Source organism: Chiloscyllium punctatum, chromosome 26 (assembly GCF_047496795.1).
Source record: "Chiloscyllium punctatum isolate Juve2018m chromosome 26, sChiPun1.3, whole genome shotgun sequence".
Taxonomy (NCBI): domain Eukaryota; kingdom Metazoa; phylum Chordata; class Chondrichthyes; order Orectolobiformes; family Hemiscylliidae; genus Chiloscyllium; species Chiloscyllium punctatum.
In genome coordinates this window covers 28,240,489-29,393,921 of record NC_092764.1, presented here as the reverse complement: position 1 = coordinate 29,393,921, position 1,153,433 = coordinate 28,240,489, and the positions used below count along the sequence as shown (strand labels likewise).

At 40.5% G+C, this 1,153,433-nt stretch overlaps 3 protein-coding genes and 1 long non-coding RNA gene across 12 annotated transcripts; 2 read left to right on the top strand and 2 right to left on the bottom strand.

The window, feature by feature from the left end:
• Positions 1-17,777: 17,777 nt before the first annotated feature.
• psmd7 (proteasome 26S subunit, non-ATPase 7) lies at positions 17,778-28,386 on the bottom strand. Its single transcript, XM_072595994.1, has 7 exons — positions 28,238-28,386; positions 23,011-23,102; positions 22,255-22,347; positions 21,550-21,647; positions 20,542-20,622; positions 19,316-19,407; positions 17,778-18,619 (listed from the first exon to the last, which is right to left on the bottom strand). Exons 1-7 carry the CDS (start codon positions 28,309-28,311, stop codon positions 18,193-18,195), a joined length of 957 nt encoding a protein of 318 aa, XP_072452095.1. The 5' UTR covers positions 28,312-28,386; the 3' UTR covers positions 17,778-18,192.
• Positions 28,387-28,463: 77 nt separating this feature from the next.
• On the top strand, positions 28,464-162,118 carry dhx38 (DEAH (Asp-Glu-Ala-His) box polypeptide 38). 3 transcript variants are annotated; one of them, XM_072595991.1, is made up of 27 exons: positions 28,464-28,601; positions 30,827-31,185; positions 38,528-38,697; positions 43,315-43,464; positions 54,283-54,460; positions 55,774-55,892; positions 56,346-56,422; positions 61,220-61,375; positions 68,214-68,375; positions 69,155-69,262; positions 72,616-72,728; positions 73,378-73,515; positions 76,512-76,698; positions 80,665-80,850; positions 81,353-81,493; positions 87,894-88,004; positions 93,045-93,161; positions 102,690-102,797; positions 103,690-103,802; positions 104,610-104,818; positions 112,407-112,561; positions 117,895-118,050; positions 123,724-123,858; positions 124,635-124,760; positions 129,417-129,512; positions 130,612-130,733; positions 159,707-162,118. In XM_072595991.1, exons 2-27 carry the CDS (start codon positions 30,878-30,880, stop codon positions 159,789-159,791), a joined length of 3,726 nt encoding a protein of 1,241 aa, XP_072452092.1. In that variant the 5' UTR covers positions 28,464-28,601; positions 30,827-30,877; the 3' UTR covers positions 159,792-162,118. The 3 variants fall into 3 exon arrangements, with proteins under 3 accessions (XP_072452092.1, XP_072452093.1, XP_072452091.1); XM_072595992.1 differs by having other exon boundaries at positions 28,475-28,601; positions 30,830-31,185; XM_072595990.1 differs by having other exon boundaries at positions 28,489-28,601; positions 30,869-31,185.
• Positions 162,119-241,366: 79,248 nt separating this feature from the next.
• On the bottom strand, positions 241,367-1,070,553 carry pmfbp1 (polyamine modulated factor 1 binding protein 1). Of its 7 annotated transcripts, XM_072595983.1 has the most exons (41): positions 1,070,196-1,070,552; positions 1,049,557-1,049,711; positions 990,159-990,287; positions 957,480-957,563; positions 916,694-916,816; positions 892,998-893,065; positions 822,623-822,755; positions 771,880-772,026; positions 765,287-765,376; positions 727,964-728,038; positions 717,230-717,313; positions 716,796-716,942; positions 685,449-685,640; positions 668,278-668,361; positions 565,946-566,092; positions 546,960-547,118; positions 534,077-534,160; positions 521,802-521,969; positions 512,422-512,601; positions 505,813-505,980; positions 502,865-502,948; positions 497,516-497,683; positions 464,931-465,173; positions 459,425-459,655; positions 458,663-458,893; positions 440,742-440,864; positions 429,274-429,400; positions 426,296-426,453; positions 424,721-424,967; positions 395,759-395,948; positions 380,101-380,254; positions 378,204-378,371; positions 360,276-360,443; positions 355,322-355,489; positions 348,084-348,251; positions 338,271-338,438; positions 320,508-320,617; positions 317,513-317,587; positions 309,475-309,568; positions 309,080-309,150; positions 241,367-243,728 (listed from the first exon to the last, which is right to left on the bottom strand). In XM_072595983.1, the coding sequence occupies exons 1-41, from the start codon at positions 1,070,293-1,070,295 to the stop codon at positions 243,635-243,637; spliced, it is 5,757 nt and encodes a 1,918-aa protein (XP_072452084.1). In that variant the 5' UTR covers positions 1,070,296-1,070,552; the 3' UTR covers positions 241,367-243,634. The 7 variants fall into 7 exon arrangements, with proteins under 7 accessions (XP_072452084.1, XP_072452087.1, XP_072452088.1 ...); XM_072595986.1 differs by lacking the exon at positions 565,946-566,092 and having other exon boundaries at positions 1,070,196-1,070,553; XM_072595987.1 differs by lacking the exon at positions 685,449-685,640.
• On the top strand, positions 891,905-1,133,188 carry LOC140496357 (uncharacterized). The gene is made up of 3 exons (XR_011964251.1): positions 891,905-894,946; positions 1,114,426-1,114,480; positions 1,132,833-1,133,188. It is a non-coding gene; the product is annotated as an uncharacterized lncRNA (long non-coding RNA).
• Positions 1,133,189-1,153,433: the final 20,245 nt, after the last annotated feature.

Below are 1,153,433 nucleotides of genomic sequence, written 5' to 3'. Positions count from 1 at the left end.
AATAGAAACAGGAAGAGGAAGATCCTGCTAAAAGAATGTAAGGGGTTAGACTTCAATATTGGCATTTGACAAATAATGTGGCAAGTTTCACTGTAAACAGAAAACAGGACAAATCCACCCTGCCAGTTACTGTCCCATTCGTCCAATCTCAAGCATCAGTAAAGTGATGGAAGTAGCTAACAGCTAACCTGTTATGCAGCACTTGCTCAGCAGTAACCTACTCAGTTAGGCTCAGTTTGGTTTCAGCCAGAGCCACTTTGCTCCTGAACCAATTACAGCCTTAGTTGAAATATGAACAAAATCATTGGATTCCAGAGATGAGTGAGAGGGACTCTGACATCATGGTCACATTTGACTATGTGTGGTATAACAAGACGAGAATCGTTTTACCCCTGGTCCAAACATGGATGGTAGAACTGAAGCCAGGTATGAGCAGAGAGGGCAACAGATACATGGGAACACCACCACCTGCACGTTCCCCTCCAAACCACTCACTAGCCTAACTTGCAAATATACAATTGTTCCGTCACTGTCTCTGAGTCAAAATCTTGGAATTTCCTCTCTAACAGTATATGGACTACAATGATTCAAGAAGGCAGTTCACCACCACCTTCTCCAGGTACAGGCAATAAATGCTGGCCAGCCAGTGACACACATGTCCCACTGTTATGCATCAGAACAATCCCCTTCAAAACATATTAAGAATGTAGCCTAGACTCTAACTTTTAAAAAATTAATTTAAAGGTAAATGTAAGGTGCTGCATTCCAGATGCAATTTGATTGGTCAAACTACCAGATTTGAAGCAAAGCACACTTTATTCATACACCTTAGTTAAATTACAAAAAAAGACAACATAAGGAAAATAATTGGCTAAGCTGTAACTTTATTGGAAGACTTAACAGAATAGCAGGTTATTTTACTACTAAATAGCAACTGTTCCAATATAGTAACATCCCATAAACACACCCTTGGCAAAAGGCAAATTCAGAAAAACATATTGTCTCAAATGCAACTTAAATATCAAGAGCACTCTGAGAGTGTGTAGCAGGGAGAGATTAAGCAACAACAGACCCAGCAATAACTGCATCTGAAGAATAAAGAAACTAAAAATCCTGGTTCTGTGAGAGCTTGACCACATCCATTCAGGCTACTTCTCTTGTTCCAACTAAAAAAAGAACAGGTCTCTAAAGCTGTTTACTTTACAAGTTTTCAATAGACATTTTCTCTCCTGTTTTAAAATCTTTCTTTTTAAAAAAGGACAAAATAGACCTTTTAATATCATCACATCCACATATGGGGTAAAGTTAGATTTACATGGATGGGACGTACAAGTGCAGCATAAACACTGATATGGACTGATTGGGCTGAACAGCCTGTTTGTGAGTTCTACATCCTAAATAGGTACAAGTAATTATTTGGCTGGAGTTAGTGTAGGGATTTGGTAGTGGACATAAAAAAGAACATGTGGGGATCCAAGATGGCGGCAGTCTGAGTGGTCTGCTGTGCTGGGGTCTCTGCTATACCCCTGGGCAAAGTGGATCTGTACTCCAGTCCCAACCCTTTTCAACCCCCCCAAGGAGAAAAAAATATTAATTTAAACTTACTGATTATTTTGAGCAGCTGAAATCACCTGATTCACCTTCAGGCCAGGATGAAGACCGGTAAAGGAAAGGGGCCTAAAGGAGCACAGCAGACAGGCCACTCCCCTACTGTGTCGGGGTGCTTGCAGCCAGTACTCAGCTGGCTGAGACGGCCCCTCTGGATCCAGCAGGACAGCAGTACTTACTCTCGGAGTTTGCTAAACTCCGAGAGTGGATTCAAGTAGCAGTAGAGCCACTGTCTGCCATGCTTATAAAAAAGCATGAGCAGGAAATCCAGCTCCTGAAACGAAGACTGGAGGCAGTGGAGGAAAGGATCACAGCATCAGAGACCCTGGCGGAGGTCTCGGGCTGAAGGGCCTGAACACTGGAAGACCAGGTTTGGATCCTTCAGGATCAAGTCGATAATCTAGAAACTAAAAATAGAAGAAAGAACTTACAGATCGTGGGCCTCCCGACACGTGAAGAAGGCGAAAATCTCATTGGCTTCCTGCAGGGATGGCTCCAAAGTTCCTGCAGTTAGCGTTAGAGTCGGGCCTGGGAGGCGTGGAGCAGGCCTTCCGGATCGCAACTCGCAGGTCCAGGCTGGAACAGCCCCCCCCACCCCCCCACCGTGTGGTTCCAGCGCAGTTCCTGTATTAAAAAGAAAAACAGGTAATAGTGGAAGCAGCAAGAAGATTGGGAAGGAACTCACAAGCCTTAATGTATAAAGGTTCAGAGATAATGTTTTTTCAAGATTTTTCAGGAACCCTGGTCAAGAGGAGAAGGACATTTGATGATGTTTGAAAAGAATTAAGGTGGGACTCGGCAAGATGGTGGCGATTCTGTAGAACTGCTGTGGACAGCTCTGCCTAACAGCCTAACAGAGGAAGCCCTTCGATGAAGTTAAAAAGAGGTTGAGGAACCGGGGCATCCAGTACTCCATGAGATACCCCACAGTGCTTCATTTCAGCCACGAGGACTCAGTTTATACATTTGACTCGGCGGATAAGGCTAAAAACTTTGTGGACACTTTAAAATAGATGGATTGGCTTGATGGTTTGATTAATGTTTGTTCTCTTTTCTATCTTTCCCATGTTTTCCCTTTTTTTTATTTCTTTCTCCCTAATAATTTCCTTTTTGGAAAGGGGGGAAAAGACTTTGGAATAAGTTGTTTTTTTTAGATTAGATTACTTACAGTGTGGAAACAGGCCCTTCGGCCCAACAAGTCCACACCGCCCCGCCGAAGCGCAACCCACCCATACCCCTACATCTACCCCTTACCTAACACTACGGGCAATTTAGCATGGCCAATTCACCTGACCTGCACATCTTTGGATTGTGGGAGGAAACCGGAGCACCCGGAGGAAACCCACGCAGACACGGGGAGAATGTGCAAACTCCACACAGAGAGTCGCCTGAGGCGGGAATTGAACCCGGGTCTCTGGCGCTGTGAGGCAGCAGTGCTAACCACTGTGCCACCGTGCTGCCCACTGTTCCTAATTTTTTTTTAATAACTGGATTTTCTGATGGGAAATTTTGTGGATGTTCTTTGTTGTCTCTCCCCCTTTTCTTTGTTTGTTCTGCTTCTCTTTTAGTCACAAGTCGGGGTGACATGAAGCCAGGGATGGGTGGAGAGCTCATCTTGACTTTGTCTTTTTTTCTGTTGATTTTAGGATCATCTCCTTGTTTTTTTTTTCTGGCCTAAGGCTGGGGCACAGTCCAGGTTTGAAGGAGCTGTGAAGGAGGGGATGGGTAGGGTGAGTGCCCCCTATGGGCAGGGGGGAAGAGTCTTCCATTCAAGATTCTATAGTTGGTTTTCTTTGTAGTTTTTTGGTAGTAATAGTTGTTTATACTTATGATAGAGTCGTTTTTGTATATATAGTTTTTCGATTCTATGAGTCTTTATTTACTTATGCTCGGCGCTTTGTAAGCAGGGTTCTCCCTCCGACTGGTTCAAGGGTGTCTGAAAGGGGATATGTCTTAGTGTCTTATTAAATGGTGCACCTGGAACATTAAGGGAAGTCATTCGCCTGTTAAAAGGAAAAAAGTGCTTTCTAGCCTTAAGAGGGAAAGGGTTGATATCGCTTTGTTGCAGGATACCCATCTTGATGATGGAGAACACCTGAAATTACAACAGGGGGGTTATGACCGGATATTCTTCTCATCCTTTACTACTAAAAATAGGGGAGCGGCAGTACTTGTCCAGAAAAATCTTCCGTTCACATTATTAGAGCAGGTGAAAGATGAGCAGGGGCGGTTTGTGATACTTAAAGCACTGGTACATGGGATGAATATGACATTTTAAATGTCTACTGTCCTCCAGGGTAACCCCTCAAATTTTTGATTAGTGCTTTCTCTAAATTGTGTGCTTTTGGAAAAAGGCACATTATTATAGGGGGGGATTTTAATTGTCTTTTGGATCCAACAGTGGGCCTTGTGGGCCCCCAACTATTTCTTCGCAGGCCAAGCAGGTCATTGACTTATGCAAGGAGTTGGGGCTGGTGGATATTTGGAGATGTCTTCACCCTACCGGCAGGGACTTCACCTTTTTTTCAAACCCACATGAAGGAGTTTCAAGAATTCTTGACTATCAACTTAGGCATGGCTAGTAGTCCGTCCATGCTATGGGAGACTGCTAAGGCCTTTGCTAGGGGATTAGTTATTTCCTATTCGGCTCGCTGGAAATGACAGAAGGAGGAACAGCAGTGTCTACTTGAGACACGATTGAAATCCGTGGAGGCAGTACATTTTGTGTGGCCTTCGGTGACTAAACTACAGCAGAGCATGGCCATTCGGGCTGCCTTGAATTCAATACTGACACAAAATGCAAAGAAAGAGCTTGCTTTTGCTAGATAGAGGCTGTTCGAATATGGTGATAGGCCAGGGAAGTATTTAGCTTACCTGACTAGGAAAAGGTATGCTCCCCAATCTATTACTGCAATCAGATACAGCGCCGGGGTCCTTACATACGATGCTAAAAAGATTAATGAGGCTTTTCGGAGCTTTTATTCTGAATTGTATCGGTCTGAAGGTTGCAAAGGGCTAAAGTGGAGAACTTTTTTAAGATCCTGGACCTCCCAGGGGTATCCTTGGGACCTTGACAGTTCAGGAAATACAGGAAGTGGCTAGGCAACTTCAGAGTGGGAAAGCGCCTGGCCCTGATGGTCTTCCAGGTGAGTTTTATAAGGAGTTCATAGGGATTCTGTCAGGGCCGATGTTGGAGATGTACAATCACTCCTATATGCATGAATGCCTACCACCATCTTTGAAAGAAGCTAATTATTCCTTAATTCTTAAGAAGGGGAAGTTTCCTGAGGATTGTGCCTCATACAGGCCTATCTCTCTATTAAATTCAGATTTCAAGATTTTGTCCAAGATCCTGGCGCTGAGATTAGAAAGACTGTTGCCCCGTATTATTAAAGAGGACCAGATAGGCTTTATAAGGGGCCATAGGTCCTTTAATAATATTAGAAGGTTGCCGAATGTGTTCCAAGTTTGTCAGCAATGATCGATTCAGGGGTTGGTGATTTCTTAGATGCAGAGAAAGCATTTGACCGGGTGGAATGGCCGTATCTTTTTTATGTCTTTGAACAGTTTGGGTCGGGTGGAGTCTTTGCTGGGTGGGTGGAGGTTGTATATCGCCACCCTCTGGCCGCGGTCATCACCAATGGGATGAAGTCTGGGAATTTTAGGATTGATAGGGGTATTCGGCAAGCTGCCCCCTCTCACCATTGTTGTTTACGTTGGTGATAGAGCCGCTGGCAGATGCTATTCGTCAGAACATCCACATAACCGCTCTGAAAGTGGGATCAAGGGCACACAAGGTTACACTGTACGCGGATGATGTCCTTTTGCTTTTATCGAACCCAATGACTTCTGTACCCCATTTAATGCAATGTATCAATTCATTTGGGGCTATTTCAGGATATAAGATTAACCTTGCAAAATCGGAGGCAATGCCTTTGGGGAACCTTAAGGATGTGCCAGAAGTTGAAGGTGGCTCTAAGTTCTATTTTAAGTGGTCATGGGCAGGGTTCCGGTACCTAGGCATTTTTGTTACCCCCAAGTTTGATCTGTTATTTCGGACTAACTTTGCTCATTTGCTCGACGATATTAGGCGAGATCTCCAGAGATGGGAGGCTCTTCCAATTTCACGGCTGGGCCGAATATCTCTCATTAAGATGAATGTTCTTCCTCGTTTGCTTTATCCCATGTGTATGCTCCCTATGATGTTTCCCAGGTCAACGCTGCGGATGCTTATGGGGTGGTTTGGTTCCTTTGTCTGGCATCGTGGGTGGCCCCTCATCAAACTTAATAAATTGCAGTTGCCTCAAGGAGGGGGAGGAGTTGATTTCCCAGACGTCAGAAGGTATCAATTGAATTCCCTGGTGTCCTTTGTCTGCGATTGGGTAGGTAACGATCCACACTCATTATGGCTGGATATTGAGGCCTTCCAAGCAAAATGCCCTCTTATTAACCTGTTGTTCATGAATAAGATGAGGACAGTTATGGACCACTGCCGGAACCCCATTGTCATTAGTACAGTCAAGGCATGGAGGGTTGTTTATCCAAGACTTTGCCACTTACACCTTTAGTTGGCATGCCAGGGTTCTGACCAGGGATGATGGACTCAGGGTTCAAACTATGGGCAGCGAAAGGAGTTTCTAGTTTGGGAGACCTGTTTAAGGGAGAGGTTATGATGTCTTTTGAGCAACTGAGCTGCATATACGGGTAACCCAGCAGAGATCTTTTTGGTTTTTTTCAGGTTAGGAATTTCATCCAGAAGAAGACTATGCTTCTCACTAAGCCCTATAAGCCCCGATACAGAGAGGTTGTTGCTATGTTCCACAAGCGCCCTTTCAGTTAGTGCCCTCTATCGCCTGCTGGGTGGCAGGGCCTGGCAGGATATTAACCGGTTATGTGAGGTCTGGGAGCAAGACCTAGGAGTGGAGATCTCTTCTGAAACATGGAAGAATATAAGGGAAAATACTCGAAAGATCTCAATCTGTAATAGGACATGCGCTATGCAGTTAAAAGTTCTGCACAGGGTTCATCTGGCACCAGACCATCTGGCGAAGTTTAAAAAAGGGGCATCTTCAGTGTGTCCCAAATGTAAAATAAGTGTAGGTACTCTTACCCATTGCTTCTGGACATGCCTCAGGGTCTGTGTTTATTGGAGCACTGTGGCGGGAGAGATAGGGAGGGTATTGAGGACTGAAGTCAAAGTAGACCTGAAATCTCTCCTCTTAGGTCTACCGAATTTACCATCTTTAGACGGGCATGGGAAGAAACTATTTAATATTCTTGCATACTGTGCATGAAGAATATTCTGATGAATTGGGTGTCTGAGAACCCTCCGGGCTTGCTGGGATGGGCAGAAATTAATTATGGACTTTTTTACAAACATGGTGCACCACACAACAGACCATTTTTATAAGGCATGGCATCCCTACTTGAGTTATTTGGAAACAGATTTGTCAGTTGTCTTAACTAGGGCGTTTGTTTAACCAGGATGGTTAAATTTGTCAAGCCCTGGGCCCTGGAGGGGGTCTCTTGAGTTAATACGGGTATATATACAATACTCCCGTTCCTCTGTTTGGGAGCTTTGCGCCGAGCATAACTGTTCTGTATTCTGTGTTTTTTTTTGCTTTTCTTTTTTTTTGGTGTTGCTTTGCACAGTGTTAGGGTTTGTTTTGTATTAGAGGGTAGTTTAAGGATTAGATTAGATTACTTACAGTGTGGAAACAGGCCCTTCGGCCCAACAAGTCCACACTGCCCTGCCGAAGCGCAACCCACCCATACCCCTACATCTACCCCTTACCTAACACTACGGGCAATTTAGCATGGCCAATTCAGCTGGCCTGCACATCTTTGGACTGTGGGAGGAAACTGGAGCACCTGGAGGAAACCCACGCAGACACGGGGAGAACGTGCAAACTCCACACAGTCAGTCGCCTGAGGTGGGAAATGAACCCGGGTCTCTGGCGCTGTGAGGCAGCAGTGCTAACCACTGTGCCACCATGCTGCCCGAATAGTTAGGAGACAGTAGTTGTATTGTTTTTGTATTTGTTTTCTTTTTATTATACTGATATTTGTCACTGATTGTATTTTTCAATAATTTTATGTATTTGTAAAGTTAAAAAAATTTGTTAATAAATATATTTATTAAAAAAAAATTAAGGGACCTAAACATCCAGTACTCCATGAGGTACCCAGCCGTGTTGTGTGTCACCCATGGCAGATGGTGTATAACTTTGACTCCGCTGAAAAGGCGAAGGACTTTGTGAAGTCTCTGAAATGAAGGACTTGAGTTGGGACAGGAGGGGAGGGGGCATTATTGCGAATATTGGTTTTGGGTTTTTCTTTCGAATTAACCTCCTTTCTATTTCATTTTCCCCTTTTCACTCTTCCCCTTTTTTGTGATTATTGGTTGTACATGTATGGCTTTGTTGTAAATTTGTTAAATTGGGACTATTTTATATATCGGTTGGCTGGGTAATGTCTAGGATCTATTTTTAATGCTGTCTCTTTGATCTTGCATTTGGGGTGACAAATCTTCTGTGGGTTGGGGGGCGGGGGAGCGGAATGGGTATCCACTGTTTCAGAATGTGAATTACCTGGGGCTAGGGCATGGCCTCAGCCAGAGGGAGTTAAGATGGTAATAAGGGTTGGGAAGGGTGCCCCCTATGGGTAGGGGGGAAGATTCTGAGCGAATGGGGGATTATTTGAGTATTTGTTTCAGTTTAATGTAGTGTTTTCGTTTTAGATGTAGTTGTTTCTATAGGAATAGTTGTTCAATCTCATAGAGTTAGTATCTTTGTAACTCGTCATGCCTCATACAAGTTCCTTCCTCCTGGGAAACCACGAGCTGTCCAAGATGACCATGGCTAGTGATTTGTTCAGGTGGTCAATGTGGAATATAAAAGGGAACATTCCACTATTAATAGAAAGAAGGTCTTGTCAAGTCTCAGGAAGGAAGGGGTGGATATTGCCCTGCAGCAAGAGACGTACCTGACAAGGAACATTTGAAACTACAGCAGGGGGGTTATGACAAGGTGTTTTTACACCCTTCAGTTCTAAGAGTACAGGAGTAGCTATACTGATTAGAAGGAACCTCCTCTTCCAAGAAATGGAGCAGATTAAGAATGATCATGGAAGGTTTATTATTTTGAAAGCCCTAATACATGGAGAAGAATACAGTATTCTGAATGTATATTGTCCCCCGGCGCACCCTCTTAAATTTCTAATTGATGCAATGGCTAAATTAATGAACTTTGGGGTTTGCTGTATGATTATTGGAGGGGATTTCAATTGCCTTGTAGATCCAGAGATTGACAGGGTGCCAAAAGGCCTTGCAGGTATGCCCACGCAGTCTAAAATGTTGGTGGACATGTGTTGGGATTAGCGGATGTGTGGAGGTACCTCCACCCTAACGGAAGAGATTTCACGTTCTATTCCAACCTACACAAATGTCATACACAAATTCATGTTTTTTATGCCATCTGATGGTCTGGACAGAATATTTGCATGTAAAATAGGGAATATAGCTGTTTCGGATCCTGTTAGATATTAAAGCCAAGGGCAGTGGAACAAATGCACGTCACTGGTGCATGGATTCATTTTTGTTAGGGGCTAGTAAATTTATTGAATATATTACAAGGAAATTCAGGAGCTTTTGGGATATTAATTCAGGTCCGGCTAGTAATCCAGCAATACTTTAGGAGACCACAAAGGCATGTTTACAAGGTCTGATTACTTCATATTCGATGACTAGAAAAAGGCAGAGGGAGGAGCAGCAGGGGATGCTGGAGGCCCGACTGAAGGTAGCTGAGAAACATATTATAATAAGCCGTCATTGGTTCAATTTCAGCGGGTCACAGCACTCCGGGCTGCCCTCGACTCAATACACACACAAGTGGCTAAAAAAGAGGTCTCCTTGGCCAAACAAAGACTGTTTGAATTTGGAGATAAGCCTGGTAAATATCTGGCTTATTTAACTAGGAGGAAAAAAGCCTCTCAACCTATTACCTCTGTTAGGGAGAAGGCTGGTACGATTAGCAGTGAATTGAAAAAGACCAATGCTAGGTTTACGGAATATTTTGAAGAGCTATATCGGTCTGAGGGAAGCGAAAACAGTACAATGGGAATGCAGTCCTTCATTGAAAATCTGGACCTCCCCAATGTGAGTAAGGAGCAGTCTTCCCTTTTGAATGCACCTCTAATAGTACAGGAAGTGCAGGAAGCAATTAGGCATCTCCAAGGTGACAAAGCACTGGGGCCAGATGGATTGCCAACTGAATTCTATAAGGAATTCATAAACATATTAGTGGAACCACTTCTGGGGATATGCAAATGTTCTTATACGCAGGATTATCTGCTGGCCACTCTTAGGGAAGCTAATATCTCCGTTATTTAAAAGAAAAGGAAAGACCTCGAATAATGTACTTCATATAAACTAATCTTGCTATTGAATGTAGATTTCAAAATTCTACTGAAGATGTTGGCTCTGAGGTTGGAGAAGGTTCTGCCACATATTAGAAAAGAAGATCAAATAGGTTTTGTTAAGGGTCGCAGTTCCTCTAACAATATTAGGAGAGTACTGAATACAGTACAGGTATGTCAGCAAAGATTGATTGCAGGTTTGGTGGTCTCCTTAGATGCAGAAAAAGCCTTTGATCGGATAGAATGACCGTATCTATTTAAGGTTCGAGAGTGTTTTGGTTTGAGGGGATCCTTTGCCAAATGGGTAGCAGTACTCTAAAAGATCCTAAGGCAGCAGTTATACAAACGGTAATAAGTCAAATAATTTTAATATTAGAAAAGGTAGTCGACAGGGATGCCCTTTATCACATTGCTATTTACCTTGGTAATTGAACAGTTAGCCGAATCTACCAGAAGAGACTCTGAAATATTCGCACCAAAGGTGGGAATGGGGGAACATAAGATTACCCTATAAGTTGATGACATCCTTTTATTCTTGGCTCAGAAGTCAAGAATAACTGATCCAAACAATTAATTCATACGGTAGTTTTTCGGGTTATAGGATCAATTTCACAAAATCAGAATCTATGCCGATAGGGGGTTTAGTGGAGATGCCTAACTTGAAGGATAAAATGCAATTCCCGTTTAGGTGGTCACCAAAAGGTTTTCTGTATTTGGGAATTTTTATTACCCCTTCCTTTCACCTGCAGTGTAAGGCTTACTTTGTACAATTACTAGAGAGGATAAAACAGGATTTGCAGTGATGGGAGGGATTACTGGTATCATGACTGGGCCAAATAACCCTGATGAGGATGAATGTCCTCCCCCGACTGCTATATCCCATGAGAATGCTCCCATTACTGTTACCTAATCAAGTATTATGGAGGATTAATGATTAGCTAGGTATAATGGTATAGCTGTGGGAATCTTTTTTGGGCGCCCTTGGGGTCCCGGGAGGAGGAGACTGGAAGGAAAAGAATATGGGTATTGTAGGGGGTATTCCCAGGGATGGGAGCCTCAGTGTAGGTGTGATGAGTAAGACAGAATAAAGCAATAAGACATTATTTCATTTAAGTAACTTGAATGTAATTTAAGCTAGTATTTATTCAATATGCTTGTAGTTTAGTTTTAGTTAAATGGATAGTTTTGTTTTGGTAGAATAGTAGGTTGTTTAGTAACAATGGTACTATGTTATGGCCTTGTTCTTTGTACTGTATTTTTTCTATTTTGATGGGTGTTTTATTTCTTTATAGAAAATATTTTGTTAAAGATTTTAAAAAGTTTTTCAATAAAAATATTTATTAAAAAAGGAACATGTCTTGATGTTTCAATTCAGTCCATTATCAGTCAGCTGAAAAGGTTTTCCTGCATAACAGATAGTTGGAGCAATAATTGCTCAGTCGTGCTCTTAGTGTCGGATGTTATGACTAAGTGGAATTAGCTCTCCTCTTTTAACCCCCTTTTGGTCAGTTGGAACAAATATTTTCCTTTCGTTTTGTGCTCCAATTAAAAATTTGCCTGAAAATGAAGAAGGTAATTTTCAACATTTCCTTGAGCGAAAGAGAAACTGTATAACTTACTGTCCAAAAAAAATTAAAAGTGCAAAATCAAAAACACACGTAACAAGCTTTTTTATAAAAGATGTGTTACATTAAAAACAAGGCTGTGCAATTTAAAATTCCTTTGAATCTTTGAGGCATTGCATATTATACCTGAAGCCACAGGTAAATAATTATGTACTGAGACCAGAATCTGTATTTATTGAGTCTTGCTGAATGATTGTTTTCTTGTAGTTATTTTATCACTGGGTGCTGTTTCCAAGATGAAAGAAATAGCTGGGGAGGAAGTATTCCAGAATTTATCTCTCAGCTTTGCTCAAAAGCAGCTGTTGAAACATAGTCCAACAGGTTTATTTGGAAGTACTAGCTTTCGGAGCGCTGCTCCTTCAGCAGGTAGCTGAAGGAAATAGCTGATGATGGAGCAATGCTCCAATTGCTAGTACTTCCAATAAATCTGTTGGACAATAACCTGGTGTTGTATGGTTTTTAATTTTGTCCACCCGGGTCCACATCAGGGAACCATAGCTCAGCCGGTGTTCTGGACTCTAGCTCCATTGTCTTTCCAAGCTGGCCAACTGGCAGGCAAAACTTCCATCTCCCAGTATACGAAATTATCATATGTACATGTGTGAATTAGAAAGGAGTTGCAAACTCCTTGATGCTGACTCAATTGTTTAGTTTTAATGTTAACATGATTATTTCAGTGCAGATGGTTTATTTGTTCGATGTGAGGTTTGTGAAGCTTGCCTTAATTTGTGACCAGGTTTAGGTCCATGTTTCTTTCTTCTTAAGCAATCATTCTTTTTATGAAAGGTCTCAGGTATAACAACTGGGTGATGAAAGTTAAAAATCAGTAGTCCATATTTATTATTGTAACAAGGAGTAAAAGGAGGGGCCAATGGCATTCAGGAAAATAAAAGCACACCATTTGCATAACAAAAATGGTTCCTTCCAGTTTCTGGATGCATTGCAGTGTTAGCACCCTTTGGACAAAATGCACTAAACACGTGTGATTCAGGCTAAGTAGAGAGTGTGGAACTGAAGCTTAACAGCTTGTTCATGAAGATCAAGTGGCAGTTAGCCATTTATTTTGGAATACTGATGGCATATTTATGTTAAAGTGCCTCCTAGGGGTCAGTGTTTTTCCTTTGATTATGTACAGGCAAGTTCTATTTTAATGTGCATCCGCCCATATTATCCACACTTCTCATCAGAGAAGGAACAGGGACTTGGAGGGAAATAAATAAAATTGATATCAATTTGTATAACCATTTTACTTGTGCCATACTGCTGGAATTTTGAAAATCACACATCTTTATTTTAATACTACAGCATTAGTTTAATCTAAATAATTATATACCCTTTACTGAAATGCACAAAATAATTGGAATATCTTCTCGAGCCATTAAATTTTATTCTTACAGCATTTTTGATTTTAATTGTAAATGTAATTAGAGATTCCTTTGTTACCAGCCCTGCCGTGACTTATAGTCATAGAGACGTACAGCACGGAAACAGACCCTTTGGTCCAACCCGTCCATGCCGACCAGATATCCCAACACAATCTAGTCCCACCTGCAGCACCTGGCCCACATCCCTCCAAACCCTTTCTATTCATATACCCATCCAGATGCCTTTTAAACGTTGCAATTGTATTAGCCTCCACTACTTCCTCTGGCAGCTTATTCCATACACGTACCACCCTCTGCGTGAAAGGTTGCTCCTTAGGTCTCTTTTATATCTTTCCCCTCTCACCGTAAACCTATGCCCTCTACTGCTGGACTCCCCAACCCCAGGGAAAAGACTTTGTCTATTTATCCTATCCATGTCCCTCATGACTTTGTAAATCTCTATAAGGTCACCCCTCAGCCTCTGACACTCTAGGGAGAATAGCCGCAGCCTATTCAACCTCTCCCTATAGCTCAAATCCGTCAATCCTGGCAACATCCTTGTAAATTTTTTCAGAACCCTTTCAAGTTTCACAACATCTTTCTGATAGTGTACCTGGACTTTCATAAAGTCTTTGATAAAGTCCCACATAGGAGGTTAGTGACCAAAATTAGGACGCATGCTATTGGGGCAAAGTACTGACTTGGATTGAAAATTGGTTGGCTGACAGGAAACAAAGAGTAGTGATAAATGGCTCCCTTTCAGAATGGCAGGTGGTGACCAGTGGGGTACCGCAGGGATCAGTGCTGGGACCGCAGCTTTTTACAATATATATTAATGATATAAAAGATGGTATTAATAGTAACATTAGCAAATTTGCTGATGATACAAAGCTGGGTGGCAGGGTGAAATGTGAGGAGGATGTTAGGAGATTACAGGGTGACCTGGACAGGTTAGGTGAGTGGACAGATGCATGGCAGATGCAGTTTAGTGTGGATAAATGTATGGTTATCCACTTTAGTGGCAAGAACAGGAAGGCAGATTACTACCTAAATGGAGTCAAGTTAGGTAAAGGGGCAGTACAAAGAGATCTGGGTGTTCTTGTACACCAGTCAATGAAGGCAAGCATGCAGGTACAGCAGGTAGTGAAGAAAGTTAATAGCATGCTGGCCTTCATAACAAGAGGGATTGAGTATAGAAGCAAAGAGGTTCTTCTGCAGCTGTACAGGGCCCTGGTGAGACTGCACCTGAAATATTGTGTGCAGTTCTGGTCTCCAAATTTGAGGAAAGACATTCTGGCTATTGAGGGAGTGCAGCATAGGTTCACAAGGTCAATTCTTGGAATGGTGGGACTATCTTATGTTGAAAGATTGGAGCGACTGGGCTTGTATACCCTTGAGTTTAGAAGACTGAGAGGGGATCTGATTGAGACGTATAAGATTATTAAAGGATTGGACACTCTGGAGGCAGGAAACATGTTTTGGCTGATGGGTGAGTCCCGAACCAGAGGACACAGTTTAAAAATAAGGGGTAGGCCATTTAGGACAGAGATGAGGAGAAATTTCTTCACCCAGAGAGTAGTGGGTGTGTGGAATGCTCTGCCCCAGAAGGCAGTGGAGGCCCAGTCTCTGGATTCGTTTAAGAAAGAGTTGGGTAGAGCTCTCAAGGCTAGTGGAATCAAGGGTTATGGAGATAAGGCAGGAACAGGATACTGATTGAGGATGATCAGCCATGATCATAATGAATAGTGGTGCAGGCTTGAAGGGCAGAATAGCCTACTGCTGCACCTATTGTCTATTGATAGGAAAGAGACCAGAATTACACGCAATATTCCAACAGTGGCCTAACCAATGTCCTGTACAGCTGCAACATGATCTCCCAACTCCTGTACTCAATACTCTGACCAATAAAGGAAAGCATACCAAGCACCTTCTTCACTATCCTATCCACCTGCGACTCCACTTTCAAGGAGTTAAAGAACCTGCACTCCAAGGTCCCTTTGTTCAGCAACACTCCCCAGGACCTTACTATTAAGATAAAATTACCTACAGTGTGGAAACAGGCCCTTTGGCCCAACAAGTCCACATTAACCCTTCGAAGAGAAATCCACCCCCTTATTACTTACTCCTGACTAACCCACCTAACACTAAGAGCAACTTAGTATAGCCAATTCACCTGACATGGGCATCTTTGGACTGTGGGAGGAAACCCACACAGGCACAGGGAGAATGTGCAAACACCACACGGACAGTTGCCCGAGGCGGGAATTGAACCCGGGTCCCTGGTGCTGTGAGGCAGCAGTGCTAACCACTGAGCCACTGTGCCGCTCCAGAAGTGTTTTCCCAAAATGCAGCACCTCACATTTATCTAAATTAAACTCTTATCTGCCACTTCTCAGCCATTGGCCCATCTGATCAAGATCCCGTTGTAACCCGAGATAACCTTCTTTGCTGTCCACTACACCTCCAATTTTGGTGTCACCTCCAAATGTATTAACTATACTTCCTTTTTTAACATCCAAATCATTTATATAAAATGATGAAAAGTAGTGGACCCAGCACTGATCCTTGTGGCGCTCCACTGGTCACAGGCCTCTAGTCTGAAAAACAACCCTCCACCACCACCCTCTGTCTTCAACTTTTCAGCCAGTTCTGTATCCAAATGGCTAGTTCTCCCTGTATTCCACGAGATCTAACCTTACTAACCAATCTCCCATGGGCAACCTTGTTGAACGTCTTACTGAAGTCAATATGGATCACATCTACTGCTCTGCTCTCATCAAGCCTGTCACTTCTTCAAAAAAATTTGAGACACATGATTTCTCATGCACAAAACCATGTTGACCATCCCTACTCAGTCCTTGCCTTTTTAAATGCACATACAGGCTGTCCCTCAGGATTCCCTCCAACAACTTGCCCACCACCGACGTCAGGTGCAGTGGCCTACAGTCCCCTGGCTTGTCAAGGGAATTTGTTATAAGCAAACAGAATGTGCTGGAGAATTAGATTAGATTTCCTACACTGTGGAAACAGGCCCTTCGGCCCAACAAGTCCATACTGGCCCTCTGAAGAGTAACCCACCCAAACCCATTTCCCTCTGACTAATGCACAGCACTATGGGCAATTTAGCACAGCCAATTCAGCTGACCTGCGCATCTTTGGACGGAGGAAACTGGAGAACCTGGAGGAAACCCACATAGACATGGGGAGAGTGTGCAAACGCCACACAGACAGTCACCCAAGGCAGGAATCAAACTTGGGACCCTGGTGCTGAAAATTGATTATTCCCCAGGAACTTATAGTCTAAACCCTGGAGTGTTGAAGAAGGTAGTTACAGAGATAATCAATATATTGGTGATTATCTTCCAGAAGGGGGCTCAGTGGTTAGCACTGCTGCCTCACAGCACCAGAGACCTGGGTTTGATTCCAGCCTCAGGTGACTGTCTGTGTGGATTTTGCACATTCTCCCAGTGTCTGCGTGGGTTTCATCCCACAATCCAAAGATGTGCATTCTGGGTGAAATGGCTATGCTAAATTGCCCACAGTGTTCAGGAATGTGTAGGCTAGGTGCATTAGTTGAGGGAACATCTTTGGGTGGGTTACCCTTCGCAGGGTCAGTGTGGACTTGTTGGGCCAAAGGACCTATTTCCACACTGTAGGAATTCTAAAAGAAAACTATAGATTTTGGAATGATTCCTGTGGATTGGAAGGTAGCAAATGCCAGTCCGCTATTTAAGAAGGGAACAAGAGGTGAAACAGAATTACAGACCAGTTGATTTTATGTAATTCTCAGTTTGGCAGGTTGTGACTAATGGGATACCACAAAGATCACAACGTGGACCCAGCTGTTCATGATATACATTAGTGATTTGAACATGGGACCAAATGTAATATTTCCAAATTTGCAGGTGATAAAAAAACCAAACAGAAACGTATGTTGTGAGGAAGATATAAAGTGGCTACGGAAGGATTTGAATAGGCTTAGTAAATAGACAAGAACAGATGTGCAAAGGGACCGAGGTGTCCTTGGTTGATAAGTCACTGAAGGCTACCATATAGGTGCAGCAAGCTATTGAGAACGGAATGTTAACCCTTATTGCAAGGGATTTGAGTATAGGAATAATGAAATTTTCCTTCAATTGACTAAAGCTTGGATAGATCACACCAGGAGGACTGTGTGCAGTTTTAAACTGCTTATTGCAGGAAAGATATTATTGCCATAGAGGAGTGCAAAAAAGGTTCAGTAGACTTGTTCCACTGAAGAGCAACCAGACAAATCGGAAAGTCTAGAGAATATAAACCCAAACAAATAAAGCATTGAAGCCTACAAAAGGTACAGGCAAGGAGATTCTCTGGTTAAGCAGCTCAGAATCAGCGCATACCACTTGGATGGAGAATTTTTTGTACTCAGGGTTGTGGATCTTTGATAAAGGATTCCAAAGAACAAAGAAAACTTACAGCCCTGGAACAGGCCCTTCAGCCCTCCAAGCCTGAGTCGATCCAAATCTACTGTCTAAACCTTCGCCTAACTCCTCTGCTCCCCACCTACTCATGTATCTGTCCAGATACATCTTAAGATGTATCTGGACAGAGGATTGTGGAAGCTATTGGAATATATTTAAGCTGGAGACTGGTAATCATAGATCTATCAAAGATTGGTATAAACTATCAAAAGCTAAAACCTTCAATTGAAAAGACCATCTTTTCCCTCAGCCCTTCAATGTGGGTTAGCTGCCAAGTCAAAAAGTCAGTATACTAACAAATGATGTCAGATCAAATTCTCTTTTATTCACTCGCTCAGCCAACAAAATTGAAAACGAAATTCACTCATTCTGTAGATGATGCCAGAGCGCTACTCTCAGTTGCAAGGGATTAAGTTAATCTCTCCACTGTGCAGCTGCCAGAATATACTCATATCTAGAAAAAAAAGTGCAGGTTATATTTGGAAGTAGGTATTCTCAACAACTTATAGAAATGAATAACAAACTTAGGACAAATCAGTAATGCAATATTTATAATTTTCAAGATTAAACATGTACATTGTACAGATTCAGAAAACTGGCTTATGCAAACACAATGGCTGTAAATGTTGGCCCTTTTAATTAAGTTGAAGTATTAACATTCCCACTCAACATTGAGTGTTCAAGTTGAAGGTCTATTCTTTAAAAAAAGTACTACACAATTTATTTTTTGTCTTTCTTTTCTTCCTTCTTTGATTCACATTTTTCTTTGTCATCTTTCTTCTCTTTCTTTCCTTCGTCCTTTTCTTGCCCTTCCTTCTTTTCTGCATCTCTGTTAGCAATTTTATTGTTGATTAAGTTGTGTAGGGCAACTACTGATCGGATAAGTGATGCAAGATACACCACCAACATTTGATCATTCGTCTTCAGGTAAAAGGCTTTCACAAACTCTTGCAGATTAACATCAGGCAGTAGATTGAAGACGTCCTGCAACTGGTAAATAATTTGATGGTTGATGGGCAACTTCCCTGTGGCCACTTTCTCCAAGTAATTTCTGATCTCTAAAATTTTTGAGTTCAGTCCTTTGAGACCATGCACTTGGTTTGTGATTCGCTGCGACAGTGTGCCGACTGTGGTGTCCTTAATATCGCTGCAATGGGGGTACAAGCATATAAATTGAATATTATTCTAAAGTCTAGCCTTAAGTTATAAAATCAGACAACTTAAACATTATACAAAGAATTCAAACTGACATTTAATGCAGGGATAGGTATGGATGTCAAAAGCTGATTCTAAACATTATCCTATGACAGTAACTTATAACTGATGTGCTGTGACACTCTGGTGAGCTGTGGAACTTAATATAAAACTAATAAAAATCCATGTAAAATGAATGAATTTGAAACATTAGTGCACTTGATCCTTCTTTAGCTTGTCATATGCTCTTAGTAGAGAGATTCGCAACATAATGTATAATTATCGCATATGCAAGGAAATTTGATGTTTATGAACAATTCAATGAACAGAAAAAGATGGGACATGGAATTATTTAACTCACTGAAATGTGCTATGTTACTGAAAAGCTTGGAATTGTCCCAAAGAAAAATAATAATTCTATGTCATAACCTATGGGCTACAGCTCAATTCACTAGATAAACAAATACTGTTACATACCAAATTAAAACCTCAAAAATCAGCAGAATCATTTAATTCCAAACTCTTATTAATTTAATTTTTTTTAAAATTGCCTTCCTCTCCAAAATAGTTCCCAGTATCAAAGGGAGATGATGGAATAATTCACCGAACTTTGCTTTAGGATCAAAAATTGCTGACATTTCCAACTTACCGTAGCAAATGCTCTACTCCAACCTCTTCTGCTTCTTCTGCTCCGATTTCACTCGTGACATGTTCAAATGTTTTGGAAGTTGGAGTTCCATCCTGTAGAGATACCACAGTAAACACTGACCTTTTCAAAAAATTCATTCATAGGTTGAGGGTGTTACTGGCTAGGCAACATTTACTGCCCAGGCAACATTTACTACCCATCCTGAATTACCCAGAGGGCAATTAAGAGTCAACTACATTGCTGTGGGTCTGAAGTTACGTGTAGGCCAGACCAGGTAAGGATTGCAGTTCCTTCCCTAAAGGACATTAGTGAACCAGATTTTTTTTCTGACAATCAACAATAGATTCATAGTCATCATTAAACTCTTAATTCCAAACATACACCATGGTGGGATTCGAACCTGAATCCCCAGAACATTATCTGGGCCTCTGGATTAACAATCCAGTGATAATACCAGTAGGCTATTGACTCCCCTCCAACGTCCATTTACTGAGAGTTTTCATTTTTTTGTCAGCTGTTTCAAGACGATTTGAGGTGAAGATGTTTACCAATCAATAATTATTTTCCTTTATAATTTTCCCCTTTCACATGAAGATATTAATCTCTGTTTGGTATGAGCACTGCTAGATGGCTAGTGCCCAAGCATACATTGGTAAAACAACTGCCATGAACAAAGAAGGTACCACAGTTAAACCTAAGCATATACCATCTCAACAATTACATGCACACAATCTACACTAAAGGTCATTGAAAAACATCCTGAATCATCTGTGTCCAGATGATTTAAGTCAATTGTAGATTTCTTCTTGCACACCAGTCAGAAGACAGATTTGAAAAAAAAAAGTGTTCATCATCTGCTCAGATAACCATTGATTATCTAGTAATGGAAAGGATGCTGTTTAATGCTATTTCAGTTTTCCAATGTTTGGAAGAACATCCAAGTGATAAACAAGTCAGAAATTGAAAGTCATAGTGAAGAAAGCCAAAACTTTAATAGCTTTATAAATCCAACAAGTTGCCAGTTATTTGGCTTTTAGGTTTATAACTAGGGTAAAGCTCAAATTCAGTTTTAATGAAATGACTTTTGAACAACGTAAAACTCTTAAGTTACACTGAAAATATAAATCACATTTCATTGGGTTTTAGGCACTGAAGAAAAGGCCATCCGAACGATTAATTACATTTCAGGCATTGACATGTATCGCATAAATCAATGCGGTACTCACATCATGAACTTCCTCTACTGAAATATAAGCCTCTGTAGGCAGCCCCAGGTCTTTTGGTTTGACATCAATGATAACCAAAACCTGAAAGAAAAAAAATCAGGACAGTCTCAGGAAGTGAAAAACACTGATAAGAGATCATTTCTAACTTCAGGAATTAAGGACATTATAAAATGGTAATGCAACATTTATTTTGCTGCAAAGCAATGTTAGGCTTCATGTTGAGTAATTATTAATTGTTGTTCATAAGTGCTACAATTAAATGGTAAAAAAGGGGACAAGAGGAAAGGATAATATTCTCGTATAATCATCCTGATAATCACACTAACAAGTGAGAACAAAAACTATATTGTCTGCAATTTTTCAGTAAATTCAAATATTTAAATAACCTTTGGTAAAGAATCCTATCAGTTATTTACTATGTATGTCACAACCAAAATCGACAGGTTATTAAACAATTTCTCTTCAGACAGCCTTAAAACAGATTATTTGGTCACATCACTCCCATCCATATAACATACTCATGTCAATACTATCGTATTTTAAAATTTTAAATACTTAAATTTAAATATTACAAGGACAATTACTATGTAAATATACTCATAAGATAATGATCTCAGACATGACATCCCTGATCTAACAACTAAAAGACAAACAATATACCTGTGAAAAGAATTATAATATACCACAAACTATTCTTTGAGAAATACAAAATTAAAATATTATTGTATTTTTCTTCAAAACTAAAATATGAATGATTAAACTCAATTCATCCATGAGATTTAATGAAACCTTCAATAAAGGAATTGTAATTCTTAGATGGGTCATCAACTAATAAAAATATGGAAGCCTGTATTCAAAATGAATACACAAACATTAAGATTACTTTACAATTAAATAATTCAGTTCACCATCCAAAACAAGCATCTCCACACATAATGTAAACAATAAATGTTATTTACAATCAACTATTGGAAGGTTATTCAAAGGAGGATAGGTCTAAATCCTTACAGAATTAGGACAGTATCGTTTCATCAGTTCATTGATAGCAATATCATTTTTGTGTAACTTGGGTCCAGTATGGTACCATCCAACGATCCTTTCCCTGGCTAAGACAGATAGATAATCACCCATTAACATTACATACCTTGATGCATCATCACATTCAACAAGCAGCAATGTGAGAAAACTATCGCATTGATACAACTTTAAAGAAAAGCCTCACTTGAAACAATATTTGTCCTAATCAGTAATGAGACGTATGTACCACATTACAAGATTCTGAATTGAACATGGCAGGACATAAACAGGTTTTTTTTTTCCAATAATGTTCGTCTTGGTATCTTTCTAAACCAAACAAATGCAGGTTTGCAGCAGAAGATTCCTGATTAACATTAATTTAATTTCTCATTTTAAAATATATTTTCTCTAATTGACATCCAGGCATGCAGAGAAACAGACTGAACTTTGTTACTCAAACTGACCATAAAGAAATATATGATAGTAATACAGTTTGTAGCTTTTATTTGTTAAAGCAAAATAACCACTGTTCCAATCACTTCGCCTTAGGGAATAAGCCTCTCATATTCTAAGTGCCTTATTAAAGATCAAAAACTCAAAAGATTGAACCTTTCAGTTTGACTGAAAGAAAAAGTAATGAGCAGGTACAATCTAAATTTAGTTTCAAGAGAAGTACTTACTATAAAGGAATCTTACCATTCACTTTCTTAAACATTCCATACATGTTTTCCAAGTAATCATGATCTAGGAACCACACAGAATCATCTTTCTCATCCTCATCAAATGGAACTAATGTGGTAAAGAACATTCAAAAGATAAAATGTTCTCAAATGTCAGGCAATTACTAAAAATCAAAATTAACTGTAAAATTGTAATGTTCAGGCATTTCCTTCCTATTCCAACAAGTGTAATGTTGAAAAAGTTTCCAGACTTTATTTATCAAGACACATCATTAAAATTTAAGCATTAATTATATAAGTAAGAGTAAAATTTTCTTGCTTGTCATCAAAGATTACAAAAGCTGATTTTGTTTGAAGTGTAAAAACTGACCATGAAGGTCTTTTGCTCAGCTAACACAATACTTACAGTCACAATAGTACCTTTGAAAAGACTCCCAACATAGTTCTATAAAATGTAATAAAGTTATGTACACAATAATTTGTAAACAAAGATCCAAGATTTTTTTAAAATGAGCAATTACTGCTTTGCAAATAACCTGACCAAAAAATCTAAAGAAGAAATACCTTTTGTGTTACTGGTTGCTCAAAACTGAAATTAATATTAGATTAGAATTTCAAAACTAGCTTGACCATTTTTGAGTAACACATTGCTTAAAAACTGCATGGATGGTATCAAAACAGGACCAAGTAAGTAGTCTGGTCTCAGGTATTAGATTTCAATATTAGAAGCAACCGACTTCAGTAATAATCAGTTTTACTACTAATTTCTTACCTGCAAAACTGTTTGAAACATCAAGCACCTTTTTGTGCCAAGAGCCCAGCAACACTCCAACTACTCTTTTTTGATTTCCAACTTTTCCTATTCTGAATATTGAAAATGAGAAGTTACCACAATGAATAATTTAATAATTAACAAAATAAGCAATATTTATGAAACAGCTTGATTAATTAATAACAGATTTTCATTAAGACCTAGTGTTCTATTGTTTATACTGAACCATCTTATCTGAACTAAATCATATTTGTCTTCTGATATTTTGTTTTAAAGATTCTGAATTTGCTACCATTTTTGTAATGAGGCAGAGCAAAATATTAAATTGGCAAGCAAAACCTTCCACTTTCTCCCTTTTAAGCACCATTTCCCAAAGGTTCCTTTGATGGGAATACCTATGTACATTTGATAGCATATTGTTGATATATAATTAGCATTTTAAGTTTGTTCTCCACATCACTTACTACAGCAATAACTCTCAGCTTGGCAGTGTCCTCAAGCTCACAAATTCCAATTCCACCCCAGCACTTTATGAATTTCAACAAATCAGAGTTCAACCCAGGGCAGTATCTTTTGGATCAGATACTGATAAGCTCAGTCTGCCTGTTCAAGTGAACACACACACACAAAAAAAATCACAGAACCAGAGAATTGTTACAGTGCAGGAGGCGGCTATTTGGCTCAGTATCTCTGCACCAGCTCTGTGAATGGGCATAATGACGTGGTGCCATTCTCCAGCCCTTTCCCTGTAACCCTGCACCTTGATTATTGGGACGGCGGGAAGGAAGCAAGCAAATGCGAGAGCAAGATCAAGCAAGAGAGAGAGAAGGCTGACAATGTAGCCTATCATTCCTTCCCTGAAAATATAGGTGCATCTTAAAATCACCCTGCCTCTGCTTAAATGCAGTTTTACTCACTCATTCCTCAATAACAGAAGTGTGTGCTGAATAGATGAAAACTTATTTTCACATGAATCAATGTGACAAAATGATGGTGAATTTTAATTTTTTCTATTCTATAGTAAGACATGAGGTTTTAATTTGATAATTCATGAATATCAGACTTAGTAAATGGATAAGGCCAGGCAGCCCTTCAAGTTTCCTTCATATTCAGTATGATTGCGATCTCCACCCAGTTTTCTGCCTGTCCTTACACAAACCTTGACTGCCTCGTCTATCTCAAATCTAACCATCTCTGCTTTCAATAAATTTTAAAAATGCAACTTTCGCTATTTTCTGGGGAAGGGAACTTCACAGACTAACAGTCCTCAAAGAAAGGAACTACTTTCATCTCTATTTTAAAACGGAGAACTCATTATTAAATTGTATCCTCTGTTTTAAGAGCAGGGAGGTTATGTTGGAACTGTATAAAGCAATGGTTGGGCCACGGCTAAAATATTGTTTCTAATGTTGGAATCCACATTACAGGAGGGATGTGATAGCAGTGCAGAGGACTTTTACCAGGATGTTGCCTGGGCTGAACTGTTCAGTTATGAAGAGAGATCGGACAGTCTGGGGTTGTTTTCCTCACAGCAGACATGATTGATGGGGGACATGATTGAGATGTATGAAATTATGAGGGGCATAGATAAGGCAGACAAGGAAGAAACCCTCATAATACTTGAGCAATATTTAGATGTGCATTTGTGATGTCAAGGCAAAGAAGACAATGGACCAAGTGCTGGAAAATGGTAGGTAGTTGTTTTTACTAGCGTGGATGTGATGGGCCGAAGGACCTTTTACTGTGCCGTAGATCCAATTGGTACAGGCAGAGTACGGTCAATCATCCCTTACAGGATAACCCTCTCATCCTAGGAAAGAGTGAGTGAACAATTTTATAAACTTCTTTTAACAATTATATCATTTTCAAGTAAGGAGACCAAAACTGTACACAGTTGGGTGTCACTAAGACCTTGTACAATTGATGTAAAACTCCCCTACTCAATATCTCTTGCAATAACAATACCCCATTTCTGTTTTTCTAATTACTTCCTGTATCTGAGTACTAACTTTCTTTGATTCACGTATCATCACACCCAAATGTGTCCGTATTCTTGAGAATTCTCTCCGTATTCTCTCCATTTAAACACTACATTGCTTTTCTACTCTTCCAGCCAAAATGGACAAGCTCACATTTTCCCACATCTGCCATTTTTTGGTTTACTCACCCACCTATATTCCCTTTTACCTCCTTTTGACAACTCACTTTCTCATCTATCTTTACACCATCCACAAATTTAGTTACCGTACATTCAGCCCCTGCATCTACATCACTGATACAAATTGTAAATAGTTGAAGGTTGGACAGTAATCTCAAAGCACTCCCCTAGTTACAGCCTACCTACCTGAAAAAGATCCATTTACAGATCAACTTCTGTTATCCAAACATCAATTATTTGAATTTTGGATTATCCAAACAAGATCTCAAGGTCCTGAAATTTGAGATCGGAAACTGGAATCTGTCACTACCTGCTGAACCTCTCTTTCCACGACAGACCACCCACCAGTGAACTCAGCAATTTTGCTCCCGCTCTGCCTCTATCATTTATTTTCTTTCTTTCTTCACTGTCCTTCTGCCTCATTCCATCTCTCTCACATTGTCTCTGCATCCTTTCTCTCTGTCTCCTTCTCTCTCTTTGTCATATATAGCAGAAAGTTTCTGACAGCTATTCTTTCAGGAGATATATTGACAGACTTACATGCAGCTTTTTTCCCTCTCGTACTTTAATTACAATCCGAATGTCTATTTTAGACAATTGGTTTTAGACTTGTTCAATGACCTGAATAAGTGAAACACCACGGCTCTGAGCAAAGACACTGACAGCAACCTAGGTGGACATTTGAGAACTCACATAAAACTACAGCAAAGGCTCCAATCTGTCCCAGAATGGGTTTTGATTTGATTTGATCAAGTTGACTGGTGTGACATGTGAGTCGGTGCTTCTGGTTAAGGCTGTGTCATGGGGTTCCATTTACACTTGAGAATGCTTCCTTTGTTTACAACCAGATCAGTTACCCGAACAAAATACTCCCCACCTATCTTGTTCGGATAATCAATGATGCTTATTTTCTCATTTGGGTCAGTAATTTTACACTGAATCAGAACCCTTTTCATTAGTATTAAAAAAAAACTATCACTACCACCATCAATTTTACTATTGAAGCTAAATTTTCAAAACTTACTAAATATTGCATACAACAAAAGATCAGTGCATGTTGATACATAGGCACTTTTTGAAGATAGAGGCATTCTTCGGGTTGCAAATGGATTCCATTTCGGAATCTGTTTACAAGTAAATTTGTATGCAAGTCGGAACATAATGCAAGATAATGTAAAGAAGTCTTGAAAGTACAGAAAATGTTTTATGTTGGGTCTTTAAAATTACACGTATGAGATCACATTCATAAGTTGGGGATACACTGTACAGCACAATGAATTAGCATTAAATATGATTTTATAGTACAAATAAATCCAGCTACTAATTATGAAAAATAGGATGTCAAGAAAATTAATATTTCTCAAATGAAATAGACATTTAACTTAATTCACAAACAGCTTTTCAATTCTTTTCAGATTTGCTGTTTAATCATGTGACAGTACCGAAATACAAGTTGGGTGAATGTGAGACAAACTAGGACAATGTAAGCAATGAGGTACACTGCATGATATCATCTAATTTTGATGCATCAGATCAAACACTACAGGTTATTTGGATTACATATATGAAAAAGTACCTTTCAAAAAGATAACTTGTAGTTAAACTTTACCTATATTTTTGAGAATTATTATTAAATTAAATAATTCTTAAAAAACAGAGATTGATTGAAAACACTGCTTTTATGATACTCAGTATCAGGTTCATTTAATCTATTGATTAAAGAAATTGATTATATAGAATTTAACACACTATTTTACACTATATCAATGCACATGCTCCACAGAAGTTTCTCCCCACCCATGTCAGCTTATCCTTTAAGTGCATGTATGGCATTCACCTTAACTACTCCACGTACTAACAAGTTCAAAGGTACAGATCTGAGTTTTAGCAACTTAATTAGCATTTAAAGATTTATAGATTTAAAATGATGTGAGAAAAAAAACCTTTTTGCATAGCAAATAGTTAGGGTATGGATTGTATTGTCTGGAAATGTGGAGGAGACAGATTTAATAAATAGCATGCAAGGGTATGCAGACAAAGGAAGCTGTCACTCAGTAATGATGCTTGTTTGAAGACATGATGCAAGCATGATGGGCCAAATGGCATCCTTCCGTGCCTCAACAATTCTGAAAAATTAATTCTGTGATGCCTCCAGTTACAAAGACATCAGCAGTACAAATGTGATACTTAGGTTCAGATTTTGAACAAAATGACATGAATTTGAAAATGTGATAGAATGTAGAACAATACAGGCCCTTGATGTTGTGCTGACCTTATATCCCACTCTAAGATCAGATAGGTTAGGGAGAAACAAACTATTTCCTTTGGGGTGAAGAAGTTCAGAATAAAGTACTTAACTTTGAAAATTAGCACTTTGCCATTCAGCTCTTACTTACACAAAAAAATCTCAGAAATCTGGCACTCTCCCAAAAAAAGCTATGGAGACTGGATCAATTGAAAATTTCAAAATTGAAGCCGATTTATTTTATTATTTAAGTGTTACAAGGCCAAGTTTGGGAAGTGAAGTGTAAATACATGCCAGACCTGATGAAAGAGGTGAAATCGCCCACTCCTATTCCTATATTTCACAGCAGCACCCGATTATACTAGCCATTATAATGCACTACAGAGCGCAACCTTCGTTTTCAGCTCTTGCCTTAAAAAAAATAATCTCGCACATCCATTCAACCTAAGCGCTGAAAGTTAATTCTATTTTTCTCCTGGAACTTCAACGAGTCAACGTTAATTGATATCTGCAACTAAACATTCGAACTGAACGATGCATGGGGTCAGCAATACCATCTTCAGCGGATTGGATTATGAATGGAGATCCAGTTAAAATCCAAACGGCGAGAATAAATTTTGATAGAAACAGTGAGGAGTTGGCAGCTGGGACCATATTTAAAGACGGTGTGACTCAGCAGCAGTTGGCAGTAGCTGCGACCGCAGGCAGCTGCTGTGCACTCGGGAAGGCCCCAGGCCCCGAACCCGCCCTTGCAGCAGCGCAGCCAGTCCCCACCAACACTCCGGGCACACGCGTCCGAGTCCAAACCTTCCCCTTACACTAACCTGTTAAAATGATCCACCACGCTCAGCAGCACCAGCGGGTGAACGACCACTTTCTCCACCACAGGATCCGGCATCGTCTCCGAATGCCCGCGACCACCAAACACTGGTTGGGGGAGAGGAGAGAAAAGTGTACACACAAACCGGAAACAGAAATGGTCTCCTTTCAGATCCGTGACCTGGTAACCGTGGCGGCACCGGAAGTGATTTCACGCCATCCGGGCGCCATGTTGGTGAGGGCAGGGAGAACGATGGCTGGAGAAGGGCTGTGAGACCGCGGTACCGCCTGAGGACAGGCCTTTAAACTGTCTGCTGCCGCTGCCGTTAGCGGCCTATGGGACTGGGAATATTAATTTCACACAGACAGGTACATGGGGCTGAGCGAGGGTAGGGGAATCGTTAACATTAGTCACATTGTTTTGTTTTAAAAATGACCGGGGTTGCAGAGGCTTCTTCCCGTTCGACCAACTTTCCCTTCAAGCAGCGGCTTCGCAAGTGCACAGACTCGATTGTGGAATGTACTGTGATGAATGACCGTATGTTGTCGCCTCCCAAGTGCATGGCCATTCGTCCGACCTCTCCGTATTTGAATCCTCCAATCAGATTTCCGTCCCGATGCAGCTCGAAAACGATGCTATAAATTTCACAAATTAGATACCATGCAGTCATCTTTGCAGCTTTTTTACATGGCTTATCGCAAAATCCACCACACTCTCGTCTAGCTGGGGTGGAACAGCATTCACTCACCGCTATCAACTGCCTAATGTAATTGGAGAACCATCAGCAATGGCTTCCCCTTTCATTTCCAGGTTATTGCCTCAGTTTTCCTTGATCCACTTCTATTTCTGTGTTTGCTGTTCCTTAGCAATATCATCCAAAAATAAAATGTCAGTTTCCACATGTATGCTGATGACACCTGCCTTAATTTAATCACAAACTCTCTAGACCCACAAACCTCTTCCCCCCCCCCCCCCCCCCCATTAGTGTCTAAATTGTCTGCTTGTAAAAGAAGATATTGTCGGAGCAGATATTTTTTCTATAAGACGTAGGAGCAGAAACAGGCCATTCAGCTCATCAAGCCTGCCATTCAGTGCCTGATATTATGATGCTGACCTCCAGTTTCCTGCCTTTTCCCCCATAACCCTTGGTTTCCTTACCTTAAAAATATAACCCTTATATTTTTCACTATAACCCTTCAAAATCAGTCCACCTCAGCCTGGAATATATTTAAGGGCCTGCCATAGGCAGCCCTCTGTGGTAACGAATTCTATAGATGTCATCAGGTCCTAATTTCTCCTATAACAGGAAACAACCTTTCTGCATCTACCCTGTGAACTCTCCTAAGAATCTTGCATGTTTCAACAAGGTCATGTCTTACTGTTTTAAATTCCAGATGTAAGTTTGCTCACTGAGCTAGAAGGTTCATTTTCAAACGTTTCAGTACCATACTAGGTAACATCTTCAGTGAGCCTCCGGACGAAGCTTTGTCCAGAGGCTCACTGAAGGTGTTACCTAGTATGGTGAAGAAACATCTGAAAATGAACCGTTCAGCTCAGTGAGCAAACGTACATCCAGAACCTCAACCTGAGCTACAAACCTTCTCAAAACTGGCTTTTAAATTCCAATGAGTACAGCTCCAACCTAATCAACCTACCTTCATTGTCAGTGCATCTTCCCTTAGATAAGGGATCTAAAACTGTTCACAGTATTCCCCCTGTAGGCTGTTGAATGTCTCATATAGTTTTCAGAAAGACTTCCTTATTTTTCCACTTCATTCCCTTTGAAATACAGGTTAACATTCAAATTACCTTCCCTATTAGCATGCAAATTCAGGTTTGGGATCTTTGCATGAGGACTTCTAAATTACTGTGCTATAGTTCTGTGGTCTTTCTCCATTTAAGTCATCTACTCTTCCTGTCAAAGTGCATGGAATATTGGAAACATTAAAACCTTTGTCTATTTCCTAGCCACTGATTACATTCTTCTACGTGGCATCTAGCTGGAGCCAAATCTAACTGTTTATAACTTTGCTATCATATTGACTTATCTGATGAATATCTAACTACGGATGTGCACCATTACTAACTCTACCTATTACCTATCATTTGACTGTGCCCCTTGCCTCAACTGAAACCTGTATCATAAACAAAATAATGATTCTGAGCTCTTGTTCTACATGAAAAGTAAAAGAGATTCTACTTATTGGGAGGAATACTGCTATAAAATACTTGAGTATTTAACAAATAAAGCTATTTTTAATACCGAAATTACTTTTTAAGAACACAAATTTAGCTTAGATTTCTTTACCTTCCTATGCCTTACTCGTTAACGATTGCTTAGGTTTTATATTTGCAAAAGGAGTTACACTGGCATTGCAACTGAATTATGACACTGTTGAATGTCAATGGTGCAGTGCTTTGAAGTATACTCTGGACTGGTAGTATACATCACTTGATATATCATGATTATATATCGTTAATGCCAGTGTATTGGAATATAATTGTCAGTAATTCTAGTGGATTCAAAAACACATATTTTATCTGATTCTGAGTGTATTGTTGCAAAAATACTGTTTCATTTCTCTTGTTTTAGTAGTTTTTACTGAAATCCTGACATTGACATTACCTGCTATAGCTCTTGAGCATGAATGATGATGACTCCCTTCACCGGCTGGAGGGCAGTGACCCTGGCAATCAGGTTGGCGGATTAATAATAAAAAAGAAGATTGCCACAGATGACCAGCATATCTTTCGAGCACCAGCACCAAAGACGTCACTGCTAGGGCTTGATAAATTGGCTGCTCAGAAAAGAAAAGAACGAGAAGAGAAAGAAGAAGAAGAAAAGAAGAAATCAAAAGTGTCATCTTATAAAGACTGGGATGAAGGAAAGGAAGACTTGGGTTCTGATGAGGAAAGTGGTGACAAAGTAGGCAGACATGGGAAAAAGGAAAGGTATGGCATTACAATGACTTATATTCATTGTATTTATTTTTCTTCAAGTTATGGTTTTTCAGTTACTTCCTTTCAAACATCTTAGCACAACACAACTAGTACCTAGAATGAGAAAAGATTGTCTTTGATGTGTGAGAAAAGACTCTACCTCTTTCAGAAATAAACCCTACAGAAATTCACGGCATAGTATAAAGACATCTCAAACTACCACGTGACCAGTACTTTGGAGATGAGCTAAGGAAGCATCCATTGTGAAATGGCCTGATATGTTTCTGCTTCTGGGGGTTATAGCAGAGCAGAGATAGTTGGCCAATAAGATTGTTAATTGGCTATTAATGACCTTTATAATGGACAGCCAAGATTTTGAGTCTCAGAAAAGCTTTGAGCTGAAATTGGACAACCACCCAGTGGCTTAAAGCCTTCTTCTTTTGACATTCCAAAGCTGAAGAAGGGCCCCCTGGCCATTCCCATGACTCCAAAGCCTGGTTACCAGCCTTTAAGGTATTCCTCAACAAAGATGCATCCTGTTCTTTTCATTGTAACCTCAGCTTTTCTCAACAGCACTATTATAGCTGCAGAGTTACTGGCACTCTAGTTGGGTCAGCTGCTTGAAGAGAAAAGATGTTGCATTTAATTGCATGGTATACCCAGAGAGCCCTCTGACTCTCTTCACCCACATGGGAGGGCTCCTGTGGTGCAGTGGTCATGTCCTTACCTCTTGACCAAGTGGTCTGGGCTCAAGTCCTACCTTCTTTGGAGGTGTGCAATAACATTGCTGAGCAGATTGTATAGAAAGTATCTTCCTCCACATAGGCTTAGACTTGTATTTGGCAGGATGGAATGCAACAGTTTTCCAACTCCCTTTTCTCAATATTTTAGTCAAGAAATCAACCAAGCGGTTCTGTATTGCTACTTACTGGAAACCTATACAGCTTGAGATTTCTACAGTTCCTTGGATTATAAAATAGGCTTTATTGGCAACATTTTGAATTGGGCCTGAGCCATTTATTCAGTGTGGAAGCATGATGCTGAAAGGGGGCACGTAAAACTCATGCTGCAGGAGTGTCTACTGGGATCAGATCTTTTACCACAGTACATCATGAAAAGTCACAAAAGATCCATGGTAGTCATGTTTGGCTCTGAAAAGTGTCTAATCCACCTCAAATCACCTGACAAGTTGGAGCAACACGTGAAGCAATTTATTTCATGCTGTTATCTCCTTCTGACAAGGCTCTGCTGACTATCCTGATCAAACCTTGCGTCTCTAAAGAGAACCTCACGGAATTGAGAGCAAATTACCATCATGCTTGGGGAATTGGTTGAGTGAGTACTCAAATTGGCAGGATGTGACCAGTGATGTCCCGCAGGGATCTGTGTTTCAGTATGAATTGTTCACATTATTTATTAATGATTTGATTCTAGCATAGAAAGTCATACATGAAAATTTAGTGATTATGTAAAGTTAGGCAACAGTGTAAATAGAATATCAATATACCTTTAGAATTTTATGCTAAGCGAATGGCCAAAACTTTGGTAGATGGATTTCAATGTAAGATTCAAGTATGAATAATCCATTTTGGGCTGAGAAACAATAGATCAGGATACTTTCCAGATGGTATGATGTTAAGCGCAGTGGATCTCCACCGAGACTTTGGGGTTCAGGTGCATAGATCTTTATTTTCTGTACTTGTTTGTGACATTTTAATCACGAAAACTAATGGAATGCTGGCCATTTTATTTTGAGCACTGGAGAACAAGGATGCAGAAGTTTTGCTACAAAACCCTGGTTATACTCCCTTGGAGTACTGGGAGCAGATCTGGATACTAGACCAAAGGAAGGATATATTGATCTTGGAGAGAGTACAATGTAGGTTTACAAGAATGCTACCTATCTCTAAATCAGGTTAAGTTATGAGGAGAGACTATATAAATTATGCTTGTTTTCTCAAGAATTTAGACAATAGACAATAGGTGCAGGAGTAGGCCATTCAGCCCTTCTCGCCTGCACCGCCATTCAATATGATCATGGCTGATCATTCTTAATCAGTATCCTCTTCCTGCCTTATCTCCATAACCCTTGATTCCACTATCTTTGAGAGCTCTATCCAACTCTTTCTTAAATGAATCCAGAGACTGGGCCTCCACTGCCCTCTGGGGCAGAGCATTCCACACAGCCGCCACTCTCCGGGTGAAGAAGTTTCTCCTCATCTCTGTCCTAAATGGTCTACCCCGTATTTTTAAGCTGTGTCCTCTGGTTCGGGACTCACCCGTCAGTGGAAACATGTTTCCTGCTGCTAGAGTGTCCAATCCTTTCATAATCTTATATGTCTCAATCAGATCCCCTCTGTCTTCTAAACTCAAGGGTATACAAGCCCAGTCGCTTCAGTCTTTCAATGTAAGGTAATCCTGCCATTCCAGGAATTGACCTCGTGAACCTACACTGCACTTCCTCAATAGCCAGAATGTCTTTCCCCAGATTTGGAGACCAGAACTGCGCACAGTACTCCAGGTGTGGTCTCACCAGGGCCCTGTACAGCTGCAGAAGAACCTCTTTGCTTCTATACTCAATCCCTCTTGTTATGAAGGCCAGCATGCTATTAGCCTTCTTCATTACCTGCTGTACCTGCATGCTTGCCTTCATTGACTGGTGTACAAGAACACCCAGATCTCTCTGTACTGCCCCTTTATCTAAATTGATTCCATTGAGGTAGTAATCTGCCTTCCTGTTCTTGCCACCAAAGTGGATAACCATACATTTATCCACATTAAACTGCATCTGCCATGCATCTGCCCACTCACCTAACTTGTCCAGGTCACCCTGTAATCTCCTAACATCCTCATCACATTTCACCCTGCCACCCAGCTTTGTATCATCAGCAAATTTGCTAATGTTATTGCTGATACCATCTTCTATATCATTAATATATATTGTAAAAAGCTGCGGTCTCAGCACTGATCCCTGCGGTACCCCACTGGTCACCACCTGCCATTCTGAAATGGAGCCATTTATCACTACTCTTTGTTTCCTATCAGCCAACCAATTTTCAATCCAAGTTAGTACTTTGCCCCCAATACCATGCGCCCTAATTTTACTCACTAACCTCCTGTGTGGGACTTTATCAAAAGCTTTCTGAAAATCCAGGTACACTACATCTACTGGATCTCCCTCGTCCATCTTCAGAGTTACATCCTCAAAGAATTCCAGAAGATTAGTCAAGCATGATTTCCCCTTCATAAATCCATGCTGACTCTGTCCTGTCCTGTTACTACTATCCAGATGTGCCTTAATTTCGTCCTTTATAATAGATTCCAGCATCTTTCCCACCACTGAGGTCAGACTAACTGGTTTATAATTTCCTGCTTTCTCTCTCCCACCTTTCTTGAAAAGTGGTATAACATTAGCCACCCTCCAATCCTCAGGAACCGACCCTGAATCTATCGTACTCTGGAAAATAATCACCAACGCATCCACGATTTCCCCAGCCACCTCCTTCAGTACTCTGGGATGTAGACCATCAGGCCCCGGGGACTTATCAACCTTCAGACCTAACAGTCTCTCCAACACCAAATCCTGGCAAATATAAATTCCCTTAAGTTTAGGTCCTTCAGCCACTGTTACCTCAGGGAGATTGCTTGTGTCTTCCCCAGTGAACACAGATCTGAAGTACCCATTCAATTCTTCTGCCATTTCTTTGTTCCCCGTAATATATTCCCCTGTTTCTGTCTTCAAGGGCCCAATTTTAGTCCTAACCATTTTTTTGCCTTGCACATACCTAAAAAAGCTTTTACTATCCTCCTTTATATTATTGGCCAGTTTACCTTTGTACCTCATTTTTTCTCTGCGTATTTCCTTCTTAGTAATCCTCTGTTGCTCTTTAAAAGCTTCCCAGTCCTCAGTTTTCCCACTTATCTTTGCTATGTTATACTTTTTCTCTTTTAACTTTATATGTTTCTTAACTTCCCTCATCAGCCACGGCCGCCCATGCCTCCTCCTGGGATCTTTCTTCCTTTTAGGAATGAACTGATCCTGCAACTTCTGCATTAAACTCAGAAATATCCGCCATTGTTCCTCCACGGCCCTCCCTGCTAAGGCATTGCACCATTGAACTTTGGCCAGCTCCTCCCTCATAGCTCCATTGTTCCCTTTATTCAACAGAAGTACTGTCACTTCCGACTGTACCCTCTCCCTCTCAAATTGCAGATTGAAGCTTAATGTATTATGGTTACTACTTCCCAATGGCTCCTTCACTTCGAGGTCTCTGACCAATTCTGGCTCGTTACACAATACCAGATCCAGATTTGCCTTCTCCCTGGTCGGCTCCAGCACCAGCTGCTCTAAGAATCCATCTCTGAGGCACTCCACAAAGTCTCTTTCTTGAGGTCCAATTCCATCCTGATTCTCCCAGTCTACCTGCATGTTAAAATCCCCCATAACAACTGTAGTAACATCTTTGCGACAGGCCAATTTCAGTTCCTGATTCAACTTACATCCGACATCCAGACTACTGTTTGGGGGCCTGTAGATGACTCCCAAGAGGGTCTTTTTGCCCTTAGTATTTCGCAGCTCTATCCACACTGACTCTACATCCCCTGACTCTAGGTCAGGGACTGAATATCCTCCCTTACCAACAAGGCCACCCCACCCCCTCTGCCCGTCAGTCTATCCTTACGATAGCACGTGTAGCCTTGAATATTCATTTCCCAGGCCCTGTCCACTTGAAGCCACTTCTCAGTTATCCCCACAATATCGTATATGCCAATTTCCAAAAGAGCCTCAAGCTCATCCATCTTATGTCTAATGCTTCGTGCATTCATGTATAGTATTTTTAATTTGTTACTGCTCTCACCCTTCCCATCAACCCCTATTTCACTCAACCTTACAACATGATCCCTTTCCGAGTTTTCTGCGTCATTGATAGTTGCCTTTCTTGACTTCTCTTGTTCTACTTTCCCTTCAATTTCCTTTTTAAACATCCAGTTTGTCCCCTCCCCCCGCTACTTAGTTTAAATGTAGCAGTGTTGCAGTAAAAAACCTGCCTGCCAGAATGCTGGTCCCTAACCTATTAAGGTGCAAACCGTCTCTTGTAGAATTTATGCTTACCACAAAACATACCCCAGTGATCCAAGAACTTAAATCCTTGCTTCCTGCACCAGTTCCCCAACCACACGGTCAAGTCCATTATCTCCCTGTTTCTGGCCACACCAGCCCGAGGAACTGGAAGCAAACCGGAGATAATCACCTTGAAAGTCCTGCTTTTCAGCCTTCTTCCTAGTTCTCCGAAGTCCCGCTATAGTATGTTCCTTCTCTTCTTCCTGACATCATTTATGCCGACATGTACCACCACCTCTGGCTCTTCACCCTCGTCCTTGAGGATTTCCTGCACTCTATCCGCGATAGCTTTCACCCTGGCACCAGGAAGGCAACACACCATCCTTAAATCCCGTCTGCTGCCACAAAAACCCCGGTCAGCTCCTCTCATTATGGAGTCCCCTCTTACCACGGCACTGTGCGATGTCCGACCCTTCCGCTCTGCCTCTGCGCCAACTTTTGATTGACAGACCGGGCCACCTTGCGAACTGGCAGTGTCATCAGTCTCTACTGTTTCCAAAAGCTTCAACTTGTTCCTGACAGGTTCTTTTCCTGGGGCCTCTTGCACCTGTCTCCTCTCTGCCTTCCTCATAGTCTGCTCTCTTCTGGCATGATTGGTGTAATAACCTCGCTGAAGGTCTTGTCCAGAAAGATCTCGTTCTCTCGGATGAGCCTAAGGTCCTCGAGTTCTTTCATCAGCGCTGCAATTTGCTCGGTCAATAGCTGAATGTGCACACACTTTCCACTTTTAGAAGGTTAAGGATTGAAAGAAACAGTTTGGAGATTCTAGAACAAGGGTGGCATCGTCTGAGAGTTGGGGCCAGACCGTTCAGGAGAGATGTTAGGAAACAGTTTTTTTTTGACTTATTGTAATCACATGTACCTAAGTACAGTACGAGCAGTACAAGCAAATCATAGCAAACAAGGACATACAAATCATAGGGTGCTTAGGTAGAGTGAAGCATACAGGTTACACTGCATAGGAGGTGCCTAAAGTAAGATCAACATTATTCATCGGTCTAATAACAGCAGGGAAGAAGCTAATCTTAAGCCTTTTGGTGCTTGTGTTCAAGCTTCTGTATCTTCTGCCTGACAAAGATATTGTAGGAGAACATTACCAGGGTAGGAGTGGTCTTTGATAATGTTGGAAACCTTTTTGCGACAGTGCGAAGTGTGGGTGGAGTCCATAGATGGGAGGTTGGCTCCCTTGATGGCCTGAGTTGTGCATACAAAGTTCTGTCGTTTCTTGTGGTCCCGGACAGAGCAGTTGTTGTAACAGGCCATTATGCACCCAGATATGGTGCATCTATAAGAGTTGGTTAGGGTCCATGTGGACAGGTCAAATTTCCCCAGCTGCCTGAGGAAATTAGGTCAGAGCCCCAGGGATTTCCTCCTTCATTTCCCACAGTAGCCTGGGGAACTCATTTGAGGCTGGGTCTTTATCCACTTTTAAACCAGAGTATACAAATAATTAAGCTGACAACCAGTTTAGTCTTTTCAGTCAGATTTCCAATGTGGTATACTGGAATCCACGTATGAATGCTGACAGACAGAAAATGTTTGTGACCTGTGCCTCTTTCAACTCCACACAGTAGGCGATTAGGTTCATTTGTCAGGGTAATGCCCTGAACAAATAAAGTCAATCTGCCTGATTTCAATCTAAACATAGTCTGGCAGTTAACAGTCAATCATCATAAATGGCTGTATTCTCCATAGAATCCACTGACCGACCAACCAGCACTCTCCTCTCAAGCAATCAAAATGTTGGTTTTCGCCTTGAACTGGTGTTTCTGCAAATTGTACTGATGACTGGGTAAAGAGGTCTTTTCCCTGGGATGGGGGTGTCCAAACCTAGAGGGCATAGGTTTAAGGTAAGAAGGGAAAGATTTAAAAGGGACCTAAGGACAACTTTTTTTGTGCAGAGAGTGGTGTGTGTATGGAATGAGATGCCAGAGGAAGTGGTGAAGGTTGGTACAATTGCAACATTTAAAAGGCAATGGGATGGGTACATGAATAGGAAGGTTTTAGAGGAACGTGGGCGAAATACTGGCAAATGGGACTAGATTTATTTAGTATATCTGGTTGGCATGGACGAGTTGGACCGAAGGGTCTGTTTCCGTGCTGTATATCTCTATGACTCTATGAAAGTTTGAACAAAATACAAATTGTCCATTTTCAGCCTAATACTAAGTTGATATTTGTTGCCACCATATTGTTGTATCCCTAGCTTAAAAAATGACCCTTATATTATAGGTACTATCGTACCTCTGGTGCAGAGACACCTTCGCACACAGGTGGTGTTAGTGAGGAATTTAAGGAACGTCATCGACAAAGAGAACGGGATCGTCGAGAACATGGGGTTTATGCATCATCAAAGGACAATGAGAAGGAAAAGAAAAGGGAACGAAGCAGAGACCGTGATTGTGAGTCAAAGAGAGTTTGTATTAAAATTCTAAATATTTCTGTTGGTGTTTAAATGTAGCTGAAGTTAGACTTTTTAATTTTGGGGGCACTGGGATCTTTAAAGAACTCACTTTGGAATTCAATTTTGACATATAATTGAAAGAATGTAATGTTACTTATCAGTGGGCTTGTAGTTTCCAAGATATGGACACTGAGGGAAACTATAATTTTGAGCTTATGTAAAAAGATTTACATAGTAACTAAACATTCATATTAAGTTTTCTAACAATGGTTCATAACTGGACATTTACAGCAATTCTGGATTTTGCTTTGGAAAACTTGTAAACCTCTTTTCCTTAGCTATTCACTGCCAAAGGTTGTTTATCAAATCTGATTTGGTGGCTTTTCTTTGTTTTTATTTTGCAATCATGCTTATCTTTTTCCTTCTTTTTTTTTCATGAAAGATCTTAATAAAAGTTGCAGTCCTCTTTCAAATTAAACTCAAGTTAAATTTCCTATTTTTCACTGATCTTCAACATTCCATATGATCAGTAAACTCTAATTGATAATTATGACAAATTGAGTTTTCTGTATTATATATGCATATGCTGTAAACAGCACTTTGAGTTGTTACTGGGTTGGATTACACATGAAACACTTATGATTTAGGCAGAATATGTTTTTAATATCCAAATATAATCAATTGAAAACATCCATTTTATTTATTTAAAATCAAACATAGAAAACAGGAGCAAGAATAGGCCATTTGGCCCCTTGAGCCTGCTGTGTCGTTCAAATGGTTCATGGTTGATTTTCTACCTCCGTGCATTTTTCATGTGTCATCCACATATCCTTTGCTGTCTCTAATATCTAGAGACCTATTTTGAATATACTTAATGACTGAATTTTCACAACCTCTAAAGTAGAGAATTCCAAAGATTTGGCACCCTGTAAGTTCAAAACCTAAATGGCCTATCTCTTATTCTGATATGATGGCACCTGGTTCTGGACAGCTGACTCTCAGCCAAGAAAAACATCATCCTACATTTATCCTCTTCAGATCTATAAGAATTTTCTTTACTTCAATGATATCACCTCTCAAAACTCTAGAAAAAAATAGGTCCAGGCCTCTCAATCCTCATGAAACAATCCTGTTATCCCAGGGATTAGTTTGGTTAACCTTTGTTGCACTCACTTTATTAGAAAATACATTTTTTCATTGGTGAGAGGACTGAATAAATATACAATATTCCGATATACTCTCAACAATGCTATCTACAACCCACCAAGATATCTTTACTCCTGTACTCAAATCCACTTACAATAAAAGTTAACATATCATCGCCTTCCTTGTTATTTGCTATACCTGCATATTAGCTTTGTGATTTATGAACAAGGTTGTGCAGTTTGTTTTGGGAATCAACACTTTTGAACTCTCACCATTTAGGAAATGAATTGCATTTCTGTTTGTCGCATTTGGTGTGATTCCAGATGAAATTATCACTGGACAAGTCAGATCTTAGATAAAAATTGGCTTGATAGATTGTGTTTTGTTTGTTTATGGTGTTAACAGGGTAGTCTTTTCCTGAAACATAAACATCCAATGTTGTAGATTTGTTCTAACAATACAAAAAGAAGTTTATTACACATAAGAAATCAAGATAAAATAAAATAACTGAACTGCTTACATGTAATACAAGTTTAAAGATTTTGAAATGCATGGTAATCTACAATTTTCACTAATCCCAAAAGCATCCTGTTACAGGACCCAGCCACCACCTTTCTCATGTTAGTTTAATTTCCCTTTTGAGAGAATCTGATTGCAACTCCTTTGATTTATCATATGTGCTCATTCAAACATCTTTTAATTATCAAAAAGCATTACCTGCTTCCTAATTTTATTAGGTTTCAGGTCTATTGGCTGGACACAACTAGACAATAATCCCTTAATCCAGTGGACGAGTTGACTAATGAGTAAACGTTTGATAAAAATAGAAATTGCTGTAAAAGCTCAGCACGTCAGGCAGCATTTATGGAGAGAAATCAGAGCTACTGTTTTGGGTCGAGTGGCCCTTCCACAGAACTGATATTGGGAAAATGTTGGTTTATGTGCAGAATGTAGATTGTGGGGGGGGAACTAAGGAATAAATGCTCGGTGCGGATAGAGTCCAAAGAAAGAGAAGAACAGTTGGTCAGACAAAGGAGTGGATAATGATCTGGCTCGGACAGTGAATAGCTATTAATGGGGACTGTTAGTAGCTAACTATGGGTGGTGTGCAAAAGCAGATTATCTGATAACAAGGCCTGGTTTGTGGGGGTTGGGCTACGGACATGGAAGAGCTCAAACCCTAATGTTATTGAACTCAATATTAAGTCTGGAAGGCTGCAGGTTCCCAAGTGGAAAATGAGGTGCTATTCTTTCAGCTTGCCCAGGGCTTTGCTAGAGCATTGCATCAAGCTTGAGACATTGACGTTGCCAGGGAACAGGGTGGTGTGTTGAAGTGGTAGGCAATTGGAAACAGAATACAAGTGTTCTGTGAAGCGGTTGTTCAGTCTCCACTTTGTTTCCCCAATGTAGAGCACATTGTGAGCAGTAGACTTGATAGTGTGAAACGCAAGTAAAGCGTTTTAAGGGGACCTCTTGAACAGATACCCCCAGACTGCACCTGTCTTTTAGACATTGCACTTGCCATTGTTCATCTTTTATTCCAAGCTTTGAATCAATGGTCTCTCAGCCTCCACATCTCCAAGTTTTCAATTTAATGAAACAAAACAATTGTATTGCAGTGACTTCAAGCTTAAAGCCATTCTGGATAAACAGTAAAAGTTGACCATGTGTTATAACTGAAGATCCAGAGAGATCTGAATAGACTACAGAGAGGATCATTGCAGTAATATTAATTCCCTTGTCTTTTAAACCTGGCAGCTACTGTACCTTACTAAACCCCTTAGGGTAATTACCAGTCTAAGTCCATCTGTGAAGAAAATTGATGTCTGAGAACAAAGGCCACACATGCTTAACTTTGTAACTGTCTGAACATTTATCTCTGCAGGGAATCTGGCAAAAAATTCTGATATCTGACTCCATCAATTTGACTCCATCTGAACTGCAATTCTAAGTGTAAAATATTCCTTAATGGGTCCAGAACAATGGTAACCTTCAAAGCCACTTCAAATGTGTGAACTACAAACTAATCTTTTGGTTTACAGGTTTTCAAAGCACATTAATCTTCCCTACCTGTGTTTTTTCTTGAGCGGACACATTGAGTCATTTTTAAAAAATTTGTTCAGGGAATGTAGGCATCTTTGGTTTGACCAGCATTTCTTGCCCATCCGTAATTGTTAAGAGTCAACTACATTACTGTGGGTCTGTGGTCACATATAGGTCAGGCCAGATAAGGACGACAGATTTGGTTCCTTAAAGGGTGAGGAAAACACATGCTTTCTTTTTCTTGACAATTAATATGTTTTCATTCCTAAAACTACACTGGTTACAGTCAGTAAAAGAAAGGACACTGGATTTTCATTCTCTCCCAAGCATGTCTATAACAGTGACTATAAGTCATGACGGTGATTTACTTATTTATTTGCCCTGAAAGTCTAATGCCACATCACTCATTCACTCTCACACATGCAGATATGCTATCAAGGAAGTATACATGTACAGAGGATAGTGCATTTTTACAAGTTATAAACAAAATGATAATCTGTAATTCAAGTGATTGGCTCATCTTGGAAGCCTATGATGCAGGCCTGTAAAGTAATTGAGTGCATTTAGCCAGAGTCGTATATACCAGAATCACTGCAACTTTGTTAGGAGGACATGGAACTTCTACAGATTGCGAAATTAGTTACTTATGGTCCTGTTACCGGAAAGTTAGTTTTCTGCATTAGAGGATTTGAAAAGGAACAGGTTTGGAGACCCTTCGGGGGTGTTGTCTAGAGGTCTTAAGGCATGGACATCTTGCCTGTTTCACTGCAGTTGCTTTAGTGTCATTCTGCAGAAAACACTTAAAGATTAAAAGGGAAGCCAACATGATAGCCTTACCATATGAGTTCTCACAGTTCCCTTTTCAAATATAGTGTTCATTGAGCAATGAAAGCCTGTATTATTATTTGAATATATTCAAATTGGGTGTTTGAGATTATTATTATTTTGGTTTCAAAAACATGCATTCAAGTTAGTAAACACCTTTTGGATTGTTTCAGGAGATGGAAATTGACATCCCCAGTCTGGACTGTGTATTTTGTCTTGACGGGACAAATGCAGCAATTTCTGAATCCACAGACGAGAGTCCAGTGACTCTCTGGTCATCTTCATAACCTATCAGTGTGCAGTTTAAAAAAGGTCAATTTCAGAAGGTTCCTTAATAAGAACAGTTTAAAAGTTATGGAATATGACCCTGTTTGACTATAAGAGCTTATGCCCAAACATCGATTCTCCTGCTCCTCAGATGCTGTCTGACCTGCTGTGCTTTTTCAGCAGTACGCTCTTGACTCTGATCTCCAGCATCTGCATCCTCACTGCCTCCTAGCCACCTAACTAAAAAAAATTTGCTTCTATCTTAGTTGTAGAGCAAGATACAGCAAATTAACTTGCTTCTTCCAGTGCAGCTAATTTGTTTTGTTCTTCCTAGATGATCGAGAGTGGAGTAAGTCCAGTTCCTCTAGGAACAAGGACAGAGACAGATCAGAGCGCAGTGAAAGAGGGTACAGAGACAATTGCTCAGATCGAAGTAGAAGCAACAGAAAAGATGAACCAAGCACACCTAAGCACAGATTAAAAGGTAAATGCAAGTTAGTTTTCTGTACTGAATGATTGAAACAAAAACAGAAATTGCTAAAGAAACACAGCAGGACTGGCAGCATCTGTGGAGAGAAAGCAGAGTTAACATTGCAAGTTCAGTAACTCTTTGTAATATTAACTTTGCTTTCTCTCTCGAGATACGGCCAGTCCTGCTGGATTTCCCCAATTTGTTTTGTTTCAGATTTCCAGTTACCACAGTACTTTTTGTTTCATTAAATGTATGAAATTTTGATTATATTGCTGGCGACACAGGTACAGGTTTGACGTCACTGGATTTTTATTGATTAGCTAATCTAATGGCTGCGCTTCCTCATTCAGCGTAGCACGCGTGAAGGGATCTTTGGGAAATTAGCAGTGATGCGTAAAATTACTAGAATATGTGCTTAGGAACAGGTTTTTCAGCCCAACCAATTTACGTAGGTGTTTTTGTTTCACTTGACGTCTTGCCCTACTCCAAGCTTTTCACAAAGAGTTGTCAGCATCACCCTTTATTTCTTTCTCCCTATTTGCTTATCTGGTTCCTCTTAAATGCATCCAGACAATTTGCTTCGATCACTTCCCACCACATTGAATTTCACTTTCGCAGTACTACCTGGAAAGAGAGGCTTCTTCTGAATACCCCATTTGTTTCCTTGATGATTATGTTAGTAGTCTCTAGATACTTTTCATCCTCACCTCTTAATAAAGATTACTAACAAAATATTTAGAAAAGAATGGGAAAATTAAACATCATCGACATGCAATTATGGAAGGGAAAACATGTTTAACAAGTTTGTTATAATTTTGTGAGGATAGCATAGATGAAGGAGAGCCAATGGATGTGATGTGTTGGATTTTCAGAAGGCTTTTGATAAGCTCCCACACAAGAGGTGAGTAAAGAAAGTTATAGCGCATGGAATTTGGGCGATAATACTCGTTTGGATTGAGGCAAGCACAGAGAATGCTGGAGAAAATCAGGTTTGGCTGTGTTTGTGGCGAGAGAAGTAGTGTTAATGTTTCAAGTCCTATATAACACTTCCTCAGAACAGTTCTGTTCTCCACAGATGATGCCAGATACCTGCTGAGTTTTTCTAGCATTCCCTGTGCTTATGTCAGATTTCCAGCAAACACAGTATTTTGCTTTTATTAGCATGGATTGAGAATTGGTTAATAGACAGAAAGCAGAGAATAAGCAGATCATTCTCAGAAAAGTACACTGTTACTAGAGGGGTACGACAGGATAAGTACAATTTGTATAAGTAAATTTAGATGTGAGGACCAATTATGATTTTACAAATTGGCTGATGATACCAAACTGTGAAAGAGTGTAAATTTACGTAAGAAAGCATGGATACTTCATGAAGTTCAGTTTAAGGTGAGAGAAGAAAGGTATGAAAGGGACCTAAAAGGCAACTTTTTCACGCAGAGAATTGTGTATGGAATGTGCTGCTAGAGGAGGTGGTAAAGGATGGTACAATTACAACATTTAAATGGTATCTGGATGGGTGCATGAATAGGAAAAGTTTATAGGAATGCTGGCAAATAGTGCTAGATTAATTTAGAATATCTGATCAACATGGATAAGTTGGACAGAAGGGTCTATTCCTGTGCTGAACATCTCTATGACTGTGTGACTTGGGCAGGCTGATTGAATAAACAGGTGGAATATAATGCAAATCAGTGTGAAACTAATCACTTTGGTAGAAAAATCCAAAAGATAAAATATTTCACAAATGGTGCCACGTTTAGAAGCCTGTGTCCAAAGGGATTTGGGTATCTTTGTCCATGAGCCGATAAAAATGATCATGCAAGTGCCTTTAGCAAGTATGTAGGCAAACAGCATATTGGCTTTCATTTCAAGGGGATTTAAGTTAGGAAATAAAGATGTCTTATTATAGTTATGGCGGCACGGTGGCACAGTGCTTAGCACTGCTGCCTCACAGCACCAGACCCGGGTTCAATTCCCGCCTCAGGCAACTGTCTGTGTGGAGTTTGCATGTTCTCCCTGTGTCTGCGTGGGTTTCCTCCAGGTGCCCCAGTTTCCTCCCACAGTCCAAAGCTGTGCAGGTTAGGTGAATTGGCCATGCTAAATTGCTCATAGTGTTAGGTGAAGGGGGAAATGTAGGGGAATGGGTCGGGAGGGGTTGTTCTTCGGGGGGTCGATGTGGACTTGTTGGGCCGAAGGGCTTGTTTCCACACAGCAAGTAATCTAATCTAAGTAATCTATCACCTGATGAAGGAATGTCGCTCCGCAAGCTAGTATGCTTCCAATTAAACCTGTTGGACTATAACCTGGTGTTGTGTGACTTTTAACTTTGTACACCCCAGTTCAACACCGACATCTCCAAATCATAACCTAAGTTATGTAGAGTCTTGGTAATACCTCATCTGGAGTATTGTGCACAGTTATTGTCTCCTTATCGAAGGGAGGATATAGTTGCTGTCGAGAGAGTTCTGTGGAGGTTCAGAAGGTTCATACTTGGGATGGCAGGATATTCTTTGAGAAAACTAGGTCTGTATTCCCTAAAGTTTAAAAGATTGAGAAGTGGTCTTGTTGAAACTGGTTAAATCCATACAAGGCATAACAGGTTGGATAAGAATAGGTTGTTCCCTCTGGCTTGGATGAGAGTTTAATCTCTATTGCCACACAGTGGTATGTAGCTGATTGTAGCATGCGTTACTAAGCATTCGTGGGATGGAGCAATAGTCATATATTCAGGCTATCCAAGCAGAAGAAAGTGAGGACTGCAGATGCTGGAAATCAGACTTGAGAATGTGGTGCTGGAAAAGCACAGCAAGTCAGGCAGCATCCGAGGAGCAGGAGAATCAAAGTTTTGGGCATAAGTCCTTCATCAGGAGGGCTTATGCCCGAAACATCAATTCTCCTGCTCCTCAGATGCTGCCTGACCTGCTGTGCTTCTCCAGCATCACACTGTCAAGACAGGTTATTCAAGCAGCCAATCATACTAAAATACTTTCACCTTTACACAATAATAGAAACTATTAGCGTTGAAATGTTGTACCTTGCAAGAACAGTGTCGAGAGTGTGGTGCTGGAAATGCACAGCAGGTCAGGTAGCATCCAAGGAATAGGAGAATCAACGTTTCAGGTAATAGCCCTTCATCTTGAATGAGGCTTGTGGTTGGGGTTGACAGATAAATGGGAGGGCATGGGATTGGGGAGGTAGGTGGGAAAGTAATAGGTGGATGAAAGTGAGGGAAAAGGTGATAGGTCAGAGGGGGCAGTGAGGATGGGTCAGGGGGGCGGTGCAGAGCTGGAGGCTTGGGACTGGGATAATGTAGGGGGAAGGGGAAATGAGGAAGCTGTTGAAATGTACATTTATCCAATGTGGTTGCAGGGTCCCAAGGCGGAATATGAGGCATTCCTCCTCCAGGTATTGGGGGTAATGGTTTGGCAGTGGAGGTGGCCCAAGACATGGATGTCCTTGATGGAGTGGGAGGGGGAGTTGAAGTGTTCAGCCACAGGGCAGTGGAGTTGGTGGGTACGGATGTCCCAGGGATGTTCTCTGAAACGATCCGCAAGAAGATGTCCTGTCCCCCCGATGTGGAGGAGACCACACCTGGTGCAACGGATGCAGTGGATAGCATTGGTAGAGGTACAGGTGAATTTTTGACGGGTGTGGAAGGATCCCTTGGGGCCTTGGTTGGAGGTGAGGGGAGTGATGTGGGCGCAGGTTTTGCACTTCCTGCGGTGGCAGGGAAAGGTGCCAGGAATCGGATGTGGGCTGGTGGGGATGTGGATCTGACGAGAGAGTCGCGGAGGGAATGGTCTTTTCGGAATGCTGATAGGGGTTGGGAGAGAAATGTACCTCTGGTGGTGGGGTCCGTTTGGAGGTTGCGGACGTGGCGGAGGATGATGCGTTGTATGCGGTGGTTGGTCGTGTGGAAGTTGAGGACCAGGGTTTTCTGTCCTTGTTGCGTTGGGAGGGGTGGGATTCAAGGGCAGTGGTGCGTGAAGTGGAGGAGATAGGCTGGAGGGCATCGTCAACCATGTGGGAAGGGAAGTTGCAATCGTGGAAGAAGGAGGCCATCTGGGACTTTGAGATGAAATTGGTCTTGCTGGGGATATAAACGGTGGAGGCGGAGGAATTGGGAATAAGGCAAGTCGTTTTTACAGGAGGTAGGGTGGAGGAAGTGTAGTCTAGAAGCTGTGGGAGACGGTGGGCTTGTAGTATATGTCTGTGGTTAGTCGGTCGCCAGAGACATTGCTGGAAAGGTCCAGGAAGGGGAGGGAGGTTGCCGAGATGGTCCAGGTGAATTTGAGGTTGGGGTGGAAGGTGTTGGTAAAGTTACTGAAATGTTCAACCTCCTCATGGGAGCACGAGGCTGCACTGATAGTCGTTGATGTCGTGGAGGAACAGGTGGGGGATAGTGCCAGTGTAACTGCGGAAGATGGAGTGTTCCACATATCTGACAAACAGGCATGCAAAGCTGAATCCCGAGTGGGTGCCCATGAATGTCCCTTTGGTTTGGAGGAAGTGGAAGGATTGGAAGGAGAAGTTGTTGAGGATGAGAACCAGTTCAGCCAGACAGATGAGGGTATCGGTGGAAGGGTACTGGTTTGGACAGTGTGAGAGTAAGAAAGGAGGGCTTGGAGACCTTCGTCGTGATGGATCGATGTGTACAGGGACTGTATATTGACTACACCACTTCTGAGATTACTGTGTGCCCACCCTCACCTGTGGAGGTGCAGGTGAATTTGAGGCGGATATGGAAGGATCCCTTGGGGCCTTGGAGGGAAGTAAGGGAGGGAGGTATGGGCGCAAGTTTTGCATTTCTTGCGGTTGCAGGGGAAGGTTGGGTTGGTGGGGGGGTGTGGACCTGACGAGGGAGTCACGGAGGGAGTGGTCTTTTCGGAACGCTGATAGGGGAGGAGAGGGAAATATATCCCTGGTGGTGGGGTCCGTTTGGAAATGGAACTTCCCTCCAAGGCCCCAAGGGATCCTTCCATATCCACCACAAATTCACCTGCACCTCCACACACATCATTTATTGCATTCGCTGCACCCGATGTGGCCTCCTCTATATTGTGGAGACAGGCTGCCTATTTGCGGAACGTTTCAGAGAACACCTCTGGGACACCCGGACCAACCAACCCAACCACCCCGTGGCTCAACACTTCAACTCCCCCTCCCACTCCACCAAGGACATGCAGGTCCTTGGACTCCTCTATCACCAGACCATAGCAACATGGCGGTTGGAGGAAGAGCGCCTCATCTTCCGCCTAGGAACCCTCCAACCACAAGGGATGAACTCAGATTTCTCCAGTTTCCTCATTTCCCCTCCCCCCACTTTGTCTCAGTCAAATCCCTCGAACTCAGCACCGCCTTCCTAACCTGCAATCTTCTTCCTGACCTCTCCGCCCCCACCCCAACTCGACCTATCACCCTCACCTTGACCTCCTTCCACCTATCGCATTTCCAACACCTCTCCACCAAGTCCCTCCTCCCTACCTTTTTTCTTAGCCTGCTGGACACGCTTTCCTCATTCCTGAAGAAGGGCTCATGCCCGAAACGTCGATTCTCCTGCTCCTTGGATGCTGCCTGACCTGCTGCGCTTTTCCAGCAACACATCTTCAGCTCTTCATTTCCCATGTCAATGTTACAACCTTAAAATTTCACAACAGCTTTTTCTTGAAAGGTAGGAGAAAGTGAGGACTGCAGATGCTGGCAATCAGAGTCAAGTATGTGGTGCTAGAAAAGCACAGCAGGTCAGGCTTCATCCAAGGAGCAGGAGAATCAACGTTTTAGTTGGGATAATGTGGGGAGAGGGGAAATGAGGAAGCTGTTGAAATGCATATTTATCCCATGTGGTTGCAGGGTCCCAAGGTGGAATATGAGGCATCCCTCCTCCAGGCGTTGGGTAGTAATGGTTTGGTGGTGGAGGCGGCCCAGGATATGCATGTCCATGACAGAGTGGGAGGGGAGTTGAAGTGTTCAGCAACGGGGCGGTGGGGTTGGTGTGTGCAGGTGTCCCAGAGATGTTCTCTGAAATGATCTGCAAGAAGGTGTCCTGTCTCCCCGACGTAAAGGAAACCACATCGGGTGCAACGGATGCAGTGGATGACATTGATAGAGGTGCAAGTGAATTTCTGATTGACATGGAAGGATCCCTTCGGGCCTTGGTTGGAGGTGTGGATGCAAGTTTTGCACTTCCTGCGGTGGCAGGGAAAGGTGTCAGGAATGAGGTGTGGGCTGATAGGGGGTGTGAATCTGACGAGGGAGTCGCGGAGGGAATGGTCTTTTCAGAACGCTAATATGGATGGGGAGGAAAATATATCTCTGGTGGTGGGGTCCGTTTGGAGGGTGCGGAAGTGGTGGAGGATGATGCGCTGTATGCGGAGGTTATGGGTCGAAGTTGAGGACCGGGGGCTTCTGTCCTTGTTGCATTGGGAAGGGTGGTGTTCAAGGGCGGTGGTGCATGAAGTGGAGGAGATGCAGAAGGGATCGTCAATCACGTGGGAAAGGAAGTTATGATCGTGGAAGGAGGAGGGCACCTGGAACTTTGAGGTGGAATTGGTCATCCTGGGAATAGATGCGGCGAAGGCGGAGGAATTAGGAATAAGAGATTGCATTTTTATAGGAGGTAGGGTGAGAGGTGGTGTCGTCTAGGTAGCTCTGGGAGACGGTGGGCTTGTCATATATGTCTGTGGCTAGTCGGTCGCCAGAGAGAGTGATAGAGAGGTCCAGGAATGGGTAGGAGGTTGCCAAGATGGTCCAACACACCCCATCCACCTGGACATTCTGTGCTGTGGATGGGAGATCCCCAAAGGTGATAAGGTTGTGGGTCGTCTGGGAGATGACGGTTTGGAGGTGAGGTCATGATCAAGGAGAGTCAGTAGTAGGAGGTGTCTGCGAGTTGGCACCTTGCTTCAGCACTGTAGAGGTCAGTGCGCGACACTATTACTGCACTACCCTAGTCTGCGTGGTTGATGGTGAGGTTGGGGTTGGAGTGGAGGAAGTGGAGGGCTGTGCGTTGTGAGGGCAAGAGGTTGGAGTGGGTGAGGCACTTGGATAGGTTGAGGTGGCAGTTTGAAATGAAGAGGTCAAGGGCGGGTAACAGGCCAGCATGGGGTGTCCAGGTGGATGGGCTGTGTTGAAGGTGGGAGAAGGGGTCCTCGGTGGGTGGACGGGTGTCTTGGTTAAAAAAAAAAGTAGGGACGGATGCGGAGGTGGCAGAAGAAATGTTTAAGGTCGCAGCGTGTGTCGAACTCATTAATCTGGGACCATAGAGGGATAAAGCTGAGGTCTTTACTGAGGACTAAACGTTCATCCTTAGTGAGGGGGAGGTCTGGGGGAATGGTGAAGACACGGCAGGGATGGAAGCTAGGACCTGGAGCGGGGCTGGAGTTCGAGGTGGGGGCAGAGACAGTTGCTAGAGTGTGAGTGGTTATAGGGTCTGTAGTGATGTCACCAACTGAAGTGATGCCCACAAAGGGGACGGATGTAGTGCTTATGGGTGTGTTAACAGGGGTGAAAGTGGCATCATGGGCGGCAAGGGCAATGTTACTGGAGGGTACTCAGCTGCTGACAACATTGGCGGCAGAAGTGACGTCAACGATACATCCTTCCAGGGGGACGCAAGTGACATTCAAGGTAGGTAACACGTCTGTGCTGGTGAATCTAGCCGTGCCAGTGGATCCTGCAGCGGTAGTCCTCTCTGTAGTCGCGAAGGTAGTTGGGCACACAATAATCTCAGAAGTGGTGTAGTCAATATACAGTCCCTGTACACATCGATCCATCACGACAAAGATCTCCAAGCCCTCCTTTCTTACTCTCACACTGTCCCAACCAGTACCATTTTCTGCTCTGATCTCCAGCATCTGCAGTCCTCACTTTCTTCATGGGAAATGAAGATACAAGGTAAAGTGCTTGAAATATGTTTAATTACTGTATATATTCAAGCAAAAGTCAGTCTTGTAAAAGTAAACACCTATATGGACCAAAAAATCTGGACATTTCCATATATCTCATATAAAAGTCAACTCTAGTTCTTCACGGAAAAGCAGATCAACATTTGTGAATCAAGGTATAATTCTGTACATAAGTGTTACATTGATGAAATGAATTTTCTTTTGTGCTGTTATGTGTTTTGATGTACAATTTGCACCAATTTGGTGCGAAAGTTTAAGACGCATCAAATCAAAGTCAGATGACAACCTCCCTATGTGTGCAGCTCAGCTTACTGTAATTCCTTGTTTTTTTTTCTTTATTTATTTTGAGGTCAATTGGACTTTTACTAATGATATGGCATTTTGAACCGTGGCATGAATTGCAGCCCCTCAAAAGTAGTATCCATGTAATAGTCGACCCCAAACATTTAATCCTAAAAAAGTCTAAAAGGCTTTACTTTTACATGTGTACATATGCTATTGTTAAACAAAGAATCATCTTAAAAAAATCTACTTGATCGTTTTACAGCATTATGCAATTGTAAAATTAGTTTCACAGGCCCAGTTCTTTTGTTGTTAAATTTTATTAATTGCAGTTAAAACCGCAGTTATATTTGATTGAACTTTTTATGGGATTTTGAATGAGGAAGTGCGACTGGTAAAGTTGACATTCTCAATGATTTCAGCATTGCTGGCTCTGGTGGCACTTGGGGGTGGGTGCTGTTGGAACTCAAAGACGTTCCAGGTCAAACCCCAGTGAGAGACTACAACCTCAAATATTTTTGCATTTATCTGCTTATGCTGGGCATCCTGAACCTGTACTTAATTTTGAAGGAGTAATGATGGCAAATATTGACAGTTTGCTGTTAAACACTAAATCTGACCCTCAGTTTGAATTAACAAAAACTTGCACAGTTTTAAAGACCTCTATTAGATCATCTCTCAACCTTTACTTTTCAAGAGATAAAAGACCCATCCTTTTCATCATCATCTTATTGATTTTTTTTTGCATCCACTGTCTGGTCTCGGTATACATTTTACAATGTGGTAACAGAATTGCTCTACAAGTGCATTGTATCCCTTCTCAGCTTTTCAGTTCTGTCCCTGGAGAAAATAGCTCCAGCATCTGATTTGCTTTTTTTTTGGCCTCATTAACTATATTCCTGCTTTTACAAATTTGTGTATTTGTAGTTCCAGATTGTAATATTTGACCTTATTGTTGTTAGGGAGTCAGAGTCCGACAGCACGGAGACAGACCCTTCAGGCCAAACTTCTCCATGCCAACTAAAATCTCCGTCCATGCTAACCCCATTTCCCTGCACTTGGCCCATGTCCTTCTCAACCTTTCCTATCCATGTGTTTGTCCAAATGCCTTTTAAATATTATTAATGTATCCGCCTCAATGACTTCTGCTGGCAGCTCATTCCATATGTGTATCAAACTCTGTGTAAAAAAGTTGCCCCTCAGGTTCCCTTTTATTCTTTCCCATCTAACCTTAAACTGATGCCTTCTAGTTCTTGATTCCCCCACTCTGCGAAAAAGACTGAGTGCATTCACTCCATCCATGCTTCTCATGATTTTATAAGCTTCTATAATATCCCCCCCTCAGTCTCCCACGCTTTAAAGAAAAAAGTTGTAGTTTGTCCAACCTCTCCCTATAATTCAGGCCATTGGGTCCTGGCAACATCTTTGTAAATTACTTTTGCATTCTTTCCAATTTAATAACATCCTTCCTATAGCAAAGTGACCAAAACTGAACACAATATCCAAGTGTGGCTTCACCAAATCCTGTACAACTACAACATAACTTCCTAATTTCTGTACTCGGTGCCCTGACTGATGAAGGCCAGTGTGCCAAAAGCCTTGTTCATTGCCTTGCTTATCTGTGACTCCACTTTCAGAAAACCATGCACCTGAACTCCATAGTCCCTCTGTTCCACTACACTCCATAAGGCCCTACCATTCACCATGAAACTCCTACCTTGATTTGACTTTCAAAAATGTAAAACCTCATACTTATCTATATTAAACTCCATTTGCCATTTCTCGGCCCACATCTCCAGCTGATCAAGATCCTGTTGCAGTTTCTGAAAATCTTCCTCATTGTCCAAAATGCTTATATTAGTGACATCTGCAAACTTACTAATCATGCCTTGAATATTCCCATTGATATAGATAACAAACGGCAATGGGCCCAGCACAGACCCTGAGGCACACCACTAGTCACAGGCCTCCAGTCCGACAAACATCCTTCCACTATTACCCTCTGCTTTCTACCATCAAGCCAAATATTTATCCATTTTGCCAGCTCTCCTTGGATTCCATGCGATCTGACTTTCCAGAGCAGCCTACCTTTTGGAACTTTATCAAAGGCCATACTGAATTCCATATAGACTATGTCTACTGTTCTGCCCTTATCAACTTTCCTGGTCACTTAATCAAAGAGCTCTAACAAATTTGTGAGGCATGATCTCCCACACACAAAGCCATGCTGACTACTCCTAATCTAACCCTGTCTTTACAAAATGCAAAGGTGTTGAAATTCGTCAGCCAATTATATTGCCTTTTTGCAGATTTATGAACTTGTTGCAGTACTCTTCAGTATTGACTATTCTTTCCATTCCATTTTATATTACTTGATGTCTGTGGGATCCCAAAATCATCCATTCTGATCACTATCTTTTATCCTAGCTAACTGTCTGTTCTGTTACTTATCACCTGACACTACATGCTCTATTTGTATCCTGATAGTCTGGGCCAAAACCGAGAACAAATTATTTGCACCAAGCCCTTTAAAATAGAAAGGTATGTAGCATGAGCAAGTGCTCGTTTCACTGGAGAGCTATGAAAAGACTGGAGCCGTAGTTTCATTTATTTTGTATCACATTGAAATCACCTTGTTTTATAGATGCTCTTACTCCTTCTCGATCTAGCTGGGATGATGATGACAGTGGAATTGCAAGTCAGTATACTCATCGATCTCAGTGGGAGTCTCCATCTCCTACTCCCTCACAAAGGGATTCAGATAAAAGTGAAAGAAGTTATCGCAGTTCAGCTCGTGACACTGAGAGGCGTGATAAAGAAAGGTAGGTGAAAAATAAATGTGGAAGAGCAAATTAGATGCTCTTTAAAAATAGATACATAGAAAAGTACAATTTCCAACTATCTTGAAGAGAAATTAGATTAGATTAGATTACTTACAGTGTGGAAACAGGCCCTTCGGCCCAACAAGTCCACACCGCCCCGCCGAAGCGTAACCCACCCTTACCCCTACATCTGCATCTACCCCTTACCTAACACTACGGGCAATTTAGCATGGCCAATTCACCTGACCTGCACATCTTTGGACTGTGGGAGGAAACCGGAGCACCCGGAGGAAACCCACGCAGACACGGGGAGAACGTGCAAACTCCACACAGTCAGTCGCCTGAGGCGGGAATTGAACCCGGGTCTCTGGCGCCGTGAGGCAGCAGTGCTAACCACTGTGCCACTAGAAATGTTGCATTTAAAAATGCTATTGCTAAAATTAATATTGTTGCCAAAAAATCTGGCACATCCAGCACTCAATTATTATCGACTGAAATAATAGAGCAAAAGAGAATTTTTCAAAAGTCAGAAATTTAGATAGCTCGCTACTTTAATGAATCAATTTAAAGCATGTTCCCATGGCATTTGAATAACCAACTGAAGCACATAAACCAGATAGGTCCTGAGTCTGTACTCCAATCTGTTAAGTCAGTTGATACTAGGTAGACTATAGGCAGTTGCTTTCACTGTCTTTGAAACAATATTCCTGATTGTGAAAGATCATATCAGGCAGACTCAGGAAAACTGTGCAAAATGAATGTGGAATTGCAGTGGAATCTTAAAGAAGGAATGGGAGAATGTTGGTTTTAAAAAAAAGGAAATATTAAGCAAAACAAGTTGCTCTCTGTTTTAAACAGTTCAGTGTTCATTGGTAATCTTTGAGCATTGCTGCAGCCCTTTATTCTCAATATGTTCCATACAACTTTTAATATATTTAATTCAGGTTCAAGCACTTAGCAAGAATATTTTTCTATTTGGTAAATCTACACAATTCATCATGCCATCGAAGGAACATTTACATCCAATATGAAATTTTAGGAAGAATCATAAATGACCATTTAGTTGTTAATGCTGTAGTTATTGTCCTAGATAATGATGTATTGATATAGTTAGAAATTTGCATATGAGAAGTTCCTCAATGAAAATTTGGCAATGAATTGTAGTCTCTTTGATCTTGAGATATGAAAACTGACGAATCATGTTTCTCTTTGACAATTAAGGTTTATGACCAAACCAAAAAGTTTTGTGACTTGTTCTGAGAATTAAGTCAACATCATGCCTTGTATTTTAAATAGGAGTTTGCTTTGTTCAGATCTAGAAGGAATCATTATGAAGAGGATACACCTCTGCCAACACCATCGTATAAATACAATGAGTGGGCTGATGATAGAAGGCATTTGGGGGCGACGCCGCGTCTTTCAAAAGGCAAAGGTACATGTTTTGTCCTGAAATGTTTCCTCCTATTGAAATGTATATTTTTTAAAATGCCAGCATTTTAGTTGTATGTCTGTCTTGATTGAAAGTGGCTTTAAAACATAGAGATTCACAACTCCACTGTCATTCTGGAGGCTGCACTTTCATCTTTCGTGGGAGGTGGGTGGAAAATTTAGCCTGATAACAGTTTAGAAATGTAACAGATTTAGTATTCTGAAGCATTAAAAGTATCAAATGTGCATAAAAGAAATCAGCATGTGGTATTTTGCTTATAAAATTATGTGAATTTGGTGGAAAGAATATATAAAAGATACTTTGGTATTTTCAATGCAAAATTAAAATCTAAAACTTGCAATATGCTTCTTTAATGCTGAAGTAATGGATCACTGTATACTTACAATACTATTTTGCTGTGCTAGATTAAAATGTAACCATTTCCAACATATTCAGGTAAGAAGGAGGAAGGTAAAGATGGCATTTATTTTGAGAATGAAGAGGAACAACGGCAATGGGAGGAAGATCAAAGGGTGAGTCATTATCCTAAATTTTAAATCACTGTTAGAGAAATAGTTTAACAATTCTGTTTATCAGATGAAAAATGTCTATAATGCATCATCCTTTTAAAAAAAAAAATTGCTGGCATTTCAATTTCTACTTTTGTCTAATGGAGAGCAAGAACAGAAAAGTTAGGAGCAGGAGTTGGCCACTGAGCCCCTCAGGCCTACCGTGCCATTCAATAAGATCACAGCTGATCTGCCTCCGGCCTCAAATTCTTGTTCTCTTCATGGTCATCAACTTGATTCTTCAAAACTCTATCTACCTCCTGTTTCAATACTTTCAACAATCTAATGATTCACAACTCTGGGTAGAGAATTCTTACTACTGTCTGACTGAACAAATTCCCATGTATCTCAATTTTAAATGAATATTCTCCGGAGCTATGGCCCCTAGTTCGAGATTCTCTCATTAATGGAAACTTCTTGACTGTCAAGACTCTGCAGAATCTTGCATGTTTCCATATGATAACCTCTTATTCTTCTGAACAATGAAGAGCTAACTTATTTAGCCTTCTTGCTAAGTCAACCCAGGAATTAGTCTGGCGAATTTCTTTTGAAATGCCTCTAATGCAACAACATCCTTTCTTAAATATGGGGACAAAATCTGTACATAATATTCCAGGTGCAGCCTCACCAGTACTCTGTACAGTTGTAACAAGACTTCCCTATTTTTAATCTCCAGCCCCCAAGGGGATAGAGGCCAAAATTTCATTTGTCTTAATAACTCACTATACCCGCAAGCAAACCTTTTGGGTTTCATGCACAAGAATGGCCAGATCCCATTGTGCTGCATTTTTTTGGAGTCTCTCTTCATTTAAATAGTAGTCTACCAAAGTGTATGAACCTACATTTTGCTACACTAAACTGTATAATGTTTTTGTCCATTCACTCAATTTAGCTTTATCCCCTTGCAGATTTCTTATGTACTTGACACAACATGTTCTCCTAGCTATTTTTGTATCACCAAAAAAAAATTGGATCCACTACACTCTGCCCCCACCAGTTCATTAATATAGATATTAATTGAGGCCTGAGGGTTATGGTATTGTACTAGTTGCATCTTTCCAACTGAAAAAAGACATGATAATGCTGACTCTGTCTCTCTCCTAAATGTTAACCAATCGTCAATCCTTGCTAATACATTACCTCAAATAACATAAGTTCCTATCTTGTGCAGTGTTTCATGTAGCACCTTTTCGAATGGTTTCTGAAAATCCAATATGCTACAAATGTTACATCTTTATCGACTCTGCTTGTCATACCATGAAAGAAGAACTGTAGCAAACTTGTCAAACATGATTTCCTTTTCACAATATTGTGTTAATTCACATCAACTCTGTTTGATTACATTAAGATTATCTAAATGTCCTGCTACAACTTTGTTGGGATGATTACATTATTAACAATAATGCTTGGCTAGCTGGCCTATAGTTTCCTGTTTTCTGTCTTCTTCCCTTCTTGAACAGGAGTATTAAATTAGCAGCTTTCCAATTCACTGGAAATCTTTCAGAATTCAGTGATTTCTGGAGTATTTAGACCAATACCTCCACTATCTCTGCAGCCACTTCCTTTAAAAATTTTGGATACAGGCCATCAGGTCCTCGCAACATGTCTTAGTTCAGACCAATTAGTTGTAAAATTCCTAATGTTAAGGATTGGTGATTGACTCTGAACTGAACTATTTGGCAAGCCACTCAGTTCAAGGGCAATTAAGAATGGGCCATTTGCTATGGAATAAATGACTCCATGGCTGTTACGTGACCTTTCCTTCTATTATCATCTTGCTTATCTGTTATCTTTGGAATGTTTATAGTATCCTCCAGCACAAAGACTGTTGCAAAATATTGGTTTCAATTATCTGCCATTTCTCTGTGTCCATTATCAGTTCCCCAGGTGCATCCTCCAAGGTTCCCACACTCACTTTAGCTACTCTTTTTTTTATATACTCTGAGATGCTCTTGCTGTTTGATTTTATATTTTTGGCCAATTTTTCCAGCTTTTTATTAGCTTTTTCGTAATTTGCTGACAGTTCCTAAAAACAAAACATTGTGTGCATTCTATCCTTTTAATTTTTGATTAGATACTGTCCATGACCACTTTTATTTAACTATAGGATTCATTGTTCATCAAGGTCTTCTGAATGATGGAAAAGATGCATACATATGCTATAAATTGCTTCTCAGTAGGAAGAAAATATATATGAAAGATTATCAGATCTCTGAAATGTTGCGAAGCACTCACATATGTTTCATAATTTAGTTCGTAAAGTTATTGATGCTTGCAGAGATAATGTTGACTAAAGCACCGAGGCATCACACCATGTTGGGATTTTTATAACTGTTCTGAAGAAGAGTCACTGGACTAAAACGTTAACTCGGCTTTTTCTTCACAGATGCTGTCAGACTAGCTGAGCTTTCCCAGCAATTTCTGATATTGTTTCTGATTTCCGGCATCCTTAATCCTTTGGGTTTTTTTTTGGAATCTTTTATATCCACTTGAGCAAATATTGAGATGTAAGTTTAAAGTCTTAGCTGAAAGACAACTTAGCACTCCATCAGTAATGTGCCAAGCTGCTAGTTTAAGTCATCTGCTTAAGCCAGTGGAAGCAGCTAGACCAAGAGGGCTTTCACTGAGTGTAAGGCAGGGTGAATTGATGAGTTTGCAAATTTTACACTCTCCATATTGTTGCTCTGAATTCATCCTAGTTTAATTGCCAAGCCTAAAATATTAATCAACAAATCATTTTTAAATGAGCTGTATAGATGTTTGTAGATGAATAAATGCTTTCGAAGTGTGCTTTGTTTTTGTTCTGTTATGCTTCCTTGTTTTGGAAGTGTCTTGTCCATATATGAAACAAACTCTGGAACACTTATCTGTGGATGGTGGTGGAGTACAGGTTTGTGTTAATGTTATCCTTATTCATGTACCCATCAGATGCCTTTTAAATGCTGTAATTGTACCAGTCTCCACCACTTCCTCTGGCAGCTCATTCCGTACACACAGCATCCTCTGCATGAAAACGTTGCCCCTTAGGTCCCTTTAATATTTTCTCCTTTCACCCTAAACCTATGCCTTCTAGTTCTGGATTCTCCCTCCCCAGAGAAAAGACCTTGTCTATTTATTCTATCCCTGCTCCTCATGATTTTATAAACCTCTATAAGGTCGCACCTCAGACCCCAGAGAAAACAGCTCCAGCCTATTCAGCCTCTCCCTAGAGCTCAAATCCTCCAACCCTGGCAACATTCTTGTAAATCTTTGCTGAACCCTTTCAAGTTTCACAACGTCCTTCTGATAGGAAGGAGACCAAAATTGCATGCAATGTTCCAAAAGTGGCTGAATCAGTGTCCTGTACAGCCGCAACATGACCTCCCAACTCCTGCGCTCAATGCTCTGACCAATAAAGGAAGGCATACCAAACACTGCCTTCACTATCCTATCTACCTGCAACTCTACTTTCAAGGAACTATGAACCTGCATTCCATGGTCTCTTGGTCTCACTTATCCCAACTCTGTCTTCTATTAATTCGCCAACCTTTAATCATCCTAGTATGATTACCTCCAACACCAAGGACTCTTGTTCAGTAGCCTAATGTTTGCTATCTTATCAAATACCTCCTGAAAATCCAAATATTTTATATCTTCTGTTTTCCCTTCATCTATAATGCTTGTTATCTTCTCAAAAGTTATAATGCATTTGTCAGGCACGATTTCCTCTTCATGAAGCTGACTGTACTTGACATTTATGAATTTCTTAATTCTCTGCTATTACATCATTTATAATTGATTTCAACAATTTTCCAATAAAAGATCTATAGTTACCTGTTTTTGGTTTTGGCTCCATCCTATTTTAAATAAAGATGTTACATTGGCAATTTCTAATTCTTGGCAAGTTTTCCAGAATGCAACAATTCTTGGAAGATTACTACCAGCTTGTCCACTGCCTCTGTAACTACTTTTAATATATCAGGATTCATTTAGGTCCAGTGGATTCTTGATCTTTATTCCCATTTGTTTTCCTTGCACTTTTTCTCTAGTGGTATTTGTTGTATTTATTTCCTCCCCTTCCTTTTCCTAGTGGTTAATTAGTAAGTTTAGAATTCTGTTGTTGCTTTTTACAAGGTCTGGTGCAAAGTATTTAATCAACTCCTCTGCATTTTTCAGGTTCCCCATCGTAATTTCCCCAGCCTCACTTAAGGTCTCTCTCTTTCTCTCTTTCTTTTTATCTATTTAAAGAAGCCCTTGCTGTCCATCTGAATATGACTTGTAAGTTTACTCTCAAAGTTTATTATTTCTCTTTTTATTATTTTTTGTTTCTTTTAAAAGCTTTCCCTTGTTGTTTGATTTGCCAGGACACATGTCCCAGCATGGTTCAAGTACACTTCATCTCACTGAGCAGCTTCCTTCTACCCCTATACTTGAACCAGTGCGCCACAAACTGAATGCATTCCATTCACAGTAATCTTTGAGCCATGCATTTAACTCTTTGACTTTATTTATCCAGTTTGGACAATCTTCTTGAGCTTCACTGGGGTAGGCAATCCATGCTAGCCCAGCCAGTGACAACCACATGCCTTGAAAGAACAAATTAAGAATTTCCTACATTGCAAATGTAACTACACTTCAAATGTATTTGACTTTCAACTACCTTAGGGTGCCTGGTGATTGTCAAAGATGCTAATGATTTGCAACAGGTAAAATTGAAAATGATGTTCCTGAAAAGTTGTCGTAACTTTATTTGTTGTAACTTGTTTCCTTTGTATCTTATAGCAAGCAGACCGAGATTGGTACATGATGGATGAAGGACATGATGACTTTCACAATCCTCTGGCATATACTTCAGAGGAATATGTGAAGAAACGGGAGCAACTGCTGCAGAAACAGACTCAGAAGAGGATTTCTGCTCAGAAGAGACAAATTAATGAGGTATATGAGATTTTTTTTTCTTCAGCCTCTGAATTTGAAGAAAGCATTCCAGAAGGTAACATGTTAGGTTAAACATATTCAACAGCAATTTCAGGATATGCAAAATTACGTAAATGCCGAAAGAAAGCCTGAGTTGAATTTTAAGGGGACTTCATGCATTACTTACTTGCTATATCTCAGGTGAACTTTATAGTTGAAGTTGTGTTTGTCAGTAAATTATTGATAGTTCTCAAAGGATAACTTATTTTTCATAAACAAGTGTTTTGTCTGGTAGTAGTCATTTTCTCAGGACAAAATAGCTCTTTTTCTTACTGAACTCAACCCCAAATAAAGTACTTAGTCTTTTTCTTTGAATAGGGGCAATATCTGTTTAATTCCTTAATTTTATTGTTTCGGAACAAAATCAACTTCTAGATTTCATAATGCTTGGGAGTTAACTTAACTGATTGCATTAATCTTTTGGGAAATTAAGTGCTGAATATCTAGGCTTCATTTTCTAATATCTGAACCCAGACAATACAGTGATGGAGGAGTCAGAGTGAAACAAAATGCCCTTAATTATTTGCAAGGCCTAGAATTAGGGAAATTTGTCAATTTTCTTTTGATTTCTACAATGGTGCTGTGATATTCAGAAGGAACTTAAAACAAAAAAAAATTTTGAATGTGATTGAAGCTAAAATGGTCAGGATATATAGCCCATCCTCATTACACTGGTGAAGGGACTAGTAGATTCTCTGATAGGAGTAAATCTATCTAGTGAAGGTCTTCCCACAGTGCTGTTCCTTTGGGAGTTCCAGGATTTTGACTTGGTGCCAATGAAGAAACCAATAGCAAAATACCTGTATTTGCAAATGTGATTGAACTTGCTGCATTTCTTGGAGGTGGTGGTATTCCCAATTTGATACTTGCTACAATGACGGCTGAAAGAGCGTTGAAGGTCCTAATGAAGAAACATGGCCTGATTTTGCCTGCTACTCCTCTACTTATGCCTTCATGGTGACAGAAAATAGACTGTGCTCGTTCACATGTTCGTTATAAAATTTGAAGAAATTCTTGTCAATGCATCTTCTACTTTCACTAGCAGTTGTTCCTTGCCACAGCACTCTAGTGTTTGTCTTATTGTGGTGCTGTTGAATATTCCTGCTTAGAATTGGTAGAGTTCTTCTGTATGATACTGTTAATGCTAAGAGCCTGCCTTGTATGGTGTGTAAGCCTTAAATCAGGGAAATTGTTTGTGGACGTAGTTAGCTTGGAGTATTAATAGAAGCACTGATTTGTGGCAACTGTTTGGTGTCATGTTTCATTCTGAAAATAATCTTAATTTTTAAAAAAATATTTTCATTTGGAACTATGATGGTGTGGCCCTTCCGGAGACTTGGATATCACAAAGGCAGGAATAGTAGTTGGATGTTCCAGGTTTTAGGTGTTTTGAAAGGAATAGGAGGGGAGGTAAAAGAGGTGGGAGAGTGGCATTGCTAATCAGGGATAGTATCACAGCTGAAGAAAGGGAGGTTGTCGAGGAGGGTTTGTCTACAGAGTCAGGATGGGTGGAATTCAGAAACAGGAAAGGAGCAGTCACTTTATTGGGAGCTTTCTACAGATCCCCCAATAGCAACAGAGACACAGAGGAGCAAATTAGGTGGAAGATTTTGGAACCTCCTTAGTTCAAATAGTTTGGATGGAGCAGTTTTGTTAGGTGTGTCCAGGAAGGATTCCTGACTCAATATGTAGATAGGCTGACTAGAGGGGAGGCCATATTGGATTTGGTGCTTGGCAATGAACCAGGCCAGGGCCAGATTGCTCAATGGGAGAGCATTTCAATGATAGTGAACACAACTCCCTGACCAGGCAGTATGGGAAAGTATTTAATTGCGGGAGGAGGAATTAAGATGCTGTTAGGCAGGAATTGGGTGGCTAAATTGGGAATAGATATTCTCAGGAAAATGCTTGAAAGAAATGTGGAGGTTGTTTAGGGAGCTGATAGTGCTGGATAGGTTTGTCCCACTGAGGTAAGGAAAGGCTAATAGGGTGAAGGAACCCTGGATGACAAGGGATGTAGAACATCTGATTAAGAGGAAGAAGGAAGTTTACTTAAACTTAAGGAGTCAAGGATAAGACAGGGCTCTAGAGGGTTACAAGGTAACCAGGGAGGAACTGAAGAATGGACTTAGGAGAACTAGAAGGGGGCATGAAAAAGCTTTAGCGGGTAGGAGAAAGGAAAACCCTAAAGCATTCTACAATTATGTGAGGAGCAAGAGGATGGCCAGAGTGAGGATAGGGCTGATCAGGGATAGTGGAGGGAACTTGTGCCTGGAGTCGGAGGAGGTAGGAGAGGTCCCTAATGAATAATTTGCTTCAGTATTCACTACCGAAAGGGACCTTGTCAATTGTGAGAACAGTGTGAAGCAGACTGATATGCTAGAACAGGTTGATGTTAAGAAGGAGGATGTGCTGAAAAGTTTGAAAAACATAAGGACAGATAGGTCCCCTGGGCCAGACAGGATATACCCAAAGTTACGACAGGAAGTGAGGGAAGAAATTGCTGTATGTTTGGCTATGATCATTGCGTCCTTGCTGTCCACTGTAGTACCAGGTGATTGGAGGGTGGCAAATGTTATTCTCTTGTTCTAGAAAGGGAATAGGGATAATCCTGGAAATTAGGAGAAAGTGAGGACTGCAGATGCTGGAGATCAGAGTTGAGAGTGTGGTGCTGGAAAAGCACAGCAGGTCAAGCAGCATCTGAGGAGCAGGGAAATTGACGTTTCAGGCATAAGCCCTTCCTGGCAAATTATTACCAAGGATTCTGAGAGACAGGATTTATCATTGAAAAACCATAGTTTGATTAGGGATAATCAGCATGGCCTTGAGTGGCAGGTCATGCCTCTCAAGCTTTATTGAATTCTTTGAGGATGTGACATTGATGAAGGTAGAGCAGTGAATGTGATATACATGGATTTTAGGAAGGTATTTGATGGTAGGCTCATTCAGAAAGTCAGAAGGTATGGAATACAGAGAAATTTGGCTGTCTAGATACAGAATTGGCTGACTCATAGAAGGAAACTATTCGCCCTTGTGCTTCGTGATCTGTGGTGTTCTGCAGGGATTTGTTCTGGGACCTCTGCTCTTTGTGATTTTTTAAGTGATTTGGATGAGGAAGTGAAAGGGTGTGTTCATAAGTTTGCTAATGACAGTAAGGTTGATGGACTTGTGGATAGTGTAGAGGGCTGTTGTAGATTGCAACGGGACATTGACAGAATGCAGAACTGGGCTGATAAATTGCGGGTGGAGTTCAACCTGGAAAAGTGTGAAGTGATTCATCTTGGAAGGTCTAATTTGAATGCAGAATACAGGGTTAAAGGCAGGATTCTTGACAGTGTGGAGGAACAGAGGGATCTTGGGTCCATATCATAGATCCCTCAAAATTGCCACCCAAGTTCATAGAGTTGTTAAGAAGGCAAATGGTGTGTTGGCATTCATTCGCAGGCATGATTTGGAGATGCCAGTGTTGGACTGGGGTGTACAAAGTTAACCATTACACAACACCAGGTTATAGTCCAACAGGTTTAATTGGAAGCACTAGCTTTCGGAGCGTAACCACCTGATGAAGGAGCGGCGCTCCGAAAGCTAGTGTGCTTCCAATCAAACCTTTTGGACCATAACCTGGTGTTGTGTGATTTTTAATTTCATTAGCAGGGGGATTTAGTTTCAGAGCTGTGAGGTTATGCTGCACAGTATGGCACGGCTCATTGGTTAACACTGCTGCCTCACAGCACCAGGGACCCGGGTTTGATTCTAGCTTCGGGTGACTGTCTGTGTCCAGTTTGCACATTCTCCCTCTGTCTGCATGGGTTTCCTCCCACAGATCAAAGATGTGCAGGTTAGGTGAATTGGCCAAGCTAGATTGCCCATAGTGTTCAGGGATGTGTAGGTTAGATGCATTAGTCAGGGGAAATATAGACAAATGGTGTAGGGGAATGGGTCTGGATGGGTTACTCTTCGGAGGGTTGGTGTGGACTTGTTAGGACGATGGGCCTGTTTCCACACAGTAGGCCTCCTGTGCTGTGGCTCCAGAGAGCCCTGGTTAGATCACACTTGGAATATTGTGTTCCGTTCTGGTCACCTCATTATAGGAAGTATGTGGAAGCTTTGGAGGGAGTGCAGAGGAGATTTATCTGCCTGGACTGGAGGGCATGTCTTATAAAAGGTTGAGGGAGCTAAGGCTTTTCTTATTGGAGTGAAGGAGGGTGCGAGTTGACTTGATACAGGTGTACAAGAGGATGAGAGTAATAGATAACGTATAGTCAGACTCTTTTCTCCTGGGGCAGAAATGGCTATCACAAGGGGGCATAATTTTAAGGTGATTGGAGGAAGGTTTTGGGGAGATGTCAGAGGTCGGTTCTTTACACAGGGAATGGTGGGTGCGTGGAATGCACAGCCAGCGGTGGTAGTAGATACATTAGGGATATTTAAGCAACTCCTGGATTGGCACATGGATTATAGTAAAATGAAGGGTATGTAGGTTAGTTTGACCTTAGAGTAGGATAAAAGGTCGTTGGCACACCGTCAAGGGGCCAAGGGTTCGTACTGTGCTGTATTGTTTTGTGTTGTATGTTTTGTTCACTGTACACCATGTGTAGGTACTTGCTATGTCGCTTACAAGTACAAGTTCAAGAAGTTCAATCCAGGTTAGTAGAGCCACCTAATGCTGACTGAAAGGACTAGCTTGATATTCATTCCATGGCTTTTCTGCTAAAAGAAATCAAAGTAGTGCAATAATCAGAAACGTATAGCAGTAGTAATGTAAAATAATTCCAGACCAGAAATAATAGATATTGTATTTACATTGTTATTCAGAGATTTCTTTTTGTTGACTTCAATGACTGCAAATTTTTGTTGTAAAAATTCCAAATTGATTGCTTCTGGCTTCTTGTGATAGAAATCTGAAACTGAAATACAGAAAGGTTGAGAAGCATCTTTATTGTTCAACACTTCTCTTAAAACAGACCAGACATTTTTCTGTCGAATGCAGTGGTAAAACTTGAATCCTAAGGAATCATGATAAGAATTGTTACTTAACTGCAGAGTTGGTTCAAGTGATACAAAGCCTGGATCTAAATTCAAACAAATGGTATCATTTGATACACATGGTTTCCTTGTAACTTTCCATTTGTTTTAACATTTTGTTTAATGTAAATCCTTAATAACTTAAGATAACTTTGCACTACGAATGGTTCAACACTATTAAATTACAGAGCAGCTGAACATATGCTAGGTACCACATTTGATCATTGAATTTTATTGAATTAGCAAGGAAAGAACAACTGTGTTTGATCTTGGAATCCTTTGGGTTTTTTTTGACCAAATCTTCTCAGCTACTGATTCTTGTAGTGATACAATTTGTTTCAAAAGCATAGTAGTTGTGCCCTTCTCATTTCATTTATTCACTTGTGGGAGGTGGGCATTGCTGGTTGATCAGCATTTATTGCCCATCGCTAGTTACCCTTGAGATGGTGAAGGTGAGCTGCAGTCCATGTGTCATAAAACAACCTCAATATCTTTAGGGAGGGAATTCCAGAATTTTGACCCAGCAACCTGAAGGAACAGTGATATATTTCCAAGGTGAGTGGCACGCTCGGGAGCTTGCAGGTAGTGATGTTCTCATGTATCTGCTGCCCTGGTCTTTCTAGATGGAACTGGTCATGAGTTTGGAACTGCTGTCTTAAGGATCTTTGGTCCATTTCTGCAGCACATTTTGTAGATAGTAAACACTTGCTACTGATTGCCAGTGGTGCAGGAGGAAGACTTTCTTGTGGATGTGGTGCCAGTTAAGCAGGCTTCATTTGTCCTGAATGGTGTCGAGTGTCTTATGTTGTTGCAACTGCGCCCATCCAGGCAATTGGGGAGTATTCCATCACACTCGTGACTTGTGCTTGTAGAGACTGGGCAGGCTTTGGGCAGTCAGGAGGTGAGTTATTTATTGTCTCTGTGCTGCTGTTGTAGCTACTGGTCCATGGTAACCCCCAGGTTGTTGAATGTGGATGATTCAAGTGATGGTAACACTATTGAATGTCAAGCAGTGGTGGTTAGATTGTTTCTTATTGGAGATGGTCATTACCCATTGTGTGATGTGAATGTTCCTTGCCATTTGTTAGCCCAAGCCTAGATATTCTTCAGATCTGTTGCACTTGATCATTGACTGGTTCAGTAATTGAGGAGTCAAATGGTGCTGCACGTTCTGCAATCATTGGTGACTTCTGACCTTGTCACTGAGGAATTGATGAAGCAGCTGAAGATGTTGGGCTGAGGACACTATCCTGATGAGCTCCTGCAGGAATGTCCTGGAGCTGAGATAATGGACCTCCAAAAATCATCTTCCTCTGTGCCAGCTATGACTCTAACCAGTGGAGAGTTTTCCTCCAATTCCCATTGATTCCAGTTTTGCTACAGCTCTTTAATGCCACACTTGGTTAAATGTGGCCTTAATGTCAAGAACTGTTATAGTCACCCTACCTCTGGAATTCAGCTCTTTTTTTCCATGTTTGAACCAAAGCTGTAATGAGGTCCAGAGCTCAGTGGCCTTGGTGAGTCCAAACTGGGTGTCAGTGAGCAGGTAATACTATTGATGATACCTTCCACCACTTTACTAATGATTGAGAGTGGACTGGTTGGGCAGTAATTGGCTGGGTTGGATTTGTCCTGCTTTTTATGTACAGGGCAGACTTGAGCAATTTTCCACAATGTCATTTGCACCTTTACCAGTTCAGCTTTGGAAAATATTCTTGGTTGTTAGTACTTTCAAGAAATAGTTGATTATGCTTGTCAAATTATTGGTTTGTAGGATAATGAGCGATGGGAAACGAATCGAATGCTAACCAGTGGTGTGGTTCAGCGTCTGGAAGTTGATGAAGATTTTGAAGAGGACAATGCAACTCGAGTTCACTTATTGGTGCACAACTTAGTTCCACCATTCTTGGATGGACGAATTGTGTTTACAAAACAGGTAGGTTGACTTGAAACGAATTGTTTTTTGGAATGCTTTTAAATGAAATGAACAAATCGTCAAACATGTCAGACTGTGAAGTGATCATCAGTTTTGATTTTTCTTGGTTGGACTATACACTGGAAATAACACTAATATTAGATGCCATGGTGCAGTTTTAATGAGGATGCAGGGATGGAGAGGCCTGAGAGTGTACCTACAAGTTGAAAAGGCTGTTAAAAAGCAAATGAGATCTGCAGCTTTATAAACAAAAGCAAGCGAGGAGATGTGTTAAAACCTTTTATATTACTGGTTTGGCCGCAGCTGGAGTAATGCATCCAGTTCTGGGCACTTCACTTTAAGAACGGTGTAGAGGAGATATGACAGAGTGGTACTGGAGAATGTGAAATTCAATATGTACAAATTGCAAAGCTGGTGTTGCTCCCCTTAAAATAACATCAAAAAGGATTTTGATGGGATCAAAACTATTTCCTATGGCAAATGGTTGTTAAGTAGAAGATAAAGATTTAAAGTGATCTGCAAAAGAACCAGAGGACAATTTCTTTAAGAACACATGTTATCATAATTTGGAATGTAGTGCCTCCTATGTTGCTAGAAATGGATTTAATAAAAACTTGCAAATGAATCGATAATGTACTTGAAGGGGAAATAAATGTTGACTATGGGTAAGGACAAGGGTTTGGGGCATACTGGATGACATTTTGGGCACATAAATAAGTGACTTTATTGTATAATTCTGTATATTATTCAATTTTTAATGTTTAACTTTGTGCTGACAGCCTGAGCCAGTGATTCCTGTGAAAGATGCCACATCGGATATGGCAATAATCTCCCGAAAAGGAAGCCAACTAGTCCGCAAACACCGTGAGCAAAAAGAACGTAAGAAGGTAAATGATGGGGAAAGCAATCCTAATATTTTAAATTAATTTTTAAATAAAATTCATTCACGTGATATGGGTTTCACTGACCGGGCCACCAATTAGCGGGCATCCCTAATTGCCCTTGAGAAGGTAGTGGAGAGTTGCCTTCTTGAACTGCTGCAGTTCATTTGGTGCAGTTGCACTTACAATGCTGGGAGCAAGGGATTTGATGGTGAAGGAGCAGGACTACAGTTCCAATTTGAGATTTGAATGACTTTGGGGATGGGGGTGTGGGGGAAATAGAAGGATTTGGAAGTGGTGGTATTCCCTTGTATCTGCTTCTCTGTCCTTCTGGATAGTGACCATTGGTTGTGTAAAGAATTCAACATAAGATGAGACAAAGCCTCCAAGATGTGAAATCTGAGTACAAGCCAAATATTAAGAATTAACTGATCCATCAACTTTAATGAATACGTTTCCATTGGTCTAAGTTTTGAAACCTTTTTTTGAAAAGTTAAGAAGAGCAAAAATCTATGAAGTGCCAACTGAAAAGCTTGTAAAATATGACTAAATTTTTTAATGGTGTACTGAAATCAATCAATGTAACAACGTACATGTTTACATTGTAAATAACCCCAAATTATTATTTTATTAAATGAAAAATATCCCATAAAAAGTGTTATAAATACTTATTCAAGAAGCACTATTTCTTTTGTAAACTGCAGTTGATTGTTCTGAGGACTCACTTTACTTATTCATTTGATTGAATAGTGATTGGTTCTGACCAGTTGCTTTTGTTTTGTTGTGTATTGTAATGTAAGAGGGATAAATATCTGGATTTGAGCTATCCAGTGTCATTCTTATTTTGTGGGGAAAAATACCTTGTTAGGAAAGGTTGAAGCTGATTGGCAATAAAATAATTAAATGCACAAAGAAATAGAAGTCTAAAATAATTTTTCTTGCCACACTGTTCATGGAATATGTTAAATATGGTACATAGAATGATGGTTTTTTAAAATTTACTCAGAGGATGTGAGCATCAAACATAAGATCCTTATGAATTCCATGTCCTTCATTGGACTTAAAAAGTTTGTGGTGAGCCATCTTCCTGAACAGGCGTAATCCATGTGGTTTAGTCAGCTCCTCAGTGCTATTAGGAAAGAAGTCCAGATTTTTAACTCCGTAACCGTGAAGGAGTGACAATATAATTCTTGGGCAAGACTGCCTGTGGCTTGGCAGGAAACTTGCAGGTGGTGGTGTTTCCATGAATCTGCTGTGTTCATTCTTCCAGATGGCAGAGATTATAGCTTTGGAAGGTGGTGTTGCAGAAGCCTTGGTGAGGTGCTGCAGTGCACCTTGAATTAGCACATACTGCTGCTAATGTGTGTTCTTAATAGATTGAGTAAATGTTTAAGGAATAAAGGTAAGTGTTTATGGTGATGAATTAGATACCAGTCTACCAGAGTTGCTTTGTCTTGAATAGTAGCCAGCATTCTGAGGGTTGTTTGAGTTGCACTATTCTAGGCAAGTGGAGACTTTACCGTGTACTTTTACCTTGCAGTTTTGGATAGGCTCTGGGGAGCCGGAAGTGAGTTACAAATGCACAGCGCTCAGTCTCTTGTATCCACTGTATTTGTGTGGCTGGTCCAGTTAAATGTCTGGTCAGTGGTAACAGCCAGGTTACTGCTGTTTAATGTGGAGGGAATGATTAAAATCCCTCTTGTTGGAGATGGTTACTGCCTGATACTTGTGTGCCCTGATTATTAGTTACCACTTATAGCCCAAAGATGAAGGGCTTTTGCCTGAAACGTCAATTTCGCTGCTCGTTGGATGCTGCCTGAACTGCTGTGCTCTTCCAGCACCACTAATCCAGGATTTGGTTTTCAGCATCTGCAGTCATTGTTTTTACTTTGTCCAAACCTGAATGTTGCCCAGGTCTTGTTAAATGTAGGCAGAGGCTGCTTCAGTATTTGAGGACTGCAATCATCAGCAAACATCCCCACTTTTGACCTCTGATGGAGGGAAAATTTTTGATGAAGCAGCTGAAAATTGTTAGGCCTTCAACAAGACCGTGAGGAACACCTTCAGGGATGTCCTGGGGCTGAAATGATTAACTTGCACCAATATTAAAAGAAGAAAGAAGCCAGGCTTTTCCAAGCATATCTGATTTACATCAATTTTGTGGAGGTTATGACTTCTGTCAAAAGAGATTAGTCACTCAGCATTTAGGAAAGAACGTGCATGGAATTATGTCATGTCTCAATAATTTGTTTGAATTTTTGAGGCAGTCTCAAGTGCTTCTGAATGTTCTCTGTGTGGACTTCCAGAAAGCATGTGATTTGTTGAATTTGGGATGAAGAGAATGTTGTGTTGTTCACTTGCGAACTAAATTATACATGTATTCAATTGAGTGAAATAAAGCGCAGGATCTGCTTAACCCATTTCATGCCAAAAAAACTGAGATGAACAAATGCTCACTTTATGTCCTTAGTACAATGAACTTTGTTTTAACTGGCATCTTATGAACCAGCATTTTGATAAACTGGCAAAAGTTATATATCTGAAATACCAGAAGTTTACTATATTCTATTGCAATCTCCACAATGTCTGAGTAGTCAAGTGTGAGGGAGAGGACACTCTGCTTTAAGTTTTATTTAAGGTAAAGTTGAATTTTTCTTTAAGTGATTTATTATGTAAATAAAGTGTAGCTGATGTGTATATGTCCTGCATTACATTTTTATTATTGTGTGTTTTTACATTGATTATGTGGACCCCTTGATCAACTGGAGTATTTGATCAACCAGCATACACCCACTCCCATAGGTGTCAGTTAATGAAGAATTTGCTGTGTTAAGAGTGCAATTTTCCCTTCCCTGATGTTGGCAAGAAGGGCAAATAATTGGGTAGCTGGCCCTGGAAGGATACTTGCTCCCTTCTCATTTTACAGACTTAACCTGCCACTAACTTGATTACTTACATTCCAGGAAGGTGGGAAACATGGCTACTTCGCTGATGGGGAAACCAAGGCAACCTGACGACCAGTTTGGGTTTTGGGAGGGGCTCTGACATCCTGTGATGTCAGCCTGAAGACTTAGGGCACCTGTCATTGTTGTGCAGCCTGGGCCTCCATGACACTTTCGAGCTGCCTGGATCTACTGGCCCTTGATTGTTTGGCAATTTTGAATAGGTTGAGAATTTATTGCTGAACCTTTTGATTGGACAAGAAGCTTGGAAAGCACCTAAATGCCTTTTCCTGCTGACCTTTGCCACTAATGGGGGCCCTGCAGTTCCTAGCCTCTACAGTTAGTGCGCAGAGCACTAAATCCCAGCCTATGAGTTCATAGTCACATAATTTTTAATCACTAATGTTTCTATGATAGGCTCAGCATAAACATTGGGAACTGGCTGGGACCAAACTCGGAGACATTATGGGCATAAAACAGGTAGAAGAGAAGGATAAAGATGTAGGAGAAGATGGGAAAGTGGATTACAGGTATGTATCTTACTATTGGTTTCAAAATTGGTTAATTCTGTCTCTTTTGTCAAACAACAGTGATCACTTCTGTTTATCTAGCATTTAAGATTTATTAAAATATTTCAAAACATTTGAGGTGAAAGATCACCAACTGGTCAAACAGCAAATAAAAAATGCCGATATTGTAAAGAATTAAATATTGATTGGGAAGTAGGTCAAGTAAGCACTTTAATGCTTTCATTTTACAATCTGGCTGTCTTATTAGTTGGGAACTGTGTTATGACTGCCCAGACAACTTTCTTTTGTAACATTTTTGATGGTCAAACCAAAGAAGTAATCTGACCTCTGTTTCAATCAGGTGCCCCAAGTAAAACAACAGTAATATAATAAACTCTGCTCACCACTTGACTGGTTTCTCTCTTCCTCCTTCATGCATGCAAATTAAATTTAAAAAATTAACAAAAAAGGTCCATGCTGGACATTTATTGCCTCCACTAGTCTTCAGTAGATAACATCTAAATGCTGTATGTTGTCTGTATTATAGTTGGAGGAAGTGTACAGGTATAGAGTAGTACAATTGTGTTCTTGTCACAGACAACCAGTCATCTGATAACAAATGCAATATTAATCTCTCTGAAATATATTTTCTAATTTTGTTAATGTGTAGAATTGATCAGAAGTTTGCTGACCATATGAAGGACAAGAATGTGGCAAGCAGTGAATTTGCAAAGAAGAAATCTATTCTTGAGCAAAGACAATACCTACCTATATTTGCTATCCGAGAGCAGTTACTCAATATAATACGGTGAGTAGTAATTTCATGGTTAAATAGCTCATTAGTACTGGTTATGGCTAGCTGAGGTACCAGTTTTTTTTTTGGCCATGGTGAGCTATTATGAATAAAATGATTGTGAGTAGGGGGTTGCCACCTCTGGCACTGAATGTGCCACTACCACTGTTGCCCCCTACCACTGAATGTGAGATTCAGTGAGATATCATAACTAGGGAAAGACAAGGTATTGGAGGTTTTGGCAGATTTAAAAGTGGACAAATCTCCAGGTATGGATGAATTGTGTCCCAGGCTGCTATAGCAAGCAAGGGAGGAATTTGCAGGGGCACTGACCCAAAATGTTAATCCCTTTCTGGCCACAAGGGTGATGCCTGAGGACTGGAGAATAGCTAATGTGGTTCTGATATTTAAGAAGGGTTGTAGAGATAAGCCAGAGGTTACTGGTAGGGAAAATATTGGAGAAAATTGTGTAGGAGAGCATCTAAGTCCAGCTTGATTAGGGATAGTCAGCAATGGTTTCATCAGAGGGAAGTCATGCCCAACAAATTTGATTGCATTTTTTGAGGAGGTGACTAGGTACGTAGCTGAGGCAGTTGATGTAGTTTGTATGAATTTCAGCAAAACCTTTGACTAGTACCCACATAGGAGACTTATCAAGAAGACAAATGTATATGGGATACAGGGTAATGTGATAGAGTGGATTCAAAATTGGTTCAGTGTAGGAGACGGAGAGTGATGACAGAAAGCTGCATTAGAGACTGGAAGACAGTGTCAAGTGGCATACCACAAGGATCTGTGCTGGGTACCCTATTATATAAATGACATAGATGGTGGTGTGGGATTTGGACTAGTAAATTTGTGGATTACAAAAAGATTGGTCAGATGTTAACAATGAGTTTGAGTGTCTTGCACTACAAGAAGATACAAAACGGAATGGTCAAAAACAGCAGAAAAGCGGCAGATGGAATTTAAGTGAGGTGTGAGGTGATACACTTTGGAAGGAGTAGTTTGACAAGTAAGTATTCAATGAATGGTAAGACTCTAAGGAGTTCTGTGGAACAACTGGACCTTAGAGTGTTTGTCCATAGATTCTGAAGGCAGGAGTACATGTTAGGGTGGTGAAAAAGGCAAATGGAACCCCAGCCTTTATCAGTAGAGGCATAGAGAAATCATGTTGGAGTTGTATAGAACTTTGATGAGACCACAGCTGGAGTATTGCTTGTAGTTCTGGTCGCGACATTACAAGAAGGATATGGTTACATTGGGAGAGTGCAGAGGAGATTTACCAGAATGCTGCTTGGAATGGAAAATTTAGGTTATGAGAAAGCATTGCAGAGGCTTGGGTTGCTTTTGTTGGAGCAGCGAAGACTGAGGGATGATCTGATTGAGGTGTACAAGATTATGAAGGGCATGGACAGAGTGGATAAGAACCAGCTGTTCCCTTTATTTGAAGGGTCAGTTACGAGAGAACACAAGTTCAAGGTGAGGGCCAAGAGATTTAGGGGGCTGTGAGAAAAACCTTTTTAACCCAGAATCTCACGACAGTCAGAATGAGTGGTAGAAGGAAATTGCTTCACATCCTTTTAAAAAGTACCCCGATGAGCACTTGGCACGTCATAATATTCAAGGGTGTGGACCAAATACTGTTAAACGGTATTACATAGCATGTCAGATTTTTCTCACATATTAGTGCAGACTCAATAGATTGAAAAGTCTCTTCTGCACTCGTATGATTCTGTGAACTTACCTTCAACTACCTACTGCACCTCAGACTCCTGTCAGTCATGATTCATCACTTTCTAACATTTGGAAAAACCACTTTGCCATAGATGCTGCTTGTCAATGTAATGGCACACAGAAGAATTTGCTTTGATTATTTCTAAAAGTAAAAGTTTGAAAACAAATACTCTCTGCTGGTATCTGTAAATCTGTATATTTTGGAATAAGTGGAGTGGGGCTGAGCCAGTTCGTGCAAGTTCAGCCAACACAACCACAGGTGCCTGACCAAAACTCACTTTGGAGAAGCTTGCTATAAAGTCAAGTCTCTCCACTATTTACAAGTCACAAGTGTGAAGGAGCACTGTCCAATTGTCTGGATGAATGTACCTCCATCACTACTCAAGCTTGACGTCATCCAGGTCAAGGAAACATGCTATCGGCATTTACTGTCTCCACCACCAATGTTTAATAGGAGTGGTGTATACCATCTACAAGATGCATTGCAAAAATTCATCGCAATTTCTTAGACAGCGCCTTTGAAATCCACGGCCACTACCACCTAGAAGGACAAGGTCAGCATATACATCATCATTTGGAATTTTCCTTCCAAGGCACACATCATCTTGAATTGGAAATATATTCTTTCAGTGTTGCTCGGTCAGAATCCAGAAACTCCCTCTCTAATAGCATTGTGAATCTACCTATGCCAAATGAACTGCAGCTCACAGCACCATCTCGAGGATAACTAGGGATGAGTAATAAATGCTGGCTCAGCCATCAAATCCTAATGGCCACATTGCTCACAATACAGCTGTAGTATTGACTTGTGTGTTTCTTTCACCAGACTCCTGGGCCACTGGATCTTGCCAGGTTTTCTTTATTTAAAGAATCTCAGGACATTGGCATCATTGACAAGTCTAGCATTTACTGTCCAATTCAGCTGCCCTTGAGAAGGTGCTGAATTGGTTTCTTGAACTTCTGCAGTTCATAATGTGATGGTACCAGGACAGTACTGTTGGCTAGGGAATTCTGTGATTTTGACCTAACGATGATGAATAAACTGCAATATATCTCCATGTTTGGGTGGTGTATTACTTGGGCAGGAGCTAGGAGGTGATGGTGGTATTATTTTTGTTAATGAAGTAAAAGTCATTGGATTTTTCTGTCTAGTTAGACTGTATCTTTGACATGGCTTTAAGGACATCAAAGGAAAATATTTTGTATCTGTTGGAGTAGATGCAAAAAGATAAGCTTCACATAAATAATCCCTTTTTCTTCTTCATTCTGTACAGTGATAACAATGTAGTCATTGTTGTTGGAGAGACTGGTAGTGGAAAGACCACTCAACTAACGCAGTATCTTAGTGAAGATGGTTATTCAAACTATGGCATGATTGGATGTACTCAGCCCAGACGTGTGGCAGCTATGTCTGTGGCAAAACGCGTTAGTGAAGAAATGAATGTGAATCTTGGAGAAGAGGTAATATTAATGATCAAGTTTTTGGTGCAATTGTAAGTTCTATTACTTACGCTCAGTAGGGGTACACAACACTAACTTTCTTTATCCATTTTTTACAGTATCTATTATGAAACAATATATTAATTGGATTCTGAATTAGGTTTAACTTTTTTGTTTTAAGTTGAGTTATTTTTTAAAATGGTGAACTCACAGAACCCAGGGTTTGCAATGGACAAAGCCCTACAGTTGTTGGCCATTGATATTATTGGGTTTACGTTTATTTTAAAACCCTTTTACATTTATATATCATTAAACAATAATTTGGGAAAAGTGACTTGGGAAAGATTATAAATTTTATATATTTTATGGAAATCAGAACAATGAAGCAACATTTACTTGTAATGCGCTCAATATATTTCCATGCACCAGTTTAAAATTTCATATCTTGAAGTCATTTCATCCATTTTGTGTTCCGGATCAGTCTTTGTACTTATTTAAGCTTCTATTACTCTATTACCTATTACCTCACTCTTTGAAAATCATTAACAGTACAGCTGTGAACTATTTTCACATTCTCAAATAATTAAAACTCATTTCTGTACAAAGCCCTTTCAGGATAGTCATGTATTTTCCACAAGAAGTGAGGCAGCAACATTAAAAAGCTCAAGGATGGATTTGATGCATCCAGCTTCAAATCAGTGCAAAATATTGAAGTGATTTGTGGTTTTAAAATAAAGAATAGTAAAATTTCTTCTGCAGCAAGGTTTATGTCCAGAACTTATGTGCTATAAAAAAAGGCAAAATTATTCAGAAAGATGGTTTGTCTCCATAAATTGGACATGACATTAGCGAAACAAGTTGCACAGCAGACGTGTAGATTTTGTGACTGAGTTTGATCAGATGAATCCATTTGGAAATTGGGAGGTTCCCTGCTTACTTTGTGCATAATAGCATTCCTAAGACAGGAAACCTGACAACATCTCTGAACTGGTGATAACTTCAGTTAGAGAGCACAGTAGTAGGTAGGCAGCTATGAAGCACTTTCTACACTTTTGTTTTCTTGCTAAGACTTGGATTTAGTGGGATCTTTCCATGAGCTACTAAATTGTAATATGATTCTACAGCCGTATCACTACAGCTGGTGAGAATCCATACACTGGAGCTCCTCACCTGCGTTTACAATCTGAGGTGCACATACCTCACTTTGACAGATAGGTAATAGGTCAGGTGGCTTTCCTATCCAAAGATACCTATGGTAAGTAACAGGCCACAATGCAGTAAATGCTCAGAAACATCCCAATCATAGCATATCATGCATTTAATGGTACTGCATGAAGCAATGTGTTTCAAATCAGTCAACAGCTCCCACATTGAGTATATCTGCTAACATGTCACTGTACGTAGGTTATGTTTCATTTGTGTAGCAATAACCTTGCAGTCTAGATCATCAGAGTCAAATTCAGAACAGTGCCATCTACTGCTTGGACGCTTGTTTTGCAGCATAGGGTGAAGCAGTTAGTAATTGTACCAGTTAGTTGTGACACCCAAGATTATTTTGATGCTCTCACAGGTTCACAGCAATGTTGACATTTGAAAATGGTGATGAGGGGAGGCAAGGATTACCACTTTTGTGCCAATCTCCTTTAACAGCAGCCATAAAAAAGCGATCAAATAGTGGACCATCATTTGCAAATAATGCCAGTGGGCGTGTTTATTTTCAGTTAATTTTTGTCTGCCCTCCTTGTCTCTTAGCTGCTTACATCCCTGCTTCCAGTAGGTCGGCATGCTTTCTGTGCTCAAAGAATGAAGTAATTCATTTATCTAGCATATGTTGTCTTTGGGAAGTCCCAAATATTTTAAAACCAGCAAGTATTTTAAGTACCAGCTTTGTCTCAGTCATAGTATTTTCACCTATATGTCAGAACTTATGTAAGATATGATTCAGCTGGTTAGTATGCAAAACAATACTTTTAAATGCATCTCGGTGTATGTGGCAATAGTAAATTAAATCAAATTGAACTGAATATTGCATGTTGAAGCCTCACTGCAGAGCCTTTAATTATTAATCTGGTCTGATACTTCACTGCAATACAGAGAAGTATATTGTTAACCTGAAGCATAGTTTACCTTTTCAAGCAGATGTAAAATTTCCTATCCTATTTCAGAAATACTTTGGAGTATTCTGAGGAAATGAAAGTGACAAGATGAATGGAATCTCCTATCTTTATTTCTTTGAAGTGTAGTTACTGCTGTCAGCAAATGTGATAGTCGGTTTACATCCAGCAAGATTTGTCAAACTGCACTGAGATAAATGACAAATCTATCTAGTTTGTGGTTTTGGTTGAGGAATGAATTTGGACAGGACAGCTAGAAATCTCTGCAAAATAGTGCCGTGGAATCTTTTATTTTCACCTCTATAGGCAGAATCCCCTCAGTCTAAAAATTCCCTCCTTTCACTGGAGCCTAAATTGTGTGCTCAAGTCATCAATTAGGACATGAACTTTCTGACTCAGATGTCCGCACTACCAATTTAACCATATTGAGCCTCGTAATCTGTATTGGTGTCTGTGGGCAACAAATGAGTTTGTGTGTATAGAAGTTCAACTTGCTGACTCCGAGATTGATAGGTTCTTGTTGTCTAGAGGAATTAAGGGCTACGGGGAGAACGCTGGCAAGTGGAGCTGAAATGCGCATCAGCCATGATTGAATGGCGGAGTGGACTCGATGGGCCGAATGGCCTTACTTCCACTCCTATGTCTTATGGTCTTACATGGATAAATCTGTGTAATCTCAGAATTAAGACAGATGTGGAGGAATTTCTTCTGAGAGTAGTGAACTTGTGGAATTCTTTACCGCAGAGAACTGTTTAGGCTGGGTCATTAAGTATATTTAAGGCTGAGATAGACTGATTTATAATCAGTCAGGGAATGGGGAAAAAGGCAGGCAAGTGAAATTGAGTATTACCAGATCAGCCATGATCTTATTGAATGGTGGAACAGACTCAATGGACTGAATGGCCTATTTCTGCTTCTACATCTTGTAGTCTTAGAGTCAGTGGAAACCAGATAAGTTTATCATCAAATTTTGACACTTACCTTTAAATGTTTGCTTCACTTCACAGATTATTTCCGATTCTTCAATCTCATCACTGTTTGATTTATAATTTACTTCCAAATTAGCTGAAACTAAAGAGCTGACCAAATGAAAATTGGATGAAAGTACACCACTTGAATGCTGTAATTTCAAACTATTTGGACATAGTTTATTCATCAAGAATACAGTCTAACCTCAAATAACTGTTCACACAGAGGGATGAGTACATACTAACAGGGATTATCCAAATCATTGAATTATATATTAACTTTTTAAAGTTAAAACTGCAAATAAATGCAAATTTTATCTGGTTGAAAGAAGAGCAAGATTATTCTTAACTGAAAGATTTGTAATACTTCAGATTAAGATTTCAGCATGCCAGTTTGATTTGATACTGTTATTTGGCCAGGAGGGCTTTTCTGTTTGGATGAGTTGAGATAATATCAATTGTTAAAAATCCTAAGACTATATGTATGTTGCTGTATTTTAGTTCATTGTCAGTGCTATTAATTGCTCAGTATCTTTGTCTGTAAAATGTTTTGCCTGGTGGTATTTTGGGGGTTCATGTAGCAGTGGGTTTAAATTCTGAAATTGTAGGAGTTATCCCTTATCTCATGTTTTCTGCTGTTTCTTTTTTTTTTGTTGAAGAAAGATAATGAATAGTATAAACAATTCTACACTTTTCTATCTTTGTTCAATGCAAGTTTCCTTACCATGAATCTAGAATTTTATCAAGGGAGATTGAGTCAATTTAGACAAATTTAAAATCTCCTGAACTTGTATGTAAAATGCCTTCAGTTTAACTAATGAGAACCTTGTGAAATGTTTCTTTTGAGGTTTCATATTGTCAATTGTTCTTATAAAAATGCAAATTTCATGTTCTTTCTTTTCTAGGTTGGTTATGCTATTCGCTTTGAAGATTGTACTTCTGAACAAACTGTCATTAAATACATGACAGATGGTATTCTACTGCGGGAATCCCTAAGAGAAGCAGACTTGGACCATTATAGTGCTGTCATTATGGACGAAGCCCATGAACGATCACTAAACACCGATGTACTGTTTGGCTTACTTCGAGAGGTGTGTATGCAGCCAAGATATTAAAGCTGCAATTTAAGGAAAAAACCCTCAAGATATTTTGCACAGTTTTGTTCAAGAATTTTCGTATCTTACATCAATCTTTCCACCCCAGCAGCATATTTATATGAAATGTAATTTCCATTCCAACATGGCACAGAAGTTTTTCCAGAATGGCAACCTGGGGTACAAAAATGATGTGAGGCGGCCAAACATGTATTTCTTTCACTATCTTTTCATAGGATTATTTCAGCTCAGACTTGGAAATTGTTGTGAGGTGAATCTGTGCAACATATATTCTGCCAGCAACTTTTGCAGTATTTTACAAAGGTATAATTAGGTGCATAGGTATCTGCATAACCAGATGTTTTGGTTTAATCATTATGAAACAACTGCGGCATTTTCCACTTTTCCAGTGAAACCAGTTAAATACTTTGCTAATAATACACAAGATGAATTGTAATTAAGTTTTATACTTGTTCAACTGCATTCAATCTTTTTCTAGGTTGTAGCTCGTCGTGCTGACCTAAAGCTAATTGTTACTTCGGCAACCATGGATGCAGGCAAGTTTGCAGCATTTTTTGGGAATGTTCCTGTTTTTCATATTCCAGGCCGGACATTTCCTGTGGATATTTTCTTCAGTAAGGTATGATACCACTTGGAAATTTTTACTTAAGATACTTTTTTCATTTGATGATTCTTTTCAGCTATACAGACCTCCTAAGCTACAGTGCTAATATATTTTCAGGCTCTGTAATCCACGATATTTAGATTGCAACACATCAATAGCACACATAGAGTCAATTGAAAGTCATTGTTGTGACTCTCGCTGTGAAGTTCTGCAGAATCCACAGAAGATGAGTTGAAGTCAGTAATTTCAGGTTGAACATACATGGCTAGAGCAAAATGATGCCCTGCAATACCCTGTGACCCAACCAGTGTTTACTTTAGCTTTCCATGGCACCAGGCCTCCAGCAGGATGTTAATAACATCTACAATATTATATGATGGGATTCCTGGGAATAGTGAAGTGAAGCATATGACATAATCTATAAGCAGGAACTTGGATGTAACTAGGAACATAAAATAAAATATTAAAAAAACAAACAGGAGCAAGTCATTTGGCTGCTTAGGCCTGTTCTGTCATTCAATAATCTCCTATTTAGTCAGATTTTGTTCTTAACTTCATTTTCCTACCTTCCATCTATCTTTTATTCACTCAGATTAAAAATCTGTGTAACTCGAACTTGAAGCATGTTCAAAATCTACATGCCCTCTAATTTCTTCAGCCATTATGCAGACCTCCAAGGTGTGTGCATGGCAGCGGCCAGAAAAATTGAAAGTGAATGCATGGGAACAGTGTTGATCGGTATGTGCAGACAGTTGGCCATGCAGTCCTACAGGTTAGACTGAATATTGATCAAGATCTACTTTCCATTGCTGTTTGTGATAGCGAATTCCAAAGTTTAAAAACCCTCTGTTACAAGAAACATTTTACCTTTACTTGTAATACCCACGTTGATTACAATTATAGACTCAGATGAGAGAGCCAATTTAAAGATTTCTAGTCCTGATTAGTTAAAAGACCCATTCCAGAGAGTTGTGTGTTTTCACGGGTTTCCAAGACATTATTGTCTGTCAAAGTAAGTACAAATAAAATGGTACTTAGCAAAAGCTGCCCCAGCTGCCCCAGTTTTTTCTTCAACAATCCACTTGCGGACACTAGGTTGATGGGTGCAGCCTTCTTGTTCTATCCTGTTAATTGAAGTTCTCCTTCTCACTTACTTCTTTGGTATGCTGAACTTTTAAAAATCACTCTTGTCATCCACTATCCCCTGTGCATAATCAGAGTCATATTGATAATTGATTTGCCATTGCATGAACAGCCCATGATCAGAGGCACATTCCTTAAACTTTGCACACTCAATTTCATTTTAGTGACATCACTTCCAACAGTCTTCTGATTTGTTCTTTGATATGCCATTCACTATAAGATCACCCATTTTGTCACTGCAAATTTATATGAACCTGCCAACCTTTTACATACTAACTAATAATGTGGTACCAATAAATAATTTGTGCCTGAGTATGTATTGATAACTCCCAGTAATTTAATGTACTTATAAATGTCCAACTGATGCATTTGAATGTTCTGATATATCACAAAGTTAATCAATATTTTTAATTGAAGGAACAATTTGTTAATGCAAGACTTTGTGTGAAACTTGAAAGAGTTCAGAAAAGATTTACAAGGATATTGCCAAAGTTGGAGGGTTTGAGCTATAGGAAGAGGCTGAATAGTCTGGGGCAGTTTTCCTGGAGCGTCGGAGGCTGAGGGATGACCTTATAGAGGTTTATAAAATCACGAGGAGCATGAGTAGAGTAAATAGACAAGGTATTTTTCCTGAGCTGGGGGAGTCCAGAACTAGAGGGTATAGGTTTAGGGTGAGAGGGGAAAGATTTAAAAGGGCAACTTTTTCACACAGGGTGGTCCGTGTATGGAATGAGCTGCCAAAGGAAGTGGTGGAGGCTGGTATAATTACAACATTTAAAAGGCATCTGGATGGGTATACGAATAGAGATGTTGAGAGGGACATGGACCAAATCCTGGTAAATGGGACTAGATTAATTTAGAGTATCTGGTCGACATGGATGAGGTGGACCGAAGTGTGTCTTTCCGTGCTGTACGATGACTCTGGTGCATAAAACAAGTTAACAAAAAAAAAATGATTACAATCTACTCCAGCAAAAACCGTTAACACAAAGTTTATAAAAGTACATGGAGTATAAATATTAATAAGTATAAATATTAAATCTGAGGAAAGAGAATACACAGAGAAGACACAGTATGATACTTTTCAGATGAATTGATTGAATGTCTGAATAAATATAAAACTCGCTACAAAACTTCCAATTTTTTTCAAAATATATGCAACTATATTCTGTTACATTATTACAAGTCTAAACTATTTTAAAACGTTGCTGTGTTCTCAAATAAGAAGCTTTTTATTACCTCAGGAAGGGTTTTCACATTTGACAGTCTTACATTAGCTTGAGCCATGAAGACCCCCATAAAATCAATGCCTTCATACCCTCATTATACTGACCACCTTGACCATGTCGTACTGTTGGGCTATACTTAAATTGTTTAGATCCCATTCTTCAGTCGCACGAATTTTCTCATGTGACAAACATTTGTCCAACCATAATAATCCATCTGATATAGACCACATGTATTCTATTCATTTATTCCTTAAAAAAAATTGTTTTGTCTTTATCCTAGTTGATTTGGATCCAGTTCTGAAGAAGGGTCACTGGACTCAAAACGTTAACTCTGATTGTTCTCCACAGATGCTGCCAGACCTTACAGTCTTAGAATCACCTAGCATGGAAACAGACCTTTTGGTCCAACCAGTGAATGCCAACCATAATCCCTAACTGAACTAGTCCCACCTACCTGTGCTTGGCCCATATCCCTCCAAACATTTCTTATACAAGTACTTATCCAAATGTCTTACTTTTTGAGCAATTTCTGTCCTTTGTTTTTGTTTCTGATTTCCAGGATCCACAGTTCTTTCAGTTTTCTGATTTGGATCTAACCTGATTTAGGTCAAAAGCTGGAGTTCAATTAACTTTCCATCTTTGCACAATGACACTATAAAGGAATATATAACTCTTGTGAGAATCACTAAACCCTACAAGTAAAACATTCTGAGAACTTCTACTTTCCCATAAAACAAGATTTTGCTTCTCCATTATATCATCATTATTTTTGTTGACCCTCTTTCCTTTATTTCTATTTCTGTACAAACTTTTCTTTTAAAATCCCAATCTCCAGTCCATTACCCAGGCAACCAATGGTAATAAACTAAATTATTGTTCATTATTACTTTACTGCAAATGACTTCACTTACTCACGTGTATTACATCAGAATTGTCAATTGTCATCCAGGAGTTAGTGCCACATTCGAGAAAGTGGTTTCAAACTAGTCAACCAACAGCCTGTCGTAGACATTCACATGGAATCTGATCTTGCACACAATATCCCAGATACCAACAACACCATCTTGAACACATCCTGACCTACCAGCACAGTTATATATAGACGGAAGGGAGTTGCCCTGAGAGTCCTCAGCATCGAGTCTGGATGTGATGACGGATCATGGCCTCAGCATGAAAATGGGCAAGGAAATATGCTGGTGATTACCATGTATAGTCCTCCTTCAGTGGATGAATTGGTACTCTTCAATATTGAACAACACTGAGAGTGGCAAGGATGCAAAATATACTCTGGGTGGGAAATTTCCATGTCCACCATCAAAAGTGTCTTAGCAACAGCACTGCAGATTTAGCTGGTTTGATCCTAAAGGACATTGTTACTAGACTGCATCTATGACAGCTGGTGAAGCAACCAACAAGAGCGATAAACAGACTTGACCTCAACTGACTGCACCATTTGACTTATATGGAGAGGCTGGATTGGCTGTGACTTTTTTCACTGGAGTGTAGGAGGTTGAGGGGTGACCTGAAAGGTTTATAAAATTAGAGGGGCATAGATGAGGTCAGTAGCAAAGGTCTTTTCCCTAAGATGGGGGAGATCAAAATTAGGGAGCATATTTTTAAGATGAGAGGAGAAAGATTTAAAAGGGCCTGAGGGGCAACTTTTTCATACACAGGGTGGTTTGTATGTAGAATGAACTGCCAGCGGAAATGGTGGATGCAGGTAAAGTTACAACATTAAAAGACATTTGGACAGCTACATGAATGGGAAAGGTTTAGAGGGATATGGGCCAAATGTATGCAAGTGGAACTAGTTTAGTTTGGGAAGGATTGTTGGCATGGACGAGTTGGCTGAAGGGTCTGTTTCCTTATTGTATGACTCTTACAGTCAGCCAGTTGCAGATGCATTTTGTCCATGACAGTAATGATAAGAGTGACCACTGGTCCTTGTGGAGACCAAGTCCTGTCTTCACATGGAGAATACCCTCCATCATGTTGTACTAAATGGGACAGCTTTTGAAAAGATCTATCCAAGACTTGGCGTCCATAAGGTGTTGTGGGCATCAACTACGCAATCTGCAATCTCATGGCCCAGCATATCATCACTGTAAGGAGAAAGATTTAAAAAGGACAAGGGGCAACTTGTTTTAGAGACGGTTGTTCATGTGTTGAATGAACTGCAAGAGGAAGTGGTGGATGCAGGTACACTTACAATGTTTTAAAAGACATTTGGGTAAGTAGGTGAATAGAAAAGGTTTGGAGGAATATAGGTCAAATGCCGGTAAGTGGAACTAATTTAGTTTGGGAACATGGTCGGCATGGACAAGTTGGACCGAATGGTCTGTTTCTGTGCCGTATGACTCTATGACAATGACTGTGACCCTATGACTGTTAAGCCAGGGTATGGACCCTGATTCAATGGAGAGTGCAGGAAAGCATGCCAGGAATAGCACCAGGCAGGTATAGTTCTGGATGCCACGTTATAGGAAATAGGTAAAAGCATTGGGGGGAGTGCGAATGAGATTTACAAGCATGTTTCCTGGGATGGGAAACTTCAGTTGTAAGGGTAGATTGAAGAAATTGGTTCTGTTCGCCTTGACTCAGAAATGATTTAATAGAAGTTTTCAAAATGATGAGGGGTTTAAATGGAGTAAAACAGGGAGAAGTGTCCCAGCTTGTAAAATAATCAAGAATAAGAGGGGATAGAGTCATACAGCACAGAAACAAGCCATTTGGCCCAATTTCTCCATGCCTCACAGGTTGCCTAAACTGAACTAATCCAAATTACCTGTATTGGGCCCATATACCTCTAAACCTTTCCGATCCATGTCCTTTCCAAATGTCTTTTAAATGTTGTAATTGTACCCGCCTCGGCTGCTTCCTCTGGCAGGTCATCCAAGACAGCTCTCCCTAGGACCCTATCATTATTTGTGTAAATCCTGCCCTGGTTTGTCTTACCAAACTGTATCTGACATTACTTGACCCATAAATTTAAAGTGATTTTCAAAAGAAGTGTTATGTCAGAAGAAAATGTATTCACAAAGCGAATGTTTCGAGTCAGTGATGTTCTACTGGAAATGTGCTGGTGTTAGGTACGACGGAGGCATTCAAGAGGGCATTGGATGATATTTTTCTAATCAAATAATGTGCAAGAGTATGGGGTAAAAGCAGGAGAATGGCACTTAGTCACGATGTCAATTTGGAAAGTTCGTGAAACATGATTACTGAATGGCCCACTTCTGTACCGTAACACTTATTTGATTCTGATTATCCTATGGCAATTATAGGCCACAAACCATGTTCTTTCTTTCTATCTTCACTGTCTCCCTAATCTTCTCCATCCATGTTTACACTCTGTCTATCCTAGGTCAAAATTGCAGATTGTCACTATACGTGACGCTTCTGTTTTCAATTTGATTATAACTATACTTATTGCTAGCAATTCTTTTGCATATTTGCAATTTTCTTTTAAACATTTTTGCGAAGAAAGTGCCAAATTTGGTTGCAGACAGGCACTCTCACAATAGCAAGTGGCCTGTTAACCTAGGAATATATTTGTTCCATAGTCTGTATAATCTTGATAATTCCTTTTTATCAAAAATGATTGAAAGTCAGTCATTTCACGTTACATTCTGACTTGGAGAATGAGAAGCCATTGAATTCTGACTGACTTCAAACAGTTGGACTGAACGGCTTAACAATAATTACATTTTCTAATTTTAAAAGGACACACTATTTAACAGCAAAATAATGCATTGTGTTTACAATCAGCTATTGTATGGGTTAACTGTAAGTGATGGTCCAGCATATTCGTTTCATGATCATGTCATATGTAAATTATGCCCTGTTTCATTTGTGATACTTCTTAATTTTCAGAATTTGCAGATAAAATAAACATTTATGGCATTACTGAAGACTACCAATACAAGTTAGTTATAGATTTCAGCTGTATTATCACTCATACTGTTACCAGACCCGATCCCAATCCCTTCTAAATACGTTTCTCTATAAGGCCACTTACAGTGTATTTTGTTGTGTATTTTTAGACTCCCACAGAAGATTATGTGGAGGGAGGAGTTAAGCAGGCTCTACAAATTCACTTATCAACTATTCCGGGTGACATCTTAATATTTATGCCAGGCCAAGAAGACATTGAGGTGAGTATGGAATTATCAAAGTTTAAAAATAGTGTACTCTTTTCATCTTTATACCTTTTTATAAACTCAGAGTATTAAGGCAAGCTAGAAAGGGGTGTGTTTTAATCATGATTAATGCTTTTCAGGATCAATTCGAAGAAATAACTGGAAAGATAGGCTGGGCAGAATAACATTCAGTAGTTGCCAAATTGACTGAATTTACATGCTCTCTTGTTGTCATCGTTATTTGCCAGTCAGTGGAAGAAATTTTCCTTTTCAATAAACTAACTGAATGACCAAATGAAAATTAATCCTTTGTGTTTAAAAAGGTAATTGTCATACCCTATTATTTTTCTTAAATTGGTTCTGGCAATATATAACAAGAATCTTCACTGAAACTATTCTGGAAAACTGTTGACTAAAAGGCCATTGTGGATTAATATTTCAGAAGTTTGGTTTAATCTGTAATTGAATATAAGCAGATCAACATGTTTGCCTTGATGAAGGTGCCATAAGTACTGTACACAAGTAAAAGTCTTTGAGACAAATCCTCTTAGGCAGAAAGAGGGTCAACCTGTGCACAAGTTATACTTTTGAGAGGTGAAATCCATGAATATTCATAGGCATAACAAGATACTTAGCATTGTGAATCTTACTTTGATGGTTTACTGACAGGGCTGATAGAACATGCATTAATTGATCGGTGCTGTTTTGGAACAGCACCACCAGTTGTCCGAAATACTACTGCTTGTCGCTCTCCTGCCAGATTCACCTGTATGTTGCTTCCTCACTTGGTTTGCTGCTTCCCCACCTACTCGCGAGCTCTCCCCTCACTGCAAGTCTGCCTGACTCTCCCGTTCATTGCAAGCTTGCCCAATTCTCTCATTTCCTGCCATTCTGTCCAGTGCTCACCTGCCACCTCTCCATCCCACTGCTTATTAGCAAATCCCCCACTCAAAGAAAAACAAAATCCTGAGCTGGCCCACCCCCACCCCCACCCCCACATTGACAAGAATACTTCCTCTTGACTACCTTGAACTGTCACCTCTTGGCTGATGAATCAGTACGCGTCCATGTTGACCACCTCTTGGAAGCAACACTGAGGATGTCAAGGATCTAGAATATACTTGGACGGATGACGTCAATGTCTATTACTAAGAGTGGTTCAGCAACACTCCCTACAGGCCAAGCTGGTTAAATCCAAAACTGTCATAGCTGCTAGATTGACTCTGTAGCAGGAGGTAAGGGAAAATTGTACTTGAATCTCATCCTCAGTAATTTGCCCTGTATCTGTCTGCTGCAGATGCATCGATCCGTGACTGTATCACTAAGAGTAATCAATGCACAGTTCTTCTGGAGACAAAGGTTATCTTCACACTGAGGACATTCTTCACCTTTTGTGTGGCAGATCTATATGTTAAATGGGATTGATGTTGAACAGATCTAGCAACTCAAAACTAAACTTTTATGAGATGCAGTGGGCCATCAGCAGCCAAATTGCACTCTTGACACAATCTGCAGCTTCATAGCCTTACATATCCTCCACTCTACCATTACCAGCAAAGCAGGATATCAACCAAAGTTTTATGAAAAGTGTAGGAGGGCATGCCAGGATCAACAGCAGGCATGCCTGAACATGAAGTGGCAACATGATGGAACTAAAAATAGGATTAGGTGTGTACCAAGCAGCATATGCAGCAAGAGACAGACAGGGCTAAGCAGTTTGACAGTCAATGAATCGAGGGTATCAGGTCTAATCTCTGCAGTCCTGCCTTAAGAACAAGGATGTAATGCTGGAGCTGTACAGAACGTTTGTTAAACCACAGCTGGAGTATTGTATGTAGTTCTGGTCACCTCACTACAGGAAGGATATGGGGAGTACAGAGGAGGTTCATTAGGGTGTTGCCTGGGATGGAGCAACTGAGCTAGGAGGAGAACTGGATAGGCATGAATTGTTTTCTTTAGAACAGAGATGGCTGAAGGGGGACGTGCTGTATAAGATTATGAGGGTTATGGATGGGGTGAGTAGGGAGCAGTTTCCCTTGGTTTAGGGGTCAGTCAAGAGGGGGGAGTAGTTTTAGGGTAAAGGACAGGAGATTTAGAGGAGATTTGAGAAAAAGTTTGTTTCACTCAGAGGGTGAGTTGGGAATCTAGAATGCACTGCCTGGGAAGGTAGTGGAGGCCAGAAACCCTGCACCTTTAAAAGAAAATTTGGATGAGTACTCGAACTATCATAGTATTCAAGGACATAAGATAAGTGCAGGAAATTGAGATTAGCATACCTTAAGTGGTAGTTATTATTGATGCAGACTCGATGGGACCAAGTTCCTTTTCTGCGCTATATGATTCTATGACATTCAATCAGGAATGATATTGGACAACTCAATAATTCACTGGAAAACAAGGCTACATAACCATTCCCATTCACAATAATCAGAAAACTCAGCACATCAATGCGAAGGATAGGCTGAATCTTTGCAACAGTCATCACCCACTAGTGCCAATGGGTCATCCATCTCAGCATCCTCCAGAGACCCAGCATTTCAGACGCCAGTCTTCAGCCAATTCGATTCACTCCATGTGATATCAAGAAGCACAAAGTTGGGGTAATGGCTAAGATCTCATAGCCATTACAGAGATACATTCCAAGGAAATCAAATATGGAACTAAATATTCAGGGCCCTGTGATTTCTCAAAAGAACAAGCAGGAAGGAAAGCTTAGTGGAGCAACTTTATTTGTACAGAATGGATTAGGTTCATTAGCACAAAATGATCTTGAATCGGAAGACACAAAATTCATAGGGGTGGAGGTACAAAATATCAAGAGGAGGAGCTCACTGGTTAGAGTAGTCTATAGACCCTGTAACAGTAGCTATATGAAAGGACTGTGAATGAATCTGGAGATTAAACAGGGCATGTTTTAAAAAAAAGGCAGAAGTTTATTCTTCATGTAGGTTGGGGAAAATCAGATTGGCAAGGGTAGCCACAAGGAAGAATTCATTAAAGTGTAATCAGGACAGTTTTCCAGAACAATATGTTATTGATTCAACCAGGATATTTTGGATCTGCTGATGTGTAATTTGGCAGGTTTGTTAAATAATGTCAGAGTAAAAGATCCCCTGGAAAATAATTATCAACATATGGTAGAATTTAGCATTCAGTTTGAGAGGGTGAAGGTTCGGTTGGAAACAAAGGAGTGAAAGTGGAGCTGGCTGGAGTGGACTGGAAAAAGAGTTTGGAAGGAGAGACAGTTGAGACACAATGGCAGATGTTTAAGAAAATAATTCATGGCTCACAATCAAGATATACTGTTAGAAGGAATCTAAGTAGGGGATAAGCGATTGATGGGAGCCAGAGGAAAATAATAATGGGGATCTTGGAATGGCAGAGCAGTTGAGTAAATACTTTCCATCAGTTCTCATGGTAGAAGATGCTTTTAGAATTCCAAAAATACTAAACAGATAAGGGGCAAACAAGGTGAGGGGAAATGAATAAATTAACTATCATGAGAAAAAGAATTACTAGGGTAACAAATGGGACTAAGGACTAATAAGATTGCTGAACCTCATCGGATGCATCCAAGATAAAAGAAGCAGGTGCAGAGAAAATGGATGCACTGATCGTAATCTTCTAAGAATCCTTAGATATATATTGAGCTACATTCCTTTATTATGTCATTTATAGGAGACCACTAGTTTCATTCTGATAATTTGAGGTGCAAATACATTAATCCTACATTTTGTCTCTGACCTATTTAAATTGCTGCCCAATCATATTGGTTGCCTCCATTTCCATGTTCTCCTGTTTTTGTTAACAGCCATTTGTTTGGAATCTTGCCAAATACCTCTGCAAACCCATGTAAATATTTGCTTATCTACTACTTAGATTATCTTCTCAAAAACTTCATCTAAGTTTATTAGATGTGATGTGCTTTTTTACAATTCTATTGTGGCCCATTCTGACCAGTTCATATTTGTCCCAGCACTCACTTCTGCCCCATTAGCACATTGGAGCAATGAAATTGAAAATGAAAAAAAATGCTAAACTTGGAGGAATACAGAGGTCTTCAAGCGATAGGGAGGGGGTGAGTTCATGGATGGATTTTGAAAAACAAGAGAATTTTAAAATTGTCCATGTCTCTCTCATTTCTTATTAAAGGCGAGTTGAATGGGAGTGTATTTTGTAGATGGTGTTGAGAAAAGCAGTCCTTGCTTTTGAGAATTTCACTGCAGATGTGGTATTTCTTTACTAGGAGAGTAGAAGAGCTTGGTTTTTGAGCAGTAGCTAGTACATACATGACTGGAAAAACCAAGTAAAAAGTTGCCATAATCATACTGGACCATAAGGCTGCTTTCTCATTACAGAGACAACTTAACCTGAAGGTCACCACACGTTCAGGTGAGGGGATGAGGTTGAAAAGGAGACTCCTTCGTGGTAACTGTAGCCAGTGCAGAAATTGAAGCTATACTGTTGGCATCACTCTGTCCATCCAGCCAACTGAGCTAACTGAACCTCCCCTGGACAAATCACTAACAGCTTTGCATAATTCACTGCAGAGGAAACATGGTTAAAGGATCCCTGTGTAGAGTTGTCAAAGTAGCAGCCAAGTCAGGCATATGCAGCATTTGGGGGCCAGATCGGTTTTCTGATTGAGAATAATGGACTCTATTTCAGCTTCATTTTAGTTAGTATTTCATGTTAGTGAAGAGCCAATGCTGTTTTTTTAATATAAATTACTGTTTGAGATTGGAACTCTGCACGAATCCATTCATGCTCAAAGCTTAATTTGCATTGGTCAAAGAGCAATATTAAAAGCACAGTATCACAGGTCACTCATCATTTCTTAAGTGGTAGACTGAGGTGAACCTAAATTTTTGTGCTGGGTTAAATTGGATTTTTGGAACTTACTTCCAGAAATTCTGTTTGCAGTTATATGAACAATTAAAATGAGGATTTATTGTGGATTGAATTGTTGACATTGGAATAATGAATTTGAGGATTATTTTACTCATGTTCAGAATTACTGTTTTGTAATAATCAAAATGTGCACTCTCCATCTAGGTGACTTGTGATCAGATAGTGGAACGACTAGAAGAGTTGGAAAATGCTCCACAACTGGCTGTGTTACCAATATATTCCCAGCTGCCCTCTGATCTTCAAGCCAAGATTTTTCAAAAGGTATACCCAAGTGTTTCATTCACAAAGTAAATTTATTTTGCATAATTTAAACTGTAAACTCTTGAAGCTATAATTGACTCCCCTTGAGAGGAAAGTAGAGAACAAATTATGCTCAATATCTTTTGTAAAGGCGGTGAACGTTCTGCCCTCTTTCAAGTATTTCTTTGCAGATTATTGGTTGCTATTATTCTTGCAGTTGGACTGAGAGTTTCATGTTTATATTATGACATGAAAATTACAAAGAAACAATTTTAAAACTGTGCCCAATGTATTTTGTGTTAACATCATGTTTTTGTAAAAGGTCAACTGTGTTGTAATTTTTTTTTAAATTACACGCTATCCAGAAATCGGAGAATACTTAAAAACTTGATTAGATTTTCAAAATGGTCAAAGTAATATTGAGATGCAGTTTACTGCTGAATTGGAAAATAATTGTTACCTTCTTCTCACCTCCAAATGTATGAATTTTGAAGTTATCTCAGTCGTTACACTTGCAACCAAAATAAATTCAAGGCAATCAAAAATTTGAAAAGATCGCATCATCACTCCAGGACACTAACAATAATGGAGCACTACTCAATTTCATCAATTTGTATTTAGTATAATGGAGGCAATTAAAATAACATGGTTGACCTTTGTATAAACACGATGATGTGGGCATTGCTGGCTAAACCAGCATTTATTGCCCTTGAGAAAATGGCGGTGAGCTGCCTACTTGATTGCTATAATCCACAAGCCACTGGAATGCTAGTTTTTCTGAATGTTTTAATCTTTAAGATGGAAAGGAAGTTTTTTTTATTTTGTATCGCTTGATTTAGAAATGAGGGCAAGTGCGAAAGAAGGAGGATAATTAGGCAGATCAAGTTGTAGAATGCTCTATTTCATTTGCAGAGGTATAGAATACAAAAATAAGGATGTAATGCTGAAACTGTATAAGACACTGGTGAGGCCGCAACTGGAGTGTTGTGTGCAGTTCTAGTCACCATATTACAGGAAGGACGTAATTGCACTGGAGAGACTGCAGAGAAGATTTGCTAGAATGTTGCCATGGCTGGAGAAATGTAGCTACAAGGAGAGATTGGAGAGGTTGGTATTGTTTTACTTGGAGGCTGAGGGTCTACATGATTGAGGAATACAAAATTGTGAGGGGTTAGAGATAGGGTAGACAGGAGGAATCTGTTTCCCTTTAATAGAGATTTCAAAAACTAAGGGTCATAAATTCAAGCCGTGTTGCAGAAGAATTAGAGGGGGCCTGAGGAAAAAAGTTTTTACACAGAGAGTGGTGGGTGTCTGCAATTTACTGCCTGAGTTGGCAAGGACCCTAAAATCTTTCAAAAAGTACCTGCATCTGCATTGTAAGTGCTGTAAGCTACAGGTCAATGGGCCGTATGTTGGAAGAGGGGATTAATAAGGGCATCTTGATATCTTTGGGTCAACATAGGCAAAATGGGTTGAATGCCCCCTTCTGTGCTGCATCGTTTCTATGTTTCTAATTCCGTTCATAGAACAGTTAACGGGCAGTACAGTGGCTCAGTCATTAACATTACAACCTCACAGCACTGGGACCTAGGTTTGTTTCAGCCTTGGATGACTGTATGGAGTTTGCACATTCTCTCTGTGTCTGCATGGGTTTCTGCTGGGTGCTCTGGTTTCCTCCCACAGTCCAAAGATGCACAGATTAGGGGGATTGGCCGTAGTAAATTGTCCTGTAGTGTCCAGGGTTGCAAAGGCGAGGTGCAATTAGATATATTAATTCCAGGGTTACAGGGATATGGTGGTTTGGTTTGGGGGGAGGTGGGGTGGTTAGGTGGTGGTGGTGGGGTCTGAATGGGATGCTGTTCGGAGGGTTGGTATAGACTAGATGGGCTGAAGAGCCTCTATCTGCACTGTAGGGTTTCTGTTATTCTAAGAGTAGTTGTGGTTTAATGGTTAACAATTAAATAATGTGCGAATTGCTAGTACTTGTTGAACAGAAGTTGTGTATGAACAACACAGTGTAGACACACCCATAGACTGGAATCTATGGAGAGGGTAGTGATGCTTGCCTAGTTTTATTATGAAACCTAAACTCCATGTTCCAAAACTTGAATGGCAGCTGGGGACAATGTGACACACCTGTGATGTGTGAAGTTGGTGGATAGTGCAGTCAAAAAGGTGGTCACACTGCAATTCCATAGCCTGGAGGAAGGAAGAGAATGAGTGACCACAAGACAGTCCCAAAAAAGTAGATTGTTTCAGTTTGGGAGCTGATGAGTGTGCTGTTTCCTTAAAGGAGTGCAGTCTGTTGTACTGGAGGGGGGAGAAAGAGGAGCATTTGTGATAGGTCAGTTAATTGGAGGAACTGACAGGCATTTCTGTGGTCATCAGCATGACTACAGAATGATATGTTGATCCCCCTGACACCATGGTCTAAGATGAGACATTTTTCTGGGAGAAGGTGAGCAGCCTGAAATCATGGTCCATGGTAGTACCCGTGACTGAGGGAGCATGGGGAAATGGTCCTGCAATCAGAATTTAGGAAGCTATGTAAAAAGTTACTAAGCAGGATCTCAAATGTAGTACCATGTGTAAGAGAAAACAGAAATGGAAGATCAATCAGATAAATGCATGGCTGGAAATTTGGTGCAGGAGAGAAGGTTTTAGATTCCTGGTACATTAGGACTGAATCTGGGGAAGATGGCACCTGTGTAATGCTAGTTACACCTGAACAGGGATAGGACTGTGTTCCTTGCAGGACCCTTTGCTAGTATTGTTGGGAGGACCGGGCATATGGGAACCAAGAGAGAATAGTAGAGAAGAACACTGGTTCACAAACTATGTGGAGATGGAACTGGCACCAGCCCAAGGAATAGAATGTTAACATGTGAAATTACAGTAGGGAAAAAGAAATAAACTCTAAACCAGAATTACTAAGTATGTGAATGTGTGTAGTATAGAAAATCAAGTTAGGGAGTTAGAGGCACAGCTTGCCATGTAGAAGTGTAATATAGTAATAACAGAAAACTAGTTCAAGGAACAACAAGACTGGGTACCAGGTGGTTCAGGAAAAGGAAGGAAAGGAGGAGGGGTGGCAGTATTGCAGTGCTAGAGAAAGAAGATGTCTCAGAGGATCTAAGGATATAATCAAACCAGCTTAAGCTAAGGAACAAAAGGGTACAATATCATTGCCAAGGTGTACTCTATAGAGCCACCCCAATCAACAGAAAGGATGTAAAGGAATAATAGCCTGTGATCAGTGGAGTACCACAAGGATTGGTGTTGGGTCCACTACTTTTCCTCATTTATATAAGTGATTTGGATGTGAACATAGGAGATATAGTTAGTAAGTTTGCAGATGACCCCAAGATTGGAGGTGTAGTGGACAGCGAAGAAGGTTACCTCAGTACAACAGGATCTTGATCAGATCGGCCAGTTGGCTGAGGAGTGGCAGATGGACTTTAATTTAGATAAATATGAGGTGCTGTATTTTGGAAAAGCAAATCAAGGCAGGACTTGTACACTTAATGGTAAGGTCCTAGGTAAGGTTCAGTGTTGCTGAACATAGCGACCTTGGAGTGCAGGTTCACACTTCCTTGAAGGTGGAGTTGCAGGTAGATAGGATAGTGAAGACGACGTTTGGTATGCTTTCCTTTATTGGTCAGAGTGTTGAGTATAGGAGTTGGGAGGTCATGTTGAAGTTGTGCAGGACATTGGTTAGGCCACTTTTGGAATATTGCATGCAATTCTGGTCTCCTTCCTATCAAAAGGATGTTGTGCAACATTTAAAAGGCATCTGGATGGGTATATGAATAGGAAGGGTTTAGAGGAATACGGGCCAAGTCGGCAAATGGGACTAAATTAGGTTGGGATATCAGGTCGGCATGGACAAGTTGGACCAAAGGGTCTGTTTCCGTGCTGTACATCTCTATGACTACATTTGATGCCAGAATTTTAGAGTAGTTATAATGCACCTTCAATTACCCAAATATAGACTGGGATACTCATATTGTAGGAGACAGTGAGGGGCAAGTCTTTCTGGATTGCATGCAGGAGCGCATCCTACACAGTATGTGATTAATCCAATAAAAAAGGACACATTGTTGGATCTGGTTCTTGGAAATCAGCTGGACCAAGTGAGTCAAATGTCAGTGGGGAACATTTAGGATCGTTGTATCAAAAAGACATGGATGATGGTGAAGACTGGCAAGAAACAATCCAGAATGAGGAAATATTAAATTGGCGTAGTGTGATCTCAGTGGGCAAAAGTGGAGCTGGGCAGGTTTAACTGGAGTGGGAGGTTGGCAGAAAAAACGTAATGTTCATATGGGTTACCTTCAATGATGAGGTAGTTCGGGTACAGTTGTGGAATACAGAGAAACATCGATTACTTGATGGACACAGGCGGGGAGTATTTCGTTCAGTTAACTGATTTCTGGATAATCAAATGCTGGACAACATAGTTTAGCCAAGCATTGGGAGTTTGCGATCTTGCTGGATAATCGAATGCCAGATAATCGAGGTTCCTCTGTAATCCCTCAAAGGGAAAGGTAGTACAAGCAAATCCAGAGCTGCTTGAATAACAAAGAATATAAGAATTAAGACAAAGAAAAGAATGTGTGCTTATATCAGGTGGGAAATAAAATAGAAAACTAAGAGGAATACTGTCTGGAGGAAGTTTTATTGTGGAGTACTCCAGGGATTGCTATTGGGACCGTTGCATTTATTGTTGCAATTTAATGATTTAATGGTGTGCAGGAACAACGTCAAAGTTTGTAAATGATGCAGAACTTGGAAGAATTGTGAATTGAGGAGGAAGACAGTGTAGCATGCCAAAAGAACACAGACAAATTGTCGGAGCGGGCAGATAGGTCGCAGATGTGTTTATTTGCAGAGAAGTATGAGGTGATGCATTTTCGTTGGAGGGAAATAAAGAACAGTATAAAAAGAGACCAAAAGAGAAACTGCTGGGAAATCTTAGCAGGTCTGGCAGCATCTGTAAGGAGAGAAAAGAGCTGACGTTCGAGTCTAACTGACCCTTTGCCAAAGCTTTTGCTTTCAGATTCCAGCATCCGCAGTAATTTGCTTTTATCCAGTATAAAAAGAGATACAGTTCTAACAGAGAAGCAGAGGGCCTGGTGTCTATGTCACACATCATTATAGGTGGCAGGATGGGAGGAGATAGAATGTTAGGTAATACATAAAGTAAATAAATTATGTGGACCTGCCAAATAAATACAGTGGTTACAAGTGCAGGTCAGAGGGTAGGAATCCTACAGTGAATAACTCACCTCCTGACTCCCCCATGCCTGCCCACCCTCTACAAGGCACAAGTCAAGAGTGTTCTAGGATAAATGTCGCGCCAGTAACACTCAAGAAGGTTGATACTATCCAGAACAAAACAGTCCATTTGATTCGCACCATATCAACACACATCCAATCCCTCCAACGCCAATGCTCAATAGCAGCAGTACGTTTCATCGACAATATTCATGCAGAAATTCACCAAGCCCCCATAGACAGCACCTACTGAACCCACAGCCACTTCCGTCTAGAAGAACAAGAACAGCAGATAATCCCCTCCAAGTAACTCACCATCCTGACTTGGAAATCTATCACTTCATTGGGTCAAACTTCTACTACTCCCTCTCTGATGACATTGTGGGTCTATCCATAGCACATGTACAGAAGCAGTTCTAGAAGGCAGTTGACCACCACAAGGGCAATGAGTGATGGGCAGTAAATGACTGTGCCTGATCTCGTCATTGATTGGGGCAACTGGTCTTTTAAACAGACAGTCCATCCCTGACCAACTAGGAGCACCTTCAAATTGCTGCAAGGTGACAAACTGCACTTAGTGTAAAATAGGGAATTCCACGTTACCAACATCTAGGGGGTTATAATTGACCAGAAACTCAACTGGACTCATCGTATAAATAATTCAGTGGCTACAAGAGCAGATTGCAAGCTACGAATACTCACCTTCTGACTTCCCAAAGCCTGTTCTTCATCTACAAGGCACAAGTCAAGAGTGTGATGGAATACTCCCCAAATGCCTGGATGAGTGCAACAGCACAGCTTGACACTTTCAATGCTCAGTCAGTGCTGTTTACCATCTACAAGATGCACTACAGCAATTCAAAGATCCTTCGACTGCACCTTCTAAATCCATGATCACTTCCATTTAGAATATAATCAACAGTGAAGAATGTTATCTAAGATTACAAAGGAATCTTGATCAATTGGGCCAGTGAGCTGAGGAGTGGCAGATGGAGTTTAATTTGGATAAATGTGAGGTGCTGTATTTTAGAAGGGCAAATCAGGGCAGGACTTAATGGTAGGGCCTGGGGAGTGTTGTGGAATAGAGACACCTCGGGGTTCAGGTACATAATTCTTTGGAAGTTGCATCACAGGTAGACAGGGTGGTTAAGAAGGTGTTTAGCACGCTTGCCTTCATTGCTCAAACCGTTCAGTGTAGCAATTGGGGTGTGTTATTTTGAGGTTGTACGGGGCATTGGTTAGGCCACCTTTGGAGTACTGTATACAATTCTGGTTGTTCTATTTTAGGAAGGATATTATTCAATTGGAGAGGGTTCAGAAAAGATTTAGCGGATGTTGCAGGGACCGGAGGGTTTGAGTTATAAGGAGAGGCTGGATATGTTGGGATGTTTTTCATTAGAGAATAGGAAGTTGAAGGTAACCTTATAGATATTTATAAAATCACGAGGGGCATAGATAAGGTGAATAGCAAGGGTCTTTTCCTTAGGGTGGGGAAGTTCAAAACTCGGGGCATATTTTTAAGGTGAGTGGAGAAAGATTTAAAAGGGACCTGAGGGCCAACCTTTTCACAAAGAGGGTGGTTTGTATGTGGAATGAACTGCTAGAGAAAGTGGTAGATGCAGATACAGTTACAACATTTTAAAGAAATTTGGATAGGTGTACGCACAGGAAAGGTTTAGTGAAAGCTTTTTTAGGTATGTGAAAGGCAAAAAAAATGGTTAAGACTAAAATTGGGCACTTGAAGACAGAAACAGGGGAATATATTACGGGGAACAAAGAAATGGCAGAAGAATTGAATTGGTACTTCAGATCTGTGTTCACTGGGGAAGACACAAGCAATCTCCCTGAGGTAACAGTGGCTGAAGGACCTGAACTTAAGGGAATTTATATTTGCCAGGAATTTGTGTTGGAGAAACTGTTAGGTCTGAAGGTTGATAAGTCCCCGGGGCCTGATGGTCTATATCCCAGGGTACTGAAGGAGGTGGCTCGAGAAATCATGGATGCGTTGGTGATTATTTTCCAGAGTTCGATTGATTTGGGATCAGTTCCTGCAGATTGGAGGGTGGCTAATGTTATACCACTTTTCAAGAAAGGTGGGAGAGAGAAAGCAGGAAATTATAGACCAGTTAATCTGACCTCAGTGGTGGGAAAGATGCTGGAGTCTATTATAAAGGATGAAATTATGACACATCTGGATAGTAGTAACAGGATAGGTCAGAGTCAGCATGGATTTATGAAGGGGAAATCATGCTTGACTAATCTTCTGGAATTCTTTGAGGATGTAACTCTGAAGATGGACGAGGGAGATGCAGTAGATGTAGTGTATCTGGACTTTCAGAAAGCTTTTGATAAAGTCCCATATAGGAGGTTAGTGAGTAAAATTAGGGCGCATGGTATTGGGGGCAAAGTACTAACTTGGATTGAAAATTGGTTGGCTGATAGGAAACAAAGAGTAGTGATAAATGGCTCCATTTCAGAATGGCAGGCAGTGACCAGTGGGGTACCGCAGGAATCAGTGCTGGGACCACAGCTTTTTACAATATATGTTAATGATATAGAAGATGGTATTAGTACTAACATTAGCACATTTGCTGATGTTACAAAGCTGGGTGGCAGGGTGAAATGTGATGAGGATGGTAGGAGGTTACAGCGTGACCTGGACAAGTTAAGTGAGTGGTCAGATGCATGGCAGATGCAGTTTAATGTGGATAAATGTATGGTTATCCACTTTGGTGGCAAGAACAGGAAGGCAGATTACTACCTAAATGGAATCAATTTAGGTAAAGGGGCAGTATAGAGAGATCTGGGTGTTCTTGTACACCCGTCAATGAAGGTAAGCATGCAGGTGCAGCAGGTAGTGAAGAAGGCTAAGAGCATGCTGGCCTTCATAACAAGAGGGATTGAGTATAGAAGCAAAGAGGTTCTTCTGCAGCTGTACAGGGCCCCGGTGAGACCACACCTGGAGTACTGTGTGCAGTTCTGGTCTCCAAATTTGAGGAAAGACATTCTGGCTATTGAGGGAGTGCAGCGTAGGTTCACGAGGTCAATTCCTGGAATGGCGGGATTACCTTACACTGAAAGACTGGAGCGACTGGACTTGTATACCCTTGAGTTTAGAAAACTGAGAGGGGATATGATTGAAACATATAAGATTATTAAAGGATTGGACACTCTGGAGGCAGGAAACCTGTTTATGCTGATGGGTGAGTGCCGAACCAGAGGACACAGCTTAAAAATACGGGGTAGACTATTTAGGACAGAGATGAGGAGAAACTTCTTTACCTAGAGAGTGGTGGCTGTGTGGAATGCTCTGCCCCCGAGGCCCAGTGGAGGCTCAGTCTCTGGATTCATTTAAGAAAGAGTTGGATAGAGCTCTCAAGGATAGTGGAATCAAGGGTTATGAAGATAAGGCAGGAACAGGATACTGATTAAGGATGATCAGCCATGATCATATTGAATGGTGGTGCAGGCTCGAAGGCAGAATGGCCTACTCCTGCACCTATTGTCTATTGTTTAGAGGGATATAGGGCAAATGCAGGCGAGTGTGATTAGTTTACTTTGGGAAACTTGTTTGGCATGGACGAGTTGGACGGAAAGGTCTGTGTCCATGCTGTGCAAGTATGACTCTTAAATGCTGGTGCACCTAATGCTGTACGCATCCCATGAATTTTTTTTTAGAAATACAGCATCCTTGGCTTTATTAATAGAGTACCAAAGCAAGGAGCTAATTTCGAAATTGTGTAAGATGCTGGAATATTGTGTAGAATTCTGGGTACCACATTATAGGAAGTATTTGAACACAGAGTCCAGAAGCAATTTACAAGAATGCACAGGGGTATGAAACTTCAATTATGAGGCTGGAATAAAGAAGTTGGGACTATCTAGGCTAAGAGGAGACCTGATTGAGGTTTTCAAAATCATGAGCAGGCTGGATAGAGTAGGTGGAAAGACATTGTTCCCACTTGTAAAACAAACAATACTGAGACAGCATTGATTTCAAATGATTTGCAGAAGAAGCAAAGATGATATGAGAACAAATGTTTCTACTCAGTGAGTAGAAAGAGTATGGAAATACACTGCCTGGAAGTGTGGTAGAGGCATTCAAGATGGTGTGAATGAATATTTAGAGAAAAATGATGTGCAAACATATGGGGAGAAAGCAGGGAATTAGCATTTGGTAATGATGCTCATTTGAAGTCCCAGTGCAGATGCGATGACTGCCTTCTGTGCCATAACACTTATGTGATTATTGATGTATTTCTTTTTGTTAAGGCTCCAGATGGAATCCGAAAGTGCATTGTGGCTACAAACATTGCGGAGACATCACTGACTGTGGATGGGATCATGTTTGTTGTTGATTCGGGCTACTGCAAACTGAAAGTAAGAACATGTTCATCTGGCATACATTGCAGTATAAAAGTTCCATTAAGTTTAAAGGAGTCCAAAAATATTTCAACAGTAAAGAATAATTTGTTCATGAAATTACATTCATGAAAAATGTTATCCAAAACAATAAACCCTACTAAACTTTTAATAATTGCTACAAGTTTGATTTAGTGTGATGTATGATTTTCCCTTGAATCTCAAAAAGGTTACAGACCTAGTCCCTGGTGATTTGGTGTTGCTTAGAGTATGTCTGTTGGAGTGCTGCTTGAAATATAGGATTTATTCTGTTTCAGAAACTGAGGATAAGAGTTTTGATCCTTAAGGTAAGCTCCATTAGTGGTCAGATTATGTGCAGGAAATGTTAGGTGGAGCATACTCATCTCTATAAAGGTCAGGCATAAATTGGAAACTCCAATCTCCAGGCACGTATGCAGAAAATAGTAAATGCTCATGAAAATTCATTTGCAGTAAAGAAATAGCATTTCTTTCTTGGCTAAGGCATGATATATAGTGAGGAACGAAGATGACTTTTTGATGAATACTGGTTGTTTGTGCTAAACTTCTGCACAATTGTTTTAAACAGGATATCACTTTGATAGACAGGAATACATCCTCTTAGGGCCCTGGAAGTACAGTGATATTGTCCCTACCTCTGTACCAGGAGACCCACGTTTAAATTCCACTTATTCTAGACATGTGTAACAACATCTGTGAGCAGCTTGATTAGAAAATATCTACACCATCTTTAATTTTAAGCCATTAACAGGTTAGAACAAGAAACAGTAAGACAAAGCAATAGTTTTCTTTGCTGTTATAAATACATATTGCCTGCCATATATTTTACACTGCTTCAGTCTTTCTTGACCCTTTTTAAACTTTTGAATAGGTTTTTAACCCTAGAATGGGTATGGATGCTCTTCAGATTTATCCAATCAGCCAGGCTAATGCCAATCAACGTGCAGGTCGAGCTGGAAGAACAGGTCCAGGCCAATGTTTTAGGTAAGAGCAAGTAATTTTCCATAATTTCTGTTCAGTGCATGCCCAACCTTTCCTTGAAAGATGTCCAGTGACTACTCATGAAATGTGCTCACTTGTGAATGCTGAATTATGCCCACTTATAATTGTATAGCCTGTTTACATCTACACATGAATAAAGAGCCTTAGATAGGTTACCAGAATCTGTGGTTCTTCTGTAGGTAGAAATCAGAGTTGAAAAAAATTTACTAAGGTAGGACAATAAAGCTTTTCAAATGCTGCTTCAAATTTAAGGTTTTGATTTTGGTTAGAATGAAACTACAATTAAAACTAACAACTTAGTTCAAATTACAATAAAAAAGCATAAACTAGAAAGGATGGAAGACTGCACAGAAAGGTTTCATTTGCATTTCGTCCACCCAAATGAACATTTTGTTACTGCCACTTGGTTTGCTCTCTTAAATCTGACTTTTCTGACCTATTTAATAATGAAGGTTAAATAAAAGTATGTTTTCTGATCTTCTAGGGGACAGAAGAATTTTGTAATCGGCAATTTGCACTGCAGGCATTACAGAAATAGAAAGCAAAATTTTTACATTCACTTAAAACTTTCAGTTTTAATATAAGCCAAAAACTAAATGGACTGAAAACAAAATTTTATGTGGATTAATTTATTTTTGTGAGCGGTATTAAAATTGCCCAAGACAAACCGTGAGGTCATGCAAATATAAATTACAAAAACTATGTGTAAAAAACATTTCAGTGTATAAATGAAAGAGATGTGCGATCGCTTTCCTCAATTTAGTAGATATATTTTATTAAATTGTGCAGGCTGTACACGCAGAGTGCATATAAAAATGAGATGCTGACCACCACTGTTCCTGAGATTCAGCGGACAAACTTGGCTAATGTGGTACTGCTGCTTAAATCGCTGGGTGTACAAGATCTACTCCAATTCCACTTTATGGACCCGCCACCTGAAGATAATATGCTGAATTCTATGTACCAACTCTGGATCCTGGGTGCCCTTGACAATACAGGTAATTGGGGGCAGGTATTTGGAAGTTTTTCTTTCTGAGCCTAAGCTTTTGGATACAGGGATGAAATATTGGAATTATGATTGGCTTTTGGAAAAGAACTATTGTCAGTCAAATTATTTCAAAAATATTCAACAAGATACAAGGTAAGGGATAATGAAATAACATCATATCTTGTAATCTGCAGCTCACTTTCATCTAGTATGTAACTGAATTTTGAATACCCTTGTAAATCTTGCCTGATACAATGTACTAAATGGTTGGAGTCCTAAGCCAGTATGAGTCTTGTTGTTGTACATTGAGTTGGCTGGGCAGTTAAAAACCTCAAACTTGAGATCAATTGCTTCCATTACTATGGCAAAGACCTATGCAAAGATCCAAATAAGGTAACTGCAAATGAGCTGAATAGGGGATAATCTGCAAACATCTGTTCTGGTTTAATGGTCACTGAGTTTTGGGTTCAGCAATTAAAGCCTTCATTATACAAGCAAATGCTGAGAAACACACTTGGTAAAAATTCACCAAGGTCTCTCCTTGATACGGAGTCAGCATGACAATTTATCATCTTTATTCTCTCATTTCAGGAAATGTTTTTATAATTCATTTGTTATTGACAGTCCCAGCACTGGCATCATATGCTTATTAATAAACAGAGCTATGCATGTCCCTTTCATGTTCTCATAAACTCTGGGATATTAGCAATCACTATGAACCTACCTATTCCATAAACTCTGGGACCTAATTCAAGCTGTGAATTAAGATTTACTAGAATTCCCATAAAATTTGTTGTAAGTCCCATAGTCCTGACAATATTGGTTACATTTCTCATCATTAGCAAATTTTGAAAAGATTTGTAGCTCTGGTTGAGGTTCTGGATGTAGGTTTGCTCACTGAGCTAGAAAGTTCTTTTTCAGAAGTTTAGTCACCATACTCAGTAACGTCTTCAGTGAGCCTCCGGATGAAGCACTGAATGTGTTTCCTGCTTTCTATTTATATGTTTGGGTTTCCTTGGAAAGCAAGAGACACCAGCAGTGCATTGTCCGGAGGCTCACTGAAGATGTTACCTAGTATGGTGACAAAATGTCTGAAAAAGAACCTTCCAGCTCAGTGAGCAAACTTACATCCAGATTTCTCCTCAGGGTCAGAAAAGGTGTTCATAGCTACATTTGTGTATTCTAAGGCTATTAGTGTGCATTTAAATATCAGTCTTAATCGGTTGTCTCGCTTCAGTCCCTCCTGTTGGCCCTGGCCACAAACGTCTGAACCAGGAGGCTACTCACCTGGATACTGTACCTGAAAGATGTCCAGAGATTAGATTAGATTAGATTAGATTAGATTAGATTAGATTACTTACAGTGTGGAAACAGGCCCTTCGGCCCAACAAGTCCACACCGTGCCCGCCAAAGCGTAACCCACCCATACCCCTACATCTACATCTACCCCTGACCTAACACTACGGGCAATTTAGCATGGCCAATTCACCTGACCTGCACATCTTTGGACTGTGGGAGGAAACCGGAGCACCCGGAGGAAACCCACGCAGACACGGGGAGAACGTGCAAACTCCACACAGTCAGTCGCCTGAGGCGGGAATTGAACCCGGATCTCCGGCGCTGCGAGGCAGCAGTGCTAACCACTGTGCCACCGTGCCGCCCATCTTTCTGGAATATCTAGCATCATGTCCCTAAGCTTTCACAGTTCAACCTAATGTCTGGCTGGAACCCACTGATGTCTATAGCCAGGCACCTTTAAGGATAGTGCCCATACCTTTGCTTATTCCTTGTTTGTTGGTCAGTTGTCTCTGCCTCCAGCCATTGGCTTCAGGAAGCAAATACAAAATGGTTAACAAGTGTATGATACTCACAAATCCTGCCACCACATGATGGTCTTTGTCATCTTCTGCTACAGCTTGTAGTAAATGAAAGGGTTTTGCCAATGTTGTTGCAAAGTCCAGGTGGTACTCTGGCAGGGGCATACCTCAGTGGAACATGTTGACATAGTCCCAGAAGTCACCTGTATTTCATGGAGTTTTGCCAATATATTTGATCAGTTCCCTACAATCAATCCAAACCTAGATTTCTGGCGTAAATCAGAAGATTGGGTTGAGGTATCCCAAATTTTATCTGAATGGTAGCATCTTTGCAATTTGTTTGGGTAGAATAAACCCATACGATATCCTTGAGTTGAGTGATTCACCAGTAGTTGCCTCTTTCCTGGTTCTAGAACATAGAACATAGAAAATAGAACAATACAGCACAGAACAGGCCCTTCAGCCCACGATGTTGTGCCGACCATTGATCCTCATGTATGCACCCTCAAATTTCTGTGACCATATGCATGTCCAGGAGTCTCTTAAATGTCCCCAATGACCCTGTCTCCACAACTGCTGCTGGCAATGCATTCCATGCTCTCACAACTCTCTGTGTAAAGAACCCGCCTCTGACATCCCCGCTATACTTTCCTCCAACCAGCTTAAAACTATGACCCCTCGTGTTAGTCATTTCTGCCCTGGGAAATAGTCTCTGGCTATCGACTCTATCTATGCCTCTCATTATCTTGTATACCTCAATTAGGTCCCCTCTTCTCCTCCTTTTCTCCAGTGAAAAAAATCCAAGCTCAGTCAACCTCTCCTCGTAAGATAAGCTCTCCAGTCCAGGCAGCATCCTGGCAAACATCCTCTGAACCCTCTCCAAAGCATCCACATCTTTCTTATAGTAGGGTGACCAGAACTGGATGCAGTATTCCAAGTGCGGTCTAACTAAAGTTTTATAGAGCTGCAACAAGATCTCACGATTCTTAAACTCAATACCCCTGTTAATGAAAGCCAAAACACCATATGCTTTCTTAACAACCCTGTCCACTTGGGTGGCCATTTTAAGGGATCTGTGTACCTGCACCCCGAGATCCCTCTGTTCCTCCACACTGCCAAGAATCCTATTCTTAATCCTGTACTCGGCTTTCTAATTCGACCTTCAAATTAAGCAAATTTGAAATTAATCAATTAGCATACCTGTGCATACGCCTGGGCATGGCTCTGAATGAAACTTCTCCAATGTTCAACTGTGTTAAGTCAAATAAGTCCCCAGCCAGCACATAGAGTTAACCCTTTTTTAATCGTGCATGTTTTGTCCCTCAGTCCACAAGTTACATATCCTTAGTGCTTCTCACTCAATTGTGAACTGTGATCATTTACAATCGAGATTTGCCATAAATTTAGAACCAAATTAGTGGAATTGACATGTACTTTTTTTGTTCTTATACATCCTTCCTCCTGAGCTTTATAATTCTTCGAGTCATCAGTCAGCTGATTAAATATGTGCTCTGCTTCACCTATTGATTTAGGATGATAACTGCAGTTGACTTTTAACTATTCAACTTGTAGGCCAGTCTTAATGTATTCAGAGTAACATCACCTTTGGGTTCCCTATCCTTATGATATTCTCCTTGGGAGGCAACATAACAGTGAGATGCTGTTGGCTTCTAATAACAACACATTAAAGCATTTTACACCAGTGCATCCTAACATGATAATATTAAGACACAATTCTGTATTGATTGTATTGTCCTTCAAATATGCTTTTCCATATGAAGGGATGTAAATTGGTCCATCCTGGTGAAATCTTTATCAGTCCTACATTATCCCTTATACCATTTGGGGCCTTTAGCAGCTACCTCCTTTTCTCATCTTTGAGTAGTGGCTTGAACTGCCCAGGATGCAGTCATGGTGCTCTTGCTGATGTACACAGTGGGCACCTGTCCTGTTGTGGTGCTACCAAGAGTATGTTATCCATCACTGCTATCCCTGACTGCTATTAATCTGGTGGTTTACCTGAAGCAAAACAATTACGAGCCTCTGATAACTCAGAGCTTCTGACCTTCCTGTTGTCAAAAACAGATGTGAGTTATACACGCTTGAGCTGAGACTGCTAGGAGTGATATCACTCCTTGTAGCATTTCTGGAAAATAAAGTTCTGTACTCAGCACTAAGAATTTCCTTTTATGATCTATCTTTACAGAATATAGCCACTTTGGGTTGACAGAGCTGTTGGTTTTGATTTTTAGTTGATATTTCCAAATAAATAGACATTAATAACTTGTGAAGCCACTACCATGTCATAAAAGGGCCCCTTTACCTTACTCTCAATGTAATTAAAAGTGGGAGCTTCTGAGATAGTGACAACTGAACACCTTAATTCTTGATTTCTGTGTGGACAGTCAACCTTTGCCCTAGGAATTGATTCCAGCAACATGCTTTACTTCCTTCTCAGGGAGTGTCTTATACTCCACAGCCTTTGCATCATATGATTTTAGACATGTCACTAATTACCATTCTATCTCATTCACAAGCTCTGGAGAAATCTTACAGTCCAATGAATTATAAACAATACACCTTTAAAAATGAAAATCAAACATTTATGATTTTGTTTGTTCTTTATCTTGGGTGATTTGCTAAGTCGAGCTGCGTCTTTTGTATCTCAGAATCATCTGATTGCTTACAACAGAGGGATTCAACCACTGGCATGAAATCTTAACCAGCTAATGGAAAGAATTACACCTTTTTGTTTTGTTACACCTTTCAGAAGAGAATCTGCATGCATTTGTGATATGTAATGGATTTTATTAATGAAAATTTTACAGAGCTACAAGGAGCAAGACTGTATTTCAAACTTTAAATTCACTTTTATGTCTCTACTTGTGGCTTGGTGGGAATGGAAAGAATAATTGTTTTTAATAGAATCACTACTGTGCAAATAAGAGGCCTTTTGGCCCATCGAGTCTGCACCGACTCTTGAAAGACTGTCCCACCCAGAACTAACCCCCACTCAATACCTGTGACACTGCATTTACTATGGCTAATCCACCTAGCCTACACATCCATGGACACGGTGGCAATTTAGCATGGCCAATTCACCTAACCTACACATCTTTGGACTGTGAAAGGAAACCAGGGCACCCATAGCTGGAGTGTTGTCTGCTGAAAGAAGAGCTTATCTCCTTGCAGCTCGATAGTTAGCAGTATCTGTTACCTGCCCAATTAGCCCTAATTCCGGAATTCTCTAAATGCTATCTTGAGTTCTCTAAATGCTATGTTAAATTCTCTAAACTCCAGCAAAGCTTGTCCCATTTCTCAACATAATAAATTTCCCATTCTACATCTTAGTCTTCCAGGGAAAGAGTCAGCTACTTGCTGTACTTGTGTCCTTTGTCTTTACTCTTGATTTGTGATTGCAATATTTAATTTTCTTCTGGATTTTAACCTCTGCTAGTCTGAACTCCTAATTTTAAGATGGCATGCGCATAATATTGCAATTGCCTTTTCATCCTTGACTTAAGGTTACTTATTCTGCTATTCATTATACTTGTCTGAAGCCAATGACAGAGCCCATCTTCCTTATACATTTGATTTTAAGTCTTCTTATTTTAATCTATTATGAATTTAGTGTATCTGGAATTCATTGCCTAAAAATGTTGTAGAGGCAAGAACCCTCAAGACATTTTAATAGTATTTGGATGAGTACTTGAAACCCCTTGGCACAGAAGGTTACAGACTAGGTGCTGGAACATGGTATTAGAATAGATGGACGTTTGATAACCAGCATGGATATAATAGGCTGAGGGGCCTCTGTCGGTGCTGCAAAAACTGTATAATGAATGAACCTTTGAGTTCCCAGGTGAAGTGTCTGTCTGTTTTGGTGATGTTATGCTTCTCACCTGATGGTTCACTGTCTGGCTAGGAAACAGACTTCCCTGCTTTATCTCACTGGGCTAGGAAATATCCCCCTGATTTTATGGTACAACTTACTTTGCAACAAAACTGTCTTCCCCATTTTAGTCCTTTCCAGGGTAAGAGTCAGCCACTTGCTGTACGCGTGTCCTTTGTCTTTATTTTCGAGTTGTGATTGCAATATTTAATTTTCTTCTGGATTTTAACCTCTGCTAGTCTGAACTCAGTTTTAAGATGGCATGCACATAATTTTGCAATTTCCTTTTCATCCTTGACAGGGTTACTTATTCCGCTATTCATTATGCTTGTCTGAAGCCAGTGACAGAGCTCAGTATTCCTTATACATTTGATTTTGAGTTACTTTGCTACAAAACCGTCTTCCCCATTTTAGTCCTCAGCTACCCATTCATCAATATGCTTCATTTTGATCTAGAATTACACTTTTATCTTTTTTATTCAACGAACTGAATAGCAGTTGTGGATCCACAAAATCTCTAGTCATTACACCCACAGACCAATTCTCTGATCCTCAACTTGGCTTATTAGTCAGTGTTCAAAATGGTCAGCCAACAGATGGTAAAATAAATGCACTCAACTTTGATGTTAGAGTCAATCCAGTGTCACTAGCTGACATTATGAAAACACTGGTTGCAGTGTCAAATTGCTACAGGGACTTAGCAGCCATTTTGAGTCTTGGACACTGCCATCACAGATTTTGTTTTACAAGCAAATGTTGAAAGATACGCTTGCTAAAAATTCACCAAGGTCTCCCTTGATACAAAGTCAGCATAATTTGAGGCCTTAATTTGATTTTGTTAGGTCTTGGGTCAAATACCCTTATTGATAACCAAGGCAATGCATGCTGTGCATTTAAATTTTGATCTTAATCAATTATCTCACTTCTCAACCATTGGATCTCATTGATGGTTTTTTTCAAACTTTGCCACCACTGGGGCAAAATACACACGGTGTTCCAAAATATCCTTAAAATGTTGATGAGTGGCTGTTTATTTGCTATAGTCCTGTGGTAATGGAGTTGCGAAAATTGTCGGATTGAGAATTATAGAATTTTATCCAAAATATATTGAAGGAAAGGCAGGAGATCTCTCTCTCTCGTGGTGCAGTGGTAGTGACCCTCCCACTGCGCTAGAAGGCCTGGGTTCAAGACCCATCCACTCCAGAAATGTATAATAACGTCTCTGGATAGGTTGATTAAGGGAAAAAAAATCTATGTCCAGAATAGTGAATAATTTGTAGAGTGGATCTTCTGATGTTGTGATATACATATGATCTAGCTTTTCATATTGATAAAAGCTGGAATATGCTGTTGAAATAAGTTTAGCAAGTTACTGAATTGCTTTCTGCAGCTACTGAAACAGTTACAGAAGTAGGACACTAAGTGGCTAGAAACACAAATTAAGGATGTCAAGCTTCTTGAAGGCCAGTGCAGCTGCAGCTATCCAGTTGAATGGTGAGCAATCCAATGCACTCCTGATAAATGTTGTAGATTTAAGGACAGGAGATAAAAACCCCTTATTATGTTATGGTATGCTTCTGACCTATTGGGTGATGCTTGATGTATTCTAACTGAAACTGATGAACTAAATAAAAAGAAGCTCAAAACTGCATCTGTTCCTGCTCAGTGGTACAGATGTTTACATGCTAACAATGAATGCTATCACATTGTCCAGTCAAACTTCGTTTTCAATATTTTGACAATTAGAAAGGTAAATGTATTAACTGACAAAATTGTATAATCAGTCGTTTGATCTGGTCAATTTATTTTAGACCAGAATGAATAAATGAAACTTAAATTTTATTTAATAATAATTCAAATACTTTATGCTATTTTTGTTGTCTGTGTAGGCAGTCTGACGCCAACTGGAAGGTTGATGGTAGAATTCCCACTAGATCCTGCTCTATCAAAGATGTTGATAGTATCATGTGACATGAGTTGCAGTGCTGATGTCCTTATCATTGTCTCAATGCTTTCAGTGCCTGCCATTTTCTATCGACCAAAGGTATGTGCGGAGCTTATTTACTGAGATATTTTGTTCCAGTGATGAACAGTGATGATGGAAATTGCAAGCGTCACCAGAATGATCTGCAACAATCTAGTATTAAGTTGTGATTTTTTGTTAGATTAAAATTATTGTTTATTCTCTCCGTCTTCCTGTAGAAAAGATGCATAGCTTCCATGTAATAAGTCATTCACAATGTTACAGTACCAACCAGGAGTTCATGATATGGATGCAGTCTTTATATCATGATATGGCACAGTAGATTGTAGAATTCCTTAAAGTAAATCTTCAAGATTTTTGTTAAAACTGTGAGACTCAATAAAAAGCTGGGCATTTTCCTGCCTCAATAATTTATTCTATGGGTCATCTTAAGAAATAAAAATACAAGTAATACTTAGCCTTGAATAATTTTTAAAAAAGAATTATTGATTTTTGTTTTATTAGAATTTCAAATCCTTCCATCTCCATAATATTTGAATATTCTATATAACCCCAGTAAAATGCTGGTCCAGCTTGCAATACACACTACTCAATGGATTCTGATTTATCAGTTTCTCAGTTCTATTTCCATGCTAATATATTCCCTCCAATACCGTGGGGTCTTTACTTATTAAGCAGTAACATATGGTACTGTATCAAACACCTTAAATAATCTGCTGTTTCCCCTTCATCTATCTCGCTTCTGCCCCACCTCAAAGAATTCTAATAAACATGTTCAGCATGATTCTCCCTTCATGAAGCCTTTCTGATTCTGCTTGATCATTTTATGAATTTTTAAATGCTGTGCTATTAACATCCTTTATAGTAGACTCTAACATTTTCCCAATATTGGATGTCAAGCTAACTGGCCTATGGTTACCTGTTTTATGTCTCTATCCCTATTTAAATAAAAGATGTTATGTTGTCAAGTTTTCCAATCCACTGGGTCTTTTTCAGAATCTAAGGATTCTTGGAAGCTTACTACACTGTATCCATGATGTCTGCAGCTACTTTTAATTTCCTAGGATGCACCCATCTGGACCAGGGGATGTATCGTTCTTGAGCCTTTTTTTTCCTCTAGTATTGTATTTATTTTCCTCTCCTGCTTTTGCCCTTTAATTATTTTAATATTTTTGGATTGCTGCCAGTATCTTCTACTGTGTCCTCTGCCATATCCTGGGTTCCTAACTTGATCTCCAAGAGGCCCTTGTTAACATTTGCCTTTTTTCTTCCTGAATATTGTTTGCAAGTTTACCCTCCACATCTATCATCTCTCCTTTTTTGGTTGTCTTTTGTTGGTTTGTCAAAAACATTTCCATTCTCTGGCTTACCCCATTGTGTGTATTTTTTAATTTGATGCTATCCTTAATTTCCCCGGTTAACCATGATTGAATCTAAGAAGGAGATAAACCATTCTTCTCACTGGGATCTTCCTTTGCTGTGAATCACAACTTACTTCTGAAACACCTGCCATTGTTCCTCAGTTTGCTACTAAACTCCTTTTCCAATCTACGCCAAACATCTCTGCCCTCCCTCTTTTCTATTTACCCTTATTTATGTATAGCAGGTTTGTTTCCGACATGTGCTAAATTCAACTGTGTTATGGTCACTGTCACCTTTTACTCTGCCATCATTGATTAAATCTACCTCTTTGCACGTCACTTACAAACTAGGCTGAACCCTGGTTGAATCAACAATTTCTTTTATTTATTCATGGGATGAGGGCATCACTGGCTAGGCCATCATTTATTGCTGAACCCTAATAGCCCAGAGGCCAGTTAAAGGTCTACCACGTTGCTGTGGATTTGGAGTTACATGGAGGTCTGACTAGGTAAAGCTGGCAGTTTCCTTCCCCAAAGGACACTAGTGAACTTGATGGTTTTTTCTAACATTGACAGTGGATGCATAGTCACATTGAGACTGTCAATCCCAGAGTTTTATTGAATTCAAATTCCACTATCTGCTATGGCAGGATTTGTTCCAGAGTCCCCAGAATATTACCTAGGTCTCTGGATTAACAGTGCAGCGATAATACCAGTACTTCTACAGAGGAAACTCCAAATATATTATGAATTCCTCTTTATTCCTACCTTAGCCATTCTTGAATCTCCCAATCTACAAGAAGAATAAAGTCACCCATGATTGATGTGTGTCTTTTTTACATGCTGTCATCTCCTGATTTATTCTCTGTTCCACCGTATAGTTACTGTTAGGGGGCCTGGACACTTTGCCTACCAGTATCTTCTTCCCCTTATTTCTTACTGCTGCACATGTAGATTTACATCTTCTGATCCAAGATAATTTCTTAATCCATTATATACTAACAATGATACTCCAGCACCATATTCTCCCATCATTTCACAAAGTCACATGCCCCTGAATGTTTAGTTCCCACTTTTGATTTCCTTGTAACTGTGTCTCCACAATGACTATAAGGTCATACCCGCCAGTCTGTATTTGTGCTGTTAATTCAGTTGTTTTGTTCCAAATAGATGTATTTGAGTACAGGAGCAGCTAATTTAGCTTATTTACTATTTTCCCCCCATTTGACTCTATTTACCGCTGTTTTCTATGTCTGTACCCCACTACATCCCTCCTGTCCTTTTGGGTGTCACTAACCAAACAGCTGCCCTATAATGCTGTCAGAATCATAATTTGTAAACCTTCACTTCCCCTCTTTGAAGTCTTTTTCTTTTCTAATTAGTGTAAAGCCTTCTGTCAAGCCCTAGTTACTCACATCAGTAAGATCGTGGTCCCAGCATTGTTCAAGCGAAGCCTGACCCACCAGAACCAAAACCTCATTTGCCCACTCCCAACTTTTGAGAAATACATTCAAATTCCTTACTCTGTGTACCATCTGCCAATTTGAGCGTGGTCTAACTCAGGTAGTAGTCCACAGATTATTACAATTGAGGTTCAGCTTTATAATTTACCTTCTAGTTGTTCAAAATCTTTCACTACACCCTCTTTTCTAGTCCAATCAATGTTGGTACCAATATGGAAGACAATAAATGGATCCCTATCTTCCTACTCCAAGTTCTTTTCCAGCCCTGAGGAGATGTCCATACCCTGGCACTGAGCAAGTAACGATCTTTAAGAGTCCTGTTCATGGCTGCAGAGAATAATATCTCCTCTTCAAAGTATATTGTTCCCTATTACTATTAAATTCCTATTTCCTCCCTCATCTGAATTGCTTCCTGTACCAAGGAACCTTGCTCAGTTTGCTCCTCATCCCTGCAATCCCCACGGTGGCCTGCACTGCTTGCTAGACCCTCATAACTGTTGGACCATTCCAGGTGGCAAGGCTGCTGAATTGTAATCCCAAGTTCTCATAGCTGCTTCATCTATAGTCACACATTCCTGTACCAGATAATAGTACATTTGGAATTACTTAGTCTGAGTGGTGTGGCCACTGTCTGGAGATACGTATCCGGGTAAGTTTCCCCTTCTTTCAATGTGACACGATGTTTGCAGCCTGGTTTCTAGCTCCTCTGTTTGGATCCAATTTTCCAAAGTGCTAAGGCCTGCAACAAAAATATTGACATGATGGTGTGTTGAAGTGGCAGGCTACTGGAAGCTTGGGTCATTTTGCAGACAGAGCATTGGTATTCTGCAAAGCAGTCACCCAGTCAGTTTGAAGAACAGCATTTCATTTTTCTCTTGGGGACCCTGCAGTCTCGAGGACTAACATAGAGTTCAATAGCTTTAGAGCCTGATTCCAACCTACAATGATTTTAACCCACCCCACACCCGGTCCTGTTATAGCAGGTTGTTTGTTTCATTTTAACACTTACTGGAGATGTATTCGCTCTTGATCACATTGATATCCATAAGCTTCCACATGTTGCAGCAGCACCACATTACCCATCCTGTCACCATTCTCATTTGATTTAATTTATAAATTAATTATTGTAGATTTCATGCTCTCTACACTTCAGTAGCTTTCCTACACAAAAAAACCTTGTTTTTATATTTAGCCAGCTATTTTTAAGAAGAGCGAAACATTGGAAAGCTAAACACAAAACCGAAAACACAATAACAGAAATTGATGGAAGAGGTCAGCAAGCCTGGCAGCATGTGTGGAGGGAGATCAGAGTTAATGTTTCGGGTCCAGTGCTCCTCCTTTAAAATTGAAGAGCTTCCTTTTACTTTAAAGGCTAGAAGTGTTCACCATTTCTATTTACCGATCAGTTTTTTTTCCCTGCACTCAAATGGCTCTGTGGTTTGTGACATCACTCCACTGGTTTCACAGCAGGTCAGCCTCTAGATTCATGCTGTTTATCTTCTCCCACTCACTCCTCACTCCAAAGAGTTTACTTCTTGCAGTAAACCTTAGTAAAAACATTTGTTCCTTTTTGTACTGAATTCCCATTTCTAATCAAGTTTCCACTCACTCAGCCTTTGTCTCACTCCATGAAGAACACAGGACAGTAGAGCACAGGATCAGAGCCTTCAGCCCACCATGCCTGTGTTGACCGTGATGCTATTCTAAACTAATTCCATCTGCCTGAACATGTTCTGTATCCCTCTATTCCCTATCTGTTCATGTGTCTGTATAAATGCCTCTTAAACTTTGCCATGATATCTGCTTCTACCAGCTTCCCCGGTAGTTTATTCCAGGCATCTACTACCCTTTATGTAAAAAAAAACTTTCCTCGCACTTCTTGTTTTAAAAAAAATTCCTCGCACTTCTTGTTTAAAGGTTCCCCTCTCACCTCAAACCTGTGCCAATTGAATCTGTTCAGATCACTTTTAGCTGCAGTGATTAACACCCAATTTTAGACAAAGGAATTCAGATCCTATAGAGTCATAGTCATAGAGATGTACAGCATGGAAACAGACCCTTCGGTCCAAACCGTTGCCACAGTCAGGCAGCTACCTCCTTTAATTGGCTGTTTAACTACTTAGTGATCTGAAAGTCTGTTTTTAGCCTGTTCACAGCTCCAAAATGTTCAACTGCCTGGGAAGGTGATTGTTATCGATAACTGGTCAGTAGTCCACAAATCCATCTGCTGTTGCCAACCAAAGCTCCATTTGTACACAATTGTTTGACTCCAGTTTGCTATCACTACAGTAACCCACAACTGTGCAAAACAGCAATGAGTGTCAAATTATTTGTTTTCATGTAGCAATCTTTGCAATTCTTGGTTTTAAAACAGTTTTCATTTCAAAGAAACAAACAGAAAAATAAACAGAATTTCTTTATAAATTTTCGCACTAAAGTCTTCGGTGTAGACTTTTTTAAAAAAAATTGTTTCGTTTACAGGTGAAAATACTGGTTTTAAAAGGGAATGGTTGAATATAAAATTAATGAGTTAGCAGCCTAAGAGTCAATACTATTTTTAAAATTTCAGGGTCGAGAGGAAGAGAGTGATCAAATGAGGGAGAAGTTTGCAGTGCCAGAAAGTGATCATTTGACGTACCTTAATGTTTACCTGCAGTGGAAAAATAACAACTATTCCACTATTTGGGCGAATGAACATTTTATTCATGCCAAGGCAATGAGAAAGGTAATGTCGGTGTTAAGTCACTGCACAGTTAACATTTCCATTGGTATACTCATTAGTATTTGGTTATTTACGTAGTAAGATCTAATTTTTGCAAGTTATTAGGTATTATTATCTGTAGTGAGCAGAAATGTACAATGATCCAGGTGAGGCTGCATGAGCATGCTGTGCAAGGAGCTAAACTTTGTTTGAACTTTAGCAGGTCTGGCAGTATCTGTGAAGAGAAATCAGAGTTCACATTTCAGGTCGAGTGAACGTTCCTTAGAACTGAGGAAGGGTCACTGGAAAGAAACATTAACTCTGATTTCTCTTCATAGATGCTGCCAGACCTGCTGAGCTTTCCCGGCAACTTCTGTTTTTGTTTCTGATTTACAGCATCTACAGTTCTTTCAGTTTTTGTTTTAAACCTTCATGTCCTCACCCTCCCACATTAATAGAAGTGACCACTGCACAGTCCTTGTGGAAACAAAATTCTGACTTTACACTGAGGATACCCTCTACTATTTTGTGTGGCAGTGTCATTGAGTTAGGAGGGATAGATGGAGTACACATCTAGTAACCGAGAGTGGAGCATCCTTCTCATCCTACCATTAAGATTCAATGAAGGGTATGGACTCCTGAAAATGAAGCATCAATCTGATGAAACTATAACAGCTTTACTTAAATGCATGAGAAAGAGCAGAATAGCTGATGAAAGTCAAAGCTAAGGGATCCCAGAACCACAGGATGAAATCAAAGTTTTGTAGTTCTGCCTCATCTATTCATAAATAGTGGTGGACGATTGAAAGAACCAGTGGGGTGAAGAAACTCCAGGAAGTTGTTCAACCCTCAGCTATTGTTGAGAGCATAGCACACTGTTGCAAATTTTTTTATTCTTTTCTTTCGTACTTGTTTTCAGTCAGAAGCACTGAGCAGATAACCTATCTCCGCTTCCTTTTGAGGATCTCACCATTTTTAGAAGCCAATTTGATTCACTTAATGCAGTATCAGGACATGGCTGAGGTACTACAAAAGCTGTTGGCCTTGACAGCAGCCTGGCTGTAGGACTGAAGATTTGTGTTTCAGAACAAGCTGTACTTCCTCTGAGCTGTTCCAGTGCATCTAGAGTGTTAAGTTGACATGACAAATTGGGAAAAGATTCCTGATGAAGGGCTTATGCCCGAACCATTGATTCTCCTGCTCCTCGGATGCTGCCTGACCTGCTGTGCTTTTCCAGCACCACACTCTCGAGTCTGATCTCCAGCATCTGCAGTCCTCACTTTCTCCAAATTGGAGGTATATCTTCTCCATATAAAGCCAGACAAAAAAAATCCATCAGACTTCTTTGCCAGTCAACAAAGTGATAGAAGATCGCTTACTCAGCATTATCTTGCCCACTGATGTTACTCTGAGTTACCCATAAGCATTTGATTTCAGCCTTCATTATCACTTTGGTACAAAATGTGATCAGAAGTGCTGAATTTCAGAAATGAAAAGAAAATCACTACCCTTGATATCAGGCCCACATTTGATCAAGTGTGACAGAAGGAACTGTAGTAACATTTATATCAGTGGGAATCAGAGGGAAGACTTTCCATTGGCAGGAGTCATAGTTAGCACAGAAGGAAGGTGGTTCTATTTGTTCTGGGCCCATAATCTCAACCCTGGGATGTCACTGCAGCAGTTCCTCTGGGCAGTGCTCAAGACTAACCATTTTGCAGCTACTTAGTCAAGACGATTAATCTATTATCAGGTCAAAAGTTGTTGATGATGGTACAGTATTTTGCTCCATTCACAACTCTTAAAATCATAGAATCATACTTTACAGATCAGGTTCTTTGGCCCAGCGTGCCTGCCGAAAATACTCCACTACTTTCACTAGGCCCATTTCTCACAAGTAGGGTCAAAGCCGTGAATGATAAGACACTTGAAATGTTCATCCAAGTACATTTTGAAGGTTGTGATATTTCCCATCTCAACCACCCTTCCCAGTGCATTCTGGATCCCACCCACCTCTGGGTGGAAAAGCTTTTTGTCAAAGCTCTCTCCCCACTCCCTCCCACCCACCCACCTCTCTCTCCCCCCACCCCACTCCCCCCCCCCCCCACCCCGACAATGTCCTGTACAGGATAGAGGTGGAACCTTTCAAAAAGATGCAGTAAAAAGGTATGTGTGAGCACTGTTTAGAGACTTACCCTCCAAAAGGCAGTAGCAGTCTTGTTGACGTCTACTCTGGCTGTCCTGTAGAGGGGGCGGGCGAGGGCTCACATGCACTGTGCTGCTGTTAGTCCCCTGAATGGGCAGCAGACTTAATAGAAAACTCCGAGCCCCAGAGGAAATGCATTGAATCGATTAACCAAATAATCAATTATCCGAACGAAATAGCGTCCGCCCATCTCGTTTGGATAATCGAGGTTCCTCTGTATATCTGCTCGGCATTTCTGGCTGGCAGTAAATGCAAATGATTCAGTCTTGTCTTTTGCACTTCAGTGTTGGGCTGCACCTTTACTGAAGTTGGAAATGTTCATCCAGTTTTCTTCTTTTAGTTAATGTAAATGTCCATGAACATTCATGATTGGATGTGGCAAGAGCAGAGCTTTGATCTGATCCACTGATAATGAGATCGCTGAACTCCATCTTTTGGATGCTGCTCAAGAAAGCATTAAGGCTTGGGTTGATAGGCAGAAAATTATGTTTACGCTACGTTAAGTAGCAGGCAATAACGTTCCACAACAGTGGAGATTCTGACCACTCATCGTGACACTGAACAGCCTTGCCATTGCCAACCATCCTTACTACCAACATTCTAAGCCTAATCATTGGCCAGAACTTTAATATGGTTATGAAATGTGCTTTTTATTGTGAGTGACTTACAATGTCTTAAAGCTTTTCACTGTCAACAAGGCACAAGCCAGGAATGTGATGGAATATTATGCACATGCTTGGATGATTGTAGCTTTATAGAATAGCCTTTATTGTCACATGCATTCAAATGAGTGCAGTGAAAAGTTTATAATGCTGCCTTTCGCCACCATCTTAGGTACAGAGGACCTATGTATAGCCACCTTTAAGTATCATTACAGAGTGAAAAAAAATACTGTTGTTATAGAGTAAAAAAAAGATTAGCATGGGAACGGTTGTAAAAAGTCCAGAATGATAAAGTGACCATAAATACAGTACTTAAGTTCCAGTCCATACCCACTGGCTGCAGAGCATGAGGCCATGCTACCTTCATGTGCTGGACTTGCTCTGCTACTGCTGTGGGAATTGGCCCTCTCGCTCCGCTCCACGACGGGATTCAACCCATTCATTCTGCTGCAGGATGTGGCCTGCGCTTGCTCTGCCATGGGACTCTGCCTGTTCGCTCTGCTCTGCTGTGAGACTCAGTCTGCACTTGCTCTGCCATGGGACTCTAACCCTTCACTCTGGTCTGCCACAGGACTCTGTCCATACGCTCCAGTCTGCTGCGGGACTTGGCCCATACTTGTTCTGCTCCTCGACTCCAGTCTCTAGGTAGGGCAGAAAGTGGGGGTAGGGGAAGAAAAAAAAGCTGCAAAGAGGAGAATGAAAAGAAAGGAAAGGGACTGTGAAACAGTGGAGCTCCGACTGGAGCGTCCTACTCTGCTGCCTTCTTGCAATCACATACTTCAACCTCACTTGAGAGACTTACAGCAGCCCATCCATCACTGTTGCACTGTGCCTGTAGACAAGGCTATGAAAACACTTTCAAAATCTATTATCTCTAATGCCTAGAAGATCAAGCAGGCGCAAAGGAATAGCAGCTTATGCAGTTTCCTCTCCAAGCCATGTACCATCCTAACTTGGAAATCTATGGCCGTTTCTTCATCAATGGTTAAAAATTCTGGGATTGTTTGCCACATGGACTTCAATACTCTCAGAATACATCACTACCTCAAGAGCAATTAGGGATGGGTCTTAAATGTCGGCATTACCAGCGATAGCCATATCTCATGAATAATGATATCATCACAGCTGATGTTATTACTGAACAAATCAGATCCCAGACTGAAATTTAGCCTGATACATCATATTTTGTTTTTTTATAATGAGGTGGTCTCTCATTGAAACATAAGCGTGCAGTTTTGCAGATAAGGTTTTAATAATAAAACAGAAGATTGTTCCAAAAAATAAATGAAGATAAAATAAAATGAACCAAACTATTTACGTATAACTCATGATTAATCATTTCCAAAGACACACTAAAACTTTAATCCGATTAATCCCAAAAGTATCCTTTTAAAACATTCCTGCTAGAAAGAATTTCCTCCTATCTCACCATATGAGTATTAATTTTTAATGCTGGCTTTGAGTCTCCGTCTTGAGAATTGATAACCTCTTCTCAGTGGCTTCATATAACGGAGTCTAATTTTATCAACTTTAAATAGACCCGTCAGCATTTTGCCAAACATTTCTGGTCTGGAACTCCAACACGGCCCCCTGGACTAAACCTATTTTTAACAATTCTGAACTATTTTCTTCCTTTCTCAGGAGCAACTACTTTATACATCCAGCTTCAGCTGTGAGTCCTGCAGAACTCCCCAAACTGAAACTCAAAAAAAACTTTTTCTTTTAAGCTTGTGGATGTTTCCCTTTAATCAATCCCATACTGTCTAAACTGGAGCCTGTACAAATAATCTACCTTGTTTGCTTGTAAAATTTTCCTAATGTAAACAGAAACCTAAACTTGTCCAGGGAGTCTTCCTCTCTTGCTCCATGTGTTTTAAAAGAAATCTCCATGGCGACAGAAATACTTAAATATACAGCCTGTATACCACTCATTCAAAATTCAAAAATCCAAACTCAAAAATAAGTTATGTGAAAGTTGCGTACATTCCACCAAAATGTTGGCTATAATCACTGATTCATTCATATTATAGAATCATGGAAGTTTTTCATTACTGATCACTATTTTGCTCCATTGTTCAAAAGTTAATTATATAATGTATGAATCCTTGTAATTGAAGACATGTTGCCTTAGGAAACTACCTTGAATGCATTTGATTCATTTATTCCCTTGGCAACTTGTACAACCACTTTCTTCCCTATTTACATTCAGAACAAAATTTCCCACTGTTACTACTATTTTCTTCTTGAGTTGCACTTAGATGCACCCTAATCAGTAGGAAAACAAAATGTAGTCCTAAATATTTTGCATCCTTTCCTGTTCCCCAGCCCTAATGATCATGATTGAATTCATCTAAGCCAACTTTTTTTTTGAGAAGTGCCAAACCTTTCTTGATATTACTCCCCATTTTACAATTTATTTATTCTTCCTAAATATCCTAATTCGTGTGCATTTAGCTCTCAATCTTGACCAACTGGTCGCTAATTGTCATTACTTTGTAATAAAATGAATGGGAACAAATGAGGACAAGTAACTTTTGTGGACTGTCAAATTTCTGGCTGCAAACTATCAAAGAAGAGTCTGTAAACATATTGAAAAGGGGATTAGATGTGGAGTGCATTGAGGAGTGCAGTTGATCTAGTTGTCAATCTGCAGTCAAGCCAATAGATATAGCTACTAAATATTCATTCTTGAGGAATAGTATTTTGTATAACTGCAGGGGTGGACACAAAGGAATCCAGAGTCATACAAAAGAAATAATGAAATTTAGAATAATTGAGAATGGATTAACTTGCAATGGATTTATTGACACACCTGTCTTTTTGTCAAAGGTTCGAGAGGTTCGTTCCCAGTTAAAGGATATAATGATGCAACAACGTATGAATATTGTATCCTGTGGTACTGACTGGGATATCATCAGAAAATGCATCTGTGCAGCGTACTTTCACCAGGCTGCAAAACTCAAGGTAAGAAAATGATTTACCTATTGAAAATGGTACATAGTTTTAATTTTGTAGTTTTACAGATGACTCCCAATCTTCTTCCTTAATACTTCATTTTGTATATTGCAGTATCTCAAATTTTCAGCTTCATTGTCCTTAACTTTTACTGTCATAGCTCTTCAACTTAACCTGGTGTTTCCTCTAAGGATGAAGTAAGAAAATGACCAATAATGTTGTTGATGCATGAAGAGAGGGTTTTGAATTTTGTGGGATTATTGTGCATTTTGTTGTGGAATGTTACTATTGTGGAAAAACATGTGTATGCAGTCACTGTATTCCAAAAATAATATAATTTTAAAGTGCTTTGCAATGTTGGAAATTAAGGGATCATAGATAAACATTTTCATACTCCTAGGCTCTAAGGTTAATTGTCTCTCACTTCTATTTCATTCCAAAATGATGTGCTATGTTCAAGTAACCTTTTGTCCAATGTTGTACCTTGTTTGTTCGACTCTTACATCTGCTACCTGTATAATATTTAAATTCTGTTGCCACTGAACTAATTACGCCTGTTCTTGCAAATTTATATTGACTTCTGATTCCCCCACACCCCCACTTTAATCTACAGTTTCTCTATGACCTCACCTCTGTAGCCTATTCTAGTGCTAAAGTCTGAATTTCTCAACCCTGTAATTCTATGAAGATAGGAATTCTTTAAAATTTATATCCATTAGGTTGTAGCCTTTGGTTTGTTTTTAATTTGTAAGAATGATTGGTTCATTTTTTTTTAATGTTTGCAGGGTATAGGAGAGTATGTGAATGTCAGAACAGGCATGCCTTGCCATTTGCACCCGACGAGTTCACTTTTTGGCATGGGTTACACCCCAGATTATATTGTATACCATGAATTAGTGATGACTTCAAAGGTATGTTTTTGAACTGCAAACTGAGCTCTGATGCTAGTTCAGTTGTACAAAAAAATTAAAATACTGCAAACTTTGTTACATATGATTTACTGTAGGGTTTGGGGAAATTTTAAAGAAAATAATTATTTAGTTTACACTGGGTTGCTTTTGAGTGCAATTTTGTTAAGAACATGTATATCAGAAAGTAATTTCTTGTGTTTAACAATGCATTCTAATAGACTGAAGATTTGAAAAGATACACAAGATCTAATTGTAAATATGGATTTATATTAAAATATGACCTTGAAGGGAACTGGGACCTTTGAAGAAAAATAGATAAGATACTATAGACTCCAGCAATCTGAAGTAAACACAGAACATACTTGAAAAACTCAGAAGGGCAGCCTGCACAAGTGGTGGAAAAGTAGAGTTGATGTTTTTGTCAGAATTGGCACATTTGAGGAATTTTGACAATGTCTTGTGATTGTAGCCATATGTTGCATATCTAGTGATTTAGATAGGAAAGTCTTAAACTTTACACATAAATGTAGTTCATGCCATCCTGGTACTGCAGTGATAAATAGTTTATAGTTGGATCAGAATTTCACTTTTTTTTCCCCACCCCCAGACTATTCGCTTTTTATATTAGGCATATGATGTAAATAACTTAGTCCATTAAATTTCTGCTTTAAACAATTATCTGGTATTCTCTGTAGTTTAAAGTATCACGCAATGCCGTTTAGTCACCAATTTACTGACGTCCATTTTAGTTAATATAGTCTCAAATGAAAATAGTGGGACTCTATTTTTATAACTGCCATCTTTGCTGTTACAAAATGCTGCATGTTAAATCTTTAGGAGAGATGAACCCCAATTGTCAGACATATTTGTATTGCCTGGAAATAATTGGTTTGTGGTTATGCTGCAAGGTTAATTCAAATCTATTCTATAGGTATATCAGGAATAAAAGAATGACTAGAGTAAGATTAGAGCTTAAAAATGTGTTGCTGGAAAAGCACAGGTCAGGCAGCATCAAAGGAGCAGGTGAATCGACATTTCGGGCATAAGCCCTTCTTCAGGAATGAGGAGGATGTGCCAAGCAGACTAAGATAAAAGGTAGGGAGGAGGGACTTGGGGGAGGGGCGTTGTGAATACAATAGGTGGAAGGAGGTTAAGGTGAGGGTGATAGGCCGGAGAGGGGGTGGGGGCGGAGAGGTCGGGAAGAAGATTGCAGGTCAAGAAGGCGGTACTGAGTCTGAGGGTTGGGACTGAGAAAAGGTAGGGGGAGGGGAAATGAGAAAGCTGGAGAAATCTGCATTCATCCCTTGTGGTTGGAGGGGTCTGAGGCGGAAGATGAGACGCTCTTCCTCCAGGTGTCGTGTTGATATGATCTGGCAATGGAGGAGGCCAAGGACCTGCATGTCCTTGGCCGAGTGGGAGGGGGAGTTAAAGTGATCAGCCACGGGGCGGTTGGGTTGGTTGGTGCGGGTATCCCGGAGGTGTTTTCTGAAACGTTCCGCAAGTAGGCAGCCTGTCTCCCCAATGTATAGGAGGCTACATTGGGTGCAGTGGATGCAGTAAATGATGTGTGTGGAGGTGCAGGTGAATTTCTGACAGATATGAAAGGATCCCTTGGGGCCTTGGAGGGAAGTGAGGGGGGAGGTGTGGCCGCAAGTTTTGCATTTCATGCGGTTGCAGAGGAAGGTGCCGGGAGTGGAGGTTGGGTTGGTGGGGGGTGTGGATCTGACGAGGGAGTCGCGGAGGGAGTGGTCTTTCTGGAACGCTGATAGGGGTGGGGAGGGAAATGTATCCTTGGTGGTGGGGTCTGTTTGGATGTGGCGGAAATGACGAAGGATGATACGATGTATCTGGAGGTGGTGGGGTGGTAGGTGAGGACCAGTGGGGTTCTGTCCTGGTGGCGATTGGAGGGGAGGGGCTCAAGGGCGGAGGAGCGGGAAGTGGAGGAGATGCGGTGGAGAGCATCGTCAACCACGTCTGAGGGGAAATTGCAGTCTTTGTAGAAGGAGGCCATCTTGGTTGTTCGGTATTGGAATTGGTCCTCCTGGGAGCAGATGCAGTGAAGGTGAAGGAATTGGGAATATGGGATGGCGTTTTTACAGGGGCAGGGTGGGAGGAGGTGTAATCTGGGTGGCTGTGGGAGTCAGTCGGTTTATAGTAAACGTCCATGTTGAGTCAGTTGCCCAAGATAGAAATGGAGAGGTCTAGGAAGGGGAGGGAGGCGTCTGAGACGGTCCAGGTAAATTTGAGGTTGGGGTGGAAGGTGTTAGTAAAGTGGATGAACTGTTCAACCTCCTCGGCACTGCCTTCTTGACCTGCAATCTTCTTCCCAACCTCTCCGCCCCCACCCCCTCTCTGGCCTATCACCCTCACCTTAACCTCCTTCCACCTATTGTATTCCCAACGCCCCTCCCCCAAGTCGCTCCTCCCTACCTTTTATCTTAGCCTGCTTGGCACACCCTCCTCATTCCTGAAGAAGGGCTTATGCCCGAAACGTCGATTCTCCTGCTCCTTTGATGCTGCCTGACCTGCTGTGCTTTTCCAGCAACATATTTTTAAGCTCTGACCTCCAGCATCTGCAGTCCTCACTTTCTCCTAGAGTAAGATTAGAGTCAATCAAGCACAGTAGTAGGAGGTTGTGCGTGGAATCCAAGGAGATAAAGGAAGCGCTAAATGAATATTTTTTGTCAGTATTCATATTGGCAAAAGACAATGTTGTCGAGCAGAATACTGAGATATAGGCAACTAAACTAGACTAGACTGATTGAGGTTCTCAAAGAGGAGGTTTCAGCAATTCTGGAAAGTGTGAAGATAGGTAAGTCCCCTGGGCCAGATGGGATTTAATTTAGGATTCTGTGGGAGGCACGGAGAAGATTGCAGAGTCTTTGGCTTTGATCTTTATGTTGCCATTGCCTACAAGAGTAGTGCCAGAAGACTGGAGGCTAGCAAATATTGTCCCCTTGTTCAAGAAGGGGAGTAGAGATAACCCTGATAATTATAGACCAATGAGCCTTACTTCAGTTGTGGGTAAAGTGTTATAAGAGATAGGATATATAATCATGTAGAAAAGAATAAGTTGATTGGGGATAGTCAACACGGTTTTGTGCGTTATTGGGTTCTTTGAGAAGGTAACCAAACAGGTGGATGAGAGTAAAGCAGTTGATGTGGTACATATGGATTTCAGTAAGGCGTTTGATGAGGTTCTCCACAGTAAACTATTGCACAAAATATGGAAGCATGGGATTGAGGGTGATTTAGTGGTTTGGATCAGAAATTGGCTAGCTGAAAGAAGACAGAGGATGGTGATTAATGGGAAATGTTCATCCTGGAGTTCAGTTACTGGTGGTGTACTGCACGGAGCTGTTTTGGGGCCACTGCAGTTTGTCATTTTTATAAATGACCTGGATGAGGGTGAAGAAGAATGGGATAGTAAATTTGCAGATGACAATAAGGTCGGAGCTGTGGACAGTGCTGAAGGATGTTGTAGGTACAGAGGGACACAGATAAACTGCAGAGCTGGGCTGAGTGGTGGCAAATAAAGTTTAATGTGGAAAAGTGTAGGGTGATTCACTTTGGAAGCAGCAACAGGAATAAAGAGTACTGGGCTAATTCTAAGATTCTTGATAGTGTAGATGAGCAGAGAGATCTTGGTGTGCATGTACACAGATCCCTAAAAGTTGCCACCCAGGTTGACAGGGTTTTAAGAAAGCATACGATGTGTTAGCTTTTATTGGTAGAGGGATTGAGTTTCTGAGCCATGAGGTCATGTTGCAGCTGTACAAAACTCTGGTGTGGCTGCACTTGGAGTATTGCGCATAGTTCTGGTCACTGCATTATAGGAAAGGGGCGGCATGGTGGTTCAGTGGTTAGCACTGCTGCCTCACAGCACCAGGGTCCCAGGTTCAATTCCAGCCTCAGGCGACTGCCTGTGTTTAGTTTGCATATTCTCCCCATGTCTCCGTGTATTTCTTCTGAGAGCTCCGGTTTCCTCCCACAATCCAAAGATGTGCAGGATAGGGGAATTGGCCATGCTAAATTGCCCATAGTTGTAGGTGCATTAGTCAGAGGGAAATAGGTCTGGGTGGGTTACTCTTCGGAGAGTCGGTGTGGACTAGTTAGGCCGAAGGGCCTGTTTCCACACTGTTGGGAATTAATCTAATCTATATTAAAAAAAAAGATGTGGAAGCGTTGGAAAGGGTTCAGAGGAGATTTACTAGGATGTTGCCTGGTATGGAGGGAAGGTCTTACAAGGAAAAGCTGAGGGACTTGATGTTTTCATTAGAGAGAAGAAGGTTGAGAGGTGATTTAATTGAGACATTATATGATAAATGAAGGGTTAGATAGGGTGGACAGTGAAAGCTTTTTTCCTGAGATGGTGATGACGAGCAAAGGGGACATATCTTTAAATTGAGGGGTGATAGATATAGGACAGATGTCAGAGGTAATTTCTTTACTCAGAGTAGGGGCATGGAACACCCTGTCTGCATCAGTAGTAAATTTGCTAAATTTAAGGACATTTAAATGGTCATTGGATAAATGTATGGATGCAAATAGAATAGTGTAGGTTAGGTAGGCTTCATATCAGTCTTACAGGTTGGTGCAACATTGAGGGCCAAAGGACCTGTACAGCGCTGTAATGTTCTATGTTCTATTTCTCAGGAGTACATGCAGTGTGTTACTGCAGTGGATGGAGAGTGGCTTGCTGAACTTGGACCAATGTTTTACAGTGTCAAGCAAGCTGGTAAAACTCGACAGGTAAGGTAGTTCAACTGCATAATAACTTGACTTTTTCAAAGGTCGGCCTTTACACCAGCATCTGCAGTAGTCAAAATAAGAGTGGAGATATTAGGCACAAATGATAATCTTGTGGAGGCAAAGAACAAAGCTGGGATATTAAATGACAAATCTGCACTAGAGTATGCTGCCAATATATTAGTCAAGTAGGAGCTAGTAAAGGTAAAGTCGCCATAGTACTGCCTGACCATGGGGCTGCTCTCTCATGAAAGAGAGATGACTGGTTGTGATTTAATCTTAGGCTCACCACATCTTAGGCGAGGGGAGAGGTTGAGAAGAAGAGTCCTTCATGGGTAACTTCAGTCAGTGCAAAAATTGAACCCATGTGTTGGCATCCTTCTGCATTCCAAACCAGCTGACTGAGCCCTGATAGGTAGTAATTGTATTGGAAATGAGATGAATTCCTTTTTTTTTGTGTTGTATCCATTTGATTTGTATAGGAACCAGTATTCTCTGAATTGTAATGTTCAGGGTAATGGTTTTTTGGTTACTAAGTGGCTACGTTCAAACTTGTATTTAAACGAGGGTGAAGCTTGTTCCAAAGTTTTCAATATATTACTTAAACGATTTAAAGGTCACTGAAGAGCAGTTTGAGTATGACTGAGATGCAGAAAGACACAGATTCTATGTTAAGCTACATTGCTGCTTGCTTCAACTGCTGAGAAGGCCACTTACTACATTAGTTTTGAATAGATTCTGTGAATGGAGCAAAATGTCTAACTTTGAATAATGGGAAGATTTGCAGCTTTCATATTAAGTTCTCCTCCCTACCATCCACCACCATCTTCAAACCAATATGCCAGAAATAACGAACTTCCCAAAGTGAAATTGAGGAAATCAAAGAACCATACAGTATTGATTCATTATGTCTCCAAAATAAATTGAAAAAATTGTAATCTGCTTCCCGTTCAGTGTACAATTCATGCTGTTGTCAGCAAGCTGTTGAAGTGGGAGATGCTGTATATTTATTCTCCAGAGACCGGTAGAAGATAATACATTGGAGAGCGTTGTAATTCAGTATGCTTCTTGAATTATCATGCAGTTTGATGATTTTCAATAGGAAAATCGTCGTCGTGCCAAAGAAGAATTGTCTTCTATGGAAGAAGAAATGGCTATGGCACAGGAGCAACTACGGGCACGCAAGGAGGAACAAGAGAAAAAACATATTCTAAATAGTGCAAGGTATGGATCATTTTTGTAGTAATCCCTAAAACATTCTGTTGAATTTGCATCACTTTATATTTTTTAAAATACTGAACATGTCTGTAAGCTTTAAAGGACTAGCCATCCATGAAACATTCATTATATTCTCCATTAAAAAATGATGTCACCCAGTAATGTGCACAGCAATGCTGCCTCATTTCATCATAAAATGTTTATCAATCTATACCAGAAACATTAAAACAGGAATACTGTGTAATGTTAGTTCAAAATTTGTGCAAGGATTTTTAATGGGGAGAGGTATGATTTTTGTGTAACTGTTCGAGTGATCCTCTTTCTCTCTGATCTGTCAGCTTAAAATTGTTGTTCTGACTTAAATACTAGATTCATTTGTCAACATTTTCAAAATAGATTTAGAAAAGGATGACAAGAAGAAAAGTCAAAAGACAAGAATTTATATGTGAGCTTCAGAATTTGGATAAGCTTGAGAATTTACTGCCTATGAAGAAATGCAATCAGCTATACTGTTAGCACATCTAGTGTAGATTTTCTCGATTTTGATTGTATGCCTTTTGGAATTTTATGTTTTCACTGAATACAGCTGTCTAGGAAAAGAATTGCACTATAATTCTGTCTCTTAGTTTTCAGCTGTATGATCAACAGAGGGCACCACAGTTTCATTAATACTCACGTACTTTTGAACTCTCAGACATTTGTGGTTGTAATATTCCAAGGATCAGTAAGAAATCTGCTTTGTGTTGTAATATTTAATTGAATTTACATGGCGCCCTCCAGGTATTCAGTACATCTCTAAATACTTTGTAAAGTATAAGAATTTTTTAAAGTGCAGTTTAGTGTAAAAACAAGTCAGTTTATCTCGAAAGAGATCCCATGAGCAGCAAATTTAGATAAGATCTAATAACGATTTTCAAAATCATGAGAATTGTTAATATAGGGAGAAACTGTTCCCACTCTTAAAAACAAGAAAAAGAGGGTCTGGACTTAAAGTGATCTACAAAAGAAGGAAGGGTGAAGTGAGAAAAACACTGTCACACAGCAAGTAGTTAGGGTATGGAATGTACTGCCAGGAACTGTGATGGACACAGGTTCAATTGAGGAATTGAAGAGGGCGTTGGATAATTATTTGGTTAAAAGTAATGTGCAGATGTATGGGGAAAAAAGTAAGATATTGGCACTAGTTAACAATGTCCATGTATCGAGTTGGTGCAATCACAGTAGATCGAATGTCATCCTCTTGAGCTTTAAGAATTCAGTGAAGTCTTTGGTATATCTGGTTTTGATGACATTCGTTGAGAGATAAATGTTGAGAAAAAGTCTCTGTCTCTCTATGACTAGCTTCATGGGATCTTTATTTTAATTGTGTAATCTCATTTGAGAGTTGCCTCAACTGACAACACAGCACAACCTCAGTATTAGACCACAGTTCTGTGACAGAATAGTTGATCAAGTTCTGAAGTGGGATTTGAATCTATACTCTGAAACAAAACTACTAATTTAGCTCAGCGATAACATTTTCAATTTGAATTTCAAACAAATTGTCTTATAATGCTTCACTACTTCTTACGTCCTGTTTTTAAACTTTTCATCTGTTTGTTTTAGGAATTTGCAACATTTCACATGACTTGACTCTAAATTTTTACCTTGGATTCTAAACTTACTATATGTACTGCATAAACCTTGATAGTCAGCTTTCTGCAGATTTGTATCTAGTTTCTGCTTCAACTTTAACAATTGTCTTGGCTGTTGCACCTATCACTTACCTCAGCCATAAGAACAAACATGGTGTTGGAGGTAGTACGTGGATGTAGGTTTGCTCGCTGAGCTGGAAGGTTCATTTCCAGAGGTTTCATCACCCTAGTAGGTAACATCTTCAGTGGGCCTCAGGCAATGCACTGCTGATAAGTCCTGCTTTCTGCATATATGTTTGGGTTTATTTGGGTTGGTGATGTCATTTCCTGTGGTGAAGTCACTTCCTCTTTCTCAGGGGGTGGTAGATGGGGTCCAACTCGATGTGTTTGTTGATAGAGTTCTGGTTGGAATGCCGTACCTCTAGGAATTATTGTGCGTGTCTTTGTTTGGCTTATCCTAGGATAGATGTGTTGTCCCAGTCGAAGTGGTGACCTTCCTCGTCTGTATATTAGGATACTTGTGAGAGAGGGTCACGTCTTTTTGTGTTGATGTCCATGTATCCTAGTGGCTAGTTTTCTGCCTGTTTGTCCAATGTAGTGTTTGTTACAGTTCTTGCACAGTACTTTGTAAATGACATTAGTTCTGCTTGTTGTCTGTATAGGGTCTTTCAAGTTCATTAGCTGCTGTTTCAGTGTATTGGTGTGTTTGTGGACCACCACGATGCCAAGGGGTCTGAGTAGTCTGGCAGTCTTTTCCGAGATATCTTTTTATGTAGGGGAGAGTGGCCAGGGTTTCCGGACGTGTTTGTTTGGGTTTTGTTGCTGAGAAATCGGCGGACTGTGTTCATTGGGTACCCATTCTTTTTGAATACACGGTATAGTTGATTTTCCTCTGCTCTGCGTAGTTCCTCTGTGTTGCAGTGTGTGTTGGCTTGTTAAAATATTGTTTTGATGCAACTTCGTTTGTAGATGTTGGGATGATTGCTTCTGTAGTTCAATATTTGGCCCGTATGTGTTGCTTTCCTGTAGACGCTGGTTTGAAGTTCCCCATTGGCTGTTAGCAGAACAGGCTTGAGGGGCCACACGGCATAATCCTGTTCCTTTTTGAATGCTGTTATGACACTCACTAGTTCTTCTTCTGTAAAGGCACTTGGCCTAGTTGCCTAGAGCTATTTGCACATTAGTTATTCTTTAACAAATAGTTTTGAAAGGATAGTGGGATAAGGGGAATTTCAGAATTTTCATGAGAATGTGCAGACTAGATTTCCATGATCTACATTAAAGTGAAGTAAACTAAAGTCACCATAGTCTTACCTACCATAGAGCTGCTTTCTTACTAGAGTTATTAAGTTTGAGCTGACATCAGGTGAGGGGAGAGTTTGAGAAAATCCTTTGATTAACTTCAGCCAATGCAGGAATTGAGCCCATGCTGTGGCGTCACTCTGCATCACAAACCAGTCTTTATTGAAAAAAGGATTTGAGTAGTTTTTCTATAACATCATGGTTGCATTCTTGTGCAACCCTCCATGATAGAAAAATTGCACTTTAGAAACAGCGCTTAAAGTGTTGGCGATGTAATCGCAATGCAGCCAACACATGCTTTAAAAGTTCACGCTTTAGAAACTGTGTCCCCAATTTGCCAATCACGTGACAGCGAATTTATATTAAAAAAAGGTGCATTACAGCAGAACAACCTGCACTGGTGTAATGAAATTGTGCTTCAATTGTTAGAAATTCGGTTAGATCACATTTGCAAGTACCATGTGCGGTTCTGGTCTCTTTATCTCAGGAAAGATGTTATTGCCATAGAGGGAATACAGTGAGATCTAGACTTGTTCTTGGGATGGTAGAATTGTCCTATGGAGAAGATATTGGGCAAACTGGCCCCATATTCTATGGAGCTTCAAAGAATGAGAGGTGATCTCATTGAATCCTACAAAATATTTCAAGGGGTAGTCAGCGAAAGCAACAGTTGAGATGATCCCCCTGTTAAGGAGTCATAATTGCTGTACCTGAATGTTAGCCTCAGGGATTTGTTGACAAAGACATCTAGGTGCCTTTTGTATATCTACACTTTCCAACCTCTAACCATTTAAGAAATACTCTGCATATCTGTACCTCCTACCAAAGTGGATAACTCTGCATTTTCCTCATGTTCCATGTGTCATATTCCAAACCTCTTGGAACTGCTTTATATCTTCCATGTTTACACACATTCTTGCTTAGCTCTGTATCATCTCTTGCATTACTGCAATAGTCACAGCCTGCTAATGCGAGAATGCCATGTTTATTCCTACTCGCTATTTTCTACCTGTTGGCCAATCAGTACACTACTTCCTATCCCATGTGTTTTAATTTTATTAACCAACTATCAAAAGCCATCTAAACGTACATATACATGACACTGCTTTATCAATGTTTTTGGTAACATCGGTAAAAGAAACCATCTAAGTTCTTCAAACGTGATGTCCCATTTGCAAATCCATGCTGACTATGCCCAATCATATTGTTATCAGCCAAATGTTCATTTATCACATCCTTTAATAAAGTTTCCAATATTTTTACAACGACTCAGAAGTCTGTAATTCTCTTTTCTTTTGTTCTCTTGCTCCCTTCTTAAATAGTGGGGTAACATTTGCTAGTTTCCAATCTGTTGGAATTATTTCAGAATGTGTAGAATTTTGGATGATCAATCAATCTGCTAGCTCCATAACCACCCTTTCAATGCTCTGGTTTGTAACTTCAGTTCCTGGGATCTTATTAACTTTAGGCTACACTCATTTCTCCAGTATAACCTTCTTTCTACCCCTCAACTCCTTATTCTCCCTAGTCACTTGGATCTGGGATAGTTCTCGAAGATTTATTGGATCTTTCTCAGCAAAACAGCCTCATTTCTGATGAAGAGCTTATGCTTGAAACGTCAATTCTCCTGCTCTTGGATGCTGTCAGACTGACTGTGCTTTGCCAGCACCGCAATCTTTGACTCTGAAACTCCAGCATCTGCAGGCCTCACTTACTCATAGTATTTATTTTGCAAAGCATAGCGTATTGATGATATTGTTCAGAAAATAAACAAGTTTCTCATGTCAACAGTGCTACTAAATGTAGGTAGGAAACTAGTTGTTTGCACCATAGGAAAAGGAAGGAAAATTTCAAGCACTTTGAAATCACTCTGAAACCCTTGCTAACATTTGCTAAAATGTGGAGGTGCTGGTGTTGGACTGGGATGGACTGAGTCAGAAGTCACATGACACCAGGTATTGGTCCAACAAGTTTATTTGAAACCACAAGCTTTTGGAGCACCGATCCATCATCAGGTGAAGTCACCTGCTGTCATGTGACTTCAAACAAGTATCTTGAAAAATGTCCATATTGCAGAGGAGGTGGTGCTGGACAGGTTAAAACACAAAGATGATGAATCCCCAGGACCTGATTAGGTATTCACTAAAATTCTGTGGGAAGTTAGGGAAGTGATTACTGGGCCAGTTGCTGAGTTATTTGTATCATCAATAGCCATAGGTGAGGTGCTGGAAGACTGGAGGTTGGCTAACGTGTTACCACTATTTAAGAAAGGTGGTAAAGAAAAGCCAGGGAACTGTAGACCAGTAAGCCTGACATTGGCGATGGGCAAGTTGTTGGAGGGAATCCTGAGGGGCAGGATTTATATGTATTTGGAAAGGCAAAGTCTGATTAAGGATTGTTAACATGGATTTGTGTGTGGGAAATCTTGCAACTTAATTAAGTTTTTGAAGAAGTAACAAATACATTGATGAGGGCAGAGTGGTGGACATGATCTTTATGTACTTCAGTGAAGTGTTTGACAAGGTTCTTTGTGGTAGACTGGTTAGCAGGATTAGATCACATGGAATACAGGGAGAACTAGCCATTTGGGTACAGAACTGGCTAGAAGGTAGAAGACAAGGGTGGTGCTGGAGAATTGCTTTTCAGACTGGAGGCCTGTAACTAGAGGTGTGCCACAAGGATCGGTGCTTGATCCACTGCCTTTCATGATTTATACAAATGATTTGGATGTGAACATAGGAGATATAGTTTGCAGATGACACCATAATTGGAAGGATAATGTACGGCGAAGAAGGCTGCCTTAGTGTACAAGGGAATCTTGCTCAGATGGGCCATTTGGGTGAGGAGTGGCAGATGAAGTTTAATTTAGATAAATGTGAGGTGCAGTACTTAGAGCAGGACTTATGCACTGAATGGTACTTAGGGCAGGACTTATACATTGAATGCTAAGGTCCTAGGGAGTGTTGCTGAACAAAGAGACCTTGGAATGCTGGTTCATAATTCCTTGAAAGTGAAGTCCCAAGTAGATGGGATAGTGACAAAGGTAAAAACAATGACTGCAGATGCTGGAAAGCAAATACTGGATTAGTGGTGCTGGAAGAGCACAGCAGTTCAGGCAGCATCCAACGAGCAGCGAAATCGACGTTTCGGGCAAAAGCCCTTCATCAGTCCTGATGAAGGGCTTTTGCCCGAAACGTCGATTTCGCTGCTCGTTGGATGCTGCCTGAACTGCTGTGCTCTTCCAGCACCACTAATCGAGTAGTGACAAAGGTGTTTGGTATGCTTCCCTTTTTGGTCAGTGCATTGCGTACAAGAGTTGTGAGGTCATGCGGCTGTACAAGATATTGGTTCGGCCACCATTTGGAGTACTACATTCAGTTTTGGTATCCCTGCTATAGGAAGGATATTGTGAAACATGGAAAGGTTCAGAAAAGATTTATAAGGATGTTGCCAGGGCTGGAGGGTTTGAGCTATAGGGAGAGGCGGGAGAGGCTGAATAGGCTAGGGCTGTTTTTTCTGGAGAGTCGGAGGCTGAGGGGTGATCTTACAGAGGTTATAAAATCATGAGAGGCATGGATAGGGTAAATAGACAAGGTCTTTCCCCAGGGTTGGGGAGTCCAAAGCTAGAGGGCATTGGTTTAAAATGAGAAGGGAAAGATTAAAAGGGGGTGTAAAGGGCAACTTTTTCACGCAGTGAGTGGTGCATGTATGGAATAAGCTGCCAGTGGAAGTGAATGGAAGCTGGTACAATTACAACATTTAAAAGGCATCTGGATGTGTATATAAATAGAAAGGGTTGAGAGAGATATGGGCCAAATACTGGCAAACGGGACTAGATTAATTTAAGGTATCTGGTTGGCATGGACGAATTGGACCGAAGGGTCTGTTTCTGTGCTCTATGACTGACTGAGACGCCAGATAACTTGTGGACTTTGGAAAAGAACAAATCAACAGCCTGAAGGTTACTTGGAGGCTGATTCTTGGCTAAAATAGCTCCTTTAGACACTGCAACCCCAGGAAGAGCTTTATGTTCAAACAGATAGCATAAGTTGGCCATTAATGAGATGGGCACCTGGGAATTGATTACAATGAAAAGAGACCGAATATTCAAGCAGATGGCTAATTTGAATGGTACTTGAGACCTTGGAAAATATGTTCGGTGTCTCAGGCACAGGACCAGAGTTGAGTTTTCTGAGAAGTGTTTAGCTGCTGTGGACACAGCATGAAGATTTGAAAGTTACCTGCCTCATCTCCCTCAGCAATCTTTGGAAGCCCAAAGCCAAGTTAGAAATATTACTGACTTTACCTGAGTGAAGCCAAGGTGACCCTTATGAACATTTTCAGAAAAGCAAACAAGGAGTCCACATCTGTGCCTATGAAACAATGTATCATGAAAGCCATTTAAGTAATCTAGCCAGTTTGATTGCTTTCTTTTATTTATCCCTTAACTGTAGGTGTTTGTTTGTCTGTCTTTTGTGTGAATGTGGGCTGAAAAAAATATTTTGGGTTTTTAGCATAGAAAACCTTTTAGTTTTCATCTCCTAAAGTGGTGTATTTAATAAATTAAGCCTTTTGATTCAGATACTAAACTGGTGTCTGGAATGAATTATTTGCCAAGTCAGGATTGGTTAGTTCAAAGTTTGGCTAGGAACTATTGGAGTAACTATTGGGTGCCTTTAACAGTTTTAATTTTACTCTGTTGTGAATACAGAAGTACCAGAAACGCTGATTTGGTCTGGCTGTCTGTTCTGTATCATAGAAGTATTACATCAAAACAATCTATAGCTGATATATCCCAGAATATTTGCTACTGTTTTTAATCTTGCCACTGAAAGCACACACACAATCCAGGTTGATTTCTTGTGGAGAAAGTTGCTGTTTCTGCTGAGCACTTTGATCGTGCAGACAGGAAGTTAATTGCACAAAATTGCATGCTACTGATCAATGATCAAACCATTGCAGTTCTTTATGGAGTAGAAGATCATTTTAAACGAAGAATGAAAACACTCCCTGAAACACCATAACATTTAACATTAGTTTGATGTTTGCATTCCATATAGTTAAAATGTTAATTGTAACATCTTTCTTTTATCCTAGTAATAACTTTGGAAGGATGTGTCAATTTAAATGGCAAATATAATGTGGAAAAACTTAAGATTATCTACTTTGTTGGAAGAAACAGATGTGCAAAGTATTGCTTGTTGGAAAGTGTTGATGTGCAAAGGAATCTGGGTCTTTGTTGATAAGGCATTGAAGGCTAATATGTAGATGTAGTACGCTACTAGGAAGGCTGATAAAATGTTAGACTTTGTTGCCAGAGGATTTGAGGTCAGGAGTATTGACGTCTTGCTTCAGTTATATAGAGGCTTGGTAGACCGCACCTGAACTATTCACATTATGCCATACATTTGCCCACTCATTCAACTTGTTCAAATCAAACTGTAGTATCTCTGTATCTTCCTCATAGTTCACACTCCATCGAAACTGATAGATTTCTAATTAACAATGGCTTTCAGGGTTATGGGTTGAAGAAAATGCATTGAAGTGTTTGAATGATTATGATAATATTGAATGATAGGGTAGGCTTGATGGGCTAAATGGCTTGCTGCTATGTTCCCAAAGACATTAATTTGCATGGAAAGAATTGGCAGTGAGCTCTTGTTTTCTTCACACACTGGCAACACATGAGTGATGATCATCTTTTCTATGGATGAAAAAATGTTTGGAACTTACTGTCATTGGTGAGATATTCTGTTTATTCTTTAGAAATGAAGGATACCTCAGGTTTAAATATGTCTTGTGTACTATGGAAGACTTGCCAGCCATTAAATGATGTTTCATATAAGTGAATTGTCGTCTTCTTTTCTCAGTCTTGGACAAAGAAATATATCCTTGTAGAATTATAATAGTCTTGCTGTTTATTCAGAAAAATAATGCAGACATTGTGTTTGTTATATTCATAAAAAGGGCAGAAAACTTAATTATTGAGGTGAAATTTCCTTTAAACCCGTTACAAATATTCTCAAACTAAGGCACTGCTATATTTGCAAAATCTTTTCTGTAGGATGTTGCCAGGGTTGGAGGATTTGAGCTATGGGGAGAGGCTGAACAGGCTGGGACTTTTTTCCCTGGAGCATCGGAGGCTGAGGGGTGACCTTATAGAGGTTTACAAAACTATGAGGGTCATGGATAGGATAAATCGACAAAGTCTTTTCCCTGGGGCCGGGGAGTCCAGAGCGTGAGGGCATAGGTTTAGGGTGAGAGGGGAAAGATATAAAAGAGACCTACGGGGCAACTTTTTCACACAGAAGGTGGTATGTGTATGAAATGAGCTGCCAGAGAAAGTGGTGGAGGCTGGTACAATTGCAACATTTAAGAGGCATTTGGATGGGTATATGAATAGAAAGGGTTTGGAGGGATATGGGCTGGGAGCTGGCAGGTGGGACTAGATTGTGTTGGGATATCTGGTCGGCATGGATGGGTTGGACTGAAGGGTCTGTTTTCATGCTGAACATCTCTATGACTCCATGACTGTATCTGCAGATCTATAAAATTAATATTCTATTAAGTAAAAATCATGACAAATGGATACAAACTTGATAAGCATTTCACCATGTGGGACACTCCCCAAATTCCCGTGGATGGAGAAATCTAAAGAATTATTAAGATTGCCCTTGATCAATAGTTTTATAGGTATGCAGATACAGAAAAGATTTTGCAAATATAGCAATGCCTTAGTCTGCTAAAACAGAAACTGTCATTGAAATGTGAACCTAAAAGCAAAAAGGAATCACAGTAACCAAACTAAAGAAATGGCTAAGTTATTTAAACTGCAGCAGTAATATTTTCATCCTTATTTAGAAGTGTTACTAATATTAATGAGCTTGTAATGTTCCATTCAAGAATAGATACTTGCCAATTATGAATTTGTCATTTTTTGATTTTCTCCCCCTTTTCTTTTCATTTTATTAAATAAACCTTTGTGCGTTATCATTATTTTCCATCAATAAGCAACAAAACTAATTCTCTTTAAAGATCCCTAGTATGTGAATAAGCACATAACCATTGACCCTTCCATTACTTTTTCTCATTTCCTCTGGACCACATCTTCTGCATTGATGGTGCAGCACATTGGAACACTTCGCCATTGTGCTGCCCTGAGAATTTTTTTGTATACTTAATGCATTGCTAATCAAATTGAGGTCAAACTCTGCTTTGCAGCCCTTGATCTTTCTAAGGTGTGTGCTTGAATTCAGCACTACTGTTTTTCTATACTTTGGCACTAATGTCTTGCATTGATATGGAATTAAATTAATTTTTTTTAATGAGCATTGAATAGAGACTTAAATGACATTAATCTATCATTAATCTGTCCTTGCACTCGAAGCAAAAGAAGCTAAAACGTTGTGTACATTATGCCCTTGTTTTGAAATTAAGGACAGATGATAATCCTTTTTAATGTGCATGTGAACTGGCTGTGACCCTAATATGGCAACTAAATACAGGGATTTGTATAATATATTTTCTGATTAAAAAAGACACTAAATCAATATTAGTAGTTCAGTATACAGACTAATTAAGCGAATAATTTATCTGCATTTTTGGAACTGTATTTCTGTAAGCCAAAATACTTCAGACATTTCAGTACCAACATAAATGTTGATTGGTATTTCTCATTTGGAATAAAGATAGTTAAAATAGTGTTTTCCGTTGTTTCAGTGATCCTATATTCAAATGCAAATGGTGTAATTGTCAGGTGAACAGATTGTATATCTCGCATTTAATGTGACAGTATCCTGATTAATTTAAATTATGCATTCTGTAATATAAATCTAACAATGTAAGTAATTACTTGATCATTACTGAGTTTCAGCATTTTCCACAGTTGATATTGTAAGGAGATTTTATAAATATTCCACACAATTCACAGAGGGCAAGTTTGATTGTGTTATATAGTATTTGTTTTCTTGTTGTTTTTTTGTTTTGGCAATGGCTTTGTTATCTTTACTCACTACTATAATACTTCCAATGCATTATGGATGAGTTATGTATCTATTACAGCATTGTCCAATCACCTGGATCTGAATTGGAATCTAGCTGAATTTTACTTGGGTTACTGCTTAGAATGAAATGAGTTAGAGCAGTGCAAGGCAACTCCCAGTGGGCTCAAATCCAGAACACAAAACTCCCTTCACAATTCACACAAAATTTGTAAGTGCTGTCTGTTATACAGAATTCTAAATCTCAATGTTTTTGGGAGGAAACAAAGAGCCTAACCTTCATTTTGATATCAGAAATGTGCAGTAGCATGTATGTGATATGTTTGAAATTTCTTGAAATGAATTTAGTTGTAAGTTACCTTGACCTCACCCAACCCCCAACCTGCCTTATAAACCAGGATTTTTAGATTTTTAAAAGCAGCTTTTTTGAGAGGGGGTGGTATTATTAAGTTCAAAAACAGTTAACCAGAATTTTATACTGTTTAATATCCTGATCATTGATTCCTTTAAACTAATAGGTGAAAGTAATATTTGTATAGACTAATTGGGAGAGACAATCAGGATCAGATTTAGGAAAGGTTGAAGGAGAAATGTATTTGGTCATTTTCCAAAATATATTGAGACAAATTTATTAGTAAAATTTGGAATTTGATAGATGAAGCTCCTTTTGTGAATACCTCTAAGTATGTTATGGAAATAGCTTAGAGGCTGAGAAATTTCAACTATTTTCTGAACATTGTTTTGTGTAATCATTAGTACTGCATTAGACTTACAGTATGGAAGGCAACCATTTGGCCTGCATCCATTCTGGTTCCCTGTACAGCAATCAACTAATCCCATATCCTCAGTAATCGTTCATCCCCTTGGTAATCAAGAATATGTCCACCTCTGTCTTAAAATTATTTCAACATTCTGCCTTTTGAGGAAGGGAATTCCAAAGAAACACAACCCTCTGAGAGCAAAAACAGTGGGTAACCCCTTATGTTTAATCCATTCTGTTAAGTCCATCAGGGTCTTGTATGTTTCAATTAAATCACCTCCGACATTTGGACAGATACATGACTAGGAAAGGTTGGGCCAAACACATGCAAACAGGGCTAGTTTAGTTTGGGAAATTTTGTCGGCAAGGACGAGTTGGACTGAAGCATCTGTTTCCATGCTGTATGACTCTATGACGGTTCTAAACTCCAGTGGATGTTGGCCTAGTCTTTCTTCAAAAGACAATATGCTTATTCCAGATATTAGTCTCGTAAACTTTCCAACGCATTGACATCCTTCTGGAAACACAGTGAACAGTACTCCACATGTGTTCTCACCAATGCCATGCATGACTGAAGCATAACTTCCCTACTGTTGTATTCAATTCTCCTCACATTAAACCATCACATTTTTTTAACTTTCCTGATTACTTTCTGTACCTCCATACTAATCTTCTGCGATTCATAGGTAGGTCCGATCAAGGACAGTAGTGGGAGACTATGTATTGAGTCGGAAGAGATAGGAGAGGTCTTGAATGAGTACTTTTCTTCAGTATTTACAAATGAGAGGGACCATATTGTTGAAGAGGAGAGTATGAAACGGACTGGTAAGCTAGAGGAGATAGTTGTTAGGAAGGAAGATGTGTTGAGCATTTTGAAAAACTTGAGGATAGACAAGTCCCCCGGACCTGACAGGATATATCCTAGGATTATGTGGGAAGCAAGAGAGGAAATTGCAGAGCTGTTGGCAATGATCTTTTCGTCTTCACTGTCAATGGGGTGGTACCAGGGGATTGGAGAGTGGCGAATGTTGTGCCCCTGTTCAAAAAAGGGAATAGGGATATCCCCGGGAATTACAGGCCAGTTAGTCTTTCTTCGGTAGTAGGCAAAGTAATGGAAAGGGTACTGAGGGATAGGATATATGAGTATCTGGAAAGACACTGCTTGATTAGGGACAGCCAGTACGCATTTGTGAGGGGTAGGTCTTGCCTTACAAGTCTTATTGAATTCTTTGAGGAGGTGACCAAGCATGTGGATGAGGGTAGAGCAGTGGATGTAGTGTACATGGATTTTAGTAAGGCATTTGATAAGGTTCCCCATGGTAGGCTTATGCAGAAAGTCAGGAGGCATGGGATAGTGGGAAGTTTGGCCAGTTGGATAGAGAACTGGCTAACCAGTCGAAGTTAGAGAGTGGTGGTAGATGGTAAATATTCAGCCTGGAGCCCGGTTACAAGTGGAATTCCGCAGGAATCAGTTCTGGGTCCTCTGCTGTTTGTAATTTTTATTAATGACTTGGAAGAGGGAGTCGAAGGGTGGGTCAGTAAATTTGCAGATGATACGAAGATTGGTGGAGTTGTGGATAGTGAGGAGGGCTGCAAAGGGACTTATATATGATGCAGAGCTGGGCTGAGGAGTGGCAGATGGAGTTCAATCCTGTCAAGTGTGAGGTTGTCCATTTTGGAAGGACAAATAAAAATGCAGAATACAGGGTTAACGGTAGGGTTCTTAGTGAGGTGGAGGAGCAGAGGGATCTTGCGGCCTATGTTCATAGATCTTTGAAAGTTGCCACTCAGATGGATAGAGCTTGTAAGAAGGCCTATAGTGTATTAGCTTTCATTAGCAGAGGGATTGAATTCAAGAGTCGTGAGGTGATGTTGCAGCTGTACAGGACCTTGGTAAGGCCACATTTGGAGTACTGTGTGTAGTTCTGGTCACCTCACTTTAGGCAAGATGTGGAAGCTTTAGAGAGGGTGCAGAGGAGATTTACCAGGATGTTGCCTGGAATGGAGAATAGGTCGTATCAGGATAGGTTGAGAGTGCTAGGCCTTTTCTCATTGGAACAGCGAAGGATGAGGGGTGACTTCATCGAGGTTTATAAGATGATCAGGGGAATAGATAGAGTAGACAGTCAGAGACTTTTTCCCCGGGTACAACAGAGTGTTACAAGGGGACATAAATTTAAAGTGAAGGATGGAAGGTATATGGGGGATGTCAGGGGTAGGTTCTTTACCCAGAGAGTGGTGGGGGCATGGAATGCACTGCCTGTGGGAGTGGCAGAGTCAGAATCATTGGTGACCTTTAAGCGGCAATTGGATAGGTGCTTAAGGTACGACAAATATTCGGCACAACATAGTGGGCCGAAGGGCCTGTTCTGTGCAGTATTGTTCTATGTTCTATATGCAAGGACACCCAGATCTCTGCATTTGAGCTATGCAAGTTCTCACCACTTAGATAATTCTTATTTATTCTTTCTGCCAAAATGGATAATTTCACATTTTCTCACAATGTATGCCATGTGCAAGATCTTTTGTCACTCCACCTATCCATACACCTTTGCAGGCTTCCTTAATCCTCTTCACAACTCACTTTCCTAGCAATCTTTGTGTCATCAGCAAATTCAGCTACCATACATTTGGTCTCTTTGTCCACATCATTTGAATAAGTTGAAAAGGGTTTCTTCAAGTACTTATCCATTTTCCGTTTTGGAATCATTGGTCATGTCTGTGTCCATCCTTCCTCTCAACTGTCACGACCACCTACGCCCCCAATTAATTCTCTGGATCTTAGTGTCGCTGGCTGGGCTAGCATTTCTTAACTTGTCCCCAGTTGTTAAGAGTCAATCACACTGCTATGGGTCTGGAGTCACATATAGGCCAGACCAGGTAAGGATGGCAGTTTCTTGCTTTAAAGGACATTTAGTGAACCGCCAGATTTTGCAACGGTAATCATTACACTCTTAATTCCAGATTATTATTGAATTCAAATTCCATCATCTGCTGTGGCGACATGGCACCCATGGTGTGTTCCCAGAATATTAACAGGGTCTTTGGATTAAGGGTCTCCTGATGAAGAGCTTGTGCTCAAATCATCGATTTTCCTGCTCCTCGGACACTGCCTGACTGGCTGTGCTTTGCCAACACCACACCCTTCGTCTCTGGATTAATAGTCTAACGATAATATCACCAGGCCATTACCTCCTCAGGATCTTAAATCTATTGTTCCTTCGTCTCCATATCATCAACTAAAGGCTTTTCATTCAAAGAATAGCTTTTGTTGGTTGTCTTATTTAATCCTGTCAAAAATAAAACAAAGAACTGCAAATGCTGAAGATCTGAGACAAAATCAGAAGTTGCTTGAAAAACTCAGAAGGGTCTGACGAAGAATCACTGGACTTGAACATGTTAACTCTGCTTTCTCTCCACAGATGCTGCCAGAGTACCTGATAAGCTTAAACACGTCTATTCAATTTCCCTTTTAATCTCTTTTACTCAAATCTAATCTTGTAGCTAAAATCCCTTATCCCTGGAAACGATCTGGTAAATCTCCCCATTCTCTCAAGAATGGTCACAATCTTTGTAAATTGTAGTGACTAGAATTAGATGCCATTCTCTGGTTGTGGCCTCACCAGAACTTTATGAAGGTTCAGCATAACCTCCCTGCTTTTATTTATAAAATTCAAGATCCAACGTGCTCTACTAATTAGTCTCTCAATATGTTGTGTCACCTTCAAAGATGCATGCATGTAAGCACCCAGTTCCTTCTGCCCTTCCTTCACTCTTTAGAACTAAACCATCGAGTCTGTGTTGATTATCACTTTTTCTTCTGCCAAAAAGACATTACCGTACTCTTCTCTGTACAACATTTCAACTGCCAGTTGTTTTACCGGTCTGCTAACTCCTGTGTGTTTCTTTAATGTAAATAAAATGTATGTTCCTGGCATTGATCCTTGGAACACATAATGTTTATCATTCTGTAGATGAAAGTCAACAATTTACTATGACTCACTGTTTTCTGCCCTGAATGATTTTTATCACTGACACTGACCCCTGCTATTCCATAAGCCTTAACTTTTTTTAAACTCAGCTTTTTTTGGAGAAAATGCTTTCTTAAAATCCATGTACATCCATAGCAGTCTATTCATCAACCTACTGTTACTTCATAAAACAGTTTCAGTTAGATTATTCGAGTATGATCTACTTTTTACAAATCCATGCTGTCAGCCCTTAATCAACTCCATCCTCTCCAAGTGCCTGTTGATTATTGTTTTTGCCATGATTATTTTTGTAAAACCTTATGATTTTACCAATTCATGATCTTAAACTGACTGTAGTTCATGCTTCCCAAAACCCCTTTCGCCTTTATCCCCATTTTAAGCCTTCATACTTAATACCATTCCAGAGTGAAAATTGGGCAATGGAGTGGGGGCAGAGGGACAGTTGTTGAGGCAAAAGTGAGGACTGCAGATGCTGGCGATTAGAATCGAGAGTGTGGTGCTGGAAAAGCACAGCAGGTTAGGCAGCAACTGAGGAGCAGGAGAATCAATGTTTCAAACCTTTCATCAGGAATCTGTTGTTAAGGCCAGATGTTCAACCATGGAGTTACGGGCACATTTCACCTGTTGTTGAAAGATTCAGAATCTATTGTTAGTGATTGGTCTCAGTGCTGATTACATTAGATAATGTCCAAAATTTTAAAAAACATACAGTTTTTAATTGTCCTGCAGCTGATTGTAAGACCGATGGTTGAGTCAGATTTATAAGAATGTGTTTTAGTGCAAGTTAAATTGGTTCGAATTTTTCTGAGTACTTAAAATATCAACATTACACTAAGATTCTCTGAGGCTTTGTTTCAGAGCTGCCATTGCTGGTGACCTCAGCTGCCCATGTTGTGACCCACAGTTTGGAAGCTCCAAATAACCAAGTTCTTGCACCCATTTTCTCTTACTTATCAAATCATTGTTTATGTTTACGAAAATTTTAAAAAATAAAATCTGAAATTGTAGTTCTTTTTAAAGTTAAGAGGATTGAACTCAAGACCGTTCTAGGTTTCAATAATATTTCATTCACTGCAATATTAATATTCTACAAATCTGGAAAACTCAGAACCGATAAATTTTGCGAAAAACATATTCTTTTGTATTCAAAAATTTGTTTTTGTGCTTTTCCTTCCTTCTTTGACTCCTGTTTACAAGTATGAACAATTTTAATAGTTGTGAGATGCTTAAATTGTAGAATTGAGTTACATGGAAGACAAAAAAAATTGTTAAATCATGAGGGTATCATGCATTTTTCCATTCTCTGGCTATCAGTAGTATAGAATAATGCATTGTTTTCTCTCCATGTGAGTGAGATAGTGTTGCCTATATAAAATCTAAGATAGATCCAAATAGAATATTGCACCTGATGCTGGTCACCACAGTTTAAGAATGTTTGAATGTCCTTGAACATGAAAAGGAAATTCACCAGACTGATTTCAGGGACGACATGGTGGGCGTTTAGTAATAATTTAGGTTGGAAAGGGTGCAAGGAGATTGAGGTAAGATTTCACAGAGATATAAACGATTATGACAGGCTTGTATCTCATAGACAAAGAAAAACTATTCCCACTGGCTGATTGTACAAGGAATAAGGGGTACTTTTAAAACTTTACTCATTCATGAAGAAAGGTTATACCCGAAATGTTGACTTCTCCACCTCCTGGTGCTGCCTGTTTTCCTGCGTTCTTCCAGCATCCTGCTTGTCTTAAGACTTTGGCAAGAAACACGGACAATTTGAGGAAGGAACATTTTATGCAGAATCTCAATATCTCAATGCTGCCATGATAGTTGATGTAGAAACAGTTAATAATTTCACAAGGAAATTAGATAGTCACTTGAAAGAAATAAGCCTGCAGGGCCGTGGGAGTAGAGTGAGTGAGTGGGACTGACTGAATTGCTCTGTGGGGCATGAGTTCAGTGGCTTCATCTACACCTTCTGTTACACTAAGATTGATTATAATTGATGCTTAAGTATCTAGAAGAAGAAATTTAGTTGTTACCAATTTAGATATGAGAAAATTGAGGCAAAATTAAAATTGTTGATTTTTTTTCAAGAAATATTTATTAATGCTTTGATTCAGTCTTATGTTATACTTATCTGTTCTGAGCATCTCAGTCATGACCATTATGGAAAACATTAATTCAGAATACAAGATGTAAAACAAAATATAATTACTTATGTATGTAGAGTTGATATTTGAAGTTTGGTTTTGACACAGTTTAATATATTTACATAACATTAATCTCTATATTTTTTCTTTAATGTCATTCTTTAAGGATTGTGATTACACTTTGTGTCGTCCTTGAGACAGAGCTGCTGTTAATTTGCAGACCTGAAAAACATCAGGGATTTGAGAACATTTTTCATGTAATATTGTGCCTCAGCTGTCTTCGGTTATCAGGCAGCCATCAGTAGTTGCTGTCTCTGATATAACTCAGAGCAAGCAGCGGCCTTTCAGCTTTACAAAATTGAATAGAAACAATAACCATCTAGCACGTAGATTGCTGGGGGATTTGTCTGGCTTTTTCCAGGAGAAGACAATTGTTCCAGTGACTTTCATCTTGGCTCTGACAGATTTTTTAATTCAATCCCTCTCCCCTCTCTCCCCTCTCTTTCTCCAGTGAATGAAATAATACTCTGCCATTTCTGGGCTAGAGAGATAAGGGCAATATTCTCTGTTCCTGTAGTCACCAAATATGGAATATAAAACACTGCAGTCCCTTTTTGAACTAGTTTTCAGTGAAAGAACTGGCAAGGTCACCTGTAGGGGTCACTGATGTGATATCAAATTATGATAGATTAAGAATGTGCAGACTGTGCATGTGAACGGTAGAACTGAGTCACTGCTAAATTTATTCATTTGTTAACATTCACCAACAGAAAATTCTCACAAACGATATGTGTTTTGCAGAAATATTTCACCTCTATGTTTGAAATGAATGCTAGACTTATAATAAGGGACTACCGGAGATACTAAAATGGAAAATCAAACAAAATGCATTTGTAGGACATTGTACAAGTGCTGACAAAATGTGATTTGCAATGGTAGTAAACTGTAAGACAAATTATTCCAAGTCGTCGGTTAATAAATGTAAGCAATTGAAAATTAGATATGAATCTGTTTCAGTTTTTCCACTTTTCATTTACTTAGCTGTAATACAGAAAATACAGCAGTGGCTGATAATTTATGAGGGATCTGGAGTTTTCTTGTTCAAGATGTTAAAAGAGATTACATTGTTTAGTTGCATGTCCTTTTTTATGATTTGTGACTGACATTCAGCTCAGAGAAAAGCAAGGCTTTTGTTGTCGTCTTTGTGGGAATTTAATTTTAAAAGAGCATAATTTAATTTGGATCTATCTTAGGCTTTTCAAAACAGGCATTGCTATTTTTCATGCTACTTTTTGTTTTGCTTCCTTACTTTCATTTCAAATTACTTCCTGTTTTCTATTGCAGGATAATATAAAGAAATTTGAACATGCTGTGTATGTGTCTATTATGAATAAAGTGGATGTTGGATTTTATGGTGAAGAGCATTTAGAGAGGTACTTTTTGTAGATTAGTGGAACACTGATTTTTCTTAATATGGAAAATATTGTGATGCAAAAGAATAACAAATGTTCCTTTCCATCCATGAGTTACATAATTATCAAGAGGGTAAATCCTGTTCGATGGTAAATTCCACCCGCAATCCATTTCCTATTTTCAGGATTTTGTGAGGAATTATGATACACTTTGTTTTTGCTATCAGCATTACAACCAACCAAATCATCTTATCTGAAGAAGGGTCAGTGGACCCGAAATGTTAATTCTGCTTTTTCTGCGCAGGTGCTGCTAGACCGGAGTTTTTCCAGCAATTTGTGTTTTTGTTTCCGCTTTGAGTTGGGTAATCACTTTGTTTTTATGATTGCACAGAAGTTTCCAATACCTGACCTAAAAGTGCAGTGCTGTAATAGTTACATAAAACATGATGTAATGTTTTCTACAGTTAATGGAATTTATGAATATCTATCTATCTCTTGTTTCATTTACCTGTATTTGACAATATAACCTTTGGTGAGATGTCTTTTCACATTTTCAATGTTCTTTTTACTTATGGACTTATAAGCATCAAATCTACCATCCTAGGTAGGATTATTAAGAATATTACTATTTCCAATTCCCATTTCTAAAGTTTCTGTTTTTCTTCTGTTCTTCGTGAATCAAATACTTGTCCAGTTTCAGTGGTAGTGGCAGTAATTTGATTGGTCAGCTAAATGACTGTGTTTCATATGGGAGCTCAGTATCTGGATTGACCAGTAGAATTATAAAAGTGAATTTGGTCCTGTTATTGCTTAACATCTACATCCATACACTTGTATGAGAGAAGAAGGTGGAGTGTTGCTCAGATGAAACCAGGGATAAAATCATAGGCTTTTTTTTGTCCATCTCCTTCCTACTTTAACATAGGGTGGTAGAAGTCAATTGTCCCCACTGTCAGCCTTGCTGAAATTAGTTAACCTATCATGGAGTGGGGATTGTACCGTGGTACATTCTGGTCATCACAGCTATATACCATTACACATGGTGAATTTACATGTTAAGCCTCCAGAACAGAGATTACTTTTTGTAATCCATAATCTTTCCCTTCAGGATGAGATTCTAAATTTTGGCCATTTCTTTATCTAGTTCTTACTGAAACTTGACTTGCCCTAAATTTAACTGGTGATAATACAAGTAACATGCTGATGGAATGATAACATCAACAACAAAGAAATACTCAATAATTGTGATTTGTTCAATGTTGTTTTGTCATTGGTACTAAATAAGTGAATTCTAGTTAACAGGTCAGAATCATTTCATTAAACAATTTCTACTTACACTTTAGACAGCAATTTGTAGCTATTATTTCAGTTATTGTGCCATTTGCAGAAAACACCTAGCAACTTTGACAAAATGAGGCTCAAATCCAGATAAGATCGTATTCTGGTAAGATAAATTGGGTCAATAGTTAGTACAGTAAAAATATACTGATTGCAATATCTTTAAACTCAATATAATATTAACATTTAAAGTTATAACCAATTATAAAAAATGATTGAATACACTCATTTCTAATTGCAACAATAGAGTGGTTTATCAGTCACACATTATTAACATTCCTGTATTCTTACTACAATGTAATAACTTGAAAACTGTGGAATTCAAATATTGTGAAACATGATGCTGGTGCTAATGAGCTTTATAAAATTCACTTAATAGCCTTATTTGGATGGATTATGTGGCTGTTGATTAATATTCTTTTCCCTGTATAAACTATCTACCTCCGGCATTCACTGATGGAATGTGTGATGACTCTTCCATCTGCTTCAGTCCAGTATTGAGCTTGAGATGTCTGAGCCCATTCTATTGGATGAGTTCACAATAAAAAACAGTCATTGTTTATCTCTACATTAGGTATTTTACTCCAGTGCAGCTGTAGCTTATTTACAATTACTTTGTCATGGCAGAATGAATATTGCATATTTCTTTGCATATCGCACTTGTCTCAGTGAATCTGGGAGTGCTTTACGGTGACACTAGAATAAACCTTGGCATCGGAATGTACACTTTATGCTTTTTTAAATTGACGAATTTCTAAATAAGAAATGCACATGATACGTTTTGCAGGTTTGGATTATGGGGTTCACCTTGTCTTTTCTCAACCAGCCTCTATATTCGATAGATCATCCTTCATCATTTCCATTATCTCCATCATAATTCCACTATCAAAATCTGTCTTTCCTTGCACTCTGATGGCATTCTGAAGGAGGAACTTTGCTCCAAAGCCTTGTTCTCTCCTTAATGACCACTCAACAACCCCTCCTTTCTCCCCATCTAAGACTCCAAAAACTCGTCCAAGTGAAACACAGATTCACTTATACTTTCAATTTAGTATATACTGTATTCACTGCTGATTACATGGTCTCTTCAACAATAAGTGGTCATTTTGCAAAACACCTATATTCAGAGCTCAATTATAACATGGACCTTCCTGCCAATTTTTAACTTAAATTTCTACCTTGCTGTCACTCTGGTCTTTCTATCCATGGCCTACTACTGTGTTCAGATAAAGCCAGATGCAAGCTTGAGGGGCATTACCTTATCTTTCAACTTTGGCACTCTGTAGCTTTCTTAACTCAACAATGAGTTCAATAATTTGATATCATAACTTGGGTCTCCATCTTGTTCTACTATTTTTCTCCTGGGGCTTAGTCTTGTTTCGTTTTCTCTCTTTTTCTATTCATATTGCAATCTGATGGCTGCTATGTACAATTTGTACTTCACCTGGACACCTTTTTTTTTCCTTTATTATACCCATTAACACTTTTTTGGGCTTTTGCATGATTAAACATTTTTTTATTTAAGCTGTACTGCCCTTCACCCTATCACTGCCCTTACTTTTTCAGGTCACCTTGATCAGAAATGTTAACTGTGTTTATTTCCACAAATGCAGCCTCACTTGCTGAGTGTTTACAGTCTATTTTAAAATATCAAAAGTCACAGATTTTCTGCAACAGAGAGAGAAAAATGCCAATGCTTTTCCACAATCTACACTCGGTCTGACAAACGATCACTGACCTCTGTCTCTTTCTGCATGGATGACACTAGACCTGCTGATCATTTCCAACATTTTCCATTTCCATTGCAAAATAACCACTTTTGGCAATCAGATTTCTTTTAAGCCTCCAATTCTCCGTCAGCAGGAAACCCACCTGGAATTGCCTGAGATCTAATTTAGTATGGCATGAAATGTGAATTTCAGGAAAAATTAAAAATATGAAGGAAACATAAACATCCTGCTCAGAAAAAAAATGAGCAATAATTTATTTATTACTTTTTACTGTCAACTTTTAATTTTAAAAAGTGCTATACAGCAGAGCTAACTTTTTTTTTGCTTTTCCACTTAAGTACAGTTAGAAAGAGATAGGCACTTGTTCATACTCACACTCAATTTCATATATCTCATTTCTTCACTCTTACTCTGTCACATTAATACATGCTCACTCTCTCACATTCACAAACTTTTTTTCTTCCTTGGTCTCAATTTTCTGCTATGCCTCCAAAATTACCCCCAGAAATTCCTGCCATTGCTGCTCCACTGTCTTCCTGCTAGGCCATCATTCTGGTCAACCTCAACCAAATCCTTTCTCATGTTTTTGTAGTTACCTTTACTCAATTGTAATACCATTACATCTGATTCAGTCTTCTCCCTCTCTCAAACTGCAGGGTGAATTCTATCATATTATGTTCACTGCCCCCGAGGGCTGCTTCACCACAAGCTCCTTAGTGAAGTTTGCTTCATTATACATCACTAAATCCAGAATGCCTAGTGGGCTATACCACAACCTACTTCAAAGAACCATCTCATTGACATTCCATGAATTCCTTTACTTGGGACCAACCTGATTTTCCCAGTCCACCTGCATATTGAAATTCCTCATGATTATTGTAATAGTGTGTTCTTACATGCCTTATCTATCTCCCTATTTACTTTTAGCCCTCCGTTCTGACTAATGCTAGGAGGCCTGTATATAACTCCCATCAGGAGTCGGTTGTGATTGCTGGACTCTACCCACACTGATCTGTGCCTTCTGACCTTTTAATCACTTCTTGCTATTGATTTAATTTCATTTATTTCTAACAAGGGAACCCTGTCCCTGCTCAACTGCCTGTCCTTGGATATTTAGTTCCCAGCTCTGATCCCCATGCAGCCAGGTTTCTGTGATGCCCACAACACCATACCTGCCTATGTGCTATGAGCTCATTTACTTTGTTTCATATACTGTGTGCATTTAAGTACAACACCTGCACTGATCACACCCCCTTCTCATAGTTGTCCACTTACCTGCTGTGCCTGAAATTAGATTCCTGACCCTTTCCATACTCTGTCCTATTAGTTGTTCTGGAAACTTTAATAACATAAGCCCTCTCGTAAGCCCTCCCTGTCTTTATCTCGTTCAAGGTCCTTGTGACCTCAGTTTGCACTATCAGTCCACCTACCTTATATCGGAGGCTTTGTGCATTAAGATACATGATTTTCAAGTTTGCTCTATTATTGAGTTTCCAAACACTTCTGTACACACTACAAATCTGGAATCAATGATTATCGGGGGGAGGGGCAAACTCTACTGGTTGGAATCATACCTCACACATAGGAAGACGGTCATGGTTTTTGAAGGTCAGTCATGTCAGCTATAGGACATAAAATCCCTATGGTCTGAGAAGAGGCCGTTTGGCCCATCAGCTCCACACCAACCATCTGAAGAACATCCCAGGAGAAAGTGAAGACTGCAGATGCTGGAGATCAGAGTCGAAGGTGTTGCTGGAAAAGCGCAGCAGGGCAGGCAGCATCTGAGGAGCAGGAGAGTCGATGTTTCGGGCATAAGCCCTTCTTCAGGAATGAGGCTTGTGGATTTGGGCTGAGAGATAAGTGGGAGGGGGCTGGGTTGGGGGAAGGTAGCTGAGAAAGCAAAAGGTGGATGAAGGTGAGGGAGAAGGCGATAGGTCAGAGTGGGGAGTGATGGACAGGTTTGGAGGGCAGTGCCGAGTCGGAGGCTTGCGACTGGGATAACGTTGGGGGAGGGGAAATTAAGCTGTTGAAATCCACATTTATCCCGTGTGATTGCAGGATCCGAAGGCGGAATATGAGGCGTTTTTCCTCCATGCGTCGGGTGGTAACGCTTTGGCAGTGGAGACGGCCCAGGACATGCATGCCCTTGACGGAGTGGGAGGGGGAGTTGCAGTGTTCAGCCACAGGGTGGTTGGGTTGATGGGTGCGGGTGTCCCAGAGATGTTCTCTGAAATGATCCGCAAGAAGGTATCCTATCTCCCCAATGTAAAGGAGACCACACCGGGTGCAATGGATGCATTGGATGACATTGGTAGAGGTACAGTTAAATTTCTGAAGGATGTGGAAGGATCTCTAGGAGCCTTAGACAGAGGTGAGGGGAGTGGTATGGGCGCAGGTTTTGCACTTCTTGTGGTGGCAGGGAAAGGTGCCAGGAGTGGGGTGTGGGCTGGTGGGGGTGGACCTGACGAGGGAGTTAAGGAGGGAATAGTCTATCCAGAACGCTGATAGGGGTGGGGAGAAAAATATATCTTTGGTGGAGAACATCCCATCCAGACCCTGACCCCTATCTTATCCCCATCACCCTGCATTTACTCTAGCTAACCCACCTTGCCTGAATGATACAGACAATTTAGCATGGCTGGTCCACCTAACTTTCACATCTTTGGCTTGTGGGAGGAAATCAGAGCGCCTGGCAGAAAACCATTCAGACACAGGGAAAATGTGCAAACTCCACGTAGACAGTTGCCTGAGTTTGGAGTTGAACCTGGATCCCTGGCACTGTGATAGAGCAGTGCTAGCCACTGAGCCACCATGTCACTCCTAGACCTCTTTGCTGGAGTTCCTCAGGGTAGTATCCTAGGCCCAACTATCTTCAACTGCTTCATCAGTGACCTTCCCTCCATCAGAAGGTCAAAGTGGAGATATTCACCAATGATTGCAAAATGTTCAGCACCATTAATGACACATTAGATATTGGAAGCAGTCAATATTTAAATGCAATAAGATGTGGACAAAATCCAGGCTCGGGCTGACAAGTGGCAAGTAACATTAATGCCACACAATTGCCAGGCAATGACCATCTCCAAAAGCAGATAATCTAATCACCATATCTTACCATTCAATCGTGTTACCATCACTTACTCCCCCACTATCAACAGCCTTGGGGTCACCGTTGGCCAGAAATTCAACTGGACTGTCCATATAAACGCAGCGGCTACACGAGCAGGTCACAGACTTGGTACACTGTGGCAAATAACTCACCTCCTGACTCCCCACTTGCCTGTATGGGTGCAGCTCCAACAACACTCAAGACATTTGACACCACCTAGGGTGACGCAGCTTGCTTGATTTGGCGCTACATCCACTCCCTCCACCACTGACGTGGAGTGCTCAAAGCTGCTACTATTTACAAGATCCATAGAGAAATTCACCAAAGTTCCTTAGACAGCACCTTCCAAACCTACACCACTTCTATCTAGAAGGATTAGGATAGGAATACTACCACCTGCAAGTTCCCCTCCAAGCCACTCACCATCCTGACTTAGAAATACATCACTGTTCCTTCACTATTGCTGGAATTCTCTCCAGGGTATTATGGGTCAACATACAGCATGTGGACTGCAGCAGTTCAAGAAGGCAGCTCACCAACACTTTCTCCAGGGCAGCTAAGGACAGGTGATAAATGCTGGCCAGCCAGTGCTGCCCAAGTCCCACGACTAAATAAAAAAAGAACTTTTATGGTTTCTTGGTATGATATGGCATTCACACATTGTCCCTTTTTTATTTTCCTGTAACAATCAATGCCATCACTAACCAGCAACTTAACCACTTGTCCCAGCCAAATCTTTGAACCATATGTTTACCTTTTTAATCTAGTTGACCCAATGCCTATTAGCTCATGACACAGGTTGTAATCTGGAGATAATTACACTTTTTTGTTTCTACTTTTTAATGTAGCCCTGGATTGCTCATATTTCCTCAGCCAAACCTTTTTTTCCCAATATTATTGGTATCTACTTGGACTATGACAACTGAATCTATCCCCTTCAACTCCAAATTCCTTTGCAGCCAAGAGAGACATCCTGATCCCGGCAAGCAACACAGCCTTTGGGACCTTAATCTTCGCTACATGGAAAAGTGCATATTCCCCTTTGACTATACTGTCCCCAATTACAACTATATTTTCTTTTCTCTTCCACCTCTTGAATGGCTCCCTGTATCATGGTGCTACGGTCAGTTTGCTCATCCCCCTTCAGTCCCTGCAAGAGCAAAAATTTCAAGCTTGTTAGACAAGCTCAAGGGCTGAGACTCCTTCAGCATTACCTCCTGGATTCCTCTCCCTACACTGCTTGTAGTCATTCCCTCCTGTCCCTGTCCCTGACCAAATTTGAGATGGTTAGTCTATGGAGTGTGATTGCCTCCTGAAAGAATCAAGTAACTCTTTTCCCCCCAACTCGTCAACTCTGAGCAGGAGTTCCTCAAACAACCAACACTTGTTACAGATGTTAATTTTTAATTTGTTTTTTTCTAAATTTCTTGCTGGTCTTTTAGTTTGTAATCTGAAAATATTTCTCTTATTTACCTTTGGTCTGAAAGTAACCTATGTTATGAACCAGTGAGCCTACATTTTTCTGTGGTGTCATTCTGTTTCATAGTGGGACCATGATTTTGGGCTTCAGGTTAGCTTGAACTGTGTTTCACTCCAGATGTGATCTTATCCTGATCGTGCGAAGATCAGTCTCGTACTGTCTCTCAGTATCACACTCTCAATCTAGTATCCCTCCTTTCTGTTCTCACTTATTCTCTCTCTTGCGAAATACACCAACTCAGACATGTTCTTTTTTTCTCATGTATATGTGCACACTTGTTTTCTCATATCCATATGCGCTCGCTCGCTCTCTCTCTCCCTCTCTCTCTCTCTCTAACTCAAATACATAAATGGTCTTTGTAAGAATATGACTCCCTACTCCTCCAGTTTCTGGAGTGAATGGTTGGACCAATCCTATGGGTCCCATCAAGATTCTCCATAGACAAGGGAGTTGAGGGTTGTGTTGTGCGTTGCAGACAGGAAGATGGCGATGGCACCACAACCAGATCTGCCATGACAGTATTTAATCATGAAACAATTTTGAAGGAGTGATTGTTCTACATCTACTCCCTAAATCCTGTGTGTGCCTCTTTTTTTTAAACCTGGCCTGTATATCAAACATATTTCCTGTTTCCTTGATACCATTAAAATGTTTTCTGAATAGAACATGAAATTGATTTCCTTTCGTTTCCTGGTGTGTCAATGGGAGCAATGGGGAAGGAGAAGAATGCATTTTCAAGCTGAAGGTTATTGACCTCCTCCATAAATGTTGTTGTCTTCCTAGTGGTCAGAGAGAGAAGTTGGAGATTTTCCAATAATCTTTTGCATTACTTTCTATCTGCAAGGTGTGAGTCCATATTTTCTAATCTGAATCTGGGGGAGAGAGAGCCTGAAATTTATCTACACCATCTGAAGCCATGCTCTCGGACCTCCAGGCAGGTCTGGAGTGAAGAAAACTCCCAACAGAACAGTTCTCAGTGAGTCCCAAGTCACAGCACATGGGTAAATTAGAGGGAATTTAATGTGTCCTATTTGGCCAATGCTTGCTGCTTTTCACAGCAATCATTGGCCAAGTTGCCTATCAGTTGGGATGATCTGTCTGCCAGATTGGTTGCTTTGGAGACTGACCTTCCAGATTAACAGGTTACTTAGCTCCTCCACAGGTACAGGCCCGAGTGATTAGAACTGCTTTCAAATCCACTTCCTGGGCCCAGATCATCATCAATGTCAGAAGTGTGACTCTCCCTGAAACTGTAATTATGCATGATTTGGTTTTTAAAAATCTTATTCACTTGCATATCCAATCTCAACTTTTCCTTTATAAATACCCATATTCATATCCACATTGATTGCAACATGAACTTTGAGTTAAAATTTTATCTTCCTTCCAATGATGCTTCTCTGGTATTTCTGTGTAGGATGTTTTTTACTTCATGGCCATGCCTGTTTAGTGATTTGTTTATCGATAATAGTTATGGATTTTCAGCATGGATCCCTGCTGAGCTTTCAAAGATGTTTTCCGTTGTTGTTATATTTTTGGTCTTCATAATGCATTAGATAGAAAAATATCTTTTGTTCATCAGCTGTAACAAAACCATAAGTTTGTCTTCAAAAGAATGTATTTATCATTATGCTATGGATAATACGCAAAAACACTCTTGTCCTTAATACATGTTTTATCCTTTTATCCTTGGAACCTGGAAGAAGTTTGGTGACTTGAATTCAGTTATCTGAGCAAAATTTACAGACCATCGGTTTTATTTTTTGGTTTTATTTTAGCCATTTAATGCCAGTTACTCATATTAAAATTGGACAGGAAAATATAAACAACTGCAAGCATTTGATGGACAAGATAGTTTAGTATAGTTGAAAACAGAAATCTGACATGCTTTGAACAGGAGTTATAAACTAAAATAGAAAATTACATTTAGAACTATTCATCTGTATGGCTATTACAAACATTTTAACTTAGCAATTAAAGGTGATTTGATATGTTGAACTTGCAATCTTTTTCTCTACTATGTCCTTTGATTTGAAATGAAGAAATAATCTTTGTATTTTTATTTCTAGGTCTGTCAAGATTTATACTCCTGGACGCAGGGACCCAGGAACACCAATGACTCCACGACATACCCCAGCACGTTTTGGACTTTGATTGTTATCCAATTTTGTTTTTATGTTTTTTAATTTTGTACAAAATATGTTTAAATATAATGGCTTCAAATCTATATTTGTATATTACCACTAAAAAAAAATTACATTTTTCTAGTGCCTGAGAATAGCAGTATTTGGGTTTATAATGTAACACTTGAGTTTTTCATTACATCATAGGTGATTAGTGATTGAAAAATTCAAGTTTGTCATCACTATGGATAGTGTACAGGTTCACGTGACAGCAGTTTTGATGCTGCCATTATTGGCTTTGCCATAGATCTATGTGCCCTCAACGTTGAGTCAGCTAATTGTGTGTGTGTGTGTGTGTGTGTGTGTGTGAGTGTGTGTGTGTATGTTTACAAGATGTATGGATAACCTGTGCATTCCAGTGATCTCTTGTCAGTTTTATTTTGTATGCAAGAATTGTTTCAGTGTTCAAATGTAACCCATTCTCACACTTAGACTTTCTGTATTTCTTTTCAGTTCTGGACATCTGTTTACTTTGATTTTACAGTGCTATGCAACTTTATTCCTCAGAAAAAAAATGATTTAAACAATCATCTGTATTTAAGTGGAATAACAATAATTTTAACTCAGCCGTACTTTTGGTCCATCTGAATCTCCTACAGCTCCACGCCTTGTCTAAACAATAAGCAGAACTGCTTTCTAAGGCTTTGGGGAGTTAATTCAACACATATTATGAAAGAGGACAATACAAAGGGAAATGAGCAATCCTGTATTTCTTGTCTTTTCAGTGAAATACCACATCTTACAGGAGCATTATCTGACCAGGCTGATATATCAGTGCCAATTCTCCAGGGACCTTTGGAGTTATCATAATGTATAAGTAGCAAGATTGATGAAATATGCTGTCCCTTGCTATTTGAGGGTCAAGTTAGGTTTAACTAGTCAAAATAACCTTGCATTGTTGTTTCTTTTTCTTTTCTGCTCTTAAATTGAATTTGTCCAGTCAGCCAGGCTTTTGAGTCTTAGTATTTGGTGAGAAATCCTTATCAGGGAGAAAATAATTCCTGCTGTATTGGCAAAATAGAACTGATTTTCTGCTTGTGACATTGAAGTAACAGCAATTTTTGCCTGTTTATCCATTCTGTGCAACTTGGGGATGGACCTTCTCTGGGCGAGGTTTGTGATGCAGTGCAACTCATGTGTCTTCAGACCATAAGACATTGGGATATGAGTAGGCTTGACTTGCATGGTTCAAAACATCAGGTCCTCATGTTTTCCAAAGCATGGCTTTATTTGAATCCATTTCAACATTCATCAGGGTGTACGCAAGAAAACAGGTTTCTTGAGTTTTTGTTTGTATTCTTGTCAACTCCAAATTTGAACTGTACTGTGCCTTCTACAAATGCAGAAATGTGTTTAATTTCTTCAGACTTCAACCTGGGATTAACACATTATTTGTATTCCAATGATTTTTTTAAACACTCTTTCCATTTTAAAAGGAGTTTCAGCCTCTTCCAAATGCTCATTTCTCTAAACTCACTCTTCATTAACCAGGACTCTAAATTCCACAGTTATCCTGGATAGAAAATTGGGTTTACTTTACCTGTCCAGTAATTTTTTGCTGAGGTTCCTTTGTGCTTTACAATTGTTTCACCCAGCTTGACCTTTCAACATGAGCTGATCTGTATTTTTAGCTATTTTATGAAAATGTGCAGTCCTTTATGACAGGTGTCACAAATCAATTAAAGAAAGGGATATCCATGATTTCTTTCACATTTGTTCTACAAATTCCTACTATTCATTTCTTGAATCCCTTTTCAGTTAACTTCTACTTGCATGCATACAGATACTTTCCTGCAATTGGCTTCAGCTGTTATGAGCGTCACAGGGTTCAAAACATGTAGACCAATTAAAACTAGAGTTTTAACAACTGATTTAAAGCCTACCAGGTGCACAAGTACTCCAAAATGAAATAATTGTGGAAAGAAATTCTGATTTTAGAAAACGGGGTGGAGGAGGAGAAGCCCAGAGTGATGTGGAAATAACAATGGCCAGAACAGGTGGCAACAGCACTAGTTTACCATGGACAATGTGTATTAGATAGATATCAGTTTCAGAAATGGAGAACCCTAATTGCAGCAATGATAAAGGAGGACAGGAATCAGGGAGGCAGCTGCTTTTTGAATGGGATTTTTAAATTATTACACTGGATTACCTGGATTTTTTTTTGTGTCTCTGCAAGCTGTTCTTCAATAAACATAAAAGTGTCTTGTTGTAATATAAACCTGAGATCTTGCATTCAAAACAGAATTTGTGGCAATGTAGGGTCATATTTGTTAATAAATGTGGAGTTTTATTGTAAACAAAGTCATTGTGTTGTAGTATTCATTTGTTGTCCTTCAAAAGAGTTTAATTAAGTGACCCACTGGTGTGACACAGAAACGTTCGTGTCCATTGAGACAGCTCTGCCATTTAATTAAATTATGGCTGATCACCTAAGTCACTGCCATTTGCCTGCACTGACTCCATAATTCCTTAATACCATTAGTCCTGAGGAATTTATTTTGTTAAACATGCTCAATGTTGAACTTCCCCAGTTGTCTACAGTAGGTGATTCCAAAGATTCACCACCCTCTGAATGAAGAAAGTCCTCTTCACTTAAATGACAGCCCCATAATCTGACATTATTGCCTCTTAAGTTTCAACGAGATAACTTTCATTGTTTAAATTCTAGCCAAAACAAACCCAGATTCCTCCATCTCTTCTCATGAGAAAATTCTGCCATTTTAGAAATGAATCTGGTAAAACTTTATTGTGCTTCCTCTATGGGAAGTATTTTCTCCCCTAAATAAGGAAAACAAAACTAGAGATGATGTTCACCAGATTATATGCAATCGAAGAAAATCATTTGTAATGTTATGACACAGGAATAGCAAGCCTTACAATTGCTGGGTTTGCAACACAGTGAAATTAAAGTATTCAATGACCCTCAAGATTGCACAATTGTTACTAAACAAGCTTTAAGAACAACAGAACTTGGACACTAAGTTTATAACAAACAAATTAATTTATTACTAATGCTGTAACTTTAGCAGGGCAAAGCTTAGGTCTAACATATGAGGAACAGCTGAGGATCCTGGGATTGTATTTATTGGAGTTTAGAAGATTAAGGGGAGACTTAATAGAGACGTACAAGATTAGGCAGGAGCTGGGAAATGTGGATTGGACACAGCTATTTGAAGGGAAGTCCACATTCGATATGTGGGAGGCTTTCAAAGATAGGTTAAAGATAGTGCAGGATAGGCATGTCCTGTTGAAATGATAGGAAAAGCAAGATTCTTGAACCGTGGGTGAGGGGAGAAATCGTATGACTAGCCAAGAGGAAAAGGGAAGCATACATAAGGTCCAGGCAGCTAAGAACAGAAGGGACCCTGGAGGAATATCGGGAGAGTTAGGACCAGTCTTAAACGAGGAATCAAGCAGGCTAAAAGGGGTCATGAAATAGCTTTAGCGAACAGAATTAAGGAGAATCCCAAAGTTTTATATTCTGGTATAAGAAGCAAGCTGGTAACTAGAGAAAGGATTAGTCCACTAAATGATAAGGAAGGAAGGTTGTGTGTCAAACCTGAGAAAGTGGGTGAGATTCTGAATGATTACTTTGCATCAGTGTTCACTGAGCAGAGGGACATGATGAACGTTGAGATTAGATTAGATTACCTACAGTGTGGCAACAGGCCCTTTGGCCCAACCAGTCCACACCGATCCTCTGAAGAGTAACCCACCCAGACCCACTTCCCTCTGACTAATGCACCTCACACTATGGACAATTTACCATGGCCAATTCACCTGGCCTGCATATCTTTGGATTGTGGGAGGAAACCGGAGCACTTGGAGGAAACCCACGCGGACACTGGGAGAATGTGCAAACTTCACACAGACAATCGCCCGAAGCTGGAATTGAACCTGGGACTCTACTGCTGTGAGGCAACAGTGCTAACCACTGAGCCACTGTGAGATAGAAGTTTGATTAGTCTGGATCACAGTGATGTATGTAGGGAAGATGTGTCAGGTAGGCTAGAGGTTATTAAGGTGGACAAATCCCAGGACTGGATGGGATCTATCACAGGTTGCTGAGGGAGGCAAGAGAGGAAATAGCTGGGGCCTTGACAGATATCTTTGTAGCATCTTTAAACACAGGTGAGGTGCCAGAGGACTGGAGGGTTGCTCATGTTGTCCCCCTGTACAAGAAGGGTAGTAGGGATATTCCAGGTAACTACAAACCAGTGAGCCTGATATCAGTGGTGGAAAAGTTGCTGGAGAAGGTATGGAGGGATAGGATCTATTTATATTTGGAAGAGAATGGGCTTATCAATGATAGGCAACATGGTTTTGTATGGGAGAGATCATGCCTTACCAACTTAATAGAGTTCTTTGACGAAGAGACCAAGTTGATACATGAAGGAAGGGCTGTAGATGTCATATACATGGACTTTAGTAAGGTGTTTGATAAGGTTCCCCATGGTAAACTAATGGAGAAAATGAAGTCACATGGTATGCAGGGTGTTCTAGCTAGGTGGATAAAAAACAGGTGGAGCAACAGAGTAGTAGATTAGATTACTTACAGTGTGGAAACAGGCCCTTCGGCCCAACAAGTCCACACTGACCCGCCGAAGCGTAACCCACCCAGACCCATTCTCCTACATTTACCCCTTCACCTAACACTATGGGCAATTTACCTAACCTGCACATTTTTGGATTGTGGGAGGAAACCCGGGGAGAATGTATAAACTCCACACAGAGAGTGGCCTGAGGTGGGAATTGAACCCCGGTCTCTGGCGCTGTGAGGCAGCAGTGCTAACCACTGTGCCACTGTGCAGCCCACTAGTAGTTGAAGGGAGTTTCTCAAAATGGAGAAAGGTGACCAGTGGTGTTCCGTTGGGGCCACTGTTATTTGTAATGTACATAAGTGATCTGGAAGAGGGTACTGTTGGTATAATCAGCAAGTTTGCAGATGACACAAAGATTGGTGGAGTAGCAGAAAACATAGGGGACTGTCAAAGAATACAGGAGAATATAGATAGACTGGAGAGTTGGGTGGAGAAGTGACAGATGGGGTTCAATCTAGGCAAATGTGAGTTGATGCCTTTTGGGAAGTCTAATTCTAGAGCGAATTATACAGTAAATGGAAGAGCCTTGGGAAACGTTGATGAGCGGAGAGATCTGGAAGTTCAGGTCCATTGTACCCTGAAGGTTGCTGCACAGGTGGATAGAGTGGACAAGAATGCATATGGTATACTTGCCTTCATTGGATGGGGTATTGAGTATAAAAGCTGGTAGGTCATGTTAAAATTGTACAAGACTTTGGTTTGGTTGCATTTAGAATACTGTGTACAGTTCTGGTCACCACATTACCAAAAGGATGTGGACCCTTTGGAGAGGATGCAAAGAAAGTTTACGAGGATGTTGCCTGGTATGGAAGGTGCTAGCTATGAAGATAAGTTGAGTATGATAGTTTTCAATAGGAAAAAAGGAGATTGAGGGGGGACCTGATTGAGGTTTACAAAATTATGAAGGTATAGACAGGGTAGATAGAAATAAGCTTAACAATAACAATAACAAGAGTTCACACTTCCAAGGTGAGAGGAGAAAAGTTTAGGGGGGATACACGTGGCAAGTACTTCACACAGAGGGTGGTAGGTGCCTGGAACGCATTGCCAGCAGAGGTAGTAGAGGCAGGCACGGTAGATTCATTTAAGATGCGTCTGGACAGATGCATGAGTAGGTGGGGAGCAAAGGGATACAGGTGCTTCAGAATTGCGCGACAGGTTTAGAAAGTGGATTTGGATCAGCTCAGGCTTGGAGGGCTGAAGGGCCTATTCCTAGGCTGTAAATTTTCTTTGTTTTATGTTCTTTCTTCATATACCCATCCAGATGCCGTTTAAATGTTGCAATCGTATTAGCCTCCACCACTTCCTCTGGCAGCTCTTTCCATACATGCACCACTCTGTGTGAAAAAGTTGCACCTTAGGTCCCTTTTAAATCTTTCCCCTCTCACCCTAAACTTATGCCTTATCATTCTGGACTCCTCCACCCCAGAGAAAAGACCTGGTCTATTCACCCTATCTATACCCTTGATGATTTTATAAACTCTATAAGTTCACCTCTCAGTCTCCGACACTCCAGAGAAAACAGCCCTAGCCTATTCAGCCTCTCCCTAAAGCTCAAATCCTCCAACCCTGGCAACATCCTTGTAAATCTTTTCTGAACCCTTTCAAGTTTCACAGCATCCTTTCTATAGGCACAAGACCAGAATTGCACACTATATTCCAAAAGTGGCTCAACCAATGTTCTGTACAGCCACAACATGACCTCCTAACTCATTTTCTCAATGCACTGACCAATAAAGGAATGCATACCAAAAGCCTTCTCCACCATCTTATCGACCTGCAACTCCACTTTCAAGGAACAACGAACTTGTACTTTAAGGTCTCTTTGTTCAGCAATGTTTCACAGGACCTTGCCATTAAGTGTATGAGTCCTGCCCTAATTTGTCTTTCCAAAATGCAGCACCTCCCATTTATCTAAATTAAACTCCATCTGCCACTGATCAGCCCATTGACCCATCTGATCAAGATCCTGTTGTACTCTGAGGAAACCATTTTCACTGTCCACTGCACCTCCAATGTTGGTGACGTCTGCAAACTTACTAACTGTACTTCTATGTTCACATTCAAATCATTTATATAAATGACAAAATGCAGTGGACCCAGCACCGATCCTTGTGGCACATCACTGGTCACAGACCTCCAGTCTGAAAAGCAACCCTCCACCACCACCCTCTGTCTTCTAACTTCATGCCAATTCTGTATTCAAATGGCTAGTTCTCCAAGTATTCCATGAGGTCTAACCTTGCTAACCAGTCTACCATGAGGAACCTTATCAAATGCCTTACTGAAGTCCATATAGGTTATGACCAGCGCTCTGTCCTCAACAATCCTCTTCACTACTTCCTCAAAAAACTCAATCAAGTTCGTCAGACATGATTTCTCATGCATAAAGCCATGTTGACTACCCATAATCAGTCTTTGCCTTTCCAAATGTATATAAATACTGTCCTTCAGGATTCCCTCCAAAAACTTGCCCACCACCAATGTCAGGTTCACCAGTCTATAGTTCCATTGCTTTTCCTTACCATTTTTCTTAAATACTGGCAATACGTTAGCCAACCTCCAATCTTCCAGCACCTCATCTGTGACTATTGTTGTTACAAAGATCTCAGTAAAGGGCCCAGCAATTACATCCCTAGCTTCCCACAGATTTCTAGCGTACACTTGATCAGATCCTGAAGATTTATCCACCTTTACACGTTTTAAGACATCCAGCATCTCCTCCTCTGTAATATGGGCATTTTTTTTAAGATGCCACAATCTATATCCTTCATTCTGTATCTTCCATATTCTTCGCCACAGTGAACACTGATGCAAAATACTAGTCTAATATCTCCCTCATCTCCTGCGGCTCAACACAAAGGCCGCCTTGCTGATCTGTGAGGGGCCTTATTCTCTCCCTAGTTACCCTTTTGTCCTTAATATATTTTTAAAAACCCTTTGGATTCTCCTTAATTCTATTTGCCAAAGCTATCTCATGTTCCCTTTTTGCCCTCCTGATTTCTCTCAAGTATATTCCTACTGCCTTTATACTCTGAGGATTCACTTGATCTATCCTGTCTATACCTGACATATGTTTCCTTTTTTTTGATCAACACCTCAATTTCTCTAGTCATCCAGCAATCCATACACCTACTACCTTTCACCCCCAACGAGAGTCTCTGGACTCTCGTTATCTCATTTTTGAAGACTTCTCACTTTCCAGCTGTCCCTTTACCTGTGAACATCTAGCCCAAATCAATTTTTGAAAATTTTTGCCTAATATCGTCAAAATTGGCCTTCCTCCAATTTAGAACTTTAACTTTTAGATCTAGTCTATCCTTTTCCATCACTATTTAAAAACTAATAGAATTATGGTTGCTGGCCCTGAAGTGCTCCCCCACTGACACCACAGTCACCTGCCCTGCCTTATTTCCCAAGAGCAGGTCATGATTTGCACCTTCTCTACTTGGTACATCCACATACTGAATCAGAAAATTTTCTTGTACATACTTAACACATTCCTCTCCATCTAAATCCTTAACATTATGGGAGTCCCAGTCTATGTTTGGAAAGTTAAATTCCCCGACCATAACTACCCTGTTATTCTTATAGATAACTGAGATCTTCTTACAAATCTGTTTTGTAATTTCTCTCTGACTATTTGGGGGGTGGGGGGTGGGGTGGGGGGGCGGTCTAATAAGGTGCTCGTTCCTTTCTTATTTCTCAGTTCCATCCAAGTAACTTCCCTGGATGTATTCCCAGGAATACCCTCCCTAAGTACATGCCACCCCTTATCAAAAACACCATTCCCCCTTCCCCCCGCCCCACCCCTTCTATCCTTCCTATAACATTTGTATCCTGGAACATTAAGCTGCCAGTCCTGTCCATCCCTGAGCCACGTTTCTGTAATTGCTATGATATCCCAGCCCCATTTTCCTAACCATGCCCTCAGTTCATCTGTCTTCCATTTGGCCTCCTGCACTGAAATAAATGTAGTTTAATTTATCAATCCCACCTTGTTTTCTGCTTTGTTCCTGCCTGCTCTGACTGTTTGACTTGCTCCTTTTCCCGATTGTACCAGTCTCAGATTGATCTCTTTCCTCACTATCTCCCCAGATCCCACTCCCACTCCACCTTCACCCCTATCCGGCCCCACCTTACTCATTTAAATCCTCCTGAGCAGCCCTATCAAATCTGCCTGCCAGTATATTAGATCTCTTCTCCCTTGCATCAGCTCCTCAGCCATGCATTCATCTGCTCTATCCTCCTATTCTTACCCTCACTAACTCTAAGCACTAGAAGTAATCCAGATATTACTACCCCTGAGGGGGAGGGAGAGGGACATTCTTTTTAAATTCCTGCCTAACTTCCCAAATTTTCCCTTCAGAATCTTCAAAAGAAAGACTCTGTGTGGAAGGTTGGGAAATTCTTTAAAAATCTCATTTGGCAATTTAGAGGAGAGGGAAGAGGCGAGGGCAGTTGCATGCCCCTCTTGCAGGATGTGGGAGGTAAGGGTCACCACTGGTGTCCCTGCTGACTTCACCAATGAGAAGTGCACCCAACTCCAGCTCTTCACAGACCACGTTAGGGAACTGGAGCTGGAGCTGGATGAACTTTGAATCATTCGGGAGGCTGAGGGGGTGATAGAGAGGAGTTATAGGGGGGTAGTCACATCTATGTTACAGGTTAAAGGTAGCTGAGTGACAGTCAGGAGAGGGAAAAGGAATAGGCAATCAATGCAGGGATCCCCTGTAGTCGTTCCCCTCAATAATAAGTATATCGCTATGGATACTCTTGGGGCGAATGAACTACTAGGGGAAAGCCACAGTGGCCAGGTCTCTGGCACTGAGCCTTACTCTGTGGCTCAGGAGAGAGGGGTGTAGAATAGGAGAGTGATAGTGATGGGAGATTCAATGGTTAGAGGAACAGACAGGAGATTCTGTGGTTGGAACAAGACTACCAGATGGTATATTGCCTCCCGGGTGCCAGCATCAGAGATGTCTCGGATTGAGTCCACAGGATTCTTAAATGGGAGGAGGAACAACCAGAAATTTTGGTACACATGGCTACCAATGACACAGCTAAGAAAAGGGATGAGGACGTGAAAAGTGAATATAGGGAGTGAGGTTGGAAGCTAAAAGGCAGGGTGAGTAGAGTAGCAACCTTAAGATTGCTATCGGTGCAGTGGGTTAGAACATACAACATTGAACATAGAAAAATACTGCGCAGTACAGGCTCTTTAGCCCTCGATGTTGTGCCGATCCAAGCTCACTTAACCTACACTAGCCCACTATCCTCCATATGCCTATCCAATGCCCGTTTAAATGCCCATAAAGAGGGAGAGTCCACCACTGCTACTGGCAGGGCATTCCATGAACTCACGACTCGCTGAGTAAAGAATCTACCCCTAACATCTGTCCTATACCTACCACCCCTTAATTTAAAGCTATGCCCCCTCGTAATAGCTGACTCCATATGTGGAAAAAGGTTCTCATGGTCAACCCTATCTAAACCCCTAATCATCTTGTACACCTCTATCAAGTCACCCCTAAACCTTCTTTTCTCCAAAGAAAACAGCCCCAAGTGCCTCAGCCTTTCCTCATACGATCTTCCTACCATACCAGGCAACATCCTGGTAAACCTCCTCTGCACCCGTTCCAGTGCCTCCACATCCTTCCTATAGTATGGCGGCCAAAACTGCACACAGTTAGTGAGACTAGGAACAGAGAGTGAGTGCAGCTGAACATGTGCCTGTAGAGCTGGTGTAGGAGGGAGGTGTTCAGATATGTGGATCATTAGGATACCTTCTGGGGAAGGTAGAACCTGTACAAGGAGGACGGGTTGCACCTGAACTGGAGGTGCACAATATCCTGGGTGGAAGGTTTGCTAGAGCTCTTCAGGAGAGTTTAAACTAGTTTGCCAGGGGAATGGGAACTGGATCTATAGATCATAGGATGGGGTAGCTGGGTGAACAGGCAGATACAACATGCAGGGAGTCTGTGAGGAGAGAAAGACAGCTGATAGGACAAGTTGCAATCAGTGTGATGTGTTGAAATGTGTCTATTTTAACATAAGAAGTGTCAGAAATAAGGGTAATGACCTTAAAGCTTGGATCAGTACTTGGAGCTAGGATGTTGTGGCCATTCCGGAGACTTGGATATCACAGGGACAGGAATGGTTGTTGGATGTTCCAGGGTTTAAACATTTCAAAAGGAATAGGGGGGGAGGTAAAAGAGGTGGGGGAGTGGCTTTGCTAATCAGGGATAGTATCACAGCTGCAGAAAAAGAGGTCATCGAGGAGGGTTTGTCTACAGAGTCAGGATAGGTGGAAATCAGAAACAGGAAAGAAGCAGTCACTTTCTTGGGAATTTTCTACGGACCCCCAGTAACAACAAAGACACAGAGGAGCAGATTGGGAGGCGGATTTTGGAAAGGTGCAAAAGGGTTGTTGTCATGGGTGACTTCACCTTCACAAATATTGACTAGAAAGTCCTCAGTGCAAGTAGTTTGGATGGAGCAGATTTTTTCAGGTATGTTCAGGAGGGATTCCTGACTCAATATGTAGATAGGCTGACTAGAGGGGAGCCCATATTGGATTTGGTGCTTGGCAACAAACCAGGCCAGGTGTCATATCTCTTGGTGGGAGAGCATTTTGATGATAGTGATCACAACTCCCTGTCCTTTACTATAGTCATGGAAAGGGATAGAAGTAGAATGTATGGGAAAGTATTTAACTGGGGAAGGGGAATTACAATGCTATTAGGCAGGAACTGTGGAGCATGAATTGGGAGCAGATATTCTCAGGTAAATGCACGACAGAAATGTGGAAGTTGTTGAGGGAGCACTTGCTGTGAGTGCTGGATAGGTTTGTCCCACTGAGGCAAGGAAGGGATGATAGAGTGAAGGAACCTTGGGTGATGAGGTGTGGTGTATATGGTTTTTAGCAAGGAGTTTGATAAGGTTCCCCATGGTAGGCTCATTCGAAATGTAAGGAGGCATGGGATATAGGGAAATCTGGCTGTCTGGATGCCAAATTGGCTGGCCCATAGAAAGCAGAGGGTGGTAATAGATGGAAAGTATTCAATCTGGAGCCCAGTGGTGTTCCATAGGGATCTGATCTGGGACTTCTGCTCATTGTGATTTTTATTAATGTCTTGGATGAGGAAGTGGAAGGGTGGGTTAGTAAGTTTGCCAATGACACAAAGGTTGGTGGAGTGGTAGATAGTGTGGAGGGCTGCTGTAGGTTGCAACAAGACATTGACAGGATACAGAGCTGGACTGAGAAGTGGCAGATGGAACCTGGAAAAGTGTGAAATGATTCATTTTGGGAGGTCGAATTTGAATGCAGATTACAACATTAAAGGCAAGATTCTTGGCAGTGTGGAGGAACAGAGGGATGTTGGGGTCCACATCCATAGATCCCTCAAGGTTGTCACCCGAGTTGATAGAGATGTTAAGAAGGCGTATGGTGTGTTGGCTTCATTAGCAGGGGCATTGAGTTTCAGAGCAGCGATGTTATGCTGCAGCTCTATAAAGCCCTAGTTAGATTACACTTGTGTTCAGTTCTCGTCACTTCATTATAGGAAGAATGCGGAAGCTTTGGAGATGGTGCAGAGGAGATTTGCCAGGATGCTGCCTGGACTGGAGGTCATGTCTTATGAAGAAAGTTTGAGGGAGTTAGGGCTTTTCTCATTGGAGTGAAGAAGGATGAGAGGTGACTTGATAGAGGTGTACTAGATGTTGAGAGGCATAGATAAAGCGGATAACCAGAGACTTATTCCAAGGGCGGGGTAACTTTAAGGTGATTGGAGGAAAGTTTAGAAGAGATGTCAGAGTTAGGTTCTTTACACAGAGAGTGGTGGGTGCGTGGAATGTATCGCCATCAGTGGCAGTCGAGTCAAATACATAGGGACATTTAAGCAACTCTTGGATGATAGTAGAATGTAGGGTATGTTGGTTAGTTTGATTTTCGAAAAGGATTAAAGGTCAGCACAACATCAAGGATTGAAGGGCCTGTACTGTGTTTTACTGTCCTATGGCTATATTCTATGCTGTTAATCTCATCCTTTTCCCTTCCTGTGTTGTTCGTTCCAGTGTATACAATAACCTCTTGCTGGTCTCACTTCCCTTTGAGAATATTCTGCACTCTCTCCATGACATCCTTGATCCTGACACCAGGGAGGCAATACACCATTCTGATTTCTCGTTGTTGGCTGCAGAAACATTTGTCTGTGCCTCTGACTAGACAGTCCCCTATCACAATCGATTATTTCGAACCTGACATACCTCTCGTTACATTAATGCCAGTCTCGGTACCAGAAACTTGGCTGTCCGTGCTACATTCCCTTGAGAATCCATCGCCCCCTACATTTTCCAAAACAGCATACTTGTTTGAGATGGGGACAGCCACAAGAGACTCCTGCACTACCTGCCTCCCTATCCTACTTTTCCTGGAATTAACCGATGCACCTGACTTGGTGCATGGTTTTTCTCCCTTCCCATAGTTGCCATTCATCATATCTCTTAGCTCCCTTGCCTCTAACTGCTGCTCCAAACGCCAGTATGCGGAAATAAACCTTCTCCCCCTTGTAACATCCTTTTTATCCAGTAGTACAATTCTCTCCCTAACCAAATACTCCACCTGTCCTTTATTATCATTCATATCTTTACTGAACACTTTGAAACCAGGAATACTTTAACCTTATTATTCCTTAAGCCAGGTCTCCATTATCATCACGACAGCTTAAGGCAATACAAGGCCATATGTGCCGATAATTCCCCAAACTAATCAATTACTTTCCATGCTTTCAGATATGTGCAGGATATTACTTTCTCCCTTACTTCGACACCATCTCCTAACTTACTATTCTCTATGATAATGCAGTCTGCCTCTTCCAGCAATGAATGCACTTTGGTTTCTCATTTGCTCTAGTGAGTTTACTAAACCCCTCTGCAGCAGCACTAGCAAAATGCCCCCCTAGGAATTGAGTCTTCCTCTGTTCAGGTGCAATCCATCTGGCTGGCAGAGGTTCCATCTTGTTACAGCAAGTCTCAATGCCCCAGGAATCTAAAGTCCTCCCCCTACCCCATCTTTCCAGCTATGCATTTATTTGACTTATTCTTCTATTTCAGTACTCACCTGCACGTGGCACTGGAATTAATCCAGAGATTACTGCTTTAGGGGGAAATGGCAAGAAGGTGGACATGCGTGTTGGACCAGCCATGAGATTATTGACTGGTGGAGCAGGTTTGAGGTGCTGAACAGCCTTCTCTTGTTCCTATTTTTATGATCTTATGTACTATTTTTAATGGTTTTAGATCCTCTTGCTAATTTTCTACAAAATTCCCTAAATTCTGATTGTAGGATCACATCCCCCTTATTACCAACGTTGTTGGTAACAATGTGAACCTACCACCACTTGCTGTCTTCCTCCAACTAGTCGGCGAAATGACTGTCCATTCTCCTTACTAAAGAATCTCCTAGCAGTAATATGTGGCTCTTGCTACACTATCTTTGAAGATCATTGACTTCATTGCTATCCAGAATGGAAACCTGACTATCAAACAGTACATCTGGGAAGTCCTGCATTACCTGGCTATTTCTCTTAGACTGCCTGGTGGTTACCCAATCCTTATATGCCAACACCACTTAACCTGTGGTGTGACCACCTCTCTGTTCCTGCTATAACACCACTTTCTGAATCACAGATACTCCTCAGTGATGACCTCACCTCACTAGCTGCTGCTTGAGCTCAAGCTTGTGCTGCTAGTGGTGCTTTTTGCATATAGGCTCACCTAGTCATAAGTAATGTCCGTGACTCCCCACATGCCATGGTCAAGCATTCTACTTGGCTCCCCTGCCTTACCTTAACTTATACTTTTAAGTTACTTCCCTTATGATAACTTTGATTACTTTAGCTTACTCATGTACTATTAACTAAAAATTGTAGACTAGTAGAAATCCTTTACTCTTACAAATTAACTCCCTCACCTGTGCCATGCTCAAATAGTCCTAGGAGCTATCTGTGAATCCTTCTCTCTCCTGTTCCTTTAGTTGTAATTGAATGTCTCTCGGTTCTCCTCTCTCCTGCTTGTATTGGGGTTGATAACAGTCTTTGGGCCCTTCTTTCTCTCACTCGGTAGGTGCTGGTGACTTCTCTGTTTGAGGCAACTGAGAAGATCTTTCAGTGGCTTTTATGATTATTGGTGGCATTTTAGTGACTTTATTGGTTCTATTGTGACATTGACCAAAAACTATTAATCATAGTTTGTTTTCAAGTTGAAGATCTACAATTGATTTTGCATGTGAATTATGACAATATGTTTGACTTACAGTCTTACAGTGATTTCATTTCATGCATTATGTGCACTTGCTTGATGTAATGTCTACAATATCCTAAATTTCCTGTGCTGATGTGGTCCATTAGTGCTATGACTGTTGTAAAGAGATAATTTTGTGCTATAATTATGCTGAAATTTGAGTTAAGTATCTCTTTATAGGTGTACCTTTTTTTATGCTTAATATTACAGGAAGATACTGAGTGGGGAACACCACAAAGCTCAAGAGTTAAAGATGCTGGAGGGCGATTTCAAAAATTACGAGGAATATGATTAAACATTACATATAAGTAAATACGTTGTTACCTGCTTGTGATGCTCTTCAAGATGTAATCTGTTTGTAATGCTGCCCAAAGGTGCTACGTATTTGAGCATTTTTCTGAACAAATCTTTTTCACAATTTGACCAAGATTCTGAAATATCAAAATACTGACATCTAAATTAAAAATGATGTGACAATCAATAACATAGTTATTTGTGTAACACGGCACATTCATGTTTTTTGCTACCTTATGCTGTAGAATATGATTCACATGGCAAATTCATACTCTCGTTCACAAGGTGGGCAGAATTTACAAATGAAAAATTAATTATCGAAAGGTGGAGAATTGGAAAATCTGATTTATCCTATATGACACATAACATCTGACAGAATTTACTTATTGCAATGTCAGACTCTGAGTTAGTGGACAGTCAACTCCCACTCTTTCTTCATGAATCCTTATGGTCGAACTACTGATCAGAAGTATGCTTCCAAAGTATGTCACACATAGGATACAAGTCAATCCCTGAAAGCAGCTTTCAAGTCATGAGAGATCCAATGAAAGCTGTGTGTCTAGTGTTTTCATTGGAGTTGTTAATAATCGTTGTTGAGTAATGAAAATTTGTATTTATTAACTGCAATTTCTTTTATAGTATAAACGGCGCGAACTACTAAATAAGCTTTAATTTCTGTGATTAATATAACTCATCAGGTGCTGCACCAAAGGTTGTTGCCTTTTGTGGAGTTCATTGTAGCTTCAAAATAGGAATCAAATCATTTGCATATATATAATTCATATACAAAAAGTTTTTATTATTCCTATAATTCTTTGTTTTGTTTCACTCACTGCAATGTTTATCTGAAGGTTAACTTTTAATTTTTGTGGGAGAATATTTCTGAACTCAGTCCTAATTTATGTCTGCATTCATAACCCCTGATTCATCAATTAATTAACATGTTTATAACTCACTTGTATTTACATAATTAATTTAATTCGCCAACCTAGGTCATGGTTCAGTTGTTTTTTTTTCATGATTAGTTATTAATTGACTTATGCTTTGTTGACCCAGCCAGTTCAGTTCTCCGCTCTGGAAATCTTCATTCATGTAGAACAGCAAATTAAGAATAAAATCCAAATTAAAAACACAGTAAACCCTTGCTTACTCCCACAAAATATACTACATTTTGCATAAAAATAAGTCATTCTTGACTCTGTCATGTGGAAACTTAGCTTCCACACTAATTTTGATATCAAGAAAGGATGAATAGCCTTGTCTTCGAGGTATCCTAGAGGTCTTTAAAATAAAAAAAAAAGTAGTCCTAGAGTAGAGAGGCAGACTTTTTCACTTGTGGGGAGCGGCAAGATCTAGAGGGCATCAGAAAAGACATTCTCCAAGAAATCGAAACAAATCTCTTTGTCCAAAGAGCAGCAAGAATTTGGAACATGCTACTGAAGAGAGTTGAGAGGAATAACAACTTATAATTAAATGGAACTTCTCATGTGAAAAAACAATCTCTCAAGGTATTTCATGAGGCATTAAAGGCAAAGCAATTTACGGCATTCTGAGAGCAGATCGCACAAAGCTGGTTAAAGAGGTAGACATTAAGGAGCACCTTAAAGGAGAAAAGAGAGATGGACTGTTGGAGAATTTTAGGGAGGAATTCCAGAGTTTAGGACAAGGCAGTTACATTCACAATCACTAACAATAGAGCAATTAAAATTGGGGATGCTCAACAGACAAGGACTAGAGGACTTCAAGATATCTCAGAGGGTTGTGAAGCTGGAATGGCTGAGCAGAGACTGGTACCCATGAGGATGGCCTCAACCAGGACCTTGGGTTCATGTCACATTACAGGTGACCCCACTGTATTATACATGATCTCTCTCATGCATTTAGATTAGATTAGATTCCCTACAGCATGGAAACAGGCCCTTCGGCCCAGCAAGTCCACACCAACCCTCCGAAGAGTAACCCACCCAGACCCATTTCCCTCTGACTAATGCAGCTAAGACTATGGGCAATTTAGCATGGCCAATTCACCTGACCGGCACATCTTTGTGACTGTGGGAGGAAACCAGAGCACCCGAAGGAAACCCATACAGACACGGGGAGAATGTGCAAACTCCACACAGTCACCCAAGACTGGAATCGAACCTGGGACCCTGGTGCTGTGAGGCAGCAGTGCTAACCACTGAGCCACCGTGTCGCCACACAGACACACCCCAGACTCACACCTATTCACACACCCTCTCACAGGCTCATACTCCATCACATCAAAGTACTTTATCAAGCTTTCAGACATGCAAACACATAGTTTCTACATGCACTCACACTCACACACCCACATGCACACATTCACTCTCTCTCTTTCTCTGTCTCATGCACACACACACACACATAAAAATCTGTGGGATGAATTTATATTTGCAGAATTATATTTGCAGATACATTCTACTTTGCTCAAAAAATGCACAATCTGCAGGCAGTAATAATCCATGTAATATTTTGTAAATTCCGCTTTGGAGACAGAACCAGTCTGACTCAAGATTGGGATACAGACGGACTCTATAACCTTACACCTTTAATGCATTATCTGAGCTGAGATGTCACCTTTTGTTATAAAACGTTAAGTTATGTCATGAAGGTGACTTCAAAGAATTCTAGGATTTACATATTAATGAACCAAAACCTGCAATTCATTCTAAAAGATGAAAGACAGATGAAACGATCTAGGTTTGTTCAAAATATTATTTCAGTTGCCTGACACTGTAATCTTTTGCTATAAATTCTGTGTCTTATGGTCTTATGTTTCCAAATAAACCTGCTGGACTATAACCTGGTGTTGTGTGATTTTTAACTAAGCTGGAGAAGATTAGAGTTGAAGGTGAAGTGTTGGACATGTGCAAATACATGTAAGGATTTGTAAATGAGGATGAACATTTCAAAATGAAGACATTGGTGACTAGGAGCCAGTATAGACCAACAAGCATAGGGATGATAGATGAACGGCAAGTGTTTGAATGTAAACCAGATTGCTTATTTGATGTCTTATTTGAACCCAAGATGACCCACATACACCCAGTACCATAAAGATCACCTATTATCATCATTATTATGGGCAAAATCACTCGAAGTTGTTCCTGCTCAGATCCATTTACTCTTGAAACCCCTCATGACTGCCTCTATTATCTCTAGACTTACCTATTCTAAGAGACTCCAGCTGGCCCTCCCATTTTCAATCCACTGGAAACTTGAACTCATCCAAAGTTCTGCCTGTGTTCTTGTTTGCCAAATGTTACATCACCTTCCCCAAAACAGATTTTAATAACATGATCTACATCAATGATTTGTAGCAAGGGACCAAATGTTTAGTTGCTTAATTTGCTGATGGTACAAAGATAAGTAGCAAAGTAAGTTGTGAAGAAGACATAAGCAGTATGCAAAGGGATATAATCAACGAGGTAAAAACAATGACTGCAGATGCTGGAAACCAGATTCTGGATTAGTGGTGCTGGAAGAGCACAGCAGTTCAGGCAACATCCAAGGAGCTTCGAAATCGACGTTTCGGGCAAAAGCCCTTCATCAGGAATAAAGGCAGTGAGCCTGAAGCGTGGAGAGATAAGCTCGAGGAGGGTGGGGGTGGGGAGAAAGTAGCATAGAGTACAATGGGTGAGTGGGGGAGGGGATGAAGGTGATAGGTCAGGGAGGAGAGGGTGGAGTGGATAGGTGGAAAAGGAGATAGGCAGGTAGGACAAGTCCGGACAAGTCATGGGGACAGTTACTGAGCTGGATGTTTAGAACTAAGGTGAGGTGGGGGAAGGGGAAATGAGGAAACTGTTGAAGTCCCGGAGATGTTCCCCCGCACCAATCAACCACATCGCCCCGTAGCCCAACATTTCAACTCCCCCTCCCACTCTGCCGAGGACATGGAGGTCCTGGGCCTCCTTCACCGCCACTCCCTCACCACCAGACGCCGGGAGGAAGAACGCCTCATCTTCCGCCTCGGAACACTTCAACCCCAGGGCATCAATGTGGACTTCAACAGTTTCATCATTTCCCCTTCCCCCACCTCACCCTAGTTCTGAACGTCCAGCTCAGTAACTGTCCCCATGACTTGTCCGGACTTGTCCTACCTGCCTATCTCCTTTTCCACTGATCCACTCCACCCTCTCCTCCCTGACCTATCACCTTCATCCCCTCCCCCACTCACCCATTGTACTCTATGCTACTTTCTCCCTACCCCCACCCTCCTCTAGCTTATCTCTCCACGCTTCAGGCTCACTGCCTTTATTCCTGATGAAGGGCTTTTGCCCGAAACGTCGATTTCGAAGCTACTTGGATGCTGCCTGAACTGCTGTGCTCTTCCAGCACCACTAATCCAGAATGCAAAGGGATATGTTGAGCAAGTGGGCAAAGTTTATCTGATGGAGTATTATTGGGAAAGTGTGAACATGACAGATTGGCAGGAAGAATAAAAAAGTGTATTTAAATGGAAAGAAATTCTAGTGCTTTGAGGGACAGAAGGATCTGGGTATTCTAGTAAAAATAAATGGTAAAGTTGCCATTGTCCTCCTCTTTGATTAGAAAGAAATGATTGGTGATTATTTAACCTGAGGATCATCACACCTCAGGCAAGGAGTGAGGTTGAGAAGGAGAGTCCTTCATAGTAACTTCAGCCAATGCAGGAATTGAACCCACACGATTGGCATTACTGTACTTTGCAAACCAATCATTCAGCCAACTGACCAAACCAACCTCCTCCAAATTCAGCAAGTGATTAGTAACTTAAATGGAATGGTGTTTCGATATGAACTTGGAGTCCTGTGAGAAACCTGACCAGGGTCACTACATCTAGAGCGAGCTGCAGTATCCTATCCCATTTGTAGCAGGAGTTTCTGTGTACAGATGGCAACTATGAATGTTTCCCACCAGAAACATCCATGTGTACTTCTTCATTTTGAAGGACAATTCAGATATAAAATAGTCTTTGTATGTGGTCATTTAAAAAAAAAATGTTTTAGGATGGTAATTTGTGGACCTGAAGTGCAGATCTATTTACTGTTCCATCTTCATACTACTAATATTACTTTCAGGAGAATTGCATAATTTCAAACTCAATAGGCATAATGAATCTTAATGTTTGTACACATGAAATTGTGTTTCCACATTCATATGATTGACTAAATCTAGGAGTCAGGCATGGTTCAGTGGTATTAGTATTGGTGGTTTTCAACCCCTGCTCTGTGTAAATTGATTGCTATTTTTTCTACATTGTAGGCAAGATTCCAAGAGAATTTCATTCACTGCAATACCTTTACATCCTAAGGTAATGCAAGATGCATTACAAATGCAGTCTTTTAAAATTTTCTTTCACGTTCAACAGCAGCTTCCCAATCCATGACCTCCACCACCTGAAGAACAAAGGCAGCTGATGCATGCGAACACCATTTAGAGCTATATCATCATTCCTTCACTGTCACTGGAACAAAATCCCACAACCCCCTTCCTAACAACTCTGCATGTACTCCTACATTAGGTTGCATGAAAGGTTTAAGAAAGTGACTCATAACCACTTTCTCAAAGGCAATTGGGAATAGGCAATAAATGCTAGCCTTGCCAGCATCGCCCACATCCTGTGAACAAATAAATAATTTCTTTAAAAAAATGTTTTGATGGAATCCAATGAAAAACAGCTCATATTTTAGTTTCTTCACAAAGGTATGGAAACATGGGTTTGTATTGGAGCCAGAAAGAAAACGCCTACTCAAATTATGCTGAGCTATCATCTTTTCTATAATATATACAAAGATTCAAACTCATCAATGCGTGACGTTTAGCCTCCATGACATAATATATTAATTATTTATGCCCTTTGTGCATTAGAGTTTGTTAAAAAATCTGCGTTAGTGGACATCCTGAGTACTAACGAGCAGCTTGCCTCCTGTTTGCCTCCAAGCCATTGCCATTGAGCTTCAGGATAAATGCAGTCTTGTCACAATAATTGTGCACTGTAGATAATATCCTTCCTAGTGTATACTAAACTTGAAAATTAAAATTTGTATCCTTTGATTCTCAACCCCTCCACCAAATAGCTTCTCTCGATCTCCTCTGTCTAGATTTCTTTAACTAATTTCCTGTCAATCATTTTTCTGAGGAAAACACAATCCCGGCTTTTTTCCAATTTATCCAGGTAACTTAAGTCCCCCATCACTTGAAGCATTTTCATAAATCCTTCTTTTGTAAATCCTTCCCAGCTTTCCTAAATTGTGGTGCCCAGAATCATATCCAATACTCCAGCAGCAAACCATGTATTTAACAAAGTTTTGTAATATATTGTTGCTTTTGAATTAAATCCTTTTGTTTGCAAAGTCCAGAATCCCAAAGTCCTTTTAAAAACACTTTGTCAGACTGTTCTCCCACTTTCTATGATGGATGCAATATTTTCCCAGGTGTTTCTCCTGCACTCCCTTTGGAATTGGTCCCTTTCGTTTATTATGTCACTCTTTGTTCTATCAAGATGTATTACTTCGTACATATCTACTTTATATTATGTCTGCCATGTGACCACCCATTCTACCAATTGTCTACTCCCACTTGAAATCTGTTACAATCTTTCATACTGTTCACAATGAACTCAAGTTTTCTGAAAATTTTGGCATAGTCTCCTGTCCACACAAGTCTTTGGTTTCCTTATATATTGAAAAAAACAGCACTCTCAGTGTTGACCCCTAGAAAATCTCACGTTATATCTTCCTCCAATCTAAAATACAGTCAATCATTTGCCAAGAGGTGCAAGGGAGGAGCGAAGGACTTCTGGGAAGTCATATTTGTGTGGTTGTGTTACCCGAAACACTACTCGGGTAGTGTCTCCCACCCATCCTCCTCCTCTAACCAAAAAAAAACAGGTTCTGTGCACCAGATTGGTAAGCTAATGAGTTTATTTTTTATTCCTTATTTTTCAACAGTGTCTTTGGGAATTTAGAATAGTGGGAATGGAGGTTAGGGTAGTTGAATGTTCCTCCTGCAGAATGTGGAAGTAAGGGTCACCACTAGTGTCCCTGCTGACTACATCTGTGGGAACACACCCAACTTCAGCTCCTTGAAAACCGCGTTAGGGAACTGGAGCTGGAGCTGGATGAACTTCGGATCATTCGGGAGGCAGAGGGGTTTATTGAGAGGAGTTACGGGGAGGTAGTCACTCTTCAGGTATAAGAAAAAGGCAGATGGATTACAGTCAGGGGATGGAAAGGGAGCCGACAGGCAGTGCAGGGATCCCCTGTGGCCATTCCCCTCAACAATAAGTATACTGTTTTGGATACTGTTGGGGGGAACGACTTACTAGGGGAAAGCGGTGGGGCACAGCGCTCTGGCACAGAGTCTGTCCCTGTTGCTCAGAAGGGAAGGGAGAAGAGGAGCAGAGCAGTAGTCACTGGGGACTCCATAGTTAGGGGGACAGATAGGAGGTTCTGTGGGGACGAGAGAGACTCATGGTTGGTGTGTTGCCTGCCAGGTGATGTCTCTGATTGTATTTTTGGGATCCTTAAGGGGGAGGGGGAGCAGCCCCAAGTCGTGGTCCACATAGGCACCTACGATATAGGTAGGAAGAGAGATGGCTATTTAAGGCAGAAATTCAGGGAGCTAGGGTGGAAGCTTAGAGCTAGGACGAACAGAGTTGTTGTCTCTGGTTTGTTGCCCGTGCCACGTGCTAGTGAGGTGAGGAATAGGGAGAGAGAGGAGTTGAACACGTGGCTACAGGGATGGTGCAGGAGGGAGGGTTTTGGATTCTTGGATAATTGGGGCTCTTTCTGGGGTAGGTGGGACCTCTACAAACAGGATGGTCTCCATCTGAACCAGAGGGGTACCAATATCCTGAGGGGGAAATTCGCTCAGGCTATTGGGATGGGTTTAAACTAGTCCAGCAGGGGGATAGAAACCAAAATTGTAGTTCGAGTATAGAAAAGGTTGAGAGTAGGGAGATCTGAAATCAAGTTTCAGGGATGCAAGATGGCACCAGCAAGCAAGAAGTTGGTTTGAAGTATGTCTACTTCAATGCCAGGAGCATCTGGAATAAGGTGGGTGAACTCGCAGCATGGGTTGGTACCTGGGACTTCGATATTGTGGCCATTTCGGAGACATGGATAGAGCAGGGACAGGAATGGTTGTTGCAGGTTCCAGGATTTAGATGCTTCAGTATGAACAGAGAAGATGGTAAAAGAGGGGAAGGTGTGGCATTGTTGGTCAAGGACAGTATTACAGTTGCAGAAAGGATGTTTGGGGACTCGTTAACTGAGGTAGTATGGGCTGAGGTTAGAAACAAAAAAGGAGAGGTCACCTTGGGAGCTTTCTATCGGCCTCTGAATAGTTCCAGAGATATCGAGGAAAGGATAGCAAAGATAATTCTTGATAGGAGTGAGAGAGACAGGATGGTTGGCATGGGGGACTTCAACTTTCCAAATATTGACTGGGAACACTATAGTACACATACACATATATTTTGCCCAGTGTGTGCAGGAGGGCTTCCTGGTGCAGTATGTAGACAGGCCAACAAGGGCGAAGCCACATTTGATTTGGTACTGGGTAATGAGCCTGGCTAGGTGTTAGACTTGGAAGTAGGTGAGCACTTTGGTGATAGCGATCACAGTTCTGTTAGGTTTACTTTAGTGAAGGAAAGGGATAGGTGTATACCACTGGGCAAGAGTTACAGCTGGGAGAAAGGAAATTACAATGCGATTAGGCAAGATTTAGGAAGCATAGGATGGGGAAGGAAAGTGCAGGGGATGGGCACATTAGAAATGTGGAGCTTATTCGAGGAAAAGCTCCTGAGTGTCCTAGGTAAGTATGTACCTGTCAGGCAGGGAGGAAGATATAGAACGCGGGAGCCATGGTTAACGAAGGAAGTGGAATCTCTGGTCAAGAGGAAGAAGGAGGCTTATGTTAGGATGAGACGTGAAGGCTCAGTTAGGGCGCTTGAGGGTTACAAGGTAGCCAGGAAAGACCTAAAGAGAGAGCTCAGAAGAGCCAGGAGGAGACATGAGAAGTTGTTGGCAGATAGGATCAGGGTAAACCCTAAGGCTTTCTGTAGGTATTTAAGGAATAAAAGACGACGAGAGTAAGATTAGGGCCAATCAAGGATAGTAGTGGGAAGTTGTGTGTGGAGTCAGAGGAGGTAGGGGAAGCACTAAATGAATATTTTTTGACTGTATTCACTCTAGAAAACGACAATGTTGTCGAGGAGAATACTGAGATACAGGCTACTAGACTAGGTGGGATTGAGGTTCACAAGGAGGAGGTATTAGAAATCCTGCAGAGTGTGAAAATAGATAAGTCCCCTGGGCCGGATGGGATTTATCCTAGGATCCTCTGGGAAGCCATGGAGGAGATTGCCGAGCCTTTGGCATTGATCTTTAAATCGTCATTGTCTACAGGAATAGTGCCAGAAGACTGGAGGATAGCAAATGTGGTTCCCCTGTTCAAGAAGGGGAGTAGAGACAACCCTGGTAATTATAGACCAGTGAGCCTTACTTCAGTTGTTGATAAAGTGTTGGAAAGGGTTTTAACAGATAGGATTTATAATCATCTAGAAAAGAATAATTTGATTGGGGATAGTCAACACCGTTTTGTGAAGGGTAGGTTGCGCCTCGCAAACCTTATTGAGTTCTTTGAGAAGGTGACCAAACAGGTAGATGAGAGTAAACCGGTTGATGTGGTGTATATGGATTTCAGCAAGGTGTTCGATAAGGTTCCCCACAGTAGGCTATTGTACAAAATGTGGAGGAATGGGATTGTGGGAGATATAGCAGTTTGGATCAGTAATTGGCTTGCTGAAAGAAGACAGAGGGTGGTGGTTGATGGGAAATGTTCATCCTGGAGTCCAGTTACTAGTGGTGTACCGCAAGGGTCAGTGTTGGGTCCACTGCTGTTCGTCATTTTTATAAACGACCTGGATGAGGGCTTAGAAGGGTGGGTTAGTAAATTTGCAGACGACACTAAGGTCAGTTGAGTTGTGGATAGTGACGAAGGATGTTGTAGGTTACAGAGAGACATAGATAAGTTGCAGAGCTGGGCTGAGAGGTGGCAAATGGAGTTTAATGTGGACAAGTGTGAGGTGATTCACTTTGGTCAGAGTAACCGGAATGCAAAGTATTGGGCGAATGGTAAGATTCTTGGCAGTGTAGATGAGCAGAGAGATCTCGGTGTCCATGTACACAGATCCTTGAAAGTTGCCATCCAGGTTGATAGGGTTGTTAAGAAGGCATACAGTGTTTTAGCTTTTATTAGTAGGGGGATCGAGTTCCGGAACCATGAGGTTATGCTGCAGCTGTACAAAATTCTGGTACAGCCGCACTTGGAGTATTGTGTACAGTTCTGGTCACTGCATTATAAGAAGGATGCGGAAGCTTTGGAAAGGGTACAGAAGAGATTTACTAGGTTGCCTGGTATGGAGGGAAGCGGCTGAGGGACTTGAGGCTGTTTATGTTGGAGAGAAGAAGGTTGAGAGATGACTTAATAGAGACATAAGATAATCAGAGGGTTAGATAGGGTGGACAGGGTGAGCCTTTTTCCAAGTATGGTGACAACGAGCATGAGGGGGCATAGCTTTAAATTGAGGGGTGATAGATATAGGACAGATGTCAGAGGTAGTTTCTTTACTCAGAGAGTAGTAAGGGTATGGAATGCTTTGCCTGCAACGGTAGTAGATTCGCCAACTTTAAGTACATTTCAGTCGTCATTGGACAAGCATATGGACGTACATGGAATAGTGTAGGTTAGATGGGCTTCAGATTGGTATGACAGGTTGGCATAACATCGAGGGCTGAAGGGCCTGTACTACGCTGTAATGTTCTACGTTCTATATTCACCATTTCACTGCTTCCTGTCCCTCAGCCAACAAAATGTATGCATACCACCACAGTATTTTTCATTCCATTGGCTTCAACTTTGTCCCGCACTCCTGTTATGTGGCATATCTTTTGGCAGTCCACGTTGATCATGTTACCCTAACTAACCCTGTTACTTCATTAAAAAAGCTCAAGCGAGTTAGGTAAACTCAATTTGCTTTTGTTGGTTTTATTTAATTAATATACTGTTGTCCAAATGACTGCTAATCTTGTCTCAGATGACAATTTCTGAAAGCTCTTCATGCCCAAAGCTAAGCTTGCTGCATCACAGTGACTGAGTTTATCCTTGCCGGACTTTTTGAATTCTAGTTTTCTGGAGCCACACCTGGAGGAGGATTGCACAATTATGACTGCTGCAATGTTCACCTTTGTTTCCCTTAGTATCCTCAGATGCATACCACCCAAACCTAGTGACTTGTCGGTTTTCAGTTCAGCTAACCTTTCGAAATAGTTTCTCTTTGTAGCCCATTCAATATTCCAACTTCAACCTCATTCATTGTCTCTGACAGCATTCCCTTCCTTGCAAAGGATATAAAGTGACACCGGCACCACTCCCCACCTCTTCCTCCTCTACATTGATGACTGCATCAGTGCCACCTCGTGCTCCCGCGAGGAGGTTGAGAAGTTCATCAACTTCACCAACACATTCCAGCCCGACCTTAAATTCACCTGGACCATCACTGACACCTCCCTCCCCTTCCTGGACGTGTCCATTTCCATTAATGACGACTGACTTGACACTAACATTTTTTAACCAACCCACTGAGTCTCACAGCTACCTGGATTACACCTCTTCCCACCCTACCTCCTGCAAAAATGCCATCCCGTATTCCCAATTCCTCCACCTCTGCCGTATCTGCTCCCAGGAGGACCTCCTTCTTTAGAAGACTGCAATTTCCCTTCCCATGTGGTTGAAGATGCCCTCCAATGCATCTCATCCACATCCCGCACCTCTACCCTCAAACCCATCCCTCCAACCGTAACATGGACAGAACCCCCCCGGTCCTCACTTTCTACCCTACCAACCTTTGCATTAACCGCAACATCCGCCGACATTTCTGCCACCTCCAAACGGACCCCACCAGAGATATATTTCCCTCCCTACCCCTTTCTGCAAAGACCGTTCCCTCCATGACTACCCGGTCGGGTCCACGGCCCCCAACAACCCACCCTCCCATCCTGGCACCCTCCCCTGCCACTGCAGGAATTGCAAAACGTGCGCCCATACCTCCTCCCTCACCTCCATCCAAGGCCCCAAAGGAGCCTTCCACATCCATCAAAGTTTCACCTGCACATCCACCAATGTCATTTATTGTATCCGTTGCTCCCGATGCGGTCTCCTCTATAGTGGTTGACTGGACGCCTCCTCGCAGAGCGCTTCAGGGAACATCTCCAGGACACCCGCCCCAATCAATCTCATTCTGCTGAGGACATGCAGGTCCCGGGCTTCCTCCAACACCGCTACCTCACCACCCGACACCTGGAAGAAGAACGCCTCATCTTCCGCCTCAGAACACTTCAACCCCAGGGCATCAATGTGGACTTCACCAGATTCCTCATTTCCCCTCCCCTCACCTTACCCCAGTTCCAACCTTCCAGCTCAGCACTGTCCTCATGACCTGTCCTACCTGCTAATGTCTCTTCCCACCCTCCCCTCTGACCTATCACCTTCATCCACACCCCCATTCACCTATTGTACTCTTTGCTGTCTTCTCCCCAATCCCAGCGTCCCCCATTTATTACTCCACCCTTGCAGCTCCCTTCCTCCATTCCTGATGAAGGCTTTTGCCCGAAACGTCAATTTTCCTGCTCCACTCTGATCTAAACTCTGGTTTTCAGCATCTGAAGTCCTCACTTTTGCCTATAAAGTAATCCTGCAGCTACTCAGCCAAGCCTTGTGCCTCCAAATGTAGATCTTCCTTTCAACCCCTAATTAGTTTTAACCAGCCTAATGACCATTTTAAACACCTTGAGGAAAATCATTACCAAACTAGTCACAGAAGAAGTTCACTTGGTACATAATAAAGAAAGACTGTAGATTCAATTCCCTGAGAGCCAGCTCTCAGAGTGAGTAGGATATCTGACTCTCCAGTTCTTATCTATCACCCAGGGCTCTCTGATTGGAACAGATGAACATTCTATGAGGTCCACCTTGCTGACCTCATTACAATCACTATGTGGAATTGCACAATATCCTGCACTGGATCTTTCATATTTTACTAATTAGCATGTATACTGCCAGTGTGCCACAGTCTGTCTGAAATATGCAATGATGGTGAAATTATCACTTTCTTGAAGAATCTACGCTTGTTAAGTAAATCACTGTGCTATATAAATAAGATAAATCTGTGAACTGTGTCTTATGGGTTATGCGATTCTCTCCAATCATCACTTTCATCATATGTATGCGACAATATCCCAAGCATTTAACAAATAACACACCTGATGGTTCTTGGCACTATTAACACTTTTAATCATGAATATTAGGTCTTACATGTTAGAAGATGACTAAACTGGGAATCCACACACCAATCTAATGGCCAGACTTTGTGAAGAACCGGTGGAGTATAACGCCTAGACCTGTCATTTTGACTTTTCACAGTGGGCGGCCTGCCAACTGTGCTCAACCTGGTCATGCTTGCAAACTTCAGAGCACTGTGTCACAGTGGCCTCGTCATGTGATTGATTTGCGCATGTGAGAAGCTACATATGTGAACACAAAGGACCCTGTTCTTTGTTGATGGAACAAATATGTTGCACATTTTCATTGAGAGAAGGGCAATTGAGACTATCAATCCATTCTGATACATCTGAGCTTTTCAGCTAATTAGGATTAACAGTTAACAATTCTTGCTGTATTTCCATTCTAACCATGGTCCAACACATCAGCATGCTCTTCTCTTGCAGTATACATGCAAGCTCCCTTTCCAAGCTTGGTTTCTTGCATGTCAGTCCTAATGAGAGCAAGAGAAAGAGCATTGAATTTGTGTCTCTTTCTAGCAATGTTTTCAAAAGTTCTTCCTCACACTCCCACGGTATCTCTCAGTAAATATGGTAAAGCTGTGTCTTCTTCTTGTACCACCTGCTATTCTTTATCTGTCTCTCGTAATGTTGTAAACTCCTATCAGATCTCTCCATCCCTCCAAAAATTGCAACTTATATAAAGCAACTTAACATAACAAAATGACTCAAAGCACTTTATAAAAAAAAACATAATCAAATAAAATATAGTACAGAGCCACATAAGGCGATATTGGTGTGTTCAAGACAGGTTTGATTAGGAATGCACATTAGATTAATAATTAAATAAAAACAATGTACAGAGTTAGGGTGAAATGTAGAAGGTAGGAGATTGGCATTAAGCCAAGATTGGCCTCCTTCTTCAAAGACCGCAATTTCCCCCCAGACATGATCGACGATGCTCTCCACTGCATCTCCTCCACTTCCCGCTCCTCCGCCCTTGAGCCCTGCCCCTCCAATCGCCACCAGGACAGAACCCCACTGGTCCTCCCCTACCACCCCACCAACCTCCATATACATCATATCATCCGTTGTCATTTCCGCCACCTCCAAACGGACCCCACCACCAGAGATATATTTCCCTCCCCTCCCCTATCAGCGTTCCGAAAAGACCAGTCCCTCCATGACTCCCTTGTCAGGTCCACACCCCCCACCAACCCAACCTCCACTGCCGGCACCTTTCCCTGCAACCACAAGAAATGCAAAACTTGCGCCCACACCTCCCCCTCCCCTTACTTCCCTCCAAGGCCCCAAGGGATCCTTCCATATCCACCACAAATTCACCTGCACCTCCACACACATCATTTACTGCATCCGCTGCACCCGATGTGGCCTCCTCTATATTGGGGAGACAGGCCGCCTACTTGTGGAACGTTTCAGAGAACACCTTTGGGACACCCGGAGCAACCAACCCAACCACCCCGTGGCTCAACACTTCAACTCCCCCTCCCACTCCACCAAGGATATGCAGGTCCTTGGACTCATCCATCGCCAGACCATAGCAACACAACAGCTGGAGGAAGAGCGTCTCATCTTCCGCCTAGGAACCCTCCAACTACAAGGGATGAACTCAGATTTCTCCAGTTTCTTCATTTCCCCTCCCCCACCTTGTCTCAATCCCAACCCTCGAACTCAGCACCACCTTCCTAACCTGCAATCTTCTTCCTGACCTCTCCGCCCCCGCCCCCACCCCCACTCCGGCCTATCCCCCTCCCCCAAGTCCCTCCTCCCTACCTTTTATCTTAGCCTGCTTGGCACACTCTCCTCATTCCTGAAGAAGGGCTCATGCCTGAAACGTCAATTCTCCTGCTCCTTGGATGCTGCCTGACCTACTGCGCTTTTCCAGCAACACATTTTCAGCATTAAGCCAAAATACTCAGACAGCCATTGCAGATCCATTGGGCTGAATGGCCTCCTTCTGCCCTTTAATGATTCTGTGATTAGGTCAGATGTCCAGAGATAATGTGTGTCTTAAAGGAAGAATGTGGGTTTAAACGTAGGAAGGACTTTCCAGCGCCTGGGAGTTAAGCGATTGGTTATCAATAGTTAATCTATTGAAATTAAGGACAGACAAGAGGCAAGAACTAGAAGAGTGCAAATAATCTGGCAGGTTGTGATGCTGGATTAATCTGCAAATAAAAGGGAGGGATGATTTGGGAACAGAACCTGGTGTGAGATAACACTACTACATCAGAATGAGATGACATTTCGTTTGTTGAGAGTAAAATGTGGGAAACCGACGAGAAATGCACTGAAGTCTAAAGAAAACAAACAAATGAATGATTTAAAAAAATTCATTCCAACAGTGTGGGTGTCATATTTATCGCCAATTCCTAATTGTCCATTTAAGCATCAACTATATATTTCTGTGGGTCTGGAGTTGCTCTAGGACTGACCAGGGAAGGATGGCAGACTTCCTTCTCTAACATATATCAGTGAACCAAATGGGCTTTTAAAAACAAAAACAAAAATTGCTGGGAACATTCAACAGGTCTGGCAGAGACCCTTCTTCAGAACCTCAGTTTTTTCTCTATTGTTTCTGCTTTCTCTCCACAGATGCTGCCAGATTTGCTCAGTTTTCACAATAATTTCTGTCTTTCTGATTTCCAGAATCTGCAAGTTTTTTTGGGTGTCTATAAAAATCGCCAGTGGTGATATAGCTGCCATTTGGGTTGCTTTATGTTCCAGGTTCTTTATTGGATTCACATTTCACCATCTGTCATGATGGAATTCAAACCCCAGCTCCCGAGAATTAGTTGAGGGTTTCTGGGTTATCATTATGCCATCATGTCTCCCCACACCATGGATGAGCTGAAAAAGAGTCACAGTCAGGCAAAGTTATGGAATTGGAAGCAGGTTACCTTTGTGATGGAGCAAATTTGAAGTCAGAGTCTCAGCTCAAGATCAACTGAAACTCGAGGGTCTGACTGGCTTGAGACTGGTTTAATATCACATTTTTGCCAGGGAGAGGGAAGTAGTCTTTAACTAGCAAATGGAATTTTGAACAGAGACTGAAAACACCAGCATTCCCAGTATTTAATTGCAGAAAGGTTTTGCTCATCAGTACAGAATGTTGAATACGCCATTTGAAAGTTCAGAAACAACGGAGGAGTCAAGAGAGATCAATCAAGACCACAAAAACAGAGTATCTGTTCATTACCACATTGGTATTTGAGAGAGTTTGCAAAGCACAAAATTGGTTGCCTGTTTCCAGCATTGTCACATCACATATCAAATATAAAGTTGTAAAGTGCTTTGAAATGTCAGGTGAGTGTAAAAGACTTGCAAATGCAAATCATTTTCCCTACGAAATTGCTAGAGGATTAGTTGAGCCAATTGCCAACAGTGATAAAAGCTGCACATTTAATATTTGGTCATCAAAGACTATCCAAACTTTATTTGCCTCATTCTGTGCATCAGATTTTGTACTGTGAAATATACTTTCAAGTCACACTTCTGCTGAAGGAATTTAGCCTTCTAAAACTCAAGGTTTGATTCCAAGGTGGTGTTTCTTGATAGTTCCTTTAGGCTTTCTTAGAAGAAATACAATTAGAGTCTTATAGCTATTTTAGCCACTGCTTTGAAATACATCATCTATGTTGATTCAAGCAAATTGTCAAAATGATTTGGGATTTATACCAAAAGGGCACAAAATAAAAACGATCACGTTCTGCACAAGAGACAGTCACATAAAGACTGATTGGGTTACAGTTTTAAATGGTACAAGAAGTGATTGAGTGGATTTCTGGAGAGAAAATGGATTGAGGGTTATCGTGAAGTGGCAGGTAGGTGGGTTGATCTATATAATGGATGTATTAGTGGAGTCAGTAGTGTTTTATATTTTCAAACATTTTCTTGTTCCAAACGATCCCTTTAGCCATATTCACAAACGATCCCTTTAACCACTTCATGACCTGTACGAGCACTCATCATAGTATAAATAGATGTTAGTCTAGCAGAAAGTAACTTCACATTGACCAATAATAGAAATTGCTGGAAAAATCTCAGTAGGTCTGACAGCATTTGTGGAGAAAATCAGAGTTAACATTTGTGGCCCAGTGACTCTTCTTTAGAATTTAGTTTAGATTCTTTACAGTGTGGAAACAGGCCCTTCAGCCAAACCGACCCTCCAAAGAGTAACCCACCCAGACCCATTCCCCTCTGACTAATGCACCTAACACTATGGGCAATTTAGCATGGCCAATTCACCTGACCTGCACATCTTTGGACTGTGGGAGGAAACTGGAACAAACCCACGCAGACACAGGGAGAATGTGCAAACTCCACACAGACACCTGAGGCTGGAATCAAACCTGGGACCCTGGTGCTGTGAGACAGCAGTGCTAACCACTGAGCCACCGTGCAGCCCTAATTAATGGTAACTAGGAAAACAGTTGGTTCTAAATGCAGAAGATGGGGTGGGAGGGGGTAAGGAGCAAAGGATATGTGGAGATAGAGCCCAAAGAGAGAGAAGAACTGTTTGCCAGACAAAGGAGTGAATAACAATCAACCTAGGAGAATGGATTCTATTAGTGGCTAACAATGGGTTGTGTGTAACAGCAAACCATGTGATAACAAGGCCTGTGGTGTGGGAGTTGGGGTAACGACATGGGAGAAGTTGCCTTAACCCCTAAAATTGCTGAATTTGATATTGAGTCCAGAAGGCTTTAGAGTTCCCAAGCATAAAATGAGGTGCTATTCTTCCAGTTTCGTTGGAGCACTGCAGCAAGCCTGAGACAGAGCTGTTGGCCAGGGAACATGGTGGTATGTTGAAGTGGCAGACGATTGGAAGCTCAGGCACTTTTTTTGAGGACAGAATATAGGTGTTCTGCAAAGCTGTCACTCAGTCTATGCTTCACTTTGCTGAAAATGTGTTCCTGGAAAAACGCAGCAGGTCAGGCAGCATCCAAGGAGCAGGAGAATCGACGTTTCGGGCATGAGCCCTTCTCCAGGAATGAGGAAAGTGTGCCATGGATGCTGCCTGACCTGCTGCTGTGCTTTTCCAGGAACACATTTTCAGCTCTGATCTCCAGCATCTGCAGTCCTCACTTTCTCCTATGCTTCACTTTCCCAACATAGAGGAGATCACATTAGGAGCAGTGAATAGATTAGATTTTTTAAGTGCAGGAAAAACATTGTTTCATTTGGAAGGTGTGTTTGGGCCTTTGGTTACTGAGGAGGGAGGAAGTAAATGGGCAGGTGTTACACCTTCTATGGTTGCTGAGGAAGATGCCATAGGGTTGTAAGAAGGGTATTGAGAATGGAGGATAGCTGGACTAGGGTGTCCTAGAGGAAATGGCAATTACAGAAGGCTGACAAGGACGGGAATGTGTATCTGGTGGTGGCATCCTGCTGGTGGTGATGGAAATGGCCAACAGCATCCATATCTAGAGGATCATTCGCCGCCATTTATTTCTACCTTTTATCTTTCCTACATCCTCTTGCACTGGCTGTGTCTCCGAGCACATGATCATTTACATATTAGCCCTTCACTAGAATAGCTTCTATTTGTTCCACGACAGTTAGTTATCATTTGCCTGCCTGCCAACATGACCATTAATTCAGGAAAATACTCTTGACATTTCTGAGTAAATATTTATTCCAGAATTATTGATATTCCACTAAAACTATAAATTTGAATTTATAAATTGGGGTTGTTATTAAACCCTACATTTATAGTTACAGTCCTCCTTTCTTTGGAATATTGTCAAAAAAGAGGAAATGTTGAAGAGACATTTTGTCAAGTTTTCATCTTGCAGTGTTCACACGAAATAACAATGTAAAGGGGATCAATGTTTTGCACTTTATGGGAGGACTATGCTGGTTGGTTGCAGGGTGGACTTTGAGTTGCCATGAACAGTTCACCAGTTAGATGACAACTGACAGTTTATAGCTAAACTTATAGTTCCACATGTTATTATAGATTGGCTTAATGTACATACTATATTTGTACACTGTGGCAGATTGATACTGATGATAGGGAATGTTGAAGCTATTCTGTAGGGTAATGGCTACCCTGATCAGATCATTTCTTACTGTATATTATGCAAACTCAGGGTATGGATCTAGGGCCATGACTTGCAGTCCTAAAACATCCCTACTTTGTCTAAAATGATCCTAGAAGGGTAAATTCTGTCATAACTTTGGTTAACAGGTAAAATTAGTTATTTCACAAGGGTCGTTCACACCTCAGAATACTACCAAGTTAAAAAGTGGTTCTGCCTATCAAACAAATGAGATATATGATATATGAATTTCAGTGCTGGTGTGATGCCATTTGTCCCAATGATTGGCTGAAGAGACACATTGTTTGATACAATCTGCCATCCTCAAAAGGCAAGCTACTGACTGTACTCAATCAGACAATGCTTGTAAAACACAACAATGTTAGATGTGATTCTGTGATTGGCCAATTTAAGATTGTCAGTCAGGCTCTCAGTGTAGTTCCACATACTGGAAATTACATATACTAATACACAAAGATCTGTTCTTTGCAGACAGAAAGTACACACATGTTCAATTGTTCTTGTTTCAACACAATAAAATGGGTGACAACCATTCACTGGTTCATTCCTCATGGCAATGCCTTGACCACTGAAAGTCAACCTTCATTGTTTAAATATAAACATTGCATGGTAATCATCTGCTTGGTACATTCTGTGTGATAGCACCTCTGTCATTTGGAGTCCACTTGCCAACTAAGTACACTCTCTTCTCAGAGTATTTAAAAAAACTTACATTGATGAATCTTGCAAATGCCCTAAAGAGTGCAAGGTGAAAATGTCTTCTTTTTTCCTACAATTCTTGAGTTCTGTATGAAATTCTTCTCTAAAAATTGTGGGAGATCTATGAATTCTAAATGACATGTAAAGTTATATGTAAGATATAAAATCATGAGTTCTACCTGGAATAAATAGAATATGTGATTGTGGAATAGATCAATGTGTCATAAGTAACATCAAGTGTAAACTACATTTCTTTCACAGCCATATCAGAATATTTTACAATATTCCTTACAATTTTACAATGCAATATTTGCAGTTCCAGTGTAAAGGAGGTTGAAAGTAGTGATGTCAGGGATGGATTTACAAGGTCGCAAGAGGGCACCGGCAACAAGGATGTTGGTTTGAAATGCATGTACTTCAATGCCAGGAGCATCTGGAATACGGTGGGTGAATAGGAGCATGGGTTGATACCTTGGATTTTGATGTTGTGGCCATTTCAGAGACATGGCTAAAGGAGGGACAGGAATGGTTGTTGCAGATTCCAGGATTTAGATGTTTCAGCAAAAGCAGAGATGATGGTAAAAGGTGGTTGGGGAGGGGGGTGGGGGGTGGGGGTGGAGGGGAAGTTGGTGTTGTTAATCATGGGTAGTATTGCAGTAGCTGAGATAATGTTTGAGGACTCATCCACTGAGGTAGTTTAGGCTGAGGTTACAAACAGGAAAGGAGAGGTCACACTGTTGGGAGTTTTCTGTAGGCATCTGAATTGTTCCAGGGATGTAGAGCTGAAAATGTGTTGCTGGAAAAGCGCAGCAGGTCAGGCAGCATCCAAGGAGCAGGAGAATCGACGTTTCGGGCATGAGCCCTTTTTCAGGAAGAAGGGCTCATGCCCAAAATGTCGATTCTCCTGCTCCTTGGATGCTGCCTGACCTGCTGCTGCACTTTTCCAGCAACACATTTTCAGCTCTGATCTCCAGCATCTGCAGTCCTCACTTTCTCCCAGGGATGTAGAGGTAAGGATAGCAAAGATGCTGATTCTTGATAGAGCGAGAGTAACGAGATAGTTGTTATGGGGGACTTTAACTTCCCCAATATTGATTGGGATGCTACAGTTCAGTATTTTGATAGGTCAGTTTTTGTTCAATATGTGCAGAAGGGTTTTCTGACACAGGATGCATACAGGCCAATAAGGGGCATGCCATATTGGATTCATTACTGGAAAATGAACTTGGCTGGGTATTAGATTTGGAGGTAGGTGAGTACTTTGGTGATAGTGACCATAATTCGGTTACGTTTACAATAGCAATGGGCAGGGATAGCTATATAGGTTTTGGGAGGCACGTTGGCTCATTGGTTAGCACTGCTGCCTCACAATGCTAGGGACCCAGGTTCAATTCTGGCCTTGGGTGACGGTCTGTGTGGAGTTTGTACATTCTTCCTGTGTTTGCATGAGTTTCGTCCCAATGTCCAAAGATGTGCAGGTAAGGTGGATTGGCCATTATAAATTGCCCATAGTCAGGGGTAAGTATAGGGTAGGGGAATGGGTGTGGATGGGTTACTTTTCAGAGGGTTGGTGTGGACTTGTTGGGCCAAATGACCTGTTTCCATACTATAGGGAATCTAATCTAATCATACCATAGGGAAAAAGGTATAACAGGGAGAAAGGCAATTATGATGCGATTAGGCAAGATTAAGGATGCATAGGATGGGGAAGGAAATTGGACACAGTTGAAATGTGGAGCTTATTCAAGGAATGGATACTGCAGGTCCTTGATAAATATATACCTATCAGGAAGGGTAGTAGTTTTTGAGAGAAGGAGCCATAGTTTACTAAAGAAGTTGAAGCTCTTATCAAGAAGAAGAAGAAAGCTTATGTAAGGATGAGATGGAAGGCTCAGATAGGGGGCTTGAGAGTTATAAGTTAGCCAGAAAAGATCTAAAGAGAGGTCTAAGAAGAACCAGGAGGGGGATCCAAGATGGCGGCGATCTAAGAAGATTGCACTTCAAAGTTCTACATCACAGCACAAGAAGGACAAATCTTTAACCTGCACAACCCAGACCACCGCAATATCTTAGGACTCTGGAAAGATCATGGTGTCCCAAGAAATGTCTAGAAGTTAACTTACCTGCGTTTCCAGCCATCCAGAGAAGATGAAAAAGAGAGGAGGAGCAGCTGAGGCTGGGTCTGCAGTTCAGCCTGCAGGATCCTTGGAGCTGATTACTTTCCAAGTCCTGGTGAACAAACTCACAAAATCTCGCGAGATGCTGGGGAAACAGATTGAAGAGAAGCTGGCTCTAATTTCTCTCATGCTGCAGAAGCATGAGCAGCAGCTGGGAGACCTGGAGAGGAGGACGGAAGAGGCGGAGCACAGGGTCATAGTGGTGGAAGCTGATGCCAGTTCATCCAAGGATAGGATCCAAGCTTTTATCCTGGAATTTTTCCTCATTTCTCCCAAAAAAGGTTATCTCCATTCTATTGTAAAGCTCAGGCAAAATTGATTTTACACAAGCATTAATGTAGCTTTCAGAGCCTTGGGACAAGTCATAGTACTTGTGGTGGAGGCTGGTACAATTGCAACATTTAAGAGGCATTTGGATGGGTATATGAATAGGAAGGGTTTGGAGGGATATGGGCCGGACGCTGGCAGGTGGGACTAGATTGGGTTGGGATAGCTGGTCGGCATGGACGGGTTGGACTGAAAGGTCTGTTTCCATGCTGTACATCTCTATGACTCTATGACTCACAAAGTATAGCCACTGTTATAATGTAGCAAATCAAGTAGTCTTTTATTTTATCCTTTGAAGTGATGTGATTGTCTAAGATGGGTTGCCCATCCCTAAATGGTCTTGAACTGCATAACTTGCTAGGCCATTCAGAGAGTGGTTAAGAGTCAACCACATGCAGGTATGAAGTTGCATATAGATCTGACCAAGAATGGCTGCTTGATTTCCACTCCTAAACTGACATTAGTGACCCAGATTAGTTTTTACAACAATCACTGATAACTCCATGGTCACTATCACTGGATTATGGATTTATTAATTGAATCTAAATTCCATAGTGGGATTTGAACCCTTGGCCCCAGAGCTTTACACAGTCTCTGAATAATTAGTCCAATGAAATTAGTGCTTTATCATTATATCCTCTTTGTGCATAGGAACACCACACAAATAAAACTAAATAATCTACCTTATTGAAAGTTTAGTTGACTTCCCACTGGGTTAGTTCGAGTTCCACTGTGGGACTTGAGCATGTGATCCTGGTTGCTAAGTCAATGTGATACTAACTGAGTGCTGCACTATGAATAGTTCTATTTATGAAATGAGACACCAAGCCAAGACACTGTTCAGACATATCAAAAATGTACCAATCAAAGAAAAACATGGCAGTCTCCTGGTTAATATCTTTCATTTTACTTTTACAAAGTGACTTTGATTTTTAAAAGTAATTAATTTGCTGTGAAGTGTTTTAAAGTGTCAAAAACAGGATTAGACACTAAATGTCAGTTGGAATTATGGGCACAAGGAGGCCATTTAGCCCATTGTGCCTTACTGGTTCTTTAAAAGAGCTATTCATTTTGTCCCACTCCCCTGCCTTTTCCTTATAGCCCTGTAAGCTTTACCACCTTCAAGTATTTATCTAATTTTCTTTGGAAATTTCTTATTACACCTGTATCCACCAGCCTTTCAGGCAGAACACTCTAGATTACGCAGGAGTTTATCATAGAATTAACTGATAATTAATCATTATATTTCAATCAAACATTTCAATCGAATTCCATCATCAACAACCTGAAGCATTCAAATCAAGTGTAGGCCATTTATTCCAGTAGGCCTGCTCCACCACTTAACAAGATCATGCCTAATCTGATCACTCTGCATTCCTCCTGATGACCTTTCACCCTCTTGCTTGACAAGAAGTAATCCACATCTGCCTTAAATATATTCAAGGACTCCACTTCCATTAGCTTTTCAAGAAGAGAGAGTTCTAAGGACTCTCAATCCTCTGCTAGGAAAAAAAACTTTCTCACCTTTGTTTAAAATGGGTGACCCCTAGTTCTAGATTCTGCTATAGGAGGAAACATCCTCGCCATATCCACCCTGTCAAGACTCATCAGGATTTTATATATTTCAATCATGTCACTTCTTACTTTTCCAAGCTTGAGTGGGTACAAGCTTGTCCAACCGTTGCTTATATAGCAATTTGGCCATTCTAAGTATTAGGCTGGTAGACCCTCTCTGAACTGTTTCCAATGTATACTTACTTAAATAAGGTGACCAATACTATAACAGTAGTGTTGGCACCAGTGCCCTGTATAACTGAAGCAAAACCTCACTATTTTCAAATTCTGTTCCTTTCGCAATCAACAATAACATTCTATTAGCTTTCCTAATTACTAGCTTCATTTGCAGTTGTGTGTTTCATACTTTAGGACAGCGGGATTTCTCTGCATCTCAGAACTTTTCATTCTACCACCACTTAGACAACATGCTGTTTTTTTTATTCTTCCTGCTAAAATGAACAATTTCACATTTTAAAACTGAAAGGATTGTGGATGCTGTAAATCAAAGATAAAAATAAAAATTGCTGTAAAAGCTCAGCAGGTCTGGTAACATCTGTGGGGAGAAATCAAGAGTTGACATTTCAGATTGAGTGACCCTTCCTTGGAACTGAATTTCACATTGTCCGACATTAGTTTGTCAATTAACAGATTCTTGTCCACTCAGTTAACAGTCTTCATTTTAAACTCCTTATGTCCTCTTCAAAACTTATTTTCCTACTTATCTCTATATCAACAGCAAATTTACCAGCTTTTCTTTCAGTCCTTTCATGTAAGCCGTTCATAAAAATTATGAAAAGACAAGGCCACAGCACTGAGCTCTGTTGCACACCACTTGTTATATTGTAGGTAAAAACAATGACTGCAGATGCTGAAAACCAAATACTGGATTAGTGGTGCTGGAAGAGCACAGCAGTTGAGGCAGCATCCAACGAGCAGCGAAATCGACGTTTCGGGCAAAAGCCCCTCATCAGGAATCCCCAAGTAAGTATGGTGGTTGGTGGCAATGTAGCTGGTGAGCCCAGATGATAGTCAGTGGTGAGGGAGCCCAGCACCAGGGAGAGTGAGCCCTCATGGTGAAAGCCCATCATTGGGCGCCTATAGGTTCATGGCTATAGACGAATTGTAATAATTAACTTTTAACTTATTTCTTTATTTTTCTGTTTTAGACTGAGGTAGCTGTGTACCCAGAATGGTGCCAGAAATGGTGACTTTGTAATTTTTCACTATACTTGGGTACACCCTTCAGATCCTAATCATGAAGAAGGGTCACTGACCCAAAATGTTAGCTCTGATTTCTCCCCACAGCTGCTGCCAGCGATTTCTTTTTTTGTTTCTGATTTCAAGCACCTGCAGTTCTTTTGGTTTTTCACATTGACCTATAGTTTACCAAAGGGCCTGGTTCTGTGCTGTCGGACTCTAAAACATGTGCAACTGATTCAAGTAGTAATTTGTCCTATGTGGCTGCAGCAGTAAAACTTTAAGATGCATAAAGGCAATAATGGAAAATAATATTTTCAATATTCCCTATATTCAGAATATTGTTCAAACATGTTGATTCATAATTTAATATGCAGGTAAATATTTCTGATTTTAGGCAACTTTTAATAATTCTTAACCTTTTTCTGGATTAGAGAAAAGCAAGACAAATTACTTTGTGATTCCAAGTGAAACTGTCTGATTATTAGCAATGGAAACTGTACCGTTTACCATGAGAAATCATAGGCACCAGTTGATGTTAATATTGTTTAATTACATTCTGTACAGTGGCCTGTGTTACCAATAATTAAATTATACAGATAGAGAAATTGAATATTTAATTAGCACTCTATCAGCTAGAAAGGTATTTGACATTTTCCATAATCATGATAGATGATCTTCTTTCTCCAGGGTGGCATTTAGATCATCAGGAAACAAAAGAAAATCAGCTGTTTTGTGTTGAGGATGCTGAAATGACCTTTGCCTTTCCCATCCTCCCATATGCATTGTGTATCATGGTAATTTGTTTTGTGTCCATTTCAACAGCAGGATAAATGCTCCTTTAATTTGCTTGATGAATGATATGACACCAGGCTTACGATGCTATAAGTAAAAAGATAGTTTAATGCCACCAATATTTATTTTAACTCCTTACTTGTTAATCTTTTTTATGCCTCTTTCCCTTTTCAGACAATAGAGATACAAGTTTAGGGATGCTTTTAAGAATTAAAGAATTATGGATATACATAGATTTTAATAGCGCCGAATCCTGTGCATCACCACTAAATGTGATATAGTAATATTCCTAAAGTGAAATTAATGATGTGTTTTAACAATACCAAATACATTCAAATTTGCAGTCTACTCATAGAATACTGCTCACAATGCAATTTATTTTTCCAGCCCTTCAATTCTAATCTTTGTTGCACCATTCATCTACAAAATTCATTTCCTAATATGTTGAAGTGTCCTTTTTCTATAAATGATGTATAATATAACTGCTGTTTGTTTGATGTGGACGTTTGCTGACAGCTTTGAACCAGGGCAAGTTTGTTCAAAGGTCGTATAAAGATATTGCAGTAATGATGCACAAAATACAATTCTTAATTAAGTATTGGGTGTCTGCGTGTACGCATACTTTATATTGTCATTCCACACTCCCTTAAGATAACCAAACTGATATTCTGTAATAAAAATCCTCTGATCCTAATTGAATATGAAAGCTCTCATCTCCAACTTGATTAAGTAACACAAATTGTAAATCCTACTGGATACTTATTGTGAAATCATGGTTTTGGAAAGCTTCTTGTGAAAGGTGTTCAAATCTTAGCATAATTTGATAGGGGAATTCACATGAAATTAAGAAAGTGTTTCAGAAAATTGAAAAGTTTTTAGTTAGACAATATACTTTTCAAAACAAAAGGTAAAGTGCAAATGTCTAGAAATGTGAACTAGATGATTCCATTGAAGGACCTATTCTGGGAGTGATGGAGAGTTTCTCACCTTGTGAGGTTGTGAATTGTCTTATGCTATTGTCCCAACCTCGCTTCACGTCTTCACTGTCAACGGGGGTGGTACCAGGGGACTGGAGAGTAGCGAATGTTGTGCCCCTGTTCAAAAAAGGGAATAGGGATAACCCCGGGAATTACAGGCCAGTTAGTCTTACTTCTGTGGTAGGCAAAGTAATGGAAAGGGTACTGAGGGATAGGATTTATGAGTATCTGGAAGGACACTGCTTGATTAGGGACAGCCAGCACGGATTTGTGAAGGGTAGGTCTTGCCTTACAAGTCTTATTGAATTCTTCGAAGACGTGACTAAGCATGTGGATGAGGGTAGAGCAGTGGATGTAGTGTACATGGAATTTAGTAAGGCCTTTGATAAGGTTCCCCATGGTAGGCTTATGCGGAAAGTCAGGAGGCATGGGATAGAGGGAAATGTGGCCAATTGGATAGAAAACTGGCTAACCGGTCGAAGTCAGAGAGTGGTGGTAGATGGTAAATATTCAGCTTGGAGCCCAGTTACAAGTGGAGTTCCGCAGGGATCAGTTCTGGGTCCTCTGCTGTTTGTAATTTTTATTAATGACTTAGATGAGGGAGTCGAAGGGTGGGTCAGTAAATTCGCAGATGATACGAAGATAGGTGGAGTTGTGGACAGTGAGGAGGGCATTTGTCATTTGCAAAGGGACTTAGATATGATGCAGAGCTGGGCTGAGGAGTGGCAGATGGAGTTCAACCCTGCCAAGTGTGAGGTTGTCCATTTTGGAAGAGCAAATAAGAATGCAGAATACAGGGTTAATGGTAGGGTTCTTAGTCAGGTGGAGGAACAGAGGGATCTTGGGGTCTATGTTCATAGATCTTTGAAAGTTGCCACTCAGGTGGATAGAGTTTGTAAGAAGGCCTATGGTGTATTATCGTTCATTAGCAGAGGGATTGAATTCAAGAGTCGTGAAGTGATGTTGCAGCTGTACAGGACTTTGGTTAGGCCACATTTGGAGTACTGTGTGCAGTTCTGGTCGCCTCACTTTAGGAAAGATGTGGAAGCTTTGGAGAGGGTGCAGAGAAGATTTACCAGGATGTTGCCTGGAATGGAGAATAGGTCGTACGAGGATAGGTTGAGAGTTCTCGGCCTTTTCTCTTTGGAACGGCGAAGGATGAGGGGTGACTTGATCGAGGTTTTTAAGATGATCAGAGGAATAGATAGAGTAGACAGTCAGAAACTTTTCCCCCGGGTACAACAGAGTGTTACAAGGGGACATAAATTTAAGGTGAAGGGTGGAAGGTATAGGGGAGATGTCAGGGGTGGGTTCTTTACCCAGAGAGTGGTGGGGGCATGGAATGCGCTGCCCGTGGGAGTGGTAGAGTCAGAATCATTGGCGACCTTTAAGCGGCATTTGGATAGGTACACGGATGGGTGCTTAATCTAGGATAGAAGTTCGGCACAACATCGTGGGCCGAAGGGCCTGTTCTGTGCTGTATTGTTCTATGTTCTATGTTCTATGTTCTATGTTCATTAATTACCTTCTGAATCTTCATATCCCTCTAGTCTGATGGTAGTCCAACTCTGCAACAACTGGAAGCATTTGCCTCTACTTGGGTATCCTGGGGTATAACAGCACCCTCAGCACCAGCCTTAACAAGCTGTTACCCAGAGAAATGCTAGCAATTCAAAACTACCCTATGGAGCTGCACACATTCCCAGAAGGCTTGACAAATAAAGGAAAATTGCCAACAGGCATCGTGACATCTCGAAGGGTGGCAGGATGCAGAGGAGAGCCATCTTCTTCCTTCAGAACCTTCAGATGGGGCCATGTATCCTGGACCACATTTGCTACTCAGGTCTGTGCATTCTCCATAGTTCACTGAAACATCCAGCAATAGTGCAAAAAAGTCAATGACTTTCTCTGCTCCACTGGGGTGAATGGTGCCACCATTCATTTGATACCTCACACTCACTACCTCTGCCACGGCACCCACCTCCCATTGAGGCTCATGCTCAAACACTCTCACTATTCCATGCAGCATCATCCCTCACTTGCCCTCACCCAACCCAAACCCCTCCATTCTGGCATACCCAACATCTGTTTCCAGCTGGCCACGATGAGAGGATTCTGTCATTGGCTGGAGTGAACCAGGACCTCTCCTGCATAGATCCATGTCCTGCCAATAGGCTAAGAAGCCATATTCTTTGCAGTGCAATTTTTACATTGACCTCACTGTTAGTGTAATTTTGGCTATGGTGCCTTCTCATTTTCAAGTCTTGCAGTTAACAGGTCCGAGGTCTTGGGGAAATAAGAGGGTGTCATTGCCACACTTCTGAGCAAGAAACACGAGTTAGGTTGCCTTCTGTATTGCCCATTGGTTTGGATATGAGCACCTCAGAGGGTATTTTAGTTACAAAGGAGTCAGGACACATCTGTCACATCACTGTCAAGTCTCCACAACTAATGGAGGGAGAAACCCCCAGTCGCTGGCACTTGGAGGACTGTTGGAGTTGAGGTACCGGCTCAGACCCAGGGAAGTCAGCACCCGATGGCAGCATCAGGCAGACAAAGGAGCAGCAAGCTGATTTGAGAGGGGTGGGGTGGACAGTGATAATGGCAACCAAGGCACACTGTTACAGGTCTGCAGCAACAACAGACAGGTCCTGCCACCTCAGTCCTTCACGGCAGGTTGGCAGCTGTAGAGGAGAGCCAGACCCAGCAGTCTCAGGATATTGAGACAGATCTGCACTTCAACATCTCTGGAGTTCCGGCCAAGGAGGGTGCACCTGCCTCTTGGCAGGAAAAATTCAACATGTCTGGGCTCCCTAGACACATACGCTGCCCCTAGAGTTGCCTGACACTTCAAGACCAACAGGCTGCACCACAGTGCAGGCTCTCTTCACCCCAGTTGTGGAACCTAGGACTGCCCAGAGATTTAGCGGTAGGGAAAGAAAGAAGAAACCTTTTCTGATTTCAACCATTGTCTCTCCTACAGTTTTATTTATTCCATTTATACTCACTCCTTTCAGTGCCTATGTTGTCAGTTGGTGAAAGCTGGCTTTCTCAAAGTATTAGCAACAATCAGTATATACCGTATTTCAGCATTGGTAGCATTAAGCTGAGGTATAACCCTAAAGGTGGTAGACATAGTTCCTTTGCCCCAACAGCGAGTAAAATTAAGTAAACAATGTTAAAGGTAATGCAAAGTGAAAATAATCATCTCAGAATCAGTGCAAATGCAATATAAGGACATACTAAACTGTAGTCCAGTTAAGTTACCAATTGTGGTAAAGCTGTAGTATCAATACCTTTGAAACTTATAGTCCTGTACTTGATTAAATCAATTTGTACAGTTAAGTACAGGACAATTTTTTTTGTTGCAACTTGTTTACGGTTCATGACTTCCCGGATATGACAGGTCACACATTCCAGTACACCGACCTTACACTGCCATGACTTAAACTTGAACTTACTTAGTCTTTCTTGCTAACCTTTTGGAATTACTTAATCTTAAAGTTACTTCCTTTACTTTAACTTTAGACTCCTTCTCATTCACTGACTTTTAGTTAGCCCTGGTGATTCTCAATTAACCCCTTAATAATTGCATGGTGTGGCACGGCTCAGTGGTTAGCACTGCTGCGTCATAGCCCCAGGGACCCAGATTCGATTCTAGCCTTGGATGACTGTCTGTGTGGAGTTTGCACATTCTCCCTCTGTCTGCTTAGGTCTCCTCTGGATGCTCTGGTTTCCTCCCACAGTCACAAAGATGTGCAGGTTAGGTGAATTGGCCATGCTAAATTGCTCATAGTGTTCAGGGATGTGTAGGTTAGGTGTATTAATCAGGGGAAATATAAACTAATAGGGTAGGGGAAGGGGTCTGGGTGGGGTACTCTTTGGAGGGTCAGTGTGGACTTGCTGGGCCGATGGGCCTGTTTCCACACTGTAGGCCTTCTATGCTGGGGTGGCATGGTGGCTCAGTGGTTAGCACTGCTGCCTCACAGCACCAGGGTCCCAGGTTCAATTGCAGCCTCGGATGACTCTCTGTGTGGAGTTTGCACATTCTCTCCGTGTCTGTGTGGGTTTCCTCCAGGTGCTCTGGTTTCCTCCCACAGTCCAAAATGTGCAGGTCAGGTGAATTGGCCATGCTAAATTGCCCGTAGTGTTAGGTGCATTAGTCAGAGGGAAATGGGTCTGGGTGGGTTACTCTTCGGAGGGTTGGTGTGGACTGGCTGGGCCGAAAGGCCTGTTTCCACACTGAAGGGAATCTAATCTAATCATAATCTCTCAGCTCGTGGGCCTTGGTTTGCTCCTGCTCCCATTGATGAAAGTAGCTAGGAAAACAAGACATTAGAAAAAAAGAAAAAACAATCCACTCCCACACTTATCAAACTACCCCATTGCATTTTCTGCTGGTTGCACTTGGTCATGCGCAAAACTTACAGAGAATGCGCAATACAAATCTTACTCTGTACTGTTTCTGTACTCTCTCCAAAGAATCCATATCCTTCTGGTAGTGTGGTGACCAGAACTGTAGGCAATATTCCAATGTGGCCTAACTAAACTTCTATAAAGCTGTAGCATAACTTGTCTAATCCAATACTCAATGAAGGCAAGCAGGCCATTGGCCTTTTTTTAACTGCCTTATCTATCTGTGCTGCCACCTTCAGTGATCTATGGACCTGCACACCCAGATTCCTCTGTATATCAATACTCCAAAGGGTTCTGCCATTCACTGTATAATTTCCATCTGTGCTTGGCCTTCAAAATTGCATTACCATACATTTGTCCAGAGTCAACTCCTCTCCCATTTTTTCTGCCCATGCCTCCAACTGATCTATATTCTGCTGTATCCTCTGACAATCCTCCTTAATATCCACAGCACCAATCTTTGTATATTTGCGGTCGATATTAATTAGACTGGCTACATTTTCCTCCAAATTATTTATGTAGATGATGAACAGCAGAGATCCCAGCACTGGTTCTTGGTGGAACACTAGTCACAACTCTACATTTTGAAAAACATCCTTCCACTGCTACCCTATAATCTTCTATGACTAAGCCAGTTCTGTACTGATCTTGCCAGCTTACCCTGATACCATGTGACTTCACCTTTTGTACCAGTCTGCCATGAGGGACCTTGGCAAAGCTTTACTGAAGTTCATGTAGACAATATTAACTGCTTTTCTCTCAATTATCTTTGTTACCTGCTCAAAAAACTCAATAAATTTAGTGAGGCATGACTTTCCCCACACAGAACCACGTGTCGATCACTAAAGTCTATTAGCTTCGAAATGAGTATCGATGTTGTCTCTGGTGCAAACTTGGCTTAGTCACATGTGGGCCAGACTGGATAAGGTTGAAAAGTTTCATTTCCTAAAATATATTGGTTCTTTATTTGAATATTTATGACAATATTCTGGTCACATTTGCTCATTCCATTATTTTATCTTCAGAGTTTCTGACAATTGGACAACATGTAATTGGACAATACCATTGGAAATGATGGGATTTGGACTTGCATTCTCTGATTGCTGGTCCTGTTACAGAGTTGGTACCTCACTGTGCCATGACTCTTCAGATGCAGGAGCAAATCAATAAAAGTATGGACCAATTCATACTTTTCATATGAGTACCGTTTTTCACCTACTCCCATGTTTGAAAAAATGGCCTGGAAAAGATTGCAGCAAATTGGATGGACAGGCAAAATCATCACATTGATATCTGCTGGAAAGACAGATTTAAGACTTACAACTGCAGTCTGATTTGATATTCTCGTCACCATGGTAATAATTATTAATCACTACCTAATGCATTTTAACAATATTATATGCCGATGTAGCTTTCTCATTGAGATACTTTCGAGGCATTGCACCATTTTTGGTTGTTGCTTCTTGAAAATTATCTGTCTCTGCCTGCATCTGTCTTTTTCTCATGAAATAACTGATAACATGGTAGTTGAGAACAAATGACATAAGAATACATTCAAGATGAACTTTCGTGATCGACACGTGGTTCTGTGTGGGAAAGGTGCAAACTTTATTGACTAACTTTATTGAGTTTTTTGAGGAGGTAACAGAAATGATTGAGAGAAAAGCATATATTCCTGATGAAGGGCTCCGGCCTGAAACATCGATTTTCCTGCTCCTTGGACGTTGCCTGACCTGCTGTCCTTTTCCAGCAACACACTCTCAACTAAGAATGCATTCAATCAAGTTAAGCTTCCTCTCAGTGCTATAATTAGCTAACACAGTTTTCATAAATCCCAGCTAACTCACTGACAATATTGTATTTAAAATGTTTATTTTATTCAATGCTCATCTATCAGAACAATATTCAGAATTCGTGACTATTAAGTTACCTCTTAATATTCACTTGTGGATCTGACTGTCCATTCCTAAATAGCATAAGATGACATACTAAACAAAGAAAGTAAAATCTAATGATAAAAATGAACTTAAGGGTATAGCTGTATCAATACTTCATGTGGCAATTTAAAACGATCTATACCAGATTTATTTGCCTTGCAATGATATTAATAACTAATGAAGCAATTATGAATAATAGTGGCAAAAGAAAACTGCACAAGTTTAGTTCACAAATTGTAAGATAGGATTGAAGTAACTTAATTTAAAATATTATTCCTTGTCTTTTTTTTTGTAGTTGGTCAAAATGCGCGAGGTGGGAGGTTTTAAAATTAAATCTCCTGGTACAATTAATATCTCATGTAGGGATACTTTTCTGCAATATATGTTGACGAGCTCTGGCAAAAACTGATATTGAATAAAATGAGTATTCTTAATTAAACAGCTAAGCAATCAGAGATTTCCTTTATTATTCCAGCTTTATTAAATTTGTGAAAAGACTGCCACTGTTAATCTGATCTGTGGCAATTGAGATTGATGTATTGAATATCTGTATAGCACCTTAATTATCCTTCTATATAGTAAGTGTGATGGACAAAACTTCACAATAACCATTTTAGCAAGTAAATTTCTGCTTTCGCTTTGCCAATACAGGTCGCTTCTATTAAGTTTTGACTCTTAATGATCTCCACCACGCTGTTTTGAATGGCAGCAGATATATGGAGTTAAATTTGACGACAGCATTTCAACATTGAATAACACAAAAGGTGAGACTGTTTTGGAAAATAAGCTAAAATTAAAAGTAATCAATAGGAATTCATCATTGGATTTGGGTCTAAAATTGGCAGTACTCATAAATTGAGATACACAAATATACCTAGAGAAAAATCATCTGTGTTTCTATCCTCGAATCATGGATTGGTAAAGGAATTAGATATTATGTCAAATGAGTATCTGAGTGTGTGTTTGAAAACCACTCCTGGTGAATGGTTGGTTATGCTAAAATATCTTGAAGTTGTTTCTAGTAGCATAAGAGGTGGTAACCAGGACAGAAATTTAACACAATTGGCAAAAGATCTGCAGCTGAAATTAAATAATGTAGCACATTGTTATGATCTGGAATGCATTGCCTGAAAGAGTCAGGGGAGAGAAACAAACTTGTCTTCGCCTATCTCCACTTCACCACCCTGACACTAACCCCTCCCCCCCCAACCCCCATTATCTGCAGCTTCCCTTACACCCACCCCCAATCCTGAAGAAGGGTTATACCCAAAACATTGCCTTCTCCACCTCCTGATGCTGCCTGGCCTGCTATGTTCCTGCTTGTCTACCTTCAAAGAGTGGGGATGCAGAGTTATTAATATATTTCACAAGGCAATTGTGTAAATTCTGGATAAGTACATTTGGAAGTGTAAGGAGAAAGGGTAGGGTAATGTAACTAAACTGGATTGTTTTTTTGAAAAACTGGCACAGGTACAGTGGGCCAAATATCCTCCTTTGAAGCTACATTGTTACATGATCCTATATGCATGTAGTATGTGTAAAAGATAAGGCTGAAGCTTTTACAACAATTTTCAGCCAAATGTAACAAGTTCTCTCAATTGGTCCCCGTCATCACAGTCTTCAGCAATTAGATGTTAGAGGCATTGGATACTGCATTAGCAATGGTCCCTGATAATATTCCATCAACAGAACTGAAGACTTGCACTCCAGAATTTTCTGCACCCTTAGCCAATCCATTCTGGCATAGTTGTAACACTGACGTCTATCCAACAATGTGGAAGATAGCCTTGCTATGTCCTGATGCAAAAAGGAGGTCAAATCTAACCCAGTAATTACTGCCCTTGTCTGTCCAGTGGTTTAATCATTGGACTATTAATCCAGAGACTGAGGTAATGTTCTGTGGCTTCAAGTTTGAATTCCACCATGGCAGATGATATAATTTGATTTCAATTAAAACAAATCTGAAATGAAGAATCCAATGATGACCATGAAACCATTGTCAATTGTTGAAAAAAAAATCTGGTTCACTAATGTCCTTTAGGGAAGGAAACTGCCATCTTCACTTGGTCTGGCCTACATCAGACTCCAGACCCGCAGCGGTATGATTTAACTGCCTTCTGCACAGCGAATGCCACCCTCATCCTGTGAATGAATAAAAAAAATCAGTAAAGTGATGGAAAGTATCATCATCAGTGTTATCAAGAAGCAATTATTTAACAATAACCTGCCCATTTGGGTTCTGCTAGGGACATTCAGCTCCTGACCTCATTCCAGCCTGAGTTCAAACATGGACAAAAGAGTTGAATTCCATTGGTGTGGTGAGTGACAGCCCTTGGTAACAAGATGACATTCAACCGAATGTGACACCAAGGAGCCTGAGTGAAACTGAAATCAGTGGAAATCAGAAGCAAACTCTCCACTGGTTGGGGTTATACCTGACACAGAGGAAAATAGTTGTGGTTGAAGGAGGTCAGTCATCTCAGCTCTAGAATATCTCTGCAGGAATTCCAGAGGGTTATTAGGCCCAACCAACCAACTTGAACTGTTTCCCTCCACCATAAATTTAGAAGTGGGGATGTTTGCTGATGATCAGCACCAATGGTGACTCCTCAGATACTGAAGCAATCCATGCTCAAATGCAACAAAATCAGGCTCAGGCTGACAAATGGCAAGTAACATTCACACCATAGAATGGCCAGACAATGGTTATTCCTATTCAGAGATAATCTAATCACTGCCCCTAGACATTTAATGGTGTTACCATCACGAATCCCCAACTATTAACATCCTGGAGGGCCACCATTGAACAGAAATTCAACAGGACTTGCCACATAAACACTGTGGCTACAGGAACAGGTCAGAGGCTAGGAATACTACAGCAGGTAACTCACCTCCTGACTCCCCAAAGCCTATCCACCATCTACAATGTACAAGTCAGGTGTATAATACTCCCACTTGCCCAGATGGGTGCAGCTCCAACAACACTCAAGAAGGTTGATGCCATCAGGACAAAGCAGCCTGTGTGAATGGCACCTCATCCATTAGCATCCACTCATTCCACCTTCGATGTTTAGTAGCTGCAGTGAAGATGTTCTTCAAGATTCACTGCAGAATTTCACCAGAGATTCTTAGCACTTCCAGAACCTATGACCATTTCCACCTGGAAGGACAAAGGCAGCAGATGCAGGGGAACACCATCACCTTCAAGTTCCTCTCCAAGTCGCCCACCATTCTGACTTGAGAATATATCGCCATTCCTTCATTGTTCCTGGGTCAAACTTGGAATTCCCTCCATAACTGCATTGCAGGTCAACCTACTGCAGCAGTTCAAGAAGGCAGTTCAGCACCACCTTGTCAAAAGCAACTAGGGACAAGCAATAAATACTGGGTCACGAGAAACACCCATGTACCACATGAGAATAAATAAATGAATGGAAACATCAGGGGATAGCTGAGAGCTGTGGTCCATAATGCCTTTGATATCAAAATGTGTAAGTTGTTTATAAATGTTTCAATACTAGTTAGGGCAGGTCCGGACAGCTCAGCTGTATATATTTTAAATGAATCATGAAGTTTAATTTGGTCCTGAGAAGCTGAGGGGTGTCAGAGTTGATAGCGGAGGAGAGTGGTGACCTATAATCAGTACATTTTTCTTGGGGTTGGGGGATAGTTTGATCATTACCTAGTTGTTAGCTAGGTAATTAATAGTCTAACCTTCCTTCAGTTACTATTTACTCAACTGCAGCAGAACCTTCCAAATTCTCCAGTTTAAATGGCTACTTTCAGAGCTGTAGAGGAATTGCCAGCAGAATCTTCAATTTCCCAAGCAAATCCCTCAGAGTCTGCTATGTCAGGGATTTTGTACAGTCCCAATGCATAACTTCCATCTATGCTGAAGAATGATTAATTGGTCATTCAAAAATGAGAGAGACAGTGTAAAATAGATGGTACTATTCTAGTAGGAGCAAGTTGATCTTGGTGTATAACTGTCTTTATCAAGAGTGGTGTTCTGCTTGCCTTTGTTTCCATTCTGTAGGGAATCTAATCTAATCTAATTAGAAGAATTCAAATAGATAAATTGCAAGTTTTGGAGAGACTGTCAATCATTAAAGTTGACAAAAAACCTGGACCTCATGTGCTGCTTCCAAGAATAGTTTCATGGAAATTGGAGTGGAAATTGCAGTGGGACTAGCCATAATCCTTCAGTCTGCCTTAGAATCAGAGGAAGTCCCAGGAACTGGAGAGTTTTAGACATTATTTCCTTGTTCAAGAAAGGCTGTATGGTTAAGACTAGTAATTACGATCCAGTCAGTTTACTTCCAGTGGATGGAGAAGCTTCCAGGAACAATTATTTGGATAGAAGTAGCAGTCACATGGAAGTATTTGTGTTGATTAGGAATAATCAACATGGATTTCTAAAGGGAAATTGTTTTATCAAACTTGCTGGTGCTTTTCTGAAGAAGAGTCAAAAGGTGTGTTGCTGGAAAAGCACAGCTGGTCATGCAGCAACCAAGGAGCAGGAGAGTCGACGTTTTGACACTGATCTCCAGCATCTGCAGTCCTCACTTTCTCCTTTTCTGGCGAAGGAACAGAAAGGGTCATTCAGGGTCATGTTGTCAGTGTTCATGGATGATCAAATGATACTTGAAATAATAGATAAAAATAAAAGTTGCTGGGAAAGCTCAGCAGGTCTGGCAGCATCTGTGGAGAGAAATCAGAGTTAATGTTTCAGATCGAGCGACCCTTCCTCTCAGAACTGATGGTAGTTCTGATGAAGGGTCACTTGACCCAAAACATTAATTCTGATTTCTTTACACAGATGCTGTCAGATCTGCTGAGCCTTTCAAGAAATTTATATTTTTGTCTCTGATTCACAACATCTGCAATTCTTTCGGTTTTAATTTGGTACGTGAAATAATGTCACACGGTAGACTTTTGTGAGAAGAGTTGCAGTCATGGAATAAAAAGGACAGTAACAAAGTGGATACTGTCTGAATAATAAGAAACAGAGAGTGGTGGCCAATAGATATTTTCTAGGCTAAAGGAAGGTTTGCAGTTGGTTCCCTGGGGTTGCTATTGGGAATCTTGCTTTTCCTGCTATGTATAAATGTTTGGGATCTTGGTGTGCTGGGGATAGTTTCAATGTATGGAGAAGATACAACATTTAGAAGCATCATAAATTATGAAGAGGAGCAGAGACCAAACGACATTGACTAGTTAGTGAAGTTGGTGGATAGGTAACAGATGAATTTCCGTGTGAGGTGATGCATTTTGGTAGGAAGAACATTGAAAGACAATATAAGATAAGGGGTGTAGGGCAGAAGGAACTGGGTGTATATGTGTGCAAATCATTCAACATGGCAGGACAGGTGGAGAGCAGTTAATAAAGCAGCTCATACAGTATCCTGTGCTTTATTAAAAGGTGTAGAGATTACAAGAGGAGCACGGTAATGCTTTACTTGTACAAGACACTTATTAGAATTTAGCTGGAGTGATATGTCCAGTTCTGGGTGGCACACTACATAAAGAATGTCAATACATTAGAGGAACAATTTTCCAGTAGAAATTTATAAGAATGGACTCAGAGATCAGAAACTTCAGTTAAAGAGGATAAATTGGAGAAGCTGGGATTGCTCTCTGTACAGACAAGAAGGCTAAGGAGAAATCTGGTAGACATTTTCAAAATCAGGGGAGGTCCAGATAGAGAAGTAGAGAGGGAGAGCCAAATTAGCATATTTGTATTTCTAGATAAATCTGATTTTGCATTCAGTTGAGAATGTTATTGTTTAGATTACATTTGCATTGTTCTTCTTTCCAAAAATGCTGCTTCATATTTATTAGCTGTTGTAACATTTGCCACATGTCTAACACTTCAATAAAGTATGAAGTCCTCTTGTAATTAGAACAAAGAGAACAAAGAACGTAGAAAATTTACAGCCCAGGAACAGGCCCTTTGGCCCTCCAAGCCTGAGCTGATCCAAATCCACTGTCGAAGCCTATGGCCCAATCCCTAAGCATCTGCACCTCTCTGCTCCCCACCTGCGCATGAATCTTAAATTAATCTACCGTGCCTGTCTCTACCACCTCTGCTGGCCACATGTTCCTGGCACCTACCACCCTCTGTGTAAAGTACTTGCCACGTATATCCCCCTTAAACATTTTACCTCTCACCTTGAACACGTGACCTCTTGTTATTGAATCCCTCACCCTGGGAAAAAAAACTTATCTCTCTCCACCCTGTCTATACCCTTCATGATTTTGTAGACCTCAATCAGGTCTCCCTCTCCCCCACCCCCGCCAATCTCCTTTTTTCTAATGAAGACAATCCTAACCTACTCAACCTCTTTTCATAGCTAGCACCTTCCATACCTGGCAACATCCTTGTAAACCTTCTGTGCACCCTCTCCAAAGCGTCCACATTCTTTTGGTAATGTGGCGGCCAAACCAAAGTCTTGTACAATTTTAACATGACCTGCCAGCTCTTATATTCAATACCCCACCTGATGAAATCAAGCATACCATATGCCTTCTTGACCATTCTATCCACCTGTGCAGCCATCTTCAAGATACAATGGACCTGAACTCCCAGATCTCTCTGCTCATGAACTTTTCTTATGGCTCTTCCGTTAATAGCATAGTTCGCTCTAGAATTAGATTTCCCAAAATGCATCACCTCACATTTGCCCAAATTGAACTCCATCTGCCACTTCTTCGCCCAACACTCCAGTCTATCTATAGTCTCTGTATTCTTTGACAGTTCCTATGCTTTCTGCTACTCCACCAATCTTCATGTCATCTGCAAAATTACTGATCAGACTAACAGTTCCCTCTTGTAATATACATAACAGTTATGTATATTACAAACAACAGTGGCCCCAGCACTGATCCCCATGGAACACCATTGGTCACCTTTCTCCATTTCAAGAAACTCCCTTCAATTACTACTCTCTGTTTCCCGTTGCTCAACCAGTTCTTTATCCATATAGCTAGAACACCCTGCATACCATGTGACTTCACTTTTTCCATTAGTTTACCATGGGGAACCTTATCAAATGCCTTACTAAAGTCCATATGTCACCTACAGCCCTTCTTTCATCTATCAACTTGGTCACTTCCTCAAAAAACTCTATTAAGTTGGTAAGGCACGATCTACCCCACACAAAACCATGTTGCCTATCACTGATAAGCCCATTCTTTTCCAAATATAAATAGATTTTATCCCTCAGTACCTTCTCCAGCAATTTTCCCACCACTGATGCCAGGCTCACTGGTTTGTAGTTACCTGGAATATCCCTACTACCCTTCTTGTACACGGGGAAAACATGAGCAACCGTCCAGTCCTCCGGCACCTCACCTGTGTTTAAGGATGCTACAAAGATATCCTGTTGGATATACCTGTTGGACTATAGCCTGGTGTTGTGTGATTTTTTAACTTCATACAAAGATATCTGTCAGGGCCCTAGCCATTTTTTCTCTCGCCTCCCTCAGCAACCTGGGATAGATCCCACCCGGTCCTGGGGGTTTGTCTACCTTAATATCCTTTAGCCTACCCACGAACCAGAGTAAACAACCTTCTATCTCTATTCTCAGCATTCATCACCTCCCATTGAGAATCTCACTCATTTTCTCAGATTCGACACACAACCTTCCTTCCTTATCCTTTGGTGGACCAATCCTTTCTCTGATTACCCTCTTGCTTCTTATATAAGAATAAAAGGCCTTGGGATTCTCCCTAATTCTGCTCACCAAAGCTATTTCATGACTTCTTTTAGCCCATTTGATTCCTCGTTTAAGAATGGTCCTACTCACCCAATATTCCTCCAAGGCCCATTCTGTTCTTAACGGCCTGGACCTTATGTATGCTTGCCTTTTCCTCTTGGCTAGTTGCACAATGTCTCCTGCCATCCATGGCTCATGAATCTTGGTCTTCCTATCCTTGTTTTTAAAGGGACATGCCTATCTTGCACTGTCTTCAACCTATCTTTGAAAGCCATTTTTTCCCCCACTTATAAACAATCAAGTTCTTATGAAGGATTGATTAACTCCATATCCTAGTTTATTTAATGCAATATAACACATCTGAAGTTATGAAACAAACATTACAATACATCAAAACCAACTGACTGCTCTACGTGCAACTTGCAAGCTGAAAGAGAAAGATTAGCAGGCAAAATCACAATAATGTGTACACATTGTACATGGAGTCCTGAAAGTTGAATTCATTTAAGAGAAATATACATTTGCAACACTATCCTTCATTGTATTTCATATTTTTCATGAGATGTACTGTAACCCTATGCCTTGGTCCAAATCATATGAAAATGAAAAACAAGAACAAAATGAAACAAACTGTGTCCATTTTATGAAAATACCATGGTCTATCTGACATATGGAAATGATTGAAGTTGAAACGATTTTAGATTATTAAGCAGAATCCAATTCAGTAGGAATGATTTCTAAGCTTCTTCCAAATGCTCAATGTAAATCAACTGAGCATTCCCTCCTTGACAGGTGTCAATTGCTTCAGGCTCAATGATGATTGCTGTCATGTTCTATTCACTCTTATTTCTGGCTAGCTTCCTTCCAGCGTTACATACTTTTTCTGACATCAATCATGTTTTTTAATTTTGAAAATCTCATTTAGCCACTCAGTTGTCTTCTCTCATGGTTGGTGAAGGGGGTGCGGGAATAGGCATCACTCACCTCTTCATTAAGCATTTATATCAGCTAAATCAAATAGAGAAATCTTGTTCTCATTTCTCACCTTAATTTACAATTAATAGTAAATTACCATGCAGTAAAAATGGTGACACTAGTTATGCTTCAGTGAATGATATGCAAATATGCATGATTTGCCTCCCAAGGTGCCTTCTTGACCTAACGCAGCTTGATTGCTTCCAAGTAATTATGATACTCATTTGCTAAATTCCTCCATAATGTACAATTCTTCTTATATACGTCCACTCTAAATGGAATATTACAGATTTTATGCTGAGTGGAATTAACATTATTTAGCAAAGCATTATTTAACATATTTCTTCAGTGCACATGCAAGAAAATATTCTCTCCTTAATGGGCTATTAAGGTGATCACAGATTCCAAAAATGTTTGATTTTATGATAAAATTATTAGCAGCCAGAAGGATGTTATCTCTATGCACACACATTCATATAAAAAAACTTCAGTCACTCTAAAGTGCACCAGTGCTAAATGATCCCATGTTTGAACATCGCAGTCTAGTTTTACCAACCTATCAAGTGAAAGTGCACAGTGCTGTATCAGTTCAAGATAAAATTGCTGTTGGATTTTGCAGAGGTGTACCAGAGTCTGTATAGTCCTGACTTGGAAGAAGAACCCAAGCTTCATGCTCTGACAATAATGTAATCCACCTCAGGAACAGACTGGTTTAGGTGCTGTTGGCGTGAAAACTATTTGGAGCTTCATGATTTTGTTTACAACATCAATTAATGATATCATAAAAAATAGGAACCGGTAGTAGACCATAAACTTGAACCTGCTCTACCATTCAATAGGATCATGAGTGATCCAACATTCCTCATGTCCATTTCCTGGTCATCGCTATAGCCCTTGGTTTCCCTGCTAATCAAGAATCTATCGATTGCAGATTTCAACATACAGAAGGCCCTGACAGCTCTCTATGGCAAGAAGTTCCAAAGACTTACAACCCCAACAGAAGAAATTCCTCCTAATCTCCAGTTTAAAATGACACCGTTTTATTCTGAGATTATGCCCTCTGGTTCTAGACTACCTTCAGCCCCACCCTAACCTATCACCTTCACCCCAACCTCCATCTACCTATCGCAATCCCAGCTACCTTCCCCCCAGCCCCCTCCCTCCCATTTATCTCTCAGCCCCCTTGGCCCACAAGCCTCGTTCTGAAGAAGAGCTTATGCTCGAAACGTCGATTGTCCTTCTCCTCAGATGCTGCCTGACTGGCTGTGCTTTTCCAGCACCACACTCTCGACTCTGATCTCCAGTATCTGCAGTCCTCACTTTCTCCCATGAGAAGAAACATCCATTCAGCATGTACCGTGTCAAGTCCTTTAGGAATTCTATTTGTGTTAATGAGATCATCTCTCATTCTTCTAAATTCCAATGATTAAAGTCCTGACCTATTTGACCTTTGCTGTAATCCCTCCATACTAGAGATCATCGTAAGGAATCTTTTCTGAACTGTCTCCAATAAAATGATCTTTTGTCCTAAATAAGGAGACCAAATCTGCTTACAATACACCAGATATGGCCTCACCAGCACCTTTTACAGTGGCAGTAAGATTTCTCCACTTTTACACTGACTCCCTTGAAATAAGGATTAACATTTCATTAGCTTTCCTGATTAACTGCTAGGTAGTGGTGTGCTAACTTTCAGTGGTTTGTGCACCAGTACCCCAAGTCCCTTTGTTTTGCAGATTTCTGTTACTGTTCTTTGTTCTCCCTTCCAAAATGAACAACTTTCCATTTTCCGACATTATGCTTCATTTGCTCACTTTTTGCCCACTTACTTAATCGATCAATGCCTCCCTGTAAACCGTTTACAACCATCTCACAACTTGCCATTCCACTTATTTTTGTGTTGTCACAAATTTGGTAACAGTACATTCGCTTCCTCTCTTCAGGTCATTAACATATATTGTAAACAGGTGTGGTTCCAGCACTGATCCTTCTGGTCACATGTCACCAATCTGAGGAAGACTTTACCCATCTCGCTGTTTCCTGCCCATGAGCCAATTCTCTCTCCATGCCAATATATTATCTCCTTGGTTAGAGACAAAAAAACTGCAGATGCTGGAATCCAAGGTAGACAAGCAGGAGGCTGGAAGAACACGGCAAGCCAGGCAGCATCAGGAGGTGGAGAAGTCAATGGTTTGGGTAACCCTTCTTCAGGACTGGGGGTGGGTGTGGGGGGAGCTGCAAGTAAAGAGGATGGGGGGATAGAGTGGTGAAGTGGGGATAGTTGAAGACAGGTTAGTCAATGGGAGGAATGAATCCACCCCAGAGGAAGATGAGGTGTTATTCCTTCAATTTGTGATCTGATTCGTTGTGGCAATGGAGTAGGCCTGGGCAGCCTACAGACCGGAGGACTCAATATTGAGTTCTCCAATTTCAAATAACCTCCCTTCCCATCACCCACCTCCCTTCCCAGTCCCTCCCCCCAGCTTCCATTCCTCTCATCGACCCTTCCTTCTAGCCACCAACCAGATTCATTCCTCCCATCGACCAATTCCTTCCAGAGAAAGTATATTCCTGTCAGGGTGAAAGGGAAGGCTGGTAGGTATAGGGAATGCTGGATGACTAAAGAAATTGAGGATTTGGTTTAGAAAAAGAAGGAAGCATACGTCAAGTATAGTCAGGATAGAACGAGTGAATCCTTAGAAGAATATAAAGGAAGTAGGAGTATACTTAAAAGGGAAATCAGGAGGGCAAAAAGGGGACATGAGATAGCTTGGCAAATAGAATTAAGGAGAATCCAAAGGGTTTTTACACATACATTAAGGACAAAAGGGTAACTAGGGATAGGATAGGGCCCCTCACAGATCAGCAAGGCGGCCTTTGTGTGGAGCCACAGAAAATAGGGGAGATATTAAATGAGTATTTTGCATCAGTATTTACTGTGGAAAAGGATATGGAAGATATAGACTGTAGGGAAATAGATGGTGACATCTTGCAAAATGTCCATATTACAGAGGAGGAAGTGCTGGATGTCTTGAAACGGGTAAAGATGGATAAATCCCCAGGACCTGATCAGGTGTAACTGAGAACTCTGTGGGAAGCTGGAGAAGTGATTGCTGGGCCTCTTTCTGAGATATCTGTATCATCGATAGTCATGCGTGAGGTGCTGAAGACTGGAGGTTGGCAAACGTGGTGCCACTGTTTAAGAAGGGTGGTAAGAACAAGCCAGGGAACTATAGACAGGTGAGCCTGACCTCGGTGGTGGGTAAGTTGTTGGAGGCAATCCTGAGGGACAGGATGTACATATATTTGGAAAGGCAAGGACTAATTAGGGATAGTAAACATGGCTTTGTGCGTGGGAAATCATATCTCACAAACTTGATTGAGTTTTTTGAAGAAGTAACAAAGAGGATTGATGAGGGCAGAGTGGTAGATGTGATCTATATGGACTTCAGTAAGGTGTTCGACAAGGTTCCCCATCGGACACTGATGAGCAAGGTTAGATCTCATGGAATACAGAGAGAACTAGCCATTTGGATACAGAATTGGCTCAAAAGTAGAAGACAGAGGATGATGGTGGAGGGTTGTTTTTGAGACTGGAGGCCTGTGGCCAGTGGAGTGTCACAAGGATCATGCTGAGTCCTCTACTTTTTGTCATTTACACAAATGATTTGGATGCGAGCAGAAGAGATACAGTTAGTAAGTTTGCAGATGACACCAAAATTGGAGGTGTAGTGGACAGCGAAGAGGGTTACCTCAGATTGCAACAGGATCTTGATCAGATGGGCCAATGGGCTAAAAGGTGACAGGTGGAGTTTAATTCTGATAAATGTGAGGTGCTGCATTTTTGGAAAGCAAATCTTAGCAGGACTTATACACTGAATGGTAAGGTTCTAGGGAGTGTTGCTGAATAGAGACCTTGGAGTGCAGGTTCATAGCTCCTTGAAACTGGAGTCACAGGTAGCTAGGATAGTGAAGAAGGCGTTTGGTATGCTTTCTTTTAATGGTCAGAGTATTGAGTACAGGAGTTGGGAGGTCATGTTGCGACTGTATAGGACATTGGTTAGGCCACTGTTGGAATATTGCGTGCAATTCTGGTCTCCTTCCTATTGGAAAGATGTTGTGAAACTTGAAAGAGTTCAGAAAAGATTTACAAGGATGTTGCCAGGGTTGGAGGATTTGAGCTACGGGGAGAGGCTGAACAGACTGGGGCTGTTTTCCCTGGAGCATCGGAGGCTGAGGGGTGACCTTATAGAGGTTTACAAAATTATGAGGGGCATGGATAGGGTAAATAGGCAAATTCTTTTCCCTGGGATCAGGGAGTCCAGAACTAGAGGGCATAGGTTTAGGATGAGAGGGGAGAGATATAAAAGAGACCTAAGGGGCAAGTTTTTCACACAGAGAGTGGTACGGGTATGGAATGAGCTGCCAGAGGAAGTGGTGGAGGCTAGTACAATTGCCATATTTAAAAGGCATTTGGATGGGTGCATGAATACGAAGGGTTTGGAGGGATATGGGCCAGGTGCTGATAGGTGGGACTAGATTGGGTTGGGATATCTGGTCGGCATGGACGGGTTGGGCTGAAGGGTCTGTTTTCATGCTGTACATCTCTAAGACTCTATGATTCTCCATCTCTCTCTGTCTCTCTCTCTCCCTTTCTTGGACCTCACAACCCTCGTCCAAAGGTCTAAGGTTTGGGGTCTGCTATTGGGGTTCCTTAATCACATCAATTATGCCCTGTTCTTTTGTGCACATTTGCTATTGGTGAATGTTCTGAGTGCTCTTTTCTTTCCCATCTTTATAAGTACCTTCAATGTTCTGTAATGTTTTGTTCAGTTGGCCTAATTGCTACATGTTGTTTCTCATTACTGATTCTTGATGAAGGGCTCTGGCCCGATGAGCCATTCCTTGAGTTTACGTTTGGTCTCCCCGATTTAGAGGAAACCACATTATGAGCACTTGATGCAGTAAATGATGTTGGAAGAGAGGCAGGTGAACCTCTGTCTTGCCTGGACGGACTGTTTGGTGCCCTGGATAGAGGTGAGAGGGGTGGTGTACTGGCAGGTTTTGCATCTTTTCTGGTTGCAGGAGAAGGTACCTGGGGGTTCGGTGGCAGGGGTGGCATGAACCAAGGACTGTCAGAGGGAACAGTCCTTGTGGAATGCTGAAAGGGTTGGGAGGGGAAGATATTCTTGGTGGTGGGGTCTATTTGGAGTTGGCGGAAGTGTTTGAGGATGCTGTGTTGGATGCGGAGACTGGTGGGATGGTAGGTGAGGACAAGGGGATTCTGTCTTTATTTGGGGGTGTTTAGAGTGGTGGAGTAGGGAATGGAGATGGTGTGGTGGAGGGCTGTCTGGATGTTAGAGAGAGGAAAAGAACATTGTTCAATAGGTGGACATCTGGGATGCTCGCAAGTGGAATGTCTACTTGTCTGAGCAGATGCAGCGGAGGTGGAGGATTTGGGAGAATGGGATGGAGTTCTTGCAGGAAACTGGGTGGGAGGAGGTGTAGTCCAGATAGTTATGGGAGTCTGTAGGTTTGTAGTAGATGTCCTTCTGGAGACTTGTCACCAGAGATGGAAATGGTAAGGTCAAGAAACAGGAAGGAGGTGTCTGAGATGGATCAAGTGAATTTGAGGCAGCGTGGAAGTTGTGGGCGAAGTCAATGAACTGCTTCAATTCAGTCTGGGTGCAGGATGCTGCACTGATGGAAGAAGTAACAGTGGAAGAGTTGGGGCACGGTGCCTGTGCAGATACTGGAGAGGGACTGTTCGATAAAGCCGATAAAGAAGCAGGCATAGCTGGGGCCCATCAGGGTGCCCATGGCCACCACCTTGATTTGGAGGAAATGGGGGGAGTTAAAGGAAAAATTATTAAGGGTGAGGACCAGTTTGGTGAGGCAGAGGAGGGTATTGGTGGAGGGGGACTATATGGGTCTATTGGAGAGGAAGAAGTGGAAGGCTTCTTTCCAGTCTGGCAATTGATACACCCTTGTTCTGCCATTCTCACATTCTGATCACTTAATCTGCTCTATCGATACCCTTTCTTCCCCCAACACTCCAAATCCCCTCCCCCGAACTATAGCATAAATGCTGCCTCCCCCACACTTCACTCCAGCTCTGATGAAGAGTCATCTAGACATGAAACATTAGCTTGCTCTCCCATGGATGCTCCCTGACCTGCTGTGATCTCCAGCATTTTTTGTTTACAGTAGAGACTCCTGCATCTGTAGTAATTTGTTCCTATGCCATCCTCTATGCTGTAGTCACTTATCATTCTTTGAAAGCACCCTTTTATTGAGCCTTAGCAAGGGACATTATTGCGTTGCTGTTGGTCATAATCTGATTCTGCAGATTACTCACATTGTTCTTAGTTAGTCAGCAATTTGGGTTGCTATTCAAATCACAGCTCGTCCCACTTTGAATTTGCTGCAACTTTTGTCATTTACAAAGCAGTACATAACATTGAATGAATGAGAATAAAGACAATAACTTCAAGCAGCCCATTCTACTTTGAGGCTTGTTGTAACAAGTAACCATCACCTGCAGTAACAAGGTGTCACAAGGGACATCTGAGAAATAAAACTGCATTAGTAGTGATTATTGGCATCTTCCATTTCTTTCAGACAAGTTAAGTGTTGTATATTGACTAAAGTGCTCTAGGAAAATGTTAGCTATTGATTTAGCTGTAAGCCTGAAAGTGATGGTGTTCCTCTGAACTAGTTCGTATTAACCTCGACTGCTTGCAGTTAAAACAGACGCACAGTAGATGGCTGAACAGGAAAACATTTGCAGCTATTGGCAAATTATTTCTCTTGTAATATACAGGGTCCTTGCACTTATAAATGATTTCCATTGTAAGTGCTTAATTGTTACTGACTTATGGACAGGCAACATAATTCTTCCCATCAAAAGTTCAGTTATAAAGATTTGAGTATTTTTGCCAGCTCTAATAAAGTATAAAATGTTTGAAGTGTTATTATCCGACCTGATGTTATTACTGGACAAGTCAGAACATTGATAGGTTGTAGTTTGCTTTTATTATTTAACAAGATATTCATTCACTTAAACACTAACATGCAATGCTACAAATTTTGCTTAACAATAAAGCAGACGTTTATTACCCCAAAGATGGAGATAATATGAAATAAACAAAGCTATTGAAATATTTTGCAACACACTTTAAAAATGCAGTACTCTCCCTATTCCAGCAGCATCCCTTGACAGTACTCACATCCCAGAGAAATTCCCACCTGTACCACATCCGTAGTTCTGACTTCTCAAATAAAAGCCAAATGCTGTGGATGTTGGAAATCTGGCTGTTCTTACTGGACTTGAAATGTTAATTCTGCTGTCCCACCACAGATGCTGCCAGACCTGTTGAGTTTCTCTAGAATTTTCTGTTTGTTTATAGATTGCACTGGATTGTTTCTTTCAATTTCCAGTCTTAAGAATTTGATGGCCTTTTTGTTGATTAGTCACACAACTGAGCTTAGACTTGGCTTCAAATAATTTTTTCAGGGTTCTAACCAAATACTTGTGATCTAGAACTTTCAAACTAAAACCCTATTGCTGAAGTGACCTATTTCATATCTGTTCAGAACTATCTCCTTTTTTCAGGAGAAATTGTGTTTTTGCATCTAACTTCAACCTTCACTTCTGCAAACTAAAACTAAAAGCTTTTGAAACAATGAGCTTTTCCCTTATGCTAAAAAAAATACTTCATTCTGCTAAATCTAAACTTCATTCTTCTAAACTCTGTTTGATGGCAAATTCCCACAGCACAAATTTATTCCCATTTTCATTCCAGGAACTGGAACACTCCATTAATACTCACAAGATGACTATTAAACTCCATCATGCATGCAGACCAACATCTGCATGTCACTTATTTGAAGACTCCACCCTTACATAATGGAAGGATGTTATTACAACATCAGGTGACAGTATCTGAGGAGAAACAAAAGCACAAGTCATTATGAAGTAGTGCAAAGGTATCTTCATATCAAAAGGATTAGAATTTTAAATTGAGGCAGTGAATTCAGATTTTTCAGACATCTTGACCGGAATAATGTTCTCAGTTTGGAATGATGTTGGAAGAGGTGGAGTGCAGCTTCACCAGAACTATAGATATGTTAAAAGTCTTTCACAAAGAGGGGCATGTGGATGATGGTTAGTGCTGTTTCAGTGTTCAAGTAACACTGTAGATGGAGACCTTTGGGGATCCTAACAAGCCAATAGTTTATTATTCAAGAGGGCACAGCCCATGAGGAGACTGTCTCCTCAATAAATTGTACCTATTTATTTACTTTACAATGTTTCTATGTATCCAAAGATTCTTATTAACATACAGCTATGTGTTGCTTTAAACAACTGCAGAGCTTTGTGACGCTATGTGAAACTTGACATGTCTCCAGTTAGAACATTCTACAGTGATCACATCCTTTCCGAAGTTAATCAGTTCTTTCATATTACACGTTCTGTGGTAATCTTGCCTTTTTGTGTTTCATAGCAGTTCTTTGCTTTAACCCATTTACAGTCATTAGTTCTTACACAGTCAGGCGAAATAATTTCCATCTCTAGCCCTTTTGTGCTCCTGTCCTTCTTTTAATTCAGAAGCAGGTCTCATTTTTGAGCTACGTACATCTTGCCATTCCTGTACTTCACCCTTTTACTGATGTCTACAACCAAATATGACCTCTTCTTTGTAGCAAGATATTAATTTTTACTACTTTATTTCCTTTCAGTTTTGCCAAGGTTCCTTTTAAAAATAAGTCATTCTTGAACAGTGATCTAAATATATCAGTTCCAAGAAGACAGATTCCATGTAACTGGAATCAAGGAATCAAGGGCTTTGGGGAATTCCTGGAATGTTAAAGGAGTAACATGTTTATACATTTACGCTCATGATGGGCAGCACAAATATATTAACTCATGAGTTTTGTTTTTACTTTAGTTTACAAGAATTGAGGATAGGCATTTGTAAAATTGCCTCTGAGATTTAGGAAAGAGAAAGCAAGAAAAGTTAGATGAATAGAAGCTTAACTAATTGAGATAACAATAAATGTCTTCTGGACTAAAGTCTCAGTAACGGATAGAGCTGGGAACAAGTTGAAACTTTTGTTTTAATGTTCCTGTTAAAATCTTTCTTATAGTTATTTGGCTTGTGTGATAAGTTTATATTCTGGCACTAAAGGTGAACGTGCCATGTTTCAGCGACTAACTACACAAAACAAAAACATTAAAAATACGATCAGTCCAAACGGGTTTAATTGTTGGATCTGATTTGTCCAGTAGTTCCATCAGCTGGGATGAAAGTATAGTGGATCCAAGCTTTCAGCGATTGACTCCTGGCATTTACATTATAACTATATGTTCCTGCTGCTTTTGAGGGTTTCTGTGCATGGCGTCCATTGTCTACAGTTACAGAACATCCTTCCTCCTTTCCACCTTAATCTTTCATGCCAATCTCACACTTGCACCATGTGCCAGGACCATACAAAGCAAACACAGTGCATATGTAGCAACCAAAGCAGCCATTTCTCAAAGGATGAGTGAAGTAATCCTCACCAATGCCCATGGAAGCTCTCATTAGTTGGGGAGTCCTGGCATGTTGTGTCAAAGACAGCCTCTGATATCAGTCTAAAGGATTGGCCATTGTTAGGTATCTGGCCAGGGTGCCCTCAGTCTGGGATCTATGTCCTTGCTATCCAGGGAATGGGTCATAGCCAGTCCAGAGACACCATGATGGTCAGTCAGGGGAATATAGTTAATGCAAACAGAGAGATGTACAGGCATCAGTCATGGGTCAGGGTACTTCTTATTTGAGTTGTCTGCTTATGTCATTTAAGGAGGTGGACATAGTCATTCCATCAGATCCATCCAGAAAAAAATGGATGATCAAGTGCTTGGGGCAGCTGGATCCCCATTGCATAGCTGCACTTTTGTAGCCTCTGGGCAACGAGAACTATTGCATCCTACATACTTGTATGCCACTCCTGCTCCTCTCTGTGTATATTATTATTCTCTGCATCCAAAGATCTGAAGACTATTTCTCGCTTGGTGCCAAGGTTAAGGATATCTTCTCAGGGCTGGAGAAGAACTTGGAGCAGGAGGGAGAATGTGATGATACTATGGCTTTAAGAGGTGTATTTTGCCAATATTTTTATGAAGAGAAGTTGAGTCAATAAAGTAAACAGCTTGTGAGGTCTTGAGATTTTTTTAAAAGGTGGAACAATAGAAGCAGCCTGAAATGGTGGGGTCAAGCTCCCACAGAATCAGGATCTTTGGTTTAGTTTTCAGTGTTTGTTGTGGTTGTGAAAACTGCAATGTCTCTCTCTTTGCTACAGCTATAAGCATGGGTTCTTTTCTTGCTGCTAGAATTGCTTATGAGAAAATCTATGTTATTGAATTTGCCTTCACCAAGGGTGTGGTCATGGGATGTTACCATATTGGAACAGTTAATGAGTAGTTAATTATTTTGTTAAGTATTTCGAGACAGTTACAATGAAACAAAATCTTTTATTTTTAGTTCATCTGTAAATTAACTATGGTGCATGAATAAAGTATGTTTTGCTTCAAGCCTGATAGTTTGACCACTTGATTTGCATCTGGAACACAACTCCTGGCAGTTGTCTTTAAATTAAGAAAAAGTTAGGGTCTAGGCTATATCATTGACATGTTTTGAGGGGTTTTCTCTGGTCTACTTTTGCACCTGAATGTTGATGGGGCTGGAAATTAGGTTCTGCTAAAAGTTTTGGAACAGTTAGGAACTAAACTAAAATGCAGAACCTCCGTGGTGATAATCTCAGGATTACTACCTGAGTCACAGGCAAATTGACATGGTTAAAATAGTTGAGACCATCGCTATTTTTTTCTCTTTTATTTTTCTCATTTATGGTTTGGAACTGTGAGTTGCAATTGAAAAATGAACTTTGAACATTAACAGACTGTTTCATTTTAAATAAAAAGGAGAACAGAAAAGACAGATGTTTACTTTTGGGAACTGGCCTGCAAAGATAATGCAGATTGATTTTGACTCTAAGGACTCTGTAGACATTTTGGTACCAAGATATCTGCTCAGGGACTGCAGCAATTGGATATTGAATTGATCAATCAAGGGAGGACTGGTGCTGGCCAGCCAACCACAGAGAATGGTGAAAAAGAAAGATCAAAAAGAAAAAGAAGTGAACTGATACTGACTGAGTTTCGGGCAGGAGACAGTTTTTTTGGGAAGCTACTGACTGGGCTGTGTTTGAAGCTTTGCATGAGAAGCTGCCATTTTAGACAGTCTTCTTTCTGTTGTTGTTGATATTTTCTTTCTTCCACTGACGGCTCATAGAATCATCACCACTGCTAATCATATTGTATGAGCTGGTAGCTTTACTTCAATCATCCTCTTTTCTGCTAGAGATTTATGGGGCCTGCTTGTTTAAAGGTACGTGCCTTATGCTGCTAACATCAAGGAAGTGGGGAAGCTGTACCACTGGCCAAGTTTTGTTATGAATTAAGAAATGGAATTTAGTTGTGTTTTATGGAAGGACTGTTATATACCTGTGAATCTTCTGATCATGAGAGGTGCATCTGCCAGAATAACAAAGAACAATATTTTTCTGTGATAAATAAGAATTTCTGGCTTGTCTTGTTTTCAGTATTGGTCCAGAATTGCACCAGGTTATTTCTTTGAGCCCCAACGGGCCTTCACTGATCTAAGTATAATTTAAAATACCAATAAGAAGCTGAAGGATTTTCAATGAATTGTGCTACATAACATGATGCTTTCAAAGAAATGTACTAAAATCTGATTGACATGTAGAGGTGTAAGCCTAGCTTTTGATAACTTAGATTTGTCAAAAAGTGCTTGAGTTATCCGTTATAGACATGACTATAATCTTCTCACTGTAACATTTCTTTGTGATGGATTTTGTTACTGTGGAGCTACCTCTATCAGCATTCACCTTTGCAAACCATCTTTTGTAGATGGCCTCATTGGGCAATCCTACTTTTGTTAAAAGCTTCTAATGGTTTATGTTTCATTTTGGAGTCTTGCCTTTCTTTTAAGCTGGAAAACCTAAGTACCTTTCTCCATTATTGCTGTGTATTTTCCATTTCTGTTGCTGAGGACTGTTTATTGTGGGATCTTGCGTTAATAAAATTGCCTTTTTGTCAACTTCATCTTGCTTGACAAGTTCTTTGTGAGAAGCACACAGATATCTCTATTTCCTAGCTAAGGCCATCTCCAAACTGCTGTGTTTTATTTTCTTACAGTTGATGTGACCTTAGGACAATGGCTAAAATAGCTTAAAAGTGATTGCATTTCAATAGCAGGGAGGAAAAGAAAAATGAAAACAAAACTGGCCATTTTACTAAACTGAAGAATGAACAGAAAATACTGGAAATAATAAGATTGTCAATTGATCCTTAATGCAACTTTTAAAAATTATTTTAAAAAGTACTTTAAAATAACCTGTTCAAAAATGTTTTTACACAACTCTGGAACAGGTGAGACTTGAACCAGGTCTCTTGGCTCAGAGGTACAGACACTACCACTGTAACTCAAGAGCACTTTTGCAACCTTTTATTAATTTATCTGGAAGAGCACAAAGACAGATGGGAGATAGGGAAACTATGATTTCTAGCGTTCAAACCATAAGCATTTCACTTCGTTACATTGAGGGGCTGGGAACATTTTGTTCTATATTCCCAGTGTAAACCATGGTCGTATGTTGAAAAAAAGGAATTCCATATGAGGTAGTGAATATTAGGTTCTCTTACACTGGTTGAATGACATGTATGAAATATTTTTACATAGGTTTGTGTAACATAGACTGCTAGGATGATCAGGCATGACAGAATAAATATCAGCTAAAGAAGTGTGATGTGATGTAGTTTTGCAGAAAGAATGAGGTACAGGCAATATAATGCAAAGGGTACTCTTTCTCATGTGATTTGATGGCACGCTATGAGTATAGTTTCAAAGTAGACTGGACAAGGAGAAAGCAAAGTCACAAAGGTCTTCATGCCTAGACTTCAACGTAACAGCATTTGTTGTACATTAATATTAAATACTGTTATGCATGGTAATCACAGCTATACCAGGCTCTGACTTTAGGTAAAGACTGATCCACCTTCCTTGTGTGTTCATGTCTACTTGCTCATGTGAGTCTTCCAGTTTTATCTCACTTATGCTTCTTCATCTTGTTTGAACAAACATCATCCACACTGCTCCATTTATGCTCAGTGATGTGCAGATGAATTACATTATCACTAGGCTGCTCCAGTGTCTTAAAGTCATGACATATCTTTAAAAGGTGTGCAGGAACAAAAGGAGAACTAGGGTAAGTACACAAATGTTTGAACTGTCAGGGTTGATTGCGCAAGTGCTTTAAAAGAGGAGGCAATGGTGGAATTTAGATTCAAATAATAAATCTGGGATTAAACACTAATCAAATGGTGGCTATTAAAACATTGTTCTAAAAATGCTTTTGGTTGACTAATTACCATTTGGGAAGGAAATGTGGTTTCCTTACCTGATCTCACCTACCTGTGACTCCAGATTGACAGCAATATGGTTGATTCTTAAACGCGTTCTGAAATATTTCTGCAAACCATTCAGTTTACTATTTATAATCTAATTCTAGGATTTGGGTTTCATAATTTCTAAGATCAGAAAGCCTCAAAATGGTGATGTTAGGGATAGAGAATTAGTTCTGACAAATATGGATGTATATCCTGAGACCACAGGTACAATCTCAACATCTTCAAAGAACAAAATTGATTGATGCTGTCCCCTGTAAAGTACTTGCAGTATTGCGTCTTTGTAAGCAAAAGGGAACTTACCAGTGTTAATTGTATACTGATTGCCATAAAGTCATGCGGCATGGAAACAGACTCTTTGGACCAACTAGTCCACGCCGACCATGTTCCCAACCGAATTAGTCCATCTTGCTTGCATTTGCCAATATCCCTTCAAATCTATCCAATAGATAGAAACATAGAAGATAGAAGTAGGAGAAAGCTTGCTCCACCATTCATCATGATCATAGCTGATTGTCCAATTCAATAGCTTTCTCCCCAAAACCTTTGATCCTATTCGCCCCTAGTGCTGTATCAATCTGCCTCTTGAATACATTTAATGTTTTGGCATCAACTACTTCCTGTGGTAATGAATTCCACAGGCCCACTACTCTTTGGGTGAAAAAATGTCTCCTCATCTCTGTTCTAAATGGTTCGCCCCGAATCCTCATAATGTGACCCTGGTTTTGGACACAACCACCATTGGGAACATCCCCCTCGCATCTATCCTGTCTACTCCTGTTAGAATTTTATAGGTCCCTGTGAGATCTCCTCCTCATTCATCTGAACTCCAGTGAAAGCAATCCTAACTTAGTCAATCTCTCCTCATACGTCAGTCCCGCCATCACCAGAATCAGCCTGGTAAACCTTCACTGTACTTCCTCGAGAGCAAGAGCATCCTTCCTCAGAAAAGGAGACCAAAACTGCACACAATATTCTAGGCGTGGTTTCAAAAAGGCCCTGTATAACTGCAACAACACATCCCTGCTCCTGTCCTTGAAACCTCTCATAATGAAAGCCAACATACCATTTGCCTTCTTTACCACCTGCTGCACCTACATGCCTACCTTCAGCGATAGATGTACAAGGATCTCCGGGTCTCGTTGCACACTCCCCTCTCCCAATTTACAGCCATTCAGGTAGTAATCTGCCTTCTTGTTTTTGCTTCCAAAGTTGAATAACCTCACATTTGTCAAGATTATACAGCATCTGCCATTGATTTGCCCACTCACCCAACCTGTCCAGATCATTCTGAAGAATTTCTGCATCCTTGTCACAGTTCACCCTCACTCCCAACTTGGTATCATCTGCAAACTTTGAGATGTTACATTTTGTTCTCTCATCCAAAACATTAGTATATATTGTGATTATCTGGGGTCCTAGCATCGATCCCTGTGGCACCCCACTAGTTACTGCCTGCCAATTTGAAAAGGACCCATTAATTTGAAAAGGACCCATTAATGGGCAACATGGTGGCACAGTGGTTAGCACTGTTGCCTCACAGCGCCAGAGACTCGGGATCAATTCCCGTCTCAGGCGACTGACTGTGTGGAGTTTGCACGTTCTCCCCGTGTCTGTGTGGGTTTCCTCCGGGTGTTCCGGTTTCCTCCCACAGTCCAAAGATGTGCAGGTCAGGCCATGCTAAATTGCCCGTAGTGTTAGGTAAGGGGTAAATGTATGGGTGGGTTGCGCTTCGGCAGGTCGGTGTGGACTTGTTGGGCCGAAGGGCCTGTTTCCACACTGTAATATAATCTAAATCTAAATTCTTACTCTTTGTTTCCTCTCTGCCAACCAATTTTCTATCCATCTCAATGCACTTCCCCCAATCCCATGCTTTTTAATCTTGCACATTAAAATGCTTTCTGAAAGTCCAAATATACCATATCGACTGGCTCCTCTTTGTCAACTCTACTAGTTACATATTCATAGAATTCCACCAGATTTGTCAAGCATGATTTCTCCTTCATAAATCCATGCTGATTCTGTCTGATCCTGCCACTGCTTTCTAAATGTCTGCTATAAAGTCTTCTGTAATGGATTCAAGAATTTTCTCACCACTGATGTTAGGCTTACTGGTCTATAATTTCCTGGTTTCTCTCTACTTCTCTTTTTGAATATTGGAGTGACATTAGCTACTTTCTAATCTGCAGAGTCTATGGAATCCTGAAAGATGACCACTTATGTATCTACTATTTCGAGAGCCACTTTCTTAATTACTCTGGGATATAGATATCAGGCTCTTGGGATTTATCTACCTTCAATCCCATCAATTTTCCCAGCACCATTTCTCCACTAATATTGATGTCCCTCAGTTCTTCCCTGTCACTAAACCTTGCATTCTCCAACATTTCTGGTATCTGATTTGTGTCTTCTTTAGTGAAGATAGAGCCAAAGTGTATATTCAGGTGCACAGCCTCCATTATACATTACCTACATTTGTCTTCAGCAATCTCTTTCTCTTCACATACCTATAGAAACTCTTAGTTTCAGTCTTTATGTTCCCTGCAAACTTACTTTCAAATGTATTTTCCCCTTCTTAATCAATCCCTTGGTCCTTCTTTGCTAAATTCTAAACTGTTCTCAATTCTCAAGCCTATTATTTTTCTTGGTCTCGATTAGAGTGGTGCTGGAAAAGCACAGCAGGTCAGGCAGCATCCAAGGAGCAGGAAAATCAATGTTTCGGGCAAAAGCTCTTCAACAGGAATGAAAGCAGGGAACCTCTGGGGTGAAGAAATAAATGGGACGGGGTGGGACTGGGGAGAAGGGAGCAAAGAGTACAATAGGTGGATGGGGGAGGGGATGAAGGTGATAGGTCAGAGAGAAGGGTGGAGCGGATAGGTGGGAAGGAAGATTGGCAGATAGGACAGGTCATGAGGATGGTGCTGAGCTGGAAAGTTGGAACTGGAGTAAGGTGGGGGAGGGGAAATGAGGAAACTGGTGAAGTCCACATTGATGCCCTGGGATTGAAGTGTTCTGAGTTGTTCTCATCTGCTTTTCCAGCACCACTCTAATCTAGACTCTGATTTCCAGCATCAGCCTATTATTTTTCATTGCCAATTTGTATGCTTCTTCCTTGGATCAGATACTATCTCTAATTTCTTTTGTAAGCCATGGACTGGCCCACTTACCCATTTTGTTTTGTGTCAGATAGGAATAAACAGTTGTTGCAGGTCCCCCATACATTCCTTGAATGTTTGCCAATGCTGATTGACTGTCATCTCTTTAAGTAACTCTCTCCAATCTATGAGAGCCAACTCACGTCTCATATCTTCCTAGTTTCCTTTTTTAAGATTCAGCATCCCAGTGCAAATCAACCATCTCACTCCCCATCTTGATAAAACATTCTATCATGTTATGGTCGTTCATCCCCAAAGGAGATGTACTTATCCAAATTTCTATGAAATGTTGCAACTATACCTGCATCCACCACTTCCTCTGGCGGTTCATTCCATATACAAACCACAGTTTTTGTAAAATAAGTTGTTCCTCATGTTCTTTTTTAAATCTTTCTCCTTTTGCCTTATAAATATGCTCCCTGGTTTTGAACTCCTCCACCCGAGGGAAAAGACCTTTCCTATTCATCTTATCTATGCCCCTCATGATTTTATAAACCTCAATAAGGTCATCCCTCTTCTATGCTCCAGTGAAAAGCATCCCAGCCTATCCAACCTATCTTTCTCACTCCAACATTTCATTCCTGGCAACATCCTGGTAAATCTTTTCTGAACCCTCTCCAATTTAATAATATCCTTCCAATACCAGAGTGAAAAGAACTGTACACAATACTTGAAAGAGGCCTCACCAACATCCTGTACAATCTCAACGTGACATCCCATAACGCCCCAACTCCTGTACTCAAAGGTCTGAGCAATGAAGGCAAGCGTGCCAAATGCCTTCTTAACCACCCTGTCCAGATGTGATGCAAATTTCAAAGAATTATGTAACTGAACGCCTAGGTTTCACTGTTCTACACACTACTCAAGGCTCTACCATTAATTGTGTAAGTCCTGCCCTTGTTTGTTTCACTAAAATACAATACCTTCTATTTATTCAAATTAAATTCCATCTGCTACTCCTCAGCCCATTAACCAATTGATCAAGATTGCGTTGAACTGTATGCAGACAGAGAGCATTATTGGGCTGGTGGAATAATTACTATGTTTCCAAGGGTCTCTGTCTTTCTTCTTACCCATGACTATTCCACTTAATCTATACAGATTACAACTAGGATTTAAAGCAAAATCCTGTGAATGTTGGAAATCTGAAACAAACACAGAGAATGTTAGAGTAACTCAGCAGGTCTGGCAGCATCTATGGAGAAAGAAAAACAGAATTAATGTTTTGAGTCTGGTAAGACTTCTGCAAAATGGAATTTATGGATTACTTTTTGACTATTTTATAGGTTAACTTTTTAGCATACCATTTTAGATATAATAGTTGCACCAGTTACCCAAGCATAGATCATGACTCGAATACCTCTATGAGGCAAGCTGAATACATTTTACACTGCTCAGCCCCAGCTACAAAACAATGACCATGACTAATGACTAAATGTGATGTAGTAACACTTTAGCCTAGAACAATACAGCTATGCTTAGAACTATTGAATCAAAATTGACCTATGGGTTTGCTTCTTCTCAAGTGGTGGTAGAAAGAATACTGTGCTTGTTGAAGTTGGTGTACCATACATCGTAACAAGACAATCTTTTTTACCTAATCTCCATACTGGTCTACCCGCTTGAGCTTGACCCTTTGCAACAGTAGGCAATGAGCTGCTAAGCAGGTGACTGGCTGATCTGGCTTGCTGCAAGATGCAGAACACCTCAACATGGCGATGCATTCATGTACACACTGGTGACATCATAAAAGCTTTCATGTGGTCACTAGTGGCTTGATTATTAGAGCAAATTAAAGTATCCAGTTATTTTAAGCCTTTATTCTCAATTTTCTGTGACCAAGATAGCCTTGTTCAGTACATTTCATTCACACTGATAGATTAGATTCAACAAAACCCTAACAGTGAGTCCATCCCAGCTCGAATGTTGTAGGAACAGTGAAGAGGCATCAGAATAAGTTGGTTAGTTGTTAAGTTTCTACCGGCAATCATTCAGTCCAGTTAATTTTTTTTAAAAACACCATCTGTGTTAGATTCTAATAATTGGTTTCTGTTATTCAGCTTTAATGGGTTGAGAGAAAAAAAAATTGCTTTAGGGCTTTCACTGTTATAGGTGTTTAATTGCTTCAGGAGTTAGCCTATTCTGTCAAATGGGATTCTGTTTTAAACACTGCAAAAAAAAACCAGAATAGTTCTGCTGATGAAAAGATGCAACAGAAAAAAGATAATGAGCTTAATTTTGAAGTACACACTCCATATGCATCACATAAGTGGGTCAACCAACAATAATATCATGTTCCTAATGTCCTTCTTCCCTGTTGATGACAATAATATTAGTCGTGAATAAGTATTAATGGGACATAGTGTCAGGATTCTCAGCAGAAGAATCAAGAGAAGTAAGAAAAAATCTTTTTAACAGAGTGGTCTTGGATCATACTTGTAAATCTGTTTCTTCACCTTTGCCAGTGCATCTTTATCACTTTGTAAAATAGAGAGTGGAACTGTGCACAATACTTTTTAAGTGTTATCTCATCAATATTCTATGCAAGTTTAACATAGTCAATTTCTCTAGAAATAAACCCCAGTGCTTTACTTCCATGTTTTTATGGCCTTGCCCATCTACATTGCTACTTTGTTGATTTGCAAATCTGTAACCTGATGTTTCCTTTACTCCTCTATTTTGTTTATGCTCTTTGCAAGAAGTGGAGAAGCAGGGGCCTTCTTAATTCCACTAACCATGGTGCACTACCTCCCATTTAAATTTGCAGTAGATTTGTCACTTATACATTCATACTGAATGTTTATTGAAGTATTTTGTGCCAGTATTGTGAAAACAAACAAAGGTCCTCACAACAGGCGAAATTATAATGGAGAATAAAGAACTGGCAATGACATTGAATGAACACTTTATATCTGTCTTAGTGCTGGCTAACACAGACAATGTTCCAAAAATCATGGAAAACTCAGGATCTAGTGAGAAGTAGCAATGCAGAAATTAATGGGATTAAAAGTCAACCAATTTTCTGGACCTGATGGCTTACATTCTAAGGTTTCAAAAGAGGTGGCTTTAGAAATAGCTGATGAATTAGTTTTGATCTTAAAGAATTCTCTAGATTTTAAAATGGTTGGCATAGATTGAATTGTAGCAAGAAAGAAGAGAAAGCATCAGAAGTAGGAATCATAAATGTGATTGGGCAGAGTCTATAAATTTATGAAATGGAAATTATTTTGTTTTGATGTCATTACTAGTACGGGAGATAACAGCTATAGATGCATTACATTCAAATTTTCAAAAAGCATTTGATAAGTTGCCAAGCAAGAGTTTATTTAGACAAAATCAGGGCTTATGTGATTGGGGTAATATTTCATGGTAGATCGGTTAATGGACAAACAACAGAACAAGAATAGCTTGCAACTTTCACATTAATAGGTTCTAACTAGTTCAGTACCACAAACATGATGTAATAATTCTTGATTGGTAAGGGGATGAAGGGTTATGGGGAGAATGAAGGTGAGAAACATATCAGCCATGATCGAATGGTGGAGCAGACTTGATGGCCGAATGGTCTTATGGTCTTATAATTCATGATAGGATTATAGTCTTTGAAGGTAAAAAGTGCTTTACATTGATCAACAGAGTGGACAGAAGCTGCATAGTCACTGAACAATTTGGGCATTGACAAGTCAGATGGGAAAATATGGTGAGATGAGCAGAAATTAGATTCTTGATGTCAAGAAAGAAATTTCAATTCATCAACCAGGTTTTGAATGGTGGGATTCGAATCACACTTGTGAAATTTGCATGCATTAGCCAACTATTATTGCTGAATCTTGCCTCATTATATGCAGTTTCATATTCTCTCATATGCTGGATAGACACTAGATGGCAACAATTCCCAGCATGTAAGTCAGAGCAGGTAACAGGAACTCCAGCACGTTGCATGCACCTTTGGGTCTCTGACTTAGACAGCAGACCCCAACATCTTAGGACCCCGTGGACAGTGACTCCACATACCCCCATCTGCAGAGATTGTCGTCAGTCATGCACCAGCCTCACTGTAGCTTCATGACACACCTCCAACTTACTTACAATACATTCTGCATGTTAATGCTGCATCTTGGAATGCTCTGGCACCTTTCATTGGAATGCTGGCTGCCAGGACATTTTGCATGTGGGGACAGGCACCCATATGATGGACTAGAAGAAATTGAGGACTGCAGATGCTGGAGATCAGAGTCAAGAGTGTTCCTCATTCCTGATGAAGGGCTCATGCCCGAAACATCGATTCTCCTGCTCCTTGGATGCTGCCGGACCTGCTGTGCTTTTCCAGCACCACACTCTCGATCCATATGATGGATTTGACCAGGGCATCTTAAGGCTTCTTGCCTGCTGTCTTGTTGCCGACTCACTTTGTGTTTACTTGGATGCTTACAGCATCTCTGCCTTAACCTATTGCACATTGCCCCCTCAGCAGAGCTTAAAGGCTCATATGATTTCTGTTTTGCCCGGTTGTTTAGTGCAAACACAAAGCTAGGCATCTTTTCATGGTTGGTAAGAGTAGTCAGTATAGGGGGTGAATGTGTTGCTATGTTACCATGCCATGTCAACCTCACAGCTGCATTATGCACCAACACACTGCATATGTGTCAATCAAATGTTTAAGGAGAGTTGTCCTCAGTCAGACCCAGCCTTTATTCTGAAGGTCCTGGGTCAAGGACATTATTCACCTTCAATCTATGTGATGGACATGCTCAAATGGCTGCTTGGGCTGTCTGAATCAGAGAGTCAGTATCACTAAAGTCCGGGGAGTAGGCAACAATCAGTTCTGCAGGTCCAAAGTGTGTGATAAGCCAGTCATTAGGTTAGGGTTTGGTCAGTCATTGGTTGAGACCATTCAAGTTGGTCAAGCGAATGGATTATGATTAGTGTTTGAGGGGGAGGGGGTCAACTCAATGGAAGTCAAAGGCAGGCATCAGGAGCCACTATTGTGGTAGACAAGTTGGGGAAGTCAATTCTGAGGATTGGAAGCAGCATGTTGTGATGCAGAGTGGACATTAATTGTAAAGTGGGGGAATGATGATGGTATATTGGAGAACATGGGTTACTGCAGGAGGGGTGTTTCTCAAAGGTCACTGCCACCATGAATTTGATGGGTAACTAATGCAGCAAGATAGTTGGATTAAGACAAGGCTGTAATTCAAAGAAATAAGTGGGAACATGAGAAAGTTCAGTGAGCATTTACCTTACTCTGCCAAGTGTGATCTGTAATGCCTTCATACTGATACAAAAATACATGTGCACTAGGATTTGAAAAAAATGTGTTTTTGTTCTGTTCTGAGTACTTTGGCTCTATTTGTGAGCAAGGGCAGTTGCAGGCACTTTTACAGTATAGGTTGGAGTTATCTGTAATCATAAATCCTGCATATGAAACGCAGACAGTGTCCAACTTAGTGGTGTACAAATGCTCGTTTTAGGCAAATCTTGACCATGATATTCCATCTGAAGATAGTTAACTCAATGAAGCAGAAGTAATCTCATGCAACCTTAAAACTGGCCCTTGTGGACCATAACCACAAAGATAATCCAAGAGGTCAGGCTGTACAGGCACACAAAACTGATTTGCCCTCATGTTGCACTGTAAGTATTTGCCAACGTGATTTTATATGCAATGCTGCCTTTCTTTGGCGATAAGGGTGATGGGGAGTGCAAACTATCAGTAATCACTCAGCACTTACAATCCCTTACACTATTTGCGTGACATTACTTATGCTACATTTTTGGGAATAAGGTCCCATGTCAAAGGTAGAAGCAGTTATGACCTTCCTTGTCAGAGTCATCCATGTCCACTCTATGGAAGATTATGCTATACCATCAATTAATGGATGCCTTGCAAGGAATATTACTGGTAGACAGGCCTACCCTCTGCAACCATGACTGCTGACTCTGTTATACAATCCTGTGATAGAGGCTGAGCCTCGACACAATGTGCCTATTCTTTGAGCAGGGTCATCATGGGGGTTATGATCAGTGTGCTGAAGATGAGGTTATAATTCTTGATTTGGTTTTGAGGGAGAGCTTGCAGTACAGTTCAGAAAGAGTGTGCCACATTATCCTTGTATGCTGTGCTCTACACAACTGGAGCAGGCAGAGGGGATATGAAGAGCTGGAGACGGGTAGCAGTCTTCCAAGGACAAAGATGATGACATTGATTAAGAGGAACATCATCTTCTGTATGCTTGAACAGTGCAGCATCAGATACAACAAAGCAGATTGGACCTAACTTACATCTGGTTACAAAAAATGAGCTAGATGCAGGGATCACTCATTGGCTGTAAATTTGTTGCTACTTGAAAAGAAAGTGGTCCTTGTCTGTTCCCAGAAGCAAATATTGCTTTAGCTTATTTGTTTTCTTCTTCCCTTTTGCTGTTGCTGATAAAAGGTGAATGTTTTCAATCATTTGAAGACTTTTCAGTACGTGTTTATCCCACACTGAACAACCGGAAGATGTTAGGTTCAACTGGATGTGAGGGAAAGATTAACACTCCCATAGTCTGGAAGATGAGATGACACTAAGGATGGATGACTTGTGGAGCTTGGTTCTTAAACAGCAATATGTTTACAAATGTGCAATTAAATGTCAGCTATGCCACATATCTGCCCTGAGAAGTGTTTCACTTTGGTTCCCTACCCACCATATGCATGGCGAAGGACAATTCTTGATTAGCAGTGCCTTGATTTGTTACATATTTTTGTGTATACTTTTGATCTTACCTTAAGAAGGATATACTTGTCTGAGAGAAGATAAAACAAAGGCTCACTAGCCTGATTCCTGGGATGAGGAAATTACTTCATGGGGAAAAGTTGAGAAGGGTAGGCTAAAACAGTCATTGGATCATATTCAGGGCTTGACTCCTTTTTGTGACAGCCGAGAAGAAAGGCAGCAGACCACCACTGGGCAAGTCCTCCTCCAAGTCACACAGGCTTACCTTCCTGACTAGGGAACTATGTCAGCACTCTAACAATGTGAGTTGGTTACAATTCTGAAACTCTTTTCTTCATCTCTTAAACAAATGTACCTACACCACATGGACTACCGTGGTTCAAAAGGTCTTACTGGTAATGTCACATCTGATGATGAAATAAGAAAAATTAAACCCACAGCAAATTGGATACCATTCATGCAGCAATGGCTACTTACTGCACAAAACCTGCCTATCATATGCTTTGATTAACAGACACTGTGCAAGAATGTACTATCTAGACTGCTGTCCAATTTTGAAGGGTAGTGCAGAAATTAAGATCCCTCCTGTCGCAAATATGTGCCTGTACATTGTTATCCCGCAATGATATTAACCAGCAATGGGCCCCTAATGGTTTTCAAACAGCCTTGAGATTTTAGCATATGAAAATACTGCACAAAATCGAATGAGAACATTCAGATTATAAAATGACTCCAATAAGCTTGCTTTATCAAATTACAAAACACACAGGATTATTAGCTGATCATTTATTTGCTAATAGGTTGGAGGTTTGTTTGATTGCCAGTTCATTATGACACTCGCAGTGCTTGGAAAAGTCTCAATTTCAAGATAAAGGCTAAGTTCTGTAGAGCCTACAGACAGGACTAAGTGGCACGCACATGTTAAAGATATAAAGATGTTACAAAAGTCTGCAATGTGCAAAACAGTATTGTACATATGATGAAAACATCTATTATCATACTGAATGCTGACCATTGGCAAGAGAATAAAGTTTGCCTCTTCATAGTTAAAGATTTATATAATAATTTTACAAGATACTTTAAAAATTATTCAAATTGATTTCTCTTATTTATAACAGACTGAAACTCTATTAATAAGTCAAGTAGATAACTGGTGATAAATGAAAAATTCATCTAGTTTGAATGCTTATTTGGACATGCATTCAATATGTGAAGATTTGAGCAAGGAATATGTTTTCTGCTGCAGGCACAAATCCTACATGAAGGATACAGTTCTCTTCCTTTCATTGTACAAAGATACACATTCAGTACCACCTGTGTGCTATCCTGAGTTGAGAACCACTGGACCAGCAGGTGATTTTAGTATTAGTTAATGCAATTAAAAAATTAAAATAAATAAAAATTAAATACAAGTAATTACAATAAGTAGTATTTAGTAACCCCTGGCCCTTACTGAGTGTGGAAATGAGTTTCTGTGGATGGATTTATATTGTCCTTTCCATGTTTCAGTGACTTTTCCATTGATATTATGGCAGGAGATTGGGAGATCCAAAACACAAATTGACAACAAAGTGGTGATAGTAGAAGAGCATTAGCAATAGCCAATTAAATTGGGAAATAATTTAAAGTTTGTTCGCCATAAACATCATGACATTAAAAACTGACAATTGTTATTTCTTCTGATGACTCAGTCTGCTTCTTGGAAAACAGTATGATTAGGTGACTAAATGGATTCTCCCTCTCCTGGTGAGTTGCCAGGAGGTACATATTGAGATATTTGAGTCAAGTGATACAACGATAATATTATCAAATACGTGAGCTTTTGAACAGTTTAAACAAAGACAATTAGTAAGGTTCAAACTGTAGGATACAATGTTTTCAAAGATTGATTCAAAGACCACCAAAAGGACTCTTTAAGTGATTACTTTGTTTTGGATTCTGATATTTTTAAAAAAACTGCTCTTTTTCAGTACAATATTAATAAAAACTCTAATTTTACTAATGCCACACAGTATCATACTAGCCTTGTTTATTCAGAATCTTGCAACAAGCAGACCAAAACAGAAACTTTTACTTTTGCAATCACTTTCACCAATAACTGTTTAAGGGTTAGATTATTTTCATAATCACTTCTATTCTTTGTCAACTCCATTGGAAACATCTAAGCAGGAGGGGTGTTTAAAGAATGAAGAAGGTACCAGATTTCATTCAATTGGAAGAGCTATGGTCTGACAACTGTAGCCTGCAGCTTTTATAAATGATTTTTTGTATCCTTTGGTGATGGCCCACAGCTACAATGAAGGACCACTGCTGGTTACTGCTGGGATATTTTAAATGCAGCAACCCCTTATCCTTTACAATATTCAAGGCAAATTCTAATCCAGATAAGGTCCTAAAGTAGGAGATGGCCCTTGGCTTATTCAAGGACTTGACCTTTGGTTTCAACAAGTGGCCAGGGACACACTTACAGTGTTCGCAATCGTGTGGGAACCATGTTCCCAAACTGAACTTGTACCCATTTACTGTCAATGTCTGATTTCACCCCATCTTGGGTCTGATGAAATCTATGCAAATCCAGGGGATTCTTAGTTAGAGGGAAGTTAGGAAATAAATCAATTTATAAAATGCACTTTTAAATTTGGCCATTGAGCTACTGACGTTTAACAGCCCTAATAGGTGGAACTTGAATTCCAATGGATAAGAACGTCAGGCAGGGTATAAGGTGGGTTCCTACTCATTTTCCATATGTTTGGGCCTTCAGCCAATTTCATTTCCCTTAGTCTCGGTAGTGGTCTCCTATTTGTGCCTGAGCTGTCAGGCCTATCGATCCAGTCTTAAATCCAGTCTTCTTGCACTTAACTTCTCGCTTTATTTTGGAATGATCATCCATTATATGTTTCAGAATATTACAACGAAGATTAAAAATCTTCTTGAAATACATCGGTGGCTTAACAGGTAAATGTGGCTTGGCTCACTCTGAACTCTCAGGGTACAGCTGTCTAATCAAAATTCCAATTGGCAGCAAGAGGCTTGAGCTTTCTCAGGTTCCCCGTGCTGCTGAAGGTTCTCCTCATTGACCGCAATGAGTTGTAGCTATAGGAAATAAAAAGAGATGCAAATTAAGTAAATATTTTTCTATGAGATCTTGACAATCAGACAATTTTTCACTTACTTTCTTAACCTACCAGTGAATCACCAGGAGGCTCCTCTAGATAATATGGATGATACATTACAATTAATACACTTGACATTATAAAACATTCACACTGCTGTGGTTAGAATTGAATGAATCTGATCTGGTCTTCAAAGTTACATCCTGCAACTGCTATCTATAGCATGGATTCAGAGATCAATTAGAAGTTAATTACTGTGGTGAAAGAGCTTGCTGGTTAGAAGGCATTTGTGAATTCACAGATACGGATAGGAAGAACAGTTATTTTACACAGGACTTTTAATACTTTGAAATATGTGTGAAGATTCACTTAAAAACTAAAAATAGCTTGTAAAAATAAAAATTGTTGGAATCAAACAAATCATTGCGACTATTGTCTTTGGTTAATATATATTAGAATTTCTTTGACATAATCCATACATTTATTATTTTCAGTGAAATCGGCTCTGGAGAATAAAAGAATGTGATTATAAACACATTGTTATGACTAAGTTGCATTAAAAGATGTCAAGATATGCTTTTGAAATTTGTTTCAAAAGCTATATGATACATTTAACATAAAAGAGTACATAATTGCACTATGTGAAATAAGGCTGGGGCAAAATAGTCACTTCAAAGTTTCAGATATGCTTCCAGTTTTTTGGTTACAGGTAAGAAAAAGCACCTGGTACTTTGAATTATAGATGTGTGCATCTGGCAGGAACATAGCACAATGAGTTTCTTTCCCAAGTGTGAGTGATTGCAAAATATCTCAACAAGTTGTTAAAACAGATATCACAGAAGTCATTATAATGAACATGTTGGAATGTTTCCCAGTGCGAGATAGATGCACTGAATTTCAAGGCAAGAGATTTAATTATTCAAAAGGGATGAAAACCTAGGGCAGTGCATGCACTCTTCTTGGTCATAGGAAATCTATTTTAAAAAATTTGGTGTCTACAACTACTAGAGTCTCTTTTAGCTTTGTGTCTGGATCCTGAGATCTTTGCTCATGAATCAAACAAAAATAGCAATTGGGCCCTGATGCAGTTACACAAGATTGATGAGGGTAATGCTGTTTGTCAGCAACGTCAGCATCTATGAAATAAAATGGACAGGAGGATCATGGATATGAAACTGGCTTAGTGCTAGGAAACAGTGGTGAATTGCTATTTATTGAACTGAAGAAAGGTATGTAGAGGGGTTCCTCAGGGGTCACTGTTGGACCCTCTATCCATTGATGACCCAGATTAAGTATGGTGCAAAATTTCAAAATCTGTAGATGATACAAACCTTAGACTACTGCAAACTGTGAGGAGGATGGTGTTAATCTTCAAGAGGATATTGAAACAGACAGATGAGTGGCAGATAAACTTTAATGCTGATAAGTGTGAGGCAATTCATTTTGGTAGGAAGAAACAGGAGAAGCAATATAAAGAGTACACTTCTAATGCAGGTGGAAGACAGAGAGACCAAGGCAGAGGTGCATGGATCATTGAAAGTGACAGAAAGATTAGGAAAATGGTTAACAAAACAAATAGGATTCTATTTACAAATAGTGCAGAGAACACACAAAAAAACAAAGTAATTATGATAAACCTACAAAACTGTTTGGCTTAAACTCTAATATTGTGCCAGTTCTGAAGACCACACTTTAAAAAGGAGGTGAAAACATTACAGAGGGTGGATAACAGATTCATGAGATAGATGGGAAAGGTGGCATTGTTCTCCTTGGAAAGAAGAGTAAAAGGAGATTTGACAATGGGTTTTAGCACATTCATGAAGGGTTTCAACAAAATAAGAAGGGAGAGGCTTTTCTGATAACCAGATGGATCTAGATCCAGACATTGATATAAGGAGATTGTCAAAAGAAGCAATGGTGACATGAGGAAAACCTTTATAAGCAGTGAGTCTTTAGGATTTGGAATGCACTGCCTGAAAGTATTGGGGGGGGGGGGGGGGGGATGTGGTGGCCTTTAAAGTGAATTTTAAATTAATTGAAGAAAACAAATTGCTGTGTGAAAGGGAAAATGAAAGAGAGCAGGAATAGGTTAAGCCATATTGTAGAAAACAATTATGGACGTTTAAACAGAATAGCCTTCTCCTGTGCTGTAACATGCTCAGAACATCACTAAAGGTTGATTTGCATCTTTAAAGAACATGGCTGGCTTTGGGCCCTTTGATACCTGTAATTTCAAATTTGAGTTGGCCAGATAGAGCTAGGAACAGAATGATTTCTTCCATTTTAACTCATGGGTTTAAAATGTGCCCCATATTCATTGAAGCATATAGCTTTAATTTTTACTGATAGTAAAATAAAAGTGACTGACATTTGGAGAACTAACTATCAAAATCAGTTTTTCTGTGATTAAATACCACCTAGAATGAACTTGAAACCTTAAATTCCTGTCATGGGGAGTCCAATACATTACGTTCTGAGCCTTTGCAGGGAATCTTGAGCCAGATTTTCTGATGAATGGTAGTTATAGTCAGACTGCCACTTTCTTTCTATTTTTTCCATTAAGATATATCTCCCCAGTTTTAGTAGAAGATTCTGGTAATGGATTCTGCAAAAATGAGGAGTATATTTTTAACCTAATGACCTCTTCATAATGCAGGATAGTTGGAGGAAGGCACACCCATACTCCTTTCTTCACGGCACTATTTGCTGTACTTGGAGATCTAAGTACCCAGCAGCACAGGCAGGCATTTTGTTAGCTCCTATGAAAGTTTTAATATCTAGGTTAAGTATAAGGTTAGGGTACCTGGTGGGAAGAATTTTAGGTGGATAAGGTGGGGGCGGCACCATGGCTAGCACTGCTGCATCACAGCACCAGGGTCCCAGGTTCGATTCCAGCCTCGGGTGACTGTGTGGAGTTTGCACATTCTCCCCGTGTCTGCATGGATTTCCTCCGGGTGCTCCGGTTTCCTCCCTCAGTCCAAAGATGTGCAGGCCAGGTGAATTGGCTATGGTAAATTGCCCATAGTGTTAGGTACATTAGTCAGAGGGAAATAGGATGGGGTGGGTTACTCTTTGGAGGGTCGGTGTGGACTAGTTGGGCCGAAGGGCCTGTTTCCACACTGTAGGAAATCTAATCAAGGTGCTAGGTAAGTAGGGGGCCAGGTGGGTATAGTGGTAGGCAAGGGCACTAGGTGTGTGGTTGCTAGGTGGATTGATTGCAAGGGTGGCAGGTGGGTGGGCTGCCATGATGCAAAGTGGGAAGGGTGTTTAAGGTAGCTTGGGTTGCATTGGGATGGGCAAGGCAGGGCGTATGTGAGAGGAGTGTTGTGGCCAGCAAGGGGAAGAGGACCTGGCAGCTCTGACTACATAGGAACGGGTGTGCCGGATCTTGGGATTAAGATTCTCAGGAGATGACAGTGCTTGATCCCGGGATAGGGAAGTTGTCAGTTCTCTGATGGGTGGTGGGTGGATTACAGGAAGATGGGGATTATGTCAGTTGTCTGGCAGGTTGGTCAGGTCGAGGGAAGAGGGCTGGTGGAGAGGGATTGTCAGATCCACTGGCAATCAGGTGTGGGTCCAGATATGGCGGGAAGATGCTGGGATCAGGGGTGGTGGTAAGGGTTGCTAGGTCCCTGGGAGAGAGATTGAATTGTTAGGCCCTGGGGAACTCAAGAGGCTGGTTTGGAGGTTTAAGGGGTTTGGTTAAGGTTTGGCTGAGGTGTGCTTGGTAAGTCATGAATCAGTTTAAAAATTTTAATTAGACGAGGTTTTTACTTGTCTAATTTTCCTGAGTTGCTATAAACTGTAGCAGGATTCTCTGACTTCTCTGATTTAAATGTATACTTTCAGAGGGTACAAAGTGAGCAGAATTGCCCACGGTAATCTTCAGTTTCCTAGGCATTTCCCTCAGACTCTGGCAATGATCTGCCTGAATAGCATGCAACACAATCATTTTCACTGTAATTTAGTAAATGTAACAATAATAAATCAATCAATCAATATTGGGCATTCTGCAATTCCTTTCTACTCTGCAGAAAATCTAGATTCTTCTGTCATTTTTGTCCCATGTAGAAAGGAATGAAGCTTTTTAGATATAAATTCAACATGCAAATGAAAGATAAGATAGGGCAAGTGCATATTGATGATAATTTCTAACAGTGATACGTGTAGAAAGGAGAGGTCAAGGTCAGTGAACGGAAATCAAAGTAATTTCCTTAATTTGCCTTTTTCTTCTTGGTTTTGTGGTCTATGCCCTTTATTGGTTGGTTAAAAGGTTAAGATATTTGAATGCAGGAATATAATTGGAAGGGAAGATTGGTTAAAATGTGTACAGCCTTTTATTGTTTTTGGACTTGTCACTGCAGAAAGTATTGATGTAAAAGTGTACCTCATTTAATCCAGAGAATGAAAATGAAACGGATTTTGCTTTGTTCATTCTTAAAACAAGAAGGCAATCTATAAAGTCAAAACCAATAGCACAAGTTGAGTCAGAAAAAAGATATTTCATCTGTCGCACTCTCATCTCCCTTTTCGATACTATACCATGAAAATATTCTGAAGATGTGGGAAGTATTTCTGTAATACACATCTTTCACATAATTGAAAATGATCACAAATATTCTGCACTATTCAGATAAGGTACAATTATACTGCACTAAATGTGTTCTATTCCATATGCAATGATGATTTTTAAAAAATGCCTTGGGATTTGTTTGCATAATATGTTTGGCATAAAATAGAACTACAAGCGATTTGCACCAGTGTTTGTTACAGGTAAGTGATGTTTTATTGCTTCTGGATATGTTTGATGTAAATTAAGAAAGGCAGTTGCAAGTAAGAAGAGTGCTATTAACTAAGACAGATTTGTTTAACAGCTTTCCTAAGTACCTGTCATTATTTATAATATATGCAGCCATTTGATATTAAAGTGCTCAATATGGTAAAAGCATCATTTGTTGAGTATAAAATAGACAGCATAGATAAGTCATCAATTCTAAAATGTGAACACTTTAAGAGGTGGTATAATTGCAGCAATATTCAAATGAAACATTTAGAAATGTGACATTTTTTGTGACATCTAATTGTTTTTTTCATGGTTCATGATCAAAGTGATTGTGAACTGTAGAAATAGCATGCATTGTACTTGCTAGCAGAATTAAATACTCTCAGATTAGTTATGACATGAAGATGTCACAGCATGCATCTTGTGTATTGGACAACAATGTAACTGACCTAAATGTCAGTAATGTTATCAACATCTTTACTTCCAAATCCAAGTGCTAATTAGATTCTGATTATTGCCAGATATAGGAATATTGCCACTACTAACCTAACACAACTGCAGTGTTTATATTGGCTGGGAGAATTTGAGTCTCAAAAATCACATTCTGAACCCAAAACTTCCTCACACGTTTCCCATTTAGGTTTTAACTGTGGTGGGGTAGTGGCAGGCAGTCAACCACCCTTTGGTCCTTAAATATGAGCCTAATTGTTGCTGTATTAGGTAATGGTTCTGTAAGAATTCATGTTCACGTTACACTGAGCCCCAGCCAGTCTGTTGATGCCAGAGACAGTCTGTCGGTGGACAGGCAGGGGGCTGGAAGAACACAGCAAGCCAGGCAGCATCAGGAGGTGGAGAAGTCAACGTTTCAGTGTAACCCTTCTTCAGGACTGTGGGTAGTATTGGGAGAGCTGCAGATAAAGGGGGTGGCAGGGTGGTGAAGTGGGGACAGGTGAAGACAGATAGAGGGTACGACCTGGTTGGTCAATGTAAGGAATGAATCTGGTTGTTGGCTGGAAGGAGTGGATGGGAGGGAGAGGGACTGGGAAGGGAGTTGGGGGATTGGGAGGGAGGTTATTTGAAATTAGAGAACTCAGTGTTGAGTCCCCCGGGCTGTAGGCTGCTCAGGCGGAAGATGGGGTGTTGTTCTTTCGATTTGTGGTTTGGTTTGTTGTAGCAATGGAGGAGGCCAAGGATGGTCATGTTAGAATGGGAGTGGGAAGGGGAATTTATCTGGGTGGTGACTGGGAGGTCCAGTTGGACCACCCGGCTGCGATGCTCGGCGAACCATTCCCTAAGTTTATGTTTGGTCTCCCGAATGTAGAGAAGACCACTTTGGGAGCACCTGATGCAGAAAGGCTGGTGAACCTTTGTCTGGTGAACCAGGTGAGACAGAGGTTCACTTGCCTCTCTTCCAACCTAGTTTACTGTATTCCGTGCAGCTCCCCCTACACCCACCCCAGTCCTGAAAAAGGGTTACGCCCGAAACGTTGACTGCTCCACCTCCTGATGCTACCTGGCTTGCTGTGTTCTTCCAGCCTCCAGTCTGTCTACTTTGGATTCCAGCATCTTCAGTTTATTTGTCTCTAACCAAATCTGTAGGTGGAGACAGTAAGTTCTATACTTGCCATTCTAGGGACCAGATGTATCTTACACAGCTCTAAAGAGTCCCAGTAATTATGTCTGTCAAGCAGTATATGTATAGCTATCACACTGGATACCACTTTATTGTTTAAAAAATAGTGCCTCCCCACTAAAAGCTCTAGCACAGATCATTGGATAGGAGGATTGGTGACTCAAACAATTGTTACTCTAAACACATGGTGGCAAGATATCATGAGGTGCCAGTAGGGGTAATCAGACTATGCCACATTGTGAGCAATAACACAGATCAAATTCCATGCTGAGACATTCATCTGTGAGGAGAATAAAAACCAGAAGAAAATAAAATATCGAAAATAAATGGGTTTAACACTTTAAGAGCACTACTGCTTTAGGAATACATGCAGTCAGACTGCAGCTAAAATGTGATTATCAACAAACAGAGACTATAGTAGCCAAAGAGAAACAGGACTTTCACAAGAAAAATGAGAAGAAAGGGAATATTTGTGGGTTAAGAAAAGAGAGAAAAGCTAACCACACCCAGTAAAAGACCTTTGCCTATTGAAGGAAGTTTTGTAGGCAGCAGGAAGAGGTTGCAGGTGTAAAATTTCAAAGGGCAAAGGGAATAACTTTATGAATACAAAGCCTAAGTAAAGGAAGTTAAGAGAGTTCTCGTCTCTCATAATGAACACTGCAGCCACTGAGATTAGATTCCACCAGTTGCATCTGAAAGAAAGAGTGAAAGGGCCAGGAAAAGAAATTTTAAAGTGGTGCTAAAGAAATGGGAAGACCTCAGAATTTATCTAAGATGGATTTAGAATCTTTAGAGAATTCTGGTGAAAGATTTTTGCAGAAGGCAATTCAACAGAAACTAAATGTTAAAAGGATTGGAACTCAGAAATTAAACTGTGATTTTGGTGTCAAGATTCATAGGGGCTGAAGCCAAAGAACATTTTCATATTTTGTGAAGAAGGAACTGCTTGATATTTTAGACTGTGAAAAATGGGAAACAAGGCTTTTGCTCAGGAGGAACTGAGGAAACTCCATCTTGAGAAGTAAAGAAGGCACTTTAAAAGTTGGGTAATCATAATTTTGATTGTTAAAAAAGATGGGAAGACCCTTCAAAGAGTCATGAACACATAGGAAGTAATACAGAGATACAATATTACAATTCAAAACATTATTGAAGAACTTTAAGCAATATTACCGCAATACAGAGTTTAAAAATTGTAAATAAATGTAATACTGCACAGAGTCTAGGACACTCTACAATAATTAAATAAGCAAAATTACTTTCAGAAGAAATGGAAGGAACGATAATATATCCATAGAGATTCAAGATCAGAGAGGGCCCATATTTAACATAAGATTGAACATCCTGGAGAAAACTCTTAATATACAGAATTGCCTCAAAATTAAACACTAAGTTTTGAGTTTTTTGAAGAAGTAACTAAGAGGATTGATCAGGACAGAGTGGTGGATGTCATCTACGTGGACTTCAGTCAGACATTCAACAAGGTTCCTCATGGTAGACCAATTAGCAGGGTTAGATTACATGGAATAGAGGAAGAACTAGCTATTGGGATATAGAACTGGCTCGAAGGTAGAAGACAGAGTGTGGTGGTGGAAGGTAGCTTTTCAGACTGGAGGCCTGTGGTCAGGATCAGTGCTGGGTCCACTGGTTTTCATCATTTATATAAATGATTTAGATGTGAACATAGGAGGTATGGTTAGTAAGTTTGCAAATTGGAGGTGTAGTGGACAGCAAAGAAGATTACCTTAGTGTACAATGGGATCTTGATCAGATGGGCCAATGGGCTGAGGAGTGGCAGATGGAGTTTAATTTAGATAAATGTGAATTGCTGCATTTTGGAAAGGCAAATCAGGGCAGAACTTATACACTTAATGGTAAGGTCCTGGGGAGTGTTCCTGAACAAAGACACCTTGGAGTGCAGGTTCATAGTTTCTTGAAAGTGGAGTCACAGGTAGTTAGGATAGTAAAGAAAGGTAATTGTCCCAGGAGGTATGCTTGCCTTTATTGGTCAGTGCATTGAGCATAGGGGTTGGGAGGACATGTTGCGGTTGTACAGGACATTGGTTAGGTCATAATTGGAATACTGTGTACAATTCTGATCTCCCTGCTAATAGGAAGGATGTTGTAAATCTTCAGAAAAGATTTACAAGGATGTTGCTAGGGTTGGAGGGTTTGAACTATAGGGAGAGACTGAATAGACTGGGGTTATTTTCTCTTGGAGCATCAGAAGCTGAAGGGCGACCTCATAGGGTGAAATCATGATGGCATGGATAGGCAAAGTCTTTCCCCCAGGTGGGGGAATTCAAAACTAGAAAGCATAGGTTTAAGGTGAGAGGGAAAGATTTAACAGGGACCTCGGGAGCAACGTTTTCATGCAGAGGGTGCTGTGTGTTTGAAAGGTGCCGACGGAAGTGGTGGAGGCTGGGACAATTACAACATTTAAAAGGCATCTGGATGGGTATATGATTAGGAACAGTTTAGAGGGACATGGGCCAAATGCTGGCAAATATGATTAGATTAATTTAGGATATCTGGTCATATGGATGATTTCCATGTTGCATATCTGTACGAATCTATGACTCTAAATACAGAAGTAGGACAGTTATGGAACTGAAGAAAAGGAGGATGCTTAATATGCTAAGAGCTCGATACAGTAGAGCAATCTACCTTAGAAAAGATATCTAAGGCATTCATAGGGGAAATTGATGATTCTAACGACAGCACTTATTTATATCAATGGACATCCTGTTAATTTGATGTTTGCAAGTGGTGAGGTTAGTATACTGTTAGTTACCATTGCTGATGAAGTAAAAGCTACAACAGATGACACTAAGTGGTATAAGTGAGATAACTGTCAAGAACATAAGAATAGTACAAGTTACAAGAAATAGGAGATGCACAAGGTAGTTTAAAATGTTTACATAGTTCACAATCTAAGCTCCTCAGATTTGATCCAATAGGCATGTTTGGGCTTCAATATCCTTGACTTTCCTCATTCCTGAAGAAGAGCTCATGCCCGAAACGTCGATTCTCCTGCTCCTTGGATGCTGCCTGACCTGCTGCGTTTTTCCAGCAACACATTTTCAGCTCTGATCTCCAGCATCTGCAGTCCGCACTTTCTCCTTCAATATCCTTAACAGGATTGAAAGCATCCCAATAGTTCTAAGACAAAATCCAGTCCAAAAACAAACAGTTGTCAAACAACTAATCAAAGGGTAACGGGTAGAAGCTTTTATTGGGCTTCCGAGACTCATGTAGAAATTAAAGAAAATATCACAGCATAACATTCAAGGCTGTGGGCCCAGTGTGGGAAAATTGGACTAGTGTAGGCCGTAGTGTATTTTCTCGTAGTACAGGCTCAATGGGCCTTAAGGGCCTCTTCTGTACTGTATGATTCTGTGAATCTAAGCAAAGAAATCTGTTAAGATTATGTATCATGACATAAAAGAAATGGTTTGTATAGTTAAGAAAAAAGCAGTGGTCAGTAAATCAAAAGAAACTCAATTAGGTTTGATAAGAACAAAAGAGTGACCAATCTGTGATACCATTCATTAGGTGTTGAAGGATGACTAGACTAAATGTTCAATGGATTAGTGGTGCTGGAAGAGCACAGCAGTTCAGGCAGCATCCAACGAGCAGCGAAATCGACGTTTCGGGCAAAAGCCCTTCATCAGGAATGTTCAGTGAGTTGACTGGAAGCAGATACATTGAGTACCAACAGCATTTCAACCTCATTGATGATTTACTGGTCTGTTACAGAAGACTAGTTATTCCAGGTTCCCAAAGATTGTAAAGATCCACATCTTTGTTTTTCATTTACATTTGGACTGTAGACTATAAAAGAAAGTTACTACTTTAAATCAAGGAGATTGTATGAAGTGATAGTTACAATTAAAAAAATTATGCTTACTGGAGAACATTGGAAATTAAGCCTCACTATTCTTGGAGTGATCACAAATGTGAAAATGTGATTTAACCACTAAATTGCCAAATACTACTTAGCTATCAATCAGGTTAAAAGACTGTGCATGTGAATACCAAGAACATAACTACAATAATTAAACTGTCTTCAAACAATAACAAGAACAAAACATGGTTACTAGCTTGTAATTCAACAATTTAAACTCTATCCTTTACTTTTAAAAGTGCAATACAAGCAGATAAGACATAAGTAATATGGATGGGGAAAATATCAGAGAAGCATTAGTCTGGCACCAATTCTTGGTTCACAGACATTGATGGGTTGCTCTCTGTGCAGTACATTGAAAATTGTGTGATTAAGCTACAACTTAACAAGGATTAAATTTACAAATATTATTGCAAGAAACCAAATTGCAGGTGTGGTTGAGACTAAAAAGATTGGTTCAAAGCAGATATGGAAGTACGTGACCAACAGACTGTCGCCTAGATCTTGTAGTTAGGATGTTGGGCACAGCTTGCGAGGATTTCTTGGGAAGACATCATGGAACAGGTTAACTGAAGGTACTGACTGTTATTTGTGGAGGATCAAGTAAAAATGTAAGTAAGAGGTACGATTAAAGCTGTTATATCCAGAAGTCTCAACTTTCAACTAGGTAGTCTACGAATAAGAAGAAATAAAGCTGGATTTTTAAAAGATTGTAGACTCATTCCTTATTTCTTAGAAACCCAGCACTTTCTTTTGGCCTTTTATGGTTCTTCACCAATAACATGAAGATATCAGTCTTTCTTTCAGTGGTTAAGCATTCACCCTTTCAATGCCTCTGAATGCTTCTTGTCCCCCATTTTCCTCTCAACAAGGACATTTGCAGAGAGCAGTGTACAGAGGAGTGGTGAGTGACAACAGCTACCAGCAGATTTTTTGTTACTACTTCACATAGGAAGGACATAAAGAAAGGTTTAGGTGTGTTCACTTTGCAAGTTAGAAGCTTCAGCTTTATTGTCAACATACAGTGTTGTTACTAATAGCCCAGGTAAAAATTAAGTAGTTGTTACTATGCTGAGCAAAGTTTTCCTGAACACACAAGCATGAAGTCAATGTGTGTATCATTCCTCCCAACTGTTTGAATGAAGTAACATTGTAGATACATCTTACAATGAGTTCCAGTAACTTGTCCTTTAAAATATCAGTATTTTCTCCCAGTTCCCTTAGTTTGAAGCTGTATAATTTCCCATTCTTGTTAGTCCACAGTTCATAGCAAAAATGGTCTTTACATGTATCTATCCTTAGGAAAGATGAAATGCCATTTCAAAATGTGTTTCATCACAAGGTATATGACACAAAGACAACATGAGACTTGCATCCATCTGTCCTTCCTTATGCGTGTCATATACAGTTATTATAACCTTTCACTTAAATTCTTAACTTATTTAATCACTTTTGATTTTTAGTAGACAATGTGTTTGCTATCACATTATCTTTACAATCAATGTGAACAATCCTTATATCGCATGGTTGCATAACTAAACATCATCTGAATAATCATGCATTTTGGGTTTTATACTTTTTAAAAAAATGAAAATAGATTAGATTAATAGTTCATTGCAACCATGTCAGACATAGACTTCAATATGTTTAAGAGTCAATAATAGTCCCAAAGTCTCCTTTTCTACTGTGGACTATTTCCTCTAATTTAATTTTAATATTCCACTGGCTTCTTGATTCCCAACTCATCATTTTTCAGTAGGCCTTAATTTATTCCCAATCACTAACATTAATTGCCATTTTAAAAGATTTGGTAAAGTCAGGGTGGCCAACACCAGTTCACTTATTAGGATTGCCTTCAGCTCCTTGAAGGCTGCTTGCCATTCTGCTAACCATAACACTTTTGCTTCTTTCATTTCAAATGCGTTAATGGTACAACTACCATGTTAAAATTAGGCACTAATTTCCAATTAAACCCACCCATTCATAAATATCTAATGATTTCCTGTTTAGATTAGATTACTTACACAGTGTGGAAACAGGCCCTTCGGCCCAACAAGTCCACACTGCCCCGCCGAAGTGCAACCCACCCATACCCCTACATCTACCCCTTACCTAACACTACGGGCAATTTAGTATGGCCAATTCACCTGACCTGCACATCTTTGGACTGTGGGAGGAAACCGGAGCACCCGGAGGAAACCCACGCAGACACGGGGAGAATGTGCAAACTCCACACAGAGTGTTGGGAATGAGGAATTTGATCAGAATCTTAATTTTTGTCATTCATTTTAATACTTGTCCTTGCCTTCCGTCTCGTTATAGTTGTTATTCTGCTTTTGCAAATTTACTTTTGGTCAGATTTATTACGAAGCTAGCAAACTCCAATTTCATAAACTGGTCCTCTTGCTGTCTTAATGTTCTTACCATGTATTATTGCATAGCACAAGGTCATCTAAATAAATTACAGTCACTTAGTTTCAGCTACAACTCGATCCGTAAGTCTTTGTAACATATCTGGGCATCTTAAAAACCAAATAGCATCACTCAATATTGATGTAACTCATTTGATGTAACAAAGACAAATATTCAGATATATATACATTTATAGTTCGGAGATAATGAACATAAGAACATAAGAGCTAGGAGCATGAATTGGCCATCTGGCTCTTCGAGCCTGCTCCGCCAATTAAATAAAATCACGGCTGATTTTTCTATGGCCTAAGCTCCACTTACTTGCCTTCTCACCATAACACTTAATCCTTTACTATTCTGAAAATTATCTATGTTAAAACATTTACTGAGGAAGCCTCAACCACTTCACTGGGCAGGGAATTCCATAGATTCACTACTCTCTGGGTGAAGACGTTCCTCCTCAATTCAGTCCTAAGTGACTTACTTGATGGATTGCCCTGATTGCAAGAAGAAAAATCAATTATATCATGTGGACATGTTGATGTGACATCATCACTGAGAAGAAATGAGAAAGAGCAAATATGTCAGGTGGTAAGACTCATAAAGGATGACAGAGACAATGAAAGATTTTCTATATTCCTCCATGTCCTGCTATAAGAATTTCATGAGTTACCCGCAATTTCTGGGGATACAGCTATCCGCTGAACAACCATCCATTCCTCATTTACAGGTCTATGAGGCTGCTTCCGCTTCCTTGCTTCTCTGTTTTTAATGTGATAACACTTTGGACTCCTTCAGCCTCAGCTTCAGTGTGAACTGCCTGTGCTAAGGTATTTAACTTTGAATCTTCTTCATGAGCAGACAATCCTTTGAATTATCCCCAACTTTAAATCAAGCCTCACTTACTCTAGTATTTGCATTACTCTGACCACTGGTGAGAGACTTGTTTTGTCATTATTCAGATCACCAGACACAATGCAAAATACCTGGAACTTGTTCCTATAACAATTCTGTTTCCTTAAGCTCATTTGGACTTTCTGTGATTATGCGTAAAGCCATAACCTTTACTCTAGCCAAATCATTCTTTAGGAGTAAGTCAACCCCATTTATGGATAGTTTCTAAACTCTCCTACTTCCACTGCTCTGGACAACAAATCAATTGCATTTTATACGGTGGAATCTGGGATACACACTTTACTTATCCCATTTACTAACACTTACGCCTCATTTCAGTCTCAAAAGGGAAAAGTAGATATTTCTCCAACAAAAGAATTTGAGAAGCTCTTGCATCCCTTATATAGTTATGGGTTTACCTGAATCATGTGAAGATAGAGGAATTTTTTTTCTCTTGGCAAAGAAAACCATTTATATCTCTTATCCATCTCGTTTCCCTTTCTTGCACTCATGACAACTTTTCCTGTGGTTTCCTGGTTATAATAAAAGCTACAACTTGATCTGCACATTTTACTTTTGAGTTCCTTTTTTATTCACTCTAATGAAATTCAATAATTCAATGGGGTTATTGCAATTTCAATACTTCTGAATAAAGGAGCTCCATTTTATTACAATGGAAACACTCGTTTTCATTTCCACTCTTTCTGCTCTGGTGAGGGACCTTAGGGGCACTCTCAGCTGTCTATTCTTTACCCTGGTAATAGACCTTCTTTTCACTCTCTAATCCTCAATCCTTTTCAAGTTTATGGAGATGACAGGGAAAAAAAAAGTTTAATTTTGTGGATCAGGAAAATGGTTATGGTTATTGGAAGTCAGTTATCTCAGCTCCAGAACATCTTCACAGGAGTTAGTCAGTGTAGTGTCCTAGGCCCAATCATCTTGAGCTGCTTTATCCATGGCCTTCCCTCCATCATAAGGTCAGAATTGGGGACGTTCACCAACGATTGCACAATAGTCAGCATTATCCGCGACTCCTCAGATATTGAAGCAGTCCATGTTCAAATGTAACAAGTTCTGGACAATATACCAGCCTGGGCTGACAAGTAGCAAGTAATATTTGCAATGTACAAATGCTAAGCTATGACCATCACCAATAAGAGACAATCTAACCACCGCCCCTTGATATTCAATGGTATTACTATCACTAAATCCTCCCCTGTCAACATCCTGGGGGTTATCATTGACCAGAAACTCAACTGGACTCACTACATAAACACAGTGACTACAAGAGCTGATCAGAGGTTAGGAATACTGTGGCGAGTAACTTACTTGCTTTTCCAAAGCCTGTCTACCATCTACAAGGCACAAATCAGGAGGGTGTCGGAATACTCCCCACTTGCCTGGTAGAGGGTAGCCCCAACAACACCCAAGAAGCTTGATGCCATCCAAGCCAAATCAGCTCTCTTTGTGATAGTCGATTGGCACTACATCTACGAATATTCATTCCCTCCACTATCGACGTTAATTAAAAGCAGTGAGTACTATCTACAAGATGCACTGCAGAAATTCACCAAGTATTCTCAGGCAGAACTGCCCAAAGCCCGAGATGGACAAGGGCTGCAGATACATGGGAACATCAGCAACTTCAAGTTCCCCTTCAAGCCACTCACCATCCTGAGTTGGAAATATATCATTATTCCTTCACTGTTGCAGGATAAAAATCCTGGAATTCCCTCCCTTAAAGGCATTGTGGGCCAACCCACAGTAGGTGGACTCCAGCGGTTCAAAAAAGCAGCTCACCACCACCTTCTCAAGGGCAACTTGGGACAAGCAATAGATTCTGGCCAGCCAGCAATGCCCACATCCCACATACGAAATAATGAAAATAAACACCATTCGCTATTACTGCTCCCTGTTTAGCAGATGCAAACCTTTCGTCTTTAACAGAGTATCTTCTTACAAAATGTTTTTACATTCTTCTGAGAGAATGATTTCTTTGATACCTTCATATTAGGTTTCAAATTCTAATGCTAGTATCCACCTATCAAAATTACTTTGCTTAATCCTTTCAAAATTAATGCAGGTTTTTTCATGTAATTTTCTTAAATTTCAAAACTTTTGCTTCTGTGTTTCAGGAACTGATTCATTTGTACCCAGAATAACAGTTTGTCAGAATCCATAGAAACTTCCTCTGATGTGTTGAAATGCTAGATTGATAACCATCTGAGAATTTCACAACTTATTTATTTTTGCCATCAAGAATGAAGAATTATTGGCCAAAAGTGATTTTTTTTCCTCAAAAATGCAACCCTGCAGAAAGAAATGTGTTTTCTTCCTCATTTACCTGGTGTGTGCGCTTGTGTCCGTGAGTTTTTGGGTTATTTAGAGGCGTAAACACTTATATTTTCATACTGCAAATGAAGTATGTTAACCAATTTTGTATCAATACTGAATAAAATTTTATTCATAAAAATCAGTAACTTTGTGTTTGTTAAAGAAACCTGATGTGTGAATCTTTAGGTCTCATACATTTAATGAATTATTGTATGTGCTGTTATTTTTAACTGAAGATGGATTGGAAAGTGCGCAATTAGAAGATAATGACACTCAGAATTGGGTTCAGATCAAGAGAATTCTGAAATGTCACTCAGGTTGAGCAGCCCTTAAATCAATTAAAGAATTTTACTGTCCCCCAAGGAGGCATCAAATCTGTAGAAATTGCTTCAAAAATAGAATTCTGATTGAAACAACTCTTTCTTATTGTGCTCTTTGTGGGGTATTTGCCCAATGAGAGCTAATCATTTCAGATCTTTTTAAGTTATCTTTTTCCCAGAATTACAATTAGCTCGTATTCTGCCATGATGCTGATGTGCTGGTGTTGGACTGCGGTGGACAAAGTTAAAAATCACACAACACCAGGTTATAGTCCAACAGGAGCTTTTGCAGCGTTGCTTCTTCATCAGGTAGCTGTGGAGCAGGATCATAAGACACACAATTCATAGCAAAAAAATCACAGTATCATGCAACTGATACGATATACTGAACAAACCTAAATTGTTCAATATATCATACCAGTTGCATGACACTGTGATCTTTTGCTATAAATTCTGTGCCTTATGGTACTGCTCCACAGTTACGTGATGAAGGAGCAGTGCTCTGAAAGCTAGTACTTCAAAATAAACCTGTTGGACTATAACGTGGTGTGTGATTTTTCACTGTATATCAGAATTATGCCAAAAAAACTTATTACAATTAATTCAAATGGCTATTATATCTTGAATCATAATCTACACCAATAAGGGTTATGGTAATAATGGAACAGGGCACACTGTACTGAGATGTGGAGCGACTTTGAATTTTCTGAAACTGAATATTTAATAGTGCTATAATTACCATTTCCTTGACAAAATGTTGTACTTGCCTACAGCTTTATTTTGCTAGCATCAACATAGTTGCTTCTGGTGATATTCTTACAGATATCTAAGGAAAAGATAAGCTTACACCAGTCAGTCTAATGCAGTTTAATAACAATGTGCACACAAAACTACTCTGGTACAGCAGTCTTATTATAATGCTCTCTTCATGGCTTGTCAATGTGGGAGTAAACCCTGTAGAGAGGCTCTGATAGCTTGGTGTTTTATTGCGCTCATCAAGATTTGTTAGGAAGTGTTAAGTAAGGCAGCATTGCCATAAAATATTTAGGCAACTAGTATCAAATTTTAAGTGTCAATATGGTAGCACTGCATAGTTAGGGAACGACTGATAATAATGGTCAAGGAGCTTTTGGCTTACATGGCTAATTAGGATGCATTCCTTTGTAACTATGTGTGAAATGTGTTTAACTGTAACCAACTATAACCTTTGGCTTGTGCTGAAGTAATCCAGGTTATATGGCTGTGAACTCTAGAACAAAGTTTGTTAAAATAAAAGCACATTCAGGACATATCAGAGGTAGAAATAAACTTGAAGAATTGTGGGGGTAATTGATTTAAAAAAAAACAATTCTTACAACTTTAAAACTTGCAAAGTAGAGTCTACACTGATGTTTTATTTTATTACTAAATAGTAGGTTACCTGATTGGCTTTGTTAGTAGTACATCAAGGAGAGGAACCTTTATCCCTACACTATTTCAAATAAAGATACATATGATTGTGGAAAAGTGACATTTAGGTACCAATTTTAAAAAAAATTGGTATAGTATATTTGTGTTTAATAATATTTGTGAAGAGTTAAGAATAATGTTTACTGTGGATAACTGCCTTAACCAAAAACAGACAAAATGAACATTAACTAATTGCTAAAGATCTGAGCATCACAACTTATGATCTATGTGCTAAATAACAGACTAAATGGATGGTAAGACACTTATTTCAACTTACATTCATTCTCTAATGGCAAACCAAAATGTGATTGACTAACTAACGGTTGAAACACAATAAAAATGTTTAAGTTGTACTGGGGGGTGGCTAAAAGAACAAGAGGGCAAGTGTGATTCTTCACTTGCACTGACAATGTTGCATTGCATGTAAATTCATTGACAATCTAATTCTATTTACTTAATGGTCAATTTGGCAGTTTGAACCTAACTGTCCCCAGTACCAAGCCAGGCAACCTCCAGCAAAGTCATATGGTTAACTCAGCACAATAAATATCCTTCTGGTGCAAGGCCTGTTCCATTTTTCCAGGTGGGGTTGAAAAAACCGGCCTGCAGTTGTAGATGATGAATGGTTGCAGGTTAGGGCTGACAGTTCTTTTTGCTTGAGTACAGTGATAAACCGAAATGGTTTCTTAATGATATTGCTACTTCCAGAAAGCCTGTTTGACTATTAGAAGATGGGGATTCCTTACTTTTTTGTTTTGAAATCTTTTTGACTTTATTTAAAAGGTTTTCATTCAATGTCAGTAAAGTCCATGCAAGCTCGGATTCTCTTTTTCTTGTGCACAAGAACAACTGCCTGCATTAACAATAATATTTTTCAAATTAAATAATGTGTGAAAACTTAATAAGAAAACATTATACTACATACAGCAGGACAGAACATTGTTAGCATAATTTTTTTCTTTTTAATTTTTCAGTTTTTGTTTTAACAGTTGGATTACTGAGGTTACTTTAGTGATGTAATTCAGAGTGCAATATCAAATTATCAGGAAGCACATTTGCTAAATGTTATCAACATACAATTTTGATTTTACTATCCATCATATATAACTATAAGTAGTGGGGTCTATTTTATCTTGAACAGTAATAATAAAAAATCATAGAATCCCTACAGTGTGGAAGCAGGCTATTCAGCCCATTGAAGCTACACTGACACCTCCCGCAGAGCATCCAACACAGACCCAACCCAATTCCTGTAATCCTGCATTTCCCATGGCTCATCCACTTTGCCAGCACATTCCTGGACTCTAGAGCAATTTAGCATGGTCAATCCGCATAACTTGCACATCTTTGGACTGTGAGAGGAAACCGGAGCATGTGGTGGAAATCCACATAGGCATAGGGAGAATGTGCAAACTCCATACAGTCATAGACAGTCACAGAGTCATAAGGGATGTACAGAACAGAAACAGACCCTTCTGTCCAACTCATCCATGCTGACCAGATATCCTAAAATAGTCCCATATCCCTCTAAACCCTTTCTATTCATGTACCCACCCAGACGCCTTTTAAATGTTGTAATTGTCCCAGCCTCCACCACTTCCTCTGGCATTTCATTCCATACATGCACCACTCTCTGCATGAAAAAGTTGCCCGTTAGGTCCCTTTCAAATCTTTTCCCTCACCTTAAACTTATGCCCTCTAGCTCTACTTCCCTACCCAAGGGAAAAAATCTTGTCTATTTCCTGTGTCAATGCCTCTCAGGATTTTATAAACCTCTATAAGGTCACTGCTCAGCTTCTGATGCTCTAGGGAAAACAGGCCCAGCCTATTCAGCCTCTTCCTATAGCTCAAACCCTCCCAAACCTGGCGACATTCTTGTAAAAGTTTTCTGACACCTTTCAATTTTTACAATATCCTTCCTATAGGAGGGAGACCAGAATTGCACACAATATTCCAAAAGTGGCCTAACCAATGTCCTGTATGTCACAGCATGATCTTCCAACTCCTGTACCCAATGCTCTGACCAATAAAGGAAAGCATACATGGCGCCTTCTTCGCTATCCTATCTAATTGCGATTCCACTTTCATGGAGCTATGAGCCTGCATTCCAAGGTCTCTTTGTTCAGCAACACTCCCCAGGACATTACCATTAAGAGTATAACTTCTGCCCTGATTTCCCTTTCCAAAATGCAGAACCTTACCCCACCCAATAGTGGAATCAAATCCAAGTCTTTGTCCTGTGAGGCAGCAATACTAAGCACTGAGCCATTGTGCTGTCCCAAATACCCCAGAATGATGTACTGATAAAGTAGAAAATGAGAGTTGAAAAACAGTAGAGCATGGGAGGCTATAAACTCATTGGTTATACTGGGAGAGTTAGGAATCTAAGCTGGAGTAAGAAAAGGGTTGGAGGGTTTGAGCTATAGGGAGAGGCCGAATAGGCTGGGGCTGTTTTCCCTGGAATGTCAGAGGATGAGGGGTGACCTGAAAGAGGTTTACAAAACCATCAGGGGCATGGATAGGATAAATAGGCAAAGTCTTTTACCTGGGGTCGGGGAGTCCAGAAATAGAGGGCTTGGTTTAGGGTGAGAGAGGAAAGATATAAAAGGGACTTAGGGGAAACCTTTTCACACAGAGGGTGGTGCCTGGATGGAATGAGTTGCCAGAGGAAGTGTTGACGTCTGGCACAATTACAACATTTAAAAGGCATCTGGATGGGTATATGAATCGGAAATGTTTGGAAATATATGGGCTAAATGCTGGCAAATGGGACTAGATTAGGTTAGAATACCTGGTCGGCTTGGATGAGTTGGACAGAAGAGTCTGTTTCCGTGCTGTAGATCTCTCTGACTCATTGACACTAGGAGCAGAGCGGAGATATTCAATACAAGTAGTAGGATAGATAAAGAGGAAAAAAAGGCGAAGGCAAAGGAAAAGTGACAGCCTTTTATGTTATTGCATGAGAGACAGTGCTCAGAGTGAAACATTGATAACAGCCGGAGGACTGCTATGAAATAGCAAGACAAAGGACATACAAAATCATCAGAACCAGTCTGCCCCATGGGAGGAAGGAAGAAAAAGTGGATAATATCAGGAAATGTTCATGAAGGGGAACACACACGTGATTATATAGCAGAGATCAGAGAGGGAAAAAAAGCTACATAAAAGACAGTTGAAGCTGCAACACTGAAAGTGAAGTGGAAACCTCAATATATAAGAAAAACAATTATAAATGATTTATGGCACAAACCTATACTAATGGTTTCAATAGACATTCTGTTTGTTACATTGGGATAAACCAGGAAGAAACTTCAGCACACTGTAATCAGGTCTCAATTTCCAGTTACAGCATCAACGTACTGGAATATTCATTATAAAATGTATCCAGATAGATTAATCAAATGGACCAAAACCCTTGTCTGTTCATATTACTGTGCAAGTTCATTCAACTGTTTCAGTAGTTAAATCACAATGTAGTTTACTAGATAATTGGCTGATCAAAAATTGAATGTGGTCCACTATTTCTTTCTTTAATGTGCAATTACTTTTGCTGATGTGAAAATGATTGAGATATATCCAAGATATTGGTAAAATGGATCAGCTTCTTTACAGAACACCAGACAATATGCAGAGAAAAAAACTATAGATATGAGGGTTTACCTCTGGAAACCTCTGCAGTTTAAGACAATTTCCGTTCCAGAATCCTAACAAGTTATATTTTGTAATGATAAGAACATGAATGATGCGATTCTGAATAATATAAATAAAATTCTGGACTTTGAAAAGGATTTGTTATTTTATGATGTACTTGTGGTCATACAAACCTTTCCAATGTGTTTTATGACAAAGAGAGGGCAAAGAGCTTATTAAAGCACTCAGTTGTGTCTTGTGCTTTAATCAGTTTTCCACCTTCCTATTCCATCATAAACCATGGTAGAGTACTTCTTATTATCACATAAATTTTGAATTTTCAGCACTTTACATTCAAAAGCAGGTATAGTTGGAGAAGACTGTCCTGATTACAAACAATTTTTATTCAAGAATGTGAACCAGTAGTCCTCCAATAAACAATAATTTCTATTTTAATACTGGGAATTCAGCAGAAATAGCAGTGATTGAGAAACAGAATGCAATACTTGAGCCCATCCCTGCACCCCATCTCCAATATGCAATCTAAGATGATTTTGTTTGGAATTGAAGCAAAAAAAACAATTCAGCCATGAAGTTGCATAAAGTTAACGTGGTGACGTTTGATTGTCAGGACCAAATTTTCTAGTTAGAATAACACAACCAAGATCCAACTCCATACATCCACCAAAATTAAATTTTCGCAGAGATTATGAACGTTGCAGATTAATTTTATTTTTTTAAATCAATCAAGATTATGCTAAATCAAACAACCTGACATACCCTGCAACGTATGCAAATGAGCTTCTTGAGCTAAGAGGATTGATATGGAATACCACATTAGGAAACTGTCACATTGATAAAACCTGGTGATTACTCTTACCGCTATGCTACTGCTCTGCTATACATCTGAAACATATTCTGGTATTATACATGATACAGTTATAAAAGGAAGCAAAAGTAATAATGGAACTGAAAGAGATGTGCTGTTAGCATCATGGATAGGGACAGAAGGGTTTGTTTGAATTAAGAGTGAGAAGAATATGGAGTAATCAGATAATCTCCCACTGATGAAAAGCAAGATGTTGTTCTTATTGTGTAACTGTAACGATATATCACTCAAGCAGTTACTGTTGGCAAATATAGCATTTATTTTAAGCAGATTAGAGTTGAATGTGCTATGAACACATTGGACTGTCATGTGCCTTTATCAGCTATGATAATTTATAACTTGCGCTTCACTACATTCAAAACATCACACGGTTGGTGATAATGTGCCAGGTTCGTTTGTCCTTCTTATACTTCCTATTCTTTAGGTTAAAAGCTTTCAAACTCAGTATTTTTTAAACGTGCCTTAATTGTTTAAACCATGGTAGAAAATAAGGGAATGCATATAAGAGCTGAATTGCTTTATAATGTGCACCACAACTCAGCCTTGTGTAAGGATCTTTTTGCATTTTTCAACATACCTTTAAAACAATTCTATTGTCATTATTCCTTAGTCTCTCTTTATTACGAAATTAGAAATGAACTTGAAAGAAAAAAGCACATTTTGAAAGGAAAATATATTTGAAATACATTTGTCATAAAATCACATGGAATAATGTAAAAAAAAACGAAGGACAGTATTAAACAAATGAGTTTTATGTTTGAATTGGAGGCTCAGCCATTAAAGCTAATTTTCTTTGATTCTTGTCACTCTGATCTTAACTGAAGCTCTGACTATATTTATGGGTACACTTCTGTTCAATAAAATATACTGGTTAGTTTAAATACATACAGTCAAACTAGAAGTACACATCCAATTGGTATTTCCTGTGAAGCAGAAACTATTCTGTTATTCATAGGCTAAGATGAAAATGTTGTTCTCAGATTGAATGTGTAAGGAATGGGTAGGGGTAGAAGAGAGAACATGAATTCTTCATATTTCTCACGGAGAAGCATCCACTTCTGAAGAACTAAAGCAAATAACTGCAGTACATAAATCAGTGTCATATTTGCCAAGGTTTAATTTATAGCCTTTTGTCATGGGCTCCACTACTCTAATTGTCTCTCACTTTTCCGCTGTGACTTCAAAGGCCACAGTCCAATGAACTTAATTACTTACTGATGACAATTGTGCAGAGAAGGTTCGTGATTAACTCCCAAAGTGCTACAATGAGTGTGCAACTGAAAAAAAACGGATGGTTGGTGGAATTGCTATATCTCCATGGAAAGCACTCATACAAGAAGATATCAAATTGTGAAAATAGGGGGAGAAAGAAGCTCAGTCTTACAGTGGGAGGGTTAACTGCAGCAGGATAGAAGATTCCTGTCAGTTTGCATTAGGTTGTTGATGAAATGAATGTGGCTGTGCTGTGAAGTAGAGCAAGGAAGCAAGCAGAAATCATAAGAATAAGAAGAGAAATACTGCTGAACCATTATGACTCGATAATCCATTTAAATTTGTAGCGAACCATTCTGCTAGTCATACTTGCATTAAGAATTACACCTGGTAATTGAGAATTATACAAATGTTCTACATACACATGCCACTTTATCATAGCTGCAATTAAGGATAGATTAACCAGCTACCACTACACTTTTATGTAAATATAAATCACTCCACTGAAGTAAATACATGTTAAATCAATTACAGTTGTAGGAATAGAAATACCAATACAATATTTTTATATTTGGTTCATGTTATGCTACTACGTTGGAGAGGAATCATTTTTCATAGTTCCACATTTTGAATGTAAAAGCTAAGAGGAAGAGAGAGGAGAAATTTATGCTTTATATCTTGTGGTCTTGCCTGTCATTTCTCTTTCGAGAGTGGAGTCCTGGAAAAGCACAGCAGGTCAGGCAGCATTCTGGGAGCCAAGCGGGTGGAGAGAGAAATGAGAGGAGTTGGGGCTGGGCGGAAGGTATCTGACAGTGCGATAAGTAGACTGAGGTGGGGGTAATGGGGATAGGTCGGAGAGGATGGTGGGGTGGATAGGTGGAAAGGTAGGTGGACAAATAGGACAGTGCAGTGCTGAGTTGGAAGGTTGGAACTGGGATAAGGTGGGTGGAAGGGAAATGAGGAAACTGATGAAATCCACATTGATGCTGTGTGGTTGGAAGGTCCCAAGGCAGAAAATGAGACGTTCTTCCTCCAGGCTCGGGTGGTTAGGGTGTGGCAATGGAGGAGGTCCAGGACCTGCATGTCCTTGGGAGGGAGAGTTGAAGAGTTCAGCCACAGAGATGCGGATGCAGATGCGGATGTTCCGGAGATGTTCTCTGAAGTGCTCTGCAAGTAGGGTCCTGTGTCCCCATTGTGGAGGAAACCACATTGGGAGCAATAGTAAATAACATGTGGAAGTGCAGGTAAAACTCTGATGGATATGGAAGGCTTCTTTGGGGCCTTGGATGGAAGTGAGGGAGGGCACAGGTTTTGCAATTCCTGCGGTGGCAGGGGAAGGTACCGGGACGAGAGGGTGGGTTGGTGGGGAAGGCCTGGACCTGACAAGAGAGTAGCAAAGGGAATGGTCTTTATGGAAGGTGGATAGGGGAGGGGAGGGAAATATATCTCTGGTGGTGGGGTCTGTTTGTAGGTGCCGAAAATGGTGGAGGCTGATGCAATATATACAGACATTGGTGGGATGGAAGGTGACAACCAGGGGGATTCTGTCCTTATTGCAGTTGGAGGGATGGGGTTCGAGGGTGGAAGTGCGGGAAGTAGATGAGGTGCGCTGGAGGGCATCACCGACCACATGGAAGGGGAAATTGCGGTCTTTGAAGAAGGAGGCCATCTGATGTGTTCTGTGGTGGAATTGGTCCTCCTGGGAACAGATGCGGTAGAGGTGGAGGAATTGGGAATAAGGGATAGCGTTTTACAGGAGGTAGGGTTGGAGGAGGTATAGTCCAGGTAGCTGTGGGAGTCCTTCCATTGTGTATAATTTGCTTATTCTTTGTCCGAAGGCTAATGCCACTGGGCATTGGCAATCATCATTTGTTAAGACTTTATATCATTGATCAGGTTGTTAAGAATTGAATAATTGGAACAATGGCACAATCACTCCAATTTCCAGATACTCATTAGATTAGCAATAATCAGATATTAAACAAATATTATCTCTTAATTGAGTATCCTCATGATTTTTTTAAAAATTAGGTATTCTTTCATTGATATTGACTTGTGGCTAGATAGGAACAGGTCCCTCTTGAGTGCCTTGCTGAAATGGACAACTTTGACATGTGTTATTCAAAGGGACCTAATCTCTCCAAGAGTTTGGTATGTACTTCCCTTTCAGAATTATTGGATAAAGAAAGAGCATGTGAATCCTGGGTGATTACTGCCCTACAATTTACCTCCTCATTTTAACTAACTCAACACAGATTAGAACGCATTTTCCAAAAAAAGACAAACCGAATCTTGTATAGGTTTTTACATCTTTGGTGTATAAATAAAACTATGATGTGGGCAACCAACTTGGGAAAAATGACGAATTTTAACTCAACTACGTGGAAACAGAGTTCCAAGTAGTTAAAGTATTTCCAATCCATTGCTGCTGGGCCCCAATTTTAACATCCTTGCAGACAAGGCAGTCATGGACTCCTGCAGAAGCCTCATGCATCCATGAATGCTCATGGGAATTCTACAATATAAATAGGCCCAGAATACTTATTAATTAAGGCCTGAGGAAGGATGCTATGCGATTTTCCATCAGATTGAACCAGGCTCCTATGCTGCAGAAAGGACTAAGAAAATCCTTCTGAAGTAAATGGAAGCTTTTCCTTTAAGACACCAGGAGCAGAAATCTCCTTTAGGTCTCTCAAGGAATTTTATGGCCTCTTTTGGTTCAGATTACTTCTACTTCAAGTCTTTCTCAAAGCCCCTCATCAGTCTGATCCTTTAGTACTGGTTGCTAGTTATGTGCTCTTCCTGACAATTTAAGGTGTTATACTTACAGAAGTTAAAATGGCTTGTCATGAAACTTAACTTTGCACCTGTTTTACACCCTCATCCCAACTTTCCACATACCTGAAACCTACCCTGGGTTAAAATGAACTATAGAGTTGAGATGTTTTCAGATTGAATCACTAATGGATTTATCATATTGGAGTTTCACTCCAAACACCTTGCTCACCTCCAAATATCCCCTTGCTAAGCATTCTTTTGATAGCAAGACATGACAATGATAATATAAAGTGCTGTCCAATTCACAGACTACATTATATTGGAATGCATATCAACATGTAGTTTGGAAGTTCATTAATTGAATGCATCACGATAAGCAGAGTAAGATTGCTACAAATTATCCACAACCACCTCTGCTGGATTGGAGAATGTTAAAGGTGTTTAATGGCTGGCATAGATTACACACAAAGGCACTAACAATAGAGGGAGAGGTGACCTGATTATGGCAAGGCAGGTAGTACACTAATAATATTATTGCATTTCTCCAATTTATCTCCTTTTCATTGATCTACAACTACCACAGAACCAGAGAAAACAGAAGCGGGAGTAGGCTCACAATTGCATACAGTGTCTTCCCTCACTCTGCCATCCAGTCCAATCCCCAGCCTACTAATCCTACAGAATAAAATGCTACCAGCCAGGGTGTCACGGTGCCTCACAGCTCCAGGGACCCAGGTTCGATTCCAATCTTGGGTGACTGCCTGTGTGAAGTTTGCATGCTCTCCCTGTGTCTGTGTGGGTTTCCTCCGGGTGCTCTTGTTTCCTCCCACAGTCCAAAAATATGCAGATTAGGTGGATTAATAATGGTAGATATGGGGATAGAAGGAGGGCTGGGTCTGGGTGGGATACTCCTCAGAGGGTTGGTGCAGACACCATGGGCCCAATGGCTTCTTTCCACACTTGTGATTCTATGATGCTAAAACCTCACCATTCTCCCCCCACATGAACTAACAGATGTCATTACAAAATGATAGAATCCCTACAGTGTGGAAATAGGCCAGTTGGCCCAACAAATCCACACCGACCCTCTGAACAGCAACCCATCCAGACCTATTCCCCTAAGCAATTTTTCTACATTTACCCTTGACCAATGCACCTAACCTACACAACCTTGAAAACCATGGGCAAGTTAGTATGGCCAATTCACCTAACCTGCACATCTCTCGATTGTGGGGGAACCTGTAGGACTCAGAGGAAACCCATGCACACACAGGGAGAATGTGCAAACTCCATAAAGATAGTCAACCAAGGCTGGAATCAAACCCAGATCCCTGGCACTTTGAGGCAGCAGTGTTAACCACTGAGCCAGCCACTTTTAGCTCATTCAATCTCCCCCTTTTTCTCATCCTAGAAGAAAACCTCCAACATTCAGGCTGAGTGATGCAAGATAAACATTGGAGTTCCCAACATCCATCTTTTCACCCTCTACAAGAAGAGGATCCTTGCCCTGGTGGGAATGAACTGTGATCACAAATGTCATAATGTCGAGACATCCTTACCCCAGCAAACAAGTAAGAATTACTGACAAAGACTGCCTTGCTCGCTGTTTACTACCACCGTGAAAGTCATGTTACATGCCCAAATCTCTACCCCTAATCATAACTCTCTTGTCTCCTGTGGGCACCATTGGCGTCCATATAGTCACCACGAGAAACAGATCAGCTCCTCAAGACATCATCTCTTCCATCACATCTGAGGAAGAAGCTACAGATCCCTCAGAGGATGCATCAGCATAACTGAGTCTTGCACTGACCTTCAGTTTAAATACTGACTCCTCAGTGGATACCACTTTAGCTAGAATACATTTAGGAGCACATCAATGTTGGTAAGCACAACACTGCCGTATCTCTGCAGCCAGCTGAGTTAGAAACACCCAGGCTGATGGCTATTAGAGGACTCCTGGATACTGGTTATCATCTGCACAACACTGGGCAGTAGAGAGCCACAGAGTCATTAAGAACTTTATTCAAATAGACAGGCAGACACAGGAGCAGCTGCCATGTTTGTCAGATAGTATGACTTGAAGGTTGGATGAATCATCCAATGCCAACTGTAGAATACTGCCTGTAGGATGAGAGTTTCTGGCTGTCTCCATGGACAGACAGCAGCTGCTGTGGAGACTCAGATTCCAGCACTGCCAGATATAAGCACAGGCCTGTACTCCATCGCTTCAGGCACTGGGGCTCACCAAAAATGGCAATGTGTGGATGAGGGACCTTGAAATCCCTCCAGGTGTCACTTCCTCAGAAGGAGACAGGGAGTGCCAGTAGCTATCTAGCAGAGAAGGAACAATATACATGCCTCTCAGAAGTCTTCTCTCAGGACCGGCCAGAGGTGGCTGGAACCTCCACCTCCATTCTACCCGTGATCCCTGACCCTGAGGGATTCAATCCAAGGAGGTGAACCTGCATCTGGACAGAAGTCACTCAGCATATAGAGTCATAGAGATGTGCAGCATGGATACAGACCTTTCGGTCCAACACGTCCATGCTGACCAGATATCCCAACCCTATCTGGGCTCTCTTGTGAAAAAAGGCCGAGGGAGGCCTAAATCTCTAAGGCCAACAGGCTCCAATATAGGGCAGGATCCCTCCACTCCAACTGTGGAACTACACCCACATGTAGTGTAAGGAAAAGGAAAATGAAGACCTTATGAGCTTGCATAGGTGGAATAGCTGATTCTTCACTTCAATACATTATCACACTTGTTAATATATGTTCACTATTCATCATCAGCTCCACAGCAAATGTCATTTTAGTTGAAACTACAAAATCATAGGTAGAAAAGCTAGTCATCCTTAACACTACACTATGTTCTGTCTGAACAATTGCTGTTCTTTTCTCAGTGCCATACTAGCATAAAACATTGTCATGATCCAATGCGGGAGCATTGAATTTTGTGAAGGGTTCCATTCATTTGTAATCTTAACTTTTACAAAAAGACAGGAAACGTATAGAAAGATCAACTTGTGAAGTTGCACTTGTAGTTGGGATTATATAGGGATGCTGGCTTCAGCAGCATCAAAACATTTGGTCTATAAAAGATGATTTTACACACACAGTTCCATTGACCGAGATTCACAAAAAAAGGTTCTGCCTACATTGCTTTGGCCAATGATTCTAGGCTGCAGGATGCTCAAGGTGTTGTTCCGTCTGAAGAATGTCCCCATGTTGTTACTCAGCACAATTTTGCAGATTTCACTGATCCTCATTGTCCATCAATGTGGTGCATCTTCTACTTGTCAAGGGCAGAGCTTGCAAGGACGAAACAGCTTCCTTTAACTGCACAATACTGGTGTGAAGGCACTGACATGACCTTCATGAAAATCTGAAGTAGAGGGGGTATCCTATCGCTTTTAGTGGCCCCAGTGGAGGAAATTGTTGCATAACAGGTACTTCATAAGATGGTATTCTGACCACTAGCTCTGGAAAGTATATAGTAACTCTGCCCCTCTCTTATTTGCACAGCATTCCATGGAAGATGAATGAATGTTCATCTCCTGTTGCCTCACTGCATCATGGCAGCCCCTATAGCTCCAAGCTCTGCAGTAGGAGATGGCTCCAAATTTGCTGAAGTTTGATCTTGATCCTGGGTTTCCAGATATGTGATCGGTCATCCATTCGTAGAGCAACCCTTAGTGCAGTGGATGCCGGGGCGACCCCCAGCTTCGGTGCCTGGATCCACTGGGGATGATTCCTATGAGGCTATGTGGGCATTATCAGAAACAAAGCAGCCCCTCAGTCATGTGATCATTCAGCAGTCACAGCAAATGCAAATATCATTTGGACTGCGTCCTCCAAACTTTAGACATGGAGACAAAGAGACCAATTAGATGCCTTTACATGTCACATGTGATGCACACAGTTGCCTTGAGTAGATTGGTGCTCAAGCCTTTTAGTGAACATAGACTGTACATGGGGCAGCAAAAATGAGGAACTCTGCTCAAACTCAATCTTCACACTACCATGAAATGCAACGTTGCATATATGATAATGATGTGGATGATTTATGTTCCAGGATATGAAGTAAGAAGCTCATACACGTTGTGTGGGCTATGGAACCATAAAAAAACCATAAGATGTAGGCAAGTAGGTCATTCAGCCCAGTGAATCTGCATACCATTTGATTGGTATGCAGATAATCTGATAATCCTCAACTCCAATTTTCTGCCTTTCTCCCATAACTCTTAATTCCCATACTCACTAAAAATCTGTCTGAGCTGAAAATATGTTGCTGGAAAAGTGCAGCAGGTCAGGCAGCATCCAAGGAACAGGAGAATCGACGTTTCGGGCATGAGCCCTTCTTCAGGAATGAGGAAAGTGTGTCCAGCAGACTAAGATAAAAGGTAGGGAGGAGGGACATGGGGGAGGGGCGTTGGAAATGCAATAGGAGGAAGGAGGTCAAGGTGAGGGTGATAGGCCGGAGTGGGGGTGGGGGCGGAGAGGTCAGGAAGAAGATTGCAGGTTAGGAAGGCGGTGCTGAGTTTGAGGGATTTGACTGAGACAAGTTGGGGGGAGGGGAAATGAGGAAACTGGAGAAATCTGAGTTCATCCCTTGTGGTCGGAGGGTTCCTAGGCGGAAGATGAGGCACTCTTCCTCTAACCGTCGTGTTGCTATGGTGTGTCGATGGAGGAGTCCAAGGACATGCATGTCCTTGGTGGAGTGGGAGGGGAAGTTGAAGTGTTGAGCCACGGGGTGGTTGGGTTGGTTAGTGCGGGTGTCCCTCAAAAATCTGTCTGACCCAGCCTTGAATATACCTTTGAAAAAGGGTCAGTTAGACTCGAAACGTCAGCTCTTTTCTCTCCTTTCAGATGCTGCCAGATCTGCTGAGATTTTCTAGCATTTTCTCTTTTGGCTTCAGATTCCAGCATCTGCAGTAATTTGCTTTTGTTCCATTTGCCTTCCCTCTTCCCTACTGAACTTGGATGCTAGATTTTTGTGATTCATGGGCAAGGTCTCCCAAATTCCTCTGTTCCAAAGCTCTCTGCATCATTCAGCATTTAAACAATACCCAGTTCCTCTCGTTTTCCTGTCAAAGTGTTTAACTTCACATTTCCCTACATTATATTCCATCTGCCAAGTTTTTGCACATTCGCTGAACCAACTATGACCCACTGCAGACACTCTGTGTCATTCTCAGTACTTGATTTCCCATCGATTTTTGTGCCATTTGCAAACTTGGTTATAGTACATACAATATATATTTAATGACTAGGATGAGGAAAGTGTAAGTAATTGTGGCCCCAACACTGATTCCTGTGGCACACCACTAGTTACAGTTTGCTAGCCTGTAGCCAAGCTCCAGCCTTCCTTGGAGATTCAGGTTCAGTGAGGAAGGCAAATTTAATGACAACATTCATTTCAAAAGGGCTGAGGGCAGAGATGTACTGCTGAAGCTCTACAGGGCTCAGTCAGACATCATTTGGAATATTGTGAGCAATTATTTAGATTAGATTAGATTACTTACAGTGTGGAAACAGGCCCTTCGGCCCAACAAGTCCACACCGACCCTCCGAAGAGCAACCCACCCAGACCCATTCCTCTACATTTACCCTTTCACCTAACACTGCGGGCAATTTAGCATGGCCAATCCTGACCTGCACATCTTTGGATTTTGGGTGGAAACCGGAACACCCGGAGGAAACCCATGCAGAGACGGGAAGAATGTGCAAGCTCCACACAGACAGTCACCAGAGGCTGGAATCGAACCTGGATCCCTAGTGCTGTGAGGCTGCAGTGCTAACCACTGAGCCACTGTGCTGCTTATGGGCTCAGTATCTAAGGAAGGATGTGCTTGTGTTGGAGGGGATCCAGAGGTTTACTAGAATGATCTCGGGATGAAGGGCTGAACATATGAGGAGCAATTGAGGACTCCGGGCTTATACTTGATGGAGTTTAGAAGAAAAGGATGAGGTAGGATATCATTGAAACTTACAGAATACTGAGAGCCCTGAACAGAGTGGACGTGGAGAAGATGTTTCTCTTAGACAAAGAGACAAGAACGCAAGGGCACAAACTTGGAGTGAAGAGATGACCCTTTAGAACCAGGATGGGGAGGAATTTCTTCAGCCAGATGCCAGTTAATCTGTAAAACTCATTACCACAGAAGGCAGTGAAGGCCAAGTCATTAATTGTATGTACATCAGAGATAGGTTCTTGATTAGTTAGGCGATGAAGGGTAATGGGGGAAGAAGGCAGGATGGCCCAATTCTGCTTCTACATACTACAGTCTTATGCCTTCGGTCACATATATTACATCACTGCTTTTCCGAATTGCTTGTTACCTCTTCAAAGAATTCTAGTAAATTTATCAGGAATGATTAGCCCTTCATGAAGCTATGCTGATTCTGCTTGATTATATTATTTATGAGGCGATTACAACTTTGTCAATTTGAGTGAGTTTTTACAGTCTACAAAACATTACTTGTTCTTCACTGACATTTGTAGGATGATTTGTAAGGTTGAATGATGTGGTCAAGATTATTGTTGCCAGGATTTTTAGTTGACATAGTAGGTCCTTTCAAGAGGTCCAAATAAGGCCTTGAGCAAAAGGAACAGAACTAGGCCATTCCACCCATTCATTAAGATCTGGGCTGATTCAACATTCATGCCCACTTTCTTGCATTTTCTGCAGAACCCTTGATTCCCCTACAGATCAAGAATGATTCTCAGTCTTAAATATAAACAAGGACCTCTGCGTCCACATCTTTCTGGGGCAAGGAGTTCCAAAGACTTAAAACCCTCTGATAGAAGAAATTTCTTATCATCTCAGTCTTAAATTGGCATCCCCTCATTCTAAGACCATTCCTTTTGGACCTAGAGTCTCCGATGGCATTTAGTCTATCAAGCCCCTTAAGAATCCATCATGTTTCAATGAGTTAATCTCTCATTCTCTAAACTCCAGTGAATAGAGTACCAACCTGATTAGCCTTCAGTAAATACATGGAAAGTGAAGGAGTGTTGAATGATCAACCATGTTGGTCCATTATATAACATGGGTGTTTGTCCCCTAACGTGGCCCATTAGCAGCATTAACAATGTAAGGCATCATTGTGCTCCAAAGTATAGTCCTGAAGTAGAATACTATGTTCTAAGTGAGTCAGAGATATTGCCATGAAGATGTGGCGATGCTGGTCCTTGTCCATTGCCAACATCTGTGAATGGGGGTGCAAGTAAATGTTGGGGAGTGCTGTCCAAGATGAAGGCCTGGAGGAATAAGTGTGCTGGAGTCACCAGATATCTGCTCTAACTTTCATATCAAGAATTGTCATCTTCTAGTTTCTCTCTGGTGTGCGGGAGAATTGAAATCTTCATGTAAATGAGGTGAGATTAGGTACTGAGATGTAAATGCATTCAAACTGGCCTCTCACGCCTCACTAGTGAAATGTTATTCAAACCTTGTGTGCAAAATTGGGCAATTTTCCCCAAACTTGAGATTTTTGTTTGATCTTGCGGCATTTTCCGAACTAACTCACCATTTCACATGTAATTTGGGGGTCTGGGAAAAATTCAGTCCTATGTTTCAAAAGGAACCAATTAGATGAGGGCTTCTTGGGTAAGAAAGTGTGAATTTATTCATAACTAAATATAGGAAGTAGTAGATAAAACAAAACCACAAGCGGATAATTTAACATTGCAGTGCAGGTTATCATGAGTGTTGATGGTTGTGAACCATCAGTTTTACAAATTCTTGGTTTTATAAACTGATTGAAGTTCCTTTGTTTAAATTCCTTTAATAATTTGTTTAGAGTCATAGAGATGTACAGCATGAAAACAGACCCTTCGGTCCAACCTGTCCACGCCGACCAGATATCCCAACCCAATCTAGTCCCAACTGCCAGCACCCGGCCCATATCCCTCCAAACCCTTCCTATTCATATAGCCACCCAAATGCCTCTTAAATGTTGCAATTGTACCAGCCTCCACCACATCCCCTGGCAGCTCATTCCATACACGTACCACCATCTGCATGAAAATGTTGACCCTTAGGTCTCTTTTATATCTTTCCCCTCTCACCCTAAACCTATGCCCTCTAGTTCTGGACTCCCTGATCCCAGGGAAAAGACTTTGTCTATTTATCCTATCCCTGCTCCTCATAATTTTGTAAACCTCTATAAGGTCACTCCTCAGCCTCCGATGCTCCAGGGAAAACAGCCCCAGCCTGTTCAGCCTCTCCCTATAGCTCAAATCCTCCAACCCTGGCAACATCCTTGTAAATCTTTTCTGAACTCTTTCAAGTTTCACAACATCTTTCCGATAGGAAGGAGACTAGAATTGCACGCAATATTTCAACAGTGGCCTAACCAATGTCCTGTACAACTGCAACATGACCTCCCAACTCCTGTACTCAATACTCTGACCAATAAAGGAAAGCATACCAAATGCCTTCTTCACTGTCCTACCTACCTGCGACTCCACTTTCAAGGAGCTATGAACCTACACTCCAAGGTCTCTTTGTTCAGCAAGACTCTCTAGGACTTTACTATTAAGTGTATAAATCCTGCTAAGATGTGCTTTCCCAAAATGCAGCACCTCGTATTTATCTGAATGAAACTCCATCTGCCACTTCTCAGCCCATTGGCCCATCTGGTCCAGATCCTGTTGTAATCTGAGGTAACCCTCTTCGCTGTCCACTACACCTCCAATTTTGGTGTCATCTGCAAACTTACTAACTGTACCTCTTATGCACACATCCAAATCATTTATGTAAATGACAAAATGTAGAGGACCCAGCACCGATCCTTGTGGCACTCCACTGGTCACAGGCCTCCAGTCTGAAAAATAACCCTCCACCACCACCCTCTGTCTTCTACCTTTGAGCCAGTTCTGTATCCAAATGGCTAGTTCTCCCTTTATTGCAGGAGATCTAACCTTGCTAATCAGTCTCCCATGGGGAACCTTGTCGAACGCCTTACTGAAGTCCATATAGATCACATCTACTGCTCTGCCCTCATCAATCTTCTTTGTTACTTCTTCAAAAAAACTGTGTGTTTGCGCCACACAGTGATAATTAGGGGATAGTACTTTGATTGACATTCACAGCACAAGAATGGTCAAATCTATCCTTGTTGATCTGAACTGTTTTTAAATCATTGTCCATCTATATTATTCTAAGGGAAAATTTTCAAAGGGAAATATCACTGTGCAGTTTGGGACTTAATCCAGAGTGTGTAGCTTGCTATTGATCAGAGGTTGACAGCCCCTCTTTGTAGTCACAGTCCTGTCTGCCTGAAGTCTTGGATATCTTTAGGTGTTATATTCAATCAGTCTCACACAGAAGATTTCAGTAGCAGTTCAGAATATCAACCTATGCAGAAGTCCTTTTTTAAAAACGTATTCGGAATTAAGGATTAAAAATGTCCATGGGTTCTGACCCATTGTTCATCTGGCATTTTCTCGTTCTCTTGGAGTGATGCTTCTTCTCCCCATGTTATTCCCATGGTAAATGATATTGTGCTGGTACTCATTGTTGCTATTTATTTGTGTTGCTGGTGAACAGTGAACCTCTGGGACTGATGACCGTTCTATACTCCGTGCAGATGGTGAGGTCACTTCTTTCTGATCTGCTGCCTGCAGCAAAGGCATAGCTTCACCAGTTGTATGCTGTAAAGATCACTTTCTTTGAACTATGGACTAAAAAGTGGGAAAAGATACTGCTTTAAACCAAGGAAACTGTGGAAGATGTTTTGAAAATATGTTACTGAAGGATATTATAAGTTGTGTCTACAGTGCTGTTGGAAGAATACCAGACACCGTCTCTGTGCGTGTGCATGTGTATGAGTGTTCAGGGCAATTTTGCCCACAGTCACTCTTCGATTGGTTTTTCAATTGACAAGTTCAGAAAGATTCAGCATTGTAGCTACTAATTGTGGCTACAGTCATGTATTTGGAGAATAGACAGAAGCAGCTGGGCTGCTAAAAGAAAGCACCTCAATCAGTCTCTCTTCTTTGTCTGGAGAAGTAACAGAAAATCTCTTGGTAGCTGTTTTCACTCAACATTTTCCAATAAATGACTCTCTCTGCAAATTACCTATTGATAGCAAAGGGGAGAAAAACCACCTCAGAGCTGGAAAAAGAGGAAAATTCTTAACTCGTGAATAAAAGTCAGCAAAGAAGTGATAGAAATGAAGGAACTTCAAGGAAACAACTTAACTGTGATCTCAGCTCAACTGTGCACCTTTGTCCTTTTAGTCCTTTCTCACCCATAACACTTGAGAGTTTTGTCTTGTCACTTTAGGTGTCTGTTTGTATGTGTATGAAAATTTGAAGGGCAGGGTAAAGTTTAAGTCATAAGTTAGCAATTCATGTTTCTTTCTTGACATTGGTTAAAGACAGTTTCATTACAGTAAGTAGTTTTTACCTATTAATGAATAACCTGGCATGTATCACTTTTTTAACCGGAATGAGACAGTTGGGTAAAATCGGGTAAGTAGGTGGTTCAATCAATTTTCACATTTATGACAATTCCATCTGAGTTCCAGCATACTACCCAGTAAGTCATGGCAATATATCTAAGAGTTGCATTATGATTCCAGCTGATGTTACAATTGAAAAAGTCAGATTTCCAAATTAAATCTGGCCTCATTGGTCACATCTTGTTTTTTTTTAATAAAAAATAACTTGGTGGTCTTGTACTGAAAGACAACACACTATGCTGCAGATTTGATTTTAACAATAAAACAGAAGTTTATTACATTGCATAAATAAAAGAAATTTTAAAAAAGCTATCTAACTATAACACAGTTTCAAAGACTTCAAAACGTATGGCAAAACAAAGTCCCATTCATTTTCTAACTCTACAGTTAATCAAAATCCAAAGAAATTTTCCTTTCCTGTTTAGTCTGTAGCCTTGACTTATCATACTACTGTGTTTCCTAGCCAACATTTCTGTCTCGGGCATCCTGCAGTGCTCCAATGAGGCTCAATGTAAACTGCAAGTACAGCAACTCATTTTCTGCTTCAAGGCCTTGCAGCCTTTAGGACTCAATATCAAGCTCAATAATTTTAGAACTTGGAACACTTTCTTCCATGTCCTTTACTCACCCCCACAATTAGGTCCTTTCATGACATGGGCTACTCTCAGCAAGCCAACCCATTTTCATCTACCAATGGAATCTATTATCAGCTTTGCTTTCTCCCTGCTTCCTATCATCCTTCTCTTTGTCTCTATAACTGTTGTTCTCGGTCTCTGGGCTTCATCTCTGCTTATCCACTTACTCCTTTCCACCCAACCAGTCTTAAGTATAGGGACCACCTCTTCCCAGCTTCTATCAGTTCTGAAGAAGGGTCACTGGACTCAAAACATTAATCTGTTTTCTTTTTACAAATGCTGCTAGACCTGCTGGGTTTCTCCAACAACTGTTTTTGTCTGTGACACATTTTGGTTTTAAGTCATGGTTTCAGAAAGACTGATCTAGTTAATTTTTAAACACTTCCATAAAAATAAACCAGCTCTCATATGTCATTAGTTTTAAATCCAAATTCTAAAATCAAAATATATATAAGTCACACATCTTTCATCATATGTAAGATCAAGATGGCTATCTTTCTAAACAGGTACCAAGTCATCATGAGAGCTGATGTTTGTTGAGAGCACTGAATGCTTGAACTCTAATTGGTTCTCCAATGCTGAGCTCTGGTAATGATTTGGTAGTTTTATCAAATGAAATTTGTCTCTATCATTTCACACTATCTATATCACTTATGTTTCTTACCAATTCTGGGTTCCGCAGTTTTTTTTTACAATTCGGAGAGTAGTTTAGGTGTGGCATGAGTTTCTGGATTTGGCGACTTTCTATTTTTTCAATTCTTGTAACATTTAAAAATTGCCTTGCAAAGATCTGTCCAGGCCTTGCAGCCTTTAGGACTCAATATCAAGCTCAATAATTTTAGAACTTGATTTCTTTATGACCTTTTTGGAATTTTCATTACCATTATCATATTCTTTCTATTTGACTGGGGACAGTATGAAGATAGTGCATTGTGTTGAATTTCTCAATCCTCATGAAGTGGCTGAATTCTTCACAAGTAAGTTGAGGGCAATTGTCAGACGTCGCATGAAATACTGGAAGGACTGAAATGTGTTTTCTGCAATCTCATCAATAGTCATTGATGTCTGTGTGTCTAACTCCCAGTAGTAAGGATAGTAGTCAATCGTTGCAGAATAAATAGATCCTCCAAGCTTCATCTCTGCTCTTTCAGGGGTGTTTATTTATCATAAATGGATAACTTTGCTTCAGCTGAGATGAGTGAATGTTGCTGTACCTCCAGGTCTTCATTCTTCCGATTGCTTTGGGAACTTTTGTCCTCTTGATATCTGTAATAATTTCATTGTATATCTTCAAACTAAATTACCAGGGCTTCATTTTTTTGGTTACCCTCCTGAGCCACTTGGCACAAGTCTGCAAAGTTCATAATATTGCACAAAGCGTTGGTGTTTATCTGGCACTTCACATTACCTTGATGTTCTCCTTCTGAAGTCATCATTCTAATAGTCACAATTTTTAGATTTGTTGACAGCATCCCCTGTTGCGTGGTATAAAGTTATTCAACAGAATCATCAACTGATGATGATCCAGCAGTCATTTCTATTAGCTTGATTTGCTTCTTTCTAGCTAAACACTTTTGCAGAAATTGATTCAGCTTTTTAGAGTTAGAGCATTGCTTTCTCCATTAGGACATGATATCTTCTATTTTGTGTGGTATTACAAGAATATAAGAAATAGGAGCACAAATTGGCCATTTGGCCTCTCAAACCTGTCTGTTATTCATCAAGATTGTGGTTGATCTGCTAAAAGTCTCAAATCCTATAACATGACAGCTCAGCATGCCCACCAGCACCCTGATTTACAAAACTCCATCAACTGCATCTTTAAGTGACCTTTCCTCCATAACCCTCTGGAGTGGAGAATTCTTGACAATTATTATCCTCTGGGAAAATCAATCTTTTGCATTTCAGTTTTAAATGAATGTACCCTTTTTCTGTAACTATGCCTCCTAGTTTGCAATTCTGCCACTAGTGAGTACATGTTCTCAACATCTACCTTGTCAAGCCCCCTCAGTACCCCCTTACATGTTTCAAAAAGTCCACTTCACAGTCTTCTAAACTCTAATAAATAAACATCTGATTTGCTGTTCTTGATAAGACAACTCCTTCATCCCAGGAATCAGTCTTGTGAATCTCTTTTGAAAATACCAACATATCCTGTATTAAAAAGGCGCACCAAAACACTACACCATTTTCTAGATGCAGCCTAATACCCTGTACAATTGGAATATGGCTCTGTTTTTAAACTCCAAACTCTTAACAATAATTTCCAAAATGCCATATGCCTTCTTAATTACTTGTTGCATCTGCATGCTAACTTTTCATTCAGGGACAAGAACACAGAAATCCTATGTTCTGCCTAATGTTCTTGCCGTTATGCAGACTTCCAGGGTCCATGCATGGTAGTGGCTTCTGGAACCAAAAGCCAATGCATCAACACATCAATTCATATATGCAGATTTGGTTGTGCAGCTTAGCGGGGCATTGCCCAGGATTGCTCTTTGTGGTCACAAAAACAGAAATTGATGGAAAAGCTCAGCAGGTCTGCCAGCATCTGTGGAGAGAAATCAGCAATAACATTTCAGGTCGAGTGATCTTTCCTCAGAACCCGCTTTTTTGTGGTACTCTATTGCCTGTTTTTCCAAACTGAAAAAACAGGCAACAATCCCAATTTTATATCTTTTGTGTGTTAATCAATCCTCACTCCATGCTAATATATTACATTAAATCTTGGTGTGCTCCTGTCTTGTGCAATCACCTTTTATATGGCATCTTATTGAATGCCTTCTGAAAATAGGAGAAAGTGAGGATTGCAGATGCTGGAGAGCAGAGTTGAGAATGTGGTACTGGAAAAGCACAGCAGGTCAGGCAGCATCTGAGGAGTAGGAGAATCGATGTTTCCGGCATAAGGCCTTGATGAAGGGCTTATGCCTGAAATGTTGATTCTCCTGCTCTTTGGATGTTGCTTGACCTGCTGTGCTTTTCTAGCACCATACTCTCGACTGCCTTCTGAAAATCCAAATGCACTTTATCTACCAGTTCTCTTTCATCAACACTGTTTCGGTACTTTCAAAGATCTCTAGTAAACTTGTCAAACATAAAACTGCACTGACTCTGATTCCCTTAAGCTTTTCTAAGTATCCCGTTAATACTTTCTTAACAATGGATTTTTGCATTTTCCCAATGACAGATGTTAGGTTAACTGGCCTATAGATTCCTATTTTTAGTCTCCCTCTCTCTTGAACAAGGGTCTCACATTAGTGACTATATAATCCACCAAAATCCATCTGGATTCTAGTGAGTTCATGAACATTTTGATTAATGCCTCTACCATCTCTGGAACCACTTCATTTAAAATCCTTGGATACAGGCCAGCAGATCCTGGTGATTGTCTAGCTACTCATTTTCCTTTTATATATGCATAGAAGCTTTTGGTATTTGTTTTTGTTTGTTTTCTTACCAATTTACTTTCATAATCAATTTTCTGACTTATTAGTAATCTGCTGTTGTTTCTTAAAAAAAATGCCAAACATCCGGGTGAACCATTAGTTTTCACTATCTTGTATGCCTTAGTTTTTGATTGAATACTCTTCTTGAATGCCTTTGTTAACCATAGATTGTTCATCCTTCTTATCAAGCCCTCCTTTTTGACTGTAATACATTTTTGCTGAGCATTATAAAGTATCTGCTTTAATGTTTTCCATGGCTTATCCACTAACTTTTCCCATATTCTATTTTCCCATTTAAAATGCTAATATGTTGTGATCACCACCCCCTAGAGGATCCTTAACTATGAGATCTCCTATTAATTCTACTTGGTTACACATTACTAGATTTAAAATAGCTTATTCCTGGGTAGGTTCTGCAACCTACTCCTCTAAGAAGCAATCTCTGATGTGCACTCGAAATAAGTCTTCAATGTCATTGCCTCCTATCTGATTTGTCCAGTCAAAATGCAGATTAGAAATCACCCATGACAATTGCAGTGCCTTTCTTACACTCATCCAATAGTTGCCAATTTATACTTTGTTCTATAATGGGACAACTCTTTGGGGCCTATGGATGATTCCCATCTGTACCATTCCTACTTCCAACCGATTCCACATCATGATCTATTGCACCTTTATCACTACTTATCATTGTAATGATGCATTTCTTTATCAACAAACCATCCCACTTCCTTTGCCTTTTTGTGTATTCTCCTGCAATGTCAAATACCCTTGAACACTGAGTTCCCACTCTTGGTCATGTTATCATCATATCTCTGTAACAGCTATATAGTCATATTCATTCATTTATATTTCAACTCATTTGTCCTATTACAAATGCCATGAGCATTCAGAGAAAGAGCTTTGACTTTTTACCATTATTATTCTTATTTGCTCTAATTTCTACTGCACTCTTCTACACATAATTTCTACTCCTTCTTATTTTTGTTAATTAGTTGCTCATGTATTTCTGGAATTGAACTATTCAGTGAAGGAAAGGAGTAAAGAAGTGTAAGACAGGTTCAAGAGTGCAAATTCTGTCGTAGCGCACACTGGTCCAGGAAGAGTTATTTTATAATGGTTTTATCTAAACAATAATGTATTTTTTATCATTGACATGAAGAACTTTCTTTTTAGCTATAAGAATTCAACTGCTGCATGCCCTGTTTTATGGAGCTGATTTGATCACTTCTGGTGGCAGGTTTGAAGATGGGTGAGCAGTTAAAATCCAGCAGGTATGCTTTCTGTCTCCTAACCACATGAGACTCACGAGGTTTTGGGTAGCCCTTGAATGACCACTTAACATTGATAATACATCTCCATTGGTATTCTATCCAGTCTGGGTGGGGTGGGGTGAGGGAGGCCCACATCATGCAAGAAGTCCAGTAGCTTTAGCTACAACTTGTGCCCCTATTCATTGAGATGATAAAGAAATGGAAATTGAACATTATACATTAAATGCCAATAGTTAAAAAGTGTCTAATTTTGAGGGGTGGTACCATATTCCTTTGCAACTCGTAATCGCCTACCATGATAGCTCCTATGAACCCACCACCCTGTCCTCTTGAACCTGTCTTACACTTCTTTACTCCTTTCCTTCACTGAATAGTTCAATTCCAGAAATACATGGATTCATTGGCATATTGGTACTACCTTTAAACCCAGCAGTGACTGCTACACACAGTTGGCACTGTCGGGATTTCAGAAATGCCAGCCATCTGATTGGCCAGAAACTCTCTAGGTTGGATTTCCTCATGGGAAAATGGCACACAACTAATCTTAAAGCACTTAACAATATTCTCAGCACTAAAATTGCTGAAGAACAGCTGTCTGGATCAGCCAGTTGGCAACTTGTGTTTTTTTTGTTTCAAATTTATGTTAACTCCTTAAATAGCATAATCTCAGGACTGCACTTCAAATTATGCTCTAGTATGGGACTTATTCCCAGAGACTGGCTGCTAGAAACAGCAAAACTAACACATTTACCGAGATTACACAGAAGCAGAAATTGCACATGAAACATCAGTAGTGCAGAAAGCCCTAGTTTTTGAGAAAAGATACTATCATGCTTTGCAGTTAGTTATCATTCAAATGTATAGATACAGGGCTACATCTAATGATCTGAAGTTGCAATTATTTAAAAACTGTTAAGTGAAAAAGAAAAAAAGGCTGCATATTGATAATGACATTCATATCATTTACTCTGCTCACCTCTATACAAGCATGAACAACTAAATCTGATCTAAAGACTTTGGATAAAAATACATCTGCAGAAAAAATAATGACTCTGAAACAAAACTGGATAATAGACAGTGCCACAGGATGACAGTAACTCATCCATCTTCCTTGAGGACAATAGTGGAAGTAAAAACTGATTGTCGACTAATCAGTCTTATCCTGTTCAACTGCTACTGGATGCCCTCATGTTCCTATTGAATTAGGTGGGAGCCTCATTAATCCAAATTGGGCACCAGTGAATTTCATTGGACACATGCATTTTTAATTAAGAACACTCAGTAAAGGCTGGAAGTTAAGAGGTTGCCTAAGGTAAGTCAAAGTACTTTTGTGAAGCTAGGAAGAACACAGTGTAAGCTACTGTCTCCCTGTCACTCCATTCCATCAAACTTTCACCTCCCCAGAGTCCTGACTTGCCTGCACTGACATCTTTTCAGGCTGAGTCAACTTTCTTGCCACCTAATGTTGTATCAGGCTAGAGTTGGTGAGCTGCAATGGGAACAAATTTGGGATGAACAATTTACCAACAATATGTCGATGAGACCAGCTTTAAACAGGGCATCCAACTGTAAAGATCTGGTCTGTCTGTTAACTGGCTGCCTGATCATTAAAATTGCTCCTCATGCCTCTTGTTTGAGCTCCTCATTGTGTTTTATGGAAGCTATTTACAACAGGAATGTGGTAAATGATAGGAAAGCAATATTAAATTCTTATGACTTTAATCTTTTTGTGCCTGAAGGTACAAACATGGTTACAAAGTTGACACCTTTCCCCGCAAATATATTTGAACCTATTTCTTTCTTCAATTTTCTTAAGGCTAAGCTCTATCAGACTGTCATTTAGCAATACACTCCATAAGTACCACAGATTCTATATAGAAAATGCATTCCCTGAGATGGTACAGAGAGACCCTGAGAAATAAAATGGCTTGAATTTTCCAATGGCCACACAGTTGTTTCTGCAGCTTAGAGAGGATGGGTGTATCAGGACCCTCTTGAAACCTTGATGCAGCAGAAACCGAGGGAATTGTCCAAGAAACTGGAACTTCTGATGAGCCTGGAATCCTCCAAAATCATCCTTTCAAAATGGAGAATTTACAGAGCATCATTGTAGTTAAGTAAATGATTACTCAGGAAAGGTTAGGCTGTTAGAAAAGTACAGAGCAAAGTAAAGATATACAGCATGGATACAGACCCTTTAGTTCAACTCACCTACGCCGACCAGATATCCTCAACTAATCGAGTCCCGTTTCTCAGCATTTGTCCCATATCACTCTAACCCCTTCCTATATGTATTTCCACTTAGATTCCTTTTAAATGTTGTAATTGCACCAGCCTTCACCACTTCCTCTGGCAACTCATTCCATACATGCACCATTCTCTGTGTGAAAAGGTTGCCTTTTAGGTCCCTTTCAAATCTTTCCCCTCTCACCCTAAACCTATGCTCCTCATGATTTTATAAATCTCTAAAAGGTCACCCCTCAGCCTCCGATGCTCCAGGGAAAATAGCCCTAGCCTATTCAGCCTGTCCCTATAGCTCATACCTTCCAATCCTGGTAACACGCTTGTAGATCTTATCTGAACTCTTTCAAGTTTCACAACATCCCTCCTATAGCAAGGAGACAGAACTGCACCAACGAAACAATCTTGAATCCTACCTCATGAAACAATTTTCACTCTCTATAGCTTCCAATAATTGCACACACTTTAGGCACACATTTAGAACCTCTGAGTTTTCCCTTCATGCAGCTAAGAAAAATATTGCACCTATGAAGCACCTTTTACATCATCAGTCTCCTAAAGCTATTGACAGGCAATTTTTTTAAAAAGAATAATCCCAATAAATGTGATAAAATGTGACAGCCAATTTGTACAGAGCAAGGTCTTGCAAACAGCAATAAAATGGATACCACACAATCTGTTTTACTTCCATTGGTTGATAAATCTAGGCTAGGACACCAGGGGAAACCTCCCACTTTTCTTCAAATAGTGTGTATGATCAACAGGCACACACAGCCATGGTTTGATGGTTCATTCAAAATTTGACAGCACAGCACTCCCACAGTATGGTCTAGCCTAAAATATACTCTATGTTGCTGAGTTGGAAGTTCAGGATTAAGCTCCACATCAGAAGATTGCTATCTTTGAGGCATGGCTGATCTGCTTATTTGCTATCGTATGTTTTTGTAAAATTAGTAATTTTAATACTTCCCAAGTACTATGAGATTGAAAGGTCAATGGCTGGGAAGATTTTTCTGGAAGTTTCAAACACTGGTTGTGCACAAGAATGATCTGAAAGCATAAACAAATGGTAAAATGTTGCTTTGATCTATTGAAATGCTATTAAGTATTGGAAGCAATGGAAGACCTTTCATTAGTTCAAGAACTAATACAAAATGTATAAATTATCAAGTCAGCAGGTACAAAAAATGTGAAGTTTCTAAATGTAAGTAAAAATGTCCTCTTCTCTTGGTGGTAGGTGGAAGGATTATGAATGACCAACCACTCTTACATGAACCAACCACTTTGGTGAGATTATTGTAAGATTTTTTTTACTCCTTCACAATGATTGATTGGGCTGTTGAGTCGATAGCCCTGTTTGAGAAGAAGAAACCTATTAAGCTTTCTGATATAGCTTTGATAGTTAACCAAAATACCTCCATGTTTTAGGAGTGCAATTCACAGTGCCAAGGAATAGACAGATATCAGTTTACCTTGGTTAATAGTGGACCTTGAAAATGTGTTGCTGGAACAGTGCAGCAGGTCAGGCAGAATCCAAGGAGCAGGAGAATCGACATTTCGGGCATAAGCCCTTCTTCAGGCTCATGCCCGAAACGTCGATTCTCCTGCTCCTTGGATGCTGCTTCACCTGCTGTGCTTTTGCGGCAACACACTTCCAGCTCTGATCTCCAGCATCTGCAGTCCTCACTTTCTCCTAACAGCGGACCTTATCCCACCAATGCTTTGGACATTGCCAGTACAAGTTTCACCTCAAATTCATGTACATCAGCAAATTTTCTGAACCTGGAAAAGGTGCACAGCAAAGCCAAAAGTGAAAAATGCTATTTTTACTCTTTCTTTTGCTAAGCCTTTCCAAATGCTGGCTTGGATATGAGTTGCAATTAATATTTTGGGGATATGGCTACAGTAGAAATTGGCTTTGATTAAGATAAAAGAGATTTCATTTTATGAATCAGATATGAATTTTACTGTAGTTTAAGTCTTACAGAAATCCATAAAATGTTTCACAGGAATATGAAACTGTGACCAGGCCAAAATATTTAGCAATTTAACATGGTTCAACATAAAAGCAAAGCACTTTTGCCATGCAGCATTAAGCTTCCATTTGATCATCACTGTAAACCTAATATCCAAAGAAGCTCTTCAAGTTTCCTAACATTGCAGTTAGGAGCAGATAAACAGTCAATGTCATTATTGGTTAGCTGACATTTACAAAGACAAAAAAAACTAACACAAAAAAAAATCATGCTTCAATATGCATATCAAATAAATATTTCATTTTAATCCCAAATAAATAGAGCATTCAATCGATAAGAGCCCCATCTGTATGGACTAAAAATTAATGAGGACAACTCTTTAAATCAAACATCTGGGGACAGCGCAGCTTTCTCTTTATTGCAAAATCTACACATTTCTATTAAAATATGGTAATTTGTCAAAGCAGGTGTGGATTTCTGACCAAGAAAATTGCCTTGATTTTTACTTCAAAGGAGCTTAATTCAGATGAGATGAAATACTCTGTTGCATTAGTTTCACAGATCCGAGGATTATAATGACAGTTAATAAAACTGCATTAATTACGGAACAAAGGATTGAATCCACACTCACGAGCACGCTTCTGATGTTTCCGGCCATCTCTAGTGGGACAATAGCAAATTCACAGCTCTTAATTTAAAATAATAAGACAATATAGTAAAAGCAGGTCAGATATTCCTTAATTGCAGGTTTCTGCATGCTCTGCTGGGTCAGATCTAAACTTCTATGGCAGGAGTCAGCATTTTGCAGCATGCTGCCTGCCAGCTGCACATTTCCCTACAATGGAAGCAGGGAAGTCATTAATCAGTTTAAAATAAGCAAAGATCAAAGAAAAATAACCAAGAAAATGAAGTCTTGTCTAAATATTTTAAGGATTGCAGGGGCAATTTGTTGAATTAGATTTTATTTTCTCACTCTTAATTTTTCCTGTAAAACAAACTCCCAACCAACAACCCCCGGCCAAAATCATTTTTGTCTTTAAGTCATCGTCTAAATAAACAAGATTGCAGATGAGTCTCTGATTTTCAGTGCCAGTGCTTTTTAAATGATTTAGCTGAGTGAAATTGTACTTTCTGCAGGATTAAAAAAAAGTATCATGAGGCTAAATGTAGAAGTGTTTTTGTGGATATTGCAGAGGCATACAGCATGAAAATGCATCAGCTGAAGAGCTAGTCATGGTTACATATTTTCCCTCTGTCTGTGTTGAAATGGAGCTAGGAGAATGATTTGAAAACGGTTCATGGGATCAGACTCCAGGGATTCCCACCCCTACTATGGAGGAAAATCCCCTATATGGGATTTTAATGGCCCTGGGAGAAGGGTGTGGATAACAAGCGTGCCTTCAGTAATCCAGCTCTAGCCTATTCCATTCTGGCATTTCCAAAGAGATACATCTGCATTTTCCTCTGCCAGGAGTGCACACCTGGAGTGTATAAACTAATCTGGTGTTCTTTTCTTAGCATACTACTCTGGTACTCTCATAGTCCTCAGCATTATGAATACCAGTTGTCAGCCAAATTGATTCACTCCACGTGATATCAAGAAATGGTTGGAGATGCTGGAAATTGAGAAAGTTACAGACCCTGACAACATTCTGGCATTAGTACTGAAGACCTTTACTCTAGAACTTGCTGCTCCCCTAGCTAAGCTGATCCAGTACAGTTACAACACTGGCATTTACTCAACAATTGCCCAAGTATGTCCTGTGCATAAAAAAGCAGGACAAATCCAGCCCCGTCAATTACCACTCCATCAGTCTATTCTCGGCCATCAATAAAGTAATGGAAGACGTCATCAACAGTGCTATCAAGCAGCACCTACTCAGTAATAACCTGCTCAGTGATGTCCAGTTTGAGTTCCACAGGACCATTCAGCTCTGAACCTCATTACAGCCTTGGTTCAAGACAGCTGAATTCCGGAGGTGAGGTGAGAGGGACAGCTTTTGACATCAGACTGCATTCAACCAGGTGTGGCATTAAGGAGTCCCGGCAAAACTGGAATCAATGGAAATCCGGGGACAAATTCTCTGGTGATTAGAGTCATACCTGACACTTAGGAAGATAGTCATGCTTGTTGGAGGTCAATCATCTCAGCTTCAGGATATTCAGACAAATACATGGCATTTGGATAAGTACATGGATAGGAAAGGTTTAGAAGAATATGGGCCAAATGCAGCAAAATGGGTTAGCATTGATGAACATTTTGGTTGGCATGGACCACCAAAGGGCCTGTCTCTATGCTGTAGGACTCTATGACTCTCTGTGACTCTACAGGAGTTCCTCAGGATAGTGTCCTAGGTCTAACCATTTTCAGATGCTTCATCAATGACCTTCCCTCCATCATAAGGTCAGAAATGGGGATGCTTGCTGATGATTGCACAACATTCATTACCATTTGCGACTCCTCAGACTCTGAAGCAGTCCATGTTCAAATGCAATACGATCTGGACAATATCCAGGCTTGTGCTGACAAGTAGCAAGTAACATTTGCACCACACACATGTTAAACTATGACCATCACCAATAAGAGACAATCTAACCATCGCCCCTTGACATTCAATGGTGTTACCATCATTGAATCCCCCACTGTCAACACCCTGGGGGTTATCATTGACCAGAAACTCAACTGGACTCACCACGTAAACACACTGGCTACAAGAGCAAGAGCAGGTAAGAGGCTAGGAATACTATGGCGAGTAATGCACCTCTTGACTCCCAAAGCCTGTCCACCATCTACAAGGTACAAGTCAGGAGTGAGACAGAATACTCCCCATTTGCCTAGATTAGTGCAGCCCCAACAACACTCAAGGAGCTTGACACCATCCAGGACAAAGCAGCCCATCCATCACTGATGCTCAGGAGCAGCTACTAGCTATAAGATGCACTGAAGAAATTCACCAAAGGTCCTCAGACAGAACCTTCCAACCCCACGATCATTTCCATCTAGAAGGACAGGGGCAGTAGATATAGGGGAACACCAACATCTTCTAGTTCCCCTTCTAGCCACTCACCATCCTGACTTGGAAATAAATCACCGTTCCTTCACTGTCAAAATCCTGGAATTCCCTTCCAAATGGCATTGTAGGTCAACCCATAGAAGGTGGACTGCAGCAGTTTAAGAAAGCAGCTCACCACCACCTTCTCAAGGGCAACCAGGGACAGGCAGTAAATGCTGTCCAGCTCGTGACGCCCACATCCCACAAATGAACAAAAAAAACTTAACTCGATTGTGTTATGGGAATTAAGTTGAAGTTCATCTGGTAGACACTTGCAGCTAAAAAGTAAAAGTACAGAATGTCTTTCTCTCTGTCTCTTATTAATGGAAGCAAGTCAGCACTGAAAGGCCACAATTGACCAGGAAATCAAATAATTCAAAATACATTCTTTTATTTCAAAATAAAATATTTTCTGTGTTTGTTTCAAATCCTCCAAGCGAATCTACAAACCGAGAAGCTCCAACACAACTGCCCAACTGCCAGAGTCAATGTTCCCGGAATCACCCAATGTGCAACATAACACCATCATCATCACGTGGATAAATCAAAAATAGATTCTTACATTTTTAAACTGTTTTTCTTTTTGTTCAGTTTTCATTTCTAATCTGTGTACATGTATGTTGCATTTCTTTATCCTTGCATTTTAGAAACTCAAACTTATTCTTTCTTTAGCTCAAGAAAATATGGTTAAATTGACTCCCTTTAAAGCATAAACTCTTTAAGTTGGGAAAGGTATCCAGGAGGGAGGACAGAGAGGGTGGATTGAATAAAGAAGGTGAGCCAGTTTCTCCTGGAATTGGAGTCAATACTCCAGGGAGGGCAAACTAATGTCTTATATAAATTCCACATTATTTCCTTGCTCTTGCATTCTGTGTCCCCCTTAATAATGCATAGGATACCGCATGCTTTAAGAACTGTCTTACCAACTTGTCCTGTGACCTTAAATTACTTATGCACACATTAGATATGATACCCTACAGGCCCTTTGGTCCAATAAGTCCACACCGACCCTCAAAAGAGTAACCCACCCAGACCCATTCCCCTACCCTATATTTACCCCTGACTAATGCACCTAACTCTATGGGCAATTTAGCGTGGCCAAATCACTCAACCTGCACAACTTTGGACTGTGGGAGGAAACCGAAGCACCCAGGGAAACCCACGCAGACACGGGGAGAGTGTGCAAACTCAACATAGACAGTCATCCAAGGTGGGAATCGAACCCAGGTCCCTGGTGCTGTGGGGCAGCAGTGCCAACCACTGAGACACTGTGCCACCAGAACTCTTTGCTCTTGCGCTTCCTTTAGATTTATATCTTTAATTGTACATTATCTCTCTATGTTCTTCCAAGCAAAATAAATCACCCCACATTTCTCCACATTGAACTTCATCTGTCAGATACCTATCCACTTCAGCATCTTCTATAAGTCGTTTTGAAGTTCACCATTAAACTTCTCACAGATTACAATGCTTTCAAGTTCCACAACCACAACTTGTGAAATTGTGCCCAATACACCAAGGTTTATGCCATTATATCAGGAAAAGACTGTAAAGTATAGGAGCAAAATTAGGCCTTTCGACTTGTCAGGAGTGCTCCACCATCATGGCTGATCTGCTTCTCAACCCCATTTTCCTGCTTTCTCCCTGAATCCTTTTTCCCCCTACTAATCAAGAATCTATCTCTACCTTAAATACACTCAATGACTTGGCTTCCACAGCCCATTGTGGCAATGAGTTTCACAGATTCATCATTGTCAGACTGAAGAAATACCTCCTCCTCTCAGTTCTATAGTGTTGTCCCTTCACTCTGAAGCTATGCTCTCAGGTCTTCGTCTCTCCTACCCACAGAAACATCTTCTTCACGTCCACTATATCCAGGTCTCTCAGTAGTATCAATGAGACTCCTCCCTCACTCTTCTAAACTCCATCAAGTACAGGCCCAGAATCTTCAACTGCTCTCATATGACAAGCCCCAGGGATCATTCTTGTAAACTTCTTTTGGAACCACTCCAAAGCCAGCTCATTTTTCTCCGTGGAGTGGATAGCATCGTTATTTTCCTGGCAAAGACTGAGAATTAATTTAATATCTTAGTGGTGCCCCCTGCTTCCATGTATAAATCCACCAATTTGGTGTCCAGATGGCACTACATTAATGATTTATATGCTTGTGGAAGACTTTGGAATTTGCTTGTTAGTTTATAGTTATGTTTTTCATAATCCTTCCCTGCTTGTCTTATTTTTTCACCTTCCCTCTGAACCTTCTATGTTTTTGATAAATTCAGAATACAGTAGGCTGTAAATTGTGATAGTGCTGGTAATGAGACATGTGCATAATGAATATTTTGTGTCTGGTTGATGTGGTGAACACAGCACTCAATCCTTGTGTTGCCTGTTCACCAGCATGATTGCAGCATGTACCCAGTACTTAACATGGTCAGCACAAGTTATAGCTGGCAGAACTGTACCAAAAGTACTTCAGAGAAAGAACAAAAGAACCAATGGAGCAGCCAGCCAGAGACAGAGAGAGCTCACTGGTTCTTGGGGGTGGTATCAGAGGCCTTAGTAGAAAGGAGAGGGTTCATGTCTCCACAGGGGTTCAAGAAGCCCGTCAGGTATACCCTGTGAAGGGACTGGGAGCAGATAACTGTTGAAGCTATCTGTGTCTAAGGACCTGTCTGTACCATTGCATAAGTTTGAAGATTTCAGATGAATGATCAGGTGAAGTGAATGCATTTTTAAATGTCTTCTATTTACTGCACCACTAGTTTTACACACAATGCTAAGTGTACCACATCCCCATCACACTACTTTGACACACTTGAAAATCTTGTAAGCCTCACAACCATGCACCTTTAATATGTCTCCATCAATTTGGATATGACTCACAGGGCACTGTAAACGATGAGTAGGGTCTGCAGCACTCAAAAACTAAGTTTTTATGGTGGAGCACCAGGAAAGGGTCATGAACTAATTGAGGAACAGAAAAGAGGTGACTAGGCCAGAAGAAGGAAAAGGAATGAAAAGGGACAACTATTACTATGACTTTATATTTACAACTGTGCAGGCCAGTAAATGCCAGTGTACAATTGTCTAAAAAAAGAACTGTCAGGCACTGATACCCCCACCCCCGTTACAGGTAAGAGGAAGAAATTGATTGGGAAACTTAGAGGATCTGGCTATGAATGAGCAGGACAAATCTTTGTATGAAAGTGCGATCTCACTGCACTGCCACGTGAGAAAAATTTAGACCTGTGACCATAACAACTAAAATAAAAGAAAAGAAAGAAACCTATGTTGGTGGGGGGATGCTTGTGAAGGACAAGAGATTTTAAAAATGAACAAATGCACAGACAACTGCACAGACACAAGTCTTAAAGAAGGAAATTTAAAATTAAAGGAAATTTATTAGCCCAATGACACCAGTGTTTTAATTTGGACTAATTTTGAGAAGTGAAATGTCTAATGGAATTTAGAAAGTTACGTTTGAAGAAGCAGATAAGATTCTAAGTGCAAAGAATGAACATGCAAGAGATGTCAAAAGAGAAAATGCTGGAAAATCTCAGCAGGTCTGGCAGCATCTGTGAGGAGAGCAAAGAGCTGACGTTTCAAGTCTAACTGACCCTTTGTCAAAGCAGACCAAGCTTTGACAAAGAGTCAGTTAGACTCAAAACGTCAGCTCTTTGCTCTCCTTACAGATGCTGCCAGACCTGCTGAGATTTTCCAGCATTTTCTCTTTTGGTTGCAGATTCCAGCATCCGCAGTAATTTGCTTTTATGCAAGCGATGTCCATGCTTGCAACCAAATAGAAATGTTTGGTTTCTCTTTCAAGAATATTGTAAGAATAGAACAGATGGATCCTGGGGTGTTCGTCCACAAATCCCTGGCAGGGCAGATTAATGAGGTAGTTAAGAAAGTATAAGGGACACCTGTCTTTATCAGTCGAGGCATAGATTATAATAGCAGGGAGATTGTGTTGGAGCTGTATCGGACTTTGGTTAGGCCACAGCTGGAGTACTTTGTGAAGTTCTGATCTCTCGCTGTAGAAAGGATGGGATTGCACCGGAAGGGATTCCAAAGAGGTTCACCAGGATATGGCCTGGGGTGGAGCACTTTAGTTATGAATAAGCTAAGGTTGTTTTCTTTGGAGCAGAGAAGGTTGATGTGGGCCCTGATAGAGGTATATAAGATTATGAAGGGTGAACAGAAAGGAACTGTTTCCCTTAGGACAATAACAAGGCAATATACTTTTAAGGTAAAAGGCAGGAGGTTTAGCAGGGATTTGAGGAAAATGTTTTCACCCAGAGGGCGGTGGGGTTCTGGAAAGCTCGGAGTTAGTTGAGGTGGGTAACCTCGCAACCTTTCAAAGGTCTTGGATGAGCACTTGAAATGTCATAACATTCAAGACTATGGGCCCAGTTCTGCAAGGTGGGACTAGTGTAGATTTAGTGTAGCTTTGGGAGTACAAAATCATGGGTCAAAGGGCCTTTTCTATGTTGTCTGGTTCTATGATTCTATAATTTTATTGGACTTTAAACATGTCTTCAACACTCATAAATGAGATAAAATGGTACCAATTAAATGCCTTAGAAGAGAAGTTACAAACAGCAAACATATTTTATTTTGAGAAATTAAGTGATTTGTGAGGGTGTAATTCAATTGAACGTATTACTTTGGGATTTATATAGAGTTTTGTGAAAGGAGAGTGCAGCTGAGCGTGGTAAACATGGAATAAAGTTTGGGTTAGAACAAGTAAATTTTGGGAACCGCGACACAAATAGTATGGAGTATCCACATATTGGAGACAAAGTAAGAAAAAGTGAACTGTAGGATTTTTAAAGTCTGTTTATTTGGGATTTATAGCATTCATGCCGAAGTGTAGGTAATCAAGAAGTAGCAATACTTTTGTGACAGAATGCTATTGAGTGAGGTGATCTGTAGGTGGGAAATACCATCATAGAGAGATAGTGACTATCAACAACTTCAGGATAGGAGCAGAGAAGAAACAGAATCTTGAAAATAAATCATAATACTGGGTACAGATTACTGCACTCAGTGAGCTAACACTTATACTGTCAGTAGATACATATTTGGCTTAGTGGATAACTATAAGGTAGTAAAGAGTTTAAGGAGGTATGTCGCCTCAGGAGGAGGGAATTTACACTATGAATAATTAAGGAATCAGTGGAAACTGCTAGATTACCATCATAGGAAGTGGTGACAAAGGTTAAAACACACCAAACGTGAACAGATCTTAACCAATTTGGTAATCAATGGAAAGACATTGTGGTGACAGAGAATGGGAAAAAACGTAGCAAAACATTGACAGCGATGTCTGGTATGTGCCCAACATAACTTGGGAAGACCAGTCAAAGTCCACATCGCATCTCCCCTGACCAAGGGACCACAGGAACAGTTACAGTTAGATTTCACTGAACTGTTGCAGCAAGTCAGGGAAAGATTGATTGCTTGGTCATTATTAATCAATTTACAAAGTGGGTCAAAACCTATTCAACCTGAGACTGTTCAGCTACAAATTGTTGCTTGAGTAATGGTAGAAGAGGTAACCCTTAGATGAGGAGTACCATTGCAGATGGACATGGATCAGGGAACACATTTTACAGGACAGTTGATTAAGAAATTTTGTAAGTTGCTGTGTATAAAACAAAAAATTTATCCTTGACAGAGCTCAGACATGGTTGTGGGAATGAATTAAAAGATTAATTGAAAGAGAGCACTATCTAGCAGATAGATCAGGAACGGACAGATCTACTGCCTGGTATCATGCGACTCTGTGTAGAGCTACTGGATTAACTCCATATAAATTAAGACAGGAAGGGTGATGAGATGTTGTGACTGGAGAGAGAGAAGGGTGGAGAGAGACAGAAGGAGAGAGAGAGTTTGTGGGAGAAGCTAGCGATGAGTAAATCATACATGGTGTGGAAGCAGAGGCAGGAACAGAACAGGCTGCGGTATTCAGAGCTGTCGATAAAGTAATGGTGAAACTGACCCCTGGAAAACCAGGTTTTGCCCTGAGTGGATGAGACCTTGTGATTAGAGATACTCATATTGAAGCAACTCATGAAATTATTTATGATTTGCAGAATAATTTGTCATGGGAGCAACTTAACTATACCAACCATGTCAGTGGTACACATTTTGGGATACTAATTGCCTCCCCCCAATAACTCCTGAGAAACTATCAATACATCACAGTGGTTAGCACTGCTGCCTCACAGCGCCAGAGACCCGGGTTCAATTCCCGCCTCAGGCGACTGACTGTAGAGTTTGCATGTTCTCCCCGTGTCTGCGTGGGTTTCCTCTGGGTGCTCCGGTTTCCTCCCACAGTCCTCCTGTGCAGGTCAGGTGAATTGGCCATGCTAAATTGCCCGTAGTGTTACGTAAGGGGTAAATGTAGGGGTATGGGTGGGTGGCGGGCCGGTGTGGACTTGTTGGGCTGAAGGGCCTGTTTCCACACTGTAATGTAATCTGTAATCTGTAATCTAAACTACATGTTAATGTACAATGAAATTGGCAACACCTAGGGGCAACATAACCTTATGGTGAGAGACCTACTGTGCATGACTTGTGATGCTTTCCCTAACACTGCACAGGTGGAAGCAGAAGAAATGAGTAATTAAGTCACTGCCCTATGCCAACAATTATTACATTGACAAGCAAGTGTGAGCAGCTTTTCCACACTGTATCATGCTCCTCTATAGCAGAGGAGAAAAGTTTTGGCACCAATCCCAAGTTAGGCTGCATGTCAGGGTGATTTAGTGACATTTAGTAAAACCGGGGATGTTAACAGGGCAGTGGTGAATATGCTTATGGAACAATGCATGTGACCAATGACTGAATACTCTAATCAGGGAAAAGGTCAACTGAAATACTGTCTGGTTACTGATGTCACAACAGCATTTAACACAGAGACCTCAGCAGTAAATTCAATTGATTTGGCAACAGTGGGCAAAAAGGTTCAGACTTTAAGTTCTCAGCTGTGAAAAGTTTGGAGAAAGGTCCAGGACAGACAGCTCACTATGCTCTAAGACCTGACACAGATAATTCAGAGATTGGCCACTGTGCTAGAAAATCATTAACGCATTGATTAATGTACAGAAAAGTCTCTCAGACGAAACAATCTGCAATGATTTCTGCAACATCTGTGGATCATGGATGCTTGAGCAGACAAAAAAAACCTGAGACAAATTTATGAGTGTGAGGTAGCCCTGTGAATAACAAATGCAGACTTGTTTAACTTGTCACAGCACAGGCAATGTGGCCTGACCAGTGTTCATAAAAATGAAGCAGAATATATTGTAAATTATTTTAACCATTGATGTTTTGGCAATCTCAGTTGTACCTGGATAAATAACCTTTAAGGCATCATACAGAAAATATTGTGCTAATTTGCAATCACAATATATGCAATTTGCTGTCAAAATAGTGGGGTTTATATCGTAACACTACTTTAAGATAGATGCAAGATAGAAGCCTCTTTGGTGGTGTGTCCACATATAATTTATATTTATTCATTCACAGGTGGGTGTCACTGGCCAGGCTAGGACTTATTACCCAATCCTAATTGCCCAGAGGGCAGTTAAATGTCAACCACATTGTTGTGGAGTCACATGTAGGCCAGATCAGGTAAGGATGGTAGCTTCCTCCCCTAAAAATCATTAGTAAACCAGAAGGGTTTTTCCAACAATTGCCAATGGTTTTATGGTAACCATTATATTTCTAATTTCGGAAATGTATTGAATTCATGTGCTACCATTTGTCAAGGCAGGATTTGAACCTGAGACCCCAGCAGGGTCTCTGAATTAATGGTCTAGCAAATAATACTACTAGGCCATCGCCTCCCCTGTATGAGGCAGAAGGAGCAAATTGTGGGATCAATATAACAGCCAAATGTACAACTGAAGTTATATATTTTGGAAAGGAACCAGCTCACATCGTATATCCAGGTACAGGAAGATATTGCGTTACTGTGTCACAAAAAGTGTACGAATATGAGAATAATCATTCCTGTCCTACAACCAGCCAATTAGTGTTTTTAATAGACACTAATATTGACTAGGGTGAGAAAGGTAGAACTGACAGAAATTTACAAGAGGGAAACAGTTGACATTCAGGTAAAGGAAGGCATTAAAGAAAGCTTGACACCTATCTGAGCCAGCTCTCCTATGTAATCTTACTGTTGCCTGAACACTTACAAGTATTTGAGATGAGGCCCAATGAGTTGATGAAGTATGGATTGTTTGAATCAAATGACTTGTACATGCTGTGTAATCCGATGTAAGGGTAAAACTTCAGCATCTGTTGATGGTGAAGCATCGAATTTAAAATATGAACAAGCTGAAATGGGTAAAAGGAAAATAATATAACTCTTCCTGTCATGAGGTACCATGGAGATGTGAATATTTGATCAGTCCTTTTAAATAATTTTGAATAATTTTAGTGTTTAGCTGCTGCATGACAACTATAAACACAGAAATGAAAGTGATGAAGGACAAGATCTGGTGGCTCGTATTTTTTTAGGACACTTATAGTATCATCCATGGTGTACAACTCAATGATTAATCACAAGTCATTATTATTATTTAGAGCTCAGTATTTCTCTTGCTTAGAACAGGTATAAAATTTAATTCGGTTTTTGTTTCCGAAAGCAGTAGTTATAATTCAGCTGAATTTTTAGTTAATTTGTAAATCAATGCACAGAAGTATATATATATATATATATATATATATTAAGGTTTATTCTGTAGAAAATTTATCCTACGCCCTCCTGCTGTCAACTGTAATAACCTTTTGTGACTAAATTACCCTTTTTTGCTTACCAGCTTGAGTTAAATCCCTGTAAAACATCCTCTCTCTGTACACTAAGAGGTTTAAATGAAATATGAAACAAAATAGTTATGAGTGGTGATAGGGTTAATTGGATTTTTTCTTTGATCAACATTTGATTGTGGAGCAAGTGTGACCTTTTGGTTGTCTGTCATGCATTAAATTTTTTCCTTTACGCTGGATAATGGAAAACTGTAGATTTCTTTTAAGTAAGAAGCAGCTGAATTGATTTTTTGTGGTGTAATTACCAATCAATGACAAATCCTGTCACTTTATTAAACAGCTACATTAGGTTTCACGTAAACGCTTTCACAAATACTTTTAACTATTAGGATCAGGAGAGAAAAAAGACAGCCAAGCAATGTCTCGCTGTTGAATGAAACAGCCGATCTCTTGACTTATCCTTCTCAACTTTGAGAAATAAAATAACAGTGCAAAATGAATTATAGAGCTTAATTTCATGTTTTGAAATGTGATCATAAATAGTTACAAGTCAAAGGTACACTGTTATAAAAACATTTTCATTCTGTTTTCTTCCATCTTTCTTTAATTCCTTCATTATGACATTAAATTTTTATGTTAGAAATAAGCATCCACAATTATTTGCCATAAACTTGCTTCTTTTATAAAATTTAAAATTATGAAGAAGCTTATGTTGGTTGTGCAATTCTGAATAATTGGTTCGGTGGGTAATCAAGATGGAGTACCAGAATGCTAATGCAGAACTGAATAAATGTTATCCACACTGGGATTTCCTCGTCTCCACGAAGTGATAAACAAGAAGGTATCAATAGCAGAAGAGAAAAGGAAAAAAATCATCAGCCTTAACTGATAACTTCATGAAAGCAAAATATTGCAGATACTGAATACCTGAAATTACTATTAAAAAAAACTGATAAAAACCCATCAACTCAGGCAGTATCTGTGCAGAGAAACAGTTAAGGTTTCAGGATTTGAAAGTCCTAATTCTATTTCTCTCCAAAGTCACTACAAGCTTTTTAAAAATCACTTTCATGCATCTACAGGTGGGTGATTAGAGATTGTTGCAGGGGATAGGTGGTTGGTCAAGGAATGTTGCAAGGCTTGAGATAACAAAGAAGAGCAAATAAAATTGTAAGTGTTGTGGAAGGAAAGTGTTTCCCTCATTACACTCTTAATACTGGTCCAATGGCTGATCATCTAAGTTCAGCCCCTGGCCTTAATGCTGGCTGATTTGTAAATGGTCCCCTTGCCTTGGGTATCATTTCCATTTCTTTCAAAATCGCTGTTACCAGTTTCCTCAGAAAACCCGACCTCAGTTACTCTGTCTGTCAAAACTGCCACATCATCTCCTACTTGCCTGTAAAGTCACAGAATGGTTAACATATCCAAAATCGATGTCCACCTGTCTTGTATATGGCTTCTTGAATCTCCCAAATCAGCTCTCCAACCTGCTAAAGGAATACAATTTCCCATTCAAAGTCACAAATTATATAAATTATAGCTGTGGTGCATTATTCTTCTTTGACTTCTCTGCAGCCTTCAATTTGACCACACTGTTGCCTTTTTCAATGTATTGCTAGTGTATTCTGACTTTATCCTTACCAGAGTCTATTATTAACTATCCAATCATAGCCAGAGAATCTCCAAAAATGGTTTATCTTCCTGTATCTGCATACACTCATCTTCAATGTCTCTGAGTATCCATCCTTTTCCTCAACACTTGACGAAACCTTCATAACATCATCCAAAGACTTTGGGCAGTTTCTACATTCATGTAATAACGCATAGTTCTACCTCATGCCATTATCTGCTTTGACATTCGAAATCCACTGTCATTACATTTGTAGTATTCCAAGTAACTGGGCAATACAATACCCCAACAAAATTAGCACCAAATTGGAAGCCGCAGGAATAGGAGTTGATTAGATTTGCTTGAACAGACTATGTTTTCGAAATGAAAAAAAAAACAATTCTCACAATTTACTAGTTCAGCTACTACTTTGCCTGAAAAGGATAGAGAAAGCTTGGGTCAGAATGAGTTGAAAGAAAAGAAAGAATAAACAAGACTTGCACTTATGTGGTAGATTTCACAATCACAAGATGCCTTGCAACAAATGAAGTACTTCTAAAGCGTGGTCACTGTTGTAGTGTAGGGAATGCAGATGCAAATGTAGAAAAATACATCTTCTGAAATGTTAAAAATAGGGACTGTGAATAATTAATGAAGACATATGGATCCATTACATATCATCGTAAAGATTGTAAAACAGTAGCATGATAATGGGGAGAAGAATAATCTCTCATCTGTCTGGGTTTACATTTTCTGATAAGAGTACAATGCATCACATTTTGTAGCAACGTGTTATAGTGATGGTCTGTGAATTAAGCAACTGGGCATTCTAAATAAAGGTTCAGATTATCGGATGGCTTAAAATTTACAGCTTGTAGTTCCTTCAACTCAATAATACTCCAATAATTTGCTACTAAATATTCCAGCCAATCTAATCCACTTTATTAATGCAATCACAGAATGATTTTAATTTAATGTCAGACCATATTCTATTGTTGTTGAAATGGTTCTTGAGTTTTACAGCTTCAGTTAGGTACACCTTTTGAAGTGGCTGTCAAAATGGAGTAAAAGTAAGCCCTGAGCAAGAGGAGTAACTTGCATGAGTGCAACTTTTAGTTACTGTATCTCAGACCTAGAGATCTTGTGATGAACTTGGTAACATTCCTTCTTTGAAGTCAGAATCTCTGGTTTCATGTCTCACTCTAGGACTTGACGACAAAGGAAGGTACATTTGTATAGCAGCCACACAGGTCAATCACCAATCTATAAATCCTTCCAACCAATACCAGTACCAGGTAGTGCGTGTGGAACAGATTCCTGGTCAGCCATAAAATACAAGGAAAACTACAGCCATTGTCTACATAGCTCTGGACTATAACATGCGTGCAAAAGTGTACGTTACTATAGTAACTCAGCTCTATGGTGTGGATCAGATTAGTGCCAACAGCATGGAGTTTGACCCTTGTTCTGGTGGGGATGAAAACTTGCTGGGGTATGCCTATTTCCCTGTAGATTGTGGCACTGTTAGTCAGACTTGCCTTCGGTCATAGAATTGAAGAGGTAGAATAAGGCAAAATGCTTATTGACAGTTATTTTTATAATTGTTTAGGTTTTTATGTGGGCTAGATATGGAAACAGAGCTGAAAATGTGTTGCTGGAACGGCCCAGCAGGTCAGGCAGCATCCAAGGAGCAGGAGAATCGACGTTTCGGGCATGAGCCCTTCTTCAGGAATGAGGAAAGTGTGCCAAGCAGGCTAAGATAAAAGGTAGGGAGGAGGGACTAGGGGGAGGGGCGTTGGAAATGCGATAGGTGGAAGGAGGTTAAGGTGAGGGTGATAGGCCGGAGTGGGGGTGGGGGGCGGAGAGTTCAGGAAGAAGATTGCAGGTTAGGAAGGTGGTGTTGAGTTTGAGGGTTGGGACTGAGACATGGTGGGGGGAGGGGAAAGAAGGAAACTGGAGAAATCTGAGTTCATTCCTTGTGGTTGGAGGGTTCCTAGGCGGAAGATGAGGTGCTCTTCCTCCAGCCGTCGTGTTGCTATGGTTTGGCGATGGAGGAGTCCAAGGACCTGCATGTCCTTGGTGGAGTGGGAGGGGGAGTTGAAGTGTTGAGCCACAGGGTGATTGGGTTGGTTGGTCCGGGTGTCCCAGAAGTGTTCTCTGAAACGTTCCGCAAGTAGGCGGCCTGTTTCCCCAATATAGAGGAGGCCACATCAGGTGCAGCGGATGCAATAAATGATGTGTGTGGAGGTGCAGGTGAATTTGTGGCGGATATGGAAGGATCACTTGGGGCTTTGGAGGGAAGTAAGGGGGGAGGTGTGGGCGCAAATTTTGCATTTTTTGCGGTTGCAGGGGAAGGTGCTGGGAGTGGAGGTTGGGTTGGTGGGGGATGTGGATCTGACGAAGGAGTCACGGAGGGAGTGGTCTTTTCGGAACGCTGATAGGGGAGGGGAGGGAAATATATCCCTGGTGGTGGGGTCCATTTGGAGGTGGCAGAAATGACGAAGGATGATACGATGTATCTGGAGGTTGGTGGGGTGGTAGGTGAGGACCAGTGGGGTTCTGTCATGGTGGCAATTGGAGGGGGCTCAAGGGCGGAGGAGCGGGAAGTGAAGGAGATGCAGTGGAGAGCATCGTCGACCACGTCTGGGGGGTAATTGCGGTCTTTGAAGAAGGAGACCATCTGGGTTGTTTGGTATTGGAACTGGTCCTCCTGGGACCAGATGTGGCGGAGACGAAGGAATTGGGAATATGGGATGGCGTTTTTACAGGGGGCAGGGTGGGAGGAGGTGTAATCTAGGTAGCTGTGGGAGTCGATCCGTTTATAGTAAATGTCCGTGTTGATTCGTTCGCCCGAGATAGAAATGGAGAGGTCTAGGAAGGGGAGGGAGGAGTCTGAGATGGTCCAGGTAAATTTGAGGTTGGGGTGGAAGGTGTTAGTAAAGTGGATGAACTGTTCAACCTCCTCGTGGGAGCACGAGGTAGCGCCGATACAGTCATCGATGTAGCGGAGGAAAAGGTGGGGGGGTGGTACCAATGTAGCTGCGGAAGATGGACTGTTCCACATATCCTACAAAGAGGCAGGCATAGCTGGGGCCCATGTGGGTGCCCATGGCTACTCCTTTGGTTTGGGGGAAGTGGGAGGATTGGAAAGAGAAGTTGTTCAGAGCGAGGACCAGTTCAGTCAGTTGAAGGAGGGTGTCAGTGGAAGGGTACTGGTTGGTACAGCGGGAAAGGTAGAAGCAGAGGGCTTTGAGTCCTTTGTGATGGGGGATGGAGGTGTACAGGGACTGGATATCCATGGTGAAGATGAGGCGTTGGGGACCGGGGAAGCGAAAATCATGGAGGAGGTGGAGGGCGTGGGTGGTGTCCTGAACGTAGGTGGGGAGTTCTTGGACTAAGGGGGACAGGACTGTGTTGAGGTATGCAGAGATGAGTTCGGTGGGGCAGGAACAGGCTGAGACAATGGGACGGCCGGGGCAGTCAGGTTTGTGGATTTTGGGCAGGAGGTAGAAACGGGCGGTGCGGGGTTGTGGGACTATGAGGTTGGAGGCGGTGGATGGGAGATCCCCTGAGGTGATGAGGTTATGGATGGTCTGGGAGATGATAGTTTGGTGGTGGGAAGTAGGGTCATGGTCAATAGGAGGAGGTGTCCGCGAGCTGGCGTTTAGCCTCAGCGGTGTTAAGGTCGGTGCGCCAAACTACCATCGCGCCTCTCTTGTCTGCCGGTTTAATAGTGAGGTTGGGGTTGGAATGGAGGGAGTGGAGGGCTGCACATTCCGAGGGTGAGAGGTTGGAGTGGGTGAGAGGGGTGGACAGGTTAAGGCGGTTAATGTCGCGGCGGCAGTTGGCTCTGAAGAGATCGAGGGCAGGTCAGAGGCCAGCACAGGGTGTCCAGGAGGATGGGGTATGTTGGTCTGGACCAACCAACCCAACCACCCTGTCGCTCAACACTTCAACTCCCCCTCCCACTCCACCAAGGACATGCAGGTCCTTGGACTCCTCCATCGCCAGATCACACAGAGAGTGGTGGCTGTGTGGAATGCTCTGCCCCAGAGGGCAGTGGAGGCCCAGTCTCTGGATTCTTTTAAGAAAGAATTGGATAGAGCTCTTAAAGATAGTGGAGTCAAGGGGTATGGAGATAAGGCTGGAACAGGATACTAATTAGGAATGATCAGCCATGATCATATTGAATGGCGGTGCAGGCTCGAAGGGCAGAATGGCCTACTCCTGCATCTATTGTCTATTGTCTATTGTCTATTATCATAGCAACACGACGGCTGGAGGAAGAGCACCTCATCTTCCGATTAGGAACCCTCCCACCACAACGGATGAACTCAGATTTTTCCAGTTTCCTCATTTCCCCTTCCCCCACCTTGTCTCAGTCCCAACCCTTGAACTCAGCACCACCTTCCTAACCTGCAATCTTCTTCCTGAACTCTCCGTGCCCACCCCCACTCCGGCCTATCACCCTCACCTTAACCTCCTTCCACCTATCGCATTTCCAATGCCCCTCCCCCCAAGTCCCTCCTCCCTATCTTTTATCTTAGCCTGCTGGACACACTTTCCTCATTCCTGAAGAAGGGCTCATGCCCGAAACGTCGATTCTCCTGCTCCTTGGATGCTGTCTGACCTGCTGCACTTTTCCAACAACACATTTTCAACTCTGACCTCCAGCCTTTGCAGTCCTCACTTTCTCCTAGATATGGAAACAGCTTGATATTCAGGGAAGTTTGAAGTTTATTTTCTAGTAACTTATTTTAGAGATGATTGTGGCTTATTCATTGATAAATGACTGATAACATGATTCAGTGATTTTTTTTTAAAGGTAGCGTTTTGTGGTCTGTATTTAATCAATGGGACAATCAGAATTCCAGACAAACATTTCCTTATACCCTACAAGATGAACAGAACATGCTACATCATGACATTGTTTTCCAGATTTTCAAGTTTTAGAATTTGTTTCTAACAAATCAAATCTGAATTGTCCAAGTAACATTTACATCTGGTATGGCACTTAGCTGGGAAGGACACAAAAATGCTGGATTAAGTCATGCCACACTCATAAAACCAATTGTCTTCCTTTTTCTCCATTTCTTATCACTGAATATCTTTTTGCAACATGGACATTATACAGGTAATGAATGCTCTCACGTACATTTGCCCAAGTGCCCATTACTCAAGCACGATGTTTGATAAAGTGTCAGCAAGCTATTTAATGACCTCAGCCAAGCTCAACTCTGCCCTCATCTGATGTTAACACATACACAAACATTCACTTCTCCGAAGGATCAATTAATGGTGATTAGAAAAAAAACTCTTGTCTAACCTCGAGCTGCTGAGGCCAATTGTACTTGTGTTAAGTCAGCAAAGATTGCTGACCTGGTCTTTATGACTGTTATTTATGATGCAAACCCACTGAGCCATTAGTAAACTGTTTATAATTCAGAAATAACTTTAAAGTGCTTCACTGTTAAATAGAATGGGTTCCCATTTGCGGTTTAATGTCAGTGGTCATGTGAATTGTGCTGGATCCCAATGTATAGCTGAGCTTTAAGAAAATGAAATATGCTAATATTCAGGGATAAATACTTACTCTTCATCTTGAAATGGACTCCGGAATTGACGTGCGACATTAGAGTGCTCACCTGGATGACTGTGCAAAGCCTGAAAAGAGATACAAATTAACATGGTTTGACAACTGGGCGAATGGACACTGACATTTCCAGGTGCTGCACTCAGAGTGCCCATGGAGGAAGTCTACATTCAGAATTTTCCTGATTCCATATTAATAAAAGAACTTTGGTGAACAAAAAATATTTTCAAAAGCAGATTATGAACATTTTCAAGAATATATCGATAACACATAACACATCACACATGCATTCTAATGATATCTTTTGGGACCAGATTTGCCTACACCAAGCCAACATATAAAGTTTACAACTTATTCATCTGCTTGTTGTGCCTTTGAGGAATTAAGCGGCTTACCTTTAGCCTCTCGTTTGCTATTCTCTTCTCATCCACTTCAACTTTTAATTTCTTATTCTCATGCTGTAGTCGTTCATTCATTTCCTGCAGATGGCTGTGTTGTGACAAAGATTACAATAGCAATAAGAGAAAGGGTCATTACTGCAGCAAAGATAAAGGAATAATAGAATGTAAATGCAATAACTAACAATGAAAAATATTTCAACCAAAAAGCCATCTGGTAGTCATTAATTTGATGGTGTAAGAAAATGTGCCACAACACTTCTGTAAACACCAGGTTTTATGTCATAATATTTTTTGTAATGTATTGATCTTGTAAGAGAAAAACCTTAATCCTATCCAATAGCATAGATAAAAAGAAGCTCTCTGCTGAATTTGCCACAAAAGTAGTACACATGTTATCCTCGATAAATTTTGTGAGCTGAGTTTAACCTGACATTGTCAATGCTGGTAAGTTTTGTGGAGTGTTTCTTTCCATGAAGCCCAGCAAGATTTCTCTAACTCACTTTGTTACCTATGCACCGTGCCCTGCTCATTGCATTGTCTCAATGACAGCAGGTTGTCAATGTTCAGACCTTCCAGAATTTAAAATGCAGTTGTGCACCAGGTCCAGCAGTGTCAGTCTGTTCAGAGCTGCCTTGTGCAGTTCCTGTCAATTGCCCAGGCACATTAGGCATAGGGAAATTGGCACCCTGCTTTTCTGACAGGGACTTGGATGCCCTGGTGGGGCAAAGCAGGGTCGCCCTCTTCCCCTTGGACTATCAAAAGAAACTTCGATGCCACTTTCTGCTAGACTGGCCCAAGGTTGACACTGGATCATGTTGCTGCTCTCCCATATCACCATACAGACATTATTCTTAATGTGCCTAAACTTCTACCTCTTATTTGATACACATTCCCTCTTTTGTCTCCTGCAAATAGGAGTCACATCTGCAAGGTCTTGGCAGCAAGAGGATATCCCAGCAAGGTATCTCCTCTTCCACCTTTGAAGAAGAAGCTACAGATCCCTCATAGGGTGTACAGGGAAGGCTGCCTCCTGCAACCTCACCAGCTCAGATATTGAAAGCTCAATGAGTATTTTAGTTAGAATAGAGTCAGAAGCACATGCTAGTAAGCACATCACTGTTATATTTGCGGAGCTGGTTGAGGAAGAAATGTTCCTGAGCACTGCCAGAGACCAAGGCAGGACAGGATCTCATGTTGTCAATGATTAGTTTCATACAAATGCACAAGCAGACACAGCAGCACACGTTTGTCAAGTTTGCCAGAGACATTGGGCAACTGACTCCAAGTTTGGAAGACTCCACCAAAACAGTTTGCACTATGTTGCCTCCAGCACATGAACTTTGGCTGCCTCCATGGGCAGGTAGGTGGCTGCCATGGACAGACAGGTCCAGCATCCTCAGTGTCTGCTGAATATATGTATAGGCTAGGGCTTCATCTCTTGAACCATTGGTGCTCAGCACAAATGGCAAGGTAACAGGGGACAAGAGACCTTGACCATCCCATGGGCACCTTCCTCACCAGGGGACAGGGCGATGCCTGTATGCACCTGCTGGAGGAGCAATCACATGCAGGCCGCCCCAGAAGTTTCCCCTCTAAATGGCTTGTCACCCTCACTATGACTGAGCACTCTGGCCACAAATACCCCATTGTCACCAAACCAAATTTTAAAGGCCAACAGACTCCACTGAAAGGCAAGCAGTCTTCATCTCAGTACCAGAACCTGGGACTACACCATGAATAACAGGAGGGAAAGGATAAATATCATCTTCTGAAGGCATGAGTGAAACTTCACTGATGTACATTGTTACATTCCTAAATATGTGGTCACTGTTCATCATCAGCTGTGTGAATGTATGTCTTTCCAGCTGTTAGGGTCAGTCCTTCAAGGCTGCAATGTGCTGCTTGTGCATTGCAGCCTTTAGTGGGATTGATTCCAAATGCTGCATGAGGTGATCAGGGGAGTTTGCAGTCAGGATTTGGACTCCACACAGAGCTCAATGTCTGAGTTCACATGCAGAATGTTGTCTTTACAGGTATCCTGTTTTGGTGATCCTGAAAATGATGTTATCAGAGTTTTCAACACTTGGCAGGGTCACCCATGATGGTAAAGTTGGAGGGGAGGAGTCAGACAAACAGCAATCTAAAGCAAGTCCTCAATGACAATTGAGGCAGAAGATATTTATATGATATCAACGGCTCTGATGGTGGATGAAGGCTGAGCAGTAGGGGCATCCCCACCCGTCAAAGGTTCCTTGCCACCGGAACTGGATCTAACTTCTGGAGGTTGATGAGCAGCAGCACTGTCCCAATTTAAAAACTGTCTCGCACAAGGCATTGACATAGAGGAATAAGACTATCGACACACCTTTAGAATATTGCATGTAATTCTGGTTTCCCTTCTATAGGAAGGATGTTGTGGAGCTTGAAAGGATTCAGAAAAGATTTACAAGGATGTTTCCAAGGTTGGAGGGTTTGAATTATAGGGAGATGCTGAATATGCTGGACCTGTTTTCCCTGGAGCATCAGAGGTTGAGGGGTGACCTTCTAGAGGTTTATAAAATCATGAGGGGCATGGATAGACTAAAAAGCCAAGGTCTTTACCCTGGGGTGTGGGGAGTCCAGAATTAGAGGGCATAAGTTTAGGGATTTAAAAGGAACTTAAGGGGCAACTTTTTCACATAGAGGGTGGTGCGTGTATGGAATGAGCTGCCAGAGGAAGTGGTGGAGGCTGGTACAATTACAACATTTAAAAGGCACCAGGATGAATAAATGAATAGAAGGGTTTAGAAGGATATGGGCCAAGTGCCAGCAAATTGAACTAGATTAATGTAGGATAACGAGTTGGACTGGAGGGTCTGTTTCCATGCTGTATATCTCTTTGCCTTTATAATTTAAGCTTTGTGATGATCGGTGAGAGGTGACAGGGACAGGATTGTGAGATCTGAAAGTTCCTAGGTTCGGTCCATCACATAGGTGGTTGAGTCTAACTCGGCTGTTTCACTCTTGGAATAGGAATGGGCAAGCATTTCTGCAGCTTTCTTCACAACTGAGTAGCTCTTGTCAGGATCCACTCCACTCAACTGACAGGGAAGGGCTTGGAAAGGTGCCCTACAAATAGACAATTCTTCAGCAACTTAGCTGGAAAACTACATCCAGGCAGCTCATGTCCTTGCAGTCTGTAAACCAAAATCAAACTCAATCTTGAAACATGGATTGTAATTACCCTCATAGATAAAGAAGAAAAAAATCACCCAGACTGAAGAACTGCCTTGGTTCCATGTGAACTCAGGCACGTCAACATTGATATTGTTGCCCTGCAGACGAGAAGTGCAGGTGAAGGGCACTTGAGGGAAGTAGGTAATAGTCACACCTTATTCTGGAGTGGAAAATACAATGATCAATCCAGGACACATGGAATGAGATTTGTTATCAAGAATGATACCATTAAACAACTCTCAGAGCTGCCTGTTGGCATAAACAATCATCTCACAACCCTGTCTACAACTTGCCAAGAACCAGCAGATTATAGTTGTTGAATGGTCATCTGAATAAAGCTTTTACTCCACCCTGGACACAATATTCACCAACATTCCTAAGGAAGATAAAATTATCATTCTTGGGCACTTCAAATGTCAGGATTGGAAAGGACGCCAAACTCTGGAAAAGAAGGAGTCAGGAATTGCAGCACCAATGGGATTCTCCTATTCATCAATTTTGTGGAATACAGCTGGTCACCACCATCATGAAAAAGACAAGTTCAAGACTTCTTGGAGGCATCCATGATCAAAGTACAAGCACACAATTAATTATGTCTTTGTTTGATTTCAATGCCAAAAGGATGTCCTCATTACTAAAGTGGTGACGAGTGCAGATGACTGCTCCTAAATGTCTGTGAAATGCTGTTAAAAGCAGCTAAAGACGAAGAAACAACTCTGAAAAAGAACTCAACATGCTGCAACTTCAAGTGTCAAGTAGATTTGTGACAATGTCTTCACCAAAATCTCCACGAATTAATTTTAGTGGAGCGAAGGAAATCTAGAAAGAGCTGAAGACAGCCATCATCTCATGCTGTGAAGAGATCATTGGCTCCAAAAGACCAGCAAACACCAAGACTGGTTCAATGAGAATGACTATATCATCCAAATTCTTATCAACAAGAGGCTCTCCATGCCTGGCAAAGCAGTAAGGCAAAGAGGAGAATTTATTAAATAGCAAAGGCTGGCCTACATAAAGGAATGAAATAAATCAAAAATTAATGGTGGACTGAGAAAGCTAAGGGGCTTCAACCTCTTGCTGACAAACAAGACAACAAGACATCAGGGGTTTCTTCAGTCAATTTACAGACCCAACATCCTTGGCCTTAAACCAGTGCAAAGTAAGGATAAGGCTAAGAACCCTGTTAAGAGATGAAGAAAACATCAGTCTTCAATGAAGGGAACATTTCACAGATCTCCTAAACTGTGATAACATCAATGACAACATCTTTGAGGAAATCCCCCAATTCCTCACGAAAGATGATCTTGTGCTTCAACGTAGTGTGGCAGAAGCTGAAGCGACCATTAGACAAATGGATAATGGAAAATCTGCAGGAATAGACTGGATTCCTTTTGGATATTTTCAAACTTGGAGGAGCAGAGCTTACCTGTCATCTCCATCAACTGCTCCTGAAAATCTGGGGAAAGAAGAAATTCCTGCTGATCTTAAGGAAGCTGCCATTATCACTGTTCTCAAGAAAGGAATCAAAGTTGACTGTGGGAACTTCCGAAGAATTGTCCTGCTGTCTATCACCAAGAAGATCATTACTTGAATCCTCGCTAGGTGCCTTCTCCCAGTCTCAGAGATAATCCTTCCTGAAAGCCAGTGTGACTTCTGATCAACCTGTGGAACTCTGGATATGATTTTCACAGTTTGAAACTTGAAGAAAAATGCCAAAACAACATCAACTACTCTATATGACCTTCATCAATCTGACCAAAGCTTTTGTCTCAGTCAATTGAGTATAGTAGATCCTGCTGAAGGCTGGCTGTTAATAAGATGTTAATGCATGCTAATAAATGCAGAATGGCCTTTCCCATTCACTAGTCAAATTCTGGTCTCATTGTTCAACACTTGTTTGTAAAATGGAGCTCTTTGCTCTCAATGTTGGAATCTCCTTCCTGTAGATTCCCAATGGTAAGCTAACATTTTTATAGATAGAAATAAAATGCATTTCATATGAGGTGGTGCACATTAGGTTCTTTTACACTGGTTGGATGCATATGTTAATACTTTAACATAGGTTGGCATATCATAGGCTGCTTGAATGTGGGACAGGCGTGGCAGAATAAATTTCAGATAGAGAAGTGTAATGTGATATATTTTTGTAGGAAGACAAAGGAAAGGCAATTTAATGCAAGGGGTATTCTTTTATCGTGTGGCTCACCCTGAGTTTGAGATCAAGATAGACTGGTTACGGAGAAGGCAAAATTAAGAATGTTTTTCAGGCTTAGACTTCAAAGTAACACTATTAGTTATAAACAATACTAAATACTGCATACATGGTAATAATCCTGGTATGGACCTTCTCAATCCCCACAGATCAATTACTACAGATGACGATGCAAGGCACCTAAGAGGGAAGTAGTGTTTTCTTCAAACTTCGGTATTCAATATGGTAGAAACTTTTTCTCTAAGTGAGAATAAATCTTAAAAATGAGAATCACTTCATTGTTAGAAACTCATTGTGTTGTGTTTATTACCTGAATTGTAAAATAATAGCAGTTTTTACTAGCTTGAAAATGGGAAAATATTGATATCCGCTAATGTAATTATATCTGTTAAACTACACTGTTGAAGTGGGTAGGAACTAGGTACCCAGAGGTAGGCACACTACCATAGTGCAACAAGAGCCCTATTAAAGCTATAAATGGGTAGGATCACACATAGAAACTAGCAACATATATAAGCACACAGAACCATGCTATTTAACATTGTTAATCCTCTACTCCAAAAAATGTGAATTAAGAAACGAAGCACAATGATAAGATTTGGAAGGCACGGTGGCTCAGTGGTTAGTCCTGCTGCCTCATAAGTAGAGCGGAGTTTTTGAAGGTCTTTGCTTGGAACTGAACACTTTTTCTAGGCAGTATCCCCGAAGATTAGATGTCAACAGTGAAAAGAAATAATAGTTATAAACATCTCAATCTGGTGTGCTGTTCAATCACAATCACAGAATCCGTAAGTTATCAAACAAATGTATGGTTTTTCTGTCAGGATGCATTGTGTTGGATAGCATAAAACTTGCTAAAGCCAAAATAAAGATTATAGAGGAAATGAAAAATACAGGTAAATTGTAATAGAACAACCTACGAAAATCAAATCCAAATTCCTGGTTTTAGGAACATAGAAACAGGGGCTCATGTACCTGCCCACCATTCAGTTCTATCATGGTTGATTAAACACTTCAATGTCTTTATCCAACCCTTACAATTCACCCCTTATGCCACTGGTAATCGGAAATCTATCAATCACTAACTTAAACATACTCAAAAAATGATCCTCCACAACCATCTGTGATAAAGAATTCCAAAGGTTCGCAACTTTCTGAGTAAAGAAAACCTCCTTCAATTCTGACCTAAGTGACATCCTATTTATGTTAAATTGCCTTCTTGGTTCTAGACACCCCAGCCAAGGGAAACATATTACCTGCATCCACCCTCTCTATCCCTTCAGTAGTTTGTAAGTTTTGTTGAGATAATCTTTTATTTTTCAAAACTCTGGAAAACACAGACCAATTTGTCCAATTTCTCTTCATAGGATAGTTCAGCAATACTGAAACATATCTAGTGAACCTTAAGTGCACTCCCTCAATGACAATAATAGCTCTCAGGAGAATGAAAACTCCAGCTGTGGTATAACCAAATTCCAATACAACTGTAGTAAGACATCACTACTGTTATACTCAGAATGGTGAGTGGCTTGCAGGGAAACTTGCAAGGTGGTGGTGTTCCCATATATCAGCTGCCTTTGTCCTTCTGATGGAAATGGGTGTGTAACTCAGATGTGATATGAGTATGCATTAAGTACTATGTATTATGAATTTAGTCTCTTCAGCATGACAGACCCTCACTTTGACTGAAGACTTTGTGTGGGCATTCTTCTTCAGTTGGTATCAGCGATGTAGATGAATATAAGTAAGAAGGATTAATGGAAGTGAATTTACCCAACATATCTGAGATGGTAGTGGTAGATGCAACCACAACATATACCAATGACAATTTTTTATCATTTCATTTCATATAATGCAGACGTGGTGGATCTGAAGGCACTCTGTGTGCTTGTCCACAAATGGGCTCACTTTGCTTTATAACATGAAGTCAGCTCATAACTTTAAATTTTTCCTTTAGTCTATTGGCAACAATATATTGCAAAAGTGCTGAATTTGCAAAGCAGACTTTATAGCATCAACGGCTTCTAAAGGTTGAATGATTGCGCTGCCCAGAACACCCAGAAATTCAAATCAAAATCAGGAACCGTGACCAAAATATTGAATATCCCCTACTGGTGCTTTTTATTTTAAGTTTCAATGAAATAAGCTTTCATGTCTCTGAGTACAAGTGGGAAGACATAAATCAAAATGTGTAAAGGTCAAATATATCATAAGACATGTCAGGCACATAACTAGTCTGGGGAGGCATGGAGAATGTGAGCTAAGGAAAGGAAACTGAAGCTCTCAACTCCGTTTATACAACAATCATCATTGACCTGGGGTTTCTGAAAATAAATATTTACTTGCTTATCTGTACCATCCTATATTGTAATAAACAAAGAACTAATAGATCTGCTTTGTTTCGATCAGACTCATCTAGTTCTCAAAATAATTTTGCACATAATCTATCTTTGTAGGTCATTGAACAATTGTGTTTAAAAGGAGCAATGCTGTTTCTATCCAAAGGTGTGTTATCAGGTAGCACAGATGAAGATCTGCAATATTAATACCTACTACAGGCAAGTCTGACATTTACACTAGTTAGTTCCCAGTGTTGATACTTACTCTTTTTCAGTTGTTAGTTGAAGGATTTGCTTTGTTTGTTCTTTGATCTTGTTTCCAAGTTTTTCATTGGCTTGCCTTTATAAAAAACACACACACAATGTATTAATTGCTTGCAGTTAATACAGGAAAGACGCAGAAAAATCTATAATAAGGAACCGCATGGAATGTCATTTTGACCATGGAAGCACCTGGCATCATGCAGCGTGAAAAGTAATGTTTTCATGTTTTATACACCACATATTTTTCTAATTTTCCATAATTTTATCAGAATTCAAGCATTCAGTTTTTATTTATACTTGTCATGCTGCTGCAGAAAAACATTACAGTTGAATAATTAAGTAAAAAAACATAACAAATTTGTGTGATTTTGTAATATGCATTAGTGGATCTCTTAATGCATTCATTTTGGCCAGAAATGTTGTAAAAAGAAATGTTGTAAAAAAAAGAACTAACCATTTCCATTTTTTCAGAAAAGCATAACATCATTTGAGGCGGCATGTTGGCTCAATGGTTAGCATAGCTGCCTCACCACACCAGCGTCTCAGGTTCAATTCCAGCCTTGGGTGACTGTCTGTGTGGAGTATGCACATTCTCCCTGTGTCTGTATGGATTTCCTCCCACAGTCCAAAGATGTGCAGGTAAGTTGAATTGGCTATGCTAAATTGCCCATAGCATTAGTCAGAGGGAAATGGGTCTGGGTGGGTTACTCTTTGGAGGGTCGGTGTGGACTTGTTGGGCCGAAGGGCCTGTTTCCACACTGTAGGGAATCTAATCATCATGCGGTTAGTTGCTTTTACTATGTTTTGTGTATTTGGAAAATATCTATGTATATTCATAAATATTACTTTATCAGATTTGATTCTTGGCTTAGTTAGCATTGCCATATTTATTTTAACAAAAATACTAAATCAGTGACTCCTTACTGCCATTACAACTTGCTGAACATTCATTCCTATACAATTGCTATCTCTAGTTAGAGATTGGCTTGGGTCTGGGGAGTTTCATTTTATTCAATTTAAACATTCAATTCTAATCTAATATGTACAGGATAAAGATACAATAAGCTCAAGGGGTTTGGATATGTTCTGATTGATGAGAACGTAGTTTGGATGGTTTGTGAAATTTATTTGTGAGCTCAGGCAGAGGGGCCAAAGCAGATACCAGGTAGTATAAATAAATTACATTCAGCACAGCTCTGGGCACAAGTTAATTGTACCAGTAGTTCAATGATTCACGCTCCTCCTCATGGTCACAAATGATGTGACAGCACAAATAATCAGATTTATATCAAAATAACCAAGAATGGTGCAACTTTGTTGCTAAGCAGCACATGATGTATGTGTGACACCACAATGATCCCTTTATTAGATTACTTTTGTATTAATTAATTTAACCTAAAGCTAATAATATCGCACCATCAATAGAATAAGATTTGTGATGCTGCTTATTTCTGTGATATGATTAAATGATGTCAGTCACATTACTCACTAATTTTGGTCCAGGTTGTTTCTTAGCAACAATCACAATGTTTTCATGAACCAACCACAGGGTGCAACAGAACTTCACTATTCTCTAGTGACATTCAATTTTGGTAATTTTTTTTAGGAATAGATTGTTGGGAATTACTTTAAAATTGAGATGTTCATTTAAATAAATTCCAAACATTCAGTTCTGGTTTAATACAAATACATTTACGACCTAAACAATAAAGATGCAATTCATTCAAGAGGCAGAGATTATTATGAATGATGAGAATATATAGCTTAGATGTTTTGTGAAATTAATTTGTTATCAGAAAGGATGCATTTCCAGACAATTTTATTCTATGTAAAAATATACAATAATTTGAAGTTAGTCATTCTAAATCATAATCTATATTGTGGCTATCATTTTCCATTCACCACTACTAAGTGGTAATATTTGGTGAACACATGTTAAAATGTTGCTTTCAAAGTGGAAAGCTTGTTTATATAGAAAACTAATTATATGAACTAACCTATTTTAAATAAAGCAAACTAATGGAGGAATGTACTTTAGTTAAAAGAGCTACTTGTCCTTAGTATTTTCCTACATATGGCATGGAACTTGGTAGGACAAGACAGCAAATGTAGTTTACATTTTGAGAATTCAAGCGCTTCAGTTGGTAGACTTGTCACTGAACTGGAAGGTTGTGGGTTCAAGTTCCCCTTCAGTATTTGTTTTATGGCTCAATAAAGGTTATTAATCAGTTTGAAAAATCCATCAAACACTCTATATTATTTTCCAAAAGATAACATTGCGAATGTATTCATATTATTAAGCATTTTGATCATTGAAGAAACAGACCTGCATTAAATCAACATAAACAGAATCACAAGCAATTTAGGATTGTAATCAGGCTTTCAGTGTGGTGCACTTACATGTGTGCAAAGCCACATATATTAATATACAGGGTCCTTGTTCTTTGCAGACAGAAAGAACATGTACATGTACTGCACTTGTTTCAACTCAACAAAACAGGTGACAAAACTGGTTTATTTTTCACGGCAATGTCCTGACCAATCAAAGTCAACTTGCCTGGTTTAAAAGTTAACAAAGCTCGGTTGTTAACTGTCAATCAGCATGTATGTGTGCATTCTTCATGACAAGACCTCTATCAATTACAGTCTGTTTGCTAACCAGTCAATACTCTCCTCCCATGCAGTATAGATGTTTTTTTCCCTTGAATTTGTATTGTTGGGTAATACCCTGATAAGTGCAGGCCAAAAGGTTCAACAGAATGTGTCCGTTTTAGCAACATTATAGAAAGTATCATTGGTCCTGTTAACAGGCCCTCACATTAAAGTAATACTTCATTGTTTGGGCACAGGTTTAGAGTTTCATACCTCATTATTGGTCAAACTGCCTAAACTGACAGCTGAACCACATATATATTTGAAACATACCGGAACGTTAACCTGTTACATGATTAATTTGTGGATCTTTACTAAACCGTAGTATAAATTAAGTTACTTACTTTTGATCCTTTACCCACTGGTTAACATTCGCTACAACCAGCTCACTCTCTCGATGCAATCTTGAACTGTCTGACCTTGCACCATGCAGGGATTTTCGTAAGGTCTCGAGCTAAAACAATCCAAAATTGTCAGTTAGAATAAACTAACTGCAGTGGATTTAAATCTCATGTATCAGAAATAAGTAGTGATGCTACAGTGAAAATGTGTTGAAGTTTGCCCATACCATGCCAGGCTGTTTCAGTATGGGCTTGTGACTCTCGCCTTTCACATGTTGAGTTTCTATTTTAGCTATATAGCTGCAGGGAAAATCTACTAAACACTTGCAAGAGAATTCCCAACAGAGGTGGATGGAAAATTGGAAGGGCAGTTTCCCTGACTTATCACTGAATTTCAGAAAGGTATTGGCATAGGTCTGACACTAAATTATAGTGGTCCAGGTTTTGCAGTTGAAATGATAAAGATATCAATATTTCAGTCATTAAAGCTGTGAAACTAACAGCAAGATCTTGCGTCTGTAGTTAAATGTGAAAATTTGAACATGGTTGTCTGTTATTCTCTGCTCCTTCACAGAGTGTGCTGTTAAAGTCCCTATAGACAGTAATTTTGTAGATGTCAATGAACTGATGGGAAACATTCCCTTATAAGTTGTAACATTATTGTTGAAAACACCTGAAAAAAGTTATGCCATGTAAATAGCATGCAAGTGGATTTACAAAGACCTATACAGACTAACTACTACCTAACAACTTCTCTGGTCCTGAACGTCTATTTTTCATATTTCTGCCATTGTCACACCCACCAATGGTCAGTGATTTGTGTATTAGTATAGCTCATGAAGCCCTTTTAAAAATATGTAATTATTTAAGTTAAAGAAGTCTAGCAGTTATATTTTCATTTTAAACAGGATTAAAGTTAATTTATTACAAGTTATTACTCAAGATTCCTTTGTTTAAAAACATAAAGTTGTTATCAAGAAATATCAAATACCAAGAACATAACAATTAAAGGTTAGACAAAATAATATTTAGAACAAAGCCACATTAGGCCTTTGTGATTTACTGTAGGTACCTTGTGTTTTCTTTTTTCTTGCTGAAGTTAAAAATATTAACATTTCAGATCAGATCCAGTGGATGAAATGGTTTCTACAGCTGAACAGTTGGCATTTTCTTGTAAAGGCAGGCTGTTCAGAACAGCAAATTTTGGGAGGGACAGAATGTTCCTGATTACTCACCAGTTCTGTGGTTTTAGCAATTTCTGGCTCACTTACCCTCATCAAAATAGTTTTTGGTTTCTGCATACTTTTATTTATTTGACCTCCCTTGGTCTCAAAACTTCTTTCTGTACATTAGCTGCTCTTAGTTTAAGTTTCTTTATACAGTACTGTTCAAAAGTTCGAAATTAAAGTCTGTTATTTTGAGGAATTAAGGGTTCCACAAGACAAAGAAAGTATATTATACTGAGTTCCTTTGAAATTCTTCCTCTTGTTTCTCTTCAAAGCTAGAATTCTCATACCTTCATTATCTGTTTGCAAACTTCAGGTATTCTAAATATTTTTACCTTTCTGGGTATATCTTTACGATCCTCCTAAGAGTTTCTAGCTGTATAGATGGGTGCCCTGTAGCAGCATTTTATTTTAGCCCCTTGAGCAGAATTTTATTTTGTTTTGGCTAAGTGCTGATTTCATCAAGTTTCATGGAAGGCTTCTCTCCATTAAGCTTAATGACACTCCTCACCATATCATACCAAACTCAATTAATTACCCATCAATTATCTACCTATGGAATCAGCCTCATTTGGTGCTAGCTGGATTTCTACCATCTCACCTTGGCTGGATGAAGTTGCCACTCATTGAGTCAGAGAGGTATACAGCATAGAAACAGACCCTTTGTCCCAACTGGTCCAAGCTGACCAGGCCCCCTAAATTGAACTAGGCCCATTTGTCTATGTGTGGTCCTCTAAACCTTTCCAAATCCATGTAGCTGTCTAAGTGATTTTTAAATGTAATTATACCCACTTTGTCTGGTAGCTTGTTCCATAAATACACACCCACCCTCTATGTGAATAAGGTGCCTCTCAGGTCCCTCTTAAATTTTTGTGTTAAACCTATACCCTCTACTTTTGGACTCCCTTACCCAGGAAAAAAAAGACCTGACTACTCACCTCATCTATACCCCTCATAGAGTCATAGAGATGTACCGCATGGAAACAGACCCTTCGGTCCAACTCATCCATGCTGACCAGATGTCCTGACCTAATCTAGACCCATTTTCCAGCACTTGGCCCTTATCTCTCCAAACCTTTTCTATTCATATACCCCTCCAGTTGTCTTTTAAATATTGTAATTGTACCAGCCTTCACCACTTTCTCTGGCAGCTCATTCCATATATGTACCACCCTCTGCATGAAAAGGTTGCCCCTTAGATCCCTTTAATATCTTTCCCCTCTCATCATGAACCTATGTTCTCTAGTTCTGGACTCCCCCATCCCAGGAAAAAAAAGACCTTGTCTATTTATCCTCTCTATGCCCTCCTTGATTTTATAAACCTCTTTAAGGTTACCCCTCGGTCTCCGATGGTCCAGGGTAAACAGCCCCAACCTATTCAGCCTGTCCCTATAGCTCAGAACCCTGGCAACATCCTTGTAAATCTTTTCTGAACCCTTTCAAGTTTCACAACATCCTTTCGATAGGAGTGACACCAGAATTGCATGCAATATTCTAAAAGTGGCCTAACAAATGTCCTGTACAGCCTCTACAAAACTCTATAAGATTACCCCTCAGCCTCCAATGCTCCAGGAAAAAAATGTCCCAGCTTATTCAACTCTCCTTACAACTCAAACCTTGGTAACATACTTATAAACCTTTTTTTTGCATCTTTTGCAGCTTAATAACATCCTTCATGTAGCAGGGTGACCAGAAATGTACACAACAACCTGTCTATCTGTGATGCCAATTACAAGCACCTCTGGATTTTTCTGTTCGACAACACTCCTCAGGGACCTACCATTAATTATGTAAGCCCTGCCCTGGCTTGTCTTAGCGAAATGCAACACCTCACATTTGTGTGAATTAAACTCCAACTGCCATTCCTTAGCCCACTGGCCCAGTTGATCAAGAGTCCAAGCACCCTTATATAATCTTCTTCACTGTCTATCATACCATTAATTTTGGTGTCATCTACAAACTTACTAACCATACCTCCTATGTTCTCCTCCAAATTGTTTATATAACTGATGAACAACAGTGGATCCAGTACTAATCCTTGTGGCACATCAAGTCACAGGCCTCCAGTCTGAAAAACAATTCTCTACTACCACCCTCTGTCTCACCATCAAGACAATTTTGTATTGAATTGGCTAGCTTTCCCTGGATCCCAAGTAATCTAACCTTACTAACCAGGCTACCATGTGGTATATTGTCAAATGCCTTACTTATGCCCACATAGACAACATCTGTTACACTGCACTCATCCATCTTCTTGGTCACCTCTTCAAAAAACTCAATCCAATTTTGTGAGGCACAATTTCCCACGCACAAAGCCATGTTGACTATCCCTAATCAGTCCTTGTCATTCTAAGTGCATGTATATCTTGTTTCTCAGTCTTTCAGAATCCCCTCCAACAACTTGCCCACCTGTTTCCTGGCTTTTCCTTATAGCCTTTCTTAAGTCGTGGCACAACATTAGCCAATCCCTAGTCTTCTGGCACCTCACCTGTGGCTGTCAATGATATAAATATCTCCAAGAGGGGCCCCTGCGCTTTTTTCCCTAGCTTCTGTTAATGTCCTGGGATATACTTGATCAGGTCCCAGGGATTTATCTATCATTATGATTTTAAGACATTCAGCACCTCCTCTTCTGTAATGCAGACTCTTTTTACGACTTTACTGTTTACTTTGCTGAGTTCCCTATTCTTTCTCCATGGTAAATACTGAAGAGAAATAATCTCACACTTCTCCTGTTGCTCCATACATAGATGACCTTACTAATCTCTAAGGGACCCTATTCTCTTCCTAGCTACTCTTTTGTTTTTATTATACTTGTAGAATCTATTTGGGTTCTCCTTGACCTTCTGATGTCATCTTTTTGCCTTTCTGATTTTCCTCTTAAGTGTACTCCTACAATCCCCATATTCATCAAGAGATTCACTTGTCTATACTTGACATATGTCTCCTTCTTTTCCTTGACTAGTGCCTAAATATCTCTAGTCATCCAGTGTTGCTTATTCCTGCCAGACTTGCCTTTCACGCTAATAGGAAAATGCTGGCCCTGAACTCTCGTTATCTTGGTTTTGAAAACCTTCCACTTGCCAGATGTCTATTTTAAAACTAATAGAATTATGGTCACTGGTTCCAAAGCACTCCACCACTAATATCTCAGTCACGTGCCTGCTTTATTTCCCAAGAGGAAGTTGAGTTTTGACTGTTCTCTAGTAGGGCCATCTACAAATTGATTGAGAAAATTTTCCTGAACACAATTAAAAAATTGCTCCCCAAGCCTTAACACTATGGTAGTCCCAGTCTCTGTTTGGAACTATAACAACCTACTGTAACAACCCTATTATTCTTACAGCTATCTGAAATCTCCCTGCATATTTGCTCTACAATTTCCTCCTTACTATTGGGTGCCCTATAATACAATCCCATCAAAGTGATCACCCCCTTCTTATTTCTCAGTTCCACCCATATAGCCAGTCCTGTCCCTCACTCAGCCATGTTTCTGTAATAGCTGTGATATCCCAGTCCCATGTACCCATCCATGCCCTGGGTTTACCTGCCTTACCTGTCAGGCCTCTTGTATTGACATAAATGCAGTTTAATTAATCAGTCTTTCCTTGTTCCCTGCCATGCTTTTGCCTGCCTAATCTGTTAAACTTACTGCCTTTCACTTCTGTACCAGCCTCAACCTTCTCTTTTGTCTTTAGTGTCTGCCACAACAACACACACTACTTGGCTACATTTCCTGGCAGACACCCATCCACCAGACTGTATCTGTGGTATGACCACCTTCTCAAAGCTACTATCTATCACATTCTCTGTCTCCTGCATGCTTCTCAGTATGTTCAACTGTCACTCCAACCAATCCATGTGGTCTGAGAAAAGCTGCAGTCGGACACACTTCCTGCAGGAAAGGGACACTCGACTGCTCCCTGATCTCCCACATGGAACAGGAGGAGCATACCACTCTGCCCCTTTAACTAGAGGATTTTGGGAAAAAGATCTTACCTTGCCCTTACCTTGTTGCTGCTTACCCTCCACACCAAAGCCCAATATTCATCTAAGCCCACACTTAGACTGACTAGCAGCACTTCAACCACAAAACAGCCTTTCTCAAAAATGGCCGCTCCAGAAATGGCCCTGGCTGCTCCAAAAATGACCACTGACCAGATTTCTGGAATGGACTAACATCCCTGGTGCCCACATCACCTGTAACATGCCATTGCACAGCAGGATGAGCACTCACATTCAGGTGTGACTGTGCAACATTCCTGACATTATCCCCGGATATGGAAGACAAAGTAATATTGCTGCCCTGTTTTGTGGACAAGGACCTAGATGTGCTGGAGAGAAGGGACATCCTTATCCCCCATGACTGGCAGAGGAGGCCACGCCTTCAGACTTTGCCAGTCTGGTCACAGATCAACTATTCAGAGAATTCCCAGAGGTGCTGTAGAAAAGTAAATGACCTTTACTCCACCTGGGTAATGCCACCTCATACATACTCTGTCCCTGCTACTGCTCTCATCTCCCAGCAAAAATAAAGCTCTACCACATACATTGCTGCTTGCAACAATTCTCTTATTTGCTCTTACCTCCTCTCCCAACCTCCCATAATAATAGCCCTGAATGCCCTCTGTTCTGCCCATTCATTCATTTGGGGCATCTCACTAGCTTACCCCAACTTGAACCTGTACTAACAGCTGTCACTTTCATCTCATTCAATTCCTCCCTTTCTCTGTTTTCAGAAGACAACCCACAATAGGGCAGAAATGGCCTAGATGGGTGGCAGTATGCCCAAGTTTAGGCTCCCTACTCCCTACAAAGAGGAAATACTGGCACTCAGAAGAGAAAAATAGGAGTACTATAGATAGAAAGGTAAAAGAAAATCTAATGAGAGTACACTAAGGCAAGTTGACATTTCATTCCCAATAAAGTCTAATGTTTGTTAAAACATGCTCAGAGTGCTTCTAAAGCTGTTTGTTTGTGCCTTTGTGTAGTTTCTATTGTAATTCTTTCACAGTAAGGATATGCATCAGTTCACATGGAGCAATGTCTCTAAAAACTAGGCACCATGTTGGTATAAACAATGACTGCAGATGCTGGAAACCAGATTCTGGATTAGTGGTGCTGGAAAAGCACAGCAGTTCCCTGGTGGTGGGGTCTTTTTGGAGGTGGCAGAAATGTCGGCGGATGATTTGGCTTATGCGAAGGCTGGTAGGGTACAAGGTGAGCACTAGGGGCATTCTGTCCTTGTTATGGTTGGAGGGGTGGGGTCTGAGGGCCGATGTGCGGGATGTGGACAAGTTGCGTTGGAGGGCATCTTTAACCACGTGGGAAGGGAAATTGCGGTCTCTAAAGAAGGAGCCCATCTGGTGTGTTCTGTGATGGAACTGGTCCTCCTGGGAGCAGATCCGGCAGAGGCGGAGCAATTGGGATAGCATTTTTGCAAGAGGTAGGGTGGGAAGAGGTGTAATCCAGGTAGCTGTGGGAGTCGGTGGGTTTGTAAAAAATGTCAGTGTCAAGTTGGTCATCATTAATGGAGATGGAGGGGTCTAGGAAGGGGAGGGAGGTGTCAGAGATGGTCCAGGTAAATTTAAGGTCAGGGTGGAATGTGTTGGTGAAGTTGATGAATTGCTTAACTTCCTCACGGGAGCACGAGGTGGCGCCAGTGCAGTCATCAATGTAGCGGAGGAAGAGGTGGGGAGTGGTGCCGGTGTAATTATGGAAGATGGACTGTTCTACGTAGCCAACAAAGAGACAGGCATAGCTGGGGCCCATACGTGTGCCCATGGCTATCCCTTTGGTCTGGGTGAAGTGGGAGGATTCAAAGGAGAAATTGTTAAGGCTGAGGACCAGTTCAGCCAAACGAATGAGAGTGTCGGTGGAAGGGTACTGTTTGGGACGTCGGGAGAGGAAAAAAATGGAGGGCTTGGAGGCCCTGGTATTGGCGGATGGAGGTGTAGAGGGATTGGATATCCATGGTGAAGATGAGGCGTTGGGGGCCGGGGAAACAGAAGTCTTGGAGGAGGTGGAAGGCGTGGGTGGTGTCTCGAACATATGTGGGGAGTTCCTTGGGGGACAGGACAGTGTCGAGGTAGGTAGAGATGAGTTCAGTGGGGCAGGAGCATGCTGAGACAATGGGTCGACCAGGGCGGTCAGGCTTGTGGATCTTGGGAAGGAGGTAGAACAGGCAGTGCAGGGTTCCCGGACTATGAAGTTGGAAGCTGTGGGTGGGAGATCTCCTGAGGTGATGAGGTTCTGTATGGTCTGGGAGATGATGGTTTGGCGATGGGGGGTGGGGTCATGGTCGAGGGGGTGGTAGGAAGAGGTGTCCTCGAGTTGGCGTTTGGCTTCAGCGGTGTAGAGGTCAGTGCGCCAGACTACCACAGTGCCCCCTTTATCTGCTGGCTTGATGGTGAGGTTGGGATTGGAGCAGAGGGATTGGAGGGCTGTGCATTGTGAGGGTGAGAGGTTGGAGTGGAGGACGGGGGTAGACAGGTTGAGCCTGTTAATGTCCTGGCGGCAGTTGGAAATGAAGAGGTTGAAGGCAAGTAATAGGCCAGTGCGGGGTGTCCAGGTGGATGCAGTGTGTTGGAGGTGGGCGAAGGGGTCCTCGGAAGGTGGGCGGGAGTCCTGATTGTGAAAGTAAGCTCGAAGATGGAGGCGGCAGAAGAATTGTTCGACGTCACGTCGTGTATTAAATTCATTGATGTGTGGGCGGAGGGGGATGAAGGTGAGTCATTTGCTGAGGACTGATCGTTCGTCCTCAGTGAGGGGAAGGTCTGGAGGGATGGTGAAAACTCGGTAGGGCTGGGAGCTGGGATCTGGTGTGGGTGTGGAGCTGGGAGTGGGGGTGAAGCCAGTAACTGGAGTGGGTGTGATGGTGGGGGGAATGGTGGTGTCATGAGCAGGGGTGGTGTTCCCCTCAGGGTTCTGGGGGCAAGGAATGGTGACAGTGGGATCTGTGGGGGGGGGGGTTGTCAGCAGAATGCAGGTGAGTGGCGTTGGTGGGGGCGGAAGTGGTGGCAGACACGGGCAATAGGGGTGGCAGAAGTCACTGAGTGTGTGACATCAGCGATGATGTGAGGGGCGGAAGTGATGTCATGTGTGATGCATGAGGAATTGTGAGGGGTGGAAGTGGTTGTGGGAGTGGCCATGATGGGGGCGGAAGTGACATCATCAATCAGCGTGGGGGTGGCAGCTGCACCAGCCGCATGGCTAATGGCGTCCGAGCAGTTCCAGAGGCCAGGGTAATCTTCTGGAATGTTTGAGGACCGCTGGTTATGGAGGTGGGAAGATAAAAGTTTGTTGTACTTACAGTTTTTGATGTTTGAGATGGCAAAAAAACCCCACCACCAGGGATATATTTCCCTCCCCATCCCTTTCCGCCTTCCACAAAGACCATTCCCTCTGTGACTACCTGGTCAGGTCCAAGCCCCCCTACAACCCACCCTCCAATCCTGGCACCTTCCCCTGCCACTGCAGGAACTGCAAAACCTGCGCCAACACCTCCTCCCTCACCTCCATCCAAGGCCCTAAAGGAACCTTCCACATCCATCAAAGTTTTACCTCACATCCACTAATATATTTTGTTGCTCCCGATGCGGTGTCCTCTACATTGGGGAGACTGGACGCCTCCTAGCAGAGCGCTTTAGGGAACATCTCTGGGACACCCGCAACAATCAACCACACCGCCCTGTGGCCCAACATTTCAACTCCCCCTCCCACTCTGCCGAGGACATGGAGGTCCTGGGACTCCTTCACCGCCGTTCCTTCACCACCAGACGCCTGGAGGAAGAACGCCTCATCTTCCGCCTTGGAACACTTCAACCCCATGACATCAATGTGGACTTCAACAGTTTCCTCATTTCCCCTCCCCCACCTCACCCTAGTTCCAAACTTCCAGCTCAGCACTGTCCCCATGACTTGTCCTATCTGCCTATCTTCTTTTCCACCTATCCACTCCACCTCCCCCCCACCCCTCACCTATCACCTTCATCCCCTCCCCCACTCACCTATTGTACTCTATGCTACTTGCTTCCCCCACTCCCCCCCTCCTCTAGCTTATCTCTCCACCCTTCAGGCTCTCTGCCTTCATTCCTGATGAAGGGCTTTTGCCCGAAACGTCGATTTTACTGCTCCTCGGATGCTGCCTGAACTGCTGTGCTCTTCCAGCACCACTAATCCAGAACCATGTTGGTATGTCAACAGTGACCTCAGATATTGCTCTTGCTTGAAATGGGCAGCAATGTTTCTGCCTAGAGGTGTGTAACATACAGTGAAGAAAAGCAAAACAGTCTGCATTGGACTGGGAGCCTGTAGGTCTGGATCCTATGCAATGAATGGGTCCATCTGTCTTGTTGCCTACTGAAGGGCCTTACATTGATGGGTTTTGCAGCTTTTTCTAACACATGCCAAGACCTTTACATTACCTTACTCCAGCTATAGCTAGAGCTATTGTCTTGCCAACTGAGTAGTTACAATTTCCAGGATGATGGAAGGCGAAGTGACGCTCTTGGAAAGTAATTTCCAGACTGTGCATTTGTGTGTCAGAGAGGCCCCAAAATTCCAAATCCCCTTTCCAGAAACCTCCTCAGGTCCCAACCAAACCCATCTATAGAGGAACCTTGATTGTCTGAACGAGATGGACGAGCACTATTTTGTTCAGATAATTGATTATTTGGTTAATTGATTCAATGCCTTTCCTCTGGGGCTCGGAGTTTTCTCTTAAGTCCGCTCTCCATTCAGGAGATTAGGCATCAGCACACTGCGCGCGAGTCCCTGCCCTCGCCTGCATCCCAACCCTGTCCAACACCGCCTGCGCCCCCAAACCCGCCCAAAACTGCCCCCTTTCCCCCCACCACCCAAACTATCCAACACTGCCCCCCGCCCATCCCCCCAATCGCATCCAACACCGTACCCCTTCCCTCATCCCCCAAACCTGTCCAACACTGCCCTCCCATGTGTCCCCACTCCTGCCCACCTTCCAACCCCATCCAAAACTGCCCATCACGTCTGCCCCCCCCCCCCCGCCTACAGCCCCACTTGTGTGCCCCCCCCGCCTGCCCCCGCCCCCTCTCCAAGGCAGCCCGACTGGACAACAATAACAAGACTGCTGCCTTTTTTGTAGTGAATCTCCAAATAGTGCGTGCACATACAGCCACACACTCAACTTTTCACTGTAACTTTTTGACAAGTTCCACCTTTGCCATGTACAAGGCAATGTTGGACAGATTATCTGGGGAAGGGGGCTTTAGGGTACACTCCTGTGTAAAACTCTGGGAAAGTCTGTGGGGAGAGAGAGAGAGGGCAGGAGGTCAGTCATTTGGAGATTGTACCTGGGTTCCCATCAGTCCAGGATTGTTCTTGACAGCATTTCAGTAAGCTGAGTTCACTTTTAGTCACTGTAAACAAAAGGCGCAATCAGTGTTGGAAACACGTCTTTTATGTAATGTTTCTATCGGGATCTCGAGATCTCCTTCGGTTAATCCGATATTCAGATAATTGATATTCGGAAAACCGAGGTTCCTCTGTATATGAGTCTGCACCTGCCTATCTTGCTACCCCTCCCCAACAGCCCCATACCAGGTTTGTTCAGACACTGTACCCACTGGAAACTAGCATGACTCTATCCAATGGTGAACTCCCCAACTCTTGTATGACTCAGCTCTTATCCATGCTTTATTGTGTCATCATCTTATATATTGAGTTGCCTTCACTCCTTTATCTCTCCTGTCTGTGTGCCTGCAGCACTGTAACCCCTTGAATAAAGTTACCAACTGCCCTTCCTGCAACAGTGGCCCGTCATGTTTCCTCTCACCCCTGCTTCCCTTGCTTTTATTGGATGAACATAACTGAAAGACCATAATCCACACCCTTAACCCACTTAACTACATAACCCTGGATAACAACCTCTCTCTCAATGTTGGCAAAACTAAATAACTGATCATTAACTTCAGAAAGAAGGAGAACACGCCTCCATCTACACCAATGAAGTGGAGGTTGAGAGGGTCGAGACCGTCAAGTTCCTAGGAGTGATGTTAACTGACAACCTGTCCTGAACTTCCCATGTAGATGTGATGGTCAAGAAGGCACAACAACACCTCTTCCTCCTCGGGTGGCTTACAAAATTTGGCATGTACATACGGATCCTCACCAACTTGTAAAGATGCACCTTAGAAAGCATACTGTCCGGGTGTGTAATGGCCTCGTACAGCAACTGCTTTGTCCAGGACCGTAAAAAAACTACAGAAGGTTGTGTGCATTGCCCAGACCATCACCTCCCATCCATAGACCCCAATTACACAGCTCGTTGCTGCAGAAAGGCTACCAATATCATCAAAAACCCTTCCCACCCCGGTAGTGCTCTCTTCCAACCTCTTCCGTCAGGCAGAAGGTACAGAAACCTGAACACATGCACCAGCTGGTTCAAGAACAACTCTTTCCCTGCCGTTATTAGACTGATGAGCGGACTCTCTAACTTCAAATAATGCTGATCTTGTTACTGTTGACCCATGCACTGTAATCTGTATGCCTCTGTCCAACATTTTTCTTCTCTCTTATCCTATGATCTATATGCCCTTGCTTACCAAGATCTGCCTGTACTATTTGTAAACCAAACTTTTCACTGTACTCAGATACACGAGACAATAAATCAAATCAATCAATCAATCATTCAAGAGCCAGTACACTGAATGATGGCCACACATGATTATGTCAGCATTGACCCTGAACCAACTATTAAGGAGCCACATTACTGACCGTGACCATAGATTTCAGAGGCATGACCCTTTGGACCATGGGCACCAGGCAGGACTCTTGGACAAGTCTCTGGATTGATCTGAGGCTGCCCTTGACTTACTGAGCCAAACCACCTGACTGACAGATGGCCTTCAGTGAAAATTACTCCCCTTAGATTTTCAGATATGACTGTTTGAAGTATACACAGTACGTGTACGTGACTTACACATGGTGTCGGTTTCAGATTGATGTAGTGATATGCTATACAGCACAATGTCCACTCTCTTGACCGAGGATTGCTTATCAGAAAGACAAGTTACTTGGCTCTTGTGACTGTGCTAAAAAAAACTGGTAAGCAATCCAGTGAGCAACTGGGTTGGTACTCAGTGAATGAGTGCTGACAGAGCAAGCAAGCAGTCTTGGGACATAGCTTGATCCAATCCGCAAGCTGGGAGCCTGTCCCTGCATGCAAACTGGTCTTGTAACAGTACGTTAATACTAGTTACCATTGTGCCCCGAAGTGCAGCTTTAAAGCACTGTAGCATCCTGCATGCAGAGTGGAGAGGTACCTCATGGGTTCTGAGAGGCTGGCAATTATCAGTGTCCTTTGCACACGCTGCAATCTAGTGCACTAGACTGTGCCTTGAGAAGTTGTTACTGAGTGCCCAGAGGAGTGGATGTCACTAGGTACCTGCTCGTACTTGCATATTGGGAATTGTCGATGACTATTTATATGATAGAATAGGAAGTTGTACATTAATGAGGTGAGACTGGTTATTAATGATACTGTTAACCCGCATTAATCTCATTAACAGACATTTTGTCACTCCATAGTGAGAATACCATCACGTTGCTTGGAATTCTGTTTGAAAATGCAATAAATTCCTCCCAATGTAGGAAAAGGCTTCGCCCAATGTCATGTGTGATTTTTTGCCATAGTCCATATCATTCAAGCCTTTACAACATTCTGCCCCACATGTTCCATTTGAGTCAGCTTAGTTCTTCCACATAAATTCATAGTCCTTAACTTCTTTGTTCATAACTGTTACGTTAATATATCTTATTAAGAGAAAAATTCCACTATCTGAATTTACTACATTTTCTAAAAGTATATTTATGATAATTCTAATGCGTATGTACCAATCCTAACTTTGTTCTTTGTAGTATGATATAAATGAAGGATAATCAGTACATTTTGCTTCTTAGCAGGAGGAGTGATGGCATCCATCTTGAGTCTGCTGAGTCATCATGCACAATTTATCAATAAGCATTTAGTTTCATGGCTTTGTTAGCCCAACTACGTTAAAAATAATCTCTTGGGTGAAACAGCAGGAGAGCTACTCTATTTTGCATTTTAATTATAATTATTATTAATTATAATTTGCAGTTGTGCAAAAATTCTACTCCTGTTAAGGAATGCAGCTTCCAAAAACAGCCATTTTTAAAACATCAAAGTCAGATATCAATACTTTGAAAAATATTCTAGTTTAACAAGATAAATTTCTTTGGAAACTCATACAAGCTAGCGCAAATAAATACCTTTATACGTAGCAACATATTACTTGTTGGCTACATGAGCTAAATAATTGTGCCAAACTGCTCACAGATTATATCATATTTCTTTCTTCATTCAATTTCTTAAATATTTTCTGTCTCAAGAAATTTGCATTTCAACGCAAAAAGGTAATATTCCTCATCAAACAGCCAATAGTCAATATGGTCTTTAAAAACATCAAGGAATTGATCTTCCTCTTCTACACACAAGGCGCTTATACAAACGTTAGTTCCCTAGACACACTTGTTCTTATTCTTACAATTTCATTTCAGATATTTGAGAACATTTGGTGGCATAGAGATTTATAAAATATCCCTTGGATAACAAGTTAAACTGAGGCCACATCTACTCTCTTAGGTGTCACAAAAGATCTCATGACACTATTTCAAAGAAGAACAGGGATGTTATGTCCACTAATCTGGCTAATAATTAACCCTTAATCAAGATCAGTAAAAATAAATTATCTGGGTATTGTCTGTGGGAATTCACTTTGTGCAAAAATGATTGCCCTGTTTCCTGTGTGACAACAGTGATTTCACTTCCAAAGTACTTCCTTGATTATGAAGCACTTTGGTACATCCTGAAATCATGAATTTTTTTGTCTTTTTTTTCTCAGTAAGTAACTTCAAGTACTGATGTTTACAGTGAAGCTAATTTTGAATAGTACACATTTTAAAACAATTTCTATAAAAAATTGTTTGGTGAAAATATGAAATTATACCATTTCCAGTTTCTTGAAATAATCTGCAAAATTGACAAGGCCAATTTAAAATCCTAGGTTGTAGTGTAGAACTACTGACTATAGCAGTTAACTTGGTTGTTGCTTTTTTTTGGAGCAGTTTGCAATATGCTTGCTTTCAGTCAATTGGCCAGGAGAAAGTTGCTGCTGCCATGGTGAACTCAAACTGCATTGATGTAGATACTGGTTTTGTTGTTGACAGCTACCATCCCTAGAAAATATATAAATCTGAAATTCTGATGGACAGATGAGAAAACAAAACATGCTCCACCAACTTTCTTTGAATGATATTAATTCCTTTGCTCTCTTTGGTGGTTGTTTTCAATCTGGTTAACATCAGAATCTGGGTTATTTATTTGCAGATGATTTCTTGACTAGCTCTGAATCAATAACAATTTTCAAAATTTTTACCAACAAAACTCAAAACAACAATTTGGGGAAATTATTCAAAATATGAAGGGCACATTAAACCAGAAAATCTAATTGCTGATCTTTCTTAAAAATAAAACTTGCCACTTAATTTGCTGCTGTCATTACATGGACATAGCATTTTTATATACACATGCTATGAACTAGTTATCAAGATTACTCTACAATTTCCATAATAAACAGCAAGTAATGCGCTGATTGCTAATCAATTCATAAGCCTATGTTTAAATAATTATATTGAAAATAAGAAAAGTAGCAATTAAATTTGTTTATATGCAAAAATATCTCACAAACCAATCAACATTTTTATACTGTACTTTGGCCACTAGATGTCACTAACATTCAGCTCACTAGTCACATCTTAAGAAATCAAGTCCTGTAACAACAAATCACAATTTTTTTTACCTTAAATACTTTATACATTTGATCACTTTGAGATAACTAAATTACTGACCCATTCAAAAACATTTTAATTCCATGAATGGTAAAGCTAATGATCTATATCAGTTAACAGAACAGATTAATTGCCAACTTATATTGGGCTCCATATTAAAGTAGTAAATTGTTATTGTATTTGCGCAATACTTCTAATTTCCAAATTGCTCTGTGCAGTATAGAAATGTTTCATAAACTGTAATAATTTGTAGAAGTTTGATTCCTGCGTTACTGACTGCAGTTTTGTATCTCTGATTAGTAGTTCACTTGCTAGATTCAGTGCTGCTATTAAAATTCATATTGAAGAAGAACACAGTCTGGTTTCACAAAAAGAAATGTCTTGTTCAAAAGAAGCCAAACAACATTGTAGTAATTTATTAACAGAAGACCCTTTCTGAAATAGAGGCACTTCAGTCTAAATTTTCTATTACACCTAATTACCCAGCTAAACACAGCAATATCAAGAACAGACAGTAATAGAGAACATGATAGAAATAAAGTGAAAAAAAATCACTTTCTGGTGACATGATTTGTAATACACAGTTGAGGCACTGACTAACATACTTTTCAACATCAATTTAAAGCCTGGCTATGTGGACAAGAGGTGGTGTAATGAATATGGCAATTTTAGCCATTGTGGATGGCATACTATATAACAGCTGTCATGGCTGACAACATTTCGAATTCACTTCTTGTCCAGTTGATGCGCATCTCTCTGGGAGTGTCAGAGAAAAGACAGCTCGTAAAGGAATACAGTGTCTTGTTTTAATAGAAATGTTCATACAGTGAAATTAGATTCAGCTATAACCTACATTTCTTATAATGAAAACTGCATTATGCAGTATCTTTGGGAACATATCAAAATGGCTCCTTAGGGCAGGTATTGATCAATGATTTGTGTTTAAAGGAAACTGTTTAATCCAGTTGAAGTTATATTTAATTAAGACAGAAAGTAGCAATTAAGTTTTAAGAAAACGTCCTTCATTTAGACAGGTGCCTGTTTAACTATGGGTAAAGAGAAATATTACTTACCTCGGAAAAGTTATTTTCATTCCTAGAATGGTGATCTTCAAATGCAATACAGTCCAAGGGCCAACTACGTACTTGGATCTTTCATTTACTTATGGGAAGCACAATTACATACTCAAAGCAGATATGCACCTTTCATTCATCTGTTCTTGTCATTTTGCATCCTGTCACATTTTGATCTCTGCCCTTCTACGTTTGATTGAAGTGTGGAGTGCACTCAATTTAATTCAAAGAAGGTGTATATAAATTTTTAAGAAACAGCAAAAACTGCCACATGCAAATCTCACAGTCTTCTATATATGCCTTAAAAAGATTAAGTCAATTGACTAAAAAGGCCAAATACCATTAAGGTAAATTTAGTATTTTCCTGCTGACAATTTATTGTCTTGGAAAATTTACCCTTTAAAGCCTTTGTGCTGCTTCTCCTGTAAAGATGGATCTCAATTAAAAAAATATAGTTTATTGAAAGAACGTTTTCCTTGAAGTCTGCTTAAAACTTACCATTTGATTAAGGCTCTACTTTCTAAATTAGCCAGAAATCATTGACTAAGAATACAAGAATTTAAGAGATTGGAGCAAGAGTAGGCCATTTGGTCCTCTGAACCCATCCCACTAATCAATGGCTTATCCTTTACTTCATTACCATTTCCCTGCAATTACCACCAACCCCTGGAATAAAAATAAAAACCTGCAGATGCTGGAAATCTGAAACAAACACAGAAAATGCTGATGAAATTCATCATGTTTGGCATTGTCTGTAGTGGCAGAAACTCTCCACGGATGCAGCCAAACCTGAGTTTGTCCCACCAATCCTCTGATGTTTTAAATATTTGAAAATGTATCAATCTCTATCTTGAACACAGTCAGTAATGGTCTCCATAGACATCTGGGGAAGAGAATTACAAACATTCACAACTCTCTCAGGAAGAGTTTTTCTTCCTAACTCTTAGAAACACGGAATTGCTCCAGTGCAAACAGGGGCCATTGTGTCTGCACTGGGTCCCTGAGCATTTTAACATAGTGAAAATCTGAGTTCTAAATGGCCGGTCTCTTATTCTAAGACTGTGTCCCCTCGTTCCAGGGCTGCCATCATTCCTTAATTTTCCCTTTCAATCCCTATAAGAACATGGAACAGTACAGCATATGGCCCTTCACCCCACCATGACCATGCTGACCATGATGCCATTCTAAACTAATCTCATCTGCCTGCCAGAATTCTGTATGTTTGAATACAGTCATGTCTCATTCACTGAGCACGATGGCATGGAAGCTGTGTGGGTGCATCATGGAGTGGGAATGGTGAGAGGTCTAACAGCTTTTAAAAGAACTGTTGCAAAGCCCCAAAAAATGAAGATGGGTTTTCTAACCAGGCCACGACCTCATTCATCTGCCCTTCTAGCTGTCTACAATCTGTTCCTAGGGTCAGTGAACCTGAAGCCATTTCACACAACTCCCCTAAGCCCCATGTAAACTTGGTGCATTGGACCACTTTCTACAGCAAGTTTGGAAACTTTCTGACTTGAATTATCCACATTGGTGGGCAAAACACAGCTCGTATTTTTAAATTAAGTAACATTTGGAGCCTAATATTTATTAAATGATCTGGAAATACGTATTACCTCTTCGGTTTTAGAGTGATATTTTTCTCGAAGGGAGACCAGTTCGACTTTCATTATTAGTAACTCTTCTTCCTTACTGCTAAGTTCCTTCATGGTTTCGTGGGATTTCCCCTGTGACATTATCATCTGGTTGCTTAGTTCCACTAATCGATTTTCACAAATGTGAGCCTGGAAAAAATGAAAGTGCATTTTACCACAAATCACACTCCCTAAGAGAACTGTGGCACACTTCTAATTATAAAGTAGACCTTTAAGATATCCACATATAACTTGTATTATTGGTGCGCTGCAATTCGGTCTATTTAATGACCAATTTTCTCAATCTGACAACAAAGACTCGTGGATTTTGTGCTCATTTTGCATTTTATCCTGTTTTCATAACCAATTCCAAGTAATAGAGATGGTCTTGTGGCACAGTGAGAACCATCTTGCCTCTGAGTCAGGAACTCTGAGTTTGAGTCTTATCCTCTGACTTGATGGCCAGGAAAGGTGAGCTGAATATTAATCTAACAGAAGGCCAATAGCAGTTGGAAAGAATGGGAAAGATTTCTGGTCAGCCATGTGATGTGAAGAAAGTCGGAGTGTCCACCGATGTTCCTGATGCTTCTCTACATTAGTGAGACCAAATGTAAACTCAGGGCATGTTTTGACAAGCATCTCAGGCGGGCCTGCAGGAGCTGACCTTACCTCTCAGTCACTGCCCATTTTAATTTGCCTTTCCACTCCCTTTCTGACATGAACACCCATGGCCTCCTCCATTGCCACAGTGAATCAGATCGCAAATTGGAGGAACAACACCTCATCTGCCACCCGGCAGCCTACAGACCAGAGGACTTAACACTGAGTTCTCCAATTTCAAATAACCTTGTTACCCATCCCCCGACTCCCTTTCCAGCCCCCCCCACGCTTCCTTCTATTCCTCTGATTGACCCTTCTTTCCAGCTATCAGCTGGATTTATTCCTCCCATTGAGCAACCAGATCATACCCTCTACCCGTGTTCACCTATCACTACCTCACCACCAAGCCTCTCTCCCTACCCAGAACCCTCCCCCACACACCCTTCATCGCAGCTCCCCTTACACCCACCCCCAGCCCTGAAGAAGGGTTACACCTGAAATGTTGACCTCTCCACCTCCTGATCCTGCCTGGCATGCTGCATTCTTCCATCCTCCTGCTTGTCTTCCTTGATGATCCTCAAGTCCACTTTCCTGTCTTTTCCCATGTAACCTTCAATTCCCTTATAGATTAAAAATTTACAGTGGAGATAGACAGATTTCTAAATAGTAACGGTGTTGAAGAGCAGGCAGTATTAGTGGAGTTGAGTGCAAAATGAGATCAGTTTTGATTATATTAAATGGCTCAACAGACTTGATGGTCTGAATTGCTGATGCCTGCTATTAGTTCATATGGTGGTGCTGCCCCAACAGAAGTGGTGGCAAGAAACCATGATGGACTTGAAAAGTAGAAAAAGTCTCCAATAAATCTTGGCCAAAATGATAGCTGACACCATGCACATGTTACTTTACTGGAGTAATTCTGAATTTTACCCTTACTTTTAGATACCTCATATTACCTACTGCATAGCTGTCTGTGGCAACAGAAGTAATACAGCAACAAGAAGCAGGTACAAGCAGAACTGGTATACAAACCTTTAACCACCAAAACACTACAGGTATTAGCAACAGCTAATTGAAATGTTGAATTAAACACAAAATTTAGGTGCCATTCAATTCAAGTATCTTATATAATGCAGAATCATCTGCAGAAAACCATTAATGCATTTATTCTGACCAGCCTAAGCCAATGCCACTTCTTCACAAAGATGAAGCGTCAGCAGATAACCTTTATATCTAAAATGCACAGGAAAATCAATGGGAGATGGCTTAATGCAGAAACTAATATAAGTTTGATTTGTAAAGCATTTTTAATTAAGCTTCTGCTGATTAAGTGTGCCCAAAGTGTGAGTATGTGGGGGTGAGATTACATTAATATTGGCTGCTGTTGTATTAGTGCCATATCTAGGTTAATCCTTAAGCAATCTCTATGTCACAGGGTCTATAAAAAATAATTTCATCACAGTCTCACGTTTAATCAGTATTGAGGATGACCTTAGCAGAATTCATTGCATTCTAAAGAATTAATTATTTTTTCATGTATTCCACCTGCGCTATGTTCTTCAACTGCTAATATCTCAGATGACTCACAGCACAATTACATTTGCACAGTATTAAAGAAAAATTACAATGTGTGATCTTGTTTCACATCTGATTGGGTTAATGAATCAGGTCTTGTTGTTAAAGATCTATGATGGGTGTGTACCATGAAAAGATGATTTAAAGTGATGCTAACCTTGTAATTCCTCATGTTATGGACCAGACCAAACCCCTCAAAATATATTAAGATGATAGCCTAGATCTAAACGTTTTCTTATTTTAAAGGCAAGTGTTGTGTTCTGGATGTAATTCGATTGGTCAAACTACCAATCTTGAAGCAAAACACACTTTATTCATACGCTACAGTTAAAATACAACAAAAGAAAGAAGGAATTGGAGTAACTTAATTCTATTGGAAACTTAACAGAATAATAGATTATTTAACACTAAACAGTAACTGTTCCAATGTAGTAAAATCCTACAAACACACCTTTGGCAAAGGCAAATTCAGTAGAATGTCTCATATTCAATTCTCCTGTCCAGGAGGAAAAACGTCAAGAGAAAACCCTGAGAGAGACTGTAACAGGGAGCAATGTACTGCAGCTTCAAGACCTCAGCAACTGCTACAGAAAAACTAAAACTGAAATCCTGGCTCTGAGGAGCTTGACCCTACCCGTTCAGCTGCTTCTATTGTTCCAACTTAAAAAAAACCTAAGGCCTTACAAGTATTTACATTATTGGATTCAAACAGACAGTTTGTCACTTCTGCCTTCAAACCCCTTTTCAAAGCCCAGCCCAAAATACATCTCTGAAAGCCATACTATTGTCACAGAATTTATGATTTGGACGTACCGGTGTTGGACTGGGGTGTACAAAGTTAAAAATCACACAACACCAGGTTATAGTAGCTCCTTCATTAGGTGGTAGTGGAGGGCTCAATCCTAACATAAATTGTGTGTTAGGATTGAGCCCTCCACTACCACCTGATGAAGGAGCGACACTTCAAAAGCTAGTGTGTTTCCAATTAAATCTGTTGGACTATAACCTGGTGCTGTGTGATTTTTAACACAGAATTTATTAAATAAATAGCAACCGATTAAGTTGTCATATAGAGGAAGTTTTCAAATCACTTGAATGACTGGAAAAATATATATATGAGTTAAATATAAGCAATATTGCTGCAATACAATATATAGTGAAACAAAGAAATATATTAAAATAGTACACTTAGGAATTGTGCAGGTGTATGTTCATCAACATGTTAAAAATAGTGCTCAGAGAGTTCAACACTATTTAATCCAAGTGCTGTGAAAGTATGACTAGCTGATGGTTTATTACAACCACTAACTTTCTTTTCTATATAAAAGCTGAAAAATCTATTATAACAGTTTTGGTAAATCTAGAGACACTGAAATCAGTTCTCATGATTTGCAACATCCTGGAGGTCAGTATCTGATAATACTTCACTTGGTGGGTTGGGTCCAGTAGCTTTTCCTTCTTGTAGAAGAATTGTAGGCTTTTTTCCAGCCAACAACTCGGAGACAGAGATGGAGGGTCAAAGGTAGGCTGCCAACTCATCAGGGATTCCTGCTTTTCTTCTGGGGTTTAAGCAGTATCAGACATATGATCCCAGAATTATATATTGAAGCAATTCAACCTGGTCCAATACCAGTCATATGGCAAGGATTGGTGTTTCAGGTGCTGATGATCCATTCTGGTGGGCTATTAGAAGGTCAAGGAGAAAGTGAGGACTGCAGATGCTGGAGATCAGAGCTGAAAATGTGTTGCTGGAAAAGCGCAGGAGGTCAGGCAGCATCCAAGGAACAGGAGAATCGATGTTTCGGGCATAAGCCCTTCTTCAGGAAGGGCTTATGCCCGAAACGTCGATTCTCCTGTTCCTTGGATGCTGACTGACCTGCTGCGCTTTTCCAGCAACACATTTTCAGTATTAGAAGGTTAAGTTAATATTGTAGCTTTACCTCTCTACTATACTTTCCATTATGAGGTAATAAGGTAACCATAAAAATGTTAACTCTCATTTTAGCACAACAGGTCTTGATGCTGTCTTTTATCTAGATTTGGTTGGAAACAGATGTTTTATCTCCAGGTTCTCTGTGTCAGCTTTAGCTGGAATATCTATAAAATGCAGAGGGTTAAGAAGTTTCTGGAAATACAAGCTTGTGACCAACCTTGGCCATTTCATGAGTCCAAAGAGGTAAAAACAATGACTGCAGATGCTGGAAACCAGATTCTGGATTAGTGGTGCTGGAAGAGCACAGCAGTTCAGGCAGCATCCAAGGAGCTTCGAAATCGACGTTTTGGACAAAAGCCCTTCATCAGGAATAAAGTGAGTCTGAAGCGTGGAGAGATAAGCTAGAGGAGGGTGGGGGTGGGGAGAAAGCAGCTTAGAGTACAATGGGTGAGTGGGGGAGGGGATGAAGGTGATAGGTCAGGGAGGAGAGGGTGGAGTGGATAGGTGGAAGAGGAGATAGGTAGTAGGACAAGTCCGGACAAGTCAGGGGGACAGTGCTGAGCTGGAAGTTTGGAACTAGGGTGAGGTGGGGGAAGGGGAAATGAGGAAACTGTTGAAGTCCACATTGATGCCCTGGGGTTGAAGTGTTCTGAGGCAGAAGATGAGGCGTTCTTCCTCCAGGCGTCTGGTGGTGAGGGAGCGGTGAAGGAGGCCCAGGACCTCTATGTCCTGGGCAGAGTGGGAGGGGGAGTTGAAATGTTGGGCCATGGGCCAGTGTGGTTGATTGGTGCAGGTGTCCCGGAGATGTTCCCTAAAGCGCTCTGCTAGGAGGCGCCCAGTCTCCCCAATGCAGAGGAGACCACATCGGGAGCAATAGATACAATAAATGATATTAGTGGATGTGCAAGTAAAACTTTGATGGATGTGGAAGGCTCCTTTATGGCCTTGGATAGAGGTGAGGGAGGAGGTGTGGGCACAGGTATTACAGTTCCTGCGGTGGCAGGGGAAAGTGCCAGGATGGGAGGGTGGGTTATAGGGGGGCGTGGACCTGACCAGGTAGTCACGGAGGGAACGGTCTTTGCGGAAGGCGGAAAGGGGTAGGGAGGGAAATATATCCCTGGTGGTGGGGTCTTTTTGGAGGTGGCGGAAATGTCGGCGGATGATTTGGTTTATGCGAAGGTTGGTAGGGTGGAAGGTGAGCACCAGGGGCGTTCTGTCCTTGTTACGGTTGGAGGGGTGGGGTCTGAGGGTGGAGGTGCGGGATGTAGACGAGATGCGTTGGAGGGCATCTTTAACCACGTGGGAAGGGAAATTGCGGTCTCTAAAGAAGGAGGCCATCTGGTGTGTTCTGTGGTGGAACTGGTCCTCCTGGGAACAGATCCGGTGGAGGCAGAGGAATTGGGAATACGGGATGGCATTTTTGCAAGAGATAGGGTGGGAAGAGGTGTAATCCAGGTAGCTGTGGGAGTCGGTGGGTTTGTAAAAAATGTCAGTGTCAAGTGGGTCGTCATTAATGGAGATGGAGAGGTCCAGGAAGGGGAGGGAGGTGTCATAGATGGTCCAGGTAAATTTAAGGTCAGGGTGGAATGTGTTGGTGAAGTTGATGAATTGCTCAACCTCCTCACGGGAGCACGAGGTGGCGCCAATGCAGTCATCAATGTAGCGGAGGAAGAGGTGGGGAGTGGTGCCGGTGTAATTACGGAAGATCAATTGCTCTACGTAGCCAACAAAGAGACAGGCATAGCTGGGGCCCATATGTGTGCCCATGGCTATCCCTTTGGTCTGGAGGAAGTGGGAGGATTCAAAGGAGAAATTGTTAAGGGTGAGGACCAGTTCGGCCAAACGAGTGAGAGTGTCAGTGGAAGGGTACTGTTGGGGACGTCTGAAGAGGAAAAAACGGAGGGCTTGGAGGCCCTGGTCATGGCGGATGGAGGTGTAGAGGGATTGGATATCCATGGTGAAGATGAGGCGTTGGGAGCCGGGGAAACGGAAGTCTTGGAGGAGGTGGAGGGCCTGGGTGGTGTCTCGAACGTATGTGGGGAGTTCCTGGACGAGGGGGGATAGGACATTGTCGAGGTAGGTAGAGATGAGTTCAGTGGGGCAGGAGCATGCTGAGACAATGGGTCGGCCAGGACGTTTGGCTTCAGCGGTGTAGAGATCAGTGCGCCAGACTACCACTGTGCCCCCTTTATCCGCTGGCTTGATGCAGGGGGCGTAGTGGTAGTCTGGCGCACTGATCTCTACACCGCTGAAACCAGACGTCAACTCGAGGACACCTCTTCCTACTGCCCCCTCGACCATGATACCATCCCCCACCACCAAACCATCATCTCCCAGACCATACAGAACCTCATCACCTCAGGAGATCTCCCAATCACAGCTTCCAACCTCACAGTCCGGGGTTCTACCTCCTTCCCAACATCCACAAGCCTGACCACCCTGGCCGACCCATTGTCTCAGTATACTCCTGCCCCACTGAACGCATCTCTAACTACCTTGACAATGTCCTACCCCCCTCGTCCAGGAACTCACCACATACGTTGTGAGACACCACCCACGCCCTCCACCTCCTTCGTTTGGCCGAACTGGTCCTCACCCTTAACAATTTCTCCTTTGAATCCTCCCACTTCCTCCAGACCAAAGGGGTAGCAATGGGCACACATATGGGCCCCAGCTATGCCTGTCTCTATGCCTGTCTCTTTGTTGGCTACGTAGAGCAGTTGATCTTCCGTAATTGGCGTCACCTCGTGGTCCCGCGAGGAGGTTGAGCAATTCATCAACTTCACCAACACATTCCATCCTGACCTTAAATTTACCTGGACCATCCCTGACACCTCCCTCCCCTTCCTGGACCTCTCCATCTCCATTAATGACGACTGACTTGACACTGACATTTTTTACAAACCCACCGACTCCCACAGCTACCTGGATTACACCTCTTCCCGCCCTATCTCTTGCAAAAATGCCATCCCGTATTCCCAATTCCTCCGCCTCCACCGGATCTGTTCCCAGGAGGACCAGTTCCACCACAGAACACACCAGATGGCCTCCTTCTTTAGAGACCGCAATTTCCCTTCCCACGTGGTTAAAGATGCCCTCCAACGCATCTCGTCTACATCCCACACCTCCGCCCTCAGACCCCACCCCTCCAACTGTAACAAGGACAGAACGCTCCTGGGTGCTCACCTTCCACCTTACCAACCTTCGCATAAACCAAATCATCCGCCGATATTTCCGCCACCTCCAAACAGACCCCACCTCAAGGGATATATTCCCTCCCCATCCCTTTTCACCTTCGCAAAGACCATTCCCTCCGTGACTACCTGGTCAGGTCCACGCCCCCCTACAACCCACCCTCCCATCCTGGCACTTTCCCCTGCCACTGCAGGAACTGTAAAACCTGCGCCCACACCTCCTCCCTCATCTCTATCCAAGGCCATAAAGGAGCCTTCCACATCCACCAAAGTTTTACTTGCATATCCACTAATATCATTGATTGTATCTATTGCTCCCGATGCGGTCTCCTCTACATTGGGGAGACTGGGCGCCTCCTAGCAGAGCGCTTTAGGGAACATCTCCGGGACACCCACACCAATCAACCACACCGCCCCGTGGCCCAACATTTCAACTCCCCCTCCCACTCTGCCGAGGACATGGAGGTCCTGGGCCTCCTTCACCGCCGCTCCCTCACCACCAGACGCCTGGAGGAAGAACGCCTCATCTTCCGCCTCGGAACACTTCAACCCCAGGGCATCAATGTGGACTTCAACAGTTTCCTCATTTCCCCTACCCCCTCCTCACCCTAGTTCCAAACTTCCAGCTCAGCACTGTCCCCCTGACTTGTCCGGACTTGTCCTACCTGCCTATCTCCTTTTCCAGCTATCCACTCCACCCTCTCCTCCCTGACCTATCACCTTCATCCCCTCCCCCACTCACCCATTGTATTCTAAGCTACTTTCTCCCCACCCCCACCCTCCTCTAGCTTATCTCTCCACGCTTCAGTCTCACTGCCTTTATTCCTGATGAAGGGCTTTTGCCCGAAACGTCGATTTCGAAGCTCCTTGGATGCTGCCTGAACTGCTGTGCTCTTCCAGCACCACTAATCCAGAATTTCCTGAGTCCAGGCAAGGCTTCCTGTTTTCAAAATAAACAGAATTTAAACACAAAAATGTAGAAGAAAATGCATTTTTCTTTGAGATCTCTTGCTCACCTCTGGCTATGTATGATATTACTTTCTGGTGTGATTTGGTTAACAGTTTTATGAACATGTAAGAAGTTTCTGAATTTCTATTTGTGTATTTTCATATTAACAAGCAATCAAGAATGTTTGTTCAAAGGGAGTTCAATAGTTATATTTGATTGATAGTTTATGAGGGACCTTTTTCAAAAAAGAATTTGAATGGTTGATATTTAAAAAATAATTCCTAAACGTTTAAAAAGTTTCCCTGTATTAGCATATGGCTTGTGACTTATGTATATAATGATGACTGGTTGGTTGGCATGTGGGATGAAGGCATGGAGGGAGTATATGGGATTTGAGAGGGTATGATGAGGCATTATAGAATTGAAGAAGGGCATGTCAGTAGGTGGGAGGGTTGATAGCTAGAATGCTTAATAACTATGTGGAGTACTGCCTGATGTCAAAGTGAATGGATACACACTTCTATTATGTTTGCATTGGAATCTGACCATCTCCATTCGCTGTCCTAACTTTAGCACGTCACAGATTCTCAGAAATGAAAATTCCAGATGACTAGGTTAACTTTACAAAGCCAAAAAATGGCCTAACTGACACTTGCTAAACTGAAGATGAAAATTCAGCTTTATAGGCTCAATTTATTCCGACTCTTACCATATGGCAACCTACCATGAAGCAATGTGGCAAATATCTGCTTTGCAGCTCCACTGGAAGTATAAGCTTTCTTAAATGTGGAGATCAAAACTACTCACAGCACTCTAGGTTTGGGCTCAATAAAGTCTTATGCAGTTGTGATAAAGCTTCCTTATTCTTGCACTCATCTCCCTTGCAATAAATGTCTATATGCCATTTGCCTCTTACATTGCTTGCTGTACTTGTATGATAAGTTTCTGTGTTCCTTGTATTGGTACTCCAAAATTTCTCTCAACATCGACACTAAGAAGTTTAATGTCTTTTGAAAAAAAAATTGATTTTCTATTATTCTGGTGAACCAAATAATCTCATATTTTACTACATTATCCTCTATCTGCCACTTCCTTGCCCATTCACTTTACCAACCTGTATTCTTTGTAGCCTAATTCCTCCTCCTAGCTTTCATTCCCATCTGCTTTAATAACTCCCATTAATAAAAGTGATTTTAAAATCATGAAGGGTCACTGTTTGGCAAAAAGAAATACAGTTTCATCTCTACAAGTTCAAACTAGGTATGAAATATATAATCTTTCACCCTCCTTACAGTCCTTAGAATTTGAGGCAAGGATTGCACTTAACTGAAATTGTGTGTGTGACAAAACAACTGTTCATACCAAGTATAATGGTAACCTTGTCTAACTACTGGAGTATAGATATGACTCTGAATTGCACACTAGCAAGGACTAAATATACCTGCAGAGAAGAGTAAATGGAACAACACGATGAGAGGGAAAGCAACTCGCAGCTATAAACTGAAAGTAACATACATACTCGTAATGTTAAATAAAACTCTTACTTCCTCTTCTGCCCGTTGATTCAGTGCTTGCATTTTTTTCAGTTCATCATGCAGTCTTCTCATCCTTTCCTCATATGCTGCACTTTCCTCTGCTAACTGCATATTTCTCTGTTGACTACGTGCAATATCATTTCTCAGGCTGGCTATCTCTCGGCTCTTCTCACTTAGCTGCAATGGAAAGCACAATTAATAGCTGCACTGCTTACTTGTAAAAGCTAAAAGAATACAGAGGCAGAAATGTCATGCTACCACAGAATACGCTTAGAACCTTGCATTATGGGGCAGTCTCATTTACCTAATACATTTTTAAAATATAATAAAAACAAAGTGCTGGAAAAAACTCAGCAGAGCTTACAGGTTTTCGCAATGAAGAAATTTATATTAAACTTAATTTGCTACTTAGATGCCTCAGTAGGCCAAGGGCAGGCACTAGGATGGGTGAGTATGCTGCTCGCTCTACTTTCGGAGCACCCCCCAGCTCCAAATCCACTGGCTCGCGAACATAAAATCCAGGCATTTACAATTTTCAATATACAGTAGCGCCTTGACCTAGGAACGACCCCGTTCACAAAAAAATCGGTTTACAAACAAGATTGTATGTAAAGTTTTGCTTCAACGTATGTACAAAATTCAAGGTACGGACAAAGGTACGAACACACAAAGCCCGTATGCGACCACATGGTTTCATTGTTCTGCTTTGCTACGCGCTTGTTGAACGCAAAAGCTCTCGGGCCCCGCGTGATCTTATTCAGTTCGTCTTTGGCGCGTGTGCTGTGAACAGCCGTCCAAGCATTCTTACACTATCCGAACAATGGGAAAAATTGATTCAGTTCGCGAACTTTTCGGTTCACGAACCGGGTCCCGAAACGGATTAAGTTCGTAAGTTGAGGCGCTACTGTACTCAATGATTCAAGTCTGATAGAAATGAGAGACAGAACAATGGGGCAACATTGTCTCAAACTGCAAGAGGCTGCCTAAAACTGAATTTGGTGCAAAGTGCATAAATATAACTGGTTTCCAATGCTTTTAACATGGAAGCCTTGCAAGTGAAAATTGGTGAATGTTTACTAATTATTTGCACTATTCACAAAGACAAAGTTCAGCAGTGGGAAGGCAATAGTCTACTGGTATTATTGCAAGATTACTAATCCAGAGACCCAGGTAATGTTCTTAGGACCTGTGTTCAAATTCACCACAGATGTAGAAATTTGAAGAACAAATTCAATAACAATCTGGAATGTGATGATGAAAGTGTTGTTGATTGTCAGGGGAAGAAACCATCTGATTTACTAATGCCCCTTCAGGGAAGGAGATTGCATTCTTACTTGATCTGGCCTATATGTGTCTCCAGATACATAATGTGTGGTTGATTCTTAAATACCTTCTGGGCAACTGGGGATGGGCAATAAATGCTGGCCTAAACACAATGCCCACATCCTATGAATAAATAAAGAAAACAGCAGTACTCCATTAAAACCATTATTTCTCTGCAAACAGTTTCTAAATGATCTGAGATCACTGAGGATGCACTCTATCTCATAGTTATTAATAAAGTTATTAAGCTATTAACAGGGAGCAACTGCTGACATTATGTATTTAGCTAAAATTACTGTGCTTACGTAATTAATCACAATGATGGAGCAAAGACAGATGCTTAACACTGTCCCTACAGGATAGAGAATAGAAAGTAATTTTATTTCTTTCTCCTCCAGTGCATGAAAGTTTGCCATTGGAAGGATGTGTAGGTACAAGGTATATGAAGATAACAAGGATGTTGAAATTTCATGGGATGCAAACAGTGAACGGAGTTTGTGAAGATGGAGATGCTTCCCCATGGAAAACCTGCAGCAACAACTTAGTGAAAAGTGAGGACTGCAGATGCTGGAGATCAGAGTCAAGATTAGAGTGGTGCTGGAAAAGCACAGCAGGTCAGGCAGCATCTGAGGAGCCGGAAAATCGATGCTTCGGGGAAAAGCCTTTCATCAGGATTGCATTCCTGATGAAGGGCTTTTGCCTGAAGCGTTGATTTTTCTGCTCCTCGGATGCTGCCTGACCAGCAATTACTTAGTGCTGTGTTGTGGCCAGAGGGTAGGAAGGGAAATCCCAAAGAAAACTATTCTCTTCTATATTTCCAAGTTTATATTGTTACTTTTAGAAATGGACAACCTGGAATGGGCTTATAACATGGATGAAATTGATAACATGATTGTATTTCCAGAAATTTCAGAACCCCTTGTATTGTATATATATTCCAGCTAAAACTGACAGAAAGGGTTTGGAGTCTGCTTCCAGTCAGCTTTGGACAAAGGAAACCTTTAAATCCATAGAACATACAAAGGTACAGCACAGAACAGGCCCTTAGGCCCATGATGTTGTGCCGAGGTTTAATCCTAATGTAAAATATAATAACTTAACCTATGCACCCCTCAACTCATTGCTCTCCATGTGCATGTCCAGCAGTCACTTAAATATTCCTAATGACTCTGCTTCCACCACCACTGCTGGCAATGCATTCCATGCATTAACAACTCTCTGCGTAAAGAACCTGTCTCTGATGTCTCCTCTATACCTTTCTCCTGATATCTTAAAACTATGACCCCTCGTACCAGTCAATTCTGCCCTGGGGAAAAGTCTCTGGCTATTGACTCTATCTATTCCTCTCATTATCTTGTATACTCGATTAGCTCTCTTCTCTTCCTCGTTCTCTCCAGAGAGAAAAGTCCGAGTTTATTCAACCTTTGTTCATAAGGCAAGCCCGAGTCTCGGACCTGCACCAATCAACCAAACCGCCCCGTGGCCCAACATTTCAACTTCCCCTCCCACTCTGCCGAGGACATGGAGGTCCTGGGCCTCCTTCACCGCCACTCCCTCACCACCAGACGCCTGGAGGAAGAACGCCTCATCTTCCGCCTCGGAACACTTCAACCCCAGGGCATCAATGTGGACTTCCTCATTTCCCCTTCCCCCACCTCATCCTAGTTTCAAACTTCCAGCTCAGCACTGTCTCCTTGGCTTGTCCGGACTTGTCGAACCTGCCTATCTCCTTTTCCACCTATCCACTCCACCCTCTCCTCCTTGACCTATCACCTTCATCTCCTCCCCCACTCACCCATTGTACTCTATGCTACTCTCTCCCCACCCCCACCCTCCTCTAGCTTATCTCTCCATGCTTCAGGCTCACTGCCTTTATTCCTGATGAAGGGCTTTTGCCCGAAACGTCGATTTCGCTGCTCGTTGGATGCTGCCTGAACTGCTGTGCTCTTCCAGCTCCACTAATCCAGTACAATATTCCAAGTGTGGTTTCACCAGGGACTTGTAGAGCTATAGAAAAACCTTGCGGTTCTTAAACTCCTATTAATGAAAGCCAAAACACCATATGCTTTCTTAACAACCCTATCCACTTGGCTGGCAACTTTGAGGGATCTATGTACTTGCACATCCAGATCCCTCTGTTCCTCCACACTGCCAAGAATCCTGTCTTTAATCCTATATTTAGCATTTGAGTTTGATCTTCCAAAATGCATCACTTCACATTTATCCAGGTTGAACTCGATTCTTGTGGAGAATGAGGAGGCAAAGATCCTTGCTAGCGGCTTAGCAAACTCCTTTCTCGCTTCCAGGAACAGCCTAGAATAAATCTGGTCTGGCCCTGGGACTTATCAATCTTAATGTTTTCCAAAATTTCCAGCACACCAACGTCATCAATCTTGATCTGGTCAAGCCTGTATCCCAGCTCTTCAAAGTTTTCATTCACAACAAGGTCCCTTTCCTTGGTGAAAACCGAAGCAAAAAACTCATTTAGGCTTCCCCTACCTGCTCAGACTCCATGCACAAGTTCCCTCTGCTATCCCTGATCGGCCCTACTTTCTCCTTGATCATTCTCTTACTCCTCACGTATGAGTAAAATCTGAGTGTTAATGTTTTTTATAGTTACTGCATTAACTTGCAGTGGAAAATCTAACAGGGGAGATAAAGTTACACTGATTAGCCTACCAAGATGGGCCCTCAGCATCTGAAATGCTCAACTATATCACATAGCTGAAATTTGAGCTTTCCAATTGGTTTAGTACAGTTTTGGGACACTAAATTCAGATACTGTGTTTCCCCCAGAGGAAGAATGAATTTAGTTGATAGCCTGCCTCACTCTTCCATCGATGTCACCAAGTTACTAGCTACAGAAGAAACTTACACTCTGCCTGCAAGAAGGGAAAGCTACAGGAACAAAGAGAATGCTAGAGAAACTCAGGAGGTCTGGCAGCATCTCTGGAGACAAATAGAGTTATTGTTTCAAGCCTAGTAAGACTCTTCTTCAGAAAAGCTCCAGATCAATTGGGAAACTATTGTTAGACACAGGCTTCTGAGAGGTTGTCACTGACATGAACTGGTCTCTAATACTTCTGGGTTTGGTAAAACTCCAAACTCTTCTCCTATCCTGTCTTCCTTAATTTCCTGAGTGCTTGTGTGAGGATAGAGCAATGAAGCAAATCTCCTTGCATTTGGAATGTTTTGTTAATAACCCCAATCTTTGATTTCATTTATTGGAATGTGACAGCAGAATTTGGAGAACTCTCTGCAGTCTGCTTTAATAAGGAATGGGAATAAAAAGGTAAATAAAATAATACTTTACTGTCTTGGCCTTTGGAGGGCAACAACATTCATTATCTGAATTCATCCCATTCTCACTTTGTCAGTGATAGATGTGTCGATTGGCCTCTGATAACTATGACCATTTTCCTTTGTCTCAGGCATCCCATAGATTTTTCTGCAACTCACTGTTAATGACACTGTCGGCCACCAAATCTCATTAGAAATTTGACCCCATGTGATAGACACTGTGATTTATATAAATTTTAAATATCAGTGATTGAAATTTTTTTTTGGACTTTAAGATAGCAAATTGTGTTTTGCATATGTCTGAAGTTAATAATTAACTTGCAATTATTTCTATAGCTATGGTAATTTATGTTAAAACAATTTTTGAGGCCTAGCTTTAGAATATATGAGGTTTTGTGTACCATTAATAGACATATATCTTAAGACTATTTTGTAACTCAGCATGCCACATAATGGAGCTTCAAGATTTAATAGAGGTTTCCAAAACTTGTTTTCTTTTCAGGATTAGGAGAAACACTCTTGGTTTCTTTTTAAGTTTACTTCATGTTTAAAGCAGTCCTATGAAGTCCTTGGATGTAGATGGCTGTATAGGTCAGTGCTCCTGAGAAGGGAAGGATAGGGTAACTAGGTTACACATAGAAACATAGAAAAGAGGAGCAGGTGTAGGACATTTGACCCTCGAGCCTTCTCCGCCATTCATTATGATCCTGGTTAATCGTCCAACTCCGCTTTTACCCAATATCCTTTGATTCCTTTAACCCCAAGTGCTAAATCCAGCTCCTTTTGAAATCATACAATGTTTTGGCTTTGACTGCTTCCTGTGATAGTGAATTCCACAGGCTCACCACTCTTTTAGTGAAATTTCTCCACATCTCAGACCTAAGTGGTTTATCCCAATCCTTAAACAGTGACCTCTTAACCCCTTTTTCTGGAAATTTCCCCGCGCCCCCCCCATCAGAAACATCTTTCCTGCATCTAACCTGTCTCATCCAGTTAGAATTTTATAGTTTTTATAAGATGTTGCCCCCTCATTCTTCTGAATTCCAGCAAATATAATCCTAATCAATTCAACTTCTCCACATACATAGTAAACCTTTTCTGCATTCCCTCTATGGCAAGAACATCATTCCTCAGATAAAGAGACCAAAATATATATACAAAACTTATAATATTACAGGTGTGGTGTCACCAAGACCCTGTATAATTGCAGCAAGACATTCTGCTTCTGTACAATAATCCTACAACATATCATTTGCATTCATTACCTCCTGCTGCATCTGCAAGTTTACCTTCGGTGACTGATACATGTAGACACTTACATCTCTCGTTGCACATTCTGTCTCTCAATTTATAGCTACTCAGTTAATAATCTGCCTTCTTGTTTTTGCTACTAAAGTGGAAAACCCCATATCTATCCACATACTGCATCTGCCATGTTTTTGTAGTCAGCTTGTCCAAATCACTCTGAAATTACCTTAGAGTAAAGAATCAATGTTAGTCCCAGGCTAGATGTGTTGTGTTGAAACTCTAAACAGGTTATGTCAATCTGAGTACATTTAAGCTCAGGCGTATAATAATTTGAGCTTTTTGAGTTAGTGACATATAGGCTTTCTGTGAGTCTGATACGAGTGATTAACTTGTCAGTATTTCTGCAGCCATCTTTTCTTTTAAAACAATTTTTGAGATCCAGTTTCAAAATCAATGTTTTTTTCGCAGGCCACTAAAAGTGAGCAATTACCCTTGCTAAATTAGTAAAGACAGTTTTTCTATGTGAAGAAACATGCATATTCTTTTTTTTTGTTTCATTGGACAAGATAAGCTCTCCTGTTTGAATTAAGGGAATTTGATTATGTGTTCCAAATAAGTCATATTGGACTCAAAGCAGTAAATCTGCTTCTCACTCTACATATGCTGCCAGACCCACCCAGTTTCTTCAGCAGTTTCTGTTTTTGTTTCAGAATTCCAGTATCTGCAGTATTTTGCTTTTATATGATTATGACTGCTGTTCTTTATATTTATCTGACTATGAAATAAAGCACAGAAACAATTCTTAACAGACTTTGTCACCAAGTGTTTGGTTTATTATTCCTGAGATTTAGCAGCACAGTCGTAAAAACCATGAACATATTAGATTACATTACAGTGTGGAAACAGGCCCTTCGGCCCAACAAGTCCACACCCAACAAGTCCACACCGACCCACCGAAGTGCAACCCACCCATACCCCTACATTTACACCTTCCCTAACACTACGGACAATTTAGCATGGCCAATTCACCTGGCCTGCACATCTTTGGACTGTGGGAGGAAACCGGAGCACTTGGAGGAAACCCACGCAGACACGGGGAGAACGTGCAAACTCCACACAGTCAGTCGCCTGAGGCAGGAATTGAACCCGGGTCTCTGGCGCTGTGAGGCAGCAGTGCTAACCACTGTGCCACTGTGCCGCCCACAATGGTTCAGGCTACAAGGGCTGAGGATTATGCCATAATATTAATGGCCGTATGTACCCAGAGAAATACAATCCAACTCCCACAACAGAAACACACTCAGTTTGCCTAAATAAGCCACTGATTTCAAGATAATATTCAAGCAAAAAAAGAAAGACTTGAATTTATAGCAAACCTGCTCCATGTTTTCTTTTTGGGTACCATGACATGCTGTTAGCTCTCGTCTGAGTTCATGGATGAGTTGGTCTGCTGATTTCAATTCATGGTTAGTCTTTCGTGCCTGTTCCTGGACTGTATTCAGCTCTGACTGAAGATTGGCAAATTTATCTTCTTGTCGGGTTGCCTGTGGCATGACATTATTACAGCTTTAGAAATTAAACAGGTAAATTTTGAAAGTGACATCAACGTTGTTTTTGCTTAGACAAGCAGTATAAAGTTATTTTGCAAAGATGAAACTGTAAAGAACTGAATTAAAACTCAGCCATGATAAACTGCATGCACCAGTTAGGGAACAAAAATTTGGATTACAACCTAGCTTTCGATTGTCTGAAATTGTACGAAAAGCAATGTTGTTACCCTCATGTTGAAAATATCATATATTGAAAATGATTTAATTTTAACCAGCAATTTTATTGTTCATGCATCTATTGATATTCTAGCTCCTTAAAGGGTGTGAAATACAATTGCTGGAGATTGCAGGGTAAGAAAACAAGTATTGAAAATTGAAGGTGTGTCTCATTGTACCAGTGGAACAGATTTATTCTCATCAATCTCTAGCTTGTCAACACAAGTTGTGTCACAATACAAGAAATATTAGCGTTGATTTACATTTAATATCCATCTTAGTTTTGATACAATCTTAGTTTGATACTTATTTAAATTTAAATTGAAACACGTCATTTGATACTTCAATTGTAATATGGTTGAATCAAGTTGTCATGAAGAATAAATTGGCAGGAATCATTCATCAATGCAGTCATTAGAACATTCTATATTGTAGCTTCCATTTTAGGTTGCTGTAAAATAGGGCTATTGCTCTGTGTATAAACTCCAATGCTGGTGTTTCTATTTCTACAGTACTTTAATTAATATTAGACATAATTATTATAAATACTAAATATTTGTCATAGTATTGTCACATATTTCACTGAAAGACTGGCCCTAAAATAGAGGATTAGCGTGGATGAATGGTTTGAGACGCAGAGTGATGTAAACAAGCTGGGTTCAAATCCTGCACCGGTTGAGGCTACCGTGTCAGATTCTCTTCCTCTAGCTCTCCCCTTACCTGAGGTGTGATGACCTTCAGGTTAAACCATCTCCGGTCATTTCTGTCTAATGACAGTGAAGGTCTATAGCAGCATTACCTATTTTTTAAAAAAACAGTTTTGAACTAAATAGAAGATATAGAATGTAGGGAAATAGATGGTGACACCTTGAAAAATGTCCATATTAGAGAGGAGGACGTGCTGGATGTCTTGAAAGGCATAAAAGTGGATAAATCCCCAGGACCTGATCAGGTGTACTCTAGAACTCTGTGGGAAGCTAGGGAAGTGATTGCTGGGCCTCTCGCTGTCACAGGTGAGGTGCTGGAAATCTGGAGGTTGGCAAACATGGTGCCACTGTTTAAGAAAGGTGGTAAGGACAAGCCAGGGAATTATAGACCAGTGAGCCTGACGTCAGTGGTGGGCAAGTTGTTGGAGGGAATCCTGAGGGACAGGGTGTACATGTATTTGGAAAGGCAAGTTCTGATTAGGGATGGTCAACATGGCTTTGTGTGTGGGAAATCATGTCTCACAAACTTGATGGAGTTTTTTGAAGAAGTAACAAAGAGGATTGATGAGGGCAAAGTGGTAGATGTGATCTATATGGACTTCAGTAAGGCGTTCAACAAGGTTCCCCATGGGAGACTGGTGAACAAGGTTAGATCTCATGGTATACAAGGAGAACTCGCCATTTGGGTGCAGGACTGGCTCAAAGGTAGCAGTTCAGGCAGCATCCAACGAGCAGCGAAATCGACGTTTCGGGCAAAAGCCCTTCATCAGGAATAAAGGCAGTGAACCTGAAGTGTGGAGAGATAAGCTAGAGGAGGGTGGGGAGAGAGTAGCATAGAGTACAATGGGTGAGTGGGGGAGGAGATGAAGGTGCCCGAAACGTCGATTTCACTGCTCGTTGGATGCTGCCTGAATTGCTGTGCTCTTCCAGCACCACTAATCCAGTATTTGGTTTTCAGCATCTGCAGTCATTGTTTTTACCTTGGCTCAAAGGTAGAAGACAGAGGGTTGTGGTGGAGGGTTGTTTTTCAGACTGGAGGCCTGTGACCAATGGAGTGCCCCAAGGATCGGTGCTGGGTCCACTACTGTTCATCATTTATATAAATGATTTGGATGTGAGCATAAGCGGTAAGTTTGCTGATGACACCAAAATTGGAGGTGTAGTGGACAGCGAAGAAGGTCACCTTAGATTCCAACAGGATCTTGATCAGACGGGCCAATGGGCTGAGAAGTGGAAGATGGAGCTTAATCTAGATAAATGTGAGGTGCTGCATTTTGGGAAAGCAAATCTTAGCAGGACTTATACACTTAACGGTAAGGTCCTAAGGAGTTTTGCTGAACAAAGAGACCTTGGAGTGCAGGTTCATAGCTCCTTGAAAGTAGAGTCACAGGTAGATAGGATAGTGAAGAAGGCATTTGGTATGCTTTCCTTTGTTGTCAGAGTATTGAGTATAGGAGTTGGGAGGTCACGTTGGGAGGTAATGGCTGTACAGGACATGGGTTAGGCCACTTTTGGGATACTATGTGCAATTCTGGTCTACTTCCTATCGGAAAGATGTTGTAAAACTTGAAAGGGTTCAGAAAAGATTTACAAAGATGTTGCCAGAGGATTTGAGTTATAGGGAGAGGTTGAATAGGCTAGGGCTGTTTTCCCTGGAGCATCGGAGGCTGAGGGGTGACCTTATAGAGGTTTATAAAATCATGAGGGATATAGATAGGATAGACAAAGTATTTTCCCTGGGGTGTGGGAGTCCAGAACTAGAGTGCATAGGTTTAGGCTGAGAGGGGAAAGATATAAAAGAGACCTAAGAGGCAACGTTTTCAATCAGAGGGTGGTACGTGTATGGAATGAGTTGCCAGTGAAAGTGGTAGAGGCTAGTACAATTGCAACATTTAAAAAGCATCTGGATAGGTATATGAATAGGAAGGGTTTGGAGGGATATGGGCCGTGTGCTGGCAGGTGGGACTAGAATGGGTTGGGATATCTGGTCGGCATGGACGAGTTGGACTGAAAGGTCTGTTTCCGTGCTGTACGTCTCTATGACTCTATAAATGGCACGTATTTTGGTGTGATTGATAAAGGAATGTCTTTTGTCAATTCACTGCATTTGCAGCTGGTCATAGACTTCAGCAGGTCTCTAGTCAACTGATATCTATTTGAACATGATTCTCTCTTCAGGATTCTGTGACCATTGTGAGAAGAGCAAGTAGCAGAGAGTCTTTCTCATCAGACAGAAAAATTTTCATTGACACAGAATTCAAAGCAGGAAACTCAGCATAGGAAATACAAATTCCATTTTAATCTTGCACAGAAAGCAAAATAAAAATTGGCACATATACAGAGGATTAAGGAATACATACAAATGATTAACTCAAAAGGCTAAGGAAAATAACTCTCTTGAGCCAGAGAAGTTGTTCAGCACAGGTATCCAGATATGTGTGTGTGCAACATTTGGAAATATGCATGCCAGAACAGGTCTCACACAAGAAACACATCCTTTATATGCAATGCTGCATGTCAATCTCAAAGGGATCATGAAATGCAACAAACTGGATGCATGCAGCAAACAGAAATTAGAGGGAACATTATTCTTGAAAGCACTGAAAACTCAGTTACTCCTGAATGAATAAGCTCTAATTGTTTCAGCAATTCTTAGAACAAAACAAAAGCTTAGTTCACCTAAGTAGGGGATGGTAGTGATATCTGTGCAGATTTACTTGTTAAATACTACAGGCTCTGGAAGCACACTGTATTACCCACAGCCCTTTGGGTTCCTGAATTTAACTGCACATATGTTGATGATGAAATTTGCTGCTGACAGCTTTGCGGTTATTTATATAGCAAAATCCAGGATGTCAGTTTTTCTCTCTAGCACTTAAATAGTAAAATTAACTAATTTATTAGAATTTCATTAACATTTCCACCTCATTAGTGGAGTAATGATTTTCAGACAAATATAGCTCGTTTTGTCTCATGCTGGTGTCACCAGCAAAGGTAGGATAAAATCTTGCATGATGAAGCTTCCACCCAAAACCTCCACATCTGCAAAGTTTCTATCCAAACATATATTACCCGCGTGATCAAAACTCAGCAGAAATTATGGGCCCACAAGAAGTTACATAAGAATGAGAAAAGGAGGAGAAAGTAAACTTCCAAAGCTGGAACAGAAATTTAGTTAATTAAATACCAAAACCACAATCACTTAAATTTTGAGTGGCAATGAACTATCCCAAATATCACCATTTAAAAGAAAAATTAACAATTTTATTCTTTAAGTCCAAAAGAGAACATTAAACAACAATTATTTACAACTCCTTTCTTAAACCTACTTTTACCTCCCACTCTACGATACTTGTCGATAAATTCCCTCTTAAATATTACGGCAAACAAGTAGACTTGGGATTCTAAGTCACTGAGCTTGGATCCAGCAGATAACTTTGGAACACTACATTTTTTGAATATAATAAAAATAGCAAAAACAAATTAATTTATCACGTCAAGGTAGTATCTTGCTCTCAAGTTAACTTTCTAAGGAGTGGTATGGGTATATTGTATTTCTGCAAATGAAGTATATTGTTGGGAAAGAGTAGGAGGAAATTTAATTAGCATGTAACTACATTATTTTAACAAGGAATACTCAATGCTGACATCAGATGGCTGAGACAGAATACAATCTATTCCCAACAAGAATATTCTGCATCGTTATGAAGGCAAATTTTCAAAACAAAACTAAAAATTTGACAACTAGTTATTTTGAAATTATCTGACCCTGCAATTTATCTATGAGGAATTAATATTTTTATGTTTCAATAACATAAACTACTAAAGATAGGAGAAAATAATAATGCCATTCTTACCTCTTCAGTATAATACTTGTTCTGTTTCTGAGCTGTTGATAGATTTGTTTGGGCCACCTGTAGCTCTGATTCACAGTTTCTGTATTCATTCAGTAAAGCCTGGTGCTTTTTCTGGAATTGTGCTAAATTATCTTCCAGAAATAAAATATGATCCTCCTTCTCCTTCAGCTGAAAGATAAAATTTTATGGCAGCGTTTTTGCTGTGATATTCTATTCTTCTTAGTGGCTCTTCTCACACAGTATTTGCTATTATAATATTTCTAATCAATAAATAAACAAACCTACATATTTATTTTCCAAGATTCTAATAGTCAAAAGTGCTTAAGAAGCAATTACTTCTATCATTAAATATAAAGTCACAACTATGGCAAGTTTGAATTTTTAATGACTCTCATCTGAGTGTCCTATGAATTTCTTCCTGGACAAGCTATTTGAATCTAATGCCTGGGGATTTACTAGGAGGAGGTGGATCCACCCACTGGCTTGAAAGTTGGAAGCAAGCTTCCCTCTGTTGGTACTTCAACAGTGTTGTGACATGGGGTAAACCCTTCTGCTAATTTAAACCAGACACACAGAAAAGCTCACCTCGCGCCACAATCTGTTAAATTTTGAGTGGCAATGAAAAGAAAAATTAATAATTTTATTCTTTAAGTCCAAAAGAGAACATTGAACAACAATTATTTACAACTCCTTTCTTAAACCTACTTTTGCCTCCCACTCTACGATACTTGTCAATAAATTCCCTGTTAAGTATTATGGCAAATTGAGTTTCAAAACCAGTCGTCTTCCGATATTGAACTTCCTCTGTAGATTCCTTTAAGTTGTCGGTGTCCTGTTGCATAAATTTCTTATGAACGGGTACCTTTCAGAGAGCTATTCTGCTGGCAGTCTGTTAATGCTTGGCTGCTCTTTACTGTTCTCTCCAACTGTTCAAAATACCCCATTTTATATATGGCAAAACATTGGAGCGGCTCATTGGTTTGATGTCATCCAAAACACTAAAATTCAAATTTGATTGGATTTTGGTATCTGGGGCATAATTTGAACTGATTGGCCGAAATTGAATTTGTTGTGTACCATGGCAACGTAGTTCCAGCTTTGTGTTTCACAACCAAATATTACATGTTTATATTTTTCAGCACACTCTGTGCCAGCCAGAAGGTACAGATTGTCCTGAGGACAAATATGTATGTAGATATATTGGGTTCTATCAATCTAGAGCCAGGATGTTCCACCTCTATTCAGAAGGGATGACCAGTGTTGGGATTGTACCATGCCCTGGACCAGTGATAATGGACAAGACCTGCAGTAAATGTAAGTAGGGTCCAGGATTGCTGACACTAATCAGGGATTGGTAGGAAGCAGTTTATCATGATTTTTGGGACAGGAGTCTTTCAGCTGTGACAGCGCTCACTGCTCTGAGGAGTGTGAAGAGGATAGATCTGCACTCCCCTATCCCCACCAAGCCTATAGGGAGGCTGCCAGGTTTTAGTTGGCCTGCCCAGGTGACGGTGCTGGTAAAATATCAGTGATACAGGTAGAAGTCCTCAAGTAGCCATTAATTTGCTATTTAAGGGTCTCAATTGATCCAAAGCAGGCAAACTGCTCACCATTTGCTCTGCCACCGGCAAACTATCAGAAGGTGTGGGAAGGCAATGTCACCCCCTTCCTTGTTCACCTCCATTCCAAAGCCTGCATTATCCTATCTGTTTCTAGATAAGGACGACTGGATGCATAAATTGTGGACAATAAATTCGAGTGAGATCAAAATTCCCACTGAGTATTAGCTAGTATTATGCAACTCCATAAGAACATAAGAACTAGGAGCTGCAGTAGGCAATTCAGCCTCTTAAGCTTGCTCCGTCATTTGAAATGATCGTGCCAAATCTATTTCCTCCTTAAGTTTATTCAATGTCCCAGAGTCTACCACATTCTGGGGTAGTGAATTCCACACATTCACAGCTCTTTGAGAGAAGAAATTCCTCTTTAACTCTGTTTTAAATTTGCCACCCTTAAGCCAAAAACCATGACCTTTCATTCAATATTGCCCCACAAGGGAAGACATCTGCTTCACATCCATTTTGTCAATTGTCTTTAGCATTTTATATACCTAACTTGGATCTCTACTCATTCTTCTAAAGTACAGTGAGTATAGGCCTAAACTGCTCAATCTCAAATTCCATTTGCTTTCCTTACTACCTGCTATACCTGCATACTTTCTGTGATTCATACACAAGGAGATCAGGATCCCTCTAAACTGAAGCATTTTGAAGATTCTTTTCATTTGGATAAAAAGTTGCCTTTTTGTTCTTCCGACGAAAATGGATAACCTCACACTAATCCATGTTAAATCCACGTGCCAAATTTTAGCCCAAAAGGACTAATGATTATCGACTTTTCTAAAAGTTTACCTAAAATTTTAACTAAGTCAAACACTAGAACTGTACAAAGGGAATAAGTCAGATTTTGAAACTCAATTCAAGGTTGCATAAAGCTTTACTAAGATAAGCAAATGGGGAAAATTGGCTGTTGAGACATCTCTTAAGTACAATTTATTTTTAAAATCAGAATTAGTTTGGGTTATGTGCAAGAACAGTCATACTTCAAACAGAGATAACAGAGTTAGGTGAATTTGAAATGTAATGTTTGGTGCATGAAGGTAAATTTTCTGAATAACCAGCAAACATCCATGATAATATTGCAGTCAATACAAACCTATTATTTTAAATAGGAAAGAAAGTAATCCCATCAGCGATCACCTTTAGCAAGAGGCAAGACCAAACTCTATTCAGTCTTTGAGTAATAATTAGGCATCTAGGTGCATAACAAAATCAAAATTTATCTCTCATTTTTGTGATGTTGGAGGTTAACATAAATTGCAGAAAGCACCAGTGTGAAATGCTGCATCACAACTTATGATCATTCTTGCTTCATGGAATAGGACTGCAGTGATGCTTTTAAACAGACTATCAGAAAGTGTGTGTTTAGATCGATAGTGATGATGTAGTAATATCACATGGGTAGGGCATTGACTCAAAAGCTAATGTATTCATTATCTGCAGAATATAAAATAGTTCGGGATAAATTTAGCCAAGTTTAGCCATGAATGCCATTTTAAAAATGTTAGGTTTAATAACTGAAGGAGTTAAATTGTTTCATCTTATAAGCATTCTAAAATATATTCAGATCTATTCTACAGAGTAAAGTATTCATTATATCAGTTAAATGTACGCCTATCTCAAGGGAAGCATATGTTTGAAGGCCAAAAGTTTTCATTAGTGATTTTTACATCTATTTGTTTAACCTTTAACAATCTGCTCCAACATGTTTTTGATATTGAGGGAACACGGTGCACACTAACAGCTATGGTAATTCTAAGCAGTTATCAGTATCAAAGTAATAGATGTAAATAAATGTCTCTCGATAAATAGGTGTTACCTCATCACAATCATTAATACAAATACTTAGAATTATGAATTTTCTGGCAAGTTCATAGAAAGTGAAGGGAGACAGAGAATGGAATTGAACTGTGAATGGAAACGATCTAATCTCACCAAACTTTTCAGGATCAGGCCTAGTTAAATATTTATGGTAAGATCCTCATTTGTATTGTGTATTTTCATTGGAAGCTGGCACTTCATTAGGGATTTGAAGACTTTCAGCAGCTATTTAATCAGGTGGGTCTTTTTTAGAGGAAGAAATGTCTGTGTAATCAGAAGAAAGCAGACGCCTAGCAAAGCAGTATTATTCATTAATGCATCTGTAGATGTGATAGTGAAAGAAGCAAGACATAGTAGATGGGTCTGTTTACAAGCATAATGCAAAGGGAATAAATATATTGGATATCAGCCCTGTCTCACTCACATTAAAGACACAACAGCAAGTAAGGAAAATATTCAGGTATCTCACCAGATCAAGTAATATAAGTGAGCACAATATTACTTTGTCCTAAGTAGGTAGGTAAATTATGTACGCTACAAAGTATGCCACTATGCAATGTTTTAACCATAACTATCTATGCCCATTCTGCAGCAGGACACACGACACAACTGTATCACTATTTCTATGTGCACATCTTTGGATCTTTTCATCCCAAAAACTATTCCATCTAAATATTACTGCACGATAAATGTGCACATTATGATTCCTTATGATAAGTTGCAGGGTAACAATTATTTGCACTTTTGACACTTGGAAAACCCTCAGCTCTGCTATTACCTTGTCACCCTGATAATCACTTAACAAAAGAGAGCAGTCAGAGCATGGAAGCGCAACGTATCAAATTGCTTGAATGCATTTGAAGTTGAGATTTTCACGACTGCTGAACCACATGGGATAGATCGAGCAACAAAGGCAAAATTACAGGCTACAGTAAAGAACAAGTGTAATTTCCTTGGTATTCTTTCTCAACAGTCATATACTGTCTCACAAGCCAGTGCTCAAGTACGATGGCATATAATGTTGAAAGTTTGCATGTAAATGAAAGTTATGTAAACAGAAGCATAACATTAATTGGTTGCATTGACTTAAAAGATATCATATCACAGCATTCCTTCTGATCTAACTACCAGCATGGAAACTATCACCTCAGGGAATTTAGATCATGGGATGTAGGGACATCCACTGAGTGATATACAAATTGAGGCAGCGTGGATAGCTGTACCTGTGGAGGAAGTGAAAGGCAAGAGAATATGTGCACTCTAGGGTTAGCTCACATCTTTGTTCAGGTTCATAGCTCTTGAGATTTGATCTCAAATTTGAACTTAAAAGAAGAACATTGCCTGAGTTCTGTTATCAAACATAACTTGAGTGCAAATGTAATGGAGTTAACCATTTTGCATGTTAATAAATGAAGCCCTTTATCATTGCAATCTCTCAAATGTCAATCAGGGGTCAAAGAATAGTTTTGAGCACCCTTTGTGAGAATTTCCTGAGGACTATTTTTCTGATTTTTGGAAGTTACCTTTTGGATGTTGTGAGATACATTTTCATTCTCATAATTTATTAGGAGATGCAGTCATGTGGCAATAATACCATTTTAAAAAATTCTCTCATGGGATGTGGGCATCGCTGGCCAGGCCAGCATTTATTGCTGGTTAAAAGCAAATTACTGCGGATGCTGGAATCTGAAACCAAAAGAGAAGATGCTGGAAAATCTCAGCAGGTCTCGCATCTGTAAGGAGAGAAAAGAGCTGATGTTTTGAGTCTAACTGACCCTTTGTTAAGCTTTGACAAAGGGTTAGTTAGACTCGAAATGTCAGCTCTTTTCTCTCCTTACAGATGCTGCCAGACTTGCTGAGATTTTCCAGCATTTTCTCTTTTGGTTTCATTTATTGCTGATTCCTAGTTGTCCTTCAGAAGATGGTTGTGAGCCTTCTTCTTGAACTGCTGCAGTCATTTTGTAGGTAGTCCCACAATGCTCTTATGGAAGGAATTCCAGGATTTTGACCCAGCAACAGCAGAGGAATGATGATACATAGTCAGTTCTGATATAATGCAATAGTTCCATTCTTGCGTGATCTCGCATTATAAGAAAGTCATGTAGTAGCCACGCCATTTAAACTAATGGGGTCAGAATCACGTTATAGCCAATACAGTTAAGGAATGTTTGCATGCTACAAATAATTGTCTGAAATTTTTCAATTGTGTTAAAGCTAATTTGTGCTGAAGAAACACACATGATAGCAGAACAGACTGTGCATCCAAATTAGGATGCTGTGGCTTGGAAGGGAACTTGCAAGGTGATTTTTTTATTCATACGTGGGATGAGGGCTTCACTGGCTAGGCCAGCATTTATTACCCATCCCAGAGGACAGTTAAGTGTCAACCACATTGCTGTGAGTGGAGTCACATGTAGGCCAGATCAAACAAGGTTGGCAGTTTCCTTCCCTAAAGGAAACTAGTATCATGGTTCCCATGTATCTGTTGCTCTTGTCCTTCTAGATGGAAGTGGTTGTGAGTTTGGAAGATGCTATTTAAGAATCGTTGGTGAATTTATGCTGTAAATCTTGTAGATAATACACACTGCTGCTATTGAGCATCGGTGGAGGAGAGAGCAGATGTTCATGGATGTGGTGCCTATCAAGCATGCTGCTTTGTCCTGGATGGTGTCAAAGGGAGATGGTTAGATTGTCTCTTATTAGAGATGGTCATTTGCCTGGCATTGTGTGATGCAAATGTTATTTTTCAGTTATCAGCCCAAGCCTGGATATTGTCCAGATGTTGTTGCATTTGAAAATGGACTGCTTCAGAATCTGAGGAGTCGTGTATAGTGCTAAACCTTGTGCAATCATCGGCATACATCCCCACTTCTGACCTTATGATGGAGGAAAGGTCATTGATGAAGCAGTTGAAGACGTTTGGGCCTACGACACTACACTGAGGAACTCCTACAGAGATATCCTGGGGTGGAGACGACTGACCCCCATCAACCCCAATCATCTTCCTATGTGTTAGGTATGACTCCAAACAATGGAACATTTGTCCCGATACCCACTGATTCCAATTTTGCTAAAATTCATTGATGTCGCATAGAGTCAAATGCAGCCTTGGGGCTGTTACTCTCACCTCATCTCCAGAACTCAGCTCTTTTGTCCATGCTTGAACTAAGGCTGTAATGAAGTCAGAAGCTAAGTGGCACTGGCAGAACTCATACTGAGTGTCAGTGAGCAAGCTGGTGCTCATCAGGGGCTGCTTGATAGCTGCTTGTCGATGACATCTTCCATCACTTCACTGATGATTGATTGTAGACTGATTGAATGGAAGTTGGCTGAGTTGGATATGTCTTGCTTTTTATTAGCAGACACACTTGGGCAAATTTCCATACTGTCGGGCATAATGTAGTGCAGAACCTGTACCGGAACAACTTGGTTAGACGTGCAGCAAGTTTTGGAGCACAAAAAATGTATTGGTCGCATTGATTGGTGGTGCAGAGTAGATGGGATGAATGGTAGAATTCTGTTCCTATGTCTATGGTTTAAGTTTTTAGTACAATTGCCAAAATGTTGTCAGTATCCAGTGCTTGTTTCTTGATGTTATGTGGAGTGAATTGAATTAGGTGAACACTGGCACCTGTGATTCTGGGAACCATTATAGGATGCAGAGACAGATCATCCACTTGATACTAATGGCTGAAGATTGTTGTGAATGTTTCAACCTTATCTTTTGCTGGACTCTTCCAAAATTAAGGACAGGGATATTTGAGGAGGCTTTCCTCCAGTTAAATATTTCATTTTCTACAACTGGATGTGGCAGGACTGCAGAACATAGGTCTGATCCATCGGGTGTGATCACTTGCTGCTTATGCTGTTTGGCAAGTAGTGCTGTCTGGTAGCTTTGTCAGGTTGACACCTCATTTTAGGTATGCCTGGTGCTGCTCCTGAAATACCCTTCAGTACTCTCCATTGAACCAGGGTTGATCTCTTCTCTTAATTGAAATTGCTGAGTGGGGGGTAAGCTAGGCTATCAGGTTTCTTGGAGTACAATTCTGCTGCTGTTGATGGCCCACAACATCTTATGGATGCCCAACTTGAGTTGCTAGATCTGTTTGAAGTCTGCTCCGTTTAGCATGGTGATGGTGCCACACAACTCAATGGAGGGTATTCTCAATGTGAAAGCAGGACTTCGACTCCACAAGGATTGTGCGATGGCCACTCTTGCTGATACTGTCAAGGACAAATACATTTACAGCAGGCAATTGGTGAGGATGAGGTTAAGCATGCTTTTCCCACAAGCTGATTCCCTCATCACCTGCTGTAGCTCCGGTCTAGCACCAATGTCTTTTTGGACCCAGCCATTTCGGCAGCTCCCAAACAACTCTTGATGGTGGACACTGAAATCCCCACCCAGAATACATATTGCCCCTCAGTGCTTCTTCCAAGTGTTGTTCAACATTGAGGAGTACTGATTTGTCATCTGAAGGACGAAGTATGTGGTAAGCGGCAGGAGGTTTCCTTGCCTGTTCAGTCTTATGACATGGTACATCAGGGGTTTCTTGTCAATGTTCAGGACTCAAAGGGCAACTTCCTCCCAACTGTATACAATTGTGCTGCTACCTCTATTGTGTCTGCCCTGTCAGTGGGACAGGACATATCCAAGGATGGTGATGGTGGTGTCTGGGACTCTGTCTGGAAGGTATGATTCCATGAGTATGACGCTGTCAGGCTGTTAATGAACTATTATGTGAGACAGCTCTCCCAGTTGAGGCACTAGCCCCAGATGTTAGTGAGGAGGACTTTGCAGGGTTGACAGGGTTGTTTCTGCCATTATCATTTTCATTGCCTAGGTCGAGGCACAGTTTCATATCTCTGTTGCGACGGACACTATAGCGATTGATATAACTGAGAGGCTCGCTAGTCCATTTCAGAGGTCAATTGAGAGTCAACTGTATTGCTGTAGCTGTGGAGTCACATGGAGGATGACAGATTTTTTTTCTTGAAGGACAGAAGGGCTTTTCTGACAACTGGCAGTGGTTTTATGGTCTTCGTTAGATTCTTAATTTCAGATATTTTTATTGAATTCAAATTCCACCATCTACCGTGACAGAATTCAAACTTGGCTTCCCAGAACATTAGCTGAGTTACTGGATTAATAGCCAAGGATAATACGACTAGGCCAACAGTACCCCCACATTGACCTTTATTGATGTATGAGGTATTTCAGATGATGGCAGATACGATATTGTGGGGATAACTGAGACGTGGCTTCATGGGGACAGGGCCTGGGAAATGAATATTCAAGGCTACATGTGTTATCGTAAGGATAGACTGACGGGCAGAGGGGGTGGGGTGGCCTTGTTGGTAAGGGAGGATATTCAGTCCCTTGCGCGGGCGGACCTAGAGTCAGGGGATGTAGAGTCAGTGTGGATAGAGCTTCGAAACACTAAGGGTAAAAAGACCCTCATGGGAGTCATCTACAGGCCCCCAAACAGTAGTCTGGATGTTGGAGGTAAGTTGAATCAGGAGCTGAAATTGGCTTGTCGCAAAGATGTTACTACAGTTGTTATGGGGGATTTTAACATGCAGGTAGACTGGGTGAATCAGGATGGTATCGGGCCTCAAGAAAGAGACCTTGTGGAGTGCCTCAGAGATGGATTTTTAGAGCAGCTGGTGCTGGAGCCGACCAGGGATAAGGCGATTCTGGATCTGGTATTGTGTAACGAACCAGAATTGGTCAGTGACCTCGAAGTGAAGGAGCCATTGGGAAGTAGTGACCATAATACAATAAGCTTCAATCTGCAATTTGAGAGGGAGTGGGTACAATCTGAAGTGACAATATTTCAGTTGAATAAAGGGAAATATGGAGCTATGAGGGAGCAACTGGCCAAAGTTCAATGGTTTAATACCTTAACAGGGAAGACCGTGGAGGAACAATGGCGGATATTTCTGTGTATAATGCAGAAGATGCAGGATCAGTTCATTCCTAAAAGGAAGAAAGATCCCAGGAGGAGACATGGGCGGCCGTGGCTGACAAGGGAAGTAAAGAAACATATAAGGTTAAAAGAGAAAAAGTATAACTTAGCGAAGATAAGCGGGAAAACGGAGGACTGGGAAGCTTTTAAAGAACAACAGAGGATTAGTAAGAAGGAAATACGCAGAGAAAAAATGAGGTACGAAGGTAAACTGGCCAAGAATATAAAGGAGGATAGTAAAAGCTTTTTTAGGTATGTCCAAGGCAAAAAAATGGTTAGGACAAAAATTGGGCCCTTGAAGACAGAAGCAGGGGAATATATTACTGGGAACGAAGAAATGGCAGAGGAATTAAATGGGTACTTCAGATCTGTGTTCACTGGGGAAGACACAAGCAATCTCCCTGAGGTAACAGTGGCTGAAGGACCTGAACTTAAGGGAATTTCTATTTGCCAGGATTTGGTGTTGGAGAGACTGTTAGGTCTGAAGGTTGATAAGTCTCCGGGACCTGATGGCCTGCATCCCAGGGTACTGAAGGAGGTGGCTCGGGAAATCGTGGATGCGCTGGTGATTATTTTCCAGAGTTCAATAGAATCGGGGTCGGTTCCTGAGGATTGGAGGGCGGCTAATGTTGTGCCACTTTTTAAGAAGGGTGGGCGGGAGAAAGCAGGAAATTATAGACCAGTTAGTCTGACCTCAGTGGTGGGAAAGATGCTGGAGTCTATTATAAAGGATGAAATTACGGCACATCTGGATAATAGTAACAGGATAGGACAGAGTCAGCATGGATTTATGAAGGGGAAATCATGCTTGACTAATCTTCTTGAATTTTTTGAGGATGTAACTCGGAAGATGGACGAGGGAGATCCAGTGGATGTACTGTACCTGGACTTTCAGAAAGCTTTTGATAAAGTCCCACACAAGAGGTTAGTGAGTAAAATTAGGGCGCACGGGATTGGGGGCAAAGTACTAGATTGGATAGAGAATTGGTTGGCTAATAGGAAACAAAGGGTAGTGATTAACGGCTCCATTTCGAAATGGCAGGCAGTGACCAGTGGGGTACCGCAGGGATCCGTGCTGGGACCGCAGCTTTTTACAATATATGTAAATGATATAGAAGATGGTATCAGCAATAACATTAGCAAATTTGCTGATGACACAAAGCTAGGTGGTAGGGTGAAATGTGATGAGGATGTTAGGGGATTACAGGGTGACCTGGACAAGTTAGGTGAGTGGGCAGATGCATGGCAGATGCAGTTTAATGTGGATAAATGTCTGGTTATCCACTTTGGTGGCAAGAACAGGAAGGCAGATTACTACCTCAATGGTATCAAATTAGGTAAAGGGGCTGTTCAGAGAGATCTGGGTGTTCTTGTCCACCAGTCAATGAAGGCAAGCATGCAGGTACAGCAGGTCGTGAAGAAGGCTAAGAGCATGCTGGCCTTCATAACAAGAGGGATTGAGTATAGAAGCAAAGAGGTGCTTCTGCAGCTGTACAGGGCCCTGGTGAGACCACACCTGGAGTACTGTGTACAGTTCTGGTCTCCAAATTTGAGGAAAGACATTCTGGCTATTGAGGGAGTGCAGCGTAGGTTCACGAGGTCAATTCCTGGAATGGCAGGATTGCCTTACACGGAAAGACTGAAGCGACTGGGCTTGTATACCCTTGAGTTTAGAAGACTGAGAGGGGATCTGATTGAAACGTATAGGCTTATGAAAGGACTGGACACTCTGGCAGGAGGGAACATATTTCCGTTGATGGGGGAGTGCCGAACCAGAGGACACAACTTAAAAATACGGGGTAGACCATTTAGGACAGAGATGAGGAGAAACTACTTCACCCAGAGAGTGGTGGCTGTGTGGAATGCTCTGCCCCAGAGGGCAGTGGAGGCCCAGTCTCTGGATTCTTTTAAGAAAGAATTGGATAGAGCTCTTAAAGATAGTGGAGTCAAGGGGTATGGAGATAAGGCTGGAACAGGATACTGATTAGGAATGATCAGCCATGATCATATTGAATGGCGGTGCAGGCTCGAAGGGCAGAATGGCCTACTCCTGCATCTATTGTCTATTGTCTATTGTCTATTGTCTATTTCGACTCATTCAGAAACAGAATTATAGAAATTGATTAATGTTTTCAAGAACAATCAACTCTCCATTAAACTTAAAACCTCAACACCTAAGAAAATTATTCATTTCCTAGATACCACAGTATTTAAATTGATATAAGACAACAGCAATAAGTTAGCAACAGAAGTTATTTTTTAAAATAACTGGCACAAACCTCTGCTTAGAAAGTGCCATCATCTTCCACAGACTGATAATGTCACAGCTATTACATTTCCATTGCCTATGGACAAAGCTAGAACCACAAACTTTCTAACAGCACCTCAATCTCAGATTTACATGATTAAGTTAGATTTTTTTTCTGCAGAAGGATGCAATACATTATTTTCCAAATATAGCAGCTTCTAAACTAATACAGCCTTAAACCAGAGGCTCCAACGAATGCACTACTTCAGTGATTTAAATATGTCTTGAATCACAGTTAGCTATGTATTCATATGTTGGCAGGTTTAAAACTCCCCTCCCTCTCCCCCACCAAGTTTCTGCCCCCCACCCACCCCACTGTGCTCTTGTAGACTCCTTTTCTCCTGACACCAATCTTGTAGGCTCCTTCTCCACATGCCTCTTCTGTAGCTGCTCCACCACCACTTCCTTCTGCAGCCCCCTTCTCTCCACCACTCCTTTCTCAGCATCCTCCTCCTTCCAAAGCCATCTCATAGCTCTCTTCTTTCCCCACTCAGCTTTTACGGTCTTGCAGATTGGAAGATTTTTAATTTGTTGGAAGATAGTTACAGCACAATAAAATATGCATTATTGGTTAAAAAAATCCCCTTCTGAATTAAAAAGCATAATCATGTTTTGCAATCATCCCGACTGTGAGTGAGGCATGGCTACGTAGGAAGAATTGGAATAGCAACTATTAGATAGACACACATTAGGATCAAAGTCGAGAGTGTGATGCTGGAAAAGCACATCAGGTCAGGCAGCATCAGAGGAGCAGGAGAATCGATGTTTCAGGCAAAAACCCTTCATCAGGAATGAGGCTTGTGAGTTGAGGGGTAGAGAGATAAATGGGAGGGACTGGGGGTAAGGTAGCTGAGAGTGCGATAGGTAGGAGATGACCTGGGGGTGCAGTGACAGAGACTCACTAGATCCTTGTAGACAGAGAATGAGAATTTCTTCAGGGTAGGTATCCTTGGAAGAGGCTTCGCAGTAAAGTTAAAATCAACCAGGAGAAAATGAGAACTGTAGATGCTGAAGATCAGAGTCAAGAGTATGGTGCTGGAAAAGCACAGCAGGTCAGGCAGCATCCGTGAAGCAGGAGAATCAACGTTTCGGGCAAGAGCCCTTCATCAGGAATGAGGCTTGTGAGCCGAGAGGGAGGATCAACACTGGCATCTACCCACCAAGATAGAAAATTGCTCCATTGTAAGTGGAGAACATTTAGGAGACAATGATCAGTGTCTTGTGAGGTTTAGGTTGATGTTGGAAAAGGACAATGGTCAATCCAGAGTAGGAAAAATCAACGGGAGGAGAGTTGACTTTAGTGGTGTAAGAATGGAACTTGAGTGTATAAGACATTTGTTCGACTTCACCTGCAGTATTGTGTATAATTATGGGCACTACACTACAGGAAGAATGTGAATGCATTGGACAGTGGACAGAAGAGAATTTACAGGAATGTTTCCAGGCATGGGAAACTTCAGTTATTTAGATGGATTTGAGAGGTTGGGTCTGTTTTCCTTGGACAGAGAAAGATAAGAGGAGGGTCAAGAACAAACAAATGAGAGGTAAGAAGAAAACCTTTTCACACAACAAGTGGTTTGGTTCTGGATTTCAATGCTTGGAAGTATGGGGGAGACAGGTCTAATTGAGGCATTCATGACAGCATTGTTTCTATTTAAATAGTTATCCAATGTGCAATGGTTTGGGGACAAAGTGGGACAATGGCTCTAAGTCCTGAAGCTCATTTGAAGAGCTGGTGTGGACACAAAGGTCCAAAAGGCCCCTTTCATACTGTAACCCTTCTGTGATTAGAACACAGAACATAGAACCGTACAGTACAGGAATGGGCCCTTCAGCCCACGATGTTGTGCTGAACATGATGCCAAATTAAACTAATCCCTTTGGCCTGCCCTTGGTCTATATCCCTCCTTTCCTCACATATTCATGTGCTTACATAAAAGTCCCTTAAACGCCCCTATCATATCTGCAGCGCATTTCACACTCCTGCCACTTGCTGTGTAAAAATGTTGCTCTTCACATCTCCTTTGAACTTGCCCCCTCTCACCTTAAATGCATGCACCCTAGTTTTAGATATTCTATGTTATTTTACTATAATTCTTATAAGAGCTATTAAGCAGCACTAGTTCAGCAAGAACCTTCTCACCAATGTTTAGTTTGGATTTTGCCAAGGCCATTTAGCTCTAGACCACACTGTTGATCTAAACATGGACAAAAGAGTTAATTTAAAGAGGGTGAGGTGAAACGATTGGCCTTGCTGTTGAGGCAACATATGGCAGAGTGTGGCAGCAGGAAGCTCAAGTAAAATTGAGATCACTAAGTAACAATGGAAAAGGGAAAATATTTTCGCTTGTTAGAGTCATACCTAACACAAAGGAAGATGGTTGTGGTTGTTCAAGGTCATTCACCTCCGTTCCAGAATATTGCTGCAATAGTTCCTCAGAGTAGTGTCCTTGGCCAAATATGCTCAATTGCTTCATCAATGACCTTTCTTCCACCACAAGATTAGAAGTGGGGATGTTTGCTGATGATTGTACATTGTTCAGCACAACCTACAATTGCTCAGATGTGGCAGCTGTCTGTTCCAATATGCAGAAACTTTGACAACATTCAGACTTGGGCTTGTCAGTGGCAAGTGACATTCATGCCACATAATAGCCAAGCAATGATAATCTCCAAAAAGAGAATATAGCCATCTTCCCATAGCACTTAATAGTACCCAGGAATGTATCAGTATTATCATCTACCATTAACATCCTGGATGTTAGTACTGACCAGAAACAAATTACCAGAACACAGTGGTTATAGCAGGAGGGCTCAGGCTGGAAATTTTAGCAAAGTAGGAATGATAGTAAGCCATTCGGTCCATTGAGTCTGCACTGCCTTTCAATACAATTATGGCCAATTGAAAACTTCAATGTCTTCTCCCTCACTATTCCCATAACTTTAATTATGCTAAAGACTGTGCTTCCATAGTCCTCTAGGGTAGAAAATTCCCAAGATTCATTACCATCCAAGCAAAATAAATGTCTCTTATGCATCCCCCATATTTTTAAATTGTGCGCCCTGTTTGTCGATCACTGAACCATGCCCACATTCAATTGCTTCAAGTATTTTGTCGATTTCAATGCGATCACCTCTTATTCTTTGAAATTTGAGAGAGTATAGATCCAGTTTGCCCAATCTCTTTTCATTGGACAGTCTGTCATTCTGGCAACAAGTCTATTAAATCTTCATTACACTCCCACTGTGACCAAAATACCTTTTCTGAGATAAGGAGACCAAACCTCAGCACTCCAGGTGCTAACGAACCTAGTTCCTAACAGGTGAGGCAAGACTTCTGCATTCCTGTACTCAATTCCTCTTGTGATAAAGGTTGACATTCAATGAGCCTACCAAATAGCTTGCTGCACTTGCATGCTAGCTTTCCGTGACTAAATGACATTATTTTGTGATAGCACTTCCAGAACAAAAACAGAAATTGCTGGAGGAAACTCAGCAGGTCTGGCATCATCTGTGGGGAGATAATAGAGTTAATGTTCTGAGTTTGGTGACTGTTCATCAGAACTAAATGTCCATTCCAATGACCTCTACCAGTCAGAAGGTGAAAAGTCACAGATATACATGAACACTATCACCTGCAAATTCCTATCCAAGCACATATCCTGATATTTAACTACATTGTTGGTCCTACACTGTTGTTGGGTTGAAGTTCTTCCGAACAGCACTGTGTGTACTTACACTAGAGGGTGCTTCTTCCTCTCCAGTAGACCCATCCAATACACCCTCCACCAATACACTCTTCCGCCTCGTTGAACTGGTCCTCACCTTCAACAACTTTTCCTTATACTCCTGCCACTTCTCACAATTCCAGGGGGTGGCCATGGGCACCCGAATGGGCCCTAGCTAATGCCCGCCTCTTTGTTGGCTCTGTCAAACAGTCCCTCTTCAGTACCCACACAGGCACTGTACCCCAACTCTTCCGCTGTTACATCGATGACTGCATCAATGCAACATTCTGCACCAGGCTGAACTTGGGGAATTCATCGAATTCAGCACAACTTCCACCCCACCCTCAAATTCACTTGGTCCAGATCAGACATCTCCCTTTTCTTTCTTGACCTCTCCATTTCCATCTCTGGCCACGGTCTCCAGGTGGATGTTTACTACAAACCCACAGACTCCCATAAGTACCTGGACTACACTTCCTCCCACCTACAGTATCCTGCAAGAACCCCATCCCGTTCTCCCAATTCCTCTGCCTCCGACGCATCTGCTTGGACGAGGAGACATTCCACTTCCAAGCACCCCAGATGTCCACCTATATCAAACAACATGCTTTTCCTTTTTCTGTCATTCATACAGCCCTCCATTGTACCACCTTCATTCCCATTGCACTGCTCAAAACCAAACACAATAAAGACAGAGTCCTTTTTGTCCTCACCTAACATCCCACCAGTCTCCACATCCAACGCATCATCCTTAAACACTTCTGCCATCTCCAACTAGACCCCACCACCAAGAAAATCTTCCCCTTCCACAAAGACCGTTCCGTTCAACTGTCCATGGATTGCGTCACTCTCCCCACCAACCTCCCCGAACCCCAAGTACCTTCCCCTGCAACCAGAAAAGATGCAAAATCTGCCGGTAAACCACATCCCTCACCTCCATCCCCCAGGGTCCGAAATTGCTCTTCCAGGGGAGACAGAGGTCCACCTGTTTCTCTTCCAACCTTGTTTACTGCATCAAGTGCTCTTGATATGGTCTTCTCTATGTCGGGGAGACCAAACGTAAACTTAGGGAACAGTTCAGCTGGGCCCGCAGGGGCCAACCAGACCTCCCAGTCACTGCTCATTTTAATTTTCCTTCCCAATCCCTTTCCGACATAACAATCCTTGGCCTCCTCCAATGCCACAACAAACTAAACCGCAAATTGGAGGAACAATACCTCATCTTTCGCCTGGGCAGCCTACAGCCCAGAGGACTCAACATTGAGCTCTCCAAGGCAAAAGTGAGGACTGCAGGTGCTGGAAATCAGAGCCTAGATTAGAGTGGTGCTGGAAAAGCACAGCAGGTCAGGCAGCATCTGAGAAGCAGGAAAACCTAAGTTTTGGGCAAAAGCCCTTCATCAGGAAACTCCAATTGGAATTCTCCAATTTCAAATAACCTCCCTTCACATCCCTTGACTTCCTTTGCAGACCCCCCTTCCGTCAATCGGATTAATTCCTCCCATTGACCAACCAGATTGTACCCTCTACCTGTCTTCACATATCCCCACGTCATCACCTTGCCTCCAGCTCCCCCTACACCCATTCTCAGTCCTGAAGAATGGTTACACCCAAACGTCGATTTCTCTACCTCTTGATGCTGCCTGGCTTGCTGTGTTCTTCCAGCCTCTTGCCTGCCTACTGTGGATTCCAGCATCTGCAGTTTTTTGTTGTCTCTGGCATCTTCCCAGTAGTTTTCAAAGAATTTAGACTTTTCTTTTCTACAGCTGCCTTGGTTTGTTCCATTCATGACTGCTTCTATCTCATCCAACAGGAGGAGTATCTACTGCTCAGATACTGGCTACTTGGATCTCTGTGCTCTAGCTTGTGTCAGGTGAACACTGCCATTGCGATATGAGCCCTAATAATCACATATATAACAACAACAAAAACATAAATTGCTGGAAAAGCTCAGCAAATCTGGCAGCATTTGTGGAAAGAAATCAGAGTTAACGCTTTGGGTCGAATGACTCTACCTCAGAGTAGGGTCTAATAATCACATATTAGTTTTGTTGACTGTGTATTGTCTTGCTGCAGAGAAAGAGCATCAGTGTTCATCGTGCATTGAATTGTAAGCATTCCTAGTTGCAGCTGTGTATCAAATACATCAAAATCACATTTCATAAGTGCCAAGGTGTCAAAGCACACTCTGACAATCTCATCAAATTGTTCAGAAATCCCTATTCTATTGGAGATCCAATAATAATTTTCAGAGGTATACAAATCACGGGAGACAAATGCCTTTCCTTCTGCTGAAGCTACTGTATTGTTCAAAGCTAATGAAATGAGTATGATGAAATTTCTCAAAAATGATCAGAGTTCTTAATTTGTAAATATTTGCAGATTCAAATGATCTGTTATAAAATCCTTGTTACTAATTATCTGACTATTCATATTTATATACTATGCTCATAAAATATGTTCACATTTTAATACCATCCACTTACCAACTGGGTACTTTCTTTAAATTTGTCATTCAATTCATCAGTTTCTCTTTTGAGCTCTCCTACTTGTTCTTTCAGTTTCTGAGACTGTCTTTGTAACTCCTCTTGTCTCGTTTGTTCTGATTTTAGTTCTTCTCGAAGTCTGTTGCTCTCATCTTCCTTTTGATGAATCTAAAAACAGGCAAAATTATAAATAAGGTAAAAACAATGACTGCAGATGCTGGAAACCAGATTCCTGATGAAGGGTTTTTGCCCGAAATGTCGATTTTACCGCTCCTCAGATGCTGCCTGAACTGCTGTGCTCTTACAGCACCACTAATCCAGAAAATTATAAATAAGTGAATCCTTCTGTACCCTGGACCAAATTATTAATGAATATAAGAACATAAGAGGTAGGAGCAAGAGTAAGTCATTTGGCCCCCGAAACCCTGGCTCATCATTCAACAAGATCACGGCTGGTCTGTCCCAGTCCTCAACTCCTCTCTGATGCCAGCTCAGCAGTCATCAACTCCCTGATATTTCAAATATCTATCTACCTCATCTTGAAATACTTCCAGTGATCTAGCCTTCACAATTCTCTGGGGTAGGAAATTCTAGGCATTCACTACTCTTGAGGGAGAAGAAACGCCTTTGCCTCTCAGTTTGAAATGGCTTTCCATTTTCTATAACTGTGTTCCCAGTTTGTGATTTCCGCTACTGGAAGTATCTTCTCAATATCTACATTGACAAGCCCTCTCACAATCTTGTATGTTTCAATGTCTGTGTACGTTCTTCTAACTTTGAATAAATAAATGCGTAACCTATTTAGCCATTTTTGATAAGTCAACACATTCATACCAGGAATCAGCCTTGTGAATGTTTTTTTAACAGCTTCCAATGCCAGTATGCTGTACTTCGTTTTAAATATAGGACCAAAATTGCACAGAGTACCTGAGAGCAGCCTCATCAACACGCCGTACAATTGTAACAAAACTTCCCTGTTTTCAAGCTTCATCTCCTCCCCCCCACAAAATAAAGGTCAAAATTCTGTTTGCCTTCTTAACTATTTGCTACATCTGCATGATAACTTTTCATGTGTCATGCACAAGAACACTCAGATCCCTCTGCTTTGAACTTTTTGGCATTGCTCTCCATTTAACTAATCCACTTTTGATTCTTATCCCTAAAGAGCACAATCTCATGCTTTCCTAAATCACATTTGTCAAGTGTTTGACTCCTCAATCAAGGATGGTACTAACAATGGGCTTAGCAAGTCCACTGGAACAACTTTATATGAGGTGGTCATCTAATGGAATACCTACCAGTTCATTGACCAAAAGACAGAATGAACTAATGGAATGATGAGCAGAATGTAAGGGTCCTCAGCAAAATATCCAGAATGCAACACCACTGGGAGAGGTGAGTACTATTGGAGAAGGGGACTAAGGGAGTACTGCAAAATGGAAGGGTTCACATAGACTTCTTCTTCAGTGGTGAAAAGCTGACAAGATACTCTCGGCTCAGAGTGGAGTCTTGACCCTTCTAGCCATATCTGAGTCCTTGTTGTTACTGTGGCTCCCTGATGTAGCTGATAAATCTAGCCACCTCCACCTGCTGACTTCTAGGTGACTGTTCACTTCCACAAATTTGCAGTGGGGTCCCATGCAATGCCAGATCACAGGGGAACAGAGCATTTGATTGGGGCCTTAATTCATTGTCTACCTGCCTGCCACAATAGACTGGACTACCAGTTCCCATGATAACCACCTACTGGGTAAGTCGTATGGAGTTGGGACAGTTTTGGGGAGGTCAGACACTGTTGAAGGGCTGTCCTGAAGGAGTTTTTCTGCTACTTATCAAGCCCCACCCAAATCTAATTCTGACTCCACAGTCAGCAAAATTCAACTCATTATTCACCCACCTGCATTTGTAGCATTTTAATCTGCTCTTTGCTGGTGTTGACTTCCATCTCCAACTTGCAAATTGATTGCTGGTGCTTGAGTCCTTCTGTGACCGCAGTTTCGTGACTCTGTTTATTCTGAGCATTTTCAGCTTTAAGTTTTTCAATTTGTACCCTATTTATATTAATGAAAAATAGAGAATCTAATTAAGGATGTTGTTGCCACAATGGTTTCCACATATCGAGGACAGTGATCATGGTATCATAAGATTTTGGTTGATTATGGAAAAGGACAAAGAAAATATTGGCGTAAAAATAATTAATTAGGGAAAAGGCAACAACATTAGAATGGATCTGTACCAGGTAAGTTGGTCTCAAAATCTGACAGGTAGGATGGTAACTGAATAATGGACTATCTCTAAAGAAGTCAGTTCAGGTTCGACAAGATATATTCCCATGAAAATGGAAGGAAGGATAGAAAATCCAGAGCTTCCTAGCTGTCGAAAGAGACAGCATTATGATAAAGAAGGCACAGTGTACTTATGACAGATGTCAGGTGGATCACACAGCTAAGACCCAGGCTGATTATACAAGTTAGGCCTCTTTCCTTGAAAAAGAGAATGTGCAGTGGAAATTTGATAGAGGTATTCAAAATCATGACGGGCCTGGACAGAGCAGATAGGGAGAAGATCTGGACTACTAGGGGAAGAATCGAGAACAAATGGGTTTAAGGTAATTGGCAAAGCAAGCAATGACAACGTTAGGAGAATTAGTATCCCATAGTGACTAGTTATGAGCTGGAATGTGAAAACTATGAGTATAGTGGAGGCAGAGTCAATGGAGAATTTCAAGAGGGAATTGTATTATTATCTAAAAAAGCAAAACATGTTCAAATTACATGGAGAATGCGGAGCATGGCAATAAATGAATTACTCTTTTAGAGAATTGACACAGACACAACAGAATAGAAAGCATCCTGACATGCTGTAACAGCATTGTCACTTTATAATAAAGTCTAAAAACATTTCCTCAATTGCTAGAAATAATTATCCCAACAAATTTACAAGATGTTTTCATGTCAGAATTCTAATTTCTCTTTCTGGGTGTCTTTGTCAAAATAACAAGAATTTGGATACATAAGAGTTCAGTTTTGCTATGTAACTACCATCAAGCAAATGCGTTAAAGAGAATATTCAGATGATTTTACAATAGCAAAACCTTTCTTTGTGGGAAAAACAATGACCGCAGATGCTGGAAACAAGATTCTGGATTACTGGTGCTGGAACAGCACAGCAGTTCAGGCAGCATCCAAGGAGCTTCGAAATCGACGTTTCCGGCAAAAGCCCTTCATCAGGAATAAAAGCAGAGATCCTGAAGCATGGAGAGATAAGCTAGAGGAGGGTGGGGGTGGGGAGAAAGTAGCAGAGAGTACAATAGGTGAGTGGGGGAGGAGATGAAGGTGATAGGTCAGGGAGGAGAGGGTGGACTGGATAGGTGGAAAAGGAGATAGGCAGGTAGGACAAGTCCGGACAAGTCATGGGGACAGTGCTGAGCTAGAAGTTTGGAACTAGGGTGAGGTGGGGGAAGGGGAAAGGAGGAAACTGTTAAAGTCCACATTGATGCCCTGGGGTTGAAGTGTTCCGAGGCGGAAGATGATCGTTCTTCCTCCAGGCGTCTGATGGTGAGGGAGCAGCGGTGAAGGAGGCCCAGGACCTCTATGTCCTTGGCAGAGTGGGAGGGGGAGTTGAAATGTTGGGCCATGGGCCGGTGTGGTTGATTGGTGCGGGTGTCCCGGAGATGTTCCCTAAAGCGCTCTGCTAGGAGGCGCCCAGTCTCCCCAATGTAGAGGAGAGCAACGGATACAATAAATGATATTAGTGGATGTGCAGGTAAAACTTTGATGGATGTGGAAGGCTCCTTTCGGGCCTTGGATAGAGGTGAGGGAGGAGGTGTGGGCGCAGGTTTTACAGTTCCTGCGGTGGCAGGGGAAGGTGCCAGGATGGGAGGGTGAGTTGTAGGGGGGCGTGGACCTGACCAGGTAGTCACAGAGGGAATGGTCTTTGCGGAAGGCGGAAAGGGGTGGGGAGGGAAATATATCCCTGGTGGTGGGGTCTGTTTGGAGGTGGCGGAAATGTCGGCGGATGATTTGGCTTATGCGAAGGTTGGTAGGGTGGAAGGCGAGCCCCAAGGGCGTTCTGTCCTTGTTATGGTTGGATGGGTGGGGTCTGAGGGCGGAGGTGTGGGATGTGGACGAGATGCGTTGGAGGGCATCTTTAATCACGTGGGAAGGGAATTGCGGTCTATAAAGAAGGAGGCCATCTGGTGTGTTCTGTGGTGGAACTGGTCCTCCTGGAGCAGATATGGCGGAGGCAGAGGAGTTGGGAATACGGGATGGCATTGTTGCAAGAGATAGGGTGGGAAGAGGTGTAATCCAGGTAGCTGTGGGAGTCGGTGGGTTTGTAAAAAATGTCAGTGTCAAGTCGGTCGTCATTAATGGAGATGGAGAGGTCCAGGAAGGGGAGGGAGGTGTCAGAGATGGTCCAGGTAAATTTAAGGTCAGGGTGGAATGTGTTGGTGAAGTTGATGAATTACTCAACCTCCTCGCGGGGGCACGAGGTGGTGCCAATGCAGTCATCAGTGTAGCGGAGGAAGAGGTGGGGAGTGGTGCCGGTGTAATTACGGAAGATGGACTGTTCTACGTAGCCAACAAAGAGACAGGCATAGCTGGGGTCCATACGTGTGCACATGGCTACCCCCTCCTCTAGCTTATCTCTCCATGCTTCAGGCTGTCTGCCTTTATTCCTGATGAAGGGCTTTTGCCCGAAACGTCGATTTCGCTGCTCCTTGGATGCTGCCTGAACTGCTGTGCTCTTCCAGCACCACTAATCCAGAAACCTTTGTTTGTGCCTGACTGATGAGGGTAATTTTTAAAATAAAACTCAAAATGTTTCTTTTTTCATTTTTGTGCAATCAGAAATACCAGGAGAACTTTGCCAGGCTTCTCCAAGCTCCTCTTGGTTGCGATATCTTGTTGCTCTCCACCTCCAACCCATAGAAGTATTGTTTCCTCGACTTGGAGATGGGTATGGTCACCGAACATTGTGGTAGCCCAGAATTGAAAGTTTATCCTGAGGGAATTATTTTCCACTAACAGCTCCCCCAGCCCTATGCTAATGTTGAATAGCATCCACTTGAAAACTACTTGAAAGGCCAATTCACTACAGTGCGACTCCCTATCCTTTATACCGTAAATTTCTATAAAACAGTCTCTGACAAAGAACATTTAATATACTTCAGCATATTGTCTATAATGATGAGAAACATTGATCTAAAAATCTATGTGATAATTCTAATGCAATTTCATGTTTGAAATATATTCCTGCAGAGATGTTCAATACAATGCAATGAGTAAAATAACCTATCTCTAATAATGTGTGAAATTATGAGCCTTTTTTGTGCTATAGTATATTTACTTATTCACTCTGTCAAAAGAAATATTTCTCACTGAATAAAGTTCCAACAACAAACAGACATCACAAACAACTAACTCCTATAATGGTTAATCAATATTGCAGACTGCCAGCATCTTTCCATGCCACCACACTAGCATAAAGCCTAATCAATACACCAGCAATTATGTTTGCCAGGTCTGCGGTAGAAGACACTTAAGGAATCATTTCAGGTTTGACAAAATACCTAGTTTATTCTTCATTCCATCACTTAATTACTAATCCTATCTAATACCTATTGGCATATCATGTAGTCAACACTTCTGTTCACTTACTGTGCAGTCATCTTTCTAAATGATGATAGGAAAATATTGCAGCAATAATGTCAGATTGCTTTTTTAAACAATTCTTTGAAACAAATATTTACAATTTTACTGTTCAAATATTCCAACGTATTGATATTAACTAAAAGAGTTCATGTTGCTATCTGAAATTTAAAGAAAAGGCAATAAATGTTTAAAGCGTTGCTTAAGAGGTTAGCTGATGTGAATTCATACAAATAAAAAATACACAAACATTGGATTTTAAAACTATGCCCTTAAAGCTAATTGTAAGAAAACTGATATATAATGAATAATACTCAGCAAAAATCTGAAATTTATACCTGTATTAACCTGCCCACCCTAATTAAGTTACTTTCTGTTGGCTTTTTGTTAAGAATGCAGTAACATAGCTCTAAACTACAAGTTTCCAAACTGGAGACAACAAGGTTATTGGCAATGATTGTAAATGAAGGGGGTGGTTGAGGGGTGGGGAGATTAGTGGAGAACAATAGCTACAACTAATTATCAGGTGATGCCAGTAATACATATATTCTCTGTTGATATCAAATGAGGCCTGGTCGCTAAAGTGGACAGGGCCTCTAAACAGGAACATCAAGTGTGCTGACCAGCATAGTTTCAGCAACTAGTCACCTGGTTGCAACTCTAGGCTATAATCCACTCTCATATAATTATTATACAGAGATCAACCAGTTGTCAACACAATGCTCAATAAAATTGGTTTCAGTGGTATTTATAACATGAGGCACAAAGATCATTAATTACCAGGGTCTACATTCAAATACCTTCAGGGTTTAGATTTGAATAATCCTTAAGGCTTACCTGAGCATAAAAAAAGCATTAAAAAAGCAAAGCAAGGCACGGAAGAGATGCTAGGAGCTTCCAAGCAGGAGCAAAGTGAATTAGTGCTAAGAGATAAAACAAGGAGCTCTGATAAGCACCCTGGCCAATCCATGAATTGTGTGCCTGTCCCTGTGCACAAAGTGTATTGGCAACAGCATCAAAATGACAGTTGCCTGTGTTCTCCAAAATTCAGCACTGAAGTGCCTCACTGTATTCTAATTTTGGTCAGAAATGTACAATGAAAATGTGGTAAGATTGACATGAGTCCAATGCCAAAGTCCATGAACTTTGGAGTGATCACTGCTCATGGAACACATCACAAGACATTGGGATGTTGCTGTCCAAGGTGGAGGTCTAGAGGAGGAAGTAGTAAACTGGAGTCATTAAATATCTACTCTATCTTTTGTGTTAAAAATTGTCACCGTCCAGTTTCTAACTGGGAGAATGAGAAACAACATACCAATGAGGTAATAGTATGCCAATGCATAAAACTTTTGGTTTATTCCCTTATCATTTAGTTTTCTGAGTTATCTTTGCAGAAGAGCACTTCTTTACTATTTATGTAGTTATCCGATCACATTATGGTGGGTTACCTAAAATCTTATGAATGCCCATCAATGGAAGAAACTGCTTTGTGAAACAAGTACTTTCCTCCTTGTAGTATCCCAGATTTCTGAGCCAGCCGATTGTCTTCAGATTGGCGCAGGTATTTGCTACAGAATCCTGGATGATGAAACCAGACATTTTCCTTTATTTAGCCATGCCTGAATCTGTGGACAATGCATCTCATCTCATTTAAAATTGATGATCTGAAATTCTTCTCCTACTCTTTGTGCTTGTTTGATTGCTGAGGTAAACATGTCCAGATACTCAGTCACATTACTAAAAGATTGGTGCTCGCTCAACATGACCTCTGTCACTGGTGTTGACTGTTCTGTTTTCTGGAAGAAAAACGTTGCCACCAATTCCACAAAATCTGAGACTTCCTTCATGTTGATAACATGCCAGCATCTTATTGGATTGTTTCATTTATTTATGTTCTACCATGAATTGAGTGAAGTCTTCTCCTGATCAGTCAATAATGGTTTCTTTTTCCTCGACTAGTGCTCGAACAGCTGTGTGCTTCTGGGCGAGATGTTTTCTGGAAGCCTATCAATCGCCTTCAATTCCTCTTATGCACATGATGTTGAGACAGGCACACAAGCTCAAAAATGAATTTGGTTGATTGTGAATAACGTACACGTGTAACTATAGCATTCCTATTCTTCTGTCAGTTGCACTTGGCATCTGTAGTATTATTGAAGCAAGCTGCAGCTTCTACTTCTTCAGCCACAGTAACTGGTGCCTTAGTATAGTAACATTTGCTTATGTATCAAGGGCAAAATCAACAGGATATCCATTTATGTAAACAGGTTCTGTCTCTTTTGGCTCATCTGGATTAGTTAGGAGTATCTCAGGTTGTCTTGTCCAGAGGAAGGATATCATCAAGTGAAGGTATCCTTACTAATAGCCATGGACATGCCAGTGTATACACTTCTAATTCAGACTATTTCCACTGTCTGAAACTACGCTTTACTTCTGTACATCTTCTAGAAATGACCTATAGTTTTATAAATGTAGTATTCCTTCGAGATGCATGGATCTTGTCTAATCTTATGATTCCTTAATGTCTCACAGTGCTGGTTTGTTTAGCATCAGCTGTTTGGGTTGTTCTTTGTTGTTGGCCTGTTGCATGTATGTTTAGAGTGTTCATACCTTACAAAGTTAACAGACTCTATTGGCTTCTTGAAGGAGTGTTTGTCTTCTCCTCTCAGGATCTGTCTGTGTCTTTCTGGTGAGTGCTTCCAGCATGATTTGAATAGCTTTCTCTGAAATTAAATCTCCCTTGAATTATAACAAATCTGACAAGTTTCATTAAGAACTTCAACAACCATTCTGGGTGGACTATTGCAATTTTTGGATCAGTTTGAGTTGCATGTTATGGAGGATTTTTCGGTACAAGGCTGAGCAACTTTTCTTGCTCTATCTAACCAACATTGCCTCATTAATTCATCTCTTACATCCAATTTCTGCCCCATTTGATCACATACATTCATAGAATAACCTGCCACTCAGTGGATATCAACGTAAAGATTAATAGAATATATGGATGAGTGCTGGCATTCCAAAGTTGTCCTGCTCAGTGAGAGACAGAATCAGTACTTGGTGCAGAAAGGGAAGACAGCATTGCATTTCTTAAACAATGACCTGTAGGTCTTGGTAAATAAGGTACTGCAAAGGAGCAACATCCTCTTCTTATAGGACTGGCAAAGATGATTGTGCCACCAGATCTGGGTCAATGTCATCCCCAAGGTGTGGAGGAATGGTAAACAGGGCAAAATGAAGGTTAATGACCTTTTCCACTCTGCCAGGGTAAGTGCTAAACTCTTCTCTTTGCCACTTCAGACTCAATCTAACAGTGCCACTTCCAACATCTCCCATCAAGGCTCATGTCCAACCACCCGCAATGTTGGCTCAGGTATACCTCCTCACAGCTCTTCTCTCAGCCTTCCACATCACTATCTTGGCATGACTCCATGCTGTCTTCTTAGTCCTTTGGAACATCTCACCACCTTTCCCTGATATGCATCAGCACCGTGTCACCCACTGTCATCTCACTCTTTCCCCACCTTTTCTCATTACAGGAGAAGGTGGCCCATAACAGGGCAGAGGGATCTCATACAGGTCATGGGGGTGGGGAAGGGCGGGGGGGGGGGGGGGGGGGGGGGCGGTTGGGAGGTGGGAATCAGGTGATTCTGACATCGGTGATTTTACTCCCAATAAGGAGAAAATCCTAAGGCTCACAATAGTATTGGTCCTGCGGGAATGCCAAATTACTTAGTATCACTCTACATGGCACTGCTAACTCATGCCTATGATACTTTCTTTCTCTTCCTGTCTTGTAGGTTCCTCAAGTCTCCCCACGATGTCTATGGAGAAACAGCCAGCTGTGGAAGAACTGCCTTCCTCTACGAGAGAATTGAGATCTCAGAGAAAGAATTTGCAAGGCTGTCTCTTACATTCCAGAAGCCCAGTTAGTGGGATCCATAGGCATAGAAAGTGTGGGTTCGCACTCTGATGAGCACCACACTGTGACGCTTGCAGCTGACTGAGGAAGAAAACAGTCCAGGCAGCTGGGATTTGAAGAACTGCCAAGGGCCAGCCACCTGCTCAGCCCTAGGAAGTGGATAATCCAGTGGTTCTGGTAATCAGGGGCATCACCCAAAATGCACAGGGAAGTAAGCAGCAGCAGCAGATGCACAGAGGATGCAATGGTCCTCAATGTCCTGAAGCTGCATTCCTGCAATGTCATGCAACTGTCTGTCTGCCTACACTGCCATGGGAAGCCAGGATAAACATTGCCCAGAGCTGCTGGAAAAGTGAACTCACTTGCACTCCATCACCTCAGCTAGTGGTCCTCAGCCCAAAGACAGGGATTAGAGAACCTTGACACCAGTCCAAGTGGCCTGTCCTCATATGGAGACTGGGTGGGTTGGGGTGGGGTGGGGTGGGGAGGTTTCCAGGAATACCAAGCTAAAAGTGGAATCACACAAGCCCCTTGGTAATTTCCACTTAGGATACTACAAAGGTGGCCAAGCTCTCCTCCTCCATCACACCTGCCTCTGACCCTTGGAAGTTCAAGTCAAGGAGGGTCAACTTGCCTCTGGCAAAAGATCCTTAGCATATCTGGCTTGTCCAGACACAAGTATCTGTGGGGTCAGAGTAGACCTTCCAGAACCATTCTTCGAGACCAGGGAAGGCAATAAATTGTAATGGAAGGGAGAGAAAGAAGGAAACGTACTGAGGACAGTTTTGTGACATTGGTAGAGAAGACATTTTCGTCAATGGAATTGTGTACATAAATAATGATGACTTTAACATTCATGGATCTGCTTTGAATCTCTCTGTGTAGGTAGTCAATGCAGTTACACACCAGCTAGCAAAAATTCATGGTCACTCATGAGGCTTGGATGGAGGTCTGTGCTGACAGCCAATTGCATCATCAGTAAACAGGAGGAACAATGGGAACACATGGCACTGGGTGCTGCTGACACCTTTGTCCCTCTTGGTTCAAAATCCCGTATGATTGGCTCTGTCTGAGGAAAGTGTAGAGTTCAAAGATTTGTCCTGTGGTGGTGTTGCCAGGGATGTGCCACGTACAAAGAGGGTCAATGCTGTAGAATGGCCAGGGAATCTGACAGCCTCTGTGACTGTTCACTACACTTTTCATGGGCCTGTGACCAATGTCATTCCCACTTAAAAGCTCGATGTGTGGGTAATTGTTGCAGTCTGTCCCCTCATTTACCCTGCTGACCCTGTGTGCTTGCAGCCATTTTCTACTATTGCACATTTTCGAATTCCAGCAAGATGGAAGGTAACAGTGAACGTTCCTCTTTGGTGGCTTTCAGCCTCAGTCTGACCATGTCAGTGAGTGTACCCAAACATCAACATCCTTTTTCTGGGAGGCAATCCCATCCATCCCACAGGATTCACACATCTCCCAAGCCAACATCCACCCATCCAATTTCACCTACACTAGCCTACCATTTCAATCTAGACTCTGGCATAACGTGCACATGCTCAAGGTGCACATTCATTGATCCGCTCTTCCCTCACATGAAACTCGGGTGTTCGTGACCGTGGATGACCCTCCCTTCAGCATTACACCCTTCCCAGCCATGCTTTACAGTGTTGACCCCTTTGAAGTCCTGCTCCCCATCACAGTTGCACTGTGTCCTTACCTACACCAGGCATCCTCTGCCCTGAAGGCTAAACTGCTAAGGCTCCCACCTTTTTCCTTGGTTTCTATCTGTAGGTGTTGCTTAAGTCCTAGCAATTATGGCAGATTAAATGTAGTTGTACTTATTGCTGTCATGCAATAAATCATCTGTTGTCTCAGACACACCTGACTGGCTGACCGTGGCCCACTCCCTGGACTGTACCAACATGAGCCCCCTGACCAAGCCAGCTCTCAACCGGATGCTTGACCATGGCCAATGCCCCTGCCTGGTATGGAAGGCTGCCCTGTGCCTGGGCCAACTGACTGACAGGTGCCTCCATGAACTTTATTCTGGATAGAGTCAGATCCATTGCTGCCTGCTGCACATGTATTGTATTTTTCGCATATAGTGTAGATGTGAGATTGATGTAACACACTACTGTACAGCAAGATGTTTGGTCCCTAGACTGAGGATTGCTTAGCAGCAAGACATTTTTTTTTAGATTACTTACAGTGTGGAAACAGGCCCTTCAGCCCAACAAGTCCACACCGCACCCGCCGAAGCGCAACCCACCCTACCCCTACATCTACCCCTTACCTAACACTAGGGGCAATTCAGCATGGCCAATTCACCTGACCAGCACATCTTTGGAGTGTGGGAGGAAACCGGAGCACCCGGAGGAAACCCACGCAGACACGGGGAGAACGTGCAAACTCCACACAGAGAGTTGCCTGAGGCGGGAATTGAACCTGGATCTCTGGCGCTGTGAGGCAGCAGTGCTAACCACTGTGCCACCATGCCGCCCATGCTACCTGAATGTGTGACTGAGCTAATTGGAATGGTAAGGCAGGCAGCTGTTTTTTTTTATTTCAAAAATATACTTTATTCATAAAATACTTTAATGGTCTGTACAGTTGGACATGCCATACATATGTAAACATTCCATTTGTTTGCATACCGAAAACAGAGTAATCATTCCTATTTACAGGTCTGTACGATTCCATTCTTAGCTGAGGCATCAGCAGAGCCCAAATGACTGCGTGGGCCCCTGTTCTTCTTTAGGCAGGCAGATGTTACACGGTGGTCTTTCCCCACCACGCCTTGGCGGCAGTTGCCCCAAGTTTCAGTGTGTCCCTCAACACGTAGTCCTGGACCTTGGCATGTGCCAGTCTGCAACACTCAGTCGGGGTCAACTCCTTCAGCTGGAAGATCAACAGGTTTCGGACCGCCCAGAGAGCGTCCTTCACCGAGTTGATGATCCTCCAGGCACAGTTGATGTTCGTTTCGGTGTGCTTCCTGGGGAACAGGCCGTAGAGCACAGAGTCCCGCGTCACGGCGCTGCTCGGGACGAACCTCGACAAACACCACTGCATTCCTCTCCAGACTTCTTCTGCGTAGGCACATTCCAGAAGGAGGTGGGTGACAGTCTCCTCCCCCCTGCAGCCACTTCGAGGGCAGCGTGCAGTGCGGCTGAGAGTCCGGGCGTGCATGAAGGATCTCACAGGCAGAGCCCTTTTCACCACCAGCCAAGCCATGTCTTGGTGCTTGTTGGAAAGTTCTGGTGATGAGGCATTCTGCCAAATGGCTTTGACAGTCTGCTCAGGGAACCGCTCGATAGGATCTGCCCTCTCCTTTTCCCCAAGGGTCTCAAGGACACTATGTGCTGACCACTTCCTGATGGACTTGTGGTCAAAGATGTTTTTCTGCATAAACTTCTCCACGAAGGACAGGGTGATATGGAACGGTCCAACTATTCGGAGCGTTCCGCGGCAGCGAGGCCAGGCCCATCCTTCGCAACACCGGGGACAGGTAAAACCTCAGTACGTAGTGACACTTGGTGTTTGCATACTGGGGATCCACGCACAGCCTGATGCAGCCACACACAAAGGTGGCCATCAGGGTAAGGGTGGCATTGGGTGTATTTTTTCCCCCGTTGCCCAGATCTTTGTACAGCGAGTCCCTTCGGACCCGGTCCATCTTTGACCTCCATATAAACTGGAAGATGGCCCGGGTGACTGCAGCGGCACAGGTTCTGGGAATAGGCCAGACCTGTGCCACGTATAATAGCAATGACAGTACCTCACACCTGCTGACCAGGGTTTTTCCCGCGATGGAGAGCGACCGTAGCTTCCATCTGCCCAGTTTCTGCCTCACTTTGCTGATACGCTCCTCCCAAGACTTGGCGCACGCCCCAGCCCCCCCGAACCAAATACCCAGCACCTTCAGGTGGTTGGTCCTGACGGTGAAGGGGATCAAGGATTGGTCGGCCCAGTTCCTGAAGAGCATGGCCTCGCTCTTGCCTTGGTTTACCTTGGCCCCCGAGGCCCATTCGAACTGTTCACAGATGCACATGAGTCTGCGCATGGACAGCGGATCCGAGCAGAAAACGGCGACGTCATCCATGTACAGGGAGGCCTTAACCTGCAGGCCCCTGCTGCCAGGATTAGTCACCCCTCTCAGGCTCGCATCCTTCCTGATGGACTCGGCAAATGGCTCTATGCAGCACACAAACAAGGCAGGAGAGAGAGGGCAGCCCTGCCTGACTCCAGATCTGACTGGGAAGCTATCTGATTCCCACCCATTGATTGAGACTGCACTGACAATGTTGGTGTAGAGCAGTCTGATCCAAATGCAGATTCCCTCCCCAAAGCCCATTTTAGAGAGAACATCTCTCATATACCTGTGTGATATCCTGTCAAAGGCTTTCTCCTGGTCCAGGCTGATGAGGCAGGTGTCCAACCCTCTGTCCTGCACGTAGGCGATCGTATCCCTGAGGAGTGCGAGACTCTCAGTGATCTTCCTGCCCGGCACAGCACAGGTTTGGTCAGGGTGGATCACCGACACCAGAGCAGACCTGACCCGGTTGGCGATTACCTTTGACAGAATTTTGTAATCTGCATTCAACAGTGAGATTGGTCTCCAATTTCTGATTTCCTTCCGCTTGTAGATGAGGGTGATGATGCCTTTCCTCATGGATTCACTCATGGTACCTGCCCGAAGCATACTGACATACACCTCCAGCAGGTCCTGGTCAATCAAGTCCCACAGAGCGGAATAGAGCTCGACCGGTAAGCCGTCGCTTCCGGGAGTTTTATTCTTTTTGAAGGACTCAAGGGCCTTGGTCAGCTCATCCAGAGATAGCAGCTGGTCCAGCCTCTCGCGTGTTCTGTCATCTAAGACCTCCGTGATAGAGGACAGGAACGACTGGGAGGCCGCGCTGTCGGTTGGCTTTGTGTCATACAGACTGGCATAGAAGGATTTACTGATCCTCATAACGTCAGCCTGAGATGACGTTAGCGAGCCATCTTCTTCCTTCAGGTTGCTGAGCACAGAGCTCTCTTTGTGCATCTTCTGAAAGAAACGCAAGAAGGCAGCTGTGAGCAAACAGCTAGGTGCTACATTTGTTATCTAGGTCTGTGAGCAGGGTGGATATTCCTGTGTGTTGTGTTCCTGATGCAACCTTTCAGTGCAAGTCGCTGCTGCAACCTGCAATACAAGGCTGTGCTTCCAGAGTGTCTGAATTCTGGTTGATGTTGTCTGTTAATAACATCATCCATCATCCATAAGTTGGATTAAGTTTTAGTATTCAATTTTGGGGCAATGCTGCACCTTAGAAACTGCCAGCTCCATGATGACCAATATTTTACCTTTGTATGGTTCTTCTTTGACATTGAATCTACTAAGAAGCATTAATATTATTCCATTGTCTTTTTCTCAATTTGTTGTTTAATCTTAGTGCTAAAAAGGTCTTTCAAATTTATCATTTCATTTTTTAAAAAATTGCTGTTATTTAACCTTGTGCTCACCATTGTTGTTTTAAACTGAATGACTTGTGGAGCTTGTTAGACTCTGCAACACAGCAATGGAGCTGTCTGTGCTTTATATGTCAATCATTTTAACTCTGTTTCTGCAATACTATGTTGAATTTTTTTAGTAAAGCTTTAAGTTGAATTATTGGTTATTTTGTTATAATTCATTACTTCTGAGGATTTTGAATCTGTTTCTGAAATGCTTTATCTCTGTATTGCTTATTGGCTTTTCCTGTATTTTTGAGCATTTGCCTGCCTTTTTGAACAATTCAAATTAGTGATTACCCACTGGTTCTAGGGGTTTCACACCTTCTGAGGCAAGATTTTTCCTTTCTTTCTTTCTGGGCAAAATGAATATTTTTTCACTTTTCATAGTCTAAAACAACAAACACTTCTCTCAGCATAAATGTTTAAATTAAGTTCTCTGGCTGTTACACTTATAAATGTTCCCACCAAACTCACAGCTTAATTATTGAGACTTAATCCTTTCAAATTTGTATTTTTTTCTGGTTTTTATTCTTTGGCTAGACATTTTAATGAGATTGTTTCAAAATAGCTTTCATCAGTTCAATTAAATTCTGAGACTTACCCGATTCTGTAACTTTGGTCTAAGTTTCTTCCCTGACTTTTTTGCAGCTCCGGCAAGTATCAATGTTGGTCAATGGAAGTGAAAGCTCTCTTTTACACTCCCTTGCCTTCCTATTCTGGTCTTTGACCCATTTTTCCCAAGTTATTCCATCTACTTCCTGAAACTTGCAGCTGTTCTGTTCACAGTCTTCCTCGTTCATACCTCTGTATTTTCTAAGTGTGGCAAGCTTTTCCCTCTTCTGAGCCTATCTTGTTGCCCTAGTTTATCTTATCAGCTTTAGAATGAAGTTTTGCCTTTGGAGTGCTGAACTTGCCTTTTTGCTGCTTCCAATGTTGTTACGGTCTCTCTAAGTTTGTAATCATGTTTCAGCTGCTGACTGTCGTTTTAAAGTGGTAATGCTCTTAAAATGGTAAACTCACTTGCTTGAAAATTCTCCTGTTCTTCTGTGTATTTGGGATCTTATCTTCTTGTGGTGGGGGTCAAATCTACACTGCTGCAGATGACAATTCCTGGTATCTTATCTCTCCAGTATGTGATACTGGGTTGTTTGAGGTAATTTGCTACTCAACAATCCTCCTTTGCTTTGGATCTATCTGGGAATTAGCCGTACAAGATGCACCATGGTAAAGAATCTACAGAAGCGGCATTGTTCTGAGACAACAAGATGATATAGTGTGTGATAACAATAAGTATGCCTACGTTTGGTTTGCCATAATTGCTAGGACCTTAAGGAACTACCATAGATTTAACTACTCTTGCCAAAAGCTACAGTAGAACTCCTTGTCGTCACCCCCAGACAGCATGTGATATCAGTGAAATGGGTGGAACCAATATAACATGAACATTAACCCTTTCAGCATTATTACGTTACACAACAATATTTTTCAAAGCATAAAACTATTCCAGTAAATAATCTCAAGTCTGAAAGGAAATAAATTTTATCTGGGTAGTATTTAGTCAATTACTGAATTTAGATTTATTGTGAAAGCACAACTATTGTCAAGTACTATTCTTAAAGTCTGTGTTATTGTTAATTAATGACATCTCAATCAATGATTTCAGCTGGCCCAGTTAAGGCAGGTTCTTTCCAATTAAAATTCTCTCCAAAATTAATTTGCAATTTTCTATGACAGGTTGGAATTATTTGACAGCATACTAGCAGAGACATGCAAAATATCCAGGGCTGGAAGTTTTGGAAGTTTGTTTTAAGCATGAGATTGGCAAAACCCTCAGATGGCTTCAAAAAACACTTAAAAGTAACTATTAATGTTGTTTTGCTAGCTTCTGCTGATTTCATGCTAAAGAATGAAGTGACAAGGAACCTGGAGAATCTTGCATAATTTCAGGATGATAATCTGGATTCTTAGAAAATGCAAGTCAGGAGAAAATAATTGGGACTTTGTGCAAGATTGCTTATATCATGATTTTGTTCCATACTAGTTGATTGTAGAAGGGGTTGTGCACAAGGACTGAATAGCACGTGCATTCTTCAAGTGAAACAAAGTTAGATATTTGGTATAATTTGTTCATGGTTGCAGATATAATTTAGTCACCATTTTAAAGTCAATCGTGTTCTCTTTATTTTTAAGATATGTTTTAATGAAATATAATTATTTTTTTATAGTTAAAAAGCAACATACAACTTGAGAAATAGAAAATTTGAATTGGCTAAAGCAATGATCTTTTCTGCAGTACAGGCTGAGTAGCTAGGAAGGATTAAGCTGAGGTACTGCAGCACTACTGCATAGGTTGTTCATAAGATTTTTGACCATTGAATTATGTGCTCTTTAACTGGAACTCTGAGTCCAAACTAATTTGGCAGAAATACAACACTGGACAAACTTAGCAGTAACTTGCTTTCTGATCAACAATGCACTAAACATTTCACCTGTTAGCATCGATCTCTTCTTTGTTGCTAGTTTCTCGCTCTTTCAGAATTTTAAGCTCTGATTGTAGTTTACGATTTGCCTGTTCATGCCGGACAATCTCTGTAACACGATCACTGAGCTGATCTTGTGTGGTTTGTAGGCTACTCTCCATCAGCAAAAGTTTCTCCTGATGGTGTGCCAGCTCCTGTGCTGTGAAGAACAGTCACACAATAACACTGAGTTTATAATTTTGTAAATGATTCAAGGATTTGCCTACAGTAAATGATTTTCAGTTTATTAATACACAGGATGAAACCACAGTCAATCATCCTTAAAATAAACTTGAGCTTTATTTTTAAAGTTTTTATTTTAAAGTTCTGAAGAAGTGTCATTGGACCCAAAACATTAACTCTTAATTCTCTCCAAAATGCTGCCAGACCTGCTGAGTTTTTCCAGCAATTGATTTCATTATGGACTGACCAGATCCCTTCAAAACATTTTAAGAAGGTAGCCCAGACCTTAACTTTTTTTATTTTAATAGCAGCTGTAAAGTGGATATTCCAGGAGTAATGCAGCTGGTCAAACCACACATTTAAAGTCCACTGAAGAAACACGAACAAAAGAAAACAGAAGTTAGAATAACAACTGATTTGATAACTCAACTGACTCTATCGCAACTTAAACAAGGAGCTGGTTCGATTCCTGCAACATCCCATAAACATCCCTTGGCAAAAGGTAAATTCAAACATAGATTCTTACAGGCAGGAGAGGTTTCAGAGAGAAAGTTCAGACAAGATCTCTGTTGAAGTATGGAACCTGTAGTTGCTTCTCTGCTATCAGCAGTCTTTTGACTCCCTGCTAAAGCCACAAGGGGTATGGCAACTGTCATTCCTTCACTACTGACTGTTATATATAGACTTAGAGTTCAAATATTTCACAAGTAATAAGAGCACAGAACTGATGTGGCATAAATTTTGCATTGCTGATACCGTCCTTGAATAACATAGGTTAAGCTATGAAGATGTGTTGCGCGAGTTGCGCTGATGACGTGAAACAAATCTGTCAAAATGATAATGAGGAATTGCACAAATTAAGAATTGTATTATCCTCACAGAAGCAGTATTAAACTGAATATGCTCAAGCCATTATTAATAAAGATTTTGTGAGCACTTGTTTGCTTGTTGCGGAACCTTTTGCATTTAAACTGGTGACTGGATTACCTACAAAACAACAATGATTATGTTTTAAAAGTCATTAATCGATTGTGTAGTCTTTTGAGACAACCTGAAGATGTGATGAGATGCTACATAAATGTGAGCTCTTTTGTTTTGCTTGTGCATATCATTAGTGCACCATCCTTAATAGAGCTGTAAACTGAATAAAGATAGTAAAGGAAACAGGAGTAGTGCTATGAAAACTACCTCATGATTAGAAAACTGGGCAAACTAGTCATATAACAAATGCATGGACGATGTATTCTAAAACACAAGACATAACATGCAATACTCTTACACAATATTTTTTACTTCATTATTGGTTAACACGTTATTGATTACTGCAAATCACAAATTTAACATATCATCAAACAAGAATCAATAACAAATAATTTACACTTGCAGAAGCAGCAGATTAGACACGGTTGTTAATTCTGAAAGCAAGGATTACTTCTTTATTTTTATTAACATGGATACTTTTGTGTAGAACAAAAATAAAAAAAATCACTAGTGCTGCTCACCATGCTTATCTAACTGCACACATCAGATTTTGTGTTGGTCAGCAGGTTTCATATATTTTCAAAGTGCTATCATTTCTGTAAAATGATCAGGAACAGACATGTAGTGTACATGCTAGTGAACACAATAAACCACCAATAGGGGGTGTCAGTTACTGCTGTTTCACGATAATAATGTGGGTTTGCTTCCATTCTCTCCTCTCTGAGGAGGCATTACAGCAGACGGCTACTGAACTTGCTTGGCCCATAAATCTGTGTCGAATGGATCAAAAATTTAATCAAAAGGTACGTAGCAGCTGAAAAATTCCCCATTTACTCCATTTCCACTCCTCTTTCTGGGGGTGGAATGATAAAACAGTGTTTTTGTATAGCTGGGGAGATGATGTGGCCCACAGGGAAAAATTGTTAGGAAGGCAAAATATGTAACAGAACTGAAATATACAGTGAATGTGGAGCACCTCTCCTGCAAGCTATTGATTCTTCTTTGTAATCTACCCTATCTCTACCATCAGTCTCTGCATGTGTCTTAAAAATAATCAAGTGCTTTACTGTGTAGCTAAATTAGTAAAATTAACTTTAATAAAAAGAAAATGAAAATTAAAGAGAGAGAAATCACAACTGCTAACACTTTAAAAAAATTCTCCAAGGCATGCTAACGATTGACCCTCTCCCCATGGGTAGTTTTAATAAGCTCCAAAATCCCATCCCTTGTTAGTAAAGCCAGATAGTAAGAAATAAAAAGGTTCATCAATTCATTGCCTGAGGCACTCTTACATTTCTAATACAGCACAGGGCATTTCTGATGCTAAGCAAAAGGTTAAGCGTTGCTGTATCTCTATATTGTATAACAGATAGAAAAAGGTCGAGAAACAAGATCCCAAGTTTTCTCCAGATCAGAGTCACAAAACAAAAACACTGAGATTTGAGATACTCAAAATAATTATGACAATTTCTCAAATATTTTTCAGTCTAGATATACTTTGCAATTGTTATCAAAAGATTTAGTTAATTGCATTAAATAAAGGTGATTAATGACAAATACGAAAAACAAAGCAATTTACATAGCGCTTTCAGGTAGATGTCCAAGGCATACTGTTATAGCATGGGCAGGAAACCCAATTGCTTTAAAATCATATTTTGCAGCTTAGTTTATTTATATAAATAATTACCAACTGAATAAAGTGAAGGAGAATACCCCTTCAAAATATCTTTTAATCTCCAGCATTTTACTGTCGGCACTTACTGAGCCATTATATTAAAAGTATTTTACATTGTTAGCTAAACATCCAGATATTTCTGTCCGTGTAACACTGTCTGAATTGGAGCAATTACCATAAAACATTTTTATTTATCAATTTTATAAATTTCAACATATGCAAATACATTTATTGGCAAAAAAACTTTGATACTGTACTCCAGCTGAAAATATTAGTTATAGGTATTTTCCAATGAACCTGATCAGGGTTGCACACCTCTGCAGAAGGTAAAACTTGAAACTGGAACTCCTGGCTCAAAGTTAGGGACACTGCTATTGCAATACAAGAACCGCTAAGTAGTTAGTTACATACTTAAGACATGTTAAGTAGATTTTATGATAGATTAAGAAAAAGAGTTAGTCAGCTTCAACAAAAATAACCGTAGTTTCTAAATAAGCATACTTCCCATTTCCTGGGTTTAATCACAATTTTTTTGGAATGGCAAGTGAGCTTTATTTTTCAGGAACATTAATCCTTGACCAGGCTATCCCTTTCATATTCAAATCTGACACACAAATACCTTGTGTAAGGGGGTGACTGATATGTTGATGGGATATTTAAAGTAAATTTTGGGTGACTGAATCTAATCATGGGGTAGCAGGCCAGGGAATAGAATAAAATGGGAAGATACCATGATCAAAGACACAGCTTGTCAAAGAAACGTGTAACTGTACAAATTGACTGCTCATTAGACCACCTCCAATCATTTGAGAGAGTAGGAATTCTCCTTGCACTATTTATATCTAAGCGACATCACTCATTTCGAACAAATTGTCTGACTCTTAAAGTGTTTTTGGGTATAGGAGCAAGCCCTGATGCTTACACAGGATGGCAAGATGGGATAAGCTACATCCGGACTGTGGCACTGAAGAGACCTCTACTTTATCAGCTGTAGTTAGAAAAGGTCTTCCTCATAGTTGAAGGACTGGCAATTTAAGTGAACATCAAAGAACCAATGTCTGGAGACTCGTGCTTCAAATTATTGAAGTGCTTTCAAGGTAGATAAGTGCTGGAGGGTGTGTGCAGGGCTGCCAGGGTAGATCAGAACTGTTACATGGTAGGCCAGAACCACTTGGGGGTGGATGTGAACTGCTTTGTGGCGAAGGTCAGAATTGCCATAGGGTAGGGGCCAGGGGAAGAGAACGGTCATAAGAATAAAAATAATAAACTCATGGTAGTGATGAGTGGAAATACATGGGTGCATGAGAAGGCACTACCTTTAGATGAGTACCTGAAATGTTGATAACTAAATTCCTGGGTAACAAAAAAAAAGGCCTGTTGTTGATGACAGGACAAAGGATCTTTTACTGAAAGAAAGGGATAAATGAGAGGCAGAATGATGCAGATATATGGGAGGAGACAGATGGATGGGCTGGGAAAGTGGAGCTGTTGAAGTCGTATTGTGTGGATATGTCAAGGGAAAGGGAAAAGTGGGAGGTGGATAAAAAGTAAAGCAGAGGTATGGGAAAATGAGCAGGAGAGAGATGATAATAAGGTCACTGATTTTGCAGTCAGAATACAAGACCAGGACAGACCATGCATGATGTAACAGAATCATTGGCAGCCTCAAACGTAGCTTATAACAACAGAGAGGGATTGTTTCTGCTCTGTGACCTCCTTGGGGTAAGGGCTGTACTGAGGACAGGCAACAGAGAGAAAGAAAAGGAATTGGTAGTTCCATGCACTTGAGGAATTGGAGAGCCTGGCCTTAGGGATTGGAAACTGACACAAGAGCAAAAGCTGCATGTCATTTTCCAGATTGAAGGTGGGACTCCATGGTTTTGATAAAACAGAAGAGAATAAGTTACTGCTGACCACTTAACCCCAGGGATGTACTCAGTCCTATCAGAAAAAAAGAGAATGGCTTGAGGCACCTCAGATGAATTGAAATCCTAGTTATCATGGACTGTGGGCTTCAGAAAAGGGACATAGGACAACTCGTTCAGAATACTAACAAAAGAATGGTTGTGAAAGGCTGCTGCTGAATCTGTCACTGTGTGTTGCAGCACCTTCTTCATTTTGTTCTGGAGTGTGTGGGTGAGAGAGAGAGAGACAGAGACAGACAGACAGACAAATACACAGACTGAACAAGGTAAAAACAATGACTGCAGATGCTGGAAACCAGATTCTGGATAAGTGGTGCTGGAAGAGCACAGCAGTTCAGGCAGCATCCAAGGAGCAGTGAAATCGATGTTTCAGGCAAAAGCCCTTCATCAGGAATACAGACTGAACAATCAGCTCTTCAAATGCGTATTTGCAGGCTGGTGACTTGTGGTCTGTTTTGGAGGTAGTTTTAAGGCAATTTGTTGTTTCAGTTTCAAATTTGATTTCTGTGTATTTTCTTTCAGAGCATATGCTGTTCCATTCTCTTTGTCTGTGGAACAAGTGGATTTAGTTATTATATGTGTGGTATTTATATATGTAACATTTGACATGGATCGAGGAATGGTTAAGTCCTACTTGTAAAACCAGGCTTAGTACTTTGCTGGCGAGGACTTCATCAAATACTGGTCACCAGCGACACTTGCATGTGCAGATATGGAAAGGACAGGCTTGTGGAAACACTGGATTCAGATCAAGAAGTATGGAAGCACACAAAATAATCAGGACTAAATGGTGACAACTAGTGTCCATTATGTTCTCTTTTTACAAGACCATGAAAACAACAGTAACTGTTGATACATCTGGTAACCATGATTGTGGAAGAACTGACCGTGGGTCCCAGTTCTATAAAAAATTGAGATGTCTCTTGCAATCAGCAGTGTGAAACATTATGTTTCATTGTTAACAAATTAATATGCATAAGGAATAGCTCTGAGCAGCAAGGAATGGGGAACAGAAATGCCTGAAGTCATGAAGTATGGCAATGAAGTTCCCTTTATATGTAAAACTGTCAAGTATAAATCTAGCATCAGAATCATCCACTCTAGTTTAAATGTTATCATCCCCATGATATCTATATGCAGTTATTTGTGATGAATTAATTATTATTCAAGTTATTTGCTTTCAGATTGTGAATGTTGACTGCAGGCTCACATGGTAAAAACAATAGACTGCAGATGCTGGAAACCAGATTCTGAATTAGTGGTGCTTGAAGAGCACAGCAGTTCAGGCAGCATCCAAGGAGCAGGTCACATTGTTGATAACATGTTCGGTGTTTGTAGCCTGAATGAGAGAAATTTCTAAACTTCATTAGGTGTACATGAGCACTTTGGTTAGCTGAATTACACGGCTAGAGTCAACAATTCAATCGTAACACTTAATTTCAAGAAAATTTGAATTGCTACACTAGTTGTGTAGAGAGTCAGTCAGTATTTATTAATGAATTACAGTTGTTGGCCATAACAAGATTGCCAACTTTTAAATAACAATGAGCAAAGCAATGTTCAAACAGAATTTTAAGTTCAATTTGAACATGATTAACATGATAACAAAACACTTAACAACACTGAGAACACGGAGATACGAACTGGTCAAAGGACTTCACTGTACCCAAGTACAGTGGGATTTCCTACTGTTGGCTGGATGTGGACAACAATGCCTGTCTATTTCACTTAGGGATAGCAACAGGAATCATATATAGTTTAAGCATCACCTAAACTATACCTTAAAATTTTAAGAGATTACCATGAACTAATGCAGATGGCAGACCGTGGAGAGTGACTGCAAACAAGTCTCAATAATAGTATGGTAATATCCACCGCCAAGTTATCACTTGAGTTTTGCTTCCACCCCAAATCTCAAAAACAACCGGATCTTTGGTGATAACTAATATCCGGCCTTCTCGTTGCTGTCGATAAACATAACTAATGATCTTATGGAGGATTTGCTGAGATACCCACTTCCCAATGGGAAGCAATCCCAAACCATCCAAACATTTGTGGAAGATGAGGAGAGAGGCCCAAAGAGCAAGGAGGTCAAATATCTGGATGAGGATGTGGAAGCCAAAACTGGAATATGCACAATGGGTGCTGTTGGTTTGGGACTGGGGTATTAAGGTGACCGTTGACCCCTGAACTAGAATTTCTTCCAATGTACTAGTGATGGTGCAGTTGTTAATTGCTATTGCACTTCCAATTAAATGTTGTACTGTTCCATTGCTCGAGTAGTGATAAAAGCACTGAGCAAGCCTAAGGAGAGCCATGACATAATAGATATAATTTAATCTATAACCATGCAAACGTAACAATCTGGATGAAAGAACTGAGGGTATGTTGTGAAGTTTTCAGATGATACGAAGATGATGGATGTACAGGTAATATTGAGGAAACAGGGAGATTGCAGAAGCATTTGGACAGGGAAGGAGAGAGGGCAAAGAAATGGAAGCACAAAGCTGCATTGCAGGGCATACAGCAACTAGAATTCAAAGGCTGCTACAAGGTTATTTTGCAGGGACAATCATCCAACTCATGGATTGGACCAGGTTGCACCCCAGGAAAACTCATCTGCACTCATAGCACTCACTCACTTTGTGTTGACCTGGCTTTTCACACCATTCATGTCTTGCCTTCCACTACTGACACCATATATGATTGACAGCACACCAACATGTCAATCTAAACCTGCAACATGTGTCAGCCACTTGCATGGCAAACCTACAGCATTTTTTTTTGACTAAATGATTATGTTGGAAACTGATGGGAGCTATTACTCAGTCCAGTCAACGGGATCCCTGTGTTGTCAGAGTTTCCCCATCATATATGGCCATGGTTCACACACAATGCAGGGGTATGGCCACAATCTATCACCTGCTTGGAATGCTTACTTTCGGGGATATGTTCAACCATCGTCCAGAGCCTATGGTCTGTCTTATAGCGGCAAACAAAGCAGTCACAGAAATGGTTGTCAATTGGGAGCTACAAACACAGCTGGGTGTCTGGTTAGTTTATATCTGGGGGCTGCTTACTAATGTTGATCAGATCTCTGGGACAAATACAATCCCCGGGGTCGGATTGTTGATTGTTCAGGAGGGTGCAGGGGGCTGGAATAGGCAGTGGATGGAAACATCAATGAAAGAGGTTGGGGAGTACAGTTGTGGGCAATGTTCAATGTGGTGACTCCCCAGATTTGGGGGGAAGAGGGGTGAAGAATACTTGATGACCAGGCAGAGCCTGCTGCTGAGGGTGCCTTATGCAATCTGCATTTCCAGCCATCCTGCGCTGTTCTCTAGATGTGAAGCTAAATTATAGCTTGGACAATGTCCAGATGAGTGGAGTAAGTGTTAGCTTGATGGATGTAAATGCAGGATAGAGGATACTAATCAATTCAAGGAACAAATTACATGAAACGGCCCCTTTGTAAACCCCAGCTACATTTAATTTACAGTCATTGCATCACCCAGCTACTAAGCATGCAGACTGAAGGTGCTTAGGTGCAGATGCTGGTCAAAGGCACTAGGGCTTACAAATTGAATGCTGGCATCTCAGTGAAGGTGAAGTTAACAACACAAGCTTGAAAAGAGGTCAATGCTGGCCAAAAGTGAACCATTAATCATGGAATTTCTTAGGGTGTTGTGGGAGGTGCAAACTATCAGTTAATCATCTGATATGCAAGTTCATCGACGGTCTACACTGACTGCAATTAAAAGTTGAATGGTTGATGTGGGTCAGAGATGGGAAGTGGTTTTGAGCACAGCAGGGACTCCCTTTTTAGTGTATTGTGTTGAACCCTCAGCCAGTGTTGTACCTTCACCAAGCTGGGGCACATGCTGAAGCTGATGCTGAATGAATGGTGGAGGTATGGCCCTGTTACTGAGGTGCTGCATGTCTCACTGTCTGGAAAAGTGCACTTAGGCCTCATCTGCAGGGTCTGGAACCAGTGACTCTTCTGAGCACCAAATCTTCTTTTACTTCTAATTTTCCAAAATTGTCATTTCCACCCAGCTGCTGGTGGGATGTTGGTCACTGTTGCTGTCTTCTAAAGAAGGCAAAGGTGGACGCAGGAGGTTCAGGGCTGAAGGAAAGCTCACTGTAGAGGTTGGGGACCACCTATCTCAAGGAGCAGTCACAGCCATAGGGCCCCTCAGGATGCATGTGGTCTGTGAAAGGCCCACAGGTTTTCAGCCTCAACTCCTTTTCGTGGGCCAAAGAAAGGCATACCATTGACATAGGTTTCATATTTCCCAGGATACTGTGATGGAACTGTGCTGGATACTGGAGCGGTTCCTGAGGCCTGAAGGAGTGGGAAGATAATCCGTTCCATGTAGTTGTGAAGGTGACATAATCTTTGAACTTCTCTGCAATTGACTCATTCCAAGAAGTTACAGTGACCTGTGTGAATCTCTCAGTCATGAACTTACAGGAGCATCAGGAGGATACTGACTGATGCCATCTGTGCAAAATCACACCAGTTTACTTAATTGTCCCATGACAAGGTCAGTGCTGCAGCCTTAGCAGTATGATTTGGCAAGACAGTTGGCTTTCTGAGGTTGCACACACGTGGCACTGAGAGGGCCATATCACAACATTGTAAAGTTCATCAACAGGAAGAGGCTCTATTTGATTAATGTTCACTTGATTTGTGTTCCATTGCATTCCATTGCCTCAGCCACTAGTTTTCAAAACTGAAGGCTGAGCAACCAGGGGATGGGGAACCAGGCCCACACTCCATGTGTCCTTTCCTCACAAAAAGCAAGGGCAATGCCAGAGGACACCTGCACAGGCCCCTCAGCAGTTTCTCTCGAGACACTCCAGATGTAGTTGTGCCATACCTTTAAGGATGTTTATATTTGGCCATTGAGTATGCCATTTCAATTGTTTGGTATTCCTTTGTGTCAGGAACCTCTGCACTGTCCCAGGTTATGGGTGCTGGCTACCAACACCAAATTTGGAAGAAAGTCAATGTCATCTGGCAGCATAACAAATGTCCAGGATGTTTGGGTCTGAAGTAACAGGGATGCAATTATTATAATGTAGAATACATGCAATCTGTGGACAATATTCTCATTCCATGCTTTCTTATGTTCGGCAATTTGTTTTCGGAGATGTATCACACGTATTTAATCTAGAAGAATTATAGCGAATTGGATATTCCCATCACCTTTGCTGCTTGTTACAAATAAGTGGTATTCACTGAGCACCAAATAATCAATAATATAAATTTTAATAAGCTTCAGTCATTGTGTAAATGTTTTAAATTTTAGATTAGATTGGTCTATATGCACTTTGCAGCAAAAAGCTTTTTGCCTTTGGGGAGGCATCCACAAAGTTGCAAGTATTCTAAGCAGAAGGATACATATTTATTTATGTAAGGGATTGAATATCATTGGTAAATCCAGCACTTACTGCCATTGCATTTTTTATTCTATTCCACTATAGCCTGCACAAAAGACAGATTCAAGCTGTTTTAGGATGTCAAAGAGCCTATGTACAATCTCTTACAAGCAGCAAATATTCTATCATGCCAAGTTACACTGATCAAACAGCCATGCATACATTTCTGTGGAAAATTGCATGATTAATCATTCCATTTAAAGCCCAAAGGATTGCCAATCTTTTTGCTTTGACAAACCAGTTCCTTCTGGGATTACATTTCTTAGTTGTTGGTTTGTTTCATGGGTTTGGAATGTTTGGAGAGGCTTTTTGTTTTAGTGCTTTTCTCTCAATGGTTAATAATTCCAAACTAAAATTCCTAAGATCTGTTACAAAGCCATTGGACATTTATGCAAATTACTGGGAACACAGATTTCTACAGTTTTTGAGCGTCAATAGTAATTATCTTTGCATCCCATGCAGATTAAAGTTTGGACAGCCCTGATCTACAATAGCCATTCATGATAATGCAAGACTTCAGCAATGAAAGTACATGGCTAACAATCCCTAGGCACCTGATTTAGCACTGTATCTGTCTTCAACTCTGACTCTTTTTTTTCACTCATTTATTGTAATTAGTTTAAGAGTTATCAATATCGAGAGTATGATGATGGAAAAGTACAACAGGTCAGGCAGCATTCGAGGAGCAGGAGAGTCGACTTTTTGGGCAAAAGCCCTTCATCAGGTTCCTGATGAAAGGCTTTTGCCCGAATCGCCGATTCTCTTGCTCCTCGGATGCTGCCCTGACCTGCTGTGCTTTTCCAGCAACACATCCTCGACTCTAATCTCCAGCATGTGCAGTCCTCACTTTTGCCTAAAAGTTATCAAAGACCAGAGTCAACAAGTTTGCTAGTATTTATCAATTCTGTTTTATTTTTCTAACTGGACAACAAGTATTATTTTAAATTTTAAGACCAATGATCACTAAGAAGGATACTAACATTGCATGTGAAATATATATTTTCACTACTAATTGTAGTTAGCTTGCCACTTATGTCTAACTTTAGCAATGTGAATGGGCATCAAGGTTGGAAAATTCTCTGAGGCAAAGTAGAATGAGACTACCTTCTCCAGGGAATTTCTCACCTCCTTACTTAAGTGATGATTCAGATCCTAACTCTGTATTCAGGCTGTAGTTACACCATGATTATGAAACATCAAAGCAGTAGTACTGAAGCTTTGTGCTCTGGACTAGCATTGCCTTTAGCTGTTTCAATACAGCGAGCATGCAATTAACCAACAATGTGGAATTTGATTGTTGCTACAGTTACAAGATTTAAAAAGATGATTGTATTTTATGACTGCAGCTTTAAATTTAAAGTAAGTGAAGATAATAATGTGATCTATGTTGCAGTCTGCCTGATGGTATGCCCAGTGATTTGATTGTTAGACAATCTGAAGGCTTAGATTGGTTTTAATGAAAAGATAAAACATATTTGTACATGGAAAAAATGGCAGTTTCTCAGTCTACAATGAGTAGAATCCCAAAGTCCCACAAAGTTGTGAAAGATATTCAGCTGTCAACAATCATTTACTTCAAACACTAAAGAGAGTTAGGATCAAAGATAGGTGATTAGCATTTCTACCTCAATGTAAGGTCATGTATTTTGGCGGGGGTGGGGGCTGCAATGACCTAGTGGTACAGTCACTGGACTGTTAATTCAGAGACCAAGATTGTGTTCTGGGGACCTGGGTTTAAATCCTGCCATGGCAGATGTGGAATTTGAATTCAACCCAGAGGGCAGTGGAGGCCCAGTCTCTGGATTCATTTAAGAAAGAATTGGATAGAGCTCTTAAAGATAGTGGAGTCAAGGGGTATGGAGATAAGGCTGGAACAGGATACTGATTAGGAATGATCAGCCATGATCATATTGAATGGCGGTGCAGGCTCGAAGGGCTGAATGGCCTACTCCTGCATCTATTGTCTATTGTCTAAGAATCCAAATGATGATCATTAATCCATTGCCAATGGTCAGAAAACCCCCCTGGTTCACTAATGTCATTTAGGAAATCCTTATCTGGTCTAGACTTCATGTGACTCCAGAGCAATGTGGTTGACTCTTAACTACTTTCTGGGCTATTAGGGATGGGCACTACATGCTGGCCTAGCCTATGATACCCACATCTAATGAATGAATAAACAAAAATGTCATTGACAAGAGGGCACAGAAAGCCAAGTTTGAGATCATTTGATTCAATAAAGGTTTAAAAATGTGAAATTTTGTCATCATTTATTTAACTCAGAATTCAAATCTCTTTTTAAAAGTTTCAATGAAGATCATAAGAACGTCCTGTTCACCAAACCTAGGATAATTCCAATCAGTTCAAATACCACAAATTCTGACGTCATGACCAGCTCTTGGACAAGGGAGCAGATCCTTTGTGAGGTTCCCAGGATATTACAGCTCCAGACAGGACACCACAAATTGTCACACCCCTGAATGTGGAGGGATGAAATGACTACTCTAACTAATTCACCCATCCCCTTGGTTCATCACACCACAGTTATTTACAAAGGAACACCTCTATTATGAATATTTTTCTCCGAGATCATATGAATTTATGTTTTAAAGGAGAGAACTTTACCAGGCATTTTGAGTTAACATAAAGTGATTATGTTAGTTATTTTACACAAGAAGAAATAGTAATAGAACACAGGTACACACATCAAAAATTGAGAAGTGAGTGCAAAAAAATGATACAAGTTAGAATGTGTATGGTTCATTCTCTATGAGTCATTTGCATGGATTATAGAGTGGAACATTGATAGTTGAACAACTGATTTAAGAATTCTTAGCTTTTCAGATTGGTTGAAATCATTTGCCCTGTTTATTATCAATTGGTTTGCTGACTTCTAGCACTCAGAGTGACAGTGAAGCTTTTACGTGTAATGTCGAAGTGATTAGTGTGACTTTCACAGCAAACGGTTGCTTTGACCCAGACTAGCATACAAGCCTCAGCTCAGTAGGACACCATCTGTAACACAAAAACACCAGGTTGAATTGGCTTTTAGCCCATTTTCATCTTTATTCTTGAAAGGGAAGGCACAAACATTCTCTCTCGTACTCAGTTGCCTTTCCTCAGATCATATTCATAGCCTGGGATAACTCCTAGGGAATGATAGCTCTGTTTGTAGAGCATTTCTCCCCCTATAACTCTATCCCTTTGAAGTTTCCTTGACCCTTGTCAGATGTGGCATTCCAAGGTCTCTCTCCAAACAGCCACTGAATTTACATTTGCATTCAACCTTAGACTTTGTCATTTAAAACAAAAATGCTGTAAATAAAGTTTGGATTGTCCATTGGTGATCTGCAGTCATGACACTTCTCCCATAAGACTCATGAGACTCATGAATGAGAAAAACAAAAATAAAACAGAAAACAGTGGACACAGTAACAACATTCATAGAATCCCACTTGGCCTAACAATTCCACACTGATCCTCTGAAAAGCATTCCACCCTCTCCCTGCAACCTTGCACCTCCCACGGCTAATACACCTACCTTCTGCATCCTTGGACACGATGGACAATTTAGCATGGCCAATCCACCTAACCTACACCTTTTTGGATTGTGGGAGGAAAATGGAGCACCCGAAGACAACCCACATAGACATGGGGAGAATGTGCAAACTCCACACAGACAGTTGCCTTAGGCTGGAACTGAACCCAGGTACTTTGCACGGTGAGGCAGGAGTGTTAACCACTGAGCCACCATGCCACCCCACTGTCGTGTACCTTAACAATCTCTGACTGTGCAATAACATCTGGGAAATGCACTTAGGGCATCTGGAAACTCTATTCCAGAAAATGCAACTGACTGACTTTATGGTCAATCCTACAAAGAGCAATTCTGCGAACTTTGGTCAGTTACACTGTGTTAGTTCTAATGAGATAGTCCTAGGTTCCAGACAGGGCGTCAGCAATGACATTTGATTCCTGTTCAATGTGAATAATTTTTAAGTGGCTGAAGGAACAAACAGAAATTCTGGGAGCAAAAAGCATCTCCATAAACGTTAACAGCTTGCTGTCAGTATAGACCGAGGTTAACCATTACCATTTTATTCTACATTCCCAAGACAGATGTACTTAAAGGGTTCAAGCCAGTTCCCTTGATTGCACCCACCCAGGAAATCTCAATTTTTCTAACTCCAAAATGCCCCAGACACTTCTCAAAGGCTGATGAACAAGATTGTGGTAGACTTATTTAATTGTGTGGTGTACCTGGACAATCTCTGACTGTGCAATGACATCTGAGAAATGCAAATAGAGCATCTGGAAGCACTATTCCAGAAAATATAACTGGCTGACCTTGTGGTCAACCTTACAAAGAACAACTGCTTCAAGGCATAAGTGATCTGTTCAGGTCACATATTGGGTCAAAGACAAGTAAAATAGTACCAGTAACATATTCCCACAACAAACTGGATATCATGCATCTTCCGATTCATGGAAATGTGTGGGTTCTACCAAATATTTGTCCCAAATTTCAGTGCAATAGTTATGCTGCTGACTCACCTACTGTAGAGAAAAGCAAAGATAACATGGACTGAAAAATGCCAAACTGCTTTTGAAAGGCTAAAGACCTTTTTAACAAGCAAGCTTGAGCTTGCAGTTCCAAACTTCAAATAAGCAATTTAAATAGCCATTAATGTGAGTAACATCAGGGTTGGGGAATCCTCCCTGCAGGAAGATAATCCCTAAATGCAAAGAACAATCAAGTACTTCTTAAAACAAAAGCAAAACACCACAGACTATATTCTACAGTAGTGAAGGAAACCCTTGGTTTATTTCTGGCACTTTAAGATATGTTTCAAAACTCGAGAAAACTGGGGAAGGAATTCCCTTTGACTCTGCCAGGTTATTGCCAAGAAGCAGGTCATTCTCATCCACAGGCAAATAGGGGATGACTCCTCCGATCACTGGTCCTAACAAAAGTTCACACTCCACATGCAGCAGGTAAAGGAGAATAGGCATCACCAAGACTATCATCCCTTCCAGACATTCAATTCCTTTTACCAGCATTTTATCAAATTAAGTGCATTCCTTTAAATCTTCCTTGATAACTCATCAGGTGTAATATTCCAGGATCTCTCTCTCTCTTTCTCTCTCTATCTTTCCAGACACGCATCAAAGTTACTTTTGCAGTCAACCTTTGGCCATATGCCCTTTCCTTGAGACATTTGTAATTGAAGTTTGACGTGTTTAATACGTAATCTAGGGTTATAATTTGTGGTCATGATATGGTCAACTCTCAGTTATCAGTAAAGGTGATGAAAGAAGTTGGTAACAGTGCTATCAAGCTGCACTTAAATAGCAATAACCTGCTCATCCACACTCCGTTATTGTTCCACCAGGGCTATTTGATTTCTGACCTCATTATAGCCTTAGTTCAAACATAGACTAAAAAGCTGAATTCAGGAGATAAAGTGAAAGTGACAGACCTTGACATCAAAGGACTGAGGGCGGAGATCTGTGTCCATATGCAGAAAGATATGGATATCATCAAAGCTTGAACTGAGATGTATCAATTAACATTCGCGCTACTTGTGTGCCAAGCCACAAGCATCTCCACCAGAAAGAATCTATCCATTTTTCCTGTTAAATCCTAAACATCAATATTCTGGGGGTTGATATTGATGAGAAACTGAATAGCTATATAAATACTGTGGCTGCAAGAACATATCAAAAACTGGGAATTCTGCAGTGAGTAACTCATCTCCTGATTCTCCAAAGTCTGTCGACCATCTACAAGTATGATGGAATACCCTCCATTTCCCTGAGTGAATGAGGCTTTAACAACTCTCAAGAAGCTAACACAATCCAAGACAAAGCAATCTGTTTGATTGGTATAACTTCATCCACATTTAATTTCACCCTGTCTACCAACATCACCCATGGCAGCAGTACCACAGACAAAATGCACTGCAGCAACTCACCAAGTCTGCAACAGAAAATTCTAAACCCGTGATCTTTACAATATCGAAGGCTATTGTGGGAAATAAAACCTTATGGAGTAAGGGGTAGTATACTGGCATGGATAGAAGATTGGCTGGTTGCCAGGAAGAAGAGGGTAGGCACAAGTGGGTCTTTTTCAGTTGGCAAGGATGTAATCAGTGATGTGCCACAGCAGTTAGTGCTAGAAATACAACTGTTTGCAATTTATATTATTTATTGAGATGAAAAGATTTTGATTTGGTTCATTATTGTCACATGTAGCTAGGTACAATGAACAGTTTTGCGTGGGCATGTGAATAGTTCCTTGAAAGTAGCAGGAGAATCGTTGAGGTGGATAACAAAGCATGAAGGGCTTTTGCTTGAAACGTCGATTTCCCTGCTCCTCGGATTCTGCCCTGACCTGCTGTGCCTTTCCAGCACTACTCTAATCTTGACTCTAATCACCATCATCTGCAGTACCCACTTTTACCAACCAGGTCAAGAGACTAAGCGAGTAATGTCAAAGGGGAGATAGAGCATAAAGTACTTACTTTTGTTGCTGCAGTTTGTTTGGATTAGAGCATGAGAGTGAGAAATCTGATTTTGGTGAGTGGTGGGAAAGGTTGCATAATTGGTGCTCAGTTTACTGTATGAAGTTGATAAGGTTCAAAATGGCAGGACAGCGCAACACCATTGTTATGATGGTGTAGTTGTGTACTGTACCTTTAGGAGAGAGAGGAAGCTGGTAAGAACTAATTGAAAGAAGAGTGTGCTGAATGATTCAAACATGTAACATTTGGTTGAAACAAATAGCCGGAATTGCATTGCCTTGGAACAAAAAACAAATTCAAATTTGGCCAATCAGTTTAAATTATGCCCCAGATACCAAAATCCAAACAAATTTGAAATTTCCTGTTTGAGATGACATCAAACCAATGAAATGATCCGATGTTTTGGGGTATAAAACCAGACATTTTGAACAGTTAGGGGGAGAACTGCAAAGAGCACCATCAAGTACAGACTGCTAGTCATATGGCCCTCTGAAAGGTACCTGTCCATAATTAATGTTGTGCAGCAGAAGACCGAAGAAAAGATGATCCAGGAAAATACAGAGGAAAATCTACAAAGGAGAATTGACAAAGGAGAATCAACAAAGCTGATTGGTTTTTAAACATAATTTTTTTTGTAACTCTTAAATGGGTTTTTTTTTAATCGGACCAGTATTGTAGAGTGGGAGGTAAAATATAGGTTTAAGAGAAAGGAGTTGTAAAAAGTTGTGGATTTAACATTTTCTTTTGGACTTAAAAAATAAAATAGTTAATTTTTTCTTTAGCTAGTGAGACCCAGGATTGTTCTTTGCCTCTCAAAATTTAACAGATTACCGCACAAGGTGAGCTTCTCTGTGTGTCGACTTTAAATTAGCAAGAAGGGTTTACCCCATGTTGTAAAGATTTGGGGGCTCTCATCCATGATTTGAACTGGTTTAGACACATCCATTCTGAGATTTGGACACCTTTGAATAGATTTGGGGTATGACAAAAGCCCAGTAGATTTAAATACTTGCAGGTTAGTATCCTGGATCTTTAAATAAAACATAGGTGAGACAATTTGTTTAATTTCAGTTACTTGTGGTTGGTTAAATTAAAAGTGAGAGAAATGGCTCTTAAAATGGCTAAAGAGGTTCTGGGGTTTGAAGGTAATTCCCAAATTTGCCAAGAAAGTTTAGAAAGAAAAGACCATACTCTTAGAATTAGCAAAGAAGTTAGAATGGGGTTTAACCAAGGACAAAAGTAAAGCAGAAATTGTAAAGGAATTACTCAAATAGTTAGGCGTGTCAGAGAAACAGACACGTGCAGTAGAGTTAGAAAGACTTCAATTACAATTGAGGAAAATGGAGTTAGAAGGCAAACAAAGAGACAGAGGAAAGACAGAGGGAGAGAGAAAGAAAAGAGAGAGAAGGTTCTTAGTTGAGCAAAAAGGGAAAGAATTTGAACTTGAGAAATTGTGACTTAGTCAGCAAAGTCAAGCTGACAGGATGGAGATTAAAAGAGAAGGTAGTGATATATACAAATATGTCAAAACTCTGCTACATTTTGATGAGAAAGGTATCAAAGCCTTCTTTATTTCATTTGAAAAATTGTCTAGGCAGATGTGGTGGTCTGAGGATTTATGGGTAATGCTAGCTCAGACTAAACTGGTAGGCAGAGCTAGTGAGATATTTGCCGCACTGTCAGATGAGGGGTCAAGAGATCATGAAGAGGTCAAAAAGGCTATTTTAAATGCTTATACAGCACTTTAAATCAAATGTGTGCCGTCCTGAATCCCAGGGAGCTTTAGAAAGGTGGCATCAGACTTTGAAGACCATTTCGAGAGCATACTGTCAGGATGACCCGAATGATCGGGATAAAGGGATCCCATTCGTATTGTTTGCCACTAGAGATGACCCAAATGAACCTACTCAGTTAGTAGGTTTGAGTTAGTATTCAGACATGAAGTGAGAGGCCCTTTGAAATTGATTAAAGAGAAATTGATAGGACCAAAGTTGGAGATCTCACAGTTAAATTATGTATTGGAGGTTTGGGAGAGATTAAATCAAATAGGTGAGTTACCTAAGCAGCACCTAAAGAGGGCACAACATATAATAAAGCAGGTGGCAGATAAAAACTCTGAGACCCGGACGTTTCCCCGAGGGGGTGACATGTTTGTACTGTTACCAGTGATAGGAGATCCCTTCAAAGCGAGGTTTAGTGGTCCCTACCAAATTGAGAAAAAGTTGAGTCAGGTGAACTATCTGGTAAAGATGCCAGATAGAAAAAAATCTATATCGAGTATGTCATGTGAACATGTTGAAACTGTATTATACTAGAGAGAAACAACTAGATAACCAGGTGTTAGTTACTACCCCACAGAGTGAGGAATCAAATCCAGATGTTGTGGGTTTTGATGTGCCACAAAATATGTTAAAAAATGAAGAAGTCCTTGTGGAGTGGCATAGGTTAGTAAAATGCCTTAGCAGCAAAGAACGCAGTTGAAAAGTTTGTTATTGCAGTATGAAGACATTTGTAGGAATCAGATGGAGAGGAATATTGTACATGAAATAGACATAGGGAAAGCTGTTCCGAGAAAACAACACCCCTATCGGCTGAATCCTTTTAAAGTCAGACAAGTCCAGAAGGAAGTGGAGGCCATGCTGAACGAGGATATCATCTAACTAAGCGAGAGTGAGTGGTGTTTGCCAATTGTCTTAGTTCCCAAACCAGGTGGGACTCAACGATTTTGAATGGATTATCGGAAGGTTAACGCCATTACAAAATCGAGAAAGTTGGACAAGCCAAGTTGGACTTACTGCATGGTTACTGGCAGGTACCTTTATCAGAGATGATGAAAGAAATTTCTACGTTTGTAACCCCAAATGGGCTATATCAATTCAAAGTGATGCCCTTTGGAATGAAGAATGCACCTGGCACATTCCAAAGACTCATGAACAGAGTTGTGACTGTGTTAAACTGTGGAGTCTATTTAGACGATGTAGTGATCTTTAGTCAGTCCTGGAAAGATCATACGGTACATTTTGCAGAACTCTTTGAATGTCTACAAGCAGCAAAACTGGTAATAAACTTAAACAAAACTGAATTTGCGAAAGCAGAGGTTACGTTCTTGGGACATAACATAAGACAGAATGTCTTGGAAGGTTGACCCCACAAATACAAAATTTCGGTGGACTGAGAGAAAGAGAAGAGAGAGAGAAAAGAGAGAGACAGAAGGTTCTTAGCAAAGAGAAAGAGAAGAAGGGGAGAGAGAAAGAGAGAGAAGGTTCTTAGGTGAGCAAAAAGAGAGAAAATTTGAACTTGAGAAATTGTGATGTAGTCAGCAAAGTCAAGTTAACGGGATGGAGATGACATTTGACCATTTAACAGCAATATTAACCACCACACCAATTTTAGCTACACCAAACTTTTCAAAACCCTTAAAAGCTGCCATTGATGCTAATGACATAGGAGTTGGAGCTGTACTCGTACAGGAAGATGATGGTGGGATTGAACTGCCAGTTGGTTACTTCTCAAAGAAACTCAACATCCACCAGAGGAAATACTCCATGATTGAAAAAGAACTATTGAGTTTGGTACTGGCCTTACAACATTTTAATGTGTATGTCATGAATGTGTTGAAGACAGTTGTGTCCATGGATTACAATACTCTTACATTCTTGACAAGCTTTAAGGACAAGAATATGAAACTATTTTGTTGGAGTTTTATGTTACAGACTTTTAATTTACAAATCGTACATGAAAGAATGTAATCACAGATGTATTATTGTGGATTTAACTGATAAAGTATAGATACGATTGGTATCTATTCAAAGTTTTATATATGTGTGTGTGTGAAGAAGTTAATATGAACTTAGATTAAAGTTATACATATGTCATGGTAATATGGTGAAGGAATAGAGAAAAAAATGAAACCATCTTTTCATTGTGATGGTTCATTTTTTCTGAAGGTGGGAGGTGTTATGATGGTGTAGCTGTGTACTGTACCTTTAAGAGAGAGAGAGAGAGGAAGTTGGCAAGAACAGATTGAAGGCACAGAATGTGCTGAACAATTTAAAAATATAACATTTGGTTAATACAAATAGCTGGAATTGCATTGCTATGGAACAAAAAACAAATTCAAATTTGGCCAATCAGTTTAAATTATGCCCCAGATACCAAAATCCAAACAAATTTGAATTTCTTGTTTGGGATGACATCAAACCAATGAAATGATCCTATGTTTTGGGGTATAAAACCGGACAATTTGAACAGTTAGGGAGAGAACTACAAAGAGCACCAACAAGTACAGACTGCTAGCCATATGGCCCTCTGAAAGGTACCTGTCCATAATTAAAGTTGTGCAGCAGTAGACCAAAGAAAAGATGACTCAGGAAAATACAGAAGAAAATCTACAAAGGAGAATCGACAAAGCTGGCTATTTTTTGAAATGATATTTTGTTTTTGTAAATCTTAATTTTTTTTTATTTGCACCAGTGTTGTAGAGTGGGAGGTAAAATATAGAGTTAAGAGAAAGGAGTAGTAAATAGTTGTGGTTTTAATGTTCTCTTTTGAACTTAAAGAATAAAATTGCTAATTTTTACTTTCACTAGGGAGATCTGGGATAGTTTTTTGCCTTGAAATTTAACAGATTACGGCGCGAGGTGAGCATGTCTGTATATTGGGTTTAAATTAGCAGAGGGGTTTAACCCACGTCATAACACCATGGAATTCTCCACCAGCAATATGTGGAAAATAATGGTGACAATGTATGTGGGATTTGTGTTCAGCCTCAGTGCATAATATGCCTGGGGCTGGGGAAGGACTCACTATGGAGCATTCATGATACTGAGTACGGGTGTAGGGCAGAGAACTAGCAGATGGAGTTCAATCTGGACAAATGTGAGATGATGCATTTTGGAAGATCCCAAATGGTAAGTGCAAAAGCCCTGGGGAAAATTGATGTACAGAGAAATCTGAAAGTGATAACGCAGGTCGATAGAGTGGTCAAGAAGGCATACAGCATGCTTTTCTTCATTGGATGGGGTATTTATTACAAAGTTATTGGCAGGTGATATTAAAGTTGTATACAACTTTGGTTTGGCCACCTTTAGAATACTGCATACAGTTCTGAATATCACATTTAGTAAGCTGATTACATCACCAGTAAGGGCTACACAGACAGAAAGGAGTTGAGTGACCAAGTCTGGATGAGATTTATCCCTGGTTACTAAGGGAAACGAGAGGAAATAGGTGTGGCCTTAACAGATATCTTTGCAGCATCCCTGAACACAGGTGAGGTTCTGGATGACTGGAGAATTGCTAATGTTGTCCCCTTATTTAAGGAGGGTAGTAGGGATGATCCAGGTAATTATAGACCGGTGAGCCTGATGTCAGTGGTAGGTAAGCTGCTGGAAAAGATATTGAGGGATAGGATCTATTTACATTTGGAAAAAAATGGGCTTATCAGTGATAGGCAACATGGCTTTGTGCAGGGAAGGTCATGTCTTTCTAAGCCAATAGAATTCTTTGAGGAAGTGACTGAGTTGATTGATGAGGGAAGGGCTGTAGATGTTATAATCATGGACTTCAGTAAGGCATTTAATAAGGTTCCCCATGGTAGGCTGATGGAAAAAGTGAATTCGCATGGTGTCCAGGGTGTACTAGCTAGATGGATAGAGAACTGGCTGGGCAGCAGAAGACAGAGTAGTAATAGAAGGGAGTTTCTCAAAATGGAGATCTGTGACCAGTGGTGTTCCATCGGGATCCGTGTTGGGATCACTGTTGTTTGTGATATACATAAATTATCTGAAGGAAGGTAGAGGTGGTCTGATTAGCAAGATTGGTGAAGTAGCAAATAGACTCTCAGAGAATGTAGTAGAATATAGATAGATTAGAGTTGGGCAGAGAAATGACAGATGGAGTTCAATCTAAGCAAATACAAGGTGATGCATTTTGGAAGATCCAATTCAACAGCAAACCATATGGTACATGGAAAAGCCCTGGGGAAAACTGAGGTAGAGAGAGATCTGGGTGTTCAGGTCCAGTGTATCCTGAAGGTGGCAACACAGGTCGATAGTGTGATCAAGAAGGCATAATGCATGCTTTCCTTCATCGGACAGGGTATTGATTACCAAAGTTGGGAGGTCATATTACAGTTGGACTTTGGTTTGGTCACATTTGGAATACTGTGTACAGTTCTGATCGCTACATTATCAAAAGGATGTGGATGCTTTGGAGAAGGTGCAGAGGAGGTTCACCAGGATGTTGCCTGGTTTGAGGGCGCGAACTATGAAGAGAGATTGAGTAATTAGGATTATTTTCATTAGAAAGACAGAGGACGGGGGTGGGGGGGCGGCACTTCATTGAAGTCTACAAGATCATGAGAGGTATAAACAGCGTGGATAACAAGAAGCTTTTTCCCAGAGGAGGGGACTCATTTACTCGGGGTCACAAGTTCAAGGTGAGAGGGGAAAGGTTTATGGGAGATATGTGTGGAAAGTTCTTTATGAAGAGGGTGGTGGGTGCCTGGAACGTGTTGCAAGTGGAGGTGGTAGAGATGGTCATGACAGCATCAATTAAAATGTATCTAGACATATACATGAATGGGCAGGAAGCAGAGGGATACATATCCTTTGAAAATAGGTGACAGGGTTAGATTGAGGATCTGGATCAGTGCAAGTTTGGAGGGCCGAAGGGCCTGTTCCTGCGCTGTAATTTTCTTCGTTTGTTCTCTTATCAGTAAGACTATAATTGTGAGGAGGCAGTGCAGGAATCCCCTGTGGCCATTCCCCTATTAAACAGGTATACCATTTACATTACTGTTGGAAGGCATGGCCTCTCAAGGGAAAGCAATAGCAGCATCCAGATCAGTAGGCATTTCTGCGGCTGTAAATGAGACTCCAGGTTGGTGTGCTGCCTCCTCGGTACCAGCATGCACAGGATATTCTGAAGTGGGGGAGTGAACAGCCAGAGGTTGTGGTCCATTTAGTAGGCTGAAACTGGGTGAAGTCCTGCAAAGGGAATTTAGGGAATTAGGTAGGAAATTGAGAAGCAGGACCTTGAGGGTTGTAATCTTGGGATTACTGTGTGTGCCTCATACTAGTCAGAATAAGGAAGATAATACAGTTGAATGCATGGCCATGCACCTGGTGTAGGAGGGAGTGAACACAGTAGGACCAGTGGTTTGAAGTGTATTTATTTTAATGCAAGGAGTGGAACGGATATATGAACTTAAAGCCTGGATTAGCATATGTAATAATCATTAGAGAATTTTGGTTGAGAGAAGGGTGGGGCTGGCATTCAACATTCCAGAGTTTAGATGTTTCAGGCATGAAAAAGAGTGATATAAAAGGGGGAAGAGTTGAATTATTGATTAAGGAGAATGTCACAGCTGCACTGAGAAGTCACCTTGGAGGACTCACCCAGCAAGGCCATATGGTAAAATTTATGAATAAGGAAGGTGCAATCACTATAACGGGGTTATGTGAGAGGCTCCCCCAGCAGACAAAAGGCAATAGAGGAACAAATATGTAAGCAGATCATGGAAAGATGTAAAATCAAAAGGATTGTGGTAGCGAGTGATTTTAATATCCCCAAAATTCAGTGGGACACTCTGAGTGGTAAGGTCTTAGATGGGGCAGAATTTATTAGGTGCATCCAGAAGGGATTCTTTAAATAATATTTAGATAGTCTAACTAGGGCAGGAGCCATATTAGACCTTGTACTGGGGAAATGAGCCTGTTCAGGTGATTGAAATTTCAGTGGGGGAACATTTCAGGAACAGTGATCATAATTCCACAAACTTTAAGATAGTTCTGGAAAAAGTTGGATTGTCTTGGGATGAAAGTGCTAAATTGGGTGAAGGCTGGTAAGAACAGTATCAGGCAAGAACTAGAAAAATTGGAGTGGGGGCAGCATATTGAAGTTAAACCTACATCTGACATGTGGGTGTCTTTTAAAAGCCAGTTGACCAGAGTTTAGCACCAGCATGAAATATAAGAATGGCAAGATTCGGGAACCTTGGACGATGAGAGATATTGTAAGGTTAGTTAAAAAGGAACAGAAAGCATATGCAATATCTAGAGAACAGAAATCAAACAAGGACCTTGGTGAGTACAAAGGAAGCTAAAAAGAACTTAAATAAATTAGGATGGCTAGAAGGAACATGAAATATCTTTAGCAAGTAGACTTAAGGAAAATCCCAAGGCATTTTATATATAGATTAGGAGCAAGAGGGTAAGTAGGGAAAGGGTAGAGGCAAGGATCGAGGGGGATGCTTGTGTGTGGAGTAAGAAGAAGTCAGCGGTGTCCTTAATCAGTAAATCACATTGGTATTCATCAAGGACAAAGAAATTAATGATGGCAAGTTTAGAGAGGGGTTTTGTGACATAAACTCCTGAGTGGTTTTGACAGGTAGGTGTGAAGATGATGTTTCCTTTTTTGGGATGACCTAGAATTAGGGGTCACTTTTTAAAAAAGCCAGGAGTCATCTATTTAAAATTGAAATTCAGTAACTAGCCAGTGGATGGAGAATCATAGAACATAGAACATAGAAGAATACAGCGCAGTACAGGCCCTTCAGCCCTCGATGTTGCGCCGATCAAAGCCCACCTAACCTACACTAACCCACTATCCTCCATATACCTATCCAATGCCCGCTTAAATACCCATAAAGAGGGAGAGTCCACTACTGCTACTGGCAGGGCATTCCATGAACTTACGACTCGCTGAGTGAAGAACCTACCCCTAACATCAGTCCTATATCTACCCCCCCTTAATTTAAAGCTATGCCCCCTTGTAATAGCTGACTCCATACGTGGAAAAAGGTTCTCACTGTCAACCCGATCTAACCCCCTAATCATCTTGTACACTTATCTTTTCAGTCCTCTGGCACTACTCCTGTCGACAAAGAGGACACAAAAATCAAGGCCAATGGCTCTGCAATCTCCTCCCTTGCTTCCCAGAGAATCCTAGGATAAATGCCATCAGGCCCAGGGGACTTATCTATTTTCACCCTTGCCAGAATTTCCAACACCTCTTCTCTACATATCTCAAAGCCATCCATTCTACTTATTCGTGCCTCAGTATTTATATCGACAACAATGTCCTGTTCCTGAGTGAATACTGACGAAAAGTATTCATTCAGCGCCTCCCCAATCTCTTCAGCCTCCACACGCAACTTCCCATTACTATCCTTGATTGGACCTATTCCTTCCCTAGTCATTCTTTTATTCCTAACATACCTATAGAAAGCCTTAGGGTTTTCCCTAATCCTACCAACTAAGGACCTTTCATGTCCCCTCCTTGCTGCTCTTAGCTCTCTCTTCAGGTCCTTCCGGGCTACCTTATAACTCTCAATTGCCCCTATTGAACCTTCACGCCTCATCTTTACAAAGGCCGCCCTCTTCCATTTAACAAGGGATTCCAACTCCTTATTAAACCACGGCTCCCTCACACGACCCTTTCCTCCCTGCCTGATAGGTACGTACTTATCAAGGACACTCAATAGTTGCTCCTTGAACAAGTTCCACATATCAATTACGCTCTTGCCTTGGAATCTACTTTTCCAATCCACACATCCTAAGTCATGCCTCAACGCATCATAATTTCCCTGCCCCCAGCTATAACTCTTGCCCTGTAGTACACACTTATCCCTCTCCATCACTAGAGTAAAAATCACCGAATTGTGGTCACTGTCCCCAAAGTGCTCACCTACCTCTAGTTCTAATACCTGGCCTGGTTCGTTACCCAGAACCAAATCCAGTATGGCCTCACCTCTTGTTGGCTTATCTACATATTGTGTCAGGAAACTCTCCTGCACACATTGCACAAACACTGACCCATCTAACGAACTTGAGCTATAGCTTTCCCAATCAATATCAGGAAAGTTAAAGTCTCCCATAACAATCACCCTATTACTGTCACTCTTCTCCTGAATCATCTTCGCAATCCTTTCTTCAACGATTCTAGGACTATTAGGAGGCCTGTAAAAGACTCCTAACAGGGTGACCTCACCTCTCCTATTCCTAACCTCAACCCAAACTACCTCAGATGGCAAATCTTCGTCCATCTTCCTTTCCACCGCTGTAATACTATCTTTGACAAGCAAAGCCACACCCCCCCCTCTTTTGCCCCCACCTCTGACCCTACTAAAACATTTAAACCCTGGAACCTGCAACAGCCAATCCTGTCCCTGATCTAGCCATGTCTCCGTAATAGCCACAACATCGAAGTCCCAGGTACCAACCCACGCTGCGAGTTCACCTACCTTATTTCGTATACTTCTGGCATTAAAGTACACACACTTCAAGCCACTCTTCTGTTTACAGGCACCCTCCTTTAAGATTGATGCCATATTCCTAACCTCCCTACACTCCAGGTCCTGCACCCTAAAGCTACAGTCTGGGTTCCCATGCCCCTGCAGAGTTAGTTTAAACCCCCCCCAAGAGCACTAGCAAACCTCCCCCCAAGGATACTGGTGCCCCTCAGGTTCAGGTGCAGACCATCCTGTTTATAGCGGTCCCACCTTGCCCAGAAAGAACCCCAGTTATCCAAGTACCGAAATCCCTCCCTCCTGCACCATCCCTGTAGCCACGCATTTAACTCTTCTCTCTCCCTATTCCTCGACTCTCTATCACGTGGCACGGGTAACAAACCAGAGACAACAACTCTGTTCGTTCTAACTCTGAGCTTCCAACCTAGCTCCCTAAAAGCCTGTCTAACATCCTCAGCACTCCTCCTACCTATGTCATTGGTGCCAATATGGACCACGACTTCAGGCTGCTCCCCCTCCCCCTTAAGGACCCGGAAAACACGATCAGAGACATCACGTACCCTTGCACCTGGGAGGCAACATACCAAACGTGAGTCTCTCTCGTTCCCACAAAACCGCCTATCTGTGCCCCGAACTATCGAGTCCCCAATTATTATTGCTCTGCTCAAATCCTTGAAAGTTTTTATGGTAAAAGTCGATAGATTTTTGTTAATCAAAGGGATGAAAGATTATCAGAGGTAGGTGACAAAGTGGATTTGAGACTACAATTAGATCAGCCATGATCTTACTGAATGGTGAAGAAGGCTTGAGGGCCTGACGGCTGACTCATACTTTTGATATCTCTGTTCATACGTTCACACAAGTATAATCACTGTGAATGGTGGAGACAAGCTAGGAGTGAATAAAGGTTTGGCCAAAAGTGTGCGAGATGAAGAGGCAGGAAGACTTAGGATTTGAATACCATCCTTAGGGTTTACCAGAAAACAGGTAGATTATGTTGAAGATAGCTGAACAGGTTTTGGAATGCAACAATTGGGAAATTTGAATACTGAGAGCCAAGCAAGTATTCTAACAGAATAAAGCGCAGGGAGAATCAATTGAGGATTGGAAAGGTTGAGTTAGGTTTTATTAATACAGATGATTTTGAATAATATTGCTGATGATCAGAAGACAGAAGGAAGGCACTTAGGAATAGGCAGATGAGGCAGTAAACGGGGTTGTAGAGAATCATTTATTTGCAGCTCAGAGTCTGAAGAAAGTCAGTTGGGATAGTCAATTCAAAGTCAAATCAGGTAGAGGAAATTAAATAAAGAATAGGAAAGAAAGACTGAATTGAGATAGAGATACAGCCAGAAAGTAAAAGATGATGACAATAATTAAAAACTGATGGAAAAAAGACTCCTCAGTTCTTAAGGTTAATTCTTGATGCCAAAGAGGTTCTTCTGAAATACTGAAGACTTCCCACATTGTTAAATGGTTAGGTAGACTGCAATGATTTGACTTTTTGTACTTAGTTTAATCTGCTGTACATACAATGTCAGCCAGCACAGGAATTTCATGCTGTTCACTGCTTCTGAATGAACAGTCTTAGACAGAATCTTCTGGATTTTCATGTTTAACTGTACATGTATGTTCAGTGAAAGGTATGGTCTAATTTTCACAGCAAAATCCACCATATTAGCTATGCAGTGAGATACCAGGTATCTCACTACCTTTTACATATGAATTAACTCAATGAAACAGAAAATGTAATGAAAAGCATTTAAGCATAACCTTGAGCAATTTAAAATATATAGAAAAATCATCAAGGAACTCCAAGGTACATTTGAATAATCGGTTGTTTTCTTTTAAAAAAAGACTGCAAAGTAAGGATATGCTCTTATTGTAGCAATATGACTTTGAAAATTATATACTGTGGAACATACCAGAATACCAGAGCATGCTTACCAAATTCTCTGCAGTTTTTATTGCTGTTTTGTAGATCCTGATTCAATTGTTCTATCTCTGCCTTAAGGGATATGTTTTCATTTTCTTTTTGCTGCTTTTCTTTTTCCAGCCTCTGAACGTCCATCTCTAGGCTTTTCACCACAGCGCCTTGCTTTTCAATTTCTGTTACTTTCCCTTTGATACTATCACGAGCCTGAAGCAGGTCTGTTTCAGACTTCCTCAAGAGGTCATCTCTCTTCTGTATTGCCTTTGGAGGAAATCATGCAGAATATGTAGAATGCAAATTCACTTCTAAGGGCATTATTTAAGTGGTCCAAAACCTATGCTTAATCACTTGGATCAGAAGTTGATCATGTCCATCAGAAGCTGCATTAAAACTTAAATCAGAGACATCAAAGTGACTTTACAGCTTCAAACAACACATCAACCTCAGAACATTGTTAAAAATAAATCTACAGGCATGTTATGAAATTATAAATCCAACTTAAGGCCCTGAAATATGAACCAGCAGCTAAAGTGTAGATAGGTTTTGAAATTAATATTGGTGTTAAAGTGATCTTAAAATTAAACATATGCTTTTGAAAAAGTTGTGAACCTACACTGGACTTTGCTTTAAATCAGAAAGCAGCATAAGTAATTGCAAGGCTTGGAAATCACAAGCACATTTTATAACCAAGTTGCAGACTTTCTAATTTGTGAAGCAGTGTAAAAGTGAATTGGTTATATTTGACACAACATTCAAATGAACATAATTTTAGTCCTCAAAAGATAGTTGCTCGAAATGGATGAAATAGGTTTTGTGACAAATAATGAATGCCACTATGCACCTATCTAATAATTAAACAGCAACAATGTTTCAACTCAATGAATACTATTCATGTGTAATACTTGAGTTATGCCAACCTCAGCTGTATATTTTTTTTTCTCAGGCACTTTATGATGTTGTAGTATGATTTCTGAAAGGGAAGTATTATTACATTTAATATTTTTAACTAGGGCACGTCACTTTGTATTCGGTGGGGGGGTGTGTAAATATTAAAAATCATCACAGCATCTGTTAATTTTGTTTTACTGAAAAAACACCCATTTTATTAAATTTGTAGTTAATTATAAATGAGAAACCTTTAAGACTGCAAATTAGTCACAAATTTGCCTCAAGCTAGTATCAGTTTTGACCAATGTTAATGCTAAATTGCTAATGACTTTTTCCACATCATTAGATAAGCAATCAATTTGCTAGCCAGCAGAGGCTGGATTAAAGTAATTCTCAGAAGAATACACTACATATTGATAGGGACTGTAGAAGCCAGAATAAAATGTAGGTATTCCAGAAACTAGATTATTAAGAACACACCAGCGTAATCAGAATTACTCCCTTCAATAAGATATGGTGTGGGAAATCTGCCTTTGGAACAAAGACATTTTCAGTTATACCTATGAAATTCCATATTTTCTTCAATCAGTATTTCCTTCAATAAAGCAGTATTTCAAATCTATTATTTTCAATTTGTTCAATTAGTGCTTTGAATGTATTGATATTGTGATATTATTAGCCTTACATCTTTAATTGCTCACCTGTTCTCGTTGGTTGTATAGTTTTTGACTGTTGCGGAGGTCATTTTCCAGTTGAGTGATCTGCAGTCCCAATTTGGCTGACTCCATTTGGTGTTTTTGCAACTCAGAGGCTAGATCAAGTTGAAGACCTTGGACAACTTTCTCTAAGCGGGCTACATCTTTAGGGAAGATTTTAAGTTCAAAATGTTATTGGAATTTATCAAAGAATTTGGTGACATTTAATAATGAACCAGTTGTGCTGTTCCACACCATCGTGACACAAATAGAGCAGGTAACAAAGAACGTGGCCAAGGATCAATCAGAGGGTTCAACAGAAAGCGATCAATCAAGGATACTGTCTATAGCATAGTAAAATGTTTAATCAGTTTGACGTTCTGCAAGTTAGTATAGGATACGAATATAACTGTCAAATTGTGACTTTTGCACTCAACATAGGAACATGGATTTTTCTAGCACATTTGCACGTTTGCAATAAGCTTCCTAACCATACTTATTTATTGACTTGACTTTGCATTTCTTCATGGAATATAGGCATGTAAACTAGAAAACAGGAGCAGGAATAGGTCATTTAGCCCTTTGAGGCTGCTCCACCATTCAAATTGATCATGGCTGTTCCTCTCCCTCAATGTCTTATTCCTGCTTTCTCCTGTACCTTTGATGCCTTAAATGTCTTAAAATTGATCAATTTCTTTCTTGACTATATTCATTGACCCGGCCTTAGCACTGTTCTGTGGTAGAGTGAAGGAATTGTTCCGCATCTCAGTGCTAAATAGTCTAACTGACATCCTGAGATTTTTACCCCTCATTCTAGACTCCATTACCAAGGAAAACATCCTCCTTGCATCTAGTCTTTCCAGATATGTTAGAATTTTATATGTTTCAATCAAATCCCCTGTCATCCTTCGAAACTTTTGTGTATTGAGACACAGTTCAACGATCTTTCTTCATGGGACAGTCCTACTATCATTGGTATCAGCCTGATGAACATCCACTGCAGTCCTCCTAAGGGCATGTAAATTCTTTCTTAGGAAGAGAGAAAAACCTGCACACAATATTCAATACTCAAGAGGTCGTCTTAACAAGGCCCTGTATAACGGTAATAAAACTTCTCTACTTCTGAATTAAAATCCTCTTGCAATGAAGGCCAACAAACCATTTGATTTCCTGATAGGCACCTGCCTGTTTCATTGTCTAGATTAGAGTGGAGCTAGAAAAGCACAGCAGGTCAGGCAGCATCTGAGGAGCAGGAAAATCGACGTTTCGGGCAAAAGCCCTTCATCAGGAATACTTTCATTGACTGGTGTACAAAGACACCTAGATCCCTTTGAGCATCCACAATTTATCACCATTTAAATGGTACTCTGCCTTTCTATTTTTCACGAGGAAATATGTAACTTCACATTTTGCCACATTGTACTGCATCTGCCAAGTGTTTGCCCAATCACTCAAGGTGTCTAAATTAGTTTGAAGTCTCCTTGCATCCAGCATTACTAAATGGAAGGTCACATGTGTCACATCTCAATATGTACAAGGTATTAAAGGTTACAAGTGAAGAAGCCCTATTGACTCAGTATTCTGCTCAAAGCTGTTGCTGAAAGGTCATTAAGCACACTGGGCACAGATTTATTGCATGTTCAGGAACAGCATGCACCCTCAGGCTCATCTGCTGGTGTTTGAATTCCCAGAGGCCTGTTACAAAAGTCTGGAATTGCATTCCCCTCGCTGGAATGAATTAAGGTACAGTAACCACTCTTGTGCTCCACCCAGTGAGTATGCACTGCCAACTGACATTCTCGTCCATCTCAATCCAGGTTTGCTTGGCTTGAAAAAGCAGTTTCATTCTGTCATCCTCTGGAAAAAGAATGTTCCTGTTCTTTCTCACAGAGTCAAGGCAAACCTTCAGGACAGTATCTGCAAAGCATGTGGCAGTGATAGGCTGATTTCCTGTCCTCTGCCTTTCCTGCAAATGAAACTTGAGCACTAGTAATGGCTGCCATTCTGTGCTTAGATTGGGCTGCTCTCACTCCTCTTGCTCTGGCCCTCTTTCATTAATTTGTCACCCAACCCACCTCATGCAAATAGTGGGTCAGCCCCAAGAAAATTATGACCCCTTACTGTTGCATGTCAAAAAGTCCCAACATCCTTTTTCAGAACCCATTAAACCTACCTCTGTTCTACTGAGTAATTCTAGCATTTTCTGTTTCCAAAATTTATTTTTTAAAGTTTAATTATGTTCGGTAACGTGGCAAAGTAGAAATCACATTGAAAGAGTTGATTGTAACATTACATGCTCAGTGGAAAATAGCTGGCTAAGCAGTTAATAATGAACAGGTAAAGTATCAGGTCAATGTTCTGACCAACCATGATATTAATCTGCAGAGTTTTGCAACTTGGAGTAGGAGATGGATAAATACATGACCCTCCTGCTGGTTTTAGTTATAGATTCCAAAAACAAGCATAGGCTTCCAATTTCAGCCCAACTATTCTGAAGCAATTCTAAGTAGGGAAACCATATGTCCTGCTTGGCAGACGCAGACCAATAGCTGATATGAAGACACAGGTGAGACCAAAACCTAGCTTTGTGGAGAAAGAAGGACCAAGAATGCAAGTTCCTGGACCACAAGGGAAGCTGTGGATGACCCTTCCTCAGACTCAGGAATCTCAGAAACCAGCAAACTAATGTGGATCTGAGTGTTGTGAAACTGCATCTGGTGGGAGTTGCTCTCCTTCCTCTTCATGGTCAATCTGAACAGAAAGTCAACTGGGTAGCATTTAAATGTAGCTTGGCAGATAAAATTGAACTGATCTCCTGCTGCCCCTTCCAGCAGGAAATCAACTCAACAGACAGGTTTACTGCCAAAAACCACACTTGGAATTAAAACGTGTCCCATAATCTTTCAAATATCTTTCACTCTATGCAACAAAAAAATTAAACAATGGACATAAAATATGAACACATTATCAATTATAATATTTACCTTTAATACCATCATTCTTCTGTTCTGTAACAGTGGTTAACTGTGCTTTCATCTTGTGTATCATTTCCTGATAATTACTGATTTCCTGTGCAAATTCAGAACTCTGAACATTGACTTGTGCAAAATCCTGGAAGCACAAATATTAAAACAAAGAGAATAACTTATTCAGCCATATGAATAAACCATTTCATGTAATGTCCCATAAGTGTTGGACAGAAACAATAATTCATCCACATTAAAAAAAAACAAAATAGAACTGCAAATTAACTACAGTAATGGGGCAGGGAAGTACTTATTTCATCCTACTGCACCATTGTACGACATGACTGCTGTTATAGAAAAATAATAGTCAACATTATCCTGTTCTATGTTTTCACAAGTGTCTATTGGCACACAACTTGCTTTGGGAAAGACGGGTTATTTATCTATGTGGCAGGAACAACGTTACTTGTAGTGATTTTTATTGAGGATCTTAACCATGAAAACATCTGTTTTAGGTAGATAACTGGAAACTGAATGTCATTGGCTACCAATTTGGAAGGCAAATAATAAAGAGCCCTTCCTGAAGAAGGGCTCATGCCTGAAACGTTGATTCTCCTGCTCCTTGGATGCTGCCTGACCTGCTGCGCTTTTCCAGCAACACATTTTCGGCTACCAATTTGGAAACCAGTGCACTTCTGGGAATTTGGTACGTGGTGGATATAACTGTTTCTGGTAGATGTGTTCAACGCTTATTAAATGTAGGTTAGCAAAATGTAGGTTATTGATTAACCAACCAAATCAGGCATTCAGAAATACGCAGAAAATAAACTCATGTGGCTTCAATGGACTAAGAAACAGACCCAATCTTTCAACAATTTGCCCTTTCTCTGCTGAAGAAATAAAATCTTAAAAAGTGATTTGAGATGTTAAAGATGCAAGGTTGAATTGACACATAAATTAATTTTGTAGGAGAGATGGTGGGATAACAGCAATGTCTCTGGAATGGGAATCCAGAGCCCCAAGTTCATTGTCTGGGAACACGGGTTCAAATCCTATCACAGTAACTATTGGAATTTAAATTCAATTAATAAACCCGGAAAATAAAGCTGGTCACTGTAGTCAACCATGAAACCAATGGTGGTTGTTGTTAAAACCCATTAAACTAATGTCATGTGGAAGGAAATCTGCTGTCATACCCAGTCTGGCACACATGTGACTATAGACCCGAGCAATGGAGTTAACTCTTAACTGCCATCTCCAGTGGCCCCAGATCAAGGTCAACAAATGCTAGTAACACCTGCATTATAATACAGAATAAAGAAAAGAAGCAAAATCTCATAAAGCAGCAGCTGAACAGTGTCAGTAGGAGTTATCCTCTATGGACTTTGGATGACTGACATTACGTGACAAAGTTGTTCGGCTTGTGATCTCTGACCTATTCAGCATCTGTGCCTGGATGGAGCATGCTAAAGATTTTACAGGTTTTCAAGCAAATATTTATAATAGGTATGGAACTGTTGCACATAATTCAATGGAGACCACTTCTATTTATTGCCATTACATGACTAAGTTCAGAATACGATGCATAGCTATACTATGTTGCAGTATGTATTAATCTGAGGTGAATCAATGATAACAAAGAACAATAAGTATTAGAATATTAAATTAATTACTGAACATCTTTAACTTAGAATAAATGAAGAATCTATTTTCTTCTTATACTGATTTCAGAAAACTAGAGCAGAAATATTTATTTTAGCAAGTGTGTAGTATATGCCGTTATTTTCTAAGTTGCTAGAATTCAATCCGTAAGGGGCATGAGCTTATGTGTATGTACTTGAGTATTTTATATATTGGCATATAATGAGCTGAAAATGTGCCAGGAATCTTACAGTGTAAAACATTCTGTGATTTGTTAATTGAGTACATTCAGAATGATGCATATTCAAAAGTGTCTAAAAAACAGCACTGTAATTGATAATTCAGATGATATGATAAATTTGCAGTGTAATGCAATTATATTTGGCAAAACTTAGATGTAGGCCAAATACTCATAACAAAAACAGGCACAAAATTAGCAGGATGACCATGTAAATCCTTAGGTGAGCAAAGAGGGAGAAAACTGTTACAACGTGGAGTAAACCCCATATAAGTTGCATGTGCATGCGTTTCAGGGACAGAGATTTGAGGCATTAATGCATTAATTTGAATTTGATAGACTAGTTCTCATCGTGAATTGCACTAGTACTGTGGAAGTATACCATTGAGCAAGTGATTTTGAACTAACCTGATGTTGTTCCTGGTGAGCTCCACATTTTATGAGAGTAGGGTACCGGAGTGGCAAGAGTGAGGTAGTACAGTGCTTAATCAGAATGTTTCTTCTTGACTGGAATGCAGTGGTTCTAGAGTATGAGATTCTCAATGAAAGCCTCACAGGCCATTAATAGAGAAAGTAAGCAGAGACAAGAACGTTTCATTTCTATTAGAAAGGAGTGTACTACCTTTCTGTCAGAAAAGCATCATCTGAATTGGTTGAACGTGAAAATACTGTAATATGCCACTGTTGGACTGTGGGATGTGCTGGACACTAGATCCACAATATTTTGACTGGATGTCAGAGACTAGGGTAGCTGAGGCCACTAACGATCTGAGGAGTGGGGTAGACCAGGCTGATGTTGAGCCCCAGGCAGATGATATGCCTCAAGAAATGTCATAAAGCAGCAGATGCTGTAAGCTCAGCAAGAGCATGTGTGAAAGATAGTAGAGATTCTAGAGTCTGGCTGAACTCTGGCTCAGTTATGGAGGAGTCCATCTAGATATGCCTGCTGTCAAATCCCTCTTGGCTATGCATGTGGTCTCTTCCATTGAGAGAGTTGCTTGCAATTGTGGTAAACTGCAACAGTGGAGGTTCCAGGTAAACTTTTATTTGGAAGAATGGTATGGAATAGTCATCAGAAATGAACATTTATGAATATTTCCTGAACCTCTATGTCATTATGTCCCCTCTGTGACCTCTGCACAACTTTCCAGATGCTGCAACTTTCCTGTTTGTCTGAAGATGCTTTGCTCTCCACCATATCCTATTTGACCATGGCCCCACCATTTTGCAGCACTTGCTTGTGCAAAACCGAGCAGGTCACCATGATCTGGGACATCCTTACCAGGGAAACTCCCCATCAGAGAGGTCCCAGCATCTAACGCTTATCTTCAAGTAACTTGTGGTCTGCCTGATTGTGGCTGGGGTTGTCTCAAATCTGGTAGTATATTTCTCCACAGCCTTCACCCAAGGGTTCTTGTTTGGAGTTACAACCATCTCTTTAGTGGTCACTAAGGTTAGAACCCGATGGCGGGTGGAAAGGCCATCTGATCCTGGGGACTTGTCTGGCTTTAGTTTTCCAGTATCCCTTATGAGGTGATGATGATAGTTGCAAGTCCCTTCTACCTGTTCACCTCTTGATTTTCAAGGACAGAATCTGTCCAGTCTCTGAACAAAAAGTCTCATTTTCCAATAAATTTTGAATTGCTAAATGTAATTTTCACTATATTGCACACCATCACCCTCATTATCACTTAATTTCACCTCATTATTATGCAGTTTTCCATTCGCTCACACATCAGATAGCAACTATACTCTAGGAATGCCTTGTACATGGCAGGTACTCATGTGACTCAGCCAACGTTGTCCATCTTATATGTTGCAGGCAAGGATGCTCCGAGGCATGGTACATTGGGAAACCGAGCTAAGGCTACGACAACGGATGAATGGGCACCACGCAACAATCAACAGATAGGAGTGTTCCTTCCCAGTTGGGGAGATTCGACATTCGACCTCGGACCTTCGGGTGACCATCCTCCAAGGCGGACTTCGGGACAGGTAGCAGTGAAAAGTGGCCGAGCAGAGGCTGATAGCTAAGTTCGGTACCCATAGGGAGGGCCTCAACCGGGACTTTGGGTTCATGTCACATTACAGGTGACCACCATTGCACTATACACACACACAGACACTCCTACACACACACACTCTCACACACACACAGGCACTCCTGTACACACATACACACGGACACACATATACACAGACGCGCACACAGACATCCACACATACCCTTACAGACACACACACTCCCACACTCACGCATGTACCCCCTCACAGACTTAAGACACTTTACACTCACTACACACACAAATATACTTTTTCACACTCATAATCCCCAACCCAGACAGACAGACAGACAAAGACCCACATGCACATATCTATTTTGTGGGATGAATTTGTACTTTCAGGGTTACATTGTACATTGCTCAAAAACTGCATGCATTCATGTAGAACTCTGAGCTCAAAAACTGCATGAATTCATGTAAAACTCCATTATCTCACTTTTTAGATGAGAATCAATCTAAACATCACGGCATAGACACAAAACACGGGGGCTAACACCTTCAACTCATTGTCAAGCTATCACCATTGTTAACAGCTAACCTGAGAATGCAACTTTAATAAAAAAGGTTTTGTGATTTACACATGAAAGAAGTGAAACTATCATGGTATTCAAACAGATGAAAGACTTAACAGACAATCAATTTTTCAATATATAATTTCAGTTACATCACACTAAATTTTTGCTATAAATTCTGTGTTTTAGAATTGAGCCCTCCACTATCACCTGATGAAGGAGCAATGCTCCGAAAGCTAGTGTGCTTTCAATTAAACCTGTTGGACTATAACCTGTGTTGTGTGATTTTTAACTAGGAATCCCTGATATGGAAGTCAAAATGGTTACACAGTGACTCTGTTGCTGATTCCTCCTCCAGACCGCCATCTTGTCAATCATGAAATTAAATCTCAGGGCACATTGCACAGTTAATAACTTTTTGCACACCAATCCACAGACCATGACATTAGATACATACCAGCCTCACCGCATTATTGTGTACACTTCTGCACTTCAATGCTGCATTTTGGAGCACGGTGACAGCTCTCATTGCAATGATGCTGCAAGGACACTTGCAGGGTGTGACAAGGGCAGACACACATCTTATGGATTTGACCAGGGTGAATCTTAGGCATCCTCACTTGCTCTTTTAGCGCTCACTCACTTTGAGCCCCACAACATCTCTGCTTTACCTTGCCCATGTGCCCTTTGCTCCCGAGGTCAGAACTAACAGGGTACTTCTGTTTTGCCTTGCCATGGCAGCAGATGCAAGGCCATGCAGTTTGTCATGGTTGTCAGCACTCCATAGTCAAAGGAATAACGTGATGCGGTGTCAATGACATATCTCCCTCATGTGCCAGCTGTGTATATGCCACAAACACTCCCTGTACATCAACCATAAGGCCAAGGTTTAAGGGCTAGTCCTCAAGTCAAGGCCCCTCAGGGGATTTGAGGGTGGCTAATGTTGTACTACATTATAAGAAAGGAGCAAGAGTGAAAACAGGAAATTATAGAACGGTTAGTCTGACCTTAGAGGTGGGAAAGATGCTGGAGTCAATTATAAAGGACAATAACCAATATAAATCCAGGGGCTTGGGCATGGTCAGTCAGCCACTCCAGGAAGCCATTATCATAATTGTCTTCTTTGGGAAGTGAGGAACCAAATATTGGGGACCCACCCACCACCTGTCTTCGTTCTTTCTGTCCTGTTGTAGGCAGTTTTTATATGGAATGAAACAAAGGAAAAGATTGAGTGAGATGAAAGCAGCTGGCAACGTTGTTAGTGTTGGTGCAGATCGTAAAAGAGGTGATGAGCTTTGCTGAGTGAGTAGGAATGCAGAGGCCACACAAGTTTAGTAATCTGGGGGAACTGGTTGGGTGAAATTGCGTGAGGCTTCATACTATATGCAATCGTGGTAATTTTGGAGCATGAGACTTGGGGAAGCAGAGATAGAATGAGTGTGGGTACCAAAAAGAAGATAGTAGTACTTACCTTCATGGAATGGAAAACAACCGTCTTCCTTTACTGCTGTATATTCCTTGAGGCTGTGACGACTGCACTGGCCCTGATGATAACATTGAACGAGGCTGGCAAGATGCCATAGCCTCCTCCTCTTTGGAGAAGACGATGATCCTCTACTTCATCACCCCGCCAATCAGGACCTCAAGGTGCTAGTTCATAAAGCGGGGTGTTAATTTATCCTTACTTGCCATATTTAGAACAAATGTCATAAACATTGCTGAGCAGCTCAAGATTGTCATCATGTGCCTGGATGAAAAAGGGCCTTCTAAAAAGTTGCTGGTACTAGGAATCCCATGATGTCCCAGCAGTGGCAAAATATGTTGGTGCAGGCTTGGAGGGTTGAAAGGCCTGTTCTTGTACTGTATCTTTCTTTGCTTTTAGTTCAGTGATGTATTTATGACTTTGGCGAGTGGCAGAATTGGATAACAATGGATGAGTGTGACACTATGGGAATACGGTACTTAGTTAATAAGGCATGTTTAGGATGCTAGCAGGAGAAAACTTATTAGGCCTCATTAGAAAAAAACCTCCATGCAAGTGTACAAAAATGACAATTAGACAATTTCTCATAGGATTCAGCATCTTTGGGAATTCTTCTAAGTCCTCTACAGTGAATACTTATTCAACATCTACTCCATTTTCTTGTTTTTCATAATCGATTCCTCAGATCTATTCTCTAGAGGACCAACACAAACTTTATTTGTTCTTTCTCCATTTATATATTTGTAGAAACTCTTACTATTTGTTTTGTATTGCTAGATAGCTTTCTCTCATACTCTATTTTCTTCCTTTCTTTAGTCATTCTTTGCTGGTTCTTAATACTGACCAACCACTAATCTTTTCAGATTTAATTATCTTTCACTACCTTATTTGGATGTAAATGATGTGGCCTTCTCAACAAGTCTTTCCTTCTCACAGGGATAAAACTTTGTTGAGCATTATTAAATAATGTCTAAAATGTTTGTGATTGCATCTCTAGTGTTCTACTTTTTGTAGCTGCCCAGTTCATTTAGATTTGTCTAAATGCCTTTATTTACTGAATTCAGGTTCAAGAGGTACTCTTAGACTCAAACTTCTCTCCTTAAAATTGGTTTTGAAATTTTATAATATTTATGATTGCTGTCATTTTGAGGCTCCTTTACTATGAAGTTATTGATTAATTGTGTCTCAATGTTCATTACTAGGTTTAAAATAAGCAGTGTTTGGTTAGATTTAGAATGTATTGCTTTAAAAAACTTGTCCTGAATACACTATATGAACTTATTTTGTACATTACCTCGATTAGTCTAATTCATCTACATGTAATTAAAGTCATGCATGATAATTCCAATTTTTTTTACATGTCCAATTTATTTATTTCTGTATACACTACTCCATGGTTTGGAGGGCCTATAAACTACTTTCACAGGTGAACTCTTGCCTTTCCTATTTCCTATCTCTGTGCAAACTGATTTTACATCTTGGTCTTTCAAGCTTAGTTCAATTCTCTTTACTGTTCTAATGACATACCTAATCTAAAGAGAGCTACCCCAATATCTCTTACTATCTCACCTTTAAGAAATGTCAAACATCATTCAATATTCAGGTCCCAACCTCTTTCAACCTGCAACTATCTATATAATGGCTGTCAGGTCATATTTCTTTATTATCTTTGTCGATTTGTGTTTATACAACAGTTTCTTGCCTGCACTACAGCCTGTTTATCATTCTCTCTGAGGGTTTTTGAGTGGACAATGCATATGGTGGGTGTTCTGCCAGTCTGAAGGGCCACTCTCCCAGTTGTTTCCTCCAACCATCCTTTCATTGGATCCAACTGTCAGTTAGATGACACTGTAAAGGCTCAACTCCAAAGTCCTGGTACCTGAACTCACCGTGTGAAATGCTCCTTTCACACTACTCAGCCTTTTGTCTGAACCTACCTATGTGTAGCACTGATCTGAACAGCTGAACTTGCTGCCTGTTTGCCATGTTGACATAACTGCTCGGTGCACTGATGCTGCGTGACCCCAGTCCATAATTACAAATTGACATGGGCCAAAATAATAATCAATTTCTACTTAAATGGCAATAAGTGAGTGACTGCCTTTGACATTAAGGCTTGTTAGAGACAAAAAAAACAGCAGATGCTGGAATCTAAGGTAGACAAGTAGGCGGCTGGGAGAACACAGCAAGCCAGGCAGCCTCAGAAGGTGGAGAAGTTGACATTTTGGGTGTAACCCTTCTTCACCTCCTGTAGCTGCCTGGCTTTCTGTGTTCTCCCAGCCTCCTGCTTGTCTACCTTTGACATCAAGGCAGCATTTGACTAAATGTGGCATAAAGAGCCTTAGCAAAGCTATTCAGTGAGGACTTAGAGGAAAAACTGTCTACTGGTTGAAGTCATACCGAGCATGAAGAAAGATGGTTGTGGTTGTCAGAGGTCAGAGCTGAAAATGTGTTGCTGGAAAGGCGCAGCAGGTCAGGCAGCATCCAAGGAACAGGAGAATCGACATTTCGGGCATGAGCCCTTCTTCAGGAATTGGTCATGTGCATCATCCGTGAACAATGTTCAGACATTTATAACTCTTCAGATATTGAAGCAGTCTATGTCCGAATGCAGCAAGACTTGGAAAATGTTCAGGTTTGTGCTGACAATTAGAAATGGGTAATAAAGACTGGCCCAGCTGGTTACTCCCATTTTCCCAGAATGAATGGGAAAAGAATGCTTATTTTCATCACCAGGAACTGTTCTCACAAGAATTGCAGTTTGCTCTTTCTAAAATGGGTTCCAAGTGTGAAGATGTCAAAATGCTATTTCAACTGTGCCCAAAGAATTTTACACATCCCACTCTCCCCCTGCCTCCAAGGGGATCCTCAAAGGGGTCTGAAAATGATGGCCTGAGTAACAGAGAAAGGTGAAAAGAAATTGTTTTAGGGTATGCATACTGTGCACAGGACTATTGATATTAAACAAATAGATTTGGGTAAATGTTGCCACTCCATATGTAAAAGAGTTTACCAGTTTCATAAACTGTTTAGAAAAGCATTATAAAATGTGTGAAAATAGACACTGCTCTCTAGAAACTTCAGTTACCTGAAGAAGGGCATGTTATTCAATTATATTCAAAGTTGATAAAGCAATAAGAATGTAACACCACCTAAATAGTGGATAGTGAATCACTTACAATGCTAAGACTATTGTGTATGGAACTATTTGCAGACACTGTCACATTCCACTCCATATGTGGTTCAGTTGAAAACAATAAATTAATTACTTAAAGTAAAACCATCAGCTTTGCAAAATTTGAAATCCATCGGTTCTACACATCAGCATCATATTACATTGGATGGATTAATCATTAATTTTTAAAAGCAATAAGTTTTGTTAAATAAAAACAATATCCAAACTGTAAAGAAATAACTGAATGCATCACAATAATTTTTCAATCACGTATGTCTTAGAAAAGTCTTATTTCTTTCTGTAATTCTATTTAGACTTACTTATTTCTTAGCCATCAATCATTTATAGAACATGCAACTCTGACTGAGAATGACTTAATTTTTAAGGGGTGCTAAACACCAATTACAATTTTAGAAAGAAAACAATCCAGCTAGTAGAATGGAGGTGAAGGGGGTGATATGTGAGACGCACATGAGAAGGCATAAAATAGCCTGCAGTAGTGAGAAGCACAAATGAATCAAAATAGGGTGAAGGTAAGACTTCTATTAAATGTTGCAACACAACCTTGAAATGTAAATACCTTGATAGGGTTAAGGCAAGCTTGGATCCCAATTGGTGGTGCTAAGCATTATCAAATGTTTTCTGAGCATAAACAGCAAATACAGACAGGAAACATGACAGTGCCTTTGCTACTTGAGGAGGAAGACAGGCATTGCCTTAGAAGGCCAGCAAACTCCCAACAAACAAAAGTGGCCAAATTGAAAGCTAATGCACAAGATCCTGCAATTTCCAGCTTTAAAACAAAACGTTTAATTTCTGTCTGTTTTGAACCTGATGTCTGCACTAATATGCAGACTTTCAGGTTTGGCAATGCATGAACTGAAAATTACCTTCTTATTCTCCCCAGCCTGTTAACAAGCTCCTCAAGGAGCTTAACAGGTCCTTAATTAGAGTGGAGTGGGATCCCTGATCTCCCCCTATTTTAAATATTGTGTTGTATAGTGGAGTTTGCACGATGCAGCCCTGTCCCCTGGGATTGCGTATTTGAAATCGCACCAACAGCCAGAGCTGCATCCACTGGCAAATAAATATCAAACACCATGAATAGTAACAAATAAAGATTGGGAATCCACTACAAATAATAAATTATTTGTGAGAACTCTGAAGAAAAAGTGGCAGCAATTTCTTTCAGCCTAAAATCTACATTGGGTTTCTGCCATTGTAGTAGATGATGCTGATTCTTTTTGCTACTATTACTTTTTCTTTGAGTCAGAAGTGTGAATGGACTTGGAAGTGGAAGGATTCATGAAATATTCATAATCTAGATTGCCCTCAGCTGCATAGATTTTATAATTAAAAAAGAACTGATATGCGGATCTTCATTGAGAGCTCTTTGCAAAGCCTGGCACATTGGGAACATCATGTTTATTGCTTTTGAAATTCTGCTCTAGGATTCTGGAGCATAAATGCATAATATATTTCTTTGACATCATTCTCTCTGTTATTTTATGTCAAGTCACCAACCTATGTACCATCCATGAAAATAGTGGAGATTTGAGACAAATGTAAATTTAAAGAAAACTGTAATTGTGAAAAATCTTAGTAATGTTGAAATAAAGTTGTAAAAAAAGAGTTTATGATTTAAGGAGTGTGATTTATACATTAAAATATAGTTTATTTTTGAGTTTGGATTTCAAATTAATGGCATATTGGTGTTTGTCTATTTTTTGTGAAGGGGTTTAACAATTAACTGGATCAGTCGTTTCAGAACTAAGATTTTAAAACCAGTATGTGTCAAAGAGCAGGTGATTTGAAGGCCTCCTGCGAGGTTAGTAGTAGTTTATTTTGTGGGGTTTACGACAGGAGAAAAACACTTAGTAATAGATTAGCAAAAGCTAGATGAGCAAGATTTTTTATATTAGTTAAAATCTTTTGAGAACAATTTAAAGGAGACTTTTTTTTGTGTGTTTTGAAATCTTTCAAACTGCATTGCATTTAGATAATTAGTTTTTAAAAAATTGTATAATAAATGTCTTTTTCATGCCAAATGCATGATTTGGCATGAGCAGCAGAGAATTCTGTGAAAAAAGTGGTCAGGATCATGGAGGGACACTTGCCATGAAACTCCCTGAAAAGGATACTTGGTCAAAATATGTGAAAGTATAGCCTAAAAATATTGTGTAAATTTTCATGTAGTCAGAAAAGATTTTTTCCTCTACTGTAATATGACAATCTCTCAAGCAGATGTGTGGTTTTGAATTCTATTTTGTACTTCATAAGTTACTAGGAGTTCTTCTTTTGGAGCTAATGTACAGAACAATGTCAAACACGCATTACTCTGCAATGGATGAGAAAAATAAATAAATTGTCATACTTTCTTTAATTGGTCAAGTTGAGCAGTCTGGAGATTGTAATCTGTATCAGAATGGCTGTGTGTGGCTTTGTAGGAGGTAAAATCTGTTTGGCGTTTTACAAGCGACTCTTCCCATCCAATAACCTGGAATGAAAATAACTTCATTTTAGAAAGAGAACACACTTGAAATTTGAAGTATCTTAAAAAAGCAATTATATGCACCTTATTTTCCTTTATTTTATTTGTTGCCAATATTTTCATTGAAATATTTTGCAGTATTCTGACAATGCATCTGCTTGGTGCTTTGGGTTGAGGAAGTACACTTATTTTTCTTTAATTTGTTCATGGGACGTGGGCTAGGTCAGCACTTAGTGCCCATTCATAATTGCTCAGAGGGAAGTTAAAAGTGATCCAGATTGTGGTGGATATGGAGTTATGTGTAGGCCACATCATGTGAGATTGCCAAACTTAGTATATCAATGAATCAGTTGGATTTTCATACAATGAAACTGTGGTTGCATATCACCATTAGGATTTTTATTGAATTCTAATTTCACCATCTGCCAAGGTGGAATTCAAACCCATGTCTCTGGCACATTAACCTGGGCTTCTGGATTACTAGTTCAGTGACATTTCACAACACCATCACCTCCATCACAACACATGTATAGCCGGAAATTGTATGCAGTTATTGAAAGGAAAAAAAACAGCACAAATATGCCTTGGAAGAAATTTGCTGTCAGTGCATTTTCCCAGGCATATATGATTACGGTTTCATTATTTTCAAGATGGTGATGTAGTGTTAATATAATGAACTAGCAATCCAGAGGGTCAGAATGAGGATACAGGTTCAAATGGCACCATGGTAGCTATTTAGGCAATTTGGGATGGGCAACAATTGATGCCTTCTTGGTGGTGCCTACATCCAATGAACACAAAAAAGGCACTTTTCTTTTAGCCTTTTTTTCCCTTTCTCCTTGCTCAGGGACCGTGACAACTTTACGTTTCCCTTTAGACAGTTGAAAATGTGCAGGATGGATTTTGGACAAAGAAAAACACCTTATTATAGAATAGAGTAGAATATCCTTTCTTGTCATGTGTACTCCTTTGTAGCTGCACAGTGAAAAGTTTTCACAATGTCTGCCTTCTTATGGTGACATCTTAGGTACAAGTACCGAGGTACAATCTTGGATACAACAGAGGAACAAAAGTACTTTTACAGAATTTAAAGATATGTGAGAAATAAAACAACACTAAAGGGTTGACATTACAGTAAGATAAGAAATTTCAAACAAACGTTAGAGTGTAGCAGCTCAACACACATGTGATCTTTCAAGGTCCCACAGAGTAGATTTTATCTCTAATTTTTATTGGCGAAGTGGTGACCTGTCTTCTTGAACTGCTGCAGTACTTGGCATTTGGATGCATCCACAGTGCTGGGTTTTGACCCAGAGCAAGTGAAGAAAGGCAATATAGTTCCAATTCAGATGTTGTGAGTCTTGTAGATGGGAGTATTACCATGCATCTGCTGCCCTTGATCTTTTAAGTGGTAGATGTTGTGGGTTTGAAAGTTCCTTTGCAAGTGGTGCTTGATAGCACTGATGATGACCTCTTTTATCATTTTGGTGATGACCAAGAGTAGACTGATAGAGTGGTAATTAGTCTGGTTAGATTTACCCTGCTTTTTGTGCAAAAAAAACCACAACAATTTTTCACATTGGTAAGTCGATGCCAGTGCTGGAACTCTGCTGAAACAGCTTGGTTGGGGGAATGGCTGATCTGGAATGTCATTAGTGCCTACAGCCTTTGCAGTATCTAAAATCTTCCAGCCATTTCTTGATATGGTGTTGAATAAATTGAATTGGCTAAAGCCTGGCAGTTGGATGCTAGGAATCTCAGATGGAAGCCAAAACAGATTATGCACTCCGCACCTCTGAAGAAGGATGTCAATGTTTCAGCCTTCTCTTTTGCACTGAGAGGATGGGGATAGTTGTGGAATTTCTTATTCTTGTTTAATTGTCTGCCACAATTTAGAACTGGATGTCGGAGAGCTGCAGAGTTTAAGATTAGATTAGATTACTTTACAGTGTGGAAACAGGCCCTTCGGCCCAACATGTCCACACCGACCCACCGAAGCGTACACCACCAAGACCCCTACATTTACCCCTTACCTAACACTACGGGCAATTTAGCATGGCCAATTCACCTAACCTGCACATCTTTGTGATTGTGGGAGGAAACCGGAGCACCCGGAGGACACGGGGAGAATGTGCAAACTCCACACAGTCAGTCGCCCGAGGCGGGAATTGAACCAGGGTCTGTGGCGCTGTGAGGCAGCAGTGCTAACCACTGTGCCACCATGCCGCCTTAAATCTGATCTGTTAATAATAACACCTCTATTATTACACAATGCTTCTGATATTTGGCATGCATGTAGTCCTGTTTTTGCTTCAGCAGAAGCACTTTACAGGACTACGTTAATCTCTTGCTTTGTTTGTACAGAAAAACTTCTAAATGCACATTCTTTGAGGAATAGAGTAAGAATTCAGATTATAGCTAACTAGCATGTACCTAAGCAATGGGCGTTCAAGAGGTTATGATTGAGGAAATGGGAAGAAATTGGAAAATTCAATGGTCACTCGTCCTGAGTCCTTACCTAATAATATGTTCAGGTCTACCTGCTTACCTGCAAGCAGCCTATCTGCAACAAACCCTAAATCTGCTTTCCTAGACAAACTGGGATCGTTTGTCTCTAGTAGGACCACAATGTAAAGTCTAACACAAATAGGCAGAGCTTCGCCAATTCTACCTGTGTGATGACTCAACACCAGGACTGTTAACATTTCATCAGGTTGCAGGTAACATGCACTGGCACCTTGCCACTTTAATTGAATTGAGTCTAATGCTGAATTTGCCTTTGGGATCAAGGAAGGGTTGGTTAGCAGCCAGAGCAATCTCTCCACTACCTTGTGGTCTGCTTTAGGTTCAAGTCAGACTTCTTGTCCCTTGGCACCAGTCACTGTTGTTCTCCAATTAAGTTTAATTATACAATATACAGTACACATCATTAAACTAACCTGAGCTTCATTTTAAAGAACAAAATGAGTTTCTAATTGTTTACTATGCTTAGTCAACTTGGTAACCTGTCTGGTATTTGTCACAAAATGGTTAAGGGGAAAATAAAATGCAAGTTCAGATAGAACGTTTATAAATTCTTAAGTGAAAAATTTTTGGTCAGCTCATGATTAGATGTGGAGGCTATTAAAACTATTTCAGACGACTGTAACTAAATCAGCTTTTTTTGAGAATTTTTTTTCTTTCAAAATTCTACTTGTTAGCTTAATAGTGAAGGTGTGGGGTTGATTAAATTATTTGGTAGAGAAACACAGGCTTTAACACTGCACACAATAAAGCAAACCATGCTGTGTCCAGGTAATCTAAAACTGTAAATCAAAACCAAGTAAGGTTGAAAAATCAATCTTTTTGTGTTACCTCCAGGGCAAACACAATTTATAAATGCACCATTCAGATAACCTCCAATGCAATGTTAACAAGGCCTTAATGTCACACCTGTCTTAAAATGCAGATAGCATGCTTAAAAAACATGTAAAACAATTTTATTACTAAAACAAGAAAAATCAAACTTTGTAGTAAAACAAGTAAGTACTGATCAATTCCAATTGTATTTTAAACTTCAATTATAAATAAAAATATTTCCATTAACATCATGATGGCCAAAGAACACAACTTAATCTGAAGGTTATTTCATTGATGAGAGAAAGCCAAATAAGCAGTGTGGTAATATTTCACAGGAAGGGATATTTTCCTTAAGAGTAAGATGTAGTTATTTATCAGAATACTCTATATATGTGCAGGAGGGCAGAAATAGCGGTCAATATGGAGTTATTTGGGCTTAGACAATTATGCAATGATGTATTAGTAGATATAGTCTGGTTTTAAAATGTGAAATCTGTTTTTGGAAAGAGTCTTTCCTTAAAATTACTAAAATAGATTTTCTAAATAAATGCAGTTTGTACAAAGAAATCTCTCTTTTGGGAAATGGAACAATGGAATGATTTAAATAAATTTCTTTATAGATATGGAGGGAAGGAGGCAACAATTGGGATGACTCTTTCTTTAGTCTTAAGTATGTAAGCAGAAATCCAACGGAGATCACTGGATTAAAATCTGCTGTTATGCTGCTACAAGAAATGCCTTTTTCAAAACAGATAGACTGAGGTCATTCTGGGTATGCACAAAATTCCCATCACTTGGCACAAACTGATAATAGTTTAGACAGATGAGGGTAATGAGAGTGACAATTGGAGAGTGACATATGCTATTCTTACTAGATTGTGTTGAGGATAATTGTTAGGACAGGTATAGGAAGTTTCATTCAATACATTGTCTGTGTTTATCTAATTTGTGATATGTGATGTGCAAATTGGATGCCAAAGGGTTTTTACAAATACATTAAGGACAAAAGGATAACTAGGGAGAGATAGGACCCCTCAAAGATCAGCAAGGCGTCTTTGTGCAGAGCCGCAGGAGATGGGGCAGATACTAAATGAGTATTTTGCATCAGTATTTTCTGTGGAAAAGGATATGGAAGATACAGAAAGTAGCGAAATAGATGGTGACACCTTGCAAAATGTCCATATTACACAGCAAGAAGTGCTGGATGTCTTGAAACGCAATTATAAAGGTAGATAAATCCCTAGGACCTGGTCAGGTGTACCCTAGAACTCTGTGGGAAGCTAGAGAAGTGATTGCTGGGCCTCTTACTGAGATATTTGTATCATCGATAGTCACAGGTGAGGTGCCGGAAGACGGGAGGTTGGCTAACGTGGTGCCACTGTTTAAGAAGGCTGGTAAGGAGAAACCAGGGAACTATAGACCAGTGAGCCTGATATCGGTGGTGGGCAAGTTGTTGGAGGGAATCCTGAGGGACAGGATGTACATGTATTTGGAAAGGCAAGGACTGATTAGGGATAGTCAACATGGCTTTGTGTGTGGGAAATCATATTTCACAAACTTGATTGAGTTTTTTGAAGAAGTAACAAAGAGGATTGATGAGGGCAGAGTGGTAGATGTGATCTATATGGACTTCAGTAAGGCATTCAACAAGGTCCCCCATGGGAGACTGATTAGCAAGGTTAGATCTCCTGGAATAAAGGGAGAACTAGCCATTTGGATACAGAACTGGCTCAAAGTTAGAAGACAGAGGGGGTCGTATTTTTAGACTGGAGGCCTGTGACCAGTGGAATGCCACAAGGATTGGTATTGGGTCCTCTACTTTTTGTCATTTACATAAATAATTTGGAGGCGAGGTACAGTTAGTAAGTTTGCAGATGACACCAAAATCGGAGGTGTAGTGGACAGTGAAGAGGGTTACCTCAGATTACAACAGGATCTTGATCAGATGGGCCAATGGGCCGAGAAGTGGCAGATGGAGTTTAATTCAGATAAATGCGAGGTGCTGCATTTTGGGAAAGCAAATCTTAGCAGGACTTATACACTTAATGGTAAGGTCCTAGAGAGTGTTCATAGCTCCTTGAAAGTGGAGTCGCAGGTAGATAGGTTAGTGAAGAAGGGTGCTTGGTATGCTTTCCTTTATTGGTCAGGGTATTGAGTACAGAAGTTGGGAGGTCATGTTGTGGCTGAACTGGACATTGGTTAGGCGACTGTTGGAATATTGTGTGCAATTCTGGTCTCCTTCCTGTTGGAAAGATGTTGTGAAACCTGAAAGGGTTCAGAAAAGACTTACAAAGGTGTTGCCAGGGTTGGAGGATTTGAGCTATAGGGAGAGGCTGAACAGGCTGGGGCTGTTTTCTCCGGAGCATTGGAGGCTGAGGGGTGACCTTAAAGAGGTTCACAAAATTATGAGGGGCATGGATAGGATAAATAGACAAAGTCTTTTCCCTGGGGTCAGGGAGTCCAGAGCTAGAGGGCATAGGTTTAGAGTGAGAGGGGAAAGATATAAAAGGGACCTAAGGGGCAACTTTTTCACGCAGAGGGTGGTACATGTATGGAATGAGCTGCCAGAGGAAGTGGTGGAAGCTGGTACAATTGCAACATTTAAGAGGCATTTGGATGGGTATATGAATAGGAAGGGTTTGGAGGGATATGGGCCAGGTGCTGGCAGGTGGGACTAGATTGGGTTGGGATATCTGGTCAGCATGTACGGGTTGGTCCGAAGGGTCTGTTTCCATGCTGTATATCTCTATGACTCTGTATAAAGGGACTGATATTTCTCAATTACGCACCTATTGTCACATCCTCCACTCTTAAAGACAATGTCAACTTCCATAACAATGTTAAAATCAAATTACTGCGGATGCTGGAATCTGAAACCAAAAGAGAAAATGCTGGAAAATCTCAGCAGGTCTGGCAGCATCTGTAAGGAGAGAAAAGAGCTGACGCTTTGAGTCTAATTCACCTGTTGTCAAAGTCCAGCTTTGACAAAGGGTCAGTTAGACTCGAAACGTCAGCTCTTTTCTCTCTTTACAGATGCTGCCAGACCTGCTGAGATTTTCAGAATTTTCTCTTTTGGTTCCATCCCAATGTTTTCCTCTTTTTCTGGACAAAACGTTTGTCTTTTAGCATGGTTAATCGGGTATTCAACTGTGTCCTTAAAAATAATAATTTTTTTTCTATTTCCCCTCACATTTTTCCATTTTCCATATGATGTTCCATCTATCAAGTTTTTGGCCACTCACTTAACATATTTGCATTCCTTCTCAATTCTTTGTATCCTCCTCACTTTTCCTCACAAATGTTAGACTAACTGACAGATAGTTTTCTGATTCCTGTGTCCTTCCTTTCTTGAAGAGCATTGTTACATTTACAGTTTTTCGATCCATTGTGCCTTATACCTTCACATTTGTTTAATTTCTGTTTGATGTGTAAACTTTATTTCTAAATTTAAGTTCCATCTCTCATATTCTCCCTGCTGTCAGCCAAGTGACCTCTCGAAGAACAGTATAACAGAATTTAAAGCAATGGGTGTCTGTGAGAGAAATGAATTATTGCTTGCTTGACTACTTTAAGCTAATAGTTGAGGTTAGAGTGGATACAGAATTAATATGTCTGATAACTACCCCACTTCTGAATAACTGAAAATGGGCATCTCTGATAGCAAAGAGTGCCATGCAGTTCGTCATCGCAGCAAGCACTTCCTGTTTCTCCAATTAGTCCTTCAATGATGTATAGCATTTACTTATCACATTATTTTCCTTCTATAGTAGTGTCACTCCTGTCACTGTACAATTTGCTAAAGGTGCACCAATCCACTATTATTCTGTAAAATCTTGCTACTGTATGTTAAAGGGCATTTTGAATGAACCAAGGACACAAACAACCGACAGCACCAACTCCATCAGCAAGGACAGCGTCCTTGAACTAGTAGACCTGTGCCTCACAACCCACGTCACCTTCAACAACAAGACTTACAAACAAATCAATGGGATCACCAATATCAGATTTCTTGACAGAAGCAGTTATGCAGAGGTTGGAATGAGCAGCCCTCCCCACGATCCAGCCCAAGCTTTGGACCTGCTATGTGGATGACACCTTTGTCATCAGGGAACAGAACAAATTAGAAGAAACCCACAAACACATAAACAATATCTTTACTGGTATAAACTTCACCAAAGAGGAAAAGAACAACAACAGACTCCCCTTCCGAGATGTCACAGTAGGACAGAAATTGAAAGGAGAGCTGCAGACCAGCATCTACAAGAAAGCAACACACACAGACCAGATACTCAACCACAGGAGCAATCAGCCAGCACCCACAAACGGAGCTGCATCAGGACATTATTTAAATGAGCTACAACACACGGCAACATGCAGGAACTACAAGATGCCAAAGAAAAACATGTATTCAACGTATTCAAGAACAATGGGTACCCGATAAGCACAGTCCACTGATTCTTACACAGCAAACCTAAACAAGAAGACACAACACGCCCAGAGACACTAGCCACCCTGCCATACATCAAAGACATCAAGGAGTTGGCAACCAGACTACTCCAGCCCCTTGGCGTCATGGTAGCTCACAAACTTACCAACGCACTGAAACAACTCTTGATGAATCTAAAGGACCCTGTACCAACAACCAGCAGAATGAGCGTCATATATAAAATACCCTGCAAGGACTGCAACAAACATTACATCAGACAGACTGGCAGGAAACTAGCTACCAAGACACACGAGCACCAACTAGCTACCAAAGACGTGACCAACTATCACTGGAATCCTTACACACAGATAATGAGGACATCAGTTTGACTGGGACAATACATGTACCCTGGGACAGGCTTAACAAAGATATGCACAGGAATTCCTTGAGGCCTGGCATTGATTTGGACCCCATTAATCAACCTCACAGAAAAAGAACCTGAAGCGATATTACCCACCCCAACAGAGCAAGACACATAAATAGAAAGTGGGACAGTCCACCAGCGCTTCAACGGAGGCTCACTGATGATGTTACCTAGCATGGGAACGAAACATCTGAGAACAAACCTTCCAACTCAGCGAGTAAACTTACAACCTGGCATTCTAAATGTTATGATTGCCAGGGCCAACACCATTTTCTTTTCAAGAGCAAGTAGGGAGGCATTATAAATACTGGCTTAGTCAGCAATGTCCAGGTGCTAAGAATGGATATATTTTTAAAAACTCCCAGATCTGTCTAGGAAGTGAGTTTCCATCTTCACTGCATACTGGCTTGCTCAATTACCAATAAGGTGCTCAAGTGAATTAAGTAATCATTTTCCTGGGCATCAGTTGAAGGGTTCCTAAAGATGTCTCAGGGATTGCCACTGTCTCCAAGGGACCACTTACTGATTTTTCAAGATGATATTACCTGCGTGAAACTTGACTGCCATAAGATGAAGGCATCCTGAGACCTCTAAACTATCTTCCAGAGACATGCATGATAACCTTTCAGTGGTTGCATCCCATGTTGGAGTGAAACCCTTACTGGCTGATGAATACTCCAGGATGGTATAAAGGCACCTTCATTGCTGCATGTGCAATGCATGACTCACAATTCCTGTGGGAATTCAGCTTGAGCAGCAAATCTGAGAGCCCTTGCTCACTGACTGGCCTAATCAGTAGTGAATTGAACAGAATTGCCTGTCCTAGCAAACTTGGCACTTGTCACCTGGAAGTTGCAGGTTTTGGTAGCAAATTGAGAGATTTTAAAATATCACAGTGAAACCCTGGAAAGAATAGAGATGATGATGACTGCCACTAACAATCCATACGCAGCTGGCACACGAGGAAGGAGTTCTTCTTCCAGGAGAATATAAATGTCAGCAACATCCCTGTGGCAAAGTTGAAGCCTCCTGAGAATCTGGTGTTCAGTCAGGTTCAGAAGGCTGACCTTGTGCCTGTACAGTCTGCTTGGGAGTATCACCTCCTGTAAAGTAAAACCCTGTGCCCATCTCCAATGCAGGTGGTTAAGGAGAAGACTGCTGCTGCCCGCTTGCTCCTTATTGGAAGTCTAAGCAAGAGCTATACTTGGCTCCCAAGCTGCTATGAAGGCTGAAATTGAATATCAAAGCTAAATTTGTCAAAAGTAACAGAAATAACCTCAAGTCTTGGAAATCATCTCCGAAACACCGAAAGCACATTCTCATCAGGCCTGTGTGAGAAATCTTTCATTGAGGTAAGCTGCCATGCCTCAGTATGTAAATACTGTGCTGCTTATCAATTACTCAGCTGTCAATTGCCGCTGTACTCTTGCTTTACCGGTGAGCTCCAGGATGCTCTGAAAATCTGTGGTCTCAGAGTCAAAGGCAGAATCCTGCTTAACACTTCATTGGCATTTAACATGCTAACGTCTCTTTCAGAACAGTTCCACCAGAGTTTCCCATGCTTTAACAAATGTACCCACGATAAATTCAAAGGTTTTCTGTTTCCACTGAATTGCAAACAATTTTTGATTTTTTCGACATAGACCACTGTCTACTCTGGCAGTTAATAATGCCCCCAGCTAATTCTGTTTTTATTTCTGAACACACCTCAATTTTTTTTCTCCAAAGTTTGCTTTTATTTGTCACTATTTTAGAACTTCATTGGAATTGATTTTTACACTAGATGGTGGAAAAATTTGATCAAAGTCAAGCTAAAGATCAGGACCAACACAGTAAGAGCTCAAAAGCATACAAATATCAACCTCAGCTGCCGCAAAGCACAGGGTAAGTATTTTGTGGGATGTAAAACATGATAGTCACCTTCTGTAAATCCCCAGGAGTTCCTTTAGTCTGCTTTTATTACAGAAAGTAACCATGAAGGGAAACATTCCAGGCATTCATTCAGCTAACAGGAACACAAATCAATACTGCTTTTCTATCCAAGTGACTTTGTGTGACAAATGCAAGCCTTGTTCCTTGATGACATATTTGCAAATTGAACAGTCAAATAACTTCTGCTTTAAAATCAATACAAAAACCCAAGATAACACAAAAACATGCCGATTTCACGTGAGCTTTTTAATGGGTCATTGGCTTAGCTGTCGACTGAATTTAATTTCCGAGTTTTGATTTTGTTTTTTATTACTTTATCTTTCAGATTTAGTTCTGTGTCATTTAAATTAAAAAAGTCTTGTTTCTAATTCAGGTTTATTAGATTAACCCTTATAATATTGCACATCCCTGGGAATTCCATTCTTTTTGGACAAGTTAACATTCCAGAGTCAGATTTTATAAACAGCCATAACTTGAGGAGATGATGCACGGATAAGTCTTTCATATACTGGTATTCTACTTAAAGATATTTTTTACATTTTGGAAAATGGAATAACTATCTTCCACACCATCCCTTGTTCAAGCACATAACTTGTTCAATACTATTTTAATACTGTGACGTGAGCAGTACAATAGTCAATACACCACTGATCATCTAAACAGTGGCAGAACTAGCCTAAAACATTAATATACAGTCAGTTCAGAGTCACAGCCCTATTTAGACAAATTGCCATCATTATATTCAGTGTAAAAACCTATTTTACTGACACAATGGTAAACCTTCCACCTTGGTATCATTATCTCGTGGGTGTTCAAAAGGGATACCTGACACCAAACAAAACTATGGGACAGAGGGTGGTTACAATTAAAAGAAACTTGGGTAAATATATGGTAAAAAAAGTAATGTTTTGTTATTTTTGTGTTAAAGTTTTGTGTTATTTAAGTTTAAATTAAACTCTGATCAAAAAAGCATATGCCTGGATTTAGTCTAATTAACACTTGAACCTTTGTTGTGTTATAAGATGCCATTATTTCACTATTCCAGTCCTTCTTGTCCACTTATAGAGATTGGAATATCTCTACTCAATTAAATAACTAGTAATAGTAATATAATGTAAACATGTAGTTAAACATTCATGACAAATGAATGAGGTAAGGGACTCTGGCAATTTTTTAAATAAAAGATTGTAGTAATATAAGGAATGTGGGCATCCAGCAGACTAAGTAAACTATAACCAGCACACAGAAATACCACTGAAGTAGAATGAAGATAAAAAGGCAATACAAAATAAAACTTGCTAATGACAGAAAATAAAATTGCAGAACTTTTCAGAAATATGTCGAGGTAGATTAGTTAGGGCAATGTGAGCCCATTAAAAATGAATGCAGGTGAGATGACAAGGAATAATAAATAAATTGCAGATTTATTCATGGGTACTCTGTGTCTGTTTGCTAAGTGGAAGAATAGGACACTGCACCAGTGGCTCAGTGGAAGCTAGCAATGAGTCATAGGGACTAGCAATCTATAAATATAGTTTTAAAAATAGTAATGGAGAATAGAATGGGATGAAATCTCTAGGACAAAGATTCTTGCAGCTGCGAATGGGTCTCCTTGTCATTTCTTCAAGATTGCAACTTTATATTTATGTTCTGAGAACTCTAGTCTTTCAGGGTCTCAATGAGGAAATCCTTCTGAAAGTTAAATTTTCAAGCAAAGAATTAATAGAGATAGTAAAAAGTCAAGGATTCCAATATCAGGACGCTGTTGAAAATCTCACAACTGCCTGATGAAGGAGCGGCGCTCCGAAAGCTGGTGCTTCCAAATAAACCTGTTGGACTATAACCTGGTGTTGTGTGATTTTTAACTTTGTCCATCCCAGTCCAACACCAGCACCACTAAATCTTTACTGAAACAGTGCAGAAATTTCAAGAAATGGCAGTAGTTACAGAAGGAAGCGAGGAAAGCTTAAAGACACCCCAAGAAACAGTCCCACAACAGGGGAAACGGGAATGTGAAAAAGGTGAGGCAATGAGAAGGCAAGATAGAATCTGGAACATGCGAAATCAAGCAGTGCCACCACAGTGAACAAAACAAACAAAAACATATAGGGTTGGATAAAATGCAATATCAGATCACCCGCTGCAAGAAATGTCCCGGAATAGGGAGAGATATAGCAAATTGTTGTTAAAGATATGTAGTCTGCACACAGTGCGAGCCAGAGAAAGCACTCAAAATAAAATGGAGCCACCAGCCGAGACCCAGGGGCCCATGGGAACAATTGTAGATGGATTTTACTGGTCTCCTACCCCAGTCCCTGGGAACAAAATCCTGCAAAGTCTTAATAGACAGGTTTACTTGGTGTGTGGAAGCATTCCCCTGCTGATTCTGACTGAGGGACACATTTTACAGGGAAAGTAATTAAACAGGTATGTGTACAGTTAGATAGTGAATAGAAATTCCATCTCCTATACCATGCCCAAAGGTCAGGAATGGTACAACAAGGTAGAACAAGGCACTTAAGGCTAGTCTGATTAAGGCCCCAACAGAGACAGGGCAGGAATGGGTTAGAACATACACCCGCTATCCGAATGAAACTGAGGTCAATCCCAACAAAGGAAATAGGGCTGACCCCCTTTGAATTATTGACTGGGCGGGCTATGCAGCTACCCGAGGACGTGGTGGTAGGAGGATTGGTGATGTGCAATGGCAAGGATAGGGTTAAACAATTGGTGAAAAAACTAGTGAAGCAGCTGCATGAGCTGAGAGGGCATGTTGCAGATGTACAGAGAATCAGAGACTGGGATAGGGAGCACAGAAACATCCAAGGTGACACTCCTTAACCTAGGAGATCAGGGAAGGGTGGAAATATTACCAAAACACGTGGGACTGCGATCGCGATGGGTTGGACCCTATTAGGCAATTATTACAGGGAATACATGCACTCTAGCGTATATAAGGGTGGTGGGGCAGGTGAAATGGAAGCACTGGCCCCAGTTGAAGTTATATGGAGCCTAAACATTATCTTTACAGGCTAAAAGCCTTTGTCACCATCCACTTTGGGAACAGACAATGGACTCTGAAATCAGCAGAACCAGAGGAAAGGAAGTCTGATTGCTTGCATGACATTGCAACAGAAAAATTAAATTGTGAATCGTGAAAGGGATTGAGACTGATGTTGATGGACGTTTGTACTTTGACGAAATGGAATGGTGTTGTGGACTGCTTTAGACCAGCAGTCAGATTTCACAATATTATTGCATGGTAATAATTATGTGGAGCAAATTACACATCCACAAATGCTGGATCTAGTACCATTCCATAGTTTGTCTCAAATTCTAGCTGAAACAATAATCTTGGATGCATTTACAATTTTGGCAGGGGAAAAAATGGAGAGTATCACCACTCTGGCCTCAATTATCGTGATTAATAAAACCTTTGAACACAACAGAAAAGTAATAATTAAAGAACAGAAATAGAAATACTAGACAAAAAAAAATGATCTCATCCTCTTTAAACCTGCAATCAGAGTTACTGTAAAATGCTGGCCCTACTTTTTAGGTGTTTAATCTTAGATTCAAACAATAAACTTAGTTTGGTCTAAGCTGATTTTGTTAGACTGGTAGACGTTTCTACAATCTGTTCTGGGTGAAATCAATTGTTTTTATATCAGAAAAGGAACACAATTGACAGATGAAGAATTTTAATGTCACTTCAGACTGCATGGAACTGATTAGTTTGTTCTAGTGGGAGAATAATTGGTCCCGATTATCCAATATGCAGACAGTCATTATTCCTGCATTGATGGGAATTATGCTTGGGACCCTGTGGAATTCCTATTGTAGAATACTCAGAGGAATTGCGCAGGAAATTGAAGATTCTGCTGGGCAATTTCTCTACGCGTGGAACCTACTGAATGTCTCCATTTAAACCAAAGGGTTCCAATGAAATTAAGTAAATAGTTACTCAGGAAAAGTTAGATTATTAAATATGCTGTCTAGCTCCTGATTACCTATTCAACTGACCCAATACTTACCTCACACACGCCCAACTACACCTCCCCTAGCCTATTTACACACACCAGACCCTGACCCAGCACTAGAGTTGCCGGACCTGACACCCTTACCTACTGCTGATCATCGACGAAGGCCTCTAAGTCCTCCGTTTCTTCCTCTCACACCATTCCAACCAGTACCCTTCCACTGACACCCTCATCCACTTGGCTAAACTGGTCTTCATCCTTAACAACTTCTCCTTCCAATCTTCCCACTTGCTCCAAACCAAAGGGGTAGCCATGGGCACCCGCATATGCCCCAACTATGCCTGCCTCTTTGTCATTTTCCACAGCGACACTGGCACCAATCCTCACCTTTTCATCCGATACATTGATGACTGTGTCAGTGTTACCTCGTGCTCCCATGAGGAGTTTGAACAGTTCATCAACTTCACTAACGCTTTTCACCTTGATTTCAAATCCACCTGGACCATTTCGGACACTTCCCTTTTCTTCCTGGACCTCTCCATCTCCATTTCCAGCAACTGACTAACCATAGACATCTACTACAAACCCATGAACTCCCACAGCTACCTGGACTACACCTCCTCCCACCCTGCCTCCTATAAAAATGCCATCCATTATTCCCAATTTCTCCGACTCTGCCGCAACTGTTCCCAGGATGACCAATTCCACCATAGAAAATCCCAGATGGCTGCTTTCTTACATGATCGCAATTTCCCCTCCATGTGGTTGACGATGCCCTTCAGCACATCTCCTCTACTTCCTGCATCTCTGCCCTTGAACTCCACCCCTTCCAATGCAACAAGGACAGAACTACCCTGGTACTCACCTTCCACCCCACCAACCTCCATTATACATTGCAACATTCTCTGCCACTTCCGCCACTAAAAATAGAGCCCACCACTCGGGATATATTTTCCTCCCTACCCCTATCAGTGTTTTGGAGAAACCATTGCTTCCGCACATCCTTTGGCAGGTCCATTCCACTCCCGGCACCTTTGCCATCACCGCAAGAAGTGCAAAACCTGCACCCACACCTCCCCCCTTCACGGAAATCCAAGACCCCAAAAGATCCTTCCACATCTGACAGAAATTTACCTGTACCTCCACAAATGTCATCGACTGTATCCGTTACACCCGATGTGATCACCTCTACATCAGGAATACAGGACACCAACTCGTGGTTTGTTTCAGAGAACATCTCTGGGACCACCCGCACCAACCAACCCGAATGCCCCATGGCTGAACACTTCGACTCCCCTTCCCACTCCACCAAGGACATGCAGGTCCTGGGCCTCCTCCATCACCAAACCCACATGATGCCTGGAGGAAGAATGCCTCATCTTCTTCCTTGGGAACCTGCAACCACATGGGATTAATATGGATTTCATCAGTTTCCTCATTTCCCCTCCCTCCACCTTATCCCAGTCCCAAGCCTTCAACTTGGCACCACCCTCTTGACCTGTCATCGTCTTTCCCATCTATCCGCTGCACCCTCCTCTCTGACCTTTCACCTTCTCCCCCACCTTCATCTACTGATTGCATTCTCGGCTATCTTCCCCCCAGCCCCATCTCCCTCTCATTTATCTATCAGCCCCCCAGCCCACGAGCCTCATTCTTGATGAAGGGCTTATGCCCGAAATGTCAATTCTCCTGCTCCTCAGATGCTGCCTGACCTTCAGTGCTTTTTCAGCACCACACTCGACTCTGATCTCCATCAATCCTCATTTTCTCCTAGTACTGATCATGAACATTTTTGCTCTATTCAAGACTGAAGCAACATTCACCTCTTGGTCCTAACTCCCTTCCCCCTCCTTTGGGTCCGACGCTCCATTCACTCACTCAGGACCCATACCCACCTGTCATCCACCAGGAGTTGACCCCTTTACCCCCTTCTTGGGAGCACATGCTCCTTTACCAACTCCACACCTATTTCTCACTCAGGACCTGCTCCCAGCTTTCCACCCACCTCCCCCTTCCCTCCCACTATTTCCCCATTCCAGATACAATCTGCCTCTGCCCCAGGGCCAGGCTTCCTCTTATTCTGTTTCTGTACAGATCTGGGTCAGATGAGATTGAACTAGGACCTTTCAGCCTTGAGTTAAGGACACTGCCACAAGACCCTCAAACATTTTTAATCAATCTGCTTGGAAATGTTTTGATATTCCTCACTGGCGGGTGGGGTTTGAACCCAAGCCTCCTGGTCTACAGGTGTGGATACTACCACCACATAGTAAAAAAGAGCTTTGCATGCAAGAAGCATGATCCCGTCCATGAGATGGGTGCTTACAGCGTGCACATGGTGTCCTGAGATTATAATGAAAGGTGCTGGTGTGCTCTGATGTTCTACATTGAAGAAGAGGACTGTACTATAAATGGGTCAGAGATATACCAGGAGGATAGTGGTTAGTGAAGAAGGCTATCTCAGAGTACAACAGGACCTTGATCAGATGGGCCAGTGAGCTGAGGCGTGGGAGATGGAGTTTAATTTAGATAACTGTGAGGTGTTGCATTTTGGTAAGATAAACCAGGACAGCACTTACACAGTTAATGATAGGAACCTGGAGAATGTGGCCGAACAAAGAGAACTTGGGTTGGAGATGCATAGTTCTTTGAAAGTGGAGTCGCAAGCAGACAGGGTGGTGAAGAAGGGGTTTGGCACACTTACCTTCATTGGTCAGAACAGGAATTGGGATGTCAGGACATTGGTGAGGCAACTTTCAGAATACGGCAATCAATTCTGGTCTCCCTGTTAAAAGGATGTTGTGAAACTTGAATGGGCTCAGAAAATATTTTGCTGAGCAGAAGGTTTGAGCTATAGGGACAGGCTGGGTAGGCTGGGCCTCTTTTCTCATGGAGTTTTGGAGGCTGACAGGTCACCTTTCGAGGTTTATAAAATCATAACGGGCATTGGAAGGGTGAATAGCCAAGGTCTTTTGCCCAGGGTAGGCATGTCCAAAATTAAAGGGCATAGGTTTAAGGTGAGAGGGAAAGGTTTAAAAGGGAGTTGAGGGACAACCCTTTCATGCAGAGGGTGGTGCGTGTATAGAATGAGCTGTCAGAGGAAATGGTACAGTAACAACATTTGGATGGGTGTATGAATAAGAAGGGTTTAGAGGGATATGGGCCAAATGCTGGCAAATAGGACTAAATCAGTTTAGGATATCTGGTCTATGCGAACGGGTTGGACTGAAGGGTCTGTTTCCATGCTTTATAACTCTATTAGTCGAATAAATTTGATCAACAATTTTATTAATATACTGAGAAAATCATGAATTTTCCTGATTTCTACTTCCCTTTCTCCTATCCAGAAGGTTAACCCTAAGTGTAAATCAATTTATGAAATTACCATTTGTCTGTAGGTTACATTTTGAAGTTGTGCATTTGTAATAATTATATAATTATTCAATCAGGGGTCAGGTGCAACTATCTAAATGATATCATCTTTCAGTGTCAAGCTCCGCTTGAGACATGCTCCTTTATATTAACTGGGTTTTTTTAAATACAAAATTTTAGACATATAAGCTGGGTGCATCCTGCTATTGAAAACATTTGGCAATTAAGTTCTAAAAGTTTCTCCATAAAAAAATATTTCCAGAAAGACGTAATATGGAGTGAAACATTTCTATCTCAACTTTTACAGGTGAATAAAGATGTGCACACTCACTTGATTGTGATGAACTGTGGCCTGTTCTTGAAGGCTACGAATGATCTCCTCACACTGGGTAACATGTTCTTTGTTTGCAGAAAGGCTTTCTTGTGCAACCTGTAACTGATGGGTCAGCTGATCAACCTTGTCCTCACAATGTTCCACTTGTCTACACTTTGTTTCATATTGGTGTTGCACTGTGAGCATGTCATTCCGTAGCTTGTGAACAGTCTCATCGCGATTGCAAAGCTAATGAAATGGATAGAGAAAAGTGTTTTAGAAGTAAAAATTTTAAATTTAAGTTTAGTTGCCCAGCAACTGAACTGAGCATTCCTCTTTAGAAATGCATCTTGATGTTCAATTTTCTTCATTCTCAATGTGGTAGCAAAGTATTATCAGAGTCACAAATACAACATGAATTAGATGGGGAAGAATCAATATTTTTCCACAATTTATTGCAAAGTTAACAGCCATGATAACAGGTAATGATAAATGTTTTACCAGAGACTATATACAATTGTGTAGAATAGGCATGATAATGTCTTCAACAGACCCTTGGGTTCCTTTATTGCTTACCCACCTAACATTGGCTACACCAGGAAAATTTTAAAAGTAACAGGCCTGAAATGCAAATCATTTAGAGGTATTACAAAAGTAAGACCACTTTTATCTTAAAAGCTTGAAAACAGGTCGAATGCCACAATTACCAATTCGATGTCTCAGACAGATTTGCTACAGTGCAGCTTTCTAGGCTGTGAGATTTAATTTTGTTCTTCTAACCTGTCTATTTGCATCTTGTAAGTCTGTCTCCAGGCTTTGCATTGAATTTTCCAACTCTGTGATCCTGTTTATACAAGTCTGGTATTTTTGCTTATAAAGATCCAACATAGTTTCAAGTGATTTGCAATTCTGTTTGGCTGTAGCTACTTGGTTCTCAGAATCAAGCTGCTGCTGTTTAAGATGAGCTATTTCCGATTCTTGATTGCGCATAATATCTTCGCACTGAGAAACCTGAAAAACATGCATTTGTCGATGTCAGTTTGTGCAAATGAATTCAGAACATAGGACTGTAAGAATTGATTGACAATGACTACCTACAAATGGGACTAGTAACCATTCAGAAATGTAACTAAATTTTAATAAGGTTACTTTTTTCGTTTGTGACTTTTCTGATCCCAAGTTACTTTTAGTATTTCTTTTTCTGAATTATCCATATTGTTGCATTGAAAAGATCCTGGGTGGATTCATGCATGAACTTAACCAAAGACCCATGACACAGAAAAAATACGCTGGATTGAAATATTGTATTTTTAAAAAACTGTAAGTACCAGGTAAGTAGACTCATTACAATAGAAATGCTGATACGTGCTATTACTAGTTGAGGATTGGTGGGTAGAGAAAGGTGGGAGAGTGCAAAGAGACCCCAGACATTATTAATCTGACACTGGAAGAGGATATGATTAATTTGACAGATGAGGGTATTATTGATCTGACAGTGGAAGGGGGATTATTTTTCTGAAATAATTTGTGTTATTGGAAATGCACTATATAGTTATTAGTTTAATTTCAAAACCAAAGGTAATTGTTGCAGTGAAGTTACAGTTACAAACAAACAGGAGGGTATGTTTCCTTATTTTTGTAAACAGCAACCAACAATATCTGCTCAGAAAATATAGCAGAGTGGGATTTTCTTTAGTCAAAATGAGTTACTGGTTGGAATTTTGGGCATCAACTGAATTAGCAGAACTTGAGTGATTTCTCAATATCAGAGATATTCTCTGTGATGCTAACATTGTATGTTGCTGAAACTTTTAAAAGTTTAAAGGAACCAAAGCGATCAATTTAATAAATTTGAGCATTTCAGCTATTCTTTAAAGAAAAATGTCTGAAAATTTTGGAGTATGAAATAATGCATGCATTTTAAACATTTTTAAGAGAATGTATAGAATCGCTAAGTGGCATCTTTTTAATGATGGAAAAGAAGATATTGACATAGAAATTGTTTAATTAAACACATGACCAGATAGATTGCCCTCAAACCCTCCATACAGTGTTGTGGCAATAATGGATATTGATTCAAAATACCCCTCCAGATAAGCCCAGGTTTTGATGAGAAAGTAGCAGCATATTCTTGATGATCTCTTCTATGCTGCATGATTTTAGCGAGTAAAGCTTCAGCAGAACTCTTGCTCATCTTTTGTGGGTGGAATCTTATAGTGGCCTGAACAACATGGGCTTAGGTGGGAAATGCAATAGAATCATGCAAAAAGTCTAGCGAGAAATTTCTGCATCTTTTAAGTAATTTCCGAGCATCGAGGTAAGATTCTTGCTAGGGAGTGATGAGTTGCCTAGTAAGGAGGTTTAGTGGTTGTTAATGACTTATTGATTGTACATCTCATTAATACACAGCTTCCCATCCTATCATCTGTTGCATGGAAACTAGATGTCAAGAATTCTTGAGCAGGTACTTGGTGACTTCAGCTCATTGCTGGCTGTGAATAGCCTCCATGCTACTCAGCATGAAACAGCATCTTAGGTCATGGGCTTTGGGCATGAGCTGTATGCGTTCTTTGTCCTCAGAAATTGGCATCCAATATTTACCGATCTCTCAAGTTCCACATTGCATATGTCCAATCAATTTACAGGATGCTTACAAAATGCAGAGCTGCATCGAAGGCACACCAGTATCTAGAATTAAAAGGCTGCTGTACAATGTCACTTTGCTCAACCAAATGGCCATGTTGAAAACTGGAAGGGAGCCGGTCCTCAGTCCAATCAAGGTGGGTCTGCTGTAAGTTAGCGGTCCTGTCACTTATAGGCACAGTCTGCAGAGCATGAACACACACCATGAGCTTGGTCATAGTCAGCCATCTGTTCAGCACCGTCATGGTCAGGGGATATGGTCAACTTCAATTTGGAAAGTGGGTAACAGTCAGTCTTGTATGGACAAGTCATTAGGGGATTTGCATATCCTTAGTTGAGGGCAGCAAAGACAGGTGTCAAGGATCTGATCAGTTATGCTCCTCAAAGCTGGTCAGAGACCTGGGGCAAATACAGTCATGGAAATCCATGCATTGATCATTAAAGACGTTGCAAGGGGCAAGAGGGGGCTTAATTCCAAAAGGAGTGGAGCAGTCAAGGCTGGGATGGGAACGGATGCAGAGGCATCTAGTGAAGTGAGGAAAAATAAGGTGATGCGAGAAAACTCAATGCACGAACAGATATATGGAACATCTCTAGTGGACATGGTAGTCTATGGAAGAGTGGGGGAGATTAATGGCAGTGACCATCATTGTGGCCTCCACAGGGGGAATACAGAGGACCAGGATGGGCATCATTAAGGTGTCATATTGTGGTTCATGGGACTGTGACGAAAGTTAGAGGGCAAGGTTTAACGTGGTAGGTCTTCAGGTGGTGGGATGGGTGCAAATGGGCTGCTGGAGTGGCACAAGATGAAAGAAGACCTGGAGGGTCGGGTGGGGGTGGTAGCCTGGTTGTCTGATGGCATCTACCACAAGCTATATTCCTCTACATATATGATCCTCTATCTCAACACCATTTTCCTGCTTTCTTTCCATACCACTGATGTTTTTAATATCTAAGTGACCCGGTTGTGGCAAATTCAGCAGGTTGATCACACCTGAGTGAAGAAATGCTTCCTAATTTCAGTCCTAAATGGCCTGGTCCATACCTTGAGACTGATCCCTGGTTCTAGGCTCGTCAACCATGGGAACCACCTTCCCTGCATTTAGTCTGTCTCGGCATATTAGTTTCAATCAGATCCCCTTTCATTTATCTACACTCTAATGAATGCACGCCCAGTTATGCCAAACTCTCTTCCTCCGCCTTGTGAACCTCTTCTACACACCCTCTTTTGCAAGTATTTTCTCTTTTAGGTAGGGAGACCAAAACTGTGCACAATGTTCAGGTGCTGTGTCGCCAAGGCCATGTTTAATTGCAGTAAGAAATCCTTTCTTGTAAACTCAAATTCTTTTGCAATGAAGATCAATATACCATTTGCCTTCCTAATTGCTTGTTGTACCTGCCTGTTTTCTTTCACTAACTGGTATACAAGGATATTCCGATCTCTTTGTACATCCATATTTCCCAATACTTCACTTGTTAAATCATACGATTCCTTTCTCCACATTATACTGCATTTGCCATGTGTTTTCCCACAAATTCTACTTGTTTTATCACCCTGTAGCCTCATGCAATCTCCTCACAGCTCACAATTCCAATAACTTTTGTGACATCAACAAACTTGGAAATATTTCAAATATATTGTGAATAGCAGCAGTCCTGAGTACTGATCCCAGCATTAGTCACTGCCTGCAACCTGGAAAAAGATCCATTTATTCCCACTTTGTATTTCTGGTCTGTCAACTAATTATCAATCCATTATATTCCCTCCAATCCCATTTGCATTAATTTCACCCACACCACATCCCCTGGTTCTTCCTTATGTATTCCACCAGTTACACCTTTAAAAAACTCTAGTAGATTAATTAAGTGTAATTTACATTTCATAAAATCATGTAGACATGGTCTAATCCCTTGAGAACATAAGAACTAAGAGTAGAAGTAGAGAATACAGCCCCATGAGCTACCCTGTCTTTTAATACAATCTAGTCTCATCTTGGCCTCAACTCCACTTTCAAGCTCTTACAGCCAATTTTTGTGTTCCCTACGAGCTTATTTATGGGTGGCACGATGGCACAGTGGTTAGCACTGCTGCCTCACAGCGCCAGAGACCTGGGTTCAATTCCCGCCTCAGGCAACTGACTGTGCGGAGTTTGCACATTCTCCCTGTGTCTGTGTGGGTTTCCTCTGGGTGCTCCGGTTTCCTCCCACAGTCCAAAGATGTGCAGGTCAGGTGAATTGGCCATGCTAAATTGCCGGTAGTGTTAGGTAAGGGGTAGATGTTGGGGTATGGGTGGGTTGCACTTCAGTGGGTCAGTGTGGACTTGTTGGGCTGAAGGGCCTGTTTCCACACTGTAAGTAATCTAATCTTATTTACTCTTGTAATCTATGTTCCCTCTCTTGACTAACCTTTTTGTCCTCTTTTACTGAATTCTAAATTGCTCCCAGTAGTCAGACTTGCTGCTTTTTCTAGTATTTTTATATGCTGCCTCTTTGGAGCTGTGATCCTAAATTTCTTTTGTAAGCCATGGTTAAATCACAGTTTTTGCTTTATTTTTGTGCCAGGTAGGAATTAATATTTGTTTTAACTCATGAATACATTCCTTGAATCACCTCGAGTAACAGTGAAAGCATGTCACCTAGTGTACTCTGAAAACCTGAAAGACAGCATTCAGTTACCTGTTGTTTTAGTTATCCATCCCTCTTGAATTCCAACCTCTCTGACTTTGTCCTCCTACACTGCTGGTTCAACATTAGCTTGAGAAACACTGTCACACATTTTGAATAGACACATTATAACCTCTGGACTCAATTCAGAGTTCAACCATTTCAGATGACAATACTACTAGCATATTTTGGACAGTTGCTGTTGATGTATCCTCTCCAAAGCATTCATGTCCTTCTGGTATTGTGGTGACGAGAATTGCATGCAATATTCTAAATGTGGCCTAACAAAAGTTTTATAAAGCTGCAACATAACTTGCTAACTTTTATATTCGATGCCCCTGCCAATGAAGACAAGCGTGCTGTGTGCCTTTTTGACTGCCTTATCCACCTGCGTTGCCACTTTCAGATCCCTGAGCTCCTAAGGGTCCTACCATTTATTGTATAATTTGCACCTGAATTTGATCGTCCAAAATGCATCACCTCGCATTTGTCTGGATTAAATTCCATCTGCCATTTCTCTGCCCAAATCTACAATCTATCTATATCCTGCTGTATCCCTTGACAATCCTTCTCACTATCTGCAACTCTGCCAATTTTGGTGTCATTTACAAACTTACTAATTAGACTACCTACATTTCCCTGCAGATTGTTTTTATATTACGAACAAAGATTCCAGCACTGATCCCTGCAGAACACCACTAGTTACTGATCTCCATTCCAAACAGCACCTTTCCATCGCTATTCTCTGACCAAGCCAGTTATGTATATATCTAGACAGCTCACCCTGGATCCCACGAGACTCTACCTTCTGTACCAGCCTGCTATGAGGTACCTTATCACATTCCTTACTCTGAAATGTTAACTCGTTTCTCTTTCCACACATGCTGCCTGACCTGATGAGCAGCTCATGTATTTTCTGTTTTTATGCAAGAAAAAGTAGCCTCTTGCTGGAAATATATAGAAAGTAGATCCTTACTTCCTGGACCACGTCTTGGTGTTGCTCATGTGCATGCTGTAGATCAGAATTCAGTCTGTCAACTGTGGACTTGTACTGTTGCAGTTTGGTCAACCTCTCCTGTAACTCCTTTGTAGTTGAGTCAAGTTCCTTTTGCACTCGAGCAGTTTCATGACTAAAATGGTCCATGTCAGATTCATGTGCCTGTTTGAAAACATCAAATTCTTCCTGAAGCTGCTCCATGGATTTCTCCTGACAGTGATTCTAGGGATTGAATTAGACACAGTTAGATTGCAATTTATTTCGATGCTATTATACTTTATTAACCAGCCACATAGCTGATGAAGATACACTCGTGAAGATGCTTCTTCAATTAGTGTTCTAACAATTTTGAACATGTTTTTGTTCTTCAGGTTTGGAGAATATATATTTTTCTTAGCAACTAATTTTTACAGACAAGAAAGAGAAAATGTCATTTCTGAAAAGAGTCATATTGGACTTGTAATGTTTATTCTGTTTCTCTCTTTAAAGATGTCGCTAGACCTGCTGACGTTCCCTAGTACTTCGTGTTTGCATTTTAGATCTTCAGCATCCATAGTACTCTTTTTTGAGGATACATCAGTGATTACAACTCAAAAACAGACACAAAACTCAGATTTTTGGTCATCTTGGCTCACTGTAACACTAGAGCACATAACCTAAGCCTACCCTTCAGCCTTCTAGAATGTTGAAGTAATTCTTCCATTCCCATTTACAGCTCCTCTAGACCCATCTATTATTTCTAAACATATCCTATTTCTATGCATTTTTGCTTTGCATTATTATCCATTTATTTCAGTCTCACCTGCCTTCTGTTTCACTACATATTTTTCCCTTTCGTTCTCTCTTCCCAATTGAGGAAGGGTCACTGGAGCTGAAACATTAACTCTGCTTTTTCTCCACAGATAGTGTCAGAACGGCTGGGTTTCTCCAGCAAAGTTTGTTTTTGTTTCAGATCTTGAGCTTCCATAGTTTTGTATTTAATTCCTCTTGCAATAAAGGATAACATTCTAAGGGCTCTTCGAATTGCTTGCTAATTCAAAAGTAATCCTGGTAACTTATCTTCATTGCCAAATGCCTTATTAAAACCTTGTACTATGCCATCTACACTCTTATGGATGAGAATTTACAGATTTGTCAAGATGATAGAGACCATTCGTTTGACCTCCTCTACTTTTATGATAGCTCTGTGATCAGTGCCCATTCCTTCAAACAGACTCTCATAGCTTCAAAATTGCTCTTTAATATTTCCTTTATTATTTCCTTACTTCCATAATTATCTCAGGGTCTAATTTTTCTTCATGCCTTTCCTTCTTTGTATGTTAAATAAAGCAAGTTGGTTTTAGCCATTGTACAAGGAGGTTACCTTCTGGCAAGGGTAAAATGAATAGTTAGAGAGGTCTAGCATATGAGGAACGGCTGAGGATACTGGGATTGTATTCGTTGGAGTTTAGAAGATTAAGGAGAGACTTAATAGAGACGTACAAAATAATACATGGCTTGGAAAAGGTGGATGCTAGGAAATTGTTTCCGTTCGACGAGGAGACTAGGACCCGTGGACACAGCCTTAGAATTAGAGGGGGTCATTTCAGAACAGAAATGCGGAGACATTTCTTCAGCCAGAGAGTGGTGGGCCTGTGGAATTCATTGCCACGGAGTGCAGTGGAAGCCGGGACGCTAAATGTCTTCAAGGCCGAGATTGATAGATCCTTGTTGTCTAGAGGAATTAAGGGCTACGGGAAGAACGCTGGTAAGTGGAGCTGAATTGCGCATCAGCCATGATTGAATGGCAGAGTGGACTTGATGGGCCGAATGGCCTTACTTCCACTCCTATGTCTTATGGTCTTAAAAGGATTTGATTAATCTAAGGTAAAGAAAGGTGGTGGTTTTTGTGGTAACGTCACTGGACTAATAAACACAACGAATAGCATTCTCTACTTCTGTGGCTACAATCCAGTATTCCTCCTTAACTTCTGAACAGACAGTAACTAAGTCAACAAAAATCAACTTTTATTGCCTCTCCATCACTGTCCAGTTTGTTGGGACTGCATTTATTTGGTTTCACTATTAACTATTCAATTCATACCAGAGGATCTTCCAAACTTGCACCATCAATTCAGACAGCACCCAATTCATAAAAACGTCAAAGTTTAAAATTTTCATTAGAATCTCGGCATGGCATTGCTCTTCCACAGTTTTTAATCTCTTCCATGAAATGAACTTCTCTCCCCAGCAAACATTTTGATTCTGATTCTGGATTATTGTATGTACCTAATTTCATTGCTCAACAGTGGCAACCACTGCAGAGGAAAAGATCCATTCCTAAACCCCTCCACCTCTCCATCTCTGCTACCTTCTTTAAGACCTTCCTTAAAACCTCTTCTATCGTGTAGTTTGATGCCACACTGAGTTCTTTACAGGCTGGTCAAGGAGAAGTCAAAGTCAGTAACTGTCTTTCGGTTTTGGACTTGAAAGTGATATTATATTATTATACATTAATGTTAGGTATTGCTATACATGGTAACTATAGATTTATTAGGCTCCAATCTGAGGTAAGGAATTTGTGTGTTCATGTTCAGGTAGTTTTAGGACTCTCTCTGAACATTCAGTCTAGTATAGTAGAGTCATACAGCATAGAGGACACCTTTTCTCAATCAAGGCTGTGTTGATCTATCCACAGTCCAGCAAGTGGCCCATAGCTTTGAATGTATTGACAGTCAAGTATATGATTTTTTTCTTCAAGAGAGTTTGTTTCTCTTATTACTAGCTGTAAAAGGCTTTTTGAGATTTAGGATTTTGGTGGTTTCTCTGGAGCAGTTTTATGCTTAGAGATGTTTCCTTCATGATTGCTTATATCTAGTCTAATTTTGTACTCATAATTTCTTGAAACAAATTTGATTTCTTCTCTTCTCCAGATGAACTCTGGTCTGTTCATTGAGCTTCACTGCTGCCACAATTTTCTCGGCAGTGTGTGCCGCTATTATCACCATCTATAACTGTGTCATTTGATGCCACACCATGTTTGGGTTAAATATAGAAAAGTCGAGGAGAAGGCAAAATCAAGAACTGACTTCAAAATAACATTAATTCTAAATACTGCTACACACAGTAAACATGGATATATCAGGCTCTGATCCTATTAAGAAAGGACATTAGTTAATAACTAATTTAGCTTATGCATGTTCATGTCCATGTGCTGTCAATGCTCTCATTTAAAGTGCAGTGTAGTCTGATTTCACTCACATTGTGCTATTTATGCAGCTTCATAACATCATCACAAACTTGCTCCAGGATCCTGAAGTCCTCTTACAACAAAATCAGCTCTTTGAACACTGTTTGGTAACCTCCTCTAATATTTCCTTACTTCCATAATTATCTCAGGGTCTAATTTTTCTTCACGCCTTTCCTTCTTTGTATGTTAAATAAAGCAAGTTGATTTTAGCCATTGTACAAGGAGGTTACCTTCTGGCAAGGGTAAAATGAATAGTTAGAGAGTAAAAGGATTTAATTTATCTAAGGTAAGGAAATGTGGTGGTTTTTGTGGTAACGTCACTGGACTAATAAACAGTTAGTTTGCTATGTAGACAAACTGCATAGGCTCAATTCCTACACCAGCTGAGGTCTCCACGAAGCTTCTGTCTTTCTACCTTGTTCCTCACTTGGGGCATGGTGATCCTCAAGTTAAACTCATCACTAGGTCATCTCTCTATGAGAAAGCAGCCTGTTATGGACTAGGGCAGACCACTCAAAACATTCTTGAGCAGGTAACCCAGCCCATAACTTTGCAATTTGTTTCAGTAAGTGTATAGTAAAAATTACCTGGAGTAAGTTAGCTAGGTTGACTACTAAGTTTTAAAAATGACAAAAATTTATTCACAAAATTACACAATGAAACACAAAGAACAGAATAAAGAACCTAATTATGCTGTTCCGAATATACACAACTGTCTCAGTAAGCAAACCCCCTTAAAAACCGGTATATGTGTAACAGAGGCTTACCAGTTGAAGTTAGAAGGGCAGAAAAAGAGGGACTTTGTTTCCACACAACTTGCTGATGAACTCCCAACTAGTTCTGGACTGAATTAAACTGCTCAGCTAGAGAGCTGACCACTCCCTTTTCATTATACAGGTCACTTCCAAAACATGACCACTTTGGCCCAAAGTCTCATCTTTTTACATATAAACAAAAAGTTATTTCAATACCCTTTAATCTCTGTACCAAAACAGTCTAATTGATCCTGGAAGCTAAACCGAGCTTTATGGACTAGCTCGTAATCCTCAGCCCCCTCTGACAAAAAAAAACCCAAGGGCATTGTATCCTTGACAAAAGGAACAACTTCTGGAGAAAAGAAACCAGCTTTGGGACACGTCCCCCCTTAAAAAATAAGAACCATCACTATCAAAAGATGGCTTCATTTTTAAAACCCTTCAAAAACCTGGTTAGTAGTCTAAATACACATATACATTACACTAACTATAAACATACAAACATGCACAACAACATGCAAGTTCAGGCCATGGCACACTCACCACTGAATGCCTCTGTATCTCATTCGAGTCTCGATAATGCATCAGCAATCATGCTTTCATGACTTGCCACATGCACAATTGTCAAATTGAATGGCTGCAACAACAAGCTCCATCTAAACAGTCTGCCATTTTTGTCCTTAAATGTTTCTACAAAGGTCAATGTGTTATGATCAATGTGTTATGAATATTTCTGTTGATGAACGTTCAAGTTCCTAGAAAATGGGTCTTTCTATTCCCTTGCCATCCTCCTGTAAGAGCACTGCACTGACACCCATATCACTCACATCGGTAGCCACCTTGAAAGGCTTTGTGTAATCCAGGGTGGCTAATACTGAGGCAGTGGTTAACACAGTTTTTAGGCTGTCAAATGCCTTTTGACAGTCTGCTGTCCACTTAAACTTCTTGCACTTTTTAAAAAATATCGGTGAGTGGAGCAGCCACACTGCCAAAGTTTGGCACAAACTTTCGGTAAAATCCATTCAATCCCAGGAACCATAGCACTGCTTTTTTTATCGATGGTGTGGGACATTCCCTAATTACTTTCATTTTCACATCCCGTGGGGCCATTCGTCCTTGTCCAATAACTTGGTCCAAGAAGGTGACTTGGGTTTTGGCAAATTCACTTTTAGCTAGGTTTACTACCAAGTCCAATAAATGTTGTAAATGTTCCTTCCATGAGTGATTAAAAATCAATAGGTCATCAATATACACCACACAGTTGGGTATCTGGCAATGACCTTATTAGTCAATCTCTGAAAAGTGGCTGGAGCGTTTTTCATACCAAATGGCATGATTTTGAACTGATATAGTATTTGCATTCCGAAAGCTGAAATCGTCTTTGCTCTTTCTGACAGAGATCCTTGCCAGTAGCATCTGAGCAAGTACAGCTTAGAAATGTAAGTTGCTTATCCCACTTTTTCGACATAGTCCTCCAACCATGGAATTGGATATGCATCAGTCTTTGTAATGGTGTTGACTTTACGATAGTCCACATATAACTGTTGGGTAGCATCTAGCTTTCTCCTAGCCCACCAACACTGCGATTTTGTGTGGTCCACTTTATTACATTTAAAACACCGGAGCTTTTTAACTTCTTTGTCCCCCTCAAAGGTTTCTTTTTTTACCCTGTGCTAAGTTATCCTTATGATCTTCACTGAGATCTACCTTTCCCTTTCCATGTGTGGATTTCTCTTTGCCCCAGTTTCTATCCCTCATGGACTGAAATTGATTCTGGAAGCCAAACTGAGTTTTATGGATCAGCTCATAATCCTTAGCCACTTCAGCTGCTAACCCTGCTGTTTTAACTCTCTGCTCTTCCACCTGACTTCACACTACTTTCTCACTAAAATTACCTTCAGCCTTTATCTCCAGCCTTTTAAGCTGACTTTCCTTTTTAAGTGTCAGTTTTTGAAGCTCAAAAGCTCTCTTTTTTTTTCTCTGCTCTCTTTTTCCCCTCTCTTCTGCCTCTAATTGTAACTCAAACTGTTTCATTTCTGCTGCCCTTTCTTTATCTCTTGCCTCTAACTCAAGCTGCTTCATTTGCAATCAAATTCTTGCCATCTATGGATTCTGATGGTTTCTCCGGCAAGTTTAAATACTGAGCTACTGCTGTAATTATCTCTCCTTTCCACACAGAAGCAGGCAGTTCTAATTCCAGCTTATCTGCTAATTCCTGAAGCTTGTTCTTATTCACTTTTTGCAAAAGTTCCAAAGTAACCGCATCCACATTCCGGAAAACTTTTGGCAACTTCAAGAGCCATTACTATCCCAAGCTTTGTCTACCTAACCAAACTAACACCCGAAATAAAGACACTAGCACTTGCCACTCACTGTTTAAAATCCTGCAAAGAAACCCCAGTCTGTCATGGACTAGGCCAGACCACTCAAAATATTCTTAAGCAGACAGCTCAGACCATAACTTTGCAATTTGTTTCAGTCAGTGTGCAGTGAAAGTTATCTGGAGTAAGCTAGCTAGGTTGACTATTAGATTTTAAAACAGACAGAAATGTATTCACAAAATTACACAATAAAACACAAAGAACAGAATAAAGAACCTCTACAGAACTCAATCTATCCAAACAAGAATCAAGAGTGTAGTGATGGAAAAGCACAGCAGGTCAGGCAGCATCCGAGGGGCAGGAGAATCAATGTTTCGGGCATAAACCCTTCATCAGGAATGTCCGAAACGTCGATTCTCCTCCTCCTCGGATGCTGCCTGACCTGCTGTGCTTTTCCAGCACTACACTCTTGACTCTGAGCTCCAGTATCTGCAGTCCTCACTTTATACTATCCAAACTAGTTTAAATTATGCTGCTCTGAATATACACAACTGTGCCAGTAAGCAAATCCCCTTAAAAACCAGTATAAATGGATCAGATACTTACCAGTTGAAGTTAGAAGGGCAGAAAGAGAGAGAGTTTGTTTCTACACAACTCTCTGTTGAACTCCCAATTAGTTCTGGACTGAACTAAACTGCTCGGCTAGAGTGCTGACCACTCCCTTTTCATTATACAGGTCACTTCTAAATCATGACCACTTTGGTCTGAATTGAAAATGTGTTGCTGGAAAAGCGCAGCAGGTCAGGCAGCATCCAAGGAGCAGGAGAATCGACGTTTCAGGCATAAGCCCTTCTTCAGGAATGAGGAAAGTTTCCTCTTTCCTCTTTCCACTTTCCTCATTCCTGAAGAAGGGCTCATGCCCGAAACGTCGATTCTCCTGCTCCCTGGATGCTGCCTGACCTGCTGCGCTTTTCCAGCAACACATTTTCAGCTCTGATCTCCAGCATCTGTAGTCCTCACTTTCTCCACTTTGGTCTGAAGTCTCATTTGTTTACATATAAACAAAAAGGCCTCTCAATACCCTTTAACCTCTGTACCAAATTATCTAATTGGCATCGAGAGCAGTTTACAACCCCTCTGAAAAAAACCAAGGACATTGTATCCTTGAGAAAAGGAACAGCTTTTAGAAAAAAAAGTAACCAGCTTTGTGTCAAGCCCTACAGTCCTCTGGAAATGTGGTGAGTTTACCTAATAAGCCAGAATGTCCTGGCAACATGGGCTGGAATCCAATCATATCAGGTACTGAAATCTGAATTCAATTAACATCTGGAATAAAATGCTTGCCTAATGGTGACCATATAACCACAGTCAATTATTGTAAAAACCCATCTGGTTCACTATGTCCTTTTAGGGAAGAAAATCCTTGCGTGGTCTGGCCTAAATGAGATCCTAGACCCACAGCAATGTGATTGACTATTAACTGCCCTTTGGACAATTAAATGTGGGCAATAAATACTTGCAGAAGCAGCTATGTCCTCATCACATGAATAAATTAAAATTAAACCGTGCAAATTATTCAAATAATGTACCACTATTTGCAAAGATGATACACAACACAGACTCTGAGGTTACCATATAGAATTCTATGATGAGAGATATCTTTAACTTGTACGATGTAAATGCTAATTGTTATGGTCCAGACCAAACCCTCTTCAAATATATCAAAGAGGTAGCCTAGACTTTAACCATTTCTTAGTTAAAAGCAAGTGTAATGTGCTGTGTTTCAGATATAACTTGATTGGTTACTATACTTGGCTTTAAGCAAAACACACTTTATTCGTACTCTACAGTTAAAATACAACAAAAAAAAAATTGGGCGAACTTTAACATTATCGGAAAACTTAACAGAATAATAGATTATTTAACTACTAAACAGCAACGGTACCAATATAGTATGATCCCATACACACACCCTTGGCAAAGGCAAATTCAGTAAAATAGACTGTCTCACAGGCAATGTTTTTCTAGTCCAGGAGGAAAGAAATTCAAGAGAAAAGTCTGGTGGAGAGAGAGAGAACTCAAGCATTTTGCTGTAGCAGGGAGACACGTAGGGCAGCTTCAAAACCCAACAACTACTCTGATCATGTTTTTACGAGGGGGAGGGGGAGCAGTTCCAAGTCGTGGTCCACATAGGCACCAATGACATAGGTACGAAGGGAGATGGGGTTTAAGGCAAAAATTCAGGGAGCTAGGGTGGACACTTAGAGCTAGGACAAACAGAGTTGTTTTCTCTGCTTTTTTGCCCATGCCATGCGCTAGCGAGGTGAGAAATAGGGAGAGAGAGAAGTTGTGCACGTAGCTACAGGAATGGTGCAGGAGGGAGGGTTTTGGATTCCTGGATAATGGGGGATCTTTCTAGGGTAGGTGGAACCTCTACAAACAGGACGGTCCTCACCTGAACCAGAGGGGTACAATATTCTGGGGGGTGGGGGCGGAAATTTGCTAATGCTCTTCAGGAGGGTTTAAACTAATTACACAGGGGGATAGGAACCAAAATTGTAGTTCGAGCATGCAAGAGGTTGAGAGTAGTGAGGTCAGAACTAAGGTTTCAAGGTTGTAAGAAGGCACCAGCAAGCAAGAAGTTGGTTTGAAGTCTGTCTCCTTCAATGCTAGGAGCATCCGGAATAAGGTGGATGAACTTGCAGCATGGGTGGGTACCTGGGATTTCAATGTTGTGGCAATTTCGGAGACATGGGTAGAGCAGGAACAGGAATGGTTATTGCAGGTTAAGGGATTTAGATGTGCCAGTAAGAACAGAGAAAATGGTAAAAAGGGGACGGGGTGGGGTGTGTGGCATTTGAGTCAAGGACTGCATTATGGTTGCAGAAAGGATATTTGAGGACTTGTCTACTGAGGTAGTAGGGGCTGAGGTTTGAAACAGGGAAGGAGAGGTTACCCTGTTGGAAGTTTTCTATTGGCCTCCAAATACTTCCAGAGATGCAAAGGAAAGAATAGCAAAGATGATCCTTGATAGGAATGAGAGTGACACGGTCGTTGTTATGGGGGACTTCAAATTTCCAAATATTGACTGGGAATACGAGAGTTCAAGTACTTTAGATGGGTCAGTTTTTGTTCAATGTGTGCAGGAGGGTTTCCTGATACAGTATGTAGACCAGGCTAACAAGGGGTGAGGCCACATTAGATTTGGTACTGGGTAATGAACCCAGCCAGATGTTAGATTTGGAGGTAGGTGAACACTGTGGTGATAGTGACCACAATTCAGTTATGTTTACTTTAGTGGCGGAAAGGGATAGGTATATACCACAGGGCAAGAGTTATAGCTGGGGGAAAAAGCAATTACAATGTGATTAGGCAAGGTTTAGGATACATAGGATGAGGAAGGAAACTATAGGGGATGGGCACAATTCAAATGTGGAGCTTATTCAAGGAACAGCTACTGCGGATCTTTGATAAGCATGCGCCTGTCAGGCAGGGAGGAAATTGTCGAGTACGGGAGCCGTGGTTTACTAAGGGAGTTAAATCTCTGGTCATAGAGTCATAGAGATGTACAGTATGGAAACAGACCCTTCGGTCCAACCTGCCCATGCAGACTCGATATCCCAACGCAATCTAGTCCCACCTGTCAGCACCCGGCCCATATCCCTCCAAACCCTTCCTATTCAAGAGGAAGGAGGAGGATTATGTTAGGATGAGATGTGATAGCTCAGTTAGGGCGCTTGAGAGATAGGAGTTAGCCAGGAAAGACCTAAAGAGAGAATTAAGACCCAGTAGGGAACATGAGAAGTCATTGGCGAATAGGATCGAGGAAAACCCTAAGGCTTTCTATAGGTAAATCAGGAATAAAAGAATCATTGGAGTAACATTAAGGCCAATCAAGGATAGTCGTCGGAAGTTGTGCATGGAGTCAGAGGAGATAGGGGAAGCACTAAATGAATACATTTCGCCAGTATTCATGCTAGAAAAATACAATGTTGTCGAGGAGAATACTGAGATACAGGCTACTAGACTAGATGGGACTGAGGTTCACAAGGAAGAGGTGTGGGTCTAATGGGATTTATCCTAGGATTCTCTGGGAAGCCAGGGAGGAGATTGCTGAGCCTTTGGCTTTGATCTTTATGTTGTCATTGTCTACAGGAATAATGCCAGAAGACTGGAGGATAGCAAATGTTGTCTCCTTGTTCAAGAAGGGGAGTAGAGACAACACTGGTAATTATAGACCAGTGAGTCTTACTTTGGTTATGGGTAAAGTGTTGGAAAAGGTTATAAAAGATACGGTTTATAATCATCTATAAAGGAATAAGTTGATTAGGGATAGTCAACACAGTTTTGAGAAGGGTAGGTCGTGCTTCACAAACTTTAATGAGTTCTTTGAGAAGGTGACCAAAGAGGTGGATGAGGGTAAAATGGTTGATGTGGTATATATGGATTTCAATAAGGCATTTGATAATGTTCCCCACGGTAGGCTATTGCACAAAATATGGATGCATGGAATTGAGGGTTTGGATCTGAAATTGGCGAGCTGAAAGAAGACAGAGGGTGGTGGTTGATGGGAAATATTCATCCTGTAGTTCAGTTACTAGTGGTGTACCGCAAAGTTCTGTTTTAGGTCCACTGCTGTTTGTAATTTTTTAAAAATTAATTTAGGAGCGCATAGAAGAATGGGTTAGTAAATTTGCGGATGACACTAAGGAAGGTAGAGTTGCGCATAGTGCAGAAGGATGTTGTAGGTTATAGAGGGACACATAGATATGCTGCAGAGCTGGGCTGAGAGGAGGCAAATGGAGTTTAATGTGAAAAAGTGTGAGGTGATTCACTTTGCAAAGAGTAACAGAAATAAAGAGTACTGGGCTAATGGTAAGATTCTTGGTAGTGTAGATGAGCAGGGAGATCTTGGTGGCCATGTACATAGATCCCTGAAAGTTGTCACTCAGATTGATAGGATGGTTAAGAAGGCATATGGTGTGTTAGCTTTTATTCATAGAGGGATTGAATTTCAGAACCATGAGATCATGCTGCAGCTGTACAGAACTCTGGTGCGGCTGCACTTGGAGTATTGCGTACAGTTCTGGTCACATTATAGGAAGGAAGTAGAAGCTTTGGAAAGCGTTCAGAGGAGATTTACTGAGATGTTGCCTGGTATAGAGGGAAGGTCTTACGAAGAAAGGCTGAGGGACTTGAGGCTGTTTTCAATAGAGAGAAGAAGATTGAGAGGTGACTTAATTGAGACATGTCCATCTTCCTTCCCAAATATGCACTCTACCCTCTGCTCTGACCATCACCCCCACATGTATCTACCTATCGCCTTCCAAGCTACATTCCTCCAGCCCCACCAATCTCCTATTTATCTCTCAGATGCCTTCCAAACCCATATTCCTGATGAAAGGCTTATACCCGAAACATCGACTTTGCTGCTCCTAGGATGCTGTCTGACCTGCTGTGCTTTTCCAATGCCACACTTTTCAACTCTGATTTCCAGCATCTGCAGTCCTCACCAAGCCTCTTGGTCACCAGTCCTTTTGGTCATCACCAAGCCAAACTTCTGAAGTCAATTGAACAATTCCAACAAATGCTCCAAATGTTCATTCCATGTATGTCTAAAAATCACCAGATTATCTATATACAGCACACAGTGGAGTAATCCTGAAATGGCTTTGTTTAGACTAGATTACTTACAGTGTGGAAACAGGCCCTTCGGCCCAACAAGTCCACACCAACTTGCCGAAGCGCAATTCCCATACATTTTACCCCTTCACCTAACACTACCGGCAATTTAGCATGGCCAATCCACCTAACCTGCACATTTTTGGACTGTGGGAAGAAACCGGAGCACCTGGAGGAAACCCATGCAGACACGGGGAGAATGTGCAAACTCCACACAGTCAGTCACCTGAGACGGGAAGTGAACCCGGGTCTCAGGCGCTGTGAGACAGCAGTGCTAACCACTGTGCTACGGTGTTGGTGTCTTTGAAATGTAGCTCAAGCATTTTTTGCTCAGGCAAAACTGTAAACTGGTAAAGTCTATTCATTCTCTCAGATGAAGGTACCTGCTAGAATCCTTTGAGTAAGTCCACCATTGAAATATAACTTGCTTGTCCATCTTCTCAATATAATCTTCCAGTCATGGAATAGGATACGAATTAGATTTCATAACAATAGACAATAGGTGCAGGAATAGGCCATTCTGCTCTTCGAACCAGCACCACCAGTCATTATGATCATGGCTGATCATCCTCAATCAGTATCCTGTTCCTGCCTTATCCCCATAACCCTTGATTCCACTATCCTTAACAGCTCTATCCAACTCTTTCTTGAAAGTATCCAGAGACTGGGTCTCCACAGCCTTCTGGGCAGAGCATTCCATACACCCACCACTCTCTGGGTGAAGAAGTTTTTCCTCAACTCTAAGTGGCCTACCCCTTATTTTTAAACTGTGTCCTCTGGTTCGGGACTCACCCATCAGCGGAAACATGCTTCCTGCCTCCAGAGTGTCCAATCCTTTAATAATTTTATACGTCTCAATCAGATCCCCTCTCAGCCTTCTAAACTCAAGCGTATACAAGCCCAGTCGCTCCAATCTTTCAGTGTAAGATAGTCCTGCCATTCCGGGAATTGACCTTGTGAATCTACGCTGCACTCCCTCAATAGCCAGAATGTCTCTCCTCAAATTTGGAGACCAAAACTGCGCACAATATTCCAGGTGCGGTTTCACCAGGGCCCTGTACAGCTGCTGAAGGATCTCTTTGCTTCTATACTCAATTCCTCTTTTTATGAAGGCCAACATGCTATTAGATTTCTTCACTGCCTGCTGTACCTGCATGCTTGCTTTCATTGACTGATGTACAAGAACACCTAGATCTCATTGTACTGCCCCTTTACCTAACTTGACTTCATTTAGGTAGTAATCTGCCTTCCTGTTCTTGCCACCAAAGTGGATAACCACACATTTATCCACATTAAACTGCATTTGCCATGCATCCGTCCACTCACCTAGCCTGTCCAGTTAACCCTGTAATCTCCTAAAATCCTCCTCACATTTCACCCTGCCACCCAGCTTTGTATCATCAGCAAAATTGCTAATATTACTTTTAATACATTCATCTATATCATTAATGTACATTGTAAAAAGCTGGGGTCCCAGCACTGATCCCTGCGGCACACCACTGGTCACTGACTGCCATTCCGAAAGGGAGCCATTTATCACTACTCTTTGTTTCCTGTCAGCCAATCAATTTTCAATCCATGTCAGCATTTTGCCCCTAATACTATGTGCCCTAATTTTGCTCACTAACCTCCTATGTGGGACTTTATCAAAGGCTTTCTGAAAGTCCAGGTATACTACATCCACTGGATCTCCCTTGTCCTTCTTCAGAATTACATCCTCAAAAAAATTCCAGAAGATTAGTCAAGTATGATTTGCCCTTCATAAATCCATGCTGACTTTGACCTATCCTGTTACTGCTATCCAGATGGGTTGTAATTTCGTCCTTTATAATTGACTCCAGCATTTTTCCCACCACTGAGGTCAGACTAACTGGTCTATAATTCTCTGTTTTCTCTCTCCCTCTTTTCTTAAAAGGTGGGACAACATTAGCCACCCTCCAATCCACAGGAACTGATCCTGAATCTATAGAACATTGGAAAATGATCACCAATGCATCCAGGATTTCTAGAGCCAGCTCCTTCAGTACCCTGGGATGCAGACCATCAGGTCCCGGGGACTTATTAGCCTTCAGAACCAACAGTCTCTCCAACACTATTTCCTGCCTAATATAAATTCCCTTCAGTTCAGGTCCTTCAGCCACTATTACATCTGGGGATTGCTCGTGTCTTCCCCAGAGAAGACAGATCTAAAGTACCAATTCAATTCTTCTGCCATTTCTTTATTCCTGTAATAAATTCACCTGTTTCTGTCTTCAAGGACCCAATGTTAGCCTTAACCATTTTTTTTTCTTTTCACATACCTAAAAAAAGCCTTTACTATCCTCCTTTATATTTGTGGCCAGTTTACCACCTTATTTTTTCTTTGCATACTTCCTTTTTAGTTATCCTCTGTTGTTCTTTAAAAGCTTCCCAGTCCTCCGATTTCCTACTCATCTTTGCTATGTTATACTTTTTCCATTTTGACTTTATATGGTCCTTAACTTCCCTTGTCAGCCACGGCCACCCCTGCCTCCCCTTAGTTTCTTTCTTCCTTTTTGGAATGAACTGATCCTGCATCTTCTGCATTATACCCAGAAATACCTGCCATTGTTGTTCCACTGCCATCCCTGCTAGGGTATTGCACCATTGAACTTTGGCCAGCTCCTCCCTCATAGCTCCATAGTTCCCCTTATTCAACTGAAATATTGTCACTACCGATTGTACGCTCTCCCTTTCAAACTGCAGATTACATCTTATTGTATTGTGGTCACTACCTCCTAATGGCTCCTTTACTTTGAGCTCCCTGATCAAATTCGGTTCGTTGCACAACACCAGATCCAGAATTGCTTTCCCCTTGGTAGACTCCAGCACAAGCTGTTCTAAGAATCCATCTTGAAGGCACTCCACAAACTCCCTTTCTTGGGGTCCAGTACAATCCTGATTCTCCCAGTCTACCTGCATGTTAAAATCCCCCGTAACAACTGTAGTAATAACTGCATTGACTTTGTGGTAATCAACACATGAACATTGGGTACTATCTGGTCTTGGCATCATCACAATAGGTGAGCTCCATTCATTGCAACTCACTTTGATTATACACTCAGATTCCTCTTCTGTGTATGCTTTTGATACAATTGTCTTATTTTTTCATGTTTTGTTGTAATTCTTTGGTTCAATGGCATTTTTTGGTTAGATCTTCAAGGGATTTATGGGTAGTTTTCCCTTGTAAAGCTACTATCGGAATTCAAATTATTGTTGCTCTTATTATTCCTTTATGTATCCAACCAACGTGGTACTGACAGATCTTTGAGGAAAACCAATTTAGGAAATGGTGCAAAGCTGTGTGATATTCCAGAAAGAGGAGAAAATTCATTAAAACTACAATGAAGGACAAGTAGAGAAATAATTTGAATAGCATATATTGATGTATTTGGTTAGAAATCTTTGCAGTTTATGGCTTATTGTTTAATGTATGTTCAGTAAGTGTTGAAATTTTCTCCAGTATTGAAAGTATACAGCTGCCTTATTTACTTGTTAAAAATTAACAGCAAGCTCTGAGGTGTGATGAATCATAAAAGAACATAACATATTACAATTCAGCATGAAGTTTAATGCAAACAAACTGCCCAAAGCTATTTAACATGAAATTTTTTCTCCAACCAATTTGAAACAAATTAGTCAAATATTTGAAGTCAGAGGAATTTATTTATAATGACATTTTAAAGTTGAATGTCATAACTTTCTTTATAGTTGACATTGCTCTTTATCAGCTACTTTTCGTTATCTGTGTTTGAGTATCTTATCTCTCTCCCATAAGGATACACAGCTTCTTCTCAATTTAATTTTCATCTGACCTATACATCCTGTCACGACTGGTTTATTTAACTTATGTTCATGCAAACATCTGCCAATTAATTCTAACACATTTGTGCATACTACTGATGCTATTATCTAAGTTTGTATTGTTAATTCAATTGAAATACATATCTAGCAAAACATGGTGTATTATTTCAGAAATCACACCTTTCATGAGATGACACATAAAATATTTACGTGTGGTCATGGTGATATAGAAACCTCTAAAATAGTGCTAAATTAGGCCAAAGTTAATATTGATAATATAGTTCCTTCATCTTTGTTATGTTTGATGTTATAACATTTTGAATATTATCATTAATATTTCACAAGGCAATGGGGCAAGATTTTAGATGATGAAAAAGGGTGCACTTGGATAAGATATGTTTCTTTTAAAAGGATATAATGATAATGCAGACCAAAAGACATGGTAACTGTCAACATTACAACATGAGGAACAAAAATAAATGCCTGCAAATCTGCAAAGATAAAGAAAATTAAGAAAGCGTTAGTCATCAGAATCCATTATAGCTGAGCTTTCACATACTTGTCAAATCCCAATTTCTCAAACTAACTAATCTGAAAACAGCCTTTGGCAATTTAAAATGAGCCAGAAATATGAACATGTTCCTATGATAGTCTGCTTTTTTGCCCCTTGATTAATTTTGAATGGAGCTCAAACAGTATTTGCATATAATTTTAGTGTGTCAGACCTTGACATGGAACACTTTCAGCAACCAAGCTTGTCAAACAGGGAATTCTGAATCTCATTTAGATTCTAATATCATTTTCACGATGCAGAGTAGAAAAAAGTCAAAGATAAACCGCTTCATCAATCAAAATTAAGAAACACTTTTCCAGGAGAGTGTTGGTCAATCAGAATTCCAATATCCTCGGATGATTAAACATACCTGTTTCTAAGCTACAGGAAAGAAAGCAAATGTCCAAGTAATTTGTTGGCAATGAATACATTACTGCATCACCTTTAGTGACTAACCTCAACCTATTTTCTCTTTCTTCTGAGATTGTTGGCATAATGGTTATCATTCTGTACAGGTCTGCATGCCTGAATACCTGGAAAATGCATTGCCACAATCTCTTTCCAAATGAAGCAGAAAGAAATCATTAAAAATTAATGTCATGCTGGTTGCTTCAATAGGAGACAAAAGTTCATGTAAATCATTTTGAAATATCACATAATTTTCACTGTATATGAATGGCAGAAATGAATTGACTTTATTACCATTTTAATTGTCATAATTCTAAAAGATAAAAGGTCAGAAGAAGAAAGGGAGTCGCTAATGGTGTTTTTAATTTGTAACATTGAAAGTGAACCCTTCTTGTGTTGAATTTATTTTTATCAAACACACAAATATGTATCTAATTTCCAGATACACAAACCATTTGAAATATAAAGGTGTGAATTAGAAGAAGAAAACTTTACTGACCAGACACACCACAATGTCCTCTTCCGGTCCCATACATTCCTATATTGTTAATGCAACTAAGTGTCTGAGGAACATAACAAGCATATGTAGAGGTACCTCTTTCTACATTGTAGATTTCATGAGAATCAGCAAGAAATTTGTCAGCAGAAAATGTCCATCAATAAGGAATATAATAAAGTGGGGGTTTAACTGATCCATTTTAGTTCATGTTGACAAACAATTGAAGGTCCAGTACCAAGATGGATTGATGCAATTGGTGAATTTGGAATGATAACTGATATTCTAGAGATATATCACTACAAAACATCATGTTACTTAAATCTTCTAATGTGAGTTGGAATATTTTCTTTGTGTGTCAGGAGTAACAGTATCTTTCCTTTTGTGGTCTGCAAAAAAAGTCATGGCCACCCTTTTCCAAATTCTTTCCTTTCAAGGAAAAGCCCGCATACGAACAAACAAAAACACAGGAGGAGGCCCATAGTAGGATGCCATTAGCAACAGAGGAAAATCAATTGGCTACAGTAAGTAAAGTATTAGGGAGAATATGACACTTACAGAAATGGGGAAGAAATGAGCACGCAGAAAATGCTAACAACAAGTGTGCAAAGGAATGGGAGCAGTGCAAGCCATGAAGGAACTCCATTGGCAGTAACCCCATAAAACCAGCTATTTAGAGTCACAGTGAAAAGAGAAATTGGGTTGTATCAGTAGCATAAAAAAGAAAATCTATCTCCTGACATAGCAGCGGAACAGAAGGTTGGTGTTGCTAATGGCACAGATGCATGCCTGGAACCTGAAGCCACTCTGCTCTTAGGTACTCGCCTGGTGTCACTGGTAATTGTATGCCCAAGGAATGTTCTTATGTGATTCGACTAGATTCCCTACAGTGTGGAAACACATCCTCCAAAGAGTAACCCACCCAGACCAATTTCCCCTCTAACTAATGCACCTAACACTATGGGCAATTTAGCATGGCTAATTCACCTCACCTGCACATCTTTGGATTGTGGGAGGAAACCCACGCAGACAGGGGGAGAATGTGCAAACTCTACAAGACAGTCGCCTGAGGGTGGAATCGAACCCAGGACCCTAGCACTGTGAGGCAGCAATGCTAACCACTGAGCCACCATACCGTCCAGTGTCTTGCTTGAGCATCCTGTCTAGAACACTGAACAGAGAACAGTACAGCATAGTATAGGCCCTTGCCCTCGATGTTGTGCCAGCCTTTTTTCTTACTCTCAGGTTAGACTAACCTACATACCCTGCATTGTACTATCTTCCATGTGCCCATCCAAGAGTTGCTTATATGTCCCTAAAGTATCTGCCTCTACTACCACTGCCAGCAGTCCATTCCACGGACCCACCACTCTCTGTTTAAAGAAGTTGCCTCTGTCATCTCCCCTAACTCTTTCTCTACCTTAAAATTATGTCCCCTCATGATAGATATTTCTGCCATGGGAAAATGTCTCTGGCTATCCACTCTATCTATGCCTCTCAACATCATGTATACCTATGAAGTCACCTCACATCCTTCTTCACTCAAATGAGAAAAGCTCAAGCTCCCTCAACCTTTCTTCACAAGACTTGCACTCTAGTCCAGTCCTGGTAAATCACTTCTGCATACTCTTTAAAGCTTCCATATCCTTTCTTTCATGAGGTGACCAGAATTGAACACAATATGCCAAGTGTGGCCTAACCAGGGCTCTATAGAGCTGCAGCATAACCTCGCTGCACTTAAACCCAATCCCCCTGCTAGTGAAAGCCAACACACCATATGATTTCTTAACAACAGAAATTGGTATGCACTTCAACTGCTCAACAAAACAGGGGAAATATTATTGTGAAGAAAATGATCAATAGTGATGCAAAATAAATCGTAATTCACAAAGTTTATAAAGTGCAGCATAGACAACCTGTTTCTTTGATGCTGCCTGACCGGCTGCGCTTTTCCAGCAACACATTTTTAAGCATAGACAACCTGTTAGACATGGATCACAGTTTACCTGTGTACAAATGCAACTTCTGGCTTGGGGCATCACTTTACATTGACAATCAATCTCTAATGAAATAGGTTCAGAGGCAAAATAATAAACATAAATCGTTAACTACGTTTAAAGGGCAATTACTTAAGGAACAACAGAGCCTCAGTCAAAGAGCTACAGCCTCCTGTGGTCCCTCCTTGACTTGCCAATATTCAGGCCGCTGGGTTTACCTCTCGGCCAAGGTTTTCTGCCTCTATAAGGGAGGTAGTGAGGAGTAGATTGTCAGATCTCCACATAGCTGCTATAAGCTCCCCTCTCCGCAGACAGAGCCTAATGCTGCCATGTCGGATCACTCTACCAGTCCCACATTAAAACATTAAAATACGACCAGAATCAGCCCGAACAGTAGGCCCAGGCACATTACATCCTCAATATCTATCTATTGTCTGCATTCAAATTTGTGAGATTTTATCAAGCCCAACTGAATCGAGTTGTGGATGGATTCGGACTCCACTATCAATAAATTGAAAGCCTCAAGCTACTGAGGTGACACGGTAGCTCAGTGGTTAGCACTGCTGTCTCACAGTGCCAGGGACCCGGGTTCAATTCCCACCTTGGCCAACTGTCTGTGTGGAGTTTGCACATCCTCCCTGTGTCTGTGTTGGTTTCCTCCCACAGTCCAAAGATGTGCAGGTTAGGTGAATTGGCCATGCTAAGTTGCCTCTAGTGTTTGGTGCATTAGTCAGGGGTAAATGTAGGGGAATGGGTCTGGGTGGTTTGTTCTTTGGAGCGTCAATGTGGAATTGTTGGGCCGAAGAGCTGTTTTCACACTGTAGGGAATCTAATCTAAAAACCCTATCAACTTGGGTGGCAACTTTGAGGGATACATGGACAACAAGATTCCTCTGTTCCTCCACACTGCCAAAATTCCTGCCTTTAACCCTGTATTCTGCACTCAAACATGTCCTTCCAAAATGAACGACCACACTTTTCCAGGTTGAACTCCATCTGCTATTTATCAGCCCAGTTCTGCATCCTATCAATGTCCTGTTGCAACCTCCAACAGCCATCCACACTATCCATAACTTCATCAACCTACATATCATCGGCAAACATACTAACCCACCCTTTCACTTTCTCACCCAAATCATTTATACAAAATTACAAGGAGTAAAGGTCCCAGTACCAATCCCTGTGGAACACCACTGGTCATCGAGTTCCAGGCTGAATATTTTCCATCTACCACTACTCTCTGTCTTCTATGGGCCAGCCAATTCTGCACTCAGACAGCCACATTTCACTGTATCCCATGCCTCCTTACTTTCTAAATGTCCTCCCATGGGGAACCTTATCAAATGCCTTGATGAAATCCATGTATACCATATCTACTGCTCTACCTTCAACAGTGTGTTTTGTCACATCTTCAAAGAATTCAATAAGGTTTGCGAAGCATGACCTGCCCCTCACAAAGCCATGCTGACTACCTCTAATCAAATTATGGTTTTCCAAATAATCATAAATCCTGTCCCTCAGAGCCATCTCCAATGCTTTGCCCACCACTGATGTAAGACTGACTGCAGTCTGTAATTAGGAGAAAGTGAGGACTGCAGATGCTGGAGATCAGAGCTGAAAATGTGTTGCTGGAAAGGCGTATCAGATCAGGCAGCATCCAAGGAGCAGGAGAATCGACGTTTCGGGCATGAGCCCTTCTTCAGGAATGAGGAAAGTGTGCCAAGCAGGCTAAGATAAAAGGTAGGGAGGAGAGACTTGGGGGAGGGGCGTTAGAAATGCGAGAGGTGGAAGGAGGTTAAGGTGAGGGTGATAGGCTGGAGTAGGGTGGGGGCGGAGAGGTCAGGAAGAAGATTGCAGGTTAGGAAGGTGGTGCTGAGTTCGAGGGTTGGGAGGGAGGGGAAATGAGTAAACTGGAGAAATCTGAGTTCATCCTTTGTGGTTGGAGGGTTCCTAGGCGGAAGATGAGGTGTTCTTCCTCCAGCCGTTGTGTCGCTATGGTCTGGCGATGGAGGAGTCCAAGGACCTGCATGTCCTTGGTGGAGTGGGAGGGGGAGTTGAAGTGTTGAGCCATGGGGTTTTTGGGTTGGTTGGTCTGGGTGTCCCAGAGGTGTTCTCCGAAACATTCCGCAAGTAGGCGGCCTGTCTCCCCAATATAGAGGAGGCCACATCGGGTGCAGCGGATGCAGTAAATAATGTGTGTGGAGGTGCAGGTGAATTTGTGGTGGATATGGAAGGATCCCTTGGGGCCTTGGAGGGAAGTAAGGGGGGAGGTGTGGGCGCAAGTTTTGCATTTCTTGCGGTTGCAGGGGAAGGTGCCGGGAGTGGAGGTTGGGTTGGTGGGGGGTGTGGACCTGACGAGGGAGTCACGGAGGGAGTGGTCTTTTCGGAACACTGATAGGGGAGGGGAGGGAAATATATCCCTGGTGCTGGGGTCCGTTTGGAGGTGGCGGAAATGACAACGGATGATACGATGTATATGGAGGTTGGTGGGGTGGTAGGTGAGGACCAGTGGGGTTCTGTCCTGGTGGCGATTGGAGGGGCGGGGCTCAAGGGCGGAAGAGCGGGAAGTGGAGGAGATGCAGTGGAGAGCATCGTCGATCACGTCTGGGGGGAATTTGCGGTCTTTGAAGAAGGAGGCCATCTGGGTTGTTCGGTATTGGAACTGGTCCTCCTGGGAGCAGATGCGGCAGAGACGAAGGAATTGAGAATAGGGGATGGCGTTTTTACCGGGGGCAGGGTGGGAAGAGGTGTAGTCTAGGTAGCTGTGGGAGTCGATCGGTTTATAGTAAATGTCAGTGTTGATTCGGTCACCCGAGATAGAAATGGAGAGGTCTAGGAAGGGGAGGTAGGAGTCTGAGACGGTCCAGGTAAATTTGAGGTCGGGGTGGAAGGTGTTGGTAAAGTGGATGAACTGTTCAACCTCCTCGTGGGAGCACGAGGCAGCGTCGATACAGTCATCGATGTAGCGGAGGAAAAGGTGGGGGCTGGTGCCAGTGTAGCTGCGGAAGATGGACTGTTCCACATATCCTACGAAGAGGCAGGCATAGCTGGGGCCCATGGGGTGCCCATGGCTACTCCTTTGGTTTGGAGGAAGTGGGAGGATTGGAAAGAGAAGTTGTTCAGAGTGAGGACCAGTTCAGTCAGTCGAAGGAGGGTTTTCAGCTGCAGTCTGTAATTCCCAAGATTAATTCTACTCCCATTCTTGAACAAGGGAACAACATTCGCCACCCTCCAATCATCTGGTACTACTCCAGTGGACAGTGAGGATGCAAAGATCATAGCCAAAGGCACAGCAATCTCTTCCCTCTCTTCCTATAGTCACCTAGGGTATATCCCATCTGGCCCAGAGGATTTGTCTATCCTTATGCTTTTCAAGATTTTCAGCAAATCCTCCCTCCTAACATCAACCTGTTCTAGAACATCAGTCAGTTTCATGCTGTCCACAGAAACATCAAGGTCCCTCTCAGTAGTCTCACTGATTAACTTCAACTCCTTCTTTCTCTCTATCTCCACAATATTTTACCCAGCTGCACTTCCCATCGTTTTAACAACATTTCAAAGTTACTCCGTCCCCTTTTTTAATTTTCATATCACTTTTGCAGTTTACGAGCATAATTCTACTCAGCACTCACCAATCTCATTTGCTACCCAGCTTGACACCTCATTGGCTATCCCACTTGGAGGTCTGCCATGCTACATCCCTGGTTATCCTGCTCACTGTTTTGCTTGGCTGGTTGTCCTGTTTCTGACCCCTAATTGCATCTCTCCTATCTGCTGCTCTGCAACAACTTTTAGCGCGAGGTCAATGTGAAAATTGTGTTTGCTTAAATTCAGCACATGATGTGGATGTCAGTGGGCAGGCATTTATTGCCTCAAAGTAATTGCCCAAAGGGGAGTTCAGAATCAACTATATTGCTGTGGGTCTGGAATCATATGAAGGCAAGGCTAGATAAGGACAACAGTCTCCTTCTGTAAAGAACATTAGTGAGCCAAATGGATTTTTGCAACAATCAATGGCGGTTTCATGATCATTATCAGATTTTTAATTCTAGATTTTTATTGAATTATAATTCCACTATCTGCCTTAGTTGGATTCAAACTCAAGTCCCCAGAACATTACCTGAGTCTCTAGATTAATAATCTAGCAATAGTATTATATGGCCATTGCCTCCCTGCAATTGCAGGATTGAATTTAATTAATTTACAACACGTGAACATTGTTGGTCCAATACTTTGGTTAATTCAATGACTTGGTAGTGGCATCAGACGCACTTCGATAGAATGAGGGCTGAATGCGTCCCCTGTAGTTGCAGTGGCACCTAATGCAGCTGAAAAGTAAACACATAACAACAGTCTGTGGGAGCCCCATCAGAACAAGATTAACTCTTCCTGGGTGTGTCACAAGCCCACAGCAAGATTTCAAATTCCTTGATGTACTGTCCAATAGGATGAATTTTGGAATGCAGGTATTAAAGGAAATGGCAGAGGAGCATCTTTTAATTTAGATATCAAAATAGATTTATTGATTCTTTTGGATGCTAGAGTACAGTTGAGACCAGAAATCACAGAACATCCTCCATTAAAATTTGGGACTCAAAGTGAAGAGGCTGGATGTTTACAATGCTACACAGCAAAGAAAAGTAGACTATGGAGACCTTGTAAGTAGCTTATAACCTTGATGACTTTTTTTATTGAGTGGAATTGATTGTCTGATTTTAGACATTCTTCATTTAGTGGACTCTGAAAACACTTTCTGGATTAGTGGTGCTGGAAGAGCACAGCAGTTCAGGCAGCATCCAAGTAGCTTCGAAATTGATGTTTCGGGCAAAAGCCCTTCGTCAGGAATAAAGGCAGTGAGCCTGAAGCGTGGAGAGATAAGCTAGAGGAGGGTGGGGGTGGGGAGAAAGTAGCATAGAGTACAATGGGTGAGTGGGGGAGGGGATGAAGGTGATAGGTCAAGGAGGAGAGGGTGGAGTTGATAGGTGGAAAAGAAGATAGGCAGGTAGGACAAGTCCGGACAAGTTATGGGGACAGTTACTGAGCTGGAAGTTTAGAACTAGGGTGAGGTGGGGGAAGGGGAAATGAGGAAACTGTTGAAGTCCACATTGATGCCCTGGGGTTGAAGTGTTCCGAGGCGGAAGATGAGGCGTTCTTCCTCCAGGTGTCTGGTGGTGAGGGAGCGGCGGTGAAGGAGGCCCAGGACATCCATGTCCTCGGCAGAGTGGGAGGGGGAGTTGAAATGTTGGGCCATGGGGCGGTGTGGTTGATTGGTGCGGGTGTCCCGGAGATGTTCCCTAAAGCGCTCTGCTAGGAGGCACCCAGTCTCCCCAATGTAGAGGAGACCGCATCGGGAGCAATGGATACAATAAATGATATTAGTGGATGTGCAAGTGAAACTTTGATGGATGTGGAAGGCTCCTTTAGGGCCTTTGATAGAGGTGAGGGAGGAGGTGTGGGTGCAGGTTTTACAGTTCCTGCGGTGGCAGGGGAAATTGCCAGGATGGGAGGGTGGGTTGTAGGGGGGCGTGGACCTGACCAGGTAGTCACGGAGGGAACGGTCTTTGCTGAAGGCAGAAAGGGGTGGGGAGGGAAATATATCCCTGGTGGTGGGGTCTGTTTGGAGGTGGCGGAAATGTCGGCGGATGATTTGGTTTATGCGAAGGTTGGTAGGGTGGAAGGTGAGCACCAGGGGCGTTCTGTCCTTGTTACGGTTGGAGGGGTAGGGTCTGAGGGCGGAGGTGCGGGATGTAGACGAGATGCGTTGGAGGGCATCTTTAACCACGTGGGAAGGGAAATTGTGGTCTCTAAAGAAGGAGGCCATCTGGTGTGTGCTGTGATGGAACTGGTCCTTCTGGGAGCAGGTCCGGCGGAGGCGGAGGAATTGGGAATACGGGATGGCATTTTTGCAAGAGGTAGGGTGGGAAGAGGTGTAATCCAGGTAGCTGTGGGAGTCGGTGGGTTTATAAAAAATGTCAGTGTCAAGTCGGTCATCATTAATGGAGATGGAGAGGTCCAGGAAGGGGAGGGAGGTGTCAGAGATGGTCCAGGTAAATTTAAGGTCAGGGTGTTGGTGAAGTTACCTCTGAAAACACTTTAGTTCAAGTAATACAAGAGGGTGGGGGAAAAATAAACATGATTTCTCTTAAAACAGAAACTGGAAATGGTAGGCAAAAAGCCACCAGCTCTTTCAGAACCTAGTTATCGAGAAGAAAAATTGTCTGTGTATCTCTTTGGGCCTTGGCACACATTTCTTCAAAACCCAGTTATCTCTTCCAAGAAAAATCAATTCTTTACTGAAGAGGATAGGAGGAAGCAAAGTTTGTTGACTTAGTGCATGAAAACTATTAAGGAGAACCAGAGGCAGCATTGCTTGATAAAGAAATCCCTTCCAAAGCACAAAGCCGGACTACTGCTGGGAAGCAAGTAACACTGTATTGGTACAAATACTAATAAAAGCAAATGAACTTCTGAACAAATTTCACAACCAGTAAAGTGACTGCAAAATCCACAACAACCAGAATTTTGGAGCTAGAAAGAGATCTTTCTAGATTAGATTCCCTACAGTGTGGAAACAGGCCCTTTGGCTCAACCAGTCCACACCAACCCTCCGAGGAGTATCCCACCCAGACCCATTTCCCTCTGACTAATGCACCTAACACTATGGCCAATTTACCCGACTTGCACACCTTTGGACTGTGGGAGGAAACTGGAGCACCTGGAGGAAACCCATGCAGACAAGGGGAGAACGTGCAAACTCCACACAGACAGTTGCGCAAGGCTGGAATCAAACCTAGGACCCTGCTGCTGTGAGGCAGCAGTGCTAACCACTAAGCCACCATGCCACCCCACCTTTAATCCTACAAAGAAGAGATCTCAGAGTTTCAGCAAACCCTCAGCAAAAACTCACCATGGAGAAGTACATTTTCAACCAACTAACAAGAAGCTATCCAGAGATAGGAATCAAGTCCTTAGTGGATTATGTTGATGTTCAGTGTATAGAACTTGTTGACCTCTGTAGATAGCAGCGTCAGGATATGAAAAATAACCCTTCTGCAAGGCTGGAGGCACTAAAGAGTCTTTTTGGCCTCATCCACAAACTTCCACTCCCTCCAACACCGATGTAATAGCAGTGTGTACAAACAACAAGATGCGTATAGAAAGTTTCCAAGGTTCCTTAGACAACACAGTCCAAATCCATAACCACTTCCATTAAGAAGGGAAAGGGCAGCAAATATATGGCCTGCAAATACCTGTCCAAGCCACTGTCTTAGAAATCTATTGTTGTTCCTTCACAGTTGCTGGATCAAAATTTTGGAACTCACTTCCTAATCGTATTACTTCATGTACTGCAGCAGTTCAAGAAGACAGCTCATTACCACCTGTCTCCAGTGTTACTAGGGATGAATAAAAAGTGCTGGTCCAACCAGTGATACCCACATCGCACAAATGAATAAAAAAAAATCTTGGCCATAGTCATGATGTTCTTCATTCTGTGCATTTGTATTTGAGTCACCCAAGTGTGGCTACTGGACAACAAATACTTAAGACCACAGAGTACAACCCATGCACTATCCTGGGCCAGTGCTATGGCTTTTAATGCTCAATTCACACAACGGTTTACAACAATGCTAGCAGATTTTCTAACAGGAACAGTGAATATTTTGAAGGTGAAAACCTGTGAAATATTTGTAAAGTTTGAAGCCTTATGGTACATTAAAAATCACAATGATCTTTTGTTTGATAACTGAACAAAATAGTTACAGGAAATGATTTACTTTTATGTGATTTTTTCTGCAGTATTTCAATTGGAATCAGTTATGTTTTGGCTAGGAGTGAAGCTTTTGCTTTTGCTGAGCTTTTGCAAATCAGGTGAGTGAAAGGAAATTTATACACAAATCATTAAAATAAAACAAAGAACTGTGGATGCTGGAAATCTGAAGAAGAATAGAAAATGCTGGAGAAACCCAGTAGGTTAGGCAACAGCTGAGGTGAGAAAGCGGAGTTAAAGTTTCAAGTCCAGTGACCATTTTTCAGAACTAATAATAACTAGGAAAAGTTAGTATATATGCTGAAGACAGAGGGTAGGGTTTGAGGCAATATGTGAGGAGTGAGCAGATAGGTAAAGGTGGTCCAGTGACAGTTTGTAAGGTGTCTTAAAACATATTACTCAGAGAAAATACAAGTTCATGTCACCAAACCTCAAAAAGGATACCTACAGGATACTTAATGCATGAATTAACCCTTTCTTATCAAATTAAAAGAACCGAAGTCAGAAGCAAAGCATATACTGAAGATGAATTTGTTATTTCAGAATCAAAATATCACTACCATGATGATCCCACTGTGACACCATGTAGTATGTTCTGGCACTATATGTATGCAATGAGATATGGATTGAATTTAATCTAAGAATTGTGGTAGGTATACGTACTCCTAAACTTGTACAGACATTACAGAGTGATCTTTGGATACAGCCTGTGTCCGGGGTGCTTACAACACAGAATGACTGTGGCTTATAGTTATATTTGACATCAGGCATAGCCTCATCTACATGTTGGGTTTCCTTAAGGGATGTGAAGCTTAAACCAATAGCATTACACTCTGTGCTAAATGATTAGTGAATCCAAATAGTTGTACACAGGATAACATAGTAATTTGAACATAAAATAAACATGACAGGTGATAAGGTAACTGGCCTATAGTTACTTGTTCTTTGTTTCCCTTCTTTTTGAATAAGTGTGTTACATTCACAGTTTTTCATTCCTTTGGAAATGTTTTAGAACCTAGACATTTTTGGAAGATATTACCTGTGCACCCACTAGCTCTGCAGCTACTTCCTATTAGGGCCAGGAGACCTACTAGCCTTGTGGCTTATTATTTCTTCTGGTGATAGTTATTTCCTCCAATCCCTGACACCTTAGCTGCTTGGTTATTTAGTATTTTTGAACACAATTTGTATCCTCTGCTGTGGAGATTGATGAAAAATATTTGTTCAACTTTCTGCCATTTTCTGGCTCCACATTATTATTTTCACAGCCTCATTTTCTAAGGACTTTATACTCATTGTTATCGCTTGCTTCTTTTTCATTGATTTAAAGAAGCTCTTACGGTCGTTTTTCATGTTTCTTGCTGGTTTTCTCTCACAGTTCAATTTCTCCCTTTTGTTTAAGGCATGTTTGTTAGCTTTTAAAACTTTTTCAATCCTCTGATTTACAGTAATCATTGCTACATTACATGCTTTTTCTTTCAATTTGACACTGTCCTTAAATTCCCTGTTTCACCATGGTTGCTTATCCTCTCCCTCAAACCCTTTTTCCGCATTGATATGTCATTGCCAGGTATCATGAATTATTTTTCAATGTCTGACATTGTTTATCGAACTTTTATTCTGTTAAACTCCTTTCCTTGTCTACTCCAGTCAACTCTGCCCTCATTCCTATATAATTACCCTTCTTTAAGTTTTGCACAATTGTTTCTGATCTAGCTTTCTCACTCTCAAATTCAATTTTAAATTCCACCATGTTATGATCAATGTTCCCTCAGAGGCCTTTTATTCTGAGATCATTTATCAAACATACCTCATTATGCATTACCAGACCCTAAGGAGCCTGATCCCTGGTTGGATCCACAACACATTGTTCTAGAAAACTGTCATATAGCACAGAAAGCTTTGGTCCAATCAGTCCCATGATGACCATTATCCCAACTAAACTAGTCCCACCTGCCTGGGCTTGGCTCATATCTCTCCCAACATTTGTTATTCATGTACTTATCCAAATGTCTTTTAAACATTGTAACTGTACCTATATCCATCACTTCCTTTGGAGGTTCATTCAATACATGAACCATTCTTCTGATGGTACTCAACAAATTCTTCATTGTGTCTACCTCTGCCAATTTGATTTACCCAACTTAAAGTCACCCATGATTAATGTACTGTCTATTTTACATTACCTTATTATCTCTTGTATTCTCTGTTCTTTTTCATCCCACCTTGGGTATCATTGTCAAAATAGATACCCTACAATGCTGCCACATCTTTTTGCAAGGTGACATCACCCTGGTCCTGAATCCTGCTCCCTTTGAATTAGTTTAAAGCCCACTCTTGAGCTCTAGTTATTCAACTTGCCAGAACACTGGTCTCAGCATGATTCAAGGGAAGCCAGTATTACCAGAACAGCTCCCTTCTACCCCAGCACTGGTGCATGTGCCCCAACAACTGAAACTCATTCCTCCCATACCAATCTTTGAAACATATACAGCAAACCTTTAATTAACTGGCACCTATGGAACCAGGAGTGTGCCAACTGATCAAATATCCTGCTTGATCAAGGGGTCCACATAATCAATGTAAAAATACACACTAAGTAAAGTAGGGGATATATACACCATTGATAAACTTTATTTACAGCACAAATCACTTAAATAATAATGCAATTTTGCCTTAAATAAAACTTTCCAGCAGACAGCTTCTCAGTTGCACTCTCAACTGACTAAGACATCGCAGAGACCACGGGAATACAGTAAACGTTCGGTACTTGAGGTATATATATTTTTTTTCCAGTTTATCGAAAAAACCAGTTCATAAAGTGCCAATTAAAACAAAGTTTGCTGTATTTAACATTTTTCTTTTACTTATTTCACTTAATTCCTTGACTTTATTTAACCCATGCCAATTTTTCCATGGCTTAGGCAGTCATCTTAAAACTATCATCTTGGAGGTTTACCATTTAGTTTAGCTCTTAACTGTGCAAAAGCATTCAGCAGAACACCCTTTCCAATATCATCAGTACAAATGTGGATGAAAATAACTGGATCCTTCCCTTCCCGCTTAGAGATCCTCTCAAGGAGAAGTCTTTAATCCTGGCACCGGGCAGTCAATGCAACATTCAAGGCTTATGCTCATGGCTGCAGAGGACAACATTTATCCCACTAACTATAATGTCCCTCACTACTACATTCCTATTTCCTCCTTCTACTTGAATGGCTCCCTGTACCATGGTGTTGTGGTCAGATCACTCAGCCTCCCTGCAATCCACACTCTCATCCACAAAGCTTGAAACTGAATATATAATCACAGAATCCCTACAATGGCCATTCAGCCCATCGAGTCTACTTTGACCCTCTGGATAGCATCTCACCCCTCGCCACACACTATCCTTGTAACCCTGCATTTTCCAAGGCCAATCCACCTAGTCTGCGTACCCCTGGACGCTATGGCCAATTCACCTAACCTGCATATCTTTGGACTGTGGAAGGAAACCGAAGCATGTGGAGGAAATCCATGCAGACATGGGAAGAACACGCAAACTCCAAACAGATGTCTGAGACTAGAATTGAACCTGTGTCCCTGATACTGTGAGGCAGCAATGCTAACCACTGAGCCACTGCACCCGCTCAAAGTGTTAGACAATTGAAAGGGACTAAGACACCCTGAGAGCTGCTCCTTAGCTCTGATCTACAACTACACCTTCCTATCCTTGATCACAGGCCAGGTTTAAATCTTAAGGGATGTGACTGTCTCCTGGAGCAAAGTATCCAGGTAACTTTCTGCCTCTCTGATGTTGCACAATGTCTGCAGATTGCACAAACGCTTGCTACAGATATATTCACTGTGGATCACCATGGTGTCCGGCAAATTCTATATGTTGGAATGGATGAGTTGTTAAACTGAATGCCTTCTGAGGTGGATGTAAAAGATCGCAGCACTACTTTGAAGAGGAGGGGCGACATACCTAGTGTCCTGAGAAACATTTATCAAAAGTATTCTATTGACTGTAAAGCACTTTGCGATGTTTGGTAGTGGGAACAGGAAAGTCTGGACTTTTTGTCTCTTAGCTTTCAACATCGGCATATTTCATCTCAATTGATAAAAGAGTGAAGTTTTTCAGCATCTTGGGAACTTTGGCGGGTCAATTGAAGAAATCAAGGAGAAATCTATTGTCTATTGAGATTTGTTGAGATATTCAAAATCAGGAGTGGTGAAGATAGATTAGATAGGGAAGCTGTTCCTATTTGTGGATGAGTTGACATCCAGGAACAACAACTTAAGATGACTGACAAAAGATGACTTCCGGAAAAGGACACTTATGCAGCGAGTGGTTAGGATCCGTAATGCACTGAGAGCCTGTGGAAGCAGGTACAAATTGGGCTTTCAAAAGGGAAATGGATAATCATGTCAAAAGGTAAGGGTGGAGGAGTGGGATTAGCTCATGGAGTGCCCTTGCAGACAGCCAGAATGGAGATAAGAGGCCAAACAGTCTAGTAGAATGCTATAATGATTGTAAGGCATTTTGAGAATCAAATTTGTGCAACAATGCTGTAATGTAACCTCACTTAAAACAGGTGGACAGAAATGCATTTGAGGAGTGTTTTCAAAGCACATCAAGAAGAATGAAGAAAACGCTTTACCTATTTGAATGCTTTAAATCATAAGAACACGGGAACAGGAATAGGCCACTCAGTCCCTTAAGCTTGTTCCACTATGCGCTTCTGTTTTTGTTACTCATTGCAAGCACCGTTTACACAACTGTACATTTAAGCAATTGTTTAAATGCAAACTTCAGCTTGGTAGCAAACCCAATCCCATATAAAAAACAACATAATTAAAGATTTATTACAAATGGGGGTGCACATGAATGTCATTAAAAATAAAGTTAAAAATCATACAACACTAGGTTATAGTCCAACAAGTTTATTTGAAGGCACTAGCTTTTGGAGTGCTACTCCTTCATCAGGTCGTTGTGGAGTATAAGATTGTAAGACACAGAACTTATAGCAAAAGATTACAGTGTGATGCAACTGAAATTATATATTGAAAAAGACCTGGATAGTTTGTTAAGTCTCTCATCTTTTAGAATGACCATGTTCATTTCAGTTCTTCTGTATGTAAATCGCAAAACATTTTTACAATGTTATACTTCACAACCACCTGATGAAGAAACAGTGCTCTGAAAGTCAGTGTTGTGGGATTTTTAACTTTGTCCACCCCAGTCCAACACTGGCACCTCCAAATTATTAAAAATAAACTCGATCAAGGAACCCTTAATTACGTTGATTTCATTTTTCTTTCTATCTCTCTGTCTGTAGTTATCATGTGGCAATTTTCTGATGCTCAAATTCTTCAAGAACTATGGCATTCCTCTAAGAGAAAAGGATCTGAAAATACATTATGGAAATTACATGATATGATATTGACTTCAGTTCTAAGTCATACATTTACTCTTTAGATTAAAAAAAACAACCACTGTGATTTAATTAAGGGTCTTATCTTAAATCTCATGCAAAACATTGTCTTTCACCTGTTGGTTACTGATTTTTAGCTCATGCTGCAGGTTCAGTATAGCTTGCTCTTGTTGACTCATTTTCTTATCACGTTCTTTGCAAGCATCACGTAAGCCCTGTACTTCAGTCAGCAGACTGTTTATCTCTGTCTTCTTATGAACTATTTCTGTTTTCTGGAATGCGAGCTGCAGAACAGAAAGAAATATGAATTATTAATTATTCCTCATAAGTGAGATTTACTGGCTGTATCTGTTCCTCTCTGTCTCACATCTTGGCAGACTGACTTGTCCATGACATTCAGGGATATCTTGGATGTGGGATGGAAGCTGAGCTGGAAGGTTCATTTTCAGACATTCTGTCACCATACTAGTTAACATCTTTAGTGAGCCTCTAAATGAAGCACTGGCAGTATAGCCCGCTCTCTATTTATGTGTTTGGGTTTCCTTGGGTTGGTGATGTCATTTCCTGTGGTGACAGCATTTCCTATGGTGAACGCACTTCCTGTTCTTTTTCTCAGGGGATGGTAAATGGGATCCAAGTCAATGTGTTTGTTGATAAAGTTCTGGATGGAATGCCAGACTTCTAGAATTCTTCCAGGAAAACGAGCCACCACGCACTGCAGAACAGTGGAACTACGAAGAGCAGAAGAAAATCACCTCCAAAATGTACTCAAAAAGAACGGGTACCCAATGAACACAGTCCACCAATTTCTTAGCAACAAACCCAAAGTATACAAAACACATTCAGAAATCCTAGCCACTCTCCCCTACATCAAATGTATCTTGAAAATGACTGCCAGACTACTCAGACCCCTTGGCATCATGGTAAACCACAAACCCAGCAACACACTAAAACAGCAGCTAATGAACTTGAAAGACCCTATACAGACAACAAGCAAAACTAATATCATTTACAAAATACCTTGCAAGAACTGTAACAAACAATACATTGGACAATCAGGCAAAAAAAAACAAGCCACCAGGATATATGAACATCAACTAGCTGCAAAAAGACATGACCCACTGTCACTAGTATCCATACATACGGATGAGGACACCACTTCGACTGGGACAACATATCCATCCAAGGACAAGCCAAACAGAGACACGCACGAGAATTCCTAGAAGTATGGCATTCTAGTTGGAACTCTATTAACAAACATTGACTTGGATCCCATTTGCCATCCCCTAAGAAAAAGAACAGGAAATGCACTTACTATAGGAAATGCTGGCACCACAGGAAATGACATCACTAACCCAAGGAAACCCAAAAACATAAATAGAGAGCGGGCTATACCACCAGTGCTTCATTTAGAGGCTCACCAAAGATGGTACCTGGTATAGTGACGAAACGTCTGAAAACAAACTTTTCAGGTCAGCGAGCAAACCTATATCCAGAACCTCAACCGAGCTACAAATCTGCTCAAAACTCACTCAGGGTTAACTTTTAGGAGAACCTCGAAATCCAATCCTACAATGGCTTCCCATATACCTTTCCCCCACCAACCCATATTATGGCATTTGCCTTACACCCAGGCAGCATGCTGACTTTGTATCCTTCAAATTACTAACATAATTCTATCTTGGTGTCTATTTATAAAACATGATATTCTCAACACTGTACCTGGGATTTAAGAGACTAAGGTACAGATTTTCATTCCTGGGTCATGTGCAGAGGCAGGAGAAATTCTGGCTCCATAATCAGGCCACTAAATACAGCTGTGTGCACTTCCCATTTTTTAGAATGGGGACCCAGACTTGATTGGGAATTGTACCAGGAACTTTGGAGGTTGTTTGTTCCTGAGGGGGTCTAGACAGAAAGTCTTCCTCAGCTCTGCAGCCCTGTGGCCAAAATTAATATAAAATAGAAAACATTACTCCAGCCTTCACACCCCTCACTTTCTTCACTCCCACAATGATAGTTGGCAGCACAGCATAATGTGCAGCACTGAAGCACAGAAGCACCCTGTGAGCAGATTGGAAATGTGCCATCAAGGTACTTAGAAGGTGACCACACACGTAAAGACCGTTTATTTTCCTGTACTTTTAATTGTGAAGAAAAATTTTAAAAAGAACTGTTTTAGAAACCAAGGACTATTGAAGAATTAATGCAGGTTGCAAAAGCAAATAACCTGACACTCACTGCAAGCATTCTGCATCCTGAGGAAGGGTCACTGAAACTGAAACGTTAACTCTGATTTTGCTTTACAGATGCTGCCAGACTTGCTTAGCTTTTTCAGCAACTTCTATTTTTGTTACTCATTGCAAGCACCATTCACACAGCTGCACATTCAAGCAATTGTTGAAGTGTAGTTTGCACATGAGTTTGAGCCAACACTGTGTATGAATGAAGAATCAGCCATCAGCAAGGAGCTGAATGATTTGTGGACTGGTGATCAGTTATCAATGACAAAAGCCTTCTGCATGCTAATTACTTCGGGTTTGATTCTCAGGTAACTGGACAGCTTGGGGCTGGGAATAGAATGGTGATAAGCCATTAGACAACACCAGCTCAGGAGCCCTCCCTGGTCTCTGCAATAAACGCTACTTTAAAGCTGAAGAAAATCAGATTCTTTTTCCTTCAGTGGTTGCTGTGAGCTGTGACTGTTAACTAATAAGCATTGGACTTTTCATAAAAGTGAACCAGCCATCCTGTACTTCTTGAAAATCTGTGACGGTAACTTGAGAAGGAACAAGTATGCCAGTAAGTGTGGAACAACAGCAACCTTCAGGGGCTGTTGAACAGTTTCTACTTGAAGAAGTTGCAGCTGAAGGTCCCCTCAGGATACGGAGCAGTTACAGGAGACCCAGAGTCTATGGCTAACAATGCCATTTTCTCCAGAAAAGCAAGGCACGTTTCCAACAGAAACCGAAGATGTCCTGGGATACAGTTACGGAGGGCAGCAGAGTGGCTCAGTGTTTAGCACTACTGCCTCACAACATCAGAGACCCAGGTTCGATTCTATCCTCAGGTGATTGGCTATGTGGAGTTTGCACATTCTCCCAGTGTCTGCAGATTTCCTTCGGTGTTTCAGTTTCCTCCCACAGTCCAAAGACGTGCAAGTTAGGTGAATTGGCCATGTTAAATTGCCCAGGGATGTGATGGCTAGGTGGATTAGCCAAGGGAAATGCAGGGTTATTGGGATTGAGTCAGGGGCTGTGTCAGGGTGAGATAGTCTTTGCACTCAATGGACCGAATCACCTGCTTCCACACTGTAGGGACTCTATGAATCGTACCATCTGTTGGAGCAGGACTTGTAACCAGCATTCTCTTTAATTTTGTTTTTGGTTGCAGGAATCTCCAAGGTCTGTGCCTAGTAGCGTCTTCCAAAACTGGAGATTTATAAAGGCTTTAGGCTTTAGCCTTCAGTGAAAGGCTGCAGCATGCTGATCGGACATACGTATCCTTGGAGCAGGAAATGCTGCTTGCAACCTGAAAGGAGGGAGGCCATCCTGTCCTGTTGACCATCAAAGTGATACTAGAATTTTATGAGACTGGGCTACAATTATTTACAATGTATCGTAATGGCTTGGATGAAGAAAGCAAATGCTAAAAATCACACAACACCAGGTGATAGTCCAACAAGTTTATTTGGAAGCACCAGCTTTCAGAGTGCTGCTCCTTCAACTACCTGATAGAGAAGCAGTGCTCCAAAAGCTATTGCTTCCAAATAAACCATTGGACTATAACCTGGTGTTGTGTGATTTTTATCTTTGTACACTCCAGTCAAGCACCAGCATCTCCAAATCATGAAAGCAAGTTTGCTATGGTGTATAATGGATTATATGTGGTTGACCTAAAAATATGTGGGAAGAAAAATGGGACGGATGATTCAAAGAGTTTGCTGAAAAATATAGAAAGATTTAGTGAGTTAGCAAAAACATGTTAATGATAATGTGGAAAAATAAGATATTATGTACTTTGGCAGGAAGAATAGAGGAGCTGAATATTATTTAAATGGATAAATACTGCAGAAAGCAACAGATTTAAGGGATTTGGGAGTCCTTGTGCAGGAATCACGAAAGAAAACTAGTGTCCAAGTTCAGCTGGTAAAAGGGAAGGCAAATGGAATAAGACCTTTACTTCAAAGGGAGTGGAGTATGAAAATAGGGAAGTTTACTAAAACTGTACAAGGCATTAATCATACCACAGCTATGATTAGTTTGGTTCCCTTATCTAAGGAAAGATAAGAGGCGGGGGGGAATGCAGTACATTCCAGAAAGAGCATACATTGTGAATTGCTGAACTAAAATAAGCAAAGAGAAACTGGTGAACTCTGAAGAGCTAGGAGAGAAAAATCATTTTTCCGAGAAGAAAAATGAGAACTTTAAGCAGCAAGAATGTCACCTTCAACATAATGGAGTGGTGTTGATGCAGCACTAGATGCAACAAACCAAACAAAACTTAACTGACACCCATTTCTAATAAATGTGAATTAGATGAGTCATCATTCATTTACTAGTCATTTTTGCGGTTTGAAAGTAATCGGTCCCTGTTTATTCCCAGAAACAAATGTAGCTTTCTTGTTTGTTTTATTCTGCACTTTTCCTGTTGCTGATTAAACAGCAACATTTTCAACTTATGTTGCTACAGCACTACATATTCTTAAGTGGGTAACAATGGAAACTTTTGTGAGGTAACCATCTAGAGCTCAAAGAGAAAATGTCTATTAAGCTCTCTGAAATTGGTAAAATTCAATCTGGCATGTTAAGTTGCACTATGACAAAATGGAACAGGCTTCACTGCACCATTTGGTCTTCCAACTGTTAATTTCTTGTGTTCATATTCATTCTCAGGCTCTCTAATCTGAGTAGGGTTGGTAGCAAATTTTAACTGGTAGCTCATTCAATCTACACATGGAGATGTGAGGATAAGTCAATGGCCAAATCTTTGGTTTTATGTCCAAATAACAAAGGATAAACACAGAATTTAATGGATGTCTGGCCAAGATTCAACCCAAAGCAAGTGAAATCCCCTGCTTAGCTTAATTACAAACCACAAAAAATGTTTATAGAGTTAACAAGCAGATTTATAATAGATGACATCAAAACATTAAAATAGTAAATGTTACTCTAGTTGTGTTTCTGTATAAAGTGGATCAACAGGTTGATTTTTCTTGGTCTCATTTCAGGACAATGTTCATAAATGTGACTTTTGGATAATGGTAGAAATAGACATGGGGCGTTATAGTGTGACTGCACACTGGTAGTCGGGATAAATTGTTCATTCTAAGAAATACATGGTGTCCTTCATGAATAAGTACCTTTCTCAAATAACTGAAAAGTATTAGAAGTGTGCTCAATCTTTGGTTCTTCAAAAAAGTAACATAAATCAAAGTTAAAAGCAATTCTTCTTACAACACTTACTTCCTCCTTTGCACTTCTGAAGTTTTCCTCTGCAGTCTTCAAGTCTGTTTTCAGCTTCAAAACAGCCTGACCCCTGCTGTTGACCTGTCATATAGCAAAGAAATGCAATGCTGTTGAATGAAATAAGGAGCTAGGTTTATGATAATATTCTGGTCTAAGAGCTCAAAACATGTTTAGACCAATTAAAAATCTTTGTGAAGTTTAATAAGCACCAACATTCTATTCTAGAACTCCAAAGTCATAATATTAAATTGGGTAATCTGGACTTCTTTGTAGACTCTCGTACTCATAAATTTAAGATGAACTACTTCTCGGTAGAAAAGCCGTTAATGAAATTTTATCAGTCCACTTTCCTCATTTTGTTTTAGATTGATCTTGTTAGCTACTAAAGAATGAAATAAAAACAATAGTTAATATATTCACCTTTAACTGTCTTTCTAAGTGTCCTGTAAAAAATTATAAAACTTGTGCGGTGAGATATCAATGCAAATAAAAATTATATTTCCCTAGGTATGACTCAACAATTACAAACTGACATCATTGCAGCTGCTTATTTGCTTACAACAGTTACAAAATACTTAATAAGCCATTTTTTTCCCTTTTCTGGAAACAAACTAAAGTTTTACAAGTGGAACACTCCACAATCATTCCATTTGAAGACTTATCAAAACCCCTTATGACTTCATCCCTCATGAAATTCTAATCACTGAGAAATTTCACTTGGTTAGTCATGACATACTTTGTGAATCCTACTAATTGGCACTAAAGTAGGTACTTTTTGGGCTCCAAACCCTAATTTCTCACATGATATTTACATCATGTTTAAAATAAATTATAGGTGAGCATATTTGTATCAAATTTAAACTATTATTAAGGCATCAAATTTAGTCCGAGAATAATTTTAACAAGTAATTTTCAATTATCATCATGAAACAGATTAGCTAATCATTTATCTTATTGCTGGTTGTGGAGTCTTGCAAATTGGTTTCAATGACAATTACATGTGAAAATAATTCATTGACTATGAAATGCTTCAGGACATCCTGAAGATGTGAAAGATGCATTAAAAAAACAATTTTTTTTATTTTAATGCAGGACAGGTTGCGGTAATTCCACTCGACTGATAATTCAGAGCAGCACACTTGATGTTCTTGAAACACAGGTTTAAATTCCACCATGTCAGCTGGTGAAACTGTAATTCAACATTGTCCTGTCCAGGGCAAGAGTGGAACCTTTCAAAGATTTGCAGTAAAAAAATTTTTGTGTGTGTGTGCGTGTTATTTGAAGACTTACCCCACAAAGGCAGCAGCAGTCTTACTGTTGGTATGCAGTTCAGCTGCTCCAGGGGCGAGAGGGGGGGTGCGGGGAGCGGGCCGGGTCAGCCAGGGGTGGCAGGGCGCAGACTGGGGTCGGATGGTGGGTGGGGGTAAACAGGGTTGCAGGTTGGGGGGGTCGGACACGGATGGAGGAGGGGAGGGATGGGTGTGGGCAGGGTTGTGGGCAAGCAGGGGGCTGGGGTGGAGATATCGAATAGAGACTTACAGGAAGAGGAGTGTACAGTCCAGGTAACTGTGCAGTCAGTGGACGAATGGTGGATTTTGGTAGCCAGCCTATCTCCAGAAATGAAAACGGAGATTTCAAGGAAGGGAAAGGAGAAGTCAGAGATGAATCACTCTCAACACCTCCTACACCTCCATAGCACCATTCCCATGCAATTACAGAAGGCGTATCTCTCCATTGCTCACTGTGGTTTCACTCTTGCCTTATTACCATTTATTATATTCATTAGTGGAAGGTAAGGAGGGCTGGCAAGACCAGTATTTATCACCCATTCTAAATGCATGCGAGTCCATAATCAGCAGGAGATTTCCTTGCTCACTTTTGGCCTGATGTCATCTGGGCAAGTGTCTGGTGGATGCATCATATTGGTGGATAGTGACGGAGGACTACAGGACATTCAGAGAAAGACAGAATTTGTGAGCATGATTAAATCAGATTTTTGCTTGACTAGTCTTTGAGTCAACACTTTTAATTTTGGCACAGATATTAGTCAGGAGGAGTATGCATGGTTAATTGGGCTAGGTCCACCTTTGTCATGTGCAGTATCTAGGTCAATACCAAATGATACATCTGGTTTTCTTTTTATTGGCTTTACTCAAAAGATATTTGATTCATTTTAGAGCTTTACTGGATATTTCATATGGAAGTCAAGTGTCAACTAGATTGCTGTAGATCTGGAATTATATGTCAGCTTGAATGAGTAAGAACAACAGATTTTTTTCTTGAGGTCATTAGATAACTAGATCGATTTCTAGGAAAATTTTGATCCTAGCTTTATTATTCTAGACTTATTTAATTCAATGAATTGAAACTAATTAGCTTCCATGATTGGTCTTAGACTCATGGTCTGAGTCTGTAGTCCTGGTCTTGAGATTGGTATCAAATAACACAACCATTACACTATAGTTTCTATGCGTGTTTCCCTTCTTCCCAGCTAATTGCAATGTCTTCCCCTTCCCTCACTTCCAATTGCTAGTGAAAGGATTAAAGCTGAAAGAGTTACATAAAGTTAAACAGTTTAGGTTACAAGTGTCTTTTAGTAAAATAAGTTACTAGCAGAAAAGAGCAGTCTGGAGATTAGCAGGATAGCAGAGAAAAGTGAGTGACAAAAACAGGAGAAAGTGGGGACTGCAGATACTTCAGATCAGAGTCAAGAGTGGGATACTGGAAAAGCACACAGGCAGCATTCGAGAAGCAGAAGAATTGACATTTCGGGCAAGAGCCCTTCTTCAGGATGAAGAGCTCTTGCCCGAAAAATTGATTCTCCTGCTCCTCGGTGCTGCCTGATCTGCTGTACTCTTTCAGCATCCCACTCTAGACTCTGATAGAAACAGAACATAGCCCTAAAAATGCCAGATGTGGATTTTATAGTTATGAATTAATGTTACCTCCTGTTGTGCTGCATTGTGTTTCTCATGGAGGTCAGTAAGGTCTGCTTCTTGCTTCTGCTTCTCTGCAGCACAGTTGAGGAGCTGCACTGCACGTTGGTTTGATTCTTCTGTCACAGCAAAAAGCTCTTTCTTCACTTTCTCAAGATTATCTTCTTTGTGCAACAGCTGAATACACAAACATTTTAATTAAAGTTGCCATTAAATATCTCAAGTTATAATACTATCCTAGTTAACACATAACACAAATGTAATATTCTTACTTGTTGAAAAACACATTTTCCAACATGGGTCTATTTTACTTTGTAACCTGTTCCCAAACAAATTCACAGTGACCAATATAGAGGAACCTCGATTATCTGAATGTGGTAGGTGGGCACCATTTTGTTCGGATAATTGATTATTCGGTTAATTGCTTTTCACTGGGACTCGGAGTTTTCTGGTAAGTCTGCTCCCTGTTCTGGAGACTAGGCAGCAGCACATCGCGTGCGAGTCCCTGCCCCTAACCCTGTCCGCCTCCAACCCGCTTCCCCTGCCCCCCCAACCCCACACCCCCACCCACCCCCAAACCCGAGCCCCTGTCTGCCCCAACCCCATCTGCCTCCACCCCGCCCATCCCCATCTTCTGTAATTGCATGGGAATGGTGCCATGGAGGTGTAGGAGGTGTCAGAAGTCAGATTCATCTCTGACTTCTCCTTTCCCTTCCTTGAAATCTCCGTTTTCATTTCTGGAGATAGGCTGGCTACCAAAATCCACCATTCGTCCACTGACTGCACAGTTACCTGGACTGTATACTCCTCTTCCTGTAAGTCTCTATTCGATATCTCCACCCCAGCCCCCTGCTTGCCCACAACCCTACCCACCCCCATCCGTGTCTGACCCCCCACCCTGCAACCCTGTTTACCCCCACCCACCATCTGACCCCAGTCTGCACTCTGCCACCCCTGGCTGACCTGGCCCACTCCCCGCACCCCCCTCTCGCCCCGGGGCAGCTGAACTGCACACCAACAGTAAGACTGCTGCTGCCTTTGTGGGGTAAGTCTCCAAATAACGCATACACACACTCAAAATAAAAAATTTACTGCAAATCTTTGAAAGGTTCCACCCTTGCCCTGTACAGGACAATGTTGGAGAGATTATCTGGGGAAAGGGGGTATAGGGTGCACCCTGTGTAGAACTCCAGGGAAAGTGTTGGGGGTGAGAGAGAGGGTGGGAGATCAGTCATTTCGAGACAGTGCCTGGACTGTCCAGGATTGTTATCGGCAGCATTTCAGTGAGCCAAGTTCGTTTTTAGTCATTGTACCTGTAAACAAACTACGCAATCAGAGTTGAAACAGCTCTTTGACGTAATGTTTCTATTGGGATCTTGAGATCCCTTTGGATAATCCGAAATTCACATAATTGATATTCAGATAATCGTGGTTCCTCTGTAGATGGCTGCTTTTGGGAAAGTGTCTATAGTTAAAGAGCATAGGTATCCAGATCATTTATTTCAAAATCAAAAAACCAAAACTACATATGTAGAGCAATATCTATGAGCCAGATCAGTTTTTCTCTATATTTCCTGAAGTATCACAAACAGCTCCTGTATGCATATAATTTTTTAAAAATGTGGCGTTGTTTTCAAAATTGCAATTTGGAAAGAAAAGCAGTATGTAAAAACATATTTTATTTATTTTATAAACAATATATTTCAAGAATACAGGTAACCCTTGACAAATGTGATAGTTATATTCCTGATAATTGCTGTGTAAAGTGAAACTGAGCTATTGGAACTGCACTTTTATATATATTCCCATAGTAGCATAAGTAAATCCATTGGTAGATCATTAAACAAATACAAAGTGCAAAACGTTAATACAAGACACCAAAATAGACATGAAAACATGTAAACAGAATATTGTTTAATTTCTTATATACAAGATTTCTTATCTGGAGCTGGAAGGTGGTGTTATTTTCATCTGACTCACCTGCAGCTCTGGAATTTGAGAGTTGAGGATCATTAGACAACTCTTCTGTTTGGGAGTGGAGGGTGCTAGACACCCTATAAAGAAACATAATCTTAAAGATCATAATTTCTGGATTATTAGCATATGCAAATTGATAGGAAAATTAGATTAGAGATAAATCCAAGGCTGACAGACTGGTGTGAGAGAGGTAGGTTCCAGTTCATGGGTACTGGGATCTGTACCACTAAAATGGTCTCCACTTGAACCATGTTGGGCTCAGTACCCTTGTGAGTCATGTAAGTAAGAGAATTTAAGATTAAAGGATTAAATTTTGAAGATGTGATGCATCAAAGAGCAAGGTTAAGACAAGACAGAAGATGATAAGGAGACCCATGCTAAAATACGATAGAGTGTACAAATTTGAGACTCTATATCAAAGTGCACATAGCTTTCAAAACAAAACTGAGAACAAAGAATGAAAATAGAAAATGTAAGTATGATTTGGTAGCCACTACAGAGACATGGCTGCAGCACGACAAGGATTAGGAACTGAATATTGAAAGGTGCAAGAAATAAGGACAGAAAGCTAGGAAAGCATGGTAAATAGGGAAGATGACCTAGTACAGAAAACCAGGATGCGAATACTGTTTGGTTACAGACAAGAAATGATTAAGACAAGAGGTTATGGGTGGGATGGTACTAGAAAACAGCATCAACATAGAAAGATGGAGCATTAAGAAAGAAATATGGGAGTTTTTCTGAAAGGCATGGCCATAACCATTTGAGGTTTGAATCTACATGTAAGGTGGAAAAGTAAGATGGTCAAATGTGGCTCAGATGACAAGTTCATGAAATGTTATTGAGATAGTTTCTTAGAACAACATGTACTAGAGCTGACCAGACAGCAGGCTATACTAGATCCAGCACTGTGTAACAAGATAGGACTAATTGATGATTTCATAATGAAAACATCCCAAGATAGCAGCAACCATGATATGACCAAACATTTCATTCAGTTTGAGAGAGATGAGTGGGTTTGAGACTATTTCAAAAATTTAAATAAGGGTATCATGAGGGCATGAAAGTAGAGCTGACTAAACTAAATTGGTAAATTAGGTTAAAGAATAGGTGAAAAGAGATACATAGGCATATACTTGAGAAGAAAATTTTGAAATACACAGAATAGAATCATTGCAATGAGCAAGGAATGTTACAAGGGGGATACCCCCACCATCCATGTTTAATTTGAAAGGTTTAATACTGGATCAAACTTAAAGAAAATACATTTAATTGTGCAGAGACAGGGAGCTGATTCTTCTTTGGCTGGGTTCTAGTTCCACTGAGTTTTGTGGAGGGTGTTACGTAGTGAGGCCTAATGAGATTACTTGCCATAGCCTACCAAACTCCTCTTATTAACTCCCTATTGCACCCCAATGGTATCCCTTTTGTCCAGATCTAGCCCTATCTTACCATGTGCCGTTCCCAAAATAACTTGCCACTCAGTGTTGTCTACTGAATGGTGGGAATCTTTTGCCCTTGAATATCATTAAAAGGCTACTGTGCATCAGGACAAGTGTTCGCAATCTAGTGTTGCTCCTCACTGGCAAACTAATGGCAGAGCAGCCACAAAGTCATGTTGTTCATGGCACGTAAATGACATGATTGATGCTTCCTTGACTACATAGCCCCACTCTTCACAACTGCTGCTATGTGACCATCAGCGTACCTGTTCTGAGCAATATCTTATCTAAACACACTCTCTAAGTCACCATTATTCTGTTCCAAATGCCCACTGAAGACCAGGAGGAAACCATCACATAAAGGCTAGCAATCCAACAATTCCTGACATGAGTTTTTATTTAGACAGCAATAGCTGACACAAACGTAGCGAGTAGTGGCTGCAGTTCACCTCCATAATGTGAGCTAAATGCAAGCATGATGACAACAAATACTTTACAGTGCAATATTGCCTGCTGTTGTTGACTAGAACCATGTCATGGCAAAGTACTATTCTACTAATGAGAAATGGAGCAGTTGACTTCAATTACTACCATTGAGGTTGCTGAATGCCCAAAAGCAAACTTCAGTCATTACGGTATTTCCAACACTCCATGAGAGACAATGGCCTCAGTTCATGTGAAGGTATCATTAAAAATGAACAAAAGAATCAGAAAGAAATCAAGCAAATTCTTCATACAAGTAATCCTCGAGGAGAGAGACACATTCACTGAAGATATGGAAAATAGTCCAGAACAAAGATTAATGTCACACCAAACAAAAACTGGTCTTCCAAGAGCAAAGATGCTTCTGAAGCCAGAATTAGTAATAGGAGGTGAGTGATCCCTTGAAAGTACAGGATATCTCTCTTTCATTCTTGTCAAAAAACCTTTGAGTGTGTTCTCTTCCATGTCCTATTCCTCACTCTATGCTTGAGCTATATAACTCCAAGTCATGTTGCAACTCCCTTTTCAGTGGTTCAGCAAAGTTACTGATGATGGTAACCACTTGTTGATAAGTCTAGCCAAGAAACAACAAAGGCTAAACTCAAAGGTCATGCAAATAAGCAGGTAACACAAAGGTGGTGTTTCCCTTGCATTACAATCAATGAACAAGTTAACTGTGCAAATCCCATTTTTGGAAGCTATCCAATTTACCTCCTAAAGACTATTCTGAGGGCTTGTCCTTAATGATACATCTTTAAGTGTTGTCCCCATTACCTGAATTAAAGGGTAACCAACAACTTTGTACATTTGTTGGAAGGTTCAATAGGACATCTAAACAATTTCTTTTTATTCTGCTGTTGGTAAAAGTTTATGCTGACGAATTCATTACTATTATGAAAATGTCATTGCTTTCTAAAAGAACCATGTATTGTTATATCTTTAAAAGCTGTGGATTGCAATTAGAAAGAACAGTTTTTAAAAACAAGAATTTACCAGAATGGCTGCACAACTTTACACAATGAATGCTAACTGTAAATTTCTTTTTGTGGCAATGGATTCTTGCAATGTGCAGATGACCAGGAGTTGGTGAACAGATTAAAAATGAAGCTGCTTGGTTCTCAGCTAACTGAGCAGGTTGGAACTGGAAGCAAGTTACAGAGACACAGGCAGAGAGAGAGAGAGAGAGCGAAAGAAAGACACTGAAGGGTGTGCTGTTGTTCTTCCCACTATAAGCTGCTTGTTCTCTCCAGTAAAAAAAAATTGAACTTAAAATAAACCAGATAACTTTCCTGTAGCAATAGCTGTGATTCTTGAATTCATAAATCAGTGTCTTTTTCCAAATGAACGCTCTGTACTTCTTACAGACCAGTAGAAGCTTTCAGAGAACCTCAATTGAACACTAAGGGCCTGACTATCTGAAGAAGGATTATCTCAACATCATAACCAGGAAGGAAAGAGCACAGATCTGACTTACTAGATTATATACTCAGTCAATAATCTAACTTTCTTATTTATTTGTCTGTGTATATATGTCTGTAAGGTGGAGTTTGAAGACTTAGTCATAATCTAGTTCCTTATAATAAATAAACAATTATTGTTTCATGCAGAAACTTGATTGTGCTTTCAAACTTGGACTGAGAGACAGGTAAACTGGAGTACTCAAAATAAAGACATTTAACATTTGGTTTGACTCTGGGAGCAACAGGCCTCGACTTATGGTGTGCTACCCTAATGGATTATAACAACACAGCAACATTTATTTTTTTCCCCCAATAGATTGGCATCCTCTTGAGATTTGACACAAGAACTGTTTTTCATGATTTAGCAATTCCGTAAAAACTTACAAATTAGCTCCTCATTAAATTACAATGCTGTAACACAATGAAGTCTAATGAAACTTTTTACTGTATCTAGGATATCTGAAGCTGTAATATTCAAAGGCTACATATATTTTTGATCAACTGAAGTTCAAAAATATGCACTTTTTCCATAAATGTTTTTATCAGAAGAAAAGCATATTGATTATTATCCCTGAATATCACAGCTGTAAATCAAATGAGAAGTTGAGGTATTTATCACAAATTCAGTCCAGACCTTAACATAATTCCCCAAAAGGGATCAGGGCAGATTCAGTTTGGCACCTAATTTACAGTTTACCAAATTTTATGCTCTACTGAAAACAAATTTAAAATGCTAGATAGATAGTCCACACAGCTTAAAGTTTGAATCCAAGTCCCACTTCACAGATTTGATCTAGATTGGCATTACAGTGCAGTAAATACCCATATTTTTGGAGGTGTTCAGTTTTCATTTAAGATGTTGGCTATCTGCTATGCCAAGTAAAACCTTCTATGGTACTAATATGAAGAAGTGGAAAAATATTCTGATGAATATTTATCCCTTAAAATAACTGCAATAGACTTTTCAGTAATTTATCTCAAAGTTGTTTGTGAAACCTTGTTGTGCCCAAATTGGCTGCTATGCTTCCTCCATTACAACGGTTACTGCAATTCAAAGGTACCTCGTTGGTTGTAAAGCATATTTGGAAATCATGTGAAACACTGCTTTGCAAGTCCATCTAATCCAGCCACACACCACTTCTCCTTGCTCCCCTTTGACTTACCCTCTCAATCCCTTTTCCCTCCCCATCCCATATCCCTCCTCCTTGTTTTCCACCAGCTCCCCATCTCTCCCTGTTTCCATGCCACACACTTACTTCAAGTTGCAAGTTTGCTTTAATCTTGCTTAATTCTTCAGTCATATGATGCATTGTTTTCTTCGATTTTTCTAGTTGCTCTCTGAGCTGCTGAACTTCTTCTGATTTGGTTTGCAAATTGGCTCTCAATGAGGCAGATTCCAAGTCAGTTGAATTCAATTGTTCCTCCAATTTCAGCCTCTACAAAGGAAGTATACACTTTAAATCACTTCAAAAATGCCAAAATCACAATGGCTACAAAATTGAAAAAGATCTAAGATTGGTGTGGATATTATGATGGGTCATTAATGTATATCTGTTGCTTCTGAGCCAACAAACAGTGTGCAAATTCTGAACTACTTGCTCATTTAATTGATTGTGATATATAGCCAATGCAAAGTATACTGTTGAGTTGTCATAGTCTAGGCAGAGATTGCAAAATTGTGAGAGGCTAATGTGTTCAAGCAAGCTTGCAATGCTTAAAGTAACTTGCATTTCTTAAATGAGCACATGCTAGAGCAAATGTTAGAGTAATTTTAGAAGTGACTTTTGCCTGTGATAGATATAAGAACACTGCAGGATGAGACAGAGTTGTTTGAACATTTTCTTATGTTTCACTGAAAGCTTTTGTACTAGAGTTAGAGAATGAGGCAGTTGTCATCTATACACAAGTGAGGTGATAAGAAGTCCTTTCAGAAAAACTTAAAAAAGGCAGTAGGGGCCAGATAGACATGGAAGTTAAGGTTGGGCATCTAGTCCTGCAAAAATGTATGCAGTGCTGCAAGACGTTCAATGAACTGTGTTTAATTCTGTTCTCCTGGTATAGGAAAGATGTTGTGAAATTTGAAAGGGTTCATAAAAGACTTACAAGAATGTTGCCAGGGTTGAGGGTTGGAGCTATATGGAGAGGCTGAATAGGCTATGGCTATTTTCACTGGAGTGTCAGAGGCTGAGGGGGGATGTTACAGAGGTTTTAAAAAACATGAGGTACATGGATAGGGTGAACAGCCAAGGTCTTTTCCCCAGGATAGGACAGTCCAAACTAGAGGTCATAGGTTTAAGTTGAGAGGGGAAAGATTGAAAAGGATCTAAGGGGCAACATTTTCACGCAGAGGGTGGTGTGTGTATGAAATAAATTGCCAGAGGAAGTGGTGGAGGCTGGTACAATAACAACATTTAAAAGGCATCTGCATGAGTATATGAATAGAAAGGGTTGAGGGGGATATGGGCCAAATACTGGCAAATGGAACTAGATCAGTTTAGGATTTCCTGTCAGCATGGACAAATTGAACTGAAGGGTCTGTTTCCATGTTGTACATCTCCATGACTCTATGACCTAACCTAACTGTTAAGGTCAGTGACGTATCTCCAAAAATCAAATATCACCACCTAGATCAATACCTACAGACACTGCTCAATACGCTATCACCTCATAAGATGCCCACCAACAACATTTATCAATCTTAATTCATATTCAACATTCACCTAAACCCCTCTTGCTAGCAGAGCTGCAAGCATCATTATCACTTCTCCTAGTTTGTTCATACTGTCAGCTATTCAACCATGGTAACCACACAGAAACAAACTGCATCACACATATTGATAAATTTCTCTCTCCTTTTGCAGGACAGGATGACGAATTATTGGAGACAGCAGCACTGTACATGTAGAGGACTGAAAAAAATTCATATCCTCATCCCTGTGGAGCCAGATACACATTGTCATTGTAGTAGTCCGTGATAAGACCGAAAACATTGAAAATGATTATATTCTTGTACCTAATCCTCCTTCTCATTTCCACTTCTATCTCATCCTATAACCTCTTCTGATTTGTATGATGCACATAGTGTGAGCATGTACATCTTATTTTTTATCCTCCCCTTACCACAACCCCAATCTTGTGCTTTTCTGCTTTCAGATACTGAAGAATTACAACTTGGCCAATCAATTGGATAAGAGAAAGAGTTGGAAGAACAGGAATGCAGTAATGAAGAGATAATATCATAATTTTTCCTCCAGGTAGAGCTAGCAGCTCAGAGACTCACTCTACACACATTTAGCAGATATCATGGAGAAAAGGTCTGTACTTGGAGAAACAATGGGTAGCCAAGGTGGGAGATAAGGGAAACATAGATATAAGTTCATCAGATAGCAAGGTTGCACCTTTGTTTTGCTGTACAAAACTTATATGAGGACTTTGATGTGCACACAAAAGAAGGCCAAAGGGTACAGGTACTGAAATGTTTAGTTCACTTTGGCATCACTTTCCTCTAACTCCTTTCTCTGTCTTTAGGCAGTGAGAAAGCATTCATTTTAACTCTATCTATCCAGTCATAGCCAGCAAATCACATGAAATGGCTACACTTGCTGTGCCCATATCATTACCTCTGGGCGTTCTAAAGATGAATGTAAATAGGGCCCTCAATGCCCATTAGCAAGGTTCTTGTTTTGCAGTTCAGCACTTAGTTAGAGAATCAGCCACTTACTTCTTATAGGCATGCATCTCATTTCTGCTGACCTCACCCTGTTTTCCCACCTCACTCACCCAGGTCCATGCTGTTCTGGGATTGGCAGGTATGTTTTTCATTTTCTACCTTTTCAAGTTCCTCCATGGCCTTGCCTCACCCTCACTTTGCAAATTCCTGAGCACCCACAACCCTCTAAGCACTCTGCGTTCCTCCAACTATGGTCTCTTGAGCGTATCCCCTTTTAATCATTCCATGATTGCCACTGCCATTCTTTCAGCTGTAAAGATCCTACGCTCTAGAATTCCCTCACTAAATGTCTCTGCCACTTTACCTTTCTTTACTCCTTTGAGAAGCTGTAACCTCTTTGCAAAAGCTTTTATTCATCTACCTTTCCATCTTCTCATATTGCTCAGTGTCAAATTGTATTTGTTATTGCTCCTGTCAGTCACCTTGGAATCATTTACTTTGTTAAAGTCACTATATTAAGAAAGTTGTTGTTATTGGAGTAAAAGGCAATGTGTGCTGTGATCAAACTTATTTTAATTTCCCTTGACACTTTGTGGTTTTGTTGAATAGTAATATTTTCTTTGCTGAGCTCCTTATTTTCTTTTGGATACTTGCTTGAGGTCATTAATTTAAATACACAATCCTGTAGATTTAGAAATACTTTGATGACTAATAATTATGTAACCCTAATTGCAAAGTATTTGGCCCAAAACTTCAGGAACACCTTTTATGCTTGTTCACAAACAACATGAACTTGCCTCATAATGAATTATACAAATAAAGTTTTGCTCCCGGCTTGCTGAAGAATGTCCAGCAACAATTATACATAGAAAGGTGCTGGCACTTTTAGAATAAAGGACTACTTTGTGGGTGTAAAGGAAGATAGTGCGAAAACAAAATTAGTTTTTATAGGCTCAACAATCAGCAAGAAGGGAAACAAGCTGGTGCTAATGAGAAGTAAAGGTCACCAAGGTTAAAAAAAATTGCAAATATTTTGCTGAGTCCCTTTCTTCTAATATGCCACTGCCACAATTTTCTGTAAACAGAAAATTGCATCTGTTGTGTTACAGACCATTTTGCGTGGGCAAGCTTTTCATGTGTCAATACCTCACTTAAACTAGGGAGAGCAACTCACATTGAATTGCTGATCCGCTGATGCAGACTGTGCCACATCAACCCACATTTCCCCAACCTTGCAAATAGAGCTTTTATTTATTTTAAACAAACTTTAGTTGCAGCCCCATATACAACATCTCACCTTTGTCAAGAAAATAAAATAGAAAAGATCTTTTGTAGCCTTTAGTATGCATTTACAATTTTATCCACAAAGAAGATAAATATCGATCAAATTTTATTAACATTAAACAGATACTGCTGACTTTCTATTCCTTCCTAACTTTCAATAAAGATACATTTAGAAGGTTCAACTCTCCTCAGGAATCAAATATCTATATGATAAATTATGATTTTATGAATTGGTAACAATTACCATAGTACACATGTAAAATGGATAAATCTATTAGGACAGAAAAGAGAAACTAATTTCCTTGAATCAATATTATCTACTCAATTTTTAAACTATCAAATGTACAATTTTTAAAAATTCATTCGCGGTTTGAGGATATCGCTGGTAGGCCGCATTTATTGCCCAACCCTAGGCAGCAATTAAGATTCAACAATATTGCTGTAAGTCTGGATCACATGTATGTCAGACCATGTAAGGATGGCAGTTTCCTCCCCTAAAGGACATGAGTGGACCAGATGGGTTTTTCCCTGACAACCAACAATGGATTCATGGTCATCATTAGACTCTTAATTCCAGATTTCTATTGAATTCAAATCCCACCATCTGCAGTCCTGGCATTTGAACCCCGGTCCCCAGAACATTACCCGAGTGTCTGGATTAACCATGTTAGGCCATTGCCTCCCCATATCTTTTAAAAATTATCTTTTATGACATCTAACCTTAAAAGCTATAAAGTTTATGCGCTGTTTAAAATAACAGTGAAACAAGAATAGAACATTGAGCTCAATGAACCTGTTCTACAATTTCTGCTTATCACAACAATTCAAACTTTTTAACCTACTATTCTGTCAAATATTATATTTTGATTAGGTAAAGAATTATACCCAATATTTCATTAACAAATGGAAATACCGAAAACCTGTATTACTATTATTATGGCTAATGTCACTATCGAAACTATGTAATATAATTTCAACTGGATTACAGACATCTGATTCTCAAGATCACGATTCTTTTCTTAATTATGTTATTGTTATACATACTAAATGCCTTTTAAATCGTTTTCCACAATGCTTTTTATGTTTATGTAATATTAAACAGCATTTACTCTGAATTAAGTGTTAATGAACAGGGGGTGTATTTGGCACTGTTTCTTTACTGTCATACATTTTTGTCAAGATTGTCTATTAAATCAACCTTGGACAATTCTCCTGTGAACATAATTGGCTTTGTTTACATTTAAGATTCTTATTACTGAAGTTTACTGCTTTCAACATTAATTGAAATTGAACTGTTTTATGATCACCTTTTCACTGAGATTATTAAATATCTTTATCCCAATTTCTTGGCAACATAATTCTCCAGGAAAATGTCATAATTGCATTTCTCTAGAGTACTGTTGCCAATGTAGTTTATTATGCCTATATAAATTACTACATTACCACAATTACTACATTGTTTTTGTTACAAGCTCCAATTATTTCTTACTTAAAACTCTGAGCAACAGTACAATAATTGTAAGAGGATATATCCAAATACTGTTATTCCTAATCTCTGGTCATACTGATTCTATCTGGTGAATTCCTGAGCCAAATCCTCGCTCACTGGTCTTGATATGTCATCCTTTACTCTCAGGACTACTTTTTTTTTTAACTTTTTATCTGTTTTCTTCAAAATAGTGTCTCTTGGAATATTTACTTTGCACCTTGGTTACCTTCCAACCTTATCAACATTAACTTATTCAACAAACAAATTGATGGTCTTGTTTTAATCGACTAAATTCTCTAAGTCCAAGGGTTGATATCCTTTTGAAAGTTTAAAGAAAAGCAAAATAGTTTAAAAATAATTGGGATGTATGCTGTTAAACATCTATAACCTGGTGTTGTGTGATTTTTAACATTAAAAATAATGGGTCACATATTTCAGACAGAAATGAGGAAAAAGTATTTCTCTCAGAGGGTTGTGAGTTTTATGAATTCTTTTCCTCAAAAGGCAGTAATTCTTGATTCATCTCTCCAAGGGAGTGTAAGATGATCAGGGATATGCAGGTATGTAGAGCTGGCCTTTAAATCTGACCAGATGGTGGAGCAAGCTCAAAGGTCCAAGAGGCCTACTCTTGTTCATACCCAATTCTTGATGCAGAAAACATCATCAGTCTTCATATTTCCTTTACCATCAAAAAATGTTTCAAAAGGAATATGGAGGAAGGTAAAAGATGTGGGGGAGTGGCATTGCTAATCAGGGATAGAACCACAGCTGCAGAAAGGAAGGTTGTTGAGGAGGGTTTGTCTACTGAATCATTACGAGTAGAAGTCAGAAACGGGAAAGCAGCAGTCACTTTATTGGGAGTTTTCTATAGATCCCCACCAGTAGCAACAGAGAAACAGAGGAGCAGATTGGAATGCAGATTTTGGGAAGGTGTAGAAGTAATAGGGTTGTTGTCATGGGTGACTTCAACTTTGCTAATATTGATTCAAACCTGCTTAGTGCAAATTGTTTGAATGGAGCAGATTTTGTCAGGTATGTCCAGGAAGGATTCCTAACTCAATATGCAGATAGAGCTACTAGAGGGGAGCCCATATTAGATTTGATGCTTGGCAATGAACCAGGTCAGGTGTCAGATCTCTCAGTGGGACAGCACTTTGGGTGATAATGATCAAAACTCCCTGAGCTTGATTCTAGTCAAGGAGAGGGAAAGGAGCAGATGGTATGGGAAAACATTCAATTGGGGGAGGGGGAATTACAAGGCTATCAGACAGGAATTGTGGAATATAAATTGGGAGCAGATATTCTCAGGGCAGAAATGTGGAGGTTGTTTAGGGAGCACTTGCTGTGAGTGCTGGATAGGTTTGTCCCACTGAGGCTAGGAATGGATGGTAGTGTGCAGGAACTTTAGATGACAAGAGATGGGGAACATCTAGTCAAAAGGAAGAAGGAAGTTTACTTAAGGTTGAAGAAGCAAGGATCAGACAGGGTTCTAGAGGATTACAAGGTAGCCAGAAAGGAACTTAAGAATGGATTTAGGAGAGCCTGAAGGTGGCATGAAAAAGCATTGGTGGTTAGGATTAAGGAAAACCCCAAGGCATTCTATACATGTGAGGAACAAGAGGATGGCCATAGTGACGGTAGGGCTGATCAGGAATAGTGGAGGGAACTTATGCCTGGAGTCAGAGGAGGTGGGGAAGGCCCTTAAGGAATACTTTGCTTCGGTATTCATGATAGAGAGGGACCTTGTTGTTTGTGAGGACGGTGTGAAATACGCTGATATGCTTGAACAAATTGATGTTAAGAAAGAGGATGTGCTGGAAGTTTTGAAAAGCATGAGGATAGATTAATCCCCTTGGACCAGATGGGATATATCCAAGGTTGCCATGGGAAGCGAGGGAAGAGAATGCTGTGCCTTTAGCGATGATCTTTGTGTTTTCACTGCCCATTGGAGTAGTACCAGATGACTGGAGGTGGCAAATGTTATTCCCTTGTTCAAGAAATGGAATAGGGATAACCCTAAGAATTACAGACCAGTCAGTCTTATGTTGTTCGTGGGCAAGTTATTGGAGAAGATTCTGAGAGATAGAATATATGATTATTTGGATAAGTATAGCTTAATTAGAGATAGTCAGCGTGGATTTGTGAGGGGTAAGTCATGCCTCACAATCCTTATTGAATTCTTTGAGGATATGACAAAACACATTTGATGAAGGTAGAGCAATGGATGTGATATATGTGGATTTTAGCAAAGCGCTTGATAAGGTTCCCCATGGTAAGTTGAAGTAAGGAGGCATGGGATACAGGCAAATGTGTCTGTCTGGATACAGAATTGGCTGGCCCATAGAAGAGGATGGCAGTAGGTGGAAAGTATTCACCCTGGAGCTCGGTGACTAGTGGTGGCCCACATGGATCTGTTCTGGGACCTCTGCTCTTTGTGATTTTTATAAACAACTTCGATAAGGAGGTGGAAAGGTGGGTTAAGACATTTGCCGATGACACGAAGGTTTGGGGAGCGGTGGATAGTGTGGAGGGCTGTTGTAGGTTGCAACGGGACAGTGACAGGTTGCAGAACTGGCTGACAGTGGCAGATGGGAGTTCAACCTGGAAAAGTATGAAGTAATTCATTTTGGAAGGTCATATTTGAATGCAAAATACAGTGTTAAAGGTAGGGTTCTTGGCAGTGTGGAGAAATAGAGAGATCTTGGGGTTTATGTCCATAGATCCCTCAAAGTTACCACTCAAGTTGATTAGGCTGTTAAGAAGGCATATGGCTTTCACTAGCAGGGGGATTGAGTTTAAGAGCTGCAAGGTTATGCTGCAGCTCTATAAAGCCCTGGTTAAACCACATTTGGAGTATGGTGTTCAGTTCTGGTTGTCTCATTATCAGAAGGATGTGGAAGCTCTAGAGATGGTGCAGAAGAGATTTGCCAAGATGCCACCTGGACTGGAGGGCATGTCTTATAAAGAAAGGTTGAAGGTGCTAGGGCTTTCCTCATTGGAGCAAAGAAGGATGAGAGGTGACCTGATAGAGGTGTACAAGATGATGAGAGGCATAGAGTGGATAGCCAGAAGCTTTTTCCCAGGGCAGAAATGGCTATCACGAGGGGGCATAATCGTAAATTGTTTGGAGGAAGATATGGGGCGATGTCAGAGGTTGGTTCTTTACACAGAGAGTGGTGGGTGCGTGGAATGCATTGCCAGTATTGGTAGTAGAATCAGATAAATTAGGGACACTTAAGTGACTCTTGGATTGGCACATGGATGATGGTAAAATGTCAGGTATGTAGGTTAGTTTGATCTTAAAGTAGGAGAAAAGGTCAGCACAACATCGAGTGCTGAAGAGTGTTTTCTGTGCTGTACTGTTCTATGTAACCCACTGGGAATTTAACATTATTATTCTGCAACTGTAGATGTATTCTATAGAAAGTAACATCAAACACTTCACAGTACAGCAGACAGAATTTTATTACCTCAAGTACCTGGTGACTGCATGGAATGGACTACTGAGTAAGTCTCTGCAGAACAGGAAATTGATTTAGAAAAACAAAGGAATAGTGTACAAGTCAATCTAAATTACAAGTGTCTTAGCTTAGAAATAATGATTGGAATAAAATCTTTCACAGTCCATTATGGCAGCATTCTCTCAATAGAAAAGAAAGTTCATTTTTCTACCTTTAGACAAACACAAACATACAATGATTTCTAATTCATCTATTTATTTTGGAATGAAACTTCAGTATATGCTCTAATAATAGTCATCTCTGGAACTAATAGGCTATAATTGCTAGCAGTAATCATAATTTTCTAATTTAATAATAGTTCAGCAGAAGCTATGTATTATGTAGTAGATAAATGTGCTTTGATCAAACTGTAACTAATTCTACTAAAAATTGCTTGATAAATTTAAATGAATTTAAGATTTTTTTTCAATCTGATATTTTTTGAACTGAACAAGAATTAGTTTCTGTTGCTACAATATTAAAATGCTGAACATGATGCCTATGTGCTGTTTTGCCCTGATAAACAGCCCTTTATCCATACTATTAGATTCAGAAGAATGAAACCACCAAAATAGAGGGGGGAAATATCAGTGGGTCGAGATTATAGAGAATTAGTAAAAATGTACCTGCACCGTTGTTGATTGTTATTTAGACACATTTCTATGTATTGTACCATCATTGAAAAGTAGTTACCTTTGTCTGGAGCTCTAGCACTTTGCTTTGTAGTGCCTGAGTCTCAGTCTCCAGCTGGTAGATTGTCTGCTGCTTATGTTCAGAAATCTTTTCAACAGATTCTTGAGCGATATGAAGAGATGAAAGTTCTGTATTCAGCTGTCTTATTGTAGCCTGACAATGATTTACCTAAAACAGGAATAAAATGTCATCCCACATCATAAGATCAACAGCTTGTTTATATGATGTAAAGGGAACCTGATGAACTTGAACAGATTAAAGAAGTGCACTTACCATTTTAACAGCCAGGGTTAGTTAGATAGATTCCTGGTGTGACTTCACAAGGATTGTCATTGTGATATTAGTGATGATTGGGGTTCCTTCATCCAACTTTCCCTTTTTGATATTACTGAAGCGATTCCCCCAGATTGCCTTCAGCTGTCAATTTTAGTTGTCATTTGATAACATTTTACGTTCTATCAGATACTGTGCAAATACATCATGTTCTATGTGCTATCCAGAAAAGTAATTTGGTAGAAACCTATTGAGATATTTTAAATGAACAAATCACAAAGACAGAGTCCCATATTTTTGTTCTCTGGTCAGGTGCATAGAGGCAGGAGATATCCCAACTCCACAAACCTGACTTTTAAAAATGGTTGCCAAGTTTACTAATTTTAAAGGAGGCTGCCAGTTACTGCAATGAGCTGGACAGAAAGCCAGCCTCTTCCAGCTCTCACTCTTATCACTCCCCATCACCCCAAGCCCCATCAATACAAATCCATGCCAGTTAAGACCTTCATCCATCTCTCATGATCCTTCACCAGGTGCCTTACACTACTCCATGTCCCATGGTACCTCAAACTCTTTATGTCAACTTTATTCCTATTTCTACACACCACCTTTTTCTCCCTCACTTAGCATATCAACTTAGCTGATATTCATAAGTTCTCATGCACAGAGGAGGAAAAGTGAAGCTCTATGACATAAAGTTCTATTTTGCAAACTATATTGAGAAGAGCAGACTACACTCAATAGATTAGAATAGAAAACAGACTAAATAAACACACAATTTAAGATGGTTTGACAGATCTTGATATTTCAATAGTGTTCTAGACAGGTTTGCACTTCTCAACATGTTGGGCAGTTCCAATGGGTTTGTGCATCTTTTCATACAATCTTCTTTACTGTTAATAATCCCAATGGCACATGACCACCTCCCACTCCCTCTAAGGAACCCTGACTCTGTCCCCAACATGTTATGTAGCCATGTTGACAGGATACCTCAGCTCTTCAAGGGGTACCCAAACAATCCAAAAAAAAAATGCACTGAGAACAGACCTGATCTTACTTGGCTTAATCTCCACAATCCAGGTTCCAGATACCAATGATTCCAAAATACGTTTCTCATGGAGGCAGCAAGTGGCCAACTGCCTCCCTGACAAATTGAGGTATGAACTATGGATGATGTCAATCCTGCCCCCATGGAAACAGGAAATACTAAATTCAGGAGTGGGAATTAGGATTCCATGAAGTTCTGCCATTTTTGCCACAATGGAGAGGCTTCCCTTTGTGGTGATAATCTGATTTGAATCTTATAATGTAGGTATTCTGAGCCACTTTGTGGTGGAACAATAGATATTTGACTTACAGTTTTCTTATTAGAACTTTAATAAGTAATGTTAGTGATAAATACCATAAGGAATTTGTCCCAGTGACAAAAATGAAGTTTAAAATTTGGATTGTACAAATATCTAATCATCTCCTTGTTTAAAAAAAAATCCTTTTGTCATTTTGGGTGAAATTTTCTTTTTGAAGCTTACCAATTTAGTGTGATAATGAGATGCTGGAAGTAGATTCAGAGAAAACTGCATAATGATTTTACAGTGCCACTTCCAGTCAATACATTTCAAAGGAGTTCCTTATGATAGCGTTGCCATCATGAGTAGAAATTCACATGGCAAATCTAAATTTGTCAGAATATTTATTTCCTGAGTCCTCACTTCCTATATCTTGAGTCACATATCTAAACGTTAACATTTCAAATGAAAACCTGTGAAACTTAGGCAAGTTAATTATGGCAGTTAATAGAAATCCTATTCAAATAAATTAACCAATGAATTCCATTTCTGTTTTCAATTAATCACGTTATTGCATTTTTCAGGAAGAATCTTTGCCTGATTAATGAGAGGTTTGATCAGTACTGCTGCAACCTGTAAGAATCTGCAGGCTATTACTCTCCTTGCACAAGTGGAATACAGGCATATTAAAGTGAAAGACTATGATGTAAAACAGCTTAGAATATAACAGTGACCTCCTGTGTGGCTTCATGATGGTATGTTCTGTATTCTTGCAGCTGACTTTCTAAGCTGTGGATCACCTTATCACTGGACACTCTCTCTGACTGTGCTGATTTAAACTGCTGCATTAGATGTTCAATCTGCATTTCATATTGAAAAATCTATTGTGATAGGACAGAAAAGAGAAAATTTATCACAGAGACATTCTCTCTCTAATGGGAGGACATCTTTAGTAATGACAATACAGTATCCTTAAAGGATTCAGATAGCAGTGAAGTCAAGCATTAACAATGAAGCCTAAAACGTATGTTGTTTACAATTTTTAGAAAGTAAATCATAATAGTCCTGCTGTTTTATAAACAATAAAACGCTTCATTCAACAGGAAAAAAATACTGCAAATGTCACAAGAAACTAAATTAATCTTTGGTTCAAAGGTTAAGATTCCAGAAGTGATCGTTTCACATGGCTATTTCCAAAATACATACTAATAACACTGCATATTGTCAGAAGTCAACTTTATTATCTCAGAATACTCAGAATCAATGTTATAAATCACAAGTCTGGTACTGCTGGACATATTGATGAATTCCTTATTCATATTGGTTTAATCCAAGAATAGAACAGAATTATTTTGCTTTGGCAATATACAAGAACAATTGTTTATATAATAACTTGAACATACTAAAAATCTGAAGATATTTTAAAAGGGAAATAGATAAATAGTAATCAAGCCATGGACAAATCATGGGACAATCAAAACCCTGATTCAAGTATGGGTTCTTTAAGACTGAATGAGAAATGGAAGGGCTTAGGGAGGTGCTCAATTGAAAAAAAGAGTGGATTTATGCGGAGTCTGCCCTGTTCCAGCTGATACAATTTTCACCAATATGGGAAGAAAGTGGGGTGTGACTCATCCAGGTCATAGTCAGACAGTCATTCAGCACAAAAATAGACATTTTGGTCCAACTCGTCCATGCTGATCAAGTTTCCCAATAAACTAGTCTCATTTGCCTGAGTTTGCCCCATATCCCTCTAAATCATTCCTAATCATGTACCGACCAAATGTCTTTTAAATGTTGTAATTACACCTATACTACCACTTCCTCTGGCAGTTCATTCCACATATGAACCACCCTTGTGAAAACATTGCCCATCAGGTCCTTTTTAAATCTTTATCCTCTTACCTTAAAATCATGCCCTCTAGTTTTGAATCTCCTACCCTAGGGAAAAGACCTTTATGATTCACCTTATCTATGCCCCTCGTGATTTTATAAACATATTTAAGTTCACTCCTCAATCTCCTAGCTATTCAGCCTCTCCTGAAAACTTTAACCCTCCAGTCCCGGTAACGATCTTGTCAATCTTTTCTACACCCTCTCCAATTCAATAATATTCTTTTTGTAGCAGGGTTGGGCCAGAACTGTACACAGTACTCCAAAAGTGGCCTCAACAGCATCTTGTACAACCGCAACATGACACCCCAACTGTGATGATGCTGCTTCTTGAACAAAGTTTTGTTGTCCTTAGCTTTTTTCAAGAGGGGTTATAAAGGCAGAAGTTCTGATTTGACTGGGTTTGGGACTATGCTAATGGCTAACAGGCACTGCCGAAGGCAACAATCAAGGAAAACTGAATGGCCTGAAGGTGGATAAATCACCTGGACCAGATGGACTACACCCCAGAGTTATAAGGGAGATGGCCGAAAAGATAGTGGAGGTTTAAGTGGTGATCTTTCAGGAATCAGAGGACTGGAAAATTGCTAACATGACACCCATGTTTAAAAAGGGAGTAAGCCAAAAGACAGAAAATTACAGACCAATTAGCTTAACCTCGGTCATGGGTAAGATACTGAATCCATTATGAAGGATGAGATTTCTGAATACATGAAAGTATACAGTAAAATAGGGCAAAGTCAGCATGGTCATGCCTGACAAATCTGCTAGAATTCTTTGAGTAAATAACAAGCATGTTAGACCAAGGAGAGCCAATGGATGTTATCTATCTGAACTTTAAGAAGGCCTTTGACAATATGCCGCACAGGAAGCTATTGAGTAAGGTAAGTGTCCATGGTGTTAGAGGCGAGGTGCTAGCATGGATAGAAGCTTGGCTGTCTGGCAGTAAACAGAGAGTGGGGATAAAAGGGTTTTTCTCAGGATGGCAGCCGGTGACAAATGGTGTTCCGCAAGGCTGTGTTGGGACCATAACTTTTCATACATTAGCAACCTAGATGAAGAAACTGAGGGCTTTCTGGCTAAGTTTACAAATGATACAAAGATAGGTAGAGGGACAGGCAGCATTGAGGAGGCAAGAAGGCTGCAGATGGATTTAGACATGTTTGGAGAGTGGGCAAAGAAGTGGCAGATGGAGTGTAATGTGGGAAAGTGTGAGGTCATGCACTTTGCTAGGAAGAATAGAGGCATGGACGACTTTGTAAATGGAGAGAAATTTCAGAAATCTGAAGTGTAAAAAGACTTGAGAGTTCTAGTCCAGGATTCTCTCAACGTAAACTTGCAGGTTTCCTCAGTAGTTAGGAAGGCAAATGCAATGATGGCATTTATTTTGAGAGGACTTGAATATAAAATCAGGGATCAACTTCTGAGGCTATATAAGGCTTTGGTCAGACCATATTTGGGGTATTGTGCGCAGTTTTGGGCTCCACATTTCAGGAAGGATGTACTGGCCCTCGAGCGTATTCAGAGGAGATTCATGGGAATGACCCCAGGAAAGAAACATATAAAGAACGTTTGAGGACTCTTGGTCTATATTCGATGGGGTTAAAAGGATGGGGGTGGGGGTGGGATCTCATTGAAACTTACAGAATACTGAATGGCCTGGACAGAGTAGATGTTGGGAAAATGTTTCCATTGCCCGGAAATACTAGGACCCGAGGGCATGGCCTTAGAGTAGAGGGAAGACCTTTTAGAATGGAGAATCAGGAGCAACTTCTTCACCCAGATAGTGGTGAATCTATGGAATTCATTGCCACAGAAGGCTGTGGAGGCCAGGTCATTGAGTATATTTAAGACAGAGATGGATAGGTTCTTGAGTATCAAGGGGATCAAAGGTTACGGGGAGAAAATGGGAGAGTGGGGTTCAGAAACTTATCAATCATGATTGAATGGCAGAGCAGACGTGATGGGCTGAATGGGCTAACTTCTGCTCCTATATCCTATGGTCTAAAAGGCTTTTAGGTTTTTTTTACAATGTACAATGAAAGGGAAGTGGCCAGTTCTCCCAGTTCAGGGTTTTGTTCCTGGTTTGGTTTAGGTTTTAACAGGCAGTATGTTTGAAGCTGCTGGTCAAAGAAAGCTGCTGGGGGAGAAAGTTCCCTGCTTCAACAGATATTTCTGGCTGTCTCTCTCTCTCTCTGACGTGTCTCCTGTAAGAACCTGTATTTGAAGTTACCTTTTGTGCCAAGGGGTGTTTTATGGGGCTGCTGCAGGAAATTGGAATAGCTCCTTTGTTGAGTTGCAGGAATATGGCATCATTTGGGCTTTCAAATAGTTGCTATTCTAAATTCCGTTTTCTTTTGCTTGTTTCATTTGGTGGTGTGTAAATAAATTTTGTTCTACTTGAAACCAAGTAGTTTGACAAGCTGCATCATTCTTGGAATATCCACCTTATATCTGCCTAAAACAACTCTAAAGAAGTTACGATCTGAGCTATTCTTAAAATGTTTGAGGGGATCTGGCCTGGTCCAAAACACCAACTCCCATATTCAATAGTCTGAGCAAAGAAGGCAAGCATGTCAAATGCCTTCTTTACCACCCTGTCTACTTGTGGCACTATGTACGTGAGCCCCTAGGTCTCTCTGTTCGACAACACTCCCCAGGGATTTATCATTAATTATATAAGTCCTGCCTCTGTTCTTCTTACCAAATGCAATACCTCACATTTATTTAAATTAAACCCCAACATGCCAATCCTCAACCCATTGGCCCAATTGATCATGAATTGCTTGTAATCTTAGATAACCTCCATCACTGTGCATTGTTCCACCAATTTTGGTGTCATCTGAAAACTTACTAACCATGCTTTCTAAATTCTTCTCCAAGTCATTTATATAAATGACAAACACCAGTGGACTCAGAATCAATCCCTGCAGAACACCGCTGGTCACACGCCTCCAGTCTGAAAAACAACCCTCCACCAACACCCTCTGTTGCCTATCATCAAGCCAATTTTATATCCAATTGGTAAGCTCTCCCTGAATCCGATGTAATCTAACTTTACTAACCAGTCTACCATGTGGAACCTTGTCAAAGGCTTTACTAAAGTCTATGTAGACTGCCCTCATCATCTTCTTGGTCACATCCTTAAAACACTCAGCCAAGTTTGTGAGACACGATTTCCCTCACACAAAGTCATGCTGACGATCCCTAATTAGCCCTTGCCTTTCCAAGTGTATGTAAATCCTATCTCTCAGAATCCTGTCCATCGAGGTACCCACCACAGATGTCAGACTGACTAATCTATAGCTCCCTAGCGTCTCCTGACAACTTTTCTTAAATAAAGGCATAGCATTAGCATTAGCTAGCAATTCACCTGTGGTTGTAGATGATACAAATATCCCTGCTCGGGGCCCTGCAATTTCTTCCCTAGCTTCTCACAACATCTTGGGATGCACTTGATCAGGTCGTGGAGATTTATCCACCTTTCTGTTTTTTAAAGAAGGATCTGAAGAAGGATCACTGGACCTGAAATGTAAACTCTGATTTCTTTTCACAGATGTTGTCAGATCTTTTGAGCTGAGCTTTTCCTGCAATTTTTGATTTTGTTTATGTTAAAAAACAAACACAACTTTCAACTATCTACTCTTTGTGGACAATTCAGAAACAGATTCATGCTGCGTTTTTTATAATTTGTTTTTGAATCACCTCTTCTTTATAATCTATGCACTTGCATGTTGCATCATACACAAGGGAAGTTACTTGGAATGTATTCTTGTAAATGTTACATCTCTTTCCCAGTCAGATATTATATAATTACAGGTGAAGATATAACTTTCATTCGAGCTAAACCTTTTTCGAGACATCAACTCAATCCATAGGTAATTTCTGAACAAACCGACTACCACTATCGTGGACATCAAGTCCCATTCTCAGCACATTTTATGCAACAGAATTGGTGTACAATGCACTTCTGCCAATGTTTAAAACTGTGGCTTTTAATGCACTGTCAGGAGGGAAACTACCTTCTGTATTTCTTAGTACTGTCATGTGTTCAGCTGTATTAGTTGAAGAAAACACTCCTTTGTATTTCTTATCCATCTCGGGTTTCTAGTTGTAGTTAAAGCCACAGCCTGATCCATGGTATTTTTATCATCAGTTCTTTTTTCAGACTCATTCTTATGAACCTCAATAAATCCCACATCAGGTGTGAAACCAAAATCTGTTGGACTGTTTGAAAACAGTGCTGAGTTTAAACAAACCTAATTTTCATTGTTTCACTGCTTTTAGAACAATATGGGAATCATAAATTTATGAAGGAGATATAAAGGTTTCTGAAGACCAGACACAGTGTTAAAATATCATGATCTGAAGTTAGTTAACTTTTCAAACTTTTAAAAATGAAAAACACTAAGTTAAAAGTTAACTTAAGTTAAAAGAAAAATACATTTCTGGAGTGCATTGATTGCCATCTAATGTAGATTAATAAAAACCATTGTCATCCTTAACATCATAAATGTAGCAGTAGAAGTAGGCCATTCGACCCATCAAGTCTGCCACTATTCAATGAGATCATGGCTAATCTTATAATCCTCATCTTTAATGCATTGCTTTTTCCCCAGGCCTGTTGGTTCCCTTACTGATTAAAAATCCATCTATGTCACTCTTGAATATTTTGAACAACCCAGTCTTCACATCTCTTAGTGATAGAGAATTCCACAAATTCACTTGCCTTAAAGAGAAGGAATGTATCCTCATATCTGCTTTAATTGGGTAACCCCTTACTTTGAGATTATCCCTTCTGGTCCTAAACTCTCCCACAAAAGCAAGCAATTCATTTCTGCAGTTTCAACAGACTTCATCATTGACACTTACTAAGGGCTATTATTATACCTGAGCCCATTATTAAAACTTGGCTGAATTGCAAAATCTCAAAACCACTGATTTCACCAGGGAGATCTGAAGTGGCATTTTAATTCAAGTTTTAAGAAACTCTTAAATGATTAGTTATATTTGATGTGGTTACTGAACATAAGTTATTTTTCTTTTTGGAACAGATGTTTAAATCCACGAGTGACTTGAAAGTTGCTAAATTAATTTTATGAATAAGAGTTTTTTTTAATCAAGTGTACATCAGTGAAAGGTTTTTTTTCAGCTCCAAATGATTCATCAACTCTGCTCATAGTGAACATAATTAGTGACTATTGAGGTGTTATGGGGGCATGAGAATGCATGGAAATAAGAATGAGTGCCATGGATGGTGTGTTAAGGAGAAATCATGGAGGGAGCATGATGTCTAAGGGATAAAGACTACAGATTAACAGCCTTTCATAAAGCTAGATAAAATCCAAGAGAATTAAAGTAGACCCTTAATTAGTCAACTTCTGCATTTACCCTCCTCTGTAGTAGCCACCAAATTTCCTTGGAGGCAGAAGGCCCACTCACATAAAGCCTCTGCCTCCCCCAGAGTAGAAATTGCTTGTGATGGGCTCCTTATGTTAGGGTAGATCTGTTGAGTCTGGAAATTTTCTGGCAGAAAAACATCTGACCCTAAGACTTAGGCACCTGCAAACTCTGTCTAAACAGAAGGGAAGGATAAAGGAGGGTTCCATAATAAAAATGTGGGAGGCATACAGATCTGGAGGGGAATGCAATGGCAGTGTGAGACGCAAAGAATTTTGTAAAGTGAAGATGGGTGTTTTAACTGGAGACAAGGGACCGACTGTAGGTTAGTAATGGCTCATTGACTCATTAGAGTAAGCAGGTTTCTGAAAGCTTCAAAGAGCTATGCTCTGCACAGATCGTCTCAGTAAAACAACAAAAACTCTTTGTGGTAGAGTTTGATCTTGTGTGATGTGTGAAATGGATCATTGTTAATTAGCAGCCCATTCAATTCAATTGCTCAATATTAAAATTGAATCCATTGAACAAACAAAAAGATTTGAAAACAATTTGACGTAGTAATGAAAAGTCTGGAAATGACAGTCAACAAACACAGCAACAATAATGATAATAGATTATCTTTGGGCATCAAATTATATCAAATATGTGGCATGCTACATATGCACAGTATGTCAAAAGACTATTCATTCTAACCCAACTATCAACTTAAATAGTGACAAAATTATTCAAACAGACAATTCTTTACTCCTTTGAATTCATGTTTACATTATCAAAATGATAATTGTCTTCAAAACTCAATTATAGTTTATGAATTATTGAACTTCGAAAGACGTTATTCTTGATTATCACTCCTGAAATTTCCTGCAGGGTGAGGGTTCCCAGCAAAATAGATACAATGTTGGGGACATTAAGAAGAGGAGATAGACCACATTTCTATGGTGTGGTGAGTGGGGAGGGCAATGAGGCCCTTGAGAATGGTCTTCCAAATGAATAGGAGAAAGTGGCAAGGAAGATTGATTTCTTAAGTTCAGCCTTGAGGACTTAGAAGAAATGCTGCAAAAGATTTAATGACCTCACACGAGTAGTCAAGGTAAGTGAATGCAACTCATACCTAATACAACAGTGACCTCTTTTGCTGCTAATCTACAGCAGCTTCATCTTGTCCCATTGGCAAGTAAGATCCACATAGCCACAAGTATGCATTCAATAAACTATTAGAAAATCCTGCTATGCTGGTTAAGTCATAAATCTGCACATCCTGCTTCCCTCCAGTTAGTGGAAAAAAAATGATGAATCTGACTGTATTTGTATGCAGAGAACCACTGGTGCATTCCTTTTGCAGTAATGTAAAGAATGCAGCAAAATGCTCCCTATGCCACATATCCTGACTGGATTGATCCAATAGCACTGACATTTACAGTGACATTGACTTTGATGGCTGCTGACAGCGCTGCCTTTGACTTGGTGTGAGGTTGCAGGTTCAGTTGAAAGAGATGGCATTGTTCTCTGAATACCTTTTTGTTGAACCTCAAGTGCCCTCAGACAGTAGTCCTTAATGAAATTGAAAAACTTCTACATGAAAACCGGTGAGCAGGGCCTTCTGTGAAGGAGCTATCTTCCTCCCCTTTTATGTAGTATCCCTTCCCTGCAGTTTCTGCTTCCATTTGTCTGTTGCATTGCAGATGCAGAGGCATTGCAACAACAGTCCCACTGCCTGTTTCAGCCTGTTTGGACAGGTCACCAAATTTTCTGGAGGCTATAATAATCGGGCCTGTTCTTTTAAGCTCGTCGACACAAACATGTATGTTTAATAATTTTTTTCACGTGTAACTGATTTGAGTTATATGATAATGTAGCTGACTTTGAAGAAACATTGGTTTTATTTCTGTTAATATGAAAGTCAACTGTGATCTTCAATGTCATATCTGTGCCAGGTATCCTGGTAGCTACAGTGTTGCCCATATTATTGAGAACTTTCATGTTTCTGCTTTATTTCAATGGCCAGATGTCTTACAAGGGTGGTTTCTGGGGGACAAGGGCTACTTTTTGCATTCAGAGTTGATGTAACACTTTGAATAAAATCTAGTACAAATACAATGATGCTCATTCTTCCAAGAGAGCCATTTAACAACAGATAATAGGCCTTGTGAAAATGATGTTCTGATGCTTCACTCAATCTGGAAGGGTCTTGCAGTACACTCCAGACATAGTGTGAAGCATAGTTCTTGATTGTATTGGCCTGCTCAACTGCAATAAGCAAATTAGTTACGCGATGGATGCTGAAGAGCAGGGGGAGTGGGAACAATCTTCTGAGGAGGATGAGGACATTGAAAAGGAGGAACATCACCTTTATCATACTGGAATGGTGCAGCATTGGGTGCAATAAGTCACAGTGGATGTAATTGGCACTCACTTTCAACAGATCAATGCTGGATGAAATCATTCATTGACTGTAAATTTGTTGATGCTCAAAAGGCAAACTGCTCCTGTTTAGTCACAGAAGCAAATGCAGCTTTTACCATTAGCTTCTTTCTTTGCTTTTCAATAAAAGTTGATGCTTTCAACTGTTTGAAGGTTTTCCAAGAACATGTGATGTTCCCACATTGAACAATGACAGGAGGTTATGCTATCGTGATCATTATGGAAAGCGTAGGAACCTCCAAGCAGGCATTTTAACACGGTACGGTGCTCAGAATGAGTGGTGTCATTTCTGTAATTGCAGTTACACTGGACATTGGTCAGGCAGGTAATGATGTGCAGTAACATTATATTTAAGAATGCGAGCTTCTATTTCTATGTTCTTTCAGAACTTATTCTTTCTTATTTCCCTCCAATGCATCTACTGTGAAGGGCTACTCATGGCTGGCAATGATTGGCCTTGCACACAGCTGGGCTTTAAATATGGAATCGGCAGTGGAAATCCCAGAAGTAGTGAGTACTTGTGGGTGCACAGTAGATCAAATGTTCTGCCACAGAGCTGGTGAGTATACATAATAAATTGAGCATCAGAGAATTTCATGAGATAATTTGCAAGAGAACCTGAAAATAAATCTTTAGAAAACACTCCAAAATTGACACTTAGCCTACCTTTGGTAAAATTTAGCCCATTGTACTACTTCTCTAATTTGTGCCCAAAGTGGAAATTCTGCTCCCCACATCCACAGTTACAAACCAAACTTCCCCTGCACGTTTTCTATGCTATAATTACATCAAAATGCCACTGTGTATTTCAGTACAATGTTGATATTATCAATACAAATGGCCAAAGAATATTTTTGAAATCAAACTAATTGAGCATTATTTGTCAACCGTTTTCTGCATAAATGTCTGGTTTCTAATTACGATAAATAAAATTTCTTTTGCGATAAATTCCAAAACATTTATGTCAAAGCCGAGTTGTAACACATCATTTGTAACACTTACCTTCTCTGCAGTTGAATTAGCTTTGGCCTGCAAGGCAATCTTTTCATTTTTCAACTCCTGAATCAAGTCTTCTTTTCTACATAACTGAACAAAAACAGACTGAGTTAATAACAATCGTCATTCTTCATCATAATGTGGTAAAGTATCATTTTATTCTGTTTTTCTTTGCTTTTTTTAAATAAAAACCTGTTATACCTTAAAAACATATATTCAAAAGTAAACTGAAATCCTTTATTAGGCTTTATCACCTTAATTTTTATTTATTTTTCTTTATTTCTATTCCTTCACCTGCCTTTCACATACACTTAACAGTACAATTATGCATCAAATATGGAACAAAAATGTGAAAATTTGTTATCAGTTTGATTAGACCAGGATATTTCACTTATGGCTCCTAGAATAGAATGAGACGTATTTAATAAAAATCTGATCTTGGGGCATGGGCATTGCTAGCAATCCTGGCATTTAATGGTCATCTCACATTGCCTTGAAAACATTGCCTTCTTCTTGAATCATTATAGTGCTTACAGTGAGGATGCTTTTGCAATGCTGTTACATTGGTAACTCTAGGACCTTGACCAATGTCAGCAAAGGAACATCATGCCCAAAGTTAAATGGTGCGTGTAGTTTAGAGGAAACTCTATTCCTAACATCCCTGTGGACACCAATAATGCTTACAAATCAATTAAAACTTCTGATTAATAGCTGAACAGATGAGATGATAGGTATTCACATTTAAAACATTTCTGTAACAAATAAATTTAAAGCACCAAAGTCCTTCTGTAGGAAATTTATACTTTAATATACAGAAAATAACTTTTAACACAATTGAAAAGAACACACCTCACCAGTACTTACACTGCCCTTTAAGGAAAGATTTAACTTTTCTGAAAATCAGTCAACAGTGATTCTTAGGTCCTGATTTTTTTTCTTTCCTAACCCTGTTTAACTCCAAACGTATCTGTCATGCTGCAAATTTTCCTATAGATTTCTCCCTTTAAGTTAAGCTATGCAAATCTTCCAACTTATTTTAACTCCCAACACGTTAAGTGTTTTTAATTTTAGCTTGACCTATCACCTGCATTCCTACACTGTGAATCACAGACGGTTTTGACTATCAACCGCTCTCTCTCTCTCTCTGTCTTGGACTCTGGAAGACTAATTGCATCTGTGGGTTTTTGGGGATCTCCTAACAATATTATTTACCTCAGGATTCTCCGTCTACACTTAATATGGACCAACAAGCAATGATCGTGAGTGCCTATCCACTAATGCTTGATGCTACAGAATCCAAAGAAGGCTTCTATTTCAGCTGACACCACACTCACCATCATTCTCAGGGAAATAAAATTATCCCCCTTGGATCCTTTAACGCTAGTGTTGGAAAGGATGCCCAACTGTGGAAAGGCACTATCCGAAAGAAAAGAGCCTGGAGTTACAACACCAATGGAATTCTCCTGCTCACCAGATGCATGAAACACTAGCTGGTGATCACCAAAACACTGTTTTAACAAAAAGACAAGTTCAAAACTTCTTGAAAGATCTATGATCAAAGCACTGGCACATGATCGACTACATCACTGTTTGATCCCAAGATCTAAAGAATGTCCTCATTACCAAAGCGATGATCAGTGCAGATGGTTGCTGGACAAACCATTGGCTCATTTGCTTCTCAATGTCCATGGAATGTCACCAAACACAGCTGAAGGTGAAGGAACAGTTCAGACAAAAGCTCAACATTGAATGGCTTCATGAACTAAGCAGACTAGTGAACACCAACAATGTCTTCAACACAATCTCTAAAGAGTTCATCTCATGCTATGAAAAAACCATTGACTACAAGACCAGAAAACACTAACATAAGTTCAATGAGAATGGCCATACCATCCTAGATGTCATCGATAAGAAGAGGAAAGCTCTCTATGCATGGCAAAACAACATCACCAACGACACAAAGAACTGAATTTATCAAACAATGAAGGTGAAGTTACAAAGAAGAAGGAGGGAAATCAAGAAACAATGGTGGACTGAGAAAGGTAAGGAGCTGAAACTTGTTGCTGCCAAGCAGGTCTCCATGGGTTTCTTCTGTGCCACCAAGGAGAGCCAATAGCCTTGGCCGCAAACCAGTGTGGTGTAAGGATGAACCTTTTTGAGGGGCAAGGAAAACATCAGCCTCCAATAGAGAGATCATTTCAAAGAACTCTTAAACTGTGAAATAATAATCAATGAGAATCTTTGCGGAATTCCTCAACTTCCCATCAAAGATGATCTTGGACTCCCACCTAGTGTGGCATACGTTGAAGCCTCCATTAGACAGATGGATAATGGAAAAACTGTAGGAGTAGATGGGATTCTAGTGGAGATTTTCAAAATTGGAGACGCAGAGCGAACCCATCATCCCTGCCAATCCTACACATGCTACTATTACCATCGTCTTCAAGAAAGGAGACAAAGTTGACAGTGGAGCTACCAAAGAATCTCCTTCCTTTCTATCACCAGGAAGATCATTCCCTGAATCCTCGCTAGGCGCCTTCAACCAGTCTCAGGAAATCCTGGACATAACAATCACTGCTCAGCAACTCCAAGGGAAATACAGGAACAACATCAACCGCTCTGCATGGCCTTCATCAATCTGACCAAAACTTTTGATTCAGTCAATCAGGGAGTGCTGTCAAAGCCTGACTCTCCAGTGAAATTCATTAACATTCTTTGTCTCCTCCATGAACAGATGTCAGCTATGGTCCTCACTGACAGTTAAGTAACAAAATCCTTTGAGGTCAAGATATAGGTCAAGCAGGGATTTGTTATCGCCCCCACCCTTTTCTCCATCTTCATCATCACCATTCTTCACTTTGTTAAGAACAAGATTCCCACTGGTGTTGACATTGTCTACAGAATGGATAGAAAACTTTTCAATCTCAACCAATTGAAATCCAAGAATAAAATGACACTACATGCTTGTGAGACTTCAATAATGCAGATAACGACATCATCTCTGATGTCTTGGAAGAGAATCTTTAAACCTTGCTTAATGTCTTCATGGAAGCATACCCAAGAATTGGTCTCAGCCTCAACCCCATGAAGGCTGAAACTTTTTATCAACCCATCCCATGTCAAATTTAGGTCCATTCTTCCATTAAGATCAATGAAGAAGTCCTCCCAAATGTGGAGCCTTCCCTTACCTCGGAAGCTACCGTTTATCTAAGGCTCACATCGCTGCAGATACTCAACACTGCATCTAATCTATGAGCACCACCTTCAGATGCATAAGATTAAGTGTCTTCAAGGGCTGTGAAATCTGTGCTGATACCAAGTTTCTATAAGGCAGTCATCCTTCTGACTCTTCTATATGGCTCCAAAACGTGACTATATAAGTCCTCAAGACCTGTGAGAAGTATCACCAACGCTATTTGAGATGGGAAGACGGACATACAAACACCAGTGTCCTTGAAGCAGCTAATAACACCAACATTGAGGCCATGATCATCTGGAACAGACTCTATCAAGCTGACTATGTACTTAGGATGCCTGAGTTACAACTGCTAAAGCAGATCTCCTTTGCCTAGCTCAAGGAAGGCATTCAAATGAGAGAACAAAAGAAGCATTTCAAAGATCTCCTGAAGGTTTCTCTCAAGAAGTCCAACTTAGATGTGAATTCATGGGAGACCATCATTCAGAAAAAAATAGACTTGAAGGAAACTCCTATATGAAAGGACACAATTCTTTGAGAATATGTGGAAATAAGAGTTAGTATGGAAATGGAACTGGAGAGAGAATGTCAGCAATCTCAAGGCCTCAAACCCATTTTACTTCCCTGAAACACCTGATTAATGTGTGGTTAGCAATGTGGTTCTCGGCTCAGGCTCATTAGCTATGTAAAGATCTAAAGAATTCATGGCTAATGACACAGAATTTCCTAGATAGGCAATCATACTTGATAGTGAGTTATTGCCACAATGACAGTAATTTCATTTGCCAAACATTACTGAAGCACAAAGAAGAGAATAAGACTATACAGCTATTCAGTTGAAAAAGAATTACTGATGATTTGGAGATGCCGGTGGTGGGCTGGGGTGCACAAAGTTAGAAATCACACAACATCAGGTTATAGTCCAATAGGTTTATTTGGAAGCATTAGCTTTTTGAGTGCTGCTCCTTCATCAGGTGATTGTGGAGAGTAAAATTGTAAGACACAGAATTTATAGCAAAAGTTCCCAGTGTGACGTAACTGAAATTATATAGTGAAAAAGACCTGAATTGTTTGTTGAGTCTGTCATCTTTGAGAATGACCATGTTGGTATCAGTTCTTTCATATGTAAAAAAATTTTTTAGAAGTTACAGTCTCAAGTGCACTTTAACAATTGGTGTCATGTTGGTCCAGATAAGGTAGAACTGATACCAACATGGTCATTCTAAAAGATGAGAGACTTAACAAACAATTCGGGTCTTTTTCAATATATAATTTCAGTTACATCACACCGTAAACCTTTGCTATAAATTCTGTGTCTTACTCTCCACAATCACCTGATGAAGGAGCAGCGCTCCAAAGAATTACTGCTATCTTTCCGCTATCTTTCTTGGAGTGCAGTTTACAGGTATGGGCCATACTGCCACTGAAGTCTTGATGTTATGAGAGAGTTTCTCGTAGACAGCAAGTATGGCAACAACTGCACATTATATGTCGAATGGAAGGGATAGATTGCTGATCAAGTATCTAGGGCACTGTCAAACTCCTGGAAATGCACAAATTTATGTATGTGGAATGTATTCCATTCTACTCTTGACATATTTTTCTATGTTTCTTCCAGGAATCAGGTGAGCTACTTGCAACAGGATAGCAAGCTTCTGACCTGCTCTCACAGCTAGAATATTTCTGTGGATGATTCAGTTGAGCTTCTGATCAATTGTGATCCCCACAAATATTCTTCATACAGAAATTCACAGTAACATTGCAATAGCAACACCATCGACTGTTAAGGGAAGGTGACGTTCTTAGAAAGGTTTATTTGATTCAATGCCAATTTCAAATGTACAGCTTGAATGCCTTGTGAGGATCCCTAACCAATAGGTGGCAGTCATCTTGAATGGAGTTAGCTTGCATAAACCATTGCTACATTGGACCCTGGTACCTGATGAATACCTATAAAATGGACAGAGCAGGATCAAATTTCTAAATCAGTGACTTCTGTCAGTGACAGCCTAAGAGCTAAAAATTACAGTTTGTGGAGGCAGTGGAGGAGGGAGACAAGGGAAGAAATTATTATGGAAATGATGACAGCCAGAGGACATATACAAAAGTATTACAAAAATAAACTGAAGAATGAAAATAAGAAAAGACATACAATTATAATGCATATTTCAGACTTCCAGGCATCTCAATGTGCTTTACAGCTAATGGAGTATTTTTGAAGCACTGACACGTGGAAATGTGGCATTCAATTGCACACACCAAGTTTTAGCAACCGCAGTGCAGTAATGCCCAGATGATCTGTTTCCTATGATGTTGATTGAGGATGTTGGCCAGGACATGGTGGACTTGCAGCTACTCTGTCAAGCCCTCTCAGAATTTTACATCTTCAGTAGCATCATTTATTCATTTCTCTAAACACTAATGCCTATAGGCCTCACTTAACCTTTGTTCATAATATCGCCCCTTCAACCCAGGAATCAAACTAGTCAATCTTCTCAGGATTGATTCCAATGTTTCTACATCCATCCTAAAGAAATGAGATTAAAACTGTACTCAAGGTAAGTTTCACAGATGCCACAAAAAGAGGTAACAAGACTTCCTTAATTTTATACCCTAACCCCGTTGCACTTCAGCCCAACATTCCCTTTTCCTTTTTCATTGTTTGCTGAACCTACATGCCAGTTTTTATTGTTCTTGACAAGAACACCCTCATCCCTCTGAACTGCACGGTTCTAAGTCTCCCTACACAATAACTGTCATTTCCTTCTTTACATTTAGTAATTTCCCAGACACATCCTCCAAGGGACCAATGTTTGGCTATTCTTTTCTTTATTTACTTGTACAAACTTTTATTGTTTTTATATTTTCTAATTTTTATCTTATCTTACATTTTTATCTCATGTGTTTCCCTTTGTTGTTACATTTAGGTATCAGTAGTTAGTTCTAACATTTTCTCAATCGTTTGGCCTCCTGCAAACCTTAGCAGCATTGCATACTTGTTATTTCAACTGAAACTATTCTTAACTTCCTTAGTCAGCCACAGATGGTTCATCCTCCTTGTGGATCCTTCCTTACTGAATGAAATATCTCCTTAAAGTTCTGTCACTTCTTCCCTACCATCCTATGTTTTATTATACAACAAAGAAGAGAACAACAAAGAAAATTTACAGCCAGGAACAGGCCCTTTGGCCCTCTAAGCCTGAGCCGATCAAAATCTACTGTGTAAACCTATTGCCCAATTTCTCAGGATCTGTATCCTCTGCTACCCACCTGGTCATGCAAATCTCTAGATGCACCTTAAATTAATCTACCGTGCCTGCCTCTACTACCTCTGCTGGCAACGCGTTCCAGGCACCTAACACCCTCCGTGTAAAGTACTTTCTGCATGTCCCCCTTAAACTTTTCTCCTCTCACTTTGAACGCATGACCTCTTGTTATTGAATCCCTCGCCCTGGTAAAAAGCTTATCTCCATCCATCTGTCTATATCCTCGATCATTTTGTAGATCTGAACCACCTCAATCTCCTTTTTTCTAATGAAAACAATCCTAACCTACTCAATCTCTCTTCATAGCTATTACCTTCCATACCAGCAACATCCTCATAAATCTTCTCTGCACCCTCTCCAAAGCGTCCACATCCTTTTGGTAATGTGGTGACCAGAACTGTACACAGTATGCTAAACACGGCTGAACCAAAGTCTTGTACAATTTTAACATGATCTGCCAGCTCTTATATTCAATACCCCGTCCGATTAAGGCAAGCATACCATATGCCTTCTTGACCACTCCATCCACCTGTGCAGCCACCTCAGAATACAATGGACCTGAACTCTCAGATCTCACTGCTCATCAACATTTCCCAAGGCTCTTCCGTTTACTGTATAATTCGCTCTAGAATTAGACTTCCCAAAATGCATCACCTCACATTTTCCCAGATTGAAGTCCATCTGCCACTTCTCCATCCAAGTCTCCAGTCTATCTATATTCTCCTGTATTCTTTGACAGTCCCCTCTGCTCTCTGCTACTCCACCAATCTTAGTGTCATCTGAAAACTTACTGATCAGACCACTAATGCCCTCTTCCAGATCATTTATGCATATCACAAATAATAGTAGCCCCAGTATTGATCCCTGTGGAACACCACTGGTCACCTTTCTCCATTTCGAAAAACTCCCATTAACGACTACTCTCTGTCTCCTGTTGCTCAACCAGTTCTTTATCCACCTACCTAGAACACCCTGCACATCATGTGATTTCACTTTCTACATTAGTTTACCATGGATAACCTTATCAAACACCTTACTAAAGTCCATGTATATGAAGTCTACAGCCCTTCCTTCATCTATCAACTTGGTCACTTCCTCAAAGAACTTTATTAAGTTGGTAAGGCACAATCTCCCCTGCACAAAACCACATTGCCTAACACTGATCAGCCAATTCTCTTCCAAATATAAATAGATCTTATCCCTCAGTACCTTCTCCAGCAATTTTCCCACTACTGATGTCAGGCTCACTGGTCTGTAGTTACCTGGAATATCCCTATTACCCTCCTTGAACAGGGGGACAACATTAGCAACTGTTTAGTCCTCCGGCACTTCACCTGTGTTTAAGGATGCTACAAAGATAGCTGTCAGGGTCCCAGCTATTTCCTCTCTTATCTCCCCCAGCAATCTGGGATAGATCCAATCCAGTCCTCGGGATTTGTCTACCTTAATATCCTTTAGCCTGCCCAACACATCCTCTCTCCTAATGTCAATGTGATCCAGAGTAAACAAATTTCCATCTCTAATTTCAACATTCATTATGTCCCTCCCCTCAGTGAACACTGATGCAAAGTAATCATTGAGAATCTCACCCATTTTCTCAGGTTTGACACAAACTTCCTTCCTTATCCTTTAGAGGACCAGCCCTTTCTCTAGTTACCCTTTTGCTTCTTATATATGAATAAAAGGCCTTGGGATTCTCCTTAACTGCTTGCTAAGGTTATTTCATGACCCCTTTTAGCCTGCTTGATTCCTCGTTTAAGATTGGCCCTACTCCCTACTTCCTCCAAAGCCTGTTCTGTTCTTAGCTGCCTGGATCTTCTGTACCCTTCCCTTTTCCTCTTGGCTAGTTGCAAAATATCTCCTGTCATCCGCTATTCACGAATCTTGCCTTTCCTATCCCTTGTTTTCAAAGGGACATGCCTATCCTGTACTATCTTCAAACTATCTTCAAACTATCTTTGAAAGCCTTCAACATATCAAACGTGTACTTCACTTCAAATAGCTGCCCCTAATCCACATTTCCCAGCTCCTGCCGAATTTTGATATAATTGGCCTTGGCCCAGTTTCGTACTCTTCCCTTAGGACCACTCTCATCTTTGTCTACAAGTGTTCTAAAACTTACAGGATTGTGGTCACTATTCCCAAATAAATCCCTCGCTGAAACTTCTACCACCTGGCCTGGCTCATTACCCAACACCTGTTCCAATATGGTCCCTTCCCTAGTTAGACTAATGACATACTGCTCCAGAAAAATTTCTGGGAGGCTCCTTACAGATTCTGCCCCAACCAGACCTCTGACACTAAGTGTATCCCAGTCAATGTCGGGAAAATTAAAATCTCGCATCATCACCACCCTGTTGCCTCGACATCTTTCCATAATCTGTTTACCTATTTATTCTTCTACCTCATGCTCACTGTTGGGAGGCCTGTAGTACAACCCCAACAATGTAACTGCACCCTTCTTATTTCTCAGCTCTACCCATGAAGCCTTACTGCTCAAGCCCTCCATAGTGTCCTCCTTTAGCACAGCCGTGATATCATCCATAACCAGCAATGCAACTCCTCCCCCCATTTACTTCCCTCCCTGTCTTGTCTGAAGCATCTATATCGTGGAACATTTAGTTGCCAATCATGCCTTTCTTTCAACCAAGTCTCTGTGACCGCAATAACGTCATACTCCCAGGCACCAAACCAAGCCCTAAGTTCATCTGCCTTACCCACTATACTCTTTGCATTAAAACATATGCACTTCAGACCACCAGTTCCTTTGCATTCATTTGCTCTCTGCCTATTCTTCCCCTTGGTAATGCTAACTTCATGAACATGTTCCTTACAGTCTCCAGTTTCCACCTCACTGTCTATTAGTCTTCTCTTCTGGTTCCTAGCCCTCTGCCACATGAGGTTAGATGGGTGCTTTAAATTTAATATTGCTTGGAGGACTGAAGTTTTGAATGATTATGGGAAAAGGGATTTATTTCAAGATTAATGAAAAAAACTCTGGAGTGGTCTCTTTAAAAGAGGTTCTAGTTTTACTCAGAAGAGTAAACATTCTTTTTACATACACTCAAGAAATTGAGAATTTCATATCTTTCCATCAAGTTGCCTCTTATGCTTCTAAATCCCAGCAGATACAAGCCTAGTCTGATTAATCTTCCCTCATAAACTGACTCCCCCATTCCAGGCAGTGGTCTAATAAATCTTCAATAAACTTCATTGAAAGTTTACTGTTGTCACTGGAGCTTTTCCAAAATAAAGCTTCCTAGAAATCACATGATTGCTAACAACTACTTGCTTTGCTGGAGCTTTTATAAACAGCACTTTTCTTAGAGATGCTCTTGTTTTATCTGTTTTAATTGGAGGTAAGCCTGCGGAGAAGCAGCTGAATTGAAGTCAAGCTTGCTAAGAACAAGCTGTCCAGCTGATTTCTGCCATTTCTGAAATGAAAACCCTCTTGTTCAGTTCAGGATAAAATACATTTATTCTTTTGAAGGTGATTGAAGCAACATCTCAATATTGTGTTCCCTTAGCAAGTTTGTGTCTGTAAGATTTCAAAGAAAACTGTGCATGATTGGTGAACTGAACGCATGTGCTAGAATATTAGAACAATTGATGTTTGGAACTTTCAACACTTTATCTTTTTGCCTTCAAGATAATCTATTGACCAAAGTATTTACTTTCTCAAAAAGCTAATAATTTTTGCAGTGAAATCTGTTTTGTTTTCTCCTTTTTTGAAGGGTGAGTATAAGTGTGTTAGTGTATTTGTTTGGGAGATATTTGGAAGGATACAAATTTCCACTTCTAGATTTTTGACTGCTGTTATTAACCAATTATTGTATCTTTATTGAAAAAGTTGTGTTTCAATAATAAAACAATAATTTTGTTTATTAAAAAACCTGGTTACTAATCAAGAACCTATCTATCTCTGTCCTAAATACATTCATTGGCCTGGCCTTCACAGCACTCTATGGCAATGATTTCCACAGAGTCACTACCCTGTGGTTGAAAAAAATCCTCCTCATCTTAGTTATAAAAGGTCATCCTTTCACCTTGAGGCTGTGCCCACCCAAGGTACTAGACTCTTCTACTATTAGAAATACCTTCTCCATGTACACTCTATGCAAGCACCTCAGTATGCTGTAAGTTTTAATCAGATCTCCCTACATCCTTCCAAACTCCACTGAGTACAAATCCAGATTTCCCAACTGATCCTCATTTGGTAAACCCTTCATTTCCAGGATCATCCTTGTAAACCTCCTGTGGACTCCCTCCAACACCAGCACATCTTTCTTTAAATATGAGTCCCAAAACTACCCACAATATTCTAAATGTGGTCTGACCAGAGCCTTACTCTGTACAAATCTGGTCTTGTTTTCTAGCCCTCTTGAAATGAATACCAACATTGCATTCGCCTTCATAAGATTTCTGAAGCCATTATCCCTATTGTCTGTCTTCTGACAGTAAGCTAATCCTCTATCCATGCTAGTACCTTGTCCCTGACATCATGGGCTCTTAACTTATTTAGCAGCCTACTATACGGCTCCTTATCAAAGGCCTTCTGGAAATCCAAATAGATTACATCTACTGGATCTCCTTTGTCTAATTTGCTTGCCACCTCCTCAAGAATTGTAACATAGTAGTCGGCATGAGGTCTCGTTGACAAAGCCATACTTAGTCCATCCTATTTTACTATGCACTTCCAAATAATCCGCAATTTCATTCTTAATACTGAATTCTAAAATCTTACCAATGACCTAAGTCAGGCAAGCTAACCTATAGTTTCCTGTGTTCTATCTTCCTCCCTTCTTCAACAGGGGTGTTACGTTAGCCACTTTCTAACCTCTGGAACCCTCCCTGACTCTAGCGATTCCTGAAAGATCACTACCAATGTCTCTACCATCTCCTTAGTACCTCCTCAAGAATTCTGGGTTGTAATCCATTTGGTTTGGGTGATTTATCTGCCTTCAGATTTTTCAACTTCCCAGCATCTTCCCCTTAGCGATGGCCACTATGCTCATTTTAACAGAGGTGTATTGGTTTAAATTCACCAAAGTTGCTAGATTCTGGAAAGTCCCATTAGACTAGAAAGTAGCAAATATAACTTCTCAAATTCAAGAAAGCAGGGTGGCAGCAAGCAGGAAGCCGTGGAAAAGCAAGATTGGTGCCTGTCACGGGGAAGGTGTTAAAATTGATCATTAAGGAGATTACAGCTGAGCACTTAAAAAAAATCCCAAGGTAATCAGGAAGAGTCAGCCTAGTTTTGAGAAAGGGAAAGCACATTTAGATTAGATTATTTATAGTGTAGAAACAGGCCCTTCGGCCCAACAAGTCCACACCAATGCTTCTGAAGAGTAGCCCACCCAGACCCATTCTCCTACATTTACCACTTCACCTAACACAACAGGCAATTTAGCATGGCCAATTCACCTAACCTGCACACTTTTTGGATTGTGGGAGGAAATTGGAAGAAACCCACGCAGGCACGGGGAGAACGTGCAAACTTCACATAGACAGTTGCCTGAGGCAGGAATTGAACCCGGGTCTCCAGCGCTGTGAGGCAGCAGTGCTAACCACTGTGCCACCGTGCCGCCCATAACCAACTTACTCGAGTTCCTTAAAAGAATAACATATGCTAGGATAAAAGGAAGCTTGTGGATACACTGTGCTTAGATTTCCAGATAATATTTGACAAGGCATTACATAAAAGGTTACTGTATTAAATAGGAGTTCAGAGTGTAGAGGGTAACATACTAGCATGGATAGAAGATTGGCTGGCTAGCAGAAAACAGTATATGCAATGAGTCATTTTCTGAGAGACAGAATGTGAATAAGTGGAGACCCCAGGGGTCTGTGCTGGGTCTCAGTTTTTTTACAACTTACATCAATGACTTAGATCAGGGGAGTGAAGTCATGGTAATTTACTGATGGCATAAAGATAGGTAGAAAGGTAAATTATGAAGAGGATGCAAAGTAGTTGCAGATGGATATTGATAGATTGAGCTCCGAGGCAAAAATCTGGCAGATAGAGCTGAACGTTGGAAAATGTGAAGTTGTTTACTAATGTGAAAAAACCTAGTACTACTTAAATGGAGAATGACTGCATGGGTAGTAGCTGGTAGCCAGTAGTAGTTTACATAAAGATTGCGACAACCACCTAACATTGCAACTGGCACAATAATTGATTTTTATCACAAAAGAGCAGGGCTTTGGTCAATATAGAGCTATAGTGCCTCTTTCCTATCTTTTGTATTTTGTGAATAAAATTTTGTTGAATTACAAGTCGACTCTTCTGTTTGTCTCACAAGTACAGTTCCTGAGTAAAATGAGTTTCTGTAGAAACTAGTTGAAAGGTCCAAAGCATGAACGACAATAGAAAGGATGTTTTCCCTTTGTGTTTTTATGTCAAAAACCTAATAACTCTCTTAATGACCTCCATTGCCATAATATTTTGTTGATTTTGCACTGTTAAATTCTCCACTTCCAGTCGTGCGTGAAGCTGCCCATTTTCTTCCACCAATTCATTACAGTGCTCCTGCAGTCGGACCCTTTCTTCCTCAAGCTGCTTGACTGTCCGTTCAAGTCTTATCATCTGTAAAACCAAATACATATAATGTAAATCTTACCTCCTTGTTGGCATGAATGAACAGAACAATCATTTAGTTTACATCACACAAATGAAAGTGTTCACTTGAATAGTTTCAGCTTTAAAACAAACGGATGTTACTGATCAACATGTGCCCTAGATTATGGCTTTTTGCTTTATATAATGTGACATCAAATGAGTAACATGCAATGCTAGTTAACATTCCCTTAGAGAACTGACCATAACCTTATGCACTACGCAATGACAAATGTATCAAAAAGACAAGAGGAGAAAGAAAGGATTATTTTTAGGCATTGTTCACTAGGTTGTAATTTCATTTTGGAATGCAGTAGAAGAAGTGCTAAATTTATTGCAGTCGACACATGTACACTGTAATCTAGTTAAGACACAGCACATTAAAAACGTGTATAACAAGTCCTTGGTTAAAGCTGCCTGTTTAATGCAATTTTGATTTAACATGGGTAAAATAATGGGGTCTGTAAGCTTATTGAACATTCTGAGATCTGTTTTAATTTTGCTTCCTGAACCCTAATTGGCACCTCAGTTGCTTTCCAATGTGGCTTTTCCTCCTTCACAGCGTGTTGGTTGTGGTCTTTTTCCCCTTCCTAATTTCCCAATTGCAATGCCTTGCCACCTCTTCGCCTCCAAGTTGTGTTTTCTCCGGATCTCCAAGTTGTGGCCTCTCCCCCTCCTCAACTCAGGCTGCACAGTGGCTCAGTGGTTAGCACTGCTGCCTCACAGCACCAGGGTTCCAGTTCGATTCCAGCCTCAGGCAGCTGTCTATGTGGAATTTGCACATTCTCCCCCTGTCTGTGTGGGTTTCCTCCCACAGTCCAAAGATTTGCAGGTCAGGTGAATTGGCCATGCTAAATTGCCCATAGTGTTAGGTGCATTAGTCAGAAGGAAGTCAGTCTGGGTGGGTTACTCTTGGAGGGTTGGTGTGGACTTGTTGGGCTGAAGGGCCTGTTTCCACACTGTAGAGAATCTAAACTCAGCCTTTTTCCTATTACCAACCCCTAGATTTACATTCCTGTTCAAGATCGAGATTCAATCCAAAGTTGGAGCTCCAACATCATAGAAGTGGGTCCTGATGGTTCAGGAGTGCTAGTACACTTATAATCCATGTTTATTTTTAAATGACTTCCAATGCTGCTCATGCCAGTTGTTGTTCACCCCAGCACTCGGTCACAATGAGGTTTCAGGAAAGGAAGCAGGGAGTGGGAACATTTTAATAACCTTATTGCCTCGTCAATTTGCCTCAACTCCTGTAATCACGCTCAAAGACTGCTGCACAACATGAATTATGTGAAATGTGCAAGATTGCTAATTTAATGTTTGATGTACATAATTAAAGAAAAATGCAAGTACTTGAGACTGAGTTATTAAATGCAATTGAACTCAAAATCTCCATGTTGTAATAAATTGCGGCCTTTAGCGCTTGCTATGTGAAACACATGCCGCATGAACACCTAGACTTAATTTGTCTAGTCCATCCAAGATAATGGGTACAAGATTCATCCACTGGTCCTGATGCACTGCAATCTGTTTTCCTGCAGCCGAGATGGAATTCCACCCTTAAAGATCCTCTCTAAAGTTACTTTGTCAGGACTTCTTTGGCCTGGACTTCTTTTCTCATCTGGAGTGTCTATTTAACAGCTATCTGGTGGAGCACTTGTCCAGGAGATGAAATGCATATCTTCTCAGTCTCCATCATTTCTTTGTCATAACATGCTGTACGTGCCTCTGCCCAGTCCTACGTAACACTTCTTCTCTGGTGATGCTATCTTTTCAAGTGATGCCCAGGATCTTACATAAACAACACTGATGGAACACATCCAGCTTAACATGACACGTTTGCTGTTCTCTTCCATTAATCGCTGGCATAGACTGCAGTTAGTACTACAATGGAGATGTAGAATGCTGATGGTGTTGGATGCACACACTGTTTTGAGTTGGTGTGTTGTATAGCATATGGACAAATCATGTAACCTGATCTTGAAACTCAAGAATCTCATGAATAGAAGCGCAAATTTCAGTCAAACCCGTAGATAGTGTTGCACTTTGAGTTTAGCTATAGTGAAGCACTACAGTGCCGACAGCAACCTTATCACTAGCAACCATAAAATAAACACATGCTAAAGCAATTGTTTCAAAATAATTGAGAATAATTTGTATGAGAGGCAGTTGAAAGATGAATAGATGTTGACTAGTTTCAATAAAATATCTTAATCTTCTATGATCTTTAACCCAAATTGATGTGTATGTATGCTTTTTAAACTCTTCTTTGCAATTATTTAAATTTTCCAATACCACGCACCACATTCATGTCAATTTAACCAAGATAATTTTCAGCTTATGGATTATCCAAAATAAATTATTATATTTAGAATGGTTTGCATAAAAATTAGTTACCAATAACACCTATAGCACAGTGGCACAGTGGTTAGCACTGCTGCCTCACAGCGCCGGAGACCCAGGTTCAATTCCCGCCTCAGGCGACTGACTGTGTGGAGTTTGCACGTTCTCCCTGTGTCTGCGTGGGTTTCCTCCCACAGTCCAAAGATGTGCAGATCAGGTGAATTGGCCGTAGTGTTAGGTAAGGGGTAAATGTAGGGGTATGGGTGGGTTACGCTTCGGCGGGGCGGTGCGGACTTGTTGGGCCGAAGGGTCTGTTTCCACACTGTAAGTAATCTAATCTAATCTAACATCATGTGAACACATATAACTATACTTTATTATCTTTTTGTTTGCTTTTCATTTTAAAGTTATTCACTTATTAGTGGAAAAGTATCAACAGGCAGCTGTGCGACGAAGATCAGTCACCATGAGAGCATGAGATAATAATCAAGAGGAGTTCAAAATCAATTTACTTATTGATTGACTAGTTAGGTATTCAGTTGTTCTGAATGATCTACCATTCATGTGCCTTGCTTTTATGACAATATGTAACGGGGAATCATGTACTCTGACATAAATCAAATAACCCAGCGTACCAGCATGATGCAGAGTATCATTTGATGGATATTGTCACTTTAAATAATCCACTTATGAGTTATGTCAGTTTTAAAAGTAACTACAGTCTTATATATACAATACAGGAAGGATAGGAAAAGGGTTTTTGATGATTATAACATAGAACCATGTGCAGTTTTCATGATAAGAAATACAGGGAAGCTGCTGCTGTGAGGAGTCTGATAACAATACCTCATCTGTGGAGAACAACTGCAATGATGAATATAAATTTGATAGAAACTAACAGAGGCATGGGGGAGCTACATACAATAACTATACTATTAGATGGAAAGGAAAAGGGATATTAAGGGAATGAAATAAAATCAACAAGTAGAGGGTTAAGAAGTTAGTATGAATGAATTACTAAATGGATTAATTCTAATCTATGATCTTAAAATAAATATCTTAAAATACATACTTTAGAACAATTTCAGCAGATTTCTAAAGTACATATGTGATGTTAAGTACCCTGTAACATCAACAAGTTGTATATTGACATGAGTCAATAAATTGTTTAATATTCCAGTTATTCAGGAATAAAATCTATTAAACTCAGGGTGTGCTGAGCCTTGCTGCATTCATTACTATTCCTTTAAGAGATGTGGGCTGCAATTAACCTGTTTGGAGAATGTTAGATGCCATAAGGGTTTAGCAAAAGTAGTAGATGTCTGAGAAACTTTTCTAATTCATGTAACTTTTTTTTTGTAAACCAGATACGGAACAACACTGGAAATGAGTATTAAATCTTCCACCTCACTAACCTGTGAGTGAACAGCATTGAATTATATCCTGTTAAACAAAATCAAAAGAATTTTAAAAAGAAACCAAGAGAGAGCAAAGACAATTGTTTGCTGGTTTAAATATTATTGCTGCAGGTCTAGATCATGTTATGGTTTCTTAAAGAAGATATCAAAGTAATCAGTCTGAGATAGGCTAAATGTCACATCTTACTGCAAAAATAACAGTGTCCAATGAGACGTATTTCTTTTGTTCTTTGTTTTGCACAGAAACATTGCCAAAGAACCATCAATCCTCTAAGATCAGCACAACAACCAAACAGAATAACCTAATAATCATAAAACTACAGGGAAATTGAGGGACTGATTTTAATACCTATAATTTCTGCAAAAACAGTGTCTCTAAATACAAAATCACAATTTCTGTCAAATGATAGCACACTATTTCTCAATTCTATATATTGCATCCAAATTTTCAGGCTTATATACAAATCAGATTATTCCCTGAACGTTGAAAAAGCTCTAGCTCTTTCTTCAAAAAATTCAAACTGGAGGAGATAGGCTTACTTCAGTTTCATATTCTTGTTATGATTAGATTAGATTACCAACCGAGTGGAAACAGGCCCTTCGCCCCAACCCGACCCTCCAAAGAGTAAACTACCCAGACCCATTTCCCTCTGAATAATGTACCTAACACCATGGGCAATTTAGCATGGCCAATTCACCTGACCTGCACATCTTTGAACTGTGGGAGGAAACCGGAGCACCTGGAGGAAACCCACGCAGACACAGGGAGAATGTGCAAACTCCAACAGTCACCCAAAGCTGTAAATCGAACCTGAGTGCCTGGCACTCTGAGGCAGCAAAGCTAACGAGTGAACCACCATACTACCCCAGTTATATTCCCTAGTTCAGTCCATCAATAATTTATATTACATTAATAATATAGTTGATACATAACAGAGAGTAACAAGTACACAATATATGCTGATGCTGCAACAATGTTTGCTGAGGTCAAGTATTAGGCTAGCAAAACAACATCAGGACATGCCTCTGACAGGACAATTTGTAAATGTAGATAGAGTGAATTTCACATTACATGAAATATAATGATTTATTCTTGAAGAGTTATTTTCTCATTCAAAACATTTTGTCATCTTAGAGTGCATCTCTCATTGAAAAGGAAAGTCTAAAACCATTGAGTTACGACTCAACTAACAATTGCTGACCTTTCTCCTTCATAATATTCTGAATTTCTCTTGTTAACTTCTTTATACTCAATATTCATTTTGTTTCAAAAGAACTAAAGGCCAATGTTAATCAGTCATTGCAAAGGCATTTAACTCTATACTTGATGCACTAATTAATTCATCTGCAATTATTTAACATTAAACTCCTACTATAGTACTCGAAAGGATAAGGTACACCTTAAGGATTTTTTGGACATCCTTTACTTAACTCTTCTTGTTAAATGTAATATATTTAACTGAAATAATTGGTTAATGAAAGGGCTTCTCCCTTTCCTGTAGTGAAAACAGCCATGAGAATTGCATGGCAAAGTGCATGGACCAGAAGAAATACGATGGATGCATGCTTAAAACAATGGAAGTGAAATTATCAAAACCATTGATCTTATTAAAATAAAGGATTTGACAATGCAGGGTTATCTCAGAGCTCTTAGCTTGTTCATTTCACACCCTTTTATTTGGCAGCTAATTGGATACTCACAGCATCTCCTCTATTCCGCGCCTTTTCCCTTTTAGCCTCTTCATTTAGAACTCATTGTACTTTTGTCTTGCCTTATCTTTTAGTGTGGACACAACACCAGTTTGCTATGGTTGTCAGCAGCATTTGACACTTTTGATTACCTGAAAAGACTTATTATTCAGCCAATCGACACTTCACTCACACTTCATTTGTGCTATCTTTTGACACCCTTAATTACCTGGAATTATCTTGCAATTATCTCTGTGCCTATAAATTCTTGCCAGTGTGCTTCCCTCCACTTCAACTGATGAAGGAGCAGCACACCAAAAGTTTATGATTTCAAATAAACCCGTTGGACTCTTTCCTAGTATCATGTGATCTCTGACTTTGTCCATCCCAGTCCAACGCTAGCACATCCACATCAAAAATTCCTGGTATAGTCATCACAATATGTGATAACATACTTCTGTACATTAGAAAATTCAGATGTAATATACTCTGTCCCACCCTCCAACTTATTAATCATTTAGTAAATAATATGATAATATTTAGTAATAATTAGTACACAATAATGAGGCTCAAAGACTGATTCTTGATTGTCCACTAGACAGGTCTTTCCACATGATCCCTATTCTCTGTCTTTGGTGTTTTAACCAATCCTCAATCCATATTAATACATTATCCTCAATACGTGAGGTCCGATCCTGTGCAATAGCATTTTGGGAGGCACTTTATTTAATGCCTTCTGAAAATCCAAATACAACATATCGACATTATTAACTTTGCTTGTTATATCTTAAATATAAACTCTGCTTCTTATGTTTTAGATCAGCTCTGCTTGTCATATCAGTTTGTAACCTTAATGTTTATTAAACAACATGAAAAGTATAGAAGGATCAAACCACTAAACGCATTTGTAGTTGTAATTACACAGGCGATGCTGATCACTCCAACATCAAATCAAAAGGTTAGTGAAAGGTGACACAATTCAGTTTCATTGAACAACGCTCAGAAGGAAGTCTTGACTGTGTCTCACTGGCTGATACTGAAGATTTTGTTCTGTCTGACAAATGTCATCATATCCCTAATCAACATAATGCTGTAGCTCTCATGGATCTACGTTGTCAATCCCATAGCCTAATTGCAGTCTCCAGTTATCTGTAGCAGGAAATCTAAAGATTCAATGATGGTATCTGTCTGTATGGTAGTGGAACAAACACACAGGCATGGGCCTGCATGGAAGCGGGTCCTTACTGCTCTTGTTGACTCGAGTGAGGTCAAGATCCATAGCTGTTTTGACTCGCCATAGCTCATACCTTTCATGTGTTGGTAAAATTCCACCCTTTGTGTTCATCCAAACAGAGAGACGACACCTTAATTTTAGGTATCATTTAAATGATAAGTGCTGCATTGAATTATGTCTGGTCTATGAGCTCAAAATCTCGAGCTGGCTTGAAATCACAGTCTTCTGAACAACATGCAGAAATGCTACTATTCAGTTAAGATGAGGAATATACACTACTGGGTCAAGTCTTCACAAAACCTGACAGATACAACATTGCTTTCCATGAACGCCCAAACATTAACTGGACACAGATGTATCCTGCCATGTACATCTGGCATCTTTGGTGCATTCACATTTTCATTCATAAACAGCCTATCATATGATGCAAGATTGCTTACTGACATACTGAAACGTGGCACATAACTGGCAATGACTTTAGTCCTGCAGCAATGGGGAGAGATGCCTTGGTCCCACTGATACTCAGTGGTAAATGAGCTATAAATCCACAAGCAAATGGATGCATCAGCTTGATACATGTGTGGACTGAGCTTTGTAAGCTTTGGAGACCAGGTTCAAATAAACAAACACAGAAAAGAAATAAGAAACAGGAGACGTCCACTGGAAGAAGATAATGCAGGCCCACAATGTATGTTGCTTCTAGATGTCCTTCTATTGTTATAGTTGACTTTGTAAACTAGCATGGAAATGTCAACATGGCAATTTAAATGGTCAATGTTAAACCAAAAACACGAACAAAGTATGTAACAACAAAAAGCAAAAATTGTGGAAGTACATGACTAACAAAAGACATTTTATGCCATCAGCTGCAAATTCCCGGCCAAGTCACACACCAACCTGACTTGGAACAATATCAGAAATTCATCACTGCTGCTGGATCAAAATCCTGGAACTCCCTTCCTATCAAAGCAGGATTCATTCCTGCAATAGATGGGCTGCAACAGTTAAGAAGACTACACATTACCTCATTGTCCAGGACAGTTAACGAAGGGAAACAAATGCTGGTCTAGCCACCAATGCCCACATTCCATCGATGGATATTTGCAGTGATTGGAACCAGGTGGATCTTACTGACTATGAGATCCTTGTATGAGGTTGTTAACCTGGGCCAATCAGTGGGGTCCTGGCTGATGGATATAAACAAGGAATTGTCCAGGCAGCGGGCCGTGGAGGGGGTCGTTAGGGCCAACTGCCTGCCCCTCTTCCGGGGTTACGTTAGAGCCCTGGTGTCCTTGGAGAAGGAGCACGCGGGTGTCCACTGACACCCTGGAGTTGTGACTGAGAAAAAAAAGAATAAAAAAAGAGAGAAAAAAAAAGAAAAGAAAAAAAAAATAGAACCAGGAGATTAGACTGTCCTTAGTTCAGATTCCAAACTGGCTTGCTGCAACCAGTGTAATGTGCACAAGTAAATGAAAGGGTGATTTAGTGATGGGGTATTGGCTTTGATCTAAAAAAAAAAGATATAAACAAGGAATTGTCCAGGCAGCGGGCCGTGGAGGGGGTCGTTAGGGCCAACTGCCTGCCCCTCTTCCGGGGTTACGTTAGGGCCCGGGTGTCCTTGGAGAAGGAGCACGCGGTGTCCACCGACACCCTGGAGTCGTTCAGGGAGAGGTGGGCGCCGCAGGGAGTGGAGTGCATCATTTCTCCCTCCAACTCTATTTTGATTTAGTCCCGACCCTCCCCTTCACTGTTTTGCTCACACAGCATTGCCCTGTGGTTTGAAGGGCAGTGCTTGTCACTGGCCACGCGGGTATTTTTCATATCTTCCTGGTGGTGGAAATTGAATAAAGATTTGTGCACTTTATGTCTTTCACTGTGTCGCACATCTACACACACGCACACACACCATGGGTGCTGGGGAATAAAAATAAGCACTACCGCACTTAGGCGGTAGTGTGGGGGTTAAATTAAAAAAAAAAAGGAAAAGGAAAAAAAAAGAAAAAAAAAAAAAAAAAAAAAGAAGAGAAAAAGAAAAAAAGAACAGAAAAATAAAAAAAAAAAAAAAAAAATAAAAAAAAAAAAAAAATATAAACAAGGAATTGTCCAGGCAGCGGGCCGTGGAGGGGGTCGTTAGGGCCAACTGCCTGCCCCTCTTCCGGGGTTACGTTAGAGCCCTGGTGTCCTTGGAGAAGGAGCACGCGGGTGTCCACTGACACCCTGGAGTTGTGACTGAGAAAAAAAAGAATAAAAAAAGAGAGAAAAAAAAAGAAAAGAAAAAAAAAATAGAACCAGGAGATTAGACTGTCCTTAGTTCAGATTCCAAACTGGCTTGCTGCAACCAGTGTAATGTGCACAAGTAAATGAAAGGGTGATTTAGTGATGGGGTATTGGCTTTGATCTAAAAAAAAAAGATATAAACAAGGAATTGTCCAGGCAGCGGGCCGTGGAGGGGGTCGTTAGGGCCAACTGCCTGCCCCTCTTCCGCGGTTACGTTAGAGCCCGGGTGTCCTTGGAGAAGGAGCACGCGGTGTCCACCGACACCCTGGAGTCGTTCAGGGAGAGGTGGGCGCCGCAGGGAGTGGAGTGCATCATTTCCCCCTCCAACTCTATTTTGATTTAGTCCCTACCCTCCCCTTCACTGTTTTGATCACACAGCATTGCCCTGTGGTTTGAAGGGCAGTGCTTGTCACTGGCCACGCGGGTGTTTTTCCTATCTTCCTGGTGGTGGAAATTGAATAAAGATTCGTACACTTTGTGTCTTTCACTGTGTCTCACACCTGCACACACACACCATGGGTGCTGGGGAAAAAATAAGCACTACCGCACTTAGGCGGTAGTGTGGGGGTTAATTTAAAAAAAAAAGAAGAGAAAAAGATTAACAGGAGATTAGCCCGGGTGTCCTTGGAGAAGGAGCACGCGGGTGTCCACCGACACCAAAAAAAAAAAAAAAAAAAAAAAAAAAAAAAAATATAAACAAGGAATTGTCCAGGCAGCGGGCCGTGGAGGGGGTCGTTAGGGCCAACTGCCTGCCCCTCTTCCGGGGTTACGTTAGAGCCCTGGTGTCCTTGGAGAAGGAGCACGCGGGTGTCCACTGACACCCTGGAGTTGTGACTGAGAAAAAAAAGAATAAAAAAAGAGAGAAAAAAAAAGAAAAGAAAAAAAAAATAGAACCAGGAGATTAGACTGTCCTTAGTTCAGATTCCAAACTGGCTTGCTGCAACCAGTGTAATGTGCACAAGTAAATGAAAGGGTGATTTAGTGATGGGGTATTGGCTTTGATCTAAAAAAAAAAGATATAAACAAGGAATTGTCCAGGCAGCGGGCCGTGGAGGGGGTCGTTAGGGCCAACTGCCTGCCCCTCTTCCGCGGTTACGTTAGAGCCCGGGTGTCCTTGGAGAAGGAGCACGCGGTGTCCACCGACACCCTGGAGTTGTTCAGGGAGAGGTGGGCGCCGCAGGGAGTGGAGTGCATCATTTCTCCCTCCAACTCTATTTTGATTTAGTCTCTCCCCTCCCCTTCACTGTTTTGATCACACAGCATTGCCCTTTGATGTGAAGGGCAGTGCTTGTCACTGGCCACTCGGGTGTTTTTCCTATCTTCCTGGTGGTGGCAATTGAATAAAGATTGGTGCACTTTGTGTCCTTCACTGTGTTTTACACCTGCGCACACACACACACACACCATGGGTGCTGGGGAAAAAATAAGCACTACCGCAGTTAGGCGGTAGTGTGGGGGTTAATTAAAACAAAAGTAGAGATGGGCGCCGCAGGGAGTGGAAGAAAAAAAAAAGAAAAAAAAAAAAAGAAAAAAAAATAATCAGGAGATTAGCCCGGGTGTCCTTGGAGAAGGAGCACGCGGGTGTCCACTGACACCCTGGAGTTGTGACTGGCCACTTGAGTGTTTCCTTCCCTTTGGAGATTGGATCATTTTGTGACTGTGACTGTAAAAAAAGAAGACGATAAAAAAAAAGGAAAAAATAATCAGGAGATTAGCCCGGGTGTCCTTGGAGAAGGAGCACGCGGGTGTCCACTGACACCCTGGAGTTGTGACTGGCAAAAAAAAAAAAAACAAACAAAAAAAAAACAAGGAATTGTCCAGGCAGCGGGCCGTGGAGGGGGTCGTTAGGGCCAACTGCCTGCCCCTCTTCCGGGGTTACGTTAGAGCCCTGGTGTCCTTGGAGAAGGAGCACGCGGGTGTCCACTGACACCCTGGAGTTGTGACTGAGAAAAAAAAGAATAAAAAAAGAGAGAAAAAAAAAGAAAAAAAAAATAGAACCAGGAGATTAGACTGTCCTTAGTTCAGATTCCAAACTGGCTTGCTGCAACCAGTGTAATGTGCACAAGTAAATGAAAGGGTGATTTAGTGATGGGGTATTGGCTTTGATCTAAAAAAAAGATATAAACAAGGAATTGTCCAGGCAGCAGGCCGTGGAGGGGGTCGTTAGGGCCAACTGCCTGCCCCTCTTCCGGGGTTACGTTAGAGCCCGGGTGTCCTTGGAGAAGGAGCACGCGGTGTCCACCGACACCCTGGAGTTGTTCAGGGAGAGGTGGGCGCCGCAGGGAGTGGAGTGCATCATTTCTCCCTCCAACTCTATTTTGATTTAGTCCCTACCCTCCCCTTCACTGTTTTGATCACACAGCATTGCCCTGTGGTTTGAAGGGCAGTGCTTGTCACTGGCCACTCGGGTATTTTTCATATCTTCCTGGTGGTGGCAATTGAATAAAGATTCGTGCACTTTGTGTCTTTTCACTGTGTCTCACACCTGCACACACACACCATGGGTGCTGGGGAAAAAATAAGCACTACCGCACTTAGGTGGTAGTGTGGGGAAGGGGAAAAGAAGAAAAAAAATATATAAACAAGGAATTCAGAGTCTCCTGTCTGACAGGGGCTGACTGTAAGCTGATTGACCACAGCCAGTGTTTTCTACATATGTAAATAAAGGGTGAGTTGGTGATGGGATACTGGCCTCTGTGCAATTATTTCCATTTAAAAATAAAACACCTATTTACATTGATTCAAAAGAGTTCCAAAATATTCCATTATACCCTATTTTATTTCACTTTAAAAAGGTGTGAAAATAAATAGCATAATGAATCTACAAAAGATCAATCTGTGATTTAGAACTTTGATTTTGTAACAAGCTTATCCTTTACTCAGGTATTTTGGAAAAGTAAATATTATTAGTTGTACTACTATATTGTACTTAGAAAGAAGGTCACCTATCTGTTGATTTTCATGGAAAATGTAGTTACTGACCACACATCCAAATAACATGGATTACAAATTCTTTCTTAATAGGAGGTTTTCAATAATACAATACAAATCCCTCAATAAACATGAAACCCATCTGAAAAGAAACTAAAGCATTATTAAAGATCTCAAAAACATATTACAACATGTCAAATTTTACAAATCTAACAATGCATAAAAATTTAATATGGAAGCAAATTCTAATACTATGATTCTGATTATGTAAAATAGCTTCTAGCACTGAATAAATTACAAATGATCACTGCCAGGTTAAAAATACAAGCAAAACATAATATTAATTTTACCTGACTTTTTGTTATTTTTTTTCTGTTTACTAAGTGATGCAGTTTGATAAAATATTACCAAACAAAATGGAATAGACATTTATTTTTTCACTTAGAGTTTGTTAATTATTTACTTATTTACATGTAGAGCTTGAGAACCAATAGGAAATAATTAGAAAAATGCAATCACATCAATTGTAATTCTAGTATGATATATCATTTAAGATTTAATAGGTAAAAATAATTGCAAGTACCTCTTCACTGTAATAAGTAATCAAGATGAATAAATCAAAACTTTTGTAGAATTAACTAGATTTAAAGAATACATGTTCACTTTCATGCAGTTAGTAAACAATAATTTGAAAAAAATATTGTCTATCTTGCTTTGGTTAGAAAAATGGTGTCTAAAGCCCCACATCACATTAGCACGTAAGGCTGAATCTTGATGGAGACCGCAGGTCCTGGTGGCAGAAATGGAAGCAGGTGTCGCTAATCTTGGAGGACCATTTGGTTGGCGGAACAAGATCATGTGGTAACTGATGAATTATCTGAGACAAGCAATAAGGCGTCAATGGCATGACAGCTGACTCAAAAGAGGGTGCTGGTGCCATATTTAAAGGACTGACACTCCATTCTTCCATTATTTGAAATGCTTGCATACAAATTCTAGTGCAGAAGGCCCCTCCTCTTGACCAATGATGCAGAAGTTCTTTCCTCCTGATCTATAAAGTGGAAAATATGAAATAGCAATATAGGAATATGCTAAAAATGGCAGAGTGAAGACACTGGCAACTCCACAGTTTGCCTCCCTGCAGGTTTTCCTCCAGGCTGCAGAGCAAGGAACTTGATCCTTTTCACGGTGGAATAAGATGAGACTCTCTCTCCTGACTAAAAATACCTAGATGGAGATTGCAGAACAGGTCAGCAGCTATAGAGTTGTGTCCAAATCTGAGTGTGGTTAATTAATCCTTTCAGTCTTCCAAGAGGAACTTTCCCTTTTGTAGTTTGAATGTGGTACATGGGAGGATTTGCTAGGTGGGAGAGAGTGACCATTCAGCATGTGACTCAGGGGTCAGTAGCAGCGCATTCTTTCAGATACATATCTATATCTTAACAACAGCATCTACTTTATTGATCCACCTAAAGTTCCTGAAGAATAGAGGTATGGTAGAAGCATTTATGAACCTCCATCATCAGCCAGATGCCTCCAGCATAAGCATTCCAGTCTTTATGGGAAAACAGTGTTCCTTCTGTTTGTCGGAGGAATGAAAGAGGGCCAAAAGCAATGCAGGCCTCCCTGATCTGTATATTCTGCCCCAAGTAAGAGGATGAGGAAACCTGAAACTGACTGGGTCTCAGGTTTGGTCAGTGATTGCTCCTGATGAAACCAGGAGGGTCATCATAGGAAACTATGGCACAATGGGACTCACGAGGCTTGGTGCTCATGTGTTTACCACTGTACATTTGGAGTTTCTCACTTTAGACATGATTGAGATAAGGAAATGTGAAGATCTTAACCCCTAAAGATTTGTGTGCTCACATGTAGGTCTTGATAATCACCAAGGACACCCAACTAGACAGATTAGTGGCAATCTGTCCATCTCTGAGGAGAAGTAGGGAACCATCACATCAACCACCTGCACATTCCAATAGCTCAGAAACCTTCCTGTCAGTGCATATGTGCTTGTGATTAAACTCAGGGTCATACGCTGGTGAGTGTATCACAGACATACTGAAGCAGCTGATGAAGGCTTTTATGAGTGAGGCTACCGACCATTGGAAGTTTGCAGGAAACCAGGCTCAAGCTGAGCCCCAGGCTGACAAGGCCTTCCTGATGAAGGGCTTTTGACCAAAACATTGATTCTCCTGCTCCTCGAATGCTGCCTGACATGCTGTGCTTTTCCAGCACCACAGTCTTGACTCAAGCTGAGCCCCAAGCTGACAACATGTTTCTAGAGTTAATCAAAATGGCAACTTCTGGTGGCACAATGACACGTACAGATATGTCTGACAGAGATATCAGAGGCTCTGTAAATCTATGCAGAGATTTGGAGATGTTCATTCAGGTTTTGCGAGGTAGGCGAATGATATTTACTTGGTACCCCTTATAGTGAATCAGTATCAGCAGATTAATCAGTCAGAGATACGTGCAAATCTGCATGCCAATGCCTTGTAAGTGAGTTCTATGCAGCAGTGGCAAGCCCAGAGAGTCCATGCATCTAGGGTGACCAACAGTTCTTCTTTCTCTGATCAGCAAGGGGGGTACAAGTGTGATTCCAAATGAGGAGGTGTGTTTACCTTTTGCACTTATGAACTCCTCTTAGGGCATCCCATATTGAACACATCTCCTTAGTCCCCATGCTTCAAGTTGCTGCGACGACAGAGAAGTCTGCTGCACCAATGCAGCATGCCAGGATCCTCCTGGTCTTGCTCTGTAAGTAGGCTGGTGGTGTTTCAGTTGATTGTATCTGGTCAGCTCATCAGCTTTGCCAACATATCCTAGAAACTTAGGTGCTACTGATGGAGTACAAAATGAAGATGACAGGAGATACACATAAAGGTATAGATTGGTCCACAGATGGTTCAAAGTCATAAGTGTTACAGGAATCTAGAACAAGTGAGATTGCAATGAAGCTCCCTTGAATGCCGCTCATTGACCTTGCTTCTGGTCAAAGGGGTTCCTCTTAGCAGTATGCTTCACATCCTACTTGTGGGAAGAGGTGTGGCGGATGATGATGTCCTTATTATGCGTAGCCTCTCTCTCTGCAATCCTAAGTTGCACAAAGCATGGCAGACCACCACAATTGGACCTAGTTAAGGATCCACAGGCTTGAACTAGGCACCTGAATCACATCATTAGCTACAGAATGGTCTGCTGATGCTTTCTTCTGTGGACCCATAGCAGTTGTTATACTCTTCCTTAGCTGCAGTGCTGGATTCCATAGAGGTGTGAATAACCTTGTCTCCAGTGGATAGCTCTTGTCTTCAAGAATTCATCCCTGAATGCATATCCCGTAAAAGCTGTGAAACCATGGACTACCAAAGCATGTTGGTAAACTTGGCTGTTTCTTGACAACTATGCAGTTACATGAACTATTCACTTTTAATTCTCATGGAGCAGTTGTATATTGATGCATGGAAGCCATTCCTGTTGACAAAGGCCACTGGCTAGTCTACAGGAACCATGTGTGCAGCTGATGACATTTTAGGGGTGTCCAGTAATGTTCCAAAAACCAATGTGCCTCTCCACCTGACTGTCCTGCTTGGTTCATTACTACATATAGTTAGCACTCCTCTTGAAACCCCTTGATGCACTGATGGGCTGCAGTCTATGAGATCTCACACCATTCCAGTGGAATCCTGCAAAGATTTGGAGATGTTCAAGTTGAGAACCATGACGTTCTTCAGGCTACTAACATCCCATGAGTTTCAACACATATCAAGCGGTGAAAGACTCATTGGAATGCTTTAGGTACTGACTCTGCCACTTGGACAGATTATTGAGCTGTGTATGTTGGACTCTCTCCCGAGTACATGCCCTTATTTGCACAAGAGGCTGTGTATCTTAGTATCCTTCTGAGCCATGTACACCAATGCTTTTGCAACTTGTGGGGTTCTTACTCTATCCCTGCCAATACTTGAATCTTCCTCTCTCTGTGTTGATCTCTTCCCACTAATATGGGGACTTTGAAGATGGGTAGAGTAGGTCCATGATAGATGGACTCTCTGTCCTATATGTTCTTTGCAGCCCGTTTCCCCATACATCTTTTCCTAGTTGGTCCCTTGGGGCACAGTGACATTCCTTGAATCCTGGAATCACAGTGCAGGAGGCCATTTAGCTCCATTATATCTGCACCCACTCTCCGAGCATTCTTATGTAGAGTTAATCTCCTGCCATTCCCTGTAACCCTGTACACTATTTCTATTTAAATGATCATTAATTCCCTCTTGAATACATCAGTTGAACCTGCCTCCACCATACACCCCATCAGTGAATTTCAGATCCTAAATACTCATTTTGTGAAAAGGTTTTTCCTCATCTCATCTATTTTCTTCATCATCTGAGGAATTATAGATTTTCTTTGTCCAACCTTTCCATTTTGAAGGAATATACCTTGAATGTGCCCAAACAATCTTTCCCTACTGGTATTGTTACTCTACCAATTGATTATTCGTATTCTGGATTAACCAACATCTTTTCCACTGACATCCTAAACCTTATGATTGCTGTCCCTTGATCTACTTGGCCCATTTAATTCCACAGAACCAGATCTAGCAATGCCTAAGGGGGTAGGTTCGCTCAGTTGGTGGTCAGATGACACCAACAGCATAGGTTCGATTCCCACACCCACTTAGGCTACCATGACGATTCATCCTTCTCACCTTTGCCTGTTGCTTGAGGCATGGTGGCCTTCAGGTGAAACCACCAACAGTCACTCCTCTCTGTCTAATATTACTTTTTCTTCAACCAGCACCACTGGAAACTGATTATATGATAATCAATAAATTGCTGTGTAGGATCTTGCTGTCCTAAAAATGCATGCTTACTTTGTGACAATAATGATTCTTCAAAATTATTTTAACTGTGAAACAGCTTTAGCATGTTGAGGTTGCAATAAAGATGACCTCAGATATTTCTCCTAATTTGTTATCCTTCCCAGCCCTGCTGTTGATTTAAAATTAGGTTTGATGCATTGGATAATCTTCAGTTGCGGTGTAAGTTCGAGTGTTATACTGCTTTATAATAACTTAAGCATTTTGAACATATAATGTATTAATCTGCTGTGAAGGTGAATCTGGTTTTTAGGTAGTCTGAGGCCATATATTTAATTGCTGTAAATCAAGATCAACAGAAGTTCTTACTTGTTGTTTGACTCTTGTAATGTTCAGGGTTGACATTGTGTAATGATATAAGAAATAGAAGTGGAAGTAAGGCCATTCGGTCCATCCACTCTGCCATTCAATCATGGTTGATGGGCATTTCAACGCCACTTACCTGCACTCTCCCCGTATCCCTTGCGAGATTTAGAATTTATCAATCTCTGCCTTGAAGACATTCAACATCCTGGCCTCCACTGCGCTCCGTGGCAATGAATTCCACAAGCCCACCATTCTCTGGCTGAAGAAATGTCTCCTCATTTCCATTCTAAATTGACCCTCTCTAATTCTAAGGCTGTGCCCACGAGTCCTAGTATCCCCACCTGATGGAAACAATTTCCCAGCATCCACCCTTTCTAAGCCATGCATTATCTTGTAAATGAAGAATGTCATTGCCATATTAGCACAGTGGTCTACAATGGACAATATACAAAAGATAGAACAGATGCAGGGAGCATGGTGCCACCTATAGCTGCTAAATAGCTATTGATTGTTTTTAAAGAGTTATGAGTTTTTTTTTGGGTGCAACATAACTGAGTTCAAATGATCTGAGGAATGACCTTTAGCAATCGAGTTACAGGAAGTGCTATTGAGAGGGCTTGTCCTTTTTGGAATGCAACAACATCCTCCATGGAAAAACAACCTCAAAGCTAGGTAAATGGGGATGGTTAAAAAAGTCAATAACACCATGTGACATATTCTAGACTCTTTTCTGTTTCTCAGCATTCCTGTCCTCCACACATGTCAGAACTTCAAGGATTATCGTATAAGCAAGTAACAAATGAGAAAATTTCAGTTGATATATCATATAATACTTAAGAAACTAGAGGTGTCATATTTTTGTAATCAAGTATTAAAGACAGGCAAAAGTTGTTTTGTTAATCAGGTCACTTTTCCTATGTTTAAATATTGGGAACTGAAATTGCAGTTCAATTTGCTTGGAATCACAAGGTTTGGCTGATGATTGAATAAATCTAAGCTATTCCATTAAATCCTATAGGAAATGCATATTTTAGCTTAACCATCATTGGATTACAGCTGACTCTTGGTTCTGTTTCCTCGTCCATGTTAGATCTGTTTGACAAATAAGTCAATAAAATATTTTGTTTCATGATGAGTTAACTATTGTGCAAGCATCAGGGTAAATTGAAGATTCATACTGACAAATCTTTGCTTTCAAAAATAATTAATAATGATAACAAAATGCAATTGTTTTGAAAATGTCACTGTTTTCTCTAACACGTTACAAAAATAGTCTGCTATTGCCTTTCAGAAAATGTTACTGTACAATTGAAACTAACACAATAGTAATCTTGTCACTTTCCTTGCTGGAAAGAAAATGGAAGGGCACATTGATACCTATCCTATTATATGTGCACTGTCAGCTGCATAAGACCAATTCCAACCAAAGTCCCTCCTGTAGCTTTGTTGAGGTGACAACACCAAATGTAGCGTTGTTTTCAGTGCATTTTCTACTTCTTGCAATAACGTAAACATTTTCTGTGTTTCATCTAAGAGCTATTCCATTTTGTAGCAGCTTTTTAAACTTTGCCAAATCCAGCATGAATATTGATCAATAAACTGAATTTCAAATACTCTATATAGTGTTATTATTTAAATTTTATTATCATCATATGCTTCTGTAAAGGGAAGCATATTTACACATTTGTCAAATAAAATTAAGTATTGTCATGATACCTTGTCTCTAGCATGCTCCTGGTTACTCTGTCCCTGACGGAATTTTGATTCCAGCTCACAGATTGTCTTTTCATATTGTGCAGCAGTTACTTTCAAGGCTTCATGTATACTGTTAGTAACTTGTATTTCTTCTGCTTTCTCTGCAACCTGCCATGGAACAATATTGAATGAATGGCAATGCACACATCCATTTAGACTACATACAATGAATTTATAATTCAAATTATTGAATAGAACATTGAATTATCAGAAAAGAAGAGCAAAGTTTTTTGTTAGAATGTGTCATGAGAAAAAAACAGAAATTGCTGAAGAAATCAGCAGATCGATCAGCACCTGTGTAGAGAAAGCAGACTTAACATTTCGAGTCCAGTGATACTTATTCAGAACTCATTTAAGTTCTGAATAAGGGTCACTGAACTCAAAATGTTAACTCCGATTTGTCGGCACAGATGCTGACTGACCTGCTGAGTTTTTCTAGCAACTTCTGTTTTCATTTCAGATCTTCAGCATCTGCAGTCCTTTGTTTCATTTTGTGTGTCATGAGATAGTACCTGACCCTTAGAGACCACTTGTAATATTCAACTGCAAAGATCATTGCTTAAGAAAGCCCCTACTTTAACTCCAAGATTAGAATATGCGGTGTTGTAAAGCTTAAAGAACGATTTGACCTGGAGATGAAAAATTGCTAGATGAATAAAATGGAGACCTATTTTTCAACAAAAAGGGCACCAGCAGGTTTGGAATTGGCATCATTGGGGACTGGATTAGTTAGACAGCAGACACAAGTGAAATGGAATGCGTACTGGGGAAGAATTAGTTAGTCTTACAAAGAAAATGTATCAATTGTTTGTTTCACAAGGAGTGGTGAAATATTGTATTGCCTGTGTTCATTGGAATAACTAAGTAACAAAATGATTGTAGGGCTGATAAATATGTAACTCAAAATACAACCGCGGAGTCTAACTCCCTGATGAAGAATGCTTGTAATAAACTCTTGTTTTGACCGAATCAACAATTGTCTTTGTCTCTATTGTCAACTCAGAATTGACATGGTTGGCAGAATAATTCATCAGAGGCCAGGATATCTGAAGAAATATATCTTCATTTACCACTCTCACAGAAGGTAGAGTCTGGTGGCTAATTTAGTTTATTTTCTATTCACTCATGGGATTAGAGTATCGCTGGTTAGGCAAGCATTTATTGTCCACCCTTAATTGCCCAGAGGGCAGTTAAGGGTCAACCACATTGCTGTGGGTCTGGAGTCATATTTTGGCCAGACCAGATAAGGATAGCAGTTTCCTTCCCTAAAGGATGATTGTGAACCAGATAGGATTAGCAATAGATTCATGGACATTATTAGACTCTTAATTCAGATTTTTATTGAATTCAAATTCCACCATCTGCTGTGGCAGGTTTTGAACCAAAACATTACTTAGGTCTCTGAATTAACAGCCCAGTGATAATGCCACTAGGCCATCACCTCCCCTACCAATGGGATTGAGCTTGGAGGTAGTGAGGTGAAAGCAGACAAGGGGATAGGACTCAAAGCCAGATGGATTAACACACAACTGGTAGGGCAAAGACACTGTGTAATAGGAGCGAGAATTATAGGATTCAGATTTGGAATAGGAATAGATATCTAAAAGAATCTTAGGGATAGGAGCAATATTGCAGGGATCAGAGATGAAATGAGATCCAGTAGAATTAGGGAGAAGAGGCACAAGATGGTTGTGGGTGAAAACAAGAACATGCCTAAAAAATAAAATCAATATATTTGGATGATGGAAATCTGAAACAAATTCAATGAAGACTGGAGGAACTCAGCATGTCTGGCAATATCTGCAGACAGAGAAAAACAGAGTTAAAGTTTCCAGTTGGCATGACATTTTCAGAACTAACTGTCTAAAGTTGACACTTTTAGTTAGGGACTGAGCTGTCCATACCTAAATTCTCAAAGGATAAGAGGAGAAATTAGACAATAGGATGGCGGACCAGGGCTGGAACCTAAGAGATAATCAGAGATGCAAACGTTCACATGGAAATTCCAAAGCAAGAACAGAGAGGCTAACGCACTGGTGATTTATTTAGTAGGTACACTCCCTAGGATTGAGAAAACAGATACAGGAACTGACCAAACAAAGGACCAGATTTGAGGCCATACAGAAATCTGGACAACAGCATATGGCTGTAGAACACAATTTAGACACGGAAGAAGCATGATGAATGGTGACAAGGGATGGAATGCACCCCTCCATATATTGGGCTCAACTCTAGGGCAACCCAGATGGTCATGACTCCTGTAGTCTAAGAGCAGAGATGGTACAGGCAAGGGAATATAAAACAGACACCAGTAAAATATCTTTCATTCATCAGCTGATAATAGCTGGCGAGCTGCCTGCAGTACAAATGCACTATCACGCTCATCCAGAACTTTGGGACAAGTTATAGGAAATAATGGATGTCCACAGCCTTTACAAGGTAGAGATGTGAATGTTCTCGTATGATCCAAGATACTCTGATCACTATACTGAAAATGATGAATTTAGGTGGCGATGGAGATAGGCCTGGAGAATGGGCTAAGTTAGGCAGCACCTTCTGGAGCCAGTAGAGACACCCTTGGCCAAATCGTCTCCTTTAGCACTGTAAAAATCTATCATTCTATAATGTGTAGTGGGAAGAGGGAAATGGGAGGAGGGGGACTGAAATAAAGGGGAAGGGGGAATGAGTGCATCAAAAGAAAATACATGCAGTGAGGTCTAAAGAGGTAAGGTGAACCAATTCTCAGTGGTCATTGGCCAAAGAAATGCTGGGCAGAGATAGTAGTGGCGGGTGGTGGGGGGGGGGTTGGGGTGGCGGGGAGATGGGATTTCACTTGGAATCCTTGAAATAAGTAACTTTGGCCCCCCAGGAGTTAAGGCGAGGATGTTTGTAAATGCAATGTTGGAGATATCAATCAGGGCCTATTAACACTGCCATCTCCCATTGCCCATTGTAAACTATTCCATGATGATATCCAGGGTAGGAGGAAAATCTATAAAATCCTATCAGAGTGTGGCTACCCTGTTAAAGATAGGTGACACAAGGTACCACTCTGTCTTGTATGCTGTGAAGACTCACAGGGACTCACCCAGCTAGGACACATTGTGTCACATCATATTTAACACTAATAGGAATGTTTTTACAATACAGAAAAAAATATGATTTTACCAACTACACCAACAGCTGATGTGACAGTCAAGTTAGCAGAAAAACCTTGGTGACAGAGACTCTGGGACTTGGACATCAAAATGGAAGTATACTCCTGAATTGGTATTATGTAATATATGCTGGTGTAGTGGAGCTGATAGATTTGTCAGGTTTGGAATGTAGTAGGTGCCAGTGTGCACTGCTAAGAGAATTCAAAGGGTTGAGAGCAGATGGGCAAGGATTGCCACAGAGAAATATAATTTACAGAGATAAAAGGGAAAAAAAAAACATGGAACTTGCAAATCAAACCTATAGACTGGCTACAGAGATGCAGGGTGAGGAGTGAGAATCATTTATTGTGTTGGCTTCCTTGGTCATGGCCACAGTCCAAAATGGGGTTTGTAGTTTAAAAAGATGCAGAAATTACTAGGTAGTATAGATATTACAATGGAACATGGCCGCAGGCACTGAGACATTTTAGCCTGGAAATGGGACCTGCGAACTGATGATGGAAGGGAAAAATATTATCACACACAGAGGCTATAACCTTCATAATGTAACTGCATAAATGCAAGGAATGATCTTTGATTTTGTTAAGGACTGATGGCAATAGACAGTTTGAGGGAAAACGATTCCTTATCACAAAAGGAGGAAATCATGAGGCAAGCTAGAATTAATGCCTGACCTGGGGTTGAAGTAAATTACAACAGATAAGGATAAGATCTGATTTTAAACACAAAAGATACCAATGCTGTGGAATAGGCACTGTTGGGTACTTGATTAGTTAGACAAAGCATACAAGTGATATGGAATGTATAAAGGGGAAGAACTGATTAGCCTTACACAGGATGTTACCTTGGTCAGTGTGTCAACTGGGACTCATTTGTCTTGCAAGGAGTTGTAAAATACTGTAATAATTTTGTATTGTCTCTAATCCTGTGATAATTGGAATATCTACATTACCAATATGATTCTAGGGTGTATAAATCTATAACCTAAACTACAATCAAGTTGTCTGATACTCTAGAGTGGTGTGGCCTCTGTATATATACTGGTAATAAACTTGTTTGGATTAATGACTGTCTATATTGCTAATAAAATTTCAGAACACAACAGGTGTACAGTGGGTAAAAATAAGAAAGGTATTCATGCCCAATTTCAAGGTAAACATATGCCCTACCAGAACCTTTCAGATACATTTCAGGAAGCATACAAGATCTGTGCCCCTGGCAAGTGTGGGTAGTTAGCATTTGGTGTTGGCTTTTCTGGGAATAATGGGTACTGTGGAGTATAAGACTCAGCCCACGGCTGAAAAGATTAGTGAATTTTATTTTTCAAATGTTTCCCCATAGGCTAGGAATGTTCCTCTAGGCTCTTCAAGGAAAAATTCACCCTGGCTAGCAGTTTACCTTCATCCACTGTAATTATGTAACCACTGAATAAACTGAATTCCCAGTGGTTTCCTCCTGCTTAGTTTTCCCATTCCTGTCCACCAAGTCATTCATATCAAATTCAGAAAGGAGATTCTGCTCTATGTTAAAGGCAAAGGAACAAAAATGATCTAAATTTCATGTTGGTGATCTGGAGTGAGTCTGTTGCTCATGATGTGGTTGTTAGTTTGCCAGTTACCTCAAATTAAAATCAGACCTTAAGGTCCTTTCAATAGGCAGGATGATTTGCGATCTCCATTGTATATTTGTACCAATTTAATTTGAACTCTATTTGCAGTGGACAATAAAATCTGAATGAATTGATTGTCTCCGATAGTTGTGAGTAGCAGCTGACTAAGGCTCTCTTGAATCCCTATTAGCCCCTAGAGAGGACAGTCCGGAAATGGAGACTTCAGGCAGCTTCAATCTATGTTCAACCTGAGTTCAGGCAATATGAACGCAGCCAGGATCCCACAAAGCAGTCTCCACCAAATAAACTTTGAATGGGAGTACGTGGGAAAAGAGAGCTTACATGACATTCCAAGACTGGGCAGAAGGGATCTCCTGGATTATGGGAGCATCGAGGTTTCTTTGTGGAATCATTAAGAGAAACTTATGCCTCCTGGCCTAGTTAATATATGAATAGGGCTTGGATCCCTTGTTGCTGCAGGCTTTTGCAACAGACCATTGTTGGGCCTATGGTCATAAAAAATGGCATGTATGTCACAATTGCAAATGGGACAACACAGCCTTTTCACTTAATCACACATTTCTTTGAAGTAGGTGACCTGAAGTCAAGGAAATGAAAATGGTCTGTAGTGGAATTTGGTGGCTGCACACTGCTTAAGCTCCCATCATCTTACATGCCTGCACTCCAAGCCCTGTGGTCGAGTAAAATATGGCCTAAAATGCTCAGGGCTCAGTTAACATTGTTCTTCATGTATGAATGTTTAATGGAAAGGTGAACTAGTTGATAGATAGATAAAATTATTTTCTAGTTTTGTTTTTAACACATCAATATGCCTCCTTGCAAACAAAAACATTAATTACAATATTTAATATTTCATTTCTGATGTGTTTTTAAATCACTTAGCTTTGAAACATGTTTATCCGAGTTCCACATTGATTATACATTAAAAAAAACTCTAAAAGAAGCCCTTCATACACCTTTCAACCAGTTATCTTACAATCAATTAATGTCCAAGCACAACAAATATACCATTAATTCTCTGTGTTAAAGTTTGGAAAATCATGTTAAATTTCTCAGCAGAGCTATTGACCAAATTGAGTTCAGCCACACATTTACAGTTTTTCATCTAAAAGGGTAAAAATAACAGGAACAACGTGTCGGAAATGAAATTTCAATTCACTCAATCCTTTATACACTTCTCCAAGGAGGTAATCGATAAGAGTTTAGACAGAGAAGTAGATTTTTAACATTAGATCAATAGTGAAATACTCCCTAAATGCTAAATATATTGTAGCAGATACGAACAAATCAGTGGCCTTAGGCCAAAAAGATTGACCGTCAACCACTGTACTTGAAGTCTTTGCACTGTAAGTAAAAACATATTAGTGGCAATTTTAACCCTACCTAGCAGTGGGGTAGGTGCAACGTTAGTGGAATTACATAGGGAAAATCAGAAGTCAACTGAGTACGTTGAATTCTGCATTCTCAATTCAATGGTATCAATTAGTTTTGCTGCATGGCCTTCTTGACTAAGCTGTGCTGCAGGCATGATGCATATTCACCCAAAGCAATCTAAGCTGTTTTGAAATATATAATCCATAAAGTGAAATTGGAGGTAAATGGGGGTCATAGAGCAGGGGTAGCTGACAAAGATAATGACAACTATTGAAATTACTTCTGGGTAGCAGTCAAGAAGAGCAGGAGAGACATACTTATTCCACAATAACTGGGGCAAAACAAAAAGCTGCAATCTCATCAAGGTAACATGATTTGAGGTTGAGTATCAGCTTCATTGTGCCCACATAATGGATGCATGAAATAGTCTAATGGCCTAAATGGGTCAGGAAAAGTGAGTACATTTGTGAATTTAATTCCGTCTTACATGTTAAGCCCACCCCTTCCTCTTTAACATTGGCTTGCCAGGCTTACACGATATACCTCACATCTATTCAGCTTCTAGGTTTTTCTTTTTATTATCTCTCCATCCACTACTGAACCCTATCCTTGCTTGTCTTTGGTGAGCAAAGTGAGTGTAAAATATAAGGAAGAATGAAATACTGGAGGTGGACCACCAGAAATAGCACTGCTAGCAGAGAAGGATGCCTTGGATATAGCTGGCGCATCTACATTTTTCTCAGTGGAAAATAAGGAGACAGGGAGCTCACAAAGTCGGAGACAGAATTGAAAATATCCTTCTCACACATAACCTGATTTCACTTATCAATGACTGAACAATGAGAAGACGATCTGAGTTCGACTCCTTTATCATCACTGCTATTACCAAAGATCTGGCAGTAACTCTCAAACTAGATACAATGCCAATATTGTTTTCCTTCTCATCTTCAGTTCATGGGGTTCAGCAGTTGAATCCAATTAAGAATTACACCCTTTGAAGGGCAGTTTCTAAAACAAACTGAGCCACCAGTTTCTCCTTGTGCTGACTTGTATGTTATGCATCACCATCTGAATTTGTAAGTGGACTTAAATTCAAGTGTTTTTAGGGGTCATGCACATAGGTCTTCTAACAGTGTTCCCACTGAGGATTTTAGATTAGATTAGATTAGAATAGATTAGATTACAGTGTGGAAACAGGCCCTTCAGCCCAACAAGTCCACACCGACCCACCGAAGCGCAACCCACCCAGACCCATTCCCCTACATTTACCCCTTCACCTAACACTACGGGCAATTTAGCATGGCCAATTCACCTGACCTGCACATCTTTGGACTGTGGGAGGAAACCCACGGAATTGACCTCATGCATCTCCAGTAATTCTAGGTCTACATGTGAAGACTCCAGAAGACAAGGAATTTACACCATTGGGCACAGGTGAATCACAGGTCATTCAGAGGTCAATAGACAACCACATTGCTGTGAGTCCGGAGTCACATGTAAGAATGGTGGATTTTATGTCCAAAAGTATGTCAGTGAATCAGATTGGACTGGTAAATGAAATTCATGACAAATTTATAATACTATTCATGAGACTGTCTTTTATTTCATGAGTTTATTAATTTAATTCAGAATCAACAAGGTGACATGGTGGGATTCAAATCCAGAACCTCAGGGTATTAACTTAGCCCTCTGGATTACTAGTACAGTGACATTATCACTGCCATCTTCACTTGTCATCAAAACAATTACTGCATTGAAGCTGTACACATCTTCAACTGTATCTCTTTGGTGATAGCAGCAGGTTACCTCACTCTACCATTAGTGAAAAATATGTCCCTCTTGACTCTGAGTACAGTCAACAATAATTCAAAGTAAGTGTCACTGAATTGTGACCTGATCTTTTTCTCTGTGAGCCCTCCACATTCTATTTCTGTATTGGCCCTTTGAGAGGGTGAACTTCAAACAACATCACATGGATGTGCATTGCTTCCACTACACAACTTTGACACCTTGGAGATATGGAACCCAGAAGAAAATAAATGATCAAGTTGAAATCATGGAATCCAAGTTCTAACTTCTGAACATGGAACATTGTTTTTCCTAAAACCATCACCATGTTTATACTGGAGCCAGTGAGTTTCAGGATGTTCTCCAGTTTTTCCATTGTCCCAAATATTTTCAGGCCCAAGAGTGCTAAAACAGCTATTCAAAAATTTTTAAAGGTACAATTTCATTAGTTCATTAAGTCCAAGTTAGGTCAACTCCTCTGTGGGCCAAAAGGGAATCTTGTTAGGAATACATTCAGCCTTACAAAAATAAAAGATAATAAAATATGGAAATGGTCTTAGAAAGTTTGTTTAGGGCAGCCTTCAGTAGGCACAGATACATGACAAAATTGCAATCGGGGCTCTATTTACTTCATATGAATCAATGTGATGGGCTTCCCCTATAAACTCCCCTATCAAGGTATAATTTTATTCTCCTTTATTTACACTGGATGCCGACAGCTAAACCCCATGAAAAATATCATAGCTTAGAGAATTTTAGAAACAAAATGACACCTAGCTGTTAATTGTTAACTAGGGTTTCATAATTTTGCTATATCCAAAAGTTTGGAAATCAGGGTCAGATAGAGTGTGTAATTGCACTGTTGTCTGAACAAGCCTGATGGCAATTACCACCATTCATTTGTATGTTTAATTTTAGAGTTTATTCTTATATTAGATTTATCACAAATTAAGCTCTATCCATTAACATTCAGAGAAAATATTAGACAGTGGTTTACATAAAATTCAAAAGCACCCATTTCAACTGAATCCTGGTCTGCAACAACATTAAGAACATAAGACCATAAGATATTGGAGCAGAAATTAGGCCATTCAGCCCATCGAGTCTGCTCTGCCATTCAAGCATGACTAATAGTTTTGTCAATCCCATTTTCCCACTTTTTCCCTAAAATAACCATATTGGTGATTGAAGTTACAAGTAGATATGCTAACAAGTAGATATGCTCTTTCTGGAATGGTAGAATGAAAATGTCATTAATAAGTCAGGGAGTAGGTTTTCTGTAAGGACATTCTGTAATTGAAATATCCATTTTGTAAAAAGTGCTCACTTGAAATAGAAACATCATACTATTGAAGAAGTGACCATCAATTATGATAGTTATACATCATAATGGTTTAACATTTATAATCACAAAGCATGTATTTTTTCTTTACCTTTTTCATTAAATATAATGTTGCTTCAAAATTTTGAGTTTCATTTTAGGGACTGGAATCCAAGTCAATTTGAATTTTAATTAATTTGTTCCATGTCTTTCACTTGTGATTATTTCGAATCAATGAATACACACACACACACGCATGCACGCACGCACACACACACACGATGGAAATGTAGTAAAATAGAACCTGACATTTCTAGAAATTGACTTAATAATGAGAACAAAGCTTTATTGAAGGATATGCAAAACTCAGGCGAAAGAACAAGTAATCTGATTACAGGATATCTATTATTTTACAGATATGTTTTCATGATTGCCCTTTTATTTATTATAGATGTTTTTCTTAGTAGAAATTATCAAAATGTAATGTAATTTACCTCTGCTGTTTTGAATTTTTAATGCATTCACTATTGTTCTGAAATAAATTAGCATTATCAGCAAATAAATCATTCTATTTATCAGTATGTTGTAGTTAAGTTCTACCATGTAATGGTTTGGAATTATATTCACAAAAACTATGAGAACATATTAACAATTCAGTAACAGGCTGCAAATTTAAACTTGGTTGAAATTGATATTCAAGTCTATCATGATGATGGAAAGCATAATATGGTTGTGCTGCTAATATACAACTAAAATCGACCAAATTCTTTTGTGAAAAGCATTGAAACTGGGTTAATTAGACACATCATTTACTTCGATCATTCTGAACATGACTTAAAATAGACTGTTGGAGGAACCTAACAGTTCCAACTTTCAAATTCAACTTTGTTCCTTTCCTGTCTTCACTAGGCTTTGTCTTTACTGGGATATTGCTGCATGTGTAGTGGTCACCCTCCAGAAAGTTTCCCAGAAGATTTACACATTCACACATAGTAGGAATCAATTCAATCTAGAATTTGTTTTGTCATTTACAGGATGTTGCAATGGTGACGAGGCCAGGATTTATTGGAAATCCCTAATTGCCCTTGATAAGTTGGTGATGAGATGCCAACTTGAATTACTACAGTTCTTGGGATGTAGAAGCCTCTCTGTGGTGTTAAAATGGGTGATCCAGGATTTTGACACCGTAACAGTGAAAATATAGTGACATAGTTCCAAGTAAGGATGATGTGTAACTTGGAGGAGAAACTGTGTTCCCACGTATCTGCTATCCTTGCCTTTCTAGGTGGTTAGGCTCATGAGTTTTAAGGTGCTTATTGTAAGATATGTCCACAGCTGGCACTTGGCTATGATAGTATGTCCCCTGGGTGTTTGCTTCTCTCAATATTTCTTGTAATACTAATCTATACAGACTTACTAGTGTTAAGTAGTTACCAATAGCTTTTTGGCAGAATAGACTCGTACTTAAATAGGAAGTAGTAGCTTATTACATACAAGTTACATGATAGGTTATATTAGTTTAAGACTGGTTAGTTGCATTAACTCTAGGTAAGAGATACTGTTATATCCAAGAAATAGTAATCAGGTCTATGTTACCTGTTTGAAGCCTGTAGAGCTAATGAACATAGAAATACAACTTGGAACAACTGCTTAGAACGTTTAGCTCCTCCAAGAGACAGTTATTTACATATTCGTAAGAACAGCTATTCCAAAGCTTCCAAATTAACCTTTTTGGGTGAACTGACTTATACAACATCACCTTCCAAACATTTTTCATGCTTTTTTAACCCAGTACAGAATTATTTAAATAAATATTTCAAGTTTACCACTATATTTTCCCTCTCAAAGTCTTTGACTTTACAAAGTTGATTGACCTGGAAGCTTGATGATTCTTCCAGATCAAACTGGCCTCAGTGGAGAGGTATGTTTCTTGCTTCAGGACGGTTGATTTCATTTTTGATCCTGTAATTAGAGCACCAATATCCCAGTCTACATTTCTGTAATTAATGTCCAGCATTATAACTATTCTATAATGCTGGCATCTCTTTATAATTTCCCTGCAGATTTATTCCTCAACATCCTTTTCACTAATTGGTGATCTATACACTACACCAAGTACTGTAATTGCATCCTTTTTATTACTTAGCTCTAACCAACTTGTTGCTGTCTTTGAACCCTCTGGGACATCCTCTTTCTCCAACGCTGCAATGCTCTCCTTAACCAATGCTTCTAACCCATGTCCTTTCTTTTCTATCTTTTCAGAACATCATGCACTCAGAAAAACTTAATATCCACTTAAAGCCAAGTCTCTGGTATTACCACAACGTATGTCCACATGATTTAGAGATCTTACTGCTCTGTTAACATTGTGTCCTCCATTTTCTGTTGTGTGGTGGATTGCCCCAAACAATTGCTTTCACGGAATGCTTTTCAGCGCTTCCAATATTTGTTCTAGCAGCGTGTATCGAGCTGTAAATGCAACTCACAATAAAACTAGCAGTCTCGCTAAACATGACACTTTGGTCAGTCTATTAACTTAAAAGCTAGCACAGATTAGGGAATTTCCTGATGGAATTTCTATAATCTCACATACAATCTACAGAATTCCATTATATTCTCTTCCATGGAACTATCTTCATTCTTTCTGAATTTATCAAATCTGACCATGCCTCATTAACAATTAATGAATCATTTGTTTGATACTTTTTTGTCAAACAACTTATTAATTTGTTTAAACCTTTGTCTAAATCACCTGTATTTAAAATTTTGGCCTCCAATTCTGAAAGGTTTTGCTTCTTATCCTGTTTCATATGGTAGCATAGGTGCCAAGGCAATACTTTGTTTTCTTTTCAATACTAAAGTAATGCAGGTCCACATGATTATATCATTCTTCCTGTGGTCATTTAGGTTCCCATTCAGAAAACAGGGATGTATCATCATATCCCAATACTTCAGATTGTGATTAGGCAGAATTTTTTTTTCTAAATTATTCTTTGCTTCGAATAATGTTTAGTTTTAAAACTATGACTTACAAACAGCTAACCATTGTCTGCTAGCAATATTCACACCAGAGGCTAAATCATTGGTTAGGCAAAGTTCAGGCACGTGTTTTTCTGTTCTGAGTTTAATTTCATCTCACATATAACCAATTCCAATCACAATGATTACTTGCTCCCTATCCTGTCATGTTCTCACCCAAATACCTTCAATTAACATAAAACCATCACCTGCTCCCAATTCCATTTGGCATCACGCATCTCTGCCCCAGGACCTACTAGATAATAATAGTCAATAGGAAGCAGCTGGAAAATTCTCGATGGGCTAGACTCTTAGAGTCACAGAGGCATAGAGATGTATAAGCATGGAGACAGACCATTTGATCCAACTCGTCCATGCCAACAAGATATCCTAACCTAATCTAGTTCCATTTGCCAGCACTTGGCCCATTTCCCTTTAAGCCCTTCCTACTCATATACCCATCCAGACACCTTTTAAATGCTGTAATTGTACCAGCCTCCATCACTTCCTCATTCCAAACAAGCACCACCCTCTGTGTGAAAAACTTGCCCCTTAGGTCCCTTTTATATCTTTCTCCTCTCACCCTAAACCTATGCCCTCAAGTTCTGGACTCCCCCACCCCAGGGAAAAAACCTTGTCTATTTATCCTATTGATGTCCCTCATGAATTTATAAACTTCTATAAGGTTACCCGTCAGCCTCCAACACTCCAGGGAAAACAGCTCAAAACAGTTGTCATCGTTGGAGGTCAAAAATGTCAGGTTCAGAACATTGCTGTAGAGTTTTTCAGCCTTTCAGATGACTGCAGACTAAAGAAGATAACAGCAGGTTCCACCTATTCAAAATAATCCGGGGTTTATTTGGAAGCCTGTGAGCTGATACCAGAATGCCTTCTCTACTCTCTTCCCTATGGCAATGGGAAACATTTGTCTTGTATCTATGTGGAAATGATAGTTATTCATCTTTGATCCACTTTCTAGGAGGACTGTGAGTGTTTCTTCACTTCAAAGACTGCAGCTGTTCAAGAAGGCGCTTTTCCTGTGCAGTTAGGGAGGTCAATAATTGCTATCCTAGTCAGTGATGTTCACAAACCATGACTGAATTTTGAAAAAAATCTCTCCCTTTCATCTTAGAAGTAAATGGATCAGCACAGCACTGCTGTTTACAATTTGTTAACCTCTGGGATTTCGGAAGATGCAGAGTCTATTCAAGGACTGTGCTCATTCTCTTCAACTGTAAATACCTTGGACCTTCCTCCCATAAGACAACCAGAGTCTTTGGCTGATCTCTAAAAATTAAACTACCCAGGTTTACTGTCAGACAGAGTCCAGCACAGGTCATAATTTTTTTATTCATTCACAGGGTGAAGACATCAATGGCTAAGTCAGTATTTATTGCCCTTCCATAATTGCCCAGAGAGCAGTTGAGTCAGCCATATTACTGTGGATCTGGAGTCACATGTAGATTAGACTAGGTAAGGATGGCAATTTACTTCCCTCAAGGACATTAGTGAATTAGATTGGTTTTCCTGGCTACCATTAGACTCTTAATTCTAGATTTTTATTGAATTCAAGTTCTACCATCTGTCATGGCAGGATTCAAACCCTGGCCCAATGAATGTTACCTGGGTTTCTGCATTAACAGTCCAGCAATTATTGTACTTGGCTTCTCTCTGAAACTTACTTGTTCCAAAATAAATCTAACAAACCAAAATATGTAATCCTCAAGTCTAATAATCTTATCAACCTCAGAATCATAGCAGTCGTAACTATGAAACACTCACTGTCAAGGAGCAGTATAGAGTCACAGAGATGTACAGCGGTGAAACAGACCCTTCAGTCCAACTCATCCATGCCGACCAGATACCATAATCTAATCTAGTCCCATTTGCCAGCACTTGACCCACATCCCTCTCAACCATTCCTATTTGTATATCCATCCAGATGCCTTTTAAATATTGCAATTGTACCAGCCTCCATTACTTTCTCTGGCATACATGCACCACTACTTCCTCATTCCATACACATACCATCCTCTGCGTGAAAAAGTTGCCCCTTAGGTCCCTTTTATATCTTTCCCCCTCACCCTAAACCTATGTCCTGTAGTTCTGGACTCCCCCACCTCAGGGAAAAGACTTTGTCTATTTATCTATTAACCCCATGATGTTATAAACCTCCATGAGGTCACCCTCAGCCTTTGAAGCTCCAGGGAAACCAGCCCCAGCCTATTCAGCCTCTCCCTATAGCTCAAATCCTCCAACTCTGGCAATATCCTTGTAAATCTTTTCTGAACCCTTTCAGGTTTCACAACATCCTTCTAATAGGATGAACAATAGATCCCTGGCAAGGGGCCAAATTTCAATGTTACCGTGCTCAGTAACATCTTCGAATGTTCATGGGCACAGACTACTTCAACAATTTAACATATTAGATTCTGACATGATATCTGTGGCTCACATTCACGCACTTAGCATTTCCAATTTGGCTAAGTGAATAACAAATAGGAAAATTGAATGTGGCCAATATATCATTTGCTAAACCAGAGCAGGTGATGCCAATTGTGCCCCTTATTTAGTCCAGTTGATTTGGGCTGTGAATAAAGTAGGAAGATTTTTTTTAGCTTACTTATTTAACATACTTCCCAAAAAGGATATGTGGAGTGAAGAGCAAGTAATTTCAAAGTAGCTCAAGAGGTATCAGAATATTTGTGCAATTTATCATGTGTGTTGTCCAATGCAAATGTAAAACTAAAAACCTTTGGATAAAGAAGATGCAACTTATTGCAAACAATGAAGCTTGGGAATGCAGTGAAGTTACCAGCCCATCTGTTGCTAAGTCGAAAGTGTGTATGAGATTTAGTCTATTTCCATTTATTTTAATGTGAAGTTCAAGCTAATAGCAGCTTACTTGGTGTCAACAAAGTGCAACTTCTCCATTAACTGGTATATTTCTGCTCTAGTGTTGTAGATATTTGCATGTGTTTGGATAATGTAGTACCAAGCACCTGACAGAAGTAAATAAACATCAAAAGAATTGCAGATGCTGTAAATCAGAAACAAAAACAGAAATTGCTGGAAAAGCTCAGCAGGTCTGGTAACATGTGGGCAGAATCAGAGTTAATGTTTCGGGTCGGGACTGTTCTGAGGAAGGCTCATTTGACCCTAAATGTTGATGCTGATTTCTCACCACAGATGCTGCTAGGCTTGCAGAGCTTTTCCAGCAATTTCTGTTTTTGTACCTGACTAGAGTATATTTGTCATATTCAGAAAAAAAAGTGAAAACATGTCTGTGGACATAGATAACAACTTTGCTGGACAGAAGGCTGGCTTGTTGACCCACACCTTATCAGATAGTGTTCATTATTTTGGGGAAGACAAAGGTATAACAATTAAAAATACTAAAGTAATGCTGACCTTCATTTTCAGAGATTAGATTACAAAAGTGAGAATGTGCTTATACAGAGCCTTGATCAGACCCCATTTTAAGTACTGGTTTAGTTTTACTCACCACGGCTCATGATGTAGTGACTTTGTAAGATGTACACCATAGGTTAAACAGCATTATGGTTAAATTATGGGCACAGGTTGGTTTGTGTAGCCTAATCCTGTTCCTATGTTCCTTGATCATGAAACTTGGCAGCCAACTACCTTTCTTCACAAAATCCTTTTAGTATCAGGATTTCTGAGATCCCCTTCTATTTTACTAAACATGATACACAGAATATCAATTACAAGCAGTTTAGAATTAGTTTTATGTTAATTTATGGAGCTCTGGGCATCAAATTCAGCATTTGATTTTAAAGATTAGGAAGCAAACATCGAAGACACACAAAGCAATGGCATATATTAAGAACAAAATGAAGAATAATGTTAAGAATGTTGGATTAAAGGCAGTCTGGATGAATAGGTTGTGCTTTTGGGAAAAAACGTTGGTGATGTGAATGCGCAAATTGAAGTAAATGGATATGAATTAATTACCATTACACAAATGTGATCACAGGGTAGCCAAGATTGGGAAATGAATATCCAAGGATATTCTACATTTAGGTTGAATAAACAATTAGAAAATGCAGTATGACTGCACTTCTAATAAGGGGTGATAAGAGAGAGAACGGAAAACTACAGATCTGTTAATTTGAAGTCAACAATAGGAAATATGTGAGAAACCATGATAAAGGATGTGATAATAGAACATTTAGAAAAGAATGGTAAAACTGCAGCGTCACATCGAATATATGGAAGAGAAATTATGTTTGCTAACTCTTTGAAGTTTTTTGAGAAGGTTACTCATAGTATAGACAAAGAAGAACCAGTGGATGTTTTGTATTTGGATTTTCAGAAAGTTTTTGGCAAGGCCCCACACATGAGATTAGTAAATAAAGTTAGAAGGCATGGGATTTAGGAGGAGAATGATGAAAAGAGGTGAATTAGACTGGTATAGATTGAGATTTTGTTCATAAATAGAAAGCAGAGAGTAGGAATAAATGCAGTATTCTCAGAATAGCAGGCTGTTATTGGCGGGGTATTGCAAGTATTGGTGTAAGATCCATAACTGTTCAGAATCTATATAAATGGTTTGATATGGGGCCCAATTGTAATATTTAAAAAAATTATTAATGACACCAGTTGAGAAGGTGTCTTCAATTAAAGTCTGGTATATCTTTAGGATTCTCTATTGTAGAGTATTGCGAATATTCAATCATTGAACAGGTTCAAGATGGAAACCAATAGCTTTCTAGAGAGTTTTGTATGGACATTAATGGATAAAGGATTGTGGGAGAAAGTGGCAGTGTGGAGATAATTAGCCATGATCTCCAACAATATGACAGGATTGAATGATTGAACGGCCTGCCTCCTATTCCTATGCTCCAGTTCGGTCTACATTTATGTTCTCCGGACCAAGATTATTAAGAGTTAAAATGTTTTGTTTTCACATGTGGACACAGTATCAGTTTAAAATCATCTACAAAAAAAATCACAAATTTTGATTCAATTTTTAACAGAATGTCTTTAAATTCTCAAAACTGGTCTGTATGTAATTCACGTGCACTTTTCAAAGAATTTTATGCCCAATTATTGAAGCAAGTCTAGAATAAAACATAATTCAAGGAAATGGCTGTTGCTATGGTGATTCAAGAGCAAAGCTGACTGCATACAATCACATGTCCTGCAAGCGTAAAGTATTATTAAAACCCACAGAATGCTCCTAGTTAACCTAAATAGCTGTAAGACATCACTGTGTCTCAATTGCAATTTTGGCATCATATTCAGGTTAGGTCATGTAGAATAACATTCTTATGCAGATGGAATTTGCCATTTTATCTGTATACTTTTAAAATTTGTGCACATGTCTTTATAATGACGGTTCATGGCAAAGACAGAGGTTGATAATGTGCCAGTTTTACAGATATAAATGGACACCAAAGCACATCCTATACCAGTCCATTATATTGATGAAGGCAGAAAAGCAGTGTCCAGATCATGTCCTTGCACCAAGCTTTGGGATATACACTTACTAATAACATTTGCAAATAAGTAATCTAACACCTGAAAATTTTAGAAAAGCAAGTGATATTGCATCAACTAGATTCAGAAAACGTGATCAGCATGAATAATAAAAGCAATGTATTGTGGATGCTGGAGATCTGAAATAAAAACAGAAAATGCTAGTCTGGCAGCCTCTATGGTGTCAGAACCAGAGATAGTTTTGTGATCAATATGACACTTTTTTCAGAACTTTGGTCTACATGAAGCCACCATCAAAAAGGTGATTGTTACAAATACTTACCTAATATGGAAAAAAACAGGAGCACTCACCTTGTACCCCCAATCCCCCTCAACACCACTCTCACTCTGATTACTGTCCTCACACACAATTGCTTCCTTCTCCACTGAAAGCCAATAGAACAGAATTAAGAAAGAGAAAAAGGCAAATGAAAAGAAACAAAAATGCAGACAGGAAAATTTATGAATGAAAGATAAAGACAAAAGCAAAAAGCAATAGGAATAAGTGAATTTGTTGAAGAGAGATTTCTCTTTAAAGGGATTGGACAAACGCATACCTGTTAAAAGAAGGTGAGTATAGAGACTGTTGTTGCAGCACAGACTCATCTCAGGTTCTGACTGGAATCCAAGACAGATAATTGCTGTCATGACTTAGCAAGCCCATACTATAATGCACTGCATGCTGCTAATTACCTTGGGTATGTAAGAGCAGATTCACCAGTTAATGCTAATACTTTACAGTTAATTACATTCCTGAACAAGTGATTTCAAAACTTGCAATTGTGCATCAGAAAGAACTGATATCTGTTTTCATTTTGATTTATTAATTATTTTGGTTCATATGCCACATTTCTTATGTTTTTGCATTATAGTTTGTGAGGACAACTGAAGTGCTAATTCCTGAATATTGGAATATTATCCACTTTTGTCTCATTGGAAAAGGCAGGATTCAGTGACTAGGAGAGCGCTAGTTATAGGGGACTCTCTAGTTAGAGGGATGGACAGGCGGTTCTGTGGACATGGGCGAGACTCTCGGATGGTTTGTTGCCTCCCGGGTGCTAGGGTCTGAGACGTCTCGGACCGTGTCTTCAGAATCCTTAAGGGGGAGGGTGTGCAGCCAGAAGTCGTGGTACACATTGGCACCAACGACATAGGTAGGAAGAGGGGTGGGGAGGTCATTCAAGAGCTCAAGGAGTTAGGCTGGAAGCTAAAAGATAGAACAGACAGAGTCGTCATCTCTGGGTTGTTGCCGGTGCCACGTGACAGTGAGGCAAAGAATAGGGAGAGAGTGCAGTTGAACACGTGGCTGCAAGGATGGTGTAGGAGGGAGGGCTTCAGATATTTGGACAATTGGACTGCATTCTGGGGAAGGTGGGACCTGTACAAACAGGACGGGTTGCACCTGAACCAGAAGGGCACCAATATCCTGGGGGGTAGGTTTGCTAGCACTCTTTGGGGGGGGGTTTAAACTAATTTGGCAGGGGGATGGGATCCGGACTTGTAGTCCAGCAAGTAAGCTAGCTGTGTGTCAGGATGCCCAAGACTGTAGGGAGGCTGTGGAGAAGGTAGCACTGACAGGTACTACTTGCGGACACAGAGATGTGTTCAAGTGCGTATACTTCAACGCAAGGAGTATCAGAAATAAGGTGGGTGAACTTAAGGCGTGGATCGGTACCTGGGACTACGATGTTGTGGCCATCACGGAAACATGGATAGATGAGGGACAGGAATGGCTGTTGGAGGTTCCTGGTTACAGATGTTTCAGTAAGATTAGGGAGGGTGGTAAAAAAGGAGGGGGGGGGGGTGGCATTGCTAATTAGAAATGGTATAACGGCTGCAGAAAGGAAGTTTGAGGGGGATCTGCCTCTGGAGGTAGTATGGGCTGAAGTCAGAAATAGGAAAGGTGCAGTCACCTTGTTGGGTGTTTACTATAGACCCCCCAATAGCAGCAGAGATGTGGAGAAACAGATTGGGAAACAGATTTTGGAAAGGTGCAGAAGCCACAGGGTCGTAGTCATGGGCGACTTCAACTTCCCAAATATTGATTGGAAGCTCTTTAGATCAAGTAGATTGGATGGGGCGGTGTTTGTGCAGTTTGTCCTGGAAGCTTTTCTAACGCAGTATGTAGATTGTCCAAACAGAGGGGAGGCCATATTGGATTTGGTACTCGGTAATGAACCGGGACAAGTGGTGGGCTTGTTAGTGGGTGAACATTTTGGTGATGGTGACCACAATTCTGTGACTTTCACCTTGGTTATGGAGAGAGATAGGTGCGCACAACAAGGTAGATTTTACAATTGGGGGAAGGGAAATTACAATGCTGTAAGACAGGATTTGAGGAGCATACGTTGGGAGCATAGGCTGTCAGGGAAGGATGTGGTGGAAATGTGGAACTTTTTCAAAGAGCAGATACGATGTGTCCATGGTATGTATGTACCTATCAGGCAGGAAAGAAATGGTCGTGTGAGGGAGCCTTGGTTGAGGAGGGAGGTTGAATGTCTAGTAAAGAGGAAGAAGGAGGCTTACATAAGGTTGAGGAAACAGGGTTCAGACAGAGCAGTGGAGGGATACAGGATAGCCAGAAGGGACCTGAAGAAAGGGATTAGGAGAGCTAAGAGAGGGCATGAAAAATCCTTGGCGGATAGGATCAAGGATAACCCCAAGGCATTTTATGCGTATGTGAGAAACCTGAGAATGACGAGAACGAGGATAGGTCCAATCAAGGACAGTAGTGGGAGACTGTGTATTGAGTCGGAAGAGACAGGAGAGGTCTTGAACAAGTACTTCTCTTCAGTATTTACGAACGAGAGGGACCGTATTGTTGAAGAGGAGAGTGTGAAACGGACTGTTAAGCTAGAAGAGATACCTGTTAGGAAGGAAGATGTGTTGGACATTTTGAACAACTTGAGGATAGACAAGTCCCCCGGGCCTGACGGGATATATCCTAGGATTATGTGGGAAGCAAGAGAGGAAATTGCAGTACCGTTGGCAATGATCTTCTCGTCTTCACTGGCAACGGGGGTGGTACCAGGGGACTGGAGAGTAGCGAATGTTGTGCCCCTGTTCAAAAAAGGGAATAGGGATAACCCCGGGAATTACAGGCCAGTTAGTCTTACTTCTATGGTAGGCAAAGTAATGGAAAGGGTACTGAGGGATAGGATTTACGAGTATCTGGAAAGACACTGCTTGATTAGGGACAGCCAGCACGGATTTGTGAAGGGTAGGTCTTGCCTTACAAGTCTTATTGAATTCTTCGAGGAGGTGACCAAGCATGTGGATGAGGGTAGAGCAGTGGATGTAGTGTATATGGATTTTAGTAAGGCATTTGATAAGGTTCCCCATGGTAGGCTTATGCGGAAAGTCAGGAGGCATGGGATAGAGGGAAATTTGGCCAATTGGATAGAAAACTGGCTAACCGGTCGAAGGCAGAGAGTGGTGGTAGATGGTAAATATTCAGCCTGGAGCCCAGTTACAAGTGGAGTTCCGCAGGGATCAGTTCTGGGTCCTCTGCTGTTTGTAATTTTTATTAATGACTTAGATGAGGGAGTCGAAGGGTGGGTCAGTAAATTTGCAGATGATACGAAGATAGGTGGAGTTGTGGACAGTGAGGAGGGCTATTGTCGGCTGCAGAGGGACTTAGATATGATGCAGAGCTGGGCTGAGGAGTGGCAGATGGAGTTCAACCCTGCCAAGTGTGAGGTTGTCCATTTTGGAAGAACAAATAAGAATGCAGAATACAGGGTTAATGGTAGGGTTCTTAGTCAGGTGGAGGAACAGAGGGATCTTGGGGTCTATGTACATAGATCTTTGAAGGTTGCCACTCAGGTGGATGGAGTTTGTAAGAAGGCCTATGGAGTATTATCGTTCATTAGCAGAGGGATTGAATTCAAGAGTCGTGAAGTGATGTTGCAGCTGTACAGGACTTTGGTTAGGCCACAGTTGGAGTACTGTGTGCAGTTCTGGTCGCCTCACTTTAGGAAAGATGTGGAAGCTTTGGAGTGGGTGCAGAGAAGATTTACCAGGATGTTGCCTGGAATGAAGAGTAGGTCGTACGAGGATAGGTTGAGAGTTCTCGGCCTTTTCTCGTTGGAACGGCGAAGGATGAGGGGTGACTTGATAGAGGTTTATAAGATGATCAGAGGAATAGATAGAGTAGACAATCAGAAACTTTTTCCCCGGGTACAACAGAGTGTTACAAGGGGACATAAATTTAAGGTGAAGGGTGGAAGGTATAGGGGAGATGTCAGGGGTGGGTTCTTTACCCAGAGAGTGGTGGGGGCATGGAATGCGCTGCCCGTGGGAGTGGTGGAGTCAGAATCATTGGCGACCTTTAAGCGGCATTTGGATAGGTACATGGATGGGTGCTTAATCTAGGATAGAAGTTCGGCACAACATCGTGTGCCGAAGGGCCTGTTCTGTGCTGTATTGTTCTATGTTCTATGTTGACAGTTAATCATAGGTTAAGCCTTGCACTCATGAGAATTTGCAAGAAGTACCAATGTGAACTAAAAACATTTTTCATAGTGAATAAGAATAGAATTTTGAATGTTTTTACTTATTTCATTTATTTTCTATAATAATTATCTTAATTATTCCTTGCAATGTGTGCTGATGAAGGCAAGATAAAAATATGTTTGTCTGTTCCATATAATCTATTTGATTGCAAACCAAAGGCTCTGTTGCTGTAAGAAACGCTGAGCACAATGGATGCTGGAAATTTGAAACAAAAATAGAGAGTTTAAAAGCTGGAGTAACACAACAGGTCTGGCAGCATCTGTAAAGAAAAAGAGTTATATTTACTCTGCTTTTCTCTCTACAGGTATTGCCAGACCTGTTGTGTTTATCCAGCACTTCCTGCTTTTGGCTGTTACTATGACCGCCTTGCACTGAATATGTCAGTGCTGTGTATAAATACAATTAATAAAAAACTAATTTCATTCTTTTGTGCATGTAGGTTGCTGTTTTGAAAATGAACAGTCCGAGATGTAAGTTAGGATTGGATGCAGAAACAACATTAAAATAAATAAAATACTTATTTATAAATAAAAAAAATAAATAAAATAGTAGTATATTTTGAAAATGCAGTTCTTGGAATATTACATTGCAGGTAACAATGATGAAATGGATTAAATGTAGGATATATAGTTTAATTATTGTTGTAGACCTATGAAGCATTAAGCATTGTGTCTGCATTTATAGCTATTAAATGTTACTTCATTGTTTGCATTTCATTACAATACACTGATTTTGAATTTTAAACACAATTCTAAAGTTGGGGTTTTAAAATGTAAGTTTGGGACAATTATCATGTGTTTCAATCACTTCTCAATTCTATTCAGTGACTATGTTAACAGTTAATCACAGATGACCCAGTAAGCAAGTGTTGCAAACATTTAAAGTTACGATCCAAAACTAAAAGCATTTGGTTGGCCAACACTTATATATTTCATCATATTTGAAATGCCTGCAGAGTTTTCTCCACAAGTTCTATGGGAAATTGGCAGAACTAGTCAAAGAAACAGGGCAAGACTGATGAAAAATCTCTTGGAATTTAAAGACAATTATTTCATTAAAAGAATACTTAGGGATTGTGTTTTAATATTTGTTTATAGGCAGCCATGATCATTTTAACTATATACCATCAAGGAAATTTCCACCTCAAAGTATGTCTCATAACTGTGGAAATCAGTTTCTTTCATGTGGCGGTTTCGGTATCATAATTTGATAGTGCTACATTGCAAAGAGCAAATGATATTATCATGTTTATTACTGGGATTTGAAGATGTAATGATTTGTACACAACAGATAGTCACATAATTTGTTCATGGTCAGCCAAAAGAAATGGTACATTATAAACACTTAAATAACTCTATTCAATTGGTACTCTTGACTAATAGGTATTGAATTAATCTCAGCTTTGAAAACTTTAACTAACCATGTTTACATGTTTTGGGGGGAATAGAATCTTGGACTTACAGCACCATATTGCGAATTCTTTTGTCGATCTCATTCCAGAATTGCCTAACTTAAATTTTAATATTATATTATGTTTGAATTCCCCCCACATGAGGAATTAGTATCTCTAAATCTATCCCAGTTAATCAATGTATTATTTTAAAAGATTTGGCTGATTCATCCCGTACCTTTGAAACTCTAAGTATAGAAACTAGTCTTATAGGAGCCTTAGTGAAATGGGCTACGGCGGAATTGGTGATAGAATCAAATCAGAAGTCTGGCAATGCTCGCCTTGATGTTGCAAGCAACTGGCTGCATCTTTTGTGCTTTTGACAAACAGTGTGACGGGTTTTTTGTCAGGCATCAATGAGTTGCTAGATAAGGGGGACTATAGCTTATTAAATAATTTATTAATACTGCAGCACACCCCTTAATAGTGTCACAGAGATATGCAGCCCAGAAACAGATCCCTCGGTCCAACTTGCCCATGCTGACCAGATGTCCAAGATAAATCCAGTCCCATTTGCCAGCATTTGGCCCATATCCCTCTAAACTCTTCCTATTCATATACCCATCCATACAAACTTTCCAGCCTCCACCACTTCCTCTGACAACTCATTCCAAATATGCACAACCCTTTGCCTGAAAAAGTTGCCCCTTATATCCCTTTAATATCTTCCCCTCTCACCTTAAACCTATGCCCTCTAGATTTAGATTCTCCCACCCCAGGAAAAGAAACCTTGTCTATTTATCCTATCCATGCCCTTCATGATTTTATAAGCCTCTATAAGGTTTATAGAGCCTCCGATGTTCCAGGGAAAACAGCCCCAGTCTGTTCAGCCTCTCCCTATAGCTCAAATCTTCCAACCCTGGCAACATCCTTGTAAATCTTTTCTGAACCCTTTCAAGTTTCACAACATCTTTCCGATAGGAAGGAGACCAGAAATGCACGCAATATTCCAACAGTGGCCTAACCAATGTCTTGTACAGCCGCAACATGACCTCCCAATTCCTGTACTCAATACTCTGACCAATAAAGGAAAACATACCAGACGCCTTCTTCACTATCCTATCTACCTGCGACTCCACTTTCAAGGAGCTATGAACCTGTACTCCAAGGTCTCTTTGTTCAGCAACACTCTCTAGGATCTTACCATTAAATGTATAAGTCCTGCGAAGATTTGATTTCCCAAAATGCAGCGCCTCGTATTTATCTGAATTAAACTCCATCTGCCACTTCTCAGCCCATTGGCCCATCTGGTCAAGATCCTGTTGTAATCTGAAGTAACCTTCTTTGCTGTCCACTATACCTCCAATTTTGGTGTCATCTGCAAACTTACTAACTGTACCTCTTATGCTCGCATCCAAATCATTTATGTAAATGACAAAAAGTAGAGGACCCAGCACCAATCCTTGTGGCACTTCACTGGTCACAGGCCTCCAGTCTGAAAAGCAATCCTCCACTACCACCCTCTGTCTTCAGATGGCAGTGCATTGGACATAATCTCTATGAATGACTGAGATAATGGGATCCATTGTTATGTTTGCTGATAACATAAAGTCATGTGGGACAATAAAATACAAGGAGGACAGAGAAAGGCTAGGAAGGGGGGGGTGGGGTGGACAGGTTTAATGAGTGAGCAAGAAATTATCTGTGCAACATCTGTAGAGTAATGTGAGGCTTTGTTCCTTCATAACTCCCCATTTTATGAAACACATGCCAAACAAATGTGATGTTGAGAATTCTCGACATAGAAGTCAGAGATGTTACCTATCAACTGCAACTCACCACTGGCTGTGAGCAGCCTCCATGTTGGAAACCAGACACACAACATTTTAGGGCACTGGCCACACATACTGCCCACCAATGGACATTTAGTATCTGATGTGCCAGCCTCTAAGAACACTCATGGCACATCTCCAATCCACTTACAGGATGCATTTCAATGCTGCACCTAAGGGTGCAGCAGCAACTATCATTCTAATCCTACAGCAAGAACACATGCACTCAGCTCATGGACTGGACCAAACTGTATCTCTGGGCTTTTTGTTTGCTCTCGTAACACTCACTCACATTGAGCCTACCTGGATATTCACAATACCCCTGTCTTGCATTGTCTTGCCTTGCCTTTATGTCTTTTGCGCTCTCAGCCAGAGATGCAAAACTCATATCATTTGTGTCTTGCCTTGCCTTTAGCGCAGAGATAAAGCTGGGAAACTTGCCATTGTTGTTGGCAGTCTTCAGTCAAGTCGAGGAGGGCAGCCTTTCTTCAAGGAGTCCTGATATAGTATTTCAAAGGCAGCCTCCAACAACAGTCCAGGAATGAACATGGTCAGAGTAGGGATACTTTCCACCTAAGGAGTGAGGAGCTGAATGTTGGGCAGTCCACCACCTCACTGAATCTTTCTGTCCTACTGTGGGCTGTTTCCCCCTTGGAATGGTGAGATGCTACTATAAAAGGAGATGAGACCCAATGGCATGGTCGTTACTTTTTGTGTAGGTGAGGAGGTTTCCCGAGTGAATAAGTGGGCAGCAAGAAATGCATGCAAGTTAGTGCTGTTGGGGTTGGGTGAGAGCTCGTGAGGGAAAAAGTTGTTGACAATAGTGACAGTGGTAAAGAATGAGCCTTAGTGAGAGGGGGCTAAATGGCACAGATAGAGTATATGAGGTTTCACAGATAAGATGCTCACACTTCAACTGGCAGAGTGGAGAAAGACAGTGATCTTTTTTCCAACATGCTGGGAATTCTTTCAGATGGTTGAGATTGTACTAATCCTGGTAGAAACCTTAGACGAGACTGGTATGATCTGATGTTGCGGCCTCCACTGCTGGTCCGATGGGAACAGGAAGTCGTATGTCTATACCATCCCATCCAATAGGACTTCCAGGTCCTTGCCTGTAAAGATGGCACCAATTTTCCTTGTCTACCATGTCTGGGCAAATGTTAGGAACCATGCAGGGCAGCTCTGGATCGACAGTGGTTATCCGGGCACATGGTGAGTTGAAAAGATAGTGTGGGCACAAAAAATGGAGGTCTTATATTAGTGATATGAATGAAGGAACTGAGGGCATTATTGCTACACTTTCAGATGAGAAAAGGATAGGTGAAGGGACAGATAGTGTTGAGGAAGTGGGAAGAGGAAGAAGGACTTGGACAAGTAAGGTGAATGGGCAAAGAAATGGCAGATGGAATACAATGTAGAAAAGTGTGACATTATACATTTTAGCAGGAAGAATAGAGGAATAGACTATTTTGTAAATGGGGAAAGGCTTCAGAAATCGCAAGTTCAAAGAAACTTGAGAGTTCTAGTTCAGGACTCTCATAAGGTCAACACACAGCTTCAGTTTGAAGTGCAAATACAATGTTGGTATTCATTTGAAGAGGTGTGTGTGTGTGTGTGTGTGCTTGGAAGTGGGGGGAGGGGGGCTCCAGAGGAGGTTTACAAGGATGATCATCGGGGTGGACGGCTTATAATATGAGGAGCCTTTGAGGACTCTGGGTCTGTACTCGATGGAGTTTAGAAGAATGAGGGGAGGATCTGATTGAAGCCTACTTACAGGCCTGGATAGAATGGACCTCGAGAAGATATTTCCATTAGTAGGAGCGACTAGAACCCGGGGACACAGCCTCAGGTTGAAGGGCGACTCTTTAGAACTGAGGTGAGGTGGAATTTCTTCAATCAGAGTGTGGTGAATCTCTGGAACTCATTGTCACATATGACTGTAAAGTCAGAGTTATTGAATGTATTTAAGACATTGATAGATAGGTTCTTGATTAGTAAAATGATCACACATCGTGGGGAGAAGACAGGGGAAGGGGGTTGAAAAGCGTGTCAGCATGATCGAATGGCATAGCAGATTGGATGGGCCAAATGCCGAAAACATAACTTATGGTCTTGTGGTGTTATGGGTTACTTGCCTTTATTAGCCAGAGCATAGAGTACAAGGTAGTTATTGTGGAATTGTACAACATGCTGTTTAGGCCACAACTGGAATATTGTGTTCAGTTCTGGTCAACACATTATAGGAAGGATGTGATTGAACATCTTCATGTATTTGTTTCATGGATTAACATATAGAGAACTACAAAGCAGAGGGGAGTGTAAGATTTTTATGCTTGGAGATAATGGCAGCAACCTCTATGCTAAAATGCATCGTCTGAGCCTACAGAATCCTTGGAAGTGTCAAGAATGTCTGGTTATAAATAGTTGTGTTTTAAGTTGTCAATTTAACTCAGAAATAAAAAAGTCCTGCATTCAAACTTATCTACCTATATAGAAGGTGCATGTGATTCATCTTGCCGTAGAGTTCAGCTTCATAAGATACCCTTGAAAATCCATGAACACAGTCTGCCTGAGTCTGGCAAAGGACAGCAGCTACAATCTGAAAGTCTCTTAAGGTTCACTGCATAGCTAAGTGGGTGGGAGCTCATGGTCAGTTAGGAATAAACAAATTTATGAGGAGCTAAAACAAGCATGAAAGATTTGCCTCGATTTAGTTAGAGGCAAGCTCCAGGAAAACATGCACTGTGAAAGCCTGTTCTGTAGTTAAAAGTTTCCATGTTGGGAAAGAAGACGCTTGCATGTATACCTTTGGAGGTTAAGAATAACTTTGGACTGTTATTGGAAGAATTGAATATTTACTTAAAGTACAGTGAAAGTGGGTTTTTCTTTTGGTTGGGTTAAAGCTCAATTTGCAGACTAAATAATGTATTGTTACAAAAAAAAGTGTTTAGGCAACAGTGTTCCTAGTTTATTGGGGTTCTGGTGAATTGTGATGTTAGACTTGAAACATTAAATCTGCTTCGCTCTCCACCGATGTTGCCCGACCTGCTGAGCTGCTCTAGCACTTATTGTTTTTGTTCCAGATCTTCAGCGCCTGCTGTTGTTTTGTTTTAGAACATTTGGACTTTATTATTGTAAATACTTTTAAGCGTGAAATATTATCATGTTATCCTTTCAGCTCACAACTGGATGCTCACATTTCTATTTTTTAAAGGTGATATGTCTTGATGGGGATAACACCTTTTTCAGAGCAGACTGGGTCCACATTATTTACCCAGATACTTTAAAAAGTCACAAATATTGGAGGGCCAATCAGCACCATTAAAAAGGTCACGAGATTCAAAATGATTTATGCAATTTTTGTATATAATGCAGGAGGCAACCATTGTGGAGAGCAACAACCATGAAGAAATGGATTTTCACGATGTATACATTGATTTTAATTTGAAATTAATTTGGAAATATAAATTTATGATAAATTATAAGTGACAAGAATAGCTTTTATGTTGAAATTTGTTCCAGTGAGCAGAAGAAGCAATGAGGCTGAGAGAGATTAAAGACGAACACTGAAGACTTGAAGACAGAATTGCAGTCTGTAATTAATGGGAAGTCTGCATTACAGATATGACTTGTGACCAGTATACCTTATTCTATTTAAATTAATATTAAGGGTGTCTAAAGACAGGGGCTAGGGTTAGGATATGTGGTGATGACGTTGATTAACTGTTATATTGCAAAGAAATGTTCAATTTTAATATCTTACCAGTTAAGCTCTTATGATATTCCACAGGTGAGTTTACAACAAGAGATATGCTTATGAAATCTAGGAATAATCCAGGATAATTGGATTACTATGTTTGAATATGACATAGTTATTCAATTTTTTAATTGAAGTTCCTTCTGAAATTTTTGCTGATACTTTGGGGACTGACCATCACCTTTAGGTCCATCATTTTGCAATAACTGTAAATGAATGGTCTCTATTTAAGATTATTATTTTGCTTATTTTTCTAACATCTCTGATAGTCTTTAACATCTTGTATGCAAGAAACATCAATTGCAAGTTGGTAGCTGATATGTAGAGGTATGTGGAGCAGGAATTGGCTTTACATTAGAGGCTGTTCTGTACTTTAGTTGCAATCGGGACAAGTGGACTTGGGAAGACAAGAGAAAAGTTTAAATGAACTGGCAGCAGGTGGAGAGAGAGTCTTGGATTTTGGAGGTACTGCAATGAGTCTGCTGGTATTTTGGATGCCTGGAGTTCCTTTGATTTGGCATATTTGTGGAGAAGGAACACTGGATAGTTACATTCTTGTTCATCGCCATTGATGAAAGTGTGTCATCAACCATGCATCAACATCTTAGAGGGATCAGGTATCTGCAGTTGCAGTGTTGAAGGGAACTAGAACTATGGAAATTAACAATATATGTTTTTGTTTTGTATTTGGTATAAGTGGTCAAAAACAGGGATGCAATTTGAGTTCAATAGATTTTCATAATAGAAGCAGAGGAAATAAGACACGAGTTGCTTGCTAAAAACTGCCATGTGTACAACATATTTATTTCAACAATGTAAAGAAATTCCAAACTATATTTGTATATCCTTCTTTGCAAAAGGCAGAATCTGGTGTTATTATATAACACCAGAAATTCATGCAAAAGATGCCTCCTTCCACAATATACTTGGAACATAATGGTTGCTGCTAATGTTAATTTTAAAAATTGTATTGTAAATTGTCCATCTTAACTCAGCAGAATCATTATGCTAAGTTTTCAATGAAGTTCAAAGTTCTGAAAATAAGCTGTTTTTGTGGCTAACCTCACAGCTCGTTGGAATACAATATACACATGTGCAAGATCACATCACATCACAGTATTTCTATGGCTGGTACAGTAAATTGCTGCAGGCAGGGACTCGACTGGAATATTCCATTGATCGCATTTGCATTAGATTGAAATTTTGGCACACACTGGGAATACTGAACTGAAATTTGGAATCTATTATCAGTTTGGATAAGGCATGACAAATATCAAACCTAGCAAGCCACTCAGTTGTAAGAAACTGCTACACAGTCAAAGAAGGGGATGAAACTGACTGTTCACCAACAGCAAACAACAATGGCAAGTCCTGACAACCCTGCAAAGTTTTTGTTTCATTGACAGGATTGGGACATTGCTGGATAGGCCAGCATTTATTGCCTATTCTTTATTGCCTTTAGAAAAGTAGAGATGAGCTACATACTTGAACTTCTAACCACTTACAGTACTGTTAGGGAGGGTATTTCAGGAATTTCCAGCAACAGTAAAGGAATGGCAATAACGTTTCAAACCCAGAAAGCTTGTGATTTGGAGTAGTATGTCCTTGTATCTGCTGCCCTTGTCCTTTTAAGTGCTAGCAGTGAGGGATCTGGAAGATCCTATCTAAGGAGCCGTGTTGAGTTGATGGAATGCCTGTGCCATTGTGTGTCAGTGGTGAAGACAGTGAATATTTAAAGTTTAGGATGGAGTACCAATTGAGCTTGCTGATTTGCCCTGTGTGGAGCTTAGCTTATTGAATATTATTGGGAATGTACTCATAAGCAAGTGGAGACTATACCATCACATTCCTGACTTATGCCTTGTAGATGATAGACAGGTTTCGGGCTGTCAGCAGATGAGTTGCATGTTGCAGAAGTCCCAGCCTCTGAATGGTTCTTGTACCCAAAATATTTATATGGCCAGTTCAGTTTCTGGTTACTGATAATCTCTAAACTATTGAAAACCAGCTATTGAAACTCTCATGAATGTAAAGGATTCTCTCTTGTTTGAGATGATCATTACATGGTAGTGTAAGGCGCAAGTGCTACCTACTTCTTCTCAGCCTAAGCCCAAATGCTGTCAGACCATGCTGCATTTGGAGGAGGACTTTTGAATGGCACTAAACGTTGTGCAATCATCGTGAACATTTACATCTCTAACCTTCTGACAGCTCTGATGCAAGGAAGATCATTGGTGAAGAATCTGAAGATATGTGGGCCCAGGACACTGTGCTGAGGAGCTCCAGCAATGATGTCCTGGGGTTGAGATGGTTGACCTGTAACGATGATAACCATCTTCTTTTGTGCTAGGCATGACTCCAAGCAATGGAGTGCTTCCTTCCAATTCCCACTGACCATTTTGTTATGGTTCCAAGATTTTACACTTGGTCAAGGCTGATGCCAATGGCTGTCCTCCTCACTACTCACCTTTAGTTCAGCTTTTCTGTCATGATTGGACCAAGGCTGTAATGAAGCCATGAGCTGAGTGAGCCTGGTGGAACACAAACCAGAGTGTCACCGAGTTGGTTATTTTTGAGTAAGTACCAATTGATAGCACGCCAATGACACCTTTCATCATTTTACTTATAATACAGAATAGACTGTGGGGGGCAGTGATTGAACAGGTCGAATATATTCTGCTTTTTAAGGACAGGAAATAACTGGGCAATTTTCCACATTGCCAAGAAGATGCTAATATTGCAACTATACTGAAACAGGTTGGCCAGGCATGGGGCTAGTTCTGGAGCACAACTGAGTCCCAGAGCATTGCAAGGGGAAGGAGTCCTGGAGTAGTGTGACGGGAAATCCAAGTCCCGGAATAGCACAGGAGCAAGCGAGTCCCCGAGCAGCACAACTTACTGCTGAGTGCTGCTGCGGAGTGGACTGGAGGCTTGGAGTGGAGCTGGACAGCTGTTGGACTGGCGGTCAGACCACGTTTTGAGCTGCTGCTATTTGAAATTCTTTACGGAACAGTAATGTCAATCCTTTAAACTGTCTTATTTCTAACTTACTTTCCAGACACTGTAAGTAATGTGACTATTTTTCCTTTTATTCCTCTTTTGTATCCAAGATTTGTACCTAGGTACTTGCACTAGATAGTGCCATTAAGGGCAGCCATTGTAAAAATCTTTCACTGTACTCCTGTACTGGAGTACACGTGACAATAAAGAGTATTGTATTGTATTCTATTCTATTAAGTACTATTGCTTGAATGTTAACAAAGTCCATTTGTTTTGTGGCATCCAGTGACTTAGGTAATTTCTTGACAGTATCTGGAGCAATTCAAATTAGTTGAAGGCTGCTGTTTGCATTGCTGGGAACCTCAGGAGGAGGCTAAGATGGATTGTCCACTTGGCAGTTCTATGTAAGGATACTTAAAGAAGTGTTAGCCTTGTCATTTTGACTGATGTGCTCGGCTCCCTGATCATAGCAGATGGAGGTATTTGTGCAGCCTTCCCCTCCAATGAGATGTTTAATTGTCCCTCACAAATGATAACCGGCTGTGGCTGGATTGCAGAGTTCAGATTTGAACAATTGGCATTGCTTAGATCTGTCAATCTCGTGCTGCTTGGGCTGTTTGGCATGCCTCCATTGTTCCAACTTAAAAGAAACCCAAGGCCTCATAAGCAGTTTACCCTAGTGATTTTGGTAGACTACTCGGCACTTCTGCCTTACAACCTATCTTTAAAAAGAAACAGGATAAAATAAACTCTTTAAGCCACTGCATCATCAGATGTCCTTCGTGGGCGGCACGGTGGCACAGTGGTTAGCACTGTTGCCTCACAACGCCAGAGATCCGGGTTCAATTCCCGCCTCAGGCGACTAACTGTGTGGAGTTTGCACATTCTCCCCGTGTCTGCGTGGGTTTCCTCCGGGTGCTCCGGTTTCCTCTCACAGTCCAAAGATGTGCACGTCAGGTGAATTGGCCATGCTAAATTGCCCGCAGTGTTAGGTTAGGGGTATGGGTGGGTTGCGCTTCGGCGGGGCGGTGTGGACTTGTTGGGCCGAAGGGCCTGTTTCCACACTGTAAGTAATCTAATCTAATCTAATTAAGACAGTTTACCACTATCTTCTCAAAAGTAATATCTACTGATTTAGCCAGCAATACCCACATCCCATAAATGAACTAAAATAAAATACACTGAAGAATTCTTGAAGTTAATTTTAAGAAAGTTTGAGCAATTTGAAGGATAAACCTGTGTGAAAATTGCATTCAGATACAGTTAGTCAGCATGTTGCATTATTGAAAAAAATAACACTGAAGATATTTTTGGGAACGTTGGGGAATTCACCCTGAACAAAGAGGATTGGTATAATTACTAATGAAGTTCAACGCTTGCTCCAAGTGAATAAAATCAAATATGAGAATAAAGTAAATGTTTTCATTATTGCAAAGAAGCCAAATGATTTTGAGATGATATCTAACCAATGTTGTTCAGAAGATCCCAAGTACAATGGAATATAGTGATAGCAATGACCTTCTGGACTCATATTACGGCCCGACAAAGAATGAGATTGCATTGAGAGTTGCGTTCCATGAAAGGAAGCAGTTATCAATTAGACTATTCATATTACATTCTTAGAATAAAGAACATTTTTCAGCTCTATAGACAAGAAACAGCTTTAGAGAACAATGCTGGAGATACATTTGTAGAAGGCTGAAAGAACAATGAAAGCCTGACCAAGGTTTTGAGAAAAAGCATTACAATGACATCAAAACAGACCTGTGTTGAGGCCACAGCCATAGAAATGGCAGAAAGAAAATGCTGTATGTTGCAAATGAATTATTTTCCTTTACTAGCAGAGGAAGTTCACTTACAGGAAGTTGCGAATAGCACCTAACTTTACAGCTAGAGTCAGAAATTTAGGTGCTATCTATGCTATGGTAGCCACCAATATAAATGCCCCAATCCTGGTGAAAGTCTCCAACTGTGAGGAAGTCACATCTGGGCAACATGCAGGTGAAAATGAAACAGTCATGTTTCAGATTATGGAAATCCTTAAAAATGCATTTGATAAAATGCGTAAGCAGAAGTTCATGTCATTGAAAGAAGAAAAACAGTGCTTGTAAAATCACAATAATAAGGCTGAAGATAAAATTTTAGTACCCACAGCATAAGTGCATGTTGGATAATCACAACTTATTTCCATTATTGATACAGCTGCAGCAGTGTCTGTTATCTCTACTCTACAAGAAATTACAAGAATTTTCTAAACTATATTCCCTTTCCCAAAACCAGTGGGAAACTTATTTGTTTTTAATAAAGTCATTTCTTTCAAGGATATGGTTAGCACTGACAAGACCAGCATTTCATAACTGCCTCTAGGTAAGACAGCAGCTGAGTAGGATGCCCCAGCTGGAGTTCCTCCTCTTTGCTCGGTATTTTTTCTCTTTTTTCTCCATCTCTCCGCCCTTCACTCGGTACCGGATACCTGGCCCCAGCCTCTGAAGCAGTGCCGGCTTTTGGCGGAGACACCAGCAGCCGGAGTAGAGACACCAGCAACCAGTGCGGACAGGAGCCTAGTGGCTTGGTGTGGGAGTGCGGATAGTGGCCCAATGCGGAGTGTAGCAGGAACCAGTGGTCAGATCACATGGAGGCCCCTTGTGTTGGTCTGCTGTGGAGAGCCTTTGGAGACAGATTGTGATATTAGTCTTCTTAACTTTGCTTTTGTTTTTTATGACCTATGGTCATACTGTGTATAACTGTAACGTAAATTTTTAAATTCATTTTTCTATTCTATAACTAAGGATTGCAACTAGGTACATTTTTACTAAGATGGTCCTGTAAGTGGCGACTTATAAACTTTTCACTGTACTCATTTGAGTACATGACAATAAAGCATGTACAATTCATTTATTGCCCATTTTTATTTTGCCACAGGAAGGTACTGATCAGCTGCCTTCTTTAAATGCGGCTATCCAGAGTGCCATTAGGAAGGGAGTTCCAGGATTTTGACATTATTCTAATGCTAGGTCAAGTTAGTGTTGAGGCGAAAAATGATACATCCAACCACTTGCAGTTGGTAGTCATGGAATGGAACAAAGTCTTCAAGCTGGGAAGGAAGTGGCATAAGGAGATATGGTTAAATTCGACTGATTTATTTTGAGTAGAAATGAGTAACAGTACGTCTGGCACTTACAAAGTGCTATGAGAACATAATGTGTTCTTTGTGAAAGAGAACCATATGATAAAATTAAGCATCACAAGGCTGAAGTCGAGATAAATGACAACATAGAGACAAAACTTTGTAAGGTTAAGTATTATGCAGTTATAAGATTAAGTAAAGAGCTGATTACGTTAGAAAGAAGAGTGCAATTAAGAGTATAATAGTTCAAAGACAGACCAGGCTGCTTGAATTTATGAAAATAATAAGCAAAATTGAAACAAAGTGAATGAGAATGATGAGTGTGGTGCTGGAAAAGCACAACAGGTCAGGCAGCATCCGTGGTGCAGGAGAATTGAAGTTTTGGGCATAAGCCCTTAATCAGGAAATGTCAATTCTCCTGCTCCTCGGATGCTGCCTGGCCTGCTGTGCTTTTCCAGCACAACACTCTCGACTCTAATCTCCAGCATCTGCAGTCCTTACTTTCTCCTGAATGAGAACGATACTTACTGTCTGCCTACTGGTGAAGATTGTTTTATTAAGAGTAGATTGCTTTTTAGATGACATTTTGACAGTGAGAAAAAACAATTTCTAAGATGAAATGAAGTTCTAGACTAAAATCAAGAGTATAGATTCAGGATAAAAAGCATAATTATTACTTCATAGTATGAAGTGAGTCACAGTAGCTGAATCACCAAACAGTTGATGAAGGTGAGTGAAATTGGTGAATCCAAATCAAGAAATAGTTGAAGGGTTTCAAAGGCAAAGAGAACAGACATTAAGACTTTGAGTAATACATAACAAACCCCATGAATGTTCTAAGTTCATCCCTGACTAAAACATTTGCTCCACTACACCATTTGCTCAAATATGGAACAGATTCAGTGTGATCTGTGGGCATTTTGTTATATTGGCTTCTCTGTTGAGGCAGAGGTTTAAATAAAGCTGATCAATAATGGCTGTGTCACAACTGGGAAACTCTAATACATATTTTAGAAAGAAAGATAATCTGACATTTTTTAAATGGACACAACATCTTCCAAGATAGCTTTCAGAACTCACTTGATTATACCTGTTAAATAACTTACAGCCAGAAAGAGAATCTGGTGATTTACTTCAGCATTAATCACAAAGGGAGAAAGATGAAAATCGATTAACTTTGCACAACAAAATGGGGACCTCCTAAATATGAGAATTCAAAGCTTCTGAGCAAACAGGAGATAGGAAGGATGCCATCATAACTGATTTTTGTTTTGGAACAACAATTTTTCAAAGTTAATGGAGCAGCCATTTTAACTTTGGTCATACGACAGACTGTGAACCATCATTTTAAGAGAACTTCAAGAAGAACTCAGAGAGACCATGAGAGATGTAGAGTTCTCAGTCAAACAGAGCACAAGAAGAAAGGGAACCCAGCTAAAGGACTGCCGATGAAGAGCTTATCCCCGAAATGTCGACTCCTGCTTCTCAGATGATGCCTGACCTGCTGTGCTTTTCCAGCACCACATTTTTCAACTCTGATCTCCAGCATCTGCAGTCCTCACTTTCTCCATGACGAATGCTGTGCTGAACCAGGACATGCTGGAATGCTGTGCTGAACCAGGACATGCTGGAATGCTGTGCTGAACCAGGATTTGCTGGAATGCTGTGCTGAACCAGGACATGCTGGAATGCTGTGCTGAACCAGGACATGCTGGAATGCTGTGCTACTAATGCCAATACTTGCAATGCCACACAGACAAAATAAAAGAACCTTCACTCCCCTCCCAGCACTTGTTCTACTTAATCCACATGTAGGAGAAACCTCCATTCTTTCAACTGCAGAAGCTACGTTGAATTCTGATTTTAAGATTTAAATCCTTTCAACTTGGAAAGAGAATCTTAAAAATAAGCAACAAACCTGTAGTGATAATAGACTGATCTTACCTGTACATGCTTTTAATCTTTGCATCTGCTTTTTAGCTAATAATTGCATCCCATTTTAGTTAGTAACGTTCAAAAGTAGTTATGAAATAAGCTTAACTTTATTTTGTTTGAGGCTAAAACTTCGCTGTGGTTATTTTTAAATTGGAATACTTAAAAAAAATTAAATGTGTCTAAATGTGATATGCAAAATCATAATTTATTGCCCTCTTTGTTGATATATTTGTTATAGTTACGGCAGCTGATTACACTGAATCCATGTGTGTAATATACAACAGGACACACATCAATCTGATGTCCCATCCGCTGACTCACTACTACCTTCTTAAGGGCAATTAGATATGGACAATAAATGCTGGCGACCCAGTGACGCCCAAGTCTCATGAGCAAATAAAAAACACTCATTTTTATACACATATCGTTATTTTATATCATTATTTGTCTAATTGACTGCCATTGCAACAACAGCTGCAAACATCATGTTAGAATCCTGACCAAAGTTGTGCTACTCTTTCCTAATGTCCAAATATCTTGTCATTGTTCATTGCGGAAGCATTGAATAATGGAAAGCCTTCAAACAGTTAAAAATGTTAGTTTTTATTGAACAACAGAAAGAGTGAAGAAAAACCTAAACTAAAAAACACATTATTTGCTGCTGGGAACAAACAGAGGCTGTTTGACTTTCCAGCAACAGCAAATTTACAGTCAAAAAATGATCACATCACTCAGCACTGTAAACATTTCATGAGCAGGCTGTTCAGTCCTTGGGGGTTTTGACGAGATGAGGCATTGGGTAGCTATAATCTAAATAAATCAGAGATGTGCCATGATGATGTGGTGAGCTTGGTATGTGTCCATTCTCAATCTATGTGATTAGTGCATGTGGGTGATTCTTGTCCATGGAGCTTGGGGACTGCTGACTAAGATGGAGGTTTGGAAGAGCAAGCAGTGAGCTGGAACTGCAAGTTAACTGCTTTGACTATCATGGCAGGAATTGTAGCCATCTTGTTACTCTCCACTGCATGGGTGAATAACAAATTGCACATAAGTGAGGTGAGAATAGATAACAATGAGATGTTAATGAATGTAAATGGTCCTTTTGCTACTCATGAGCGAGTTTCTTATCTTGACATTCAAACCTTGAGTGGAAAATCCGACCTGTTCATCTCAGCATTGAGAATCTCACTTTTCTCTTGGAGTCTTATTTCCCCAATTGACTCACCATTACCCATAACGTTCAGGGGCTCAGAAAATTCATCCAAATGTGTCCCTGGACTCTGCCTGAGATACATAGATACCAATAGTGTTTCCACTCTAATGGATGTTTTGCCACTGTACTCATGAACAGTACCTGTGTTTTTAGACTTCAAGCCTTGTAGAAATAGTCTGGGAAGTGCCTCTCAGTTTTTGGCAAAGAGGATAAGAATTTTTTGGAACTTTTGTAGGGGAGTTTCTGGCTTTGAACATCTTATGTTAGATGTTTCAGAAGTATTGATATTTGATACTTGAAGCAATCAGGAAATTGCAATAAGAACCTATGGATTTTTGTAAATGTTCATATTTACATTTCATTGACACTAACAAGGTCATTGTGGCCAGAGTTTCTATGCATTACTGTCATTCCCAGCTGTCACAGGCATCATCAACATATTCACTCTATTTGCAGCAAGTTGCTGCATCAGGAGTTTTACTGAGACTCTCTTTGTCAGGGTAAATAACTTCACCTCCTTTCCCTTGTCCAAGTGCAAGGTTATGTCAAAGCATATACAGAACTGTGAAGGGATTCCATTCCCTGTGTACAGCTAAAGTAAGTTGATAGGCAAGGAACCATGTAGGTTGATGCCCAGTCTCCTGGCAGTAGTCACAACACCTTCATCTTGCATCAGTATTCAAGATTTTTTGGTGCAGTGCTATATGCTAGAAAACAGGTCGTATGGTCTGAGTATGTAGTGCATAATTTGTTGTCAGGAGCTTGAGCATACCACTTAAGTAGCACTAGATACAAAATTAGAAGCCAATGGAAACAGTGGGGTGAACATGTAAATATATACTTATTTTGCATATATGCTTTAAGCTTTGGAATATTTCAATATGATCACCCTTAAACATTCTCTTCTCCAGCTAAAACATTTTCCATTCATGCAATAATTTTCCTTAACTTTGGGGCCTTCCTTCAGCTTTTATCTCCATTCTTTTAAGCTGACTTTCCTTTTTTCTTTCTCTTCTGCTGCTCTCTCTTTTTCCCTCTCTTCTGCTTTTAATCATACTCAAACTGTTTCATTTTAGATTAGATTAGATTCCCTAAAGTATGGAAACAGGCCTTTCGGCCCAACAAGTCCACACCGACTCTCCAAAGGGTAACTCACCAAGAACCACTCCCCTATCTATATTTACCCCTGACTAATGCACCTAACACAATGGGTAATTTAGCATTGACAATTCATCTGACCCGCACATCTTTGGATTGTGGGAGGAAACCGGAGCACCCGGAGGAAACCCATGCAGAAATGGGGAGAATGTGCAAATTCCACACAGACAGTCACCCGAAGCAGAAATCGAACCAGGTCCCAGGTGCTGTGAAGCAGCAGTGCTAACCACTGCCGTCCTTTCCTTATCTCTTGCCTCTAACTCAAGCTGCTTCATTTGCAATCAAATTCTTGCCACCTCTATAGATTCTGATTGTTTGTCCGGCAAGTTTAAATGCTGAACTACTGCTGTAATTATCTCTCCTTTCCTCGCAGAAGCAGGCAGGTCCAATCCCAGCTTCTCTGCTCATTCCTGCAGAAAACTTCCAAAGTTACCGCATCCACTTTCAGAAAATGTTTGGCGACTGAAAGAGCCATTACTGTCCCAAGTTTTGTCTACCCAACCAAACAAATACCCGAAATGAAGACACTAGCACCTAGCACTAGAGATGTACAAAATAATACATGGCTTTGAAAAGGTGGATGCTAGAAAATTGTTTCTGTTAGGCGAGGAGACTAGGACCCGTGGACACAGCCTTAGAATTAGAGGGGGTCATTTCAGAACGGAAATGCGGAGACATTTCTTCAGCCAGAGAGTGGTGGGCCTGTGGAATTCATTGCCACGGAGTGCAGTGGAAGCCGGGACGCTAAATGTCTTCAAGGCCGAGATTGATAGGTTCTTGTTGTCTAGAGGAATTAAGGGCTACGGGGAGAACGCTGGCAAGTGGAGCTGAAATGCGCATCAGCCATGATTGAATGGCGGAGTGGACTCGATGGGCCGAATGGCCTTACTTCCACTCCTATGTCTTATGGTCTTATGGTCTTACCACTCGCTGTTTAATACCCTGCAAAGAACCGCCAATCTGAACTAGGCCAGACCCCTCAAAGCATTCTTAAGCAGGCAGCCCAGACCATAACTTTGCAATTTGTTTCAGTAAGTGTACTGTGAAAATTACCCAGAGTAAGTTAGCTAGGTTGACTACCAGGTTTGAAAACAAACAAAAATCTATTCACAAAATTACACAATGAAACAGAAAAAACAGAATAAAGAACCCCTACAGAACTCAGCCTATCCAAACTAGACTTAATTATGCTGCTCCGAATATACACAACAGTCCAAATAAGCAAACCACCTTTTAAAAACAGTAAAAATGGAACAAATGCTTACAGGTTAAAGTTAGAAGGGCAGAAGGAGGGAGAGAAAGTGTGTTTCCACACAACTCACTGTTGAACTGAATTGCTTAGCTAGAGAGCTGACCGCTCCCCTTTCATTATACAGGTCACTTCTAAAACGTGACCAGTTTGGCCTGAAGTCTCATCTGTTTACATACAAATAAAAAGGCCTCTCAATACCCTTTAATCTCCGTACCAAACCAGTCTAATCAGAACCGGGAGCTGTTTACGACCACTCTGAAAATACCCAAAGACACAGTATCCTTGAGAAAAGGAACAGCTTTATGAAAAAAAGACTAGCTTTTGACAGGTTACATACCGAAACATTGACTTTTCCACCTCCTGATGCTGCCTGGTTTACTGAGTTCTTCCTTCTTGTCTAATTTGGATTCCAGCATCTGCAGTTTTTTTGTCTTCAACTAAGATGGGTTTTTCTGACAATCAGCAATGGTTTCATGGTCATCAGTTGATTCTTAATTCCAGATATTTTAATGGAATTCAAACTCGACCATTGCTCTGGTGGAAGTCAAACCTGGGTCCCAAGAACAGTAGCTGAGTTTCTGAATTAATGCCACCGCCTCCTTCCTGTTTATATGGGCGTCCAACAAGGATTCACATCAGCAACCTAACCAAATTATTTCCCTTTTGCATTAAGCTGAATCTTGAATAGGCAGTTGTATAATTCATCAGTTGAATCTATTTCCACTGTGTGACCCAGCAATCTTTTATGTGGTTGTAATCGGTGTACTTTAAGGAAAACATCAATATCAACTTTATGTATAAATACATTAGTGGAATATGCATGTCATAGGCTGGGCCAGCATTTATTGCTCATACCCAATTGCCTTTTAGAAGGTGTTCAGGAGCTGGCTTCCTGAACTGCTGTAATCCATGTAGTTTTACTACAACCAGATTCCTGTCTGAGAGGATTTTGTCACAGAAATCTTGACAGAATGGAGAACTAATTTCAAGTCAGAATGGTGTGTGTCTTGTGTGAACACAAAGATAATGGGAATCGGGGAAAAACATTCCAATAGTTCGAGTCATATCTGGTACCCAGGAACTTTGAAGTAGTGATACTCCCATGTATCTGCTGCCATTGTCCTTCTAGGAGGTAGAAGTTGCAGGTTTATAGGATGCTGTCTAAAGGTCCTTGGTGACTTATTACAGTGCATCTTGAAGATGGTGCATACTACTGCCACAATATATTAGTGGTGAAGGGTGGCATGGTTTAGAGCAGCACAGTGGCTCCAGTGCTGCCTCACATACTGCCTCACAACGCCAGGGACCTTGGATCAATTCTCACCTCAGGTGATTGTCTGTGTGGAGATTGCACATTCTCCTCGTGTCTGTGTAGGTTTCCTCCAGGTGTTCCGGTTTCCACCCACAATCCAAAGATGCACAGGTCAGGTGAATTGTCCATGCTAAATTTAAATTGCCAATAGTGTTAGGTGCATTTGTCAGAGGTAAATGTAGGGAAATGGGTCTGGGTCCGTTACTCTTCAGAGAGTCAGTGTGGACTTTTTGGGCCAAATGGCCTGTTTCCACACGGGAGGGAATTTAATCTAAGTATTGAAGATGTTAGATAGGGTGACAGTCAAGCAATTTGATCTTATGCTGGATGCTGTCAAACTTCTTAAATATTATTTGACTCCCAGGTAAGTGGGAAGCGTTGCCTGAGACTTGTTGAAGGTGGACAGCCTTTGAGGAGAGGCACAGCAGGTCAGGCAGCATCCGAGGAGCAGGAAAATCAATGTTTCGGGCAAAAGCCCTTCATCAGGAATGAGGCTGAGAGCTTCGACGGTGGAGAGATAAACGGGAGGGGGGTTGGGCTGGGGAGAAGGTAGCTGAGAGTCCAATAGGTGGATGGCGGTGGGGGTGAAGGTGATAGGTTGGAGAGGAGGGTGGAGCGGATAGGTGGGAAGGAAGATTGACGGTGGGACAGGTCATGAAGATGGTGCTGAGCTGGAAGGTTGGAACTGGGATAAGTTGAGGGGAGGGGAAATGAAGAAACTGGTGAAGTCCACATTGGTGCCAAGGGGCTGAAGAGTTATGAGGTGGAAGATGAGGCATTCTTCCTTCAGGCGTCAGGTGGTAAGGGAGTGTCGATGGAGGATGCCCTGGACCTGCATGTCCTAGGCAGAGTGGGAGGGTAAGTTGAAATGTTCAGCCATGGTACGGTGGGGTTGATTTGTGCGGGTGTCCCGGAGATGTTCTCTGAAGTGCTCTGCGAGAAGGCATCCTGTCTCATAAAGAAGATTGCATCGGGAGCAATGGATACCGTAAATGACATGTGTGGAAGTGCAGGTGAAGCTTTGATGGATGTGGAAGGCTCCTCTGGGGCCTTGGGCAGAGGTGAGGGGGGAGGTGTGGGTTTAGGTTTTGCAATTTCTGCAGTGGTAGGGGAAGGTGCTGGGAGGGGAGGGTGAGCTGTTAGGTGATGTGGACCTGACCAGATAGTTGCGGAGGGAACGGTCTTTATGGAAAGTGGACAGGGGTGGGGAGAGAAATATATCTCTGGTGTGGGGTCCGTTTGTAGGTGGCAGAAATGTCAGCAGATGATGTGATGTATACAGGGGTTGGTGGGGTAGAAGGTGAGGACTTGGGGGGGGGGGGTGTTCTGTCCTTGTTGTGGTTGGAGGGATGGGGTTCTAGGGCGGAGGTGTGGGTAATGGATGAGATGTGTTGCAGGGCACCTTGAACCACATGGGAGGGGAAATTGCAGTCTTTAAAGAAGGAGGCTATCTGGTGTGTTCTGTGGTGGAACTGGTCCTCCTGGGAGCAGATGCGGCGGAGGGGAAGGAATTGGGAATAGGGGATAGTATTTTTGTGGGGTGCAGGGTGGGAGGCGGTATAATCCAGGTAGCTGTGGGAGTCGGTGCAATTGAATGTCAAGGGTATTGGGTAAATGACAAGTCAGTGAATATGCTTTTTCTTTAAGAACATGCTTCTGTTTCACCTCAAGTTGACCGCACTAGGAGCAACAGCATCAAAAAGAAGTAAGGTCAAGTAATGCTAACTGAAAAGACTTGCATTTCTGTATCACCTATTCATATACCCTAAATTGATTTACAATCAATTGATTACTTTGAAATTACATTCACTGTTACTTTGGAGGTAAATTTATGAATAATTGCAGAAACAGCGAATGATCAGTTTTTTTGTGTTTGAGACAGGAAAAATGATGCCAAGAACACTGAGCGAACTCCCTGTGATTTTTCAAATACTTCTGCAGGGTCTTTTACATTCTGAAAAAGTGATTTCTTTTTTATTCACTCATGGGACATGGACATGACTGGACTGCCAGCATTTATTTCCCATCCTGACTTGCCCTTGAGAAGTTGGTGGTGAGCCTGTGATGGCTCATACAGTTGAAAGAATGGAAGTTTCTCCTACAGGTGGGTTGAGCAGAACATATGCTGGGAGGGAGTGAAGTTTCCTTGATTTTGTCTCTATGGCATTGCAAGTATTGGCTTTAGTAGCCTGGTTCAGTACAACAGTCCATTAGCTGGGTTCCCTTTCTTCTTGTGCTCCTTTTGACTGAGAACTTTCCATCTCTGATGGTCTGTCTCAGAGTTCTTCTTGAAGGTCTCTTAAAATGGTGGTTCACAGTCTGTCTTAACACCAAAACATACATGGCTGCTACATTAACTTTGACAAATTGTTGCACAATAAAGCAAACTCAATTATGATGATAATTCCTGTGGTGTTCTTTCTGTTACCTGTTTGCACAGAAGCTTTGAATTCTCATATTTAGGAGGTCCCCATTGTGCTGTGCAAAATTAATTGATTTCTAACTATTTTCCTTTGTGCTTGATGCTGAAGTGAAAAAACAGTTTCTCTTTTTGGCTGTAAGTTATTTAACAGGTATAATCAAGTGTGTTCTGAAAGCTATCTTGGAAGATGCTGTGCCCATTTAAAAAAAAGTCAGATTAGCTTTCTTTATAAGATATACAATACAGTTACACAGTTGTGACACAGCCATTGCTGACCAACTTTATTTGCACCTCTTCTCCAACCAAGTCGAATATAACAAAAATGAATTCACACTGAATCCATTTCATCTTTGAACAATTGGTTATGATGGAGGAAATGTATCAGTCAGGGGTAAACGTAGAACATTCATAGGGATTGGTGTGCATTTTCCAAGTCTTTAATGTCTTGTCTCTTTGCTTTCAAATATCTTCAACTATCTCTGGATTTGGATTCACCAATTTCACTCACCTTCATTATTTGACTCAGCTATGTTACATTTGACACTATGAAGTAATAATTGTGCTTTTTCATTTTGATGCAATACTTTTGAACTTACTTAGAACTTCATTTCAACTTATAAAATGCTTTTTCTCAGTTTCACTGTTGATCAAAATGCCATCAAAAAAGCAACATACTCCTATTATCCTTCTTAATATCTGAGTCATGAATTCTAGAAAATTGCAAAAGCAGGAGACAACCCAATGGTATAAAAATGTGCCTCTGAATGGTAAGTAGTTCCATATTCAGTTCATCTTAATTGCATGTATGTATTTGACAAGCCCATGTTATTAAACATCTTTCTGTTGGCCAAATTGATAAACCAGTCTTCACCAATAGGCAGTCAGCAAATATCATTCAGTCACTGTATTTCATTTTTGCTTATAATCATCATAAATCCAAAATTCTCAGTCTGCTTTTGAACTATTATATTCTTAATTGCCCTTGTTCTTTCTAACCTATTCAGCATATTCTTTCTAACATATTCTTCTAACAATGCGTAATACACTGACCTGACCTTAAAAAATGCTGTCTATATATTGTCATTTAACTTGACCTTTTGCCCTGTGATGTTTAACTTTATCATTTGGTTCTCCTTGCTCAAAGACCAGATTATGTTCTCCTACCATTTCCCATCAGACATACTCTTATGGATCCTTACTCAGGATGGCACCGTGGCTCAGTGGTTAGCACTGCTGCTTCACAGCACCAGGTCCCAGGTTCAATTCCAGTCTTGGTTGAGTTTGCACATTCTCCCTGTGTCTGCGCGGGTTTGCTCCGATTTCCTCCCACAGTCCAAAGTTGTGCAGAGCAGGTGAATTGGCCATGCTAGATTGCCTGTAATGGTAGGTGCATTAGTCGGAGGGAAATGGGTCTGGATGGGTTACTCTTCGGAGGGTTGGGCCTGTTTCCACACTGCAGGGAATCTAATCTTAAAACAAAATAACTCAGCCGAGTATAACCGTATCTTATTCAGCTAATTCCTTCTCAAAATGGAGACTATGTTCCATTCCATAACTACCAATTGTAAGCAGTAGAATGTATAATTTTTCACCTTAACACTAACCTGACCTCACTGGAATACTGTCAAAATCCTGGAAATCCCTTCCTAATGCCACACTGGATGTACCAATGCCACATGGACAGAAGCATTTCAAGTAGGCAGCACATCATTAACTTCTTGTGGGGAATTAACAAAGGGCAAAATTAGGGAATTGTCAATGATAACCATATCCTTTAAATAAATAATTTTTTCACACCAGTTTTGTGTAAGGGAATAGAATTTAGAACATTCTTGTACTCTCCTTTCGAAATTAAAGACACTGCTACGGCTGTAGCAATGTTGTGAATCTCCAACTTACACTTATGCTGTGGGCACTGGAATTTTATCTTCAGCCATATTATTTTCATCTTACAAGCACTGTTTTTCTTCTCCTGTGACAGAGTTTAACTATTGATCTTCCCATTCAATGACAGGAACTTCTGCTGGTCCATTTTAGCAAATGCATTTTTAAGAGTTTCCTCCTAAAACAGCTTAATCCAGTGTATTACTATGACTTGAAACTTCACCGTAATCTGGAACATGACTGTTTCCTCTGCTCCTGCGTGTTGTCCAGATATAATCAACTTCACCACAGTTGGGGACTTTCAACAGAAATAGGGCATTTAAATTATTGGTGGCTACTATAGCATAGAGAGCATCTAAATTTTCAGACTCTGGAGCTGTGAGGTTAGTTGTTGTTCACTTTGAATTTAAATGAACCTCTTCTGCTGTAAAAGGAGAGAATTCCATTGCAACATGCAAGTTTCCTTCTGTCATTTCCTTGGCCGTGGCCTCATCACAGGCCTGCTTTGACATTAGCTTAATGTTTTTTCTCAAAACCTTGGTCAGGCTTTTATTGATCTTTAGGCCTTTTACAAATGTATCGTCAGCATTGTTTTCTTGTCCAAAGTGCTGAGAAATTTTCTTTATTCCAAGAATATAATATGAACAGACTCATTGATAACTGCTTCCTTTCATGGACTGTAATTCTCAATGCAATCTCACTCTTTGTTGGGCCATAATATTAGTCCAGAAGGTCATTGTGTTCACTATATTTTACAGTACTTGGAGTCTGTGTACAGCATTGGGTAGACATCATCTCAAAATCATTTGGCCTCATGGTAATGAAAACATTTACTTTATTTCCATTTTCGATTTTATTCACTTTCAGCAAATGTTGAACTTCATTAGTAATTTTCCCAGTCCGCTTTGTTCAGTTTGAATTCCCCCAAAGTCCCCAAATATATCTTCAGACAGTGCTTTTTTTTCAATAGTGTGACATTCTCTACCTGAATGCAATGTTCCCATAGACTAATCTTTCAAATTGGTCAAGTTTTCTCAAAATCAATTTCAAGAATTATTCTTCAGTGTTTATTTTATTTTAATTTATTTATGGGATGTAGGTGTTGCTGGCTAAATCAGCAGATATTGTCCTTGAGAAGTTAGTGGTGAGCTGCCTTCTTGAAGGACTGCATTCCACGAACACCTGCAGTGATTTCATGATATTGACTCAAAAACAGTGAAAGGGTTTGTGGCTTCGAGAGAAAATTATAGGGGTGGTGTTTCCATCCATCTGCTGCTTTTGCAATGAAGTATCATCCATGCCATGAATGTGTTATCAGAAGCTTTCCTCTATAATTTCCCTTCTACCCGGTGGACTCTATGTGGCTGGCAACAATTGACCTAATGCATAGTTGCTCCTTAAATATGACGGTGATGACATGAATCCTGGAAGGTGCTGACAATGGCAACTATTTCCCTCAATGGTAAATATAGGAGAACACAAATGTGGCAAAATGGAGATGTGAAACATTCATAATTATGCCAGCAACTTAAAACTGTGTGAACAAACTCACTTGGCTCACTGAGAGAAACACTCCAATAAACTCTCCGATATTGCCAGTTAGCCCATTGTGATGAAATTCACCATACTGATCCTTATTATCCAAGCTTCTGTGAATTCAACTGGCTTCCTTGCCCTGGCACCATAATCATAGACCGGATATCCATAGCTCTACTCTAGGACAAGCAACATTATTTATTGATTTAATTGAATTGAACGTTAGCTCCATTCCGTTTCCTTCATATCCTGTTTTATGGGAACAAACCAGAGACGTCACGTGAATGAATCTTTTCCAGTTGATCAAGTAGAGTGAGAAATGCATTGCCAAACTCTCCTCCAATTAACGTGACAGATTCCAGGCCAAGATTAGGCACAAAGAAGACCAATTTCAGAGATAACATAATATACTTCAATAGCAGTGAAAACATAGTATCACAACAGTGCAGAATGAGTTTATTCTGCCCATCAAGTCTGTGCCAAGCCCAGTCCAATCCCCATAAAACCTGCATGGGGATTTTACCATGGCTAACACACCTAACCTACACATGCCTGGACCCTGCAGGGTACTTTTTTTTAAGCATTGCCAATTCACTAACCTGCACATCTTTGGATTGTGGGAGGAAACTGGAGCATCTGGAGGAAACCCACAGACATGGGAGAATGTGCCAACTCCATGCCAGACAGATACTCAAAGCTGGAATTAAACCCAGGTCCCTGGCGTTGTGGGGCAATAGTGCTAATCACTGTGCCACTCAAACATATCTGATGTCATTTTGATTCTGGTGCTCTGAAGCAGTACCGCCTATAAATGACTCCTCTGTCTGGACTCATCACAAATTCCTGACCATAGTCCCACTATGTTTATTATGTTTTCCACAACCGATGCCCCAAGTCATCATCTGATGTTGTGTTTCTGGGACTGGCATCTTCAGTTCCTCTATACTTTAGCACAAATTGTCATTGTGACTGAGAGAAAGTGAGGACTGCAGATGCTGGAGGTCAGAATCGAAACATGTGGCACTGAAAAGGCACAGCAGATCAGGTAGTATCCAAAGAGAAGGAGAGTCGATATTTTAGGCATAAGCACTTCATGAGCCCAGTGCAGCAGTGTGTACTATCAACAAGATGCACTGCACCAAATCACCAAGACGCTTTCATCAACACACTCTAAACCTGAAATCTCTACCACTGATATGTATGGCAGCTTATACATGGGAATACCACTACTTGCAAATTCCCCTCCAAGACAAGCACCATTCTGAGGTGCTAGTCCTTCATTGTCACTCCAGTCTAAACTATGTTGCATAGACCTATGTGGGCATTGGCGAGTCGGTTGGGAATACAGGGTGAAATTGGCAGAATAAGGGTCTCGACTTTGAGCGGAAGATGTCTGATTCTTCAACCAAGTTTTGACCAGTAGGCTGAGAATGTTGCTAGTGAGAGGCAAAAGGCATTTATGGATTCTTGTGCATGCCTTAGCATATTATTATTGCCTAATCTTACCTCATTGATCTGCAGTGTCTGTCTTGGATCAGGCTCCGTCGTGGATAGCAATCGCCAAAGTTTCAGTGCATGCTCCACAGGAACAACCATTGCAACCCCTGTCCACAGATGTTGGCATCAGACACTGAGTAGCCTTCCAAATCCTCATGACATATTCCTAACCACTTCCAATATGGTTCTGCACTTTGGAGTACACCAGCACCTTTCAATATAATCCTGCTGCCAGCACAATTTGTGTACAGGGATAAGCATCCAGCTTATAATTCAATCAGAATGCATTTCAGGGTTTTTTGTTTGCTCTTTTTGTGCTCATTCAATATCCCTGTCTTTCCTTTTTACACTTTGCTTCTAAGCTAGAGCTTAAAGGCTCCTGTAAGGTATTTATGTTTTGCCTTGTTTTTAATTAAGGCACAAAGAAGGCAACTTACCATGTCTGTCAGCAGTGATCAGTCAAGGAGCTGGACATATTGCAACACTATATCAATTTAACATCAAGACCAAGTATCAATATGATACTTAACAAATACACTACAAGTATATTGACATAATGACCATGTCCAAAACTCTAAGGGGTGTAGTCCTTAGTTGAGTCAAGGGACAAAGCCTTCAGCCAGAGGTCCCAGCACAGCAAGTCAAGTGCAGTAGTTCTAATTTTCTCTACTAAGTTTTAGGTTATCCTTTTTATATTCTCTGACCTGCCACCTGTCTTTGCACTATTATATGCTTTTTCACTAACTTTAACTTTCTATTTAACCATCAGTGGCGGGTCAACCTCTTGGAAGTTTTCTTATAATAGAATATATCTGTTCTATGTTTGCTCAAATATCCCCTTAAAGCCTACTGTTGCATCGCTATTGACTTTTATTTAAAAATTTGCCAACACCACTCTGCAGTTCTACTTTCATGCTCTCATAACTTCCCATATACAATTTCATTTTTCAAAGAAGTCTTGGACCCATTATTCTGTTCCTCAAACTGAAGGCAAGAGTCCACCATTCACAATGGCTTCCCATAATCTTATTTAATTACCTGATACTAGACCTAGTTTAACTTGCTCTCTGGTTGGTTTCGGAGCTCTTCTAAGAAACAATCCTTAAAAAAAATTATGAACCCGTCATCCAGGTTACTTTTGCTTAGCTGATCTTTTCAGTTAATATATAGATTCATCTCTCCAATGATTATTGCCATGCCTTTTTGACAAGCTCCCATTATTTGTTTCTTTATGCTCCACTTTATAGTGTGGTTAATGTTATTGAGCTGGTACAATAGTCCCCAAGTGATATCTTGCCTTTATCATTTCCCATCTTTAGCATTTCCACACCATGGTTTGTAAACTTAGGCAATTCATCTCTATTGTTATAAGATCATCATTAACTAACAGAATAACCCCATTTTTCCAAGCTTCCTGTCCTTGCTAAATATCTTATCCATTGATTTACTGTCAGATCTGTACTCTCTATCTCTTCCTGTCATGATCTATTTAGCATTTCCTGTATCAATAACTTTCTCTTTGGGTTTGACCCTAATCCTTGATTTACCACTTAATCCCATAACTTATCCTTTGTCTGAGGTTCCACTGAAGGATGCAGATGTTGGAGTTTGTGCTTACCTGCAGTGGAAGCTGAGACATTAGCCATTAGGCGCTGCATCATATTTGAGGCTATAAGGATTTGAAAATGTGGGTGGTGCAAGCAACACACAAAAGTAACAATGTCACCTCAAAGTGTGAATGTTCAACACTAAGTGAACATAAGAACTAAGAGTTGGAGTTAGCCATCTGGCTCTTCAAGCCTGCTCTGCCATTCAATAAGATCATGGCTGTGTTGAAATGCCCATCAGCCACGACTGAATGGCGGAGTGGACTCAATGGGCCGAATGGCCTTACTTCCATTCCTATGTCTTATGGTCTTATGATCTTCTCGTGGACTCAGTTCCACTTACCCACGCTCTTAGTATATCTCTTAATTCCTTTATTGTTAAAAAAAACTATCGTAGCTTTAAAAACGTGTACTGAAGTAGCGTCAACTACTTCACTGGGCAAAGAGTTCCATAGCTTTACAACCTTCTGGGTGAATAAGTTCCTTCTCAATTCAGTCCTAAATCTGCTTTCCCTAATTTTGAGGGTATACCTTCTTGTCCAAGTTTCACCTGCCAGTGGAAACATCCGTTCTACTTCTATCATTTCTATTCCCTTCATAATTTTATATGTTTCTATAAGATACCCCCTCATTTTTCTAAATTCCAATGAATATAATCTCAGTTTAATCGACGTTTCGGGCATAAGCCCTTCTTCAGGATTCCTGAAGAAGGGCTTATGCCCGAAACGTCGATTCTTCTGCTCCTTGGATGCTGCCTGACCTGCTGCGCTTTTCCAGCTACACATTTTTCAGCTCTGATCTCCAGCATCTGCAGTCCTCACTTTCTCATAATCCCAGTCTACTCAGTCTCTCTTCATAAGTCAACCTCCTCAACTCCGGAATCAACCTAGTGAACCTCCTCTGCACCCCCTCCAGTGCCAGTACATCTGTTCACAAATAAGGTGACCAAAACTGCATGCATACTCCAGGTGTGGCCTCACCAGCATCCTGTACAGCTGCAACATAACCTCCCTGCTTTTAAACTCCATCCCTTTAAAAATGAGGGACAAAATTCCATTTGCCTTCCTAATTACTTGTTGTATCTGCAGACCAACCCTCTTTGATTCACACAGAAGGACACCCATATCCGTCTGCACAGCAGCATACAGCAACTTTGTACCATTTAAGTAATAATACTTTTTACTGCTAAGGACTCAAATTTTTAATCCTAGCTGTTGTCAGAAGCAACAAATATATGTAGGCTTTTTATTAACAACAAAATGGCTTTTCAATTTAAAATAACACAATGAATAGGTGCAAGTTATAATTTGACTTTGTGAACCTGTACTGCTGCTTTGCTGAATTAGCTGAAATAGAAAATAAGGCAAAGAATTGAGTTTTCATAAAATGAATACTGACACATTAATTGACCATTCAAACTTACCTTGAACTCTTAGCATAAGATGATGATTTACGTAAAACAAGACCCCTTTCCAAGGAAATATCATTGGATTAACTTGTTGTCAATCATGTCACCATATTACAATTGATTGGACTTTTCTTGTATATAAGGCTGTACTGTCTCTCAAAAAACATATCAAAAAATGCTTATTGTTCAATTGTAATTGTGCAATTTCGCCACGGAGCACAGAAACTTTAACCTCTGTGTTGCTGGACAGAATTGCGTCAGGCTGCCTGACTATTTATTAAACTGATAACCTAGCTGAGGGGTCCCAAATGAAGATATGGATCCCAGACGGGACCCCTCAGCTTCGAGATCGGTCAAAAGAATCAAGGGAATGTGGTCTGCATAAAACAAGGTTATCAGTTTAACAAAACAAGCAATTCTGGTGGTTAAAGCTTCTGTGCTACCTGGCAAAATTGCACAATTACAATTGAAATATCATTAGACACGCAAGTCCCCTCTGCATAGCAGCATACAGCAACATTTAAGTAATAATACTTTTTACTGTTACTCCTACCAAAATGGATGACTTCACATTTATTAACATTGTATTCCATCTGCCAGATCTTTGCCCACTCACTTTGAGAATCCGTGTTCCTCTCAAAGTTTCATCGCCCTTTGCACACTCTGCTCTGCCACTCAGCTTAGTGTCATCTGCAAACTTTGACACACTACATGTGCTCCTCAATTTCAAATCATCTATATAAGTTGTGAATAGGTGCAGTCCCAACACTGATCCCTGAGGCACAAGACTAGTTACTGATTGCCAACCAGAATAGCACTCATCTATCCCCACTCTTTGCTTGCTGTTAGTCAACCAGTCCTCTTTTCGCACTAATACTTTATCCGTAACACCATGCATCTTTATCTTATGCAGCAGCCTCTTGTGTGGCACCTGGTCAAGTGAACAAGTAATTAATGGCAAAAACTGAAAGAACTGCAGATGCTATAAATCAGAAACAAAAACAGAAGTTGCTGCAAAAGCTCAGAAGGTCTGGCAGCATCTGTGAAGAGAGATCAAAGTTAACATTTTGCGTCTGGTTCTGAGGACAGGTCACTGGACCCAAAACGTTAACTTTGATTTCTCTTCATAGGTGCTCCCAGACCTGCTGGGGTTTTCAGCTAATTAATGGTACTGCAGAACATGAGAACAAGGGAAGCACAATAGGAAATGTCTTCTTCTAACATTATAGGTGGATTCTATACCTACCGGCTACATTGCTGACATTGATACAAAGAGGAACTGACTAATACAGAACCAACCTGTCAATTCACTCATTAGGTTTAACTGCAATTTTAAATTAATTTAATTCTGAAGCCTGCAATGAGATTGCTTTAACCATTACATATTTTCATTTAAGGAAATTGAATTAAAACATATAAAAGCAAGGTTTTTGAGATAGCATCATGCATTACACAACTACCCTTTCACATCTGTTGGCAGGGTTCAAACCCAGTTCAGCTGAAATAGATGCAAGTTTCTTTTGCCATAACTTTATAGAATACCAATTGAAATGAATTTTGGAATTCCACTTCAATTTCCCAATAATACAACTCAGAAACCGAAATCACCTGCAAATTCAGTTTTTGCCATTAATTACTTGTTCACTTGACCAAGTGCCACACAAGAGGCTGCTGCATAAGATAAAGATGCATGGTGTTACGGATAAAGTATTAGTGCGAAGAGAGGATTGGTTGACTAACAGTAATAGATTACTGGGTTGAGTAATCTATTTTAGAAATAAATTATGATATATTGTCTATACTGTAGAATCCTTTTGATTCTTCAAATCATGTGCATCTTCCACCACAGTGGGGATTTGAGATGGCCTGATGGATTCTCAGAAAGCAGCATGGCAAGGAAACAGAAAAGACATTTATCACATAGTTGTTCCAGCTGTTTTTTTTTTAAAAATGGCAAGTATATTGGAGAGTTCTTTTTGTCTTGTGAGGCACCAAACCAATGTAAAAGTAAACAAGATAAACAACTAATGTGTAGATCATCTGGTTGATTTCTTTCCTCAGGGATGCTGAGTCTAAGTGTAATTTATAGATACCCCTACTGAGATCAGCTAATGTCACCCTTCAAGTTGAGAATGAACTGCTCTGTGTGGTTTCATGGCTCATCCCACATGGGAGACTTCGCCTTCACTCACCTTTTTGAAGTGAAATGAGCAAGCAAATTTGTCTGCTTCCCAAAGTGAAAGTTACCTCTAAAATATTCTACATATTTCCAATTACAAAATGAGAACTTAAAGCACACATTGCATGAATAATATTCTTAAATCTATAGTTCACTACTTATATTTTGTTAGCTATTTAAATTTATTGCTAATTTTTTATTGTGATAGTAGGACAACAAGAAACAAAACACACTAATTAAAACTGGGCATACACCAATTAAACACAATTGTTAGTCTAGCATAATTGCATAATTCCCAAAACAATTATGATTTTCTCTTTGTTAAATCAATCAGCTCTAAGTACTCTACACAATTCAAAACGCACTAGGGATAAATTTCAGCCAATTTACTCAAATTAATTAAGATTGTTTAATCACCTTTTTGGTTTATACTTTTAATTAAAATGTAATGAACTTTGCAAATAATCAACAATCATTATATGTTCGTTAAAGAAAAAATTGGAATGAATCACTCATTTCCAGCCTTAATTATTCCAGGACTAGAACAAAGCCATACCTATAGTTTCTTCACAAATATTACATTATAGCATAATATACAATATTTATGTCATCCCTTAATGTCCATAATAACGCCTTTAGTTAATATTTTCTCTGTTTACCTAGTACCAGCTGAAATGTGGACTGACTTTGTCCTTTAGAGAGGGGACCTAATTGAGGTGTACAAGATAATGAGAGGCATAGATAGAGTTGATAGCCAGAGACTTTTTCCCAGGGCAGAAATTGTTAACACGAGGGGTCATAGTTTTAAGCTGTTTGGCGGAAAGTATAGAGGGGATGTCAGAGCCGGGTTCTTTACGCAGAGTTGTGAGAGCATGGAATACGTTACCAGCAGCAGTTGTGGAAGCGAGGTCATTGGGGATATTTAAGAGACTACTGGACATGCATATCATCACAGAAATTTGAGAGTTCGTACATTAGGTTTAACCTTACATGAGGATCAATGGTCGGCACAACATCGTGGGCTGAAGGGCCTGTTCTGTACTGTTCAATGTTCTATGTTTAGGGGCACTGAAAAAATATATACCAAATTCTCAAAGGCATTATTCAGCTTACTATTTTCCATATACGCTATGAAGGGGCAAACCAATTTTCCAGGCTGCATCAGAAATCCAATTCCGAACGAATTGCCTCAAAGAACACACGAAGTAGCAGCGATAAAGGGGGACAATGAAAGCATAAATGCAGATCTCAAAGCCAGTGAGAGGATCTCATAAAAAGATGACTACCATGACTTTGATAATAGTGTACTTCTTTTCCTGAAGAACTAGTTTGTTGCCATCCACTGCCAAACAAATGACAGAAAAAGTAAACACAGACATTATGCATTTTCCCCACCAAGTTCCTTATTATTTTTATTGATTCATGGGATGCTAGCTTCGCTGCCTGTGTCAGCATTTATTGCCCATGCCTGGTCACCCTTGAGAAGGCAGTATTGAGCTGCCTTCTTTAATCACTGCCGTTTGCTGCTAATGGTGTTAAGGAGAGAGTTCCAGGATTTTCAACCAGTGACACTGAAGGAATGGCAATACATTTCCAACACAAGATAGTGGGTGGTTTGGAGGGGAGCATGCAAGTGGCTCTATTCCTGTGCATCTACTGGCCCTGTCCTTCCAGCTGGTTGCGGTCTTCGGTGCCTTCTGAGGAACCTCAGTGAATTTCTGCAGTGAATCTTGTAGATGGTAACACTGGTGCTACTGATCAATGAGAGGAGTGCAGGAAGTGAATGTTTGTGGATGTGATGATGGGTTGCTTTGACTGGATGGTGTCAAATTTCCAGAGTATTGTTGGAACTGCACTCACCGAAGCAAGTGGGGAGTACTCCATCACACTCCTGACTTGTGCCTTGGTGACATTGAACCAGCTTTGGGGAGGCAGGAGATAAGCTGCACATTGCAGGATTCTTAGATCATGACTTGCTCTTGTAGCCACCATATTTATATAGCTTATCCACTTCTGTCTCTGACCAATAATAGTTCCCAAGATGTTCACAGTGAGAGATATAGTGATGGTAATCTCGTTGAATTTCAAGAGGTGATGGTTTGATTCTCTCTTGTTGGAGATGGTCAATGCCTGGCACCTTGTAGCATGAATGTTAGTTGCTACTAGTCAGTTCAAGCTTGGATATTGTCCAGGTTTTGCTTTGTTTGGAGAGGGTCTGTTTAAGTATCTGAGGAATCACAAATTTTGCTAAATGTTGTGCAATCATCAGTGAACTTATGATACTTATGACCTTATGATGGAGGGAAGAGCAATGATAAAGCAGCTACAGATGGTTGGGCTTAGGACACTATCCTGAAGAAATGGAAACTCTTGCTGTGCAATAGTAGTGTCTCTACCTTTGAATCTGAGTTCAAGTCCCAGCTTCCAGAGATGTGTAATAATGTCTTTGAACAGGCTAATTATAAAAATGGTGAAAGTGAGTACCAAAGATGCTGGAAATTCCTGATGAAGGGCTTTTGCCCGAAACATCGATTTTCCTGCTAATTATAATAAAATCTAACCAAGGAACATATACAGAGATATCCTCATGCTGAGATAACTGACCTCCAATAATCACAACAATATTTCTGTGTGCCAGGCATGATTCCAACCAGCAAAGAATTTACCCCTTGCTTCCCACTGACTTTAGTTTTGGTGGGGCTCATTAATGCCATACTCTGATACACGTGGCTTGATATCAGGGGCAGTGACTCTCAACTCACACCTAGAACACAGCTCTTTTGTCCATGCTTGAATGAAGATTATAATGAGGTCAGGAGCTGAGTGCTCCGGGTCGAATCCAAACTTTGCAGCAGTTAGCAGTTTCTTACAAATTAAGTGCTACTTGACACCTTCCATCAATCTACTGAGTGACAAGTGTAGACTAACGTGGTGCTAATTTGCCAAGCTGCACGTGTCCTGCTAGTTACATAGAGGACATAAGTGAGTAATCTTTCACATTGTCAGAGTTGTACCTGTACAGCAACAGCTTGGCTAGGGGCATAGTTCTTTTGCATTAATGTTGTCACTGCCCATAACTTATGCAGCATCCAATGCCTCCAGCCATTTTTTGTTCTTACATGTACTGAATTAAGTTGGTTGAAGGCTGACACCAGTGGTGTTGAGATCTCTGGAGGAGGCCAAGATGGATCATCCAATCAGCACTTCTGGCTGAAGATTGTTGCAGATGCTTCAGCCTTATCTTTTGTACTGACTCCCTCTTTGTTGAGGATGTGGTTGTTGCCAAAGTGATGTCCTTCAGCAGGTTGTTTAATTATTCACCACCACTCACAACTAAATGTGGCAAGAGCTGTAGAGCCTATATCTGATCCAGTCTTATTGCTTAGCTCTATCACTTCACCAGGTTGACACCTCATTTTTAGGTATGTCTGGTGTTGCTCCTGGCTTTCCATCCTGCATTGTTCATTTAATCAGGGTTGATCCCCTGGCTTGATGGTAATGGTAGAATGGAGGATATGCTGTGTTATGTTTAAGTACAATTTGGCTGCTGCTGATGGCCCTCAAGGCTTCATGGATCTGTTAGATCTGTTTGAAATCTGTCCATTTAGCACAAGGATGAGGTCATGCATCTTTTCCCTACTGTTGGTTTCCTCACCAACTTTCGCAGACAAAATTGATCAACTATGTCCTTTAGGACTAGATCAGATTAATTAGCTGTGTTGCTGCCAAATCACTCTTAGTGTTGGAGTACTCCAGTATGTGGGGCAGTATGGGGTAACCAGCATGATTGGCCTGATTCTCTGAGACTTTATGGGGTCTGGAGTCAATGTTAAGGGTTCCTATGACAATTCCTTTTTGGATGTATACCACTGTGCTACAAAAGCTTTCTGATGACACAGGGCATATCCAGGAATGGTTAAAAATCACACAACACCATGTTATAGTCCAACAGTTTAATTGGAAGCACACTAGCTTTCGGAGTGACGCTCCTTGATCACCTGATGAAGGAGCGTCGCTCCGAAAGCTACTGTGCTTCCAATTAAACCTGTTGGACTACAACCTGGTGTTGTGTGATTTTTAACTTTGTACACCCCAGTCCAACACCGGCATCTCCAAATCCAGGAATGGTGATATTGTTGACTGGGACATTGTGTGTGAAGTATGATACCGTGAATATGTTTATGTTAGGCTGCTGCTTGACTAGTCTGTGAGACAGCTCTCCCAATTTTTGCACTATCCTTCACATGTTAGTAAGGAGGACATTACAAGGTTGACATGACTGTATTTGCTGTTGTAATCTCTGGTGCCTAAGTCAATGCCAAGTGGTCTGTCCAGTTTGATTCATTTATTTGTTGACTTTGAACATTGCAGAATAAACATTTCCAATCTACTATGGTACATGAGCAAAATTCAAACCAATCATCCTGAAGCCAGTGAACTGCAACACATGCACAGTCTGGAAGAATCACAAAGTTTCCTGATTGACTTTACAAGTGTAGTCAGAGATTTCTGGGATGGGGAAGTGAGATGGGAAGAAGACATAGTGATAAATTGATATGTCTCTTTAACTACTTGTCTAATTGGTTAAACAAACAGGGAAAAGAAAAAGCTTGGGGAGAATGATGAACTCTGAATTCAAGTCATCTTTTTGATATTCCACCTTTTTCATAACATGAAGCTTCCAATGTTTTATCTGGAAATCTTGGTGCAAGCTTTCTTGGTTTTGAGCCATTGTTCACTGTATTAAAATGCAGATTTATTTTGAAAATAATTAGTATCACTTAATGCAGCTATACCACACTTTTAGATTAGATTAGATTCCCTACAGTATGGAAACAGGCCCTTCGGCCCAAAAAGTCCACACTGACCCTCCGAAGCGTGACCCACCCCCTTCTGATTAATGTACTTAACACTATGGGTAATTTAGTATCGAACCCGGGTCCCTGGTGCTGTGAGGCAGCAGTGCTAACCACTGAGCCACCATGACGCCCCCTTAGTTTAACAGATGCAATTTGTCTCACTTGTGATATTTGGATATACTGCTGCTGTTTGCAGCCAATGAACATTTGCTAGCTGCATCAGTTACAGTGTGAGATGCAATGCGGAGTACAAGTATGAGTTAATGACACAATGCAATCCTTACACTCATTTTAGAGCTTATGCAATTCTCCTATGTATTTATTCATATCCCACCAATTCAGGTTTTACTGGAAATGAACCAAAGGGTTGGAATTTTAGGTTTTTGCGGTTATGGTATATTTCTTTTTACCTTCTGAATGTAACGTCAAATGCTTCCTCTCTATTGAGACATCAAGCATATCTAGTTCATTTAACAAGTCTGAATTTTGGAGACCATAGCATTCACCAACAAAGCTTTACCAAACACAAACAAGTCCTCCAATGTATTAAAGATTTATTTTTGGAAAAGTGCCAAGGCTAGGTTAATATGGGTCAAGTAATTTAAAACATCTCTTCTAGGAAGTGGGAATATCCAAAAGCCCCAAAGAAATTAGAATGCAATATCACGAAGTTAAAAAGAAAGCATAAAATCTAAAGACTTACAGACATCACCAATCGTAGAAGTTTCAACACTGTATGCAACAGAAAGCATTGCTATCTTCACTTTACTAATACAGTGTATACTGTTTTGATGTTAATACAAAAGCTCCTGACCCTTACTGTCTGCTAACAAATGCAAAGGAAAATAACACCATCTGTTAGTAAATTCCCAAGATTAATTCCACTTCCCAAACTAATGAACTTGGTAACTGCTAGCATAAATCATATAATTCAGCAACAGTCCTTTCAGAAAGACCAAGAATTATCTGCAAACATCACTATATAAAATCTAAGTTTGTTTCGTTGGATCAGATCTGCTAATCCGGTCCAATTATTTGCAAGAATGATATTCCTTCATTGTAACTACATGCAAAGAGTCAGATCCAACTTTTGAACCAAACTTACATACTAGCAAAGGAATCTGTGGAATCTATTATGTTGTGTTCAGAAAAAATGAACTTTGGCCCCTGCGTTACTAAGGGTCTTAAAGTTCTTTACCTTAACCCTATGTCATTTTCACATGAAATGCTTGGCACTTTGAATTTCTCACTGCTACAAGGATACAAGGATCTGTTTCTTGGCAGACATATGTACCGTGATTTCCTTTTAAGTTTTCCCCGATGTCCTGCTATTACATTGTCAGAGAATCAGCAGAAACTTTGGGGAAATGGTAAAAATTGTCACTTACTCATGTTTTCAGAACTTTCACTGAAGTTTTAACTGGAGATGAGGTGACTTCTGGAGTAATGTGTGCAGTTCTGGTGGCTCTGTTAGAGGAAGTATATTATTAACCTGGAGAGGGTTCAGAAGAAATTGACCAGGGTGTTGCTGGGAATGGAGGGTTTAAGTTATAAGGAGAGGCTGGATAAGCTGGGACATTTTTCACTGGAATGAAGGAGGTTGAGAAGTGACCTTATAAAGTTTCGTAAAATAATGAGGGGTATAGATAAGGTGAATGGCAGGTGTCTTTTCCCTGTAGTGGGGAATTTCAAGACTAGAGGGCATATTTTTTAAGGTGAGAGGAGAAAGATTTAAAAAAGACATGAAAGGCTTTTTTTTAACAGTCAGTGATTTGAGCGTGGAATGAACTTTCAGAGCAAGTGGTGGATGTGGCTACAGTTACAATGTTTAAAAGATATTTGGATAAGTACATGAATTGGAAATGTTTGGAGGGATATGAGCCAAGCTCAGGCAAGTGGGATTAGTTTAGTTTGGGATTATGGTCAGCATGGACTGGTTGGACTGAAGGGTCTGTTTCCATGCTGTATGACTTCCCTATTACCTAATTTATTAATATTAGCCCCAATAATCAATAGCTTATAAAATGAAATTACATAAATGTTTAATACACAAATGAGTTGGTTCAAATAAGACAGTGAGTAACAAATGACAGCATTTGGGACTTTGGGTTGAAACCCTGATGTCAGGTCAATTGGACAGTTAGTGGCCAGAGGATTTGCTTGCTATCTACTTGAGGACAACAGATATGTCTTGAAGCTGGACGGCCATTTGGAGGTATATCATCTCAAAAGAAGTTGCAATTGCTTTTTAAGGTAAGAGAAAATGTGTGTGCCTTTATCTGGAGATGTTTTGTTTGCAACTTTTAAAACTATCAAATAAAAAGTAGCCACTTAATTTAGCTGCTCCCAGCTATTCACTTGAAACTTGCTGCAGTTTGTTGGCTACAAAATCTGACCTTCTGAGGAGCAAGTATGACTTCAGGGTGTGACGGGTTATCGGATTAGAAGTCAAAGTGGGATTAAGGCTGAGATTGGTGTCAGGTAGGGCACCCCAGAATGACATGATGTAAGCAGGTGTTATTTCACCACTACTAATGACACAAAGGTATGACTAAATTATTAAATAAGAATGGCACAGTGGTAGAGTCTCTATCTCTGCACCAGGAGGCCTGGGTTTGAGCCCCATCTCCAATAGAGGTGTTATAGCATTTCTAACAGGTTGATTAGAAATTTGAAAAAAGGCATGATACAGACATAACAAACTAGAATTTTAATTCATTATAGCTACTGATGAATTTTATATTTTACTTGCACCAAGTTGTGGTGGGGGATGGGATCTAATGAATCACCTCCAATGACATGGTGGAGTTACTTCTCTGCTTTGACAATCCCTTCAGTGACACCACTGGGAACTTTTTTCTCCTGGTAAGGCCACCAGTGATGGCAAGATGGAAGATGCAAGAACAATGTGTAATCTAAAAGGTCCACAACAGTGGAACAGATGAAGGAAGACAATGCATCTCATCGGTGCCAAACGCCAGAAGTCAGCTGCTGTGGTAAGGTGGACTTAATTGTTGAAGTTCAACCCTCCAACATTGTATAAAGAAATTGGTCTGAAAGAGTTAACTCAAAAGCTTTGAATTAGCTCCATCCTTTGAGATATAAATGATTGCATATCTAGGAGGAGCTGGACATTCTAGTTTGTTGTGAGTTGCTCGTCACCTTGACAGCCTACAGCAATGTCGCATAAACCCAGCTACTATGTCTTAGGAGGTAGCAATGTGTCTCTTATTTAGTTTTAGTGTAGTTAATCAGCTTAAAGCTAATGTAACCTGCTATCTTGTTATGTAATAAACTACTTATTGTTTACTCAGGTAAATCTTATGCTGAAGATTTATTAGTGGTTCCTTCTTCACCACTCAATATCAGGAAGCCCTGCAGATTACTCATAGCAACAAATCTACCCAAAGAAGATTCTATCACAACCAGCTGCAACATGTATTACAATGGTCACTGAATCTGAACACATATCTAACAAGGCCACACAGACAATCATGGTGTCTCAAGTTCCCCAAGTGAAACAGTCATGCATAGGCTTCTGTTAACAGCCATTTGCTAAGTCCTGTGGTATGGACCTTGGTGACTGGGACAGGGCTATGAATTTGTAAATCCGTACTCAAGAACCTACACTCAAGTAACAAATGCATGAAGGTAATCTGTCATAGAACAGAGGTGTCTTTGGATAGCAGCATGCAACAAAGCAATCTTCTTCAGGATACCCTCAGATGTGGAAGGGGTTAGAAATGTTGGCCTAAAAAATATTTCTCCAGACTGGGAAACCATATCCTGTGGGATCATCATCATCAAATAAAGAAACCTTTAATAAAAACAAAAGAAGAAAGGGTCACTCAACCTAAACTGTTAACTCTGATTTCTCTCCACATGTTGCAGACCTGCTGAGCTTTTCCAGCAATTTCTCCTTTTGTTAAAGAAAACTTTAAACTTTGCAACTTGGAATATTTAAACACTGATGGATAATTTCAAGATTGACCACTTGGAAAGAAGAGCTGTGATGGTAACATGTGAACTATTCAGAGGACAAGTTGATGTTGCTGCCGTTAGTGATAACCAGCTTCCTTGAAAGGGATAGCTGAAGGAACATGCAGGGGTATGCACTTTGTACTGGAAAGGGTAAGTTGCCAACAATCCTCATGACATGGTATTGGTATTATAAATAAATGCTTGATAATACTAGTAATTAACTTAAACAATGTCATAATGGAAAGAATTGAAACTTTTCATCTGGCAATCATCGGAGCCAGAATGCAAGAAACAGACTTGGATAAACAAAGACATCATTTTATGCAGCATGAGAACAGGATTGTTTGGACCATCATTAGCCTGGCTGCATTCTATGCTAATGATAGCCCAATCAATCGGCATCCCCTTAATGTCATTCATTATCAAAGCAGGTTGTTATGTTGAATTAATGACTTATCTAATAATGTTCTAGCTCAACTGTCATTAGCAGCTGTACTTTACTCTTGGGAAAATCCACAGGTTGGCTTAATATATCTTTGTAGAACAATTCGTTTCACCGGATGTTGCCTAACATTTCAATTGCTGAAGAAATTTCTGGATACCTAACAGTTTCATGAAATCTACATGGCACCATCTGGGCATAGGTAATGACATCTGCACCAATTAAGCAAAGTTAATGACGCTGTGGATGACCATGTATCAGACTGGTTGCTCTCAATGTGCATGCATTGCAATATATGTACAGAAGTACTCACTACCAAGAGCATGCCTATTGACTTGAATGATTTTGGTCAATGCAGTGAATGTGATAACTTTACAAAAGATTGGCCCCTTGAATTCCAGAGTACTTTCTGCTTGTGTAATGTAAAGGTAAGTGAGCAGCTCAATCTATTATTGTACACAACGGATTAATGTCTGTCTTGTAACGTGATTTTGAAACATTTCTTTGGATTTCACACTGAGTTTGTTATGACAGACCATCTTCCCACACTGTTACAGAAGTCAGCATGACTCATGGCCAGGAGGCTTGTAGATGTGTTCTGTTGCCCAAATGTAGGATTTCTAGCACTCAATGTAAACACCTTCAATGTTCAGAAAAGAAACTGAATTCATGGTAAAAAATAAAGCAGGAACTTTGGGATGATGCACCATGGAGCAAAAACAACACTGGATGTTATCAAACATGTAAGACAATGAATAAACTACAGTTTTAAGGCAGTATTAATGGTAATATAAATTAACTTCTCTTTGAACTGGCAGGGCAATTGTATGATTACTTTCCCTGCAACAGCTGGGTCTGTCACCCCTTCACAATTCTTCCTGCCTTATCCATGCAACCAGTCTAGTCAAGAATAAAAAAAAGAGAAGCTGCTGGATTTCTCAACTGATGACAGTCTTAAATCTGAATTCTCTCACTGAAGTAGAATCAAACTTTATGCAGGAAACAACTAATAACTCAACGATCATTAAGTGCAAATACTATGGGCCTGCAATGGAATAAACAACTTCATGTGTTAAATAGTGAGTAATACTATTAAGCCATTGCTTAAGTAGTATTTTATAATTTGGGCATTATGTGCTTTGATACTGAATGGAGCAAAACATTAGGCCTACATACTGTTAAGTATACATGGACAGCTGGTAGATCTGGATATGGATATACAGTACATAGAGTCATTGGGTCATAGAGATGTACAGCACGGAAACAGACCCTTCAGTCCAACCCGTCCATGCTAACCAGATATCCCAACCCAATCTAGTTCCACCTGCCAGCACCCGGCCCATATCCCTCCAAACCCTTCCTATTCATATACCCATCCAGAAAAGCTTAAGAAGTTCTAACCTACAGAATCTAGCACATACTCTGCTACTTCATTCTTGACTCCATCTTCAGCCAGAGCCACTGTGTCAAGATGAACAAGATTGTTCAAAACTATGGAGTCCTGATTTGCACTTGAATGAATTTTATTTTTTTTTCCTATTTGTTCATGGTTGTGGATGTCACTAGCAACATCCATGAACAAATTACAAGAAAAAAGGAACTCAGTTTCTGGTCCCATATATTTTCCATCATAAGGATTGTGCAGAAGATCAAATGTCCATCTACATAAAATTATCCACCTCTAGCCCGGCTTTACTACTCATGAAACCCCATGTCTTACTTTGACATCTCAAGATTCAATTTTTGATGACCTCAAAACATAAATGTCCATTAGCCTGCTTGGTAATCCTATTCTGTATCAAATCATATCACCCCACCTGTTGCTGACTTATCCTGATGGATCTTGCTCTCTCAGCACTTCAGATCTGAAATACTTCCTCCTGACTCTTATCCCTACATAATCTCACAATAACTCAGTTTTTGTAATCTGCTCCAGTAATTTCTCCAACTCCCAAATGTTCCATTCTTTCGTCTTTAGCTTGACAGCATCTCCCATCCTTCACCAGACTATTGGCAGCTGGTCCTTTTAGGTGCCTACGGGCACCTTTCCTTAGATCCTCTATTCCCTTCCATCCTACATGACTTGCTGAAATTTGTTTCTGGTCAATCCGTTACTCACTCTCCAAATATCCCTATCGTTGGCTTGTTGTTTTTACCCGTCAACTCCTAAAAGCATTCTTGGACATTTTATTCCCATATGAAAGATAATCTCCAAACACAGCATTGTGTTGTTTAGATTAATCCACTTGTTTTGGATAGGACTTTGAATATATAGGGATAAAGTTCATTCTTTAAAGTATAGACAGACTTTTTATAACCAGGAAAATCAGTTTTTATTTATTTATCATCTATTTTGCACGAGTGACCAAACAAATTTAATGCCAAGTATATTTATATGCATGAAATTTAAGTGAATCAAGATATGTGGTATCAAAGTAAAGCTAGAAATGAACACCATTATATTTTACAAAATTGATTAATATATTTGATAAAAATGACTTTGAAAGCTTTCATGACCTTGTCCTGTTATTTTGAAGAAATGACCGAGCACCACTTCTTAAACAAGGTCAATAGCCATTCTTTACTGAAGTGTCTTAGGCAGTTCGGTGCCAAATTTAGGGGGAAGATGGTGACAAGAGTGATGGACTATCATTGGCCTAGTAAACCAGAGCCCTGGGAATAAAGGGTCAAATCCCACCATGGCAGCTTAGAAATTTAGATGTGATTTATTAACCTGGAATTGAAAGCTGATTTCAGTAATGGTGAACATAAAAATACTGATTGCTGTAAAAACCCAGCTAATTTCTTTAAGGAAATCTGACATCCTTCATCCATGATTCTAGGGGCACAGCAAAGTGCTTGAATCTTTTATGCCCTCTGAAATGGCTGAGCAAGCCACTTATTTCAAGAGCAATTAGAGATAGAAAATAAATGCTAAGATTTTTAATCATAAAGGAATCAAGAGTTATTGGGATAAGGAAGGGAAGTGGAGTTGAGGATTCAGATCAGACATTACCTCATTGGATGGTGGAGCAGACTCGATAGCTTACATCTACTCCTACATTTTTTGGTCTTATGATTAGCATATTAACATGGATAAAGTATTGGCTAACTAACAAAAGACAGAGTTGTCAAAAAGGAAATATTTTCAGAATGTCAACCTGCAACTAACAGTGTGCCACAATGTTCCATGCAGGGACCACAATTATTTATAATATAAAATAATGAATTGGATGATAGAAATTAACATTCTATCACCAAGTTTGCAAATGACATAAAAAGAGGTGGGAAGGCAAGTGGTGAGGATGACACAGAGTCTTTAGACACGTTAAGTGAGTGGGTAAAAACTTGGCAGAATGTGGATACAGAGGAACCTCGATTATCCGAATTTCGGATTATCTGAAGATCTCAAGATCCTACAAAAACTTTACATCAAAGAGGTAAGTGTATTCGATTTACCTGTACTGAAGAACATATGAAGATGCTGGCAAAAACAAAGAAACACAAGCACTCAAGCATCAGAGACTGGATTTTTTTTTAGGTAAGGGTTAGTTACGCAGCCCTAAAAGAAAGTGTTTTACAGTATTCCTGTTACTTTACTGAGCCATTCATGAACAAAAATGGCCAAGAAACCACACGCATGCGCAAGGCACTGCTTCTGTCTTTCTATCGCGACACTGAGTTCCCAGGAACTGACAAATGCTCTTGCGATTGTAGAAGCTGTTGGGACCTTGCTTAATGCTGGGGCTTCACATATTTATGTGATGATAAGGGTTTAGTCCTTCTCAGTTTAACCTCTAATTTGAAGAATACAAAGATAGTTTGTTTAAATAGCAGACTCATTAAAATTGCAGATTTAAACAAATTCTCCGGTAGACCACAGCATTAGATCAGTATGGCTTTCCTTGTTTAATGTAAAGATTATTGATTATCTGAATAATCAATTACCTGAACGAAGCAGTGCCTGCCCATCTCATTTGGATAATCGAGTGTCCTCTGTAATACAGCAAACTGTGAAGACTAGTGGAGTTATCCATTTAAGAGGAATTTCCTCATTCTTCATTCCTGCAAATCTTTACTGAAGAGCGATGTCAAGGTTGGATCATTTAGAATATTCAAGGCTGACACAGACAGATTTTTAATCAGTAAGGCAATCAAGAGATAAGAGGAAAAAGCGGAAAAGTGGAATTGAAGCTTCTCAGATCAGCCATGATTTCATTGAATGGCAGAGCACACGCAATGGGCCAATTCCCTACATCTGTTCCAATGTCTTTTAGACTTCGTAGACAACAGGAGAATTCTGTGCAGCTCCAGAGAGTCTTTCGTACTTATGCCTGACTTGTAATGTTGTCTTCTTTTCAGTTAGTCTTTTGAGAACAACTTACTTCCACTGCAGACTGTGGGTCCTCAGATAATTAGACAATTCCAATGCTGGATCTACATTCCTTGCTACATGTCGGGCAGGTGATGTTTGAAGGGGTTCAAGTATTAGCACACTTTCCAAGTGGGTTGTGAAAGTATTCAGTGGGTGCTATTGCAGATGATGTCATTAATTAATTCAATTTAAGAACAAACAAAATTGTTGAATGACCAAGATGTAACAGAAGAGTTCATCTTCCAGGGAAATCTGTGGCCAATTTCATTAATAGCCTCTTCAGAGTAGTGGAAAACTGAATATGGAGCTTTGAAATCAGAATTCAGGAGAGACAGAATTATTGTTAAAATTCTCTTTGAAACTTAGAAAAGGTACCCATATTTGATGAGATACTTCTATTTGAAAATGTACTTGAGGCATTACCAGGGTAACTAGCTGATCCAAATAAGCCAGAAGATACACAATTTGAACATCCTGTTGAGGATGTTAAACATGATACAGGAGCAAGTGTTACTGTCCTATCAGATCATTTATCATGGTTGAAGAAGCAGACATTACAGGAGGAATGACTGTCAAGAATGTAAGAATGCTACAACTTACACAGCAATGCAACATAGATGAGAGCTGGATACATTTACGCACATGTTTAACATGTTAAAATACATGTTTTAAACAATCTTTACTTTTGAGTCAAATGTGTGTAGACTCAACTTTAATTGGAAGAGTTGAAGGACAGCAATTATATCCTCAAGATCAACTGATCCAGTTAGAAATAGTTGTCAAAACACTGCTCCAGGAACAAACCATAGTTGACCAAGATCTAATCAGTACAAAATCTTATCAGCTTCCCTAGCATCATAGTAGAATTCAATGAGATTATTTATGTTGGCATAAAAGAGCTGTTGTATGACTTTAATATAGAAGAGGTTACACCGTTGACAGGCCTTTATAGAAATGTTCAATGCACTATTTTCTAAAATAGAATGGTCAATATCAGCAACAGAGATAGTGATATGGCTGAGAGTCTGAATAAGTCTGCTTCGCTGCTTAGACAACCAGACTGGGTGACTGAAGAAGTCCAATCAAAAAAACTACTAGGTGTATATAATTCCATGGGAGTCAGACCAGGGACCCACAGATTCAGGACATGGTCAAGGCAAAAAAAAAATTATCTAGTTTTAGCATCCAGGATGATATGACATAAAGAGTAACCTGTTCCAATCAGAAAGGTGTTATCTCGTTCAGAAAGCTAGACTTTTGTGAGAAAGGAAGTGCTTGTGTTTAAAGGACAGCTGTTTCGATGATGGATTTTCATGAGATTTGATCCCACAACTACTTAAGTTAGGGTAATTTATCTGCAAGGGTATTCAGGAGATTAAAGGTACTCTAGATAAGATAATGAACACAAGGGTTTGCCAAGAATTGTTCCGCCTCAAATGATATCAGAGACAAAGATTCTTCAGTGGAGAAATAATCAGAACTAAACTCAACAATCCTCAAATGAAAGACATACCATTCCTCCAATGTCAAGAGTGTGTGTTCTGGGAGACAGTGAAATCATTCAGACTGCTTGTATTTGTGATGTCAGAGACTTGGGGGAGATGGGGTTAGTGAAAAATATACTATAGGTCCACATATAAATGTATAATAGTTAACTATGGTAGGAAAGCATGGGGTGGTGGGGGGGGGAGAAGGTGTGTATGGCATGGTTCTGATGCAAAGGACCCACTCTGCACTACATCCTCAGGAGAATTCATACTCTCAACAAACAGTATTTCAACTCCATATCAAACATCAAAAACTGTAAGTACAACAAACTTTTATCTACCCACCTCCATAACCAGCGCTCCTCAAACATTCCAGAAGATGCCCCCCCCACCGGTCTCTGGAACTGCTCGGACGCCATTAGCCAGGCGGCTGGTGCAGCTGCCACCCCCACACTGATTGATTATGTCACTTCTGCCCGTATCATGGCCACTCCCACAACCACGACCACTCCTCAAAATTCCTCATGCACTACACGTGACATCACTTCCGCCCCTCACATCATCGCTGATGTCACATGCTCAGTGACTTCTGCCACCCCTACTGCCGTGTCTGCCACCACTTCCACCCCCACCAGCGCCACTCACCTGCATTCTGCTGACACGCCCCCCCACAGATCCCACTGTCACCATTCATGGCCCCCAGAACCCTGAGGGGAACACCACCCCTGCTCATGACTCCACCCCCATTCCCCCCACCATCACACCCACTCCAGGTACTGGCTCCGACCCCACTCCCAGCTCCACACCCACACCAGGTCCCAGCTCCCAGCCCTGCCGAGTTTTTACCATCCCTCCAGACTTTCCCCTCACTGAGGACGAATGATCAGTCCTCAGCAAAGGACTCACTTTCATCCCCCTCTGTCCACGCATCAATGAATTTAATATACGCCGTGATGTCGAACACTTCTTCCGCCGCCTTCGCCTCCGAGCTTACTTTCACAATCAGGACTCCCGCCCACCTTCCGAGGACCCCTTCGCCCACCTCCAACACACTGCATCCACCTGGGCACCCCGCACTGGCCTATTACCTGCCCTCGACCTCTTCATTTCCAACTGCCGCCAGGACATTAACCGCATCAACCTGTCTACCGCCTCCCCCACTCCAAACTCTCACCCTCACAACGCGCAGCCCTCCAATTCCTCTGCTCCAATCCCAACCTCACCATCAAGCCAGCGGATAAAGGGGGCACAGTGGTAGTCTGGCGCAGTGACCCCTACACCGCTGAAGCCAAACGCCAACTCGAGGACACCTCTTCCTACCGTCCCCTCGACCATGACCCCACCCCCCCATCATCAAACCATCATCTCCCAGACCATACAGAACCTCATCACCTCAGGAGATCTCCCACCACATCTTCTAACCTCATAGTCCGGGAACCCCGCACTGCCAGGTTCTACCTCCTTCCCAAGATCCACAAGCCTGACCATCCTGGCCGACCCATTGTCTCAGCATGCTTTTGCCCCACTGAACTCATCTCTACCTACCTCGACACTGTCCTATTCCCCCTAGTTCAGGAACTCCCCACATACGTTTGAAATACCACCCACGCCCTCCACCTCCTCCAAGACTTCCGTTTCCCTGGCCCCCAATGCCTCATCTTCACCATGGATATCCAATCCCTTTACACCTCTATCCGCCATTACCAGGGCCTCCAAGCCCTCCGTTTTTTCCTCTCCCGATGTCCCCAACAGTACCCTTCCACCGACACTCTCATTCGTTTGGCCAAACTGGTCCTCACCCTTAACAATTTCTTCTTTGAATCCTCCCACTTCCTCCAGACCAAAGGGGTAGCCATGGGCACATGTATGGGCCCAAGCTATGCCTGTCTCTTTGTTGGCTACATAAAACAGTCATTCTTCCATAATTACACCGGCACCACTCCTCACCTCTTCCTCCACTACATTGATGACTGCATTGGCGCCACTTCGTGCTCCCGCGAGGAGGTTGAGCAATTCATCAACTTCACCAACACATTTCACCCTGACCTTAAATTTACCTGGACCATCTCTGACACCTCCCTCCCCTTCCTGGACCTCTCCATCTCCATTAATGACGACTGACTTGACACTGACATTTTTTACAAATCCACCGACTCCCACAGCTACCTGGATTACACCTCTTCCCACCCTACCCCTTGCAAAAATGCCATCCCGTATTGCCAATTCCTCCGCCTTCGCCGTATCTGCTCCCAGGAGGACCAATTCCACCACAGAACACACCAGATGGCCTCCTTCTTTAGAGACCGCAATTTTCCTTCCCACGTGGTTAACGATGCCCTCCCATGCATCTCGTCCACATCCCGCACCTCCGCCCTCAGACCCCACCCCTCCAACCGTAACAAGGACAGAATGCCCCTGGTGCTCACCTTCCACACTATCAACCTTCGCATAAACCAAATCATCCGCCGACATTTCTGCCACCTCCAAAAAGACCCCACCACCAGGGATATATTTCCCTCCCCACCCCTTTCTGCCTTCAGCAAAGACCGTTCCCACCGTTCCCACCTGGTCAGATCCACACCCCCCCCCCCCCCCCCCCCACAACCCATCCTGGCACCTTCCCCTGCCACTGCAGGAATTGCAAAACCTGCGCCCACACCTCCTCCCTCACCTCCATCCAAGGCCCTAAAGGAGCCTTCCACATCCATCAAAGTTTTACCTGCACATCCACTAATATCATTTATTGTTTCCGTTGCTCCCGATGTGGTCTCCTCTACATTGGGGAGACTGGACGCTTCCTTGCAGAGCGCTTTAGGGAACATCTCCGGGACACCCGCATTAATCAACCACACTGCTCTGTGGCCCAAAATTTCAACTCCCCCTCCCACTCTGCCCAGGACATGGATGTCCTGGGCCTCCTTCACCGCCGCTCCCTCACCACCAGACGCCTGGAGGAAGAACGCCTCATCTTCTGCCTCGGAACACTTCAACCCCAGGGCATCAATGTGGACTTCAACAGTTTTCTCATTTCCCCTTCCCCCACCTCACCCCAGTTCCAAACTTCCAGCTCAGCACTGTCCCCATGACTTGTCCTACCTGCCTATCTTCTTTTCCACTTATCCACTCCACCCTCTTCCCTGACCTATCACCTTCATCCCCTTCCCCACTCACCTATTGTACTCTATGATACTTTCTCCCCACCACCACCCTCCTCTAGCTTATCTCTCCATGCTTCAGGCTCTCTGCCTTTATTCGTGATGAAGGGCTTTTGCCCAAAACATCGATTTTACTGCTCCTTGGATGCTGCCTGAACTGCTGTGCTCTTCCAGCACCACTAATCCAGAATCTGGTTTCCAGAATCTGCAGTCATTGTTTTTACCATGGTTCTGAAACAGTCAACATTGAAGTTGTTTCACCAATCTAATGAAGTTGCACAATCTTTAGGCAGAGGAAACTAAGTTTTACAGTTGCTGTTGTCGAGAACAGATGTATTCTGTACAGTTTTTGAGTAATTATGTTGAGCCTGGGTTGGTAAGTGTACTCAAGGCAGAGAAAGTATGGTTTTTAATCAGTAAGGGAATAAAAGGTTATGGAGAAAAGGTATAAAAATGGAGTTGAGGGTTATCGGATCAGCCATGATCTCATGGAATGGCAGAACAGACTTAATGGTTGAATGGTCCACTTCTGCTCCAATGTCTTATGATTTGACAAGAATTCATAGAATCCAAACAGTGTGAAAACAGGTCCTTCAGCCCAACAAGTCCATACTGACTCTCTGAAGAGAACCCCTCCCACACCCATTCCCTCTACTCTACATTTACTCCTGACTAATGCACCTAACCTATACATCCCTGAACACAATGGGCAATTTAACATGGCCAATTTACTTAACCTGCGCATCTTTGGGTAGTAGGAGGAAACTGGAGCACCCGGAGAAAACCCATGCAGACATGGGGAGAATGTGCAAACTCGATACAGACAGTCATCTGAGGCTGGAATTGAACCTGGGTTCTTGGCACTGTGAAGCAGCAGTGAGCCACCGTACAACAGTAATATAAACTGGACTTATTGCTGTCATGCAATAAACCATCTTGTTCCTGGAATAATGAAAAGGTATCCCTTATTGCCTTGTGTAGCTGACTGTGTCCAAGCCCTTGACACAGTGTGCTGACACCTCTTGAGCAGGCCTAACTCCTTTTACTTGACTGAGGTGTGACTGAGACAACTACGACAAGCTTTTTACATTTGCGTCTGCACTAAACGGCATAGCTGGAGAGAAGTAATATGAACCTGTTGCTCTGGCTGAGGTAACAAGATACACAAAGGAAAGGAAACAAGGGAGGTGAAATAACTCCACAGAGATAAGATGTAGGTGAACGTCCCAGGATGTGCACTCTCCTGGATACTGACCTACGAGTTCTCTTACGCAATTCAGACCCAGTTGGTCACTTTAGCTGTCTCGGGTCCACATACGAACAGCAAGTACAATGGCTTGCTGACCTGGATCCTGAAGAAAAGTTTAACTGTTTGGCTGAGGCTTGGCTTTGTTTTGAGGTTTTGCTGTGGGCTGAACTAGACTCCTTGTGTTCATGACATTTTCTTAGTGAGGCTATGCAATTGCCTTCACTCAAATGATGTTCCCCAAGCTGTACCAGAGTGGCGAGGGTATCCATTTCCATCAGAAAACCCTGCAATTTATATGCTCCACTTGCAATATTTTCTAATAATAAAGGCAGTTATAGTGCCTATTTGAAGTCCAGTCGGGTTTCAGTTAGTAGGCTTTTTTGGATGGATTTTTAATCAATCCCATTCTCAGCCACTGAAATAACTCCAGAGTCCCATATCCCATCCCCAAGTCACCCTTTATTTACACGTGGAAAGTTCTGTTTGTTGGCGACACCACTGTGGGAGGACAAATATCAAACAACAGTAAGTCATAATACAGGAACAAAATAGGGTGCTTGGTGTTTTGGAGCAATGATAACAATATCTCAATGTTGGCAAAGGAAAATAACTGATCAAAGACTTCAGGAAGAAAGGAGGAGGCTGTGTCCCCATCTACATCTATGGAGCTACGGTAGAGAGGGTTGGAAGTGTCAAGTTCCTAGGAGTGACAATAACTGACAATCTGTCCTGGACTTCCCATGTAGTTGCGACGATCAAGAAGGTACAACAATGCTTCTTCTTTCTCAGGTGGCTAAAGAAATTCAGCATGACCATAAGGACCCTCGCCAACTTTTATTAATGCACCACAGAAAACATTCTGTCCAGGTGCATAGCGGCCTGGTACAATACAGTAAGTTGTGTGCATAGCCTGGGCCATCACAAAAGCCAACCACCCATCCATAGATTCCATTTACACTTCTCATTGTCGTTGAAAGGCTGCCAACATCAAAGACTCCTCCCAGCCTGATCATGATCTTTTCCAACCTCTTCGGTCAGGTAAAAGCTACAGAAGCTTGAACACACTCACCAATAGGTTCAAGGACAGGTTCTTCCCTGCTGTTATTAGACTGCTGACTGGAACTCTCTAACTTCAAATAAGAGCTGATCTTGCCTTGTGCACCTCCTCTCCAGACGTAACCTTGTATGCCTCACTCTAAGCACACTACAATCAGCCTGTACTACCCCCAAAACAAAGCTTTTCACTGTACTTAGGTAAAATTGATTACAATAAATCAAATCAAACGTTGCATTGACACTGATTCAGCTCTGAGTGAATGGAAATGCCAACACTCCTGTTTAAATCTGTCAGCCAGGGCACCCTGATTGGAACTGTTAATCTGATCTATCAGGTAACATTCTGAGGTCCATCTGGCTGACCTTATTACAGCAGGTATGTTATAAGCATTCAAGCAGCTCAAAGTGAGCAAGCACTATGACAGTGAGTGGAGAGTCCAGAGATGTGGCCCAGTCCATTCCATGAGCTGGGTGCATGTTCTGAGTGCAGAGTGTCCTTGCTGCAGCATTACATTGATAGTTACCAGTGCAGCTCAAAGCAGTGAAGAGCAGAGTGTCCTGTGAGTAGAACAGGAATGTGCCATGCTAGTTCTTAGATGCCATTATTCATGGACATGGGTTGCATGTGGCTAGTGCCCATGATCGTGCCCAGTATCTACCATAAAGGTTGGTTCGAGGAAATGGTGATCTGAAACCACCAGGCATTCACTCTGATTCCCATAGCAAGTTTCCTTGACTTCAAGCGATTTTTGCATATTGATGATAGGAAGCTGAATATTAATGAGGTGAATTGAGCCATTAACAAGGCATATAACAAGAAATAATCCCCCTTCATTGTGAACTCACTACTGCCCAGTGAGAAAATCGACGTGCCAGTTGTAAAAAACATTCAAGATGGCATGAAGTGCTCCTGATAGAGTCAAGAGTGTGATGCTAGAAAAGCACAGCAGGTTAGGCAGCATCCGAGGAACAGGAAAATCGATGTTTTGGGCAAAAACTCTTCATCAGGAATGAGGCTGGGAGCCTGGGAGCCTTGGAAATGGAGAGATAATTGGGAGGGGTGGGGCTGGGAGGAATAGGTGGATGGAGGTGAGGGTAAAGGTGATGGGTTGGAGGGGAGGGTGGAGTGGATAGGTGGGTATGAAGATGGACAGATGGGACGGGTCACACGGACGGTGCTGAGCTGCAAGGTTGGAACTGGGGTAAGATGGGGGGGAGGGGAAATGAGGAAACTGGTGAAATCTAAATTGATGCCATGGGATTGGAGGGTCCCGAGGCGGAAGATGAGGTAAGTAAGTGGCGTTGGAAGAGGCCCTGGACCTGCATGTCCTCGGCAGAGTTGGAGGGGGAGTTAGAGTGTTCGGCCACAGGGCGGTGGGGTTGATTGGCGCGGGTGTCCTGGAGATGTTATCGGAAGCGCTCTGCGAGTAGACATCCTGTCTCCCCAATGTAGAGGAGGCCGCATCGGGAGCAATGGAGACAGTAAGTGACATGTGTGGAAGTGCAGGTGAAACTTTAATGGATGTGGTAGGCTCCTTTCGGGCCTTGGACAGTGATGAGGGTGGGGGGCAGCGGGAGGGGCGTGGGTTGGGTGCAGGTTTTGTAATTCCTGCAGTGGCAGGGGAAGGTGCCGGGAGAGGAGGGTGGGTTATTGGGGGGATGTGGACACGATGAGGTAGTCACGGTCGGAACGGTCTTTACGGAAAGTGGATGGGGTGGGAGGGAAATATATCTCTGGTGGTGGGGGTCCATTTGTAGGTGGCGGAATTGGCAAAGGATGATGTGATGGATACGGTTAGAGGGGTGGGGTTCAAGGGCGGAGGTATGGGGCGTGCTTGAGATGCGCTGGAGGGCATCATCAACCACGTGTGAGGGGAAATTGTGGTCTTTAAAGGAGGTGGCTATCTGGTGTGTTCTGTGGTGGAACTGGTCCTCCTGGGAACAGATGTGACAGAGGCAGAGGATTTGGGAATAAGGGATAGCAGGGTGGGAGGAGATGTAATCCAGGTAGTTGTGGGAGTTGGTGGATTTGTAAAAAAATGTCAGTGTTGAGTTGGTCACTGTTGATGGAGAGGTCCATGAAGGGGAGGAAAGTGTCAGAAATGGTCCAGGTGAATTTAAGGTCGGGGTGGAATGTGTTGGTGAAGTTGATGATCTGTTCAATATCCTCGATGGAGCACGAGGTGGCACCGATGCAATCATCAATGTAGCGGAGGAAAAGGTGGGCAGTGGTGCTGGTGTAACTGCAGAAGATAGACTGTTCCACGTAGCTGTCAAAGAGACAGGCATAGCTGGGGACCATGCAGATGCCCATGGCTACCCCTTCATCTGGAGGAAGTGGGAGGATTCGAAGGAGAAATTGTTGAGAATGAGGATCAGTTCGGCCAAACGAATAATCGTATCAGTGGAAGGGTACTGCTAGGGAAGTTGGGAGAGGAAGAAATGGAGGACTTGGAGGCCCTGGTCCTGGCGGATGGAGGTGTATAGGGACGGGTTGTCCATGGTGAAGATGAAGCGCTGGGGGCCGGAGAAATGGAAATCTGGAGGAGGTGGAGGGCGTGGGTGATATCCCAAACATATGTGGGGAGTACCTGAATGGGGGGATAGGACAGCATTGAGGTATGTGGAGATGAACTTAGTGGGGCAGAAGCAGGCTGAGACGATCGGTCGGCCGGCGTAGTCAGGCTTGTGGATCTTGGGTAGGAGGTAGAAACAGGAGGTGCAGGGTTCCCGAACTATGAGGTTCGAAGCTGTGGGTTGGAGATCCCCTGAAGTGACGAGCTGTGTACGGGTCTGGGAGATGATGGTTTGGTGATGGGAGGTGAGGTCGTTGTCATGCTCCTGATAAGACATATGCCTCAATTACCTTGTATGATTCTGCCACAAATCTCTTCACAGCATACTTTTACTCAACCCCTTTTAAGATTCTTCCCCAAGAGTTTGTTTACTTCACCAGGCTGTATGTGTCCTCCTGAAATCTGTCCTCATTGCTTCATGCATACAGAGTCATGCTGTGTAACCTAAATTAAATTATCTTATCTTTGAATATTCCTTCTCTTGCACTTTGACAGGATATAGATTTTGTACATGACAGGCTTTAAAAATACAACATCTAGCCATGATGAGATTTGAATAAAAGGAACTCTCTTAGTCCCTTCAACAATTTGAATTGCCACATTTTACATTATCATCATACTATTTGTTCTAAACAATGAACGTATAATACATAGTCATTCAGAATAGGTTTTTGACTTGATTTTTTAAAATGCTATTTGTTCAGTGAAACCCTAAAGATGATCTTCATCTTCTAAAATATGCATAATGTCACAAGTAGACAGATTCTCATCAACACCCACGGTGAACATCATTAAGATGTTTCCAGGAAAATTAATTGAAAGACTCATTAAAAACAAATTAAGAAAAATGTGTTGCAGAATTTTTGTTCAGTTCATAAATCAATCCAAAGCTCATTCTAGACTCTAACAATTAACTGCAATTTATTTACTTTGTAGTGACTGAATGGATTATAATAAAGTCATTTGATTATATTCATAATGTTAGCCCCTTGAAATGCCAGTTTCTCATTAGTATATCTTTTGGAATATTCAGTAGTGTATCTATAAATGAATATTGTAAGTAGACAGATGAAGAAAAATGAATGGTTTCAAATATAAGCCTTTGTTAGTAAAGTGATAAAGATAACAGTAATATATGTAGAGTCATTTAGCAGTGGCTCAACTTGTAAGGCTGGGAAGGTGTCCTCGCAATCGGGGTCATGGTGAAGCAGTCTGGGGAGGGTGTCCTCACAGTTGAGAGTGTGGTACTAGAAAAGTACAGCAGGTCAGGCAGCATCCAAGGATCAGAAGAATCGGCTTTTTGGGCATAAGTCCTTCATCATTCCTGATGAAGGGCTTATACACAAACTGTTGATTCTCCTGCTGTTTGGATGCTGCCTGACCAGCTGTGCTTTTCCAGCACCACACTCTCAACTCTGACCACCAACATCTGCAATCCACCCTTTCTCTGAGGGTGTCCTCTCAGTCAGTATCACCTTAAGGCAGTCTGGGAAGATTTTCCTCTCAGTTGGCATCATGCTGAAGCAGTCTGGAAAGGGTGTCTTGCTTGTTGGGAAGAAATAAAGTCTGACATCTCAGGAAAACTGGACTAGTCATAGTCTACAAGAGGAGTAGAAGCTCCAAGGGAGGGGGCTGATTGGCAAGTAGTAGGTAAGGTCAGATAAATATTTACAACTTTTAATCACTTATAGATCCTAAGGGCTGTAGCCTGTAGTAACCAGGAGCAGAAATGGATATGATTTGATATTGAGCATCTTCCAAAAGTTTTAATTTTAAGGGGTAAATGATGGTAGGAAAGCTCAAAGCCATGGTGTGCTCCTCCAGATCTATGTGGGAAGTCAGGCACATTTCCAGTGCCTGGGAATGGCATTTGTGCAGGAAATGTCTCCAGCTATAGCTGCTAGAAGCCAGGGTTTTGGAGCTGGAGTGGGGAAACGGTGGAACATCCACAATGCTGAGAGAAACATGGATAGCACGTACAGGGAGGTAGTCATATTGCAGCTAAGAATCTGTAGACAGAAAGGGAATAGGTGACCAGATAGAGCAAGACCACTCAGCAGACAGTGCAGAAATCCCCTGTAACCATTTCCCTAACAAACAGTTTTGTCATTATGGATTTGTTTGTCAGTTATATCAACAATTCGGATGAGCATATAGGAGGCATGGTTAGTAAGTTTGTGGATAACACCAAAATTGGTGGTATAGTGGACAGCAAGAGAGTTATCTAAGATCATAAAGAAATCCTGATCATTTGGGTCAATGGGTTGAGGAGTGGCGGATGAAGTTTAATTTAGATAAATGCGAGGTTTTGCATTTTAGTAAAACAAACAAGGGCAGGACTTAATGGTAGGGCCGTGGGTAGTGTTGTAGAACAGAGACCTAGGGTTTCAGAAACATAATTATTTAAAATTTGCTTCACATACAGACAGAATGGTTAAAAAGATGTTTAGTACATTTGCCTTCATGTTCAGTCCTTTGAATATGAGTTGGGATGCCATGTTGAGGTTGTACAAGACGTTGGTGAGATCTCTTCTGAACTACTATGTGCAATTCTGGTCATCCTGTTATAGGAAAGGTATTATTAAACTCGAGAGGGTTCAGAAAAGGTTTACCAGAATATTGTCAGGATTTGAGGGTTTGAGTGCTAAAAATAGGCTGGGACATTTTCACTGGTGCGTAGGAGATTAAGGGGTTATCTTACAGATTTATTACATTATGAGGGGCATAGATAAGCTGAATAGCAAAAGTCTTTTCCCTAAGATGGGGGATTTCACAACTAAGAGGCATATTTTTAAGGTGAGGGAAGGAAGATTTAAAAAGGACAGGGTCAACTTTTTTAACAGAGAGTGGTGAGTGTGTGGAATGAACTTTCAGAGGATGTGGTGAATACAGGTACATTTAAAACATTAAAAAGAGATTTGGATAAGTACATGAAGAAGAGAGGTTTGGAGGGGTATGGGTCAAACACAGGCAAGTGGGACTAATTTAGTTTGTGAACATGGTCGTTGTGGGCTAGTTGGACCAAAGGGTCTGTTTCCATGCTGTATGATTCTATGAATGGCCTTTCAGTGGAATACAGCAACAGCAAATTAATGGCATCACAATTGGCTCTGCAGAACAGAGGAGGAGCAAAACTTTGGGATTACATAGGTGTTCCTGTGACTCCAGGATGGCATGTTGCCTCCTCAGTGCTTGGGTCAAGGATTTCTCAGAGCAGCTACAGGACATCCTGCAGGGCATGTTGAATAGCCATGGGTCATGGTACACATTTGTACCCGTGGCTAGGGTGAAAAAGGGGATAGGGATCTAAAAGCAGAATATAAGGACTTAGGAAGCAAACTGAAAGAGGATCTCCAGTAGCCAGTAATCTAAGGACTACTACCAGTACTATGTGCTAGTCAGAGTAGAAATAACAGGACATATTGGATGAACATATGGCTAAACTTAGCCATAGCATTCAAAATAATCATGGGAATAGAACAAGAAACATAAAAAAGACAAGCCTTAAGGTTTTGAGCCTGAATAAATGGAACATTCTAAATAAGTTGGATGAATTAATCGTGCAAATAGATGCAAACAGGCATGATAATCATTGAGATTCCGGAGACATGGCTGCAAAGTGAGCAGGGATGGAAACTGAATATCTAGGGGTATCAGAATTTAAAAAGAATAGACGAAAGGGAAAAAAGCAGTCGAGGATATAAACACAATATTAAGGAAAGATATTAGTTCAAACAATGTAGAATTTGTGAGAGTAGAATTGAGAAATGCCTAGGGGCAAAAACATTAAAGTGAGTGGTATAAAGACCACCAAACTGGAGTGGTGACGCTGGAAATGGCATTAAACAAGAAATCAGAGATGTGTGCAGTAAAGGAACATGTGTAAATATGTGTAAAAAAGTGACTTTAACCTGCATACAGATTGGGTGAATCAAATTAGTCACAATAATGGAGAGGAGAAATTCCTAGTGTATAATTGGGATGATTTGCTGGACCAAAACATTGAGGAACCAACTAGGACAAGGCCAGCTTCAACTTAGTACAATGCAAAATGAATGAAATAATTAGTAATGCAGTTTTGAAAGACTCTTTGCCAGTAAGCAACCACAATATGATTGAGTTCTTCATCAAAATGGTAAGAGATGTAGTTGATTCTGGGACTACGGCCCTGAATTTTAATAAGGGAAACTACAATGATATGAGGCGTGAGTTGGCTATGATGATTGGAAGGAATGATAAGCAAAGACAAAATGCAAAGAATGAATGGGTAAACTACAAGAATTGTTTATTCTTGTCTGGTGCAAGAGTGCAAAGAGAACAGTGACCAACCATGGCTTAGGACTGAAGTTAGCGATAGCATTAGATGCATAAATGAGGCATACAAATTGGCAAGAAAAAACATTAGACCTGATGATTGGGTTTGCAAAATGTCAGCATCGATTTACAAAAGGGAAATCAAGCCTGACAAACCTATCGGAATTCTGCAAGGATGTAACTAGTACAGTTGATTGGGGGAGCTGGTGGATATAGTTTATTTGGACTCCCACAAGGCTTTTGACAGCATCCAATATAAGAGATGAATGTGAGAAGTTAAACCTCATGGGAATTTATTGAGATGAATAAAAATTGGTGAGCAGACAGAAAACAAAGAGCATCAACTGAAGAGTCATTTTCTGAATGGCATGCCATGACTAGTGGGGTACCTCAGGGGTTGGTACTAGGGCCCTAGCTATCACAATATAGTTAATAATTTGTGAGGGAATTAAACATAAAATCTCAAAATTTGCAGATGACACTAAGGTGTGTGGAAGGGTGAGCTGTGAGAGAATGCTGCAGTGTGATTTTGACAGTTTGAATGAGTGGGGAAATATGTAACAGATGTAGTATGTAAGGTTATCTAATTTGATAGCACAAATAGGAAGGCAGATTATTATTTGATGGCTGTAAATTGAGAGAGGATCATGCTCAGTGAGACACTGGTGCCCTTGTTCACCATTCACTGAAAGTAGGCGTGCAATTGCAGCTGGCAGTAAAAGAGGCAAACTACACATTGGCCTTCATAATGAGAGGATTTGAATACATGAAAAAGGACGTTTTGCTGCATTTATACAGGATAATGGTGAGGCCACACCTGGAATAATGTTTTGCAGCCAAGATTTACCAAACTGATTTCTGGGATAGCTGGATTGACCTATGTGGAGAAATTCAGTTGGTTAGGATTGTATTCACTGGAATTTGGAAGACTGAGGAGAGACCTTGTATAAACCTACAAAATTCTAACAGGACTGAACAGGTGAGATGCAGGAAGGATATTCCCGATGGTGCGGGAGTCCAGAGCCAGAGGTCATAGTTTAAGGAAAAGGGGTAAACCTTTTCAGTCTGAGATGAGGAGAAATTTCTTCAGGGCAGGATTAGGGTATTGAGCTTGATGATAAGTCATGATTATATTGAGTGGTAGAGTATGCTCAAAGGGCCAAATAGCCTCCTCCTAGTCATTTTCTACTTTTCTATCTAAATATCTGACATAACTAGGTATGCACACTGCCCATTGTCACAGTATGGTTTTGAAAGTTTCCTTACCACACATCGGTTCATCTGTTTATTTTAACTACATTTATCTTTAAGCTTGAGTGCATTTAATATGAATGACAGATTTTCAAAACAAGCCTTGTTTTAAGATGATAAAAGAAAGGTTTTATCTGGATTATGAGCTTAATAAATTTATTTTCACATGAAACACGAAAGGCCTTTAGAGCTTAAATTTTACATTGCATTGCCATCCCCATAAAGTTAAATCTCGTGACCGTCGATTGAATATAGTGTTGAATAGCACTTGTTTCCCAAAAGGAGTTGGGATATCCACGTAACTACACTTTGTGCGCTTAGCTTGAGAAGAGTCCATGGAAATCTGAAATATATTGATAAACTAAAGAGCTTGAACTTAAGTTTAGCAGAATTTTCTTTGTTTTACCAGCTTAAAACATTGCATGCAATATTTAACACCTTGATAGATCCTAGTTCTTTGAAGTCAGAATATTCTTACAATTAATGTCGTACTGACTTGACATTATTACTTCTCACAGAGTAATGGGAACGAGCAGCTTGGAATATACTGTTCCCTCATCACGGGTCTGGAAAGGACTCTGTGCATGCTGTATGTATTCTTGTCACGGCTCAAATATTCATTAAATTTTAACATTGAAAATCTGCAGACAAGAAAACCAGTTTAAAACACACAAAGATACAATTTAAAAGTTGGGCAACCGTACAATGCCTCATTTGATTCACAATGTTTGCCTGTTGCACGGGCTAAAGTAATATGACACGTAAGTGGCAAAAATTGGTTTGTACCGTGCTTGCGTCTTGAACATATAATGTCTGCAAGACATACAAATTTAGCAATGCATCAGCCGACATGCAATCAATGCAACTATTAATCCTACTGCCAAATTTATGGTGCTCACTTTTGGTGTCCCTGACAAGCTAAAATCTCAAGATAACTTTTTTCATATGTTAAAGGTTCTACTGCAAACATTAGGTTTCAGGCCAGCCCTACATAGGACACTTCAGTAGCACGCATAGCTAGTACAGAATTGAAGAGAAAATCACTTTGTATGTCATCAGGATAGGTTTCCTCAGTTCCACATGATTTGCAAGTATTGCCACTTTCTCACATGTACCCCCACTGTACTGCTAGTGCACCCCAACCTTCCTCATGAATCTGTTTATGGCCACTGCCAGCCAGGCAGACAGCACTGAATTGCATTTGCCTATCTTGCTTTCATGGAGGTGCAACCAGTGCTGATCAACGTGCACCAAGTATGCAGGTAGTAATTTATTTCAATTTACGAATGTCATGCTTCAGGCAGGGGCTATAGTGCCAGATGAAGGCAAGTTTATATCCTTAGGTCTACATTAGGCTAAAATTTTATTAGTGAATTGGAAGTGTGAACATAACTGCAAAAATATATGAAATCACTTGACATTCATGCTTTGAAAACTCCAAACAGTATCCACAGAAATTTGGGAGAATAAATATACAGGTTTTAACTACCATTTGTGCAAAAGAAATTCTGAATTTGATTGTTAATTTTAAAAGTAAGGGGGTAAAGTATTAATAGACTGGGATATTTTTAAAGGAGAAAATATACCTACCTTTTTAAAAAAAACTCTTTATGTTGAAACCGACTATCAGCTGAACTAATAAAAGCAAAGATGAAAATGTCACTTACAAAATGCGTTGAAAGAGTGATGTTGGTGCAAAGTGAAAACTGATTGCAAGAATGACAATCATATCCCATTCTCACATTGCTTTGATTAGCTTGTTATATTTCAAAAGCAAAAGTAAGTAGGGGTATATATGTCTGAGAAGAGTTCTTGCTAAACGAATTAAAGTTTAAAAAGAAAATTATTTTTGTATATAAAAGAATTCAATGGGATGCATTGTTTGCTTTGACAGACAACTGAAAGATCTCTTTTTCTTGCTGATTCATTGTATCCACATTTGTTTTTTTGTACAAAATCTAGCCGTTCATATTACATCCACAATTTATCACAATTCATTAAGCGTAGAAATCCATGAAAAATATTTAAATACAGTAAAAACAAGCCAAATCTCTCACGCCAAATGACTAAGATTGACACTCTTAATCATCTAAGAATGGATTATAATGGGGAATTGTCATAATACTGTTTAACTGATATGTTCAACATACAATAAGGAGGCGGCTATGTAACTTTGTTCTGAAAGGAAATGAATGATAAAGGCATATTAATTTTTAAAGCCATTTTTTGAAGGCAAATTAAGACGAGATTGGTGAGAAAATAAAGTATTTGTCACTTGCTCACAAGTACCACCACTGTACTGTTTGTGCACCCAACCTTCCCCATGAATTGGCAAAGTACAGCGTACACTCAACTAGTTAGCACTTGCAAAATCCAAAATAAAATTTCTACTGTTATAAGTGATTCTGTGATGAGGCAACACTTGCTCAACAATCCTGAATACACCAATAGCTATACTAACAATGTTAAAAATTACACAACACCAGGCTTCAACAGGTTTATTTGGAAGTACAGGTACTAGCTTTCGGAGTGCTGCTCCTTCATCAGGTAGCTGTGGAACAGGATCGAAATACACAGAATTTATAGCAGAAGATCTCAGTGTCACGCAACTGAAATGATATATTGAACAAATATATAATTTCAATTGCATGACACTGAGATCTTTTGCTATAAATTCTGTGTCTTATGATCCTGTTCCACAGCTACCTGATGAAGGAGCAGCACTCTGAATGCTAGTACTTCCAAATAAACCTGTGGGACGATAACCTGTTGTTGTGTGGTTTTTAACTTTGTCCACCTCAGTCCAATGTTGGAACCTCCATATCATTATATACTAACAATGAACATAACACAATCAGTCAAATTTGAAACATGACTCATTTACGTTATTAGAAGGCCATATTTTCATAAGCTGAGAATAATTCTCTGCAAACAAAGGAATGTTTATCAAACATTATAACTTTTTGAATTATCTAGAACTTTGAGAGCTCTCTCTCGTTTTTCCCATGGTAACACCTGAGCAATTCAGAGTTATCTTGCCAACCAATGAACACTCTTTCCTCCTGTAGTATAAATTATTCTGATCACTTGAAATTTGGCATTCCTGTTTTTATTGTGATAAGTGCAAGACAAAAAAAAACTGTGGTAACATGTCTCTTTTTAACAATATTCAAGTTTTGGTTTTCAAAATGTACTTAACCTGAATGGGAAAGGTGGAAAGATAAAGGTAAAAATACATACTCCAATCAGTCACTTGATAAATGAAACCATTAGTTTATATTGGGCTATACAGGCCAGGAAGTCTCAGTTTTGGTACCTAGGTCCAGAAATTCCTAGGTTGTTATTATGATGATGGAAGTTTTGAAGCTTCCAAATACTTGGAAATAAATGCACTGGTCAGACTGGAGCTCTGATTTACACAAGATACATCAACCAGTGTATCTCAATTGCTAGCTCTACTTGATTTTTTTGGGGGTGGGGTGCATGTTTTTCTGGGAGAGCTTTTCAGAAAGGAACAATGCATCTGTAATGAAAAATGAGCTTGTTTGGAACCTCTGTAACTCTCCACATGGATAGGCAAGGATCTTGTGGCTGCATGGTTCCCTGTAATAAGGAATCAAAATGCTACTATTATCACGTATATGCTCCTAAACTGAGGCAACAGCCAAGATCAAAGGCTGATCCTACCAATCTTGATAACTGCCTATTCTAGGTCCCAGAAGGCAATACACCAATCCTCCTTAGAAATTTCAGTGCCAGAGTCAGGAAGGATGTCCACCAGCAGAACAAGCACAAGACATTTTGCACAGTCATGGTGCAGACGCCTGTACATATTTGATTGCATCATCATTCAAGCAAGTGTTCGTAGCCCTGATGAAGGGCTTATGCCTGAAACATTGGCACTCCTGATCATCAGATGCTGCCTGACCTGCTGGGCGTTTTCCAGCGCCACACTGTTCGAATCTGACTCTCTGGTATCTGCAGTCCGCACTTTCTCCTTCGCAGCAATACTCACAAAATTGTGTCATGATAGGCTCTGATGACTGCAGCACTGATCATTGTCTTCATTGTCATATCCAATCCATCAACTCTATCAGTCTGGCCCTCATACAGCAGAAGCAACACAGAGGAAAAAAAAATTTGAAGCCTCTAAATCCGACCAAGGTGACCTTCGTCAGTCAGCACTTCATAGCCAACCTCTCAACTTCCAGGCACCAGGCGTGCAAAAATGCCTGGTTGGCCTTAAAAAAAACCTTAACAAGCACTTGAGAAAGGGATCTATCAGGAAACATTGTGACTGGTTCAGCAAAATGACCAGCGGATACAGGACCTATTTGAGACAAAGAACAAAGCTTTTACTGACTGGAAACTTCACTGTGGTTCAAGAGAAAAGCAGCAATTCTGCAGGCGGTTGAAAACACTACAACAACATAAAATCCACAATATAGAGGACAAATGGTGGGTAGAAAGAACCTGGGAAATCTAACAGATCAAAGAAACCACTGACATGTTTCTTCAGTGCTGTCAAGATGCTCCAAGCATGAAGAGGTGTCTCATCGGGATTATGGGGTAGTCAATGCTCACTGGAGAAAACACTTTGAAAAATTCCCGAACAAACTCCTGTCCTTAGCTTGAAAATCCTTAACTTCTTTTCTCAACATTTGGCTCAATCATAGCATTACCCTGATCAAGAACAAATTTGAAAAATACATTCAATAGTTGAAAAACAACAAAGTCGAAGGAGCAGATGGAATCCCTGCTGACAAGACTGGAGGTTGGCAAATGTGGTGCCACTGTTTAAGAAGGTCGGTAAAGACAAGCCAGGGAACTATAGAACCGGTGAGCCTGACCTCAGTGGTGGGCAAGTTGTTGGGGGGAATCCTGAGGGTCAGGATGTACATGTATTTGCAAAAGCAAGGACTACTTAGGGATAGTCAACATGGCTTTGTGCGTGGGAAATCATGTCTCACAAACTTGATTGAGTTTTTTGAAGAAGTAACAAAGAAGATTGATGAGGGCAGAGCAGTAGATGTGATCTATGTGGACTTCAGTAAGGCGTTCGACAAGGTTCCCCATGGGAGACTGATTAGCAAGGTTAGATTTCCTGCAATAAAGGGAGAACTAGCCATTTGGATACAGAACTGGCTCAAAGGTAGAAGACAGAGGGTGGTGGTGGAGGGTTGTTTTTCAGACAGGAGGCCTGTTACCAGTGGAGTGCCACAAGGATCGGTGCTGGGTCCTCTACTTTTTGTCATTTAAATAAATGATTTGGATGCGAGCATAAGAGGAGTAGTTAGTAAGTTTGCAGATGACACCAAAATTGGAGGCGTAGTGGACAGCGAAGAGGGTTACCTCAGATTACAACAGGTTCTTGACCAGATGAGCCAATGGGCTGAGAAGTGGCAGGTGGAGTTTAATTCAGATAAATGTGAGGTGCTGCAGTTTGGGAAAGCAAATCTTAGCAGGACTTATACACTTAATGGTAAGGTCATAGCAGGACTTATACACTTAATGGTAAGGTCATAGGGAGTGTTGCTGAACAAAGAGACCTTGGAATGCAGGTTCATAGCTCCTTGAAAGTAGAGTCGCAGGTGGATAGGATAGTGAAGAAGGCATTTGTTATGCTTCCCTTTATTGGTCAGAGTATTGAGTACAGGAGTTGGGAGGTCATGTTGCGGCTGTATAGGACATTGGTTAGACCACTGTTGGAATATTGCATGCAATTCTGGTCTCCTTCTTATCGGAAAGATGTTGTGAACCCTGCAAGGGTTCAGAAAAGATTTACAAGGATGCTGCCAGGGTTGGAGGATTTGAGCTATAGGGAGAGGCTGAACAGGCTGGGGTTGTTTTCCCTGGAGCGTCGGAGGCTGAGGGGTGACCTTATAGAGGTTTACAAAATTATGAGGGGCATTGATAGGATAAATAGACAAGGTCTTTTCCCTGGGGTCGGGGAATCAAGAACTAGAGGGCATAGGCTTAGGGTGAGAGGGGAAAGATATAAAAGAGACCTAAGGGTCAACTTTTTCATGCAGAGGGTGGTACGTGTATGGAATGAGCTGCCAGAGGATGTGATGGAGGCTGGTACAATTGCAACATTTAAGAGGCATTTGAATGGGTATATGAATAGGAAGGATTTGGAGGGATATGGGTCAGGTGCTGGCAGGTGGGACTAGATTGGGTTGGGATATCTGGTCGGCATGGACAGGTTGGACCGAAGGGTCTGTTTCCATGTTGTACATCTCTATGACTCTATGACTCTAAACACAGAGATATACAGTGGACATAAATACTGGCCTAACTGCACTGTTCCTCTTGTGGGAAGATCCAGAGGAACTCAAGGCACAGTGTTCATAACTTTATTCAAGAAGGGAGGCAAGTCAAACTGCAGTAACAAGCCTCACCCAGTCATCGAAGAACTCCTTCCAGAATCGCACTGCTGTTTTTTGCTTATCAAGTGGCATGTGTGGAAAATTCAAGCCTAAGGAAAGGCATCAATTGCTCCACATCACCTTTTTTGACCTCACAAACGCCTTTGACTCTGTCAACCTTGAAAACCTCCAGAGAATCCTTTTCAAACTTGGCTGCCCTCAGAAATTTGGAGTTCAAGACGAGAGGACATAGGTTTAAGGTGAGGAGAAAGATTTGAAAGGACATGAGGGGCAACTTTTTCACAATGCATGTACATAGAATAAACTATGAGGAAGTGGTAGAAGTGAGTACAATTACAACATTCAAAAGACATTTGGACAGGTACATGAATAGGAAAGGTTTATAAGGATTTAGGCTAAACACGGGTAAATGGGACTAGTTTAGTTTAAGAAACCTGGTCTGCATGGACTAGTTGGACTGTTTCCATGCTGCATGACTGTTTCTACTGCCTACACCTACACCACAATGATACTAAAGCTTTAATCATCACCAACAAACCACCATAAATCTCATCTTAGTTAAAATTTGGACCAAATAGGGCTGTGCCAATTGCACCAACCCTATTTTGCATTTTCCTTGCCTCTAATAGTGTACTTCATTGAAGAAAATTATGCACAAGAGTGGAAATAATTGACAGAACAGAAAGGAAATAGTTCAAAGTATCTGCCTTCAATCTAAAACCACTCAAATTTCAGTCACAAAGCTTCAGTATGCAGTTGATATTTATATGCAAGTGAGCCCAGAAACTGAGTTCCATGACATTGTCAACTCATTTGAGAAAATGGACCTTTCACTAAACACCTTGAAAACTGAAATCCACTTCCAAGTAGTTCCCACAGTAAAACACCTCCACCCATCAATTATGATCCACAGTGGGACCCTAGGAACTGTAGACCATTTTGAGACTGTCTCTTGAAAATGAAATTTATCATTGTCTCTAATGTGCCGGCTTAGCCTTCAGTTGACCGAAGAAAAATGCATTTGAAGACCAGATCTCAAGCCTAAGACAAAGGTAATTTTTTTCTGGGTTCCCATATGCCTCAAACTTGGATAAGTTAAAACATATACCAAAAAACCATTGCCTTTGCAAGATCCTCCAAATCTGATGGTGAGAATTGTGATCCAATTCCAATATTTTCTTTCAAGCCAAGCTGCTCAACAATGAGGTATTAACCAACTTAAAAGCAGCACCTGAATGAGGTGTGTTACTTGCATGCTTGACACTACTTTCACCCTCCTAAATACCTGCCTCTCTTTCAATCCAGCTTAGAAAGTAGCCCAAAATAGGGCAGAAAGAGTCAAGACAAGTGGTGGACTTGCTGAAATTTTGCTCCTCACTTTATGTGGGGAGCATCTTTACTCTGACTAATTCAAGTGGCTGACAGATTGTGTCTAACTCCCTGGATTAGTGTTGGAGGCTGGCTTTGCCTTGACTGAGGCCTGCTGACCATTATGATAAACTTCCTGTTTTTAGGTCTGCACTGAACAGCAAGCAAGACAGAAGAGCTGGTTGGTCTGGCTGAGGGGTAAAGTGCATCAGAGCAAGGTAATAAAAGCAAGGCAATGCTTGGCAGTGATGCTGAGGCCTGGATATGTTCAGAATGAATGAGTGCTACAACAGTGAGTGAAGAGCTCCAGAGATGCAGTGTGGTCCAGATCATGAGCTGGATGCTTTTCCCTGAGTGTGCTTGTACAATGATAGCATTACAATGGTAGTTGCTAATGCAGTATGAGTTATAGGAGGAAGTGCATAAGCATCCGTTAAATATTTTTTGGAGATGTGTCATAGGAGGTCTTAAAGCTGGTACATGTCAAATGACTATATCTGTAGAAATGGCATCAATGGATTAGGTGTATGAGACAAACTGTGCCATTAATTAGGTATCTAGCAAGCAATATTGGCTACTCACCATTGCCTAGCAAGAAAAAAACTAAGCATGCCATTCAGTAAAAGCATAAAAGATCAACAAGGTGCTCTCAACGTTGAGCAAAGCATTGCCAGACTTCTCATTTTGTTTAAATCAACAAGGTAAAAACAATGACTGCAGATGCTGAAAACCAAATACTGGATTAGTGGTGCTGGAAGAGCACAGCAGTTCAGGCAGCTGCTTGTTGGATGCTGCCTGAACTGCTGTGCTCTTCCAGCACCACTAATCCAGTATTCTCATTTTGTTTAGCCACATACCTCACTGTAGCCCACGTCACTCAGACTATTATAAGATTTCACCCATTGTCGCTGACATTTTCTTGAACCCCTTTGAGCTCATTGTTGAAAAATAATGCCTGACCTTTATTTTTAAAAGAAAGTAAATTATATGTTATTTTTATTTTAATTTGTTGGAATATCCTATCTGATTTCCAACATTTGCAGCATTTCCATTTATTATTCTATTGGACTGTTGAATGAAACATGAAAAATTGAGCAAATCAATGTAAGGAACCTCATCAAAGTGCTGATATAAGTGATTCATGACTTGCATTAACACTACTATTGTTTTATCAAAAAGCAGCATTTTAAACCTCAACAAAAGGACTGCTAATGAAAAAAGAAGCATTTATTTAGCTTTGATTATCATGTCTCCTACATTATTGTTGTCTCCGATCTGTTATCACTATCAGTATAAACCAGATTTTTCATGGCAATCTGTTTAAATTATATAATAGGTCAGCATTTCTTGGCAGGCAAAATTTGCCTGGTAGCACAGAGTAGCATATTTAGAAGTAAACTGCTTATTTACCTGTATGACCGTTAGAATTAAAGTAAAATAAATCATTATTAATAGTCATTGAGCAAAATTGTTAAACTTAATAAGTTCTCATAAAAAAGACTTCCTGTAACTCAGAATTCAAAGCGAGATATTTCACAAGCTCACTGATATTAGCCTTTCTGAAACAAACAGCAGCAGAAAATTGCATGCCTACCACCTCTTCATCAATGATCAAGCAGAACTGTCTCGAAATAGTCAGATGAATATAATTTATGTATATACTATTTCCCAGCATTTACATCAAACGATGGATGCATGGGTAACCATTGGGCTCAGACTTTCAGCAGTTAAGAGATTTGTGAATACTGAAATCAAATTGAATATAAAGCTATATGGCAGTCCTAAGTGTTGCAAAGCACTGGTCCAACAAGAAAAGACAATGTGATTTTGTTTTTACTCTACATTGTCAGCATCTCTCTGGTGAACTGCTGGGATTACCAGCAAGCATAATGTGCCAGATCAGGCTTCTCAAACCTTGGGTTGAAACCTTGGCCTTTGTCAAAATGATAGCATTTCTGGCAATGTACTTTCTCAATACTGCTCTGAGTTCTTAGACCAGATTACATGCAAAGGTCTTGTGTGTGTGACAAGTTCCAGATTCAGAAACAAAAGCATCCCACTCTTCTGATGAGCACCTTCTCATTGAGCCCACCAACTCTAATTTGGTTTGGTTTCTGCACACCCCATCATTTTGACAATTTCTAGTTTCCTAGTCCCACCCAAACTCACTTCACCATTAACTTCAAATCATTCTACATTTCTATCTTCCACCAGAACGGTTTGAGGGCTTTCTGAATACTTCCTGATAGAGGCCTTAATCAATCCCTGTGCAGCACCACCCTTGTCCTCCTGGCTAAACTTGCTGTCTCATTGAATAGTTTCTTCTTGAACTTGTCTCACTTCAATAGACAATAGACAATAGGTGCAGGAGTAGGCCATTCTGCCCTTCGAGCCTGCACCACTATTCAATATTATCATGGCTGATCATCCTTAATCAGTTTCCTCTTCTTGCCTTATCTCCATAACCCTTGATTCCACTATCCTTGAGAGCTCTATCCAACTCTTCCTTAAATGAATCCAGAGACTGGGCCTCCACTGCCCTCTAGGGCAGAGCATTCCACACAGCCACCACTCTCTGGGTGAAGAAATTTCTCCTCATCTTTGTCCTAAATGGTCTACCCCGTATTTTTAAGCTGTGTCCTCTGGTTCGGCACTCACCCATCAGCGGAAACATGTTTCCTGCCTCCAGAGTGTCCAATCATTTAATAATCTTATATGTCTCAATTAGATCCCCTCTCAGTCTTCTAAACTCAAGGGTATACAAGCCCAGTTGCTCCAGTCTTTCAGTGTAAGGTAGCCCCGCCATTCCAGGAATTGACCTCGTGAACCTACGCTGCACTCCCTCAATAGCCAGAATGTCTTTCCTCAAATTTGGAGACCAGAATGCACACAATACTCCCGGTGTGGTCTCACCAGGGCCCTGTACAGCTGCAGAAGAACCTCTTTGCTTCTATACTCAATTCCTCTTGTTATGAAGGCCAGCATGCTACTAGCCTTCTTCACTACCTGATGTACCTGCATGCTTACCTTCATTGACTGGTGTACAAAAACACCCAGATCTCTTTCTACTGCCCCTTTATCTAAATTGATTCCATTTAGGTAGTAATCTGCCTTCCTGTTCTTGCCACCAAAGTGGATAACCATACATTTATCCACATTAACTGTATCTGCCATGCATCTGTCCACTCACCTAACCTGTCCAGGTCACCCTGTAATCTCCTAACATCCTCCTCACATTTCACCCTGCCACCCAGCTTAGTATCATCAGCAAATTTGCTAATGTTATTACTAATACCATCTTCTATATCATTAATATATATTGTAAAAAGCTGCGGTCCCAGCACTGATCCCTGCGGTAACCCACTAGTCACTGCCTGCCATTCCGAAATGGAGCCATTTATCACTACTCTTTGTTTCCTGTCAGCCAACCAACTTTCAATCCAAGTTAGTACTTTGCCCCTAATACCATATGCCCTAATGTTGCTCACTAACCTCCTATGTGGGACTTTATCAAAAGCTTTCTGAAAGTCCAGGTACACTACATCTACTGGATCTCCCTCGTCTATCTTCAGAGTTACATCCTCAAAAAATTCCAAAGATTAGTCAAGCATGATTTCCCCTTCATAAATCCATGCTGACTCTGACCTATCCTGTTACTACTATCCAGATGTGTCGTAATTTCATCCTTTATAATAGACTCTAGCATCTTTCCCACCACTGAGGTCAGACTAACTGGTCTATAATTACCTGCTTTCTCTCTCCCACCTTTCTTAAAAAGTGGTACAACATTAGCCACCCTCCAATCCGCAGGAACTGATCCCGAACTCTGGAAAATAATCGCCAACGCATCCACGATTTCTCGAGCCACCTCCTTCATACCCTGGGATGTCGACCATCAGGCCCCGGGGACTTATCAACCTTCAGACCTAACAGTCTCTCCAACACCAATTCCTGGCAAATATAAATTCCCTTAAGTTCAGGTCCTTCAGCCACTGTTACCTCAGGGAGATTGCTTGTGTCTTTCCCAGTGAACACACATCTGAAGTACCAATTCAATTCTTCTGCCATTTCTTTGTTCCCCGTAATATATTTCCCTGTTTCTGTTTCAAGGGCCCAATTTTAGTCTTAATCATTTTTTTGCCTTTCACATACCTAAAAATGCTTTTACTATCCTCCTTTATATTTTTGACCAGTTTACCTTCGTACCTCATTTTTCTCTGCATATTTCCTTCTTAGTAATCCTCTGTTGTTCTTTAAAAGCTTCCCAGTCCTCTGTTTTCACACTTATCTTTGCTATGTTATACTTTTTCTCTTTTAACTTTATATGTTTCTTAACTTCCCTCATCAGCTATGGCCACCCATGCCTCCTCCTAGGATCTTTCTTTCTTTTTGGAATGAACTGATCCTGCATCTTCTGCATTATACACAGAAATATCTGCCATTGTTCCTCCACTGTCATCCCTGCTAAGGTATTGCGCCATTGAACTTTGGCCAGCTCCTCCCTCATAGCTCCACAGTTCCCTTTATTCAACAGAAATATTGTCACTTCCGATTGTACCCTCTCCATCTCAAATTGCAGATTGAAGCTTATTGTATCACGGTCACTACCTCCTAATGGCTCCTTCATGTCGAGGTCCCTGATCAATTCTTGTTCATTGCACAATACCAGATCCAGAATTGCCTTCTCCCTGGTAGGCTCCAGCACCAGCTGTTCTAAGAATCCATCTCAGAGGCACTCCACAAAGTCTCTTTCTTGAGGTCCAATACCATCCTGATTCTCCCAGTCTACCTGCATGTTGAAATCCCCCATAACAACTGTAGTAACATCTTTGCGACAGGCTAATTTCAGCTCCTGATTCAACTTACATCCGACATCCACACTACTGTTTGGAGGCCTGTAGATAACTCCCAAGAGGGTCTTTTTACCCTTAGAATTTCTCAGCTCTATCCATACTGACTCTACATTCCCTGATTCTAGGTTCCCCCGCTCAAATAAATCCCTATGGTACAGATGTGCCAAACTAAGGCTGCCGGAATCAATTTCCACATTGTAGTTGCATCCCCAGGGTCCTTGCGTAAGCACAGCTCCCTCACTCACCACAAGGTTGAGAAGGGGTAAGAGGTCAGCAGCAGAGTTGGGATTGGGGGGTTTGGCAACAAGAAGGATTAGTGAGAGGTTATGTCAGTGGGCAGCATGTTGGTGGATCAGGAGCAAGAATTTAGTTAGGGAATGAGTGAGGCTGCAGGTGGAGAGTTGATGAGAAGAAGGGGCCACGGTGACCAGGATGGTCAAACAGTGAGATCTGTGTCAGTGAGCAGGCTCAGTAGTAAGCAGGGTCAGAGTAGGCAAGAGTTAAAGTAGAAAGTTGCTGTTTCTTTTATTGGATATTTTAAATTTTATTTTGGTTTAAAAAGTTTATTAGTACAACTAAAGGAATTCAGTAAAGTATTTCAGTTTACAGGGTCTAATATTTTAATGTATTATTTTTGATGAGAAAAATCTTATAGAAGCTAACTACAGCTTTTACATTGATTTTAATGAGAAAATGTGATTAGATTAAAGTCATTTCACTTAAAGACACAACTTGCAGGAAGACAACCACAATTCTAAGGAAGAACAGACTCCATTCGTTAAACTCATCAACTACCATTACTACTTCAATTACACTTACACTGTGCCTCCTACAAGGACTTCAATCCATTATCCCAGTTTTTCAATCTTCATTGCATCCGTTGTAATGATGCTACCTTCCACAACAACATTTTCCTTTTACCCTAGCTGAGGATTGCTGTCAACTCGGTGTCCGATCCAGTTATTGCATTTCTGCTTTCACCCCTGCCCCTCCCCTCCTAAATCACCACCCTTTGTCCTTATTTTCCACTCCATCATGAACCACATTCAAAAGATCATTCTCCACCATTTCTTCCATGTGCAGTATTATATAATTATAAAACTTAGCATTCCCTCCTCTACCCTAACAGCCTTCTGAAGGGGAAACTCAGCAGGTCTGGCAGCCTCTGTGGAGAGAAAACAGAGTTAATACTTCAAGTCAAGTGACCCTTTCTCAGACCCTCAGTGCATAAGCATAACCCTGAACTTCTAGTTGCTTACCATTTTAATTCTCTACCTTGTCACCCTCACATTCCTGTCTTCAGTCTGTTGCAGTGTTCATGTGAAGCTCAATGCCGTCTTGAGGAACAGTACCTCACCTGCTGATTATGGTCTTTACAGACTTCTGGACTGAATACTGAGTAAAACAGTTTCAGATGATGAACTCTGTCCTTTATTTTGATTTTTTTTAGATATGCTGGTCTGAATCTTTTTATGCTTATGTTTATGCTTTTAGACAAAGTTGTTCATTATTTTTCATTCACACCATTCTGCAAATGTTTTGTTTCTTTACTACAATCACCTTCACTCCGTTTTCATTTTCTTCCATGACATCTTTGTCATCTCAGGTCTAGATTAGAGTGGTGCTGGAAAAGCACAGCAGTTCAGGCAGCATCCGAGGAGCAGTAAAATCGACGTTTCGGGCAAAAGCCCATCATCAGGAATACAGGCAGAGAGCCTGAAGGGTGGAGAGATACAGGCTCTCTGCCTGTATTCTTGATGAAGGCTTTTGCCCAAAACATTGATTTTCCTGCTCCTCGGATGCTGCCTGAACTGCTGTGCTTTTCCAGCACCACTCTAATCTAGACTCTGGTTTCTAGCATCTGCATTTACCATTTTTGTCATCTAACCTCTCCCTCCCTCTTTACTAGTCTGGGCCTTTCTTTTTGTCCTTCCTCCCTCATTTCAGCCATCACTTATCTTCAACTCTGAAGAACTCATACTCAACTGAAAATGTTAACTGTTTCTCTCCACAGATAAGCTGTTGGACGTGTTAAGTATTTCCAGCTCTTTATAGTCTCCTCTACACTGAGGAAACAAAGCGTAGACTGGGTGACCGCTTCACAGAACGCTTGTGTACTGTTTGCAAAAAAGATCCTGGAAACTTCCAGTTGCCTGCCACTTCAACATACCACCCTGTTCCCTGGTCAACATCTGGCCAGCCAAACTCAGTGCAAGCTGGAAGAACAATATTTATTTTCCGCCTGGTGACCTTGAAACCTTCCAAACTCAATATCAAGTTCAATCACAGCATTCCTGTGTCCTTACCCCAACCCCATAAGTAGGCTTCATTATCACATAGTTTGCTATTACACAACCCATTCTAAGCCACTAACAGTCCCCATTAGCAGCTATTCACCCTCCTAGCCAGATTGTATTCCATTCCTTTATCTATCTAACTTCTTTTCACTCTCTTTTTGGATTCTATCCCCACCTATTGTTTACTCCTTATGCCCTCCCCCACCCTATGTTCTGCATATAAACCAATATTTTCCTAGTTACCATCAGTTACCATCAGTTCTGATGCAGGGTCACTTGACCTGAAACGTGCCACCGTGGGCGGCACTGCTGCCTCACAGTGCCAGAGACCCGGGTTCAATTCCTGTCTTAGGCAACTGTCTGTGTGGAGTTTGCACATTCACCCTGTGTCTGCATGGGTTTCCTCCAGGTGCATCAGTTTCCTCCCACAGCCCAAAAATGTGCAGGTTAGGTGAATTGGCCATGCTAAATTGCCCGTAGTGTTAGGTGAAGGGATAAATGTAGGGGAAAGGGTCTGGGTGGGTTGCTCTTTGGAGGGTCGGTGTGGACTTGTTGGGCCGAAGGGCCTGTTTCCACACTGTGAGTAATTTAATCTAATAAACTACGCAAAAAGTGAGGACTGCTGATGCTGGAGATTAGGGTCGATAGTGTGGTGCTGGAAAAGCACAGCAGGCCAGGCAGCATCCAAGAAGCAGGAGAATCAATGTTTCGAGTTTAGATTAGATTCCCTACAGTATGGAAACAGGCCCATTGGCCCCATAAGTCCACATCAACGCAGACCCATTCCCCTACCCTATATTTACCCTAACAGTAAGGGCAATTTAGTGCAGCCAACTCACCTGACCTACACTTCTTTGGGTAGTAGGAGGAAACTGGAACACCCGCAGGAAACCCATGCAGACATGGGGAAATGTGCAAACTCCACACAGACAGTCACCCAAGGTGGGAATCAAACCCGGGTGAGGCAGCAGTGCTAACCACTGAGCCACCATGCCACGCATAACGATGAAGGGCTTTTGCCCAAAACATCAATTCTCCTGCTCCTTGGATGCTGCCTGGCCTGCTGTGCTTTTCCTTCATCACACTCTCAAATTAAACATAAACTCTGATTTCTCTCCATAGATGCTACCAGACCTGCTGAGCTATTCCAGCGATCTCTATTTTTTGTCTCTTTATATTTTTATTTCAGTTCTAATGGGTACTCATGGGCATTAGTTGAGTTTATCACAAAATCCAGTCTATATGGATTTGTGGGTGGCACGGTGGCACAGTGGTTAGCACTGCTACCTGGGTTCAATTCCCGCCTCAGGCGACAGACTGTGTGGAGTTTGCACATTCTCCCCGTGTCTGTATGGGTTTCCTCCGGGTGCTCCGGTTTCCTCCCACAGTCCAAAAATGTGCAGGTTAGGTGAATTGGCCGAGTTAAATTGCCCGTAGTGTTAGGTGTAGGGGTAAATGTAGGAGAATGGGGTCTGGGTGGGTTGTGCTTTGGCTGGTCAGTGTGGACTTGTTGGGCCGAAGGGCCTGTTTCCACACTGTAAGTAATCTAATCTATATTCAATTCAAGCATTAATGAGGTACAGCCATCAACTGTGGGTTCAGAGCAGAGATTTTTAAATGTTATTTTTAGATTTCCTACAGTATGGAAACAGGCCCTTCGGCCCAACAAATCCACACAGACCCTCCGAAGAGCAACCAACCAAGCCCATTCCCCTATATTTACCCGTGACTAACGTACCTAATATTGTGGGCCAATTTAGCATGGCCAATGCAAATCTTTTGGATTGTGGGAGGAAACTGGAGCACCCGGAGGAAACCCACGCAGACACGGGGAGAATGTGCAAACTCCACACAGACAGTCGCCCAAGGTGGGAATTGAACCCGGGTGCCTGGTGCTGTGAGGCAGCAGTGTTAACCACTGAGCCGCCGTCCCACCCCATGTTATGACAAATGTTACTGCTATTTCTCACTGACAAATCAATCTGTAAATCACAAGTTAGGAGTATGATTTATAAAGCAACTTATCTGGAAGCACTTTTTAGAAGAATAATGAAAGATTTTTGATAGAACTATGAAGTATTATGTTTTCTGTACTGTTAGGATACTTCAATAGCATTAATTATGGAAAATATTATTCAGAAGATCCATTGCAGACATTTGGAGCACAAAAGCCAGCCAGCAAGAGGACCATTTCCAGACCTACCTGAATCCAGCAAACAATGCTACAGGCAGGGAATGCAAATTATTCAGCCTGCAGCATGGTTTCTCAAGCTTGAACAGCTTCAAAGTGATTTGAAGTCTCCCTTTACCCTTTTCAGCTTACTGGTTGCAATGGAGCTGCTCTGGGATGTATAATTGATACAGGAAGATACTTTGGAGAGAGGGAAACCTTACTGAAGGATCTTCCTGCTGGCAGGAAAATTGATATTTTCACAATACAAAGACCAGTAAATGGAAGACAAATATATTATTTCTTCTGTTAAGGGGAGAGGTATTTGGGAAAAAAAACATACTTCCTTTGGAAGCTTTCTTCTTTGGCTCAAAAATGCACTTAATTTGCGAAGCCGTCAGATATAAATAAACAATTATGGCAGGTAGAACTTTTAACTGAAATCCGAAAGGTGAGCCTTTTTCCAATTCATTGTGTGCAGTCTTCAGGTTCTTGAATTTGTATTTTCACACCATTTTTCATATGGATGAGTTTCATTTAAAGGATAGAATATTGTCTCAGAAATAACAGGTAATGTGTTCTTCTTGGACTCCTATGTATCAGGAAAATCACCTATGTAATCAATATTCATGCTCTGGTCAATTTTTAAAATCACAATACTTATAATAAAAGAATGTTTGGACATTCAGCAATGAACAGTCCTCTGCAAAATTGCAAAGTGAATTAAAAAAAAACAAATCTCAGGGAAAAAATATCTTTTTTAATGGGCTGACAATGGATCAGAGGTTACAGTATAATATTTTCCCATTTGTGAAAGAGGTAGTAAATGTGATAGTCATTATATTGCTTGAAACCTTGAAGGGGATGATTTTATGCAACATGAATACTAAATTCACAGAAACAATCGTTTTACTGGAACTATTGTCCTTTTAAGAAAGACAAATAACTTAAATTACTGCAGAACCCTCACCACATCCAATTGCGTGCTTTATAGTCATTGAATTGCTATTTAGTAGATTCAACAGAAACAAAGGCAAGATCACAGCTGAATTGCTGTTGTGCAAATTAATTACTTAACATGTTCCTCACTATAAGTCTAGTTCTTATCAGTTAATTCCCACAGTGAGATCCACCCTCATCACCCTAATCATTAACATGTGAATTGACAACATCTGAAACATTTATTCTAATTTCTATGTGATCATCGTAAGTCTCAAAAGCTAAATTTGGACTTGTGTCTGGCATACACTATCAAATTTAAAATGTAGTCAACACTGTTGTGATACCACATAACACCCAGTTGGTGGCTCTCTTTGACTACATGTTCACACCTGCTCACATTATAACACTGTGCTGCACAATTTCAAAATGGCACCTTTAAAATATTAGAATGCTATCAGACATTAAAACTGATTCAAAGTGCAATGACTGCCTCAAAGGCATATCAGACCAGACAGGTGGACAAGACAATGAGTAGCTCACAGCTTAACTGATATCAAAATACATGAAAAACCTTTGTTTCATCAAATATCCAATTATGTCAGCTTTAAGAAATAAAGGCTAAATTTACTTACTGATTATAAATGATAGCACATGACTACACATTACATATATTTTGATTTTCAAAAAGTTTCAATTTATTGTTCATACCTCATTTATTGCAAGATTATATTTCGTTCTCATGGTCTTCAGTTCAACTTGCACCCCTTCTAACTGCACCTTGGTCTCTTCTGCCTAAAAGAGAAGAAAATTGAGTGTAAATTTAGAAGGATGAGCTTTGCAGTAAGAAAACCGAGGCTGAAAACAAGAACTCTCAGCCATTGCACTCCTCACATGCCTGGGTTCTTTTCTTAATTAAAGCCATTAATCAGATGACATGAAATTTCAGTTATGAAACTGACACTAGGTCCTGACAGCTGACACATGTCAAAATGAAACCTATGACCCATACTGTTAAATTCCAAATGTTCACACTCTTACTAGGGCTCTACAGCTGTGTGTACACATTGCATTCACAACTGCAAACCTGAAACACACTGCCTCAGTTAAGCACTTAAGATAGGATTTGCAGCATCACGTCAGTGTTAATAAAATGTGGACTTAGCACATGCAACAAATTACAATAATTAGTCACCATACTAATGATGGATTATGCAAGCAAAACATGACTTTACTACGTTCACTAAACATTTTGCATTTGCCTCATTATAATACTTAAAATTAATGAGATGAAGTTTGAAAGATTACGCTTTTTTATTAACTGTCATTGTTTAGAAAAATGCCAATGTCATCTTAGCATCAAAAGAGAGACAGTCAATTTCAGTTACTAACCTTTTCAGAAACACATATATTTTTGTCCAGCAGTAGCAACACTGGATAATTGATACTTGTAAATGGGCTACATGACTATAATCTAACAAAGGGGTTCAGTGCTTTAATAAACCATGATCATAAAGTCCAAGCAATTTACACCACTGATTATTGGATGACATCATTAAGCTAATTCTTAAGTCATATTTTCTATGAACAGCAGTTGCATTTATCAAAACATTTTAAAGACAGTGGATTATGTACTTTTGCAATCTACATAACCTATATTTTGTCAGAAATTTCAGCTTCTGTTGATTGCCATCACAGTTTCAAATTGTTACATGTTCCGCTTTATAGTACTTGGAAGACTATTAAAATCCTTGGCGACACTACTTGAGTGCTGCCAGAGAACAATTTGCAGTAAATTAAAGCAAAATGTTATGCACAGTATGATGCCTTTAAGTAAAATGGGCACATTTTAAGATTAGTTTTGATATAGAGTAGAATTGTCAACCCTATGGGACGTGCTTATTTCGCAGGTACTGTTCTATATTCGTTTTGCTGCTGTGGGTATATTAAAAAGTCCCACAACACCACTAAAAGAAGGACAAATTTCTTCCAACGTCCTGACTAATATCCCTCATCAAACCCACGAAGAATAAATGAAACAAGTGAAGATGTCACTCAGTAGGCCTTACTGTGTTAACTCAATATTATTGCAATTAGGTAGTTCTTCCTTGAAGCTTTTCTCTATTTGATTGGTGTGCTGCAACTACAATGCTGACAAAAGAAATCAGTTTGTTCACAGATTCCACTTCACGGAAGAGTCTTCAGGTCAATCCATATTCAACAATCTACTCTAACAACTCTGCTGATATTTTTATAGTTTCCAAATTCCATCACAGCGGCTGAGTTGCTTCCCAACATAGTGGAATAATCAACAGCATTCTAAATCAAACGGCTTGTATTAGCTAAAGAAAGTAAATTTTCCCCAACTCCAATGTTCAAAAAAACATCCAGGATCGGGAACCACATCGTCATTTGAAAACAAATCCGTTCTTCTTTGAGCCATACCCCATCTGAGTACCAGATTTAACTGAAATGTGTCTATTAGTTTGAGATTATATTGTTTATGGACAGAGCCAAAAGAACAGGGGAAGAAATATCAACTCTGCCTATCTTCAGCGATGGTGATAATAATTATGTAATTGTGCTGTGTAAAATGGATACCACATTTACCTGCACATCCACACATCAAAATTTAAATCATATGAAATACTTTAGAGACCTGTCCAGGAGTTAAACATGCTTCAAAATAGATTTGTCTTTGTCCCTTGTGTAATAGTATTCAAAATACCTTAAAATACATGATAGATTATTTTAAGAAATTGAAATTTTCCTGCCATGATTTATAAAATTGTATAAAGGACAATGATAATGAGCTGTGGTATTTCAAGAACCATTCATTAGAATTAATAATTTAAAATAATAAACAAGTTATGTTTTCATATTGTTATATGCCAAGCATGTGTATACCACAGTGAATTCTGAATACATATTCCTTAAGCAACCCAGATGTTAAAATGGATGATGTTTTAAAGGTCCGGGAATTATGCCAAGAGGATATATTGTGAGAGAAAGAGATGATAGTATAAAACTAAAAGCACCATAGTGTCATTAAAAAAAAAACTTTGCTTGATCCAGTCTAGAATGTGGTGTCCATTTTTGTCTCTTTACATTGGCTAATTTTCAATCTTGAATTGGGAATCAGATACCCAGAATGTTCTGCGTCAGAACTTTGCATCGTGCTAATGTCAATGATGCAATAATTTTTAAATTTAAAATGCCTAACTAATCTGGGAACAAATTTAATGCTCAGTTGGGTGGCATGGTGGCTCATTGGTTAGCTACTGCTGCCTCACAGCACCAGGGTCCCAGGTTCAATTCCATTCTTGTGTGGAGTTTGCACATTCTCCCCGTGTCTGTGTCAGTTCCCTCCTAGAGGCTAAAGATGTGCAGGTCAGGTGAATTGACCATGCTAAATTGCCCGTAGTACTCAGGGATGTACAGGCTAAGTGGATTAGCTGCAGGAAATGCAGGGATAGAGTGGGTCTGGGTTGGATGCTGTTTGGAGAATTGGTGTGGTCTAGATGGGCTGAATGCCCTGCTTTCACACTAGGGATTCTATGCTAATTAGTGGGGATAAAATTAGTGTGGCATGGGACATAGCAACTCAGGGCTTTTCTAAAAGCAAGCAGCAGCCATGGGCAGATTCTCTCATGCCTCTCTTGACAAGTTAACCTGGAGGACTTGGATCCAATGGTGTAAAAGATATAAAATCAAAAAAAGTGACTGGGATATAACATCTGGGTGACAGACCTCTAACTCTGGATGCAGCAGCATGCACATGTGTCATTTAAACTGAGTGCCCATTGTTTGCCTTTACATTTACAGAACAAGTGCTTAATTGAATCACTGAGACACCAGGCACCTTCACATGCTAGGCACAATTGAACAGTGGGCATCATTGAGAAGTCTAACAGTCCTGATCAATGTCATATTGAATTGGGTAAGGGAGATCTGGCTACTTGATTCTTTTTCAAACTGCAGGAAAACAGAACTCACAATAGGTTTGAGACAAATTGGATGGAATGGTGACATGGAAGACCTGATCAGCCTGTCACTGATAGAACAGGCACCACTGGGGATCATGAAGGTGTCATCCTGGCAGACTGTGGGCAAATTCAAATTGAGGGGTCATGACGAGCAGGGTCACTTGATAATTCTATCTTCAAATGAAGGTCACGAAAGAAACTCATACCTAATATGATCAGTGGCTCACAGAAACCCTACAGTGTAGAAACAGGCAATTTGGCTACCAGGTCCACACCAACTCTATGAAGAGCATCCCACCCAGACTCATCCCCCTACCCTATCCTTGTAAACTTGCATTTCCCATGGCTAACCTTCAAAACTCTGGACACTATGGGGAATTTAGCATGGGCAATCCACCTAACTTGTACATCTTTGAACTGTGGGAGAAAACTGGAGCATCCGAAGAAGCCCACACAGACACGGGGAGAATGTGCAAACTCCACACAGACAGTTGCCTGAGGCTGGAATTGAACCTGGGTCCCTGGCGCTGTGAGGCTGTAATGTTAACCACTAAGCCACCATGCAGCCTGCTCTAGGAGGCTGGAAAAACACAGCAAGCCAGACAGCATCAGGAGGTGGAGAAGTCAACATTTCGGGTGTAACCCTTCTTCAGGACTGGAGGCTGGTGTCAGGTGAGATAGAGAAATGGTGAGTGGGGGGAAAGGGGAGGTAGGGATAGGTGAACATGACCTGGTTGGTTGATGGGAGGAAGGGTCGATCACAGGAATGGAAGTTGGGGGACGGGCTGGTACAGGAGTCTGGGGATGGGAATGGAGATTATTTGAAATTGGAAAACTCAATGTTGAATCTTCTGGGCTGTAGGCTGCCAGGTGGGAGATGAGATGCTGTTTCTCCAAATTACAATCTGATTCACTGCAGCACTGGAGGAGGCCAAGGATGGTCATGTTGGAAAGGGAATGGGAAGGCAAATTAAAATGGGGGGGTGATTGGGAGGTCAGGTCAGTCCGTGCAGGCCTCGCTAAGATGCTCAGCGAAACAATCCCTGAGTTTACGTTTGGTTTCACCGATGTGGAGAATACCATATCAGGACAAGCAACCGAGTTTTCTGTATCTGGTGCTCCTGATATGGTCTTCTCCACATCGGTGAGACCAAATGTAAACTCAGCACGTTTTGCCGAGAATCTCAGCCAGGCCCACAAGGACCAACCTGACAACCCAGTCACTGCTCATTTTAATTTGCCTTCCCACTCCCTTTCCGACATGACCAGCCTTGGCCTCCTCCATTGCCACAGTGAATCAGACCGCAAGTTGGAGAAACAACACCTCATCTTTTGCCTGAGCAACCTACAGCCTGGAAGATTCAACATTGAGTTCTCCAGTTTCAAATAACCTTCCTTCCCATCCCCCAACTCACTTCCCTGCCCCTCCCCCACCCCTCCCCCTCCCTTCCATTCCTCTGATCAACCCTTCCTTCCAGCCACCAACCGGATTCATTCCTCCCATTGACCAAGTAGGTCATACCCTCTACTTGTGTTTACCTATTTCTACCTCACTACCCTGCCACCCCTCACCCCTCTTTTTATCTTCAGCTCCCTTTACACCCACCCCCAGTTCTGAAGAAGGGTTACATCCAAACGTTCACTTCTCCATTTCCTGACGCTGCCTGGCTTGCTGTGTTCTTTCAGCCTTCTGCTTGTCTACCTTAGATTCCAGAGTCTACAGTTTTTTTGTCTCCAACTAAACCTGCTCTTGAATTGCTGTCATCAAGGAAATTGTTTGTACTAATCTATTTGCTGAACACCCTGAGTTCTCATCACTGGCATCCTATGTGTCCTGCAGGGTTAATAGTGGAAGAATTGCTGAGTGTCCCAACACAGTCCTACACTGTGCCATCCCAGAGGACAGATACAGCCATGCTTCATTAAGTGAAGATGTTGAAATTCAGGAGTCACAGATAGACCATCACCGTGGAGTGTCAGAGACAAATGAGTTTCCGACTTTAACATCCCTGAGGCACTACAGAGTCAAGGGCAATCATTGGATGAATTGATACAGAGCCTGTGCTATGAAATGATTTAGGGTTTTCAGCATACAGGATTATCCATTGTGAGAGTGGTCAATATCTTGGAGAGCTATTTGCAGAATGACTCTGAATGGAGGAAGGAGCAGCATGCCGACATGTACATGGATCCCTGGTGCCAGTGTGTGACATGTCATGAAGCAGTTGCAGGATATTCATCTGGGGGAAGTGAACAACCAGAAGCTGTAGTGGATATCATTACCAATGACTTGGGTAGGAAGGGGAATGAGGCCCTGAAAGCAGATTCAAAAACAGGACCTCCTAAAATTTGAATTCTCAGGATTACTTCCCATCCTGCATGCTCGTGTTCATAGAAATTGGAGAACTAAGTGATTGAACATGTGATTGGTGAACTAGTGTAGGAAGGAAGATATTCAATTTTTGAGACAGTGAGATCAGTTTTGGAGCAAGTTAGGGTGTCTGGATAAGATGGGTGGGCTACATCTTAACTGGATCAAGGATAACATCCTAGTGAGGAGTGGTAAATCTTGATGGCAGAGGGATGGAACCTGAGAGGGAAGTTATTTTCCATGGAAACATAAAGGGTAAAAGAAAGTAGAAGAGTAGAAGGCCAAAACAAAATACAAAGCAAAAATAAGCTTCAAATAGGATCAGAATAGAGAATAATGTTTTAAAAAGCAGAATTAAAGATACTCTCTGAATGCATATTTCATTAGTACAAAGGTTGATAATTTGATTGTATAAATTGAAACAAATAGGTTATGACTGAAGTGTCATTACGTAGATGTGGTACCGGGTAACAAAAATTTGGAACTGAGTATCCAAGACCATTCAACATTTTGTAGGAAGGGCTAAAAGAAAAAAGGAGATGGGTTATTTGTAGAACTGTGATGATGCTGTTACTTTAAAAAGATTATTTTATTCCTGGTTTTTTTGAAGAGAGGTCATAAGGGCAGCAGTGTCGAAGAGTTCAGTTTAATCATGGAAGGGCAGTGGTCAGTTATAGAGTCATAGAGATGTACAGCATGGAAACAGACCCTTCGGTCCAACCTGTCCATGCCAATCAGATATCCCAACCCAATCTAGTCCCACCTGCCAGCACCCGACCCATTTCCCTCCAAACCCTTCCTATTCATATACCCTCCCAAATGCTTCTTAAATGTTGCAATTGTACCAGCCTCCACCACATCCTCTGGCAGCTCATTCCATACATGTACCACCCTCTGCATGAAAAAGTTGCCCCGTAGGTCTCTTTTATATTTTTCCCCTCTCACCCTAAACCTATGCCCTCTAGTTCTGGACTCCCCAACCCCAGGGAAAAGACTTTGTCTATTCATCCTATCCATGCCACTCATAATTTTGTAAACCTCTATAAGGCCATCCCTCAGCCTTCGACGGTCCAGGGAAAACAACCCCAGCCTGTTCAGCCTCTCCCTATAGCTCAAATCCTCCAACATCCTTGTAAACCTTTTCTGAACCCTTTCAAGTTTCACAACATCTTTCTGATAGGAAGACCAGAATTGCATGCAATATTCCAACAGTGGCCTAACCAATGTCCTGTACAGCCGCAACATGACCTCCCAACTCCTGTACTCAATACACTGACCAATAAAGGAAAGCATACCAAATGCCTTCTTCACTATCCTATCTACCTGCGACACCACTTTCAAGGAGCTATGAACCTGCACTCCAAGATGCATGAACCTTGTCGAACGCCTTACTGAAGTCCATATAGATCACATCTACTGCTCTGCCCTCAATAAGCTTCTTTGTTACTTCTTCAAAAAACTCAATCAAGTTTGTGAGACATGATTTCCCATGCATAAAGCCATGTTGACGATCCCGAATCAGTCCTTGCCTTTCCAAATACATGTTCTCACAGTTCAGCTTTTTTCTAGTTTGTTTTTGGCTGTTGCAATCTTTGTTTTTGGCTGTTGCAAGCTGCAGTAACGAATTCCTCTTACTTTCTTCTGAAATTTCTCTTTGGAAGTTATTCTATCCCGGCTTGATATATCATATTTTGATTTGTTTTGGTTTGAACCCAACTGTCTCCTTCTGTAAGCTATGGGTATTTTTCTTAAAAAACAAGTTCCAGAAGTCCCTGACACCTTGAGGTCCCATTATTTACCTTGCTGGGTTATGAAACAATATGAACAAAAGTCCTTCAGTGGTACACAAAACCCATTCACTCTAAAGACAGGCCTCAAACTGTTTTAAAAGAAATCAACATGGCTACAGAAATACTTAAGTTAATTATTAACTTCAGATACACAGAAAATCTACCAGTCACTAACTCAAAAACCAGAATTGGGATATACACATGTCAACTTGCATGAATAATGTTTCTTTCAGATGGAAGTTACATCACAGAGTAATCAGTCGTAAGTCTGAGAGCCAACCTGAATCAAAAACCCAGCTGAAAAAGCCTCAATGATCTTATCAAATCTGGGCACTGGGTTCCCTCATAGCTCCTGCTTCATTCTTCTCTCCCTTTTTCTTATGTGTTATAGAGTAGAGAAGGCCCTCTTAAAATATATTAAGAAGATAGCCTAGACCCTTTTTTTCTTATTTTAAAGGTAAAAATAAGGTAATGTGTTCCAGATGCAATTTGATAGGTCAAACTACTCGACATTAAGCAAAACACAATTTATTCAAATAATATTGTTAAAATACAACAAAAGAAAGAGGAACTTGGAATAACTTAACTCTATTGGAAAACTGAACAGAATAATAGATACAGTAACTGTTACTAATTAACTCTTCCACTGTTGTAACATCCTATAAAAATACCTGTGGTAAAAAAGCAGAAAAACAGATTGTCTCATATACAATCCTGTTGACAAACAAGAGATACATGCAGCAGCTTCCCAGAGGGAATGTAGCAGCTGGAAGAGATTCACTGCCTTCCACCCTGTAGAGATCCCAGCAACAACTGCCAATCTGTGAGAGCTTGACCACACCCACTCAGGCTGCTTCTATTGTTCCAAATTTAAAAAAAAAGACACAAAGCTTTGCAAGTTGTTTATCTTCTCATGGTCTGCTTGGCGCCTTACCCCAATCTCTCTCTCAAAGAAACCAGGGCAAAACACTCCTGTGATGAAGAGTGGCATCACAGGTGCTCTTCATCCAGCTCCTGTCCTCTTTATAGTATCATGTTGTGCAGCTTGGAAACAGCAGCAGTTGACCACCCATAGGGATACCCTTATTCATTCTTACTGCAGGGCACCATCTGACTGATCAAGGCTATTAAGACACATTTTTCAAAGGCCAATGGTTACCTCAGTGCAGGTTTGTGCTAGTATTTGGCTCTAATTGTCCTGTCTTTGCATCTATGTCTGGGAACTGGACAAGCATCAAGAACCATCTCTTTAGAGGATAACTCTTATGTCCAATAGCCATCCACAAATCATGAATCTTGAAGTTTGCCTAAAGAGATGTAGCACCTGAATTCTGGCAGAATGAGGGTATCATGACCTTCAGCTAACTGGGAACTGAGCACAGCCCTGCAAGAAAGAGTTGAAGAGTTGTACAGCATGGACACAAAGTCTTCAGCCTAAATTTTCTATGCCGACCAGGTATCCCAAACGTAGCTAGTCCATTTGCCTGCATTTGGTCCATTTCCCTCTAAACCTTTCCAAATAATTTTCCTGTCCAAACATCTTTTTGAATGTTGTAATTGCACCTGACTCTACCACTTCCTTTGGCAGCTCATTTCGCACATGCACCACCCTCTATGTGAAAAAGTTGTCCTTCAGGTCCCTTTTAAATCTTTCCCTTCTCAACTTACAGCTATGACCTCCAGTTTTGGACACAACTATCCTTGGAAAAAGCCCTTGGTGATTCATCTTATTAAGGAGAATCCAAAGGGTTTTTACAAATACATTAAGGACAAAAAGTTAACTAGGGAGAGAATAGGGCGCCTCAAAGATCAGCAAGGCAGCTTTTGTGTGGAGCCGCAGAAAGTGGGGGAGATACTAAATGAGTACTTTGTGGAAAAGGATATGGAAAATATAGAATGAAGGGAAATAGATGTTGACACCTTGCAAAATGTCCATATTACAGAGCAGGAAGTGCTGGATGTCTTGAAATGCATAAAGGTGGATAAATCCCCAGGACCTGATCAGGTGTACCCGAAAACTCTGTGGGAAGCTAGAGAAGTGATTGCTGGGCCTCTTGATGAGATATTTGTATCATCTATAGTCACAGGTGAGGTGCCGGAAGACTGGAAGTTGGCTAACGTGGTGCCAATGTTTAAGAAGGGCGGTAAGGACAACCCAGGGAACTGCAGACCATTGAACCTGGCGTCGGTGGTGGGCAAGTTGTAAGAGGGAATCCCGTGGGACAGGATGTACATGTATTTGGAAAGGCAAGGACTGATTAGGGATAGCCAACATGACTTTGTGCGTGGGAAATCATGTCTCACAAACTTGATTGAGTTTTTTGAGGAACTTACAAAGAAGATTGATGAGGGCAGAGTGGTAGATGTGATCTATATGGACTTCAGTAAGGTGTTCGACAAGGTTCTCCATGGGAGACTGATTAGCAAGGTTAGATCTCACGGAACACAGGGAGAACTGGCCATTTGGATACAGAACTGGCTCAAGGTAGAAGACAGAGGGTGGTGGTGGAAGGTTGTTTTTCAGACTGGAGGCCTGTGACCAGTGGAGTGCCACAAGGATCAGTGCTGGGTCCTCTACTTTTTGTCATTTACATAAATGATTTGGAAGCGAGCATAAGAGGTACAGTTAGTAAGTTTGCAGATGACACCAAAATTGGGGGTGAAGTGGACAGCGAAGAGAGTTACCTCAGATTACAACAGGATCTTGATCAGATGGGCCAATGGGCTGAGAAGTGGCAGGTGGAGTTTAATTCAGATAAATGAGAGGTGCTGCATTTTGGGAAAGCAAATCTTAGCAGGACTTATACACTTAATGATAAAGTCCTAGGGAGTGTTGCTGAACAAAGAGACCTTGGAGTGCAGGTTCATAGCTCCTTGAAAGTGGAGTCGTAGGTAGATAGGATAGTGAAGAAGGCGTTTGGTATGCTTTCCTTTATTGGTCAGAGTATTGAGTACAGGAGTTGGGAGGTCATGTTGCGGCTGAACAGGACATTGGTTAGACCACTGTTGGAACATTGCGTGCAATTCTGGTCTCCTTCCTATCGGAAAGATGTTGTGAAACTTGAAAGGGTTCAGAAAAGATTTACAAGGATGCTGCCAGGGTTGGAGGATTTGAGCTATAGGGAGAGGCTGAACAGGTTAGGGTTGTTTTCCCTGGAGCGTCGGAGGCTGAGGGGTGACCTTATAGAGGTTTACAAAATTATGAGGGGCATGGATAGGGTAAATAGACAGTCTTTTCCCTGGGTTCAGGGAGTCTAGAAATAGAGGACATAGATTTAGGGTGAGAGGGGAAAGATATAAAAGAGACCTACGGGGCAACTTTTTCACACAGACAGTGGTACGTGTATGGAATGAGCTGCCAGAGGATGTGGTGGAGGCTGGTACAATTGCAACATTTAAGAGGCATTTGGATGGGTATATGAATAGAAGAGTTTAGAGGGATATGGGCTGGGTGCTGGCAGGTGGGACTAGCTTGGGTTGGGATATCTAGTCAGCATGGATGGGTTAGACTGAAGGGTCTGTTTTTCATGCTGTACATCTCTATGACACTATGCTCCTCTTGATTTTACAAACTTCCGCAATGTCACCCCTCAGCCTCTGACACTCCCGGGAAACAAAGTCCCAGGCTATCCAACGTCTCCTTTATAAATCAAGTCCTCCAGTTCTCGCAATATCCTTGTAATTTTTTTCTGAACAATTTCTTCCTATATCATCCTTCCTATAGCAGGGCAACCACAATTGAACACAGTATTCCAGAAGTGACCAATTTTGGTGTCATCAACAAACTTACTAACCATGCCTCCTTTATTCTCATTCAAATTATTGATATAAATGTCAAACAGTGGACCCAGAACCGGTCGTTGTGGCACACCACTTGTCACAGGCCTCCAGTCTGAATATCAACCCTCTACCACCACTCTCTATCTTTTACCATCAAGCCAATTTTGTAGCCAATCGGTTATCTCTCCCTGGATCCAATGTGATCTCATCATTCTAATCAGTCTACCATGCAAGACCTTGTCAAAGGTCTTGCTAAAATCCAGGTAGACAAGGTCTACCACTCAATCTAACTTCGTAACCTTTTCAAAGTACACCATCAAATTTGTCAGATATGATCTCCCACACACAAAGCCATGCTGACTGTCCCGAATTAGTCCTTGCCTTTTGAAATGCAAGTAAATCCTATCTCTCAGAATCCCTCCAACAGCTTACCTACACAGGCATCAGAGTCACTGGTTTACAGTCCCCTGGCTCTCCCTTGCAGCTTTTTTCAAATAATGGCACAGCATTAACCACCCCCCAGTCTTCTGGCCTACACCCATGGATGCTGATGATACAAATGTCTCTGCAAGGGGCCCTGCAAGCTTTCCCCTAGCTTCCTACAATGTTCTGGGACACATCTTATCAACATCTGTCAAATTGAATTTGAATCTGTCAATTTAAACTTGAATGTTTGTAAAAGAGGAATGTTTGAAGACACCTGGCTGTTCTGGTGCACCAGTGCTTAAAGTTTTGAAAAATGAGGGAGGAATCTCATGCAACCTACAATATTCCAACAGGACTGGACAGATTAAATGCAGGAAGTGTGTTCCCAATGGTGGGGGATTCCAGAACCAAGGCTTATAGTTTAAGGATAAAGAGTAAATCTTTTGAGGCTTAGATGAGGAGAAATTTCTTCACCCAGAGAGTGGTGAGGCTGTGACAGTTTCTACCACAGAAAGTCGTTGAGGCCAAACATTGCATTTAACGAAGGGGGTAGATATAACTCTTCTGGCTGAAGGGATCTAGGGATCTTGGGAGAGGGCAGGATCGGGGTACTGAGCTTGATAATTAATAAGCCATGACCACATTAAATGGCGAACCGGGCTCGAGGGGTCAAATGGCCTACTTCTGTTCCCATGTTCTACGTTTCTACCTAAATGCTCCTCCAAGAGTTTTTGATGTTTGGATAACTGGTTGAGTAATGTATTAGTGCCTTAATAGCCACATAGATCTGTGCCTCTGCTGCTTCCTCTGTCAATAAATTAAGACAGGCCCTTTACTCTGGAAGAAGACCTTTATAACCTGCCTGAAAGTATGATAAGCTGGTGACTGTAAGATACAAAGAAGATTCACAGCTGATTCTTGGAATAATAACAATGTATAGAAATTCATAGCCATGGTAACCTTGATGGTTGCAAATAGAAGTCATAGAGACAACAAAATGCAGATATTATCGACCACAGTGTAAATGTCTGAGACCATCTACCTGAAGATGCACCTGTCAGGATTCTCTAGGTCAACATCATGAGTGTGGGACACTAAACAAAAAAAAACAAAGAAGTGCAGATGCTGGAAATCAGAAACACAAAGAGAAATTGCTGCAAAAACTCAGCAGCTGTGGACAGAAAGCGGAGTTAATGTTTGTAGTCCAGTGACATTTCTTCAGAACAATTTTGAACCATTAACTCTACTTTCCCACCACAGCTGCTGCCAGACCTGCTGAGACTTTCCAGCAATTTTTGTTGTGAGCTAAGTGCGTGGGCCGGTGGCATACAATAACGACTGACTTGCTGTACCTATCAAGAAAACTCATCAAATCAGCTTGTTAAGAGCTGACAAGGTTCATTTTCTATTTCAGACCTCCACAGTGAAGTCCAGACTTGAAAGAAGCTGCCAACCGATCAGAGGACAATATCTTCTAGGTCCTAATGACTGGCAATTGAGGCCTAGCCTTCAGTAGATTCAATGACGACAGAAAAGTTAAGTGGGCAAAAGTGAGGACTGCAGATGCTAGAAACCAGAGTTTAGATCAGAGTGGTGCTGGAAAAGCACAGCAGACAGCATCCAAGAAGCAGGAAAATCGACGTTTCGGGAAAAAGCCTTTCATCAGGAATAGAGCCCAAAGAAAAGTTAAGTGGACTAATTTTGCTTCTTGTAGAGTGGGGTGGCTACTTTGTGAAGATAAGCTGAGCAATTACAGATCAATCAGTTTAACTTTGGTGACAGGAGAAACTTGTGGAAGTAATTATTTGGACAAAATTGGTCACATGGAAAAATATGGGTTAATTTGGAAGAGCCAGCATTCATTTGATAAAGGAAAATTGCGTTCTACTGACCTGCTGGAGATTTTGAAGAGGTAACAGAGAGGGTCGATAAGGGCATGATTTGGAGATGCCAGTGTTGGACTGCATTTTCAAAGTTAAAAATCACACAACACCAGGTTATAGTTCAACAGGTTTAATTGGAAGCACTAGCTTTCGGACCGTTGCTCCTTCATCAGGTAGTTGTGGAGCAGCACTCCGAAAGCTAGTGCTTCCAATTAAACCTGTTGAACTATAACCTGGTGTTGTGCGATTTTAACTTGATAAAGGCAGTACAGTATTTTTGATGTGGCATTCATGACCTCCCAAAATTTATTTCCCAAGTGGACAGGTTGGACCGAAGGATCTATTTGCATGCTGTACATTTCTATGACTCTATGACTCTATAAAAGTTACAGCTCATGGAATAAAGGGACAATAGCAACATGGATACATTGACCTTTTTTTTTGATGGTCAGACAGTCATTATTCCAGTGTAGATGAAACTTGCACTTGAGGACCCTGCAAAATCTCCACCATAGCATATTCTGAAGGAACTGCCAACAAAATTAAAGATTCCGATGAACAATTACCATTCTACCCCTTTTTTACAAAAGGAGAAAGCTCTGCATTTCTGGCAGGAGATTCTGATCAGGGCTCCTTCAGAAATATGGGTGTCAGGTCAGTGCTGAAGATTCATGGTTGGGAGGAGGATTAGTCTCAAAGGGATGAAGAGCTTCAGAGAGGGTAATGGCAATGGTGTTGGGAGGAGGTTGAGTCTGGATCAAGTGAACGAAGTTTGGGTCTGTAGTGAGTGAAGGGGTCGTTTGGTCAGTTTGGAGTGGAGGAAACGAGGTGCAGAGAAATGGTGGTCTGTTTCAGAGTAGAGGAAGGATTGGGGGGGCCAGGGCAAGCGCAGGATTGGGTGTGTTGGGTCCAGAGCATGGGAAGTGGGGTCAGGTCCACTCGGAATCCTCCAAAAATATCCACTTCAATCAGGTTCAGTAAATAGCTTCTCAGCAAACATTAGATTATCAAATACATAGCTTAACTCGTGAATAGCTACTCAATAAAACCCACACTTCACACCAAACAAACCCTCACCTAAAACTCCACTGGACCTGACATCCCTACTTCCCCGATACCTAAACCACTCTACCTTCTACCACTGCCAAACATAAAGCCCTCTTCCCCTGGCACCAGAACTGTTCTCTGTTTCACTTGTTCCGGACCTGAGACCCGTTCCCTGCTGCCAGACCCATTTCTTGTCTCATCTGCTCCAGACCTGAATCTGTTCCCTTACCACTGGACACAAACTCCCAGCCCCACCACCAGACCTGACCCCACTTCCCATGCTTTGGACCAAACACACCCAATCCTGCGCTTGCCCTGGCCCCCCCAATCCTTCCTCTACTCTGAAACAGACCACCATTTCTCTGCACCTCGTTTCCTCCACTCCAAACTGACCAAACGACCCCTTCACTCGCTACAGACCCAAACTTCGTTCACTTGATCCAGACTCAACCTCCCCCCAACACCATTGCCATTACCCTCTCTGAAGCTCTTCATCCCTTTGAGACTAATCCTCCTCCCAACCATGAATCTGCTGCCTCCTCAGCACTGACCTGACACCCATATTTCTGAAGGAGCCTGATCAGAATCTCCTGCCAGAAATGCAGAGATTTCTCCTTTTGTAAAAAAGGGGTAGATTGGCAATCTGTGTGAAGTGTCATTCTTCAGGAAATCTCCAGAAGTTGGCTGAGGGATAGGAAACTGAGAGTAATGGTTCATAAATACGTTTTGAACTGGAGGGCGATTTGTAATGTCACTTCCCAGGGGTCAGCATTCGCACCCTTACTTTCCTGTAAACATAAATCTAGATCTTGGTGTGCAGAGGAGAATTCCGAAGTTTGTGGATGGCAATAAAACTTGACAGCATTGTAAAATATGATAGGGACAGTGTAAAACTTTAAAAACATATTGGCAAGTTGGTAAATGGTAGATGAAGTACAATGCAGAGAAGTATGAAGTGAATACGAATTTTGGCACAAATACATGTCGAGACAGAATGAAATGAACTATTTTAAAGGACAGGCAGTGAGACCTGGGTGTATCAATGTATAAATCTTTGAGGATGGCAAGACAAATATAAATATCTGTTAATAAGGCATATAATGTTCTAGCTTTTACTGATAGGGGCACAGAGTAAAATCACAGGGAGATTATACTGAAGATCTGACAGAGGTTTTCAAAGTCATGAGGGGTCTGGAATAAATAGATAGGGAGAAACCGTCTCTGCTCTTAAGCAGATCAATTTGCAAAAGAAACAAATGCAAAATGAGAAAACAATTTTTTCAGACAGTGACTACTGCAAGGCACTGCCTTAAAGTGTGGTGGAGACAAGTTCAATTGTGGCGTCCAGAGGACATCAGTTAGATTATTTCAACAAAAATGATGCGTAGAGTGACAGGGAAAAGGTAGAAGATTGGAAATTGGCCAAAATGCTCAGAAAGCCAGCACATTCATAAGCCAAACGGCCTCATTCTACACCAGAACAATATGATTCTGTACTTCTTTTGGTGGCCATTCATTCTGAAAGCTCCAAATAACTTCAACTTATCCTTAATGTGATCACCGCTTTCTTATTGCATTGGCCTTTGCTTGATGTCCAGAACTCAAACTCCTCCAAATTAAAACCAGAAACAGAAATTGTTCAGTTTTCCTCAGTTCTGAGGAAGGGTCACTGGATCCGAAATGTTAACTCTGAGTTTTTTTTCACAGCTGCTGCCAGACCTTCTGAGCTTTTTCAACAATTTCTATTTTTGTTACTGATTTACAGCATCCGCAGTTTTTCAGCTTTTATTTCTCCTCCAGATTAAATTTATTGTGGTCATGTTCACGTTTTGTTGTGCCCACCCTTCTCCCAATCTCCGTCACCTGCACAAACTGCACGAGACCTGTCCATAGATTCTCCATCCTTATGATTCAGGTTTTTGTTTTCCCTTCTCCCATTGTACACAATTCACCGGTACACCTTCAGCCATCTGTCTAGACCTCGCAGACAGGAATTTCACCAAAATTCTCCTTAACAACCCATGTCTTTGACTGAGTTTTTGGTCTCAGCTTGCCAAATGCCCATTTTTTGGCTTGCCGTCTATTTATTTTATTACATCTCTGAAATAGTTTGTGGTACTTTTCTACACTGAGTGCCAAACAAGGTTTTGTGCTTAAAAAAAAGTTTTTTTTCAAAGAATTATTTAAGAGATAGTTTAGGAATAGGGGACAGATTAAAACAATAATGAGTGAGCAATCAAACATTTTAGGGTAATTAGCCATGGTTTAAATACAATGGGATGTTAAAAATTACTTAAAACCATATTGTCTTCTTGTAACAAATTTCAAGTTAGTAATCTAATCTATGGACACAAATGAAACAAATCTAGCCACTTGACAGCAATATAAATCAACTTGCTGCATTCAAATTAAACTTGCACAGAAAAGTTAGTTTGAAAGAAAAAAATAATGAGACTCTATGGAGCAGTGTTTTTTTTTAGTGAATATAGTTGAAATACATTATAATTACATCTGCACTGTTACTGTTCCTTCATCTAATTGACTGTACTTATCAAGGTCAATGTTCTACATCTCTCACCCAAAGGCTGTCATTCTGTACCTGTGCACGCAGTCTGCATATGGTCCCATCTTTTTCACTGAGTTCTGCCTGGGTTCCTGCCACTTTCTTCTCAAGCTCTTCTCTCATGGACACTAATTCTTTGTATTTTTGTGCCGCCTCTGCTGCAAAAACTGATTTGGCATTTCGGGAAGATTGTTCAAGATCCTGAAGAGTGGCAGTGAGATTTACAATCTATGGTACAAACAAAAATCACTTAAATTTTAAAGTCTGAGTATTCTCTCGCTGTATAATGATGATATTTTTACCCAAATGATTTTCTGTTGGCCAAGAAAATAAGTGTAGATGTTACAATGGTTCCATTGCCTACACTGGATGTCAAAAAAACAGCAAAAATGAGAAATCTGCTGAAGATGGTGAGGTGGACTTTACAGTCAGTGACCAAGCAACATTGCTTATTTTGACTTGAAAGAAAGCTGCCCTAAAGTATCTAAGGTTATCCATGATATAGGTGTCCCTTTCTGCAATGCAGTTTTGAATTTGTTGCCAAGCCTAGGGGATCCCTTTGGGTCCAGCAAGTGCAATATCATTAAGAAGCAAAACATCCAATCATATTGAATAATTCTAATATATAACCAGCCAGGAAGATAAAAGCATTGGATGTCTGCTCTTTTAATTTTCAAATTTTTCAGTTAGTAAAATAAATTATTTGGATATACAGATGGGATTTAGGTAGAAATTAGAATATTGTAAACAAACAATTTATTTTAAAACATTTGTGGGAATTTCTTATCAATAATGGAAAAATGTGATATTAAACAATTGTGTAGTTCCTTTTTTAGGGCTGACGTAGACCATTGAAAACTCAGTTGTAGATCATCAAAAAGACAAACTTGTTCTAGTATTTTTGAAGAAAGACCAAGTGTGCAACAGAGAACATAGAACATGACAGCGCAGTACAGGCCCTTTGGCCCTCAATGTTGTACAGACCTTTGAAACCAATCTAAAGCCCATCTAACCAACCTATTCCATTATCACCCACATGCTTATCCAATGACCATTTAAATGCCCTTAATGTTGGCGGGTCCACTACTGTTTGCAGGCAGGGCATTCCATGTCTTTTGAGTAAAGAACCTACCTGTGACATTTGTCTTATATCTATCACACCTCAATTTAAAGCTATGTCCCCTCATGCTACCCATCACCATCCAAGGAAAAAGGCTCTCACTGTCCACCCTATCTAATCCTCTGATCATCTTGTATGCCTCTATTAAGTCACTCCTCAACCTTCTTCTCTCTAATGAAAACAGCCTCAAGCCCCTCAGCCTTTCCCCATAAGACCTTCCCTCCATAACAGGGCAACATCTCCTGGTAAGTCTCCTCAGAACTCTTTCCAATGCTTCCACATAATGTGGCGACCAGAATTATAAGCAATACTCCAAGTGCAGCTGCACCAGAATTTTGTACAGCTGCAACGTGACCTCATGGCTCTAAAACTCAATTCCTCCACCAATAAATGTTAACACATCACATGCCTTCTTAACAACCCTATCAACCTGGATGGAAACTTCCAGGGGTCTATGCACATGGTCACTGAGGTCTCTCTGCTCATCCACACTACCAAGAATCTTACCATTAGCCCAGTACTCTGTATTCCTGTTACTCCTTCCAAAGTTAATCTCTTCACACTTTTCCGCATTAACCTTCATTTGTGACCTCTCAGCCCAGCTCTGCAGCTTATCTATGTCCCTCTGTAAACTGCAACATCCCTCCACATTGTCCACATCTCCACTGACTTTAGTGTCATTTGCAAATTTACTAACCCATCCTTCTACCCCTCATCCAGGTCATTTATAAAAATGACAAACAGCAGTGACCCCAAAACAGATCCTTGCAGTACACCATTTATAACTGACATCCAGGATGAACATTTCCCATCAACCACCACCTTCTGTCTTCTTACAGCTAGCCAATTTCTGATCCAGGCTGTTAAATCACCCTGAATCAATCCCATGGACTCTGTATTTTCTGCAATAGCCTACTGTGGGGAACCTTATCAAATGCTTTACTGAAATCCATATATACCTCATCAACTGCTTTAGCCTCATCCACCTGTTTGGTCACCTTCTCAAAGAACTCAATAAAGTTTGTGAGGCATGATCTGCACTTCACAAAACCGTGTTGATTATCCCTAATCAAATTATTTCTTGCTAGATGATTATAACTCCCATCTCTTTTATTCCTTTCCAAAACTTTGCCCACAACAAGAAGTAAGGCTCACTGGTCTATTGTTTCCAGGGTTGTCTCTACTCCCCTTCTTGAACAAGGTGCTAACATTTGCTATCCTCCAGTCTTCTGGTACTATTACTGTAGACAATGATGACATAAAGATCAAAGCCAAAGGCTTTGCAATCTCCTCTCTAGTTTCCCAGATAATCCTAGGATAAATCCCAACTGGTACCGGGGAGTTACTTATTTTCACACTTAGGCAAAAATGAGGACTGCAGATGCTGGAGATCAGAGTCTAGATTAGAATGGTGCTGGAAAAGCACAGCAGTTCAGGCAGCATCCGAGGAGCAGGAAAATCGACGTTTCGGGCCAAGTCCCTTCATCAGGAATGAAGGCAAGGAGTCTCCGGCATGGAGGGATAAATGGGAGGGGGGTGGGGCTGGGGAGAAGGTAGCTTAGGGTACGATAGGTGGAGAGAGGCCGGGATGAAGGTGATAGGTCAGAGAGGAGGGTAGAGCAGATAGGTGGGAAGGAAGATTGGCAGGTAGGACAGGTCATGAGGATGGTGCTGAGCTCAAAGGTTGAAACTGGGGTAAGGTGAGGGGAGGGGAAATGATGAAACTGATGAAGTCCACATTGATGTCCTGGGGTTGCAGTGTTCCAAGGCAGAAGATGAGGCGTTCTTCCTCTAAGTGTTGGGGGTTGAGGGAGTGCTGGTGGAAGAGGCCCAGGACCTGCACGTCCTTGGCAGAGTGGGAGGGGGAGTTGAAATGTTGGGCTATGGAGCAGTGGGGCTGATTGGTGCAGGTGTCCCGGAGATGTTCCCTGAAGCACTCTGCAAGAAGGCGTCCAGTCTCCCCAATGTGCCAGGAGGGGAGGGTGGGTTGCTGGGGGTCGTGGACCTGACTAGGTAGTCACGGAGGGAACGGTCTTTGGAGAAAGCGGAGAGGGTTGGGGAGTGAAATGTATCCCTGGTGGTAGGGGAAATGTTGGCGAATGATGCAGTTTATGCGAAGGTTGATAGGGTGGAAGGCGAGGACCGGGGGGTCCTTATTACGGTGGGAGGGATGGAGTTTGAGGGCGGAGGTGTGGGATGTGGATGAGATGCGTTGGAGAGCATCTTCAACCACGTGGGAAGGGAAATTGCGGTCTTTAAAGAAGGAGGCCATCTAGTGTGCTCTGTGGTGGAATTGGTCCTCCTGGAAGCGGAGGAATTGGGAATACGGGATAGCATTTTTGCATGAGGTAGGGTGGGAAAAGGTGTAATCCAGGTAGCTGTGGGAGTTGGTGGGTTTGTAAAAAATGTCAGTGTCAAATCAGTCGTCATTGATGAAGATGGAGAGATCCAGGAAGGGGAGGGAGGCGTCAGAGATGGTCCAGGTAAACTTAAGGTCGGGGTGGAATGTGTTGGAGAAGTTGATGAACTACTCAACCTCCTTGCGAGAGCACAAGATGGTGCTGATGCAGTCATCAATGTGGCAGAGGAAAAAGTGGGAACCAATGTCATTTATTGTATCCGTTGTTCCCGATGCGATCTCCTCTACTTTCGGGAGACTGGGTGCCTTCTTGCAGAGCGCTTTAGGGAACATCTCCGGGACACCCACACCAATCATCCCCACCGCCTCATGGCCCAACATTTCAACTCCCCCTCCCATTCTGCCAAGGACATGCAGGTCCTGGGCCTCCTCCACTGCCACTCCCTCACCACCCGATGCCTGGAGGAAGAACGCCTCATCTTCCGCCTCAGAATACTTCAACCCCAGGGCATCAATGTGGACTTCACCAGTTTCCTCATTTCCCTTCCCCCCACCTTAAGCCAGTTCCAACCTTCCAGCTCAACACCATCCTCGTGATCTGTCCTACCTGCCAATGTTCCTTCCCACATATCCGCACCACCCTCCTCTCTGACCTATCACCTTCATCCCCACCTCCATCCACCTATTGTACTCTTGGCTACCTTCTCCCTAGCCCCATTCCTTCCAATTTATCTCTCCACCCTGGATGCTCCATGCCTTCATTCCTGATGAAGGGCTTTTGCCCGTAATGTCAATTTTCCTGCTCCTCAGATGTTGCCTGACCTCCTGTGCTTCTCCAGCACCACTCTAATCTATTTTCACACTTTCCAGGATTGCTAATACCACCTCCTGATGAACCTCAATCCCATATCGTCTAATAGCCTGTATCTCAGTATTCTTCTCGACAACACTGTCTTTTTCCTGTGTGAATACTGATGAAAAATCTTAATTTGCCGCCCCTCCTATCTCTTCGGACTCCACGGGCAACTTCCCACTACTGTCCTTGACTGGCCTTAATCTTACCATGGTTATTCTTTTATTTCTGACATACCTATAGAAAACTTTAGGGTTTTCCTTGATCCTACCTGCCAAAGACTTCGCATGTTCCCTCCTGGCACTTCTTAGCTCTCTCTTTATGTCCTTCCTGGCTAACTTGTCCTTCCTGACCAACTTGTAACTCTCAAATGCCCTTACTGAGCCTTCACATCTCATCTTTACATAAGCATCCTTCTTCCTCTTGACAAGAGATTCAATTTCTTTAGTAAACCACGGTTCCCTCACTCAACCACTTTCTCCCTGCCTGACTGGTACATACTTATCAAGGACACACAGTAGCTGTTCTTTGAACAAGTTCCACATTTCAATTGTGCCCATTCCCTGCAGTTTCCTTCCCCATCTTATGCATCCTAAATCTTGCCTAATGGCATCATAATTGCCTTTCCCCCACCTATAACTCTAGCCCTGTGGTATGTAACGCTAAAGTAAATGTAACCGAATTATGGTCACGATCACCAAAGTGCTCACCTACCTCCAAATCTAACGCCTGGCCTGGTCATTAACCAGTAGTACCCAAATCCAATGTGGCCTCGACTCTTGTTGATCTGTCTACATACTGTTTCAGAAAACCCTCCTGCACACATTGGACAAAAACTAACCCATCTAAAGCACTCGAACTACAGCATTTCCAATCAATATTTGGAAAGTTAAAATCCTCCATAACAACTATCCTGTTACTTTCGCTCCTATCCAGAATCATCGTTGCAATCTTTTCCTCTACATCTTCGGAACTTTTCGGAGGCCTATGGAAAACTTCCAACAGGGTGACCTCTCCTTTCCTGTTTCTAACGCAGCCCATATTATCTCAGTAGATGAGACCTCATCAAACGTCCTTTCTGCCACTGTAATACTGTCCTTGAGTCACACTGCCACACCTCTCTGTCTTTCACCACATTCCCTGATCTTACTGAAATATCTAAACCCCGGAACCTGCAACAATTATTCCTTTCCCTGCTCTGTCCATGTCACCAAAATGACCATAACATCGAAGTCCCAGGTACCAAACCATGCTGCAAGTTCACCCACTTTATTCCGGATGCTCCTAGCGTTGAAGTAGACACACTTCAAACCACCTTCCTACCTGCCGGTACACTCCTGCGACCTTGAAACCTTATTCATGACCTCACTATTTTCAACTTCCTGTACACTGGAGCTACAATTCAGGTTCCCATCTCCTGCTGTATTAGTTTAAACCCTCCCGAAGAGAATTAGCAAATCTCCCACCAGGATATTGGTACCTGTCTGGTTCAGGAATAGACCATCCTGTTTGTCGAGGTCCTTCCTACCTCAGAATGTACCCCGATTATCCAGGTATCGAATCCCTCCCTTCTGCACCATTCCCGTAGCCATGTGTTCAATTGCTCTCTCTCCCTATTCCTCGCCTCGCTAGCTCGTGGCACGGGTAACAAATCAGAGATAAAAACTGTTTGTTCTAATTCTAAGCTTCCACCCTAGCTCCCTGAATTTCTGCCTTACATCCTCATCCCTTTTTCCTACCTATGTCATTGGTGCCTATGTGGACTGCGACTAGGGGCTGATCCTCCTCCTCCTTAAGGATCCCAAAAACATGTTCTGAGACATAACAGAACCTGGCACTTGGGAGGCAACACATCAATCACGACTCTCCATCGTTCACCCAGAATTTCCTATCTGTCCCCCTAACTATGGAGTCTCCGATGACTAATGCTGTACTCTTCTCCCCCCTACCCTTCTGAGCAACTGGGGCAGACTCTGTGCCAGAGACCCGTACCCCATGGCTTACCTGTGGTAAGTCGAACCCCCCCAACAGTATCCAAAATTGTATAATTGGTAGACAGGGGAATGGCCACATGGGATCTCTGCACTGACTCCTTCTTCCCCTTCTAACAGTCACCTAACTAACTTCATTTCCAGGAGTAATAACCATGTAGCTTTTATCTATAACTGTCTCTGCCTTCCAATGATCCTGAGTTCATCCAGTTCCAGCTCCAGTTCCCTAACACGGTCTTCAAGGAGCTGCAGTTGGGTGCTCATCCTACAGGTGTACTCAGCTGGGACACTAATGGTGCCCCCACCTCTAACGTGCCACAGGAGGAACATTGCACTGCCTGCGTTGTCATCCCTGGTAAAGTGCTTATGCTCAAAATGTTGATTCTCCTGTTCCTCAGATGCTGCCTGACCGGCTGTGATTTTCCAGCACTACACTCTCGACTCGTGCGCTGCCATCCCTGCTAATTTCCCTTACTAAAAAACAAAAGAGAAAAAAAAAACACGCAACAGTATATGTTCTACATCAGTTCAATAATTTTCTACTTGGCTGCATTCTGCAGGGCCTCAGTAGTGTGCCATCTGGAAAGGTATGGATTCAGTGACAGCAATGTGCAACTTCTGAATTTTATGTTGAACACTGCATATGCAGACTCCAGAAGTTGCTGCCAGTTTCAGAGGAGTATTGCATGCAATTCTGGTCTCCCTCCTAAAGGAAGGACATTGTGAAAGTTGAAAGGGTTTAGAAAAGGTTTATGAGGATGTTGTCAGGGTTGGAGGTTTGAGCTATAGGGAAAGGCTAAATGGGCTGGGGCCTTTTTCCCTGGAGTGTTGGAGGCTGAGGCATGACCTTATCGAGGTTTATAAAATCATGAGGGGCATGGATAGGGAAAACAGGCAAGGTCTTTCCTGTTCAAAACTAGAGGACATAGGTTTAAAGTGAAAAAGGGAAAGATTTAAAAGGGACCTAAGGGTCAATGTTTTCACACAGAGGATGGCGCATGTATGGAATGAACTGCCAGAGGAAGTGGTGGAGGCTGGTACAATTACAACATTTAAAAGGCATCTGGATAGATCTATGAATAGGAGGGGTTTAGAAGGATATCAGCCAAATGCTCACAAATGGGACTAGATTTATACAGGATATTTGGTTGGTATGGATGTGTTGGACCAAAGAGTCTGTTTCCATGCTGTATGAGTCTATGACTTTATGAGTGATGATGATAAACACTGGTAAGTTTCATTATCACTGCAATTGGAAACTTTTAACCTGAATGTATAATATGATCCAATACAATACTATACAACAGAGCCCTTCTGCCCACCAAGCCTGTGCCAATTCCTAATTCTTATTTAGACCTGCTCCTTATTGCCCTTGTACAGTTTCTATCCTCTGTTTGTCTTCTTTTCATGTGTCTGTCAAGATATGCCTTAAAGGTTGCTAATAAGCTTGTTACCAGCACATCCAATGGCAGTATATTCCAGACACCTACCATCCTCTGTGTGAAAAATATTTCCCGCACTTCTCTCCTAGACTTTCCGCCTCTCACCTTGAATCTGTGCCCTCTTGTAGTTGGCCCTTCCACTCTATCTATGCTTCTCATAATTTTGTAGACCTCTATCGGTCACCCCTCAGCCCCCGTCTTTCCAATGAAAACAATCCAAGTTTATCTAATCACTGCTCATCACTAAAACCCTCCAGACCAGGCGACATCCTGGTAAACCTTCTCTCCACCATCTTGAAAGCATCCACATCCTTCTGGTCATGTGGTGACCAGAACTGCATGCAATATTCCAAATGTGGCCCAACTAAAGTTTTGTACAGCTGTAACATGCCAACTTTTATATTTAAATGCTCCGATGATGAAGGCAAGTATGCTGTGTGCCTTCTTGACCACCTTATCCACCTGTGTTGCCACTTTCAGTATCTGTTGACCTGTATGTCCAATCCCTCTATATGTCAATGCTCCTAAGGGTTCTGATATTTCGTATATAATTTGCACCTAAATTTGATCTTCCAAAATGTATCATTTACATTTTTCATGTTAAACTCCATTTGCCATTTCTCTACCCAAATCTGTAAGCTATCCACATCCTGTTATGCCCTTTGACAATCCTCCTCAGTATCTGCAACTTTGCCAATTTTGATATCACCCTCAAACTTACTAATAAGACCACCTGCATTTTCCTCCAGATCATTTATATAGACTAAACCACAAAGATCCCAGCATTGATTCCTGAGAAACACCACTAGTCATTGACCTCCATTCTGAGAAGCACCATTTCACCACTAATTTGTCTTTTGTAACCAAGTCAATTTGTATCCATCTAGCTAGCTCACTCCATATCCCATCAGACTCTACCTTCTGTACCAGTCTGCTATGAGGTATCTTATCAAATACCTTTTTAAAGTCCATGCAGATAACATCCATTGCCCTTCCCTCATCAATCGTTCTTCTCATCTCTTCAAAAACCTCAATCAAATTGGTGAGACTTGACCGTCCCACACAAACCCATGCTGCCTATCACTCACAAGTCCATTTGCTTCCAAATGTGAATAAATCCTGTCTCAGTATATTCTCTAACAGATCCCTCCCCCCCCATCCCCGATACCAGAACTGCTGAGATTTCCCAGTACTTTATGTTTATATTTCTCTTCAAGATCTTCAGCATATGCAGCACTTCATGTTTATTATATGGGAACTGTATTGCAACTGCTACATTGATGCGAAGGCAAAATCCTGGAACTCTCTTCCCAACACCACTATGAATGCCCCTGCACCTCGAGGACTAAAGTGGTTCATGAGAGGCAGCTCACCAATAACAACTTCTCAAGAGCAACTAGGGATGGTAATTTAATGCCGCTGAGCCAGTTTCACATAATCCATGATGAATGAATGAATAAATAAATAACTATTATTTCTAGAAGTTACTGAAGCTTTTCTTCTTGCACTCATCAGGTGAATTCAAGAATGCAAATTTCCACTTGGTCATATCAATCTACATCACAGGAGCAAAAGGTGCTGAATTGTTGGCAAAAATTGACTCTGATTGGCTGAGGTGTTGCCTTGGAGAAGACAAAAGGGAATTATAAGCTGCCCAGGCACCTTAATGGGTAATTCAAAAGAGGTGAATGGTTTACTTGCAGAGAATGGGTCCCTGCATACGAACGTGTGTCATTTCTAACAAACCAAAATGAGCCATGCAATGAGCATGATTAATTATTTTGAATTAGTCAGCACTTACGGAACAATCTTGAGGGTAATAACAGCTAGAATAACAGGTCAAATAATCAACCAATTATATGCATACACTGTGAAGGCAGGAAATATTTTCTTTTATTTGTGAGGATACTTAGAAATGAGGGATACTAATGTATTGGAAAACTAATTATCTTTTTAATAACATAAAATCAAAGTAAAATATGTTTTTGTACACATTTACCTTAGTATTCTGTTCCAATTTACAAGCTCTCAGCATTTTGTTCTCACTTTCAACCTGAGCTAGAAATCCCTTAATATCTGTTAGCTGGAAATAGATATAATTAAAATCTGTCATACAAGTGTGTACTAACTTCTTAGTGATAAATAGAGATCCCATTTTGTTTTCCTCTCCAACTTCTATTTTTAAATTATTAAAAGCTTTGGTACGTTTTTTTAACTGCTTTATATTTGTATGTTTGAACAAAATCATCCAATAGTCTCAAAAAAAATAAACTTTGATATCTAAATGGAATTTATTTTTCACTAACATTGATGTGTAACATGTGAAACTAATTCAAGAGACATTTTCTAATACTTACAGATCAGTAATAATGATAAATAGTTTTGGGAAGAGTGCTCTCTGATCTTCAATTACCAGCTAAACTTGGGGTTCCAGAGATTTTGACATTGTAGAAGATAATATAAATTATCTTTCCTATAGATTGAGTATCTGTCCCTTTAAATAATATGAGAGCTGAGTCCCTATTGCAGCTGAATGTGTATTCTTTGGTGAGGGTCAAGATAATACATAGGATGCATCTGCCTGATCCAGGTTTGTGAATCGAGCATCAAACTACTGAGTGACATCAAGACAGCACCAATTCAGAGGCTTAAAGTCCGTACAGTTGATGCCTAAGAAGTACCCTTCTCAGCATGAAGTGTCACTTAGTGTGCCAGAGCAGCTAGAGGTGGAGTGCTTCAAGCTGGGAGGGCCTTCCCCTTCTGAGCACCATCTCCAACAGTGCAGTGGACTCAAATTTCGTTTACTTTACCTGTCTACACCCAAAATAAACTGTTATTTACACACATTTCAAATGTGCTATTTTTGGAAGAAATTTAAACATATTTAATAGGATAATTTTAATCTCACTCTATAAGCAAAAGACTCAAGTTTTGGTTAGAATACCAAAGAGTCACAACCCTCTGACAGAAGAATTGTTTCTTTATCTCTCTTAAATGGAAATTCCGTTACTTTTAAACTATAATCCTAGTTCAAGATTCTTCCACAAGAGGAAACATGCTTTGAACATCCACCCAGTCAAGTTGCTTCAGGATCTTATATGTTTCTATTAGGACAGCAGAACCCTGAAGCTATTTTATGGTGGTGTCATACTAGTGACAGCAAATTAAGTGGTTGCCATGAGGACAGTTGCCCAAATAAGGATGACAGCCCGGAGTTGTCAGTCCTGTAAGACAGCCAGTAGCTTGGTAGCATTACCTTTAGATGTAAAACTGCAGCTAAAGGATGAGTGAGAGTGTACCCCCATGTTGAAGTGCTCTTGAAAAGAGACAAACTCTGTTTTGTGAATGCTGCTCAGGTCAGGCATGGTGACTTTTAAGATGATTGCATCAAGTTCAGGTGAATCCTCAGATAATGAAACAGACATGTCCAAGTGCAGCAAGTCCTCAAAAACATTTAGGCTTTTACTGATAAGTGCTAAGTAAATTTGTGCCACATAACGGCCAAGTAATGACTGTCTGCACAATCATTATCTCTTAAATTTCAATGGCAGTACGACTGCTAATGCTTGGGCTTATCATCAATCAGAAACTGAATGCACTAACTATATAAATTTTGCAGCTTCACAAACACATCACAGGCTGGGAATTCAACAATGAGTAACACATTTCCTAATTAGATTCGATTAGATTACTTACAGTGTGGAAACAGGCCCTTCGGCCCAACAAGTCCACACCGCCCCGCCAAAGCGCCACCCACCCATACCCCTACATCTACCCCTTACCTACACTACGGGCAATTTAGGATGGTCAATTCACCTGACCTGCACATCTTTGGACTGTGGGAGGAAACCGGAGCACCCGGAGGAAACCCACGCAGACACGGGGAGAACGTGCAAACTCCACACAGTCAGTCGCCTGAGGCGGGAATTGGACCCGGGTCTCTGGCGCTGTGAGGCAGCAGTGCTAACCACTGTGCCACCGTGCCGCTCACAAATTCTTCAAGGTCTGTCCATAATCGTTGAGACACACATTCGGAGTGTGATGGAACACTTTCCAGTTGCCTGGTGTGCATCTCCAGTTGCATTCAAGACACTTGACAGCATTCAGGACATCAGCAGACCACTGATTGGTACCGCATCTAAGACCAGGAAAAAGTGAGGACTGCAGATGCTGGAGATCAGACTCAAGACTGTGGTGTTGGAAAAGTATAGCCAGTCAGGCAGCATCTGAAAAGCAGGAGAATTGACGTTTCAGGCATAAGCCCTTCATCAGGAATCCCGATGAAGGGCTTATGCCTGAAACATTGATTCTCCAGTCCTCGGATGCTGCCTGACTGGCTGTGCTTTTCCAGCACCACACTCTCGCATCTAAGACTGTCAACATTCATTCATTCCACCACCGATGCATATTGGCAGCAATATGTACAATCTACAAGATGCACTCCAACGAATCATCAAAACTATATAAAGAACATCGTTTAAAGTTGTGACGTCTAGTGCGTAGAAGGACAGGGGAAGCAGATACATGGAAGTAGCATCACCTGCAAGTTCTCATCTAAGCCATACTCTATTCTGTCTTGGAACTATATTACCATTCCTTCAGTATTGCTGAGTCAAACCTTGGAACTCCCTCCCTTAAATCACTGGTAGTGCACCTACAATGCAACGACTGCAGCAGTTCAAGGTAGCTGCTCACCGCCACCTTTCAAAGGGCAAATAGAACCCTTGGCATTAAATGCTAGCTCTCCCAGTAATGCCCACATCCTATGAATGAAATTAAAAAATGTGTTACTCTGGTGGAAAGCCATTAGGCACTCCCTTATCATCATTTTACTAGAATATCTGCATCACGGTTTTTATCTATTGGGTTGGTAAAATTTCATCTTGATGACAGCATAAACATACACTATTATGGCAGCCAGAATAATTACATTTTGAAGAATTTCAAGACAAGGCAAAACAAAACCTAAATGTTAGCCTAATTTTACAACTATTTTATAGCCAAAAGATTTAATACCTAAAAAGGACATATTCAGGAAAGACAGTTCGGTCTCAAAGTGATACTGTATTTGTATTACGGGATATGAACTTGGCTGGCTGGCTCAGCATTTATTGCCCATCCTTAGTTGTCCTTGAGAAGGTAATGGTGAGCTGCCGTTTTAAACTGCTCCAGGCCATTAGTGTTATTCAATGCAACTAACTATTCAATTTCATATATTAACTTAGAAGAAAAGTGGGACTGTAATTACCAAAACATTGGTAATACTGAGACAATTTTATGTAACATTAAAATGTGCACAATATTTGCTTTCCATGCACACAGATTGGCAGATTTAGTCTGCCACGCAGTCGTGCTACAGGCTATGGTACTAACTTGTTTCACTTAAAGTGCTTCACACATGCTTGAATTAAAGCTGAATGAAAGAAAGAAGTGGAGGAATGATCATTGATAAGCAACTATTATTAACAGCTGTCAACAATATAAAATCCAGTTGTGATATTCCTGGATAAGTCAGCATTGGATAGTGTGCCTGGAGCTATTCTGAATAACCTCCTTTCACTTCTAGGAACAATTTTACATTTAACAGCAAATAATAAGTTTTGTTTTTAAATTCACTGGATATTCTTTAATAACAAGTTGCAATAAAATAGCCAGATATTACAGCTGTGTTCTTGCAATGGTCTAAAGCAGAGTGATCTGTTATCTATGGCAAAAACAGAATGAATTACAAGAAGATAAATACTTTGGAAGTCTTTAAATGTCCAGAAGTGAATTTAAAATTAGTTTATACTCAATGAAGGAAATTTAAATTTGGTGTCAACTACTACTTTAAAGAAACCAGAAATTAAGATGAATACATTAATGTATGGTCAGTTCTGCTATAACACAATGATTGTATTCTGGTGCAACCCCGCGTTTTAAAAAAAATCGTGCTTTAGAAACAGCGTTAAAGTGTTGGCGCTGTAATCGTGTTACAGCTAATACATGTTTTAAAAGTTTGCGCTGTAGAAACAGCGTCTCAAATTTGTTAATCACGTTCCAGTGAATTCACATTGACGAAACACACATCATAACAGGATGACCTGTAAATCTCAGTCACAATAACAAAATGGAGCTTATTGTTTAAAAATATTCAAATATTCAATAGTCAGTTTTGCAATATTCATGTGCCTCAGGTTAGTGTATTATGTCAGTTGGTGTTGGTTTAGCTCAGTTGCCTGAATGATTAGCTTGCAAAACAGTATGATGCCCACAGCATGGGTTCAATTCCCATCACTAGCCGAGGCTCCCATGATGGGCTTTCATTTTCAACCTCTCCCCTCACCTGAGGTGTGGTGACCATCAAGTTAAATCACCACCAGTCATCTCTCTCTAATGAGAGAACTGCGCTATGGTCTGGGAAGACTATGGCGATACAATAGGATACAACAATATCAGCTTGTAACCTCATCGATATGGAATAGTCAATTTATTTCATGTTCATGTGACATGACAACTTGACGACAAAGACTTTTCGATGTTTGCAATTGATTGTTTGAAGCACTATGGAAGATCAAAAGTACAAAACAAATCCAAAATTAAGATACAATAAAAGTAATTGAAATGAAAGGTAAGGTGGTATTTGAAATAACTCCATGAAGGCTGGTATCTTGTCACCAAGTCACCTTTATTTACACATGGACAGTACATGACACTGATCCTGCTGACTCCTAGAGTGAACAGAATCCCTGACACTCTTTCTTTTTTTTCTGTTCCACAATTCTAAATATGGTTGTGAAATAACTCCCCAGAGGCTGTATCCCATCACCAAGCCACCCTTTAGTTACACGTGCATAGCCCTTGATACTGATCCAGCTTCCTCAGAGCCATGTCTCAGAATGAATGGAACCTCTGACACCCCTGTTCTTTTTTTTTACTCAGGTATAATGTGACATTTTCTCTTCCCTTCCTTAATATCTGTATTAATGGTTTGCAGAAATTTGAGGGATTGTTGAAGTGAGAGATAAATGATTTTTTGCTAAAGAGATGAATTTAGTTTCAAATGTGAAATAGCTCCACAGCAGTGGTATCCCATCACCAAGTCACCCATTTATTTATACTTGCATAGTACTTGAGACACTCCTGTTTATATCTGTCAGTCAGGACTCCCTGAATGGACCAGGTTAACAGCCCTAATCAGGGAACTCATATTCTATGATATCCACCGAGCTGACCTTTTTCCAATCACCATATACATCTCCCTCTACGTTTTGAGATGTCGGCCCATTCATTTTCCTGTAGCTTCTCCTGGGCATTTTCACACCAGATCTCGTTCCTCTGACTCTGCCTCAGATATTGGCGGTGTGTACTGGAATGCAGTCCGCCTCTTGCACCCGGAGTCTCATGGCCGAAATTCATCTTCTTCATGTGGTAATGGTGTCAAGGCTGTGACATCTGCAATGTACACCTCATCCTCAGCAGTTTCTTCAATGCTAGCCATCCTTGTTAGATGTTCTGAGGGACCGGGTACGTTTTGCTTCTGCCCCATTTGTAAGTTTGCAGCCTTCATGTAGTCCACATGCCTATTCAGGACCGCCTCTCCTCCCTAAACTTTATATATCATGGGAGCTGACTTTGCGTTGACTATTCCCACCAAAACCCTTGGTTTTGACACTAAACTTCATCCCCTGAACTAAACTGGCTCTTTCGCTTAGAGGAGTCTTGTGTTCAGTATTGCCGTTCCTAATGACATTTCAACCTGTTTCCCCACCCATGTCTGGGAAGATCAGATTCAACCCGGTGGGGAGTCTTCTTCCCATTAGCAATCTGCTGTGGCTGTCCCTGTGATTGCGTGAGGTGTGGCCCTATAATCAAACAGGCACCAGGCCAGTTTGATATGAGTGGAGCTATAGGCTGTTTGTTTTAAGCCTGCCTTCAAAGTTTGGACTGTCCCTTCAGACAGGCCATTGGACTATGGATAATATGGAATTGTCTGAACATGCCAAATGCCATTCAAATTTTGGAAATACTCAAATTCTCTGCTGGTAAATGATGGCCTGTTGTCTGTGAGCAATATTTCTGGGAGTCAGTGTACTGCAAAAAATGCTCGCAACTTTCACAAATGAACTCTACCCTGGTCAACCACTTTGAATGGGCATCTAAATGATTAAAACATGCAGCCCATGAAAGGACCAGCACAGTCAACATGTAATCAAGTCCAGGGTTTACCTGGCCATTCCCATGAATGTGAGGGAGCTCCTGGTGTTAAGTTTCGTCCTTGTTGGCACAAGCATTGCCCCACCAAGGTGACTATGTCGGCATCTGATCCTGGCCAGTTGGTATAATTTCTTGCCAACATCTTTGTTTTCAAAACCCCTGGATGACCCTGATGGAGTTCAGCCAGCAACCTTTGCTTGGGACAATCACTTTTGCTCCCGATAATAATACACCATCCTCTATGGCGAACTGGTCTCGCTGGGTTTAGAAAAGTTTCAATTCTGATTGCGATCATTTCCCCCATAACCACTAGCTGTTTTAGTTTTGCCAGGGTGGGATCTTCTTGTGTCCACTCTCTGACATTGTCAGCGGTGACCAGAAGGGTGTCCAGAAAGTTTAAAAACAGAACAGACCCTTCTGGTGGTGGCACCACTGGTGCTGTATGCCAATGGGAGGTGGTTCAATGCATCTGCATTTGCCACTTGGCCTCTGAGCTACCTTCTCCCCAGCCCCGCCCCTCCTCCCATTTATCTCTCCACTCCCAGGCTCCGGCCTGAAACGTCGATTCTCCTGCCCCTCGGATGCTGCCTGACCCGCTGTGCTTTTCCAGCAACATACTCTCGACTCTGATCTCCAGCATCTGCAGACCTCACCTTCTCCTAGTTGATTCCTCCTGGGCTGTGTCCTAAATTGTAATTGTATGCACTCAAAATAAGAGCTGAATTTGACCTGAGGGCATGGTGGCAGGGACCTATCCTTTTTAAGTAACCCTAGCAAGGGTTTGTGGTCTGTTACTACTACCAAATTACATATATAAAGATATTGCTGGAAGTTTCTCACACCAAAGATAACTGCAAAACATTTCTCTATCTGGGCATATCTTCATTCGGCATTGGCCAAAGTCTGGAAAGTATACACTATTGGGAGTTCCTCTTTGCTGGGCAAGCAGTGAGCTAAGACGACTGCAATATCGTAAGGGGAGGCATTGGATGTCAGCACCACATCTTACTTTGTATTGCAGCAGGCCCACACCTTCGACAATGATAGCTGCTTTTTCACTTCCCTAAAGTCTACATCTTGGCAATGAGACCATATGTAAGGCTGACCCTTTTTCAATAGGAGATGTACAGATGCCAGGATGAAAGCCAGGTTACCTAAGAATTTTCCACAATAATTCACAAACCCATGTAAAGATACAAGCTCCAGTACATGTATGGGAGCCAGGGAACCACTGACCAGCCTCACTTTATCTTCCAGTGGGTGTAACAGAATCTTGTCAACTCTGTAGCCCACAAATCTCACTTGAGGTGCCTGGAGCACACATTTTTTCCCTCCTACAGTGAACACCTGCATTGGATTTATGTTTAGGTACTACAACCAAGTTCTCTAGCTGCTCTTTATTGGACTTCCCGGTTATTGGCATGTCATCCAGATGAATGGCAACTTGGGGTAGATCTTAAAATGTTCTCCATCATCTGCTAAAAAATGGCACAAGTTGATGATACCACAAAATTCACTAAGATCCTCAGACAACTCCTTCCAAACCACGAACACTTCCAATCTAAACGGACAAGGGCAGCAGATATCTGGGAACACTACCATCTCCAAGAACCCCTCCAAGGCACACTCACCATCATAACTTGGAAAAATTTTGCTGCTGGGTTAAAATCCTGGAATTCCCTCTGTAATGGCACTGTGGGTCAACCCACAGCAGGTAGACTACAGCGGTTCAAGAAGGCAGCTCATCATCACCTTCTCAAGGGCAACAAGTGACAGGCAATAAATGCTGGACAGCAGCGAGACCCACATTCCACAAATGAATGAATAAAAAGAAGGCAGTTTCTAATATTGGTACAAACCTATATGGATATTAATTGTAGCATGCTTCTGGGAATCCTCATCTGATCACATTTTCAGGTACACAAGGCTCATGTACCGCACCATGAAGGACAGCACACCCCCCCTTAGTTTTCATGTAAGTCCTCTATACAAGGGATTGGGTATTTAACCAACTGCAAAAAGCTGTTTACAGTTTGTTTGAAATCCCCACAAAAGGATGGCTCTCCTAAACTGTCAAAATCTTTCTGCAGCCATCCCACCTCCTCAGAACCATCTGCCTGTCCGCCTAACTTTGTATCATCGGCGAACTTCACCAGAATGCCCCCAGTCCCTTCATTCAGATCATTAATATACATAACAAATTAAGGCAGTTAATTTGGTGTAGCATGGTGGTTGTTCATAATTTCCAGGTTTATGCAAAAACCAATCCCCTATATATGCATGGAGGTATGCAATTGCCTTGACGATGGCATAACTAAAGGATGGTTACTGTGCCATAAGGATGCTCCATTGACAAGATGGCTGATGATTCTAGCACATTCATGTGGACAATATAAATACAGTAATAGCCATGCTGCCAAATTAAATGTGATAGAGCAGATTATTTCGTGACTAAACCAATGTTTCAACCGTAACTATGAATTTCAAAGCTTATTTTTAAAGGACATTGTGCATGCAAATGAAATGCTTGTTGTCATAAGGTATACTGTCATTGAAGGAATTTAAGTGGAATTTTATGAACATATTTTTTCAATACAATGAAGTCTGTAATAGAGCCCTTAAACTTTATTTTCCACAAGTTTATTTTATCTCATGTCTGCTGTGGTGTATCCTGGGTGAGTTTGCATGGTTGCTGGAAGCACAAAGGGTGAAGGGTGAAGGGGACATGAGTTAACACAGGGCTCTAAAGGATCATAGAGAGGTGGGTACAGGGGCAAACGTTGGGGACAGGATATTAGAGGTTCCTATGATTGGTACAAGGCATGAAATGTCACATAGTGTGATGGATGGCACTAGGGAACTGTGTAAGGGTGCGAGGGCTCTTTTTTTATTTGTTTGTCGGATATTGAATGCTGGCTAGGCTGCCATTTATTATCCATCCTTAATTGTCCTTGAACTGAGTGACTTGTTAGTGCCATTGATAAGAGATAAATGTTATAGGTCAACTATACTGCTCGGGTGCTGGAGTCACATGAAGTCCTGACTAGTCAACGATGCAAATTTCCTTTCCTAATGGACAATTTCTCTCAATTGATAATGGTTACATGATTACCAACGGGTAAGCTTTTTAATTTTAGATTTTTTAAAATTAAATTTGAATTTCATCATTTGCAACTGTGGGATTTGAATCCTTAATGTCAAAACATTAGACTGATACACTGGATTACTAACAGAGTATCATTCTATCATGTCACTACCTCACCTTAACAGGATGTTACAGGGTATTTTCTATTTTAATATTTTAATGTTTCGGATACAATGCCTGAGCCCCAAAGCAGGCCTTCTGCTCACCCCATCTAAATAACTGGCATTGTTCTTACTATTTCTGTAATTACTGATACCGGTTTTGATTACAACCTGCCACCAGACCAAATATCTGATTAGGGGCAGCACTTTTAAAGACTCTTTGCAGATCTGGGAGTTCTTCTCAATCTAACGAAAAACCAGGCCTTTGATTCTGAGTCAGTCTGGAGGGCCTGCTGGCTCCTCTCCTCTCCAGTGCTGCACAAGTATTCATTTACAGTGCAGACAGATTCTGGAGCTTGCTGTGTGCCAATTGTGCCATTTTCCTTCTTTTCCTAATTTAAATTAATTGTGAAACGAGAACTGGGCATAGTACTCTAGCTATGGCCTAACTGCACTGTGTATAACTTCAACATTACCTCCTTGCTCTTATACCCTATGCCACAAGTGATGGGCATTGACTGCTTCAGTTAAAATGTAACTTTCCTTTAAGAAATATTGGTTATTTTGAGTCGGCAGAGCTGAGTAATTTTAACTGGTGCCCACCTTTCATGATTCTGGGATCTCGATTGAGGTCATAGAGTCATAGAGATGTGCAGCACGGAAACACATCTGTCCAACTTGCCCATACCGACCAGATATCCTAACATAACCTAGTCCCATTTGCCAGCACGTGGTCCATATCCGTCTAAACACTTCTTATTCATCTAGCTATCCAGATGCCTTTTAAATGTTGTAATTGTATTAGCCTCCACCACTTTGTCTGACAGCTCATTCCATACTTGCACCACACACTGTGTGAAAACGTTGCCCCATGGTCCCTTTTAAATTGTTCCCCTCTCGCCCTAAAGCTGTGCCTTCTAGTTCTGGACTCCATCACCCCAGGGAAAAGGCCTTGTCTATTAAGTCCTGATGAAGGGCTTTTGCCCGAAATGTTGATTTTCCTGCTCCACGGATGCTGCCTGACCTGCTGTGCTTTTCCAGCACCACACTCTTGACTCTAATCTCCAGCATCTGCATTACTTACTTTCGCCTTGTCTATTTATTCTATCAATGCTCCTCATGATTTTATAAATCTCTGTAAGGTCACATCTCAGCCTCCGATGCTCCAGGGAAAATAGCCCCATCCTATTCAGCGTCTCCCTGTAGGTGAAATCCTCCAACCCTGGCAACATCCTTGTAAATCTTTTATGAACCCTTTCATGTTTCACAACATCCTTCCGATAGGAGGGAGACCAGAATTGCAGACAATATTTCAAAAGTGGCCTTACCAATGTCCTGTACAGCTGCAACATGACCTCCCAACTCCTACACTCAATACTCTGACCAATAAAGGAAAGTTTACCAAACACCTTCTTCACTATCCTATCTACCTGCAACTTCACTTTCAAGGAACTATGAACCTGCACTCTAAGGTCTCTTTGTTCAGCAACACTCTCTAGGACCTTACCATTAAGTGTATAAGTCCTGCTAAGATTTGGTTTCCCAAAATGCAGCACTTTGCATTTATCTGAGTTAAACTTCATCTGACACTTCTCAGCCCATTGGCCCTCTGATCAAGATCCCGTTGTACTCTGAGATAACTTTCTTTGCTGTCTACTACACTTCCAATTTTGGAGTCATCTGCAAACTTACTAACTATACCTCCTATGTTCACATCCAAATCATTTACATAAATGACGAAAAGCAGTGGACCTAGCACAGATCCTTGTGGCACACCACTGGTCACAGGCCTCCCGTCTAAAAGACAACCTTTGAACCAGTTCTGTATCCAAATGGCTAGTTCTCCCTGTATTCCATGAAACCTAACCTTGCTAACCAGCCTACCATGAGGAACGTTGTTGAATGCCTGACTGAAGTCAATATAGATTACGTCCACTGCTCCACTCCCATCAATACTTTTTTTTACTTAGAACATAGAACATAGAACAATACAGCACAGAACAGGCCCTTCGGCCCACGATGTTGTGCCGAACTTCTATCCTAGATTAAGCACCCATCCATGTACCTATCCAAATGCCGCTTAAAGGTCGCCAATGAATCTGACTCTACCACTCCCACGGGCAGCGCATTCCATGCCCCCACCACTCTCTGGGTGAAGAACCCACCCCTGACATCTCCCCTATACCTTCCACCCTTCACCTTAAATTTATGTCCCCTTGTAACACTCTGTTGTACCCGTGGAAAAAGTTTCTGACTGTCTACTCTATCTATTCCTCTGATCATCTTATAAACCTCTATCAAGTCACCCCTCATCCTTCGCCGTTCCAACGAGAAAAGGCCGAGAACTCTCAACCTATCCTCGTATGACCTACTCTCCATTCCAGGCAACATCCTGGTAAATCTTCTCTGCACCCTCTCCAAAGCTTCCACATCTTTCCTAAAGTGAGGCGACCAGAACTGCACACAGTACTCCAAATGTGGCCTAACCAAAGTCCTGTACAGCTGCAACATCACCTCACGACTCTTGAATTCAATCCCTCTGCTAATGAACGATAATACTCCATAGGCCTTCTTACAAACTCTATCCACCTGAGTGGCAACCTTCAAAGATCTATGTACATAGACCCCAAGATCCCTCTGTTCCTCCACCTGACCAAGAACCCTACCATTAACCCTGTATTCCGCATTCTTATTTGTTCTTCCAAAATGGACAACTTCACACTTGGCAGGGTTGAACTCCATCTGCCACTCCTCAGCCCAGCTCTGCATCATATCTAAGTCCCTCTGCAGCCGACAACAGCCCTCCTCACTGTCCACAACTCCACCTATCTTTGTATCATCTGCAAATTTACTGACCCACCCTTCGACTCCCTCATCTAAGTCATTAATAAAAATTACAAACAGCAGAGGGCCCAGAACTGATCCCTGCGGAACTCCACTTGTAACTGGACTCCATGCTGAATATTTACCATCTACCACCACTCTCTGACTTCGACCGGTTAGCCAGTTTTCTATCCAATTGGCCAAATTTCCCTCTATCCCATGCCTCCTGACTTTCCGCATAAGCCTACCATGGGGAACCTTATCAAATGCCTTACTAAAATCCATGTACACTACATCCACTGCTCTACCCTCATCCACATGCTTGGTCACCTCCTCGAAGAATTCAATAGGACTTGTAAGGCAAGACCTACCCTTCACAAATCCGTGCTGGCTGTCCCTAATCAAGCAGTGCCGTTCCAGATACTCGTAAATCCTATCCCTCAGTACCCTTTCCATTACTTTGCCTACCACAGAAGTAAGACTAACTGGCCTGTAATTCCCGGGGTTATCCCTATTCCCTTTTTTGAACAGGGGCACAACATTCGCTACTCTCCAGTCCCCTGGTACCACCCCCGTTGCCAGTGAAGACGAGAAGATCATTGCCAACGGTACTGCAATTTCCTCTCTTGCTTCCCACATAATCCTAGGATATATCCCGTCAGGCCCGGGGGACTTGTCTATCCTCAAGTTGTTCAAAATGTCCAACACATCTTCCTTCCTAACAGATATCTCTTCTAGCTTATCAGTCCGTTTCACACTCTCCTCTTCAACAATACAGTCCCTCTCGTTCGTAAATACTGAAGAGAAGTACTTGTTCAAGACCTCTCCTATCTCTTCCGACTCAATACACAGTCTCCCACCACTGTCCTTGATCGGACCTACCCTCGTTCTCGTCATTCTCAGGTTTCTCACATACGCATAGAATGCCTTGGGGTTATCCTTGATCCTATCCGCCAGGGATTTTTCATGCCCTCTCTTAGCTCTCCTAATCCCTTTCTTCAGGTCCCTTCTGGCTATCCTGTATCCCTCCACTGCTCTGTCTGAACCTTGTTTCCTCAACCTTATGTAAGCCTCCTTCTTCCTCTTTACTAGACATTCAACCTCCCTCGTCAACCAAGGCTCCCTCACACGACCATTTCTTTCCTGCCTGATCGGTACATACATATCAAGGACACGTCGTATCTGCTCCTTGAAAAAGTCCCACATTTCCACCACATCCTTCCCTGACAGCCTATGCTCCCAACGTATGCTCCTCAAATCCTGTCTTACAGCATCGTAATTTCCCTTCCCCCAATTGTAAAAACTTCCTTGTTGTGTGCACCTATCCCTCTCCATAACCAAGGTGAAAGTGACAGAATTGTGGTCGCCATCACCAAAATGTTCACCCACTAACAAGCCCACCACTTGTCCCGGTTCGTTACCGAGTACCAAATCCAATATGGCCTCCCCTCTGGTTGGACAATCTACATACTGCGTTAGAAAAGCTTCCTGGACACACTGCACAAACACCGCCCCATCCAATCTACTTGATCTAAAGAGCTTCCAATCAATATTTGGGAAGTTGAAGTCGCCCATGACTACGACCCTGTGGCTTCTGCACCTTTCCAAAATCTGTTTCCCAATCTGTTTCTCCACATCTTTGCTGCTATTGGGGGGCCTATAATAAACACCCAACAAGGTGACTGCACCTTTCCTATTTCTGACTTCAGCCCATACTACCTCCAGAGGCAGATCTCCCTCAAACTTCCTTTCTGCAGCCGTTATACCATTTCTAATTAGCAATGCCACCCCCCCTCCTTTTTTACCACCCTCCCTAATCTTACTGAAACATCTGTAACCAGGAACCTCCAACAGCCATTCCTGTCCCTCATCTATCCATGTTTCCGTGATGGCTACAACATCGTAGTCCCAGGTACCGATCCATGCCTTAAGTTCACCCACCTTATTTCTGATACTCCTTGCATTGAAGTATACGCACTTGAGCCCATCTCTGTGTCCGTAAGTAGTCCCTGTCAGTGCTACCTTCTCCACAGCCTCCCTACAGTCTTGGACATCCTGACACACAGCTAGCTTACTTGCTGGACTACAAGTCCGGATCCCATCCCCCTGCCAAATTAGTTTAAACCCCCCCGAAGAGTGCTAGCAAACCTACCCCCCAGGATATTGGTGCCCTTCTGGTTCAGGTGCAACCCGTCCTGTTTATACAGGTCCCACCTTCCCCAGAATGCAGTCCAATTGTCCAAATATCTGAAGCCCTCCCTCCTACACCATCCTTGCAGCCACGTGTTCAACTGCACTCTCTCCCTATTCTTTGCCTCTCTGTCACGTGGCACCGGCAACAACCCAGAGATGACGACTCTGTCTGTCCTAGCTTTTAGCTTCCAGCCTAACTCCTTGAGCTCTTGAATGACCTCCCCGCCCCTCTTCCTACCTATGTCGTTGGTGCCAATGTGTACCACGACTTCTGGCTGCACACCCTCCCCCTTAAGGATTCTGAAGACACGGTCCGAGACGTCTCGGACCCTAGCACCCGGGAGGCAACAAACCATCCGAGAGTCTCGCCCATGTCCACAGAACCGCCTGTCCGTCCCTCTAACTAGAGAGTCCCCTATAACTAGCGCTCTCTTCTTCTCCCCCTTTCCCTTCTGAATCTCAGAGCCACAGACCCCTTCACTGCAGCTTACACCTGCAAGGCTGTCCCCCCCAACAGTTTCCAAAGCTGCATACTTATTTTTTAGGGGAACGACTACAGGGGAACCCTGCACTGCCTGTTTCTTCCCCTTCCCACCTCTAACTGTTACCCAGCTACCTCTGTTCTCTGGCGTAACTATGTCCCTGTAGCTTCTATCGATCACCCTCTCAGCCTCTCTAATAATCCTCAGCTCATCCAGTTCCAGTTCCAGTTCCCTAACTCGTTCGGTGAGGATCAGGATCTGACTGCATTTCCTGCACACGAAGTCGGCAGGAGTATCGGTGGTCACCCCTACCTCAAACATCCTGCAGGAGGAACATTCCACCGCCTGTGCTGCCATGACTGTACACTGTCTCCAAAAACAAGAACACTGAGTCAATAACCTGGGGTCTAGAACACACCCACTCAAATACTAATCACTTACCTTCCCGCCCAGCTATGCGCTCCAACCTCACTTCCGCTGCCCGCTACAGGTAAGTAATTTTGAAACAAACTGTCTTACCTTAGCTGTAGTCTCCCGGGTTCGTTTTTCCTCGGCCGCTGCTCCCACTCAAATGACCGTTGGTGAATTAAAGGGGGAGTATTTATACTCACCGTTCTCCTTCCCGGCTGCCCCTCTGTTTACCGTCACTTCCTCTGCTGCTCCCGCTCTTTTTGTGAAGAGAGAGAAAAAAAAAACCGCTGCCCGCTACAGGTAAGTAATTTTGAAACAAACTGTCTTACCTTAGCTGTAGTCTCCCGGGTTCGTTTTTCCTCGGCCGCTGCTCCCACTCAAATCAAATCCCACTTCTCCAAAAAACTCAATCAAGCTTGTGAGACATGATTTCCCCCTCACAAAGCCATGCTGAGTATCCCTAATCAGTCTTTGCCTTTCCAAATGCATGTAAATCTAGTTCTTCAGGATTCCCTCCAACAACTTGCCCACTACAGATGTAAGGCTCAATTGCCTATAGTTCCCTGGCTTTTCCTTACCACTTTTCTTAAATAGTGGCACCACATTCACCAACCTCCAGTCTTCCGGCACCTTACCTGTGACTATTGATGATACAAATATCTCAGAAAGGGGTTGAACAATCACTTCCCTAGCTTCCCACAGAGTTCTTAGGTACACCTGATCCGGCCCTGGGAATTTACCCACTTTCATGCATTTTAATGCATCCAGCACTTCCTCCTCTGTAAGATGGACATTTTTCAAGATGTCACCATCTATTTCCCTACATTCTATATCTTCCATGTCCTTCTCTACAGTAAACACTGATGGAAACTACTTGTTTAGTAACTTCCCCATCTCCTGTGGCTCTACGCGTAGGCTGCCTTGTTGATATTTTAGGGGCCCCATTCTCTCCCTAGTCACCCTTTTGCCCTTAATATATTTATAAAATCTCTGGATTCTCCTTAACCCTATTTGCTAAAGCTATCTCATGTCCCCTTTTTGCCCTCCTGATTTCCCACTTAAGTATACTCCTACTTCCTTTATAATCTTCTAAGGTTTCACTCGATCCCTGCTGTCTATACCTGACAAATGCTTCCTTCTTTTTCTTAACCAAAATTCAATTTCTCTACTCATCCAGCATTCCTTACACCTACCAGTCTTGCCTTTCAACCTAACAAGAATATACTGTCTCTGGACTCTTGTTATATCATTTCTGAAGGCTTCCCATTTTCCAGCTGTCCCTTTACCTAGAAACATCTACCCCTAATCAACTTTTGAAAGTTCTTGCCTAATACTGTCAAAATTGGCCTTTCTCTAATTTAGGACTTCAACTTTTAGATGCAGCCTATCCTTTTCCATTATTATTTTAAAACTAATAGAATTGTGGTCGCTGGCCACAAAGTTCTCCCCCTCTGACAGCTCAGTTACTTGCCTTGCCATATTTCCCAAGAGTAGGTCAAGTTTTGCATCTTCTCCAGTAAGTACATCCACATACTGAATCAGAAAACTTCCTTGTACACACTTAACAAATTCCTCTCTATCAAAACTCTTAACACTATGGCAGTCCCAGTTTATGTTTGGAAAGTTAAAATCCCCTACCATAACCACCCTATTGTTCTTACAGATAGCTGAGATCTCCTTATAAGTTTGTTTCTTAATTTCCCACTGACTGTTGGGGGGGTCTAGAATACAATTCCAATAAGGTGATTATCCTTTTCGTATTTCTCAGTTCCACCCAAATAACTTCCCTGGATGTATTCCTAGGAATATCCTCACGAAGTATAGCCGTAATGCTATCTTTTATCAAAAATGCTACCACCTCTCCTCTCTTGCCACTCTTTCTATCCTTCCCATAGCATTTGTATTCTAGAACATTAAGCTGCCAGTCCTGTCTATCCTGGAGCCATGTCTCTGTAATTGCTATGATATCCATGTCCCATGTTCCTAACCATGCCCTGAGTGCATCTGCCTTCCTGGTTAGGCCTCTTGCATTGAAATAAATGCAGTGTACTTTACCAGTCCTACCTTGTTCTCTGCTTTCTTCCTGCCTACTGTGACTGTTTGACTCACTCCTTTTCCCATTTGTACCAGTCTCAGATTGATCTCTTTCCTCACTATCTCCCTGGGTCCCCCACCCCCACCTTATTAGTTTAAATCCTCCCGAGCAGCTCTAGCAAATCTCCCTGCCAGTATATTAGTCCCCTTCCAATTCAGGTGCAATCTGTCCTTCTTGTACAGGTCACTTCTACCTCAGAAGAGATTCCAATGATCCAAAAATATGAACCCTTCTCCCCAGCACTAGCTCCTCAGCCATGCATTAATCTGTTCTATACTCCTATTCCTGTCCTCACTAACTCTAAAAATGGGAAATAATCCAGATATTACTACCCTCGAGGACCACCTTTTTAAATTCCTGCCTAACTTTCTATATTCTGCCCATGCAACCATTTAACAGAGCATTTTGTTCTGGCTGTATATTACAATCATAAATTAGCAGGCTGCACAAAGGTTGCATACCCCCTCAATGGAAGCAAGCTTTATTGTATTACAATCCTCACACCTTTTTTTTGGGTTTGTCAAATCTTATAACTATCAAAGTGAAGACATAATTGACAGTTCACATTTAACTGTTTCAACCATGGCACAGCAGTTAACGATTATTGTATGTCACTCTGAATATTGCAACAAAGCATTACCATATTTAAAATTCATTCATAGATTTATACAGTGCAGAAAAGGCCCTTCGTCCATTCAGTCTGCACCAACATAACTACCACTAAAAGTACACCAATCCCAATTTCCTGCACCTGTCCCATATCCTTGAATGTTATGACGGTTTAAATGCTCATCCAAATATTTTTTTAAAGATTATAAGGTGCCCAACCTCCACTACCTGCCCAGACAATGCATTCCAGATTCTCACTACCCGCTCAGTGAAAAAGGTTTTTTTCCCAAATTGCCTCTGAACTTCTTGCCCCTTACCCTAAAACTATGCCCTCTCATGATTGACCCCTCAACCAAGGGGAACAGCTACTCCCTATTCCTCCTGTCCAGATCACACATAATCTAATACATCTCAATCATGTCCTCCCTCAGCCTTTTCTGCTCCAAAGAAAACAATCCAAGTCTCTATGATGTCTCTTTATAGCTCAATTTCTTCATCCCAGGCATCATCCTGGTAAACCTCCTCTGTACCCCCTCTACTGTTATCACATCCTTCCTGTAGTGAGATGACCAGAACTGCACACAGTACGCCAGCTGTAGCCTAAACAACACTTTGTACAACACCAACATTACCTCCTTGCTCTTATACTCAATGCCATGACTGATGAAAACAAATGTCCCATATGCCACCTATTCACATGTACTGCTGACTTCAGGGATCTGTGAGTAACTACCCCAAGATTCTCTAAGCTACCCCAGTGCCCTGCTATTCAGTAAATACTCCCTCACCTTGTTTCTCCTTCCAAAGTCCATCACCATGCACTTATCAGGGTTTAGTGCCATTTGCGCATCTGACCAACCCATACATATCTTGCTGTAACCTGCAACCATCTGCGTTGCAAGTAACTACTTTACCAATCTTGGTGTTATCTACAAATTTGCTTAACTTTCTCTTCGCATTTTCATCTATACCATTTATAAAAAACAAACAATAAGGTTCCCAGTACTAATCTTTGTTGTATGCCACTGGACAATGGCCTCCAGTCACTCAAACAATCTTCTACCATTACTCTTTGTGTCCTATTACTAAGCCAGATCTATCTCATCAAGTTTCCCTGAATTCCATGCAATTTAACCTTCTCAATCAATCTCTCACATGGGACCTTGTCAAAAGCTTTCCTAAAATCCACATAAACTACAGCAACTGAACTTCCCTCATCCACACAACTGAGCACATTTTCAAAACTTCTAACAAATTTGCTAGGCATGACCACCTTCTGACAAAGCCATGCTGATTATCCCTAATTAACACATATAGAGTCATAGAGATGTACAGCATGGAAACGGACCCTTCGGTCCAACCCGTCCATGCCGACCAGACATCCCAACCCAATCTAGTCCCACCTGTCAGCACCCGACCCATATCCCTCCAAAGCCTTCCTATTCAACATATCTTTCGAAGTGGTTATTAATTTGCTCCTTCAGAATTTTCTCCAATAGTTTCCCCACCACCGATATGAGACTCACCGGTCTGTAATTTCCTGCTTCATCTCTACCACCCTTCTTTAAAACGTGGAACCAGGACCAAAATCCTGGACTTTTCAGATAACTTTTAGAAGTAAAAGAACTGTTGTCCAGTCCTCTGGGACTTCCCCTGTGGCTAGAGAGGAATTAAAAAGTTGCATTAGAGCTCCTGCAATTTCCTGCCTCGCCTCCTACAGCAGCCTGGGATGCAAATCATCCAGGCCAGGGAATTTATCTGTTTTTAAGCCCGACAAAACCTCCTATACCTCTCCATTTCCTATGTCAAACAGTGCAAGTTACTCACAGTCCCTTTTCCTGAATTCCATACTTAGATTATCCTTTTCAGAGTGAAGACCGGAGAGAAGTATTCATTCAACATCCTTCCAGTATCCTGCGGCTTCACACACAGCCCTTCTCTTTCCCTGGTTAACCTCTAGTATATTTATGAAATACATTTGGTATTTTATTTTTAACAATGCCATTCAAACAAAACGGTCATTACAATTTTTATGCATGTTAAGTTGTTCTATACCATACTTCTAGGATGAGATTAAATTACATTACAGTGTGGAAACAGGCCCTTCAGCCCAACAAGAACACACTGACCCGCCACCCACCCATACCCCTACATTTACCCCTTACCTAACACTACGGGCAATTTAGCATGGCCAATTCACCTGACCTGCACATCTTTGGACTGTGGGAGGAAACCGGAGCAAACCCACGCAGACACGGGGAGAACGTGCAAACTCCACACAGTCAGTCGCCTGAAGCGGGAAATGAACCCAGGTCTCTGGCGCTGTGAGGCAGCAGTGCTAATTACTGTGCCACCCACAATGGTTCAGGCTACAAGGATTGATGAAAAGTCATGTAAATGTCTATGACCTTATTGCTTTGAGTTATTCACAGTCCTTCCTTGCTGAATTTAACAACATTTTACATTAGCAGCTATGTATGATTAAAATGCTAGTCATCAATTTGCAGACTGTCAGCTCATCTTGAGGTTCAATTAATAAGCATCTTTAAATTTAACTTGTAGTTTATATCACTAACAAAAAAAGTAAATCACTGCCATGTAAGGTGTATACTTTTGATAATATTAACTTAAGGAATTATTCATTCTTCCAAGGTGAGTGTTCAACAACGAAAAAAGGCTTATCCCTCTTGCTTCAATCTATATGCACCATCATTGAGGCTATTGCTGACCTCAATAGAGGACGATCTACCCCTGACATGAGATGACAGAATGGTACAACAATATAAACTGCGGTTTAGCAATAGACATATATACAGGTTGTTCTCACTTTTCTAAAAAGAAATCTTCCTCTTTAAAGGGCATAGTTGAAGCAAAACATCAGTAGCCTAAAAATGCATACGATACACATAGTATTGTGATGAATTCATAGATTAAGTAAATTTAAAATCACACCATTTCAAAAAAGGTAAAATAGAATACCATGAGTGAAAAAAGACCTACATTTCCAATTCCTTTTTGATTTATTTGGCAATATGAGTTTGAATAAATAACAAAAAACCTTTTGCACAGAGGGATTGCTGAGAAACTTTGGGGTTCCATAAAGATTCCAAAAATTAACACATAGACAAATATATTTCACAAGTTGGATCTACTATTTGTAGTGACATATTAGCATTCACAGCCTATAATTCACTATGCTGACATTAAATTTTTGACTCTGTATATATATTTCATCAAATAACATTAAAGCAAATAACAATGCTGAAATTTAAAGAATCTTATAATTATAAGGTTATTATAATAACAGGATTATAATCAAATAGAATAAATCCCTAGTGAACATAACAATTTTTGAGTTATTTTTTGAATTCAGTAAATTATTGTATTCCTTCCATCCCAATAGAACTGATGTGCATGCCTCCTCCTGACATCTAAATTGATTTAGACATACAACAGCAATAATTCCAGCTAATGCAGAATTGAAAATATTGAATACATGAAAGCTAAAATAAGGTTACTTTGCAGATTAAGGTCTAAAAAGTGAGGGTACAGTAAATATCTACCTGTTCTTGGGCATCTTTGTGCAGCTTTTTGGTGGTATCCAGCTCCTCTTTCAGCTGTTGCAGGCAGCTCTGCTTTTGTTCCAGCTTAGCTTCTCCTTCTCTCAGCTCTGCCTGCAGATGGTAAATCCTTCTTTCCTGTACATCCAACTGTCAATCCACAGACAAATTATAGATTCTAAATTTTAATACGTTCAATTGTCACACTGTTAGACTAATAAGAAGTCAAAAAGGAAATCTTCACAGAATCACGATGTTTTATATTTGGAGACTATTCTTATGTCATCAGGAAGCCAATATGGTGGCACTGAGCAGAAAAGCCAATACTATTGATGTCCTTTACAGCCCAGTCTCAAATCAGCTTTGTCCATTCAGCTTCCTGTAATATAAATCATTTGCTTTAGGATAAGAGGACAAATTAAAAATATTTAAGGTACCTCAGTTGTTAACCCATCTCGTTTCTCTTGTAAAAGGAGGACCTCTTTACGGAGATTCAGTATTGTACCATCACGTCGCTCGAGCTGGAAAAGAGTTCACATTTCAAGAAAGAATCCACGAATGTCAACCAATGAGCAATTAGCAAGACAAGACAAGATATTGATCTGCTAAGAAAACCACAGCCGCAGCCATACAGCTAAGCAAGGTCCCATTTCCCCAGCTCTGCATTGAAAGGTAACTCTTCATTAGCATCTGCCCTTTATTGATCATTGTTAAGTATCATAAAACCTGTCTGAATCTTCAAAATCAAGCAGGCGCTAAAATAAGTAAGTCAATGGCTACTGCAGCTTGGCTTAAGTAAGAGATAAAATGAGAAATCTCTTTAATAAAAAACAAAAGGATCAGTTGTTAATTCCATCTGAACAGCATTCAAAATAGATCCTTTTGTACAATTAAAGCAATACATGCAACTCAAATTAAAACAGAATCAAAGCTAGCCGTGTTCGTGCAATGTGATTGTGGTATGTACAATAAACTTAATGATTTTTTTAAAGTGTTCTCTCTGAACAAATGCACTTCCTTAATATAGATATAAAATAGGTTTGTCAATATGGATTGAGTCACTACCGAAACACAAAGCAATCATTAAGCTTTGTGGACAGATCAAAGTTTGGAATAACCAGATTTGAGATGGTAAGATATAAACCAGTAATGACAAATCCTGTAGGTACAGTATTCTAAAGGAATGAAATAGTGCCTCCATCTTAAAATATGCTTTTAATTAAGTAGCTAGAAATGTTTTAAAAACTGATACTGTTCTTACACAGATTATTTTATGCGCAAATTACATAATTGGTGTACAGAAAGTATTAAATGGCATAGACAAAAACATCCTGAATATTATTATGAATCAAGCTAATCAAAGAGAACACATATTAAATTAGTAAGTTTTTAAAATCACAGACAGTGATTAAAATTGAAATAATTGAGCAGGAAAGGCAGTTGAACCAAAATATAAACGAAATTCAAGATGTAGTTAATAGCAGTCTAAGTGAAACAAAATATTAGAGGGATTACCTTAATATAAGAGCAAAGAATTGCTGGAAATCTAAAACAAAAACAGAAAATGCTGGAAATACATAGTAGTTTTTGCAACTACTTTCTTCTCTAGAGATGCTGACAGATCTGTTGAGTATTTCTCAATGTTTTTTAATTAGGATACTTGAATGAACTTAGAGGTTTTCTTATTGTCCTTGCCTTTTCTGACGTTCTGATTAAAAAAAAATGCCTATTATCCACGTAATTACTTGAATTGGTAACAGGATCAGGCATATCAGATGCCGAATCTGACCAGGATCAACTATGGAGACTATGGTCACAGCATGTGACCATGAGTTGACCCTTTCAGCTTACTACATTTCCATCCTACTATATTTCATTAATTTTAAAATACCACACTTACTCATCTGACAGATGGCAGAATTAGAAGGATTAAAAATAATTTAAATTGCTGTTTACTGAATAGTGGAGTGCTTGATTGATAAGAGAACATTTGTATATGCAATGTTCATTTTAAACTTTCGTTAAAAAGGAGGGATCACATATCAGAAGAACAGCTAACTTGCAAAGTTCTACTTTCGACAGTCTATAAACAATAGTGTTACAATTTCACCAAGATTATTAAATGCACTTTCAGTCATTGAAAATTAATATCTAGAACTGCACAATTCAGTAGCAATTCACAAAATATATATTTAGTTCTTATTGGTGCTAATTGCAGGACCAATCTCAAGGTTAAAGCCTGTATTGCCAACTGCAAACAAATCTTGTCATGCTTAAATGCTTTAACAGACTACGCTTTAAAAAATGACTATAAACAACACAGAAATCTCACATACTTTGTACTGTAATGGACCTTATAGAAAAATATTGATTGCAGCCTTCATCTTTCTCAATTGTAAACATTTATGCAAAGTTCATGAAAGGAGACATACCATCTCAATGTTCCAGGCTAGTGTTTTAATCAAGAAGTTGTTGTCATCCTACCAATAACCAGTGGTCAAAATATTGTTTTGACATGTTTCTTTATAATCAGCGAATGCTCTTTTGGGAATGGCATATCAGTTATACTCAAAATAGCCTCAATTATTTCAATTATGCAGTCATAAATTAGTTTCCTGTATAAGGCTGAGCTTTTTCAGTTTAGACATTCTACTCATCATTCGATTCCATCATGGAAAACAACTGTGTTTGCAATAAGATTTCAACTGTTCTTTCTTCTCACATGGCCTACAGAGAATTATATCAAATATATGATTGTCTTCAGTGCAGTACTTTTCACCAATAACATTCAAAATTCGGCAACAATTACAAAATTACTCAGCACATCACCAAAGGACTTCTAATTTGCAGCAGAATTTCAGGATTCTACTTAATAGGTAAATCACTGCACCCCTGGGAAATAGGGCTAGGATATTTTAACTCGCAGGTCTCCCAAGCATATTTTTACCCAATTTATTGACATTACATGTTTGTGGATTGCAATTTCATCAAAGTTTCACTCATCAAAAGTGGCGAGTGAGATAATTAATATTTTGGTTTCAATTTTAAAACTTATGTGATTCAGGGAAAGTCCCATTAGATTAGAAGTTAGCAAACTTGCTCTTTATTTAAAAAGGAACATCTTTTATGCTTTTTACAAGAACATGGCAAGCATCTTGCTAAGCACTAGTGAGTTGCTGATTAAGGGGGATTATGGTCTATTAACATCTGGTTAACAGACCAACCCACCTCATTAATATCCAGTTTCTTACCTTACTAAACATGCCAAACAAGCTAAGTATCGAGAAATTGCAACATAGAAATCAGAATGGGTACATAACAGCTTCAGCTCCCTGTTTGCTCCATAGTACCTCAATGTTGAAAACTGAGTATCAACATCTCAGGCCACATACCACGGATACCAAACATATGCACTCCACCTCATTAGTAATTTGTATTGCCTACCTCCAAGAACCCTCATAGCACCTCTCTGAGCTTCTGTAATTCAATGCTAGAGCAGTAAATATCATTGGAAAGCAGCAGCAAGGACATTTTGCACTCAAGGACACATACCCATACTGTACCAGACTCTTCACTTGGTATCATAGCTCTCACTCACTCTGAGCCTACCTGGATGTTCACAGTGTGCCTAGTCCCCTCAGCCAGAGATACCAGGCTCTTCTGTCTCACCTTTCTATTTAGCAAAGACACAAAGCCAGAAAGCTTGTCATGGCTAGTCAGCAGGCCTCAGTCAAGTCAAGGGGGATAGCCTTTACTCAGACGTCCTAACACAGTAAGTCAATGGCAGCCTGTGGGCGGCATGGTGGCACAGTGGTTAGCACTGCTGCCTCATAGCGCTGGAGACCCGGGTTCAATTCCCGCCTCAGGCGACTGACTGTGTGGAGTTTGCACGTTCTCCCCGTGTCTGCGTGGGTTTCCTCCGGGTGCTCCGGTTTCCTCTCACAGTCCAAAGATGTGCAGGCCAGGTGAATTGGCCGTGCTAAATTGCCCGTAGTGTTAGGTAAGGGGTAGATGTAGATGTAGGGGTATGGGTGGGTTACGCTTCGGCGGGGCGGTGTGGACTTGTTGGGTCGAAGGGCCTGTTTCCACACTGTAAGTAATCTAATCTAATCTAATCAGTCCAGGGGCTTGGTCACAGTCAGGCAGCCACCCGGGATGGTCACAGTGAGGATCCTCTCTGCACCAGGATGAGCAACCAAATGTTAGGCAGCCTTTGTTGATACCTTCTGCATTACCGTAAGCTGTTTCGCTCCTGGAATGAGAGACACAAGTATGGAAGAGGAAAGTGGGTGGCACGGCTGTTACTTATGGTGCAGTTGGAAAGGTGCCCCAAACAAGTGAGCAGGCAGCACAGAGGACTTGCAGAGTTAGTGATGTCTGGGGTTGGGGGTGGTGACAGCAAGTAAGGGAAGATATTGCAGGCAATAGTGAGGGTGGTGGAGCATTAGCCTTGGAGGAAAGGAGCTAGAAGTCTCAGAGATGTGAGATATCAGACAGAAGATGGTGGCAGTAATGCTGGTAATGTGGAGAAGGGCATTGACCTTCTTCTTTTTACCGAGATAGACATTCCTTCAGTTGGCTAGACTGCTCTAATCTGGGTGACAATCTTAAACAAGACTTGTGTGGTCACTAATGGCCTCCACTGCTGGGGGAGAAGTCCCATCTATGCCTCATCCAATCCTACAGGACTCAAGGTGCCAACTTTCCCCTGTCTGCCATGTCCAAAGCGAAGTCGGGAACTGTGCAGAGTAGCTTTCGAATGACAGTTCTTGTCCAGGTGTACAACAGGCTTTTAAAGATGGGGTGAGCACAAGTAATGCCAGTCTTTCGGCAGATATGCACTAAACGTTAATTAGTTCTTAGAAGTGCGCATAGTGAAAGGGGACTAGAACCGGACGTGAGAGTCGTCATGTGGACAGTCTAGGCAATTAGGGAAGTACGCTTGGTAAGATACGGTGAGAAATTTCGATGGGACTCACAGCAAGAATCCCTCTAAAAAAAACTTGACAGAACTTAGCTCAAAGAAAATGTAAGATTCATCCTATTCTCTCATATGCGTCAGTCAGCAACATTTGTTTTGCTAAGCTGCAAATAGTTTCTGGTATCTTCTTACCTTTTTAAAGCAGTGTTCATTTTTCTCATTTTCAGTCCATAGTCCAAAAAGTAGAAAGATGTGGTCTCTTACACTGGATGTAAAATGGAAGAATGACTACATAGCAGTAGGAACACTTAAGGAACCTTCAGCATAGGACCATCAAGAAAGAAGTAAGTGTTAAAGCCATAGCTGCAGTACAAACAGAACACATTACCTTTGAATTTCCTTAGAAGGGGAAGAATACTCTGTTCAAGAAAATTTTTTCTAATTATTCATGATGGGAATCAATTTTGAGTATTTAATTGGAAAAGAAGAGATTTTCCTTTGCTTCAAATGAATGACATAAACCAATAAAGATATTAAGGGACCCTGGAGCAATTAAATCCCTGCTGCTGGTTGACAATACCATTTTATTCCATGGAGATTAATGAAGGAGAAATTGTTGATTGGAGGTATACAAAGAGGTTAAAAACATTCCAATTAAACTGAGTTAGATTATAGAGTAAGGTAGCAAATGAAGAAGATGTAGTCAGATACGTGAGAGAAATATCTGTTGAAGGATCTGGTTTTATAGAGTTATAAGGTTTGAAAACAGATTCTTCTGTCCACCATGTCTATGCTGACCAACAAACACCGATCTACATAAACCCCATTTACCTGCAGTTGGTCCACTGCCTACAGTGCCTACTTTACAATGAGTACTTTAAGTACTCATCCTGGTGCTTCTTATCTTTGGGTGGCTGTTCAAAAATGATGTTACAAGAGCAACTTTCTTGATGAATTAAGAAACAGAGTTAACATTTAGAGTCCAGTGATGATTCATTGGGAAAAACTACTTCCAAAATGACAGTGCAAAAAAAAATTATTTTTTTCAAAGATATGCTTTACCCAAATGAATATAATCAGACAAAGGCTGAAATTTTGTCACAAATGTTCAAATAAATAAATAATAGTTTGGGAATATAGCAATTTGCATTTTCAGCCTGTCACCCACAATTTCAATGTGTTTTAGAAAGATGGCAGCAAACGTTAAAGATCAGGATTAGAGCTATTATCTACAATGTCCTAACGATGGGAAAAAAGGAATTCCCCTGTTACTGTTTGCTATTAGAGATGCTCCTAATGAGTCGAGAGAAGTGAAAATAAGGGCTATTTTGGATTTCTCCATGCTTAACACAAAAATGTGAAACTTTGTGCTACAGTTGCATAAGTAGATTTTAATTAGAAACTTGTTCCAATGTTCAACACTATGGTGGCTTCTTTGATAGATTTATTAAAGAATGCAAGAAATTTGAATGGAGAAAAGAATGTCAGATTATGTTTGACAATGTGAAGGTTGTGCTGACAATTGATTCAGGTTTAGCAGCACAGAATTATGAGTAGCCATTCAAACTGGCTGTTATTGCCAGCACCTTCAGTGAGCATGTCATTTTACTATAAGAGGATGAAATGTGGATTGAATGGATTGTCAGTTATTTCTCAAAGTAACCCAAATGACTGTCAACAAAAATACTCAACAGTACAGAAAGAGACACCAAGTCATGTGTTGGCTCTACAACAGTTTATATACCCAGAAAATGTATTTTTATGGATCCGAAATCCTTTGTTTTTGCAGAAATTTGGATGAGATCCTACAGTTGTTTTGTTGGAGGTTAATCCTATAATCAGACAATGTAAAAGTCACTCACATGCCCAAAAAGCCCATATTATAGTAGAAAGTTTGTCAAGAGTATGTGTGAAGGAAAGCAAATGTTGTGATTCAGATAGATTTATGTAAAATATGTTTATTATAAAACTCATTGTATGCTCATCGTAAATATTCTGTTACAATCAATGTAACATAGTAATCGTGTTAAGAAAATCTTCTTGACAGGAAATGAAACTGCCTTGTAAGGATGCATTTTTTTTTCTGGGGAGGTTTTGTTCATAAGTGTATTATTATATATATTGTGAATTTTAACATTCACTGTTTAGAGAGACTGATTCAGGCTCAGCCACAAGAATATGATTGTGGATGTTGGAGATCAGTCACTACAACTCCAAGGCAACTTTGCAAGAGTTCCTCAGTGTAGGGTCCAAGACCCAAACATTTTCAGCTGCTTCAAGACTGATCTTCCCTGCAGAATAAGAATAGAGTGGAGATATTTGCTGATTATTGAATAAGGTTCAGCACCACTTGCAACTCCTGAGGCACTGAAACAATTAGTGTCCAAATACAGCAACACCTGGACAATATTCAGCTTGGGGCTGACAAATGACAAGTAACATTTGCATCGCACAAGTTCCAGGGATGACCATCTCCAACAAAGGAGAGAATTTCACTATTACATTCAAGAACATTACCATTGTCAAATCCTCTCTAAATCAACATCCTAAGCTTTACCATTGAATAAAAATGGAATTGTGCTATATAAATACAAGAGCAGATTAGAAGCCATGAATTCTGCAGTAAGTAACTCACCTCCTGACTCACCAAAGTCTGTTCACCATCCACAAGGCACAAGAATATAATGGAATCCTCCCCACTTGTCTGGATGACAGCAGCTCCAACAACACTCAAAAAACTTGACAACATTCAAGACAAAGTAACATACTTGATAGGCACCACACTCACAAACATTCACTCCCTTCACGACTGATGTCACTAGCAGCAGCGTGCATCATCTACAAAATGCACTGCAGAAATTCAGCATAGTTCCTTAGACTATTACCATTTGGAAGGACAACGGCAAGAGATACATGGGAACACAACTATGTGTAAGTTCCCCTCAAATCTACTCACCATTCTGACTTAGAAACATATTGCTGTTTCTCAGTGTTATTAGGTCAAAATCCTCGAACTTGCTCCCAAATAACATTATGGGGAACCTCCACCAAATGGACTGCAGTTGTTCAAGAAGATAGATCACCATCACCTTGTAAAAGGCAACTAAGGATAGGCAATAAATGCTGGCCCAGCCAGTGACTTTTCACATGAATGAATAAACAAAAATTTTCAACATTAGAGAAATTTGAAAATCAATCAATGTAATAAATCTCACCACAACACTCCATGTACTAATTTCTTTAAAAGAGACACAGACCCCTCTTTTATTTAATCATTTCAAATCCTGGCATAGAGGTCCCACTTGTTATGATCCCAAATGGTGATACAATTTGACAAGTCAGACCTCAGAATGAAATCTGGCTAGATAGATTGTGTTTATTTTTTGTGCAATTATTTAATGTGGTGATTTGTCACTGAAACATATTCACAGGAGGCAGCAAACTTTCTTTAACAACAGAACAGAAATTTATGGCACATAATAATTTTTTAAGTATAGAAGACAGTTACAAAGATCTCAAAAAACAAGGCACAACAAAATTTCAACACATTTCCCATAATCATAGAGACTCAACTTCGTAGAAATCACAGCCCTGTCTCAATTCTTGAGGGTTTCTCCTTTGCTGATTTCTAATAGGTTCGTTTCCATGAACTGTCTAAACAATTTGATGAGTCTTTTCAAAGTCTGTCAACATAAACAGTTCATAAACTTGAGAACCTAAACTTTCTCAGCTCTAATGACCTATAGATCTGTAATTAAATTCTTCTAGTTAGGCAGCTTTACAAACTGCACCATTCTGGTGAGGTGACAATCTCTGGTAAACCTCGACCAGAGGAGAGAAACTAAAATTGAAACTAAATCTCGACCCTGGTGTCTTCTGAACTTGTGATAAAAGGCATACAGGTATACATAAATATCAGTTTCAGAATTTGGTTTCTAAATTAATGGCATATGAGGTTTATTACTTTGATGAAGGGTTATAAAAAAAAACTAGGTGGGACAATCAATCAAACACAGCCAAAATGGTTTGTGAAAGAGAAATCATCTTTGCCAAATTTGATAGAGTTATTTGAGGATCTAATGAACAGGAGTCATAAAAGGGAATTGGTAGATGGAAGGTATTTGGATTTCCAGAAGGCATTCAATAAGGTGCCATCTAAAAGATTATTATACAAGATGGGAGCTCATGATATTTGAGTTAGGGTTAGGATGAGGGTTATAATAAGAAATGGTTAACACACAAAAGACAGAGAGTCAGGATTAATTTGGAAAGATGTAACTGGTGGAGTGCCAGAAGGATCAACCCTAAGGTCTCAATTATTTACCATTAATATTAATGACTTGGAGGAGGAGGCAGGCAGTAACATATCTGAATTTGCTGATAATACAAACAATAGGTGGGAAGGCATGTTGTGTAATGAGTACACAAGGATATTGCAAGAGGATAGGGGTTCATGTAAGAAAGTTTGAAGTCATCCACTTTGATATGAAACATCAAAAGGCAAACTATTAATTAAATAGAGAGGCTCCAAAAGTGCAGAACAGAGGAATCTGGGTGTTCTTTTGAGTGAAACCCTAAATGTTAACATGCAGGTACAGAAAGTAATTAAGAAGGTAAATGGAATTTTAGCCTTTATTGAAGAGGGTTGGAGTTTGAAAACAGGGAAGTCTTGATACAACTGTGCAGGGTATTGGTAAGGCCACTCCTGGAGTTTTGTTCATGTATTGCAGAAAGGATATACTGACGTTGAAGACAATTCAAAAGAGTTTCAATAGGCTGATTTCTGAAATGAAGAAGTTGATCCTTTAAGAACGACTGAACAAGTTAGGCCTTTATTCAGTAAAATTTAGAAAAATGGGAAGAAGAATGAAATACATAAGATTTTGAGGTGGTTTGACAGGATAGATATTGAAAAGTTGTTAAGAGAAAATGAAGACTGCAGATGCTGGAGATCAGAGTCAAACAGTGTGGTACTGGAAAAGAAAAGCATGTCAGGCAGCATCCGAGGGGTGGGAAATTTGACGTTTCAGGCATAACCCCTTCATCAGGAGTGTGCTTTTGAAAAGTTGTTTCCATGAGTGGGAGAGTCTTGAACTAGGAGGGATAGAATAAGATGACATTTACATTAAACAAAGATGCGGACAAATTTCTTCTCTCAGAGGGTAGTGAATGTCTGGAAATCTCTACCTAAGAGAGTTGCAGAAGTTAGCTTCCAGAAATTATTTGAAGAGGAGGTAGGTAGACTTTTGAAATATTGAAGAGTTGAGGTCTATGTGGAGCTGGCACAAAACAGGAGTTGAGGCCTAGTGGAGATCAGCCTTGATCTTACAGAATAGTGGGACAGGATTGAGGGGCTGAATGTCCAACCTCTGCTCCTATTTCTTATGTTGTTATGTTTCAAGGGATACTTCATAGCCAAGCATTATAAAATATATGTCATCTTGTACTCGTCTTTATGCCTTAGAGCTGGAAGTGGCCGCATCCTTGTACACTCTTAACCAAGCTTCTCCCTGCATGTTGTTTGTCCATTATTGTCAAACACAAACAGAGATAAATCCACTTTGTGAAGAACATGAAATTGTAAGATGAGGGAGGACCTGGTAAAGCATATAGAATGTGAAGAGAAACAAGTAGAACAAAGGTGACACGTTCACATATTGCACTTCATAATCATATATTGTCCTTAATGTTTACAAAGGCATTTAGGCCACTCTCAGTTTCATCTTTTGCTATTTCATGGAGTATGTCTCCCAGTTTTTCTTAATATGTGTAGTACTTTACGCTTATCTGTATCGCACTGCAACTGTCATTTTTTTTGCCTGGTTGCATATTATCTTCAACTTATTTTTAAAGTTTATTTCTTCAAATTATATAATCCCTTCTATTGTTGGCAAAATTGACCAGTATCTGTCGAGTTTCTGAAACCTGCTTTTGATGTCTATTCAAAGTCAATTTAAAATATTCTAGTACATCAGAGACAAGGTGTAAAGATTCAAGGTAAGTTGAATTTATTTCCATATACTCAGGCTGTGCGTTTCACTGAAAAACATTTTTTAAAATTGATTTTCACCAAAATTATTTTAAAAATCAGTATAAGTATCATTGGCTGAAATGGAAAAAATGCATTACTCACCTATCTATTCTCAACTAGTACAATTGATTCCACTTTTTGGAAGCATACTGATTTTCAAGAATCATATTGTAATATAATTTATACTTTCCTGCTCAAAAATGATTGCATTTTCTTTACCTCAGTTTTCAGTAGACTTGTGGCCCTATAGGATTGAGTTTGGTTCTCTTGAAGAGTTGTGTGAGTACATCCAAGCTGTAAATACAAATAGACATACTTGAAGAACTACTAGTCATTTTAAAAACAATGCTACAATAACATTGTGAATGTAAATCTGACGCCTGTACACCATTAAAGGATTGGCCCTGCTTTCTAATTGTAAGTATTTTTTTGCAATATCTTACTGCATCAGATTTTCCAAATTATTAGAGCCAAATTACAAACAAAAATTCAGCCAGTTACTAGAGTGGGCATGGATCCAGTAAGGTGCCTTTTTTGTTATTCCGAAGTCTTTTTCGTTATTCCGAAGTATTTTTGGTTCTTTGATTACTAGAAATTTATATGGTTATATTTAATACCTTTTTTATTTAAGTTAATATGTTTAATTAGAGTTATTTGTCAATATTCTTAAACACATTAGACCAGATTTTTGTATTTTGATTTGTCATGAAATAAGGAATTCAATCAATGTTACAGGTTTATGCCACAAATCTAACAAACCTCTTTGCATTACTATCATATCTTAGGAGTATAAAGAAAGTCAATTTCTGTAACAGTTTTGATAACCAAAAATAAGTTAAGATTGTTTATAAGGAAGCTTATGATTTCTTCTATAAATAGCTCATCTATAATAAAATAATGTGAGGCCTGAACTATCAAGTTAAACATTTGTACCTTACTTTCATCATCAAAACAATGTTTCAAAATGTTATGAGAAGGACATAAAGGAATCTCTTAAAGCTCATGAGTTAAACTGAGAAAACCTGTGTGGTTTTAGTGGTAGGTCATGTTTGAATGATTTGTTTTTGTGCCTGACAGACCTAGTGGTTAGGTAAAATGGTAGTGGATGCTTTCTGTTTTGATTTCAGAAATCCATTTGACATTCTCTCAAATAAGGTAAAAACAATGACTGCAGATGCTCGAAACCAGATTCTGGATTAGTGGTGCTGGAAGAGCACAGCAGTTCAGGCAGCATCCAAGGAGCTTCGAAATCGACATTTCAGGCAAAAGCCCTTCATCAGGATTCCTGATGAAGGGCTTTTGCCCGAAACGTCGATTTCGAAGCTCTTTGGATGCTGCCTGAACTGCTGTGCTCTTCCAGCACCACTAATCCAGACTCTCTCAAATAATACAAGTCGGATGGAAATTTATCAAAACTAAATGGGAAATGGCTAGTGGTTGTTTAGTCTATGTGCTAAATTAGAATGTACTTGAGGAATTAGTGCTGGAGAGAGAACTTGAGGCCTTAGCACTCAAGTCACTAGTTATTACAGCTGTTATATTAACATTTTCAATGTAAATGTCCAGCCTCCCACAAAATCTCTGACCCATCAGAGGCTGGAAGCTGCCAGCTGGTTAAAGATTGACAGCTTTCTAGTACCATCAGTGGCATTGTGGTCATGATAGAGTTAGGGCACTACAAAGACTCTAGTGGAGCCCCAGATGAAAGATGGGGGAAGTTGATTTCTGGGGCCAGTCTGGGAAACTCAGTGTTTGTGGGGAGAAATGTCAATATAAAGGCAGGCGAGGTCCTCTATGAGGCCATCTCTTGCCAACCAGTGGATCCTGCCATTGGGCACATACTAATAAGGTTGATGGGGTCTGCCTTCAGTATTTGCAAGACATATTGTCCACATGTATCTAGTGAGCACCGATTGAAGGATGAGCGTCATTTACCCTCTGGGTAAGAAGGCCATTCTTGACCTTTCTCATCCTAGACATAATTGGGGGCTGTAAGGTAGGCAACAGGGTCATTGACTCACATATTTTTTTCTGAATTATATGGTCATTCACAATTCCTTTGAACCTCTTAACCCACTGGTCGCAGTGGCGGGCCATTCCCAAAATGCAGTGTAGGAAGCTTTCCCACCACAGGAACCCCATTGGGATTATTTTCATCCAGTCCCATTTATATAGGCCACAGGTTGCCATCTGGGTTTCTGGCTTCACCACTCTAAATGTTGTTGCCAAACAGAGGCAAATAGTCCAGTATCATGAGATACCACAAGCTGTAGACACTGCCAGTACCACATTAGGCCTAGACTGAAGATCATAACTGGAACATAGAGTGTGGATGAGTATGTTGGGATCACCAGGGTCACTGGGAGGCCCCAACAAATGAGAGGAGGGAGAGAAGGAGGGGGTTGGTGTTTGTGATCAATGTCAGTGGTGTAGCTTCGAGAAGGTCCCTCCATTGGACTCAAGACGCAGGAGGAGGGCTACTGCCACTCGAAATTTTAAGAAAGCTTAAATATTGTATAAATATTTTTATCAGAAACAACTTTGGAAATGCTTAATGATAGGCTGAATACAAAAGGGAAAGATTATATTGGATTCAGCTTCAGTCTTTGGTAAGCAGTTGTCAATGTTATTCTGAACAATTATGCAGTTGCCTCTCAAAGTTATAAAAAATCTTTCCTTGTTTGTGTATTTTCTCTGCAGCATTTTTTCACAAAATTATTTTCACTTTGCACATTGATTATTCTTTTGTGACAGTTTTTCAATATATTTCTGATAATAATCACTATCTCTAGTCACCCAAAATGTCTCTGTCACATATGTTTCTGTTAAAATAAGTGTGTATATTATTCTTTTCAATTTTCTCTATACATTAGGTGCCATTTCACTAAAATGTGCCTTTCTGAGTACTCAGAAATAGTCTTTGATAAACTGAAACTTTTCCAACTGAACACTGTAAAGATGGATGTCTTCAGTTGCTACCACAATATCCTCATCACCAATCTTCATCCCTCTCTCCAGCAATGTCTCAGGCTGGATGAATTTGTTAATAATCTCAGTAGGGTTGGACTGAGCAAGCCTCTCATTCATTACCTTTCGTTACAGACTGCCAATTTCCCCTTCCATAACATGGCCCTTTTCAATATCTATTTCAGTCCAACTGTTGCTGAAATCCTCATCAATACCTTTGTAATCTCCAGACTTGATTATTTCCGCATTCTCAAGATAGCAATCTGTTTGCCAAAAGTACAAAACTCCATTATTTACATCCTATCCTGCATCATATCTGCACCAGCAATACCCTTCCACAACCTAAATTGATCTGTAGCCTATCAAATTATAAAAGCTTGTCCTTGTATATCCATTTCTCAATGATTTTAAACTTTTTCTATTTGATATAACATACAGAAGACATGCTTGTCTTTTGCTGTTGACACAAAATTATTAAATTTGGCAAAGGAAAGAAGAGTTTTCAGAAAGATATAGGCTTACAGTATAGGTCAGCAAGTGGTAATGTCAATTAAGACTCAGTAATACATTTTGAGAGATTAACAAGGCGTAGGAGATACACTAAGGTTCAAATACATAATTCCCTGAAAATGCACATGCAAATAAATAAAGCCAGAAATTGGGAAATAGAATTGAAGAGGTAATAGCAAATTTGAGTAAACTATTGAGTAAACCACTTAAATAAAGAGTATTCCAAGTTGAGGCAGCATAAAATAGCTGGCTGGATTTTACAAGACACCATAGACTCTCTTCCCATCCCTGGCTAATAAATGGGGGTAGTGGAGTTTGCCCACAATTACAGTGCAGAAAGTTAACACAGGGAGTAGCATTAAACACTTTAGGGTGTGGCTCCTATTGCCTTCTCAGGAGCAAATTCCACCTTAGAGAGCTGCTGGTCAATTGGATGCCCAGAACTCTGAACTCGCAGCAGTGCCAGCTGGAAGTGGTGACCACTACTTTGGCTACAAGTAGTCCTGACACACTGAGGAGCCTGAGGTTAGGGTTTTTAGTGAGGAGGAGGTGAGGGGCTAGGTTCAAGAAGGCAGGAGGGTCTAATGGGGTGGATGACCGTGTTTGATGGGAACACGTAATGTTGCCTCTATTGTGTTGAGAGGAACCACAGAACAGTTAACCCCTTACCCTTCCAACCTGTGAGGCTAGTCGAATGGTCTGGTCTTCTCCTCGCTACAGGTAAAGTATCAGTAGGGGTAGAATGATCATAAATTACCAATTTAAGGGTTTCATCTGATCCAAGGATGAGTATCAAGTCTTGCATAGTGAGGTGTGAGATTTGGAGTGGATTAATACAGCGTGGAATATTTTGCGACATAAGTGGCCAAATCAGAGATTATTGCTTCCTTTACAAGAAAATTGAGTAAATATTTTGAGCAGAGGGAGATAAGTTTTGAGGGAAAATAGAGTAGTGAGATTCTCATCCTCTTTGCTCTTAAGAACCTGCCTCATTAATATTCCATGGACCATGTAACCCAGCACAAGTTGTAGTCACACAGCAGAGAAACAGGGCCTTTGACCCAACTCGTCCATGCTGACCGGGTTTCCTAAACTGAACTAGTCCCAGCTGCCTGTGTTTGGCCCATATCCCTGTAAACCTTTCTTATTCATGCACCTGCCCAAATGTCTTTTAAAATGTTGTAAATGCACCCATTTCAACCACTTCCTCTGACAATGCATTCCATATATGCACCACCCTGTGTTTGAAAAAGTTGCCCCTCAGGTCTCTCTTAAATCTTTACCTTCTCACCTTAAACCTCTGCCCTCTAGTTTTAGACTCCTCTATCCTGGGGAAAGGACACTGGCAATTCACCTTATCGATGCTTGTCATGATTTTATAAACCTCTAAGAGGTCACCCTTCAGTCTCCTATGGTCCAGGGAGAAAAGTCACAGCCTATCCAGACTTTTCTTATAACTCAGACCCTCCAGTTTCTGTAACATCCTTGTAAATCTTCTATACAAGTTTTCCAGTTTAGAACAGACTTCCTATAGCAAGGTGACCAGAAATTACGCAGTCCTCTAAATGTGGCCTTACCAATGTTTTGTACAGCTGTAACATGATATTCCAACTCCTGTACTCAACACTCTGACCAATGAAGGTAAGCATATCAAACGCCTCTTCACAACCCTGTATACCTCTGACGCCACTTTCAAGGAACTATGTACCCGAACCCCTAAGTCTCTCCCTGTTCGACAACACAATCTTTGGACCTACCAAAATGCAACCACTCTTATTTATCTAAATTAAATTCCATTTACTATTCCTCAGCCCACTGACCCGGTTGATCAAGATCCCATTGTAATCTTAGATAACCTTCTTCACTTTCCACGATACCACTAATTTTGTTGTCATCCACAAACTTACTAGCGATGTTTCCTGTCTTCTCATCAAAACCTTTTATATAAACGATGAACAACAGTGGAATCAGCACTGATGCTTGCTGCACACTGCTGATTTTTTGTATTGTATGAAATGTGTTCTTACAATTACAAGAAAAAAAACAGTGCTTGTCCTTATATAAGTAATGGTTGGTAATTCAATGCCTCCTTAACTTGGAGAATTTCAAAGATTCTTTGGATAATATTTGCGAATAAATTAAACACTCCAGTTGAGGTGAAGTTCCACTTTTGGCAGAAATAAAATAAAATTCAATTAGTTGAATAGTCATTGCTGGTTTTGTAATTCTTATTCATACATGAGTCTGCTTGGTATCAAGTCTTCAAGGCTGAATTTGATGAAAGAACATCTGTATTATTGTTGTGAGAGTTTTCCCTTAACTACCTACCCTGCATCAGTGGTACACACTGTTCCAGAAGAACTTGTTACTCACCAGATATGCTTTGGAGCACCTGCATCCATGGCACCCATGTCATTTTTAAAAAGGCTGAGAACTACCCAGTCAAGTGTTGGCAATGTAATGTTGTTGCTCACCAGCAAAGCAATGGCACAGTTACCACAAAGCCATGCTGCTCAATACCCATACCAGCATGGCTAATATTCCATTGCACATGAAATCACATTAACTCACCCCTGTTGCCATTTAGCAATTAGGTCATACAGTTTAACTAACCTTAGCTACATCCCATTTAAACACCCTCTCCAGGTCACCTCAACTCTTCGTCCACTGCCAACTGAAGACCCATGTCTTACCATTGTCCTTGAGGGGAACATCACCTATAGATAAGCAACTGCACAATTCCAATTGGACAATACTTCTTTATAGAGCCACCAACAAAATGAATCAATGCAGTAAATGTCATTCAAATGACTAAATGTAGCCACAGTTTGCAAATGCCTGCTTTTGTATTTGCCACTCCAAGATTCCTGTAGATATGGATCCTGTGCTTTTGCCTATCAAATTGACTCTGTACTAGTCCATTCTAAGCTTTCGCCATTAAGCTCTGCCCTGTTTCTCTTGCAGAGGAGTGCCAAGCTTTCTCCTTCAGACAGACAGTTGGTAAACTGTTTTGAGTGGTCCCTGGGAGTTATTTTTTAAAGTTTTGTTTTGTGTTAGTTGGTGGTTTTGCTGGTTGCTGGATCTGAAAGCTAGAATCTGCTGCTGCTGGAGTGAAATCTTAGACAGAGAGACTTCCTCTTAAAAATCAAAAGGGCAGATTATTTCTTCCGGTGTTTCTTTCTACTGGACTGGAGAAGGACAGTGTGTGAGACTAATAACTGTGTTGCTGAATTGTTTCTGCCAACAGTGCATTTATGCTTTGCTACCTATATTGAAAGGATCGATGACTGATGATTAAATAATACATTATCTTGTTGAGCATTTCAATAAAGTTATACCAATTCTTCTTCTGTTGTACTTTAACTGTGTTGTAAGAATAAAGTGTGTTTTGAATAAAGCTTAGTGGTGGACAAAACAAATCATTTCTGGAGCACTGGGACTTACACTTGTATTTTTAAAAATACAAACCTTAGGGGCTAAGCTATCGCTATAATCTACTTTGGGGATCTGGTCTGATCCATAACAGTGGACACCATCGGCAGTGTGCTCAGTCTGGTTGCTAGGTACTCCCCTAGAATCTCCATGTCTTGCTTTACCTTGCAGTACCCCAATAGCCCATTTCTACACACTGCTCCATGTGGATAGCTACCACATTCAACTTTGCCACCAACTCTCCTTCCTGTGCTCTGCCCCTTCACCCCACCAGACCCTGACATTACACCTTAATGCCTCTGAATTGTCCAGTTTCTTCGTGGTGTCACAAAGCTAGTCCTTTTTTTTCCTGAAAGCTGTTCCTTGGCTCAAGGAGACTCTATCCTTGATTTATTTCAGAGGGACAATAAGTCAGGCTTGACTCTGATCAGACTAGTTTCATACAGAGATGAAAAGGATTTTGAGAGGCCTTTTGTTTATATGTAAACAGATGAAACTTCAGGCCAAAGTGGTCATGCTTTAGCAGTGACCTGTATAATGAAAGGGGAGTAGTCAGCTCTTTAGCTAGCTGAGCTGAGCAGTTTTAGTTCAGTCTTGAACTGGAAAGTTCAACAGGGAGCTGCGTGGCAACTCTCTTTCTTTTCTGCCCTGCAACTTTAACCTGTAAGCATGTGTTCCATTTATACTGATTTTTAAAGGGAGTTTGCTTATTGGAACTGCTGTGTATACTCGGAATAGCATAATTAAGTCTAGCTGGATAGGTTGAGTTCTGTAAGGGTCTTTTATTTTGTTCTTTGTGTTTCATTGTGTAATTTTGTGAATAACCTTTTGGCTGTTTCAAATCTAGTAGTCAATCTAGCTATCTTAGTTTGTGTGATTTACACTGTACACTTACCAAAACAAATTGCAAAGTTAGGGCTAGACTGCCTGCTCAAGAATGTTTTGAGTGGTCTGGCCTAGTCCATAACAGTGGTGTGTGGTAGGATCGGAAGCTGCATTTTAATGAAGCAAGATATGCAGTTAATAAAAGTTGTATACAAGTAATAATGATCCTTTAATAGCCAAATTACTGCTGCTGAGTAAAAATCTTCCTTCAAAGCAGGGAACTAGCTTACAAGATGCAGCTTGTTGCTCCCGGTATCAAGACTGGCCTCGTTGGACTTCTTGCATGATTCTGCCACATTTCTCACCTGAGCCTATGTCATTTAGGCTGCTATAACATCTTGCCTGTGGTCTATTGGTAAAAAACCACTGCCTTATGATATAGTGTGAGAGCTCCTCATATGTCTGCCTGTGTATTATGTACCAGGAAGATCGAGTTCTTATTGAGACAGATGACTTGAAGTTTATTAACGACACTAACTATCGGACTTAAATGTAGCCTGGGTTTTCTGCTTACTGACTAGATAGATAAAAGATATGATAACTACAAGCAGCTGACTACAATTACTGCTGCTGGTGAGGTGGGTACGTTTTTACTGGAAGTCACAACTTGTGATGCCACCTAGCTGTGTAAAAGACACATTTCCTGTATGTTATGGTATTTGTGCAATAACAGACTAAAATGCACTGCCACATTTTGTTAATGTGGTACTAACAAGTATTACTTTTGCATAGACACTGGCAAGCCCTTTGAAACCTAATATTTTTCCCAGCATGAACATGCAGCCAACATGAACATAAACTCAACAGGCAGAATAGTCTCATTCTATTATGCAAACCTCTTTGGGAATTTCCTGATGATTTAATCACCTTGTCAATCTTTGGTTTGATTTTCTTTCTCTACAAAAGTGTTTGAGCAGCGTTTTGAAATATTCTCTTGTGTTAATGGCATCAAATCAATGTATTTTTATTATTACTTTTAGTTTTGGCTCTATATCAGACATATTGCAACCACTAGACCTTCTAATGCAAGCACCTTTTATGAGCAGGAATTGAGCAACAGAGGGGTATCACCAGATACTGCTGAGATGATCAGAAGGTAGTGGATGGAATAAAATACATGGAAGCATGATGTTATCTATCTTGGGACAAATTTTTAAAGGTGAAATATTTCTTAAATTGTGAGCAACTGAGAAATGTTTGCAAGCTGAAGGATCCCAGTGTCCTTGGACATGAATCACAGAACATTAACATGAAGGTACGGTGAATAATTGGAATGACAAACAGTATATTAACTTTTGTTTGAAAGGAATTAGGGTACAACCATTAAAAAAAAAGTGTTACTAAAATTATAGAAGAAATTGGTGAAGTTACACATGGATTACTGTTTGGGTTTCTAACCCAAGGAAGGGTTTGCCTTGGAGAGGGTTGAACAAAGATTAACTAGGCTGGTTCATATATAATTACAGATGCTAAGAGTACTGAGTACGAGTGATTATTCACTCATACTGATGATGGAAAGAACGCTCATCTGACAATGAACAGGAAATTTTGATGGATAAGCAAACAAAAATATAAGAGATATAAATTTGAGTAGGCTATTCAGAGCTTTCAACCTGCTTTGCTTTTCAATAAATTAGTAAGTTCATTCGAATCTATTATGACTGGAAAATTAGAATGTGAAATTTCAATCTTTCCCATTCATTAAGTCGTTATTAGTCTCAGTTAGTTAAGGTGGGTGCCAGAGATGTCTTATCTACAATATATTCATTCTTGCTAAGGTTAAAAATGAGGTGCCACCAGGAGTCCAAGATGATTACAAAACCAGTTTCAGCTTAATTTTAAGAATGTCAGTTTGTATACAAACCCTCATATGTAATTTATTCAGACAATAATTAACAAGTGTTGAAGGTGGGATGAGGCAGAACTGCAAGATTAATTAAAATTGCTTGCAGTCCATTTTTGTACCATTCTTCTACACATGATGGCTGAACAGTGTTGCTGTATCTAACTGTTCATGTGGGCTTTCCATCCTGAGGCAAAAGATTATTAGTGAGGATCAGATATAAAAAGGACAGTTCTTCACTGTAAGGAGAAAACATTGTTCATGACCTTAATCTCAAACAGTTGCTTTGAAGTGTTTTGATCAAGGACTTTCCTGAATGTTGGGGTGATCTCTACTTATAATAATAAAGGGATTAAATGATTGAATTTTACAATATATTAGGATGGTTCTAAATTGTTGCATGATAAATGATCATTTTTGATTTGACAAAGCTGTGCTAGCTTTAACCTCAGTAAAACCAAATGTTGAACCTTCATTGCACAAACAAGCCAGAGGCTGAGGCATTGAGAGACTTCATTAATGGTTTGGCATTCCCACTTCACCCACATATTTGCTGGACTCACTATTTGGATGATTGTTTTAAAAATATGCCGAATCCCATTCAGAGACAGCAGAAAAAAATGTCTATTCTGCAGTGGTTAAGCACAGAAGGTGTGGAGTGGAGCAATTTTCAGCTGGTCCACTGCCAAAGTTTATTTTGGAATTTGAGTTTTCTAAGTAAGTTTTCTATGGAAGATTAATGATCTGGATGAAGGAACTGAGGGTATTCTGGCTAAGTTTGCAGGTGATACAAAGATAGGCAGAGGGACAGGTACCATTGAGGAGGTGGGGAAACTGCAGAAGGATTTGGACAGGTTAGGCAAAAAAGTGGCAGATGGAGTACAACGTGGGAAAATGTAAGGTGTGAGGTGAAAATTCAGAAGTCTGATGTACAAAAAGACTTGGGAGTTCTAGTCCAGGATTCTCTCAAGGTAAACCTGCAGGTTGAGTCAGTATTAGGAAGGCAAATGCAACAATGGCATTTATTTTGAGAGGACTTAAATATAAAAGCTGGGATGTACTTTTGAGGCTCTATAAGTCTCTGCTCAGACCACATTTGGAGTATTGTGTGCAGCTTTGGGCACCACATCTCAGGAAGGAAGTGTGTTCAGAAGAGGTTCACAAGAATGATCGCAAGAGTTAAAAGCTTAGCATTTGAAGAATGCTTGAGGACTCTGGGTTTATATTCAATGAAGTTTAGAATGATGAGGGGAGATCTAATTGAAACATACAGAATACTGAATAGCCTGGACAGAGTAGTTGTTGAGGAGATGTTTCAATTGGTAGGAGAGACTAGAACCCAATGGCATACCCTTAGAGTAAAGGGAAGACCTTTTAGAATGGAGATAAGGAAAAACTTCTTCAGCCAGAGAGTTGTGAATCTATGGAATTCATTGCCACAGAAGGCTGTGAAGGCCAGGTCATTGAGTATATTTAGGACTGAGATAAATAGGTTCTTGAGTATCAAGAGGATCAAAGGGAGAAGGTGCGATGATGGGGTTGAGAAATTTATCAGCCATGATTGAATAGTGGAGCAGACTTGATTGGCTGAATGGCCTAACTTCTGTTCCTATGTCTTATGATCTTAATACTAAACTGAAAGCTGGGTCTTCAAAGTACTTATTTCTAAATGGGATCTATCTAATTCACTGACATGAGTTCTCAGAATCAAAGCATTATTACAGTGCAGAAGGACGGGATTTGGCCCTCGTGTCTGCACTAGCTCTCTGAATGGACATTATGACTTAGTGCTATTCTGCTTTAGTGCCTTATCCTCATAACCTCAAATATTGTTTCTATTTAAAGAAGGATCCAATGACTTCTTGAATGTCTCAGTTCAACTTGCCTTGACCACACTTCCCGGCATTGCACTTCAGACCCTAATTACTCACTGCATGAAAATGCTTTTTCCCACATCACATTTCCTTATTTTGCAAATTAGCTAATTTCTTTTTCTGAATCATTTTATGAGAGACAACAGTTTCTCTGTAATCTAGTTGTCTAGCTTCTTCATAAATTCGAAAAGTTCTACCAAATCTCCTTTCAGCCAGCTTCACTCCAAGGAAAACTGTTCTAATTTCTCTAATCCATCTTCACAGAATCACAGAAGTACTATAGTGCAGATGGAGGCCTTTCAGCCCTTTGTGACTGTTCTGGTTCATTAAATTAACATCATTGCCTAGTATAAACCTCCTGTTTTTTTTCCTTACATCTGCACAATAGCTTTAAACAAATAATCATTCAACACCCTCTCAAATGCCTCAACTGAACCTGTCTGAACACATGTTCAGGCAGTGCATTCCATATCCTAACTACTCACTGAGTGAAAAAGCTTTTCTTCATTTCACTGTTACTTCTTTTGCAGATCACTTGTTCTTGTTCTTTTTACAAGTGTTATGAAATTGAAGATGTGTACCGTACCTTTAAGAGAGAGAGAAAGCTATTCTGAACTGAGATCTTACAAGCACCTATGTATGTGTAAGTAAGTTAGCTCGCTGAGCTTGAATGTTTGTTTTCAGACATTTTGTCACCATACTAGTTAACATCATCAGTGAAGTGCTGGTGGAATGTCCCGCCTCTCTATTTATAGGTTTTGGTTTCTTAAGGTGGGTGATGTCATTTCCGGTTCCCTTTTTCAAGGGAAGGTAAATAGGGTCTAAATCGATGAGTTTATTGATGGAGTTCTGGTTAGAGTGCCATGCCTCTAAGAATTCTCGTACATGTCTTTGTTTTGCCTATCCGAGGATGTTTGTGCTCGTTTACAAGATACCATGCAAGAACTGTACAAAACACTACATCGGACAAACTAGAAGGAAACTTGCCACCAGGATACATGAACACCAACTGGTCACCAAAGGACATGACCCACTACCACTAGTTTCTATACATACAGACAAAGAAGGACACTACTTTGACTGGGACAACACATACATCCTTGGACAGGCAAAACAAAGACATGCACGAGAATTCTTAGAAGCATGGCATTCTAATCAAAACTCCATCAATACATGCATCAATTTACCTATCTACCATCTAGTAGATGGCAGTCCCAGAGTGTACTGGAAAATTGAAATTATGTAACATTTGGCTGTGAAATAGATACCTGAGTTTTGGTTACTGTTTTGACAATCAGTCTAAATTATGCCCCAGGATACTAAAACCCAAACGAGATTGAATTTATTGTTTTGTCAACATCTAACCAATGAGATGATCCAATTTGGAGGATGTAAAAATGTGGACATTTTGATAATTGGTCAGACAGCAACTACGGTTGAAAGAGAGCTAATTTCCCATCTAACAGCTTGCTCTCCAAGAAATTAGGAAACACTCTCTATCAAAGGTACCTTTTCATGTGAAACATACTTGCAGTAAAAAGAAAGAAGATGACTCAGAGAAATCAGCAGCCAGAAGAGTGAAGACACAGAAGAAGACAGTCGCTGTAACTTTAATAAGTGTCTTATTGAAACAGCATGTTGTTATAGAGTTGGAGGCAGATAGTAAGCAGTTAAGAGAAAGGAGGGATTGGAGTTGTGAATAGTTATTGTTTAATGTTCACTTTTAGAGTTAAAAATAAATTGATGCTATTTTCTTTAAATAGTGGAATTTGGAAGTTCTCTGTCACATATTTTAACAGATTATGAGTGAGGTGAGCTTTTCTGGGTGTTTGGTTTAATTAACAGAGGGGTTCACCTTTGTGTCATAACACAAGCATGGAAAGTTTCTCTCTGTTTCTTTTATCCAGCCTGCTCATGATTTTGAAAATCTCTCGTTCATCTTCTCTTAGCCTTACTTCCTCCAAGGATAACAATTCTGACTTCTGCAATCTACTTTCTTAACTAAAGTTCCTTATCTCTGGATTCAATCTTATAAACTGCTTCTGCATTCTCTCCAAAGTATTCACATCTTCTTACAACATAACATGCAAAATTGTATATAATACTCCACTGAGGTTTACCAAATGTCCTATACAACATCACCTTCTTGCTCTTGTTCTCTGTGTTCCTATTAATAAATCCAAGGTTACTGCTTGATCTTGTGATGATCCTATGGCTTTAAGAGATGTATTTTGACCTATTTTATTTTTTTTGCAGAGAGGTTTTAAGGCAGAGGTATCAAGCTGTCTATTGAAAATTCATAAGGTAAACAGCTTGTGAAACTTTTTTTTAAGTTGGAACAAGTGAAGGAGCCTGAATGGGTGTGGTCAAGCTCCCATAGAACAAGCATTTTTAGTTTTAGCTTTCAGCAGTTGTTGCTGGGGTCTTGAAGAAGTGGAAGCTATTTTTTTCCCTCTCTCAGTTACATCTAAAAACTGTGGGTTCTCTTCTTGCTGCTGGAGTTTATCAGAATTTGCCTTTGTTAAGGGTGTGTTTATGGGATGTTACTGTATTGAAACAGTTAATTAGTAGTTAATAATCTATTATTCTATTAAGTTTTCCAATATAGTTAAGTTATTCCAATTCCTTCTTTCTTTTGTTTTATTTTAATTATAATGGATGAATAAAGTGTGTTTTGCTTTCAATCCAGTGGTTTGACCAAATCAAATTGCATCCAGAACAAAAAGCCAGGCACTTGCCTTTAAAATAAGAAAACCTTAGGGTATAGGCTATTTTCTTATTGTATTTTGAAGGAGTCTGGTCTGGTCCAAAGCACTCTACCTGTCCTACCACTTTTTATGATCTGTGGACGCATACACACAGGTTCCACTCCTCCTGCAACACCCCTAGAATTATACCTTTATTTTATATTGCTGTTCAACATTATTCCTACTAAAATGCACCACTTCAGACTTCTGTGTTTAATCTCATCCGTTACTTATTCACCCATTCCACCAATTTGTCTGTGTCCTACACTGTTCTCCTCATAGTTTACAGCTCTTCCATGTTTTGTGTCTTCTGCAAAGTTTGAAATTGCTCCCTACGCACCAAGATCTAAATCATGTATATGAATCAGAAAAAGCAAGGGTCCCAACACTGACTGCTGGGGACTCCACTACAAACCTTCTTCCAGCCTGAAAAATATCAATTGACCATTACTCTCTCTTTCTCATCACTTAGCCAAGTTTGTATCCATTTTGCTTCTGACCATTTTAGTTCATGAACAGAAACTTTCCTCACAAGTTTGTTGTGTGGCACTGCATCGAACGCCTTCTGAAGATAAATGCATAGCACATCAATAACTTCATGACAAAAGCTGCTTATCCCTGGAACCATTCTCATAAATTTCTCCTGTACTCTCTCCAGTGCATTCCTGAAGTGTTGTTATTATCCTAGATCATGTTATTATTGGACAAGTCTGGTCCAAGACTGTAATCTGGTTTGATAGATTATATTTTGCTTTCCTTTATTTTAATGAGACAGTTTCTCAATGAAGTGTAAGCATGCAATATTCTTGATTTTGTTTTAATAATAAACTATTAGTCGATTATACAAAAGAAATGAAGGTATAATAGAATCAACCAATTATTTACATATAATGCAAATTTAAAGATTGAAAAGTCACACAGAAAAATATTATTTCATTAATCCCAAAGGAACTCCTTTATAGTACTCAAACCATAGAGAATTTCCTTCACTGTCACCCCTACAGGGACTATTTTAACAGTGGCTTCTACTGCCAGTCTTGAGAATCTGATAGCCTCTTTCTGTGCTTCCTAGAACTGACCTTACGTTTTCTCAGCTCAAATAATCCTTTCAGTATCTTAACCAAATACTTCTGGTCTTAAACTATTACGAAACTCATTACATTCATTTTCGAGCAATTCTGAACTTTCTCAGGGTCAACTACTTTACATTTTTATCTTCAGTCAAAAATCTCGTAAAACTTTACAAGCTGAACTAGTTTTCCAAGTTATGAGTATTTCTCCTAATCAAAATAATAAGTAAATCCCTGACACCCTAAACTGGAGTCTAATACACAGCTGTTTATTTTACTTGCTTGCAACATTCTCCCAATGCAAACAAAAACACATTACACCCAAGGAAGTCTTTGTTGCACACTGTGTTTTAAAAGAAATGCCTATGATTTCAGAAATATTTCCAAGTTAATCATTAAATCTCTTCTGACACACAGAGAGCCCACAAGCTCAAATTCAAACATACAAACTCAAAAATAAACTATGTTAAAATACACACAAATCGTGAACTGTACACAACAGTGCGGCACTCAGAACTGTACTTAATAGTCCAGCTGAGGTCTCGTTAGTGTCTTAGACAAGTTAACCTTGTTCTTGAACTCTATGCTCCTATTAATAAAGCCAAGGATACTCTATGCTTTTTTGAAATGCTCACACTTCCTTTCCTGTCACCTTTAGTAACTCATGCATATACATACCCAGGTATTTTTGCTTCTGCACACAATTTTGGATAGGGCACTTTATTTCATTTTGTATTCTCATGGTCCTTCTACTAAAAATGTATAAGGTCAAGCTTCTCTGCATTGAACTTCATCTGCTACTTATCCGCCCAATCCACCAACTTGTCAATGTTCTTTTTAGTTTCCCACTGTCCTCTTCAGTTTAGAATGTTTCCAATGAGTTCAACAACTTACATGCTAGATATGTGAGATCCCTGTTAAATGCAGGATTGCCTTCTCTAGCACTCCATTTCTCGTGAGCTTGAGTGGGTTTGCATATGGTAATTAACAGTTAAAGAGAAATTACTAAAAATAACATGAATGGTTGCTGGTGACAGTCAAGGTAATTACAGGTTCACTCTCTCAAAACCTGTCAACTCAGGAACAAGACTGGGCCAGAATTTGGATTTTGCTGGACTTTGGTTGGGCAATTTGGGCCAATTTGAGTCAAATGGGGTCAAGGGTTACTTGGAACCTGGGACTAGACCAGCATACTTAAGCAAAACACGTCCAGCCTCATGCAGTTGGCCAAATTGTCCATGTAAGTTAATTTTATTTGAGTAAAATTATAAAAAGGATGTATTACACATTCTGAAAATCCTATTTTTTGAACAACGTTAGGCTTTAGAGTGTACATGTAATTATGAATATAAGAACTTGCATCAAATATTGCTCAGCATTATCATACTTGCATTAAATTTTATACCTGCAAGAGCAGTGAAAAGGTACAATACTTCATCAGAAAAGACTTCTTACAAAACTAATCAGGCACAAAGTGGCTGACATCAATGTGACATGGCTGTTAGCAAATGCTCCTAAACACTACAGGAAGGAGAAGATCACATTATTCTGCCAAACTCGTCTCAAAGGGGCCAACGTCTATCACATTTTCTAGTTTAGTATGTGAATGACCTACGTACGCAGAGTATAGCAAATGAAGAGCAAGCAATCTTAACCAACTGCAGTTAAATAAAGTGATGACCTGTCATTTCCCTTCTATTCTGGTGTGAACTGGAAATAATAATTTTGCTCTTCCCATACTGAACAGACCAAAAACTCTGTATTTAAAGTAACATACAGTAATTGCCTACTCTTTTAAAAATTAAAAAGGCTGTACCCATCCCTTCGGGAATCAAACTGGTAGGTTTACCTCTGGTATAACCGAGTATAATTGATTGTTGTATGAAGCTTGGTGTGCACAACAATCAATTGTATGTTCAGTTAGTCTTCCAGAAAACAAATAAGTCTTTCCTGCCGTATAATCTAAATTATAAATATTTTAAATAATTATAGAATATAACCAGAACGATATAGCAGAAAAATTACATCAAATCATTTAACACACCTTTAATGCATACTACTGTGCATAGGCTCTGATTACTGCAGTGGTTAAAGTAGATGTACACTTGATTGTACACAAATTGGAATCAGAAGTAAATAAAGAGAATCTTTGGGAAAGCACAGAAGAGAACCATCATCTTCCTTTTGGGATTTGTTACCTAAAAATATATACATTGTGAATCCCCTTTACTTTATTATGCAAAAATGTACTGTTGTAAAGATAGTGGAATCTTCCACAACTACCACGCTTCTAAATCAGTGAAGATAAATCAAACCAAATAAAATAATACACACTTATAAAGTATACAGTGCCTACTTTGAAATTGCTCATCTCTGACTCTACCTGTGAAAGCATTTATGCAATGAACAAGACCCAGGTGGCTTATAGATCATTTACCCTTAATTACTATCTATGTACTGTCCTGAGGCTATGGTCTGCAGCAAATCAATAGAACAGCAACTAAGATTAGAGCCTTGTACTTATTGCTGAATCCACCTTCACAAATGTACAACATGCAATTGTGCTAAGTCAAGCATTCTAACTTTGTTCAATTGTAATATTTTACATCTCATTTGAATGTATCCATATATGGGAGAATTTGATTATTTATAAGCACTACTGCAGTGTTATTTTTAAATTAAAAGGAAAAAGATGCATCTAAGACTTTTAGGTCAAATGTGGTTATGTAAAGCTGCATTCAGCTACATTGCGCATTCTAATATAAAATGCTGATGTCAAGCCACTGCGCACATCTCTTTTACTCTCCTGTGATCAAAGACGATCACTGAGGCAATTACCAAGAAAAATCACCACATCATTTCATTTCTCCACTGCCTATCTGTAATTGCTTAATGCAGTTTTCACTACCGCCATGTTCTTTGGTCTGCATTTATGTTTTTCACTATCCATCTACAAAAGATAATTAAAATTAAGCTCACATATCAAACTATGAAATGAACAAATCAAAAGCGAATATACTCTCGTTGCTTTGTCACTTAATTGAGATATCGTGATTTCAAATTGTAAGCTTGAGAATTCAGAAAAAATAAGGAAATAAAATACTAAGTAACAGCATTAGAAGCAAAGCTGAGTATTTATGTGCCGCAGTGGTTGTATGACCAAATTAATGCAAAAGAAAGACATGCACTCCAGAGCGTGGTCAGGTTTGGAGGGGGAAGGGAAAGAGAGAGCTACGTTGTTATATCTATCGCTAGCAATTTAGGGATTCAGACATTTCATCTGTGATTCCATCATCTGTCAAATTTGAAAACAGCAGCAGTAGCAGCAGTCAGAATGCTTCCCACTGAAACAATGTCAGACAGAAAACTCATAAAATAAAACCACAGCTCTGCAAAATCTCCCCAGACTATTTTAATAAAAGCTAGATATGATTATAAAGATAATCATTTTAAAAATATAAATGGTCATTGTACACTTTTGGCTAAAATTATATGTTTTTTCACTATTTAAGCATTAAAATGTAGCATGATTTTTTTCAAATCAGTTTTTTGACAGAAACTTTATTCTGTGCCATTGATGATGCAAATTATTGTGCAGATTCTCCTGAAACCTCATGATATGGTATGATCTAGGACAAAGGCAGCCATTAAAAAAAGGAAGAATGCATAATTACTATGCCGTGCTGCTCATATGTTAATTCTGTAATAACATAGTGATCATTTAGGTTACTTCATCTGTTGATATAGGCTGCACTGTAAAGCTATCAATAATCCCATGTCTCAAAGCCAATCAAATTGCTCAAATTGTTGTGCTCTGAAAGCTTTTTCGCTTTGAACTATATAAATAGAGGTATATCAAAGGTTTAGGCTTTTATTTAGAGACCATTTTCTATGTGAGTTTTTCTCACATTCTGAGATAAATGTGGATTACTTTGTTGTTCCAGAGACTGAAATCCAGTCTCTTATTCTGCGAAATGCTATAGAAGTATACAATGCATTGATTCAAATAAATAGTCAGATATCAGTTTATTTTAATGAGAAACTATTCCAATATCCTTCCTTTAGATTTAATACGCAATGTATAGCATTGATTTTGAAATAGATTGCAGAGATAGTTCACAGGAATGGGGTCTTTGACAATAAAGAGTCTTTGACAGGCTTGACTGATGGACTAGGTAAAGCAAGAATAAATTGATGGATACTATTTTTGTCAACAACTGTGCCAGACATGTACAAAAATGCACTTCCAAATGTTTGCACAAGATTAACTCTTAGATATTTTTCTGTGATGTGCCAAATTCCATCTGTTTACATTCACTAAAAGGAACATATTATGATACTTTTATATTTTTTATCATTATTAAAGTTAAATAAAATAGCTCAAGTGAACTGCAAGTGTAAGACTCCTATTCAAGAAAAGTCAAAGGAGATAAATTTGCTAACTGCAGCCCAATTATTTCATTGGGGGACTGGAAAAGTGATAGAGAAGACTGTCAAGAACAAACTTAATGCTTATTGGAGAAGTATGGATTAATAAGGGAACACAAATATGGATTTGTTAAAGAGAAACCACCTTGAATTAGCCTGATTAGGATCTTTGATGAAGTAACAGAAGGAGATAGCAAAGTAACACAGTAGATGTTGTATACATTGAATTTCAAAAGATGTTTATTAGAGAGCCACATAGCAAACTTCGAAAATGAAAGCACATGGTCATAAAAGGGACAGTTGTAACCTGGCTGCTTGATTGACTAAGGGATAGGAAGCAGAGAATATTGGTGAAAAGAAGTTTTTCTTCTGCTAGAAGAGAAGCATGCACTGGGATCAGACATAGAACCATCACTTTTTCTTACATATAAATGACCAAGAATGTAGAGAACAGTTTCAAAGCTTGCAGGTGATATTAAAAACAACTCTATGCAAAGCATAGTATATAACAAGCAGGACAAAAGCAGAATGCAAAGGCCAATAGCCATACTGGAGAAATGGGTGAACACATGACAGATGCAATTAAATATGATAAGTGTAAAGAGATACATTCTAAGAAGAACAAATTGGAAAGAAAGTGTAATGTAAGTAGTATTATTTTAAGGGTGACCTGGAAATGTAAATTCATAAGTCTTTGAAGCTGGGAGAGTATGTTAAGAAAGTAGTTATGAAGAGACCACATCTTTTTCTTTGTTTTGAATTGTGGATCAAGATGGAAAAGGACTGCTTTAAAACATGGACTGTGGAAGGAATTGCTGCACTTTTATAAACTAGTTACTGGAACACATTGTAAGTTGTATTTACACTATTGTTTGTTCAATCAGTGGGGGAAGATGTTTAAGATGTCATTGGCACTGTGGGTGTGTGTTCAGAGTGAGCTTTACCTAGAGAGAGAATGCTTATTAGGTTGTGCAATCAGAACTAGTTGTGGAGGCCAGGAGTCATCATCATGACAACAAGTCTCTGACTGACTCCTGGACAAATGGACAAAGTGTATATAAACAATACAGAGGCCCTCAAAATGCAACAGACAGTACCTCTCATTTTCGCTCTTGCCACAGTGAAGTAATCTAAAACCAGAAGATAGCTAGCTATTTTCTCCTAAGATTTGCAAAAAATTGTTGCATTTAACCACTGACTGAAAATCTAAATAATTAATGTCCACCACTCTGTACCTTCAAGAAAAAAACTGAAAAGATCTAGAAATAAGAAGCTTAGAGATCAAAATGACTTGGAGGAAGAAAAAGGTTCACCTCATTAAATCCAGTGGAATAGCGCTATTGAACTGTGTTTCCCCAATATTTTTTCCACCACCCATAACATCCATGTCTGTTTGTTTTTCTGTATATCCCTGCATGTGTGTATTAGGGTTTAAGAAGTGATTAGAATTTAAGTTTTTAGAGTTATATGTTGATAATTTATATTTTTGTTTGCCTGTAGTTTGAATTGATTTATTTGAAAAACTAGCAGTTTTTCATTAAGTACAGAAGCCTGGTCTGTCTTTTCCATTAACCTGAGTCTACAAGACAGGTAAATTGAGGACTTTGAACAATTTGATTAGATCTTTAACTTTTCTGACAACCCTGGGTGTACTGGGGTTCAAGGATCAATGCACTTTCCCAAGTGGGTCATGAATGTTAAAAATGTGTAAATAAGGTCACTGAATACAAAAACAAGGAAGTCATGTCAAAACGTTTTAAAATATTGGTCAAGCTTTATTGGGAATACAATTATGAATAACACATTTTAGGAAGAAAGACAAATCCATGGAAAGAAAAAATAGAACATGAAAGATGTCAGATATGTGGAAAGAGTAGAAAAGTCATTATTGTTCCTCTTGGAGCTGAGAAGGCTAAAGGGGGAATCTAACAGAAGTATTCAAAATTATGAGGATAGATGAGGAAATCAAATCACATTCCTGAGACACCATCAATTGCCAGCAACAGAGTAACTCACAATGACAAACTGCCCACTGCTGCCAATTTGACCAAGTATTTATTCCATGAGCTGGTAGGCAAAGGAACCACATGGTGGAATCTTCCCATAATGGAGGATGTCCTATGTCTGGGAGTTGTTTCAGTGACTCGCAATGGATGGGAGGCTGGACCTCCCTCATGATATTGCCAGACAGAGACAATCAAGAGCTGGTAGGCAGGAAAGATGCCAGTCAAAGAAGATTGGAAAGTAGAGGGCTAGCAGCTCTGCAGGTCATCAGCGAGAGAGCTGGCTGACCACCGAGGCAGCAAGGCAAGCTTCAGAGCACCTTCATTTTGAGGAGTCACAGAGTTGATTCATTTGCTGGGGCCAACTGTGCAAGCCTGGTGGTCAGAGAGGAATCTCGTCCTGTAGTGGTATCAGGCTACAGAATCGACATTTGTTGTTAACTGGCCTCTTTTTTTCTATTTGTCGCTTGCAGCTCCCTTTTAGCCATAGAGATCAATGAGCCCCTCTCCAGGAAGCCACAGGGAGGCTACCTCCTTGCAGCCAATGGTCTCCCCAGAAAGCAAAAAATGCTGGCACGTTACTGTCAAAAGGCCCAGAAAAATGGCCTTTAATATACCTTTTATTTGTTTAACTTGGTTGCTTGCCTCCAGTTTGGTGGAGAGCTGTCCTTCACCATTCTCACCATTGGGAAACTTTTGGGATATTATTCCAGAATATTCATTAATTTATCATAATGTAATCTGCACAGTAGTTCATGCTTTTTGGCCAAAAACAATATTTGATGAGAATGGAACTAGCACTGTTCTTCAATCATGCTTGTTGATGCAATGATGGTATCCACATTTGAAAAATGTTCGCCAGTAAGCACTAGAAATTCAATTGATTACTCACCAGAACTTAATTAACAAAAACAATAAAGTCATGTGGATAGTATATTACAAAAGCATGAACTTGGTCAATTCTAAAAAATTTGTAGACATATGAAACATCTCAAAGGAACATGCTTTTTCTAAAATAAGTCAAAACAAGAGCAAACAGTAGTGATTCTTTACTGTTTTTAATGATCTTGAAATAACAGGCTCTTCCCAATAAGACCTGACAAACGAATGAAATTTTAAATAACTACATTAATTAGTCTACAATTGACCTCAGGTGTGCTTAGACATCTGGGTTCATAATTACACATACCAAATTTGTTTCAGATCTCAGACTATCTATAGGCAATGGCTTTGGACATCAATGAGAAAATATGAATATGTATATTCTTTGATAGGCATAACACAACTGATATGCACAGGTTTTGCATAACTGAGTTGATAAAGGTACATGAAAAATTAGGTTATCAAACAGTTTTAAAAAATGGATTCTGTTCTTGCATTTGACTGTTCTCCTTAACCTTGCTCTTCCTTTTTAACTCTGCTTCTATCTTCCACACCATTTCTGCGTGAATTGTTCCATAGGGTTTTTAATACCAGTTTACATAATTGTACTGGACTGAGTTGAGAAAGCACACATTAAGTGTGCAACTCATGCTTGAAAGCATATCAGGGGGAAATTATCATTAAATACTGGCTGTCTGGGGCCAGACTATTATTAAAATATTGCTAAGCCAACCCTTGTCAATTCTGCCCTGAAGTAAGAAATTATCAGGAAGCGCAATAAATCACTTCATTTTCCAATTCTTGTATAGAAATATTTTGTGTTTTCATTGTAGATTGAATCTTTAAATGCATATTCTTTAGTTTCTTCAATTTAATAATATAATGACATGAGACTTGAATGTAACATTTTCAAAAGAGTATGATACTCTTGCTTCACTCATGAATCAAAAATCTTGTTTGTTAACCCACATTTCAATTGGCAGAGTGTAATATTAAAAAGGGGAAAGAAAATAGCTCTGTCTGAAAAGAACCAATGTTAAAATGAATGCAGTACACACACATAGCCTCCTAGTAGCAATCAAGGTTGCTTTTTCATTTTCAGTCAACTCTGGCCCTCAAAGCATGTAAGCTTCTAAATATTTATAACTGCAATACTTATGAGGGAAGACAGTAATTTGCAGCAGAACCCGCCTGCATACATTGTAAAATGTTCTGTCACCGCGGTAGGGTAGCTTGCCTTCAAGGTTTATGATTTTACGAAGCACACGGGGGTGCTAATGAATTTGTAGCGGACATCTTTAAAATGTGGAATGCTTATAATTTTTTTGTGTAAATTAGTATGGGTCACACTTCAAACTATGCTGCATTAAAAGAGAAACCACAATGATGATGACAGTTAAAGTAACTAGAAGAGAGCACAATTTGTCATTGCCATTGTGTAGCAACACCATGCTGTGATTTCCTCATCAGCCTCTTTCTCTATGTTCTTAACCCCTTAGGGAAGTGCATGAATATAGGTGTGGACAGAACAAGATGACATATTTCTCAAAAATGAACTAAGCTTTGACTATGTTGAGGTCACAACATAAAATCTTATATTCCACACCATCCTTAAAAATTGCTTTAAAAAAATATCAATGCCACATTCCCACCCAGGGCAGGTTGTTCAAAGTGACACAGTGGGACATGTCGCATGTGTCAAGTACCGAAGGCTGAAGTACAAAGCAATTTCTGCAGCAGGAAAGTGTTCTTTTAAAGGAAGGTAGCCATGGCAAATTCAAATGGTCTCTTGATACTGTCACTGAAGAGTAATGACTTGCACTGAGCTGTATGAGAAGCTAATGTTGTGTGACTGCACCACCCTTCTCAACCTACAACCCCTGCTGAAGCAGCTGATTCCATTTTTAGTCAAAAACCTGCAAGTTTTGAATTTCAAATGTGCATGCCATCCACTTAAGATGAATTTTAATTAATGCTATGAAACCAATGCATTAAATTTAACTTGGTCCATTCAAAGCAGAGTAACTGCCACTGGAATAAAATAATTTGATCTAATTCTCTGTGAAATAGGAACATACATCCAAATGCATGCATTAGATACAATTATAACATGCACTCCACAAAAATTAGTTTTTCAAAGGAAGCCTTAATTTTATTATTTAATCCAGGCTCAAGCTTCATCTTTTAGAAATGTATGTTATGTTCTAATGTTTAATCTGCATTAAAACAATCCATTAAAATGAACTAAGTATCAATATTTGACTTTTTTATATTTAGCCACTAAATTCACATCATGTGCCAAAAAATTAACATGCCTAATAAGAAGGATTTCCTCCTTATAAGATTAAAAAATGAATTGAAAAAAGGATTGCATTTTGCTGTGGATGGTACAGAAAATTGGCGCAAAGAAACTACACTTACTCTGTATTTTAATATATTTTAAGTTGTGGTTGATATTGAACTACATATATCTAATATCTAATTGTATTTGTTTTTATGAAGCTAGCATAATCACCTGAATATTTTCAGCTGAATATTTTCAATGCAAAGGAAAAGAGATAGTGAAGATAACCAGTGCCATCATTAGAGGCTTTGTGACCATGATTGAATAAAATGTACTTTCCTACTTTTTTTGCATGCATGTTAAGAGAAAGTCAGCTGTGTAATTTACTTTGATTTAGTTTTAAAAATTGAATTTTCTTATTTCTAACATTAAATGTTGATTGGGCTATTGACTCTAATCTTATTTTTATAATAAATTATAAAGCATTATAGGAGATCTGTTGCCATTATTTCACTGAACAATAACTCAGTTGTCGCTCAATAATGTGCCTGTTAATGTCGAAACGCTTCATTTAAAATAATGCATTCATTACACTAGATCTATGAAATAACTTCAAGAACTTAAAACATTTAATTTCTAAACATATAGGAATATATAAGCAATTGTTTTTTAATTCCACTGCCACATAAATGTACTTTGCAAAGATCTGCCTGTTTTACTGTAAGAGTAAATCGAGTATCTTATAATGAGGTAAAAAACTGCATACATCGTGAAACCTATGTATCATGACAGTGGTATAACTAAGATTTGTGAGTTAGAATAGAGGAAAAAAGAAATAACACAATCATTGTGGCATATTAAACAGGGACACCGTACTGAAAATACTTTTATGAACAGACCAGTAATGTCCCTGGGAATTCCTGGACATATTGTGACAAATGAAAAATTGCAACCTTGTCATTGTTGTTGACTAAAAATGAGTGTTTCGGATCTTTTGAGGGCTTACCTGTATGTGATAGTCTCACATTGAATAATTTTGGGCTGCAAAAATACCTCAGCTTAAAAGGATTGAGATAAATGGAAAGTACAGAAGTCAATTGCCTCCCTCTGACTTCACTGTCCCAACAGCTCTTACATTCCTGTTTGTTTGCTCAATTTGAATGGCTTCCTGTACTATGATTATAGTCAGTTAATTCATCCAACCTGCAGCCTTGGCTTTCATCCACATAAGCTGCAAAAACCTCAAACCCATTGGAAAATTACAAAGGTCTAAGGCAGATCCACTTCAACATTTGTAGATACATCCTCCTATCCTTGACCTTAGACCATTTAGAAGAACCTAGCCTAATACGTATGACTGAAACTTGGAACAAAGTATCCACAAAATGTTTCCCCTCCCTGATATAATAAAGGTCAGATTCTAGTTCATTAACTCTGAGCCAAAGTTCCTTGGACCCTATTACTAACTGCAATGTGCTTGCCAAGGATCATACTGGAATCAAGGGCACCCACATCCAGCAGCTGCAACACATCATCTGTCCTGCTAACTTTATTTTATTTTAATAAATTAATTATTTAACATTTTTAAAATTAATGCCTCTACTTGCACTAGTAACTCCAGTATTCATTGTATTCTTGTAATTTCAATTAATGTTCAACTTACTCTGACTAAAATTCACGGATAATTAGAAAATGGTGAATATAATGCTGCCAGTAACTGTCAATATTATACCAGTGGATCCTTCCAGGTGGGAATAGCTGACATAACCAAAATATCATGGTTGGCCTTTCTGGAAGGTGACAGAGGCTCTGTACAGAAGAAAGGGAAAGTTTACTGTCTTCTCTTTTATGAGAGAGAAGTAGACAGATTAAGCACATGCACTTTGCCAATCTAGCAAGATTCCCAATAGTTCAGAGAGCAATCAACTGCATGTACATGGCACTTCAGACCCCATGTATCAGAGTATATGTACTGCAACCAGAAGGGCTCCACTCCTTGGATGACCAGTCAATGTGCAACCATAACTAAACAGCTTGCTAGTGAAAGTCCATTATCCTTGTAGTTAGTGCGCCAGTCAGCAGTAGTCTATATCTTCAGACCACAGCAAAGAACCAGGATATTAGATTCTACTCCATACCTCCCCAGGACTCGCCTGCACCACCAAACTATGCAAGGACAGTGTGCCAACATATGAAAGTCGTGCTGCAACCAAGAATGTCATGGAGCAAACCATCTGTGTCATGAAGAAATAGTTCCCCTGATTGGGACGCTTGCACTAGTAACTCCAGTATTCATTGGCGCAATCTCTCCAAGTTTCTGGTAGTTTGCTGCATACTCCACATCCAGGAAGATTTAAACATTGCCATGGGCCCTTCTAAGGGCATCTTGGGACAAGAAAGAAGAAAGAAAAAGCAAAGAGGGGGAAGGGAGGAGGCATGCAGGCCTACTTCACTCTGGACAAGTGTTCTATGAGCAGGTATTCAAATTCCTGTTCCCCTCACATTTCATATCTACATTATCACTGCCTCTCAAGTTCCCACCTTTTGATCCATCTACTACCTATAAGAGTGTTCTTGCTAAAAATTCAGTATCAACGACATATCATTTCGAAACGATTTTATTAACGATTTTATTGAAAAACACATAAAATGAAACTATCAACCTTTAGCATTCCCTTAGTGTCTGCCTTGAGGCTTGATAAGCATATCTCAGTATTTCTACACAGTGTTAGCTCCAAAAGTCGCAGAACGGCTGTTTAAAGAATTCTAATGTGACCTCGGAGACTGCAGATAAACTTGCAGGGTGGCCTCAAGCAGTTCTGAGCCTGAGGATCTGGCTTCAGAAACATGCTTTGGCACAGGTGGTAGTAGTCGTTGCTGGCTGGCTGAGAGGCTTCAGTTGGGACACTGGCAGAATTACAATGGTGGGGTATGAATGATGCCACTTTGCGAAAGGACAGTAGTTTCATAAACTATGAATGGAATGGCAGACGATATTTCAGAAATCCAAGTAATCTTCTGGTTTGACTACTATGTTAGTCTGCTTGCAAACTTAAGCAATGGCATATGCAGTCAGGGTGACAGCAGCTTGAGCCCGTGTGGTTCCAAACATAGCATACATAGCAACTAACATACCACAGCACTGAGCCATCAGGTGGACTCTGTGTGTGTTGCAATGGAAGCTGAGAGATCAGTAACAAGATGCCACATTTTGTTGCATCAATAAGTGCTAACAGGGACTTTGCTACCTTTTCTAGGCAGAAATGATGGGCTCCAAGTTCGGCATGAAATTGTGTGCCAGGTTGCAGTTGGACTCTGATGCTCTCCAAAAGACTCTGTGACATCCTCGCTAATCCACAAACAATCACAGTGTCCACGTCCATTTCCTGTTTATTCTCTCACTGAAGTCCTCATTTGGATCCTCTTCAGCAGAAGCCTTCTACAATGGTGTCCTTGGGTGAACTGGAATATGTGCCATCTTGTTGCAATCCATATGCTTGGTTACTCATCACATGCTGACTCTGACTTTATGTACTCTATACTATATGGAATGCTAAACCCCGAACAGGTGAGAGTTGCAGTTCAAGTGAAACGTTATAATATTTTCATAAATGCGCCAATGTTGATTGCATTCTTCACAATGAAGTTGCACTGGCTGGCAAGGAGCAGTGGGACTAGGGTCATGGCTGGGATCCAAGATGTCCTGCTATAGGAAGAACATTGTGAAAATTGAAAGGGTTCAGAAAAGATATACAAGGATGTTGCCAGAAGTTGGAGGGTTTGAGTTATAGGGAGAGGCTGAATAGGATGGAACTATTTTCTCTGCAGAGTCAGAGCTTGGGGGTTGGCTTTATAGAAGTTTATAAAATCATGAGGGGCATAAATAGGGTGAATGGTCAGGGTCTTTTCCCTGAGGTAGGGGAGTCCAAAACTGGAGGGCACAGGTTTAAGTGGAGAGGGGTAAGATTTAAAATGGATCTAAGGGGCAACTTTTTCATGCAGAGTGTGGTGTGTGCATGGAATGAGCTGCAGAGGAAGTGGTGGAGGTTGGTACAATTACAACATTTAAAAAGCGTCTGGATGGATGAATAGGAAGGAGGGTTTTGAGGGAGATGGGCCAACCCTAGATTAATTTAGGATACCTGATTAGCATGGATGAGTTGAACCAAAGGGTCTGTTTCCATGCTGTACAGCACTATAACCAACATTTACAACAAGGGGTCTGACAGCCCCATTTGAATGTAAGATCCAGGCCAATATGTTTGGCTGATATGCTGCCATAGCTGACTGGCTGGAGATGCAGGAGAGCTGAGACAGGTATCTGTGAGGCTGGTAGCACTGACGAGTGTGTGCTGATGAAGCTATTTGAATGTTAGGTATGAAACTCGGTAGATGATGAGTGAATGATCTAGTGCACAAGAGCCATGAAAGGCTGCTTGTCTAATGTCCATGATCAAACCATTTGTAGCTTACACGTCATGACAGAAAGCAGGATGAAGGTGAATAGATTTAGAGTAAATGGATATTGTAGACATATAATTATACTGAATGTTCTCAGCAATGTCAGATGCAATAACCTCAGTCATAGCAGGGACTGGTGATGCTGAACATTCTGTCCACCAAAGAGTTCAAGAAGTACAGGCTACTTGTCCCCAGCGGTTGTCTGTGATTATATGTGACCTTGCCATGCAACAGAGAGTGAAGCATGTTAATCAATATGTCACAAGAGACTGCATTTTACACTCCCCTGGAGGCAAGTTGGCAGGCTGGGTACAATGCTAATGAATGCCATTCCTAACACTTACACATTTGCACCCTGCTGTAATTTTACCTGCAGTGGGGGAGATGCCTACTGTTCAACTGATGCCTTTAAGAAACCAATTAATCTTCCTGCCGTCACTGCAATTTTGCTTGTGATAGCTAGAGGTTAAAACCAACTGCAAAGCAGTGCAGCTTTTATTGCTTGGACAGGCAGTGACAAAAGTGTCAGGGGGCGAGAATCCATTATGGCCCATCAAAGGCCTCTTGATAACTATCCTCCGCATTTACTTCCTTTCCTGCTCTGTGCACCCTGTATCCTTCCCACCTACCTTATCCTAACCTACTATGCTGGCACTTGAGATTCTGACCGTCCCCACTTACCCTGGTGTCTGGTGTCTGTGACAATCATTGCTTGGGATTGGTTGCAGTCATGCCTCTGACCACCAATCCCGATGACGTTTCAAGTACAAGACAGCAGTTAGCTGGCAGTTCACATAGGCAGGACCTTCTCCACCATCCATTAAGTAACTGCAGGGCAAGTTGCCAGAGTGGGGCAGACTCAACCCCGACATTGACACCAAGGGGTCTGGCAGCCCCATTTGAATGTAAAATCCCGGTCAATACATTTGGCTGATGTGCCTGCCATCGCTGACTGGCTGGACATGTGGGAGAGCTGAGAGAGGTGTCTGTGAGGCTGGTAGCACTGACGAGTGCGTCGACGAGGCTATTTCAATGTTAGGTATGAATCTTGTTTGATGATGAGCGAATGATCTGGTGCACAAGTACCATGAGGCTACTTGTCTGGTGATAAGGAGAAGTTATTGGAAGATTTATTAACTGATCTTGACCATCATGACAGATAGTTTAATTTTTTCCAGCTCTATAACCAAATTCTTGTAGTCAGGCTCTGAGAAATGATCATTGCAGCCAATTGTTCCCTTTCTCTTTTCTAGGTTAAATTACTGAGCAAATTGTGGCAATGGATTTCAATTTAAGAAAATGTGAAACCATAGACTTTGAGCCTACACACTCAGTGGAAATTCAAAGGGACTGGTGAGTCCATATATATAGATCATTAGACAGTTATGAACAGGTATGAGAAAAGAGAACAGAAATCTGGTCTTGATATCTAACAGGCTAGCACATGAACAGGTCGAAGCCTGTCCTACAAAGCCATAGTTAGATCACATCTGGATTGCCATGTTCTGGGTATCACATCTTCTGAAAAATATAGTGGTCTTGGAGAGAGTGCTGAAAGTTTACCAGAATGATGCACAGTCTCACAATGTTACATTACAAAGGAGAGATTGTATGAATTTAGGGTTGTATTCTCTGGAATTCATGCGGTTAAGGGAATTTGATTAATGTTTTTGAAATACCAAGTGGAACAAATTGTGTAGATAAAGGTAAACTATTTCTCTTGGTTCAGGAGTCTAGGACTCAGCAGCATTGCCTTAAAATGAAAGGTCAGAGGAGAAATTTAGAAGTGCTTGTACATGCAAAAGGTGGTAAACATTTGAAACTCTCTTTTGCAAAGTGCAATTGATACTTGATAAATTGTTAATTTTAAATCTAAGACTGATAGCCTTTAGCTGTTCAAAAGTATTAAGGGATTTGGAGTAAAGGCAGGTACATGTCATTAGAAGTCTCAGGATTTCAGTGAACGATGAAATAGGCTCAAGGAGCTAAATGGCCTACTTCTGTCTAAATGTTTCCAATGATCTTCCTTCACAGTGTGTGCCTTGAGAGTCTGATGGACCCATGTAGAACGTAGCATTTGTGCTCCTTTCAACCTCGATCATATGCATTTTGAAGACCAAAACTCTGTTGCCCTAATGCCACTCATCTTCCTACAAGTAAAATATTCCCAAAGTTGTTTCAGCGGTTGCAGTAACCTGAGTACAGTTCCTTTTAAGAGGAGCAGGCAAGCTTGAAGAAATGCAGACTAGCTGCATATCATACCTGTACTGCAAGCCACTGGGCTCATTCTGAGCATGCAGCTAGTCAGTGATGCGTATTGTGTTGTTCTGTACACCAGTATCATAGTTAATGAGCAAGTAATGTGAAATTTACTTGTCTCATCGAGACGTGGTGCAGGGAAATTGTGCATCATAATCCTCGTGCTAGGAATTGTGCCAAATTGAACTGTAGTCATTCTAATCTTATGTACTACATTTGTACCTAAATAGACACATGAAATTTCTTATAAAACAAAACCAAAGTACTGATATTATGCATTTTTATCATTTTCATCTCCCATGATAGAGATCACTAATCAAAAATTAGTGCTTATAAATAGATAGCAATGACACCAAGGCATATGAGGATAATATGGGAAAACGGCATTGAGATGGATGGTCAGCCATGATCAAGAATGGAATGCAGGTTTGAGATGAATGGCAAACTCCTGCTCCAATGTTTATGTTGAGGAATATTATGGCATTTCATGATAAGCTCTTGAAATAAGTAATGATTCATTAACTTGTGTAATGGAGATGCATTGGAGCATTATAGGAAAAATCTTAAAGTTTTAAACATACCTTCTTGAACATCTTTGGGTATTTAGAATCAATGGTGCATATAGTCTGACTGCAAAACAAGTTAACCCAAATTCTCATGACTATTCAAATCCTCACCTTGGTTTCTGGTTAAGGGTATTTAATTCCAATTCAACTCCCATGTGTGTGGTGATTGTCAACTATAAGTTAAATTTATTTCATTAAATTAATTTTCATAAACTGCAGTCATGTTTATTGTGCTGAGAAGTAAAGTAAATTCAATGCAGAATATCACAAACAGCATAGAAATAGAAGAAAATTAGCAATGTCTGATTGAAATTTAAAAATGCATAAAACTTGCGTCCAATCCTCAGTTTTCTACTGAATTCCCCAAACCCAAACTCAAATAAATCACAAATGGGATTTACTCACCACTGCTTCCAATTTATATAAAAATATCATGCAATTTCATATATCCTGCTGCAAACAGCTTTTAAAGGCACATTTCAAAATGGAAAATGTAACCTTATGTCCTTGACTCCATCAAAACCTACAAAATGTAAAAATCTAGAAAAAAAGAGATATTGTTGTGCTGCCTAACAAGGATCCTTTCTGCAACTGTTTTTACTTAAATCTGTTAGGGCTTCATAAATATTACCATGTACTGTATGCAGCTGTCTGTAATAGGCACAAAAGGGTTAAAAGAATTCTAAGGTTCACAAAATTTAGTCAGATAGATAATTTCTTAGAAAAGGATTATATTGAATTACTGATTCCAACTTCAGCGGGAGTAAGTAAAAATTAAGAACAATTATACAAATAACTCAGAGTAGTGACCGTATCATGGCTTGAAAATGCAGGTGGTACAAGTAATGAAATAGCACAAATACAATCTGGTGTAGATTTTCTTCATATCACAGGCAACACACACCAGAATCAATGTGCTAATAGGATCTGTTACAATGCTTTAAGCAGTAGGAAAAATGTCAACAAATATTATCCAACTTAAATGGATAGATATATCCAAAACTCAAACATTATGGTAAATAAAATGTCACTAAGTTCTGTGCAAAAAGTGACTAAATAGATTCTGAGGATGACAGAGCATACCAAATTAACATAATTTCATTTTACATTAGTTTAAGTGAACTAGAAAAACTATATTTATACAGTGTCTTTGAAATAATGAAACATACTACAATCCTTCAAAATAGTATTGTCAAACAAAGTGTGACATCAAGCCATGGAAGGAGATATTTGTTCATATGACCAAAAGCTTGGTCAAAGAGATATGTTTTATGGATATCGAAGAAAAGGGAGGTATAGAAGCATGGGTGGAGGAAGGGTATTCCAGATCTTGATGTTCTAGGCAACTGAAGGCACAGCACAAATGTGCAAGTGATTAACATCAGGAATGCACAAGAGTTCAGAGTTAGAGGAGGACAGATGTCTCGTAGGGTTGCAAGGTTGAAAGAGAGTTTAGAGATGGAGAATGGTGAAGAGTTGACAACAAGAATTAAATTTTAAAAATCAATACCAAGTGTGAATGTAAGTCAGTAAACAAAGGGTAAGACACAAACAGCTGAGCTTTGGAGGCCTCAAGTTAATGAACTGTGGGAGATCACTCAAGAGTGCATTTGAATATTCAATCCTGGAGAAAACAAAAGAATAAATGAGCCTTTCAACAATAAAGATACGAGAAAAAGGGCAAAGTTAAGTGATATTACGTACAAGGTGTTATATGGCTATAGGAGGGAAGGCATCAAATTTCTGAGGCATTAGGAGAGGTTCTAGAGCAGGTGGAACCTGTGCAAGGTGGGCAGGCCACATCTTAGCAGTGATATGTTAAAATGTTGTGCAATATATTACTAGGGTGGCATGGTGGTTCAGTGGTTAGCACTGCTGCCTCACAGTGCCAGGGACATGGGTTTGATTCCAGCCTTGGCTGACTGTCGATGTGGAGTGGGCACATTCTCCTCGTGTCTGCGTGGGTTTCTTCTGGGTGCTCCAGTTTCCTCCCACAATCCAAAGATGTACAGGTTAGGTGAATTGGCCACGCTAAATTGCCCACAGTGTTCAGAGATGTGTTAGTTAGGATAAATGGATACTCTTCAGAGGGTTGGTGTGGACTTGTTGGGCTGAAGACCTGTTTCCACACGAGGGATTCTATGATCTATATATTGAGGCCTGGTATCGATGGAGGGAGCGAGGGGTCCAGTGACCCTCCTTCAGAACAATTTTGGAGAAAGGTCACTGGACTTGAAACATTAACTCTGCTTTCTCTCCACAGATATTGTCAGACCTGCTGAGTTTCTCCAGCAATTTCTGTTGTTATATAAGAACTTCAGAACTAGGAGTAGCAATACGGAACTCAGTGTCTCATGCCTTCTCCACCATTTAATATGATCAATGTTGATCTCATCTCGGTCTCATTATTTTTCTGCTGGTTTCCCATAATCCTTTAACCCTTCACTGATTAAAAATCAATCTATCTCCCTCTTACGGTTATTCAGTATCTGGCATCCATCTGAATCTGGAGTGGAGTTCCACATATTGATGATACTTTTAGAGGAGTAATTCCTCTTCATCTGTGTTTTAAATCGTTCACGACTTCACCTAAAGCTATGACCTCTCATTCCACCTGCTCTATCTTTACTTTGTTCATCTACTTTATCACCTGATTAGATTCCCTACAGTATGGAAACAGACCCTTCAGCCCAACAAGTCCACACCGACCCTCCGAAGTGTAACCCACCCAGACCCATTCCCCTATCCTATATTTACCCCTGTCAAAGCATCTAATACAATGGGCAATTTAGCATTACCAATTCACCTGACCTGCACATTTTTGGATTGTGGGAGGAAACTGGAGCACCCACGCAGACACATGGAGAATGTGTAAACTCCACAGACAGTCACTCGAGGCAGGAATTGAACCCAGGTCCCTGGAGCTGTGAGGCAGCAGTGCTATCCACTGAGCCACCGTGCCACACATGCTAACCACTGAGCCACCATGCTGCCCAAATCCCAAATTATATACCTCAAATTAGATCTCCTCTCATTCTTCGAAACTGTAGAGAGTATAAGACTAAACTTCTCAATCTACCCTCGAAAGACAAGCCTTTCATTTCTGGAATTAATCTTATAAACCTTAGCTGAACTGCCTCCAATGCAATTACCTCCTTAGTAGGTGAAGTCAGAGTAAGGAAGAAAAAAATTAAGTCTAAATCAGGATTATTGTGCATGTATAGTATAGTAGAAGTAGATTAGAAGGGAAACAGGTCCTTCGGACCAACAAGTCTACACCGACCCTCCGAAGAGCAACCCACCCAGACCCATTCCTCTACACCTAACACTACAGGCAATTTAGCATGGCCAATTCACCTGACCTGCACATTTTTGGACTGTGGGAAGAAACCGGAGCACCCGGAGGAAACCCACACAGACACGGGGAGGATGTGCAAACTCCACACAGACAGCCCGAGGCTGGAATTGAACCTGGGTCTCTGGCGCTGTGAGGCAGCAGTGCTAACCGCTGTGCCACCGTGCCGTATATACAAGGAGAATAGTAAATAAGATTGGGGAGTTACAAAATTGCCCTCTGGAATTTTGATGTTGTGGCAATGACACACAATCAAGTTTTCTAGTCCAGCATGAAAAGATACACTGGTTCTTGGAAATGAGATGGACCAAGTGACAGTTGGGAAACATTTAGGAGACAGTGATATTGTATCATAAGGTTCAGGATGATAGTGGAGAATGACACGTGAGAAAATTAAATTGGCTGACTTCAATGGGATAAGATTGGAACTGGGCAGGTTGACTGGAATTAGAGGTTGGCAAATTGAATTCTGACCATACAAGGTTTCAGCAGAACTCTTGTCAGCTGTTAGCAGAAACTACTGAGAACTCGAAAGAAAACTAATTAACTTCTATAGAACCAACTACCTTAATTATAGCAATCACATGCTTAAACTATAGCAATCATTTGCAGATATATTCTATTTTGTGCAAAAAGCACCCAATATATAGGCAGTCAGTCAATGTGACATTTTATAAATTTCTACTTTGGAAATAAAACCAATCTAACTCCACGTTAAGACACAGACGAACTCTAAACAAGATCTCAAACCTAAAATGCATTTTGGGTGTAGGTTTGCTTGCTGAGCTGAAAGGTTCATTTCCAGACATTTTGTTACCCTACTAGGTAACATCTTCAGTGGTCGTTGAAAATGTTGAAAGTGTTTGTTACAGTCCTTACACGGTATTTTGTAAATGACATCAGCAAGGTCTATAACAAACACTACATTGGACAAACTGGCAGAAAACTAGCCACCAGGATACATGAACACCAACTAGCTACAAAAAGACATGACCCTCTCTCACTAGTATCCTCACGTACAGATGAGGAAGAACACCAATTCGACTGGGACAACACATCCATCCCAATACAAGCCAAACAAAGACACGCACGAGAATTCCTAGAAGCATGGCATTCCAACCGGAACTCTATCAACAAACACATCAAGTTAGACTCCATCTACAATCCCCTGAGAAAAAGAACAGGACGTGACTTCACCACAGGAAATAACATCACCAACACAAAGAAACCCAAACATATAAATAGAAAGCAGGAATTTTCAGCATTGTTTTGCCTGAGACCCACTGAAGATGTTACCTAGTAAGGTAATGAAATGTCTGGAAATGAACCTTTCAGCTAAGTGAGCAAACCTACATCCAAAACCTCAAACTGAGCTGGAAATCTTCTCAAAACTCACTAAAATGCATTGTCTGATCTGTGACGTCACCTCTTTTATACTGATAAAACCTTAAGTATTTCAGGGTAATGACTTGAAAGAAACTTTGGGATTTGCATGTTAGTTAATCGAAACCTGCACCTCCATTCCAACTGATTAAAGATTTAACAGCCATCTTAGGTGTGTTCAATTAATTCGCATCAGTTATATGACCCTTTAATCTTTTGCTTATAAATTCTGTGTCTAAGGTCTCCCTCTCTCATTAGAACCTGAAGAAGGAGTGAGGCTCTGAAAGCCTGTGTTTTCAAATAAATCTGTTAGAATATAACCTTGCGTCATGTGATTTTTGACTTTGATATTATTACTGGAGAAAAGTTATATCTAATCTTTTGAGTGTAGTTGCTTTGAGAATTACAACATATTTGTTTTGGTTCTTTTGAAATTATTCAGATTCCACCTTGAAGAGAAACTTCTAAATGCCTGAAAATGCCTTGATTCAAATAAATTTGATTATTTTATATACTAGAAAGGTTAACAGATATACTGGATTTCAAACACGGAGCTGCTCAACTATAGAAAGGAGCTGTAACCAAACACTTACATATGTATCTTTTAAACCGCTGTTGGGACCAAGTCGAACTTCTTCCAAGTCTTTCTTCAGTTGGGTAAAAGCCTCCTCTGATCGCCATAGCTGGAGAGGAAATCAACAGAACTGATTATAAGTTTTAAAGATTTAAAAGAAGATATATGAAGTATTATCTTAAATAAAGAGAAAAAACATTCTCATTGGTGTTTAATTGAAATTATTCCAAATTAGGAATCAATACTATATTAGAAAACAGTTTTATTATTGTATTTGGATTTGATCACCAACATGACTGTTCACTTGATTTTTAATTAAGAACGAGGTCACTGATTCCTCTAAAAACAGCAGCCTCATTTTTGGAACCTCCTGAAAGGTTTCATCTAGTGGCCAATCTGAACAACCTTGTCGGATTAGTTCAAAGTGACAGAAAACCTGCATTTGTAGACAAGTATGATTATGATATTTTACTGATTATTGAATTCAGAACAGTCAAACCCTAAGCAGCCAACTTTCATATCAGTGATCTTTTGCAAATAAAGAGAAATTACCTACAATGTAAAGAGGTCTCCCAAATGTAAAAACATAATGCATTCATTTTCAAACACAGGAAACAAAATCTTTGGTACCCTATTTCTTAATTCATTGTGTGTTCCTTATCAAAAGGCTTGCTAATTCTGTTACTCTATGATCTGTTTTCCTACCATCTTTAACAGGAGTGGCTGAAGATTGCTGTTGCTCACTTTTAAAGGTGACTATGGCCTAAAACTGTTCAATCCTGTGGTCATGGTAGCCTTCCCAAGGCAGGGCAGAGCTTTGGTTCCAGACTACTGTGCCCCAATCATTTATGTTTCCATCAAGATTCACAGTTGCTTAAGGTCATTAATTAAGCCATCTTCAGTCTTTACCAGTGAAAATTAGCAGAGGAAAAGTGAATTAAGGTGATTAGCAAAAGATCCATGGGAACATGAGGAATACTTTAGACAGTGGGAGGTTCAGATATAGAATGTACTGTCTGACAGTGTAGTGGAGGCAAATTCAAGCATCGTTTTTAAAAAGAAGTTGGATATAAACACCTGAAGAGAAAATATTTGCAGAGCCTGGAATTAACTGTGTACTTTGGCTGAAAGTTAACATGGAAATAAAGGGAGGATAAACAGAAATTGCTGGAGAAACTCAGCAGGTCTGGCAGCGCCTGTGGGGAGAAAACAGAGTTAATGTTTTGAGTCCATAACTCTTCATTGGAACTGTTCTGGTGAAGAGCCATGGACTCGAAACATCAACTTTGTTTTCTCCCCTCAGATGCTCCCAGACCTGCTGAGTTTTTCCAGCAATGTCTGCTTTTATGTCAGACCTCCAACACACACAGTTCTTTATTTTATTATCGAAATGAAGGGTCAAGCTGCATCCATCTGTGCTGTAATCACTTTACGGTTCTTGAATTACAAGAATAGCCTGCTTAGGACAGGGCTTCCTAAACTGTTGCTTGCAACCCCCATTGGGGTTGCCAGCTAAAATTTTGAGGTTAAAACTCCAAGACAGTAATGGCTGGCATGTAACCCCCACTGAATGCTAATAGCTAAACTTATTGTCTAAGTGGAGAGTAATTTCATAGTGAGTTGGTACAAAAGGGTCTGGATATCATTGCGTATGGATTACAGAAAACTAGTATGCATGTACAGCAGGTATTAGAGTCATAGAGTCACAGAGATGTACAGCATGGAAACAGACCCTTCGGCCCAACCCGTCCATGCCGACCAGATATCCCAATCCAATTTACTCCCACCTGCCAGCACCCAGCCCATATCCCTCCAAACCCTTCCTATTCATATACCCATTCAAATGCCTCTTAAACGTCGCAATTGTACCAGCCTCCACCACATCCTCTGGCAGCTCATTCCATACACGTACCACCCTCTGCGTGAAAAAGTTGCTCCTTAGGTCTCTTTTATATCTTTCCCCTCTCACCCAAACCTATGCCCTCTAGTTCTGGACTCCCCGATCCCAGGAAAAAGACTTTGTCTATTTAGCCTATCCATGCCCCTCGTAATTTTGTAGACCTCTATAAGGTCACCCCTCAGCCTCCGATGCTCCAGGGAAAACAGCCCCAGCCTGTTCAGCCTCTCACTGTAGCTCAGATCCTCCAACCCTGGCAACAACCTTGGAAATCTTTTCTGAACCCTTTCAAGTTTCACAACATCTTTCCGATAGGAAGGAGACCAGAATTGCACGCAATATTCCAACAGTGGCCTAACCAATGTCCTGTACAGCCGCAACATGACCTCATAACTCCTGTACCCAATACTCTGACCAATAAAGGAAAGCATACCAGACGCCTTCTTCACTATCCTATCTACCTGCGACGCCACTTTCAAGGAGCTATGAACCTGCACTCCAAGGTCTCTTTGTTCAGCAACGCTCTCTAGGACCTTACCATTAAGTGTATAACTCCTGCTAAGATTTGCGTTCCCAAAATGCAGCACCTTGCATTTAGCTGAATTAAACTCCATCTGCCACTTCTCAGCCCATTGGCCCATCTGGTCCAGATCCTGTTGTAATCTGAGGTAACCCTCTTCGCTGTCCACTACACCTCCAATTTTGGTGTCATCTGCAAACTTACTAATGGTACCTCTTATGCTCGCACCCAAATCATTTATGTCAATGACAAAACGAAGAGGACCCAGCAACAATCCTTGTGGCATTCCACTGCTTACAGGCCTCCAATCTGAAAAACAAACCTCCACCACCACCAAAGTCTTCTGCCTTTGAGCCAGTTTTGTATCCAACTGGCTAGTTCTCCCTTTATTCCAGGAGATCTAACCTTGCTAATCAGTCTCTCATGGGGAACCTTGTCGAATGCCTTACTGAAGTCCATATAGATCACATCTACCGCTCTGCCCTCATCAATCTTCTTTGTTACTTCTTCAAAAAACTCAATCAAGTTTGTGAGATATGGTTTCCCATGCACAAAGCCATGTTGACTATCCCGAATCGGTCTTTGCCTTTCCAAATACATGTACATCCTATCCCTCAGGATTCCCTCCAACAACTTGCCCACCACTGAGGTCAGGCTCACCGGTCTATAGTTCCCTGGCTTGTCTTTACCACCCTTCTTAAACAGTGGCACCACGTTTGCCAACCTCCAGTCTTCGGCACCTCACCTGTGACTATCAATGATACAAATATCTCAGCGAGAGGCCCAGCAATCACTTCTCTAGCTTCCCACAGAGTTCTCGGGTACACCTGATCAGGTCCTGGGGATTTATCACTTTTAACCGTTTCAAGACATCCAGCACTTCCTCCTCTGTAATCTGGGCATTTTGCAAGATGTCACCATCTAGTTCCCTACAGTCTATATCTTCTATATCCTTTTCCACAGTAAATACTGATGCAAAATATTCATTTAGTATCTCCCCCATTTTCTATGGCTCCACATAAAGGCCGCCTTACTGATCTTTGAGGGGCCCTACTGTCTCCCTAGTTACCCTTTAGTCCTTAATATATTTGTAAAAACCCTTTGGATTCTCCTTAATTCTATTTGCCAAAGCTATATCATGTCCCCGTTTGCCCTTCTGATTTCCCTCTTAAGTATACTCCTACTTTCTTTATACTCTTCTAAGGATTCACTTGATCTATCCTGTCTATACCTGACATATGCTTCCTTCTTTTTCTTAACCAAACCCTCAATTCCTTTCGTCATCCAGCATTCCCTATACCTACCAGCCTTCCCTTTCACCCTGACAGGAATATGCTTTCTCAAGGAAAGCAAATGGATTCTTAGCATTTATTGCTAAAGGAATAGAGTATAAAGGTAGGAAAGTGTTGCTGCAACTATACAAGGCATTAGTGAGACTACACCTGGAATACTGCATAAAACTTTGGTCCTCTTATTTGAGGAAGGCTATATTTGCATAGGAAACAGTTCAGAGGAAGTTAACTGGATTGGTTCCAGAGATGAGGGTATGTCTTATGAAGAGAGATTGAGTAATTTGGACTTATACTTTCTAGAGTTTACAAAAATGAGAGAAGATCTAGTTGAGATACATAAAATGCAAAGAGAATTGACACAGTGAACTTAGAGCGGATGTTTCCTCATGTGGGGCAATCTGAATGAGAGGCTGTTAGGATAAGGGATAGCAGATTTATGACAGAGATGTGGAGGGCTTATTTCTCTTAAATGGTCATGATTCTGTGAAATTCACTACCCCAGAATGTGGTGGATGTTGAGACATTAGTAAATTTAAGGAAGAGATAGGCAGATTTTTAATTAGTAATAGGTTGAAAAGTTCTAGGGAACAGGCAGAATAGTGGAGTTGAGGATGAGATAAGGTCCATTGTAAATGCATTAAATGGAGGAGTAGGCTCAAAGGGCTGAACTATCTCCTCCTGCTCCTAGTTCTTATGTTCTTATGAATGTCCCATTTAAGTCATTTCATTTTTTTTTAAACTATGGCCTTGTCCTTGAGGTTACGTTACTGTCTCACAAAATTCCATGGACAAGTATGTGGTTTTCACTCGAAAATTCTATGGACTTAGTAGCTTGCCCTCTCCCATTCCATCCCCACCAATTCTCACAAGTCTCCTACTGTTTCACCTCACTATAGTCTCATCCCATTCTCACACGAATCACAGCAATTTTCAAGCATCACAGTGCAGCAACAATGGGAAGCACTAGCTTAGGAATATTAGAACAGGGAACAACATAAATTGGTGAGGTTTCTAGAAAAGTCGTTAAATCTGTTTTGTAACAGTTTCTGGAATTTTGTTAGAAACATTTATTTGTTGGAGGGCTTTTATTTCAGAAATTTAGCTAAAAAAAAATCGATCTGTAACAGGTCAAGTGAAAAGTGGGGAACAACAGTGACCTTGATGATGACATGATGCTTTATGGGAACCACAGCCCGACTCTGAGTTTGTTGAGCTTTTTGGAGGGATTTCCACAATGATGCAGGTTTTCTCACCATATTTAACAAAGGTCACTTAGCCCCACCTTATTATGTGCCATTCCCAGAACAACCTGCCACTCAGCATATAGCTCAGAATTAATCAGAATCCTTTGCACCGTTGCCAACACAGTCAAGCACTATTAATCTGGATCTACTGGCATAGAGATTGAGGGGAACAGTAAACTTGACAGCCACTGAAGTGCCATCTTTGCTCTGATATGAGGTTGCATCTGGTTTGCAGGAGGTGGTTCAATCAGTCACCTTCTGCTTGTTAAAACACAAGTGCCTCACGAACTGCTCTTAGTCGAGATAGGGTTGGAGTGCTCTCTCAAGACCTATGGTGGGTAGGGTGTTCCATTGACTATCCGCCTTCACCTCCTCCATTTGAAAACTACTTGCCTTTTCTGCTGCCTGAGCACTATTTTCTAAAGCACAAATCCCTCATAATTAAATCAGGTTTTCTCTTAACATAACAATGCCACACCATTCCTTTTAAAATCTTACACATTAGCAATGCTGCTTCAAGAACATTATGAAATACTGTACTTCCATAAACGGTTGTGTCAGTAACAGTAAGTCAACTGTCAATGAGGAGAGATGAACAATCAGGAGAAATGTTTTCACCTAAAGAGTGGTGAGTCTGTTGCATTCTCTGCCACAGAAAACAGTTGACACCAAAACATTGAATGTTTCCAAAAAGGAGTTACATATAGTTCTTAGGGCTAAAGGGACCAAAGGAAATGGGGAGAAATCTGAAAGAAGGTACTGAATTGGATGATCAGCCATGATCACATTGAATGGCAGAGCAGGCTCAAAGGGTCAAATAGTCTACTTCTTTTTTCTTTGTTTCTAGGGTTCTAATTGGATTTCAAACGGTAAATGGATGGATGATCATTTCAATCATGCTAGTTGGTGAAGTGCTGAATCTAGAATTGAGTGTGACTAGGAAAGAAGGTTAACTAGGCTTGCGTGGTTTAATGTGGCAGAATGTTGTATCAAATTGCCCAACTGATGCACAACCTACCCACTCTGCATCAGTCTGGTGCACACATGGCAGGAGCCAGTCAGTTTAAACTGTACAACCTGTGCCAGAGCTGACTGGAAGAGTTCATTATTTCATTTTAAGGGCTTACACAGTACTGGCACCAGTGGGATCATGCAGTCAGATTCCCAAACCCTTGTTTGTAGCTACAAAATCTAAGTGATTAATAGACAGCATTTAGAAAAGTCAGCAGTTTTAATATCAGTTATGCTTTTAAAATGAAAACTCTAATGTGCATCTCTATATATTTTACCATGTCAAATATTTGTTTTGCTTTGCTGTGATGGGAATAAAATATGTGAAAAAAAACGTTTTTATGATCTCGTAAAGAAACAGACACATGAACAATGACGAACTGCTTTTAAAGATAAGTATCATGTGATCCATTAGATAAACAATTTCAGGAGAGGAAGAGCTTATAAACATAAAACAAAAACCATAAATGAGCAAACTGAAGGTTTTTTCAAAACTCTGTGAGAAAGATTTAACAAATCCTAATGAAACAATATTTTCAAAGTAATTTTGTATTGAAGGCCTTATTTAATAATTAAAAAATCATAAATCCTATTTTAAAATTATAAGATGAAAAGACATTTTCTAACTTTCATGAACAAGAATCATACCTCTTGTTTCAAGGCTATGACCTTGCTCTCCAGGTGGTGTATATCCTGAAGCTGATTTAGATTTTCTGAATCTTTTACAGCCATTTCATTATGCAGTTCAGTTATGGTGTCCTGTAAATCTTGAATTTTTTGTTCTTTTTCAATGACCTACAATAATCAGAAACAAGTGACTGGAAGCAAAACTTACTTTAGACAAAATAAAGTCCCTACAACAACTCATTCACCAAACATTAGCAATTGTATGTAGTTGTAAAGAGGATGCAACTAAAGAAAACTCTTTTAATTGTTTCCTTTCATTTCTTGACAGTAGCTAATGTATCTTATATTTTCACAATTAAAGTTTAAGATTTTAAATAATTTAATCTATTTACTACTTTTCTAAATCAGCTCTGACATCCAACAAAAATAACACCTTGCTTTTGATCAGCTATTGCTCCTTGGCTGTTGTCAATCATATCTTTTCATAACGAGTGTGGGTGTGGCTGGCAAGACAACCACTTACTACTCACTTCTAACTGCCCTTGAGAAAGTGTTGAGAACGTATTTTTTCCTGAACCATTGCAATCCATGTAGTGTGAGTACACTCACAGTACTGTTAACTAGGGAGGTCTAAGACTTTCAACCAGAGACAGTAAACAAAAAGCAATAGATTTGCACATCAGGGTGGTGTGAGACTTGGAAGGGATCTTGTCAGGGTTCCTTATTGCTCCTGTCCTTCTGGGGAGTGGAGTCGCAGGTTTAGAAGATACTTTTGAAAGAACTTTGGCAAGTTGTTGTAGTAAATCTTGTATGATACAGATTGCAGCCACTGTGAGCTGGTGAAGGAAATAGTGAATTTTTAAGTTGGTGTCGGTTCCAGTTGAGTAGGCTGCTTTGCCCTGGATACACTAAAGCTTCTAAAGTATTTTGGAGCTGCACTCATCCACCCAAGGGAGATCATCAAATCACAATCCTGACTGGTGCTTGAAAGATCATGAAAGAATTTATTGTAACTATGTAATCAAAACACTATTTACCAATTAACTTATCATAAATTCTATTTTAAGGTTGTTAAACCAAAACACGTTTGCTGATTTTTCTAAACAGAGAGGTGAGTCACAATCTTTAAGTTACTTCTGAAGCCAAGGATTTTATTCAAGGTTCTCAGTGATGACATCTAGAATGTTGCTGCTGGGGAAGTTCAATGATGTCAGCATCACTCAATATCAAAGGGAGGTGGTTAGCTTCTTCCTTATTGGAAACAATAATTAGGTGTTGGTACATACGGACATAGATAACTTCATTATTTGAGGAGTAGTGATTGGAAATTAATACTGGGCACTCATCAGCAAACATCTACAATTTAGAGTCATAGAGTCATAGAGATGTACAACACGCAAACAGACCCTTTGATCCAACTTGTCCATGCTGACCAGATATCCTAACCCAATCTAGTCCCACCTGCCAGCACCCAGCCATATCCCTCCAAACCCTTCCTATTCATTTACAGATGCATTTTAAATGTTGTAATTGTACCAGGCTCCACCACTTCCTCTGGCAGCTCATTCCATACACGCAGCACTGTCTGCATGAAAAAGTTGCCCCTTAGGTCCCTTTTAAACTTTTCCCCTCTCACCCTAAATCTATGCCCTCTAGTTCTGGACTCCACCTCCTCAGGTAAAAAGCCATGTCTATCCATGCCCCTCATGATTTTAAAAACCTCTATAAGGTCACCCCTCAGCCTCCGACATTTCAGAGAAAACAGCCCCAGCCTATACAGCTATAGCTCAAATCCTCCAACCCTGGTAACATCCTTTGTCAATCTTTTCCAAACACTTTCAAGTTTTGTGATATTCCTCCGATAGGAGGGAGACCAGAATTGCACAGAATATTCCAAAAGTGGCCTAATCAATGTCCTGTACAGCAACAACATGACCTCCCAACTCCTGTACTCAATACTCTGACCAATAAAGGAAAGTATACCAAATGCCTATCCTATCTACCTGTGACTCCACTTTCAAGGAACTATGAACCAAGGTGTCTTTGTTCAGCAACACTCCCTGGGACCTTACCATTAAGTGTGTAAGTCCTGCTCTGATCCAATTGTCCAAAATGTAGCACCTCACATTTATATAAATTAAACTCTATCTGCCACTCCTCAGCCCATTGACCCATCTGATCAAGATCCCTTGTACTCTGAGGTAACGTTCTTCGCTGTCTACTACATCACCAATTTTGGTATCATCTGCAAACTTACTAACCATACCTCCAATGTTTACAACCAAATCATTTATATAAATGACAAAAAGCAGTGGACCCAGCACCAATCCTTGTGGAACTTCACTGGTCACAGGTCTTCAGTCTGAAAAGCAATGCTCACCACCACCCTCTGTCTTTTACCTTCTGTATCCATATGGCTAGTTCTCCTTGTATTTCATGAGATCTAACCTTGCTTACCAGTATCCCATGAGGAACCTTGTCAAACACCTTACTAAAGTCCATATAGATCACATGCCCCCATCAATCCTCTTCGTTACTTTTTAAAAAAACTCAATTAAGTTCGTGAGACATAATTTCCCATGCACAAAGCCATGCTGACTATCCCTAATCAGTCCTTGCCTTTCCAAATACATGTAAATCCTGTCCATCAAGATTCCCTCCAACAATTTGCCCACCATCGATGTCGGGCTCACCGGTCTATAGCTCCATGGCCTTTCCTTACCATCTTTCTTAAATAGTGGCATCACATTAGCCAATCTCCAGTTTTCCGCCACCTCACCTTTGACTATCGATCATGCAAATATCTCAGTAAGGCACCCAGCAATCACTTCCCTAGCTTCCCACAGAGGTCTAGGGTACACCTGATCAGGTCCTGGGAACTTCTCCACTTTTATGCTTTTCAAAACATCCACCACCTTCTCCTCTGTCATATTTGTATTTGCAGAATTGTATTTTATTTTGCTCAAAAACTACATAAAGCTATGTAAAGTTCTGTAAGCCCCACTTTAGAAAAAAGAATTGATTCAACATTGATACAAACTTTACCTTCACACATTTAATGCATTGTCTGAGTTGAGATGACACCTATTATTAGATAAGCTGACACCACCTTGAGAATGTAATGCGGGAAATAACATATTAAAGAACCTAAACCACCATTCTAAAAGATGAAAGATTTAATCTAAATTTATTTAAGAACTATAACCTGGTGTTGTGTGATTTTTAACTAAAGTTGTTTAATATATCATTACAACTCCATAACACTGTAACTCTTTTGCTATAAATTCTGTGTCGTATGGTCATGTTCCACAACCACCTGATGAACAGCCAGCGCCTCGAAAGCTAGTGCTTCCAACTAAACCTGTTGGACTATAACTTGGTGTTGTGTGATTTAAAATTTTGTCCACCCCAGTCCAACACCGGCACCTCCAAATCATAACTCTGTAACATGGACATTTTCAAGATGTCACCATCTATTTCCTCACATTCTTCATCTTCCATGTCTTTTTACACAGTAAGCACTGATGCAAAATACTCATTTAATATCTCCCCCACCTCCACACATAGCTACCTTGTGTGATCTTTGAGGGGCCCAATTCTATCCCGAGTTATCCTTTTGTTCTTAATGCATTTATAAAATTCCTTTAGATTCTCCTTAACTCTATCTACCAAGGCTATCTCATGTCCCCTTTTTACCCTCCTGATTTCCCTCTTAAGTATACTCCTATTGCCCTTATACTCTGAAGGATTCACGCGGGCTCTGCTGTCTCTACTGTTTATACTGCTGTTTATATATATGCTTCCTTCCCTTTCTTAACCAAAATCTCAATTTCTCCAGTCTTTCCTTTCATCCTAACAGTAATGTACTGAACTCTTGTTATCTCATTTCTGAAGGCTTCCCATTTTCCAGCCATCCCTTTACCTGTGAACAGCTGCCACCAATCAGCTTTTGAAAGTTCTTGCTTAATACCGTCAAAATTGGCCTTTCTCCAGTTTAGAACTTCAACTTTTAGATCTGGTCTATCCTTTTCCATCATTATTTTAAAATTAATAGAATTATGGTTGCTGGCCCCAAAGTGCTCTCCCACTGACACCTCAGTCACCTGCCCTGCCTTATTTCCCAAGAGTAGGTCAAGTTTTGCACCTTCTCTTCCTTGTACACATTTAACAAATTTCTCTCCATCTAAAACCTTAACACTATGGCAATTCCAGTTTATGCCTGGGAAGTTAAAATCCTCTACCATAACCACCCTATTATTCTTACAGATAACTGAGATCTCCTTACAAATTTGTTTCTCAATTTTCCACTGACTGTTAGGGGGTCTAGAATACAATCCCAATAAGGTGATCAACCCTTTCGTATTTCTCAGTTCCACCCAAATAACTTCCCTGGGTGTATTCCCAGGAATATCCTCTCTAAGTACAGCAGTAATGCTATTCCTTATCAAAAATGCCATTCCCCCTCCTCTCTTGCTTCCCTTTCTATCCTTCCTGTAGCATTTGTATCCTGGAACATTAAGCTGCCAGTCCTGTCCATCCCTGAGCCATGTTTCTGTAATTGCTATGAATTCCCAGTCACATGTTCCTAACCATGCCCTGAGTTTACCTGCTTCCCTGTTAGGCCTCTTTTTAGTGTTTAGTGTTATGAGGAAGCTCATTGTTAAAGTTTTGAAAGTTAGTCTTTTTAGAACACTGCCTTGTGGAACTCGTAGAGAAATATCTTGGAGCTGAGATGGCTGGTCTCCAACAACCACAACCACCTTCCTTTGTGAAGACTCCAGTCTGTGGAGAGCTCTACTTTGATATGATTAACTTTATTTTTATCAAATGTACGCTGCAAAATTTGTAGATATCACAAACTTAAGTTGGAAAGTATTTACAAATAAGTTTAAAGATTACAAAAGCACTGTAAAATACAATGCCATTAATGCCAAAAGCTCTCCTTTACAGTACTCACACCTGAGATATTTTCCTTTTACCATCACATCTACAGGGCTTAATTGATGTTTTGACTGTTGTCCTGGGAATCATATGCTTTGCAGCAGCATGACATTCTGACAGTGAAAATCCTATTAAGCTTCCATAGTACCACCATGTGAGCAAACAATAAATAGCGCTTTGTTTTCAATTCTCGTGGAGATCCAGAATATATGCAGGATATGGGCCACTACACCTATCAGCTCATTAACCAAACGATGGATTGGCTGCTTTTAGCTGGTAATATTATCATGTGACTTACTAGCTTCAACGTAGAATTTATTTAATTGCTGAACATAAAACACTTCTGAATTTGATTTGAATAAACATTCCTAACATTTCTCCCATAATATCTACATTTAACAAAACATTGGTATTGAATATCCAGATGTTAAAGATTGATTTGGTGCAAGAAAGCCAGAAATTTCAGGAAAAGCTCAGTAGGTCTGGCAGCATCTGCAGACAGAAATCAGAGTTAATGTTGCGGGTCGAATGGCCCTTCCTCAGAACATATACTCTGATTTCTCTCCACAGATGGTGCCTGACCTGCTGAGCTTTTCTAGCAATTTCTGTTTTTGTTTCTGATTTTCAGCATTTGCAGTACTTATGGTTTTTATTTCGATGTCGTGCATCTCACTTTGAAAAATTGTTGTCCATAATATTTATGTCCATTTTCTGCGAAACCTTATTAATAATGGGTAGGGGTATTTGACAATACTACTGTGATTCCCTTATTTACCCATATATTTACATTGATCACATAGCCACAACATTCACCCATGTTCCCAGGACCACTGGGTCAACAGAGGTCTGATAAAAATCTGTTCTTTGCATGCTTCACGTACTTTCTACAAGAAAGCTACCTTTTTGGTACAGCCAATTTGTGGATCTTGAATTATGGATTTCAAGGGCCAGATTTCTGCCAAGTTGGGTCAATTCAGAACCCTTTAAAAGTGACAATCAGAACTCCTGAGCTCCATCCTGGATTTTCCACATTTTGTCAGAGTCACTTAAGCAATGCAAGCAGCTTGGATTGCAAGAGGCTATGAGTGCAAAGAGGGGCATTGTGGGCTGGGAGGCTAGGGGCATAGGGTGTGTCTTGGGAAGGTGAGGATGTGTGAGGGTTGCAAGCTCTTTCTTTTTTGAAGCTGAGCAAAGTCCTACAGCATTAAGGTGGGCTTTTTAAACAGAACCCACCACCTCATCCACTTTCAAAGCCATAATTTATGAAGCAGGTACGTGAAGCTGGGAAACCCCTCCACTTCCACTAGCCACCTTAAAGATGAAAATTCGACCTTATGGTGTTTCACTGCAAATGACAGTCTGATTGAATGACCCTATTATCCTCTCATCTCATCTTGAGGGATTCCATTGGCCACTCTAATCTGATTTTTGAGAAAAAATTAAATATGCATTTTCATAAGGTTGGATTTTCCCAGCTTCAAAATGGCAGAGTCAGAGACCAGATATCATGGCATGGACAAAATTATGTCAGCATGGTTCTCTCGTTTACTCCTGCTTCTGGGGGGATCTTACCACAGGCAGGCTGAGAGCAAGATCATCTGTATACTTTATGGTGATAGCAGCCAAACAGGTGCCGTTTTTCACTGTCACCAGTACTTTCCTACCAATGAAGTAGCCATTCTTGAAGTAGCTTCCAAGAATGGAAGCTGCCAGCTCATTGTTGGTGTCCTCTCACAGGTAGAGCAGGAGCCATCATTACTTGAGGCTCAGTGATCCATGGGCTTAGTGTATCCTACTTCAAAGATTTGGACGTCCAAGAAACTTGATCGAAATCCAAACGACTTCATCATGATACAAGTACAACTATCTTGAGTGGGAGATCTGAAACAACTGTCTTCAAATTACAGACTAAGCTCAAGAATGGCTGTGTGATGGACCTCATATTATTTGCAATCTACTTAAAAGTGGTTGTTCACCACATCAAAGATCCAACTTGATCCAACTAATAGTATCAGTATTAAAATCTATCTAGATGGAAAACTCGGTAACCTCAATTGGGTTGGTGGCAAAACCCAACTGAGTGGAACTCTGTGGATATACATGATCTACAGTTTCTTAAAGTCTGCAGTGTTCTTGACCAATCTACAGAGAATGAGCAAGCTCCTTTCATAGTAAGTCTTAATTAAAGGTGAACAACATCGCTGACACTGAAAATTATCTTTGAATAAGTGTGGATTCTTATTTCTTGTAATTTTAATTATTGAGGAGATTTATCTATTTTTACTGCATATTTTTGGTCACTTTTAACCATTTAATCTGATATTTCTTTCTGCTTCGTTATTTTACTTTGTTTCAGATTTAGCCTGTATCAATTGTTCAGACTAACACTTCTTGGACTCTCCAATGTTCATCATCAATTCTTCAAACTAATTAAATCTGAAAAAATTGAGCCAAGGATAGTTAGGGAATGTGGAGATCTTGGTGTACTTATTAGATGGTCATCAGTAACATGAGGCAGGATTACAGTGTGATTTCGTGCAGGGGGGACTATGGTGGATATTACGTGTAATGGTTGGCTTGGTTTTAACAGTTAAAGAGCACTCCCCATCCTTCCCTGTAACATTAACAAAAGACAAATCGAATCGGTTGCCTTGAAATCTGTTATGTAAAGAAATGTTCCAAAGAACAGTCATAGTGTCATAGAGATGTACAGCATCATTAGTCTTGAAACATTACCTGTTTCACCTCCACAAATGTTGTCAAACCTGCTAGATCTCTCGAGAAATACTTTTATTTCAGATTTCCAAAATCTGTAGTATTTTGCTTTTGCACTGTGACCCTGAAGTGATTTGTGTTTGCTTTTATTAAAGCTGTCACTAAACTCTCCTCTAGAGGTCTCTGCACCATATTGACTCTCTTGTTTATAGTGCATTCCCACGCAAAATGCTGTAGAAATTCTGTAGGCAGTGTAAATGGAGTAAACCGCTCATATTGTTCATTTTCCACGAAGACTAAAATCAAGCTCATGGAATAGTTAAAGTATAAAAAAAAGGGAAAGTGCAATATAATAGAAGGAATGTGGCTGAAATCAATCTGTTTTGAATTCCCTTTGACATCTTCCAAATTCTCTTCTGGTAGCCCCACTGTACTTAATGCACTTTTCGTGATTTTCTTCAGTATCATTAGCCCCTGATGTACTTATTGCACATCTCAGTTTAGTTTTAATCTTCTCCGTTATCTCCTGAATTCTACTCTTTGGGCACATTCCATTTTGCCTTATTGGATCAAGTTTTTTTTCCATTCATGTGATGATGGAATCACTGGCTAGGACAGCATTTATTGCTCATCCCTAATTGTTCAGAAGGAAGCTAAGAGTCAATCACTTGCTGTGGGCAGGGAGTCATACGTAGGCCAGACTAGGTAAGGATGCAGTTTCCTTCACCTAAGTCTCTGCATTAATAGTCCAGACATCGTACCACTAAGCCCCTGTCTACCTCAAAGGCAACTTGGTACTCAATACACCTGATATTTGAAGGTTTTGTCAATGTTGATGTATCTCTAATGCTAATTAATCTCTCCAGTTAATTTGGGCCATATCCACATATTTCATTGATCCGTGCCTTTTTCTCATAATTTTGAATCTTTACACCTTTGTATTTTAACACCAATTCCAACTATAATGGTCACTATCTGCTTTTGTGCATTTTACCATTTAAGCACCTGTTCCAATTGTGACAATACTACAACTTTAAGAGATGCATCGTGTCCCTCTTTTTATGAAGAAAGATTGAGAAAGAGGTAGAACATAGAACATAGAACATAGAACAATACAGCACAGAACAGGCCCTTCGGCCCATGATGTTGTGCCGAACTTCTATCCTAGATTAAGCACCCATCCATGTACCTATCCAAATGCCGCTTAAAGGTCGCCAATGAATCTGACTCTACCACTCCCTCGGGCAGCGCATTCCATGCCCCCACCACTCTCTGGGTAAAGAACCCACCCCTGACATCTCCCCTATACCTTCCACCCTTCACCTTAAATTTATGTCCCCTTGTAACACTCTGTTGTACCTGGGGAAAAAGTTTCTGACTGTCTACTCTATCTATTCCGCTGATCATCTTATAAACCTCTATCAAGTCACCCCTCATCCTTCGCCGTTCCAAAGAGAAAAGGCCGAGAACTCTCAACCTATCCTCGTACGACCTACTCTCCATTCCAGGCAACATCCTGGTAAATCTTCTCTGCACCCTCTCCAAAGCTTCCACATCTTTCCTAAAGTGAGGCGACCAGAACTGCACACAGTACTCCAACTGTGGCCTAACCAAAGTCCTGTACAGCTGCAACATCACTTCACGACTCTTGAATTCAATCCCTCTGCTAATGAACGATAATACTCCATAGGCCTTCTTACAAACTCTATCCACCTGAGTGGCAACCTTCAAAGATCTATGTACATAGACCCCAAGATCCCTCTGTTCCTCCACCTGACCAAGAACCCTACCATTAACCCTGTATTCCGCATTCTTATTTGTTCTTCCAAAATGGACAACCTCACACTTGGCAGGGTTGAACTCCATCTGCCACTCCTCAGCCCAGCTCTGCATCCTATCTAAGTCCCTCTGCAGCCGACAACAGCCCTCCTCACTGTCCACAACTCCACCTATCTTTGTATCATCTGCAAATTTACTGACCCACCCTTCGACTCCCTCCTCGAAGTCATTAATAAAAATTACAAACAGCAGAGGACCCAGAACTGATCCCTGCGGAACTCCACTTGTAACTGGACTCCATGCTGAATATTTACCATCTACCACCACTCTCTGACTTCGACCGGTTAGCCAGTTTTCTATCCAATTGGCCAAATTTCCCTCTATCCCATGCCTCCTGACTTTCCGCATAAGCCTACCATGGGGAACCTTATCAAATGCCTTACTAAAATCCATGTACACTACATCCACTGCTCTACCCTCATCCACATGCTTGGTCACCTCCTCGAAGAATTCAATAAGACTTGTAAGGCAAGACCTACCCTTCACAAATCCGTGCTGGCTGTCCCTAATCAAGCAGTGTCTTTCCAGATACTCGTAAATCCTATCCCTCAGTACCCTTTCCATTACTTTGCCTGCCACAGAAGTAAGACTAACTGGCCTGTAATTCCCGGGGTTATCCCTATTCCCTTTTTTGAACAGGGGCACAACATTCGCTACTCTCCAGTCCCCTGGTACCACCCCAGTTGCCAGTGAAGACGAGAAGATCATTGCCAACGGTACTGCAATTTCCTCTCTTGCTTCCCACATAATCCTAGGATATATCCCGTCAGGCCCGGGGGACTTGTCTATCCTCAAGTTGTTCAAAATGTCCAACACATCTTCCTTCCTAACAGGTATGTCTTCTAGCTTATCAGTCCGTTTCACACTCTCCTCTTCAACAATACGGTCCCTCTCGTTCGTAAATACTGAAGAGAAGTACTTGTTCAAGACCTCTCCTATCTCTTCCGACTCAATACACAGTCTCCCACCACTGTCCTTGATCGGACCTACCCTCGTTCTCGTCATTCTCAGGTTTCTCACATATGCATAGAATGCATTGGGGTTATCCTTGATCCTATCCGCCAGGGATTTTTCATGCCCTCTCTTAGCTCTCCTAATCCCTTTCTTCAGGTCCCTTCTGGCTATCCTGTATCCCTCCACTGCTCTGTCTGAACCTTGTTTCCTCAACCTTATGTAAGCCTCCTTCTTCCTCTTTACTAGACATTCAACCTCCCTCGTCAACCAAGGCTCCCTCACACGACCATTTCTTTCCTGCCTGATCGGTACATACATATCAAGGACACGTCGTATCTGCTCCTTGAAAAAGTCCCACATTTCCACCACATCCTTCCCTAACAGCCTATGCTCCCAACGTATGCTCCTCAAATCCTGTCTTACAGCATCGTAATTTCCCTTCCCCCAATTGTAAAATCTACCTTGTTGTGCGCACCTATCTCTCTCCATAACCAAGGTGAAAGTCACAGAATTGTGGTCGCCATCACCAAAATGTTCACCCACCAACAAGCCCACCACTTGTCCCGGTTCGTTACCGAGTACCAAATCCAATATGGCCTCCCCTCTGGTTGGACAATCTACATACTGCGTTAGAAAAGCTTCCTGGACACACTGCACAAACACCGCCCCATCCAATCTACTTGATCGAAAGAGCTTCCAATCAATATTTGGGAAGTTGAAGTCGCCCATGACTACGACCCTGTGGCTTCTGCACCTTTCCAAAATCTGTTTCCCAATCTGTTTCTCCACATCTCTGCTGCTATTGGGGGGCCTATAATAAACACCCAACAAGGTGACTGCACCTTTCCTATTTCCTATTTCCTATTTCCACTTTGCTCAAAGCCAATAAAGCAAGCAGTTTGTGAGGCCTTTGCTATTTTTTTTGAAGTTGGAACAATTAAAGCAACCTGATTGGGTGAAGTCAAGCTCCACAGAACCAAGATTTTTAGATTCAGCTTTTGGGAGTTGGTGGGATCTTGATGCTGGACATGGAAGCTCTCATTCCTTTCTCTTTCACAGTTAAAAGTTGGGGTTCTCTTCCTACTGTCAGAATTGCATGTCAGACATCTATTTTGCTGAATATATCTTTGCCAAGGATGTGTTAATGGGATGTCACTATATTGGAACAGTTAATTAGTCATAGTTAATATATATAATTTTGTTAAGCATTTCGACAGAGTTATAGTTAGGCTAATTGATTTATTTTCTTTTTTTATTTTGTCTATATTTTAACTGTCGTGTAAAACAAGTGCGTTTTGCTTCAAGTTGAGTAGTATAACCAATCAAATTGCATCTAGAACACCTTACATTTACCTTTAAAATAAGAAAAAGTTAGCGTTTAGGCTATCTTCTTATTATCATTGTATTATCTGCACTGTTAGATGGTCTGTCATAGACAGAAACATTTCATTTTACATTCCTGAACTCTAACCTAATCGATTCTACTCTAATACAATTTCTTAGAATATTCTCAAGTTCTCAAACTACCACAGAACCCTTCATAAATACGGTAATCCCCACTTACTTTATCTCTCTTCATCTATCTTGTATATTTCACAAACAGAATATTGTTTTGCATGCAATCAAAATCCAAGTCAATTTTGTCGTCAGTTCATACTCATAATTATTAATTTACAAGAAATAGATATAAAAGTTAAATCTTCACAGTTAAGCTACACTGTCTCATCATTTAGATAACATGCTTAATTTCTATTCTTCCTGCAAATATAGACTATTTCATAACTTCCCACATTATATTCCATTTGCCACATTCCATGCCAAGGACCATTTCCTTTACCTATCTATATATTTTTTGTCGCCTCATGATGTTGCTTCACAGCTTAACATACCATCTTATTCCATCTTGTGTATCTGTGGTACAATGGCAGGTCCCGGCACAAATTCTCTCTTTATGCACATCCAACAATCTTAGTGATTGTTGGTAGGTATCTTAAGTCTTTCTTGATGAATTTTATTTGGATAGGAAATTAATCTCCATATCAATTAAATGTTTAACAACATGAAAATCTGCAACTCAGTCTTTTTCAAATGGAGTGGTATTCTTGAACAAAACAAAAACTGGCTGCAGTTTCTTGACTTCAATTGGAAAATTCAGCCTGAGAACACTTACCAGTTCAACAACCTTAACAGGTACGAATGTACCCTGGTGCTGGTGGCCAATTCTCCAAAGCAAGTTTGGTTGCTTGCTTCCTGGTTTCCAACAGATGGAAATTTAAATGCACCCACTTTTGTTTCATTGACAAACTTATTGTGATTACAAACACTTTCATTTACAACGTTAAAATTGGTTCTCAATGCTCCAGTAATCAAATAAGTTATCATATGAGATTGCTAGCCTTTCAAAGTGGTAACTGTCTTTATTCCCATTGTGCATACACCACTTTAAATCCTCCATTGTTTGATTATTCTACTTTAATACAGGGCTATTCACAGAGTTCTCTAAATACAATTTCCCAAATGTTCCACCATTGTATGGACAGGAATCATGCATATAAAAACAAAATACTACGTAAGCTGCACATCTGAAATAAAACATAATTCTGAAAGTATTTAACAGGTCAAGCAGTACCTGCAAAGAGGAAAACAGGGTTATCATTTCACACCAACAATACTTGATCAAAATACTTCCAGAGTTTTATGTTATTTTTCAAGACATGTGCATGATATAGTTTTATAAGAAAGTGAGGACTGCAGATGCTGGAAATCAGAGCTGAAAATGTGTTGCTGGAAAAGCGCAGCAGGTCAGGCAACATCCAAGGAGCAGGAGAATCGACGTTTCGGGCATGAGCCCTTCTTCAGGAATGAGGAAAGTGTGCCAAGCAGGCTAAGATAAAAGGTAGGGAGGAGGGACTTGGGGGAGGAGCGTTGGAAATGCGATAGGTGGAAGGAGGTTAAGGTGAGGGCGATAGGCCGGAGTGGGGGTGGGGGTGGAGAGGTCAGGAAGAAGATTGCAGGTTAGGAAGGTGGTGCTGAGTTCGAGGATTGGGACTGAGACAAGGTGCGGGGAGGGGAAATGAGGAAACTGGAGAAGTCTGAGTTCATCCCTTGTGGTTGGAGGGTTTCTAGGTGGAAGATGAGGCGCTCTTCCTCCAGCCGTTGTGTTGCTATGGCCTGGCGATGGAGGAGTCCAAGGACCTGCATGTCCTTGGTGGAGTGGGAGGGGGAGTTGAAGTGTTGAGCCACGGGGTGGTTGGGTTGGTTGGTCCGGGTGTCCCAGAGGTGTTCTCTGAAATGTTCCGCAAGTAGGCGGCCTGTCTCAACATAGTGTTAGACTCAACATAGTGGAACAAACTTTCCCACAAGATATGACATTCTGCCAATATCAAGCAGTCTGTAAGATGGTTCAGCAAGGGCTCATATTTGGTATGTGAACTGAAATCCTCAGATTTCAAGTTCAGCATTTTGCCAGCAACGGTATCAATCATAGATGTGACTGTCTAACAGTATCCAAGGTAAAGTTTTTGAAACAGGCTGCAACATGTCTTTACAATTACTGATCACTATCCAGCATAAAATTAATTATCATGGAGGACAATGTGTGTTAACCATTTTAACTTTCAGAATTTAAACTCTCCCATGACAAAACCCCTTCTTTTAGGTTAAAATACCTTTCCAAGGATCCTACATTTATTTTTAACAGTTTTATTTACTGATAAATACAGAGTTGAATAAGTGAAGCCTCATCAAGTTTCTTTTTCCATTCCAGTAACTTTCCAAATTGACTGTACCATTTCAGTTATGCCATCTCTAATTTAGTGCAAGGTGCATCACTCCATGCTTCTAATCTTATATTCTAGAATATTCTATTCTACCTTAAATTTCATTTTTTTATTTATTCATTTTCTGGAATGTGGGTGTCACTGGCTGGCTGCATTAATTGCCCATCCCTAGTTGCCCTTGAGAAGGTGGTGGTGAGCTGCCTTCTTGAATTGCTGCATCCCCCTGCTGCAGGATGTCCCATATGCCATTAGGGAGGGAATTCCAAGAGTATGACCCAGCAACAGTGAAGGAACAGTGACATATTTCTAAATCAGGATGGTGAGTGGCTTGGAGGCGAACTTGAAGGTGGTGGTATTCCCATATATCTGCTCCCCTTATCCTCTAGATGGAAGTGATTGTGGGTTTGGAAGGTGCTGTCTGAGGACTTTTGGTGAATTTCTGCAATGCATCTTGTAGACTGTACACACTGCTGCTACTGAGTATCAGTGGTGGACAGAGTGGATGCTTGTGGATATACTGCCAATCAAGCAGGCTGTTTTGTCCTGGATGGTGTCAAGCTTCTTGAGTGTTGTCAGGATGCACTCATCCAGGCAAGTGGGGAGTATTCTATGTCACTCCTGACTTGTACCTTGTAGATGGTGGACAGGTTTTGGGAGTCAGGAGATGTGTTACTCGCAGAAGTATTCCTAGCCTCTGACCTGCTCTTGTAGCCACTGTGTTTATGTGGTGAGTCCAGTTGAGATTCTGGTCAATAATAACTACCAAGGTGTTGACAGTGGGGAATTCAGTGATGGTAACACCATTGAATGTCAAGGAATGGTAGTTAGATTGTCTCCATTGGTGATGGTCATAGCTTGGCATTTGTGTGACTTGAATGTTACTTGCCACTTGTGAGCCCAGGTCTTGTTGCATTTGGACTTGGACTGCTTCAGTATTTGAAGAATGGTGCTGAACTATGTGTAATCATCAATGAACATCTCCACTTCTGACCTTATGATGAAGGGAAGGTCATTGATGAAGCAGTGGAAGATGGTTGGGTGGAGGACACTACCCTGAGAAACTCCTGCAGAGAAGTCCTGGAGCTGAGATGACTGACCCCAACAACCACTACCATCTTCCTATGTGTCAGAGATGTTTCTAAGCACCAGAGAGTTTGTCCCTGGATTCCCATTGATTCCAGTTTTACCAGTGATCCTTGATGCCACACTCAGTCAAATGTAGCCTTGCTGTCAAGGGCTGTCCATAAGACCATAAGACATAGAAGTGGAAGTAATACCATTCAGCCCATCGGGTCCACTCAGTCATTTAATCATGGGCATTTCAACACCACTTACATGCACTCTCCCTATAGTTCTTAATTCCTTGCAAGATCAAGAATTTCTCAATCTCTGCCTAAAGGCATTTGTGCTCTGTGGCAATGAATTCCACAGGCCCACCACTTTCTGGATGAAGAAATGTCTCCTCATTTCTGTTCTAAATTGACCCTCACTAATTCTAAGGCTGTGCTCATGGGTCCTAGTCTCCCCACCCAATGGAAACAAATTCCCAATGTCCACCCTTTCTAAGCCATGCATTATCTTGTAAGTTTCTATTCGATCTCTCCTCAACATTCTAAATTCTAATGAATACAATCCCAGGATCCTCAGCCATTCATTGCATGCTAGGCCTACCATTTCAGGGATCATCTGTGTGAACCTCCGCTGGAGAGGCTCCAGTGCCAGTATGTCCGTCCTGAGGTTGGGGCCCAAAACTGGACACAGTATTCTAAATGGGGCCTAACTAGACCTTTATAAAGTCTCATAAGCACATTGCAGCTTTTATATTTCAACCCTCTTGAGATAAATGACAACATTATATTCGCTTTTTTAATCACGGAATTAACCTGCAAGTCAACCTTTAGAGAATCCTAACTAGCACTCCCAGATCCCTTTGTAATTTTTGTTTTGTGAGTTTTCTCACAGTTTAGGAAATACTCCATGCCTGCATTCTTTTTTTCCAAAGTGCAAGACCTCACATTTGCTCACATTGAATTTCATCAGCCACTTCCTGAACCACGCTCCTAAACTGTCTAAATCTTTTTGCAGCCTCACCACCTCCTCAGTACTAACTGCCTGTCTGCCTAACTTTGTATCATCAGTGAACTTCACCAGAATGCCCCCAGTTCCTTCATCCAGATCATTAATATATAAACTGAACAGCTGCAGCCCCAATACTGAACCCTGCTGGACACCACTTGTCAGCAGCTGCCATTCTGAAAAAGAACCTTTCATCCCAACTCTCTGCCTTCTGTCAGACAGCCAATCCTCAATCCATGCCAGTAGCTCACCTCGAACACCATGGGCCTTCACCTTACTCAGCAGCCACCAGTGAGGCACTTTATCAAAGGCCTTTGGAAGTCAAGATAGATAACATCCACTGGCTTTCCCTGGTCTATCTTACTTGTTACCTCTTCAAAGAATTCTAACAGGTTTGTTAGGCATGACCTCCCCTTACTAAATCCATGCTGACTTGTTCTAATCCAACCCTGCAATTTCAAGAATTTAGAAATCTCATCCTTAATGATGGATTCTAGAATTTTACCTACAAACGAGGTGAGGCTAATCGGCCTATAATTTTGCATTTTTTGTCTTGATCACTTCTTGAACAAGGGGGTTACAACAGCGATTTTCCAATCATCTGGGACTCCAGTGATTTTTGAAAGATCACAACCAACGCCTCTGCTATTTCCTCAGCCACCTCCCTCAGAACCCTGGGATGTAGCCCATTGGGGCCAAGAGATTTATCAATTTTTAGACATTTTAGCTTTTCTAGCACTTTCTCTTTTGTAATGGCTATCATACTCAACTGACATAGAGTATTTATTAAGTTCTTCAGCTATTTCCTTATCTCCCAGCACTAGCCTTCGTGCATCAATTTGAAGCAGCCCAATTTCTACTTATGCCTCTCATTTGTTTCTTATGGATTGAAAGAAACTTTTAGTATCACCTCACTCTGGCCTCACCTCTGGAATTCAGTTCTTTTGTGCATATTTGAATCAAAGCTGTAATGAGGTCAGGAACTAAGTGGTCCAGGCAGAAGCCAAATTGGGTGTCACTGAGCAGGTGATTGCTGAGCAGGTGCTGCTTGATAGCACTGCTGATGACACTTTCAGCACTTTATTGATGATCGAGAGTAGACTGATGGGGTGGTAACTGGCTGTGTTGGATTTGTCCTGCATGTTCCACATGTCTGTTCATTTTGGGTGTCTAATTATGTCTATATGGATATACTAAAGATAAATTCTTCAGAGAAGACTTGAGTTGCTTGATGAAATAATAAGGTAGCATAATTGATGCTGTGTATTTGGACTTGCTAAATTCACTTGATATAGCATTTAATAACAATTGACAAAGTTGAAGCCTGTGGGATTAACGAAGCAGTGGGAGCACAAGTATAGAATCGTCTAAGATGGAAAGTAGGTAATGGTCATGAGATTAATTTCTACAATTGTTTACCCAGGAATGAATATTAAAATCAATGGTATCTTGATCTTTTGTACACGGGCATCATTTTAGAATTTAAAGATGACACAAAACTTTGAAATGTGGTTAACAGGGGATTTTCGTGATTTCAGAAGGAAACAGATGGAAATTATACTTTTAAAAATAAATAAGGATCCTTAGAAGGGTATTTTAACTTAAAAAGGAGGGGTAGGGGCGTGTTTAAAGTCTGAGAAACAAAAAAATCCCAACCCAAAGCTGCCTTCTACCTGCACATTTTCAGCACAAACTGGTAGGTGAGTAGCCTATTGATTCCAAAGGGGTGGTCTGGAATTTGAACATATGATAATGAGACTGTCAGTCTCATTGTCATTTTGCTTTTTTGACAATAACTGTTATCTGGTATGTTTTGAAAAGTTGAGAAATGTAGCACCTCACAGATTCCAGTGGATTCAAGAGGTAAATGCCTGTTTGAAGAGCATCCACAATTAGGTTCCCACCAAAAAACATTTCCACCCGAAATTCCATAATCAAGTTCCAGAACTTGCAATCATCACTAGACACTCAATTCCTCAATCATTCTCTGATGCCTCCTTTACTTGTCATACATACAATACTTATTTCCCACCAACACCAAAGTCACCAACCTCTCCCAGAATTGACAGCACACCCCTATGGATGCCATACACACACTCCCACAGATCAGTCCCCTCTTCCCCTCAATCAAACCAGTTCCTGAATTGAACCTTCATCCCCTTCTATCCATTCTAACCTCCTGCCTACCTCTTCCCAATTGACACCACCCTCTTTCCACCAACGAATTTCCACATTGTTTGATGTCCTCTCTACTAATCAATATCACGTTCAAACATAACTTGAACATAATGTTGAAGAAAAGATGGGCAAAATTTTGACAATCGAGAATGAGCTCAAGACTTGAGGGCAAATGGAGATTGGATGGCAGTTTTTGAGGACAGAAGTGTCATGACAATGTTACAGCTAATCTGCATGTGTGCAGAAAGCAGCATATGTTGCACAGCCCTTGTTTTTTGTTAAGTACATGTATGCAACATAGCGTTGGAAAAACTGGCCATCCTTTACAACAAAATTTTAAAGGCAATGGTAGTTAAGGAATTTGGGAGGAGAGTTTTGTGACAGAAAATGTAATTTTCAAAAAATAGTTGGACATAGATTTGAAAAGGAAACCTTTTCAGGACTATGGAGAAATAACAGAAGAATGGGACGAACTGGATAGTTCTTTCAAAGGGTGGGCCATTGACACAAATGACAAAATGACATACTTGTGCAGTGTATACTTCCATTACACTAATTTGACATTTTTCTTTAATAATCTTTAATAAGGCCTTATTTTAAACCTCTTCCTTTATGACGAACTATTCTTCAACCTAGGCCAGAAGAAAGCAAATTCACTCAAAGCCTCTGTCTGGGCTGTTCTCTACTTGAATATTAAATACTTCAAAAACTCACTTTTTTGATGTGAGATATTTCTTATTTATCCACATTAAGTCTTATTTAGAGAGTCATAGTCATAGCGTCATACAGCACAGAACCAGACTCTTTGGTTCAACAGTCAATGCCAACCATAATTCCAAATGAAACTAGTCCACCTGCCTGCATTTGGCCCATATCCCTCCAAACATTTTCTTTTCATGTACTTATCTAAATGGCTTTAAAACATTGTAACTGTGCCCACATCCACCACTTCATTCCACACGCAAACCACCCACTGTGTAAACAATTTGTTCCTCATGTCCTTTTTTAAATCTCTCTCCTCTCACCTTAAAAATATTCCCCCAATGTCTTGAAATTCCCCACCCTAGGGAAAAGGTAACTGCCATTCATGTTATCTATACTAGTCATGATTTTGTAAACCTCTGTAAGGTCACCTCTCAACCTCCTATGTGCCAGTGAAAAAAGTCCCAATTATCTAGCCTCTCCTTATAACTCAAACCCTACATTCCCTGCAACATGCTGGCAAATCTCTTCTGAACCCTCTCCAGCTTAATAATATCCTTCCTATAATAGGAAAACCGTACTGGACACAGTACTCTAAAAGAGGCGCCACCAACGTTCAGTACAACCTCAATGTAATGCTCCAACTCGTATACTCAAAGCTTTGAGTGATGAAGACGAGCATGTTAAGCACCTTCCTAAGCACCTTATCTATATACAGTCATCGAGATGTGCAGCACAGAAACAGACCCTCCTGTCCAACTCATCCCTGCCGACCAGATACCCTAAATAAATCTAGTCCCATTTGCCAGCATTTGGCACATATCCCTCTAAACCCTTCCTATTCATATACACATCCACATGCCTTTTAAATGTTGCAATTGTACCAGCCTCCACCACTTCCTCTGGCAGCTCATTCCACACATGCACCACCCTCTGCGTGAAGAACTTGCTTTTTAGGTACCCTTTTAAATCTTTCTCCCTCTCACCTGAAATCTATGCCCTCTAGTTTTGGACTTCCACACCCCACGGATAGGACCTTGGTTATTCACCCTATCCATACCCTTCATGATTTATAAACCTCTATAAGGTCACCTCTCAGCCTCTGATGTTCTAGGGAAAACAGCGCCAGTCTATTCAGCCTCTCCTTATATCTCAAACCCTCCAACTCTGGCAACATCCAGTAAATCCTTTCTGAATCCTTTCAAGTTTCACAACGTCCTTCTGCTAGCAGGGAGACCAGAACTGCTCACAGTGTTCCAGAAGAGGCCTAATCAATGTCCTGTACAGCCACAACATCACCTCCCAACTCCTATACTCAATGCACTGACTAATAAAGGCAAGCATAACAAACACCTTCTTCACTATACTGTCTACCAACGACTCCACTTTATATGATGTAAACTTCAAAGAATTATGTACCTGAATCCCGAGGTCTCTGTTTTACAACACTGCCCAATGCCCTACTTATAAGTATCTGTTTGTTTAACCAAAATGTAATGTCTTACATTTATCAAAATTAAACTCCATTTGCCATCTTCAGATCACTGACCCAATTTTTGGTCAAGATTTTGGTGACTTGGACAAGTTCACAAAATTAAACCAATTGTGTATCATATCAGCTCATTAAATAGCTATCTCATTCATTTTTAAAGACTTTTATCTTTAACTCCTTCTAAAATCTTACCTATATTTGATTTTCGATATTTTTCAATTTGTAAGGGTTATTATGCTTCACATTTCATGTGATCAACAATATAAATGTAAGTCAACTTTTGCCTTTGAAAGTGACTGTAATTTTTTTTACAAATTCATTTCCCCCCTAGTCATTCAATTTATCTTGCATGTGGAACTAAGATTCCTGTATCACAGAAAGCTATTGAGTAGCTTCAGCTTAATTTAGAAAAGAAATTCTTGATATAATCTGTCTGATAAATATAAACATGGATACATGCTAACATTTACTCTAGCAAGATCTGAAAATTGCACTTTACAAATGAAGGATATTAAAAGAAATGTCCTCATTCATTGATATACTGTGAATCTGAACAGGGGTCATCTCTTTCACTGGTACAGCTAACTTCAAATTAACAATACTTCAAATCAACAAAGAGCAGCCCACATGCTGCTCTACATATCTAATAAATGTTCGTGCTCACCCTCCATGAAATGCATTCAGAGACACCAGACTGTGAAAGGACATCTTTGTCTACTCATTTCTTCACTGCAGGATTGCTTTCTATAGTGAACAGCATTTTTGCACCACATCAGTTAATTGCCAGATCGGTTAATTATAAGGTTGTCTCCAACTTTAAAAAAAATCAACTCGAAAGGATATTAGGGAGAGAATTCTTTTGAAAATCACCATTGTAAATTTTGATTAAGTAATGCTTTTAGATTGCTAATGCCCAAGAAAATATTTATATTCCTTCCAAACAAATACCTGACAAAATAATATTCCATACATTGTAAAGTATTTTATTATTAATATACCTTATTAAACTGGATTTTTTTTCTCTGATATTAGCATCTAGAAGGAGGGCGCTAGTGTGATATCACATACAGAATTCATCTATTTTTGTTTACTGGAAATCACCTCTGCTTGCCTGTAATAAAAAATGCCTTTCTCTGCTATACCCCCACCCCCCCACTCAACTCTGCTTTCACAAATCAGGAAACAATTCACCATGGAAATGATCTGAAGGTACTCACTTCACCACGGGTCACTGAGCCATACTGCTCTGCAGCTATTAAAAGTATGTAGATGGCAGACCTGTACTACGGCTGCCAAACTCACTTCCAGTAATTAAGTGGTGGGACAAGATATCGGAATACAGGATGGCGGCTGAAAGTTTTCCATTTAAGTAAATAGAAGGTTTGTGTTCCTATCACTGGGTGATGGGCAGAGCCCGTAGGACAAACAGAAACGATGTAAACATGGAAAATTCTTCTACTGCATGTAATAAATGCAGTGGAAATAATTAGTCCTACATAGCTGCCTTGTGAATTCAAACATTATGCACCACTCAGATAAACCACGACAATAATGCTGAAACCAAACGGCTTCAGACATATGTACACTCTTCCCCTGCAACTTATGTATTGTTAATCATTGCTCTCTGGTGTTCAGATTACATCAGCAGACACCACATCTCTGTAAATTTTAAGAAAAAAACAAAAGTCATCAATAATTTGTATACCATTTAAACATATCAAGCCACTCATAAATAAACAATGACAGCATTCTAAATTTTATATATTTAGTTATAATACAAGAGAGAATGATGAACAGATTTATTTTGAATCAATTTTTGTAAACCTTACACATTTTATGTTTTCATAATAAGATTAACTGAGGTCGGGGGAAGTGTGTTGGTGTAATAAGAAATCAGGTTTATACAATCACATTTTTGAATGGTACACAGAAGAAAATAATCAGCAGGCAGATTGAACCAACTGATACTTTATACTTTTGTAGAAATATATAAAACCAATAAATATCTTCAAAGGTTTTATATATTCCAGTCCAGCTAAATCCTCCACTCATCTTTTCAAGGATTAATCTCTACCTTTTGAATTGGTGACTTCAAGGTGGTGATTATTTTCCATTTTAAATCCCAAATTGCTGAAACGACCAATAGCCTTAACTAAGTGATTAAAAACATCACACTGCCTGTAAATCCGCAATACTTCACTAAAGGTCAGCTGAAGATGCAATGAAGTGAAAGAACGTAAAATGCAGTTTGAGGATGGAGAAACCTTTGTTAAAGAAAATTGCTGTGCAATGTCAGAAAATTGACCCAAGTTCGCGAAATACATTAATTTTGTGTTTTTTCCTTCCGTGTTGTTTTTTTTTCACGTGCACTGTTTTTGAGAAACATTCCTGATTTGTTATTCATACGTAATAAGATGTCATACCTAAAAGGACATTTTAGTTGGCAATCTTTTCAAAGCTAGCCATATAATTTTTCTGGAAGCTTCTTTCTTTTAAGAATTTACAGAAACCTTCGTCATAATCCCATGAGCCCTGTTCACACACATAGTACGGTCTTATTAGCATCATATCTCTCATATCCTGCTGTGCAAAATGCAAGCGAATAGGGTTTCTCACTGATGAGCCTTTGAGAATTGAATTCATATTTTAGTTTGTAGGGTGCACATACATTTATGACAGTACTACTTTCAGTGCTATTTAGTGAGGTAAGGAGAAACACTAAAGAAAGGATTAATGTATGGTTTACGATGCTAATATAAAGCATATTAGAGAACTAGATCATGGGAAAGGGTAGATGATATACAGCACAGGCCACATGTTAGAGCTGTACATTACTTAGAGACACATTATCTAATGCTCAAGTACATTATTTTCTAATGCATAAGGCAAAGGTGGAAATCAAACATAAAAATCTATTAGTTGCAAAAGCCCTTACATTTAGAATTTGTAGAAGGAAAGTTGTGTTTTTGATCCATGGCAATAACTAATATGCTCAAAAAATTAGGGTCCAAGACTTAAACATTTTAATTGTGGAATCCAAAATATAAAAGAACATAAATATTTTTATTAATGGATAAGTTATGACCAGAAAGGGCTGTCCTGATGATATTAACAATGACTTTTTTTTAGTTTTGGAAAACTAAAACTTTGAAAATGAACAAGCAGATGTCCTTCAAATAGCACTCAGGTGCAAAGGATTACAATGATGAATCCCATAAAAGAAAATCATAAATGGCGGAGAATTGTAAAACTACAATTGAGACTACACAATATTCTATCGATGTGAAACTAGTTAATAGTAGGTAGATCCCGATAATGGCTGCTCAATACAATAGACGATTTTTCTCTATGTATGGCAGACAGTTAATGTCAAACACAAGAAAAGCTGTTCCAAAACACAGAATATAAGGTAAAACACAAAGAATAAGATAGCTAGCAAATACATATATGTGTGAAAATAATCTATTAATTGAGAGATTTGGAAGGGACAAATCTTCTTCGGTGCTAGTATTTTGAAGGTAATGAAGAGTGGGGTTTGTCATGCTAAATAAACAATAAAGAAACTAAAATACCATTGCAGCCTTGAAATTCCACTGTGCAGCACCTGTTTCTGGTCGACCTAAATCCCAAAATGGTAAGCAGGAAATGTTGCCTTTTTTGTAGCTGCCTATCAAGCCGCCTTTTCCTTTTTGTTGATTTTTAAAATTTTATTCTTTTATGGATGCTTGCATCACTGGCAGGATTGGTATTTGATCTCGGTAAACTGAGATGCTTAAAAGGAATTTCAAAGGGTAGTTAAGAATCAACCATAATACCGGAGGTCTGGAATCACACTGAGGCCAAATCTTGAAAGCAACTGAACTTACCTTTAGTCTGTTACCTCAGCCAGTATTAGACAACTCTTTCTACAAAACTCTGTAATTGCCCTTAAATTATGTTGAGGCGAGGGGACAGTTAATTCAGTGGCTGGACAGCTGGTTTGCAATGTAAAATAATGCCAACAGTATGAGTTAAATTCTCACACCAGCTGAAGTTACGATGAAAGATTCTCTTTCTCAATCTCTCCCCTTGCCTGAGGCATGATAATCATCAGGTTAAACTGCCACCAGTCATCTCTCTCTAATGAGAGAACAGCCCTGCAGCCTGGATGGACTATGTCAATTTTACGTTTTTATATTGAGGACACTGATTTAAGACATGAGTTACTTTCCTTCATACTAAATTTGAATTCTACCATGTTGTGATCACTACACACTAAAAGATCCTCAATTCTACAAATACATTAAGGACAAAAGGATAACTAGGGAGAGAATAGGGCCAGGAGAAAGTGAGGACTGCAGATGCTGGAGATCAGAGCTGAAAACGTGTTGCTGGAAAAGCGCAGCAGGTCAGGCAGCATCCAAGGAGCAGGAGAATCGATGTTTCGGGCATGAGCCCTTCCTCATTCCTGAAGAAGGGCTCATGCCCGAAACGTCGATTCCAGAGAATAGGGCCGCTCAAAGATCAGCAAGGCAGCCTTTGTGTGGAGCCGCAGAAAATGGGGGAGATACTAAACAAGTATTTTGATCAGTATTTACTGTGGAAAAGGATATGGAAGATATAGAAAGTAGCAAAATAAATGGTGACACCTTGCAAAATGTCGATATTACAGAGGAGGAAGTGCTGGATGTCTTGAAAACACATCAAGATGGATAAATCCCCAGGACCTGATCAGGTGTACCCAAGAACTCTGTGGGAAGCTAGAGAAGTGATTGCTGGGCCTCTTGCTGAGACATTTCCATCATCGATAGTCACAGGTGAGGTGCCGGAAGACTGGAGGTTGGCTAACGTGGTGCCACTCTTTAAGAAGGGTAGTAAGGACAAACCAGGGAACTATAGACCAGTGAGCCAAACGTCGGTGGTGGGCAAGTTTTGGAGGGAATCCTGAGGGACAGGATGTACATGTATTTCTCCTCCATGTATTTGGAAAGGCAAGGACTGATTAAGGATAGTTGAAAAACAACGAAGTCGAAGGAGCAGATGGAATCCCTGCTGAGAAGACTGGAGGTGCCACTGTTTAAGAAGGGCGGTAAAGACAAGCCAGGGAACTATAGAACCGGTGAGCCTGACCTCAGTGGTGGGCAAGTTGTTGGGGGGAATCCTGAGGGACAGGATGTACATGTATTTGCAAAGGCAAGGACTACTTAGGGATAGTCAACATGGCTTTGTGCGTGGAAAATCATGTCTCACAAACTTGATTGAGTTTTTTGAAGAAGTAACAAAGATGGTTGATGAGGGCAGACCGGTAGATGTGATTTATATAGACTTCAGTAAGGCATTCGACAAGGTTCCCCATGGGAGACTGGTTAGCAAGGCTAGGTCTCATGGAATACAGGGAGAACTAGCCATTTGGATACAGAAGTAGCTCAAAGGTAGAAGACAGAGGGTTGTTTTTCAGATTGGAGGCCTGTGACTAGTGGAGTGCCACAAGGATCGGTGCTGGGTCCTCTACTTTTTGTCATTTACATAAATGATTTGAATGCGAGCATAAGAGGTACAGTTAGTAAGTTTGCAGATGACAACAAAATTGGAGGAGTAGTGGACAGTGAATTCTGATCTCCTTCCTATCAGAAAAGATTTACAAGGATGTTGCCAGGGTTGGAGGATTTGAGCTATAGGAAGAGGCTTAACAGGCTGGGGCTCTTTTCCCTGGAGCGTCAAAGGCTGAGGGGTGACCTTACAGAGGTTTACAAAATTATGAGGGGCATGGATAGGGTAAATAGGCAAAGTCTTTTCCCTGGGGTCGGGGAGTCCAGAACTAGAAGGCATTGGTTTAGGGTGAGAGGGGAAAGATATAAAAGAGACATACGGGGCAACGTTTTCACAAAGAGAGTGGTACGTGTATGGAATGAGCTGCCAGAGGAAGTGGTGGTGACAGGTACAATTGCAACATTTAAGAGGCATTTGGATGGGTATACGAATAGAAAGGGTTTGGACAGATATGGGCCGAGTGCTGGCAGTTGGGACTAGATTGGGTTGGGATATCTGATCGGCATGGACAGGTTGGACCGAAGGGTCTGTTTCTAAGCTGTACATCTCTTTGACTCTATAAGTGGCAGATGGAGTTTAACTCAGATAAATGTGAGGTGCTGCATTTTGGGAAAGTAAATCTTAGCAGGACTTATACACTTAATGGTAAAGCTCTACAGAGTGTTGCTGAACAAGGAGACCTTAGAGTGCAGGTTCATAACTCTTTGAAAGTGGAGTCACAGGATAGATAGTATAGTAAAGAAAGCATTTGGTATGCTTTCTTTTATTGGTCAGAGTATTGAGTACAGGAGTTGGGACGTCATGTTGCAGCTGTACAGGACATTGGTTAGGCCACTGTTGGAATACTGTGTGCAATTATGGTCTCCTCCCTATCGGAAAGATATTGTGAAACTTGAAAGGGTTCAGAAAAGATTTACAAGGATGTTGACAGGGTTGGAGGATTTGAGCTATAGGGAGAAGCTTACCAGGCTGGGGCTGTTTTCCCTGGACCGTTGGAGACTGAGGGGTGACCTTATAGAGGTTTACAAAATTATGAGGGGCATGGATAGGGTAAATAGACAAAGTCTTTTCCCTGTGGTCAGGGAGTCCAGAACTAGAGGGCATAGGTTTAGGGTGAGAGGGGAAAGATATAAAAGAGACCTAAGTGGCAACTTTTTCACACAGAGGGTGGTATGTGGATGGAATGAGCTGCCAGAGGAAGTGCTGGAGGCTGGTACAATTGCAACATTTAAGAGGCATTTGGATGGGTATATGAATAGGAAGGGTTTAAAGGGATATGGGCCAGGTGCTGGCAGGTGGGACTAGATTGGGTTGGGATATCTGGACAGGTTGGACCGAAGGGTCTGTTTCCATGCTGCACGTCTCGATGACGCTATGAACTATGAGACCTCTTATTAATCCTACTTCATTACACAATACTAGATTTAAAATAGCCTTTACCTGGGTAGCTTTTACAACATACCTTACTATGAAGCAATCCTGATGTACTGTACAAATTTGTCTTGCATGTTACCCTTGCCTATTTGATATGTCGATTAAAATCACCAATGACAATTGTACTGCCATTCTTACCTATCCTCATTATTTCCAAATATATATGTCCTTCAGTGAAGCAAATGTTTGGTGACACATTTCCTTACTTTTCCTTATTTCTATTCAAACTGATGCCACATCATTTACTATTGCACATATATCACTACTCACCAGCAAGCACTAATACCTTCCTCTACTCACAATGTTATCCTATTTTCTTTTCCTTTTTGTATAATTTTTCAGAACATTGAATAACTTGATATATTGAGTTTCTCGTCTTTGTCATCTTGCAATCATGTCTCAATAATAGCTATCAAGCCATATTCATTTATTTGCGCAGTCAACTCATCCATCTTTTGATGGGGACTGAATGCATTCAGATAAAGGGTGTTACGCTTTGAAATTAGTTGCCCTGACTTAAATTGCAAACACTAGTCCTAGACCCACACTCTCTCCTTCAAATTGGATGCAACAGTTAAAGATGTTGTGGTCGCTGCTACCCAGGAGTGCCTTTACTCCAAAAACATTGAGTAACCCTGTCTCAGCGCACAATATTGAGTTTAATAAAACTAGCTTCTGCTTGGTTCCAGAATGTGCTGCTGTAAGAAACTACGCCAAAAGCATTCTATGAACTCCTCACGCAGGCAACAACTTCCAATTTGATATTTTTCAATTTAGAGAGTCATAGAGATGTACAACATGGATATAGATCTTTCGGTCCAACTTGTCCATGCCGACCAGATATCCTAAATTAATCTAGTCCGATTTGCCAGCGCTTGGCCCATAAACCTCTAAGCCCTTTCTATTCATATACCACATCCAGTTGCTTTTAAAATGCTATAATTGAACCAACCTCCACCACTTCCTCTACCAGCTCATTCCATACAGACTCCACCCTATGCATCCACCTTAGGTCCCCTTTAAATCTTTCCCCTCTCACCCTAAACCTATGCTGTCTAGTTCTGGACTCACCCACCCCAGGGAAAAGATCTTGTCTATCCAGCTTATCCATGCCCCTCATGTTTTTATAAACCTCTATAAGCCTCTGATGCTCCAGGGAAAACAGCCCCACCCTATACAGCCTTTCCCTGTAGTTCAAACCCTCCAATCCTGGCAACATCCTTGTAAATCCTTCCTGAACCCTTTCACATTTTACAACATCCTTCCTATATGAGGGAGACCAGAATTACAAACAATATTCCAAAGGTAGATTAAAGTCACCAAAGATTATTGACATACCTTTGTTACAAGCACCCACTAGTTTTCTTGTATATTGTGTCCTACATTGTACTTACTGCTAGGGGTATGTAGGTCACTATGATCAGTGAGTAATTGCCCATAATATTCCTTATCTCCACCAGACCAGTTTTTAATATTATTATCCATTCATTGGTTCTGGGTGTCATTGACTGGGCCAACATTTATTGCATATGCCAAGTTGCCATTGTGAACATGTGGGTGAGCTGATTTACTGAACCACTGCAATCCATCTCGTACAGGATTATGATTTAGGGCAGCACGGTGGCTCAGTGGTTAGCACTGCTGCCTCACAACGACAGGAATTCGGGTTTGATTCCAGCCTTGGGTGGAGTTTGCACATTCTTTCTGGGTCTGTGTGGGTTTCCTCTGGATGCTCCAGTTTCCTCTCACAATCCAAAGATGTGCAGGTTAGGTGAATTGGCCATGCTAAATTGTTCCATTGTGTTCAGGGATGTGTAGGCTAGGTGCATTAGTCAGGGATAAATATAGGATAATATGGTCAGGCAATGAGTCTGGGTAGGTTACTCTTCGGAGGGCTGGTATAGCTATGTTGGGCCAAAGGGCCCGTTTTCAGCTTGTAGGGATTTTATGATTCTATGATTGGCTTGGAGGGGAACATGCAGGTGATGGTGTTCCCATGTGTCTGCTGCCCTGGTCCTTCCACATGGTACTGCTCATGGATTTGAAAAGAGCTGTGTAAGGAGCATTGGTGAATATCTGCAGTGCATCTTGTAAAAAGTACACACCGTTGCTACTCAGTGTTGGTGATGGAGTGACTGTTTGTGGATATGAGCTCAAGTCAGCTGCTTTGTCCCAGATGGTACCAGCTTCTAGAGTATTCCACACTGACTTATGCATTGTAAATGGTGGACAGGCTTTGGGGAGTTAAAAGGTGAGATACTCATTGTGGGTTTCTTAGCCTCTGACCTGTACTTGTAACCACAGTTTTAAATGGCAAGTCCAATAGAGCTTCTGGTCAATGGTAAATGATAATTCTACATCCTGATTTCCTAAAACAGTGGTACTTCTCCATCTTTAACTTGTTTCCTATTCTTCTTGAATATCAAACTCCTCTCAATATTCAGGCCGGAATCTTTGACATCCTGCAGCCACATCGCCACAATAACTATCAGATCAGATTTGTTTACTTGAATGTGTGCTTTCAATTTGTTTACTTATTATAAATGCTGTGGGCATTCAGATAAAGAAACTTCAGCTTTACCTTTGTAAGGTCTAATTGGTATGTGCTCAGGTACTTTTTCTCTCTGTCCCTTCCTACCACACTCTGAACTTCACTTCCCATATTATAATTTTTCTCTCCTGTCTCCATTTTAGTCCTTGATTTGTTCCATCTACCTAAGCTTGAACCTTCACAGACTAAATGTCACACCTTGCATTCAACAAAAGCTCTTTTTCATGTTTCAGTTTACATTCAGTATATTAATATGCATGTTATACTGTTTTCATACATATCTTTCTGCAAGAATAACTGATAAGCAGGTGTAATTTGTATATTAAACAATCCAAAACCAGTGCCTGATTCTAAATACTAATCTACTTGCAATACTTTAGCTCAGAATGATTGATTTGAAGAAACACTTGTTCACCTTTTATTACCAGAAAGCACATTGTTCATTACCTCCAAAATACATAACAATCAACGCCAGTATGCATTGTCAAAGGTAAGACTCCAAATAACAAATTTGGAGAATGTAGTGTTTAACCAATTTAATTATTAATTCCATTGGTCAAAAGTCAATGAGTACAAAAAATAAACTTTAATACACAGAATTCTATGCAGCTTCAGTCAGTAGCAACACAGCAACATTTTGATCCAGTGATAAAGGATGGCTATCACTTCAAAACAATACATGAGTGCTTTCAGTAAGTGGAAATTTTTCACTTTGAATATAGATGAAATGATAAATCAAATTACTCCACTGAAGTACATATTGAAGTAGCAATTTGTGTATTGAATACAAGTTGGCTGAGGGTTGAAGTTTGCCTTTAAGGGAGGAATAGTTTTGAGACTAATGACCCTTCACCACCACCCAAACATTACAATATGATATATTCAATTTTAATAATAATCCAGTTCAATAAGATCCGTTTCACAATAAAAAAACAAAAATGACAACACTGACAAAAACGAAAGAATGTGATGAAATTTCTACTCAAATGATGCTTCAGTTCTTTGTCTTTTTCTTTGTCCATTATTTTTTCTATTGACAGTCAATTTACATTTGGATAATAACCACTGCAGATGTTTAAAAAAATCACTATTACTGGAAGATCGGATATTTCGTGTAAAAGAAACAAAAATAGATATTTTGTGTGTTCCTTTTTACAATAAAACTAATGATTATGATACTAGACTGTCACAATTTAACAAATTTTAACGAAACTGGTACTCAAGATTAGTCTTTGTAAATTGCACAATTATATTAAAAGTTAGGGAGCTCAGCTTTGCAATTGCAAACAACAAGAAACATTTCCAATTTGAATTTCTGTTCTACCGAATTAGGTACCTCAAACCACTACTATTTATGCAAAAACACACGTATTAATACCAACTACTGTCATATAACTATTAAAAGTAAAATTACAGCAAGTATATAGCTGTTTTAATGCATAATGCATTTGCAATGATTAAAGCTAAATATTTTAATAAAAAATAAGAAGAATAAATATTCATTCAGAATATTTCAGATGTCATTTTGTGAAGTTTAATGTTATAAATAACAAAGCTTTTATATTATTCTTGCCTACTACGTTCATTTATGTTGGTCACTTTTTTGAATTATGTTTCTCAACACTTTTTGCACACTTCTCCAGATCTGATTATTTGACATAAATATGTAAACAGAAAGATAATATCAATATTCAGGATTTTGTACAATATAGCACTTTGATGTGCAGTAGGTCTTTAGACTGTCATAAAGAGGAAAACAATATTGAAGATATAATGAAAAAAGATTAACGTACAGATTTTAACATCACATTGCAAGTCACAATGACATACAGATGTTCTGTGTTATCCAGTCAAGCTCCATAAGCTTGTTCTCATTTACTTCTGCATCTTTTAAAATCACTTATCTGAAATTATACACTATTGAAACCATTTGTGACTTGGATTTTCAGGTCATTGTCTTTTAGCATGCCACAATATAACTCCACTAGTCAAATTAATTCCTAAAGATGTTTCAAGTATACTTAATTTACACTAATGTTCAATGTTATTGAATTCTTCTAGCCTTCACCATCTGCATTCAAAATCACAAAATAATAAATTGCATGTAGTTGTCTAAAAATTTCATCTTCCAAGAGCAGAGAATTAGATTGCATATTATTTCTGCACAAAGAGCATAACACATGACCTGCCAAGTTGTTCTTAGTTAAGATAACCGTTTACTGCTGCCACCTTTCCTCCAAGTGTATCTTCGGGCTAAGCGTCCTCCAAACTGTTGTCTGCCCTTGCACTCAATAGGAAACCGAATAATATTTTCTTGTAGCATGTAGAGTAGCCAGGCTTCTTGTTCCTAAAGATAATCTGTCTCTTGTAAACTGAAGCCGCATTGAGTTTTACAAGGCTGCAGCTAAATGCCATTTCTGCAAAGCAATATAAGGAAAATGGAACATCAGATCTGAGAGAAGGCTTCAAGTTTCAGATGAGGTAGTACAGGTTATGGTGGATGGGGCACAAGAAGATACAACTTACTTCTATTTGGGACTAGTAGGCCCTAATAAATCAACTCAAAAGAGATTTCGAAAGATGGTCTGAAAGATCAGTTCTCACATTTGGATATAAGGAGTTCACAACATTGGAAGTCAGATGGGCTAATGTATACAGTCAAGATAAGTGAATGCATCTTCACATAACATCTTCTACCGGCCAGTTAACACGCCACTCATATACAGCAAAACTCCAAACCTGAGCCACCACTTTTCAGGACTCACACCTAGCATCCGTACATTCTACCTCACTCAGACACTCAGGAAATTGAAAGAGAGTAAAGAAGTTAGGAGAAACCCCACATCTTGATTATGCATTGTGGTCACCAGCTGAAATACTGACATTACATGTCATTTAGAGGCTAAGATAGTATTTGAGATCTAAGAAATTATTCTAAGTATTATGAAGTGCACAACATTTTGTCTTATAGACAGGTACTACAGCTCAACTAGCTGCAAAATAATATAATGTGAACCTATGTTTATGAGTCCCCATTACAGGGCTACCTGAGATTAATCACATCACTGGGAAGAGAAGGAACCATAAAGTGAAGATTAACTGCTTTTCAACAAGGATCGAACATCATCAAATGAATCAAATTAGATTGCATTAGCATCTTTCTTAATGGCTACTCTGGAGCAATGTCTGCAATGCAAGCAATGGCTTAACTAGAATAGGTAGTTAAAGAAGGAAAACAGGTAGCGATAGGGAATCAAGTGACAGTATCTTTTCACTTTGTGTTATTTCTTGAATCTTACTTGTTTGATATTTTGATATTTTAAATTGCATGACAGCGCTGCTATTATAAACTAATTAAATACATTGTTTGTAGAGTATTGGAGAGTATAAATATTTTTGAACACTGGAATGAGAACTATGTGCAGGTGTAGTAATTTCCGCAATGTAACTGAAATACTGTTCAGATTTTGAGCAATTTTATAATGAAACAAATATATTGTCACTTTTAAATATATCAGGCTTATTTTAATCACAACAAACCCATGCCAATGCAGAATATGGGCAGAATCCTGCTGATACTTGTTTTAATCTTAGACCAAGACCATTTTTATGGTCTCAAATCCGACTATTTAATGACATCTATTCATTAGTTTGCTTTTATGTGACGTGACCAATTACCAGACTACCTCTGATTTTGTCTGTTAATTAGGATTAGCAGACACATTTGGGAGGGTGGAAGCTGGATGTTAGGCATCCAATTTAAAGGGTGCCTGATAGTCTTCACTTTGTATAAATGAAGAATAATTGTTAAAGAAACATAGAAGCCTGCACAACCATTCAATATGACTATAACTAATCATGTAATCTTGGTATCCCATTCCTGCCCTCTCCCCAAACCCTTTGATCCTTTTAGCCGCAAGGGCCACATCCAGGCTCCCTCTTGAATTTTTTTTAAATGAGCTGGCCCCAACAGCATCCTATAGAAGAGAATTTCACAGGTTCACAACACTGAGTGAAGAAATTCTTCCTCATCTCAGTCCTTAATGGCCTACCCCTTATTTTTAGACAATGACCCCTAGTTCTGGACCTCCCCAACAGCGGGAACATTCTTCCCACATATAGCCTGTTCAGTCCCATCAGGATTTTATATGTTTCTATAAGAAACCCTAATTCTTCTAAATTTTGTCAAATACAAGCTCAGTCAATCCAGTCTTTCCTCATATGTCAGTCCTGCTATCCATACGTTTGTGAGGAATATAAGGGATAAACAAGATTGAGGTGTGAGTCTAGATTAGAGTGGTACTGGTAAAGCACAGCAGGTCAGGCAGCATCTGAGGAGGAGGAAAATCGATGTTTCAGGAATGAAGGCAGGGAGCCTCCAGGGTGAAGAGATAAACGGAAGGGGGGTGGGGCTGGGGAGAAGGTAGCCAAGAGTACAATAGGTGGATGGAGGTGGGGATGAAGGTGATAGGTCAGAGGGGAGGGTGGAACGGATGGGTGGGAAGGAAGATTGGCAGGTAGGACAGGTCATGAGGATGGTGCTGAGCTAGAAGGGTGGAACTGGGGTAAGGTAGGGGGAGGGGGGTGTGGGAATGAGGAAACTGGTGAAGTCCACAATGATGCCTGGGGTTGAAGTGTTCCGAGGCAGAAGACAAGGCGTTTTTCCTCCAGGCGTTGGATGGTGAGGGAGTGGCGGTGGAGAAGGCCCAGGACCTGCATGTCCTCGGCAGAGTGGGAGGCGGAGTTGAAATGTTGGGCCACGGGGCGGTAAGGTTGATTGGTGCAGGTGTCCCGGAGATGTTCCCAAAAGCGCTCTTCGAGAAGGCGTCCAGTCTCCCCAATGTAAATGAGACCACATCGGGAGCAACGGATATAATAAATGACATTGGTGGATGTGCAGGTGAAACTTTGATGGATGTGGAAGGCTCCTTTGGGGCCTTGGATGGAGATGAAGTGGGAGATTTGGACGCAGGTTTTGCAATTCCTGCAGTGGCTGGGGAAGGTGCCAGGAGGGGAAGTTGGGTTGTTGGACGGCGTGGACCTGACCAGGTAGTCACGGAGGGAATGGTCTTTGCGGAAAGCAGAAAGGAGTGGGGAGGGAAATATATCCCTGGTGGTGGAGTCCGTTTGGAGGTGGTGAAAATGTCGGCGGATAATGCGGTTTATGCAGAGGTTGGTATGGTGGAAGGTGAGGACCAGGGGGGTTCTGTCCTTGAGGGGAGGTCCCAACATTCAATAACACTTTCCTTGAGATCATACTGGAGATGATGAGAGTCTAAAGCCATATTTTGCTTCCAATAAGTGAGAGAAAGAGGCCTGCAGCTCTGACAAAGCAACCATGGCTGGAGATGATGTAGTGTTGGAAGGAGGAATTGGATTCACATCGGAAATGATTCAATAACCTCCTGAGGACAAAGCAAATGATTTGCAAGACCTACACATGTGGCACATGTATATATCTGGTGAGTGTACTTGACTGCAACCCTGAACTGATGCAGTGATAACATGTTTGAACAACATGGGACTTGTCTTTCGTTGATCATGACATAAGGATGCATTAGTATAGAGTCATAGGGATACACAGCATGGAAACACACCCTTTGGTCCAACTTGTCCATGCCGACTAGATATCCTAACCAAATCTAGTCCCATTTACCAGCATTTGGCCCATATCCCTCTAAACTCTTCCTACTCATATACACATCCAGACCCCTTTTAAATTTTGTAATTGCATCAGCCTCTACCACTTCCTCTGGCAGCTCATTCCATATATGCACCACTCTGTGTGAAAAGTTGCTGCTTAGGTCCCTTTTAAATCTTTTCCCTCTCACCTTAAACCTCTAGTTTTGGAATCCATCCCCCCCCCCTCCCCCCACCCCACCACCACCTCACCCAATGAGGAGAAAGCCTTGTCTATTTACCCTATCCATGCCCCTCATGATTTATAAACATCTATACGATCAACCCTCAGCCTCCAATGCTCCAGAGAAAATAGTCCCAGCCTACTCAGCCTCTCTCTATAGTTCAAACCCTCCAACCCTAGCAACATCCTCATAAATCTTTTCTGAAACCTTTCCAGTTTCACAGCATCCTGCCTACAGGAGGGAGACCAGAATTGCACACAATACTCCAAAAGTAGCCAAACTAATGCCCTGTACAATTCCAACGTGACCTCTCAACTCCTATCATTGCAATCATAGAAGAATTAAGAATGTTATCATAGCATTAAGAGTGTAAGATGTGTGAAACAACACAATGGTTTTCATGATGTAGATAGGAAATATTGCAATATGCCACTCTTGTTGTTCACTTTGCAGGAAAAAAGGTCATAATGCCGAGGAGAGGACATACACCAGGGGTGGCCTGGCTGCCATTTCATACCTGACCCTAATAGAAGAGAAGGATATTGCCTATATGTTTGCAGACCTTTAAATAAAAAAGGTCAAGAATTGCACCCAAGAAAGAGTAAATAGCTAATGCTTGAATAATTTTACTGAGTTGACACAAATATTGCATCTATGTTGATTTTTCAGATGTCCATCTTTGCAATGGTGTTACAGGCCATGAAGAGTCATCGAGAGATGCAAATTTCATTACGTTATGTTCTGTCTACACAGCAGCACCAATGTTACAGGAAGACCAGGAAGTGCTGGATGAAATAGCAGAAAACCTGGTGAGTGGCCAACACTTTCAGGATGCATGAGCACCTGGCTTTTGGGCAGACACTGGCACCAAGGTGGATCCATTATTGCAAGTAGAATATTTATCAAAAAAATGAGAATGTCATATGTAAGCTATTGTTGAAGGCAATAGAAGCTGTGGGCAATCCATCTCACAAAGCAGAAAACAGCAGAGGTCATGTTCAGTTTGCCAGAGATGCAAAGTCCAGAAATCACACACAAAGGGGATTCTGGTAGATCAGCAACAAAATTGGTATGTTCCATTAGCACAGCTCACTCATCCTCGAACAAAGGTGCCACTTCCCAGTTGAATAAAGAGCACATGGTAGTTCCATTGAATATGTGGTCATCATCATGAAGACTCACATACTCCAGATCAATAAAGAGATGCTGCAGCAGTGAAATGCTGTCAAGGAAATGGCTGGAACACTCAGGGACCACTGATTGTTCTGTTGCAGAAAGGTTCTCAGAGGAATGGATATGCATCCTGTTGCTCCCCATTCCTGAATTGCAGTCAAGAGATGACTGCCCGGAAAGGGCTAAAATATTTAGTCTATGTGCAGTGGGGAGCATCCTCAAGGCACATCATTGTCATTAAACATCTCTCCAGCCCGACTACATCCTGTCTCATGACCAAGACTACTATTGCATTGATGCATCCCAGAGAATGGTGGACACTGGCATCTCAGTTCAAAATATTCACATCTAAGTTCTGAAGAAGAGTCACATCAGACTCAAAATGTTAACTCTGTGACTCTTTCTAATGATGGTCCTAGAGTTGCTGAAATTCTCTGGCACTTTTTAATTTTATTTCAGATTTTCAACATCTGCAGTATTTTGCTTTAATTGCTTAACATCCTTCTCAGCCTCATGAACAGCATCATGTGAAAGCTTGTTGAAAACATTATAAAAATTGCATTCCTATGGTCTCAGTTGAGGGACAGAAATATTCCAAACTTAAGACTGAAATAATCAATAATTCGTTGGATTTTTCTTGCTTGTTTTCACAGATCATAGTAGGGTTACATCAAAGTATGCATGCAACATCTAAGGAATCAGGTTTCACCATCATTTGAAAATGTTGCTTAAAGTGGGAAACATCTACAGAGAAGATATTAGCTGGAAGGCCAATAATATTTAAGTTAATGAAACTAAATTGTCTGATGAATGTCACTCAGGATGCCCTATCAGCTGGCTTACTCAAACCATTTGTCATAAAATTTACTGAGTTGACTAATGCATGCCTGCAACATTCGCTACAGGAAAACAATATGATTGCTTAAAAATCATAATTCAACACTGGCTACTATTTTGTTTGCTACTTTTCATGTTATTATGTTCACTAAATAAGTAATTTTATTTCAAGTAAATAAAATTAAAATAAACTAATTAAAATTAAATAAAATCATATTTCACCAAAACATGCTTTCTGCTTAATAATACACAAAGCTTAAGCTTTGCTTAAACTACCTGATGGCGTCTCAAAAGACACAGTCCTCCATTATTACTCTACTTGCTGCAATTCCACTAAATGTGCCAATAATCCACTTCCCATTTCTGACTTAATCCATCAAAACTACCACAAAATACAAGTTACATATAAGTGATAATGATGTTAACTGGAAACAGATGACAGTGATAACAATGCATAACTTAATTGACTAGAACAAACCTCATGGAAAAGGATACTAAAAATAGCAATTTGCAGAACAGAGATAAATAAAATGGAAAAAATTGTACACAAATTTAAGGAGTAGGCCAGATGCTCCAACATAACAGGCCAGAAGAGATTTAAGGATTTAGATTTAAATATTATATTTTGGTATACTTTATGTGGGGTGAAGACAGGTTTACTTGACAAGGAAATAAGACTGCAGTTACCACTGCTTCTCAGCCACACTCCATTTTCTGATGTGGCTTGATATTGTAAGCCCACAAAAAAGAAAGGAATTTCATAAATGCATGTAAAAGGGGGGGAAGGAAAGTGAATTGCACCACCTTTCAGCTGGTGGGCAGCAATTTCTCAGAATGCTAAAAGAAAAGGATTTTCAGATGGAGTAGAGGGCATTTTTTTTTAGATGACTTACAGTGTGGAAACAGGCCCTTCGGCCCAACAAGTCCACACCGCCCCGCCGAAGCGTAACCCACCCATACCCCTACATCTACATCTACCCCTTACCTAACACTATGGGCAATTTAACATGGCCAATTCACCTGACCTGCACATCTTTGGAGTGTGGGAGGAAACCGGAGCACCAGGAGGAAACCCACGCAGACACGGGGAGAACGTGCAAACTCCACACAGGCAGTCGCCCGAGTTATTATACAGTAAATGACAGTACTCTTATTATAATCAACATACACAAAAATCGAGGTGTGCAAGAGCACAGTTCCCTGAAAATGGCAATACAAGTGGATAAGATGGTTAAGAAGGAATTTGGCAAGCTTGCCTTCATCGTTGGGGCATAGTTGCATCATGTTGCAACGGTGTAGACTTTTAGTTAGGCCACATTTGGAATATTGTGTACAGTTCTGGCCGCCACATTACCAGAAAGACATGGAGGATTTGGAGAGGGGAAAGAAATGGTTTATCAGGATATTGCCTGCTTTTGGAGGGTATTAGATATGAGAAGAGATTGGCCAAATTTGGTTTGAATATTAGAGAATGAGGGACGACCTAACAGAAGTTCACAAAATTACGCAAGGTTTAACAAGGGAGAAGGTTAAAGGACATATTACTTACACAGAGAGTAGTAAATGGCTAGAATGTGCTGCCAAAGGAGGTGGTAGAGGCAGATACAATAGTAATGTTTGAGAGGCAGTTTGACAGAAATATGAATAGGCAGAGAATAGAGGGATATGGACCACAAAGATTTTTAGTTTAGAAAGGCATCATATGTCAGCATAGTCTTGGTGGCTGAAGGGCCTATTCCTGTGCTGCACTGTTCTTTGTTCATTGTTCTTATTTGATTGCTCTGCTATTGGCAGATAATACAGGTATCTACCTAAACATTCAGAATAATTTCTATAACATTAAGACATTTATCATGCAGTGATTTCATGTAAAATTTGGACCAAATTAAGACAGTATAATGAACAAAAGAAAAATGAACAATGAAAAATGAGAGTGATTACAAGGCAATAATATCACTGAGAAATCCAAAGCTACTCCAAACTAAAGTAATAGTTCTGTACTTCACATACATTTTATAAACTCCACTTAAATACCAAGGTGAAATTGTTACTTCAAAAAGAATGCTGTTAATCAGATTTTTTACATAGTAGAAAACTTAAACAAAAATAAGGGCAGAATCTTAAATGGGGTCTGACCAATGTGGGCTATGGTGAGACATATGGCAGAATTGGGCAACAGCAGTGAGACCCATATTGGCAGCAGGAGGAACACATACTTATGCTTTTCATAAGTGGCATGGTGTAATTCATTCTGCGCACTGGCAAATTGCCAATTAAAGGGGATTATTGTTTGTTAAATGCCTTGGTAACAGCCCCATCTTATTCATTAAAATTCAGCCTCGCATCTTACCAAACCCACCAGACACGCTTGATGTTGGGAATACTTGATAAATAAACCAGTGCGAGCACCAGACAGATTCAGCATGCTGCTTACACAATATGATCTCCACACTAATAACTCGGTACTAACATCTCAGGGCAACCACCATGGACACAGGCCACACGCACTCCACAGACATTAATCCAACAAGTGCCAGCCTCCATGAACCCTCAGGACACATCTCTCACTAACTTACAGAATGCTTCTGCACTTCATTGCTGCGTTTGAGGCTGCACAGGCAAATGTCATTGTAATGCTGCAGTAAGGACACTTCATGCTCAGGGATACACATCAGAAGACAAAGTAGTGGAGTTAGGCTATTCAGCCCATCAGATCTACTCTACTATTCAATACGATCATGGCTGATCTGATAGTTGTAAATTCCATATACTTACTTTTTCCCCTTTAGCAATTAAAAAAATGTCTATCTCAGACTTGAATGTACTTAATGACCCAGCCTCAACAGCCCACTGTGGTAAATAATTCCACAAATTCACAATCCTCTGAGAAAAGAAATTCCCCTTCATATCTGTCCTAAATGTGTGACCCCTTATTCTGAGATTATACCTCTGGTTCAAGACTCTCCCAAAGGGGATAAAACCTTTCTGCACCTACCCTGTCAAGTCCACTAGGAATTTTCTTTGTTTCACTTAGGTCATCTTTCATTCTTCTGTACTGCAATGAGTACAGGCCCAATTTACTCAAACTCTCCTTCTGAGACAGTCCTGGTATAAACCTAGTGAACCTTCTCTAGTGCCAGTATATCTTTCCTTGGATAAGGGACCCAGAACTGTTCACAATACTCAATTATCTGAATAGTGCCCTGTATTGTTTTAGCAAAACCTCCCTAAGAAATAAAGCCACATTCTATCTGCCTTCTCTTCTACCCACTGAACTTGAACTTGGATGCTAGATTTTTGGGTAAGGACTCACAAATCCCTCTGTTCTGTAGCTTTCTTCAGTTTCTCTCTATTTAAAAAATATTCAGATCCTGTATTCTTCCTGCCAAAGTGCACAGCCTTACAACGTTAGGCACTCCTCCAGATGGCAGAGATTGCTCCAAGGGGTAACCACAGACGAGGCTGGCATGATCCGGTGTTGTAGCTTCCACTGATGCTCTTGGGGAAGGAGGAAGTCCTGTTCCAATGAAATTCACTCCAGTAGGAACTCCTGGATTCCCCACAAAGTGAGGCACAGAACTTCCCCTCTCTGCTACATCCAAGTCAAATGTCAATAACCATGCAGTGTGGCTCTGGACTGACTGTGCTTGTCCGAGTGCAACACAGGAATTCAAAGTTAGTGGGGTACAAAGGATGCTAATAGGAGTGGCGAGTTTTTCCATGTGTGGCGGAAATTGAATGTGAAGGACAACACAGGAACATAGGAGAGTTACTGAGTCAAATTTGGTCTGATGTGACAAGAGAATTCATAAAACCTCATCGCAACAAACCCTCCAAAAAGTTCAACACAACTCAAGCTTAGCTAAATTAATCAACTGATTTCTGGAAAGGGTTATAAAGAAAGCCAGAGCTTTGACTTGTTTTCATTTTCTTGAATTGAAATATTTGCAAATATTGACCAAAACCTATGCAATGTATTCCCCCCTATACAGTTATAACACTTTTACACCCCAGGCAAAAGTGAGGACTGCAGATGCTGGAAATCAGAGTCGAGATTAGAGTGGTGCTGGAAAAGCACAATCAGTCAGGCAGCATTCGAGGCATTGACTTTCCTGCTCCTCAGATGCTGCCTGACCAGCTGTGCTTTTCCAGCACCACTTTATTCTTGACTTATATATCCCATCCCACTTTTAAAGAATCAGATGTGGGCATCACTGGCTAGGCCAGTATTCTTTGCCCATCCCTAATAGTCCAGAGGGCAGTTAAGAATCAACCATATTGTTGTTGGTCTGGGATCTCATGCAGGTTAGACTAGGTAAGATGACAGATTTCTTTCCCTCGAGGACATTGGTGAACCAGATGGTTTTTCTGAAGTTTGACAATGGCAACATGGCATTCATTAGACCCTCAAACGTGCCATGATGGGATTTCAGCCCAGATCCTCAGTACATTACTTGTGCCTCTGGTTTAATAGTTGAGCAATAGAACCACTAAACCATTGCCTCCCTATTACGTATGCAGTCCTAATTACTTGTTATACACTCATTAACTCTGTGATTCACATATCCCTCTACTACCTTTTGTCAGCCACTAACAATTGCCATTTACAGCCATTCCCCTCCCAAACAGATCATTATTGACTCCTTTGTGTGCCTGACTGTTCGCCACTCTCTTTGGGCTCTATGCATATCTCCCCCACCTCCCCACCCCACCACTCTATCATCTGCGTTTAAACCAACATTTTCCTACCTACCATCAGTTCTGAGGAAGGTTCATCGGACACGAAACGTTAACTTTCATTTCTTTACACAGATGCTGCCAGATCTGCTGAGCTTTTCCAGCAACTTGTTTTTGTTTCTGATTTACAGTTCCTTCAGATTTTATTTAATACAAATCCCTCTGTTCTGCAGCATTTTGCAGTCTCTCTCAATTTAAATAATTTGTTTTTAAAACATATTTTTACTGAAAAATAGATTATTTAGTATTACAACAAATACAAAACCATACAATTCAAAATAATGGGCAGTACGGTGGCACAGTGGTTAGCACTGCTGCCTCACAGTGCCATAGACCTGGGTTCAATTCCCGCCTCAGGCGACTGACTGTGTGGAGTTTGCACATTCTCCCCGTGTCTGCGTGAGTTTCCTCCAAGTGATCCAGTGTCCTCCCACAGTCCAAAAATGAGCAGGTTAGGTGAATTTGCCATGCTAAATTGCCCGTAGTGTTAAGTGAAGGGGTAAATGAAGGGGAATGGGTTTGGTTGGGTTGCGCTTGGACAGGTCGGTGTGGACTTATTGGGCCGAAGGGCCTGTTTCCACACTGTAAGTAATCTAATCTAATAAAATACAAAGAAAGAACACCAAAAAAAGTAATAAAAAACCCAAACCGCCCTCATGTACAAATGTATTTAAAAAACTCCAACTAAATATTTAACTGAATAAATAATAACTAACAACAAACAAACATACAGTTCAGCAAAACAAAACACTACTCTTGAATATTGAGAGCATTAATTTTCACCTATAAATACATTAGCAGTTCCCCCTCTCTGGCTATTGGACTCATAAAGCACAATTGTTACTGCAATATAAAAGCCCTTATTAGCGTGGCAGACAACTCTGTGTCCAGATATTCCAGAAAGGGCTGCCACGTCTTATAGAAATTCTCAGTTTTGTGTAGTACCATACTTGTAAGAAAATCCAAGGGGTAATGCTCCATAACAATCTTACGCCAACCCGACATGCCCGGGGGATTTTCAGACACCCAACCTAACAAGATATTCTTTCTCGCACAGAAAGTGAGGATGTTGAAAAGTCATTTTCTTATGTGCATCTACAGGGAAGGCCAAGAAGAAGAGAGATCAGGTGCTTCTGAACCCTTCCATGCAAAATCCCCTCCACTGCATCTGCCACAGCGCTCCAGTATGTTTGAAGCCTACTACAGGACCAGAGAAATGGGTAAGTTTTCCCGTACCAACCTTACACTTTGGGTAGGTTGAAGGTACCCCGATTTAAATTTTGACAAATGATTCAGAGCAAAGTGGATCCTGTGAAGAATCTTCAACTGCAAAGCATGGGTCCTATTGCAAATGGTTATCTTTGTTGTGTTACCCCAAATATCTTCCCATGCCTCTGAGGAGACCTCAACACCTAGCTCTCTCTCCCATACCCTGCAAAGTCGATCAAACTCATCTGAGCTACCCCCCCCCCCCCAGTTGATGATATAAAGTGCTGACAGAAAATGTACCCTAAGCACTGAGCAGCCTCCCCTCTATGCCAGACTTTTAGGGATCAATCAAATGTGTAGTATTTTTTCAATAAAATTCCGAACTTGAAAAACATGAAAGAGGTCCATGCTAGACAGCTCGTTTTTCTGTGCTAACTGATCAAATAGCATCATTGTGTCTCCCTCAAATAAATCACCTATGCCAAACACACTCCTAACTGCTCAGTGTTTGAATTCTGAATCCATTCAGAAAATGGCATACCCCCTATAGGTGTAAGAAAGGATGCTTTGCCAATATTGCCTTCCCTCTGCCAAATTTCCCTCCCTGCTTTAACAGTATTGATAACTATTGGGTTATGGCAATATTCCTTAACTGTCCTCATTTTGTCCAAAAACAGCAAGCTCGTAAGGGGGTACCCTGCCTGAGAGGTTTCGTTATCTAACCATATTGAATGAAGGTCCCCACAAGCCCAATCACACACATAAGATAAAAGCGAGCTTAGTTGATAGTTTCTAATGTCCGGTAGATCCAGTCTGTGAAGCAATTGCAGTTTAACTAATTTAATAAAGGCGAATTTACAATGCCAAATAAAAGAGCTGAATCAGCTGTTCAGTCTCCTGAACATTTGCTTTTCAAAAATCTGGGAGCGGAACCATATAGGGTACAACAAACAGGGGAGAATATTCATCTTAATAAGAGCAATCTGACTTAACCATGAGACTGGAAGCACCTCCCATCTTTGAAGATCTTGTTTGATTTTGTCAAATAATTGAACAAAATTAGCTTTAAACAACCAATCAAGAACTGGACTGATGAATATGTCTACATACATAAAACCCCCCCGTCACCACTTAAATGGGAATCGAGATTCAAGCTCAAGACCTAGCACCTTCGTAAAACCACCCGTAGGCATGGCCTCTGAGTTTGCAAAATTAATCATGTATCCGAAAAAGGTGCCAAAGAAGCTGATGCATTGTATCAGGCGAGGAACCAAAACTGCTGGATTTGACAAAAAAATGAGGACATCATCTACATACAAGAAACTCTTACGTCATTTTGACTCAACTTCTGAAGCCGATATGTTCGGATCTCCACAAATGGCCTCCATCAATGGTTCAATCACCAATATAAAAAGCAATGGCGAAAGGGAACAGCCCTGCCGGCTGCCCCTAAAAATGCTAAAATTGCTTGATTGTACCCATTGGTACCACAGTGAGAGGGCCACAGTGAGAGGGCCACTGCAGAGAACCTTTACCCATCTTATAAAGGCTTCGCCGAAGCCAAACCGCCTAGTGTGTAAAAAAGGTAAGGCCACTCAATTCGGTTAAATGCCTTCTCTCCATCTAGAGAAATCATTAGTTCCTGTATTGACTGTTGTTGACACACTTGAATTACATTAAGGAGCTTCCTAACATTATTGGAGGATCTGCGCCCTTTATGAAGCCTGTCTGGTCCTCGTTAACAACAGAAGATAACACAGTCTCCAGCCTTAACGCAGGAGTCTGAGAGAGTATTTCAAAGTGCACATTTAAGAGTGAAATGGGCCTGTAAGAAGCACAGTCCTCCGGGACCTTCCCTTTTTTAAGAATGAGTGAAATATAGGCCTCTCTTAAAACGGTGGGAGATGATCATGACTGTGCGTGTCATTGAACATGTTGAGCATTGGGCCTGACAATATGTTTATAAATTCCTCATAGAATATGCTGGGAAGTTCATCTGGACTGGGCGTCTTTCCACTCTGAAGCTGCTTCACAGTCTCCTGCACCTCTTGCTCTGATAAGAGGGAACTGAGAAAAGACTGTTGTTTAGGGGTCACAGATCCTCGAAAAAGGATTCCATCTTGGCCCACCCCTCTTCACAACCCTCAGATTGGTATAATTCAGAGCACAATCTCTGGAATGCTGCACTAATCTTTTTGGAACCACATGCTGGTTCCCAGACCCTTCTCTAATCGATGTAATGGCTTGAGGGGCACTCCGTTGCCTGGCGAGATATGCTAGGTATTTGCCTTCCTTGTCACCATGATCATATAACCTTTGTTATGCAGACTGGAGTGCCATAACCCTCTGTAGCTTGGCCAACGAGGCCTGTCAAACTAAGTCTTCTTGGCTGCCTTCACCCATGCTTCGAGGAGACGTTGCTGCTTGCCCTTCTGCCACTTCCTACTGGCAGAGTAGGAAATAACTAACCCCTGGCCAAGGTTTAGGCAGTTTCTCAAAGGACGGACAGGCTACTAACCAAGCCTGAATTAATGTCTAGGAAAGCTCTAAATTCCTTAGAGAAGTATCCACAAACTTATTATCCTTAAGGATAAATGGATCCATTCACTAGTGCCTCGGACCCACTGTAGCGTCCTTGACCTTAACCAAAAGGTACACTGGAGCGTGATCGGAGATGGTAATATTCGCAATCGTACAAGATGCCACCAAGTCCAGGGTTGCCACAGGGATCAGGAAAAAAATCAATCCTGGTGTGACATCCGTGTGGTTTGGAAAAAAATGTAAAGTCCTTGCCTGTAGGGTGGAAATATCTCCAGACGTCGACCAACTCTAACTCCACACACAGATCCATTAGCTGTTTCATTTGTACAGAAGGTATCGGGGTGCCTTTGGGCAACCTGTCTACCATGAGATCCATAAAACAATTAAAATCTCCCCCTATAATGATATGCCGGGACTCGAGAATGATCAATTTAGAGAATGCATCAACCAGAAATAAGAGGCGATGGGCCAGAGGACAATAAACATTTAAAACACCATATTCTTCCCCGTTTATCAGGGCTTTGAGGCTTACAAATTTCCCGTGTGTGCCTTTAACACACTCTAGTAACTTAAATGGGAGATTCCTCCTAACCAATATAGCCACTCCCCTACTTCTGGTATTAAAAGATGAAAAGTAAACCCAATCAAAGCATTCTGCTGTAGTTTCAAATGCTCCCTAACATCCAAGTGTGTCTCCTGTAAGAAAACAATATCCACCTTTTCTTTTCTAAGATTCAAGAATACCTTTTCCCTCTTGATTGGTGAGTGACTCTTCTTGATGTTCAGGTACACCATTTAATCAAGTCATTAGCCATAACCTTCTGCAATAACATTCAGATTCATGAGAAGAGGAGCTCGAATTACAATTGCCAAGCCTGAGTGTTGCAAGATCCATCAAACATAAAAACTACATAAATTAAACCCACTACAGTTAACAAGCCTACAAAGCTATCAAAGATTATATATAACAAAAACCAAAAAACAAACCAACATATAAAGCGCCAATGGCACTGAATAGGGGAACGTACCCCCTGCCCAAAGCGGGTATCTACGTGCCCCATAACTCAACTTCCCATCCCGCTGCCTATACTGCAGCCAGGGCATTTAAATACCTGAACCGGGCAAAAAACTGCCTGTCAGTAGGCATCCAGCCATCCCAACCATTATACCCCTTCCTAGCTAGAGCCACACTGCAAACACAAGCAGAAAAGAAAGAAAATATACCATGAAATAACAATGTGAACAAAGAAATTTTGGAAAAAAAAGTTAAGGACCCCACCCATCCTTTGGTATAACTTAACTTAGAAATTGAAAGTACACATCCCAACCACCCCCCGAGCATAGTTTAGACCAGATTATTACCAACAAAAAAAACAGAAAAAGAAAAGCCCTGACCAGATTTCCTCTTCTTTTAAAAAGTAGAAACAGACCAAAACAATACTACTATTTGAACAATACTAAATTGTTCAAATTAAGTTAATTTGCCCACAAAGTCTCTTGCCTTCTCCGATGTGTCAAAGAGATGTACAGATCCATCTAAGGTGATCCAAAGAATCGCCGGATACCTCAGACAGTACTGGATCCCAAGCTCCCTCAGTCTTCTCTTGACACTGTCATAGGATTTTCTTTTCCAGATCACCACTGCTAAGAAGTCCTGTAAGAGTATGATCTTAGAGCCCTCATAAACTAGGGCCTTCGGATCCTTCCCCTGGATTCTGGAAGCTTCCACAATTCTCTCCTTATCTCTATTGTGATGCAACCACACCAAGATGGGATGAGGACGTTGGTCCAGATCTAACCTCTGCGCTGTGACCCGGTGAGCCCTCTCAATCTTCAAGCTTCTCATTCCAGCCTTCAAGTTAAGGAATTTCAGCAACCAGTCCTCAATAAATTCCACTGGCTGCACACCTTCCTTGTCCTCTGGCTGACCGATGATCCGAATACATTTTTCCTGCCCCTGTTCTCAAGGTCATCAACCTGGTCAAGCAAATTACGGACCTGCATCTCCAGGGCCTGGATCCTATCCTTGGAGGAACCAGTGTCAGCTTCCACCATGAGACTCTGTGTTCTACCTCAACTGTCCCTTTCTCGAGGTCTCCCAGCTGCTGTTCATGCTTCTGCAGCATGATAGAGATTGGGGCCAGCTTCTCCTCTAGCTGCTTGCCCAACATCTCATGAGATTTTGCAAGCTCCTTCACCACACCTGGTAGCAAATCGGGACAGAGGATTCTGCAGCCTGGGCCGCTGTCTCAGCCTTGGATGTACCTCCTCCTTTCTTAAGCAACCCTGGATTGTGAAAACCAAGGTAAGTTGCTCTCTGACAGCTTCCAGACTCCATGACCTTTCCAGAATCCCAGGATATCGCAGGGGTCTGGGTAGGGCGGGTTAGGACTTTGTCCCACTTGTGATGCAGTGCAAAGTGTTGCAATGGAATCTTCCTAGATCGCTGCCATATTGGATCCCCCAAATAATCTGTTTTTATTCTTCCCGTGAAAGTGAATAACCTCACACTTCCCATTATTATACTCCACCTGCCAATTTCTTTTTCCCCATCCAGTAGACTGTCTATAAACCTCTGCAGGTCCTTTGTATTCTCCTCACAACTTGATTTCCTACCAATCTTTGTATCATCTACAATTTTGGTCACAACAACATTTACCCCATCATTAACAGAGATATAAATACTCCATCCACAACCTTAAACATATATCTCCTCTACCATTGTTGCACAATGGTTGCAGCAAAGATGCATTGTAGCAATTTGTCAAGGCTTGAATTAGAATTAGAATTAGAATCCCTACAGTGTGGAAAATAGGCCCTTCAGCCCAACAAGTCCACACCAACCCTCCGAAGGGTAACCCAACCAAACCCATTCCCCTACCCTATATTTACCCCTGACTATTGCACCTAACCTACACATTCCTGAACACTATGGGCAATTTAGTGTGGCCAATTCACCTAACCTGCACATCTTTGGATTGTGGAAGGAAACCTTGGCACCCGGAGGAAACCCACGCGGACACGGGGAGAATTTGCAAATTCCACACAGACAGTCTCCCGAGGCTGGAATTGAACCAGGGTACCTGGCGCTGTGAGGCAGCAGTGCTAACCACTGAACCACCGTGCTGCCCATCTGCACCTCCCAAATCCATGACCTCTAAAGGCTAGAAGAGCAAGAACAGCAGGAAAATAAATCACTGTAATTTTCTCATTCAAGTTATAAAAGATGCTGATTTGGAATCATATTACCATTTCTTTATCTTTAGGGGTCAAAAAGCAGTAGCTCTTACAAAAGAGCACTGTGAGAATACCTTCACTACACAGGTCAGGAAAGCTGCTGATCACCAACTTCTCAAGGGACTTGACAAGGTAACACCCACATCCCACAGATGAACAAAATTCAAACGACTGGTGAAAGGATTTCTTCTTGCTTTGTCGACATACTTAGCAGTGTGAAGTTAAGAGAACATTGGCTTGAGTGTTAAACCTCAACATGGCACCACTAACATCAAATCTGCATTTCTCAATGATCAACATCATGATCTAAACATTCTGTATACTTCAGACATTAGCTAACACTGAATGATAGTGATTTTAGTTTCCAGTTGAAAACATTTCTCTGATCAGAAACATGGTCCGAAAATTATAGGGAAGAACATGGCAGCTTAATACCTTCTTCTGTTGAATTCCTGACATTATGACTTTTGCAAGGCTCCCAGTAAAGACTGGGAGCCATTTCACAAGAAGCAACATGTAAAGTATAAAAGGAGGATTGTCCACTATCTGTTTTTAGGTGCTAACTTACATTAACACAAGCAGCATCAAATGGAAACCTGGGAGCAATTTGTTCAATCTTGCTGCAAAGTAAATGCATTCTCATAAGCCTAGAGAATACAAGAAAGTAAACAGAAAAATTTAATATCCTCAATAAACTATTCTCAAACTGAGATGACTGAATGGCATAGCAACTGATTGTTTCACTGTTACATTATTACTTGCTTCAGTTCTAGTTGAAGATGATGGAAATGTATTTTGAATTGTTAAGGTTCTGACCAAGATAGCTTATCACACAAGAATATGAAGATCCAGAAACCTTTTGTAAGTGCTAACAAAAAGCTAATGCAACAAGTCAAATTCTCTGTGTTTCAATGATGACAATAGAGCAACAAAAGTTATGATTTTTAACAGATTACATAATTGGACTTTAACCAACCTCATATTTTGACTGTTGTTGGAGATAAACAGCTTCTCGAAGCTGACTCTGTAAGTTTTGGATCACTTGTTCTTTTGCTGCTAAGTGGAATTTGACTTCTTCATACTCCATTAAATCTTCATTGTAATTTGTGCTGCAATGCAAGATGGAGTGTTAGGACCAGAATATGAGAAATGGGAAATTGCAAATACGCAGCTATTAAATAAATACAAATAACTCAAAAATAATATTGCTATAATTCTATTTGTAACATTTTAAAAATCTTTCAACAAAACTGATATCCCAAGTGATGTTTTAAAATAAGATAGAAAATCCAGAAAATTGTTTTATATTTATGACTTTAAGATATAGTATTTACAAAATGTTGTTCTCCAGCTTTCTACAAAAGGGTGTAAGAAGTTGGACTGGGTTCTTGAGAATGAGGTGAGCCAAACCGATCAAGTATCAGTGGGGAAATATTTAGGGGACAGTGAATTTAGATAATTAGATTATTTTACACTTGCCAAGGAAAAGCATAAGGAGAAATCCAGAGTAAGACTACTAATAGGAGAAAGCCAGCTTCAATGGGATATTGATGGATCTGCCCAGATAACATGGAATCAAAGATCAGCAGGCAAAAATATAACTGAAAGATGAGCTGCCTTAAAGAAGATATATTCAAGTGGAATCAAGTTAGGTTCCCATGAAGGGATAGGTAGGGAAAACAAATATAGACGATAAAACCTATAGAAATTAAGATGAAGGTGAACAAGTGTGGTTATGACAGATGACTGGTGGAGAATACAATTGAGAACCAAGTTGAATATAAAAGATTCAAAGGGGATTAGAGTATGAGATGAGACTGGCAGCAAACAGGGAACTTTAAAGTCTGCTATAGACAGATACATTGTAAATGGATGGTAAAAGAAATGGTGGGAGCCAAAAAGGGGATTTTCTCATTGAGGCAGGAGATTTGGCCTATATATTAAATAAGTACTTTGTGCTTTAACATGAAGTAAGTTATTGCACACTTCACGGTGAAAAATCAAGTAGTTCAGACACTTGGAGGATTCCAAATTTAAAATTCCTAAGACACATTTTTTATTCATTCATGGGATGAGGACATCGCTGGCTAGGCTATCCCTAATTGTTCAGATGGCATTTTAACAGTCAATCTCATTGCTATGGATCAGGAATTGGCCAGACCAGGTAAAGATAGACGTTTTCATCCCTAAAGGACGTTAGTGAACCATGTGGTTTTTTCTAACAATTGACCTGCACAGTACTTTTCAGCACTTCTGCTCTATTTCAAATTTCCAGCACCTACAATATTTTGCTTGTATTTTATTAATTTTAAGGAACTTTTTGTTTTGATATTTACAACCCTGTCAGATTTGGTATCATCTCTTCCCTTCTTAAGGCTAGTTAGGATGGGCAAAAAATGTTGGATTCGGGAGTGACACTCAAATTTTGTGAACGAATTAAACAAAAGACACAAGCGAATATCCTATTGTTACAATTGTAGCAAAAGTGAACTATCAATAGACAACTTTCATCATTTGACTTTGATGTACGAGGGATGGTTTTAAAATGGACACTACTAACCTAAAGTGTTTGCGGTAATCACCTGACAAGCCAAGCAACCCACATGGAATAGACAAAAGCACTGGTTCAGAATGACTATTTTTAATCAAGGATTTTAAAGTTTTATCCAGTGGTTGTGTTATACATCAGATTGGGCAAAGCTCCAATTTAAGTCAAAGATTAACCTTTTCATATTCATTTCTTTTTACAACAATCAGCAGTCATAAAGGCTGACTTGCAAGCTTTGTTGCCAATATTCTTTTTTATGATTGAGCATATTGAAACAGTCACTCATAGTACAAATTCTGTCAACCATTTTGGTTTGACAATTATTTCTGGGTACAAAGCCAGTATTTTGTTCACCATATCAAATAGTGATTTGCTAATCAAAGGCAACCAGTGAATTTTAGTAATATAGAAATAATGCAGCAAAAAGCAAAGAAAGTATTGAACAATTCACAATTACATAAGCGGTTGTTTTGCTTCTCTGAACCTCTCCCTAATCTGTCACATTTAGGAAACCTTAGCAAGGAAGTAGACAGCTCGAGTGCTGAAGAGATTCTTATCAGTATTTCTTATGAAATACAAGACCTCTCAAACTCCAGCCATCCACCAGAAGAAAAATCCAGTCAGGCAACCATTCTCCAAAAGTCTCGAATCCTACCAGCCTAGAAGAAGGTACACTTGAATGTAATTTACTTGGATAATATTAGTTAATATATAAATAATCCTGCTGCAAACAGGCATTTTTAAAATGACCCATGATTAAATAAATTACTATACAAATATTAACTATAATTGATTTGGCAGTTTGGAAGCTAATGGCAGTGTTACCATACAAAACACTGTCACACCAATGCGTGGTGCTATGGAAAACAAGACGTGATCTAATTTTCCAAGTCAACTTGTGCAGGATGAATTATAAGTTGACATAGTCACAACATTGTTTAAGAAGCAGAGGAGGTAGTTTTGAGAAGGATATTGGGAAAATAAATTCTGAATGGAGCCATTTATTGTTTCTGTTGAGATATTACTATACTCCTTACACATTTGGAACTGGGTGGCCAAAGTTTGTCCCAATTCCGATTAAGTGTTTGCTGATGACACCACCATTATAGGGCAGATCTCAAGCAATGATGAGACAGAGTACAGAGAAGAGATTGAGTGCTGAGTAGCATAGTATACAGGACGCAATCTCTCCATCAAAACAAAGGAGCTGGTCAAACTTCAAGAAGCGAAGTGGAGGGCATGTCCCTGTTTGCATCAATGGTGGAGATAATCAAGAGTGTCAAGTTCCTGTAAGTGATAATCGTGACAGTCAAGAAAACACAACCACAGAACTACTTCCTCAGGAAGCTGAAGAAATTTGGCATGTCCACAAAGATTCTCACCAATATCGATGCACCACAGAAAGCATCCTATCTAGCTGCACCATAACATGGTATGACAACTGCTCCTCCCAAGACTGCAAGAAACTGCAGAGCATTGTAATCACAACCTAGACTATCACGCAAACCAGCCTCCCATCCATTAACTCTATCTATACTTCCCTCTGCTTTGGGAAAGCAACCAATGAAATCAAAGATCTTTCCTACCCGTTATACTGTCTTCCATCCACTTCTGTCGGGCAGAAGATATATAAGTTTGAAAGATTCAAGAAGCGCTTCTTTCCCACAATTATTGGACTTTAGAATGGTCCTCTCAAATTTTAATTCTGATCGCTTTCTCACCGCACATTCTCTGCAATTGTAACACTATATTCTGCACTCTTTTCTGCTACCTTTTGTATGGCTTGATCTCCTGTATAGCATGTCAAACAACATTTTTCACTATTTTAATACATGTGACAACAATAAATCAAACTATTAAACTGTCATTGGAGAGTTATTGGTGAATGTAGGTTCTTAGTCGCAGTTACAGTTAAATCATGATAAGTCAAATTCAGATGAGATAAAAACTTTGGTTGTATTTAAGTTGTCAGTTGTTCCAGAAAGCAGAATAGCAAATCCAAGAGAATGATCCTTATGATCAGTCAAAATTCTGAAATGGCAAGTCTGGATTAGTTCAATTCATGTAAGCTTGTCATATGAACACATTGACCAATCAAGGTGGGGTTAGGCCACACAAAAACGCAAAATTGTGGGGTACTCGGCTGTGAAAGGACATACAAAGCCTATATAAAAATGGCCAATCCTGTGAGAAACTTATGTCCATCAGAGAGTAGGTGAAATTGATGAGGCAAGTCTAAAACTGTGACATAAAGCAATAAGTGAACATTGTGAAGGAAGATTCTACCACTGATTTTGTCAACTGTTCTGACAATATGGTGGACTATAGCACACTTGTCTAATGATTGCACACTAAGCAGAAAAAGATTCTTGAGTTTTTCCAGAGCTAATGTATGACATTTTCAATGCCTTTTACAAGGTTAGGCCAATGTAAGGCATGAACAAATTGAAGAATAGAACCTTTACATAACTTACTGATTTGCTCTTTATTTTGGATATTTGTAAGAGTACAGAGAGTGCATTTGTAGGAAAATAGAGCCACATAGAGTCCTAAGTGGCTATCTTGAACTCTGCCAAACAGAAATTTGTTGGCAAGAGAGGAGGGGGAGTGATGTTTTTGATTAGGGATAACATTACTACTGTACTTAGGGAGGATATTCCTGGGAATATGTCCAGAGAAGTTATTTGGGTGAAACTGAGGAAAACAAAAGGGATGATCATCGTATTGGGATTGTACTATAGACTTCCCAATAGTCAGTGAGAAATTGAGAAACAAATTTTGGAAGGAGATCTCAGTTATCTGCAAGAATAATAGGGTGATTATAGTATGGGATATTTTCAAACATAGACCGGGACTGCCATAGTGTTAAGGGTTTAGATGGAGAGGAATTTGCTTAGTGTGTATAAGACCATTTTCTCATTCAATACATGGATGTACCCATCAGAGAAGATGGAAAACTTGAACTACTCTTGGGAAATAAGGCAGAGTGGGTGACTAAGGTGTTAGTGGTGGAGCACTTTGGGGCCGGTGACAATAATTCTGTTCGCTTTAAAATGGTGATGGAAAAGGATAGACCAGGTCTAAAAGTTGAAGTTTTAAATTGGAGGAAGGACAATTGCGATGGAATTAGGCAAGAACTTTCAAAAGTTGATTGGGGACGGATATTTGTAGTTAAGGGGACGGCTTAAAAATGGGAAGACTTCATACAATGAGATAACAAGAATCCAGAGATAGTATGTTCCTGTTAGGGTGAAAGGCAATGCTGGTAGGTGTAGAGAATGCTGGATGACTAGAGAAATTGAGGTTTTAGTCAAGAATATGAAGAAAGAATATGTCAGATATGGACAGCAGAGATTGGTGAATCCCGAGAACAGGATAAAGGAAGTAGGAGTATACTTCAGAGGGAAATCAGGAAGACAAAAAGGGGACATGTGATGGCTTTGACAAATAGGGTTAAGGAGAATCCAAAGGGATTTTACAAATACATTAAGGACAAAAGGGTAACTCGGGAGAGCTTAGGGCCCTTTAAAGATCAGAGTTGCAAAGGGTGGTGCTGGAAACCCGCAGCAGGTCAGGCAGCATCAAAGGAGCAGGTGGTGTAGTGGACAGCGAAGAGGGTTACTTCAGATTACAACACGATCTGGACCAGATGGGCCAATGGGCTGAGAAGTGGCAGATGGAGTTTAATTCAGATAAATGCAAGGTGCTGCATTTTGGGAAAGCAAATCTTAGCAGGACTTATACACTTAATGGTAAGGTCCTAGGGAGTGTTGCTGAACAAAGAGACCTTGGAGTACAGGTTCATAGCTCCTTGAAAGTGTAGTCGCAGGTAGATAGGATAGTGAAGAAGGCGTTTGTTATGCATTCCTTTATTGGTCAGAATATTGAGTACGGGAGTTGGGAGGTCATGTTGTGGCTGTACAGGACATTGGTTAGGCCACTGTTGGAATATTGCATGAAATTCTGGTCTCCTTCCTTTCGGAAAGATGTCGTGAAACTTGAAAGGGTTCAGAAAAGATTTACAAGGTTGTTGCCAGGGTTAGAGGATCTGAGCTACAGGGAGAGATTGGACAGGCTGGGGCTGTTTTCCCTGGAGCGTCAGAGGCTGAGGGGTGACCTTATAGAGGTTTACAAAATTATGAGGGGCATGGATAGGATAAATAGACAAAGTCTTTTCGCTGGGATCAGGGAGTCCAGAACTAGAGGGCATAGGTTTAGGGTGAGAGGGGAAAGATATAAAAAGAGACCTTCGGGGCAACTTGTTCACACAGAGAGTGGTACGTGTATGGAATGAGCTGCCAGAGGATGTGGTGGAGGCTGGTACAATTGCAACATTTAAGAGGCATTTGGATGGGTATATGAATAGGAAGGGTTTGGAGAGATAAGGGCAGGGTGCTGGCAGGTGGGACTAGATTGGGTTGAGATATCTGGTCGGTGTGGACAGGTTGGACCGAAGGGTCTGTTTCCATGCTGTACATCTCTCTGACTCTGAGAGGTGATGTGTCAGGCATAAGGCCTTCATCAGGAATGTGGAGGGGGAAGGAGGATGAGAGATAAATTGAGGGGTGGGGGAAGGTAGATGGGAAGGAAATTGGTGGATGCATGTGAGGGCTAATTGTGATAGGTTGGTAGGGAGGGTTCAGCGAATAGATGGGAAGGAAGATGGACTGGTCAAGAGGATGGTGCCAAGTTGCAGGATTGAATCTGAGATGAGATGGGGGGAGGGGAGATTTGAAAACTAGTCAAGTCAATGTTGTTGCCATGTTGAAGGGTCCTAAGGTAGAAGATGAGGCATTCATCCTCCAGTTGGTGGGTGGCTTTGATTTGAGGGTTTTGGAGGTCCAGGACTTGCATGTCCTTGGGGGAATGTGAAGTGGAGTTGAAGTGGTTGGCCAAAGGGTGATAGGGTTGTTTGGCACAGAGGTGGCCTTGCTGATCCTTAAGGGGGTGGCTTTGACAAATAAGGTTAAGGACAATTCCAAGGAATTTTATAAATACATTAAGGACAAAAGGGTAACTAGGGAGAGTATAGTGTCCCTCAAAAATCAGCAAGGCTGCCTATGTGTGGATCTGCAAAAGGTGGGGGAGATGTTAAACAAATATTTTGTATCAGTGTTTACTGTGGAGAAGGACATGGAAGATATAGAATGTGGGGAAATAAATGGTGACATTTTTTAAAATGTCCATATCAGAGAGGAGGAGGTGCTGGATGTCTTAAAATGCATAAAGGTGGGTAAATCCATGGGATCTGATCAGGCGTACTCCAGAACTTTGTGGGAAGCTAGGGAAGTGATTGCTGGGCCCCATTCTGAGATACTTATTTCATGAATAGCGACAGACAAGATGTAGAAGACTAGATGTTGATTAATATGGTGCCACTACAGAAGAAAGGTGTTAAGAAAAAGTCAGGGAACTAGACACTAGCGAGCCTGACATTGCTGGTGGGCAAGTTGTTGGAGGGAATTCTGAGGTACAGGATTTACATGTATTTGGAAAGGCAAGGATTGAATACGGATAGTCAACATGGCTTTGTGCATGAGAAAGTGTCTCACTAATTTGATTGAGGGTTTTGAAGAAGTAATGAAGAGGATTGATGAGGCCAGAGTGGTGGACATGACCTCTATTGACTTCAGTAATTCATTCGACCAAGTTCCTGATGGTAGACTGGTTATGGAATAGACAGAGAACTAGCCATTTGGATACAGAACTGGCTCAAAGGAAGAAGATAGACGGTGGTGGTGGAGGATAGCTTTTCAGACTGGAGGTTTGTGACCAGCGGTGTGCTACAGGTATCGGTGTTGGGTCCACTGCTTTTTGGCATCTATGTAAGTAATTTGGTTGTGAACATAGGAGCTATGGGCAGTAAGTTTGCAGATGCCACAAAAATTGGAGATGTAGTGGACAGCAAAGAATACAATGGGCTCTGGATCAGTTGGGCCAATGGGTCAAGGAGTGGCAGGTGGAGTTTAATTTAAATAAATGTGAGGTGCTGCACTTTGGAAAGGCAAATCAGAACAGGACTTACACAGAATGATAAAGTCCTGGGGAGTGTTGCTGAACAAAAAGACCTTGGAATACAGATTCATAATTCCTTGGAAGTGGAGTTTCCATGTAGACGAGCTAGTGAAGAAGGTGTTTGGTATGCATGCCTTTACTGGTCAGTGCATTGACTATTGGAGTTGGGAGGTCATGTTGCCACTGTACAGGACATTGGTTAGGCCACTTTTGGAATATTGCATGCAATTCTGGTCTCCCTACTATAGGAACGATGTTGTGAAACTTGAAAGGGTTCAGAAATGATTTAAGAGTGTTCCCAGGGTTGGAGGGTTTGAGCTATAGGGTGAAGCTGAATAGGCAGGGGTTATTTTCCCTGGAGTGTCAGAGGCTGAGGGGTGATCTTATATAGATTTATAAAATCATGAAGGGCATGGATAGGGTAAATAGACAAGGTCCTTTCTCCAGGGTGGGGGAGTCCAACCTGAAAGGGCATAGGTTTAAGGTGAGAGGGGAAAGATTTAAAAGTGACCTAAGGGGCAAACTTTTCATGTGGAGGGTAGTATGTGTCTGGAATGAGCCTCTGGGGAAGTGGTGGAAACTGATACAATTACATTTAAAAGACATCTGAATATGTATATGAATAGAAAGGGTTAAGAGGGAAATGGGCCAAATGCTGGCAAATGGGACTATATTTATTTAGGACATCTGGTTGATGTGGATGAGTTGGACCAAAGTGTGAGTTTCCAAGCTGTACATCTCTATGACTCTATATGATGGGAGCTATTCAATTTGCCATTAACATTCGGATAACTGACCTATGTTGACTCAGAGTGGATTCTTGGGAATCCTAAGGAACAACACAAAAGGAAATGACTGCACTGAAAATGTATATAAAAATGTACAGAAATAGCAGACGCTGAAGATAAAAAAATAAATACAATGTTGATAGTTCAACACAATATGAAAATTTGCTTTCAACAAACAAAATGTGCACTTTTGGTAAATGTGTACATTGTGAAAAATAAAGCAGAAGGCTAAATCTGTAGTATCTTTCAATTCAATTGGTGGGTAATCAAACAAAAAGGAACACATTTTCTTTTTGCAGACATGGCATCCTTGTAATGATGTAAAACTTGATTTCCTATTGGCACTGTGTTATAGCCTTTAATTATAACAGTGATCTCTCCATCAGTATCTGACTGTATATGGGGCCAGCCTCAGCACTCGCAATTGAAGATAGCATGTCAGTTGTTCATGCACCCTGAAGAGCACCATCCTTTCATCACAGTTAAGTACATTGGAAACTGCTGTAAGAGGATTTCTTACAAAAAATGTAACTTACAAACTAGGTTTCACGTTTATCATTGCCAATTGAAACACAGAATTGTAGAGTCAATTTGCTGAGGAGATCTATTTTTACAACGACTCAGAGGTCTGAAATTCCCTTTTTTTGTTCTCTTGTTCCCTTCTTAAATAGTGGGGTAACATGTGCTGGCTTCCAATCTGCTGGAATTATTTCAGAGTTTTTAGAATTTTGGATGATCACCGATCAATCCGCTAGCTCCATAACCACCCCTTCTGGTTTGTAAATTCAGGTCCTGGGGTCTTATCAACTTTAGGCTCCACTCATTTCTCCAGTATAACATTCTTTCTATTCCTCAACTCCTTATTCTCCCTAGTCACTTGGATGTGGGGTAGTCCTTGAAGATTTATTGGATCTTTCTCAGCAAAACAGCCTCATTCCTGATGAAGAACTTATGCTTGAAATGTCAATTCTCCTGCTCTTGGATGCTGTCAGACTGACTGTGCTTTGCCAGCACCGCAATCTTTGACTCTGAAACTCCAGCATCTGCAGGCCTCACTTACTCATATTATTTATTTTGCAAAGCACAGCATATTGATGATATTGTTCAGAAAACAGCCAAGTTTCTCATGTCAACAGTGCTACTAAATTAGATAGGAAACTAGTTTGCGCCATAGGAAAAGGAAGGAAAATTTCAAGCACTTTGAAATCACTCTGAAACCCTTGCTAACATTTGCTAAAATGTGGAGGTGCTGGTGTTGGACAGGGTGGACAGAGTCAGAAGTCACATGACACCAGGTATTGGTCCAACAAGTTTATTTGAAACCACAAGCTTTTGGAGCACCGATCCATCATCAGGTGAAGTCACCTGCTGTCATGTGATTTCAAACAAGTATCTTGAAAAATGTCCATATTGCAGAGGAGGAGGTGCTGGACAGGTTAAAACACAAAGATGATAAATCCCCAGGACCTGATCACATGTACTCTAGAATTCTGTGGGAAGCTAGGGAAGTGATTGCTGGGCAAGCTGCTGAGTTATTTATATCATCAATAGCCATAGGTGAGGTGCTGGAAGACTAGAGGTTGGCTATCGTGTTACCACTATTTAAGAAAGGTAGTAAAGAAAAGCCAGGGAACTGTAGACTAGTGAGCCTGACATTGGCGATGGACAAGTTGTTGGAGGGAATCCTGAGGGACAGGATTTATATGTATTTGGAAAGGCAAGGACTGATTAGGGATTGTTAACATGGATTTGTGTGTGGGAAATCTTGCAACTTAATTGAGTTTTTGAAGAAGTAACAAATACATTGATGAGGGCAAACAGTGGACATGATCTATATGGAGTTCAGTGAGTTTTCGACAAGGTTCTTCAAGGTAAACTCTTTAGCAAATTTAGACCACATGGAATACAGGGAGAACTAGCCATTTGGGTACAGAACTGGCTAGAAGGTAGAAGACAAGGATGGTGCTGGAGGATTCTTTTCAAACTGGAGGCCTGTAACCAGAGGTGTGCCACAAGCATTGGTGATTGATCCACTGCTTTTCATCATTTATACAAATGATTTGGATGTGAACATAGGAGGTATAGTTCACAGGTTTGCAGATGACACCAAAATTGGAGGTGTAATGGACTGTGAAGAAGGCTGCCTCAGTGTACAAGGGGATCTTGATCAAATGGGCCAGTTGGGTGAGGAGTGGTAGGTGAAGTTTAATTTAAACAAAATGTGAGGTGCTGCATTTAGGGCAGAATTTATATACTGAATGGTATTTAGGACATGACTTATACATTGAATGCTAAGGTCCTGGGGAATGTTGCTGAACAAAGCGACCTTGGAATACTGGTTCATAATTCCTTAAAAGTGGAGTCTCAAGTAGAAAGGATAGTGACAAAAGTGTTTGGCATGCTTCCCTTTTTGGTCAGTGCACTGAGTATAATAGTTGGGAGGACATGCTGTGGCTGTACAAGACGTTGGTTCGGCCATCATTTGGAGTACTATGTTCAGTTCTGGTCTCCTCGCTATAGGAAGGATATTGTGAAACATGGAAAGGTTCAGAAAAAATTTACAAGGATGTTGCCAGGGTTGGAGGATTTAAGCTATAGAGAGAGGCTAAATAGGCTGCGGCTGTTTTCTCTGGAGAGTCGGAGGCTGGGGGTGACCTTATAGAGGTTTATAAAATCATGAGAGGCATGAATAAGGTAAATAGACAAGGATTTTTCCCCAGTATGGGGGAGTCCAAAACTAGAGTGCATTGGTTTAAAATGAGAGGGGAAAGATTTAAAAGGGATGTAAACGGCAATTGTTTCACGCAGTGAGTGCTGCATGTATGGAATGAGCTGCCAGTGGAAGTGGATGGGGGCTGGTACAATTACAACATTTAAAAGGCATCTGGATGGCTATATAAATAGAAGGCTTTGGAGGGATATTGGCCAAATGCTGGCAAATGGGTCTAGATTAATTTAAGGTATCTGGTTGGCATGGGCGAGTTGGACTGAAGGATCTGTTTCCATGTTGTACTTTTCTATTTCTGAGATTTGGATAAAATAATCCAAAGACAATGTCCATAAATAATTTTGACCCAGCAAGTCTGTCCTTTCCTGTTGATAAAATGTAAAAGTTTGAAGCACTACAAACTATTCTAGTAGAGGAAAGCTTTTATTTTGCAGAAGAAAGATTATTGACGATAAAGCAGGTTAAAAAATCAGCTCTTGAATTCAAGAGGTGAAGTTGAAACAACAAGTATAAAACTGGCACAAAGCAAAAAGTGGCATTGTGTACCTGTGGGAGATTCTCCCCTTGAGTTTGTCAACTGTTGTCACACCAGGTGAACATCTTAGAACAGTTTGACAAATACTTTGACAAATTCTCTCCAGCTAGGTGAGACTGACTGCCGTTGACATCAACACCTCGTTTTGACAGAGTGTGGCATCAATGAACCCCAGCAAATTAGGAGACAGTGGGAATCAGCAGAAGACTCTCCACTGTTTAGAGTTATACCCGGCACAAAGGAAGATGTTTGTGTTTGTTGGACGTCAGCCATCACAACTTCACAAGATCTCAGTATGAGTTCCTCAGGGTAGTATCCGAGGCCCAAGCATCTTCAGCTGCTTCATCAATGACATTTTCTACATCATAAAGGGGAAGTTGGGATGTTTGTTAATGATTGCAAAATACTCAGTACTATTCATGACTCTTCAGATTCTGAAGATGTTCATGTATAAATGCAGTAAGTCACGGGCAATTTTCAGATTTGTGCTGATAAGTGGCAAGTAAACTTTGGGCCACATTAGTGCAAGGCCATCACCAATAGAAGAGAATCGACTCACAGCTCTTGACAATCAATGGCATAATTACCAATGAATATCCCACCCTCAACATTCTGGAGGTTTCTATTGATCAGAAGTTGAACTGAAATAGCCATATATATGTGGCTAAACAGCAGGACAAAGGCTAGGAATCCTCCAGCAAGTAACTCATTTCCTGACTCCCCAAAGCCTGTCCACCATCTACAAGAGACAAGTCAGAAGCATGATAGTCTCTACTGATATGATGAGTTCAGCTCCAAGAACAATCAAGAAGTTTGACAAATCATAAAGGAGGACAAAGCAGACTAATTGATTGGCACCACATCCACAAACATTCATCCCCTCCACCACTGACACTCATTAGCAACAGTATTTACTATCTACAAGATGCACTGCAGAAATGCACCAAGGCTCCTTAGACGGCACCTTCTGAATCCATAATTGTCACTATCTAGAAGGACAAAAGCAGCAGATACTGAGGAGCACCAAGACCTGCAAGTTCCTCTCCAATCCAGACATCATCCTCAGAGTTGCTAGGTCAAAATCCTGGAATGCCTTCCAAAATGGCATTATATATTTTTTTAGATGACTTACAGACCCTTCAGCCCAACAAGTTCACACCGATCCTTCCGAAGAGCAACCCACCCAGACCCATTCCATTACATTTACCCCTTCATCCAACACCACGGGCAATTCAGCATGGCCAATTCACCTCACCTGCACATCTTTGGACTGTGGGAGGAAACCGGAGCACCCGGAGGAAACCCATGCAGACACAGGGAGAATGTGCAAACTCCACACAGACAGTTGCCTGAGGCGGGAATTGTGGATGTGCCAAGACCAAATGAATCGTAGCAATTCAAGAAGACATTGGAATCTTCTCAAATCTCACTAACATTGCAATCAGCTAAAACCATCCAACAGTTGGAATAGGTATCCCTAATGGTTTTACAGGAAGTAACAAAAAACAGACTGGTAGAATTTTTAAATTAGTCAGATATGGAATTGCCTGCCAGAACTAAGAAGGTCCAGATAATATAAATATTTGTAATGGATCTAGAACTTGTTGAAATGTAGGAAGGATTAGATACACTGAGTGGTAAATCAATAGCGTTAATAAAGATTTAATTATGGTTAAAACAACTTGAAGATGTAAAGGAAATTCAAAACTAGGAAATGGAGATGAAGTAAGTTGAACTTGAATATCACTGAGGAAGGGAAACATGAAAGTTAGGGTACACTACCTTAAAATGATTCAGTTAAAAAAAGACCTTGAATGCCAAATGATCTTCTCATGAAGAATGCCCAAGTCATAATCTAAAGTCAAATAGGAAATGCTTAGGTTTGGTCAGGCCCTATAAAAAATTGAGGCAAAACTCTTACAGACATGCTTTACATCATTTGAGAAAATAGTACAACAAATGAGGTGGCCAAAGGAAAACTGGACATTACCAAAACAAAGCAAGTTGACAGGTAGAACATATACAATTTATGTGCAGAGGTCATTTCTATGCACTTTGATGCTTTGAAAAATGCTGTTTTAGATACATGCGAGTTCCTGAAGAATAGAGACAAACATTGTGCAACTTGGGGAATACTTATGGGCAAACCTATGCTAAATTTGAAAGGCTAAAAGAACTAATTTTGATGGGTCATTACAAGCATTAGGAGTAAATACCACATATGAACCTCTCAGAGAAATCATTTTGGAATAATTTAAAAAGTAACTACCTTGTGTAATTAGAATCCATTTGAAGACCAGAGAGTTGTAATTCCTAAGCAGGCAGCGGTAATGATGATGATTATGAATGAATCGATTAAACTGAAACTTTCTTCCATCACCCACATAAAATCAAGAAGTATAAAGAGTGAAATGGAGGTAGGTAGCCAGGATAAAGAAAGGACAGCGAGGAATACCCCAAGATTCCCTTCTCAGATCAGAAAATGGCACTCAGAGTGAAAGTGAAAATTGAAAGCCTACGTTTCTCCATTGTAATGAAGTGGTCAGAATGCTGGAAATTGTTTTGGAAGCCTATGAAACAGACTTGGGTTGTAAAAGTGTATCTAACAAGAGATCTTAAAACAAAAATAAGTCAGATCAAGCTGTAGCGTTAACTACAATCAGAAAAAAGGTAGTAAATATTGGTGTGAATGCAGGAGAGGTAAATAATGTTAATGAGCAATAGAAACATTATTTGTCACAAGGAAGATAATCTAGTTGCTCTGTAAAATTTGTAGCTCTGCCTGAATGATGTTAAAGAGACAGAATAGTTACAGGAACAAGTTCCAGATATAATTTGGAGGTGCCGGTGTTGGACTGAGGTGCACAAAGTTAAAAATCACACAACACCAAGTTATAGTCCAACAGGTCTATTTGGAAGCACTAGCTTTCAGAGCACTGCTCCTTGACCACTTGCTCCTTGACCACCTGGTGTTGTGTGACTTTTAACCAAGTTCCAGATATTTATCCATCACATATGGTGACCAGAATAATGGCTTAACAAAGGCCATCATTAGAGGTCAAAGTAATACTACAACAGATGGTAGAGTAGCCAAAATTTTCTTTCAGCATACAGACGTGCTTAACATATTTTCGTTAATTGAGGCTCAGAAAGCAGATTCCAGGGTAAGTAATTTAATACACACTGGAGTTGAGGCTGAAGGTTTTCCAGAGTGTTCTTATATTTAAAAAAGGATTCTTGATGAGGAAGTGTAGACATTGCTTAGACCTGGGAGTTCTAAGGAAGTGTCATGGACTGAAACGTTAGCTTATAGATGCTGTCAGACCTGAGCTTTTCCAGCAATTTCTGTTTTAGTTTCTGATTTATACAGCATCTGCTGTTCTTTCAGATCCAAAGATTTACAACCTTCTGAAAATGAAATTCCTAATCTCTCTCTTGAGTGGGACACCCATTATCATTAAAATGTAGCTCCTAGTTCTAAAACACCCCGATAGGAAAGACCATCTCAGCATCTACACTGCAATACCCCCTCAAAATATTGCACATTTCAATAGGATCATCTCTTAACCTTCTAAACTCCAATAAGCACAGCTCCAACCTGCTCAAACTTTCATCATAAGACAAACCCTCTTCCCAGGAATAATCCTGGAGAACTTCCTCTGAACTATTTCCACTGCAAGTATGCCCCTCCTTTAGTAAGGCAACCTCGCAATACTCTAGGTGTGGTTTCACTAATGTCCAGTACAGTTGTAGCAAGACTTCTGTACTTCTAATGTTCCATTTCTTCTTGCAATAAAGATCGACATTTTGTTATTTCCAAATTCCATATTGACTTATGTACAAGAACATGCAGATCCCACTGAACCAAAGTTCTGTGACAATGTCTTTCAATTTAAATAATAATTTTTCTAATTCTTCATTCCAAAGAGGACAAGCTCAAATTTTCCCACATTGTACTCCATCTGCCAAAGTATTGCCTTCCAACTTAATCCCTTTGCAGGCCATTTTGTATTTTCCTTACAACTCACTTTTGTACATTTCTTCACAGTTTCAGGAAATTTGGCTGCAATAGTTTCAGTTCCTTCATCAAAGTCATGAATATGGATTATAAATAATTGAGGGTCCATCACTGATCCCTTTGGTAATTTGCCAATCTGACATTCTGAAAATAGTCCATTTATTCTCAATTTCCTGTTAGCCAGTCTTCCAAAATTGTTAATGTATCTCACTAATCATCAACCTCTCATGACCTGTCATCAACCTCTTAAGGGGCACCTATGAAATGCCTTTTGGAAATCCAAATACTCTACATCCACTGATTTCCCTATAGCGACCTGCTCATCATATCCTTAAAGAACTAATAAATTTCATTTGGCAGTAAAGATCTTGAGTATAGAAACATAGGAACATGTAACATAGGAGCAAGTATAGGGCACTCAGCACTTTAAACCTGCTCCACCAATCAATATGATCATGGCTGATCATTCAACTCAGTAGGAGAAAGTGAGGACTGTACATGCTGGAGACCAGAGTTGAAAAGTGTGGTGCTGGAAAAGCGCAGCAGGCCAGGCAGCATCCGAGCAAGAGAATCGCTGTTTCGGGCATAAACCTTTCCTGAAGAAGGGCTTATGCCTGAAACATCGATTCTCCTGCTCCTCGGATGCTGCCTGGCCTGCTGCGCTTTTCCAGCACCACACTTTTCAACATTCAACTCAGTAACCTGTCTTACGTTTTGCCCATACCATTTGATCCCTATAGCCCTAATAAGTACAATTTCAAGGCTATGGGCCTTGTGTGGAAAAGTTGGACTAGTCTAGGTAGAAATATTACTTTAGCAATATAAACTTGATGGGCCAAAGGGCCACTTCTGTACTGTATTACTCTGGATTCTATGAAATATATCTGACTCCTTCTTGAAAACATTGAATACTTTGGCTCAGCCACTTTCCACAGGTTCACTACTCTCTGAGTGAAGAAATTTCTCAGCTCAGTCCTAAATGGCCTACTCTATACTTTAGAGGTAAAAACAATGACTGCAGATGCTGGAAACCAAATTCTGGATTAGTGGTGCTGGAAGAGCACAGCATTTAGGCAGCATCCAAGTAGCTTCGAAATTGACGTTTCGGGCAAAAGCCCTTCTCTTACTCTATACTTTAGACTATAACGATTGATTCTGGACTTCCTGGTCATCAGGAACATCTTTCCTGCACTTAACTTGACTAGTCCTGTTAGAATTTTACAGATTTCTATGAAATCCCCCCTTATTCTTCTAAACCCCAGTGAATATATTCTTAACCAGTCCAGTCTTTCTTCATACATCAGTCTTGCCATCCCAGGAATCAATCAGCTAAACCTTTGTTGCTCTTCCTCCATTTTCAGAACATTCTTCCTCAGACAAAGAACCAAAACTGCACACAATACACCAACTCGGGTCTTACGAAGGACTATTACAATTGCAGCAAGATATCCCTCCTTCTAAATTTGAAGCCTTTCACTATGAAGACCAACATATCATTTTCTTTCTTCACCATATCCTTATTGAATTGATAAAAAAAAAACATATTTTGCTGAAGCTTTATGTCTTTCATTCATCAGGACAATCCACCAGAAACACCAAAATAAAGGGAAAGCAACATTATTATACAATATGAGGGGAATGTTGATTTATTAGCAAGTGCACTCTGATTGATTGCGGCATTGCCATGGAGAATGTACTAGTTAATGATGACCGAAATTAGCCGCCAAGCTTTATTTACATTTTAAACCAGAGAGATTGACTCTGACTAGTCAAGATATAGCCGTAATAAATGACCCAGTTATTCATTACCACCTATTTTCAAGAGTTGAAACTGGTACAGTGATTTCATGTGTTCTTTCTGTTTGCAAAGGACAACCAAATGCAATAACATACACAGCTTCCAGTATATTCAAGTACACAACACTGTGATCTCGATTGATCATCGTAAATTGGTTCTCAGCATAATGCTTCACATACTGAGGACTACTTAATAAATATTGTCTAATTGTGGAATCATACATAATGTTGCACACTATGTTGCAATTATTCCAAGCTCAGACTGGTTGGTTGCATTCAGTAACTTGCTTAGTGTGAACAACTAAGAGGAAATGCTGTTTAATATGATCAACAAGCCTTTGGGTTTTAAATCATGTATCATATGGGCATTGAAACTCACAGAGCATATTATACATTTGCGTGATGGCAGAATCTCTCCTGGTTTGACGAAAGCATCATGTTAGAAGTGAACACCACTCATTGCGACTGCATCAAACCATCATGAAGCAGTGAGCTGAAGCTGCTGTTCAAGATTTTCAGGCAACTTATCATTCTTGGATATTCTCCATTAGACTGAGCACATCTCAGTACCAAAAGAAGCAGCCATAGGCCTATCCATGTGTTTGGACAAGATAGAGCATGAAATCATCTGATCACGATTACCACTATTCTTCAGGAGGAATTTGATAAACCCTATTTCAGCATCAATTTTGGACTGCAAACAAATGGCTCAAACCCTCATCACAAGGTTGTTGATAAGGCCAATCTTATAGTGAATTGAATTGTAGGAAGTCTAACTCCTATACTGAGGGCAGGTTTATGATAGATGGTAGTAAGGAACACCCTGGACAATTGTCAATTAGTACATCAAAGACAGTGAACTCATTTGATTGCTCCACCTCAAAGGTGAATTGCAGCACAACATGAAATCCATTAGGTAATGCAAGAGAATTATACGTAGCTGCAGATCCATATTTGGTGAATGTATCATCTACATGTTGGAAATAAGAAAGGAGTAGGAAGTTAGGTGTCATTTAATCAAAGACACATATCTCATGGAACCCAACAAAGATGTTTCGGGGATTTGGGATTCATGGGAGTCCTATGGCAACACCACTTTTGAGACATGGTTGGTGTCATTAAAACTGAATTCAAGCTGAGTTCACAGGTTGAATCAATATTGATTCACACAATGGTGGTGTGTCTATATGCCATTATATAACACTGCAGTGCAAATGCATACGGCTTTTGTGAATTAGCAAATAGGCTAATAACATCAAATGAGCACATGGACAACGCATTGCTATCAACATGTTAGTCTTCCATAGTGTTCACAAATGTGAAAGAATCCTTCAGTGGCTATGCAAATTATTTGCTCAAAATAAGTTGCAGCAATTCACTCAGTTCGCCATTTGGCCTGTTCATATCGCAAGGAACCAGTCAGACATAACAAATAGTGAGGTTGCTGACTGCTTCACTGAGCCGGTAAGTTTGTTCACAGATGTTTCGTCACCATTCCAGGTAACATCATCAGTGCGTCTCTGGTGAAGCTCAGTGAGCAAATCAACAACCTCAAACTCCAGAGTAAATAGCCATAGTCTATTCAGCCTCTCCACATAACAAATAGTGTTAGGAGACATCACTTATGTGTGTCTTGGGCAGGCAACATATATATGTGTGGATGCAATGAGTTATGAGGATGAATCTTACCATATTATCTCACTTGGCAGTTTGTTTCTCTTACTCAAGTCCAGCAAGCTTGCTTTTATCTTGCTTTTAAGTAAGGCTGTCTAGTCAATCTGAGCAAAAGATCCAACTGACACTGTAACATAAGGTGTGTGTATTACATGTACTTTACTACCATTTATCTTTTGAGTTTGGATTTTTGAATTTGAACTCATAGCATATAGATTCTCTGTGTGTCGGAAGGAGTGTAAGGATTAACATGTGAGTAGTTTTGTGGCCATAGTGATTTATTTTAAAGAAGTGTTAAGAGAAAGACTTGATGGACACTAATGGGTTTTTGTCTATATTGAGAGAATTTTATGAGTGAATAAACGGCTGTGCATTAGGCTGTATTTCAGAAGGTCATTGTTTGTTGTTTTGTTTAAAATTATAAAATTTTTATCATGTGTTTCAAAATCTTTAAATGTATTATTTGTAAATAGTTTGGCTTATTCTATCTTCATTTCTTTTGTGTAAAAACTTCTCTTTTATTGTTATAACCAAACCTACAACATTGCAAGCTTACAGTTCAGTGAGGAATCACATTGTTAATTGCACAAAAAATATAATGTATCAAGCTAGGTTTAAGTTTGGTATTAAACTTGTCTAGTAATAACAACACTTGGGATCATAACAATTAGGATCTCTTGAGAGTCATGGGATTTAAGATGGAGTCTGTGTCTTTCAATTTAAAATAACAGGTATGCAGTAATTCCAGATATAAAATGGCTGCATTGCGGTTGAAATACCTGCACAAAGGCCAGTATCCCTGACCGAGTCACCCTTTATTTACTAATGCACTGTACACTGGCTATGCCAGCCAACTCAGAATCAGTCCACTGAAATTAGGAGATTCTAAATCCTGTTTGCATTTTCTTTTCTTTATCTATCCCCTGTTTATTTATTTTTCTTTTTTTTTAAATCACCACACTACCACCTAACAGCGGTAGTGCTTATATTTTCCCCAGCACCCATATTGTGTTTGTTAAGGTGTGAGACACAGTGAAAGGCAACAGGTGAATAAATCTTTATTTATTTTCCACCACCAGGAAGAAAGGAAACACCAGAGTGGCCAGTGACAAGCAATGTCCTTCTCATGAAAGGGCAATGCTGCATGATCAAAGAAGTGAAGGACAGCGAGGGATTAAATCAAAATAGAGTTAGAGCGGGAAATAAAACACTCCACTCCCTGCAGTGCCTACTTCTCCCTGAAAATCTCAAGGGTGTTGGTAGATCAGGCAGGACTTTCATGATTGCCCCTGGTTAACAGCCCCAATCAAGTGTCTTGTAGTCAATAAGCTCCACCTGACATCCCTCCCCAACAAGCCCGGGGATGTGGGCCTGGTCTTTGGCTTGTAGCTTTTCCTGCGATGTTTTCACCCCAGGTCCAGTTTCTCTGATTTGGCCTCTGACACAAGCGGGATGTACTGGACTGTAGGCCTTCTTTTGTGTCTGGTGTGTCTCGGGAGCGTTTCCTCCTCTTCATCCGCTGATAATGGCATCAAGACTGCATCCATCTCGGACTCCAAAGTTTCCCTGACACTAGACGGAGGGGGAGACCTATGGCTTCTGACAGGCCTTCTGGCTGTATTGTGGGGCCAGGTATATCTTGTTCCTGTCATTTTTGCAAGGTAACAATTTTCAGGTGATCCACATGTTTGTTCTGGACTGTATCACCAAAATGAACTTTGTAAGTCGTGGGACCTGAACTCACATCAACCTCACCTTGTACCCAAACAGGGCTATTTCCCTAGTTCTGGTACCAAGCTTTTCCCTCCAAATTAAACTGTCTCTCTTGCTTACAAGAGGCATGTGGTCGGCCTTGGTGTTCCTGGTGTCATTTCACCCTCCCCATCAGGTCTGGGAATATCAGATTTAACCTGCTGTGGAGCCTTCTCCCTATCAGCTACACCGCTGGAGCCATCCCTGTAGTTGCAGAAACATGGACAGTTTGGTATTGAATGATTCTGATGCATTTTTTTAAGTCTGCCTTCACCATTTGCACCGGTCTATCTGCCAGACTATTGAATGATAGATTGTTTGGAGCTGCCCTTACATACCGAATGGCACTCGACTTTAGGAAATACTCAAATTCCCGCTAGTAAATGATGGTGCCACTGGAAGCTATTATTGTTCCTTTTTGGCACTCTGGCCACTACCCCACCAATGCAGCGTCCAATCCTGGCCACCAGACATAACTTCTTGCTAGCATCTTCATCTGGGAATTCCCTGGATGATTCTGGTGGAGTTCAGCCAGTATCTATCAGCAACCTTTTCTCAGAACAATCACTTTTGCTCCCCACAGTAATATGCCATCCTCTACAGTGATCTGGACTCGCCATCTAGAAAGGTTTCAGTCTTGGTTGCAATGGCCCTTCTATTTCCCCCATTAGCACCAGCTGTTTTAGTTTTGCTAGGGCAGGATCTTTTTGTGAGCATAGTCACATATTGTCAGCAGGAACTAGAAGGGTGTCCAGGAAGATTAAAACCAGAACGGAGACTTTCAGGGAAGGCACCTCCAGTCAAGTATCTGCCTGTGGGAGGTGGCTCAAGGTATTCGTATTAGCCACTTGGCTTCCTGGACAATGTTCTAACTTGTATGTGCTGAGACCCGCTTCTGAATTCCCCTGAAAGCTATGGACGGCACTCCCATGTCTTCCTCCAATAGCCCAAGCAGGAGTTTGTGATCTGTTACTCTGACAAATTCCTGTCTGTACAGGTTCTGGTGGAACTTTCTCACTCAAAAGACCGTCAAACCTTCCTTCTCTATCTGGGCATATTTGCAATTAGTATCAGCCAAAGACTGAGAAGCATACACAATAGGCGTTCATGTCAGTGAGCCGATATTACCCTGATGTGGTACGGGGAGACATCGCATGTCAGCACCAACTTTCACTTTGGATTGTAGCGGGCCAATACCTTAGATGACAATAGCTGCTTTATCACTTCCCTAAAAGCAACCATTTCCAAGGTTGACCCTTTTTCAATAGCAGATTTAACGTTGCCAAGATGGAGGCCAGGGTACGTATGAATTTTCCATAATAATCCACTAACCCAAGGAAAGACCGAAGCTCCAGTATGGACATTGGTGTTGTAGCCCCTTTGGTCACCCTCATTTTATCTTCCAATGGGTGTAACCTGGTTCTGTCAATTTTGTAACGCAAGCAGATCACTTGGGGCACCTGGAGCACACATTTTTTCTTTTAAGATATACCTCTACCTGCGAGAAATATTTAAGCACTGTGTCCAGGTTCTCCAAGTGCTCTTTATTGGTCTTTCTGGTTATTAGCACATTATCCAGACAAATGACAACCTGGGGTACCCTTTGTAAAATGTTTTCTACAGTCCACTGGAAAAGGGCACAGGCTGATAATACCCTAAATGGCTGTCTTATATATTGGGATAAACCCTTATGGATGTTAATTGTGGTTTACTTCTGGGACTCCTGATCCAGTCACAATTGCAGCAGGCATAACTCATGTCCAGCGTCGTAAAGGACGCTGCCCCCACCAACTTTGCATACAAGTCCTCTATGCAAGGGATTGGGTACTTACCCAACTGCGAGAAGTGCACAACCATTTGCTTAAAATCTCCACAAATGCAAACTGAGCCAACAGGCTTCACAATCAGCACAACCAGTGCTGCTCATTCTGCAAACTGCACTGATTTGATCATTCCTTCACTCCTCTGCCTCCTGATTTCTGCCTCGAAGACAAATGCCACTGGGTGGGCTTTGCAAAATTGCGCAATTGCTACCTGGTCAACATGTAAAGTGGCTTTGGCTCCTTGATAGTCTAAGCCCTTCCTAAAAAATTCCTGGGTATTTCACTGGGACTTCACCGAGACAGCTGTTTACCAACTGAAAAATGTTGAGCCAATCTAGGTGAACCTTCCTCAACCAACCCCACCCTGAGCCTCTTACTCCCATCAGTGATAACTGCACCAACTGCTTCTCAAAGGAGACTGGAACCGAAGTTGTACCCTTAATCTGCAATGTTCCCCAATGTTCTCAGTCTGGCTGAGGTCATGTGCAAACTTAAGGGTTGGAGTCTCAAGCGAATCTTGTTAAAGACAGATTCTGCAACCAGATACAACTGCACCACGGGAACTATGTGACCATTTAACTAAGCATTAATTTTGATTGGTTCTAACTTGGATGTTGCTAAGCAATTTCATTGTTTCAATCCCATGTAGGGGGACTTTACAGGGTGTGCACTCATCTGGGTACCACCTATGAGTTTTCTTATTCAAGTCAGGTCTTGCAGGACTCGTTTGCTCCACTTGTCACATTTTCTCATGACAAAGCCAGTTGCAGTGTCTGCTTGAAGTCCAATAGGACTTCAGCGAGTAGGTGCTTCTGCATGGTTGTGTCATTAATCCCACTCTCATAGCCACTGAAACAAACTGCACAGAGTGCGGTATCCCGTCACCAAGTCACCCTTTACTTACTTGTACACTATACACTTGCTGTGGCCAACCCCTGAACTGAGGAGATTTTAAATCCCCTGCTTATACTTGTTTCTTTTTTCCTTTTTTTTTGCAGGTGTGAGACACAGTGAAAGACAACAAGTGCACAAATCTTTATTCATTTTCCATCACAAGGAAGGAAGGAAACACCAGAGTGGCCAGTGACAAGCCATGCCCGTCTCATCAAAGGGCAATGCTGCATGATTAAAAAGAAAAAGGGGAGGGCAAGGACAAAATCAAAATAGAGTTGGAGGGGGAAATAAGACTTTCCACACCCAGTGGAGCCCACCTCTCCCTGAAAACCTTGAGGGTGTTGGTAGATGCCACATGCTCCTTGTCTAAGGACACCCAGGCACAGATGTAACCATGGAAGACAGCAGGCAATCAGCCATAACGACCTCTCCACAGACCACTGCCTGGACCTGTTTATGGTCAGTTTGGCCTGGCCAAGTCCCCTACTTATATTTTTTTCAGGTTTCCTCCAAAAACAAACAGAAACCAACACTGACTGTGGCCCAACCAGCACTGAGTTCGTCCCCTAAACTGAGGAGATTCTAAATCTCCTGGTTATTTTCTTTTTTTTAAATCTTATTAAACACTACAAATACAGTTAACAATAAACAGAAAGCAGCAGTTCACAAAAAAAACTACATACAGGGGAAAAAGGCATCAAAGCCAAACCCCAAACCCCACCATTCAACCAGTTTTCAAGGAGATGAGGACAAATCTTAAAACCCACTTCTGTTCATCACAAAGATAACAGTAACAAACACAGACAAGACAGTGCACTCAAATCAGAAACAGTGCACAACACAGTCCCAATATAGCTATAAAAAGACAGGTGACACTATCCACACCACACATTGATCAGATCATTTTTGGCTAGCCTTCCTGTAGGACAGTTGCCAGCCTTCTGGTCTCTGGCCACCCTGCCTACTGACCGACCCTCCCCAGACCTGCTTTTCTTCAGACTGGTCGTTGACCACCCAGCTCCCAGTTGCCCCACATACTGACCGGACTACCCGGGACACTTTCCTAAGAGCTGGTTGTTGGCCTTCTGGTCTCCGGCCGCCCTGTGTACTGACTGATCCTCCCACTTTCCTCTGTAACGGGCGTCAGCCACCGTCACCCGGTGTATTAACTAAACACCTGCAATCTGCTTTCCTACAGTGGAGCTGTTGGCCTTCCAGCAGCCGGCTACCCCACGTACTGACTGACCCTTTCTTTTGGCCAGTGCTCCTGCAGACTGGCCATCAGCTGTTCGGCTCCCAGCCTCCCTGTGTCTTGACCGGTCCTCCCCCGGTCGGCCTTCTTATAGGCTGCCATCGGTCACCCGGCTTAGCCTCCCTATGTACTGACCAGCCTGCTCTATACCGGCTTTCCTGCAAGGATGTTATGAGTTGCCTGGCCCCGCCTGCCCACGGACTGACAAGCTCCTCCCAGCCTGCTTTCCTCCAGGTCATACATCAACCCTCCGGCCCCCAGCCAGCCCGCGTACAGGCTGCTCCTCCCTTGACCAGCTTTCCCAGGGCACGCTGTTGGCTGCCTAGCCCCCAGCCACCCTGAGTACTAACAGACGCCACCCCCCCCCCCCCCACCTCCCCCCACAGCCTGCTTTCCCCCAGGCTGGTCAGACCCTCCAGGTCCCGGCCATTCCACATACTGACTAGCCCACTCTGGCCCGCATTCAAACACAATTAATTACAAAACCCACATACAGAACAGAATTCACAAAATCCTCAATATAGTTTCCAGTACAAAAACAGAGTCCACCTGCCAGAAGGCAGACTCCGTGCCAAAGGCGGAGTCCACGCCCAAAATCCAGGATGTAACAAATGCTCACATCCCAGCACACAGGTGTTCAGTCTCCATAGAGGCCTGGCCCCTCCAGGGAGAACTACGCCCACTCTCAGAAACACAATATATTGTGAAGCTACAATTAACTTACAGAGGTTTGGTCCAGTCCCGTAGGCAGAGTCCACACCAGACACACACATGTTCAGGCTTCAGGGGCCTGGTCCATCCAAAGGACCAGGCCCACTCACAGGAACAGTACATTGTAAAGGTGCAAGTAACTCACACAGATTTCGTCCAGTCTCGAAGGCAGAATCCACTCCATGATGCAGCAATTGCTCACCTTCTCGCACACACACAGGTGTTCAGTCTTTACAGAGGCCTAGTCACCCACAAAGGGTCAGGCCTACTCATATAGGGCCAGCTCATCTGAAAAGATGTATTTCCTCACAAGGGCTCAGTCCAAACACCAAAAAAGTGAAAACTTATTCAAAAGAAAGAAAATCAGAATGCAAGGGCTGAGCCCTGCCACTAAGCCAGCATAGCCCTCTTCTCAAAGTGAAAGAGAAAAGAGTAACACACAGGCTGTAACCAGCCAGTGAAACAACAGTTCCCAATGAGAACTGGGTTATACGTGAAACACACTGACTGTGTAGATCAGGCAGTTTAGAAATCAGTCCTCACTAAATAAGGAATACTGGTTAACAAAATGGCTATATAATTCAGCCAGTTCAGAATCAGGTATTCCCCCCCCACCAAAAAAAAGCAGAAACCAACTACAGAAGTAATACACTGACTGTGTAAAAACAATGACTGCAGATGCTGGAAACCAGATTCTGGATTAGTGGTGCTGGAAGAGTACAGCAGTTCAGGCAGCATCCGAGGAGCAGTAAAATCAACGTTTCGGGCAAAAGCCCTTCATCAGGAATACAGGCAGAGAGCCTGAAGGGTGGAGAGATAAGTGAGAGAAGGGTGGGGGTGGGGAGAAAGCAGCATAGAGTACAATAGATAAGTGGGGGAGGGGGTGAAGGTGATAGGTCGGGGGGGAGGGTGGAGACGATAGGTGGAAAAGAAGATAGGCAGGTAGGACAAGTCATGGGGACAGTGCTGAGCTGGAAGTTTGGAACTGGGGTGAGGTGGAAGAAGGGGAAATGAGGAAACTGTTGAAGTCCACATTGATGCCCTGGGATTGAAGTGTTCCGAGGCGGAAGATGAGGCGTTCTTCCTCCAGGCGTCTGGTGGTGAGGGAGCAGCGGTAAAGGAGGCCCAGGACCTCCATGTCCTCGGCAGAGTGGGAGGGTGAGTTGAAATGTTGGGCTACAGGGCGGTGTGGTTGATTGGTGTGGGTGTCCCAGAGATGTTCCCTAAAGCGCTCTGCTAGGAGGCTCCAGTCTCCCCAGTGTAGAGGAGACCGCATCGGGAGCAACAGATACAATAAATGATATTGGTGGATGTGCAGGATGTGGAAGGTTCCTTTAGGGCCTTGGATGGAGGTGAGGGAGGAGGTGTGGGCACAGGTTTTGCAATTCCTGCAGTGGCAGGGGAAGGTGCCAGGATGGGAGGGTGGGTTGTGGGGTGCGTGGACCTGACCAGGTAGTCACGGAGGGAACGGTCTTTGCGGAAGGCGGAAAGGGGTGGGGAGGGAAATATATTTTGCGGAAGGTGGAAAGGGGTGGCCCAGCCAGCACAGAGTTAGCCCATAAACTGAGGAGACTCTAAATCTTCTGGTTATATTGGTCTGCCGGGGCTTTCATGATTGTCCCAGGTTAACAGTCACACACCTACTGTGGCCCAGCCAGCACAGAGTCAGTCCCCTAAACTAAGGAGATTCTAAATCGCCTGGTTATATACTTTTTTCTTTATTAGTGAGAGTATGCCCATACTGCAGCAGCAGCAGGGGTAGCTGCTTGTGCTGATGAGCACAACTCAAAATAAAGGGAAAAACAAACACAGCAAAAAACAATAAAGAAAACCAAAAAGAAGAAATATCTTCCCTGGAAAAGGGGGGAAAGAGAAAGAAAACTTCCCTCCTCCAAAACAGGAACCAACAATAGCAGGAAGACACTGACTGTGGCACCAGCCAGCACAAAGTCAGTCCCCTAAACTGAGGAGATTCTAAATCTCCTGGTTAGATTTTTTTTCCCTTTTTTTTTGTTTACAGAGTCAGTCCCCTGAACTGAGGAGATGCTAAATCTCCTGGTTAGATTTCTTTTTACCTTTTTTTGTTTACAGAGTCAATCCCCTAAACTGAGGAGATGCTAAATCTCCTAATTGTATGTTCTCATTCTTGTTCTCGTTCTCATTCTCATTCTCATTCTCACCCCCGCCCCTGCCAAACAGTGGTAATCTCCTGGCTATATTGATCAATCAGGGCTTTCCTGATTGTCCCAGGTAAACAATCCTAATCATGGATCTCTTAGTCAACAAGGTCCACCTGGTTCCAATCACAACAGCGGTGAAATTTATCGCACAGAATTTAAAGCTGGCTTTGAATGTTGCTAAGAGTTTTCTGGAAGCAGAAGATAAAACATTGGGTTATTTGAAGACTTTGACAATAGCTAAACTGAGAAAGGTGGCAGATAATTAAAAGATGCAAGTGAAAGCACAACTTCACAAAGATGACATGCTTCAAGTGATTATCCAACATTTAGAAATGGAAGAAAGGAAATCTGACAATGGGATGACATAACAGGAATTAGCTGAGATTTACTTAGAAACTGAAACAAAAACTCGTCTTGAAGGACAGAGTTAAGCAGAGATTAGGGGACACAGAGTTAAGAAAAATTGAAATGGAAAATGGGAAAAAAACAGAGGAAAATAAATGTTAAGGAAAATGAAAAACATAGGATAAAGGAAATTGAAGAGAAAGCAAAGTATTGAAAAATGGAAAAGGAGATGGAATTAGAAGAACTTGAACTCCAAAGACATTGGGAACCTAAAGTGTTGTATAGTCAGGACCAAAGATGCTGCAGTTCTGAAAGAAATGATTAATACTCCACAGAGACAATTACAGTTGGGGAATTAGGCATAAGGAAATCCATAAGGAAATTGGAAGATTAGAAATTCTGTGGATATATGAAGTACTAGTCTAGAGAACAGACAGAAAGACACCAAAGTCATAAAGAGAAAAGGCTGGAACCAAAAAGTTATCTAAAGGAAGTGATATGCTTCTATTCTAATAAGATTGGACAGACCCAAATCAATCACTGGAGGTTAAATGAGAAATGAGTTGCAGTTCGAAGAATGTTTAAGGAATCTTCAGAAAGGAACATCAGGAAAGGAAGTAGGTCTTAACACTCTCACAACAGTATGAAAAGAACATGTTTCATTAGAATGGATTTAGAATGAAGAGATGGCTGACGACAGTCATGAAAGTTATTTTTGACTTAACAAAGAAAATCAGATTGCTAGAGTTTCTGTGTATTATACTTCAAAATGAAGACTCAAAACTTTGAGATTTTTGTGAAGACTTGTAGCTCAGGTTGCGGTTCAGGTTATAAGTTTGCTCATTAAGCTGGGGGACTTGTTCGCAGATGTTTCATTACCATGCGATGTAACATCATCAGTGATACTCCGTTGAAGAGCTGATGTTTTGCCCCGCTCTCTTTTTATGTGACAAGGTCTATTGTGGTGGGTGATATTACTTCAGGTTCTTTCTCTGAGGGTTGGTAAATAAGGTCCAAATCAATGTTGTTGTTCTCTTCTTCTTTGGTGAACTTTATACTAGTAAGGACGTTCTTTATATGTTTGTGGGTTTCTTCTAATTTGTTCTTTTTCCTCATGACAAAGGTGTCAACCACAGAGGGAATCCAAAGCTTGGGCTGGATCATGGGGAAGGCTGCTCATTCCAACCTCTGCATAACTACTTCTGCCAAGAATCCTGATATTGGTGATGCTATGGGTGTCCCATTGATTTGTTTGTAGGTCTTGTCGTTGAAGGTAAAGTGAATTGTGAGGCACAGGTCTACTCGTTTAAGGATGCTGCCCTTGCTGATAGAGTTAGTGCTGTCTGGTGTTTGTGTCCTTGGTTCATCTAGTACTGGGGCCAGTATTTCTTTGGCCAGGGTGATATTTATTGATGTGAATAGGGCCGCCACTTCGAACGAAACCATGATTTTGTCTACTCTACGTTGGTGTTTTTGACAATATTCATGAATTCCTGGGTGGAGTGGCCTGAGTCTTCTACTAGGCATTTCAGTTTGTGTTGAAGTTCCATTGCTAGTCTCTATGTCAGTGTGCTGGGAAATGAGACTATGGTTCTGAGGGGGCCCCTGGTTTGTGCACCTTTGGTAATCTGTAGAAACGGGTTGAGTTGGATCCTTCAGGTTTCATTCTTTGGAGGTCTGTTTTGTTAATTTCATCTGTCTTGTGGGGTTTCTTTAGTTTTGCTGTAATACGACTTTCTAGCTGTGGAGTCGGGTCCATAGCCACCTGTTGGTAAGTGTCGGTATCTGTGAGTAGTGTGTTCGCTTTTCCAATGTATTGTGTTCTGTTCAGGATGACGGTCATGCGCCCTTTGACTGCCAGGAGGATTACAATGTTTCTGTCTTTTCTAAGTATTTCTAGGGCTTCCCTTTCCTGTGCGTTGAGGGTGTTCCCTTCTTTCTTTCTGCTTAGTGTTGGTGCTACTGTCTGTCTGATGGCCTGCTGGACTTCTTCAGTAAGTCCATTGTCTTCCAGGGTTGATTCCAATGGGATGTTGAGAGATGGTTTGTATTTGACACATCGTCTTTTTTGAGGCATCTGTGTCGGAAGTACAGTTGCTCACAGGTGGCACTCAGTCGGATGGTGTTGGTTTCCCATCTTCAGGCTAGTCTGAGGTAGTTTTATTTGGCAAATGTTCAAGGAAATGTAAATAGTTTGGGGCAAAACAATTAAAATATAACAAAATGCCTTCACCCATAACCTCAAGGTGTATTGGAAAGATGGAATCAAACTTTGAAGACCATAATTATTGCCAAGAACATTTATTAGGATCAGGGAACTCCTTTATTACTTTTTTCCATTTGCTATTCGCTCCTAACAAATCCTCAGGATTTAGCCCTTTTGAACTAATGTATGCATTTGAGGTGAGAAGACCACTTAATTTAATTAAAGAAAAGTTGTTAAACCAAGTTTAGAGATGATGCCTCTATGCTTCCAATTTTTGAGAAATATTGACCAACGCCTTGAGCCAGGTAAAAGGCATCTGAATTATGCTCAACAAACAATGAAAATTAGAGCAAATTACAAAGATTTATTATGGGAGACAAGGTGTTAGTGTTGTTACCTGTCTCTGGGGAACCATTAAAGCAAGACTCACTGAACTATATTAAATCAAAAATAATCTCAATTTTGTGAATTATATAGTGAGCACTCCAGACACGAGAAGAAAATCAACATGTTAAAAAAAATTATGCTAGTGATGATATGCAGAAAAAAGTATACCTACAGTAATAAAAGAAGTAGACAGTCAAATGGAAGTATCAGAGCAATTACAGATTGAATGACAAATTGAAATTTCAAAAACTGATGCTATAACAGTCAGATTGGAAAACACAAAGATTACACAATATAATGTTTTATCTTCCAATGAGCTACCAAGATAATGTATGAAGGCTGATACGAATTACACATCAGTTTTCAGGAATAGGCCAAGAAGAATTGTTTTGGCTGTTCATTTTGTTAACGTCAGGGACACATTACCTATAAAACAACACACGTACAGACTAATTCCACGAGATTATCTTAAGTGAAGAAAGAGATTAATGAAGGGAAATTACATTATTGAACTGAGCCATTGTAGCTGAAGCTCACATAGGAACAAGAGTAAGCTATTCAGTCTGTCCTAACATTCAATATGATCATAGCTGATTGAACATTTCAATGCCTTTTACTCATCCAGCTTCATTATTGTGGGACATCATTGGGTTTCAAAAATCTATAAATCTCGACCTTAAACATACTCAAAGACTGTGCCTCCATAGCATTTCTGGTAGAGAAATAAAAAGGCTAACAAACCTCTGGGTAAAATAATTTCTCATCTTTGATCTCAGTGGCATCCCCTTTACTTTTAAACTGTGTCCCCTAGTTTCAGGGGAAACATCTTACCTCATCTATCTACCCTGGCTATCCCTTTAAGTATTTTGAAGGTTTCAACAAAATCCTCTCTTTTCATCTAAAGCATTGGTGCTGAAACAGATAGGTCACAAAGATTCCATAGTAATTATCATAATATCAACATGGTGATGAAAATGGACTAATATCCTATTCCAAAATTAGAGGACTGAATTGAACTAAGGGCCTGTTTCCACACTGTAAGTAATCTAATCTAATTAAAGTAATTATTATTCAATTAAAATTATTAAATTCAGAAATGGACCACATGTCACACAAATATTTACAGTGAAAAAGGAGACATTGAATCTAGTGATAGCTCAACACCATTTCCAGATTTACATTATCAACAAAATGGAAGAATTGTTCATAGTTGGAGAACTTTACAAGCAAATAACACAAACATTTGTGAATTAGGGTCCAGTTTAGAAGGTTGAAGGTTAATATTTGTATTTTGATTAAGGGAAACATCTATAGCATGTACAAAAAAATCCTTTTGTTTCAGTTTGCTCCTGAGAAAGGAAAAATATTGTGTAGAATTGTTAAAAATAGGTTACCTTGATGTATAGAATTTAGTAAAAGTTTCAGACAAGGTATGTTTGGTTAAAGCACTGAAATGTTATTTGAAGCAGAGAAAATTTAAGCTCAGTTGAATGAAAGATCCAAGGAGAGGTTATCAGATTCCTAAGACTGCGAGTTAAAGTCACAGTTAAATTGAGTCCAAAAGGGGTGATAGCGAATGGAATTCTCTCTTCTGAGTACTGTAAATGGATGTTTTTAGTCTTGAACTTAGTTGAATTTGTTTGAAGAGATGACAAAAGTGGTGGACAGGAGAATATCTATGGATGTTGTTTACATTGACTTGCAGAAGCATTTCACGAAATCCCACATAGAGACTGTTAACTAATGTAGACACCCATAGAATTGAGGGCAAATTACTGACATGGCTGTTCCGGAAAATGGTTGAATGACAGGCCACAGAAAGTCAGGATAATGAGTAGCTACTCAAACTGGCAAGATGTGACCAGTGGTGGCCCACTGTGCTACAGCCTTAATTATTCACATTATTTATTAATAATTTTTGCAAAGGCATAGACGGTCATGTATGCCAAATTAACAATGACATAATCACACATTGTAGACAGCTTAGTTGATAGCAGAAATTTAAGAAGGGATGTTAATAGACTAAGTGAATGGGCAAAACTGTGACAGATGGAATACACTTGCTTCACTGTGAGGATGGTAGATGGTAGATGTTTGGAATTCTCTTCCACAAATGGCACTGGCTGTAGGATCAGTTGTTAGTTTTAAATCTGAGAGAGTTTTTTTTATTAAGCAATGGTATTAAGGAATATGGACCAAAGGCAGGCATATGGAGATAGGCCTCAGATCATCTATGATCTCATTTAATGGTGCAAAGGGCTCCAGAGCTGAAGACCTATTCCTGTTCCTATGTTCCTATATTAATGTCATGATATTTTACCTTGCATTTCAAAACATCTTTAAACATATGCATAACAAACATCTTTTTATTATTAAAACCAAATCAGTACATTGCAGACCACCTCATTAAAACCAAAAAACCCCAGAAATTATCTATCAAGTTAGATTTCTGTCATGGGTCTGATTTGTCCAGCAATAACATCACTTGAGATCATAGCAAAAGGAATTTGGATATGTCATTAAGAATAGTGTGCATTTTGTCAATATAGTCAGGCTTGTTAAGACTGACTATTCCAGTTACTTCATCAAGTTTACTGCTTGGGTTGAACGTCTGGCCCTTGTAAGGCTGCCAGACATTCATGTCGCCATGAAAATCGGACAAGTCATCTGGAACCCCACAATATACTCCAACAAATTACATCTTTTTAACTAATAAATTTGTCAAACATGATTTCCTTCACCAAATCATGCTGACCTTCCTTGGTTTTATGATGATTTTCTAAATGCCCTGCTATTACCTCTTTGATAACGGATTCTAGCATTTTCCCACTGACAGACACTAGGCTAATTGACCTATATTTTCTGCTTTATACTTATCTCCCTTCTTGAACAGAGTTATTACACTGGCATTTAGGGATGGGCAATAAATGCTGGCCTAGCCAGCAACACCCTCATCCCATGAGTAAATTTTAAAAAATCAATCTCTGGGGCAACGAAGAAAAACATAATAAATACTGGACATACCAGTGATGCCCAAATCCTGTGAATGATTACATTTATAAAAAACTTACAATCCATTTGCACTTCATTAGACTTGTGCATTTTTAATCGAAAGGTTCTCTGAAAGTATTATTCTGTATTGACTGTCTTGTTGAATATAAGTAGAATCTACATTTGTTACTATAGAAGTTGGCTTTGAGATGTTAGCAATATCTAAAGCACCTCAGAGTAATATTAACACACAAGGTCAGTTTTAAATGTTCTGTTAATAAGAAAAAATGCTCACGATTCACTCTATTCTCACGAAGAATCAGTTTCAGATATTTGCTAATCAACCTGTCCAGAGATGCTATTATACATCTCTGGAACTGATGGCACTTGAACCTGGGCCTCATGGCTCAGAGGTAGGGACACTACCACTGCACCACATGATCCTGTCAGCATTAATTTTATACAATCAAAGCTAATGTAATGAACCAGAGTGGGTTAGTATATCTCTTTTTAACCAAAGCACACATGGAGAAATTTAAGTGTGATTGGATTCCTCTGCTCTTTAGTTTCTGTCAACCTATCTTTTCACTCATAATGGCACTGTCGAGACTCTATAGCACAATGATAATTAAGAACTCTATTAATGCTTAAAAAATGAGAATCCTATGAACACTCAAAACATCTGAGATTTGCTGATCATGAAATTTCACAGGGTCTGAAAACAGGCACAGGTGTCATGGAGCAGGCGTACCCTTGCCCACTCTTTTCAATGCTGGGAGTATTATTGTAGCATACGGTCAGTATGAAACAAATTATTGCTCACTGCTAAAGCAGGAGATGCGGAATAATGAATGGCTGGCACAAGTTCAAGCTAGTCTACGAAATGTAAAGCTTTTCTGCACTTCTTAAAGTAGAGCATTCAAAAACTGATTTTCACCTGCTTGATAACTTCCATGGAAAACAATGGGCCAAAGGGCTTCTTTGACTCTATTCCATTTCATTCATTGTTTTCACCATATGGTTACTGGAGAGTTTTGAGAAGTCAGAAGGTGAATCACTCACTGCAGAATACCCAGCCTTAGACCTGCTCTTGTAGCCACAGTTACATTTTTGGTCAATAGCAAATCTGAGGATGTTAATGCTGAGGAATTTGACAATACAGGTATTCCCCACTTTTCGAACATTCGCTTTATGCCAATTCGCTTTTTCGGAAGACTTACGTTAGTACCTGTTTTCGCTAACCAAAAGAGGATTTTCGCTTTTACAAAAAAAGCATGCGTGAGACTAGCACCACCAATTGCCTTGCCCGGGAATTCCACTCAGCATCAAGCCTTCATAGCTTTGAACTGTGTCTGTGAGCATCTGTGCTTTATCTCGATTTATTTGTGTATCCATTAACAAGATGGGTCCTAAGGTATCTCTTTCTGTTACATCCCAGTCTCCAGTACCTCCCACCACCCCAACCTCCTTTTACTATATGTTAGTATTAGTTTAGGTTTTATGTGTCATTTGGAATGATTTGAAAGGTTTTTTTGGGGTCTGAGAACGCTCAAATTTTTTTTCCATATAAATTAATGGTAACTGCTTCTTTGCTGTACGCCATTTCGGCTTACGATTGGTTTCACTGGAATGCTCTACTTTCGGATAGCAGAGGACACCTGCAATAACGTCATGGTGGTTACGATCTCTTGTTGGACGTGGTGATTACCCAGCACTTGTTGTCAAAAATGCTGCTTGCCATTTATCAGCCATGTCTGAATATTGTCCAAGTGTTGTGGTTTGTGCATGAGGCATCTTCATTATCTAAAGCAGTTCCAAATGGAACTGAGTGCTGTGCAATCATTAATAAACATCCCCATTCTGACCTTTTATTGAAGGGAAGATTATTGATAAAGTTGCTGAAGGTTGTTGGACTCCCAATGACCACAGCCATCATTATGCGAAGCATGATTGTAGCTAATAAAGAATTTTTCCTGATTTCATTGACTTCAATTTCACTGTGGAACCACAGTCAATCAAATGCTGCCTTGATCTCAAAGGCAATCAAGTCATTGTCACTTCATCTGAAATTCAACATTTTTTTGTTCACGGTAGTGTTCTAAAGCAGGGTCACTAGACCACTTTCGTTAACTCTGATTTCTCTCCACAGATGCTGCCAGACCTGCTAAAGTTTTCCAGCAATTTCTGTTTCCTGATTCAGATTTTCAACATCCTCAGTTCTTTCAGTTTGGGTCTTTTGTTTACATTTAGGTAAAGGCTAAATAATATGGTTCAGTTATAGAACATTATGGAAAATGGTAAAAGAATTAAAGTAGGGAGGGCTAAGCAGAGGTTAAAATTTCCAGAACAAGTAATGGGGCAGAGAGTATGGAAAGGGTCAGGAATCTAACTTCAGAGACAGGAGATAAGGGAACAACTCTGAGAAGGTGGGGCAGTCAATGCAGGACTGAGGGTGTTATACTTAAGTGTAAGTAGTATACAAAACAAGGGAAATGAGCTTGTAATACAGATTGAAATGAGTGGCTATGGTGTTGTGGATATTACAGAGACGTGGTTGCAAGGGGATCAGGGCTGGGGAGAAAGCAGGAGAATGTGTTTGAGAAATGTATAAGTTATGATTGAATGGTGGAGCAGACTCAATGGGCTGAATGAGCCTAATTCTGCTCCTATACCTATGGTTTTATAGTCTAAGGCAGTAATGACATCCTGAACTGACTAGTCCTGGTAGCACCAAAACTAAACTTCAGTGAGCAGGTTATTGGTAACGTAAGTGCCACAAATTAACACTTGCCATTGCTTTGTAGGTGATTGAAAAATTGATTTGTCCCACTTTTTATGGTTACAACAAATATGTGCAATATTCCATTTTGCCATGTAAATGCCAGAATAATAGATATTTGGCCATAGGTACAGCTGGTTTAGGAGCACAGACCTTAGCACGACAGCCCTGTGTTCCCTTTGCTATATCCAGTGCACTTGGCCATTTCTTGATAATACGTGGAGTGAATCAAATTAGCTGAAGACAGGCATATCGGTCAAAACGGCACGATCTATTAACTGCAAGATTTAAACAGCAGAACTTGCATTTATATAGTACCTTCAGCAGAGGGAAATTTTACAAGGCACTACACAGTAGGATAATCTATCATAGTTAAGGTGTAGTCAAAGAAAGAAAAATTAAGATGGATGTTTCAAATTTTACAAGCGCTTAAAATCTGCAACAAAAGCAGAACGTTAAATGGCAACATTGCTGGAAATATCAAATAAGTTGATTCTTCAGGTCAGAACCTCTCATCATAACTGATGTTTCAAATGAAGATTCCACAACTTTTTATTTATTTGTTTACAGGAAATAGATGTTGATGGGTACGTCAGCATTTCTTACCCATCCCTGACTGCTCAGAAGGCAGTTGAGAATCAACCACGTTGCTGTGGGTCTGGAGTCACACGGAGGCCAGACCAGAAAAGAACAGCAGTTTCCTTCCCTTAAGGACATGAGTAACACAGATGGGTTCTTACAACAATCTGAAAGATTAACTCAACTGTTTTCCTCAGATACTATTTGACCTAGTCAAAAGTCACACTTCAGATGACAGTCCCACAGGTTTATTTGAAATCAAAGCTTTTGAAGCACTGCTCCTTCATCAGGTGAAGTGAAGAGAGAACCCAGGCACAGCCTTTATAATCAGACAGATCAAAAGATCACACAAATGGTGTGAGTGGAATGTTAACAAGCCAAACAATAGATCTTTGCAGGTGGGCAAGTGTCAGATTGTATGAGTAAAGTGTCAATGGCTGAATAAAAAAATAAAAAATAAGTAGACAAACCAAATAATTGGAATAACATACTATGCATAGAAATCATATGCTGAGGATCTAACTAAAGTAACAAGTAATTGAATACTGTACAAACTAATTAAGGTAGAGAGATCATAACAAGGTATCAAGATGACGATGTCAAAACAAGATAGTAAGGTTGATTTTATAGAACAATGTGGTGGGGTCACATGTAGCACGACATGAACCCAAGATGATGGTTGAGGCCGTCTTCGTGGGTACAGAAGTTGGCCACCAGTTTCTGCTCAGTGCTTCTACATTGTTGTGTATCTTGAGTCTGCCTTGGAGGACACTTACCCAAAGATCAGATGCTGAATGTCCTTGACTCTTAAGTGTTCCCCGACTAGGAGGGAACATTCTTGGTCTGGCAATTGCTGCATGTTATCCAGTTATCCGTTGTCCTAACGTCTGCATGTTCTCACCAATATACCATGCCTTGGGGAATTCTTGCCTGCAGCACATGAGGTAAACAACATTGGTCGAGTCACATGTATATCTGCATTATATGGTGAGTGGTGTTCCCACGTGTGATGGTAATATCCATGTCAATAATCTGGCATGCCTGGCAGAGGTTGCCATGGCAGGTTTGTGTGATGTTGTGGTTGATGTTGTCCTGAAGGCTGGATATTTTGCTGCTAATGATGGTCTGTTTAAGGTTTGGTGGTTATTTGAAGGCAAGAAGTGGAGGCGTAGGAATGATCTTGGTGAGATGTGAGTCATTATCGATGACATGTTGAAGGCTGCAAAAAACGTGGCATAGTTTCTCCACTCCAGAGAAATACTGGACAACGAAGGGTACCCTATTGGTCATATTCTGAGGAGGTCATTGCGATTTCTTTGCTATGGCATGTCAGAACTGGCAATTGATAAGTTAAGCATCATATCGCGTTCTTATGAGGGCATTTTTCAGCATATTTCAGTGTCCATCACGTTCCTCCTCATCTGAGTAGATCCTGTGCATGTGTAGGGCTTATCAGTACAGGATGGCTTCTTTAGCATGTTTAGGGTGGAAGCTCGAGAAGTGCAGCATTGTCAGGTTATCCACAGATAAGGTGGAAATAAATAAAATAGTGCAACGGGGACTGTGGTTCAATCTGCAGCAGTTAGGAGAATGCATAGAAGAAGTCAGAAATTACTAAGATTTCCCAGTAAGTAGATACAATAGGTTAATGAAAAGAGGGAAGAAGAGAAGCACCAGCAATGGGACATGCAGAAGTTTCAGAAGAGCTGGTAGAGCAAAATGAGACACAAAAAGAAGTGGAAAACACAATCTATAACATTAATTTTAATAGTAAACCCAACAGTTAAAACAAAATTCTCACCCAGTTATGAGATTTTGACATTGACTGAGAAATTTACTGTAAAGGCCTTATTGTATTTCTTGTATTTGTCTAATTTCTGTTTCTCACATCTCTGTTGTTCCTAATTCTGACTGGTGGAGTAGGACTGAGAGGGTATCTGCAAAAGGAGACATACTGAAATTTCTATGAAATTGCACCTGTTTAGTCCACAAAATGATTACTGGGGTGATGATAAATGCCAACTCCATCTTTTGCCAGCATCAGCATGTAAAATTACTATGTGTTCATACATAATTATCACATGAACTAATTGAAAGGAAGAAGAAATTTATCTTCAACATTATTAATCCAACCCCAGGATGTTATTTTAAAAGATTGAATTTAGGCCAGATTTGCCCCGTTTTCTAATTAAATCTGAAAGTGAGAAAATTTCCCGGACCTATGGCCTAAGGAGATGGGAAAGCCTGCTGAGTAATCCCAGCAGTCAGGCAGTCAATTGGTTGCCTGCAGCCTTTCTACCAAGTGACATGACAACAATGAGTGTCATGGGTCACAACAGTTTAATTATAATCTCATATTTTATAAAAAAAAGTCTAACCTGCCCTAAAAATGAACACAGAATCCTGCAAAATGGCTCCAAGATGTCACATGACCACATTTGTGAATTGAGCTGAACTGTATTTATCTCAGGGAAATATAACACAAGAGGCCTATTTCACATGTTTGGAAGTCAAATTAGCATTACAAGGTTAGATCGAAACTCCCTGACAATGGTTCTGCTGGAGGTATGAATAGTTCATCCTAGTTTGTTACCTGACATTGGAAACTATCCAAACTGTTAGCTGAAACAGCTAAAAAAGAATTACCTCAAGTAAGAGAAACTGGATGGATCTGATATTTAACATAGAAGCATTAGGTAACCGATCCCTTAAAGTCACTGCTGAATTACAGGCAAAGGAAGCTATCCTTGGTGCCTATGAAGTCACATGGGAAGCAAATTGTCAAAGCTATTCAATGAGAAACCAATGTGAACATATTGGAAATTAAAAGAATCAAAAGGATTTGGCAGAACCTTACAAGAATGTGAGTGCCGTGGGTTAGGGAGGCTTTGTGGCAGAATCAGACAAGAAGTCCAGCAAAGCCAATCTTGACATTGGAAGCAAGTAACGAAGCCTTTATACATTTCACAAGCAGTTTACTGAGTTTCCTGCTGGACAGCAGCAAGTTTTCAATTAAAGGGGAATATTATGTATTAAATGCTTTATTGACAGCTTGACTTACTTGTTTAACATACAGCTTTCCATCTGATCTGTTTCACCGAACAAAAGGGTGCGCTCTGAAAGCTTGTGATTTCAAATAAATCTTTTGGACTATAACCTGGAGTCATGTGACTTCTGACTTTGTCCACTCCAGTCCAACACCGACATCTCCACATCATTCTATCTTACAAAACATCCCAAACAAACAAGATATCAAGAAAATTTAACATGGACCAGGTACCTGGTGAATCCAGTTCGCCAGGCCTCCATGTTGGACACTGTACTCCAAAATGTCAAGTTTTACCCATGCGTATCAGCCATATGTACCCCACATCTATGACACTGGCATGTAACGTATGTCAGCCTTTATGAACGTTCACTGCATATAGTCATAGAGGTGTACAGCAGAGAAACAGACCCTTTGGTCCAACTTGTCCCTGACAACCAGATATCCTAAACTAATTAGGTACCATTTGCAAGCACTTGGCCCATATCCCTCTAAACCCTTCCTATTCATATACCCATCCGGATGCATTATAAATGTTGCAATTGTACCAGCTTCCCCCACTTCCTCCAGCAGCTCATTCCATACACGCACTATGTGAAAAAGTTGCTCCTTAGGTCCCTTTTAAATTTTCTCCCTCTTACCCTAAACCTATGCCCTCTAATTCTGGATTCCCCCACCATAGGAAAATGACCCTGTCTATTTGTCCAATCCAGGCCCCTCATTATTGTATAAACATTTATAAGGTCATCCCTCAGCCTTCGACGCTCGATGGAAAACAGCCCCAGTGTATTCAGCCTCACCTTACACCTCAAACCCTCCAACCTTGGCCCAATTTATAGAATGATCACTTTTACACTTCAATGTTGTACCAGCAAATGTCAATGTGATGGTGCAGCAAGGAGACTTTGTACTCAAGGACACACATTCAGCTTGCGGATTAGACTAGGCTGTGTTTCTAGGCTCGTCACTCGCTGTCATAGCACTTACTCATTTTGCAGTTACGTGGATGCTCATAGGATCCTGGCCATGCTATTGTGTGCTTCCTCCACCTTAGCCAAAAACACCAGGCTCATTTTACTTCTGCGTTTCCTTGTTGTTTAGCACAGACACAAAGCTAGGAAGCTTGTCTTGATTGTCAGCAGAATCAAGGTAAAAACAATGACTGCAGATGCTGAAAATCAAATACTGGATTAGTGGTGCTGGAAGAGCACAGCAGTTCAGGCAGCATCCAACGAGCAGCGAAATCAGCAGAATCAGTACAGTAAGTCAAGGGCAATCTCTGATATCAGATACCAGAGGTTTTGAAATGGTCGGAGAGCCACTTAGGGCAATCAGTCAGAATGCTTATCGTATAGGGGGTGAGGAGTCGAACATTATGTATCTTACCACCCATCTTGAGTCTTTTTGCCTGATCAGGGACTGTTTTTCTGTTCGAATGAGAGAAAGGGAGACATTCAGAGAGATAAAAATGGGTGGCATAGCTGTTACCTTTTATGTAGCTGAGGAGGTGTCCCAAGCATGTGATTAGGCATCACAGAGGGCATGCAGGGTTAGTGGTGTCATGGCTTGGGGTGGGTGACAATGACTGAGGGAAGATGTTGCAGGCAATAATGAGTGTGGCAGAGTATGAGGCTTGGTAAGATGTGTAGTTAGGTAGTAGAAGTAGAGTGAGTGTGAGATATCGGAGAGAGCATGGTGGCAATTACGCACAGGTGGGGTGTCAATACCCCTATCTGTCAAGCCAAAGAAAATGTCATCAACTGTACAGGGCAACTCTGGACTGACAGCACTTGTTCAAGTGCATGCTGGACATTTAAAGATGGAGCAGGTGCAAGGGACATTGGTGATGCCAGGGATTTCTGCTGAGTGGTATGCCATTCTGAGTTGTGGTTTGGCACCACAATTGGGACATAAGGGATGCCACTGGAGTGTTGTAGGCAGTTAATGAGGTAATCTTGGTAAGAATTGTTGACAAAACTGACGAGGCTTCACCACAGAAATCTCTATTAAACATAATACAAATTGGACATAGCCAAAAGAACATTAGATTCAGTCCATTGGGTTTGATCAATGACTGTTACGAAAGGTGTTTATAAGTATTTTCCCTTACAGTACTGAAAGATAACTTGGGCCTCTGAAAATTACTGGGAGAAAGTGAGAACTGCAGATGCTGGAGATCAGAGTCGAAGAGCAATCCAGTGCCACACTCTTTGACTCCGATCAGCACCACACTCTTCAACTCTGATCAGCACCACTCTCTTCGACTCTGATCAGCACCACACTCTTCGACTCTGATCAGCACCACACTCTTCGACTCTGATCAACACCATACCCTTCCACTCTGATCAGCGCCACATCCGTCGACTCAGATCAGCGCCACTCTTTTCGACTCAGATCAGCACCACTCTCTTCGACTCTGATCAGCACCACACTCTTCGACTCTGATCAACACCATACCCTTTGACTCTGATCAGCTCAACAGTCTTCGATTCTGATCAGCACCATATCCTTCAACTCTGGTCAGCACCACTCTCTGCGACTCTCATCAGCACCACTCTCTTCGACTCTCATCAGCACCACTCTCTTCGACTTTGATCAGCATCATACCCTTCGACTCTGATCAGCACTACACTCTACGACTCTCATCAGAACCACTCTCTTCGACTCTGATCAACACCACAATCTTCAACTCTGATCAGCACCACACTCTTTGACTCTGATCAGCACCATACCCTTCAACTCTCATCAGCACCACACTTTTTGACTCTGATCAGCAACATACCCTTCGACTCTGATCAGCACCACTCTCTTCAACTCTGATCAGCACCACTCTCTTTGACTCTTATCAGCACCACACTCTTCGACTCTCATCAGCAACATACCCTTTGACTCTGATCAATGCCACACTCTTCGACTCTGATCAGCACCATACCCTTTGACTCTGATCAACGCCACATCCGTCGACTCAGATCAGCGCCACTCTTTTCGACTCTGATCAGCACCACTCTCTTCGACTCTGATCAGCACCACACTCTTCGACTCTGATCAACACCATACCCTTTGACTCTGATCAGCTCAACAGTCTTCGATTCTGATCAGCACCATATCCTTCAACTCTGGTCAGCACCACTCTCTGCGACTCTCATCAGCACCACTCTCTTCGACTCTCATCAGCACCACTCTCTTCGACTCTGATCAGCATCATACCCTTCGACTCTGATCAGCACTACACTCTACGACTCTCATCAGCACCACACTCTTCGACTCTGATCACCACCACTCTCTTCGACTCTCATCAGCACCACAATCTTCGACTCTGATCAGCACCACACTCTTTGACTCTGATCAGCACCATACCCTTCAACTCTCATCAGCACCACACTCTTTGACTCTGATCAGCAACATACCCTTCGACTCTGATCAGCACCACTCTCTTCAACTCTGATCAACACCATACCCTTCGACTCTGATCAACGCCACACTCTTCGACTCTGATCAGCGCCACACTCTTCGACTCTCATCAGCACCACACTCTTTGACTCTGATCAGCAACATACCCTTTGACTCTGATCAATGCCACACTCTTCGACTCTGATCAACGCCACACTCTTCGACTCTGATCAGCGCCACACTCTTCGACTCTCATCAGCACCACACTCTTTGACTCTGATCAGCAACATACCCTTTGACTCTGATCAATGCCACACTCTTCGACTCTGATCAACGCCACACTCTTCAACTCTCATCAGCACCACACTCTTTGACTCTGATCAGCAACATACCCTTTGACTCTGATCAATGCCACACTCTTCGACTCTGATCAGCACCATACCCTTCGACTCTGATCAACGCCACACTCTTCGACTCTGATCAGCGCCACACTCTTCGACTCTGATCAACGCCACACTCTTCAACTCTCATCAGCACCACACTCTTCGACTCTAATCTGCACCACTCTCTCCGACTTTCTGATCAGCACCACTCTCTTCGACTCTGATCAGCGCCACTCTCTTCGACTCTCATCAGCACCACACTCTTCGACTCTGGTCAGCAACATACCCTTCGATTGTGATCAGCACCACACTCTTCGACTCTGATCAGCAACATATCCTTCGATTGTGATCAGCACCACACTCTTCGACTCTGATCAGCAACATACCCTTCGATTGTGATCAGCACCACACTCTTCGACTCTGATCAACACCACTCTCTTCGACTCTGATCAGCACCACTCTCTTCGACTCTGATCAGCACCACACTCTTCGACTCTGATCAGCACCACTCTCTTCGACTCTGATCAGCACCACACTCTTCGACTCTGATCAGCACCATACCCTTCGACTCTGATCAGCACCATACCCTTCGACTCTGATCAGCACCACACTCTATGACTCTGATCAGCACCGACTCTCATCAGCACTACGCTCTTCGACTCTGATCAGCATCACTCTCTTCGACTCTCATCAGCACCACAATCTTCGACTCTGATCAGCACCACTCTCTTCGACTGTGGTGAGCACCATTCTATTAGACTCTCATCAGCACTACACTCTTCGACTCTATCAACACCACACTCTTCGACTCTATCAACACCACACTCTTTGTGATCAGCACTACTCTCTTCGACTCTCATCAGCACACACTCTTCAACTCTGATCAGCACCACACTCTTCAACTCTGATCAGCACCACACTCTTCAACTCTGATCAGCATCACTCTCTTCGACTCTGATCAGCACTACAATCTTCGACTCTGATCAGCACCACACTCTTTGACTCTGATCAGCACCATACCCTTCGGATTCTGATCAGCACCACCCTCTACGACTCTCATCAGCACCACACTCTTCGACTCTGATCAACACCATACTCTTCGACTGTGATCAGCACTACTCTCTTTGGCGCTCATCAGCACCACACTCTTCGATTCTGAAGAAGAGGTGACAAGTAGGTTAGACCAGGGAAACGCAGTGGATGTGGTCTATCGAGACTTCCAAAAGGCCTTTGATAAGGTGCCACACGGGAGGCTGCTGAGCAAGGTGAGGGCCCATTGTGTTCGAGGTGAGCTACTGGGATGGATTGAGGATTGGCTGTCTGACAGAAGGCAGAGAGTTGGGATAAAAGGTTCTTTTTCAGAATGGCAGCCGGTGACAAGCAGTGACCGGAAGGGTTCAGTGTTGGGGCCACAGCTGTTCGCATTATATATTAATGATCTGGATGAAGGGACTGGGGGCATTCTAGCGAAGTTTGCAGATGATACGAAGTAAGGTGGACAGGCAGGTAGTACTGAGGAAGTGGGGAGGCTGCAGAAGGATCTAGACAGTTTGGGAGAGTGGTCCAGGAAATGGCTGATGGAATTCAACGTGAACAAATGCGAGGTCGTGCACTTTGGCAAAAAGAATAAAAGCACAGACTACTTTCTAAATGGTGAGAAAATTCGTAAAGCCAAAGTACAAAGGGATCTGAGAGTGCTAGTCGAGGATTCTCTAAAGGTCAACATGCAGGTTGAGTCTGTGATTAAGAAAGCGAATGCAATGTTGTCACTTATCTCAAGAGGGTTGGAATATGAAAGCACCATTGTGCTACTGAGAATTTATAAAGCTCTGGTTAGGCCCCATTTGGAGTACTGTGTCCAATTTTGGTCCCCACACCTCAGGAAGGACATACTGGCACTGGAACATGTCCAGCGGAGATTCACACGGATGATCCCTGGAATGGTAGGTCTAAAATATGAGGAACGGCTGAGGATCCTGAGATTGTATTCATTGGAGTTGAGAAGATTAAGGGAAGACTTAATAGAGACGCACAAGATAATACATGGCTTGGAAAGGGTGGACGCTAGGAAATTGTTTCCGTTAGGTGAGGAGACTAGGACCCGAGGACACAGCCTTAGAATTAGAGGGGGTAAATTCAGAACATAAATGCGGAGACATTTCTTCAGCCAGAGAGTGGTGGGCCTGTGGAATTCATTGACGCAGAGTGCAGTGGAGGCCGGGACACTAAATGTCTTCAAGACAGAGATTGAAAGATTCTTGTTGTCTCGAGGAATTAAGGGCTACGGGGAGAATGCGGGTAAGTGGAGTTGAAGTGCCCAGCAGACATGATTGAATGGCGGAGTGGACTCGATGGGCCGAATGGCCTTACTTCCACTCCTATGTCTTATTGTCTTATGTTATTGGCAATGTAAATGCTGAAATGTTGCAACTCAAACTTAAAGCTCATAGCCTCCTTCCCAATTGAGACTCTCATCACCACGACACTCTTCAACTCTGATCAGCACCACACTCTTCAACTCTGATCAGCACCACACTCTTCAACTCTGATCAGCATCACTCTCTTCGACTCTCATCAGCACCACAATCTTCAACTCTCATCAGCACCATACCCTTCGATTCTGATCAGCACCACACTCTTCGACTCTCATCAGCACCACAATCTTCAACTCTCATCAGCATCAAACTCTTCGACACTCATCAGCACCATTCTCTTCAACTCCGATCAGCACCACTCTCTTCGACTCTCATCAGCTCCACACTCTTCGACTCTCATCAGAACCATATCCTTCGACTCTGGTCAGCACCACTATCTTCGACTCTGATCAGCACCACACTCTTCAACTCTGATCACAACCACACTCTTCGAATCTGATCAGCACCACTCTCTTCGACTCTCATCAGCACTACTCTCTTCAACTCTGATCAGTAATATACCCTTCAAATCTCATCAGCACCACTCTCTTCGACTCTGATCAGCTCCAAACTCTTCGACTCTGATCAGCACCACTCTCTTCGACTCCCATCAGCACTACAAGCTTCGACTCTGATCAACACCACACACTTCGATTCTGATCAGCACAACACTCTACGACTCTCATCAGCACCACACTCTTCGACTCTCATCAGCACTACTCTCTTCGATGGTCATGAGCACCACACTCTTCGACTCTGATCAGCTCCACACTCTTCGACTCTGATCAGCACCACTCTCATCGACTCTCATCAGCACCACAATCTTCTACTCTGATCAACACCACACTCTTCGACTCTGATCAGCACTACTCTCTTTGGTGCTCATCAGCACCACTCTCTCCGACTCTGATCAACACGACTCTCTTCGACTCTCATCAGCACCGCTCTCTTCAACACTGATCAGCACCATACCCTTCGACTCTCATCAGCACCACACTCTTTGACTCTCATCAGCACTACTCTCTTCGACAGTCATGAGCACCACACTCTTCAACTCTAGTCAGCACCACTCTCTTCGACTCTGGTCAGCATCACTCTCTTTGACTCTGTTCAGTGCCATACCCATCGAATCTGATCATCGCCACACTCTTCGACTCTGATCAACGCCACACTCTTCGACTCTGAACAGCGCCACACTCTCCGACTCTGATCAGAACCACGCTCTTCGACTCTCATCAGCACCATACCCTTCAAATCTGATCAGCATCACACTCTTCGACTCTCATCAGCACCACACTCTTCGACTCTGATCAGCACCACAATCTTCGAGTCTGATCAACACCACACACTTCGACTCTGATCACCACCATAGCCTTCGATTCTGATCAGCACAACACTCTACAACTCTCATCAGCACCACACTCTTCGACTCTGATCAGCACCACTCTCTTCGACTCTGATCAGCACTACACTTTACGACTCTCATCAGCACCACTCTCTACGACTCTCATCAGCACCACACTCTTCGACTCTGATCAGCACCACACTCTTCGACTCTCATCAGCACTACTCTCTTCGATGGTCATGAGCACCACACTCTTCGACTCTGATCAGCACCACTCTCTTCGACTCTGATCAGCTCCACACTCTTCGACTCTGATCAGCACCACTCTCTTCGACTCTCATCAGCGCTACTCTCATCGATGGTCATGAGCACCACACTCTTCGACTCTGATCAGCACCACTCTCTTCGACGCTGATCAGCTCCAAACTTTACGACTCTCATCAGCACCACAATCTTCGACTCTGATCAGCACCACACTCTTCGACTCTGATCAGCACCACACTCTTCGACTCTGATCAGCACCACTCTCTTCGACTCTGGTCAGCATCACTCTCTACGACGCTGATCAGTGCCATACCCATCGACTCAGATCATCGCCAAACTCTTCGACTCTGAACAGCACCACACTCTTCGACTCTGATCAGAACCACGCTCTCCGACTTTCATCAGCACCATACCCTTCGAATCTGATCAGCATCACACTCTTCGACTCTCATCTGCACTACTCTCTTCGACTCTCATCAGCACCACACTCTTCGACTCTCATCAGCACCACTCTCTTCGACCGTGGTGAGCATCATTCTCTTAGACTCTCATCAGCACCACACTCTTCAACTCTGATCAGCACCACACTCTTCAACTGTGATCAGCATCACTCTCTTCGACTCTCATCAGCACCACAATCTTCGACTCTGATTAGCACCACACACTTCGATTCTGATCAGCACAACACTCTACGACTCTCATCAGCACCACACTCTTCGACTCTCATCAGCACTACTCTCTTCGATGGTCATGAGCACCACACTCTTCGACTCTGATCATCTCCACACTCTTCGACTCTGATCAGCACCACTCTCATCGACTCTCATCAGCACCACAATCTTCTATTCTGATCAACACCACACTCTTCGACTCTGATCAGCACTACTCTCTTTGGTGCTCATCAGCACTACTCTCTCCGACTCTGATCAACACGACTCTCTTCGACTCTCATCAGCACCGCTCTCTTCAACACTGATCAGCACCATACCCTTCGACTCTCATCAGCACCACACTCTTCGACTCTCATCAGCACTACTCTCTTCGACTCTGATCAGCACCACACTCTTCGACTCTAATCAGCACCACACTCTTTGACTCTCATCAGCACTACTCTCTTCGACAGTCATGAGCACCACACTCTTCAACTCTAGTCAGCACCACTCTCTTCGACTCTGGTCAGCATCACTCTCTTTGACTCTGATCAGTGCCATACCCATCGAATCTGATCATCGCCACACTCTTCGACTCTGATCAACGCCACACTCTTCGACTCTGAACAGCGCCACACTCTTCGACTCTGATCAGAACCACGCTCTTCGACTCTCATCATCACCATACCCTTCAAATCTGATCAGCATCACACTCTTCGACTCTCATCTGCACTACTCTCTTCGACTCTCATCAGCACCACACTCTTCAACTCTGATCAGCACCACAATCTTCGAGTCTGATCAACACCACACACTTCGACTCTGATCACCACCATAGCCTTCGATTCTGATCAGCACAACACTCTACGACTCTCATCAGCACCACACTCTTCGACTCTGATCAGCACCACTCTCTTCGACTCTGATCAGCACCACACTCTTCGACTCTCATCAGCACCACACTCTTCGACTCTCATCAGCACTACTCTCTTCGATGGTCATGAGCACCACACTCTTCGACTCTGATCAGCACCACTCTCTTCGACTCTGATCAGCACTACACTCTACGACTCTCATCAGCACCACACTCTTCGACTCTGATCAGCACCACTCTCTTCGACTCTCATCAGCACCACACTCTTCGACTCTCATCAGCACTACTCTCTTCGATGGTCATGAGCACCACACTCTTCGACTCTGATCAGCACCACTCTCTTCGACTCTGATCAGCTCCACACTCTTCAACTCTGATCAGCACCACTCTCTTCGACTCTCATCAGCACTACTCTCTTCGATGGTCATGAGCACCACACTCTTCGACTCTGATCAGCACCACTCTCTTCGACGCTGATCAGCTCCACACTCTTCGACTCTGATCAGCACCACTCTCTTCGACTCTGGTCAGCATCACTCTCTTTGACGCTGATCAGTGCCATACCCATCGACTCAGATCATCGCCAAACTCTTCGACTCTGAACAGCACCACACTCTTCGACTCTGATCAGAACCACGCTCTCCGACTCTCATCAGCACCATACCCTTCGAATCTGATCAGCATCACACTCTTCGACTCTCATCAGCACCACACTCTTCGACTCTCATCAGCACCACTCTCTTCGACCGTGGTGAGCATCATTCTCTTAGACTCTCATCAGCACCACACTCTTCAACTCTGATCAGCACCACACTCTTCAACTGTGATCAGCATCAATCTCTTCGACTCTCATCAGCACCACAATCTTCGACTCTGATTAGCACCACACTCTTCGAATCTGATCAGCACCATAGCCTTCGACTCTGATCAGCACCACACTCTTCGACTCTGATCAGCATCACTCTCTTCGACTCTCATCACCACCACACTCTTCAACTCTGATCAGCAACATACCCTTCAAATCTCATCAGCACCACTCTCTTCGACTCTGATCAGCACCATTCTCTTCGATTGTGGTGAGCACCACTCTCTTAGACTCTGATCAGCTCCACACTCTTCGACTCTGATCAGCACCACTCTCATCGACTCTCATCAGCAGCACAATCTTCTACTCTGATCAACACCACACTCTTCGACTCTGATCAGCACTACTCTCTTTGGTGCTCATCAGCACCACTCTCTCCGACTCTGATCAGCACGACTCTCTTCGACTCTCATCAGCACCGCTCTCTTCAACACTGATCAGTACCATACCCTTCGACTCTCATCAGCACCACACTCTTCGACTCTCATCAGCACTACTCTCTTCGACTCTGATCAGCACCACACTCTTAGACTCTCATCAGCACCACACTCTTCGACTCTCATCAGCACCACACTCTTCGACTCTCATCAGCACTACTCTCTTCGATGGTCATGAGCACCACACTCTTCGACTCTAGTCAGCATCACTCTCTTTGACTCTGATCAGTGCCATACCCATCGACTCTGATCATCGCCACACTCTTCAACTCTGATCAACGCCACACTCTTCGACTCTGATCAGAACCACGCTCTTCGACTCTCATCAGCACCATACCCTTCAAATCTGATCAGCATCACACTCTTCGACTCTCATCTGCACTACTCTCTTCGACTCTCATCAGCACCACACTCTTCGACTCTGATCAGCACCACAATCTTCGAGTCTGATCAACACCACACACTTCGACTCTGATCACCACCATAGCCTTCGATTCTGATCAGCACAACACTCTACGACTCTCATCAGCACCACACTCTTCGACTCTGATCAGCACCACTCTCTTCGACTCTGATCAGCACCACACTCTTCGACTCTGATCAGCACCACTCTCTTCGACTCTCATCAGCACCACACTCTTCGACTCTCATCAGCACTACTCTCTTCGATGGTCATGAGCACCACACTCTTCGACTCTGATCAGCACCACTCTCTTCGACTCTGATCAGCTCCACACTCTTCGACTCTGATCAGCACCACTCTCTTCGACTCTGATCAGCACCACACTTTACGACTCTCATCAGCACCACTCTCTTCGACTCTGATCAGCACTACACTCTACGACTCTCATCAGCACCACACTCTTCGACTCTGAGCAGCACCACTCTCTTCGACTCTCATCAGCACCACACTCTTCGACTCTCATCAGCACTACTCTCTTCGATGGTCATGAGCACCACACTCTTCGACTCTGATCAGCACCACTCTCTTCGACTCTGATCAGCTCCACACTCTTCGACTCTGATCAGCACCACTCTCTTCGACTCTGATCAGCACCACAATCTTCGACTCTGATCAGCACCACACTCTTCGACTCTGATCAGCACCACACTCTTCGACTCTGATCAGTACCACTCTCTTCGACTCTGGTCAGCATCACTCTCTTTGACTCTGATCAGTGCCATACCCATCGACTCAGATCATCGCCACACTCTTCGACTCTGAACAGCACCACATTCTATGACTCTGATCAGCACTGACTCTCATCAGCACTACGCTCTTCGACTCTGGTCAGCATCACTCTCTTTGACTCTGATCAGTGCCATACCCATCGACTCTGATCATCGCCACACTCTTCGACTCTGATCAACGCCACACTCTTCGACTCTGAACAGCGCCACACTCTTCGACTCTGATCAGAACCACGCTCTTCGACTCTCATCAGCACCACGCTCTTCGACTCTCATCAGCACTACGCTCTTCGACTCTGATCAGCACCACTCTCTTCGACCATGGTGAGCACCACTCTCTTAGACTCTCATCAGCACCACACTCTTCAACTCTGATCAGCACCACACTCTTCAACTCTGATCAGCATCACTCTCTTCGACTCTCATCAGCACCACAATCTTCGACTCTGATCAGCACCACTCTCTTCGATTGTGGTGAGCACCACTCTCTTAGACTCTGATCAGCACCACACTCTATGACTCTGATCAGCAACGACTCTCATCAGCACTACGCTCGTCGACTCTGATCAGCACCACTCTCTTCGACTCTGGTCAGCATCACTCTCTTTGACTCTGATCAGTGCCATACCCATCGACTCTGATCATCGCCACACTCATCGACTCTGATCAGCACCATACCCTTCCACTCTGATCAGCACCACACTCTACGACTCTCATCAGCACCACACTCTTCAACTCTGATCAGCATCACTCTCTTCGACTCTCATCAGCACCACAATCTTCGACTCTGATTAGCACCACACTCTACGACTCTCATCAGCACTACTCTCTTCGATGGTCATGAGCACCACACTCTTCGACTCTGATCAGCACCACTCTCTTCGACTCTGATCAGCTCAACACTCTTCGACTCTGATCAGCACTACTCTCTTCGACGCTCATCAGCACCACACTCTTCGGCTTTCATCAGCACTACTCTCTTCGACTCTCATCATCACCACTCTCTTCGACCGTGGTGAGCACCACTCTCTTAGACTGTCATCAGCACCACACTCTTCAACTCTGATCAGCACCACACTCTTCAACTCTGATCAGCATCACTCTCTTCGACTCTCATCAGCACCACAATCTTCCACTCTGATCAGCACCACTCTCTTCGATTGTGGTGAGCACCACTCTCTTAGACTCTGATCAGCACCACACTCTTCAACTCTGATCAGCATCACTCTCTTCGACTCTCATCAGCTCCACACTCTTCGACTCTGATCAGCACCACTCTCTTCGATTCTGATCAATACTACTCTCTTCGACTCTGATCAGCACCACACTCTTCAACTCTGATCAGCATCACTCTCTTCGACTCTCATCAGCTCCACACTCTTCGACTCTGATCAGCACCACTCTCTTCGACTCTGATCAATACTACTCTCTTCGACTCTGATCAATACTACTCTCTTCGACTCTGATCAGCACCACACTCTTCAACTCTGATCAACATCACTCTCTTCGACTCTCATCAGCACCACAATCTTCGACTCTGATCAGCACCACTCTCTTCGATTGTGGTGAGCACCACTCTTTTAGACTCTGATCAGCAAACCACTCTTCAACTCTGATCACAACCACACTCTTCGACTCTGATCAGCACCATACTCTTCGACTCTGATCAGCATCACTCTCTTTGACTCTGATCAGTGCCATACCCATCGACTCTGATCATCGCCACACTCTTCGACTCTGATCAACGCCACACTCTTCGACTCTGAACAGCGCCACACTCTTCGACTCTGATGAGAAGCACGCTCTTCGACTCTCATCAGCACCACACTCTTCGACTCTGATCAGCACCACACTCTTCGGCTTTCATCAGCACTACTCTCTTCGACTCTCATCAACACCACTCTCTTCGACCGTGGTGAGCATGACTCTCTTAGACTCTCGTCAGCACCACACACTTCAACTCTCATAACCACCACACTCTTCAACTCTGATCAGCAACATACCCTTCAAAGCTCATCAGCACCACTCTCTTCGACTCTCATCAGGACCACAATCTTCGACTCTGATCAGCACCACTCTCTTCGATTGTGGTGAGCACCACTCTCTTACACTCTGATCAGCAAACCACTCTTCAACTCTGATCACAACCACACTCTTCGAATCTGATCATCGCCACACTCTTCGACTCTGATCAACGCCACACTCTTCGAATCTGATCAGCATCACACTCTTCGACTCTCTTCTGCACTACTCTCTTCGACTATCATCAGCACCACACTCTTCGGCTTTCATCAGCACTACTCTCTTCGACTCTCATCAGCACCACTCTCTTCGACCGTGGTGAGCACCACTCTCTTAGACTCTCATCAGCACCACACTCTTCAACTCTGATCAGCACCACACTCTTCAACTGTGATCAGCATCACTCTCGTCGACTCTCATCAGCACCACAATCTTCGACTCTGATTAGCACCACACTCTTCGAATCTGATCAGCACCATACCCTTCGACTCTGATCAGCATCACCCTCTTCGACTCTAATCACCACCACACTCTTCAACTCTGATCAGCAACATACCCTTCAAATCTCATCAGCACCACTCTCTTCGACTCTCATCAGCACCACAATCTTCGACTCTGATCAGCACCACTCTCTTCGACTGTGATCAGCAAACCACTATTCAACTCTGATCACAACCACACTCTTCGACTCTGATCAGCAACATACCCTTCAAATCTCATCAGCACCACTCTCTTCGACTCTGATCAGCACTACTCTCTTCGACTCTGATCAGCTCCACACTCTTCGACTCTGATCAGCACCATACCCTTCGACTCTGATCAGCACCACACTCTATGACTCTGATCAGCACCGACTCTCATCAGCACTACGCTCTTCGACTCTGATCAGCACCACTCTCTTCGACTCTGTTCAGCATCACTCTCTTTGACTCTGATCAGTGCCATACCCATCGTCTCTGATCATCGCCACACTCTTCGACTCTGATCAGCACCGACTCTCATCAGCACTACTCTCTTTGACTCTCATCAGCACCACAATCTTCGACTCTCATCAGCACTACTCTCTTCGACTCTGATCAGCATCATACCCTTCAAATCTCATCAGCACTATTCTCTTCGACTCTCATCAGCACCACAATCTTCGACTCTGACCAGCACCACAATCTTCGACTCTGACCAGTACCACAATCTTAGACTCTGATCAGCACCACACTCTATGACTCTGATCAGCAACGACTCTCATCAGCACTACGCTCGTCGACTCTGATCAGCACCACTCTCTTCGACTCTGGTCAGCATCACTCTCTTTGACTCTGATCAGTGCCATACCCATCGACTCTGATCATCGCCACACTCATCGACTCTGATCAGCACCATACCCTTCCACTCTGATCAGCACCACACTCTACGACTCTCATCAGCACCACACTCTTCAACTCTGATCAGCATCACACTCTTCGACTCTGATCAGCACCACTCTCTTCGACTCTGATCAGCTCAACACTCTTCGACTCTGATCAGCACTACTCTCTTCGACGCTCATCAGCACCACACTCTTCGGCTTTCATCAGCACTACTCTCTTCGACTCTCATCATCACCACTCTCTTCGACCGTGGTGAGCACCACTCTCTTAGACTCTCATCAGCACCACACTCTTCAACTCTGATCAGCACCACACTCTTCAACTCTGATCAGCATCACTCTCTTCGACTCTCATCAGCACCACAATCTTCCACTCTGATCAGCACCACTCTCTTCGATTGTGGTGAGCACCACTCTCTTAGACTCTGATCAGCACCACACTCTTCAACTCTGATCAGCATCACTCTCTTCGACTCTCATCAGCTCCACACTCTTCGACTCTGATCAGCACCACTCTCTTCGATTCTGATCAATACTACTCTCTTCGACTCTGATCAGCACCACACTCTTCAACTCTGATCAGCATCACTCTCTTCGACTCTCATCAGCTCCACACTCTTCGACTCTGATCAGCACCACTCTCTTCGACTCTGATCAATACTACTCTCTTCGACTCTGATCAGCACCACACTCTTCAACTCTGATCAGCATCACTCTCTTCGACTCTCATCAGCACCACAATCTTCGACTCTGATCAGCACCACTCTCTTCGATTGTGGTGAGCACCACTCTTTTAGACTCTGATCAGCAAACCACTCTTCAACTCTGATCACAACCACACTCTTCGACTCTGATCAGCACCATACTCTTCGACTCTGATCAGCATCACTCTCTTTGACTCTGATCAGTGCCATACCCATCGACTCTGATCATCGCCACACTCTTCGACTCTGATCAACGCCACACTCTTTGACTCTGAACAGCGCCACACTCTTCGACTCTGATGAGAAGCACGCTCTTCGACTCTCATCAGCACCACACTCTTCGACTCTGATCAGCACCACACTCTTCGACTCTGATCAGCACTACTCTCTTCGACGCTCATCAGCACCACACTCTTCGGCTTTCATCAGCACTACTCTCTTCGACTCTCATCAACACCACTCTCTTCGACCGTGGTGAGCATGACTCTCTTAGACTCTCGTCAGCACCACACACTTCAACTCTCATAACCACCACACTCTTCAACTCTGATCAGCAACATACCCTTCAAAGCTCATCAGCACCACTCTCTTCGACTCTCATCAGGACCACAATCTTCGACTCTGATCAGCACCACTCTCTTCGATTGTGGTGAGCACCACTCTCTTAGACTCTGATCAGCAAACCACTCTTCAACTCTGATCACAACCACACTCTTCGAATCTGATCATCGCCACACTCTTCGACTCTGATCAACGCCACACTCTTCGACTCTGATCGGAACCATGCTCTTCGACTCTCATCAGCACCATACCCTTCGAATCTGATCAGCATCACACTCTTCGACTCTCTTCTGCACTACTCTCTTCGACTATCATCAGCACCACACTCTTCGGCTTTCATCAGCACTACTCTCTTCGACTCTCATCAGCACCACTCTCTTCGACCGTGGTGAGCACCACTCTCTTAGACTCTCATCAGCACCACACTCTTCAACTCTGATCAGCACCACACTCTTCAACTGTGATCAGCATCACTCTCGTCAACTCTCATCAGCACCACAATCTTCGACTCTGATTAGCACCACACTCTTCGAATCTGATCAGCACCATACCCGTCGACTCTGATCAGCATCACCCTCTTCGACTCTAATCACCACCACACTCTTCAACTCTGATCAGCAACATACCCTTCAAATCTCATCAGCACCACTCTCTTCGACTCTCATCAGCACCACAATCTTCGACTCTGATCAGCACCACTCTCTTCGACTGTGATCAGCAAACCACTATTCAACTCTGATCACAACCACACTCTTCGACTCTGATCAGCAACATACCCTTCAAATCTCATCAGCACCACTCTCTTCGACTCTGATCAGCACTACTCTCTTCGACTCTGATCAACTCCACACTCTTCGACTCTGATCAGCACCATACCCTTCGACTCTGATCAGCACCACACTCTATGACTCTGATCAGCACCGACTCTCATCAGCACTACGCTCTTCGACTCTGATCAGCACCACTCTCTTCGACTCTGTTCAGCATCACTCTCTTTGACTCTGATCAGTGCCATACCCATCGTCTCTGATCATCGCCACACTCTTCGACTCTGATCAGCTCCACACTCTTCGACTCTGATCAGCACCGACTCTCATCAGCACTACTCTCTTTGACTCTCATCAGCACCACAATCTTCGACTCTCATCAGCACGACTCTCTTCGACTCTGATCAGCATCATACCCTTCAAATCTCATCAGCACTATTCTCTTCGACTCTCATCAGCACCACAATCTTCGACTCTGACCAGCACCACAATCTTCGACTCTGACCAGTACCACAATCTTGGACTCTGATCAGCACCACACTCTTTGACTGTGGTTAGCACCACTCTCTTAGACTCTCATCAGCACCACTCTCTTCGACTCTGATCAACACCACAATCTTCGACTGTGATCAGCACTACTCTCTTTGGTGCTCATCAGCACCACACTCTTCGACTCTGATCAACACCACACTCTGACTCTGATCAGCATCACTGTCTTCGACTCTGATCAGTGCCATACCCTTCGACTCTCATCAGCACCACACTCTTCAACTCTGATCAGCAACATACCCTTCAAATCTCATCAGCACCACTCTCTTCGACTCTCATCAGCACCACAATCTTCGACTCTGATCAGCACCACTCTCTTCGACTGTGATCAGCACCATAGACTTCGACTCTGATCAGCACTACGCTCTTCGACTCTCATCAGCACCACACTCTTCGACTCTCATCAGCACGACTCTCATCGACGGTAATGAGCACCACAGACTTCGACTCTGATCAGCACCACTCTCTTCGACTCTGATAAGCACCACACTCTTCGACTCTCATCAGCACCAAAGACTTCGACTCAGATTAGTGCCGCTCTCTTCGATTCTGATCAGTGCCATACCCTTCGACTCTGATCAGCGCCACACTCTTCAATTCTGAGCAACACCACACTCTTCGACTGTGATCAACACCACACCCTTCAACTCTGATCAGCACCACACTCTTCGACTCTGATCAGCACCACTCTCTTCGACTCTCATCAGCACCAAACCCTTTGCCTCTGATCAACACCACACTCTTCAATTCTGATCAGCACTACTCTCCTCGACTCTAATCAGCATTACTCTCTTCGACTCTGATCAGCATCACACTCTTCGACTCTGATCAGCACCAAACCCTTCAACTCAGATCAGCGCCGCTCTCTTCGACTCTGATCAGCGCCACACTCTTCGACTCTGATCAGAACCACTCTCTTCGACTTTCATCACCACCATACCCTTCGACTCTCATCAGCACCCACTCTCTTCGACTCTCATCTGCACTGAACCCTTCAACTCTGATCAACACAACACTCTTCAATTCTGATCAGCACTACTCTCCTTGACTCTAATCAGCACCACACTCTTCGACTCTGATCAACACAACACTCTTCAATTCTGATCAGCACTACTCCCCTCGACTCTAATCAGCACCACACTCTACGACTCTCATCAGCACCACACTCTTCGACTCTCATCAGCACGACTCTCATCGACGGTAATGAGCACCACAGACTTCGACTCTGATCAGCACCACTCTCTTCGGCTCTGATCAGCACCACACTCTTCGACTCTCATCAGCACCACACTCTTCGACTCTCATCAGCACCAAAGACTTCGACTAAGATTAGTGCCACTCTCTTCGATTCTGATCAGTGCCATACCCTTCGACTCTGATCAGCGCCACACTCTTCGGCTCTGATCAGCACCACACTCTTCGACTCTCATCAGCACCAAAGACTTCGACTAAGATTAGTGCCACTCTCTTCGATTCTGATCAGTGCCATACCCTTCGACTCTGATCAGCGCCACACTCTTCAATTCTGAGCAACACCACACTCTTCGACTGTGATCAACACCACACCCTTCAACTCTGATCAGCACCACACTCTTCGACTCTGATCAGCACCACTCTCTTCGACTCTCATCAGCACCAAACCCTTTGCCTCTGATCAACACCACACTCTTCAATTCTGATCAGCACTACTCTCCTTGACTCTAATCAGCATTACTCTCTTCGACTCTGATCAGCATCACACTCTTCGACTCTGATCAGCACCAAACCCTTCAACTCAGATCAGCGCCGCTCTCTTCGACTCTGATCAGCGCCACACTCTTCGACTCTGATCAGAACCACTCTCTTCGACTTTCATCACCACCATACCCTTCGACTCTCATCAGCACCCACTCTCTTCGACTCTCATCTGCACTGAACCCTTCAACTCTGATCAACACAACACTCTTCAATTCTGATCAGCACTACTCTCCTTGACTCTAATCAGCACCACACTCTTCGACTCTGATCAACACCGACTCTCATCAGCACTACGCTCTTCGACTCTGATCAGCACCACTCTCTTCGACTCTCATCAGCACCACAATCTTCGACTCTCATCAGCACTACTCTCTTCGACTCTGATCAGCATCATACCCTTCAAATCTCATCAGCACTATTCTCTTCGACTCTCATTAGCACAACAATCTTCGACTCTGACCAGTACCACAATCTTCGACTCTGATCAGCACCACACTCTTTGACTGTGGTTAGCACCAATCTCTTAGACTCTCATCAGCACCACTCTCTTCGACTCTGATCAACACCACAATCTTCGACTGTGATCAGCACTACTCTCTTTGGTGCTCATCAGCACCACACTCTTCGACTCTGATCAACACCACACTCCGACTCTGATCAGCATCACTGTCTTCGACTCTGATCAGTGCCATACCCTTCGACTCTCATCAGCACCACACTCTTCAACTCTGATCAGCAACATACCCTTCAAATCTCATCAGCACCACTCTCTTCGACTCTCATCAGCACCACAATCTTCGACTCTGATCAGCACCACTCTCTTCGACTGTGATCAGCACCATAGACTTCGACTCTGATCAGCACAACACTCTACGACTCTCATCAGCACCACACTCTTCGACTCTCATCAGCACGACTCTCATCGACGGTAATGAGCACCACAGACTTCGACTCTGATCAGCACCACTCTCTTCGGCTCTGATCAGCACCACACTCTTCGACTCTCATCAGCACCACACTCTTCGACTCTCATCAGCACCAAAGACTTCGACTAAGATTAGTGCCACTCTCTTCGATTCTGATCAGTGCCATACCCTTCGACTCTGATCAGCGCCACACTCTTCGGCTCTGATCAGCACCACACTCTTCGACTCTCATCAGCACCAAAGACTTCGACTAAGATTAGTGCCACTCTCTTCGATTCTGATCAGTGCCATACCCTTCGACTCTGATCAGCGCCACACTCTTCAATTCTGAGCAACACCACACTCTTCGACTGTGATCAACACCACACCCTTCAACTCTGATCAGCACCACACTCTTCGACTCTGATCAGCACCACTCTCTTCGACTCTCATCAGCACCAAACCCTTTGCCTCTGATCAACACCACACTCTTCAATTCTGATCAGCACTACTCTCCTCGACTCTAATCAGCATTACTCTCTTCGACTCTGATCAGCATCACACTCTTCGACTCTGATCAGCACCAAACCCTTCAACTCAGATCAGCGCCGCTCTCTTCGACTCTGATCAGCGCCACACTCTTCGACTCTGATCAGAACCACTCTCTTCGACTTTCATCACCACCATACCCTTCGACTCTCATCAGCACCCACTCTCTTCGACTCTCATCTGCACTGAACCCTTCAACTCTGATCAACACAACACTCTTCAATTCTGATCAGCACTACTCTCCTTGACTCTAATCAGCACCACACTCTTCGACTCTGATCAGCACCACACTCTTCGACTCTGATCAGCACTACTCTCTTCGACTCTGATCAGCATCACACTGTTCGACTCTGATCAGCACCAAACCCTTCGACTCAGGTCAGCACCAAACCCTTCGACTCTGATCAGCGCCACTGTCTTCGACTCTGATCAGCATCATACCCTTCGACTCTGATCAGCGCCACACACTTCGGCTCTGATCATGCCACCACTCTTCGGCTCTGATCAGAACCACTCTCTTCGACTCTGATCAGCACCATACCCTTCGACTCTCATCAGCACCACTCTCTTCGACTCTGATCAGCACCATACTCTTCGACTCTGATCAGCACCACTCTCTTCGACTCTGATCAGCACCACACTCTTCAACTCTCATCAGCACTACTCTCTTCGACGGTCATGAGCACCACACTCTTCGATTCTGATCAGCACCACACTCTTCGACTCTGATCAGCACCACACTGTTCGGCTCTCATCAGCACCATACTCTTCGACTCTGATCAGCACCACACTCTTCGACTCTGATCAGCACCACTCTCTTCGACTCTGATCAGCACCACTCTCTTCGACTCTCATCAGCACTACTCTCTTCGACGGTCATGAGCACCACACTCTTCGACTCTGATCAGCACCACACTCTTCAACTCTGGTCAGCACCACTCTCTTCAACTCTCATCAGCACCACACTCTTCGAATCTGATCAGCACCATACCCTTCAGCACCATACCCTACGACTCTCATCAGCATCATATCCTTCGACTCTGATCAGCATCATATCCTTCGACTCTGATCAGCATCATATCCTTCGACTCTGATCAGCACCACACTCTTCGACTCTGATCAGCACCATACTCTTCGACTCTGATCAGCACCACACTCTTCGACTCTGATCAGCGCCACACTCCTCGACTCTGATCAGCACCATACTCTTCGACTCTGATCAGCGCCACACTCTTCGACTCTCATCAGCACTACTCTCTTCGACTCTGATCAGCATCACTCTCTTCGACTCTCATCAGCACTACTCTCTTCGACTCTGATCAGCATCACTCTCTTTGACTCTCATCAGCACTACTCTCTTCGACTCTGATCAGCATCACTCTCTTTGACTCTCATCAGCACTACTCTCTTCGACTCTGATCAGCACCACACTCTTCGACTATGATCAGCGGCACAGTCTTCGACTCTGATCAACGCCACACTCTTCGATTCTGATCAGCGGCACACTCTTCGACCCTGATCAGTGCCACTCTTTTCGACCCTGATCAACACCACTCTCTTCAACTCTGATCAGCACCACTCTCTTCAACTCTGATCAGCTCTACTCTCTTCGACTCTGATCAGCACCACACTGTTCGATTCTCATCAGCACCACACTCTGCGACTCTCATCAGCAACATACCCTTCGACTCTGATCAGCACCACTCTCTTCGCCTCTGATCAGCACCTTCCCCTTCGACTCTCATCAGCACCACACTCTTTGACTTTGATCAGCACCACTCTCTTTCAGTCTGATCAGCACCTTACTCTTTGACTCTCATCAGCACCACTCTCTTCGACTCTGATGAGCACCACACTCTTCGACTCTAATCAGAACCACACTCTCTGACTCTGATCAGCACTACTCTCTTCGACTCTGATCAGCGCCACACTCTTCGAATCTGATCAGCGCCACACTCTTCAACTCTGATCAGCACCACACTCTTCGACTCTGATCAGCAACATACCCTCTAACTCTCATCAGCACCACACTCTTCGACTCTGATCAGCACCACTCTCTTCGACTCTGATCAGTACCGCACGCTTCGACTCTGATCAGCACTACTCTCTTTGACTCTGATCAGCACTGCTCTCTTCGACTCTGATCAGCAGTACTCTCTTCGACTCTGATCAGCACGACTCTCTTCGATTCTGATCAGCATCACACTCTTCGACACTGATCAGCACCAAGCTCTTTGACTCTGATCAGCCCCCACTCTTCGAATCTGATCAGCACCATACCCTTCAACTCTCATCAGCATCACACCTTTCGACTCTGATCAGCACCACACTCTTTGACTCTGATCAGCACTACTCTCTTCGACTCTGATCAGCACCACTCTCTTCGACTCTGATCAGCACCACACTCTTTGACTCTGATCAGCACATCTCTCTTCGACTCTGATCAGCATCACTCTCTTCGACTCTGATCATCACCACACTTTTCGACTCTGATCAGCGCCACACTCTTCGACTCTCATCAGCACCACACTATTTGAATCTGCTCAGCACCACTCTCTTTGACTCTCATCAGCACCACACTCTTTGAATCTGATCAGCACCACTCTCTTCGACTCTGATCAGCACCACACTCTTTGACTCTGATCAGCACCACGCTCTTCGACACTGACCAGCACCACACTCTTCCACTCCAGCAACATACTCTTTGACTTCATACTCCAGCACAGGCAGCTGTCTGAAGGCCACGTGTTATAAACTAACTCCACCACTACTGAATCACAGTGTAGCAGTCATGGATCATGGTTCCAATAGCCTTATCTACACAGAAGGGAGAAAAGGGAGACAGAGGAACAGAAGCTGGGTCCTGAAGGCAAACAAAAGGGGAAAATCAGGAAAGCCAATTCCTAATATTTACAAGGAAAATGTAGAAATTAGTGTTGCAGGATCATGCTCTTTGATTTCAATTGTGACAAATTAAATCCTATAAAGGAGCAGTACACAAAAGCCACAGAAAGCCTTTCAATGAAATCTGTATTCAGTTATTAAAGTCAGAAGCTTTTGGACAAATACAAAGGAGGGCACAGAAACCTACCAGAATTTCAAATGCAAAAGAGAAAGGACTCCTAACGATTCCAAAGAGTGAGGAAAGAAAGTTAGCACACTCCAGAACACTGGATGCTTACAGACACTACTGAAGGGAGAACTGAGGACTTCCTATGTGTTGCAGGACAAATTCCAAGATAATAGCTAAGGGACTAACTGGAGATGTCATTGAGGTCTATTGGTTAAAATTCACCCAAAGAGTGAATTTTAAAGAGTCAGGTTATTAGGGAATAACCTCATAAGGTGGACAACAAAATATCCAGAAAGTCCAGAGAGGTTGAGCAGATTAAACAGTTTCAACCAGAAGCTTGTAAAGTTGAAGCTCGCCAAAAAAGAAAGTATAGAAGCTCTTTAGGAGCTAATATCTTCATTGAAAGTTAAAACAGCTCAGATAATGTCCACAGGATCAAACAAGAATTAGGGAAATCCCCAAGTAGACCATCAGGCAGTGAGCGAAGTGCTTCACCTAATATAAGAACCTAAGAGAAGTCACTGCATTAGTAAAAGCGCTGAAGAAGCCAAGCACAGTAAGTGGAAAGAGGGAAAGAGGGCGTCTTTCATGGCTATTAGTGTAGAGTTCCTGACTAAAACCGCTAAACTACCATAAAAATGGTCACCATAATTTTACAAAATGGCTCCCAGAAGTCACATGATGACTTTCAGAGATTGAGCTGGTATTGGGACTGGATTCCTATCTCAGGAAGAAAACGCAAGAGACTTCTTGAAATCTAACAAATTTTCCAAGGGTAAACAAAACTCCCTGATAATGATTCCCCTGGAGGTGAAAATAGCTTGCACTCTCAATTGCAACCTGATACTGAGAACTATTCAAACTAATAGCTAAAACATTTAAAAGCTAATTACCTGAGCTAAAAGAAATTAGATGAATCTGTTTCCTAATTTAGAAGCATTATGCAAAAGATTTGGCATAAATTGAGTTTTGATCACTATAAAACAGACTGTGAGATATTATTTCAGCTAAATCTTCAAGAACAGCTCTGAGAATCGTCATTACAGAGTGAAGATTATCAGCAGGGAGACAGAGGAAGGCAAACTGATAAAGTATTGCTGTGCTGAACCAGGCAACCAAGGGCCACAGCCTGCATTACTGTAAATATGAAACAAAGCAAACAGCATCAGCAGTGCTCGTTATATTCTTAATGTTTTGGTATAAAATTCATATTTTTGCTGGATTTTCTTCAGTACTTTAAAACCTTCCTTAATCTATTAGCCCTAATCGACAGAATTTTCTTAATGCATGCTACTTATAATGTGACTCATGCTACTGAGGAAATCTCATTTTGCTTTAGCAACAGTTATAACTTCACGCAGGGAGCAGTCAATATTGCTTGTGACATTCAATGAAACCCAGTTGCGATAGCTTTAATTCATTAAAAAATGCATACAATTACTGACCTGATAACATGGACATTAAAGTAGAAAGTTTTCTCAACAATGTCAGTGAGCCAGTAAGGTACAAATTCAAAGGAATATCGTGAAAACAATAAAACTGAATAGATTGAAGGACAAGTTTTCCTTCCATTTTATATAAGATAAATTATTATATTCAAGCCTGTTCTGCCAGTAAATAAGATCTGATCTGATTGTAACCTCAATTCTGCATTCACACCTACTGCTGATTATCTTTCACCTGCTTGAGTATCAACAATTTATTTACTTCTATTTCGAAGACTTAAAGGACTCCATGATCCACTGAGGAAAAAAATATCATTTTTAAATGAATGATCCTTTTATATCAGTGATCTATTGAATGTAAAAGTTAAGCAACATACTGCTGGAAATTAGAAATTAAAACAGAAAATGTTGTATATACTAACAGCATCTGTGGAGAAAGGAAGAGTTAATTTTTTCATCATGTAATATTTAATTTGGTTGCAAACAAGTTGTAGGATTTTAATCATGGACATGTTAGAATGACAATTTTCATATAAAATTTCAGCAAATAAAATGAAATGTCTTTAAATTTTCACTAGAAATTCAATGAAATTTCTTACTTATATCATATAAAATCTCATGCTACTATTTTGCAAACTAAATTCAATACAAATATACACATTACCAATAATAAATGGTGCAATTTCAGCTATTATATTTTGGTTTCAATGCCAACTGAACCAATGTACTAGGAAACGCCCACATTGTCATCATCTCATCATCATGACACCCAGTGCCAACAGCAGTATAAAACAAGCAGAAAACCACACAGGAAAAACCATCCAAGGCAAAGAAATGCTTCTTAATTTGGGGTTTAAGGGACCTCATATCAACTTTTACATACAAGTTGACATTGCACGTTATTGATCATCAATAAAAATAAAGCTTTGATGTGAAGGGGTGAACAAATATTATAATAGAAAATGAAATTTATTGAAACATTTAAACCTTTGATAAAGATTTAAAATAGTTTAAAATAAATGTGATTCTTTTTTTCAAAATAAAGTTAAATGAAGTTAATTATAACAAGCAATATTTGACACAGAATGGTAATTAATTTTGTGTGGAAAACTCTCACTGATTCACTTTATAAACTTATAATTTAGTATCAATGACAAAAAAAAACAAAGTAGTGTTAAGTTCCAAAACAGTATGTTAATAAAGCCACCTATGCTCTGGAGAAGAAAATAGCTATACTCTTGACTTCATCCAAAATTGCTAATATGAAGAAAAAAGATTCAAATTTCTAAGTGACTGAGATGGAAATTAGAATATCTGCAGCTGAATCAGAAGCAAAGGGTGGAACCTTCTGACTTTAGAAGGTGTCATCTATCCTTCCTGAAAGATTGTGGAGCCACCCACACTGACTCTCAGAAGGAAGACCATCACACCTTCTGTCCATCATACACAAGAGGTCACCAACTGCCCTTCATCCAGAATCCTGTCCCTGGGGGTGGAAGTCCTTTCCAACAGGAGCTGACTGTCAGTCAGAGGCCTGCAGCTCCAGTGCACCTAGGCCACTTTAGGCGTTAGTGACCTCTATTGCTATGGTTGTGGAGTCACATGTAGGTCAGTCCATATGAAGTTGGCAGATTTCCTTTCCTAAAGCACATTAGGAATCTGTGGCAATTGACAGAGATTATATGGCTGCCATCAAACTTTTTTTTACCGGATTCAAATCTCATCATCTTCCATGTTGGGATTGGAACCCATGTCCCCAGAACATTAGCCTGGGGTTCTGGCTTATTGTTTAAGTGTTATTGCCATTACGTAAACCACCTCCCCTAAGTAGATTGCCATGGCAACTTCAAGGAACACAACACTAGATTCCAAGGTCAAAGGCAGGTGATTTGTCGAGATTGGAGTTTCCAGCTGTAGGGACCATGGGGCTGTAGGTTTGGAAACAAGGATTCTCTGTTGCCAATCCTATACTCAATGTATGTGACATCAATGAGGAATTGAGCACTTTTGATCAAACCCAAGCCCCAAGCTGACAAGGAGGTACAATCTTTTTCCTTCTGGGAAGGTGCCTGTCGGCAGGCCTGCTTGCAACTGGATTAATCCCAGCAGCAGGAGATGAAGGCCCTTAAGTGTTCATCAATTATCACTTATGATGTCAACTAGCAGTGGACTAGGAAAGTCAGGCAAGGATCTTTCTGCACAGAACTTAATTCAGGTGGAGGAGGAAAGGCATCAGATGTTTGGGTACAACCTGTTCCCTGCCTAATTCCTGCCTTCTACCTCACTGCCTCAAGGATCAGAAGATTCTATCCAAAATATGAAGGCACAAGTTCAGTGAAGAAATCAGAACCAGGAATTGAAGTTGAATAGTGGCGAAAGCGACAGAATCCTCCAAGATGCCCAATTGTTCCTATTTGCATTCATAATGCATGTATGGAAAATAAATTTCAAACTTTTTCATTTTACCATCACAACTAAAGATGAAAAAATAAATTTTGTTTTTAATACAAAGCTAGTTGTCTTGCATTAGGTTGAATACATTTTTAAAATCTCAAATTTTCCATTAATGCTTGTTAGAAGTTCTCTTATTTATAGTATTTCTGTAGTAATCTTTAAGACAGTAGTCCATTTTAATTCTTAAACCAATCTCATCCTAAAAATTATAATATACAGTACTTCTAAGGACTAAGGTTATTGTCGTTGCTTGATATTTCAAGCATTAAATTATTTGAAAAAGGCAATTCCAATTTAATACAAGTGTGTTCCCACGGTTTGAGAGTGACAAAACCTTTGGATGCTTTGGAAAATATATACTTGAGTTTAAAAACTGATTTAGAAAGATATTAATCCAGTATTTGTCTTGTAATAATGTATTTAAATTACTTAACTTTAAAAAAAATCTATTTTTGTAAAATACCAGATTTTAATTTTGAATTCTGCAATCTCATTTTGTAACTATTGTAATAGTTTCAGGCAGATGCAGCTAGATCTAAATTATGCAACTCATTTACATATTCTAGTCGTAGGATACATGCAAATGAAGGTCGTTTACATAATGGATTCCTGTCATTGCTACCGCTCCTTTCTTTACGTCCTATTCAGCAAGCTTTGATATCACAAACCAAGTTCTTTTTACTGAAAAAGGATTTTATTTTATACAACATGCCTCCGATTTGTGAAGTAAATTCCTTCAGTAACAAACAGAAATTATCTAAGTGAAGCAGGTATCTATACTCCAGCTTTTCATTTCTTTCTTTTTTCCTTAATTGCAGGAAATAACTTTGCCTTAATGAGGTACTTTATGTAGATTAAGCACCTGAGCCAATTAGTTAGCTCTGACCTTGTCTTGCAAAGAAGGTTACAGAAGAGTAGTATTTAAAAAATTTAAAGGCTCTCCCCTTTGCCTCATCTTTTCAAATGTTAGGTAAAACGGCATGCTGATAATTACTTAATCAAATATGACAGAAGGGACTAATTTACTGATTACAATAAAGCCCGAGGGTGATATGACAAAAATTTCTCTACAACTTCATTTCAGCTTTCATTTAAGTAGGCTTTGAGTATTTATAACAAAATATCCTTGCAATATATTGTCGCAGATGAGACTGTAAAGCGTCGTCTCCCATCAGCTATAGTCCAATAAGCAGCCGATGCTGTTTCTGCTGCTGCTGCGGGCTTCCCTGCGCCAGCACGGCAGTTATGCCAAGCTATTGGTGTGTTTACCCTTTGGGAATGTTAACTATAATTCTTCAGCTTTTAAAATCAATTAACCCTTATGTTAATTAGTGTCAAGTCTATAGAAAGCCGCGCAAATGGCAAGAGCTGGCACACTGCCATCCATTCACTGGCAGCGCCACAGCTCTCTTGATAACAGCGGGTATGTTAGGGCCCGTATGTACGTCTGTCAGAACTGTTGAGCCAAGGGAGATTATCCAGACCCCTACAGCAAACACGAAGTCATATCTGAAGGCGCAACTGGCAGGATTACCATGCGCTCCACTGTAAATCCTTCCTCAGAGGACATGTTTCAAGTTGAAAACAAGGATATGTGCATGAATGTGTTTAATCATCTTTTGCTTGGCCGTGCAGAAGCGACTGCGGATACTTTCCCCCCTTCGAAGACAAAAGCCGCCATGCCATCGACTGTCTTTTCGAAGGATGCCAGGAAATGAAAAAACAGTAGTAACGACATGGTGCCAGGGGCAATATGGCCAACTGTCAAAGCATGAGCCAGTGTTTTGTTCGATGTCGACTTGTTTTCTATTCAACTTCGTTTACAAAAACAATACCAACAAAAAAACAAAGGAACTATTTTGGAGTAACGCTTTCAATCCGATGCCATGGGGAATGACAGTGAACTAAGCGTACATGTCTGCATGGTACTGCCACTTGACAGAGGAGAAAAACAAGGATTTGTGTAAAAATTATGCCTTGCATCTTACAAAAATGGGAATAAAGGCGATTTTGGTGCTCACATTCTTACTGACAGGACTTTGGAGATTTACTGTTTAATCTGGAGTGTGTTTTTAACCATCAATTGACCCAGGTACACAAGGAAAATAAAAATCATACTCTTGCAGCAGGCAGGCTGCCTGAGATTTATCTGCATTCAGTGCTATCACCAGGGAGATGAATGGGCCGATCTGTAGCCTTTTACAAGATCCACTATGGGAATGAAGGAGGAGGGATGCCACAGAGACGTGTACAAACTTGAAGTGCGAAGGTTTAAAGGTGCTACTTGGATAAATCCTGCAGTACATTGAATGGGAAAATGAAATGTTTCTCTCTATCTGGGAGGGAGTGCCTTTTACTTACGGTGGAAGTGTTGCCGTGGATCCCGAAAGGTGTTCAGTTGGCATCGCACGCAGCGCTACCGATGAGAGCTGAAAACAAAAGGGACAAAAAGTACAAAAGATATTTTGAAAATAATTACGTATGGATTTTACAAAATGACAAGAAAGAGCAATATAATGGAATACTTCTGCAACTTCCTCAAGTGCCACACATAGGATGCAAATTGTATAGACTGCCGATTCAACCTGCTGGTGATGGATTTTAACCTGGCATCTTCTGGGCAATTTAAAATGAGTTCTGGATTTATCATTTAACGTACATTCTCATTTTCAAGTACGTGCTTATGAATGTAAACGGAGGAGATGTTTTGTTAACAAGGTGTTTGTGCTGTGGAAAGAATCTATGAGGGTTTGACTGGAATACAATGGCAGCGGCGCCTGTGAAAACCGACGTTCAGGGGAAAAAAGCTCTCTGCAGAGGGATAACGTTAAATGGGTCACAGGCTCTACCAGCTGCTAGGTTCCATACGCCGCAATCAAAGTGAATGTTCTAAAATTATTACAGTCAAACAGTCATGTGGTGGCAGTTAACGTCCCCAGTGTTTAATCATCTTACAGTAGAATGGTTTTATGCATATTTCATTTGCATATCATTAAGCTGGTTAAGCATGGGGTATTCAGAGTGGGATGAATACAATGTGAGTCTCATATGATCCATATCAGAGAAGCTACTCTGCTCAATTGACTGTCTGCATTTTTCTCCTCTTTTAATCCGCTGACTTTGTTATATCTGAAACACAGTGGCTGGAAATCATTGTGGATTCCTACTTTTATTATGACAGCGTTTTGAAAAAATTTATATTCAAAATGATACGGCAAGGGAGATTTAAAGAACCACAGATCGCTTTAATGCGGAAATGTTGCTGAACAGGAAAATTGTCCTAATAATTTCCTAATTTCTCTGAAAATAGAAACTTTTTCTTAATAATTAAAAAGAAGAGTGTCAGAAATGAAGATTAGGTAAAATTGTGGAACACCAGCCCGCAACGCTTGTCGGTAATCAAGAGACTACATGCGTCAACTATTTCTGCACAAATTAACGTGCATCTAATTTTGATAGCCACTATTAAACCATTAATGTGATTAATCAATTATTTCAGTCTGAAAGCCTATTATGCGTACACGACAGATACAGTGGGGTCTTTGTCACTTTCATACATGAATAACATAGTAATCGCAGGCCTTTGTGTATTTTCTCAATGGTTTAATTCATTCACCCCAACATTGCCTAGTTCTGGCAGATAATCAAAATTACTTCCTGGGAAAACTATAAAGACAATTAAGCATGGAAATCTGTTGCTGATGTACAACACATGAATTCATTTGGAAATTAGGCCGCTTTGTTCTTTCCTTCGCTCTCGCTTTTGTTGTTAATATTAATATTCAAATGAGATACATCGTGACTCTACTGTACAATTAGCTGGCAAAAAAAGCCACACACTGCTGACTGCGACATTTTGTGTAGTGAACATGCAGATGTCGCTGTTGTTCTTTACATGGGTACAATAATATGCAAAATAGTGAACATCACTTGGATACAAAATAATTTAAATTTTATTTCAAGAAGTCTCTGCCTTTCTTCTGGAGGAATGAGCTTGTTAAGGTAGCTCGAGTCAAATGGTGTAGGAATTCTGGAGAATTTGCTATGGAATTATAAACATAATGGTATAAGTTACAGGCATTCATCTATTGTCATCCTGAATAGTACCAATTCAACTGCTTTTGAATGGATTTATCAATATGGATAACCTTTTTTTCCATTTCTGAATATTCGATGTACTTTACATACATAACTGAATTACAGAGAACTCTCTCCAACGGCTTACACTAATTTACCCAATGGATATTATCACTCAGTCACTGATGACTTTAACACGTTGGTATTCAGGGCACCTGTTTTCACTGCTATTGGTAAGATGGTACATATTTATATGCATGCACTGACTTTGCGTCTTTGTTGACTGTCAAATTCTGTGCAATTGAAAAGTTAGCACTTGAAACCTTAATGGCAACTACATTTGCTAGTGCTGAGCAATATTTGGAATGCTTCTGATTAATACAAAAGAGGCCTGCATATTTAATGAATGGTTTTTCAACAAGAGCAATCTGTAAGTGTCTTTAATGATGGCATTTTGCACCATGAGAAATAGTTTCTAAATTTTTTAATGCAATTATACTGTTGGCAATCTATAACTCAGAGTTCTATTCACCGTTAACATGAAATAAATGAAAGCAATTACTTTTATCAAAATATTTTAGCGAGGATTTTAAAAATATTAATATGAGAAAAATGTACATTAGGTTGCTTTTTGAATTCAAAATGTACCATAAGAAATTATTTAAGTATATTCCTAATGTCAAATATATAACCAATGAAAATTACTGGTGAGACTTGCAGACAATCAGTATGGCTCTCATTTTAAAAGCATTTGTTTAAAAAGAACTGTCAGAAATCCTGAGCAAAATACAGGATTTTGACCTACTACAAGTTATTACAGTCAAAAACTGAGCAAATCTGCTTAATGAAATTGCTGTTTCCACAACATAGCATTTCGCTATGAACTCCCATATATTAAAAAAGATAATTTAAAATCATAATAAATATTCAGTTAGCACAATATTTTAAAATACAATTAAAACTTCCGGTAAAGTAAATTGTTTCATATGGTACAAATGCTTCCTAAAAAGAAATGGCGCAGCATATTGGAAAACAAGAGTGAATACTCCACAACTGAAAATGCTGAAAATACAGACATGTGATGGCATTCAACAAAAAGGAAAAAAAAGAAATTAATTGTTTTTGAAGAATTTCAGAAAAATAATTATCATAGAAATTTGAATTTGTCTCCTTTCAAGTGCTGATTGATTTGATGTAAGTATTCTGCTGGAAAATGATATCTTAGTTTTTCCATGGTATTGAATCCACAAAAGTTTTATGACATTGTTGCTCAGAGATATCTTTTATCTTATATATGTGTTAATTTTTGAAGTGAAGCAAAATCAAGATTCTAAAACAAAAAGTCAATTTTGAGCTAATATCAGAGACATTCTTGTATACATACAAATCAATTAATTAGAACTTTCATTTGCTGTGTGACAGTCAGCAGTCATGCATTTGACATCACACTTCTCTTTGAGGTTGCTGCATTCTTTGAAGTTTTTAACATCCATGCAGTAAAGCTAGAGTGTAACTGATCTGCTCTTTTTATTAGTCAGATTTTTATTAAGAAAACATTTACACAAATATTTGTGAAAACTTAGACCAATATACATCTGTAGCATTAGATGATAGGATTTCTATATTGTAAGATAATTCCAGAACTTTTCCATACTGGTAGGAAAGATGGGACAACAGATTAAAATTTAGTGATAAATCTCACCATACAATTAAACCTCCGTTAAAGGGAACTTATAAATCAATACTTCCCATTATATCCATCAAATGAAATTATATTTTTAATGCATTAGTTAATTTGATAATCCCAAATATACAATTTTATATTGCAATTTATTTTGTTTGAAAAGAGAGGTTTTTTGCAGCACAATGCATCTTGTTATTGAAGAGATTGATATGTTCAAAAAGTGATTGTAGGTCTTGATTTTTCCCATGATATCGATGTATTTGATTTTGGAATAAACACATGTTAGAAATAAAAAAGAAGCTCCACAACTGTTTTTAGCCAACCAAATCTTTTTAAGACCTAACCAAATCTAAAAGTAGTGGGGTCATCACTGCTCATTACAGCGAATCCAATGATTTCACCCTCCCCCCGCAAACTAACTCTTGCGATCAGTACTACAAAGTGCAAAATAAGGGAATGCTGCTATGTGCTGCAGTTCTTCCATTTGCCTGCATCCACCCTTTCATGGGCAGGTATATTATGTGTCCAAATGGACATATTAGGTGATCACTCTGAATGAGTTTAAAGTCTAGTAGATAGAAAATTTTGATGTTTCTCTCAGGTCAGACAACAAAACCTAATTCCATTACAACTTGGCCAGGTCTGAGTCAACTGATGAGGAAAATGACAGAGGTTTCTTATGTTTACAGTAACCAAAAAAAGAGTTTTTGTTTTGCAGACACTTAACTCAATGAAGTTTTTGGCCATTAAGTTGTTAATGTTGGATAGAAAGCTGAGAAGGGATCTAGCCAAATTAACCAAGGAACCAAAGACTGACAGAAAAACCTATAATGAAATAGTGCATGCAATCTTTAAGGAGATGATGTTTCAAGTATAGACTAGGGAACATTCCAACGAAATGTAAGGTTGAGAAACCAGAGCCAGTGCTCGTACAATGATGAGGGAGATGGAAATATGATGAAACAAAAAAAGAAATGGGTGGTTGATGTATGTCCACTGAATTTTTCAAGTGAAAACCAGACCAATACAAACATTTGCAAGGAGAGGTGAAGAGAAAATTATAATTGGCACAAAATGAATATGAGAATATCATAGCAATAAACATAGAACAGAACCCAAACAATCTACGAGTTCTGAAGACTTGAAATGTTAACTCCATTTCTCTCTCCACAGATGCTGCCAGACTGCTGAGTTTCTCCAGGATTTTCTGTTTGGTCCAACAGCGTCAAACAGTGAGTGGGTCATGAAGAAATGGAGTGGGGACTATTAGAAACAAACTGCGTGATATATGCTACAGGCACAGGATTAGGCTATAATATTTGAAGAGTACTTTTTAATCAGTGCTCATGAAAGAAGACTGACAAAATAATGAAATGGAAATAGTGAGGAATATAAGGAATGAAAATTAATGGGCTGGATGTACTGGCTGTGCATAAAGTGTATAAATTGCCTGGTCCAAATAAGTATCAGATCTCTTATAATTATAAAGGATGTCTTAATTGAATACTCAATTAGAAACATATGGTAAAGTTGACAAATACATTTGTTGTCTGAGGACATTACTTGTAGGATTGACAAAGCAGAACCAGTGGATGTGGCATATTTGGGTTTTCAGAAAGCTTTTCAGAAGATAGCACCAGAGGATTATAAGTAAAAGTAGACAGCATGGGATAGTAGAAAATATATTGGCATGGACTAGGAATTGGCTAACAAACAGAACAGAGAGTAGGAGTGAATGGAACATTCTTAGTTTGGAAAGCTATTAGTAGGAGGGGTATATTAAGGATCAGTGCTGGGCCCAAAACCATTCACAATCTAGTTCCAGTATAATTTTTCCAAAATTTGCAGATGACAGTAAACTGTGATGGAATGTAATTGTGAGGAAATGCAAGGAGGCAGGACATATTGAGAGATAATTAGAAAAGCATATAAGATTTTCCGTTTCATTATAGAGGTATTGAGGATAAAAGAAGGGACATTATGCTGAATGTTATTACACTCCGGCTAGGCCAGATTTTGTATTCTCTTGCTGAATTACCGGCTAAGCCAGCATTTATTGCCCATCCTAATTACCATTGAGAAGGTGTTGATGAACCACCTTCATGAATCGCTGCAGTCCATGACTTACATGTTTCTGCCCAGGCCATTTTATGCACAGGACACACATGCACAGGATGCATCTTATGGCACTTGGCTTGTTTTCTTAGCACTCATTTACTTTGCATTTACTTTGAGAGTATCAGTTTCTGTCAACATTACACTTTCATAGTGCGCACTCCAAGCACTCAATAAAACACCTTAACTGAAAGTATAACAATTTTGTCCCGAGTTATTGTTCAGACTCATAGTGAACCAGAAAGAGAAGAGCTCTCTTTTGGCCTTTGGAACCTAAGGAGTCTGCAGACCTCCTCTGCCTGACAGTTCTCTCCCTTAACATACATACATTGACTTAAGAAATTCAAATTGGCACTTAATTCAAGCCAGGAACGATTTGTTTTGAATGCAATCAGTGGCTAGTTCCTGCCTTAATTCCCACTCACACATTGACATCAATTCTATAGAATTCAGGTGACAGACAGCTTTCAAATTTAAAGTGAGGTCTGGCCATATACTCCCTTCTTTCAGAACTTCCAGACAGGCCAAGTGTTTTGGTCCTTCCAATTATTGACTCAGTGTTATGACTGAATCTACTACGTGTTTTTGGAAATAAGCATGCAATGAATTTGCAGTCTTCCATATCACAAGAAACGATTCTAATGCATGTCCTAAAATACTTAGAATGCAGGGACCTGTATTCACTGCTCTTATTTCATGGCAACAGCCTGACTCTAACTAACTTGTGTGATTTTTGTAAACATAACAGAAAGTGTTCAATTCTAAGCGTACTTTCGAAATGAGCAACTTAGAATGCTCATTAAAATATTTCAGGGATCACTTGTGCATGATTACATAATTCTCATCCAGCAATTCAGTATATATTCTCAATATAAGACTCAACACATACTGTCAGCAAAAAAATCACTGTGAGAACAAAGCTGTTTTTTTTCAATTAGTCATTGAATGTTCTCAATTTGTTCTGCTTTTCCTGGGCATATGTTGAAGAGCTCATATAAATATATTGCCATACAAAAATAATTTTACACAAACAATGATATTCACAATGTAACATGGTGAGGAGGATTTCATATTGATAAGTACACTAACTGTCATGCCTAAAGAATAATGTGAGAGGGTTTGATTAGCCACTTTGGAAACTGCATTGATTCTGGAGCTGTACCACTTCTGGGGGTGAAAGTAAAATTAAGGAATTAATCAAATTACACAAAGTCCCCAATTTTCCTACCTTATGAATTCAGCATAACACTGACAAGGATTCTGTACTTATCAAGAAACTACTATTTATAACAAACAGTCATAGCCAATCACAGAGAAAAGGAACTATGAATGATCAAAATTTACAAAGGATGTTGCCAGGATTGGAGGGTTTGAACTTTAGGGAGAGGCTGAATAGGCTGGGGCTTTTCTCTCTGGAGCATTAGAGGCTGAGGGGTGACCTTATAGAGGTTTATAAAATCGTGAGGGGCATGGGTAAATAGACAAAATCTTCTGGGTAAGTCCAGAACCAGAGGGGATAAGTTTAGAGTGAAAGGGGAGAGATTTAAAAGGGACCTAAGGGGCAACATTTTCACGCAGAGGGTGGTGCGTGTATGGAATGAGCTACCAAAGGAAGTGGTGGAGGCTGGTACATTTACAACATTTAAAAGGCATCTGGATGGGTATATGAATAGGAAGGGTTTAGAGGGATATGGGTGAAGTGTTGGCAAATGGGACTAGATAAGTTTAGGATATCTGGCTGGCATGGACGAGTTGGACTGAAAGGTCTGTTTCCATGCTGTACATCTCTATGACACTATATAATTCTACTGGTAGAAACTCTAACCCCTCTTTTAAACCTCTACACACACACAGATTAACACAGACAATGGATGGAGAAAAGAAATACTGGAGATACACAGTTCATAGGATTTGACAGGAAGTCCCTTTTGCTTCTTCAAGATCTTCTGTTATCCGATTTCCTTAGTTTCAGATTCTATTCTTTGCTTAAGGTGCAGAACTGTTGCCATTAATTACCATCTTTCAGTCACTAGTTTAAGGCCATAATTTATAGCAACTAATAGGAGAGAGTAAGTAACTACCTTTTGGCTTTGGTTACTTCACTGTATAGAAGACAGTGAGGACTGCAGATGCTGGAGATCAGAATGAAAGAGTGTGGCGCTGTAAAAGCACAGGAGGTCAGGCAGCAACCATGGAGCAGGAGAGTCGATGTTTCAGCCGTATCTTTATGCCCGAAACATCGACTCTCTTGCTCCTTCGATGCAGTCTGACCTGCTGTGCTTTTCCAGCACCACAGCTCTCGACTCTTACTTCATTGAATAGAGAAACTGCCAGAGACGGAGACTCAATTTCTGTTGCAACCTGCTGGCTTTTCTCCTTGCAGTGTACACAGTCTTTCTGTCCACCTGCCACGAGACATTCAGAGAGCTATTGTCATGCTGATGACTCCATGCCTCTATGACTGGTCCCAACTGTACAATCATTCAACCACCTGCTTCTGGATGAATCACACATCCATAGTGTTTTTTCTTTAATTCATTTGTGGTATGTGGGAGTCACTGGCTGGGCAGCATTTATAGCCCATCCCTAGATGCCCATGAGAAGGTAGTGGTGAGCTGCCTTCTTAAACCGGTGCAGTTCACCTGATGTGGGTTGACCCACAATGCCATTAGGGAGAGAATTCCAGGAGTTTGACCCAGCCACTGTGAAGGAATAGTGATGTATTTCCAAATCAGGATATTGAGTGGCTTGGAGGGGACCTTGAAGGTGGTGCTGCTCCCTTTTCCTTTGAGATGGAAGTGGTCATGGGTTGGAAGGTGCTGCCTGAGAATCTTTAGCAAATTACTGCAGTGCATCTTGCGCTGCTGTTACTGGGCTTTGGTGGTGGAGGAAATGAATGTTTGTGGATGTGGTGCCAATCAAATGGGCTGCTTTGTTCTGGATTGTGTCAAGCTTCTTGAATGTTATTGGAGATGCACCCATCCAGGCAAGTGGAAACTATTTCATCACACTCCTGACTTGTGCCTTGTAGATAGTGTACAGGCTTTGGAGAGTCAGGAGGTGAGTTACTCAATGCAGAATTCTTCACTTCTGACTTGATCTTGTAGCCACTGCGTTTATGTGGCATATCCAGTTGAATTTCTGGTCAATGGTAACTCCAACGATGTTGATAATGGGGGATTCAGTCATGGTAAAACCTCTGAATGTCAAGGGATATGCGTTAAATTGTTTCTTATTGGTGATGGCAAATGTTACTTGCCACTTGTAAGTCCAAACCTGGATATTGTCCACATCTTGTTGCAATTGAATGTGGAGTGCTTATGAGGAGTTGTAAATGGTGCTCAACATTGTGCAATCATCAACAAATATCCCCACTCCTGATGTTACTATGGAGACATGGTCATTGATGAAGCAGCTGAAGATGATTGGGCCTAGGGCACTGCCCTGAGGAACTTCTCCAGAGATGTCCTGGAGCTGAGATGACTGACCTCCAAAAACCACAACCATCATCTGATGTATGATTTCAACCAGCAGATACCCATTGATTCCAGTTTTGCTAGGGCTCTTTGATGCTATATTTGGTCAAATGCAGCATCTTGGACATTTTTGTCCATGACATTTGTCCAAAACAACATTGTAAACATAACTCACAGCGATTTCCAGTAATTTTCTTTTTAAAAGTGCAGCAAGTCTAACCACAGTCCTGAGTTTAAACTGATACAGAAAATGGTGGAGAAACTCAGTAGCTCTGTGGAGATAGAAAGAAAGATAACATTTCCAGACTGATATGACTCTTTAGAGAACAGTTCAGAAATTACTTAATGTTTCTCCAGCATTTTCCGATTTCCAGCATTGCAGTGTTCTGTTTTTACTTAGTTTAAAGTAGTACTTTTCTCCCTTTTATAACTGATGAAATGTGCTTCATTATGAGACGCAAAAGCAACAAAATCTTGAGACTTACATTCATTCATCTTTTATCTTCTCTTATATAATCTTACTCAATCTTTCAGAATTTCCTAAATCTTTAACTTTTTCCAACATCTTAAATTCAGGACAATGCATTTGCAAGTACATTTTCTTTTCCAGAAATGTGAATAATCTTTATATTAAATAGTTGAAACAATACACTCTATCTGAATAGTCTCACGATTGAGTTTTAAACTTTTCAATGAAGGTCAGAGTCAATTAATGCTTCTCTGCTACCATGTCTGACATAGACTTCAAAGTGTTGAAGAGCTAATAATAATCCCAAATCTTTTCCGACAGTAGAGTGGTTATCTGATATTGGCTTAGTTTTCAAGAAAAGGAGGCTACTGGCTTCTCTACTCCTGATACATCATCTTGTAACAAGACTTAATCTACTCCCAAACCACTCATATTAATTATTATTTTAAAAGGTTTAAAAGGTGGCCAAAACTGATTCACTTATTAGCATTGCAATCAGCTTCTCAAAGGCCACTTGGCACTTTGTTGACCATACAATCTTTGCTTGTTTTCTCATCAAAATTGTTAAAAGCACAGCTACCATGCAGAAGTCATACACATTTCCAGTAAAGCACACATATTACTAAGCAGTTCATGATTTCCCATTTAGTTTTTGGAAGTGGGAATTCTTGTACAGTCTTTACTTTGCCTGTCCTTGACAACACTTGTCCTTGACCTATGATATGTCCTAGGTAAGTCACTCTTGCTTTGACAAATCCACTTTTCCCTAAATAAAGTCATATAACTGAAATTGCTTAAACCACTATTCCAGGTGTCTCACAAGTTATTCGCACTTGCTATTTAATATTACGACACTGTCTAAATAAAACACACAGTTTAGTGCTTAAGTCACAATTTAATTCATAAGTTTTAGACATGTAACGGGGGTGATATTAACTCAAGAGGCGTGACCTAACATTGGGCCAACCCGATTGATGTGACAAAAGTAGATATCTCTTTAGCCCTTGGCACTCATCAATAGTCCTCCAAGGGCTTATCTTATGAAGAGAGGTTGACTGAGCTCGGATGTTTTTCATTGGAAAAAAGGAAGAGAGGGGACCTAATTGAGGTGTACAAGATAATGAGAGGCATAGATATAGTTGATAGCCAGAGACTTTTTTCCCAGGGCAGAAATTGTTAACACAAGGGGTCATAGTTTTAAGCTGTTTGGTGGAAAGTATAGAGGGGATGTCAGAGGCGGGTTCCTTACGCAGAGAGTTGTGAGAGCATGGAATGTGTTGCCAGCAGCAGTTGTGGAAGCGAGGTCATTGGGGATGTTTAAGAGACTGCTGGACATGCATATGGTCACAGAAATTTGAGGATTCATACATTAGGTTTACCTTACATGAGGATCAATGGACGGCACAACATCGTGGGCTGAAGGGCCTGTTCTGTGCTGAACTGTTCTATGTTCAATAGATCAATCTTCGAAAGGAACGAGGCATTGCCAACTATGGTGACACACTCTTTTATTTGAGGAATTGGGAATAAATCTGTTTTTCTGACTGCATTTACTTTTCTGTAGTCTATATGGAATCTAGTTAATCTGTCTGATTTAGAAACCAGCACTACCAATGAACTACAGGTGCTTTGGCTAAGTTGAACCAAGTAACTTCCAGAATGTACTGAATCTCTGTTTCCACCTTAGCTTGTTCCTCTGGGCTCACCCAATAAAGGTGTTGTTTTATCGGTGTTGACACTCCTACGTCCACATCATGCCCAGCCAATATTTTACAACTAGGACTATCTCTACAGATTTCCTTACACATTTTAAATTATTTTACAAGGTCCTCCCACTTTCCTTCCTATATATATGAGAACATGGTGTCTAACTGTCCCAGTATTTCCATATTGGCTAGTTGAATTACAGGAGGGTCACTTTGAGAACTGTCTACTTCTCCTTCTATCTTATTCTTATTGTCCTCCACCACTATTCTTACCACCTGACACACTTGCTTTTTTTATCCTCTTCCCTGTGATGATATAGTTACAACATATTTATGTCACATAACTGATTTTCTTCCAAATCAATCACTTTGCAAACCCTCCCAACTACCTTTAATTTTGCTTCAGAAGTCCATCCTACAAAGGCAACAATGCAAATACTTCATCTCCCATTTCAAACATTCTATTTGTAGAATTTTTATTTGCTAATTCTTTCATTACCACTCATGAAACTGTTAAATCTTCTTGTGCTTCTTTACATTCTCATCGTCTTTCAAGGAATCTGGACATGTAATTCAACATTGAGATTTAGTTGTTTTGTTTTAAGAACTTTTCCTGAAATCAATTCTAATGGATCTCTTATCGCATAGATTAATTCAAGTGGATGAAATCAGTAAATTAATTGGGGGAATCTCTGGTAGCAAAGAATAAGAGATAACCCTTTGTTCCAGTCCTGTGAACAATCATAACAGCATGCCTTGACCATCATTTTGAGAGTCTAATGGGGTCCCTTGAAAGCTCCCTGCATTTGTGAGTGATACACAGTTCATTTCAACTGTTTTATACCCAAACTGTGATAACGTCCTGAAAACCTTTAGACATAAAGTTAGAACTCTGATCAAATTGTATTTCAATCGGTAGTCTGTACTGAATAAAAGACTGAGTTAACTTTTGCACTACTACTGTAAGTGTAATGATTCTTAAATTTTTTAAAAACATTTTTTAATTCAATAATCCCTAACTTCCATCATAAGTTATAGTTTGACCCCTGTTCTTTTTGCACTCTTGCGCCAGACATGAATAAGCATTTCTTGAAATTCTTTGAATGTTTGTTATTGCCTCTCCACTGTCATCTTTTTCAGTAACTTCTCCCAAACCATCACAACCAACTCTTGCCTCATTACAATTTTAGTTTCTATTAATAAGATCCAAGACCATAGTTTCAGAATCAACTACCTCATTCTCTATCTTGATGGAAAATTCTACCATATCATTGTCACTCATCCCCAAAGGGCCTCTTATTTCTTTTTCATTGCATAACACCTAGTCTAAATGGCCTGTTCTCTCATTGGTTCTTCAACATATTTGTCTAGAAAACATGGAATACCTCCTCTGTAGTACTGTGACTGATTTGATTTGTCCAATCTACATGCAGATTGGTCAAACATAATTACAGATGTTCCTTTACAACACACATCTCTGATTACCTGTTTAATGCCATTCCCAACATCACCACTACAGTTTGGTAGTCTATATACTACCTCCACTAATTTTTTTTGCCCCTTGATATTTATCAAATCTACATACTTAGATTCTACATAGTCTGAGCTAATATCTTTCCTCAATATTGTGATTATATCCTCTTTAATCATCAATGCAATGCCATTACCTTTTCTTTTTTGACTGTCTTTAAAATACTAAATACCCTTGGAAGTTTAGTTCCCATGCCTGGTCACCCTGCAGTCATTTTCTAGAGACAGAGAAAAAGAGAAAACCAATCCCTATTGTAGTCTGGAGCCTTGCCCCCCATGTATATTGTCACATACTCTCCATCCACCTACTCAGGACCTAGACAGCTGTTGTCATAAATAATGGCTTCTAGTCTCTGTAGCTAATCCCAACTGCAGAAATCAATCAGCAACCTACCTCTGGGTGAAGCTCACCTGCACACACACAAATGGCTATGTGGCATCTTGGATACCTACCTCTACTGCTTGAACAAAGCAATAGTGTAAACACAACTCACAATGAGTTTCAGTAACTTGCTTTTAAAGTGTAGCAACTCCTTTCATAGTCCTTGGTTTAAAACAGTTCTTTTTTTCCCCCAGTGGCCCACAATCCAAAATAAAGGAAAACTAAAAAATGTGGTCTTAACAGTGGAAACTACTGGAAATAGTCAGTATTTAAGCAGCATCTGTGATGGGAGAAAGGACTAACAAACAAATTTTAAGCCAGTGTATTTTTTTTCCTTGGCAGCTGAAACTGAAAACTTGAGAATTGGCAGAAACTTGTTAATTTTCACCTTTAATCTGAGCTAGTTCTTCAGCTCAAGACAGTTAAGTGTAGTTTTAACCTCAAATTCTGCCTTTAACTCAAACAGCACAGGTTTTCCAGGCTTCTTGAAACTTGCCAAGCAAAATAAAGTGAGAAGACTGTGGAAATTGACAGATTCAACCAACTAACAGGCAAGTTAGGTTTTAAGGTCTGACATTTGACATCTGTTTCCTTAACTATATGAAAGGCTTTTGTTCATAGGACATGTTCTAAGAGTGTTTAACACTGCTTTGCAGGCAGTTTCTATAACTGTGGGGATATTTGTCTTTGTTCTTACCAACTCTCTGGCTGTCAGCCTAAACAGCAGCATGGGAGCCACTATGCAGTTTTGTTAGACCTCAGATGATGAGCTGAGAAACAACACCTGCAAGAATTGATCTTCTCCTCAATGATCTGTCATTCGTCAAGACAAAGGGAATGAGCACAGAGGAGGTTGCACCCCAAACATTAGGATACAGGCACAGCATTAAATTTCACTACATGATTAAGCATCGGACCTCAAAAGGTTTAGACTTTTTGAAAAATGGTCATTAATATTTACAGCCTCCAAGAAGAAAATCCCTCGTACATGGACCAAGTCGGTACACATTGCCCGTGTTGCTCAGGGTCTTTAAAACACTTAATTTCTTTATCTTAAGATTCTCCCAAAACTCTGCTAACAGTATTAGCACAACTCACAACCTGCAGCCTTAAACTGGACGTCACAGGGACACTTTGTTCTGATTGGGTCAGTTAGGATAAGCGGACAATTGGATTTGCTGGATTTCCACAGGTACAATATGCCACAGATTGCACTTGCGTTAATCAAGGCAAACTCCCCAGACCACCAATTAACATTCACATGCCAAATGTTCAACTGGCATGCACTAATCAAATGATCATCATATCTGTCTCTGAGCAAGATTTACAATGCTCTTGGTCAATGCATTTTGCGTTTTGGAGCCTAGAAGTTTCATATTCAGGAGTGTCCTTCCGACATCTGTGCATAGTCAGTCTTGGTCATCAGTGCAGGAGAAAGCCTTCAATTTTTTGACACAAGGAGTGGGGCAGGGGTCAGGAATGGAAGTGCTCTGAGCAGAATTGTCACTTCCATATCCCTTTCTCCATCTTCATTTTCATGGCTCATTCACACTTGACCTAGCTGAGAGCTGACAAGCATTTTGGTAAGGCACTGAATAGCCAAGACGAGGTTATTGTCAATCCTGTTTAACATAGCAGTTTGGTTGTGCTTGGCATCAATGACAATCAGTATGCATTTGTTATCTGCCGCATCTGATACTGAATGCAGGTGACCATTCTTTTCATGGACACAGACATCAGTGCAAAGGCTATGGAATCATGGGATTCATGCTTGAGTCAGACTCTTTCAATTATCTCCAGTGTCTCTGGAAAGGTTGACAGCATGTCAGATTTTTCCTGCTATTCCTTCCAATCAGTCTTGTTTGTCATCAGCCACCAGGCCTCACCATCAATTCAGCAATCCACCCAGAACAGTTAGAAGTCTTATGCCCTGAGATGAGACTCTTTATTGCTGCAGCAGTGTCCAACACCTTTCCTGCTCATTAATGGTGCATGCATTGCCATTGACAACCCAATGTTCTGTCTTAGCAGCCCCACCACGTATGAGCTGTTAGAGGGTATACATCAATTGTGTTACAGTGCATCTTCAAAATGAATTACTTCCTCTGAAAGGTCTTTGTGCACTTCCAGCATTACCTCCTGAAGGACGCTTGTAGAACCTATGGGAGGTGAAAGAGATGTTCTAGAATTGATAGGATTAGGAGGATTCCAGGTTATCATTATGCCAATCAATATATTTCAATGCAATAGCGTGTCATCTATTCATTTCTATCACCAGGTAGTTGGGAACAAATGATCTCTCTATTTCCAATGCTCAAGTATTTGGAGATTAGGTCTATTCCTATCAGTAGCCTCTTGCATCACCATTACTTCCCCTCACTCAAAATATGCTAAAAGGGTCCTGACGAACATGTAGCTGAAACTTCTGGCATCTGCCGCCTCTGCTGTGAGTTCGGATGAAAATTAAAATTCAGCCCAATGTTTCTTCATTAGAACCTTAAAAGATTAACAAACTTAAAGCAAATACTGAGGCAGATCAGGGCAAGAGGGAAAGAACAAACAAGAAAGTTGGTAATAGGATGGAAGGTAGGAAAAATGAAGTTACAAAAGGGATGATGGTGCAAGGCAAAATTAGATGTTCATGCAATAAACAAGGAAGTCAAAATATGGATCCAGAGAAGGTGCAAATGGAAATAGCAGCATCATTACCAACAGCCAGTGACAGAAAAATTGGAGGCAGATGTAATGAGGTAATAATGTAACTCCATGCATAAGAATGATAACAGATGTGTTTTGAGCCAGGTCAAGGGTAAGCTATCCACAAACAGATCCTACAACTCTTTATTTTGTTTGATCCATTTTGTACAGTTGGCTATACATTTCATTAACAATATGCTTTGTAAAAATATGTAGACAATGAGTGATTATAATTGGATCCTTATAATTCAATCTCAAACTATGTTCACATTTTGTCATACAGTCAACAACAATGATAGCTTAATGACATGGGGTCATTATCGTCAGCATGTAGATATTTTAGGAATAGAATAATGTGTCACAACTATGTATTGCATATACCTCTGCTCACCACATTTCTGGAGAAATGTGACTGCACTAGAAAAAGGCACAGAGGAGACTTCTATGCATATTGCCAATTCTGGAAAATTTTATCAAAAGGGAAGATAGAAGGAAATGTAAAAGATTTTGCACAGATAAGGCAGCTAGCTGTACCACTGCATGCCCCAAAGCATCTTCCTGTCAATGGAGTAGCTTTTGAAATGTGATCACTGTTCAAGTGAAGGAATCATGACAGCTGAATCACATGCCACAAATTTGTAAAAACATTGCTGAGATGATGACCAGATAATGTGTATTTGTTATCTTCACTGAGGGATAAATAATGGCCTGGACACCAGGTATAATCCCCCCATTCTTCTTCAAAATAAGATTACAATCTGGTGAGGAGAGGTCAACGCTCCCCTCCTTTTCAAACCCCTCTTGATCAGCCGTAACAAATATTTTTGGCTTTCTTTATCAATACTTCAATTAAACTTAGAATAAACTTAGAATAACCAGATTTTAAAGTTTTCTTGAGTGAATCACAGAGGTGTTCTACTGAAGGAAGTGATTTGGCCCATTGTGACCATCCCTGCTCTCTAAATGAGCATTATTACCTAGTGTCATTCTTTTGCTCTTTCCCTATACCCTTGCACATTGATTACTAAGCAGAAGCATCAAATGCAACTTTTTTATGCAAAGGATGGTGCGAGTATGGAATGAGCTGCCAGAGGAAGTGGTGGAGGCTGGTACAATTACAACATTTAAAAGGCATCTAAATGGGTATATGAATAGGAAGAGTTTAGAGGAATATGGGCCAAGTGTTGGAAAATGGGACTAGATTAGGTTAGGATATCTGGTTAGCATGGATGAATTGGACCAAAGGGTCTGTTTCCATGCTGTACATCTCTATGACTCTAATTGAATCAGGAGGACAACACACAATTCTGCATTCACTCTCTTTATTCTAACTTGGATTAAAATCTGCCTTCATGCTAGTAATTGAACTTCGGTCCGTAGACTTGCCATATTCCAAAATTTTAAAAATCTACTGCCCAATTCTATCAGGCATTTTGTTTTAAAAATTGATTTCTGTGGAGTTGGTGAGTGGTAATCTGGAGTTTGCCTCCTCTAGGATGATTAGACTTGCTTCCCTCACTCACTCCCATTTAACTATGCATCAATTTGATTTGACAAGTTGAAATATGAGACTTGCTTCTGCTTCTTGGACCTCGCAGTGGGTAAGTCTGTATTTAACTCAAAGTATGCCCTCAGTGAACTCTAACAATGGTGTCTGCTATGTTCCCTTCCCTTTTCCCTTTGTTTTTGTAATGGGTTTTGATGAGATCATGTCTATTTTTCTTTTATCTTCCTCAATTTTGGTTTGGAACTGTGAGTTATAGTTGACAATTGAACAGCAGCTTGTTTTAAAAAGAAAGAGGAGAGAACAAAAGACAGATGTTTCCTGTTGGGAACTGGCCTTGAAAGATAATGCAGGCTAATTACTTCCCTAGAAACTCTGTAGACATTTCAGCATGGAGATGCTGCTGTGTTCAGAAATTGGCAGCTGGTTGGATGTTGAATTGGTCAACAAATGGAAGATTGATACTAACTAGCCAACCATAAATACATTGAAAAACAAAGAAACAAACAAACAGTGAACTGGTGCAGATTGGGTTTTGGGCAGGAGCCAGTTTTGTTTTTGAAGCTTCCTTACTGGGATTGTTTTGGGCTTTTGCTTTCTCCAGTTATTCTCCAGTTATTGACCTAATGAAGTTTCTGAAAAAGAATCCCAGTCTGTAAGAAACAACCATAGGTTTATAGAAGCTGTTTGCATTGACCAGTGAATTCAGAATTTAAACAAGAGAAATGGTCCTATGTGCCTGTAATCCAAGGATTTCATGAAGGTCTGATATCCATAATTAAAATGGTTCTCAACTGACCAGTTACAATTTTAAAATTTTCTTTCTTTAATTTATCTCTTAGCTGTTTTCTGTCTGTTGGTGAGTGAGTGGGGATTTATAATCAGGTTTGGTTTAGATCATAGATACTAATTAGATTGTATTATAGTTTATCTATGTTCTGCTAAAATTACATTCTTAATAATAATGTTATTTTTTGTCCAAGACTGTTAATTGTAAAGTTTAATTAGGAACAAGTGAATAATTTCACTGTGTTGTAAATTCAATGAGAGTGATGATGATTTGGTTTGGCTTGTTATCTGTGTGTCGTAACATTTTGTCCCTAACCTGATTCACTGACTCTGAAACGAAACTATCAGGTGGATGTTCAGTTTCCACTAAACACCCATGCAGCACTGTCACTAAAGTGAAGCTTCACCTTCACTTTCTCCTGGCATGTTTGATAACGCAACTAGCCCTTTTATAAACAAGAAATAAGATTAGGCCACTTGATCTGTTGAGTCTGCTCTGCCATTCAGTGAGATTATGACTGATGTACTTTTAATCTCAACTCTACACTTCTGCATAAACTACAAGTATCTGTTATTCCAATCTCTGGCTCTCTGGCCTATCACCTTTTGTCATCTTTCCCAGCCCTTTATGGCTTTTGGCTAATCTCGAGGCTTTTTTACTCCTTTTGGATCTGTCGTGACCCATTCATATACATCTGGCTTGACTTACAGGCTTTATTTTCTCTTGAAAGGCTTCCAATCTTGTTTTAATTCTCAGCTTTCCTGCTACTTGTTGCTGGCATTCTCTAGCCTTCTAACGTATCAGGGCTGTCTTATTTCTGTTTGAAGGGGACAACTTCTTACTAGACAAATTCCCTAAAGAAATATCTATTCTAGGTACTGGGAAGTTTGGGAAGTGCTCTTGCACCTAACTTTTAACAAGTTCATTTCTTAAGTAAAGTTCAACCAGTGACATCCTTCTACTACATCCCATGAATCTTCTTATGAGCACAATATAATTTAATATGCTTCCAGGTAGAAAACCTTTTATTTTTCTCACCGGTAAGATTGGTGAGCACCTAATTTTTCACAGAATGTTGACTTCTTTCTCTGGCTGTTTACAGCAGTCAGTTAGTACACTCCTTTCAATACAAGCTCCTGGAAGCTATTCTTGTCCATTATAATGCCTTGAGCAGACAGTGACCACCCTTATTGATATAGATTGTATTAGTTATCCAAACTCCCTTTGACATTACCCTCCAAACTCACAATTTCTACCACCTAGAAGGACAAAGGTAGCAGATGCTATAGGAACATCATCACCTGCAAGTTCCCATCCATGTCACATACCATCCTGATATGGAACTGTAACACAGTTCCTTCATGGTCATCAGGTCAGAATCCTGGAACTTCCTTCTTAACAGCATTATCAGTATCCTTATACCTCAAGGATGGCTGTAGCTCAACACAGCAGCACATCACTGACTTCCACATGGTGTTAGAGATGGGCAATAAATGCTGGCTTATCGAGTGATACCCATAGCTCATGAAATCTCTTTGCATAATTCAAGATTCAGTGACTTAGCTATAGAATCTGTGCCCAAAAGTAAAGCTATCAATACAGTCAACGAATTCAACTGGTTTCTGTTCAGCTGAATAACTTTTAACTTTGAAAAATACACAACTACATTTTGAGGAAATGCACATCAATATTTTTAAAATTATGTTCAATGCAAAGTATTTGTAACAGAGTCAAATGTAGAAAGAGTGCCACCTCAAAATTAAAGTTATGAATTTTGCCAATGGACATTTCATTAGTTACTTGAATAGGTCAAAAAGTCTGAACTGTAATGTTCAATGCTTATTTGTAAGTGCATGCATGAAGAATGCCGGGTAAATTCACTTTTATCAGTTCTTCACTACAAAAAATAAATCTAGCGTGTAGCTAAAATTATTGACATTGTACACAATCAAATATTCGCACCAGCTCCATTATTTAATTATCAAAGAACAGAACCTGAGTACATAGCCCATAAAACTAATACTTTTCCTTCAAGACAAACAGCAGGACAAAAACTAGGAAGAAAGAAAGCTCTTATGACTGATTCAGTAGCATTAAGGTTGTCTCCCTGTTTTTATTCAGTTTCATTCAAATTAAATACAATTTATAATATATTTATTTGTTGAAAATAAGTGTTCAATTTCCTTCTTTTAACAAACTATATTCAGTCAGATGAGAACATCCAGTTTATTCTACTCAAATTGCAATGCTTGTCACATGTGCATAAAAGTACCTCCCCTTTTAATGTTTCTAGAACAAATATTAGTTTTAATTGCCTTCTGTCTTTAAAATAATAATCTTATGAGCTTGTCCACAGCATAATTAATTGCAATATGCATGGCTGATGTCATTCCAAGGATTTGGAAAAGTTCTGAATTATGGCAAATTATTAGAGATCCTACCAACTTCAGAAATACATTCAAGTGAAAGTGGCTGACAATTTAAAAATAAAAGCAGCAGATAATAAAACAAAATCTATATGAAGAAATAAACAGTAAAGCACTAATTATGCTGAAACAATTTGTCAATGATTATTAATTGAACTTCACAATATAGTTAATATTAAGTTCATTACCGGAAGCCTTACTTCAATAATACAAGTGTTGTCTCCAAATCAGAAGACTTTGAATTCCAGATGTGATTAAAATTCGTAATATTATTTGGGAACTTGAGTTTTTGGTTTTCAGTTTTGTGAAGATCATTTTCTTCAAACTTCAAAAACTAATTTTATTTAGCAATGGATCAAGCCAACCTTTTCAACAAATCATGCAATTTAAGCTAAATGTCTAAGCAAGCTACTTGGGGAGATAATTGTTGAAGTGTTTACAAATTTAAGATTTACAATTCAGAATGACAGACAGAGTGGCCCTATGCAAGTCTAGTTCAGAGGAAAAAAGTTTCATTCCAGCAGAGGAGAGTTCTGTTTTGATTGTCTTTAGGCCATTAGAACTAGAATGAAGTTTTAAGCTGTTTTAGCATTCCAAGCAGACAGGGCTGGAAAACGTCCTGATCTTTTCTAAGCTTAATGACTTAGCCTATCTCCGTGTGGCTCAGGCGGAGACAGAAACAGAGAGAATAATATCTTGCAAATGTGCAGAAATTCACCAAAAGGAATTTCTTACAACCTTGCCAGTTGAATACCAAGTTAAAGTGAAGACAAGAGTGATACTACAATAGGGTTGAGTGTTTGACAAAGACATTGCTGGGAAAGAAGGGTTGATATCTTTCTTTTCACTGTTTAAAATAGAATCTTTTCACTATAACACTTTTTTCTTTTCTTCTGTGTAATAAACCTTGATGTCCATTTGTTAAAAGTACATTGGCATTCTTATATTAATATATTTAGTGATGCACCACAATTTTAACCAAATTGCAAAAGTAAAACTTATGATCTATCAAGGCAGGTTTCATTTTCCAATATGACTTGTCCAGTCTTAACAACAGAAGGATCGTAACACAGTCTTAATCCAGAGACTTGAGCATAACAAGTCTTGTCTGACAGTTGTCCACAGAACTGAAAGGGTTTTTTTTTTAAGTGAGACATTAAACTGAGATCATGTCTTCCATGTCAGATGGACATACAACACCATGGCAATTTTAGAAAAATATCATGGAAATTTAAACAGGTGTCATGAAGGTATTTTGGCCATTTTTCATCCCTCAACCAACTTCATTACAACAGAATATCTCATTATCATCTTGCTATGCATAAGCTGAGTGTCATTACAGCGACTGGGTTTTAACATCTTCAGATGATGATCAGTCATATAATGGTTCTAGCATAGAACAAGGCTATTTTGCTAATCACATCCATGTTCGCTCTGTGTAAGAGAAACTCTATGAAGCAAAGTCCCCTGTCTTTTCCCAGCAGCCCTGCAACATTTTGCTCTTCAAGTAATTACCCAATTCTGTTTTGAAAGCCACAATCGAAACTTCCCCATTACACTGTCAGACAATGCACTCCAGATCTTAAAGACTCACTGTACAAACAAATTTTCTACAAATCACCATTTCTTCTTCTTTAGCTCTGGATACTTCCAGCAATAGCTATTCCTTCCTACTTACTTTGTCCAAATCCTTCATGATCTTGAACACTACTATCAAATCTACTCTCAACTTTCTCATCTCCATAGAGAACAGCTCCACTGCTACAATCTTTGCATGTAACTGAAATGCTTCAATGCCAGAAACATTCTCATGAATCTTAGCTGCATCCTCCACAATACCTGCAGATCTTTCTGAATGTGTGATATCCAGACCTAGACACAAAACTATAGAGGCCACAATGTTTTATACAGGTTTTGCACACTTTACTTGCTTTTATACTTTCTGCCCCTATATAGTACAGAGCCCCATGTGCTTCATTAACCATCCTTTAAACTCGTCATGTCAATGGTAACTTCTTGGGCAACAAACTCTCAGGTTTCTCTGCTCTTGATTCCCCATAAAATTGAACCCTTTGTTTTACACTTCTTCTTTTCATTCTTGTTGCCAAAGGAACCACTTCACTATACATTTCTGCATTAAACTTCATCTACAACGTGACCATCCATTACACCAGCCTTTGTGTGTTCTTTTTAAGGTTTACATGTCAGACTGATGACTGATGATTCTATGAGGCAGGTCTCCACATCTGACAATGGTTTCATGGTCACCAGTAGACTAGCGTTTATTTCCAGATTTATCCACTGAATTCAAATTTTGCCATGTCTCCAGAACATTAGCCTGGGCCTGCAGATTATTGGTGACCTCAATTTTAAGTATACCTAGCCTATTTAATATTTTCTCTTTATCAATTTTAAGTCCATCAACGATCTCAACTACCTATTCTTCTACAATGGCTTGAGCAGAATCTACTTTCTGAATACAGACTGATGCAAAAACGTAATTAATCTCAGCTATGCCCTAGCCTTCATCTAAAAATCCCCTTACTGGTCCATTCCTTTTTTCTATTTTGCTATTCAAATAATGACAGAAGACTCTGGGATTTCCTTTTAACTACCTGGTGGTGTAACCTGATACATTGTTTCTGAAAGCAGTTTTGAAAGAAATGTAAATTCACTTTACATGACAAGCAGAACTAGTACATTTAACTTAATTCTACGCAAATCAGAGCTGAAACTTGGAAGATTACACTATTTGATTAATGATAAATATCACAGATTCATATCTTTGTTTATAAAGCACAATATTTACCTAATCTACCAAAGCAGTAATTTCAAACACCTAATGCATACTAACCAAATATTCCCTGCTTCTGAACTTTACCAACAGAGTGGGAATTTGATAAAATTGTGAAATGTGATATATTTACAATAATTAATGGGGAAAGAAGAGGGTTCAAAGAAGTGTAGTCAAACTTTGCCCGAGATGAACACTGATTCACCAACAGTACATTTTCAATTTATACACTTGGCTTACTTCAGGAAATTTCACAATAAATGGAGATTTTGTCCGCTACTGCAAGCAACTGGTACCAATAAAAGATTTACTTCTTATAATTCATAATAAATCTGATTTCATGACACAAAAGTATTAGATATAAAAAAAATGAATGGTTACTGAAATTATTATTTAAAATAAAGCACCTCGTCTGCTCTGGCGTATTCAGGTTTAGCCCTCAGATTGTATATCTCTGTCTTCAAGTTTGTGTTCTCTTCTTGTAAGTTTAATAGTGCATCTTCAGAAGACCCAAGTTTAATTTTCACTTCCTTAACACAAAAAAAGAAAATAGATTTTGAACATTTTAGAAACATGTAAAATTGATCTTTGTTAATCTGTGGCAAAACCGTTGGGAGAATGTGAGGACAGCAGATGCTGAAGATCAGAGTCAAAAAGTGTGGTGCTGGAAAAGCACAGCCAGTCAGGCAGCATCCAAGGAGCAGGACAGTCGGCGTTTGATAAAACAGCGTATGCTCGAAACGTTGACTCTCCTGCTCCTCAGATGCTGCCTTTACAGGCTGTGCTTTTCCAGCATCACACCTTTTGACTGTGGCAATACTGTTGACAATTAGAGACTTTTAAAATCATTTCTCCTTACTTTAGTGCCAAAATTATTTAAAATTCTTGTCTGGGAGAAGCAAAAGTACACTTGTTCCTAATAAAGTTGTGTCATAGAAATGAGAAGGAGGCAGTGTGTCAAATTCCACACTACATAGACCTCTATAATGATAAACTATGCTGACTTCCTAATGCCTAAATATAATTTTTAATTTATTGGGAAGCCAAATTAGAAGACCTTTTTTGACTGAATATGGTCATTTGACTGAAGGACGGTGCAGTGGTATGAAAATACTATTCCATCTAATATGAGCAGATGGGATTCAAGTTTAAAGAAAACACTATCTTAATTTGTTTCACTGTAAAGTGTAAAACACCAAACTGCCACAGTTTCACTCTGCAAGGAAAGAAATGGAATAATTTATAATCAATAAAAGAGGAAAGAGTGGAAATCAATTTGTGAAACAATTCATTTATAACAAAGAATATAATACTGGTTCAATTATTGTCAATTACGTTATAAACACTTCTATAAAAAGTTAAGCTTTTTTTTATTAATTTTGTGAGGGAGTGACAGACCCAACAAAAATGAACCCTCCAGCACTTCTCATATCAGAATGATTTTTGGGTGTGGAGATAGCAGAGCTCAATTTATGAAAAAAAAATTAAATTTCAAGCCTTTACATTCAAACTATCAAGAAAAATAAGCTTTTCATGTGTTACATTTTGAAAAGCCAAAACATTACACATTTTTTTCAACTAATCATAAGGAACATGGGAGATTGGCAAGCTATTATGAGCTTCCATTTCCAACATGCTGGAACACCTTAAATCAAATTTGGAAAACTTTGTACATTTGTCAGCTCTTTAGTCCTTTAATCCCCAGGTTTTCACCTCCAAGCAACAACACTTTCATAATCCAATCACACTCATTTTAAAAAGTATGCATTCATTATGGCTTCTGTTATTATTTAGAATGAACTGTAGGACGATTACTAAACAAATTCATGGGACAAGGATTAGCTACTTGGCTAAGTTTAACTGAAGTTTAAATTGAAACTTTGATTCAAAAACATCTTAACAAATGTTAAATAAATATTAACACATTATACATTTAACAGTGTCAATCAGTCAAGCATTGTGGAATCAGTAACAATTAAATGTATAAAAACAGTATTAAGGGAGACAAAATAAATTATGCTTATGGCATCAACAGCTATAAGTCATAATACACATAATGCCATAATGGAACATCTCACATAATTTTATCTTTCAGGAAATGGAACCTTTTTCCAATACACATGAACAAGAATTCATATAGATATGCAGTGGCTTTACATTCAAGTAACAACTTGGCTGTATGACACATTCACTTTATTTTAATGCAGTTATTATGCCTCGACAGTGTAATTTTTCTCTGCAATATGCTACTGATCATCACACACGGATGCATACCATTTACCTTATATTTGTGGTTGTTATCTGGCAGGATATGAATTTGAACCTGTGTATTCTGAAATTGAATCTGAGCTTAAGTTGATCTTCTAAAATTTGAAAAATGCTTTCAGGGTCTTTACTGTCATTGCCAGAAATACTGGAGTATTTCATTCTGCTTAACCTTTCAATGTCAAATCTGAGAAGTTTGACCACTTCTTTCACAGATATCTGACAACAGAAAGATTAAGTCCTTCTTTAAACAGCTTATATTTTGACAGAATATCAATGGATTGCCAGTACATGATGAGAAATTTGCAAGCATCTTAGGTTCAACTTTATGCCTTCTAAAATATCTGCATAAAAATCTGTACTGCAGTATAATGCTGTTCTGGGCTTTTGTTACTATTCGCTTCTGTTCTCTTTCCTCAATCATTAAATGTCACTGCCCCTTTAAAAGTTGGAGACTCATATCTGTAAATGACATTCATGCAGAAAGAAATCAGTGATGACATCATACACTTTCAAATTTCCAAACCATTTCAGACAAGAAAATGGAAGAAATGACCCAACATCTGGACATTGGTAAAGGGTTTTAAGTATGGAAAACTTTTTTCTTAGTTTTCAAACTTTATTTTTTTTCTAGAAGCTTTTTCTTCAGTTAAGTTATCCATCAATGCTTTAAATTTTGTTTTGAAGCTGAGTCCTTTGTAAACTGCTGCTTCTTTTAAAAAGAGAGATGGAGTACTCACTGAGTTTCAATACAGGTTTGAAGTCTTTAGCTATGGTTGTAGCACTTTAAATTTTGCTGTAGTTGGATCTTGTGCTCTGAGCTCAGACAAATCGATGGATGACTGTTAAGAAAAGGACTTTTCACAAAGTTTTACACTGCTGTCATATTTTTACCCTTTAACCTATTGCTACTAACCAGCAGTCACAATTAGTTTTCAGTGCTAGTGTTCTGCCACCATGATGCACTTTGTGGTTTTATCTGTTAGCCTACATAATAAATACCACAAAGAGTTGTGTCCTTGCTGATGGTTTAAAGTTCATTTGCAGTCCTAATTATTTCTATGGCTACAATGACTCCAAACTCCATGGTTGCCATACCTTTAGTTGTTAAGGCTGTAACTTCTGAAGTACTTTCCCTACACAATGTTGCCTCTCTACCTAATTTCTTTCTATAAGACACTCCTTAAAATAAACATCCAGCTTATGGTCAGTGTAATATTTTCCTTCCTTTTGTTCCTGTGAAAACATCCTGGGATATTTTACTACAATAATGGCACTATATAAATATCAGTTGTTTTTTTTTGCTTAATAATTCTGTTCATTATGCTATTTCTATGTAAAGTATGAACCTTCCACCACAGGCTTTAGAATCAAACAACCTCTATATTATTTTATACATAACTTAAATTTCAAGAAATTAATTATATGAATGTATACTTTCACCCAAAACTAACAGCTAGAGTCAAATTTATCACCCTAATGAGTAGGTTGATAATTGAAGGATTTGGAGCTCTGGCTGCAGTGAAATAATGTGTTTTGAACAACTTTGAAACTAGCAATAAAATTACTTAGTAATTTGCAAACTAATGTATGAAACAAATGTAAATAAGATAATCGCTTCAATTCAACATTTTTGAATGCATTGCACTTTCAGGCACCAGTTATCACTGACAGCAATTCAAAACATGATGTGTAAAATATCTTCTGTAAAACTAACAATTCACCCAAATCATTTTTTCACTTGGTTGATTGTGGTAAGGTTATTAAATATTGCAGGAGCACCTTCTAAACATATCAGAAAAAAATTAGGGAAGCAATTTAAAATTATAATTGTAAAATAAGTTGTAGTTTAATTTATGTAATTTTACACTCAGAGTTTGCTAATATAAGCTCTATATCTGGGAACTGTATTCCTGCCTATGAGTGCACAATATTCTGATCTACCTCCAGTTCCAAACAGCAAGATGCTTCAAATTCCATTATCTATTTCATAACAGTTCAATTGTAACAGCTGAGTTAGCGTTTTCTGCAAACTAAGTAACCCTTGCAAAATCTAATCAAGTGACGGAGATAAAACTTGCTGAACTTATTGCACAATCCTATCAAAAACATAGTCAACTCATTACTTTCTACTGTCATATGGCAAGCAGCAATAAATCAATACAGAAAAGCATGTATGCTGTTCCTAGTGCGATAAGGACTCATATTATAGAAAGAAGAGGTTGATTTGTTAATAACACATAATAGCAACCATTCGTACCATGCATTAAATAACGTATTTCAGTTTCTATTTAATACAGTCAAGACAAAATTGGATTTTTTTTCAGTTCTCTCTGTAATTCTCACATCCATCATTTATTATTAAAGAGGTCAAAGCACAGCTGGACAACAGTATTTTATGAAAAACTATAAATAAAAAATATTACCTTACACACATACCGGCAAATATAGGTGGGCTTTCTCTTTCAAAAATTATAAAACGAGAGGAGATTTCCTTTGTTTAGTTATTCTGTGATATTGGTATTTACTGATCACTCTGTTTAATAAAATGTGCACGGGATCTTCAAAATTCAAAGTTATTAACAAATATATTTACAATGAACCCATATAGGAAGTGTAAATTATCTTTTTATATAGCTCATATTAGAGTAGAGTGTTTTTAGACACAATGAATTTCATTGGCATTACTTGATTACCCTTTAATCAATTCGATGTTGCAAAGTTTTCCCTTACCATATCACAAACACTGCTTTATCCAAAAATATTTGTTCATGATTATTTTCCTAGCCATTATACCAGAGATAATAAATGTAAATATAATATGGAAATTTAAATACTGATGTAACTATCACTTCAAGGTTCAGTATCAACTACCAGCAATATTTCTCATATAGTACTAGTGTAATAAACAAATACCAGATAGCCTGTGACAAGTTAATGAACACGTTCTCGTTGAGCTTACAAATTCAGACAAACAATGGATATATTAATTAGCTCACAGTACTGGGCTTTGTTGCTTATTAATTTAACACTCTGAGTAACTCTAACTTTAACTACTACATAATTTTCATTCACATTTTCGGAAAAGGTGACATGGCAGAAGTTGAACATAACAGAATAGTTTTTTCAGGAGAATGAATTGAACCTGCATTTCTTCAACATTACTCCTTTAGTGATGAGCAACACAAATTTACAAAAAAAACCCACAAATTTTCATTGATTTGACTAACAAAGAAAGTCAGTATTCAAAATATTTAATTTGAAGGTCTTCATTCAGGCTACACCAGACCATTACTTTTCTTGCCAAACTATTGTGGTGACTACAAGACTTATATCACCAAATCATTTTGGGCTGACCCCAGAATCTCTAACGCTCCTCTATTTAGCTTCCCACCTTGTTCCAACCCTCTCCCCTCCCATTTAAAATCTCTACCACTCTCACACGTATCTTTACACTATATCAACAAAATATCATCACTGTTTTATTCTCTCAAGAGACTTTTTTATCCTCAGTCATTTCAATCTCTACCTCAACATGTCATGCCTTCGTTCTGCTGATTTCACCACCCTCACTTAATCTTTCCCTCTTTTATAAATTACTCTACCCATGTTCATCATCACCCCATTGGCCTTGCTTTCTCAAATAATCTCATTACTCCTACAATGTCAATCATAGATAAGGCCATCTCTGGTCACTTTCATGTATCACTCCACTCACATGCCCCTTTCCCCTCTTCGTTGTTATCCTCTAGAGAAAAATCTCTCTCCTATTTACTTACAAAATAACTTCTAAAATTTCATCTATCTAGCTTTGGTCCTCCATCCGCAATGGGTTTTCAGCAGCTACTAATCTGCTCATCTTAGCTTCTAAATTTGCACCTTATGCACCAATAAAACCATTACCATCTCTCACTCTAATCTTTTCCTTTGTATGCCCTTAGTTTGAACTCCATTATGCAAACTTCGACATATACAGTTGTGATATGGTTCGTCATCTATTACTAGATCTAGTAAAGCCACATAAAGCACTGTCAGGTCCAGATCTCATTTGCAAAACTATGCACTGCTCCAGGATCAAGAATGAAATCTAAAGTTAAGCCCATCTTTTTTCGACTAATGGAAACTGTCTTCTTAAACCCTTCTTCTTTGCCTTCTCCATCTTCACTTCTAACAAGTGCCAGCAGCTCCTCTGCAAACTCTCCTTCCTTTCCCAAGGCTCCAGATGTGAAGTTGCCTTCTAAATCCAAGCATGTCTTTTTGAGACCTCCATGTCTAAATCCTTACATTTGCATTTACATGCTTCCACAATACTGAAACAAGCAAAATCACAAAATACATCCTATGCTCCTATGACCATGTAAACAATCTCCTTTCATTTTTCTTGACCTATATGCAACCATTAATGCAATTGAAAATACCACCATCTGAATGCTTCTCCATCATGGCCCTCTGGATGGGACTGCAATTACCTGGTTCTCAACTGTCCATTCAAAGGCAGGCATTTCTTCTGTTATGCCAAAGGTCTATGTCAAGATATTCCTTGGCCCTCCTTGGCAAAGTCTTCCATTCCCTACTTGTTGAAGGACAATGCTAAATCACCATTTGTGTGGCATGCAAATGCTGACTCCTCACATTACTACGAACTGGTTCTAATACTCACATAGGTTCAATGAACCGTGAATCTAACCATAGGAGGGTCATTATCACTGTGATCACAGTGCTACAAAAGCACATGGAAATGAATGTGGAACAGGTGCACCAGCAAGCCCACACCAAAGTCCACCAGCTGCCAAATAGCCTCCACGTAAATAATTTACAGCTGAAGGTCCCCTCAGGATGTGGAAGAGGTACAGGTGGCTCAGATTCTACTATCCTCAATGCCAGTTTCTCTAAATGGCCAAGACATATTGTCACCAGAGACTGAAGATGCCCCACATCACAAAATTAAGCCAACTGCTGTAGGAGGACCTTTCAACCGCAGAATGAATGTGCTGTATAATACTCGCATACTCTGCTCTGCACAACTGCAGCAGGCAACAAGGGGATGTGATGGACTCTGAAGAGCTGGGATAGTGGCAGCAGTCTTCTGAGAAGCAAGATGAAAACATTGAGAAGGAGAAACATCACCTTCAGGATGATAGAATGAAGCAGCATTGTTGCAAGCCAGACAGGACATAATTGGCACCTTCATTCCAATAGATCTGAGCTAGATGTAGTAATTATTCTTTGGCTGTAAATTCATTGTTGCTTGAGAGGTAAGCAGCCCCCGTTTGCTCCCAGAAGAGAAATATTTTTCTGTTTTCTCTGCTTGGCTTAATGCTGAATAAAATGGTTCCAACTATTCGATAAATTCAATATTTTCAACCATGTGACTCTCCCACATTGAACAATGAGGAGACATTATGCCATTCTGCACATTAGGGAAAGATGGCACTCCCTTAGAAAGGGTTCTGAGAATAGAACAAAGGACAAATAACCTGTGCAGTTGATTTTTGTAGCTGTAACGATGTACACTAGAAATATATCTACGAATATGAGCTTGCATTTGTGATGACGTGGCACCTGTAGAACAAATGTGCCCTCAGAAGCATTTCTTTTTCATTTTACTCCCACTATATACATCGTGAAGGGTTGAGAAGCATGATCTTATGGCTTCACACAGGGAAGAATTACAGTAAACAAAGTGAATCCACATAAAACACATTAAGATTGTAATTTGTGCAGTGTGAAGGAGTACCATGCAGTATCTGTTGTATAAGGTAATGGCTCTGAAAGAGTTAACATTGAAGACTGCATTAAGCTCCACCCAATCTGATGATGTCATACAAGCTTGGCAGAACATCTTAAGATCTCAGAGTACACTCTTTTATCTGTAAGTCTCCTCATAGCCTTTATTACAATGGCTAATGTTAAATATAACGTGTACCTGATGGCTACCAAGCAATAAATTGCATCTGTTAAGACAAGAACCTTTTCTTCTTAAAACTCAATAGTGGTTAATCCTTCAACACTATAAATCAATTAGGCCCTTAGATCCAGATAAAGAAAGTTAGATGGCAGAATTCTCCTACCTACAAAGACTATATCAACTCAAAATTCTCCATGGAGCATGATAATCTCAGTCAGTGCAGGAATTGAACCCCCGCTATTGACATCATTCTGCACTGCAAAACCGTTGTCCAAGTAACTGAGCTAACTGATGAAAAATGTGAAGGGACACATCTGGTCGGAAGAATAACAAGCCAAAATAAAACGCTATTTTGAATTGAATCCTTGTGAATACTGAATATTATGTTTTGTTATTACATATTTAGCTATACACAATATTGATAACAGCAACACATATCCCCTTGTATTTACTGAACCTAGAGACATTCTGTTTACCTTCCTCAATAAATAGGTGAAACAGAGTAATGAAGAAATACAAAATAAGGAGTTAATAAATAGGTTTCAAACATGGATTATATGCAACTCCAATCAAATGATGATCTAAGTATAAATTTAAACTACATGAATTTAAGCTTTACCAAAATCATCACTTAGTTCAGACAAGACACATGAATAATCCAAGTTTTGCTTGGATGAGAGAGTAGTCAAATCAATATTTTAAAATCTTTTCCCAATATTTTAAAATCTATGTGCTGTTTTTCCTCCTTCTCCCTGTGCTGCTCACATATGTCTCAACACGTATCCATTTTTTACCCACCTTTCATGACAGAGAAAGACTCCAGCATCTACATCCTGGTCCAAAAGCAATCTTTAGCACATGCTTGGAAAAGTGTTCCATTCAATTTTCCTTCTTTTCCATGACAAATTTTATTATGTCCTTTCAGGAACAAAACTGTCATCCTTACTTGGTCTGACCTACATGTGACTCCAGACCAACAGAAATGTGGTTGACTGTTAACTGCCCTCTGAGCAATTAGGGATGGGCAATAAATGCTGCTGAGCCAGAAACACACTCATCCCGTGAATGAATAAAGAATAAAGGATGCACATGAATGTGCTCCCTCCTTCATCTCACCCAATCAACATATTCTTCTTGTCTTTCTTTGTCAAGTTCATAAGTTTTTTCCCCAAAAGAATGCCACACGCTTACCAAGAGACTGTTAATTTTGTCTCAAATTATTATTTCTAAAACATTAAATCGCATTACCAGGGTTGAGCTAGCTGGTTTGTTGCTGTTGGGCACATCTTTATACCATTTTGTTTTGTCTTTGAATTCTATTTAGATTAAATAAACTCCCAGTTTTGATTTGCATTTATATTGCATTGTTAGCATATATTGTTACTTCTAATGATTTATGAATCTGTACCTCTAGAACTCTTTCCTCCTTCATTTCATGTAGATTCTTATTTTCTAAGGAATAAATGGGTTCCATGTTCCTGCTACAAAATATACTACCTCATACTTGTCTATATTAAAATTCATTTGTTTTTACATGTCTATTCTTCAAATGTATTAACATTTTCTATTTTGTTGTGTCTTCCTCAGTATTAGCTGTATGATAATTTGGATGATGATATTCCAAAAGAATGTATATCATGAACAATTATATGTAACTTAAACTAATGGTGAAATGGGTAGTAAACATTAGAGGTACTTTGTATTATGGTCATTTTTTTGCTTAATTCTCGTTGTCAAAACCAAAGTGAAATTTTCCAAAGAAGAAAACACTTGGAGCATGATCTTATAGCTTCACACAGGGAAGAGTTACAGTAAACAAAGTGAATCACATAAAACACATTAAGATTGTAATTTGTGCAGTGTGGAGGAGTACCATACAGTATCTGTTGTATAAGGTAATGGTTCTGAAAGAGTTAATATTGAAGACTGCATTAAGGTCCACCCAATCTGATGATGTCATACAAGCTTGGCAGAACATCTTAAGATCTCAGAGTACACTCTTTTTCCGTAAGTCTCCTCATAGCCATTATTACAATGGCTAATGATGAATATAACTTGTACCTGATGGCTATCAGGCAAATAATTTCATCTGTTAAGACAAGAAACTTTTATTCTCAAAACTCAGTGGTGGTTAATGCTTCAACACAATAAATCAATTAGGCCCTTAGATCCAGATAAAGAAAGTTAGATGGCAGAGTTCTCCTACCTACAAAGACCATATCAACTAAAAATTCTCCATGGACTGTACACTAAATCTCAGTCAAGATACATAACAGAGACAAAGCACTTTCAGAGAGGGAGTGTAATAGAAAAACAGATGAGTCAGTCTCAAGGCTCTTGTTCCATACATTGTAGCAGCCAGTTCCACAACAGTAACAACAAAATAGTTAAGCTGACTAGGTTTTCTTGAATGATTATTAATGAAAGTATGGAAAAGCCTTAAAGGAAGCACTGAAAGTGTTGAAGGCTGAAATGATGAGAAAATATCAAGATATTAGATTTCTACATGCTTGTTCACGCTGATCTTTAGATTGCTAACCTGAGTTCTCTTCAAGTGAGATAAAGCTACAACTTTTTTCCTCATGGCTGGGCACTTAACTGAACATACTAATTATCATGTTCGAGTGGGAATTATTGTGTAGGCTTGATTTCCTGATTATGGCAGGTTAAAACAAACCATTTAACTACTACACTGTTCAATTAGACATTTTTAAATGGCATGAAAATGCACTGTATGTAACATACATTTAGAAAGAAGCTCATAAATTAAATTCTTTGTTCAACAATTTCCATATTTTTTTTTACTTTAACAATGATGCAAACTTGTTAATGTGCCCAGTTGGGCCTCAAAATGCCATAATTCACACATTATACACCTGGCAAACAGCGACAAAATTATCACGTCCCTGCAGGATACTTGTCCTAACTGACAGGTAATGATTTCAATAAAGCATATTGGGCCTGAAGGCACCTATTTTTGTTGCCTACTTGCATGGAATGTTTGGAGAATAATCAAGCAAGACTGTCTTATTCTAAATCCCAATCAATTCAACGCACTCTTTTAAGACAAACCTAAGAAATCTCATTAGTACTAAAAATAATTATCATTACGTATGGAAATTTTAATTTCAATTTTCATAAAGACAGTTTCAAATAAGGCATACGCTCAATTATTCTGTTTCCATAAAGACAGAATACAGTTCACAAAACCATTTGGCCTGTTGTGCCAACACAGGTCTTTGAAAGCTCAAGTTAAGATCGTCCTCTTCAAGGACATGCCAAATTGCCTTTTGACATTTCTGTGGAATCTGCTTCCAACTTTTCAGTGACAATGCTCCAGAACCTGACAACCTTAAATGAGGATAAAATGTATTCATATATCTCTTCTCACTCTTCTACCAATACAGAAAATTTATATCCTGTGGACATTAACACAGAATTTCCACAGAAACAATTTATTTTGACATGTGTTCATATTTTGAATAGCTCTACTATGCATCCCTTTTAAACTTGTTGCTTGAAGGAGAACCACAGCTTTTCCAATTTCTCTACATAATTGCATAATAGAATCCCTACAGTGTGGAAACAGGCCCTTCAGCCCAATAAGTCCACACCAACCCTCTGAAGAATAACCCATCCAGATCCATTCCCCTACCCTATTACTCTACATTTACCCCTGACTAATGCACCTAACTTATACATCCCTGAACACCATGGGCAATTTGATTTGGCATGGCCAACTCACCTAACGTGCACATCTTTGGAGTGTAGGAGGAAACCAGAGACCTTGAAGAAACCCATGCAGACACGGGGGGAGTGTACAAACTCCACACAGACAGTTGCCCGAGGCTGGAATCGAACCCACTCCCCTGGTGCTGTGAGGCAGTAGTGCTAACCACTGAGCCACCATGCCTCCTCTTATCTCTGGCAACATCCTGATAAACGCCAAGACCTTGACATCCTTGTTAAAGAATGGTGTTCAGAATTGTAGACAATACTCCCGCAAAAGCCTAACTTGTAATTTATAAAGATTTAGCATTGTTTTTGTAATCAAAACCTTCAATTACAAAGTCAAGTATTGATTATGAATTTTAAACCATCTTTTCAATTTTCCTTGCCATGTCCAAAGATTCACAAAATGAAGACCCATGATCCTCTATTTTGCACTTCAAACTGGAATGACTTTAGATTCTACTGATTCTTGAAGTGCATCACTTCATAAAAAGTTAAACAATAATATACATGCTGGAAATTTGAGATAATGCAGATGAGGGTGTAAATACTTAGCATGTATGAAAGGACCAGTGGAGGTAGATAGAGTGAACATTTTAGATCCGTTGCCTTTCACAGACAGACCATAATTGTTCTTCAGTTGTTGCCAGAGCTGCAAATATTTTTAGCATTTTTTGTTTTTAACTGCATTAATTCATATTTAATCAGCATTAAATCATGACTGTTATGTAGCTGCCCATTTCATTCTTCTTTGTCCTCTTTCAGTCTGCTATTCATTACTCACTATGTTACCAAATTTTGTACTATTTGCAGTTTTGAAATGATAATTTTATACATATGCTGGTTTCTATAACAAAAAAGCAACACTCGTAACATCAAGCTTTGAGGCACTCCAAGACATGTGAATCCAATCACAAAAAAATGTCCATCACTTCCATCTCCTTCTACTTAGCTCATTATGTGATCAAGTAACCATAATCCTTTCAATCCTAAATATTTCTATTTTCTGAGTGTGTTTGTATTGTGGTTCTTTACGAAATAGCTTTACAAAGCCCGTATACACAACATCTATTGTACTGCTTTTCTGAATTCTGATGAAGAGTCACCAGACTGGAAATATTAACTCCATTTGCTGCCCATAGATGCCACCAGATCTGCTGAGTTTCTCCAGCAATTGCTGTTTTTATTTCACACCACTTTTAAAACATTAACATAATGCAATTGGGTTTCCTTATTACTTTCCCCAAGGGTTCTCTTATAAGACTTAGTCAGTCTTACAGTTACTTATCTCTGAATGGATCACCCACAAATGTATCCCATTCCCTTGAAGAATTCTCCTCAACTCTAGTTATTCTCAGAGGTAAAATGTCCAATTACCATCTCGTGACTTTGGACACCTCAGTCACTTGTTTTGGTTAATTTTCAAATACTTCCTATTAATTTAGTAGATTAATTTCTTTTACACAAAGCTATTTGGGGACAACTGTGGATTCTTCCATTAGTTTCAAACTTCTACCTATTGACTCTTACAAATTCAATCTGAAGTTGGGCTCTAAATTCTATATAGTTCATAATGGAGTTAGTTTTATTTAAATATTCTGCTTATAGCGTAGGTCTAACTGTCATCTAGTTTGATTATCTTTTCTCAGCAAGTTGTAACCCCCGCCCCCCACCGCCTCCCCCACTCCCCCCCCTCCCCCCCCCCCCCGACCTAAACTGCAACATTCTTTCTCAGAAACCTTCTGATAAACTGAATTCAGGTGGTCTTCCTAAGTTCCACCCATCTCCATAAAAATGTAACTTGCTCTTGGACATCTATAACAAAACTGTTAATTATCCTTCATCTATAAGTTCTTCTTTGATTTGATGAAGTAAACAGATTTTACAATCTTGCTGTGTTCAATGAATGCTTTACATCAATTCAGCTCTATTCTCAAAACAAAAGCATCTCGAACTACATGGATTGCAGAGATCACACTTTCAGTTCTTTAGCTAAATAAACACACTGTTATTTTATGATCTTACTTTTCTAAATGTTAATCTGTTAAAGTTAAAAATCACACAATACCAGGTTATAGTCCAACAGGTTTATTTGGAAGTACTATCTTTTGCTATAAACTCTGTGCCTTATGATCCTGCTCCATAGCTACCTGATGAAGGAGCAGCGCTCCGAAGGCTAGTGCTTCCAAATAAACCTGTTGGACTATAACCTAGTTTTGTGTGATTTTTAACTTTGTCCACATCAGTCCAACGCCAGCATCTCCACATCATGTTAATATGTTAGACAACATGGCCCCAAACCTTTAAGTAGAATATACTCCAAAACCTGCTTTAATTGCATTTATCTGATTTTCTATAGTTAAGACTTTTAATCCCTAAAACCTAAAGCTATATTGTAAAATACATGAACAATGAAATTCATGACAGTAATTATTCTTTTTAAAACTGTCTCAATTATTTCAAAGCATTGCAGTTTTTTTTTGTGATGTGACAAGTTCTATTCTTCAAACATCTGAACAATCCACGCAGTTTCTCATTGACATGTTTCAGCATGCAATTTCCAGAAAAGGTCATATTTATGCACTTATCAGAGCTGTTCTCACTTCATGCTCCATGACTAATTACATTTTTAGATTATTTTAATGTGCATGCTCATTTGCACAACTGATGCACTCAAGAAATATCGGTCAGGAGCAAGGATTGACAAATCCACAAAGTGGAATCTCATCCTAAATTGATAAATTAACAAAGTTTGGCATATTTGATGTAAACATAGTTTTATTTATTAACCCTCACCACTTCCCACAAACAGAATTAACTTACATATGGTTTACACAAATCTTCTGAACTAAGGAAAAATATATATCTTTTTCATCAGCAGTACCAACTAAATGCTCCTGAGGCCATCTTTCTGTATTACAAAGGCTCCATGACCACATGCAATTCTAACACACTCAAGTATTTCTTTCTAAATATGTTTATTACTATTTTTGATTTATTTAAAATGTAACTTATTGCTGGTCCTGAGCGATCTTCCCTCCAAGATGCATGCATAAGTGGGAGCACAGATACCCAGAAACTACAGCGGAAACTGCTCATAATTTGTGTTACGTAGATCATGCTCAGCCCTGTAAAAATATTGAAAGGTGTTTTGCATCAAAATGAACAGGTCAGGAACTTTGAAAATGAAGGAATGCTGGTGCTGAGCAACAATTCTCAATTCCTGGACCAACATTCAGTTCAATGTCATATGGCTTCTATGCCCAATTAAAGTGTTTTTTTTAAAAAAAGAAGTCTTCAATTGTGCAAATATGACCATTGATGTAAAATTTAATAATCTGGTACTCTTACCAATCAGGTTATGTTAAATTCTTTGCCCTCAAACCAAGCATATCTGGCACCTGACTATCAGCATGAGGCAGAAGCAGCTTGAGGAAACAACATGAAATGTTTGACACTCTCCTAGCAAGTACCTTCCTCACTTTTTTGTGCTGACTAATTGTGAAATTACCTTTATTCTGTTGGACATGTTGAGACATAAACTATAAATAGTATGAGATTATTTTCAGGAGTTGCAACAATTCAAATGCTTCACAAAGTGAATTATCTTCAGAATGCAATTAGCTAAGCAAATGTCAATCAGATAAATATAGTCAATTCTTCCTGGTGGCAAGTACTTATTTCACTGGTGCAAATCACATTCTTTACACATTTCATCAAGTTTTGTATCTCCTTGGGTTCATCTCACAGACCCCTGGTTGAGAACTGCTGTTTTAGTTAATACTTTCATCTAATATAACTTTGAAGAATGTGAAATATACTTCCTATATGAATATTAAGCGGGAGGAAGCTTTATAGTGTGTCATAACAAGGTTGAGGTTTGCATTTGTTTCTTCTGCACACACAGCACTAAGTATTTCATTATTTTGAATTAACTAAAATGCATTAAGTCTCTTCAAGAAAGAAAACAATAACTTTGCTGTAAGAAGTCATCATTCTATACTCTCACTTTGGAATGGATTACAAGGACAGAACAGTTACAGTAGAGAAGATTCCGAGATTTGGAGAAACTGTGGTATAGCAGCTGAATAACCCAGAAGCCCCTGGCTATTAGTCTGTGGAATGGTTTCAAATTTGAATTCAACTAATCAACTCTGGAATTGCAAGCTAGCCTCTGTAATGTTAACTGTTAAGTTTTTAATGATTGATGTAAAATCACATCTGAACCAGTGGAATAAACCATTCTGTTTTGAAGGGCAATTAGGATGGGCAACAATTACTGATGTTGCCAACAATGCCAAGTCCCACGAAAGGATGAAAAAAATTCATGCGAAATTTAGGTAACTTTCTAACACTGTTTCATAACAACCTGACTCATGAATTCAGAATTGATAATAATATGGACACCTTCTATCTGTGTGAATAATACTTCCCTTTGTTCATTTACTAACAATAATTTCATGAGATGTTATTCTACATCCACATCTACTTTGATGGTACTTTTCATTCCTTCTATGGACAAAATTACTAAATTAGTGAATTTAGAATGCAATTTTCTTTAAAAAACAGCCATTATTCATGAATTGCAATTCAATAACATGGATTTAAAAAACTAGTCTACTTATTTTTGAATACTGTTAACTTTGAATCATAGAAACATTATCTAAAATAATTTTATAGATGCAAAGGAACATTCCTGCATCATAAAGATCATAGAGACCATTCCTCCTCCCACCCAATCAAGCTCCTCTTGTAGCAGTACTATTATAGTGAGGCAAAGATAAGCCATTTCCATTCCTAGGTTCAGCACTTTTGAACCAGAAACCTTCCTTCTTGCAAGTCACTTCCCATTCCAAACTCCCCTGCCCACTACCATGTTTCACTCTCAATAATCTTCAGCTCATCCAAATGTCTACTATACATGGTTAGAAACAAACAAACCGCAGAAGCTGAAATCCAAAGTAGACAGGCAGGAGGCTGGAAGAACACAGCAAGCCAGGCAGCATCAGGAGGTGGAGAAGTATAAGCTATCCTAAAGCAATTCCAACATTTATCCTTGGACTTGTTGACGTGCAGGATATCCTGGTTTCTCACTATGTCCAACTTAAATTTTCTTCCTTAAGTTTAAAGCTCTTAATTTGCTCAAATTCCTTGTTCCGCCCTATCTTTCTAACTTCTATAATTTCCCAACACTATAGTGGTTCTCCACGGTGGCTTATGGGCATATGATATAACCTTTGCCCCACCTATGATGGCATGTTTTCTGTAAATATGTACCTTGATAACCCCACCCCTCCTCTTTTAAGACCCTCATTAGAAACCATCTCTTAGACAAAGGATGTGGTCGTTCCTCCTCATTTCTCCTCTTTTGGTTGGGCATCCTTTCTTTTTACCTCTGTGAAGTACCTTGGATCTTATTTCTATATTAAAGATGCTAAATAAGTGATGCTTATGCATGCAAAGGCAAAGAAATACTAGTGCTTAAAAGCATTAAATAGCTGGTTGTGCTTTTTGCAATCAGTAATCAGAACTGAGACATCACAGGCGAGGTTAGAATTTATTTCTTGTTTCAACAAGATAATAGGTTAAACTGCAACAGTTCATGCGGCAAAAGTTTTCTCACAATATTGTTAGGTAAGAAATTCAAGGATTTTGATGCAGTAATGTTACAGAGGCACCAATGTATGCCTAAGTTAGGATGGTATTTGACTTGGAGGGGAGAGCAGGAGAGGGTGAGAGATTGCCATCCACCTGTCGGCTGTTACCATCTATTTTTAGACATAAGTCAATCACACATAAAGACTGGTGAAAGAATAGTGTACATTATTTAATTGATAAGACTATTCACAGATAATAAGGTAAAAACAATGACTGCAGATGCTGGAAACCAGATTCTGGATTAGTGGTGCTAGAACAGCACAGCAGTTCAGGCAACATCCAAGGAGCTTCGAAATCAACGTATCGGGCAAAAGCCCTTCACCAGGAATAAAGGCAGTGAGCCTGAAGCGTGGAGAAATAAGCTAGAGGAGGGTGGGGGTGGAGAGAAAGTAGCATAGAGTACAATGGGTGAGTGGGGGAGGGGATGAAGGTGATAGGTCAGGGAGGAGAGGGGGGAGTGGATAGGTGGAAAAGGAGATAGGCAGGTAGGACAAGTCCGGACAAGTCATGGGGACAGTGCTGAGCTGGAAGTTTAGAACTAGGGTGAGGTGGGGGAAAGGGAAATGAGGAAACTGTTGAAGTCCACATTGATGCCCTGGGGTTGAAGTGTTCCGAGGTGGAAGATGAGGCGTTCTTCCTCCAGGCGTCTGGTGGTGAGGGAGCGGCGGTGAAGGAGGCCCAGGACATCCATGTCCTTGGCGGAGGGGAGGTTGAAATGTTGGGCCACGGGGCGGAGTGGTTGATTGGTGCAGGTGTCCCGGAGACCTTCCCTAAAGCACTCTGCTAGGAGGCACCCAGTCTCCCCAATGTAGAGGAGACCGCATCGGGAGCAACGGATACAATAAATGGTATTAGTGGATGTGCAAGTAAAACTTTGATGGATGTGGAAGGCTCCTTTAGGGCCTTGGATAGAGGTGAGGGAGGAGGTGTGGGCGCAGGTTTTACAGTTCCTGCGGTGGCAGGGGAAAGTGCCAGGATAGGAGGGTGAGTTGTAGGGGGGCGTGGACCTGACCAGGTAGTCACGGAGGGAACGGTCTTTGCAGAAGGCGGAAAGGGGTGGGGAGGGAAATATATCCCTGGTGGTGGGGTCTTTTTGGAGGTGGCGGAAATGTCGGCGGATGATTTGATTTATGCGAAGGTTTGTAGGGTGGAAGGTGAGCTCCAGGGGCGTTCTGTCCTTGTTATGCTTGGAGGGGTGGGGTCTGAGGGCGGAGGTGCGGGATGTAGATGAGATGCATTGGAGGGCATCTTTAACCACGTGGGAAGGGAAATTGCAGTCTCTAAAGAAGGAGGCCATCTGGTGTGTTCTGTGGTGGAACTTGTCCTCCTGGGAGCAGATCCAGCAGAGGCTGAGGAATTTGGAATACGGGATGGCATTTTTGCAAGAGGTAGGATGGGAAGAGGTGTAATCCAGGTGGCTGTAGGAGTCGGTAGGTTTGTAAAAAATGTCAGTGTCAAGTCGGTCGTCATTAATGGAGATGAAGAGGTCCAGGAAAGGGAGGGAGGTGTCAGAGATGGTCCAGGTAAATTTAAGGACAGGGTGGAATGGGTTGGTAAAGTTGATGAATTGCTCAACCTCCTTGCAGGAGCACAAGGTGGCGCCAATGCAGTCATCAATGTCACGGAGGAAGAGGTGGGGAGTGGTGCCAGTGTAATTACGGAAGATCAACTGCTCTACGTAGCCAACAAAGAGACAGGCATAGCTGGGGCCCATACGTGTGCCCATGGCTACCCCTTTGTCTGGAGGAAGTGGGAGGATTCAAAGCAGAAATTGTTAAGGGTGAGGACCAGTTCGGCCAAACGAGTGAGTGTGTCAATATTAACTGGGAAATTATGCACAATACATCTGACTTTTATTGCTTCCGCATCAGACTGTTGAACAAGTAATGAGACCAAAACACCATATACTGTTAAGGTGGGTAACGATTTAAGCAAAAGCCTTAAAATGTCCATACACACGAATTACAACATAATCCTTTCCATAAATAAAGCAGTATGCTTAAAGAATAAAATTAAATGACAGCACAAAATAACATTACGTATGAATCTGCTTTAACAGAGGAGTAAATTTACAAGTCTCAGAAATGTAATGATGGTTGGCTCATCTGTCCGAATTAGTTCAGATGATTTTTACTAGATGTTGCTGTAGGTTTTAAGAAGTTTTTTTAGCATTGCTTTATTGCTTTTGCCTCTTAGAATGTGTTCCTTTTGTAATAAGGTCACTCTGTATTTCTGGTTGTGACACTGTTCTAACTTATCATTTGTTTTAGTCATATTGTCATGTCATTTGGTACACATGCTTGATTCAATCTTTTTGATATGTACCTATAATTTCTACTGGAAATGTACCTATAATTTCTACTGGACTCCAGGTGTCATTAGTTGGTGTTGTATTCAAAATTTCTGCCTGAGTTCAAGTTCACTCATACTGGTCATGGATATCTTCTGTCTTCCTGTTTATGGAGTAAGACATCATGACTTCTGCAAGTATTGTTGAATGAAGACTGGGGAGTTTTACCCCACTTGTCTATTTAAATAACAACTCTTACTTGTTCCACAGTGCAATAAAGTGTGACATCCAGAATAAATTCAGTGTCATAGAGCCTGTAGACAGATGGTCTGTTTTGCAGAGAAAGTGATCTTCTCCTAGTGTAAGCAAAGGCATCTGATTTTACCCCTTGTGATCTGTGGTCCTTGTCATTCTCTTGACAATACCATAATGAATAAAGACAAGTCTTTATATGCTGACAGATATGATCACTAGGCCTCAGGCATCCACAATTTAAAATATCTGGGGTAACCACAGAGTGCTAGTGTAGTAATACTTGATGGTAATGGATCCAGAGATGAAACCTTCAGGCCATTATACATAGTGAGTTTGGCACTGGCTGAATGAATGATCATTTGTTGCTTTAGCTGCCAAACAAGTTATGATATTAAAGAGAATATTCTGTTGAAATGTGTAGTGATTGACAGCAGTTTAAGATATTCCCCCAAAAGTATATGCATATCATTTTACAACACTATCCTTGCTCAGTTGTAATGGACTTCAGTATAAGGGTGACTGAAGAAATTTTGGCAAGTTATGACAGTTGTGTACTAAGGATGGGATTTTACAAGACAGCAGTGTCACTGTCCAGTGGCAAAAAGTATGAGGTAATCCCACCTCATTTGATTCAAAGAACTGTGGTCTTTTTTTTAGAGCAGCATACAATTCCTTGTTGGATGCCTCCCATCTCTTTAACAGACGTTGCTCACTTCTTAACTCTGCTGGTCAATCAGAGGGCTGGCAGCTCATCAGTCCCAGTAAGACCACTGGAAGGCCACCTCCACAGGCTTCTGTGCAGGGGGCTTATCTGGCATCTTTCCAGTCTCTTGTAAATTGCCAGCAAGAAGAAGGAGGGCCTACCACCCAATAATCCATCCCCCTACTCCCAAGCCTCTGTAAAATGGCAGGCCATGGATAAAACACATTACTGCCATATTGGTTGAGGAGCTGGATATTTAGAATCATGAATGACATGCCAATTAAAAATAATGCTTTGAGTTTTTTTGGGGTATTGCAGTCATGGCATGTGAAATTAAATAATTTTCCTTGAACAATCCCCTTGTCTAAGCCCACACAACAAAACCCCCTTTCTTCAACAATGCAATATACATGATTATCTTTCTACTTGCAGCTTTTCTTATCTTCAAAGTGTTGTCATCACTGCAGTCAAATCGTGAACCATGGATACATTTCCACCACCAATACCCCCACCCCCAGCCTTCATTTGCTGGAAGGTCCTCAAACATATCACTATTAGCCAGTGGTGTGCTTGTATCTCCTATAGTTCCCTCTGCAAATTCTGAATCTGACTGCTGCTCTAACCACAGCACTAAAACCACAAGATAGTTGCTCATGAAATCTTTTGTGGTGTTATTCCAACCAGGGAAGACAGTGGTGTAGTGATCGACAATGCTCGACTAATAAACTGGAAATCCAGGAGTTAAATCCTAGCATGACAACAGGGATATTAATTGATACAAATGAAATTAATACAAATGAAATTAAAGGGCAGTTCAGTGGTAACTTTAAAATCATTGCTGTTTGGTGTGAAAACCCAACTGGTTCAACAATGTCCTTTAGAGAAGGAAATTTGCTGTTCTGACTTGTTGTGCCTACATCTGAGCAAGAGACATTACTATTTTGGAAACTTGGGTTCTAAAATGAATAGAACCATTTATACCTTTAAGTTTCATTTGAATTTTATATTGTGTGTGTTAAGAAGGGAAGAATATGGTTTTAGTTTCATTTTAGACTTGTTCCATGAGAGAACAAGTTTGCTATTATATGCATGTAAATGATCCTTGAAGAAGAACTTGAGGTGAATCATTCGATACATTAGAAAGGAAGGTAGAAGTTACAACTTTGCAAAATAAGACCTATAGACAGGGGTCCAGCGTCACTGAAAAGGCAGAAATAAGTTCATTTAGAAGGCAATATATAGGTTTCTTTCAAAAAGAAACAGGTAATTCAGGGAAAAAGAGTTTGTAACAGCAGTCTCCAGTATATCACTAGCTATTTTTTCAGATATCCAGCATCTGCAGTATTTTATTTTTATTGAGAAAATAAGTCTGATTTATTTCATGTCAGTAAGAGAAAAGCTCCAGAAACCGAAGGCTGTAAAGAGGAGTTTGAAGAGTCCATGTTAAGAAATAGAGAGGTACAGTAACAGTTCAAGGGTTTCAGGATAAGAGATTAAATTAAGAAAAAGCATTGAGTAAATGCAGCAATATGCTGAAAAGAAATGGATTACAGCTGTGCTAAATGAACTTGAAAACAGGAGATAGGCTGATCTCTCACTGCTTTTTGAGCACCTCCAAGATTGCTGTTGAGTGGAAATGGCTTGAATTGTTAATTCTGATATTTTTAGTGAGACCATTTGATAAGATAATCAGCTTTTTTTACAGTGTAAAATAGCTTGTGATCTTTTTTACTTTTATATGTAATAAGCTGGGATGTTCTTTTGTTAAAAATACCTTGGTAGACTCTTGTGAATACATTCATGGCTGTCTACCACAGTAAACAAATTGCAAAAATAAAACTTATGATCTATCAAGCCAGATGTCTGGAATCTGACTTATCCACTATTACCATCAGTTGGGATCATAACAATATGATCACAGACCCATGGCAATGTGGTTGTCTCCAAAGTGGCATAGTGAGCTACTCACTTGCATCAAACTACAGTCAGTTCTCCTATATACGATAGTTGCATTCTTGTGTGGTCCTGCGTTATACAAAAATCATGTTTTAGAAACAGTGCTTAAAGTTTGTGCTATAGAAACAGCATTCCCAATTCATCAATCGCATTACAAATACATGTTGGCGAAACGTGCATTATAACAGACCGACCTTTACAACAAAATTCTGAATGGAATAAAACATAACAGACTATCAGCATCTGCCCAGGTACTGAAAATATCAGCAGCAAACCCTGCAAAGTCCTCCTAATCAACATGTTGGGACTTGTGAAAGTGAGGACTGCAGATGCTGGAGACCAGAGTTGAAAAATGTGGTGCTGGAAAAACACAGCAAGCCAGGCAGCATCCGAGGAACTGCCAAAGTTAGGAAAGCTATCTCACAGACAAGCCAAGAAACAGTCTGATGTTGTCAGTAAAATATAATTCTGTTAGAATTAGAATACTTCCCCGTTTAAAGATAACTCAGCTCACATTATTTTGCTTGATCATTGTTAACAAAATAGCGATAATATTGTGAGTTTCAGGTTAACAATATTAACTGCAAACTTCCTGTGCTGCATGCCTGCTTCCAAAACCTTTTCCCCATACTACCGTACTCAGTACTGTTTCCCTTTCTCCAGCTCCTACCCACTATTTTTATCTTCAACCCATCCATCATCACTTTCTCCTGGCTGCTGTTCTGAACTTGCATTGATGTCCAAGGTTTCAACTGATGATTGAAACTGGTCAGTGCAATTAGATTGCCTGCATTTGCACAGACCACATTCTGTCACTAGGTGGAGCTGAGCTAAATTAAACTTTAGGTGAGTTCATGTGAATATTTACATAAAGAAAATACTTTTGTAATGTATTTCCTCTACACTGTTCAATTTATTGTATTTCAAAGGTTCTTTCAATTGATAAATGCAAACAGTTATATGAATAGGAAAGGAAAAGATGGATATAGAGCACATAGAGGCAAAAGGGTTTTAGTTTAGAAAGGCATCAAGTGTCAGCACAGTCTTGGTATGCTAAAGGGCCTGTTACTGTGCCGTACTGTTCTTTGAATTACATTTTTTCAACTTAATAATGTCTTAAAGTTGAGCATTGCTAAGAAAGGGTCTGAAGTACCTAACTGTACAACGTTTCTTTTATATTTAGTGTTTTATTTCAAGTTATTTCAGCTAGGAATACATAGTCCTGCACACATACTGTACAGTATCTCAATCCATATATTGCTTCTGTGCAAACAAAATGTCTGCAGGAACTTAATACTGGGTTTAACATTGATTCACCTGGAAACATGCTTCACATGAAGTCATCATTTTGAGGAATGCAGCAACAGCTTTAAGTGAGGCCTTATTGCATACCCCAAACACCACCATCACACATCTTGTGTATGTACTGTTTCACCAGCAGGACAGATTGATAGAACTTGCAGTTTAGTGGTATATAGTTGAGAAGGATTTGCCCTGAGAGTCTCCAACATTAGCCACTCCAGAATCAAAGAAGTTCACAGCATCAGGTCAAGCATGGACAAGGAAACCTCCTGCTATCTCTTCTCAGCTAATGAATCAGTGCACCTCCATGTTGAACTCCGCTTGGAAGAAACAGGACATGGCAAGAACACGGAATATATTCTGGGTGAGAAAATTCATGTCTATCATCCAACATGACTCAGTAGCACTACTACTGACAGAGGTAGCCAAGGCCATACTGGGTCTGCAACAAGTGATGAGAAAATGAAAAACCTACTTGACCTCATCATCACCAAGTTACCCAATGCATTCATCTGTTCATAAAATGAGTGACCAGTGGAGTCATTGTGGAGATAAAGACTTGACTTTAGATTGAGAATATGCTCCATCATGGTATGTGACACTACCATTGTACCAAATGGGATAGATTGCAAACACAGTCAACAACTCAAAAGTGGGCATCTGTCAGGTGCAGTGGACCAAGAGCAGCAGCAGCAGCAGCAGAATTGTATTCAACCCACATTTTCTAACCTCATGATCCAATATATCCCTCATTCTATCATTGCCATCAAGCCAAGGGATAAACCCTAGTTCAATGAAGAGCGTAACACTTACAACACTGCAAGTTACCCAGCAATGTGAAAAATTACCCAGTTACACTATCCACAAAAATGACAAATCCAATCTAATCAATTGTTGCCCCATCAATCCATTTTCAATCATCAGCAAAGAAATGTAAAGCATGGCACTTGCTCAGCAGTAACGTTCACTGATGCTCAAATCAGAATCTGTCAAGACTATTCAGCTTCTGATACTATCACAGCCTTGTTCAAACATGGGCAAAAGAGGTGACCTTCAGAGGTGAGGCGAGAGTGACTGACCTTGGTATCACTGCAGCATTTGACTCAGTATGGTATCAAAGAACAATCAAAGAATTCCGGAGAAACTCAGCATCTGTAGAGAGAAAACAAGTTAATATTTCGAACCCGGTATGATCCTTCTTCAGAATACAGAATTTCTTCAGAATGGTATCAAGGAGTCCTGCTACAAGTGAAGACAATGGGAATCAGAGGGCAATCTCTCTGCTGGTTGGAGTCATACCTCAAAGAAAACAACACATTTTTGATTTCTGGAGATCAATTGCACCTGTCATAGAAAGCACTACAGGAATTCCACAGGCCAGTATCTTAAACCCAACCATTTTCAAGTTTGGCATCAGTACGTTTCACTCTCTCAAAAACAGAAGTGGAGATGTTCGTTGATGATTGCATAATGTTCAACAGTGTTCATGACTCCTCAGATACTGAAGTAGCCTGCTCCCATTTAGAGCAAGAATTGAATAAGTTCTGGGCATGAGCTTCTATCTGACAAGTAACATTTGCACCACTCAAGTGCCAGGCAATGGCCATTGCCAGCAAAATAGAACCTAATCATTTCCCTTTGGCATTTAGTGGCACTATCACTATTGAATCCTTCACTAGCAACATCTTCTAGGCTAGCATTGACCAGAAACTGAACTGGACTCGCCCAATAAATACTATGGCTACAAGAACAGGTCAGAGGCTAGGAATCCTGAGGCAAGTAACTCACTTTCTGTCTCCTCAAATCCTGCCCACCAACTACAAGTCAAGACTTTGATGGAATAATCTACCTTTGCTTGGATAAGTGTAACTCTAACAACACTTCAAAGAAAATCAACACTATCCAGAACAAGACTTGATTTGGGCACCAACAATCAGTGGCAGCAGAACGTATCATCTACAAGATGCACAATGTATGCAATTCACCTAAGCTCCTATGGCAGCATCTTCTACTACTACTACCAAGAAAAACAAGGGAAGCTAATGCATGGTAACACCACACCTGCAATTTTCCCTCCAAGCCACATATCACCCTGATATAAAACTAGATCTCCATTTGTTCACTGTCGCAGGACTAAAATCTGTAACTATTAAAGAAGGAAGTTCATCCATATTCTATCAAGAGCGTTTATGGATGGGCAATAAAGGATGGTCCAGCCAGCAATGTCCTTAACTCACGAACAAATATAAAAAATGTAAAACTGGATCTTCAGAGTACATGGAGTTAGTGAGAGAAATTGACAGGTGGATTGAGGACGCACAATTTTTACCCCCATTTCTGTCTCCCACTATTTTCAACAGCGCAGGAACATAAGTGAAACCCTACATCCTGCTACCAAGGAGTTGGTGCAGCACATTAGAAACAGCAATTTCAGAACACCTGTCACATTCATGGAGGCAACCATTTTTGGAAGCATTTCTACATCACATCTGCTGAGTTAAGACATGAACCATGGATTGGTGGTGGAAAATGTCTAAAAGATAAGAACGATGGTGTTGTTCCCACTATAATTCATCATGAAATGTTGCAGCTGGTGTTAAACCTAAATAACTTTGTACTAGTGCTGTGATTGGGAAAGATAAGTGACCATTGCCAGGTTGTTCGCTCGAATAACTGTAAGGTTTTCAATTGAAAGAGAAGCACCATAAAAGTGTAATAGAAGCATTAGATTAGAAAATCCATTTGAAAATGGATCTGCATTGTACAAATTTGAAACTACAGCCCAGTGTGAGATCAATGGCTTACTGTGTCAACTCTCTCATGGCTTTTATTCATTTTTTAAAGAACATGTCAAACTATTTGGTAGTTTTAACTCACCAATGCATGATTTCTTTTGGCTGTCCTCAAAAACAACACTACAATCTGTACTCCAGACCTGGTATACACAGCTATGCTCAGGAATGACATTTTGATCACTTATCTTCCTTCCAAACCACTAATATATTCTACAACGCAGAGTATATTTACATAGATTTCTAGAGGAGTGTGATTTTGTTTATTAGTTCAAAATTCTAAAAGGATAATGGTTTTTAAATACCTATTCAAGTGAAGTTTTGTTATTATGGTACATCATGGTGCTTTTCAAAGCCTTCCAAATATTAATATGGGGCTTGAGAGTTCTGTATGTAAAGTGGATACTTAGTGACTATGTGAAACCAGACAAAGTGAACTTGAAAGGGGCTAGGAAACTACAGATAATGAAGGTGAGGGGGTGAAAACTGAGGAGGGTGAAGGAGGAAAGGGTTTGAAGAGGTGAGAAGAAGAGGGAATGAAAAGGAAAGTAAGAGGATGTATGGTACAAGACAAGCTGGAACTTCACACTGCTCTCCAGAACAGGGCTGCTGTCTCAGTGAACTGAGGCAGGTCTTTTAACGTTTTAAGAACTGGGCTAATTTCAATTCCCTGAGGAGATAAACGAAACACCAGGCAGTTCCCACCTCTGCCAGGTGAACATCAACTAGATAGTGCCAACTAGAGGCAGGATCAAGTCTCTTCAAAATGATACTTTTGAGACACCTCCCTAAGAACAATTAAAATGTTTATTACAGTGATACCTCACTGCATTTAGCCGCTTTAACCTCTGCAATGAACAACTTCAGACTCTTGATGGTTTCAACCACCACTTCACCTCAGCATGTGCTCTCTCCTCTATATTAACTATCCTCTTACCTTCCCTAAATATCTACAATATAAATGCTCAAAAATAAATTCATGACTATTGTTTGATGTTGCTATTGCATGCTGTCTTGCTAATCTCTTCTAATCAATTACAGCTAAGGTCTTTCTTGATCACTTCCTTGTATCACTCATCAGCACAATCCCTTTCACACTCCAACCCTACCTGCTCTGTATCCACTCCTGAAAAAAACAAGTGCCCAGCTCACTTTCAAATGCAATTTCAAAATTCCAGCTGTCTAATCTTTAATCGTCCATCTGCCACAATATTTCTGCAACTACTCATTTATTCAATTACTCGCCTTTATCTTTCATGTCCTATTCACCAATAAAACAATTACCCTCTCACACTCTGTCTGTCTCCCTTGTATGGTCCTCATCTCCATTCCATTATCTCCAAAAGATGCAGAATTGAAAGGTTATGTCACCCCTCAAGCCTTATTTTCTTCAATGATAAAAGAACCAGCCTAAAAATTCTTTCTTGATATGAGTACCCGGACACCCTTGTAAATCATTTCTGCACTTTCTCCAGTGATTCTGTATCTCCTTTCCAATACACTCATTTCTTGCTATCTGCTGATTTGTTACTCACAGATCCACATACTCACAAGGCTGACCCGAGAAATCATCTTTTCTTTTTTCCATTAACTCATCTAGTCTGATTGTGTGGTCCTTTATGGTAAATAGAACAGCTACACTGCAGCAGTGTAGCGGTTTTTGTTATCTGTGAGAAGCCTTGTCCCTATGCCTCATGGATAATGAAGATTTGGTGTAGGTTAACCAGAATTGTGTAAGTTGATCTCCTTTTTATTCCTACCAAACTATATTACTTCACATTCATCTTCTGAATTTTCTTTACCAATTTGCTAATTTTGTGTATTTATTAAGTCTTCCTGTAATTTGTTGCAGGCTGTGATAAAGATATTTAATATATATTATCAATTGAGAATTTAGACTTTTGAATAAAAGGCAGATAGATTAGGGTTTCAGTTCTGTGAGTAACTGTTCTTTTTTAAGAGTTCAGAAGGTAATTTGGAATAGTGGCCTAAATGCATCATTTCCAAGACACCACGTGATTCAGTACAATGCCTGACTGAATGCCTGTGATGTCAACTGACAAAATGTTTACACTGCTAAGTTTACAATCAGACTGGGACCACGAGTTTAGAATTCAAATTAATCAGGAGTTCCGCTCAAGAGAACAGTTTAATTCCAGCTGAAGAAACAAATTTTAGTTCAGGAGAATATTGACTTTCAAGCAGAAAAAATTTTGTTTGTGAGATCTCCAAGTTTGAGAGCTTCTATAGAATTTTCAAGTAATCAGAGTTGAAGACCTTCAAGCCATCAGAACTAAAAGGAAACTGAAGCCAGCAAAACAGGAAATAAGTCATAAGACTATCTCAGCAGTCTAAGAATCATTACAAATTGAAAGACTTGAGATAGAAGTAACATTTCTCTGGAACTAAGTAACTGAAATGATATTTCTGGGAAACAACTTGAAACCTTATCTTTCCAATTGTCATATATAGCTTTGCTTTTTCTAAATGTTATGTCATAAACTTGTGTCTTGTATTAAAGAATATTGGCAGCCTTATGTAAATATATTCAATGGTCAACCACTATAACAACTTGCGATCATTCAAGCTCTAGGATCTGACTTGGCCATTATTACCATTAGTTGGGATCACAAGTTCCCCACTGTTAAAACTATCCTTTACAATTTGGTGTCAATTTAGAAATTTTGAAACTGCGTTTTGATTCCAAAGTCTAAATCATTGATACAAATTGCGAACAACAATGGTCGCAGTACTGATCCTTCAGGAACACCACACTCCACATTCTGCCAATCTGAATGATTATCCTTTACTCCTAAATTTTGTTATCCGAATCCAGATAGCAATCTGGATAATAATCTGCTACTTGTTCCCTAACTCCAGATTCTCAATATCCCTATTACAGGACACCTTATTAACAGCATTTCAAAAGTCCATATTAATTATATCAATTGTAATATTAGTGTCTCCTTTCCACATTAGCTCAAAATAAATCAATAAAGTTAGTCAAGCAAGATTTTATTTTGAAATCCACATTATTTGTGTTTTTTTCCTATTCTTAGTTGTTTTTCTATTCTCTTCTTCAGTAAGGATTTTATTATTTTCCTTTCAGCAATTGTACACTGACTGGTCTATACTTTCCTAGACACATCCATCCATTTTTAAATATAGGACTTAGATTAGCTATCTTTCAATCTTCTAGCACCATGCATTTGTTTTTTTCAAAACTGCTGTTTTCTCTTTAGGTATTTTAAAATGGAATCTATCCAGACAGGGAGCTCCACCTTCTTAAGTTTGATTAATTTATTCAATATATCCCTACTTTTTAATTTAAGTCCGCATAATTCATTATTTAACTCACCATTCAATGTCATATCTATCTGGCTTCTTTCACTGGCAAATAAAAAGCAAAATAATTATTTAATTATCTTTGTCACTTTTCTAATATTATTTATAGCATTATGCCTTAAATGTCCTTTTCTTATCACAGACATTTTTATGGGTATGCCTATAAAATATTTTTCTATTTGCCTTTACATTACTCAATAATATAATTTCAAGGCTCTTGTCTTCCTAATCTGTTGTTTTCAATTTTCTCCTAATTTCTTCATATTTCCTCTTATCATGTATTAAGTACATAGGCAGCAGAAGATTGTGTGTTTCTTCCCTTGCTCTCAATTGTTCTTTATGTCTTTAATTACGCATGAAGTCTCAGTAGTGTTTTAAGTTTATTCTTTCCTTCGAGTAGAATTTATTTTTCTGTACTTTGTTGAACAACATTTTGAATGTCTCCCATTGATGTTCTATATCTTTGTGACCAAAATGATTGCCCATTTGTTTTTCCAAGTTCTACCCTCAACTAAAAAATCAACTTTTCTACAATGTTAAAGCATATTATATTTCACTGACTATTGCCAAGATGCATTTCCTTATTTTTAATTCTCTTATCTGCTTTCAATACTACATTCAATGATGAATCTTTCCTTGTAGGCTTTTAACATATTGGGTTCAGAATCTGTCCTGTACACATTGTAGGAACTTAAATCCCTTATCCTCTTTATCTACCTCTTCTATCTAGTTATTATTAGGGAAGTTGAAATACCCTATAATTATTATTGAATACATTTTTATTCAACTTATTAATTGGTCTGCATATTTCTTCCTTACCTCTCTTCTGTAATTACAGTAAATGGCCAGCAAACAATTTAGTAAAGGAACAAAATATTTGTATCTGTCAACCAGTAGTTTGGGTAAACTCATCCCATTTACAAACTCTCTTGGATTTTGTCACAGGAGAATGTGAGCAGAAAACCCTGTTTAAAAAAAAATTAAGATAGTGCATTTCCCAGTGAACTGCACCCACTATTGTGCTTTTTAATTTTTTTTTTATTTAATGTGAATATCACTGCCAAGGCCAGTATTTGTTGTCCAACCTAATTGCTTTTGAAGAAAGTGACTTCCTAGACCAGTTCCATGTACAGGCCAGGCAGAATTTCTTCCCTGAAGGATATTGTGAACCAAATTGGTTTTTATGACAACCGACCATAAATGTAATTGTCACCATTTCAGAAACCAGTTTTATATTCCAGATTTATGAACTAAATTCAAATTCTGTGGTGGGAATTAACTGGCGTCCTCAGGGAATTAGACTCAACCTCTGGTTTCTCAGTCCATTGACATCACCACCGTGCAACCATCTCTCAATGTCGCTGCAAAGTGGATAAGACCAAAGGACAGGACCAGAATTAGGCCAATGAATAGTAGTTTATCAGGAACTCTACTCTCAAAATTGGCATTCTGCGGCAGGATCGTATGTACACACTATTTATATTAATGATAAAATGCAGAGCATATTTGTATGTAATAGCTTCAGTAATTAAGTCCATTTATACAATGTTGATATATAATTAATTCATCTACATATTCAGTACACGCTGTCAGCATTTCTTAATATACAATTGAGCATATTACAGAAGAAAGCTTACTACGTAGTGCTGTAGAGCAGACAGACCTAAGGTTCCGGATAAAAAATTCTTTGAAGTTTGCCATAAAGATAGGATGGTTAAGATGGTGTTAAGCACGCTTGCCTTCATAGCTAAGACCTTTGAGTATAGGAGACAGGAAGTCGTGTTGAAGTTTTATAGGATAATATAACATAGGATAATAGATGGATAAGTTCTTGTTCAGGAAGGGTAATCCAATGGTTATGGGGAGGAGGCAGGTGGATGGGGTTGAGAAGCATCAGCCATGAACGAAAGGTGGACTAGATCTGATGAGCTGAGTGTCATAGAGTCATATAGCATGGAAACACACCATTTGTTCCAACTCGTCCACACCACCCATTTCTCTAAATTAAACTATTCTCACTGGTCTGCATTTTGCACATATCCCATATCACATATAACACACAAGTGGAACGTGTGTGGAATGAACTGCCACAGGAAGTGTGGATGTAGGTACATTTACAACATTTAAAAGACATTTGGATAAGAACACGAATAGGAATGGTTTGGGCGGATATGTGCACAATCCTCAACAAGCCCTTCATCCCCAGGATATCTTGCAAACTTCCTCTGGACCCCCTCCAACACCAGCATATTCTTCCTTAGCCACGGGGCCCAAAACTGCTCATAAAATTCCAAATGCAGACAGACCAGAGCTTTATGCAGTCTCAGCAGTACATCTTTGCTCTTGTATTCTAGTCTGCTAGAAGTGAATGCTAACTCTGCATTTGTTTTAACCGCTAATTGAATCTGCATGTTAACCTTAAAAGAATCTGAACAAGGACTCCCAAGTCCCTTCATGCTTCAGATTTCAGAAGAAAACTTTCTACACCTATATTCTTCCAACCCAAATGCAAAACCTCATATTTTCTCACATGGCATTCTATTTGCCACTTCTTTGTTCACTTGCCTGTCATGTCTAAGTCTTTCTGCAGCCTCTCTGCTTTCTTAACAGTACCTTTCCACAGCACCTATCTTTGTGTCTTCTGCAAACTTAGCAACAATGCCCTCAGTTCATTTGTCCAGATTCTTAGTGTATAATGTGAATGGTTGTGGCCATTTAGAGAAGACCACATCAGGTTCACCTGATGCAGTAAACGAAGTTGGAAGGGAGACAGCTGAACCTCTGTCTCACCTGGAAGGAGTGTCTGGGGCCTTGGTTGGCGGTGAGGGGAGTGGTGTGCTAGCAGGTTTGGCATCTTGCCCGGTTGCAAGAGGGTTCAAGGGGGTTGGTGGGGGAAGTGGTGCAAACCAAGGACTGGCAAAGGGAATGGTCCTTGCAGAATGCAGAAAGGAGTGGGGAGGGGAAGATGTCCTTGGTGGTGGGGTCTAGTTGGAGTTGGCAAAAGTGTTTTAAGGATGATGTGTTGGATGCAGAGACTGGTGGGATGATAGGTGAGGACAAGGGGGACTCTGTCTTTATTGTGCTTGGCGGGGAGGGTTTAGAGCAGTGGAACAGGGAATGAAGATGGTACGGTGGAGGGCTGTGTGGATGACAGAGGAGGGTTCGAAATAGGTAGACATCTGGGAAACTTGGGAGTGGAACGTCTCCTCATCCGAGCAAATGCTGCAGAGACGGAGGAATTGGGAGAACGGGATGGAATTTTTGCAGGATACTGGGTGGGAGAAAATGCAGTCCAGTAGTTGTGAGGCAGGAATAGTCGAGGCAGGTAGGAACAAAGCAGAGACTTAAGTAGGACTGATACATTAAACTGTATTTATTTCGATGCAAGAGGCCTAACAGGAAAGGCAGATGAACTCAGGGCATGGTTAGGAACATGGGACTGGAATAACATAGCAATTACAGAGACAAGGCTCAGGGATGGACAGGACTGGCAGCTTAATGTTCCAGGATACAAATGCTTTAGGAAGGATATAAAATGGGGCAAGAGAGAAGGGGTAGTGGCATTTTTGATAAAGAAATAGCACCACAGCTGTACTTAGGGAGAATATCCCTGGGAATACATCCAGGAAAGTTATTTGGGTGGAACTGAGAAATACAAAAGGGATGATCGCCTTATTGGGATTGTACTATAGACCCCCCAGTAGTCAGCGGGAAATTGAGAAACAAATTTGTAATGAGATCTCAGTTATCTGTAAGAATGATAGGGTGGCTATGGTAGAGGATTTCAACTTTCCAAGCATAACTAGGACTGTCATAGTGTTAAAGGTTTAGGTAGAGAGGAACTTGTTAGGTGTGTACAAGAAAATTTTCTGATTCAATATGTGAATGTACCTACGAGAAAAGGTGCAAAACTTGACCTACTCTTGGGAAATAAGTGACTGTGGTGTCAGTGGAGGAACACTTTAGGGCCAGTGACCACAATTCTATTAGTTTTAAAATAATCATGGAAAAAGATAGACTGGATCTAAAAATTAAAGTTCTAAGTCTGAGAAAGGCCAATTTTGACATTATTCGGCAAGAACTTTCAAAAGTTGATTAGGGGCAGATGTTCATAGGTAAAGGGACAGCTGGAAAATGGGAAGTCTTCAAAATTGATATAATGAGAGTCCAGAGACAGTATATTCCTGTTAGGGTGCGAGGCTCCTGATGAAAGGCTTATGCCCGAAATATCAATTCTCCTGCGCCTTGGATGCTGCCTGACCAGCACTACACTCTTGACTCCAGGATGAAAGGCAAGGCTGGTAAGTGTTGGGAATGCTGGATAACTAGAGCTATTGAGGTTTTGGTTGAGAAAAAGAAGGAAGCATATGTCCAGTACAGACAGCAGAGATCAAGGGAATTCTTAGAAGAGTATAAAGGCAGTAGGAGTCTACTTGAGGAAAATCAACAGGGCGAAAAGGGGACATGAGATAGCTTTGGCAAATAGTGTTAAGGGGAATCCCAAAGAATGTTATAAATACATTAGTACAAAAGGGTTACTAGGGAGAGAATAGGACCCTTCAAACATCAGCAAGGCAGCTTATATGTGGATCTGCAGGAGATGGGAAGATACTAAATGAGTATTTTGCATTAGTATTTACTGTGGAGAAGGTCATAGAAGATATAAAATGTGGGGAAATAGATGGTGATATCTTGAAAAATGTCCATATTACAGAGGAGGAGGTGCTGGATGACTTAAAATGCATAAAGGTGGATAAATCCCCAAGAACTGATCTGGTCTAAGCTACAACTCTGTGGGAAGCTACGGAAGTGATTGCTGGGCCCCTTGCTGAGATATTTGAATTATCGATTGTCACAGATGATTTGCCAGAACACTGGAGGTTGGCTAACGTGGTGCCACTATCTAAGGAAGAAAAAGTCAGGGAACTATAGACCGGTGAGCCTGACATCAATGGTGGGCAAGTTGTTGGAGGGAATCCTGAAGGACAAGATTTACATGTATTTGGATAGGCAAGGACTGATTAGGGATAGACAGCATGGCATTGTGCATTGGAAATCATGTCTTGCTAACTTGATGGAGTTTTTTGAAGAAGTAACAAAAGAGGATTGACGAGGGCAGAGCAATGTATGTGACTTATATGGACTTCAGTAAGGCGTTTGACAAAGTTCGTCATGGTAGACTGGTTAGCAAGGTTAGATCACATGGAATACAGGCAGAACTAGCCATTTGGATACAGAACTAGCTGGAAGACAGAAGGTGGTGGATTGCTTTTCAGACTGGAGGCCTGTGACCAGTGGTGTGCCACAACGATCGATGCTGGATCCACTGCTTTTCATCATTTATATAAATGATTTGGGTATGAACATAGAAGCCATAGTCAGTAAGTTTGCAGATGACACCAAAATTGAGGTGTAGTAGACAACAAAGAAGGTTCCCTCAGCGTACAATGGGATCTTGATCAAATGGGCCAATAGACTGAGGAGTGGCAGATGGAGTTTAATGGAGATAAATGTGATATATGCTGGTACAATTACAACACTTAAAAGGCATGTAAATGGGTATATGAATAGGAAGGGTTTGGAGGAATATGGGCCAAGTACAGGAAATGGGACTAAATTAATTTAGGATATTAGGTCGGCAGGGACGAGTTAGACTGAAGGTTCTGTTTCCATGCTGTCTACCTCATGGACATTCCAAAAAAAATCTCATAGACATTCCACAAATTCCTGGTCTTGACATCTGCTATCAATCTGGTTTTCCCAGTCTATACGATCGTATAGTGTAGGAATAGAATTAAGCCATTTTTCCCATTGAGTCTGCTTCACGATTCAATCATCGCTGATTATGCTTCTCAACTCCATTCTCCTGCCTTCTTCCCTTAACCCTTGACCCCTTTAACAATCAATAAACCTGCATATTGCAGTCCCCCATGATTATTGTAATAGTATCTTTCATATATGCCTTTTCTATCTCCTGATGTATTTTCTTTCCCATAACCTGACTACTGTGAGGAGGCCTGGACATGACTCCTATCAAGATTTTCTTTCCTTTGTACTACCTCAAGTCTACTCAGATTCCACACCTTTCAATTCTAAATCACTTCTTGCTATCGATTTAACTTCATTTCTTACTCATAAGGCAAGCTCATCTCCTCTGTCCATCTGCCTGCCCTTTTGATAGGATGTGTATGCTTGGATATTTAGTTCCCAGCCCTGATCTCTTTGTAGCCACACCTCTATGATATCCATTACATCATACCTGACAATTTCAATCTGCGCTACAAGCTCATTTACCTTGTTTGGTATACTGCTTGCATTTAAGTACAACGCCCTCAGTCCTGTGTTGACTCCCCTACTTCTCAGAGCTGTCTCCTTATCTGTTGTGCCTGAAATCAGATTCTAGACTTTTTTCATACTCTCTGTCCAATTACTTGCTTTGAAAATGTTAATAGTATCTGCTGACTTCTCCCTAACTTTAATTTCTTCCATATTTCTTCTTGCAACTGAACCCATCCACCCACTATTAATTTAAAACCCTATCTACAGCCCTAAGTATGCAATTCACCAAGACTTTGGTTCAATCAAAGATAATTGCATTGTGAACAGCATATAGGATGCACACTGAATCTCATGTTAATTAGAAAACAGTCAGTATCATAACACCAGACAACTTTGAATCAGCTAAAAGTAAGTTTTATTCACATTAAAATGATGCATAGAAGCAACAGTGTATGCAAAACACAACAGCATTCTTTTCATAATTAGCCAAATGACAGTTTTGTGCTGCAATTTCTATCACAATGAATTTCTATTTGGAAATTTGCAATACAATCTGATGTGATGACAGTTTAAAAGGTTTCATTGTTCCTCCTGGCAAGTCTGGCAACATGATAATAGGAGTACGTAAATAGCTGTTTATATGTGGCAAGCATGATAAAAGGCCACAAGATCTGATATTGATATATTCTGCCTGTGGGAAAAGGATTCAATATTTTGAAGATTGTCACCTTTGACAGGTTTACAAAACACATTCAATTATCAAAATATTTCTTGCAGTCCAGTAATCCAACCTGTGGTCCACATTTTAATACAGCAATGTATCATTTCCGCATGATCACTTGTGTGTATTCCCCAAACTGTTCCATTTGAATCCAAAAAAATGACCTGTATGTCTAATCCTCGAAAATGGTAGTTATGGTCTACTCTAGCAAGATTTGGTAAAGAGCTATATTACGAAGATTATACAGTCAATAACAATATTAAGACTGCCAAAAATCCAAAACGTTTGCACACATTTGCACAAGATTTATTCCAGGTGAGTTTTGATTGCATTTTCTCATAATTCACTGCTTTCTGTTCTCCTGTGGTCAAGGAAACCTTTTTAATGGAAGTTGAAAATGGTGCATCCAGGAACAGCATTTGTTAGGGACACAGACTAACTTCAAACAACAAGAACATCAATTCAGTAAATTCATGAAAACAAGAATACTAGCATCCTGATAATCCAGTTTGGTCATGGATTAATCTAGTAGACTTCTCAGCCTTAATACATTTCGATTACTACGCCATTTTTAATACCCAGCTACAATTAATGAATGTGATGAAATTGGTCCAGAAGCCTACTCCTTTTGCTAGTGTGGGAGCAAAAGACTAATGATGCAATTTCCTATAGCTTGTTGCATGATAGGGTACTCAAGCCCCAAAAGCCAAGGTTTCATGTTGTACATAAGAATTCACACTGAATTTTAACACTTCATCTAGTTCTCAGGGAGGTTTTATTATGACAGGAACCCAAGACATCAGCAGCGCTCTTGTCACGTTTAACTCACACATGACATATACATCTGACATCCAGATTTCTTCACCAATTAGAGTAAGCTGGCCTAAGTAACAATCTGAACCAATCAACTTCACTATCTAAACAGAATTTGTAATGGTCAGAATGGAAATATTCCAAATGTGCCAGAACTGAGCCAGCAACTGGACATGTAGAAGGTCAAATGCAAAGCAGCACGTCAGTTTTCAGATGCATCTGTGGCCATTTCACTGCAAGATTTTAAATCTATTTATAAGTCCCATGGACCCACGTGATTTATTATCCGTGCGTTCTACCTTTGCGCCCTGCTTCCTTTGCTCCTGCATACTCTTAGAATCATACTCTTTATTGTGTATTATTTCTCCTCATCCCTCCTACCTAAACTAATCACTTCAGACTTCTCTGCAACAGAAATAAATGCAACAAAGTGCTCTCCTTTTTTTTGCAAGCAGGAACGTGCAGGTTCACTCTAAGGCAGAAGAATTTGAAGGGACACATGCAAATGGGGACTTCAGAGCACTTTTCACTCCTTGTTACCCCACAATTAGAGCTCCACATCCTGCCTCATGTTGTGAATCTATTCCCACGCAGGTTCATCTTTGGTGGGGCCTTCATAGGCACCAGAACCTAAAAGATGCTGGGCATGCACAATCACATCAGAGCAGCCGGTCTCCAGCTCTGCTGAAGCCACAGGTGTTACATGGTGCAAGAATACTAAGAAAAAGAGGATATGTAATCGCACAATGGTATTCACTTACATATTTAACAATGTTAAATTATCACATTTCCGTTCAATGTTGATGAATCATAAACTTAATTTCAAAAACCATGTTTCTGTCTTCCCCATTTTTGCCTTGCACCAACCAAGTTTCCTTCTGCCTTTTGAAAGAAATGGTTTATCAAGAGCACACAGTGAACTTGGTGTGAATTTGAGGTCTTTTCCTTTAACCACTGTTTCTCAGACGGTCAAAGTCTGCCCTTGGCACATTGGAAGTGATATTTGATTTCACCAAACACATTTATTTTCAATGAAAGTAGTATTACTTGACTTTCTATAAACACCAAAGAAATAGGTAAAGTACAGCAAACACCTCAAATCTCTAGAGCAATGTCATCAGTGATGTTTCCACAAAATCCTGAAAAGCCAATGGTAGACCAACAAACACAGCATTAAGGCACCAGTTACTGTCAATCAGCTGCATTTGACTAGTCCACATAATCTCCATATCTAACAAAAGACTTTGAGAACAAGCTCTGATTACGACAATCAGTTAACAGAAGGGCAAAGAAAATGCTTTAAGAACATCCTCAAAACCTTCATGAAAAATTGCAATATAACTATACCCGTAAATGTGCCAGGCTTTTTGTGTGATTGCTTTGTGTTGGGGAGGAGGCTACACAATAGATTCTGTGTAATATTGCTGCAATCTCTCAGCTAAGCTGATGTAAGTCCAAATCACTCCTGTCATTCCTAGCAGCTAAGAGAATAACCATAGGTTCCTTCACCTTAATGTGCTTCTCCACATTCTCCAGCTCCTCCATAGAACAAATCATCATCACCTTTGTCCTCCTGAGGCTCCAGCCCTACTGCTGCATAAATGCATGCAAGATGCAGCTGACCACTATCATTCTACAAAATCCTTCCATTCATACTAATTATCCCTCTAATTTCACTTTGTTTTATGTGTCCAATTTGTTGGACTCTATGGTTCCTAAGGTTATTAGATAGCTTTGCATGTGCACATCCTAAAAGGAATGTTGAGTTTGTGAGGCCTATTTATTCCTTATGTTGTGCATTCTGGATTGCTATGTGATTGTGCAGTTTAGAAGTCCTGATGCATACTGAAGACGGCCCCAGATTTGTGTAGACACTTGAGTTGCATTTTCAGTACACCAATCTCTTGCTGCGTAGCAATCCTTGCTTCATTTGGCTTCAGATGTAGGGCTTTCCATAGGTGTAAGCAGTAATGTACATGAAGGGTAGCCCTTGTGTCCATAAAGCTATTTGATCCCATTTTTGCATATCATCCATACACATACATATCTAGCAAACGGGGATTGATGTGGATGAACGGGGATTGAGGAATGTATATGGCAACTCTCTCTCCCCTTTCTAGCCAAGTAATGCTGAAATCTGCTAAAACAGCATTGAGAAGAGAAACATCATGCAGTATTTAATTTAGTTATTCACCTCAACAAAGTTGCAGCTTTGGTTAAATGCAGATTAATTGATTTTAAAAGCAGTTTCATACATTGCAGATACATTTATTTTGCATTGTTCTATGGGTGTTGGTAACACTACAAGATTTCTTGATATCAAATTCTGATTCTGGTTCAAATGACAAAAGCTAAATATTTTATTGAATACCCTCCATTTCTTGTTTAAATTACAATAAACCCATGCATTTTTGGCACTTACATGGACACATTACAAATCCAAAAAACTGTTGTGAATTAGTTTTTACTGCTGCTATCTTTTGTAAAATAAGAATTTTAAAAACAAATCACTTGAGGGACAGAAGCATAAAGGTTTAAAGCCTCTTGTATAATGACATTCCAGTCAAGAAATGCTATGGAGTATTTTTCATGCAGTATTATAGAGCAGCAATTAAGTTAACTTTAAATTTATGCCAAATCATTGAATTTTCTTTCAGAATATGAAAAAACAAATCTTGTTTTTGATCTTCCGTTTATTGATAGATTGTGAAATATTTATTTTACTGCGTGTTTCAATGACAAAATACAATATAAAATGCACCAAAAATATTTTGCCTACAGGATTCATTACTTCATTCACTTTAATGCAATTTGTTCTTTTGTGAATAATGTTGTGAGATATGGACAGAAACTGGTAAGCTGGGCTAATAATCATTGATCAATGTTACCAATTATCACCAACTGTCATCCCTTCCACTTTACCGGATTTCACAGCAGTGAAAAGCATCAAGCCAAGGTTATAATACAAAGTATAACAATTATATAAAAATGCTAAAGATTGCACATCCATTATTTTCTGAGGCCATTTTCATTTTTCAAGAACCCTACAATTGGCCTTCTCAAAAGCACATAGGTAAAATGAAAAACAATATGAACAGGAATCTAAAAATTATATCCATCATCAAGCGATTCAAAGGTTCAGACAAAACAATGTTGATTATAAAATAAACTTACAACAATTTGTTTTTCCAGATTTTCTTTTGTTGTAAATAGAATATTGTTCTCTTCCTTGCACTCAGTTACCTTAGCAACATATGTCTGTCAAACAAAAAATATTGCTATAACAAGTAACTTAGAGGAAAAACAAGGACAAAGGTTAAGGGACATCAAGTAGAAATACTCTTATTTCTGAAAGAACTTCAGGTAAATAATGAAAAATTAATTATAGCTAATTTTTCACTGTGCATTTTATGAACTGATTCATTTAAATTCCTCCATAGTAGGTTCTACATGGTTTGCAGCATGTATATCAACAGATGATTTTATAAGACAAAATAAATCCTTACAAATTATAAAATTTGGTAAATATAAAATGCAACATTCTGAAAAATTGAAGAGACAAAAATGATCAGCTGAGCAGCTTATAATTATGCCTGTGAAAATTTAGTCTTAGAAACCAGCCTAATTTCATAATCACTTATAGAAAAGTTGCAAATATAATTTCACATGTGGACAACAGGGAGACAATGTGATGATGACTCTCCTTCAGTTCCTGGAGATAGGTAGGCCAAGCTGTACACCACTAATGTAGAAATAGTTGAGGAGAATCGTAGATGAGAGGTACGTGTCAAGTCAGAGTCAATGTTTGGAGACAAAGAACACATTTGTTCAAAAAGTATTCTCACTATTCTGAATAGCTATACAAGATTCAATAGGTATTAGGTATATTGCTATAACAAGTAACTTAGAGGAAAAACAAGGACAAAGGTTAAGGGACATCAAGTAGAAATACTCTTATTTCTGAAAGATCTTCAGGTAAATAATGAAAAATTAATTATTTTTCAACCAGCAGAGAAATATGATTACTTGGTGAAGAAGCTTAGGAGTAGAGCCAAAAGCATAAGTGGGGACATTTAAATTAAAATATTTTTATGTGAATAGCCTTTCAGACATAGAATACCAGTTATAGAAATTAAATCAATCATACCATTTAAACTATTTATGACTATGTTCACAGAAAAGAATATGAGAATTGGCGAGTTTTGAGAAGAGTGCTTGCTCAGGTTGTGGTTCTGGATGTAAGTTTGCTCGCTGAGCTGGAAGGTTCATTTCCAGACGTTTCGTCACCCTACTAGGTAACATCTTCAGTGGGCCTCCGGGCGAAGCACTATTGATAATTCCTGCTTTGTATTTATATGGTTGGATTTCTTTGGGTTGGTGACGTCATTTCCTGTGGTGATGTCATTTCCTGTCATTTTTCGCAGGGAGTGGTAGATAGGGTCTAACTCAATGTGTTTGGTGATAGAGTTCTACTTGGAATGTCATGCTTCTAGGACTTTTCGTGCATGTCTCTGTTTGGCTTGTCCTAGGATGGATGCGTTGTCCCAGTTGAAGTGGTGTCCCTCCTCATCTGTATGTAAGGATACTAGTGAGAGAGGGTCATGTTGTTTTGTGGCTAATTGATGTTCATGTATCCTGGTTAAGAGCTGGGTCATGTACTATGTAAAAAGCAACATTCATTCAATGAAATGGATTCCACTCTGTCAACAACTTATATTTAAATTATGTTTCAATATAATATAACATCCAATATTCTTCAAAGTTTGTGAGAAGATTTGTAGCTCGGGTGCTCGTTGTTGTGGTTCTGTTCGCCGAGCTGGGAATTTGTGTTGCAGACGTTTCATCCCCTGTCTAGGTGACATCCTCAGTGCTTGGGTGCCTCCTGTGAAGTGCTTCTGTGTTGTTTCCTCCGGCACTTATAGTGGTTTGTCTCTGCCGCTCTGGAACTGACAACCGGAAGTGGCAGAGACAAACCCCTATAAGTGCTGGAGGAAACAACACAGAAGTGCTTCACAGGAGGCTCCCAAGCACTCAGGATGTCACCTAGACAGAGGACGAAATGTCTGCAACACAAATTCCCAGCTCGGCGAACAGAACCATAACATCCAATATTCTTCTTAAGAGCATGGTAAAACGTGAAATCATGCCATGTAAAATGGTATTAAAGCAGGTGAACAAAAGCTTGGTTAAAGAGGACATTTTCAAGGATAATATAAAAGGAGGAAAACAAGTCAGTGAAGTAAAGAGGCATAGAGAGGGCATCCTAGGGGCTAAAGTACAGCTAATCAATGTAGAGATATTGACCAATCTATAAAAATCGGAGAACATTGGACAAGCTGTATATCTGGGTCAAAAGGTGTGGCACTGGAAAAGCACAGCAGATCAGGCAGCATTGGAGGAGCAGGAGAATTGATGTTTTGGGCATAAGCCCTTCATCAGGAATGCGGGGGGAGAACCAAGGGGACTGAAAGATAAATGGGAAGGGGTGGGACTGTGGGGAAGATAGCTGGGAAGGTAATAGGTAGATGAAGGTGGGGAATGATGGTGACAGGTCAAAGCAGAAGGTGGAGTGGAGAGATGGAAAGGAAGATGGACAGGTAGGACAATTCAAGAGGGCAGTGCCTCCATATGAGGCCCCAAAAGATCCTTCCACATCTGGTGGAGATTTTCCTGCACATCAAACACCTCATCTACTGTGTCAGTTGCTCCTGATGTGGTCTTCCCTACATTGGGGAAACAGAACACCAACATGCGGAAAGATTCAGGGAACATCTCCAAGACACACGCAGCCAACAATCCAACCGTCCTGTGACCGACCACTTCAACTCTCCCTCACATGCTGCCAAGGACATGCAAGTCCTGGGCCTTCTCCACTGCCAAATCTAAGCCACCCGACACTTGGAGGAATGCCTCATCTTCTGCCTTTGGACCCTCCAAGCACATTGCGTCAACGTCGATTTCACCAGTTTCCTCATTTCCCTTCTCCCAACCTATCTCAGATCCAGCCCTCCAACCAGCACTGCTCTCTTGAACTATCTTCCCTGTCCAACTTCCTTCCCATTTATCCGTTCCGACCTACCACCATCACTCCCTCACCTTCATCGGCCTATCGCCTTCCAAGCTAACTCCCCCCTCCCATTTATCACTCGCCCCCCCCCAGCCCCACCCCCGGCCCCACAACATTCCTGATTGAAGACCTTATGCCCGAAATGTCGACTCTCTTGCTCCTCGGATGCTGCTTGACCTGCCTTGTTTTTCCAGTGCCACACTTTTTCACTCTGATCTCCAGATCTGTAGTCCTCACTTTCTCCAAGCTGGATATCTGTTAGAATCTGCCTTGATAGACCATGATCATTTAAAAAGTATACTCTATGAAAGAAGTTGGGTTAAGAAAATAAGCAGCAGAACTTCAGGGTTAAGTTGAAACATTGACAGAAAGTTTACCATACAAGCTTGAACAAAACAAACACAAGAAATAATGATAAAATAGGTACATTGAGCAAGTAATATGATTCTACAGTAAACCAAATTTCCACCATAAGGTCAACACAATGAAATAAACCCAAGATTTTTCTTTTTTCCTTTTTTTTTGCCCCATAAGCTTTTAAACATACTCATACTTCAATGACTATGAGGTGCTCCCCTCATGCCCAGGCTGAGCTCCACATGTATTGGCCCTCAAGTTGCATGAGATCAGTGATTTCTTGTGATCAATTGTGTGAAAGTACAGCAAAAGGTAGAGGTAACTCAGTTGCTGATGGCATTATGATAGTTCAGGAGAATGTGGCAAAAAAGAGGGAGGTGTGTAGACATCTCACATCCCAAGAAAGGCTAGCATATGCCCCTTACACCACACTACTGCCATTCCTTTTGGGTTGGGATCAGTATTCCCAGTCACCTAAAGCAGATAAGATTGTCTTGTCCATTGTGTTAACCAACATCTCCAACATGAAACCCAAATGACAGTCATTTGAGCAAATATCCAAGTTGAAAAGAGAGTTGACAAGGAGTCCTGCTCTGAGGGCTTCACTGCATTATTTTCAAATGCTTTCACTCTCTTCCAAATGGATAGCAAAGTGATGATGTGATACTAGGTAAAACCTGAAGCCAAATATCTGAAATCTCTAAAATTGCCTGTCGCAGCTCCTCTGTTAGCTAAAACAGAGGAGCTACTGCTGAAAATTCATCCATACCTTTGCCCCTTTGGAACTTGACTATCCAATTTCTCCTTGCCATGTTCCCACTTTGCACCCTCTGTTAAACTGAGCTTAAAACAAAATGTAGTGGATGAATGTTTTTCAGTGTGCATGAGGTTTACAATGTTCCTAAGGATCAGTTTGAGTCCATTACAATTAAGTTTTCTAAATTACAAAATAAAACTTGCAGATGGTATGAAACGTGGCATTAAAGTAGATTATAATAATGTCCGATTATAGACACCAGGCTGAAAGGATGGTGAAATGATAGAAGCACAGTAGATGGGGATAAATGTAGAGAGAAGCATAATAGTAGGATTACTACTGAAAGACAATTTACTACAAATGACACAATTTCAGAAAAGTGTAAATGAGGAAAGAGATTCTAATTTTCATAGATATAAATCTAAAAAAGGTAGCAGGGCAAGGTTAATGTAATTAAAATTATATCATTTATTTGGATTTACAAATAAAAGCGTAGAATATAAAAGCAAAGTGGTCATTGGTTAGGCCTTATTTGAAGTATTACGGAAAGAAGTAAAGGTCTTGGAAAGGGTACATTATTCATTCAGGATGTCACTGACGTGGAGAAAGTGAGGACTGCAGATTCTGGAGATCAGAGCAGAAAGATTAGATTACTTACAGTGTGGAAACAGGCCCTTCGGCCCAACAAGTCCACACCACCCCGCCGAAGCGTAACCCACCCATACCCCTACATCTACATTTACCCCTTACCTAACACTATTTACCCCTTACCTAACATGGCCAATTCACCTGGCCTGCACATCTTTGGACTGTGGGAGGAAACCGGAGCACCCGGAGGAAACCCACGCAGACACGGGGAGAACGTGCAAACTCCACACAGTCAGTCGCCTGAGGCGGGAATTGAACCCGGGTCTCAGGCGCTGTGAGGCAGCAGTGCTAACCACTGTGCCACCGTGCCGCCCTTCTGCGGGCTTATGCCCAAAACGTCGATTCTCCTGCTCCTTGGATGCAGCCTGACCTGCTACATTTTTCCAGCAACACATTTTTCAGCTCTGTCACTGATGTGCCCAGCATTTATTGCTCATCCCCAATTGTACCTCGGATGGTAGTTATGAGATGCCTGATTGAACAATATTGTCTATGGAGAAGTAGCTACATCCACAGTGCTGTTAAGAAATATTGACCTTGAAACAGTGAAGAAATTGTGATTTGGTTCCAAATCAGGATGATATGTGCCTCGAAGGAGAATTTGCAGACAGTATTTGTTCCCAGGCACTTGCTGCCCTCAATCTTCAAGACTGTGGTTTTGGAAGGAGCTGTTGGAGGAACCTTGGTATGTACCTGTGCATCTTGGAGATGGTACACACTGCTGCCCCTGTGCCTTTTAGATATTGGAGAGGTTTGAGGAGAGACGAGTTGAGTTATTCACCTTAAAATTCCTAACTTCTGCCCTACTCTTGTAACCACAGTACTTACATGGATGGTTCAAGATGTTACCAAAGAGGAAGGAGTCCAATTGAGAGGAGGGATGAGAACGTTTAGATTTTTATTTCTTGGATCACACGAGATTAAGAGATAACCTAATACAGATTTTGACAACGATAAGAAATGTTGATAGACTATGCAGAGAAAATGTATTTTCTCTGGCAAGGAGGTCAATAACCAGAGATTACAAATTCAAATTAGTGCGAGGAAAATCAAAATGGTCAGGACCAGGAAAGTTCTACCAGATACAATGTTGGAAGTTGATTCAATAAATAATTTTAAAAGTAAGTTGGACATGTATTTCAGGAAGAGGAACTTACAGAGTTTTGGATAGAGTAGACATATGGGACCCAGCACAGTTGCATTTTCAAAGATCCTGCAGAGACAAGAATACACAAGACTACAAGAATTATGAGTGGGAGAAGGCCATTTAGCTCATCGATCTAGCTCCAACAATCAACAAGATTATAGCAGACCAGATTATAGGCTTAATTCCATTTCGGATTATCTCTGGATTCTATTGTCAATCAAAATTCTATCTAACTGAACCTTGAATTGATTTTTTTATTCATTCATGGGGTATGTGTGACAGTGATTAGGCCACAATTCATTGCCCATACCTAATTGCCTGATCGGGACGTTGATGACATTTTTAATAATCAAGCCTCCACTGCTTGCTGGGCAAAAGAATTGCACAAATTTATAACCTTCTTCATCTCTAACTTGAATGAGGGACACCTAATATTTAAATTGTTTAAGGAATAGTTTAAACAAGGAGTCATACTTTAAGTATCCCTTGTGACGAGTCCCATCAGGATCTTACATGTAATATTGCTTTTCATTCTTCTAAACTCCAATGGGTGTTAGGCTGAACATACTCCACGTCTCCTCATTACATAATCCTTTATCTCAAGAATCAGTCAAGCTAAACCTCATCTAAACAGTTTTGATATAATCACACCCTTTCTAAAGGAAGGAACACCAAAGCTGTTTTCAGCTGTAACAATGTTTCTACATTTTGACACAGATTTCCTTTCAATAAATGCACTTGTTCTCCCAATCATTTGCTGTACTTGCATGTGCTTCAAGTTTCTACAAATCCCAATTACTTAGATTATTACAATCAGCATCAACTAACAGAACTTGAAGCATGCTTCATCTCGAGGGTAGTACAATAATCAAGCTGATAGTCCCTTCATTATCTGATCCAAAGAAGTAACCACAGATGCAGTGACTCCCTAAACAAGAATGTGTCCAACAATGAATGAATGCTAAAAGTGCTTGAGTGCTGAAAGCATTTGGACAACATGACTGTAGCCCAGGTGTATGAACTTGTATCACAAATAGTGGCCTTTTGAATCAATTATTGATCAAAACTTTTGAATTTCATGTGTTGAAAGCATAAATTCAATTTCTTGAAATGGAAGCAATGTTGAGGCTATTGTATTTACTCCTCATATCTATTATCTTGAGAAGATTTGGATTCTAGCTCCTGGTTTGTCTTGTTTCTCTTTTGTCAGGGGAAGAAATAAAAATGTTTCCTTTAAGCAAGCTTGTGGTGTTGATATCTCTACATGATGAGGTATGAAATTTCTGCATTTGATCCAGCAATGATGAATTAACAGCAGATGGTAATGAGATTAGGAAGAATTTGGTCATATACACATGATGCTTCTGCTCTTTCTTGATGATAGCAGTCCAAGGCCACCAAAATAATTTGGAGAATTGCTGTAGTGCAACTTGGAATTAGTGACAATGTATTGTCAATGGATATCCAGTGCAGTGACTGGAGTACTGGCAGTATATTCCTTTAATACTCAACAGGATCAAGCTTTTGAACATTGTTGCAACCATGTCAAGCCACAGGAGCCACTTATCAAAATGTAATAAACTTGTAGCCAGAAAGTTTATAGAATCAGTTTAGAATGTTGACAATGGGGGAGCAGTTGAAGATCTGAAAATAGTGGTTGGTCGTTTTCTTACTGGATAGACATTGTCTAGCACAAATATTACTTATTACCTGTCAACCAAATCCTAAATACAGTACAAGTCCTGCTCTGATTCACATCTGTTGTTCTATTATCAACACAGTTTTGAATATGCTTGAAAATTATAAAATGATCATTTAACATCCACATTTCTAATCGTGAGCATCAATAAGTAGGTGCAATGTAGATGTTCCTGCCATATGCTAATGTTTGGGAGGAGCTGAGGGGTTGCAATGGTAAATTTATCCTGCAGTTAGTAGACAGCATATCCCCAGACAATATTCCTAATTGTTGGATAGGTTATAATTTGACCTCTCTCAGATAACAGGCCCTTTAGCCCAACTCAGCCCATTTGCCTCCATTTGGCCCATATGCCTTTAAGTCTTTCCTGTGCATATACCTGTCCTGGCTTTTGAATGTTGTAATTCTACCCGCTTCTACCACTTCCTTTGACAGCTTGTTCTATATATGCACCACCCTTTGTGTGAAAAAGTTGCTCCTCAGGTCCCCTTGAAATCTTTCTCCTTATAACTCAAACCTTCCAGTCTCAGTAACATCTTTGTAAAATTGTCTCGTACCCCTTACAGTTTAATAAATCCTTTCTATAGCAAGGCGACCAGAATTGTATGCAGTACTCCAAGTATTGCTTTACCAGGATCTTGTACAGCTGTAACATGTCATCCCACTTCCTGTAGTCAATTTCTGACTGTTGAAGGTAAGTGTGCCACACGCTTTTTTCACCACCCTGTCTGCCTACAACGTGACTTTCAAAGAACTACGTACCTGCACCATGTTTTATATTAAGGAATTCATCCCATTTTTTTAGACCTTCCCCTCACTGTTTCCAATTTTCGGAAACCTTTTACAATTATTCTTGTTGAGCTTCTCAGCAATCAAAATGCAGCACCCAACTTAAAACTAACCAATTAATTAGTCTAAAATTTTTAGAAACTTCACAAGTGGAATGTAACTTAGAAATTCAAGTTGGGCACATTGGAAATGTCCCTACCTCTGGGCTAGGAGGCATAGGTTCAAGTCCCCCCACCCCCCACTTCTCCAAAGGCATGTCATGATTCTCTTGAACAGGTCGATTAAAACTCCCTAGAAATTCAAGTTCATGCTCCTGTCCTCATGTTACACTAAAATTCCCTGGTAACCTCCAGAGTACATGGTTAAAAGCTGACATAAAATGTTTGAAAACATTGCTTAACAGATTGTAGAATCATAGAGCATAAAACAGACCCTTCAGTTCAACTCATTTCCCCCTCTGACCAAGTTTCACAAACTTTCCCAATGCCCACTTGCCTGTGTTTGGCCCAGAGTTTAAAAATCTCTAAACTTAAGTCATAGTTTTTCAAGTCTTACTTGAAATATGAAAATTAAAGTTTAAAGCCATTAAACCACTGAGACATTATTTGACAGACGAGTTCAAAATTCAGCCCTGCTGCACCTATTTCTTTTTTCAGTATTATTGCTTGTTATGTGTGCAAACAAGCATCACCACATGTGCACAATCTGGGAGAATGCCTCACTTTAAGATGCTTAGATGAGGCTAACCAGGAATGCACCAGAGGAGGTGTATGTTGATATGAATCAGGAAATATTACTGATTTGACTTTTACAGTACAATTTTTACCTTGATAATGCTGTCTTTTAACTTGCACAACTCAATTTGTATTCAGCAACAGGAAAGATCTCCCTTCAGCACTATTCAAAGTGATGGTAAGCTTAGCTACTGATTGATTTCTACTGGCTGTTGTTACAACAAAATGGAAGGAACATGCTGTAACCAAGAAGGTTCTGAAGAAGGGTCACTCGACCTAAAACATTAACTCTAATTTCTCTCCACAGATGCTGCCAGACCTGCTGAGCTTTTCCAGAAAGTTCTGTTTTTGATGCTGGTAATCAAGTCTTACTACTCCACAAGTCACACCATAGGTATGAGTGTTTTCATTCAATCACCGAAATGGCAGTTGTTTCCCTTTTGACATTGCTTTCGAGAATAAAAGAGACTTGCACCAGATTGGCACCAAAAACTGATAAACATTGAACTTATAATATAGAATTTGGACAATATCCACTTTTAATCCCAAAAGAAACAAACACAAACAAAGACATTGCTGACATTTTTTGAGAAGGGCAGAAGAATAGCACATTTATTGGCCAATGGTCTAAAAACAAAAAGGGAGAACTTGACAAATTCTCATACTCTGATAAGTGCTTGTGGATGAAATTGAATTGCTGTCAGCCAAAGACAAATAGAAGATCTTCCAAGCGAGCTTCTGTTCAAATGGAAATCGAACAGATTACAGATCTTTGGAAAATGGTCACAGTTCAGCTTCTCAGGTTTTATGAGGTAGTCACAATACTGAGATATGGAAACTTTATTAGGTTCCAAATTATTTCAACCAAGAGAGAGGGGAAGACTTGCTGATTTTACAAGCTTTCTTCCTTCTGATTCCACACAAGCTTTTGAAAAACAGAAATCCAGACCAGACAGTATTGCTAGGCAACCATTATCATAGGGCCCCATTGTCGCTTTTAATCCAGGTTTTCCAGCAATAAAGTGAAATAAACCTCATCTTGTATCTCCCAAAAACCTTTGGTTGGTCAGTTTACAATGTCACTTAATTTTTGCTAATCGGAGAGGGAACACAGCCCACATCAAACTGTTGATCACATTCTTTGATTAAAAAAAAAGTTTTAATCCACAAAAGAAAGTGTAGTAACCATCCCATATCTTCTAGTTTAGACATGATCCGTATACACATGTAGTCCCCAACACAACTACAAACATACGAATTAGAAACCAGAGTAGGCCACACAGCCTTAACCATTCGATATGCGCATGACTGATCTGATATCTCTACATGTCTGTCTGCCGTCAATAAGCTTTCACTCCCTTACTTAACACAAATCTATCTGCTTCTACTTTAAGTAGATTCAGAGAGTATGTTTTCTGAACCTTTTAAGTAAGTGTTCTAGATACTCACCACCTTCAGAAAAATAATTTTCACCTTTGTCTTAAATGTGTGACCATGAGTTCCAGATTATCCCACAAAGGAAACATTCATTCCACATCCACCCCGTTAAGTCACCTCAAGATCTTGTAAGTTTCAATCAAGTCACCTTTTATTCTTCTAAACTCCAGCAGATACCAACTTCTCTGTATCCAATTTTTCCTCATAATACAACTTACCCATCCATGTATCAGTCTTGTAAACCTTCTCTGAACTACTTCAAAACATTTGTAACCTTTCTTAAATAAGGACACCAATAATATGCACAGTACTCCAGATGTGGTCTCACCAATGTTCTAAATAATTGCAGCATAACCTTTGCAATCAATTCCTCTAATAATTATGAACAATATTCTATTAACTTTCCTAACTACTAGCTGTACCTGCATATTAACCTTTTGCAATTCATGCGCTAGGACCTAGATTCCTCTCCATCTCAAGATGCTGAAATCTCTCCATATTTTTAAAAAATGCTTTCTTTTTATTATTCTTGGTGAAAATTCTCATTTTCCCACACTGCACACTGCTTACCAGACCTTTGCCCTTTCATTATCTATTCTGCATCTTTTAAGAGCCTCCTCATGTCTTCAACTTACTTTCCCATCTATCTTTGTGTCATAAGCAATTTTAGCAACCATGCCTTTTGGTTATTTCACTCGAATCATTTATATAAAATTGAGCTTTAGCACCGATCCCTGTGGTGCACCACTCATCACATTTTACTAACTAGAAAATTAACCATTTGCCAACTCTGTTTTCTGTTAGTTAACCAATCTTCTATCCATGACAATCTGTTAACTTCCCGCACGATGAGTTTGTGTTTTTCACAACAACTTATCGAAAGTCTTCTGGAAATATAAATGCGGTATCACTGGTTCCTTTTTATCCACCATACATGTTAAATCCTTGAAGAATTCCGATTGATTGGTTAACCATGATTTCCCTTTCATATAAGCGCATTGATTCTATCTGAATATCTCGAAATTTTCTTAGTGTCTGTGTCGCCGAGTTAGTTGAAGCATTTAATGATTTATATTGCTATTTAAAGTTGATAAAGTTTGCAGAGTATGGTGCTGCATGAGGTAAAGGCCTTGGTTCTCACTTCAAAGCTGAAACTCATAACATTGCACATAAAGTGAGCCCTCCTTATAATACGAAATTTAATTAAACAGGCCACTATAATGTTCATGTAAGACTTTTGCTGCCTGGCCCAATCTGAAGCAATCACATGGTATTTGCAATAGGTTTTTCATAATTTATGATGGTCTGCTGCATACTGACCAAACTTGCCATAAATGAATGCAATAACAGTGGATATAACCTCAAGTCTGCAATCCACAACATTTTATTCATCATTATTAATGATTAAAGCATCTTCTTGGTCATAATATTAAAATAAATGTTCACAAAAAATAAACTTCCCAAACAAACTGTCTAATACTCCATACAAAAGACAATTAATCTTCTTTGTGAATTCCCTTAGTTGTCCATCCTGTGAATCTATGCCTGATCCAATCTTCCTACTTTATGATTCTATAAGAATTTTTGAAATTGAAGTATTGCTTGGGCAGGATTCAATATAGGTCAGCAAGTCCAATGATGATGGGTGAATGAGAGTTGGTGTAAGTAAGGGCTTCAGCAGCAGAGTTTTAAATGGCTACATGTGTAGAGAGGGTAGAATGTGGGAAACCAGTCAGAGGGCATTGCAAATCGAATTAAGAAGTAATGGAAGTACAGGCAATGGTTTCAACAACAGGTAAGCTAAGGTAGCAGCAAAATCAGTTGATGTTACTGAAATGGAAATGGTAGTTTTCGCTTTAGTACACATATGCAGCTTGAGTTTATTTCAGTTATCGTTGAAGGTGAAGGAGGGTGTAGCAGAGGAGAATGGTTTAAAAGGGCGGTTTGTTGAAGAGAAAAGGAGCCAGGGCTATCTTTGCATTCCAGTATGATTCTGCAATAGTATGCTGTGTTAGCAGGTGAGAGCAGAGCACACAATGCTTTTATGTGGTCCAACCAGCTCTGGCAATTAAAGGCTTAAGCCAGTCAACCATATCCATTCAGTTTGTGTATCTTAAACTTGAGAGCAGAGAGGAGGATCATATTGGGCAGCAGCTGGCAGGAGGGATTTGTTGGAGTTGGAGTAGAAAGAGAGTAATAGTTTTATAGGGACTAGGACATCAAAAATGTAAGAGATTCCTTGGCATCATTTTGAAGAGGAGTGGGATAGTTATATTTAGTGTGTTAGCCAATATCTGCCTCTTTATCCAAAAAGCAAAAAAAAATTATTTGTTCATTGTTAGATTGTTCTACGTAGGAGCAAATTAGCTTCTGAATACCTAAATTATACCAGTGACTACACTTCAAAAGCACTTGAAAAACTGTGAAACATTTGGGATGTCCTTCGATCATAAAAGCAATTATCTTTCAGGTCTTTCTTTCAACAATGGCAAGCACAGGGATGAGGACGTGCAGATGTTAGCAGCGCTGCCTTTGGCTGTACAATACCATATTCTGGAAGGCAGAGCAAAGCATGTCAGTTAATGTGGAGAAACGTATTTTGATTATATAACTGGATTCACTCAATTATTGGAGAGGAAGTGAGGACTGCAGATGCTGGAGATCAGAGCTTAAAAATGTGTTGCTGGAAAAGCGCAGCAGGTCAGGCAGCATCAAAGGAACAGGAGAATCGATGTTTTGGGCATAAGCCCTTCTTCAGGAATGAGCGGGAGAGCCTTTGGAGATCCAAAGAAGTTTTCTAAGTTACTTACAGAAATTATACATGGGTGCAAATAAACAAGTCACATATTTACCATAACATAAGCCCAACAGTTTTCTAAACTCTGAAAATAGATGTGATAAGAAAACAAAGCAATGAATTTATTCATTCAGCACATCGTATGAGACCTTTTTACCAACGCAAATTTTAGTATTCTTGCTGCTTTTGTTCAAGCTTATTTTTTTTATGGCTGAAGTTGGAGGGGTTATTTTTTTCCCTTCTCGTCCCACTCTTCCATTGGTCATGTATTTTAAAATTTAACCAATGAGATGATACTGACCAGTATATAAGTCTTAGTCGTATTTGGTTTAGAATTAGAAAGAAGTCAACCAGGTTTCTTTAATCCGTAAAGAATGACAATATAGAACATAGAACATAGGGACAGGAAGCAGTGAAATGGTTAATATAGAACGTAGAACATTACAACGTAGTACAGGCCCTTCAGCCCTCGATGTTGCGCCACCCTGTCATACTAATCTGAAGCACATCTAACCTACACTATTCCATGTGTGTCCATATGCTTGTCCAATGACGACTTAAATGTACTTAAAGCTGGTGAATCTACTACTGTTGCAGGCAAAGCATTCCATACCCTTACTACTCTCTAAGTAAAGAAACGACCTCTGATATCTGTCCTATATCTATCACCCCTCAATTTAAAGCTATGCCGCCTCGTGCTCGCCATCACCATACTTGGAAAAAGGCTCTCCCTGCCACCCTATCTAACCCTTTGATTATCTTATTAGTCACCTCTCAACCTTCTTCTCCCTAACGAAAACGGCCACAAGTCCCTCAGCTTTTCCTTGTAAGACCTTCCCTCCATACCAGGCAACATCCCAGTAAATCTCCTCCGCACCCTTTCCAAAGCTTCCACAGCCTTCTTATAATGCGGTGACCAGAACTGTACACAATACTCCAAGTGCGGCCGCACCAGAGCTTTGTACAGCTGCAGCATAACCTCATGGTTCCGGAACTCGATCCCCCTATTAATAAAAGCCAAAACACTGTATGCTTTCTTAACAACCCTGTCAACCTGGGTGGCAACTTTCAAGGATCTGTGTACATGGACACCGAGACTTCTCTGCTCATCTACACTACCAAGAGTCTTACCATTAGCCCAGTAGTTTGCATTCCGATTACTCCGACCAAAGTGTATCACCTCACACTTGTCCGCATTAAACTCCATTTGCCACCTCTCAGTCCAGCTCTGCAGCTTATCTATGTCTCTCTGTAACCTACACCATCCTTCGTCACTATCCACAACTCCACCAACCTTAGCGTCGTCTGCAAGTTTACTAACCAACCCTTCTACGCCCTCATCCAGGTCATTTATAAAAATGACGAACAGCAATGGACCCAACACCGACCCTTGCGGTACACCACTAGTAACTGGACTCCAGGATGAACATTTCCCATCAACCACCACCCTCTGTCTCAGCAAGCGAATTACTGATCCAAACTGCTATATCTCCCACAATCCCATTCCTCCGCATTTTGTACAATAGCCTACAGTGGGGAACCTTATCGAACTTCTTGCTGAAATCCATATACACCACATCAACCGGTTTACTCTCATCTACCTGTTTGGTCACCTTCTCAAAGAACTCAATAAGATGTGTGAGGCACAACCTACCCTTCACAAAACCGTGCTGACTATCCCTAAACAAATTATTCTTTTCTAGATGATTATAAATCCTATCTCTTATAACCTTTTCCAACACTTTACCAACAACTGAAGTAAGGCTCACTGGTCTATAATTACCAGGGTTGTCTCTACTCCCTTTCTTGAACAGGGGAACCACATTTACTATCCTGCAGTCTTCTGGCACTATTCCTGTAGACAATGATGAGTTAAAGATCAATGCCAAAGGCTCGGCAATCTCCTCCCTGGCTTCCTAGAGGATCCTAGGATAAATCCCATCCGGCCCAGGGGACTTACCTATTATCACACACTGCAGGATTTCTAATACCTCTTCCTTGTGAACCTCAATCCCACCTAGTCTAGTAGCCTGTATCTCAGTATTCTCCTCGACAACATTGTCATTTTCTATAGTGAATACTATCAAAAAATATTCATTTAGTGCTTCCCCTACCTCCTCTGACTCCACACACAACTTTCCACTACTATCCTTGATTGGCCCTAATCTTACTCTCGTCGTCTTTTATTCCTTAAATACCTACAGAAAGCATTAGGGCTTACCCTGATCCTATCTGCCAACAACTTCTCATGTCTCCTCCTGGCTCTTCTGAGCTCTCTCTTTAGTTCTTTCCTGGCTACCTTGTAACCCTCAAGCGCCCTAACTGAGCCTTCACATCTCATCCTTCTTCTTCTTCTTGACCAGAGATTCACTTCCTTCGTTAACCACGGCTCCCGCGTTCTATATCTTCCTCCCTGCCTGACAGGTACATACTTACCTAGGACACTCAGGAGCTTTTCCTTGAATAAGCTCCACATTTCTAATGTGCCCATCCCCTGCAGTTTCCTTCCCCATCCTATGCTTCCTAAATCTTGCCTAATCGCATTGCAATTGCCTTTCCCCCAGCTGTAACTCTTGTTCAGTGGTATACACCTATCCCTTTCAATCACGAAAGTAAACATAACAGAACTGTGATCGCTATCTCCAAAGTGCTCACCTACTTCTAAGTCTAACAACTGGCCAGGCTCATTACCCAGTACCAAATCAAATGTGGCTTCACCCCTTGTTGGGCTGTCTACATACTGTGTCAAGAAGCCCTCCTGCACACACTGGACAAAAACTGACTCATCTATATTACTCGTACTATAGTGTTCCCAGTCAATATTTGGAAAGTTGAAGTCCCCCATGACAACTATCCTGTCTCTCTCACTCCTATCGAGAATCATCTTTGCTATCCTTTCCTCTATATCTCTGGAACTACTCAGAGGCCTATAGAAAACTCCCAACAGGGTGACCTCTCCCTTCCTGTTTCTAACCTCAGCCCATACTACCTTAGCTGACGAGTCCCCAAACATCCTTTCTGCAACTGTAATACTATCCTTGACTAACAATGCCACATCTCCCCCTCTTTTACCATCTTCTCTGTTCTTACTGAAACATCTAAATCCTGGAACCTGCAACAACCATTCATATCCCTGCTCTATCCATGTCTCTGAAATGGCCACAACATCGAAATCCCAGGTAATAACCCATGCTGCGAGTTCACTCACCTTATTCCGGATGCTCCTGGTGTTGAAGTAGACTCACTTCAAACAACGTCTTGCTTGCTGGTGCCATCTTGCGTCCCTGAAACTTGATTTTGGACCTCCCTACTCTCAACCTTTTCTGTACTCGAACTACAATTTTGGTTTCCATCCCCCTGCTGGATTCGTTTAAACCCACCCCAATAGCCTTAGCGAATTTCCCCCCTAGGATATTGGTACCCCTCTGGTTCAGATGGAGACCATCCTGCTTGTAGAGGTCCCACCTACCCCAGAAAGAGCCCCAATTATCCAAGAATCCAAAACCCTCCTCCTGCACCATCCCTGTTGCCACGTGTTCAACTCCTCTCTCTCCCTATTCCTCGCCTCACTAGCACGTGGCACGGGCAACAAACCAGAGACAACAACTCTGTTCGTCCTAGCTCTGAGCTTCCACCCTAGCTCCCTGAATTTCTGCCTTAAATCGCCATCTCTCTTCCTACCTATGTCGTAGGTGCCTTTGTGGACCATGACTTGGGGTTGCTCCCCCTCCCCCTTAAGGATCCCAAAAATACGATCAGAGACATCACGAACCCTGGTACCTGGGAGGCAACACACCAACCATGAGTCTCTCTCGTCCCGACAGAACCTCCTATCTGTCCCCCTAACTATGGAGTCCCTAATGACTACTGCTCTGCTCCTCTTCTCCCTTCCCTTCTGAGCAGCAGGGACAGACGCTGTGCCAGAGCCCTGTGCCCCACCGCTTTCCCCTGGTAAGTCGTTCACCCCAACAGTATCCAAAACGGTATACTTTTGTTGAGGGGAATGGCCACAGGGGATCCCTGCACTGCCTGTCGGCTCCCTTTCCGTCCCCTGACTGTAATCCACCTGCCTTTTTCTTGTATCTGAGGAGTGACTACCTCCCTGTAACTCCTTTCAATAACCCCCCCTGCCTCCTGAATGATCCGAAGTTCATCCAGCTCTAGCTCCAGTTCCCTAACGCGGATTTCGAGGAGCTGGAGTTGAGTGACTTCACGCAGTTACCAAAGTAAATTTTCTCAAACAAGTATGCAAAGATTATTGACAAAACAAGGATTTTGATTATGCAAAGATGGATAGGATTTCTATTTTAACACACTAAATTTCACGAGGCAAATATGGTTATCTTGGACAGATCCCATGGATTAATCAGCAATATCCTGTCCCCAAATAAAACAGTTAGCGATACTGTGGGTCATTAAATCTCATTAAAATTCACAAGAGGTTATGTTGCTTCACTTTTGATGATCTGTTCTTGAAACACCCTCAGAAGCAGATCCATCATGGACTACCACAATGACAACTGACATTCTGCTGTTTCACTTTCCTTTCCTGACACTACTTTCCTGAATTCTTGACAACTGCATTCCAGCATTTACACACAGAATTACGATACTACAGCTTTAAAAAGATGCACTTTGTCCTTTTCTTAGGGAAGAGAGATTGACGGTGCCGAGTGGTATGCTCCAAGCCAATTAAATAAACAGCTTGTGAGGCTTTCAGATATTTTGTTAAAGTTGGAACAATAGAAGCAGAATGAAGGGGTGGGGTGAAGCTCTCACAGAATCAGGATTTGAGTTGAAGTTTCAGTAGCTGTTGGAGTTTGGACATTGTTATACATCTCCCTACTACGCCACATACATTGATGTTCTTTCCTCCTGCACTGGAGAGTTGCATGTGAGACAGTCTATTTAACTGAATTTACCTTTGCCATGGATGTGTTTATGCGATGTTACTATTGAAACAGTTGCTATTTAATGGTAATTAATCTAATATTCTGTCAAGTTTTCCAATAGAGTTACATTATTCCAATTCTTCTTTCTTTTGTTTGTATTTAACTATAGTGTAATATTAAATTGTGGTTTGCTTCAAGCCTGGTAGTTTGACCAATGGAATTGCATCCAGAACACAACGCCTTACACTTGCCTTCAAAAATAAGAAAACGTTGGGGTCTTGGCAATCTTCTTAATATATTTTGAAGGAGTTTAGTCTGGTCCAAAACACAAAGACACAACTTCTACTTTTCACAAACAGCAAGCTTGACTAAGTCAGTGCTGTGGTTGGAATTGTTTCCCCGAGTTCTAATCTAGTCCAGTTGCACAAAACAAATATATCGTGTTTGTTTCCTTCACCCCCACTGACAGTTGTATATTAAATAAAACAGTTTTTTTTACAGCTCCAGGTACCAGTTTTAGTCAAAGGACATCATCAATATTCAGCCACTTTTTTAAACAAATAATGAACTGTTAGATACAATCAGGATTCTATGAACAATTATATGATGATGGCCAGATAACCTGTTTTTGTGATGTTGGTGGATACAGGCCAGGACATAAGGGATAATTAGAAGAAAGTTAGGACTGCAGATGCTGGAGATCGGAGTCAAAAAATGTGGTGCTGGAAAAGCACAGCCGGTCAGGCAGCATCCAAGGAGCAGGAGAGTCAACGTTTCAAGCATAAGATCTTCCTGGCCAGTTGTGCTTTTCCAGCACCACATTCTTCTGTATAGAATGTCCTGGGATGTTTAACTTGAGGGAACAGGTGACCTCAGTTTAAAATTGAATACAAAAGACAGCACTGTTTACAATGCAGTTATTCAGTATTGCACTGGAGCGTCAACCTTGATTTTTGATTTTTTGGAACATGAACCTCCTGACTCAGAGGGTAACTCCTACTATTTGAACATAGAACATAGAACATAGAACATTACAGGGCAGTACAGGCCCTTCTGTCCTCGATGTTGCGCCACCCTGTCATACTAATCTGAAGGCCATCCCACCTACACTATTCCATGTGCATTCATATGCCTGTCCAATGACTACTTAAATGCACTTAAACTTGGCGAATTTACTACCGTTGCAGGCAAAGCATTCCATACCCTTACTACTCTCTGAGTAAAGAAACTATCTCTGACATCTGTCTCATACCTATCTCCCCTCACTATAAAGTTGTGTTCCTCGTGTTGGCCATCCCCATACTTGGAAAAAGGCTCTCCCTGTACACCCTATCTAACCCTCTGATTGTCTTGTATGTCTCTATTAAGTCACCTCTCAACCTTCTTCTCTCTCACGAGAACAGCCTCAAGGCCCTCAGCCTTTCGTCGTAAGACATTCCTTCCATACCAGGCAATATCCTCGTAAATCTCCTCTGCACCCTTTCCAAAGCTTCCACATCCTTCTTATAATGCAGTGACCAGAACTGTACACAATACTCCAAGTATGGCTGTACCAGAGCTTTGTACAGCTGCAGCATAACCTCATGGTTCCGGAACTCAATCCCTCTATTAATAAAGGCCAAAACACTGTATGCCTTCTGAAAACCCTGTCAATCTGGGTGGCAACTTTCAGGGATCTGTGTACATGGACACCGAGATCTCTCTGCTCATCTTCATCTCCAAGAATCTTACCATTAGCCCAGTACTTTGCATTCCGATTACTCCGGCCAAAGTGTATCACCTCACACTTGTCCACATTAAACTCCATTTGCCACCTCTCAGCCCAGCTCTGCATCCTATCTATGTCTCTCTGCAACCTACTACATCCTTCATCACTATCCACAACTCCATCGACCTTAGTGTCACCTGCAAATTTACTAACTCACCCTTCTAAGCCCTCATCCAGGTCATTTATAAAAATGACGAACAGCAGTGGACTCAACACCGACCCTTCCGGTACGCCGCTAGTAACTGGACACCAAGATGAACATGTTCCATCAACTACAGCCCTCTGTTTTCTTTCAGCAAGCCAATTACTGATCCAAACTGCTATGTCTCCCACAATTCCATTCCTCCACATTTTCACATTGCGTCCTAACATAAGTCTTCTTCTACTTGACCAAGGATTCCACTTCCTTAGTAAACTACGGCTCACGCATTCTATATCTTCCTCCTTGCCTGACAGGTACATACTTATTTAGGACACGCAGGAGCTTTTCCATGAATAAGCTCCACATTTTTAATGTGCTCATTCCCTGTAGTTTCCTGCTCTATTCTACGCTTCCTAAATCTTTCCTAAGTGCATCGTAATTTCTCTTCCCCCAGCTGAAACTCTTACTCAGTGGAGTACACCTATCCCTTTCCATCACAAAAGTAAACCTGACAGAATTGTGATCGCTGTCTCCAAAGTGCTCACCTACTTCCAAATCTAACACCTGACCAGGCTCGTTACCCAGTACTAAATCTAAAGTGGCTTCGCCCCTTGTAGGCCTGTCTACATACTGTGTCAGGAAGCCCTCCTGCACACACTAGACAAAAACTGACCCATCCATAGTACTCGTACTGTAGTGATCCCAGTCAATATTTGGATAGTTGAAGTCCCCCATGACAACTACCCTGCCTCTCTCACTCCTATCGAGAATCATCTTTGCTATCCTCTCCTCTACATCTCTGGAACTATTCGGAGGCCTATAGAAAACCCCCAGCATGGTGACTTCTCCTTTCCTGTTTCTAACCTTAGCCCATACTACCTCAGTTAACGAGTCCCCAAACATCCTTCCTACAACTGTAATATTATCCCTGATCAACAATGCCACACCTCCCCCTCTTTTGCCATCTTCTCTGTTCTTACTGAAACATCTGAATCCTGGAACCTGCAACAGCCATTCCTGTCCTTGCTCTATCCATGTCTCCATAATGGCCACAACATCGAAGTCCCAGGTACCAACCCACGCTGCCAGTTCACCCACTTTATTTCGGATGCTCCTCGCGTTGAAGTACACACACTTCAAACCAGGTTCTCGCTTGCTGGCTAACACTCTTAGCCATGCAGTTCATAGCCAAACTAGGGCAAGCACATATACATTAAATGCTTACATTTTAAATGGAATTGTCACCTGACTATGTATAAAAATATTCAGTGAAAAGTGGGAGTGCAAGTGGATTAAGTCATAAAAAAACATTAATTTTTGGTTTCATATCAAAGGTTGTAGAATTTAAAGCATAGAAGTATTCTTGAACTTACACAAAATCTTTTCATGTGGAATTTATGATTCACTGTTATACATATTTTTCAATCAACCTATTCAACCATGTTGCAGTATTCCTCTGGAACAGGTGGGAACTGCACGTAGGCCTCTGGTTCAGGGGCATGGACAATTTCACTATGACACACTATTGTATAGGAATAATAAGAAGCAGTATAAAATAATATATATTTGGTTGAAAGAGCAAGTAGAGATTTCAGTTATGAACTCAGATTTGAGTTTTGTTTCCACAAGAGCACAGAAGGTTTAGCAACCTTAAAAGTGGATAAATCCACAGGCCCAGAGGAGATGTATCCTCGGTTGCTGAGGGGGGCAAGAATGGAGATGACCTGATAGAAGTGTTCAAGATTATAAGACATTGGAGATACTATTAGAATGTTTATGCTAGTCAAGGTGAATAGCAACAAGAGGTAATTACTTTACGATAATCACAGAAGTATTAACAGAATGGCAAGAGACGTTTTCGTGATGGTGAACTTTGTATCACAAACAGTTCTTGAAGCAGTCTGTAGTTGGTTTGAAACAGATGTAAATGCTTCTTTGATGATAGTTCATAGAAATGGGGAGAGTTGGAGTAAGCAAGGTGATTTACATTGAGAAAAATATTTATAATACAGCTGCTTCAACAGATTTCATAGACCATATGGCTCATTTTTATACAGTAATAGTGAAACAGGGCCACTGTTATTTGTTTTTTGGATTCATTGTTAAGTACTGTGTACCACTACATAAAGTTCAACATTTATTTCCCATTCTAGATGTCTTTCAGAAAGTACTGTTGAGATTTCTGTTTGAGCTGACGTATTCCATATGGCGATGGTATTTCCATGAGGCCCCTCAACAGACATTTCGAAGATTTTGATACAGCAGCAATTAAGGAATTGCGATGCACGTCGAAATAATGTGTAACTTGGAGGGGAAGGGTCCCCACATCCCCTTTCCTTCTAGATGGTGACGTTTGTAGATTGGTAGTTGTTACCTCATCAATTTTCTGGAATGCAAACTGTAAGCAAAGTGCCTGTCGTGTAAAAGTGAATGTTTAAGCTGATGCATGGATTGCTGATCAAGTGGTCTATATTTTCCTGCCTAGCATTGTACTTCTTATGGATTGGAGGTGCAAAGCAAGTCAAAAATATTGCAGAAAACAAAAAGCCAAAAAAATGCTGGAAATCAGAAACAAAATCAGAAATTGCTGGAAAAACTCAGGTCTGAAGTTCTGAAGAAGGGTGACCTGATCTGAAACAGTAACTGTTTTCTCTCCACAGATGCTGTAAGACCTGTTGAGTTTTTCCAGCAGTTTCTGAGAGTATTCCACTCCTGACTTGTAGGTGATAAAAAGGCATTTTACAGCAAGTAGATTGCCACTTATCACAGAAATAACCAAGACTATAATAGCCACAGCATTTATGTAGGTTAAGGGTCGTCAATGAGCCATGTCAATTGTGGTGACAATGGGCTGGGCATTTCTTTAAGGAGTTCTCTATGCATAAACTGGTACTATCTAAGATGCACACTAAAACCATCTGATGGCAGGAAGAAGCAGAATTAAAATTATTAACTTTAAAACTAACTGGAGGGAATGGGGGGGAGGGGGGGGTGGAGGCAATTAAAAATACAAATATAAAAACTTATTTGCAGAATCAGTTGGTAATTGAACCACAGTCAGATAGGCAAGCAGCAGCATCATCTAGTGTTGGGAGGATGAAAGATAAGCATATGGTTCTCATGCATTGCAATGCAGAAACATCATCCAGGTACATGTCAGTGATCTTTAGCTTCAACTAATAAGCCAAATCTTCTGGGAAAAGTTTAAACTTTTAAATAAAAACTTCATGTTTTTCATTAAAAGACAATGAAGTAGATAAATTTAATCAGGATGTTATGAAGTATATCCTTTTTAGACCCTATTATTTTGAAGTATTAATTTGGGCACTAGAAATTTCAGTTTGAAGAATTCACAAATCATATTTCTCGAAGTGTTGCCAATAATTCAGTTGGTTCGATTTTTCTTTGATCTAATTTTATTTCAATCTTTTAACTAGTTAGTTAGAATTAGTTAGTTTCCCCATGATTTGGAGATGCCGGTGTTGGACTGGGGTGTACAAAGTTAAAAATCACACAACACCAGGTTAAAGTCCAACAGGTTTAATTGGAAACACGCTAGCTTTCAGAGCGTCGCTCCTTCATCAGGTGGTAGTGGAGGGCTCAATCCTAACACACAGAATTTATTGCAAAAATTTACAGTGTGATGTAACTGAAATTATACATTGAAAAATTGATTGTCTGTTAAGCCTTTCTTCTGTTAGAATACCGTGATAGTTTCACTTTTTTCATGTGTAAATCACAAACCCTTTTTTTAAAAAAGTTGCATTCTCGGGTTAGCTATTAACAATGGTGATAGCTAGACAATATGTTGAAGGTGTTGGTCCCCTGTGTTCTCTGTCTATGCCATGATGTTTAGATCGATTCTCATCTAAAAAGTGAGACAACTGAGTTTTACATGAATTCATGCAATTTTTGAGCTCAGAGTTCAAAACAAGCGAATGGCAACACAAGCGAATAGCTAAATACTGCTTAAATGCTCTGAGAGTTTCTGACTCAACCACCATGTCAATCAGTGAGTTCTGGATTTCCAACACTTTCTAGGTGAATAAAAAATCTCAACTTTCCTTTTAGCTTTCTATTTCATATCTTTAATCTATGCCCCTGGTTAGTGACCATTTTACTAAGAGGGAAACACGCCTTCCAATTGTCCTTATAATATTATACACCTCCACCAGCTCCTCTCTCAATCTTGGCTGATCCAGAGGAAACCATCCCAGCCTATTCAAACAATCCTCAATTGTTCAGACCATTCAGTCAAGCAATATCTGGTAAATATCCTCAGGGCACTCAAATAGTGTAATCAAATCATTGCTGTAATGTGATGATCAGAACTACACGTAGTATTCCAGTTGTGGCCTAACTAGCATTGTTGTACAGTTTCAGCACAACCTCACTGCTCTTGGATTATATTCCCCAACTAACCCTATGTGCCTTCTTCATCAGTAGTGCTGGAAGAGCACAGCAGTTCACTAATCCAGAATCTGGTTTCCAGCATCTGCAGTCAGTTTTTGCCTTCTTCATCACCTTATCTACCTGCCGGCCTACCTTCAGAGATCCCTTTCACCTTCAATATTTTCTGATTACTTGCTGTAATCCCATGCCTTGATAGCTTTCTCCAAGTGCAATACTTTACATTATCCCAGGTTGAATTTTATTTGACATTACTCTGCACTTGACCAGTTATGGACACCCTCTGCAGTTACAGCTTTCCTCCTCACTATTTACAAGCCAGCCAATTTTCTTATTTTCCGTAAATTTCTAGATCATACTCCTACATTGCTGTTTAATTTCTTAATGTACACTACAAATAACAAGGGTGCCAGCACAGACTCTGCAGAACCAGATTGAAAGCAGACTTCCGGTCACAAAAATATCCCTCTGCCATCACCCTCTGCTTCCTCTCTCTCAGTCAACTTTGGATCCAATATGCCTATTACCTTGAATCCCACAGGCTCTATCTTTCTTGAACAGTTTGCCACAAGGAACCTTATCAAAAGTCTCGCTAAAGTTGATGTAAATCACATTAAATTCATTATCCTCACTAAATCTTTTGAGGAGCCAATCAATTTTATTCAACACAACCTTCCTTAACAAATCCATGCAGACTATCCCTGATTAATCCATGTCTTGACAAATGCAGATATTCTTCTGTCCCTCAAAATAATATCCACGCCACCAAAGTTAGACTGATTGACCTGTAATTTCCTGGCCTGTCCTTCTTTCCTGTTTGGATATTGGGACAACATAAGCATTCTTCTCGTACTCTGGCACCTCACCCGTGTTCAAAGGGGAATTGAAAATTACTGTCAGGGTTCCTGTTATCTCTTCCTTTGCCTCCTTCAACAGCCTGAAATGCATCTCATCTGGACCTGTAAATTTTTAAGGTTGCTAAACTCATTAAACCCTCTCTGTTTTTTTCTTATCTTTCACAGCCCCCCTACCCTGACATTGATACTTGCATCTTCATTTTCCATTGTGAAAACTAATGCAAACTTTGTGAGCCTAAGGCCAACTGTGCACGAACAATATCAGTCACCTCGGAGATGCAATTGGGAAGTAAATAAAATAGATAGTAAATTATATAGCATAGTATGAATAGGCTTAATAAGAAGGATATGTGACACTACATACTTAATATATATTTTGGATGTTCCTAAAGTCTAACAGTTTTTTTTCTGGAACACTTCCTTGGTCACATTCGGGCTCAAATCAAATTAGAATTATAAAAACAGAAATGTACTTCTCTCTGTGTCTTTCAATTAACAACGTGAACTGTTCCTCATGCACAAAAACCTAAAGCATCAAAATGCCATTGTCAATTCTACCAATTCAAAAAAGAAACTGAAATACTTAGTGAAAGAATTAGGAAAATACAGACAGATTTATTCTGAATAAATGCAAAATACCAAACTTGACCATTGATAAGCCCACAAAAAAAATCAACTGGAGCTAGATCAAAGAGCATCAAGAATGATTTGAACATCAAGCATTAAGTCAAAAGGTGCGAATGCTATTTAAGAAACTTCTTTTCAGAGATGATAATAATAAGAGACATTAAGACAGCAAAGAATGAAAATTCCAACATTGCCATATTCCATACAATATCTCGTCATAGATTCTGTTATATTGACTTAAGATACATTAACATTTTTATTCTAGTGTCAGCACAATGAAATTTCTCCTGTTTTGCCCTCACAACAACAAATACATCCTGAAATCCAAAAAGGTATACTGGAGCAAGTTTCCTGGAGGAGGCAATCTCACTCCACTTCCTCTAATTTGAGTCAGTTTGGCCTTGAACATCAAACGTGTACCACATGTTTGGCATTAATGTGAAAAAAATGCAATGCTTAAAGATGCACGTGATATATCCTTTCTTCTGCCTCAGAAGACCTAGGTTCAAGTCCCATTTGCCCAGAGGTGTGTAATAAAATCTCTGAACAGGTTGTTTAGAAAGTATCTGCAATACTTCAAACTAATGCCAAAGTGTTTTATAGATACGCACTATTGAGTAACTAGAGCAAAACAATTCCACAAAGCAGTTAAAGCCAAGTTTATAATGCCTGTTTACACTTTGAACATTAATTATTTAGTCTTATCAAGGTGGCATTTTCATGGTCCCAGCAAATATTAGACTGACTCAAATACATTTGATTATCAGTCTATGATCACCGCCAGATTAAAGCAGCATAAGTAAGCACACAGCACACTGGGATTCATATCAACAGTGGAAGAATCTAAACTTGCGTAAAATCTTGATTAGATTATACATGCAATACTTTCAACAATTCTGGTGTCCATATTACAGAAGAGATATAAAGCACTAAACGTTCCCATTTTTTGGCAAAGTATCATTTCCGGGTGATTCGTTGCAATTGATATGCGAGGGCACATTGTCATGCCTCAAATTTCCAGCACACTGCAAATAAAGTCTCGCCATTCCAGGAGTTGTCACAAGTTGAAAATTTTCTGAACTTTTGCAGAATTCCCCAATTTACCTGGCATTTTGCACCCAGAATGTCAGAAAACATGGACCAGGTTTCTGTACTGATTAAGAATCTTATTACAATTAAATAGACTCTAGCTATAGGTAAAGAACTATGAACTGTTGGCTTACAAGTCTACTAGTTAAAACTCTAATCCCTTATAAAATTCCTCTTACACACACATACAGACACAAAAAAAAATCACTGTTATGGCTGGAGAAAAACTGGATAGGCAGTGCAATGGTCCTAGTTCATAGGGTTCATGGAGATTGACCCGTTTGGTTTGCCAGGACTTGCTACCCCTCAATTTCTCTTTTCCAGGTACTTTCAATTATTTGCAGAAGGCATAAGTGACAATTTTTCTATATGTCTCTGAACTATTGGTTAAACCAATAGCTTACAGCAATTAGTGAGGGAAAATTAAACTGCCATTCAAGCTTCAGGTATTTATTGCTGCAGAGAGAAAGACAGCACATCCCTTGAAACCCACAAGCTCTTTGGCTACCTGGAAACCAATCACATAGCTATTAGCAGAAGGCCTTTGTCATTGACAGCTGGTCACCCACTCCATAGATTAATCAGGTACTTGTTTTAGGACAAATTTGCCTTTGTCCCCACCCACTAACTCCAACTCATCTGTAACAACCTCACACCCCACCTCACTTGAACGAATAGCAGTGTACACAGCACTTACAAGGAGTGACAGTAGCCAGATTTTTCAGAAGTGGAGTAAATTCTTCCACATTCCTTGTCTTTTTTGAAAACCATTCTTTCCCCTATTAACCCACAATCAAAATTACAGAAAATTGAAAAGATATGGTACTTACAACATGTCGACTTTTTGCACACAATTGACCACTTTCCAGCCTACTATACATGCAACAGGCCTCTTCAACAGTGGACTTATACAATTCCATGGAAGGAATGGTGGAAGTCCTCACAGCTACAAGGAATTTATGACATTCACCCCACTGGTAGAAATCCCAGCTCCAGACACCTTGAGAAACTGCAAGCATGAAACTGCCCCTTACACTGTAGTCCTGCGTTTGAATCCAGTAAATGGCTGGCACCCCATTTATCCAACAAGGAACCAGAAGTCAGGTGACAGGTTAGCCAAGGAAGGCAGAACTCTTTACTCTTGCCAAAGGAGGCTGCGCCACCAGATGAAGCCAAGCTAACCAAAGAGATCAACTTGGATCAGTACAGTGTCCTGGGTTAAAAGAAATGTCTAGAAATGCCTGTAGAGGATTAATGATCTCTGAATTGGACTAGCCATATAAAAATTATGGCTATGAGAGCAGGAGTCAGAGGCTGGGAGTCCTGCAGTGGGTAACTCACCTTCTAATTCCATAGGGCCTATCCACCATCTAAAAGGCACAAGTCAGAAGTGTGATGAAATACCCTCAATTATATGGATGAGTGCAGCTGCAATAACAGTCAAGAACTTTGACACCAAACAGAGCAAAGTAGTTATTTGATTGGCACAACATCCTTAAGAATACATTCCCTTTATTACCGATGCTCAATTGCAGCAGTGTGTACTATCTACAAATTGTACTGCAGAAAATTACCAAGGCTTCTCAGACAACACCTTCCAAACTCACTACCACTACCATCCAGAAGGACAAAGGCAGCAGATACATGTGAACACCACAACCCGCAAGTACCCCCACCAAGCCACTTACCATCCTGACTTGGAGATACCTTCAGTGTTGCTGAATCAAAATTGTGGAACAGCCTTTCTAACAGTATTGTGGGTATACCTACATCAAATGGACTGCAGCAACTCAAGAAGGCAACTATCACCAACAGCAACTACTGATGTGCAGTAAATGCAGGTTCAGCCAGTGACACTCACATTCCATGAATAAACAAAGGTGTGCAATGGGTAGTTCATATCTCTGCTCATCCTCACAGCTCAATGGCCTGCAAGAGAAGCTGCACAAAGCACTACCTCTGTCAGGTTAAACAATCACTCTTGCAACTCAGAGCAATTAATAACCTACATTAATAACCTAACCTGACTGGTGTAGGGAATAGTGACCAGTTATCAATACCAAAGGCTTCTGCTTGCCAGCAAATATGTGATTAATTCTCAGGTAGCTGTGAACAAGAGCGGAGAAGTCATCAAATCTCCTCCAGCTCAGGAGGTCTCTCTGTTATTTTCAGTAGAAGTCACTTTAGGCTTGAAGATACCAATTTATTTTGCCTTCAACAGTTGCTTTCACTTTTAATTGTTAAGTTAGTACCTTTTATAAATGATCCAGCCACCCTGTGCCTCTTGCAAACTAGTGGAAGCACCAACCAAAGGATGATTGAGAAGCAATATTTTGACCAGCAGAAGAATCATAAGAATCTTCTCAACAACTCATGAACAAGAACCACTGAGCTGCCTTCCCTGTTTTTTCCCTGTATTCATAACATCTATGTCTTTTTCTTCCTCTTCTGTCCGTGTGTGTGTATGCGCACACGTGTTCACATGTATTGATATGGAGCAGAGGGGGCATATATAAGAGGGTGTTTGTAAGGGATTAAGAGTTTTGAATTAGTAGCGTTATTTGTTGATGGTTCATAATGGTTTACCTGTAGCTAGAGTCCAATTAATTCTAATTATTTGTAATAAATAAAATATTACAAATATTTATTACAAATAAATATTTTCGTAAGATTTTGTTGAGGACATAAACCTGGCCTGGGATTCTATCAACTTGGATCTAAGATGGTAAATTGGGGAATGTAATGTATATTTTAAAAAACCTTTAACTTTTGTCACTTCAGGAATTTTAGGGCTTGATTTCCAGCGCGTTACCTTAGTGAGGTGTAACAATGCTGCTGAAGCCTTAAAAACCACCTAACCTTATAGTTCTATAATGGCACTGCCCTGTCTCTCAAATGATAAAGTGGATATGTCAAGTGCAGTTTCTTGAAGGTTGGATCAGCTGAAGATACCACACATATAATCATGTATAATAAATCAATTATTCATGAACAGCTAAACTCAAGGAATGCAGAAATAAATTGGTCCACATACACTCTTGACTGACCTGAGGGTAATTACCACATTATCAAAACAAATAACTAATGAGAGAGTCCAAATACAGCTCACTCGTTCTGGAAGTTGGTCTTAATGAGACCCTGCTTGACCTCTCAAGTTTAACTGCGCACAACACCAGCATGGTCTCCTAAAATGCATCTAGGTCAAAGTTTTTATTCACAGACGATTGTTCCCAATTCTCCCTTTCATCTGTATCTAGTTACACCTCTGCCTTGTTTTCTCCAGCAGTGAAGGGCAGAGCCTTTCTGACCAAGGCACTGTTGGACCAGCCAAGGCATTGAAAGCTCATCTTAAGGAGATGCATGGCCTATACCACTCTGGTCTTGTCAGATGCTTCAGCAGCACTACATCTCTGTTTAATATTAGTTTAAGGGTTTTGTAAAGGAGTCATCTGCTAGAAGGTCACCCTAGGCTCCCAGCAGCCATCTCTATGGCCTGTGGACCTTGGAAAGACACAGGAACCAGGTGCCTCACAGTGCCAGAGATCCGGGTTCAATTCCCGCCTCAGGCGACTCTCTGTGTGGAGTTTGCACATTCTCCCCGTGTCTGCGTGGGTTTCCTCCGGGTGCTCCGGTTTCCTCCCACAGTCCAAAGATGTGCAGGTCAGGTGAATTGGCCATACTAAATTGCCCGTAGTGTTAGGTAAGGGGTAGATGTAGGGGTATGGGTGGGTTGCGCTTCGGCGGGGCGGTGTGGACTTGTTGGGCCGAAGGGCCTGTTTCCACACTGTAAGTAATCTAATCTAAACATTCTCTCAGTCACCAAATCCAGTGAACTTCAACCCAGTCTTAATTATCCCACTCTCCCTAGGACAGTGGATTCTGGATTAGTGGTGCTGGAAGAGCACAGCAGTTCAGGCAGCATCCAAGGAGCTTAGGAGAGCCCACTAACTGTGGCAGCACCCCCTTACAGTTCATTTCACCATTTCACGCCAATAAGGACTAGTTCCCTTTTGCTTTCAGACTTTTGGTTGAATGTAGCTTTTTATGCAAGTTGCTGGCAATATGCTGTAGGTGTGATACTGATATAGCACAATGCCATACTCAACATGTCCACACCTCGACTGATCAGCGTCTCTACCTGTGACAGTTACCTGCCACTACCTCTGCACTAAACAACAATACAAGACAGAGAAACTGGCAGCCTCTAAGTTATCGCTATAAGGTTCTGTCAGGACAAAAGGGAAGCAAGCAGTAGAGGCCAGCAGCCTATAATTGAGGATTAAAAAGCCAATGTGCTGAAAAGCAATGCAAGCCACAAGAGATTGGCAGCCTTAAAGTCAAGGTAAAGGCAGTGAATGTTAAGAACGCAAGCTAAAATAAAAGATTTTTAAAAAGCCTCATCTTTTGTAGAGGTATGTGTGTCCTAACCTAACAGAACACACACCAGTCAAAATGAAATCCTGAAGGATTGAAATGGTGTGAGTTGCTCTGAAAGCAGAAACAACAATTTCATGAGGTTGGGTTTTGACAATATGCACTTGTACGGAGGAAGGGTAGAAAAAGACATTGTCCATTAAGTACACATGGAAATGGTGGTGATAGCAGTAAAATTGGACTAGAAAAGCAAACTGGAAGTTGGGCCACCAGATAACCATTCTGTTCTTCATAAAGTGAATTTTCACTGTCTAATTTCTCACAGAAGATGGGGAAAATGGGGAATTGCAGAGAATGAGTTGAGATTAGCTATTAATATGATGCAAATGCATGGACGTAAGATGGTAATCATGCATTTGCAAAATTCAGAATGTTCTACTTAAAACCTAAAGGGAAAATTAAAAATTATTTTCTCAACATCGGGAATCTGATACTTTCATTCTCGCCATGTTTTCCGAACTTCCTGGTCACTGGTCACACTGCTCAAGGCCTGAGAAAATTACAACTTTTGAGTCACTAGAAAACATACAAAATGGATTTGCTAGAATGATGCCAGAACTGACAGGCTATATCTATCAGGAAAGAATGAACAGGTTGTGACTCTTTTAGTTAAAAGGATGAAACCACTGGCTGATCTAACAGAGCAATTTAAAATTCTAAAAAATACTTTAATAGGATAGTCCTAGAGGATATGTTCTCACTTGCAGGAAACACCAGAACAATGGGCCATAAATACAAGATAGTCACTATTACATTCAGGAGGGAATTCAAAGTGAATTGAATTCAAATTTTACAATCTCCAATGGTGAGATTTGAATCCATGTCCCTAGAAAATTTGTCTTGAGGTGTTGGATTACTGGTTCATTTACATGGATGTTATGCCTTCACATGTGAACATTAAAATGCTTTAAATGTTTTGAAAGAATAACCGGAAGTTCCCAAATAACTTACAAAGGAAAAACTGCACAACGCCTTAAAGTATTCGGAATCTCTGGAGTAAATATATCATCACAATACATTACATGGTTAAAAAAAACTCTTGAATGGTTTACAATTAAACGGTGATCAACCTGCAAGCTTTTTTTAAAGACAGCAGTTTTTACATTATATTCTAAACCTGTCCCTTCCAATCATTACCAATACTCTTTGGAAAATAAAAGGCCTATAGATACAATCTTGAAACATTCAACATATCTGAATACCTGCAGATCTTCTACCAGAGAAGTTACTCTTCGATTAGCTTCCTTCTCAAGCTCCTCCATTGCCTGAACCAGGGCATCGTTCTGTTCACTTAAGTCATTGATGTAAGACTGCAGAATCTGGACCTTCAACTGAACAAACAAATCAAAATAAGTAATATGTAGACAATCTAGTCTCAAACTGATATTAATTTTGGCAGAATTACATCCCAGATATATACTATTAGTGAACATTTGAAAGATAAATAAAGGATGTTATGCAATGTAGGAATAAATGAATACGTCCAGCGTGGCAACATGTAACTTGCAAAGTGTCTTGTGAGTTTACTTTAGGAAATATTTGCACTAATTATATATACTCACAAATGCACATGCTTATATATAATTTGCACATACACCTAGGAGATCCCCTATATAACTGCACACAGTGGTATCATTTTTTTGGAAAAACTGCCACAGTATTTAAATAGGTGTTGCACAACAGATGATTCTGGGGTCTTGCAATAGTGGATTCTAGGGTCTTGCAATAGTGTTGGTTCACAACTCTTTTAGTTTTGGGGAACTCAGATGGACAGTCAAATGAAATCCAAGGGTTTTTGGCATGAGTAAAGACAGACCAAGAAGAATGGACCAAGACCCACTCAAACCCATTGTTCCCCGCTATTAGAGATTCAGAGTCATAGAGACGTAAAGCACGGAAACAGACTTTTCAGTCCAACCAGTCCATGCTGACCAAAATCCCAAACTAAACTAGTCCCACCTGCCTGCTCCTGACCCATATCCCTCCAAACCTTCCCTATTCATATACCCATCCAAATGTCTTTTAAATATTATAATTGTACCCACATCCATCACTTCCTCAGGAGATTCATTCCACACACAATCCACCATCTGTGTAAAAGATTTGCCCCTCGTCTTTTTTAAATCTCTCCCCTCTCACCTTAAAAATGTGCGTCCCAGTCTTGAAATCCCCCATCCTAGGGAAAAGACAATTACCATTAACTCTATCTATACCCCTCATTATTTTAAAAATTTCTATATACGCCTATCAACCTCCAACACTCCAGTAAAAAATGTCCCAGCCTATCCAACCTTCAGTGGCTGGCAACATCCTGGTAAATCTTTTCTGATCCCTCTCCAGCTTATTAATATCCTTCCTATAACTGGGTGACCTGAACTAGATACGGTATACAGAAGGGGCCTCACCAATGTCTTGCACAACCTCAACATGACTTCTCAGCTATTCTCAAAGGACTGAGCGATGAACACACACATACAAGAAACCTTTTTAACCACCCAGCATTCATCCCATGTCCCTCTAAACTTTTCCTATTCATGTACTCATCCAGACGTCTTTTAAGTGTTGTAAATGTACCCATCTCCACCACCTCCTCTGACAGCTCATTCCACACATGCACCACGCTCTGTCTTTAAAAAATTTCCCCTTAGGTCCCTTTTAAATCTTTCCCCTCTAAAACATATACCCTCTAGCTTTGGACTCCCCCACCCTGGTGAAAAGACCTTGGCTATTCATCCTAACCATGCCCCTCACGATTTTACTAATCTCTATAAGGTCACCCCTTAGCTTCCGACACTCCAGGGAAAATAGCCCCAGCCAATTAATCCTCTCCCCACAGCTCAAACCTTCCAACTCTGGCAACATCCTTGCAAAATCTTTTCTGAACTCTCAAGTTTCACAACATCTTTCCTAAAGCAAGGAGACAAGAATTGAACACATTATTCCAAAAGGGGCCTAACCAATGTACTGTACAGCTGCAGCATGACCTCCCAATGTCTATAATCAATGCACTGACCAATTTGCCACACTTTATTTTACCAAATGGTCCAAATTGTGGTTTGAAGCCTTTTTTCTAAGAACAAGAGAAATAGAAAAGGGGAAAGAGAGGACATGAAAACAGTAAGAAGGAGAAGACAGAGAAAGAAGGACAAGGCAGAGAAAGAAGAAAGAGGAGAAAAAGAAATAAGAAAATTAAGGAATGAGGCTAAAAAACAGAAAAAGGAAATTAAAAACCCTAAAACCATCCAATAACTCTGCCTGCCTCCAACTTGGAACCCTTTTGGCCTCTGTCACTTTGGGGCAAGTGGTGACAGGCAGGGGTATAGTGGTACTGTCAATAGACAAGTATCCTATAACTAATTCTCTGGGATTACAGCTTCAAATCTCAACATTGCAGCTGATGGGATTTAAATTCCATAAACACATCTGGAATTAAAATCTGTTCGCTGTAAGGATGGTCATGAAATTGCTGTCAATAGCTGCAAAACTAATTTGGTTCTGTGATATCTTTTAGGGAGTGTCATGATGTTGTAATACATGGACAATTAATCAGGAATCTAATGAGTCAGGGAAGTGGTACTTTAAAAGATAAGGAGTGGTCCTACGAAAAGCAAGTGAGATGCAAGAGTTGAGTTTGACAGACAATTTGTGAGCAAATAGGCAATTGGTTGATGAGTGCATAGAATCATAGAATCCCTGCAGTGTGGAAACAGGTTCTTCAGCCCAACAAGTCCACACCGACCCCTCCCGAAGAGTAACCCACCCATTCCCCTACCATCCTATATTTACGCATGACTAATGTATCTAACCTACACATCCCTAAACACTATGGGCAATTTAACATGGTCAATTCACCTAACCTGCACATCTTTCTACTTTCATTTTCCTAAAGTAGTACTGAAAAGATACAAATATTAAATTAAATGTATAACTTTACTAGTTTGACTACTTATTACAACTACAAATAACCATCGAGTGTCATTTCAAAACATGAAGTCTTTCCCCAGGATAAGGGAGTCCAAAACTAGAGGGCATATTTTGAGGTGAGAGGAAAAATTAAAAAGGACCTGAGGAGCAACTTTTTTATACACAGAGGGTCGTGCATGTATGGAATAAGCTGCCAGGGGCAGTTGTAGAAAATTGTACAACGACAGCGTTTAAAAGATATTTTGATAGGTACATGAATTGGAAGGGTTTAGAGGGACATGGAGCAAACAGGAAAATGGGACTAGTTCAGTTTAGGAAATTTGGTTGGCATGGTCAAATTGGGCCAAACAGTTCTATGCTGTATGACTCTATGACAACAGACATGGCAGGGCAGATCTTGTGTTACAGCTGTAACTTGAAGGAAATGGTAAACACCAATGTGATCCACATCTGCCCTAATCATCAGCAGGCCAAGGAAATCTGGCTCAGAATTGATGAGCTACGATACTTCAGGAAATGAAGGAGCTAGCTGGATATCTTGGTTCAGGAGGTAGTTAGGGAGGGAACCTGTTAAGTATTCCACATATGGTTAATGGTCAGGAATAGATATCTGTGACTAGATGTGGCGCAGATATGGGGGTCCAGGAAAAAAAGTGGAGCCACTACCTTTGCACTTATTCTACAGGTACATAGGAATGTAGCAACAGTACTATTAATAGCAGGAGAACAGTCTAGTTATGGGGAATAGATACTGTTTGCTGCAGGAAAGACTGAAAGTCCCGAGGGTTTGTTGTTTGCCTAATATCATGGTTACGAAAATCTTCTCAGATCTTGAGAGGGACTTAGTGTAACAAGGGGAAGGATCCAGTTGTCATGACCCATATGGGAACGAAAAGCATGAGTTGGAGTAAGAAAGCACAGGGAATACAAATAACTAGAGATTAAATTATATAGCAACACAAAGGTAATAATCCTTAGATTACTACTTGAACAATATGTATCCTATCCAAATCTGCACAATGTAAGGGCATAGACTGTTGGCTCCAAGAACTGGTACAGGAGAAATAGGCATCAATTCATTGGCAAATGGAACATATGAACAATGAACAAGGGTAGATCCTTTGGCTCTTTTGAGTCTGCTCTGCCATTCAATAAGGGATTGATGATCTAATTTTAATCTCAACGCTACATTTCTGCATATCCCCAATAATCTTTCATCACCTTGAATTTATCTACATCTGCCTTAAAAATATTTAAAAATGTTCTATTTAAATTGCTCTTTTAGGAAGGAATTGCAAAGAGATTCAACTCAGAGAAAAGATGTTTCATCTGTTTTTAATGGGAAACCCCTTATTTTCAAACTATGAACACTAATTATATATTCTCCCATAAGAGGAAACATCCTTTCCACATCCAGCTGGTCAAGTCCCATCAGGATCTGATGTTTCAATTAAGTCACCTCTGACTCTTCTAAACTCTAGAGGATACAGACCTAGACTGTCTAACCTTTTCTCACAAGGCAAACTGTTCATTCCAGTTATTAGCCCAGTAAATCGTCTTTGAACTGCTTCCAATGCATTAACTTCTTTCCATAAGTAGTGACCATTGCTGTATCCAGTACTCCATATGTGACACTCACTAATGCACTGCATGACTGAAGTATAAACTCCCTATTCTTGCATTTATATCCCCTCACAATAATACATTCTACTAGCTTTCCTGATTATTTGCAGCACTGTACACTATCTTCCTGCGATTCATGCACTAGGACACCCAAATCTCTCAGCATCTCAGAGCTCTACAACCTCTCACTACTGACAGAATATTCTTTTTATTCATGCTTTTTTGCAAAAATGGACAATTCCACACTTTCCCACCCTGTACTCCATTTGTCAGATCTTTGCCCACCCACTTAACCCATGTCCCTTAGTAGCCTCCCTAATGTCCTCTTCACAACTCAATTTTCTACATATCTTTGTGTTATCAGCAAATTTAGCTCCCAACATTCAGTCCCTTCACCCAATCATTTATATAAATTATCAAGAGTTCATGCTCCAGTGTTGATACCCATGGAACATCAAATGGGATGTCCTGCCAGCCCAAAAAAGACCCACTTAATCCTACTTTCTCCTTCCTGTTAGCCAGCCAAACTTCTATTCATGTCAATATGGTATCCTGTACACTGTCAGCTTTTATTTTCTGTAATATTATTTGATGTGGTACCCTAACATATGCCTTCAGAAAATCTAAACACAACATATCTACTGGTTCCCCTTTATCTACACAGAAGCAACTTCTTCAAAGAACTCCAATAAATTAGCTAAACATGATTTCCCTTTGACAAAACCATGTTGGCTCTGCTTGATTAACTTGAACTTATCTAATTGTCCTGTTATAATGTCTAGAAAAATAACTACTAACATTCTCCCTACGACAAATGGTAAGCTAACCAGCCTGTATTTTCCTGCTTTCTGCCTCCCTACCTTTTTGAATAAAGGAATTACATTAGCTATTTTTCAATCTAAAAGGAACCTTTCCCGAATCTAATGAGTTTTGAAATGTTAAAGCCAACGCATCAACTATCTTGCTTGCTACTTCTTTTAAGACCATAGGATGAAATCCATCAGGACTTAGGGACTTGTTAACTTATAGTTACAACAACTTACTCATTGATGAAGTTGATGTGCTGAAAATTTTAGAAAACATTAAAATTGATAAGTCCCCAGGGCTAAACCAGATTTATCCTAGGCTGCTCTGGGAAGCGAGAAAGGAGGCTGCTGGTGAGGATCTTTGCCTACTCACTCTCCACAGGAGTCGTACTGGAGGATTGGAAGGAGGTGAATGTTGTTCCTCTTTTCAAGAAGGGAATAGGGAAATCCCTGGCAATTACAGACTAGTCAGTCTTACATCTGTGGTCAGCAAAGTTTTGGAAAGAATTCTGAGGGATAGGATTTATGACTATTTGGCCAAGCACAGTGTGATTAAAGGCAGTCAGCATGGCTTTGTGAGGGGCAAGTCGTGCCTCACAAATCTTACTTGTCGACAAAATTCGAGCAGTGAATGTGGTGTACATGGACTTCAGCAAGGCATTTGATAAGGTTCCCCATGGTAGGCTCATTCATAAAGTCAGGAAGTATGGGATACAAGGAGATTTGGCTATCTGGATTCAGAATTGGTTGGCTGACAGAAGACAGAGAGTGGTTGTAGATGGAAAATATTCTGCCTGGAGGTCAGTGTTGAGTGGGGTCCTGCAGGGCTCTGTTCTTGGGCCTCTGCTCTTTGTAATTTTTATAAATGATTTGGATGAGGAGGTTGAGGGATTTGTTAGTAAATTTTTAGATGACACAAAGGTTGGCGGTGTCGTCAATAGTATCGAGGGCTACTGCAGGCTGCAGCGTGACATAGACAGGATGCAGAGCTGGGCTGAGAAATGGTAGATTGAGTTCGACCTGGATATAAGCGAAGTGATGCATTTTGGAAAGTCGAACTCGAATACTGAATATAGGATTAAAGACAGGATTCTTGGCAGAGTGGAGGAACAGAGGGATCTGGGTATGCAAGTATATAGATCCCTCAAAGTTGCCACCCAAGTGGATAGGGTTGTTAAGAAACCATATGGTTTTTTGGCTTTCATTAACAGGGGGATCGAGTTTAAGAGCCGCGAGGTTTTGCTACAGCTTCACAAGTCCCAGGTGAGACCACACTTGGAATATTGTGTTTGGTTCTGGTCGTCCTACTATAGGAAAGATATAGAGGCTTTGGAGAGGGTGCAAAGAAGGTTTACTAGGATGCTGCCTGAACTGGAGGGCTTGCCTTATGAAGAAAGATTGAATAAGCTCAGACTTTTCTCTCTGGAGAGAAGGACGAAGAGAGGAGACCTGATCGAGGTATACAAGACAATGAGTAGAATAGATAGAGTCAATAGCCAGAGACTTTTCCCCAGGGCAGGATTGACTGGTACGAGGGGTCATAGTTTTAGGATATTAGGAGAAAGGTATAGAGGAGACATCAGAGGTAGGTTCTTTACGCAGAGTTGTTAATGCATGGAATGCGTTGCCAACGGTAATGGTAGTGGAAGCAGAGTCATTCGGGACATTTAAGCGACTGCTGGACATGCACACGGATAGCAGTGGGTTGAGGGGTGTGTAGATTAAGTTATTATATTTTACATTAGGATTGAACCCGACACAACATCGTGGGCCAAAGGGCCTGTTCTGTGCTGTACCTTTCAATGTTCTATGTTCTACTACCTCCCTAGTAATTATACGTTTCTTGGGTTCCTTCCTCACTTTCAATTCCTGATATATAGCTATTTCCTGGATGTTACTTACATTCTCTCTTGTGAAGACTGATATAAAATATCTATTCAATTCAGTTCACCTTCTATCACTTTATGCTTAATTACTAACTCCCCAGGCTCATTTTTGGATGATAAATACCTACGCTGTTAACTATTTTCATGTTTATATATATTTGAAGGAACATTTCCTACCTTTTTTTCACCTATAGAAACAGGAAACTATAGTACTAGGATGGAACTCACATGATGTGCATTAGAATCAGTGACCTGGCAAACTATAGGTTATAGGATGGGCTTTAAATTCAAAAGGCCGTGGCAGAGAGTTCACATATGGGAAATTTGAAAATGGCAAGATGCAGGATAGTGATGACAGCAGTAATGAGAATAAATACAAAGGGAATCAAGGGTTGAGGGCAGATGGAGAAGTGAAACTAAGGCCACAATCTGTTCCAAGATGGCAGCGGAATAGGATGCTTCAGCTGGAGCTCATCTGCTCTGTCTGTTATTTTTCTCTTTGCGTTTCTTCTTCTCAAACCCGGACTCCTGGCCTCAGCAAACACCTAGCAAGGCATCCTCTCTGCCTGATATGGCAGCTTCTCAGCCTGGCATCAGTGTCTGGTGAGGCAGCCTCCCAATCTAGCATAGCGGCCTCCTGGCCTGGAGAGGCAGCCTCCCGATCTTTCGACTTGGTGGTCTCCTGGTCTGGCTGGCAGTCTGTCAGCGGCCCAAAGCGGCAGTCTCTCGGCCTGGCGTGGTGGTCTCTTGGCCCAGCATGGTAGACTTTCAGTGGCCTATGGCAGTCTTTCAGCATCACATGGCCTGATTGTTGCCTTCCAGTCTCAAGGTCTCCTGGCATTGAGGTTTGGAGTCAAGGTCCGGTGAGGAATGGAGGCTAGGTGCCAGTGTTGACTTGGTTGGAAGGACCATTGTTCTGAACTTTTTGTTTTTCTGTGTCCGAATTTATTCCTACTATCTGCAATACCAGACTTCTTATTTCTTTATTTCCTATTTCTTTTTCCTAAGAACTTGGCCTGAAGAATTTGTACTTTGCTATTTTTGTACCTAAAATGGCTCTGTAAGTGGCCACTTGCAAACTGTTTACTACACTCATCGGAGTATATGTGACAATAAAGCTAATTCAATTCAATCAGATCAAAGATAATTACTGAATGGCAGAGCAGGCTCAATGGCCAAAAAACCTACCCCTATTTCTTATATTCAACAGCTTACCCTTCATTTCTATTCTGGCTGGCTTACATTAGTAGCTGAAAATGTGTTGCTGGAAAAGCGCAGCCGGTCAGGCAGCATCCAAGGAACAGGAGAATTGATGTTTCGGGCATCAGCCCTTCTTCAGGGCTGCGCTTTTCCAGCAACACATTTTCAGCTCTGATCTCCAGCATCTGCAGTCCTCACTTTCTCCTGGCTTACATTAGTAGCCAGTTAAGCAATACCTCCACTCGATAATTCTCATTCATGTTTCAATCTCTCTCTATCGGTCACAGCCTCAACCCTATAACCCTCTGAAAAGTATTTGCTTATCTAATTCTAGTCTCTTGAACATCTGCAATCTTAACCGCTTTATGATATATTATTTGAAAACCTGGGTTTTAAAATGGACAGAACAATGTATAGCTTTAAGTTTGATTTCTGATAATATGGTTTTTGTCTCATTTTAGAAATTGTTTTCTGAGAATAGTGCCAGGTTTTCTGGAGTCAGTATGATTAAGCTATGAGAGCAATTTACTGCAGATGCTAGAATCTGTACTGAAAACAACAAACGCTGGAGATCAAAGCGAGTCAGACAGCATCCATGGAGAGGGAGCAAACTAACGTTTTGAGTCTTGAAGATTCTTCATCAGAGCTGAAGTGAAGTGTGGAGGGGACAGCATTTGTGCCATTGTTTGGCAGGGCAGATTGTTAGATAGTGGGGAGGTGGGGCTAGTGAATGTAGGGTGACTTTTCTCCTCCAGCACCCTATACCCACTTCCCTCACACACACATCCTCCAAACTATAGCATAAATGCTGTCCCCTCCACACTTCACCTCTAATGAAGAGTAATCAAGACTCAGAATGTTAGCTTGCTCTCTGTCCATGGATGCTGTCTGACACACCGATCTCTAGCATTTGTTGTTTATTATGTTGTGGTATACCTCACTAAGATCAGCAGAATACGCAACCAAAGATTAAGAACAAACACTGATTTAAACACTATTGATCGGAGAAATACATGGCAATAATGGACACTGACAACAACTGTGGCCAGTAGCTCAAATCCTACATGATCCATAATCCACCCCATGGATCAAATTAGATTTAATACAAGCTTTTAAGATGGATTTTGCTAATTAACTACATGGACACATTCTGGCAAACTTCTATAACCACACATTTCAGAAAAGACAATACAGAACACCACATCTAAACAAAAATTAAACATCACAATGCCACTTCAGAAAATACATTGAACTCATTATTAAAGGAAATAACTGTACATTTTATTCCTTGAAGTACTGATAATCTTAATATTTCTAGTAACATGTAAAATGACACTCATTAGATTTGTCTGGACTCATTAAAATATCGCTATACATGAATTAATGCCATTATTGCATGGCTCATTTACACATAAATGGCCTCAATTATCATCTGTAGGTCACACAGCTAGTTTTCTTTAATACAAACATACATACTATACAAACATAACGTGAAGGAGTACATATTCACACAGCTGTTTGTAATTTTAAGGGTTAAATCAACTTGAAAATTTTGAAGTCATTAATTCTGACAACATTCTTCTTACTGTTCCATAATTTCATATTCTAGTTTTTACCATTTGTGAACTTTGGTCTTTAAATATATACCTATTGAATAAAACTACACTTCTATTAATTGCAGTACACTGACAAAAAATGTTTTCTAAAACAATGTTTTACTTTATCATAAAGTTGATTAATTTGATTGATTGAAATTGCTTTTGCCAAAATTGGAAGCCTAGAAGAACACATCAGTGGAGCAGTGGTTACTGATAATATGGGTCACATCTGCAGAACTCATTATTAAAGGAAATAACTGTTGGTCTTGAATTGTTGAAATGAATTGTTGGTCTTGATTCTGATGGCAGAGACTAAATGCTTTCTTCAGTATGACAAAAGTGTGCACCAGGAGAGGCAGGACTGTGATCAAATTTAGAATATTTTACTCAGTTTTCAGTAATTTATCTGCACTGATTAGCTCGAAGTGGCATTGGTCTGACAGCTAGCCCCAATACCTTGCATATTTTGGTCAGAAGTCATCACTTTAATATAGGGCATACCTTTATCAGAAGGTACAAAGTACCAAGCCCAAATGAGCAGGTATCAGGCTTGTACCAACAATTATCCCAGAGACAACCTCTCAGTTGATCATCGCGAGACCCACTGCTCAATTAAGGATGGCACTGATGGGGAGGGAGCAGGGGTAGATTCTGATATTGCTGAAGTTGAGCAAGGGCCTGCAGCCCTGGAATATTCATAATGCCATGCAGCGAAGTTGGTGTCACAAGGCACATTGCAAAATATATGAATACCTCATCATGGCCAGTCAAGAAGTTGCCATTCCTGCTGTTGATCCCCACCATTAATCATGTTGGGATGATAAAGTCCCAACAGTAGTTTCATTGAAAAGTGACAAGCAAACACATATGCTTGTTCATTAAAATTACAGAAATCTAAACTGCCTGCTGTACATAGAGTTGTTCTTAGATAGTCCATGGACCAAGGATGACTTACTTTAATTCGGATTAAAGTATTCTGCAATGGCTGATAATTCCAATATATGATAAGCATTGTCTGCCACATGTGAATAGGTGGTGCTTGGAGGACCAGTTGAATGAGTATTTGGAGTTGTGAGCTCTTCCCGATGCTTCAGCTTCACGTCTTGCATATTCCTGACAAATAATATTGCCGGCAACAAAGAGTTCAACAAATTTCCCTTTAATCAGCAAGATCCTTATACTGGACCAAATTATTCCAGCCTCCAGGTGGTTGGAGACAAGACATATCCTGGAAATTGGACATTGGGACGATGTGGAAGACTTAATGCATTGACTATGCAGTACCTGCCTGGGAAGTATGTACAGCCCTTGATAAATGGCTCCCATACAATGGGGGGGTTCCAAATTTACTCACTCGAACAATTAACTGAAAGGTTAGAGCAATTAAAACACGATCTAACTTATTTCTAATTATGAAGTTGACCTCCCCAACACCAAACATACACACACTGTCTCCATCAAGCCCAAATGACACTTGAACTACAGCCCCAAACCCTATCTTTAAGACCAAACTCCATCCTCACTCTCCACTAGGACCCAGCAACTGACTCAGTCACTCACCTTTAGCTGGCACTGTACGATATGCCATCATCCATCCACCTATCCATAACCATCAGCACCATCCCTCCAGCATCTGTCAAGGTGCCATTAAGACCTTTAAGTCTTTGAATTCAGTAGTTTGTGACAACACTGATCCATGTTCAAATGCAACAAGGTCTGAACAATATCCAGGTTTGGGCTGACAAGTGGCAAGTAACATTCACGCCACACAAATGCCAGTAATAACCATCTCCAATAAGAGACAATCTAATCACCGCCCCTTGATATTCAACGGTGTTACCATCACTAAATCTCTCACGGTCAACATCCTGGGGATTATCATTACCCAGAAACTCAACTAGACTCGTCATATTGTTATGAAGATGTGAGCGCACTGTACCATTAAGAGAGTTAAAAGTGAGCAAAAACTACCTGATACAGTAAGGGTTCTGAAAAAAAAGATACAATGTAACATGTGCTCCAGCTACTGGGGTAGCTAGGGAGCTGGTTGCCTGGAAATGACAAAACAGATTTGAATTAGGCCAATCAGTTTAAATTATACCAAATACCAAATCCAATCCAGTTTGAATTTAGTATATTGACAATCTTAAAAGCCAATGATGCTTTGGGGGGGAGGGGGGGGGGGGGGGGTAGAAGATCAGGGAAAATTGAACAGTTGAGGGGAGAACTGCCAAGCTACCCACATGTAATGATAGTCTGAAAAATAGCTCTTTTAAAAAGTACCTTTATCGATCAGTAACCTGTGAAGCAGATTCCCCAAGAAGAAGAAAAGGCAACACAGTGGCACAGTGATTAGCACTGTTGCCTCACAGCGCCAGAGACCTGGGTTCAATACCTGCCTCAGGCGACTCTCTTTGTGGAGTTTGCACATTCTCCCCGTGTCTGCGTGGGTTTACTCCGGGTGCTCCGGTTTCCTCCCACAATCCAAAAATGTGCAGGTTAGGTGAATTATAAATGCTAAATTGCCCGTAGTGTTAGATGTAGGGGAATGGGTCTGGGTGGGTTGCGGGTCGGTGTGAACTTGTGAAGGGCCTGTTTCCACGCTTTAAGAAATCTAATCTAAAATGACCGGAATACAGAGAAAGCTGCCTGGTTTGAGATAACAGGTTTGGTTTTGTAAATTGTAATCGGGAGTTTTATCGGACTTATATTATAGAAGGGAAGGTAAAAGATAGGTTAGAGAGCAGTTTTAAATAGTTGTTAGTTAATTATTCTCTGTTATACTTTAAGAAGGAAAGTTGTTAATTTTTATTTTAAATAGTTCTTGACCTTTTGAATTTTCACAGATTACTGCACAAGATAAATCCTTTATGTATTGTAGGTTTTAAACTAGCAGAGAGGTTTACCCCATGTCATAACAGTTTGGGGACTCGCCTGGGATTTGAACTGTTTTAGACAGACTTGAATAGATTTGGGGGTACCAAAAGTCCCTGCAGGTTTAAACACTTGGAGGATAGTGTCCAAGATCTTTAAATAAAACATAGGTGAGGCAATTTGTTTATATTTGGTGACTTGTGGTTGAGTAAATTAAAAGGGAGAATAATGGCTCGTTAAATTGCTAAAGAGGATCTAGGATTTGAAGGTGATTCTGAAATTCGCCAAGAAAGTTTAGAAGGAAAGAAAAAGGCCATGCTTTTAGAATGAGCAAAGAAGTTAGATTTGGGTTTAACCAAGGACAAAAGTAAAGCTGAAATTGTAAGCGGGTTACTCAAACACTTGGGTGTGCCAGAAAAACAGACAAGTGCAGCAGAGGTAGAAAAACTTAAATTTACAATTCAGGAAAATGGAGTCAGAAGATAAACAAAGACCGAGACAGAAGAAAGAGAGAAGAAAAGAGAAAGAGAGAGAAGAAAGAGAGAGAGCGCAAAAAGAGAGAGAGAGAAAGGTCTTAGCTGAGCAGAGAGAGAGAAAAAAGAGAGAGACAAAAAAAGAGAGAGAATTTGAACTTGAGAAGTTGCGATTTAGTCAGCAAAGTCAGGTTAGCAGGATTAAGATTAAGAGAGAAGATAGTGTGAGATATATATTATATATATATAAAATCTCAAATCTCTGTCACAGTTTGACGAGAAAGATGTTGAAGCCTTCTTTATTTCGTTTGAATAATTGGTTAGGCAGCTGGAGTGGTTCGAGGATTTATGGGTAATGCTAGTTCAGACTAAACTGGTAGGCAGAACATGAGGTGTCAAGGGATTATGAAGAGGTTAAACAGGCTATTTTAAGTGCTTATGAATTGGTACCATAGGCATACAGACAGTGGTTCAGAAACACAAACAAGGAACCAGATCAGACTTATGTTGAGTTCGAAAGAATTAAAAATAGTCCTTTTGATCGATGGGTGCGTGCTTTAAAAATAGATAGGACCTTTGAGCTCTAAGAGAGATAATTCAGCTGGACGAGTTTAAAAACTCACTTCCAGATATGAAAAGAATTCACATGAAGGAACAGAAAGTTCAGGAAATGAGAAGGGCAGCAGAATTAGCAGATGACTACATGTTGGTGCATAAGACAAGGTTCCAGCCAGAATTTCGTCCTGTGAGGGATAGAAGTTGGGAGAAGATGAGATCCTACACTACGACACCAAGAGTAGAGTGTACTGGTAAGAAGTTAGAGTCATAGAGTCATGGAGATGTACAGCATGGAAACAGACCCTTCAGTCCAACCTGTCCATGCCGACCAGATATCCCAACCCAATCTAGTCCCACCTGCCAGCACCCAGCCCATATCCCTCCAAACCCTTCCTATTCATATACCCATCCAAATGCCTCTTAAATGTTGCAATTGTACCAGCTTCCACCAGTTCCTCTGGCAGCTCAAACCATCCACATACCACATTCTGCATGAAAACGTCATCCCGTAGGTCTCTTTTATATCTTTCCCCTCTCACCCTAAACCTATGCCCTCTAGTTCTGGACTCCCCCACCACAGGGAAAAGACTTTGTCTATTTATCCTATCCATGCCCCTCATAATTTTGTAAACTTCTATAAGGTCACCCCTCAGCCTCCGATGCTCCAGGGAAAATAGCCCCAGCCTGTTCAGCCTCTCCCCATAGCTCAAATCCTCCAAATGTGGCAACATCCTGGTAAATCTTTTCTGAACCCTTTCAAGTTTCACAACATCTTTCCAATAGGAAGAAGACCAGAATTGCACGCAATATTCCAACAGTGGCCTAACCAATGTCTTGTACAGTCGCAACATGACCTCCCAACTCCTGTACTCAATACTCTGACCGTTAAAGGAAAGCATACCAAACACCTTCTTCACTATCCTATCTACCTGTGACTTCACTTTCAAGGAGCTATGAACCTGCACTCCAAGGTCTCTTTGTTCAACAACAGTCCCTAGGACCTTACCATTAAGTGTATAAGTCCTGTTAAGATTTGCTTTCCCAAAATGCAGCTCCTCACATTTGTCTGAATTAGACTCCATCTGCCACTTCTCAGCCTGTTGGACCACTTGGTCAAGATCCTGTAAAAAAGAAGCCCAGGAGTGTGGACAGGAGGGGAAAAGGCCTCAGGTGTTTTCACTGTAATGTAGTGGGGCACAGAAAATTACAGTGCTGGTGATTTCAGAAGGGCACTGGGAAAAGGTGTTTTCACTGCCAGAAGGTGGGACATGTAAAGACACAGTGCTGGTTGTTAAAGAAAGGCACTGTGGGACAAGATGTGGTAAAAGAACATTAAGCCAGTGGCATTAGTGAATGTCGTAAAGGAGACCCCAAGAAGAGCCGAAGAGCTGCAGGAGAGCGCACAGCCTAGACAGGGACTGGCTATAGAGGTAGTACCTGATCTCGACAAAGAATTTGCCTCTGTGGATAAGGTTTACTCAGAAAAAACAGAGGGAGAAGAACAAGAAGTTATACTTTTGAGAGATACAGGATCTAACCAGTCGCTGATAATAAGAGATGAGCGAATATGCACTCCTTCTGATCTGTTACCCGTGAGTGTGGTAATTTGTGGGATAGATGGACAGAAATTTAGCTTTCCCCGATGTAAGATCAGGTTGGACTGCCAACTTAAGACTGGGGAAATTACAGTGGGAGTGATTGACAGGGTGTCAGTTCCAAGAATTCAGTTTGTTCTTGAAAATGATTTGACAGGATCAAGGCTGGGAGTGACACACCTTGTTGTGGAGAAGCCCAAGGAAGACCAAGAAACTGAGGAGTTAAAACAGAAATATCCTGGTATTTTCCCAGACTGTGTGGTAACCAGATCTCCCTATCATAAGTCACAGCATGAAGCGAAATGTAAAGAGAAAGATGAAGGAGTTGAGGTTCAGTTAGCAGATACCATGTTTGACGTAATGGTGCAGGAAAAACCTGAACACGCAGAGCGTCAGACAGAAGTGTTTACTCCTGAAAGACTAAGAGACTTGCAACAGCAGGACAAGATGATAAAAGATATATATGTGAATGTGAACACTGAAAAGGAGGCAGAATATTCTGGAGGGTTATTATCTGAAAGATAAAATCCTAAGGCTGAAATGGAGACCATGGCAGCTTAGTGCAGAGGAGAAATGGGCTGAAGTGCTGCATATTCTGTTGCCAGTAGCATACAGACAGGAGGCGCTATGAGTAGTACATGAACTACCTATAGGAGGTCACCTAGGGTTACGAAAGACTCAGGCTAAGATTATAAAAAAGTTTTCTTGGCCTGGAATGCACAAGGACATGGTAACTTTTGCCGTATGTGTCATACATGCCAAATGGTAGGTAAGCCGCAGGCGGTAATAAAAACAGCACCTTTATTGCCAATTCCAGCATTTGAAGAACCTTTCACGAGGGTTATAATTGATTGTGTAGGTCCCCTCCCAAGAACAAAAGTGGGAACCAGTACTTGTTAACCATAATGGATGTGTTTACCAGATTTCCGGAGGCAATTCCATTATGGAGTATCAAGAGAAGAGTTCGTAGCTTTCTTCACACCATATGGGCTACCCAGAGAGATTCAGTCGGACCAAAGGTCAAATTTTACTGCTTGGCTGTTTAAGGAGGTTATGGATAGCTTAGGTATATAGCACTTTAAATCCAGTATATATCCCAAGGAACTTTAGAAAGGTAGCATCAGACCTTGAAGACCACGTTGAGAGCACACTGTCAGGACTACCAGAATGATTGTGATAAAGGTATCCCATTCATATTGTTTGCCAGTTCACTTCCTTTGAGTTAACTTTCAGTCATGAAGTGAGAGGCCCTTTGAAATTAAAGAGAAATTGACAGGACCAAGGTCGGAGATCTCACACTTAGATTATGTATTGCAGGTGAGGGAGAGATTAATAGAGTAGGTGAGTGAGTTGAACAGCATCTGAAGAGGGCACAGTGTAGAACTGAATTGAATTGAATTTATTGTCACGTGTACTGAGGCATAGTGAAAAGCTTTGTCTTACAGGCAGATCAGATAGTTAAGTAGCATAGATAGCAAATAATAGGTAAACAGCAGCAAAAACAAAAACACTGGTACAAGCGAATGTTAAGAATTTGAGAGTCCATTCAGTATACTTGACTCAGGTGGCAGATAAAAGTTCTGAGACTTGAACATTTTCCTGAGGGAATGACGTGTAGTACTGTTACCAGTGATAGGAGATTCCTTCAAAGTCAGGTTTAGTGGTCCCTATCAAACTGAGAAAAAGTTGAGTCAGGTGATCTATCTTGTAAAGATGCCAGATAGAAAAAAAATTTGGGTATATCATGTGCACATGTTGAAACCGTATTATATTAGAGAGAAAGAACTGAAGAAACAGGTGTTAGTTACTGCCCCGCAAGATGAGGAATCAAATCCAGATGATACGGATTTTGATGTGCCTCAAAATAGATTAAAAAATGAAGAAGTCCTTGTGGAGTGGGATAGATTAGTAAGCTATCTGTCTCAGTAGCCAGAACACAGTTAAAAGATTTGTTACTGCTATGTAAGATATATGGAAGAATCAGATGGGAAGGATTAATGCTATTCTACATGAAGCAGATGTAGGGAGTACTGCTCCAATGAAACAACATCCCTATTGGCTTAATCCTTTCAAAGCCAGACAGGTCCAGATGGAGGTAGAGGGCATGCTCGACAAGAACATCATCGAACCAAGCCAGAGCGAGTAGAATTCACCGATCATCTTAGTTCCCAAACTGCACAGGACTCAACGATTCTGAGTGGATTATCAGAAGGTCAATGCCGTTACAAAATCGGAATCATAGATTTGAGGACTGTATTGAGAAAGTAGGACAAGCCACTTACATCACCAAGTTAGACTTAATGGTGGTTACTGGCAGGTACCTTTATCAGAAATGGCGAAATAAATTTCTGCGTTTGTAACCCCAAATGGGCTATATCAGTTTAAAGTGATGTCATTTGGAATGAAGAACGCACTCGCCACATTCCAAAGATTCACAAACAGAGTTTTGGTTGGGTTAGCAAATTGTGCAGTGTATTTAGACTATGTAGTGATCTTTAGTAAGTACTGGAAAGATCACATGGTACAGTTGGCAGAGCTCTTTGAACAACTACAAGAAGCAAAACTGGTAATAAACTTAAATAAAACTTAATTTGCGAAAGCAGACATGATGTTCTTGGGACATCACTTCAGTCATGGAAGGTTGACACACGGAACACAAAGGAGAAAGCCATCGAGGAATTTCCACCACCATCTTTGAAGAGACAGCTGCTTCAATTCTGAGGACTCAGTGGATTCTATTGGAAGTTTGTTCCAAACCTCAGCAGTGTCGTGGCACCGTTACTGAAGAAGAACAAAGTTTTGGCAGACAGAACAATGCCAGGAGGCATTCGACCGTTTGAAATCAATATTAACCACCAAACCAGGTTTAGCTACATCAAACTTTTCAAAACCTTTTAAAGTCGCTACCAACGCCATCACATTGGAGTTGGAGCTGTACTCGTACAGGAAGATGAGAATGGGATTGAACTGCCAGTTGGTTACTTTTCGAAGAAGATCAACATCCGCCAGAGGAAATACTCCACAATCAAAAATGAACTGTTGAGTTTGGCACTGGCCTAATAACATTTTAATGTGTATATCACAAACAATGTGTGGAGGCGGTTGTGTACACGAAGCACAACCCACTTACATTTTTAGAATGCTTTAAAGGCAAGAATATGAGACTATTTTGTTGGAGTTTTACGTTAGACTTTTAATTTAAAAATCATACATGTTGCGGGTCATAAGAATGTAATCACAGATGCATTACCAAGGATTTATCAAGTATTTATTTAATGTTTATATATTATATGGGAAGAAGTTCAGGTGAACTTATACTAAAACTATCTGTATGTTAGGGTAATGCAACAAGGTCTGAACAATATCCAGGTTTGGGCTGACAAGGAGCAAGTAACATTCATGCCACACAAATGCCAGCAATAACCATCGCCAATAAGAAACAATCTAATCACCGCCCTTGGCAATCAATGGTGTTACCATCACTAAATCTCTCCTGGGGATTACCATTAACCAGAAATTCAAGTAGACTCTTTTTATAAATGCAATGACTACAAGAGCAGGTCAGAGGTTAAGGAATACTGCAGCAGGTAATTCATCTCCTGACCTGTCAGCCCAAACCTGTTCAGACCTTGTTGCATTTGAACATGGATCAGTGTTGTCATAAACTACCGAATTCAAAGATTTAAAGGTTTTAATGGCACCTTGACAGGTGCTGGAGGTGGCAGAGAGAGAGGGATGGTGCTGGTGGTTATGGATAGGTGGATGGGTGATGGCATATCGTACAGTGCCAGCTAAAACGTGAGTGACTGAGTCAGTTGCTGGGGCCTGGTGAAGAGTGAGGATGTAGTTTGGTCTTAAAGATAGGGTTTGGTGTTCAAGTGTAATTTGAAGTTGATGGAGACAGTGTGTGTATGTTTGGTGGGGAGTGGGGAGGTCAACTTCATAATTAGGAAGAAGCTAGATCATGTTTTAATTGCTCTAACCTTTCAGTTAATTGTTCAAGTAAGTAAATTGGACCCCCCCCCCGCCATGTCTTTATCGTTTTGAAGTTCAACTCTTATCCTCCTCAGTCATTTATAATGTTTTAGAAGCTTCAAGTCAATGTCAAATTCTAAAGTTGTGTAGTGTTCAAAAGTCATCTTTAGCTCCCAGTGCTCAGTTCAGAGCTCCAAAACAAAACTAATATAATTACAATAAGGAAAATTCTGCAAGGGTTTTAACAACATGGTTTTTCTTTAAGGAACCCATGCTGGCTCTCCTTAATTAATCTGCATTTACCCATGTAATAATTAATTTTGTTGTGAATTATTATTATAAAAAGTTAAGGGTTCTTGTGGTGCAGTGGTGGTATCCCTTCCTCTAAACCAGGAGGCTTGGGTTCAGGTGCTACCTACTCCAGAGGTGCGTAACAATATTTCTGAATAGGTTCAATAGAAAATATCTGTTAGTAGACCTTTCAATAGACAATAGACAATAGATGCAGGAGTAGGCCATTCTGCCCTTCGAGCCTGCACCACCATTCAATATGATCATGGCTGATCATTCCTAATCAGTATCCTGTTCCAGCCTTATCTCCATACCCCTTGACTCCACTATCTTTAAGAGCTCTATCCAATTCTTTCTTAAATGAATCCAGAGACTGGGCCTCCACTGCCCTCTGGGGCAGAGCATTCCACACAGCCACCACTCTCTGGGTGAAGTAGTTTCTCCTCATCTCTGTCCTAAATTGTCTATCCCGTATTTTTAAGTTGTGTCCTCTGGTTCGGCACTCCCCCATCAACGGAAATATGTTCCCTCCTGCCAGAGTGTCCAGTCCTTTCATAATCCTATACGTTTCAATCAGATCCCCTCTCAGTCTTCTAAACTCAATTCTGCGACACTTCAATTTAATATGATTGGTCTGTTGTTGCATGGCCTGTCCTTGCACTCTTTCTTAAATAAGGGTGTAACATTTACAATTCTCCACTTCTCTGACATTATTCCTCATTTTAATGAAGGCTGAAAAATTATTGCCAGTGCAAGTTGCATCCGCACTTCTCTCTGTGCTTGGATAGATCTCATCTGGTTCCATTGCTTTGTCAGTTTTAGGTACAGTTTATCCTGGGAGAAAGTAAGGACTGCAGATACTGGAGACCAGAGTTGAAAAATGTGATGCTGGAAAAACACAGCAGGTTAGGCAGCATTCAAGGAACAGGAGAATCGATATTTCGGGCGTAAGCCCTTCTTCAGTAACACCTGCGTAGAATTTTGGTAAGATGCAAAATATTAATTTAATACCTCGCCACTTCCTCTGGTGGCTCGTGCAATGCGCACACCACCCTCTACATGGGGTGTTGCCCCTTGGGTCCCTTTTGAATTGTTCCCCTCTCACCTTGAACCTGTCCTCTCTACTTTTGGACTCCCCAACCCTGGGGAAATTACTTTGACGATTTATCCTATCCATCATTCTATGTTGACTATAAAGAACTTCAGAATATCTGGTGTTTGTGAGAGGCACCATTAAAGTTCCACTTTCAAGTTGTTGTGACTATCATTATTTTTATTTTATTTTTCTCATTTTTGGTTTAGAACTGTGAGTTGCAGTTGAGAATTAAACTTTGAACAGCAGCTAGTTAAAGAAAAAAAGGAAGGAACAAAAGATTGATGTGTGCTGTTGGAAACTGGCCTTGAAAAATAACTTAGGTTAAGGATTTCTCTTTGAACACTGTGGACAAACCAGCACTGAGATATTGTTATGCTTAGGGACTGGCAGCTGTTGAATGTTGAATTCATCAATCAAAGGAGGATTAGTATAAAAGCAAATTACTGCGGACGCTGGAATCTGAAACCAAAAGAGAAAATGCTGGAAAATCTCAGCAGGTCTGGTAGCATCCATAAGGAGAGAAAAGAGCTGACCCTTTGTCAAAGCTAAAAAAAAGGAAGAAATAGGGAGATATTTATACTAGGTGGAGAGAAGGTGAGTCATGGCTCCAGAAGCAAAAGTAGCAATAAAGAGGTGATAATGACAGCGCATAGAGAGATTATAGGGAGATTAGGAGCTGTGAATGACCGAGGCTGAAGCCAGTGCTATGTGACAACATATATGGGGGGGGGGGGGGGGGGGGTCTGGTGAAGCAGAGGCAAGGGAAGAGGAGAGGAAAAATGTGATGAGAGAGTGGGGAGTGAGAGAAAGAGAGACAATCAAGAAATAAGAGGTACAGAACAGTGAAAAAATATTAAAAAATGATAAATAAAATAAATGAAATAAAGTTACAGAGCAGAATGAAAACAGAGGGGTCGAGATGGGATAATCATCTTAACTTGTTGAATTCAATGTTGAGACTGGCAGGCTGTAACGTGCCTAGTCAGAAGATGAGATGCTGTTCCTCCAGTTTGTGTTGAGCTTCACTGGAACATTGCAGCAGGCCAAGGACAGACATGTGGGCATGGGAGCAGGATTGGGTGTTAAAGTGGCAAGCCACGGGAAGGTCCAGGATCTGATTGCGTACAGACCGAAGAATAGTAATTTCAGGATTAGTACCAGTGCCATGTGCTAGTGAGGTGAGGAACAGGGAGCGAGTGCAGCCAAAAACGTGGCTACAGGGTTGGTATAGTAAGGAGGCTGCAGATATGTAGATCATTAGGGTACCTTCTGGGGAAGGTGAGACATCTATTCGAAGGATGGGTTGCATTTAAACTGGAGGGGCACCAATGACCTGGGCAGGAGATTTGCTAGAGCACTTTGGGAGGATTTATACCAGTTTGGAATGGGGATGGGAACCAGAGGTACAGATCAGAGGAGAAGCCAGTTGTTGAACGGGCAGAAATAGAATGCAGAGACAGTCAGGAAGGATACACAATTGATTGGGCAAAGGGATGGGTTAAATTGTGTCCAATTCAATACAAGGAGTGTCAGGAATAAGAGTAATGAACTTAGAGCATGGATCAGTACTTGGTACTAAGATAGTGTGGTCATAATGGAGACATGGATTTCACAGGGGCAGGAATGGTTGCTCAATATTCCAGGGTTTACATCTTGTAAAAAGAACAGGGAGAGGAACAGGTAAAAGAGGAAGGGGAGTAGCATTGTTAATTAGAGAGTGCATAACAGCTTAGAAAAGGAGATTGTTGAGGATGGTTTGTCTACTCAGTCAGTATGGATGGAAGTCAGTAAGATGCAAGGATCAGTCGCTTTATTGAATGTTTTCTATAGGCCTCCCCAATAGCAGCAGAGCAATAAAAGAACTGTTTGGACAGCAGATCTTGGAAAGGTGCATATGTAACAGAGTTGTTGTTATGGGTGACTTCAACTTCCCCAATATTGATTGGAACCTCCTTAGTGAACATAGTCTAGATGGAGCCTATTTTATTAGGTGTGTCCAGGAAGGATTCCTGACTCAATATGTACATAGGCCAACTGGGGGGGGGAGGCCATATTGGATTTGGTGCTAGGCAACGAGCCAGGCCAGGTGTCAGATCTCTCAGTGGGAGAGCATTTCAGTGACAGTGACCACAACTGCTTCACCTTTACCACAGCCATGGAGAGGGACAGCAACAGACAATATGGGAAGGTATTTGATTGGGGGAGGGGAAATTATACTTCTATTAGACGGGAGTTGTGGAGTATAAATTGGGAACAATTGCTGTACGGGAAATGCACAACAGAGATGTGGAGGCTGTTTAAGGAGCACTTGATGCGAGTGTTGGATAACTTTGTCCCACTAAGACAGGCAAGGAATAGTAAGGTGAAGGAGGCTTGGATGACAAGAAAAGAGGACCTTCTCATCAGGAGGAAGAAGGAAGCTTACTTAAAGTTGAGGAAGCAAGAATGTGGGCACAGCTTTAGAGAATTACAGGGTAACTAGGAAAGAACTCAAAAATGGACTGAGGAGAGCGAGGAGGGGACACAAAAATGCCTTGGCGGGAAGGATTAGGGAAAACCCAAAGATGTTCTACACTTACGTGAGGAATAAAAAAATGATCAGACAAAGGTTAGGGCCAATCAGGAATAGTGGAGGGAACTTGTGCCTGAAGACTGAAGAGGTAGGTGAGGACCTAAATGAGTTTTTGCTTCAGTATTCACTATCGACAGGGTCCTTGTTGATAATGAGAAAACTGAGGACCAGGTTAACAGGCTTGAACAGATTGACATTAAGAAAGTAGATGTGCTGGAAATTATGGGAAGCATCAAGCTAGATAAGTTCCAGGGCCAGACCAGATATATCCAAGGTTACTACAGGAAGCGAGGAATGAGATTGCTGTGCCTCTGGCGATGACCTTTGAATCGTTACTCTCCATGGGAGTAGTACCGGATAATTGGAGGAAGGTGAATGTTCAATAAAGGGAATAGAGAAATTTTTGGGAATTACAGACCAGTCAGTCTTACGTCTGTGGTAAGCAAGGTACTGGAAAGGATACTGAGAAATAAGATGTATGGTTATTTGGAAAAATATAGTTTGATTAAAGATAGTCAGCGTGGCTTTGAGAGTGGCAGGTCATGCCTTACAAGCCTTATTGAGTTCTTTGAGGATGTGATGAGAGAAGTTGACGAAGGTCGAGCAGTGGATGTGGTGTAGAGGATTTCAGTAAGGCATTTGATAAGGTTCCCCATGGTAGACTTTTTCAGAAAGTAAGGAGGTATGGGATACAGGGAAATTTGGCTGTCTCGTCATTGAATTGGCTGGACAAAAGAAGACAATAATTGTATAAATGACTTGGATGAAGAAGTGGAAGGGTGGGTTAGTAACTTCGTCCATGATACAAAGGTCAGTGATGTTGTAGATAGTGTCAAGGGCTGTTGCAGGCTACAACAAGACATTGACAGGATGCAGAGCTGGGCTGAGAAGTGGCAGATGGAGTTCAACCTGGATAAATGTGAGGTGATTCATTTTGGAAGGTCAAATTTTAATGCTGAATATAGGGTTAATGTCAGGAGTGTTGGCAGTGTGGAGGAACAGCAGGACCTTGGGGTCCACGTCCATTGATCCCTCAAAGTTGCCACCCAAGTTGATAGGATTTTTAAGAAGGCGTATGTACTTTCATTAACAGGGGGATTAAATCTAAGAGCTGCAAGGTTTTGCTGCAGCTCTATAAAACCCTGGTTAGACCACACTTGGAATATTATGTCCAGTTCTGGTCACCTTATTTTTGGAAGGATCTAGATGCTTTAGAGAGGGCACAAAGTAGATTTACCAGGATGCTGCCTGGATTGGAGGGCTTGTCTTATGGTTGAATGAGCTGGTTCTTTTCACACTGAAGAGAAGAAGGAAGAGAGGGGACTTGATAGAGGTGTACAAGGTAATGAGAGGCATAGATAGTGTAGAAAGCCAGAGACTTTTCCCCAGAGCAGAAGTAGCTGTCACGAGGAGTCATAATTTTAAGGTGATTGGAAGAAGGTATAGGGGAGATGTCAGAGCTAGATTCGTTACACAGGGAGTGGTGGGTGCATGGAATGTACTGCCTCCGGTGGTAGTAGAGTCAGAGATATTAGGGACAGTTAAGTGACTGCTGGACAAGCACATGGATGGCAGTAAATTGAGGGGTATGTAGCTTAGGTTGATCTTAGATTAAGATAAATGCTCAGCACAACATCGTGGGCTGAAAGGCCTGCACAGTCATATACTATTCTAAATTCTAAGAAAGGAACCTTTTTGGAGAGGAGGCAGAGTTGCTTTGGAAACTGCAGGACTGGGCTGTTTGGTTTAGCTCTCTACAGTTATTCGTTACTTATTGACTTGTTGAATGTTCTGAGAAAAGAATACCAGCCTTTATGAAATCAGAAAAATGTCTCTGGAGCTCTGCAGAAGACCAGGATTTCAGAAATCAAGAGATACAATCCTACATGCCTGTAATACAACTCATCAGATTTCAAAAAAGTCTTATTCATCATTGAAGCGGTTCTTAAAATAGCAACTTACGACTATTTTAAAATTATTGTTTACCTGTATTTTTGTCTGTTGATATATGAATGAGGGTTTGTATTCAATGCTACTGAGAACTTTGCTGTAACTCCCAGTGTGTATGTGCATTATTTTTCTTCCTTAACCAGGTCATTGCTCCTGAAGATTGGATTTAAAAATTGAGTGCGACATGGAAAGAAATGCTGCCATATGGTCTCCATTTGCAACTCAGGTATAGATAGTGTGGGCCTCCCCTATCTAATCTCTCATTTTGTTCAGTCGCAGCAGGGTGACAACTCGCCCGTTGTACCCTTCAGAGCTACAACTGTTTTCTTTAAGCGGGCTGCTGGAGCAGTACCAGTGGCTATGCAACATTGGCAAATAACTAGAGGCTACTAGAATTACAGCAACCTCAACAGTGACTCATATAGTATCTTTAGCAGAATGCAAATTACCTCACATGACGATTATGAAACATAATATACCACCAAACCACATAAGGAGATATTAGGGAGAGAACCAAAAGCTTGTTCCTCCACTCCCAGCACTTACAACTCTCACTAAAAAGGTTGCAATTTCATAGTTGTACAACAGTGCAGCATAGGAGGCCATTCAGCCCATTAAATTTGCACAGATTCTTTCCAAGTCTGTCCCACTTCTCAGCTTTTACCCCCATATCCCTGCACCTGTTCTGCCCTTCACTTGTTTAGCTGATTCCTCTTTTGTAATCATATAATCCCTAGTGTGGAAGCAGGCTACTCAGCAAGTCCATGCCTGCAAAGAGCATCCCACCCAGACCCACCCAATCCCTGTAACCCTACATTTCCCATGGCTAGCCTGCCCATCCCTGAATACTATGGGACAATTTAGGATGGTCAATCCACCTAAGTGGAATGTCTTTGGACTGTGGGAGGAAACCAGAGCACCTGGAGGAAACCCATGCAGACATGGGGAGAACATGCAAACTCTACACAGACAGTCAACCAAGGCTAGAATCAAATCCAGCTCCCTAGCACAGTGAGGCATCAGTTCTAACCACTGAGTTACTGTGCCATATCTGTTGTTGCTACTTTTAGCTGCTCCTGCCAAGAGTTGTGCTGACCTGGTATTCTGCATTCATCTGTCTTAATCCATCCTAGCCCCGGATCCCAGCTGCAGCTACTCTGTGACCTCTGCCACCCACCTACATTTGGGACAACCCTTCTTTCTGCTGCCCTGCACTGAGCCCGCGAGAGGAGGTCTCTAGATATTATAAAGCAACTTTTTCCTGATGTATTAGTGTATAACTCCAGAGCAGATGGGACTTGAACCCAGGCCCCCGGCTCAGAGGCAGGGACACTACCCACTGCACCACAAGAACCCTAAAGGATGCCTTTATAGCCTTACAGCTGTAATCAAAAGATTAAAAAACTGGCATTTTCTTATTGTCACTTTTAGAGTTACTTTTACAATTTCAAGGACATTCATTTTTGAAAAGATTTGTAGCTTGGGTTGTGAGTGAAGTCGTAGATTCGTTTGACTAGCTAATGTGTTTTTCTGCAGACGTTTCAACGCCTCACTGGATGGCATCGTCAGTGCGCCTCCAGTGAAGCATTGCTGATCTATCCAGACACAGAACCAAAAGCACCAAAAAGCAGAGACACATAAATAACAGATGGTATGGACAGCCAACGTTTTGCCAGAGACGCACTGGCTGTCTCACGTAGGGGGTGGCAGGGCTTCTGCAGAAGGACACATCAGTTTGGCAAATGAATCTACAACCTCACATATTCATTTGCCCAGTGGTCTATATATGGTAATTTCAGCATCCGTCTTAACACTCACACTTCAAAAATCCACAGATCATTACATATTGTTGAGGTTTCTGACGCACACAGGAAAATGGGCACAATGTGACATCCTATGAATTTTTCTCCTCTTTGAAAGTGGAGTTGCAGGTAGACAGGGTGGTGAAGTAGGTGTTTGGTATGCTTGCATTTATTGGTCAGTCCATTGAGCATAGGAGTTGGAATGGTCATGTTGCAGCTGTGTAGGACATTGGTTAGGCCACTTTTGGACTACTACATTCAGTTCTGGCCTCTCTGCTACAAGAAAGATGTGTAAAACTTGAAAACTTTTAGAAATGATTTACAAGAATGTTGCCAGGGTTGGAAGGTTTTATCGAGAGGGAGAAACTGGGGCTATATTTCCTGGAGCATCAGAGGTTAAGAGGTGACCATTTAGATGTTAAATCATGAGAGGCATGGATTGGGTGAATAGTCAAGTTCTCTTCCCCGGGTGGGGGAGTCCAAAGCTAGAGGGCATAAGTTTAAGGTGAGCGGGGAAAGATTTGAAAAGGACCTGAGTGGCCACCTTTTCACACAAAGGGCAGTGCATATATAGAATGAACTACTAGAGGAAGTGGTGGAAGCTGGTGCAAATACAACATTTAAAAGGCATCTGGATGGGTGTATGAATAGGAAGGGTTTACAGGGATATAGGTCAAATGCTGGCAAATGGGACTAGATTAATTTAGGATATCTGGTCGCATATTGCTGTACATCTCTATGACTCTATGACCTCAGGCACGCCACGTGCTCCATATATAGATCCTTTTCTTGGTCCCTAATTGGCCTCATTCATTTTATGATTTTTATATTCACTCATGGGATGTAGGTGTCAGTGGCTGGCCAGCATTTATTGGCCATCCTACTTTCCCTTAAAATGGTGGTAGCGAGCTGCCTTCTTAAGCTGCTGCAGTCCACATTCTGTACATTCACTGACAATGCCCTTAGGGAGGGAATTCCAGGATTTTAACCCAGTGACGCTGCAGAGATGGCCATATGTTGGACAGCCACCATAAACACAAAAGGGCTAAATAATCTCCTTCTGAACTGTAACAATTCTGCAGAGCTGTAACACTCAACCACTCTGGCAGCAACTGCAGAGACAGGAAGAATTAACACTGAATTGAACATTTCAATAGTAATGATTCCTGTTATACTTTCTGGTTCAAAGTAGTTCAAAATAATCACACTTCTAAATTCAAATACTGGAGATTAATTGAATGCATTTTTCAGATCAAACCATGTGCTATGGATGTTGTTAGTTCAATATTCAGTACTACTCTGCAGTCCATATAATGAAGCACTCTATATACCTATGTTTACACATGCATGAACATTTAGTTCCTAAATAATATTAGACTACCAGTACATCCCTCTCTTTTGATGATGTTCTTGATGTTGTCTTGTTGTCATGAATCTTGGTAATGTTTGCAGACATTTGGCATGCTTGAAGGGTTGACATCCTTCTACCTGCACAGTGAGTTATGTTATTTCCCGCAAGTCAACTGGAGGACAACTGGAGGATGTACCGCACCTGGCAAAGTTATTTTGTATTTTCTGCTGTTGAATAGCTGTGCTAGCAAGTTTCTGCCAGCCTTGCATGATTAGATTAGATTACTTACAGTGTGGAAATAGGCCCTTCGGCCCAACAAGTCCACACCGACCTGCTGAAGCACAACCCACCCATACCCCTACATTTACCCCTTCACCTAACACTACGGGCAATTTAGCATGGAAAATTCACCTGAACTGCACATCGTTGGACTGTGGGAGGAAACTGGAGCACCCAGAGGAAACCCACGCAGACACGGAAAAAATGTGCAAACTCCACACAGGGAGGTGGGAATTGAACCTGGCACTGTGAGGCAGCAGTGCTAACCACTGTGCCACCATGCTGCCCATATGTTGTAGCTGTGAGGGACAACAAACATATTTAGGCCTTCCATTATCTCTCAGCATTTCACAAGAGTTCTCATGACATTCTGTATATTTCTTCCCTTAAAATTGTAAATCTCTGGTAATGTGATGACGACCAGTTGTTCAGCAAATTCATTAAAACTATCTGGAGGGAAACTGGGTACCTTTATCACATAATATCCTAATTTGTAATGCTGAGCTGATTGTTCTCAGTCCTAAAAGTTGTGTATACCATCTGCAAGACGCACACAATTCACAATGGCTCTTTTGACAATATCTTCCTCACAACCTCTACAACCTAGGAAGATGAGGGCAGCAGATTCATGGAAACACCAACACCTGCAAGTTTTCCTTCAAGTGACACACTTCCTGACTTGGAATGTATCACCATTCATTTGCTGTCACTTGGTTAAAATTCTGGAACTTACTCCCAAACAGCACTGCAGGTGTACTTGCACCAGATAGACTACAGATTTTCAAGAAAGCAGCTAAGCATTATCTTCTTCAAAGCAATAATAAATGGAAAATTCCAAAGCTAACCAGCAACATCCACATCCTGGAGGAGGAATACAAAATGTTGACATTTCTGAGAAAAGGGATTTTTTTTTAGCATTTGCTGCTGGAAGAGGTCATTCTTGATTGTATGTGAATTAATCAACTGCTCCCACAGTATGACAAAATCTGGAAAGTATCTATTCCGATCATCTCTTTTTACTGTGTACTATTCCACATTTCTGGTGTACATTTTATGTAGACACCATTCTTTCATTCACTGGAGATAGCTATTGACGACAAGCTGACCTGGCTCTGAACTTACACTTCTCTAACCCCATGTCACTTTCATATATTTTCAGAAGTTAGTGCTGTGTCATTTTGGTGTGATGATTCTGGATTCATCCAGAAGAACACCATCTTCTAGTAAGATGTCATCTCTGATTGACTAATACTACGACTTTTCATTAATTTGTGGGATGTGGGTGTCGCTGCAAGCTAACACAAATTGCTCTTCCTAAAATGTCCTGGAGAACAATTAAGAGTTAACTACAGTGGTGTCAACTTGGAGTCACATGGACAAGACAGATAAGGATGGCAGATTTCTTGCCTTAAAGAACATTAGTGAACCAGATCAATTTTTACTATAAATCGATGATAGCTTCATGGTTGCCATTACTGAGATTTGCCTTCAATTCCAGATTTTTTAAACTGAATTATTTAAATCCTATCAGTTGTTATGGTAAGATTTGGATCCTTGCCCTCAGGGCATTAGACTAAAAATCCAAAGGTGGAGGCTAATAATACCATTGCACCATCATCATCCATTTCTCTTTACAAGCCAATCCTGGATCACATGCTGAGCTAGCAACAGTAACTAGATGCCTTTACTAGTCTCAACTAGCATTTACTAGTCTCAACTCTAATTTGACTGTGTTACATTCACCAGCTGATTGATTGTTGTATGTAGACTTTTCTTATCTCATGTTCTGACAGACAAAATTAGGCATCTGCAAATACCATTGATTTGGAGGTGCCGGTATTGGACTGGAATGTACAAAGTGAAAAATCGAACAACACCAGATTACAGTCCAACAGGTTTATTTGGAAGCACTAGCTTTCAGAGCACTGCTCCTTCATCAGGTTATGTGGAGCAAAGATCATAGGACACAGAATTAATAGCAAAAGTTTACAGTGTGATGTAACTGAAATTACATATTGAAAAATACCTGGATTGTTTGTTAAATCTCTCATTTTTTAGAATGGGCATGTTGGTTTCAGTTCTTTCATATGTTAATTCCAGAACTTCCTTAAAATTAACGTTACATTCTCAAGTGCCATGTTGGCCCAGACAACACACTGAAGGTGTGAGGCTGTCTGGCAATGTTCAGACTGATTTTAATCTAAAAAAGGGATTTACAGAATCTTACATGGATTCATGCAGTTTTGAGCAAAGTAAAATGTAATTCTGCAAGTATAAATTCACCCAACAAACATATTAGTGTGTGTGTGCATGTGGGTATGTGTGTGCATGCGGGGGAGTATGAGTGTCTGTGAGAGTGCGTGTATATATGTGTGAGAGTGTGAATGCAAAGCGTTTGGATGCAAATGCTATCAGTTTTCCCTCACGTCCTTTTCTGGAAGCACCTACTTTTATGGTGGCAGGTTTATTTACATTGTAGGATGACACTTTTGTCTCTTTGCATATGATTTCTTTCAGTTTGCTGAAACTTCTATCATGTAACTGATCACTGATTCTCAATATCTTCCCCCATCAGCTAAGTCTGCTACCTGTTCTAAGTTTTGATCCCCATAAAAACTAATAACATTTACAAACATGAACATCCAGTTAATAGCTGAAAAGGATAACATAACAAAAATTCAGGATTTAAAAATTTTAATGCAATAAATGTCAAAAGCACTACTAACAAAACACTATTTTTGTTGAGAATTTATATTTTAACCTAAAGACCAGAATACCGCACTATTCTCAGTCAACTGAAAATAAACACTTCAACAGGTATATGTTACATGGGCTTTCACATACATATTCAATTTTTTTCCACAATTAATCACATAGATTTTTAGCTTCTATGGATTTTTCCTGCTCTTTTCTTAATCTAGTAACTGACAATCTTAGAATGCTCTTTCACTGCGACATATCCTTTTCCTTCCTCAAAACAAAACTAGATCATTCTTTCAGTCTTGTTTTACTAGCCTGTAAATTTGATCTTTTCAAATCAGAATGCAAGCTTCCACCTGCACAGCAAATCAAAGAAGTTTCTTTCCCGCCATAAGTGATCCCTCTCAGATCCAGAGAGACTTCAGAGAATGTCATATGGCTCCCTTCATTTTTCCCTGAATTTAAAGACATAGTTCTAAAGGTTATGTTTTGGAAATGCCAATGTTGGACTGTGGTGTACAAAGTTAAAAATCACACAACACCAGGCTATAGTCCAACAGGTTTAATAGGAAGCACACTAGCTTTTGGAGCATCGCTCCGAAAGTGGAGTCCTCCACCATCACCTGATGAAAGAGCGACGTTCTGAAAGCTAGTGTGCTTCCAATTAAAGCTGTTGGACTATAACCTGGTGTTGTGTGATTTTTAACCTAGTTCCAAAGGTTATTATCCTTTCAAGCTTCAATTGTAACATTCAACATGAGGTAGAAAGAATTCATGTATTGGATCAAACAAAGGAAATTTCACTGCTCTTTCTGATATCTTGGAGCTTCCATTTCAGAGACAGCTGACATTTCCAGAACTCATTCTTCAAGTATGCACACTATTCCAACCCGCTGGCATTCTGCCACTTTCATAATGCATGTAGTTAAATCCCAGCTCTCCTTGTTCTCTCCACACCTTAATTGAGATGTTTATTATAATCTTTTGCCATCTACTCCTTGGATCTGGACATCTATTCACATGTATATGAATATTCAATTATGTTGATTCCTCTTTTCATGTGAAGTACACCCTGGGTTAAAGGCCAACAAGTAGATGTGGACACTTGTATCACCTAAAGGGTGCGTTGAATACTATTGACAGGGAAGGTCCCACATCAAGTTGCAAAGACTTTTGCTGTTCCTGTTTATTTGTTGATTAAGATATTTATTATCCAGGAAAATTCATAACTTTTCAGCCATCTGGCATTTCTCACTATAATGGAATTTACCCAATTTGTACACTCTTTGACTCTGGCATTTGCTTTTCTTCAAAGGAAATGCTGCACTTCACAACTGTTCAATTCCAGAATAGCAGGACCATCTGTTTTAGTGATGTAAAACATCGAGTTAACATATTTTCCTGAGCATATCCCTCTGTTTCGATGTGTTCATAACTGTAGAGGCTCAGTTCAACTAAAAGCCATCAGAATGACATTGCTCGGTTTCAGATCATCTTTGTCTGACACCTATTTGCTTTCAAATCTTCTTGACAGACTTTCTGGTATAGCCGAGCAGCATCCAATGCAGGTCAGTGAACACAGTGATGAATGAACAGAAAAGACTTTGTGTGAGGTAAAGCACATGTAACAATGTTTTGGATAACCCCCTGTTTACAGGGAGTAAAATGTGAAATAGGCCAGGAGTGCACTCAAATTGTCAAAGTAAACACAAGCAAAGGCTGAGAGTTTCAGCAGTAAACATGCTGAGGCAGGGACACTCTTGCACAATGTTACATAGCTGGAAGTAGACCATCTGAGTAATGGTAAAGAAGCTCATCTCAGAGTTAAATATAACACTGAGCTTGCAAACAGCCTGGTTTACCATGAAGCAGTTGCCAAAGAGGAGGCTGGAGTTGATGGCAAAGGACTACAGTTTACAATAAGGACTGAAACCAGTGGCTTTGGTCTTTCCAATAATTAATTGATGAAAATCTAGGTTGTCCAGTACCGGACATTAGATAAGCAATATGACAATGGTTATGATCTCGGTAAGAACCAATAGCATGTGTTTTTTTGAAAGAATCTGAAAAGCTAGGTATTCACGAAATGAATGAAGCAAATCAAAGGATTTTACAACACAAAAATCAAATAAATAAAGTGATTAATGATACTCTTTCTTAAATAGTCAGTTATACAAAGATTAGATTGTTGTGGTTCTGTTCGCCGAGCTGGGAACTTGTCTTGCAAACGTTTCGTCCCCTGTCTAGGTGACATCCTCAGTGCTTGGGAGCCTCCTGTGAAGCGCTTCTGTGCTGTTTCCTCCGGCATTTATAGTGGCCTGTCTCTGTCGCTTCCGGTTGTCAGTTCGAGCTGTCCACTGTAGTGGCCGGTATATTGGGTCCAGGTGTTTGTTGATAGAGTCTGTGGACGAGTGCCATGCCTCTAGGAATTCCCTGGCTGTTCTCTGTTTGGCTTGCCCTATAATGGTAGTGTTGTCCCAGTCGAATTCATGTTGCTTGTCATCTGTGTGTGTGGCTACTAAGGATAGCTGGTCGTGTCGTTTTGTGGCTAGTTGGTGTTCGTGTATACGGATCGTTAACTGTCTTCCTGTTTGTCCGATGTAGTGTTTTGTGCAGTCCTTGCATGGTATTTTGTACACTACATTAGTTTTGCTCATATTGGGTATCGGGTCCTTTGTTCTGGTGAGTTGTTGTCTGAGCGTGGCTGTTGGTTTGTGTGCTGTTATGAGTCCTAGTGGTCGCAGTAGTCTGGCTGTCAGTTCAGAAATGCTCCTGATGTATGGTAGTGTGGCTAGTCCTTTGGGTTGCGGCATGTCCTCGTTCCGTTGTCTCTCCCTTAGGCATCTGTTGATTAAATTGCAAGGGTATCCGTTTTTGGCGAATACTTTGCATAGGTGTTCCTCTTCCTCTTTTTGTAGTTCTGGTGTGCTGCAGTGTGTTGTGGCCCTTTTGAATAGTGTCCTGATGCAACTTCGTTTGTGTGTGTTGGGGTGGTTGCTTTCATAGTTTAGGACTTGGTCTGTGTGTGTGGCTTTCCTGTAAACCTTTGTGGTGAATTCTCCGTTTGGTGTTCTCTGGACCATCACGTCTTGGAATGGGAGTTGGTTGTCCTTTTCTTCCTTTCTAGTGAATCGGATTCCTGTGAGAGTGTGGCATTGATGATCTGGTGTGTGTTCTCCATTTCTGTATTTTTAATTATTACAAAGGTGTCATCCATATATCTGACCCAGAGTTTGGGTTGAAGTTGTGGTAAGACTGTTTGTTCTAACCTTTGCATTACTGCTTCTGCTATGAGTTCAGAGATCGGTGAGCCAGTCCGTTGATTTGTTCGTATATTTGGTTATTGAATGTGAAGTGTGTTGTGAGGCACAAGTCCAGTAGTTTAAGTAGATTAGATTAGATTACTTACAGCATGGAAACAGGCCCTTTGACCCAAAAAGTCCACACCGACCTGCCCAGCAACCCACCCAGACCCATTTCCCTACATTTATCCCTGCACCTAACACTACGGGCAATTTAGCATGGCCAATTCACCTAACCTGCACATTTTTGGACTGTGGGAGGAAACTGGAGCACCTAGAGGAAACCCACGCAAGCACGGGGAGAATGTGCAAACTCCACACAGTCAGTCGCCTGAGGTGGGAATTGAACCCAGGTCTCTCGCGCTGTGAGGCAGCAGTGCTCACCACTGTGCCACCGTACCACTCACAAGTTGCTAGAAGTACAATGAATATAGCTACTTATTTTATTTTAGATTAGATTAGATTAGATTAGATTACTTACAGTGTGGAAACAGGCCCTTCGGCCCAACAAGTCCACACCGCCCCGCCGAAGCGTAACCCACCCATACCCCTACATCTACATTTACCCCTTACCTAACACTATGGACAATTTAGCATGGCCAATTCACCTGGCCTGCACATCTTTGGACTGTGGGAGGAAACCGGAGCACCCGGAGGAAACCCACGCAGACACGGGGAGAACGTGCAAACTCCACACTGAGGCGGGAATTGAACCCGGGTCTCAGGCGCTGTGAGGCAGCAGTGCTAACCACTGTGCCACCGTGCCGCCCACATTTGCTACATGAAACTTCACTTTAATTCATTCGACACCCATTTGGCTTAAAGCTCCAAAATTCAAGTCAGATATTTATCAAAAATTGGAAGAGTAATAATGATTTGGTCAGAGTACTACTTTGAAGATTTGTTAAGATTTGAAATGTCTTGGGCCTTCTATTTACTTCTGGGAAGGTTTTCCTGGTAAACTTCCTCCAACCGTTCAATGGTTGCAGTTCCAGTTCAGTACAGGTATTGCAAATGTCTTAAGCGAGCCACCTCAGGTCTGAACCCTTCTGGTTTGAATATTCTTTGACTCTGGAGATTGGTACACAAACTCTCTCTCTTCTCAACTTATTTATTCAAGAGGTTCAACTCACTGACGGAAGTCATTCACAGCCTCATGCTCTTTTACCAGTTTATGGAACTTCAATGAAATGCTGCTAGAAAGAAGTGTTCACTGTTTTGTCCCAAGATTAATCAAACTATAACTCTGCTCGAGATCACAGCCACACCTAGGGACTACTCAACCACATGTCCTACTCCAGAATTAATATTTTATTTGTACTTCTTTTGCTATTTACCACTCAAGTAGCTCAGTAACATGATAATTTACTTGACTCTTTTTTTTTTCTACATCATTGTTGGAGAAATCTTTTTTTAAAGGAATTATCATCCCATCATTAAAATGTTGATCCAGAATGGAGTACTTAAGAAAGCGGCTTGAAGCATTCATTGATTCTGTCTCTAGGAGATGCTGCCAGACCCGCTAAGTTTCCCCAACGATCTGTTTTTATTTCAGATTTCCAGTTTCCACTGTATTTTGCTTTATAACACTAGACCACTCCTTCTCAGAAAACATGGGCCTTCATAAAGCACACAACGTTGCGGTAATGGAGTGGTTGAGCAGCGTGCTGGTGCCTAACGGTGTACATTGATCCCAGCTTTGAGTCTCTCTACATATCAGCATCAGTCCAGTAAAATACTCCTACATTCTCCTTAAATCATGAGTATTCTTCCTAAATTGTGTTGTGCAGGATTAAATCCAATTCTCCAAACAAGGCCAAACCAGTATTTTATAAAGATTTTACATAATTTCCTTCCTTCTGGACCATAATCCTCTGTCCATAAAGCACAATCACATGTTTATTTCATAAAGTCTCCTTCGCAATATGTAAGAACATCTTCCAAAATTTGAGAGATCCACCGAGGTCTCTTTGTTCCTCATCACTCTTTAAAACTGTACTATTTAATTAATGTTCCTTTCATCCATCTTCTGATCAAAAAGGTCAGAAGCTACATTTTTGCCAAACTAATTAATCTGCGATGTGCCTGCCAGTCAGGAGCTGAATTGTCCTAACAGAAACCACTAGTGTCAGTGTGCAAGTTATCACAAGAAAGTTATCACAATCACAAGAAAATCATGGGGTGGTCATCAGCTGGGATGGATTTGTCCTTTTTTGTAGACAGGCCATAGTTGAACAATTTTCCATATTGTTGAGTCGATGCAATTGTTAAAGCTATACTAGAACAGTTTGGCTAGGAGTGCAACTTTTTATGTAGCAGTCTTCAAGTGTAGTCAGGTTCATAATCTTTGCTACTCTGCTCATTACTATTTTTATTCATTCATGAGATGAGGGCATTTCCAGCTAGGCCAGCATTTATTGCCCACCTCTAATTGCCCAGAGGGCAATTAAGAGTCAACCACACTGGGTCTGGAGTCACATATAGGCCAGATAAGGTAAGGATGGCATTTAGAATCATAGAGTCCCTACAGCGGGAAGCAGGCCATTCTGCCCATCGAGTCCACACCAACCCTCTGAAGACCATCCCACAGAGATCCAACCTATTCCTGTAACTCTGCATTTCTCATGGCTAATCCACTTAGACTGCACATCCGTGGACACATGGGCAATTTAGCACAGCCATTCCCTAAAAGGTTATTAGTGAAGCAGATGGATTTCTCCAATAATTGATAACAGATTCATGGTTATCATTAGACTCTTAATTCCAGATTTTTTTATTTTTAATATGAATTCCACCATCTGCCATGGTGGGATTCCACTACATTTTCAAGCTTTATGGAATCAATGAAGTAATTGTATTTTGAAATTATGAAATTAAGCCAGGTCATCAAATATATCAAAAAGAGCAGCGAACATAATACAGAAACCCAAGGAATATTATTGTTTACCTCCCTCTAGTCTGAAAAATCAATCATTCGGACTCAATGATGTCTGTACTTAGCCAATTCCTGTTCATACGGTCTCTGTCCCTTTAATCTCATGGACTTTAATTTTGCAAGCAAGTCTATTGTCTTCTGCTATACTATTCTACAATTTTCGATGATACTATACAGTACATGGTAATATGTGTTTTGAAAATCCACATAAATCAACCAACACAGTTAAAAATCACACAACACCAGGTTTATTTGGAAACACTAGCTTTTGGAGTACCACTCCTTCATCAGGCTGTTGGACTATAGCCAACAGGTTTTTAACTTTGTCCACCCCAGTCCAATACCAGCACTTCCAAGTCATAAAAACCAACATGGTTCTCCCCAACTATCTCTGTTATACATGACCATAAGATTTAGGAGCAGAATTCAGACTTTCAGCTAATCAAGTCTGCTCTGCCATTCAATCATGGCAGATATGATTATCAAACCCATTCCCTTCCCTTCTCCTCATAACCATTGATCCCCCTACTAATCAAGAGCCTATCTATTACTGTTTTTAAGACACTCAATGACTTGGACTCTACACACTTGTGTGGCATTGAGTTCCACAGATTTATCACCCTCTTCTGAAGAAATTCCTCTTCATCTCAATTCTAAAATATTGTCCCTCACTCTGATGCCAAGCCCTTGGATTCTAATTTGTCCTGCTGGCGGAAACCCATCATCTCCACATTCCCCACATCTATCCAACTCTCTCTGTATTCTGTAAGATTCAATGAGATCTCCGCTCATCCTACTAAACTCCAAACATAAACCCAGAGTCCAGATAATGTCCAATTAGTCAAACACAATTTGCCTTTAGCTTACCTGTACCTCTTTTTATTTTTTATCCCATACTTCCTAAAATGCCAAATAACTTTGTCTTTGACAACTGACTCTCAAAGGTTCCCCAGAATGGATATTATACTGATTGGTCTACAAGATATAGGAGCAGAAGATCGTTCAGCCCATCCAGTCTGCTCGACCATTCAATAAGATCATGATTAATCTGAGAACCTTCAATTCAACTTCCAGTTGCCAGATTTCTCCCTCGCCACTTTTTGAACAGGAGTGTAACAAGTGGTCTCTTGCAATATTCTGACACTTGTACAAAGATGGCAAAAGAAAAAAAATTAATGCAGCTTTATAATCAGGATAAAAGTTAATGGCAGTTTCTGGGGCCTTGAAGCATCATTGTACTATATTATAATCAGTAGCTGAATAGAGTCCACAGTTTCTGTAAGATTCTCTATATGTTAAGGGGTACTGGTAGGATTTGACAAGGTGGAGGTCAATTCTTTCTCTTTTTCTCCTTCACACCAATCCCATCCATAAATTCAAAGGTGTTCATACTAAAACACAGGTTACTGCCTGAAATTAAGAAAATCACTGGCCTGAAAACTACCTCCCAGCAATCATTTTCCTTTCACTTTTCATACGTAGTGAGTATGTGAGACAGAAAAAGTACATGCTTATATCAGATTTCATAACTAGGCTTTCCTGAAACAGGTTGCTAGCCTGTTGCTAGAGGCTTTAACTTGAGAGGTGCCACTCCCTATCAAGCCTGGCTGACCAGGAATCTTTCCCAACCTTTCCACCAGCCATAGGCCCATTGGAAGGAAGGACAGATTGACAAATCAACCTGCTTAATTATGTCATGAACAGACCTTCCACAGCCATCAGATCTTGGAGTAGAACTGCAGAACTCTGGAGGCAGGGAGGCAAAAGTGAGGATTGCAAATGCTGGAGATTAGAGTGAAGAGAGTGGTGCTGGAAAAGCACAGCAGGTCAGGCAGCATTCAAGGAGCAGGAGACTCAACGTTTTGTGCAAAATACCCTTCGTCAGGAATGAGGCCAACTCCATGTCACACAAATTCGCTATTACACTACCACTACCACCACCACCACCTATTGCAAGGAACAACATTACACAAGTAATAAAATGTCTGTGCACTAACATTCTGCCTCACCTGGGTCATGTAAATATGATTTTACCAATGGCTGGAATACCTTAAAACACAGTTACTACACATATATTGAATATTTGTTCAAAATTTAACAACAAAAGACACTTACAAGTAGAAATTGATTTTGTACCATAAAAAGAATTAAGTAACAAATCATTAGATGCAAGTCAAACTGAATATAATTTGCTCCTTCAGGGTTTCATCACTCGATAGCTATTCAGAAATATGGCAGTGCGTGAATAGGACAAATCAGTGACCCATACACTGCTTTCTTCTTTACCCCAATAGACCCATATACAAAAACTTAGACATTTTCATTATGAAATTTGTTAGCTTTTCCTGAACAAGTAGCAATTTGAAAAATTAAATGTTAGCAATTATTTTCTTAAAAATAATTGAGCTATTGTACAGGATGATGTAACTACATATTAAGTACAAATGAAATCCTGCCTTCGCACATTACTCTGTAACTTTGCAATTTTTCCTGAAAGCCAAGGGCAGAGTTGTATTCATTTTCAGGCCCATTTCCTCAAATGATTAGGTGATCAATCAATCCAGCCATCAATCTTTGTAGGCAGCCAGGATTATCTATCCATCTTTCATACACTGTAACATTGAGATCAGATCAGGTATCAAAACTAATGGGAACACCATGTTAAGGCACTTAAATAGCTCAAGGTATATTTCAGTTGTCTCTGTAAAAAACAGGGAAGTAAACTCATCCATCTTCTAAAATAATTCATAATTTAACCTTTTTCACAAAGTCTTAATGCAACTTGAGACTCAATAATTCTAATGCCTATCGATTAGGTTTTTAAAATGCATTCTAAAATATTTTATATGTAGGCAAATGCTACTGCAATGAGTGCAATATAGGCTTAAACATATTATGTGGCTGAATAGCTTAACAGTTTGGTTCACTTTTTTCATTCCTGCTCTCCCAATGTTGCAGATAAATGATATACCAGTGGAATTCACAAGAATTTATATCTGGCCTACCGTAATTACCACAATAGATCAAAGAAAAGGTTTTGGCGATGCATTTACTTCAGGAAACATACTTCCAGTTAACTCAAATAAAACTAATTATTTGCAACTTATCTCTGCAGCATCATCTGGCAGTTAGCAGTGCATTTCTCTGCAAATAATTTTAATATATAGGACCAATTTCCACTGTGGAACCAAAGAAGCAGAACTGCACAAAATATAGCACAAACACCGTCAGTTGCGACCCATGTACAACAAAAATCACCATTTGGCAAACTCATTGTTTTGGTTTCAAATTCTGAGTCGATTATTGGTCTTTACTTAGAGCTGACACTCAAACTAACTGCACAGTGAGTCATCAAGGTGGAAAGAAATCATACCATTGGCCAGCTGACAATGACCATGGGCAGCTGTCAGACAATGTGTGTGACTTCAGAACTGTGCCCCAAATCTTTTTGAGACTAACACTTTTTTTGTAAATTTGTGCACCTATTTCAAAACCTAATTGCAACATTACGCAGTATAACTTCATAATCTTGAAAGAGCACTTGAACAGCCACATTAAAGCAGATGTTGCTGAAGGCCAGCGAATAGTAACTTCATATTGAAACATTTGAACCAAAGTATTGAGTTGATCATCATTTTATGGTGCAGAAAAAATTCTGAAGATATTGAAATTTAACTGATCTGTGATTTAGACTATATTTCTGAAGATCCAAACTTACACTTGCCTAAGATATTTGACCACATTGTCTTTTGGGCAAGTCTTAAGATTTGTAAACTAAGAGCAATGTGTCGACCTGACATGGACATATCAACATCAACAGTACAAACACCCTCATTTTGAAGATCGGTAGCCACATTATTTATTTAAAATGCAAGTAATACAAAATGACTCCAGGAGCAGAACAAGCTATTCAGCTCAATTTAACTAAGGTTCCAATGTCGGGTGCAGAATTAAAGAACCTAATAAATTTTTATCCAAGTAGAAGGAAAAGCAAATAATTTAAACCCATCCTTCAAAGTATGTATTCTATTTTGATTAGATCATTACCTTGCACTTCCTGAAGTGTAAAAATGCACCAAGAATGGAACATTTAAAAATATTTTACAAACTATTTTTAATTAAGATCAAAGTAATTTTATTAATGTATTGAGGTCAATATTACATGAGACCCTGCACTGAAAATAACTACCATATATACTCATGTGTAGGACAAGCTTTGAAAACTGTTAAAGCTGAAATTAGGGAGTCACCTTCTACATGGAGGTATTTAAGGGGGTGAAACTCATGCTTGGACAGACAAGTCAAAAATGGACAAACAAGAGCCAGATCTGTAGAAAATAAAACAACAAAAGGAAAAAGGATTATGAGCAATATTGAATATATATCAACAAAATAACTGTCTCCATTCTGCCTGCTACAATACAACGGTACTATCATACCATATTCCAGTTGCCAGTACCGTAAAGTGCATGTAGGTGTACAAACACATATGTACTAGAGATAATAGGCATACCAGCGGGTGGTCAGACCATCTACCGGAGGTACTTGTGCAATACACAATTCACGAAATAAAACCAGAGGAGCAGTAAAAAAAAAGTGTTTGATAGTATTTTGTTAATAAAAGACCATATCAAACTGTTAAGAATATACGATAAACATTTTACATCAAAAAACTGATACTGGTATTCACAGCAAAAAACTTTTCTCACAGTATGTCACAAATATTATGGGATAGCTGCTTAAAACAAAAGTTACCAGTACATGCAAAAGTCCATTAGAATCCCTCAAAATCACTGTCCTCATTAGCTGCACCACTGAATAATTCATTCCAGTTATCTGGGTCAAGGATATCATTGTATGGATCATCTTCATCTGCACTCTCAAGGGGATCATCAATTGATTTGTCATCACTGCTAGCTGACCATAAATGGCCATCCCCCATACCAACTAAAGCATTTGAAATTCCACATTTTTTGAAGGCTTTCAGAATGATTTCAGTTTTCATCTCCTTCCAGAATTCAACAATCCACTCACATACAGTTGCAAGTAATGGAGCACACATATTGCCATCCTTTGTGAAACCTTTCTTTTCTCCCTTCTTGCATCAAGTGTCCCATTTCTTCTGTTCTAAGTCCTTAAAAGGTTTGTTGATGCTAACATACAGTGGCTGCACCATGCTCCTAAGGCCTCCAGGAATCATTGCAATGTCAGTATTGTTAGCTTGAAGTTCACTGATAACATTTTTCATTCTGTGTGATTTGAACAGAAGTCAAGATTAGTGTGGTGTTGGAAAAGCACAGCAGGTCAGGCAGCATCTGAGGAGCAGGAAAATCGACGTTTCAGGCAGGAGCCCTTTATCAGGATCAGCAAGCGTTTTTCCTTTCTAAATCCACTTGGTTGCATATTCCAGACCTCCCTAATCCAAGTCTTGCAGCCACCTTCAAACATTCACCCTTTTTTATGCATGAGGACAGCAATGCCTTTCAGAAATTTCTGTTTGGGCAGAGTTTTCTGCTTAAAAATCACTATAGACTATAACTTTGTTCCATCTGCCATACAACCAAGTACTACAGTGTATCGACTCCTTTCATGGCCAGTTGTCTTAACTAAAACTGATTTTGCTCCAATCTGGTCCACAGTTCTGTTGCCTGGCATATCAAAGTTCATGGGGGTTTCGTCCATATTGCCGATGCATGAGAGCCTATGCCCGTTTTTCTTCTGATTTCTAATTACAAAGCGATGGAACCCAATTAACTTGTCATTAAGTTCCACTGGCAGATGCTGGGCAATCTTGGTTTTCTGTTTAAGCACCAAATCATACCTTTTCATAAACCTACTGTACCATCCACCAGTGGCTTTGAAATCCATCTTTTTTTGCTTCATTTTTGCCATTTATTCTTATAATGCTTGAATTCTGATGACATTGAATTACCCAGTCAGCAATCTTTTCTTCTAGTTGTGGCCACTTGTTCAGCTTTCCTCGGCTGGCGTACTTCTGTTTTAGCATAGCCTTTAACGGCGTGTTTTTTTTCCCTCCAATCTTGAACAAGTTTTTCAGAAGCACAGAATTCTCTTGCAGCTACACTATTGTTGTTCTTCTCTGCAATTTCAATAACTTTTAGTTTAAACTGTGCTGTATACCTGTTCCTTTGTGATGCCATTTTATCAGAAAAATAAGTTCAGAGCACAACTGAGGCAACAGCAAGAAGACAAGGTTGAGGGCTGCCATAAGGTACCATAGATACTTGCATGCACAGGTCAAATATATGTAAATATGGCATAAATATATACAGTATATATATATATATATATATATATATAATTATCAACATTCAATTTAACAAATTGAAAATTGTCTTGTGCAAGTATATACTGGTGCGCGTAACATGTGATGATGTGGGTATTGCATTTGAAACAAAAATATGCAAATCATGCTTTTTAAGGCGGCATATATGGTCAGGAAGAGACCCCTGAAAACTGGGGTTGACTTATACATGAGGCATATGAAAAATACTAGATTTCTGGCCAAATATAAGGGGTTTATTTATACAGATGGTCGACTTATACATGAGTATATACAGTAGTTGAATGGTATCCACTTACATTCCCATAGTGGATGCCATTCATGTGCATATCCAAGTAAAATAATTAGAATCATTCCTGTTTTAAACAGGTTATTAAAATAAAATTACATATTGTTTATCCAAATACTTGCAAATTCTGTTATAATTGATAATGTTGTAGGTGCACAGTTAGCTATGTTCTCATCCCAGATATGCTCAATGATCTCCACTAAGTACTTTTACTACAGTAAAAGTAAATAAGCCAAAAACCCTGAATTGACAAATATACTAGCCTGACATTATACTCTTAAACAAGCCATCACCAGTGTGTTAATACTTATAGACATTAGTTCAAAAGGGTTCACTCAGGGATTTTAAATATTTCTCTCTGGTGTGAAACATGTCAGTGTAAAATCTTTATTCACTTCCTAAATACACTGTTATTGCTTCAGTACAAATTCATGAACCGGTAGATAATATTGATCAGCTGTCACTACAACACAGGCTGAAAACTTTAAATGTAAATATTGATAGGACAACCAGTAGTACTTTAAATCATTGTTAGACTTTGTTATGTCCTTAATGGAGTATGTAACTAATTTTCCTTTTTCAGCTTGATATTTTATTTTTTGAATAAGAAGTCAAGAATGGCAGTTCACAAGCAAATATGCCTCACATGCCAACATCAATCAACTTGTTCATTTTCACATAACTAAAATGTATTTCAAGGATACAATATATTACAATGAGCTTGTACTTTAAATGCATTTCACTATGATAGCTTTCTCTTTCATAGATGCCAGCCCCAGTTTGTTTGTTACAAGTTCAGATAAAATCCACCGATTAGTGAAGTACTTATTCAAACTTGCCTATCGCCTGAAATCCCAATTACAGTTACAACAGTGCTTAAGTGTGCCAGTAGTAAGGAAGAAACTCAAACTATTTCATGAAACCAAACTGTACTCAAATAAGCAACAGAAATCAATAAAGTATCTAAACATTAGTGATGGTCAATGACAACTTTGAATTGGTGCACTATTATGATTTAGATTTTCCATTAATGAGGCGTATATTGTTCATGTCCTTTGTTATTAAAATAAAAATTGAGCAGGTATTAATAATCTTCCCTGCAAAAACACAGAGAACCTAATCGACAAAAAGTATGTAGTGTAATTCTTTAATTTTCTAATATTTATTATTCAATCCATTGAATTCCCTACGCTGTCCAGACTATCGTGCAGTTACTAACAGATGTCTACAGCTTTTCAGTAGAGAGGTGATCACACCATGGATGTGCTAGACAAATGTCAAAGGCTCGTGTCAATGAGCAGTTTGATATGTTAGGTGAGTGAACATAATAGGCAGCACTCACAGCATACTACACTGGCAATGGTGTTTGATTCAAGTAACCACATCGTGGTGGCTTAGAGAGCCTAGAAAAACAGAAGCACAATGTCAAAGAAACTCACATTTTTAAACCCAATCAAATGGTGTAAGCCAATTGTCCAGACTCATCTTTTAACTTATTCATATAATGGGAGCATCATTGCTTCAGCCAGCATTGGAATAAGTGTTGGTGAGCTGCCATCTTGAGTTGCTTCAGTCCTTGGGGTGCAGTGCTGTTAACAAGCTGCTGCAACATCTTGACCCAGCAACAGTGAAGGAATGGTGATATAGTTTCAGGTCATGTCATGGAGTTGTTTGGAGGAGAACCTGCACATGGTAGTGCTCCCGTAAGTCTGCTGTCCTTGCCTGTCTAGGTGGCTGCATTGTGGATTTGGAAGGTGCTGATGAAGGAGTCATCCAAGGACCTTTGCTGAAATCTTCTAATGAATCTTACAGAATGTACACGTTGGTGCTTCTGTGCAACAGTGGTGACGGGAGTGAATGTTCAGGATTGTTGTACCTACCCAAACTTTATACGTCACTGGACCTGACTTCGTGTTGATCATGCCTCTTACCCATGCAGGGCCATTCCTGTGGTTCCTATACCAAACTTCATCCCCAAAGTCAACTGTTTGTCTCTCACTTAGTGGAGTCTTGTGGCCAACATTGACGTTCCTGATGCCATTTCACTCTCCACACCAGGTCCAGGAAGATCAGATTTAACTTGGCGTGACATTTTCTACCCATTAGCAACTCTGCTGGTGCAATCCCTGTCATTGCATGACAGGTGGTCCTATAATCAAATAGGAAAAGGGACAGTTTGGTATCTAGTGAAGTTGTAGGTGGTTTCTTTAATTCTGCCTTCAAAGTGTGGACCTTTCTTTCTGCTAGACAATTAGATGGTGAATGGTATAGAGCTGTCCTTATATGATGAATACCACTCGACTTTAGGAAATACTTGAATTCCCCACTGGTAAAAGATGGCCCGTCTCCTGTGACCAACACTTCTGGGAGTCCGTATATTGCAAAAGATGCATGCAGTTTTTCTAGTGTCATCCCCATGTTTGATAAATGAACTCCATGCACGTCCAGCTACTTTGAGTGGGCATCCGCAATGAGTAAGAACTCTGAACCCACAAAAGGACCTGCACAGACGACATGCAACCAAATCCAGGGGTAACCTGGCAATTCCAACAAATGTGGAATCTTTTGTCTTTTGTTGGCAATGTGGGCACTGCGCCGCCAATGCAGCAATGTCTGCATCCAATCCTGGACACTGGACATAACATCTTCATTTTGGAAACACCTTGGTGGCACAAGAGGAGTTCAGCTAGTATCTGACAGTTGTGTTTGCTTAAGCCAATCACTCTTGCTACACATAATATGCTGTTCTCTATTGCGATCTGGTCTCTCTGGGTCCAAAAAGGTTTCAGTTCTGGTTGTGATGGCCATTTGGTTCCCCTCATCACCACCAGCTGTTTCAGTTTTGCCAAGACTGGATCTTTCTGCATCCAAAGTCTGATATTGTCAACCATGACTGGAAGTGTGTCCAGAAAATTTAAGACCAATACAGACTCTTCCAGTGGCAGTATCACCAGTGGTGTATATGCATCGCATTTGCGACTTGGCCTCCCACATGCTGTTTCAACTTGTAATTATATGTACCTGGTATTATAGCTCACTGTTAAATTCCGCGGGAAGCTATGGGCGGCACTACATTGTCTTTTTTAAGTAGACCTAAAAGAAATTTGTGCTAACGGACCCACAAATCTAAGTCCAAAAAAGTATTGGTGGAACTTCCTGACTCCATATATAATGGCCAAACTTTCCTTCTCTACCTGGGCATGTTCATGCTCTGCATTAGCCGAAGTCTTGGATGCATACACAATTGGGTGCTCCTCTCCATTGAGCTATCTATGAGCTAATACTACCTCAATGCCATGCAGATAGGCATCACATGCCAATACCAGATCTCACCTGGGCTTATGTGCACCACCACCTTAACATGATGATAGCTGTTTCTTCACTTCCCTCAAAGCTATGGCTTAGCTACATGACCATTTCCAAGGCAGATCTTTAACAGTTGATGTAAAAGGTGCCAGAATGGAGGCTAGGTTAGGTATGAACTTCTGCAATAATTCACCAGTCCAAGAAAACACATCAGCTCTGGTACAAACATGGGAGCCAGGGCATCTTTGATTGCCCTCACTATCTTCCAACGGGCATATCAGGTCTTGTCAACTCTGTAGCCCATGTAGGTAATTTGGGTGCCTGGAACACAAATTTTCCCTTCTAAAGATCGTATGCCCACCTGGGAAAAATGTCGATAAGTTCTTTAAGTACTCCTTATTTGCTTCCCTGTTATTAGAACATCATCCAGTTAAATAAAGACCTGAGGGCAATCTGGGACCTTGTAAAATGTTCTCCATCATCCACCGAAAAATTGCGCAGGCTGACAATACCCCAAATGGCAATCTCATATTGATGCAAACACTGATGGGTATTAATTGTAGCATACTTGTGGGAACTCTCATCTAACCACAATTGCAAGTACGTTTGGTTCATGTCCAGCTTTGTGAAGGACAGCACCCTGCCAGCTTTGAGTATAAGTGCAAGGGATGAGGTATTTATCCAGCTGCAAAAAGCAGTTTAGCATTTCTTTAAAAGCCCTACAAAGGCAAACCTACCTGTAGGGTTTCACAATCAGTAAGACTGGTACTGTACTGGTTTGATGATTTCTTCACTTTCTAACCTTCTGATCTGACTCTACTTTTGCCCATAAGTCAAATGGCACTGGACGTGCCTTGCAGAATCGTGGAATTGCTTCCTGGTCAACGTGCAAGGTTGGCCTTGGCTCCTTTAATGGCCCCTAGACCTTCCTGAAAACCATCCAGGTATTTAATTAGGATTTCACTCAGGCAGCCATTTCCTAATAGAAAAATTGATCCAATCCAGGTGAATCTTTCCCAACCAATTTAGCCCCGTCCATCTTGGGCCCAAACCTTTTACTACAACTAGTGGTAATTGAACAAACTGCTTTTCATAGCAGACCAGAATCAAAGTTGTACCCTTTAATCTATAATTATTCCCGGTATAGATTCTCAATCTAGTCAAGGTCTTGCGCAAACTAAGAGTCAGAGTCTAGAGTGAATTTTGTTTAAGACTGGTTCTCTGATCACTGATACAGCCTCGACAGTTAGAATCAGATGACCATTTAACCAGACACTTATTTTGATTGGTTCTGATATGGATGTTGCTAAGCAATTTAACTGTTCCAGATGTAGGTAGACTTTCCAAAGTGTGCACACTCTCCTGGATACCAGCCTTTGAGTTCTAGTACTCCATTTAGGTCAAGCAGGATTCTTTTTCCATCTTGAATCTGCATACTGGCAGCAACTGCCAGCCTGGATCCTGAAGAAAATTTTAACAGTTTAGCTGAGGCTTGAATTTGTTTTGCAGTTATGCTGTGGGCTGACCTAGAGTTCCTCTGTTCAGGAGTGAAGCTATGCAATTGCCTTCACTCAAGTGGTGTTCCCCAAGCTCAGTTGAACTAGCCAGAGTATCTACTTCCCTCAGAATACTCTGCAACTCATATGTTTCACTTGCTGCATTTTCCAATGATAAGACCAGATGTTGCGCCTGTTTGAGGTCCAGTTACGCTTCAGCTAGTAGATACCTTTGCATGGTTACATCATTAATCCCACATACCAAACTGTGTCTCAGCATCTCATATAAGGTTAATCCAAAGACATACGTCTCTGTCAATTGTCTTAACCTGGTCAAAAATCCTGATACCAACTCCCGAGATTGCCGAATAAAACCAAGAGTCCCAGAATTAGAAGAGGTTTGGGATGTAACATTCCTTAACGAAATCAATCAACATTTGAAAGTTTTAGTATCTGGTGCCTCAGGGAAAGTTAGGCTCCAAATAACCAAAAATGCTGCAGGTTCACAAGCTATCAGGAAAGTGTTCATTGCTTTTCATCTGCCCCAGTGTCATTTGCCTAGAAAAAAAAACCCATTTTTGCCAGTCTTCAATGATAGAATTGAACAAATTATGCCCAAATAATGGCATAATGCCAGAAATGATTACCCCAACTCAAAAGATGACAGTTGAGTGAATTTATTCAGAAGCGTGCTTTTCTCTCATCGCCACTGGAAAACCACCATCGAGACTGGTATCCTGTTACCAAGTTACCCTTTATTTACACGTGGAGAGTTCTTAACACTGATGCAGCTTTCTCAAATCCAGCTCTCAGGGAGAACAGAACTCCTGACACTCAGTTTATATCTGTCAGCCAGGGTTCCCTTACTAAACCAGATTAACAGGCCCAATTAGGGAACTCATTCAATTAGGTTCACCCGGCTGACCTTGTTACAATCACTGCAGTCATGCCCTCAGTTATTGATACAATTTCAGCTCCTCCTTCTTCATTAAGTAAGATTTGTTTAGATGCTTTTTTGATCAAGCTTATGGTCATTTTGTATAAAGTACCTGTAGTGAGTAACTCAATTCCCAACTCTGCGAAGACTATTATCCACAAGGCACAAAATCAAGAATGTAATGGCCAAGAGTGCAGTTCGAACAACATTAAAGAATGACACCATCCAGGACAAAGCAGCCTGCTTGACTGGCGGCATATCCACAAACAATCACTCCCTCTAACATCAACACTCAGTAGGAGTATGTACTGTCTACTAGATGCATTGCAGAAATTCATCAAAGCTCCTTTGAATGCATCTTTCAAACGTGCAACTACTCTCATGAAGAAAAACAGCAAACAGATATGGGGAATACTATAAACTGCAAGTTCCCCTCCAGGCCACTCAACATCATCACTCATTGGGAACTTGATGCCCTCAACCCTTTCCACCTCAGCTGTACTGATGTCGAAAGGGATGTGTCCTCCTCCTTTCTTCCTGAAGTCAATGATCAATTCTTTCATTTTGTTGACATCGAGAGACAGATTGTTATCATTGCACCACAACACCAAGCACTCTATCGCCTTCCTGTATCCTAATTCATTGTTTGATATCCAGCCTACAACGGTGTATCGTCAGTAAACTTGTAGATGGCACTCATACAAAATTTCGCAACACAGTCTTGTGCGTACATGAAGTATAGTAGGGGGCGGAGTATGTATTCTTGCAGGGCACTAGGGTTGAGTGTTATCATGAAGGAGGTGCTATTTGCTATCTTCACTGATTGTGGTCTGTGACTCAGGAAGCTGAGGGTCCACTTGCAGATATGATAGTGAGCTTCTTATTAAACTCATGTCAATGTTCCAAATTTATTCATTCTTCAGAGAAGTAACATCAAGAAAAAATGTTTGTGATACTTACTAGTCTGTGATAAGGTATACTATGTGAATTTCAATTGTTGTCTCATTTTAATTATAACCACAGTCTCATAATACAGGAAGAAAATGTTTCAAGAGATGAAGTCTAGTGTCCAATCAGGACACATTGAAAGAATTTCTTAAAACTCCAGTTTTTACTTCCTCCATTGTTTTGGAATAGAACTTTTCAGATTAGTTGCACTTTATTGCATTCAAATAGAAATGCTACAATTTGTAAGAAAACACAGTATGTAGACATGCTAATAGTTTGGATTCACATTACATATGGAAGGAATCATATGCTTCAGTCCATGGAGATTCAAACACAATTAAGAAGTCTACATCAAATCACTGAAATAAAATCTTTCATTATTTTTGGATGGAATATGTCCATTATTTTGCAGATAATGTAAACCGATAAATTTTTAACATGTAACCTTCAAAAGGCTAGTGCTCCATCACATAATATAGCAATGCTTTCAGCAGAAGATCACAGATCCATCAAGTCTACCTTTCAGACATTTGAAATTGGTAGATTCTGGGCATACTTAATTCATAAAGATAATGGATCAAAAAAGAAATATGGCTTAATCCTTCATGACTTAATAAAAATGCACAAGCAATACAAGATGCTAAAAGAAGGCTAATAGAGTTTTAGTTTGCAGAGTTAGGATTAAATTTAAGGAAAGGATGACTACACACAGGCAATATAAAGATCTGGCACCTTTAGATTTGGAGAATCGTTTGAAGTTTCACCATATAGAAGTTTATAAATTTAAGTGCATGAAGTCTGGCTTAAATTACAAGGAACGCAGAAATAGGACATGTCTTAATTCCCAATTCCTACCTTAAACGTGAAAATCTGATCTCCAATTTATATTTTACTCCAGTCTTGTTAACATTTTTTTAATACAATCCCATCACATAAGAGATCATGAAGATGCTGAGGAATCTGCGAGGAGACGAATTTGATCTGATTTTCAAGACAAGTGACCTTGAAGAAAAATACCACACTTGGAAGCCTCACTGAGGTCATAGATATCCTTTTTGAGTTTCCAGGATTTTCATTCTGCATCACAGTTTCAGAAACTGTTGTCTCTAAAAAGAACAGAGCTGCAGCATCAGAGCTTTTGTCTGTATTTTTGTTGAAAGATGTAAACATCATTGGCTGGCCAACATCTATCGCTGGTCTCGAGCTGCCCTCAAGACAGTGTGGTGGGCAGCCTTCTTGAACTGCTGCAGTCCATGTGTTGCAAGTAGACCCACACTGCTGTTAAGGAGGAAATTCCAGGATTTTGATTCAGAGACACTAAAGGAATAGTAGTACATTTCTAAGTCAGGATAGCGAGTGGCTTGGAGTGGAACTTGTAAGTGGTGGTGCTCCGATATTTGTTGTCCCTGTCCTCTAGTTGGAAATAGTCATATCATTGGTGACTTTCTGCAGTACGTCTTGCAGATAATAATTGTCAGAGATGGAAGGTGTAGACATAGCAAGTGCGTTGCTTTCTCTTGGTTGGTGTCAAGCTTCTGGATGTTGTGGGTGGACCCAGGTTCAATTCCAGCCTCGTGTGACTGCCTGTGTGGCGTTTGCACATTCTCCCTGTGTCTGGGTGGGTTTCCTCTGGATGCTCCAGTTTCCTCCCACAATCCAAAGATGTGCAAGTCAGGTGGCTGGCCATGCTTATTGACCATGGTGTCAATGAGTCTGGGTAGGTTATTCTTCGGAGCGTCGGTGCGGACTGGTCTATTTGGCCCAATGGTGTTTCCACACTTTAGGAAATCTAATCTAAAGTAAGTGGCAGGAAAGGTTCCCTCCAAGTTTTCTTTCCATCTGCATGGGCCTCCAAACTCTATGCACAGCAGTGACTTTTGTAACTGGAGGTCAATGCCACAATTGGGATGACACCACCAATTGCTGTGCACAGAAATTTATAGTGGCTTCACGTGCTGTGCAGCTTGAAGGAAACATTTGTAGCAAGCGGATTGAAGGAAAAGCACTTTCACCCAAAGTGCAGTAGTTAACTGGAACACACTGTCTGAATATAAGACCTTAAGAAATAGGGACAGGAGGATGCCATTTTGTCCCTTGAGCCTGACTCAACACTGCTCCCATCCACTATCTTGCCCTTTGCTCATAAGCTTTGATTCCCCTACTGCTCAAGAATCTATCTCAGCATTAAATATACAGAAGGACTCTGCACCCACAGCTCTGTGTGGCATTTTAAATTGGTGCACTTTTATTCGGAGACTATGTCCTCTAGCCCTCGAGGACACGAGGCAAAACATCCTCTCATCTTTTGCCAGGTCAAGCTCCTCAAGAATCCTACATGTTAAAATGAGATTACTTCTCATTCTTTTAAATTCAAATGAATTTCAGATTGTTTAACCTTTGCTCATAAGACAATACCTCCATATTGGGGGTCAGCCTAGTAAACCTTTGCAAACTCCCTTTAATGAAATAATATGTTTCTTAATAAGGGAACCAAAACTGCACACAGCATTAAACATCACCAGCACCTTGTACAGATGTAGCAAGACTTCCCTACTCTCATTCTCGAACCCCTTTGAAATCAGGGCCAACATTTTATTAGAATTGCTGATTACCTGCTGCACCTCTGTGCTAGCTTTGTGCTTCTTGCACAAGTACCTCAAAGTCCTTTCGTGTTACAGCTGTCTACAGTTTTTCTACATTTAAAAAGTATTGTTCTTTTGATCCCCCTTCCAAAATGAAATTGTCATTCACTCCATCATACTCCACTTGCCAGCTTTTTGCTCATTTATTTAACCTATCAAAAGTTCTTTGCAAACTGTTTGTAAAATGGAAACTATCGCAACATTTAAGAACTACTTAAGTAAGTACTTGAAATATCACAGCATATAAGTCGAGGGATACTGCTGAGAAATGGGATGTCAATAGCTAGATCCGTCATGTCAGCATGGACATAGAGTCATAGAGATGTACAGCATGGAAACAGACTCTTTGGTCCAACCCACCCACGCCGACCAGATATCCCAACCCAATCTAGTCCCACCTGCCAGCACCCAGCCCATATTCCTCCAAACCCTTCCTATTCATATACCAATCCAGATGACTTTCAAATGTTGCAATTGTACCAGCCTCCACCTCTTCCTCTGGCAGCTAACTCCATACATGTACCACTCTCTGTGTAAAAAGGTTGCCCCTTAGGTCTCTTTTATATCTTTCCCCTCTCACCCTAAACCTATGCCCTCTAGTTCTGGACATCCCCACCACAGGGAAAAGACTTTGTCTATTTATCCTATCCATGCCCCTCATAATTTTGTAAACCTCTATAAGGTCGCCCCTCAGCCTCCGACGCTTCAGGCAAAACAGCCCCAGCCTGTTAAGCCTTTCCCTATAGCTCAAATCTTCCAACCCTGGCAACACCCTTATAAATCTTTTCTAAACTCTTTCAAGTTTCACAACTTCTTTCTGATAGGAAGGAGACCAGAAATGCACACAATATTCCAACAGTGGCCGAACAAATGACCTGTAGAGCTGCAACATGACCTCCCAACTCCTGTACTCAATACTCTGACCATTAAAAGAAAGCATACCAAACGCCTTCTTCACTATCCTATCTACCTGCGACTCCACTTTCAAGGACCTATGAACCTGCACTCCAAGGTCTCTTTGCTCAGCAACACTCCCTATGACCTTACCATTAAGTGTATAAGTACTGCTAAGATTTGCTTTCCCAAAATGTAGCACCTCGCATTTATCTGAATTAAACTCCATCTGCCACTTCTCAGCCCATTGGCCCATCTGATCAAGATCCTGTTGTAATCTGAAATAACCTTCTTCGTTGTCCACCACACCTCCAATTTTGGTGTCATCTGCAAACTTACTAACTGTACCTCTTATGCTCACATCCAAATCATTTATATAAATGACAAAAAGTAGAGGACCCAGCACCGAACCTTGTGGCACTCCACTGGTCACAGGCCTCCAGTCTGAAAAACAACCCTCCATCACCACCCTCGGTCTTCTATCTTTGAGCCAGTTCTGTATCCAAATGGCGAGTTCTCCCTGCATTCCATGAGAGCTAACCCTGTTCATCAGTCTCCCATGGGGAACCTTGTCGAACGCCTTACTGAAGTCCATACAGATCATATCTACTGCTCTGCCCAATAAATCCTCTTTGATACTTCTTCAAAAAACTCCATCAAGTTTGTGAGATATGATTTCCCACGCGCAAAGCCATGTTGACAATCCCGAATCAGTCCTTGCCTTTCCAAATACATGTACATCCTGTCCCTCAGGAATCCCTCCAACAACTTGCCCACTACCAACGTCTGGCTCACTGGTTTATAGTTCCCTGCCTTGTCCTTTCCACCTTTCTTAAACAGTGGCACCGTGTTAGCCAACCTCCAGCCTTCTGGCACCTCACCTGTGACTATCGATGATACAAATATCTCAGCAAGAGGCAAAGCAATCACTTCTCTAGTTTCCCACAGAGTTCTAGGGTACACCTGATCAGGTCCTGGGGATTTATCCACCTTTATGCGTTTCAAGACATCCAGCACATCCTGCTCTGTAATATGGACATTTTGCAAGGTGTCACCATCTATTTCCCTTCATTCTATATTTTCCATATCCTTTTCCGCAGTAAATATTGATGCAAAATACTCGTTTAAATCTAATAGAGTTATGGTCGCTGGCCCCAAAGTATACTCAGCAACTCCATGTGACTTATTCCTGTAGAGCAAAGAGTTGATTTGTTCTACTTCAGGTTTGCTGCCCATTTGGGAGCAATGTTGTACTCATTTTTCCCTCCAAAGTGCCAAGCTTTGAGATGGGTTTGGTCATTCCATGCATCTAAACTACTCAAATAGTGTGTATTTAAGCTTTCAGTGGGTTTATTTGCAGTTTTAGAATTGCTTTCCAGTTGCGCAAGTTTCCCTAGTTGTTAGTCTCCTTCTCTTAAAGAATCTCTGCTAGTCTAAGTGTTTCTACATTTAAAATCAAACAAACCATGAAAAATTGATTCATCTTAATTAATGTTGCCTCTAAAAATATCTCTACTCTCCGGTCACAGAGTATCAGATATTTGCAGCCACATTTGATTTTCTACCTCATGTTGCCCATGCATAATGGCAATGACCTTCAAATTGGCAAGACTCAAATTTTTACTTTAAGCTTTCCTTTCTGAGGAACTGAATTACCTAGAATTGTCTGTCCAGGGTGCTGTTAAATCAATTATTTTTACTCCAGTTGAGGATCCAGGACTACTGCTTAGTTCTCTGACTCAAAGCCTGCAACTGCTGAATTGAGATTTTCTTCACAGACTGCTACACTCTGTGACACAAGTCAAATGCCTTTGCATTTCTGGCTTTCTGGATCTTTGAGCATCTACTTCACCTATGGTGAAGTCCTTCATTGCCTCTTCACAGGTTCAGAAGATTCAGCATCTTTTTTCTTCAAAACTGACTTTCAAATCTTATTTAAAATTATCTTTCAAAGTTTTCTTGCTCCTTTACAGCTGTTATTCATGTTTTAGGAGCCACCACTGTTCATTGTGTTATATGTTTAGTTTATTTAGTCTAGCTAGTTGATTTTGCCAAGTATTTAAATGTTTGAAAAATAACTAGTTTATTACATAATAAAAGGAACTACAGACAGCTTTACCGAAGTATAACTGTCTGTACCAGAGTCATGTTGCTCACTGTAGTCAGAGGTCATACTTACATCATCCCAGACATTAATGCATTCAAATCTTTGTACTACATAAACCGCAAGCATGACAAATATTCTGTTCTTCATTCTCGCCACTAATCCAGGAGTATTTTCTTTCTCCATAAGTTGAAATAAAGAACTGAAAATTGATAAGTTGATCTTCACTCACCTCAAAAATCAAAAAACTTTATCTCTATCATAACCTTTCAAACCTTCCTCTAGTTTAGTCAAAACACCAACAACCACTCTTCTCTGAAGTTTCATTTTTCTTTCTGCAATGTGAATACATCAATCTAGCACACTTGCTTTCTGAAACTTCTACAATGTAAAAATCAAGAGTCATTCCCAATCTCTACCCAAATTTTATTAAAGACTTAAAATAGAGAATTCCCCATTCCTCCCAATTTTTAAAAAATTTCTACCATGTTAATATAAGGTTTGGCTTCGTTGGTTTCATTTCTCTCTTGCTTCATCCTTTACAACTCTGATGACATCCTGCACCTTTTACCCTGGTTTTTCAGTCACAAGAAATTTAATGAATGAATATTTTTTTATTTTAAAATAATACCACAATTAAGATCATTAAACATTGAAACATGACTTCAAAATAGTCAGAAGTGTTTGAAGTAAACATTTTTAAACTAGCAATTTAATTTTCACTCAATTTAACTCACATTTTATTTCAAGTGAATTTCCTTAAATCAATAAAAAAACATTGAGAAAAATTATCAACTTTCAAAACATCCTTTGGAAATTGTTATCCATTTGGAGAAATAAAGCATTTCATAATCTTAAATGAGGGCCAATTCTAGAAACTTACAAGTTCATCATTTCTAAATCACATTGACAAAATATTCCATAACTCTGCTGTTACTATTTTAATGCTGTAGTTTTACAGCAACAGTTAGCAGATCATTTATGCCAGTATTTCTCAAAATGTGGTTCATGAGCGTTTTCCAGATTGCCATGTACAGTAGTTTAATTGTTCTATGTTTGATTACATTACTCTGGTAAGTGATCCTTGTAAACTTGCTCAATTGCTTAAATCTGTGGATGAGTTACTTTGGAATGGATCTGAGTGCTTACTTATGAACACGTTTGTTGAAGTTTCCATAATTTTTGATATGCTTCAAAGTTCTTTAAATAATTTACATAAGGACAACTAGGGGACACTGGTTAGGCCACTTTTGAATACTGTGTTCAATTCTTATCTCCCTGCTTTAGGAATAATGTTGTTAAACTTGAAAGGGTTCAGAAAAGATTTACAAGGATGCTGCCAGGGTTGGAGGGTTTAAGATATAGGGAGAGGCTGAATATACTGGGACTATTTTCCCTGGAGTGTCGGAAGTTGAAGTTATAAAATCACGAAGGGCATGGATGGGGTGAATAGTCAACGTCTTCTTCCCAGGGTAGGAGACTCCAAAACTAGAGGGTATATATTTTAGATGAGAAGGGAAAGATTTAAATGACACCTAAGGGGCAATTTTTTCATACAAAGGGTGGTGTATGTGTGGAATGGGCTGCCAGAGGAGGTGGTGGAGGCTGGTAAAATTACAAGATTTTTAAATTATTTGGATGGATACATGAATAGGAAAGGTTTAGATGGGCCAAATGCTGGCAAATGGGGCTAGACTCATTTGGGATAGCTGGTCGGCATGAACGAGTTGGACTGAAGGGTCTGTTTCCATGCTGTACAACTCTAACTGAGAAGGGGATTAAAAAATGGAAAACTGCACAATAATTATCATGTTTGGATTACAAGTAAACGAAACAAACAAAGTAGCAAATAAACTCGTCATGAGTAGGACATGGACCTTGTTTATACATTACACAGCATATTTACCACTGCATAACAGTAAATAATCAATCTGATGTTAACTTCTACATTTAGTGGACAAGCAAGCACTGCAGAACTAATGACGACCCTTGTTAAACAGGAGCAAAGAGCTTTTCCATGTTAAAACACTAATGTATTTGGTCGTATTGATTAAGGTGTCACTTTTATTATGGTACAATAATGTTCAATAATTTGCACTAACCAATCAAGGTAATAAACCTGATGTGCCAATACTTGAAATTATACATCTAATCAGAGTTTGCCTTAAGAGGTAAATCAACATTAATTTACTTTTGTTGTGGGACCTCTAAATTTAATTGTTAGCTTGAAAGTCATTTACAAATATTAAATTTAGGTCTTCACGTTACAGTCATAAAATGCAAGTAGCAAAGGGATAAGTTATGCAGCTGACCTTACATAATCTGCAGGTGAAGAATTTAAGGTAATAGTCAATCAACCAGTTGTAATTTTGTGTATGGTAAGTTCATTAACCTTTTAATTCTAAGACTTGGCTTTGAAGGCAGTCCTGATTGATGGCAAGAAAATCTCACTCTACTGGATGCAATTGAAGTGGTAAATAACTTGAAGCATGTTTCAATAGTCTCAAAACACCTTCCAGTCCACAGAAATCAAACAAGAGAAAAATCAATACAGGGTGGCACTATCAATGTTATTCCCAAGACACCACGTGAGATAAATATCTACAGAAACAGTAAATGAGAAAGTAGAGATTTATTTGCCTTTGTCAAAAGGCCATTCACAAAAATATTACATTGCAAACATTCTGCAACTTAATTACTCAACCAATCACTTGAAACACTATAATTGTGCAGTAGTGCACATATTTTCAAACATTCTTTTTTCAATTCTAGACTTTAATTTTGCATTTTAACCATACAAATGACTGTAAACAACCAACGTTATAAAGGATTAGGTGGGCTTTCATAATGAACAATTCCTAATTTAACATAATTATGAAAAGGAACCAACCCCAAGAGTTTCTTCTCTTCCATCATTTAAAGCTTCTAACTGATGTAATCGTTCCTGATAGAGTGCTCGAAATTCACCAAGTAGTTCTTGCATCTCTGGTTGAGATACAGTTCCAACACCATCACTAATTCCAAATCTCCCAACAAGATCTCCAGCTGAAAAAAAATTTAAATTAGATATGTAAAGACATTTTCTAAACAAAACTAGAAAATACGACCCCTGCACATAAAAAGACAGATAGAGAGAGAGACAGAGAAAGAGAGAGAGAGAGAGAGAGAGAATGCAGATGGAAGAGGCAGAGAGCCAGACAGAGAGACAGAACGCATGCATGGAAGAGACAGAGAGCGAGAGAGCGAGAGAGAGAGAGAGAGAGAGAGACACACAGATACACAGAGAACGCGCACATGGAAGAGAGAGAGACACAGAGAGAGAGAGAGAATGTACACAAGGAAGAGAGATAGAGACACAGACAGAGAGACAGAGACACAAAGAGAGACAAAAAGAGAGAAACAGACAGAGAGAGAGACAGAGAGAGAGAACGCATGCATGGAAGGAGAGTGCGCACATGGGAGAGAGAGACAGACAGACAGTCAGAACGCATGCATGGAAGAGACAGAGAGAAACACAGAGACACAGAGAATGCACACATGGAAGAGAGAGAGAGAGAGAGAGAGACACACACACACAGAGAGAGAGATTAAATGCATGGAAGAGAGATAGACACAGAGACAGAAAGAGACAGAGAGAGAGAGAGAGAGAGAGAACAGGCGCATGGAAAAGGGAGAGGAACTGAGATACAAAGACACAGAGACAGAACGTGCACATGGAAAAGAGGAAGAGAGAGAGAGAGAGAGAGACGGAGAGAGAGAATGCATGCATGGAAGAGAGAGAGAGACAGCAAGAGAGAGAGACAGACAAACAGAGAGAGAGAACGCATGCATGGAAGAGAGATGGAGAGAGAGAGAGAATGCATGCATGGAAGAGAGAGACAGCAAGAGAGAGAGACAGACAAACAGAGAGAGAGAACACATGCATGGAAGAGACAGAGAGAGACAGAGACAGAGAGAGAGAGAGAGAGAGAGAATGGAAAAGAGAGAGAGAGCGCAAGAGGTAGCTTGGAATAGACAGAGTGTGAATAAAAAGAGAGCGTGGAAAAAAGAGGGAGCATGGAAAAGAGAGGGAGAGCGTGGAAAAGAGTGAGAAAGAGAGCACAAGTACATGGAAAAGAAAGAGAGAGAGCACGCATAGAAAAGAGCATAAGAAAGAGCGGGGGAGAGCGTGCACATGGAAAACAGAGAGTGTGAGCATGGAGGGAGAGAAAGAGAGAGAAAGAGAGAGAGGAGACGTGCACGGAAGAGAGAAAGAGAGTGAGGGCATGGTAAAGAGAGAGACAGCATGGAAGAGAAAGTGAGGGAAAAAGTACATGGAAAAGAGAGAGAGACAGAGAGCGCGAGCAAGGAAAAGAGAGAGAGCACGGGCACGCACATGGAAGAGAGAAAGAGAATGTGGAAAAGAGAGAGAGCATGGTAAAGAGATATAGAGAGAGCTTGCATGGAAGAGAGAGAGAGAGTGCATTGTAGTGGGGGAAAAAAAGAGACCGAGTGAGTGCATGGAAGAGAGCGCGATCAAGCGCATGGGAGAGAGAACAAGCGAGCGCATGGGAGAGAGAACAAGCGAGCACATTGAAGAGAGAGCGAGTGAGCACATGGGACAGAGAGAGAGTGAGTGAGCGAGCGAGCGAGCAATTGGGAGAGAGACCACATGGGAGAGAGCGCAAGCGCATGGGAGAGAGAACAAGCGAGCACATTGAAGAGAGAGCGAGTGAGCGCATGGGACAGAGAGAGAGTGAGTGAGCGAGCGAGCGAGCAATTGGGAGAGAGACCACATGGGAGAGACACTGCGTGGGAGAGAGAGTGAGCGAACACATGGAAGAGAAACCGCATGGGAGAGAGAGCGAGCGAGCACATGGAAAAGTGAGTAAGCACATGGGAGAGAGACCGCATGGGAGACCGAGCGAGCGAGCAAGCGCATGTAAGAGATAGCAAGCGAGTGAGCGAGCGAGCGCATGGGAGAGAGACCACATGGGAGAGAGAATGCGAGAGCATGGAAGAGAGACCGCATGGGAGAGAGAGCGAGTACATGGAAGAGAGAGCGAGCGAGTGCATAGGAGAGAGAGTGAGCGAGCGCATAGGAGAGCGAGCGCATGGAAGAGTGAGCAAGTGAGCGCGTGCAAGAGAGAGCGCATGGGAGAGAGAGCGAGCGAGCGCATGGGAGAGAGACTGCACGTACATGGAAGAGAGAGCACACACATAGAAGAGAGAGAGAGAGAGAGAGAAAAAGTGTGATAAGAGAGTGCAGATGGAAAAGACAGAGAGACAGATTGCATGCATGGAAGAGACAGAGAGACACACAGTACGCACACATGGAAGAGAAAGACAGACACAGAGAGAAAGAAAGAGAGAGAGAGAGAGAGAGAGAGAGAGAGAGAGAGAGAGAGAGAGAGACACGCAGGCAGAGAAAGAAAGAGAGAGACGCAGAGAGAAAACACGTGCATGGAAGAGAGAGGGACTGAGACAGAGAGACAAAGAGACACAGAGAGAGAGAGAGAGAGAGAGAGAGAGAGAGAGAGAGAGAGAGAGAGAGAGAGAGAGAGAGAGAGAGAAGGACAGAGAGAACACGCACATGGAAGAGAGAGAAAGACTGCGAGAGAGAGACAGACAGACAGACAAAGAGAGAGAAAACGCATGGAAGAGAGATAGAGAGATAGAAAGAGGGCATGGAAAAGGGAGAGAGAGCATGGAAAAGGGGGGGGGAAGAAGAGAGAGAGAATGGAAAAGAGAGCACATGCATGGAATAAAAAGAGAGCACATGGAAGAGAGAGAGCGCGCGAGGGAGCATGGAAAAGAGAGAGAGTGCAACAGGTAGCATGGAAAAAAGAGAAAGAATATGAAAAAAAGAGAGAGAGAGCTTGAAAGAAAGAGAGATTAAGAGCGAGAAAGAGCACAGAAAAGAGAGAGTGTGAGAGCGAGAGGGAGAGAGAGAGAGAGTGCGCACACGCATGGAAAAAAGAGACAGCACACATGGAAAAAAGTGGGAGCGTGTGAGAGAAAGAGAGAGAGCTTGCACATGGAAAACAGAAGAGCATGAAGAGACAAAGAAAGAGAGAGTGTGCGCGCATGGAAGAGAGAGCGCGCTCACGGGAGAGAGCGAGAGAGCGAAGACATGGAAAAGAGAGTGTGAAGGCATGGAAAAGAGAGAGAGAGTGCGCATGTATGGAAAAGAGCGAGAGAGAGGGAGAGAGCACGCGCATGGAAAAGAGAGAGCAAGACACAGCGTGAACATGAAGAAACAGAGACAGAGAAAGAGCACACGTGCGTGGAAGAGAGAGTGCACACATGGAAGAGAGAGAGCAAGAGACAACGTGAGCATGAAGAGACAGAAAGAGCGTGCGTGCATGGAAGAGAGAGAGAGGGAGAGCATGGAAAAGGGAGAGTGTGAGAGAGAACATGGAAGAGAGAAAGGGAGAGAGCATGGAAAAGAGAGAGAGAGCAACAGAGCGAGAGAGCAAGACAAAGCAAGAAAAAGAGAGCATGTGGGGAAGAGAGAGCGAGAGCGAGATAGAGCGCACACGCATGGAAAACAGAGAGCAAGAGTGCAACAGAGAGTGCGCGCATGAAAAAGAGAGAGACAGTGAGAGAGAGCACGTAGAAAAGAGAGAGACCGTGCATGGAAAAAAAAGAGAGTGAGAGCATGGAAGAGAGACAGGATTGCGAGAGAGAGAGAGAGAGAGAACGCGCATGGCAAAAAAAAGAGCGAGAGTGTATAGTAAAGAGAGAGCATTGTAAAGAGAGAGAGAGAGCATAGAAAAGAGAGAGAGCGGGCGCATGCACATGGAAAGAGAGAGAGCATGGGAGAGAGAGAGAGAAAGAGCATGGAAAAGAGAGAGCGAGAGAGAGAATAGAAAAGAGAAAGAGAATAGAAAAGAGAGAGAGCATAGAAAAGAGAGAGAGAGAGATAGAAAAGAGAGAGAGAGATAATAGAAGAGAGAGAGAGAGAGAGAGAGAGAGAGAGAGAGAGAGAGGGAGGATGAGCATGGTAACGAGAGAGAGAGAGAACGCATGGAAAAAAAAGAGACAGAACATGGAAGAGCGAGAGCATAGGAAAGAGAGTGCATAGAAAAGAGAACGAGAGAGCATGGAAAAGAGCGAGAGTGCGAGCATGGAAAGGAGAGAGGACATGGAAAAAAGAGAGAGAGAGAATGCACATCGAGAAAAGAGAGAGCACAGAAGAAAGACAGAGAGAGCAGAGAAAAGAGAGTGAGAGAAACAGAGAGAGAGAGAGCATGGAAAAGAGAGACCTTGGAAGAGAGTGTGAGAGAGCATGTAGAAAAAAGAGAGACTGTGCATGGAAAAACGAGCAAGAAAGCATGGGAGAGAGAGAGAGAGAAAGCATGCGAGAGAGGGAGGGAAGGAGAGAGAGCACACAGGGAAAAAAGAGACAGACACAGAAAGAGAGAGAGCATGGAAGAGACAGAGGGATGGAGAGAGAGAGAGAGAGAGCATGGAAAAGAGAGAAAAAGGGAGAGAAAGCATGCGAATGAGAGAGAAAGAGGGAGAAAGTGCATGAAAAGAGAGAGACAGAGAGACAGAGAGCGAGAGAGCATGGAAAAGAGAGCGAGAGAGAGAGAGAGCGCACATGGGAGAGCAAGGGAGCATAGAAACGAGAGAGTGTGTGCATAGAAGAGAGAGAGAGAGCAAGGATGGAAAAGAGAGAGCAAGCACATGGAAAAGAGAGAGAGCACATGAAAAAAAGAGAGCGTGAGTGCATGGAAAAGAGAGAGGGAGAGCAAGAGAGCAAGCAAGCAAGTAAGAGAGAGAGAGAGAGAGAGAGAGAGAGAGGGAATGTAAAAGAGAGACAGAGCATGAAAGAGAGAGAGCGAGCGAGCATGGAAAAGGGAGGGAGCATGGCAGAGAGAGGGAGCGCACGAATGGAAGAAATAGAGGGAGAAAGCGCATGGAAAAGAGAAAGTGAGAGATCATGGAAAAGAGAGCGCGTGTATGGAAAAAGAGAGGGGGCATACGAAAGAGAGAGAAGAGCGAGAGAGAGAGCGCACATGGAAAAGAGGGAGAGCATGGAAAAACAGAGAGCAAGAGCATGGAAAAGAGCACATATGGAAAAGAGAGAGAGAGCACGGAAGAGAGAGCGTGAGAGAGCACGGAAAAGAGGGAGTGAGAGACAGCTTGAAAAAGAGAACGAGAGAGCATGGAAAAGAGAAAGAGGTGGGGAAGAGAGAGAGCAAGCAAGTATGGAAATGAGAGAGAGAAAGAATGGAGGAGACAGAGGGAGAGTGACAGAGAATGGAAGAGAGAGGGAGCGCACAAATGGAAGAGAGAGAGGGAAAAAGCGCATGGAAAAGAGAGAGCGTGGAAAAGAGACAGCGAGAGAGAAAGAGAGCGCATGCATGGAAAAGAGAGGGCATAGAAAAGAGAGATAGAGGGAGCGCACATCAAAGAGGGAGAAAGAGCATGGAAAAGAGAGAATGCATGGAAAAAAGAGAGTGTGTGAGAGAGAGAGAGCACGGATGAGACAGAGGGAGCGTGAGAGAGCATTGAAAAGAAAGAAAGAGAGAGAGAGAGCAAGGCAGAAAGAGAGGGAGTGTGCGAATGGAAGAGAGAGAGGGAGAAAGCGCATGGAAAAGAGAAAGAGAGAGGTCATACGAGAGAGAGAGAGCGCACATGGAAAAGAGAGAGAGAGGTTGGAAAAGAGAGTGAGAGAGAAAGAGAGAGAGTGCGCGAGCATAGAACAGAGAGAGCATGGAAGAGAGTGAGAAAGAGGATGGGAGAGAGAGGGGGAGAGAGAGCATGGAAAAGAGAAAGAGCATTGAAGAGAAAGGGAGAGAATGGAAAAGAGAGAGCATGGAAGAGAGAGTGAGCGGCATGGAAAAGAGAAAGAGAGCATGGAAAAGAGAGAGAGAGAGCATGGCAGAGAGAGGGACTATGCGAAAGAGAGAGAGAAAGTGCATGGAAAAGAGCGTGAGAGCATGGAAAAGAGAGAAGGGGAAGAGAGAGAGAGAGAACATGGAAAGGAGAAAGTGCGTGCACGAATGGAAAAGAGAGAGGGAGAAAGCACATTGAAAAGAGAGAGAGTTAGAGCATGGAAAAGAGAGTGAGAGAGAGAACACGGAAAAGAGGGAGTGTGAGAGAGAGTTCAAGAGAGAGAGCACAAGAGAGAGAGCGCGTGCATGGAAAAGAGAGAGAGCATGGAAAAGAGAGACAGAGCATGGGAGAGGGAGAACGCGAGATAGCAAGAGGGAGTGCGTGTGAATGGGGGGGGAGGGAGAAAGTGCATGGAGAAGGGAGAGAGTGAGAGAGCATAGAAAAGAGAAAGAGACAGTGCACAAATGGAAGACAGAGAGAGAGAGGGACAAAGTGCATGGAAAAGAGAGAGAGAGCATGGAAAAGAGCGAGAGAGAGAGGGAGGATAGAAAAGAGAGAGCGAGAAAGAGCATGGAAGAGAGAGAGCATGGAAAAGAGAGAAAAAGAGAGAGACCGCATGTGAATGGATAAGACAGAGAGAGAGACAGCGACACAGTGAGAGAGAACTCATGCATGGAAGAGAGAGAGACACACAGAGATAGAGAGAGAGTGATAGCGCGCAGGGGAGACAGAGAGACAGAGCGTGGGCATGAAAGAGAGGGAGAGAGAGCGCATAGAATAAAAGAGAGAGCATGGATGAGAGAGTGAGAGCATGGACAAGAGCAAGCAAGAGAGAGAGCGTGGAAGAGAGAGAGAGAGAGAGTGCAAGAGAGCATAGAAGAGAGAGTGCGTGCATGGAAAAGGGAGAGAGGGAGAGCATGGAAAGGGGGGGGGGGAGAAAGAAAGAGAGAGAGAATGGAAAAGACAGAGCAAGCATGGAAAAGAGAAAAAGAGAGAGAAAGCACATGAATGGAAGAGGCAGAGAGAGACAGAGACAGACAGAGAGAACGCGTGCATGGAAGAAGAGAGAGAGAGAGAGAGAGAGAGAGAGAGAGAGAGAGAGAGAGAGAGCATGGAAAAAAGAGAGCATGGACAAGAGACAGCAAGCGAGAGTCAGAAAAAGAGAACGGGCGAGAGAACAAGCGAGCATGGAAGAGACAGAGGGAGAAAGAGACAGCATGGAAAAGAGACAGAGTGTGCGCATGGAAAAGGGAGAGAGGGAGAGCATGGAAAAGAGACAGAGTCCGTGCATGCGCACGGCAGAGAGAGAGCAAGGGGGGAAAGAGAGAGAGAGAAATAAAGAGAGAGAGCATGGAAAAGAATGTGCGAGAGAGAAAGAGAGCATGGAAAAGAGCAAGTGAGAGGGATAGAGAGAAAGCACGTGCGCCAGAGAGTGCACGAGAGAGTAAGAGAATGGAAAAGGGAAAGTGAGAGAGAGCATGGAAAAGAGGGAGAGAGCATAGAAAAGAGAGAGAGAGAGCATGGAAAAGAGAAAGAGAGAGAGCATGAAAAGAAAGTGCATGGAAGACAGACAGACAGCATGGAAAAGAGAGCGCAAGAGAGAGAGTGCACACGAAACAGTGAGAGCGAGCACGAGAGCGAGAGTGCAAAATAGAGTGCGAGAGAGCAAGTGTGTTCGCATGGAAAAAAGACAAGAGCGTGGAAAAGGGGAAGAGAGAGAGAGAGTGTGTGTGCACATGGAAGAGAGACAGCATGGGAGAGAGAGAGAGAGAGAGAGAGAGAGAGAGAGAGAATAGAAAAGAGAAAGAGCATGGAAAAGAGAGATAGAGAGAAAACATGAAAAAGTGAGAGACAGCACGCACATGGAAGAGAATGAGAGCGAGTGTGGGGGTTGAGAGAGAGAGAGAGAGCAAGCGAGTGAGTGCATGGAAGAGAGAGGGGAGAAAGAGAGAGAACATGGAAGGCAGAGAGCACGGTGTGCACGCATGGAAATGAGAGCGCGCGCATGGAAAAGAGAGGGAGAGCAAGCGCATGGAAGAGAGAGAGAATGGGGGTGACAGAGAGAGAGAGAGAGAGAGAGAGAGAGAGAGAGAGAGAGAGAGAGAGAAAAAATGGAAGAAAAAGAGAGAGAACGGAAGAGATGAAGAGTGAAAGCATGGAAAAGATAGGGAGAGAGCGTGCATTGGGATGGTGGACAGAGAGAGAGAAAGGAATGGAAGAGAGAGCGCGAGCATGGAAGAGAGAGCGCAAGAGAGCATGAGACAGCGAGAACAAGACAGCATGACAGAGAGACAGAGAGAGAGACAGCGCACGAGCTGTTCTCAATTTTAAGCAGCTTTCAGACTGTCAGGAATCAGTGACCATTACTACTTGCAAGGTTTTAAATGTGGAGAATTTAAAGTATCTCCAAGTAAGAGGAAGGAGGGGACAAAGATAGAAGATAGAATAATATTTCCCAAATGTGACAAACCAGATGGATCACAATTTTGTGGTCACAAATTTCTATGCTTTTATTATTGTTCATTAACCTGACACAAGCATCACTGGCAAAGGATAGACAGTGCTGCTCATAGAATTGCCCTCCGGAGGGACTGCATATTTTGACATTTATGTCACATTTTGTCACTAGTAAAAATTTGCACATCCTTTTGAGCAAATTTAGTTTCACACAATTTCACCCCATAGTTAACAAGGAAAATGACCTAATCTCCAAAAAGGCCTAATCATTTAGACTTTCAAGGGGGAGAATTTTAATGGAAAGAGACACATCATACTGGATAATGCATGCCTTTGGAATACAAAATAGTTTCTGATATCCTAAACAAAATAATCTATTATCTTTTGGAAGTTCTGAGCAACTGACAGAACTGTTTGCAAAGCAAAATGGTTCATTTTCAAAGTTACTGTTGTTAGGACACAGGATAAACCCCGCTGCTAATTTAAGCCTGCAACACAGAAATGATTTAACCCGCGCTGTATTCTGTTAAAATTCAAGAGACCAAGAACTATCATTTCCTCGCTTTTAATATTGTCAAATACCAAATTCAAATTTGATTGGAGTTTATCATCGTGGGGCATAATTTAAGTTTGTTTTTGTCTCATAGCAACCCAGGTACTGCTGGCTGCTGGACCAAATGTTACATTGTAAATTTTCAGCATTCAGCCATGTCCTTCAACTCTCTTAATGGTACAGTACACCTCTCCGCCTTCATAACACCCCCCCCCCCCCCCCCCAAGAAAAAATTAACCATTGTGATGAAAAGATGGCTTCATTTTGTTATTGTTCTTTAAACACATTACCGTAACATATAGATAACTTTAATCTAAGTTCACCTTACCTTTTTTCTTATAAATAAATACATAAAACATTGGATAAATACAAATCTCATCTAAACTTTATCAGTTAAATCCAAGATAACGCATCTGTGATTACATTCTTATGACCTGCCATCTGTAACATAAGACTCCAATGCAAGAGTCTCATATTCTTGTCTTTAAAGCATTCTAAGAATGCAAGCAGATTGTGATCCATGTACACAATAGCTCAGACACAATGTTCATGACACACACATTATGCCCCAAGGCCATACCAAACTCAATAGTTCTTTTTCCAATTGTGGAGTATTTTCTCTAGTGGATGTGGAGTTTCTTCGACAAGTAACCAACCGGCAGTTCAATCCCATCCTCATCTTCCTGTAGCAGTACAGCTCCTACTCCTATGTCACTAGCATCAACGGTGACTTTAAAAGGTTTTGAAAAGTTTGGTGCAGCTAAAACTGATTTGATGATTAATATGGTTTTCAAATGGTCAAATGCCTCCTGGCATTGTTCTGTCCACTGAAACTTTTGTGTTGTTCTTCAGCAAATTAATTAATGGTGCCACGATACTGCCTAAGTTTACAATTAACTTCCCATAGAATCCACTGAGTCCTAACAATTGAATCACCTCTTTCTTAGAGGTTGATCGTGGAAATTCCTCAACGGCCTTCATCTTTGCATGCTGTGGGGTCAACTTTCCATGTTATATCATATCCCAAGATGTTATGTCCCAAGAACATGACCTCTGCTTTTGCAAATTTAGTTTTGTTTAAGTTTATTACCAGCTTTGCTGCTCTTAGTCATTCGAAGAGCTCTGCCAACTGTACTGCATGATGTTTCCAGGGCTTAGTAAAGATCACTATATCATCCAAATAGACTGCACAGTTTGTTAACCCAGCTACAACTCTGTTCATGAGTCTTTGGAATGTGGCAGGTGCATTCTTTATTCCAATAGGGCAACACTTTAAACGGATATAGCCCATTTGGGGTTATAAATGCAGAAATTTCTTTCACCATCTCCGATAAAGGTATCTGCCAGTAACCAGGCAGTATGTCCACCTTGGTGACGTAACTGGCTTGTCCAACTTTCTCAATACAATCCTCCAATCTAAGAATTGAAGTTGAGTCAAATTTTGTAGTGGCGTTGACATTCCGATAATCAACGCAGAGTCGTTGAGTCCGGTCGGTTTGGGAACTAAGACGATCGGTGAATTCCACTCTGGCTTGGTTCGATGATGTCCTCGTCGAGCATGGCCTCCACTTCTATCTGGACCTGTCTGGCTTTGAAAGGATTAAGCAGATAGTGGTGTTGTTTTATCGGAGCAGTATTCCCTACGTCTACTTCATGTAGAACAGCATTAATCCTCCCCAACTAATTCTTACTTATGTCCTTATACTGCAGTAACAAATCTTTCAAATGCATTCTATGCTCATGAGACAGATAGCTTACTAACCTATCCCACTCAAGGATTTCTTCATTTTTTAAACCTATTTTGAGCCGCATCAAAATCCACATCATCTGGATTTGAGTCTTCACTCTGCGGGGCAGTAACTAACAACTGTTTCTCCAGTTCTCTCTCTCTCTTAGTTCTCTGGAGGGGACCTTCACAATCAATCAATTATAACCCGCGTGAATGGCTCTTCAAATGTGGGAACTGTCAATAAAGGTGCTGGTTTTATTACCGCCTGTGGCTTACCTACAATTTGGCATGTATGACACATACAGCAAATGTTAACCACGGCCTTCTGCATTCCAGGCCAATAAAAATGTTTTTGTACCTTAGCTTGAGTCTTTCGTACCTCTAGGTGACCTCCTCCATGTAGGTCATGTGCTACCCATAACACCTTCTGTCCGTATGCTACCGGCAACACAATGTGCTGCACTTCGGCCCTTTACTAACTTGCCGTGATCTCCAATTCCGACTTAGCATTCTATCTTTCAGATAATAACCCTCCAGAATATTCTCTGCCTCCTTTTCGGTGTCCGCAACCATATATATCTTTTATTGTTCTTGTCCTGCTGTTGCAAGTCCCTTAGCCTTTCAGGAGTAAACACTTCTGTCTGACCCTCTGCCTATTCAGGTTCTTCCTGTACCATTACGTCAAACGGGGTGTCTGTTAACTGAACCTCAACTCCTTCATCTTTCTCTTTACATTTCACTTCATGCTGTGACTTATGATAGGGAGATCTGGTTACCACACAGTCTGGGAAAACACAAAGATATTTCTGTTTTAACTCCTCAGTTTCTTGGTCTTCCTTGGGCTTCTCCACAACAAAGGTTGTCACTCCCAGCTTGGATCCTGCCAAATCATTCTCAAGAACAAACTGAATTCCTGGAACTGACACTTTGTCAATCACTCCCACTGTAATTTCCCCAGTCTTAAGTTGGCAGTCCAACCTGATCTTACATTGGGGAAAGCTAAATTTCTGTCCATCTATCCCACAAATTACCACACTCATGGGTAATAGACCAGAAAGAGTGTACATTTGCTCATCTCTTACTATCAGCGACTGGTTAGATCCTGTATTTCACAAAATTATAACTTCTTGTCCTTCTCCTCCTGTTCTTTGAGTAAACTTCACTGACAGAGGCGGATTCTTTGTAGAGATCAGGTACTAATTCCATCCCCTGCACTCTCCTGCAGCTCCTCAGCTCTTCTTGGGGTCTTTTTTACTACGTTCACTAATGCCACTGGCTTAGCTTCTTTTACCACATCTTTTCCCAGTGCCATTCTTTAATGACCAGCACTGTGACTTTACATGCCCCACTTTACAACAGTGGAAACACCTGAGGCCTTTCACCTACTTTCCAACCTCTTGGGCTTCTTTTTTACCCAGTAGTGAATTCTTTCCAGTGTTCTCTTTGTTTCATAGAGATCTCCCTTTCTCCCAACTTTTATCACTCACAGGATGAAATTCTGGCCGGAAGCTGGTCTTATGCACCAACATGTATTCATCTGCTAATTCTGCTGCTCGTCTCACTTCCTGATCCTCCACGTGAATTCTTACCATCTCTAGAAGTGAGTTTTTAAACTCCTCCAGCAGAATAATCTCTCCTAGAGCCTTAAAAGGTCCTATTTATTTTTAAAGCACTCACCCATCGATCAAAATGACTATGTTCAATTCTTCCGAACTCAACATAAGTCTGACCTGGTTCCTTTTTTATGTATCTGAACTGCTGTCTATATGCTTCTGGTACCAATTCATAAGCACTTAAAATAGTCTGTTTAACCTCTTCATAATGTCTTGACCCCTCATCTGACAGTGCGGCAAATACCTCACTAGCTCTGCCTTCCAGTTTAGGCTGAACTAATATTACCCATAAATCCTCCGACCACTCCATCTGCCTAACCAAGTTTTCAAATGAAATAAAGAAGGCTTCAATATCTTTCTCAAAGTGTGGCAGAGTATTGTATATATCACTACCTTCTCTTTTAAACTCTATCCGTTAACTCGACCTTGCTGACTAAGTCACAACTTCTCAAGTTCAAATTTTCTCTCTCTTTGTCTCTCCCTTTCTTCTCTTTCTCTGTTCAGCTAAGAACCCCTCTCTCTCTTTTCTCTCTCCCTTTGTTTATCTTCTAATTCCATTTTCCCCAATTGAAATTTAAGTTTTTCTACCTCTACTAACTTATCTGTTTCTGTGAAACACCAAAGTGTTTGAGTAACTCCCTTACAATTTAAGCTTTACTTTTGTCCTTGGTTAAACCCAAATCTAACTTATTTGCTAATTCTAAAAGTATGACCTTTTACTTTCCTTCTAAAACGCTCTTGGCAAATTTTAAGAATCATCTTCAAATCCCAAGCCTCTTTAGCTATTTTAAAGAGCTATTTCTGTCACTTTAAATTTAATCAACTACAAGTGACCAAGATTAAACTAATTGTCTCACCTATGTTTTATTTAAAGATCTCAGACACTAACCTGCAAGTGGTAAAATCTGCTGGGATTTTTCGTGTCTAAACCAGTTCAAATCTTGGATAAAAGCCCCCCCCTACCTGTTATGACATGGGGTAAACACCGCCCACCCCCCTCCCCCGGCTAATTTAAACCTGCAACACAGAAATGATTTAACCAGTGCTGTAATATGTTAAAATTCAAGAGGCTGAGAACTATCCCAAAAGTCACTATTTAAAGTACAACACATTTAAGAACTTTATTTGTTAATTTAACATAGAATATTAACTAACGACTATTTACAACTCCTTTCCCTAACCTAACTTTTACTTTCCCTTCTACAATACTGGTTCAATAAACCAAAAAAATCAAATTTCAAAACCAGCCAGCTGTTGAATCTTCTCTTTGCATCTTTCTCTGTCTTCTTTTCTTCTTCTTAGGGATTTCTGTTTCACAGGTCATTGATAGATAAAGGTACCTTTAAGAGATCTATTCTCCAGGCAGTCTGCATGTCATGGTGGCTTGGCAGTTCTCCTCCAATTGTCCAATTTCTTTTTTTTTTGGTTTTATACCCCAAAGCATCGGATTGTTTCATTGCTTTTAATATTGTCCAAGTTCAAACTTGATTGGATTTAGCATCTTGGGGCATAAATTAAATTACATTAAATTAAATAACAACCCAGGTACTGCTAGATACTGGACCAAATGTAACATTAGAAATTCTCCAGCACTCTATGTGCTTGCTAAGTCCTTCAACTCTCTTAAAAGGTACACGTCTACACCCTCGTAACATTATGTTGCAAGTCAATTTTGTTCATATTGACTTATTACTTGTTGGGGTGCTACAAAATATTCCGGACTTGGTAATTCACTAAATTATTGCTAGCAGAGAATCTCAAGCACACTTCCAGCATCCAAAACAATTAGTGTGCCAGACAGGAGAAAAATGCTTTTCTCATTCCTATTTCTTCAAAAGTACTTCAAAATAATTATACTGACCTGGTGAGTCCAACAAAATTAAAACTAAGATCCAAAGGGGGGGAATGTAAATTCTTAAAATGTAGAGCATACTTCCAAATTATAGAATGACAGAATTTTCTTAACAAGCAGAATTTCACACACTGTAAATCTCAAATAAAAACAGAAAATCTTTGGAAAACTCAGCAGATCTGGCACATCTGTATATTTAGAGAGAAATAGAATAAAATGTTTCAGAACTGGGAAAATTCAGAGTTATATTAGCTTTTGAGCAGAGGCTGGATGGCAGGACAACACAAGGAAAGTCGGTGATGGCCTTAAGCACAGGAAACATTGTCCTCCACAGCTAGGCAGTATGGAGATGGATAAGAAAAACAAATAAAAATGTGCCTCCAGAAGATGTGATGTCTGAAAAAAAAAACAAAGCCAGCAAAAACAATAGGAATAAAATGGAGCAGAGGGTTTACTGTCTGAAATGGCTGAGCTTATTGTTACATCTGGAAAGCTGTAAGTGAAATAGTGCAGCAGTGAAATAAATTAAAATCGTGCAGCAAGCGGAGGACAGAAATGGCAAGGCAGACAATTAAAATGACAGGACACCAGAATCTTGGGATCATACTTGTAGAGAGAACAGACGTGCTCTAGATAGCAGTCACCCAATCTGCATTTACTCACTTCAGTGCAGAGAAGATCGCGTTCAGAGGAACAAATAGAATAGAACAAATTGAAAGTAGTACATATAAGTTGCTAGGTTCACTGCCTCTGGTTGGGCATAGTCCTGGAACTTCTGTCACATGACCTCCTTCCATTAACCACCCCACCTTCGCACTCGTGGTATTGGTTGGCCTCGATGTCCACCATGTAAAACTGAGCAAAGGACAAACATTGGAAGCAAAGAGTTTTTCTATTCAGATAAGAGCAGAGCACAACACCCATACTATCATCAATATACCAAAAAAAAAGAACTGAAGGAGACTATTAGAAGACAAAGGGATAGAAACAGACCATTCAAACCATTAAGTCTGCTCTGTCATTCAGTGACATCATGGCTAACCTGATAATCCTTGATTCAAGTTTTGTGACTTTGTCCACAAAAACATCAATTCGCTTCCTGATTAAAAGTCTGTTTACCTTTTTAAAGCAAACCTAAAATCAGGTAAAACACCCCCTGTTGGGGTACTGTTAGAAAAACATAAGGAAACAGTTAATGTAAATTTATAAAAGATAACTTAAAACACAACCATAATAATTTTGTCCACATTGATGAAGCACTCCTGTCCTGGAGGTGCCCACTGATCTCTAAAGACCTTTATCACGCCAGAGGACGCAGCATGCTCAATCTCAAGGGATGCCAGAATGTGGATGGAACCACAAAAGGAGGGCAGACAGTCAGGCACTTCCCACGATTCTTTCTCTGGTACATCAGTAACACCAATGTTGCTACTTCTGTCTCTTGGCTGGAATTGGGAAAAAAAAGATTAATTTTGTTTCTAACTTCTAACCTGCTCTCACCTGCACCTGGTCCATCTCTGACTCTTCCCTTCTTCGACATCTGTTTCCATTTCTAGGGATAGGTTCACACCCTGCTTCCTGTAACAACTCCATTCCATTATTCCAATTTCTTTCTCTGTCACATATCTGATCTGATGAGTCTCAGAAAGGTCCAACTTTTTCTCCAACCAAGGATTTGCAGCCACTGTGATTGACAGGGCCCTTGGTCATGTCCAACCCATTTCCTGCACTTCTGCCCTCACCATTACCTTCCACAACAATGATAGGGTCCCTCTGGTCCTCACTCCTTTACCTCTCCAGCCTCTGCATTCAAAGGATCACAAGCTGCCATATCAATCACCTCCAACAGGATGTCACCACCACACACATATTTCACTCCCTTGTCAACTTTCTGTAAGGACTGTTGTCGCTAGCACACCCTTCTCCACTCCTCCCCACTCCTAACATCTCCTCACAGCTCCACGGTACCTTTCCTTGCAATTGGTGTAGCATTTACCTGAGTACCTTATCCTTCCAGGCTATCCAAGGTCCCGAACACATCATTCAGGTAAAGCAGCGATTTACCTACATTTCATTCAATCTAGTCTATTGTATTCACTGCTCACAACGTGGTCTCCATTATACTGGGGAGACAAAATGCAGACTGAGTGACCACTTTGTTCAACACCTATGATCTGTCCATAAAATGACCTACAGTTTCCAAATGCTTACTACTTCAACACACCACTGTGCTCCCATACTAACATTTCTATCTCAGACCTATTGCAGGTCAATGTGAGCTGGAGGAGCAGCGCCTCATCTTCTAACTTGGCAACAAACTTCCTTTACATATCTCAACAAATAAATGTAGGATTGTCCATTTTCCTCGGAATCACCATATTTTCCCCTAAAGTATATATCTCAGCAATAACAGGAACTGGATTAATGTTAATCAATGTTGATAGCAAAGGATGCTAAGACTATATTTGTGTGTGCAGGAGACAGGAAGACATCATAGCAATTTCAGGTTCCATTTCTCACACTCAGCCCAGCATTATCCGACTACCAACACTCATTCGTTTGGTTGCCCTCTGACACACATGACTCAGTCACTGTCTCACCTCTCCACACAAGCTACTTCTGCTACTCAAAACTCTGCTTTCTCTCTTTGCATACAAGTACTGCTAAATGCAGAACACTAAAGGGTATGCATTTGTGTGTGCACATACATTTGTGCAGCCATGGGTACAGAGTCATAGTGATGTACAGCATGGAAACAGATCCTTCGGTCCAACTCACCCATGCCGACCAGATGTCCTAACCTAGTCTAGTCCAATTTGCCAGCACTTGGCCCATATCCTTCTAAACCTTTCCTAGGCAAATGTGCATCCAGATGCCTTTTAAATGCTGTAGTTGTACCAGCTTCCACCATTTCCTCTGGCAGCTCATTCCATACACGCACCACCTCTGCATGAAAAGGTTGCCCCTTAGGCCCCTTGTAAAAGCTTTCCCCTCTCACCCTAAACCCACACCCTCTAGTTCTGGACTCCCCCATCCCAGGGAAAAGATCTTGCCTATTTATCCTATCCATGCCCCTCATGATATTATAAAAGGTCACCCCTCAGCCTCCAACACTCCAGGGAAAACAGCCCCAGCCTATTCAGTCTCTCCCTGTAGCTCAAATCCTCCAACCCTGGCAACATCCTTGTAAATCTTTTCTGAACGCTTTCAAGTTTCACAACATCCTTCCGATAGGAAGGAGACCCATGATGAAAAGCAGTGGTCCCAGCACCGATCCTTGTGCCACACCACTGGTCACAGGCCTCCAGTCTGAAAAGCAACCCTTCACCACCACCCTGTTTTCTAACATCACACAAGTTCTTTATCCAAATGGCTACTTCTCCCTGTATTCCGTGAGATCTAACTTTGAGGAACTTTGTTAAACATCTTATTGGCGTCCATATAAATTGTTTCTACCGCTCTGCCCTCATCAATCCTCTTTGTTACTTCTTCAAAAAACTCAAGTTTGTGAGACATGATTTCCCATGCACACAGCCATGTTGACGTGCCCAATCAGTTCTTGCCTTTCCAGATACATGTAAATCCTGTCCCTCAGGATTCCCTCCAATAACTTACCCACCACAGATGTCAGGCTTATCAGTCTATAGTTCTCTGGCCTTTCCTTACAACCTTGCTTAAATTGTAGCACCATGTTAGCCAACCTCCAGCACCTCACCTTTGCCTATCGAAGATACAAATATCTCAGCAAGGGGTCCAATAATCACTTCCCTAACTTCCAGAGTTATAGGTATACCTGATCAGGTCCACTTTTACGCATTTCAAAACATCCAAGCACCTCCTCCTCGGTAATCTGGACATTTCTCAAGATGCCACCATCTATTTCCCCACATGCTGTATGTCCCATTTCCTTCTCCACAGTAAACACTGATGCAAAGTACTTGTTTAGTATCACTTCCATCTCCTGCAGCTCCACACATAGGCGATCCTCTAGTGATGCACAACTTGATGGCCACTAACAATGCAGGCCCACCCGGCCAAGAGAAAGTAAGTTTTGTTCCAGGAGACTGCAGATGCCAGCAATGACCTGCTGTGAAATCTTGAGACATCAGTACTCATACGTGTCATAAAAAAAGTGATTCTCTGATGTAGATAATGTGTTGGAATTAACACAGATTTGATGCTGAAGGGCCTTTTTCCATGCTGTAGACCTCTACGACTCAATAACTGACTCTTCAGTTTCACTGTTGAAAGATATCTTAGGTCAGTTTAACTGAAGTAACATTCCCTGCTCTGCACACGTTTGGTAAAACAGTACTTATTTAAATGTTTTAATTGAAAGACTTGTCATTGCAGGGCATTTAAATTACACCGCAAAATTTGTGCCTGCAGTCGACTTAACATTTCTAAGACATGAAAAAAAAGTGTCAAGATGCATTAAATATTGCACAACAATCACAAACACATAGTGCATGTCTTGTCAATTAGTTTATCATAAAATGGAACAGCCAAATAAAGGTGAGATCACAGAAAATAAAATGTATATTTCAAAATAACCGCACTCATTCCTGATACATAGGAAAATGGTAGTGGTTGTTGGAGGTCTGTCATTTCAGCTCCAAAACACCTCTACAGGAGTTCCTCAGTGTTGCGTTCTGGCCCAACCATCTTCAGCTGCTTCAGCGACTTTTCATCCATTAGAAGGTGAGAAGTGGGCACGTTTGCTGATATTTGCACAAAGTTCAGCACCATTTGCAATTCCTCAGATACCGAAGCAGTCCACATTCAAATGTAACAAGAGCTGGACAATATCGAGGCTTGGACTGACATGTGACAAGTAACATACACATTATACAAATACCAGGCAATGACCATCACCAATAAGAGACAATCTAATCACCAACCCTTGACATGCAATGGTGTTACCATCACTGAATCCCCCACTAACAGCATACTCAGGGTTACCATTGACCAGAAACTCAACTGTCGAGAGGGTGGTGCTGGAAAAGCACAGCAGGTCAGGCAACATCCAAGGAGCAGGAGAATCGACATTTCGGGCAAGAGCCCTTCATCCCGAAACAGCGATTTGCCTGCTCCTCGCATGCTGCTTGGCCTGCTGTGCTTTTCCAGCACCACACTCGACTCTGATCTCCAGCAACTGCAGTCCTTACTTTCTCCCAGAAACTCTACTGGACTCATGTAAACACTGTGGTAAAAGGGCAGATTAGAGGTTAGGAATGCTGCAGCGAGTAACTCACCTCCTGACATCCCAAAGCCAGTTCACCATCTACAAGGAACATATCAGGAGTATGACAGAACACTCGCCAGTTGCCTGGTCGGGCACAGTTCTAACTCCACTCAAGAAGATTCACATCATCCAGGATAAAGTAACCCACTTGATTGACATCACACCCACAAGCGTCCAGTCCCTCCACCACCATTGTTTAGTAACAACAGTATACACTATCTACAAGATGCACTGTAAAATTTCACAAAAGATACTTCCAAACAGCACCTTCCAAACACACGACCACTTCTATCGAGAAGGACAAGGGCAGCAAATACATGGGAAACCATCATCTGCAAGTTCCCCCCAAAACCACTCACAATTCCAACTTGGAAATGTAATTGCCGTTTGTTCTTTGTCACTGGGTCAAAATCCTGGAATTCCCTAAGGGCATTGTGGGTCAACCCACAGCGTATGGACTGCAGCGGTTCATGAAGGCAGCTCACCAACACCTTCTTAAGGGCAACTAGGGACAGACAAAAACACTGCCCTGCCAGCAATGTCCACATTTCACACGTAAATATAAAGAATTACAAAGATTCCAGGGTAAAATATACTGGAAAATATTAGTTACTATAGTATTTGTTGTGCCTTACTGAAAAATCTATTAGCATAATAGTGTGTTCCAAAACTTAATTTGACCAAGGTGTGCATAAAAAAGCAACGTTGAAATATAGTCTGACTGCATCCTTCATACGCCTTAATCAGGTGCATTCTAGGCGATTCCAGAAAATGTTCAATCGTTTCCTTTGCCCACTTTGGCATTTCCAGGATAAGTGACATCCCTGCCAGAAAGCCATTGTGGGTGACAGAGGGTCCTTACATTTTAAGCAACATGCATGCCTAGTCATTTGTTACACAATAATTTGTTCAGAATTATTTTTTCATGTCTTCACAATTGCTTTGCGGCAAATCGGCGTAATCGCAGATCAAGAAACAAGAGAGCATAAACAAAAAGTGATAATTGAGGTTTTATTTGAACTATGTACTTTTTCTTTCGTTGGGAAGGTTATTCCAATAACTTGTGTTAGTTAAAAGTTGCCAGCGTATCATATTTAAAGAGATGTTTGGCAGAAAAGATGCTGTTCACTTGACAAGATGCAGATCTTTCGATTTCTAAACAAAACTTAAAGAAAACATGGGCGGTGATTCTTTTATAGCAACGGATGTATAATCTATATAATGTTTTAATATGTCACTCTCGACATGGCTCACCTGTCCCAGAGAGCTGAGTAGATGTCCTGACTCTCCCGCCGAGGCCTCCGCTCTCTCCCGCCGCCTCCCCAGCTTTCTCCCACCGCCCGCTCACGCTCATACTTTCCGCCGAGACTTCCGCCACAGTGGGTGAGATGGGCTTCAAAGGGTGGGCGGAGGGGCTAAGAAGACACACAGATGCTGAAATCCAAAAGCGAGGAAGAGGAGGTTCAGCGAAACATTGATGATGATTACCCACCCTCCCCGTGGACCGGCCGCGGCTCAATCACAGCGTCTCCCCAAGTCAAGCCGCAGTTTGTGTTTGCCTCTGCAACCTGTCGACGCCATTTCGAGCCTCGCCATTGGCTCCGGCTGAAACCAGAGAGACCGCCGCACACCAGCCAACCAGGAGGCGGGGTAGGGAAAATTGACACTCCCTTTGGCGAATCGGAAAAGGGCGTTGTAGGCAGAGGGCTGGTCCTACTGTGCGGTTGAGCCAATCCGCTCGAAGGAATCTCGGGAGCACTCCGTCAAGGCGGTCGGGCTCGCGTCTTTTCATCAACCGGCGGTTAAGGGAGAAGAGGAGCTGATGGACGTCGGCCAAAACGTTTGTTTGTCAGTTTAGGAGGTAAATAAATAGTTTCTCACACAAACCGACGCTGCATTAGAAAAAGTCAAGATATGTCGGCATATGTGATGAGATTTCAACTCCTGTGTTATGGAATGGGTTTTTGAGTAAATTGATATGTTACCCAACAGTTCGGGTCCCTCACTGACATTTCATCACACCTGCCGCGGGCTTTCTTGTTTTAATACATTGTACATCCACAAAACAAAATCAGGGCTCTGGATAAAGAGCAGGGGAAGGCGACCGTTTGCCAAGTTCTATCAAAAGAGATTTAGTTTGTTCATCTGGCTGGATGGTAAGTCTCTGGCTCAGAATTAAGTGTGGAGGTGCCAGTGTTGGACTGGGGTGGACAAAGTTAAAAATCACACAACACCAGGTATAGTCCAACAGGTTTAGTTGGAAGTACTAGCTTTCGGAGCGCTGCTCCTTCATCAGGTAGCTGTGGAGCAGGATCATAAGACACAGAATTTATAGCTACAATTGAAACAATATATTGAAAAAACCTAGATTGCTGTTATGTCTTTCATCTTTTAGAATGGGTTGCAGGTTTCAGTTCATTAATATGTAAATCCCAGAACTTCTTTTAAGTCACATTCTAGAGATAACCTTAGGTTTTATATATCTCAGCCTAGACAATGTATTAAAGGTGTGAGGTTAGAATCTGTCTGTATCCCAATCTTGAGTCAGACTGGTTCTATTTCCAAAGTAGGAATTTATAAAATGTTATCTGGATTGACTGCCTGCAGGTCATATGCATTTTGAGCAAAAATAGAATTATCTGCAAATACAATTCTGCAAGTTCAGAATAATGTCATCACCTTGAGATCTATTCCCATTCTGCTGCGGTAGAGAGACTAGGGGCTTATCATTCGAAAATGGAAAAGCAATGCCAAATTGCAAATGATTTTAAAAATTGCAATAAAAAACAACTTTGGATGAAGCATCAGGAGATGTTTATGTGGAGAAGGTGGCGTTATGGTAATGTCACTGCTGAGCCAGCATATAAAACCCATTCCTTAATGCCTCCTTGAAGCTGTAGTGAGCTGCCTTTTTGAAGTGCTACAGTTCATTCGGTCTAGGTATACACACAATATTGTGAGGGAGACAGTTCACAATTTTTATCCAGCAACACAGAAAGAATGGCAATATATTTTGAAGTCAGGATGGTGAATGGTTGAAGGGGACTCTGCAGAAAGGTATTCCCATGTATCCCATGTACCTGCTGCAATGTCCTCCAAGATGGTAATGGTCATGGTCATTGACATGGAATGTGCAGTCTCAGTACCTTTTGATGAAATTCTGTAGTACATCTTGCTGTTACTATGCATCAGTGTTGAAGGGAGTGAACATTTGCAGTGTGATGCTGAACAGATGGGCTGCTTTATCCTGGATGGTGTCAAGCTTCTTGAGTATTGTTGAAGTTGTACTCATTCAGGCAGTCGAGGAATATTCCATTGGATTCCGACTTGTGCCCTGTTGATGGTGGACAGGATTTGAGGAGTGAAGTGGTAAGTTACTCTCTGCAAGATTTCTAGCTGCTGACCAGCTTTTGTAGTCACAGTGCTTTTCTGGCTAGTCAGTTTCTGATCAGTGGTAACACCCAGGATGTTGATAGTTGGAGTTCAGTGATTGTAATGCCATTAAATGTCAAGAGACAGAAGAAACCGCAGATGCTGGAATCCAAAGTAGAAAGCCGGAAACTGGAAGAACACAGCAAGCCAGGCAGCATCTGATGTGGCTTGCAGTGTTCTTCTGGCCTCCTGCTTGTCTACATTAAATGTCAAGAGGCAATGATTAGATTAGATTCTCCCTGCTGGTGATAGTCATTGTGTGGCACCTGTGTGTTGTGAATATTACTTGCCACTTTCATCCCAAGCCTGTAAATTGTTTAGGTTTTATTCGACATGGACTGGCTCAGTATCTGAGAAGTTTGCAAAAAATGCTGGGCATTTTGCAATCATCATTGAATATCCCCATATCTAAGGTCGTGATGGAGAGAAGGTGAAGGTGAATCAGGTGAAGATGATTGGGCTTGGAACACTACCATGAGGAATTCACACAGAGATGCCCTGCATATGGTTGAATAGCTGCCAGTTTATGTGAGCTGTAGGTGCAAAATTTACAACAGTGCTAAATGGGTGAGTGTGAAGAAAGCATATGATTTTTATAGTTGAGAGGTAGATGTGCATGAGTGTTGGCATGTAGGTCAGATGATGAAACTGGAATTTAGTTGGTAAGTTTTTAAAGATAAGCTTAATTTGACAACTCCAATGAGATCCTCCTGCATTGCAACCATGGAACACACCCCTGCTTGTTCCTATTGAATCCTAAGCATCTGCTGCATCTTGAGGGGCGCTCCTGCCCCACTGCAGAGACAAGTTATCTCCACATTTCCAGCTTTTCTACCAAGACCACCAGCCCATTGTCTAAAATCCTTATTGCATACTTTCTTGTATTCATATATTCAGCCATTGCTCTTGGTATTATTTTGCAACATTTTTTACAGATATAATACATCTCCCCTCTTTGAGGGATCAACCAATATTTTAAGTAGTGTTAGCTTCCTGCGACATTGAATAACACCTCACCACCCCCCAACCCCCTCCGATGTACAGTCAGATAAAAAGTAGGCAGCAATAATTTGGCGTACTGCTAGCAATACAATGAATGAGCATGGTTTAAACACATATCACATCACTGATGTCACTTCCAGAAGTAAACCAATTTCTCAAATACGATTTTTTGGATTAGATGTCAAAGGGAGAAAACCTGCACATTCAGTTTGCTATGAAATATTGTGAGCAATTCAAGATTTGCTTAAAGATTTGTAGCTCAGGTGCCAGTTGTTGTAGTTGTGGGTATGTTCACCGAGCTGGGAAGTTGATTTACAGACGTTTCATCCCCTACCTAGGTGACATTTTCAGTGCTTTGGAGCCTCCTGTGAAGTGCTGTTGTACTGTGTCTTCTGGAATTTATTTAATTCTGTTCCTGCTACTTCCAGTTACCAATTCCGGTGATTCATTGTAGTGGCCAGTATATTGGGTCTAGGTTTATGTATTTTCTTCTAGAGGCATGGCACTTATCCACAGACTCCATTAACAAACACATAGATCTAGACCACTACAACAAACAACCGGAACCGGCAGCCGGAAGCAGCAGGAACAGAACTAAATAAATTCCAGAAGACTCAGTACAGCAGTGCTTCACAGAAGGCTCCAAAGCACTGAAGATGTCACCTAGACAGGGGATGAAAAATGTCTGCAAATCAACTTCCCAGATCAGCAAACATACCCACAACTACAAGAAAATGAGGACTGCAGATACTGGAGATCAGAGTCTAGAGTGTGGTGCTGGAAAAGCACAGCTGGTCAGACCTCTCACTCTTGCAACACGCAGCCCTCCACTCCTTCCACTCCATCCCCAACCTCACTATCAAACCAGCAGGGGGGGTTGGGGGGTGAGGGGGATAGTGGTAATTTGGCACGCTGACCTCCACAGTGCTGAAGACAAGCGCCAACTTGAAGACACCTCCTCCTACTGCCCCCTTGACCATGACTCACCTCCCATCACCGAACTATCATCTCCTAGACCACACATAACCTCATCACCTCAGGGGATCTCCCACCCACAGCTTCCAAACTCAAAGTCCAGGAACCCTGCACTGCCCGGTTCTACCTCCTACGCAAGATTCACAAATGTGACTGCCCTGGCCAACTTATCATCTTGGCCTGCTCCTGCCCCACTAAACTCATCTCCACATACCTCAATACTGTCCCCTTCTCTCAGTGCAGGAACTCCCCACCCTAATTCAGGACACCACCCATGCCCTTCACCTCCTCCATGACTTTTGTTTCATCTTCACCATGGACATCCAGTCCCTGTATACCTCTATCCGCCATGACGAAGGTATCCAAGCCCTCTGCTTCTTTCTCTCCCGGCGTCCCCACCAGTACTCTTCCACTGACACTCTCATTCGTTGGGCTGAACTGGTCCTCACCCTCAATAATTTCTCCTTTGAATCCTCCCACTTCCTCCAGACCAAAGGGGGAGTCAGGGGCACCAGCAGGGCCCCAGTTATGCCTGTTTCTTCATCGGGTACATGAAACAGTCCATTTTCCATACGAACACCATTCCCCACCTTTTCCTCCACTACATTGGTGACTGTGTCGGTACCACCTCGTGCTCCCATGAGGAGGTTGAACAGTTCATCAATTTCATCAACGTGTTCCACCCCAACCTTAAGTTCACTTGGACCATCTCGGACACTTCCTCCCCTTCCTGGACCTCTCCATCTCCATCAACAGTGACTGACTCAACACAGATGTCTTCTTCAAACCCACTGACTCCCACAGCTACCTGGACTACACCTTCTCCCACCCTGCCACTTGCAAAAACACTATCCCTTACACCCAATTCTTCCGCATCTGCTGCATCTGCTCCCAGGAGGACCAGTTCCACCACAGAACACACCAGGTGACCTCCTTCTTCAAAGACTGCAATTTCCCCTCCCATAATGGTCAATGATGCTCTCCAGCACATCTCATCCACTTCCCGCACCTCCGCCCTCAAACCCCACCACTCTAACCGCAACAAGGATAGAACCCCCCCCCCCCAACTCGGTTCCTCACCTTCCACCCGATCAACCTTCGGATATATCGCATCGTCCTCCGCCATTTCCGCCACCTACAAACGGACCCCACCACAGAGGTATATTTCCCTCCACACCCCTATCTGCATTCATTAAAGCCCATTCCTTTTGTGACTCTCTTGTCAGGTCCACACCCCACCACCAAACCACCCTCCCCTCCTGGCACATTCCCCTGCCACCGCAGGAATTGCAAAACCCGCGCCCATACCTTCCCCTTCACCTCCATCCAAGACCCCAAAGGAGCCTTCCACATCGACCAGAGATTTACCTGCACTTCCACACATGTCATTTACTGTTGCTCCCAATGCGATCTCCTCTTTAGGAGACAGGACACCTACTTGCAAAACGCTTCAGAGAACATCTCCAGGACACACGCATGAAGCAACCCCACTGCCCCGTGGTCAAAAACTTTAACTCCCCCTCCCACCAAGGCCATGCAGGTGCCAAATCCTAACTATCTGACACCTGAAGGAATGAATGCCTCATCTTCCACCTTGGGACCCTCCAACCACATGGGATTAATGTGGATTTCACCAGTTTCCTTATTTCCCCTGCCCCTACCTTATCCCAGATCCAACTTTCCAACTCAGCATTGCCATCATGATACTGGATTAGTGGTGCTGGAAGAGCACAGCAGTTCAGGCAGCATCCAACGAGCAGCGAAATCAACGTTTCGGGCAAAAGCCCTTCATCAGGAAGGGCCTGCCATCATGACCTGTCCTACCTGTCCATCTTCCTTCCCACCTATCTGCTCCACCCTCTTCTCCAACCTATCACCATTACCCCCACCTTTATTTGTCTATCGCACTCTCAACTACCTTGCTCCCAGCTCCACCCCTCCCATTTATCTCTCAGTCCTGGCTCACAAACCTCATTCCTGATCAAACAATTATGCTCAAAACGTTGATCCTCTTGCTCCTCGGATGCTGCCTGACCTGCTGTGCTTTTCCAGTACTACTCTAATCTTGACTGTAATCTCCAGCATCTGCAGTACCCACTTTCGCCTATGTGTATAATCCAGTAAAGTGAAACAAACTGTATTTAAATTTTTGTATAGCAACAGATGATCTCACACTTTCATGTGAAATTATATTAATGTTATCTATTGGCAGATCTAGTTTATTTGAGTGTGGAAGCACTGTGGGAAATGTTAATGCAAGGAAAGTAGGAATTGTTCAGTTAAAGCTGTTATGATGGATATGAGAGGAATGTACAGCCTTAGACTTACAATAAAAATAATTCAGTCAGACAGGTTTCTTTAATAAATACATAAATTATTCATTAATTATAAAACAAAACTGATTCCACCTAGGTGAAGAATTTAACTCTCAGTTTATGGATATGACAATATAAATGATTACCTCGCGAAAAGCCCAAAACACACCCATACATATAGGTAAAGGGGAAGAAAATTCTCTCTATAGAGATTCACTCTGGGGAGAGAGAGAGAAAAAGTACACCTGGCCAATAAACCTAACGTCTTGAAGGAAAAAAGATATTTGAGTTATTCAGATGTGTATCCAGGTGTCAACAAACAACTGTCTCTGGGATCTTGCTCAAGAAAGACAGCATAAAGAAGTTTTCCAATCGCTTTTCAACAGGACGATTAGAATTCACAACAAGGGGCTTTTTCAAATCAAGAGAGCTTACCTTTGGAGCTTCTTCCTTTTAGCAGACTGGTCACCCACTACTCGAAATAAATATCCAAAGCACAAACTGCAACCTGACAGTCAAAAGCAGTTATCACAAGACATGAGGCTAACAAAAAAAAATCCACCTTTCTTTCAATTACCTCTTTAAAAATTCAAAGTATCCATAATCCTTTAAACTTAAATCTAGAAAATTGATTAAATATGAAGTCATCAAAACAAAGGACTGCTGTTCCTTATGTTACTGTTAAAGAGATGCATGTTGCAGTGGGAGACCCCGCATTTCTTTGCCATCCTCAAAGTCATCAGTGCCTCTTCCTCATTCTACTGAAGTGCTCACCCATGTGTATTTTCCTGTTGCACAGCAAAGTAATATAGAATACACTAAATGATTTGTACCCGAGCAACCTGCCAAGGCTGCACTGAAGATAGTCACCAGCTTTCATGAAGAACTGCATCCTCCTTATGCACTACTTATTTGCAAATGTTGGACAAAACTAAGCAAAGGCACTTAAGATAAAAATTTCCCGTCGAAACACAAATATTAGATTTAATTGCATGTAGGTTATTATAACCCTCAATATTAGAAAACAATTGAGTCCTTCCAGATACATAGTTGGGTGAAATTCTTTTTAAACCCAATTTACTCAAACTTGGGATCACATTTGTCTCTCTAGTTGATGTGATCCAAAACATAAATTCCCAGATGCCTGCTGGAGATTGAAGATCTTTAATGCCTAAATATTCATGCACTGGGGTGAATTTGCATTATGTAGGCCAGATGTGCATTAAGACGCAACAAAAGGTTTTATTCCATGGAAGTAATTTAGTTGAACCCCGCAGCCAATGTGCACACAGCAAAATTAGCTGCAAGCAAGGCAAATGATAAATTTCTGTTTTTATTGGTTTTGCTATTGGAAAAACTCCCCAAGTCACCTTCAAATGGCGTCATAGAACCTTTCTGTAAGACCATAAGGTATAGGAGCAGAATTAAGTCATTTAGCCCATTGAGTCTTCTCTGCCATTTGATCATGGCTATTATGTTTCTCAACCCCATTTTCCTGCCTTCTCTCCGTAACTTTTGATCCTCTTACGAATCAAGGACCTAGCTATCTCTGTCTTATGTACACTCAAATATCCAAAGCATAGCCTCTACAGCCTTCTGTGGCAATAAGTACCATAGCTTCACCATTCTCCTCATCCCCCTTCACTCTGAGGCTGTGACCTCAGAAATTATTTCGACTTACCAGTGGAAACATTTTCTCTGCGTCCACTCTATCTAGGTGTCTCAGTATTCTGTAAGTTTCAATGAGACTCCCCTGTTATCCTTCTAAACTCCATTGAGTACAGAGTCAGGGTCCTCAACCACTCCTCATATGGTAAGGCCTTCATCCCTAGGATCATTCTTATGAACCTGTTCTGGACCCCTTCCAGGGACAGCATATTATTTTTTAGATACAGGGTTTAAAACTGCTCACAACAGTAGTTGTGGGTATATGGTGCTGGAAAAGCACAGCAAGTCAGGCAGCATCCAAACAGCAGGAGAATTGACATTTTGGGCATAAGCGTTTCATCAGGAATGAAGTTTGTGAGCCAGGGCTGAGAGCCTCAGGGGTGGAGATATAAATGGGAGGGGGGTGGGGCTAGGGGAAGGTAGTTGAGAGTGCAATAGGTAGATAGAGGTGGGGTAAAGGTGATAGGTTGGAGAGGAGGGTGGAGTGGATAGGTGGGAAGGAAGATTTGCAGATGTGATAGGTAATGAGAATGGTGCTGAGCTGGAAGGTTGGAACTGGGGTAAGGTGAGGGGAGGGGAAATGAGGAAATTGGTGAAATCCACATTGATGCCATGGGGTTGAAGGGTTCCAAAGCGGAAAATGAGGCGTTTTCCTTCCAGGCTTCAGGTGATAAGGGAGTGTCGAGGGAGGAGACCCAGGACCTGCATATTCTTGGCAGAGTGGGAGGGGGAGTTGAAATGTTCGGTCACGGGGTGCTGTGGTTGATTGGTGCCGGTGTTCCAGAGATCGCCGGGGCTCCCAGCCTCATTCCTGATGAAGGGTTTTTGCCTGAAACATCAATTTTCCTGCTCCTCAGATGCTGCCTGACCTGCTATGCTTTTCCAGCACCATTCTAATTTGGATTATACACATGCCTACCCACTATCACCCAGGTTTGCTGTCATAGTGTCTTTCATAATCTCTTTACTCGACTGCTTCAACAGAACACTCCCCAATGTCTTCAGCATGGGAGATGAAATGGTCCTATGACTCAGACAGGGGATCTTGAAGTACACATCTTGAAGTTGGCAAACTCTTGGAATTAAAGCTTTACTGTAGCAACTTAGCAGCTGCAAGATTATTCTGGTCCAGCTGGCTTTCTAGCACCAATGCTAATATTGTTGAGAAGGTGGTGAGTGCAGACATCATATCATCCTAAGAGAGGAAAATATATTCAACTTCAGTTGCATTACTAACCCCTGATATTGGTCAATACTGAGCACTCCAATTGTTCTGTAAAGGGGTAGGCTGTAAGGGATCTTTGAATCAATGTTCTATCCACAGGTATCCTTTTCTATCCAAGGCTGCTAAGAGAATGCAGTCTAGAGCCTGCATTGTAGCAATTTGAGCATTGATACAACTACCTACGCCACACACTCCTGCAAAGAAAGCCCAACAGTAGTACCCTGTATTGAGGTGTCCACATGTACTATGATCATGTGTGCTATTAGCCTAATTAGGTACCTGTTGTTGCCAAGTGGAAAGCAGCTTCTTCTGCCAGTCCATCTTTACCATAACATATAGAGGCAGGATTGCATTGGAAAGTTGATTTGCCATGCAACTTTTTGAATCTTTCCCAGCTTTGCCAATGCCCCATTCTCCTAAGCTGCTTCTGTGGAGTTAATAAGATTCTGCCCATAGAGAAGAAGAGAAATGTGAAGAGGAATGTTGTCATAACAATCCTGATAATGCCATTAAATTTCTTCCTGCATTGTAACAGAATCTTAGGGTTAATTTCCAGTGATCCCAGTCATGTTCATTTGTAAAATTGGTCTTTTTTTACTGTAGTGACTGGACCACCTCCAGGAAATTTGAGGAAGCACAGAATACACTCTTGAAATTCTTTTCAGTCATTCTGTTTAGGTTAGACGAAAGGCATCGTATCAGATTGAGGATCAAATGGAACTGCAACTTTGGGGGAAAAGGGAGAACTTCCAGAAATCTATTGCCATGAACTAATTATGTAGATTGCAAATTGCATACTTGTTATGGAGATTATGCTTCCACAAGGAGACCGCTATCACTTGCTGCAACAATGATTTGGAGATGCCAGTGTAGTGTTGGATTGGGGTGTACAAAGTTAAAAATCATACAACACCAGGCTATAGTCCAACAGGTTTAATTGGAAAGACTAGCTTTTGGAGTGCTGCTCCTTCATCAGGTGGTTGTGGAGTACACAATTGTAAGACACAGAATTTATAGCAAAAGTTTACAGTGTGATGTAACTGAAATTATACATTGAAAAATACCTTGGTTGTTTGTTAAGTCTGTCACCTGTTAGAATGACCATATTAGTATCACTTCTTTCATATGTAAATCATAAAACATTTTAAAAAGTTACATTCGCAGGTTAACTTTAACAATTGGTGTTAGCCCAGATAATGTATTGAAGGTGTTAGACCCCTGTGTGCTGTTGTCTGTACAATAATGGTTAGACTGATTCTAATCTAAAAAATGAGTTAACAGAGTCTTACATGGATTCATGCAGTTTTTGTTTAGATTTCATTACAGTGTGGAAACAGGCCCTTCGGCCCAACAAGTCCACATCGACCCGCCGAAGCGCAACCCACCCATGCCCCTACATTTACCCCTTACCTAACACTACGGGCAATTTAGCATGGCCAATTCACCTGACCTGCACATCTTTGGACTGTGGGAGGAAACCGGAGCACCCGGATGAAACCCACGCAGACAAGGGGAGAACATGCAAACTCCACACAGTCAGTCGCCTGAGGCGGGAATTGAACCCGGGTCTCAGGCACTCTGAGGCAGCAGTGCTAACTGCTGTGCCACCGTGCTGCCCATAAGTAAATGCAAAGTAAGTGCGTGCAAAGTAAATGTGACTCAGCAAGTATAAATTCACCCCATAAACTTATGTGTATGTGTGCATATGGGTTTGTGTGTGTTGGGTGGAGTGGGGGGGGGGTTGCGAGGGAGGGTGGCGGATTGTGAGTGTCTGTGAGAGAGTGTATATGTGTGAATGTAAAGGGTTCTAAGTCTGTGAGGGAGTGCGTGTGTGAGTTGGGAGTGTGTGTGTACAAGAGTGTCTGTGTGTGTGTATAGTCCAATGGTGGTCAACTATATGGGTACCCATAGGGAGGGCATGTCACACTACAGGTGACCACTATTGCACTATACACACAGACAGACACTCATACACACACACACACTCCCACACGCACCCTCTCACAGACTTAGACCCCTTTACACTCACACACATACACTCTCTCTCACAGACACTCAACTCCCACCCCCTACCCCCCTCCACACACACAAACCCAAATGCATACATACACATATACATTTGTGGGCTGAATATGTACTTGCAGAGTTATATTGTACTTTGCTCAAAACCTGTTTTAATCCATGTAAGACTCTGTTAACTCATTTTTTAGATTAGAATCAGTCTAAATATTATGGCACAGACAACGGCACACAGGGGGCTAACACCTTCAACACATTATCTGGGCTAACACCAATTGTTAAAGTTAACCTGAGATTGTAACTTTTAAAAATGTTTTGTTGATTTACATATGAAAGAAATGAAACTGACATGGTCACTCTAACAGATGAGAGACTTAACAAACAAGCAAGGTATTTTTCAATGTATAATTTCAGTTACACCACACTGTAAATTTTTGCTAAAATTCTGTGTTACAGTTGTGTACTCCACAACCACCTAATGAAGGAGCAGCACTCTGAAAGCTAGTGCTTCCAATTAAACCTGTTGGACTATAACCTGGTGTTGTGTGATTTTTAACTTCCTACAACAAAACCTGCAACTCAGCGTTGTAGCTGATAATGTATTAACTGTTACAGTTGAGGTTACTAATGCTCCCCACTTTGTTTCTGGATACTTTAAAGTTGTACAGAGCATTTCTGAAATAACAGTTTATAGTTCAAGTTTGCATTAAGCTTGTGACACTAAGACATTCACCATGGAAACAGTACAATAGGCCTTTGGGAGTTGTTCAGCTTTCCAGGCTTACCCCAAGTCCAGACTTCATTGACTGACATTTTGTTAACATAAACCTACTGTATTTATGAGGCAACAGCTTCCATTCCATCTTTAGCCTGCTGTAAACCAAGTTAGATGCACAAGTCTCAGCAGCAGTCAGTCAAACAAAGTTGAGAGAAAGTGAGACTGCAGATGCTGGAGAGTCACAGTCTCCAGCATCTGCAGTCTCACTTTCTCCCAAGTTTGTTGAGGGGAAGGGGGGTGCAGGGGAAGGGTGACTAAGAGATAAATAGGGAGGTGGAGCTGGGGGAAGGTAACTGGGAAGGCACTTGGTGGATATAGGTAGGGGGTGATTGTGATAGGTCAATGGGGACAGTAGAGCAGATAGATGGGAAGGAAGATGGACAGGTGGAAGAGGTCAAGAGGGCGGTGCTGAGTTGAAGGTTTGGATCTGGAATGAGATGGGGAGGGGAGATCTAGAAACTAGTGAAGTCAACGTTGATACCATGTAGTAGAAGGGTTACAAGGCGGAAGGTGAGGCGTTCTTCCTCCAGTCATCAGGTGGCTTAGATTTGGTGGTGGAGGAGGTCCAGGATTTGCATTTCTTTGGCGGAGTCGGAGGGAGAGTTGAAGTGGTCGGCCACCGGGCGGTGAGGTTGTTGTTTGTGTGTGTCCCAGCGATGTTCCCTGAAATGCTCCATGAGTTGGCATTCTGCATCCCCAATGTAGAGGATACCACAATTGGGAGCAACAGACATAGTATATGAGGTGCGTGGATGTGCAAGACAATCTCTGCTGGATGTGAAAAGATCCTATGGGGCCTTAAACAGAGGTGAGGGGGTGGTGTGGCAAAGGTTTTATCCTTCCTGCGGCAGCAAGGAAAGGTGCCAGGTATGGAGGGTGGGTTGGTAGGGGGCGTGGACCTAATGAGGGAGTCACAGTGGGAATGGTCTGTGTGGAATGCAGATAGGGGTGGGGAGGGAAATATGTCTCTGGTAGGGGGGGTCTGATTGTAGGTGGCGGAAATGGCAGAGAATAATGCGCTGTATCCGGATATTAGTGGGCTGGAAGGTGAGGACCAGGCGGTTCTAAATTGTTGTGGTTAGAGGGGTGGGGGTTCAAGGGCAGAAGTGCGGGAAGTAGAAGAGATGTGCTGGAGGGCATTGTTGATCACATGGGAGGGAAAATTGCAGTCCTGGAAGTAGGAGGCCATCTGGGATGTCCTGGAGTGGAATTGGTCCTCCTGGGAAAAGATACAGTGGAGGTGGAGGAATTGGGAGTAAGGGATCACATTTTTACAGGGTGGGGGGCACAGCGTGAGAGAAGTTGTAGTCCAGGTAGCTTTGGGAGTCAGTGGGTTTGAAATCGATATCCATGTTGAGTTGGTCGCTGGAGACGGAAAGGTCCAGGAAGGGGAGGGAGGTGTCCAAGATGATTGAGGTGAACTGAAGGTCAGGGTAGAAGGTGTTAGTGAAGTTGATGAACTGTTCCACCTCCTTGTGGGAGCACATGAGGTGGCGCCGATGCAGTCATTAGTGTAGCGGAGGAAGAGGTGAAGGATGGTGCCAGTATAACTGCAGAAGATGGACTGTTCCATATATCCCACAATGAGGTAGGTGTAGATGGGGCCCATGCAGGTGCCCATGGCCAACCAAAGTTGTCATACTTCGTATAAATCCAGAAATTGAATGAACTTTTCCATTTTCAGCAAGAGCAAGAATCAGCATAGCTAGGGCTGAGTTGGAAGGCTTATTGGTGTGAGATCCAGAAAATTTCAAATTCCTGCATGTTCCATGCATTCTCTTACATTGGGACCCACCCAACACCAAAGGGAATGATTCTCACTGGGTATGGATTCAAATTTGGTGAGACCTCAAGATGCCCCTGGGAACTAATAGAAATGGTCTTTAAAAGGTAAGTATGAACTTGACGTCAGTATGTGTGGATTGAAACCTGAGGGCGAGAGGCCAACAAATATCTCCCAGGAAAAGCTATTTGGATTCTTTCAGCAGTTCAAGCTTGAGTAGTTGAGCCAGTTGAAATGGCATGTGTATTCTGATGACTAATTTCGACCATTAATTTCATCCCTGCTCTCCTGGTTATGACTGATCTGTTCATGCTTGAATGCAAGCAAGAGAGGAAAATACATGGCAGCAATTCATTGGAAATGTGGCACAGATCCCATCAACCTTCTGAACACTTCTTTGCACTGTTCCAACTGAGCAAAAAGCATTTAACCTGTGCATCTGAGTGACAGCAGGTCAGTTGAACAGAGGAGGCAGATTCAACTAGTGCCCGGACATCCCTATAAATACATATATGTTTGATCATAATTCTCTTGAATAGTCAATAACAGCTGCTTTGAGTGATTTTTATCTCCTCTCTAATGTGGTTTTATTTAAGACAAGTACAATATAACCCTCAATACTCTGCCTAACTTCAGTTGTCTCAGTGTCACACCTGATATTAAAAATGGATCCAGGTTTAATGCTGGACTAACTGACTAACCTCTGGGTATAACCTGTCACACTAATTCATTCTTATTTTTAAATGTTTATGTGTACCTCAATGTCTGCTGTATAATATATGTATACGTAGACATTCATTTTCCCTTGCCAACCCTCCCCACCCAATTTTGGCCCATGGTCGCTACACGGGTGAGATAAAATCAATGACTTTATGTGAAATTTAGTCAGATGCAACAGCCTGAAAAGGATAGAATGGCATAAATGTGGCTGCGATTCCAGGAATTGGATTTAGATTTGAATTGGTTCAAAATCTAAACTGAGTCGCAGTTAGACAAGTCCATATCAACAATTCAAGTGGGTTTTGGGCAAATGTTACAGTAAATATAATTGATAATTATAAATTGAGCTGAAGAGTCCCCAAAATAAATTACACAGTTGTTTCCCCTTACGTGCAAAGGTGTCTTTGGTGACCTATGGAAAGCATTACCTGGGTTTTTTCTGGATCTGTTGGTGCCCAGAGTTGGCTCTTAAGCTCCCTAATTAAATGCAGAGAAAGCAGCTGAATAAAAAGAGAAAACAGTTGGAAAGTGGGAAGAAGCAAGAGATTCTGGGATTTTATTTTGTATTTTAGTTAATTTGCATTTTCAGTGAAAAGCTGTTCCAATTATATACTTTGAATATGCCCATGACTCTGTCAATTGGGATTAAATGTGTACAGGAAAATATCTTGCATAGGCAGTCTAGCTTACTGAATTCTGAATGTACATAGCACACATTCTCAAAATAAATATGATAAAATAGACAATTAGATTTGCTTTCCCAACTTTATAGGCCCCTGGTTTGCAAAGAATTGAAACACAACAAAAATAGTATTTGTTTAGCCATTAAAAAAATACATTGCTTAGTTCTATTTTCATAACTTTTTTCTCTCTCTATTTAGAAGACAATATTATGCATGATACCTTCCAGGACTTAATTCAATTTTAAATGAATTCAAATATTTTAGATTCACGTTTGTGAAAACCATTGTGCTCCAATAATATTAACAGTATTCATCATTGCATTTAATCAGCTTTCTTGGTATTTTATAAATCTTTCTAAATCTAAGGTAATCTTTTTCAGGGTTAAGTTTAATCAAAGAGCTTCCACACCAGTACAGAATAGAAATGACATTGTTTTACATATATCAGTCCATAATGACCTGGATTCAATTCTTTTCAGTTAATTAATTATGTGACATACTTATTATAAATCATATGGAATCTGCCCAAAATATCTTATTGGTTAAACATTTCATAATTGTTTGCCAGTTTCTTACTCCTTTAAAGATAGGCCTGATATTCTTAAATGGAAACATAAAGAGTATCATTTCAAATCATTGAGGAGCACATTGCATCTATTGCCTTCCCCTAGTTGCCTGTAGGATGCTGAGAAAGACAACTATGTGAGGATAGCTACCTCTCCTTTATACTTTGCAGCCTCATATGGATTGGATCCAATGTAGACCACAAGAGCCTGAACTCAGAACAATTCCCCAGGGTTCATATTTAGGCTGGACCAATTGCGTTTTATGCATGGGCGAGTGTTAAATTACCTGTCTGAGGGAGGTACTGATTTATGTTTAACTGACAGAAACAACAGGAAATTGCATCACCTATTTAGACAGCCAAATACATATCACCTGTATTGTAGCCCAAACAACAAAAAGACTAGGTCGTGGAAATTTTGTTTCTTCCAATTTAAAATTGATTATCATTCTCTGCCCCTGTTTCAGTTTTTATTTGTGACCTATATAGTGGTGAAGGCAGGCAAATAATTTGCTTGGAGGTAGAAAGTTGTAAGATTGATGGTATATCTCTTGAACCCCCCACTCTGGTAAGGAATGTAAATTTGAGTGAATCATCCATTGATTTTTCTTTCCTTTTCCTTTTGGAGAATGTTTTGTTCATCACTCTGGTAAATAAACTATGTCTAGATATCCATGGTATATGAACTTGTTTCTTACTATTCTATCGCAAACTGTGATGGGAGATTCTAACAATAAAATAAAATTGGACCAAATACTTCTGAATTTATAACAGGTTGTTTAATGGAACTCAGCTGGACATCCACAACTCCAGCCAGGCTTTGTCTTGTCTCAACAGAAGCACACATAACAATATGTAGAATTTTAAATGTAGGTGCTAGGGAATAACTTGTCTTGCTCTAGGCTTTGCAACAGCTTGATTGCCTGCTCTCTTGGAATGCAGCCACAAAACAATGTAGATTTCCCATGTTTTTCCAGAAGTAAGACCTCAATTATGTAATACCAACTGTGCTACACTGCTGTTTCAGGCTCCTGTCAGTAGCAGGGTGTGGAAACGTCTGAGTACACCTGCCAGCCATGCTACATTTTTCAGTATGTAAACTAGAGTATTATGTAATGAGATCATTTGCACCCTAACAATCAGCTTCTGAAAGTGATTTTTCTATATGACACCAGAGACAGACATTGCTTTTGGTACAGAGCCCAACAACCTATTGTTAGACATTACTCAGTATGCTTGGATTCACAATATTTAGACTGTGTATTGAAAATAATTCTGTTGGTGGCCTGATAGGGTGGGATGAGAATCAAGTGTTATAGAAAACTAACAAATGCTTGCATGGATAACCACAATAACAGTCATGACATGTGTGTCTCATTACTGTAAGTTCTGTTTGTACACCACTTTGGTTATTATAGAGAAGTGAATAGTGTGAATAAAACATTTACAATACAAATCAACACTCTGCTGTTAATGAGCATGAGTCAAAGTATGTGGGCTGTTTAATTGGAATCATGCATTCAAATGGATGTCTGAATTAATACTAGTATTGGTTTTAGTCAAGTACTCATTTTCTATTTAGGTCACTGAATTTTGGCGTTGAAGAGAAGGAAAATAATGAGAAAACAAAAATGAGTTTCATCTCAGTATATTGAATTGAAAATAGTGGAGTTATGGTGCTTTGAAGACAGCTTTTTCAACTCTGAGCTAAGTTTCAGTTGAGCCCATACTGATGATATGAAATGTGCCTTCACCCTATTAGATATGGGGATTGTTTTTCCATTTTATTAAGAAGTTCCTTCCCACCTTACAGTGGGTATATGACTATGAACATAATTCAGTACAATTTAGCAAACCCAATAAGGAGAAGTCATGAGTTCAGTTAAGTTAAAAGAGGAACTGGAAACTTCTTTTATAATATCGTGGGAGATGTTAATATAAGAAAGATTTCACTTTGTTGAGCTGTAAATGTGAGATACAGAGTCAGGCAAATGCAACTACTACCTGTTATGAAATTTCTCCTGAACAGGAAGTCTTGTTATGCATTTTGGCTGAATATTCCTGTTGTGCTTCATGCCATAATCATAGACTTGGAGTTTCATTTAAGAGAGGCAGGTCCTACCTATGGCAGAAAAGAAATTCCCAACAAAGATACGCTCACAATATTTGCACACATACCCAATAACCCAGCTGTATTCAAACTCTATGAATAACCAATCCCTTTCTCCACAACAAACTGATTCTGCAACATTTTAAATCAACTCTCACAACACATCATGGTATTAGCTTTAGCAGTATAAATGTGCATTAGAACATAAGAGCCAGGAGTAAGCCATCTGACCCCATGAACTACATTAGCTTTATTTTTTTCTGGCTGCATGGGCCTCTGGAGCCTGATGTAGCAACAACTACCAGAAATCAAAGTCGTGATAAGTGTGCCAATCACTGTTTGCCTTGGACTACCTGTACGGGTGCACAGCCACTCAGTTAGAGGGAATGTTACCCATGAACCTGCACCACCATTCAATAAGACAATGGCTGAGCTTCTATATCAATTCTACTTTCCTGAGCTATACCATATCCATTTATTCTGGTAGTGTCCTTGCAATTTTATTTGTGCATACACTAAACCACTGTCTGCTGTCATAAAGAATTCCAAAGATTTACAACTCCAAAATGAATACCTTTCTCCACACCTTTGTTCTAAATGACTAAGGTTTTTTATTCTAAGCCCTTGATCCCCTTATTCTAAAAAGATTCAGAACAGAAATGCGGAGACATTTCTTCAGCCAGAGAGTGGTGGGCCTGTGGAATTCATTGCCACGGAGTGCAGTGGAAGCCGGGACGCTAAATGTCTTCAAGGCCGAGATTGATAGATTCTTGTTGTCTAGAGGAATTAAGGGCTACGGGGAGAACGCTGGTAAGTGGAGCTGAAATGCGCATCAGCCATGATTGAATGGCGGAGTGGACTCGATGGGCCGAATGGCCTTACTTCCACTCCTATGTCTTATGGTCTTATCCTGAAAAACTGCGAATGTTGGAAGTCAGAAACAAGAACAGAAATTGCTGGAAAAACTCAGTCAGTCTGGCAGTATCTGTGGAGACAAAGCAGAGTTAATGTTTTGGGTCCATAACCCTTTTTCAGAAGTTCTGAAGAAGGCTCATTGGACCCAGAATGTTAACTCTACTTATTCTGCACTGATGCTGCTAGACCTGCTGAGTTTTTTTTCAGCAGTTTCTGTTTTTGATCCCCTTATTCTTGACTCTTCAGCCAAACAGAAACATCTGTCTAGTCCTCTAAGAATCTATATATAATATATATGAGATAATCTCTTATTATTATAAACGCCAAAAAATATAGGTCCATTTTACTCAATTTTCCATCATAGGACAACCTTGTCATTCCATGAATCATTCAAGTGGGCCTTTATTGTAACACTTCTAAAGCAGATATATCCTTCTTCAAGTAAGGAAACACAGACTATTCAAAATATTCTGGTTTTATCATTGAATATGATATGAAGGAGTGCCTGAGACATAGTGGAATGAGGGAACAGATGATGGATAGTTACTTAAAGGTGAATTGATTGTGTGGGTGTGTGTAAATGTATATATAACATATATGTGAGGAGCTAGTAATCAGCAGGGAGTGAGTTTTATGTTGTTTGGTTACCTAAAATAAAATCCTTGCTAAAGGTGTGGACTTGAACCCTGTTTAAGTACTGTTGTAAAGGCTGTATCTTCTTTATCTTTCTGTATTTTCGGTTGTGGACTGAAATGGGAAAGAAAACTTTTTAAAACCAAGAATTGTTGAAGGATTGCTGCACTTTTTAAAAGCAAGTAACTTGGCACTCATTAGAAGTGTTGTTTACACAGTTGCTTGATCAAGCCACAGAAGAAGCAGGGTTGCAGGTGAGCTGGAGACAGGGGGCTCTGCTTGAATGAAGTCTTGGCCAGGAACAGGTAGCTAATTGGTCTGTGGACTAGATTTTGATAACAAAGGCCTTCTGCGTGCCAATAAGGAGTAAAGATATTTGAGGGAGAAATCATCATACCTATGTTAGAGCAAGAGCTGTCTCTGTTCTCTGCAGTTAAGAACTACCTTAACCTTGAAAAAAAAAGATAATTTTTTCCTCTGCAATTGCTGTAAGCTGTGGCTCTTAAAAAGTACGCCAGAAGCTTAGTGAGAATCAGCCAACCTGTACCCTTTGCAAGCAAGTGAAAGTCTCTGGAGAAGGAAAATCAAGATGCTGCATGTCCTGACAAGCTGAGAGGACTATAATAGTAAATCCTGTGAACAGGGACTGCCTTCCCAGTCTCTCTTTATTCATCACACCTATGTTTATTTTCTTGTCTGTCTGTATTTTTATGACACAGAGATCAAACCCCTCTGCTAATCAAACTAAAAAACCCATAGAAGATCGTCTCAACTCATAATCTGTTAAAAATGTGAGAATGAATGAAGATCCCTGATTTACACTGTATAAATAAAACATAACTATTTAATCCCAACAGTGAACACTAACAAAAATATTAACAAACCAAACACTCTTTTCTCTAACTAAACACTATCCCTTAACTGACCACAATTCCATTAATATACTGTTCCAATAACATAATAATAAAGGTAAATTAGCACTTAATCTCTTAAAGTCCACATAGATGGTCTTCTCTTGTTCCTTCAGCCTTTCTTCCTCTTCCCAAACCTGCTGTCTTCTCTTGGGTTGTCACCTTACTTTTTACTGCAAGTATCTTTAGCTATTAATGTCTTGGTACCTTTTAAATAGATGGTGCCTTCTTAGAGATTTTTTTGAGAGCTTTTCATATTAGATGGGCAGTTAGCTCTCTCAATTTTCAAATGCTCACGTCTTTTATATCCATGATTACACATTAAATTATTATAATTTGATTGGCTTCTGGGTGTCAAAGCAATCCGTTTTAAATTCAATTAGTCCTTTGTCTCCAAGTGTCTTTTTAATTAACTGATTGAATTTAAACTGTTTACTGAGTAAAAATACTGCTTGGGCCTGCTAACTGAATGACTTTTTGATACATTGTATCACTTCAAGTACCAGCAGCTGTTTACCTACAGACATTCATTTTCAAATTTCTAAGCATAACAAGCACTTTATCTTAAAGGGATGACACCATATTTTCCCCCATTTCACAATTTTACCATTTTTACACACCAACGTCATGACTGTATATATGTGCTAAAGTTTTAACTAGTACAGTTATATGTCAACAGTTCATGGTTATTTGTCTGCAGTTAGCATCTATTTATTTGTAATAAATTGTAATTCTTGTTAATTGACCAGAAACCTGGTCCATGTTTTCTGTCAACCTTGGTCTAAAAGACAAGTAAATTGGAGAATTTTGCATATTGTAAATATATTTAACTCTTACATTAACTCTGGCAATAGCGGGGCTTGATTTCCAGCATACTACGTCCAGTGAGGCTAAACACAGTTACCTTTTAGTCGATAATATTGCTAGCAGAGAATGGTTGAGTCAAAACATTAAGTTTCAGGATGTGATTACCCATCCCTATTTTCTGAAAGTGAGCCCAATCACTGGGTATGGCCTTCATTATTACACTGAAGTAGGAGAAGAAGCCAAGGTGTTTTTTTTTCTCAGAATTGGAGCCTGATTATTTGAACACAGGTGAAGATTTGAACAGATTGTTGTGGTTCTGTTCGCCGAGCTGGGAATTTGTCTTGCAAACGTTTCATCCCCTGTCTAGGTGACATCGTCAGTGCTTGGGAGCCTCCTGTGAAGCGCTTCTGTGCTGTTTCCTCCGGCATTTATAGTGGCCTGTCTCTGCCGCTTCCAGTTGTCAGTTCGAGCTGTCCACTGTAGTGGCCGGTATATTGGGTCCAGGTCGATGTGTTTGTTGATAGAGTCTGTGGATGAGTGCCATTCACAAACTCTATCAACAAACACATCGACCTGGACCCAATATACCGGCCACTACAGTGGACAGCTCGAACTGACAACCGGAAGCGGCAGAGACAGGCCACTATAAATGCCGGAGGAAACAGCACAGAAGCGCTTCACAGGAGGCTCCCAAGCACTGACGATGTCACCTAGACAGGGGACGAAACGTTTGCAAGACAAATTCCCAGCTCGGCGAACAGAACCACAACAACAAGCACCCAAGCTACAAATCTTCTACCAAAATTTGAACAGATTATTAATTTTCATGGATACAATGTTATCAAGATGCTGATTTATTGACTGCTAATGAGTCATTAAAGTTAATGGACTGTGCCAAAGTATCGACAGATTTCTAGTTTTGACTCGAGTTAAATCTGTGCATAAGTATATACTGTTCTAACAAATGTTAGAAGAACTAAAAAGCTTCCTAGGAAAGCATTTCTTTCCAGCGGCTTTCACAGCACAAAGGGGATAATTGATGATACCAGGGAAAATGGCAGACACAATATTAGCAAATTGGTGAAACTGTCCAGATACAGGTCACAAGAGGCAATACGAAAGGATAATTTTGTAAAGCAGAGGTGTTTTCAAATGAAAAAATGAACCCCAGAAATGCTCAATGCATAGTCAATTTATGTTTCAGGTGTGATTCAAAGTTCTATTACACCATGACATGTCCTTAATAATACAATAAAGAATTTTAAACTAAACATGAAATGGAGGATTCAGAGGAAGAAGTAGAAGATACAAATTAACAAATTTTAGCCCAGTGATAACATGTGAGTGGCAGAGCCTTTCAATTAGACAGTGGATGCACATCTACTGCACTGTGGAATAGACACTCAACAATGCTACCTCGATGATCTAAGTAATACGGATCAAGACTTTTAAAATTCTGTTAAGTGTCACATTTGGGGATATTGACATACTAAAATATTTGAAAAGATTGATCCTTCCTTTTAAAATAGTGAGAATCAACCATTTTATTAGCACAATGTAGTGTCCAGTGAAACATTATTGTTATTAAGTAAACCATCAATGAAGAAACCACAGATGAAATTGACAAAACTACTGTATTTGGAAAGTCTGAATTTACACAATCGGATATTGTTGTATTCCTTTAATAGAACATGACGCCTCCACTAAAATTTAAAAATTGTTTTTGACATCAGAGTTTAGAAACTTAGAAGAATAAAAGTCAATTGTGTGAAGACTATATAGACAATGTGCCCATATGTCCAATAAAAGGTTTGGGAAGAGATACAGGAATAAGGATGGAGGGGGGACCCATAAGTCCATAGAAGAGATGAGTGAAAAATGCGAGACATGTAAGAAATGTCAAAGGACACTGTCATAGTCTATAGTAAATGTGTCCAAAGCAAGTGATTTTATGAGACAGTGGCTATAGGTATAAAAGTGCAAAGGGTAGTTCCAAGGAGGCCACTCATTCCCAATGACAGAATTTTTAAAATGGCATTAAGTGTATTTGAATGAGGGACAATCCCTTCTTGTAAGAGCCCAGGAGAAAAAAATGCTAGGACTTTTTTGTGCTGTAGCCTTCAAATTTGACCTTGGTGATGGCATAAGATCCTGCCCATTGAACCTGATTCATGTCCAAAGATCCCAAAATCCCTGAATACCAACATTTGCTCATCTTTCGTCCTTTAAAATATATTCAGCTTTTCCATTCTTCTTGCCAACAATGGTAGTTTCATGCTTCCCTGTGTTAAGCTCAATCCACCACTTTTTTGCCCAATCACTATTGTTATGAAGGTATAGGTGTATTCTGTACCTTTAAGAGAGAAACAAAGCTAGCAAGGACTGACTGAAAACAGAGAGTGTTCTGAACAGTTTGAAAATGGAACATTCTGTTGAAACAAATAGCTGGAGTTGCGTTGCCATGAAACAAAAACAAATTCAAATTTGGCCAATCAGTTTAAATTATGCCCCAGATACCAAAATCCAATCGAATTTGAATTTTACTGTTTGGGATGACATCAAACCAATGAAATGATCTGATGTTTTGGGATATAAAACCAGATATTTTGAACAGTTGGGAGGAGAACAGCAAAGAGCAGTCAAGCAAGCACCAACATAAGGCCAGCCGGACAACTCTCTCAAAGATACCTATCCATAAGAAATTTGTGTAGCAGAACACCGAACCCAACCTAACAAAATCTACAAAGTTCAACATCTGAAGACGACAACTGGGTTTGAAAGTGATATACCATAAATTTAAGAGGAAATTTATCAGACCTGTATTGTAACATGGGAGGTAAAGGACAGGTTTAAGAGAAAGGAGTTGTAAATTGTTGTTTTAATGCTCTCTGTTGGACTTAAAGAATAAAATTGTTAATTTTTACTTTAAGAAGTGAGATCTGGGATGGTTGTTTGCCTCTTGAAATTTAACAGATTAAGGCATGAGGTGAGCTTCTCTGTGTGTCGGGCTTAAATTAGCAGAAGGGTTTATCCTGTGTTGTAACACTATTGATCAATATGCCCTTAGAGTTACAGCATCATTTCCCACCTAGCTTTGTATATTGCCTAATTTTTCCTCTTTATGGTAGTGTATGTCATGTAACTCCATTTCTAAACCACGTAAGTCCTTTAACTATTTCTCCTGTGAGGCAAATTTATAATCAAGTTGCTGTGTATCTGTTGTTATCTTTCAAGTTGGAGTTGGTCTCTTGGTTCCAGGTGAGTATATTACCCTACAACTACAATTATTATTAAAGCTGTTTTCTGGGGTTAATCACTTTCTACCCAATCTGAAGTTATTTGAGATGATGAAGGGGAATTATGCATGTGGCTTTTTCCTAAGAGGTATATCCAGCATTTGTGCAGCACCTCATCTCCTGTCCCATTCCTTGAAGTAGGATATGAATCCAGTTTTGCTACCGTATTGACTTAATACAGAATCTGAACCAAGTGCTTTGGCAAATCCCAGTTACTATGACTCAGTTCAATAATGTCAGTTCATCATGAAATTAAGTTCACCCCTCGTTTAAAATAGTCTCTCTGGATTAAGTTGTAGGGCTGTTTTATACGTAACGCATCCCCTACAATAACATCATTAACGACCAAATATTTTCCTGGCCTATGCCCACATATTGACTTATGATCCTGTAATAGCCTTTATAAGTTACTTTGATAGTTTTCTAGAAGATAAAACATAATGCTATCTGACCTTTTATACACCTCCATATTATGCAATCTAATTGCTGAAGGGTCAGCTTTTGAATTTTCAATTTCTGATTCATTTTCCAGTTGTTCTGATCATTCTATTTCATCTTTTACTCCAGGAAATGTTTTTTCCTGTTGACTCTGTTATAATATCTTGTTAACATGTTAATATGCAATATTCACCAATTCTTTCTCCTGTCTGGAGTATTCATCACATAATTTACATAAGTGAGTTTCTTTTTGGTTTGATAAACTCCAGTGAACCTTGCTTCTAGAGTTTCTCCTGAGACAGGTAACAACAGTCACCCCTTATCTCCAAAAGTTCAAATATGGATCCACCACAGTTTTTGTTATTTGTTGAGCATCCTTCAAATAGTTTTTAGCTAACTTGCATGTCCATTTTTCTCTGAAATTTGAAACATAAGCTGGAAGCTTAGAACTCTGGTTTATCGACTTTGCTTTAATTAATTTAAGTGGTCCTCTCTCTTCATATTAATTCAAAAGGATTTGATCTTATCAACTCCTGAGTGTGTTCCGACTGGCAAACAGTAACAAAGGATTCCTTTGTCCCAATCATCACAATATTCATGACAATAAGCTCTATTCATGGTCTCCAAAGCTTTAAGCTATCTTTCCAAAGCACCTTGAGATTATCTGCAAAAACAGAACATGTAATTTTTTTTTTCTCAAAATAGTCATCGATTCTTTGAGTATTTACAACATAGCATTTGAACCTTGATCTGATTGTATTTCTTTGGTTAATCAATATCTCATAAAACGATTGAACCAACTTTTCCCAAAGGCACTTAATTCTGGGAATCTTGTGTAAACGTCCATAATTCTTGCAGGATATTGACTGCCATTTCTGATTTGAAGTCGGGCCCTTACACAATCTAAATAGTTCTTTGGTATCACACTAAAGACTTAGGTTTAATTGATACTTGAGATTTCTCCTACCTGACATGTATGGCAGATCTGGCAAAATGTGACTGCCTTTTTATGTAATCCTAACCAATGGCAATGTTTGAATATTTTAGCCTGTGCATTCCTAATACTTAAGTAACCTATCATTGGAATATTGTGAACCACTAGGAAAATTTCAGTCTGATACTTAGACGGAACTATCACCTATTGAACCATTGGCCATTTGCTCTTGATTTCCTCATACATACTTTAATAACTCTCAGGTATTGTTTCGAAAGCAATTTCTGAGTAAGTTATTTTGTAGAGGTCTTTTAATTCTAAATCCATTTGTTAGATTTCTATTAAAGAAGATGGGTTGAACATATCAGCTTAATTCTGGTAAACTTGACCTTTTTTTTCAACAATTGTATCCAATAACTGTATTTACAAATTATTACCTTGTTTCATGAACTCATTTTCTTCCTGTTTAATTCTATGAATCTGAGATCCAGTCACAACACAGGAAACAATGTTCATCCTGTAAAATTTCTGTTTCTTTTACTCCACAGGTCGTTCTATCATGTTGGTACAGCCAATATTTTTTATCATACCTCATATTTTCTGAAAATAAAATCAATTCCTTTCAGATGAATTTATTACACTGTGCACATACAACTTTTCCATTTATCTAGTCACTCTTTAAACAGCTCAATATAATGAGACTGGATTGTAACCTCCAGATATACCCTCAATTAATATTTCCTCCTTCATTAACCCAACTGGAAGCCAAATAGTCTAAACCTCTTGCTCCAGTATCTCTCAATAACTTTCCTTACCTCCCTAATTTGAAACATAAAGAAATACTTTGAAGTAAAATATTGCAGAACTTCCAAAGGCCTAATTCCCTTTGATATTCAAAAAAGGATCCTCTTAATGCACTTTAAGAATTGTTCTCTTCATACTACTACTAATACTATTCAAATACTTGTTTCTTTTCCTGATGGCCCCTTTTCTGAAGATTCTTTAAACATTCTTACAACTGCTATCAATCTCCCATTTAACTTCCAGCAACCTGCTTTGGTATTTCTAGTCTTATTACAATGAAAGCATATTAATTTATTTATTTAACATTTTTAGTTCTAACCTTTCTCCTTTATGCCTTTAATGTCCTTTTGTCTGTTTTCTAAGACTGGTACCTGTTCCTTCCACAGATTTTCTATTCCGCCAATTTCCATGTTACCCTTTTCCCACCTTCAGTTCTCTGTGTGAGGTACCTATCAGAACTGATGTCTCCTCTAATCCCGAATCCTTAACTTTCATCTAAATAAGTTTTTAATTTTTCAGGAATACTATTTCTGAATTCTTCTATGATCATAATTTCCCTTATATTCTCAAAATTTATCTCTAGTTGAGTGATCTAAACTATTAATTCTGTAGAATTTCTTTCTCTGTTACAAATTCTACAAATGTCCAATTAGGTTTCCTTGTAATCCAAAATTTAATTCATAAGCTTGAGGCACAAATACTTAAAAATCATATACATAGGTATAAATGTTTGGATACATGTATGAATAGATTCAAGAACAGCTTCTTCCCCGCTGTTATTAGACCTCTGAATGGACCTCTCAAATTTTAAACTTGATGTAATCTCACTCTCTGCAGCTGTAACATTGTATTCTTTGCTCTATTCTATTACCTTAATGCACTTTGTATGGTATGATCTGTTGTACTGCACACAAAACAAAATTTTTCATTGTACGTAGGTACATGTGACATTAATAAATCAAATCATAAGTATTGAGTATTTCGTTTTTGACAGTTTTGTACTCTTTTAATTGATATTCTGACAGGCTAATGTATACAATCATAGCTATAACTATCAATACACTCTGGTATATCAAGGTTCAAACATCTTTTGGTAACTTCATCTCTCAAGCCACACACTCAAATAAAATAAAATACCTTTCAAATCAGTCCTTTAGTAATTTAGGCACTAAGTGTAGATTCTTAGTTAAATCATTGGAATCATAATCATCCTCATAGCTATTACTTGTTCCTTTCTTTGGGTTAACTCCAGGAAGGGTGAGAGAGGTCGGCACTTCGGGCAGGAGTCTTTTGTGGATATTCCCATTTCAAACAGGTAAGCTGTTTTGGAAAATGTAGGGGGTGATGGATTCTCAGGGGAACGTAGCACGAACAGCCAAGTTTCTGGTATTGAGACTGGCTCGAATGCAACGAGGGGTACATCGGCTTCCAAGAGATCAATTGTGTTAGAGGATTCTGTAGTCAGAGGTACAGACAGACATTTCTGTGGCCAACAGAGAAAAAGCAGAATGGTGTGTTTTTTCCCTGATGCCAGGATCAAGGATGTCTCAGAGATGGTGCAGAATGTTCTCATGGGGGAGAGGGGCCAGCAGGAAGTCATTGTCCACATTGGAACCAATGACATTGAAAGGGAAAAGGTTGAGACTCTGAAGGGAGATTACAGAGAGTTAGGCAGAAATTTAAAAAGGAGGTCCTCAAGGGTAGTAATATCTGGATTACTCCCAGTGCTACGAGCTAGTGAGGGCAAGAATAGGAGGATAGAGCAGATGAATGAATGGCTGAGGAGCTGGTGTATGGGAGAAGGATTCACATTTTTGGATCATTGGAATCTCTTTTGGGGTAGAAGTGACCTGTACAAGAAGGACGGATTGCACCTAAATTGGAAGGGGACTAATATATTGGCAGAGAAATTTGCTTGGGAGGATTTAAACGAGTAAGGTGGGGAGGTGGGACCCAGGGAGATAGTGAGGAAAGAGATCGATCTGAGACGGGTACAGCTGAGAACAGAAGTGAGTCAAACAGTCAGAGCAGACAGAGACAAGGTAGGACTAATAAACTAAACTGCATTTATTTCAATGCAAGGGGCCTAACAGGGAAGGCAGATTAATTCAGGGCATGGTTACAAACATGGGACTTGAATATCATAGCAATTACGGAAACATGACTCCGGGATGGGCAGGACTGGCAGCTTAATGTTTCAGGATACAAATGCTACAGGAAGGATAGAAAGGGAGGCAAGAGAGGAGGGGGAGTGGTATTTTTGATAAGAAATAGCATTACAGCTGTGCTGAGGGAGGATATTCCCAGAAATATATCCAGGGAAGTTATTTGGGTGGAACTGAGAAATAAGAAAGAGATGATTACCTTATTGGGATTGTATTATAGACCCCTCCCCGCCCCCTCCAATAGTCAGAGGGAAATTGAGAAACAAACTTGTAAGGAGATCTCAACTATCTGTAAGAATAATAGGGTAGTTATGGTAGGGGATTTTAACTTTTCAAACATTGATTGGGACTGCCATAGTGTTAAAGGTTTAGATGGAGAGAAATTTCTTAAGTGTGTACAAGACAATCTTCTGATTCAGTATGTGAATGTACCTACTAGAGAAGGTGCAAAACTTGACCTACTCTTGGGAAATAAGGCAGGGCAGGTGACTGAGGTGTCAGTGGGGGAGCACTTTGGGGCCAGCGACCATAATTCTATTCGTTTTAAAATAGTGATGGAAAAGGATAGACCAGATCTAAAAGTTGAAGTTCTAAATTGGAGAAAGGCCAATTTTGACAGTATTAGGCAAGAACTTTCGAAAGCTGATTGAAGGCAGATGTTCGCAGGTAAAAGGACAGCTGGAAAATGGGAAGCCTTCAGAAATGAGATAACAAGAATCCAGAGGAAGTATATTCCTGTCAGGGTGAAAGGGAAGGCTGGTAGGTATAGGGCTTGCTGAATGACTAAAGAAATTGAGGGTTTGGTTAAGAAAAGGAAGGAAGTATATGTCAGGTATAGACAGGAGAGATCGAGTGAATCCTTAGAAGAGTATAAAGAAAGTAAGAGTATACTTAAGAGGGATATTAAGGAGGGCAAAACGGGGACATGAGATAGCTTTGACAAATAGAATTAAGGAGAATCCAAAGGGTTTTTACAAATATATTAAGGACAAAAGGGTAACTAGGGAGAGAATAGGGCCCCTCAAAGATCAGCAAGGCGGCCTTTGTGTGGAGCCACAGAAAATCGGGGAGATACTAAATGAATATTTTGCATCAGTATTTACTATGGAAAAGGATATGGAAGATATAGACTGTAGGGAAATAGATAGTGACATCTTGCAAAATGTCCAGATTACAGAGGAGGAAGTGCTGAATGTCTTGAAACGGTTAAAAGTGGATAAATCCCCAGGACCTGATCATGTGTACCCGAGAACTAGAGAAGTGATTGCTGGGCCTCTTGCTGAGATATTTGTATCATCGATAGTCACAGGTGAGGTGCCGGAAGACTGGAGGTTGGCAAACATGGTGCCACTGTTTAAGAAGGGCGGTAAAGACAAGCCAGGGAACTATAGACCATAAGACCATAAGACCATAAGACATAGGAGTGGAAGTAAGGCCATTCGGCCCATCGAGTCCACTCCGCCATTCAATCATGGCTGATGCGCATTTCAGCTCCACTTGCCAGCGTTCTCCCCGTAGCCCTTAATTCCTCTAGACAACAAGAACCTATCAATCTCGGCCTTGAAGACATTTAGCGTCCCGGCTTCCACTGCACTCCGTGGCAATGAATTCCACAGGCCCACCACTCTCTGGCTGAAGAAATGTCTCCGCATTTCCGTTCTGAAATGACCCCCTCTAATTCTAAGGCTGTGTCCACGGGTCCTAGTCTCCTCGCCTAACAGAAACAATTTTCTAGCATCCACCTTTTCAAAGCCATGTATTATTTTGTACGTCTCTATTAGATCTCCCCTTAATCTTCTAAACTCCAACGAATACAACCCCAGTATCCTCAGCCGTTCCTCATATGCTAGACCTGTCATTCCAGGGATCATCCGTGTGAATCTCCGCTGGACATGTTCCAGTGCCAGTATGTCCTTCCTGAGGTGTGGGGACCAAAACTGGACACAGTACTCCAAATGGGGCCTAACCAGAGCTTTATAAAGTCTTAGTAGTACATCTCTGCTTTTATATTCCAACCCTCTTGAGATAAGAGACAACATTGCATTCGCTTTCTTAATCACAGACTCAACCTGCATGTTTACCTTTAGAGAATCCTCGACTAGCACTCCCAGATCCCATTGTGCTTTGGCTTTATTAAGTTTCTCACCATTTAGAAAGTAGTCCATTCCTATATTCGTTTTGCCAAAGTGCAAGACCTCGCACTTGCTCACGTTAAATTCCATCAGCCATTTCCTGGACCACTCTCCCAACCTGTCTAGATCCTTCTGTAGCCTCCCCACTTCCTCAGTACTACCTGCCTGTCTACCTAACTTTGTATCATCGGCAAACTTCGCTAGAATGCCCCCGGTTCCCTCATCCAAATCATTAATATATAATGCGAACAGCTGTGGCCCCAGCACCGAACCCTGCGGGACACCGCTCGTCACCGGCTGCCATTCTGAAAAAGAACCTTTTATCCCAACTCTCTGCCTTCTGTTAGATAGCCAATCCTCAATCCATCCCAGCAGCTCACCTCGAACACCATGGGCCCTCACCTTGCTCAGCAGCCTCCCGTGTGGCACCTTATCAAAGGCCTTTTGAAAGTCCAGATAGACCACATCCACTGGGTTCCCCTGGTCTAACCTACTTGTTACCTCTTCAAAAAATTCCAACAGGTTTGTCAGGCATGACCTCCCTTTACTAAATCCATGTTGACTTGTTCTAATCAGACTCTGCTCTTCCAAGAATTTAGAAACCTCATCCTTAATGATGGATTCTAGAATTTTACCAACAACCGAGGTTAAGCTGATTGGCCTATAATTTTCCATCTTTTGCCTTGATCCTTTCTTGAACAAGGGGGTTACTACAGCCATCTTCCAATCGTCCGGGACCTTTCCTGACTCCAGTGACTCTTGAAAGATCTCAACCAATGCCTCTGCTATTTCCTCAGCAACCTCTCTCAGAACTCTAGGGTGTATCCCATCGGGGCCAGGAGATTTATCAATTTTAAGACTTTTTAACTTTTCTAGCACTATCTCTTTCGTAATGGCAACCATACTCAACTCAGCCCGGTGACACCCTTTAATTTTTGGGATATTACTCCTGTCTTCCACTGTGAAAACTGACGCAAAGTACTTGTTAAGTTCTCCTGCTATTTCCTTATCTCCCATCACTAGGCTCCCTGCATCAGTTTGAAGTGGCCCAATGTCTACTTTTGCCTGTCGTTTGTTTCTTATGTACTGAAAGAAACTTTTACTATTATTTCTAATATTACTGGCTAGCCTACCTTCATATTTGATCCTCTCATTTCTTATTACACTCTTTGTTATCCTCTGTTTGCTTTTGTATCCTTCCCAATCTTCTGATTTCCCACTGTTCTTAGCCACTTTATAGGATCTCTCTTTTTCTTTAATACATTTCCTGACTTCCTTTGTCAGCCAAGGTTGTCTAATCCCTCCCCGGTTAATCTTTCTTTTCTTGGGAATGAACCTCTGTACAGTGTCCTCAATTATACCTACAAACTCCTGCCATTTTTGCTCTAGTGTCTTCCCGGTTAGCCTCTGCTTCCAGTCTATTTTAGTCAGTTCCTCTCTCATGTCAGGTGAGCCTGACCTCAGTGGTGGGCAAGTTGTTGGAGGGAATCCTGAGGGACAGGATGTACATGTATTTAGAAAGGCAAGGACTGATTCAAGATAGTCAATATGGCTTTGTGCGTGGGAAATCATGTCTCACAAACTTGATTGAGCTTTTTGAAGAAGTAACAAAGAAGATTGATGAGGGCAGAGTGGTAGATGTGATCTATATGGACTTCAGTAAGGCGTTCGACAAGGTTCCCCATGGGAGACTGATTAGCAAGGTTAGAGCTCATGGAATACAGGGAGAACTGGCCATTTGGATACAGAACTGGCTCAAAGGTAGAAGACAGAGGGTGGTGATGGAGGGTTGTTTTTCAGACTGGAGGCCTGATCGGTGCTGGGTCCTCTACTTTTTGTCATTTACATAAATGATTTGGATGCGAGCATAAGAGGTACAGTTAGTAGGTTTGCACCAAAATTGGAGGTTTAGTAGACAGCGAAGAGGGTTACTCAGATTACAACAGGATCTGGACCTGATGAGCCAATGGGCTGAAAAGTGGCAGATGGAGTTTAATTCAGATAAATGCGAGGTGCTGCATTTTGGGAAAGCAAAGCTTATCAGGACTTATACACTTAATGGTAAGGGGAGTGTTGCTGAACAAAGAGATCTTGGAGTGCAACTCCTTGAAAGTGGAGTCGCAGGGAGACAGGATATTGAAGAAGGCTTATGGTATGTTTTCCTTCATTGGTCAGAGTATTGAGTACAGGAGTTGGGAGGTCATGTTGTGGCTGTACAGGACATTGGTTAGGCCACTGTTGGAATATTGCATGCAATTCTGGTCTCTTTCCTATTGGAAAGATGTTGTGAAACTTGAAAGGGTTCAGAAAAGATTTACGAGGATGTTGCCAGGGTTGGAGCATGTGAGCTACAGGGAGAGGCTGAACAGGTTGGAGCTGTTTTCCCTGAAGCATTGGAGGCTGAGGGGTGACCTTATAGAGGTTTAAAAAATTATGAGGGGCATGGATAGGATAAATAGACAAAGTCTTTTCCCTGTGGTTGGGGAGTCCAGAACTAGAGGGCATAGCTATAGGGTGAGAGGGGAAAGATATAAAAGAGACCTAAGGGGCAACTTTTTCATGCAGAGGGTGGTATGTGTATGGAATGAGCTGCCAGAGGATATGGTGGAGGCTGGTACAATTGCAACATTTAAGAGGCATTTGGATGGGCATATGAATAGGAAGGGTTTGGAGGGATATGGGCCGGGTGCTGGCAGGTGGGACTAGATTGGGTTGGGATGTCTGGTCGGCATGGACAGGTTGGACCGAAGGGTCTTTTTCCATGCTGTACATCTCTATGACTCTATGACTGTTTACTCTGAGCTTTTCTTTGGTTAACTCATGTAGTCTCAGTTCTCTATCTTTTTGGACTTTGAGTATTATTAATTCCATCTTCATCTATTTTTGTTTATTCATAATTTCCGTTATCCTATGTTCTCTTTTTCTTTTATTCTACATTTGAAGTTTTCTTAATTCTCAGTCCCTTTCCATTACCTTCTGCTTTTCTCTTTGTTTCTTCGAGTATCTTAGTTATTTCCAGCTATGGCACCCCAATTTCCCATTTACCTTTTTCTATCAGAATGTTGGATAATCATTTCAATCATCTTATCCAGCCAAAATTCTGCTTTAACTTCTACCTTCAAATTATCTGCTGAAACTCAGTTTAGTTTTAGTGAACAGTTTCAATTAGTCTTAATTAATGTGAAAAAAACTCTTAGTAATGTTCAAAGCCATCTTCAATTTCCATGCAATTGACTTTGTCACAATGCAAATATTTTATATTCAGAACCTCCACCGGTCAGTAATTTTAAAACAAAAGGATCCTTCTTAAATTCGGTGAAGTCAAATTCCACAAGATCACTTCTTAGAGACATAGAGTTATAACAGCATGGAAATGTAGAAGCATGATCCAACTCATCCACACCAACCAGATATCTAGTCCCATTTGCCAGAATTTGGCCCACATCCTTCTAAACCCTTTCTATTTATGTACCCATCCAGATGCCTTTCAAATGTTGTAATTGTACCTGCCTCTGCTACCTCCTCTGCCAGCTCATTCCATACATGCACCACCCTCTGTGAAAAAGTTGCCCTTCAGGTCCCTTTTAAATCTTTCCTCTTTCACCATAAACCTCTGCCCTCTGGTTTTGTACTGGGAAAATGATCTTGGCTATTCACCTAAAACATGCCCCTCATGATTTTATAAACCTATATAAAGTCATCCCTCAGCCTCCAGACCTCCAGCCTATTCAGCCTCTCCCCATAACTGAAACCCTCCAATCCTGGTAACATCCTTGTAATCCCCTCTGAATCGTTTCAAGTTTAAAAAAAAGCAGGGAAACCAGAGTTGAATGCAGTATTCTAAAAGTGGCCTTACCAATATCCTGTACAGCTGCAACATGATATCCCAACTCCTATACACAATGCACTGACCAATGAAGGCAAGAATGCCAAGCACCTTTTTTACCACCTTGTCTCTTTGTTTGCCAACACTTCCCATTGCTTTACCATTAACTGTATAATCCTGCCCTGTTTTGCCTTACCAAAATGCAGCATCTCACATTCATCCAAATTAAACTCAACCTGCCCATTGACCCATCTGATCAGGGTGCAGTTGTACTCTGAGATAACCCTCCTCACTGTCCAGTACACCACCAATTTTGGTGTCATCTGTCAAATGTACTAATGAAACCTTCTATATTTGCTTCCAAATAATCTATTTGAATGATGAAATGCAGTGGACCCAACACCATTTCCTGCAGTTGCAGGCCTCCAGTCTGAAAAACAACCCTCTACCACCACCCTCTGTTTCATACCTTTAATGGAGGTAGTAAAATGGAATGGATACAGCAATGGCTAAAGGCTGGTAACCCATAACCAGTGGAGTGCCACAGGGACCAGTTCTGGGGCCACAATTACTTACAATATATTATATAACTTGGATGAGGTAAGTGAATGCATTATTGTCAAGTTTGCAGATGACACAAAATCAGCAGCAAGGCAAGTGGTGAGGATAATACCAAAAATCTGCAGAGGTATATAGACAGGTTAAACAAAGGGGATAAACTTGGCAGATGGAATATAAAGCAAAAAAAGTGAGACTTTGCATCTTGGCAGGAAGAATAGAGGAGCTGAATATTATTTAAATGGACAAAGACTGCAGAAACCTGCAGTTGAATGTATTTGGTGTCCTTGTCCATGAATCACAAAAAGCCAGCATTAGGGTTTAAGGAAGGCAAATAGAATACTTGTCTTTATTTCAAAGGGAATGGATGGTAAAAGTTGTGAGGTTTTGCTAAAACTATACAAGGCACTTGTCAAACCACAACTGGAACATGTGAACAGTTTTGGGTCTGTTATCCAAGGAAGGCTAGACTGGCATTGGAGGCAATCCACCGAAGATTCACTCAGCCAATCCTGGGTATGGAAGGACCATTTTACAAATAGAAGTTGAGTAGGTTAGGCCTGTACTTACTGGAGTTCTGAAGAATGAGAGGCAACCTTATTGAAATATACAAGGTTCTCAGCGAGTTTCACAGGGTAGATGTGAAGTGGTTGTTTCCCCTTGTGGGATAGCCTTGGACCAGAAGCTTTAATCGTTTCAGAGTAAGGAGTCACCCATTGAAGACAGAGTAGAGGAACAATTTCCTCTCTACAAGGAGAGTGAATCTGCGGAATTCTTTACCACGGGTGGCTGTTGAAGCTGGATCATTAAGTATACTCAAGAATGGGAGAGCCATTTTTAATGTAGAAAGGAATTGACCATAATGGGGAAAAGGCAGGAAAGTGGAGTTGTGGATGTTCAGATTAGATTGAATGGTGGAGCAGTCTTGATGGGCTGAAAGGACTGCTTCCACTCCTGCTCCTGCGTCTTATATGCAAATACCACAGAGGTGCCAGGCTGGGCTAAACTGAGAGGTAAGGGGGATTTTGGGAGAGCTGGTCGGGGAGCAGGGCTGATTGAGGCAGAGAAAGAACCTGCGTGATAAAGGCTGGGTGGGGAAGAAGTAGCAGCAAGTCTGAGCAAGATGGAGGTATGACGCCTCAGCAGCCTACCTTTACACATTTTATGATATCAGCTGATGTTATTACTGCACAAGTCAGATTCCAGACTAATATTTGGTTTGATAGATCACATTTTGTTTCATTTTCATTTACTAAGGTAGTCTTTCACTGAAACACAGGTTGCAGATTTGTCATAGAGTCATAGAGATGTACAGCACAAAACAGACCCTTCGGTCCAACTCATCCATGCTGACCAGATATCCCAAACCAATCTAGTTCCACCTGCCAGCACCTGGCCCATATCCCTCCAAACTTTTCTTATTCATATACCCATCCAGGTGCCTTTTAAATGTTGCAATTGTACTAGCCTCCATCACATCCTCTGACAGCTCATTCCATACACATACCACCCTCTGAGTGAAAAAGTTGCCCCTTAGGTCTCTTTTATTTCTTACCTTTTCATGCTAAACCTATGCCCTCTAACTCAAATCGTCCAACCCTGGCATCGTCCTTGTAAATCTTTTCTGAACCCTTTCAAGTTTCATAACATCTTTCCGATAGGAATGAGACCAGAATTGCATGCAATATTCCATGGCCTAACCAATGTCCTGTACAGCCGCAACATGACCTCCCAACTCCTGTACTCAATTCTCTGACCAATAAAGGAAGGCGGCACGGTGGCACAGTGGTTAGCACTGCTGCCTCACAGCACCAGAGACCTGGGTTCAATTCCCGCCTCAGGCAACTGACTGTGTGGAGTTTGCACGTTCTCCCCGTGTCTGCGTGGGTTTCCTCCGGGTGCTCCGGTTTCCTTCGGTGCAGGATCAGGTGAATTGGCCATGCTAAATTGCCCGTAGTGTTAGGTAAGGGGTAAATGTAGATGTAGGGGTATGGGTGGGTACGCTTCGGCGGGGCGGTGTGGACTTGTTGGGCCGAAGGGCCTGTTTCCACACTGTAAGTAATCTAATCTAATCTATCTAATCAAACGCTTTCTTCACTATCCTATCTACCTGTGACTCTACTTTCAAGGAGCTATGAACCTGCACTCCAAGGTCTCTTTGTTCAGCAACACTCCCTAGGACCTTACCATTAAGTGTCTAAGTCCTGCTAAGATTTGCGTTCCCAAAATGCAGCACCTCACAATTATCTAAATTAAACTCCACCTGCCACATCTCAGCCCATTGGCCCGTCTGATCAAGATCCCGTTGTAATCTGAGGTAACCTTCTTCACTGTCCACTACATTTCCAATTTTGGTGTCATCTGCAAACTTACTAAGTATACCTCTTATGTTCATTCCAAATCTTTTACATAAATGATGAAAAGTAGTGGACCCAGCAGTGATCCTTGTGGCACTCCACTGGTCACAGGCCTCCAGTCTGAAAAACAACCCTCCATCACCACCCTCTGTCTTCTACCTTTGAGCCAGTTCTGTATCCAAATGGCCAGTTCTCCCTGTATTCCATGAGCTCTAACCTTGCTAATCAGTCTCCCATGGGGAACCTTGTCGAATGCCTTACTGAAGTCCATATAGATCACATCTACCATTCTGCCCTCATCAATCTTCTTTGTTACTTCTTCAAAAAGCTCAATCAAGTTTGTGAGACATGATTTCCCACGCATAAAGCCATGTTGACTATCCCGAATCAGTCCTTGCCTTTCCAAATATCTGTACATCCTGTCCATAGGATTCCCTCCAACAACTTGCCCACCACTCACATCAGGCTCACTGGTCGATAGTTCCCTGGCTTATCCTTACCACCTTTTTAAATAGTGGCACCGCTTTAGCCAACCTCCAGTTTTCCAGCACCTCACCTGTGACTATCGATGATACAAATATCTCAGTAAGAAGCCCAACAATCACTTCCCTAGCTTCCCACAGAGTTCGAGAGTACACCTGATCAGGTCCTGGGGAATTATCCACTTTTAAGCATTCAAGAATAAACTATAAGTTATTACACAAAAGAAATGAAGATAAAATACACAAACTAAACTGTTAAGTATAACATAATTGTACAGATTTCAGCATGTACAGGAAAATGCAATCTCAGCTAGCCCAACACCATTGCAATACAGTATTCGAACACTAGAGAATATTCTATTGCCATTGCCCATGGTAGTTTTAGTTGACTCCCCTTTTTAGCACAGGCACAAAACCAGGCAGCATATCCTTATTTGCCAGCAGTAATCAGTAAGGAGGGGTGAACATTTTGCTGTGCACCACCACATTACAACCTTCACCATGTGCCAATAGCAACATGACAAACACATTACACATGCATCAAACATATGGCCATGTCTTCAAATTTAGGGGGAGTGTTCCTTTGGCAAGTCAAGAGAGACTGTTGTCAGTCAAGGGCACCCACTATATAAGTCCAGGGGTTAGAAATGATTAGTCTGCTGCTGGGATCAGTCAGGGTCGGTGGGTTTGTACATCTGTAGTCTGGGAGTAGGTCAAGGTCATTCCTGCATGTCCAGTGAAAACTGGCTGAGGGGAGTCACAGGAAGTCAGTTGGGCTGCTGCACAGAAATCAGGGGGTCTTAAGCCATATGTTAATACTGTTTGGCTCAGTGGATCAAAAGTTGGACTGTAACCAGTGCTGGGGTGTGGCCACTAAAAGTCAGGGGGGCTTTATCAGAGGTTACTGCCTCAGAAATAATGCTGAGGAGCTCAGTTGTGAGGATTGGAGGCAACATAGTGGAATATAAAAGGATAACAATTGTGAAGGGGAGAAACTCCATATATAAGGGAGGGGGGAACACTTGATCATGGAAGGGAAAGGCATAATGCATGGAGTAATCAACAGTAAGCAGCATCCTGGCTTCGATGGGGGCCAGTGGACTACTATAACTGGCATGTTGACTTGATATGCCTAGAACTGGGGCAAGGTAAAGTGAATAGATGAAGAGTTAGATAGGCAGTTTGAGTGAAAATGCTGGGAAGTTCAAAACTGACTGGGTTGACAGGAAGAGCTGCCAAGAAGGGAATGTGTACATTTGGGGTTTCACCAAGTGTAAGAAGCTGAGTCTGAGATACTCTGTGTTAGGAGCGACTGCTGTTTCCTTCTATCATACTGTAGTTAACAAATATGTAAATGGAGCTGAAAATGGTTGCAACCAGACCTGGAATGGGAAGGGTACATTTTTTATTCTGTGAAAGAGATGGCTTCACTCTTGAGGTTTGTGAGGCCTTCAAAGGGCAACAGCATTATTGCAAGCACCCATTCTGTACTGGTGAAAGACAACTGTCAGCACTGTGAACTTTAGGCATTAATCTTCTATGTGGCTCAAAGCACAGTTGATAACATCATATAAAATGAAGAATCAATCCCACTAATGCCTATGATGCCTAAGCATAGTTTTACAGCCTGAAAATAATTACCCAATTTTGCAAATTGGGAGTACTTAACCAAGTTCCCATATCATACGCATGGTGCTGCTTACTTAGTACCTTGGGCCATAAAACATTATGTATCACTGAGGATGACTAGGCTTTGCACCTTTCATGTTGCAGTTGCAGTCGGACATACATTCATTGCCTGAACAGCAAGGCGTCAGTTACATTTGTGCAGTTGTTTTTCAACTGCTCCTTGCGTTTTCTGTACTATTGCTCCAATCTTTCCAATTTTCCCACTACTCTTTACTATTGAGTTGGTTTAGTGAATGCTATTTTTCCACAGAGATGGTTGTTGCAAATGCTTTCAATTTTCCATTATTGTGTTCATCATTATGCCAAGGAAACTGCTGTTGTAACCACCAGGAATTTGAAAAGACTTTATCATACTGAGCTGTTAATCCCTGTTATTTAATGAGCATTGCCTTTTTTGTCAGACACTTTGACCTCCAGATGTACCAGTATGTACACATATTCATATGCTTGGAAAAATGTAATTATTGTGACAAAGAGATTCAATTTCAGTATATTAGCTGTGCTGTTTTTTTTTCTAATGGTAAATTAAACTTTAATCATCTGAATTCACATGTACCTGCAGTTGCAATTTGAATTGCATTGTGCAACAAAGATATAAAGAATAGTTAAATTGTTTTGGTTAATCATACTGTACATATACCATGTTTCATTTGGCTGTAGATGTGGGACTAGAGATAGACAAGCCCATATTTTCCTGTTACTGGTTGGAGTGCCAATTTGTTGTCATGGTCAACCAGCTGGGCTATTTTATTGAGGCTGGATCGAGACTGTATTACAGTTACCCACTGGTGACAGGTAGGCAATGAGGCCAATTAAGTTGCTCAGTGTCAGAATCTAACTAGAAATTTCTAAACTGTAGGCTCACCCCTACAGTGCCCAAAGCCCAGCTATTGAATTAGAATATAAGAACATAATAACTAGAATGAGGAGTAGGCAACTCAACTCTCCGTCCCACCATCCGCACCTACTGCACAATTCAATGTAATCATGGCTGATCTCACCTGGGCCTCAATTCCACTTTCCTATCCAGTCTCCTTAACCCTTCAACTTATTACTAAATAAGGATCTGCTTTCTTCCTCCTTAGATAAATTCATTGCCGAAGCATCCACCACACTCTGTGGTAGTGAATTCCACCGACTCACATGACTTTGAGAGATATAATTTCTCCTTAACGTAAAATTATTGAGAGAATTGAGGGAGCCTCCTAGAAATAAACTGGGGCATGGAAAACATCAATACCTCATTAAACTTAAGCACACCATTTCCACTCCCTTTCCCCAGTCCCAATTGCCAAGGGCTCACAGCTGCAATGGCAAACTGTCCCTTGAATGGGGTTTCCTTCCACAATAAAGGTCTGATAATTGGGGTCACAGTTTATTTCAACCCTAAAAAAAGAATCTTCAGAGTTACCTCCAATTTAAGGCACTGTATTACAGTCAATTCTGCTATAACGTGATATTTCCATTCTCATGCAATCCCATGTTCTTGGAAAATCATGTAATAGCAACACGGTTTAGCTAATAAGGCCGGAATCACATTATAACCAACACACGCTTTAAAAGTTTTCACTTTAGAAACAGTGTCCCCAGTTTGTCAATCACGTTATAGCAAATTTGTCTTAATGAAATATAAATTAAAGCAGAACGACCTGTATTTCATTTACCAACAAAGGCCGCCCCACCTCAGACTGTGGGACTGCCAATCTTCCATCAAAGCAGGCCTTCAATTAGCCTTCCAGTTTCGGAAACCTGTCCTCCTTCAATAGCACAGGCTCCATGATGCAGCTTAATTGACTACCTTTTCAAAAATGGCCCTTTGGCTTCCTTCACTAGCAATTATGGGTGTCTGACATATATTGATTCTTAATGGTGGAATTAGGACCTAGGACCAAACATTAAGTCCATGGATTCTGTGAAATTTGGGTTTGAAAGAGTAGAAGAATGTCAGATGATTCTCCTTAGTTAAAAGATTCTTCTTAAAGGTAATTGATTTTCATGACACAGAAGAAGCATAATCTTTAAATTAAAGTATCAGCACATTTGTATTTTTGTATCATTTTCATTTCTTCGCAGGGAAAATTGCTTATTTTATATAAAGATTGAATAAGTCAGATTTTGAGTATTTAGCCAAAAATTCTGAATTGAATCTCAGATTCAGAAATCATTCAAAATTTATAACCAGGCTTGAATGAGTTTCATAAGTTTTCATTCAGGCTGATCAATGAACTGTTTTACAGTGGTAAAATGATCTAACTGAGGGTGAGAAAATTGGATGTACAGTCTTGCCTTACAGAAGGATGTCTTTTTGCCTGATAACAAAATGACATTGCTGACAGGTGTGGAAATATCATGTCTTTAGATTTGAAAGAAGAAATGTGATGTTGATGCATCAGTACAAGAATACAAAAATGAGAATTATAGAAATGTAAAATAACCTGTTAGAAAAATAATACAAAGCACTATTTTTGTTTTACTAATTTGTGATACTGTACTTGTAAAATTATAATTATCTGCACTTGCCATGAAAGCGGTAATGCGTGATTTAATATGTTTACCATTGCAAATTTACTTCGGCTATAAATTAAGCTAAGTAATTGAGCTTTAGATGGGAAACTGAACAGAATACCAACAACTGATGACTAACGATTTCTTAATAAAATTATTTGTACTTGCAAATGTTAAAAACCTATGCTTTATCTTGGTAACGAATCATAATGATGTTATAAATCAATGTAGTTTCACATGTTTCTGAATATATTTGGGTAATTTGTTACTAAGTAACCTTACAGAGGGGAAATCTTCAACTATGCTTCAAGTACTCCTTATCTCACACGCAACTGTCACGCTAAATGTCTTACAAATTGTTGGTTGGCTTGATTAACTAAGCCTGCTACTCAGCAATCAATTTAAATTAGGCTTTACTCTGAGATAATACAAAGCAGGAGCTTGGACTAATTAAACCAATACTAGGTTAAATGCTAAAATAACAATTCTATTATGTGTTCATTACTGCAAAGACTCCGCCCATTTGAGCCAAGTAATTTGTTTCTTGCTTTCTTCATAAACCTCCTACACTTTCAAAACTGAGTGAACTGGCCCAATATGGAATTCCTTGTTCTAATCATTTACCTTTGTTCAACAATACAAGACTGGCAACAATAAAACTGGCAACATTTATTAACACTATTTGCTATTTTCCTTTGAACATCTTAATTTCATGATATGGAAGCTTTCAGAAGGACCAAATTATGGCTTCTGATGCAACTGAGTATATTAGAAAATCAGAACATCTCCATCTTCATATTTTGTTTAAGAAAAGAAAACATTCCCTTTAAACATTAAAATACAGGAAATGACTTTAAAATTCTGCCAGTTTTTGCCAAATGAAACAAATGATTTTCAGTGAAATGTTGAAAAGACAATACTTAAATGTGTTTTTGAATAAACATTCATTTACTCATTCGTAGTGACAAAAGTGACTAGTGTTCTCAGGGCTTCCTTCAGCACGGAAAAGCTATCAGTTTTAGAAAGCATTAGCTTGCATCTGAGTTTATTATTTGAATATGGTAATTAATACTAAAAGGTTTGCCTTCTTGGTATTTCTATACCAACCGAATATCAACACATTAACTACCTACACAGCAAGGCAATTGCAAGTAAGTGTTACTGTTTCACAGTTTGAAATAAATTTCTATATCACAGCAAGTAAGAAAATGTAACATTAGTAAAATTGTGAAGTTCTCCACTATCAGATCATGATTCTTGTCTCTGAAGAACATCCTCACAAGACTGTTTATCCTGTGCTCGTAAACTATCGAGGTAACACTGCCAGATTATTTCAGTTAGAAGTTAAAATGCTGCAGCTTTGTATTAAACAAGTGACATATCTGTGATTTATTTGTCTTGGATAGTTCTAGTACAGATTAAATGAAAAACAGATTGTGCTGTTATTCTAAAATAATTAATTGTGGAAGTACTTTAGAAATTCATGGAAAATGGCAGTATTGGAGTGCAAACATTTTGCATGATTGTTAGCATTTGAAGATGGTGGTCTATCCTGTATGCTATTATTTTAAAACTGCTGTGAGCATGACCTCTTTGCGCTGATGAAGAAAGCACAGAATGATTGCAAACTAAATTTGTGCTAGAACTATTCTACATTTTGAAGTGTTGTACTGATGTCATACACTGTCATGATTCCACAAATAGAAGTTAAAAGAAAGAGAGGAGGAGTTACAAAACAAATTCCAATTTTGTTACAGAACACACATTGGAATATTATACATGCTGGAACCGAAATCTTGTCTGCCAGTTCAAGTGAGTATAAAAGTTTGTTTCAAAGATCACAAATTTATCGCAGCCAATTTATCCCTCAACCAGTGCCCATTACAGTAAATTCATCTCTTCAATTAGCTAACTAAAGTCTTTTTACCATAAGACCATAAGACATAGGAGCAGAAATTAGGCCATTCAGCCCATCAAGTCTGCTCTGCCATTCAATCATGGCTGATAATCCCATTCTCCCACTTTCTCCGCATAATCCTTTATCCTCTTAATACTCAAGAACCTGTCTATCTCAGTCTTAATTATACTCAGTGAACGGACTCCACAGTCGTCTGTGGCAATGAATTCAATAGATTCGCCACTCTCTGGCTGGAGAAGTTTAGACAATAGACAATAGGTGCAGGAGTAGGCCATTCTGCCCTTCAAGCCTGCACCACCATTCAATATGATCATGGCTGATCATCCTTAATCAGTATCCTCTTCCTGCCTTATCTCCATAACCCTTGATTCCATTATCCTTGAGAGCTCTATCCAACTCTTTCTTAAATGAATCCAGAGACTGGGCCTCCACTGCCCTCTGGGGCAGAGCATTCCACACAGCCACCACTCTCTGGGTGAAGAAGTTTCTCCTCATCTCTGTCCTAAATGGTCTACCCCATATTTTTAAGCTGTTGTCCTCTGGTTCGGCACTCACCCATCAGCAGAAACATGTTTCCTGCCTCCAGAGGGTCCAATCATTTAATAATCTTATATGTCTCAATCAGATCCCCTCTCAGTCTTCTAAACTCAAGGGTATACAAGCCCAGTCACTCCAGTCTTTCAGCATAAGGTGGTCCTGCCATTCCAGGAATTGACTTCGTGAACCTATGCTGCACTCCCTCAATAGCCAGAATGTCTTTCCTCAAATTTGGAGACCAGAACTGCACACAATACTCCCGGTGTGGTCTCACCAGGGCCCTGTACAGCTGCAGAAGAACCTCTTTGCTTCTATACTCAATCCCTCTTGTTATGAAGGCCAGCATGCTATTAGCCTTCTTCACTACCTGCTGTACCTGCATGCTTACCTTCATTGACTGGTGTACAAGAATACCCAGATCTCTTTGTACTCCCCCTTTTCCTAAATTGATTCCATTTAGGTAGTAATCTGCCTTCTTGTTCTTGCCACCAAAGTGGATAACCATATATTTATCCACATTAAACTGCATCTGCCATGCATCTGACCACTCACCTAACCTGTCCAGGTCACCCTGTAATCTCCTAACATCCTCCTCACATTTCACCCTGCCACCCAGCTTAGTATCATCAGCAAATTTGCTAATGTTATTGCTGATACCATCTTCTATATCATTAATATATATTGTAAAAAGCTGCGGTCCCAGCACTGATCCCTGCGGTACCCCACTGGTCACTGCCTGCCATTCTGAAATGGAGCCGTTTATCACTACTCTTTGTTTTCTGTCAGCCAAGCAACTTTCAATCCAAGTTAGTACTTTGCCCCCAGTACCATGTGCCCTAATTTTGCTCACTAACCTCCTAAGTGGGACTTTATCAAAAGCTTTCTGAAAGTCCAGGTACACTACATCTACTGGATCTCCCTTATCCATCTTCAGAGTAAGCATGCAGGTACAAAAACATTCCAGAAGATTAGTCAAGCATGATTTCCCCTTTATAAATCCATGCTGACTCTGACCTATCCTGTTACTACTATCCAGATGTGTCATAATTTCATCCTTTATAATAGACTCCAGCATCTTTCCCACCACTGAAGTCAGACTAACTGGTCTATAATTTCCTGCTTTCTCTCTCCCACCTTTTTTTAAAAAGTGGTACAACATTAGCCACCCTTCAATCCACAGGAACTGATTCCCGAATCTATCGAACTCTGGAAAATAATCACCAACACATCCACGATTTCTCGAACCACCTCCTTCAGTACCCTGGGATGTCGACGATCAGGCCCCGGGGACTTATCAACCTTCAGACCTTACAGTCTCTCCAACAACAATTCCTGGCAAATATAAATTCCCTTAAGTTCAGGTCCTTCAACCACTGTTACCTCAAGGAGATTGCTTGTGTCTTCCCCAGTGAACATAGATCTGAAGTACCAATTCAATTCTTCTGCCATTTCTTTGTTCCCTGTAATATAGTCCCCTGTTTCTGTCTTCAAGGGCCCAATTTTAGTCTTAACCGTTTTTTTTGCCTTTCACATACCTAAAAAAGCTTTTACTATCCTCCTTTATATTTTTGGCCAGTTTACCTTTGTACCTCATTTTTTCTCTGCGTATTTCCTTCTTAGTAATCCTCTGTTGTTCTTTAAAAGCTTCCCAGTCCTCCGTTTTCCCACTTATCTTTGCTATGTTATACCTTTTCTCTTTTAACTTTCTGAGTTTCTCCTTATCTCCATTCTAAATGGTCTTCCCTTTACTCTAAGGCTGTGCCCTCAAATCCTAGTCTCTCCTACCAATGAAAACATCTTCCCAAGATCCACGCTGTCCAGGCCATTCAGTATTCTGTATGTTTCAATTAGATCCTCCCCTTATCCTTCTAAACTTCATCCACTGTGGATCCAGAGTCCTCAAAGGTTCCTCATACATTAAGCTTTTCATTCCTGGGACCATTCCTGCGAACTTCCTCTGAACACACTCCAGGGCCAGTACATCTTTCCTGAGATATGGGGCCCAAAGTTGCACACAATACTGCAAATGTGATCTAACCAGGGCCTTATAGAGCTTCAGAAGTACATCCCTGCTTTTATATTTGTCCTCTCAAAATAAATGCCATCATTGCATTTGCCTTTCTAACTACTGACTCAGCCTGAAAGTTTACATGAATAGAATCCTGTACTAGAACTCACAAGTCTCTTTGCACTTCAGACTTCTGAATTTTCCACCATTTAGAAAATAGTTCATGCCTCTTTTCTTCCTACCAAAATGCATGACCTCACATTGTGCTCCATCTGCCACTTCTTTGCCCAATCTCCAAACCTGTCCAAATCCTTCTGCAGCCTCCCCACCTCCTCAATGCTGCCTGTACCTTACCTATGTTTGTATCATCTGCAAACATACTCAGAATACCCTCATATAAGTGAAAGGTTGTGGTTTCAACACTGAGACTGTGGAACACCACTTGTCACCTGCTGCTATCCTGAGAAGGACACTTTTATCCTCACTCTCTGCTTTATGCCAAACAGCAAAGCTTCTATCCAACTATGCTATCACGCTAGTATCTTGCCTATAACATCATGGGGCCTTATCTTATTCAGTAGCTCTTGTGCAGCACCTTGTCAAAGGCTTTCTTGACATCCAGGTAGATAACATCCATTGGTTCTCCTTGGTATAACCTGCTCATTACTTCCTCAAAAAATCCTAGCAGATTAGTGAGGCATGTTCCTCCCCTTGATGGAACCATGCTGACTTTGCCCTTTTTATCCATACACTTCCAAGTATTCAGAAATCTCATTCTTCACAATGGATTCCAGAATCTTACCCAAGACCGACATTAGGCTATTAGTCTGGAGTTTTCTAGGAGACAGCGAGGTCTGCAGATGCTGGAGATCAGAATTGAGAGTGTGTTGCTGGAAAAGCACAGCAGGTCAGGCAGCATCAGAGGAGCAGGAAAATCCTGACAAAGGGCTCCAGCCCGAAATGTCGATTTTCCTGCACCTTGGATGCTGCCTGACCTGTTATGCTTTTCCAGCAACACACTCTCAAGTCTGTAATTTTCATTCTTTGCCTTTTTAAACAGGAGTGTAATGTTAGCGATTTTCCAGTCCTCTGGGACCCTCCCTGATTCATGTGATTCCTGAAAGATCACCACTAATGCCTCCACTATCTCTACCTATCTCCCTTATAACTCTGGGGTGTAGTCCATCTGGTTGGGGTGATTTATCCATCTTCAAGCCATTCAGATTTTCTCACACCTTCTACTTGATGATGGCCACCATACTCAGCTCTGCTCCCTCACTCGCTTGAATATTTGGGATATTACTCAAGTCTTCCATCGTGAAGACTGACACCAAGTAATTATTCAGATCCTCAGCCATTTCCTTGTTCCCCACTACTATCTCTCCAACATTATTTTCCAGCAGCCCATTGTCCACATTTACCTCTCTTTTGCCCTTTATATATCTGAAGAAACTATTACAGTCTTCCATTAGCTTACCCTCATATTTAATCATCTCCCTCCCATGATCCAGTCATAGTCTAAAGAAATACTGGTTGACTGGAATGCTGGCTAAAGAACTCAAGGTGACTCCCGGATAAAGTGAGTTGTTAAAGTGTGGCGCTAGAAAAGTCACAGCAGATCAGGGAGCATCTGAGGAGCAAGAGAGTCGACATTTCCGGCATAATCCTTCATCAGGACCCAAAATAACTGAAACATCAACTGTCTTTGGGCACAGATAGGCAGTTCTGTGGGGGCGAGAGAGACTCACGTTTGGTATGTTGCCTCCCAGGTGCAAGGGTACGTGACGTCTCTGATAGTTTTTTCCGGGTCCTTAAGGGGGAGGGGGAGCAGCCCAAAGTCGTGGTCCACATTGGCACCAATGACATTGGTAGGAGGAGGGCTGAGGATGTTAGGCAAGCTTTCAGGGAGCTAGGTTGGAAGCTCAGAGTTAGAACAAACAGAGTTGTTGTCTCTGGTTTGTTACCCGTGCCACCTGATAGAGAGTCGAGGAATAGGGAGAGAGAACAGTTAAATGCGTGGCTACAGGGATGGTGCAGGAGGGAGGGATTCCGGTATCTGGATAACTGGGGTTCTTTCGGGGAAAGGTGGGACCTCTATAAACAGGATGGTCTACACCTGAACCTAAGGGGCACCAGTATCCTTGGGGGGGAGGTTTGTAGTGCTCTTGGGGGCGTTTAAACTAACTCTGCAGGGGCATGGGAATCTAGACTGTAGCTTTAGGATGCAGGACCTGGAGTGTAGGGAGGTTAGGAACATGGCATCAATCTCAAAGGAGGGTGCCTGTAAACAGGAAAGTGGCTTGAAGTGTGTATACATCAATACAAGAAGTATACGAAATAAGGTAGGTGAACTTGCAGCGTAGGTTGGTACCTGGGATTTCGATGTTGTGGCTATTACGGAGACATGGGTAGAACAGGGACAGGATTGGCTGTTGCAGGTTCCAGGGTTTAAATGTTTTAGTAGGGTCAGAGGTGGGGCTAAAAGAGGGAGAGGTGTGGCATTGCTTATCAAAGATAGTATTACAGCGGTGGAAAGGACGATGGATGAAGACTCGCCATCTGAGGTAGTTTGGGCTGAGGTTAGGAATAGGAAAGGTAAGGTCACCCTGTTAGGAGTTTTCTACAGGCCTCCTAATAGTCCTAGAGACGTAGAAGAAAGGATTGCGAGGATGATTCAGGAGAAGAGTGAAAGTAATAGGGTGGTTGTTATGGGGGACTTTAACTTTCCAGATATTGACTGGGAAAGCTGTAGCTCGAGTTCGTTAGATGGGTCGGTGTTTGTCCAATGTGTGCAGCAGGGTTTCCTGACACAATATGTAGACAGGCCAACAAGAGGTGAGGCCATACTGGATTTGGTTCTGGGTAACGAACCAGGCCAGGTGTTAGAATTGGAGGTAGGTGAGCACTTTGGGACAGGGACCACAATTCAGTGACTTTGACTCTAGTGATGGAGAGGGATAAGTGTGAACTGCAGGGCAAGAGTTATAGCTGGGGGCAGGGAGATTATGATGCGGTGAGGCACGAGTTTAGGATGCGTGGCTTGGAAGAGAAGGCTTCAAGGCAAGGGCGTAATTGATATGTGGAGCTTGTTCAAGGAGCAACTATTGAGTGTCCTTGATAAGTATGTACCTGTCAGGCAGGAAGGAAAAGGTCGTGTGAGGGAGCCGTGGTTTAATAAGGACTTGGAATCCCTTGTTAAATGGAAGAGGGCGGCCTATGTAAAGATGAGGCGTGAAGGTTCAATTGGGGCGATTGAGAGTTATAAGGTAGCCAGGAAGGATCTGAAGAGAGAGCTAAGAGCAGCAAGGAGGGGACATGAAAAGTCCTTAGTTGGTAGGATTAGGGAAAACCCAAAGGCTTTCTATAGGTATGTCAGGAATAAAAGAATGACTAGGGTAGGAATAGGACCAGTCAAGAATAGTAGTGGGAAGTTGCGTGTGGAGGCTGAAGAGATTGGGGAGACACTGAATGAATACTTTTCGTCAGTATTCACTCAGGAACAGGACATTGTTGCCGATGTGAATACTGAGTCACAATTAATTAGAATGGACTGCTTTGAGGTATGTAGGGAAGAGGTGTTGGAAATTCTGGAAAGGGTGAAAATAGATAAGTCCCCTGGGCCTGATGGCATTTATCCTAGGATTCTCTGGGAAGCAAGGGAGGAGATTGCAGAGCCATTGGCCTTGATTTTTAAGTCCTCGTTGTCTACAGGAATAGTGCCAGAAGACTGCAGGATAGCAAATGTGGTTCCCTTCTTCAAGAAGGGGAGTAGGGATAACCCTAGTAACTATAGGCCGGTGAGTCTCACATCTGCTGTGGGCAAAATCTTAGAGAGAATTGTAAGGGATAGGATTTATGAACATCTGGATAGGAATTATGTGATCAAGGATAGTCAGCATGGTTTTGTGAAGGGCAGGTCGTGCCTCACAAACCTTATTGAATTCTTTGAGAAGGTGACTAAGGAGGTAGACAAGGGTAAAGCGGTAGATGTGGTGTATATGGATTTTAGTAAGGCGTTTGATAAGGTTCCCCATGGTAGGCTACTGCAAAAAATACGGAGGTATGGCATTGAGGGTGAGTTGGAGGTTTGGATTAGGAATTGGCTGGCTGGAAGAAGACAGAGGGTAGTAGTTGATGGTAAAGGTTCATCTTGGAGTGCAGTTACTCGAGGTGTTCCGCAAGGATCTGTTTTGGGACCATTGCTGTTTGTCATTTTTATAAATGACCTGGAGGAGGGGCTAGAAGGTTGGGTGAGCAAGTTTGCGGATGATACGAAAGTCGGCGGAGTTGTTGACAGTGAGGATGGATGTGTCAGGTTACAGTGGGATATAGATAAGTTGCAGAGCTGGGCAGAAAGGTGGCAAATGAAATTCAATGTGGGTAAGTGTGAGGTGATTCACTTTGGTAAGAGTAACAAAAAGATGGGGTACTGGGCTAATGGTCGGATACTTGGTAGTGTGGATGAGCAGAGGGATCTTGGTGTCCATGTACACAGATCTCTGAAAGTTGCCACCCAGGTAAATAGTGCGGTGAAGAAGGCATATGGCGTACTGGCTTTTATTGGTAGAGGAATTGAGTTCTGGAGTCCTGAGGTCATGTTGCAGTTGTATAAGACTCTGGTGCGGCCGCATCTGGAGTATTGTGTGCAGTTTTGGTCGGCATACTATAGGAAGGATGTGGAGGCACTGGAATGGGTGCAGAGGAGGTTTACCAGGATGTTGCCTGGTATGGTAGGAAGATCGTATGAGGAAAGGCTGAGGCACTTGGGGCTGTTTTCATTGGAGAAAAGAAGGTTTAGGGGTGACTTGATAGAGGTGTACAAGATGATTAGGGGTTTAGATAGGGTTGACCATGAGAACCTTTTTCCATGTATGGAGTCAGCTATAACGAGGGTGCATAGCCTTAAATTAAGGGCTGGAAGGTATAGGACAGATGTTAGGGGTAGATTATTTACTCAGCGAGTCGTGAGTTCATGGAATGCCCTGCCAGTAGCAGTGGTGGACTCTCCCTCTTTATGGGCATTTAAATGGGCATTGGATAGGCATATGGAGGATAGTGTGCTAGTGTAGGTTAGGTGGGCTTGGATCGGCACAACATCAAGGGCCAAAGGGCCTGTACTGCGCTGTATTTTTCTATGTTCTATGTTCTATGTCTTGCTCCTCAGATGCTGCCTGACTTGCTGTGCCTTTTACAATGCCACACTTTATTGACTCTGACTCTCCAGTATCTGCAGTCCTAATTGACTCACTTTATCCGGGAGATAATCAGTGTTGAATACTGACCATCACCATCTCTGGGGCAGCGGGTGAGTTTCTCAACCATGTAATGTGTCTCACCATTGAAAACTATCTGGACACCCTGGAACTAAAACTGGGTCATACGTTTTAACTATGGAATGGTCAAGTGGAGCATAACAGTATGCAAAACTGTCCTACTTTAATTTATTGCATGTTCTCAAAGTCAGTTTTATTTGCGTGAGATTTATTCACAAGATTATTGGTAAATTCTAAAAAATTTTTGCTTTATTATTGACTTGTTATTTAAATTGTAAATTTCACACTATTTCACAAAGTGTAACCTGAATAATGTAAAAAGCACATTTTTGCAGTGTGCATAAAATAGCATAAATCATAATCGTAAAAGTAAATTGAACAAATATAAAATTAATTAAAATGCAAAAAGTTTAATTCTTACATGCTATAATATTTAGAGATTAAAGATTAAATGCTATGAAGTCTAGATTGTAAAGGATCACAAATGCTGAGAACACTGTTGCGAATACTTGGAGAAAAATAATCAAAATTTTGAAATCTTTTAAACCTGGTCAGGCATTGTAAAAACAGATAAATTAGATCTTATAAATTATTCATGATCAAAAGTCAAAAAGGGCATTTAAATAGGTTGACTGAGATAAGGCAGATGTTGAAATCTGCAATACTTTAATTAGAAGATCAGAAATTAAATGATCATCAGTATATATTTACTGCTATAAAAACAGATCAACAGATAGAGAATTAGATGCTTTTCATCAACAAATAATAACATTTAAAAGATTAAAAAATAACTTTGATGCTTTTTGGTACTGTAACAATAATCAAAAGTACAGACTATGTCTTTATGTGAAAATTAAAGAAAATATGGGTTTCCTGCACCAACAGTTTAATTAAGGACTAATAGCCTTTCATGGAACAAATGTCAGCTTTTATTAAATGCAGCTATATTTTAATGTAGGTTTGACTGAAAGAAAAGAGCTTCCCAGTACAATGGAAACTTTGAAGAGTTATACTATATAAGATCAGACAGTTATATCTGCCTATCTTGCAACTTCTATCTACATTTCTAACTCAGTTGAATCTTTAGAAAAGAAAAAAGCCAATCAGCTATTTGAATTTTATGACTTTCACTTCTTTGATTAAAAGAAGGTTGCAAACATCAGTTACCAAGCAGCCTGAGGCAAATTACTTTGCAACTTTTGCAAGCTTGATGAGAAAATTCTCACCTGCTTAAAGTCAAATCAGTTTAGATAAATTGCATTACAAATACACCATAAGACATAGGAGCAGAAGTAGTCCATTCTCCCATTGAATCTGGTCCACCATTCAATGAGATCATGGCTGGTCTGATAATCCTTTATTCAACTTTTCTGCCTTTTCCATATTCCTTAATTCCCATACTGATTAAAAATCTGTCTGTCTTAACCTTGAATATACTTAATGACTTAACCTCAACAACCCTCCGTAGTAAAGAATTCCACATATTCACTGCTCTCTGAGAGAAGAAATTCGTCCTTATCTCTGTCTTAATGCACAATCTTCTTTTTGAGACACCGTGGCCCTTGATTCTCCCACAAGGGGAAACAACCTTTCCACATACACCCCACCAAGTCCCTTAGAATCTTAGATGTTTCAAAGAACATAGAACAATTCAGCACAGGAACAAACCTTTTAGTCCACCATGTCTGCGCCAACCATGATACCATCACTGAACTAATCCCATCTGCCTATACATGGTGCATATCTCTCTATACCCTGTCTCTAAATGCCTCATAAAAGTTATTATCATATCTGCTTGTACTAACTCCCCAGCAGCATAGGGACCTACCATCCTCTGAGTAAAATACTTGCCTTGCACATCTCCTTTAAACTTTGCCCTTCTCACCTTAAACCTTTCCCCTCTAGTATTTGACATTTCCACCAATCTATGTCTTTCATAATTTTATATAATTTGCCAGGTCACCCCTCAGCCTCTGACACGCTAGCGAAAGCAATCCAAGTCCAACCTCTCCCTATAACTAATGCACTCTATCCCAAGCAACATTCTGGTAAACTTTGTTTATACCCTTTCCATCCCTTCATCTCCTTCCTATAGTGCGACAACCAGAACTTCACACAATCCTCCAAATGTGGCCTAAGTAAAGTTTTATACTGATGCATCATGCCATGACCAATTAATGTAAGCATGCCATATGCCTTCTTTACCACCTTATTCACTTGTGTTGCCACTTTTAGGGAGCTATGTACTTGCACCCCAAGATCCCTCTAAAGATTAATGCTTCTAAGTGTCTGTCATTTGTTGTTCAATAGGCTGTCTCTCATCCTTCTAAATTCCATTCCCTACAACAGTCCAATCTAGGCAATCTCTCCTCATAAGACAGTTTCTCTAAGCCTGGTATCAGTTTAGTAAATAAAACAAAGAACTGAAGATCTGAAACAAAAACAAAAATTGCTGGCGAAGCTCAGCATGTCTGGTAGCATCTGTGGGAAGAAAAGAGAATTAACATTTTGAGTCCGGTACTGAATCCAGCAGTTCTGATGACTCGAAACATTACCTCTGCTTTCTTCACACATGCTGCCAAACCTGCTGAGTTTCTCCAGCAATTTCTATTTTTGTATCAGTTGAGTGAACCTTTTCTGGACTAGTTCCAATGCCAGTGTATGTTTCTTTGGATAAGTAGCTGAAACTGTTCATAGTAGTCTAACTATTGTCTGACTCATGTCTTGTATAATTTTAACAAAATCCTCTATTTCTTTACTTCATACCCTTTTAAATAAAGACAAACGTTGCATCATGTTACGGCTGTACAAGGCATTGGTAAAGCTACATTTAGAGTACTGTGTACAATTCTGGTTGCCCTGTTATAGGAAGGATGCTATTAAACTGGAAAAGGTGTGAAAAAGATGTACAAGTAAGTTACCGATGCTGGAAGGTTTGTATTATAAGGCTGGCTAGGCTAGCACTTTTATCCTTGGAGCAAAGGAGGCTGAGGGGTGACCTTACAGATGTTTTTAAAATCATGAGGGGCACAGATGAGGTGTGCAGCTAAGGTCTTTTCCCCAATGTAGGAGTCTACAACTAGAGGACATAGGTTTAAGGTGAGAGGGGAAAAATTTAAAAGAGACTGAACAGCAATATTTTCACACAGAAGTTGGTGTGTATGTGGAATGAGCTGCCAGAGGAAGTGGTAGAGGTGAGTACAATTACTATATTTAAAAGATATTTGGATAGGTATATGGATTGGAAATGTTTAGAGGGATATGGGCCAAAGGCAGGCAAACAGGATTAGTTCCATTTAGGAAACCTGGTCTGTATGGACGCGTTGGGCCGAAGGATATGTTTCCATGCTGTATGACTCTATCTGCCTTGCTTATTATCTGCTGAACTTAGGTGCTAGCTTTTCATGATTCATGGACAAGGATTCCCAAACCCCTCTGCTCTGTAGCTGCACTAACAGCTCATACTTTCCTGCATTATAATCCATCCGCTAAATTTTTGCCCACTCGTTTATCCAATCTGTAACCCTCTACAGACTCTTTATGCCATCCTCACCACTTGCCTTCCCAACTATTGTCTGCAACTTGACTATAGTATATTCACTTTCCTCATTCAATGCATTAATATATTTTATGAATAATTGTGGCCCCAGCACTGATTCCTGTGGTAGTCCACCAGTTACAGATTGCCATCCTGAAAATGTACCCCTTACCTCAAATATTAGTTAGCCAAGCGTCTGTCCATGCTAATATAATACCTCAAACATCATCGGCTCTAATCTTATTGAGTAGCCTAATGTGTGGCACCTTATCATACACCTGAAAATCCAAATATATTAGAGTCATAGAGATGTACAGCAGGGAAACAGACCCTTTGGTCTACTTTGTCCATACCAATCAGATATTATAAATTAATCTATTCCCATTTGCCAGCATTTGGCCTATAATCGCTCTAATCCCTTCCTATTCATCTATACATCCAGATGTCTTTTAAATGTTGTAATTGTACCAGCCTCCGCCACTTCCTCTGGCAGCTCATTCCATACACACACTACCCTCTGCGTGAAAAAGTTGCCTCTGAGGTGCCTTTTAAATCTTTCCCCTCTCACCTTAAATCTATGCTGTCTAATTTCGGACTCACCCTATCCGTGTCTCTCATGATTTGTAAACTTCTATCAGCTCATCCCTCAACCTCTGACACTCCAGGGAAAACAGCCCCAGCCTATTCGACCCTGCTTGCTCAAACTCTCTAACCCTGGCAACATTCTTATAAATCTTTTCTGAACCCTTTCTAGTTTCACAACATTTTAACTATAGCAGGGAGACCAGAATTGAATGCAGTATTCCAAAAGTAGCCTAACCAATGTCCTGTACAGCTGCAACATGACCCCCCAACACCTATATTCAATGCACTGGTCGATAAAGGCAAGAGTACCAAATGCTTTCTTCACTGCCCTGTCTACCTGCAACACCGCTTTCAAAAAACTATAAACCTGCACCCCGAGGTTTCTTTGTTTGGCCACACTCCCCAGGACCTTACCATGAAATGTCTAAGTCCTTCCATTCCAAAACACAGCACCTCATATTTACCTAAATTAATCACCATCTGTCACTCCTCGGCCAATTTGCCCATCTGATCAAGATCCTATTGTAATCTGAGGTATATTCTTCTCTATCCACACCTCCAATTTTGGTGTCATCTGCAAACTTACTAACCTTACCTCCTGTATTCACATCCAACTCATTTATATAAATGACTAAAAAGTAGTGGATCCAGCACTGATCCTTGTCAAAGTGGGAGGAAATGAATTTGTTGAGGCAGGAACAGGCCGATACAATGGATACGCTGATCCTATTCCTGCCTCACCGAACTCATTACCTCCTATCTTAACTCTACCTTCTCTCCCCTTAGTCAGACCCTGCCCACGTACATCCATGATTCCTCTGATACCTTCCATCATATTTATAATTTGCAGTTCCCTGGCCCTAACTGCCTCCTGTTCTCCATGGATGACCAAACCCTCTATACCTCCACCCCACCGCGAACCCCCCCACGATGGTCTGAGAGCTCTGAGCTTATTCCTTAACCAGAGGCCTGAACAATCCCTATCCACGACCACTCTCCTCCACCTGACTGAACTTGTTTTCTCTCTGAACAAGTTCTTCTTTAATTCATGTCACTTCTGCCAAGTCAAAGGAGTGGCTGTGGACTCCTACATGGGTCCCAGCTATGCCCTGCCTCTTTATGGGTTATTTGGAACAATCCTTATTCCAGTTCTAACTGGTCCCCACCCACAATTCTTTTTACAGCATTGTTTTGGTGCAGCTTCATGCTCTCGCCTGGGCCTTGAGAAATTTGTTCATTTTCCCTTCAATTTCCACCCCTCTATAATTTTCACATCATCCATTTCTGACACTTCCCTTCCTTTTCATGACCCCCATGTCTCCATTTTGGGGAATAAACTGTCCGCTGCCATCACTACAAAGCTATTGACTTCTAAAGCTGCCATTACTAAAGCTCTTTCCACTCCAAGCCTTACAAGGATATCATCCCGTTCTCCCAGTTCCTTCACTTACATCTAGTCAAGAGGTAGAAGGAAACTTACTTAAGGTTGATGATGCAAGGATCAGACAGGGCTCCAGAGGGTTACAAGGTAGCCAGGAAGGAACTGAAGAATGGACTTAGAAGAGCTAGAATGGGGCATAAAAAAGCCTTGGTGAGTAGGATTAAGGAAAACCCCAAGGCATTCTACAGTTATGTGAGGAACAAGAGGATGGCCAGAGTGAGTGTAGGGCCAATCAGGGATAATAGAGGGAATTTGTGCCTGGAGTCCGAGGAGATAGGAGAGTACCTTAATGAATACTTTGCTTCGTATTCACTACTGAGAGGGACCTTGTCGTTTGTGAGGACAGCGTGAAACAGGCTGATAAGCTCAAACAGGTTGATGTTAAGAAGGAGGATGTGCTGGAAATTTTGAAAAACATAAGGATAGATCTAGGTCAGAAGGGTTATACCCAAAGTGAGAGAAGAGATTGCTATGCCTTTGGCAATAATCTTTGTGTCCTCACTGTTTACTGGAATTGTGCCAGATGATTGGAGGGTGGCAAAAGTTATTCCCTTGTTCAAGAAAAGGAATAGGGACACGCCTGGGAATTACAGACCAGTCAGTCTTATGTTGGTAGTGGACAAATTATTGGAGAGGATTCTGAGACAGGATTTATGATTATTTGGAAAAGCATAGCTTGATTAGAGATAATCAATATGGCTTTGTGAGGGGCAGGTCACGCCTCACAAATCTCGCTGAATCCTTTGGGGATGTGATAAAACACATTGATGAAGGTAGAGCAACGGATGTGGTGTACATGGAATTTAGCAAGATGTTTGGTAAGGTTCCCATGGTAGACTTATTCAGAAAGTAAGGAGGCATTAGAGACAGGGAAGTTTGGCTGTCTGGATATAAAAGTGATTGGCCCATAGAAGACACAGGATGGTAGTAGATGGAAAGTGTTTAGCCTATAGCTTGGTGACCAGTGGTTTTCTGCAGGGATCTGCTCTGGGAGCTCTGCTCTTTGTGAATTTTATAAATGACTTGGATAAGAAAGTGGAAGGGTGGGTAAAGTTTGCCAATGACACAGTGGTTGATGGAGTTGTGGGTAGTGTGGAGGGCCGTTGTAGGTTGCAACAGGACATTGATAGAATGCAGAACTGGGCTGAGAAGTGGCAGGTAGAGTTCAACCTGGAAAAGTGTGAAGTGATTGATTTTGGAAGGTCAAATTTGAATGCAGATTACAGGGTTAAGGGCAGGATTCTTGGCAGAACAGCGGGATGTTGGGATCCATGTACGTAGATCCCTCAAAGTTGCCACCGAAGTTGATAGGGTTGTTAAGGAGGCGTGTGATGCATTGGCTTTCATTAGCAGGGGGATTGAGTTTAAAAGCCACAAGGTTATGCTGCAGCTTTATAAAGCCCTAGTGAGACCACGCTTGGAGTATTGTGTTCGGTTCTGGTCGCTCATTATAAGAAGGATGAGAGGTGACTTGATAGAGGCATACAAGATAATGAGAGGCATAGATAGAGTGGATAACCAGAATTTCTTTACCCAGGGCAGAAATGGCTATCACAAGAGATTGGAGGCACGTTTGGGGAGATTTTTTACACAGAAAGTGGTGGGTGCATGGAATGCACTGCCAGCAATGGTAGTAGAGTCAGATACATTAGGGTCATTTAAGTGACTGTTGGATAGGCACATGGATGATAGTAGAATGTAGGGTGTATAGGTTAGTTTGATCTTAGAGTAGGATAAAAGGTTGGCACAACATTGAGGGCTGTGCTGTACTGTTCCAAGTTCTATGTTCTGACACTGTATCTGTTTAGATGATGCCATCTTCAAAAACTGCTGACATGGCTTCCTTCTTCCATAACCATGGTTTCCTGCCCACTGTGGTTGACAGGGCCCTCAACCACATCTGACCTATCACCCATGCATCCGCCTTTGCCCCTTCCCATCACTCACAACACTTTTCATCCCACCAGGTTCCGCATTCAAAGGATCATTCTCCGCCATTTCAGACAACACCAGCAGAATGCTGTCACCAAATGCATCTTCCCCTCACTCCTCATTTCACTGGAATCATTCCTTCCAGGACACCCTGGTCCATTCCTCCAACACCAACACCACACCTTCCTTCCCATAGCACCTTCACATGTTACTGCAGAAAGTGCAACACCTGCCCCTTAACTTTGTCACTGCTCACCATCCAAGGACTTAAACAGCCTCTCCGGATGATGCGGCATTTCACCTGTATCTCCTCCAATTTAGTGTAAATGCGGACTTGGTGACCATTTTGAAAAACACTTCCGTGTGCAAGCATAAACCCAACCTTCCAGCAGCTGTTCATTTTAACACAACATCTTGCTATCATGCCCACTTGGCTGTCCTCAGCATGCTGCAATGCTCCAGCAAATCACAGCACAAACTTGAGGAGCAACGTCTCATGTTCAAACTCTGCGCTTTACAATCTTGTGGGCTCAGTATTGAGTTCAACACCTTCAAATGGGGAACCCATTCCATCCCTTTTAGCTTTGCTTGTTGCATTCTCCGTCATCACATCCTCCACCCCAACTCCAGTGAGACTGTCTATTCTTTGAAGTCTGGCAGTTAGACACACCATTCTTCTGCCATTCTCACATTCCTATCATTTAATTTGAACTATGAACATCCTCCCCCCCCCCTCCCATCCAAGCACTCCAACCTCCCACCTCCCCACGATTGTATAAATGCTGTCCCCTCCACACTTCACTTCAGCTCTGATGAAGAGTCACTTGGATTTGAAATATTTGCTTGCTTTCTCTCAGGATGCTGCCTGACCCACTGTGATCTCTGGCATTTTTATTTTCAGTAAGGAAATCAGAGTGCATACCTGATGGATTCAGCTTGCCACTTGATTTGAATGACCTCAATGCGTGACACTGGGCAACTACATTTTAGGGCACAATTCACAATCAGTTTGCACACATCCATCGTTCACTGACATTGGCATCTGTCACTTGACAACCTACATCTGTTCTCTGGGAACACAACATCAGACCTGCTACCTGGCAGGGGTGGAGTGTGTCATATTACATTCTTAAATTCACTCAGGCCTGTTCTTCTATAGGAGCCTCTTGGTGTTGAAAAAGATCTGAAGTCAGCCAGAGATCAGGGAGAAAAAATAAAATGTCAGAGAGAAATCCAACAGGTAGCAGTCTGGAGAACACCGTTGAAGGTTGCAACTTTCTGTAACTCTCCTGGCTTGAAATGTCCTTCTGCTCATGTCTCTTTCTTGGCTAGTAAGATTTCAGGAGTTTTTGCTCTCTCTGTGAGATGCTGGGGTCTCCTCTACTCATCCTCTTCCTCGTCCTAGCTCTGCCTTGTTCTGCAGAAAGAGATGGTGAAAGTGAGATTGTTTTGAATGGAGGTGTGTAGAGCTTTTGCATATGGTAGATCTGTTCAAAGAAAAAAAATTAGAATGTGGCTGGAGAGGTAGAGGAAATAAAGAAAATGCACATGGCATGCAGGAAAATTGGTGGAAGGTGTTAGCAATGTTCAATTATTAGGAAATGACAAAAGAATACTCGTGGTGTGTGGCATGAAAAGAGGAAAGTAAGAGGTGAGATTGTTTGAAATGATAAAGAATGATGTCTTAGTGTCCTTTTACAATTGTATAGGCATGGATCCCAACAGTGTGGAAACAGGCCCTTCGGCCCAACAAGTCCACACCGACCCTCTGGAGAGTAACCCATCCAAACCCATTCTCCTATATTTACCCCTGACTAATGCACCTAAACAACACATCCCTGAACACTATGGGCAATTTATATGGCCCATCCACCTAACTTGCACATCTCTGGATTATGGGAGGAAACCGGAGCAAACCCACACAGGCACGGGGAGAACGTGCAACTCCACACACAGTCGTCCGAGGCTGGAATCGAACCTGGATCCCTGGTGCTGCAAGGCAGCAGTGCTAACCATACAACCACCATGCTGCCCACCATGTTAAAGATATGATAGAAGGGTAAAAGTAGTTGAGTGTGATGGGAATGGAAAGAGAGTTTTGTCATCAGGTGGCATTGAGAAAAGTAGAGAAATGATGACATCTAATCACTCTTGTGGCATTTGATGAAATTAAACCCCATTCTACCTTGAATCCAGAGAGGGGCTGGGACAGACATCTTAAGCCCCATTACCGTTCCTGGCCTGTGACTCCAGTCCTACTCCCAACCAGTGAAAATGATCCCGTCCACAACATGTTCAGAACTTTTGGGGAAAGCTGATTTAATGTCAAATATCTACATATGCTGGCAAACTCATAAATGGAGGGAAAATGCAACAAATGTGGCAAAATGTGTCTCTGACAATTTGATGACTTGATCAATTGTTACAATAATGAGTTTTATAAGTTATCATGTTCTAAATCGCTAGTGGTCACGTGACTTACTCTGAAGTTCTCGAGGCAGTAACAATCAAACCACCAGACTTAGTGATCAAAAGATGGCGAGACTGTTTTGCAGGGAAGAAGGTATAAGATCTGTGATTGGTGATAATAGCAGCCACATGTTAACAGTGGAGAATCTGTGTCTCCATAGTTACACAAAATTGTTGAGAATGTCAGGTTGCAAACAGTTGTGCTCTAAATTGACCATTTTATTCCAAAATGAAAGCGAGCTGGGCTCTTAAAGGTTGCTAGTTAGCATTTCTACTTTATGATCCTTGTATTCCACATTGCTTTGTTGAAGAACGCAGAGGAAGCCATTTTTAAGATCAGATGAAGGCTTCTCTACAAATAAATAAAAATTACAGTGAGGTAGCATTCTGTGTGGTCAGCAGCGGAAGGAGAACACTTGCCTTTGCAAACTAACACAATCAGATGTCCTTTTATGTCCTTTAGTTGAAGAGACATGTCTCACAGTCACCTCAGGATTCCAGGAGATTAATCCTGGCATGACTAGAGGATAAAGACTTATTTGGGTACACTTTCCTGCTGGTCGTGGATTTATGTTATTGTTATTTCTTTCTTCAAAATCAAAGGTAAGGGTTTGGAAGCAGTCACTCAATGTTACTACTTTAAGAATACACAAATATAAACCTGTTAGAAGCTGAGAGCTATAAAGACTAACTTTGTTAAGAGTTCAATGTGTGATTAATATAAAAGTGAAATGTACCTTTCTGCAGTTGCCTACAAAAGTAATATTTACTTAATATGTTTTTAGTCATTGGTTATAATAAAGAACTTAAAACATGAAATCTTGTTGTGTGATCTTGCGAGCTAGCTATCTAACTGAAGTGCAAATTTCTCTCTGAATATTATAAGACCATACAAGGATCATAACACTATCATTTGGAGAACATGGCTAGAGACCCCAAAGAAAATGAATAACATAAAGTGGAAACACTCAAATAAAAACAAAGTTCTGCTGATGCTGGAGATATAAAATAAAACTGAAAATGCAAGAGAACCAGAAGAAGAGCCATATTGGACTTGAAACATTAACTTTGTTGTCTCCTCAGATGTTGCGAGACCTGCTGAGTTTCTCCAATACTTTCTGTTTCTATAATATAAAGAGGGAATAGGTAGATTTTAGCAGCACGCAATACCCATGAGATTGATGATTATTAAGTATTTGTTCGGACACTGCACTAATTTACAAATCTTAGGAATCAGCAAGTAACATAGGAATGAAACACTATGTAAATTATATCATACATACCATGATGATCAATGGACATCATATAAAAATGATGCTACAAATCCTCAATTAAATTATATCAATTTAAATGGTTCCATGGTTAACAATATACTAGTAGTTATGGCTCTGACATAAATGGAAATGGAGGAGCCTATCAATTTCGGTAAAATGGGTTAAAACTGGCAGTTGCATCAGGAAGCTGGCTCCAATCCAATCATTTATGTGTTTACCTCAAGATCACTAACTTGCTTGCATGCAACTTCTCAAGAAAGATTTATTAACATACGCTAATCACTCAATTTCAACTTGCACTCAAATTTAAGTGTGTATCCATTTACTTCCAGGGTGTTCCTGAGCTTTGCTAGTGAAAGCAAAGTAAGAACACACTGTCAACTGAGGCACCTGAATCAAACTCAAGAAAATATTGTTATAAATTCTCAATGCTCACAGCTGCTTACTTATCTGTGTCACAAGGTTATGTAGTTCTGTTTTTGAAAGCATAATTTTTAAAACTTGCAGCAAATTGGAACTGCTGTCTTTACTTCTTCTATTATATCCCAAAGAAATTGGTCCAGTTCCCATGGAAATAATTATAGAAATATGGGGAGGAGTCTGACATTTTGGTAATTACCCTTCTTCAGGAATGGGAGTGGGGTTCCGGTGAGTTTCAGATCAAGAGGGGGTGAAGATTATGGGTGGGGAGAGGAGCGGAGTTGTGATGTCGTGATTGGTGAATACAGGTGGTAGGTACAACCTGATTGGTTGGTAGGAGGAATGAATCCGGTTGGTAGCTGGAAAGATGGGTCGATCAGTGGGATGGAAGGGATGAGGCAGGGCTGGAATGGGAGTGGGGGATGGGTGGGAAGGTTATTTGAAATTGGAGAACTCAAAGTTGAGTCCTCTGAGCTGTAGGTTGCCCAGATGGAAGATGAGTTCTTGCGGTCTGATTCACTGGCAATGGAGGAGACCGAGGATGGACATGTTGGAGAGGTAGTGGGAAGGGCAATTGAAATGAGCTGTGACTGGGAGGTCATGCTTGTACTAATGGGCCCAGCTGAGATGCTCAGTGAAACGTGCCCTTAGTTGACATTTGGTCTATCAATACACAGACTCGTTGTCAGGTGGATATAATAACAAGTAATATGATATTCTTTATCAGTGAACTGAAAGAAACAACTTTTAAACTATCTATCTATCTCATAAACCTCACATTCATAACACGTTATTAATATAAATCAAAAGGATCAATGGTTCTGGTACTGATTTCTGAGGAATGCAACTCTGTATCTCCCATCGGTTTGAAAAAGATTCATTCACAGCGATTTTGCTTTCTGTCCCATAGCCAATTTTGTACTAATATTGCTATTCTCTTTTTAGTCCAATGACTTTATTTATTCCTAGTGAGTTTTCATGGGCACCAACGCTTCAGCCAGAGGACACAAAGAGATTTGTCCCGACATGGCTGGGGAATTAATTATCAAAAAGGGTTGTGCCATAGGATGTTAATATGGAAATTCTGGGAAGGCAGATGGAAAAGACCTTCAAGAGTTACTTGATGTTATGACTGGGTAAAGTATGGACGGAGAATCCCATTGGAAGCCAGGAGTAACTTTGAACTGCTTTTTTTCATAAAGAAGTCAATTCTGTAGAAAGTAATTTAAAACTGTGATGTGGGTATTTTGAGTACAACAAATTACTAATAAGAAATGTATTTTTTGTGATTTTGAGCAGTGGTTGCCTACAGAATAATGCTTAGTTAATGTTGATTTCATTTTATTTGGTGCAGTAGAAGTCTTAAAATGTAAAATTTTATTATGGAATTTCTTTAAGTTGGTCATTGAGAATTCAAATATCCTTTAAACATTGTCAGCCTCTACAGGGATCCTAACACCTGAATCTAGATATGTTTGGCCTAATTTCAAAGTTCATGAAATTTTGAAGTACAGTAATCATTGAGAAAAACAGGAACAGACTTCAGGTGAACTCATGAATTAGATAAACAAATTGCAGATTAAATTCAATGTAAATGTGTGTAAAATTATATATATTTGTAGAGGAAAATATGTAGAGTGACAATATGAACTGAACTGTGTAATTTTGAAGGGAGCATGAAAAAGCGAGAGGATAGTGGGTGTAATTTGCAAAAATCCTAGAAGGAATCCGTAAAAGATTGAGAAGCCTGTTAAAAGAGCAGAAAACTTTATTAAGAAAGGGATAGAATAATAGGGCCGTTGTATTAGTCTTTTATAAAACCCTGGTTAGGCGGAATAGTTTTAGAGTGCTGTTAAAGAAGATGCAGAAGAGATTTACTGGAAGAGTGCCAGACAGGAGGGGTTTCAGAATAGCTCAGGGCAGAGAGGATAAAGAGAAGACTAGATGGGGTGTTCAAAATCAAGCATAATTTTGAAAGAATAGACAGTGAGAAAACAGAAATGACGTGAGGAATAGGTATTTTACAAAGTAAGTTGTTATGATCTGGAATATACTGCCTGAAAAATATGGTAGAGGCAAACTCAATAGTAACTTTCAAAAGGGAATTGGATAAACACTTGACAGAAAAACAAATCATATCTATTTGGATTAAACAAGGAAATATGATTAATTGGATAATTCTACCAAAGAAGTGTCATTGGCATGATGGACTGAGTGATTTCCTGCTGTGCTGGATCAATGCACCAACATACTGTACTGACCTTGAAAGCAATTGCTTCATGAGGAAATTCCTACCCTTTTGAGGTTAAATATCCCAGTTATATTTAGAAACCAGCATTACATAAATTTCTATTCAGCCTGTCATTGTTCTAAAATAAAACTGGCAATTAAAATACTAAATAATGCACAATGTCATGTGAATTTTCCCTTTTAATCTTTACAGAGATGTCTGTCAAAAAGAAAGTTGTGAGAAATATGCCAGTATAGATTTGCAAAACATTATCAGCATAATTTCCAATGTCCAAATTTTATTAATTCAAAATTAAAGCAAGTATTTTCAATATGATGTAATAACTGAAATCCTGACCTTGGCAATTCTCAAAGAGTTTTCAAGTCCCTCTTTACCTCTCTAGCTTGATATTGCTAAGTTATTGCAAAAAAAACTTTACAAGGTCAAATTGAAGATATGGAAAAAATAAGCTGCCAAATTGAGATCAATATCATCTTTAGGAAAACTGCTTTAGTCACCAAGTTGCACTTAATGACCCAAATTAAATCCTTTGGACCTTCTGTGTCCTCTCTACCTTTAAATATAAGTGGCAGGAAAGAGTTAGGCAGTGAGTCAATAACAGTAAAAAGTCTTGTATCTGCACTTATAATTGATGTGTCAGATGATAATAGTTTAAAAATCCTCCTTTCCAGAAACAGCACCAAATGATGTAATAAGAAAAGTAATTGTTGAGAAAACAATATTTCAAGATGGTGCAAAATCCGAATTTCACTTCTAAATTACACAAAAGGTCCAAATCAATTTTTACACATTCATTTTTGCACTAATTAATGTGAAGGTTGTTCATCTTTTAGCATGTGGTTTGATGCCACACTGAGTTTTTCATGGATATTCAAGCTCTGACCTATTGTTACATCAGGTATGTTCTTGCCCATGTGCTCTCGATGTTTCTTCCAGAGTGTGGATAGTATAATTGTAGTCTGATCGAGTGTTCATTCTAACTCCATCTGCATTGCTATTTATGCTGAGCTATGTGCAGCTATTTAAAAACATTGCAACATTGCACCAGGGTCCCAACACAACACACTACCCCCAAGCATTTCTCCCCCCATAATAAACATTGATTACAAGTTACATTCATTCAAAAATGATTTACTTAGGTTATTACCTTTTACAATATTTCCTGTAAATGTTGTTTTTATCTCTCTCATCCCTCCCCAAGTTTTCGACTTGATTCATTTGTGCCAATGGTTGGGTAAAGAAATTCCATGACCTAGATAGAAACATTTGAGATTTTTAAAAAACTTGGTTCTTTATATCAGAAATTCAGTTGATCTGGTGAAGAAAGTTGTGGCGATGTAACTTTGCTCCCATGCTGTTATGATGTCAAACTTAATTTGTTTTGTATTGATCAGTTGTCTACGTAACACACGATCTGATGTTGATCCCATATAATAGGGAAGTTTGTTAATGCGTGCTATATTTGATTTTAGATCCAATGCTAACACCATTTGATATCTTAGGAATTATGTTTTCTGTGTTTGCCAATTTACTAATTTATCAAATGAATCTGAGACCTTAAATTTTCCTGATGGAAAGATTGGTTCAAGCAAATTTTGTTACATCACTTAATTGTTGATAGACACTTCAATTTGTTGATTACCTTGGTTTGCATAATATTATTAGGATTTTGACTTCCTTGTGCTACACTTATTTTGTTGTCTTCTGTTACTCTAACTAGATTAAAGTTGTTGTTGAATCTTTGTTGTAATGAAGATTGTTATCACAGTAAAACTGACAACTTTTAAATTTTCTGTTTCCTTTAAACTTGTTGCTTTACCAGTACGGCTTATGTATGAAGCTATTCCTTTTCCATAATAGCTGGAGAATTTCTAAAAATCTATTGGTAGAATTTTTTTGAAATGGCTTCCCTCAACAAGATTCAATAAATCTCTGATTCTGCCAAAGATGTCTGCCTGATGTCATTGGTGCCAATTTGTTTCTTCCTCCAAGAACTCAAAACCACTTGGTCAGATTTGTGCCTGTTTTCTTCATCTGATGTTTCATATTTTTGAATGAATGAAATAGATAAAGCTTCTTAATTGCCAAATAAAGTTTGAATATTTTGTTCGAACCTTTGAAATAATAGATTGCACGACCTTCACTTAGAGTTTTGTTACTTCTAATTGCAATGACAGTCTTTATTCCCAATTCTTTTTCTTCTTTAATTGATTTTCTTTTAGCCTTCAGTTGAAGAATTATCTTAACTTGCTGTTAATGTTTTCATTGATTAAATAGTTCAGATATGTGTAGCTAGATGTTAGAAGTCTTAACTGTGCTCCTCAGCCTAGGTCTTTTAAGTATAAACAAAATTCTTTTCATCCCTTCCCTTAAGGGATCATATCTGCTCTGGTGTCCAGAAATTGGTTTCTTTTATTGGTAGTCGAAAGGTGTGGCTCTGGAAAAGCACAGTAGGTCAGGCAGCATCCGAGGAGCAGGAGAATCAGTGTTTTCGGCATAAGCCCTTCATCAGGAATGTCCTGATGAAGGGCTTATGCCTAAAAAATCGACTGTCTGGCTCGTTAGATGCTGCCTGACGTACGGTGCCTTTCCAGTGCCACTCTTTTCAACTCTGATCTCCAGCATCTGCAGTCCTGACTTTCTCTTCCTTTCATTGATACTCAATTCAGAATTCGTGCCTTAGCTGCAAGTTGGCTTTTACTGTTCTCACTTGTAGATTTATTTCCCCTTCTTCTATCTATAAAAGGGGATTTGAGACTTAAAGTTTTTTGGTGACATTCCTTTTCAGAGGTCTTTTCCTTCACAGTTGCTGTTTAGCTCCTTGGCTGATCTCCGACTGCTGGCTGGTCATAAATATGAATTAGAGAAATAAGAAATTGAATTCTTCCTTCTCCAGATAATTTAGGGTTTGTTTCTCGATCTACACAGATGTCATAGTTTTCTAGGCCGTGATTCCTGTAGTCGCCACCATCTTTTACTGTGTGGTTTGATGCCACACTATGAGTTTGGGTTCTTGACAGTCTGGTCCAGGAGTAGGCAATGTCATGGTATATCTTCAGGCTTGGATTTCAAAGTAATACTATTTATTATGCATATTACTACAGTCTGATCTATATAGTAAACGTAGATAAAAACCCATCTGGTTCACTTCTGCTCTTTAGGGAGGGAAACTGCCATTCTTACCTGGTCTGGCCTACGTGTGACTCCAGACCCACAGCAATGTGATTGACTCTTAACTGCTCTCTCGGTAATTAGGGATGGGTAATAAATGCTGGTCTAACCAGCAATGCCCTCAGCTGTAAATGAATAAAAAAAGCTCAAGTTATTTTTATATTACATTGGCATCACAAATTTAAAGGAGTACTAGATTAATCTATGCTCTTTGTGTGTCCTTTGTATTTCTTCCAGGCTGTACAGAGTTCTGGTATAGTCTGGTCTACTGTTTTTCCAGAGTGTTCCTTCTTGTCTACTCTAACTACTGCTCACACTATTATTTATGCTCAGTGATTTGTAGCTAAGTGACATTATTACAAGGTTGCTCCAGGGTCCCAACCTGTGGAGAGTGGAACATATTCCATTTTCAGCTGTTTTATTCCACCTCTGTGTGTGGTAAAATGTAGAGCTTTCAACAATGTGCTTCAGGCTCACCTTCATAAGATTGTTCCTGGTACTACATTTCTATTTCCTATAGTATCCTTTTCTATCCTTCTCTATGTGAATGTGCCAATTTGGGCCAACTAATGCTTTGCTGGTTGAAGACTTCCAACAATTACGGGAATCTGTCCTTGTGTTTGCACAGTATGGAGACAACCTAAATTATTTTCTATTTACCTGCCATCAGAAAAGAAAATGTCCCTGAGTTAGTTTCTTGTAATATATCAGAGATAAAAGACAGTATTCTAGCCAACCACAAACATTACTTGAAGCATTAATGCATCCCATTGCATCCACTTTTCCAACCAAAATACAACATTGATATTATGTTGGGCCATAATAAAGAAAAACTATTGGTTGAAGAGTCACTCCAGGGATGAAGGAACAATGCAGCTCAATCTGGCATTCATCCTTTTGGCTGCATATTAAATAGGAATTTTAATAGTGGATTGTGAAACGAATTCCTATTGATATTGATATCTTACATGAACACTTGACCCACTGAAAAATATCAATGCACTTTTGTGCAGACTGATACTTTAATGCAGCACAAAGAATGTTGCATTTCGGAAGTACCATCTTTCGAAGAAAAAGATCCAATACCTTTGTAATAAGATACTGTTGGCTTCTTTAGCTGCACATAAAAGATGTCATGTCATTATCTATTATCCTGGTTAATATTCATCTGCCAATCAACACTATGAAAAACATATCAGCTGCTCATTTTGCTTATTGCCGTGCTCACGTTAGCTTCATGTTTGATTAATATACAAGTGACTACATCTCAAAGGCAATTAATTGATTACAAAGTGGTTTTCAATATCATAAGGATGAGAAAGGTGCTATTTAAACATATTTATCTTTTCCTCATTCATTGTGCACTCATACAGCTTTTATATTTAGAATATATTTTGCAACTGACACTAAAGGATAAAGCTTCAGTATTTAGGTTTTAGCAAATAGTATTTCTTTAAATTCATTATACCATTTTTAAAAAAGTATCTGCTTTAACTTTTGACATTTTTGTAAGCCTTAAGCATCATGAAACATTTTATCAATTTTGTTATGCTCCAGTCAAATGCAATTGTTCCTGACTCCAGTAAAATTTAATGCTGTAATGCAAATCTACATAATATTAGTGCAGGAAGCATTATGAAAAGGGACTGCCTCAGCTAGGAGTTATTTTATTGAGAAATGCATCACCTCAGATGTTTGTCAGAAGAAAATGCATTAGAATACACTCAGCTATCATCACTTCCTGCTTGTCACCATGGATTATACTGGAAAACTGCAGATAACAATAAAGGAAAGCACGTTCTCTATTACATTCAAGTTTTCATTTAACTTCCTGCATTTCCTAGAAACCCCTTTTAGTAGTAATCAAAAAAATCTGTAATTGTAATTGAAATTAGCTTCACATACAACATACCAATAAAATAATAAGCACATAATTCCCTATCACATTAAAGTGAATAATTACCAATAGCTTGATTATAATTTCTATAAGAATCTTGGTAATACAGTTTGGAAAATTTATTAATGTTGTGTTTACAGAAATAGGAAATTAAATTCTGTACTCTTTACTATATAGTTTGGCTAATTATTTTTTTAATTCTCCAAAGGTAATTTCTTTTTAATGTCATTTTTATAGCATTATCTGGTGTATTGTGAGGACAGGTTGATTTGTTGATCATTATGACATTATATATTATGATATTTTTCTTTATCAAGCATAAACTCAACAATTATTTAATTAGCCATTAATCAAGTACACAAGTACTCAATTATTTTTAGTCTTTTCTGCTATTAAATGAAAAGGGGACACCTGAATGTAATTTCCTCCCGGTATTTTCAAGGTCTTGTATAAATCATATCCAAATTCCACTGAGTATAAATTGTGTGTGACCTACATTTATAGTCAAGGTAAAAAAAACAGCTCATTGTGTTTCTGATCAATTGGAAATTGTTGACTTTTCTTCTCACAACTTTTAAGAGCTTCCTTATTTCCTCCAGGGAAAAAAAACTGCTTAATTCTGTCCTTTTACCCTTAATCTAACCAATAGTAAGGCTTAAATTCTTGCTGAAGTCTTTGTTACTGTAGTTCTGTTATTGACCACTTGGAGGTGTGTGAGATTTGCCTGAGGTGATTCACCTTCCAAAATTTCTTTCTTCCCTCAGCTTTACCATTGTTTGATGTTTCTCTCTATTTATAACAAAGATTGGGAACTTGTTACTGGATGAACATCCAAATGGAACCTGATTAAATAGATTATCTTTGTTAAATCGGATTGCAATATCTCTTTTTATTTTTGGCTTTGCTGACTATGTTGCGCGGTCTCAAATTATGTTGTCGTTCATGCACACTCTTTGTTTTTGTTCACTAACCTCTTTAACCTTATCCTAATAATGATGACAAATAAATCTGGGTAAAAACAAATCCTACTGTACTGAATACATGTTTATGTTAGACATTTTCTTCTGATATTACCTCTAAATTTAGGTGTAAACTTCCAAAGCGAGAAGAAATGTAAAGTACCCCACAAACAGTTTGAGCCATGCAGTGTATTACAGGAGAGCCTTTAATGTTAACCTGAAAAGTGGCTCCTGGAGACAGAAGCAGCCAAAGGTAATGACTGCAGAACACCAAAGCACTTCTATTTTAACTGTGCAAGCCAGCAAAGCATAAACTCCATGCATAAATTGAACTCTCCTTTTACTTCCCAGATGAGATTGCAGAATCAGCCTGGATAATCACAAACAGAAAACTGCATTCCATGACTCATTGATGCAACTCATTGACGAGATCATATTAATAACAAATAGGACTCGCTTCTATTTTGCCTTCCAATTAGCACTTAGCTCTTGCTACATTTGATTCTTGCACAGCTATATTGTAAAGCAGAAAAATAAATCTTTTCTAGAGGCTGATTTGTACAAAAATCAGCACAAAATTAAATAATCTTGATTTATCTTTTTTTTTCATTTTTTTTGCCTTGCCAAAATAGGTTGAACAAAAAATAATTGTAAGGTAAGCCAGCATCAACCATTCAGCATATGCTTTGAAGGGCTTCGACTCCTGCAGTCTCATTTGATCGAAAAACAGCAAGAATATAGAAGACCTTGGGCAATTTTTATCATGCTTTTACCATTGGGATAAAAGCTGGTTGATGCTAAATGTTGAACAACAACAGCGAGGATTGTTTTGTTTTGGCTTCTTCAATAAAAAAAATCTTTTTTTTAAAAAAAACCTTTCCAATTTAACACAATTAAACAAAATGCTTTGTTATATTTCCCTGCTTCATAATCATGGACTATGCACTGCAATTTAAGAGGAGATCAAAGGTCATCCAAGGGAACTATTTTTCATTTGATTTCATGACTGCTAATGACATTGCCCTCTGTGACAGAAAAGAGTCACTGTGGTTGACAAAAATTGGTTTGAAAGTATATTTTCAAATTTAAAATATTTATATCTTGCATGTATAAAAACCATGATGTATAGCATAGTAAAAGAAAAAGGTTTACTAAGAAAAGGGGTCCTTTGATACTTATTGAAACTTACAGGGCAAGAATGAATTCATAATGTAATTTGTATGTAAATGCAATTAATTATTTAGAAAATTATCTTTACAGTAGATCAAATCCTTCTTTCAAACAATTAAAATAAAATCATAATAGAGTAATTACAAAAACAGTTTATATTCATTTTATGAAAATACTGCTCAAAGGATGCTGTGTCCAAAATACCCACCCCCACCCATGCTGACAAAAAAAAATGAAAGCTGGGTAAAACAAAACAAACATTTCAGTTTGCAGACATTATGTGCTGAGTTGAAACTTGTTCTAACAATGTAACACACCTCAGGACTCAGGTGGAAAAGAAAAACTACTTAAGCTATATCCTCACAGTACAAAATATTATTCAAATGTGAACCGCGCCACTGCGATCTGATGTGTTCCAGTCTTTATGCAACCCATTAGTTTAAACAAACAACTCTTGAAAATATAAGTACTGTTTTGGCAATTTGACTTCAACAAACTAATTGAAAGTGTGAGATACCGGGATTTGAAAGTTTATAGAACTAGGGTGGGACAAAGATGCCATAAAGCAGGATAGTAATCTCTCTATTGTGCACCAAGCAATGTTATGTTGGAACTCCCCTATGGTAGACAGTAGGCTGAGATAGACAAGCCAATTGTTTATCTAACTGTATATGATTTGGAAAAACAAAATTGACTATACATTTATATTAACCCCAAGTAAGTATTGCAATTAATTGTTAAAAAATATTTCTCATGCAGTCCACTTAATAATAAATTCAACAATTCAAATGAAAAAAGAGCAGTACTATCAATGAAGAAAATCTTTTGGAGGTAATTTTAACTGAGCCTGCCTGGAGGGAGACTGATGTGATCAGATCAGTTGATTGTTTCACATCCTGCTATATTTTACTTTCTATTAAGGTCAGTGGAAGCATGCTACAATATATGGGTGAAATTTGGTAACAGATTAAGATTATTTATTAGACTGAACATTTAAAAATAAATCAAAATTTTAACTTTGAAAAGATATTGTAATAATTTTATATTTATATGTATAATTCCATGTGATAGAACAAAATGTAATTTGAAATGTTAACAGGTACAACAGTATGCTTTTTTGCAATTAATTCTAAAAATAATGACAAGCTGCATCAAGTTATTATTTACAGGTCAGACTATTTTGGAATGAATGAGGGTTAAAGAACCTTGCTCAAATATTAAAAGTATTTCATTTCAAAATGGTTTTGCAGAAAGAAAATCTGGGAATACAATCAAATGAAAGTTGGACAAAATGGCTCTGTTAATAGCACTAAAATGAAGATTGTGTTTGAATTTGATCTGGACTGCTCCAGGAATACTGTAGGTTTCAATTTTATTGTGACTGTGGAGCCACAAGGAAGACAGGGCCTGCCAAAATGTAGCACTGATGTGCTAAAAATCTTAATTTCTAAGGTCACTAGCCAGGGGGACAAATATTTAGCCATATACACATTAGAATATCCCAGGGAGACTACAGCATGTTTGCAACAAGATCTGGCAGGATTCAACTGCCAAGGTCAACATGGTCCCCTGGGCCAAAAGATCTGTAAAAGACATCAGAACTTGTTGGCTGACCTTTTATGGTGCAGTATAGTAAAATTTTAGATGGCACATTTGAAATTTTAAAATACAGAGGGAGCAACTTGACAGAGAAACTAACTCGAGCCATAATATAATTGAATAAGCCTGATATTTTATCTTATGGATTGTTTATGAAATGTTTAAAATGTCATTTATTTCTAATGCTCGTCCCAGTCTTTTTGTTTTCCATTAGTCATTTCATAGGAATTGATTATATTGTGTTCTTATTAAGTAATTCCAATAGCTCTGTGGATAAAACACTGCACACTGGATCCCTGAGTGATTCAATGCAAGTAAGTTTCTGCCTCAATCGTCAGTCCATGTTGAGTTAGTTGACCTCAGAAAGGGTGGTATTAGTGCATTACATTTCTTCTCTAATCTGAGAAGTTGAAAAATCAGGTGACTTGCATTCCTAGTCACTATCGAGTGATACTTTTTGGAAAATATAAGAGCATCATTAATAGCTCTTAAACCCAAAGCTTGCACCACAAAGAAACTACAAGATCAGCATATACACAAAAACTTGCTTTCCAAGTTTCCATCAGAATCACATTTTTTCCCAATTTAAGCACACATTCAAGGGTACTGAATGTCAAATTGAGGTATATGTTACTGGAAAGGAGATGGGACCATTCTATCATCCTTGCCTCCTATTCCCCCCACCCCTGCTCCAGATTCTGGCATCACTGGTGACCCCCTCCCTGTAATTCCCCTATCCTGTCCTAATAGGAACCCTGGTAAAGACCCCAATTATATTACCAGCAAGACCCATCACTCCCAGTGGTGTTGTTGGTTAAAGAGGGATGTAGCCTTTGATGGCTGGTAGCTCTCTGGGACAGAAATTATGCCGTACTGGGAAATAATCTGATTGGAGCCCCATTACAGTCTAATCAGTTTACCTTTGCTTATACCTGTAGAGATGAATAACTTTTTAAAAGAAGTTCAAATTTTTAGTTAATAGCTGAATGGATGGCATGACCACATTTCACACATTAAGTTGTTTACAGTAACAAGAATACTAAAAACAAACTATTGAGTAAACACTAACATGACTGCCAACCCATACTTTAAGTCTACAAAACAGAACTTTGAACACAACTGAAGAAAGAACACTTTTTTTCAGCAGGCATTCAATCATACAAGAATCAATCCAAAATAATTTCATGTTCTAAAGGTTTGCTCCTAATCATTTCATTTCCCAGACTGGAATCTTTTAACTTCAGAAACACATTTTACAAAGGGGGTTTTCCTACTGAAAGCTAGGCAATTTTTTGGACTCAGTTTGTCAAAAATGTGGTCTTTCTAATATGAGCATAAACTCTCAGCTGAAGTCTGACCCATCAAGGCACAGTGTCTTGTTCCTTGCAACTTTTCTCCCGCTGCTGGATCTTTGCAGATTAATAGTGCCTGTGCATTTTGAGTGATGTCTTAGAAATCCTTTCCCTCACAACATATATTTTCATGTCAGTATGGATCACAAGGGTCTTGTATCCAGGCAGAGATGCAGATTAGCTGAGAACCTAACTGAGCCCCCATTAATATTTAACAATCAAAGCTCAGGCTTGCTGTCAAGTTGCTTTCAGAACAGGTTACATGACCCCCTTCATTTTACCTTCAATTAAAGACATATTCCCAAAGTGTATTAATCTTATAAACCTCACGATGATAACATTCTGAGTTTTCACAAACACCATCCAAAATATAATGTATAGCATTTCATTTACTTTAACACCAACTTACTGCTACCATATTAAAAATACTCTTCTTCCATGCTGTCACATTTTCCATTGTACAGCCCATCATGGCAGTATCATGATGTTTAACCTATATCAACTAAATGCATGGAACAATAAAGAGACTGGTCTATTTTATGTTCTTAAAGTTCTTTCTCTCATACAAATTAGAATTAATTTTGTAGCTTATGGCTTCACCTTTCCAGTAAAACAATCTGGATTCTTTAACCACCCAGGTTTGCTTTCAGACAGATTTCAGAACAAGTCAAACGGCACTCTTCATTTTACCTTCAATTAAATGTACTCTCGAGATCTAACAATATTAAACCATATAATTGTAACACCTTGTAATGGGGCAGGTCTCTGGAGAAAGCAATTTTGGATTCTCACTGGTTCTTGAAATGGTGGATGGAACCCCCAAAACCAAAACTAAATTCTGCATAAGAAGTAGCGACAACATGCCATACAGAATTAATGTGACATATAGTATCTTTTGCAGCAGACAATGGTGATTTTCAATAAGATTATTTTACAGATGCACTTACATTTTGTCAGAGAAAAAAAAACATATTGGCTTCATGATTTATTGTGAAAACAAGCTGTATTTGCGGCCATCACTCAAATATTCCATTTATTAAATCTGTCAGGAGACTTGCGATATCAGGCTTTAGTAGCAGGGACTCTGGGACTGGTAGCAAAGTTGTCCCATTGCCAGTATTTAACTAGCTCAAGTTCTGAGATAAATTTGCCTCAGGTTCTTTTCAAACCCTTGGGATGTTTTTCTAACAGTTTCACTTCACTATCTCAAGTCAATATAACTGATGATAAATTTCAACAGATATTTTGTTTGTGTGTGTTTATATTGAACTCAGAGCTAAGCATTCATATGAGCCCAGTGATTCTCTGGTAAATCATATTATTTTTAATGCTGAAATGACACTTGGAATTGAGGATTTAATTCCCTGTTGAAGGATAATTTGGTCGTTGGCTAGCTACCTCTGCAAGCAGGTAGGGGACAACTTGCAAGATATTATTGGCAAGTAACAAAATGTCCTCTGCTTTCATAATGGTACATTTGAAAAATGAGTTTAGGCAATTCTATAAAATTAAAACCAATTATTCAGAAGCAAATTGAACTACTAAAAGGTCAGTGTACATACGTTATAAATAGCACAGAGAAGAGTTTCTGCTCTTTACCGTTAGTATAAAGTAATTATGGAGGGTTTTGGTGTTACGGACCATCATTTAGGATTGCTAAACTTATTTACATAAGATTAACAAGGAAAAGCTTTTAATCCATGACTTTAGTTTGGATTTTAGTTTGAGTTCTGTAGGTGAAAGAATTGTGTGTCATGTTGTGCGAAATACAGGTTTGAGGCGGTTTCACTATACAGTTAATATCAAATTTGCTTTATACTGTTGCTGCATTCCTGTATGTCCTAAACATATCATAATTTGGAGCAGAGATCTGTACACACATCACTTGTGATTATACTGTATGTCTAACCATCCATCAACGTGCTATTTACTGAAACTACTTAGAAATGCAGTTTTATTCTCTGATCTACATATGTTTCTCTTAAGTCAGGAATAGACCGAAAATTGGTTAAATTGTGCTTGTATGAAGAATTCCTTCTTATATTCCAGAGGCAAGTCAACAAAGATAAATGTCTCAGGACATTAATTCCAGTGATTATTGAGAGCACACCAAGATCTCATAAATTTGTATTGACTATCAGCAGGCAACCAGATCTTTCCCGTAGCATCATTTATGTGTTCAGAAATTTGGCTCAGGAAGTCAAGGTTAAATCCACAGAGTAGAGAAGGGATTCCTGTTGCTGACATTGTTTCTGAAAGACCTCTGCAAGCGAAAGAAGTCGACATGACTCCACCACTAAAAGAGGTGGTCTCTGCTTTTGAATTCACCATTCTCTGTTAACCCATTGGTGTTAACGCTCCCTGGATGTGTGAGTTCAGGACCAATAAAAGTATTTTTCCTCTCTTGGCAAACTACAATATTCAATCCATGAGCAGACATTCACTTTGTAGCACATTGATTGTAGCTACTTTGGCACATAAGATCACATTTTCTTGAAGTTTTTCATTTCCCTTCTACCATTTCCAATCAGCTCAATCCCTTGGGTCAACTGCTGCAGTGATAATGTGTTAATGAAATAACTATCAAAACATACAAAATATACAATATTAACTGCTAACTTGAGTTCAGCAGCAGCAAAAATACTCACCATTGCTGGGATCTTCTGGGATGCTGCTGACACCAGATTTGATTCCTCGCTGTGCACCAGGTGAAATGCTGTAAGCCAGGAACTGCCATTCACAGTATGGTGTTCCATTATTTTAAAGGATAAGACAACAAAGCCTCAGGCATGGCTTTCACAGGAACCTGATGTGGAGGACAAATCTTATGGCCCTCATTTGACCAGTGGAACAAACATTGCAGATCCACTGGACATCATGACACGGAGATCAGACCTTCTATATAAAGTATACTGCCACCTCTCCTCACACATCTGGACAGCATTCCCTAGTACATGTGCAACTATTGGGCTCCCTCATTTTCACTGCATCGCGAGACACCTTTGGCTACAAATTCCACATGATGACACTGCACCACATCTTCAGGAGGTTGATGCTGTTCCTGGGCTTCTATGTTTCTGTTCCTGTGGATTTTTGAATTTGAAGTAGTGGCTGTGTCTGAGGGGTGTAATGATTAATTTGTAAGTATTTCCTTAACCATGATGAGTTATCTTAAGATAGACTTCCTGGAGAGTAATGGTTTTTGTTTTCATTTGGAGAATTTCATGAGAAAACAAGTTAAACAGTTGTGCACTAGGCTTTTGTTTACAAGGTCAAGGATTTTTATTTATTTTACTTAGGGGAAACATCCAAAGTGTGGGGGATAAAAGTTTATTTAGTTTCAGTTTGGCAGTTCTACAGGTCTTGGCTAAAAAAGGGGAGTTAGTTAAAAGTATATTACCTTTAGTGTAATGAATTTTTAAAAGTTCCAGACCAGAAGTGTTTGATTAAAACCCTGAAGGGATTTTTTGAAGCTGAGAAAGTTATGTTCAATTGTATGAAGACTCCAAGGAGAGGCTATCAATTCTCAAAACCGGGAGCTGAGCCACAGTTAAAATTAAGTTCTTTAGGGATGATAGAGAAGGGAATTCTCATTAGCATGACAACTGTGAAGGGTGCATTTGGGATTAATGAGATTATACTTTTACTGTTAATTTTGAAATCTTTAAATATGTGTCATGTGTAAATAATTTGGTTCATTCTATTTTATCTTCATTTCATCTGTTCAGTTGTTTAAACAAAATCTGCAATATTGCCTATGTTTTAGTAAGAGAAGACCTCATTAAAGCCAAAAATAAATATGATCTATCAAGGCAGACTTAAGCCTGGAATCAAATATTTCCAGTAGAACCAGTGGGTTCATGACATATCCAAGAAATGCAACATTTAATATAAGACAATGCTGCAGATATTTTATATTTCAGGGTGTGAAGTGAATCCTGTGCCTCATCCAGACTCTGAAACCATGAAAGGTGTTGCAAATTGAGGAAGTAAGATGAATATTTACAGCTTGCTTGATATTATTTATGATTCACAGCCATTACTAGGATTCATTTGTAATGTTAAATGATATGGTCAAGATTGCTTTCAACCAGCATTTTCAGTGAGACAGTTGGTCATGCATGGGGTTCACAATCAGAAACATGTGATAAAGATGTTTTGAACCTATCATGTATCAGTTTAATGCTGTTGCCCCTTGAAGACACTCACATTGTTCATGAGTTGTACTTGCTCCTCCAGCGTGAAAAAAACTCAGACTCCCCTGAGTGTGATGACAGTTATTTTTCATTTAGCACTTGTGATTTGGAGGAGACTGAAAGCAACACATGTCGCACCTTACAAAGTGAGTTGCAGGCTCAACCTGGTGAGCCACTCTCAAACCTTTATGTTCGTTTCTGTCTTACACAGCCTATCAACCCCATCAGCTTTGCACTTTCGCATGTTCCTGCTCAATTCTTTTATTTAACTGTTTATGTTCCTATCCCTGAGCCTAAGCATACACCTTAGTCACGCCAAACATAGTTGTGCACTTGCCTCCATGGAAACTAGGGTGGTTGTGACCATTGATGATCCTCTCTCCCGCAATACCTCTTGCCTTCTCATACCATTGGCCTCCCACCCTTTTAGGTTAAGCTGATCCCCTTCACAATTATTCTTCCCTTTGCATCCCAGCATTTGCCTCCAAGACCTTTAATTGACTTCCTCAGTCCGACCACAGTAGTGACCCCCTAATACCCTTCGTGGTTTTCAGTTTACAGAGCTGCAGTACTGACTATTGATCACAACCGACTTAGAAAGACTGCACTGACTAAAAAGTGATAATACCTTTGACTGACCTATTTGCAGCTCCCTGACAGACTTACTGCTACTCCATAGAATGCTTGTTCTGGGCCTACAGAACCGACTGTGGCCTATTCCCTGGACTGTAATGGTACAGAAACATCTGGACCCTGAACAGCCCAATTACCCATGAATGTTTCCAGGCTATTGAACTGAGATTTAATAATAGCCTTGACTGACTGTGGTGGTGACAACAGTTTCCCCTTGACTTAACTGAGGATTATTAATCTTACACTTTCAGCGTTGGCTATTGGGTTGCAGCACTTACAGTGTGTTTGCCATTTTAGCTGTGGCACATGGTGCAGGTGTGACATTGACGTAACATGGTGCTGTAGGGCGACATGTTCAGCCCCTGGGCTGATCAATGCTGGACATCATGACAGGTTGCCTTATTTTGTGACAGCACTAAGAGGCAAGGTAATACAGAAGTACTGGAAGGCTGTGAGTCCTAAATAAGGCAACAATATACAATAATGCAGAGCAAGGCAAGGACGAGATGCCGTGAGCATCCAAGAAGTGCGAAGTGAGTGAACACTAAGAAAGCAAGCTAAGAGCCCTAAATTGCACATTGCTTTGATCCATGAGATGGGTGTCTGTCTCTACAAAGTGGCCTGGCTGCAGCATTGCAATGTAAGGTGCCAATGAACTCCAAAGCGTAGTACTGAAGTGGTAATCTGAGATGTGCCTTGATGATGCTGAGATTGGTACAAGTCTGATACCAACCTCCATGGATGAAGTACACAGGTGGTCATCACCCTGAGATGTTTGGCAAAGCTGGTCATGATGGAGGCCCAGAAGAGAAGCTGTTCAAACTTTAGGTGGAAAATTGGAACTTCTTTTTCCTTGAGTCTGAAAATCGCATTTTGTTTGTTCTTTCCAAATTTTGCCATTTGGCATGTCATTGCTCACATCATTCAAGAACAGTGAAGATTTGGTCCAATTGTTTCTTTCCCTCATTAGTTGATTACTCATGCTTTAAATTCAAAGTGCCACATGAAAGAGGATAGTCAGGCAGCGGCACACAGATGCTATTCAACACTCACTGAAAATATTGGTTGAGTGACTGTCTTATGGGACCTACAGGATAATTGTGTATTTCCATCTTTCTTCTATTATATGTTCTCTGCAACAATAGGAAGTGAGATTTTTCAAAAAAAGTCTTGTAGGGGCTGATACAAATGAATTTGTGTTACTTAGAACTCTCATTAATCATTTTAAATACCACAGAGAGAAGTTCCTGCCCTTTAGCATCAGGTATCTCTAAGTATGTAGGATTTTAATGTGATAGATTTACATTATGTACATAATTCTGCTCTAGTTCTAAGAAGGAAGAATTGTTCACTCCTTTGCTTCAGTTTGGGTTTTTCTCTGAGTTCTGTAAATGAAAGTATTGGGAGCATACCATTGTTCTGAATGAGGATAGACGCTTGTGGGTGGTGCATCTTTACTACAGATTTGGTATCAGTTATGCTTAATGTTGACACTAAACCCCTGCAGTGGAAAAAAAACTAGTCATGTAACATGAAAGTGGAATCAGACCCACTCTGACGCAGGAGTTTTGAATAAGTCCATCTTTAGCCTAGAAGGTTCTAAATACATAACACATGTTTTATATGTGATTCTAATTTAGTAATTTGGCTGCTGAGAAATCGACATCTGAGTGTGATCCATAAGAACCTTATCTAATGCAATCATACATGGGGACTCAGCTGTATATCTCATTCAACAACAATGGAATCAACAAGGAATTTACCCAAAGATGAACAAAGAACAATAAAAGGAAAAGAAGGCACTTCAAGATAATGAAAGCACAGTTGAAGAGAAGAATCTTAAGGAGGATTTTGTGAGTAGGAAATTGGGTGACAAAGCAGACATATTGACATAGAGAGATGCAGAAGATGGGGAAATCACTGAGGTTGGAGTACAGGATTCAGGCAAGAAAAATGTATTGTAATGTTGGAGGAGTGGTCAATGCATACCTGGATATATGGTGGGGAAGTTGACTGAGCTTTTAGTGGGTTGAAGCACAAAGATAATTTAAATGTGAGGTTTGAGCACTTTAGAATAAAATTCCTGGGAGCACAGATCCACACAATTTGGCCTGGAAATAAATAAATGATTTAACTGTTGTT

What these genes read in the sequence shown, in the direction of transcription:
- pmfbp1 (XM_072595983.1), bottom strand. Translation starts at nt 1,070,295, where the DNA reads ATGAGCGTGAGCGGGCGGTGGGAGAAAGCTGGGGAGGCGGCGGGAGAG. An exon ending in TACTCAGCTCTCTGGGACAG is followed by an intron (nt 1,049,712 to 1,070,195) that starts GTGAGCCATGTC and finishes ATTTTTTTTCAG; the next exon opens with CTGGAGATCTTGTTGGGAGA. An exon ending in AGTCCATTTCAAGATGAAGA is followed by an intron (nt 243,729 to 309,079) that starts GTAAGTATTTAT and finishes TATTTCCTATAG; the next exon opens with CTACAACTCATTGCGGTCAA.
- psmd7 (XM_072595994.1), bottom strand. Translation starts at nt 28,311, where the DNA reads ATGCCGGATCCTGTGGTGGAGAAAGTGGTCGTTCACCCGCTGGTGCTG. An exon ending in AACGATACTGTCCTAATTCT is followed by an intron (nt 20,623 to 21,549) that starts GTAAGGATTTAG and finishes TTTTTCTTTCAG; the next exon opens with GTTTTGGTTATCATTGATGT. An exon ending in CAGTAGAGGAAGTTCATGAT is followed by an intron (nt 19,408 to 20,541) that starts GTGAGTACCGCA and finishes GTATCTCTACAG; the next exon opens with GATGGAACTCCAACTTCCAA.
- dhx38 (XM_072595990.1), top strand. Translation starts at nt 28,569, where the DNA reads ATGGGACTGGGAATATTAATTTCACACAGACAG. An exon ending in GGGTGCCCTTGACAATACAG is followed by an intron (nt 104,819 to 112,406) that starts GTAATTGGGGGC and finishes TTGTCTGTGTAG; the next exon opens with GCAGTCTGACGCCAACTGGA. An exon ending in AATTAGTGATGACTTCAAAG is followed by an intron (nt 124,761 to 129,416) that starts GTATGTTTTTGA and finishes TCTATTTCTCAG; the next exon opens with GAGTACATGCAGTGTGTTAC.